The sequence below is a fragment of the Microcaecilia unicolor genome, chromosome 1, assembly GCF_901765095.1.
Source record: "Microcaecilia unicolor chromosome 1, aMicUni1.1, whole genome shotgun sequence".
NCBI lineage: Eukaryota > Metazoa > Chordata > Amphibia > Gymnophiona > Siphonopidae > Microcaecilia > Microcaecilia unicolor.
Window position 1 is genome coordinate 99,281,416 of NC_044031.1, and position 1,151,583 is coordinate 100,432,998.

Consider the following 1,151,583-nt stretch of genomic DNA (forward strand, 5'->3'; position numbering starts at 1 on the left):
GAATCATGAAGGGTCCTTAGTTAAGGAAATAAATGTAAATCTACAGATTAAGTTAATTCTGATGTTGCTGCAGGAAAGGATAATGGGCAGATTTGATGGTGGTGGTGTTTTTTGTCTTCCATACTACACCTTGACATGCTGAGATAGGAAGGAGAGTTGAAGATGTGATGGTGTCTTGGCAGTATGAAACACTGGAAAAAACTGTGACAAACCTGTCAACATCATTATAGAATGCAAAACATTTCTTTGTGTGCAGGAACACATTACTTGTGTAGAAGATTAAAGGAACATGTTGTGAAAATTGTCAGCTAATTTTTTTTTAAAGACTGATTGCTATGAGGTACCGCACAGGAAACAATCCTGTCTTTCAAAGTTGTTTTTGCCTAAGAAGCTGCACACAATGGTTGACAAAGAGCTGAAGCCTTTGTTGCCTTTTCCTCCTGGCATGGCTTTGGAAGACAAGAGAGTTTGAATTTAGCTCATGCGTTTTTTGGATTTAACTCAAAGTGAATTACATTTAAGTAAAGGAAGTATTTTCTATCCCCCAAGGACTTACAATCTAAGGGGCCCTTTTACTAAGCTATGTTAAGCCTCATTACCTGCCTAATGCAAGAGTGGGCTGGGTCTGGGCATGATATAGGCAGGTGGAAGTGGGGAAGGCTGTGATAGTAAGCGCATGGGTTGATATCGTGCACCAGCTGTACTGACTGCTGATAGGGCAACCAAACTTATCACCACCTCAAGAAAAGGCAGTAAATTAAACTGTGCTGCTGGCAGTCTGGAAGGCCAGCAAACTGGAGGTGTTGGGTACTGGTTCGTGATCCTTCCCAGATTCCATTCTCCTCTCCCTCACACAAACTTGGCATCCTCTGATTCCCCCTCCCCCAGCAGCTTCCACTCCCTCCTACAGCCTCCAATCCCGGCCTGATGTCATTTTGAAAACAGGGATCATCCCGTTTTACAGCATCTTGCAGTAACACCTGTCAATAATAGTAATATATATATTTTTTGTAATAGTACATTTGTTTTGGGATTGTTTGAGAAAATTGTTGGGGGTCCTGTTTTTTCCTGTCACCGAGCATAATACATGAAGGTACTTTCTCTGTCCCTAGTGGGCTCAAAATTTGTGTACCTCAGGAATTTCTTTCTTGACATGTAATCCAAGCATCTTCTTTCAATTCAAAATGAATAAGAATTGACATCACTTTGAAGGTACTAATATGCTAAAACAAAGAAAGATGAATATGTATAACAAGAAATAATGAATAGCTTTGTCTATCCTGCAGCGTTTGCAATTAGTTGATCTATTATTTTAAACAAATATACAATGGATTACAGACTCACTTAATAAGATTTCATATTAGCTGCTTAATGGAGTGACACCTAATTAGACCTCAGGAGCAGAGCAGAAGGGCTGTCTTGTCCCAGCATAATTGCTGATTACGTATAGATCTTTGTTTATATAGGATTTGGGTGTGTATTGGGGCAATCACTCAGTTTTTTTTTCTTTTTTAGGCCAGAAAGAAACATCAGTATACAGTTCTCTTTGATATTGAGGTTTATTTACAAACTGAAACATAGGAGCCACAGATAATAAAACCATGCCCCAGAAACATTTTTAAAAAACACCTACCTCTGAACTCTAAATAAACAGTCTAGGATTAGTTTTACACGTCACTGATCAAATTAGCGACGTACATTAATTTTGAAATTAATCCAAAATGCAATAAAGCAAGCTCATTTCATTTTATTTGAAAATGAACTGGAAAAAAAACAATGAACTTGACTGCTTTTGTGCTCTGACTTTGCATGTGATTTTTGCAAATAATAGGCATTAGTTACAAATAACAGGGGTTATACATGAAACAATATTAAAATTAACAACAATGAAAAAATGGAATGGAATGAAATGAAACAAAACTACTGAATCCTCCCCCTCACTCCACTGAAATGAAAAATAGCTGTAGTACACATCCCTAGTTTGGCTATCTCATCTTGGTCTACCTGCCTCTATTAAGTCTTCACAGCAGAATATTTTTCAGATCCTGCTTCTGACTGTGCATTCCAGAAATGTTTTCAACCATCTCACTTTCATTTTTTACTTGATTCCTCCTGAGTGGAGAGAGATTTGAGACAGTACACTCAACAACCTTAGGGGTCATTTTACTAAGGTGTGCTGAAAAATGGCCTGCAGTAATGTAGACGCATGTTTTGGGCATGCGCAGAATTATTTTTCAGTGCACCTACAAAAAATGCCTTTATAAAATTTTTGCCGAAAATGGACGTGCGGCAAAATGAAAATTGCCGTGTGTCCATTTTGGGTCTGAGACCTTACCACAAGCCATTGACCTAGCGGTAAAGACTCACGCGGTAAATGGGTGGTAAAATGACATATGTGCATCAAATACCACTTGACTGTGCATAGCTGCCACACATCAGAAAATAAAAAATATTTAGCAGATGCGCATAGCGGACACATACCAAAATTGAAATTACCACAAGGGCTACACGGTAACCAGTTGGTAACTCCAATTTGGTGTGCATTGGGCACATGTAGGCGCCTACGCAGCTTAGTAAAAGGACCCCTTATCCTTTCTAACGGCAAAATGGTGAAACAATAAACCAGTGACAATAAGATCAATATCAGAGTATGCAATTTTCCATAAACAGTTGAAGACTCATCTATTCAGAAAATATGTGCTAGGGAATGAGGGATAATACCCCAATACCGTTATGACAAAATATAATAATGTATTTGATCTCTTAATAAGTTATGCTGAACTTAGTCTGGGAATGCTTGCGACTAATAAGAAATAAAGTAAAGTAAGTCCACAGGTTGTAGCAGTTTACCAGGCTTTCTGAGTACAGAGCTTCTAGCCTGAAATGCATAGTAGCTTAACCCAATTCTAACTTTTCTTGGAATGGATTGCTAACTTGACTCTTTTATGACTTTACAGACTCATCCCTGCTGTCACTCTCTGCAGGGAAACCACTTTACCTCTGCAACTTCTCTGCCAACCCCTCTCCTGGGCAGGGCTCCAAATTCATCCTCCCCCCAGGACCTCTGGAAAAATCTATCACTGTAGGCTGTAATAATGCCCATATCATGGAGTATTACACACATTTCACATTTTTTTATCCCCACTCTTTCTAGCAAGGATCATTGTGAAGAAACTGTGTGTTTTAAGCCTGTAAAATGTATTGGATATTTTCCTGTCGTAAATATGTTTGAAGTGTATTTCTCCTGTTTGGCCAGCAGATGGTACATGTTTATGCTTAAAGCTGTTACAGAGGATTGACCCCTCTTTCTTAGCACACAGATAATAGGAAGTACCTTGCAGTGATGTAACCAATTTTTATTTTAAACTTGACTGTTCTGGGGCACTGATTGGCCTGAAGTTTTGAAATTACCCAGCACTGGCCGGGCTCAAAGATGCCAGATGGGCGGTTTTCCCGCCCAATTGGTCGGCTTTCCGCGACCCGCTGCGGGTTGCGGTTTTTTGGGTGGCTTTCTTTTCCGTTGGGCGGGGTTTTTTCCTCGCCGGCAGCGGTTTTTCGCCCCGCGGGGGGTGTGGTTAATGACATGGGGTGGAGCTGTTGACATCAGGGGCGGAGCTGTTGACGTCAGGGGCGGAGCTGTTGACATCGGGGGTGGAGATGTTGACGTCCAGGGTGGAGCTGTTGACGTCAGGGGTGGAGCTGATGATAGCGGGGCGGGGTTGGTGATGGTGGGGGCGGGGTGTGCGGTTTTTGGGCGGGTTTAGAGGCTGGTTTGGGTCGGAAAAATTATTTAAATCTGGCAACCCGGGCCGGGCTGGATGTTGCTTCAGTTTCAGCCTGGGAAAGGGAGAGGGAGAGAGCGAGAGAGATCTTTGCTGAAGCTCTGTGAACAGATATATGCCCAGATCTCCCCAGGCACTTTCTAGGAAATAAGCATTTAGTTACTTTTATAATTGAACCATATTTCAGTTACCTGTTATTGTTTTGCTGATTGCACATTTTTTGTTCATTGTTCAATTTTTACATCAATAAATAATTGTTTATTGCCTCTGCCCATTGGAGCCGACTCTGTGGGTGCTGTGGGTGCTTGAGCACCCCCAATATTGAGAAAATACCTTGTATGTGTCCAGGGATGGGTTATTTCCATTGGGCTTAGCACCCCCAATAATTTTGAAAAGTTGGCTCCTATGCCTCTGCCTGTTTGGACTGATGAATCCTGGTGATTTGTGTGTTGGGTCTGTGAGTGCTTTCTGGGAACTGTGGAACCACTGGGAATGTGGATCCAGGAACCTAGAAATCACTGGGGATAATTTGAGAGTGGGAGACTCGCTCTGAGGTGGTTATGACCCAGTTGGTGGGAGGAGGGTGCTAGTGTAGAGCAGAAGCGGCAGGTGCAGGCAGACCTGAGCTGTGCTGTGGATAGACTCTCTAAGTGGCCGCAAGGTAAACCCAGGCGGGTGACTAGGCATTTTATGACAATCATATTCCTACTCCCCCTTCTCAGAGCCCCAAACACCATTCATATCAAGAACTCACTGACTGAAAAACAATAGCAGTTCCACATCCAGAAAGCCCTATGAGCTTCTCTACCACCTGCATGCACAAACCTTGGAAGCTCGGCAATCAGTTGCTCCACAGCTACCAGGGCCACATTCATGTTCTGCTTCCTGTCCTCAGACTGAAAATCCCAAAGATTATATGCTGAGCAGGAAATCAGTGAACCCAAAAACATGCATTTATATCAACCCACTGTGTGTCAGCCCATCTGCTAAAGCTCTAGTGGTCACAGAGTAAGTGGTTGGCTTGGGGAGTTGAGTTAGCACTGACTCTATTGCCTTCTACAAAAATGAAAACTGGCACCTTATTTGGTGGTAACAGCTTTGGCACAATGCCCCCTCCTTTATTAGTGGTGACTCCAAGATAACATCCTTCTTAATCTCTCTTTTTACCAAACATCCCCTTCTTTCTTTTCCATTCTCTACTCAGCACCATTATCCCTCACTCCCCATTTTCACTGGTCCACAGGATATGAAAGTATATGGGGGTGGCACACCACTATAGCAGTACCCCATCATTTATGGTGCCCTTCACAGCCACATAGGTCACATACCCCAAAGCTAACCATTAATCCATACTTTTGAATATGGTCTGTAGTCTTTACCATTTCGCCCGGCACCGACATGAGGCTCACAGGTCTATACTTTCCCAGATCACCTCTGGAACCTTTTCAAAAAATCAGCATTATATTGGCCACCCTCCAATCTTCCAGTACCATGCTTGATTTTAAAGATAAATTAGATATTTCTAACAATAGTTTTGCAAGTTCATTTTTCAATTATATCAGTACTCTGGGATGAATACCATCTGGTCCAGGTGATTTGCTACTCTTCAATTTGTCAAATTGTGCCACTTTATTCTCCAGGTTTACAAAGATTTAATTCCGTTTCTCTTACTCATCAGCTTTGAATACCATTTCTGGCACCAGTATCTCTCCCAAATCTTCCTTGGTGAAAACTGAAGCAAAGAATTCATTTAATCTCTCCACTATGGCTTTGTCTTCCCTGAGTACCCCTTTTACCCCTCGTTCATCTAGCGGTCCAACTGATTCTTTTGCCAACTTTCTCAATATTGCAGCTATCCAAAATCAGGCAATACAAATTACTAGTTGCTCCCACAATTTTATCAAAGCTGATAGCTTAATGCATTATCAAAACAGCAACTTAGCTGCACTGGAGCTTGCTTGCTCAAAAGGGCCACTCCGTTTCACTAATACTTCTTCCTCAGGAGCTGCCAATCCGTTGCTGTTAGCTGCTGAAAATAGCATATTGGGCAGCTAATAGAAATGGATTGGCAGCTCCTGGGGAAGCAGTATTAGTGACTCGGAGTGGTCCCGTTGAGCAAGCAAGCGCCAGTTCAGCTAAGTTGCTGTTTTGATAATGTATTAAGCTATCAACATTGATAAAATTGAGGGAGCAACTAGTAATTTGTATTGCCTGATTTTGGATAGCTGCAATATTGAGAAAGTAAAGGATCTATATAACAACATAATAAAAAAAATTAGACAATGCGAGAAGGGGAGGTGTTTACAGTAGCATTCCTAGGCTGCCTGACACCCGGGGCGCATCGCCAATGCGCTCCCCCCCGGGTGCATTTTTACCTGCTGGGGGGGTGCCGCGCGCCTGTTGGTTGAGTCCGCTCGTTCCCTCCCTGCTGCTCCCTCTGCCCCGGAACAGGAAGTAACCTGTTCCACGCAGAGGGAGCAGCAGGGAAGGAACAAGCAGACTCGGCCAACAGGCGCGCGGCACCCCCCCCAGCAGCGTGTACCCGGGGCTGACCGCCCCCAACGCCCCCCCCCCCTTTGTACGCCACTGGGTGTTTATGACTGGAGATGGTTGGACTCAGATCTGCAATTGATTTACAGAAGTCTCTGAGCTTCTGAAGTCTTTTCCTCCTTCTCAAAGATATTTTCTACTGAAAGAGATTAATACAAACTTACACAGGGCATTGTGTTACATATTCCTGCCCAGGACACAGTATTTATGATTAGCCAATGAAGACTTCAGTCCCTACTTAAGCCCTTCAAATGGCATCAGTTGTAGCTGTTACTGACTTGTGCTGAAGGGTTCTCTCAAATAAGAAAGGAACCATCTCAATTTAATTTTCCTACTCCCCCTAGCTCAGGCCCAGCCTTGCCACTACATGGACTAAACACCTACTTAGGGTGGCAAAATTTGGGGAGTGGCAAGAGAGCAGCATATCTGCTCTCCTCCCCTTCCTTGTCCTTTGTTCATCATTTCCCCCCTCTTCCCTGCTCCCACCACTACTGCCCTACTTCTTCCTTTACCTGGGCCGAGGTTGTACTTAGACTGAGTACTGGTGTAGAGCAATTAAATTGAGGCCTTGATCAAGCACTGCTATGTCCTGCTCTCCTAGCAACAGGAACTTCTGTGTCGAAGAGGACAGGATGTGGCAGTGTGGGCCAGTGTTTAATTGCCCTGTGCTGGCACTGGTCTGCTTGCAACTTTGGCTCAGGTATAGGAAGAGGTGGGGCAGAGGCAATGGAAACAGGGAAGAGGGATTCTGGACACAGGATGGGAGTTGGGCAGAGGAAAAATGATGCTGAATGGGGGGGTAGGTAATGGAAAGGTGAATGCTGGCCACCTGGGGGGAGGAGTGTAGAGAAAAGAAGGGGAGATGCTATACTACAGGGGGTGGGGGACACAGCTGAAGGATCACTTAGGGGCATCAGATACCCCTATTCCAGCTTTGGTATTCCTACAGACCTCACCATATCAGCTCCAGTAGGGGTAGAATCCAAATTCAGCAGAGACAGCGAGCGGATCCTCACTGGCAGCTCTCTGCCCATTGCTATTCTTCATGTCCTGTGTTGCATCTACACAACGCACCGCCAGAAAGGCGAGGAGTGGCCTAGTGGTTAGGGTGGTGGACTTTGGTCCTGAGGAACTGAGTTCAATTCCCAGCACAGGCAGCTCCTTGTGACTCTGGGCAAATCACTTAACCCTCCATTGCCCCATGTAAGCCGCATTGAGCCTGCCATGAGTGGGAAAGTGCAGGGTACAAATGTAACAAAAATAAAATATATAAGGAATAAATCCAGCAAAACATATATTGACAGAACAACAATCAGCAGAGCAATAAAATTGGAATTGCCCATTACAGCCATCTGAATTACACTCACAACTCTCAATCCTTGGTCCAACTTTTTATTTTAAACATAGCTTATATTTCAATTTTACTTATCTGAGTGAAGAATCTTATGAAAAAAATCTGTTCTCTGCTGGGTCTTCAAAGATCATTCAGCAGTCAAAAACACGACTCCAACATGATCGTGTTTCAGGATTATCCTTGCATCAGGGAAATTTCAGTATTATGAATCAAAAATACATTTCACTGATACTTTACTGTACAAAAATGGTGAACCAGCAAGTGGAATTAAGTGTATTCTATATGATTTAGGCATGGCATATAGAATATGCTTAGTCGATACTGTAGCGCCTAAATCTATGTGTGTCCATTTATGCCAATAAAATCCTGGTGTAAATCTGTGCGCGTAGATTTAGGCGCCCTGACCCAAATTCTGTAATTACACATGGAAATTTTGGAACACCTATAAACACTCCCCTTTTAAGCTACATGCATTTATTTTGAACTGCGTGCCTTGCAATTTAGGTGCAGTTCTTTATAGAATACGCTTAGCGATTTCCACGTATAAATTGTAATTATTGCCAATTAGTGCTCGTTATTGCTTGTTAAGTGCTGCTATAAACACTGATTACCTTTTTATGCCAATTAAGTTACATGCGTATCTTTGCGTGGAATCTAGGTGCCATATATAGAATCCGGGGGTCAGTAGTAGGAGCTATCCATGTCAAGTCCTCCAATGTGAATTGACATCAGCCTTTGCCACAGGCTCTTCAACACCTTGTTTCAGAATCCTGAGAAACATTTCTCTAACGGGTCTCTTGCATTTTTCCCACATTGAAAGGAAACGAATAGAGGATCCTGAAAAAAAATAAAAAATTCAAAGAACATATCAAAACCGCTGCACAGTTGTCACTACTTGCCCTAGACCTAAAAGAGTAGGGCAATACACAAATTTGCCTAGAAATCTCTTCCTGCTGATATTGAAGCAAATATTCATGAATATTTAGCTCTTCTATGTGCCTTTCTTACTACTAATTTCAGATATCACATTGTAAAAATTGAGATCTGCAGCCTGTATTTCAAAATTCTACCAAAGAGGAACAAATCCTTCTTATTCTTAAAAATTGACTAATGTGGATGAAACTATGAAAGCACAAGTAATTATTTTTATCCAGCTTCTTCCTTTGTTAGAAATCCACAAGACATTGCATAACAAAGGTCATTGCATTTCTAACAAAGAAAGAAGCTGAATTCTTAGTTGAATGACATCAGCGGGTCACTATTATTTACTTTTTGCCTAAAGTATGCAAAGACTTGATCTGGCCACCGGGGGCGGCCAATAAAGCAGTCTGTACTCACAGAACCACTTTTGAAATGTTTCAATTTTTTCGTCATCCAGTTGCAATGCAAGTCAGATCTTTTGTAAAGGATACATCTCATATGCTTCAGGAAGTATCTGTTTATCCAGATATTCCAGATGATGCAATTCTGGTCACTGCATCTCAGAAACGATATAGTGGAATTACAAAAAGTGATCACCCTAACCTTTTCTAATTTAGGAGAGGAATCAGGGTTTGGTATAACTTGTTGATTACGGGAGATTATTTTATTTTATTTCTTTGTTTATTTTAGTTTATTTCATTTTCTATAACTTTTATTTACTTGATTATTTTTTTTTAATTTTCTGATTTAGGAAATATTGTAAACTCAGGTTTGGAAAAGGTATTTTAATGCCTACTAAAATGCCTCTGGTACAATTCAACTCATCGTATTTTTATGACTAAATTACTGATATGGTGTTGTATCCGGAAGCTACATGTCCAGCTGTTTCTTTGTCTTCTGTTATTTCCTCTGTCATGAGTTAATAAGGATTTTTTTTTAAAGGTACAGAGAAGGGGATGAAAATGATAAAGGGGATGGGACAACTTCCCTATGAGGAAAGGCTAAAGCAGCTAGGGCTCTTCAGCTTGGAGAAAAGATGGCTGAGGGGAGATATGATATAGGTATATAAAATACTGAGTGAAGTGGGACAGGTAGACATGAATCGCTTGTTTAATCCTTCCAAAAACACTAGGACTAGGGGGCATATGATGAAACTACAAAGTAATAAATTTAAAACAAATTGGAGAAAACATTTCTTCACTCAGCAGGTAATTAAACTTTGGAATTCATTGCCAGAGAATGTGGTAAGAGCAGTTAGCTTAACAGGGTTTTAAAAAGGTTTGGATAACTTCCTAAAAGAAAAGTCCATAAGCCATTATTAAGATGGACTTGGGGAAAATCCACTGCTTATTTCTGTTTTGGGTTCTTGCCAAGTACTTCTAACATAGTAACATAGTAGATGACGGCAGAAAAAGACCTGCACGGTCCATCCAGTCTGCCCAACAAGATAACTCATATTTGCTACTTTTTGTGTATACCCTACTTTGATTTGTACCTGTGCTCTTCAGGGCACAGACCGTATAAGTCTGCCCAGCACTATCCCCGCTTCCCAACCACCAGCCCCTCCTCCCAACCACCGGCTCTGGCACAGACCGTGTAAGTCTGCCCAGCACTATCCTCGCCTCCCAACCACCAGCCCTGCCTCCCAACCACCAGCTCTGGCACAGACCGTACAAGTCTGTCCAGCACTATCCCCGCCTCCCAACCACCAGTCCCGCTTCCCACCACCGGCTCTGGCACAGACCGTATAAGTCTGCCCAGCACTATCCCCGCCTCCCAACCACCAGCCCCGCCTCCCGATCTTGACTAAGCTCCTGAGAATCCATTCCTTCGGCAAAGGATTCCTTTATGCTTATCCCACGCATGTTTGAATTCCGTTACCGTTTTCATTTCCACCACCTCCCGCGGGAGGGCATTCCAAGCATCCACTACTCTCTCTGTGAAAAAATACTTCCTGACATTTTTCTTGAGTCTGCCCCCCTTCAATCTCATTTCATGTCCTCTCGTTCTACCATCTTCCCATCTCCGGAAAAGGCTAGAAATGTACGGAGGGGAGACAAAAACTTCTTCAGGTATATTAGTGAAAGGAGAAAGACTAAAAAGGGGATTGTGAGACTAAAAGATACAGCAAAACGCTATGTAGAAAATGATGAGGAAAAAGCCAATTTGCTAAATAGATACTTTTGTTCTGTTTTCACTGAAGAAAATCCTGGGGAAGGACCGAGAGGGACTGGCAAAAGTACACCTGAGAATGAAGTGGATAGAGCACCGTTCACGGAAGAGAGTGAGTATGAACAACTTGGAAAGCTAAAGGTGGACAAAGCCATGGGGCCGGACGGGATCCACCCCAGAATACTGAGGGAGCTAAGAGAGGTTCTGGCGGGTCCTCTCAAAGATTTGTTTAATAAATCCTTGGAGACGGGAGAGGTTCCGAGGGATTGGAGAACGGCGGAGGTGGTCCCTCTTCACAAAAGTGGTGATAGGGAAGAAGCTGGAAACTACAGGCCGGTAAGTCTCACTTCGGTTATTGGAAAAGTAATGGAAGCCATGCTGAAGGAAAGGATAGTGAATTTCCTGGAAGCCAATAAGTTGCAAGATCCGAGACAACATGGTTTCACCAAAGGGAAATCGTGCCAAACGAATCTCATTGAATTCTTTGACTGGGTGACAGGAGAATTAAATCAAGGACGTGCTATGGACGTCATTTCAGCAAGGCTTTTGACACGGTTCCCCACAGGAGGCTCTTGAATAAACTAGAAGGGCTGAAGATAGGACCCGAAGTGGTGAACTGGATTAGGAACTGGTTGACGGGCAGACGCCAGAGGGTGGTGGTAAATGGAGTTCGCTCGGAGGAGGGAAAGGTGAGTAGTGGAGTGCCTCAGGGATTGGTGCTGGGGTCCATTCTGTTCAATATATTTGTGAGTGACACTGCCGAAGGGTTACAAGATAAAGTTTGCCTTTTTGTGGATGACACCAAGATTTGCAACAGAGTGGACACCCCGGAGGGAGTGGAAAACATGAAAAAAGATCTGAAGAAGCTGGAAGAATGGTCTAACGTTTGGCAATTAAAATTCAATGCGAAGAAATGCAAAGTGATGCACTTAGGGAGTAGAAATTCAAGGGAGGCGTATGTGTTAGGTGGGGAGAGCCTGATAGACACGGACGGGGAGAGGGATCTTGGGGTGATAGTATCTGAGGACCTGAAGGCGATGAAACAGTGCGACAAGGCGGTGGCCGTAGCGAGAAGGTTGTTAGGTTGTATAGAGAGAGGTGTGACCAGCAGAAGAAAGGAGGTTTTAATGCCCCTGTATAAGACGTTGGTGAGGCCCCACCTGGAGTATTGTGTTCAGTTTTGGAGGCCATACCTTGCAAAGGATGTTAAAAAAATGGAAGCGGTGCAAAGAAAAGCTGCAAAGATGGTATGGGAGTTGCGTTCCAAGACGTATGAAGAGAGACTTGCTGACCTGAACATGTATACTCTGGAGGAAAGGAGGAACAGGGGTGATATGATACAGACGTTCAAATATTTGAAAGGTATTAATCCGCAAACGAATCTTTTCCGGAGATGGGAAGGCGGTAGAACGAGAGGACATGAAATGAGATTGAAGGGGGGCAGACTCAGGAAAGATGTCAGGAAGTATTTCTTCACGGAGAGGGTGGTGAATGCTTGGAATGCCCTCCCACAGGAGGTGGTGGACATAAAAACGGTAATGGAATTCAAACATGCGTGGGATAGGCATAAAGGAATCCTGTGCAGAAGGAATGGATCCAAAGAAGCTTAGCTGAAATTGGGTGGCGGGGGGAAGAGGGGTTGGTGGTTGAGAGGCTAGGATAGGGGAGGGCATACTTATACGGGGACTGTGCCAGAGCCGGTGATGGGAGGCGGGACTGGTGGTTGGGAGGCGGGAAATACTGCTGGACAGACTTATACGGTCTGTGCCCTGAAAAAGACAGGTACAAATCAAGGTAAGGTATACACATAGGAGTTTATCGTGGGCAGACTAGATGGACCGTGCAGGTCTTTTTCTGCCGTCATCTACTATGTTACTATGTTAGGTTCGTTTGCGGATTAATACCTTTCAAATATTTGAACGTCTGTATCATATCACCCCTGTTTCTCCTTTCCTCCAGAGTATACATGTTTAGTTCAGCAAGTCTCTCCTCATACGTCTTGTAACGTAAATCCCATACCATTCTCGTAGCTTTTCTTTGCACCGCTTCAATTCTTTTTACATCCTTAACAAGATACGGCCTCCAAAACTGAACACAATACTCCAGGTGGGGCCTCATCAACGACTTATACAGGGGCATCAACACCCCCTTTGCTGGTCACACCTCTCTCTATACAGCCTAACAACCTTCAAGCTACGGCCACCGCCTTGTCACACTGTTTCGTCACCTTCAAATCCTCAGATACTATCACCCCAAGATCCCTCTCTCCGCCCGTACCTATCAGACTCTCCCCGCCTAACACATACGTCTCCCGTGGATTGGCCACCTGTTGGAAACAGAATGCTGGGCTTGATGGACCTTCGGTCTGTCCCAGTATGGCAACGCTTATGTTCTTATGCTCTCTACCTGTACCTTCCCCAGAGGATAGCACAGAACAAATCTGTTTCAGAAGATTCTTCACTCAGTTAAGTTCAATTGTAATATAAGCTATCTTTAAAATATAAAATCGGATCAAGGATTGAGAGTTGAGATTGTAATTCAGATGGCCGTAATGGGCAATTCCAGTTTTTTTGCTCTGCTGATTGTCCTTATGTAAATATAGTCTTTGTAAAATAGGCATAAAACAAGCACCTTTTAAAAATGTATATACAATTACACTCAAACGCCTCCTAGATTCTATATATGGTGACTAAAGTTGTGTGTGCAACTTATTTGTTTTACAAGCCAATGAGCGTTAATTGGCCACTAACAAGCAATTATCGGCACTAATTAGAATTTACTCGTAACTTTCTAAGTGTATTCTGTAAAGTGGTGTGTGAATTCTAATATGTGGATCTCAAAAGGAGGTGTGGGCATGGGCAGGTCATCAGCATTCCTAAAAATTACACGCACTGTTATATATGCCCAATCTATGTATAAGGTAGGCATAGGTATTTACACCAGATTTTAGTTGGTGGAAATGGTCACACCCAAATTTTAGTTGCGGGGATGGGCACTACATATATTCTACAGAATAGCACTAAGCACGTTTCTTTTTTGTCACCAATTTTTGAATTTGGTCCAAAATGTACATCATAAAACATAAAACGCTAAGGGTTTTTTTTGCTAAGGTACGCTAATGGATTTAGCGCATGCTATTAGTGCACGCTAACCCCCCGGATTCTATATAGTACAACTTAAGTTGCGTGCACAAATACAGACGTGTTTTGTATTTGGGCACACAACTTAATTAGTTAACAAGCTAAACAGCACTGAATATTGCCAATTAACAAGCAATTATTGACACTGGCATTAATTAGAATTTATATGCAGAACTAAGCATATTCTATAACATGATACGCATAAATTCTAAGTCACATATTTGAAAAGGGGGCATGGCTATGAGCGTAGAATGAGTGGGACGTAGATGTTTCTAAAATCTAAGCGCATTGTTATAGAATACACCCAGTCTGCGCCTAATTTAGGCATCGGAATTTACATTGTTTTACTTGGCGTAACTGCCCACAACTAAATTTAGTCATGTGGACCTGCGCTCAGCATATTCTATAAACCATGCAAAAAGTTTGGCTTATTCTATAAAGTATGCCAAAATTTAAGGCACACTTTATAGAATACGCTTATATATCTCATTTCAGCGCTGATTTTTTTAGGCGTGATGTATAGAATATAGTTTTAAATGCCATGCAGCCCATTGTATACCTATGGACTTCTTAGAATTTAACACACACTAACACCCAAATTGCGCACACAACTTAACAAGCCAATCAGTGCTGATAATTGGTACTTAAGCAATTAGCAGCACTAATTGGCTTTAATTAGAATTTATATGCACAACTTTCTAGGCGTATTCTACAACATGGTGCACGTAAATTCTAATGTGTGCAGCCAAAAAGGGTGTGTGGCCATAGGCATGGAATGGGCAGGTCGTGGGTGATTCAAAAAACTAGGCGCACTATTAAGAAATACACCTGATCTGCACCTAACTTAGGCGCAGGCATTTAGGCCTGATTTTAGGTGGCCTGCACCTAAATTTTAATCACAAGAATGGCACAAGAGAGTATTCTGTAAACTACGCTTAACTTTAGGTATAATTTATAAAATTGTGCTAAACGCGTGGTTTTTCAGCGACAATTTTTAAGGTGCCATTTATAGAACTGGGCCATAATCCATTAGCATGTGCTAAATCCATTAGCACACCTTAGTAAAAGGACTCTTAAGGGGTATCTCTCTTGTCTGTCCCCTTCTTCAGTACTGCTAATTCCAGACTCCGTTCCTTTTTATCTGGCTGCACCTCACGCCTGGAATAGACTTCCCGAACATGTACGTCTAGCCCCGTCTTTGCCCATTTTCAAATCTAGGCTAAAAGCCTAACGCTGCTTTTGACTCCTAATCATTGCTCACTTGCCTGTACCTGTCATCCCCACGTCTTTAATCCCCCTTACCTCTTAATTGTTCTGTCTGTTTGTCTGTCCTATTTAGATTGTGAGCTCTTTGAGCAGGGACTGTCTTTTACGTGTATGGTGTACAGCGCTGTGTATGCTTTGTAGTGCTATAGAAGTGTTAAGTAGTAGTAGTAGGGTATTATTATCAGCATGGGCTGGTGTTAAGATGTGTTATTTTATCACTAACATACTATTCTATTTAGTACAGTTCCTCTTAAACCCTTATGCCCATGTGATCCAAAGTAAATACGGGCACTAGAAGCCAATAGCACCATACTAATGCCCACATTTGCTCCCGCCTGATGATCAGAGCTGGTGAGTGTGTGTGAAAATGCACTCGCCGGCTCTGACCATTAATTGCATGCAAATGCATGCAAACGAGGGTCTTCCGCATTCCTCCCTCATGATCAACGGAAAGCACACCAAACAAGGACACTGTTCCCACTGTAAACCCCACGCAGGCTCGGAGCTGGCATTAGAGTTTGGAGGAATGGGGGAGACCAGAGTTTGACAGGCCCGGGATTTTCTCCTGGAACTGTCAAATCTAAACCCGCTCACAAGGTCTAGAGGTCTTAAAGTTAGCAAATGTCAATTCAGCCCTAATATCATGTGGAAGTGGGTCCCAGAGCTCTTACGGCCAAAAAAGTATAAAGCTGAATATCAAGTGCTCTCTAGGCTGGCACATGAAGGGCTTGGCAGAGATAAACAAACCAGTAGAGGAGCATAAATGATGGGATGATTTATAAGGACACAACTGCGAAAGATAGGTGGGGTACCTGAATAAAGTAATTTATGATTAGTGGTGAGAAACTTGAACTGGTAGCAAAACTGCAGTGGAAGTCAACGACGACAAATGAATAGGATAGTTAAATCCCACATTAAGCTGCGGTAACTGCAAATGTTAGCGTATTTTAGTAAAAGGGCCCCCTAGTTACGTCTGAATGGCAGCTCACATTGATAACTTCCCGCCTAAGATGTTGATTTTAGAAAACAGTTTCTGCCTCTAAAGCCTGCTTTACACACAGAAAAGAGGTCTATGAAAATTGTGTGGGTAACAAGCACATATGCCAAAACATTCTTCTATGTGGGTTGTGAGTAACTGCTTCCAGGGGTGCAGTTTGGGTGGGGTTGCCATGAACATGCATATTTTATAAACTACATAATGCCCCGTTACAAAGGCGTGTAGGCACCTACATGCGTCCAACATGCATCAACTTGGCACTACCACCCGGCTACCACACACCCTGGGCAGTAATTCCATTTTTGGGGTACCCAAAACATGCAGTAGAAAACATTTTCTATTTTCTACCGCATGGTGCTTACCTGGCGGTAATTGGCAGTTGAAATGCGCTGGATGCTTACTGCCCAGTTAGCGTGTGAGACCTTACCACTAAGTCAACGGGTGGCAGTAAGGTCTCAGGCTGAAAATGGACGCACACTGGTTTTCATTTTGTCGCACGTCCATTTTCCGGCGCATTAAAAAAATCCCTTTTTTCCAGGTGTGCTCAGGAAATGGACCAGCTCATGTCCAAAACATGCGCCTACACCAGCGCAGGCCACTTTTGGGCACGCCCTAGTAAAAGGGCCCCATAGGTACATGCTTAGAATACACAACTAGATTTACCCTGTCTTTGGGGCAGGGGTACGTTTGTGCATGTGAATTTGTGTGCTATTGCAGCTGGTTCTGAGTGCCAAGTTTATAAAGAGATTTCAGACGCTTATGTTGCATGTCTAAAGTAGATGCCTTTTCGTTTTCACATAGGCGCTTTCTTATAATATTACCCCCGTGACCCCATGAAAGACTCCAAACTGCCCCTATGCACACTATAACCCTAAGATGGCACAGCTGAGCTGAGCTCCAACAGAGTCCAACTTTCAGTCCATACTGCTGTGCTGAAGTCCTGCTGCTCTTTGGGGCCCAGGTTGTAGCATTTTGCATTAAAGAATTTAAGGGTTTTTTGCCAGTGATGAGAAGGAACCCATTTACTTTTCCCAACCTTTGTTATTGAAAACAATTATTCGGGTTGGAGGTTGGGTCAGTTTCAGAGGCTTTTTCCCTTTTTTTACTTTCAAACTCAATGCACTTCACAGAACTTTAGTTACTTTAAAGTACTATTTTGCCTTCATTTCAGAGAGAGTATTGTGTCATACTATATGTAGTACTCTCTTTTCCTTGTTGGGATATATTAGAAATGGGCTTAAGGCCAGATTCAGTAAATGGTGTCTAAAGTTAGGCACCATTAAGACCTGCGTTAAGGGCAGATTCTGTATAAGGCGCCTAAAAACTCCGCTCCGTAAACATTTCCACCTAAGCATATTCTAAAAGTGGCACCTAGATTTTGGCACGGTATATAGAATATGCTTAGTTGATATCACAGCGCCTAAAGTAGACACATCCATTTATACCAACGAAAATATGGCGTAAATCCCTGTGCGTAGATTTACACGCAATGGGCCATATTCTACAACAGTGCATGTACATTTTAGAACGCCCATGAAATGCCCATTTTCCCGCCCATCCCTTTTTGCCTGTGTGCATTAAAATTTAGGCATAGTGCATTGTAGAATACAGAGGGATTTGTGCACGCAAATTCTAATTCTTGCCAATTAGTGCTCATTATTGCTTGTTAAGTACTGTTAACAATGCTGATTGGCTTGTTAAGCCAATTAAGTTACATGCGTTATAACAGAATGTGTTTGGATTTTGTTGTGGAATGCTAGGCGTGCTATATAGAATCCTGCGGTAAGCGCCAATTCTATAAAGGTCACTTAGTGCTAATCAACCTTTATAGAATAATGCTTACTGTAGATTCCAGTGCCCATAGACTTATGCCTGATGAAGCCTGGTATAAATCCTTGCACGCAATTGGTGGCAGTTGGGTGCATAAATCCAAGTATTCTATAACATCTTGCCTAATTTCTGGGAATGCCCCAACCCGCCCATACCCTTCCCAAGGCCATGCCTACTTTTCAGTAGCACCCTATGAAATTTAGGCACACATGTTATAGACTACAGTGTAGGTCAGATGCACACAAAATTCCTAATTACTGCCAATTAAGTGCCCAATTAACTCCAATAATTGACTGTTAGTGTCTAATTCGCTAATTAGTTTTTGCGTGCATCTGGGATCCATGCTCAGATTTGAATGACTTTTATAGAATCCTCCCTGCCCATCTTCAAGTCCTTACTCAAAGCCCATCTCTTCTCCCTTGCTTTTGGCGCTTAACCGACCTTCCCCATTCATGATACCTACACTGACTACATAGCTTGTTACCTTTAGATTGTAAGCTCTCTTGAGCAGGGACCGTCCTTTCCCATGTTTTAACTTGTACAGCGCTGCGTAACCCTTGTAGCGCTATAGAAATGCTAAGTAGTAGTAGTAGGGTTAGTCCATTTTAACACGGACTTTCCCACATCTTAAGTCCATTTCTAACATACCCCTAAAATAGGACTTTTTTTTTCTAATTTTATTTTGCAGGTCTCTTACTAATTTTTTCCATTAGCATGCAAGACCTGCAAAAATATTAACATGCATGGGATAAACATAAAGGAATCCTGCTGAGAAGGAAGGGATCCCCAGAAGTTTAGCCGGTGGTGGGAGGCAGGGCTGGTGGTTGGGAGGTGGGGATAGTGCTGGGCAGACTTATACGGTCTGTGCCCTGAAAAAGACAGGTACAAATCAATGTAAGGTATACACAAAAAATGGCACATGTGAGTTTATCTTGTTGGGCAGACTGGGTGGACCGTGCAGGTCTTTTTCTGCCGTCATCTACTATGTTACTATGAGAGCAATTGCCACCTCCTATTAAGGAGACACTAAATGGTCCTGCATTAAGTCTGCTTTATCTGGTTAGCTTGTGCTAATGTTAACATGCCAATTAGATAACACTTCCACACCCATTCCCCTCTCATGACATGCCCCCTCTTTAAAAAAAATTAGAACACGCCGACAGGCAAATTACTACAAAATGCTTTAGTGCAAATGCTTTAGTGCAATTTGTGGTAAGCCTTTTTTCACACACTATGGGGCTCATTTTTGAAAGAAAAAAACATCTAAAACTGGCATAAAGTAGCGTTTAGACATTTTTCTCACAAAAAAACATCCAAATCAGTATTTTCAAAACCTATTTTTCAGATATTTTTCTGTGCTGTTCGTCTGCAGTGTGTCCAAATCTCAAAGGGGCGTGTCAGGGGCGTGCTAAGGGCAGGATTTCGGTGTTCCAAGACTTGGACATTTTTCAGTCATGATGGAACAAAACAAAACCATCTAGGACTAAAACTAAGATGTTTTGCGCTAGACCTGTTTTTTGTAACAAATAAGGCACAAAAAGGTGTTCTAAATGGCCAGATGACCATTGGAGGGAATCAGAGCTGCCCTCCCCTTACTCCCCCAGTAATCCCTGACCCCCTCTCACCCCCTCTCACCCCCCCCCCCCCAAAAAAAAAAAAGTGATTACTCATTAGCCTGTATGCCAACCTCAGATGTTATAGCCAGGTCCACTAAAGCAGCATGCAGGTCCCTGGAGTAATCTAGTGGGGTGGGTGCATTGCACTGCAGACAGGTGGACCCAGGCCCATACCTCTTCCTACCTATTACACTTGTGGTGGAATTCACCAGACACCCCACTGTACCCACATATAAGTGCCTCCATCACCTATAAGGGCTACTGTAGTGGTGGGGGTAGAGGGTTTTGGGTGGGCTTTGGGGGATCTAGCAGACAAGATAATGGAGCAATGGTGAAATGCGTACCTGGGAGCATTTATTTGAAATCCACTGCAGTGCCCACTAGAGTGCCTCATTGCTCTCCTGGGATGTCTGGGGGACCAGTCTAGTAAAAATGCTGGCCCCCTCCTACATCCCAATGTCTCGAGTTTCTATATTTTTCATTTAGACTTTTTTATTTCTGAAAATGGTTTTTAAAAAAACCCCATACTCAGCACAAAACCTTGTTAGAAATGGTATTTTCAGAGAAAAAAAAAAGAGATTTTTCATTTTTTTTGAAAATGAGCTTCTTTCCTATTTGGATTTTGGACGTTTTGGGCCAGATTCTATTCTATAGGAAGTCCACACGGAAAACATTTTCACCTAAGCGTATTCTATAAAGGGTGCCTATATTTATGCGCCGTATATAAAATATGCTTAATTGATATCCTAGTGACTAAAACTACATGCTTCCATTTACACCAATAAAAGCGTGACATAAATCCCGGTGCATAGATTTAGATATACCAGCCCATATTCTATAACTACATTCATAAATTTTGGAATGCCCATGAAATACCCATTTCCCCCCTCCCACCATAACCACGCCCCCTTTTTGCATGTGCGCATTAGAATTCAGGCACGCTTAGTAAGTTATTCACGTAAGTTCTAATTATTGCCAGTTAGTGCTCATTATTGCTTAAGTGCTGTTAACAATGCTGATTGGCTTGTTAAGCCAATTAAGGTATGTGTGTCTTTACAGAATATGCTTGGAGTTTGCCACAGAACGCTAGGCGCGATATATAGAATCCAGGGGTTTGGGCAAAACGTCCAAAGTTCGACTTAATGTCATATTGAAAATACCCCTCCATGTCCGTATTAGGCCGCAGCACACTGTAATTAAAGGGCCCTTTTGTTAGCAGTGCTGTCTTCCCGCTCTAGGATTGCACTCCATGAATTCTTGCTGTCAGAAGTACATAAGTGTTGCCACACTGGGACAGACCAAAGGTCCATCAAGCCCAGCATCCTGTTTCCAACAGTGGCCAATCCAGGTCACAAATACCTGGCAAGATCCCCAAAATGTTCAATACATTTTATGACGCTTATCCCAGAAATAAGCAGTGGATTTTCCCCTAAGTCAATTTAATAATGTTCTATGGACTTTTCCTCTAGGAAGCCTTCCAAACCTTTTTAAACCCCACTAAGCTTATCACCTTAACACACTATCTGGCAACAAATTCCAGAGTTTAATTACACGTTGAGTGAAGAAACTTTTTTCTCCGATTCGTTTTCAATTTACTACTTTGTAGCTTCATCGTATACTCCCTAGTTTTAGTATTTTTGGAAAGAGTAAACAAACGATTCACGTCTACCCGTTCCACTCCACTCATTATTTTATAGACATCTAGCATATCTCCCCTCAGCCGTTTTTTCTCCAAGCTGAAGAGCCCTAGATGCTTCTGCCTTTCATCACAGGGAAGTCGCCCATCCCCTTTATCATTTTTGTTGCCCTTCTCTGTACCTTTTCTAATTCCACTGGTTCTGCAGCGCTGCTCATCTGCTCAACATCCTGAACTAGATTTTAAGCATATTGTCATTTTAATATGCATGTATTCCAGCCTCATTAAAATAAACTGCTGCTAATGTGCCAGACTGTGGTATATAATGATGTTGTTTAGCAGTAACAGTGTCATTTGGTGCTGTTGACATTTTATTAAATTAACATAATAAACATAATTGGTTCAAACAGCTAAGTAAAAACAGATGGTAAAAATATTTTGGCAGGACCTGTTTATCCAGGTTTACATATATGTTTAGACAATCATGCTGAGACATGTGTTACAAATTTATATTTCTTTCTGTCCTGCTTTCCAAAGTATGATGCGCTTCTATTTGGAAGCGAAGAGAAAGAGGTAAATAGGTGAAGATTTGTTAATTGTACTGTGAACAGAAATTGTTGCTTTGTTGCGCTCCAGGAAAATTTCTAGCAAAGGTCCAGGGTACATAACACATGAGAAGAATGGTCAGGATGACACCGAAATAGCATCTCTGAATACTGAAATACTTTTGTTGTTGTTGTTGTTTACTTGTACCTGTTTATTTGGCTAAACAATCTGTCGTTAAGGTTAGCTGCTATCCAGATTATATTTTTCCACTCCTGCTTGCACATCTTCAATGTGAAAAGATTCCAGCTGAGCTGTAAAGACTTCAAGTCTCTAAGTTCAGGTAGAATTAAAATGCAAATCTTCTCTTACATATAACTCAGAGGTATTTTTTTTTCAAAATTTTATTCAATACAATATTCAATAGATCTTGAATAAAATACATTATATATGCAAAATCTTGATCACAAATACAATTTACAAAAAATAATTCTTCATATCGACCACAATTTTAGGAAACTGATCCAACAGCTAAAGAAAGGATATTTAAATTTTTAAGCTGAGAAAACAAAGCTTATTCTCAAATTATTAAACCAAAGACTACATCATGCTCCGTTGACTTACTCCAAGCTACTATACAGTGTTACATTTGGGACTAGATTTTCACAATTACACTCTCTTTGCTAACTAAAAAGTCCTCCAACTGTTTGGGTTTCAGAGGTATTTTTAATATGAGGAAAAAACCCCAACACAGTGGCGTAGCCAAAGGTGGGCCTGGGTGGCTCAGTTCCACCTAGTAGCAGCACACCCAAGCCCCACCAGCTGAAAACTCCCAGCAGCTGTCCCTCCTGCATACCTTGTAAATAGCAAATCTTCGCTTGCAGTAAGTAGCGACTGATACATAATGCTCACATCAGCTCCACAGCCTTCCTTCTGATGTATTCCTGCCTATGCAGAAACAGGAAGTTGCATCAGAGGGAAGGCTGTGGAGCCAACATGAGCAGTGTGTATTAGTTGCTGCTCCCTGCTGGTGAAAATCTGCTATTTAAAAGGTATGCGGGGAGGGGGGGATGTTTGAGAGACCATATGGCATGCAGGCAAGAGAGGGAGAGACCAAATCACTTGTGGGCGAGGGCAGAGCTGCCCACCCATCTGGGTATCTGGCTACGCCCCTGCCAACAACTTCTTATTGTGGAGCAAAATAAAAACAATTAACATTACAGTTACATGTTTAGTATTTGAATTCTTATATTGTGAACCTTTGTAGTATCTGAATACCTCAGGGGTCCTTTTACAAAGGTGCGCTGAAAATAAGCGTGCGCTAAATGATGCCCTTATATTCCTATGGGTGTCTCTAGTGTTTAGCGCATGCTGATCATTAGCAAGTGCTAAAAACGTTAAGTGTGCCTTTGTAAAAGGCCCCCTCGCTAAAAAAGAATGACTGATGCAGTATGACGCATGTACACAGGAGCTCCCGTTACTGTGCTTTGTTCATACAGTGAAATGTTTGTTGCTTTACTAATATTCACAGGACATTTGATGCAGCTACAGTGACAGGGACCCAGGCAGAAACTGTCCCTGTCAGCTGTAAAGAGACCTGATTCAGGAATGGTTTGTCCAAGAGATCTTTGCTTGACAGTAATAAGAGGGTCAAATTTTCAGGGCAATGGACAAAAAAAGGAAACAGTATACAGGGGACAAGCGCTTTGGTAGGTGAGACAGTAGCATGGTCTGGTGTCACCAACAAAGCAGTCATTAGACTTGAGCTGCTTCTGGCATCTACACAAATAATCACCAGAGTTCCTTATGGATTAAAAGAAGGACATCCGGACCAATATTAGGAGTAGTCCCACTGCAGCTCCATGTGACTCTGGGCAAGTCACTTAACTCTTCATTGCCCCAGGTACAAATAAGTACCTGTATATACTATGTAAACCACTTTGAATGTACTTGCAAAAAACACAGGCAGTATATCAAATCCTGTTCCCTTTCCTGGGGGAATTTTGTGCAAAAAAAAAACCCCGGAAAATGCTGTGCATGTTTTGTGAAAATTCTGTATTGTTTTATTTATGTTTTTTTTAAATAATTTCCTCATTATAAAGGGCTGGTCCTTCCTGCCCTGAGTCTGACACTCTTCAACTAGATGCCCGTTCCCCAGCAGTTTCGCTCCCAGCTTGCCCTGAAACCAACCTTAGGCTCGATCTCTCTCCCCTTTCAGGTTCAACCCCCAGTTTTCTTAATGATAGGACCCCTTCCCCAGGGCCATCAACAGGGTGGGTTTCCAGGATATCCCTAATGAGGGGTATCCTGAAAAGCTGACCTGTTGCTGACCCTGGAGGAGTGGGATAAAAGACTAAGTGGCCCTTTTACAAAGGCACGAGTGGCACACACCAAAACAAGACTACTGCCAGGCTAGCGCACAACTCCTGGCGGTAATTTTGGATTTGGCGCATGCCCACACTGCCGGGACAAATTATTTTTTTATTTCCTACCACGCATGGCATTGGCGCATGCCAACCGGTGACCGTGTGTGTAGCACATGAGCCCTTACTGCTAGACCAATAGGTGGTATTAAGGGCTCAGGCTGTAAATAGGCGCTCGCTGGTTTCAATTTTACCGCAGACCCTTTTCCCAGACCATTGAAAAAAAAGCCCTTTTTCCCAGATGCGGTAAAAACTGGCCCGGCGCGTGACAAAAACATGCGCCCACACTACCGCAGGCCACTTTTTGCCACGGCCTAGTAAAAGGACCCCTAAGGCAGTAGTGCGTTTTCAAAAGATTTTACAGCTACTAATTGTAAAAAAACAAAGCGATAGAAATCACTAAATTGCAATGCCGTGAGTATGGTCCACCAAGCTGAACCTTGAACACATACAGGTCACCATTTCACTTGGCAGTCACTGGCGTTTTTTAAGAACTGACGGCTGTCGGCTAAATTAGACATGGTTATTAGGTATAGGTTTAGGTATATTGATAAGTGATATACCGCTAATTTATTTTATTTATTTGTGACATGTATATCCCACATTATCCCAAACAAGTTTGAGTTCAACGTTTAGAAAATCTATTATGAATGAGAAATTGTACATGAAGCAAAGAGAAAGTTAATGGTAAATACAGTAATAACCAATTCAGGTAATGATTAATTGTTTGAGATATGGTCGTTCTTTGTGAGGGTTTGAATAGGAATGATTTGAGGATTTCACGGAATATAGTATATTCCTGTATATTTCTTATTTTGGGTGGTAAGGAGTTCCATCTTTTGGTTCCTACGTAAGCGAAGTCTGCAGAGTGGACAGTTTTGTAGATCACTTTTTTGCAATTTGGGAAGTGTAGTCTAAGATAATTTCTTGTCTCATATTTAGTGTTTCTTTCAGGTAAGTTTATTAATGGTACCATATAGTCTGGAGCTACTACTACTACTACTACTACTATTTAGCATTTCTATAGCGCTACAAGGCATACGCAGCGCTGCACAAACATAGAAGAAAGACAGTCCCTGCTCAAAGAGCTTACAATCTAATAGACAAAAAAATAAATAAAGTAAGCAAATCAAATCAATTAATGTGAACGGGAAGGAAGAGAGGAGGGTAGGTGGAGGCGAGTGGTTACAAGTGGTTACGAGTCAAAAGCAATGTTAAAGAGGTGGGCTTTCAGTCTAGATTTAAAGGTGGCCAAGGATGGGGCAAGACGTAGGGGCTCAGGAAGTTTATTCCAGGCGTAGGGTGCAGCGAGACAGAAGGCGCGAAGTCTGGAGTTGGCAGTAGTAGAGAAGGGAACAGATAAGAAGGATTTATCCATGGAGCGGAGTGCACGGGAAGGGGTGTAGGGAAGGACGAGTGTGGAGAGATACTGGGGAGCAGCAGAGTGAATACATTTATAGGTTAGTAGAAGAAGTTTGAACAGGATGCGAAAACAGATAGGGAGCCAGTGAAGGGTCTTGAGGAGAGGGGTAGTATGAGTAAAGCGACCCTGGCGGAAGATGAGACGGGCAGCAGAGTTTTGAACCGACTGGAGAGGGGAGAGGTGACTAAGTGGGAGGCCAGCAAGAAGCAGATTGCAGTAGTCTAAACGAGAGGTGACAAGGGTGTGGATGAGGGTTTTGGTAGAGTGCTCGGAAAGAAAGGGGCGGATTTTACGAATGTTGTAAAGAAAGAAACGACAGGTCTTGGCGGTCTGCTGGATATGAGCAGAGAAGGAGAGAGAAGAGTCAAAGATGACCCCAAGGTTTCGAGCTGAGGAGACAGGGAGAATGAGAGAGCCATCAACAGAAATAGAAAACGGGGGGAGCGGGGAGGTGGGTTTGGGGGAGAAAATGAGAAGCTCGGTTTTGGTCATATTTAATTTCAGGTGGCGTTGAGACATCCAGGCAGCAATGTCAGACAAGCACGCTGAAACTTTGGTTTGGATGCAAGGTGAGATATCAGGGGTAGAAAGGTAGATTTGGGAGTCATCAGCATAGAGATGGTAGGAAAAGCCATGGGATGAGATTAATGAACCAAGGGAAGAAGTGTAGATAGAAAAGAGGAGGGGACCAAGAACAGAACCCTGGGGTACGCCCACAGGCAGAGGGATAGAAGTAGAAGAGGATCCACCAGAGTGAACACTAAAGGTGCGGAGGGAGAGGTAGGAAGAGAACCAGGAAAGGACAGAGCCCTGGAATCCAAGTGAGGACAGGGTATCGAGAAGTATGCTGTGATCGACAGTGTCAAAAGCAGCGGAAAGATCAAGAAGAATGAGGATGGAATATTGACCTCTGGATTTAGCCAGTAATAGGTCATTGGAGACTTTAGTAAGCGCAGTTTCGGTTGAGTGGAGAGGGCGAAAACCAGATTGTAATGGGTCAAGAATAGCATGTGAGGAGAGAAAATCAAGGCAGCGGCGGTGAACAGCACGCTCAAGTAATTTGGAGAGAAAAGGAAGGAGGGAGATGGGTCGGTAATTAGAGGGACAAGTAGGGTCAAGTGAAGGCTTCTTAAGGAGAGGTGTGACCACAGCATGTTTAAAGGCAGCAGGGACAGTCGCAGTGGAAAGTGAGAGGTTGAGAATGTGACAGATAAAAGGAATAAGAGTAGGAGAGATGGCATTAAGAAGGTGGGTGGGAATGGGATCAGAGGAACAGGTGGTACATTTTGAGGAAGAAAGGAGAAGTGTAGTTTCCTCAATAGTAACTTCAGGAAAGGAGGAAAGGGAATGAGGGGAAGGAGAGAGAGGGGAACGGACTAGTGGAGGGAGAGCTGGTGAGGTAGAGAAAGCAAGGTTTATCTTTTGAACCTTGTTGTGAAAGAATTCAGCAAGGGTCTGAGGAGATAATGAAGGGGGAGTTGGGGGAGGGGGCACCTTGAGGAGAGAGTTCAATGTGGTGAAGAGAAGTCGAGGATTAGAGCCAAGAGAGTTGGTCAGTTGGATATAATAATCCTGTTTGGCACATAAAAGAGCAGATTGGAAGGAGGTCAGCATGAACTTAAAGTGTAAGAAATCAGCAAGGGCCCGAGATTTCCGCCAGAGGCGTTCGGCGGAGCGGGTACAGGAACGTAGGTAGCGGATATTAGAAGTCAGCCAAGGCTGTGCCATTTAGTACTTGAAAGATAAAGGTACGCAATTTGAAGGTGATTCTTGCTTCGATGGGAAGCCAGTGTGATTTGATTAATAAAGGGGAGGCACTTTCAAAACGAGAGATTTTGCTTATGAACCTGGCTGCAGCAATGGCGTAGCTACATGGGGCCATGGGGGCCTGGGCCCCCATAGATTTGGCCCTGGACCCCCTGCCGACGACCCTTTTGACCCCCCTCCCGCCGCCAATCTGCCGTTGCCTACATTTGCTGGCGGGGGACCCCAACCCCCGCCAGCCGAGGTCCTCTTCTTCCGGCGCAAGGCTTCGTTCTGTTTCTGAGTCTGACGTCCTGCACATATGTGCAGGATGTCAGACTCAGAAACAGAGCGAAGCCTTGCGCTGGAAGAAGAGGACTTCGACTGGCGGGGGTTGGGGTCCCCCGCCAGCAAGGGTAGTGGTGGCGGGAGGGGGGTCAAGAGGGTTGGCAGCGGGAGGGGGGTCGGCAATGGCGGGGGTGGTGTCGGAAATGGCGGGGGGGTCGGCAGCGCCGGGGGGGGGGTAACATGTGCCCCCTCTCCTCGGGCTCTGGACCCCTCTCCTGTGAAGTCTGGCTACGCCCCTGGGCTGCAGTGTTTAATCATAAACAAGTCAGGCACTGGCATTAAATATCCAGGCAACCCAGAAGTTATGCTGGTGCCAGCTGATACTGCCAGTACTCATATACCTAACTGGGCAAAGATAAGATTGCATAAAGGGATAGATTCTCTATATGGCGTCCAAAATGGCGTGTTGGAATAACACGCCTAGTGCTATTCTATAAACTGCATCTACAGTAAGACGTGGTTTATAGAATAGTGCATAGGCCAGGGGAACGTGCGTACATTTAGACGTGGCCACTGATGCTACTGAAAACCTGGTGTAAATGCTTAAACGTACGCATGTTCCCCTGAATTCTATAACAATGCGCATAAATGTGATTAACACCCACAACATACCTACACTCCTCCCCTGGCAGTGTCCCCTTTTCATTGCCACTGAATATCAGCAGCCAGTCACTCAGAGAGTTTTAAGCAGAGAGGAACCTCCCTTGCCCATGCTAGAGAGTACTTAGTGCACTGTAAAATCGCTGACTGCTGAATTAGCCTCTGCACCTTTAAGCAGGTCTAGCAATCTTGTAGCCACTGTAGAGGAGATTCTATATATATATGGCACCTAAAAAATTGGTGCTGAAATCAGTTCTAAGTATAGAATATGCTTAGTTATCCTAGAGCCTGAAACTACGCACATCCGTTTACACCAATGAAAACGTGGTGGAAATCCTGGTGCATAGATTTATGCACACTGGGCCATATTCTATAACTGCACGCATACATTTCGGAATGCCCACGAAACACCCATTTCCCTGCCTATAACCACGCCTTTTTTATACCTGCACATGTTAGGAGTTCGACGCACTTCATTACAGAATACGCTTTGCGAGTTGTGCATGTAAATTCTAATCAGTGCTAATTAGTGCTTATTATTGCTTGTTAAGAGCTGTTATCAACGCTGATTAATAACTTGTTAAGCCAATTATGTTACACGTGTTGTTATAGAATCCATGCCGATTTTGGCGCGGATCTCTAGGCGCACTATATAGATTCCGGGGGTGTATGACTTAAGTCCTTCTTATTTGTCCTCTGTGCTTCAATTGATTTGAAAATCTTGCCAAACTCATTCTACTCAATTATTTAAATTACAGTTGCTTCCAGTTAATATGACAAGTTTGGCATCTACTTGCAAGAAATTAAGTACAACTGCACCTAGCCTGTGCAATGCCTAACCGCTTTTTTTTTTGAAAATATTTTTATTGTTTGGAGAAACACAACATCCAAAAAGTAATACACTGTGTAGCATCGTTTACATACACAAAAGCCATGAAAACTACATGTCACCCAGAGGCACAGTGCAATTACAACATTCTCTACAGTACCATATCACACACAACACTTCCCAATTGCCCTTCAGAATGACCAGAAGATCAAACACTGTGCACAAAGATTTGTCTTTCTCCTTTTTCTTTTAACCCCGAGGAGTAAAAGTGTCCCCTCCTACCAGTGGCGTACCAAGGGGGGGCGGTGGGGGTGGTCCGCCCCAGGTGCACGCCGCTGGGGGGATGCCGCGCGCTTGTCTGCTCCACTCGTTCCATGCTCCCTCTGCCTTACTTCCTGTTCCGGGGCAGAGGGAGCATGGAACAAGCGAAGCTGACAGACGCGCGGCCCCCCCCCCCCCCCCAGCAGGTAAAAATGCACCCAGGGAGTGTCCTTTCGCCGGGGGGAGGTGTGTCCTTTCGCTGGGGGTGGGAGGGTCGTGCTGCACTCGGGGGGGGGGGGGGGCGTATCGGCGATCCGCCCCGGCTGTCAGCCACCCTAGGAACGCCACTGCCTCCTACTACCATCCCCCCTCTACCCACCCCCATTCCCCCCTCCCTCCCTCTCCCGCCCCCTCCCCCTAATAAACAAGCTCTCATTTCACTATATGAAGTACGCTTTGCGTGAGAGACGCTTATGTGGCCATTGCCGCCACAGGCTGTTGTACAAATTATCACGCCTGTAGGATGAGTTCCTATCCCCCCCCCTCCCACTTCGCCATCTGTAACATACTGGCCTGCCATTTAGCTAAGGGAGGCGGAGATTTGTCTATCCACTGCTGTAAAATGACTTTTTTTTAGCAAGCACTAGGGTCAAGAGGATGAATTTGCATTGCTAAGCAGAGAGCCCCTGAGCTACAAGCTCGGCATCAGAAGCCAATAGTAAAATACCATACGACCAATCTATCTGGACTTGGAGGACCCCCTCTAAGTGGTCAAGGACTCCCTTCCAGAACTCCCACAGAACCCCACATTCTAAAAAATGATGTACTATGGTGCCTCTGCCCTGCCAACATTTATCGCAGTCTTCCGTCTCCCATTATCCCATCGCCTTACCCTTGCATCTGGTTACATATGCAAAGTGTAATATTTTAAATTGAATTTCATGAAATTATTTTACTTTTCTGTAAACAGCTGAAAACATGGCTGTTTAAAAAGAATATGGGATAATTATTTTAATATTACATTGTATATTGTAATTTGTTTTATTGTGATTTTCAATTTTTTTGTAATCTATTCTGAACTGTTTAGGTTGTGAATGGTATATAAAACCTGTTTTTAACTTTATTTTTACCTGTTACATCACTGGACATATTTTTGTACAGGGATTCCTTCCTCCACCCCCTCTTCCTTCCTGTCAGAATTTTGGAGGGGCAACTCATTCCCAGTTGGCCTCCAACTTCATTTCTCTGCCCTTCCTTTATGATTGTAAGGTAAGGGAGGAGATGACTCATGACCACTATTCTCCAAAACTGACCCAGATCCAAAGAGGAAATCAGAACCAGACTTGGTTTTCTGCAAGAGACAGAAAAAGGGGCCATGGCACGTGTATCAGTGAAATCAGGCCAATAAAATGTGTCTGATAATACTTAACAGCACATTCTGTTGACAGAAAATTATTACTCAGCACTCTTCTCGGTGGATTCATAAAACAAAGAAAAAATTTATGTGACAGAAATCCTTAAAGCATCTGCACAGACTGGTCAAACCCAGTGAAAAAAATCATACATTTAATGTTCCTTCCAAGTGAAAGCTGCGTGGAGACTCTTCTGTGCATTAGGAACGCCACTCTGTGGCAATGCAGGATGATGGGAACTAAACCACCACCCCTCTTATCCTCTCAGCTCAGAAGGTGCATGAATGTTTTTTAAATTGGTTCATGTTATTTATGCAATCAAAGCTAAAATTTAAGATTTTTTAAGCTATAGTTTTTATGGGCTTCTTTTACTAAGTTGCAGTAAAAAGTAGCCTTAGTCTGCCTTTAGGCCGGTCTTTCCTGTTCACTAAGGCCACTTTCGCCACAGCCCTAAGAATGGCTTTTTCCTTTTTTTTTTTTAATGAATAGCCATGCACTTAGGGGTCCTTTTACTAAGCTGCGTCAAAATGTGGCCTGCGGTAGTGTGGGTGCGTGTTTTTGGTGTGCACCAGACCAGTTTTTACCACATCTGGGAAAAAGGGCTTTTATTCAATGGGCCGGGAAAAGGGCCTACAGTAAAACTGAAACCAGAGAGCGCCTATTTACGACCTGAGCCCTTAATGCCACCCATTGATCTAGTGGTAAGGGCTCACGAGCTACACATGCAGTGACTGCTCGGCATGCGCCAACTGCCAATTAACACCAGAAACACCGTACGCGGTAGGAAATTAAAAAAATAATCTGTCCCAGCAGTATAGGTGCGCGCCACATCTGAAATTACCACTAGGGGGCGTTCTAGCCTGGCGGTAGTCTCACTTTGAGCATGCGTGTAGAGCCTACCACGCCTTTGTAAAAGGCCCCTTAAGTTGCCATTAGTGCAAGGCCATTTTTAAAAATGACCACCACCCATTTTGTGGGATCAGACACTTAGGGGTCCTTTCACTAAGCTGCGGTGCATGGGGGGCCTGCTCTACTGTCAGCACGTGTTTTTGACATTTTAGAGGCCCTTTTTTACCGCAGCGGGTAGAAGGCTGTCTCCTTTTTTTTTTATTTTTTAAGAAATGGCTGAGCGGTAGGTGAACCACTTACCGCACAGCCATTTCAGGGGGAGCACTTACCGCCACCCATTGAAATGGTGGTAAGGATTCCTGCGCTAATCCAGTAGTAACCGGACAATGCGTGGCACTGTCCAATTACCACCAGGTAAACACCAGCATTACAAAAATCTAAACTTATTTTCGTAGCACCAGAAATGGTGCCCACTGGAAGTGGGAACTACCATCGGGCTGCTGTGGTAGTTCAGGATGGACGCGCAGCAAGCCAGATGCCGCGTGTCAACCTTTTAGTAGAAGGGCCCCTTAGTACACAGTAATTTAGCTGCGCTCTCTAGTTTGCACAGGAATACCCACTTTCTGCCCCCTGACACGTCCCCTTTTATTTTTAGTGTACAGTTAGCATGCGCACATTTGGCAGCTATTGCAGGACGTCTGAACATATCCCCCGGTATGCCATTGTAACCACTAACTCCAGACTTCGTTCCTTTTACCTTGCAGCACCTTATGCCTGGAACCGTCTTCCTGAACCCATACGTCTAGCTCCATCTCTACCTGTTTTTAAATTTATGTTGAAAGTTCACCTTTTCACTACTGCCTTTGGCCCCTAACCGTTACTCATTTGCCCTCCTCCTTCCCTGTTCCTCTTTACCCTGTAATTCCCTTGCCCGTAATGTCTTGTCTGTCTGTTTTACTTAGATTGTAAGCTCTTTGAGCAGGGACTGTCTCTCTATGTCAAGTGTTCAGCGCTGCGTGCGACTGGTAGCGCTATACAAATGTTGTTAGAAGTAGTAGTAGTAGTAGTAAGCTGCATTAGGCTCAAATTAGCTCCCAATGCAGCTTAATAAGAGGGTCCCTGTGTTTGTTGTTCTTTTGCTTTTGCATTAGTGTTAAATTGTACTTATTAGTAGCTCACCTTGAGATACTACTGAAGAAGGAAATCACCTTGAAACTAGCAAAGAGAAATCTTTCTGCAGTTCATCATATATCAGGCAGTGGAAGCTGGATTAATTGCTATACCTGACTTCTTTTCAGAACAAGATTTAATGCAGGCTTCCATATTTTAAAAGTGAGCTTTTAATTTCCTAATAGCTCCTCAACTGACACAAGCAAAAATATTCTGATGTGGCTGATTTCAGAGGATATGTAGGAGCTGGGCTGGCTTTTATAACACAATGGAGTTGATACTCAAAGCGATATAACCAGCCAGAACCAGCTCCTGTTGCAGGCTAACTGCTAATTTTCAATGGCACTAAATCTGTTAGTGCCACTGAAAATGACCAGTCAGCGCTTAAAGCAAAACTTGCTATTTGGGGAGTATGTGTGTTTGTGGAGGGGGGGGGGGGGGGTCTGGGGGCAGAGTCAGCATTTGGCCGGTTAAGTGCTAAAATTCAGCACTAAAGTGGTCAAAGTTAGTTATATCTTTATGTGTGTAATAAAAGTGAATTTTAAAGATTGTTTTTCAACTCTGCCTTGACCGACCAGTGCACTCGGGGTCTATATTTTTGATTAGAAGTCGTTCTGTTTGGAAATGATTGTTTAACTTTGTGTGAAAATAAGTTGGAATGTAGAAGATAAGACACAGCTCTAATTAATTTGTTATGTGAAGGGAAAGATGGGACCTGTTTTCGAGTTCAGACTGGCCACCTGGACTAGGAAACATGTGACCACCTTTCCACAGTATGGCTTGTTTACCTAAACAGAGAAGCATTCTGTAATTTTCCTTAGCTCTGAACATGAGTTCTAAACCTAATAAAAAAGGGAGGCCTCTGGCAGTGAAGTGGGAGCTCATCTGTGAGTAACGTACGAACTGCGCAGAGACCCATGTTTCCTGGTCAAAGAAACTCCTGGCTTTTGCTGTGAACAGGCCCCCCCCCCCAGCTGATGATAAGAGTCTGGATGATGTAAGGACCAGTGATGATTGTTTTATTGCTTCTTTTCCTGGTCTAGGATCTCTTAGCATTGCTTAGATGTATAGACCAGTGATGTAATGATTGTTTATAGATAGGTATTGTTTCTTTTTAGTTATATAGCTAATCACTGTGTGTATATAGCTAATCATTGTATATATTTTAATCATTGTAGATTTTAGAACCTCTAATAAAGGACTCATTTACCTAATACGAATCCAAAAGAATCCACAGTAATTATTGAGTAGTCTGTGCTAGTGAAGCAGGCTGTAAATCCATAGCAGTACAATGTGGTACCCCAGAGCCCGTTAAGTGCTGAATAACACACTTATCCGGTTATACTGTAGTTAGATCTGGAAACATGGAAATTCAATGCCGAAGCCCGGACATGGTCTGGCATTCAATTTCTGGACATAATGTCTGTGGAGGTCAGTAACTGGCTAAGCATCACTGGCTGAATATTGACCACAATATACATAGGGCCCATTCCTGAAGAGCAGTGAGTTTTTGCACTTACTGCAATTTAACAGCAAATATTAACATGCGGTATATGCAAAACTTGTGCGGTAAGTGATGGGGATTTGCTGAGTATCTCCTCTGCAATGATGACACTGAAAAGGTCTTTGCTGTGCATTAAGACTCTATAAACTGCTTGGAATGACTTATGCCTTCTCTTCATATGGTAAGAGCACTCACACTAACTGTACAAGTGACAGTGCACAGTACGTATGCAGTGCTAACTGCACAAGGGACAGAGCACAGTAAGTATCCAGAGCTAACTGTATAAGTGACTGTAATGGAAGATGTAAAGGATTGCTTTTCAACCCTGCTTTGATCGATAATGAACTCTGAAATCTTCTGTCTTTGACTAAAAGTAACCTTCCTTGTAAATACAAAAACAAGTTGGAATGCAGAAGATAAGACACAACTCTAATTAATTTGGTATGCAAAGGGGAGGATGGTTCTTGTTTTCGGAAGCTCAGCTTGGCCACCTGGACTTGGAAAGCATGTGACCACGTTCCCACAGTATGGTTTGTTTACCTAAACAGAGAAGCAATCTGTAATTAGCTCTGAACATCAGTTCTGAGCCTAATAAAAAGGGGAGTTTCTTTCAGTAAAATTGGGAGCTCATCTGTGAGTAACGTACGTACTGCGCAGAGGACTTGTTCCTGGTCTAAAAAGCTCCTGGCTTTCACTGTAACGGGCCACCCCAGCTGGTGTTAAGAGCCTGGATGAGGTAAGGACCAGTGATGTTGTATGTATATAATGTATTATTGCTTCTTTTCCTGGGCTAAGAACTCTTAGCATTGCTTAGATGTAGAGACCAGTGATGTAATGATTGTTTATATAGCTAACCATTGTATATACCTTAATCACTGTAGAATTTAGCACCTCTAATCAAGGTTTCATTTATCTAATACGAATCCAAAAGAATCCACAGTAATTACTGAGTAGTCTGTATCAGTGAGAAAGGCTGTAAATCCATAGCAGTACAGTGACAGTTAACAGTAAGTAGCCAGCATTACCTGCACAAGTGTCATTTTACAGTACAAATCCAGCACTAACTGCACAAGTGTGAGTGCACTTAAGTATGTAGCGTTAATTGCACAACTGACAGTGCACAGTAAGTATGCAGTGCTAACTGTACAAGTGACAGAGTAGAGTCAGTATCCTGTGCCAACTATAGAAGTGATAGTGTACAGTAAGTATCCAGTTTTAACTGTACAAGTAGAAGTATACAGCATTTATCCAGCACTAGAGTATCAAGCTGTAACTGTACAAGTGATAGTGTACAATACTACTACTACTTATATCACCCCTCTCCTCAGGTCACTTCACTGGCTTCCAATCAGATACCGCATACAGTTCAAGCTTCTCCTTCTTACCTACAAATGCACTCAGTCTGCAGCCCCTCATTACTTCTCTACCCTCATTTCCCCTTACGTTCCCGCCCGTAACCTCCGCTCACAGGACAAATCCCTCCTCTCAGTACCCTTCTCCACCACCGCCAATTCCAGGCTCCGCTCATTCTGCCTCGCCTCACCCTATGCTTGGAATAAACTTCCTGAGCCCTTACGCCAAGCCCCCTCCCTACCCATCTTCAAATCTTTGCTCAAAGCCCACCTCTTCAATGTTGCTTTCGGCACCTAACCTTTATACCTTTCAGGAAATCTAGACTGCCCCAATTTGACTGCCCCTATTTGACTAACTGTACATTTGTCCTTTAGATTGTAAGCTCCTTTGAGCAGGGACTGTCCTTCTATGTTAAATTGTACAGCGCTGCATAACCCTAGTAGCACTTTAGAAATGTCAAGTAGTAGTAGTAGTAGTACTTATCATTTCTATAGCACTACCAGATGTACGCAGTGCTGTACACTTGAACATCAAGAGACAGTCCCTGCTCTACAGAGCTTACAATCTAAGCAGGACAGGAAAACAGGACAATATACTAAGGTGGAAATAATAAAACAGACATGGGTCCTGAACACGTGAGTAAGGGTTAGGAGTTAAAAGCAGTATGAAAAGGTGGGCGTTTAGCCTAGATTTGAAGACAGACAGAGATGGAGCTTGACATACTCAGTTCCAGAGATTTACCCAATGAATGGAGTTCCCAGAGAGGAGTATAGGGACAGATAAGAGTGGAGGGGTACTGAGGAGCTGCAGAGTGAATACACTTGTAAGTCAATAAGAGGAGTTTGAACTGTATGTGGAAACGGATAGGGAACCAATGAAGTCACTTGAGGAGAAAGCTAATATGAGCATAGCGACACTGGCGGAATAGAAATCGTGCAACAGAATTTTGAACAGATTGAAGGGGAGAGAGGTGGCTTAATGGGAAACCTGTGAGAAGCAAGTTGCAATAGTCTAAGCGAGAGGTGATGAGTGTGGATAAGGGTTTTGGTAGTGTGTTCAGAAAGGAAAAGACGAATTTTGGAGATATTAAAGAGAAAGAAATGACAGGTTTTAGCAGTCTGTTGAATATGTGCAGAGAAAGAGGAGTCAAAGATGACCCCAAGGTTACGAACTGATGAGACAGGGAGGATGAGAGTGTTATCCACAAAATAGAGAATAGGGGAAGAGGAGAGGTTGGTTTAGGAGGAAAGATAAGAAGCTCAGTCTTGGTCATGTTTAGTTTCAGATGGCAGCAATGTCATACAAGCAGGCTGATACTTGGGCCTGGATTCCTGCTGAAATTTCTGGTGTGGAGCAGTAGATCTGGGAGTCATCATCATAAAGGTGATACTGAAAACTATGGGAGGAGATCAGAGCACCAAGGGAAGAAGTATAGATGGAGAAAAGAAGATATCCCAAGACAGAGCCCTGAGGTACACCAATGACAGTGGGATAGAAGTGGATGAGAGAGATAAGCAGAAAACCAGGAAAGAACAGAGCCCTGAAATCCAAGTGAGGACAGCTTACCAAGGAGCAGGCAGTGATCAACAGTGTCAAAAGCAGCAGATAGATCGAGAAGGATGAGGACATAATAGAGACCTTTGGATCTGGCCAGGAACAGGTCATTGGAGACTTTAGCAAGCGTTGTTTCAGTTGAATGAAGAGGGCACAAGCCAGATTGAAGTGGATCAAGAATAGCTTGAGATGAAAGAAAGTCAAGACAATGGCAGTGAACAGCACATTCAAGTATATTGGATAGGAAAGGGAGGAGGGAGATGTGGTGATAGTTTGGACAGGTAGGGTCCAATTAAGGTTTTTTGAGGATTGGTGTAACTGTGACATGTTTGAAGGCATCAGGAACAGTTGCAGTGGAAATGAAAGATTAAGGATATGACAGATAGAAGGGATGACAGTAGGAGAGATAGTGCTAAGTAGATGGGTGGGAATTGGATCAGAGGAACAGGTAGCTAGTTTTCATGAGGATGAAAGAAAGTGTGCAGTTTCCTCTTCAGTGATTTCAGAAAAGAAAGAAAAGGAGGCACAGGTTAAAGTAGAGTTGAGAGAATTGACTGAGAGAAGGAAAGGTAAAGGTGACTTGGTTGAGAATTCAAGGTTAATCTTGTGAACCTTATCATGAAAGTACTCAGCCAGAGTCTGGGGAGAAAGTGAAGGGGGAGTTGAAGGCACTTTGAGGAGAGAGTTCAGTATGGCAAAGAGACTTCAAAGGTTTGAGCCAATAGAGTTTGTCAACTGGATGTAGTAGTCCTGTTTGGCAAGTGAAAGAGCAGACTGGAAAGATGTCAGCAAGAATTTGAAATGTATGAAGTCAGCATGGGCATGGGATTTCAGCTAAAGGCATTCAGCAGATCAGGCACAGGAACGTAGGCAGTGGCGTATCAAGGGGGGGGGGGTGGTGGGGGCGGTCCGCCCTGGGTGCATGCCGCTGCGGGGTGGTGCCGCGGCGCGCACCTGTTGCCCTGTTTCAGTCGGATTTCGCAATTCGCGTGTGTTCACTGCTCCCTCTGAGTCTGCACCCGGGGGGGGGGGGTCATTTCGCCAGAGGGGGAAGAGGTGTCATTTCGCCGGGAGGGGGGTCGTGCTGCACCTGTGGGGGGGTTCACATCGGCGATCCGCCCCGGGTGTCAGCTAGGGTCAGAATGCCACTGAACGTAGGTAGCAGATTCTAGAGGTCAGCCAAGGCTGGGGTGTGGTATACCTTACAGAAAGGGGAATGGGAGGAGTGAGAGTATCCAGAGCAGAGGATAGTATTATAGGAAGAGACAGCCTCATTGACAGACTTGGATAACATAGTGGTTGAGAAGAGATTTGAAAAACTGGAGGACAGGGTAGAAGAGTCAATAGCCCGAAGATTCCTAAATGTTGGACAGGACTGGGGGGGGGGTGGAGGGTGTTTAAGTGTGAAAGTTATCAGATGATGATGATCAGAAAGGGGAAGAGCTGAAAAGCAGAAACTGGAGAGTGAGCATTTGGAGAAGAAGATAAGATCAAGACAGTGGCCATTCTGGTGAGTAGGGGTAGGGGAGCATGGTTGAAGAATGAAAGAGGATGTTAAAGCAAGAAACTGAGACGCATAAGAGTCAGAGGATCATTAGCCTGAAGGATAAAATCCCCAAGAATGAGGGAAGGAGATGAAGTATCCAGCAATAACTGTACAAGTGACCAAGCAAAGTATTCAGTTCTAACCGCACAAGTGACAGAGTATCCAGTGCTAGCTGTCAAGCCATTGCAGTAATAGTTACCAAGCTATTGCACTAACAGTGCATACTAATTTGCCCATTAACTATTTAACGCGCTTTAGTAAAAGAACCTCATAATCTGAATTCAGATCACTCGGTGGTTCAGGACAGCTCAACACTACAGAGTTGGAGAACACAGGAGTGGAGATAGTGGCCACTCCTGTGTTCTGCTTTCTTGAAAACTAACAGCACTGATCCAATGCACTGTTCCAGAACTGCCCAGACATGCCACCTTTGGAGAGGGGAGCAGGCGGGCGAAGATGAAGACATGAAAGGGAAAAGGCAGAAAGAAAATAGAAATGATCACCTGATGCAGCAGAACAGAGAGATTTACTACAAGATGAAGTACAAAGGATTCAGCTTCACTCTTAAATACATAAGTATTGCCATACTGGGACAGACTGAAGGTCCATCAAGCCCAGCATCCTGTTTCCAACAGTGGCCAATACAGGTCACAAGTACCTGGCAAGATCCCAAAAGAGTACAATACATTTTATGCTGCTTATTCTAGAAATAAGCAGTGAATTTTCCCCAGGTCCAATTTAATAATAGTCTATGGACTTTTCCTTTAGGAAGCCATCCAAACCTTTTTTAAACCCCGCCAAGCTAACCACATTTACTACGTTCTCTGGCAACAAATTTCAGAGTTTAATTACACGTTGAGTGAAGAAATATTTTCTCTAATTCATTTTAAATGTTCTACTTTCTAGCTTCATTGCTAGCCCCGTAGTCCTAGTATTTTTGGAAAGAGTAAACAAACGATTCACGTCTACCCGTTCCACTCCATTCATTATTTTATAGACCTCTATCATATCTCTTCTCAGCCATCTTTCCTCCAAGCTGAAGAGCCCTAGCCGCTTCCCTCATAGGGAAGTCGTCCCATTCCCTTTATCATTTTCGTTGCCCTTCTCTGTACCTTTTCTAATTCCACTATATCTTGTTTGAGATGCGGTGATCAGAATTGAACACAATATTCGAGGTGCGGTAGCACCATGGAGTGATACAAAGGCATTATAACATCCTCATTTTTGTTTTCCATTCCTTTTCTAATAATACCTAACATTCTATTTGCTTTCTTAGCGGCCGCCACACACTGAACAGAGGGTTTCAAAGTATCATCAACGATGATGCCTAGATCCCTTTCCTGGTCAGTGACTCCTAATGTGGAACCTTGCATGATTACATAACTATATTTCGGGTTCCTCTTTCCCACATGCATCACTTTGCACTTGCTCACATTAAACGTCTGTTTGTCATGCATAAACATCTAAGGTAAATTAAGTGTTAGGTCCCGAAATGCAGAGGATTCTGCATCCAGAAATCTGATTGAATCAGTGGAGTGGCCTTAGGACTTTCTATAGTACTTGACTGCCATCTATTGCATTTCATAAATCCTTTGCAAAGAATGTGATTAGCTGCAACATGGATGACCTGTGAGATCATCCACACATGCGTGACCACTGCGAAAAGGATTGCAAAACACAAAGCAGAAATATTCCCACAGGATATTCCTGTTGAGGAAGTGTTTTTTTTTTTTTCTTTCAAGTATGGGGTTGAATTACCACTGACCTGACAGCAGGACCATCTGAAATGACTCAGTATTTTAAGACTGCTTTAAAACATCAATCTGTGAAAGAATTAGACGTTTTTTTGTTTGTTTGTTTTTTACTGTAGCTGTCTTTGTATTTTGAAATAGATGAGAATTCTTAGCCTCAGAATTTTCAGCCTTGCAGGTACATTCCTTTTTAGTACTGAGAGCTTCTTAACAAAGCCAATCTAGCGATTCCCATGAGGCAAATGAGAGAAAGCCCATAGGAACTGAATGGGCTTTTTCTCTCATTTGCCGCACCGGGAATCAGTAGCACAGCTTGGTAAAAGAGGTCCTTAAATACTTACAGCATTTGTATTTCATTTTAAATGCAAGGGGCATGACTACAATATCTGATCAGGGGAAATAGAAGTAACAATGCATCCCTAATTCATAAAACTAAGAAATTTCTCTCTATCCCATTACTTTTTGGCACCCATTCCTCAGGCAATACCCATATTCTATGCATAAGAATAGATTGTACAAATCAATCCTATTTGGTTAGCTTAGCCATATGCTGGTCGATATTCTGCCGTGGGCGGAATTAGCCCTAGATTTCAGTTCCAGGCCATATCCGGGCATCAGTACTGGATGTCCAGGGCTAATTTAAAGTACTGGCCACCAGAACTTATGCGAGTCTCAGCCAATATTGAACCAGGACCCACATAAGACACTTCGGCTGAATATCGGCTGGGACCCACATAAACAAAAAAACAAAGCAAAACCTGGTCAGGCAACCCCCCATTCCAAATCCCTCTCCCACCCACCCCAAGACAATAGCAGGCTACCCCAGTTCCCCACTCACTTCCATAGGCCCCCTCAGGCCTACTTGAAGAAGTCCCTGGTGGTCTAGGGGGAAATCAGGGAGGAGCAATGCCCACTTGTTCCTGCTCGGCCCAGCCTGCAGTCTAAAATGGCTGCCACGACCTCTAGTAGCAGCCACATAGTATTTCAAATACCATGAGAACTTCAGGTACCGCAGTACTTGAAGTACCATGAGGCTACCGCTAGAGGTCACGGCAGCCATTTGAGCAGTAGGTCAGTGTGGGCATTGCTCCTGCCCGATTTCCTCCCACCAGGGACTTCTCCAGGTGGAATCACTGGGCCTATGGAAGTGATTGGGGGCAGCAGCAGCCCTCTATTACCTTGGGGTGGGAGGGGGATCAGGACATGGGACCCTCCAGAACGCAATTTTAGTTTAACTGGGCACTGACTGATATTCAGACTGGTGTCCAGTTGAAACCCGGCACATAAAGTTAGCACAGCATTAAATCTCTTCTAACTTTCTCTGCTTGCCTAACCAATTAGCAGTCTGAATTTTGGCGCTAACCAGCTAGTGCCATGCTATGGCTATTCTCGCCCTCCCCCTCCTCAGCCTGCCCCTAACCCCTTGTTTATAAAATACCATTGATTGCTAGTTCGATTTTATGTTCTAATTTTGGCGTATAAAGCCTATTATGAACATTCTCTGTCTTATGTGAGCAGTTTAGCCATTTCATATCCTCCTGCAAGGACATTAAGATCATTCTTTTCTTCCTCTGTGCCTTTTTTTTTTGGCTTGCTCCTCTTTTGGGAAATAGTCTTCCTAAATTGATTCATCGGGAAATTAATTTTAAGAAATCCAAGATTTTATTGAAAACTAATTTTTTTTAATATTAGTGTTTGATATTCCTCCTATGGAGGAGAAAAAAACATTCTGATGGATCTGTAGGATATAATATGAGCATTTTTCAATGTTTTTCTTAGAAGAATGAATGATGAATTAGGTCTTTTTCTTTATGACATATGGCGTTCCTCGCTATTAATGCTTTATTTTGTATTTTTGTTTCATTGGGCCCAAATTTTGCACACAATTTAATTGCTTAATAAGCCAATCAGCACTAATAATTGTGCTCTAACAAACAATTATCAATGCTAATTGGCAACAGTTTGGAATTATGTGTGCATCTTGCTATACGCTATTTTATAAAGTTGCACGCATAAATGCTTTAGCATGCAACAGAAAAGGGGGCATGGCTATGGGAGGAACATGGGTCTGTCAGGGGCATTCACAAAATATAGTACAGTATTATACAATTCAGAGGAGCTGGTGTAAATCCTCATGCCTAAACGTTCAGCACAGATGTACATGCTAACCTATAAATGACACTGAACTCGGAGCACCATTTACAGAGAAGCATTCAGCGCCAATTTTTGCAGCCGCTATAAATAGCACTTGTTTGCTTACATATGTCATTTGGGTCTTAGAGTGTGTGTTGCGATGCTATACTATACATCAGGGCCGTGAGAGGGGGGGCAGAGGGAACAAAATTCCCCTGGCCTGGGCCTCCAAGGGGGGCCCGGCGCCGGCGTCTCTCTCCTTCTCCTGCTCCCAGGCTGCCGGTGCTGCAGTCTCCAGTCTCACCTGCCTGCCCTCGGCTCCGTCGATAACCCCCCCTCCATCCGCCACCATGTAAACCTACAGCTGATGACTATGCCCCAGAACAAGAAGTGATGTGTCGGGGGGGGGGGGGGGGGAGCAAGACCATCAGCCACAGGTTTTACATAGTATGGCCCTAGGATAACTGTATTTTGTTTTGCCTCTGCTGCTGCTAGTCTGAAAAAACAACAGCAGTGGGGGGAGGTAGGTGGAACAGGCCCGAATTGCAGTGTGGCTCTTGAAGAAAAGGTGTGCGGCCATGCAGCTTAGAGGGGAGGAGGGGGAGGCAGCTGGTACAGTTAACAGATCCTTGTCAGCTATGTTCAAAAGTGCCCCTCTCCAAGGATAAGGTCCTCCATAACCCATCTCACTCTATCCTAGCCCCCCTTCCCCACCTCACTCCACCTTAGCCTCCCCAAATATCTGAGTCACTCACTAGCTCTGGGAAAGACTGAAAATAGAAGAATGTCCTCATGGCCATAGGCGCCCAGTATAAGAGGCTTGGACAGGCTAAGCCTCCCCTGCTGTGCTCTGAGAGGTTTAAATTGTTGATTTACCTCCATCCTCACAGCAGGAGCTGCAGTGAAAGCCCTCTAGCCTTGTGTAACCAATTGTAGAAATTGGTTTATGGTTTGTTTACCTTATTGCTGGGAGAGCGGGGGAGGGGGGTGGCTGGGTTGCCAGGGAGATATTTAACGAGGATGACTTCCTGACCTGCACTGAGAACAGATAGCAGCGAATCGGACAACAAAGGTAGAAAAGATCATTTTATTTTCATTATAGTGTTTGGAATATGTCCACTTTGAGAATCAGATGCTCAACATTAAAGTTTATATTTATTTACTTATTTATGGCAATTTTATCCCACATTAACATGAATTAGGGTGTTTGTGGCTTTACATGAGAATTATGATATTATGATCCCTTGTTTCATATTGTTGATAGTCTGCATTTTCCGTATGGGTGGTATATGGTGTATTAGGTTCTGCCCAGTGTAATATTTATGGTACAGTAAGGTTCTGAGTGTGTTTTGCACAAAGTTGTGCATAGTGTTTTGCAGTTGAGCGATTGTGCTTAGAATATGCTTTGAGCAACCACTTTATTCTTTGACATATGATACATATCTAATATCTAAATTTAATAAAAGGTATTAATTGTGACTTTTATTTATTTATTTTTTTTCTGTGTGTTATCAGACAATTATGGATTAAGCCCACCCCTGACCCACCCCTAACCCCACCCCCTTTAGCCTCCCCAAACAGTTGGGCCACCGACCGCCTATGCTCATGGCTGTGTTCCCACAGAACTGGGGTTTTTTTTCTCCAAGGCTGCAGGAGACCTGAGCCATAACCAACCAACTTAATGATTCTTCTAGAGGAATCAGAATTGAGAGAGGAACTAAGATTTATCTTGCAACAGCCATAGAGTTTTAAATAAACACTGAGCATGCAGTGTCACATGGGAACCTATTCAGCCAGACACACTATTACCCATTGCTGAAGAGGTAATGTTTCAAAAGAAAAAAAATGGGCATTGGTGAGCAGAGCCATGCAGAACTGAGCCATTCAGAGAGAAACAGAGTGTTTGGACTTTAAATGAAGCAGCAGATTGTGTGAGTTTGGTTGAAAGACCAAGTTATAAGACTGGTTGAGAAAATTGTCTTGTGAGTAAAAGGCAAAATTGAGTGTGTGAGAAAGCGTGCAAGCAGAAGGTCTGTAAAGTAAATCAGAGTTTTTGGAAATGTGAAACGATAGTGAGGCTCCCAAGACTAGAAATGTGTGAAAGATTTGGTTGCTTGGGAGAGAACTGCATCACAGTTTTAAACCAGGCCAGGTGATCTCCCGTCCCACAAGGTGCACTAATCCCAGCCCTGGTTGACCCCTTGCATCTGTTACCTTCGCTCCTGCGCCTGATCTGCTGAACGCCTCTGGAGGAAATCTCGCACCTATTCAGATTTCCTTCATTACAAATTCATGCTATCCTCCTTCCAGTCCTCCCTATTCTTGCCAAACAGGACTACTACACCCAATTGACCAATTCTCTCAGCTCCAACCCTCGCCGTCTCTTTGCCACCCTTAACTCCCTCCTCAAAGTACCCTCCGCTCCCACCCACCCTCCCTCTCTCCTCAATCACTGGCCGACTACTTCCACGACAAGGTGCAAAAGATCAACCTTGAATTCACTACCAAGCCCCCTCCTCCTCTTCTCTCCTGAATCCTCCCCATCAACCAACCAACCAACTCTTCTCCTCCTTTCCTGATATCTCCGAGGAGGAAACTGCCCGCCTTCTTTCCTCCTCGAAATGCACAACTTGTTCTCTGATCCCATCCCACCAACTTACTTAACACCCATCTCTCATACGTCACCCCCTCCATCTGTCATATCCTCAACCTCTCTCTTTCCACTGCAACTGTCCCTGACACCTTCAAGCACGCCGTAGTCACACCTCTCCTCAAAAAACCATCACTTGACCCTACCTGTCCCTCCAACTACCGCCCTATATCCCTCCTACCCTTCCTCTCCAAACTTCTTGAGCGTGTCATTCACAGCCGCTGCCTTGATTTCCTCTCCTCTCAGGCCATCCTCGATCCACTTCAATCCGGTTTTCGCCCTCTACACTCGACAGAAACAGCACTCTCTAAAGTCTGTAATGACCTGTTCCTTGCCAAAACGAGAGGCCACTACTCCATCCTTATCCTCCTTGATCTATCCGCCGCGTTTGACACTGTCAATCATGATTTACTACTCGCCACACTGTCCTCATTTGGGTTCCAGGGCTCTGTCCTCTCCTGGTTCTCCTCCTATCTCTCTCACCGCACCTTCAGAGTATACTCTCATGGTTCTTCCTCCACCCCATCCCGCTCTCTGTAGGAGTTCCCCAGGGATCTGTCCTTGGACCCCTTCTTTTTTGAGCAAGGAGTGGCCTAGTGGTTAGGGTGGTGAACTTTGGTCCTGGGGAACTGAGAACTGACTTCGATTCCCGGCACAGGCAGCTCCTTGTGACTCTGGGCAAGTCACTTAACCTCCATTGCCTGCCGCATTGAGCCTGCCATGAGTGGAAAAGCGCAGGGTACAAATGTAACAAAAAAAAAAATCTACACCTCTTCTCTGGGCTCACGATCTCATCTCATGGTTTCCACTATCATCTTTATGCTGATGACCACCCAGTTGTATCTCTCCACACCAGACATCACCGTGGAGACCAGACCAAGGTATCGGCCTGCTTGTCCGACATTGCTGCATGGATGTCCAACCGCCACCTGAAACTGAACATGTCCAAGACCGAGCTTATCGTCTTTCCACCAAAGCCCACCTCTCCCCTTCCTCCTCTCTCAATCTCAGTTGATAACACCCTCATCCTCCCCGTCTCATCTGCCCGCAACCTCGGAGTCATCTTCGACTCCTCCCTCTCATTCTCAGCGCAAATCCAGCAGACAGCCAAGACCTGTCGCTTCTTCCTCTTTAACATCAGCAAAATTCGCCCTTTCCTCCCTTTACGTCAGACGGGGGCGGGCCCAAGAGCGAAGGAGAGACGCGAAGACTGGAAGAGGCATCAGCTGTGCTGTTCTTCTTGCCCATGCAGCGCCTTCACAGAGAGGTGAGAGGCGCTGCGCGGGCCTGGTAGGAAGGAGGGGGGAGCGGAGGCGACGATCTCAGGGGGGCGGTGCACGGGGCGGAGAATGGTGGGAGGCGGAGCTGGGAAACAGAGGAAGGGAGGGGTGCCGGGGCAGATTACATGTTTCTAAAATCTGGGATTAAAAGTTTTTTATTTTTATTTGAATTTGGTTTTGATGCAGGGGGGAAGCAGGAGCAGTGGCAAACTCAGGTGAGGCAGGGCGGGGGCAAGGACGTCCGTGAAGGACGCTCTTGACGAGCGCCTTTGCCCCCTCCCTTTTTTGATTTTATTTTTTTTCCATTTGTTTTTTATGCAGAGGGAAGCGGGGGAGCCACGTTTTGTGTTTTTTTATTTTGTTTTTCAACATGCCAGCATGGAATTTAAGGTGCAGGGGGAAGCGGGGAGATGACAGCTCAGACCTGTCATTAAGGCCTGAGCTGTCATCTCTCCACTTCCCCCTGCACCTTAAATTTCAGATGGTAAGTGATTCGTTATAATCGTCGGTATGGTTAGTGCATTACAAATTCTTCACGTTTGAATTGGAAGTAACTCGTTTGCATTCCGTTTTCATTAGCTGCTAGGTCGTCGGAAAATGCCCTTAGTGCATGCGACGGTTCAAAATTTCATCGTTACAGGGTCGTTAGAGGGTCGTTAAAGTTTAGTGCATCTGGGCCTAAGATCCTATAGGTTGCTGAATCTGGCGGTACATGAAGGTGTGCTAAAAATCAAACTTTTACCACACCTTGATGAATTCCCCCTAAGGGGCCCTTTTACTAAAATGTGTTAAGATCTGGGCTTAGTGTGTTTTAACACAGGACCTTCCCACATGCTAACCCTAGATCTAATGCTGCAGTAATTAGGACTTTTTAAATGTATTTTTTTACAGCCCTGCACTTATTTTTCCATTAGCGCTCATGACTTGCAAAAAAAATTAATGTGGAAATACTTACCGCTTTCTATTTAGGAGGATCTAAGTATGCCTACATTAACTCTGTATTATCCAGTTAACACATGCTAATCACAAACACACTCTCTGGATAGCGCTCCCATGCCCATTCCTTGCCCATGGCACGACACGTCCCAAAAAATAATTTAAAAACCCAAATATATGATTAGCACACAGAAACCATCAAATTACTGCAAAACACTTTAATGTGTTTCGAGGTAGCCTGCTTTTCACACGCTAAGCACGTATCATGGACGTAATACCTTTTAGTAAAAGGGGCCCTAAATAAATAGATCTTTTTTTTATTTATTTTATTATTTATAAGTTTACATCTTTAAACCAAGAGCTTACTCTTGTACAGAAAAGGGTTAATTTATATCAATAAAAGAAAAATGTATACAGTATTAATAATATGAAACATAAGATAAATAGATCTTTAAACATCTGACACTTGCAGTAAGTTCTGTATAGTGCACAACTCCCAAGGAGGAAGGGCATTCCACAACACAGGAACTTCAACAGAAAAGGAACTCAAATGGACCATAGCCAATCCAGCAACTCCCAGCCCAGGGACCACCAACAAATTACCACCCTGCAAGGGCAGCAACCACTCAGGTTCGTACCGCTGCAATTTGCACAATGAAAAACCTGAACCCAGGCCCACCTTAATTTTAAAAGCCAGCATCAAAGCTTTAAACTGCAGGGAGCTTTTCAACTCTCTGCAGTCATCATGCTGATACAAGCAAATCAGAAAAACAACAGGAACAACTGGAGAGGGGTCTGAGAAAAAAAAGGATACGTGGCCTACTTAATGATCAGCACTTTTAATTCAAATATATATTAGGGCAAAAAAAGAAGGAGATCACAGAGTAAGATCAAAGTAAGCAATAGCAACAAGAAGAGGCAAGCTGGTAATTTTATATATATATATATATATATATATGATGGTGTTGCTTTAATGTCAGCCACATGCAAAGGAACTGCTCTTGTATGCCCTGTGATAACTTCAAAGTATTTGGTTTCCCTCTTTACTTTCTTCCACTGCATTGGTTGTGCTCTGTTTGATGTGTTAAACAATGAAAACAGTGGAAATGCTAAGCTAACAAATCTAAAGCAAAGCCAAGCCCTACAGCTGGAGACCTTTCTGGCAAAGAAAATACTCTTGCCTCTTGGAACAAGAAAAAAAAATAAGGCTGTATTTTTATGTTGTGTGTCACAAAGATAATTCCCAACTTATTCTATCAAGACTGAGGGCAAAGAGAGGTTAGGTAGGGCCTCATTTTCTTCCAAAGTGTCAACATATAACAACATTGCACTATTAGTAACACATGACTCACTTGTGACCACTTAAGCAGGAAACAACCTCCCCCAAAGTAATATTCAATGTTTTTCCATAAAACATCAAAAGTCTATTTGAAGCTTTTAAACAAAAGGGCAAAATAAAACTTTTAAAATGTTTTTTTTTTTTTTTTTTTTAGAACAAAACAAACAAATAGATACAAGCAATACCCTGGATATTACAGTGAGAGTGCTAATAGCTTAACATATATTAGCTCTGGAATACTTGGTTTGTGACAGCTGAGGTCTTCCTCCATTTTTAATCAAAGTGATTTTTTCATTACTCATTTTGTTAAACCATGTTGGTTGATCTTCTAAGTGTCAAAACAGTGTCCAAAAAATATAGAGGAAAAGACCTCATAAAGATTGTTACGGATAATACTGAGGCATAAATGTAAAGTGTAGCCACTTGATACTGTAAACGACCAAAAAGTAATCGTTGGTCTGAAAACCTCCAGATTTTAATAATATCAAAATGCTTTGCAAAAATCTAACACAGTGTATCAAAGTGAAAAACACACTTAACTTAGGCACGTAGCAGTGTTGTTTTATCTGCCTGGAAACTTGAAAGCACTTGTCACTGCATAGAAACTTCACAGCACAACAGGCATCTCAGCTTATGGTCCAATATGGGGAGGATTTTATCCTCGAGCAGTAAGAATCCTTACTATCATTGCACAGCGTATCAATTCTCCCCTTGAATTGGCTAAGGTCCCGATGGGGACCCGTTTTACAAACGGCTGCTTCTTGAGACCCAGCCGTGAAATTGCCTATGGAAAAACCCGATTATTAAAAAAGTCATACTGGGAAAAGTAACTTACTACATAATTATAACACATAAGTAAAAACATACTTATGCTGTTCACCGGTTCTGTTCTCAATGTCAAACAGAAAAATAACATGGCGCCCATTATTTCAACAAATGCTGTCAGACACGGAACCAATCAAATAATAGTGTCATCGCTTTGGTAACGTCAGGAAATCAAAACAAAATGTGGTTTATTAAAACACAGCCCATTGAAGAGCAGTGTTTAAACCAATTAGCACGTGGTTAGTGCGGGAGCTCTTACTACCTACAAAATAGGTGGTGGTAAGGACTATGCACTAATGGCTATTTGCTAATGGGGAAATTAGCGTGTGGCCATTAATAGTAAAAATGGAAAATGAGGCCCGTTTTATCACTGTGCTAGAAGTGGCCTCAGCACGCAGGAAAGACCCCTGCTGGGGATAGTGCAGGCCACTTTTTAGCGTGGCTTAGTAACAGGGCCCCATAATTTGCTTATCAACGCCTCACCCCATGCTTGGAATAAACTCCCTGAGCCCATTCGCCAGGCCCCCTCCCTGCCCATCTTCAAATCCTTGCTCAAAGCCCACCTCTTCAATGTCGCCTTCGGCACCTAACCACCATACCTCTATTCAGGAAATCTATACTGCCCCAACTTGACATTTCGTCCTTTAGATTCTAAGCTCCTTTGAGCAGGGACTGTCTCTCTTTGTTAAACTGTACAGCGCTGCGTAACCCTAGTAACGCTCTAGAAATGTTAAGTAGTAGTAGTAGTAGTATCTGGTTCAAGGGTGCGAAGACGGTAAATCCAGCTTTGTTCTTGCTGGAGTAATAATCTGTTCCATTATTCATATTAGATATTCTCTGTTTTGCTTATGGTGAAATAGATCTAATTTTTTTTGTTGATCTTCTATATCACCCACCAGATTTATCCCTCTCTCTTTCTTCTCCCTCCAGACTCAATCACTCGTCCATTCCCCCCCACCTCTAAGACTGACATCCTCCCCTCACCCCTTTCAGTATTTCCAATCAAAGCCAAAAAGAGGAGGAATAAAACAGGGGTGCCTTGAGGGAGAGAATAGGGAAGAGGGATTAGAGAGAAAAGGCCTAGGCTTGCAATAGGCTGCAGGAGAGATCTGGGACGACAGTGACAACTGGCTTCAGGGAAGACCCAAGATAGCTGCAGTGACTGACTGCAGGGAAGGTCCAGTGGGAGCTTCCTGGTCATATTAGAGGTAATTCTGTAATAGAGACCTGCATGGAAATGGGATTTGCAGAATCCTGCAGAACCCATGGGGTTCCTGTGGAGAAGGAAGCAATTCCTGCAGGATTCCTGTGGAAGTATAAGTTGCATCTGCGCCAGCCTCTCACCTACTGAGTACCAAGTTCTTTGAGTGCTGTCTTCTCCTCCTCCTTGCTTTAACAGCACAGATGTGGAAAGTCTTCCATTAAGGAGGTGATAGAGACTCAAATGGTGAAGGAATTCAAAAAGTCATGGGATGAACACAGAAAATGGAAGTTATAAAAAAACCTAAACTTAAATGGCTGATGTGCATTGAGTGACAGATGGCGACTCGGGCTGTGATGAACTAGGGCCGATACTGGGCAGAGTTGTATGATCTGTGTCTCATATATGGTAATCTGGTTTAGGATGGGCTGGAAAGGGCTTAGACAGCAACTTCAGAGGCTGGAACATGAGGACAGTGCTGGACAGACTTTTACGATTTGTGTCCCACAAATGAGAAGACGAATAAGCTGGAATGGGCTTCGATGGCAACTCCAGCAGTTGGAATATAAGGCCGGGCGGACTTCTATGGTCTATGTCCCAGAAACACCAAAGAAAGACCATAATCAAGTGTATAATATCACGTTCATTGTTGATTTAATCATGAATTGATAATGAGTGTGATTAGTGGGCAGACTGGATGGACCGTTCAGGTCTTTATCTGCCATCACTTATGCTCTCAGGCTGATGCCCAAACCTAAGCTCTGACACAGGCATGAGCATCAGATGTCACTTGACCTACTGGTGCATGCATGTGGCAACCTCTCAGCACACAGTGCCAATGAATCAAAGACAAGTCTTACATGTGTGCACCAGAGTGTTCCAAGTTCCAAGTTCCAACTTCCGTTCCTTCCTTGCCTGCAGTGCTGTGGCTGGAACCCAGAGAGAGACCAAGAAAGCTGACCAGAATTTTTTGTACCATTAAATTCTTGCGGGACTGGGTGGGGACAGGTGGGAATGGGTTAAATTCTTGTGGAGATGGGTTGGGGATGGGTAAGATTCCAGTGAGGACAAGTAAGATTCCAGCAGGGATGGACAGAATCTTACCTGTCCCCATACAACTCTCTATTCTGTCCCCGTACAACTCTCTATTCAGTAACACTGTGCCAATCGATAAGCATCAGAGGAAAGAATGAACCTACTTTCCTTTGTACAATTGTAGTATCACTGGGTATGTACATCCATATGTGCTTATGCATGAGCACTTACACCAGCCTTACAGCTGGCTTTAAGGATGAGCGCCTATATTCTGGAGATATGCATATAATTTATAGTATCCTGTAAGTTACATATGTAACTTTGCACCCTGCCTGTGTTCCACCAGATGCCACCCATATGTACGCCCACCTATGAACTACACACTATCAGAGATATGCATATAGTTACAGCATAGCACCTCGACAGCATATTGGCATATATGTGGTGCCTAAATGCAGGTCCTCATGTTATGGAATTACCCCTTGTGCCAATTCTACATGCCCTTTTTCATATATAGATGCGAAAATAAGGATTTGTGACACGGTTCAGAGTCATGACCCATAGGTTGGGAATCACTGACAGGAACCTGATATAATAGTTCATATTTTAAGTTGCATTTTAACAATTAGGGCACATTTCACCTTCTTCAAGTGCCAATAAATAACAATGGAATCAAGAGGGTGGCTAATACTAGTTATGCTTCTAGATTACTCCTATGGTGAAGTGAAAGAGCAGGCAGAAAGCTTTCCCTTCAGTCACACCTCACCATTATCTTGTTCAATGTATGCATTTGTGGTGCAGATTGGTCCAGAATCTGTCAGTGGCTTAATCCCAGCTACTTTAAAGGCCGGGGCTGGGTAGCTTGGCATTATCATTTGGGAGCAATTTCTTTTGCCAGCCCAGGGCAATGAGCCCCTCACTTGCCGCCACGTCCAGGGACACCGCCAGCCGGATCAGGCTGAGGTGCCTTGGGTTTATGATGCAGTTCTGCTGTTTGTCAGAGGGCATATCAAAGTGCCCCTCCCCCCACTGGAGGAGTAATGGCTTCTGAATGATTGGAGAGGAAGAGGAGACCGTGAGAATTTAGTCAGTTGTAAGTGGATATCTTTGATGCAAATTTGGCTTCAGGGCTGGCCCAGCCACTAAGTAGATTAGGTGTTCACCTAGGACAACAGAATAAATTTTGGACATCAGTGCAACAATGGCGCACATGAAACCTTTCTCAGTTTCCCTTCTTGCTGCTAGTCCTGCCACCACTGCCCCACCCTCCTCCTCCAGGACCAGCTGGAAAATTAATGGAAGCCTTATAAGCACAGGCCCTTGCTGAAGTGTGGCTATTTCCTGCCTCCTCCAAGGCAAGAAACCCTTCCCTCCTGGGCAGAAGCTCCTGGAGACACATCCTTGGTACGAGAGGATATTGTATCCTCTAGTGGGCTGGTCCTAACTACAGGATTATTTCCAACTTCACCAGGGTGATGGTTTTCATTTAGGAGGCCTCCTTCCTCCAAGGCAGCACAGGGGCTGCCAGACTGCAGGTGGGACTTCTCTACAACATCCCTGTAGGCCTCCTCTATGTACCTCTCTGTCTTCCTCAGTTCCTTCAAGTCTGCTACTTTAGCTTTAAGAGAACGGACTCCTATCCAAGATAGCAGCAGTAGTGTGAAACAGGAAGTGATGTATGGTGTCCACTGAAAAAGGGGTAGAGTTAAATTACTTCCTGTGATGTCACCAAAAGAGGTGGGGTTTAGGTCAGGGTTATGTGACCTCACCTTCAAGAATGATTGTTTACCTTACAATACCCGAATGAATACCTCAGGTAAACTCTCATCAAAAACGGAGGTGAAAAGTAGCCCCGCCATTCTATTTCTAAAATAGAAGGGGAAATAAAATCTAAAAAAAATAAATAAATAAGTAACTCAGGAACACAAGTGAGTCATGATAAAGAAATCTAATAAATTTATTTTTTTTAACTTCAATTATAACATTTACTTCTAAATAAATTAATCAAGATTTTGTATTCTTGTTTAACAGTTCCCTACCCAATCAAATCTAGAAATTTCAGCTACAGTCTCTATCAGGTAAGTACTTTCTTTATATGGCAATTAAAGTTTGATATGATTGTACTGTATTTAAGTTAACTCAGATTTATGTAATTTATCCTTTGTGTGTGTTTTTCTTTCTATTTCAGGTTCTTCAGTACTACAGAGGTAAGTATTTGTTTAACTTTCTGCACTCTATTTCTTTTAATCTCTCAGTTCTTTTCCTTTTTCTTGGTTGAACTTAGCTGATTTTCAAGCTTTCTTGACTTTCTTCAGCTCTTCTCCTTTCTTTCATGTTGGGTACCATAGACGTGATGAAGACAGGAACCAGAAACCAGGTCCGGGGTACCTACTACACTAACAAACAACTTAAATGAAAAAAAAACCCTGTTCCCTATTTATAAATGTATAATTTATTTAATAAAATGTATTTTTAAACTAGCTATCCCAGATAAATAAACAGATAAATAGGACTCCCTACGCTTTAATCCATCCACATAAAAAAAATTCAAAGGAAAGTTTCCAATTCAGAGTGTTTATTTTCAAATGAAATATTAGGGCTTTATTCAGTGACTATCAATTCAAAGAAGCTAAGATCCTCTAAGGATAGCCAGCTTACAGCTGTTCTATACCCCAATATTAATTAAATTACTTCTCTCAAGTAATTTTTATTTTGTAAGGGTAAATTATTATTTAGAAACTCCCTCACAGCTGTTATCTGTGAGAAAGTATATTGGCAGTATATTAGAGGGTTTTTTTTCTCTGACAGCTCCTATAACAATCAATGCTAAGCTGTCAAATGTAATCAGCTGTTTACATATGCATATTTTCTCAAGCAATGAAGTACTTTGCTTGATTTCATTTAAAATAATTTTAATACCATTTCATTCAACAATCTCACAAAAATTCTCAAACTCTCCACTCGAAGCCAAAATTAACATGTGAGGCTTCTTTAATTTTTTTTAATCTAAGCCCAAACACTAGTTCACTCTTACTTAAAATTAACACTTAAATCTGTTTTAAACAGATTTTTAAAACTTTCCTGAACAGAAACCATTAACATAGATCTATCTCTTCAATAACTCACTCATCTCCAAACTGACTAAAATGAACATTTAGAACCCTAACCATGTCACAGCTGCCTCGAGCTCACCCACGAGCCCCTGCACTACCACAAAGTCCATCAAACAGCTCCAAAACACAAATTTTACAATAAATCTAACATTCTAGCATTACCCAGCATTTAAATAATATTTAAACATATTTTCCATACCTTTTAATCCTCTGAAGTGTTTCATTTTCAGTTTTCTGTCCAGCACATGCCCACTGCACGGCTCTGCCACTAGGCAGCATCTGGCTCATGCTGCCAGCTGTCTCTCCCTCCTCAAGGCACTTCTGTAGCGCGTGCCAGCCAAATGCATGCCCACCGTACTACATAAAATAAAAAATGTTTAGGGAGTGCACCAGAGCACTTCTCCCCCTTAACTCTGTCCCATGCCGAGCTCTCTCATCTTCAGGAACCGGCTCTGCCCATTAAAATGAGCCAGCTCCTTTAAAATTAGAGAATCCCTGCGCCCTGCGTCTAGACGTACGTCTGACATCATCACGCTGACGTCAGACGCAGATGCTGGGCCAATCAGCTTCTCCACACTCTCCCCTTCTGCTCCGCTCTGACCCTGCGTTCCCAAAACTTCCCGAACCCGCTGCTCCACAGCCGCTGCTGTCCTGGCCGCTACCGCAGTGGAAACAGCTGACTCCTCCATCCCGAAGGCTGCCCCGGCCCCGACAGAAATGATGGCTGCTGCAGGCATCGGGCCCTCTCACAGCCTGCTCCCGGATCGCCGCTCCAACCCCTGCACCGCTAAAAAAACGTGCTGCTGCAACAGATGCAGCTGAAACTCGCTGTCCCCCACCGAAATCACTGCCCAGCCCCGCACCTACAAGGTACTTTAAAATTTTTTTTTTTTATTTTTAACCCCGTTGGAGTTACAGTTATATAAAAAAAAGGGGTGGGGTTTGAGGTGGGGTTATTCACATAAGGCAGGCTAGGGATGGGATAATGCAAAAGGGGCAGGGCATGGGTATGGCTATGACTTTATATCAGGTGATATCTTCAAGGGGGGGATGAGGCATTGGTGGGCATGGCATGGATTGGGCATGGCCTAGGCAGAGCCTTGATTCTGATTGGCCGATGTGACCAGAAGTGGACATGGCCACCTGTCAAAATCAATTAAAGATAATTAACAGCTGACAAATGCTAGTGAGGTATACTACTATCATCAATATCTCTCAATTATCTCCATACACAAAGCTGTAGGACAGTGGCGTACCAAGGGGGGGGCTGTGGGGGGCACTCCAACCCGGGTGCACGCCGCTGGGGAGGAGTGCCGCGCACCTGTCGGCTCTTCATTTTCATGCTCCCTCTGCCCTGGAACAGGTTACTTCCTGTTCCGGGGCAGAAGAAGCATGGAAACAAAGAGCCGACAGGCGCGCAGCACCCCCCCCCCCCAGTGGCGTGCACCCAGGGGGGGTTCTTTTGCCGGGGGGGTCACGCTGCACCCAGGGGGTTATTTCGTCGGGGGGGGGGTTGCGCTGTTCCGGGGGGGCGCTGCACCCGGGGGGCGGGGCGCATCGGCGATCCGCCCCGGGTGTCAGCACCCCTAGGAACGCCACTGCTGTAGGACCTCTCACTGGGATACCTAACCTCAAACACAGGATATAACAAGGGGCAAGGGCAATCATCTCACATCCCACATCACTTGGGCCATGTTAGGCAGGAGTAACATTCATTCTAGGGCCTCACTCTATAGCACCAGCACCATCATTTACAGATGCAATCACAGGCACTCCAAGAATGCAAGTTTCCAATTAGGTTTTGCTGTTAAAATAAAAGAGGACTTTACTGATGACTCAATATCTCAGATCAAACAACAACCACGTATATGCAAATCAAAAGGTGACTTCCAATGCCCAAGAATACAGCACTGCATACGTCTAGTAGCACTATAGAAATGCTAAGTAGGCGAAGTCTGGCTATGCCCCTGAGTAGTAGTAGTACTTCCAACCACAGTCTAGACCAAAGATGAATAAAAGCAGATCCAGTTGATGCCTCAATACTTCTTCCTTCTCTGTGGAAAGCATCCACTCAGCAGAGACCAGTGGCAGTCAATCTCAATGCTTCAATGACTTGGTGGGTTCCAACCAAATCGCTCTATAGCAGAATTAATCAACACAGTAGATTGTTTTTCCAAATTTTCTGGACATAAGATAAATTGGGACAAATCTGAAGTAATGCCCCTAAATGAGATTACCACTCTTACTGATATAGGTACAGCAAATTTTCACTGGTCTCCCTTACAACTAAAATATTTAAGAATATGGTTAAGCAAAGATCCCATACAAACTATTGAACTTAACACAACTAAAATCATTAATTTAATTTAGGAGGCAACACAGAAATGGTCTCCACTACATCTTTCATGGCGGGGCAGACTGGACACCATAAAGATGATGCTTACTCTTCAAATTAACTACATATTAATTATGTTACCTGGATTATATTCAAAGTCATTCTATAAAAGCATTGAATGTAAATTAACAAAATTTCTATAGAACAACAGAGCCCCAAGAATCTCTGTGAAAACTCTCAAAGCCTCTGGAATGAATAGTGGTGTAGGTTTCCCAGATTTTTACAACTATCACATTGCATCATTAGCTAAATTTGGTATATATATTGGTTATTAACTTCTCCTACAGATCATGACATCCCTCTATGGCTACTTGTTGAAAAGGATCTAATGTCACCAGTACCTACCTCTTTTCTTATTACAATATCTTTATCACATAGTTTATTCAATAATAAATTAATCAAAAATACACATTTTACTCTTATGCAAATTGATAAAGCTATGAAAAAAAATGTCTGGAGCTCTTCTCAAATTTCTATTTGGTATAACCCTAAATTCAGAATAGAAAAGAAATCTATATCATGGAAGTTATGGCAACAACTAAATATGTGGTAATTATTGGGACAAGATTTTAAAAGCTCCCAGGCTTCAATCTAATTCATGTTTAATGTGGGATAAAATGCCATAAATAAGTAATACTGCCTTAATTCTTTCAAAAAGGTGGCAAATAAATCCTAATAAATAAAAACTAATAATAAATAGAAATAAATAGATGGATAGAAACTCTGTTGAGCACCTAATGCTCATAACTTGATGTCTGTTTAGTGGCCCTTTAAGAGGAGAAAATAAATGTCTGCACGAATATAATACTAGGGTGTCCCTTTAACCAGCTCCTCCAAATGACACAGGTATTACCTTGATTTGTTTTTTTACAGTACCCTATTCTCCTCCTACCCATCTATCCCAGACCTCCTTCCCACTCCCCTGAGCTGCAGGGTGCCCTCCTGGCACATACCTGAAGCTGCCCTGGTGGTCTAGCGGAGTCTTCAGGGCAGGAAAGATCCCCTGTCTTTCCTGCCCGCTGCCAGCGCTGACTCTCTCACTGCCGCATCTTCTTTAAAATGGCTGCCAAGACATCCAACTGCGGCCTCACAATACTTCAGCCGAAGTCTCACGAGACCGCCACTGGAAGTCTCTGCAGCCATTCTTAGAGAGCGATGCAGCAACAAGGGGATCAGCACCGGCAGCAGGCAGGAAAGACTTGGGATCTTTCCTGCCCTGAAGACTCCGCTAGACCACCAGGGCGGCTTTGGGTATGTGGCAGGGGAGGGGAAGCAAGATCGCTGCAATGGTGAGGAGCGAGAGGGAGCGCTGCAGGGCCCCTGGAGGCACGGAGCCCTGTGCGACCGCACCTGTCACCCCTGCTTAAGACCAGCCATGAGTGGCCTCTGGCAGTACGAGCACGTCTTTTGGGCGCACACTGGGCCATTTTTTACTGCATCTAGGAAAAAGGACCTTTTTCTTAAGGGGCCGGAAAATGGTCGTGTGCTAAAGTTGAAACTAGCGTGCATCCATTTTTGTCCTGAAACCTTACCGCCACCCATTGACTGATTGGTTAAGGTCTCACAGGCTACCCACTCGTTAAGCATGCAGCACGCGCTAACTGCTGTTTACTGCTGGGTAAGTGTCTTGCGGTAAAATTATTTTCTACCATGGGATTCAATTCACTCCAAATTCAGAATTACCGCCTGGCTTGCGGCAGGTAGTAGTGCCGATTTGGAGAGCGCTATATGTGCGTAGGCCCTTACACAGCTTAGTAAAAGGACCCCTAAATGTTTCAATGGTTACGGTTAACACACACTATCAAAAAAGTAATATTGATCTACTGTAAATTCTTTATCAAAAATCATCTGATTTAAATGATTTTTGTGTTTCTATATTTCCCAAAGGTAAATTTATGTTGGCATTTTATAAAGTTCTGAACTTATTCCATTTTCCACATTCTATTGGCATTCAAGATGTTTGGCTTAAGGACCTGGATATTGTAAAGAGTATGTAGGCAGCTCTGGGGAACAGAAAGAAAAGGGGAGAGCAAGAAACTACAACTCCCCGCATGCCTCAGGGGAACCCTGGGCTAAGCAAGAATGCCCCCGTTATAGGCAGGCATTCCCCAAGAAAGAACTAGAAATAAGGAACTACAACTCCCAACATGCCCCAAGGGAACCTGAGGATAGGAGAAACTATGTGCATTCCCAGGGGTCGCCAGAGGGGGGCCACAGGGGAAGGAGTAAGGCTGATTCTCCAACCTGGTGGAAGAGGTGGTGGAACAGGTGGGTGGAGAAAGAAGAGACGCCAGAGAGCTTTAATGAAAGAAAGGGTGAGCAGCTGGGAGAAGGGCGGGGTGAAGAGAATATGGATTGGGCTCCTGAGGAGAGAGAGGGGGAGAGTGAGCCTTGCCCTATGGAGTTGACTAAACCGGAGAACACCCTGGAAGAGCCGATGGACTTTTCAGCTCTGGCTCAGCGAAAGCCAAGGAAGTAGCAGGGCCAAGCCGGGTCAAGCGGGAGGAGGTCAGGTAGGAGTATGACTGACCAAGAGGGAGGGACCCTAGGCTTTGAGCCCGCGCAAAGCCATTATTGTGTGTTTTGAAAGCCTAGCTGCACTGAGCTGTATTTTGAAGCTTGGCTAAAATTGAACTGTGTTTGGAAAGCCTGGCTGGACTGAGCTGTGTTTAAGGCCTGGCTCAAAGTGAACTGTGTTTTTTTGAAAGCATGGCTGGACTGAGCTGTGTTTAAAGCTGGGCTAAAATTGAACTGTGTTTGGGAAAGCCTAGCTGGACTGAGCTGTATTTTGAAGCTTGGCTAAAATTGAACTGGGTTTGGAAAGCCTAGCTGAACTGAGCTGTATTTTTAAGCTTGGATCAAATTGAACTGTGTTTGGAAACCAGGGCTGATTTGTGCTGTGTGTTTTTTTTTTCTTTTTTACTGCTACTCTCCCGGGGACTGGGAGAGAAAGCAGCAGTTGAAGCCTGCACGGTGTAGCATTGTGTGTTGGTTTGGAGCTGCAACCCAGGAGAAAGGAGGGTCCGCTTTACAATATACAACTTGATAATATTGATTGGCCTCAAAGTAAATAGGCAAATTCATTCCACCAGTATAGCGAATCCCTTTACTTTATAGTACATAAGGCAATTTGGACTCCTATGAAAAAATGGAAAGCCGGTCTCTCCCCTAACAACTCTTGTTGGTATTGTACCAAATCTGAGGGTACATTAACCCATATGATATATTTATGTCCAATGATTAAGTTGTTCTGGATGCAAATTTGGAACTACATTCAAGCCATATTTCACTGTCAAACCAAGCTCTCAATTGACATAATCATTTTATGTTTGGCACATCCTCTTAGATGTGCAGGAATCAGATCTCAAACTTTTTGAAATTTTATTCTCCATTGCCCTGTAGAAGATTCTAGGCAACTGGAAAAATGCAAACATTTTAGATGTTACATTCTGGTGGAACACAGTATGCATGATGTCAAAATTTGAATTAAAATCTGCTGAAAAAAACAAATAATCTACAGGCCATTCTTTGGACATGGAAACCTTTGGATACAAGTTTAAAACAAGATTTGTAATCACATTGATATTGTATGTAGGAATATATAAAGACTCAAGGCAACCAGTGTCTTATATCTACTCATACCCTTTGATATTCACAGAAAATTACCAGTTTATTATGTCTCTATATAGCATCTCTCTCTCTTTTTTAAATTATTTTAGTATTTTTTCCATAATTCTATAGTTCTATTCATTTGAGCAGGTAACGTCATTTTGTATACATGTTTTTGTTACTTAAAAGAAAATTAATAAAAAAGGTTTGAACTCTGACTTGGTGGGTTCTGTCCTGGTCTATAGCCAGCCAATCTTCTAACCTTGCTTCCCTCCTCCTTGTGGTTTCTTAAAGTATTGTTCTAGGACAATGTGTAAAGCATTTCTTACTTCTAATAACTAACCTCTATCACAGGGGTGGGCATCCATGGCCCTCGAGGGCCACAACCCAGTCGGGGTTTCAAAATTTCCACAATGAATATGCATGAGCTTGATTTGCATACAGTGGAAGCAGAACATGCAAATCGATCTCATGCATATTCATTGTGGACATCTTGAAAACCCAACTGGGCTGTGGCTCTCAGGGACCGTGGTTGCCCACCCCTGCCCTATCCTGTGAATCACAGGGCTTCATGACCTCTTGAATCCACTCCCTAGACTCCAGGCACTCTAGCTGTCTGAAGGAAAGGTAGAGAGGAAAAGACCCAGCCTACTCTCAGTGTAGTTTCATCCGTTATCCTCCTGTAGTCACACATCTCATTATAAATATATTCCTGCCAGAGACTATAATGTAGAACCTTTGAATCCAATATAGGAAGTAGGATTTGTTGACTCCCTTACATCAGCTATATTTAACTTTTTTTTTTTCAAAGGTTATCTTTTTTAATGCTTTGATTAATTTTGAAAATGGTTCCATGCTGTTCTCTTGCCACTGCTTTTCTATTACAGTGAGAAATATAATTAAGTATAAAATGAAAATAAAAGCTTGTTCTCCTGGTGTATGCTGCTTCTAGAACTTTCTTTTTTAATTATATTTTTATTACAATTTGAATTACAATTATGTGTCCAAACAGTGATTCACAGCAGAACTAAGATATAAAAAGAAAATGTTGTCAAAAACAGGAAAAATAATTTTTAAAATATGTCTGCAATAAATGGGAAACCAATTACACAACAAACACAGAAAATATATTAACAATAGAAAGAAAGGATCTACAGCTATGACAAGTAAGGCCATTAACAGTGTAGTATTAATCTCAAGAAGTCAAAAACAGTAGAGGGAGCAATTTCCCTAAAGCTCTGATTTGGGTCAAAAAACAAAAAAGAATTACTCAAAAAATAAACATACAAAAAGAACTTTAACAAAAAGCTAACACCAAGGGCCAAGACCAGTGGCTTAAAAAAAAAAAAAAATCCCATCTCCTCTTCTGTGTAGCCCTCGATAAGCTAGGACAAATATGAATCTTAGGCCTCTTAAACAGATCATTCAAATGTATGAAGTATAGACGCAAAACACAGTGTCTGTAAGGCTCAAATGCAAAATTTACCAAAAGCATAGCTCTTTGGGTGAGGACTCCAAGAAGCCTAAGTCCAAGGATTTAAAGTTCTTCCTAAGGAGCAGCTGACTTCTCAATAATAGCTTTCCTCAGCAACCTAAGTGGAGGTGACCTCCAATGTTATATCCAACACTTTCACTAAGGGGTCCTTTTGCTAAGGTGCGCTGAAAAATGGCCTGCGGTAGTGTAGATGCATGTTTTGGGCACATGTAGAATCATTTTCAGCGCACCCTCAAAAAAATGCCTTTTTAAAATTTTTTGCCAAAAATGGACAAGCAGCAAAATGAAAATTACCATGCGTCAATTTTGGGTGTGAGTCCATACCACCAGCCATTGACCAGGTGGTAATGGTGCGTAAAATGCCACTTGCTACGCGCCCATTTCGCGTGTCTGAAATAATTTTTTCGGACGCGCGTATTGGACGCATGTCAAAAATAAAATTACCACAAAAGCCATGTGGTAGCCGGGCGGTAATTTCATTTTGGTGCATGTAGACGCTTACGCAGCTTAGTAAAAGGGCCCCTAAATATTTATGTATCATGTCCATAGCAGCAATCAAAGATGACCTTGGAAAGTTTAAAAAATCTCAAATTTATTACACCTCAGTTGGTTCTTTAAATGTTCCATTTATCAATGTAAAGATTAAGAATCCCTATCTTTCATCAAGGCCACATTCCTCTCTTGTAATGCCTGAACCCTAGCCTCTACAGCTTCATTCTTCCTGGTTTGTTCATCCATCTTCTGAGTCTGTTCCTATGAATCTATAGAAATTGCAGCAACATAGCTTAGTAACCACCAAAGAAGACAGAGATGAATTCTCTCTTTCTGTGCTGCCAGTCCTTTCCATATCCCTTGCAGCAGATCTCCTTGCTTTAATCTTCTACCACTACTGATGCCATTAACTAGGCATCCTTCACACCCTCCAATCCTCCCACAATTGAGAATGCCATGGCAGGTGGCCTCTCCAAGAGCATAGTCGCTGTCCAAATTCTTTCAGCATCAGCTAGCTGCTCTCCTTCTTCACAGGTTGTACTTTCAGATTGCAAGGGGGAGTGTTCTATGCTCGGGGCTGAAAGACAGCTCTTCTCCACAGTTGCTTCCTGAAGCAAGCATGACTCAGGCCGAATCTACCAATGCACCGGAAGCCACCCAATATGCATCCAAGATGATCTGTTTCATTGCTGAGTTATGACCACAGTCAGTAGGGTACACACTTGCCTTCTCACTCCTTTTCCCTCTAACAATGGAGTAGGAACCAGCAAACCAAATTAACTCACTGCAGAGCACACACAGAGCTCCATGCCCAGACATCTTTGCCATCTTGGTTTCCCCCACTTCTGGAATTCTTATGCACTTTTGATTATATTGCTGCTGGAAAGTCAGGAGACTTTAGTCCACAGAAGAGAGTTGCCCAGTTCTACAGCCATTTTCTGGATTCAAACAGGCTTTTTTATGCTTGGCACTGTTGCGTGAAAGAAAATGGTTGTACAACAGGGTGAAGCAGCTATTCATTGGGGGGGGGGGGGGGGAATTATTAAGCTGCAGTATGATATAGCATTTACTGCAGCTTACATTAAAGTGAGAATCACTAACCAGCAGTAACACAGTACCACAAGTTAGTGACTCCCATAGTAAAGAAAGACAATATGTAATCAACCTCACAAGCTGCATTATTTTGCTCCTCTGGTGCATTGGGACAATTAACATGCAGCCTAATGTTCTCAGGGAGCCTCTCTTAAAGAGTACTCCAGGGGGTCCCTTCCCAAAAGGAGTTTCCAATAGGGGGTGTGCATTTCTGAGTGCACATTCAATTCATTAGTGTACTTTAAATTGATTTAGTGTCCACCAAACATTTAACATGTATTTACTTAAGAAATAATGTTCATGAAGTCAATTGGAATGTGCCAAAACCTTTTAACATGTTAGAGTTGTTTTTTATTAAAACAAATGTATAACATTGAAATAACATCTGAAAACTGGGGGGGGGGGGGCGGGGGGGGCACAAATTATTTTAAAAATGATGGAAAGAAGGCGGAGTGCGGACACCCAAAACTCAAAGTACTGGATTTCAGACGTACTGATTTTGATAAAATGGGGAAATACATGAAGAAGGAGCTGTTGGCATGGGAAGGCATAGGAGATGTGGAAAAACAGTGGTCCAAGCCAAAGGCTGCTTTAAATATGGTGACTGATCTTTATGCGAGGAAAGTAAACAAAAGCAAGAGAAGCAGGAAGCCTATATGGTTCTCCAAACAAGTAGCTGAAAAAATAAGAGCAAAAGAGGCTTTGTCAAGAAATCCAAAAGAACACAACGAGAGGATCACGGAAAAGATTATCGGATTAAACTCAAAGAAGCGAAGAGGGAAATATGGCTAGCAAAAGCGCGAGCGGAAGAAAAAATGGGTAAAGATGTAAAGAGAAATGACAAGACCTTTTTCAGATATATTGGAGAAAGAAGAAAAGATAGGAATGGAATTGCAAGACTTAAAAGATAATGAGAATGGCTATATGGACAGTGATGAAAATAAAGTGAACGTGCTAAACAATTATTTCTCTTCGGTGTTCACGGAGGAAAATCCTGGAGAAAGACCGAGGTTGGCTGCTGAGGGAACATCTGGGAATGGAGTGGATACTGTGCCGTTTATGGAAGAAAGAGTTTATAAACAGCTTGAGAATCTAAAGGTGGACAAAGTTATGGGGCCGGATGGGATACATCCCAGGATACTGAGGGAGCTCAGAGAGGTCCTGGCGGGACCTCTTAAAGATTTAATAGATCTTTAGAGATGGGAGAGGTACTGCGATATTGGAGACAAGCGGATGTGGTCCCTCTTCTCAAAAGTGGAGACAGGGAAGAAGTGGGAAACTACAGACTGGTAAGTCTCACGTTGGTGGTAGGAAAAATAATGGAGTCACTGCTGAAAGAAAGGATAGTTAATTTTCTAGAAGCCGACGGGTTTACAGGACCCAAAGCAACATGGCTTTACCAAAGGAAAATCCGGCCAAACTAATCTTATTGACTTCTTTGACTGGGTGACCAAAGAACTGGATGAAGGACGTGCGCTAGATCTACTTGGATTTCAGCAAAGCCTTTGATACGGTCCCCCACAGAAGACTCATGAATAAGTTGAAAGGGTTGAACTTAGGACCGAAAGTGGTAAACTGGATAGGAAACCGGTTGACCGACAGGTGGCAGAGAGTGGTGGTAAATGGAATCCGCTCGGAGGAATCCGCTTGGAGGAAAGGAAGGTGAGCAGTGGAGTTCCTCAGGGGTTGGTGTTGGGGTCTGTTTAATATATTTGTGGGTGATATTGCTGAAGGGTTGGAAGGAAAGGTTTGCCTTTTTTGCGGATGACAAAAAAATAGCCAATAGAGTGGATACCCTGGAGGGAGTAGGAACAATGAGAAGGGATCTCCAAACCTTAGAAGAATGGTCAAGGGTCTGGAAGTTAAAATTTAATGCCAAGAAGTGTAGAGCAATGCACTTGGGGTGCAGAAACCCAAAAGAGAGATACTGGATAGGAGGGGAGAGATTAGTAAGCTCGACTAAGGAGAGAGACCTTGGGGTGCTGGTATCTGAGGATATAAAGGTGAAGAAACAATGTGACAAGGTGACAGCCATGGCCAGAAGGATGCTAGGCTGCGTAGAGAGGGGTATAACCAGTAGAAGAAAGGAGGTGTTGATGCCCCTCTACAAATCGTTGATGAGGCCCCACTTGGAGTATTGTGTTCAGTTTTGGAGCCCGTATCTGGCTAAAGATGTAAAAAGACTGGAAGCAGTGCAAAGAAAAGCTACAAAAATGGTATTGGATTTGCGTTGCAAACCAGAGGAGAGACTTGCTGACCTGAACATGCATACCTTGGAGGAAAGGAGAAACAGGGGTGACATGATACAGATGTTCAAATATTTGAAAAATGTTAATCCGCAAACGAACCTTTTTCGGAGACGGGAAGGTGGTAGAACTAGAGGACATGAATTGAGGTTGAAGGTGGGCAGACTCAGGAGTAATGTCAGGAAGTATTTTTTCACAGAGAGGGTGGTGGATATGTGGAATGCCCTCCCGCGAGAGGTGGTGGAGATGAAAACAGTAGTGGAATTCAAACGTGTGGGATAAACACAAAGGAATCCTGTTTAGAAGGAATGGATCCACTGAATCTTAGCGGACACTAGGTGGCGACGCCGGTAATTGGGAAGCGAAATCAGTGCTGGGCAGACTTCTACGGTCTATGCCCTGATCGTGGCTGAATAGATATGGTGTGCTGGAGTTTCGACGTTAGCTTCTGAACTTAGCACAAGAACAGTGCTGGGCAGACGTTTACAGTCTGTGCCTTGAGAAAGGCAAGGACAAATCAGTTTATCCTGTTGGGCAGACTGGATGGACTGTACAGGTCTTTATCTGCCATCATTTCATTTACTATGCACACACTTATTTTCCATAACCATGGAGGAGTTTTACATCAACCATATCACCATCAGAGAAAACAAAGCTTTTATTTAAAGGGTGGCTATTTTTCATATAAGAGGCTTGGGGAGGCTAAGCTTCCCCAGTCCCACCATGACCTTCTGGTCTCTCCCTCTTACTGCGAAATCCACTGGGCCCGATGCCTTTCTGGGTCTGCAGTGACCGCAGTAAAATCAACAGGAAAAATTCACAGGACCATTTTCCTATATGCACCAATGCTAGCTCTGCTGGTCCTGCTCCTTCGGATGTAAACGTCTTGTGGGGCAGAGCAGGGAAATGGTCCTGTGTATCTTTCCTGTTATTTTTACCACTGTTCCTACCATCACAGACTGGGGGAGACAGTAAGAGGGAGAGCAGGAGGGGAAAGAGAGAGAAAATGGGAGATAGGGCATGGGGGGAAGAGATACAAAGAGAGATAGGGCCATATTGGATGGGGGAGGTATAGAGACAGACTCATGTTGGAGAGGGAAGGGAGGGGAAAGAGAGAGAGGGATGGGTCCATCCTGGATGGTGGGGAACAGAGAGAGACTGAACCATGCTGGATGGGGAGGGAAGGGAAAGAGAGAGGGCAATGCTGGTTAAGGGGTAAGAGATTAAGAGAGGAGCTTCTGCAAGGGGTGGGGGGAGAAAAAAGATGCTGCATGGCTGGAGGAGGAGACAGACAAAGAGGAGATGTTGGATGGCAGTTGGAAGGGGAAGAGAGAGAAGAAGCTAGATTTCAGGGGGAGAGAGAGAAGAAGCTAGATATCAGGGGGAGAGGGGAAAGAGATAATGAAAGACTGGGAAATAAAAGGAAGGGGAATGCGAGTGCCAGGGTCAGGGAAATAGATGGAAAACTGTAGGTAGACACGGTAGACAGATCAGATAGTAAGAGTGAATGAAGTCTGAATAGACAGAAGCAGAAAACAGAAAAAAAAAGCTGAAAGGAAGTGATCAATGTCCAAGATGGATGTAGTGAAGGAAATGAAGACGGGAGGAGAGATAAAAATGACAAATGGACAGGAGACAAAATTCTGAGTGGTGTAGACTGAGTAAATATGAATCAATTGTTTATTCTTTTAAAAAAAAAGTGCTAAGACTAGGGGACACTCAGTGAAGTTACGTGGTAAATACTTTTAAAATGAATAGGAGGAAATATATTTTCACTGAATGAATAGTTAAGCTTTGTAACTCATTACAAAGGATGTAACAAGTCTTCCCTCACAGGCACTGTCTAGGGCAGCCCACATTTCCCTTCTGCTCAAGGATCCCTGGTTACACAGCTGCAAGCAGGCATGGGCCCTGATCCCAAGAACTGGCACTGTTTCAGCACCAGAACTATGAGAGCAATCATTTTGGCCTGAATCCAAAATTCCAGCATGGCCAAAAATATCGCGGTCAAAGGTTCTGCACTGCGACAGCAGTACAAAAAGGCCAATGTTGAAACAGCAATGCTGCTAATAGCTCATATAGCCACACCACAGCCATACAGTACAGCAGGGATTCCCAAACTGTTTTCTATGGTGGAACCCCTAATCTTCCCACCCCCGATGCAAGGAGCTCCCCACAAGGCCTATGGTATTGTTGGTGGTCTAAAGGGGTCAGAGGCCTTAGTCACTTCTACCCATGCTGGCTCCACTGACAAAACAGCTACCGGGACTTCCCACGGCAGTCTTGCGAGACTACCAAAGGAGGTCTCGGCAGTCATTTTATCAGCAGAGCCAGCCTGAGCAGGAGTGACTAGGGATCGTTCTGCCTTGACCGACATGAACCCAGTTTGGGAAGCACTGCAGTAACGGGACGGGATCCTTCCCTACTGTGTTCAAAAGTGCCCCATCCGGTCTGTGTACTAATGACATAGGTGTCACCCCATCCCCCCCGTAAGGATATTAACTTGCCCACCAAGCCCTATCCCACGTTAACATCCCCAATCACCTATGCTTGCTGTGCAACCAGGTGTTAGACTTTAGAAATAGGATGTAAATTCTGGAGGTCCTAATACTAACCTACATCATGTTATCACCCTGTGCCCCAAATGTCTGTGGCACACATCACTAATGGATAAATGGGTGATCCTCTATATAAATAGAATACTCATATTTGTAAGCAGACTAGCTCAAGGCAACAGCACATTTATTAATATATTCCTTCATCATTTGTTGATTGAGATATTATCTACTTTTATGAAGAGATTCACCCAAGATGGTGTGCTCTCTCCAGTCTTGTTAAATTATCCTGACACCACACCAATGCATCTCACAATATGCTTAATGTAGCTTTTTTTTAAATGAAATTAGTACATTTGTGACTTTGGTACCCTGTAAGAGTGCTGAAATTGATATCTGTAATGTCTGCAGTGGACTGTGAAACCAATGGAAAAGGCAGACAGGTCAGGGACAGGAGCAACAGACAAAAACAGGCTGGATTAGGGAGCAGAGAAACTCTTTTGTTGCACTCCAGGCTTGTACCCTCCCTTCCTTTTCTCTGAAGGCTGCCTGGAAAGGAGGGTGTATAGCAGAGCACCCCTGGTGCTCTGCAGTCTGAAAAGAAGTAGCAGAGCTGAGTTCCAGGCCATTTCCCAGAATTAAGCCCTGCTGTGGTGACTGGGAAATCCTTCTACGATTTAACTTTATCTCATGCCTCCAGTTTATAACACGATAATATACTCAGCCAACACATAATTTAGAGCCAGCAGCCACTCTGAGGCTGGCCTAATAACTCTTGGAAGATCAACCAGCTGTATGGTCCAGCCATTCCCTTCTCCATTTCTATTCTCTCCAACCACTTAACATTTCTATTATATAAATTAATCAGCGGGGACCTCATTTAACAAAATGTCTGTCAGAAATGTATACTATACAATCCCTTTTTAGATTAACTTGCACATTTAAAAAAAAATGTGTTGAGCTGTGCCTGGTAAACCAAATATGAAATGTTCTATTGTTGCTTTGAGCATGAGCTTTTGTCAAGCTGCTCAGGCACTTGGCATTATGGTGTGGTTTCAAGTATTCAATAAAGTCTTTTTAAAATAAAAATGAAAAAAAAAACAGACATCCCTCTTGATAAGTCTGAGGCACCATCTGCTGGCTGGTTCTGGTAATACAGCTGGGCATCTGCCTTCAAACTGTAATCAAACTTTGCGTTTGATGTGCATTATTTCAAGAGAAGGTGTCATCTTTTATAAATGTGATATGTTGGTGTGTAGAATGCAGTTGGATGCTTCAGTACATAAGAAAATAGCTGCAGACTCTAAGGGTATCTCCATTAATTTCAAGCACAACCACTTCTGTTCAATAGGAGCAGATCATGGTGGTTGAGATATGGATCTATATACCAAACTGTGTTAAAATGGGGTATTAAGAGGGTCAGTTGCTACAATATCACTAATCTATGGTAACTCAGTACCGCAGTCTAGTAACTTCTGCAGTAAATAAATGCATTCAAGCAATCTCACAAGCTGCATTATTTTCCTCCCTGGGAACTTTGTCCCACATATTCCATAATTTAGAGCAGGAACGAGCAACCTTGGTTCTCGAGAGCTAAAGTGCAGTTGGGTTTTCAGAATTTCTACAATAAATATAATGAGATCTATTTGCATATATTTGGAGGCGGTGCATGCAAATAGATCTCATGCATATTCATTGGGGGAAATCCTGAAAGGGTTGCAGCCCTCAAGGACTGAGGTTGCCCACCCCTGATTTAGAGTCTGTGACATCCCTCCCAAGAGCAGCCTCCACTCCCATAGAAAAAGAAAAGACCATGGATTTCCCCCTCTGGCAGCAAAACACAATTTATTCCCCAAAAGATTCCCTTGAACCTACTGCCACATTCCCTGGTGTTTAACAGAGGGGTACAGGAGCGATCCCCAGAGTTTCTACTGCCCTCTAAACTGCTGGGTTCATCATCCCCTAGTAGTAGCTTCTTGGTGCTACTACCAGAGGTCAAACTACTCAATAAGGACCATGCACCAGGGTAAGAGATCTGAGGGTCTGTTTGGGGGAGGGGGAATTCGAGGGCTGGGGGGTGGAGGAAATTTGTTGAGGTTCTGGAGGATCTGTTTTGCAGGGGAGACTCTGATCAGGGGATGTTTGTTGGAGAGAAACAGGGGACTAAAATACCTCTGGTACCATTAAGATGGCACCTGGGCCCATGAATAACACAACTTGCATAATAAGGTGCTTAGCATCTCATTATTATGTAGCATGCACTGCAGTAAGCTATTATGTGTTACAGTAAAATAATATATTATTTTGGCATTTAATATGTGTTAGGTGGTATAGAATGAGGCCTTGTGTTGCAATTGGTAGGTCACTTGCCTACTGCACCCACAATCTGAGTTCAAATTCTGCACTGGGATTTTGGTCAGGTAGCTAAGCATCCAAGCCCCCTCTTTACATCTTGCAGGTGGTATATATTATGCATTATTCTTTAAATACACGTTAATAACTGCCCTCTTAAGATGAATGCTAACATCAGCATTTATGTCTAATATAGGGAAAGGGGGAAAGGGAATGGGACTTATATACCGCCTTTCTGTGGTTTTTCCAACTACATTCAAAGCGGTTTACATATTACATAGAGGTACTTATTTGTACCTGGAACAATGGAGGGTTAAGTGACTTGCCCAGAGTCACAAGGAGCTGCAGTGGGAATCGAACCGAGTTCCCCAGGATCAGAGTCTGCTGCACTAACCACTAGGCTACATATTAACACCTTTGTCAATGGAAAATCCTAACCACATCTCTGACCAATTTTACATACAGTAGAAACAGAGAAAACCAACAGATTAAGCCAACATGGCCTACAGTCTTCCCGCCCATATGAGCTGTTAAGCTCTATAGTCCCTTCCTTCCCTTTAGAGCAGAGGTTCTCAACCCAGTCCTCAGGACACACCTAGCCAGTCAGGTTTTCAGGAGACCCACAATGAATATGCATGAGATAAATTTGCATGCACTGCCTCTATTGTATGCAAATCAATATCTCATGCTGGTTAGGTGTGTCCCGAGGACTGGGTTGAGATTGAGAACCTCTGCCTTAGTGGGAACTCTAAGATTGTCCCATGCTTGACTCATCTGCACCACCTCTATTAGGTCATTCCACACATCCACCATCCCTAAGTAATGCCTTAGATTTTTCCTTAGTCTATCCCCTTTTACTTTCATCTGATGGCTCCACATACTAGAGCTTGCTTAATTGAAAGAGGCCCACCTGATGTGCATTCATGCTGTGGCGATATTTAAATCTCTCTATCATATCTACCCTCTCTTGCTTTGCTTCCAAAGTATACAGAAATCTTAAGACCATCTCCAAATGCTTTATGATGAAGACCACAGACCATTTTAATAGCCACTCTCTGGACTGACTCCATCCTGTTTATATTATTTTGGAGGTAGTCTCCAGAACTGTGCACAGTACTCAAAATGAGGCCTCAAAGACTTACATCAAGCAGGGACAGCTTAACCTATGGACCAGGTGAGGCTCTGGCCCAGGGTGCCAGCGATAAAGGCCGTCAAATGCCAGAGTCTGTGTCATCACCACCTCATAGGTTAAGTTGGCCCAGATTCCCCAGAGGCAGAGAAGCTTACCTAGCGGTTGCACAGATTAAGAGAGTCTGGTTTTAAATCCCAGCTCCTTCTCCGTTGCAGCGATGCCGATGCCCCTTCTCACTCCCCGGCGATCCGTCATCTTCCTTGTCCTCTCAAGCTCCCCACTGCCCCAGGTTTACATTTTTAAAAAGCTTTTTAAAAAAAAAATGGTTGGAGCTGCGGCCGGCAGTGCAGCAGCGATGCATATGCATTGCTGGTGCCCTCCCTACAGCCTTCACTCTGATAACTTCCTGTTTCTGCATAGGTGGGAACTGTCAGAGGGAAGACTGCGAGGAGGACGCTAGCGAGCATGCATTGTTGTTCACTGCCAGCTGCTGCTGCTCTATACAAAAACCTTTTAAGTAGTTACATGGGGGGGGGGGGGCAGGGCTTGAGAGGTCAAGGGAGATGCCAGGACGATTGGAGGGGGGGGGAGGAGAACACATGCTGAACCATTGAGGAGGAGGGAAGGAGGAAGGAGACATGTTGGACCATTGGGAAGGGAAGGAGGAAGGAGACATGCTGAACCATTAGGGAGGGGAGGGATGGGAGATGGGGATATGCTGGACTATTGGGGTGGGATAGTTGTTGAAAGGAAAGAATATTCCAGGGCATCAAGGCAGGGAAAAAATAGAGGAGAAAATATTTGGGAGGCTGGTAGGATTAAAGCTGGGAAAAGATGAATAAAATATTCAGGGGGGAAAAGCTTGGGAAAGGGAAAAACTTCAAGGAGGCTGAAGTGACAAAAGAGAAGGAAATATTTAGGGCGGGGGCACAAAAGCTGGTCTGGGTGCCATAACCTCTTCAGCTGGCCCTGATATCTTGTTTATGCTGGCCATGCATTCCTCTCCTTATGCACCCAAACATCCTCTGTATTTTAACATCATCTTTTCTACCTGTTTGGCCACCTTAAGATCATCAGATAATATTTATTTATTTATTTAGAGTTTGCTCACACCTTTTTCAGTAGTAGCACAAGGTGAGTTACATTCAGGTACACTGGGTATTTCACTGTCCTTGGAGGGCTCACAATCTATGCTCGTACCAGAGGCAGTGGAGGGTTAAGTGACTTGCCCAAGATCACAAGGAGCAGCAGTGGGATTTGAACCAGCCACCTCTAGACTTCAAGACCAGTGCTCTAACCACTAGGCCACTCCTCCTATCACCCCCAAGTCCTGCATATACTTCATTGCCTCCATACTGTAACCCTCTTATGGAGCTTTACCTTGCATTTTTGTTTTTTAGCATTAAATCTTAGCTGCCAGATTCAGGACCATTCTTCAAACTTTTCTTGATCTATCTTCATGACACCTTCAGAGTGTCTACCGTATTACAGGTATTGGTATTACAAGAAAAGCTTTCTCAACAGTCCTTCCCCAATATTGTTTACAAAGTTTAAAAAAAAAAAAAGACATGGACCAAGGACCCCTTTTGGGCCTGGATCTGGAGGAGGGCTGGAGCCTTTGGGGGTGGGGGGTGGGATTTGCGTCAAAGGAGGGGGCCTGCTCTGTCAGCCTGATATTTCTGGGCCCCTAGAATAAACACTGTTTGTGAGGTGTTATTCTTTTACTACAGGATTCAGCAACCTGCAGGACTGAGATATCGCAGATTGCTGAATCCCATAATATATGAAGGTGTGGTGGTAAAAGACTGCCTTTTACCAATCCTTGATAACTTCCCCCCTTAGTCTAGAGAAGGGTAAACAGAGCTCTCTCTCCTCTTGCCCCCATCTCAGCTGGTGGCTATCTAGCACCTCAGTTGGTACAGTGATGTCATAGATCACTCTGAAAGCTGTCTTGCCATTGGTTAGTATCTTATCACCAGTGACTCCATTTCTTGCCTAGTGAATGTAGAGAAATATTCTCCAATGATGTACTTATTACTCAGAAATTTACATAACAATTATCACAACCACATGCAAATTCTTAGATCAAAAACAGGAAACTATGCATCATAATATTCACCATCTTGGTTTTTTTTTTTTTAATGTGCACGTATGTTGCATTCCTATAGACTGCAAAATCTGCCTCCTCAGCTGAAAACTCTGCTCCAGTGCTGTGAAACAAGCCAGGCCTGCCTTTAAAATACTTCCAGGATGCCCAAGTACAATAAATCTTAACCCAATGTTTATTAATGTTAAGTTCTTCCTTGTATGGCCTTGCCACAGACTTGCATCTATGTGTGTGTGTGATTTATCTTGGTCAGTCGTGGGGTCTGGTATCCAGAGTCAGATATTTTCTTGTGTTTTGTAAGAAAGATCATTTCATAATTATTCTCCTTGCCCTCTGGTTGGGATTCAAGTCCATATACATATAGTGATCACTGCCTCTCTTCTTCTCACCTTCAACAATGCTTTACAAAAGTGGCAAAGTGACGCCATAGTACAAGTATTTGAATTGATGGTCTTTCACAGAATTTACCCCCCCCCCCCCCACCACACACACACCAAAAAAAATGCTGCAAATCTTATTTTGAAGACACAAAAATTCTATAAACGGTGCTTACAACTTTGTTTATTTTGAGTACTACAATAAAGAAGATTTGCTTAAGAATTGTGAGTCTATTGTTAAAGCTTCTGCTTGGGGATGGTTTAAGATGACTGTTGAAGCTACTCTATACTTTGCCTAGAACAGTAAAGGATTTTCTGATAGTCATCAATGTGAAGTAAAAAAAAATCCAGTATGGTGCACAGTATTGCACTAGGGAAGGAAAATGGGCAAACTAGATGAGCTTTTGTAACCTTTTCTCTATCATTCTCATGCCAAACAGTCAGAATATACTCTGCTAATAATTCTGGTAGATAAATACAAAATACTGTTGAATTTCATTAGTAAAGGTCCCTATCCGCCTTATTTTCAAAAGTGATGGGCACCCATATTTCGACCCAAAGGCGCCCAAATCGGTATAATGGAAAGCTGATTTTGGGCGTCTTCAACTGCACTCCGTCGCAGGAACAAAGTTGACAGGGGCGTGTCGGAGGCGTGGTGAAGGCTGGACTGGGGCGTGTTTATCAGCCGAGGAGAGATGGGCGCCTTCGGTCGATAATCGAAAAAAAAAGGGTGGGAGAAGCGAGAATTTGGGTCGCTTTTGCTGGACCCTTTTATTTCACCACCGAAGTCCCAAAAAAGTGCCTCAACTGGCCAGATGACCACTGGAGGGAATTGGGTATGACCTCCCTTGACTCCCCCAGTGGTCACTAACCCCCTCCCACCACAAAAAAGAACTTTACAACTATTTTTGACAGCCTGTACGCAACCCTCAAATGTCATACCCAGCTCCCTGATAGCAGTATGCAGGTCCCTTGGAGCAGTTTATAGTGGGTGCAGTGGTCAGGCAGGCGGACCCAGGCCCATCCCCCCCTACCTGTTCCACTTGTGCTGGTTAATGTTGAGCCCTCCAAAACCCCCACAACCCACTGTACCCACATGTAGGTGCCCCCTGCACCCCTTAGGGCTATGGTAATGGTGTAGACTTTTGGGTAGTGGGTTTGGGGGGGATTTGGGGGGCTCAGCACACAAGGGAAGGGTGCTATGCACCTGGAAGCTATTTTAATTTTTTTTTTATATTTGTAAAATTTCCCCCTAGGGTGTCCAGTTAGTGTCCTGGCATGTGAGGGGGACCAGTGCACTATGAATCCTGGCCCCTCCCATGACCCAATGCTGAAAACCGATAGCGCCCAGCTCAAAAACGCCCAAATCCTAGGCATTTGCCCCGCACAATCCGTATTATCGAAAAAAGATGGGCGCCCATCTTTTTTCGAAAATACGGTTTGTCCCACCCCTTCGCATGGCCGCCCACAGAGATGGGCACCCACTTTCGATTATGCCCCTCTGTGTCTTTTACTAAGTCCATATATGCCAATATGCACTCTGCGTTCCTCCCAGCAATCCCTCCTTCTGTTCTGTGACTGGACAACACGCGATTCAGCATCGTGATATTAGTCCCAAACTCTGGAACTCACTGCCCCACCCTTTCAGACAGGAATCACCCTACATGAATTTAAAGAAACTACTCAAAACCTGGCTCTTTCAACAGACCTTTTCAACAGCCACACTAACCTTCCTATTCCTCTCATTTACTTCTCCCCCACTCTATGCTATTGCTTACTCTTCCTCCCTGTCCTCTTGTCCTTTCTCTACCTTTTAATTTGTAAACCACCTAGATGCATGACTTTGCTTGTGCAATTGCTGATATATCAACAATCTGTAAATAAATAAATAAAATAAAGTGCAGAAACAGGCTACTGTGTGACCATGTTAAGGGGTTTTGTGGTAGTTTGCCTGTTTTCGCTCAATTTTCTTAATTTTTCTGTCAGGGGTGTGGCACGGGTGGGCTATAGGCGTGGAAGTGTTACCCACGTTGTACACAGTAAGTTCAGTGCGCTTTTTACCCCAATTCTATAAATGGTGCTTACAACGGCATGCACAAATTTGGGCATGTGCACAATTTAATTAACGAGCCTATTTGTGCCAATAATTGGGCACCATTATTGGTGTTAATTGGCAACCATTTGAATTTACGTGCACATCTTGTTATGCGAATATATTTTTTTTAGCAAGCAACAGAAAAAAGAGGTGTGGCCATGGGAGGGATATGGGCAGTTCAAGGACCTTCACTGAAGATGCATGCTGTATTACTGAATTCGGGGGATCCATGCCTAACTTACGTGTGGGAATTTACACCAGGTTTCAGTTGGTGTAAATCCTCACACCTAAAAGTTGGGTGCAGATCCCAGCGCCAAGCACTAGTCTATAAACGCACCATTTCAAGAATAGAATTTTTTTCAATGCCCCAAATTTGGGCGGCATTTACTGAATTTAGCAGGTCCATGTTAACTCTCTGTTGGTACCATGCACTAATGGGAACATGAAAACACGACATGCAATAAAAAAAATGATGAAATGCCCCCCAAAATGCAGCATTACATTTGCAGTGCAGTAAAATCCCGCATTATTCCGTGGTAACTGGAAATTTTAGCACATTTTAATAAAAGGTCTTTAAGAATCTAAATGAATGAATACTTTCATAGGAACACCCAGCAATTATTATGGTCATTTCTACAAACCCTGAAAAAAAATGACACACTACTCAATCTCATCAGAATCTCCAACAGCAGGTTACTAAAAAATCATGGACCAGTGACTGCTCTGTCTCCTGCTTCAGTCTGGTTCAAGCTCTTCACACCTGGAGTGCTGCCATAATTCCCAGAGAAAGAGAAGAGTAAAGCAGTTCACAGCAAAGGGATCTCAAACTAATTATGAAGGGTTTATTCAGAAGCTTTTATTTGAGCTTTATCACAAAAGAGTCGCGTTTAATGTTTACACCAAATATTAGAAACCGAGATATTTTTATTCTAGTGTTATAAAGTACAATAATTTTCTTAATCCATCCTCAGAATGCAGACTAATATTTTTCTGTATAGAAACTGTACACAAACACAAGGCACTATACATATTTTTTGGATATTAAAGTATAAAGGTCAATTTGCATAGTTTTGCTAGAAACCCATGCCATAAATACAATGCTCTGTTCAACTTAGCACCTGCCATAGCACTGAAAACAACTTATTGCAAAGGGAAATGCTGCAAGATGCATATATAGATTGGTGGCATACTCAACTTACAACCTACTGCCAATCATCCTCTGCTCTTACTCCGTCACAAAAATCTTTAAAAAGTGAATACACGTTGCAACGTTAATACTTATTCCATACTGTGTTTTATATAAATATAAATTCTTCTGTAATCCACAAACAAATATAACACTTATAAGATAACCGATTGAAGACGGCCAAGTTTGTAGAAGAGGACAACTTGCAGCGGCTTGAAGGACTACTGTTTAAGTGCACAAGGGCGAAGACATATCCCCGTTATCCTCTGAGTCAATATAACAGTAATATGTGCATAGGGCTCTCCACATTCACAATGCTACATAGCTGAAGAGCAGGCAGTATCGACATTAACCACAGATTAGGTCAGCTTTGGTTCTGAGTCGCCTCCCAAAATATTGTATTTTTATGGTACAAAAGACATTAACGGTAGCAAGTAATGCCAGTCTTTAAATAACGACCAATTAGTTAGAACAGTCCTTTTGCTTTCTTGATGTTCACTTGTTTCCAGGAAGGTAGAGCATTATATTCCTCTCTCGTCATTTCCAGAGCTTTCTGAAGTTAAAAAGAAACATTACATTACACAATTCTTATATTCTGCAAATACTGTAAAGTTCCATACAGATTTCAAAAATCAAGAGAGCCAAGCAATCTCTGGGATGGGCATCATAACAATAAGTAATAACACACAACACCTTACCTCCAAGTATTTCTTAAAATAGAAAAATATTAAAGCTTTCTGAAATATAAATTAGAATGCTAACAAAGAGGTAAAGGACTTCCAAATCATGGGCACTTCATAAGAATAAAAATTAGATGAAAACACTGTTTTCGAACACAATCATTTTGGATGCAATAGTAGTGTTATTTGTTAATGCATCAATCCTTTCCCTATTTGGAATACAAAGCAGGTTTAGCATATATAATGGAGCCCTCCCGTATATTATACTAAAGATCACAGTACATAATTTGAACTAATAGGCACTTCAACAGGCAAACAATGAAGGTCGATAAAGATGTTGTAGGTGTAATTCTGTCTTATCTATGGGCAAAGTAAATCAACCAGGCTGCCATGTTTTGAATTGTTTAAAATTTTTGAGAAGGTATTTATGACAACCTATATACGCTATATTACAGTAATCCAATTGAGACAGCAATAAACTTTGCACTACTAACTGAAAATCTGATGAATCAAGGAAACGTCTTGTTTTCCATAGTTTTCTTAATAAAGTGAACATTCTTTTAATAACTGCATCCACTTGTAACTCCGGTGTCAAAGACTCCCAATATTTTTAAGCCAGTTTCAAATTTTAAATTTCCTAAGTTCAGTATGTTTTTATTCCAGATATTAACAGAATGTCCTATTTGTAGGAACTTATGGGTCCTTTTATGAAGCTGTGTAAAAAAAAGTGGCCTGTGCTGAGGCCACTTCTAGCATGGCAACAATTGCTTTTTTTCTACTGATGGCCACACACTAATTTCACAATTAGCGCGTGGCCAGTAGCGTGGGAGCCCTTAACGCCACCTATTTTGTAGGCAGTAAGGGCTCCTGTGCTAATCGGTCAGCGCAATTTAATATCCTCAACCCCATGACGCCTGATACACTTCTACCTGTGACCATAACACAACCTTGTATTTGTTATCAACCGTAATGGCAATCGCCTTTACGATACTTTGTAAGCCACATTGACCCTGCAAATAGGTGGGAAAATGTGGGGTATAAATGTAACAAATAAATAAATAAAAACCAGTGACTAGCTATACTACAGGACTGAGGAGTTTACGCTGTTTATATGAGTCACTCTTAACAGACGTGAGAGCGTTTTGCTCTGTGGTAAGAGAGAGTACAGTTCCACAGTGGATTTGCATATTTTATCATTTAAATCAACTGCAGTTTGTTGCGACCCCTGATGCAGGCACTTGGTCGCTGAAACACGGCCCGTGTCGGGTCTTCTCAATCTTCTCAATAAAGATCTGCCATTGTCCTGTTCCCAGAGGTCCACTTCTGCTTTTTTTATTTTTATTTTTTTATTAAAACATATCCATGTAGGGGGTCATTTTAAAGAGGGCACCTATATTGGAAGTCTCTTTAAATTATGTGGCTGAATATGTATGTATAAATATGCACACCCTGATGACATGTATTTAAATGTGTGCCATGCATATGCATCTCTGAGGATGTAGTTTGGGTGCAATTGCACTGTACACACATTTTATACAATTCATGCATCTTCACAGAGTACATATCTACAGCTTCTTCAGAGCAGGTATAAATCTGTGTATTATTGGGCATGTTTTATACAGGCACATAGGTGTCTATGTCAGCTTTATAAAATAGATATTTTAGGGCCTTATTCTATAAAGTTTAGGCTCCTAAATTTACGCTCCTAAAATTTATGCTCCTAAATTACAAGCCTAATCAATGCTCCAAAATAGATTACGCTCGTAATTTAGGAGAATAAATTTAGGAGCCTAACCTTTATAGAATAAGGCCCTTAACTTTTGATACATTATAAAAATTACCGCTGAACAAAGTGCTTTTGAATACTACACAATATTTCAATGGATCAACTACCAGTTGTATGGAAAAGGTGTTTATTTGCAAGGGACACTCTACAATTACAGGATGCATTTGGTAACGGTGTGCAAAATGATTTCGTGTTCTTAGTTTGGGGCACAGTAAATTACATGGTGTTTCACAGTCCTAATGTCTCCAGTTTAGGAACAGAACCTGCTATAGCTGTATTAAATTCTAAAAGAACAACGAGCCATTCTTTCCCCTTTCCTCTAATTTACCTCAAAGTCTTCATTGGACAGGTAGATTTCAAGCCTCAGTGGATCAACCCCCTCTGGCAGAGGCCTGGCCAAAAGATCTGCCAGGGGATACAGAGTTTTACAGAGTCTGGCTAACACATCTTCTACAAGGATTATCCGATTACACACTTCCGCATCCTAGGAAAAAAAAAACAATCACAAGATGTGTTATTCACACCATGGTATTAAATAAGCTAAAATACTAGCAACTCTATAACTTGGCACCTCCAATTAAGGGTGCAGATGCCATTATAGAATTGGTTTACAGCGCATGGAATCTGTGCGCCAAGATGCCATTATATAATACTAGCATAAACCCAAATTGACATGCCTAAATTTAGGCTGCCAGCCTCTCTCAATTGCTGCCTGCACCGTTCGCGCTGCCAAGTCCAACATAGTAGCATTGTATTTCAACTGTGTCTGGAGGCATGAGCTGTGCCATACTAGTCTTCAGTATGGCGTCAGAGTCTTTCTACACTACTTGAGTTTTTGGCGGGAATCTCCACCATTTTGTTTGTAGCTATGTAGGATCAGCTCAGGCCTTTCTAATAGCGGTCTACTATTGTTCCGGCAGCCTCTTCGGTATTGCTATGAGGTCTTCTCTGGAGGGGAGAAGATTTCCTCTGCCTTTCACGCTGTTAATTTGAAGGACGAACAGTCATTGCGGAGACAGATGCTGCTTTAGATTGTAAGCTCCATTGAGCAGGGACTGTCCTTCTTTGTTAAACTGTACAGCGCTGCGTAACCCTAGTAGCGCTCTAGAAATGTTAAGTAGTAGTAGTTAGGCTGCCAGCCTCTCTCAATTGCTGCCTGCACCGTTCGCGCTGCCGAATCCAACGTAGTAGCATTGTATCTCAACTATGTCTGGTTATACATTTCTTGGAAAGTCAAAAATCAAGATTTTCTGACCCCTGAAGCAGGCGCTTGTGCGCCGAAACACGGCCCGTGTCGGGTCAAGTTCGCAATAAAGGAGAACATTGATTATCCCAATCTTGAAGGCCCAGTGTTGCTTTTTTGTTGTTGTTAAATTTAGGCACGACCATTTATGCCAGGTCAATAGGGAGCGTAAATGGGTGCACCTAAGTTAAGGCTGTCAACTGGATCCAGATTCGCAGTTCAGTGTTGATCCAGTCCTGGTTTACCCCAGTGCATGCTAGGACTTGTAGTCTTACTTTCTTAGGGAATGCAATGGGAGAATCAGAACTACAAGTCCCTGCATGCAACAGGGTAAACCCAGAACTGGATCAACCCTGTCCTGCAAATCTGGATCCAGCTGGCATCCTTAGCCTAAGTGCACCACGCAGCATGCATTATTTATAGCATTCTGTAAGTTGTGCGCATATGTTGGAGACATGCCCAAGCCCCTCCCATGCTCCATCCACATGTATGCCTCCTTGCAGCTACACGCCATCTTACAGCAGAGCACACAGACACGTTAAATGGTGCTTTCCTGCACACCTACCTGCATGCACCCAGTTATAGAATTGCCTTTTAAGGGTTTCATTTGTGGACAAAATCCTACAATATGGGTTTGTGTGGTTTTAAAAGCGCATGTCTTCATAAACTTTTGCACTACTTCAGTGTTGCTGCAGTAGCCATATGTGACCATCTCTGGGAAAATGTGACTAAAAGGATGGGGTGTGATCTGTATGCTCTAACAGAGTTCATTAAAACCTCACTTTGTGTTTCTGGTGACTTTATTCATCTTTTCCCCAGAGATGGTCATATATTGGCTGTGGAAAAGAACTGGAAATCACAGTATATCATAGTAACATAGTAGATGACAGCATATAAAGACCTAAATGGACCATCCAGTCTGCCGAACAAGATATATCATATCTTACCATATGCATACCTGATCTCCACCTGTCCTTGCTATAATGGCACAGACCATAGAAGTCTGCCTGGCACTGGCCTTATTCCTCAACTACTAAAGTTGCCATCAAAGACTCACTCCAGCCCATCCAGATCTGTGTAGACCAGTGGTTCTCAACCATTGTGCTAGGGGGCTGGCACACAAAGCGTTTTTTTTTCCATTTGTTTTTCTCTTTCCTGTTTTCTCTCCTCTTATGCCACAGATCCAGAACCTCTTCCTTCCCTCTCCGTGTCAGGTACCTCTCTCCCCCTCCTCCCCCCAGTCCTCAAAAACATGATTTATGCACTGGTGCTGGCCGCAGCAGCAACAGACTGTCTAGGCCGACCTAGTCCTTCGTTCTGCAATGTTCCACCCCTCTAATGCAACTTCCTGTTTATGCATAGGCAGGCCGCTGGAGAGGGAAGGACCGGGTCAGCCCAGACAACCTGTTGCCACTGCCGCTACCAGCACCAGCAAAGTAACCAGGTTTTTGTAGATCAGGGGTCTGATGAGTGAGGACAAGAAAGTGCTAGACTCGGGGGGGTGGGGGGGAGGGAGACAGAGAGAGATACAGGACAAGGGTAGGGAAGGGAGAGGCGCTGGATTTTCATCAGGAGAGGAGGGGAAAAACAGGGGAAATAGAGCTGCTGGGTTATAAGGAAGAAAGGAAGAGAGGTGACAAGAAGTGCTGGTCCACAGGGAAGGAGGGGAAAGGAGAGGGGACAAGTAAATGCTAGATCATAAGGGAGAAGGGTGGAGAGAGGGGACAGGGAGTTGCTGGACCATAGGTGAGGAGGGGAGGGGGAGAGGTACTAGACTCAAGGGGAGGGAACAGAGAGATGCTGGATCTATAGTGGGAGAGGGGAGGAAACAGAGAGCTGCTGGGCTATATGGGGGAAGAGGAGAGAGGGGCAAGGAATGCTGGACTATAGGGATGTAGGGGAAGGGTGGAGCGAGGGGACAAGAAATTGCTGGAGCATAGGGGTGAAGAAAAGAGAAGGGTAGGACAGAGAGATGGGCTACAAGTGTGGGTGGAGAAAGAGAGAAAATGTTGGGCTACAAGAATGTAGGAAGGAAGAGAGAGGGGAGATGCTTGGCATGATGGAACCATGTGAGAGAGATCAAGGTTCTCAGGACAGATGAGTGAGAAGAGGATGGTGAGTACTAGTGCTTTTTTTTTTTGTAGAAAAAAAAAAAGCACTGGTACTCACCATCCTCTTCTCACTCATCTGCCCTGAGAACTTTGATCTCTCTCACATGGTTCCATCAAGGTACCGGTACTCATACAGGGCCAATCTTAAGAGTGGGGTCACTATGGCTCCACTCCTACTATAGCTACACCCCCACAGTAACCACACCCATTTTACTAGCCATGGAGCATATAAAAAGTAATGAAAATAGTACACCACTCCCTAGGTCCAACAAAAGAACCCCAAAGAGTGACCATAAAGTAATGAAATAGGTAGACAAAAAAAAATCAGCTGAAACCCCCAAAAACCAGATTCTGGCATGCAGGATAAAACCAGAAAAACAAATTATTTTCCCCTTATACTGGTATAAAGATAGCAGATATAAATTTCAAAAACTACATTACTACATTATAAATTAACTACAAATAAAATAATTAAAAAAAAAATAATGTGTTAGCTGTGTTGATCTTAAACTAAAAATAAAATTCTTTTTTCTACGTTATTGTCTGGCCACATACTTTTTTTTTCAAATGTTTTGGTCCCAGTCTCTGATTTCTACTTTCCTCATCTTCTCTTAACTCTATTGCCAGGATTTCCTTTTCTTTTGTCATTTTCACTCCTCCTTTCCCTTTCAGCTTTTTTCAATTTATTTTCTGACTCTGTCCACATTTCTTTCTTACTATCCCATCTTCAATTTTTCTCTTTTGACTATAGCTACCTAGAGTTTGCCTCTCTCTCTCTTCTCCTCACTTTCATTCAGCATTTCCCCTCTCTTCTCCCCACTTCCATCCAGCATTTGCCCCATCTCTCTTCCCAACTTCCATCCAGCATCTCCCCCTTTCTGTTTGCATCCTTCCAGCATCTCCCTTGTCTTTCCCCATCCCTCCATCCAGGATCTTCCCCCTTCCAGCCAGCATCTCCCTTCTTTCTCTCCCCCTTCCATCCAATGTCTCCCCTCTCTCCCCCATCTTTCTATCCACAATGATCTATCTACTCCTCTTCTGTCCATCATTTCTCCCCCCCCACTTCTAATTTCTCCCATGTCCACCGCTGCTTCTCCCAACGAGCAGCAGCGGAGGGCAAAGCAAGGAGAAGCAGGTCAAGGTTGCAATGCTCAGGCACACGCTGTCAGCTCTGCCAATCCCCTGCCCCTGATGTCAACCGCAGGGGACCGGCACAGCCGACAGCGTGCACCGAAGAACTGCAGCCCCGCATCTGCTGCTCCTTGCTTTGCCCACCGCTGCTGCTTGTCAGGAGAAGCAGCATTGGCTGCAGGAGATTGGGGGGGGGGGGGGGGGGGGGGGATGAGCAGGCAAGGAAAAATGGTGCCGGTACACTGTACCAGCACAAAAAAGCCCTGGTGAGTACAGAGGGTAGAAGTGAGTAACAGGAAGTGAGTGAAAGAAGACAGAATAGGAGGCTGGGGAATGAATGAAACAGGAGAGAAACAGAATGAGGAGGAGGAGGAGATGGAAAAGTTGATAGGTAAGTGAAATATAGGTAGAGGACTGAAGAGTGAGAGGGTGAAATTTGAGTGGGCAGACAGAAAAGAGAGAAAGAGGAAATATGTCAGACAGATGTATTAAGGGAATGGAAGAAGATAGGAAGAAAAGTGGTGAGAGGACAGAAGACAGACAAGAAAGCAGAAAAGATAAACTGGGCCCAACAGACTTGGAAAAATAAAATGCCCAGAAAGCAAAGATAGAAAAAAACTTGTTTTATTTTCAATGTATTAGGGGGAATATGTGAGCTTTGGGAAATGTGCATTGTGGATGACTTTGTATTTTATTGGAAATGCATTTCTATTTTTAATTTCTCCTATGTTGTGGTACATGCCTACATTGACTTCTTGGGTTCTCCTGTTCTATATTTGGTGAGAGTCTATCTGTGTTTTTGTGTGTCATGGAGGTGTGGTATTCTGTTTCCATATAGTTGTGTAGAAATTGGTCAGTTTTACTAGTAATACGTGTATTGGTGTTCTAGGACCCACATGTAATATTGCGCGCTGGATGAATTTGAATGGGCTGCCTCACATTTGCCGTGCGGGAATTGCTAGCGCAGTTTAGTAAAACAGGCCCTTAAGTAAACAGACTGCAGCTTGAATTGATAAAACTGCACAACTGAACAATAGCATTTGTTCTTAATCTAATAGTTTTAAAAGGTTGGCAGTTTTACGAATTTTGCAAGTCATTATTTTAAACAAACACTTACAGTGTGATGTGTTAAGGAAGCAGAATCCACCAGAGACATGTGTGCAATGCATTTCTATTTTTTTCTTGTGTTTTCCTGATTTGGGGGGGGGGGGGGGAGGATTGTTTTTGTTTTTTTGGCTTGTTTTGCAGATTTCATAGAAGTTTGTCATGCACACTATATCATTTTAATGTGCACTAATTGACAGCATGCTTAATGTATGTTAGTGTGGATTAAATCAATTAAGCGTGCACTAAAATTTTTCAGGCACACAAACAGTGTGGAATCTACAGTAAGTACTGAAAGTCAGGTTTCAGTAAATTTACAAGGAAGTACAATGATCGTTAATTGATAAGATACCCAGTGACAGAAGAAATCATCTGTGCAATACGTCACAGCAACAAAACATCTCATTGGCTGCCCAAGGAACAAAACTTCCTCAGTCTCTCAGGTTGGAGTGAATTCAGGAGTTGTCAATTATGGGAAATACTCAACCATAACATATTAGATGGCAGTTCTCAGCAATTACCTAAACTTATTATAGCCAACAACCTGATTTCCAGCAGGGTTTCAAAAACAGGGCTTGTTATGCCAGGAGTTGAGACCTTAGTTTATTCCTGTATCAAATACTCTACATTAATTACTGTGAAGAATACAACTTCAATTTGTTATACTCCAGGACAAAAATAATTTTTTTTAATTAACAAAAATGTAGCTAAATTATACCAGTACTCTGTAAAAGTTTTAGTACCCTCTGTCCAAAGTTCATATTCTTAGCTGTAATGTTTTTCTACATCTACTAGACATAATTAAGCACTAATTGCCACTGAGCTAGGCATCTATTAGCAGCTAATGTCCTTTTAATGTCCACAGGGTACTGTTGCAGTTCCCTGATAAATTTTGGTGCTCATTTTCAAAGCACGTACAAACTTTATAAGTCTATGTGCTTTGAAAATGAGCCTCAAAAACATATAATTTTTGTATTTCTGGGGTGTTGGTGTCTTTAAAACATCAACAGTCCAAACTGCTGTTAATTAGGTAAACTGTATATTAATGCCCTATGTTTCCATTGATTACACAGTCCATACTTTTGCTCCACAAACTCCATGGATTTTGCTGGGAATAAGTTTAACACTGGGGCTTCCCTGATGCTTGGTATTCATGGATAACCAAAGCATCCATGCCTCTACCCCTTAGAGAGCAAAATATTTTCCAAAGCAGGTTAGATACACAGCTGTATGGCAATGCTTTGTAGAGATTGGTCTACTCAATTGGCCCATTTGCTCCCCCTGGCCACCACATTTAGACTGTGTCCTAGGCTTGCTTGCATTTTGTCACCACTTCGCTTACTTATGTCTGCAGACAGACTCTCTCAGGCATCCACTATCCATACCTGTTCTGTGATCTGAGCAATATCTTCCCTGTGCTCCCAGCTCGGGAACATGTTTGTAAACGTCAGCGGTTCCAGACCAGCGTATATCAGATACGATTTTGGAGGTTTCTTTACATTTTTTCCTGAAAAATGCAGACGTATAAAGAAAACATTCAGTAAACCTTGCCAGATTTTGTTTTGTAAGTTTGTTTCTGATTAGTGATTTAAAATATCACCATTTAGGATTTTAGCTGTTAATTTTGGAACCAAATACTTAAGTGGATATGGTTAGTATGTATCTACAAAGTGGCAATTTTAGAAAGGGAAAAATACACACAGAGGGAGCATTTTTAAAAGAAGTCCAAGTCAGAATTGGGACCTGATCATTATTCCCTTTCCTCCTTTCCTGAAGTTACTATTGAGGAAACTACACTTCTCCTTTCTTCCTCAAAATGTACCACCTGTTCCTCTGATCCCATTCCCACCCACCTTCTTAATGCCATCTCTCCTGCTCTTATTCCTTTTATCTGTCACATTTTCAACCTCTCACTTTCCACTGCGACTGTCCCTGCTGCCTTTAAACATGCTGTGGTCACACCTCCCCTTAAGAAGCCTTCACTCGACCCTACTTGTCCCTCTAATTACCGACCCATCTCCCTCCTTCCTTTTCTCTCCAAATTACTTGAGCGTGCTGTTCACTGCCGCTGCCTTGATTTATCTCCTCACATGCTATTCTTGACCCACTACAATCTGGTTTTCGCCCTCTCCACTCAACCGAAACTGCGCTTACTAAAGTCTCCAATGACCTATTACTGGCTAAATCCAGAGGTCAATATTCCATCCTCATTCTTCTTGATCTTTCCGCTTCTTTTGACACTGTCGATCACAGCATACTTCTCGATACCCTGTCCTCACTTGGATTCCAGGGCTCTGTCCTTTCCTGGTTCTCTTCCTACCTCTCCCTCCGCACCTTTAGTGTTCACTCTGGTGGATCCTCTTCTACTTCTATCCCTCTGCCTGTCGGCGTACCTCAGGGTTCTGTTCTTGGTCCCTTCCTCTTTTCTATCTACACTTCTTCCCTTGGTTCATTAATCTCATCCCATGGCTTTTCCTACCATCTCTATGCTGATGACTCCCAAATCTACCTTTCTACCCCTGATATCTTACCTTGCATCCAAACCAAAGTTTCAGCGTGCTTGTCTGACATTGCTGCCTGGATGTCTCAACGCCACCTGAAATTAAATATGACCAAAACCGAGCTTCTCATTTTCTCCCCCCAACCCACCTCCCCGCTCCCCCCGTTTTCTATTTCTGTTGATGGCTCTCTCATTCTCCCTGTCTCCTCAGCTCGAAACCTTGGGGTCATCTTTGACTCTTCTCTCTCCTTCTCTGCTCATATCCAGCAGATTGCCAAGACCTGTCGTTTCTTTCTTTACAACATCCGTAAAATCCGCCCCTTTCTTTCCGAGCACTCTACCAAAACCCTCATCCACACCCTTGTCACCTCTCATTTAGACTACTGCAATCTGCTTCTTGCTGGCCTCCCACTTAGTCACCTCTCCCCTCTTCAGTCGGTTCAAAACTCTGCTGCCCGTCTCGTCTTCCGCCAGGGTCGCTTTACTCATACTACCCCTCTCCTCAAGACCATTCACTGGCTTCCTATCCGTTTTCGCATCCTGTTCAAACCTCTTCTACTAACCTATAAATGTACTCACTCTGCTGCTCCCCAGTATCTCTCCACACTTGTCCTTCCCTACACCCCTTCCCGTGTACTCCGCTCCATGGATAAATCCTTCTTATCTGTTCCCTTCTCCACTACTGCCAACTCCAGACTTTGCGCCTTCTGTCTCGCTGCACCTTATGCTTGGAATAAACTTCCTGAGCCCCTACGTCTTGCCCCATCCTTGGCCACCTTTAAATCTAGACTGAAAGCCCACCTCTTTAACATTGCTTTTGACTCGTAACCACTTGTAACCACTCGCCTCCACCTACCCTCCTCTCTTCCTTCCCGTTCACATTAATTGATTTGATTTGCTTACTTTATTTATTTTTTGTCTATTAGATTGTAAGCTCTTTGAGCAGGGACTGTCTTTCTTCTATGTTTGTGCAGCGCTGCGTACGCCTTGTAGCGCTATAGAAATGCTAAATAGTAGTAGTAGTAGTAATATCTTAAAAAAAAAAAAAGCCCATCTCACAGCTATTTTCGAACAGGAAAATGTTGGGATTTCCTGTTTGAAAATACGTGAGGATATTCTTGCCGTGAAACTGTCCAAAATTACCAGCCATTTCCCAAAATGAAACATCCAAAATATGAATGCCAAAAAAGTCTGCCATCACTTGTATAAAAATGGCCACACAGACATCCCTGCAGAGCAGAGGGACAGCCTAGCAGTCAGTGCAGTGGACTTTAAACAATGGAACCCAAGTAGAAATCTCACCTTAATTTTGTTATGTTATGCGAGCCCTCTAGGAACAAACAAAACCTTAGGGCCCTGTTTACTAAGGTGCGCTAACGTTTTTAGCATGCGCAACAAATTAGCGCATGCTAACGCTAGAGACACCTACTACTATTAAACATTTCTATAGCGCTACTAGACTTACGCAGCGCTGTACAAATTAACATGAAAAGACAGTCCCTGCTCAACTGAGCTTACAATCTAAATTGGACAGATGAACAGACAGCTAGGGGTGGGGAAATTGCAGTGATAAGTGATAAGTGGTAGGGGTGATAAGTGAGGGTGTTGAGTAAGAGAGTCATGGTTAGGAGTCGAAAGCAGTAGCAAAGATATTCCTATGGGTGTCTCAGCTAAAAATGATTACAAGAGGGAAAATTTAAACAAAGTCAACCAGAGAAACACACAGAAAACAGTAAACCTAAAAAATTACAACAAATAAAAATATAAAATAAAATGGAAATCACAACAATGAACATGAGTATAAAATAATTAACAGAAGGATAAACTCCTTAGTCCTGAGGAAGGTTGCAGCAGACAGCAGAGGTGTAGTCATAAATGGGCCCGGACCCACCAACTCTCAGCTTAGGCCCATCCAGAAACAGCACACCCTTAAGGTACCTGGCAGAAATCCCCACGCTCTGCCAGCTGAATACCTTTCCCGATGGCTTTCAGAACACTGCCGCCCAATTTGGTAGTTGGCGGCAGCTCCTTGAGCTACCAACACAAGCACCCACAAGATGCTCAGTTTTTGATGCATCTGGAAAAACTACGCATGTGTAGGTGCTGGCATTGGAAAAAGAGGTCTGTGTGCAATTGGTCGGAGGTCTTCAGCTGGCTCAGGTATTTATATATATTTTTTTTAAGTTGGGAGGGGAGGGCAGAGAATGGGGGCATGAGAAGCAGGGAGAGAACAATTGGTGACCACCCACAATCTGCCATCTGGCTACTATAACGCTCCTAGTAGTGGATAGATGTTATCACAGTTTTATTTAACTTTTTTCTGTCATAGTGTTTGGTTCCCCTATTAAATAACCACTCAAAGGGTGCCACAAAGAAATAGGGAAACATTTGAACAATATACAGTAACTGAGCAATAAACACTGAATCAACTCTCTGAATTGTTGAAAATTTTATTGCACAACCATATTAATAGACTTACTTTAAAATAAACATTAAAATCAGATTAAAAGCATAAATGTTTTAAAATATTACTCTAAAATCTGAATTAAAAATACGCAGCTGCTTTAAAACTATTGAAGTGCATAAATTATTTAAATGTGCTCACCAGGTGTAAAGCGCAGAGCTCTTTACAGTGCAAAATAAAGAACTGCTCAACATTGCTAACAAATTTTTTTTTTAAGTTTTAAATAATCCTCTCTTTTGTAATGTGGATACCAGAATTCACTTCAGACTCAACAAGTTCAGGATCAGAAATACTAATCAGATAAGTGTTTTCTTATCTGATTAGTATTTCCGATCCTGAACTTGTTGAGTCTGAGGTTTTCTTCTTTTTAAATGAACCCTTTCATTTCTTTACTTATTACACTTTTATTATTCCAATTTTCCTTTAAAAGGACTGATTCTTTGTATTTTTATTTTTGTCTTTCAGATTCTCCAAGCAGAATGCGTCAAACCGTCTTAGGTAAGTGTGGAAAACTGCACTCTTCCCCAGCACTAACCAAATCCCAAAAAATGTAATGCAGTTCCTTTTAGAGATTCAGAGGTAATTGCCACTTATCTGGAACTCTGTCTTGAGAACGCTTTGGTCTTACTTGCGTGGGGGCCCGTGACTCTGTCTCCGAAGGCATGCTGCTCCCCAATGGCCTGTTACCTGTCTTTACAGTGAACTTAGGAGAAAAAACCCTCTCTCCCTCACTCTTATACATAAAATATTTCCCCAAATATGGAATGGGGAATTACTGTGGCCTCTTAACTACTTTTTAAAATAAAATTAATTTTATTTCAATGAGAAAACTTCCTATTCTTTACTGATGTCCTATTCTATAGGAGCCAGGTAGCTGACAGTGTCTCAGCCCACATACCACTGGGGTTCACTCACTCACACACCTCTGGTTCACTCTTTTATTGAGCCCTTGTAGGCCTTTTAGTTCATCCAGCCGCAATACATTCAGGCTTTATTTAGTCAATCAAAACCAGAGATGGTTACTAGTTTCACTTTTAAAGCTGACACTCCAACCAGGCACAGACTTAACAAATATTTTCAGCCTTTCAGTACTGGGGACAGGCCTCGCCTTCATCCATTCAGGACGTAAAACACCCCTGTTCACAAACAGAGAACCGAACTAGCCTCTGGCACACAACTCAGGTTTTGCACTAATATGCCTCTGTCAGTCTTAGGGCTGAAGAATTACCATAGGAAGCTGCCTAACCAGGCTGAACTCATTCAAAATACCATTAATCTTTCAGAAGCTGTTTCTCTTTCATTCTCAGACTATTCAAATAACCAAGCAATCAATTCTGTAAGTAATTTGTGTCACTTTCTCTAAGATCACAGACACTCTCACAGGCTTCCAGTCATGCTGACATCCAGGGATCTTCTAACAACAGCTAAAACTGTCATTGCCCAGGTGCATGTACGTAGAATGTTTAGTTCTTTTACCCTTTTGGATCCTGGTGGAAATCTCCATTTTGAAACTCACTGTTCCCATTGAACTCAATGGGAAAAATAAATTTCTTAACAAAACATAGTCCAATTACAACACATTTTAATAAAAACCATACCATTGTCCAAGTCTCATCAAACCAAATTCAATCCATGTTTTAAGTTTTAAAACACACTCTCAGTCACCTTATTACACAATTTTACCAAATATTGCTTACAATTTAACGAAATTTTATCAAACTTTCAACATAGGTTAGAATAAATTTACACTTGTGGACGCCGTCTGATTCCAAAAAACCGCATCCCAGGTGGCATTAGGCGCTCTGCACCAAAGCTGAATAAAACAGCCATTAAAAATACATTTTGAAAAATTTGAACACCTCAGCCCGCCTAAAGGGAAACTCAAGACCCCCCGACCATAAAAAGAAATTTTTAAAACTGATTCTGGAAGGCCCAAAAAGTAACCCAACAAACACAACCCAAAAAACAATAAGTAAAAGAAAATCAAGGCCCAGAGACCTCCTATCTTGTTGTGGAGATGCTCCTTTGGTGGCCCCTGACCTCCGATTCAGTCCGGATGGACCTCAGACACTACCAATGGAAATCCATGATTCCTGTGGGAGTCCATCGGGCATAGTCATAAATTTAGGCCCCGGCTTCTATTTGGGCGTACCGGAGCTCCTGGTGTACATCTGCTGGGTTCAGCAGATCCACTGCACATGCGCTGGAGCTCCAGTGGACCCTGCCAAAAGCCAGCCATTTTCCTGCCTGTCCTCCCTCCTCCTGAGCTCATTCACCCCAGCGAGCTACTCACGCCTGCTATGTTTTTTTTTTTCTTTCTACAGCCTCTGGACCCTCTCCGGACCCGAAATGGATCCCAACAATGATGGTTCCACTCCAGGCCCAGATCCCAATGGGCAAACCTTTCTTTTTAAATTTAAAACCATTACACTAAGCTACCGGCAGATAAGTAAAATGTGCTCGATGAAGGTGCAAAACACCTGGGAGAACAGCCAGGTATTCATAGCAGAGATGAACTGGGGTAGCTGGCTTTTTCTCTAAGAGCTGATGATAACTTATTTGAGAGAAGAGGAGCAAAGTAAAGAATGATAGACTGTTATCAGCAGAAGATGGGAGCCACAACTAAATCAGCTTTAAGACCTCAGGAGAAGAAATGGAGTCGGTTTAAAAGACAACAGCGGTAGAACAAATCAGATCAGAATCAGAAATATTTTCTTCAAACCTTTATTCTCTGTGAAGTCTATAATGCAAACCAAACAAGCTCCACACTGGCCATGTTTTGCCCATGCAAGGGCTACGTCAGGGGCTAGACTACAAATAAAACAAATCTATGTTAGTAAAAGACAATATATAAAAGAAATGATTAAAATATATAAATAGGCAAATAACAAAATATGTACATAAAAACTCATTATGGTTAATATCAAGAATCATCTAACTATTAACACATATACAGCAAAAAAAAAAAAAAAAACTTACATAGACAAAGATTAGTATAATAAAATAAAAGGGCAAAAAGAGGACACCTATCCAAATTGTGATCAGAAAGCACCTCGCCACCTTGGCCAAAGTTAAAAAATAGATACATATCAGCTTAATATAATCAAATCAAAATTCTAGTATATACATCCATACGACATTATGAAACACAGAGGCTCATTTTCAAAGTACTTAGACTTACAAAGTTCCATAGGTTACTATGGGGTCCTTTTACCAAGCTATGGGAAAAAGGGCCCTGCGCTAGTGGCAGAGACCATTTTTCCCATACACCAGGGCCCTTTTTAGTGCAGTGGGTAAAAAAGCCCCCCCACACACATGGCCATGTGGTAAGAGAACTCTTGCCACATGGCCATGCGGCAGGGAGCCCTTACCACCACATATTGAGGTGGTGATAAGGTCTCCTGTGCTAACCCGGGTGGTTAGCCATTTCCAGGGGGTTTTCTTTTTTCCCCTGGAAATGGTGCGCACTTGGGGCGAGAGTATCACTGGTGGCTACATTGGGCCAGCGGTAGTCCCGGAAGAACGAGCGTTAAGCCCGCGTTGGGCTCACCGCCGCTCTGAAAAGGGCCCTTAAGTAACTTTGTAAGTCTAAGAGCCTCTTACTAAACTGTGCTAGCACTTCTCACAAAGCAAATGCAATGCATCCCATTCAAAAAGAATAGGCTGTGGCGCATTTGCCGAGCCGGGAATCGCTAGCGCAGTTAGTAAAAGAGGCCTTAAGTGCTTTGAAAATACGCCTCACAGTCTTCTTACCAACTCAGGCCAGAAAATGGCAGCCTCACAAAGCATTCCAGCAATCCTGATTGTGACAGAGATATTGTGGGGCTCATTTTCAAAGTACTTAAACTTACAAAGTTCCATAGGTTACTATGTAACTTTGTAAGTCTAAGTGCTTTGAAAATACACCTCTGTGTGTGCTTACAAGAGTGCTTCTATATACTTCCTGCTTGGGAACAGGGGTCATTTAGTCAAAAATAGTGTTGGCAATATCATTGGACTTAGCCTCCGCTTTTGATGTTATCGACCATTCTTTGCTCTTGCTCGGTTGAAGGCCATTGGGTTGGCCGGAACAGTTTTGGCCTGGGTTGAGTTTTTTTACATGACTGGTCCTTTTCAGTGGTACAGGATTTGGAAAGTTCTCTTCCCCATGCTTTTCACTGTGGGGTACCTCAGGGGTCATCGTTATCCCCCATTGCATTTAATATTTTCCTTAGGCCTTTGTTAGATTTGGTAGATCAATTTGGAATTAGTCCATATGTGTATGCTGACAATATTTTACTAATGGTGCGGGTTTCTCCTAAAACTGTTGACTTGGCTGCTATTTATTGCTGCCTACAAGAAATTGCTAGGTGGCTAGAGTATTATCGTATGGCCTTGAATGCAAAAAAGACAGTAGCTAACTGGATAATGGGCAGGTGGGAGAGACCTAGTACCTCTCTTCAATTCTGTGGAGACACTAGTCCAGTTGTGGATAATTTCAAGTACTTAGGGGTTTGGCTGAATTCCTATCTGGATTTTAGTGGTCATATAAACAGACTAGTGAGTCGGGGATTTATGACCCTGTGTAGATTGCGTGCAATACGCAAGTATGTGGATGAGAAGGCATTTCAATGTCTGATGTATGCAAATGTGACTTTTGACTGGGCTACCACAATATCGTTTGCAGAAACTTCAAACATTGCAAGTGTCGCAATCCGCAATCTAGGCAGACACTATAGAAGTGATTTATAGTAGTAGTAGTAGTTGGTAATGAGGCTCACATCACTCCTCTTTACGTGCAATATCATTGGTTGCCTGTGAATTTTTGATTACAATTTAAAATGTTGGTATTGACAAATAAGGAATATTGGGGGTCTTTTACAAAGCGGCGGTAAGCCCAACATGGGCTTACTGCTCACAAGAACCCTTACCGCCACATCAATGGGTGGTGTAAGTGCTCCCCACCACATGGCCACAGACTTATAAAATCTCATACCAATGTGAAAATGGACAGTGGTTCCAGCAGCGATTCAATGACAGAAATAATTGGTCTGCCGGGAGGTAAGTTTAGTGACTTATGAATTTTCGGAAGAATATAAATAGTGGGGAGAATTGGTCTTCAACACTTAGAAAATCAATTTCTTTCTAAGTATTGGCCTTTTTTGTCTACTGTGATCAGTGTTTTAATTTCTTATTGCAGAGTGAACGTTGGATCACTCTTATGTTTTCTATAAAATGACAAGTTCTTTAATTGTCTTTGAGTCACTGAGATATATGCTTCCTTGTCCATCAATTTTGCACTACTCATTGTTCTGGCATGGTTCCCGATTTTGGAACTTATGACGTCAGAGGAATGCACTGATGTCATCAGTATGACGAAGTAATTGCAATGATATAAGCTTCTGTTTTTTTTGTTATCTTTGAATGATTTTGCAGTGATTTCTCAGCGTTTTTAATTGCATTTAGCCTGCTATGCTTTTTACTTGAAGAATTTTATGTTTTCTACAATTTTTGGCACCAGTTTTCATTGGGCCATTTAATTTTTTTTTAGTTCAATTTTAATGATTTAATTTCTTACATATATTTATTAGGTTTTGGCTTTTTCACATTTTTGACTAAATGAACCCCACCCGACCCCAAATAGGAAGTATATACAAGCACTCTTGCAAGTACACAATAACGCTGTCACAATCAGGATTGCTGAAATGCTTTGTGAGGCTGCCATCTTCTGGAGTGAGTTGGTAAGAAGATGGTGTTATGATGTCATATGGATGTATATACTGAAATTTTGATTTGGTATATTAAGCCAGAGGCGTAGCCAGACAACAGATTTTGGGTGGGCCTAGGGAAGAATTGGGTGGGCACCAAGTGTTCTGCCCCCCCCCCCCCCCCCCCCCATAAAAAAATATACCTCAGCTGGTGGGAAAACGCTTCTTTCTACCTTAGCAGCAGGCATGCATTGAAAACTGAGCATGTGCAGGTGCCGGTGTCATGGAGAGTAGCGTTTTCGTTACCATCAGGGGAAAATCTTCAGCTGGCAGAGTTTGAGATTCCCACCAGTTACCACTAAACATGTGCTACTGTTGGGTGGGCCTGAGCCATAAATGGGTGGGCCCTGGCCCACCCAAGCCCACCTGTGGCTACGCCACTGTATTAAGCTGATGTGCATCTACTTTTTTAGCTTTGGCCAAGGTGGTATGGTGTTTTCTTAGCACCACTTGAGTAGGTGTCCTCTTTTTGACCTTTATTTTATTATTCTAATCATTGTCTGTTTAAGCTTTTTGCTGTATATGTGCTATGAGTTAGATGATTTTTGATATTAACCATAATGAGTATTTATTCACATGGTTTGGTATTTATATATTTAGGTCTATTTATATATTTTAATCATTTCTTTTATATACTGAGGTGTATTTTCAAAGCACTTAGACTTACAAAGTTCCATAATAGCCTATGGAACTTTGCAAGTCTAAGTGCTTTGAAAATGAGCCCCATTGTCCTTTGCTAACATGGATTTGTTTTATTTGTTATTAGTATTATCTAGCCCCTGACGCAGCCCTTGCGTGGGTGAAACACGGCCAGTGTCGAGCTTGTTTGGTTTGCGTTTTACACTTCACAGAGAACAAAGGGTTGAAGAAAATATTCCCAATCCTGATCTGCTTCTTTTTCTACCGCAATCGTAGAGTTTGCAGATCATCTGCCCTGTTGTTTCCTTGCGTTTAAAAGATAAGTCAAACAAGGCAGATCGGAATAAAAGGCTCAATGTGTCGAAAGAATTTTAAAATGTAGTCTAAAGGCAATAGGTAGCCAGTCCTCCTCAAAGAGCAAGGAGGTAACACAATCATATTTGCCAGCTTTAAAATAAATTTAACAGCTATACTTTAATTCAGAAAAACTAACATGAGATGTACGCCTGTGCATGATTTCTTTTTTGCATATTTGTCATATTGTATCATGCACTTGTCGTATTGTATCATGTTATTGCATTGGGCAGGGAAAGTCCAGTAGTGGATAATGACATTATTGCGCTGAGTTGCCCCAGATATTCTGTACTGTCTCAGCGTACAGCTTATTACATCAGCCTCCTATTTGGCCCAGTAAGGTGGTAAGGGCTGTAACTACTGTTTTACACAGATTAGCTCTTATGTCTTCTAAGTGCAAAATGTCATTGCACTGCTGATATGAGCAAAGAAGTGAGGGGGTAATTTTATAAAGTGAGCTCTAACACTAACACACTGAATAAGCATATAAATGATTAGAATAATGGGCATATATGGGTGTATCTGTGCACATATGTAGATATATACCAACACTCCACCCAGCGCTATTCTGTAAAGACACACATATTCACCTTGTGTTACCTCTGGGGAAATACCTGGTGTATCTAAAAGTAACTTGCCTTGAGCTAGCACTGAATAGGCCTCAGCTAACTAAGACCAATAAATAAGCCACAAACTATACTGCAGTTTGCATTGTATACAAAACTTCAATAACCAACAAGATGGTAGAAGAAGGACGGTATGACACCAGTATGGCACATGAAATTTTATGGCGTGAACACAGTCCTGACATGGCCACGTTTCGGCAGATGCCTGCATCAGGGGTGTAGTTTCTAAAAACCAAACGAAATAATTTACACTTATGATCCAAGTATCTACTACAATAAAACTCACCCTCAACGTTCTGAAGACAACATTCTGAAGTCACTCAGTCACTCCCTGAAGGGTTCATGGATTCATGGTGGTGAAGCCACAACACTGACCATGTCTCTCTGCCCCGCCCTCGCATGACGGACCAATCAGAAAAAACACCCTCAACATTCTGAAACATAAAGGACCATCACAACACCGTTCCCAGGCAAAACTAGGCAACGTAAGACGGACCAATCAGAGGAAACTACGTGACAATAAGGGAGGAGCATTCCCCAGCAGAATGGCTCATTATCTGAGCAGCACGGAGAGCACAGAACCACTGCTGGAACGAGAGAAGAATATTCCTGCTGTGGGTATGTGCAAAAATAGACTGGGGGGGGGGGGGGGGGAGAAATTTTAAAATGCCTAATGCCAGTACTGAAGATTGCCAGAGGGCCTATAGCACAGACTATATTTGGGATCGCTTTACATGGAGACAGAGGAGCCGGAAAACAACGTGCCCATCACCATCTGGGACGTGGGCGAACAGGACAAGCTGTGGCCCAACTGGAAGGATTACCCGCGACCCAGCCAGCAGCAAACAGCGACCAAAGACAGCATAGCACATCCCCCAACCCCCAAGCAAAAAACAAAACAAAACAAAAAAAAGACACACATCAACAACCTGCACACACACCGCACCCTCACACACTCACTCACACACACACACACACACACACAAAATAACTCTGTGACACATACACACACACAAAAAAAGCCACATGCTAGCGCCCGTTTCATTGGTTTCGGAAACGAGCCTTTTTTACTAGTAAATTGATAAAATGAAAAGACAAACTGGTAAAAAAAACATATAAAGACATATCATTTTGAGAATAACAACTCTCAAATGTAAAAGATGTTGCCATATACCAGTGGTCCTTATTCTATAAAAGACTAGACTATGAATAATTATTTAAAGGTACTGTGAGAGGACAGAACTTCATTGGTAAGTTATTTCCTAGGAAATTGCTTTTAAACTTGGGGAAAGGTAGACAGAGTTAAATCGGTAATCTCAGTGTCTTCATTTTTTAAGTTACTCTGCTTATTTAGCAAAGGCAGTTTAAGGAAGAGAGATTTTTTTCTTTCTGGTTTGTTTGTTTAGCATTTAAAGTCTCTATTACAGTTCTATAGGCTAGCACTTGAGGGACTATTCTAGAGTTTACACAGCATCAATGTAGAGCGAAGCTGACAGTCACAAGAAACCATAGCAGAAAGGCTGAATAAATTCTTTGTCTCGGTCTTCACTGAAGAAGATTAAGAGATCTACATGTACCAGAGATGGTTTTCAAGGGTGATGATGCAGAGGTATTGAAAGAAATCTCAGTGAACCCAGAAGATGTACTGAGCCAAACTGACAAATTAAAGAGAAGTAAATCACCTGGACTGGATGGTATACAACCCAGGGTACTGAAAGAACTCAAAATATGAAATTGCAGATCTGCTGTTAATGATCTGTAACCTGTTGTTAAAATAATCTGTAGCACCTGAAAATTGGAAGGTGTCCAACGTAACACCTATGTTTAAAAAGGGATCTAGGTGTGAGCCGGGAAATAACAGACCAGTAAGATTGGCATTAGTGCCAGGCAAAACAGTGAAAATTATTATAAAGAATAAAATTACAAAACACATAGACAAACATGATTTAATGGGACAGAGTCAACATGGAGGACACAGTCAACATGGATTCAGCCAAGGGAAGTCTTGCCTCAACAATTTCCTTAATTTCTTTGAATGCATGAATAAACATGTGGAGAAAGGTGAGCCAGCTGATGTCGTGTATCTACATTTTCAGAAAGCGTTTGACAACACACAGTAACACAGAAAATGACGGCAGATAAAGACCTGAACGGTCCAGCCAGTCTGCCCAACAAGATAAACTTATTTTACATGGTACAGTGGTGGAAATAAGTATTTGATCCCTTGCTGATTTTGTAAGTTTGCCCACTGACAAAGACATGAGCAGCCCATAATTGAAGGGTAGGTTATTGGTAACAGTGAGAGATAGCACATCACAAATTAAATCCGGAAAATCACATTGTGGAAAGTATATGAATTTATTTGCATTCTGCAGAGGGAAATAAGTATTTGATCCCCCACCAACCAGTAAGAGATCTGGCCCCTACAGACCAGGTAGATGCTCCAAATCAACTCGTTACCTGCATGACAGACAGCTGTCGGCAATGGTCACCTGTATGAAAGACACCTGTCCACAGACTCAGTGAATCAGTCAGACTCTAACCTCTACAAAATGGCCAAGAGCAAGGAGCTGTCTAAGGATGTCAGGGACAAGATCATACACCTGCACAAGGCTGGAATGGGCTACAAAACCATCAGTAAGACGCTGGGCGAGAAGGAGACAACTGTTGGTGCCATAGTAAGAAAATGGAAGAAGTACAAAATGACTGTCAATCGACAAAGATCTGGGGCTCCACGCAAAATCTCACCTCGTGGGGTATCCTTGATCATGAGGAAGGTTAGAAATCAGCCTTCAACTACAAGGGGGGAACTTGTCAATGATCTCAAGGCAGCTGGGACCACTGTCACCACGAAAACCATTGGTAACACATTACGACATAACGGATTGCAATCCTGCAGTGCCCGCAAGGTCCCCCTGCTCCGGAAGGCACATGTGACGGCCCGTCTGAAGTTTGCCAGTGAACACCTGGATGATGCCGAGAGTGATTGGGAGAAGGTGCTGTGGTCAGATGAGACAAAAATTGAGCTCTTTGGCATGAACTCAACTCGCCGTGTTTGGAGGAAGAGAAATGCTGCCTATGACCCAAAGAACACCGTCCCCACTGTCAAGCATGGAGGTGGAAATGTTATGTTTTGGGGGTGTTTCTCTGCTAAGGGCACAGGACTACTTCACCGCATCAATGGGAGAATGGATGGGGCCATGTACCGTACAATTCTGAGTGACAACCTCCTTCCCTCCGCCAGGGCCTTAAAAATGGGTCGTGGCTGGGTCTTCCAGCACGACAATGACCCAAAACATACAGCCAAGGCAACAAAGGAGTGGCTCAGGAAGAAGCACATTAGGGTCATGGAGTGGCCTAGCCAGTCACCAGACCTTAATCCCATTGAAAACTTATGGAGGGAGCTGAAGCTGCGAGTTGCCAAGCGACAGCCCAGAACTTTTAATGATTTAGAGATGATCTGCAAAGAGGAGTGGACCAAAATTCCTCCTGACATGTGTGCAAACCTCATCATCAACTACAGAAGACGTCTGACCGCTGTGCTTGCCAACAAGGGTTTTGCCACCAAGTATTAGGTCTTGTTTGCCAGAGGGATTAAATACTTATTTCCCTCTGCAGAATGCAAATAAATTCATATACTTTCCACAATGTGATTTTCCGGATTTAATTTGTGATGTGCTATCTCTCACTGTTACCAATAACCTACCCTTCAATTATGGGCTGCTCATGTCTTTGTCAGTGGGCAAACTTACAAAATCAGCAAGGGATCAAATACTTATTTCCACCACTGTATGTGAAAGATCCTCATGAGAGACTCCTGAGAAAATTAAAGAGTCATGGGATAGGAGGCAATGTTCTGTTGTGGATTAGGAATTGGATATTGGACAGAGTACAATATCCAACAGAGTACGGTTAAATGATCAATTCTCTCAATGGAGGAGGGTGAATAGTGGAGTACAAATTAAAGAGTCATGGGATAGGAGGCAATGTTCTGTTGTGGATTAGGAATTGGATATTGGACAGAGTACAATATCCAACAGAGTACGGTTAAATGATCAATTCTCTCAATGGAGGAGGGTGAATAGTGGAGTGTCATAGGGATCTCTAGTGGGACCGGAGCTATTTAACATATTTATAAATGATCTGGAAATTGGAACGACAAGTGAAGTGATTAAATTTCCAGATGTAACAAAACTATTCAAGGTTGTTAAAACACATGTGGACTGTGAAAAATTGCAGGAAGGCCTTCAGAAATTGGAAGACTGGGCATCCAAATGGCAGATGAAATTTAATGTGGACAAATGCAAAGTGATGCACATAGGGAAGAATAGCCTAAAATCATAGCTAACTGATGCTAGGGTCCACCTTGGGGATCAGCACCCAAGAAAAAGATCTAGGTGTTGTAGTAATATGCTGAAACCTTTTGCCCAGTGTGTGGCAAACAGAATTATTAGGAAAGGGATAGAAAATAAGACAAAGGAATTTATATTGCCTCTGTATCGTTCCATGGTGCGACCACAACTTGAGTAATGTGTGCAATTCTGGTTACCGTAGTAGAATCAGAAAAGGTTCAAAGAAGAGCAACCAAAATGATTAAAGGATGGAACTACTCTCATATGAGGAAAGGCTTATAAGGTGAAGACTCTTCAGCTTGGAGAAAAATTGGATGAGGGGGGATATGATAGAGGTCTACAAAATACTGAGTGGTGTAGAACGGATAAACAGAAATCAATTCTTTATTCTTTCAGAAAGTATAAAGACCAGGGGACATTCAAGGAAGTTACATGGTACTACTTTTAAAACAAACAGGAGGAAATATTTTTTCACTCAATGATAGTTAAGCTCTGGAACTTGTTGCCAGAAGATGTGATATCAGCGGTTAGTGTATCTGGGTTTAATATATCACAATCAATAATTATTTTAAAAAAGGTTTTATACAAACATGCTGTTTGTGGCATGGATTATATGTATGGCAAGAATGTATTTTGAATTGTGATAACCAGTACAAACATTTAAAAGTGTTGCTGTCTTAAAATATAGAGCTGCACTGTACTTTAATTTATCACAATTCAATAGACATTCTTACTATTTTTTTTTAATAAATGAAGATTATTTGTACATCCACTGAGATTTTTGGAGATTTTAATTTATTAAGAAAAAAAATAGGCCATTTGAAGCAGTAGAGTCAAATATTTTAATCAAAATCAGCATACATATAATTAGTGTGTTTTTAACAAAAAAAAAGTGTTGGTACAGTAGAAGTCCAAAAATCTGGCTGCCAGAAATCTGGACCACCTCAGAATCCAGACCCTTAAAAATTGCAATACCCGGACTGCCCAAGAATCCGGACTACAAGTGTTACAATCTTCTCCCTTCCAGTGGCTCTCGCTTACTTCTCCCATGTACAATACCTTTTCAGAAGTCTTCTGTGCTGCAGCACCAGCGGCAGCTTTACTTACATCGGGCCTTTCCCTCTGACCTGTCCCATCTGTTCTGTTGCAACTTCCTGCTTTTGGAAGGGCAGGATGGGTCGGAGGGAAAGGCCCGGTGCAGACCGGAGGCAGCCTGTGTGTAAAGCTGTCGCTGGTGCAGTAGCACAGACAAATTCTGAAAAGGTATTGTACACCGGGGGATTGAGAGATAGCCACAGGAAGGGTGGGAGAGACGCTGGACCATGCAGGGAGGGGGATGTTGTAGCCATGGGGGGCCCTGGGAGCCGGGGCCCCTTGCTTTGGGCTCAGGCCCCTGGGCCCCCTCCTTTGGAGAAAGAGAGACCCTTAAATTTGAGTTTTAAAAGTACTGCCTGAGAATCCGTAAAATCCGGACTGACCCAATCCATACGCAGTCCAGGTTTTTGGACTTGTACTGTACTCAAATTCCAGGCCATACCTATCCCGCAATAGCTGTAACCCTACAATTAGTCAAAGAATCTATGGAAAAGCAGAATGGGTGCACAGAGCCTGGGATCTTTCATTAATTCTTGGGGACCACATGTCAATTTTTGGAAGCAATTGAAAAGGTGTTGATACTTGATACCAATGAGCACCCCCTCAAAATAAGCCATGCATATAATCCATGCAACAAACATGGTAACATAGTATATGATGGCAGAAAACAAGCAGAGAGTAATCCACCTAAGTGGATGAACACTAACTCCCACGTAAAAATAACAGCACAGAAAGAGAGTGGGAAATGGACCAATGACTCCAGGAGAACGGGAGATAAGATTTCAAAGAACCACTTGAGTCATTGAATAAAGTGGTTCTTCGAAATCTTATCTCCCGTTCTCCTGGAGTCATTGGTCCATTTCCCACTCTCTTTCTGTGGCAGAAAACAAGCAGCATATTTGTACAAACATCTTAATAACTGTGACAGATATACATAATTTGTCATGGTTTTTCCTTTTTTTTCTGGAAGAATCACCGTTTTACTATCTCTTTGGAGAACTATGGGGTCCATTTACTAAGCTGCGGCAAAAAGTGGCCTGCGGTTGTGTGGGCGCATGTTTTTGGCGTGCGCCGGGCCAGTTTTTACCGCGTCTGGGGAAAAGAGGCTTTTTTTTTTCAATGGGCCGGGAAAAGGGCCTGCAGTAAAATTGAAACCAGCGCTCGTCTATTTATGGCCTGAGCCCTTAATGCCACTCACTGATCTAGCGGTAAGGGCTCACACGCTACACATGTAGTAACTGGTCGGTGCACACCAACTGCCAATTAACACTGGAAACACCGCGCACGGTATGAAATAAAAAATAATTTGACTCAGTGGTATGGTCGCGCACCAATCCGAAATCACCTCTAGGTGGCATGCTAGCCTGGCGGTAGTTTGTTTTGGCGTGTGCTGCACATGCGTACAGCCTACCGCACCTTTGTAAAAGGGCCCCTATGTGAATAGGTATGTCAGATTTATGTATTATATTAGCTTTTGAAGGCAATAACTTCTTCAGATCAGAAATGAGCAAATGATAACCTAGGGACTGCCAGATCCAAGGTCCATCAAGCTCAGTATCCTGTTTTCAACAGTGGCCAATCCATCTTAATGATGGCTTATGGACTTTCCTTGTAGGAACTTGCCCAAACCTTTTCTTAAACCCTGCTAAGCTAATTGCTTTTACCACATTCTCTGGAAACAAATTCTAGAGTTTAATTTAAAAATATTTTCTCCTGTTTTAAATTTACTACTTAGTAGCTTCATTGCATGCACCCTAGTCCCATCCCCTTTATCATTTTCGTTGCTCTTCTTTGTACCTTTTCTAAATCCACTTCATCTTTTTTGACCAAAATTGCACACAATATTTGAGGTGTGGTTTCACCATGGAGCTATACCAAGGCACTATAATATTCTCAGTTTTGTTCTCCATTCTTTTCTTAATAATTCCTAACATTCTATTTGCTTTCTTAGCCACTGCGGGACACGGAGCAGAGTTTCAATATCATATCAACAATGACATCTAAATCCTTTTCCTGGGTGGTGACTTCTAATGCGTAACTGAATCACGTAACTATAGTTTGGGTTCCAACGTGCATCACTTTGCACTTGCTTACATTAGATGTCGTCTGTCATTTGAATGTACAGTCTTGTAAGGTCCTCAAATATCAGAATACATAAGTGAAACATAAAAGCATTCCATTGATAGTCTCACAGGAAAAGGTAAAGGTGTGTGTTTGGGGGGGGGGGGTGAGAAAGGGACAGATGGGTGATCAGAAGATGAGGCATACAATTTTATCACATAGTTTGCATGTTAATGCAACATCTTTTACACTTGAGAGTTGTTCTCAAAACAATATACAGTGGGGGAAATAAGTATTTGATCCCTTGCTGATTTTGTAAGTTTGCCCACTGACAAAGACATGAGCAGCCCATAATTGAAGGGTAGGTTATTGGTAACAGTGAGAGATAGCACATCACAAATTAAATCCGGAAAATCACATTGTGGAAAGTATATGAATTTATTTGCATTCTGCAGAGGGAAATAAGTATTTGATCCCTCTGGCAAACAAGACCTAATACTTGGTGGCAAAACCCTTGTTGGCAAGCACAGCGGTCAGACGTCTTCTGTAGTTGATGATGAGGTTTGCACACATGTCAGGAGGAATTTTGGTCCACTCCTCTTTGCAGATCATCTCTAAATCATTAAGAGTTCTGGGCTGTCGCTTGGCAACTCGCAGCTTCAGCTCCCTCCATAAGTTTTCAATGGGATTAAGGTCTGGTGACTGGCTAGGCCACTCCATGACCCTAATGTGCTTCTTCCTGAGCCACTCCTTTGTTGCCTTGGCTGTATGTTTTGGGTCATTGTCGTGCTGGAAGACCCAGCCACGACCCATTTTTAAGGCCCTGGCGGAGGGAAGGAGGTTGTCACTCAGAATTGTACGGTACATGGCCCCATCCATTCTCCCATTGATGCGGTGAAGTAGTCCTGTGCCCTTAGCAGAGAAACACCCCCAAAACATAACATTTCCACCTCCATGCTTGACAGTGGGGACGGTGTTCTTTGGGTCATAGGCAGCATTTCTCTTCCTCCAAACACGGCGAGTTGAGTTCATGCCAAAGAGCTCAATTTTTGTCTCATCTGACCACAGCACCTTCTCCCAATCACTCTCGGCATCATCCAGGTGTTCACTGGCAAACTTCAGACGGGCCGTCACATGTGCCTTCCGGAGCAGGGGGACCTTGCGGGCACTGCAGGATTGCAATCCGTTATGTCGTAATGTGTTACCAATGGTTTTCGTGGTGACAGTGGTCCCAGCTGCCTTGAGATCATTGACAAGTTCCCCCCTTGTAGTTGTAGGCTGATTTCTAACCTTCCTCATGATCAAGGATACCCCACGAGGTGAGATTTTGCGTGGAGCCCCAGATCTTTGTCGATTGACAGTCATTTTGTACTTCTTCCATTTTCTTACTATGGCACCAACAGTTGTCTCCTTCTCGCCCAGCGTCTTACTGATGGTTTTGTAGCCCATTCCAGCCTTGTGCAGGTGTATGATCTTGTCCCTGACATCCTTAGACAGCTCCTTGCTCTTGGCCATTTTGTAGAGGTTAGAGTCTGACTGATTCACTGAGTCTGTGGACAGGTGTCTTTCATACAGGTGACCACTGCCGACAGCTGTCTGTCATGCAGGTAACGAGTTGATTTGGAGCATCTACCTGGTCTGTAGGGGCCAGATCTCTTACTGGTTGGTGGGGGATCAAATACTTATTTCCCTCTGCAGAATGCAAATAAATTCATATACTTTCCACAATGTGATTTTCCGGATTTAATTTGTGATGTGCTATCTCTCACTGTTACCAATAACCTACCCTTCAATTATGGGCTGCTCATGTCTTTGTCAGTGGGCAAACTTACAAAATCAGCAAGGGATCAAATACTTATTTCCCCCACTGTATGTCTTTACATGTTTGTTTTTCACAAGCATGGCTTTCCAATTTATACTTAGATTATAAGTATAAGTTATTCTGTTTGGGTTTTTAGAAACTACAATTCTGTTGAAGCATTTGCTGAAACACGGCCACGTCAGGACTGTGTTCTGTCAATAAAATTTTATGCTCCAAACTGGTGTCTTATCATTCTTCTACCATCTTGCTGACCACCAATTGTTTACTTTCACCTCTCTTTTTGACCATAAACTTCAATAGACAGCAATAAACTTTAAGAAAATGATTAAACCCTGGCTAGTAAGGATACAAAAATCAGTACAAATGGTTATCACCTTTGCAATATTGAAGTACTGTCTCCATGGCACATTTCCTGTCTGTATCCCATCGAATGCGTGCAGATCCAGTAATAATATTTTCTACAGGCCACCAGCCTTGCCAAAGGTACACTTCATGATGATTGTCAACGAGGAAAAGTGCTACAAGTAAAAAAAAAAAAAAAAATTATTTACCTAACCATAGCTGTGTCTGTTCAGAGGATAAACAGTTAACTTAGTCATAATCATCCTCATTCAAGAATAGGTCACCTAAATTTAAGCGCCTGTTGCATGATGTGCTTTGCTCGTAATTCTAAAGGAGGGGGGGGTGCTTCCAGGGGAGGGATATGACCAGGGTCGAGGCAGAACCAACATTTATGCACTTAATTTACAGAATACTACCAATAACGCGCAGAAGTGTTGCATTTACGCCTGGTGTAAATGTTAGTATCTAATGTAGGAGCGCGTTTATGTTAGTATTCAATTGTAGCAATTATGCTCGTAAGTTCCATTGCAGACTAGGCTTGTAGTCTGCTTAAAGTAGGTGCATAAATTGTGGTGCCCAGTTAGGGAACTGCCCCCATATAAATCCCAACCCAAGCTAATAACGAACCAAAATAATGGACTAGAACTGTCAACTCTCCAGCTGTCCCCTGATAGAGCGTGCTTTCCGCAGACTGGCCAAGTCTCTGCAACCTTTCAGGAAGCTCTCAGTCCTTCTACTACTACTTATCATTTCTATAGTGCTACTTAGACATACACAGCACTGTACACTGGACATGAAGAAACAGCCCCTGCTCGACAGAGCTTACAATCTAATTAGGACAAACAGGACAAATAACGGGTAAGGGAATTACTAAGGTGGGAATGATGAAACATGGGTACTGAACAAGTGAGTATGCGGTAAACAGTGAACTAAGGCCCCAGTGCTCAGAAGCAAATGTGAGCATTAGAGACCATTAGTGCCGGCATTTGCTAGTGCTGAATGCTCAGGACTGACCAGTGCGTGAAACAACGAGCTCACCGGTGAGTGTAATGAACATGCAAATGCATGCTAAAGAGGTCATCCTGTACTCCTCCCCAATGCTTAGCGGGCAGCGTGCCAAACAAAGGCTCTCCTCCTGCGGCAAACCCTAAGCCAGCTTGGAGCTACTACTACTACTACTACTATTTAGCATTTCTATAGCGCTACAAGGCATACGCAGCGCTGTACAAACATAGAGCATTAGGGTTGTGACAAGCAGTGGGGAGAAATAGGGAGACCAGTGTTGCTGGTGACAGTGATTTATTTATTTTTCTCCATCAGGCATCTTTTCCTGAGTTGGGAAGGGAAAGAAACTCGATCTCCCTCCCCCCAACCCCAGCATACCCTGGCTCAGACACTGGAGCTTTGCAAAACTGGGCTCACAGGAACCAGTGAGTGGCGGAGATGGAAGGGAATCAGTCTGTCTTCTAAGGAGAAAACAGGTAAGAGAGAAAAGCTTACCACTTGCACTTCGGTTTAAAGGAAACCAAAACCTCTTCCTCCTCCGGCATTCTGGGCAAGTGCTCAAGAGCTGTGCTTAACGCACAACTCTTCAGCGCATGCGCCAGACACAATCCTCCAGCAGAAGTCTCTAATGCTCAACACTATGAGCACGCCTAAATTTGCATGTCATTAGCGTTGAACATTAGGGAGTTCCTTTGACGCACTATTCAGGCGTTGTTTTTCTGGTGCTATTCCGTACAGTGCCAGAGTTTTGATCATCAGGGCCTAAATGACCATGAAACAAGATGGGACTAGCAGCAGGGACAATAAAAGCATTGTGTTATCACACCATGAGACTGATCCTCCTGTCCAGCCTGTTCTGTCCTTTGTTGAACAAATTTGCATGAGCAGGAGAGGAAATAGTCTTACCACAGGAGGAAGACTGAGCAGCGGTTGTTTTGTCATGGGCTGATTGATGTGAAAGCCAGAAAAGGGGATATAGGAGGGGGCATGACCCATAGAGAAGAATGTGGTTAAACAAAAAAAAGGCTGGAAAATGGGGAGTTAATAGGGAAACGGCCAAGGTGGGAAGAAAACAGAAAGGATCGTGTGTGTGCACGCAGAAAAAGAATGTTTTATATAGAGGGATCGAAGCAAAACAGTGACTAGGAAATAAAATAAAGACAAAGAAAAGCAATTTATTTTTACTCTGATAATTGGAATGCACAGTGCAGAGTTCTAGTAGCTGTAGAGTTCCTGGATTCTCTGTAGGCTGTGGTATTGTGTTTTTTGGAGGAAATAACACAACCCTGCAACCCCAGATACTAAACAAACAAAAGCACAAATTGAGATCTACAATCCATACAAAAATATGCCACGTCCAAATGGTCTGCATGTCAAAAATCTCATACAAGTATCTATTTGGTACATTTGCATCCCACATTTTCCCACCTATTTGCAGGCTCAATGTGGCTTACATAGTACCGTAAACAGTGTTAGCCGATTCCGGTATGAACTAATACAATTACAAGGTGATATTGTGGTAGAGAGAGGTACATGCAGTGGTGTGCTGGAGCCGGCTCGCACCGGCTCGCAAGAGCCGGTTGTTAAATTTTCTTCCGGCTTGCGAGCCGGTTGTTGAAAATAGCGAGCCGGCTCTGGCTCTCCATCCTCCCTCCCTCCGGATCCGCCTCACTGCCCGCTTGTTTTTTAAATTCTTCGCTTCCAGCGCCGAGTCGCCGACTGTCCTGAGTCCTCCCTTGCCGATTTGCGCTTTAAAAATGGCCGCTGAGACTTCCAGAGGCGGCCTCGCGAGACTTCGGCTGAAGTCTCGGCGGCCATTTTGAAGTGCGAATCGGCAAGGGAGGACTCAGGACAGTCGGCGACTCGGCACTGGAAGCGAAGAATTTAAAAAACAAGCAGGCGGTGAGGGACCGGATCGGGAGGGAGGGAGGAGAAGAAGAATTCACAAAACAACTCGGGAGGGGGTGGCAGGGGGGAAAACAGAGTCGCTGCTGGGCATGGGTGGATGGAGAGGGTCGCTGGACATGGGTGCATGCAGGGCAGGGGAGAGGAGGGTACACTGCTGGACATGGGTGCATGCAGGGCAGGGCAGAGGAGGGTCGCTGGGTATGGTTGCATGCAGGGCAGGGGAGAGGAGGGTCACTGCTGGACATGGGTGCATGCAGGGCAGGGGAGAGGAGGGTACACTGCTGGACATGGGTGCATGCAGGGCAGGGGAAAGGAGGTTCACTGCTGGACATGGGTGCATGCAGGGCAGGGGAAAGGAGGGTCACTGCTAGACATCTGGGTGCATGCAGGGCAGGGGAGAGGAGGTTCACTGCTGGACATAGGTGCATGCAGGGCAGGGGAGAGGAGGGGAGAGAAAAGAAATGCTGGACATGGATGGAGGCAGTGGTGTGCTGGAGCCGGCTCGCACCGGCTCGCAAGAGCCACTTGTTAAATTTACTGGCATCTTGCGAGCCGGTTGTTGGGCAGTGCGAGTCGGCTCACCTCTGTTCCCCCGTTGCCCCGGTTCATCATCCATCTGCCCTCTGCTCCCACCCCGACAGACCTGGTTTCCTTCCTGCGCCGCTGCTTGCCTTTAAAAAATTTATTTTCCTTCGAGGCGCGCCGGCGTTGAAGCAAAGGCTTAGCTCGGTTTCAGCCTTCCGTTCCCTTCCCTCGCATCATGGCTCCGCCCTCTTCGGACGTATTTCCTGTTTGCGCGAGGGCGGAGCCATGATGCGAGGGAAGGGAACGGAAGGCTGAAACCGAGCTAAGCCTTTGCTTCAATGCCGGCGCGCCTCGAAGGAAAATAAATTTTTTAAAGGCAAGCAGCGGCGCAGGAAGGAAACCAGGTCTGTCGGGGTGGGAGCAGAGGGCAGATGGATGACCGGGGCAGCGGGGGGGGGGGGGGCTCGAAGAACGCAGATGAAGGGGAGGAGGGCAGGGGGAGACTAGGGTTGCTGGACATGGGTGGATGGAGAGCAAGGGGAGGGGAGGGTTGCTGGACATGGGTGGATGCAGTTCAGGGGGGAGAGGAGGGTCACTGGATATGGGTGGATGGAGCATGGAGGGCAGGGGGGAGAGGAGGGTTGCTGGACATGGGTGGATGGAGGGCAGGGGAGAGAGGAGGGTTGCTGGACATGGGTGGATGGAGGGGAGGGGAGGGTTGCTGGACATGGGTGGATGCAGTGCAGGGGGAGAGGAGGGTTGCTGGACATGGGTGGATGGAGCATGGAGGGCAGGGGGAGAGGAGGGTTGCTGGACATGGTGGATGGAGGGCAGGGGGGAAGAGGAGGGTTGCTGGACGGTGGATGGAGGGCAGGGGAGAGGAGGGTTGCTGGGCATAGGTGGATGGAGGGCAGGGGAGAGGAGGGTTGCTGGACATGGGTGGGTGCAGGGCAGGGGGGAGAGGAGGTTTGCTGGACATGGGTGGATGCAGTGCAGGGGGGAGAGGAGGGTCGCTGAACATGGGTGGATGGAGGGCAGGGAGGAGGAGGGTTGCTGCTGGACATGGGTGCATGGAGGGCAGGGCAGGGGGCAGAGGAAGGTTGCTGGACATGGATGGAGGGGAGGGAAGAGTGAGGAATGAGATGAGAAAAGGGAAAAGGAAGAGAGGAGAATAACTGCACATGGATGGAGAAAATAGGCTGAAGCTGGATCCACTGGACAGTCAAGTCTGCGGAGGACCCAGCTTTTACTTACAGATGTAGGGCAAGAAATGAAGAAGAAAGACGGAAAGTAAAGAAATAAATGGAAAGGAAGTCCTGGAAATGGAGTTAAGAGGACAGATAGCAGAATCGGATACTGGGCCGGCATGATCAGAAAAACAAAGTCACCAGACAACAAAGGTAGAAAAAATCATTTTATTTTCATTGTAGTGTTTGGAATATGTCCACTTTGAGAATCAGGTGCTCAACATTAAAAGTTTATTTTTATTTACTTATTTATGGCATTTTATCCCACATTGAACATGAATTAGATTGCCCCCCCCCCCCCGGCTCTCTCCCCGGCTGTAACCAGCTCTGCAATTTGGGGGGGGCGCAGAGGTGGACCGGGGAGAGAGCCTGTTGTTAAACATTTACCAGCACACCACTGGATGGAGGGAAGAGAAGAGTGAGGAAGGAGATGAGATGAGGGAAAAGGAAGAGAGGAGAAAAACTGCACATGGATGAAGAAAATAGGCAGAAGCTGAGGTCCAGAAATGAAGAAGAAAGGAGGAAAGAAATAAAGGGAAAGGAAGCCCTGGAAACAGAGTTAAGAGGACAGATAGCAGCAGAATCGGATACTGGTCCAGCGTGATCAGAAAAACAGTCACCAGACAACAAAGGTAGAAAAAAAAAATCATTTTATTTTCATTATAGTGTTTGGAATATGTTCACTTTGAGAATCAGGTGCTCAACATTAAAAGTTTATATTTATTTACTTATTTATGGCATTTTAACCCACATTAAACATGAATTAGATTGGAACCTGGGATCATTTAATTTTTTTTCCTGGAGCGAGTAATGCATTGCCCCCCTCCCCCGCTATAGCCAGCTCTGCAATTTTTTTTTTGGGGGGGGGGCGCAGAGGTGGACGGGTGGGGGGGGGGGCAGTGGTGGACTGGGGGGGGGCACTAAGGTGGACCGGGGAGAGAGCCTGTTAAAAATTTACCAGCACACCACTGGGTACATGTGTGGTAAATACAATTGGGGGAACATTAGAGAGGGAGAGGAAGAGTTAGGATATGTCCATTACGGTCTTTGGTTTCATTGTGTCGCAGGTATCCAGGTTTTTTTTATGTTGGGTCGGTGGGATATGCTTTTCTGAACAGGTCTGTTTTTAGTGCTTTCTGGAAGTTTAGGTGGTTGACTGTAGTTTTTATTACTTTTGGTAGTGCGTTCCATAGTTGTGCGCTTAAGTGGGAAAAGCTGGACGCATAAGTGGATTTGTAGTTGAGTCCTTTGCTGCTTGGGTAGTTGAGTGGAGTATCACTCAAGTTTTTAAAGAATATTTTTAGTACTTATAATATTCATATATTACATACCTTTTTTTTCAAAAACAACTTTAAAAAAACCCCAACAACTTATCAAACCAATATGAAATTGAAAATATACTGAAAGTTCATTAGTCCACAAGACTTCCTATGGGGTATCTAGTTGCTTTAACTGAACTTGATGCTGTGCTATCCAGCATGATCATAGTCTCCAATGAAGCACTTTATTCAATAATCCAAAATCTCCAACTTAGCTTTCCATAAGTGCTGCATGAGGGAGAGGCATGAATGCAGTACATTATAATCACCAAAGCTAACATTAAAACTCAATCACCTCTTATGCAAATAGTGCAGAAAGAACTTCCCACACTAATAAGCACATTTTTGTCTTCCAAGTATGTGTTTAATATTTGGACTTGGCATATTTTTATATAGATTTTAGAACTCAGTTTGTGGGGTTTTTTGTACTCTCTATTGCATCAGAACTAAGATTATCCAGTAATGATGCATAAAACTGTATTGTGCAATTACACAGAATCCTCTTGCTACTAAGCTGACAGTACATCATCGAGCGTGAATGTGCAAGAATCAACCCAAGGTGGTACTCTAGTCTTTCTAGTTCGATCTTCTTCACTTAGGGGCCCTTTTACTAAACTGTGGTGAAAAGTGACCTGCGCTAGTGTGGGTGCGTGAAATTGGCACACGTGGGGCCGTTTTTTACCGTGGCAGGTAAAAGGGCCTTTTTTTAATGGGGCAGTAAATGACCGCGCACTAACATTAAAAGTAGCAGGCAGCTATTTACTGCCTTGAGCCCTTAACATCACCTATTTATTTGGTTGTAAGGGTTCATGCGACACTCGAGCGGTAATCAGGCAGCGTGCGTCAATGTGTCCATGCTGACGATTACTGCCTGGAACGCCCCCTGTAGTAGAAAATTATTTTCTATCGCGAGAAACAGTGCGCGCCAACTTCAGAATTACTGCCAGGCACCCATGCTACCTGGCGGTAGTGTCCATTTGGCGCATGTTACCTGCGCAGTAGCCCTACTGCAGCTTAGTAAAAGGGCTCCTTAGCCTACTTTGATAAAGTCTTTAGCGGGGGAGGTAGGGAACTTCAGCTTCTCGCCTCTCCTCACAGCCTCCTCAAAGCCACCTTTCACAAGTGTGATCCATTTGATTTTGAGAGGTTTGCCTCTCCCATATTAGAGGAATCCAAACTAATTTCTGATAGTTTGTGAGTGATAACTTAAGTGGCCTTCGCCGACCTTTCACTAGAGGGAGATGAAAAGAAAAAAAACTGAAGAGAAAACTTCTTCATGCTCAGAGATTCTGAATACATTTGCTCCCCAGCCATTGAAGATCTTATTGTATATAACAGAGTGTCTCGGTTTACTCTTGCTTTAAGCAGCAGTATTCTGATCATATTGCATTTCTCAAAATCTTGTGCTAGAAATGTACCTGTTCACTGAATTTATAGTGATGACCTTTGTTCAAACCAAGGACATCAAGAATGAAAACACATACCTGGTTGGGGTGTAGTGTAAAGATCTTCCTGCAGGAACGGCATAGAGTTGACCACAGTGGGATCTCTTGAAGGGTACATGTACTCTGTAGCTATGAAGTCCCCAGATGAGCTACTGAGGATGAAGAGGCGAGGAGTGAAGTTGAATTTTCCAGGATCTACAGCAATATATAAACAAACTAGATTAACAAGCAAGGTTTTTACTCTTGCATTTTCTAGTTAACATTTACATTAAGAAATAGCTACAACAGCTGCAGAAAGATGACAAAGCTTTTCTCTGTGTTACTATTAGAAAGCTGGTAATTAAGGTTTATTTCATAAATTAAAAAATAAAAAGTCTGATAATTGTCACAACGATCTCCTTTTAACAAAAGGAAATCATGGACAATCCTACTCCCCTATTTTACTGTCCCCTTGCCTTCCTTTCTTTAGAATAATATGTAATCACAAGTCTGCCTCAGTACATAATGGAGTGATTTTCTACAGGAGTCTCTCATATGCTTTTTCCCCTTTTCACCAATTTGTGCCAAGATCCGCAGCATAATTCATAGACTGGTAAGGATCCGACAGGAGTTATGAGGTCACTGTTTCTCCCCTGATAGAAGAAGGTTATATTAGTACATAAGGGGCCCTTTTTCAGAGCGGTGGTAAGCCTAATGCGGGCTAGCGCTCGCTCTTTCGAGGCTGCTGATGGTAGTCCTGCTCCAAGCGTGTGCCATTTCTGGGAGAAAAAAAAAACCCCGGAAATGGCTTGCGCGGTACTAACCCAGCGGTAATCGGGCATTGCCGAATGCTGCCCAGTTACCGCTGGGTTAGCACGGGAGCCCTTACTGCCACCTCAATGGGTGGTGGTAAGGGCTCCCTGTCACATGGCCATGCGGTAAGAGTTCTCTTGCCGCATGACCATGTGTGCTGGGGGCTTTTTTACCCACTGCAGTAAAAAGGGCCCTGGTGTGTGGGAAAAAGGGCCCTGGTGTGTGGGAAAAATGGCCCCCGTCGCCAGCGCAGGGCCCTTTTTCCCGCAGCTTGGTAAAAGGGCCGTTAAGTTAAGCCAATAAAAAGGTATCATCATATTTCACAAAGGCCACATTATTAAGTCTTTAAGCTTGATTTGGACTAATGATCCAGAGGTGAAAGGCCCTGCAATGCTGTAAGAATTCTCTGGCGTCATCCAGATCCCACATAAGCTCAGTCTTCTGGTTTAGGTAGAATGGAAACAAACCCAACTAGAAGAAGTATGAAGGAGACAAATAAAGTAAAATGTTTTGTTGGGTTGAGTGTTTATACCCACTAATTCTATAGAGCTGTACTCCAAAATTCTTGACTAGAACTAAAAGTTGTGCAAGCGATTTACAGACTAGGGTCAGTTACGTGCATATAATTGGCATTAAATACCAATTAGCTATAATTGGCATTAATTGGACTTAATTAGCAGTTGATTCTCAAAGATACTCATCCATATGTTTAGCTGAAGTACTTTCCTAAGCTTCAAAACAACTTGTCGTGTACAAAAAATCATGAAAGGGAAAAAACCTGAGTGCCCTCACCTCCACCCATTGCAAAAGGCATACAGGGTGAAAAGGATTTTAACGAGGGTAAACACTTCTCATAGCCACAAAAAACCCTTTCAGTAGGATTATTTAAAACTCCACGTGTATGCAATTTCTGGATCAACAAACAAATGTGACAAAAGGAAAATTGTCTAATGACTTAGCTTTCAAGGAACAGAGTGCTCTTCAACTTTAATTAATCACATCGACTGTGGCCAAAGCTTTGCTGTAAAGCTGTCTCAAGGCATGACTAAACTTCAGCGTTTTTCAGGCACAAATGTTTTCCATGTCACTGCCCCTAGCTGATATTCTATAAATTGGGTGTTCAAATTCCAGAGCACACAACTACACAACTGCAAAGGGGGGAGATGGACTTGGAGAAGCATGTCTGATAGTTGCATGCATGGATTATAGAATGCCTGTGTTTACATGCTTAACTGCCTACAGTTAGGCGTGAGCATTTACCCCAGCCATTTAAGTGCTTGCACCTAAAGTTAGGGGAGTAAATGCACACTTAAGCGAGTATTCTATAATAGCAGTCGTGTGCATTGGAGCCGACTCTGTGGGTGCTTGAGCACCCTCATTATTGAGAAAATTCCTTGTATGTGTCCAGGGAGGGGTTATTTCCATTGGGCTTAGCACCCCCAATAATTTTGAAAAGTTGGCTCCTATGGTCGTGTGCACAATGGCCGTTATAGGATATGTAGTCAGAATGCAACATCCCAGCACCCAGCTTTACATGTTCTATAGAGAATTACCCCATCATTTTTTCTTCTATGAAAAAGAGTGACAAAAGGTGTTGGACAGCATACATGAGCAGCTGCAGTGAGAGGTGCTGAATGGCTGAGAACCTTTATGAGAAGTGGTTGACTTTCTAGTGGTCACGCTGCTTAAAACCCTCCATCAGTCGTGTTGCAGAAGTCTAAATTAGTTGAGTTGTTGCAAGCTCTTTGTAGTCTGACCAATATAAAGGGAATTATAGTAGTCTAGCCATATTATTACAGCATGGACCATGGTGATCAGACTTGCCTTCTCAATGAATGGAGAGATTTCATAGTTCAATCAAAAAGGAGTAGAGGATGGGTAATGGACACTCCAACACAAGAAATGGTGCTTAAAAGATGCTTTATTCAATGCTTGTACAGCAGGACCCAACACGGTCCGTGTTTCGGTGTAATAAAACGCCTAACTTAGGGGTCACAATGACAACGCCTTCAGGCTGCGCTTTATGCCTGTACATTTTTTGAACAAAGTTCTTTGGATAGTTTTAGCTATTGATGTCTGTTTGAACATCATTGTGACCCCTGAGGCAAGCGTTTTATCACGCCGAAACACGGACCGTACCGGGTCCTGCTGTACAAGTATTGAATAAAACATCTTTTAAGCACTAGTTCCTGTGTTGGAGTGTCCATTACCCATCCTCTACTCCTTTTTGATTGGATTCTCTACATGGAGGTTTTTCCTGTTTGCTCGTGGCTCCTGAGATTCCATAGTTGCCAGAGGTGAAGAAGGCAGTTTTTAAAAGTTGCCTGAATTTGCAGCAAAGTAAGTGATGAGTTCAGCAATAACCCAAGATTCTTGATTCATGACTTTAGGGGGAAGTTCATGGTTTCCAACAGGTACCTGTTCACTCTTATCAAGAAACCACAGGATCTTTGTTTTACGGGTTCAGGCAGAGTATGCAGGTAAATCTAGTTTAATGGGTATGAGTAGTTCTCCTCCTACCTCTCGCTTCGCACCTTTAGTGTACACTCTGGTGGATCCTCTTCCACTTCTATCCCACTGCCAATCGGTGTACCTCAAGGCTCTGTTCTCGGTCCTCTCTTGTTCTCCATCTACCCTTCTTCCCTTGGCTCTCTGATATCATCCCATGGCTTTCAATACCATCTCTACACTGACGACTCCCAGATCTACCTCTATCCCCAAAATCACAACCAGCATCCAGACCAAATTATCAGTCTGCCTATCTGATATCGCTGCCTGGATGTCAACGTCATCTGAAACTGAACATGGCCAAAACTGAACTTCTCATCTTTCCCCCTAAACCCACCTCCCCTCTTCCCCCTTTCTCTATTTCTGTAGATGGCACATTCATTCTTCCTGTCTCATCAGCTCATAATCTTGGGGTCATCTTCGACTCCTCTCTCTCCTTCTCTGCTCACATTCAGCAGATTGCCAAACCTGTTGTTTCTTTCTCTACAACATCAGCAAAATCCGTCCCTTCCTCTCTGAGCACGCCACCAGAATCCTTATCCACACTCTTTATCACCTCTCGCCTAGATTACTGCAACCTGCTTCTCACCGGCCTCCCACTTAGCCACCTCTCTCCTCTTCAATCGGTTCAAAACTCTGCTGCCCGACTCATTGTTTGCCAAGAGTTGCTTTGCTCACACTAGCCCTCTCCTCAAGTCATTTCACTGGCTCCCTATCCATTTCTGCATTCAATTCAATCTTCTCTTACTGACCTATAAATGCATTCACTCTTCCACTCCCCAGTACCTCTCCACTCTTGTCTCTCCCTACGCCCCCCCTCACTCCGTTCTGTAGATAAATCTTTCGTCTGTCCCCTTCTCCACTACTGCTAATTCCAGACTCCATTCCTTTTACCTTGCTGCACCTCACGCCTGGAATAGACTTCCCAAACATGTACGTCTAGCCCCATCCTTGCCCATTTTCAAATCCAGGCTAAAAACCCACCTCTTTAACGCTGCTTTTGACTCCTAATCACTGCTCACTTGCCTGTACCTTTTATCCCCACCTCTTTAATTCCCTTACCTCTTAATTGTTCTGTCTGTCCTTTTTAGATTGTAAGCTTTTGAGCAGGGACTGTCTTTACATGTATGGTGTACAGCGCTGCGTATGCCTTGTAGCGCTATAGAAGTGTTAAGTAGTAGTAGCACTTTACTTCATTGGCACAGATATAGAATTGTGTGTCCATCAACCAATGTAGCTCAGCTAGAGCCTTGAGACAGATATTGACTAAAATAGTTAGCATGGATTCTTTGAGGTTCACTACACTATCTGCTCAACCACTTTAACAAACCCTGAGAAAAGGAATTGACCCCAGGCAAACTTATGTAGCCAGCACTCAAAACATCTGCAATTTATTTCTGTAATGAGCACATAGTAATATAGCAAATGAGTGCAAATAATGACCAGCACAGTCCATCTAGTCTGCTCAGGAAAGTGGTTGGCCTGTAACTGCTACTCTGCACAAGCTATCAGTACCCACTCCCCCCCCCCCCAATCTAATATTTTTGAACAGCATAATAAGAACAAAGGACCTGATATTCAGACCATGGGATAGAGCCGGGCTGCCTCCTGCAGTCATCTGGATATTGTTGTGAATAATATACAATATTCAATGCTGGGCCGTTTCCGGTGACCGGCACTGAATATTTGGGTGTTTTTTGGCCGGTTTAAATTTAACCAACCAAGGCAATATTCAGCACTGAAGTTTAAACCGGTCAAAGATATTCCAGTTATTTTGGCAGCCTAATTTGGCCGCCAAACTTAGCTGGCGATGCGCAGAATATCAGCAGATAGCAGGTTATATCACATGATATAACCAGGCAATATTCAGTGGGAGTTAACTGGCCATATCCCACTGAATATTGCCAGATAGCCGGTTAAGTGCCATTTAACCAGCCAGGAGCCCCTTTGAATTTCTGTACTGAAACAACACTTGCAAAAGTCTCCAGTGACCTGATTCTGGTCAGATCCAAGGGCTTTTACGCAATCCTCATCCTTCTTGACCTGTCTGCTGCTTTTGGCACTATTGACCACCACCTCCTCCTTGATATGCTATCTTCACTTAGATTTCAGGGCTCTGTTCTGTCTTGGTTTTCTTCTTATCTCTCCTTCATACTTTTAAAGGGCAATTCTATAACAGGGCACCCACATTTACACATCACTTGAGCACATAAATGCACAGAATACTGTCATTTACTCACGCAAGTGTACACTTACCCATGATAATGAAAGCAGGAAGACTCAGTGCTATTCTGTCAGTAGCATAGTGTGTAAACACAAGGGAGCATATTCATAGATGGAGCATGGGTGGGGGCTACCCTTTACATGCATAATTTACAGAATAGCATGAGTTACTTCACGACTGAAGTTCTCTGGCTGGTGTAGCTGCGGGTGCATAAATTTAAGACAGCTGACACTATGTTATATTAGTAATCTATAATGGAATCCAGATGCCATTACAGAATAGGCTTTCACCACGCAGCATCAGAGCACCTAGAAGGAAACATGCACTTACAGAATTGCTTCCCTAATGCTAACACTAGTGGATCCTCTTCCACAGCTATCCCACTATCAGTCTGTGTATCTCAGGGCTCTGTCTTGGGATCCCTTCTTTTCTCTCTTGCTCTGATCTCCTCCTATGGTTGTCACCTTTTCACTGATGACTCCCCACTGATCTACTCCTTCACAACTGCTTGTCTGACATTGCTGCCTGAATGTCCCACTGTTAACTGAAACTGTACATGGCCAAGACTGAGCTTCCTGTTTTTCCCCCTTAACCCATTTTTCCTCCTCCCCAGTTCTCTCTTTCTGTGGAAAACACTATCATCCATCCTGTCTCTAGAGGCCAACTGAATTTCGGTTTCAGCACTGAAACTGAACCGTGAGGCGCTGTTTTCAGTTCTGGTCAAAATGAAGCGCTGAATTTCAGCCATGAATTCTGTTTTGGTTGTCTTCTGTCTCCTCAGCTCGTAACCTTAGGGCCATCTTTCACTCCTCTCTCTCTCTTTTTCTCCATTTTGGGGGGGGGGGGCACTTACCACTGTCCACTGAGGTGGCAGTAAGGGCTACAGTGGTAAACGGGCATGTAGCACCGGAAATGGGGCGTGCTGGGGATGGTTCGTGGCAAGCCCATCACTGAGCACCAACCCTTTAGTAAGAGGGCACCTCAGTATATCATGCTCCATCTCTGGCCCTGTTCAAATCCAGGCTGCGCACCCATCTTTTTCAGGCTGCTTTTACATCTTAATTTCTTACTTGCCTGTATAATACCCATGTTGTTTAAATTTTTATTTTTGTTACATTTGTACCTTGCGCTTTCCCACTCATGGCAGGCTCAATGCAGCTTACATGGGGCAATGGAGGGTTAAGTGACTTGCCCAGAGTCACAAGGAGCTGCCTGTGCCTAAAGTGGGAATTGAACTCAGTTCCTCAGTTCCCCAGGACAAAAGTCCACCACCCTAACCACTAGGCCACTCCTCCACTCCCATAATAAGTAGAACTCCCAGATCTTTGATCTGTCAGGCAGGGATTGTCTCTTACATGTTTGACTACAGAGCTCCATAAATCTAGTAGAGCTATAAAAATAAGTAGTAAACCTTTTTCCACTGGAAAGGAGCATGTAAAGGAGTAGAATTCCATCTCACTGATAATTACCCAGAAAGTTCTAATCACAACAGACAATCCTGCATGGCATTTTCATAACTATCCTCCCCCCAACCCAATCAGAGAGCATCATGTATCTACATTTTCTATCTATAATCAGGAGCATTACTACAGACAGGCAATTCAACTACTATTTCAGTCACTTTATCGTCTTTACTTCATCAGTAAGTATAGAAAAGGTAATAATTATCCACTAAGGAAGTAAATATGATTTGTTTTCAGGCCTAAGAATCAAAACTGTCCTTTGGTCAATAAAATCACACGTATACAGTGAGATGTAACATACAGTAAGTTATTGCTGATAAAGAGAAGTCGATCTGCTGATCTTTAGGATTCCTGGAGTTTACAGCACATTACCTTGCAACATGCAGTCATACGCCTTTCGATCTCTTCTTCCAAGTGCATCCCAAAATCCTAAAGGCTCTGACCCTTCGTCACATTCATGTATTGTCACTTTGCTGCTGCTGTGCAGTCCAGCTTCCAGAGGACACCTGCCATAAAGCAAAGACACCATACGATTACCAATTACCATAGCCAGGAATGCATTTACACGCTTATCTATAGAAACAAGATTGACAGTACAAGAATACTAGACACCCACACATCCTTTCAATGGTAATGACAGCCCAAGAAATTACTTCAACGATCCATCACTGTGCTACAAATTATTCATCAATGAATTCAGTTCACAGAAGACTTCCTTTCTTATTATTTTTATCACAGAGTAACACCAGCAATCTTTCAGGCAGTCCACTAAATTACTATTAAACAAAGACCATTTACTTTCAATTTTACAATTCTTTTCCCTCTACAGGGATTTTGTACTCAACCAAACCAATATGCCGTTTCTACTACCATAGAGAACTATCTTTCCCATCTGTTAATGCACACATCACGGCCCCAATTTTAATAGGACGTCTAAGTGAAAAGTCCGAAAATGCAGCTATTTAAAGCCTGCCTCGTAAAGGCAGCAGGTGCTTAAATGTCTTTATAAAAGAAGTTCCCAGAACCAGCTCTAACAGTTCAAAATTCAAATGCACACATTTACACCTGCTGCAATATGCTGGTAAATGTATGTGTATGTCAGTGGTTCCCAAACCTGGTCCTGGAGGCACCTCAGCAAGGTCAGGTTTTCAGGATACCCACAATGAATATTCATGAGAGAGATTTGCATGCACTGCCTCTGCTGCATGCAAATCTCTCTCCTGAACATTCATTGTGGATATCCTGGACACCTGACTGGCTGGGGTGCCTCCAGGACCAGGTTTGGAAACCACTGGTGTAAGTTATAGGGACAGTTCTAGAACTGGGTGCCACAAGCTAAGGCACCTGAGAGGAGCGTGCTTTATAGAATACTGCTTTGAGCGCCGGAATTTACACCTGCTGAAACCCGATGTAAATGCTGGTGCCCAACTCATGACATTTCAGTGCACAAATGGCGCTATTCTGTAACAGTGCATGCAGGTTTCTGGAATGCCCATGCCCCCTTTTGAGTTACACGCTAGAGGAATTAGGCATGAGATGTTATAGATGTATGTGCAAATTCCAATTAGTGCCAATTAAATGCAATTATTGACTGTTAAGGCTCAAAATCCTGAGTGGTGTAGAATGGGTAAAACTGAATCGATTTTTTACTCTTTCAAAAAGTACAAAGACTAGGGGACACTCAATGAAATTACACGGAAATACTTTTAAAACAAATAGGAGGAAATATTTTTTTCACTCAACGAACAGTTAAGCTCTGGAACTCTTTGCCAGAAGATGTAGTAACAGCGGTTAGTGTATCTGGGTTAAAAAAAAAAGATTTGGACAAGTTCCTGGAGGAAAAGTCCATAGTCTGCTACTGAGACAGACATGGGGATGCTACTGCCTGCCCTGAGATTGGTAGAATGGAATGTTGCTACTATTTGGGTTTCTGCCAGATACTTGTGACCTGGATTGGCCACTGTTGGAAACAGGACACTGGGCTAGACAGACCATTGGTTCTACGTTCTTGACAGCTTATTTACCAATTTAGTTGCATGCTCATCTCAACACCTTTCCTAAATTTCAGTGCCTATCGGCACCATATATGGAATCCAGAGGTAACTGTATAATGGCATCTGGGTGCCAAGATTCCATTACAGAATACTGGCCTAAAACAGCATCTTCAGGCCTACATTTAAGCACCCTACTTATGCCATTATCAATAGCAGGCCTTGCATTTATGTGCTAAGCAAGATGTGCACATCATTTACAGAATAGTGTTGAGCAAGAACCTAGCACTTATGCACATTAAGTGCTAGTACCATAAGTACATAAGTATTGCCATACTGGGAAAGAACAAAAGTCCATCGAGCCCAGCATCCTGTTTCCAACAGTGGCCAATCCAGGTCACAGATACCCGGCAAGATCCCAAAAATGTACAAAACATTTTATACTGCTTATCCCAGAAATAGTGGATTTTCCCCAAGTCCATTTAATAAAAGTGTATAAATGGCAGTTGTAGAAAGATAAGGTATGTGTGTTTTATACTATGTGCATACCTCACTACCCTGCCTATTTACACCCCCAGGAATGCCTATGCACTGATCATATCAAAAGTAAGTGCACGTTTTACACATGTATACAGTCATATAATTGTATATAAGCCTTCTCCTACACATAAAATAGGCTTTTAAATGCAAACAAATGCTTGACCAGAGAATCTTTAAAGTTTGCTTCATATGCAGAAAAGGACTTTTATAATATTTCAGTAGTGCAGACATGCATACAAAGTTATGTGCCCGTAAAATCTGCTTACTTTTAAATGATCTGTGCCTAGGTGTTCCCAGGGGCGTAGTTTAGATAGAGCAGAGGCAGGATTTAACTACAGAACAGGAGGGCATTTCTATAAAAGCCTATTTCTGCACATAAGAGTCCTGCTTTACTCATAGAAATGACTTTTAAAATCATCCTACGTGGAGCTAATCTGTGGAAAGGGTCTACATTGTTCGCAGTGTATGAACATACTCTCCCTAGGAAAATTGTACCCTCTACATGCAGATCTAAAAATGCCAACAATCTTCTCCCTGGCCAAATTCACCCCTGTAAAATGCTTCATCTAAATGCAGATTTATGTACTTGTGCGGTTCAATAATGCAAATACCTTAAGCTATATTGAGGGACATAATTTTCTGTTAGCTAACATACACACAGACCCTTTGAAAATGGCTTTCTAAAAACCATAATGAACTCAGGTGCCCCCAAATTTCCAGATTAAAGGCCCAGATACTTACTGTTCTTTGATCTTGTTGGCTGCATTTCTTCCTACCTCCTTTGTATGTCTTTGAGCCTTGCAGCCATGCCACAGATAGATGAGAGCTTTGGTCACATTGAGAAGAATCATGGATGTCCTGGACCTCAAGCTACTGCAATGACAAGCTACCTCAAGAAGATTGCCTTCTATGGAAACTTCCCCTCGTACACAGTATAGCCTCCAGTCACCTGTAGGATGCAGGGTCACATCTTTATCTAAACCTCTAGAACAGGATGTATCCAAATAATCTTTCTTGAACTCAAGCCTGCAAAACATCACAGCTTGTGCTGCCCATCCAGCACTCTTTATTTATTTATTACATTTGTATCCCCCATTTTCCCACCTATTTGCAGGCTCAATGTGGCTTACATAGTACCATAAAGGCGTCCACCAATTCCGGTATGAACAAATACAGTAATGTTGTGGTAGAATAAGGTTCATGTGTACAGACACATTAGGGAATCGTAGAGAGGAAGAGTTATTATATGTCCATTACAAGCTTTGGTTTCATTGTGTTGCAGGGTACAGGCATTTAAGTTGGGTCGGTAGGGTATGCCTTTTTGAACAGGTTAATTTTTAATGATTTCCGGAAGTTTAGGTGATAAGTTTAGGCAGACATCATTACATCATTTACTAGTATGTAAGCCTGTTCTTTTTTCCATCTCAGAAAAGCCTAAACTCCATATCCCTACCCTCATAACCAAAACTGAAGCTTTCTGACTAGTCACCTGCAGACCTGGTGGAGAGTCACCAGTTACATCCAACCTTTCTAGGGAGCAGGAGCCCATCATTAAGCATGCAAAGCGTTCGTAATAGTGTAGCCCTCTCTCAGAGTAATTCTTCATGAAGAAAGTAACAATTACTTTGGGTATTTTCTTCTTCTTCTTCCCTTCGTCCTGAATGCACGATCATTCCTCCCTGGAAACACTGAAGGAAACATGGCGGTTCTTTCCCTTGAAGCACCTGTACCTGAAAATTCAAATCATCATCCAGTCACAGTTTTCATTATTTATTCTCCCTCCCTCAAAATTTCACACTCAAAAAGGGAAAAGCAGCTTGTGCTCCATGAACTCATCAATTATAAGATAATACAATTAACATTTTCCCTCCAGTTCTACAAACTTGCATGCATAATTTTACACTTTGTGCACCAAGTTGCGTGTTCAAGTTATAGAATAATGGCAGTTACGCCCATAACAGCATAATTAGTTGCTGGCATTAAGGGCCAATTATCTATAATAGGTCTGAACTGGTACTAATTAGCAGCAACTACAGTTACAAGCTAACTGCCATTAGACGGTATTCTACAAACAGCTTTCGAAATCCAGTGCATCAGGGTGTGGACTTGGGAGGGGCACGTCTAGCTTTTACGCTACAGTTAGACGTGAGCATTTACACTGCCCATTGAGCTAGCACAAGTGATTGTTTCTGAAATTATGCACATAAATGCAGACTTGCGTTAGTATTCTATAATGGTGATCGTGCGCACAACTGACATTATAGAATCCATGCTTAGTGAGTGTCACCCCGGTAATTATCTTTATTTGATCTACAGAGAAATTACCCCTTACCCCCAGATTCTATATATGGCACCTGAAATTCCAAAGCGTATTCTATAACAATGCGCAGAACTTAATTTGTTAACTAGCTAATCAGCACTGTTAATTGGATGTTAAAAAGCAAACAGCACTGGCATTGAGATTTACACACACAACTCACTAAGGGTATTCTATAATGTGGTGCACCTAAATTCTAAGTCGCATAATTGAAAGGGGTGTGGCCATAGGCGGGGTGTTTCTAAAATCTATGCGCATTATTATAGAATCCACTTGATCTGCATCTAATTTAGGCATCAGGTTTTACAGCAAGTAAACAAATGGACGTGACAAAATTTAGCTGCATAGTGAGCTGCTAGGTGTATTCTATATACTGCGCAGAAATGTTAAGTATTTTATAAAATTTAGGAATACTTTAGAGAATACGCCTAGGTATAATTTTTTTACACAAAGATTTTTCAGGCGCTATATACAGAATCTAGCCCTTTATGTTTCAGTATGTACAAAAATGGCTGCATGGTAAATTAAACTGTATTTATTCTTTTACAAGTAAGCTGGTAACTGTGGAAGAGGGCAATAGGTGAGGAATTCAAGTGAGAGAGACTGTGAGCTAGGAAAAATGTTTTAAAAGAAGTTCTAGAGTATGTTTCAAGTTAACGTCTAGGGCAGAGCCTTATGTACAGTTTGTTCTGCTAGAAAAAGTCCCAAGTCTCTTCAATTTCACACTGCAGTCTCTCAAAACTCATCTTCTCCAGTTCCAACTCCATGACTCACTCTGCTGCTTTTTTGGCTGCAGCCAGGCACAGAAAGATCAGAACGCCACTGTTTTTGACCTGATAGTTTCCCTTCCTGTATTCTACACAAGTCAGAACCAGAACTGTGAAATAACATCCTGAGCCCTCGTTTACAGCTCCCTAGAGCATGCTGATGTTTTCTTTAAAACAGCCTACTCTCTTTATGGGCCAGCCCACCTCAGTAAGAATCCTCACCCAGGAGTAATGAAACACACACAGATGTAGTATCCAAATGTGGCCACTTGGCTATGCCAACCTTCTCCTTATTAGCTGTGAACACTAACATCCCTAGTCCCTACTAGCCTGGGGGAGGCGAGTCCTACTCAGAACTGAACACTGTGGAGTCAATGGACCAGCCCCGAGCAAGACAGCATGGCAGAAGACAGATACCAGCAGAAGGGTAAAGGAGAGAGATGTGTATGGCAGAAATTGGGTAGATATGGGGGGTAGTGGAAGAACTGGAGCAGTAGGAGCCACTCCAACCAGCTCATGTTCTTTTTATGTATTCACTCTCCCCAACCCCCCTGTCTCTTCCCCTCTCTCTCTCTGTCTCTGGAGTGGAGGAGTGACCAATGGTTAGGGTGGTGGACTTTGGTCCTGGGGAACTGAGGAACTGAGGAACTGAGTTCGATTCCCGGCACAGGCAGCTCCTTGTGACTCTGGGCAAGTCACTTAACCCTCCATTGCCCCATGTAAGTCGCATTGAGCCTGCCATGAGTGGGAAAGCGCGGGGTACAAATGTAACAAAAAAAAATTTCTACTTATTTAAATAAAATGGGGTAAACAAACTAGACACAACACTAGGGGTAGCTCAGAAAGTCCCATACTGGGAGAAACACACTGCAATCCACTTAGGGAAAGGGAAATGGAACTTGATATGCCACCTTTCTGAGTTTTTTTGCAACTACATTCAAAGCGGTTTACATACATTCAGCTACTTATTTTGTACCAGGGGCAATGGAGGGTTAAGTGACTTGCCCAGAGTCACAAGGAGCTGCAGTGGGAATTGAATTCAGTTCCTCAGGGAGGAATTCTATACATGTTAGCTAAAAAATTGGTGCGGAAAAAAACGTGCTTAGTGCTATTCTATAAACCTTGTCTAAAGTTAGATGCAGTTTATAGAATACACGTAGCGCCATCCCCGTGACTAAAATTTAGGCAAGGCCATTTATGCCAACTAAAACTTGGGGTAAATTACCTGCTCCTAACTTAGGCACGGATCGGGCATAATCTATAACAGTGCGCTTAAGTTTTAGGAATGCCCATGACTCGTCCATGCCTCTCCCATGACCAGGCCCCCCTTGAGATCCCCACATTTGTATTTACGCACACCCCTTTTACAGAATACATTTAGAAAGTTGTGCGTGTAAATTCTAATGAGTGCTGATGTTTGCTGGTTATTAGCCAATTATCAGCGCCAAATGGCTTGTTAATCAATTAAGTTGCTACAAACAGCTTTCAAAATCAGCTTTGCCGGATACAGAATTCCCCCTTTACCGCACAGTATAGAAGTTGTGTGTGTAAGAGCTCCTTAGAGTTGTAGTGTGCTCTCTTTCTCCCATATAAATAAGACCAGTAGAAAAATATTGAGTGAAGTTTTGTTGCACTAAGGCCATTATTTATTTATTAAGGTATTTATAACCCCACATTATCCCCACAGACATGCAGGCTCAATGTGGCTTACATAAACCGGAGAGAGAGAGATCTCCGGGTGATATTAGATACAAATGAGAATAGTAGAGTAGAAGGGCAAGAAAGAAACAATCACGTTTGCATGCATATCACATATATGTGTAAATACCAATTTCAGAAAGCCACTATTTACACATGAAGATACACACTATGGAGAGATTTCAAGAGGGCATGGTGTGGGCAAGGAGTGGGAGAGACTAAAATGTACACATTTATTCCCATTTTACAAAGGGGAATGCACAAGCAAACAGTCTCATATCAGGTTTTACAACAGCTCAAAGGCATGCCTAGGTCTTTCAGTAAGGGCTTTAAAAAAGGTATTCAGGGAGTCATTCTCCTTAACCCTCCACCTCCAAAATGAATCCAATTTAAATCGAGACCTATTTAACTGGCACCACTTACATGTATTGGTTTGTAAAACTGGTCAGTCTCATGCGGAAGCTGCTTGGTTTGTGCCGTTCATGTTTTCAATCTGTACCTTTGTAAAATGGTTGCTGCCACTGCATGCGATGACAACTATACGAGCATTCTTGCAGCTATTTAGAAAAGATTCAACACTGACTGATCCTATTTTAAAACAGCACCGGAATTGAGCATGTCCTGATCTGGGCATCTGAATTCCGACCTCTCTGTTCTGTGTAAAATGGGGTCCACATTTAATAAAAAACTTATTCAGGTGTAGATTTTTATTTTTATTTTGCAAAACACAGCCTGGGAAGCAAATTTTATGCATAGTTTTGCTATGTGCTAATGTTTATGAGCTGCTTGAAATGATTCTGTATCACATTCCATTAAACTAATAACTAGAACAACATTCTCAACTGTGTCTGTGAAATTTGAGTCTTTGTAAACATAAAACATTTTCATACACTAAAATGCCAAATAGTGATCTGGGTGATTATTTAATACTAGTATTATTTTAATCTTTGCCATAATGATGACACTCCCTAATTCCTTCTTTGTCCTGTTTGTCTGCCTTGAATAGATTATAAGCTCTGCTGAGCATGGACCGTCTCATAAGTGTTTTGTATACACAACTGCATATATCTAATAGCACTATAGAAATGACAAGTACTAGAGTAGCAGCAGCAGCCTGTGTTGCCTTTTAAAACAGGTGTCTTGGGTTTTCTCTCATAAGTGTCCCTGTTATAAAAATCAGGCCCACTACATACATAAATACAACAAAACTCTACCTAAAGGGCTCCCACTCTAAATGGATACCTACAGCACAGGGAAATGAAGTGATCTGCCCCACGACAGAGTGTCTATGACAGAGGCAGGGCAAACTCAGATTTTCAGGTCTCAAGTGCGTTATTCTAAATACTGAGCCGCTCCACTGGCCCCATCAGTGGCACAGCGGTACAGAACTACCAGCTCTTACCTGGGCTCCTCTCTCTTCATCCAACTCCACTGTCATCAGGGCCGACGTCCCTTTCTCACTCACAGTTGAGTGTCGTCCTTGCCAGAAGAAATATGCACATTTGTCTTTTCCAGCAACTCTTACTTGCTCTGCCTTCTGCCTGTGTCCAACTGGAAAAACAATATATGCACAGCAGTGAGAAAGACAACACATAAGGAAATTGCTGCATGAAGTGGAATAAAACCTAATTTGGTGCATAACCTAAGCATCATATTACTTTTCTACAGTTATACTGTATTTTTAAGGTATCATAACGAGTTTAATGGAACTAGCATTCACTAGAACACATATGATATGCCTCCTTCCTCCTTTTAAAAATAAACTCTACCTAAACATGCCCACTGCAGTTAACTTGGTCAGGAGACACACTAAATGGGGCTGGGGGCAGGGTGGGTGCCCACAAGAAGAGCAAATAAGCTGGAAGCAGCAGCAGAAATAAAAATGATAAAGTTTGACACTTATGGGCCGATGATCAAAGGCAAACGCGGGCGCTAGAGGCCAGTAGCACCAGACAATCGCCCGTGTTTGCCTGCACCCTAGGATCAAATCTGATGAGCATGTATAATGAGCTCGTCAGCTGTGAGCGCAAATAGTATGCAAATGGCCTGGAGGTCTGGTGGACCTCCAGACACCCCTACCCCTCCCCCTAAAAAAATCTGGTGATCCAGTGGGACTCCTACAAGCCCAAGGCACAATCCTCCCACAGACGTTGTTGGAGAGGTCCGGGCTATCAAAAAAAAAAAAAACCTGGACCTGTCAAACATAGCTCAACAAAAGGGATGGAGATCTGGTGGACCTCCAGAACTCCCCCCCCCCCCCCCCACATACACAAAATTCCCCCCACCAACAGTAAAACAAAAATCCTGGTGGTTCAGTGGGACCCCTACAAGCCCCCACCCACCCACCTACCTGAGGCTGGTCTGGTGGTGAAGCCCCGCCCAGTGCATCCCAGGATGTACCAGGCAGGCCAGGGTGCTACCATTTTGAGGCGGCACTCGCAGGAGAAGGAAGGGAGGGCTGCTGCTTCCTCCTCCTCCTCCTATTGCAAGGTACTGAGGGTTGGGGGACACTAGACCACCAGACCAGCCTCAGGTGGGTGAGCAGGGGCTTGTAGGGGGTCCCACTAGACCACGAGGATTTTTTTTTTGCTGTTAGGGGGGGGGAAAATTGTGTGTGGGGGGGTAGGGGGGTCTGGAGGTCCATCGAACCTCCATCCCTTCTGTTGGGCTATGTTTGACAGGTCTGGGCTTTTTTTTTTTTTTTTTGACAGCCTGAACTTGTCAAACAACTTCTGCAGGAGGACTGTGCCTCAGGCGCATGCCCAGGCACGATCCTCTCACAAAAGTGCCCCGATGATCAATGTTTATAGCGTGAATAAATTTGTGTTGATCATAAGGACATTATTTCGTTGTGCTGTTACAGCATTGTTTGGAATAGATCGGGGAAATTGATCATTGGCCCCTTAATCAAAGTAACCGCAAAAGATTGCAGAGTTTTGCTACCATTTTCCACATTACATTATTCTTTGGCAAGATAACCAGCAAGTTGGTCAGTTGTTAATGTGCGAAAAGAACAGCATTTAGGTCACCTATAGGCAAAATCCATCAGGTCAAGCTACTAAAATTTACAATTTTAACAAAAGTCATTGTAGTAAAGCAAGAAAACACAAGGCTGAAGCCCATTTAGCATCACCTTAATTCAGCTGGGTGGATGGTTTTATTTAATGGTGTATAAAAACTGTTAAAATCTAATACTAACAGCACAAGAACTTCAAAATGATTCAAGACTCTGTTCAAGTAAGCAGTTAGAAAAAAAATATTTAAAAAGCACAAATATTTTATTGTATGAAAACCAAGTATAAATGCCTAGTTTGCTTTATAGCTGGACATACGTAGAATAGACTTATAAAATTAACCCACAAATCACCAAAATAAACAATATAGAGGGGCATAATTGAACGGGGCCGGCCATCTATATGGACCGGCCCCGTAAGATCGCCGCCATTGATTTCCGGCGATAATGGAAACTAATGGCAGCCATCTCAAACCCAGCCAAATCCAAGGCATTTGGTCATGGGAGGAGCCAGCACTTGTAGTGCACTGGTCCCCCTCACATGCCAGGACACCAACCGGGCACTGCAGTGGACTTCATAAATTGTTCCCAGGTACATAGCTCCCTTACCTTGTGTGATGAGCCCCTCAACCCCCCCCCCCCCCCAAACCCACTCCCCACAACTGTGCACCACTACCATAGCCCTTACAGGTGAAGGGGGCACCTAGATGTGGGTACGGTGGGTTTGTGGTGGGTTTTGGAGGGCTCCCATTTACCACCACAAGTGTAACAGGTAGGGTGGGGTGGGCCTGGGTCCGCCTGCCTGAAGTGCACTGCAGTACCCACTAAAAACTGCTCCAGGGACCTGCATAGTGCTGTGGTGGAGCTGGGTATTACATTTGAGGCTGGCATAGAGGCTGGCACAAAAATGTAAAAAAAAAAAATTGGGGGTGGGGGGTGGGAGGGGATTCGTGACCACTGGGGGAGTAAGGGGAGGTGATCCCCGATTCCCTCCGGTGGTCATCTGGTCAGTTGGGGCACTTTTTTGAGGCTTGGTCCTAAAAATAAATGGACCAAGTAAAGCTGGCCAAGTTCTCGTCAGAGCCGGCCTTCTTTTTTCCATTATCGGCCGAAGCTGGCCATCTGTTAACCACACCCCTGTCCCGCCTTCGGTACCCTGCTGACACGCCCCCTTTAACTTGGGCCAGCCCTGCGATGGAAAGCAGTTGAAGCCGGCCAAAATCGGCTTTCGATTATACCGTTTTGGCCGGGTTTAGGAGATGGCTGGTCATCTCCCAATTTATGTCGGAAGATGGCATGCCATCTCCTATGAAAATAAGCAGGATAATGGACATCAAAAATAACAAGGCATCCATATAACATTATCAGAGAAATACAAGCATAGGAGGAAATTAGTCACTCTATCGAACATAAGGCAATGACATAAAATCAATGAACAAAGGCTTTCTTAAATAAATAAGTTTTAAGATGTTTTCTAAAATGTTCTGGCGGCTGGGTAGAATGCAAAGCTAATGGTAAAGAATGCCATAAAATCGACCCTGCGAACCCAAAATATAGAGGAACAATATTCATCCAATCGAACCTGATGAATTGAAGAAATGTCTACAAGACATTTATCCAGAGTCTGCAGGGCTCTGGACAGATGGAAGACTCACCACAGAAGCTACACACAGAGGGGCATAATCGAACAGAAACGCCTATCTCCATGGGCGTTTATCTCCGAGAACGGGTCCGTGAAGGGGCGGACCCAAGCGTATTTTCGAAAAAATTAGACGTCCATGTTTTATTCGCCAAGTTGTGAGCTGGGTGTTTTTGCTTTTCAGCGATAATGGACAATGAAATCGCCCAGCTCAAAAACGAATAAATCCAAGGCATTTGTTCGTGAGAGGGGCCAGGAGTCGTAGTGCACTGGTCCCCCTAACATGCCAGGACACCAACCAGGCACCCTAGGGGGCACTTTTACAAAAACAGAACAAAAGGTAAAAGAGCTCCCAGGTGCATAGCACCCTTCCCTTGTGTGTAGAGCCCCCCAAATCCCCCTCAAAACCCACTGCCCACAAGTCTACACCATTACTATAGCCCTAAGGAGTGAAGGGGGGCACCTACATGTGGGTACAGTGGGTTCGGGGGGGGTTGGACGACTAAGCATTAAGCAGCACAATTGTAACAGGTAGGGGGGGGGGATGGGCCTGGGTCCACCTGCCTGAAGTCCACTGCACCCCCTAACAACTGCTCCAGGGACCTGCATACTGCTGCCAGGGAGGTGGGTATGACATTTGAGGGTCAAAATAAAAAGTTGTGAAACATCATTTTTTGTGGTGGGAGGGGGTTTATGACCACTGGGGGAGTCAGGGGAGGTCATCCCCGATTCCCTCCAGTGGTCATCTGGTCATTTAGGGCACTTTTTGGGGCCTTATTCGTGAAAAAACAGGGTCCAGGAAAAGTGCCCTAAATTCTAGCTAAAAACGCATACTTTTGTCCCATTATCTGTGAAATGCGCCCATCTCTGTTCGGCAGATAACCACGCCCCAGTTCCGCCTTCGCCACACCTCTGACACGCCCCCATCAACTTTGTCCGCATCCGCAACGGAGTGCAGTTGAAAACGTCCAAAATCGGCTTTCGATTATACCGCTTTATTCGTTTTTGTGAGATAAACGCCCATCTCCCGATTTAGGTCGGAACTTGGGCGTTTTTCTCGTTCGATTATAAGCTGGACAGTGTCCTAACACTGAATGGTGTCCGCCAATAAACTGGAAGCCAATGTAAGGACTCAAGAGTAAGATGTGATCAAAACACGGGATGTTCGTAAACATGTAGTGGCATTTTGTGGTACTTGAAGAGCATGAAAGCAGTAGTTTGGCAAATCCAAATAAATGGTATTACAATAGTTAAAGCATAGCATAAATATACTCTGAACAACTTGAACAAAAATTGTCCTCAGTTAAGAAGTCACAAATGGCAAATTACTTTGAGCCCCATTACAAAGGCACACTAGCACGTGCTAATTTTTAGCGCATGATAAAAAGTCTAGTGTATCTTTGTAAAACAACAGGGCCTTTTAAGTTTGAAAAATACTTCTTAAAATAACACATTTAAGTGGAGAATGCATTGATAATGATGAACAAGAATTATACCCAAATACTTCACGTCTTAATATTAGAAATTTGTAAAACATTCACATCTTATGATCAAGAAAGGAAAAGCCTAAAGAACAACATAATGCTAAAATAATTATTTTAGATACATTAAGAGAAAATCTATTGGCTGTCAGCCATATTTGAGTAGTAGTGATATATAATTTCAAATAGTCAAAATTTCTGAGATAGTCTTATCTAATGGAACTAAAAACTGCAAAACAAACAAAACAGGATATCAAAAACTTCCACAAAAAGTCCAAGAGCCAAAACTGAAATTTATTTATTTGTTGCATTTGTATCCCACATTTTTCCACCTATTTGCAGATTCAATGTGGCTTACATAGTACCGTGATGGCGATTGCCAATTCCGGTAAGAGATATACAGAGTGGTCTAGTGTTGATGTTCATAGATGACAAAGCATTTTAAAGTGATCAAGGAGAGAGGGAGTTAGATTTTGTCCAGTTCTGGTAGGAGTTTTGATTGTTTTTTTTTTTGTTGTTACATTTGTACCCCGCGCTATCCCACTCATGGCAGCCTCAATGCGGCTTACATAGGGCAATGGAGGGTTAAGTGACTTGCCCAGAGTCACAAGGAGCTGCCTGTGCCTGAAGTGGGAATTGAACTCAGTTCCTCAGTTCACCAGGACCAAAGTCCACCACCCTAACCACTAGGCCACTCCTCCACTCCAGAGTTTTTTTGCAGAGTTCAGGAGTTTAGGTTGGTTCTTTCTGGTATGCCTTTGTGAACAGGCAGGTTTTTAACGATTTCTGAAAGTTTGTTAGGTCGTGCATTCTTTTCGTGACGTTTGGAAGTGCATTCCATAGTTGCGTGCTTATGTAAGAGAAGCTGGATGCATAAGTTGTTTTATATTTTAGACCTTTGCAGCTTGGGAAGTGGAGATTTAGGTAAGAGTGTGCTGATCTTTTAATTGCCAATTAATATCAATAATTGCTTGTTAAGTGGCAATTATCACCATTGACTGGCTTGTTAAGATAAAGTTGCACTATACAGAATACAGGTTTTCAACCCAATCCTTAGGGCACACCTAGCCAGTTGGGGTTTTCATGGTATCCCCCATTAAATTAAATGGGGATATCCTAAAAGCACTGACTGGCTGGGTGTGTCCTGAGGACTGGGTTGAAAATCTCTGATATAGAATCTGGGGGATAGCGGGTAATTCTATAAGTGGGTGGCTCCCAACATTGTGCAGTGAGAACCCTATTCTATCACAGTATCTGGGCGCTCTGATTCTGTTATAGAATGCTAGCATAATCCAGTATCAGTGGGCCTAACGTTTAGAACGCCCACAATTACACCAGCTACGGACCCAGTGTAACCGCAGGCACTTAAATGTGGCAAGGTGCGAATAAGGATTAAGGCTCATGGATTTGGTATACCGCCTTTCTGTGGTACAAGTAAAGTGGTTTACATATATTTTATGTAGGTACTTCCTCTGTCCCTAGTGGACTCACAATCTATTTTTTTGTACCTGGGGCAATGGAGGGTTAAGTGGTTTGGCCAGGATCACAAGGAGCCATAGTGTGAATTGAACCAGATTCCCCAGGTTCTTGGCCTACTGCGTTAACCATTAGGCTATTCCTCCACTCACTAGCTTACTATATTCTGTGAGTTGTGTGCATAAATGGAAGACGTGAACACTCTCTTTGTGTTTTTGCATTATGCCACTTATGCATGTCCTTACAGAATAGCGCTCAGTCACTCTGTTGCCACATATGTGCATAAGTGCCAGTTTTCGGTACATTTACACACAAGTGACGTACACCTGTAAGTGTCCTGTTACAGAATTGCCCTTATAGTGGGATATTGTCAATTACGTCTGGACTATGCAACTAACAGGGAACACAAATAAAGAAAGACAATCTGCACAAGAAAATAATCACTCATTTACTAACCTGTAGTGCTCACCATGTATTTCCATTTCACCACATACGTGTCACCCTCATGAAACTGTCCAATACTCTGTTTAGGAAGTCTACTATAATCAAATTCAAGTATGTGCCAAACGTCCACCGAAGTGGTGACAATTTCAAACTGTCTCGAATCATCTCCTTCAATGAGTCCATAGCCACGGCTAACATTCAACCCATCCAGGACAGTGCCAACAGCAGTTTTGGGAACTGGTACCATCAGCATGACATCGTATGGCTTAACATCACTTCTCTGTTCTTCCTGTAGCAAAAACATAGGACATGCTTATTTCTACATCTATTTTACATAATTAATGCAACTGTTTTCTAATTATAGTAATGTTAAAAATGTAAATGTTTGTTGTAGACTGTTGATATTTATATTCTCAGTATGGAAGGTTATCTTGCATACTGCACCCCCCAATCATTGCATTAGCAGATAAAATTAACACTTCAACACTTCAATGAAAAAAAGCAAGCAGCTGTGGTAGGCTTCTGTTCCAGCTAGTAGCTATTTTCAATCCATTAACTGCATAAAATATATCTGGATAAAACTGGGATGGCAGAAAGGCTTTGCTAAGTTTATCTGGGTAGCTATCGGGATAGGATCTGAATACTGCCACTCTATGGAGAGTGTCAGCAGTCAACGATGAATCCAGATATTCATCGCTGGCCACTATCCACATATCGGCACAGAATATCTAGATTTAAATTCAGCTGCAGCAGTTGAATTTAGAAAGAAAAAACAAAAACACCATGAAATATAGTCAATTGTTGATATGATGAGAATTTTAATTGAGTGACTGGTGAGATGTAGAGTTTGTGATACAAGGGCAGATCAAGATGGGATTAATGTATATCTTTTAAATTTTGTTTTAGGTTTTTTTTTTTGAAGGGGTATGTTGATCACCCCTGGTTTTTAGGTATGTATTGATACATTATTGGATTTGATTAAATCCAGTCAACGTTTTATACACTTTTATATGTTTGGAAAGTGGCTTGTCTTATCTCCTCCTCCATTTTACTTTTGAATGTGTAATGCATTTATTGTACTTTATCATTTGCTGTTATGACTTTTTATATATTTGAGAAGATATATATATATATATATATATATATATATATATATATATGTACATAACTTGAGATGATGTTATCACTATTTTTATGTTTTTATTTGTAGTTTTACCCCTGACGCAGCCGGAGGGCGAAACGTGGCCACGTCGGGAACTGCTTTTATCTTGGTTTGAATAAATTATTTCTTTGTTTTTATATATGTGTATCGGTCTACTTTTTATAATAAACAACAATACACCCCCTCCCCGTCTCCCTCCTAAATCTTTCTTCTTCTAATGTATTTCAACAGAAGACCACAGCAACTTAGAGGTTTCCAATACTGGAATCAATGTCCTATCAACTCAAGTCAGCACTGAGGGACCCTTTTCCAAGGGGTAAAGAGGAAGAGAAGTCCCAATTTCTAGCTACTGCCAAGTAATGTGTTTTGGGCAGGATTTCACAGAGGAAGATGTGGGAGAGATACCAGTGCTAGAAATGGTATTCAATGCTGATGAGTCAGAGAAACTAACAAATCTCTATAAACCTGGAAGATATAATGGAGAAATTTGACAAATGGAAGAGTAGCAAATCACCTGGACCAGATAGCATACATCCCAGAGTACTGATACAATTGAAAAATGAACTTGTAGAGTTATTGTTAGTAATATGTAATTTATCTTTATGTTGAAATATATGTATTGTATATGATAGCAAATAACAAGCAAACAGATATCAAGATAATAATAGAATCTTAGCCCTTATCTCTTTCCCTCCCTGACTCCCCCTTCCCAAGCCATAAGCCCAAGAGAAACATCCTAGGACAAAACAGTACTGTCAGTGCATTATAACCATGTGAAGCAATGGCACTGGAACCATCATTATACAGAAACTGCTATGACAAAGTCAATGTGTTCAAAAAGACCGAGTGTACATGCGCCGTCATGGTATGCAAATATGACAGCCAGATACGAAGGACCTGCTTCCTGGCTTTTGCACCTTTAATGTCCACAGACATGTGCTCCATAGTTAATAGTTCATGCATTTGATTATGCCACTGCATAAGCATGGGCTGCTCCGGACAAATCCACTAACTGTAGCAATATACAGCGCTTAGCAACGAGTGAGGCTTTGCGCAGGAAAATACTAGATATACGAGTGCCTTCCACCATCAGACATGTCAACCAGAAGACACATCCATGGGGGGGGGGGGGGGGCATCCCAGCGCTGTTGATAAATAGAGCTTAAGTGTGCCCACACCTCTTGCCAAAACCTCAATCTCTGGATACTCGAAAATGTAGTCTTCATATGAGGCGTTATCCAAATAGCACTTCAGACAGGTCCCATCAGATGAGAGACCCATACTCCTCACTCTTGACAGATGAATGTACATAAGGAATTTATAATGCGACTCCTGTAATTGTATATGTGCCGCCAAGCGAGGGCTGTCCATAAGGATTACGAGACACTCCTCCACAGTATAAAGTACATAAATTTACCTTTAAAATCAAGCAAGGTACCAAAAGAGTCGAGGGTAGCCAATGTAATGGCAATTTTTAAAAAGGGTTCCAGGAGTGATACGGGAAATTACAGACCGGTGAGCCCAACGTCGGTGCCAGGCAAAATGGTACAGACCATTATAAAGAACAAAATTACACAGCATATACATAAGCATTGATTAATGAGACAAAACCGACATGGATTAAGTCAAGACAAATCTACTACACCAATCTACTACATTTCTTTGAAGGAGTGAATAAACATGTGGATAAAGGTGAGCTGGATGATATTGTGTATCTGGATTTTCAAAAGGCATTTGACAAAATATCTCATGAAAGACTCCTGAGGAAATCAGAAAGTCATGGGATAGGAGGTAATGTCATATTGTGGATTAAAAACTGGTTAAAAGATAGAAAACAGAGAGTTGGGTTAAATAGTCAGTATTCTCAATGGAGAAGGGGTCTGTGCTGGGACTGCTGCTTTTTAACATATCTATAAATGATATGTAGATGGGAATAACTAGTGAGGTAGTTAAATTTTCTGATGACACAGTTATTCAAAGTGCATCACTTTGCATTTCTTCGCATTGAATTTTAATTGCCAAGCCTTAGAGGCGTGGATAGTGCTGGGCAGACTTGTACGGTCTGTGCCCTGAAAATGACAGTTACAAATCAAGGTAAGATATACACAAAAAGTAGCACATATGAGTTTGTCTTGTTGGGCAGACTGGATGGACCGTGCAGGTTTTTTTCTGCCGTCATCTACTTTGTTACTATAAATGATATGTAGATGGGAATAACTAGTGAGGTAGTTAAATTTTCTGATGACACAGTTATTCAAAGTTGTTAAATCACAGGAGGATTGTGAAAAACTGAAAGAGGACCTTAGGAGACTGGGAAACTGGGCATCCAAATGGCAGATGATGTTTAATGTGAGCAACTGCAAAGTGATGCATATGGGAAAGAGGAACCCAAACTTTAGCTATGTGGTGCATGGGGAACCAGACTCGAGATGAACCAATTTTATGCAACATATTACGGAGAAGCTCTGCAATGTTAACTAGTCAATAAAGCTTGGGAGCAAATTGAACAAGGGAAGGTGAAATCCTATGCCCATTCTATCGGCTTTCATTCTGCCTAGTATATTCTCTCCAATTCCTGATCAGCATGATCCAATCCACTCCAACAACGAAAAGCCACCAGAAATTTAGTGCAAGTACCATCTGAGGAGGATCATCTTCATGCAACGTTTTTTCAGCTGGCTTCTTCATTTCAGTCCAGTCGAGGAACTTCTCTTTGAACAAAATCGTCTCATTGTGTTCCGTTAGTCTGCCAAAGATGGCCCAGTCAGGACGGCCCTGCCCTTTCCTGTGCCGTTTCAATAGAAACAAAAGAGATTAATACAATATGAAACTGAATCAGACAATTAAGCAACAAAGTGATCCTGGAAATAAAGATTTGCTCTGAACAGATTCCTGAGCATTCACTACCCCAGGGCAATACATGCACGAGTGTATATTTAGGCACATCGGAAACTGGAAAAAGGCCACTGCAATTTACATGAAGATTCAAAAGAGAAAGTTGTTGATTTCTCATTTTTTTAAGCTCATATGTGTGCTGCACTCCTAATCTACGTGTAAATTAGAAAACACAGAGCATACTGTAGGCTAAAGATCACTCAATAAATATTGACACTGTTTCCAGCTGACGTGGACAGCAGCCAGCACCTTACAATAATCTTATCTTGAAATGGAAGAGAAACTCCCCTTTATTCCCCCCCCCCCCCCAATCATGCTCCTGCACCACTTCCAGTTTAACCCCAGAGGGACTGCAAACAGCTTATTTACATTGTGTTTTCTCATCCTTAACAGGAAGAAGCAGATTTCCTTTCTTTTTCAGGGAACAAAGTTTCTCCTAGCTCCTGTAACATGACAAACATGAGTAATAATAAATTGTACACACCCAAGCTGTCTGTGGGAAAAAAAAAATCTAGCTACCAACTACAGTCCTCAGGAGTTCTTGAGAGCAACATTTCCTACCTTGGTATAAGAGGATTGCACTCTCCGGGGTCTAAAGGATTGATGTCACAATTGGCATAGTCAAATGTTCCGTTCCAGAGGTGCTTTGCTAGCTGAAAGGCCACTTTCCTTTGTGCCAGTGTGACTTCTTTTCCATGCCACACGTACACTTCACTGCCAAAGTCAAACACCAGAACCTACATAAACATGGACAAGGTTGAGTGTAAACTCTCAACTGTGAAGTTTCAACCAAAACATTTTGACCCAGACATCCCCTTCCCCACCTCTCAGAGTTATGTCAAATTTCAAGGTCGTTTGTCAGAAAGCACCTTCATGGTCTAACATATGGACAACCATGACCTAAAAACATTTCTCTCCCTTACCTGCAAGTGTCATTTGCCTCACTTTCTCTTAACAAAACCATGGCCTATTCCTTTTTTTTAATGACATTAATGGAAGGCCATAGTTTCATTTAACATGAATAACTACATATTGCCATTAATATGAATCCAAATTTTTTTTAACACAACCGGACATTGAAAACGCAACCTCAGACTCAGCAGAAGGGTATGTATATGCCTTATAAACACAAATCTAAAGTGGTGGTGTCACAGATATAAGATGTATTAGTATAAAAGTTGTAATGGGCTGCTGTTAACTAACTGCTGTACTGTGAAGTCACTTCACCTCCTTGCCATGGCCCTTACCAGGCCATGCCTAGTGCATCGCAGGCCTGGATTACAAATTCCATCCCGGACCCCTCCCCCTTCCCTTAAGGGTCTGGGCCTGCTCTAATGCAATAACTAGTACCCGAGTACTGCCTTATTTAAATAACACCCTTTTAGATTGCTTGTGAAAGGGGCTGGCAAACCTCGCTTTGGCCCATCTTTCCACTCTGCTGTCCCAGCACTTGTTCAGAAGCTGCCTGCAATGCCATAGTTAAGACAACAGGATCTATATCAGCTGGGTGTCACCAATCTGGAGGAGGATTAAAGTGTAAGTGTGTGTGGGGGCGGGGGGGGGGGGGTGGAATGGAGTCATTTACTAACCAAGCATGCTAATGCTGTTCTGTTCACATGAGTTAACTGTAAGTGAAAGATCCATCTGGTCTATTAAGGCATCAATTTTCAGAACTATGCATTTCAATGTCATTTCTATGGGTAGTTTTACCTGCAAATTTTGTACTACTTCTGAAAAGGAAAGTAGGTAAAGCATACACACTTTTTGCCTTTCAAAACTGTCTTAGAAAATGGATCATTTCCTGTGGGTACTTTTTCCATGAAAAACAATGCAAATAGCTTTAAAAATGCAACACAAGTTGTTGTTTCCCCTGAGAGAAGCAGATCTCAGGACTGCCTCCACAAAAAGGCTGCTAAAAATATATGCGCTAAGAATAATACATGCACTTTATCCACATATTAAAGTGGGCAATATTCGGATTGACCTTTTACCCACCTAAGCAGCTATTTACATGGATAAATGGCTTTTGAAAGTTGTCCTCATAGATTTGAAGTCAGTACCTAAATCCTCATGCCTCACAACCTGCTCCCTGTTTCTTTGCTGAAGTCACAAGTTTCTTTGAGATTTCTTCTCTCCACGCATCGAACAACCCGTTATACTAATCCAGGAATAATAGGGGATGAGATTTAAACCATTTGAAACACCAATGCTCTGAGAAAAGCCAGATCCTTTTTTTCTCAATAATCAAATCAGTATTCTTAATGGATACCAGATTGTTGCCTCGCAGATGTAAGAACAGAGGATCTGGAATCGGTTCTTCCATCACCTTTAACAGCATGAATACATTTACAACCTGATCCTAAACGCATTCCTCATTCTAAGCCAATGAACCTTTGCCTTCTCATATGATACTCCCAGTCTCTCTCCACACTGTCTTGACCTTTCTCTGTTCTGAGCCAAAGTATGAATAAAGGGCCTGGAATCCACAATATAATCCCCAAGATGGCTATCTTTTCATATGTTGGGTATGGTAGGTAAAGCTATTGAAATCCTGAAATGAAAGATTATACTGGATGCTACAAAGCTATCTGGCATCTTTAACTAGACTGGCTGAACATTTCTACCTCCCTTCGGAAAAGTAAGGCTGTCTCTTTCAGCTGAATAATTCAACAGCAGAGATTCGCATTAAGTGAAATTGTGCGAGATATTCTTTAGTTTTAATTTTGGCATCTCATAGATGTTTGGTACTAGTCCAGTATTCCTCTTGGGAGTTCTAACTGAACTTTAGTTGAATCACGGATTCACAATGCAGGATTAGGATCAAGTTACAGAGCATCAAAAGCATGAGGTAATTTATAATTCAATTATAGGTAATCTCAAAGAACAGTATCTCTTTTTACAAGCATCCACTTATTCTCAGAGAAATCTACTTGTTTTAAGTGCATTTTGCCCAGGCAATCGTGTCCATTGGGAAGGCTCCATCCATCTGTCTGTCTGATAGAATGCAAAGGTACAAAGGGACACACACACTTCATACAGCCCCTGTCACCCTAACAAGACACGCTGTACCATGTCTTTTCACATCCAGTCCCACAGTCCCTGAACAGAGGTACACAAGTTTGCAAATGGAGAAGCAGGAAACACCCCATTTTGTCACACCATAAATGTGCACTTTTCAATTTTTTCAAAAAAAATATTTTATCAAAACTAACATACAAAAACAGCATGCATCACGCTTTGTGTGTGCTGTCTTTAAATATTCAAAAATCACCATCAACAAATGCCCTACAGAGAAAAGGGTTAAGAAGTAAACCTATTGCTTTATAATTAAGAACATAAGAATAGACATACTAGGTCAGACCAATGGTCCATCTAGTCCAGTATTCTGCTTCCAACAGTGGCCAACCCATGTCACCAGTACCTGGAACAAACCCAATTAGTAGCAACATTCAATGCTACCAGAGCAAGCAGTTGCTTCCCTCAAGTCCATTTCAATAACAGACTATGGACTTTTCCTCCAGGAACTTGTCCCAACCCTTTTAAAACCCAGACAAGCTAACTGATATTACCACATCCCCCGGCAACAAGTTCCAAAGCTTTTGAGTGAAAAAAATATTTCCTTCTATTTTAAAGTATTTCTATGTAATTTCATTGCGTCTCCTCTGGTCTTTGCACTTTCGAAAGAGTGATAAATCGATTCACTTTTACCTGTTCTACACCACTCAGGGTTTTGCAGACATCAATCATATCTCCCTCTCAGCCATCTCTCTTTTTCAAGCTTAAGAATCCTAACTTCTTTAACCTTTCCTCATATGGGAGGCGTTCCATTCCCTTTATCATTTTTGCCACTCTTCTTTGAACCTTTTCTAATTCCGCTATATCTTTTTTGAGATATGGCGACCAGAACCGAACACAATTCTCAAGGTGAGGTCGCACCATTGAGCTATACAGAGGCATTATAATATTCTTGGTCTTATTTTTCACTTCTTTGCTAATAATTCCTGGCATCCTGTTTGCTTTTTTTGTCCACCGCTGCACACTGGGCAGAAGATTTCAGCGTGCTGTCTACAATGACTCCTAGATTTTTTTTCTTGAGAGCTTGAGTGATCAGGTAGCTATTTTTCGGATTATTCTTTCCAATGTGTATCACTTCACTGGTAAGGAAACAAAATTCTCATAGTACAGTACAATACACAAAACAAAAAATGACCATACATATCCTATATAATAAAACGCACCTCCAACATTCTGAAGCTGACTGCGTGACTGAGGCATTCCTGCTCTCTGTATCCATCTCCTGAATTGACATCACGTACTTCCGGGTTCGTTACAAGCAGAAGTGACCAACCACACGAGGTTTCTCGGCTTCAGAATGTTGGAGGTGCATTCTATTAAATAGGATTGGTCAGTTCCTTGAAGCACAGCCAGAGCTCAGCGTCCTGCACAGTAATGCTCAGACACCAGAGAGAGGGAGGGGGGGCCTGACACCAGAGGGGGGGGGAGGTATCTCTGTCACACACACACTCTCTCTCACACACTCTCTCTCTCAGTCAAAGTCTTTCTCACTCTCACACACTCTATGTCTCACACTGTATCACATTCACTCTCTATGTGTCACACAGTCACTCACACACTCTCTTGGTCTCATACACTCAGTCTCACAGAGAGTCTGTGTCTCACACACACTCTCTCTCTCGCACACACTGTATCTGTGTGAAACACACTCTCTTCTCTCACACTGTGTCTCACATACGCACTTGCACACACATTCTCACACACACACTCTCTCACAGACACACTCAAATCCAGAATCACTCTCTCTCTCTCTCACACACACACTCGCACATTCACTCTCTCTCTCACATACACTCTCTCAAACATACACACTCCGAGGAAAACCTTGCTAGCGCCCATTTCATTTGTGTTAGAAATGGGCCTTTTTTTACTAAACAATAAATATCATACTCACATAAAAATACTAAAACAGACTATTAAACAGTGAAAAGTTGGAACCTGCAGCCCTTTTTATATTAGACTGCCTGACCCCTGTCAGCAACCCAGACAAAGAAAGAATAACTGTTCTATAACATGTATAAACCAATATGGAAAGTCACACAGCTTATTAAAAAGCTAAAACCAGCAATCAAGTGCAATTATCAATACAAACCACACTTTAACTGGCTACGCGTTATCCAGCTCCAGAAACCCGGAAATTCAATGCTGGTGGCCCAGACATGGTCCAACATCAAATTTTTGGGTTTAACGCTAATCACCGCCAGCTGAATATCGGGCCCAGAATGGTTCTTCTAGAATAGACTCACTGCCCCTAGACATATGTCACCTAGTTATAGACTTGCTCCCTATGAGCATAAAACATTGTATAGATCAGCTTTCCTCAACCCACCAAGGAAGCAGTGCATGTAAATCTCTCTCAGGCATATTCGTTGTGGATATCCTGAAAACTTCTAAGTTGGTCCATTTAAAAGTCCAAACTGCAGTTAGCTAGATTACTGGTTTTAGCTTTGTAATAGGGCTGTGCTAACCTTCCATATTGGCTTATGCATGTTGTAGAAGAGTTGTGCTTTCTTTGCCTGTTGTATTGTTGTTGGTGGGGGCCATGTCTGTTTTCCTCAGAAATCATGGAGTGGTACTGGTATCATACCTTCACAGAAGAGTGCCAAGTGTTTCATACTGTCCATTCAGATTTCTTTAGACTGAAAATGCTACATAGGTTAAGGCCATTTTTGCCAGTGAATTTGTTTCAACAGTATGTAAGAACCTTCCAAAAATGCAAAAAAAAAAAAAAAAAAACCACTTAAAAAATTAAGTGTGGATAACAGAAAACATACACCTTTAAAAAAAAAAAAAAACCCAAAACAATAATTAATGTAATTATTTGAGTCCTCAGTGTGAAATTACTAAAGTTGGGAATAGAGACAACTCTCTTCCCTAACTCACATCCAAATAGAATAAGTTTCACAACCTGGCTGGAACCTCACATCATCACCGGGCACAACTGTATGTGAATGTAGTGCACCAAAATAACAGTGAACAGTGCTTCAATGAAAAAAAAATGAGTCTAGATATATTCTCTGGCATCAACATTTAACTGAAAGTGTCAAAATCTAATTGTAGTATGCAGCTATTTCGCCTGACCCCCTTTTTCTTTCTGCTTTTTTCCCCTCTTACTATCCCTGTTGATATGGAGTTCCTCTCTTTCTAATGATTTTAATAAATGTAATTTGCTTTGATAGCTTTGCTTTAGGTGGATAATCAAATAAAACCAACCCCGACCCTCCATTGCCCTAGGTACAAAATCTTAGATTGTGAGCCCACTAAGGACAGTAAAAGAACCTGCATAAAAAAATGTAAACTGATTTATTGTATCACAGAAAGGCAGTACATATCAAATCCCATTACCCTTGGCTCCAAAAAAGTGCACAAGGCTTGATGCTCCAATCGTCAGCATCCAGTGTCACCCACCACTTGTTTAAATTGTGTCTGCATTGTGAGAAAGAAGGAACAGATCTTATCCTTTGGATACTGTGGGAACTTCATCATGCAAGGCTTAGGAAGAGTCGTTTTCAAAGCCATTTCTATAAATAAAAGTGCTTTACCCACAGAAATGAGCTTTTGGAGTGGAGGAGTGGCCTAGTGGTTAGGGTGGTGGACTTTGGTCCTGGGGAACTGAGTTTGATTCCCGGCACAGGCAGCTCCTTGTGACTCTGGGCAAGTCACCTAACCCTCCATTGCCTGCCGCATTGAGCCTGCCATGAGTGGGAAAGCGCGGGGTACAAATGTAACAAAACAAAAAAAAAATGTCAAACCGATATACTGATGAAAGTATGGGTAGATATCCTACTCCATTCATTGATTAGGGCTACGGATACTTTTCCATAGGCAACTTTCAAAGTGCATGCATTTTCATTTGAAAATTAGTGCAAAGTCCACAAATATAAGGCACCTGTGGATTCTGTACCTACCCAGGTACTCTTAAAACTAATCTGTAAAATCCACGGAACCTGCAATGGAACTTGAACTCAGCTGAAAAGCAGCAAAGGGAATGTAGAACAGACAAAGTAGGATCCCATGGGTATAATCCCAACTATGGGTGGGGCAGCAGCATTTTGTGACCTTTGTAATTTAGATGGAAATATCTTGAGAAAGTCCACTAATAGCTCTTAAAACAATCTAGTCTGTCTGTAACAAATTAGAGAAGAGCAGCCAGATCTTTATCTGCACAGTACATCTGCCGTAACCGATATGGATGGGAAAAATAAATAAAAACAGGATTTCAGCACAGCTCTTATACGAGGGAACAGTCTGCTCCGAGTTCACGAGTACCGTCAGAAGACTGGCTTGCTCACTCATTTGGACTGCTACCCATCTCAGGCAGTATTGGTGGACTAGACAGTTACAGGGATGTCTTTTTAATCCAAAAACCCCCTCAGCTTTCTGGTGACTGTATGGCAATCACATCCAAACTGCAATTCGATAGAAAACTGTTCACAGCCTCTCCTGAAGCCCAACTCCACATAGCGCTTTTGGTTGACCTAATCAGGATACCCCAAGGCTTAACCTACAAAATTCTCAATTAGGTCTGAGAGTTACATTATAATGCACAGGTAGTCGGTTACATTTTTAGGTGTTTTACTAAAACCTTGCAGAAAGGAAGCCATGCTACTCACCTCTTTTGAATGGAGTAGAGAACATCGTGGCATTTTCCCCCAATACTCATCAACGGGAACAAGTTTGTCATCCACTAAACGGTACATGCAGTTTGTTTCTATTATTGCACTTTCATAGCTTTCATCTTCTTCAGGGTTTCCAGCATCTTAAAAAAAAAAAAAAGGAAGACAGAAACTTGAAACTCACACTAACCCTCCTCTTCCTAACGGTTACAATGTCACGAATGCTGCCAGTCAACAGATACTCTGTTTAGTTTCTAAAGCTTCACATTCCACTTTCAAGCACGGCTAGAACACATTCATCAGAGGAGACTCTTAGGGAATAATTTTATAACTCTGCATGTAAAACATACATGCATTCTTTCCTTGCATGGGCTTTGCTGAATTTCAAGATAAAGAGAATGCGCATGCTTCCTCTTGGAAAATTACGTCTGGGAATTCAGGAGCTTACTGTACCACTACAACTCTTTAGGGGGTTGATCTTTAAAAGCACTAATATGAATAGAAGCACCTGCTAACCTGATAAGTGCAGCCAACCAGGAAATTAAGAGGCACTATCCAGATACTCGCTAGATTCTATATATAAGCCCCTAAAAAAAAAGCACTTATTCTATAACCTGCACTTAAACGTTGGGTGCGGTTTATAAAATAATGCTTACACCCAGGACTTGGGCCTAACTTTAGGCATGGCCATCTGCACCAACTGAAACACAGTGCAAATGTACATGCCTACTTTAGGCGCTTTATCCCAGAGGCGTAGTTAGGTGGGATACAAAGGGAGCAGCTCTAATTTGGATTTGCGCATGGACCTGGTTATGCACGATTGTATTCTATATGCTTCCACATTCAAATCCTCTTGCGCGCAACCCAAAAAGGAGATGTGGCTATGGGAAGGACATGAGCGGATCTGGAGTGTTGCAAAGAATAAGCAGACAAGAGAAGCAATGATCTGCACATCAATGTAGCAGCAAGCAATGAGCAGACCAGAAATATGGAAGTGCTGGGCAGTTTGCTAATACAATTACCCGACTTGGCCATGTTCCACCCTACGGCTGTGTCAGGGGTAAAAGCTAATGAAACGAATCAATCATAATGATAAAATAAGCAAATAATAATTAAAACAATCAAATTAAAAGGATAAAATCATATAAAATGACAACTAATTAAAATAAACAGTGATAATAACAAATGTAAATACACAAAACAATAAAAAGTAAAACATACATATGCATAGTCTATATATAAGAAAAAACAAAACAAAACAAACTAATAATACATGAGTTCAAAGAAAAAGCCAACTGAGAAGTGAGAAGGTGAATCTGCTTTACCAGTGAGGAAGTGCTGCAATGTAAGTAATTCTTTTTAAAACACATTTTTTTCTCCAGAGAAGCTCAGTATTACTGCTGCTTTTGGTTTTTAATATTTCTGTTTGGCTCCTTTTTTACAGATATTTGGAGACATTACAAGTATTAGGGGAAAGTGGGGTTTTTTTATCCTCTATAGATATGACCTCATACATCTTTGACTTTTTCTTTGAACTCATGTATTATTAGTCTGTTTTGTTCAGGTTTTTTTTTTATATATAGCTACTATGCATATGTATGTTTTACTTTTTATTGTTTTGTGTATTTGCATTTGTTATTATTACTGTTATTTTAATTAGTTGTCATTTTATATGATTTTATCCTTTTGATTGTTTTAATTATTATTTGCTTATTTTATCATTATGATTAATTATATTAATTTCATTTGTTTTATTAGTTTTTACCCCTGACGCAGACATAAGGCAAAACGTGTTCCAAAGAATTACACACCATCATAAGTTTGGGGGCAGTGCACCCAGGTTGTGTGCTAGGATTTATACCAGGTAAGTCCTCATGCCTAAAAGGTGCATTAATGCATGCTAAGCACTATTCTATAGAAAGCGCTCATCCTGGAGTGCCCTTTATGTTTAAACATTTTTTATTGAGAATAAAGCATAACTGAAGCAACATACAACAATAAGCTAAGTCATCATTTGTATTAATAGCAATAATATACCCCCCTTTTCCATCCCCTCTCCCCAGACCCAGACCCTTCCCCTTCAGTTACAACCTCCCCTAATGCCCTCCCACCTCAGCAGTCACAGATCAGAGAACATTGAGCAAAAGGCTGTGACCCTTTGGATGCAAGGTGTGCAAATAAGGCTCCCAAATCAGGAGAAATTTGTTTCCTCCACTTAGGGGATCCTCGAGCATCTCGGGCCTCCCACTGTGCCACGGAGGTGAGAGGCGCTGTGAGGGCACGGTGGCAGGAGGGGGCGGGTGGAGGGGGGAGCGGCGACGACCTCAGGGGGGGTGGCGAGGGTGAGGCCACGGGGGGGGGGGCGGAGGATGGCGGGGAAGCTGTCATTTCAAGGAAGGAAGGACGGGAGGGGGGGCCGGGGCTGCGTAAAGTTCTGATTTCAATGCAGGGGGGAGGAGGGAGCAGCAGCGGCAACCTCGGGTGGGGGCAAGGGGGGGGCAAGGCCGTCCATAAAGGACGTTTTTTTTTTTACGTCCGTGGCATCTGCAGACCAGCCAGCATAACTGCTCTGCGCATGCTCTACCGGCCGATTATCTGACGGTTTTACGAAGGATTAGAGAATGCAAGTGAGCTGCAACGAGTAGCTCATTTGCATTCCATTTCCTTCATGCATAGCCGTTCCCTACCGATTCGCTATGGAATTCGGTACGGAACAGCTCTAACGACGACTTTAGTGCATCCCCCCCTGAATCCCTTCCTGCTTCGTGTGACCAGTATCTATAAATGTAGAAAGTTGCTCTACACAGACAAGTTTCTTACAAAACTACCCCCTTACCCCTAATTCTAAAAGGTTGCCAAAAATTGTCCACGTGCCCAATTTGCGTGTGCACTTTAATTGAACAAGCTAATTAGTGACAATTGGATTAAGCAATTATTGACGCTAATTGGAATCAATTAAGATGTATATGCAGGTGAGTTTAGGCACGTGATCCACACCTAAATGTTACACATATCAAGAAAAATGGGGCGTGGAAATAGAAGGGTCATGGGCAGTTCGGTGCAGATCACAGGCGTGGTTTTGGGTTGCGCATGCAATTACAGGTTAAGGGGGTTCTGCATGTAAATTCAGACCAGGGCATTTGCACCACATTTTCAACGGTGCAAGTATATGTGCCTAAATTTACGTGTGACCCCTCGGACTTAAGCGCTATTCTATAAACTGCCCCTATAGAAAGGGGAAAGGGAAATGGGACTTGATATACCTCCTTTCTGAGGTTTCTGCAACTACATTCAAAGCGGTTTACATATATTCAGGTACTTATTTTGTACCAGGGGCAATGAATACTACTACTACTTGAAATTTCTAAAGCGCTACTAGGGTTACGCAGCGCTGTATAATTGAACATAGAAGGACAGTCCCTGCTCAAAGGAGCTTACAATCTAAAGGACAAATGTACAGTCAGTCAAATAGGGGCAGTCTAGATTTCCTGAAAGGTATAAAGGTTAGAATAGTGCTTAAGCAGGTTTATTCAGCACTGATCTTTTAGGCACAATTTACAGAATTCACCCCTTAATTTGCAATCCAAATCAAATGATCAGATTTCAGTGTGTTCCAAAAGAACTTACCTTGGTAAGCTGTCTGGCCACTCAAGAGTTTCCAAAAATCTTTGGCTGCATGGGTATGAGTGTTTATTCCTTCTTCTATGGTCTGCACATATGGAGCTCTGCAGCCCAGTTCTCTCTTTGTCTGAATTAAAGATGCAAGTTCTGATGCCTATGAAAGTTAAATAATTATCTCAGTGATGCCAATTATTTTTTATGACCTATTCACAAATTTATTTTTAAATTTGTTTTGCCTTCTTGCAAATGGTGGTGAGGTACAGCACAAAATAAAAATGATTTGTAAACTTACAAAAAAAAACATAACACATATGCCAAACAAGCAAATAGTAGATTTTTTTTGGGGGGTGGGGGGGTTATATTCTAAATTAATTAGAAATAAGCAAGGATTTAAAATAGTTCTTTCACAATTTTCCTCTAAATATGCTCAAAGCAAGGAACAAGAAAGATTAAAAATAACATCTCAACAATAAAAATGCAATCATAATAACAATAATAAAATATTGATTTTTTTTTGTTAGATATAATTTGTGTAGGTTGATATGCCCTTTATAATATATTTTATGCTGTTCTGTGATGCATGGTTTTAACGCTTTATGACTGCATAGTATGTTATGATTTTACTGTCAAACCTTTTTGGGTTAAGCAGGCAACAAAATCCACAATAGAAACTGAGGGGGCCCTTTTACTAAGGCACGCCCAAAAGTGGCCTGCGCAGATGTAGGCGTGTGTTTTGGATGCACGCTGGTCCATTTCCTGAGTGCGCCTGGAAAAAAGGGAATTTTTTTAATGTGCCAGAAAATGGACGTGTGGCAAAATGAAAACCAGCACGTGTCCATTTTCAGCCTGAGACCTTAATACCACCCATTGGCTTAGCAGTAAGGTCTCACACGCTAAACATGGTGGCAAGCGTGCGCCAATTGCTGATTACAGCCGGGTAAGGGCTCTACAGTAGAAAAAAAGAAAATATTTTCTAATGCGTGTTTTGGGCGCATGCCAAAAATGGAATTGCCACACGGGGCATGTGGTAGCCCAGCGGTAGTGCCAATTTGACGCACTTTAGATACACGTAGGCGCCTATGTGCCTTTTTAAAAGGGTCCCTGAGAAATTTAATATTTCCTTCTCTCCTTCCTTCTCTCTCCAAATTGTGGTCTGAATTGTGAATTCCCAGATTTAAAGCTAATTTGCTTCTTTTGATGTAGTTCTTGAAATGCTTGGGTTCTTTTACTAATAATCACATGCTTTTCTGATCAAAGGATTTCGTCCCTATGTATATTACTTATAAAATTTATAAATGTAATTATGCATATCTAATCAACACGAAATAAAATTCAAATCACACCAACAATTAAAAAGCCTACAAATTTATGCTTTTGATCTCTAAACCCTGCAACATCCTTTATAAAATTATTTTTCTTGGAAGAGAATTTTATAATTGCAAATGCACAAGAAAGCACCTGTATGTGCAATTTAAAATGTTTGCTAATGATTACTGCTGTGAAAATATACTGATGTGGTAGATAATAAAAGGGGTTAAAAACAGGCAGGAGAAACTCCTGCTCCCTTACAATCCACTCAGCGGGCCATCCCTAGATATTCAGTGGTATTTAACACAGTGCCACTAATGAGTACCCCTCTTCTGACTGCTGCAATACTGCCACAGCCCATAGTGGTCCATGGATAGAATCAGAGAGCAGCAAGCACTTTGGGGTCCTTTTATTTTTTATTTGTTACATTTGTATTCCACATTTTCCCACACATTTGCAGGCTCAATGTGGCTTATATAATACCGTGAAGGCATTCGCCAAGTCCAGTATGGGAATAGTACAAAATGTTATAGTGGGATAGGGAAGATAAGATTCAATCAAGTTGGGTTTGAGGTACTAAGGTGCGCTAATGGATTTAGTGTGCACTGATTAGTGTATGCCAAATAAGACACCCTTTATATTCCTATGGGCGTCTTATCATTTAGCACATCTTAGTAAATGGACAGTGCTGGTGCCTCCATTGCTAACCAGGAAGTCCCATCTTTAACCTGGTTAGCAATGCAAATGCTGGCACTGACTATTGGCCTGTACCCGCATATCTTTTGAGTCTGCAGATGACCCAGACATTTAAGGCTGGTGCCTGGACATGGCCCGTCACTGAATATCTGGGTTAGATTCAGCCATGACTGCCATGGGCTGAATATCAGGGGGAATGCTACTACTACTACAAAAACAACTACTACTTACCATTTCTATAGCGCTACTAGACATACACAGCGCTATACACTTGAACAAGAGACGACAGTCCGTGCTTGACAGAGCTTACAATTTAATTAGGACAAACGGGACAAATAAGAGAAAAGGGAATTACTAAAGTGGGAATGATAAAATATGGGTACTGAATGCTCCTTGAGATGATTTTAAGGGCTAAAACAGTATGTAAGGAACTCAGCTGTCACAAACATAGTGGGCAATCTGACATTTAATTACGGTTTTTAATTAAAACCTTTAGCTAAATATAGCACGAAATGGGAAGCCAAAAAGGAACTTCAAAACAGACGAAATCCTGTCGTCTAGACTGGTGGTTCTCAACCCTACCCTTGGAACACCTTCAGCCAGTCAAGTTTTCAGGATATTCACAATGAACATGAATGAGATCAATTCTGCATAAAAAAGAAGGCAGTCCATTTCATGAATATTCATTGTGAATATCCTGGAAACTAAAATGGCTAGGTGTGTTCGGAGGATTGGGCTGAAAAACCCTGGCCTAGATTTGTGGCTAAAAGCATGGCAGCCGCTACAATTTGAACCTGTTGCAGAAAGTGCATTGGTCTGAAGAAGCCCAAAATAAAGACTAGTACGATAGCTGAGCCAGGAGAAGAAAGCAAGGATGTAAGGAAGGCTCACCAAAAGAGATCTTGAAAAATAATTAAACATAACTGACCCCTTTTTTTCAATATTAGAAATGTGCTACTCTGTCAGATGGTTAGATTCCAGAACCATCCTGAAACTGCAAACCCTCCTTTACTGGCAGCTTAATGGCTTCCAACATAAATTTGGTCCTTGCCAACAAATGAAACCTCAGTCTTAGCAGGGTTCAAATTTTACCAATTTCCAGTCTGTAAAGCTTTTCCTAAAACTAACACAGCTCCAGTTCTATCAGGATTCAGGGTCATATAAATTGATCATCTATGTAGGGGTGTATTATTGTGGTAGTGTAAATGTGACCCCCCCCCCCCCCCCCAAAAAAAAAAGGGTTCTGGAATAAGGCTGGAGGTCACTAACTAGACAGAGCTGACATTGACAGCCTGGTGGGAGAATCACAACAAAGTCCAGGAGGGCCAGGGGTTAATAAAGAGGTTGCTTGGAGAAAATTCTGGTCTTAGATAGCCCACACCCACCAAGACCTGGAGCGCCGATGGGGAAGTCCTGGATACCAAGAAAGGAGAAGTTTGCAGCATGTGGCAATTGCAAGCCCCTACCACAGGGCCTTCTGATTCAGTCAAAAGTATTTTGATTCAAATTGCTCCTGTAAATTGGTTTTTCGATTCAATTTGATTCAGTTTAACTGAAATAGAGGGGCCAATAGCCTCAGGCCTATGCTAATATTATAACAGAGTAACATAAACAGGCAGCAGCAATTGAACGAGAGGCCGCTAAAATTGTTGACTTCTCTCTTGTGAGAGGGCAGCTGGCAACAATACTAAAAAAGAGCTGTGCGCTCCCCACTGAAAAACAGCTCCCTTGACCAGGACAAGCTCGAAAACTAATCAACCAGTCTCTAACATTCCTTTCTTGGCAGTAACTCTCTCCCTTCCCCTAGTCTTTATCCAGCCTAGCAACAGTGTCAGCACATAACTTTTTCAAGTGGGTAGAAGAGGGAGGAGATTCCCTCAGCTTGCGATGTTGTACACTTCTTACCCCATGAAGAGCTTCTACCTTTCTGCTTCACCACTGCCACCATCTTAACCTTTCTCACTTACCCCACTCACTCCCATCTTCTGCTCTTCTATTCCTTTTCCATTGACCAGCTTCTTATTGTCTTTTGCACCAACCCTCAATTTCTCTCTCCTCCTGCCTCTATCCCTTCCCCCTAATAATCTAAGAAAGCAATGGAAGCCCCTTCTGCTGCTCTCCACCCCATTTTTTTCTGTACTAGCATTGAAAGCATCAGGGGCATAGCCAGACCTCATGGTGGGAGGGGGCCAGAGCCAAAGTGGGAGGGTACCTTTTGGTCTGCCGCCCTGCCCACCCCACCCACCCCCACCGCCCTGCCGCTCCCCACCCACTACGGCCATGTACCTATCTTGGATGGCGGGGTCCCCAACCCCTGCCAGCTGAAGCACCGCCGCCGCAAATATCTTGGCTAGCGGGGGTCCCTAACCCCCGCCAGCTGAAGCCTTCATCCAGCACTGGTCTCCGGCGCTACTGCATTGCCTGCCCTGCTCTCTCTTCCCCTCATGTCCGGCACTTGAATCGATTCAAATCGTAAATTGGATAGCACTAGTGTAGACTATGTTTAGCACTGTACTATCTGAGAAAAACACCCTGAACTGTACAGACCAAGCTGACAAGTGTATGAACTGTTTTTCAAGTTACTGTTAGTAAAGCAAGCTGAAGTTCAACACTGCTCACTTAAGTGAGTGCCCAGAGAAAGAGTAGCCTTGGCCTACTGGATTAATTCTGGCCCTGGCCTGCACCTAGCGCAAGTGAGCCAGCCGGTGGGAGCTGTGTGCAGAATTATCATTTGTGTGACCCCAGTCCCGGGTGAGGCGAGACCCCAGGGGGAGCTGAGCTGGAGTTAACACCCAAGGTTACATAAACTGGTGCCCTAGCGTGGGGCTGAAGGTGAAAATATTTCTTTGACGAAGATACTGCATTCAAGATACATTCAGAGTTACGCATTGACAGATTTGCATTGCTACAGAAACTGTTGAATAAAAGCCCAAATTCTAGTGGAGCATAGCTACTTCAAGGAAGAGCCCTGTAGAAAGACCATGGTGTAGTCCAGCCTGAGGAACTGTAACATCTGGGGCAGAGTTGGGCAGGAGAAAGTGCCCTTAAACATGGTGGCTGTTCCTGCCGGTAGGAAAAAGCGTTGGAAGAGGAGTTTGCTGCCATGTTTTCACCAATTATGTCGAACCTGTGATTGTGTCATCCTGCTGGGGGAGGGAACTTCCAGCGAGGAGGAGAGTAGCATAGAGTGGGACAATGCCTGGAACATCAAGACGCATGTGGAGAGAGTAGCAAAGGAACATGGAAGCATGGAGCAAGGCGAACATTTTATGGAGGATGTAATGGGGCAATATGACAAACTGAAGAGTAGCAAATCTCCTGGACCGGATGGGTATTCATCCCAGAGTACTGATAGAATTGAAAAATGAACTTGCGCTATTGTTAGTAATATGTAATTTATCTTTAAAATCAAGCATGGTACCTGAAGATTGGAGGGTGGCCAATGTAACACTAATATTTAAAAAAGGTTCCAGAGGGGATCCAGGAAATTATAGACCAGTGAGCCTGATGTTGGTGCTAGGCAAAATGTAGAGACTATTATAAAGAACAAAATTACAGAGCATATTCAAAAGAATTAATTAATGAGACAAAGCCAACATGGATTTAGTGAAGGGAAATCATGTCTCACCAATCTATCACATTTCTTTGAAGGGGTGAACAAACATGGATAAAGGGGAGCCGGTTTATCTGGATTTTCAAAAGGCATTTGACAAAGTACCTCATGAAAGACTCCAGAAGAAACTGGAGAGTCATGGGATAGGAGGGAGTGTCCTATTGTGGATTAAAAACTGTTTAAAGGATAGAAAACAGAGAGTAGGGTTAAATGGTCAGTATTCTCAATGGAGAAGGGTAGATAATTGGGTTCCCCAGGGGTGTATGCTGGACCATTTCTTTTAACATATTTATAAATGATCTAGAGATGGAAGTAACTAGTGAGGTAATTAAATTTGCTGGCGACACAAAGTTACTCAAAGTTGTTAAATCACAAGAGAATTGTGAAAAATTGCAAGAGGGCCTTACAAGACTGGGCATCTAAATGGCAGATGACGTTTAATATGAGTAAGTGCAAAGGGATGCATGTGGGAAAGAGGAACCCAAAATATAGCTACGTAATGCAAGTTTCCACATTAGGAATCACCGACCAAGAAAGGGATCTCGGCAGTGTCATTGATGATACGTTGAAACCCTCTGCTCAGTGTGCTGCAGCAGTTAAGAAACCTAATAGAATATTAGGTATTATTAGGAAAGGAATGGAAAACAAAAATGACGACATTATCATGCCTTTCTATCACTCCATGGTGCGACCGCACCTTGAATACTGTGTTCAATTCTGGTCACCGCATCTGAAAAAAGATATAGTGGAATTAGAAAAGGTACAGAGAAGGGCGACGAAAATGATAAAGGGGATGGGACGACTTCACTATTAGGAAAGGCTAAAGCGGCTAGGGCTCTTCAGCTTGGAGAAAAGATGGCTGAGGGGAGACATGATGGAGGTCTATAAAATAATGAGTGGAGTGGAACGGGTAGATGTGAATCGTTTGTTTAATTGTTCCAAAAATACTAGGACTAGGGGGCATGCAATGAAGCTACAAAGTAGTAAATTTAAAACAAATCAGAGAAAATATTTCTTCACTCAACGTGTAATTAACTCTGGAATTCGTTGCCAGAGAATGTGGTAAAGGCGGTTAGCTTAGCGAGGTTTAAAGAAGGTCTGGACGGCTTCCTAAAGGAAAAGTCCATAGACCATTATTAAATTGGGGAAATTCCACTGATTATTTCTGAGATAAGCAGCATAAAATGCACTGAACGTTTTCGGGATCTTGCCAAATATTTGTGACCTAGATTGGCCACTGTTGGAAACAGTATGCTGGGCTTGACAGACCTTTGGTCTGTCCCAGTATGGCACTACTTATGTTCTTATTGCTGGGGGAGTACCTGGGAGACCCCTGGATTGAACTGGGAAGAGCTGGAGAAGAGAAGCTGCCCAATCTCAGCAGGACGGACGCTACCTCAGGCACTTCATGTGGGACCTATGGTGGCTTTAGTATCCATATGTTCCCCACCAGGTCATGAGTGTGGTGGAGGCCCAGAGAGAAGCCTGGATCTAGGAGGAGATTTTCAACTGGATGAGGTCGGACCCCAGATGCAGAGCCTATACTCCTGAGAATCCCAATTACATAGTAACATACATAGTAGATGACGGCAGAAAAAGACCTGCACGGTCCATCCAGTCTGCCCAACAAGATAACTCATATTTGCTGCTTTTTGTGTATACCCTACTTTGATTTGTACCTGTGCTCTTCAGGGCACAGACCATATAAAGTCTGCCTAGCACTATCCCCGCCTCCCAACCACCGGCTCTGGCACAGACCGTATAAGTCTGCCCAGCACTATCCTCACCTCCCAACCATCAGCCCTGCCTCCCAACCACCGGCTCTGGCACAGACCGTACAAGTCTGTCCAGCACTATCCCCGCCTCCCAACCACCAGTCCCGCTGCCCACCACCGGCTCTGGCACAGACCGTACAATTCTGTCCAGCACTATCCCCAATTATCGGGGATAGTACATCACCAGTGGCTGGACTGGCAAATTGGGAGATCTATCAGAAAGAACTATGTACAAGTGGTAGACAATACCATGGTCATAAATATTACAGCATGACCCGCACCCTACTTGGTGGCGCTACACTAAAGAATCCAGACCCCAAATGGTATGGCTGAAGAGACTTAAATGATGGACAGGAGGGATATTTGTTTTAACCACGTTTAAGGGGAAATGATGCTGTGAAGTTCACTGCTATGCTGATTTAGTTATACAAAATCATGTATTAGCCTAAGGATATTAGAGTTGATTGTTAAATAAAACGGATAGAGTATGTAGTGTGATGTTTGAAAATGATGGCAAGAATGATCCTCTGAGAACAGAAGAAAATGATTTCTTGATGCAAAATGAGAGAAAAGAAATCATTTTTTTTCTTTAAAAGGGTGAGTGTGACCCCCCCCCCCCCCCCCCCCCACACACACACACACAAAATAGGATCTGGCATAAGCCTGAAGAAGGGAGAATTGTCTGGGGGTCACTAAGGAGACAGAGCTGACATTGGTGAGAGAATCAGAACAAAGCCCAGCCCTAATGGGCAGGGCTAAGAGTTAATAAAGAGGCTGCTTGGAGAAAATTCTGGTCTTTGGTAGCCCACCCTCGCCGAGACCCATTGCACCAAGGGGGAAGTCCTGGGTACCAAGGTAAGAGAAGCTTGCAGCGTGTGGTGATTGCAAGCCCTTGCCACAGGGCAGAGGGTGCCTGTGGAGTGCTCTGGACTTGGGAACGACAAGGAGGGCTTGGGGGACAATACATCCCAGGTAGGAGTGGGCATGCCTCACTTCTGGCAGGACTTTCATTGCAGATGTGAATGACCCCTGTTCTGGGATGGGACAGAGAGTAACTGAAGAGATTATGTGGAGATGATCGTGAACTGAGAGTTTAATCAAGAGGAGATTAACAAGTACTTTGTTCTGGTTTGCAAACAGAGGAGATTTAAGAAAGAATTGAGCAGCGAATTTGAATGCCTGATATCATGTGGAGACTATGTTTAACGCTGCCCTGACTCGCTTAGAAAAACACCCTGAATTGTAGAGACCAATTTGACAAGTTTATGAACTGTTTTTCAAGTTACTGTTAGTAAAGCAAGTTGAAGTCCAACAATGAGACTGCTAACTCTTGAGTGCGAGTGCCCAGAGAAAGAGCACCTCGGCCTACCAGATTTTTTGCAGCTCCAGACTGTGCCCAGCTCAAGTGATCCAGCCATTTGGAACTGTGTGTGTGTGCTGGTGTTGTTTGTGTGACCCTGGTCCTGACTGAAGTGTGAAACCGCGGGGCGAGCTGAGCAGAGCCGGACCTGGGGTTACATAAACATATAGAAATATATGTATATTGAGGAAGAGGAGGGCTAGCCTAGTGGTTAGTGCAGTGGACTTTGATCCTGGGGAACTGAGTTCAATTCCCACTACAGCTCCTTGTGACTCTGGGCAAGTCACTTAACCCTCCATTGCCCCTGGTACAAAATAAGTACCTGAATATATGTAAACCGCTTTGAATGTAGTTGCAAAAACCTCAGAAAGGCGGTATATCAAGTCCCATTTCCCTTTCCCTATGAAAAAACTAAAGATAATTAAGAGATCTAGAACAAGGCTGAAAATAATAGACAAGAGAGCCAAGAAAGAAAAGAGTTTCTTCATAGAACAAGTAGTAGAAGTAGGAAACAGCCTGTTAATTTAGGTATCAGAACTGTAGAGTGCAAATGGAATCACAGCAGATACTTGTGGTGTAGAACAGGTGAAGTTGCATCAGGTGAGACAAGTTGAGTTTTTACCTGCTATCAAAATCTGCATTTTTCTTTTTATTTGAACCCCAAGCCTAAAATGTATCAAGCTGTAGACTACTCTCTGCTAATGGAATAGGTAACAATTTTCATGATAATGCTAAAGGAAAGAGTGTGTGTGAGTGTGTGAGTGAGTGTGTGTGTGTGAAGAGTTTTTAAAAATGCACCAATTGAGAAATTCCCCAATTTTGAGGAAGATTGCTTTAGAATCCTAAAAAGCTAGTTACACATAATAGTTTATATACCGCGCCACCCAACAGCTCAACTAAACTTATTAGAATCCAAGTTAATGCTGAAAGAATTGAACTGATTTTGCTGAAAGGGAATTGTTCACATTTGAGTTCTTAAGCAAATCTTGCTTTTTTTTTTTTTAATTCCAGCTTTCCAACTTTAACATTTCTTCTACGTTTTGAAAGCTCAACAGGGTAGCCAATATTCAGAGAAACACAAATAAATCAGCCTATTGGTGCCCTTATATGGTAGTGGGCTGTTTGAATAACTTGCGGACTATAAGGTTTACTTAAAAGACTGCAGCCTTGTGAGATATCTCCACATTCCAGGACACCAACCTTTGCTTTTTCAATGACGTTTGCAAACTCTCCAGTCCACAGGAAGCAGTATTGGGGAGTTAACAACAGGAAACAGTCTCCACTGTTTAACGAAGAAGCCCTTGGCTCAACTAATCTGGTTTGAACATGTCTTCTTCCTAAGGAAAAAGTGGGAAACCCTAAATGGTAAGAAATTAAATATAGCAGAAGCACAACAACCATTTCCTACTTGTTTTAAATAAGTGATTGATTGGTCACACAATTGCAGTAACAAATGCTACTAAATTTGCTTCATTTCCACACCCCACTGAGCAATAATAATTTAAAATAAGCAGCAATACTTTGACACAATATATTGTGCAAAATATTTTAACAAAAGGTAGTCACGGACAAATGGAGAGCAATTCTATCACTAGGCATCTCTATTTAGGTGCCCCAATGCCACATGGAGAGCACCTATCTGGGTGCCCAGATGCTGTTATAGCATACTATGTCAGCATCAGCATGCATATATCTAGACAAGCCAATTCATGCCACATCTATGACAGGAGCAAATGGATGCACCTAAAAGAGGAGTTACATGCTTAACAGTATTCTATAAGTGCCCTGTGCAGCTATTAGACACACCTATGGCCTGCCCATGCACCTCCGCCGTGAACTCCTCCCCCTGCATGTATGCACTAAAAGCCAGTGCTTCTCAACCCAGTCCTTGAGGCACACCTGGACCCATCAGGTTTTCTACTATATTTGTGGAATATCTAGACACCAAACAAAACCGACTGTCACGCCAGGTATTTATATATATTTATATATATATATATATATATATATATAGAGAGAGAGAGAGAGAGAAAGTTTTGAGAGAAAAGGACATTTCTCTGGCTAAGCAAACATTATTTTGCTCTGTGCTTTGGTGATTTAAAGAGTGGGGATAAAAGATACAGTTTGAATTTTAAAAAGCTAACTTTATTAATTAGTTTCCGTAGCGTAAAACCCTTTCTCTCATAGTTTTAAACTTGAACTTTCTACCAGAGGTAGAAACTTAACTGTCACAGCTTACGACATTAATGGATAGCCTCTCAAAGGCACAGCAGGGCCTAGTTCAGTCTTCATATCCACCCACTCACCCTCCCTAACTCCCGCCCACCATTAGCACCTCTCTTCATTTTTAGTCTTAATTTATAGTCAATTATTCTAATTAGGATAAGAGAGGAGTTTTCATTACAGAGTTTTAATTACATTTCATTACTTTCTGAGAAGCAAACACTAAATAAATCACACAATATACCATATAATCTTGTGCTGCACATTAGTCTAATATCCCTAGTACCTTAACAAGTTTTAATTAAACAACTCAATAATACTAAGATGCAGACAGCAGTGAGGGAGGTGCTATCCAGTCTTTTGATTTGAGTGTAACATGTATGATTATCTCCCAGTTGGCAAGAGGTTATATGTGTGTACTCGATACAAAGAGCTCCTAGCTCTCAGAGAACGAGTCCATTCTCTTGAGGCTAGAGTAGCAGACTTGTAAAAGCTGAGGGAGACACAGGTTCATAGAGGAGACCTACAGGGCTGTTGTAGAGAAGTGCTATCTCCAGTCTGACAGCCCCTGTGCTGCCTTGGAGGAGGGAGACCTCCTAAAAAAAAAAAAGCATCATCCTGGTAAAGTAGTAAATGATCCTGTAGCCAGGACCTGCTCACCACAGGATGCAATATCCTTTCGCACCAAGAATGTGTCTCCAACAGCTTCTGCCCAGTAGCGAAGGGACAGATGTTGTAGTTGGTGATTCAATCATTAGGCATGTAGATAGCTGAGTGGCTGATGGACATGAGGATTGCCTGGTTATCTGTCTGCCTGGTGTGAAGGTGGCAGACCCCACACTTCACTTAGATAGGATTTTAGATAGTGCTGGTGAGATGTCTTGTTACAATGTGGGTACTAATGACACAGGAAAAATGTGGGAGGGAAGTTCAGGAGGCCAAATTTAGGCTCCTAAGTAGAAAGCTAAAATCCAGATCATCTAGGGTAGCATTTTTGGAAATGCTCCCCATTCCACACTCAGGACCCAAGAGGCAGGCAGAACTCCTAAGTCTCAATGCGTGATGATGGTGCAGGGATGAGGGATTTAGATTTGTTAGCAACTGGGCAACATTCTGGGAAAAAAGGGAACCTATTCTGAAAGGATGGACTCCATCTTAACCGCGATGGAACCAGGCTGCTGGCACTAACATTCAAAAAGGAGACAGAGCAGATTTTAAACTAAAATGGGGGGGGGGGGGGGGGTTGAGGGCTAACAGTTGCCCAGGAGTGCATGGTTCAGTCTGGAGTATCCATTACCTCATCCTTCACATGAACCCCCAACCTCCTCTCTCTTAATCCTCCTACCTTCCACCCCCCCCCCCCACAACCCCCCCTCCCCCCCCCCCCCCCCCACTTTTTCTTTTTTGTAAAATTCCATGTTCAGTAGTGGGCTCGGCCATGCTATCAGAGACCTCAATCAAAATACTGAAGGCAGTCTTTAAGGCTCTGGAGGGGATTACCAGTTAACAGCAGCGTCCTCTAAAGATGCCAATGCAGTAAAACCACTCAGTGCAAATTTTGGGATAGTTCTTTTCTATCGTTACCTTTTAGTCACAGTCATACCTTTAATTTGCAGGAGCATTAGTTTCTTGTATGGCACAGCACTGTTGTTGGAACTCTGTTCAGTGAGGTTTACACTCCGTAAACTAACACTGCTAAAATTCTCTTTGCTTGCTAGTCCAGCAAGTGCAACCTCCGAGAAATTAGAGTTTTTGGAAACTGCAAAACAAGAACAAAAATAAATAAATAAGTAAATAAATAAATAAAAATAATCATAAAACAGCAGCTTATAAAAACCTTTCATCTTGTGAGTGTGTAGACATTTTCTGCACATTTCTTAGGGCACGTTTTCAATTTTCATGTGTGTGTGCGCTTTTCATACCGAAAAACAAAAAAAAAATACAAGTAGGTGGAAGCTGGACTGAACTACAGAACTTGCTGAAAGTTAAATGTACAAAATGCACCCACTGTTCATGTTAGAACATCCAGAGTAAGAAAACATAACATTAGTGATTAGAACAACAACAAATGAAGATTTTTTTTAAAATTTAAATTGAAGTTTACAATGTTCTTAAAATGCCAGACAACAGACAGCCGAACTAATGGACTTTGGATGCTCAGGGGTCCTTTTACTAAGCCATTGTAAAAAGTGGCCTGTGGTAGTGTAGGTGCGTGTATTGGGCATGTGCTGGGCCAGTTTTTACCGCATCTACAAAAAATGTTTTTTTTTTTGGGACAGGAAAAGGGCCTGTGGTAAAAATGAAACCAGCGCGCACCCAAAACCGGCCTGAGCCCTTAATGCCACCCCACTGATCTAGCGGTAAAGGCTCGCACGCAGTGACCGCTTGGTGCGCGTACCAAGTGCTGATTACCACCGGAACCAGCATGCGTAGGAGGAAATAAATAAATAATTCATCCAGGCATTATGGGCGCATGCCAAATCTGAAATTACCCCCTCTTATGTCACATTGGCCAGCTGGCCTAGAATAAGGATGGGAACATCCATGTTCACCAGTTATGGTGATTGGGTGGGGGGAGGAGGTAGAGATTTCTACTTTGGGGTAGCTACCCCTAGGCTATTGCCTGCAATGTCAGTTGGGAAGTTTGCCCCAACCTGTCAGCCAAGGACCGGCAATACTATGACTGTGGAGAATGGGAGATTGTAAAGGAGGTGAACACATTCAAGATACTTGCAAAAAAAAAAATGCCAATTATGACTGAGTCGGAAGCTTAAAGGAGTAGAAGAAAGCTCCTAGGCCAACTTGATAATAAAATGGACTGGATCATGTTATCCTTCTGTGATTTTGTGTGTGTGTGTGTTGGATGGGATGTGGATAGAGTAGATCAGGACAAAGAGGAGTTGTCTAAATATAAATGAAACGGACAGATGAAAAAGATAGACTTTTAGATTTAGTGAACAAGAAATTGAATGAAGAGAACAGAACGATCATTTCTGTGGAAGAAAATCTCCAGAAAACTACACGACCCACTAGAGATATGGAAATGTTTTTCTGAAAATTATTCTCCTCTTAGGTACAGTATCATAGATAGCCTGTAAAATCAGGGATCTAGAAAGCACAAAAGCTACCAGGAATAGTCGTCCCTGCAAAATCCTACTCACACTTTTCAGCTTTCAAGCGCTTGGATTCCATAAATGCAATGTTTAGTCGCTGTTCTGTGTATTCCTGAAGAATGTCATCCCTTGCCGCCAGCATTTTAAGGGGGTTCTTGGAAGACTGCACGTTGCGGGTGGGTCGCACGGCACGCTTGTGCTCAGCCACAGCAGAGGTTAACCTAATGAGCAAAACACGGGTTTTAGAGATTTTGCGGAGCTCACAATACATCACAGGCTTTGTTCACTGGGACAATGAGCTTTCAAATGCAAAAATCAAAAGCAGGGAGGCATTTGCCAGGACAAGGGAATTAGCTGCCCTAGGCAAACCTTCCTCTTTGAGCCACCTTAAATTAACTCTCAGACTTTCGCCCCCTCCAGTTGAAAATTTGATAATTAAACTGAACAATGATCATCCCATTATTTCTACCGACAAATGAAGATGCCAAAATGCATAATTAAACATCAACTATTAAGCTATGTTTCATATGTACACACAATGAGAGTTATTTTAAACTAGCCGTTAAGTCCGTTAAAACGGGCGAGATTTCCAGCATCCCTCCTCGCCGCCGCTCCCTCCCCCCTCCGTGCTGGCCCCCTGCACTGACCTGACAGCGCCTCTCACCTCCGTGTGAAAGCGCTGCAGGCAGCAGCAGATCGCTCTGCTGCTGCCTGCAGCGCTTCCACACGGAGGTGAGAGGCGCTGTCAGGTCAGTGCAGGGGGCCCGATACTGAGGGGGGTGGGAGTGGCGGCGGTTGTGCGCGATGTTCGTTTCCAGGCTCCAGCGGCAGCGTCCGACTCCGTTTCCCTCTCTGTTCCGCCCTCTAACGTCATCACGTCTTGACGTGAGGGCGGGACAGAGAGGGAAGTCTCTACTGCGCATTTGCAGGTGAGTCGGTCACTTGCCATTTATATGTTTGATAAGAGGTAGGCAAAGATATATAAACTATTATGCCAATGATAAGTTTTGCACCAATATAAAGTATCTTCAATATGACATCTCACTACCTTCTCACTACGCTCTAAATCTCTGAAGATGTCTGAAGATAAAGTAGGATATCTGTTTTAACATCCCTTGATCATTTGATAGTGTAGGCAGTCTGAAAATCAACATTGCAACCTAACCCAGAATGGTTTTGCAGGAGAACAGACAGGAAGGTAGCTCACAATTTTCTACACAAACAAGGCTTCAGTTGCTGATGTTTGTATGTTCTAACAGTTCCTTGTGTACAAATTGTTTAGGGAGAAATGAAGGTAGAAATAGTTAAATGTCTATCCTTTTGTGTAGTATTATTACCAGGTGAAATCACATAGGTATTTTGCTGGCAGCAGCCTCTCTCAGCTGCCTCACCCCATCCTTGCAGGGTGGGCATGTGCAGAAGTGCAGTTAAGCCATGGATAATTGCCCACTTTGGAAAAGGAAGGAAAAACAAACAGATCTGCTTCAGAAAAAAAAAAGATACTCATGGGAGACGCTGCTGCTCACCTCGGCGTGCCAGAGTCAAAAATGGCATCAAAGTCATCATCCATTTCAAAGGACAACAAGGTGGTGGGGTAACCTGCGGGTGGGTAAAACCTGGTGAAGGTTTCCTCATCGTCTGGCTTCATCACCTCTTTCACAGATCTACCCGTGACTGTCAGAAGGGTGTCTTGAATTCCAGCTGCAGATTACAAGCAGAACACTGCCACTTTTTAACATTTCAGCAACATCTGGCTGTACACTGCTTTAAAAATGTGGAAAACAAAGACAGTCCCTGCTCCAAACAGTCTGCATACAAGACAAGTAATTCTCTACTACCTAAGACTTTTTCAACACACACACAGGGGACAATTCTCAAACTGTCTGCACTGGGATGAAAGACCACATGTACTATTTATGTGCAGGCACTGAACCAGCTCTTAGAAGTGTATGCACGTGTTTATTTGAAACTTGCCACAGGCACAGCAACCATTCAACCTGCTTCATCTACCACCAGTAAAATATGAGCAAAGATTGGGAAATATTGCCATACATGCCTCTGGAAGGGCCCCTGCTCAATGTGGTTAAACACATACACGGTGTGGACCATGCAGGCATGTAGCCACTTCAAGGGAGGACAGTTTGCAGAGAAGTGATTAACGTAGGTAAAAGCACTGAAGGTCGTCCTCCTCAGAGCTTGTGTTTTTACTAGACAGTTCTGCAGTCACTCTATCAGACTTTCTCCCAACAATGCAGGAATGCAACTGATGTTTTATATGGCTATTTGGGCAAGTTAACTTCACTCTCTGCGATTAACTAGCTCACTCCACTATGACCCGGATTCAAGAAGTGCTGCTTCGAAAGCCTGTCACCAATGGATTAAGTTGGCCTAATAAAAAAATAAAATGATACGGCCCACAAATTTGCTGACTTTTGTTTCTCATTTTTCACTGAAGCTGAACACTATGGACTGTGGAGCAACTCTGACAATGCAGCTACATTACACACGTATAATGGTACAAAGCAGCTGTACGTAATTCAATTGGAAAAATAACCCAATTTTAAGTCATCAAATGTGGACATGAATACAATTCCTCTTCTAGACTTTGGCTACTGTTTAAACTATAAATCCACAAATCTGAAGACTACAAGTATAACAGCTGACTCCCAGTTGTGTGGCTTTCCTCACTTTCCCTAAAGCCAAGATTGAAAAAGAAGAAATTTCCATTTTTTCACACCTACTTGGCTCTCCTGTTTAGTATTTGTTATTTCTGAGGAGAGAGATGCTCAAGTCTTCCTTGTTAACAGTGTAAAAACTTCAGTGCTTCAGGTAACCTAAGCATTTTGCTCAATAACAGGTCATAGCTTTAAAGTACTCTACTCATATTTGCCATCCCACATGAATGATGAAGCGACAGTTGCAGATGAATCGAAATTAAATTATTTTTTAAAAGTCAAACTTCTAAATCAGGGATGGGCAATTTCCATCCTCAAGTGTCACAAGGTCTGTCATGTTTTCATGATATCCAAAATGAATATACATGAGATAAATCTGCATGCGCTACCTTCATTGTATGCAAATCTCTTATGCATATTCATTGTGGATATTCTGAACAAGGACCTACCTGTGGCACTCGATGACCGGAGTTGCCTATCCCTGTTCTAAACTCTGCTAATGCAACAGCAGAAGAGAGGGTCAAAGTCCACACAACAATAAGAATACAAAAAAGCACCAAGGGCCGTTCAAACATGGGATAGTCAAGAGTCCTTTAGTAGACCCAACACAGGTCGTGTTTCGGCATCAAGCGCCTGCGTCAGGGTCAATAAAATCAGTCTATTTAAAATAATCAGCTAAAAGCCCATACAGTCAGCAAACCGAAGCTGATTAAATGTATGTCAACAGAGAGCAAAAGTGCATCAAGGCACACTGGTATCCTCAAATTGGCGCCAATTTTGCTCTCCGTTGGTGTACAGATGGGACATGGGCATGTCTCTCATGTATATATCTTACAGCAGGGGTTTTCAACCCAGTCCGGTTTTCAGGATAACCACAATCAATATGCATGAGTTAGATTTACCCACAATGGAGGTAGTATGCTTGATAATCTCTCTCATGCATATTTATTAGGGGGATCCTGAAAATCTGACTGCCTAGGTGTGCCCCGAGGACCGGGTTGAGAACCCCTGTCTTATAGAATACTGTAAGTTACAGGTGTTGCATGTTGCACTTAGATTTCTGGGTGCCCAGTTGCCATTATAGAATCGGCGCTCCGTAGGGGGGATGGGGAGGGGGAGACTGTCCTGAAGAAACCACGGGCATTCTCATGACTTAGTGGAGCATGGAGTGGATGGGGGGTGGGGGAGGGGGATAATAAATAACAACATAAAAGTTTGGTTGTACATGAATATGTTTTGAGGAACAATGATAGCAAGATTAAGGCTGGGGCGAATGTACAGGTGGTATGTACTTCATGGTTTTGTAACTCAGATAACATTTGCCCCTGTGACTGTAACAGTGGGAAACTTGTGTTTATTTTGTGTATGCTGGAAGTTAAAAGTAAAAGAAAAATTTAAAGAGAAAAAAAAAAAAAAAGAATAGGCACTCCCTACACAGCATTGGTGTGGTTAACAGGGAACGTCAAGTTATAGAATTGCCCTCCAAGTGTTTACAACCGCCAACCTCCTGCACTCAGAATGTGCTGTGTGACATTCAGGGCTCTGCATGGTAAAGGAGACAGAAAGGGAGGGGGGAACTTTTTAAAACAAACAAACAAACAAACCTCTACTATGCAGCCTTCCCAAGAATGATTCCAGACTATCCAGTTTTTTATCAGATTCCAAATGCATATCTGGCCTGGCTTCAATATCTTTAAAAAAAAGAAAAAGAAAAACGATTACAAATTACAATGAAAAAAAAAATCTAACTTCATAAAGCTTTTCACCTTGCTGGTTACCTACCTTCTAGAGGTTTTGAAATTGGTGTGCTGCTCTTGATTTTATAAGAAAGAGGTGATGCTACAGGTGTTATGGCTCCAGGCAATGCCAGCCCTGAAAGATAAAGGTAGTGGTCTTAGTCAAGGTGAAACTATGAAAATGTGACTTTCAACGTTGAACATTCAAACTTTAAAAGTTCAAGAATGGCAAGTGATGAAATATTAAACTGGATCTTTTATCAATGTAATTTAATATACACAAAGATATATATTAAAAAAAGGTCACCACTATAATCCTTGTTCATACATTTTTTTTTTGGGGGGGGGGGAGCCAAAACAGTGTAATAGCTGAGTTGACAAAGGGGGGAGGAAAGTGAAAGGGAGATGCTGAATGAAGGGTGAAGACGACATACTGGAAAGGGAAAGAGGGAGGGAGGAGATGCTAGATTGGGGGGGGGGGGAGAATTAGTAAACTAGGGAATACGAGGATAGAGAAATGGAGAGGGAAAATAGAAAACTTAAGTATATGCAGTAAAAATAAGGAGACTGAAGACCAGGTAATAACAAGGCATGAAATCTGAGTGGATAGTGAAGTAGAAAAAAAACGGAAGGGTAGGAAGTGAAGACAGAAGGCAAGAAAGGAAATGGCAAATGGACAAAAGATTATAGAGAGATTTAAGAGAAGACAGAGGAAAGCAGAAATCAGAGAGACTCATTCTAACACAATTAGGGGCCAACACAATTAGCCCCCAATGCAGGCTTACCCACTACCGCTGGCCCAACACGGCCGCCAGCGGTAGTCCTGGGTCGAGCGCATGCCATTTCCCTGGGAAAAAAACCCTGGAAATGGTTAGCGAGGCAGTAATCGTGCATTGCCGTGCACTGCCCAGTTACCACTGGGTTACCGCCAGAAGCCCTTACTGCCATCCTCAATGGGTAGCGGTAAGGGTTCCCTGCCACATAGCCATTTTGTTTTGGGGACTTTTTACCCGCTGAGGTAAGAAGGGCTCTGGCATGCAGCCCCCCTTTTCCTGCAGCTTGATAAAAGGACCCCTAAGAGCAAGGTAGAAAAAATTCTCTTTAATTTAGTGAATGGAATATATAAGGTTTTGAAATTTCCATCTACTATCTTTACATTTTGCGAGAGATTAAAAATTCATCAATGTTTCTATTTTGCTGGTGTTGTACCAAATACAGAATCTGGCTTCTTGGGGTTGCTTAAATTTTTTATATTTTGTATGTGATTTGTCCCCCGCTTAGACTTTTAAAGATATAGCGGGTTATTTGTTCGGTGAAGGTTTTTCCATGCTGAGCATGTGTGACTGAGGCTAGGTGTTCTGTTGGCATTAAATGTCTGGGTAGGGATTGGTAATCTTGCTTGTTTAGTTTTCCAAATAGGTATTGATGTTCTTGAGCCCACTACACCAATTATTGTTCTGCCTTTTCCTAGGTAGGGACTTTATTGTGCGATTCCTGGTTGATTTGCTCTACAGCTTCTAAGTGACTTTTGTAGGGTTTTATATTACCTCACAATATGCCCTGGTACTGGAGAAGCTTTCTACTGCTTTTACTGAGATAACACCAACATCAGATTTTTTTTAGGGTATGGCGAGTTCTCTGAGGAAATGTCCTAGTTATGATCTGCATTCTTTATTGGTGGAATGGCCACGGGGATTTCTGAGGATGTAAAATATATACATTAACAGCATGACAGCCCAGTGAATAATGTCAGGGGTTAGTATTTTTTTTTGTTACAGACTATATAATTTTATTTTTTCTTATAGTTTTTATATTTTGCAAGATGGTTTCAGTTTATTATTGTTTTATTGTGGGGGGAAAAGATGGAATATTTAAAAAAAAATTATTATTACTACTGCTCATTGAGTAGATATCTGAGGTGTTTGGTGGGGATTGTTTAATATAGATTAGGAGGGAGATCGATTTTATCCTATCCCAGTTTGCTGGGATAGAAGATATAGCTCTGGTTTTATTATCTTGTGGCTTTGATGACCTTATGAAATCCTGGGTATCAGGAAAGTTATTTTGATCAGTAAATGGCATGGAAATCAGTTTAATTTGATTGACTGTCAGTTAGTGAATGTTTATATTCACTGTTATTACTGGGAAGGATAAATTGAGGGTGTCCTTTCCTCTCAGAACTGAATATGCAACCAGATTTAGCTATCTCATTTGTTAAATCAACTCAGGTCTACATAGGTTATTTTAATGCTAGATCTGTAAGAAATAAATATGATTTAATTAAGGATCTTATTCAGTTTAAAGGTTTTGATTTGGTATTTGTAATGGAAGCCTGGGTTTGGTAATTTAGCATGTCCAACAAATTATGAAATTTATTACTAGAAGTGATAAGAACGATGGAGGTATTTCAGTCATATAGGGCTGGATTCTATATATGGTGACTGAAAATTCTATGTGGGAAAAAATACATCTAGGCGTATTCTGTGAGTATACCTAAATGTATAGAATAGGCTTAAATTTCCAACATGTTAGACAGAATAATGCAGCGCGCCTCTCCACGGGACTTAATATAGTCACGGCCACTTATGCCACGCTTTACTTGGCATAGATCCCGATACCTAAATTAGGAGCAGAGTGGGTGTATTCTATAACAACGAGCATAGATTTTAGAAATGCCCGTGCCTCGCCCCCTTTTCAACTGTACGACATAGAATTTAGGCGCAGCATGTTACAGAATACTTTTAGCGAGTTGTGCAGGTAAATCAATGCCAATTAGTGCTAATTGCTTGTTAACAACCAATTAACAGCACTTAGTGAACCAATTAAGTTACGCGCATTGTTACAGAATACACTTCAATTTCCGCTGAAAATTAAGGCACCATATATAGAATCCCAGGGATATCGCTCAACTTTATTCATTGAAATCACTGACTCCTTTACGAATAAATATCTAGAGGGGATTTTCCTAAAAGTTAAGACGTCATCATCTACCCCTGGCTCTGATTTTGTAATCATTTATCGACCTCCTGGATTGTGAGTTGATGTTACCTATGTGTGTTCATTTATACTTCAGGCGAGCACATCGGCTAGCTCCACATGTATAGTAGGTGATATTAATGTACATTTAGAGGATGATTGTCTTTTTTATGCTTTTTTCTTACAGTATATGAACTTGATTTGAAGATATTGAATAATGGTACTTTGCATGTTGCAGGACATGTTAGATGCAATTACTGAAATCAAAACCTTGGTTGAAACAGCTGAAAAAAAATCTTGGAGGGCTTTTCCAGTCATTTGGTCAAACCATTTGTTGCACAAATTTATTATCCCTTTTACTATCTCTGAAATGAGAACTACGTTTAGAGGTAAGATATTAACCAGGAGAAAATAGATCCCAGATGTTTCTGGGATAAGGTCATTTTATAACTAGAAATTTTCACCTGTTCCTTCTCCTGATTTAGCAGTGACTAACTGGAATGATTCAGTTCAAGTTGGTCTTGATGAGAGAGCTGCAGTTCAGGAATGGAATATTCCTAGATCTGGGATTGACCTGTGACATACGCAAGAACTGGTGTCTTTGAAAAAATCTTGCAAGTAATTGCAGAGAATTTGGTCAAATATACATCAGGAGCAAGTTAGGGAGAATTAGAGCAGGCAGATTAAGGTTCTTAAGGATTTGGTAAGAACTGAAATACTAAGGGGTCCTTTTACTAAGGCGCATTTTGGCCCAGGTGGTAATTTCATTTTTTATGCATGCCCACTACTTGCCCCGGAAAATTTGTGGCATGTGGCGCTAACCGGGTGGTAAGCAGCATTGTACGCGTGCTGATTACCGCCTGGCTAATGCGTGAGACTTTGCCACTAGGTCAATGAGTGGCGGTAAGGTCTCAGGCCCAAAATGGATGCATGCCAATTTTTATTTTGCCGCATGTCCATTTTCGGCTTAAAACAAAAGAGGCTTTTTTTCCAGGTGTGCTGAAAAATGGACTTGCGTGTGTCCAATACACGCGTCTTCAACAGCTCAGGCCATTTTTCAGCACACCTGGAAAAAAAGCCTCTTTTGTTTTAAGCCGAAAATGGACATGCGGCAAAATAAAAATTGGCATGCATCCATTTTGGGCCTGAGACCTTACCGCCACTCATTGACCTAGTGGCAAAGTCTCACGCATTAACCAGGCGGTAATCAGCACGCGTACAATGCTGCTTACCACCCGGTTAGCGCCACATGCCACAAATTTTCCGGGGCAAGTAGTGGGCATGCATAAAAAATGAAATTACCACCTGGGCCAAAATGCGCCTTAGTAAAAGGACCCCTAAAGGATTATTCTCAAAAAAAGGAGAGCTCCAGTTCATCACACGACCCTTTTAAATTGGTAAAGTTGTTAACTCGTTTTCCACAGCCTGTACAGGAGCTGAATTTAACATCTCAAGCTATTGCACACTTTTTGTTTTTACAATCTGAAGTGACTAAACTCTTGGCAGCTACTCCAAATTCTTCTTATAAAAAGGTGGCCACTCCAAGGTTTAAGGTTCAAGAGTTATGTGAGATTTGTCCCGCAAATTATTTCTGGCTCTCTTTTGTACAAATTGATTTTCCTACTACCTGTCATCTGGTGTCTAAATTTCTTAAACGTTCTTGTATACTGGACCGATGCCAAGCAGATTTGTTTAATGCTATGCCAGAGCTTCAGCAGCTTTATGCAATGGCTTTAATTTGCTACTGCATGAAGGATACTTTCAAAAAACCCTGGGGGGGGGGGGGGGGTAGTGTAAGTTCCCCTGCTGAAAGGAGATAATTTGGATGATTATTGATCATTAGCAAATATCCTCATGGCAGTTGCTACTCAATTTCAAAATTATTTAGAGCGTCAACAACTCTTGGATCCCATGCAGTCAGGATTTTGTCCTACTTTTAGCGCAGAGAATGTTGAAAATAGCTGATTTTTCATGTCATGGGCCCATAAGCAGTCTGCAAAAGTTACATGTTTGAACTCCTGTAACTTTTTTATTTTTTTCACATAAAAAGATGGGGGGGTTGTCTGTTGTATTACACATTGAGGCTCATTTTCAAAGCACAAAAGACTAAACAAAGTTACATGTTACTATGGAACTTTGTAAGTCTATGTGCTTTGAAAATGAACACCATTGTTTACTCTTACAAAGTTCATTGAAACCTCATTTTTTTGTTTCTGGTCACTTTAGTCACATTACCTGAAAATATTTGTTATCATAATGCCTTCTGGGTTTTTAATTTTTATTTATTTATTTATTTATTTGTTGCATTTGTATCCCACATTTTCCCACCTATTTGCGGGCTCAGTGTGGCTTACAATAAGACTTGAATAATAGAAATACATTTGTTACGACTAGGTTATAGAATACATTGAACAGAGTTGTGCGAGACATTCGAATATCCTTAGTAGTATAGCAGTGGGACAACAACATAGGGACATTAGAAGGAGACAATGAGAGAAAAAAGGGCATTAATAGGCACCTAGACATATAGTGTACATAGTTCCATGGTTGAATGTGTGATTGACTGGATAAAGGGATGATGGATCAGATGTGGATGTGTATTGCATTGTGAACAGTCAGTAGTTTCTATGTGTTTTGGCTCTTTCCGTAGGTTTGTTCAAACAGGTGTGTCTTCAGTAGTTTACGGAAGGAGGTTTGTTCGTTAATCATTCTTAGGTTGCGTGGTAATGTATTCCAGGACTTCGTGCTCTTGTAGGAAAAGGTTGACGTGTGTATCGTCTTGTACTTCAAGCCCTTGCAGGTTGGGTAGTGGAGGTTGAGGTGAGTTCGGGATGATCTTTTGGCGTTTCTAGGTGGTAGGTCTATTAAATCAGACATGTACGCTGGGGCTTCACCGTAAATGATCTTATGGACTAGTGTGCAAGTTTTAAAAGTAACGCGGTCCTTGAGTGGAAGCCAATGTAGTTTCTCTCGTAGTGGTTTTGCCCTTTCATATTTAGGTTTTCCGAAGATGAGCCTGGCTGCTGTGTTCTGGGCTGTTTGAAGTTTCCTCAGTATTTGCTCTTTGCAGCCTGCGTATAATGAGTTGCAGTAGTCCAAATGGCTAAGGACGAGGGATTGCACTAGGCTACGGAAGACGGATCTTGGGAAGAATGGTCTAATCCTTTTCAATTTCCACATGCTGAAGAACATCTTCTTGGTTATGTTATTTGCGTGAGTTTCGAGTGTTAGGTGGCGGTCGATAGTCACTCCAAGGATTTTTAGCGTTTCTGAGATTGGAAGTATTAGGTTTGGTGTGTTTATCACGTTGAACTCAGTTGTGTTGTATTGGGAGGTGAGTATCAGGCATTGGGTTTTTTCTGCGTTTAGTTTCAGGCGGAATGCATCTGCCCATGTGTTCATGATGTGTAGACTTTGATTGATTTCGCTGGAGATTTCTTTGATGTCTTGTTTGAATGGGATGTATATGGTTACATCATCGGCATATATATACGGGTTGAGGTTGTGGTTTGATAGGAGTTTTGCTAAAGGGATCATCATTAGGTTGAATATAGTTGGAGAGAGAGGTGATCCTTGTGGGACTAGTAGTTAGTGTATTTAATATTTTTTTTTTAAGTTCATTATGGGCCCGATATTCAGCTGGCAGCAATTAGTTGTTTTGCTGACCTGCTGCCAGCGTTAAACGGAAATTCAATGGAAGGCCATGTCCGGGCACTAGCACTGCATTGGTTAAGTGTGATATTCAGCACTTAACCAGCTATGGATTAATGCATAAAGATAGGACTGACTTTTATGCGATCGTATTTATGTGGTTACCTGACCAGTTAAGGAGTCCTTTTAGTAAGCCGCGTAAGTATCTACGCGCGCTCAACGCGTGCCAAAATGGAGTTACTGCCCGACTAAAATGTGGCTCTTGCAGTAATTTCATTTTTTTGCATGCGTCCAATACGTGCGTCTGAAAAATATTTTTTATTTTCGGATGCACGGAACGGACGTGCGGCAAGTGGCATTTGATGCGCATAGGTCATTACCGCGTGGATTCTTTACTGGTCAATGGCTGGTGGTAAGGTCTGAGACCCAAAATGGACGCGTGGCAATTTTGATTTTGCCGCACATCCATTTTCGGCCCCAAAAAAAAAAAAAGCCTTTTTCACAGGCGCACTGAAAAATGGATTGGCGCGGGCCCAAACCCGCGCCTACACTACCGCAAACCATTTTTCAGCGCGCCTTTGTGAAAGGACCTCTAAGTGCTGAATACTGACACTGCTCCTGAACGCCTTGAACTGGTTAATGCTGCTAAGTGCTGCTGAAAATGCCCCTGAATAGGTGATTTAACCAGCCAGGAGCCGTTTCTAGCCTGTTAAATCACTTGAAAACTGATCCCTATATATTTACGTTTGTATTTGGAGATTGTTACAATATTAACATTTGTATATAATTTTCTCTCTTATTGCTGTCTGCTAAAGTGGAATATAAATATTAAAATAAAATTAAATAATTAAACTGCTATTTTGCTGAGTATAATCAGCAATTGCAAGGTTTTTGGGTTTTTTTCTTAAATTGTAAACCTAGTTGCTTACTTTTTTTTCTTGGGGACAGCACATGGCCGATGTTCTAATTGAGGGATCCCCTTTGCTCCCACCTTTTTTGGGTGCCTTGCAGTGAGGAACCATCTCTTTCTTCACCTCAGGCCGAACATTGCTTTGAGCTGCTCTGATCATAGAGTCTGATTTCCTCACCATTTAACTTTGTGCAATGCATTCAGGGTTCCTTTTACAAAGGCGCGCTAGCATTTGTAGCACGAGCTGAAATAAGCATGCGCTAAACATTAGAGATGCCCAAATATTTCTACTGGTGTCTCTAGCGTTTAAAATGCTAGGGCACCTTTGTAAAAGGACCCTCAGTTAACTAGAACTCATACCCTATGTCAACACATAAACGCTGTGTGTTCCACCACAGGAAGTGGTAGAAAACAGACTGACGTTTCTAAAAGAAACCAAACCAATCTCTCACCTCAGTGATTATTACTACTACAACACATTTTCACACAGCTGCCATACTACTGAACATATTTGGGCCAATATTTAAAGACAAATTACGTGCTCATTGGTGGCTAGCAAATACAAATCCATATATGGATTTATATGGAAAGTGCTGAGCCATTTAAATTACTAAACAGCCCAATACTATCCTTGTGCAAGATCAGAGACAGGGCAAGGGTGGTCCTAAAAATCATGGGGTCAATATTCATAACAAGTTCCCACGGCAGGGGAGGCTTCTGTCCAGTTACTGAATGGGTCGGGAGCGGATATTCAGTGGCACTTAACCAGACACTGGCACTGAACATCTGTGACCACTGCAACACGCTCTAGTTAGTGCCAGGGTTGTACATGGGTGGGCGGAGTTATGTGGGCACTGGTGATATTCACTGCTTATGCTTGATAAATCAGGCACTGCCACATACTCAAAGACTGAGTGCCAGTGTCCAGCAGGGGCATGGCACTGAATATTAAGGTCTAATTTGGCCAGTGGCAGCCAGCATTTAGAAAAGTGCTGACCACTACTGGTTGGGCAGGATGATATTCGGCCCGTCTCCATATTTTCTTCAAAGTGCCCTAACCTATTCAGTTCAGCTACCTATACAGATATTGGCGCTGATTGTATAGATTAAGAGCCGCCAACTGAAAATCGACCACATTGGCACTGCCCGTGTTCCACTGATTAATCTGGGTGGATACAGTACATGTAGAGCAATGCAGATCTGTCCCATGAAAATGGTTCCCTGTGGATTTTTGTACAGACCTTTCTTTACCATTCGACCAGCGACGGTGAACTGCGTAGAATCATTGGCTGCTCCTCTGCCTTTTGCTTTCCAGGCCTCCTCCCTAACTGTAATCAGCTGCTTTCTCTCTTCAATAGTCATGTGATTCTCATGGACATCTGGTGTCCTCTGGTTAGAAAAAGGAAAGGTGGTGGATAAACCCTCGGTCCTGTTTAACAAAAGCACTAAGACAACAAATTACATGATATTTAAAGGGTAACAGATAAGTAGTAGTTAACAGGCTGGAATAAAATCCCAAAGACAGCAGTCTTTCTGCCCCAGTATTCAACATCCCTATAGAACAGTATTTCGGATTTGAAACTCAACACTCCTCCTGTTCCTGCGTTTTACTTTTCTTGAACTGAATCCTGCCTGCCAGTGATGATTTTCAGGAGGTTATGCCAGCTTGCCGACCTGAAATCTTGTCATTCACCCAGAACCTTTCTGAAGTTGCTTCCTTTTCCCTACTGCAGCTGGTAACTTTTTCTTAAGAAAATGACCACCATTATCTGCCCAGCGCAAATCAACTGAATGTCCTCCAGAAAGAGGGAGAGAGATATTCCTGTTTTTCTATTCAGCAAACCTTTAGGAGGTAGATATCCCTTTCTGAGTGAGTTAGGGTGCTGACAAAGGCCCACAAAGAACAGGAGCTAATAAAAATCTTCATACCAGTAAGGGGAAACTGGAGGAAGTAGTAATGTTGTGCCCACACCTAGCGCTTCCAACTGGCTGATTTTCTGAGGGACAGAAAGACCAAGTGCCAGTTTTCTACTAACCCTCAAATTCGGGGCCAGCTTTACCAGTGAAAACTAAGATCTTCCATCAACCTTCACCCCTGCTACCACATAACCCTGGGACCAGCAATAAAATTGAAAAGAAGTACAAGGCCTTGAATTCATGCATATGATGCTGAAGGCTCTGCTATGTCCTATCCACTCCGATGCAGAGTTCCTGTTCCTGTGGGGGTCAAACATTGCCTTCAGCACACACATGGGTTCAAGACCCTGTGCTTCCTTTTCTGTTTGACTGATGCCGTAGGTCCCAGATGGAATGGAGGAGTGGCCTAGTGGTTAGGGTGGTGGACTTTGGTCCTGGGGAACTGAGGAACTGAGTTCGATTCCCGGCACAGGCAGCTCCTTGTGACTCTGGGCAAGTCACTTAACCCTCCATTGCCCCATGTAAGCCACATTGAGCCTGCCATGAGTGGGAAAGCACGGGGTACAAATGTAATAAAAAAAAAAAATGCAGCAGCAAGCAGGCCAGACTGGGTGAAGAAGAGCAATGCTGAAGTACTTGGAGGAGACGTGGAATAGGAAGACCAGAGAAGAGATTCTGGATATGGAAGGAAAGAGAAGAGTTAATGACAGATTGGGGAATAATAGGCTAGAAGGACAGAGATAAGAAATTGGAGCTCTGGGATGAGGAAAACAATGTAAAGCTGTAGGTAGATCCAGTAAAGTAAGAGGGATTGAGAACTGGATGATAAGAAGGACTGAAACCTGAGTGAATAAAATCTTGGTACATTGCTTTGATGGGTTGGGCCAGTTTCTATTTTTATTGTCTTTTTTGGGGGGGGGGGGGTTATTGTAAAATGTCAAGGGTGGGGGTGGGTGGGTCTCTCCCTCAGATTGGTGGGATATCAGCTTAAATAGACAAGCAACAAGGGGTTACTACAAGTAGCAGCCAACTGCCTTCCTTCCTTTCAGTGCTATTCCCACAGTACACGCAAGACCCACTGGCTCTGAATAGGAGACAGTCTTTTGAGATCTAGTGCTGTGGTCAAGCCACAGGGCCAGCCCAGAATGATTTTTCTTGAATGTGAGTAGAAATCTTTTGCAAAAATTTGGAAACAGGCAGCTTAAAGGAAAGCCATCATTTGTCATGCCAATCTAATCCAATATTAATGACAATTCACACAACAGCGACCTTGAACACAACATAAGGTAACCCATGTTGTCAGACCAAGGCCCATCGAGCCCAGCAGCTAGCCTCCACTCCAACAGTCACCAAGTAACAAACACTACACAGATCCCTAAAAACAGATCTACTTCCAATAGTTCATTTCCAGGGATGAGCAAAGGCTCCCTCAAGTCTACCTGGTGAATAACGTTTTATGATCTTTCCCTCCAGGAATTTGTCAGGCTTCCTTTGAACTCCATTATGGTAGTTGCCTTGACTACACCCTCGGCAACAGAGTCCACAGTTTAATTATGTGTTGCATGAAAAAGAACAACAAAAAATGTTATACAATTTGTTTTAATTTGCTGGTCATTAGTTTTATGGAGTAACCCCCTTGATTTTATATTTTTGCAAGGTTTAGTAATTCATCTCTATTTAACTATTCTACCTCACTTAGGGGTCCTTTTACTAAGCTGCGGTAAAAAGTGGCCTTAATGCGTTCTTAGTTGGGTTCTTCCCATGCACTACGGCCATTTTTACCACAGCCGGAAAATGGCTGATTTTCTATTTTCTGAGTTAATGGACATGTGCTAATGTTGCCATTAGCACATGAGCCATTACTGCTAATCCCACGCTCATCAGTTAGAACGCGATAATGTGGTTGCGCTGATTCATAATTTATTTATTTATTTTATTTATAACATTTATATCCCACAATATTTCCGCCCATGGGCAGGCTCAATATGGCGTACAATAGTTAATAAACAAACCATAATACAATAACATAAAGTACAGTAGACAAGGGCCACAGGAGGGAGAAAGAGATGACTGACGAGGGAAGGAAGAGAGGGTGTGTGATAGGGTATAATGTCACTACCACTCTCCACTCCCAGACACGCCTCCTCAGAGAAAAATAAAGAAAACATTTTTTAGTGTGTGGTTTGCATGCACATTGGGCTTTTTTATTGCAGGACACCTCAGCGCATCCCGTGGTAAGCCCTTTTAAGTTGCAGTAAGCATGTGCTAGCTCTTACCACAGCTTAGTAAAAAGAGCCCTTAGTAATTTATAAAATCTATCATAACCCCTCTCAGTCATACAGTCTCTGAGCTGAATAGCTCTAAGGTATTTAGCCTCTCTTCCTAAGGGAGCTATTCTATCCCCTTTATCACCCATTTCTAAACTTCTTTGAGAGGGTTTGACCAGAACTGCACAAAGTAAAGTGAGGTCATAGCAGGGAACTATATAGAGGCATAATGATAATCTCAGCTTTGTTGTTCAGCCCTTTTCAGATAATCTGTAACATTTTATTTGCTATTTGAGCAGACTCAGTAAACACGGCTGAAAATGACTTCAAAGATATATTTCTTGGGTAAGTACTCAACTCAGAATCCCACATTCTATTTGTTTTATATGTAAATTCATGGAGTGTCCCCTCATCTTTGTACTTTTTGAAAGAGTAAATGAACGATTCAAATCTACCTGCTCTACTGCACTCAGAATTTTGTAGATCTCTATTTTATCCTCCCCTTCAACCACTCCCCTCCAAGCTGGAGTCCTAACCTCTTATGCCTTTTCTCATATAACTAGAGACCCATCCCCTTAATTATTTTGGTCAACCTTCTTTGAACCTTTGCTCCACCATATGCTTTAACCAGATTATTTGACATTTAAGATTACTTTAAAAATATAACTATCAGTAGGTATTTAATTGAAAATATTATCTGTTTTTTAGTCTGCTTAATATAATTCTGTGAACATCTGAGTTTCATTTTTTAAAATTTAATATTTTATAGGTTTTAAGCACAATTTACAGAGAAATAAAACACAGTGTTCATAATGAATAATCGTGTCTAGGCTGGCAAAGGAGGAGGACTTGGTCCATTGCACAGCTGTTCACCACCTCTTGCCACGATCTGTCTGTGGGTAGAGGGAAAGTGATTAAGGAGACCCGCTGATGCCAGTGCCTGCTGGGTTATGTATACTTGTATCTAGGAGGAGGGGAACCTATGTGCAAGTCCTTTTCTTTTTCCTTCCCATACTGGTTCCAACATCTAAGTTTCCACTCCCTATACCTCCTCCCTCTCCGGGGTCCAGCGTTTTATCTCCTGGGCTCTCCCAAGTAGATTCTCACCCTTTCCTTACCCATGCAGCTGTTTGCCTTCATACCTCTTCCTAGAGCTTCCAAAGCTCTTTCTGCACTGGTATGGGGTCTTCCTGCATGGGTCTATACTGAAGCATGCTGCTGTGTCCTGCCCAACAGAAAATACATCACTGACCTATGATGCATTTCCTGTCTGGCAGAGGACAGAGGCAGCAGCAAACCTGAGTGTGGACCTGTACAGGAAGGTCCAGGACAGGTATGAAGGCAAATGGCTGCATAGAGAGGGGAGGAGGGAGATCCTGCTGGCTGCTGCTGCCTAGGTGAAAGCCTGGGAGATAAAACGCTGGACCCTGCAAGGATAGGGTGGGGAATGGGAAGATGGCTAAGTGACATATATGTGAGTCACAAGATGGGGCTGAAAGTTACTGGTAAAAGACAGGGTGCAGCTTATATGTACATATCACATTTTCACAAGTATATACCGTATTTTTATGTTCCGCGCGAGTCTTACCAGCTCTGACCGTATTGTCAATTAATGTGTTTAAATTAGTCAGCTTTTAGGAGAAATGATTTATAAATGCAAATCAACATTGCAGCATTAAGAGAGAATGCAGGAGAAGCGAGAACTGATAAAGGCATTCTGGAGCACAGATGCTAGGAAGGAGAGTTTGAATTTATGAAACAGGGAGTGAATGGAGACAATGGAGGGCCCAAGTGTAGAAATTTAAGAAGATTCTGGCTGCAGTATTATGGCCTGAATTAAGATCTTTTTTCAACTACTTCTGTAAAGGAACCCAACTATTTCTCTCTTTCATATCAAATACCCCCAGCTTATATCTAGCTCTTACTTTTAAAGTTTATTATTGAAATTATGCTATTTCTTTGAGTGCTTTGGATTTGCATATATAAAGGTATTAAAACAGCCAGGTTCTCATCCTTTAGCTAATTGACCAGACACAGCAAGGTGCATAATGCAGAAACATATAGTACTATATTACAAGAAAAGGCTATAAGGCCAATGCCATTCCTTGGGTACTGCTACAGACCCTAGCAGACCACTGGCTTTCCTTTCTATGCTCACATTATACTTTCTTGAATTGAGTTGTCTCCACGACATCTGCTGCAACCATCATTCCTTCCATGGAATTGTTCTTGAATTTACTCCTCTGCAGTTCTTATTTTATAGCAATCGTTCCTTTGAGAAAGTCTCATTGTTAAATGTCTCTATCATATCTCTTCTTTCTTCTACTGAAGATACTTGAGCACCTCATAGGACTTTAAGAGGGCGTGGACAATGCAATACACACCCACTTTGAGGTGTTTTAGTCATTTACAGACAAATGTGGCCACATATCCATGTAAATGACCTCTCATAAACTACTAATCGTCAAAAAAGTATTTGCTTTTGAGATGATGGCACGTACTTTGCTATGGGCGTGTAGAAGGATGGACTTTGGGCAGAGGGTGGGTACAGTCTGCAAGTATACATGCAGAATATTTAAAAAGTATAATTTATACATATACTTGACAAATATTGATATTGACATTTACACCAGCTCTAAGGCGTGTAAACGTCCACACCTGCCAATTAGGCATGGTATCTACTTGTAAGTAGTTTTCACATATGCACCTTAGATGGTCATTTAACCAGGCGCCCCCTGCATTTGCTTGAGTGGGATTTTATTAGAGAACATCTGTACAGGGGAGTATGAAGACTGGGACTAGTTCTCAGTTGTTATTGTCTTTTACTGTATGTAATATTTATTAGTATATTTTGCTATGTTATAATTATAAGGAATTTTATTATGTAGGTGACTTTGTAATCAGCTAGAAACTGTGGACTATGCAGAATATAAATATTTTAAAATAATATACCATTCATGCATGATTCTGTACTGTTCTAAATGCAGGGCATTTTTTCTAGCGAAAAAGGTGCCTGGTACTCAAATGCCAGGCCACTCTTCAGAGGTGGGGCGATCACTGAAGGACCCACCCCACAATAGTCAGGCCTCTTGCAACCAGTCACAGAATCCATGACAAGGCAGAATTGGTGTGTAGAGCCTGAGCTCTTTCATTAAAACTTGGGGACCATGGGCCAATTTTAGCAGACAATGGAAAAGGTGCCGGTACACAGTACCCCCAAATACCCCCTCAAAAAAAGCCCTGTCTAAATGTAATCTTAGCTGCATAACTCTCAACTACTTCTTAAGCTGTTTCAGATCACTTCTCATTTCACCATTTCTATCAGGAGCGTCTACTCTATTAAAGATCTTAGTGTCATCTGCAATATCACAGACTCGTTCTAACCCGTCTGTGGTATCACTCGCAAGCACACGGAACGCCACTAGACCCAAGACAAATCTCTAAAACATGTCATTAATCACTCCTCTTCTCATAGTGAATTCTTTTTGTGACTATTCACTGTTCTCCATCACTCAACCAGTGATTAGTCTACCATCCTGGCACTCACCCCTAGGGGACTCACTATATCAATTAGCCTCCTATGCAGGACAGTATCAAAGGCTTTGCTGAAATCAGAGTTCATCACATCTAGCTCGCAAATCTGATCTACTGCTTAGTCACCAAATCAAAATAATTGATCAGTCTTGTTTGACTTTGGTGTCATCATGGACAGTACGTTGAAATCTACTCAGTGTGCAGCAGTGGCCAAAAAAAGCAAACAGAACGTTAGGAATTATTAGGAAAGGAACAGAAAATAAAACAAAGATTATCATAATGCCTCTGTATTATTCCATGGTGAAACAGCAACTTGAGTAATGTGTTCAATTCTGGGCGCTACATCTCAAAAAAGATATATTGTGTTATTAGGAAAGGTACAAAGAAGGGCGACCAAAATTATTAGGGTGATAAGCCTTTCCCTCATATGTGATAAGTTCAAGAAGTTAGGGCTCTTCAGCATGGAGAAGAGATGGCTGAGGGGAGAGATGACAGAAGTCTACAAAGTCCTGAGTGGAGCAGCACAGGTAAATGCAAATTGATTGCTTACTCTTTCAGAAAGTACGAAGACTAGGGGGACATTCCATGAAGTTATAAATAGGATAAAATATTTCTTCACTCAATGAATAATTAAGCTCTGAAACTTGCTGCTGGAGGATACAATATATGGAATTAGAGTCGACGGGTTTAAAAAAAAAGATTTGTACAGATTCCTGAAGGTAAAATCCATAAACTCTTACTAAGGCAGACCGGGGGGAAATTACTGCTTATCTATGGGGGTAAGCTGCAAGGAATCTTGCTACTTTATGGGTTTCTGCCAGATACTTGTGACCTGGATTGGCCACATTTGGCAGCAGGATACTGGGCTTGATGGACCGTTGGACTGACCCAGTAGGGCAAATTGGAGAATACATTTCTTCACGCAACACGTAATTAAACTCTGGAATTTGTTGCCAGAGAATGTGGTAAAAGCAGTTAGTTTAGCAGGGTTTTAAAAGTTTGGACACGGTCCTAAAGGAAAGTTCATAAACTATTAAAAATCCACTGTTTTTTCCTGGGATAAGCAGCATAAAATCAGTTTTACTTGAGATCTTGCCAGGTACTTGTGACCTGGATTTGCCACTGTTGGAAACAGTATACTGGGCTCAATAAGTACATAAGTAGTGCCACACTGGGCCAAACCAAGCCCATCAAGCCCAGCATCCTGTTTCCAACAGTGGCCAATCCAGGTCACAAACATCTGTTAAGATCCCAAAAAAGCTCAATACATTTTATGCTGCTTATCCCAAAAATAAACAGTGGATTTTCCCCAAGTCAATTTAATAATGGTCTATGGAATCTTCCTTTGTCTGTTCCAGTATGACAATATTATGTTCTACTGTTCTTATCTCCCTCCAGTAAAAACATGTTTCAGATAATCAAGATACTTTACTGGTGTCATCAGAAACTGGAGGTTGTGTACCTCTATCCATCGTTTTCCAAGCTACAAATTCAAGTTTGTATACCAAGCATTACTGGTTTCTTTGTTGTTTATTTTTAAAACCTAACCTGTCAAACCAAAGGTTAGCAGACAGCCAATGTTATCCCATTCTTGGTAGCACCAAATAAAACTGAAGATGGTCCAAAATACAACTGCTTGTTGAAAAACGTTTCTGTAAATATTTTACAGTGTGCAAGTTTTCTCCCCCTCTTCTGCCCCCACAAAAACATTAATCAAGCCTTTTTATAGTTTAATAAAGTGTTGATCCCAAGAATTAAAGTACACTTGCTAATCCTTTCCAATAACACAAAAACAAGAGGACACTCCATGAAACTAATGATCAACAGATTGTAAAATGTTTTTCACACAACACATAATTCAGCTGTGGAATCTTTAGTTTGAGGACGTGATCCAGTAAGCTAACATAGTAGGTTCAAAAGAGGTTTAGACAAGTTTCTGGAAGAAACATCCATAAAATTATTAGCCAGGTAGACTTGGCAGAGCCAATGTTTATCCCAGGAAATGATCAATAAGAAGCAGGTGGACCAGACTGTCCATTGCTGGAGACAGGATTCTGGGCTCGACAGACCTCAGTATGACTCTGCATAACTGTTTTATGTTCTTACGTAACTTATTCCATTTCTTCCCACAATACTGCAATATTTTAATGAGAATTTAAACTTTACTATTAGGATGTGCACAAGCAACATATTTTCACTTTGTATTTTGGAATTTTTCCATGATTTCTGGGCATCTTTTCTTGGTTCATTTTACACATTCTTAAAAAAATTTTTAAGTGTGTGTTAGGACTATTTACTGTGCACAAATTGACTTTATGAATGTTAATTTGTAGGTTAATGCATGTTAGATCGATTTTGTGCACACTAATATTTTTAAGGTGTGCTAATGAACCGAATGTGTGCTAATAAATGCACATCCCTACTTACTATAATTAAGATTCAAATTATCTTTTAAATGCATGGTGAAGTGCAAGATTTTTCATGGTGTGCTCCCCTGTGGCTGAACAAATGCAAGGTCTGGATGACATTTCACCTTCAGTCTCCAGGGGTGTCGCTCATCACAGATCAAGGGGCTTGCTTCTCTCACACTAGGATCACTGACCTTAGAAGGCAAAGAAACAGAAAATAGTAGCAGGTGAGGCAGAGAAAGAAAAAGAAAGGACAGACAGACATCAGAGCAAATCAAACTCAAAGCAAGCAAAATAAATATATTAAAGAGGCAAAAGAAACATGGGAAAATGCCTCAGGACAGCAGCAGCTCAGCAGATGAAGAAAGCCTTGGTGTTATAGATTTCTCAGCATCCCCATCCTCTCTAAGGCAGGGACATTCACCAATGTCCTCTAAAGCAGGCCCAGATTTTGCAATGAGTAGCACACGCATCTGCTTAGACCAAGAAAATCTGCTTGGTCCAAAGAGAAATCTGCCGTCACTTGCTTTAAAATTACATGTCAGTGCCTAATAACTAGGGGGGCACACAGATGTGTGTGTGTGGGGGGGGGGGGAAGGGGGAGAATGCTGCAACCCCCCCCCCCCTTAAATGTTCTAGGCACTGGTCTGACTTGGCATCCCTCCTCTCCCTGCCAATATGACTTCCCCCAAACTAAGTAGGCAAACTATGCGTATAGCAGAGAGGTCTTTTGTCCGGCTTTGCTATCCTTCCTAAGGGTGCCAAAAGCAAAAACCCAGCACTGCTCCAAAAATCACCAAGCAGATCCTGTTGACAGGGTACCCTTAATAAGCAAACATCGCTGCTTCATAAAACAAACAAACATCTGTGGATATCTTGATCATTTGAGATTCAACTGCATTTGAGTATCTTTAATCTAGGTATTTAAAGATTTATTTTTGAAATTTCAGATTTTAAAACAAGTCTGCCCAGATGACAGAAACCCAGTGGCCAAGGGTGAGAAAAAAAAAGCCAAGGATAACCCTCCAGTCTGTAGTGGCATGTAGTGCTATAGGTCACCTGGTGTATATTATACAGTTGATTAGCTTGTATTAATATTTAATGTAAAACCCTTCACACACATTAACTAAGAGATTCAAATGTCTATATATGGTTGTTTTAACACCTGAAAGGAAATACTTTCAATCTTCTAGCAACAGCAGCTATTACCAAGTTTGCGGCTCAGTGTTTCTGTAGTTCAAGAATCCCAGAAAATCCAGCTGAAGGTTAATCACTATGGCGGAAAAGCGTTATAAATAGGTCAGAGCTCCAGTGAGGCCTGGTAAAAGTTAACATGCTTTTCCTCACCTGATTAATGGGTACAAAATACTGGCATTTATGAGCAGCAGGTAGAGCAGGAGAATAAGTGGAAGCATAGACAGGTTCCTAGAGACAGGGGCAAAGGCAATGCAAGATAATTAAAGGGAACAGTACGTTCTGATCCTGCAAAGAACTGTGTAAATCTAACATGCATGCTCCAAAGTTGAGGAGATTTACACCCATTGAAACAAAGCCCATGCTGAAAACATGCCACCGCAGGTGCCCGAGTGCTGTTTCATGCAGCTATTAAACAAATTAATGACACCATTTGCAGAATTAAAGGTGAAAAATTAATTAACCATTTTTGGCTATCCTTTATTTAAAAAATAAAGAAAACATTTAGATTTTGTACTTCCCAATCATACCATGTTACTAAGATATGAATCCAATGTCATAACATGGCTGCTTGTCAACTTCTCTCTATTCAGTTATTTTGCACCAATATCACTACAAAGCCAGAGAGGATTCCCTGAGCCACTTTGGCAGAAGAAGCACATAGAAAGCATCTGTTCTAGGAAGACCAAATTTGAGTGCTGTATTTAATTTTTACCAGGCAGCAACAGACAGAAAAATCACCCCAATTATTTCCCTTTATCCCAATTGCTCTTGTGGTCAGCCATCCCTGCTCCTCTCTAAATGATCACACCCACAAGTCAAGGACCCCTTTTTCAGCCCTGGCGCTGGCATGGCACATCTGCCAAGATATATTCCCCGATGACATGGTTATAGCATCAGCTGCTTTCCCTCCCATCCTCCCCAAACCTGTGGCAGGGCCGCTGAGAGACTGAGCCGGGCCTGGGGCAAGGCTGCCGCCACCCCCGGGCCCCCCCCCCCCCCCAGGATTGTTGCTGCTGCCGGACCTCGACCCCCCTAGGATCGTCACCATCGCCGGTGGCCCCTCCCCCAGGATCGTTGCCGCTGCCGGACCTCCCCCCCCCCAGGATCATCGTCACCGCCGGCAGGCCACCCCCCCCCCCCTGATTGCTGCTGCCACCCGCCCTGGGTACCTTGACTGGCAGGAATCCCAAGGCCACACCAGCAGAAGAGTTCTCCAGCGCTGCTCTTCTTCCTTCTGTCGCGTGGCCTTTTTCTCTCAGGTTGCGCATGCACGGACTGAGGGGAAAAGCAGCCGCAGGGGAAGGCAATGCAGCAGACACTGTGTCCGTTCCTCCAGGTCCTCCCCAGCCTCTAAGGGGGGCCTGGCGCTGGAGCTCTCTCTCTCTCCTGCATCTGTCGGGACCCGTCAGGAGCAGGGGAGAGAGAGACACCCTGGCACCAGGCCCCCCCCTTGGAGGACCGGGGAATTTTGCCCCCCTACCCCCCCTTTCGGCAGCCCTGACCTATCATCACCACTGCAAGAACAAACTAAGGGACCCTTTTACCAAAAGTAAAAAGTGGCCTTAGTGCATGCTTACCCAGGTCATTCCCGTATCCTAAGGCCAATTTTCCTCACAAGGGTAAAATAGACGAATTTCCAAGTTTTTCTATTAATAGCTAATTTTCCCATTAACGCGTGAGCCCTTACCGCAACCTATTTTATAGGCGGTAAGGGCTCACATGCTAATTGGTTAGCACGCGGCAGTGTAACTGGACTGATTAACAGAACATGTATACTCTCCACACTCGGTGCTAAAAATAAAATCTACTTTTTTTTATCGCGTCAGTAGTGTGCACCAATGGCAAAATTACCACAGGATGCCCGAGTACACCCTGCGGTAAGGCATTTTAAGCTGTGGTAAGCACACGTTAAGATTACCGCAGGCTTGGAAAAAGGACCCCAAAAAAATCATAAAAGAGAAATAAGCAATGAGGGTCATTCTCTCCTTTCTGCCACCACTCCACCAAATCAACCTTTCACTGAAATTTCTCAGTGTAGCTTTTACACAAAGAAACCCTTTGGAGGGGGGTGACACAGCAGCTGAGAAAATAAAGAAGAGAGATTTATAAAAAGAACCAGAAAAAGCCCGCAGGAGTGCTCCACCACTGTAACTAAAGCCTGTGTTGCATGGTATGGCTTACCCAAAGCTGATTACACATGGCACTATCATCTTTAAATTCTCCTTCTTCCTACAGGTTAAAACAAATAGGAAACATTGCCAAATGCTGGAAAGGTGTACAGTGAGGTAAAACAGCTCATTCACATTCCAGGAGTTAGTATTTCAAGTCTTATTAGAATTGCAAGCTTGCAAAATCACACACACGCTCAATGGAACACAAGCAGATAACTTCCCTAGATAATAAAGCTGGAGCACTACCACTGCAGAAGCTAATCTTCTATCAGGGGTCACCTAAAGGGATTCCCGCTCCCTCCCCCCCCAAGCAGCAGGAAACTTATCTTGAAGCAAATCATTTCATGGACATTGTCAACGTGGGCACGTGTGCAAAATCAAAGGTGACGCTTATTACAAGCATGAGAGAACAGTGGACAGGACTGCTGGGCTCAAGGTTTTTTTTGTTTTTTTACAGAGTAACCCAGCTATAGTGGCTATCTACAGAAACTATTTTATTCTGTCAAAAAGAAATACAGGCTTGTTCCCTTTTAAGGAGATCGTGATCTTTGGCAAACAGTAAGCCACTAAACACAGTTGGACATTGGTGACTCTTAGCTGCTTCTAATTAGTTTTAAGGCCAAGCGTCTGAGGATTAAAGCACAGGCAAACTAGACACGTGCCTAGGGCCCAGATATTTAGGAGGGGCCCTCTGAGGTATGATGACTGAATGGCTTCCAAAGGCAGATTTCTGCCAAAGTAGGTCAGCTGCTGACAGAAAGAGATGTGAAGACAGTAGAGTGACTACTGCCTTTGTGCACTGTCCACCAGTCAAGCAGGACTAGTTGGCAACCAGCACTGCTTATCTCAGGGGTGTAGCCAGGGACCTTTCATTTTGGATGGGCCCAGAATTCGGATGGGTGGGTCTTCCAAAATCCCCCTCCATTGTCTTGCATCTTTCTCCCTCTCCTCCACTCCATACCCAGCCTCCCCCCCCCCTCTCTGAAACTACCTTCATATCTCAGTACTTTCGACAACAGCAATGTGCATCCACTGCCTGGCCAGCCCCGCAGGCTTCCATCTGCCATGTCCTGCCAGGTAGGAAGTGAGGGCAGGGCAAAGGGAAGCATCTAAACCTGACAGAGGCAGTGGATGTACATCACTGCTGCTGAGGAAGGTGCTGAGGTAGAACAGAGAAGGCAGGTGCTGTGGAGCTACAGGTGGGAAGCAAATGCCAGATCCAGGGCTGGAGGAGAGGGAGAGAGGGGAGTGAGGTAGCCACTGCTGAACTATTTTGGAAGCCAGACAGGGTGGGCCTGTGCCCACCCAGGCCCAACCATAGCTACGCCACTGGCTTATCTACTGTTTTCCATCTGCAGTCAGGATCACATGGGAGTCATTTGTGGAACTTTTAGAAACTATTCATATTACAATGAAGGCCCAACTCACTTGTTTTCCTAGAGCCCAAAGTGTTTATCTAACCCTTATGTCTGAACCTGATTTCACACACACATGGGTTGTCTTTCAAAGGAAACCTAGTGACACCAGAAATTCCCAGTCCTGCTACCATGATTACTGTTCTGTGAAAAAAGTAGGACTGGACCCAGGACAATGTGAAAGTTACAGACCAGTAGCCAAACTCCCTTTTTAAGCTAAGGTTTAGGAATGGATTTTTTTTGTTTTAAGAACTGCAGGACTATGTGGAGGGGGTAAAAGGATTAGTGGATAACCAGTTTGGTTTTTGTAGACAAAATAGTACAGAAAAAGTTCTGGTTGCTATGCAGGTTGAGATGTGCAAATATTTGGAAAGAGGGGGAAAATGGCGTATTAATTTTACTGGATTTAGCATCTGTGTTTGATTTGACAGATCCAAATTGCTTACTGCAGTGATATAATGAGATAGATGTTGGGGGGTTGGGCTTTCAGCTGGATTCATTCGTTTGTTTGTGATTGACAAGTTCAGGTTGCTAATAACTATCAAAGCGTGAATTCGACTGTTTCTTGTGGTGTCCCACAGGGGTCTTACCAATCCTTGTTTGTGTTTAATACTGTGATGTGAACGTTTTTACTCCCTGATTTCCCCTATTATTGCATATGTCACACCAAATGGTTTCTGATCTTTAAACAAAATGTAATATTAGACAAAGGGAACCTCAGCAACACACACATCACAGTTTTTAAATTACATCATTTAAGGAACAAAGTTATCCAAAACCCCTATCACCTACAAGAAAAAAGTAACTGTCCCCTAAACTTAACTGGTTGCAACACCTTTAGCAGTAATAATTGCAACCAAACGCTATCTATAATTTGATATCAGTCTTTCATATTGCTGTTGAGGAATCTTAGCCCACTCTTCTTTGCAGAATTGCTTTAAATTCGGACACATTGTGCATGAGCTGCTCATTTCAGGTTCTGCCACAACATCTCTTGGATACAATTCAGGACTTTGACTAGGCCAATCCAAACCTTTAATTTCATTTCTTTTCAGCTCTACAGGCGTAGACTTGCTTTTGTGTCTGATTCATATCTTTTGTAAATCTGCGCTGAAATAAAATATTTGATAGCTGCAGTATAGAAATGTTTATATTGTATTGCATGGTATTTATAGTGCTCACCAAGAATAAAGTAATTCTATTCCCTTTAATGGAACGTATATTCTAATTAGTGTCTTAAAAGGCGTCCCTTTAAGACACATCCAGCAGAGATAGGTTTAGACCATCACTTGCACAAGCAGAGAGAAGCATCAGACCAAATGCTTTCCCTCACAGGGCCAGTCTCACCTTCTTCCTAAGTGACTGCTCAATTTCCTGCAGCTGCGTCTGAGAGGTCCGTTCAATGACCGACAATTTGCTGACATCCTGCTTTCTGTTAAGTCGGTTCTTCCAGTCTTCCTCGCCACTTTTCTTCAGCAAAGCCAACCTAAGAAGGTAGAAAAATGACAGTCATGCCTGCTGCTGTCTGAAGTGATTTGCTGTTTGCTTGTACCACATAGAAACAGAAAAAGATAAACACATGCAGATGGATAGTATAAATACATTGCACAACAATTTGTAAACTCAATAAGTATAAATCCTAGCAGAGGAGTGAGCTCATTTGCTGCAAGGGCTACCCTGAGAATGAGATATTTTATTGTCCAGACTGCACTGGGTGTTAGTGTACAGGAACCTTGCCACAGTTCTTTGAAGGCAAGAAACAGGCATTTTTTCAAGCTATCAGCAGGAAAACCGTGTTGCACATTTCTAAAACCTCATGCAACTGAGAAGTTTATCAGTAAACAGAGGTCTCTTGTGGGTTTAGAAAACACATTTCTCTACTGGATAATTGGGTAGGAGAATGTCCACTGAGCAACATTAGATGAAATTAGGGGTAAACCGTTCACATTAGTTTATATACGCATTTCTAAATTCAGTAGCTTCACCGGAAGCAGTTTGCATCAGAACAGTTGCTCTAGGGGTCCTTTTACAAACGTGCGCTGAAAAATGGCTTGCGGTAGTGTTGGCGCGGGTTTTGGTTGCGCACCAATCCATTTTTTTTAGCATGCCTGTAAAAAAAAAAAAAAGGCCTTTTTAAAATTTTTGCCAAAAACGGACGGGGGACAAAATGAAAATTGTTGCGCGTCCATTTTGGGTCCGAGACCTTACCGCCAGCCATGGATCTAGTGGTAAAGACTCACTTGGTAACCGGGCGATAATGACCTATCAGCGTCAAATGCCACTTGGCGCGCGTACGTTATGCGTGCCTGAAAATAAAAAATATTTTTCAGATGTGCGCCAAAAATGAAATTACCTCAAGAGCCACGCAGTAGTCAGGCGGTAAACTCCATTTTGGTGCGCGTAGACACTTATGCGGCTTAGTAAAAGGGCCCCCTAGTGAGCTCCATTAAATGCCGTCTCTGTGGCTTAGGACACCCAGTTCAGTTCACTGGTAAACTGGGGACAGATCGTAACTATTCATATACTCCAAGGCATTAAAGCACTGCTTCCGTATACAGTTCAAACTTCTCTTACTGATCTTTAAATGCATCCATTCTGCAGCCCCCCATTACCTCTCCACTCTCATCTCTCCCTACATTCCTCCCCGTGACCTCCGCTCACTGGACAAATCTCTCTTGTCATCCCCCTTCTCCTCCACTGCTAACTCCAGGCTTCGTTCCTTTTCTCTCGCGGCACCTTATGCCTGGAATAAACTTCCTGAGCCTGTACGTCTAGCTCCATCTCTACCTGTTTTCAAACCTATGCTGAAAACCCCCCTTTTCACTGCTGCTTTTGGCTCCTAGCCACTACTCATTTGCCTCCCCCCCTTGTTCCTTCTCACCCAGTACTTCCCTCGCCCTTAATTGTCTTGTCTGTCTGTATTATTTTAGATTGTAAGTTCTATTGAGCAGGGACTGTCTCTCTGTGTCAGGTATTCAGCGCTGCGTGCGTCTGGTAGCGCTATACAAATGCTAATAATAATAATATACTTTTAAAGTGTGCATAAGCTTGCTTTTTTTTCGCTGCACTAACTTATGCGCATATAAGTTATCTGAAGTGGGGCTGAATTTTGCCACTGTCTGCATAACTTCTGTGCCAATCCCCCCCCCCCCTCTAAACCCAACCCCTTTGTCTATGGATAAATGCCAGCACAAGTGGATTTATAAAGCAACATTTATCCATATACCTGCCACAGGAGTTTTTTTTTTTTTTTTCAAAAGTCACTTGCGACCGGTGCTGCCATTTGCTGCATAAATGGCTTGTAATATCTGGCTCTATATTTTTTAAGATCATTTGCTACATCACCTTTCTGGCATGCCACCATGCTATTCTGCTAGGAACGGTATGGACACTGCCAGTACTATGCTGGCATGCTACATCTGAACACTCAAATGCCTTCCTTCCTACTTGCCTCCCAAAATAAAGTCCGTAATCATGCTGGGAAAGTCCCAAGCAGCCTGTCTTTTTTTTTTTCTCTCCTTTTTAAAGCAAACCTGAAATTTAGCTCCATCCAGACGCTCAGAGCTCAATTCTTGTATTCCTGCATTAACTTTCCCAAAAACACATATCAGAAAGAAAACAGGAGCCCTTAATTACATCAAAAAGTATATTGCATGAGGAAGTATGGAAATAAATGTTGCATACAGTGCACATAAGAATGCTGGCTGCCAAATTAGTCTGTTAAATACAGCCAGATGTTTAGGCCAACTCTACTACGGATTAGTTAAGCCCCATAAAGAATAACATACTGTTCCACTCCTTTCCAGTATCAGATATTCTTCGCCATGGGAGCAGTTCATATTAAATTTCCCTTTGTATATGTGGCTTATAATTGGACAGAAAAATTCCAGTAAACCCAAGGCCAAATGTATTAGCAGTACTTCGTGCTGTATTCTCATTCTTGTTAATGATGAATTTCTTTTCCATACTGGGAGACAAAGGAAACAGTTCAAGCCAGATCCTTAGGATGTCTGTTTCTTTGCACACTCCAAATCAGGAAATCCCTTAAGCCACCGTAAATAACAAAATGAAAAATCCTGCAGATCTACTCCCAAGGCTTCCCTTTCCGCCAGTTGTTTCGTTACCTTTCTCTGATTGACATGGCTTTGCTGGGTGAATCAGGAGCATCTCTAGTTCCTGGAATTTCAGGCTTGCTCTTAGCAGCGGAGACGGGCTCTGAAGTGCTCAGGTCGCTTCTCCTCCTTGTCTGCTCAACACAAGACGCCACAGCTACAGTCTGAGGCATGCTCTTTGCTGCCGGACTGCCATACAGTTCAGCTGTAGGCTCCACCAGCTCTGCTCATTGAGAAGCAAAGTGCAAGATTAGCAGAGTGTGCTCTAAACCACCACATGATAAACATTCAATAAGTCGGGCTGCTGTTAACCCTGCACTGGCAAACTAGCTGAGCTATCAAAAGAGAGTACACTACTCTTGCACACAAACCCTTTGCAATCTGTTCTGTGGATGTTCAAATACAATATTTGCTCCCAGGAATTCGGATTTTGGAGCATTTTATATATATATATTTATTTTTATTTACTTTATTTAATTTTATTATTATTATTTTATTTTTTTGCAGTGTTGCAACATACAAAACATATCGTTATGACCTTGGACGGGTAATACAAACCTTATACTATCATTTTTAGCTGCTTCACTGCTTCTCCGCCACAGTATTGAGCATGTACAAATAATCACTAACAGAACAGCAGGAAGTTTATGTGAGCTCCTAAGTATTAAAGAGCCCAAAATCGAGAAAGTGACCACCACTTAATTTCCGATTTAAATTGCTTTCATGCAATAGAAAATACAGGTGATCTTAGAAACTGTAAAGAAATCCGTTTATGGAAACTCAGCATTTTAAACTGTATACCAAGTAAAAGATTAAATAGCCCAGGCTCATCTGACTCATCTACACTTGGAAAGCATCATCTTCAAAGTACTGTACTTTACTGAAGACAGCCGCTTGACATGAAAAGGAGCTATTCGTTTCAATGGCGACTCTGGGAAGCAGTGGGATTTACAGTGCAGAGCTCTAAAGCTTGCAGAAGCAAGTTTAAATCCAATTCACCTGGTTCCTTGAGCCGGCTTTAGCAAGCCACTGTGCTTTTCCTAAATCCTTCCTAACCTTTTGCCTCTCCTCCACTTCAGATATACATAGTACCTCAGCTTCTACATCACAGAAAAGCTTAGAAGTCCTTCAGTGAATGTATTTATATGCAAAAAAAATTTTAAAGCCCTACATTTTCTTCCTTTCCTTCGGGAAATTCATAAGAGAGAAAAAATGCCTTACCTGGCACCAGGATCTGTTGGTTTACAATATCCTCTGAGACAATCGGTTCTTCCAGCAGTCGCATTTCTTTAACTTGCTGTCTTCCCTGCAGGATACCTTCAGACACTTGCCGTTCCCTCAGCTCAGCATGCTGAAACAATGTTTGCGCTTCGACAGCATCCTTACTCACAAAAACATGCCTGGACAACTCCTGGTCCTCTTCTTCCTCCTCGGTAATTCCAAGAACAGGATATGTGGTTTCTTCCTCAAAGGAGCCATACTTTTTGCTGCTGTCTTCGTGTGTTGGGACTGTCTTTGCCTCTCCCACAACACAAGCTTGTGGTTCTCTTTTGCTTTCAAAGTCTTCCAGTGGTGGCTGCCGCAGGTCTGGTTTCAGAATGCCTTTCCCTGAGAAGTCAGACTTTTCTGCGAAGGGGTGAGACACCACAGAGGGCTTCTTAGGAACACTCGAGGTTTTGACCCCAGTTGCCAGTGGCATAGCAGAGTGCAGATCCCCGGCATATGAAGGTGAGGCTGTGGATGCCAGAGTTGTTATGGATGTTACAACACTGGGCGACAACGGCATGACCTTTCCACCTCCGTTCTGAAACTGTTCATGAGACAAAAACACAGGAAAGAACAAAAAAATTAGACCATGTCCAAGATCTGACAATAACAATATTAAGAATGTTCATTTTAAAAAGATCAAGCCTGTAAAGTTAAATGATTTCTAATCAAAATATAATTAAGCGACTGATTAACAGCTACTTTCGTAGAGCAAAATATTGCTAATATAAACTGACATCGGTAAATTTTGCTAATTATCTGAATGGTGAAAGCATAAATGAGACCAGCAGATTCCCGCACTCTCCCTAAAAAGGCCCGTCTTGATACTAAACTTTGTTTTGAAAGGCCTGTCTTGACTTTAGGGACAAAAAGCACTGCAGGCAACAGATTCAAAGCCAGAGTTGAGTACTGTCGTGTACAATGGATGACTAAGCCCTAGGAGAGGGCACGATTTTATGCTGAGCTAGTAAACCTTTACTGGCAACAGGCAGGAAAAAAGTGAAGCTACATCAGGTGAAGAACTTGTCTGTACTGTATAGCTGGACAACAACTTTATGTAATACGGATGAAAGAAGCAAAATAGATTGAGAAGGATCTATAGTTTCTTAACTGATTGATGCCTAATCAAACCTACAAATGAGGGCGAGAATAAAAAGGGGTAGGAAGGGGTGTTAAAAAATAAAAAGTTACTGCACATATTTAAGAATGATTTAACAATAGCAGGAAGTATCAAGAGGCAGGAAAGAACAGATTCTACAAAGACACAGATCTGCTAAAGGCCATAAAGGTCATAGCAAGAAACTTTAGAGGAGCCGTGTTTTCTGACAAACCTACTTTTTAATTATAGTTTTTATGCATCATCTTACTGAATTCTCATTCAAATGGGGAACTTGGAAGCTCTAGTGTTGTGTGGGGGACACAGAGGAGAGAGCAAGAGATTTTATCTATCAGGGTAGATCAAAGATTAGTGGGACAAGAGCAATTCATATATATATTACCACATTTCTGGGAATCACATTATTACATTATTAATTGGCATTAATTAGAATTTATGCGAAGAACTGTATTCTATAATGTGCTGTGCATAAATTCTAAGTCACATAACTGAAAAGGGGCATGGCCATTGGCAGGTCGTGGGTGTTTCTAAAATCTATACTTGTAGAATACACCCGGGTCTGCGCCTAATTTAGGCGTCAGCATTTACACCAGGTTTTATTTGGCGTAACTGCCCATGACGAAATTTAGTCACTGGTATAGGCGCTCGGTGTATTCTATAAACCGCATGGAAATTTAGGCTTACTCTATAAAGTATGCCTAAATTGAGGCATACTTTATAGAATGCGCTTAGGCGAATTTCATTTCAGTGCCAAATGTTTGGCCATGATATATAGAATCTTAATGACTCAGAAGCCCCCCCCAATCTGAAACATTTCTAGAGTTGTGGCTGCTCGATGTCCCACCCCCATAATCCTAGAAGTTAGCTATGTGTAAACCCACTAGAAATGATAAACACTAGAACTTTCCCTGTCAAAAGTGTATGGCCAGTGCGACCTGCTGGTCTACCTAATTATCTACTGGCTTTCTATCACAGTCACAAAATCTTCTGCTCCTCGCTCACTGAATACATAAACGAGGCTCATACCTGCTCCACTTCAACAAATGTGACTGGTTGCGTTTGGTAACGGGCATTCAACCTTCTCTGTCTTGTATCACCTCTGTTTCTTGAACAAACTGTTCTCGATACAGGCTGTGACAGTTTGTTAAACAAGGCCATTTTCTCTGCCAAGCTCAGGGTTGAAGAGTCTGGCTCGTCCGGCACATTCTCCTGCTCACTGGCTTCTTTACCTTGCTTTGGCTGTTCCTTTCCTAAGGATTTTTGGTATGCAGATGCCTGAAGACTTAAAAATATCAAATTGAAAATTAGAGCCCTAAGGAGAGCTGCTGTTGTTAACAGTGAAGTATATTATAAAAAACACGGGGGCCCTTTTACAAAACTACGCTGAAAAATGGCCTGCAATAGTGTAGATGCGTGTTTTGGGCGCACGCCAAATCATTTTTCGGCACCATCTGTAAAAAAATGCCTTTTTAAGTTTTTGCAGAAAATGAACGTGCGGCAAAATGAAGAAAATTGCTGCGTGTCTATTTTGGGTCTGAGACCTTACCGCCAGCCACTGACCTAGCGGTAAGATCTCAAACGGTAACCGGGCGGTAATGGTCTACGTGCGTAAAATGCTGATCACCGCCCGCATGCCAGAAAATAAAAATACTTTCTGGCACGCACAGTGGATGCGGGTCAAAAATGAAATTACCACAAGGGCCACGCCGTAGCCAGGCGGTAACTCAAAACTGACTCACATTGGGTGTGCATAGGCGCCTATGCGGCTTAGTAAAAGGGCCCCATAGGGAATAAAAACTATTGACTGACAAAACAAAGCACAAATACCAATGCCAAATCAAAATGTGAGCAGATCACTGGTGACAACAAGCTGTATTAACGAGATTAGATGCACGTTTTCTGAACACATTTACTGTTATTTCCAAACACAAAACTAGTGAAAAAAGACTCATAAAAAGCAAGAGCACAAACAGTGTAGAAAACATGCTTTTTCAGTCTCTCACAGCTCATAAAAATCACTTTATATAAGTAGGCGACACCATGCTGAATATTCAACTTAACTCATTTTAGAGGCATTTCATTGTCCCGGGGTAAAGGGTAACATTTTCTGTACTGTTAGAAGCTGAACACACATTTGGTTTTAGGTAGCAAATTATATAGGACTTTGCCACTCGAAGATGTTTACACATATTCTAGAATCTATGTGGCTACTTGCGCAGTTCAGGTGTGGACATGCATTCCTACTCGAGAGCTCAAGTAAATGTCCATATCTGCAAAGTAGGAACAATTTCAGCCACTTGCCCTCTTAAACTAAGCACCCTGTTATAAATCTACACTTAAAGGGCTAGATTCTAAATATGGCACCTGAAAAATCCACGAGGAATAAATTTCCGCCTAAGCATATTCTATAAGCAACGCCTAGATTTAGGTGTGGTATATAGAATACGCTTAGTTGATATTCCCGGGCCTAGAATTATGTACATCCATTTACACCAAGGGAAATGTGGCGTAAATACTAGCACTGAAATTTAGGCACAGAGGGGTGTATTCTATAACAATGCATGTAAATTTTGGAACACCCATGAAATACCCATAACCACACCCCTTTTGGCTCTGCGCACTAGAATTTAGGCACTGTGCATTACAGAATACACTTAGCAAGTTATGCAAGTAAATTCTAATTACTGCCATTATCAGAGCTGCAAAGGGAACTTTTGAGAGGGAGATTTTAGTACACGCCCCCAGCCCTGCCCCACTTTGCATTGGCTCCACACACTCTACTTGACTCCGCCCCCTGGCACACCTCAAACCCGCGGCCATTTCAGAAAATATTTTATTTAATAGCCTAATACCCTTTTCAGTTAGCTTTCAGAGGTCAAAACCTCCTGCCTGAGGTCAGTAGAATGCTGCTATGGTATCCTCTCCTGACCTAATGAAGAAAGTGTTGGTCTCTAAAAGCTAATCAAAAATGTTTTAAAATCAGTGAAAGTATTACCTTATTTTCTATTTTATGTTTTATTTGCATTTATTAAACTTTATTAACACAACACTTTACTTTATCCTAAATTAAAAATAAAATTATTTTCTTCACCTTTGTTGTCTGGCCATTTACTTTTTCTAATTGTGTTGCTCATAGAGGCATATTTTCAAAGCACTTAGCCTCCCAAAGTTCCATAGAAACCTGTGGAACTTAGCCTCCCAAAGTGCTTTGAAAATATGCCTCATAGTCTCTTGATTCTGCTTTCTTTTGTCTTTCTCTAGGGTTTCCTGTCCATTCATCATTTTTCTCTTCTTTTTCTTTGTTTTCTGCTTCTCTCTCTGTCCAGATTTAATTCATTCTTACTATCCATTCTTTAATTTTCTTCTTTTTCCTTCATCTACCTAGGGCTTTTCATCTTTTCCTCACCCTTGTTCTCCACATGCCCCTTCCTCTTATTCAACATTCACTACTCTGTCCTCTCCCCCTTTCCATCCAGCAGTTCCTCTCTTTCTCTCCCCATCCTTCCAGTGTCTCCTCTCTTTCTTTCTGCATCCTTCCATCCAGCATCTCCTTTTTCTCCTTACCCTTCCAGCCAGTGTCTTCCCTCTTTCTCCCCATCTACCCTCTCTCCTGATCCTTCCATCTAGTGTCTCTCTCTCTTTCTCTCCCCCTCCTCCCTCTTTCTCCCCCATCCTTCCACCCATCTACCCTCTCCTGATCCTTCCATCTAGTCTCTCTCGCTCTTTCTCTCCCCCTCCTTCTATCCAGTGTCTATCTCTCTACCCTTTTCTGTTCATTGTCTCCCCTCTCTCTCTCCACATCCTTCCAGTCTCTCCCCTTTCTCTCTGCATCCTTTCCATCCATCGTCTTTCTCTCCCCATCCTTCCATCCATTTTCCCACTTTCTCTCCCTGTCCTTCCATCTTCCCTCTTTCTCTCCTTATCCTTCCGTCTACCCCCTCTCCTGATCCTTCCATCCAGAGTCTCTCTCTATCCCCTTCTTTCCATCCAGTGTCTCTCTATCCCCTTCTTTCCATCCAGTGTCTCTCTCTACCCTTTTCCATTCATCATGTATCCTCCTCTCTCTCCCCATCCTTCAATGTCTCTCCTGTTTCTCTCCCTACCCTTCCTTCCAGCGTCTTCCCTCTTTCTGCTCTCAGCCAAGATCCCCCTTTCTCTCCATCTTCAGCAGATTCTCTCTTTCTCCAGCCCTTCTCCATATCCCCTCCTTCTCTCCCCATCTTCCCACTCTCTCCATTCTACATGCCTCCCGCACCCCCTTCCACCCGATAATCATTTCCTGGCCACTGCTGCTTCTCCTGTTGAGCAGCAGTGGCCGCAACAACAACAACAAACAAAAAAATACAAAAAGCAAGCGCGGGGCCGCAGCTGCCTTCAAGCATGGGCTGTCGGCGCTACACCCGCTCCTCTCTCCTCTCTCTGTCCCCGGAGCGGAGCACAGAGAGAAGAAAGGAGCGGCTGCAGAGCTGACAGCCCATGTTTGAAGGCTGCTGCAGCCCTGTGCTTGCTTTTTTATTTTTTGGTCGCGGCCGCTGATGCTGAAGAGGAGAAGCAGCAGTGGCCAGGAAATTAATACCGGATGGAAGGGGGATCTGCCGACGCCATGTCTAAGCGGGAGATGACCCGCCAAAATGGGAGTCTCCTGCTGAATGCGGGAGACTTGGCAGGTCTGCATTATTGCTTGTTAAGTGCTGTTAAAAACACTGGTTCATTTGTTAAGCCAATTAAGTTACACATGTTGTTATAGAATATGTTTGGATTTCAGCACGAAATGCTCGATGCAATATACAGAATCCGGTGGATAATGTCCAGTTTGAGGCCGTGCCTGCTGGGTACTTAAAGGGAAAAGATCTTTATGGTGGCAGCTCCCAAATTGTGGAATACGTTACCACGATATCTGTGCCAATTCAATTAGTACTTCCTTTTAGGAAACAACTACAGGCCTTTTTTTTTCCAGCAGGCTTTTGATGGTTGTTGATTTTTCATTTATAATGATTTTATTCTTTGTAAATTATTGATATGTTTTAGTTATTATGTCAACATAATTGTGAATGTTATTTTGTAAGCCACACAGAATGGTAGATTGAGCGGGATATACATTTTTTAAATAAAACGGAACATTCCATTTCACATGTTAACATTAAACGCTAAACAACTCATCTAACATCATTTTGACTAGTTCCATTCAAAATGCCCCCTCCAATCACCTTTCCTTTTATTTGTAAAAAAGTAAAGCTCAGACACTGCTTGTTTTTTTTTTTTTCCATTCCCATTTGGAGTTTTAAGACTAATAAAATATTATCCATTTAAATAACTGGCAAAACTTTGCTGCTTAATTGCCAGCAGGAGCTGGGGGACATGCTAAGTTGGCCCACCAGTTGACTTCTGAGTTCCTCCTTTCCAGGATGCTGCAAGGTTCTCCAAAGTTTGGGCAGGCTAAGTCACTATTGGGCAGGGATGCCAGAAAATCGACAGGAATACACTGACAAATCTCTACCCTTCAGCTGGTTTACATCCACAATTTTGTTTCTACAAAATAGTGGAAGGCAAGTGCCATGTGAACCAGAGAGAAATCATATGGCAATTAGTGGCCAATTTGTCTATAAGCTCCTATCAGAGAAACTGTTTCATAAATACCCTGAGCCTGAATTCAGACCCCACATCATTACCTCTTCTCTTTTGAAAACAGATGGAGACTAATGAAGGGAAAAGGCCTGAATGAATCACTTTTAATATCCTTGAATTAATACTTGATGTCAGACATCCCAGTGGTTTATGTGCAATTTAGGATTATGTATGCCAAGAAACTCAAGAATCTAAACTCTCAAATATAAACTTCAAGTAGACCCCACCCCCTCAACAAACTGTTATTTATGGTTGCATACTCTTGATATTTCTAGCATTAAACATCTCCTTGGGTCAGGATGCGCAAGTCATAGGCTTTTATTAAACCACTACTCAAATAAAATAGACAATTCATCATCATCTCCTTCACCAAAAAGAAAATAAGCCAAGATAAACAGCTCACATGTTTTCTTTGGTTCACTACTAGCCAGCAACCATCAGGGCATTATCTGCTCCCAGGAAAGATGGCATAATTTTTCTCTCTACATGGAGATATATGCCAGGCATGCTTGAGCAGCAGCAGCAGCTCAGTGGTGTTACGATTTAAGACTTCTATGCACTCAGATCTGGAGCTATTCATATCATGATTTCTGAATTGTAAAACAAGACCAATGAGCGTTACAGAAAACATGATTTTTGAAAATCAAATATGGTTATCAGATTTTAGGAAGCTTTTTCCACAAATTAAAAAGAAAAATTTTTAATGGAGGTTAATAGGTTGTTTAAGTCTAACTCAAACTCTTTAGCATTTCTTTTGTAACTTGGTTGAAGATGGCAGACCTTGGTTTATTCAATTTGCTCAGGTATTTGAGACTCATTTTTTTCCCACATATATCTGATACCTCCTTTGAACAGAAGTGGCACTGATATGGAAAATATGGAAAAATCTAAATGGGGAGATTCGATGGAAATAAGTTGCTTATCGTTAATGTGGTTCAGTTCACTCATATTTCTTATTTTGGATCACCAATGAAAATGCAAAGTAGAAGTTATCATTGCAAGTCTAGGGCATATGCTGATCTCTCAACCTTCTGTAAACATTCTGCCTAGTTTCTACCATCACTTCATATATTAACTCTCACTGGAGCACATAGGGTCTGACAATTCTATGCATGGAAGTATCGTGGGGGACATGGAAGAGGCAGACAGAGAAGTTAAGATGAAAGGCCAAGAGAGAAAATTAAATTAAGACTAAAAATGTAATACAGGAAAGAAGAATCACCAGAGAAAGGGCCGTTGGATGAGGGTTGAGACTATAGAAAAAAAAATAACCTATTTTATTTTACATCAACATTAGAGAAAATTGGACACAGATTGCACAAGGTTAGCTGACTGTGAGGCTCATTTTCAAAGCACTTAGCCTCCCAAAGTTCCATAGAAACCTATGGAACTTAGCCTCCCAAAGTGCTTTGAAAATATGCCTCTGTGTGTACTGTACGTAGCAGAAAGACACCTTCTATTGATACCACCATTAGTATTGCTGTTGATTCTGAAATGATATTCAGATTCACACCTCTTGTCACTCTAATAGCATCTTTATCATCCCAATTGCAAAAGTCTTCCATTTTTTTTATCTGTGGGACTTGTATATGAGGGAGTCGCGTGGACCATAGGTTGTTGGTTGGTTAATGGTAAACTGCTTCTACCACTTCCAATTTCTACTATCTGTCACCATTCTAGGGTTTTGAAGGGCTGTGATCTTCATAGTGCTTCTTCCATCTGGGGAAGCCCAAGGCAGCAAAATCCCACAAGCTGGTGTTTATGATATACTTTGATCTTGAGAATGTCCTTGAAGTACCTTTCCTGTCTTCCCCTCAAACATGCACCTTGATTGAGCTGGGAACTGAATACCCATATGGGCATGGCCTATCTAGAAAAGCTGTGGCTAGATGACCACCCTACCCTGTCAATGCTCATGGTATGAAAGAAGACAAACGTATGTGAGCATCTAACTGGGAGAACCATATTCAGGCAACATTAATGGTACTGCTCCAGTATCTTGAGGTACCTTCTATGTGTGGCCCATATCATAGTTCCATACAGTGGGGTATGGATCATGACTGCTCCGAGCTGGCATAGGGTTTGCGGCGGACAGCGTGCCAATGGTTGGCATGCTGCTTGCTGTTCATTGGGGAGAAATAATTTTAGCATGCATTTGCATGCTACTTGTGCTAAAAGCTCTGCTTTGCATGCATTTGCATGCTAGTTGTGTTCAGAACCCACAAGCACGTTGTTTCACCCGCTCGGGGGCTCTGATCATGGGGCTGTAGCAAACGCAGGTGCTAGTATGGCGCTAATAGCCTCTAGCACCTGAGTTTGCTTCTGATCATCATGTATTAATTTGCTTCTTGAGGTTATTGTAATTTATGTTATATTCTGTAAATTATTAAGTTTTATTTACTTTATTGATTGTTTGTAAGCCACATTGAACTTGAGTTTATTTTGGGGCTAATGTGGGGTATAAATGTCATTCATTCATAAATAAAGAAATAAATCAATACTCAATTATAAAACAAAGAAAACCACATGATGGCAGCATCTCTGCTTGTCTAAACGAACGTTGCCCACAATGGCTTTAATAAACTCTCTTGTAGTGGGGGCAACATTCGTTTAGACAAGCGGAGATGCTATTAGACACTGCCATCGTGTGGTTTTCTTGAGTTATCACTGAGTGTACATTATTTATACATCATATGTGGATGTGTCCAGGTTTCAACATTTGATTGCCCGTGACGCAGCCCATGAGTGGTGAAACACAGCCTGCGTCAAGCACTGAGATTGTTTATCCATTAATAAACATACTCTGGACTTTGTTCTGCTTTTTGTTTTTCATCATCTTGGATTGTGCAGAGAGACTGCTCTGTTGTTTCCTTGGTCCTTCATGGGGGTGGAACAGAAGTGGTTGTGATGTACATGCATATTTGATAAAATATATGGGGATTTGTATAGCATACATGCATACATTGAAGAGTGTCTAGTGCTTAGTGCAGTGGACTTTGATCCTGAGGAACTGAGTTCGATTTCCACTGCAGCTCCTTGTGACTCTGGGCAAGTCACTTAACCCTCCATTGCCCCTGGTACAAAATAAGTACCTGAATATACTATGTAAACCGCTTTGAATTCAGTTGCAAAAACCACAGAGAGGTGGTATATCAAGTCCCAATTCCCCCTTTCCCCCTTATCTGCATTGTCTTTGCAGTAGGTGTAAATCTGTGTGTCTTTTCAGCACTATTAGGGATGGAATTATCCCCTCGATACCAAACTTTGCTTCTTCAGAGAGTAGATGGAAGGTCAGTTTTTATTTTATTTAACTTTCTTGCCATATCTTCTACATTATGATGACATGTGAAGGGAGGCGGGTCAGCCCGTTCCATCTGAGTCCAGTTATTCCTGTCTACGCTTCTGAGAATGTATCCAAGCTGCTAACCATAGACTGTGGCCATGTGTAGGACACCATTCCTTGAAGACTGTGGGCTTCTTTTACAAAGCTGCACTAGTGATTCCCACACAGCAAATGAGAGGAAGCCCATAGGAATTGAATGGGCTTTCTCTCATTTGGTGCACCGAGAATCAGTAGCGCGGCTTTGTAAAAAAGGCCCTGTGTTTGGTATCTTGCTATTCTGTCTAAACCACATAAGTATGAAAGATCCCACACAAATCAAACTTCCTGCTCCCCCTCCCCTACTCTCATCATTTACAACATGACTTTATAACACATCTATTTCAGAATAAAAGTTGTCTTAATTTAAAACCACTTTAACTCAACTGTCAGCCCCAAAACCCCTCTTTCATACCCTTTTAGGCATCCCAAAACAACAACTCAGAGTGGAATTGTTAAAACTAATCTCGGATAAGGAATTTATTTATTTATTTGTTGCATTTGTATCCCACATTTTCCCACCTATTTGCAGGCTCAATGTGGCTTATATTGTTCCGTCATGGCGATCGCCATTTCCGGTATGAGGAAATACACGTTGGCAATGCATGCATGTTCATAAGAGAAAGCAGATTATGGAAGATTCATTATCAAGATCAGGGCTCTGGTGTTGTAACATTAACGTTCATTCGTAATCATTGTTAATGCAAGCAGGTATGAAGATTTGGTTATGTCCAGTTCTAGTATATATGTCGTTGATTGGGATTTAGGATGGGTCATTGTGGTATGCCTTGTAGAATAAATTGGTTTTTAGGTTGAAAATCCTAAAAACTGTGTTTCTTCATTTCTACAATTATTTTATTCTTAGTTTGCCTAAAAGCAAAGACTACCAAGATTGGAAGACGTTTATTTGACAGAGAAGGGGAAAAAACCTGTTTGAGAATGTAATAAAAAAGCAGCAAGCACCATAAAAGATGATAAAAGAAGTTAAAGAAGAGTTTAGCATTTCTGTAATGCTCAAAGGACCAGATATGTAAGACATGGTGAAAGAACATGAAACAGAAATTATACTATTATAATTCAACACTATAGTTATCAAAAGAGAGGGGGGGCATGCACACAGCAATCCAGCAATCTTAAACTGCACAGCTGTTTCCTGCATGACCATGCAGTCATTTGTACACAAAAACAACATACGCACAGCAAGGTTAAGAATTTCCTGCATCAAGTACACCATCAGAACAAGATAGGTGAACACAATGAAAGCTAACATGCATTTGCAGAAACAGCTGATGCCCTGTGCCTTAAAGAAAACAAAACACACAAACAGTAGTTTTGTCATCTTAATTGAAGATACCGCAAACAGTATTGTTGGTTCTAAGAGGCGCTTGCCATCAGAGCTCATTTCTGCAGCACAGCATGCAAGCCTGCCTTCTTCCACCCCTTCCCAGGAGTACCTGATACGCTGCACCGGGCTTTGAACTACACTGGGGATAGGTATTCCTGCCACTACAGTGTGGGTGGTCACAACATGAGGAGGAGGGGTGGGTTCACTTTAGAAACAAACAAAAAGAAAATTCAAAAGGATACAAAGAGAAGGGAGAAAAAGAAAGGAAATTAAAAAAAAAACAAAACAAAACAGAATTATGAGTTTGAGTTAGATGTCAAATCATAGACTTGTAATGACCAAAATATTCACCGGCATTATTTAAATCATGTTGGAAACAACAAACTGAAAATAATAGTGCATGGCTTAAATACGTTGCTCTTCAATGCTTGCTTTTACATTGGGTGAGGGGGGGGGCATGCAAATACATTGTATGTGTAAATCTCCCCCTCCCCCGACACACCCCAGAGTACAACATAATAAAGTGAATCATATAAGAAAGGGAAATACAAAAGTAGTTTGTATTTGAAGTAGAATACAAAAGTAGGGAATACAAAAGTAGTTCCTTATTCATCATCTAAGGAACACATTTGCTAAAGGTGAGAAGGAATGCCCTGGAGTAGAAAGCTGTGGGAATGTAGCAAAATAAATAAATAAATAAATCAAAATAAATTGGTGTGTTGGAGCAGCTGAAGCATTGGCAGTAGCAACTCTCTGTGTAGCAGGAAAAAAAAAAAGCACAGAATTAGCAGGCCAGGAGGGCCCCAATTCCTACTGGCTAAAGAGCAGAAAGCTCTCAAAGTAGCTAAAATGCGTTGGAAAGGCTCTACATATTTTCCCTCTTCTGTTTCTCTCAACCTTATCTCTACTGCTCAAAATGCAAAACAAAGCCCTTAAAAACAACTTTTACCTCTAACAACAAAACTAGAGCAACCACATGTGCAAATCAAACTGAACTTTCAAAGAGCCTCAAAGGTTGCCGGGGCTCACACATTAGCAGGACTTACGTAGCTGCGATGACAACTTCCTCGGTCGTGATTGGCTGTGTGCGTGACCTGTCCTGCATGCGACGCATTCGCCTTTCAATTGCCATATTTCTTGAGTGTGGCTTGGGCAGAAGTTTTGTCTCCAGTGATTTCTCCATTTCCTGCAATCAAACACATCTCATAAGTGTAAACAAAAAAAGGAGAAAGCTGTTGCACTACAGGACTCTGAGAACTGACTGATGCAGGATTAACGACTTCTTAGCATTCGCCATACCTCTAGCATCGAGAAAGCGTCATGTTTGATTACAATATTTAAAGGACTCGCAGAATATTCAGTCCTCTCTGACTGTTAAACATTAATAAACTTATTTTGGACTGTTGTCATCTGTTCTGCTCCATTCTTTTGCCATCTTAGTCCATCACATATGCAATAATTCAAGGTCTGATCACAGTGTTTCATATTTGGCTGTGGAAGATGTATCATTGTTTTGCAAATACCAACTTCAGTTGGTATATGAGAACACACCAGACTCATGCACCTTAGAATAAATGTATTCAAGCAAGTAGTACATCATGTGCTCCATCACCAACATGCAACAACATCCCATGAATGAATTCACACTGAGCCCTGTGCACACTGCTATATTTGGAGTGCATAAGAACATGAGTAGCCATACTGGGTCAAACCAATGGTCCATCTAGCCCAGTATCCTGTTTTCCAAACAGTGGCCAAGCCAGGTCACAAGCAACTTGGCAGAAACCCAAATCGTGGCAATACTCCATACTACAAATCCCAGGGCAAGCAGTTGCTTCCCATGTTCAGCCCCTGCTTTGTAAACCACTCACAGCCACAGGCTAAACTAACCCCAAATATCCAATGCCAGGGCATGAGCAGCTCCCTACACTGAATATCCAGGTACTCTGGTTAGGACAGCCTTTTCCTATCCTAACTTTATACACTAAGGCAGTGGTTCCCAAACCTGGTCCTGGAGGCGCCCCAGACAGTCAGGTTTTCTCTCTCATGAATATTCATTGCGGGTATCCTGAAAACCTGACTGGCCGCTGGGGTGCCTCCAGGACCAGGTTTGGTTACCACTGCACTAAGGGGTCATTTTACTAAGTCATGCTAAAAGGTGTCCCGTGCTGCCTTTAGCATATGGGTTTCCTACACACTGTGGCCTTTAGTGCACCAGAAAAATGGCCGCATTCTAATTTTATTTTTGTAAAGGATACGCACTAATTTCCCTAATTAGCGTGTGGCAATTACTGTGTGAGCCCTTACCATCACCTATTTACGAGGAGGTAAAGGCTCCCATACTAATCGGGTTGCCACATGGTAATGTGCCCACACTACCCGATTAGCGCAGGCACACCTACTCTCCGCCCATGAGCATGCCTCCTGCGCTAGTAGATAAAAAAAATAATTTTCCAGTGCGGGATTAGTGTGTGGGAAGTGGAAAACTACCACAGAATGCCTCGGCATGTCCCACAGTAGGCCTTTCACGCCTTGGCCAGTTAGTGGACCAAATATCGCTGCTAACCAGCTAAGTTGTGGCCCTGCCCAAACTCCACCCTAGGTCACCTCTAGCCTAGCTGGTTAGGGAATAGCTGGTTAATGGAGATATTCAGCAGCACTGAATATCAGCAACTGACCAGTCAGAGAGGTATAATTGGGCAGGAGACTCTCCTATCCAGTTAAAACCCTTTAAATATTAGACTCTTTGTTTTTCTCTGTAGGAGCAGGGTTATGGCCTGTGTAAGATGCACTGAGGAAACTTTAATGTTTTTATGGAATCTGTTCTTTACTGGTTCCAGCTTGAGCCTCCTAGTCTGTCTTGCCGTCTACAAACTGACTCCACATCATCTGTTTTATATTTGACACAAGAACATTTTAATGCTTTCTAATTGCACAGAATATGCACACTGTTCACCTCGGAGTTCATTTGCTGTACGGTCCAAACCTGTATGTCATAGCCCACGTGCCTTATCGGGCCTTGTAGGACCTCTTTTCCACTGCCACTTATTTGCCTTTCCCTAAAAGCTACCTCCTCTTAAGTTTTGCTTCCAGTCAACCAGCTGCACAAAAACAAATTTTTGTTACTTTGAGTTCCACTTTGTGTCGCTACCTCACCTCTTTCCTCTATATCAAAGTTCATCCAAATGAGTTGGATTTCTTTAATGCATCTGACGCACAAAGAATGTCAATTAATCATAATTGTTCTGTATAGCAGTTGCCGTTCTATGAACAAGTCCTCTATCTATGAACTTTCAGCAGCACTATACAGATACTGCTGCTGAAAAATCTTACAATTGTTGGGGCTGAGCGAGGACAATTGTGTCTAGCTCTAGGGATATTGGAGATATTCAGCCGCTATCTGTACAGCTGTGGATCTAATTCTTTTCATCTTCTATACTTCATTTTCTTACTTGGTCCAAAATTTCCCTGAAGTAGCACTGTGAAACACTGGCCAATATCAGAAGGAACCCAGATTTTTGATGTCTGAAGCATTAAAAATATACGAAAAGAAGTGTGGGAAAAGGTTTTTCTAAGATATATAGGAGATTTTAATGCCTATGATAGGAACCATTAAGTACTGTGAAAAAAAGGTGCTAAATATGTTTTTTTTTCTGAGGCTTTTCCTTCCTATTATTGACATGCACAGAGTAATTATATTTTTGAAGAATGCTTAGTGTATTTTGTGAAGAACTGTGGCAATCTGAGGTATTATCTTAGAAATATTTTTTACCACTAGGAAAGAAAATAAGCATGAAAAATAAATTCCTGTTACCCTGAAAAGCAGCCGTTTTGCAGCAACACTTAGTTTAGCTCGATCATCCATCTTTTCCTCATCTGAAAGCAGAAACATTCAACAAATTAACATGGGAAAACAGAGCACTTGAAAAAAAACATAGCCTGAAATCTTTTGAACAGTAATCTATGTGCAATTAAAAACAGAAGTCCAATTAAAAAAGAAAGACAAAACCGCATCTCACCAGAGAGCTGGAAGGAAGCGAAATACAGCAAAATAAGGAGAAGTAGGAATCTGTTCACTTTTGGATCAATATTCAGCCACCGCGGTTAGCGCTTCTTTTCAAAATGCCAAATGCAGTAGACAAACATATATCCAGATATTCCGTACCATATCCAGATGAAGATGTCAGAATGGAACTTATTCAGACAGTGGCAATATTCAGTTTGCTATCTGGATTACTTAGGACAGCTTCTGTCTTATGCTATCTGGATAAGTTATCCAAATAGCAAACTGAATACTGTCCCTAGCCAGATAAATTCCAGAACCACACTGCCTCTATCCGCTCTCCACCCCAACACTATCTACACCAATGAAGTTTTATGATACAAGTCATCATTTTTTTTTAATAATTTGAATTTTGCTCACACCTTTCTCAGTAGTAGATCAAGGTGAGTTACATTCAGGTACACTGTGTATTTCCCTGTCCCTGGAGGGCTCACAATCTAAGTTTGTACCTGAGGCAATGGAGGGTTAAGTGACTTGCCCAAGATCACAAGGAGCAGCAGTAGGATTTGAACTGGCCACCTCTGGATGTCAAGACAGGTGGCTCTAACCACTAGGCCATTCCTCCACTCATGACATTAAAAGGTTGAAGCCATCTCCCCCAGGCAGCCACCATATTGTGTGACCCCAAACCCCAAACATTTGCAGACGCTATTGAAAACAATAGCAAACTTCTGAGGTTTATGACTGCCTGAGTTTTTTTTTTTTAATTTGACCGTTCTTTTAAATTTGCAAGTTTCCCATATGTAATCTGAGTGTCCCCCCCCCCCCCTCTGAAAGGGTCCCCCACAACTAGGCCCCCGATAACTCAGGAAGAGCAGGGGCCTTTCTTAAAGCTGCTCCCTACAAAAAACGAGTCTCCCGTGGCTCCAAAAAAGTCTGCTGCTCCAGAGCGCCCATACCGGCAGGCCATGACTCATGCCCCAGGACCCCCCCCCCCCTCGAGGTTAAAAAAATACACACACACAGGTAGTCATGAACCTCACAACTTGTTATTGTTTTCAATAGTGTCTGCGAATGTTTGGGGTCACACAATATGGTGGGGTAAGCTCCACCCACTGGCTACATCCATAGAATGGGCTAAATAGGCTCATGCCATCTATGTAAGTACATAAGTGTTGCCATATTGGGACAGACCAAAGGTCCATCAAGCCCAGCATCCTGTTTCCAACAGTGGCCAATCCAGGTCACAAATACCTGGCAAGATCCCAAAAAAGTACAAAACATTTTATACTGCTTATCCCAAAAATCGTGGATTTTTCCCAAGTCCATTTAATAATGGTCTATGAACTTTTCCTTTAGGAAGCCATCTAAACCTTTTTTAAACTCCGCTAAGCTAACCGCCTTTACCACATTCTCTGGTAACGAATTCCAGAGAACTCCTGTCATAAAACCTCCTTGATCTACACAGTGCAGATACTGTAAGGATATTTACAGTGACTGCTGCTCTTAATATCTTGGTTAAGAGCACTTATCCAGAGAGCAGGCGCGGTTATCCAGAAAAATGCTTTGAACTCTGTCCTGTTTATTTTAACATGAAACATGTTACTGAAATACAGCGGGCTCTTTTGCCTTATTAATGTATGACTGAGTTACTATTAATCATTTTATACAGTTTAAAGACACACAACAACAAACAGACACAATGTATGGGGAAGGTGCAATTTCCATGAGAGAGGAAATTCAAGGACTGGGATATGGAGGAGGAAAGTTCAGAGGAAACATGATAAATTACTTCCTTTTGTGAGAATATGGTAGATGTCTGAAACAGCGTCTGCAGTGATAACAGCAGGAAGCGGGTGAAAGATGGAAGAAATAAGAGGCTGAGTGTTTGAATTATATGAAAATTTAAAGGGGGAAAGCAGGGAGCATACATGTCCGTGTGCAGAAAACAGTGGTATAGCTATATCAGGCTTCCAAGAAAGGGTTATTGTTATAAACCTAATATTGAACAGATGAATGGATGTTGAGACAATTTCAGGGGGTCTCTTACTAAAGGTTAGCTTGAGTTATATGCAGCAGGTCCCATTTTATTCTTACGGGTCCTGAAACAGATAACTCGAGCTAATCTTTAGTAAAAGACCCCCTCAAAGTTTGAGTGTTACTACCAAGTTTGGGTGCAAGACTTGGATGGAGACCGAGAGCTGGACTGTAAGAACCAAGAGAGATTGACTTGGATCAAATAAATGATGCTCTCTGAAGATGCTCAAACATTTACAGCTGTCAGAAGGGATTCCATGGCAGGGTTAGAAGGGACAGTTTGCTGTTTTTGCAGATGACATTGAGACCTGTAACATAGTGGAGTGAACAAAAAAGTACGTATGAACCACGACATGACCTACGGTCTATGTGAATAAAACAGTTAGCTGTTTCAACCTGTCGTTTTGCGGAAACACGGAATCATACCTTTTCAATAGCTTGAAAAAATTTATGGAACTTTTTCCCAGGTTTAAGGCTTTGTGCTGATTATAAACAATTTAAGAAAATGCTGAAAGCTTTTTATTTTGTGAAAGCTTTTATTGATGGATAGGATTGAGTCTGTTTTTTAGCAGTTTCCCAGGTTTTGCTCTTGTTTATATTTATATTGACAGATTTATGATTTTATGTGATGTTTTATTTGTTGAGTTCTTTGATAGTGTGAATGTTTTATATTGTAACCTTTGATTTTAAAGTGTGACATAGAATTTATGAAAATGAAAATAAATAAATGATCTGAGGAGTAATTAAATGATTGGCAGTTAAGAGCAAATGCAACCCCCCCCCCAAAAAAAAAAAAAAACAAAACCTAAAAATACAAGCTCATGTTTTGGGCAGAAATCTAAGGACTCATTACACAGTGGGATCTAGGGGTGGGGGCAGAAGAGATACTAATGGGTTTATATTATTTACTTGCTATACCACCTTAAAACACCACAGCGGTTTACAAAAAGTACAAGTACAGAGAAAAAAAACAAACCAGAGGAACTTTGTCAAGTAGAGACAAGCAGAGTCATAGATTGGGCCTTAGCAACTATGGGGCCCTGTGCAGACCAGAGTGAGAGGGAGGAGCTGTAAGGGCTGAGTATAGAGAGTCACTGCTGAGGCGCACAACCACCAAAGGGGAGAGGGAGGGAGAGAGGAAGAGATGGAGAGAGAAATGGAAAGCAATGAGATTCTAACTTTTGGTCAGCCACCAGTTGTAAAGCTGACTTAGTTAAGCACAGGGTCCCAGGGAGCATTGGGCTCTGTGCAGCCAATGATGTTGCTCCTGCTTAAGACTGGCCCTGGTAGAATAGCAATTGCCAGTTCATAGTACAGAGGTAAGAGACTATGCTGAATGCACACATTTGTATAGGGTATTGTTTTAATACGCACTGAGACAGGAACCTTGGGAGTGATTGGGTCTAATGACCTTAAAAGGTAATAAAGCAGTGTGATCAGGCAGCGGCCAGAGTCATAGGGAGAATAACCGGTGAAAGATGACAATGCCTCTGTGTCAGGCATTGGTGAGACACCTAAAACATGGTGTTCAATTCTGAAACCCATATCTGTAAAAAGCTAAAGAAAGGCTGAAGGTAGTCCAAAAAAGGGGCTGCCAAAATGGTGCAGGGTCTCTACCAATAATAGATGGAACTTAAAAGACCCAGAGGAAAGGAAAGATAGCATATGATATGATATCTGATAAATTGGCGTTCTTTTCATGCATTTTTTAATTAAAATTGCAAACCACCACCTTGACCCACATGTTGGAATAAGGCGGTATACCAAGTTCAGAATAAAAAAACATTCAACTATAAAACATAAACTATCACAGCAGATAAAGACCATATGGCCTATCCTGTCTGCCCATCCATACCATTTACTATTCTCTACTATCCCATCCTCTTCCTTAGAGATCATCTGTGCTTGGCCCTTGCTTTCTTGAATTAAGTTACAATCTTCAAAGGTCAAAACACCACAGAAGAAACTAACCCTTATCCAGAGGAAAGAATCCTCCAAACTATGCAGGTACTAACATTAGAAATAGTAGTGGGTGCATGGAATGGTCTCTCAAGAAGATGATGGGAGACAGAATGGGATAACCACAGGAGGCAAGAGAAGGGAAGGAAGGGAGGGATTTTGGACTTGGTTTTAGCCCTTTCCAGTAGTAACTCAAGGTGAGTTACATTCAGGTACAAAAGTTATTTCCTTGCTCCCAAAGGACTTGCAATTCAAGATTGTACTTGAGGCACTGGAGGGTTACGTGACTTGTCAAAGATCCGAGCAGGTTAAGTACAACAGTTGTTATCACATTTAAGTGACCAGTTGTGTCCGAAAGCTACAAATTTAATGATTATTTTTTTTCAGTTTATGAATAATTTTTCACCAGTTTTGAACTTTGAAAAATATGGACGTGTGCTATGATTAAAATATGCCAAGACGTTTGATTGTGACACCATAGAATACCAATAACATCTCTTTTTATGAGCACAACATTAAAAACAATGTGAATACATATAAATAAGATGCTTCAAGAGGGCTTTCAGCATTTAATTTTTGATGTATGGGGACTAACAACTGCTAAATAAAGATCACAAGGAGTATCAGAGAGATTTCAAACCTGGTTTGCAGTAGCTCACTGCTCTATCAGGCTACTCCTCCATCCCTAGGATCCCTCTGATACAAAGTAGCAAAGGGAGAACCAGGGATCAAATGGGCTCTATAGTTTTGCACCAGGAATTAAACAGGGCAAACTAGAGGGGTTGTTGTAGTCCTTATCTTCCATTATTTTTATATTATTGGTAAAGTGTTAGTGATAAATCAATAAAATAAATAAAATACTAATGTATGGATAGAAATGTGTATTAAGTATGACACAAATTGCCTGGCAGACTGGGTGGGCCAATTTCCTCACATACACATGAGGGATGGGGTAGGGAATGCTTGGGGTGGCAAACTGGCAGAAATGATTGAGGTCGGTGCTCTGGTAGAAAATGAGATTGCTTAGAACATTTTTCCGAAGTCGGTCCTGAAGTACCCCCTTGCCGTTCATATTTTCAGGATATCCACAGCCACATTGAGCCTGCAAATAGGTGGGAAAATGTGGGATACAAATGTAATAAATACAAAAATAAAATATAAATAAAATATAAATGAAAATGATTTGCATACACTGTCTCCATTATATGCAAATTTCTTTCATGCATATTCATCATGGATATCCTGAAAACCTAACTGGCAAGGGGGTACTCCAGGGCCAACTTGGGAACCATGGCTTAGAACAGATACAGAGGATGTGACGGGTTGCTAAAGGACAAGTCCATCTTTAAGCTTAGGAATCCACAGTCTACACTCATCTACCTAAAGTGGTAGACATGCACAGAAATAAAAGACAATTGAGCAGTCCATGCAAGACTATTGTTCCATAACTGCTATCATCTGCTTTAGACAGCATAAGTAGGTTCCTAATAGGGGTGTGTGTCACAACGACGAGGTCCGGGGACCGGGCAATCACGCGGGGATCGATTTACCAATCCTGTGACCCACCCCCGGTAAACCCGAATCAGACCCGATGATCGACGGATAGGAGCCCTGGAAAAGAGCTCCCACGCCAAAACGCTCCCGGACTGCTCTGGACATCCAAGTTGTGCACCGTAGAGCGTGATCCAAACGTCCGGATATAAGGAGATACAGGGCCTCTGGCTGCTTGCTTTTGATTTGATTTTGCTTTATAGCCTTGCCTGATTTTGCAAAATTGCCTTTGATTTTGCCTGCTTGCTTTTGATTTTGCTTTATAGCCTGCTTGACTTTGCAAATTACCTTTTGATTTGGCAAAAGACCCGATAAGCACTGCTACCACTGTTGCTAGGACGCATATGACTTTGCCTGCTTTGCCTGCTTGCTTTCGACTTTGCTTTATCACCTTGATTTTGATCTAGCAAAATTGCCTTTACCTGCTAGCTTTTGCTCTGCTTCTGCAATTCCGCCTTCAAACACACACCAAAAGCCTCTAATATTGTTCTGTTTCTAAGCTTTGACTCTATCTGCCTACCCTATATATTGTAAGCACCTGCACTACAATTGAATGCCACCCTTACTACTTAAATGCTAGCTCAAACGTTTAATTGCACTAACGCCTTCAAACACATGGTAAGATTCAACTCGATAGTAATAAGCACTGCTATACCATGTTGAATTAATTACTGCTATGGACTACCTGTATTAAGCACCGCAATACCTGCAGATATAATCACTGTCCTGGACCAATTGTTAAGACAGTTGACCAACACCGCCCAACACACCCACGAACACTGCCCACAAAACAACTGACATCACCAACAATACCCAACACTCCTACGAATAGCATCTACAAAATCCAACATGAATACCAACAAGCTACTGATAATAATCTACCTCACTCCCATAATCTACCACGCATGGACCACCCCTAACATCAATAACAACCCAACCACAATCCACCAATTCTATGTACAAACAATCAACAACACACCAGACCAAAAATACAACCACCAACCTAAAGGAAAAAAACTCCACATACGAACCTCACCAACAGAAAGAAAAAAAAGAAAAACAACAACGACAAATTCAACCACTGAGAAAACAGACAACTAATAAAAATAAATACATCTAACTTCCCCACAGAACCATACCGCTTCATCCGAATAGGATACATCAATGCAAGATCAGCAGTAAGCAATTCAATAGACATACTAGACTGGATTACCACAGAGAATTTAGACCTTCTGTTTATCACGGAAACATGGTTCCATGGCACTACAGACCCCGCCATCATAGAGACATGCCCTCCAGAATACAAAATCACCTACTGGGCAAGAAATGGAAAAAGAAGTGGCGGAATAGCCATAATTTACAAATCTGAGTTTACCATAACAACCACTGGTGAATCCACCTCACCACAACTCGAGATTGCCTCAACAAAAATCACTCATACAAACCTACAAGGACACCTCAACACAATACTATTCTACAGGCCACCAGGAAAATGGAAAGACTCCCAAACGCAACTCATGGACTTCATCTCCAATACATGTGTCTCTGCCTCTAACATCCTCATAATAGGAGATATCAACCTACACCTTGAAGACGACACCTCAACAGGCACACAAGAATGCAAAGACTTCTTAAAACTCTGGGATCTACACGCACCTAATAATCAACCAACACACAAAAAAGGACACACACTGGACATCATTACACACAAATTCGACCCAGACTCAACCCTCCTACTTACAGATACAAGATGGACACCCACACCATGGACAGACCACCACAAAGCGATGGTCTCCCTCCACTGGCGAAAAATACACAGAAACGCAATTAACAAACATGAACGAACAACATACACCACGAGAGGAAAAATAGACCCCACAACATTCTGGCAACAGGGCTACCAAAACGAATGGTCAACAAATACAGACACCATTCAATTCCTCCAAGAATGGGACGACATATGTAGGACAACATTAGACACAATCGCCCCAATCCAAACTAGAACATCACACAGGAAAAAACTAATTCATGGTTCACCGAAGAGCTGAAAAAACTCAAAACACAAGTCAGAAAACTAGAACACACATGGAATAAAAAGAAAGACAACACACACTGAATGCCTGGAAATCACTCCGGAGGAAATACAAATACACCATCAAACAGGCTAAAAGATACACTATAAAACAATGATTGGACCAAACTACAAAGACACACACAAACTCTTCTACCTTGTAAACAAATTGCTAGACACCACACCAGTAACAAACAACAGCAAAGATACACCAGGGGTCGACGACATCGCGAAATACTTCAAGGAAAAAAATCATACAACTACGGCTCAAAATACCCACCAGCCCTACTGAATACTCAACACTCCTAAATTGTCTAGACCCAGAAGACGGAATATACCCAGCAGACAGAATCTGGACCGAATTCGAACTACTATCAGAGGACCTCATCTCTAAAACGCTCAAAAGATTCGCCAAATCCCAATGCAAACTAGATATCTGCCCAAACAACCTCATGAAATCAGCCCCTCAACAATTCATAATAGACCTAACTAATCACATGAATTTCATGCTACAAAACGGACTTTTCCCAAAAGAAAAAGGAAACATTTTACTCACCCCAATACCCAAAGAAAAACACAAGCGAAATAACAAACTACAGACCAGTAGCATCTATACCATTAACAACCAAAATAACCGAAGGGATGGTTACCAAACAACTCACAAACTACCTCAACAAGTTCTCCATACTACATGATTCCCAATCAGGATTCCGGTCAAATCACAGCACAGAAACAGTGTCAATTACCCTAATGACCAAATTCAAACAAATGATTGCAACCGGCACCAATATACTCCTGCTACAATTTGACATGTCAAGTGCCTTTGATATGGTAGACCACGAAATCCTATTACACATTCTCGAATACTTTGGCATCGGAGGCAATGTTCTAAACTGGTTAAAGGGGTTCTTAACCTCACGCTCATATCAAGTCACATCAAACTCAACTACGTCTGATGCATGAACACCTGATTGTGGAGTACCGCAAGGATCCCCCCTATCACCAACTATTTTCAATCTAATGATGACCCCCCTGGCAAAACTTCTATCAAACCATAACCTTAATCCACATATAGATGCCGATGATGTAACGATAATGATATATATTCCATTTCAAAAAAGACATCAATGAAATCTCTAACGAAATCAGCCAAAGTCTACACATCATGAACACCTGGGCAGATGCATTCCGACTGAAACTGAACGCAGAAAAAAACTCAATGCCTCATACTTACCTCGCAATACAACACGAATAAATTTACCACCATTAACACACCTAAACTAAATCTGCCAATCTCAGAAACTTTAAAAATCCTTGGAGTCACTATTGACCGCCACCTAACTCTCGAGACTCATGCGAACAACACAACAAAAAAAAAACGTTCTACTCCATGTGGAAACTGAAAAGAATTAGACCATTCTTTCCAAGATCTGTCTTCCGCAGTCTAGTGCAATCACTCGTACTCAGTCACCTGGACTATTGCAACTCATTATACGCAGGATGCAAAGAACAAATACTGAGGAAACTTCAAACAGCCCAGAATACAGCAGCCAGACTCATCTTCGGAAAACCAAAATACGAAAGCGCAAAACCCTTACGGGAGAAACTACACTGGCTACCACTCAAGGAACGCATCACTTTTAAAGTATGCACCTTAGTCCACAAAATCATTCACGGTGAAGCCCCTGCATACATGTCTGACTTAATAGACCTGCCACCCAGAAACGCTAAAAGATCGTCCCGAACCTTCCTCAATCTCCATTTCCCTAAGTGCAAAGGCATAAAATACAAAGTACTGCACGGATCGACTTTCGCATACATGAGCACACAATTCTGGAATACACTACCACGCAACCTGAAAACGATCCACGAACTGACCGACTTCCGCAAACTACTGAAGACTTATCTCTTTGAGAAAATCTACGGCAAGGATCAAAACACATGAAGCCCATACAAACTAATAGATACGCACCAATACACTCTCTGAAATCTCCTCTCCCGCACTCTCACCACTCTTAAAACCCCACCCACAGATAAAATTGTTAGACCTCCATGTTCCCTCGATACTATTTTGTCCCCCTCTCAACTCACCACTGTTATATTCCGCTGTTCTTTTCCCAGATGATATCCTGAATTTACTCTGTCTTATATAACTCTTCATAATGTAACCCATAATCGTATTGCAACCAATTGTATTTCCATCATTTACAATGTATTGTAAGCCACACTGAGCACGCAAATAGGTGGGAAAATGTGGGATACAAATGCAAATAAATAAATAAAATAATAAATAGTGGCAGGTGTGCCTAAGAACACTCCCTCACTTTACAGCAGGTGGTGCTAACCTCCCATATCAGAGGCTGAGTCAGAAGGGTGGGGATCAGGTCAGGAGGTAGTTAATTGCTCTGGGTCAGAGTAGATCAGAGGGGCCCCAAGAGAACTGGATTCTAGGAGGAGCCTGAACAAGGATCCTCCTAAGGAGTTCTGGCTTGGCTGCAGTACCTGAAGGAAGTTTTTTTTTTTTTTTTGTTACATTTGTACCCCGCGCTTTCCCACTCATGGCAGGTTCAATGCGGCTTACATGGGGCAATGGAGGGTTAAGTGACTTGCCCAGAGTCACAAGGAGCTGCCTGTGCCTGAAGTGGGAATTGAACTCAGTTCCTCAGTTCCCCAGGACCAAAGTCCACCACCCTAACCACTAGGCCACTCCTCCAGGGAAGACGAGTGCCCTTGCATTCCTGTATGATAAGAAGTCTGAAATCTTTGCCTCCAGGGTTGTGTGCAGTAACTGAAAACTGCCAAGGTAGGCTAATTATTCCTTGGCTACTGGAACTATGGTTATGATAAGGGATGTTACTGCATATTGAAGAGTATAGCCAAGCGAGGGGCAGGTACCAATCCCTGTGAGGGAAAAAGGGTTGATTATTCTTCTTGTATGTACATAAATAAAAATATTTTGACTTTTACCTACAATCTATGTGTGAGAATCTGCCACATTTGTATGAGGTCCTGCAACCAGCTGTGAACCACACGGTGGAAGAATATTACATAACCACTGATGACATTTAGCTGGAACATAAAAGGTATCATGAAACCCTCAGCAAAGTATACCAAGAAATACCATGAGGAGGCAGGCAAAGGCTATGGCTTGGGTCAATTAATTATTGACAAAGAGTCTCAACGTAAGATGCCAGGAGGTCAGTGTTTACTTGATATTCCATCTTTTTGCCTAACTCAACTGGACAAGACTCATTCACAGGCATTTTCAGCAGCAGTATTCACACTTTGAAATGTATAAATGATAATGTTGTATTAGGAGGAAGCTGAAGGTCTGCTCATCCTTTTTCGGTTTGTTGATTGTTATTTAATTTATAGGAATATCAGCTTTAGAGGGTATTGGGGGGTGGTGTTGTGATGGGGCAATGGAGAGGAGGGGGATAGGGTTTGATATACCGCCTTTCTCTGGTTGCGATCAAAATGGTTTATGTAAAGGTATTTATTTGTACCAAAGATGTGTATTTTATATATTAAGATTTTGCTTTTAGCATTTTATTATTTGCTTTTAGTGAGCTTCTGTGATTTTATGTTGTATTAATGTGAAATATGTATGTACATTGTAAGATAATGCAAGCTAGAAACAAGAGAGACTTTCTTTTGCTGCGAGTAGCTGTGGGAACACAGGAATATGGAAATGCTGTATGTTGCCGATAACAATTCCTGAAAAAAGTCAACCCCAGTTTAATTTAGTTTCAGTTTGCGTCACACCTTCCTGTAGGTAAGATGACATTCAGTGCATGTTACAATGTATAAACGCAAATTGAAAAATACATTGAGGGGTCAATATTCAAAAAATTGTAACCAAAACAGGAGAGCTTCTTGCCTGGTTAAATTGCACTGAGCAAGTAGGAGTGGATATTCAGCTGCCCGTAACTGGATGACTCTACCAAATATCCCTTCTGCCTGCTGTGGCACTGTCTGCTTCCAGCCAGGATAGTTCAAGGGTGGAGTCATGGGGCCATTGGCGATATTTGCGCTGGTGCCTGTATAGCTAATTGGGCATGTTGCACTGCATAAACAGAAGTTATAACTTTGGCTGGTTAGCTATGCGGGTACAATACCCTCAGGGCACCAACAACGACCTGGATATTCAGTTCTGACATGACCCAGCACTGAATATCTAGGTTTATTTTAGCCATTGGCAGTTTGTGTTTAATGAAATGCCAACTACAGTCAGCTGAATATTGACCCCCATTAATTTATAAATATATAAAATCAATTATCAATGATTCTAGTAAGTGATCAACAGCTCTTCCCTCAGCAGGCCAAGTTTCTTTGGAATCCCAGTCCCAAGATCTAGCAAGTTGCATCTGTCTCTGGGAGATCAGAGTCCCAGCTGTGGTTCCTGATTATGGTTAGTTAAAATTTTGACCTCATGCCACTGGGTAAAGGTGGACCTCTATTAAATTTTGCTGATTAAAGATGAGCTCTGGGGCAACCTCCCCCCCCCCCCCAAACAATATATAAAACTCAAGAACTGATATCAGCCAATGGGATGATACTGTATATTAGCACTCATGCAATCTCAAAGAGCTGCACAGCATCTACGACACCCAGTGGACCAACTGCAGAAAGCCACACTGTTCTTGAAAACTGGCCAACCCACCTTTCCCCTTTCCACCAATTGCTCATGTGATTTTTACCTGGTTCACTGGCATGTACAGAGCCAGCCACGCTGCATCCTCTTTTGCAAACTAGGTCACAGATGGATTGACGTGACCTGCCCACAAGGCAATCTTTGGTTAATTGACTAAGCAAAACAATAAAAGTATCTACAACAAAAAAGAAGGTGCAAGTCTTTGCACATAACACTTTGCCTTGGGCAATTTTCAAAGTGATACTATGCACAAATTTTCCCTTTGAAAACTGGAGCAAAGCCCACAGATGTTCCTGCAGTACGAGCGGCTTGAAAAAGTTTTTTTCTGCATGTAAAGCCTGCTTTCCACACAGAAAAGGGCTTTTACAAAACAGCATGGCTGCATATTTGCATATGCATTCTGCAGGTAGGCATTCCTGTAGCTATACCTTACAGCTCCACCTCCACTCTGACCAATGTCCATGTGCAGATTCACACCACCTTCAGACCAGGTTTAAATTTGGGTGTGGGGTCTGCTGCCTATTATTATTACTATTTGTTTTTAAATAGCACATACCTGCATATGTTATCCTTATAAAATAGGTGCCCTTTTGCACTTCTAAACTATTTTTGGCTTCATGCTATAAAACAGGGGCCCTAAAATCCAGGCCTTGAGGTCAACAATCCAGCCTAGATTTCAGGATTTCTACAATGAATGAAATCTATTTGCATGCAATGGAAGCAGTGCATGCAAGTAGAGCTCAATCGTATTCATTGTGGAAATCCTGAAACCAGGCTGGGTTGTGGACCTCAAAAACTGGATTTTAGGGCCCCTGTTTTATAGCATGAAGCCAAAGATAGTTTAGAAGTGCAAAAGGATTTGAAGACCCCTGCTACAAAATTACCCCCAATGGCCTCGTTTGTTCCCCACTGGCAGTGGCGTAGCCACAGGTGGGCTTGGGTGGGCCAGGGCCCACCCATTTATGGCTCAGGCCCACCCAACAGTAGCACATGTTTAGTGATAACTGGAGGGAATCCCAAGCTCCGCCAGCTGAAGATTTTCCCCAGATGGTAACGAAAACGCTACTCTCCATGACACCGGCAGCTGCGCATGCTCAGTTTTCAGTGCATGCCTGCTGCCAAGGTGGAAAGAAGCATTTTCCCACCAGCTGAGATATTTTTTTTTGGGGGGGGGGGGGGGGGTAGAACACTTGGTGCCCACCCAATTCTTGCCTAGGCCCACCTAAAATCTGTTGTCTGGCTACGCCCCTGCCCACTGGCAATAAAAATATCAAGAACCATGAACTGTAGTTGGTGTTTAATCACCGATTACTACAAAGCACCCATCTTTTGTAATGAAGAGACATATGCACAGGGAGGAGAGGGAAGAGCATACGAACAGACTCGCCTTCAACAGCTGGCACCTCAGGGCTCAAAGGAGACCTAGTGAAGATGGAAAAATGAAAACATGTATCAGATGAAATCAAGCTACAAAGAATTAGCCAAAAATACATTTTTCATACAGTGGTGTCACGTGACAAATTAAGCAAACCATCAGATATTTCGAACATCGTTCCAAATATCTTCTTTACTAAATGCAGTGTCACAGCAGAAAAAAGAAAAGCACGAGACATGCCAATCGCACACAAACAACTAGACAAGTGACTGAATGGAACTATGAAAGACAGGGAACCAGCAGCTCTAGGGAGTACTTACCCTCAACCTACACTAACACTTTAGCCACAATCCAAGAACTGCAGAATCAACCAAGCTGGGTATGCAAAAATCATACAGACACTTGGTCTCTTTTTGGTACAAGGATACTGGAATTTATTGATCGCATACAAGTAAGCCAATACATCCTTAATACACAGTGTGAACAGGAAGCAAAAGAAGAATGTTTGCCTCCTAATGATTGGTGTCTTTTTCAGCTAATGGGTTGCAGCACTTAATGATATAATGTGAGTATCTAACTATTTTGATATGGCAGCAGTAGTTTCTACTTAAGGTGTAAGGATATGTTAAAACACTGTACAGATTAGACGTCTTGTTTGGGTCTTTACAGCTCATACATTAGTACACTTTTACAGGACATTGCCAATTTTGTATCGTGTTACAGCATCATTAACCCAGGGTGAAAAGCGGTATCCTACGTCTACACACGTAAAAGCACTTACGTGAAGCGACGGAACAAGTTGCACAAACACGAGGGCCTACCTATCTGATTCTTTTCGTTCTGTTGAAGTTACAGGTTGAGTTCTAAATCTCTCAGAGGTCTTTCTATTTTCACCAGGAGCAAAATAGCGCCTTGGCCTTCGAGGCCCTCTTTCCCGGTCAGTACTGGCAGACATATCAAAACCTGATGTGGGCTTTTCAACCCGAGATTCACTTTCAAACCATAGCATAGTCACAGAAATGCAGAAAGAGAAAAACAGAGAAAAGAAGTGAAGTATACAATACAGATACAAGCATGTCATACCAATTCACTACAACCACTGAAATCATCACTCAGCATGCCCATTCCATGCAAAGTCAGGAAAGAGGAAGAACATTCTCATTACAATAGATCCTGCATTAGCAAAGCACAAGAATTTCAGGATTTTGCTCACTGTATTAACAGCCTCCCAAGTGTACCAGCTGCTAGCCAAGCTTTGTGAATTAATAGAGGAACAAACAAACACGGACATTTTTTGTCATTTGACAAGGCCATGCAAGTGTCACACTAAAATATTTTGGAAACGTCACCTACGGGTCAGTTTTCCTGCCAACATTTGCTGTGTCCAGAAAGGTGCTACGGAGTTGAGCAACAGAGACTTTTGTGTTGAGCATGCCAACCTCGCCGTTGGGCAGGTGTGCTTCAGAACTCTTAAATTCAATTTCTTTCTTCACCTCTGGTTCCTTACTTTTAAAAACCTCAAGCTTTGGAGAACCCGTGAAATCAGAGAGTGAGCGAGTAAGAACTTTATGCTTCATTGTGGACACTTCACGGGTAAGACCTCTTGCCTCTCTTGCCATGGCTGGTTGAGATACAGATGTACTTTGTAGGTGTGTTGTAGGCTCATTTTTCTCTGTGCTATCAGAGACCCTGTGGACCGGGAACTCGTGTGCTGAAGTACTACTTCTTGGCTTGATAACAATAGACGAATTACTTGTAAATTTTTCTTCTTGATTTGTACAGGAATCATTGCTGGACTTTTCCTGTCTACTAACATCAGGTGGCAGAACTGCTTCTCTGCTTTTTAAAAGACTGTATTCGCCCAAGGTTGGATTATCCAGTTTAGATCTGGGATTCTGGTGCAAATGAACACCTATGTCCATCTTGGCCTCCCTGGCTGCTGGGAATTTTTTGACAGCACAGATGCTGGCTGGTTCTACAGGTTTGCTCAATAAGCCATTCTCTGGCTTGTCCAATGTCACTGTCGTAGCAGTATATGGAAGGTCTGAAGGCTGAATGTAGCCATAAATTGGTTGACGAATGGAACTCGTTGGTTTAGAAACTCTATCAAAAGCTGAACTTTCAGACTGGAGAGGTGTGTGGTGAACTGGCACTGGATGATATTTTCTTTCCGTAACTGGTTCTGAGCCAAATTCGAGATTTCCACAAACGCCTTCCTCCTTCACCAATCTCTCTCTAATTTTTACTCTTTTGAAAAAGGGAAAAGGATTAAACAGCAATCATCAAGAGCTGTTTAGGAGAAAAATTTACTGCTCTTATTCTACTTAAAGCAGTGGTACCTCATAGTGCTAAGTTATCATACAGTCTTCTTTCATACACAGTAGTAGTAGTATATTGTATTCCTTCTCTCTGAATTTCAAATTTAAAATGTTTTCCCTTTTCCTGGTCAGTCCCACTAGAGTTTCTTTTTCCGTAGAGCTACAATTGTGATAGCTTTTGGGCCATACCCTTACTGCTCAGCCAATAAGAATTCACATTTCAATATGATATAGGGAACTATAGAGCTACAAATTGGAAATATTGGTTGAACTATTTGGTCTGCAGGATAAATTACTGTTATTATTTACTCATTCTGGATCAGAGTAGGAGGCACCATTGCTTTAAAAAAAAAAAAAAAAACATGCCCCAAAGTGAATGCACAGTTTAGAAAACAGGTGTAGAGTGTCATTTGCAACATGGTTCTGTTTTTTGCATACTGCCAGTCTCTTGTGGTTATATCAAAACACAGGAAGCATAATTTCAATACTTAAGATATACAAACAAGCCTAGAGTGGGGTCAGCAAGCACTGAAAAAAATCCCCTTTGCCTGCTTCGTTAGGAAAAATGTATGTGAAACTGAAGAAACTGCCTTTCCTTTCACAAGAAAATGGCCACAGATCTTCGTATACATGAATGACCTTACTGATGATTTACACACATAAATCAAATTTTGAAAACCAAGTTTTAGAAAACCAGGATTCACATGTATAAATCTGCAATACATGCATATGGCAAGGGGGCATGGTTTGGGCAGGACCAAAATACACATGTATTCCCCATTTCAGAAGGGAAATGCATGTCTATAATCTCCGTGATCAACATTGAGATTTACAGCTGCTCCAAGGTACTTATAGGTTTTGTAAAAGTGCTTGTTTTGATCAGAACTCTACAGGGAGGAGTGGGGGATTAGAGAAAGTTGCCCCCTTAATCTCCATGTCCTACTCTCCTCCTCCACCCCCCTCCCCGAAAAAAAAGAAACAAAGCGTACTGAATGATTGCAGGCTCAATACTTAATTGGGAGCATTTAGGCATGTATATTTCCAAAATGGCAGACACACATCTAAGTGTCAGCACTTACATCTAGGTTCTAAGATGCCAACCTGTGCCGACACTTGCACACGTATGTTCTCTAATTGCCTCTGATGATGTTTTAAACGTTGACAATTATAAAATGGTTGCTCCTGCTGCACGTAACCAGCGCGTGCACATGCATTCCCTGCATGGATTTTAGAAAATGCAGGTTATGCTGGTATTCCACAATGCCATCTTGGCGTCCAGATGTCATTATAGAATTGATGATTAGTGCGTTCCATTGGGTGCCCCCTTATAGTGCAGAACACAAACAGTAGCAGATAGTACCCACTTAAAACTTGTGAAGTGTGATGGTTAACCTAGAACATTTTAACAATATTTAGACCAGAGGTTTCAAACTCTAGTTCTTGGGGGGCCCACAAACCAGATGGGTTTTCAGGATTTTCTATCACTAGTACTATTATTTCTAAACCACTACCGAGTATACACAGCACTGTTCAGTACTCAACCGAGCTTAGAATCAAGACAAATAAATGACACAGATTTTGGAGAATGACGGAACAGGTCAAGAAGTAAAAGAAACCTCAAAAGGGGAGCGTTTTTATTCTGGACTTCATCATCAGAGAAGGACCATGACACACCAACTGAGGCACTTCAAAGCATACAGTGTAGAATGGTCAAGAGAGCAGATACAGGAATTAGCAATGGAAGAAAAGATCACAAAAAAGAGTAACTTGCCAGATGAACGGAATTTATGAGAAAGAACGTAGGAAGAGAGAAGATAAGCAGTGAGGAGTCAGTGAATGAATGCATTTGTAGGTAAGGAAGAGAAGTTTAAAATGCATGCAGAAGTGGCTATGAAGCTAACGTAATGACATGAAAAGAGGGGTTACAATCATAGTGACCTACGGATGGTAAATCGTGCAGCTGCATTTTGAACAGATCACAGTGGAGCAAGATGACAGCAGAAGCTGCAAGGAAAATTATTTGTGCATCTATCGATCTCAGTATAGATCTTACATTCACACCATTGGCTAGCACATCATGACAGGTGTTTTGTATGGTTACTGCAGATGAAATCTCTTGGGCTTTGGGTGTAATTAAGGGAAAAGCTTTGTGTTGAACCGTTGCCTGGTTTCTTTTACTGCAAGTATAAAAGACTTAACTACACCAAGTGTTACAGAACAGCTACTCCTCCAATTTTTATGGGCAAATAAACTGAAAATTGCTTTCAAAATATTAAAGGCCCAAACACCAGACAGGAGCTTGGTTACTAGACTTTTGTTACATCATAAAGCTTTTATTACACATCAAGAAATATACTGGTTGCTGAATAATATAGAATACCAACCCAATTGATCCTAGTGGAGCAAGAATTGTGGCGGTCAACACTACCCTTGCCAGAGACAATGAAACAAATTTGATAGTTGTTAACGCTCATAAATTCTTAAAGGATCTTGACAAAATAAAAGATTGCCCCTGGCACTGAGCAGAGCTCACAACCATTTGGTATTATCCCAGATAAAGATCAACAAAAAGAAAATTTGTTCACTGGTATGGTGTAAAAAGGATATATAGGTGGAGTGTAATCCAGTAGAAGGTTCTAACATTAATATTTTTGTTTCCTTGGTACAAGAATATCACCTCTCACACTAATACTATTTAAGTGGTTGCAATTAATTGATTGGAGACCAAATCTACACCTTTCAAGCACTCCAACACTTCTCCTTTGCTACTAGAGTGGGCCTTAACCTTATGCTTCACTGGCCATATAGCCTCTTCCATTTATAACTGGTTATTAACAAAATAGGACCCAAGGTAACACGGGAGAAGAAAGTTGGTTCTGCACTTTCTTCTGAATGGATACACTTATGGTCGAAAACTGCGAGAGATTCAGTTAGTTACACCCAATCAATGAACTCTGCCGATTATTGAGCACTATGGATGCTGCAAAAGATGCTTATTGCTAAACTTTCTTCCTCTAACATGCGTTGGTCTTGTAATAAAGATGCTGGTACACGTTATACTACTGCTACAACATTAAGGCCACGTGCCCTCCCTGCCCATCTTCAAATCCTTACTCAAAGCCCACCGCTTCACTGTAGCTTTCGGCACTTAACCACTTACCTCTATTCAGAAAACCTACACTCCCCCATTTGACTGACTGCTTACCTGTCCTTTAGATTGTAAGCTCTTTTGAGCAGGGACTGTCCTTCCTCGTTTAAATTGTACAGCGCTGCATAACCCTAGTAGCGCTTTAGAAATGTTAAGTAGTAGTAGTAGTAAGGCATTTTGGACCAAAGTCTGGCAGACTGTAATACAAATTTTGAACTTCAGCCAATATTCAAATTAACCAGTTAAATGCTTAGCAGTTAAAGACAGGCCTGCTTTTTATATGGCCTATTTTAACCTCTAAACTTAGCCAATTAATGCTGAATATTTGCGTTAATCATCTAAGTCATGCGGCTAGCCACTAAGTGCTACTATTCAGCAGAGATAACCGTCTCTCTCGCACTGAATATTAACGGTTAGCCGGCTAAGCAGTATTTAACCAGCCAGGAGCCATTCCTGGTTGGCTAAATAGTGCTGAATATTGGGCCCAAATGCGTTTTGTTACTCCTCCAATTTTCAAAGTATACACTTCAGGCTACAGTATTGAGGAGACTTGATTATTGCAATGGGCACATATTTAGGCGTTCCCTCCATCATTTTCATTCATTGCAATTAGCACAACATGCAACTGCCGAACTGTTCAGTTGTAGAGCTTGAGAGCACATAACTCTGGTTTTGGCTTCCTTGCATTGGCTTGTTACAATAATATATAAAAATCAAAAATTGCCAGTTAGTATTTAAAGTACTAAGAGAGGAATCAAACTTGCTGAAATGGTATCTTCCAACTTGCAATCTGTGGTCAGAGTATTCAGCTCTGTTAGAACTCCTGTCACTTAAGGTGGCAGGATTAATTTGCCAGAGCATGAACAGCAGCTTTTTGCGTTGCAGCTTCCAAGCTATGCAACAAACTTTCTTTGAGGGCCAGCCTAAAGTGGATGTTCAGCATTTAGGAAACTGCATTTAGGAAACAGAGCTGAAGCTTATCATTTATGTTTACAATAAGGACATGTTTTATGGAGAATTATCTTTGTCAGTATGTTATTTTGATGTACAATTGTTAACCACATAGGATGGTTGTAAACCAGTATTGTGGTAAATTAGTGGGTTTTAAATCAAATAAATAAAATAAGATGGTCCCACAGAAGATCCTCAAAGAGGTAGTTGTAGTCAGGACCGCTGGGGGGGCATGGGGGGGGGGAAAATTCCACGGGCCCATCTCTCTCTCTTGCTACTGACGGGACCCGGGTGATCGCATCCCAACAGAAGCAGGAGAGAAAAATCTCCGGCACCAGGCCCTCCCTGCATTGCCTGCCAAGCAGCTGCTGGGCCCTCAGGCCGTGCATACTCGGTAAACCGAGCATGCGTGACGTGAGAGAAAAGGAGCCGCAGGGGCAGACAAAGCAGCAGTGGAAAGACCAGCGCTGGAGAAAGACCTCTTCTGCTGGCGAGGCCTCGGGATCCCCGCCAGCCAAGGTACGGCACAGCGGTGGCAATCCTTGGGGGGGCCCACAGCCCTGCCCCAGCTCAGTCTCTCGGTGGCCCTGGTTGTAGTAGCTAAAGCTGGAGTTAATGGGCACGCATTTTGGTGGCATGTTCAGAAAGGACGGATTTTAGCAAGCAAGAAATGACATGCCTTTGTTGTGTTTTGGACACGCAGAGAAGAGTGAGGCACCAGATTACCTTGAGAGTACAAGCTCAGGAGAGAGACCTTGGTATGAAAGTGTCTGAGGATCCCAAAGCGGTGAAAATGTGACAAGGCAGTGGCTGTAGCCAGAAGGATGCTAGGCTGCACAGAAGAGAGGTATGCTCCTTTACAAGTTGGTGAGGTCTACTTGGAGTATTATATTCAGTTTTGGAGGCTGTGTTTTGCTAAGTACATAAAAGATTTGAAGTGGTTCAGAGAAAAATGACAAATGATATGGTGTTTACGCTAAAGCATAGACTTGAGGATCTGAATATGTATATCCTAGAGAAAAGGAAGGATGGGATGATTATGATACAGACATTTAAATGTTTGAAAGGTATTAATATGCAAACAAACCTTTTCCAGAGAAAAGTAAGCAGTACAACTAGAGGAAATTAATTGAGGTTACAGGGGGGTTCGACTTAAGAGTAATGTCAGGAAGTACTTGTTCATGGAGGATGCCTGCAACGCCCTTCCGTGTTTGGGGATGGAGACGAAAATGGTAATGGAATTCAAGAATGCATGGGATAAATAAAAAGGATTCCTGTATGGGAAAAAAAAACAATTGAAGGAAAACATAAGGCCAGACAGACTTCTATGGTCTGTGTCCTGATTATGGCTAGATAGATGTGGTTGGACTGGAGTGGACTTTGATGGCAACTCAACTAGTTGAAAATTAAACCAGTGCTAGGCAAACATCTACAGTCTGTGCCCTGAAAATGGCAAGGACAGCTCAAGATGAAATAAGAATACATTACATCATATACTACAAATTAATCTTGTTGGCAGACTGGATGGATCATGGAGGACTTTATCTGCAATCATCTATTATCTTACTACGTAACTGGAAGGATGAGAGTACCATCCACAGAGGCATTAGAAAAGAAGGAAGAAGGGAAAGAGTTCTCTCTTGGCTATGTTAAGTTTCGAATGAGATATTTTGCTTAGCCACTTCCACCACTGCATGCAAATCTTGTGTGTATATTCATTAGGCATATCCTGGAAACCTAACTGGTGTATAGGGTTGTACAGGTCAACATTTTTGTATTTTATTTCATTTCCTGTATCCTTTACATGCAATGGAGGCAGGGTATGCAAATCAATGTCATGCATATTCATTGCAGATATCCTGAAAACCTGACTGGCACTCCAGGATGACCAACTTGGAAAACACTGGTTTATAGGATTTTCTTTATTTAATTTGGTTTTATTTTGGGGTTGTTTTTTTTTTTCAGGGAGGGGCAATGCTGTCAATAGGGCACCTTATTGACAACAAAGGAAAACCTGTTTTGGCTTTAAAACAATGTGAAAAATGGGAAATGGCACCAAGAACTCCCAGGCAATTTCAAAAGAATGTCCATCCCTATTGATTGCAGCCCTCGAGGACCAAAGTTAGAGATCCCTGGGTTTAGGCTATAGGGCAATTAATAGTCCAACGTTAAGCAGTAACTTAGAAAATACTCCATAACCAAAGTCTGTGAGATAAACAAATGCTTATTCATTACAGCTCAAGCAAATACATCACCTAAGGAATGGATTCTTATTCTCAATGAGCTAAATAAATGGTTGGCAAAACTAGTCCTGCAAACAATGCCATCTTTTATGGATTTCCTCATGTTCTCCAGAATTCAGAAGCAGGATATTATGCCAGTGCCAAGTCCAAGGAAAATCAAATGTCTAGCATTCTGTTTCCCATAGTAATTTGTACACAGAGCAGGCTTCATTTAACTTTGCCCCAAATGAGTAAAAAAAAAAAAACCCCGAAAACTTCCAGCTATGTTTCAAACCCATTTAGTCAAATTAGTCTGAAGTTCAACCTAATCTGTAGGGAAAAGGCTATATTACTAAACAGTGACAGATGTTCTATGTTTGAGTAAATCACTTACAAATGAATTTGACTCCACAGAACAACAACAAAAAAAACAGATTGTGATTGTATGCAAATAAAATACACAAAAAAACTGCACCTAAGTGTTCTGAAAATGGGTAAAAGGGCAAAATTATAACAAAACATGACACAACCACATGCACCAAGATACACAAGATCGCACGTTCTGGGAAAAAAATCACATTCTCACATATTAAGAAAACAAATTTTTCAGGTTGGATAAGGAGTATAAATTTGATTTGTGTTGGGTACACAGGACATTTTACCAAAACAAAAGGATTTGTTACAGCTGGAAGGACACAAGGACATTTTTTCACATTTTATGAACTTGGATGAAAGATCATTTGGAGTTTTCCGTCAAAAGTCCAGGGAATTGTTTGAAGAAAAGATAGTAAGTAAGCAAGCAGTGAATAAGACTACAGCTACCTCAAAGCATCAACTCCAGCCAACATAAACCTTTATGTGGACGTATCTTATCAGAAAAGGTGCAAAAACTCTAGAACATAACAAAAGCAATACCTTACAGAAAAAAATTTAGTTTTCTTTAAAATTAATTTTACTTCCATTCCAAAAAGCATGAGAATATCTCTAAAATTATAGATATGGAGGGCTCTATAAAGATGGATTAGGAGCCAGATCGGCAATGGAATTTTCAAGGCTTTGTCTGCTGAAATCTGCAACTTTGAAATAATTAGTACTCTGTTCTCATTCCCACTTGAACTTAAATCACTTGAGATTTTCAAAATGATACAATAAAGCATTCTAGCCAAAATTGTATTTTCTGAAATATAGACGTCATAGTGAAATGTCTTGCACATTCATAATAACCATTTAAAGAATATTTATGTAGCAATCTGATGGTGTTGAGTGAATGCTCACAGAATTGGACCAAAGACATTAATTCCTGATACAACTGGATTTTCTCTGAATAAAAATATTAGATTTAGAACTGGCTCAGAGGCAATACTGTGCAGTACATTGAGGAAGGTCACCAGTTTGATCCCTAAAGTAAGGTCTTTACTCTCAGAACTGGCTAAGGGATACTATTCCTACAGGAATTTTATGCAAAAACTTTGAAAATCCTGAATAGTTTATTTGTAGTTTCTTTTCTGTGGTCTGTGTAAAATTCTACTATCATAAGAATCGAAGCCTCTCCCAGGCCTGAAATCCCTCCCATGACTGCCTCTCTCAACCTTACTGCAGTTTTCTCTCCAACTCCCTAAAATACCCCTAATTTTGTTGTCTCCCCTGCATGCTATACTATCACATCTCATTCTTTCTCCTCTACCCATTCACATGGCACACCTTCAAGTTTTATCCCCACACAGAATGGCTTGACCTCCCTCTCATCACCATGGTGCACCCACAGCTTTCTCTGCCTCTCCCACACCCCATGACATTCTCTCAACCTTGCTCTCTCCCTCCCCTTGTGGCACTCTGCTCCAGCAACCTGCATTCCTCCCAGGGTACTTACTCCACTTGAGCTTTTCTGCCCTCTTTCCCTGACCTGATCACGTGACAAGAAGGTGGTGGTGTACAGTTGCACATCAAGCCATGTCCTTCTTTTCTGTCGGCCTAGGCCCGACTGTTCATTTGAACAACTAATGGCATGGTTCAAATGAAGTCAGCCTAGGCCGGCAAAGGAGGGGAAGGCAGCTCACGTGCAGAAGTTAACCTCCTTTTCCTCTTGCTGCACAATCTCTGCACGGGAAGGGGATCAAGGAGATCTGCTGATGACGGTGCAGATTTCTGCACAAATTTTGCATTGCAGAGTTACGCAGAATTCCTCTCCCCTCCCCCCACATGGAGTAATTGGATACTGCTGAGGTGATCCATGGTCATGGCTCAAGGGATGCATCTAGTGGCTGGAGTCAAGATGAACTATTGCAGGGTTTTGGAGGGAGACAAGGCATTCAGACAACAATGATAGGCGATCAATGCAATGCTGGAAGCTGGTGGGGGGGGGGGGGGGGGGGAGGGGGGAGGAAAAATCCCTTTTGAAGTTCCTAATGAACACTTATAGCACCTTTATCCCAGCTCTTGTTCTAAGCTGAGTTGCAAAGGAGGTAGAAGAAACAAACATACAAAAATACTGCTAGGATTTAAAAATAGAAACATTGACCTCTATGCTTTTCACATGATTAACGTTCTATGCGAATTACGCTATCAGAATGTACTTTTTTTAACATATGGGACTAATCTTTATGGACAATTTGGAAAGATAAACATGCTTAGAACCATTTCAAGACAAATTAACCATGCAAACTGTTGTACCGGGATGAGTACTTTATGATCAGCACTACTCAGACCTTTCATCCCACTGTACACAAAGCTTTAAGTGCCCAACAAGTCTGAATCTTCCCTTTTTCTATTTTAGGAAAGTAATTATGCAACCAAAATGGCATGTCTACGTTTCGGCATTTAAGAAGCACAATTTCCATGTGTAAAGGCCAACACTTAAGTGTGTATGCTATTGCGTTGCCCACACTGATAATTTAGATGGTGGCAATTGTAAAATAGCTCCCGCTGCAAATAACCAGGGCATATACATGCATTCCTGCACGTATTTTATAAAATACTAACACAATTTGACACGGGATGTCTCAATTCCGGTCTCTATGTTCCATCTAAAACAGGATTGTGCATGTATACGTATTACCATGTGAGCTGTGAATCGCCTGGAGAACAAGTTTCGTGTATATAAAGGTCCTCTGGTAGATGGGATGCAGACATATCAGCGTTGCTAGACCGACTAGTTTATGCTTCCAGGAAATGGTCATAGCCACAGAAAACTGAAGTATGTATAACTGCAGAGATGGGCAGATAGATGCCCATGGAAATGTTATAATGACTATTAAATAAAATCTCTGGTTTGGGGAGATTTTGACAGCCTTTATTTAAATTTGCAAGGGGTCAGAAGTCTCTTCTTCCCGTCCCAGCTTTACACTGCTCTATCATGCTGGAAATATATAAACAGAATACCAGATAAAAGAAGAAAAAAGGACAACATAACCACATTTTTGGGGGGCACAATTTTCAGATGCACAGTATAAATGCAAAGAGAGCTCCGTTGTGTAATACAAACTTCTAAAATGTGAATCACTTTAGTACATCAGTCATGTATTTGCAACACCCAATTAGTGTGTGCATCTGATGGATACTAATAAGACCAGGATTAAAAAAATAAGCCATAATTACCAGTTGCTTTTTAAAATACTTTACATTCCAAAGTCCAAAATGTACTGCATGCCTCAAGGAAAAGGGAATCAAGTGTTCTTGACAGATTAAAGGACAAGATTAAAAGCCTTCTGGGAATCAAAGTGCTACAGAGTTATGAAGAATAGTTAGCCATGTTTTTAGTTTTTTTCACAGAAACACGAACGGTTCGGTTAGTTGCAAGAACAAATTAAAAGCATATGCTGAGGTGGTGCTTTCAGAAGCTGTTTGTTGGAAGGGCCTAGTTTTGGGCTGCACTAGGGTTAGAAGTGGAAAAGGCGGCACAGTGTTACAAGTGGACAACAGGAAGGATGTGATTATCAGTCGCAATCCAGGATACCTTGAGGGCCAGTTGATCAGAGAAGGCGTGTCCCCATCTGAATCTTTCTGTAGAGACCACTCAGATTTTTGCCTCCCTGTGCTGTTACACAGAAGATAAAACTTCAAGTAATCGTCTTTCAAAATGTCAACGAGCATCAGTTCCATTCAAAGTATAATATATGTACTGAAGCGTTATTAGAAGGCATTTCATAAAACAAACAACTCACAGTAACCAACATAAGATTAAGGCTTTCAGGAAATCCTTCCTTTGCACTGAGCAAGTCATCTCACTAAAACAGTACAGAAAATTCAAGATGAAATATACTGCACAAGGTCACAAGGAGGACACGCACAACTGTATTGGAAGAGCACACCTGGGACTAACAAACCAACCCATCTCTGTGTTCAAAATTCTATCTGCTGCTTTTTTTTTTGGGGGGGGGGCAACCATTAAATGTATTTTAATGGATAAAGCAGTGTTGCCAAACTTCTACCTGAGGAGTGCATTATCACCCAATTGATAACTTGCATATGTGTTGCCGGGGAGCAGTATCCCAAATGCTGTGCATATTTTTCTATAATGCAAACTAGGTGGGTTGTTTTGGGCAGAAAGATTATATGCAGAGAAAACGGGCACATTCTCCGTTGGCAAGTTTTCTGGAGGGCAATAAAGCAAAGCAAAGCCCTGCATGAACTTTTGATATATGACTGCAAATCCTGTGGGTAAAATTATCCACAAAGTTTACACTTAAACCCCTCATTCTTTATGTACCCTAAATGTTTTATGAATATTTACATATAATTTCAACCTCAAAAGGAGGCCTAGTCTCTCCGGAAATACAATTTTTCCAGCATGGAACGTTTTCAAATGACCTTTAACAAAGGCTGAACACGTAACATTTGCAAAAAGCAATTACACAGCAGTGCTTACCAACGTGTGGCTGGGACCTCATTTTAGCAGGGAAAGATAAATCACATAACCCCATTCCTACTTTGCTGGCCTTGCTGCTCCTTCCAGCCATCGTGTAACATTGCCCATAGCACTATTATAACCACCCGCTGAGCCCACGCAGGCCTAGTTATATGCAAGCTCACTGGAAGTCACAGGCTGACAGTATGATGCTCTCCCCCTCCCAAAAAACTGCTGGAATCATAAATGCATATTTTGTGACCCTATGTGGGGGTTTATAGCCCACAGTTTGGAAAGCAACTATATATATCCTTTTTTTTAAGCCTCACAACGTTCCAGATGATGCAGGCTCTTCATTGCTGACTGAGGGATGAAACCAAATGTTTATGGGCTAATAGTGGTCCCTCATGCTACAGCAGTCATCCTTCAAGGGCCAGATTACATCATCTTTGACATACCACGGCTGAGGAACCTGAACTTGTATGCTATGTGCTTTTTTTTTTTTTTTTTTACATGAATAGTGTGGAAATAAAAACTTCAGACCTTGAAGATCAAATTAATAAAAGCTGCTGTGTCTCAAGCAAATATAAAAATAAAGGGATAGACAGTATGAGGGTAAATCTATAACTGTGTGCCTCCATTTAGTTGCCCTCAGGGCGGGCAGTAGGTGCATATTCTATATACCTAGCTTCCATTATAGAAAACTAGTGTCACCTGGAATTGGTACATTTAATATTAGATGCTCACATGTACACCAGCCATAGAGCTGATATCAGACATGCCAGGTCACACACATTTGGCGTGTGACACCCAACCTGGCCCCTTCTCCAGCTCACGTACTTAAGGGCCCGATCTCACACATTGATGTTCTGTCCTCCCGTCCCCTCTCTTCCTGTGGGTCGGGCATCTCTCCCCACCGCCCCTTTGAGTGCAGCACCTCTCTTCCTCTTTGTCCCCTGTCCCCCCACCACCACAATCCAGTACCTCTCTTCTCTGTTGCCATGATTAATCTTTTTGTGCAGTGCTGGCACTGTCAGCAATAGCAGGCTGCTTCAGCCAATCCCAGGGGTCTTTCTTCAGCTGCATGACGTGCCTTCTGAAGCAAAAAAAAAAAATGATGTCTTACCTGATAATTTTCTTTCCTTTAGTCACAGCAGATGGATTGGGACCATCTAAAAACAGGTGGAGATAGAGAGCACTGAATTGCACTGCCTTATAGGATAGAATGCTCCTTGGTGATTCAGTATTTCTCATAACAAAGCAGAAGGAAACAGAATCATAACATTTCTCCTTCCCCACAGAGAAACATGATAATCGAAGTACTGCAAAGAGGTAAAACTGATCACAACAGTCTCTTTAAAAGTGAAAAATGGCAAAACAAGGACCAAAAGAGAAACCAAACTGATAGCCATTGCTGGAAAAAAAAAAAACACGGCAGGATGCTGGATTCATCTGCTGCAACTAAAGGAAAGAAAATTATCAGGTAAAACATCATTTTTCATTCCTTAGCATAAGCAGCAGATGAATCCAGAGGACTTGTGGGATGAAGCAAAGCAGTCCTGAAGTAGGGTGGGCACCAAAACTTCCACGGCCAGCACCGATACTCTAGAAGAGGAATCTGACCGAGCAAAGAATCGGAATGGAAGTACCTGAAGCACGCATGCAAGAAAGACTAGATTGCCACCCTACATGCTACTGCCATGGAAAATGGCCAGGTCCACCCTGAAAGCGGCTACAACTCAAGCCAGAAGATGCCAGGTAGCTCCAAACCCACTAGTAAGTATGTGAATGTGACAGCCCCCTTGCCCCAGCAAGCAAGCATGGATGTGGAAGCTCCATGACGTTGTGAGGCCCTGAGCCAAGCACCCATTAATGAACTGACTAATGGCACAGGTTGGCTGCCCATCCAGCTTGTAGGAAAAATCCAAGGTCAACTGAGATGAAGATCAGAAGCCCTCCTAGGAAGAGAAAAGTGGAAAGGAGCGTGTCGTTATCTGATCAGTAAAAACCCTGAGGATCTCGATAGTATGAAGTTCAGAGATCCAAAGACTGCTTGGACTGCCTCCCAGAAACAAGACCAAAAACTATACTGCCCTTCATGATAGCAGCTGCTATAGAAACATGAGGTTGAGGAGAAACCCAATAGTAAGAGTGTCCAAACATGACCCTGGAAGACACCGAGCCTGTAGCATAGTCATCAATCGCTCCTGATGAGTAAAGCATTGCACCCAGGTCTAGAACAGAGTCCCCAACTCCAGCACCCAGCAGGTAAATCCAACTCTGATTCAGGTAAACATGTGCTGCTTTAGAACCACGGGAAGAAGAGACATCCCCAAGCCCATATAGAAGAGCATTGGGCACAGGAAAACAGCCGACTCTCGGAGAACAAGTCTAACCCACAGAAGATGAAAAATAGCCATCCAGGAAGAAACTCACAGACCCACATGACAGGAAGAGTCACACCATCAACCCAAGGTGAGGTAAAGTCAAGCCTTTAACATATCCTTGCCAAGGAAGAGTGCCACTACCACTAGGATGTGCAAGAAAAGACTTAGAAATATACAAAGGCTGCATGACAAGAACAGAAAGGGAGAATGGTCTCCCAGGCGACCCACAGAAAATTTTCTGAGATAAGGTAACCAGGGAATACGAAAGCATGGGACCTGAGAATCCTGAGAGGTAGAAATTCCCCTGCGGAACAGAAACTATAAAAGACCTCAAGAGGCTGAATATGAATGGGCAGGGCTTTTTTTGAAGGGGGTACTTGGGGGCACTGAGTACCGGCACCTTTTCCATTGTCTGCTAAAAGTGGCCCATGGACCCCAAGTTTTAATGAAAGAGCTCAGGCTCTACACCCCAATTCTGCCTTGTTAGAGATTCTGTGACTGGTTGCAGGGGGCCTGGCTATTGTGGGGTGGGTCCCTCAGTGATCACCCCACCGCTGAAGGGTGGCTTAGCATTTGAGTATCAGCACCTTTTGGGCTAGAAAAAATGCACTGTGAATGGTTGATCCCAGACTCTCCATGGACCCACCAGAAATGCCTGGTGAGGTAGGAGAAAAAGTCTCATCTTCAGATCCACAAAGGAAAGAATAGACTCCCTGTGCTCCAAGGGAAACTGGGGATAGCTTCAAATGTACAGAGACAAAGAAGCATGCATGACAAAGAAGCATGCACAAAGTGGCTAGAACTAGCCAATTATGGGGCTGGAGCTTGCATAGATAGGCCCAGATAAATCTGCAGTGGAAATTAAGAACTCCAGTTGGGAACCCTGCTATAGCAGAGCCCAGACACATCGGCCAGAGGCATCTGCTCCCCCCCTGGACCTGAAGAGTAGACCTGCTAGTCTGAAAACCAAGAAAAGATCTGTGACCCCATCCTTCGGAGGCGACGAAGGCCTTGGTAGACCAGGAGGTTGAAGACTGAATTCAAATCAAAAGTACCTTTCTTTTTTGCAAGGGCGCCCTTCCTTACTAACCTCTCTTCAGAAACTGAATACCTTGGAAAAAATTGCAACAGAATTCAAGAAGACAAAATGTAAGTACAGAGGATCCTTAGCTGTGAAGTGAAGGAAAGTCATAGGCAAATGACATTTGGTAAAAATAGCTGTGAAGGAAAGCCAGAGGCCAAATGGCATTTGGTAAAAATAGCTGTGAAGTGAAGGAAAGCCAGAGGCCAAATGACATTTGGTAAAAGAAGATGGAACAAGCTAAAGGGGCTCCTAAGACCTTTTGTCACTGTATTACATTTCAGTCACTCACTGTGTCCCAGTAAACACAATATTATCTGGACAGTCTTTCTTGTGATAGGGAGTGGCCTAGAAATTAAAAGACAGAATTAATTAAGCCTCTGCACTCATCTGAAGAAGAGCAAGATGAATCTGAGTAAGCCTATGGTGATTTAGATTTAGTCAACTCCTGCAAGAATTTGTCAATAATCTGAGGTAGCACGATTGACCACTTTTTGAACACATTTCTTCTGAAGCCCCAGATATCAGGGAATGGTTTACAATATCACTTGACGTTCTTCAATTATACAGTCCAGCTGCACAAAAGCACTGCTGCTCATTTCTAATGTGGAGATCAGCCTTTGAAACACTACTACCAAATGAACTGTAGCCCTCAAAACTGTGGCATCACTGAAGCCCACTGGCATGGAGAAATGAGCAGATGTTAAATCATGTGCTTCCTATAAAGGGGAATTGGAAAAATCAGGTCCCTTTGCTCAGCTCTCCACGAGGAGGGCATCCCTCTAATCCAGACTTGCTGGAGAATGTTTCAGAATGGATTTATTCAAAATTTCTTAATTGCCGCCCACTACTGCGAAAAAGCAATGTATAAAAATAACCATATCCATCAACAAATTAAAAACACAGAACATATAGGTCATACAAATTACCAGACAACGTAACCGTATGAAATAAAAATAATCTGAAGGGAAACACACAGTTTAGGGCTTGAAGTCGACACCCTTACACTATGATCAAAAGTTAACGCTAATGGGTTGTTTGTTTTACCAACTAGCATATATTTGGTAATCTAAGTGCTGCAATTTAGTTGAATAAAAATTATTTTGACTTCTTGGATAATGCAAACACAAAAGTGCAGTAAAAAAAATGTGAAGTTACCATACATTCATTGTGAAAATAAATGCACGGTAACTGCAAAGACCGTGCATTCACAGTTTGGGGCATACCCAACATCTTCCTATAGAGTTAATTCAGAGACAATGTTTTACCTTGACTTAAGTTCATTGCAGATAAAGTGGTGCACTCAATGCCACCAAGTAAGCAATCTGCGTTATCTACTGTGGTAACTTACCTTGTGCTGTGATGTGTAATATCCACCCACTTCCTTCCCCATTCCATGCAATTTACTTAGCAAATGACTTACTGGCAGCACATAGTACATATGAAGTTTCAAGTTTGCACAGTAAATGTTAGCATGGCCACGTACTAAGTTAATGTGTGCTAATTCATGAACCAAATATCTAGGGGTCCTTTTACTAAGCGGCAGGAAAAGGAGGGCTTGCGCTAACGTCAGCGTGTGTTTTTGATGCTCGCTGAGGTCCCCTTTTACCGCAGCGAGTAAAAGAAATGGCCGTGCTATAAGTGAACCACTTGCCATGTGGTCATTTGGGGGGGGGGGGGTAGTACTTTCCACCACCCATTGAGGTGGTGGTAAGAGCTCCCACACTAACCCAGTGGTAACTGGGCAGCGCCACATGCTACCCAATTACCGCTGGGTAAGCGCTGGAGATGGAAAAATAAAAAATATTTTTGTAGTACCAGAAATGGTGTGTGCAAGAGGTGGGAATTACAGCTGGGCTCCCGGGGTAGTCTGGCAGTAGTCCTGGATTGGCTTGCAGCAAGCCCATTGCCGTGCACCAAGCCTTTAGTAAAACTGCCCCCTAATGCACTATAGTAAGAGACCCCCATTGAATAGCACACAGTGCACTGAATAACTGGAATGCTGTATACATGATTATTTATTTTATTTATTTATTTAGATTTTGCTCACAACTTTTTAGTAGTAGCTCAAGGTGTTACATTCAGGTACTCTGGATATTTCTCTGTCCCAGGAGGGCTCACAATCTAATTTTGTACTTGTGGCAATGGAGGGTTAAGTGACTTGCCCAAGATCACAAGGAGCAGCAGTGGGATTTGAACCGGCCACCTGTGGATTGCAAGACCGGTGCTCTAACCATTAGGCCACTCCTCCTTTAGAGCTACTTCTGTGGAACTAATCCTAACATCTCTTTCATAATGGTGATAGTTGATTGAAACGCACTATCCCCCAGATTCTATAAACAGCAACTGAAGTTGAGAACGCAAAACTGAATGCATAGCCGATTTGTGCACTCAACTTAATTGCTTAACAAGCTAATCAGTGCCAATAATTGGCCAATAACAAGTAATTATCGGCACTAATTAGAATTTACGTGCACAACTTTCTAAGCATCTTCTGTAAAGTGGTGCATGTAAATTCTAATGTGTGGATCACAAAAGGGGGTGTGGCCATGGGAGGGGCATGGGCGGATCATAGACATTGCTGAAAATCACATGCACTGTTACAGAACATGCCTGATCCACGCCTAAGCTACACATGGGCATTTATACCAGGTGTTAGTTGACATAAATGGCTGTGTCTAAATTTTAGTTACAGGACAGCCAATATGCATATTCTATAAACCGTGCTTAACTGCACTGATTTTTTTGGTACCATATATAGAATCTGGTCCTATCTGCAGATTTGAAACAAATGAATAGATGCTTTGAAAGGTGTGAGCTAAATAAAAAAAAAATATATATATATATTCCTGAGAAAGTGCTGCGAATATTTTAGACTCCATAAACTAAAACATGAGAAATGCATAAACATTAAGGCCCCCTTTCACAAAGATGCGCTTTCATTTTGAAACGGCCGTGTCAGCATTGCTGTGCGGCAGCTGCTACCGCGGCTCTGTAAGGGGGGGGGGGTAAACTTGGACTTAACAAGTCCCAAGCACTAGGTCACCATGATGATTAGAAATTTCTCTCTGGAGCCTGAGAATTTCAAGCCACCACTGCCAAACAGAAGCCACTTATTCCTTGCACCAAGGAGCTGTGTGTGGGTTTCAGCCAAGAGTGCATAAATCCTGCATCACTCTTGCAAGACTTGACACAATGAGACCAATGCAAGACTTCTCGAACCGTATGACTCCAAACTCACATAGAGCCACATAGTGCAGAGAAGAGGCAGCTCCTAATTTTGCAGTGGCCATGGGCCACAATCAGCTAGTATAATGGGAAGTCGAGGAAGGGAGGGGGCAGCAGTGAATCTAAGCAGTGGCTGACTCGTTCTCTGAATGGTGGGATAGGGGAGTAACGGTATAAAAGAGCAAGACTGGATGGGGAAAGGGAGAAGGAAACTGGGTGAGGAAAGGGTAGGGGGAGAGAAAGAGAGAGACTGAGTGGGGAGAGGAGCTGCTGGCTGTGACCTGTAGCAGTGCATATCATTAGCTTTGATCATGACCGCACTGCTGTTCTGCGCTAGTATAGCGGTGGTACTGCGGTATTCTTATGGCGCTATTCAGAATAGTGCCAGAGGTTTGATCATCTGGGCCAAGGGCCTGTTTTAATAAGCTTTTTTCCTTAGATATGGAATGGGAAAACCTTGTTAATTCAAGCCTTACAGGATCTCTCTCCCATCACCCTGGCTAACTTTTCAACTTCAATGGAGGCAACGGGGAGGACTCGGCCCCTAGCTCATAACTTTTTGGGCCGGCTCCTAAAGCCTGCACTTTGAGATCTGTAGTATCATGCACAGATATTCATGGTCTAACCACGTAATTTTTTATTTTTTTTTTTTTTTTATTATAATGCTGGAAACAACTGCAGTATCACAAAAAGCAATAGAAATGTGTTAAAACAAAATCAATGTTCTACCTCTTTCACAGCAAATGAAAGCTTGTGTCATTTAACGCTTGTATTTTAATTGATCTCGAGTGGTAATTGAAAGCTTGAACAATAACTTCAATGCTAGAAATGATTTTTTTGTACAACAATTTTGTATTAATACGGAAATATCTTTATTGAACAGTGCTGTTTATAATGCTAACCAAACTTTTATGTGGTCCCACCCGATTTTAGGTGCTCCCAGCCCTCACATAGCAACACCTGTGACACTAACAATCACCACCCTCCCATCAAACCCATGCGGGCCTAGTTAAATACAGCACAGGCTTGATGGGAGGTACATGCATATGATATAGCTTCCCCCCCTCCCGGTAACGGCTGCAACTCCAAAAGTAGATTTTGCGACGCCATTTGGGGGTCGTGAACTACAGTTTGGGTAGTGGTGGTTTAGAACATTTTTCTATTGAATATGTAATCTCTTTTGTAAATTCCACAGCCCTTTCCCTCACCAATTATAACCTGACTTTGGTTCCACAGAGATCAAAACCAGAGGTCCAAGAAGAAGCATGCTGTGACAGGGGGATGTGGGGTGGGTGGGAGATAACGCTGGCCAGACTGCATGTACTTTGCATACAAAATGAACTGCAGACTTCTCAGAAATTTGGCAGCAGGCCATCTTTTATTTCACTATAAATAAAAATTGTAGGAAAAAAATGCCTTTCAAGAAATTCCTCAACAGCAGGAACCACCTTCCCCACCAGCTCTTTAGAAAACAAAACAGCCATCTCCACTACATTAATCACCTTCCACAATTCCAACAGGTTTTTGATAGTCTATGAATACTACAGTGTAAAAAAAAAACATTTTCCTGTCTTTATCAAATGTGGAAATAAGGGTCAGGAAATAAGATGCAAGTGATTCCTTTTTCTTGGATAATAATGTTTCTTTGACAAGCTTTTCAGAGTTATCCTCTCATCGGGTCAGTGAAGAAACAATGCAATATGTATTATTTTTTTACTGGGCTTTATTAACCACCTTTGTGGAAAAATTCACCTAAGGAAGTGAGTTTACAGTGAGTTACCCTGGGTGAAACAGTACATATAAACCAGTCTTATTTTCAAATTTGATGGGTATTTGGTGATGTAGGTGCTGTATAGGCTTATGACAACTTCAATTTTGGGGTCCTTTTGGCGTGCTCTGGATAAAAAAAAAAGTTACAGCTAGTCCTCCCAAGGCTGGGATCAAGGGCATTAAGAGCTGTAGGTGAACCTCCAAGCCTTACCTCCTCCCCTCAATTTTCAGGCCCCTAGTGTGCTCCCAATCTGAGTTTTGGATAGTTAAAACTCAAATGTGATAGAAACAACACTATCAGGCTTATTTTCAAAAGAGAAGGGCGCCCATCTTTCGACACAAATCGCAAGATGGGGGTCCTTCTCACAGGGTCACCCAAATCGCCATAATCAAGCCGATTTTGGGCGTCCTCAACTGCTTTCTGTCACGAGGACGACCAAAGTTCCCGGGGGTTGTCAGAAGCATAGGGAAGGCGAGACTGGGGCGTGCTTAACTTATAGGCGTCCTCGGCTGATAATGGAAAAAAAAAAGGGCGACTTTACTTGGTCTTTTTTTTTTTTTTAATGACTAAGCCACAACAATTTGCCCTAAATGACCACTGCAGGGAATCGGGGATGACCTCCCCTCACTCCCCCAGTGGTCACTAACCCCCTCCCACCCTAAAAAAAATATATATATATATTTTTTTTTTTTTCCAGCGTCTATGCCAGCCTCAAATATCATACCCAGCTCCATGACAGCAGTATGCAGGTCCCTGCAGCAGTTTTAGTGGGTACTGCAGTGCACTTCAGGCAGGCGGACCCAGACCCATCACCCCCTACCTGTTACACTTGTGGTGGAAACAGCGAGCCCTCCAAAACCCACCAGAAACCCACTGTACCCACATCTAGGTGCCCCCCTTCATCCCTAAGGGCTATAGTAGTGGTGCACAGTTGTGGGGGGCTCACCATACAAGGTAAGGGAGCTATGCACCTGGGAGCTTTTTCTGAAGTCCACTGCAGTGCCCCCTAGGGTGTCCGGTTGGTGTCCTGGCATGTCAAGGGGACCAGTGCACTACAAATGCTGGCTCCTCCCATGACCAAATGGCTTGGATTTGGTCGTTTCTGAGATGGGCGTCCTCGGTTTCCATTATCGCCGAAAACCGGGGACGACCATCTCTAAGGACGACCTAAATGTTGAGATCTGGGCGTCCCCGACCGTATTGTCGAAATGAAAGATGGACGCCCATCTTGATTCGATAATATGGGTTTCCCCGCCCCCTTCATGGGGACATCCTGTGAGGACATCCTCAGGAAAACTTGGGTGCCCCGTTCAATTATGCCCCTCCACCACTCCCAGAAGAATATGTAAAAATGCCTAATTGAGCATCATTCTTTTGCACATATGGATTTAGGAAGGAAGGCAATTAGTAAAAGCCATTTACCCAGGTAGGTAGAACATTACCCACTCTTCCTATGAGTAAAAGTATGTGCTGATGGTGCTTTTGAGTTTGTGTGGCCATCAGGACTTACGGTTACAGAAGTGCATTTGTTATGGCATTTGGTTCGTCAGCAAGCCTTAAATTTACTGTGTGCAAAATCAATGTAATGCACATTACCTAAGCATTCACACACACAAGTTGATTTATGCATGCTAAACCAGAACTCTTGCCTGCATACATCCTGTACCTATTGGTCAGCTTTAATTAAAACTGCTCTTTGTAATTAAAAAAAAACCTTCTTGGTTCAGGTATTATATCCAAAAGATCTAAATATAAATATATAAAAATACCATATACTCTCTAATAATCAACCGGACTATATAAATACATTTAAGAAAACATTTTTTAAACCCACTGAGTTTTCTGGTTAGGGTGGACTATTAATGACGGCACCATTTCTCTACTCCAGCCCTCCTCCCTGTGATGACCATTTCTCTCCTCTACCCTACCCCATGTGGTAACTAGCACTGCTCTCCTCCACCCTCCACCCCCCCCCCCCCCGATAACGACCAGATCGCTCTTCTTACCTCATTTCGAGGTTATGGTGCTGGACTGGTGCGGAGCCTAGAGCATCACTGCATGCTTAAGTTCTTGTGCATATGCTAAAGGTTCTGCACCAGCCCAGCACCATTGGGGGAATTCTGATTTGGGCCAAAACCCAAATTTTCCAGCGTTTTTGAGTTCTTAAGTGAGGGGAGGGAGGAGGTGGAAACAGGATACTGGGATCGATAGACCTTCAGTCTATCCCAGTATGTTGTAAATGTGCTCAGAAATCCCAAGGGCTCAATTTTGTGACACACTGCACAAGGTTCAACTAAATCTCATAAAATTCTTTAGACTGTTACAAAAAGGTTTTAAAAAATTGTTAACACTTATCTCAGATGTTGAATTGCTGTGTGTGTCCATGCAGTATTCTTTATTCCATAGATAAAGAACCACATGTAAAAAAAGAGGCTCTTCCCTTATGAATTAAAATATTTAGTATTTCATTCCTCAACATAGATCTGTGTTTCACTGGAAGGCTTCCTCAGGGGACTGAAAAATCCTAAACAATGCCGATATCCACATGTATACGGGATTTCATCAGGCACCCAACATGGCAGTTGGTCAGATAACCAAAAATTTCAGATTATTTGGAAACAGGCCACTGCCACGGTGCAGTGTTACCAGGGCACCACCACCACATTCAGTACATTCCTCTCCTCTCTGAACAGAAGCAGCACCCCCCCCCCACGCCCTCACTGCCTCCTCCACCCAAGGCCCCCGGGGCCTACCTTACAGTCCCTGGTAGCCTAGTGGTAAAGTTGGGTCAGAAGCGAACCCTAGTCACTCCTGCCCATGCCAGCTCTACTTTCAAAATGGCTGCCGTGACCACTTGCAAGACTGCCACGGGTTAGAGCAACTGGGGATCACCCCAACCTAACTTCATCACTAGACCACCAGGGACTGTAAGGTAGACGCGGTGGGGGGGGGGGGGAGGCCTAATCCTATGTGGGAGGGAGGACTGCATAATCCAAAATATCATATAATCAAAGGCTGGATCATCGAGACTGAACTGTATGTGTTAAGTGTAGTGCTTAATGCTCCAAAAGGATCACCACAACAACACACTCATTTACTTAGATTCATCATAAAGACAGACAGTAGCGTAGCCTGGGGAGGGGGTGGGGTGGGTGCTTGGGCCCCTCCCAATTTGGGCTCGGACCCCCTCCAGAACTCCAGCACCCCTTTGCCTTTGTTGGCAGGGATGTTAAAGCTCTGCCAGCCAAATAAATAGAGCGCCACCACTCCCCTTCTCCTCGCAATGCTTCCCTTCCTGCAGAAGGCAGCAGTGTGCCTTCAGTCGCCAATGCTGGAACTTCAGCAGGAAAGAAGCAGCATGAGGCAGAGGGGAGCAGCGATGCTGTATTTAGTTGGCTGGCAGGGCCTTTACATCCCCACCAACAAAAGTATGTTTAGCAGCTGGGGGGAGGGAGGAATGAGGTGTCTCCCCAGTCCACCCTCAAAAGTGGAGGGCTGGCTAAGCCCCTGGAGACAGATGTCTTCTGAGGTTTTTCTTTTGAAAATAGGGAAAAAGGTAGTAATTATTTGTATTTCATATGGCCTCTTTCTAGTGAAGTAATCTGCTAAATCCTTCTTCATTTCTAGACCTATGAGGAAATAAATTCTTTATTCTTGAAGCCTCTTTCACAAAGAGGGTTAATATCTTTCAACTGTGGAATCTAAGTATAATCAGCTGCTGCTTTCAATTTTGCAAGCGTAAACCAAAAAAAAAATGAATTCACTGCCTAGCAAATGTATGGTCACAAACCACAGGATCCTTTTTGTCCCTTGCCAACTAGAGCAGTGCTGAAAACATACTGAGGGCCCTGTTTACTAAGCCGCATTATAGCGTCTTTAACGCTCATTAACCATGTATGCGCGTTAACCATGTACACGCCTACAATATTCCTACAGGCACCTACACAGTGCGCGCTAATTGTAGACACGTTAAAAACGCCAACGCGCCTTAGTAAACAGGGCCCTAAAAATCATATGCAGCTCTGTTCCATAAATTAAAAAGATTTGGTGATCCTATTCACTAATGTTTGGGATGGCAGCAATTACTATTTTTAATTGGTTATTTTATTCATGTATTCATTGTATAAACCATGGCTTATACTGTTCTGTGTTTTTCACTGGTATAATTTGAAAAGTGCTTTGAGGTTTTTTTTTTTTAAACTAAGTAATTAAAGATTGTGAATATAAATAAATTCCATGATAATCCTCAGCATAGGTTATTTTTTAACATGGGAAAGTATTCACTAGAACAAAAATACCACTAATTAATTATAACCAGCAAAATGTATTCTACTGAAAGCAGGACAACAGAAAATTTGTATACAATCGCCTTTGTGCAGGTAGCTGGACAGTGACAGGAGGAAACTTAAGAACATTGGAATAGCTATACTAGGTCAGACCAATGATCCTTCTAGCCCAGTATCCTGCTTCCAACAGCGACCAATCCCCTCTCTCCCTTGAAAATTAAAAGAAAAGATTATATTCTTGATCATTCTTAATTACTACTACTATTTAGCATTTCTATAGCGCTACAAACTGATGGTTGGCAGTGGGTTGAAATCTTAGGGAACCAGGTTCAATTCCCTCTGCAGTTCTGTGTGACCCTAGGCAAGTCACTTAACCCTCTGTTGTCCCAGGTACAACAGTATTACCAATGTACTACTTAGACTGTGAGCCCACTAGGGACAGACCCAGTACTTGTAAAATGAAACTGTAAACTTAGGTCTAAGCGGTATATAAATACTGAAATGAATGAATGAATTTGTATGCAGCCTCTTTCCCCTTTTCCCAATCCCACTTCTGTCTCCATTATCTACTCCAGTGTTTCCCAAGTCCAGTCTTTGAGTACCCCTTGCCGGTCAGGTTTTCAGGATATCCACAATGAATATACATGAGAGAGATTTGCATATAAGAGAGGCAGCGTATGCAAATCACATTCATGCATATTCATTGCGGATATCCTGAAAACCTGACTGGCTAGGGGTACTCCAGGACCGGACTTGGGAACCACTGATCTACTCCACTGGCCTGTTATATTTAGTTACCTTTCTATCTCCCACCTCCTCATCTTGCTTATTCATGCATCTTACGAGCTGCTAGCTCCTACACTCTCCACGTAAAGAGGGTGGATAAAAATCAGTGATTTAAAAACTATATATATATTTTTTTATCACTGTAGACTTTAAATTTTTCTTAAAATATTTTGATTAAAAATCTAACTCAAAGATATCACTGATAATGATAATTTCTGAGAGAACCTGGCTGTTCACATCAGTATATGGAGATAAGAGATCTGCGCACACACACACAGAGTCAAGTCATTACCCCTCTCTAACAGCAAGAAAAAGGGAGTGTTAAGAAAAAAAAAAAAAAAAGAACGTTTTGGAAAGTAAGAAATATAAATAAAAGGGATAAAGGAAAAGAAGAAAGAGTAAAACAATGACTAGCAGAACATGCTCCCAAACTGCAAAGGACTTCAATACAAAGCAACTTATGCATCCAGCTTCTCTTACATAAGCACACAACTATGGAACGCATTGCCTAAAGCTGTGAAAACAACCTATGACTACCTAAACTTCGGGAAATCATTAAAAACCAACCTGTTCAAAAAGGCATACCCCACCGACCCAACATAAATACCTACACTCTGCAACACAGCAAAACTAAAGCTCATAATGGACACTATATAACCTTTCCTCTCCTTGATCCCCATTGCACCTGAAACACATGTACCTTTATGCGACTACAATATCACCTTGTATTTGTTTCTCTACCGGACTTGGCGAATGCCTTTACGGTACAATGTAAGCCACATTGAGCCTGCAAATAGGTGGGAAAATGTGGGGTAAAAATGTAACAAATAAATAAATAAATCATATTCCTGCTATATGATTGTTCTACTGTGCTGTTTTAATATGTAAACTTCTGACATTGTATCCTTTTATTCATATTATTAGGATTGAATTTGTCCATGTCCAAGTTTACCTCACTGATTGCATTTATGCTTATATTTGGTCATTTTACTATTTAACAAAATTGCAAGTTTTGTGTCAAGCTATACCTGCTGTACACCTCCTTGGGTGAATCTCTTCACAAACAAATTGCTGTGGTTCTGGGGAATAAGTTTCATTCTGAAAGTATGATTTTTGGGATCTACTGAAGGAATTCTACAAGGGAAAAACTATTATGGCAGCAGACCATAAAAAGACACACCAATCTGAGAATACCTTTGAGCAAGACAGGCGTGCATATAAGATGCAAACAGATCTGGTTGCTTGCATGAAACACCATCATGAGAACTGCTCCTGCTTTGAACATATTGAAGAGGGCATGTCTGACCATACACAACCTTCAGTTTAGTGTGTTGTACCACTTCAGAAGGACTGACAGACTTTACTGAACACAGTGTTTTGAGTGCGCTTCTGAAGTTACAACTTGAATTGTCATCCACATACGCAACCAGCTTCTCCTACATTTGCACGCAACTATGGAACGTACTACCGAAGGACATAAAAACAACGCAAGACATAACTACCTTCCGAAAGCTACTGAAAACTGACCTGTTCAAGAAGGCATACCATAAACATCCATCCTAAATACTAAATAATAAGACTGAACATGAACTAGACAAAACCGAACTCTTATTACTGACTGACCAACCACATTGCTATTACTGAATAAGCACTACCACTTTAATTCTCATGTCGAAAATGATTTCTCTATAGTTGATGACCTAACGTATGTTACAATCCAATCTATCACTCAGGAACCTATTTGCAATACCATAATGTATTCTTCTTTACCATGTATGTATGCACCCTAATGTAATACCATTTGTAATTCTGTTAACCAAAAATAGAAATCGCCATTACGGCAAACGTAAGCCACTTTGAGCCTGCAAACTGGTGGGAAAATGTGGGATACAAATGCTATAAATAAATAAATACTACTATAATTGAAGGGCTTATTTCCAAAATCTGCTAAGTCATTGGACTTAGATGGTTTTGGAAATAAGCTCTTCAATTTTTAATGCAATTAAAACAAAACTGTGAGATATTCGTTTTTTTCATTTTTATTAGTCCAGAATTTTCATGATTAGAGATTTAAATCAAATTTGATCTGCCTAAAAATAAAGTATTTACAAGTAAAAATATCAGATTCTAATTAAAGTAATTAAACCTATTCATATTAAAACAATACTACTTGTCAGTAGCTACACATTTTTAATGATTTTCAAGGTTCATAAATCAGTTTGTTAAATTTTACTGGGAAAGTGGTATATAAAAGATTTAAAACAAGCTCAACAGGGGCTATGAGTTGCAAGCAATGGCAACTTCCATCTCTTAATCATAGCTGCAGCAGTTTTCGGAATTGGATTAGCATTGAAAATTATGAGCGCCATTTTGCTGTTACATCTACACGCACTGTTTTAAGTGGATTAGCTTTTACCTCCATCATTTGGGACTTGATCATCTTAACTTGTAAATACTTGATATTTTTGTGTAGAGCAGATCTGATTTAAATCACTAATCATGAAGATTCTACATCAATAAAAGTGAACTGTAAACTGTCTGACTTCATACACACACATGCATCTGCCATTTCTCCATCTAGATCTGACATCTGGGATCTCCTTCATGTTACTTCCCTTCCATTACTTTCAACTTTTTTTCTGACTCTTACCATTTTTCTTGTCTTCCACCCATCAATATCCCCCTATATCTTTAGGCGAATACTTCTACCTCCCTATAAATCTCCTTTTCTTTACCAAAATCTCAATCCCTCACCCACTTTGCCTTTCATTTCTTTCATCATTTTTCCAACACCATTACCTTTTCGCACCCCCTCTTTCAGCTCTCTCCATCTCCACACCTATCCTTCTAACTTTAACTTCCTTGAAAAACTGGTGTTGAATGGTGGATGATCAGGGTGATTGGTTGGTTGGTTGGTTGGTTGAGTAACGTATGGTTGGTTTTAAGAAAAAGTAGGGGGGTTTCTTGAATGGTGGGGGTCATACAAGTCATAGGCATCTTTTCTCTCCACGATAGGAAGGAGAGCTCGGTGGTTGGATACTGGTTAGAGGGTAATTTTTTTTTACAGGGTGCCTAAGAAGAAAAAGAGTAAGGTGGTGCCTACTTGGGTGCTATTTTTTTTAGGGTAAGTAGCATAAAGGTGAATTTTAGAAAGAAGGTACATCTAGGGCAGGACGTGTCTATTCACACACTAGTATTTCAGAAAAGGATCTACCAGCATAGAGGCTTTTGTAAAAACCCCTGCAGGAACAGAAGTTTATGCACTGGCTATGTGCAGGGTTCTAGGTCAGTTCCCACTCAACAATTCCCATCTGGACAATTCCCACCACATCAGGAAGGACAATTCCCACACATAACCCCAAAAAATACAAAACACACTAGGCAAGTAATCTCCCTCCCTTTTCCTGTTCCAGATTGGGTTTTTTTTGTGGGGGGGGGGCAGTACCCCCTCACCCCCCCAACATTATCTTTTACACATCTCTTTCCCCTTCCAGACATGCAGTTAGTGTTGGGGAGGGCAATGCCCCCCACCCCCCCAAACTAGGTTTCAACCTAATTCATGTTTAATCTGTGATCTGTCATAAATAAGTAAACAAATAGATAAAATACAAACTTTAGTTCATGTGGGGGGGGGGGGGGGATTCCCACACCCACAAACTTTCAACCTAATTTAGTCCCTCTAAATGGCACACTGATTACGATTTATAACAAATTACCAGGACTTATGGGACCCAATACAATACAGAAGCTACAGTCAGGGAAAAAAAAGGGCTAGGGAGGGAGGGAAATGACCAGGGGACAGAAGTCCTTGGTGGGAATTGTTGGGGATTAAGGGGCACAACCTACTCTAAAATGTCCCCTAGAGAACTGTACAAAATGAGCGCCTTCATAGAACACAGATATCCCCCAGGAGCATGCATAAATCCAGATGCTGATCTCAGGGGACATAAACGTGCCTTCCCCTTCTAAAATGGAGAATACACGAGTGTTTTAATTTCTCTTACAATGAGTATGAATTCATGATTTAGATGGGTATATTCCCATTTTCTTAAATAACTATTTAGAAGTGTATGCAATGCTAGTTTATGCACATCCAAAAGCAAATAGGACTTAAAAAAAAAAAATCTGCCATAACGCACACCTAAACTGCAGGCTCAAATACTTACAACAGCCTCATAGTAGATGATGGCAGATAAAGACCTGTATGGTCAGTGGTGTGCTGGAGCAGGCTCTCACAGGCTCGCAAGAGCCGGTTGTTTAGTTTTTAAGAATTTTGGGAGCCGGTTGTTAAAGTAGGGCTCTCCATGGCTACTTTAACAATTGGCTCCCAAAATGTGGGCTTGGGCCCCCTGCTGAATTCTCTTTTACTTTGCTGGTGGGAATGCTGAGCCCTGCCAGCCAAGTAAATAGACTGCTGCTGTTCCCCGCTCCTTGTTTCCAGCTCTGGGCAGCAGGCTGGGACTTCTCGAGCATGTGAGATAAGTTCCAGCATGCTGCTCAGACGTTGGGAGTGGTGGCAGTCCATTTATTGGCTGCCAGCAAAGGTATGCCTAGTGTGTCCACACAAAGGGAGGGAGGAGAGAGAGGCAAGTGTTGCTCCCCCCATCCCCCCCCCCCCGGCCCTTCCAACTGCAGAGCTGGCTACGTCCGGAGAAAGAGCCTGTTAAAAATTTACCAGCACACCCCTGTGTACGGTCCATCTAGTCTGCCCAATAAGATAAATAGCATAAGGTATGATGTGATACTATATACCAAAGTCTACCCAGCACTGGCCTTGCTCTCCAACTACTGAAGATGGAATTGAAGCCCCACTCCAGCCCATCCACACTAGTCTAGCCATGATCAGGAAACAGACCACAGAAGTCTGCCCAGCACTGGCTTTGCTTCCCAATTACTGGTGTTGCCGTCTAATCACTACTAAGCTTGTTTGGTTCCAAGCCTTCTATACAGGATTTCTTTCTCCTACACATTTTTGAATTCTGTTACCGTTTTCATCCCCACCACCTCCAGCAGGAGGGTATTCCAGGCATCTTACCATTCATTCCATGAAATTATTCCCGAGTCCCCCCCCCCCCTCCCTGCAACCTCAATTCATGTCCTCCAGTTCTATCACCTTCCCATCTCTGGAAAATGTTTGTTTACAGATTAATATCTTTCAAATATTTGAATGTCTGTATCATAATCACCCGGTCTCTCCTTTACTCCAGGGTATACATGTTCAGGTCCTCAAGTCTCTCCCTCATACATCTTGTGACCCAAACTCCATACCATTTTCGTCACTTTTCTCTGAACCGCTTCAGGTCTTTTTACGTCCTTAGCAAAATACAGCCTCCAAACTGATCACAATAGTCCCAAGTAGGGCCTCACCAAAGACTTGCATACGGACATCAACACCTCCTTCCTTCTGCTGATTATACCTTTCATCCTTCTGGCCACGGCCACCGTCTTGTCGCATTGTTTCATCACCTTGAGATCATAGGTACATAAGTACATAAGTATTGCCATGCTGGGAAAGACCAAAGATCCATCAAGCCCAGCATCCTGTTTCCAACAGTGGCCAATCCAGGTCACAAATACTTGGCAAGATCCCAAAAAAGTACAAAACATTCTATACTGCTTATCCCAGAAATAGTGAACTTTCCCCAAGTTCATTTAATAATGGTCTAGGGATTTTTTATTTAGGAAGCCGTCCAATCCTTTTTTAAACTCAGCTAAGCTATCCGCCTTTACCACATTCTCTGGCAACGAATTCCAGAGTTTAATTACACGTTCAGTGAAGAAAAATTTTCTCCGATTCGTTTTAAATTTACTACATTGCAGCTTCATTGCATGCCCCTAGTCCTAGTATTTTTGGAAAGCATAAACAGATGCTTCACATCTACCCGTTCAACTCCACTCATTATTTTATAGACCTCTATCATATCTCCCCTCAGCCACCTTCTCTCCAAGCTGAAGAGCCCTAGCTGCTTTAGCCTTTCCTCATAGGGAAGTCATCCCATCCCCTTTATTATTTTCATTGCCCTTCTCTGCACCTTTTCTAATTCCACTACATCTTTTTTGAGATGCGGTGACCTGAACTGAACACAATATTCGAGGTGCGGTCGCACCATGGAGCGATACAAAGGCATTATAACATCCTCATTTTTGTTTTCCATTCCTTTCCTAATAATACCTAACATTCTATTTCCTTTCTTAGCCACAGCAGCACACTGAGCAGAAGGTTTCAATGTATCATCAAGGACGACACCTAGATCCCTTTCTTGGTCCGTGACTCCTAACGTGGAACCTTGCATGACGTAGCTATAATTCAGGTTCCTCTATCCCATATGCATCACTTTGCACTTGCTCACATTAAATGTCATCTGCCATTTAGACGGCCAGTCTCCCAGTCTTGTAAGGTCCTCTTGTAAATTTTCACAATTCCCCTACTATTTAATGACTTTGAATAACTTTGTGTCATCAGCAAATTTAATTACCTCACTACCCTGTTTCCCCCGAAAGTAAGACATCCCCCGAAAATAAGACCTAGTAGAGGTTTTCCTGAATTGGTAGATATAAGGCCTGCCCCGAAAGTAAGACCTAGCAAATTTTTGTTTGAAAGCAGGGCTGCCGAGAGCCGGACAAGGCCACCCCCGGGCCGCCCCCCACCCCCCACCCTCCGTCGCTCCCGGAACTAACCTTAAACGCCTCCCAGTCCTTTCACCTTTGCAGCAAGCAGCAGCAGGGCAGACCTCTCCTTCCTTCCGTGCCCCGCCCTCGTGGACGTTACGTCAGGCGAGGGCGGGACATAGAAGGAAGGAGTGGCCTGCCCTGCTGCTGCTTGCTGCGAAGGTGAAAGGAGGCATTTAAGGTTAGTTCCGGGAGCGACGGAGGGCGGGCGGGCCAACCCCGATCCAACCCCGATGTTTCCCCGAAAAATAAGACAGCCCCTGAAAATAAGACCTAGCTCATTTTGGGGGGCAAAAATTAATATAAGACAGTGTCTTATTTTCGGGGAAACACGGTAGTTACTCCCATCTCTAGGTCATTTATAAATATGTTAAAAAGCAGCGGTCCCAGCACAGACCACTGGGTAACCCCATTAACTACCCTTCTCCATTGAGAACACTGACCATTTAACCCTACTCTCTTGTTTTCTATCTTTTAACCAGTTTTTAATCCACAATAGAACACTACCTCCTATCCCATTACTCTCCAATTTCCTCTGGAGAGTTTCATGAGGTACTTTGTCAAACGCCTTCTGAAAATCCAGATATACAATATCAACCGGCTCACCTTTATCTACATGTTTGTTCACCCCTTCAAAGAAATGTAGTAGATTGGTGAGGCAAGATTTCCCTTCACTACATCCATGTTGACTTTGTCTCATTAATCCATGCTTTTGAATATGCTCTGTAATTATGTTCTTAATAATAGTCTCTACCATTTTGCCCGTCACCAATGTCAGACTGACCGGTCTATGATTTCCCGGATCTCCTCTGGAACCTTTTTTTTTTTTTTTTAAATCGGTGTTACATTGGCCACCCTCCAATCTTCCGGTACCATGCTTGATTTTAAGGATAAATTACATATTACTAACAATAGCTTTGCAAGTTCATTTTTCAGTTCTATCAGTACTGAAAAATGAACTTGCAGAGCTTGCGGAACTTGTAACTACTCAGACATCATCACCCCAAAGTCCCTATCCTTACTCTGCCCATGCCCTGCCAGGATTGTGTCCCTAGTACCATTTTACTGACAAAGTACACATCATATGAACATGTGTACTTTTCCACAAGCAGGTATTTTATGAGGCTATTTATATTCATATGCGGTCACACATACATGTAGATGACAAATACCTGCAAAATAAACACGTACATTACTGCTTTATGTACACACCTCCTTGTACAATTACCCTCAATGTTAAATTTTTATGATTTTTGTCATTTTTTATCTTATACTGCATAGCGTGGTCCTTTTCTATTTGGAGGGTGCTATAAAACAAGTTACATGATATCTTCCTCTTTCAGATTCCCCTCCTGCTTTCATCAACCCCCAACCTCCTCTAAGGCAGAATTAAGTCTTTCATAGCCTTGAATGGCTTCTACTCTCGCATATGAGGCCATGAGCGGCTTTCCCTTCCATATACAAGCCTGAACGTGGTCAGCTCTGTCAACCGAGGCACTGGTCAGGAAATTCTGGTTGCAATGGCTAGCTAGCACCTGAGACTTTGATTCTAAACTGTTATGTTTGAGCTAAGCCTGCCAAAGCTGGATAGTTTACTTTTCTTAAACTAACTTATTAAAATGTTATTTTATTGCCAGAAATACATTTTTTCCAACAGTAATGTTTTTTTTCTGCCAAGTAGGATATCTGCTACCTAGACAGATTCCTGGGCCATAAGCCAAGGAAGACAAGATGAACTCTTGAAGAATATACTGGAGTTTCCAGGACAGGGATTATTTTCAGCCATACCACTATTAAATTCTCATGAGCAGAATATAGATATATAGTCTGTTATTCCTGTTTGTTGTGTGCTTAGATCTAGGCAGCAAAATATTGCTGAAAATGTAAAATCTTTATGGAGAGAAAATCCTCAGCCTGTGGTTTTCCTAACGGACATATGGAGAAGAGTTTAAATTTAGTTTCCAAAGATGAAATACTAACCTGAGGTTTCCATCAATCTCTCGCCTCTTTCAAGTGGCACACAACTTAATAATAAAATGGAAAGTCTCCAGTAATAATTCTCTTTTAGTAGCATTCCTTCCAAATCATATTGGGTAAGAAGTACAGTGCATGGATACAGCATGGCTCCTGAAAGCCTGATACCTTTGTACTTTGTACTATCACTTACAACCTATTTGTTGGCCTTTATGTCTATACACCCAAGTGGACTATATAGCAACCATACAACTTTATCCATATGCAGATCCAGCTACAACTCCCACAGCTTTTTAATGGTTACAAAGTTTATACTGACATTCGATGAGCACTGGAGAATATTATGAAGCGTCATTCAAATATCATCAATAACCAAATATAATATGAAAAGCTTACCCCTGTCTGATGTCACTGTGATCGCTGTGTACATAACTTGGCGAAGGCTGTTGCTTTGGTGGTGTAAGTGAAGCCCTGCGAGGTTGCTTTGGTGATCTTGGCACTTCATCAGAGGAAGACTCTTGCCCTTCTATGGACATGGATGAAATATCTTGAGACTGTCCTCCAGAACTGAGCTCATGCACCCTCTTGTTGTTTTCCAGATTCTGCAATATCTCCATCTCTTGTAAGTGATCATTTAAGTGAAAGCCATATTGCTTGGAGTCGTAGGACAGTGTGCTCTTTGGTTCCTTCCTCTCAGTCCTCAAAGACAGGAGGGAGCTGAAATCTTTGCTTTCATCCTCTTTGATGTCATGTTTTACTCCTAGCTTTTCAGATGCATCACTATCCTTCCTTGGCCGTGTATATTTGGATAAATATTCAGAATCCACATCAGAGTCCAAAGCAATTCCGTACTTTTCTGCAAGTTGACGTCGCCTTTCTGCTTTGTATCTAGCTATTCTTTCTGCTTTTGACTCGAATTCCTGAGTATCCATAGCACCAGTAGCATAAGACAGCTCTGTGTGACCTGTAGGTTCTGCTCGACTCTGTGATCTCTGCCGGGCTTCTACTGATGAATCTGATGTCTCCTCCTCTTCATTTGATCGTCCTACAACAAGAAATTCATGCTGAGAAGAATAATTCTATATAAAACACTTTTAAGTCTACTGGCTAGGGTCAATATTCGATAACAGAAGACACATTTCGCATAGAAAGAATGCAGAAACTTGCCAGCTCTTTCTGAAGCAGACTTGATAGGCTGGGTATGACATCATATAGAATAGCTTGGTTATATTTTACAAGAAAACCTGGGGCATGACAACATTTCACACAGATCAAGAAGGAAAAGGAAAACAGATGAGCGGAAACTAAGCTTGTATTGGTAAGCTTGGATCAGACTGTAAAGCTTATAGGAAACCAAAAATGCCTCCCATGTGCAACTCTCCCAAGAAAATAAGGCCGGCAAATAGGCAGCGATATCGGTCCTAGACAGGACTTTGAACATCATATACAAGGGGGTCTCCTGGGAGCTTTAAGGAAAGATACAAGGCCACTGTACATAGTTTAGAAGTACCAGGAGACCAATGCTGAACTGCATGATGAAATAGTATCAAAATAAATGGTTATTAATAACAAAGGAAAATATTCTTTCTTCAAGAGTTTAAAGCATTAGGATGCTCCCTATATTTAAGGAACATTAGCTAAAGCTGTCCGTGGGATGGGGGGAGGGGTAAGTATTCGAACATACAAAATAAGTATTGAGCCATGTGGTTCCCAAACCAGCTAGTCAGATTTTCCTCAGCCAGTTAGGTTTTCAGGATATCTGCAATAAATATTCATGAGATTGATTTGCATGCACTGCTTCCACTGCATGTATTTCTCTCGTGCATATTCAGTGTGGATATCCAGAAAACCTGAGCGGCTGATTAGGACAGGTTTGGGAACCACTAGACTATGACATAAGATGCATTGAAATGTTCAACCTTCTTATTAATTTTTCATTCTTCTAAGAGCAGCTTTAGTGTGTACCCTTACCTTTCAGTTACAAAAAATAAAAAAAGCAAGCTGGAATGTATTTAAAACATTTGTGCTCAAGGTTTGACACTTCCCGATATGATTTATTTTTTGGTGAAAATAAGTATAATTCCTTATCTGACATGTGTTTTCTATGACTGGATTCCACCATCACAGACTACTCTGCTATATTCTCCAATCAGAAAACTCAATAGGCAGAAAAAAATAACTTCAGTCATGAACTAGCCTCAACTGGTTCAGACCCACACATTTCTGCCTCATGTTCAACACACACACACAGGTTACATTAGAGAAAAAGGGCAAGTCATGCCTAAGTGTTATTAATTAAAAGCTAAAGAGGATCCACGTACGTGGAGAACTCAATAGATCCCACGGGGCAGCAAACTGAGATAGAAGAAGTGGGAAAAGTAAACCAGGCTTATCCAAAGAACTGGGACCAAACAAATAATTAATAATAAAATCAACACATTAATAAACTGTGTTGATTTTATTATTAATTATTTGTTTGGTCCCAGTTCTTTGGATAAGCCTGGATTACTTTTCCCACTTCTTTTATCTCTAAGTGTTATTGATTGCATGACCAGAGAACAGCGTTCCATGTACAGCCCTACAAAAAATAAGTCAAAGCTTGTCTTTGCGTTACAGTATTAGGCTGGCTTTACATCCAAAGTGATGCAACAACCCTCCTCCTTGCCAGAGTCCTTTTTGCCATGTGTTCTACTAAGTATGGATGCCGGTGGAAAGCGCCACTAAGCTGCAGAACTCATCTGGGGGCTGCAAGGAGGGAATGTTGCGTGTGGAAGGCCCCCACCAGGAAGCAGGAGGCCAATGCTATGCAACGATAACAGATACAAGCAGGGAGTGGTGTTGGCGACTAGTGGAGAACGATGCCATTTTGGCAGTGCTTCCCAAACAGCGCGCCGCAGCGACCACTCCGGGGTGCCACGGCAAATCCAGACCTCCCTCCCACCCGCAGCAGCGCGGCAGCGGCAGAAAAACAACAACAAAAAAAGCACGCACAGGACATTCAAGCATGTGCTGTCAGTTCTGCCGGTCCTCTGTCCCTGGAAGTTGACGTCAGCGGGGGCAGAGGACCAGCAGAGCCGACAGCGCATGCCTGAAGGCTGCTGCACCCCGCACTTGTGTTTTGGGGGTTTTTTTTTGTCGCAGTCAATGGGGACAGGGCGTAGGCGGCGTTTGGGACTCAGAGGCGACTGCTAAGGAGGCTGGATGAAAACAGGAGACAGGATGAAGTAAAGAAATTGAAGCCAATAGTTCAGTGGTCTCTGTTTCCATTCCCATGCAAAAAATAAACAAGCAAACCTATGAGCTGCTGCATCCGAGTTGTCATTCTTTATTGTTGGTAGCATTTCTTATTTAATCTCACTTATATTTTTTACACACGCTGGCTTGTGCAGCAAACGGATGTGCACAGAGAAAGTATAATAAAGGAATAACTTTTCATAGGTAGAGTAGTAATTTGTTATAAATCATAATCAGTGTTATTTGGAGGGGCTGGTTATAGGGACACCCTGGCACTGATATATTTGTGCAGATGAAAAAATGGAAAACTGTGTGGCTGGGGGGGCAGAGACCTATATGGTCGGTGGGGGGGGGGGGGGGGGACCAAGGTTGGGGGGTGCCGTGAACTGAAAAAGTTTGGGAACCACTGTATTATGGGATAAAATTGGATGGTTGCATTGGCAGTGCTCTGGTGCAGTGGATAAAGGAAAGGAAACGGACTGAACTGAAAAGGAGGGAAAAATGAGAAAGATAATGAGGAGGGATGGAGTAGAGGGAGAAGGCAAAGAAGAGATAAAAGATATGAGAGAGGAATCAAATCCAAGCAAAAATTGCTAGAATACTTTTTTTGATTTTAGCCTGCCTTTCTAAACTCCACTTAAAAGTTTTACAGCATTATTGGTTACATTTGTATCCCACATTTTTCCGCATATTAGTAGGCTCAGCATGGCTTACAAAGTTCCGGAGAGGTGAGTACAGACTCCTGTGGACAAATAAAGAGTAGAAGTACAATGAATTAGAATTGGTGTGGATTGTCCCATGCAGTTTGCAAGAATGGGGTCATATGGAAAGGCATTGAGCGTTGTCCGTTTCTTAGTTTAATTGTTGCGTTTCATTATTCGATGTTTATGTCGGTTCTGCGGGGTACGCCTTTCTTACTCAGGTACCATATGACTTTACAATCCAAGTGCATGCCTGGAGGAAGTAACTGACTTGCCCAGGAGCACATGGAGTCAGTGGGAGAAGTGGGATTTGAACCTTCGTTCTCAGCCCATTGCTCTAAAAACTAGACCACTTCTTCTCTACTAACAAAGATTCAAACAAATAAGTGATGAGGAAAAAAAAGAAGGGAATGTAATAAATGCCATACTTAGCCAGATCACAGATCCATCAGGCCCAGTATTGTGTCCCCAACAGCTGCCAAACAGGTCCAAGTACCCAATTAATACATCCATTTTATTTGTAGTTACTCACACCCAGGGATAAGCAATGGCTTTCCCACGCCTACATGACTAATAGTTTATGGACCAAGCTATGCTAATTACATTAACCACAGCTCCCTCCAATAAATACTTTCTCTATTTTATTTTACATGTGCTACCTATAAGTTTCATTGTGTCATCACCCTCCCCCCATTTTAAGTACTATTTGCAAGGGTAAACAACCACTCCTATTTATCAATTCCACCCATTCATGATTTTATAAACCTGGTCCCTCTTATATCTCTTCACAGTCATCTTTTCTCCAAGCTGAAAAGCCCCAAATTTGTTTAGCTTCTCTTCGTAAGGAAGGTGTTTCCTTATTTTTGCCACACTTTACCAATTTCATGATCGCCTTTTTAAGGTGGAGCAAACAGAACTGCACACAATACTCAAGGTGCCGCCGAACCATGGACTGAAAACAGGGAGGTTTTATAATATTCTCCGTTTTATTCTCCATCCTTTTCTGAGTAATCCCTAGTATTAAGATTACTTTATTGACCACCGTTACACATTAAACTGAGAATTTCAACATACAGGGAAAGAGTCTATATATGCCGCCTGAAAAAGCCACACGGAATAAAATTATGCCTAGGCGTATTCTCTAAAGTATGCCTAAATTTTATAGAATAGGCTTACATTTCTGCGCGGTATTTAGAATACACTGAGTGCCGCTCCGTGCGACCAAATTTAGTTGTGGCCATTTACACCAAGTAAACCCCGATGTAAATGGTGGTGCCTAAATTACACGCGAAGCAGGTATATTCCACAACCATGCGTGGCGTTTTTCTGAACACACATGGCGCGACTATTTCCTTGCCCAAAGCCACGCCCCCTTCTGTATGTGCATGTTAGAACTTTGGCGCACAGTGAGTTACAGAATACGCTTAGCGAGTTATGCATGTAAATTCTAATTATTGTCAATTAGTGCTCTTGTTAAGCACTGTTATCAACGCTGATTGGCTTGTTAAACCAATTAAGTAACACGCATTCTTATAGAATAAGCTTGAATTTTGGCGGGGAACAACAAGTACGATATATAGAATCCGGGAGACTGTGCATGACTCCAAGAACTTTTTCTTAGGTGGTGATTCCTAATATGGAGCTCAGCACCATACTTATAAATTAGGATTACTTTTCACTATATGCATCACTTTTGCACTTTATATATTTGAAAAATATACCAGAACACACACATTGGTGGAACCATATAATTATATATTAGGGAGTTATGACAGTAGCGCAAATTCTGTCCAGTATTTCCTAATCATTAGAAAACCAGAACTTTTTTAAAATGTTAAATAACTCTGTGGTAGCTAGCAAACGAGAATCTGGAAGGCTTTCATTTTTTTTTTTCTTACTGCCTAGATTACTTCTCCAAAACTGTTGGCTGTGTGTTTTATATCACTTTGCTCTTCGCCACATTAGAATTCATCTGTCATTTAGATGCCCAGTACTCCCAGTCTCACCAAGTTCTCCTGCAACTCCTCACAGACTGCTCGGGATTTAACAACTTTGAAAGATTTTGTATCATCTGCAAATTTAATCACTGTCCTTACTCACTGCTCCCTTCTTCAGATCATTTATAAATATGCTATAAAAAGTACTGGCTACAGTATAGATCCCCTGGATCACCCTCTATTTACCTTTCTCCATTGAGAAAAGGGACCATTTAGAACAGTGTTTCCCAAGTCCGGTCCTGGAGTACCCCCTTGCCAGTCAGGTTTTCAGGATCTCCACAATGAATATGTATGAAAAAGATTTGCATACAATGGAGGTAGTGTATGCAAATCAACTTCATGCATATTCATTGTAGATATCCTGAAAACCTGACTGGCAAGGGGGTACTCCAGGACCGGACTTGGGAAACACTGATTTAAAACATAGGAGGGCTTGTGAGGGATGACTGAAGGAGTAAATCAAAGGAAAAATAATAAAAAAAATTTAAAAAGCACTCTAAAAGGGTAGGGAAACACAAGAGAGGCAGTGTAATCACCAGCATGATCAATGACCAACCCTGTCAGGAGAAACCAGGCAAATAAAAAGATAAACCAGCAGTATGGAACAAAACCAGTGAGCCAGAACAGTTAGGCTTCAGTGGATGCTTGCATCAGGGGTATAGAAATGTCATGTCTAGAAACAATTATGCCAGAATGAGGACTTGCTAGTGTCTGCGGAGAAGTAGATAAGCTAATTTTATTCATTCTGATAACTTCAGAGATTGTCCTGTATATGAGCAGAACTTATTCTTTATTCTGGCATAATTGTTTCTAGACATTTCCACAGCCCTAATGCAGGCATTCACAAAAACATGGCTGCATCGGGTCACTGGTTTTGTTATAACAAAGGACTATGGTTGCCATACTGGCTTTTTATTTGCTTGGGTTCTCCTGACCAGGTTGGACTTTTGATCACTGAAAGGGCAGAGCAGCCATGTGACCGTTTGCAGCACTGTGGTAATGCATGAAACCCCAGTTTGAGTATCTTGCTCGAAAGGGCAAACAGGGATCAAGAAAATTGGTGGTAAAGTGCTCAAGTCCCAGAAGGAAAAGAGGAGAGTCACTGCTGGAGCTGATGTTAAGAGGATAGCGAGTAATGCAGTCTCTGAGAACACTTCACCCCTAGGCCAACAAAGGAACCAGTAGATGCCATGGCTAGTTCACTAGGCACGAACAGGGAGAAATACAGTGTCATAAGGATATATGGATTAAGTAGACACAGATGTGCAAGAAAACAAAAGCAGAGGACAGAGTTATTTATAGTTATGAAATACTGTTACACCATTTATCACGCACAGCTGCATTAAAAAAAACAGCAACTTTGGAATAAAATATACTCTGTGCATGACCAAATGAGTGGTAGGTTCATTTGTAATGGTGGAGTCAAATCTCAGAAAAGTCTTAAATAAGATTAAACGACCCTGTGACTTCTCAAGACTCATAGAGGATCAATTCCTCAAAAGTAGAGTGCCTCAACAACAGAGAATGAGACAGACAAAATGTACTAAAAATGACCTTTCTGCCAGAAGTTGTCTAAGAAGGCTGCTATCGTAAACAAGGCTTTTTTTGAGGGGGTACTCGGGGGTACTGAGTACCGGCACCTTTTCCATTGTCTGCTAAATTTGACCCATGGAACCCAAGTTTTAATGAAAAAGCTCAGGCTCTAGACACCAATTCAGCCTTTCCATAGATTCTGTGACTGGTTGCAGGGGGGGCTATTGTGGGGTGGGTCCCTCAGTGATCACACCACCCCTGAAGGGTGGCCTGGCATTTGAGTACCGGCACCTTTTTTGCTAGAAAAAATGCACTGATCGTAAACAATAATAGCGTTTAATTCTATAGATTGAGTTACTGATTGTTATTTTGCACAGTATATCCCTAGAGGCCTCGACTTTCAATAGAAGTTCTTAATCTTTTTGGCAATTGCAAAATATCTTGAACTCATGGTTTAAAATTGTTTTGATGTTCAGAACAGGAATGCCAATTTTTGAATGAAACTGAGCAGGGTCTTCTAAAACCGTCAGAACAGCATTAGAACAAGATTTAGAAGAGAAACTTTACTATTTATGTTTCAACAGTTTTGAATTGTACAGTGAACACTGGGATATCTGGTGATGTGGGCCATCGTTTAAATGCTATGAGTACAAAATCCAAAGAAAAAGCAGTGCAAACATGCTTTCAAAGTCTGAAAGAAAAGCCTAGGCCTTTTACTCATGTGACAGTTCCCCCCCCCCCCCCCCCCCCCCGAACTATGAAGACAAGAGACCGAGCCCCAGCTATTCACAGAGATGCCATGGACTGACCATCATAGAGTGCAAGTTTTCAGGCAATGTATCCAGGATACAAACCTAGAAAGGATTTCCGTGTTGCAGTGTATCAACAAGTAACTGAAAGATATTTAGCTTTCTCTGGTGCCTCTGAAAGGATATAGACAGAGTAGAGGTAACACGGAGACAGTTTTCAAAGGGATTTGTCTAGGTAATTAAGACGTCACCTGGGTATATGTAACCCACAAATCCCTCCACTACAAAGAACTACACAGACAAATCTGTACATTTGAACTTCACATGCCCAAATTTTCTGAGAGAAACTCTATTTAAAAACTTTATATTCTGCCAATCCAACAATGAACCATTTTTAGGAGATTACGATAAGACATCTTCAACAAAGAAAGACCTACAGACATATAGATACAGAAGGGAGAAGCAGATAGAGAAAGACAAATGGAGGGACACACAATGCAAAATACTATGGCGAGTAAATTTGAGAGACTTGAAATCATACTCCACATACCCTGGCTTAGGAGTGAGGTTCATTCCTGTCATACTATGTGCAAAACTAACCCACTTGGAGAAAATTGTCCCCAGGAGGGAAAAGGAACCAAATTCCAACAGCAAAATAATACTTCACTCAAAATCTTGTCACTTATTTTATATGTTCCAAAAACAAATTCAATTATAAACTGGCGATGAACTAGAAGCTACAAAGGAAGGAAAAAGTCTCTGAGAGCAGAAAACAGTTTATAACAAAGCTTATTATTTGCTCTATTTTCATAATCACAAGCACACACACAAAACAACTTTCCTTAAGCTTTTTCAAAAGTGTTACACAAAAAAATATTCATAGTGCAGAGCTTGTGGTAAATAAGTATACTATTATGAATGTAAAGTTAACTTATAAAAAAATGTATAAATTGTCCATCTTCGACAGTGGCCAGTATTTTGTGCTTTGCTGCTGGAATTTAGTTACACCTACCTTTTTTTTTTTTTGAGCCCATAGGTATAAAATAGGATGCACAGCATTTAGTGCATGCTATTGTCTATTAGCACACACTAAGCTTTAGTGAAAGGGCCCCTATGTGTGCACAGCATCAACTCTAGGACCTCTAGTTGATTAGACAGACAGACCAACCCAGCTGCTAGTTTGATTTTGTTTTCCCAATATGATCCTTCCCAGGTCCTCTGTGTATGTCCAACCAGATAAGTCCAGCTTTGTGAGCATCTGTGCGTTCACTAGAATTTCCAATCACTACAGAACTTGAAGCTTGCCAAGGAGACCCTGCTGCTAATTGATTCTGCCATCACAGATTGTCAAGATAAACTGGTCATGTGGATGTGTCACTGCTAGGACTAACATTTAATCCTAACATTGTCATATTCCAAAATGCACTTCACGCATCCAACAAAAAGGACTACTGTCCTTGCAAGCCCATGGCTGAATAAAATGATTAGCCCATAAAATCTCACCGGCCTTGTCATTTTTGCTACTCCAACATGGCCAACCTCTCTGGAACCTTTCAATGCTGAGTGTTGCACTGGATCATAACTACATAAGTATTGCCATACTGGGACAGACCGAAGGTCCATGAAGTCTAGCATCCTGTTTCCAACAATGGCCAATCCAGGTCACAAATACTTGGCAAGATCCCAAAAAAGTACAAAACATTTTATACTGCGTATCCCAGAAATAGTGGATTTTCCCCAAGTCCATTTTAATAATGGTCTATGGACTTTTCATTTAGGAAGCCATCCAAACCTTTTTTAAACTCTAAGCTAACCGCCCTTACCACATTCTCTGGCAATGAATTCCCGAGTTTAATTACACATTGAGTGAAGAAATATTTTCTCCGATTTGTCTTAAATTTACTACTTTGTAGCTTAATCGCATGCCCCCTAGTCCTAGTATTTTTGGAAAGCGTAAACAGACGCTTCATGTCTACCCGTTCAACTCCACTCATTATTTTATAGACCTCTATCATATCTCCCCTCAGACGTCTTTTCTCCAAGCTGAAGAGCCCTAGCCGCTTTAGCTTTTCCTCATATGGAAGCCGTCCCATCCCCTTTATCATTTTCATCGCCCTTCTCTGCACCTTTTCTAATTCCACTATATCTTTTTTGAGATGCAGCAATCAGAATTGAACACAACAGTCGATGCGCGGTCAAACCATGGAGCAATACAAAGGCATTATAACGTCTTAATTTTTGTTTTCCATTCCTTTCCTAATAATACCTACATTCTATTTGCTTTCTTAGCCGCAGCAGCACACTGAGCAGAAGGTTTCAACGTATCATCAATGACGACACCTAGATCCCTTTCTTGGTCGGTGACTCCTAACGTGGAGTCTTGCATGATCCCTCTGCACATTCACACACAACTTAAAGTTCAATCCTTAGCACTTAAAGCTTTGAACAGTGTTGGCCCAAGGTGCCTGAGAAACTGCCTGGCCTTTTACTTTCTTTACTAAGATTTAAAGATCATCCCAGAAATCATTTATTTCTATGCTCCTACTCTCTAGGATAGAATAAAAAAAAACCTTGATTCTTTCAGCAAGTTTTTAATGGATGATCCAGTCACTTCCTTAGCTATTTGAGATTTAGCTATTAAGTTTTTATTGTTTGGAAAATGTTCTATTTTATTACTATTTTAATATTTTTTTATTTTGGTTAATGTTTTCAATCTTCATTATGATAAATATCTCCTGTTCTTGATCATTGCAACCTACTTTGATTCTAAATGAGACATGGAATAAATCTGAAAAAGTTAACTGCAGCTCACCAAGCTTAGCACCTTTTAAAACATTCCCATTTCATTTTTCACTCTAACAAATGATTTTCTGTATGTATCTTTATGGCAGTTTCCCCACATTATTCCTGTAAAGCTAGGTTGCATGTGTGAAAGGCTATTTATATGAGGCAATGAGCTCACTGAAGTTTACACAAGCATTTTTGGCTGTTTGCCCTTAGCTCATACTGACATGCTGTGAACATACCCTTCTTCTACTGAATTCCAGATGTAACTGACACCATCAGATTTATTTTTCTTGTCTGAAAAATGATAAAAGAGTCTCATGCGTATTTTGATGAAACTGATAATGTAGCAGAAGACTGTGGTGGGCTAAAACCCTGCTTAAAAGAGGTTATGCAAAGCAGGCAGAGGCTAAAGTGTTTGTGGGTGCCATTTCTCAAATTCAGGCCCTATGCGGTGATGGACTGAACCCTACAATTTTATTCAAGATTGTACTGTCAGTAATTGCTGGGGACAGGACAGCCATTTTGGAGAGACTTGGTCTTTCAGAGAGGTCTGCATGCCCAACCTGAAGTTTCAGTTGACCACACAGGATAAAATAACCCTGCATATGGAGGTGCTGGTGAGCACCAGTTAAGATGGCAGTGTAAGAGAACAGCTCTTCCTGAACCCCAACAAATAAAGGTTCAAAACATCTGTAAGAGAATTTCAATTTCAGCAAAAACACCCGACAAGTTACCTTACGGATGGCCAGCTCAAAGCCTACTAAACTAGAGATTGGCAACCCAATGTCACAAGGAGTTGAGCGCATTATATAGGAGCTCCCAATTTCCTAGCAAGCCTGCAATCGGTAAAGAGACATCATGCTGCAATCACTAATGCGCTCCTGTAAGTTAAAGACTTTATCAAAGATAACAGCAGGAGTCTCAAAGAGGAATCTATTATAATGAAACAACAACTTGCAGATATGTTACCCACACCTACAATTAGAGGCACAGTGGACTTTCTGTCTAACATATGGTGGACAGAGTGCAATTACAAAGATGTAAATAACTGGAGAAACAGGAACAAGAGCATTTCTTTTCCAAGCTGAAGATCCCTAACTTCTTTAGCCCTTCCTCATATGAGAGGAGTTCCATCCCCTTTATCATTCTGATCGCTGTTCTTTGAACCTTTTCTAATGCCGCTATATCTTTTTTGAGATATGGTGACCAGAATTGAGTGCAATACTCAAAGTGAGGTCACACTATGGAGCGATACAGAGGCAATATATTCTTGGTCTTATTTAGCAACTCTTTCCTAATAATTCCAAGCATCCTGTTTGCCTTTTCGGTCGCCACCGCACACTAGGCAGAATATTTCAGTGTATAGTCTGCAGACTCCTCAGGTGGACCCTAGCATCAGTTAAATAGGATTTGGATTATTCTTCCCAATGTGCATCAATTAGCATTTCTCCAAATTAAATTTCATCTGTCATTTGGATGTCGACTGTTCCAAATTCCTAAGGTCTTCCTGCAACTTTTCACAGTTCCACAAGTGATTTAACAACTTTGAATAGTTTTGTGTCATCTGAAAACATACTCACCTCACTTGATGTTCCAACTTCCAGATCATTTATAAATATGTTATATAGCACCACATCCCTGCAGCACTCCACTAATCAACCTCCTCCACTGAGAAAAAGGTCATTTAACCTTACCCTCTGCTTTCTGTACAATAACCAATTCCTAATCCGCAACAGAACATTGCCTCCTATCCCATTACTTTTTAATTTTCTTAGGAGTCTCTCATAAGGAACTTTGTCAAAAGCTTTCTAAAAATCTAGATACACTACAACAATAGGTTGCCCCATCCTTGGCCACCTTTAAATCTAGACTGAAAGCCCACCTCTTTAACATTGCTTTTGACTCGTAACCACTTGCCTCCACCTACCCTCCTCTCCTCCTTCCTGTACACATTAATTGATTTGATTACTTTAATTTTTGTCTATTAGATTGTAAGCTCTTTGAGAAGGGACTGTCTTTCTTCTATGTTTGTGCAGCGCTGCGTATGCCTTGTAGTACTATAGAAATGCTAAATAGTAGTAGTAGTAATAGGTTCATCTTTATCCACGTGTTTATTCACGCCTTCAAAAAAAATGAAACAAATTGCTGAGACCAGACTTCCCTCAGCTAAATCCAAGCTGATTCTGTCCCATTAAACTATGTTTGTCCGTGTGTTCTGAGTTTCTACTATTTTGTCCGGTACTGAAGTCAAGCTTACTGGTCTGTAACTGCCCAGATCACCAGGAGCCCTTTATGAAAAATGGGATTGCAACGGCCACCCTCCAATCTTCAGGTACTACAGACGATTTTAATGATTGGTTACAGCAGATGTATACCATTCGGTCAAGGTGATTTATCACTAACTTGTCAATTTGGCTCAGTACATCTTCTAGGTTCACAAAGAATTACTTCAGTTACTCTACATCATCACCCCTGAAAACCACTTCTAGTACAGCTAGATCTCTTACATCTGTTAAGGCTTTGTCCTCCTTGAGTGCCCCCTTTGCTCCCTGGTGATCTAACAGTCCCACAGATTCCCTCATAGGCTTTCTGCTTTTGATATAGCTGAAACAGTTGTTACTATGACTTTTTGCCTCTGTGGCAAGTTTTTCTTCATATTCTCTTTTAGCCTTCTTTATCAATGCTTTGTATCTAACTTGCTACTGTTTAAGTTGATTCTTATTTTCTTCATTCAGATCCTTTTCAATTTTTTGAAAGATGTTATTTTGGCTCTAATAGCCTCTTCCACTTCACCTTATAGCCATGCTGGCTGTTTGCTCTTCTTACCATCTTTGTGGAACACAACTGGTCTGGGCTTCCAAGATGGCATTTTTTAAACAACACACATGCCTGATTTAAAGTCGTAACCTTTACAGCCAATCCTTTCAGCTTCTTTTTAACTATTTTCCTCATTTTATCATAGTTGCCCTTTCAAAAATTAAATGCTGTTACAGTAGATTTTGTTAACGACTTCATTCCAGATTCTAGCTCAACTTTGATCATGTTATGATCACTGTTTCCCAGTGGACCCAACACCGTTACTTCTCGTGTAATACCTTGCATTCCATTAGGGACTAGATCTAAAAAAAAATTCCCTCTCTTGTCGGGTCCTGGACTAGTTTCTCTAAGAAGCAGTCATTAAGTATGTCTATGAATTTTACTTCCCTAGAGCTCCCTGATGTAATATTCCTAATTTCTATACACATTTCTTCATCTGTCTGTTGGTTCTGTCCTGGTGGATGGTAGTATAGCCCTACAACAATACTCCTTTCCTTTGTACATGGAATTTCTATCCATAAGGATTCCACGCTGCTATTTGTTTCATGTTTGACTCAATTCCCTCTTTAACATATAGCACAATCGCCCCTCCAATTTGATCCACTCTACCATTGTGATATAATCTATACCATGGTAACAGTGTTCCATTGATTGTCGTCCTTTCACCAGGTCTCTGAGATGCCTATTATATCTACCTCTTCATTTAGTGCTATGTACTCTAACTCTCCCATCTTATTTTTTAGGTTTATAGCATTTGTATATAGATACTTTAAAGTATGTTTTTTCCTTGCATCTACAAGCTGCTTAGAAGTTGACGAGGATAATTTGCATCATTTACTCTGCTCTCCCCTTAAACACTCCTGCCTTTCTTCCACCATCGTTGGGACCACTCTATTGGGATTCTCTAAATGTCCTGTTTCAGTAGTATCCATCAAGAATACGCCACACTGAACCATGCATTCCTGGGCAACTCTCAACACCCCTCTCACCTATTTTTGTTTAAAAGCTCCTCTATCTCTTTTTGAAATGTTAGTGCCAGCAGCCTGGTTCTAGCCTGTTTAAGGTGGAGTCTATCCTTTCAGAATAGGCTCGCTCTTTACCCAACAAATCTAAATCCCTCATCCCTGCACCATCATATCAGCCATGCATTAAGACTTTGTAGCTTTGCTGTACAAGAAGGATTTCTTGGATATACATTTTCAATTGTTCATGAATAAAAAAAAATACATAAACACATACCTCTGTGGCATAAAGGCACATGAGGCAAGTCTCTTTAAATTGAACAGAAGCTCTGGAATGAGTGGGCATAGGATGAAGATAAAAAATGACAGACTCAGGAGCAACCTATGGAAATATTTCTTCAGGAAAGGCCTCCCAGTGGAGGTGATGGCGACGAAGACTATCTGAGTTTAAGAATACTAGGAACAAATACATAAGATTTCTAAGGAAGGGATAGTAGATGGTATGGATGGGCAAACTGAATAAACCATATGGTCTTTATCTACCATTTCTAATCTCATCATACCAGAAAATTACAGTTCTGTTTATTAAAAGAAGCACTACAACTATACGTTGGAACTTGTGAAGCATTTCTATAAGCTCTGGGGACATCTTATATGTAATACCTGGCAAGATTTTATAGTGTACACTTTAAACAGGTTTATGAAGTCTTCTGGGTGATGTCATCAAATATTGATTACACATTTATGTTCTTAAACCTTAAGCGACCCTTTTACTAAGTAGTGGTACACCCAACGTGGACTTATTACTCGGAAATCCAGAAATATCGCAGGCCCAACGTGGGCACCAGTAATAGTTCCACCCCCAGCGTGCGGCATTTCTGGCGCTAGCATATTCAACAGATATTTCCACAGGGGGTTGCCTGGTGGTAATTGGGCAGTGCTGCGAACTACATAGTTACCGCTGGAGCCCTGATCGCCACCTCAATGGGTGGCGGTAAGTGCTCTCCCCCAACATTGTCATGCAGTAAGAGCAATCTTACCGCATGGCTATGCCTTTTTTCGGACTTTTTACCCACTGCGGTAAAAAGGGCCTCAGTGCACAGCAAAAATGGCCCCCACTGCTAGCGCAGGGCCCTATTTACTGCAGCTTAGTAAAAGGGCCCCTAAGGCCATTAATAGCCCAATCAAAAAGAGAAGCTATGGCTAAACGTCTATTACTACAACCACAGGAGATTCAACTTAAATACGAGGAGTCCCTCATATTGTATAACAAGCATTACAAGCGGGTGGCCATCTCCTTGCTTTAAGGGGGAAAAAATGATGTAGCCATTATGGTACAGTGAACCAATGCAGAGAGTAAGTGCAATCCACTTTAAGGCAGGTCAATGATTTTTTACTGAACCTATATGCTCCTAATGTAGACACATCCCCTCAAATATACCCCCAAATTCTATATATTTATTTATTTACTGCATTTATATCCCACAATTTCCCACCCATGAGCAGGTCCAATGTGGCTTACAACAATCTACATAAAAACACAGCATGTCAGGGGTCAAACAATTAATGTCCTAGAAGTATAATGGGGAAAAGGCAAAAGCGAGGTAAAGTAAAAGAGAAAGAGCAGCGGTGAATAATGTGACACCGGGGTAAGACAGATCAGAAGGTAGAGATGCCTGGCGGGAGGATGCGTACGCTTTGCCAAATAGGTCTTGAAAGTAGGGTGATCAGTAGTAAGTTTCACCAGTTTAGGCAGATCATTCCAGAGATGAGCGCTAGAGTAGGAGAAACTTGATGCGTAGGTGCTTTGGTATTTAAGTCCATTATATACTGGGTAATGGAGGTTTGAGTACGTTCGTGAGGATCTGTGGGAATTCCTTGGTGGCAAGTTGATTAGGGTGTCCATGGCTTCTATGTCTATGGCTTCACCATAGATGATTTTATGCACCAGAGCGCAAATTTTAAAAGTGATACAGTCTTTGACAAGAAGCCAGTGCAGTTTCTCTTGCAGAGGCCTTGTACTTTCAAATCTAGATGCACCATAAATGAGCCTGGCAGCTAAAGTTGTGCACGCTAATTTGGCCACACCAAATTGTGCGCACAACTTAATTAAACAAGCCAATCAGTGCTGATAATTGGCAATTAACCAATTATCAGCACTAATTGGCAATAAATTAGGATTTACACACATATCTGATTCTATAATGGAATGTGCCTAAATACTATCTATTGCGCGTAACAATTTGGGGGCAAGTTTAGGGGCACACCCGGCGTTCCCAGATTTTATGTGCATTGATACAGAATCACACCTAAGTGCACCTAACTTAGGCACCAATATTTAAGCCTGCTTAGAGCAGACCTAATTACAGCTACTTACAGTTAGGCGCAGCTTAATGCTAAGCAGGATTCTATAAAGGATGCATATTCTTTATAGAATTGTGCTAAGCACGGTTCATTTTCAGCACAGATTTTTAGGTGCAACTTACAGAATTTACCACACAGCTAACATTGAGAGCTAGGGGATGAATCTGTAATAGTGGGGGGCAACTACAACCTCCCATTAGACATATCAGATAGGCATTCTGACAAAATGTATGCCCTCCAAGACTAGGGGCATCTTATGTGATATAATGAAGAAATTAGGCTTAATGGTTATATGGAGAATGCAATATCCCTTGGATTTGGACAATAGTTACTTCTCTCCTCTGCACCATATGCAGTCCAGAATAGCCTTTTAGATATAAGAAAATAATCTAATTCCAACACTAACCTCCTGCAAAATTATCTGATCATGCCAGTGTTATACTGCAAATAAACAGTCAAAGAAGATTAGGCAAACTTGCTGGAGAATCAACACATGGTTATTGCAGGAGGAAGATTTCAAAGATATAATCAGGAATGAGCTGGCCTCCTACTGTTTATATAATTCTATTACTGAAACATCCATAAAGCAGCCCTTAGACGTAGAATCATAAGCTACTCTAGCTCCATTCATAGGAAACAATGTTAAAAACTCTATGAACTGAATATAGAAAAATTAGAAGGTAGAAAAGAAACATCACCAACAGCAACAGGTGAGTGTGAGTACAGGGAAGACTTCAGTAGCTGATTATTTACAGCGTCTAGCAAACCGAGGGACTTTAGCTGCCTTTGCCATGCAGGGACGTGTCTGACCTATCCCCTGATAACCACCAGCTGTCTGGTAGCGCTCACTGTGAAAACAGCTGGAGCCTTGGAAGAAGGAACCGATGCATCATCAAGAGGTTGCCATCGCCAAGGACGCCTGAGAGCATTTAAAAGGGTGAGAGAATGGGATCTCTTTTATGGTTTTGGTGCTTAGTTAGCTTTCTGTCCTTAGCCTGCATAAGGGCATGTTAGACTGTCAGGTACATGGTCCATAAGTTTAACATATATTTGCTACTTTTGTAATCTTCTTAGGAAATAATTATTAGTTGTTCTGTAACAGAATACATACAGATTTCTATTTTGTGTAACCTTAGTATCTATTTTATAAGCTTGCTTGCCATATTTGCTAATTATTATTACCCTATAACAAATAATATATATTTCCACCTTGGCATTTGCCTTCTTATGTGCATATAGCATCTAAACTGCTAGGGCAGGGGTAGGCAACTCCGGTCCTCGAGAGCCGCAGGCAGGTCAGGTTTTCAGGATATCCACAATGAATATGCAGGAGATAGATTTGCATACCATGGAGGCAGTGTATGCAAATCAAGTTCATGCATATTCATTGTGGATATCCTGAAAACCTGACCTGCCTGTGGCTCTCGAGGTCCGGAGTTGCCTACCCCTATGCTAGGGTCAAATACAGGTGCCTATCATACCCCTAGCAACTGAGACCAGAATAATTACTAACCTGAGTGATTTTCTGACTTCTATATGCACCTATAAGTGCCTTAGGGATCTTTTTATTAAGGTGCACGGATGGATTTAGCACGCACTAATGATTTGCGTGCGCTAAATAATAAGACACCCATTATATTCCTATGGGTGTCCCATCATTAACATGTGCTAATTGTTAGCGTGCGCTAAATCTGTTAGTGCACCTTAAGAAAATGACACCATAATGCCTAACTGCAAGGGGGCGTACACATGGGTGCAGCATGGACAGATCATGGGTGTGTCTCCCAGTTATACACATGGGGCCAGATTCTGTAAAACGCACCTAAAATCTAGACAAGTTCAATTTAAAGAGCTAGCGCTATTCTACATAGCGCACCTAAAGCTAGACACAGTGTATAGAATAACATATAGAACCAGGGAATGCACCTATAGTCACAGTCATTTATACCACTGAAAACCTGGCATGTTCCTCCCAATTTTATGACAACGCACACAAATTTGAGCAGTACCCCAGACATGCACACAATCCTCCCATGGCCGTGCCCCCTTTTCAGCTACAAGTGTTAGAATTCACCTAAAAAGAAGCACACATAAATTCAGATTATTGCCTATTAGTGACAATTGGTTCTTATGAGCCAATCAGCCAATATTTGGCTCGATACTCAATTGAGTAGCAAATGTAAATTGGCCATGTGCACAACGCAAACTACTCGCTATGCCTTATATAGAATTCATGGGATAGTTTCTAAAATACGCCTGTCACTTGATGTGGTTAGGCACGCCAGTTTATGACTGCCGTTGACATGGCCTAAGAGTGTGTCTAAACATGGGCGTACTTATAAATAAATCCAAATAAAAAAATAAAACATGCTAGTTTTCTACAATTGAATTTTGGTGCCAAAAGATGTCGTTATAGAATTGATGCTAAGCACACGGCACTGGAAAACCTTTTGTTGGTGTTCTTCCATCCACAGTGCCACACTGAAAATTGCTAATTTCTTGGCCAGTTTGAAGTGGTCACTAAACAAGGGGAAGAAGAATTATATATATAAAAAAAGTTGAGGTTATCCTTACGTGCCATCATCAGTGCATTACTAATAGATCAATAAAATAGAAAGATGGAGGTAGAATATCAGTTGGGAAGTTTGAAATGACAGTTAAAAGAAAAGAAGATCATTTTACTTGATGCACATTTCTTAATATAAAATTCTTTCAGATTAAGACAAACAGAACCAAATTACAAGAGGCGAATAACTATCTGGAAGAACAGTCTGGCAATTTAATATATTATATTTCATTCCTCATCCCCTTGCAGTGTTGTCTCCATTTTCCTCTTTACTCTTTCTCCCCACCCCCCCTACATTGTAAGCCACTCAGACATTTTTTAATGGGTGGGGGTATAAGCCTTTAATAAACTTGAAACTTGAATATGAATACAGCTGGCCTCCTACTATTCAGATAAGGCAAAGCAGTTTTATTAATAATGCAGGAAGATATTTGAAAGTAGTATTACACCATTACAAAAAAAAAGCCAAAAATAAAACAAAAAAAACGACAGACCTGAAGAAGTGTTTGACATGACCAAACATATAGTTTTAATTTAAAAAAACAAAAGCAAAACAAAACATGCAATACTTGCAGGTCTATTCATATCTTACCTAAGCGTGGGTTAAAGGAGTCTGCAGCACGCATATACCTTGGTGTATCTTCTTCCATTAAACGATGTGTAACCAATCCTGGACAGGTCTGCAACAGGAGGGGCTGACTGTCATTTTCAATGCCTTCCAAACGTCTGGCTATCCTCTCTTTTCTGCATTGTATGCAATGTTATACGGGAATAAAAATTAATCCAGAGGGACATCAGGCAGCATTTATCATTAACAGTGATAAAAGACCAAGGTCACACAGTATTTTCAGTAGCACCAAAATAATCTTTTCCTACCTTTTCATTTTCAAAACAAAGTTCTCGTTTGGTTCAAAAAGTTTTCTTAACTCTGAAACTAAAAGAGAAACAAGTATTACAATATAAAATGCTGATTCAGCATAAATTATAGGTTTTATCATAGTAACATTGTAAATGATGGCAGATAGAGACCTGTATGGTCCATCCAGTCTGCCCAACAAGATAAATTCATTTTACATGGTATGTGATACTTCATATGTATACCAGAGTTTGATTTGTCCTTGCCTTTCTCAGGGCACAGACCATAGAAGTCTGCCCAGTACTGTTCTTGTACTAAGTTCTGAAGCTAACACCGAAGCCCCTTAAAATTTACACTCCAGCCCATTCATATCTATTCAGTCACGATCAGGGCGTAGACTGTAGAAGTCTGCCTAGCTCCCGTTTTGTTTTCAATTACCGGAGTCGCCACCCAATCTCCGCTAACATTTTACATATTTTCATTTAATCAGAGTTTCCACAGTCCTTGCTTTCATCTTAGCTCCTATCACTAAGTGGTAAGCAGAAAAAACCAACAAAGTCGAGTCAGTATAATTTCACTGCAGAAAATCAGACTTGTAAGGACTTCCCTCTATGTATACTATTCACACTCTGAATGAATTTTAAATCCAGTTAAAGAGAGAGGTGCATGCATTGCCAGAGCTTCTATTCTGAGGTGTCTATACCAGGGGCGTATCTGGAATCCGGCGGTAGGGGGGGCCAGAGCCAGAGAGGGGGGGCACATTTTTGCCTCCCCCCCCCCCCGCCGCCGCCGCCTCTCTCCACCCCCTCCCCGCCGTCAACCCTCCCCCGCTGCTTACTTTTGCTGGCGGGGTCCGACCCGCAATCTCCATATTTCGGCTTCCTCCGTGGCCATGTGCTTCCAGGAAGTAACGCTGCAGCGCTGATTCGTTGAATCTAGTTCGGCGTCTGACGTGCTGGGACGTCAGACGCCGAACTAGATTCAACGAATCAGCGCTGCAGCGTTACTTCCTGGAAGCACATGGCCACGGAGGAAGCCGAAATATGGAGATTGCGGGTCGGACCCCGCCAGCAAAAGTAAGCAGCGGGGGAGGGTTGACGGCGGGGAGGGGGGCCAGGGCGAAATCTGCGGGGGCCCAGGCCCCTGTGGCCCCACGCAGATACGCCCCTGGTCTATACATTTTTAATTTATGTGATTGTCTGTAGCTAATTAGGGGTATTTGAGGGTATAAAATTAACCAGTGTATTGGTGTTTTTGCACCACAAGGACTACTACTGAGTATCTTTTATGTGTGTGTCACTTAGGAGTTGTTGGTGCAGAAGGGACACAAAACAATGGAGGATAAAAGACAAACTGTTTCGGGGGAGGTGAAGAGTTCGAGAGAAAGTGGGTTTTTTTCAGGGGCCCTTCTACAGAGCAGCAGTAAGCCCAACACGGGCTTACCGCTTGCTGTTCCAGGACTACAGCATGCCCAACATGGCCATCGGTGGTAGTTCTGCCCCGAACAAACGCCATTTTCGGGGAAAAAGAAACCCCCCCCCAGAAAATGGCTTAAGCAGCAATAACCTGGCAGTAATCTGGCATCGCTGCACGCTGCCCGGTTACCGTCGGGTTAGCACTGGAGCCCTTATCGCCACCTCAATGGGTGGCGGAAAGGGCTCCCTGACGCATGGCCATGCGGTAAGAGTTCTCTCACCACAGGCTCATGTGTGCTGGGGGCATTTTTACCCGCTGTGGTAAAAAGGGCCCTGACGAGTGGGAAAAACAGCCCCGTCGCTGCTAGCGTAGGGCCCTTTTTCCCACAGCTTGGTAAAAGGACCCCCTCAGTGTTTATCTAACAAACATTTACGTTAATTTTCTTTTTGCATGCAGGTGTGTATTAAATGTTTAATCAGTTAAAACTGAAAATCTCTCTGTAATATATAAGGTAAGTACATAATTCCCATACTGCATGTTTATCCACTCCTACCCTAGCTGAGATAATATTTAACCATCTCTGTGACCACATGTGCAACTTTCTTTAAATCAGTCACCTTACTTTCTAACTCTTCTTACTCTCTTCTTACTTCCTATCTATACGTTCCATCTTTGCTTATACCCTACACCAGTGATGGGCAACCTTTTGAGCTTGGTGTGTCAAAATTCACCAAAAAACCAAGCATAACTCGGGTGGTGTATCACTTCAAGAAAAATCACTGCTACTAGGACCGCCCCCGGGCCCCCCCTACCCGAGATCGCTGCCCACCCGAGGTCGCCGGGCCCCCCTCCACCCGCTACCGGGCCCGGAACTAACCTTAAAGCCTCCTTTCACGTTGCAGCAAGCAGCAGCAGGGCAGACCTCTCCTTCTTCCTTCTGTGCTCCGCCCTCGCGGACGTTACGTCAGGCGAGGTCAGGACACAGAAGGAAGGAGTGGCCTGCCCTGCTGCTGCTTGCTGCGACGTGAAAGGAGGCTTTAAGGTTAGTTTCCGGGAGCGAGGAGGGAGGGCGGACCACACTGCGACGGCGCCGCGTGTCATCGAAAATGGCTACGCGTGTCAGTGCTGACACGTGTGTCATAGGTTCGCCATCAGGGCCCTACACTGTCAATTAAAATGTTCTATTACATATTGTGTTGACATTGTAAGTAGTATACTATCCAGCTTATAATCGAAAGAGAAAAACGCCTATATTGCGACCCAAATCAGGAGATGGGCGTCTTTCTCCCGTGAGCACCCAAATCGGTATAATCGAAAGCCGATTTTGGGCGTTTCCAACTGCAATCCATCGCGGAAACGGGTAAAGTTGATGGGGGCGTGTTGGAGGCATGGTGAAGGCGGAACTGGGGCGTGGTTATCGGCCGAGAGATGGGCGTCTTTAGCTGATAATCGAAAAAAAGGGCGTTTTTACCGCGATTTTGGGTCACTTTTTGTGGACCCTTTTTTTTCACGAACAAGTCCCAAAATGTGGCCCAACTGACCAGATGACCACTGGAGGGAATCGGGGATGACCTCCCCAGACTCCCCCAGTGGTTACTAACCCCCTCCCACCAAAAATCCCCCACTTTAAATACTTTTATTCCAGCCTCTATGCCAGCCTCAAATGCCATACCCACCTCCATGACAGCAGAATGTGTTCTATCCTGTGACAGCCTTTCCCTGGTTCTGATGTGGCTCTCGGGTGAGTGTGACACCTTTTCTGTTATGCGCACTGCAGAGTCACATCAGCAATGCATTGTGGTGAGTGTAGGGTATTGGGCTCCGTGATTCCACTAGCTTGTGGCAAATGCTCACGATGTTGATAGTTGGTAGGCTCTACTCCCATGGTGCTTTCCCCATGCTTACTGGGTCAGAGTGTGCCCTGTTTTGTTTCCGGTAGTCCATGAGGTAGTAGCCATTTTTGTAAGCCAGTTTTAGATCCTGTTCATGTGTTAGCCACGTTAGAGAACTTAGTTCTTCCCTTGAATGTGGCTGAAAGAGGGCATTGTACAGCATTCTGCCAGCTCTGACCTACTGCTCATCTCAGTACCAGGGAGACTCGTTGCCAGTGGGGCACAACCTCTGATCTGCAGTTAACTGTGAGTAAGCGTGCTTATTCCAATAAAGGACATTTTCGGAGAGATTAGTCTTCAGGTGTCAACTGCTGTGCCAATGTTATATAGCAGCAACCAGTCCTAGAGGCCTGCGTGTATGCAGGTCCCTGGAGCACTTTTAGTGGGTACCACAGTGTACTTCAGCCAGGCGGACCCAGGCCCATCCCCCCCCTACCTGTAACACTTGTGCTGGTAAATGGGAGGCCTGCAAAACCCACTGTACCCACATGTAGGTGCCCCCTTCACCCCTAAGAGCTATGGTAGTGTTGTACATTTGTGGGTAGTGGGTTTTGGGGGAGGGGGTTGGGGGCTCAGCACCTGTGGTAAGGGAGCTATGCATGTGGGAGCTTTTTCTGAAGTCCACCGCACTGACCTAGGGTGCCCAGTTGGTGTCCTGGCATATCAGGGGGGCCAGTGTACTACGAATCCTGGCCCCTCCCATGACCAAATGGCTCGGATTAGGACGTTTTTGAGCTGGGCGTTTTTAGTTCCCATTACCACTAAAAAAAACAAACGCCCAGCTGAAAAACGCCCATTTTTTCGAAAATACGGTCTGTCCCGCCTCTTCACATACCCATTTTCGGACATAGACGCCCATGGAGATAGGTGTTCGCGTTCGATTATGCCCCTCCACGCCATACTTTGTATTGTGATTTGAATATTTTTACTGCCGTAATTGCCTATTGCTCATGTTTGATCTATTCTTACTGTACACCGCCTTGAGCGAATCCCTTCAAAAAGATGGTAAATAAATCCTAATAAGTAAATAAATATGCTCCAAACGATTTTCAAACTATTTTTTAACTGCAAAATAAAATATTCTCCCACCATGGAAAGATATTAATTAAGTATATATTACAGGCAAAGAAGGTGTTTGTGTACAGGAGGGGTATTACAGGAAGAGGGAGCACTGGATTCCTTTGCTTTTCAAATTTCAGAGAGCTACGTTTTTGATAGATCAATATTCTTTCTGGCAGGTTCTTTTTCCCAAACTAGATTGTTGGACTGAATGTGAAATTGAACTTTCTTGTTTGAGGTGGTCATGCCAACACCATTATAAGATATTTTGCAGGAAAGTTATGTGAGAACAATATTACACATTAACGTTCTCTTCTTTAGAGATATTCATTAATTAGGTCCCCAAATCAGTCACTGGAGTTTTGCTACCAAAGCATTCATCTTCTACTCAAGTGTGCGGTGGCGGCCAAAAAAGCAAACAGGATGCTAGGAATTATTAGGAAAGGGATGGTGAATAAGACCAAAACTACTATAATGCCTCTGTATCGCTCCATGGTGCAACCTCACCCTTGAGTATTTCGCTCAGTTCTGTTTGCCGTATCTCAAAAAAGACATAGCGGAATCAGGAAAGGTTCAAAGAGGAGCGACCAATATGATAAAGGGGATTGAACTCCTCTCATATGAGGAAAGGCTAGAGATTAGGGCTCTTCAGCTCGGAAAAGAAATGGGTGAGGGGAGATATGATTGAGGTCTACAAAATCCTGAGTAGTGTAGAACGAGTAGAAGTGAATCAATTCTTTTACTCATTCCAGAAGTAGAAAGGGGACATTCAAGGAAGTTACATGGGAATACTTTTAAAACAAATAGGAGGAAATATTTCTTCACTCAATGAATAATTAAGCTCTGGAACTCCGGTTAGCGTATCTGGGTTTAAAAAAAGGTTTGGACAAGTTCCTGGAGGAAAAGTCCATAGTCTACCATTGAGACAGACATGGGGAAGTGCTGCTTGCCCTGGGATAGGTGGTATGAATGTTGCTACTATTTGGGATCCTGCCAGGTACTTGTGACCTGGCTTGGCCACTGTTGGAAATAGGATACTAGGCTAGATGGACCATTGGTCTGACCCAATATGACTACTCTTATGTTCTTGTGGCTGATAGTCAAAGAACTTTCTGCATTTGCCAACAGGAAGTGAATACAATTTGTAAATAAGATCATGCCATTTAACTTGTCAGACCAGCCAGATTTTATGAAATACAAAAAGGAACCAGCATTAGGGCAGGGCAAAAGAGAAGCTGCACTTCTACATTTAGTAGTGATATTTGTCTTCAAAATGGATGTTATGTGTTAGAATTTGTGTTTAAAGCATAGCACCCATGTGAAAAAGTAATTTCTCCCTTAGTTACTCAATTAACCAGTTGATCAAATTTAATTGATAATTAGATTCAGCTGATTGAACACAGCTAGGCTTGATTTCAGTGTCACAACTGTGGTCATGATCCCTCTCTGACTCACCTTATGTCCCGATAGTCAGCTGCTGAGCTGGCTACTGTCTGCATTGTTTCTTTCCTGTGTGTTTCAAACCTCACTTTGGTATTGTGTGTTTTCTGCCTCTGTCCTGTATGGGTCTCCACTTCCTGCATGTTTCAAGCCTCACTTTGGGTTCAGTGTATTTCCTGCCTCTGACCTGTTTATAAGGAAGTGGTGCACTTTCATTCAGTGCCTTTACAATGTCAAAGGTCTCCAGGTTAGTCCGTGTGCAGTGTAGCACTTCTGCCTTGTTCTAGTCTGTGTGCACTTCTGTCTTGATTTCTTGTTGCCTTGTTCATAGCCTGTGTGCCTGTGGGCACTTCTGCCTTGATTTCTTGTTGCTTTGTTCATAGCCTGTGTGCCTGTGGTCACTTCTGTCTTGATTCCTTGTTTAGGGTGCCTGTGTGCACTTCTGCTTCTGTTCTTCTCGGTCTGTTTGTGTGCTAGGTTCAGCCTTCAGCCATAGTTCTGCTGTTCGTCTGTGTGGGTCAGCTTTGTGTCCTGCCTAGTCTGCCTTGCTTGTTCTAGTCCCCTCTACCTTAGCTTCAGCCATAGTTTTGTTGTTTGTCTGTGTGGGTCAGCTTTGTATCCTGCTTGTGTCTGCCCTGCTTGTCTTCAGCTCCAGTTCCCTTTCTGCTTGTGTCTGCCCTGTTTGTCTTCAGCTCCAGTTCCCTTTCTGCTTGTGTCTGCCCTGTCTGTCTTCAGCTCCAGTTCCCTTTCTGATTGTGTCTGCCCTGTTTGCTTTCAGCTTCTGTTCCTGCCAAGCTTGTTTGAAAATCCTGAATCCTGCTTGAGTATCCTGAATCCTGCTCCTGCCAAGCTTGTTTGAAAATACTGAATCCTGCTCCTACCAAGCTTGTTTGAAAATCCTGAATCCTGCTCCTGCCAAGCTTGTTTGAAAATCCTGAATCCTGCTTGCGTATCCTGAATCCTGTTCCCCTGCCAAGCTTATTTGCAAATCCTGAATCCTGCTTGAGTATCCTGAATCCTGTTCCTGCCAAGCTCGTTCCAGTATCCTGAATCCTGTTCCAGTCAACAGGGCCATCTTAGCAAGTGCGGGGCCCTGTGCAGACCAATTTGGTGGGGCCCCATCCTAGCCCCGCCCCACCCTAGCTCCACCCCATTGATAAGATTATTCCATTTTTAGAATTTTTTTTTATTTATGAAATTTCAAATAAAGACAAATGAAGCTAAACTTGTACAAAAAAACTGATTTAAATAATAAGCACAATGCTATCATCATGAAACCTCCCCTCCCCAGAAATTATTCAGTTCAAGTCCACTATAATTAGTAGTTCCAATTCTCATAACAAAGGAGAAAATAAGGAAAAATATTAAGAAAGATCCAGCACAGTGCTACAGTGTACAAGGTATGCCAGGAATGCTTTATCTGCCTATGGCTGGAGAGAGGTTGAGTGACTCGATGCGGTCCCGGTCCGAGGCACGAGGCAGAGTTGAGGCACGCTGAGCAGGGCCCCCTTAGGCGCGGGGCCCTATGCGGCCGCCTTGGTCGCCTCTGCCTAAGACCGGCCCTGCCAGTCAAGCCAAGTCCGTCCCAGCACCGGTTCCAGCCAAGCTTGTTAGTCCAGTCCTGCTTGGGGGGTTTTGCCTCCTGCTGCTGCTTGACGACAGTAGGCCAAGGGCTCACGTTGTTCCAGTGTTCACAACTGTTTGTTTAAAGCCTGGGACCATGACATTCAGTCAGCCTTGAACCTTACCATGAGAGAGATCAAGTCACCACTAAATTAATGCTATGGTATGATCAAAGGAAATTCCAGAAGAGATGAGAAAACAAATTGTTAAAATATATCAGTCTGGAAAAGGTTACAAAGCCATTTCTAAAGCTCTGGAATTCCATCAAACCACAGTAAGACCCATTATCTCCAAATGAAGAAGACTTGGGACAGTGGTGAAACCTTCCAAGAGTGGCCAGCTGCCAAAATTGCTCCAAGGGCTCAGTGACAACTTATCAGGGAAGTCACAAAGCATCCTACATGAACATCCAAAGAACTGCAGGCCTCTCTAGCCTCAGCTGTCAGTGTTTATGAGTCCACCGTAAGAAAAGAGACTGGGAAAAATAGGATTCATGGGAGAGTAGAAAGGACTCTACTGCTATCCAAGAGTAACATCAACGCTCATCTCACATTTGAAGAAACAAACTTGGATGATTCCCAAGCCTTTTGGGATAATGTCCTATAAACAGACAAATCAAAGTGGAACACTTTGAACTACACAGATCCCATTACAGCTGGCGTACAGCAAATACAGCATTCCACAGTAAGATGATAACACCAACATTCAAACACGAGGATAGCAGTGTGATGCTGTGAGGATGCTTTACTGCCTCAGGACCTAGAAAATTTGCCATTATTGAAAGAAGCATGAAATTTGCACTGTACCAGAAAATTCTTAAGGAGAATGTCTGGTTATCTATTCATGAGTTGAAGCTGACACATAAATTTGATTATGCAGCAAGACAATGATCCAAAACAACAACATCAGCAAGTCTACAACTGAATGGCTGAAGGGAAACAAAATTAAAGTTTTGGACTGACCTGACTTAGACTTACTACTACTACTTATCATTTCTATAGCACTACTAGACGTATGCAGTGCTGTACACTTGAACTTGAAGAGACAGTCCCTGCTCGACAAAGCTTACAATCTAATTAGGACAGACAAACAGGACAAACAAAAGATACGGGAATATTAAGGTGAGGATGATAAAATAAGGGTTCTGAACAAGTGAATAAGGGTTAGGAGTTAAAAGCAGCATCAAAAAGGTGGGCTTTTAGCTTAGATTTGAAGACTGCCAGAGATGGAGCTTGACGCACCGGCTCAGGAAGTCTATTCCAGGCATAAGGTGCAGCAAGATAAAAGGAACGGAGTCTGGAGTTAGCGGTGGAGGAGAAGGGTGCAGATAAGAGAGATTTACCCAGTGAACAGTGAAGTAGCAGCACTATTATATCCTGGTTTTTGAGAGTACTATTTTGAGAGATACCAGTGATTTGGGGATTTTTGTTTCATTTACTTTTGGAAAGAAACAGTTGTCATTGGTGAGCCTACTGGTTTGAAAATACATGCAAATTAAAGTGGAATGGTTTAGAAGTGCTTATGTGCTGATGTGTCTGTCAGACTCTCTCTCTCTTTCTCCCCCTTCCTTCAGTTTTTCAGCTTTTTGACATCTTTCACATTACCTGTTCTAACAGCCCAAGCTCCTCTATCAGTTAAACCAAATACGTCCTATTAGCCAAGTCCTTGACACAGCAAGTATGCAAAAACGTTAAACACCTATTGTGACGGTGCTAAATACAGCGCACTGTAGAAGTCTTGCATAAAAGGTTAACACACACAGAAAAAAATATATAAAAGATGACACCTTTATAATGGTCTAACAATGTTTTTGACTTGCCTGCAGGAACTAAAACATCCTTCCTTGGAACGGGACATTAAGTCTTTGCACCCTTACACATTGTTCATATTCTACTGTCTAAAACATACATTTCAAAATGCATTTAAAAAGTTGGTTTTACACTGATCTATACAATATTCTACACTGTCAATGAGAATGAACAATTATAACAAATTTCCAAAAATAAAATAATTAGAACCCTAAAAGTTTTGATTGCATTAAGTCATATTGCTTAGCATTAGGACCAAAAGAATGCCACTTTGGTGTCATTAGACCATAAAACCACCTTCTCCCTAAATGTTTCTTTGTAAACACTATACGGCTCACAATATGGATTTCTTCAGCAGTGGCTTCCTTCTTGCCACCCTCCCATGCAGGAATGGAGTAGTCTAACATTTATAGAACCAGGCTGAGAACAAGGGAAGCCCAGGTTCAAACATCATTATGGCTCCTTCTGATCTTGGGCAAGTTACTTAACCCTCTATTGCCTTAGGTACAAACCTTAGATTGTAAGTCTTCCATGGACAGAAAAATAACTACTGTAGCTGAATATAGCTCTGGAGGTACAACTGAAAAAGGCCACATTAAACTATCCTAAAATTACTAGTCAACGTTTTTCCCAGTCTCAGTCAGAGACCTCTGTAGTTCAGTGGCCTCACAGTGACCTTTCTCAGCAACTTTCTTAACCCATGGCTACTGATTTTTAAGAGGCGGGTTTTGATTATACTGATTTGGACGTCAAAGTGCCGATTTATGTCACTTTTTGGATGTCCATCTCTTTCGAAAATGAGCTTGATAGTACCCTATGTAACTTTGTAAGTCTATGTACTTTGAAAATGAATCTCTATTTCAAAATGAGTCTCTCTCTCTCTCTCTCCTAAAAATCTCCATAGCCACCAATTTAATGGAACACAGGTATAAGATTCCATAGCAGTGGTATTACACTCCTTACTGATTTCACAGGATTTATAACACAGGCTCTGCTGCTTGTTGGCGGGGTTGTAATCATAAAAGCACATTCTTACACAACTGGTGGGACTGTCCCAAAGTTCAAGTTTGTTGGCAGTACATGTGAATTCGCTGGAAAATATACTGCATATTTTGTTGCCACTGGAGATATATACCTGGAGAAAGAGGCCCTGAAGTTGGCGTCCCTGATGGCCACAGTTGCCAGGATTTGCTTCACCTCATATTCGAAACAGGCCGTGTTGCCCTCTATGAAAAATCTTCTACCAAAATCAACACAATCTATTTGATGACCAAGCTTAGGGGACCTTTTACTAAGCTACGCAGGCGCCTACATGCACCCAACATGCGCCAATTCAGAACTACTGCCTGGTTACCATGTGGCCCAGGCGGTAATTTCATTTTTTACGTGCGTCCACCACGCGCACTGGAAAATTTCTGATGTGCGGCGGTAATCGGCATTGTACGTGCACTGATGATTACCACCCGGTCAATGCGCGAGACCTTACCGCTAAGTGAATGGGTGGCGGTAAGGTCTCAGGCCCAAAATGGACGCGTGCCAATTTTCATTTTGCCACACATCCATTTTCAGCCCAAACCCCCCCCACCACCACCACCTTTTTAATCAGGTGTGCTGAAAAATGGACATGCACGCGCCCAATACATGCATCTAAACCAGCGCAGGCCACTTTTCAGCACACTTTAATAAAAGGACCCCTTACAGCATTGAGGGATGCTATAGAGTCTCTTTTACAGGTCTGGCAACCTTACCAGGCTTGGAGAGGCATACAGCTTTAAATTGTATGTGGCATTCAACTAGACTTAAATGGGTAGATCACCACCATCCAGTGATTATGTTTGCACTGCTAATGTCCCTTCGGGTATGGGGAAAGGGAGGGAGGGTTGGGGAGTAGGAGTTAGGGTAAGTTAGTTCTAATGTTTTAGTTTGTTTTTTAACAGTTTATTTCAGCTGTTAACACAGAGGTAATTCTAGTTGATGCAGTAATTCCATCTTATTTGATGATGCTTGTTTCTCTGTGTTTATAGAGTATACAAATTGTTCTAATAAAGTTCTTTTTAAATATATATATATATATATATATATCTTCTACTAAAATCTATTTTAAAATATTGATGTAAACAACAGCAACTTTCGTTACAAGAAATGCATTCTTCAAGAATGAATAAGGCTGATTCTTTAGGCTGTCCACTCCATTACAAAGCGCAAGGATAATTAAGCATACACGAGTATTTACCCAAAGACAGAATTTACTGAACACAAAGAAGGGAAAACAGAAAATGTAATCTCCTTCCCAAAATAGTCAAGAAACACGTCTCCTTCTCATGTGCAAGAAGTTTATGGTGACCCCTCATGCATATCAGTTCTACTTTGGATAAGAGAAACTGTACACATGACCTTGCAGTTCTTATAAGACATCCCATAAGTCATGTGTATATTTAGATACTCATTATATAGAAGTTAGATTCTACATTAAAAACAAAAAAAATGTAAAAAAACAAAACAGATTCAATTTTCTTTCAAGCCACCTGTGATGAACTTTTTCTGGCCTGAGTATTCAGCATACCTCCCCAAGTCCCCATATCTTACTTCCAGGCACAGCCTTGAGAACATGACATCTCATGCACAGATTGAGTTTTTATGGGTAACAAAGTGAAGACCCATGGGAGTATGCTTATTTCCTTCCTTAATCACACTCTTGTGCTTAGAGATTCTGGTTTTACGTTTCCTATTAGTTTTAGAAATGTAGCACAAATCCCTAGGGACAAATCTCTAGGGAAGCTTGAAGACGTGTTCCATGAACTTTCAAACTCTCATAATCCTCTAGCTGACCCCGTTCTGGGATCAGATTATGCAATGTAACAAGAAGAGGATGGTCCGACATTCAGAACTGAATTTGCTACTTTAATTTGGATAAATGAAAATGAAAACTGCTTACTGAACTTGAACAAAATCATATTCTGAGGTGCAACTCCAAATAGAATAATGCTCAATATCTCTTATTCAATTTGCAGTTTAAAAAAACCAAACCAATATTATATTTTAACAAAAAAGGTAATATTTCAATTTCTACCTTTTGGAAGGACAGCTAGTAGGTTGGCATCAATATCGTTTGCACAATTTAAGCGTTCTTCTTTGACTCCAGGTGAAAACTCGTTCTGAAAACTGAAATTAAACCAAGCATTTTCCAATTAATAATTTTTTTCTAAATGTTAAGGCAGCAAATCTTTAGAACACTGAGCCACTCTGGAAATATTTGAATTTTGTGGAACAGCCCTTTGAGCGATATGCAGCACAGCTCAAAGAAAAGTATTTTGGGGCTGGGAGGAAGTTTTGAAGATGACCCTGGCTTGGCTCACAAAGTCATTCACCTTCACTTACATCCTGAACCCTGTAATCCCCAAATATATTTGATCTGGCTCAGGATATGAGTATCTCCAGAAGGTCCTTTGCCTCAGTTATGCAGCTCCTATTATAGTCCATGGCAGGCCCAGCAACATTTTCTTTGGATTTAGAAAAAAGCCTAAAAACTTTAGCAACCAGCAGCTAAGACATTCCATCCTCTCCCCAGCAATGAAAAGCAAGCAGGCCGGGGGGGGGGGGGGGGGGGGGGGTCTGCTGCAACATCTTTAAAGAAACTACTGCAAAGCACACCTCCTGACAGCTGCAACTAAGGTGATTGCTCTTTGCCTCACTTGTCACCACTAGTTTTGCTCTCTTGTCCACTACCCTGTCCCTATCAGTCTCTCTCTCTCTCACCACAAACGCTCCCTGGAATCCTGTCTCTCTATCAAAACATTCCTCCCTTGAAGCATACTCTCTCAGCCAGTCCCCCAATTTCTAATTGTGATCCCCATTGCACTATGCTAAACAACTCCCATGAGGCCAGCAGACAGTACCTTCTCTTCATCCCACAAAACCAGTAGCCTATAACTTTTAAAATTAATCTTACAGTTTCTATTTTATAGTGATTCGAGAGTACCCCAAGGGACATTCAACGCAATGAAATTTTCTTACAGATCTGTACCTTTAAATAATTTTGGGGCTCATTTTCAATGACCTTTCTTTAGGTTTCTGAGGGGTCCTTTTACCAAGCTGCGGGAAAAAGAGCCCTGCACTAGTGGCAGAGGCTGTTTTTCCTATGCACCAGGGCCCTTTTGAGCGCAACGGGTAAAAAAAGCCCCCAGACACACATGGCCATTATTGACTCTGTGTGGTTTCACTGTCATTTTAGCTGCATTATTGACTCTGTGTGGTTTCATTATCATCTTCACTGTGTTGGTTCACCCGCTAAAAAGCCCCCAGACACACATGGCCATTATTGACTCTGTGTGGTTTCACTGTCATTTTAGCTGCATTATTGACTCTGTGTGGTTTCATTATCATCTTCACTGTGTTGGTTCATCCGCTAAAAAGCCCCCAGACACACATGGCCATTATTGACTCTGTGTGGTTTCACTGTCATTTTAGCTGCATTATTGACTCTGTGTGGTTTCGTTATCATCTTCACTGTGTTGGTTCACCCGCTAAAAAGCCCCCAGACACACATGGCCATTATTGACTCTGTGTGGTTTCACTGTCATTTTAGCTGCATTATTGACTCTGTGTGGTTTCATTATCATATTCACTGTGTTGGTTCACCCGCTAAAAAGCCCCCAGACACACATGGCCATTATTGACTCTGTGTGGTTTCACTGTCATTTTAGCTGCATTATTGACTCTGTGTGGTTTCGTTATCATCTTCACTGTGTTGGTTCACCCGCTAAAAAGCCCCCAGACACACATGGCCATTATTGACTCTGTGTGGTTTCACTGTCATTTTAGCTGCATTATTGACTCTGTGTGGTTTCGTTATCATCTTCACTGTGTTGGTTCACCCGCTAACTCTACTGTGCCACCACAGCCTTGGCATTAAAACTACAGCATTGTGGTCAGCCTTAAACTCTTCTGTACACTTCTCTGCATCAGGACAGAATACCTAAGAGCCTCACTAGCATTCATTTGAATATGTTATATGCTGGTGTCTAATGCACGGCTCTACACAGAGGGTTGGCTTCTGTGCAAAACCCTTTTCTGCATTGTGCACCCACAAAATTCTTCATCAAAGTCTGCGGAAGCTTTCTTCAGCAGTCCCTTAATGTGGGTACCTGGGCCAGCCCTTCTTGACTTGACAATATTTAGATACAAATGAGAATAAAATAAAGGTTGCTTAAAACTTTCCATGGGAAATGGGCAGAATGAAAAATGCACAAGCATCTTTTATATCACAATTCCTCCCTTATAAATTAGCCATACATATATTTTTGACTTACCCAGCCATGTAGGTATAATTACACCAGAGGCAACTAATTGTTCTTTCCTCTTCCAAATCAAAGTCCATTTGTTGGTATCCAATTGTGATTTTAATTCCCTCACTTGTTTGGTACAAAATTAGGATACTCATTAGCTAGTGAACCTAGTAATTGGATATTAAATGACACCATGTTCCTATCTTCCATTTTAATCACCAGGTTTTTCTTTATTAATCTGAGTTTCTAAATAAGAAGAGTTACTCTAGGATCAATTTCTGCAAGTAAAGCAGTATTTTATGTACCTAACTAGGAACTTGTAAAATTGCATATACAATGGTAAAGCTATGCATACACAACCAAGTGCACACAACTTTATCTTGAGGACTGGAAAGGTAGAGATAGAGAAGAATCTGAATTTATCTGCATACCTTTGAAACCACACAGAGGCATGTAGCATAACCCAGAATCAGCGGAATATAAGATTACAATTCATAGTGTTAAAATCACCCCCAAAATGTATAGATATGCACAGAAATCATATACAATATGGCAATTTTTATTAATGATCCAAAATATGAACCTGAAACTACAGTAAGTTATAATGTACAGGGAAGGATAGCAGAAGCAAGAAACGGACTTACAAAGGACAAGACACAACACTCTGCATCAGAAATTAAAGTGTAGAACACAGAGGGCATTCTGTTGAAGTTCTGAGAACAGTTGACAGTCATGTAGGGTCTCTGCAGGACTCTTAACAGGAAGGAAAAATGGGTCTTGCAATCATCTGTTGTCATATTAGATCATTAAAATAGCCTGGGGTGAGTAGTAACAAAGAATTGAGAACACCAGTAAAGAGAGAATGAGGCAAACTGATAAATGAAAGGAAACCTCTCAGACTGGAACAGAAACACGTCCACCAAAAGACTTTGTAAATAGTATGAAGACATAACATGAATCAGGAAGCCAAGCCGTGCTGACTGCAATATGCACAAAAAAAAAAAAAAAGTATTTACTTCACCATAACTTTCAGCATTGCAGATCTGTACAAAACCCCATCCCCATCATGTGTTTTACTATATAATAGTTCAGACATGCTCATCACTAAGTGACCGTGTTACAGTTAACAAACTCAGGGTTAATGCAAGAATATTCAACCAATCTACCCGGACCTTCAAGTGTTACCCTCCCCCCTCAAAAAAAAACCCAAAAACAAATCCACCAGCCAAATTAATTTCAAGGTCTATGGGGGCCACTTCTGCTCCTCCCACCCTAAAAGTTTGATATTTAATCTCAATCATCATGACCATCTATCCTGGACAATCCTGTAAACACACAATTGGACACAGGCAGGACAATATTCAAAACTCAGCATCTCACAACCCCTTCCCTATCCAAGCTGCCAGCATTTTATTTCTGCCCCTATTTCCAGCCAGTCAACATCTCACATCTCTATTCCCCCCCCCCCATCCTACAAGCCAGCATTTTATGTACCCCTCATGTCCAGCCTGTCAGCATCTCGCATCCGCCCATCCCCCCATCCAACCTGCCAGCATGATTTAAAAAAACAGTGGCCTTCTGGATTTTTTTTTATATAACCCTGTTATAAAATTGGACCCCCCCACACACACACACACACAAACTCCCAGAGCATATTGCTGTCTTTACTAAAACCCATATATACACAAGTGCATACACACACACTGAAACACACACCTGGAGAGGGGACACAAGCCCTGGGAAGCATCCTCATTCTACAGCCATTCCCAACCCAGTCCTTGTTTTTTTTCAGGATATCCACAATGAATAGTCATGAGTTAGATTTGCATGCAATTGAGGCAGTGCATGCGAATCTCTCATATGCATATTCATTGTTGATATCCTGAAAACCTGATGGGACTAGGTTTGCCCCGAGGACTGGGCTGGGAATGGATGGAGAAAAATATGCTTCATAAATACATCTAATCGTTCTCACACAGTAGAAGTCAAATATTTAAGTACTGTAATATGTTTATCAAAATATGTATACTCATAATATTCTCTTTTTTAAAATTCTACCATGTATACAATCAAAAGATATAAATTATTTTTAATTTTAAAAGACTGAATCCCAGCATTTTTATGGCTGAGATGCTGCAATATAATCAGCAAGTAGCAGCAAAGCAAGAATCAGCCAGTGCAGCTAACAGGTGCTTTACCAAGAAGAACCAGAGGAAATGATGACTGATCAGGCCTCCAGGCCCCAGCTATTCTGCCCACTCCCGAAGCATCATTTCAGGTTTACTAGTCTCAGATTCTGCTCTCATATCTGGGAACACTTTGTGCTCATCCCATGCCTTCCTGAAATTTGTTGTTGCTCTGGTTTCAATATATAATCATTTCATATATCCACCATTCTTTCTAAGAAGAAATTTGTCATTATGACAATCAAAATATGATGTCCACCTCCCCTTACTTTCACAGCTCAAGAGCTTGTCAACTCTTTACAAAACCAAGATTCCTTCCCAACAGCACTTCTTGCTATTTCTCTAGGCTACAGTACAGAAAACCCAGTTATAAAGTACCTCCTTAAAGATCACAATTTACCTCTTTTTTTTCAGTATTAAGAAAGATATTAGCCTGAATATTTGCTGAAACTTTGAATCCATTTGACATGAGTGCTCAACATCTTCTGTGTTCTGCTGGTCCTTCTGCTTACTAATGTTGCATTTCATAATGACCTTTGATTTCTACACCCTTTTAAGCTTGATTTGGACTTTTATAACCACCAGATCGTGGTTGCTGTGTGTGTATATATCAGCTCCTCTATAGGATCTGATGTCATGCAGTGATCTGATCTGTTTTTCTGCCGATTGCCTCATGACCTATCTGGCTGTTGAACTGTCTGGCAGATCAGCACCATGAGACTTTACAAATGTCTTCATGCTGAAACTTTGTGCCACCAATGACCAAGCTATTGGGTTGACGACTGAACAATTGTTTGCCATTATTTTGCATTCCCATTGTCTTTTCCCAGCCACGGTTTTCTTTTTCAATTTTGGCATTTAGATCACCCGTTAATATCAATACATCATGCTTTGGGACTTGGCTGATGGTGTCTTATACCATGCAGTAGAAACTGTGCAGAACTGTATAATTATGACTTCCATGCTGAGTCATATCTTGCTGTAATTAGTCTCTCAGTAATTGGTTTCCAATCTATCATCATCTTAGCTGCAGCTGATGGCATGAAGATTGCAACACGCTGTGTGCATGCCCCACCTTTCCTTCTGGACTGTTATTCCGTCGCTAGTCCTCTTGTTGTCACCTGTTCATCGTGTTTCACTTACGCCGAGGATGTCAAAGTGATACAGTTTAATTTCCATAATGAAAATGTGTGGAAATTGAACAAGGAAACTACATGATATCTACCCAAATAAAGAAAGAAAATGCATAAGGAGGCAAAAAGAAAAGCGATGATTAACTGTTATTATAAGAAACCCAAAAGAAAATTATATTTCAGCAATTAGTGAGCAAGATGAAGTTAGGCTAAAGAAAATGCTCAAAATAGCAGAAGAGTGTATTGCATAATCAGTTAATAGGAACAGAAGCTGGACTCCTTCCTTACCTTTCCTTACTCCCCTTCCTGGACTTTGCATTCCTTAAACGATCACTTTATGGTTCCAGTGGAGGAGTAGCCTAGTGGTTAGTGCAGCAGACTTTGATCCTGGGGAACTGGGTTCCATTCCCACTACAGCTCCTTGTGACTGTGGGCAAGTCACTTAATCCTCCATTGCCCCTGGTACAAAATAAGTACCTGAATATATGTAAACCGCTTTGAATGTAGTTGCAAAAACCTCAGAAAGGTGATATCAAGTCCCATTTCCCTTTCCATTTCTACCTGGCTCGGTACGAAAGTACTAGACAAAGTGCCTTTTATTTTTTTTCCTCCTGCCACTTTGAACAGTCTCCCCTTAGAAATTAGAGCAGAACTGTCTTTACTCAAATTTAAAACTGACATCAAGACCTGGCTATTTAGGCAAGCCTTCAGCAAATAGCAGGAAACTGATGTGAACACAGTTCCTTTTGTCCTGTTTTCTTTTCTTCCTTTTTCTCTTCTTTAAGCTAAGTTGTGTTGATTGTTTTGCTTTTTTGATTGTTTTGCTTTCTTGATTGTTTTGCTTTTCTGTCTACATTATGGAGTTCTTTTCTTGCTGTTATTTGTCTGTAAACCACATGGTACTGTACCCAGCAGTAGTGGTCTAGTAAATTTGAGTAAAGGAAGGAAAGAAAGAACTACCAGTTAAAGACAAAGGTGGCAAAGTCATTACGATTTTAACAAAATACTAAACTTCCCAAAGCCTGAAACAGTATTAGACCAGCTGATTGCTGAAACATCAACAGAGCTACATACAGTAGGCACCACGACACTCACAATGAACGAGATAATCAAAGTTACTAAGGGACAATGGAATGGAAAATTGCCAGGATCAGACACCTGTACAGAGGTCTTGAAGAAAGAATCAAATCCAATGACAGAATGGCTACGACGATTGTGTAATGCAGGAAACACATCAGACGATGAGAAGGAGGATATAATTGTAAAGCTGAAGAAGAAAGGGGATTTATTGGACTACAGTCATAGGAGAGGGATTGCTCTGTTATCTGTACCCGAAAAAGTTTACAGTCAAATGATTCTTAGCCAGCTTAAGGCTCAACTGAACAAGTTACTATGAGAACAAGCAGCAGGGTTCAGGCCTAAGTAAATCAATTTTTTACACCGTGTGGAGTATTAGAAAAGGTTCTTGAATATAAAATCCCACTAGCATCAACAAACAGCTTATGGAGTATAATCATATGGACTATCTGCCAAGTTTATCAGACTAATCAAATACCTGTATGAAAACAGTCTATTATAGCTATGATAGACCAAACTACTCAAAAAAATTCACGATGTTCACAGTGTTGGTACTGATTTATCAGCAATTCAGTTTACAATGGAAAAAGTTTGAAAATACACAGAGAAATGTGAACTTCAGGGTGTTAAACTTTCTGAGGTAACAGAAATGATCAGTGAAAGAAGCTTTTCCAAAGTATTTGGCAGAAGTATTACAAATTAATCAGAAAGATCTACCCAGTATTGTAAGAGCTTATTTTCTTACTGGAATGAATATTGCCTCCTTATAAGATGAAGGTGGAATTACTTCAGACTATAAATTAATCCTGCAGTTAATTAACAAGTCTACACAGCTAGTTTTCTTTGCAAATGTAACTGATGGAGATAAATTACTTTTTGTTTCTTTTGTTATTTCAAGTATAGGGAGAAACACTTTGTGAATGAAAATATTTGGATCTATCCAAACGTTTCCCCAGGAGACACAAAAAAGCTGGATTTTTTCCTACTCTGGCTGGGTGTTCTCCAGTTGGAAGTGTGTTTCTTCTTGAATTTCCTCAATTGTTGAAAGGTTTTTGGTTTTTATCCTACTCATCTGACTGTATTCTTAGCCCCCAGAACATTTAAGGTTCAGACATCTTCTGGTAAGGTTTGATGGGGTTTAGAATAACATCTCACACTTCAGTGTTGCTGTGTCAGTTTTCATTTTTGGTTTTAGGTTAAAATTTTCTTTTGTATATACCCTCTTCCACCAATTTACCTTTTCTTTTCTTGTGTTTCAAAAGGTGGAGGCAGCAGCGATTCCCATAGGCTGTCCTGTCACTGGTCCTGGCCCCTTCTCTCAACTGCGGCCCACCTCAGAGGAAACAGGAAGTTATGTCAGAGAGGTGGACCACAGTAGAGAGAAGGGGCCAGGGCAGCCTATGTGAATCGATGCTGCTGCTGTCACCACTGCCATTTTAAAAGAACAAGAAAAGAAAAGGTAAGTTGAGGAAGAGAGTTGAGGAAGGAAAGGCGGGGGGGGGGGGGGGGGGGGGGGGGGTTGATGCCACCTCAGAAGAGTGCCACCTAAGGCCCCTGCCTTGGGTGGCCTAATGGTAGGGCTGCCACTGTGTACAAATGTGTACTTACTTGGTTATTTTCATTAAGCCTATAAATAAAAATAAACCTGCATTAGATGTGAACAGATAGGGTAGGATCTGGAACAATAAGCAGCTAGCAATTCAAACAAAATGCATTTGTATAATAGTACTGCAATACCCACTCTTATATAGTGCAGAAACCTGACCAGTAATGAAAATTCTCCAAAAATAGACTAGATGGTTTTGAGTTAAACAGCTTAAGAAGAATCCTGCATGTCAAGTAACAAGATAAAAGGTTAAAACTGAAGTGAAAGATAGCCAGCAGTTAGTAAAACACCACTAGCAATGGCAACAGATGGTTGAGGCACCTACACTACTACTACTACTTCTTAACATTTCTAAAGCGCTACTAGGGTTACGCAGCGCTGTACAATTTAACATAGAAGGACAGTCCCTGCTCAAAGGAGCTTACAATCTAAAGGACAAATGTACAGTCAGTCAAATAGGGGCAATCATCCTACAAAGAATGGATATACAGCACATACCAAGACAAGCCATGAACTGACAATAAGAAGGGAAAAGAGGCCCAGGAAGGCCAAGGCAGACATGGTGTCAAACTGGTGGAAAGGACCTCACTGAGCTGGATATCAGTTGGTCAGAAGCAGTTGACAAAACACAAGAAGTGTGGAAGATGCATCTTTCTGCCTTATGCGCCAACGGGCTCAAGACACCATAATAATAATTTTTAAAAAACCATTAAGACCCTAAAACTTTATAATTTAGCTATAAAAGTGACTGAAAAAAAGGACACATGAGACCCGACAACCACTGTGAGGGCCTGTTCAGCTTTGGTGTGTAATAGGTCAAATTTCCCCCCTTCCTTCTAGGGCTGACAGAACGAGCACTGGTATATCAGGAAATGGATGACCAACAAAAGTCCGGCACAACTGCTGCTTTTAAAATGCAACTAACTCATCTTTTATAGTGTTCTCTATTATCCAAACCAGCACATCCCATAACAATCCTGCCACTCTTGGACCTGCCTTCACTTTTTAAAGGAAAGTTTGGGTAGTAGGGTCAAGGGCAGTAATGAACTGTAAACACCAGTGAATGTCACCTATTGTGCCCCCGGAGATCCACAGCACAGGAGTAACCTGACACCGGTCTGCACAACGCACCACCAGTACTGGCCAGAACTTCAGCATGAAATGAATTTTAAGCTGTATTTTTTTCTTTCCATAACACATGAAACACAGCTAGTATAGCTGTTAGCAACATACTAACAGCATCCAGGATGAAGAATAGCAGGAATGATGGATTTTGCTTCCCTCCAGTGATTTATGGTAGCAGAGGGGAACTTTAATGAAATCTGCACGTTTTTTCAGAGAGGAATACATCTGAAGGTCAATGAGGAAGATCTGCATTATGGAAAAAGACGAGATGATGATGCAACTCCACCCTCTCCTTTCTCCTGGAAGAGATCTCCTCATTAAAATCACTGAAGCCTACTCAATGACACAGGGTGTCAGGAGGTAACACATATGATCAAGGCCAGAAGGCACTAGTTTAGCAAGCCTTATATGCACTTGTTAAGAAAGTAGGCAGCATCTCCCTTACACAATGAACGAGATTCTATAAATGGTGCCTAAAAAATCTGCACCGAAAAAAACAGTGCCGAGCGCTATCCTATAAACCACGTTTACCGTTAGGCATGGCTTATAGAATAGCACATAGTGTCGGGAACCACGTCTATATCTAGGTGCGAACATTTACACCAATGAAAACCGGGTGTAAATTCCCAAGAATTAAATCAGGCACGGGATCCTGCTAATTCTATAACAACGCCCATACATTTTAGGAATGCCCCTGACCTGCCCATGCCCCTCTCATAGGAACCCCCCTTTTCGGATCCATACACTCTATAGAATACACCTAAAAAGATGTGCACGTAAATTCTAATTATTGCCAATTAGTGCCGATAATTGCTGGTTATTGCCAAATTATCAGTGCTGAATGGCTCATTAATTAAAATGCACGTGAAAATTGGATGCGCATCCAAATTTGCAAGTGCAACTCAAAGCGCCATATATAGAATCTGGGGGAGAATACCTAACAGGTACTTCCTAATAGTACTCCTATTTGGACCCTTTCAACGTCATCAGCTCCTGCTCTGTGGAATCAGGAGAAGCTTCTGCTTGCAGCTAGCTCCACCACAGCCTAGAAACCCAAAGTCAAAACCAAAGCAAAACCCGTTCACAGCTTTCCACAATAAGTCAAGTAATCTTTCCAGAGATACCATAAGTTTAGAGTTCACGAGCATATCAAAAGAGTATAACTGATCAAAAGGACACACATTGGTTTAATAATAACTACTGTAAGCGAATTAGATATCTCCAGTTTTGAAATCATCAAACTGGTTAGAATAATGAAAAATAAGTGTCTTACCTGAATGCCTTTCTTTGTAATAGTCCTGAGGTTTTTATTCTTAATGAATGTTCTCTGCTAAAACCTAAAAGAAAAAGAAGCATGTTGAGCATTTGGTGCAATTTTTGCTTTAAAGATGAACAAAAAAAAAAAGAAAAAAGAGAAACATAAAACCATTTTGCCTTGAAGAGGATCCCCAGTGACAGAAACATAGAAACATGAAAGCAGATGAGGGCCAAATGGCCCATCCAGTCTGCTCATTCTCACTATCATCTCCTTTCCCTGATGGTGATAATGATACAAACTTCAACAGTCCTGCAGATGCTACTACAGTGACTCCCAAACCTGTCCTGGGGGAACTCCAGCCAGTCAGGTTTTCAGGATATCCATAATGAATATGCATGAGACAGATCTGCATATCAAAGAGGCAGTGTATGTAAGTTCAGAGACCCCAGTGGCAAAGTTTTAGGGAACAAGGATTACTACTAGTGGTATACTAGAACATCGAAGCTCACCTGTAGAGGGTTTTAAATGCAAAAGCCATTCATGACAGACCATAATATTTACAAATTCAAGGAAGAGAGTGTATCATACAAACAGCAGATCAGTTCTGGAAAGTCAGACAAGGGAAGGCAAAAAAAAAGACCTCCAGAAACATTCACTTCTTGTGCTAGCATTTTTCTGATTGGATTGTAATTCTGAAAAAGTAATCTTTATCAGAACACTACACTTGTATTCTGCCTCAGTAAACTATTTGGATCTATTTTCACACATACAGTGCATTTCTTGGGTAATCATAAAACTAAGCAGCCCGATGCACAAAGCTTACCTTGCTGTCAAAGTTTGCTTGCCAGTCTAAAGAAAACGGTTATCTACCAAGTAATGAACAAAGGGTTTTTCCTTGGCTCTAACGCGTGCCGTTAGCAGCCACCGAAAACCCTATGCAAATGTATTACAAGCAGCTCTTTAGTAACATAGTAAATGACGGCAGATAAAGACCTGAACAGTCCATCCAGTCTGCCCAACAAGATAAACTCATTTTACATGGTATATAATACTTTATATGTATATCCGAGTTTGATTTGTCCCTGCCTTTCTCAGGACACAGACCGTAGAAGTCCACCCTGCACCGGTTTTATTCTCCAAATACCGGCATCACCACCCAATGTCTGCTAAGATTCCACAGATCCATTCCTTCTGAACAGGATTCCTTTGTGTTTATCCCACACATATTTGAATTCCATTACTGTTTTCATCTCCACCACCTCCCGCGGGATCCACCACCCTCTCCGTGAAAAAATACTTCCTGACATTACTCCTGAGTCTGCCCCCCTGAAACCTCAATTCATGTCCTCTAGTTCTACCACCTTCCCGTCTCCAGAAAAGGTTCGTATGCAGATTAATATCTTTCAAATATTTGAACGTCTGTATCATGTCACCCCTGTTTCTCCTTTCCTCCAAGGTATACATGTTCAGGTCGGCAAGTCTCTCCTCATACGGTTTCCAATGCAAATCCCATACCATTTTCGTAGCTTTTCTTTGCACTACTTCCAGTATTCTAATGAGCAGTCAAGAATGCCTAGCTTTAAGGAGCTAACAACTGCTCTGGAGCTGCCAGAGAGGAGGGAAAACAGGCAGCTGCAAAGGCTGCCTGTTTGTTCTCCCTACCTCTCTCCTCCCAACCCCCTTGAACCAAAAATCCCTGGCGTTTATCCTTATATGGTGTTTAACCCCTCCCAGGACATCCCAAGATGAACCAGGCAAGGGCAGGGTGCCACCATTTTGAAAGGGCCGGGCCCAGAGCAGAAGTTAGGAGTAGTTGTTTCTGTGGATCAAAGGTTTGTGGGGCTTTGGGGAGGTCACTAGACCACCAGGAAGTGATAGTCATGGGGGGGGGGGGGGTCGGCAGGCAGTCCACTGGACCACCAAGGTTCTTTTGGTTGGGGGGGAGGGGGAGAGAGAGAGAGGGTGTTGGTGTCCACTGGACCACCAGGGAATTTTTGATACCTTTGGGGGGAGGGGAAGGGAGGCAATCCACTGGACTGCCAGGGATTTTGTGCAAGCTGTTAAATGCAATTGACAGCTTCCAGTCACAAACAGCGATTGATGCACAAAAGGGGACCCATGCATCTCATTTGCATGCGATCCCCTTTGTGCATTAGTTGCTGTTTACGACCCAGTAATTTCTCCACCAGCACCCATATTTACCAGGTGCCACTATGCATTGGCCCCCAATTTTGTTAGGCCTAGAAGCAGGCTACTTCCCCCTCCCCCCATGTCAAGAACCATAGAGACTGAAGTGAGTCAGCTTAGCCTCAGAATTGTCCAAAGGGTGTTTTTATTTATTAGATACCCAAACAAAGAGGATGCATATTGATCACCTACAGCAAATGACTCACAGTTCTGTACAAAGTAAAGTTGCTTACTCTTCTGTCTCCGTACCCCAGGTCCAGGGGCATAGCCATGGGTGGGCCTGGGCCCACCCACTTTGGGCTCAGGCCCATCCAGCAGCGGTGCACCCTTGCCAACACTGGCATTAGGGAGCAAGTTAGGCTCCCGCTGCATCTGTTCAAAGGGTCACCAGCAGCATGTAAGAAATTACTGCCACTGCTGCCAGCTGGCCCGGAAGCCTTCCTCCAAGGAAACTGCATCAGAGTTTGGGGGGGGGGGGATGCGGCACAGAGAAGGCTTCTGAGTCAGCATGTAGCAGTGGCAGCTATTCTTACATGCTCCTGGAGACCCTTTGAAAGATGCTGCATGGGGGGTGGGGGGCTAGGAGAGAGGGAAACTTGTTGGGCATGGGGGTGGAGGGGAAGGTAGGATAGAAGGAGAGATGGTGCATTGGGGTAGAAGAAAGAGATAACTGTTGGACATCAGGGCGGGGAAGATGTTGCAAGAGGGGGGGTGAGAGGGATAACTGTTGGATGTAGGGTAGGATGGGGTGGGATGGGGAGGGAAGGAGAGATACTGTACAGAAGGGGTGAAAGACAAGAAAGGAAGAAATATTGGACCTGGGAGGGAGGGAGAGAGGGAGGGAGAGGTGATGCACAGGGGAAAGAGGGATGAGGGAGAAATGTTGGACACGGTAATGGAGTGGAGGGAGAGATGGAGAAATATGTTGGGATAAGAGGGAACAATGTTAGACATGAAGGTGGGCGAGAGGGATGTAGAGATGCAGCACAGGAGGGGGAAGGAGGAGGGAGCTGTTGGATCCAGGGGCAGAAGGGAGTGAGGGAGAGATGCTGGACTAAGGGTGGGAGAGAAGAGAGGGAGAAAAGCTGTACCAGGGGGAGGGGGAAAGAGGAGAGAGATGATGCTGGGAGGGGGTGGGGAAAGGAGAAAGAGGGAGCAGATGCTGAACTAGAAGGGTGGAGGAAGGGAGGGAGACACTGGGAATGGTGGAATCATGTAGGAGAGGCCAAGGGGGTAGCAAGGAAATAAACAAGGATAGTAATTACAGGGGGTAGAAATATGGTAAATGGGGAGTTGATTGAAGATGGGAATGGGATAGAAGGCTGAGGAAGGAGTGAGATGCGGAATAGGAGAGCTGTGGGTGGAAGGAGATGGAAATCTGATAGGTATCTGAAAAGTGAAAAAGAAGGAAAGGGGTTAGAAAGAGGGTGAAATCTGAGTGGACAGAGAGCAGAAAAGAAAAAAAAATGAGAGGAAAGAGCTAAAATGGAAAGATCCATTTTAGCTCTTTCCTCCCATTTTTTTTTCTTTTATGTAAGAGGAAAGTATAGTGAGGGAATGGAATAAGAGAGGAGAAAAGGCAAATGGACAACAGCTGCTTAAAGGAGAATTAGTAGAAAGACAGGAAACTGGAAAAGAGAAACTAGAACGAACATGATGGAAAAATAAAATGACCAGGTAGAAAAGGCATTTTATTTTAAATTTATTAACTGAAATATGTTTGCTTAAGAAATGTGAATAGTGGATGTCATTTTATTGTTTTCGGTAGAAAAGTAAATACATTTCTGTTTTATTTCTCCACTGTTGCAGTACATGCCGAAGTTCCAAGTTCAATTTTTGTCTACATATTTTTATTTCTAATGTGTGATCTCTTGTTCTGCATTTGGTGATGGTCTGTCTGTGTGATTGTAATGGCAGGTGGGGAGATTGGAGGGGCTTCTTTATTTTCTGCCCTGGGCCCTAGCATGTCTTAACACCAGTCCTGACCCTTGCTGTAGCAGGTGGGGATCCTGAAGCCCCATCAGCTGAGGACCTCCTCTGAAGGCAGACAAAACTCCCTTCTACTAAGCTCAGCAGATGGTGGCAACATCCTTGAAGTCCAAAGAAGAACAAGAAGATACCCTCTACAGAGATCCAAAGGAAGCAAAGAAGTAGAGGATAAACACAATGACCCGACACTTTTAAACTACTACAGTGGTGATTTTGGTGCCATAGCTTCTGTTTTAACTGAGCTGTGGCTTTGCTTATCTTTAAGTCTGCTCAGTCATACAGCAATTTTATCCAGGCACTGTTTACAACACTCTTGAGTCTCAAGTTGTATTTGAACCCTCAGGCAGGTGGGTGTTCCTGCCAAACAACGGCCCCGTGTCGGGTCGTCTCTAGTTCCTAAAGAAGAATACTTTTGACCATACTCCTACTACTATTGATCATTTCTAAAGCGCTACTAGACGTACGCAGCGCTTTACACTTGAACATGAAGAGACAGTCCCTGCTCGACAGAGCTTACAATCTAATTAGGACAGACAAACAGGACAAATAAGAGATAAGGGAATATTAAAGTGAGGATGATAAAATAAGGGTTCTGAACAAGTGAATAAGGGTTAGGAGTTAAAAGCAGCATCAAAAAGATGGGCTTTTAGCTTAGATTTGAAGACGGACAGAGATGGAGCTTGACGTACCAGCTCAGGAAGTCTATTCCAGGCATATGGTGCAGCAAGATAAAATGAATGGAGTCTGGAGTTAGCAGTGGAGGAGAAGGGTGCAGATAAGAGAGATTTACCCAGTGAATGGCGTTCCCAGGGAGGAATGTAGGGAGAGATGACAGTGGAGAGGTACCAAGGAGCTGCAGAGTGAATGCACTTATAGGTCAATAAGAGGAGTTTGAACTGTTTGCAGAAATGGATAGGAAGCCACTGAAATGACTTGAGGAGAGGGCTAATATGAGCATAACGACACTGGCGGAATATTAGTCGTGCAGCAGAATTTTGAACAGATTGAAGAACAGAGAGATGGCTAAGTGGGAGCCCTATGAGAAGCAAGTTGCAATAGTCTAAGCGAGAGGTGATAAGAGCGTGGATGAGGGTTCTGGTAGTGTGCTCAGAAAGGGAAAGGGCAAATTTTGGTGATATTATAGAGAAAGAAACGACAGGTTTTAGCAGTCTGTTGAATATGTGCAGAAAAGGGACTCCTTGTTGGAAGTCACTGTGTTTATTCACTGGTTCCTGGCAACATCCTTGAGCCACCGATAAATAAGCATGCATGGTGTGCCGGCATCGGTGGCTCAAGGAATTGCTGCTGCTGCTGCCTGCCAAGCCTGGTAAAAGGGAGTTTGTTCTGACCGCCTTTGTTGAAAGTCTTCGGCTCTCATAGCTTGGGGATCCTCATGAATTGAAGTATTTACATATTGAGTTGAGAGGTCCTGGAGGAGGGATAAAGGAGTGTGGGGAGGGGGGGAAGGGGACGGGGCAGAAAGAAAATTTTGTACCCACCCACTTTGGGCTCAGGCCCACCCAAAACTGGCTGTCTGGCTACGCCAATGCCCAGGTTCTCATAGCCCTAATCACTAATCAGATCACACACCCGGTGGCCAGAGAATTAAGTGATCTGCATTTTAATCAATTAACCATTCATGATTGTTTTTAAGGACACACAACATTTCCTATCTAAATAAATCAACATGTAAGCAGTAAAGCTCACCATGCTGCAGTCTATTTATAAAAGCTCTCTCACATCAATTTTATTGTGTTAAACGAAACTGAAATGGCGATCAAAGCATCCTAAAATAACAGAAGGGCCATCTGGATGAGAACCAGATTTACATTATGCAAGAACAGCAAGGAAAACTATTCCTGTGGAATCACTCTCACCCGCACCAAACCCAACCCAACCGTATTGAGGTTAAATCAGGTGTGTGAAATTTCTGACATTTACAATGGTATATGACATCTCATGGGTTTGGCACGCAACGTGCTGGTCTACTTGAAAAACCACAAATAGACTACTTGGCTAAAACTTGTACCAAAAAACAAGTGCAACTTTCACCGCTTTGGAGATGAAAGGCAAAAAGTGCACGTTGTGATGCATGGTTAGTCCTGAAAGGGTTCACTCAAAAATAGAAAAAAGCAAAAGTAGACCAAGCAATGAGGTCAGACAGGATACACATTACTGTATATACTTGAATATAAACAGATTTTTTTTGTCACAAAATAAAGTCTAAAAGTTGGGATCTGGGTTTATAATCTCTTCCTCCATCCCCGGGTGACTAGTGTTTCACGCCTCATCCTTCTTCTCCCACCCCCACGTTGACTGGCATTTGCTCCTACCTCTTTTGCTGACACCAATGCTATAAACTGTGCTGGTACTCATGCATCTGCTCATGCTCAAGGCCTGCTGACTTCTGCCCTTTCTGAGACTATCGGAGAGGGCGGGAGTTGGCAGGCATTCAGCATGCACAGATGCTCAAGGCCCCCTAGCAGCACAGCACATAACCTCACCTCCCATTCCTGTGCATATGTGCGAATCGAACATGTGCGGCTGCCTCAAAATCTGCATCACCGGTTAATGCTGCAGCATTGCTCCTCCTGCCTCAACTGCCCAGACTACCTGTGGATCCCGAGGACAGCTGGCACTCGTGGCTCCCTTGCACTTCCAGGTCCGCGGGTGCTGCTCTTCCTCCCGACACGCCTCTCAGCCCTCTTTCCCCTCTAGAGAGCCAATAGGAGCCCTGGCCATGTGACCTTAGCCTCAGTATTTTCTCAGTCTCCCAGCAGGTAGGAAGCGAGCCCATTAGTCTCTCTCTTTCTCTTTTAGAGGTTTACAATAAGAACAGCATTGCTACCTCTTCTTCTGTGCCTAGGAATTCTCTGTTAGACGCTGGTCAGGTAGGGACTTCTTTTCCTTTCTTTTACAGCCTCTGGGGGTGTCAAACTCGGATGTCTCCGGGTCCCTCCCCCCTTCCTCCCCATCTCCCATACATAGCTGGGAAGGACTACCCTTTGTTTAGAAAGGTGTATGTCTTTGGGAGAGGCAGCCACTATAGAAAATTAAATCTGATAAGCTACATCCCCCGGCTTCTAACGAGCAGACAGCTATGTGTTGTTCTATTACTCTTCAGCGGAGTTTTCCCCATTACTTTAACGAGCAGGCAGCTCTGGTGGCTGTTTTAGGTGTCTATATTATCTAGCTGGTTAAAAAAAAAAAAAAAAAGAGGCAGCAGTAATTTGGAGGAGTTTAGGTGTAAAAAAAAAAAAAATGAAAGACAACTTGTCCCCACTGACTGACTGAGCAGACAGCTCTGTTTGCATGGGAATGCTGTGAGTCAGCTGTGTAAAAAAAAAAAAAGAGTAAGCAGCAGCATTTTGTTTTCAGCCCTCTTTGAGTTGAGCTGTATTTTATTTAGCACTGCCGTTTGTGTTCTTCCCTTAGCGGTTTGTTCGGCGGAGCAGGGCTTAAAAAAAAAAAAAAAGAGATTTTGGCGCGAATCGGGTAGGCGTGTGCACGCGCGTTACCGTCATGTCCGAGAAGCTGAGACGCGCTGTATGCCAGCGTCGGGGATCTCCTCTTCCGGCTCCTGTAAATATTGTGCGCCGCTGGGGGGGTGCGTCGGGACTTTCTTTTTCGCCGTCTTCGGGCCGTTTGGGGCTGATCTTTCTCAGGAGTCGCCTATGTTCTTTAGGGGGGTCATTTCTTTGCTTTTTATGTTTTTAATGTTGAGTAGCTGGTTGCTGTAGCAGCCAGCCAGAGACAACAGGGCTGAAACATCTGGAGCCCAGCAACTCTCATCTCTCCTGCACTCCATCCACAGCCTTGTCACCAACTACTAAACTCCTCTTTACACCTGAATATACCCCCCCCCATTTATACTCAAGTTAACAGTCGTCGCCCCCCCCCCCCGCCCCCAAAAGGGAAGAAACTGCTATCTCAATTTATACTCAGATAGGTTTATATTCAAGTATATATGGTAATTTGGATTTTTCTTTTCTATTTTTCAGCTTATCTTTCCAGTCATGCTCAAGTCAGCTTAGAGCACTACAGTATTCACTTACCAGTCTGGTTTTCAATATACCCACAATGAATATGCATGAGATAGATTTGCATAATATGCATAAAATAGAGGTAGTACATACAAATTTATCTCATGCATATTCACTATGGCTATCCTTAAAACCTGACTGGCTTGGTGTGGCCTGAGGACTAGGTTGAGAGTCCCTGATCTGAGGTATTGTGTCCAGTTCTGAAAGCTTCTTCACAAAAATGTATTCAGAAGTAGTCTAGGGAATGGCTACCAAAATGGTGCCGAGTCTACACCACAGAACCAAAGATGTGAAACATAAGGGCCTAAATATAACAGACATGGGGAATAAAACAGAAACATTCAAATACCGCAATGGAATAAATGCACAGGGAAGAAGCTTTTTTCAGTAGGGGGTGAGTGAGGTCTAAACAAGGGCTCATGACAAGAAGCTTAACAGGGGGTCAATAAACAGAGAGTTGTAGCTACATGAAATAACTAGTGGGGAAGAAACTGAAGAGAATTATATACGTCTAAGTCTATCAATTTTTGATATATCACCTTCTATAGAAGCACAAATCAAGGTGGTTTATATATATAACTATTCAAGTACTTGCACTGTCCCAGATGGGCTCACAATCTAAGTTATATATTGTACCGGGGGCAATGGAGGGCTAAGTGACTTGCCAAGGGTTACACAGAGCTGCAGAGAGAATTGAACCTGGTTCCCCAGGATCTTAACCCACTGCCGACCATTAGGCAGCAGTGGGAATCGAACCTGGTTCCCCAGGCCCGCATCCCACAGCACTAACCATTAGGCCACTCCTCCACTAAAAATAGTCTCTAGCACAAAGGACATAAGGCAATTTCAGAAAAGGCATTACTTCTACATATATGCCCTGGTATGTAGAGATTTCAAGAAGGCGTGCTGTGGGCGGTCCTTTAAAATACACCATGTCTTAGAATGGTAACAGACGTATGTCTAGTACATTTCCACCATGGGCATCTAACACCTGCTTCAAGTCGGGCAGAACTGTTCTCATTTGGACCTGGACTCTGGAGGAGAGCTTGAGGAAGAGGAATTGTGCTTACCACTCAGATGTTCTAAACCATCTCGAAATGCCAAAAGTTGGAGTTTGGGAGCTTAGCTCCTTAATCCGTTCCGAGAGAACATGTAGTTTTACAAAATTCACTGCCTGCACGCATAAATAGTAAAACTGCCACTTATGTGCATAAGTAAGCAGTACTTATATGTGTGATCCCCGAATGATGCCCGATGTGAATCCCACCAAATTCATTGATAGTGCTATGCCTTTGCATTTTCTTTTGAATGCACAGACCTAAAAGTCCATTTTCTTTCTCTTCTTTTAAAAACCATCTTCAATTATTAAAATACTAGTGAAAATACAGAGATTAGCTCTGCATGAGAAACACATAATTGCAATCATCATAAAACATAAGCAAGTAATTCATGGAAGGATAAAAGGCCACACTGTTCAATGTCCTGAGGAACTATTATATGGCCAGAATGTCCCCCATATACCCTCATACTCATCACTCAAGTCCCAGAGGAAATAGGTCACTTTCTCAATCACAGCCACCATAAAGGTTTGGGCCTCTCATATCTTGTATTCAGGTTTACATTTCCATTGAAGAATAATTACATAATGTGTAGCATGAATCAAACAAGAAGCAAGCAGCTTCTGGTACCCTGCTACTCCCACCTCTCCCCAGTAATCCAACAAGCAGAGCTCAGGTGCCATAACTGAGTCCCCACTATGCTGATGACTTCATCACCCACCTGAACACAGCAAGTACATGTGCAAAAACGTGCCAACCTCCTTGCAACCCCTCCAGAAAAGCAGACTAGCACTGGGGTCATATAGAGAAAAAAAGCAGGGTACTAATAAACCCTGTTCAGAAGTCTGAGCAAGAACTCAGTTCTCCTATAACAAAAGGACACCTGATGTGCTTGTGTGCAGAGGTCCACCACTCCAAGGTTGGTATTTCAAGCCTCCACAATCTCCTCTCTTTTCTAGCAGGGCCTTGTAGAACTGCCAAATCTGTTTATCTTATCTCTGCCAGGCTAACTGGGATCTCTCAAGATGGGGTAGGGGATGGGGGGGGGGGGGGGGGGAGAAATCTAAGTATAGGGAACTGCTCCACAGTGCCCTCAAACAAAAATACAAATGTGTGGTAAAAGAGGGGGAGCTCAAACTCCATGACAAGGTCGGTGATTGACGGGAACCCATCCACCCAGCCAAGCAGACGTTAAAAAGTACAACCCCAGAGTTTACCACAATTCTATATCAAGCAATATTAAACACACTGCTAAGTATAGGGTTTTATGAAGGACTGTGATTGGTGACATCCTTTTACCACCTCCTCCCTCCCATTCTTTAGCAAACCACCCACCACACGTTCACTGTATAAAGTATAATGAGGTTCCTTCTATGGATTTCCCACTCTGAGCATTTCTGGCCTCTAAGTGTGTACCTTCTGATCTACACAAAGTGTAAGAAAAGGAAACAACTCAGGTCGGTAGTACTATAAAAGAGAGGGAAAGTGGCAGCCCAGACGGACCTTACGACACAAAGAATATGATGGCAAAGACTATTTTTATGTGCAGGCTGGAATACTCTATTTCTAGCACATTTCTGGTCTGAATAGTAATATAAACAAAAAAAGCAACACTGGGCCTTCAAGACTGAGACAACAGGAGTGTTTTAGTAGTGAATAACCCGACACGGGCCGTGTTTCGGCGTGAAACAACGCCTGCCTCAGAGGTCTAGCAACAAAACATATAAAAATATAAAAATATACAAAAAACATAAAGAGCATTTTTTTAATTAAAAAGATAAGAATCATAAATTTAATCAAACAGTACATTGACAATAAATAATAATAATAATTTTGTACTAGATTAAAAAGGTAATAAACATTGTAATGGGAAGACATCACTGTGAAATTATCATATATATATATAGTGTCATTGCAGCTTTGTCTGAACAATCAACAATAGAGAGAATACTTCTATTTATGAAACTGAAAAATAATTATAAATAATAAGAGTGTATAGAAAATGTATACAGCAATTAATTACATATATTTAAGATGTGTGCACTATATATATATATGACCTGTATGTTTTTTATATATTTTTATATGTTTTGTTGCTAGACCTCTGAGGCAGGCGTTGTTTCACGCCGAAACACGGCCCGTGTCGGGTCATTCACTAATAAAACACTCCTGTTGTCTCAGTCTTGAAGGCCCAGTGTTGCTTTTTTTTGTTTGTGTACTTTTTACGTATGCTGGTTACCCTCTCTGTTTGGCCTGAATAGTAATATAAAATCCTTAGTTCTAGTACTATACACATGCCTTCTGCAAATATGGTTGACCTCCCCTTTGCCCACCACAAGATTAGCATCAGAAAGTGTCAGCCCTACAACCACGCATTTTTAACATGCTTGTGGTGCTGGCCCTGAAGGAGAAGGAAGAGAGGTGGCGAGCAGCAAGTAAGTGAAGGATGGCATGGTGATAAGGGGATGACAGGGCGAAAGACAATTTGCACAGAGTGCCCAATACTTTTATACCAGCCCTTATATTTCTTATACAGAAATAACAGTAAACATTTAAACAAAAACAAAACAAAACATACAAATAAAACATTTAAACCCCACATTAACAAAGAAAAATGCAACTGAGAAGTCGACTCAAATAATGCTTTCAAAATAATTTAACATTCTAACCAAAATTAAGTGCATGTCTTAACTCATTCCAGACAAAGCAGCTACAGTACACCATCCTTGGCCACCTTTAAATGTAGACTGAAAGCCCACCTCTTTAACATTGCTTTTGACTCCTAACCACTTGTAACCACTTGCCTCCACCTACCCTCCTCTCCTCCTTCCTGTACACATTAATTGATTTGATTACTTTCTTTTTTGTCTATTAGATTGTAAGCTCTTTGAGCAGGGACTGTCTTTCTTCTATGTTTGTGCAGCGCTGCGTACGCCTTGTAGCACTATAGAAATGCTAAATAGTAGTAATAGTAGTACACCAGAGGTTTATTTTTATGTATTTTCTTTATTATGGTCAAGGTGACCATCCAAACTCACATGTGCTTCTCAAGTGCAGAGAACTTTTTCACCAAAAATAATTTTTTTCATCTTTATTTTTGTTAATTTTTTAAAGCATTCAATAGTACATTACCACGTGGTCTTTCACGAAGAGAATTAATAGATACAATATCAATTTCTGGAAACCATATATTTAGTTGTCTATTTTCCCTTTTGAAATTGCACAACGTATGAAACCATATAAATTCTTCTCAGCAGCACTCTTGGAGGAAGACAAACTATTTCTCAATATACTAATAAATAAGCAAACGCAATTTAATCCAAACCCAAGAATCTGTTCCAAGAAGTTGTCACACATTAGTAGACAATGAAGTGTCTACATACTAAGCTAATTAGAAGCTTTGTTTAACCACCAATGGAGAAGGAATGCTCTTAGAAAATTATAAAGCACAGCCTGCACTCAAGCTTGTTACTCATGACCGCAATTAGAAGCAGCCACTGGATTTTAGACATCTAGCACGCAAGGTTGTATTACAAACGCACACAGCACAGTAACTGTTTTAACATCTAACCTCTGCATTCTTACCTGGCTCCTCAGGGTACTTCATAGTTCCTACACAGCGGGAAACCCATGAATTTCTGAACATGGTTGTAATAATACTTCAGCAAATTTAACCCAAAAAATAAAAAATCCACAGAAAACAGAAAAGTTACAGCAGCAGGAAGTTCTTATGTGGCCACAGTGCTAGGCCCGTCTTGGCAGCATTGTGCAAATGTTTTTCACAAGAAGCCGGGAACAGTCAGGCTCTGGCTTCTCAGGGAGTACAGTAAATGCATAGCAATAGGCTGCAAACTGGGGCAGATCACACAGTAATCAGATTACAAGCAGAAATTAGGCACACAAAACGTTAAAACAGACTGGATAACAGCGACTGAGAGAGTCACAATACTGTGGCTTCAAACCTGGTCAAATCACAATCTGTATTCTAATACAGAGTGCAATAAAGAAAAAAAAATCAGGAAGGGAAAGAAGGAACAGTTTTCAACAAGAATGAAAAGCTTCTCTTTATCTCAACTTCAGCTAATCAGAAAAGTGCAAAGATTGCCTGAACAGAAAGTAAAACTAGATAATAAACTGCTAACTGGACTCCAAGCAGTCAAAGAATTCCACTGTCATTCTGCTTATCTAATAAGGAGTAAAATGGGACTCAACAGCCAAGATTTATGGACAACATCTGAGAAGAATTATAGAAAAAGTAGAGAACAGATACATGACTGTACCAAATATTTTAAGACAGAAGGTGTTAGGTGAGCTGCATCTTACACTTTTACAAGTACAAGATTTCCAGCTGTTTCAAACTATAAAGGACAAGTTTCCAAGCTTTCTTTTGCATATTTTGCTTTACACTCTATTGTTACTTTGTCCAAAATATTGAACAGGTTGAATAGTTGCAGGACAGATTTAAGCGTGGTGGGAAATCAGAGAAAAGAAAGCAATAAAAGGTGCGATTATGCTAAGCTGATAATTCAATCCTTGAGCCTTGCCAGACCAGTGTAGACAAGAGCTTTATTGTCTTCCCACTCCTCCCCCCACCACAAGATGGAGACAGAGCAAAACTGTACGGCCTCTGTATATAGGCTGATGCAGCCAACAAATACAGTTAGGATTCTTGTGTCATAGCTAAGAACATTTCCTCTTGCTTTTACAGGTGATGTCTTCCATCAATTCCAGATCCTCCTTTCTTCACTTTGAATGCCAGATTCTAGATTAAAACAAGGTGCATTCCCTTTTTTTGTTCCTTTCAGTAATTTAGGCTGAGCAACCTTAGATTCATGCCACAGTTTCCTGAGTGTGTTCTAGTCTGGTAGGACTCAAAACAGATAATTATCAAGTCAAGTGATCATAAATTTTTATTTTATTTTTTTTACAGCATTTATATATCATCATGCCTGACAGTTCTGAAATATCTCATTCCAACCTAAAAACTGATAAGAGCTTAATACTAGGGGAAAAAAACACGGTTTCATAACCTTGCAAAATGAATTTCTATGCCACTAAAGAATTATTACATTGAAAGACATAGGCAATGCAGGCAAAATCTACTCCTAAACTGGGGGGAAAAAAGGGGGAGTTTGGAATGCCAAAAGATCACTCATTTCTCAGTGCCAATTCCACATCACTGGCACACTCCCCGAAGAAGCCCATCCATGTCTGCCCAACAACCACACTCATTATCAAGTCAAGATCACTGTCCCTCTTTGGCATTTCTGGGACGTACACCGTTGAAGTCTGCCTGGCCTTGTCCTTCGTTTCCAACTACTGAAGTTGTCTTCGAAGCCCACTCAGCCTATCCAAATCTGTCTTGTCAACCGTGGGACACAGATCATAAAAGTCTGCCCGGAACTGTTCTCACGGTCCAAATTACTAGAGTTTCCGTCAAAGCCCTCTACAGCCCATCCTAAACCAGATTGCCATATATGAGACTTAGACTGTACAAGCCTGCCCAGTACCGGGCCTTAGTTCATCACTGCCAGAGTCGCCATCTAAAGCACCACTCGACATGCAAACAAACATGCAACCATTTAAGTTTTGTTTTTGTTTTTGTTTTTTTTAATACCATTAATTTTCTAATTAGTTATCTTCTGTGTTCATCTCACACCTTTTTGAATTCCATCATGGTTTTTTTTTTCTCCACTACCTCCCTCGGGTGGGTATTCCAGGCATCAACTACCTTCTCCATGAAAAAGAATTTCCTGACATTACTCCTAAGTATCACCCTGCAACCTCAATTCATGTCCTCTAGTTCTCTAGAAAATATTTGTTTCAATATTAACAACTTTCAAGCATTTAAATGTCTGTATCTATCTCCCCTGTCACTCCTCTTCTCTAGGGTATACTTATTCAGGTTTTCCAGTCTCTTCTCATACGTCTTTTGGCACAAGCCCCATACCATTTTTGTCGCCTTCCTCTTCAAGTCTTTTTAACATACTTAACAAGATACAGCCTCCAAAACTGAACACAATACTCCAAGTGGGGCCTCACCAACAACTTGTACAGGGGCATCAACACCTCCTTTCTTCTACTGGTTATGCCTCTCTCCCAATACAGCCTACCATCCTTCTGGCTATGGCCACCACCCTGTCCCACTGTTTTGTCACCTTCAGACCTCAGATGTGATAAGGTCCCTCTCCCTATCTGTGCATATCAGTCTCTCACCTCCTTGCACATTAGGCCAAAAAAGAACATTCACCATGAAGGCTATATCCTACTCCATTGGTGACAATGCTACATCCACCCGAAATGTCAGGGGTATAACCCTGGTGGAAAAACAAGTTTATCTTAAAGAGGGGACTCCACTGCTGCTGTAATCATATGTTTCCCTGCTACAGGAAATGGGAGAGCTTGCAGATATCATTTGCTGCTCCCTTACAGTAGCACACTGCAGTGATCCTCTCTCAACAGAACCCAATTCTTTGCTTCGGTCTTCACCGAGGAAAATTTGGGTGGGATACCGGTGTCGGTACTGACTTCACGGTAAACCTAGAGGACATAATGGGGCAGTTCAGCACACTGAAGAGTAGCAAATCTCCTGGACCGGATGGTATTCATCCTAGAGTACTGATAGAACTGAAAAATGAGCTTGCGGAGCTACTGTTCGTAATATGCAATTTATCCTTAAAATCGAGCGTGGTACCGGAAGATTGGAGGGTGGCCAACGTAACGCCAATTTTCAAAAAGGTTCCAGGGGAGATCCTGGAAATTATAGACCGATAAGTCTGACGTCGGTGCCGGGGAAAATGGTAGAGGCTATTATTAAAAACAAAATTACAGAGCACATCCAAGGACATGGATTACTGCGACCAGCACGGCTTTTGTGTGGGGAAATCTTGCCTTACCAATTTACTTCAATTCTTTGAAGGAGTAAACAAACATGTGGACAAAGGGGAGCCGGTTGATATTGTGTATCTGGATTTTCAAAAGGCGTTCGACAAGGTACCTCATGAAAGGCTACAGAGGAAATTGGAGGGTCATGGGATAGGAGGAAATGTCCTATTGTGGATTAAAAACTGGTTGACGGATAGGAAACAGAGAGTGGGGTTAAATGGGCAGTATTCACAATGGAGAAGGGTAGTTAGTGGGGTTCCTCAGGGGTCTGTGCTAGGACCGCTGCTTTTTAATATATTTATAAATGATTTAGAGATGGGAGTAACTAGCGAGGTAATTAAATTTGCTGATGACACAAAGTTATTCAAAGTCGTTAACTTGCAACAGGATTGTGAACAATTACAAGAGGACCTTACGAGACTGGGAGACTGGGCGGCTAAATGGCAGATGACGTTTAATGTGAGCAAGTGCAAGGTGATGCATGTGGGGAAAAAGAACCCGAATTATAGCTACGTCATGCAAGGTTCCACGTTACGAGTTACGGACCAAGAAAGGGATCTGGGTGTTGTCGTCGATAATACACTGAAACCTTCTGCTCAGTGTGCTGCTGCGGCTTGGAAAGCGAATAGAATGTTGGGTATTATTAGGAAAGGTATGGAAAACAGGTGTGAGGATGTTATAATGCCGTTGTATCGCTCCATGGTGCGACCGCACCTTGAGTACTGTGTTCAGTTCTGGTCGCCGCATCTCAAGAAAGATATAGTAGAATTGGAAAAGGTGCAGCAAAGTGCGACTAAAATGATAGCGGGGATGGGATGACTTCCCTATGAAGAAAGACTAAGGAGGCTAGGGCTTTTCAGTTTGGAGAAGAGACGGCTGAGGGGAGACATGATAGAGGTATATAAAATAATAAGTGGAATGGAACAGGTGGATGTGAAGCATCTGTTCACGCTTTCCAAAAATACTAGGACTAGGGGGCATGCGATGAAACTACAGGGTAGTAAATTTAAAACAAATCGGAGAAAATATTTCTTCACCCAACGCATAATTAAACTCTGGAATTCGTTGCCAAAGAATGTGGTGAAGGCGGTTAGCTTAGCAGAGTTTAAAAGGGGGTTAGACGGTTTCCTAAAGGACAAGTCCATAAACCACTACTAAATGGACTTGGGGAAAAATCCACAATTCCAGGAATAACATGTATAGAATGTTTGTACTTTTGGGAAGCTTGCCAGGTGCCCTTGGCCTGGATTGGCCGCTGTCGTGGACAGGATGCTGGGCTCGATGGACCCTTGGTCTTTTCCCAGTGTGGCATTACTTATGTACTTATCTAAACTTAAGTCATCTAATCATGCTTTTTGCCTCATCTGTCAATAAATTTTGTTGATTTTGAGAGTAAAGTCTCCATTTAATCTGCTCTTCCACTGCCAGGTAATTTTATCACATATAAGAAGTCAACTCTACAGTAAGAGAAGTGGACCTTGTAAAGATTAATAAAACAATTACATTTCAGCGGTGAGGGCCATGAAATGAAAGACACAGCAATACTCAATTGGCCATAACAGGAACAACAAAAGGAAATGGACGAGTAAAGGGGAGACAACTCACTAGCCTTTTCCTCCACTTCCAATGTTTGAATACTCTCATAAGGGCTGCCCTTTAAAAAGCAGGAAGCACCAATGCTCTATAGATCTCTGAATTTTCCCCTTCACTCTCTTGTGAAGGGCGAGTTCAATACTTTGATAGCTGTACATCTAGGTTTAATAATTAATAAGATTAATGATATCTTCAGTGGTTATGATCATAAAGTTTTTACCTTTCATTGTTGGGCATTCATTCAAAGATATATACATAAAAGAAAGTTAAAGATTCCAGCTTAGTTGTCCTGCTTCTTTTCTCTCAACAGCAGCAGCAACAGAGAGAAAAGAAGCAGGGCAATGCAGACACGTTTGACAGCGGGAAGCAGGCGTTGCTCCTGAGGAAGCGAGCTGAAACAGAAGCACTCTGTCGAGCAAACCTGAGAGAACCCAAATCACAAAAAAAAGTGTCCTCGCTTCCTTTAGTTGCCAACTGAGAATGTAAAAGAATATACAATGAAAATGAATTGCAAACAAAAGGAGTAAGGAATATTGAGAATACTACTGATATAAAAAATTACCTTTTAAGAAAAAAAAAAAAAACGCATAAAGTTGATTAAAAAATAAATGAAAGGAGGTTATTTAGACTGATGAGGAATCTTGCCCAGCCAATAAAGTGTTTATAAAGGACACAAAGGCTGAGCATCTGAAGACCTTTCCTCCAGATTTTATAAAAGTCTGGTAATCAAATGTGACTTGTATTAGTTGAAATTGAGATACATTATATTTAGCAAATTACCCCACATTACTCAAATCATAATGGGAGGAGCTGGACAGGTGGCAACATCTGCATGTTTCCAGTGTAGGCCTGATACCGTAGGCGATTAAAATGGTGATACTCCCTAAATTATTATACCTCTTTACAGAACTTACAATACTGCTCCCAAACGTTTTCTTCAGACAATTACATAAGAGGGTATTCTGATATATATGGCGGAATAAACCACCAGGGTACAATGGAAGATGCTTTATCAATTTTGCACATAGTGAGGCATGGCAGTGCCTAATTATAAATTATATTACCACACAGCACAACTTAAATATATTACCAATTGAGTACAGGATCCCCATAAAAGCTTGGATCGGATGGAACAAAATGTACTTTTCCACTACCTCTATCTCCTTTGCAGAGGGCTTCATCCCAGGTCCACAGGATAGAACTTACACTGGTTGGGCGAGGAGGGGCTAACTTACCCTGGGCCAGTTAGTGGAGGATTGCACATTGATCCCTTTTGATGAGCTGAGGGAGGAATATGGCCTCCTTCCATGAGATTTTTTTGCTACAGGCAAGTGTTGGACTTTGTTCACGCAGAACCTGGGTAGAGTTACTTAAGGAAGTGTCTCCCTTGAAACGGGCTATCCAGGGGGGCAGTGGTAGAGGGTGCATTACTAGATTCTATCAAGCTCTAATGCTACAAATCTCTGTACCAACTCAATACAAAACGGCTTGGGAAGTCACACTGGGAAGCCAATTTGAGATGGAGGTATGGGAGAAACACTTAATTTCCCTGCAACGAGTTTCCATAGCATCTAATATGGTGGAGAATGGTTACAAAATGTTGTACCAATGGTATTATACACCTACACAACTTAAATTCCTGTATGGGCAAGGCAACGATACTTCCTGGCGAGGCTGTGGGGCACAGGGGATCTTCTTACATATCTAGTGGACATGTCTCCTTGCACAGTCCTTTTGGGATCAGGTCATGGAGCTAGAATCGGAAGTTTTGGGCATGCCTCTTTCCAAAACAGCTGCTGGATGTTTGTTGAATATTGGCCCCTTTACTCTGCCTCATGATATGAGGAAATTGGTTCATATGATTGTCACCACTGGGCACTTACTCATGGCATCTGCTTGGATAATCAAGTTGAACCATACTACTACTACTTAACATTTTTAGAGTGCTACTAGGGTTACGCAGCGCTGTACAATTTAACAAAGAGAGACAGTCCCTGCTCAAAGAGCTTACAATCTAATAGACAAGTGAACGGTCGGTCCGATAGGGGCAGTCAAATTGGGGCAGTCTGGATTCACTGAACGGTAAGGGTTAGGTGCCGAACGCAGCATTGAAGAGGTGGGCTTTAAGCAAAGACTTGAAGACGGGCAGGGAGGGGGCTTGGCGTAAGGGTTCAGGAAGATTGTTCCAAGTATAGGGTGAGGCGAGGCAGAATGAGCGGAGCCTGGAGTTGGCGGTGGTGGAGAAGGGTACTGAGAGGAGGGATTTATCCTGTGAACGGAGGTTACGGGCGGGAACGTAAGGGGAGATGTCTAAACTAACAGCACTGAAAAGGAATAAGCTGCTATCTTACCACCGAATCTGCAATGTTTCCCTCAACAGTGGGGGTGGAGGGAGGGTGTTTTTGAGTGAGATGGGAGGAGCATACTACAGCTTTAATAGTCACTATTATGGGCTTGTCTATGGTTGCACACCAAAGATGTACTTTGCTTAATGACATTTGGTGATCATGATTTTGTTTGCTGTATTTGTTATTGCTCCAGTGATGTTTGTATCTTCTGTAAAACTTTTATAACAACGACAAAAAAAAGTCATCTGTCATTTGGATGCCCCGTCTTGTAAGGTCCTCTTGTAATTTTTCACAATCCTCTTGCAATTTAACAACTTTGAATAACTTTGTGTCATCAGTAAATTTAATTACCTCAATAGTTATTCCCATCTCTAGATCATTTATAAATATGTGAAAAATCATCAGTCCCAGCACAGACCCCTTGGAACCCCACTGTCTCCCATTCTCCACTGAGAATACTGATCATTTAAACCTACTCTCTTCTATCTTTTAACCAGTTTTTAATCCACAACAGAACACTACCTCCTATCCCATGACTCTCCAATTTCCTCTGGAGTCTTTCATGAGGTACTTTGTCAAATGCCTTTTAAAAATCCAGATACACAATATTGAACGGCTCATCTTTATCCAAATGCTTATTCACCCCTTCAAAGAAATATAATGGATTGGGGAGGCAAGATTTCAGGGGTTGGTGGTTGGGAGGTGAGGATAGTGCTGGGCAGACTTATACGGTCTATGCCCTGAAAAAGACAGGTACAAATCAAGGTAAGGTATACACATATGAGTTTATCTTGTTGGGCAGACTGGATGGACCGTGCAGGTCTTTTTCTGCCGTCATCTACTACGTTACTATACATTACTATGTAAATCCATGTTGGCTTTGGGGCTCATTTTCAAAGCACTTACAAAGTTCCATAGATTACTATGGGCCCTGTTTACTAAGGTGTGCTAAGCGTTTTTAGCTCATGCTAAAATTAGTGTGCACTAAACGGTAGACACCCATATATTCCTATGGGTATCTTTAGAGTTTGCACACCTATATTGCAGCTTAGTAAACAGAGCCCTATGTGACTTTATAAGTCTAAGTGCTTTGAAAATATGCCTCTGTCTCATTAATCTATGCTTTTGAATATGCTCTGTAATTTTGTTCTTTTTAATAGTCTCTACAGTTTTGCCTGGCACCGACGTCAGGCTCACCGGTTTATAATTTCCCAGATCACTTCTGGAAATTCAGGATTCTGTCTCCTTCCTTTCCCTCTGTGGACTTAATACATTTCTTGATTAGCTTTCGAAGGTCGCCTTTCTTCCTCAGATCGGAAATAAGCAAATGTGCTAGCTGATAGTGTATATAAGTGAATAGTAATGCTTGAATGTTTTCACTTATATACACTGTCAGCTAGCACATTTGCTTATTTCCAATCTGACGAAGAAGGGCAACCTTCGAAAGCTAATCAAGAAATGTATTAAGTTATGTCCAATAAAAAAGGTATCATCTTATTTTCTTTTCCATGTTTTATTTTGTTTGATTTCTATTGATAACCTTAAGAGTGGACTAACACGGCTACCACACTCCTCTGTGGACTGTATGCCGTCTATGCCATGGTTTATTTCCTGGGGGATGTGCAGTTTGTGATGTTGACTTGAACATTCTGTGCTATTTCTTGCACAAGATTAGAAAAATACATTCCAAAAAATAAACTTGAATAAATATAGATTAAAAAAAATTTCCTGAACTGAAAAAGTGGGCACGGATCAAGGGGAAGACACTGTTTTCAATTCAAGGCTACCCTTGAGCACAAACTTAATCTAGAAAACAGCCATCAACAGCAGGGTCAGATGGAAACAACTGTCATTTGGTTTCCAATCTTCAGGCAGACAAACTAACACACGCAAAAAAAGGGAAAGAATGAAAGGTCAAAGGGCAGCTCTGCAACTCCAATGCATGTTTCCCCATGGTCTCCTTTGCAGGTAAAGGACTGATACATAAATACATCTAGCTGAAGGAGCTGCTAAAAACTTGTAGGTCGTTGCTGATGGGAGATTCCATGATCAGTTCCAGATGAACTGTTAATGACATCTGAAAATGATATATGGTCCTGAAAGTTGAAAACAGATCACTACTTAAAAGTCCACTTAAAAAATGACCACAACCTGCAAAGAACAGTTTCCAGAACTAGTACAGCTGCCAGGTACTGGATAACCTAGATTATGAAAAACTTTACATTTTGGAAAGTAAAAAGTTGGAAACAGAAAAAAAAAAAAAAGGAAAAAGACGGGAAGCAATGGAAACCAGTCAAGGAAACAGAGCCAAATCTGACAAAATCTTTATTCCAGGCACAAAAAAAACCTGTAAAATCCTATGACCTCCAGATATGATAATGAACAACACAGTATTTAATGCATATGCAGAGTATTATCACAAGGTAAGCGTACATTATGTAGAGTCTACCTTCATTACATTTTCAAACAAACTTGCAAGAAGATAAAGAAAAACTGATTAAGCAAACAATGTGGTCGTCAGTGCACCGAGCAAGGCATCCTCTATGTTCACCTGTTATCCCTGCCTTCTTTCAGCATGTGCGTTGCAAGAATGTGGTATTCCCAATTTGCCCTCTAGATGACATATAGCCTTTAATCTAAGATAAGTTATCTGGTATAAGTATGAGATCATCTTTGTAATGCGGGATACCTTTGATCCTATTTATGTCCCTTTCATCGCTTGTGTGTCAATGGGTAAAAGTCACGTTGGAGCTCTCCACACTAATCAGCCACAAGCAAGGTTTATTCATGTACAGGCTAAACATAAATAGAACCTGGCTTGCAGTTACTGCAAGTACAAAGGAATAGGTAATTGCAGCTACAAATACTGATAACTGGGACAAAGCATAAATCCAGAGGTCAGGTTTATCAGTAAATTTTCCATTTGACAATGGGACTTCCAAACATTTTTCACAGACGCAGGGGTGGCATCAGCCCTCCGATTATGAGGAGGCCCAGAGGTGGACTGGGGTGCAATGCATTCTCTCTCTCACCCCCACCCCGTGCATTAAAAATATCTTTGCTGTTGGGCATGCTGAGGCCTTGTCAGCCAAAGACATTCACTGCAGAGCTGCTCCACTCCTCCTCTGGCTGCTGCAGGAAACAGAAAGTCAGCGGAGTGCCTCCAGCCACCAATGCCAGGACTCCTTGTGTATGCTCAGTTTGCACAAGAACTGAGCAAGCCCAAGAGTTCTGGCATCAGCGGCTAGAGGCAAATCACCCAACTTCTTGTTTCCAGCAGCAGCAAAAGGGGAAGGGGAGCAGCTCGGCAGGTAATTTCTTTGGTTGATGGGGCTTCCGCATCCCTGCCAGCCATTTAAGAGGTGCTTCAGGATTGGAGGGAGCCTGAGCCTAAAGGGGGGGGGGGGGGGGGGGGAAGCCAGGCCCCAAGACTATCCATGGTTATGCCACTGCATAAACCTCACCTTGAAAGATCGCACAGGTGTACACCAGAATCCAAACATAAGTTGACCGCCTCATCATCAAAATGATGGGAATGTTTTCCTGGCATCCTGACATCACTTGAGGACCAATACAGATCCTCACAGCAAGGCCACAGGAAGAGGTTAAGAACTTTTCTCTTCCCCAGTGGCGTTCCTGGGGGGGCTGACACCCGGGGCGGATCGCCGATGTGCCCCGCCCCCCGGGTGCAACGCCCCCCCCCCCCCCCGCAACAGCGCAACGCCCCTCCCCGGCGAAAGAACCCCCCCCCAGGGTGCAGTGCGATCCCCAAAAGAACACCCCCCCCCAGGTGCACGCCGCTGGGGGGGGATGCCGCGTGCCTGCCGGCTCTTCGTTTTCATGCTCCCTCTGCCCCAAGGGGGGGGGCGGTGGGGGCGTGCACCCGGGGTGGACCGCCCCCACCGCCCCCCCTTGGTACGCCACTGCTCTTCCCAAAGACTGCTTCATAACAATCCATCAAAACTTCTCCTTTCCTTAATGTTTTTAGTCTCATCCATAAATCCAACGGTCTCTAATGTTTCTCATATCACACACTAACACTATTTGCTTTTGTCTCACCTAGAATGTTAAACCGCACTGAACCCTGGAAAGGGGATATTAGCTGTATACAATTGATCTGAATTTGAATTGAACTGTATACAAATGCTAGAAGACTAAAAATTAAGATGGGACAGTTAAATAGCACTAAATGATGAGTAGATATAAATAGGAATCTCAGAAACTTGGTAGAAAGAGGACAATCAATGAGACAGTGTGTTAACAGGGTACAAATTGTATCACAATGATAGAGAGGATCAAATTGGAGGAGGGGGTTGAACTACATGTTAAAGAGGGAATTGAGTCAAATAAAAAACATTCCACATGACACAGATAGCAGCGTGGAAACATTATGGATAGAATTTCCACGTGTGAAGGGAAGGAGCATTCTTGTAGGGCTTTACTACCGTCCACCAGGACAGAACAAAGACAGAAGGAGAAATCTTTATAGAGATTAGGAAAGCTGGCAAATTGGGCAACACTATAATAGTGGGTGAACTGGTCCAGGAACCGAAAAGAGGGGGGCCATTTTGGATCTGGTTCTTGGTGGCATGCAGGGCATAGTGTAAACGGTGATGGTGTTGGGTCCCCTGGGAAACAGTGATCATAACATGATCAAGTTTGAACTACTATCTGGGATGAACCCGCAAAGGAAATCTACTGTAGATGAATTTAATTTTTGAAAGGGTGACTATAATAAAATAAGGAAAATGGTTAAAAATAAGCTAAAAGGATCAGCTGCCAGGTTAGGACAGTAAATCAGGCATGCACATTATTCATCTTGGAAGCCCAGAACAGATGCATTCCATGTATTTTAAAAGGTGGAAAGAAGAAAAAACAACAGCCAGCATGGTTAAAAGGTGAAGTAAAAGAGGCATTACAGCCAAAAGATTGTCATTCAAAGAATGGAAAGAGGACACAAATGAAGAAAAGAAGCAGCAACATAAGCACTGCAAGTCAGATGCAAAGAATTAATAAAGAAGGCTAAAAGAGAATATGAAGAGAAACGTGCTGCAGAGGCTAAAACTCCCAATAACCACCTTTTCAGGTACATCAGAAGCAGAAAGCCTGCGAGAGAATCCATGGGACTGTTAGATCACAAAGGAGAAAAAGGGGCACTCAGGTAGGACAAGGCCATAGCGGAGAAACTGATTGAATTCTTTGCTATTGGTAACCTTGAGGAAGCACAACAGAGTGACCTCGACATCCAACAAATGCAAAGCCACATATTCCAAACCATAATCTTCCCTCCAGAAGGAAGGAAGAAAAAAATGGTTTGATTAAGGTGAAAGGCTGAAACCACCTTGGGCAGAAGGAAGAACCAGGATGGACTCAGAAAACCACAGAAAAGGATCTTGGCGAGATCTGCCTTGCCGAGAAGAAGGCCACAAGGAGCACTATCTTCAAGGCAAGATCTTTAAGCATCGCCTGAATGATAGGATCAAACGGGTCCCACTGGAGTGCACAAAGTACGAGCCTGACATCCCACAAGGGACAAATGGGCTACAGAGCAGGACAAAGATGCAAGACCCCCCCTCCAAAAAAAATAAAAGCATACCACATCTGGATGGGCCGTGATAGTGCTGAACTCAACCCCGGCAGAAGGCCTGAACCTTCAGGGTGTTGAGAACCAAGCCTTGTTGCAGCCCATCCTGCAGAAAGGCCATAATGTATCCCAAAGAAGTGGGGCCACACTCTTGCATAGGGCGTAGAAGTGGAATGCTCTCGGGCCTGAAGCAAAGTCACAATGATCCCCATAAGAATAGCCTTTCCTCCTCAGCCGTGACCTTTCAAAAGCCAGACCAAAGTGAGAGGGACCCTCCATGAGGATCGGGCCTTGATGAAGAAGGCCCCTCCAAAACGACAAGGGCATCACAGCATCCACCTGAAGCCATATCAGATCCACATACCAAAGACACCTAGGCCAATTCGGTGTCACCAAGACGACCCGGCCCGGATGTACCGCAATCCGCCGACATCACCCTGCCCACCATAGGATAAGGAGGAAAGACGTACATGAGGTCCTCCACTGGCCATGGCTGGATTAGGGCATCGATCTCTAGGGAATCTATCTCCTTCCTGCAACTAAAGTAAGCTCCAAATTGAGCATTAGATCAAAAAGCCATCAGATCAAGTATGGGGTCTCTCCACTGGCCCATAATTAGGTCAAAGACCTCCCGAGCCAGCTCCCATTCTCCCAGATTGAGGGAGATCCTGCTGAAGTAATCAGCCTCTGTACTGAACAACCCCACAATTTGAGTGGCCAACAGAAGGGAAACGTGAGCCTCTGTCCACAGGAACACGAGGTGGGCCTTTCCGGGTTCCCCCTTGCCGATTGACAGAAGCCACTGCTGTCACGCTGTCCGAGAAGATCCAAACAGGCTGCCCCCAGATGAGTAGGGCAAAGCGGAGAACAGCATACCTGATGGCCCTAAGCTCCAGCCAGTTTATTGACCAAGAAAGAGGAATTGCGACTTGATATACCGCCTTTCTGAGGTTTTTGCAACTACATTCAAAGCGGTTTACATATATTCAGGTACTTATTTTGTACCAGGGGCAATGGAGGGTTAAGTGACTTGCCCAGAGTCACAAGGAGCTGCAGTGGGAATCAAATTCAGTTCCCCAGGATCAAAGTCCACTGCACTAACCACTAGGCTACTCCTCCAAGCCTCCTCTGGAGAACACCAATCCTGTGCCATGTAATAGTCATAATAGGCTCCCCCATCCAGGACAGGTCTGCATCCAATGTTATCACACACCAGGCCTGCGTAGCGAGCTGAAGACCTGCTTGGAGATTCCAAGGTGAGAGCCAACTTGCCATGCTTGACAGGGCCTGGATAGACAAGGGAACTTGAGCCTCGTAATTCTCCAACACCGGAGACCAACAGCTCAAGAGTGACGCCTGAAGCGGCACATATGAAAATGAGCCCACAGCACCACCTGCAGTATGGCCGCCGTGGACCCCAAAATTTGAACATAATCCCAGGCCCTGGGGCTCCGTATGGACAACAGTTTATCTGCTGATGAATATTCAACTGGCGAGGAGGGGGCAGAAAAACCTGAGCCGCTCGAGCGTTGAAACACACTCCCAAATACTCCAAAAATTGGGTCTGGGTCAAGTGACTTGTCAAAATTGACCACCCACCCCAGCGCAGACAGAAGGGAAACCCACCCTGTTTTACCTTCCCTCTTCTGTCTGTCCTATCTGCAAGCTCCTAGTTAAGTAAAGTAGAATAGAAACTCGTCTGTATCTCAAAATTTGATTTATAAAGTTTATTACCTGTTTTCTCCTATTTAGGAATCTTGGACTCCTGTTGTGGACTTTAAATGAAGCTACAATACTTAATTTGTGTTATGAATAATATCTTTAGATTTAATTGTAATAGTGGATTTTTCTTTCCAAGTTTATACTTGTTTACTATGTATAAAAACGATAAATAAAATTAAAAAAAAAAAAAAACTATCTGCAAGTTGTAGTTCTTTTTCCCTTTTCATGACGATTGTTTAACCTATTTGTAAACCACTGTGATTCATGCTTTGAAAGGTGGTATATTAAGCACTAACAAAAACATCTGGACGCCAACATCTCCACACAGGGAGCTGCTGCATTTGTGCCATTCATGTTTTCAATGAGTATATTTGTAAAATGGCCACTCTTACTGCATGCACACACACTCCTACATGTATTTTAAGAAAGACACTCTGCATCGGCAGATCCTTTTCTACAATACTACCAGAACTGAACACATCCTGACCCGGACATCTTAATTCCAGTCTCTATATTCTGTGTAAAAGGGAACTCTTCATCTGTTCTGCAAAATAAATTATGACACAATTTCTTCTTGCGTGTTGGCAAGTGAATCAAAATTCTGCTATAATATTCTTTGCAAGCTACAGTCGAAACAGATTTCTGAGAAACTAAAACATTCCCATAATTATTCAAAATCAATGTTTATGTAAAGGAAGAACTAAAAATCTGAGTGAAAAATAAAACTGTCCATGCTCCTCCAGCTGCTCTGCTTATCCTACAAATTCCCTTCCCCAGCAATTCCTTGGCCCTCTATTAGCAAGCTGCTGCCCATATATAGCAAGACAGTTTAGGATGGCCTGGAGTAGGCTTTGACGGCAACTCCAATGATTAGAACGTATGGACAGTGCCAGGCAGCCTTCTATGGCCTATGACCCAGAAATACCAAAGAAAGATCAGGATCAAGTATTTTATATCACATTCATTGTTGGTTTAATCTTGAACTGATTATGAATGTGACTGTTGGGCAGACTGGGTGGACTGTTCAGGGCAGACTGGGTGGACTGTTTAGGTCTTTATCTGCCGTCATTTACTATGTTTCTATGTATAGTGACATCCTTTCCAGTCTCCCTTACTCTTACTTGTAATCTGTTGGATTGGTCATGAGCCCTTGAGCCCAGGCCGAGGCCCACTGATAGCAGAGGCCAAGACCTAGGGGAGACCGACCCGCCACTACACACCCCAGCTATCCAACACCCCTAGCCTACCCACACGCAGCACCTCAGGAAGAAAGGGAAATAGGCATTCAAGCGGGCCTCACGGCCAAACTGGAACCGATACACTCAGACCCACTCGTACGGGCCTCACAGCTGAACTGGAACCGATACACACCCAAGGAGGGGAGAAAGAAACACAGGAGTCCCCACGGGACCGAAGGTGCCAGCCGCGCACTGAATACCAGGGCCGTGCCGACACGGTAAGCATGGCAGGAGGGCGCCATCCTCTGGGGGGCGCCCCGCCATACCATGCTTACCTCGCCCTCTTCTCCCCAGATCCTTGTCCTTTTTTTTTTGTTTGTTTAAATTTACCTCTCCGGCACATGGCAGCGTAGCGTTAGTGAGGAGGCGGCGCTCCCCCGCCCCGACGTGTCAGTCTCTTCCCTTCGCTCGGTTCCACCTTCTTCTGACGTCAGAAATGACGTCAGAAGAAGGCGGGACACTGAGCGAAGGGAAGAAGACACGTCGGGGTGGGGGAGCGCCGCCTCCTTCTCACTAACGCTACGCTGCCGTGCGCCGGAGAGGTAAATTTAAACAAAAAGGAAAAGGATCTGGGGAGAAGAGGGCGGGTAGTGTAGCGATCGTTTTCGGGGGGGGGGGCGCCGGAGACCCTAGGCACGGCCCTGCTGAATACACACATATACACACGCGCACGCTGCCATGAAATATCCTACACAAAAGGGAGAGAAACAGAAAGCCCTGAACAGGGAACAGATTCAAAACTAGAGCACAGAACAACGTTCTGACAGAGAACTGCAAAGGCTTTAGCCACAAAGAAACATAACGCCAAAGCAGGGGAAGCAGGAACATGTAGGCTTAAGTACTACCCACTGACGTCAGCTCAAACCCTGACAGCCAATCAGGAATGAAGTCCACACCCCTCCCCTGCCAGACCGGCAGAATCATAACATTACTTGGTGGTCAAGTGCATCTTATTTCTAGTTTAATCTCTCGTGGGCGATCTACAACCCAGATATGCCTTTCTTCTTGCCTCCAGAAACCTTGCAAGCATTTTGGCTTATGGCATGCCTCATACCAGACTGTATCCCAGGGCGTACGCAGTGCACACATTCCTGACACTACGGTTATTAAAGGATACAGAAATATGTTAGAAAGCAGGATTTACCCACGCTGACTACAGTATAATTTTCTGTACACATAAATAACTCACACCAATTCTTCACACTACATACATCATCTCTATTTACAAATCACCTCGCATACATTCTCTCTCGATCCAAGATAAAACAGGTCTTGCAGGAATTCACACAACAAACAGATGGAGAACAAGAGAGCCATAAACAGAGGCAGTGTCCAAAAGGAACACAGGCCCAGATGCACAAAACTTTAACAACCCTTTAACGACCATTTTTCGAAGAAATCGCCAACCGTTTCATGTACTAAAGCCCATTTTTCGAGGACCATAGCAGCTAACAAAAATGGAATGCAGATGAGCAATCAGTGTAGAAACCCTTTTCAAATGACATGCACTAACCTTTTCCGATTGGTTTAACGAAGGAAAACACCGAGAAATCTAACGACAGGTCTGTACCTGTCGTTAGGGCTCTCCGGCTAAAAACTGTAATGTGAAACTCAAAAAAGAACCAATTGCAGCGAAGAAGATACGCGAGACGCGCTGTGATTGGACAAAAACACGTTGTACCTGTATCGTAGCCTGTTTTGCTTTTAATAAAGCTTATAGAAAACGTGTCATAACCACGTTAATACAGCGTGTGCACTGCAGACATACGCAGTATATTAACATTGGTACGAGTTGGAGAAGACGTTAAAAACTGTTAAATGGGATGAACAGCAGAATTTTTGCTAACAACATTTCACACTTACAGATTGAAAATCTCAATCTCAGGAAAAGCTGCGTGAAATCAGCTCCGCTAGTACTCGGCAGGAACCTGTGATTAAAAAATAATAGTGCAGCGACTTGATTCTTTTACACTGTCGACGCACGCCTATGACAACACAGGCGTGCGACAGCCACACCTACAACACATGCTTTCCGAATGGACCAGTGCGCATTCGTTCCGTACGCTGCTACGGCACATTAGCGAAACTTTCGGGAATCAGGGTTTGCAATACCGCACCAAACATTTTGGGGCTGTGTTTTTGGAGCATGCTTCGTTATTTGAGATTTGGTAAAGGTTTTTACGTTTCTGATTTTTTTACGTTTGCTTGATGCATCTACCCCACAGTGCTTTACCCCAGAAATGGTGAATTTGAAAATCCCTCCCCCCCCCTCCCCAATATACTGGATTGCAAGTAAAAGAGTTCCTGCTGTAGGTAGGAAAAATACTTCTGCTGTGACAGTGTCAAGGAGTAGGGTTATGACTGGAGGAGAAACATCATAGAACTGCATTTTCAAACCCCTGTGCTATCGCCAGGGATACACCTGTACCCATTTCCAAATGGGCGCAGAGGAACATGCCGACAGCGCCACCCCATTACCTGATAAGTCACATTTTCAGAGCAACTCGCCAAGAAATTTACTTTTAAAAATGTGCTTGCAGCCCCACCAGTTGTTTAATTACAAGAAGAAAGAAAATCTTTATGCCCAATATCCAAATCTAATAAGATGCTGACTGCAGTGATTTGCGGCTATCCTAGCAAGATTCATAAAGAAAACAAAAGTAAATATAGAGAGTATCCTTTCTATCATAAATGCAGAGGAGAAAAGGGACAAAGATAAAAGGGGTTGGTTCTAGCCCTCTTGAAGTACACATGTGCTCTAATATCCACACAGTTTAAATCCTCCATTTCAACATCCAGAAAGGCGGCTGGGTTTTTTTCAGACTTTTCAACTATTTCCAAAATAAATTATGAGCAATTTACTTACAGTGCGTAGCCAAAATTAGAAATTTTTATGCCTCAAGGCAAGAACCTTGAGCTAGACAATCACTGCTGCAGGAAGTAACACAGTAATATAGCAAATTATGGCAGATGAAGACCTGTATGGTCCATCCAGTCCGCTTGATGAGATAAACTCATAGCATATGATGCAACACAACGTTTTCTTGATCTTGATCTGTCCTTGCCATTTTCAAAACACAGACTGTAGAAGCAACCGCAGCATTGAAACATACTTCCCTAACTACTGGAGTTACCATCAAAGGCCACTTCAACCCATCCAGATCTGACTGGTCATAATCAGATTTCTGCCCAGCATGGACTTCTTTCCTAATTATTGGAGTTACCATCTGTGAAGAAACAGTGTGGTTTTACGCCTGTAAAATGTATTCGATATTTTCTTGCATTGATTATGTTCTGAAGTGTATTTCTCCTATTTGGCCAGCAGGTGGTACGTCTTTGTTGTAACGCTGTTACAGAGACCTGAGTGTTTTTTCTTTAGTTTGATACAAACAGGAAGCATTCAGGTGTCAGTAAGGGCTCCCGCGCCAACCCAGCAGTAACCGGGCAGTGTCACACTGGGTAAACACTCTGAAATGGCGCATGCTGGGGATGGGAACTACCTCTGGGCTGGTGCAGTAGCCTGACAGTAGTTCCGGATTAGCGAGAAGTAAGCAGGCGTTGGGCTTACCACCGCTTCATAAAAGACCCCTTATGTGAATAACCATATCTCACCATGTGGTGAGTGTCCATTGTGCAAATATAAGACCAAGAACTTATAGATAACCACACTGGAGCTTTAAAAGACCAAAATATCTAATTACCTGTCAAGATTCCACAAAACAGAAGTTAAATCAACTGAAAATATCAAACTGTGTACAGGAGATAAAAATAAGGAACCTTAAGCATAAAATAAGAATACACAGATAGAGAATCCAGCTAAAGATTTAAAAAGCAGCACACGATCAACATAAAATGTCTAATCCGCAATGGAATAAACCCTGCAGAAGATAACAGTTTAAGAGTCCACTATTTACAACATAAAATCACAATCACTGTAGACATAGCTGGCTTTAAAATATCATATTTAATTATATTGCTTTTCTGCAACATTTGGACATCTTGTCATTTGTCATATTCCACTCTCACCACTATTTCCACATAGGTGGGACCACATTAGAGAGAAGGCTCTGAGGCCAGCCCCCAAGAAGTGAGTTTAAAAGAGTCTGAGTGACCGAGAGAGAAACCGATCACCTGTGGGGGAGAAGAGGGAGAAATGCTGGACAGGGGGGGTGAGGTTCTCGTACCCACCCACTTTGGGCTCAGACCCTCCCAAAAATTGGTGTCTGGCTACGCCGCTGGTGAGGAGATAAAAGACTCGGACTGTTCTGTACTGCAAGTGTCTCTCTCATCTTCAGGTTTCAATTCTCCACTCCTTAACCATTCATGTCTCTGGGCTTGATCCACATATGGCTCCTGGAGTAACACTATTCCCCACTATTTCTCTGTGTGTGCCTCTTGTTTTTCCTTGTTTGCTAATACACCTCTTTAAAGAGCTTTTCTACTGCTTTGCATATTCTGTTGGTTCCATCCCTGTACTTCTTTCGTCTGAGCGCCTGTCCAAGCTTAATGATGATTCTGGAGGAGAAGATGACCTCCTATAGGGCAACTGGAGTGGAGACAATCATGCATTTAAGTCATGGCCATTCTTCCTTGATGTGTAGTGATGCAGTTACAATTTCTACAGATTACTGCTGCCAGGCTTATCTTTTGCAAAGGTAAATTTAAAAGAGATGCTCTTCTCCTAAGTTCATTACATTTGCTGCCAAATAGCTTGCATATTGTATTTAAAATTTCCTGTTTGATTTTTAAATCTCTCAATGGGTTAAACGCAGAGGATATTACTAGGATTCTAAATATTCCTTCTAATTTACTTACTGTCCATGAGATAGATTAAAACTTGTTTTTTTTTCCTCTTTAAAAGTGTTTGACAAAGGAGACGGTTTGAGCTGTCTTTTGCCTTTCAGGGGGCTAAGGTCTGGACTCTGGAACATTCTTCCCAGACAGATAATAGATCATCTATCTATTATTCCAGAAAGCACTTAAAACATACTTGCTTTCCAACTAAATATTTTGATTATGATTGTTTTTAGATAATATCTTTGGTATTGTAATTCCTCCAGTTGTTGGGGCTTCTTTACCTGTAATTCACTATACTCTTTATTCTGAAGAATTAGCAGAATATAAGATCAAGAATGTAATGTAATGTAATGCTGGTAAGATAAAGAGAAGGAAAAGTGTTCAACCCCCCCCCCCCCCCCCCCCTCTTTTTCTTTTGGGATCTCCACATACGAGTCTTTCCTAGCCAGCTGTATAGCATTATTGCTAACCTCTTCCTAACCTCTTCACACGCTGCTTCCCTCCCATCCCCTCCGCGATTTCAAAGGAAATTAATACATTTTAGCACTTTTTAAAAATGGGATATTATATTATACAGCACTTTGGTCTGCTTGAATACAGGGAGGCTGATATACAAACTAATGATAATGAAAAATGAAATAATACATTAAACTAGGGCTGTACTAAATATTCGTATTTGATTTGGCCCTGAACAGTGCCTCAAAAACATTATTACTATTCAGCCAAATAGTGATTTAAATTTGAATACGAATAATCTGGAGCTCTACTGTGCCAAATCCTACTGAAATAGACACTTATTCTCTGATTTGACCTTGCTTTTTTTTATTATTTATGTTAAAGCTCAATGCCCATTATTCGTCTTCGGTATTCATATTCAGCCGAATAGTACAATATGCTATTTAGGTCAGCTCTTCATTAAACCATGTTACTTTACGACAAATGAAAAGTACAACAGCCGCCAAAAATGGAAAGAAAAGGGGTATGTGCATAAATGGGCTAATGTTGGAAACCATAGGCTCAAAGTTTTAAACACGCATCTCAAACATTATAACCTTAACCACCAGAAAATGACTCAAACCACTGGTATGTTGTTTTTTTTTTTAATGCAAGTGAAATGTCAGTATAAGTCGCTGGTAGGATCTATAATCACTCACATAAGCAGTTCATAAGTATTTACATTACAGAATATGAGGAAATGAAACCCTTCTGCACACAATCCAAAAGAAAAATGATCCTCTTATATAGGAAATCCAAAATTCTCCAGCCTCTTATGAATGTTATTCTAACAGACGTGCTCCCCACAGAATATGGAATAAAATGCTCAAATACAGCAATACACAAACCCAGGAAGTGTTCGCAAAACTAGTGAACCAAATTTTGCTCTGACCATTTCCTTTAAATGTGGTCAGAGTATGTCTAATAACACCGATACCTTTAACAGTCTGGCAAACTCTAAAATCTCTCAAATTATTTACATCAAAGAATTTACAATGTTAGTGGATATCAGAGACAGATCTAAGAGTGACCTGTCCAAATTCATAGAACCTACTAGCACAGCAGCAGGGTTTGAAACCCAACTAGCTCGGGGGCCCTTGTACTAAGCTGCGTAGACGTCTACGCGCGCCCAATGAGCGCCAAATTGGAGTTATCGCCCAGTTACTGCGTGGCCCTTGCGATAATTTCAATTTTGGAACACATCCGCTACGCGCATCTGAAAAATATTTTTTTCTTTTCTGACGCACGTAGACAGTTACCGCCCAGTTACCGTGTGAGAACTTATCACTAGGTCAATGTCTTGCGGTAAGGTCTCAGACCCCAAATGGATGCTCGGCAATATCCATTTTCGGCAAAAATTTTAAAAAGGTATTTTTTGTAGGTGCGCTAAAAAATAATTCTGCAAGCACCCAAAACACGTCTACACTACTGTAGGCCATTTTCAGCGCACCTTAGTAAAAGGATCCCTCAGTATCTTAAGCAATGGCCACTCCTATGCAATCAGGTTTGAGCACAATAAAGTGGGTGTGATATACTGAAGTGTACTTAAGCAGGGGTGGATTCTTATTCTCATTCTGAGCGGACAACTCAACAGGAGCATACTTTCAAGGGCTGATATCAGGACATTTTAAAATAATGGTGTATAAATATTTTAAATACAGGATAGTAATAATTGCAGTGGCGATCCTAGGTCAGCTACCACCCCGGCCGGATTGCCACTGCGCACCCTCCCCCCCAGGGTGCAGCGGCGTCCATCCCCCCATGGTGCAACACGACACCCCCCCCCCCCCCCCGGCGCATTCTTGGCTGCTGGAGGGTGCAGAGAGCAGCCGCATGCCTGTTGGCTCCACTGGCTCCCTGCTCCCTCTGCCCCGGACCGCCCCCACCACCCCGCCCTTCTTACGCCACTGAATAATTGTTTACACTGAAACAAAGGTGATAAATCTAAACAGGAGCTGCAAACAAAGAGCATAGTGTTTGTTTCATCCCCAAGTTACAAAGAGCCTCCAAGACACTTTTTAAGAATGTAATAATCATAACGAGTCAGACCAATGGGTCCACCTAGCACCATTATAGGGAACAGCTCGACTCTAATGGTATGCAAATGGTATGTGTGCTGTGAGACCAAAAGTAAGGGAGAAGAACGTGCCTGGCACATGCACAGAAGTTTTGCTGTACCACAGCTCTTGTGCACATGCCCAGACAAACCAGAAAGTGATGGACACATCAGTGCCATTCTTCTGCGCCTTTAAATATAAACGTTTCAATGATATTTAGAGTGCAGAACACAGGCGCCAATGTGGCCACAGGAGTAGAGGAGTGGCCTAGTGGTTAGAGCACCAGTCTTGCAATCTAGAGGTGGCCGGTTCAAATCCCACTGCTGCTCCTTGTGATCTTGGGCAAGTCACGTAACCCTCCATTGCCTCAGGTACAAACTTAGATTGTGAGTCCTCCTGGGACAGAGAAATATTCAGAGTACCTGAATGTAACTCACCTTGAGCTACTACTGAAAAAGGTGTGAGCAAAATCTAAATAAATAAATAGAGTGCTTTCCCTTTCAGGTTTGCTCAGACCTGCACAGATTAGTTTTTCCCTCCCAGCACTTAGAGGCTTGCATGAGCTTCCTTCTGCTTCTGAAATAAATCAAAATTGGCAAAGCAGAAAACAAATTTGAAATCCTCATTTAAAAACACCTCATCATCAGCTCTGAGCTGGAGTTAGGTTTTCGGCAGTAAGGGTAGGGTTTGTTTGTGCGCTTTTCTGTGGGCATTGGGAAAAGGGAATAGCAAATGACCTCATTTACATCCGTTTGACTACATTTAAATACAATTTGTGCTAATGTTTGGCATGCATGTTGTTTCCTGCACTGCAGCCCTCTGAACATTCTGCGCAGATTAACGCCGGTGCTAGTTCAGTGTTAATCAGCTCTAGCGCCAGCATTAGGTTCTAAACGTTGCCCATCAGAGATCAGAGTGTACGTGTACGTCTGTTTATGTAGCCCACTCTTGATTACCCTATGAAGTCTGAATTTATAGCAGAATTTTAGCAGTAACTGAACGAATTAGGACAATGCTTCCATTTTGCTCTGGGATAAGATCACAGGAGTATCCACCATTATTAGTCCATAGTATCCAATTGATTCAGTGGCGCAGCCAGAAAGCAGTTTTTGGGTGAGCCAACAGGTTGGGTGGATGGGGACTAGAGAAACACCTGCCACCTGATATGCATTGCCCACGCCCCTACTCCTACCGCACATCTACCCCACTCCCAATAACTTCAATGGGAGTAGCAGTGCTGGCCTCTGTGGCTGCAGGCCACATTGAGAGCTAGGGGAAATATAAGAGGGTGCACTCTTCAACCTCCACTGAGCCACGGTCCACCAACACACACACATAGTAACATAGTAGATGACAGCAGAAAAAGACCTGCACGGTCCATCCAGTCTGCCCAAGAAATGTGCCACTTTTTTGTGTATACCTTACCTTGATTTGTACCTGTCTTTTTCAGGGCACAGACCATACAAGTCTGCCCAGCACTATACCTGCCTCCCACCATCGGCTCTGGCACAGACCGTATAAGTCTGCCCAGCACTATCCCCGCCTCCCAAACACCAGCCCCGCCTCCCACTACCGGCTCTGTTATCCAATCTCGGCTAAGCTCCTGAGGATCCATTTCTGCTGAACAGGATTCCTTTACATTTATCCCATGCATGTTTGAATTCCGTTACCGTTTTCATCTCCACCACCTCCCGCGGGAGGGCATTCCAAGGATCCACCACTCTCTCCGTGAAAAAATACTTTCTGACATTTTTCTTGAGTCTGCCCCCCTTCAATCTCATTTCATGTCCTCTCGTTCTACCGCCTTCGTATCTCCGGAAAAGGTTTGTTTGCGGATTAATACCTTTCAAATATTTGAAAGTCTATATCATATCACCCCTGTTTCTCCTTTCCTCCAGGGTATACAGTGGGGGAAATAAGTATTTGATCCCTTGCTGATTTTGTAAGTGTGCCCACTGACAAAGACATGAGCAGCCCATAATTGAAGGGTAGGTTATTGGTAACAGTGAGAGATAGCACATCACAAATTAAATCCGGAAAATCACATTGTGGAAAGTATATGAATTTATTTGCATTCTGCAGAGGGAAATAAGTATTTGATCCCCCAACAACCAGTAAGAGATCTGGCCCCTACAGACCAGGTAGATGCTCCAAATCAACTCGTTACCTGCATGACAGACAGCTGTCGGCAATGGTCACCTGTATGAAAGACACCTGTCCACAGACTCAGTGAATCAGTCAGACTCTAACCTCTACAAAATGGCCAAGAGCAAGGAGCTGTCTAAGGATGTCAGGGACAAGATCATACACCTGCACAAGGCTGGAATGGGCTACAAAACCATCAGTAAGACGCTGGGCGAGAAGGAGACAACTGTTGGTGCCATAGTAAGAAAATGGAAGAAGTACAAAATAACTGTCAATCGACAAAGATCTGGGGCTCCATGCAAAATCTCACCTCGTGGGGTATCCTTGATCATGAGGAAGGTTAGAAATCAGCCTACAACTACAAGGGGGGAACTTGTCAATGATCTCAAGACAGCTGGGACCACTGTCACCACGAAAACCATTGGTAACACATTACGACATAACGGATTGCAATCCTGCAGTGCCCGCAAGGTCCCCCTGCTCCGGAAGGCACATGTGACGGCCCGTCTGAAGTTTGCCAGTGAACACCTGGATGATGCCGAGAGTGATTGGGAGAAGGTGCTGTGGTCAGATGAGACAAAAATTGAGCTCTTTGGCATGAACTCAACTCGCCGTGTTTGGAGGAAGAGAAATGCTGCCTATGACCCAAAGAACACCGTCCCCACTGTCAAGCATGGAGGTGGAAATGTTATGTTTTGGGGGTGTTTCTCTGCTAAGGGCACAGGACTACTTCACCGCATCAATGGGAGAATGGATGGGGCCATGTACCGTACAATTCTGAGTGACAACCTCCTTCCCTCCGCCAGGGCCTTAAAAATGGGTCGTGGCTGGGTCTTCCAGCACGACAATGACCCAAAACATACAGCCAAGGCAACAAAGGAGTGGCTCAGGAAGAAGCACATTAGGGTCATGGAGTGGCCTAGCCAGTCACCAGACCTTAATCCCATTGAAAACTTATGGAGGGAGCTGAAGCTGCGAGTTGCCAAGCGACAGCCCAGAACTCTTAATGATTTAGAGATGATCTGCAAAGAGGAGTGGACCAAAATTCCTCCTGACATGTGTGCAAACCTCATCATCAACTACAGAAGACGTCTGACCGCTGTGCTTGCCAACAAGGGTTTTGCCACCAAGTATTAGGTCTTGTTTGCCAGAGGGATCAAATACTTATTTCCCTCTGCAGAATGCAAATAAATTCATATACTTTCCACAATGTGATTTTCCGGATTTAATTTGTGATGTGCTATCTCTCACTGTTACCAATAACCTACCCTTCAATTATGGGCTGCTCATGTCTTTGTCAGTGGGCACACTTACAAAATCAGCAAGGGATCAAATACTTATTTCCCCCACTGTACATGTTCAGGTCAGCAAGTCTCTCCTCGTACGTCTTGTAACGCAAATCCCATACCATTCTCGTAGCTTTTCTTTGCACCGCTTCGATTCTTTTTACATCCTTAGCAAGATACGGCCTCCAAAACTGAACACAATACTCCAGATGGGGCCTCACCAACGACTTATACAGGGGCATCAACACTCCCTTTCTTCTGCTGGTCACACCTCTCTCTATACAGCCCAACACCCTTCTAGATACAGCCACTACCTTGTCACACTGTTTCGTCGCCTTCAAATCCTCAGATACTATCACCCCAAGATCTCTCTCCCCGTCCGTACCTATCAGCCACCGCCTTGTCACACAGGTTCGTCGCCTTCAAATCCTCAGATATTATCACCCCAAGATCTCTCTCCCCGTCCGTACCTATCAGACCCTCGCCGCCTAACACATACATCTCCCGTGGATTTCTATTCCCTAAGTTCATCACTTTGCATTTCTTGGCATTGAATTTTAATTCACTATAGTAAACTTGGGTTCAGAATAATTTATCTTTTTATATATAAAAGATAAAAAGATAAATTATTCTGAACCCAAGTTTACTATAGTGAGTTTAAGGTTTAACTTGGTTGGTTGGATTTGATCTTCCTGATTTTTTGTAATTTATTGAATTTTAATTGCCAAACCTTAGACCATTCTTCTAGCTTCTTCAGATCCTTTTTCATGTTTTCCACTCCCTCCGGGGTGTCCACTCTGTTACAGATCTTAGTATCATCCGCAAATAGGCAAACTTTACCTTCTAACCCTTCGGCAAGGTCACTCACAAATATATTGAACAGAATCGGCCCCAGCACCGATCCTTGAGGCACTCCACTATTCACCTTTCCCTCCTCCGAGCGAACTCCATTCACCACCACCCTCTGGCTTCTGTCCGTCAACCAGTTCCTAATCCAGTTCACCACTTCGGATCCTATCTTCAGCCCATCCAGTTTATTTAAGAGCCTCCTGTGGGGAACCGTGTCAAAAGCTTTGCTGAAATCTAAGTAGATTACGTCTATAGCTCATCCCTGATTCAATTCTCCTGTCACCCAATCAAAGAACTCAATGAGATTCATTTGGCACGATTTCCCTTTGGTAAAACCATGTTGTCTCGGATCTTGCAACTTATTGGCTGCCAAGAAATTCACTATCCTTTCCTTCAGCATGGCTTCCATTACTTTTCCAATAACCGAAGTGAGGCTTCCCTTAAGTATGCCCTAAATATTACAGTGGGGCCCTAAAATATCGATCAAGAAAAATGAAGAAGCCAAGTACTATAGAATACTACATAGAAAATTGATGCTCACAGAATACTTTGGTCACACACACACAGAACACAAATACAAAATAAGTGACCACAAACCATAAACAAATTAAATCAAAATCCCAAGAGGCCAGACCTTGCATTTAGCACAGCACAGAGAAATACAAAGAGATGCATTTTCTCCTATACTGTGCAAAAATCACATGCAAGAGACAGTGTTAGGAGAGGTACAACTAGGGCAATTGCGTTTGACTCCCTAGCCAGAGAGAACTCCAGGCCAGCTGGAAGCTGGTGCAGCTTGTTAGTAAGCTTTTGTGTCCCCTCCCAAATTTCTGCCTTGGGCCCCAGCCATATCTAGCAGGATGTACATTTTTTAAATCTGACATATTCTAGTCACAAAATAGAAAAAACATTTTTTTCTACCTTTTGTTGTCTGCTCATTTTATTTTTCAAGTCATGTTGGTCCCAGGCTCTGGTTTCTACATCCTTCTCTTAACTCACTCACCAAGGTCTCTTGCCAACCACTATCCATCTTCTTCCATCTCTGTACCTCTATCTTCTTCCATGTTTAGTATCTCCCTTACTCTTTGTCCCTATATTTCTCTGTCCAGTTCTCCCCTCTCTTCATCCCCAGTGCCAATATATCTCTACGCTCTCTGACCCTACCCCATCCAACTTCTCTCCCTCACTCCCCTCCCCTTTCCAGCATCAAATATTTGAAAGGTATTAATCCGCAAATGAACCTTTTCCGTAGATGGGAAGGCGATAGAACTAGAGGACATGAAATGAAATTGAAGGGGGGCAGACTCAAGAAAAATGTCAGGAAGTATGTTTTCACGGAGAGAGTGGTGGATACTTGGAATGCCCTCCCGTGGAAGGTGGTAGAGATGAAAACGGTAACAGAATTTAAAAATACGTGGGATAAACATAAAGGAATCCTGTTCAGAAGGAATGGATCCTCAGAAGCTTAGCAGAGATTGGGTGGCAGAGCCGGTGGTGGGAGGCGGGGCTAGTGCTGGGCAGACTTCTACAGTCTGTGCCCTGAAAATGGCAGATACAAATCAAGGTCAGGTATACATATGAAGTAGCCCATATGAGTTTATCTTGTGGGCAGACTGGATGGACCGTACAGGTCTTTCTCTGCCGTCATCTACTATGTTACTATGGTTTGGTTGCTTGATTCCATGCCTGCCCACCCACCCCAACCTACCTTCCTTCCTCACACTGTAGGTTTAGTATTTGTTGCCTTTTCTTTCATCTCCTTAGTCTAGTATCTCTATTTCCCTTCCCTCCCTCCTTGTGCTGTAACAGCAGTTCTCTCCCTTCCCTCCAGTTCTCCTTCCCCTCTTCCTCCCACATCCAGCAGCTCTCTCCCTTCCCTCCAGCCCCCTCCTGCTCCCACATCCAACAGCTCTCTCCCTTCTCTCCAGCCCCTTCCTCCTCTCCCTCCCCTGTCCAGCAGCTCTCTCCCTTCTTTCCAGCCCCTTCCTCCTCTCTCTCCCCTGGCCAGAAGATTCCATCCAGATCCCCTCCTCCTCCTTTTCCTCCCACCTCCAGCAACTCCCTCCCTTCCATTCAGTCCCCTCCTCCTCTTCCTTCCACATCCAGCAGCTCTCTCCCTTTCCCCTCCAATCCCCTTCCTCCCACAAGTCCGGCAGCACTATCCCCCCCCCCCCCCCCCAAGTCCAGCTGCCTTCCTCCAATTCATCCTGCCCCAATCCAACACCCTCGCTGCCTTTTCTCCCGTGGCTCCGGGTCCGGCTGTCCAGGAGCATTGCCTGCCTCAAATTCTGCTCCTCCCCACCGCTGCCTTGGTCCCTGCAGCATTCTTTTTTTGGCCCATCGCTGGCAGTGCTGCAATTCACACAGGCAGCTCCGCTCTCCTTTGCCGCATCCATCCGGCCCTCTCTGATGCACTTCCTGTTTACGGAGGGCCAGATGGACGTGAAAGAGGGGAGCGGAGCTGCCAGCGACGGGTCAAAAAAAGAATGCTGCAGGGACCGAGGCAGCGGCGAGGAGGCGCAGAATTTGAGGCAGGCAATGCTCCCGGATGGCCGGACCCGAAGCCGCAGGAGAAAAGACAACGAGGGATGTTGGGTTGGGGCTAGTTAGGGCGGGCCTCGAGCAAAAGTGGCTGGGCCTGGGCCCGTCCAGGCCCACCCGTGGCTACGCCCCTGAATTGATTACATATGCATCACAGTCCTCTCCTGTACGCCCCCCCCCTGTACATGCACTATTCAGGCTCTTCTCTCCATAGGCGTAGTTTGACTGTTTCATTTGGGGGGGCAAAGAATGGGCGGAGCATATTAGCATATCATTTGCATATATACATATGCAAATGAATATGCTAATATGGAGGAAGGAAATGAAATTTACAGGCAAAATATCACAGATGCACATTTCAAAAAGCTGACACATTTCAATTAATAAATTATGAATAAAATACTTTTATTTACCTTTGTTGTCTGATCATTTAGTTTTTCTATTCGCTTTGATCCCAGTGTCTTCTGTTTTATGCAGTGTCTTCTTTCTAGTAGGCTTCCCTCTGCTCCCCACCCTCCCAGTCCCATCCATCTCTTGCTCCTTCCCTCTGCTCCCCACCCCTCCCAGTCCCATCCATCTTCTGTTCATTCCCTCTGCTCACCATCCCTCCGTCCCATCCATCTTCTGCTCCTTCCCTCTGCTGTGCTTGACCTCTCCCAATCCCATCCATCTCCTGGTCCATCCCTCTGCTCCCCACCCCTCGCAGTCCCATCCATCTCTTGCTCCTTCCTCTGCTCCCCACCCCTCCCAGTCCCATCCATCTTCTGTTCCTTCCCTCTGCTCACCATCCCTCCGTCCCATCCATCTTCTGCTCCTTCCCTCTGCTGTGCCTGACCTCTCCCAATCCCATCCATCTCCTGGTCCATCCCTCTGCTCCCCACCCCTCGCAGTCCCATCCATCTCTTGCTCCTTCCCTCTGCTCACCTCCTCTCCCAGTCCCATCCATCTCCTGCTCCTTCCCTCTGCTTCCCACCCCACCCAGACCCATCCATCTCCTGCTCCTTCCCTCTGCTTCCCACCCCTCCCAGTCCCATCCATCTTCCCTCTGCTCCCCCCCCCCCCGCGAGGTCCAAGATGGTGACTCCGTTTACCCCCTCTCTTCCTCCCTCCCTCCCTCCAGTGCAGGCAACAATCTTCAGCTTTTTCAGCGTTCCTGGCAGCGGTAGCGATGTACACGCTGCCTTCGGTCTGCCCCGGAAGCCTTCTCTTCAAGTTCCTGTTCCCACCTATGCGGGAACAGGAACTTGAAGAGAAGGCTTCGGGGCAGAGCCAAAGGCAGCGTGTACAACGCTACCGCTGCCAGGAACGCTGGAAAAGACTGCTGCCTGCGCCGGAGGGAGGGAGGAAGAGAGAGGGGCATAGGCGGTCGGTGGCCCAACTGTTTGGGGAGGCTAAAGGGGGCGGGGTTAGGGGTGGAGCCAGGGGCGGAGCTTATAGCCACAATTAACACAGAAAAAAAATAAGTAAAAATAAAATAGTCACAATACCTTTTGTTAAATTTAGATATTAGATATGTATCATATGTCAAAGAATAAAGTGGTTGCTCAAAGCATATACTAACCACAATCGCTCAACTGCAAAACACTATGCACATATTGTGCAAAAACATACTCAAACCTTACTGTACCATAACACTAGGCAGACCCTAATACACCAATATACTACCCATATAGAAAATGCAGACCGTCAACAATATGAAACAAGGGATCATAATATCACAATTCTCATGTAACGCCACAAAACACCCTTTTAGGGTGGATAGTGTTCACAATGAGCTCCTTTTATTAACAACTATATATAGATCCTTCAAGAGGTAGTGTGTCATGATTTAGGCTCTAAAACCCTTTCTGATGTTTTGGTGCCACCTCAGTAATGCCAATACACAATCTCTCCACTGCAAAACACTATACACAAACTTGTGCAAAAACACACTCATAACCTTAGCAAACCATAACAGCACTAATTCCAAGGACAGGATGAGCTACAACCTTATGCGTGGAAAAGCAGCACTGTAATTACACCGGGCTCTAAAACACCAGTACACAACCTATTGAAACAAAAAAAAAAAAGGGCTGTAAATACTACACACTAGTAGAATACTGCACCTTGATTACACATGAAAAACACATGACACAACAGATATGAAGGCAAAACTGGAAAGTTACCTCAAGAAGTCAGACTCAGCATGCAGCAATACTAGAAAAATTGAAACTTACATGCAAAATATCACAGATGCACATTTCCAAAAGCTGACATATTCCAGTTAATAAATTCTGAATAAAATACTTTTTTCTACCTTTGTTGTCTGATCATTTAGTTTTTCTATTCTTTGGTCCCAGTGTCTTCTTTCCATTTGATATTTTTTCTCTCAACATGTCCACCATCCTCCTGTGTCCTTATGCGTCCTGTCTACCATCTGTAGCCCTGTCCTTATCCTTTCTCCAGTTTCAGCATCTGCCCTCAAAGTGTTCCAATCCAGCCCTTAAATTCAGCAATTTCCCCTCCATCCAAATCCAGCATGTCTCCCCTCCATCCATGTGCATGAACTTCCTCTGTCTTTCCTCCCCTCCATCCATGTCCGGCATTTCTCCTCTCTCCCTTCTACTCCATCCGTGTGCATCTCCTTCTTCCCTCCCCTCCATCCATCCATGTCTTTCTCTTCTACCCTTCCATCCAGTGTCATCCCTCTTTCTCTCTCCATCCTTCTACCCATTACCCTCTCCCAATCCTTCCGTCTATTGTCTCCCTCTCCTTCCATCCATTGTCTCCCTCTATCTCCCTTCCTTCTAAACAGTTCTCTCTCTCGACCCTTTTCCATTCAGCATGTCCTCTCTATCCCCATCCTTCCAGTGTCTTTCCTCTTTCCCTCCCTACCCTTACGTCCAGTGTCTTCCCTCTTTCTGCCCCCTCCTTCCAGCATTTTCCCTCTTTCTCCCTCCTTTCATTCAGCATTTCTCCGTCTGACAGCTAGGGTCTGCCCCAGTTTCTCCCCAGCAGCTTCTCTCTCTCTCTCCCCATCTTTCCACTAATCTCTCTCTCTCTCCTCTTCCATCCAGCATCTTCTCTCTGGCTCTCCCGTGCTCTCTTCCATGTCCCCTCTTTCGCTCCCCATCTCTCTCTGGCTCTCCCCTGCTCTCTTCCATGTCCCCTCTTTCGCGCCCCATCTCTCTCTGGCTGTCCCCTGCTCTCTTCCATGTCCCCTCTTTCTCTCCCCATCTCTCTCTGGCTGTCCCCTTCTCTCTTCCATGTCCCCTCTTTCTCTCCCCATCTCTCTCTGGCTCTCCCCTGCTCTCTTCCATGTCCCCTCTTTCTCTCCTCATCTCTCTCTGGCTCTCCCCTGCTCTCTTCCATGTCCCCTCTTTCTCTCCCCATCTCTCTCTGGCTCTCCCCTGCTCTCTTCCATGTCCCCTCTTTCGCTCCCCATCTCTCTCTGCCTGTCCCCTGCTCTCTTCCATGTCCCCTCTTTCTCTCCCCATCTCTCTCTGACTCTCCCCTGCTCTTTTGCATGTCCCTGGCTCTCCCCTGCACTTTTCCACTTTCTCTCTCTCTCCTCCAGCGTCCTCATGCATCCCACCTTTCTCTTCCCTCCCCTTCTTGCTCCCATCACTCTCACTCCTTTCTCCACCCCCCTTTTCCTATTCCCTGCCATTGCTTTCCTTCCTCCCTCTTCCCCTTAGATGTGGCACCTCACATCCTCCTCTCTCCACCCCCTTTCCCTTTGGTCTAGCAGCTGGCTGGCATGATGCATCGCTCACCCCCCCCCCCCCCCCCCGGACTAGTTCGGTATCGCTTTCCCCCTCCGCTCCTGTCATGTCTTTGAACGTCGAGGATTCCTTCCGGTAGCAGCAGAATTGGCAATGATGTAAGCGCTGCTTTCAGCCTGCCCCAGAAGCCTTCTCTGGACAGCGTCCTTCCTACGTGGGAAACTGTACAGAGAGTGCTTCCGGGGCAGGCTGAAAGCAGCACTTACATCATTGCCAATTTTGATGCTACCGGAAGGAATCCTTGACATTCAAAGACGACGTGACAGGACAGGAGCGGAGGGGGAGAGCGATACTGCAGTAGTCGGGGGGGGGGGGGGGGGGGGGGTAATGATCGCGCGGTCCACGGGGGGGGGGGGGGGGGATGTTCAAGGCAGCGGGAGCTGCACCCGGGGTGGTCCAGTCTGCCCTGCCCTTGCTGCACTTCTGGCTGGGGAGGCTTAGCCTCCCCAAGCCTCTTATACCGGGCGCCTATGGAGAGGGGTAGACGTACACGCTCCTCTCCATCCGCTTGGCTTCCCTGCCCTCTCTGTCTGCGTCCCGCCCGAAAGGAAATGACGTCAGAGGAAGGCGGGACGCAGATAGAGAGAGCAGGGAAGCCAAGCAGATGGAGAGGAGCGCGTGCTTGCATGTGGTTTTTTTGTTTTTCTTTAACTAATGGCGCGGCGGCGCCTCGCGTCATTTGGGGGGGCATTGCCCCCCCTCGCCCCCCCCAGTCTACGCCTATGCTTCTCTCCCAGTCTTCATCTCTCCCATCATTTTACCCCAGAGTGGCAACAAGTGAGAAAACACACGAAACGCAGCACACACTCCATGCATACAGTAAGATCTCCAAAATCATCTTGTGCAAATGTATGTTGGAAAGCATTCCAGGTGCCATGCCTCTGCATGCTTTCTCCACTTGTTATGCTTTGTGTTATATGGCTCCATGAATAGGAGCCAACTTTTCAAAATTATTGGGGGCGCTAAAACCAATGAAAATTACCTCTCCCTAGGCACAGTCAAGGAGTCTGTTCAATATTAGGGGTGCTTAAGCACCCGCACTGCGCTCAGTAGGCCAAGTTTAGAATTTTTCAGATGAGTCCAAAACCAGAAGCAACATGTTATTTTTTTTTTTATAAATCCCTATAATCCCCATTGCTTTAGTAGGTCAGGCAGTCAGAAGCTGCAAAATGTTGACAGACCAGGATTGGTGGGAGGGGACTGTAGTAGCCAGCAAAAGATGGCACCTTTCAAGCCACCTCCTGCCCATATATCCAATAAATACTCAATACTCCTCTTCAATTGGTATCCCACAAATACTTCCCTCTGAGACAAATCACACCCATGCACTCTTGAGGGGAGAGGGGTGAAGGAGACCGAGGTGGCACCCTGACAAAATAACCATGTAACAAAATAGCCCTGGACAAATCAGCCCCTCCCACAAAATAACCCTTGACAAAATAGTCTCCTAGAAAAAAAAAATAATCACACAAAAAAAATGATAAACTACAAATGAAATCTTCACTGATAAAGGCTCCTACCAGCATTGCATTGTATAAAGCATATATAAATAAACACAATTCTATAGGTACCAACTGGAATTCATGATCTGTTCTGCTGTTTAAGGAAACTATTCTTCCATCAACATGCTAATTAAAAAAAATATATATCATAATTTTCATAGTCTTACCAACCTTATCCTGTTTGGCAAGGTAAGATTATTAAGAAAAAAATGCAGTGCCATATTCTGGGCAGCCTGATCGGGCCCGTTTGTCAGGGGGCTAATTTGTCAAGGGCTATATTGTGGGCAGGCCGTTTTGACAGTGACTGTTATGTCAGAGGCTATTATGTCAGGAGCTTTTTTGTCTGGGCTATTTTGACCGGGTACCGACCAGGGATATTACTATAATAGGATACAGGGGAGAAGGGTAAGAATACAGTTTGTGAAAGAAGAGGGCAGGGGTATTCCTTGTCCCTCCAGCACTACATGCATAAGGTAACCCTCATATCTTCAAAAAAGCGCGCGCGCACACACACACACACACACACACACATGCAGTGTGCTTCTGTTGTGAAACACATACCCCTCCGTACCCCTAATGATTTATACATAGGCCCCCTTTTACTAAGGAGCGCTCACATTTTAGCGCACGCTAAACGCTAGAGACACCAATGTATTCCTATGGGCATCTTTAACGTTTAGGACACCTACAACTTTAGCGCGCTGTAAAAACGTGAACGTGCCTTAGTAAAAGGGGGCCATAGTTTGAAAAGTAATTTTCATATTTTTTTCATAATTTTCAATATTTTGGCAGACAATTCCGTGGTGTATATGTAATAAGAACCCCAAGCCCCCTTCTATAAATGTTTGTTGAAGACAACCCCCCATGCCATTTCTCCACATGCCTTCCCTACTTTTTCTGTTTAACAGAGTTTGCCAGAAATGTTTTAAGTGCTTGAATCAAGTCCACAATTAATTTTGGCAGTAATGTACTGCTCTAATTGTGCCATATTATTCAGCTGTTCTTTCTGCAAAGAAGAAATTCTACAATTCTTCTCAAATGAGGAGCTCTTTTACTAAAGTTCAGTGCGCTAACGGACATTAGCATGCGCTAAATGCCAGGTGGTCCACAGGCATAAAAATAAGACGTGTAGCATTTAGTGAACAATAATTCCATTAGTGTGTGCTAATCTTTAGTAAAAGGGCCCCTGAAAGAAATAAAAGGGGAACAAAAGTTGTAGGCCATACCTTTTCGTGAATATTTAGCTAGGTTTCCTTCACCATTTCAATGCAAAATGAGCTAGGAATGCAGCAAATGGCAGCTGTTGTGGGATAGTGGGGGAGGTGTGAAAGGGTCTGCCTACAGGTGAGAAAGCAGAGAGCACAGACAACAAGGACAGTGTGAAAAGTCTGTTAATTAGTCAGAACACCAGTGTCCTTAAATAAATCACTTTGTTTTAGTGTGTTTGATGAAACATCATCACTAGACATCCTGACAACAATACAGGAATGCAAAGAAAGGCCAGAAAAGCTTGTGGCCCTGATAGAATACTGCAGGAAATGCTCAAATACAGCAATACACAAATCCAGGAGCAGCAGCCAGACTATTCAATCTGAGCCTACTCTCTGGCAATGAGGGTGTCTTAACACTACCAACCTCAAACCTGATACCACTAATCCAAACAGAGGATCTGTGTCAACAGTAACACAGTAGAGCACACTACAGAATAATTTAAATATTAAACCGGTTTGGAATTTTTATTTTTAAATAAAATGCACAGATTTAGCATATGCTAATAAATTAGTGTGCATTAAGGGGGAAGCACACAGCAGTATTATATAAACTGCATCTAAAGTTAGGTGCGATTTATAAAACCGGCCAGGGATCACGCCTACATTTAGAGGTGGTCATTTGTGCCAACGAAAAGGTGGTGCAAATGTTTATGCCTATATTTAGGTGTAGAGTCTCCTTATTCTGTAATTACGCATGTAACAAAGTCATGCCGCGAATGATCCGCCCATGGCCCTCCCATTTCTTTGCCTCTTTTCCAACTCGTGTCTAAATTTACGCACATATATGTTAAATAAATTTAACTAATGCCAATAATTGCTTGTTAAAAAGCCAATTATTGGTGCTAATTAGCTCATTATTCAATTAAAATGTGCACAGAAATTGGAGGGGGGTGCCCAAATTTGCATGCTCATTTTTTAAGTGCTTCATATAGAATTAGGGGGTAAGTATCATGCAGCTCACAGGTACACAATGGGCTGCACAGCATTTAGTACATGCTAATTGTTAGTGAACGCTAAATCCATCAGCGTACCTTAGTAAAAGGACCCCTAAACTTCCTAATAAGCAACAAAAAGTCTGCACAGAATGAAAAGGACAGGTACAAATCAAGGTAGGGTATACACAAAAAGTAGCACATATGAGTTGATCTTGTTGGGCAGACTAGATGGACCGTGCAGGTCTTTTTCTGCCGTCATCTACTATGTTACTATATGTTACTATGATTCCTTCCAAAGCAGCAAATCCCTAACCATATCTGATTAACAAATGTGTTTTTAAAAAAAGTAAATAACTCACCCATTCAGGGAGAGTATTTGTATTTTTTTTTTAATTAACTTCAGAAAGCATTTGATTCTGAGGGAAATGCTCAAACGTTTTCATTAACATCCACATACGTAAATAGCAACCGCTGAATTTAAAGAATAAAGAATAGCAATCAATGCTGAAAGGAAATCGCATGCAAATGAGATGAATGGATAGTCTACTTCCAGCCCACCCAATATACAGCACGCAGCACATGCGCAGAATGGTCTAGCAGTAAACGTAGATGTTGTGTGTGTCAGTGGCGTAGCCAGACTGCCAATTTTGGGTGGGCCTGAACCCAAAGTGGGTGGGCACAAAATTTTCTCTCTACCCCCCCCCCCCCCCCCCCCAGCAAAATGTAGTCACACTCAGATGCATTTGTCACACAGGGTAAAGTGCTGTTCAGTGCATCAGATTTCAGACAATATATTTAATAGCCTAATCCTTTTCAGTGAGCTTTCAGAGGCCAAAACCTCCTGCCTCAGGTCAGTATAATGCTGTTACGGTATCCTCTCCTGACCTAAGGAAGGAAGTATTGGTCTCTGAAACTTTATTAACACCATATTACTTTATCCTAAATTAAAAATAAAATTATTTTCTTTACCTTTGTTGTATGGCCATTTACTTTTTCTCATTGTGTTGCTCCCAGTCTCTAGATTCTGCTTTCCTTCGTTTTCGCTTAACTCTTCTACCAGGGTTTCCTGGCCATTTGTCATTTTTCTCTCCTTTTTCTTTGCTTTCTTCAATATTTTTCTGCCTCTCTCTGTGTCCAGATTTAATTCATTCTTACTATCCATTCTTTAATTTCCTTCATCTACTTATGGCTTTTCATCTTTTTCTCACCCTTGTTCTCCCCATGCCCCTTCCTCTTATTCTCCAATCTTTCACTACACCCCCTTTCCATGCAGCCTCTCCTCTTTCTCTCCCCATCCTTCCAGTGTCTCCCCTCTCTCTCCCCATCCTTCCAATAGTCTCCCCTCTTTCTTTCTGCATCCTTCCATCCAGTGTCACCTCTTTCTCCCTACCCTTCCATCCAGCGTCTTCCCTCTTTCTCTCCACATCCTTCCGTTTTCCCTCTTTCTCTGCCATCCTCCCATCTGTTTTCCCTCTTTCTCTCGCCATCCTTCCATTTTCCCTCTTTCTCCCCATCCTGCCATCTGTTTTCCCTCTCTCTCCCCATCCATCCGTTTCCCCTCTTTCTCTGCCATCCTCCCATCTGTTTTCCCTCTTTCTCTCCCCATCCTTCCGTTTCCCCTCTTTCTCTGCCATCCTGCCATCTGTTTTCCCTCTTTCTCTCGCCATCCTTCCATTTTCCCCTCTTTCTCCCCATCCTGCCATCTGTTTTCCCTCTTTCTCGCCATCCTTCCATTTTCCCTCTTTCTCCCCATCCTGCCATCTGTTTTCCCCCTTTCTCTCCCCATCCTTCCGTTTCCCCTCTTTCTCTGCCATCCTCCCATCTGTTTTCCCTCTTTCTCTCCCCATCCTTCCGTTTCCCCTCTTTCTCTGCCATCCTCCCATGTTTTCCCTCTTTCTCTCCCCATCCTTCCGTTTTCCCTCTTTCTCTGCCATCCTCCCATCTGTTTTCCCTCTTTCTCTCCCCATCCTTCCGTTTTCCCTCTTTCTCTGCCATCCTCCCATCTGTTTTCCCTCTTTCTCTGCCATCCTCCCATCTGCTTTCCCTCTTTCTCTCCCATCCTTCCGTTTCCCCTCTTTCTCTGCCATCCTCCCATGTTTTCCCTCTTTCTCTCCCCATCCTTCCGTTTTCCCTCTTTCTCTGCCATCCTCCCATCTGTTTTCCCTCCCCATCCTTCCGTTTTCCCTCTTTCTCTGCCATCCTCCATCTGTTTTCCCTCTTTCTCTGCCATCCTTCCGTTTTCCCTCTTTCTCTGCCATCCTCCCATCTGTTTTCCCTCTTTCTCTCTGCCATCCTCCCATCTGTTTTCCCTCTTTCTCTCCCCATCCTTCCGTTTCCCCTCTTTCTCTGCCATCCTCCCATCTGTTTTCCCTCTTTCTCTCGCCATCCTTCCATTTTCCCTCTTTCTCCCCATCCTGCCATCTGTTTTCCCTCTTTCTCTCCCCATCCTTCCGTTTCCCCTCTTTCTCTGCCATCCTCCCATCTGTTTTCCCTCTTTCTCTCCCCATCCTTCCGTTTCCCCTCTTTCTCTGCCATCCTCCCATCTGTTTTCCCTCTTTCTCTCCCCATCCTTCCGTTTCCCCTCTTTCTCTGCCATCCTCCCATCTGTTTTCCCTCTTTCTCTCCCCATCCTTCCATTTTCCCTCTTTCTCCCCCCATCCTGCCATCCATTTTCCCTCTCCCATTCAGGCCCACCAGCCCCAGCTCCCATTGCCGGCCACTGCTGCTTTTCCTGATGAGCAGCAGTGGCCGGCGCTACAAAAAGAAGAAGCGCTCAGCTGACTGAGCTGAGCGCCAACGGGTCGCTAAGGAAGAGAAAAAAATGTTTTTAAAAAAATGCGGCACCGCAGGCAGCCTCGAAGCATTGGCTGCTGGCTCTGCAGGCTCCTTCCCTCTTACGTCACTGCCCCTGCTTCGCTACAGGGGCAGTGATGTAAGAGACGGGAGGAGCCTGCACAGAGCCAGCAGCCAATGGTTCGAGGCTGCCTGCGGTGCCGCATTTTTTTTTAAACATTTTTTTCTCTTCCTTAGCGATGCGTTGGCGCTCAGCTCAGTCAGCTGAGCGCTTCTTCGTTTTGTAGCGCCGGCCACTGCTGCTCATCAGGAAAAGCAGCAGTGGCCGGCAATGGGAGCTGGCGCTGGCGCTGGGCGGGCCTGGACTGAAATTGGGTGGGCCTGGGCCACCCAGGCCCACCCGTAGCTACGCCCCTGGTGTGTGTGCTCAAGAAAAAAAAGAAGAAGAATGGTAACAACTGTGTCACACTTTGGAAAGAACATGCCTCTATTGTGACAAAGTTTTATAGCGATAGAAAACGATCCCGACAGCCTTTGTGGTAGTCTCCTGCTGTAAAGCAAACCTTTTTGAATGCACCATAAAAGGGCATCGTATGTGTGAATAACCTGATGTCATAAGCATTCATGAGGGTTGGTTGTTTATTTATTGTTCAACAACACTGCTACATGCGGAACACAGACGCATATAATACAAGCACATGGCACATTTCCCCCACACATGCAGATACTATTACAAAAATGCAAGAACACTGCTTTCCGACGGGCGGAACACAAACACACACAGATGGCATATTTCCCCACTCATGGCACATCTCCCACTCATTTGCATGCAGATACTATTAAAACATGCTAGCAGTGACAGAAGCATTCAAATACCTAGGGGTGCAGATGCCGCTTAATCCGATGAAATTGTATAGTGATAGTCGGGTCTTTATAGACCTGGAGAGGAAGGGCGTGTCCCTGCTGGAACACTTTGTTCAACCGGATGGGAAGGTAATACCATATGCGGAGTTCTCTGGGAGATATGCGGGAGGGCCTATGACAGAACTGGCATATATGCAGTTGGCGCATTATATCCGGGGACTGCCCCAGTCCACTCTGATGGAATTTGGGGGGAAGGTTAGGGAATTTCTAGCCGGAGACGCAGCAGGACAGGTGTCAGTATCATGGTTCCATAAGGCTTTGAGAGAATTTCAGCCTCAGAGGGATGTTAGCGAGGTGGTCGAACGCTGGAGAAAGGAAGCAGGGGGGAACATAACAGAAGGAAAGGTTTTAACAGCACTCAAAGGAATTCCAGGGGTGGTGCACAGTGCAGAGTTGCAGGAATGCCATTTCAGATCAATACACAGGGCATATTTTTCAGGCAAACAGGCATGGCGAGCAGGGGTAAAAGACTCGGATAAATGCAGGAAATGTGGGGCGAGCATGCCATCTTTAACACATGGGATGTGGCAATGTAGGGCCATTCGGAAGTTCTGGGCAGCTCTTGCCCGATTTTTATCGGGGATTCTAGGGCGGCGAGTACCCATCTCATTCGATCAAGCACTGTTCAGTTTGGGAGCAGTGTGGACAACGGGGAATCGAGAGGACAAATTGTTTCTTAGTAAGTCCTGCATCCTGGGGAAAAAATGTATACTCAACCATTGGATTTCTAGCACCCCTCCATCCTATTGGTATTGGAGGAATAAATTGCATGCACTGATGCTACGGGAAGCACAAGGGGCCCGTCACTCTGGGAACAGGAGGAAGTTGTTCATTAGAGTATGGGGAGCTTACTTAAACATTATTGCACCCAGATCCAGAAGCCAGGTGATGAATGTATTGGGATGAATGTGGAGTGAATGAGATGGAGGGGGGATCAGCGCTCTGGGGGGAAGCGAGACCTTATCCTATTATACAAGTTAACTACATGGAGATATATGCTCATTTGAGGGGCACGTTAGGGATCACTCTGTGATCAATGGCATCTTCATGATGGTTGGCCGAATAGAGGATTGGGGGGTACTAAGGGAAAAAGGGCCCCTCATCTGGAATTTGCTGTTGTCCACACTTGAAAGTTGCCCCATAGTGGAATGACATATATACTAGGGCAAAACGATCTCATAATTGGTTGGACGAACATCTACCCTGGAGGCTGGGGGATGGGTAGGGCAGGGAGGGGAAGGTTAAATATTGGCACTGGGGACGAAATACTGCTATAGTACTAGCTTGTTTGAATATATTAGGGGGGGGAGATAACAGATAAAGCTTGATGACTGACATTAATGTTCTGATGTGGGGGAACAAATTTTGATGTTTGACTTTATGTACATTACACTTGCTGGAGATGATTGTCTGTTTTGTCATTAATAAAAAATTGTTGAAACATAAAACATGCTAGCAGATTACTCCACTGAGAAGTCGCCCTCATGCAACAACAGCTCAGACCTGACGGAAAATTTGGAACATTAAAAGGTTGGTTCTTCTTTCTGTGCATTACTCAGAAACGTCAGTGCATCACACTGAGTGCTCATTTTAATATGCAACCTCGTTTTCATAGATTTGCATAGCATTTTCATTCACTGCTTCTGAGAACAGTAAAGTAGTGCCAAGACCATTTGTGCATCAAGCACACAATAACGTGCATGCTAAACTGCCTAAAACCAGTCTAAATGAAATATTGCAAGTCCAGTTTGCTTTGAGCATCTCCCCCTCTATCTGGCAGCTTGGCCTCAATAGAATAGGTGGCAGTGGGGAAAGTCCTATGATGGAATGCACTCATCCATCACCCATAAGGTAAAAATATACAGAAAGCTTCCGATGAACAGTCGTGCAAGGCCCACCCTCTTCAATATCTACATCGATGATCTCTCCACAATACTACAGAGACTTTCAGCCCCAAACTAAATCTAAATAACTCAATTAAATGCCTGCTATATGCAGATGATCAGGTCATTTTGTCTTCCCTCTCTCTCCTGAAAGGGGACAAGAGAACCTAAACCTCTTCCTCTGAAGCCCGAGCTCTCATTCCCTCGTTTTCAAAGTCTTCTTAAAGCCCATTTGTTCTCTCAGGCGTTTTCTTAACCCTACGGTTCTCACTTTTAAGTGACAGGTATCAGTAGGTAGTTGGTTGACTCCCATCTTCCTCTATTGTCTTTCTTTTCTGGTCTAGTCTTTATTTCTCCTATCCTTTTTGATACTGGCGTTCCTTTCCTTTGTTTGATTTTTGTACGCCGCTTTGACTTGTTGTGAAAGGCGGTATATCAAGTCTCCAATCAAATATAAGCCTACTACACATACTGCAAATCATGTGCCCTACAAGATTATGACTTTCACAGGAGCCAACTTTTCAAAACAATCGAGGGTGCCAAGCCAAGATGGAAATTCCTTCTCTGTCGCTCAAGCACCCACAGAGCACCTATGATGGTCTTTCCTTAAAAGACCAAAAAAGCCTTCAATGCAATTTCAAATTCTTCTTGAATGAAGAGGTGTGTGTGTGAGTTCTTAAAACACATTCAGTATATTTTAGAAAGCACATAATTTGGTTTGAGATTACATGTCATCTGGGAGTATTAAACTGGCTATAAAGACACAACAAGATCAAGTTCTAAGGGGCCGATATTCCTATGGGCGTCTACACGGTTAGCACACACTAATTTTTAGCACATGCTAAAAATGCTAGTACACCTTAGTAAACAGGGCCCTAAGCTTTGAATCACTATCTGAAAATCATACTTCAGCAACTGCGGTTTCAACTTACTCAGAACTTTTAACTGGAAAATAAAAAAACATGACTGTACCAATTTAGAAACTTGTGTCTGCATTGTCAACCTCGAGTCAATAACACCAACCAAACTCGTAATCTAATTCTTAATTGGGATCTGCATCTCCTCAAACACAACAGGGTTATGGTCTGTATCATTAGTTGACCTTGTTACAAGCATCACTTGGATCTCTCAAACATTGCTTGCATCCACAGCTTGATCTTTCTTAAGTACTCTGCCAATTTCTCCCTTCCTACAGAAAAGCTCTCATCTACAAGGGACAAAAAAACAAACAAACCTGTATATCATCCAAATACAGTTTAAACACAACCTGCATTTTAAGTAATAACACACAGAGCGGTGTCAAATACAAGTTAAATAACAACGCCAGTAGGCAGATCCTTGCGGAACTCCAACACCCACTGCATCCTCCCAACTCACTTGCGTGGTCCATCCAGAAAGGTAAGATACAAACCCAATCATAAACTGTCCCCCTCAACCCTGGAAGCATCTCTGAAGTGCACATTGCTTCCTGCGCTAGTGCGAACATTCTGTGCACATTAACGCCGGAAATAGTCTGGCTGTAGTTGCCTCTAATGCCGGCATTAGATTCTGAGCGTTAGGGTTTAAGAAACAACAAAGAAACCCTTCGAAAAATACAAGCCCCAATACAATCACTAGTAGAACTGTTGGATAGCATTATTCAATTAATCTTCCTACATGAGACTAAGGTCAGAGGTGTGTCTTTAAGCTAAACCTATGCTAAAAATTGGTTAGAACCCCAAAGAAACCCTATACCTTCAGCTCTTCAAACACATACCCCAGAACTACAGACCCCCCCCCCCCAAAAAAAAAAAAAAACAGCAGCCCAGCAGAATTAAGATGTTTTTCTTTACTATTAATTCTACTAAATTAATATTTTGAAGTTACCTCAACAACAGTGACACAAACTCCCTCCAATACCCCACACACTAAAGTCACAAAACCAGACTACCCTATTAAACCAATAGTAACACCCAGAGCTTTGAATAGCTAAAAAGCTGGGCCTATAAAAAGATTTGCTCTGCAGACAGCCCTAGACCACCAGCACACTTCCTATGGGGAAAGGCAGATTGAAAAACAGAACAAGCTGTGCTGCTACAAACCCGAAGCATAAAACTGCATGCTAGCAGAATACCTGACCTCAGTCACACATTGCCAAGCGCAAAAATGACCTCACAAAATACAAACTAGAAAGAGAAATATGCAGACTAAAATGATACCCAAACCACTAAGTCACACTCTGCATGTGATGCAACAAGGAAACAAATAAACAGAAATATATTCCCTCATACACTCTACAAAATACAGACATCAGAGGTACACATTTCCAAAAACTAAGAGAAAATCAAAGACTTACCCAGAAAAGGAGCAGGAAAAACTCTGTTTAATCCTGGGGGAGAGAAAAGAAACAGCAGCTGTAGCAACAAAATGTTTTGCTCCCTGCCATCAGGCTAGAAATGCGGCCTGACCAGGAACAATATGGATCAGAACCAGAACCTGGGAGTTCCTTTGTTATTGTCCTGTCTGTATTCTAATATATTTTAGTGTTACTATCATTCTGTATATTATTTTGTCCCACCTTAACTAGTGTAATGTATTAACTTTGGCAACACATGTAAACCTGTCATGTCAATAAAGTTACCTGAATCGTCTAAATTAAAAAAATATCTTCTCCAATAGTTTGTATTTATTTAAGTATCCTGATCTCAAAAGCTAGCCATAGATGTATTTATTCCAACAAACAGGTACTGCCCACAACACAGCTATTTGATCTTTACTTCTACATATCCAGATGAACATACACAACAAACGTTTTTTCTCATTTAAAATTAAAGGAATGCTGTCAACTTCATTTGGGAAGCCTATGCTCTTGCTAACAGCATCAATATCTGAAAGAGTAGCATCTTTCTTCAAACAACTTTTAGAAAAAATGTTTGTTGTGGTGTGCGGCACACTAAAGGATTTGTCCATTTGATAATATTCATTTCTAGTTTCTTACCTTTTACTGCCTCTCTCATCTCACACTAGGCTACACCAAATAGTATAACAGTGGGGTTAAGACTAACAACTAACAGCTCCTCTTGCCGCCCTCCTGTCCCTGATGACATCATTTCCTGTCTAACACCTATTGGTGGGGGATAAAGAGGTGCATGGAATCAGGCCTGTAATTTCACCTCAGTGGCCAGTTGTTTTGAGGTTGGAAAAGCAGGGGATGGGCCTTTAGGATTTTTATCAGTACTCCAATTGTGCTAATCCATCTCTTTTGTTTCCTGATAAAACAGCCCCTGTTGCTACAGTGTTTCCTGAATAAGAAACTTTCTGGAGGCTGTGATGTTGACTGTAAGAGAGTCTAGTGAGCCTTGTCTACTACTGATTGTGATCTTGTGCCCTCATGGCTGATGTGTAGCAAGGATAATGGCCTTAAAACAGCTTTATACATTTTTTCCTTAGATGTCTCCTCCAGGGATTCATTTCTTTAGTTCTACTCCACCTTCTCCAGATAAAATGATAGTTTATATTCAGTTGCATTGAACTACTTATGTTGAATACATTAAACGACTTAGCAATTTTTTTGTTAGGCAGTAAAAGGATCAACAAAATTATTGATTGCTGGTAATTCATTTTCCTGTTTCTGTATTGTTTGTTCAACAAAAAGGTATCTTATTTTGTTTTCTTTCTTTTTTCTTTCTATTACCTTTAACAGCAGACTAACACAGCTACACCACCACTTGTTTCTGTATTGAAAGTTCTCAAAGCATGGCTAGAAATTTGAAAATCAATAATTTAACCCCCCCCCCCCCCCCCCCCCCCCCCCAATGGACCAGCAATGGTAGTTTAAGCATTTAAACATGAGGGAAATGAAAGTGTGTCTCTTTTGTGTCGAATGTTAGTGCATATTGTTGTTATTTTATGTATGAGGGGGTTTACATTGATGTCAATAAGCTCATGGTGGTCTCAACATTTTCATATTTGATTCTCATGATTATACTTATGTGCTAAGCTTTGGTAAAAGGGCCTCTTCATATTAAAAGTGGACTATTAGCAAGGAGGCATAATCCCATGTTTACATGCAATTCCCACTGCTCAGAAAATCGGCTACCCTTGGAATTTTGTACCTGTATATTTACTATAATTCAGTCTGAGATGATATGCAAGGGCATGATTTATCACAATTTAGTAAATAAGTAAAAAAGAAATTTTCAGAAAATAGACATTAGACAAGTCTGCTGATGGACACATACAGAGGGACAGACACACACACACACACACACTTCTGCTGCTCATGAGCTCACTCAGCAAGTGCCTTCCCCGCAAAAATATCTCACTTCCATGCCATTTTGATATTGTCACCTCTGGCTTATATCTGACCCGAAGAAGGGTCTGTCTTTGAAAGCTTGTCAAAAAATGCACTGTTAGTCAAAAAGAAAATTCACCTTTTCCTTTCTTTTGTTTTCAACCTGTTTTATTTCTATTTATTATCTCTAAAGTGGAAAAGCACACAACACACTTACTTAAGGTAAGGTAAAACTGAACTTATATCCCACTAATACCTTAATAGATCAAAGCGGGTAACAAAATCATAAAATGCTAGAGACAACCCTCTGAGAATAATTATAGAAAGACATATCGGTTAGGAGTTGGAAACCAAAACATACTTTTGAAATAATAAACTTTTAACTTGCTTTCTAAAATCAAGATAACATGAAGCAGAATTAAATAAACCCTTTAACGACTTCCAGTTCTTTGCTGCCTGAAATGCCAAAGACAATTCTGATACAATCTTCTTTTACCCCACAAATGATGGAGAAGCAAAAAAAAAAAAAAAAAAGTGTCTCCATTCCGTCTTCTCTATGCACCACTGGAAACAAAGCGATCATATAAATATTTAGGTGCCAGACCGTACATAATCTTAAATAAAAAGCAGGCCAACATGAACTTAATTCTGGCCTCAACTGGAAGCCAATGTAGTTTTACAAAACTTGATGAAATATGATCAAACTTAGTGAGGCCAAAAACCAGGCACACTGCAGTGTTTTGAATGGTCTGTATCTTTCCAAGAAGATTTTTGTTACAACCCAAATATATGAGATTACAATAGTCCAACTGGGAAATCAGGAGTACTTTGTACTTGGAGTTGGAATTGTTCAACTCTGAAATAACTCTGGACACATCTTAGCTTTCTTATTAGGAAAAAAAGCTTTTTTTTCACCAAGGAAGAGACTTGTCTTTCCAATGATAACAAACTATCAGCTAGGATTCCCAAAATCTTAATTGTTGGTGAAAACTCATAATAAACTGGCCAATATTAATGGTCCGTGGGATATTCTCTAGTTTAGAGTTAAAACATAGGAATTGTTTTTTCAGTATTCAGTTTTAATTTACGACAAGACATCCATGTTTCTAATAATGTTATATACAATGCTGAATTATAGAATGGTCTATTTCAGAGATAGAATTGAAGGGTATAAGCACCAAAATACCATCTGCAGAAAGCTGTTAACTTGTAAAAGATACCCCAGTGATCGCATGTAATTCCTCCAGGAGGGAGAAAGTCCATCCTTCATCTTTACCATATATAAGTGATTTAAAACATTTTTAACCAATTTAGTACATTTCCAGAAATTCCAATATCTTCAAGTATATGTAGTACTTGCAGTCTGCCTTTCCCAGCCTGCAGCAGCCCTCTCGCACTACCCCCCCCCCCCCCCATCCTTCTTTTCTTTTACCATTCCTTTTTTTTCTTCTCTCAGAACCCCTCTCCAGGATACTCACTGGCTCTATCTGCCATGTCCACAAGTAGAGGGTGAAACAATCTGTGGCCAAAATGTGCCAAAAACCAAAGCTGAAGCTGTTGACCCCCCAGTAGAAAGTGGATCCCACCAAGCTCCCCTCCTGGCAGAGAGCTGCCTATCATCCCCGACCACAAGTGCAGCTCTACCATCACCCATTGGCCCTCCCAAGGCCTACCCTACAAGCTCTAGTGGTCTAGTGGCTTCATTGAGTTAGGAGCAATACCCAGTCATTCCTGCCCATGCCAGCTGCACAGACAAAATGGCTGCCACGACCTCCTGCAGAAGTCTCATGAGAGGGCCCGATACTTCCAGGTATGAAAAATAATGCCACCTTTGAGCTAGTATTCATTTTTTTTTAGGAATAAATGTAGCTTTAGGCATCCACCACCTTATGCTATATTATTTGATTTACATAACAAGGCTTTGAATCTCATTATTATGTATCCTGTGGTAACTTATATTAATGTGTGTTACAATGATATAAGACACCTTATCGCTTTTTCAATGCATGTTAAGAGGCAAATACCATGTGTGTGTTGCTGTAATGCACCTTAATAACTTCACCCTCAATGTGGCACAACCAACCTGTTTGGGTGAACTAGGATATGCTGGTAACTGGGAGGCGCATAATTGTGAAAGGTGTTTCTGTACACCTCATTGCATACTGATCTGAGGAAAAGTCAAGTTTATGGGGCTCTCTGGATGTGGGGTTTAATTGGAGAGAAAGTGTAGGAAGCCAGAATCACCAATGATGCTGCACTGAAGGGGAGGAAGGCCAGAGGCCTCCCACTTAGTCACCTCTCCCCTCTCCAGTCGGTTCAAAACTCTGCTGCCCGTCTCGTCTTCCGCCAGGGTCGCTTTACTCATACTACCCCTCTCCTCAGGTCGCTTCACTGGCTCCCTATCCGTTTTCGCATCCTGTTTAAACTTCTTCTACTAACCTATAAATGAATTCACTCTGATGCTCCCCAGTATCTCTCCACACTCGTCCTTCCCTACTCCCCTTCCCGTGCGCTCCAATCCATGGATAAATCCTTCTTATCTGTTCCCTTCTCCACTACTGCCAACTCCAGACTTCGCTCCTTCTGTCTCGCTGCACCCTACGCCTGGAATAAACTTCCTGAGCCCCTACGTCTTGCCCCATCCTTGACCATCTTTAAATCTAGATTGAAAGCCCACCTCTTCAACATTGCTTTTGACTTGTAAGCACTTATACCTCTCGCTTCTACCTACCCTCCTCTCCTCTTTCCTCTACAGATTAATTGATTTGCTTGCATTATTATTATTGTCTATTAGATTATAAGCTCTTTGAGCAGGGACTGTCTTTCTTCTATGTTTGTGCAGCGCTGCATATGCTTTGTAGCGCTATATAAATGCTAAATAGTAGTAGTAGGTCCAGGGGAATCATGTCGTGTTGGGAGGAGGGAAGAATGAAAGAGGAAACACCAGAAGGAACAAAAAAAAAGAAAATGCTAAGGGGGAAAGTGAAGAAGAGGGAAGAGGCTGGGGGGAGGAAGGAGAAAGGAGCACAGCTAAGAAAGGGGACTGAAGAAAGGATTGAGAGAACAGGTTGAGGGAGTTTTGAGATAGTGAAAGCTAATCGATGGACCTAGTGTATACATAAACACATGCTACGGGGATCTGTGGACCTTGCTACCATTTCCAGGATCCCTACCCATAGTTCCTAAACTCCTCTCTCTCCCCACCATGTCCGCTAAAGAATGGATAAGTCTACAATCCATGGGGCTCTCAAAAGGTTGGGAGGAGAAGCTGAGATGCCAGTAAGTTGGAGGATACGTACAGGAATAAGTAAGCTGTTGCACAAGATAAAAAAAGGGGGGGGATTTGCAAAAAAATGTTTAATTAGCTCTCAAGGCAAATGAATGATATGGGAAAAAACAGGCAATAGATTTTTGTTAAGTAAACAGGTATGTCAATGTCAATTCAAATTATTACACATGAGACTAGAAATCTGTACTACTCTCTCTCTTGAATAGGTTCACCTTATTTAACAAAGCACAAATAAAGTCTTTGGCATCAGGACAAAAAGATCTGTTTAAAGTTATACATTTTTCATAACTCAAAAAAAAAAAAAAAAAAAAAAAAAAATATATATATATATATATATATATATATATATATATATATATGTGTGTGTGTGTGTGTGTGTGTGTGTGTGTGCTGCCACTGACAATTCATGTATAATTTTAAAACAGATTTACTTATTTATTTATACTTGACATTTACCTGTCAGCACTTAAAGATACAAGCTATGTGCTTAACTGCTAAATTTCACTCTGGAATATATATAGTTTTTGACCACCTTTGTACCTCCCCAAACCGTTCCCTTTCCTGCCTAAAACCTGAGTCCTATTTACCTTAAATATAAGCTTACAAAATGCAAACTTGGCAGATTCTTACATTCAGCTTGGGGGCAAAATCTTGTTTTGTCCTCAGTGAATTCCTTTTGTTTGTTGTTCTCATGACTATGGCATTTTTAGTAGACAGGCCATCAACATTTGGTTACTATGGATTTTTTTTTCCTTGGAGGGGTGGGGTCCATACACCTTTCTGTATTTTGTTCCTCATAGATTAGTATTGTTTTTTATTTCCCGCACTTTCCCACTCATGGCAGGCTCAATGCAGCAGGCAATGGAGGGTTAAGTGACTTGCCCAGAGTCACAGATGGTTATCTAGCTTTTGGTATTATTGTGTTTCATTTCTTGAATTAATTTTAGTTGGTTTACATATATTATTCATGTTTTAAACTTCATTTGTATTTGTTCTAATTGCCATTACTCTGAGCATTATTTTTTTGTAACTCGTTTTACTTTGTTGTCCATATGGATGAAAGGAGCAGACAGCACGCCTTACAAAGATAGGGCTCAATATTAAGCCTGTGGTGCTCAGTGGTTTGCTGACTGCCATCAGCGTTAATCCTAGGTTTTCAAAGCTGAGCCTTATCCAGGCTTCGACATTTAATGTTCGGTTTTACGGAGCCAGCTAATGTATAGCCGGTTAAGTTCGATATCCAGCACTCAACCAGCGATGTGTAACCACATAAAGACAGGACTGACTTTTATGCGGTACCATTTATGTGGTTAACCTGTGGTTAAGTGTTATATATCGGCACTTAATTGGACAAGTGTCAACTTTGCCCCGGAACGGTTATTTTCAGCAGCACTAACCAGTTAAGTTGCCACTGAAAATTAGTGGTTAGCCTGCCCATATGTCCGGATTTACCCAGACATGTCCAGGCAACCGGGCGGGTTTTGCCAATCTGCCCGTTTGTCCGGATTTCTGAACGGATAGGCTGGTGGGCACCTGCCAGCCTGCCCATTTGTCCAGAAATCCGGACAAATGGGCAGATTGCTAGCCTCCCCTCCCCTTACTTACTACTGCCCTGGTGGTCTAGTGACCTCTTCTGCCTTCGGGGCAGGAAAGAGCCCCCTCTTTCCTGCCCGGAGCGCTGCCCTGCATGCATCCTTCCTGTTGCTGATCTTGGCGCTGATTCAAAATGGCTGCCAAGAGTTGAAATCTCACGAGGTCACTTCAACTCTCGGCAGCCATTTTGAATCGGCGCCGAGATCAGCAACAGGAAGGATGCATGCAGGGCAGCGCTCCGGGCAGGAAAGAGGGGGCTCTTTCCTGCCCTGAAGGCGGAAGAGGTCACTAGACCACCAGGGCAGTAGTAAGGTAAGGGGAAGGGGGGTGATGGGGAGTGTGACAGGGGGCGGGGTGTGTGGTGGGGGCGGGGTATGTTTCCTCCTTTTTGGGGGACAAAATATGGTAACCCTAGGTTAGCCCCAAAAAGGAAATTTAACTGGCCAAGAGCCATTTCTAGCCAGTTAAATCACTTTGAATATCAACCCAATGTTTTCTAAGTGTGTTTATCAGGGGTGGCCTGACCATTAGGCCACGTGAGGCGGGGGCCTCAGGCGGCACTCTTCAGGAGCGGCATCTGTTCTTTCTTTTGTAGCATTACCCGGCAGCGATTCCCATACACTGGCACCTGCCTCTTCCCTTTACTGTGGCCACCTCTCTGATGTAATGTACTGTTTCGTCAGAGGCTCAGTCAGCTGCAGTAGAGGGAAGGGGCAGGTGCCGGTAGCAGGGCAACACCGCGAACAGGCTGGAGGTAGGAAGGGGGGAGTGGCATCTCAGCCAAGGTGGGCGGCATCCTAGCTCCGCCTCAGGCAGCATCTTGCTTTGGCCAGGCCCTGATGTTTATGCATATAGTTCCTGATAAATGTCTACTGTTTTTGGAGTCTGTGTGGGAGATTCTGGGTAGAAATGCATCTCTGGAGCAATGTTTACTCTAACGAGTAGCCTTGTGTGTGCAAATTTTTTCGTGTGAGCAACAAGTTTTAAAAACCAACAATTTTTGAGAGCCACTATTAGCAATTAGCACACAAAAAAAACAACATATTTTTGTGAGCAACCGAGTAAAATCTGTGAGCGATGCTCCTAAAATATATGAGCAATCGCTTATGTGCTCCATTTAGAGGGAACTTTGCTCTGGGAGCAGTTTGGGGGGGGGGAGAGGGTGATAAGTGTGGAGACAGTGTGTCTGTGTGAGTCAGGGATGTGAGGGTGCGGGAGACAGAGCATTTGGCATGCAAGGCACTATTGCTCCCAATTGCTACATTTCCCTTCCCCTCACCCCATCTCCCCATTCATAGCCCCTAATGTTTTCTAAAGGTGGTATATTAAATTTTAAATAAACCATAAACAATAATTACTTGCCCTAGTACAGCTATGGTGCACAGCCACAAGAAGTTATAACAGAAAATTGCCTGTTTTATGGCCGTATTAGAAACCGGCTTAACACTCGGGAAAAGAGCCACATGAGGGTATGCGAAGCCCTTTTGCTGACACAACTTAGCAAAAGAGCCCTAAAAATGATTTAACAGGTTCCTGGAGGAAAAATCCATAAACCATTACTCACATAGACTTACTAGTACTTATCATTTCTATAGAGCTACTAGTCGTACGCAGCGTTGTACACTAAACATATAAGAGACAGTCCCTACTCAACAGAGCTTACAATCTAAACAAGACAAACAGGACAAATAAGAGATAAGGGAATTACAAAAGGTGGGAATGATAAAACAGACATGGGTACTGAACAAGTGAATATTTATTTTATTTTATTTATTGCATTTATTTATTGCATTTGTATCCCACATTTTCCCACCTCTTTGCAGGCTCAATGTGGCTTACAATATATCATTGATAGTGGAACTAAGAAGAGAATAGACATTTGGTGTTACATAAGTTGCAGTAGTCTAGATGACTGAGTACCAATGATTGTACCAGATTATGGAAGACGGTCCTTGGGAAGAATGGTTACTCTTTTTAATTTCCACATTGAGTGGAACATCTTTTTGGTTGTGTTTTTCGCGTGATTCTCAAGTGTTAGGTGCCGATCAATGGTAACTCCAAGAATTTTTAGGGTTTCCGAAATTGGTACATTTAGTTTTGTTTGTGTTGTGTTGAGAGGTGAGTATTAGGCATTGGGTTTTTTCTGCATTAAGTTTCAACTGAAATGCATCTGCCCAGGAGTGCATATGTAGACTTTGGTTGATGTCGTCGGAAATTTCTTTTAGGTCTTGTTTGAATGGGATGTAGATCGTTACATCATCAGCGTATTTGTATGGGTTGAGGTTTTGGTTTGATAGTAGTTTGGCCAAGGGTATCATCATTAGGTTGAATATGGTCGGTGAGAGAGGGGATCCCTGTGGAACTCCACATTCAGGTGTCTATGTGGCTGATGTAAGCGAATTTGATGTAACTTGATATGAGCGTGTGGTTAGGAATCCCTTAAAACAATTAAGAACGTTGCCTCTGATACCGAATAGGAGTTAGGAGTTAAAAGCAGCCTCAAAAAGGTGGCCTTTTAGCCTAGATTTGAAGATGGCCAGAAATGGAGTTTGACGTACTGACTCGGGAAGACTTGGGGGAAATCCATTCCTTATCCCTAAGAGGTAAGGAGTATAGAATCTCTATTTGTGGGAATCCTGCCGGGTACTTATTGGAAACAGGATACCGGGCTTGATTGACCCTTTGTTCTGACCCTGTATGGAAATTCTTATACTCATACGCTCTTATCATTCAAGTGCTGAATTTTATGCTATTACATACACAATGATGATTCAGAAAGCTTCCAGTTTTTAGCTTAGCAAACCTACAATAAATCCACAAGAAAATATTTTCTGTACTTTTTTTCAAATATTTCCTCTCACTTTAGTCTTTGAGATACATCCCCCGTTAACTCCAAGAGCTGTACTAATCAAAGTTCAATGCCAGCAGAGTACAGGATCACCAAGAGTCAAAAGCAAAAGTAGAGAGAGACCATAATCAGCAAACTTTGCATTTCACAAGGCGTGCCACAAACTGGAGGGAGTCCAAGCTCTTGGACAGCGTGCTGTGCTTTCAGCTGTTCCAGAACTCCTGAGTCGCTGCCTGACCGAGGTCAAGAGAACCAGCTGTGAAACTCTGCTTTCATTTTATGGCTACACAATGTCTGGGAGTCACCCACATGGGTATATTACAGAGCAGCTTTTACCAGGCTGCAACCCACAGACTCAAGAGATTTTGGTCCTTCAGATTTTCCTTTTCTATAGAAGATTACATGGTTTCTTGTTTTCTTGGGTCAGAAAAGAGTAATTTTCAGATCCTTACAGTGTCCACAGGATGCACAATAAAAGAATTCCTTTACAGATGAGTCGTCATGCTGTTAAGTTTATGGTATGAGAAAATACCTCGCTTACAATTTTCAGTTCAGTGAGCTGGATGCTACCCCAGGATCAGCAGCATCTGTGTAATGCACCTTCTATATTGTGTGACACAGTGAAGGACTATGCAGGGAGCAATCATTGGGGGGAAAAAAACAGCTGACATATAGAACCACAACACTTCTGTGCTGAATTTTCAGTGCAGAAAAGGGTTCTAATGGATGCAAGGTGCTGAAATGAGACAGAAATGGCAGATCATTGTGAAAACACATACTACTACTACTTAACATTTCTAGAGCGCTACTAGGGTTACGCAGCGCTGTACAGATTAAGAAAACACATGCACCCATTAACGGATCTGCAAAGGAGGTGTTCCCTTAAGAATAAAATATTGCATGCAAAATAAACTTACAGGCATAAAGACCCCCTCTCCCAAAAGTGAAAAGAACAGCACCATTTTTTTGCTCAAAATGAACAGCCATTCATGCTCTCAGCTGCATTTAATGATCACCAAGTATCCTCTATTGCTACTTAGCACCACTTGCTCTCTGTTTATTCAAGGATCCTGCCTTCCCATAGTTAATTATTATTTGGAAACGGCAGCTTTGCAGTTCATTTTCCCACAGCCTGACATGGACCTGGCAACTGCATGCCACCACATCATCTGCTTCTACCTACTGTACGAAGTACAATCTGTCCCTTCCCTCCGTGTCATACAGCACTAGCACCTATAAAACCTGTCAATCAACCCCAATGACTTCTTCAAATACGTGTGTTAACGTCATATTTATTCTAGTGAATGTAGGGGACAGCTGGTCTCAAAAGCTACCTTCCCAAGGTTAAAATGCTTTCCTTTCCCAGCAATCATCAGCAGTTTTATAGAACATCTGCAGTACAAGAATTAAGTTACATCTCATTCTGCAAGGTCTGGAGCTTAGTACACACCAGGAGATCCCTCATTTCCTCTTTGGTAGTGCTACCTGGACTTAACAACTCCTGCATTAACTCCAACAGGCCCAAAAGATGAGGACAACAGCAGGAGCCAGGATGGGATGACTGAGCTTTGCATCTTTTTATTTTCTACTGCTGAGAACATTTAGCCTGTTCACTAACAAAGCGAATTTCTCCCTTGCCAGCTTTTTGTGAGCCTTCCTCTGCTTTCCTTGCTTCAACATCTTGTGCAGTTAGATTCAACTGTTTGATGTATGTCCATAAAGTGCTGGGTATGCTTTACATTGCTAAAATAAATAAACACTTCCTCTGTCCAGGGCTGGTGCTATTCAGCATTAACAGGTTTCACATTTGGAAAACCTTTTACCTTAGCCGCTGTCCCTGTCTTCTGGTGTGTAGACTCTGTACAGTTTTCGGGAGCTTAGGAAACAGAGGGGTCCTTTTATTAAGGCGTGCCGAAAAGTGGCCTGCGCTGGTGTAGACGCGTGTATTGGACACGCACAGGTCCACTTTTCAGCGCACCTGCAAAAAAAGGCCTTTTTATTTTTGGCCAAAAATGGATGTGCGGCAAAATGAAAATTGGCGCATGTCTATTTTGGGCCTGAGACCTTACCGCCACCCATTCACTTAGCTGTAAGGTCTCGCACACTAAACAGGCGGTAATCATCAGCGAGCGAACAATGCCGATTACCGCCTGGTTAGTGCTGCGTGCCGGAAAAGAAAATATATTTTCCGGCGCAAATAGTGGACATGCATAAAAAATGAAATTACCATCCAGGTCACACAGTAGCAAGGCAGTAGTTACGTATTGGCATGTGTTGGGCACGTGTAAAGGGCCCCATAGTTAACTTTCCCTTAGGATGGAGAGTATAGAAAAGCAATTGTTTCTAGTTCACCAGCTCTCCTGTCCTTTCTTTTGCCAACCACAACCATTAAGTCTTTTTTTTCTTCTGATGTAACACCCACTTTACCTTTTGCTATGTTCCCTACTTTCAAGAACCTGGATTTCAAGCATGCTGACTTTAGTAAATGGGGGAATACCTGAGGAAAGAGCTGATGGGCTGGGAGGACATACGAGAAGTGGAAGGGCAGTGGTCCAGGCTGAAAGAAACTATAAATAGGGCCACAAACCTTTATATAAGGGAATGGAAAACATGAAAAAGGATCTGCGGAAGCTAGAAGAATGGTCTAAGGTTTGGCAATTAAAATTCAATGCGAAGAAATGCAAAGTGATGCACTTAGGGAGTAGAAATCCTCGGGAGACGTATGTGTTAGTCGGTGAGAGTCTGATATGTACGGACAGGGGAGAGGGATCTTGGGATGATAGTATCTGAGTATCTGAAGGTGACGAAACAATGTGACAAGGCGGTGGCCGTAGCTAGAAGGTTGCTAGGCTGTATAGAGAGAGGTGTGACCAGCAGAAGAAAGGAGGTGTTGATGCCCCTGTATAAGTCTTTGGTGAGGCCCCACCTGGAGTATTGTGTTCAGTTTTGGAGGCCGTATCTTGCTAAGGATATAAAAAGAATTGAAACGGTGCAAAGAAAAGCTACGAGAATGGTATGGAATTTGCATTACAAGACGAATGAGGAGAGACTTGCTGACCTGAACATGTATACCTTGGAGGAAAGGAGAAACAGGGGTGATATGATACAGACGTTCAAATATTTGAAAAGTATTAATACGCAAACGAACCTTTTCCGTAGATGGGAAGGCGGTAGAACTAGAGGACATGAAATGAGATTGAAGGTGGGCAGACTCAAGAAAAATGTCAGGAAATATTTTTTCAAGGAGAGAGTGGTGGATACTTGGAATGCCCTCCCGCGGAAGGTGGTGGAGATAAAAACGGTAACAGATTTCAAAAATGCGTGGGATAAAGGAATCCTGTTCAGAAGGAATGGATCCTCAAAAGCTTAGCAGAGATTGGGTGGCAGAGCCGGTGGGGGTGGGGGCTAGTGGTTTGGAGGAGGGGGTAGTGCTGGGCAGACTTCTACGGTCTGTGCCCTGAAAATCGCAGATACAAATCAAGGTCAGGTACACACAAAAAGTAGCACATATGAGTTTATCTTGTTGGGCAGACTGGATGGACCGTGCAGGTCTTTCTCTGCCGTCATCTACTATGTTACTATCTGGAAGAACTTAAAAAGCAGTGGGCAAAACAAAGGAGTTATTGTAAGGGCAACAAACCATTTTGTAAGGAAAGTAAATAAAAGTAAGAGGAAATGGAGGCCGCTTTGGTCCTCAAAAGTAGTAGCTGAAAAGGTAAGGAAAAAGAGGTTAGCCTTTATAGACTATAAGAGATCGCAGAAAGAGGAAGACATGGAGGGGCATAATCGAACAGGGCACCCAAGTTTTCCTGAGGACATCCTCGCAGGACATCTGGCAAAGGGGCGGGGAAACCCATATTATTGAAACAAGATGGGCGTCCATCTTTCGTTTCGATAATACGGTCGGGGACGCCCAAATCTCAACATTTAGGTCGACCTTAGAGATGGTCGGCCCCGGTTTTCAGCGATAATGGAAACCGAGGACGCCCATCTCAGAAACGACCAAATGCAAGCCCTTTGGATGTCGGAGGAGCCAGCATTCGTAGTGCAATGGTCCCCCTGACATGCCAGGACACCAACCGGGCACCCTAGGGGGCACTGCAGTGGACTTCAGAAATTGTTCCCATGTGCATAGCTCCCTTACTTTGGGTGCTAAGCCCCCCAAAACCCACTCCCCACAACTGTACACCACTACCCTAGCCCTAAGGGGTGAATGGGGGCACCTACATGTGGGTACAGTGGGTTTGTGGTGGGTTTTGAAGGGCTCACATTTACCATCACAAGTGTAACAGGTACGGTGGGGGAATGGGGCTGGGTCCGCCTGCCTGAAGTGCACTGAACCCACTAAAACTGCTCCAGGAACCTGCATACTGCTGTAAGGGAGCTGGGTATGACATTTGAGGCTGGCAAAAAATATTTTTAAAGTTCTTTTTTTTTAGGGTGGGAGGGGTCTAGTGACCACCAAGGGAGTAAGGGGAGGTCATCCCCGATTCCCTTCGGTGGTCATCTGGTCAGTTCGGGCACCTTTTTGAGGCTTGGTCGCAAGAAAAAATGGACCAAGTAAAGTCGGCCAAGTGTTTGTCAGAGACGCCCTTCTTTTTTCCATTATCGGTCGAGGACATCCATGTGTTAAACATGTCCCAGTCCCGCCTTCATTATGCTTCCGACATGCACCCAGGAACTTTGGTCATCCCCGTGACGGAAAGCAGTTGGGGACGCTCAAAATCGGCTTGATTATGCCGATTTGGGCGACCCTGGGAAAAGGACACCCATCTCCCGATTTGTGTTGAAAGATAGGCGCCCTTCTCTGTCGAAAATAAGCCTGATAGTAACATAGTAGATGACAGCAGATAAATACCTGGACGGTCCATCCAGTCTGCCCAACAAGATAAACTCATTGTATGTGCTACTTTATATGTATACCTGACCTTGAATTATCTTTGCCATTTTCAGGACACAGACTGTAGAAGTCTGCCCAGCACTAGCTTTGCTTCCCAATTACCTGTGACTCCACCCAATTTCTGCTAAGCTTCTGTGGACCCATTCCTTCTGAACAGGATTCCTTTGTGTTTATCGCATGGATTATCTGAAAAATACTAAGAGAAGCTGGTAGTCAGGAAAGCAAAGTTGCAAATGGAAAAAAATAGCCAATACGACTCAAAGGTGAAGGGGAAGAATATGTAGAAGCTGATAAAGAAAGCAGAACCGCTTAATAAATATTTATGTTTTGTGTTCACAGCTGCAAGAGCTGTAAGCAGGACTGCAGAAGACATACACAAATAGGAATGGAGGGGTGTTAGTAGCTAGACAATTTTCAGAAGACTGCATTATGAGGAGCTGGCTAAACTAAAGGTGGATAAAGTGATGGGGCTGGATGGCACATATCTGAGGGCACTCAAGGGAAGTTCTAGTGGCTCCACTGGCTGACTTAGTCAATGCTTCTCTAGAGCTGGGAGTGGTCCCGGAGGACTGGAGAAGAGCAGATGTGGTTCCTCTCCACAAAAGTGGAAGTAAGGAAGAGGTTCAGAACTACAGGCCTTTGTAAGTCCAACTTCTATGATAAGTAAATTAACGGAAACACTTTTAAAACAGAGTTGGATCAAGGGACAACGCGAGAATTTAGGAAAACCTTTCACATGGTTTTGCATAGATGACTAATAAACAGTGCCCTCGGTATGGGCCCTAAAGTGACTGACTGGGTTGGGAAGGCGACAGAGGGTAGTGGTAAATGGAGCTCATTCTGAGGAAAAGGATGTTACCAGTGGTGTGCCACAAGGTTCAGTTCTTGGGCCAGTAATTTTTAACATTTTTGTAAGCAATATTGCTGAAGGGCTCTATGATAAGGTTTGTCTCTTTGCGGATAAGACCAAAATCTGCAATAGGGTAGATACCTGTGATGGTATGGATAACATGAGGAAGAACTTAGCAAAGCTAGAGGAATGGTCTGGAATATGGCAGCTTAGGTTTAATGCTAAAGCGAAATGGGACTTGGGTGTGATTGTACATGATGATCTAGAAGTGGGCAGAGAGGTAGAAAAGGTATCAGCAAAAGCTAGAAAGCATGGGTGCATAAGGATAGGGACAGGCATGGCCAATACGAAAAAGTAGGTGAAATGCCCCTGTATAAGATTCTAGCGAGGCCTCATTCAGAATATTGTATACAATTCAGGAGACCACACCTTAAAAAAGATCCGTGGCGTTCCTAGGGGGGGCTGACACCCGGGGCGGATCGCCGATGCGCCCTGCCCCCCGGGTGCAGCACAACCCCCCCCCCGGATGCACGCCACTGGGGGGGGGGGTGCCGTGCGCCTGTCCGCTTCATTCGTTTCCATGCTCCCTCTGCCCCGGAACAGGAAGTAACCTGTTCCGGGGCAGAGGGAGCACAGAACGAATGTAGTGGACAGGCACGCGGCACCCCCCCCCCCCCCAGTGGCATGCACCTGGGGCGGACCGCACCCCCCCTTGGTACGCCACTGAAAAAGATATAAACAGAATGGCGTCAGTCCAGAGGGCAGCTACTAAAATGGTCAGTAGCCTTCATCTTAAAGCATATTTGTTACATTTGTATCCCACATTTTCCCACCTATTTGCAGGCTCAATGTGGCTTACATAGTACCGTAAAGGCGTTTGCCAATTCCGGTATGAACAAATACAGTAATGTTGTGGTAGAATAAGGTACATGTGTACAGACACATTAAGGAATCGTAGAGAGGAAGAGTTATTATATGTCCATTACGAGCTTTGGTTTTGTTGTGTTGCAGGGTACAGGCATTTAAGTTAGGTCGGTAGGGTATGCCTTTTTGAACAGGTTAGTTTTTAATGATTTCCGGAAGTTTAGGTGGTGATCATAAGTTGTTTTCACTGCTTTTGGTAATGCGTTCCATAGTTGTGTGCTTATGTAGGAAAAGCTGGATGCATAGGTTGATTTGTATTTGAGTCCTTTGCAGCTTGGGTAGTGGAGATTTAGGTATGATCGTGTTAATCCTGTTTGTGTCTCTGGTTGGTAGGTCTGTAAAGTCTGTCATGTAGGGCTTCACCGTAGATAATTTTAAAAACCAGGGTGCAGATTTTGAAAGCAATACATTCTTTGATATGGGGACAGATTTAAAGATCTCAATATGTTTTCTTTGGAAGAAAGGCAGGAGAGGGGACATATAAGTGAGATATTTAAAATGCACAGGAGACGACTCTCTTTCAACTGAAAGGAAGCTCTGGAACGAGGGGGCATAGGATATAGGTGAAAGAGGATAGACAGATAGCCCCCTCCCTACCCATCTTCAAATCTCTGCTTAAAACTCACCTCTTCAATGCTGCCTTCGGCGCCTAACCGCTCGAGAAATATAGAATGCCCCAATCTATCCACCCTATCAGATTAACTGTTCACTCGTCCTCTAGATTGTACACTTGTCTTTAGATTGTTCTCTTGTCTTTTAGATTGTAAGCTCTTTGAGCAGGGACTGTCCTTCTATGTTTAAATTGTACAGCGCTGTGTAACCCTAGTAGCGCTTTAGAAATGTTAGTTAGTAGTAGTAGTAACTTGAGGAAATATGTCTTCATGAAAAGGGTGGTGAATTTGTGGAAAGGCCTCCCAGTGGAGGTGGTGTAGACGAAAACAATATCTGAATTCATGAAAGCTTGAGACAAGTACATAGGATCTCTAAGAGAGGGAGAGTAGAAAGCATGGATAAGGCCATATGGTCTTTATCTGCCTACATTTTTCTCTAAGACAAGCCATTCAGCAGTTGCAGATAAACAATTTTGTATTACCGTCAGATCTATATTTAAAGGATCTGTTTTAGCTATTATTAGCATATCATCCACATAGCAATAGACTGGAATTAAATTACTGGAGGGTGGTAGTGGGTGCATGAACTCTGACTAAGCACCACACATACACACTCCCTTCTCTCCAGCATCCCCAGATCTCAGCAAGTTCCTCCCCCAGTCACTGTCCTCCCTCTGCTCCTCTGTAAGATATCTTACTAATACTTACCTCTCAACATAACACGAACAAATTTACCTCCATTAACACAACAAAACTGAATCTTCCAATTTCGGACACCCTAAAAATTCTTGAAGTTACCATTGATCGACACCTAACACTTGAGAGCCACGCGAAAAACACAACCAAGAAGATGTTCCACTCAATGTGGAAATTAAAAGGAGTAAGACCTTTCTTCCCAAGGACCATCTTCCGTAACCTGGTGCAATCAATGGTACTCAGTCACCTAGACTATTGCAACGCACTCTACACTGGCTGCAAAGAGCAAATAATCAAGAAACTCCAGACAACCTAGAACACTGCAGCAAGACTCATATTCGGTAAAACAAAATATGAAAGTGCTAAACCTTTACGAGAAAAGCTACACTGGCTCCCACTTAAAGAACGCATCACGTTCAAAATATGCTCCCTAGTTCACAAAATCATTCACGGAGATGCCCCAGCCTACATGTCAGACCTGATAGACTTACCACCCAGGAATGCTAAAAAATCATGCCGCACATTCCCAACTGCAAAGGTTTAAAATATAAACTAACGCATGCGTCAACCTTTTCCTACTTGAGCACTCAATTCTGGAACGCGTTGCCGCGCAACTTAAAAACGATCTACGAACTAACTAACTTCCGCAAACTACTGAAGACCCATCTCTTTAACAAGGCATACCACAAAGAGCAACAAATGTGAAATCCTCCACATATATCCAGAATTGTCTTTCAATATCTGCTTGTTATGCTACTATCATGTTCTATCATTGTAATGCTACCCAAGATCCTTCTGTAATACTAAATGTCTATTTTCTTGTTAAACTACTATCATGTTTTATCACTATCATGTTACCCAAGATCCTTCTGTAATACCAAATGTTTATTTTCTTATATATTTCCACCATTCACGATGTATTGTAAGCCACAATGAGCCTGCAAAGAGGTGGGAAAATGTGGGATACAAATGCAATAAATAAATAAAATAAATCTTTCCCCACTGCCACATAGAGACCTCTGTTAAAATAAAAATCTCTCCCCTAACAACAACTCTACCACCTCTGCCCCCAGCTGACACCCTAACACTCTCCTCCCCTCCTCTCCCTCAGCCATTTCCCTTCCAGGTCTCACCACAGCCTTCTTATCTTCCTGCCACAGGATCCAACTACATATTTTCCAAAGTCACTGCCCTGACTTGTTTTGGCCCAAGGTTACTGTGAAGGAAGTAAGCAAGATCAGGTGGCTGGTGAAGCAAACAAAAATCTGCACCTCACAACTCAGTTTTTCAATATGCTTCCTTTACCACTACCTCCTTCAGAAAGTGATATCTACCTCAAGCCAGCAGAGAGGGATTTTCTTGGAATTCCAGTTGGTTTAATCCTGGATGTTGCAGCCATTGTCCCAAGCACAAGCAAACTATGGTATCAGGACTGTGAGCGGCCAGGTCTTCAAAACACAACTGCAAGTTACAAGTTGTTACAAGTTGTTTTCCCTGTATGAAGCCTGTTCTACACGTGGAAAGGGCTTTTATAAAAATGCAGAGCAGAAGAGGAGCTACAAAGTACCCACAGATTGTATACAATGTGTGCGCACAGACATTAGAAGCGAGTCATATATCGAGCATCAGATTTTCGTCACATTCTAAATTCATAAGGGTCTTTTTAAAGACGCAATTGTCCGTGATTCATTTTTATTATACAGATGACGCATTTCTATTATTGCAATCCTAGACCCCTGATGCAGGCCTTAGAGCTGAAACACAGTCTGTGCCAGGTCATTTGCATTAAATACAGTCCTTCTGCCAACCATCATTCGCTTCACTATGTTTTCTGGTGGTTTTGCTTCTGCCAAGTGAGTTCTTCCTTGGTTTGTTACTTGTGTTGTAAAAAATAAATACAAAGCACTTTAGCGCATCCTGCATTAGAGATCACTATTGCTGCATTAGGCATATGTTATAGCAACTAATGCAATTTAGCAAAAGGGCCCCTACGTTATCTTTACAAAATATTTGAATTCTATAAAATTGCCACTAGTACATAAGTATTGCCATACTGGGACAGATAAAAGGTCCATCAAGCCCAGCATCCTGTTTCCAACAGTGGCCAATCCAGGTCACAAATACCTGGCAAGATCCCAAAAAAGTACAAAACATTTTATACTGCTTATCCCAGAAATAGTGGATTTTCCCCAAGTCCATTTAATAATGGTCTATGGACTTCCCTTTAGGAAGCCGTCCAAACCTTTTTTAAACTCCGCTAAGCTAACCACCTTTACCACATTCTCTGGCAACCATTATTTCATTTTATAGTTAGCCCCCTGTAAATCAGATGGTCCTATTGTATGAATCTACTATCTGTATCTCTTTAGTCAACACCAGTTTCTCTAATCTTTCAAAATTTGCATTCAATTCTTTATACCTTTTATAATTCAGTTAAGGAAAGGTTAACCGCTTGTGTTGAAAAGCAAACCCCATTTGAACAATATCCCAATGCTGGAAATGTTTCAAACTGTTTTCTATGTTGTCAACCGAAGTATTACAGTTCATTCAATCGGTTTCTCTTTAAAAGGGTCTGCAATTCACAATGCTGCTTTGTTCTTTCTGAAGGAGCGAAACATGGGAAACTTCAGGCAAAGATGATGTGTCCTATGGCTGTGTAGTCTAAAGCAATATTTCCCAAGTTCGGTCCTGGAGTACCCCTTCCCAGTCAGGTTTTCAGGATATCCACAATGAATATGTATGAGAGAGATCTGCATATAATGGAGGCAGAGTATGCAAATCAAGTTTATGCATATTCATTGTGGATATCCTGAAAACCTGACTTGCAAGGAACAGTCTAGGACTAGACTTAGGAAACACAAGTCGAAGGAGCTGGTAGGTTATGCACCAATAGGATGCCATCACAAAAAAACAAACAAAAAAAAAAGGATGAGGCACTATAAGCGCCTCTCATTGAGTTTATGCTGCTGGGAAATTTGGAACCCAGGAGCTATGAGCACTTCTGTTTAAGGAGCTCCTTGTTCTTCAACTGGTTTTTATATCGCTTCCTCATCTTTTAAATAACGTAATGCATGATTTACTGTATGGCAACTGTCAAAACCCTTACTGCAGTTGTGCGCTAGCAGCTACCCCATGGTAAACCGCTCTTTAAGGCCAGATTCTATATATGGCGCTTAAAACATCTGTGTGGAAAACATTTCTTTATACCATGCCTATAAGGTTTAGGCATGGTATATAGAACGTGCTTAGTCGATATCCCAGTGCTTAAAACTACACACCTCCATTTACACCGACAAAAACGTGGCATATATCCCTGTGCGTAGATTTAAATGGACTGGGCCAAATTCTATAACAACATGCATAAATTTGTGAACACCCACAAAATGCCTATTTCCCTGCCCATGGTCACGCCCCTTTTGAACTGCGCGCTTTTGAATTTAAGCGCAGATCATTTACAGAATATGCTTAACGAGTTCCGTGCATAAATTCTAATTATTGCCAATTAGAGCTCATTATTGCTTGTTAAGTGCTGTTAAAAATGCTGATTAAGTTACATGCATTGTTAAAGAATACGCTTAGATTTCAGCACAGAACGCTAGGCACGAGACATAGAATCTGGCAGTAAGTGCTTAACATGCTTTAAGAGGCCCTTTTACTACTACTTTTCATTTCTATAGCACTACTAGATGTACGCAGCGCTGCACACTTGAACATGAAGAGACAGTCCCTGCTTGACAGAGCTTACAATCTAATTAGCACAGACAAACAGGACAAACAAGAGATAAGGGAATATTAAAGTGAGGATGATAAAATAAGGGTTCTGAACAAGTGAACAAGAGTTAGGAGTTAAAAGCAGCATCAAACAGGTGGGCTTTTAGCTTAGATTTGAAGACGGCCAGAGATGGAGCTTGACGTACCGGCTCAGGAAGTCTATTCCAGGCATATGGTGCAGCAAGATAAAAGGAACAGAGTCTGGAGTTAGCGGTGGAAGAGAAGGGTGCAGATAAGAGAGATCTACCCAGTGAACGGAGTTCCCGGGGAGGAATGTAGGGAGAAGATGAGAGTGGACAGGTACCGAGGAGCTGCAGAGTGAATGCACTTATAGGTCAATAACAGGAGTTTGAACTGTATGCGGAAACTACTAACCTATAAATGTACTCACTCTGCTGCTCCCCAGTATCTCTCCACACTCGTCCTTCCCTACACCCCTTCCCGTGCACTCCACTCCATGGATAAATCCTTCTTATCTGTTCCCTTCTCCACTACTGCCAACTCCAGACTTCGCGCCTTCTGTCTCGCTGCACCCTACGCCTGGAATAAACTTCCTGAGCCCCTACGTCTTGCCCCATCCTTGGCCACCTTTAAATCTAGACTGAAAGCCCACCTCTTTAACATTGCTTTTGACTCGTAACCACTTGTAACCACTCGCCTCCACCTACCCTCCTCTCTTCCTTCCCGTTCACATTAATTGATTTGATTTGCTTACTTTATTTATTTTTTTTGTCTATTAGATTGTAAGCTCTTTGAGCAGGGACTGTCTTTCTTCTATGTTTGTGCAGCACTGCGTACACCTTGTAGCGCTATAGAAATGCTAAATAGTAGTAGTAGTAGTAGTAGAAGCCATTGAAGTGACTTGAGGAGAGGGCTAATATGAGCATAACGACACTGGCGGAATATTAATCATGCAGCAGAATTTTGAACAGATTAAAGAGGAGAGAGATGGCTAAGTGGGAGATCTGTGAGAAGCAAGTTGAAATAGTCTAAGCGAGAGGTGATAAGAGTGTGGATGAGGGTTCTGGTAGTGTGTTCAGAAAGGAAAGAGCGAATTTTGGTGATATTATAGAGAAAGAAACGACAGGTTTTAGCAGTCTGATGAATATGTGCAGAGGAGAGGGAGGAGTCGAAGATGATCCCAAGGTTACGAGCTGATGAGACAGGATGGATGAGAGTGTTATCCACAGAAATAGGGAATGGGGGAGGAGGAGAGGTTGGTTTAGGGGGAAAGATAAGAAGCTCAGTCTTGGTCATGTTTAGTTTCAGATGGCGCTGAGACATCCAGGCAGCAATGTCAGACAGGCAGGCTGATACTTTGGCCTGGATTTCAGCTGAGATTTCTGGTGTGGAGAGGTAGATCTGGGAGTCATCAGTGTAAAGATGATACTGAAAACCATGGGATGAGATCAGAGTAACAAGGGAAGAAGTATAGATGGAGAAAAGAAGAGGTCCCAGGACAGATCCCTGAGGTACACCAACTGACAGTGGGATAGAAGTAGAGGAGGATCCACTAGAGTATACACTAAAGGTACACTGGGAGAGATAAGAAGAAAACCAGGAAAGAACAGAGCCCTGAAATCCAAGTGAGGACAGCGTATCGAGGAGTAGGCTGTGATCAATAGTGTCAAAAGCAGCAGATAGATCGAGAAGGATGAGGATAGAATAGAGACCTTTGGATCTGGCCAGGAACAGATCATTGGAGACTTTAGCAAGCGCTGTTTCAGTTGAATGAAGGGGGCGAAAGAAAGTCAAGGCAACGACGGTGAACAGCATGTTCAAGTTTCATTGGATAGGAAAGGGAGGAGGAAGATGGGGCGATAGCTGGAAGGACAGGTAGGGTCCAATGAAGGTTTTTTAAGGAGTGGTGTGACTACGGCATGTTTGAAGACATTAGGAACAGTCGCAGTGGAAAGTGAAAGATTGAAGATATGACAGATAAAAGGGATGACAGTAGGAGAGATAGTGTTAAGTAAATGGGTGGGAATAGGATCAGAGGAACAGGTAGTTAATTTTGAGGAGGAAATAAGATGTGTAGTTTCCTCTTCAGTGATTTCAGAAAAGGAAGAAAGGGAGGCAGGGGTTGGAGGGTTGAGAGCAGGGCTGGTCTTAGCAAGTGCGGGGCCCTGTGCAGACCAATTTGGTGGGGCCCCATCCTAGCCCCGCCCCTAGCTCCACCCCATTGATAAGATTATTCCATTTTTAGAAATTTTTTTTATTTATGAAATTTCAAATAAAGACAAATGAAGCTAAACTTGTACAAAAAAAACTGATTGAAATAATAAGCACAATGCTATCATCATGAAACCTCCCCTCCCCAGAAATTATTCAGTTCAAGTCCACTACAATTAGTAGTTCCAATTCTCATAACAAAGGAGAAAATAAGGAAAAATATTAAGAAAAGATCCAGCACAGTGCTACAGTGTACAAGGTATGCCAGGAATGCTTTATCTGCCTATGGCTGGAGAGAGGTTGAGTGACTCGATGCGGTCCTGGTCCGGGTCGGAGCGGAGGCATGAGGCAGAGTTGAGGCACACTGAGCGGGGCCCCTTAGGCCGCCTTGGTCGCCTCTGCCTAAGACCGGCCCTGGTTGAGAGAATGGACTAAGGGAAAGAGAGGTGGAGGTGACCTGGTTGAGAATTCAAGTTTAATCTTGTGAACCTTATCATGAAAGAACTCAGCCACAGTCTGGGGGAAAAGTGAAGGGGGAGTTGGAGGTGAAGGCACTTTGAGGAGAGAGTTCAGTGTGGCAAAGAGACATCGAGGGTTTGAGCCAACAGAATTTGTCAACTGGATATAATAGTCCTGTTTGGCAAGTAAAACAGCAGACTGGAAGAAGGTCAGCAAAAATTTACTAAATATTTTGCTTACTACTGGCACATATATATGTGAAACCTTATTTAAGGAACACAATCAGTGTTTTAAGGACCGAAAGAGTGCTCTAGTAATCACTTTGGTCTAGAGGAAAGTGGAGTCTAAGTACCTTGTGATGCTTTTTAAAGGATCAACAAAAGAAAGACTGTCATATATGAGCTTTTGCAACCACACAGAAGACACTTCTATGTATTACTTTGACAGCACAGTAAAATCATGATGGCAATAAAGTTATCTGTAAAACCTGTGAAGACTGAGTGAATCAGAACGGTAAACAATGGGTTTCAGAGGCAGTGAGACTATTCAGGTTCAAGCATTTAACATCTATTATACATTCGGATTTTGGAGGCCATAAACACTATAGTAAGTCTACAAGAATGTGAAAATGCAGTAAAGGGTTTGCACTTAGAATAACAAAACTTAAAGGGAAAGGGGAAGGGATTGGATATGGCCTTTCTGCGGTTTCCATCAAAACGGTTTACATATTATACTACATGCACTTATTTTGTACCTGGGACAATGGAGAGTTAAGGGGATCTTTTACTAAGCCGCGGTAGCGTTTTTAGCTCACCGTAGAAATCAGCTGGCAGTAAACACCGAGACGCCCAATACATTCCTACGGGCATCATGGCGTTTAGCACAAGCTGATTTCTACTGCAAGCTAAAAACACTATCATGGCTTAAAGACCCCCCCCCCCCCCCCCCAGAGTCACAAGGAGCTGCAGTGGGAAAGGTGTATTAAGTGCAAAGTCTGTGCAGTAAATGCTGGGGGTGTGGTCAGTACCTGAACATTTAAAGCACAGAGCAGAGAGTGCAGGAGATCTGCTTCAAATGCTTCAGCAGCTAGCAACGCCCCTCATTTGGTAGACTGAACCCAAGCGGTAGTACCAGTAGACTACCACTAAGGATAAGACCACCATTTTGAACTTGGGCATTGATGGGGCAGAAACAAGAGGGGAACCACGCTCCAGATGACATTACAGGCACCCACACTATCGGCAGCAGCAACAGCATGCAATAACGCACCACATGCTCTCTGGGCAGGCCAAGCTTGATCTCCACCCATAACTCACCTAGATCCGGCCCCAACTTTCACCATGCTGGCTGGCTGGTTTGAGCCTGCTCTGCCATTTAGCACATGTCCATGCTAACTCTTAATGCACATTGCTTAGCACCGTTTATTAAATATCCCCTTAAAATTACCATACTGGAATCACAGATGCAAAGTACAGCCACAGTAACCTTCCTTGGCTAGCAGGATGCTAAAGTGTTGTAAAACCTGCCATGGGGCTCGTGAAAATTTCTGTGGGAAAATAACCTTCCCTCCCCGCTAACTTGGATGCCAGTGGAAATCACTAGCACACAAACTGCCTAAGATTTCTCACAGCACCAGTAATGTTCCTGTCGCCCCAGCGCTAGATTTTCTGGGCTAGGTAGCAGAGTTTAGTGCATAGGGATGAATGGCTGATGAGCCGCTTGTTCCCCAATTTGTGTCAACGTTTTAATAACCGAATACAGCACAGCTGTGTATGCATTCAATTCTCCACATGAGAAGCTTAGTACGTGGTGCAGGTTTTATCGCATGTGGAGAGAGTATGGACCAGCTTCAAAGGGGCAGTGACAAAAGGTGGATTTTCACAACGCTGCAAGCAGGTCCAGTGTACTTCATGACAATGCATCCCTTCTTAGCTTTCTTCTTCTAACCAAAAAAAAAAACTACATACCCAAGCACTCTACAACCACACAACCCCCCCCCCCCCCAACAAAAAAAGAAATCTGAATAGTGAACCACTAGTAACTCATTCCAAGAAATAAAACAGACCTACCTTTCTGAAGTTCCATTTTGTAGTTCACTGTGTGAGGCCCAGCCACATTATATCAGTCTCCTGAGTTTCCACAGGGTTACTTAAAATCACAGTGTAGCAGCCACCCCCTTAGTGTTTTTGCATCATTTGAAACTGCACGTCCCTGCTCACTTAGCAAACTGTTCACAATGCTGTCTCTGGCCGGAACAAATGAGGTCTTTGTTTCCCCAAGATCTGGGAAAAGTGTTTTTTTATCCAAAATATAAAGTATAAGACACAAAACAATATAGAAATCTTAAATCTGCATTAAAGTTTCTAAGTACTAGAATGGTTTCAGGCAATAAAAAGAAAGTTGCCCACGTAGTTAATTCCCTTCACGTGGCTCAGGGTAAAGGACCTTGCAGTGCAGGTCTCAGTGGTGGGCTTAAGAGCTCAGTCTCTTGTCTTCCCAGACATGCCTTTATTTGGAGACAAAGAGTCAGCAGAGCTGCTTTCATAAATGGTATTCAGAGGAGAGAGGCCAGCTAAACGAGCTACTGCTTGGTCAAATGATTGGCACCTTGGCACAATTAACAGGGCTCCGAATTACACCCGTGGTTAATCATTCAGCAAACCAGGAATGATGGATCATCCAGGCACCACATCCCTTCAAGAACACTCTCACAGCCAGATGCACTAACTCCACGGAAAGAGCCCTTCCCTTACCGATCCCTTAGCGAATCTGTAAAAAAACGGGCATGTATGAAGGAAATCGCATGCAAATGAGCTGCTCGCTGTTAGCTCATTTGCATGCGATTTCCTTCCTAAGGAGGGGAAGCCAGTCGGCCAGCTGAGCATGTGCAGAGTAGCCAATCGTTATGCTGGCTGCTCTGCGCATGCCAAAGATGGCTTCATACACATCACTCTCAAAAAAAAAAAAAAAGGGCGTCCCTGATGAGCACTTGGACGTTTTTTTTCCTTCAGATTTTGTGATGGGTGTGCTTTTTGGACGTGTTTTTCTTACGTGCCCGAAATGACCACCGCCGGAGAGAATTGGGGATCGGGACATGCGAGGACGCCCAAATCAAAACTATTTGGACGGCCCTTTTGATTATGCCCCTCCAGGTCTTTCTCAGCCAATCACAGTGCGTTGTGATTGGCTGAGAGAGACCTGGAGGGGCATAATCGAAAGGGACGTCCTCGCACGTCCCGATCCCCTCCGGCGGTTGTCATTTCAGGCACGTAAGAAAAAACATGTCCAAGAACACCAGTTTACTACTTGCACGCTAAACTGGCTAGAACCAGTTTAAAAACCACGTTGCTGGCTCGTTAAGTTTAGTGCATCTGGCACTCAGTCAGGCATGTGCCTTTGCAAAAGAGAAGGAAGGACTATGGCACTGACACCGTTTCTTTGAACGAGTACCACCAGCTAGATTCCTTAAACCAATGTTTCCCTAGTCCGGTCCTGGAGTACCCCTTGCCAGTTAGGTTTTCAGGACATCCACAATGAATACGCATGAAACAGATCTGCATACACTATGAGGAAAGGCTGAAGCGGCTAGAACTCTTCAGCATGAAGAAGAGATGGCTGAGGGGAGATATGATAGAGGTCTATAAAATACTGAGTGGAATGGGTAGATGGGAATCGCTTGTTTACTCTTTCCAAAAATACTAGGACTAGGGGGCACGCAATGAAGCTACTAAGTCAGGGGTTCCCAAACCTGGTCCTGGCGGCACCCCAGCCAGTCATGTTTTCTGGATACCCACAATGAATATGCATGAGAGACATTTGCTTGCACTGCCTCTGATGAATGCAAATCTATCTCATGAATATTCATTGTGGGTATCCTGAAAACCTGACTAACTGGGGTGCCCCCAGGACCAGGTTTGGGAACCACTGCACTAAGTAGTAAATTTAAAACAAACCGGAGAAAATATTCCTTCACGCAACCTGTAATCAGATTCTAGAATTCACTGCCAGAGAATGTGGTAAAAGCAGTTAGCTTAGCAGGGTTTAAAAAAAGGTTTGGCTAACTTCCTAAAAGAAAAGTCCATAAGCCATTGTTTAAGATGGACTTGGGGAAAATCCACTGATTATTTCTAGGATAAGCAGAACAAAATCTGTTACTGCTCTGGGATATTTGGCCACTGTTGGAAACAGGATACTGGGCTTGATGGACCTTCTGTCTTAGGAGGATACAGCTAAACTTAAAATACAGAAAATAACTTAAGGATTTTATTTATGGTTTATGCTTCATTAGGCTTGATATACTGCCTTTCAATAAAATATGACAATGCAGTTTACAAAGGATTTTATTTATGGTGTATGCTTCATTAGGCTTGATATACTGCCTTTTAATAAAATATGACAATGCAGTTTACAAAGTATTATAGGAAATGGAATAGCAGTAATCAGACAGGACAAGTTACTACAAAAGTAAAAATGACAGCATATAGCAATACAGTTGCAAAGATAGGCACAAAGAAGGGTGAGATGGGGTAAGGATAGGACTTCTAGATAGTACACCACAGTGTGCAGTTATCCTCTGCGCAGACCTGGCTAAAGCCAGTATGTTTTCAAAGCTGCCCTAAATTTAGAAAACTAGGCTCCATAAGCAGATCCCTACAAAAAGAATTCCAACGGGAAAATGCAACAAAAAAAAAAATGGCTGAGAGTTGAGTAGAATCTAATTGGGCATGAGATATAAGAGGAATAAATAAGCAACTGTCGGGTAGTGATTGCAAAGCCCTTGTTGGTGTATGAAGAATTATCAAAGGAGGACAAAGAAAAGGTAAAAGGTTTGTGGCCTTACCGCCTTTCTGTGGTACCAGCAAAGTGGTTTACATATTCTATGCTGGTACTTTCTCTGTCCCTACTGGACTCACAATCTGTTTTTGTATCTGGGCAATGGAGGATTAAATGACTTGACCAATAGCGAATACCACTATGAAGAACCTTAGGAGTGAGTGAGAATATTTTGTAACGAATCCCTATATTGTTTTGGCAGCCAGTGCTGTTGGATCAGGAGAGGAGCAATGTGGACAAACTTTCTTGGTAGAACAAAGGATCCTAACTGTAGTATTCTCTACTATCACTAACCTCTTCAGGGATAAGCAGTATAAAATGTTTTGTACATTTTTGGGATCTTGCCGGGTATTTGTGACCTGGATTGGCCACTGTTGGAAACAGGATGCTGGGCTCCATGGACCTTTGGTCTTTCCCAGTATGGCAATACTTTTGTACTTATGTAGGAGATAATTGGAAAGACCCACTTAGACAATGTTAAGTAGTCCAATCTTGAAGCTACTATAGCGCTTATAAAACCTGTGCAACTTTCTTTAAATTAGTGACCTTATTTGTTAACTCCTCTTACTCTCTTACCTATCTATATGTTCCATCTTTGCATATACCCTTCACTATCAATTAAGGTGTTCTGCTGTAATTGTCTATTGCTCATGTTTGATCTACTCTTACTGTACACCGCCTTGAGAGAATTCCTTCAAAAAGGCGGTAAATAAATCTTAAGAAATAAAAGCATAAAGAATCTGTGTCAGCTGTTTTGCAAGTGAATTAATGTGCACTATCAGTGCAGTGCCACAGAAACTGTTATGGTGATAAATACCATGTTAAATAACTATGGTAAAAAATGCTATTTTGGGGTGTGGAATGAGTAGAGTCTGCGCCTTGCAGTTAATGTGCAGTAACAACCTCATAAGTACATAAGTATTGCCATACTGGGAAAGACCAAAGGTCCATCAAGCCCAGTATCCTGTTTCCAACAGTGGCCAATCCAGGTCACAAGTACCTGGCAAGATCCCAAAACAGTACAATATATTTTATGCTGCTTATTCTAGAAATAAGCACTGGATTTTTCCTTTAGGAAGCCATCCAAAACTTTTTAAAACTCCGCTATACTAACCGTTTTTACTACATTCTCTGGCAACCAATTCCAAAGTTTAATTATAGATTGAGTGAAGAAATATTTTCTCCAATACTACTACTAACATGGCAGATAAGGTGATTCAGTTAGCTACACTTCAAGAGGTTTGATACCACCTGGCAAACAACACGGAATGCAGCTAACATGCAACAGTCAACTTTTCTCGTGAAATAGTCAGCTTTGCTCTATGTGGAACTGCACAGCGGTGCTCCCAAAAATGCAGGGAATGCCCAACAGGTACTGTAGAGGTTTTGCAGTGATTGCAGGTTTAGCACATAGGTGGTTTCTGTACTGTGCCGACCTGCTGTTCTTTCTCCAGCACCTCTTTATTGGACATAGCCAGCAAGGTCTTGCTTTGTCTTTAGACACAGCGGGAATTTGCAAACAGTAGGACAGGAAGCATGCAGATGAAAACACATTTTAATTTTACCAATCCATAATTCAAATGTATTGAGCTACTGTCACTCAAAAACAAAAAAACAAAATAGCTCTTATAAAACAAGTCAGTAAGGTCTAAAATCAGCTAAATAAATACTTCTTAAAACCTGCAGGACTCATAACTGGGGTGGGCAAACATTTTGGCACAAGGGCCACATTTGTAGCCATGACCAAGGTGAATGGGGAGTAGAGAGCTGCACGGCTTCCGTCCCTGCGGGAATCCCGCGGAACCCGCGGGATTCCCGCAGGGACGGAGGCAGTTCCTGCGGGGTTCCTGCGGGGATGGAAGCCGTTCTGCGGGGTTCCCGCGGGGACGGAGTCAGTTCCTGCGGGACTCCCGCGGGGATGGAACCAGTTCTGTGGGCTTCCCGTGGAATTGTAAGCTCCACCTGCACCAGCCACTCATCTACCGAATACCAATTTCTTTGAGTGCTGTCTCCTCCTCCTCCTCCTCTTCCTCCTTGCTTTAACAGCATAAATGTGGAAAGTCTTCCATTAAGGAGGTGGTAGAGACACAAATGATGACGGAATTCAAAAAGGCATGGGATGAACACAGAGGATCTCTAATTAGAAAATGGAAGTTATAAAAAACCTAACCTTAAATGGCTGCATGTGTGTGGATATGTCAAGTGACGCTTAGATGGCGACTCTGGCTGTGATGAACTAGGGCTGATACCTGGCAGACTTGTATGGTCTGTGTCTCATACATGGCAATCTGGTGTAGGATGGGCTGGAAAGGGCTTAGACAGCAACTTCAGTGGCTGGAACATGAGGACAGTGCTGGACAGACTTTTATGGTCTGTGTCCCACAAATGAGAACATGTATAGGCTGGAGTGGGCTTCGATGGCAACTCCAGCAGTTAGAACATAAGGATGGGGCCAGATAGACTTCTGTGGTCTTTGTTCCAGAAACACGAAAGAAAGACCATAATCAAGTATATAATATCACACTCGTTGATTTAATGATGAATTGATCATGAGTGTGACTATTGGCAGAGTGGATGGACCGTTCAGGTCTATTTGCTGTCACTTACTATGTTACTATTAATCCTCTTTGCTCCCAGGCTGGTGCACAGACCTCAGCTCTGACACAGGCACGAGAATCAGATGTCACCTGACCTACTGGCGCGTGCATGTGGCGACCTCTCAGCACAGAGTGCAAGTGAATTGGAGAAAAGTCTTACATGTGTGCACCAGAGTGTTCCAACTTCCGTTCCTTCCTTGCCTACAGTGCTGTGGCTCAAATCCAGAGAGAGACTGAGAAAGCTGACTGGAACTTTCTTTTATGTACTATTAAATTCTTACGGGGATGGGTTAAATTCTTACGGGGATGGGTGGGGACGGGTTAAATTCTTGCGGGGACGGGTGGGGACGGGTTGGGATAGTTTAAATTTTTGCGGGGATGGGTGGGGATGGGTAAGATTCCAGTGGGGATGGGTGGGGACGGGTAAGATTCCAGCGGGGACGGGCGGGGATGGGTAAGATTTCTGTCCCCGTGCAACTCTCTAATGGGGAGGTTCACCTTGACCCCCCCCCCCCCCCCAAGTACTCCCTTCCATCCTGTTCCCGTTAGAACCAGCATCCTCCACCCAGCTGCCAGCTTCCGCCCTCCTACCTGCCCAGTAAAACAGAACTTCTGGTGACAGGTTGCTTCTCCATCTTCCCTGAACAATACCTGAGAGCCTTTCAACTGGGTGAGGTCACCTTTTTACGTCAGATGTTCTAGCAATGACATCACTGAACACCACAACCATCTATCTTAGATAATGCGCATCTCAACATTTAAAAAAATTATTTATTTGGATTTTGCTCACACCTTTTTCAGTAGTAGCTCAAGGTGAGTTATATTCAGGTACACTGGGTATTTCTCTGTCCCTGGAGGGCTCTTTTACTAAAGCTTAGCTTGAGTTATCTGCAACAGGGCCCATAGGAATAACTCGAGCTAAGCTTTAGTAAAAGACCCCTTAAGTTTGTACCTGAGGAAATAGAGGGTTAAGTGACTTGCCCAAGATTACAAACAAGAAGCAGCAGTGGGATTTGAACTGGGCACCTCTGGATGTCAAGACCAGAGCTCTAACCACTAGGCCATTCCATAACTCCAAGTCAAAAGACAGACATTTTGGACTTTCAGCGATATGGCATTGTTAGGGCAGCCAGGAAACCTACATCAGAGGCCAGATCGTATAAGTTTAGGAAGACAAGGCAGGGATAAAAACAACCATGTGGGCTGAATATGACCCATGGGATGTTTGTTCAACCCTGTTCTGTAGGCATCACAACTCAGTGCTATTACATGGACCTGCATCACAGTACATATAAACTAAACGAACACATAGTCAGCACTATATATAAAAATATTCTCATCCAAAAAAATCATTAAATGCAAATGATGCTAAAGGCCAGAGAGAATGCCTCATTAGCAGTAACAAATCTAAAAGGATGCCCTGTGCTTGTGAAACTTTAAAGGCATCTTTCACAGTCATGTGTGTGTTTTTCTTCTAACCCCCTGTTCAACTCAGAGGTCAACATCGGTGCAACGTTCTTCCTAACAGTAAAACATAAATTTTAAATCAACTGCCATGCTCTCCATGTTAGAGTCATAGTAACATAGTAGATGACAACATATAAAGACATGTATGGTCCTTCCAGTCTGCCCGAAGAGGTAAACTCATTACATAAGGTATTAAGTGATACAACATATGTATACCTGAACTTGATTTGTCCATGCTATTTTCTGGGCAAAGACCATAGAAGTCTGCCTGGCACTGTCCTTGTTCAAAAAATTTTGAAGCTGTTATCAAAGCCCTTGATAAGCTCCATTCCAGCCCATCCAAATCTAGCCAGCCACAATCAAGACACAGACCGTAGAAGTCCGCCCTGTACTGGCTTTGCTTCCCAATTACCAGTGTTACCACCTAGTCTCTGCTAAGCTTCTTTGGATGATCCCTTCTAAACAGGATTCCTACGTGTTTATCCCACACATTTTTTAAATTCTGTTAAGGTTTTAATCATATATCTAAACACCTCTTAAGTGTAAAAGAAAAAAAATCAAAGCAATAAAACTGAAGTTTAAAAAAGTCCCTAGCCCTGTTTCGAAGAGTTTCGAGCTCCCAGGCTGTTGCTATATTAACAGGAGTAGAAAGATACTCAGCAAACTGGGCACCAAGCAAATGTATACTTTGGAAGAAAGGCAGGAGAGGAGAGACATGATAGCGATATTTAAATACCTACACGGCATAAATGCACAGGTGAGCCTCTTTCAATTGAAAGGAAGCTTTGGAACGAGGGGGCATAGGATGAAAGTGAAAGGGGATAGACTTAGAAGTAACCCGAGGAAATACTTCTTCATAGAAAGGGTGGTGAATTCATGGAACGGCCTCCCGGTGGAAGTGATGGAGACAAAAACAGTATCTGATTTCAAGAGAGTTTGGATTTCTAAGGGAGACAGGGAAAGTAGATGGTATCGATGTGCAGATTAGACAGGCCATATGGCCTTTATCTGACTATATATTCTTTTTTGCTTAATCTATTGATCCTTTCTACCCTCCCCATTCTTCCTTCCTAGAGCTGCAGCCTCCAATTTCCTAATTGTCACAGGCAGACTTTGGCCTCAGTGGGAAAGGAGAAGGGGATGGGATTTGATATACTGCCTTTCTGTGGTTACTATCAAAGTGGTTTACGTATTATATACAGGTACTTATTTTGCACCTGGGGCAATGGAGGGTTAGATGCCCAGAGTCACAAGCAGCTGCAGTGGGAATCGAACCAGGTTCTTTGGGTTCTCAGACCGCTGCACTAACCATCTTCACAGATGCCCAATATTCTTCTTTCAACAAACTCTGCAACTATCCGGTCAACAGACATCCCCCTTCCCACTAAAGTTTAACTTTCACCTCTGCAACAGTTTAGAATCCATCTCTCCAGTCACCCAACCTCCACTTCTTCAGCCTGACAGTCTGTCATCCAATTAATCAGCATCCAGCTTCAAGGACTGGCCAGATGCACAAAGCTTACCATACTATTAACATTTGTTTTAGACTGGTTCTAGCCAGTAATACACAAAGGGGTTTTCCATAGCTCTAAGGAGTGCTGTAAAAAGCCACTGACAACCCCATGCAAATGTATTACAATGAGCTCATTAGTATTCTAATGTCTATTCCAGGGGATGCAGAGCTCCAGAGCAGCATAATTTAACCAGCAAATTTTACAGCTGCTCTGGAGCTGTCAGAGAGGACAGAAGCACAAGCAGGCAACTGCAAAGGCTAACTGCTTGTGTTTCCTACCTCTCACCTCCTGGCATCTCCAGCCACATCGTGAGATCCCACCCCACCTATTTTTATTATGCTTATTTTTAATTTTCCTGGTGATTCAATGGACCCTGATTACCCTCTCCTCTGTAAATTTTTTTATTTTTTTTAATTTTCCTGGTGGACCAGTGGACCCTGACCCCCCCCCCCCCCCCCGCCAGTGGTCCTCCCCAAATCATTTAAAAAAAATATTTTCCCTGGTGGTCTAAGTAAACCAGACCTCCCCCCCCCCCCCCACAAACATCCCCTGCCAATCTCGTCCCCCCGCACCCCTCCCTGTATCTTTAGAAGGTGGAGGCAGGAGGGCAGGAGCAACCAGCTCCTCCCTCCTGCCTCAGGCCCACCCAGAACAAAATGGCAGTGCACAGGTCCTGCCCAGTGCATTATGGTTAAGCATCATATAAAGAATGGGCCTGGGTGCTGCCATTTTGTTCCGGGCAGCCTGAGGCAGGAGGGGAGGGGATCGGGAAGGGTGTGTGTGCACATGTGGGAGGGAAGAGATCGGGAAGGGAGGTGTGCACACATGTGGGGGGCGAGGGGTCCAGTTCACTAGACCATCATGGAAAATAAAAAAAATAAAAAGATTCGGGGAGAGCTGCTGGGGGGGGGGGGGGGGGAGGTCAGGGTCCACTGGACCACCAGGGAAAATGTTAACAAAAAAAAAAAAAAAGTGTTGGCTCGGTGCATCAGAGCTGTCAAGTGTATTCAACAGCTTGGACTCACAGTGAGCGATGTACTATGGGGGCTGCCTTTGTGTATCGGGCTTTCATTCTGCCTGGGCAGAACGCTTGTTTTTCTAAGTATCTGCATGCAGTAAATTATCAGTTTCATTTACGTGCAATACACCGCTGGAATTAAGGCGTGTCTTCCCTTGGATGCTGGTTTAGCAGGCTGTTTAACAATGCATGGATACTTCAATTATTTTGAAGCAGCAAGTGAAACTGTGATGTAGAAAATAGGCAACTATAGCTGCTTGCTGAGAAATAGAAACATTTGCAAAGCCAAGAAACATTATCTTGTTGGAACATTCCGCTACACTGCTGCTGGTGACAGGAATGACCGTCTCTGCCTGCTCTGAAATACAAATGTCCAGTACACAAACAAGAAATATATAATTACCTTTGTTTCTAAGGAAAATAGGGTGAATATGTGAAAGGGACCAGCATGATTTTGAAGACAAAGAGTACAGTGAAAAATAAAAATAAAAAAAACCTATGCAAAATAGAAACAAAATGTTGGAACATCTTTAAAAAGAAATTATTTAATTTCAAAAAGTAAAAAGTATCCTCTCAGTTTTTAGGTGACACAATAGGTCAGATATTTATAGTTGAAGAGTTTTCTATCGTTCTAAGAGTACAGCTACACTGAGTTCAGACCACCAAGCACAGATCACAACTGCAAATCTAACAAATCTAAGTTAGCATCTACCTTCTATTTCTGCTGTGCTGAGGGCAAAAGGCTATTGGGAGTAAAGTTGGTAACTCTGCAAGCCAGCCCTGCTGCCAAGATACACATTAGTTAGGCTAAGCCTCAACAATCTGATATGCATCAATTTTGAAAAGAGCAAAAAAAAAAAAAAAGAAAGCAGTTTTTGTTTCAAAAAGATGGGAAAGTGAGTAAACTTAACAAGGCATACTTCCATACATGAGTGGCACTAATTTAGCACCTTATTTCCTTCTGCTGCATGTTAACTTTTAGCATAAAAGGAAGGAAACTGGTACAGAACCCTTTCAGTCTGGTATCCATCCCCATTAGGGGAGAGATTAGAGTTTGCTTCCCCTGAATCCTTCATGCTGAGGAGTGTGCATGGGAACATTTAGTGGCCCTGCTCATGGTGAAAACTATTTTTAAGTTTTGGGTAACATAACATAGTAACATAGTAAACGACGGCAGATAAAGACCTGAACGGTCCATCCAATCTGCCCAACAAGATAAACCCATTTTACATGGTATGTGATCCTTTAAATGTATACCCGAGTTTGGTTTGTCCCTGCCTTTCTCAGGGCACTGACCGTAAAAGTCAGCCAAGCACTGTTCCTGTACTAAAAGTTCTGAAGCCAATGTTGAAGCCCTTTAAAGTTTACACTACTGCCCATCCATATCTATTCAGCCACTGCAGACCGTACAAGAAGAAGTGCCCTCGAGTGTGATTTGGGAAAGAGCTATGCATGAAACAGCCAGTAGGGAGTTACAGACAGGATATAAACGTTAACTAACCAGCCAGAGAACTGTACCATGGCCTCTGGCAGCAAGCAGCTCAAAGATGATTTTCCCATGGATCCTGTTTAGTATAATGTAGAAAGGAAGGAGATTGGGGAAGGTGGAGCAGAGGATGGGGGTGAATGCATGAGTTGGGTAGAGCGGGTGGGGCAGGAAAATGAAAAAGATTCAGGAATTGGGAATGGTTATTTGAATATCAAAATTGCATTCTATTAACTGTTAATGTGGATCGGAAGTGCGTGTTATATTTGGGTAAATAATGTATTCCTTTGTTAAATATTTTTTAAAAACTTTTTCTTCATGAATCAAGTTATTGCACTATTGCATACTAATTCATAGGTCAATGCATGTTAAATTGATGTAGCATGCACTAGTTTGTTTTGTTTTTTTTAAGCATAAACAGATGCACATTTCCTATTGTTTATATTTTGTTTTCACTTTAGGGCATGCTATAATTCTACAATGTGCATACATTTGCTAAATTTTAAGAAAAGCATTTATTGACATGACAATGTTTTTGTTAGCTTTGTGTATCATTTCAGATGGAAAGCGACACAAATTGATGCAACTAGTATCACTGATGGGGTGTTTTTTCTACTGTCTCTGCAGGTCAGTGGTAAAACTAGAGGTCATGAGTTGAGGTCACAAGATGGAAGACTTAGGAGCAATATCAAGAAGTACTTTTTCACTGAAAGGGTGGGGGATGCCCTGAAGACAAAAAAAGATGACAGAATTCAAGAATGAATGGGATAAACATAGAGGATCACTATATAGAAAAAGGACGGAATCCATAAGTACGTAAGTGTTGCCATACTGGGACAGAACGAAGGTCCATCAAGTCCAGTATCCTGTTTCCAACAGTGGCCAATCCAGGTCACAAGTGCCTGGCAAGATCCCAAAACAGTACATTTTATGATGCTTATCCCAGAAATAAACAGTGGATTTTCCCAAGCCTGTTTTAATAATGGCTTATGGACTTTTCTTTTAGGAAGCTATCCAAACCTTTTTTAAACCCTGCTAAGCTAACTGCTTAACAAATTCCAGAGTTTAATTACACATTGAGTGAAGAAATATTCTCTCTGATTTGTTTTAAATGACCTCATAATTGGAGTGAGCTTTGATGGCAGCTTCAGAGGTTGGGAAGTAAGACTAATGCCAAGCAGACTTCTACAGTCTGGGTCCTGTAAACGGCAAAAATAGTTAAGGATCAAGGCTGAAATGGGCTTCAATGGCAACTTCAGTAATTGGGAAGTAGGACCAGTGCTGGGCAGAGTTATACAGTCTGTGGCCCAAATTTGGAAGGGAGACAGAGAGATTAACAGGCTTATTTTTGAAAAAGAAGGACGCCCATCTTTCGACACAAATCGCAAGATGGGCGTCCTTCTCACAGGGTCACCCAAATCGGTATAATGGAAAGCCAATTTTGGGCATCCCCAACTGCTTTCCGTCGCGGGGACGACCAAAGTTCCCAGGGGCGTGTTGGAGGCGTAGCGAAGGCAGGACTTGGCTATGCCTAACACATGGGCGTCTTCGACCATAATGGAAAAAAAAAGGGTGTCCCTGACGAACACGGACGACTTTACCTGGTCCTTTTTTTCTTACGACCATGCCACAAAAAGGTGCCCGAACTGACCAGATGACCACCGGAGGGAATCGGGGATGGCCTCCCCTTACTCACCCAGTGGTCATTAACCCCCTCCCACCCTAAAAAAAAAAAAATTAATATTTTTTGCCAGCCTCAAATATCACACCCAGCTCCATGACAGCAGTATGCAGGTCCCTGGAGCAGTTTTTAGTGGGTACTGCAGTGCATTTCAGGCAGGCGGACCCAGGCCCATCCTCCCCCATACCTGTTACACTTGTGGCGGTAAATGTGAGCCCTTCAAAACCCACCAGAAACCCACTGTACCCGCATGTAGGTGCCCTCCTTCACCCATAAGGGCTATGTTAGTGGTGTACAGTTGTGGGGAGTGGGTTTTGAGGGCTCAGCACACAAGGTAAGGGAGCTATATGTACCTGGGAGTTTTTTCTGAAGTCCACTGCAGTGCTCCCTAGGGTGCCCGGTTGGTGTCCTGGCATGTCAGGGGAACCAGTGCACTACGAATGCTGGCTCCTCCCACGACCAAAGGGCTTGCATTTGGTCGTTTCTGAGATGGGCGTCCTTAGTTTCCAATATCGCCGAAAATCAGAAACGAACAAGTCTAAGGACGACCATCTCTAGGGACGACCTACATTTCAAGATTTGGGCGTCCCCGACCGTATTATTGAAATGAAAGATGGACGCCCATCTTGTTTTGATAATACGGGTTTCCCCGCCCCTTCGCCAGTAACTCCTGCAAGGACATCCTCAGGAAAACTTGGGTGCCCCTTTCGATTATGCCCCTCTAAGTATACCTGTGTTTAATCATAATGAAGTGGAATCTGTGCAGACTAGATGGACCATGCAGGTCTTTATCTGCCGACAACTACCATATAGTTATACAAGCTGAGATCTAGAAGATCTTTAACACTTCCTCACTTTGAGGTAGCTCTTATAGTGCGCACTTGCTTAACATTCACAGATACTAATTGGACACCATGAAACATTCAGATTTACTATACTCAATAAAGAAACAACATTAATATCATACCAACAGAAATGCTATATACAGGGAAAAAAAAAAAAGATAGCAATTCGCCACTCACTGCAAATACACAATTATTTTGATGTGCACATGGTACTCCATCTGGTCACATAATCTCTGTGCTAGATACTGATATTTCTGCAGCACCTGATACAGTAAACTGCATAAATTACTGTGGCAATTCAATGCGCTCTCTCACTTTTGCGCATGTCGCCCACCATTAGCTTACTAGATCAGAAGTAAAACCTCTCTATTAGTGCATACATTAGGAAACATGACTTATTACAACTGCCCCTTGGATGTCAATAAAAAGCATTTCAAACTGCGTTCATCTGGAGTAAATTTTAAGAGCTCTTCAAATATACTGTGAGGAACCCATGAGGATAAAGGGAGAAGGGCCCAGAGAAAGGGGCAGGACAGGAACATGTTCTCGCCCCGAGTCCAACCACAAATCCCAAGTTCACAGGGGCCGGGAGGCCACTCCTCCGGGGAAGTATAAGTATCTTAAAGTCTTAAAGGGGAAGGAGGGCTACAAGTCCCAGGGACCTATGCAAGTTACCAAGCAAGAAAAGGGGGAGCAGAAAGAGAACTACTAGTCCCAGGAGACCGAGGGGGAAGGGAGAGATTGGGTAATGAGAGATAATCAGTGTGGGGAGGAGCAGCTGAGGAGCATAAAGGGAGAGGAACTAATGGACTGGGAGGAGGGAGGAGATGGAGAGGAGATTCAAGCAGGAGAGACTTGGGGTAATGAGCCCATGGATGTGACTAATTTCTTCCCTTGTACCAGGGCCAGAGTAAAGGGCATCTTAAGCAAACCTGGCTGGGAGGCTGTTGGCACATGGAAAAAGAATCAAGCAGCTGTTACCATCAAGGAGAAGGTGAGGGACTGAAGAAGTGCTTGGGGTTTTTAACTATGACATGGACTTGTGCCTTGCTGAGAAGTGTTTGGGGGTTTGGAACTGTGATATGAACCTGTGCACTGCAAGGAAGTGCTTGGGGATTTAAACTAGGGCATGGACTATGTTTGGCTGGGGAAGCGATGGAGGAAGGGTGGTTTCCTAGCCAGCAAGGGGGGGGGGGGGAGGGACAGTCTATGCTCAGTAACTCACTGTGACTTATTATATGAATGAATAAACAGCATTTGTGCACTATATTTTGGCCTGGAGCTTTGAGAGGGCTTCCTGGGGATCTGGGGAGAGCGCTGGGGGATATTTCCCAGGATTGAGGCTGCCATTGGAGAGGCCCCTGAGGCACAAGAAGGAGACCAGCAGACAATACCTATCCCCGAACTACCCTAATTTACTGTTTGTAAGAACTGAAGTGTAGTTTTTAAGGTGTTAAATTAGAATCAGATTTTAAAACTTAGACATGCACTACAATTTCTTTTCCCAACCATATGGAATCCTCATGGAGGGGGGAGGGGGAGAAACAGTTCCATCCTCTGACCTTTGCTTGGAATATTACTAGAGAAAACGCAGACTTCAAGGCTAGGAAAACAGCCAGCTCCCCTTAAAACCCGACACTGCCCTGAAAGTACAAGAGCCGATACATTACATAACCAGTATCAAAGTACCAGAACACCATGTAAGAAATTTCAGTAGGAAAACTGAACACCCAACCATTGCTTCCAGATGAAGCAGACGGAAAGATTTCATCTTATTGAAGGGGTTCTATTGTTTCTACACTTCACCGTTGTAAAACCAGCATTACTCAATGACACAGATTTAGCTGTGAAAACTACTAATAATATAGTTTATAATCAAGTTGGGAGCTAATGCGCAATGAAAAAAAGACAGCACTGTTTTGATATCAAGCTAATTGTCAGTTTCCTACTAATTCTTACACCACTTGGTGCCAAAAGGATGCTGCCTCCCAGGGTGTTACTTATTTATGTACTTTATTCCTTTGAGTATTCGGTAGACCTCACAATCACACCAGTATCTTGGCAGTGTACAAATCAGTAAAGCAGAAGAAAAGATGCAGTATTCAAAGTCACGAGACTTACTGGTGTGCGGGTATTTCCCTCTTCTTCTCTCCAGCTACATCAAAGCTGCTTTCCACAGAGAACAGAATGAAGGGCCATAAGTGAAGCAGAAATTCATCCATACATCACTAGGGAAAGGTGATCTCGAGTGTTGCAGGAGGTGACAAACAGGAAACTGATATATTTAAAATGTCTATTCTAGTCCACTCTAACAGTCAGGGTCACTGCGATGTAGTACGCCGATAACCTCACTTGTTGGTATCAGTAGTAGCCACTGATGATAAAGATCTTGCTTGATTCTCTAAGAGATGCTGTCTTGATGGTGACACACACACCAAACAGCAGCTGCGATCCAAGGAAGGACAAACACAGCAAGAGTTTATCCAAATGTCAACTTTAATGGAAACAGGACACAACCTGGCCAAGTTTCGGAAAAACATTCATCAGGGGTCACAGAGGTTTCCACAATACAATCACAGATTCAATGCATGTATTACAATACCCTGCACAGAAAAAGCTCTGGTTCAATTCCAAAAGTCAGTAACCACCAAGTTGGCTGGGTCCCGTTTCCATTAAAGTTGGACATTTGGATAAACTCTTGCAGTGTTTGTCCTTCCTTGGAGCGCTGCTGCTGTTTGGTTGTCTGTTCTGCAGTAGACTGTATCCTGTTTGTTTCTTTTTGATGGTGAAACAAAATAAAAAGCTGGTGTCATGGGAACATTTTGCACCACATTTGGGCTCCAATGGTTTAGAACAGGGGTGTCCAACCTCAGGCCTCGCCAGGTCGGGTTTTCACCAATGAACATGCATGAGATCTATCTGCATACAATGGAGGCAATGCATGCAAACGGACCTCATGCATATTCGTTGGGGAAATCCTGTAAACCCAACTGGATTGTGGCTCCCCTCGGCCATCTTTCTTTCTTTCAAGCTGAAGAATGGAGTGGAAGAGACTGGAGGAGTAGCCTAGTGGTTAGTGCAGTGGACTTTGACCCTGGGGAACTGGGTTCAATTCCCATTGCAGCTCCTTGTGACTCTGGGCAAGTCACTTAACCCTCCATTGCCCAGGTACAAATAACTACCTGTATATACTATGTAAACCGCTTTGAATGTAGTTGCAAAAAAAAACAACACAGAAGGTGGTATATCAAGTCCCATTTCCCTTTCGCCTTTCCTCATATGAGAGGTGTTGCATCCCCTTTATCATTTTTGTCGCTCTTCTTTGAACCTTTTCTAATTCCGCTATATCTTTTTTGAGATACAGCAACCAGAATTGAACGCAATACTCATCATAGAGCGATACAGAGGCATTATAATATTCTTGGTCTTATTTAGCATCCTTTTCCTAATAATTCCTAGCATCCTGTTTGCTTTTTTGGCTGCAGTCACATACTGGGCAGAAATTTCAGTGTATTCTACTCAATGATACCCAGACCTTTTTCTTGGGTGCTGTCTCCCAAGGTGGACCCCAGCATCAAATAACTATGGGCCCTTTTTACTAAGGTGCGCTAGCATTTTTAGCATGTGCTAAATGCTGGACTCGCCCACATATTCCTACAGGCAACTTTAGCATTTAACGAAAGCTAAAAACGCTAGCACACCCTTAGCATAGCTCAGTAAACAGGGCCCTATGATTGGGCTTATTCTTCCCAACATGCATCAATTTGCATTTGTTCACATTAAATTTCATCTGCCATTTGGATGCCCAGTCTTCCTGCAATTTTTCATAGTCTGCATATGTTTTCATAACTGAATAGGTTTGTGTGTGATCTGCAAATTTAATCACCTCACTTGTTGTTCTGATTTCCAGATCATTTATAAATATGTCAAATAGCACCTGTCCCAGTACAGATCTCTGGCCACTTAATTCTATCTTCTGTTTTCTATCCAATAATCCGTTCCTAATCCAGAGAAGGACACTGCCTGCTACGCCATGATTTTTAAACATTTTCTTAGGAGTCTCTCATGAGGAACTTTGTCAAAAGCTTTCTGAAAATCTAGATACACTACATCAACAGCTCACATTTATAATTTTGCTCAGCAATGAAGTCAGACTTACCTGTCTGTAATTTCCCAATCACCCCTGTCACTGAAATGCTTTGATGTTTCAATTATATATACTGTCATCTACCAACATTTGCTTATTTCTGATCTAACGAAGAAGGGCAACCTTCGAAAGCTAATCAAGAAATGTATTAAGTTATGTCCAATAAAACAAAAGGTATCATCGTATTTTCTTTTCCATGTTTTATTTTGTTTTATTTCTATTGATTACCTTTAAAAATGGACTAACACGGCTACCACACCTCTCTACCCAATCACCCCGAAACCCTTTTTTAAAAAACAGCGTTACATTGGCCACCCTCCAATCTTCAGGTGCTATGTTACAGATCACTAACAGCAGATGAGCAATTTCACATTTGAGTTCTCTCAGCACCCTGGGGTGTATACCATCTGGTCCATGTGATTTATCACTCTTTAATTTGTTGATTTGGCTCAGTAGATCTCTTACATCATCATTTTCTATAAAGACCAAAGCAAAGAATTCATTGGTTCTGTTCTCCCCGTATACTAGTTAAGTGGATAGAACTTGGAAATTGAGAGGTGCTAGAAGAGTATTTTTTTCTATGTTATGGAGCACTAAATCCATTTAATACTTGCTAAAAGAAAACAAACCTTGCTCTTCCTGCTGTTTATTAGCTGTGCCTAATCTACTTCACATTTTTAACCTGAACAGTACCCTGAAAACCTTCATTGTTAATTTTTTCATACTGCCCTCCCAGTAAACAAGATTGCTTGATGCAGTCCCCCATGTCATAACACTGATCTTCTGCAACCTCTGGAATCTCATCAATTCCACTGAACTGCAGTAACCCACAGAATTGTGGTGACTTCAAAGAACATTAGTGGAGGATAATTTTAAAAAGATTTTCCTGCCCATCATGCAGAAAATGACTTCCATAAAATTGTGCAGCACATACAAGTGTATAAACATATGTGCCAACAAGACAGCATGTATAGACATTCCTGGAGATGGTTACACTATACATACTTATTTTATAAGAGAACTAGTAAAAAAGGCTTCAAGGAACTGACCAATCCTATTTAATAGAATGCACCTCCAACATTCTGAAGCCGAGAAACCTCGTGTGGTTGGTCACTTCTGCTTGTGACGAAGCCGGAAGTACGTGATGTCAATTCAGGAGATGGATACAGAGAGCAGGAATGCCTCATCCATGCAGTCAGCTTCAGAATGTTGGAGGTATGCTTTATTATATAGGATGTGTGCACTGCTGGGGATAGTTCTGGGTGGCTATTTTATAAAGGCACTGATTGCGAGTCTATAGGAAATTACCACTCCCCCTTAACAGCGCTCCCACAGTTACAGAGTCACCTTAAAAGGCAAGCCATAGAGCAGGAAAGAGATGACTCACCAGGAGCAGAGCAGAGAGGATGTGGTCAGGCAGAAAAAGAAAACCCTCTGCACAGATCAGGCAGAGAGGCCCAGGGGAGACAAAAAAACGCTCTCCACATTAGAATTGTACCCTGTACTCAGGTAAGCCAAGTTTATCTTGGAACCCTGCTGAAACTGTATTTTTGAAACTAGACTGGTCCCACTGTGCTGAATACTAGAAGACAGAATTTTAAATCTGGGACTCTGGGCCACAGATAAGCTGTTTGTGCTGCCTTTAGAGAGACAGACTAGTGCACACAGTGGCCCTGCCACAACAGGCCAAGCAACAGAACTTTTTAAAGACAAAGACTCATTTTTGTGTTTATTTATTTGTTTGTTTGTTGCATTTGTATCCCACATTTTCCCACCTCTTTGCAGGCTCAATGTGGCTTACAATACATCATGAGTAACAGAAGTACATGAAAAAGTATACATTTAGTGATAACTGAAGGATTTTGGGTAGCATGATAATGATAAAACATGATAGTGTATTAACAAGCAAACATATTAAGATGTATTTAAGAAATATATAAGAGTTATATAAGAAAATATACATTTAGTAGTAGCTAAAGGATCTTGGGTACCATGACAGTGAGAAAACATGGTAGTGTTTTGGCAGGTAGGTAATCCATTTCTCCGCACATAAATAAAGTGATTTTATTTCACATTTAAACCTCTGTGAGGCTGTGTTTTTCAGGGCTCCAGGCCTACCCTTGTTCACACTGCTACAGGCACATAGGCACCTAAGTTTCCTTTCTAAAACAGGTGCCCTGTTATAAAATGACTCCTATAAAGAAGAGTTAGCATTAAACAAATCCTCACTGGTACTGTTTCACTACACTGGATAGTCCCAATTTCCAGGAAGTCACATTCAATGAATGCAAATAGTATACTGCTGCATTAAATAAACTTTATTGCTCATTTATTTTTGGCTTCACTAAATATAGCTATCGAGTCACTAAACTCACCTGTTTATATTACTTAACTGTTGCAATGAACTGACCTATTTCCAAAGCATTTGTGAAAAACTTGGTGTCTACATCTAGGTTATTTATACAGTTTACTAACGATGGCAGAAATACAGACATGACCTTCAGGGATAAGACTTTAAAATCCGCATATAGCACATTACCCATAACAAGTGAACCTATTCAAGGGGATACTTGAGCTAGTTTTGCACACACTCATAACCTATTCTTTCAGAATATGATGTACATTCCAAACAAGGGAATACAATTTAATTTTACACAATTCAAATATGCAATTCACCCCTTAAAGCAATTAGACTTTGAGAACATTAAAAACAATGAGTTTGTGAGGGAGGCTACACGCAGGTACCACTCCTCCTTAGTGACACTCCCTCACAGTGGCAGAACCACCTTAAACCTCACATTCCCACCTGGGAGCCAGGAGGGTGTGTTCCAGGGAGTACAAAAGCTCAGGGCACAGCTAGGCTGAGGAGGCCTAGAGGGAAGCAGTGAAGCCTCATGCATATGCTCCCACCACATATGTATGAATGGCAACTGCGACAGTCAGGTAGGTCAAGTTCAACTTTGAACCTCGAAGAACTGTGTATCTGACTTGGCCAGTCATTGGCTGCATATGCTATTTGAAAAAGACCGTACTGGTAACTCTGGGGACCCAGGCCAGAGTTAAGAGGAGTGTGCTGCCTTGCAGAGAGACAATGGTTCACACTATGGCCCAGGTCAGGCCAGAAGTTTCTTCTAAATCAAAAAGTTTCTTCCAAATCAAAAAGAGTAAACTTGCATTCTTAAAGCCAAATGATGGGACAACCTTTCCATTTATCTCTCCATAAACCCCTCCTTGGGAACTCTGGTCATCTGGATGTTACTCTTATCTGTCCCCTTCACCTCTGCCATCAACTCCAGACTTTGTTCTTTCCATCTTGCTACACCATAAGGCTAGAATCAACTTCCTGAATCAGCACATCATGCTTCCTCTCTGATCCAATTCAAATCCAACTTAAAAGTCCACATGTTTTAGGCTGTTTTTAGATCTTAATACTTAGTCTCCCATTTATACTCATGTTTTTAATAATTTCCCATAACGAATCTAACTTCCTAGTCTCTTATATGTCTTAGACTTAAGTTCAATGGGGCAGGGATTCTCTTACATTTATGTATGCAAATACTGCATGCATGTAGTAGCACCATAGAAATAAGTAATAGCAGATCTTAAAGGTCTGTGTGTAATTGGGAAGGAGGAAGGGAAGTAGTAAATGCCTCAACTGGAGAGGAAACCATGGCCTCAACTTGCAACCCCCTGATAGAGAACCCAGTTCTCTGAGGTTAAAAGACTCAACTCCACTCTTCACAGTACTTCTGGGGCTCTCAAAGAGAGAAAGCGTAGCCAGTTGATGGACTGGGGACTCAGAAACCTGGGTTCAAATTCTGCTTCTCCCATTCAATGTAATCTTATGCAAGTAATTTTTTTCCTATTACCTCATGCATCTTTTCATACTGTATGCTTTTCAGGGCAGGAACTTATTGTATGTATATGTAATTTGTTGCAAAGTAACCTAATAAAGATCTTTATACAAATGCCAGGGGGAAAAAGCTAGAGATATTTGTTCATGGGTTTGGTTTATTGGATCATGATCACAGACTATGATAAGATCTCAGGGAATGAAGGAGTAAATGACAAATGCCCCTTATACAATGGGCGACTACTCCCAGATTTTAATTACTGTGATTTGACTACAGTTAAACAAACTCTTGCCTGCAGCAAATACCTGAAATACAGGTAGAGTTTCAGATAAAATTTTCAGCCTCTCTGTGCTTTTTTTTTTTTTACTGAATATGAAACCTGCAGAAAACAAAATATGGATTTTATTTTCATTTTACATCCTGGTGAAGAAACAGCTTCAAACCTGAGTGGCATAATAAATACTTGGAATTAGAACGTACATCAGGGGGCACACAAATGTCCAACAGGTAACAAGATCATAACAAATATTTTAAGTACAAGGCCGCTACGGTGTCAAACACATTTCTGCAACATACCAAGCCAAAGAAAATAAGAAATGACCAATGAAGATGGACATCTAAAAAACGTTATTTTATTTTGAAGTGATTATGACTTAGGCTTATCCACAATTAATTTTTGAACAAAAGTTTTTATGGTTTGGATATGTGGGTTTGAGGTTTACTTATTTACTCCAAACCATGAAACTTTCGTGTCCTTTTAAGTGATTTAATCGGAAAAATATTTCTGCAGCAGGTTTTCAAGCTAAGTCAGCTGCTTGCGACAAAAGCAAGAAGCTGACTTAGCTATTCACTAATTATTTTCCTCTGTATCGCCAACACTCCATGTTTTTACATCAAACTTCCTGCTGTGACTTGGAATCTGTTTCATAGCACAGAGACCAATATTGAAGGGCCATCAACAAGGATATGAATATGAGCAACAAAATTTATAGTCTTGTTACTCCAAATTTCCTGGAAATTTCTTTATGGAAGAAAAAATAATTTACTGTTTATAGAGCCATAAAGAATGAGCACAGTTGAAAAAAAAAATAGTTAAGCAAACATGGATACAGAAGATGAGAATTTGAAAGCATGATGGGATGTCACATAATCTGGATAAAGAGGAAGTTGTTGACAAAGGGACGGTTTATCCAACATTCAGTATAATGAGCATCCCTGTACAAAGTCTTGAGCTTGTATTTGTTACAACTGGAACTCCTAGCTGAATTCTCCGAGGTACAAAAAATTGGTGGGGAGGGGAACCCTTATATATCTTAAGTAAAATTTATTTAAGATATTGTAAACCAATGCATGGAGAGGAGGAGTAGCCCTAATGGTTAGTGCACTGGCCTAAGAACCAGGGGAATGGGGTTCAATTCTCACTGCAGCTCCTTGTGACTCTGGGCAAATCACTTAACCCCTCCCATTGCCCCAGGTACAAAATAAGTACCTGTAATAATACATAAACCTGCTTTGATTGTAACCACAGAAAGGTGGTATATCAAATCCCATCACCTTTCCCAAGTTACTGAAATAGAAAGACAAGGAATAAAAAGCATTTTTTTAAAAATCCCTTCTAGAATCTTCTTACTGCAATATACCTGCCCGACAATATTGAACTTTTTTTCTGCTTCCAGAACATGAGTATTCTTCGTTCAACCAATTAGCTCAGTATTTTCCCAATCCAGTCCTGGAGCCATATTATTATTTAAAAACAGGCTTATTATCCAAAATGAATATGCATGATAATTTACATAAAATATGCACTACATAAGAAAAGTAATGCTGAGTCAGTACTGTTTTGGGGAGAGGTATTAAGAGAAGAATTAATCTGCGAGCGCACATATACAGATATCCCCACCCCTCAGATTTTAATTACACCTTGTTTTTTTAAGTGTGTGTGTGTGTGTGTGTGTGTGTGTGTGTGTGTGTGTGTGTGTGTGTGTGTGTGTGTGTGTGTGTGTGTGTGTGTGTGTGTGTGTGTGTGTGTGTGTGTGTGTGTGTGTGTGTGTGTGTGTGTGTGTGTGTGTGTGTGTGTGTGTGTGTGTGTGTGTGTGTGTGGTGTGTGTGTGTGTGTGTGTGTGTGTGTGTGTGTGTGTGTGTGTGTGTGTGTGTGTGTGTGTGTGTGTGTGTGTGTGTGTGTGTTTCTACAACAGTCATTACTCTATGAGGTGAAAGTGTGAACTTTAAGGAATAACGATGTCCTCAATCATGAGGCACTATGTATTAACCAAACTTTCACATCCCAAAACAATTATTTAGTCACCATCCCCCAGATTCTATATAGATCGTCTAGTGTTCTCGTGGAAATCTAAGCCTATTCCATAACACACGTAACTTAATTGGCTTAACAAGCTAATCAGTGTTGATAACAGTAGCTTGTTGGTTATGTTAACATAACCTAGCAAGCAACGAGCACTAATTGGCAATCATTAGAATTTACATTCACAACTCGCTAAGCATTTTCTGTAATAAACTGCGCCTAAATTATAATGCGCGCAGTTCCTTACAGAATATGCTTAGTGAATTGTTATAGAATATAGCCCAGTGTGCGTAAATCTACACGCAGGGATTTACATCACGTTTTCATTGGTGCAAATTGAGGCAAACAGTTTTAGGCACTGAGATATCAACAAAGCGTATTCTATATACTGTGCCTAAATCTTATAAGAATACACTTAGGGGGAAATGTTTTCCGTGTTGGATTTTTAAGCACCATATATGGCCCCATATCCTCAACCTGCCAGGTCAGACTTATACATCATTAGACAGCTTAGAGAAAATACAGTACAGTCAGTCAGTAGCTTGTACCTCCTCCTGTTATAAATAGGGAGAGAAGTTAATTTTTTTGTTTCTATTTTGTTTTAATTCCTATGGCTGTATTTTGTTTAGGAGTGAGCTGACCAGGAAAACAGTTAGGACCTGATTCAGTAAATGACACTCAAAAAATGGCGAAAAATCCATCTGGAACACTATTCTGTAAATGGCGCTCCAAGCTGAGCACCAGTTTATAGAATAGTGCTCACAGCAGATTTCCACACCAAATTTGGGGAGTAAGGATTTAACACCAACTGAAACCTAGTGTAAATCCTAGCGCTTAAGTTAGGTGCGGATCCCCAGTATTCGGTAATACTGCATGCATCTTTGGTAAACGCCCCTGACCCGCCCGTGTCCCTCCCATGGCCACTTTTGAGCGCAATAAGATTTGCGAGCAGATCTTTATAGAATAGCACTTAGCAAGATGTGTGCATAAATCCAAAATGTTGCCAATTAACTCTAATTGTTACCACTTAATTGTTAGTGCTAATTGGCTCTAGCCAATCTAGTTGTGCATGCCTCTCAAGATAGGATGCAATTTGCATGCAGAAATTTACCGAATCTGGCCATTAATGCTTCAAAATACTAAAGCGTTTGTTTCTCAGCTCAGAATGGATAAAGCAGTGTGATCCCCTAGTTAGACCACTCGCATACGTAGAAATAAAAAGATCCAACAAAAAAAATGGCAACACATTATTGAATTAACTTCATATGTTTCTGATGTGGCTTACAGGAGCAAGCCTCTCGTCCTTAGGTGAAAAAAAAACGTGTGGCTGAGCATTTCATCATGCAATGGGTGAAGACTAGGACATAGCCTTCATTCAGGCTTAGATACAAAGTGATAGGATACTCTTACTCTAGTTAACAAGATGGGGAGGAAAGGAGGGGTTATCACAGATGTCTGTTATACAAGTCTTGACAGACTGTGGGGGTCTGGAGAACAGAAAAACATCAAACGCAGAATATGCAAACCCCCCAGGGTTCAACGCCTGAAGACAGGAAGGGGAGATAGCAGTTAGAGAAACAGATTTGTGACATGTTGTGCAAGAATGTTCTGGGAAAAAGGGATCTTTTACAAACCAACTACCCTCAGGAGAAGACCTCAAAAATGTTAATTTTACCAAAAATCTAGAGTTTCCATGTTACACCCCTGAGAGAAGCATTATTAACTAATGCCAGAATATTCACCACGGGCAGTATATGTTCTGAGCCGCTGGCATTTTTTTCCTCTTGCATAGTTAATAAGCCCTGAAGCTCTCAAGAAACACCAAATTTCAAGTTGAGTGCAACTTTTGGGTTTTTTTTTTTTGTTTTATTACATTTGTACCCCGCGCTTTCCCACTCATGGCAGGCTCAATGCGGCTTACATGGCAATGGAGGGTTAAGTGACTTGCCCAGAGTCACAAGGAGCTGCCTGTGCCTGAAGTGGGAATTGAACTCAGTTCCTCAGGACCAAAGTCCACCACCCTAACCACTAGGCCACTCCTCCACATTAAACATTTGAGACTATTTTAATGGCATTTGATAAAAATCATGTATTAAAAAAAAGTTCGACCCCAATAATAGGCACTTCTGTCAGCAATGTAGATTTCAGATAGTATCCCCTGTTTCTGAGATCTCAGAACTTGGTGCTTTGTTGAGCTTGGATTATGAGCATCAATTTTGCAATCTGATTTTCTTGAAAAGTATTTCTTGTCCTGGGTCCAGTAGACTAGACAGTTTATCAGCTTAATTTACCTGGCCAACATTTTTCTGTTTATACTCCAGCTTTCCTTTTTATTCACCTGCTCCATCAACTATACTCAATTTTCTAAGTGTAGTTCCTTTAAAAAAAAAAGTAATTAAATCAGCCTGATCCCTTTCATACAACAAGCTACTTTAATTACTTATTCAATAGACCTATGCAAAGAAATGTGCTTCTTAAAAAGTAGGTGTATCAGAAATCAATTGCAGATGAAGACGATTTCATTCTTCCAGCCCTGAAAACATTTGACCCTCCTAAGAATCAAAACGATACCTCCAGATTATGTTCTTTATGGGTAATGTGTACTTCTTTACTGAAACCGTTAGGGAAAAAGCAGGCTGTTCGGCTACTTGGAACAAGAGAGGTAAAAGGCAAGTCATGCTATCTCTTCTTTACAATGGAGTGGTGGGATAGGGCAGGCTTTTTTTTTTTTTTTTTAAGTAGTCTTTACCTAGCTACAAGGGATGAATTCACTTCAGAAACAATTTGATAACTTAGTGCAATTCAGCCCCTGGATTTAGAGGAGTCTATGCAGGAAAGGAATTGCAGATTTGATTCAAATACATTCCAAACAGATATTCAATACGTTTGGAATCAAATTTGACACGTGTGTAGCAGAAAACAGGGCCCACTTTTGGAATTGCAAATTGTGTAACCGTAGTGATGCTCTGAACTCTTATCAGAGAATAGTTAGGGCAGGATTGGTGAAAGACTCCACGTAAGAACTTCTTACAGGTACTGCGAGTACGCATTGTCCAGGGAGAGGTGCGCATTGTATAGTACATGCAAGTAGAACACCTTTTTGGTTGGAAAGGCCAAACTAATACATCTCCCAAGCTTTTTTTTTTTTTTTTTTAACTGTTATGCTGCATTGGGCAAAATGGATGGGCTTGTGGCCAAGTGGGCTAACCCATCTGTCACACCTTTTGAGGTATCTGAGGTAGTTGGTCCAGTTGTCCATATGGTCAGTGGGAGTAGCCCCAAAATCTGCAGAAATCAATGGCTTTAACTTAGTCCACAGGTAAATAATGATGTCTTGATGAATTAGATCCAAAAAGCCACAAACTGGCAAAATTTAGAGTTAACCTACTTATTCATAAGACCATCCAAATATTGGTTGGACCATGACCCTAGTGATCTATCCCATTCTACTGCCTATGGATACAAGATAAAGAAACACCAGCTTGCACTGTTCATAAAGTAGCAGCTACCTTTTAAATACTGGTACTGACAAAAATCTAAATTCTGGACAACAAACACACAACCCCAAAGAATTTGCTGTCATATCACAGTGGAGGGTTCTGCTGTTCAATGATAGCACAAAGTCTTCATCTTCTAATTTTGCAAACTCTCTTGAAAGTCACGGTCACAAATAGATTTTATTAGGGTTATAAGACTGTCAAAACTAGCATATGCCACCAAAGTGTCTGCTAAAATCAATAAAGACTACATCTAACTTGTTATGGCACTGCACAGAACTCCAACTATAAAAAGAACTTTGTCACATTCAAAAGCAATATACCAGTTTTAAATATGGATATTAAATATGACCCAACTGGAAGTGGATTAAGACATTTGATATGCCGCCTTTCTGTGGTTACAATCAAAGCGGTTTACATATTACATACAGATACTTATTTTGTACCTGGAGCAACTGAGGGTTACGTGACTTGCCCAGAGTCACAAGTGGCTGCAGTGGGAAGCGAACCCGGTTCCCCTGGATCTCAGGCCACTGTACTAACCATTAGGCTACTCTGCCACACATACCAAGTAATCCCTGTTATATTGCTCTCTTTCTAAATGGAGTTGATTTATAGTATATGGGAAGTTACCTACCCAATAGCACAGACCGCTTATGAACACTTCCTCATTTATTTCAAATTACAAGAAACCCCAAAAGATGTGAATTCCCAAATCAAAATATCACACAGTGGAATGAAGGAAAGCAGGGGCTTGTGAAACAACGCACAACAAAAAAAAGGCCTTCCTGAAAACTTAAATCAACCGACTGCAAAAGGTGGTTCCAGCACTATAGACTAACAAAGGTATTCCAGTCACTGTACTCTAATGTATACAATTAAACTGATATGTGAAATCTTATTTAATAATATGCAAATAAAAAAAAAGTCCATGACAGGAAAAGATTTCTTATATGGTAGAATGTCTGTGCATTTACAGGGGTATTCTATATATGGTGCCTAACCTAAGGTGCTACTTCCTTGCCGAAAACCGTTCTAATGCATATAAGGCACCCAAGCAGGGCAGAGATGGCAGATCTATGCGAACATGAGTACAAACACAGCAAAGGTGCCAAAAATAGACACTGTAAAGTCTAATTCTATTCCATCCAATGACTGACTCAACATGGGCCTGTGTTTAGGCCAAAGGCCTGCCTTGGGAGTCTCTATTGGATGTGTATATGCAAATCTCTTTCATGCATATTCATTTTGGATATCCTGAAAACCTGACTGGCAAGGGGTACTCCAGGACTGGACTTGGGAAACACTGGTGTAGAACAAATATTCAGCGTATATAAACTATACAAAATAAGTGATTACTGAAAAGAAGTAACATGCTAAAATCGCCACTGCATCAAATGTGAAACCTCAACTGCCACACAGATCAATGCGTAAATCTCTCCTGTTCTCAAAGTAAAAAAAAAAAAACACAGGCACTATTTTATAAATGAGCGCGTGTTTCCATGTGGATCTGCAAAGGGGGATGTGGCCACAGGAGGAGCATATGTGGGGGTCAGGGGTGTTTCCATAAAACACACGCAGTGTTATAGAATAGTGCAGCTCTGCACCCAACTTCCTCCCCATGATTTATACCTGGTTTCAGTTGGTGAAATTCCTCGTGCCCAAAGTTGAGTGTGGATCCTGGAACAGGCCTTACAAAATACTGTTTAGAGCTGAATTATGAGTACCATTTACTGAAACCGCCCTTACCGTCTAATGGCTTTTGAAACTTTAAAGAACTAATATTCCAAAAACCACACTGGGGTAACTTAACTGGTAACTTTTACCAATAGCTGACCATATGTAAAGTGTAATTAATTCAATACCTGCTTACAAGAACTGTTTTAGCCAGTAGAGGCAGTACACAATCTTCTGCAGTGTCTGGATGTAAATGGTTTGTGATGAATCCTCATTGTTCGACACAATGGATCATAATATTTTATTGGTAAAGATAAGGGATTTATGGCATGGTTCTGAAATGGTTTTAACCATTTAAAATGAAAGAAACTAACAAGTTGTGATGGGAGAATTTTCATCTATTCCAAAATGGATGGCCTCTGGTGTCCCCCTGAGGCTGATTTTGTCATGTCTTAACATTTGCTTAAGATCAACTAGGAGACATCAGACAGTCGGGGCTTAGGTTTCAGCATTTTGTTAATGATAATTATGTGCTTCACTGGAGCGGAATGAACTCAGGAATGGAGGTTACTAATGAGTGTCTGGTAGAAGGGTGAAGTGGCCACAATTAAGGAGCTGCAACTGCAAGTAAACAGAGGTCTTGACAGTAGTTAGGCTGACTCTAATGGAACAAAATCTAGCCATAAGTGGTATACTAACTCCAACATCTGATGTTTGTAACTAAGACCCCTTTTTGACTCTGTCCTTGACTGACACCCAGATAAAGCCTTTTTTTTTTCTCAGCACAAGGAAAAAAAAATCAAGTAATGTTTTGGATCAGAAACACCCAGTCACTGGTTCATGCATTTGCAACACCCCAAATTGATTGTTCCAATTCCTTTCATGTGTGGGCTGCCAAAAAAAAAAAAAGTTAAAATGAATACAATGTGTTTCTATAGATGGCTATGCAGCTCCTGTGGCTGTACAACCAGACAGCATCTCTCCAAGCCCTAATGCAATTGCACTGCCAAACTATGACTTGTAGGGTTCACTGGATCAATTTGTTGTTTTTGGCATTCGAAGCCCTGCAGGCACTGGGTCCAAAGTACCTCTAGAAGAGTTTGCATCCTTACATGCCAGTTCAGCATTTGAGATCTAGCCAAAAGGTCTGTCCGAGTTAAATAAGACTGCTTCCAGACAAGATTCCCATTTTTATATCTTTTGCTTTTTTGCTCGCTGGCTGGTTCCTATCTACATAGCTACCAGCCAGACTGCATGGTTTAACATATACTTTTCTTTTTCTTGTGCAATTTATTATATTGTGGCTAAATACTTCTCCTACTAGAATTTAAGCACTATTTTTGGAATTCCCATCCAAAGTACCCCAGCTCCTACCCATCCCACTTCCTGTTCCTCTCCATACATTCCCTAAATATTGTGATAGGCAAACTTTCCTATCTTCCTACAGTGGGAAAATAACAGTCATACTTGAGCATCATTCCTTTCTCTGTCAAGTCATAAATATACTCTAAATTTTTATCAGAATATTATTCGATTAGAAAATGTCAATCCTTTCCCGAGCTAGAAAGAAGTCCAGACATCAGCAGCCCCCCTTACTGCTGAGATCTAACTTTAGGCATGAGGATTTGCACTAAGTAAACCCTGGAGTAAATCCTCACTTCTAAAATAAGCACGGATCTCCCTTATTCTATAACTGTGCACATAACTTCTAGGAATGCCCCTGATCTGCACCAAGACCCTCCCCATGGTCATGACCTCTTTTTGGAGCCACACAAAAATGAACACGTAAATTTCAATTAATGCCAATTGATTAGCACTCAATTATCTGCACTAATTGGCTCATTAAATTACACATGCAAATTGGGTGCTAATAATTGCACTGTCATTATTTGAAATTTACTCACACAACAAGCAAAATAAGCCCCCAAATTAGAGGATACAAAAAAAAATGCAGTGTCTAAAAGTGACCTAATCCAGTACTCACTAACCTAGGTCTGCTAGTCACCTACGTTTCAACACAAACTCTCCAACACAGGTAAGAAGAACCAAATTAAAGTCAGATAAATGTCAAGGAGAAGAATCAGGATCATACCATGATACAAAGCATTTCTATTGTTTCTCAAAAGTGGCTAGTCGCCCCCGACATTCAGCAGTTTGCTAAGAAAATATGCTTGCCACAACTTTGGTTTAATCTGAGCACAATGGATATTACCTTAGTTGGCCATACTTGTGCTACTTCCTTGCATATAGTTACTAAACATATTATCATAACCTTGAACTGGGAATCAGGAAAGTCGGATGGTTGCCACTATAATAAAAGCACTCTTGGATCATTAGGTAATTAACCTGTAACATCCCAGACTTTGCCTGGGTACACATCGTTCAAAATTGTTATAGTAGAGGGCATCCCCACCATACATTTATTTGTTACATTTGTATCCCACACATTTGCAGGCTCAATGTGGCTTACATAGTACCGTAAAGGTGATCGCCAATTCCGGTATAACAATTACAAAGTGATACAGTGGTAGAATAAGGTTCATGTGTACAAGACACAATAGGGAATCGTAGAGAGTGGGAATTGTGTTATATATACTAATTAATAAAATTTGGTTTTAGCTTTACTGTGATCCAGTCTCTGGGACTCCTGGTTTTGTGCCCACTTTTTTGTTTGTTTTTTTGGTAATGCGTTCCATAGTTGTGTGCTCATATAGGAAAAGCTGGATGCTTAAGTTGATTTGTATTTGAGTCCTTTGCAGTTTGGGTAGTGCCTCTATTCTTACACCCCCTCCAACACAGAGCAGATTTGGTGGAAGAGAATAAAGAGATGTGTAGGATACATGCAGGCATTTTTAATTCTTGCAGCTGCATGGTATATGGAAAAACTGTTTAAGAATATCATCTTGGAAGCCCAGATAAATATATTCCACAAAAGAAAAACATGTGTCTTTCAAAGATGCTACTAAAACCAAATAAAAGCCCTTTAAAAATGGAAAGATGGGCCTAAATGAGGCAAATAGAAAGGCACATTAACACTGGCAAGTTAGCTTTAAAACATTAAAGCAGGCCAAGACAGGGTGGAGGATATGCTAAAAATCAGTTAGCATAGCTGGCTTTAAAAAAGTTTGACCACACTAAATCAGTAACGTATAACAAACTATATAAATAATAAATATGTGAAAATAAAGAAACATGCTCAGTTCAAACCATTACAACCATAGCTGGTGGAATCATCATTGCACATTTAATGTTCTTTTAAACAAATGCCATGTACATGCAGCCAATGCCTTCCTAGGCGTACAATTCAACTGTGCAAGATTAACGTAGACAGTAATGTACATAAATGATGTTAAATGTGCAGACTATACAAAAAAAATGAAGCTCAGTGCTTATCTCATGAGATAAATAGAATAGAATATTAGCTTCATTAACTCCAGTTCACATCTGAACAGCAAGTTCCAAGTGCAATAATGCTAAAACAAAGCACACTGGGCCCTAACGTCAAACCACCCTCAGTATTCTCTCAACTCTGGCTGAGTTTTGCTAACAAGTTTCTTCAAAAGGGAACCCCCATGCATTCATTGCTGGATGCTCTCCATGGAGAAAGCAAAGTTATGCCCATGTGAGCTTCAATTTTTTGTATAATCTGCACATTTAACATCATCATTTATGTATGTTCATTATTGTCTACATTACGATTTTGAATAGTTGAATTATACGCCTGGGGAGGCGTTAGCTGTATGTACATGCAATTATCTAAAGGAACATTAAACGTGCAATTATGGTTCCTCCGAGTCAACCAATGATCAGTTATGGTTGTAATGGTTTGAACTGAGCACATTTCTTTATTTTCACATATTATTTATATAGTAATTGTTATACAGTACTGATTTAGTGTGGTTTACCAACAGGAGTAGAGGGATTTTTTAAATTATATTTCTCAGATATTGTAGTTTGGGGTTTAAAAAGGTTTGGACAAGTTCCTGGAAGAAAGTCCATAAATTGTTAAGGTAGACTTGGGGAAAGCCCCTGCTTATACCTGGGGTAAACACGGGATCCTGCCAAGTACTTATTGCAGCTAAGTCAATGGTGCCCCAAAATTGAAGGCAGAAAGTCAATATGATAAAAACAAATTAAAAATAAAGGTGGGAGGGGGGGGTTCTAGTACCCTTATATATGCCAAGCTTTATTATGAAAACAGCCAACTGCAACTATCAACATCTGGAAAGTTCTCAATGAAAGAATGGTAGACCTTAAAACCAAAATGTCCACTCATTGATTTTCCTATATTGTTGCTAGAAAAGAACAAAATACAAACACAGTAAATTTCTGAAAGATTTTCACAGGTGTCTATCTATGGCTGGATTCAAACAATGGGAAGTTAAAAAAAAAAAGTTGCCTAAACACCAGTAACTTGGGTGACCCCCCCACCCCCCCAGTCACTTGTATAATTTGAATTAATCCATCTTACACTTTTAAAGCTGAGTTAGCAACCTTTTAGACTACAGATACAACAGCGGGTCAATGATTGAGAATCTGAATTAGTCATTTTCCACTTGTGTTTTCCAGCTAGCTCTTGCATAATGATCCACTACAATTAGAAGAAAAATTGAATACACATGAATAATGAGCATTAAGGGGAATAACAGATGCTAACTCATGTTTGCTAAGATAGAATACCTTGCTTCAGGCTATGTAAATCATGGGAAAAGTCTAATCTTCTTTGCAGCTGCTGCCAACTACCCTCACTACTGACATTTTCATACAAAAATAAATACACACACTAAAAAATGTTGAATCTTCTGCTCTATTGGTTCTTCTTTCCCTCTGGAGCTGTTTTTTTTTTCCTGATCTTTGGTGTCATCATCGTTTTTTATTCTTGGACTTGGATATTAATTACTCAAATTAGAACTCAAGGCTTCAAACTAAGGGTTATGTTTACTAAAAGAGGTTATTGCCTCAGCGTGTACTAACACTCATTAACGTATGCTCTTCACCACAGGTCTCGTTTTATGTAACAATACTAATAGTGCATATTAATGCTATTAACTAGTGGAAGCACCTTGAGTAAATCCAGCCCTAAATTTGTACTTAAGGAAGGGAGCATGATGAAGTGACTTCTCCAAAGTTGCATAAACATTCAAAGGGTGGATGGGCTTTGAACTCTACCTTCCATGGTGTCATTATCTTGTTCTCATCAGGCTACTTTTCCTACTCTCTCTTCTCTACCACTTCCAAGGCCACAATTTTCTGTCTATACAGTTTTTTTTTTAATTTTATCAACTCCTACCCTAGCTGAGATAACATTTAATCATCTCTCTGACTTCATGTACAACTTTCTTTAAATTAGTCACCTTATTTTCTAACTCCTCTTACTCTCTTACCTATCTATATGTTCCATCTTTGCTTATACCCTATGCTGTCTATTAAAATGTTCTATTACCTATTGTGTTAACATTGTAATATACTATGACATACTTTGTATTGTTATTTGAATATTTTTACTGCTATAATTGTCTATTGTTTATGTTTGATTTAGTCTTACTGTACATCGCCTTGAGTGAATTCTTTCAAAAAGGCGGTAAATAAATTCTAATAAATAAATATTTCAACTGCACTGGTTGCCGGAAGCATGTAGAGTTCGATATAAGGTCTTGACACTTATTTATCAGGTAAAATATGCATCTGTTCCCTGATACTTGTCTCATGTACTACAGTTGTATCAGCCAGGGTTTCATTTCAAATCAGAAACTTCAAAGCAATTGTCTGTTTCAGTGTTTGTTAGCGTTGCATTATGCAGAGACTAAGGTGGCCACTTTTTCAGGTGTTTCTGTAGTAAGTGTCTGCTGCAACCTCCAATGGCAGTCTCAGGAACTTGCTGATGGAGGATGTGGCAGCCATTTAGGGACTGAAGCCAGCATGAGCAGGATCGAGTTTTTGTTATATGTGATGTTTTTAATGTAATCCATCTAGATATAGGTGGGATCTAAATAAACAAAAATCTGTTCCTTCTCTGTCTCCCTCTAAAATCTCCACCATTCTTCTGTACCCCCTTCACTCCTCCTGAACACATCAATCATCCCTATCCCTCCTCTCTTCCTGTTGCTATTCCATATGAAATTAATTTGCCTTCTTCCTCTCCTCTCCATGTACCCCCTTTTCTCTTCATCTGTCTTGCTTCCATTATCTCCCCACTAAGGCCCAATTATAGCACCAGGAGGTGCTGACTTTATATCCTAGCCACCAGTGCACAAACTATCTGCTACAAAACTGGAACAAACTTCTTCCCACCCCTTCTCTGACTGATCAGACAGCCACCATATGTCTTCAAATCCATGCAGTTAACACACTGTGGTGGTGGTAGTGATGGTGGTGGGGTGTCCATCTACTAACACTGCATGCTAAATAGGCCCTGCGGTGCATAATACACGGCAATGTGTTAGCACACACTGCTAGTAAATGACTGCCCCATAAACATCTCTGTGGTAGTCTAAGGCTTTCAACACCCCCAAGAGTGATTGTCATTTTACACACAGCTCTTTAGCAATTTCCACTTAGAGTAACTTTACATATAAAAGTTATGACTCGTAGCATAAAAACAAAAATCGCGTACATCGGAAGAGGAGATCAGTGTGGTCTGGAGAGCTCATGCATACAGCCCGTCTATAACACTTCTTGTCCATACAATAAATGGTATTGCAACCAGCAAAAAATCCTCGTAGCCTCCTGGATTAATGCAGTTACCAGAATCCTGAACTTGCAAAGGGAGAGTACCACAGGTGGGCACAAACTAACTGCACCAGAAAAAGACACAAGGGGTGCTATAAGCAAGGTTGGTTGAAGGCACGAGCCAGGTGTAGCAATGGCTCAGGACACCAAAGCTCAAAGGCACCAAAAGCCTGCCTCACCAGTTCAACCTTCAGGGCAGTGAGAGTGTGTTTTGCTGTCACTGCTGTGCTCTCTTCCCTGCATGGCATCCAGCACTACCACACAGGAGAACAGATACTTCCTGTTTTTGCATTTAAACCTGGGGTGGTGCTGCCGGCTGAGCAAAGATTATTATTATTATTAGCATTTGTATAGCGCTACCAGACAAGACAATTAAGGGTAAGGGAAGTACTGGGTGAGAAGGAACAAGGGGGGGAGGCAAATGAGTAGTGGCTAGGAGCCAAAAGCAGCAGTGAAAAGATGGGCTTTCTGCATAGATTTGAAAACAGGTAGAGATGGAGCTAGACGTACAGGCTCAGGAAGTCTATTCCAGGCATAAGGTGCCACGAGAGAAAAGGAACGAAGCCTGGAGTTAGCAGTGGAGGAGAAGGGGGACGACAAGAGAGATTTGTCCAGCGAGCGGAGGTCACGGGGAGGAATGTAGGGAGAGATGAGAGTGGAGAGGTAATGGGGGGCTGCAGAATGGATGCATTTAAAGGTCAGAAAGAGAAGTTTGAACTGTATGCAGAAGCGGACAGGGAGCCAGTGAAGTGACTTGGAGTGGGCTAGTGTGGGTGTAATGATTTTGGCGGAAAATAAGTCGTGCTGAAGAATTTTGGACAGACTGGAGAGGAGAGAGATGGCTGAGTGGAAGACCAGTGAGAAGCAAATTGCAATAATCCAAGCGACAGGTGACAAGGGTTTGGATAAGGGTTCTGGTAGCGTATTCAGAAAGGAAGATAAGAGTACGGTACTGCTGCCACCATAAAAGGTATATCCAAGGCCGGGGGGGGGGGGGGGGGGAATGGCCAAAGCAACAGCAAGTTCAGGTCACCATAACCCCTTGAGTCCATACTGATAGACAACCTTAGATCAACCTTAGAAGAAACAATCCCAGTGTTTTCTGGATAAATAATTACAAATCTGGAGACAAAAGTCCTAAAACCATGTTTTTCTTATATTTCAAGAGTAAAATGCAAGGCAGCCAGATGAGGAAGGAGAGACTAACCCACTCCAGTATACCCACAGGGATTCATAACAGTTTAGCAGTCTGCCATTTACATTTCAACTTCAATTTATGGTGGGAATTTGCTAAACATATGTGTGTGGCACATAATTTGGAACCTTTTTCCTGAACTTGATAGGGTACTTGATCTGTTTTTATTTGCCCATTGTCTCTAATTTTGGCAGGACAGGCAAACCAGCGTAGGTCTTATGGAACAGCACCTAGGCATGACTACCTCATTTCCTCCATAAAATCTGGACTACAAACTTCTGAATGCAACAAAGCAAAACCCAGGGTTAAATCTGCCAGCATGGAGCCATCTGGTCCCCCATAGTTTCATCATCTCCTAAAATTATCCTTGGTTGCAGTTCAGATACAGCACCTGTTGTCCCTCCCTCCCCCACACCAGAGCACTGCTAATAACCAGCCAACTTTGATAAGGTCATAGCAGTTGAATTTATCACACAGTCAACTTGGCTCTGTTAAGATTCAGTTCTGGTTTTCTAACTCACCATAGCACAGACTACATGGTGGTAAAAAGCAGACAATCATGGAGTTTAATTGGTAACATACAGACTAACTACAATGTGTTTTTGCTATTCTCAACAGTATGGTTCATAAAAACACCATTGCGAATCTCAAATTCGCAAACACCGAAACAATGTCCATATGGGAAAACAGAGGTTAGGTTCCAGCTATACCTATGTTTCCAGAAAACTGCGGATAGTTATTATTTCTATGGGAACAGGGTTCAGTTCCTACATGGGACAGCAAAAACCTGTATCGTAACTTTTTTTTTTTTTTTTTTTTACTGTTCTTGCAGAGAAACCAGTTAGAACATACTATTCTTTTTCTATTTGCTGTACCACTTACAGTAGTAACATTAAAGAAATTGCACAGAATGGTGCTGGAAAATACTGTACAGTATTGCATAACAGTAAGCAGTTAAGTGTACTCGAATGCTGAATACTGTACCATGGTTTTTGTCACCATGTTTATAACAGATTATTTACTTGCAGTTGGTACTATTATGAAAACATTGCTTAAAAAAAAAACAGTGATCAATCAATTACAGATTAATAAATGCTGTACCGTATACTACATCATGGTTTTGTCACCAACATTATGAAATCAGTGTTTGAAAATAACACCAAAAGACTAACACACTTCTTTTGTCACTAAGGGCCTCTTTTACTACACCTCGCTAGCAATTCCTGGTGTGGCAAACGCACCGCAGGAATTACTAGCACGGTGTAGTAAGAGAGGCCTAAAACATGTTACATGTTTCTTTCTCTTAGGATTGGCAGCTTGCAGTTCACTCTCTGGACGCTTGGTGGTCATTTCCAGAAGCAAGCGCCAAAAACGTGAAAGTGAAATACACATGTCCGCAAATATGTGTACAAAGAAGCGTAAATGGCTAATTGTGACCTCTGTTTGCACCTCTGCAGATGCACAAAATAGCAAATACTGATTACGTAATAGTGAGAACACACTGTATTTACTCTCTCAGTAGACAGCTACAGTCTACACTATTGTACCAAATTTATTAGTGACACCACAGCTTTGTCTTTCATTGCATGCTTCATCCAGTTCTGGGCAGCATGCCATTATTTGCAATGTCCAATAAACAGGACCAAATACAGATGCGGGGATATTTAATACATAACGAGATCAATTTTCCCAGCAAACATTCTTAAAGTATCAATTTTTAAACCCCATCAAACCTGCAAGTGCATTCACATTTAAACTAAAGTATTTTTTTTTTTTAGTAAGGTGATCCTCAGGTATCACAATGAAAGTGCTATCAACGATCACTTTCTTGATGTAGCATTGCTGGAGCCTCTGCCAATATTGGCCAGGTTTCGCAATCTTCTTCAGGGTAGAGCTCCAAAATAGAATCTGCAGTTTTCTCACATCCCCTTACTAAAAAAAAAAAAAAAAAAATGCTTTAATGTGGACGTGAATACACTTGCAAGTTTGATGGAGTTTAAAAATTGATACTTCAAGAATGTTTGCTGGGAAAATTGATCTTCTTATCACTTGCTATGTACCTGTTAAAAAAGATTCTATTCTATTTACATCATTTGTATTCCGCCTTTAATCACAACTGCAAAGCGGATTACACTAAGAATCACTACTAATAGAATGGAATTACATTTACAATATAAAATTCAATCAGCACTTTATGAATGTGAAAAAGAAATAACGCTCAGAACTCAATACAAAGAAAACAAATGGGTTTTTAAAGCTTTGCGAAACTGTAAATATGAAGTCACCTGTCTAACATGAACTGTAATGGTGGCTGATTGTGAAGAGAAGTGCTGAAGAGATACTTCAAAATTTGAGAGTCCCTGATGCAGCCAGAGTGGTGAAACGTGGCACTATGTGGGAAAAGTTTTGGAAATAACAGCTGCCTGATTTAGAACAGAAAGTCATGAGAAGGACATGCACTGTGTTTGAAGATAAATACTTGTAATATTGTTGGATATATTGAAGATACAATTTTGATTGTTGGACATTGAAGGACGAGGAGTGGCCTAGTGGTTAGAGCACCGGTCTTGCAATCCAGAGGTGGCTGGTTCAAATCTCACTGCTGCTCCTTGTGATCGTGGGCAAGTCACGTAACCCTCCATTGCCTCAGGTACAAACTTAGATTGTGAGCTCTCCAGGGACAGAGAAATATCCAGTGTACCTGAATGTAACTCACCTTGAGCTACTACTGAAAAACGTGTGAGCAAATCTAATTAAAAAAATTGAAGTTTAATTTGAAAAATGTTTTTAAAAGTAATTCATTTGGAGAAAAGACGGACCAATGAGGAAAATTGGTGTGGTGGCTCACGTATGTTGGTATACATACAATAAAATGGAAAATCAAAGCCAACCTTCTGATGGTCCTATACATAAAATATATACAATTATACGTTTGGATTTTGAGATCCTTTTAAGCAATAGTGACCACATTCGAGAATTCAATTATTAATATGAACTGGAACACTATTCCAAATTTTTTAGCACTTGGTACCCAAAACAGCATTCCCAAATAGAACAGAATAGAATGCAGACATATAAATGGATTAGCCAGTCATGCTTCTCTTTGTCAGATGTGACATCATGAATGCCACAGGCAGAACAGCACCACTTTAATTAGCCCGACACAGGCAACGTGTGTACTATCCCAGGAGATTCACTGCTTGGCTCTGTTTCTGACTGGGAGTATCTTTCAGGATATGAACTCCAATGCTATGTGAATACATGAACTGCATATAATTTATCCAGCACTAAGGTCCTTTGGTCCCAAGATACACTATTTATTGCCTTTTAAAGCCCTAGAAGCTATTACTATAGAATTTATAAACACGGGCCTGCATTCTCTGGCACAGGAATCTGTGAAGTATCAAGAACTTAAATTTGTTTTAAACGCTCTGCATCGGACCTCTCAGTTTGAAATGTTCCATTGCTATACAAGCTACAGGCGTCTCTGGTTTCACATTAGTATTTGCAGTTCTGAAAATAATTCTTTGCCTGTTAGCTTAAACAGGACTAGCAATTATATAGAAACATTTTAAAAAATGTAGGAAGATAAAGACCATATGCAGGCTTATTTTTGAAAGAGAAGGACGCCCATCTTTCGACAACAAATCGGGAGATGGGCGTCCTTCTCCCAGGGTCGCCCAAATCGGCATAATCGAAAGACGATTTTGGGCGTCCCCAACTGCTTTCTGTCGTGGGGACGACCAAATTTCCCGGGGGCATGTCGGAGGCGGGTCTTGGGCGTGCCTAACACATGGGCGTCCTCGATGAGCACTTGGACAACTTTACTTGGTCTTTTTTTTGTTACGACCAAGCCATGAAAAGGTGCCCGAACTGACCAGATGACCACCGGAGGGAAAGGGAATGGGACTTATATACCACCTTTCTGTAGTTTTTTCAACTACATTCAAAGCAGTTTACATATTATATACAGGTACTTATTTGTACCTAGGACAATGGAGGGTTAAGTGACTTGCCCAGAGTCACAAGCAGCTGCAGTGGGACTCGGACCCAGTTCCCCAGGATCAGAGGAATCGGGGATGACCTCCCCTTACTCATCGAGTGGTCACTAACCCCCTCCCACCCTAAAAAAAAAAAAAAAAAAAAACTTAAAAACTTTTTTGCCAGCTTCAAATGTCATACCCAGCTCCATGACAGCAGTATGAAGGTCCCTGGAGCAGTTTTAGTTGGTGCAGTGCACTTCAGGCAGGCAGACCCATGCCCATCCCCCCCTAACTGTTACACTTGTGGTGGTAAATGTGAGCCCTTCAAAACCCACTGAACCCACATATAGGTGCCCCCTGTCACCCATAAGGGCTATGGTAGTGGTGTATAGTTGTGGGGAGTGGGGGGGGGGAGTGGGGGGGGGGTTTGGGGGGGGGGGGGTTGGGGGACCCAACACACAAAGTAAGGGAGCTATGTACCTGGGAGCAATTTATGAGGTCCACTGCAGTGCCCCCTAGGGTGCCCGGTTGGTGTCCTGGCATGTCAGGGGGACCACTGCACTACGAATGCTGGCTCCTCCCATGACCAAATGGCTTGGATTTGGTCGTTTCTGAAATGGGCATCCTCGGTTTCCATTATTGCCGAAAATCAGAAACGGCCAAGTCTAGGGACGACCATCTCTAAAGGACAACCTAAATTTCAAGATTTGGTCGTCCTCCACCGTATTATCGAAACGAAAGATGGACACCCGTCTTGTTAAGATAACATCTTGTTAAGATAATACGGGTTTCCCTGCCCCTTCGCCATGACGTCCTGCGAGGATGTCCTCAGGAAAACTTGGGTGCCCCTTTCGATTACGCCCCTCATAGTCTATCCAGTCTGCCCATCTATGCCATCTGGTCTCCTCATCACTCCCTTAAAAAATTCTATGTATTTGTTACTCATCTCACAGCATTCTGAAGTCAGAATATTTGCATACAGAAAGGTAGAATAATGTGACACAGTCACTGGAAACTTGGTAAACAATACTACATTGCAGTATTGGAGAAGCACTGGGATCATGAACTTAAGAGAACTGAGGCATATTAAGAGGTTATGATCATCTGGGACATCCAATTCCAACAGATAAAAAACTGGATGGAAGGAAACGACATGGTGGTTAAAAAGAAAAAAAAAACACCAGAATGGCATCGATTATAGGAGGTGTCAGTCCCAAGCGATTATTCTGAATTTTGTGGAGAGAGAGAGAGAAGATCCTCAAATACCGTGGCAGAAAAGAAATATTTCCCATCCTTTTGGGTGTGTCAGGCTCGATTAAAAGAAAATTTTCAGCACCCCTGGATAGGTTGCCTATACATGTTACATCTTATAAACTCCAGAAAAAAAAAAAGCTCTTTGGCACAATTCAAGTACTACAGCAATCATTAGCAGTACCTTCCAGAGACTGAGATCATACTCCACATACCCTGGGGCTTAGGAGTGAGGTTCATTACTGTTATGGTATGTGGAAACCTAGTCCATTTAGAGACATTTGTCTCTCAGCATTTCTCAGGGCTAAAGTGGAATAATCCGGCAATGATCGTTTTTTTAAAAAATGATGTATTTGCCATGCAGTTATTTTACCTTTAGGCTCCTTCATTTTCAGTTTGAATAAAAATTAACAAAAAAGTAAAACCTTCTCATTTTACAAAACTTACAAATTAGAATGAAAAAAAACAGCATACACGATTGACACTTAACATGCAGAACATTAGGTTAGAAACAGGAGCTCCTCCCCAGTCCAAATACCAAACCATCCAACACACACCCTTGCATGATTCCTGCCTCTCTCCACCTTCATGCTTATGTCAACCAAAATAAAACCCAATATTTAGTCAGAAAACTGGGATTCTTTTGCCCTTATTTTTACCAATTTATATGTTACAGGAATGAAAAGAAAAATGATGTGGGAAAAAAATAAACTGAAAATAAATAGTTTTCTTTTACATGCACTTTCTACTGAGTAAACACTAATAAATGTTTCTCTGAAAGATGTCCCCTAATCCAGAACTTCACTGCCAAGTAACGAGTTCCAAACGTTAATGATTCTGTGCTTCCACTCATTCTGCATATAACAATTAGCATCCTTGCCATGAAACAGCCATATAACCATGGTATGAATTAAGTCAGAGATTGCATATACAGGGTTTAGGGACCTCTGGTGGTAATGCTCTGAAAATAATTTTCTTAAGATTGGAAGCAGATCACAGACACAGAAATGCTAAAATTACCACTATGGATGTACAGGGGGAGATGCACTAAACTTACCAGGCCAGCAACATGCTTTCTTGACCGGTTCCAGCAGGTTTAGCGAGAACGTTATTCAACGGCGAAATGCACAAGGGGTTCTGCAGGCTTTTTACCGTTTGTGACAACAGCCATCAGTAATCACATGGTAATTTAAGTAAATGAGCTGATCAGTAGTCAAACATGCATTCCAAGGGATGCACAGCCGTTTGCAAGAAATGCAAAGAAAGGCCCGCCTACCTTTTCAGGAGGAAATTTAATGTGCCTCTGTTGAAAGGGAAGACAGCCCCACCTCCCCCTGACCCACTGTAGCCCACTGACAATGCTCGCAACGTGCCCTCTCCATTTCCAGGCAGCAATCGCTAAAAATAAGACGGGCTGACCTGAGTGGCTTATCCCTAGCACCTGTCACTAGAGGAAGGATTGCTCAAAAAAGTTTTTTTTTTTTTTTTTGTGGGGGGGGGGGGGGGGGGGGGGAAGGCTACCAAGCTTGTATGCTGTATGAAACCCATGGGTAGCACACTAAGCATGCTCAGAGCAACCACGCTTAACGATTGACTGTTCTGCACATGTGCAGCAGTTTAGTGACTGGCTTTTCCCCTAGGGAGCTGCTTGCTGTTTTTGCAAGCAGCTCATTTGCTTGAGTTTTTTTTTCTCTTTTAGCATCTCTCACTATTTCCACCTCATCAATTTTTACCAAGGTGGAAATAGCGGGCCACCTCCCCCCCCCCTGCCTCAAAAACAAAGTCTTCATATTTTCTACAACACTCTAATCTGAAAAATACAATTCAAAATAATGTAAAAGTAAGAGCTTGCTTCACTACCTACACAACAATCTGCCTGTAAAAGAGTAATTTTGTGTCATGTAGTGACTGTTTCCTTGTCTGGGCTCACCTCGCCCTCTGGTGGCTGCTACGAACTGTCACCTGTTCCTGATTTCAGCCTAGTCCGGTCCGGATCTTCCAGACTGCCAGACTTGTTCTTCTTGTTTGACCCTGAACAGCACCCATAGCTGCCTTCTGATTCCTGCAGCTGAACTTCAGTTGTTGATGGGCTTTATTAGATACCGGGAAAACTTCTGGGTTTGCCTTGGCATCACCAAAGGTCCAGGTTGGCGTTTGTGCAGTTAGCACTTCTGCCTTGTCTTGCCTTGTTTCTTAGTTAGTATTCCTAGTCTGTATTTCCTTGCCTGTTTGAGTCTCCTGTATCCTGTCTTGAATCCAGTCCTGATTGCTCCTTTCCTGCCTGCTTGAGACCCTGTACCTTGAACCCTGTTCTAGCCAAGCTTGTGTTTGTTTCCTGCCTGTTTGAGTCCCTGTATCCTGTACCATCGAGTCAAGTTTGTCTTGAGCCACTCCGTCAAGTAAGTCCTGCCAGCTGCCTGCACCTGGGGGCTCATCCCCTGGGGAACGGCAGCCAAGTGTAGGTGAAGCCTAGTTCCAGTTCAGTGTGTTCCAGTCCGTGTGTTCCGGCTTGCCCAGTCCTGTCTTGTCCCTGATGTGGGGTGGTTTTGCCTGCCACTGCCGCTCCTCGGGCTCACAACCCAGTGTTTCTGTGAAAAACCTGACATTTTGTAAGAGGTTGCCTAGGTTGAAAAGCAAGAAAGCACCTAATTGTAGCTTATTTTATAAAGATGTAGGCACCTATGTGTCTTTATATAATTGCCCCAGAAAATTGCTAAAAGGAAGCCACAGAAGTTTTCCACCTGCTCAGGAGCATGTGTGGATGTTTGCATGTTAAGGAGGAAATTCTATACATGGCACCCAAATGTTACCTGCTAACCAAATGTTCTGTGCCAAATTCTCGGCAAGAAAAAGCATTCTGACAGATGCAAGACACTGAAATGGGGCAGAAATGGCAGACCCACGCAAAAACATACTTACGTGCCCATTCATAGAATAGCAATTAAGTGTTTCCACGTGGATCGGCACTGAGGGTGTGGCCATGGGAGGGACATGGGTGGGCCAGGGGTGTTCCCTTAAAATACAATAGTGCGGATCAACTTGTGTACTGGGATTTACACCCGTTTCAATTGGTGTAACTCCTCGTGCACCAAGTTGAGCGTGAATCACAGCACTACATGTTATTCTATAAAGGGTGTCAATCTCAGAACACCAATTTTTTTCGGTGCCGAATTTCAAGTGCCATTTACAGAATTTCCCCCCTAAGTGTGCACACAAATGAGGACTCTGCCCACTTTCTGCCCAAAACCCATCCCACAATGCACCTACACCCTGATCACATAAAAGTATATATATATTCTGATCACTGCACCTTTGTGTGTATATTGTCATATACGCAAGAAAATCTAATATAATAAAACGCACCCTCAACGTTCTGAGGACAACGTTCTGTGAAGCCTTGAAGCCTGAAGCCTTGAAGCCTGAAGCCTGAAGCCTTGAAGCCATCTGACGTCACTCCCAGGCTGAGGCTGAAGGGTTCGTGGATTCGTGGTGTGAAGCCTTCAAGCCAGCCAGCCGTCTCTGCCCCGCCCTCGCGACAAAACAAACAAATCCGGAAGCGAAACGTCAGGGAAGGAGGCGGCGCTCCCGACGTCTAGCCTTCCCTTCGCTGTGTTCCGCCTTCAAAACAAGGCGGAACACAGCGAAGGGAAAGCTAGACGTCGGGAGCGCCGCCTCCTTCCCTGACGCTTCGCTGCACGAACCGCCACGGAGGTAAAGTTAAAAAGAATTAAAAAAAAAAAAAAGGGATGCATGGATGCGAAGGGGGGGGCATGGATGCGAGGGGGGGGGCATGGATGCGAGGCATGGATGCGAAGGGGGGGCATGGATGCGAAGGGGGGGGAGAAGAGGGCGGGCCAGGCTGGGACATGGGAGAGAGCGTAGCATGGATGCAAGGGGGGGGGGGGTCATGGAAGGGCGAGAGGGGACTTGCTGGAAAAGGATGAATGGAGGCGGCAGGGGACAGAGGAGCATGGATGGGTATGGATTAGGAGGGCAGGGCACAGGGAGAGAGGGGAATTACTGGAAATGGATGAATGGAGGGGGCAGGGGACAGAGGAGCATGGATGGGCATGGATTGGGAGGGCAGGACTCAGGGAGAGAGGGAAATTGCTGGATAGGGAAAAATGGAGGGGCCAGGTGACAGATGAGCATGGATGGGCATGGATTGGAAGGGCAGGACTCAGGGAGAGGGGAATTGCTGGATAGGGATGAATGGAGGGGACAGATGGCCATGGATGGATATGGATTGCAGAGCAGGCCTCAGGCAGAGAGGGGAAATGCTGGATAGGGAAAAATGGAGGGGCCAGGTGACAGAGGAGCATGGATGGGCATGGATTGGAAGGGCAGGACTCAGGGAGAGGGGAATTGCTGGATAGGGATGAATGGAGGGGACAGATGGGCATGGATGGATATGGATTGCAGAGCAGGCCTCAGGCAGAGAGGGGAAATGCTGGATAGGGAAAAATGGAGGGGCCAGGTGACAGATGAGCATGGATGGGCATGGATTGGAAGGGCAGGACTCAGGGAGAGGGGAATTGCTGGATAGGGATGAATGGAGGGGACAGATGGGCATGGATGGATATGGATTGCAGGGCAGGCCTCAGGCAGAGAGGGGAAATGCCGGATAGGGATGAATGGAGGGGGCAGGTGACAGACAAACATGGATGGCCATGGATTGGGAGGGCAGGGCTCAGGGACAGAGGGGAATTGCTGGAAAAGGATGAATGGAGGGGGCAGGGGACAGATGGCCATGGATTGGGAGGGCACGGCTCACACTCTCTCTCTCATATACAATGTCTTTCTGACTCTCACTCTCACACACTCTGTCTCACACTGTATCACATTCACTCTCTATGTGCCACACAGTCACTCACACACTCGCTTGGTCTCATACACTCACTCAAACAGAGAATCTGTGTCTCACACACACTCTCTCTCTCGCCCACACACACACACTCTCACTCACACTGTGTCTCACATACACACTTGCACACACTCTCATTCTCACACACACACTCTCTCACAAACACACTCACACCCAGACTCACGCTCTCTCTCACACAATCACACTTTCACTCTGACTCTCAAACAGTCACTCTCACATACACTCTCCCAAACATACACACTCCGAGCAAAACCTTGCTAGCGCCCGTTTCATTTGTGTCAGAAACGGGCCTTTTTTACTAGTATCTTTATAAAATGATTCCCTTACTGTAAAAGAGCAACTAAAGGAACCAAAAAGCTTTGCCTTCACACCCTTTATCACAGCAAATCCAATCACCATCAGTTCCAAAAAATGTCCTTAAAGATGGCCAAAAGTTACTTTGAGGTTACTTCTGTCCAACAACAGTGACTGAGCTGATTCAAATATTCCTGGATTCAGAATCAAGCTGTTTCTGTTGTATTAAGTGGATCTGAAGCAAATGTCTAAACATGCTGAAAATGGAGCTGCTGAAAGAGCACCAGGATAAAGTTATTCAAAAGGCACAGATTGGGGAGGGGGGGCTGTAAGAAATTTTAGTGTGTTTGTGTATATCCCTTGGGCCACTGCCAGGTCCATCATTGTTCAGTGGAAACAGTTGGCCACCACAAACACACTGCCTTGATGTCTCTAAAGTCAGCAGACATGATTTAAAGAAAGTGCTGAGGAAGGTCACAGTGAAGCCCAAGATTACTTTAAAAGAACTCCAGAAGTCTCTGGCTGAGACTAGAGAAAATTTCAACCTTACTCCACAAATATGGCCTTTATAGGAGGGTGGAAAGAATGAAGCCAGAGCTGAAGCAAAGCCATATAATGTGCTACTTAACATTTTCAAAGAAAAATTTATGGGACACTACATGCGTGTGGGAGAAGATTCTGTGGTCTGATGAGACCCAAGTGGAACCTTTTGGCATCAAAGAACAACAGTGGATATCTTGTTTTTAAAACAGCACATCACCACTCTGCCACCATCCCTAGAATAAAGGCCAGTGGCAGCAGCATTATGTTGTGAGGATACTTTACAGAAGGAGAGACATACCCAGGGCTTTTTTTGTGGGGGTACTGAGTTCCGGCACCTTTTCCGTTGTCTGCTAAAATTGACCCATGGACCCCAAGTTTTAATGAAAGAGCTGAAGCTCTACACATCAATTCTGCCTTGTCATACATTCTGTGACCGGTTGCAGGGGGCTTGGCTATTGTGGGATGGGTCCCTCAGTGATTACCCCACCCCTGAAGAGTGGCCTAGCATTTGAGTACCGACACCCTTTTTTACTAGGAAATACGCACTGGACATACCTGAGGGTAAGAACAACCGATAGTGCAAGGTACAGACAGATCCAGGAGGATAATACAGAGGTAGAGGGAATCCAAAAGCAAAGCAGCAAAAGCTGAAATCCAAAGAATGCACAAGGAGCCTTCAAAAATGGGAGCGACTCAGCTGTACTTTATTAATCATACCCGACATGGTCTACGTTTCGGCAACAAATGCCTGCGTCAGGTGTCTATGGTCTCCAAAACAAACTTGTCCAGAAAAAGACAGGTCCACTCAAAACTTCACAGACACCGAGAAAGTGCATAAACAAGTAATGCATCTAGTAATACATCTAGTCGAATGTTCAGCAGTATGAAAACAGTCAGACATGTCTCTTCAAGAAGTTTTGAGCAGACCTGTGTTTTTCAAGACGGTCGTTTCTGACCATTGGATTATCTGTTTCTTTGGAGACAATAGACCCCTGAAGAAGGCATTTGTTGCCAAAATACAGACCCTGTGGGGTCTGATTAATAAAGTTCAGTTGAGACGCTCTCATTTTTGAAGGCTTCTTGTGCTTTCTTTGGATTTTAGATCCAGTAGGAAAGCCAGTCTACCATAAACCTCAGACTAAGGAAGAAAACTGATCCTTCAGCAGCACAACGGCCCTAAGCACAAAGCTAAACCAACAATAACAATGGTATGTTTCAACAGGAAGAAAAGTGAATCTCCTTGAATGACTCAGTGAAAGGCCAGTCTTGAACCTAATGGAAACCTGTGGCAAGACTTGATGACACCAGTCCACAGCAGATCTAGTCCTGGGGCAAATGTACACAACTGTATAATGCAGAATATGTACAGGAGCCTGCAAAAGATGCAGACCTGATGATTTTGTTTGATCTCCTCCTCCCCCACCCAAGCTTATCAAAAAGAAGGTGAGTGGCTGCAGACTGGGCTGTTCCAAATCCTGAGGGGAAACTGTCTGGCAGGCAGGGAAAAAATTGAGAGGTATGTGTCTGGGGGGGGGGGGGAGAGACCTTGGGACAAAGAGAACGGGGGGGGGGGGGCGCAGTAAAGTAGAGGGCACTGGAGACAGGAGAAGAAAGCTCTATATGGTAGAGGGAACGCTGGGCTGTGTCCACCCTGGAGAAGGGGCAGAGCAAGTTGGGAGTTATACCTGCCACAAGGAAGGGGGGGGGGGGGGGAAATCAAGCCTAGGGTGGGTTCAAGGTAAGCAGAGAAAATAGAAGGGAAGGGGGGATGTGATTTGACATACCACCTTTCTGTGGTTACAATCAAAGTGGTTTACATATTATATATATAGGTACTTGTTCTGTACCTGGGGCAATGGAGGGTTAAGTGACTTGCCCAGAGTCAAAAGGAGCTGCAGTGAGAATTGAACCCAGTTCCCCAGATTCTCAGGCCACTGCACTAACCACTAGGCTGCTCTAAAGCAGCTGGGAACTACATTTCTGTAATGAGATGGCACTCATCTGCTACCCCTACCAGAATGCACAATTTACTGACATAAACCATATCTCCCACTGAAACCCTTAAGCTACAGGTCCACAGCTAATCTTTCACCAGCTTGAATAATGATCCCCGTGCCAATATGAGAGCAATTCTGCAAAGAAAAATGGGCAATAATGGCACCATCCTGAAGTAGAGAATTGACACTTATTTTAAATGACTCATGGCTGTCATTGCTACTACAAAAAGGGTTTCCAACAAGTACCGAGTAAAGAGAAACAAAGACTTATCAAAGCTTTTGGGTTTCTTATTCTTAAATTATTTTTTCAACATTTCTTTAAGTGTTCTTTCATATTGAAAGCATACAATATGTTGTATCACCTTGAGTACTGCGTTCAATTGTGGTTGCCATAACTCAAAAAAGATATAGTGGAATTAGAAAAGGTTCAAAGAAGAGCGACCAAAATGATAAAAGGAATGGAACTCCTCTCGTATTAGGAAAGGCTAAAGAGGTTAAAGCTCTTCAGCTAGGAAAAGAGATGGATGAGGTCTACAAAATCCTGAGTGGTGTAGAGCGAGTAGAAGTAAATTGATTTTTTACTCTAAAGTACAAAGACTAGGGGACACTCAATGAAGTTACATGGAAATACTCTTAAATAGGAGAAAATATTTTTTCATTCAAAGAATAGTTAAGCTCTGGATCTCGCTGCTGGAGGATGTGATATCTGGGTTTAAAAGAAGTTTGGACACTTTCCTGGAAGAAGTCATAGTCTGTTATTGAGATGGACTTAATGAAGCCACTGTTTGCCCTGGAATTGGTAGCATGAAATGTTGCTACCAATTCAGTTTCTTCAAAGTACTTGTGACCTGGAAGCAGGATACTGGGCTAGATGGACCATTGGTCTGACCCAGTATGGCTATTCTTATGTTCTTATTAATCAGTGAAATAAATGCCTGGACTTAATGCATTTTGAATAGTATTTTTTTTAAACAGCAGAACGTGAAAAATTCATGCTTGTGCAAACTCACACAAATATACACATGGCAGGTTCATCGAACATACACGTACAAACATATATACATACATTTGAGGATAAACTCAACATTCAAAACCATTAAAAACAGGTTGTCATATAAAATTTCATACCTACGTTAATGGCTTAAGTTGGTTACGAACTTTGATAACTTCTGCTTCTTTTTAAAGAGAAGGACCTTGAAAATTTTTAACGTTGATTACTATAGTTATACTGTAGTCTGCTGAACACCACATCTGCAGTCTGACCAGGCACGTCAAATGTTTTCACAATATGCTTTAAAATAACACATTTAAAATTCCTCAATAAAATAATACAGGTTCTACAAATGTCTAGTGACTATTTTATCAAAATATGAAGCCATTAAGTAAAAGGCCAGGTGCAGGATTGTTATCTGTGCTAAAAAAATTCCATTAATGCTAAAGCTTTTTAATCACCAGTTACCCAAATGCATTCTTAACTGCTTAAGCCAGACCGAAATGGAACACGTGGAAATGGTTAAGATTTTTAAGTAATATATGTTTTTGTTCCTATTTTTATTCTCACTCTTACTAGGACTGCACATAAATTAAAATTTTTAAATTGCGTGAGTAATCACATAAAGTGTTCCCCTCACATTAATGTCTGTACAGTGCAAAATATAGAGAGGAGATGTAAATTCTTAAAACTGACATATTTCCTGAAAAATTTGTGTTTTATGATCCCTCCCAACTGGAAACATTTATAACATCTAGAAGGACAGTTGGAACAGTTTCACCAACTATAAACAGGTTTGAAAACAAAAGAATGTCCTAATCACGCCTATCTACCATTTGTGTTGTATTTTCTTTATTTCCTTCAGTTCTTCAACTATTACTTATATTTTGAACTCCTAAATGTGGACTTATATTGGTTTTGAGGAAGTAGATGGGTAATAGATTTTGTTTGATATTGTAACCTCATTTACTGATTTTTCTTATCAATTTTGTATATTTGCGAAATTGAAATATAATAAATAAAATATTTATATTAAAAAAAAAAAAAAAAACTGACATATTTCAATTACTAAGCTAAAAATAAAATCATTTTTCTTACTTTTGTTGCCTGGTGATTTTATTTTTTTAAATCATCTTGTTCCCTGTTTCTGGTTTTACTTCCCCTTTTCTTGCTCTGAACTGTGTTTTCAGGGCCTCCTGTCCATCCTTTCTTCTTCACTTCCTGCTGTACATCATGGATATACAACTTTCTTTCATTTTTCTGTCTCCTTCTCAAACCTATCTAGTTCCCATCTCCTTCTTCCTCTCTTCCCTTTCCTTCCATCCACGGGTGGCATTTCTATCCTGTGTTTTCTTAATCTTCCCCTCCGTTCATATCGAGTATTTCCTATTTCCAGTATCTGTCCCTCTCAAATCCTCCCTCCCCCCAAATCTCTTTTCCTCCTTCTCCTGTGGATCCCTGCATCCCTACCGACCTCCCTGCCCTTCTCTACTTCTCCCCAGCACTCTGGCAATCTCTTTCCCCACCCTCTCGCAAGAACCTCCAAACTTACCTTTAAGTCCAGCAGTGCTAAAGACATGTTGCTTCTGGTCAGCCAAGAGCCCTTCTTCTGCAGCATCCCTCCTGCTTGAAACAGGAAGTTCCATCAGAGAAGGCGGTACACTACAGAAGGACAACTCTGGACTGGCCAGAAGCAGTGTGTTTTTACCTAAAAGCAAGTTTGGAGGGCCACCAGGTGAAGAAGAGGAAGCATGAGACATGCCAAAGCATGTATGGTTGGGGTGGGGGGGGGGGGGGGGGGGAAGAGATGATGGAAAAAGGAACAGCGAGACCATGGAAGGGAGAGAAACAGAAGAAAAAGAAATGCCAGATCATGGGGCAAGGAGCAGACAGCCTAATGCATTAATCACATTAAATGAATGCAAATTAAAATTTTAAATGCGTTAAGGACAGGATTCAGTAGAACGACGCTATTCTATAACTTCACCTATAATTTTTCTACCCCGCTGTAGGAACAAATCAGATATACACTGCCTCCTATCGAACAGTGCATATAGGAAGGGCATGTCCCTTGATTGACCAAATTTAAGTCCTCAGCTCTTGGAAACACTGACAAACAAATGATACAAACCCGAATAATAAACCAAAAGCAGATTTATTCACAAGTAAATAAAACAACCAAAAATAAAATGCAGATTATTAGAATGGAAGAATTAAGTACAAATGCTAGGTAGCTCAGAGAGAAGCAATAAACAAACATTCGCTAAATGGTTTTCATGTGAACACTTATCATAAATAGGTCAGAGCACACACAAACTCCCCTAGGCCCATAAATCAGACCGCCTGCTTATCACCCAATAGCACTACAAAGCTTGTCTTCATACAACCTGAAGAAGCAGGCTTCTTCTCCCTCAGGTGGAGATGCAGGTCAGCAGAGATAGAGGAATTGAGGAGCACACAAGACAACAGCTTGGGATCTGATCGTAGCACCAGACCACTTTTGATCCCTGGGGATTTGCCAGGGGCAATGTTCCTGATAAGGTAAACAATTCATTCTGTTCTGGACATTCTGATTTGAAAAACCACAAGAATGTCCATACTAAATCTAAGATGCAGTTCTTGGAACTCAGGGCTCCAATCAGTCTTGTGACATTATTTTGAGGCCTTTCCCCAGAACCCAGGTTCCAAAGCAGCTAGGTTGACTTGATCAGATGTTCTCGCCTCCGAACAAGAAGTCCGTGATACAATGATTACCCACTGCTTACATCAGCCAAAGTGGGTCACAGGTACCATCCTGCTGAAATGCAGCCCTTGGCAAATATTGAAACAAAAGGTCATGCTGTTTGAAGCATTGTCTGAATTATGAATGTCAGAAGGCTGTTAGCCAAGCTCTGTTTGTAGCTATATAGGCAGAGGCCTAGCCCCTGCACAACCTCCTTTTTCAGTTTCATGCTAAGGGATTTACAGTGGTGGAAATAAGTATTTGATCCCTTGCTGATTTTGTAAGTTTGCCCACTGACAAAGACATGAGCAGCCCATAATTGAAGGGTAGGTTATTGGTAACAGTGAGAGATAGCACATCACAAATTAAATCCGGAAAATCACATTGTGGAAAGTATATGAATTTATTTGCATTCTGCAGAGGGAAATAAGTATTTGATCCCCCACCAACCAGTAAGAGATCTGGCCCCTACAGACCAGGTAGATGCTCCAAATCAACTCGTTACCTGCATGACAGACAGCTGTCGGCAATGGTCACCTGTATGAAAGACACCTGTCCACAGACTCAGTGAATCAGTCAGACTCTAACCTCTACAAAATGGCCAAGAGCAAGGAGCTGTCTAAGGATGTCAGGGACAAGATCATACACCTGCACAAGGCTGGAATGGGCTACAAAACCATCAGTAAGACGCTGGGCGAGAAGGAGACAACTGTTGGTGCCATAGTAAGAAAATGGAAGAAGTACAAAATGACTGTCAATCGACAAAGATCTGGGGCTCCACGCAAAATCTCACCTCGTGGGGTATCCTTGATCATGAGGAAGGTTAGAAATCAGCCTACAACTACAAGAGGGGAACTTGTCAATGATCTCAAGGCAGCTGGGACCACTGTCACCACGAAAACCATTGGTAACACATTACGACATAACGGATTGCAATCCTGCAGTGCCCGCAAGGTCCCCCTGCTCCGGAAGGCACATGTGACGGCCCGTCTGAAGTTTGCCAGTGAACACCTGGATGATGCCGAGAGTGATTGGGAGAAGGTGCTGGGGTCAGATGAGACAAAAATTGAGCTCTTTGGCATGAACTCAACTCGCCGTGTTTGGAGGAAGAGAAATGCTGCCTATGACCCAAAGAACACCGTCCCCACTGTCAAGCATGGAGGTGGAAATGTTATGTTTTGGGGGTGTTTCTCTGCTAAGGGCACAGGACTACTTCACCGCATCAATGGGAGAATGGATGGGGCCATGTACCGTACAATTCTGAGTGACAACCTCCTTCCCTCCGCCAGGGCCTTAAAATGGGTCGTGGCTGGGTCTTCCAGCACGACAATGACCCAAAACATACAGCCAAGGCAACAAAGGAGTGGCTCAGGAAGAAGCACATTAGGGTCATGGAGTGGCCTAGCCAGTCACCAGACCTTAATCCCATTGAAAACTTATGGAGGGAGCTGAAGCTGCGAGTTGCCAAGCGACAGCCCAGAACTCTTAATGATTTAGAGATGATCTGCAAAGAGGAGTGGACCAAAATTCCTCCTGACATGTGTGCAAACCTCATCATCAACTACAGAAGATGTCTGACCGCTGTGCTTGCCAACAAGGGTTTTGCCACCAAGTATTAGGTCTTGTTTGCCAGAGGGATTAAATACTTATTTCCCTCTGCAGAATGCAAATAAATTCATATACTTTCCACAATGTGATTTTCCGGATTTAATTTGTGATGTGCTATCTCTCACTGTTACTAATAACCTACCCTTCAATTATGGGCTGCTCATGTCTTTGTCAGTGGGCAAACTTACAAAATCAGCAAGGGATCAAATACTTATTTCCACCACTGTAGGTGTGTGGGGTTATAGAATAGCACCCAGGAAGATTCAACACAGACAGCTGTTCTGTGTTGATACGAAACTGCTCTACAACATAAGTTCATATGGAATCATCAAAAGTTTTGAAAGAATTAAGATACTTATTGAAATTGCTGAATAATGTAAAAAAACAGACCTATGAAGAATTAAGGTGTTGGTTTGGATATTATTTGTCCTACAGTACCTACCATTCTAACTGAGTGAGATTATTTGTATTCAAGTTTAATTGCCTTTCACAGGAGTTCAAAGTATATCACATATAGGGTTGATCTTATTTTATAAAATGCATGTGCACATGTATAGAGTACACACACACATATACATTCACACCTCCTCTGGAGCAAGGTGTAAATTTCTGACAGAAAATATGAGTGTTATTGTCACTGGAGGTCACTGTATCAGCCTATTTCAGAAAAGGCATACAAAATATTATTTGTATAATGTCTTGCAAAGCGTTCCAGACATCATCTGTGTTCATTCGTTCTTCTAGAAGGACAAAATAATGCCTGTGACAAGATATACATAAATGAACTATCTCCTATACCATTAATAAAACAGTTTTAGGCCATCAACCTTGCAGGAAAGGTGTTACAGCCTCACACATTAAAAAAAGTAAATTATGTATGCCATACGGTCTTCTAAAAATTGTCTATGCTCTTGTAATCTATGAAGACTTAGTGAAAATCTTTTCCTTTGGTATCCCATTTTAAGGCTAAATTTCATGTTTGAATAGAAGTGATGGCTGATATCAGCTAGAAAAAAAGGCAACAGACTCGGTCGTTATCTCTGAGCATATTATTTGATTTTTGAACTAAATTCTGTTGAACCTGCTGGTTTGAAAGATGAGATTGAATGGTATTCCATTAGTTGAATACAGCACTGACCATGATGCAGACTTAAATTTATTATAATTCTTTTGCTTACTATACATTTTTATTTATATTTATCATTTTGTTTTACAGACATGTGTGCTACTGAATTGAATTTGAAGCATTAGTACATTTTTTCCAGGGTGATACGTTCCTTTTAGGTTACAATAAAGTTTGTTGTTGATTATGTCATTTTTACATAATTGAGGAAAGCACCTATACCATCAAAGGCGATAAAGAACTTAAGTACAACAACTAACAATGTTTATTATATGTGGAGATGGTGTTAGTCCTTGTGCGTGTGACTAGTTAGTTCAAGGATTCTTAACCAGTGGTACCCACATTGAAGCAGTCAAGTATGGAATGGAATGCACTGCCTGAAAGGTTTCGCTTTACACTAGACTATCTGTGCTTCAGGAAGAAGATGAAAGCTTGGCTCTTCAACCAGGCCTTTAACGGAAGAAGTAAATGACACCGGCTGCGCATTTTATAGGACATGTTTATCCACTCCTACAATAGCCAAGAATTTTCAAGCAACTTTCTGACCTCATTTGCTGCTCTTTAACTAGTCCATTAGGGGGTCTTTTACTAAAGCTTAGCTTGAGTTATCTGCAGCTGGGCCCATAGGAATAAAATGGGCCCTGCTGCAGATAACTCAAGCTAAGCTTTAGTAAAAGACCTCATTTTCTTACTCCTATTACTCTCTCTTATCTTATATGTTAAATCTTTGCTTACACCCTATGCTATTAAAAGGTTTTATTGTGTTGACATTATAATGTAGCATACTATGCCAAACTTTGTACTGTTTGAATATTTTTACTGCTGTAATTGTCTATTGCTTATGTTTGACTTTTCTTACTGTGCACTGCCTTGAGTGAATTCCTTCAAAAAGGCAGTAAATAAATCCTAATAAATAAATATGGTATGGAAAAGGGTCTTGAAATCTAAAGCAATTTAGTGAAACTTTATAGACAGAGTGAAGGCAATTATTGGTGGTATAACTGTGTACTACTGTAATTTTAATGACATGTTAGCAGTCTGCACTGTTAGCGGCTAACAGCGACATATGTTATTGTCAGTAGTCACTAGTAGACACCGTGGTTCTGGAAGGGGGTGTGAGGGTTTTATTGATCAGTTAAAAGAGGTGTGGGAACAAAAAAAGGTTAAGACCACCCTGAGTGAGTGAGTTAGTTGCTTCTTCCATTAAAGGCTTGGGAGAAGAGCCCGGCTTTCACCCGTTTCCTGACATAGAGATAATCCTGCATTAGGTGAAGCCTTTCTGGGAGTGTCTTCCAAGTCTGGGGGCTACTCTGGAGAAGGCTTACTAGAGGGTTTTACACCACGCGAAGTCCTTTGGAGAGTGTGTGGTTATGGATACTCCTTGGAAAAACCTAGGTGACCTTGGAGGTAACACAGAGCAAGATCTTTTTCTTTAAGCACTCCATTTCCTTTAAGATCCTTGAAGATCAGACAGACTTTTAAATGTAGCCCTGTACTGGACTGGTAGCCAGTGAAATTGTTGTAGAAATGGTATTATCATGTCACTTAGAATAGTCTATCGGTCTTGCTGCAGCATTTTGAATAAATTAGAGCTGGTACAAACTACCAATCTTTTATAGTCAGACCAATATAAAGTTCATTGCAGGTCCAATGCTGTGGAATTCTTTGCCTGTGCAGATTAGGACTATAAATGATACAGTTCAATTTAAGAAATTGTTCAAAACGTATCTATTTTGTGAAGCATTTCAGAAGTGAATGATGGAAATTGCTGTGTTTTTTTTTTCAGCTGGTTGAAGAGACAAGTTAAGGAGCAGAAGATTTTATGGACAATTGCTTTTAGTATATATTTTGTATAGATAAGTGATTTTTGTTTTTATGTACTCATTGGTTTACTGTGTGCGTAATTTTTGTTATCTGCATAGTTAATTATGCAGAATATAAAATCTATAAACTAAACTAGTAGTCCAGCCTTGATGGTATCATGGCCTGAACAAGCGTGATGAAACTTGCCTTCTTGATGTATGGAGAGGGACAGCATAGTTGTTGCAAATGATAGAGGCATCTCTTCAAGACTGCTTGGATTTGGGGGAGCTGCACCCCAAGGTTCCTGACCTGTGATTTAAGGGGACATTTATATTCCCAAAAGGGATTTTGATACCAGGTATGTGACTGCTTTTGTTAGGGATCCACAAGAGCTCAATTTACTTTGTTGCAGGCAAAGATTATTGTTTTTAGCCTACTCTTGAAATGTTACCCCCAGCCCATGAAAATGGTATCAGGCTCTATGACAGTATGAGTAAGTTTCTAAAATGCTGACATGCACATATATGTGCTGGAACATGCACACATTCCCCCCGATTCTGTAAAGGTCTCCAAAAATTGCATGCACAATTTAACTGAAACCAATTAGTGTCAATAATTGGCTTTAACAAGCAATTATTGGCACTAATTAGATTTAACTGGGGCCAACGCCAGTCAGGTTAGGTGTGGGATCTGTGCCTACAATTTGCTCAAGTTTCAAACACAGGGGGCATGGAAATGGGAAGGTTATGAGCATTTGAGGCAGAACAGGGGTGTGGCTTCAAGCTACACATGTAATTACAGAGTAATAGTGCTCTGCGCATAAATTTAGGTATGGATATTTGCACCACATTTTCACTGGCGCAAATGGCTGCGCCTAAATTTACGCACAACTCTCTGCTTAAGTGTATAATCTATAAACCATGCTGAACTTTAGGTGTGGCTTATAGAATACTGCTTAAGCGGGGGGAGGGGGGGTTAGCACCAATCTTTTGGGCACCATTTATAGAATCGAGCACATTATGTTGTCATGCTGATCCCCATCAGTGCTTTAGATGTTTTCAATTGCAAAATGGGAGCTACCACGACCATTCCTACTTATATTTTGGAAAAGACTATGTCAACTGAACCTTTATTAAAATACTGACAAACATTGACACATCCCACCCTGGATGTCTCAGTTCCCATTGTATTGTTTTTCTATTTGGCTATTTAAGCAAGCTTACTTTGGTTGATTGAGATCGTTTATCGAGAATATCAGTACCTAGGAGAGGGAAGACTTATGTCTGTCTCTAGTGGAGTGTTTGTTTCTGTTTGTGTGTTTGATTACCTTTCCTGTCAAAACATTGTAGTTCCTTTTCCTTCCTTTCATTTTGTTAACCGCCTTGCTCTGTTTGACAGTTAAAGGCGGTATATAAATAATATTTTATATGCATTTGAAAAACATTTCAAAAAATTATGTGATGGTCCCTTTTTACAATGATTTTATAATAGCATTGGGATTTTGGTCCATGTGCTGGTCTTTATAATATAAGTATTAAATAGTCATCTGTGGAAACATAAGCATTCCAGTATTGTTGCGTATGTCTAGTAGCATTATAGAAATAATTAGTAATAGAAACTAACCCCTTAGGAACAGTATGAAAAATCCCTCAAACACTCTCAAATAAGTCATGTCAGAACATTGGTTCTCCATGGTTATAGCAAAAGTTTTTAAAACTAAGGCCCAAGAATAAAAATGGAAGAACGAAATACTGGGTAGTTAATTTCCATTATTATGGTATACTCCAACTGAAATCTAACCATTAATCCTTAACAAGAAGAAGATTTATGGCAAAGATATCCTACCGTAACAAAAGCATCTCTTTGGCATTCCTAATCAACTTGGTTTCCAGTTGTGTTGAATCTTGAAGACTTTTGTTCCACACAAAGAATGAAACTGCCTTTCTTGTATAACAGTAGGTACCAAAATTAACCAGTACCTTCACACCTATGGATACAGGAACACACTTGGAACATTTGTCCCTGAAACCTCAATACTATATAGGGAACTTTGCTCTAGTTCTCCCTACTTTACCTTCTAAATTTGTGTTATTACAATTCCAGTCCAAACCTGTGACTTGAAGGCCATCCATGGCACAGCTGTAGTATTAAATGCTGTGGTGCAGGAGGTCGGCATTTCAGTTTCCTGTATCTCAAACTTGAGGGTTTGGACATATCATGAAGGGAAGGTAGACTACTCTTGATGCAAACATAATTGTGTTGAAACACGGAGTGAGACAGCTAGTCTCTCTCTCGTCCCTCATTTTATACACTCGTCTCTCACTTTGACTTTTACTGCTCTTCCTCCTTTCCCATTTGGGACCTTCTTACTTGAATCCTCTCAATCAAATGCTTCCTTTCCTCCCCTTCCCCCTCCCCCCAGAGCACCACTATTCCAGAACAAGCTTAAGGATTAGGGAGCTAGGCCAAAGGGGGGTTTCAGTGCCAAAACTGGTATGGCCTCTCCAGATCAATTAAGCATGTGCAATGATCAAGCATAGAGGGCAAAGACCCCTCCTGCCCCAGTACCTCTGTACTATCAGTCGCCTCTACAAGTGGCTTTAACTAGCAAGAATGTGGCACATCCCAGACGTGCCATTTTCAGGAAAGATTTTTCCAGGCCAGCAGACAGCAGAGAAGGTTAAAGCATACACGGATGGAATGTAGAAGAAACCAGATACTGCTGCATGGCAAAACAGTACCCTGCCTCTTTTTCCCTCAACACCAGACAATATAGGGTAAATTCATTTTCATGTTGGTAGATGAATCAAGAAATCCATCAATTTTCATTTTTGCATAAGAATGAGAAGAAAAAAAAAAACATACATGAGCAAAGGAAAAACAATGAAACTGGATTATCCTACAGAAACGCACATTTTAAGGCAAAGGCTAGATGACTAAAGAAATAGAGACAGAAAAAGCAAGAGAGAAACTAACCCAGGAAGCAGAAGAAAGAACGGCAGGCAGGTAGAAGGAATCAGTCAGCAAAATTTAGGAGAGGTTTAATCTGGGGAAAAAAGTAGAATTGATGATAGAGGTGGGCAACAACTGTGGATTAGCTGTGGCTGCACACAGCCAAAAAAAATTTAAATTGATTTGTGCTAATTTTCAAACAAAATTTTCCAGGTTTTCAGGCTTTTGTTTATATTTGTTTCACATTTTTTTCTTTAAGCATATATTGTACGGGTGCACACACTTATATTTTAAGAACAAAAGTATCAAACTTGTTCTTACAAATGCACATCTCTACTGTTTAAATGCTATAATCAACCAAGTCACTTATTTGAAAGCAACAAACCCAAACAAAGCATTATCCCTCTTCTGAAATAAACATGGAGGTAGTCTAAGTATAAATGAAAGAAAATGTGGAAAAAACAAACAAACAGGAAAGATAGAAATGAAGCTTCAAATAGCTACTTTTGAGGCCTGCACTGAGGGCCCCTTTTACAAAGGTGCACTAGCGTTTTTAGTGCACACTAAAAATAAGCATGTGCTAAACGCTAGAGATGTCCATATATTCCTATGGACGTCTCTAGTGTTTGGCGCGCACACCAAAAATGTTAGCGTGCCTAGAACTAAAGAACACGAAACAAGGTTGAAGGGGACCAGACTCAAGAAAAATGTCAGGAGTGGTGGATACTTGGAATACCCTCCTGCGGGAGGTGGTGGAGATGAAAACGGTAACGGAATTAAAAAATGCGTGGGATAAACATAAAGGAATCCTGTTCAGAAGGAATGGATCCTCAGAAGCGTTGCTGAGATTGGGTGGCAGCACAGGTGGTTGGGAGGCGGGGCTAGTACTGGGCAGACTTCTACAGTCTGTGCCCTGAAAATGGTAGATACAAATCAAGGTCAGGTATACATACAAAGTAGCGCATATGAGTTTATCTTGTTGGGCAGACTGGATGGTCCGTACAGGTCTTTTTCTGCCGTCACCTACTATGTATATAAAACTCCCCCTAAGATAGCATTGATATTACATAGTCCCACCCATGGAATTTATGATTCTAGAGCATATTCAAAAGCATGGATTAATGAGACAAAGTCAACATGGATTTAGTGAAGGGAAATCTTGCCTCACCAATCTACTACATTTCTTTGAAGGGGTGAACAAACATGTGGATAAAGGGGAGCCGGTTGATATTGTGTATCTGGATTTTCAGAAGGCGTTTGCCAAAGTACCTCATGAAAGACTCCAGAAGAAATTGGAGAGTCATGGGATAGGAGGTAGTGTTCTGTTGTGGATTAAAAACTGGTTAAAAGATAGAAAACAGAGAGTAGGGATAAATGGTCAGTATTCTCAATGGAGAAGGGTAGTTAGTGGGGTTCTCCAGAGGTCTGTACTGGGACCACTGCTTTTTAATATATTTATAAATGACCTAGAGATGGGAGTAACTAGTGAGGTAATTAAATTTGCTGATGACACAAAGTTATTCAAAATCGTTAAATCGCCGGAGGGTTGTGAAAAATTACAAGAGGACCTTACGAGACTGGGAGATTGGGCTTCTAAATGGTAGATGATGTTTAATGTGAGCAAGTGCAAAGTGATGCATGTGGGAAAGAGGAACCCGAATTATAGCTACGTCATGCAAGGTTTCACGTTAGGAGTCACAGACCAAGAGAGGGATCTAGGTGTCGTCGTTGATGATACGTTGAAACCTTCTGCTCAGTGTGCTGCTGCGGCTAAGAAAGCAAATAGAATGTTAGGTATTATTAGGAAAGGAATGGAAAACTAAAATGAGGATATTATAATGCCTTTGTATTACTCCATGGTGCGACCACACCTCGAATAATGTGTTCAATTCTGGTCGCCACATCTCAAAAAAGATAATAGTAGAATAAGAAAAGGTGCAGAGAAGGCCGACAAAAATCATGAAGGGGATGGGACGACTTCCCTATGAGGAAAGGCTAAAGCGGCTAGGGCTCTTCAGTTTGGAGAAAAGGCAGCCGAAGGGAGATATGATAGAGGTTTATAAAATAATGAGTGGAGTTGAACGAGTAGATGTGAAGCGTCTGTTTACGCTTTCCAAAAATAGTAGGACTAGGGGGCATGCGATAAAACTACAATGTAGTAAATTTAAAACGAATTGGAGAAAAAAAACTTTTCTTCACTCAGCGTGTAATTGAACTCTGGAATTTGTTGCCAGAGAATGTGGTAACGGTGGTTAACTTAGCGGAGTTTAAAAAAGGTTTGGACGGCTTCCTAAAGGAAAAGTTCATAGACCATTATTAAATGGACTTGGGGAAAATCTACTATTTCTGGGATAAGCAGTATTGTACTTTTTTGGGATCTTGCCAGGTATTTGTGACTTGGATTGGCCACTGTTGGAAACAGGATGTTGGGCTTGATGGACCTTTGGTCTTTCCCAGTATGGCAATACTTATGTACTTATGTAGATACAGAAAAACCCAAACCTATATACAAAGAAATATGCCATACTTCAGTCCCAAATAACTTGAGAAGCTGTTCACATTTGAGTGTAATTTTACAGTTCAGAATTAGTGAATAATGGGTATATGGTGGTTAGTCAGTCTTTCCCCAGAAATATTAATTCATGCAACCAAGCAAACTGGTTCAACAGAGAATAACGCACCACAAACTGTGCATAATCAAAACATATATACTAATCAAAAAATAAAATAAACTCTGATTACCAAAAACAAAGGAATTAACTTTATTAAAATTACGTGAATCTGAAGGATCTGTTAAAACCTAGAAGGGTAAACATGGAAGTTAGTGCCACTGGCATGCACAAACTAGAAAGATGAAATGTCAAGCTGATGAAGGTTCAGGAACTGATCCCAACACCAGACTTTGAGTGACTACACAAATATACACTTACTTCAAAATTCCTGTAAAATCTCGCTCTCTTGCTGTCCCAAGGAAAGGTGGTCGTCACAGTTCTAGTTGGATTCCGTACGTCTTCTTTCCCAAACAAATTTTCAAACTTCAGTAGTAACTTTGGAAGATCTATATATAAGCTAACTTATAATACCATCTAAAAAATTGAGCTCTCTTTACTTGTAGAGCATGACTTCCAGGTGCTAAAAAGAACAAACATGACACATACTACCCAAGATCAACATGCAAGCATGGCAGCTACATCGGCTGTCAGGATGATTCAAAGCTGGCTAATTTTAGAACAGTGCTTTCTTGTAGAATGTGCACAGCTTTCTTGTAGAATGTGCACACCTAACAAACAAAAAAAAAAAAAGAAAAGAAAGAAAGAAAGAAAGAAAAAATAAGCTAGAGCTATATTCCAAGTGCCACTTTAGAAAGCCTCAAACAAAAAGGCAGAGGAAGCCTCCTTTCAAAAGTTCCCAGTCGGATGATGTCCCGAGTGCTGTAGTTCCCTGTTCTGTCTTTGGCATTTCCATCCATCACTGGATTCAGCCACATGAAAGTATAGATTCGCTTCAGTCTCGAAGGACTCCAAGCCAAATGCAGTGTGGCAACCTCGCATAACACCAACCTTTTATGGTTGGAAGAGTAGAGCTTTGATACAGCTAATCTACCATAAATAGCTCTTGACACTGAGATGGGTCGGATCAGCTGTTCCAACAACAGCTCTAGCCTGTTAGTCTTGAACTGCAATTACTGTGCCCATTTGTTCCGCATAGACATTTGCTAAAAAGCTACAGACAGTATATATTTCCAGCAAGCTGTTCATCACAAAATCCCAGAAAAGGTACTAACAATGTGGCTTCCAAGCATTTTTTTTAATTGAAGTAATAGAATGAATATAAGTATTACATGAAAGAAAAAATTACTGCAAAAGCTGAAAGCTTAGTAGTAAGAAAAATGTCTGCTTTAGGCTCTAAAGAGATTCAAAGACAATCTTGACAGTGTTTATAATGTGTACATTACTTTAGAGATCCATGCTGCTCAAGGCTGGTGCAAGAATATCAAGTGTCCTATGTAGCTCCCATACCCTTCCTTAATCTCACTTCCCTGCAGCAGCTCCAGCACTCTTTCCTACTAGCTGTCGATCAGGTATAGTGCTTTCTTTTTCAGTAGTAGTGATTATGGCACAGCATCTCCCTTATTTCTTTGCAGCATCTGCCATCCTTCCTCTCTTTCTCCAGAATCTAGATTTGTTTCATTCCCCCGTTATCTGCCCTACCTTCTTCCCTATTTACTCTTTTCCCTAGCATCTATCTCCCCCTATCTTCTGCCCTCTGCATTCACCGCTCCCCCCATAGGCGGTCGGTGGTCCAACTGTTTGGGGAGGCTAAATGGGGCGGGGCCAGGGGCGGGGCTTACATCCATAATTGTCTGACAACACAGAAAAAAAATAAGTAAAAATAAAATAGTCACAATACCTTTTATTAAATTTAAGTATTTGATAGGTATCATATGTCAAAGAATAAAGTGGTTGCTCAAAGCATATACTAACCACAATCGCTTAACTGCAAAACACTATGCACAACTTTGTGCAAAAACACACTCAGAACCTTACTGTACCATAAATATTACACTGGGCAGACCCTAATACACCAATATACCACCCAAATGGACAACATCACAGATTGTCAACAATAGGAAACAAGAGATCATGTCACAATTCTCATGTACAGCCACAAAACATCCTTTTAGGGTGGATAGTATTCACAATGAGCTCCTTTTATTAACAACCAGATAGAGATAAGAGTTTTCAAATTTCAATTTTGGCACAGTATACTGTAAGTCATCACAAACAAAATATAAGAAAACCAATGGTCTGCATTAGGGGCGTATAGTTATAGCTCATTTAGTTAAGTAAGAGACTCAAATGGGCTGAGATCTGCATGAAACAAAATATTTATTTTTTTATTTTGACTTAAAACCTGCCTCAGAGTCAGCACCTACCTCTCCTGAAATCCAACCTGCGCTGCATGCCACAATTTCCTTTTGAATTATATGGTCTACTCTGGGAAGGAAGTGAAACACCTCAGACAGCCACTCTTAGCCAGCCTTGAGCCTTCCCTACTCAGTGACAGCCACACCCGCGCATTCCCGCCTTTGTGGAACAGGAAGTTGCATCATGACGGGAGCCCTCGTAAGGAAGGCTGACTGGCTGAGCCTGAGGCAAAGCAGATGAAGAGAATGCAGCGCTATCAAATTGACGATCGCTATTCACTACAGTACCGCTACTGTAGCGATTAAGGCAGGAGCACTCAGCAGGACTCGACAATGCAGCAGCCCAGCCGCCCTGAAGGCTGAAGTGACTGTGAGAGTCACGCGGCGCAGGGGAGGGAAAGAGGAGAAACCGCGGGGCACAGGCAGCACTGCAAAGAAGAGAGAGGAGTCAGGACTGGTCTGGAGGAGGAGAACAGAATAGAGAAGAATAAAGACGGAGAATGAGAAACTGCTGATCCATCCTGCTGCTGATTGTTGAGAACTTGTGGCTGTGGAGGCTTAGCGTCCCCAAGCCTCTTATACCGGGTGCCTATGGCTCCCCCCCCCCCCCCACCAAAGTACCTTTCTTCTCTACCTCATTACCTGACATTTGTCTCTCTTATCCATCCTTTCTCTTAGCATTTGCACCCCCAGTGCTTCTCCTCTCTCCCTTCATTACTTAGGTCAACTGAGCCTATGCCACTGCGCCCCACAAAGCAGGGGCGTAGCCAGACACCCAATTTTGGGTGGGCCTGGGCCCAAGATGGGTTGGCAGAAGAACCTTGCCCCGTCCCACAGGTGATTTGGTCTCTCCTTCTCTCGCCTACATGCCATATGGTCTCTCAAACATCCCCCCTCTCCCGTATACCTTTTAAATAGCAGATTTTCACCAGCAGCGAGCAGCAACTAATACACACTGCTCATGTTGGCCCCACACCCTTCCCTCTGATGCAGCTTCCTGTTTCCACCTAGGCAGAAATACATCAGAGGGAAGGCTGTGGGGCCGGTGCGAGCAGTATGTATGTCACTGCTCACTGTAGGCGAAGATCTGCTACTTACAAAACTCTGCTGCCCGTCTCATCTTCCGCCAGGGTCGCTTTACTCATACTACCCCTCTCCTCAAGACCCTTCACTGGCTCCCTATCCATTTTCGCATCCTGTTCAAACTTCTTCTACTAACCTATAAATGTACTCACTCTGCTGCTCCCCAGTATCTCTCCACACTTGTCCATCCCTACACCCCTTCCCGTGCACTCCGCTCCATGGATAAATCCTTTTTATCTGTTCCCTTCTCCACTACTGCCAACTCCAGACTTCGCGCCTTTTGTCTCGCTGCACCCTACGCCTGGAATAAACTTCCTGAGCCCCTACGTCTTGCCCTATCCTTGGCCACCTTTAAATCTAGACTGAAAGCCCACCTCTTTAACATTGCTTTTGACTCGTAACCACTCGCCTCCACCTACCCTCCTCTCTTCCTTCCCGTTCACATTAATTGATTTGATTTGCTTACTTTATATATTTTTTGTCTATTAGATTGTAAGCTCTTTGAGCAGGGACTGTCCTTCTTCTATGTTTGTGCAGCGCTGCGTATGCTTTGTAGCGCTATAGAAATGCTAAATAGTAGTAGTAGTAGTAGTAGTATGCAGGAGGGACAGTTGTTGGGAATTTTCAGCTGGTGGGGCTTGGGGATCCCTGCCAGCCACATCATAGGTATGCTGCTACTGGGTGGGCCTGAACCCAAAGTGGGTGGGCCTGGGCCCACCCAAGCCCACCCTTGGCTACGCCACTGCCACAAAGTAGGTGCAAACCAGGGGTGGACTGACAGTGGTCTGGGCCCCTGGACAATAAGGGTCATGGACCCCTAACCACCTATCAAAAGTGATTAAATGAGATGGAGGCTAGGGGACAGTGGGCCCCCTACTGCCATGCGCCCTCAGACAGTGCCCTATGGTCTCAATGGTCAGCCTGCCCCTGGGGGAAAACTCTCTCCATGCCTACACTGTATGTGCATAACACCCCCTGCCGCCACCCCCCCCCCCCCCCCCCCATGATCATTTTATAAAACCCCTTTTCCAAGGGTAAAAACATAATTCACCCATGAAAAAGGTTTTATAAAATGACTCCCTATACAAGTAACTGCAACACCCCGAATCCAGCTCCCTTTTCAGGTATATAATTCTGGACCTAACAGGATGCTTTCAACCAGAATTATACATTGTTACTTCAAATTTAGAAATAATAAAAAAAAATTTTAAGCAGCACTTACATATTTTGTACCTGTGCCAATACAAATAATTGCTTTTGAATATTGACCCATACATTTGAAACTAATATTATTCTGCTTTTTGTTAAGGTATAGGAAACCTAGACATCAACTAGAGATTCATTGTTCAATTCCTGTTCTAAGGATAGCGATTCAATTACCTGCAATTAACCAGGCTGTTTACAATGATAGTTTGAGCTATGAATCCAAGAATCATTTTCCTTAGGCTCACCTTCCAATACACGATTACAGCACTTCTGTTTATCATCAGGAAAAAAAAAACAAAAAGCCACAGGATTTGTCATACTGGGTGTAATAAACATGGGTAAGACTGAAGCTCCAGCAAGCCCAGTATAATGGTTGCAACAGTGGCCAATCCAGGTCACGAATACTTGGCAGGATCCCAAAAAGTAATAAGATTCTATGCTGTTCACCCTCAGGGTGAATCAGTGGTTTTCCCCAGCTCTAACTCAATAACAGTTTATGGACTTCTCTTACCGGAACTAGTCCAAGCCTTTTTTAAAGCCGCCTATGCCAACTGCTTTTACTACATCCTCCAAAACAAATTCCAGAGCTTAAACCTGTGGCAAGTGAAAAAAAAAAAAAACATTTTCTCCAATTAGTTCGGAATGTACTACTTTGTAACCTCATGGCATGTCCATTAGCCTTTGTACTTTCTGAAAAAGAGTAAACAGAATCAAAACTATATAGGAACGAAAAGTCTAGGAAACTTTCTTTCTGAGAAGTTTTGAGAGAAGAGGTCATTTCTCTGGGTAAGCGAACATTTTTTGTACTCTGTGCTTTGGCGATTTAAAGGTTGGGGTTTAAAAGAGGTAAGGTAGGTTTACTAATAAAGACAGAATTTCAAAAAAGTAAACTTTGGGCCAGATGCACAAAGCTTACCATACTATTAACGTTTGCTTTAGACTATTTCTGGGATATGCAGTATAAAATGTTTTGTACATTTTTGGGATCTTGCCGGGTAATTGTGACCTGGATTGGCCACTGTTGGAAACAGGATGCTAGGCTCGATGGACCTTTGGTCTTTCCCAGTATGGCAATACTTATGTACTTATGGTTCTAGCCAGCCTAAAGCAGGCGATCAAATAGCTAATAATTCACCACGAAGAAAATGTTTAATATGATGTGGATATTGAAACGAGTAAAGCCATACCTCCCATTCAACACTTTCTGGAACCTGATACAGTCCACTGTTATTACCCACGCTGACTACTGCAACAGTGTGTTCTTAGGATGCAAAACCCAAATACTGAAGAGACTCCAAACTGCCCAAAACACGGCAGCCAGACTTGTTTTTGGCAAATCGAAATTCGAAAGTGCATCACCTCTTCGAGCGAAGCTCCACTGGCTCCCCATTAAAGAAAGAATAAATTTCAAGATCAACACAATGACCCATAAGATCATACACAGAGAATCCCCCGGCTACATGAGTGATTTGATCGACCTCCCTTCCAGAAATAGATCTATTTCTTCACGAACTTATCTCAACCTACACCTTCTCAATTGTAGAGGAATTAAATACAAGACCTACTACGCATCCAGTTTCTCCTTTTTCGGAAGCCAGTTATGGAATGCTTTACCCAGGCCAATCCGATTAATTAACAACTATTTGCTCTTTAGAAAAATGCTCAAAGCTCATCTCTTTAAGCAAGCCTATGTTAATGTCCCAGCATAATCTCACCAACCTCCACTCCCAATTCTGTTCTGATCTAGATTAACGACCACATCATTGGTTCTACTTACCTCTCCTCCCCCATTCCCCCTCTACTCATCCCATCCTTCTCTTCTCCATCTCCCCTTTTTATCCCTCCTTACCCCATTTCTCCCAAATTTATACTATCCTATCCGTCTACCTTCTCTTATTCTAAGCATACATTATCAAGATCAACTTATCATACACTGTCAAGCTCAACTTATAATGTTTTGAAATTTCTATTATATAACTTTGTATTTCAAATTACTATGTAAACCGCATTGAGCCTGCATTGTGTGGGAAAGCGCGGGGTACAAATGTAATAAATAAATAAATAATGCACAAAGGGGTTTTCTGTGGCTCTAACGAGTGCCGTTAGCAGCCACTGAGAACCCCAAGCAAATGTATTCTAATGAGCTCATTCACAGTCAAATATGCATACCGGCGGGATGCACAGCGTAATATAACAAGAACATTTTAAGGCTGCTCTGCAGAGGAGGGAAGCACAAGCAGGTAGCTGCAAAAGGCTGCCTGCTTGTGCCTCCTAATTCTCACTTCCCGGCGCCCCCCCCCCCCTCAGCTGAGCCCCACTGCAACCCCCCCTCCCTGAATTTTTTTAAAATTTCCCTGGTGATCCAATGGACCCCCAACACCCGCCCAATTGTTTTTTTATTTTCCTGGTGGTCCAGTGGACTGTGACCCCCCAAACCTTTTTTTTTACAATTTTCCCTGATGGTCCAGTGGACCGCGACCCCCACCTCAGTGAGTACACACCCCCACACCCATCCTATACCCCTCCATGTACCCAGGGCCGGTCTTAGGCAGAGGCGACCGAGGCGGCCGCATAGGGCCCTGCGCGGCGCGCATCAGCTCTGCCTCGCTGCCGGACTGCCGCTGCTCGCCCGCCCTCCACCCATGTCAAACGACAGGACTCTCCGCGTTCCCCTGCTTCCCCTCCCTCCAGGCACCTGAGCCCCCCTCTCATCCGAGCCCCCCCCCCCGACCCGCCAAACGACCCTCTTCTGCCACCCGACCCGGCCGGCACCTCACCTGACCCAACATTAAAAAAAAAATCTTCAAGCGGCGATGCCTGCGTCTGACTAGAAGAAGAAAAACCACTTCGCGGTTCGTCCATTGGCCGGCCTTCCCTCATGTCCCACCCTTGCGGAAGTTACATCAGAGGGCGGGACATGAGGGAAGGCCGGCCAGTGGACGAACCGCGAAGTGGTTTTTCTTCTTCTAGTCAGACGCAGGCATCGCCGCTTGAACATATTTTTTTACAATGTTGGGTCAGGTGAGGTGCCTGCCGGGTCGGGTGGCAGAAGAGGGTCGTTTGGCGGGTCGGGGAGGGGGGAGCTCAGGTGCCTGGAGGGGGAGCAGGGAAACGAGGAGATTCGCGTGCTGGACAAGGGTGGAGAGCATGGGGGACGGGGGGGGGGTTACTGGACATGGGTAGATGGCAGGGGGGGGTTACTGGACATGGGTAGATGGCAGTGGAGGGGGGGTTGGACATAGGTGGATGGCAGTTGGCAGGAGAGGGCAGGGAGGACGGGAGGGTCACTGGACATGGGTGGATGGCAGGGGGGGGGGGGTTTGGACATAGGTGGATGGCAGTTGGCGGGGGGACAGGAGGGTCGCTGGACATGGGTGGATGGCCGGGGAGGGGGGTTTGGACATAGGTGGATGGCAGTTGGCAGGGGAGGGCAGGAGGGTCGCTGGACATGGGTGCATGGAGGGGAGGGGGGTTTCAGGACATAGGTGGATGGCAGGGGCGGGCAGGGAGGACAGGAGGGTCACTGGACATGGGTGGATGGCAGGGGAGGGGGGGGTTGGACATAGGTGGATGGCAGTTGGCAGGGGAGGGCAGGGGAGGGGGGTTTCTGGACATAGGTGGATGGCAGTTGGCGGGGGGACAGGAGGGTCGCTGGACATGGGTGGATGGCCAGGGAGGGGGGGTTTGGACATAGGTGGATGGCAGTTGGCAGGGGAGGGCAGGGGGGCAGGAGGGTCGCTGGACATGGGTGCATGGAGGGGAGGGGGGTTTCTGGACATAGGTGGATGGCAGGGGCGGGCAGGGAGGACAGGAGGGTCACTGGACATGGGTGGATGGCAGGGGAGGGGGGTTTGGACATAGGTGGATGGCAGTTGGCAGGGGAGGGCAGGGGAGGGGGGTTTCTGGACATAGGTGGATGGCAGTTGGCAGGGGAGGGCAGGGGAGGGGGGTTTCTGGACATAGGTGGATGGCAGTTGGCAGGGGAGGGCAGGGGAGGGGGGTTTCTGGACATAGGTGGATGGCAGAGGGGACAGAGGGGGTTGCTGGACATAGATGGATGGCAGGGGGGATAGCAGGGTCGCTGGACATGGGTGGATGGAGGGGAGGAGGGTTTCTGGACATAGGTGGATGGCAGGGGCAGGCAGGGAGGACGGGGGGTCACTGGACATGGGTGGAGGGCAGGGAAGGGGGATTTCTGGACATAGGTGGATGGCAGGTGCGGGCAGGGAGGACAGGGGGGTCACTGGACATGGGTGGAGGGCAGGGAAGGGGGATTTCTGGACATAGGTGGATGGCAGGTGCGGGCAGGGAGGACAGGAGGGTCACTGGACATGGGTGGATGGCAGGGGAGGGGGGGGTTGCTGGACATAGATGGATGGCAGGGGGGACAGGAGGGTTGCTGGACATGGGTGCATGGAGGAGAGAGAAGAAATGCTGGACATGGATGGAGGCGAGGGAAGAATGAGGAAGGCGATGAGGTGAGGGAAAAGGAAGAGAGGAGAAAAAGTGCACATGGGTATAGAAAATAGGCAGAAGCTGGATCCACTGGACAGTCAAGTCTGCAGAGGACCCAGCTTTTACTTACGGATGTAGGGCAAGAAATGGAGAAGAAAGGCGGGAAGTAAAGAAATAAATGGAAAGGAAGCCCTGGAAACGGAGTTAAGAGGACAGATAGCAGCACAATCGGATACTGAGCCAGCATGATCAGAAAAACGAAGTTACCAGACAAAGGTAGAAAAAAACTATTTTATTCAGGATTTATTAATTGGAATATGTCAGTTTTTGGAAATGGTGGGGGTTCCCTAGCGTTTACAAGCTGCCGTCATTTAAAGATAAGTTTATGCACTGAGATATGTTGGGCATATTTTATTATTAAAAACAGTTTTGCTGGATTACATAAATTATACGACTTGGAAATTAAACAGTGTGATATGAATGATAAGAAGGGGATTCAATGAGGATTTGCACCATACCATTGCGCTTGTGACGCAAAGAACATAACTGTTCAGATGGATGTGAGAGGCAGTTAGATCTGATGAACCCCGAAAATAATTTGGAGTAAATCGTGGATGACTATAAAAATGTGTAAACCCTGCAGTGAATATACAGTGGGGGAAATAAGTATTTGATCCCTTGCTGATTTTGTAAGTTTGCCCACTGACAAAGACATGAGCAGCCCATAATTGAAGGGTAGGTTATTGGTAACAGTGAGAGATAGCACATCACAAATTAAATCCGGAAAATCACATTGTGGAAAGTATATGAATTTATTTGCATTCTGCAGAGGGAAATAAGTATTTAATCCCTCTGGCAAACAAGACCTAATACTTGGTGGCAAAACCCTTGTTGGCAAGCACAGCGGTCAGACGTCTTCTGTAGTTGATGATGAGGTTTGCACACATGTCAGGAGGAATTTTGGTCCACTCCTCTTTGCAGATCATCTCTAAATCATTAAGAGTTCTGGGCTGTCGCTTGGCAACTCGCAGCTTCAGCTCCCTCCATAAGTTTTCAATGGGATTAAGGTCTGGTGACTGGCTAGGCCACTCCATGACCCTAATGTGCTTCTTCCTGAGCCACTCCTTTGTTGCCTTGGCTGTATGTTTTGGGTCATTGTCGTGCTGGAAGACCCAGCCACGACCCATTTTTAAGGCCCTGGCGGAGGGAAGGAGGTTGTCACTCAGAATTGTACGGTACATGGCCCCATCCATTCTCCCATTGATGCGGTGAAGTAGTCCTGTGCCCTTAGCAGAGAAACACCCCCAAAACATAACATTTCCACCTCCATGCTTGACAGTGGGGACGGTGTTCTTTGGGTCATAGGCAGCATTTCTCTTCCTCCAAACACGGCGAGTTGAGTTCATGCCAAAGAGCTCAATTTTTGTCTCATCTGACCACAGCACCTTCTCCCAATCACTCTCGGCATCATCCAGGTGTTCACTGGCAAACTTCAGACGGGCCGTCACATGTGCCTTCCGGAGCAGGGGGACCTTGCGGGCACTGCAGAATTGCAATCCGTTATGTCGTAATGTGTTACCAATGGTTTTCGTGGTGACAGTGGTCCCAGCTGCCTTGAGATCATTGACAAGTTCCCCCCTTGTAGTTGTAGGCTGATTTCTAACCTTCCTCATGATCAAGGATACCCCACGAGGTGAGATTTTGCGTGGAGCCCCAGATCTTTGTCGATTGACAGTCATTTTGTACTTCTTCCATTTTCTTACTATGGCACCAACAGTTGTCTCCTTCTCGCCCAGCGTCTTACTGATGGTTTTGTAGCCCATTCCAGCCTTGTGCAGGTGTATGATCTTGTCCCTGACATCCTTAGACAGCTCCTTGCTCTTGGCCATTTTGTAGAGGTTAGAGTCTGACTGATTCACTGAGTCTGTGGACAGGTGTCTTTCATACAGGTGACCATTGCCGACAGCTGTCTGTCATGCAGGTAACGAGTTGATTTGGAGCATCTACCTGGTCTGTAGGGGCCAGATCTCTTACTGGTTGGTGGGGGATCAAATACTTATTTCCCTCTGCAGAATGCAAATAAATTCATATACTTTCCACAATGTGATTTTCCGGATTTAATTTGTGATGTGCTATCTCTCACTGTTACCAATAACCTACCCTTCAATTATGGGCTGCTCATGTCTTTGTCAGTGGGCAAACTTACAAAATCAGCAAGGGATCAAATACTTATTTCCCCCACTGTATATGTTTGGGACACTAATAGGATATTGGATGGAAGTTTAGTCCCCACATTTGTTCTATCTGGTGGGCTGTAATTTGAATAGTTTTTGGAAATGTGCATCTGTGATATTTTTCAAGTAAGTTTCAATTTTTGTAGTATTGCTGCATGCTGAGTTTGACTTCTTGAGGTAACTTTCCAGTTCAGTATTTTGCCTTCATGTGTTTTTCAGGTGTGATCAAGGAAGGTACAGTATTCTGCTAGCGTATAGTTTGCAGCCCTTGTTTGTTTTTTTTCACTAGGTTGTGCACTGGTGTTTTAGAGCCCGGTGTAATTACAGTTGCCTTTCCACGCCACGCATAAGGTTGTAGCTCGTCCTGTCCTTGGAATTAGTGTTGTTTATGGTTTGTTAAGGTTATGAGTGTGTTTTTGCACAAGTTTGTGTACAGTGTTTTGCAGTGGAGAGATAGTGTGTTGGCCTTACTAAGGTGGCACCAAACATCAGAAAGGGTGTAGAGCCTAAATCATGACACACTACCTCTAAAAGGGTGATTTGTGGCTCTACATGAGAATTGTGGTATTATGATCCCTTGCTAGCTTCATATTGTTGACGGTCTGCATTTTCCGTACGGCTGGTATATTGGTGTATAAGGTATTAATTGTGTCTATTTTATTTTTACTTATTTTTTTTCTGTGTGTTGTCAGACAATTATGGATGACAGACAGAGTCGGAGTCTTCTTGAGTCAGAGAGTTGTGGTATATATTTTAAAACAATTTTAATACCTTGGTGGTCTATATGTTTTTATATTGTACATTATATTTTACACATCGCTTAATTTTATTGTATATCTTTTCATTTCATTTTTATTTTATTGCATATATGGGTTACAGAGTAATAGGGGAATTTGAAAGTACTGAATCTTTTCTTAATATTTTTCCTTTATTCTCCTTTGTTATGAGAATTGGAACTACTAATTGTAGTGGACTTGAACTGAATAATTTCTGGGGAGGGGAGGTTTCATGATAGCATTGTGCTTATTATTTCAATCAGTTTTTTTGTACAAGTTTAGCTTCATTTGTCGTTATTTGAAATTTCATTTTAAAATTTTCTAAAAATGGAATAATCGTATCAATGGGGCCCCACCAAATTGGTCTGCATAGGGCCCCGCACTTGCTAAGACCGGCCCTGCATGTACCTTTAGAACGTGGAGGCAAGAGGGCAAGAGCAACAGCTCCTCTCTCCTGCCACTGGCCTGCCACAGGCCTGTCCGGAATAAAGTGGCAGTGTCAGGGCCAGTCTTAGGCAGAGGCGACCGAGGCGGCCGCATAGGGCCCCGCACTTAAGGGGGGCGCAGTGCGCCTCAACTCTGCCTCTCCGACCCCCGCTCGCTGCTCAGACCGCAACCATCAATGATCCGATCCCGCTGCTCGCTCGTCGCTCCGGACCGCGATCATCGCTCGCTCCCGCCACCCCCCCCCCAGCTGAGCCCGCCGACAGCTCCCGCTAAACTCCCGCCTCCCAGTCCCACTCCCAGGAGGCCAGGACGACGATGACAGATTGCTTGCAGCGTAGCGACGGCCCGCCCCGACAGACAGTTGCAGCAGCCACAGGCATAACAGCTTCGCTCACCCCAGATTTTCCCTTCCGCCTTCCTGCCCGCCTTCTGATGATGAGTACTTCCTGTTCCCGCGAGGGCGGGAGGGAGTCGTTGAGCAGGAAGGGAAAGGAGCTGGAGAGCGTGGTCGGAGGTGAGCAGCCATCGGGAAGGAGCTGGAGCGTCATCGTGGTCGGAGCGAGGTGAGCAGCCAAAGCCAGCCATCCAAGGGAAAAGGAGCTGAGCTCAGACTGTAGTAGTTCTTTAAATTAGAAAAACTGTCTGTCGAAGTGTAAGCGGGCAAAATCGACCTGTCTGGAGGGAGGGTTTGCTGGAGGAATGAAAAGAAATTCTGGACTGTTGTCATAGCCTGCAAAGAATTTAGTTTTCTAGAACCAGGACAACTCTGGAAACTCTGCACTGCTTAAAAAAAGCAAGCAAAAAAAATGGAGCAGCCTAATGGTTAGTGCTGCCAGTAGCAGCCTGAGAATCAGGGGAACCTACTCCTGCCTTAATTCTGTGCCAAATAATTTGAAATTATGTTCAAAACATTTGCAAATTCTACAAAATTCTGCACATTTTTTTAAACAATATTTTTGCCATCCACCTTTGTTCCCAGTCCCCCTCTCCCTGTACTCATTCATCTTATAGCCCCCCTCCCTGTACAGATACCATCCATATTTATTTTTTCAAGTCCTCCCTCCCTTCCTGCCTGCACCCACCCTTCATCCACCTTACAGTCCTCCTCCTTCCTCCATGTACACAGATACCATTCATCTTTTTCCAGTCCCCCCAACCCCTGCACTCACTGGTCCAGCACTGGAGGAGTGCACATTGGGAGTACCTCTTAGGACAGAAAAGAACCCCACTCTTCCCTGCCCACTGCTACTGCTCTGGCCGCCGGTGTCTGCTTCTTCAGAATGTCCACCAAATCTTCCTGCAGCAGCCTCACAAGATTGTCGCTTGAAGTCTCAGTGGGCATTTTGAAGACGTGGTGGTACCAGCAAGCAGCAGCAGTGGGCAGGAAAGAGTACTACTACTACTACTTATCATTTCTATAGTGCTACTAGACCTACGCAGCGCTGTACACTTGAACATGAAGAGACAGTCCCTGCTCGACAGAGCTTACAATCTAATTAGGACAAACAGGACAAACGATAAAGAGTAGGCCCGAAGAGGCCACTAGACCACCAGGGTGTGTTAGGCCCAGGGAGGGCCCACTGAGGCTCGGGGGGGGGGGGGGGGGGAACAGGGGTGCCGTCTGGCCTTTACCACAGTCCCCATTCTTGCAGTACTCTACTGCACTGCGGAAATGGGGACTACAGTAAAAAGATTCTGTGCAAAAAAAGTAAATTCTATGTGACTTGGAAATTCTGCGTTGTGTAGTCATGCAGAATTCTGGCATGAGTAGGAACCAGGTTTGATTCCCACTACAGTTCCCTGGACTCTAGGCAAGCCACTCTAACCCTCCATTGCCCCAGGTCCCAATTAAGTTACCTGCATATAATGGGACCTATTTACAAAGGCACGCTAGCATTTTTAACATGTGCTAACCACGTAGACATCCATAGGAATATTATGGACATTTACAGTGTTAGCACATTCTAAAAACCCTAGTGTGCCTTTGTATACAGCCCAATATATAAACTGTTTTGATTGTAACCACAGAAAGACAGTATATCAAATTCCATCCCCTAGGAGCTAGGGTGGGGCGGAGCTAGGGTGGGGGAAGTTATGGTGGGGCGGGGCTACGGTGGGGCCCCACCAAATTGGTCTGCATAAGGCCCCGCACTTGCTAAGACTGGCCCTGGGCAGAGCCAAGGCCCTGCCCAGTGCATTCTGGGATGCACTGGGTGGTGCTAAGCACCATATAAGATCTACAGTGGGAATAATCCTGACCCCTAAATATTTCAAATGATGGGAAACCAATTTTAAAGGGAAATTAGCCTTCAAAGACACCACCATGTCTCCAGAGGTAAGGCTTAAAGCTTTCATTTTATCGATGCTCACTTTAAAACCAGAAACTTTACCATAAGTCTGCATCTCATGAATCACATTAGTAGAGGAGTATAAGTACATAAGTAGTGCCATACTGGGAAAGACCAAAGGTCCATCTAGCCCAGCATCCTGTCACCGACAGTGGCCAATCCAGGTCAAGGGCACCTGGCACGCTCCCCAAACGTAAAAACATTCCAGACAAGTTATACCTAAAAATGCGGAATTTTTCCAAGTCCATTTAATAGCGGTCTATGGACTTGTCCTTTAGGAATCTATCTAACCCCTTTTTAAACTCCGTCAAGCTAACCGCCCGTACCACGTTCTCCGGCAACGAATTCCAGAGTCTAATTACACGTTGGGTGAAGAAAAATTTTCTCCGATTCGTTTTAAATTTACCACACTGTAGCTTCAACTCATGCCCTCTAGTCCTAATATTTTTGGATAGCGTGAACAGTCGCTTCACATCCACCCGATCCATTCCACTCATTATTGAGTGGATGAGTAAGAGAAAAGATCACACCGTCCACAAAAAAAAAAAAAAAAAAAAAAAGATTGTGTGAGTATGAGAACCCACTGACATCCCCTTAATATTAGCCCTAATACGCTGTGCAAAGGACTGCATAACAAACGCAAACAGTAAAGGCGATAATGGACTCCCCTGGCAGGTACCCCTACCTAAAGGGAAGGCAGATGTATACTCATTGATCTAACACAGGCACATGGGTTAGCATACAAAGCGCCCAACCAGGTACAGAAGCCCTCTCCTACACCAAACTTCCATAAAGTCACGAATATAAAGGGCCAATGCACCCGGTCAAATGTTCTTCTCAGCATCCACAGCCAGCGGCAGAGCAGGAATGCTCCTCGAGCATACCTCTCAAACGAGGTGTAAAACCTGCTTAATATTATCCATCTGCCAGCCGGAGACAAACCCTGCCTGAGCACAGCGAACCACCAAAGGTATCCATGGAGCCAGGCAATTTCAACATTAATAAGATTGGTCTGTAATACCTGCAAATTGTATTGACCCTCCCAGGTTTGCATAAAAGAGTGATAGGAGTTCTGTTGCTTAGACTACTAATACTGTCCCCCTGCTGCTGGGTTGAAAAAGTTTTGTAAAAAAAAATATTTGAAAAACCATCAAGACCTGGGGACTTACACCCCCCCCCCATTGGCGTAGTTTAGGGGGGCAAGGGGGGCATTGCCCCCAAATGCAGGGCTGTGCAATGCTGCAGGCAGCTCTTGGACGGTCCTTCCTTCCCACGCTCTCAGCTCCCCAACCAACAGCCCTCCTCTCCGTTCCTTCCACACACACCCCAGCCAAGTTTAACCCTTTTATTTTCAGTCACAGCAACGGCAGTGAAGAAGACAGCATAGGGGACTCGCCTCCAGCTTCTCCCTTCCCTCACACAGTGTCCCACCCTTGCGGAAACAGGAAACACATCATTGCAGAAGGCGGGACACTGAGTGATGGAAGGGAGAAGCTGGAGACGAGCCCACTGTGCTGCCTTCTTCACTGCCGTCACTGCGACAAAATAAAAGGTTAAACACAAAGGGGGGGGGCAGGAAAGAACGGAGAGGAGGGCTGTCGGGGAGCTGAGGGAGGGCAGGGAGAATCGCTGGACATAGATGGGAGGGGAGGGGAGGGCAGGGGAGAGAGGAAATTTGTTGAACATGGATGGATGAATGGAGGGGGCAGAGGAGAGAGGAGAACTGCTGGACATGGATGGATAAATGGAGGGGGCAGGGGAGAGAGGAGAACTGCTGGACATGGATGGATAAATGGAGGGGGCAGGGGAGAGAGGAGAACTGCTGGACATGGATGGATGAATGGTGGGGGCAGGGGAGAGAGGAGATTTGCTGGACATGGATGGATGGATGAATGGAGCGGCAGGGGAGAGAGGAGAACTGCTGGACATGGATGGATGAATGGAGGGGGCAGGGGAGAGAGGAAATTTGCTGGATATGGGTGGATGGAGGAGAGGGCAGGGGAGAATTGAGAGTTGCTGGACATGGATGGATGGAGGGGAGGGAAGTCAGGAAGGAGATGCACATGGATGGAGGGAAGAGAGGAGAAATGCTGGACATGGATGGAGTGGAGGGCAGGGAAGAGAGGAGAAATGTTCGAGAAGGATGGAGGGAAGGAAAGACAAAAGAAGGAGATGCACACGGATGGAGGGGAAGGGAGAGGAGAATTGCTGGGTATGGATGGAGGGGAGGAAAGATAGAGGAAGTAGATGCACATGGATAGAGGGGAGGGGAGCGAGGAGAAATGCTGGATATGGATGGAGGGAAAACTGCTGAACTTAAGGGCTGGATTGGAACACTGAGGGCAGATACTGAAACTGGAGGAAGAATAGGCGCAGGGCTACAGATGGTAGACAGGACGCATAAGGACACAGGAGGATGGTGGACATGGTGAGAGAAAAAATATCAAATATCAAATGGAAAGACTACACTGCATAAAACAGAAGACACTGGGACCAAAGCAAACAGAAAAACTAAATGATCAGACAACAAAGGTAGAAAAAAGTATTTTATTCAGAATGTATTAATTGGCATATGTCAGCTTTTGGAAATGTGCATGAGTGATATTTTGCATGTAAGTTTCACTTTTTCTAGTATTGCGGCATGCTGAGTCTGACTTCTTGAGTTAACTTTCCAGTTCAGTATTTTGCCTTCATACTTTTTTATTTCTAGTTCCTTGTGTCATATGTTTTTCATGTGTGATCAAGGTGCAGTATTCTGCTAGTGTGTAGTATTTGCAGCCCTTTTTGTTTTTGTTTTTTTTTCACTAGGTAGTGTACTGGTGTTTTAGAGCCCGCTGTAATTACAGTGCTGCCTTTCCACACATAATGTTGTAGCTCGTCCTGTCCTTGGAATTAATGCTGTTATGGTTTGGTAAGGTTCTGAGTGTGTTTTTTAACAAGTTTGTGCATAATGTTTTGCAGTGAAGAGATTGTGTGTTGGCCTTACTGAGGTGGCACCAAAACATCAGAAAGGGTGTAGAGCCTAAATCATGACACACTACCTCTTGAAGGATCTACATATAGAACTTATGCCACTGCCAAAGTTGAAAATCAATTTCTGACAGTCTGACCTCCTGCAATTCAAGCCAGACAGTTTGTCTAATTGTTGCTTATCAGCTCTTGACTGTGATAACCAATACCTCCTCTCCACAATAGTAATCTGAGTCAGAAGACAGGCATTTTACATATTGATCTAATTCCTGGGCCACATCAACTTTAATGTCAGCATCCCCGAGTAGGATCTCATTAAGTCTCCACACTGTGTACCGCCGAGTATGGCAACCAAGCCTAAAGGCACCCCAGACAGGTGTATGGTTCGACCAGATGTGAGACTCAATGGAGGAAGCGTATCCATCTGTAAAGTTCTCAATCTGATCCAATTTTCAATGAATTATCAAATTATCTTTTACTAAAGTTGTCACCGTATCTTTAATAGAGTTTACCTCTTCTTGAATGCCTTGTATCTGTTTGGACGAATCCTGTTTTAGTATATCAACAACCTGAGAAAGTTGCTCAACATTAGTAGCAAGATTGGTTGTTTCCTGGGTCTACTTTTACCACTGAGAAATGCAACCTCTCTACCACCTGCCAAAGGATATCCAGCGTCATCACCACCAGAGAGGTAGAAATCCTTTTCTCCATTGATGTCACTCTTCCTGACATTTCATCCCCAATGGAAGCTCTGCTGCCACTAAGCCCCAACTCAGTGAGTACCGCCGAAACAGAGTCCAGCTTCTCCTCCTGGTTAGTAGCAGGGCAAGGTACGGTGGAGCATCGGTTGCCGGTGGTGACAATGTCGTGTCATGCTCCAAGAGAGCAGAAGCTCCTTCCTCCTGACTCTCAACAGAGTGCTACTCTCCAGCAGATGGGCAGGTCGAGTAGCAATTCAGAGTTTGCTGAACTGGGGAAGAGGTTCTAGCTGGCAGCGGTAAGGCCCTGACAGTTCCCTTTCTTTTCATGTGAGGCATAATGGTAGGAAGGCCAGATACAAACAACTTCAACTGATCCAGCTACTCATGCCCGTCAAGCAGGCACCATCTTGGCCACTCCCCTAGATGTGAAGTTACTTTGCACTGAAGACATTCCTTAGTAAAATTCATGTTGTGTTCAAATACCACAAACTGAAAGCTCAAAGAATCTATCATTGCCTAGGGATTCTTTCACCTATCAATCGGACAACCTCTCCTGAAATAAAAAGTGCAAGTCAGACACACCATTTATCTTCCATGTTCTTTGTGTCTGACTGTACGTATCCTACGCTGCCCCTTCTGCGATCTATCCGAAAGACAGCAGCATGTAATTTGCTCTTCAGTATCCTTTTCTCTGCATCTCTTCCCTTTGTTTCCCCATTCCATTTTTTTGTTAACTGATGATATGAAGGTAGAAAACCAAATAATTCCAACATAGCTAACCTTTATGGAAAAAACATACATATAACATAATCCAAACTTGTACAGCAGTTTCCTTTGCCCACATCAGTTGTATTTCCCTCTCCCAAATCTATTCTGCACTATTTCCTCTCATTCATATCTTACAGGTTCTTGTGCTTTTTAGCCGTCACCTAGTCTTACATAATCTTTGCAGTGTTTAGATAACCTTAGCTCAGAAACTATTGAAGAGCACTATCTGCTTGTTCTTTGGGGGGGGGGGGGGTTTCCCCCCTGAACCACAACCAATTATACGCCTGCCAGTCATTTTGGTTTAGCTTTTTCCTTACACTATTAACATGACAGACAAAATGCCAGAAAAGGAGCAGAGAATGGTGAGGCAAGTCTGATTGTGTAAGAAGGAAGGTGCAGCACTTAAAACAGAGATAATCTATGCACTTCTGTCTAAGTAATCCAGGATCGGATGTACCCGGTGCAGCACATGCTGAACTTTCAATGCTCTCATGCTTTTGCGCAGAGCCAGATACAACCAAAAATTCAAGATGAAACATATCCTTCAGATCCTTGTTCAGCTTCAACAAGATTTTAGTTCTGTACAGAAGCCAGACAGGAAATTAATTAGCAAAGCTCTGAGACAGTTTTTGTCCTATTGAGTAAACTGGGGAATCTTCATTAACAACATTGAAGCAATTCTTGCACCCCTTCTCCAAAGACCCTGTGCTCATTTAGAAATTCTAATCATTACATAGCCAGACTTAAGCATCCTTTTCTGCCATTAAAAAAGTATATATATTTCGCAACGTGTTTTGTTGGCTTTTATCCCTCTATGGTCTTCTTCTTTACGCCTCAGTTTAGCCTCTTTTCCTCCCCACTCTGCAACCACTTCTGGATGTGGTCTGGCAGCAGAGCTAGGACAGTGAGTATCAGGTGCCAGATGTTACTCTTACACACTCAAAATCTCTCTACTGTTTGTTTATTTCTCCATAGAAGACATGAAGAACTGAAATTCAAGGAGGACATCGAACCATATGAAGACGAACAGCTATGGATTACTGGAATTTAAAAAAAAAAAGTAAAGCTTAATTTGAGCTGGCATTTCTATGCTGTTTACTCTGCAGAGTTCAAGGCAATATACAACTTCCCCCAGTTTCTGAGCAATAATAAGCCCACTTTTCCAACGGATGTAAGCAACATGTGCACACACGTTTTATGAAATAAACCAGATCCTGTCTTCATATTTTTGAGTCCGGGGGATCATTCTTTATGATGAAAGACCCAATTTTATATCGTACCATCTGCGTGTGAAGCCTAAAGACAGGTACCAATTGTGCGCCTAAGTTATAGAAAAAAATCACACTTATGCGTGTGATTGATGCCACTAATTGGTATCAAACTGCTGGGTGCTATTTTGTAACATATGTGCTACGCGATGCTGACATGTAAGCGCGAGGGGGGTGTAAACTGCCATTGACTTGACGTAACTGTTGGCGTACCAATGCCGACTTAAGCTAGTATTTTAAAATAGATTCGCAGTGCTACAGAATTGGCTTTGGGGCACCTAAATCTTGGTGTGAATTTATATCCTCCACACACCACCAAGGATACTAAGGTCCTCCCAAGGACTTTCACTAACTACACCCTCTCACGTGTGGACTGTGAAATATTGCAGGAATACCTTAGGAAACTGGAAGACTGGACATCCAAAAGGCAGATGAAATTTAATGTCGACAAATGCAAGGTGATGCAATTGTAAAGAATAATCTGAATCATAGTTACCTGATGCTAGGGTCCACCTTGGGGAGCAGCGTTCAAGAAAAAGATCTAGACGTCATTGTAGATAATACGCTGAAATCTTCTACTCAGTGTGCAGCAGTGACCAAAAAAAGCAAACAAGATGCTAGGAATTATTAGGTAAGGGATGGTGAATAAAAATGAAAATACTATAATGCCTTTCTTTCGCTCCATGGTGCGACTGCACCTTGAGTATTGTGTTCAGTTCTGGTCGCCGTATCTCAAAAAACATATCGCGGAATTAGAAAAGGTTCAAAGAAGAGCAACCAAAATGAAGGGGATGAACTCCTCTCATATGAGGAAAGACTAAAGAGGTTAGGGCTCTTCCATTTGGAAAAGAGACGGATGAGGAGAGATATGACTGAGGTCTACAAAATCCTGAGTGGTGTAGAACAAGTAGAAGTAAATCAAATTTTTTTACTTGTTCCAAAAGTACAAAGACTAGTGGACACATGAGGAAGTTACATCGAAATACTTGTAAAACAAATAGAAAGATATATTTTTTCACTCAATGAATAGTTTAACTCTGGAACTCTTCGCTGGAGGATATGGTAACAGCAGTTGGTGTATCAGAGTTTAAAAAAACATTTAGACAAATTCCTGGAAGAAAGGTCCATAGCCTGCTATTGAGACAACTGCTTCGACTACACAAAGACTCCAGTATTTTTTCTTTATCACAAAAACATTTTATTGTATTGCAATGCCCACTAACCTCACTAGCACTGCTGCCTACTATTAAAACCTCACACATTCACTCCTCCGCTCACCTTGCACACCTGTATTTAATTTAAATACAAAACAGTTGATTTTACATTTTAAACTGCATACTTATACTGTTTCGTATTGTGCATATGTTTTGCCATGCTTATACATTATATCATACTCAAATAATCAAAACTCAGTCCTGCCAGCAAAATGGTCCTTTTCCTACAAATGCCACGCCTTCCACATGGACGCAGTGAAAATGTTTCCACATAAACGCTGGATGACTGTTCTTCATGGACAAACTCTGTATGTCCGTTAAACCTCCGTTGGCTGTTCAAATACGCCACCTCCAGTCATTAATATGCACCACAATACAGGTGCTGTGTGCTCGGTGACTAACTCAACAGCCCACCATATCTGTTTCATGTTATGCCGGCTCCTCAATGCAGGACCGCATTTCACAAATCTTCCTCAGGAGGAACCACCATCAAATTTGTTCTACACCTCCAGTGGCTGCATGCCGGATTGAAACTCCCTTAGGGCTGAGCCACAGACGCCGCCCAGGATTGGTGGTATGGAATGTTGCTGCTAATTGGGTTTCTGTCAGGTACTTGTGACTTGGCTTGGCCACTGTTTGGAAAACAGGATACTGGGCTAGATGGACCATTGGTCTGACCCAGAATGGCTATTCTTATGTTTCTAACTCCTCTTACTTATGTTCCATCTTTGCTTATACCCTATTCTGTCTATAAAATGTTCTTTTACATATTGTGTTGACATTGTAAGTAGTATACTATGGGGCTCATTTTCAAAGCACTTAGACTTAGAATGTTCCATAGATTATTTTGTTTGATTATTCTTACTGTATACTTTACCTACTTGAGCACACAGTTATGGAACGCATTGCTGCGCAACTTAAAAAAGATCTACGAACTAACGAACTTCCGCAAACTACTGAAGACCCATCTCTTCAACAAGGCATACCACAAAGATCTACCAATGTGAATATACGCAACTCCTCCACATATATTCAGAACTGTCTTACAATATCTGCTCGTTATACTACTATCATGTTTTATCATTATCATGTTGCCTAAGATTCTTCTGTAACACTAAATGTCTATTTTCTAATATATTTCCACCATTCATGATGTATTGTAAGCCACATTGAGCCTGAAAAGAGGTGGGAAAATGTGGGATACAAATGCAATAAATAAATACCGCCTTGAGTGAATTCTTTCAAAAAGGTAGTAAATAAATCCTAATTAATTAACAGACATCCTCCCCTACACCCCCCCCCCTCTGTTGTGTCCACAATAGCCTTTTAGTCCTACCTTCCCATAGCGACTCCCGTTTTGAACTGCGTGCATTAAATTTAGGCGCAGTCCATTTCACAACACGTTTAGGGATTTTTGTGCATAAATTTTAATTATTCCCAATTAGTGCTCATTAGTGCTTAAGTGCTTTAATCAGCGCCAATTAACTTATTAAACCAATTAAGTTACGTACACTGTTATGGAATACGCTTAGATTTCGGCACAAAACACTAGGTGCAATGTATAGAAAAATGCCATGCAGTGCATAAGTATACAATGGTCTATGTAGCATTTAGCAATCTTTAGCGTACCTTAATAAAAAGGCCCCTAATTAACTTACCTTGAATAGTCTTCTCAATGAATTTAAGTCCAAAGACACTTCTTTAACGAGAATGTGGAAAGTAATGCATGATATCCTCCACTGACATGATGTTACACTCCACCCACGCTCTGTCCTCAGGGATACCTGTGCACAGATTGCAAAACAATGAGGCAAACTTTCCATATGTGTGAGCTTTTTATGTGCACATGCAGCTGTACAATTTCATGAAAGCTCTTTTCTGTATGAAAAACAGACTTTAGCCCCGGAAAGTCCAAAGTAAGCATGAACTGCTCGTCACTGCCTTAAATGTTTTGGTTGGAGCATGTGCAGTCCATTTGCTACAGCCACAAACTTCACAACTATTTGCACCTGCTAAAATGTTAAAGTGATCAGAATTTGGTCACTGTGGTCCAATCACTTAATTATCTGGAAAAGTCAGTGGAAGCAGAAACGTAAGAGAAGACTGATCAGTGCTTAAGGATCATGACACAATTTCAGCATTAAACACCCAGGGCACCAAGGGGCCGATACCAAAAACTACGACACGCAGTTAACGAGCTTGTTAATGGCCACTGTATGTGAGCAGGTTTAGTCCCACAGTAGACAGAGCACAGCATATTAAAATGTAAGATAAAGCACCTATTAGCTACCCCACAGCAACGAAGGGCTCTGCTCTGATGTCTACGCTGGGGGTACACCACCAGAAGCCTACCGCCAGGTTTGAGGTGGAATAAAACCCCCATGATCTGCATCTTTCCCCATCTCCCTCCCTTCTGACCCCCTACCCCACTGAAATTTAAAATAAAAGTCCCTCCAGCACCCTGCCAAACCCCAACATGACCAGCGCCAGCACTTCCTCCCCCTCACAAACTTAAAATAAATAATTAAAGTTACCCTGCTGGTTAGTGACAACTCTCATCTCAGATTAAAGAAAAAATTGCTCTGGTGTCTAGTGGTACCCCTCCCACCCAACTTACAAAAAAGTCCCTGGTGTCTAGTGGTGATCTCCCAACCCTTCACCCAAACCCCCCTAAAACCTGTACCTTACAATGAGGTAGGAGTGATGTCCACTTGCTCTTACCTCCAGGAACATTATCTTCAAAATGGCAGTGACCAGCCCTGCACAGTGCATCCTGAGGAAGAAGGGTGCCAACATTTTGTAGAAGACAGCACCAGAGGCAAGAGTAAGTGGGCACTGCTTCTGCCTCATTCAAGGTACAGATCTGTGGAGTTGCCACTAGACACTAGGGCAATATTTTAATTGGGGGGGGGGGACAAGGGAGGTGGGCTAATGCAGGTCTGTGCCACTATTTTATTTTTGTTACATTTGTACCCCACACTTTCCCACTCATGGCAGGCTCAATGCGGTGGGCAATGGAGGGTTAAGTGACTTGCCCAGAGTCACAAGGAGCTGCCTGTGCCAGGAATCGAACTCAGTTCCTCAGGACCAAAGTCCACCACCCTAACCACTAGGCCACTCCTCCACTCCAACACTAGACACCAGGGCAATTTTTTTTTAAGTCTATAGGAAGAGAGGGAGGAAGCAGGGTCAGGTCAGGCCAGGAAGAAGGGAAGGCAGATTGGGGCCAATGTAGACCACTGGCACTTCCTTTTTTTTTTTTTTTTTTTTTTTTTTGTCATCACCCTTCCTGTCAGTGTCTGAGCTAAATTGCTGCTCAGGCACCGACAGGAAGGAGTAACATTTCGCAATGTGTAGATTACTGCCACAATTTTAATGCAGCAGTAATTTGCATGCTCATAGCATGCGGTGGTAATTTAGGATCACTAAATCTGCAGTACAGCTGCACACCGAGCCAGCTGTACCACAAAGCTTTCTGAATTGGACGCAAAGTGTGCATGTGGTAGTATCTGCATACTCCAGCACCCAATCAGGGATACATCGACAAGTACAACAGTATGACACTAGTATTTAAATGGAGTAAGTCACATTAGGATAGACAAAAACCAAACAAAAGCTATCAGGAGAACCAGCACAAAAAATGTATCAGATTTGTTCCCTCTTATAGAACAGCTGCAATACATTCCTATAAATACTGAGGGATCCGATTAAATATTTAAGTTTTGGGAAATCAAAGCATTCTAACGTATCCATATTTTAGAGTATTTTGCATAATTATGGAAATCATTAAAAAAAATTAAACTTTGTTCCATACATATATAAAATCCTCCACATATAAAAAGTACTTTATTAAACAGTTTGTTGCATACCTCTTTACACTGTGCTTAAGTGAGATGCATGTTAATGTACCACATAAAATACATTAATCATAAAACAATACATTTACAATGCCCTAAAGCAGCGATTTTCAACCCAGACCTCGGGCACACTCAGCCTGTCTAGTTTTCAGGATACCCATAATGAACATGCATGAGATAGGACTGCATACAACGGAGGTAATGCATGCACATTTCCCTCATGAATATTCATTGTGGATATCCTGATAACCCAACTGGCTGGGTTGCCAACTCACACTACTAAAGGCACGCTGTATAAAACCTAAAGTACATAAGTATTGCCATACTGGGACAGATCGAAGGTCCATCAAGCCCAGAACCGTGTTTCTATTAATGGCCAAACCAGGTCGCATGTACCATACAAGATTCCAAAAAAGTACAATACATTTTATGCTGCTTTTCCTAGAAATAAGCAGTGGATTTTCCCCAAGTCTGTTTTAATAATGATCTATGGACTTTTCCTTTAGGAAGCCATCCAAACCTTTTTAAAACCCACTAAGCTAACTGCTTTTATTACATTCTCTGGCAATGAATTCCAGAGTTTAATTACACGTTGAGTGAAGAAACATTTTCTCGAATTCATTTTAAATTTACTACTTTGCACCAACAATGAATATACATGAGAAATTTAATTTAACCACACAAGTACACACATGAATCGTATTAATTAACACTCAACAGACAGGAACTGCCTTCCATTTGCCAAAGCCTCTATCCTAAAAAAAAGTAAAAATAATGCCCAAGAAAATTAAGTAAAAATACGTGGACATAAGCCACCTGTGTAATAAAAATGGAACTGAAATTGCTCCATCCACACATGCCACATTCCACTTTCTATTATTCTAGAAGGCATACCAAAACGATCCAACTTAAACACCAGAAACATGCAACACAACAAAACCTATAATGGAACTGGACAAAACTCAACTCCTCTACTTAATTTACTATACCACTCTTGAACTCTAACGCAATACCACATCACAGTACTATGTAAGCCACACTGAGCCTGCAAATAGGTGGGAAAATGTGGGATACAAATGCAACAAATAAATAAATAAATAAAATTTATGAGCAGTGTCTCGCAAGAAGAAACATCTGCCCCACATCCGTTACAAAAGAAATAGTTTTCGGACTGCCTGCTCCAATATAAAGTATCATTCACACAGTGCTACAATGCAGAACCACCTGGCAAGCTCTATTGACTTTTCCCCAAGAACTAGTCTGCCACAAACGTCTTGTTTCGTGAACAGAAAAAGACACAGAGAGGCTGGGCTTCTATGAAGAACAGAATGAAGATGCTCAGTGTTACGCTGAAAATGTTGAGTGAGATCTTTGTGTCGTGAAGGACAATATTTTGGAACCCCTGGCTTGGTGAGAGATGAGTGGAAGTAGTCAAAAAGCTGAAATAAGATTGTCCACAAAGGAAGATAAAGAAAGGATTTTCCACAAAGAAAGCACTTCAAGTCGCTGAACAATCAGCAAACTGGCTCCATCTCAACAAGATAGAGACAGGTGTTCCTGAAGTAGTGAACACAGAGAAGAGCTCAATTATCCAGAGCAGGGACAACTAAACCAGGGCTTCCTGAAATGCCTCCTGAAGCATAGGAGCCAGCTCTGCGAGTATCACTTGGGCCCCGTGGGCAGTAGAGGCTATTAGCTCTGCACTAGCGCCCGCATGCTCAAAGCCGACGAGCATGTGAATCAACAAGCTCCCCAGTTCACAGTGCAATGAGCATACAAATGCATGCTGACGAGGCGATTCCCTATTCCTCCCCAATGCTCAGAGGACAGCATGCCAAACAAGGGTGCTTTTTGTGCAGTCAACACTACGTCAGCTCGGAGCTGGTGTTAGGGCACCTGAGGAGGCAGGGGAAGCATTTTTGCCTGAAAGGAGGAAGCCAAACTTGCCCGAAATCCACTCAAGGCTAGCTTGAAAACCACCAAAAGGTGTCTTACCCCACCACGTCTGCCACCGGTTTTGATGCTTGGGTTCTGTGCTTTTGGTTTGGGCTGAAGCCGGTTCCTCTCAGGGTGGGGGGAGGGGAGTTGTTTCTCACATCTGAATTTCCTACCTTGCCAGTGTGGATTTTCCTGAGCCTGGAAGCCCTCAGAGAACATAGAGCTGGTTTTGGTAGTGGGGGTCAGTGGGAAGAGGGAGCTCGGGGTTGTTGCTTTGGACCCCACAGGCTGAGCCCCCACCACAAAGAAGCGCAAGAGGCTTTTGTCCATTCTGCTTAGGCGGGAAGAGCGCATACACCAGACACAATCCTCCCTATGAACTTCCTATGCTCAATGCTAACACCACACTCATCAGCGTGGAGTATTAGGGATGAGTTCTGCCGCACTGTTCAGTACAGCGCTAGAGTTTTGAGCGTCGGGCACCCTGAATATTGAACAAGTTCCTTTCCTGTGTGTCTGGGGGGGAGGGTGTCATTTGTATCACGGCACCCCCACTCATTTTGAAATGAAAGCACCTATGTCCTAGAGAACCCACACCCAAACTGGGTATACAGGATACCTGCAATAAATATACATGCGATCAATTTGCATAAGCTAGGTCTCCAATTAATGCAGATTGATCTTATGTATATTCAATATGGATATCCTGAGAACCCATGGACTGTGGCTCCCTGCAGGGCAGGTTTTGAAAACCAGGAATTGGCTTGCTGCTGTGGAAGAAGCAGTGCAAATCAGGTAAAAGATGGGGAGCGAGAAAGGCTTAAGAGGTTCCTAGTACCACCTAGTCTAGAGTTAAAAACAGCTGAACAAATCAACCAAGTTACCATTAAGTGTGGGACTCTGATTTATCTAGCAAGACTATAAAGATCAAAGACACTTTGATAACTTTGTTTAAAAGAGCTAATGATTTACACTAAGTGTTTACATAAAATAATCCACACCAAAGCTACTACCAAGCTGTCTGAGAACCAGATCTGTTTTATAAGCTACAGAATTTGCAAGCAAGGGAAAGTCTTTGATGAGTCTTACGAAAAACAGAAACATGGAACCAACTAAATTGCATAAGTAAATAGTTAAGTGCCTTTATGAAGAGATTCATCCAAGGCAGTATAAAATAAAAACGAACATGCATTTGCCTTAATGGCATAACAATAGTAAAATAACCAACTATCAATGATTAAACCTGGAGACAGGCAAATTAAATCCTAGTAGTAGCAATAACATGGTACAGTATCAGACATATACGTATTTAAAACAAAACAAAAACAACTCAGGTAACGGTGGCCTGGTGGTTAGAGCACCCATCTTGACATGAAAAGGTGGCTGGTTCAAATCTCACTGCTGCTCCTTGTGACCTTGGGCAAGTCACTTAACCCTCCAAAGCCTCAGGTACAAACTTAGATTGTGAGCCTTTCAGGAACAGAGAAATAACCAGTGCACCTGAATTAACTCATCTTGAGCTACTACTGAAAAAGGTGTGAGCAAAATCTAAATAAGTAAATAAATACAACACATATAATAAATGTCAGCAGACTACAAATGATACACCATAATAGGCAGCAGCACAGAAGAACATTCTCACACTATAAATGTCATACGCCCAATGTTAGTACAACACAAATGAAACACCTTAATAGATCTGTATTAGAACATTCAAACCAAATCAATAATGTTAGTACAATACAATGAAACATCTTAATGATCTCAACATGAAAGACTTGGTTGGAATGGACTAAAGGTACATAGGTCTACAAGTCAAAGTACACCAGTCGTTCTTTGCAAATAAAGAGGAAGAGCCAGCCCTATCACTAGGAGGACTAGACGTCTGCCTAGGATGGCTAAATTTGGGATGCAGTGGCACCGGACCTGACAGAATGCCTATGCACTTTAAAACAGAGTCCGAGGCTCTCAAGCACATGCTGTTGCTCAAAGGTATACTACTTTCTGACAGAAAGTTTGCCAGGACACAAAAGTCTTCAGAGGCAATATTTGCTCAAGGCTTTTTGCCACACCCTCATAGTTTTTAAGAGATGCAGGACAGGGCAGGCAGCAGCAGCAACAGGGGAGAGGAGGAAACATGTCCAGCCAGTACAAGTGAAGAGATGCTGGGCACATTAGAAAAAAAAAGAGAGAACGGGAAACACTAGAAACCTGGGGTGGTAGTGAGAAAGGGGAGAAAAGATACAGGACACCTTGATGAGAGAGAAGGAAAGGAGAGATGCTGGATACAGGCTTTGGGGGAGGGGATCACACGATTTAAGGTTTGCCTTGGGCAGATACCCTTGGCCTGGCCCTGAATGCTGATCTACAGAAGGTCTCTGCAGTTTAGCAGAGTTCAGCACAGCTATTTATCTCCTGCTTTTACAATCCAAGACAAAGCACTTAAATTCCCTCGAAACGTTTGCTTTCATATTGTACTAAAACTATATGTTACCCTACCCAAACTATAACTGCTTATAGTCTTGTATCTCCAGGGCTTTTTTTGAGGGGGTACTGAGTACGGGCACCTTTTCCACTGTCTGCTAAATTTGACCCATGGACACCAAGTTTTAATGAAAGACCTCAGGCTCTACACACCAATTCTGCCTTGTCATAGATTATGTGACTGGTTGCAGGGGGCCTGGCTATTGTAGGGTGGGTCCCTCAGTGATCACCTCACTCCTGAAGGGTGGCTTAGCATTTCAAAACCGGCACCTTTTTTGCTAGAAAAAATGCACTGTGTATCTCATATCACACTTTCTTGTTTCTGGAGACGGAGGTACTATACCTCCTGCACATTTCCAACCCTGTCCCATTCTAATGTAACTAGCCGTTGAGCCCGTTAAAACGGGCTATTGGGTCGCCGCTGCCCCCTCCCCCCCCCCGAGGTCGCCGCTGGCCCCTCCCCCCCGAGTTCGCCGCTGCCGGTACCCCCCCCCCCGAGTCACCGCCGCAGGCCCATCTCCTCGCTATTCTATTTACATCTCCGGAGCACGCAGATCAGCTAAGCTTCCGTAGGCCTTCCTTCTCTGCCTGTGTCCCGCCCTCGTGTGACGTAATGTCGGCGAGGGCGGGACACAGGCAGGGAAGGAAAGTCAACGGCAGCTCAGCTGATCTGTCTGCTCCGGAGATGTAAGTAGAATAGCGAAGAGACGGGCCGGGTGGAGGGGTGGCGGCGGTGACTCCGGGGGGGGGGGTGTACCAGTGGCGCCGACCTCGGGGGGGGAGCGGGAGCGGTGGTGACCTCGGCGGTTCCCTCCCCTTCGCACAGTTTCCCTCTCAGTCCCACCCCCCCCCCCCGTCATCACGTATTAACACGGGGGCGGGACAGATAGGGAAGTCTACTGCGCATTTGCGAGTGAGTACAGTCACTCGCCGTTTATATGTTTGATAATTCGCATCTCCAACGTTGTGAAGCTGACTCCATGGCAGCATAGCAGTAAAGCCGTTTAGTGTTCGTTGGGTTCGTAATCGCCCCGACCTCGAGGGAACTCTGTATAGTTGCCAGGGAAAGAAACGCGACGTCATAAGGAGAAGGGACCAACCACAGGCCTCGCACTCGCTCTCAGTGCCCTGCCCTCGGAGGGAAGGGAAGGCTGCATATAATATTCAACCACCGGAAGTTAGTTTGTTCCCTCCCTCCGAGTTCCAGGGTCGTCGTCCGTCCCCCCCTACCTCCCAGTTCCAGCGTCCCCCCATCCCTCCCAATTCCAGGGTCGTTGTCCCTCCCCCTCCCTCCCTTCCAGTTCCAGGCCCCCTCCCTCCGAATTTTAAAAGTCACCCTGACTTACCTCACGCGGTAAAAAGCGTGCAGGCTCGGCACTTACTTCAGTTTTTCCTTCTCTGTCTCTCAGCTCTGGTCCCGCCCTCATTTCCTGTTTCCGCAAGAGTAGGACCAGAGCTGAGAGACAGAGAAGGGAAAACTGAAGTGCTGAGCCTGCACGCTTTTTACCGCTGCTGCCAGCCACCGTAACCCAGACGAGGTAAGTCAGGATGACTTTTAAAATTCGGAGGGAGGGAAGGAGGGACCCTGGAATTGGGAGGGTGGGAGGGGGGATGCTGGAACTTCCCTTAAAAACATTAATGGCATAAGGTGATTACCTTGCTAGCGCCCGTTTCATTTCAATGAGAAACGGGCTTTTTTTAAACTAGTATTATGATATTTGTAGAACTGTCAAACAGTATGCAATGTCTTTTTAAATTGGACTAATTTTACTTGACTGTCTTTTGACAGGTATGCTCCCTTCCATCATGAAAGGCCATTCCTCTTTTAGGCTAGTCACAAATGTACTATGTTATCCTATAAAGCCTCATGTACATCTTGTTTGCCTTTATTTCTGTGCCTCAGTGGACTAACTTGATATGGAAAGAACAATACTTAACCTTACAATGCAAGTGGACTGGCACAAACATTAAGGCCCTAATTCAATCTTTTTCAAAAGCTTTATCCCTTCGAAATGCTGTGTGTTTTACAAGCACACTGTTCAAATCCCTTGTGAATACTGCTGTTTTGAAAGACCATTGTAAATCAGGACAGTCTTGGTTACCCAGAAATAACATTTTTAAAAAATGGCTTATTAAAAAAAATAATCATAAATAAATCTTAATTATGACAAGGTACAATACCCAAGCCCCAATTTTAATGAAAGAGCAGAAAGGACTGCCTTCAGCTTGTGTCTGAGAACCTACCTTTAATCTTAGTCAAAAAGAGAAACTGAAGCAGTTTTCAAATAGGGCACTCCAACATGGAGTGTTCCCCTTGATGTTATAAAGAGCTTTTGAGTTGGTTCAATGACATGCAAAGGAGCTGTTCCTTGGACAGTCTAAATATGGAGAGAGCACATCCACTGTTGAACACAGGTGTTGCTATGGGGGTGGCACAAAATAATGACTTGCCACCCCAGTTTCAGCACCTGGTGCCCATGTCTGGCCTACCCCCCACCCACACCACAAGATCCAGTATGTCTCTCTCTCCCTTCCTGCCACAGCACTGCAGTCCTCCATTCTTCAGGTGGAATGCCGGCAGTGTCAGCAGAACCCACCTACATGGAAACAATGTTTTAACAAAGGGAAAGCTTCTAGGGCCGGCTATCATGCTGCTGCTGGGGCCACACCCGAAGATTGAGGACTGCAGCACTGAGACGGGAAGAGAGAGAGAGACTGGGGAGAGCGGGAGATGCCATACCCACCTATGGGGGCAGAAGGGAAGGGAGAAAGATGCCACATCATTGGGTGGGGGGGGGGGTTGAGGGACAGATGTCAGACTGCAGGTAGGAAGGAAGGAAGGAAGGAAGGAAGGAAAAAGCTCTGATGAGGGGATGGGAAAGAGGGGGAGAAATACTGGACCCACGGGGGGGGGGGGAGATGCTGAGATGAGAACAGTGAACAGAGGGAAGAGCGTGATTTGATTTGCTTACTTTATTTATTTTTTGTCTATTAGATTGTAAGCTCTTTGAGCAGGGACTGTCTTTCTTCTATGTTTGTGCAGCACTGCGTACGCTTTGTAGCGCTATAGAAATGCTAAATAGTAGTAGTAGTAGTAGTAGTAGTAGGAGAGATGCTGGACCAAGGAAGGGAGTGAGAGAAGGAAGGGTCATGGATTTCTTACACAAACTCTCCGTGGTAAAGCTAAAGTGGGGGGGAGGGGGAGAGGGAGAGCGAGAGAGAGAGAGAGAGAGAGAGAGAGAGAGAGAGAGAGATATGCTATACCATAGGGAAAGGGCAGGGGACAGAGAGAGATGGTCTCCCAGTTGGAGTCAGGACACTTAAAAGAGAGGGGGAGAAGTGGATTAAGGAGGAACAAGGACACAGGAGAGGTGCTAGATAGGACAGATAGGAACACAGAAGCAATGACTGTGGACACGGAGAGAGAAGAAATGTCAAATGGACAGAAGACTCTGGAAAGAGCAGAAGATGGATAGGATGAGGAAGGTGAGGGAGAAGGGGAATAGAGCAAAAGGTGACTGGGACTTGATGACTGAATGGGAGAGTGCTGGGGAGCAGAATAGGGAATTATGGATGAGAGAGAAGGGAGTGGGAATTTCAAGGGAATAGTGAATACTTGGCAATTGGTGGATATGAGTGGGGGTATGTTCACGGGTTGGGGGAATGAGTGTGTGAAATGAGGGTTAAGAGAAAGGGGATGAAGTGTAGGGAAAGGTTGAGATATAGTGTGAATGACCTGGAAGACTGGAGAGATGAGATGCATTGAAAAGGGATGGATCTCTCAAAGAGTTGAGTGAGGTTGGAAATGAGGTGAAAAAGAGGTTATTGGGCATGGTATATGGGGCAAGAGATAGAAGAATGACCTTGAGGTGAGGCAAGGAAGGAGTGACAGGGATGGAGCCGAGATTGATAGGGGGATGAGAGCTAAGACTATGAGTACAGAGGATGGAAACGAGGGACTAGGAAGTAGTGAAAAACTGTGCGTGTGTGTGTGTGTGTGGGGGGGTAGAATAGGAGAATGGGGAAGGAAAGAGGCTGAGGGGGCAGTGGGAGTGCTGGAGAGAAAATAAGAGGAAAATAGGAAAAGCCAGTAGGTAGATGAGATGTGAAAAGGAGACTAGAGGGTGATAAAAAGGAGAATTTGTCTGCATATTTTTTGCGATTCCCTATTGGGTATGTCCATGTTCTGCATGGGCAACCGAGGTGTAGGATTCTTCTAGAATGTAGTGTCTGTGTAGAAATCTGTAGCAGTCCATCTTGCTCCAGTTTCCCAGTTGCAGGTATATTGGTGTTCTAGGACCCAGTGTAATATTCACAACACTGCCTTCTTATAGGTAGGTTAGGGATGCTATGATGTAATAAGTTTTTCCTGTATAAGTTTCAAATATCTTTCTGCAGGGTTTTGTGATTTTCACTAAGTGTCTGTTGCCATCTGAAAGCAGGCTGTGGGGCAAGGGCTGCCAAAGGCATTGCAACACCCCAACACCGGTCGGTGAGTCCCACAGCAGGAACACTGCTTAACTGTCTTCATGGCTGTCACTATTCACCCTGATAGGCACAAGCACAGAACAATGCAATCCCAAGGAGTTAGTCAGGATCCCTCCCCTCAGTTTTCAGTTCTCTATCTCCACCTGTTGGTTGATGGACAATTATCTGACAGGTTCTGGAATAGTGGAAAGCTACAAAATGGAAAGTACAGTTTCTTCTGGTAATATCAATAGACCAAATTTAAACTGTCCCCTAAATAATTCAAAGATGCTTGTACTCCCTTTCAAGTACTCTACAGAGCTGTCCTTGCTTCCACTTAACTTTCCTTTTACCTAGTTTCTCTTTGATTTCTCTTAATTTGCCAAGAATAGAGCAAGGAAGATGTGCTAAAAACAAGGTATATACGCCTTTATCCTCTTTCTTTATTAGAAACTCCACTGATGCTGCTCCTGTTGCTCGCCTCCCTTGGTATTATTAAGTCACTGGATACTCCTTAGTCCCTCCTATCTTTATCTCCAAAAATTTCTGAAAATAATTAAGGGGGGGGGGATAATGCCCCTTACAGTAAATAGCTTACTTTATTTCTCCTCTCCTGGAAGCCCCTCTGGATTCCTCCCTAAATTCCTCACAGGCTGCTGCAGACACCCCATCCTTGAGAACCAAGGGGCTCTCTCTCAAGTCACAGATCAATCACTAACAGAGCCCCAGAACACTGGCCCCCTGTTTTTATTCCTCCTCCAAAACTTCCAGCACTATCCATTTACCTGCATCCAATACTACATTCCTCCTTTCATTTTAGTGACACATGCCCTCTGGTATAGATATATGTTAACTTGCAGAAAGTTAAAACACATTTTCTACGTCTAACGGAAAAAAAAACATAAAAGACTTCCCACAAAAGAATGAGTAGGGGGAAAAAAAAACCTGTAAAATCATAGGGGAAAATTAAAAATAGCAGCTATAGCAATGAAACATATCCTGCCACCAGGCAAAAAATGTATTTAACCAGAGGCAAAATAGATCTCCACTAAATTGTTAATATCTTTCACTATTTTGTAAATTTATTTTTATTTTTTTTATTCTTCCATCTTTATGTATTATATTATATACATCTTATGTTCCGCAGTTTCCTAACGTGGTTCTCTATGGATCACCATCTAGAACAGTGTTTCCCAAGTCTAATCCTGGAGTACTCCCCTTGCCAGTCAGGTTTTCAGGATATACACAAGGAATATGCATGAACTTGATTTGCATACACTGCCTCCATTATCTCTTTCACGTACAAACTTGAAAACTTATTTAAAGAAAGTCCGTACCAATGCCACAAGGTATGATCAATATTAAAAGACAAATGTTCATACAATGAATTTCAGTGAATTCCAGTGCTGTTAAATTTGCACATTTTTCATACTGTTTCACGGTAGTTGTATTAATAGATTTCAATTTACTCTTTTCAAGTTTATCTCATTTATTATATTTATGTTTATTCTTGGTTATTTTACTATTGTTATGCTAACAAAACTATGTTTATGTTAAACTGTACCTATTGTACACTACCTTGGCTTGAACTCTTCATAAAAGCGGTTAATAAATCCCAATAAATAAATGCAAAAGGCATTTGCAGTATTAAACTGTTTTTATCAAGACCCAGGGCTCCTTTTATTACTAAGCAGTGGTAAGCCCAATGCAGGCTTACTGTTCGCTATAACGGAAGTACCACCAGGTTACCACAGCAGCCCGACAGTACTTGCCACCCCTACCACGCTGTCATTTCTGGTGCTACAAAAAAAGTGTTTTATTTTTGCAGTGCCGGACTGTACACGGTGGTAATCAGTGCCCGGTTGTTAGCACAGGAACCCTTACTGTCACCTCAATGGGTGGCAGTAGCCCCCCCCCCCCCAAAAAAAAAATGGCCACGTGGCAAGTGCTTTACGTGCCACCTGGCCATTTCCTGCAGGAAAACGAGACCTTCCCTTTTACCAGTTGTGGTAAAAGGGGGCCTCGGCACAAGTGTAAAACACACACCAACGCCAATGCCGGCCCCCTTTTGACACAGCTTAATAAAAGGGGCCCTTAGTTGTTCTAATGAAAAATGGCAGAGTTCCAAATACATACAGCCTGATAAGATGATGGCAACAATTTATTAGGATTTACTTACAGCCTTTTAGAAGGAATTCACTCAAGGCGGTGTACTGTAAGAATAAATCAAAACATAAGCAATACACAAGTTAGAGCATTAAAAATATTCAAACAACAATATAAAGTATGGCATAGTATGCTTCTTAGAACGTCTTGTAATGAAGTTTCTTAAATCTAAGAGGCAGAGTTGTTAGTGTTGAGGAGGAGGGGGAATTGAAAGAATGCTTAAAGGACTATGACAGAGCTACTGCACTGATTGTATGAAAGGTACTTTAAGGTTGAGCTGTGAACCAAGCATTTCTTTGTAAAGGCTGGTGCTGCCAGCTGCTGCAGCGAAAGCAGTACTGTCCCTTGAAGCAGCTTCTGCCACAAGGAATGCAAGCCTGGTTTAGAGAGCAGAGATTTGCGTCACATTTCTCTCTGTAAGGGGAGATAAGAGAAGATCACAAGGCTCATTTCAGCTATCATTTTCTGATTTTTGCCATGAGACAAAGAAAATAAAGTGATTAACACACACACAACAAGAGGTGTGCAACTACAGCAAGGGGCTTTTTGAAGGATAGAGTAAATACATTCAGATTTGTATGTTCAGGACAGCAAAGAAAAATAGTGCAGACAAAAGGCTTCTCAAGGGCACAGCAGTGAGAGAGTTAACAGAATAGATCTTTGATGGCTGCATCTCCTCTATGCCCATCTTTGATCTTTGTGGATCATCCTGAATGTGTCTATGCTATTCAAACCCCAAGTATCTCCAGATATTCACTTTCTACAAGCAAAAACCTATGGGTCACAGAGAAGATTAGAATAGAGGAGTCGGTGCTGACTAGTTTTTGAGATATATGTTTCAGTATTTCAGGATTCAAGTATGTCCTTGCCTACAACAGTTACTTTCACAGGATAAATCTTCCTTACAGACGTGTACAGGACACCACAATGTCCAAACAATAGGGTACAAGGTCAAAGGTGGTCAGGATTGGAAGCGTGTGCAGCGACCATACTTTTTCCATTCATTCAGCCGCAAACAACTTCATAGGAAATAAGCAGATGGAATTTCTGAGGGACAAAAGACAAACAGCTGCCATGGAAGCAGGAACTGTTTTAAATAATGGGTCAAATAGGAAGGAACTATTTCACAAGACAGCCATTTTCTTCAGTGAGAACTGATTTAAGTCTCCTTTTGCCACTTAACCAAAGTTCTTGAATGGTCAGTTGCCATCAAAATACAAAAGTTAAAGTAATTATGAACTAGCTCATGCAAGACACCAGTTGAATTCATAATAAGGTTAACCAGATGGCACAATGCTCAGTGACCATCTTCAATTTTGAACTCGTGTCCCAGTTCCACGAACTACAATCATCTCCTGTCCCCAATTTCAGCGGGGACAAACACATTGGGCTTTCTTTTCTCCCGCATGCCCCTCTGATGCAGTACAAGTAACCTATCCAGTACTTGTGGGCCGATCATCAGAAGCAAACATAGGCGCTACAGGCTCTTAACGCCCTACTAACGCCTGCGTTTGCTACCGCCGCATGATCAGAGCCCCCCCCGAGCACGTGAAACAACACGCTCGCGGGTCTGAGCGCATCTAGCATGCAAATGCATGTAAACAGGGCTCTTAGTGCAAGTATCATAAAAATGCATGCTAAACCTATTCATCTCCTATGATCAGTGACCAGCGCCCAAAGATTGGCTCACTGGCTGCGGCAAACCCTACACCAGCTTGGAGCTGGTGTTAGGGCTTGCAGACCATTGGGGAGGAATGGTGAGCCCTGTCCAGCATGCATTTGCATGCTAGCAGGCCCCCATTACCCCCCAATGCAGCAGCCCCCAGCAGGTACCTCGACCCAACAACCTCTCCCCCACAGCGACAGGGGGCTGGAGGTCCAGCGGACCTCCGGTCTCCCCCAACACAGGTTCGTGGGAGCTCAGGCCCACCCAGCAACTGTGCACCTCATAGACGCCAATAATAAAAGAATTGGGAAGATTGTCTCCCCAGCCCAAACTGTGACTTTTCCCTGCTAGCTGCTCTCTTCAGCTTTCCCTCCTCCCAGCCACCCGCTGGCATGCTGCAGGTTCCCTCCCTGCTCCCTCCCTTGTCATCTTTATCTGGCAGCGGTGTTAGTTCTGCTGCTTCTGTAGCGGATCCGCGTGGTGCCAGGGCTGTCTGTATGCTGCTGCGACTGCTTCCTCTGCACTGGCCCCGCCTCTTCAAAAAGAGTATTGGAAAAGGTGAGGCTGGCCGGAAGGAAGCAGTCACGTAGCGGCTGCATGCTGACAGACCCGGTGCAGTGTGGCTTTGCCGTAGAGTTAGACTGTGTCGTTGCCTGATGGAGATGGAAGGGGAGGGAGGGAAAAGAAGGCCTGCAGCTTGCAGGTAGGTGGCTGGGAGGTGGGAGAGAACAAATACTGCAGCGGGTGGCTGGGGGGAGGGAGGGCGGGAGGGAGAGAAAAAAACCTGCAGCATGCGGCTGGTGGGGGTGAGGGAAGATGGACAATGGATGGTAGGAAAGAAAAAGGGAAAATGCTGGACAATGGGGGAGGGGAGAGAGATAGGCAGGAAGATGCTGGTGGTGGGAGGTAAAAGGGATAGGGAGATTTCAAGCTACGAAGGTGAGGAGGGGAGAAAGAGGGAACAGATGCTGGGCTGGGAGAGAGACAATGGGAGGGAAGGGAATGGTGGAAAGCATGGGGGAGAGGCCCAGGGAGTGGTGATGGCAAGGAAATAAATAAAAGAATAGTAATTACAGGGGGTAGAAATATGGTAATGGCGCGTAGATCGAAGATGGAAGGGAATGGAAGGCTGGGAAGGAGAGATATGGGGAATGGGAGAGCTAGTGGGTGAAAGGAGATGGAAATGTGATAGATACCTGAAAAGTAAAAAGAAGGAAAAGATTTAGAAAGAGGATGAAATTTGAGTGTACAGAGGCAGAAAAGAAAAAAAAGAAATGAGCAAAAATGGAAAGATCAATATTTCAGAGGCAGGTGTAGTGCGGAAATTAAACAACAGGAGAAAAAAGACAAATGGACAACCGCTTGAAGAATTAGCAGAAGACAGACAGGAAAGCGGGAAAGAGATATTGGAACCAACATGATGGAAAAACAAAATGTCCAGGCAATAAAGGTAGGCAAATCATTTTATTTTGAATGTTTTAAATGGAATATGTTAGCTTTGGGAAATGTGCATAGCAGATGTCTTTTTATTGTGTTAAGTAGAAAAGGAAATGCGCTTTTGTTTTGGGGTTTTTTCTCCAGTGTTGCAGTACATGCTGAGGTTCCCAGTTCAATTTTGTCTATATATTTTTATTTCTAATTTGTGATCCCTTATTCTGTAATTTGTGAGGGTCTGTCAGTGTGACTGTAACGGCAGATGAGGAGATTAGAGAGGAGAGGGAATTGGGGGAGGGGCTTTATTTTCTGCCCTGGTCACCAGCATGGCTAACGGCAGCCCTGACCCTTGCTGTAGCTAGTGGGGATCCCCAAGCCCTACTAGCTGGGGATCTCTTCTGAAGCTGGCCAGAGCTGCCTTCCTACTGAGCTTGGCAGATGGGGGCAGCATCCTGGAGCCACTGACAACTAAGCATGTATGGGGTGCTGGCATCAGTGGCTCGAGGAGTTGCTGCTGCCTACTGGGCTTGGTGGAGAGGAGTTCTGGCCATCTTTAGTGGAGGCCTTCAGCTGACAAGAGATTGGGGATCCTCATCTGCTAAAGTATTTATATTTTGAGTTGGGAAGTGCTGGGGGAGAGGGGGGATAGAGAAAATTTTGTGCCCACCCACTTTGTGCTCAGGCCCACCCAAAATTGGCTGTCTGGCTACGTCACTGCTGCCCCACCTCCCCCTTCCATTACTAACCGTTTACTCGTACTCCCTTCCCCCCTCAAACATTGCCCAGCACTATTCTGTTTTCCTTCCTGCTGCTGTAACGTCCCCCCCCTTTATTTCGCCTATTACTGCATGTGTGTCACACTGAATGGTTTCTGATCATTAAACCAGAAACTAATATTAGTGGAAAGGAAAGGGAGAGGGACCTGTATGGCCTATAAGAGGTACTTTGGATTCAGCTTTTGTTTGTGGGATTGGAGTCATTCTGCAAACTGGTTTAGTTTATTGTTGAAGATGTTTATCCCCAGGGAGCTGTCACAGTTTACGCTGTCCAGTATCTGAATATCAGAACTTCTGGCTGGATCCTCGGAGGTCTGGTCCCCCCCCCCCCCCTTTTAGGCTCAAGACCCCTCCAAAATTGCAGCAGTGGTTTAATAGCTGGCTGGGATGCTCAAGCCCTGCCAGCTGAAGAGGTCTGCTTTGAATCCTCATCCATGCTGCTTGAGCAGTGCTTAAGAAGGCAGCATGCTTCAGCCACCAGTAACAACTGAGCATGTGAGGGAGTGTTGGCATTCAGAGGCTGAAGCATGCTGCCATCTTAAGTGCTGCTCAGGCAACATGGATGGGGACTCTGAGAGTGGACCTCTTCATCTGGTAGGGCTTATGTCCTTCCAAGAACATATATCTAACGTAGTCAAAAACTGATTTTTCAAGCTGAAAATGATATATTCTGTTTGTAATCTTTTCTCCAAATTTGTCCTTTGAATTATCTGCAATGCTCTCATCCAAGAAACTAGGACTAGTGATATTAGTCATATTCAAACTGTCCAAACACTCAGCTATAAGGTTAGAACTAGATCCAAGAAATCTGATCACATCACTTTACTTTTACGGGACGAACACTGGCTTCCAATATCTCACAGAACTTCTTACAAAATTCTTCTATTGACCACTCAGAATATACTTTATATTTATTACAACTGTTAATACCATACTCCCTTTCTAGAAATATCTGCTTCTCACATCATAACTTGTCTAATGATACCATTGTTCCAACATGTCTGCTTTGATTCCATTCAATCCAACATTTTCAGCATCATCAGTCCTTCCTTGTGGACTCTTCTCTCTTCCCTTCCACCTCCAACTTGAACAATCACTAGATACATGTCTTTAGTTCAAAGACCTTTATATTTGTAGACACAGAGTTGATGACCACCTTGCCCTGTTACAACACCGGTTCTGCTGTGCTGCAGTCGGATCAGAAGTGGACCTCCTAGGTTTTCTTTCTAATTTTATTCTATGTTACTCATCATTGTAGTGATTTTCTATTTCTGATTTTGTTTTTATTTCATTGTAAACCACTCAGAAAGGTCTCTCTCGAGCAGTATATCAAATCTGAATAAAACTTGTGATATTAGAGAGGGGCATTTTCAATATGACCTCTAAGTAGGACTTTGGACATTTTCTACTGAATGCCATATAGCACGCCTAGCATTCTGTCCTGAAATCAAAGCGTATTCCATAACAACACACGTAACTTAATTGGCTTAACAAGCTAATCAGTGTTGATAATACCTAACAAGCAATAACTAAAATTTACATACACAACTTCTGTATTCTGTAATGAACTGCGCCTACATTCTAATACGTGCAAATTCAAATAAGCATTTCGTGGGTGTTCCAAAATGTACACGTGTAGTTATAGATTATGGCCCAGTGCGTGTAAATCTGCATGCAGGGATTTACGCCATGTTTTCATTGGTGTAAATGGAGGCACGTAGTTTTAGGAACTGGGATATCAACTAAGTATATTCTATATACTGTGCCTAAATCTAGGTGCTGCTTATAGGTGAGATGCAGTGCATGGTGCTGACTGATTACCACTGTGCACGCTGCCAGCGCTAGAAAATACAACATTTTCTAGCGCCAGAAATGGCGTGCAGTGGGGGCTGGACTACCACTGGGCTCCCCAGTGAGCTGAATCACCATGCAGCAAACAGGCAGTAGGCCCACTGCACTTTCATAAAGGCTCCTTAGTGCAATTATTTATTTGTGACATTTATATCCCATATTATCCCAAAAAGTCAAGTTCAATGTAGCTTACAATATAGACAATGAATATAGAAGGAAAAATTGCATTGGTCATAATATGCTGGATTGAGTAACAAGGAATAACAGATTGATAGAAGGGCTATAACAATGTACAATTTGATATGAATTATGTGTGTTAACTGCAAATTAGTGCCAATTAACTCCTGTTATCAGTGATTGTTGTGTCAATTAGCACATAATTTGTTAATTAAGTTATGCACATGACATGAATTATCCTATAACCTGTGCAAGCAATTTTGGTGCTAAGTGTAAAAATGTCAATGCAATAGAATGAGGAGGTTCACATCCAGTATGGCTCGAGTTTTTACTATTATTTTAAAAAGTAATCTCCTTTTCACAGAGAAATATGGGATACATCAAACTGAAGCAACACACAAACTCTGGTTTTGCTGGCTCATCTCAATTCTTAGAGGAAAATGTCATTTTCCTATATGAAATAAACTGGATAAAGGGGATTAGTTCTTAATCCGGTTTTATCTTCAAGTAAGTGTCAAGTCTGGGGCACAGAAGCAATGACACATATAATTCAATGTTTTTTCCAGTGTTACTTGACAAGGTTTTACTGGAGTGCTTATCAATGCAGAACAGGTCATTTGTCACCAGCATCCCCAGAGGGTTTTGTGTTTTTTTTTGAAGTATGTACCATAGATCTAGTAGAGCTGCAAGCACATCCTACTGAAGGACATTTTTCCCTACCTCTCTTCTATCTGATCATTCTCACTGATGCAGACAAACCCCCAACCATGGTTGAAAAAAAAAAAAAAAGGCCCCATGCAACACACAAATATAAGCACCTCAGAGTCCAAACATATTCACACGCAAACACCCCAAGCCATAAGTAACTCCCCCAAAATAACCAACCTAAGGGCATGGATCTTCTACCATATAATAACAATGTGGATAATGGAGATACCAGAAACAACTCCAACCAAATGGAACAAAATACCAGTACGCATCACAGGAAGAAGACTCCCACTCCAACAACTGGAAGAGCCCAATCACCACCTAAACAACAACAACGCAGTGGCCAAACAACCAGCAACAAACATGACCAAACATGACCACCACCCAACAAAACCACAACAGCAAAACAGGAAGACCACACAGACAACTACAAACTGCTAAAAGCACCAACATTAAACACAACACCTATGTCCCAATACAAATAGGTTACATAAATGCGAGATTGGAAGACAACACTACTAAGAGACTGGATAGAAATGGAACTCGGTCTACTGCTCATAACTGAAACATGGCTGCACTTTGAAGATGACCCTGAACTACTAGACATATGCCCACCAGGATACAAAATAATACATATTAACAGAGACAAAAGAAGGGGAGGAGGCGTTGCAATAATATACAAATGCTCCTTCGCAGAAGAACCTGTCGCTAAACACACATCCTCAACAATCATAGTAACATAGTAGATGACGGCAGAAAAAGACCTGCACGGTCCATCCAGTCTGCCCAACAAGACAAATTCATATGTGCTACTTTTTGTGTATATCTTACCTTGATTTGTAACTGTCATTTTCAGGGCACAGACCGTACAAGTCTGCCCAGCACTATCTCCGCCTCCCACCACCGGCTCTGGCATGCAAAATCACCGACAAAGTACTAACTGACCAACTATACATCACATTATTCTACCACCCTCCAGGAAGCTGGACCAATGGTCAAGATGTTTTTCACGGACTTCGTATCAAACGCCTGAACCAATCACCCAAATGTCCTTCTAATAGGTGACAAACTTGCACCTAGAAAAACAAAATGACACAAACACCAGAACACTAATAACTTTATAACCAATGGAACTTCACAACAGCATAAAACTCAATGACATACCATCCGAGGATAAACACTTTATGAGAAACTGGAACAAAACAAGTGAAAACATACTAAACAAAATAGCACCACTCAAAAACAAAAATCACAAACTCAAAAGAGCATGAGCCAAAAACAAAACAGACGCAACAAAACCATATGGAGAAAAGCCATAATAACATACACAAACAGCATAAAGAAAGCAAAAGCAGACCACCACAGTACATATACAAATCCCGGCTAGAGTAATATGAAAAAAATATTTGAACTCGTGAGCAAACTACTGAAAACCCAGAACATACAGGCGACAACTGAAATGCCACCAACTGCAGATGAGATTGCACAATACTTCAAACACAAAATAAACACAAGATCAAACCTTAAGCACAAATAAATGTCACAGACTACATACAGGAATACGAAACACACAACCACACCAGCAGACAAAATATGGACCATGTTCAAACCACCCCAACTAGACTCAGTAAAAACACTATTGACAAAAAGCATGCGCATGCATACTGTCTACTTGACAAATGTTCCAACTACACGATGAAAAACCCAGCAGACTGGTTCATCGAGTACCTCACCAAATGTATCACATACATGTTTGAAAGAGGTTGATTTCCAACAGACAAAAGACAACATAGTACTCCCACCTATTCCCAAAAACACTACCAGCAAGATCAGTGATAGCACAAATTACAGACCAGTAGCCTCAATACCACTACTGACCAAAACAATGGAAGGTCTAGTAACAAGCAACTAATGGAATACTTGACAAAATTCTTCATAAATCCCAATCAGGTTTCAGACCACAACACAGCAAGCAAAACCGATACTGGGCAGGGGCGTAGCTACGGGCGGGCTCCGGCGGGCCCAGGCCCATCCAATCTCGGCTCAGGCCCGCCCACCCAAGTGCGGTTGCAGACATCATTTTTGTACAGCATCGTTGCGCCGGCAGTGGCCGCCCGCTCAGCTGATCTCCAGTCCCACCCACTCATAGGCGCCGACTCTGTGGGTGCTCGAGCACCCCCAATATTTTCCCAGACGGCAGTCACCTGAAGTTCCGGTTCCAACGTCCCCAGCCCAACCTACCCGCCCTCTCTCAACAGCCCTCCTTGCTTTCCTGCTGCCCAGCCAGCGCTTAAAACTCATTTTACCTGACTGAAGTTGTGACTGCAAAAGAAGCAGAGTAGAGCAGGCTCACCTTTAGCCTTCCCCTTCTCTCTCAGCGTCCCACCCTCATTTCCTGTTTCCACAAGGGCGGGACGTTGAGAAAGAAGGGGAAGGCTGAAGTCGAACCTGCTCTACTCTTTTTCTTTTGCAGTCACGACTTCAGTCAGGTAAAATGAGTTTTAAGCGCTGGCTGGGCGGCAGGAAAGAAAGGAGGGCTTGTTGAGAGAGAAGAGGGCAGGCAGGTCGGGCAGGGGGCATCACTGGACATGGAGGGGAGGAGAGAGGAGAAATCACTGGACATGGATGGAGGGAGAGAACACAGTTACTGGACATGAATGGATGGAGGGAGGGGATGGCAGGGGAAAGAGGAGAGCTGCTGGACATGAATGGATGGAGGGGATGGCAGGGGAGAGAGGAGAGTTGCTGGACATGGCTGGAGGGGAGGGCAGGGGGGAGAGAGGAGAGTTGCTGGACATGGATGAGGGGAGGGGCAGGGGAAAGGGAAAGGGAAATGGGACTTGATATACTGCCTGAGTTTTTTGCAACTACATTCAAAGTGGTTTACGTATATTCAGGTACTTATTTTGTACCAGGGGCAATGGAGAGGTTAAGTGACTTGCCCAGAGTCACAAGGAACTGCAGTGGGAATCAAACTCAGTTCCCCAAGATCAAAGTCCACTGCACTAACCACTAGGCTACTCCTCATGGATGCAGGGGAGGGCAGGGCGAGAAGAGAGTTGCTGGACATGGATGCAGGGAAGGGCAGGGGAGAGAGGAGAGCTGCTGGACATGGATGCAGGGGAGGGCAGGAGAAATGCTGGTCATGGATGGAGGAGAGGGAAGACAGGAAGGAGTTGCACATGGATGGAGGGGAGACAGGAAAAATGCTGGACATGGATGGAGGAGAAGGAAGAGAGGAAGAAAGATGAACATGGATGGCAGGGCGGAGAGAGAGAGGAAAAATGGTGGACATGGATGGAGGAGAGGGAAGAGAGAGAGAGGAAGGAGATGCATATTGACAGAGATGAGGGAAAGGGAAAAGAGGAGAAAAACTACACATGGCAGGGCTTTTTTTGAGGGGGTACTGAGTACTGGCACCTTTTCAACTGTCTGCTAAAATTGACCCATGGACCCAAAGTTTTAATGAAAAAGCTCAGGCTCTACACAGCAATTCTGCCTTTCCATAGATTCTGTGGCTGGTTGCAGGGGGCCTGGCTATTGTGGGGTAGGTCCCTCAGTGATAACCCCACCCCTGAAGGGTGGCCTAGCATTTGAGTACCGGCACCTTTTTTGCTAGAAAAAAAAAACTCACTGCCAAAAGGTAGGTGTCAAAATACCAGACGCCACCCACAAATACTATAGTGGGATCTGGGTGCCCTAATTTTATTATAAAATACTATGCACCAACCTTTAGGTGGGCCACTTATGCACAAATGTGCACACCTGAATGTGGCACTTTAGCACGTTAATGACCTGGTATACGTAATTGTGGGAGACACCCATGCTCTGCCCATGTGAACACCCCCTTGCATTTGTGCGCTTTGAAAACTGCACACCACGATAATTTATTTGGATATATTAACCACCTTTATGAAGGGATTCACCCAAGGCGGTGTACAGTAGGTACAGTTTATCAAACTTACAATTAACAGAATAACAATAGTAAAATGAACAGGTATAAACAAATGCAATGAAAGAGGAAAACTTGAAACCAACAAATTGATATCTAATAATAGGACTACCATGAAACAGAATCAGAAATATACATATTTAATAGCACTAAAATTCAAACAACAGTGATATATAATACGAAGTCAGCACAACAGTGATGGAATATCTAATAAGCACACAATTAGAACATTCAAATAATATTGATATGAATATAGAAATTATAGAATATGGCTTAGCATTGGCGAGTGAATCTAACATCCATGTGCTTAAGTGCTAGTATTCTGTAATCTGAGCGCACAAATAGTTCTAGAACAAAGGGGTATCCCCCAGATTCTATATAGCTCGAATTAAGATGTGCACGCGGATCTGGTCTTATTCTGAATTTGTGTACACAACTTAGCAAGCCAATCAGCGCCGATAATTGCCAATTAACAAGCAATTGACACTAACTGGAATTAGAATTTACATGCACAACTGTCTAAGCGCATTCTGTAATGTGATGTGTGTAAATTCCAAGTCACATAGATGAAAAGACGCATGGCCATTGGTGTGGAATGGGCACATCGTGGGCATTTCCAAAATCTATGCTCACTGTTATAGCATACACCCGGTCTACGTCTAATTTAGGCGTCAGCATTTACACCAAGTTTTATTTGGTGTAACTGCCCGCTACTAAATTTAGTCAAGTGGATGGGTGCTCAGTGTATTTTGTAAACAGTGCAGAAATTTAGGCTTACTCTATAAAGTACACCTAAATTTAGGCGTACTTTATAGAATACGCCTAGGTTTATTTCATTTTGGCACTGATTTTAGGTGTGATATATGGAATTTAGTCCAATGTGTCTAAAAGAAAACAGGACAGATGCTCACATGGTGCTTTATTTTTCATGTTGAAAGCCTGCTGGTCTTAAAACCTGGGAGAAGAGGAAAAACCCCACAAAGGTGGAAGTGCACTTGATCCCTATGGAAGTCAAATCAGAGCAAAGCAGAGAAGGAGCAGGGGGAGTTGGCTCTTTCCAAACAGCGAAGGAGACGGAGACATATAGTTGGTTAAGAGTCTTTCTTAGAAAACATCAAAACAACTCCTTCTCTGCTTTGGTCATAAAACATGAACAGTTTAGTGTCTGTTGATCTGTGGTCAGTGTTCTCTCCTCGGACAGCCTTTCCCTGATTGTAATGTGGCTCTGGGGTGAGTGTGACACTTTTTCTGTCATTCTCACTACAGAGCCACATGAACGATGCATTGTGGGGGGTGTAGTTATCAGGCAATGTGACTTCACTAGCCTGTCTATATAGACCTGTTATATGATTAGTTATGCTGTTGCTAGTTGGCAGGCTCTGTTCCCATTGGTGGTTTTCCCCCTGCTCACTGGGTCAGAGTGTGCCCTTTTCTATTCCCATTGGTGGTTTTCCCCTGCTCACTGGGTCAGAGTGTGCCCTTTTCTGTTCCCATTGGTGGTTTCCCCCTGCTCTCTGGGTCAGAGTGTGCCCTTTTCTGTTCCCATTGGTGGTTTCCCCCTGCTCTCTGGGTCAGAGTGTGCCCTTTTCTGTTCCCATTGGTGGTTTCCCCCTGCTCTCTGGGTCAGAGTGTGCCCTCTGGGTCAGAGTGTGCCCTTTTCTGTTCCCATTGGTGGTTTCCCCCTGCTCTCTGGGTCAGAGTGTGCCCTTTTCTGTTCCCATTGGTGTTTTCTCCTGCTCTCTGGGTTAGAGTGTGCCCTTTTCTGTTCCCATTGGTGGTTTCCCCCTGCTCTCTGGGTTACAGTGTGCCCTTTTTCTGTTCCCTTTAGTCTGAGGTAGGCTCCATTTGTTAGACAGTACAGGACCCTTTCCTATGTTACCCTCTGTTAGAGTACTTAGTTTTAACTTGAATATATCTTGCTGAAAAAGATATTGTGCACCATTCAACCAGCTCTAAGCTAATGTTGTTCTCAGTACCAAGGAAACTCTTTGCCATTGGGGCAGAACCTCTGATCTACAGTTGACTGTGAGTAAACATTGTGTTATTCAAATAAAGGACTTTCAGAGACATAGAGTCTTCAGGTGTGAACTGGTGTACCAAGGTTATACGTCAGGATATAAGACTTAGAAGCTACAAGTCTTAGAGGCCTGAACAGTCAGTCAGTTAGTGCTGTTTCACACAGGGTCAACTACGCTAACAGATGAGCATCCCTCTGCGACACCAAATAACCCTAGTTATTCAAATGTCTCTTCTAATGTGGTTCACAACTAACCCTTCTATATTTACAAGGAAGTTTATATGTAAGAAGGCGTTCTAAGAGAACAATGGAGTTTCTCAGTAAACTAAACTAGTAGTTTTTCCAATTCAGTAGAACAATCCTTGGCATAGGGATATACCAGCCTCTCATTTCTTCTGCAGGAACATTAGGGAGTTTTTAGCACTTAGCTGGTCTATCTTCCCCAAGACCATAAACTCCCTTTTGTAAAACATACAACAATCTTTAAATCTAGCTACCAGCTAGGGATAAAATTAGTTATTTACTCACACTTCTGGAAGTTAATTCCGGAAAAGTCCTTTTGAAGGGGAATTCTAGGTGTGTAGCAGGAATCTCTTTAGGGCACAGCTGCCCAGCTAGGTACATTTCATCAACTCCATACTCAAATCTGACTCTGGATTTTCCTCCTCACTTAGGAGCCTTCTGAGCAGCTCTTTACTCTTGTCTTCTTTAAACTGTGTTGCTGAACTCCTGGAGCATGCCCAGATCTACTCACATGCCAAACAAAGGGGTCTCAATCAACAGGAATGATGCAAGGCTGCAAACTGGCATCAACCTCCTCACTGCCAGGTTTCCCATAAGACAGCCACTGTATCAGATGCTGTCAGACCGGTTTGGCAATACTGTATAAAACATATTGAGCCTGAAACTACAACGTACATACAGATAGACTAAAAGCACACGCATTTGAATAACAGTTCAGGAACACCCCCCCCCCCCCCCACACACACACACACTCCAGTTAACAAATCCATATGTCTCTTGTTTTGTAAGTAGATCCCACCCACTTTCCAATATTAAATAAAATGTCACTGGAGTGCATTATGGAACAACCAAATCAACTAGCATACAAGATATTTTTGTAAGCACATAAGTATTAGTTCAGTAGAATATTTTCCTCCAATGGAAATTATTCAACAAATTAAGCATTGATTTGTGCTTGGGACTCTAGCCCATCTCCATTACAGCGATCCAGATTCAGATGTGCCTTACCAGCCTGTTAGATTTTTTTTTAAGGTATTAAAACATACAGATAAGAGTGAGCCAGTTAATACAGTGTATTTAGATTTTCAGAAGGCATTGGACAATGCCCCTCATGACAGACCCTCACAGGATTAAGACAAATGTCCTACTGTGCATTGCAAAGTGGTTAAAGGTGGGAAACTGAATCAGTTTTCCCACTGGAGAAAGGAAAGTAAGGTGCTCCAGGGATCTGTACTGGGACTGGTGTTTTTTGTTTTAATATAAGGTGTTTTGCAGAAGTCTTCACACCCTTGTACATGGTTCACATTCAACTTTCTAAAATCACTTCATTTAAGTAGGGTCTTTTTTCATTGTTCTGCACAACCTATGCAATAAAATCTTATTGGTTTATTACCCTTAATTACAACTTTGAATACTTCTGTAATTATTCTGTCATATTTACCCCCAGATTCACAGATCCAAGATCGGTGCGCAAATTAATGAGAACTTAAGTACATAAGTAATGCCACACTGGGAAAAGACCAAGGGTCCATCGAGCCCAGCATCCTGTCCACGACAGCGGCCAATCCAGGCCAAGGGCACCCGGCGAGCTTCCCAAATGTGCAAACATTCTATACATGTTATTCCCGGAATTGTGGATTTTTCCCAAGACCATTTAGTAATGGTTTATGGACTTGTCCTTTAGGAAACAGTCTAACCCCTGTTATAGCAGGAGCGGTACTGTTAAGTGTGCAGTTGCCGACCTTTCTCATCAGCAGCAGCGGGCAGGTTTCACAGCTCTTGCAGGGCCCGGGTTTCACTGCAGTGAGCACACGTCCTTATCCCATCTTCCTCTGCAGCACCCCAGCGAGTTCGCCGCAGCACACAGTTTGGGAAACACTGCACTATTCTATAAATGCTGCGCACCCAAAGTGTCTTGTGCACGGGGCAAGGCCATGGAAGGGGCGTTCCAAAAACTTCAGCAGAGTTGTGCACCGAGATTTACACCAAGTCCTTACGCCCAAGCTTAGGCACAGGATATCCGCACTAAGCGCTAGTCTATAAAGATGGCTCAGCCCGGAGTGCCCTATAGTGCTTAGTGCAGATTTTCCCCAGTGCCTAATTTTCAGCATAATTTACTGAATTTGGCCCTTAAAGCATAGCATACATCTTCACACCCCTCGACCCAGTTCTTTGTGGAAACCCCTTCTGTAGCAGTTATAGCCATGAACACTTTACAATGAGTGTCTACCAATTTACACAGAAGGACGGTGCAGTTTTTGCCCATTCTTCCTGGCAGAACAGCTCACGCACTTTCAGGGTAGCTAGGGATCTTCTGTGAGCTGCCGGTCTTCAAGTCTTCCCACACGTTTCAATTATATTCAGGACTGGGCTTTGACCGCACCACTGGAGAACAGACAATTTATTTCTTGCTGTGCCACTCGGTTGTTCTGTTGCTTTGTGCTTAGGCCACTGTTCTACAGAAAGGTGACTGTTCTCCCAACTCACACGTCTCTGGCAGACTGAAACAGGTTTTTCTCCAGAATTTACCTGTACTTTGTACCACTGATATTCCCTTCAAACGGCACAAGCCTCCCTGAACCCGCTGTTTCAAAGCAACCCCACCATATGGATGGTGTTAACAGGCAACGTTATATGTTTCTTTTACACATCTCTTAATACTGAAACCAAGAAGTTCCATTTAAGGGCTTCTTTCATGCAAGAGAAGATTTTGCGATCTAATAAGACCAAAGTGTTTCTTTGCAAATGCCATTCAGCTCATCAAATTAGTTTTCTTCAGCATTGGCTTTCTTCTTGACACCCTCCATTCTTTATATGTTGAAAAGTTTAACATTTTCCCCAGACTCAGATCTCTGTAGTTCTTTTAAAAGTAATCTTATGGTTCAGAGAGTGACCTTCCTCAGCAGTTCCCTTAAATTAAAATCACAGCTCCTAACTTTGGAGGAATGGCCTGATCAAGGCAGCGTCTTGCTGGTGCCAAACCACCCCCATTTTACAGTAATGCACTTGACAACACCTAAAGGATTTTTAAACACAGTGAAACCTTCTTATAACTTTCCCCCAATCTGTACTTTTAAATAAGACATTAGGCAATATTTTTTGGCAACTCTGTGCAGAGCACATGAGCTTTGAATGAACTTTGTACAACAGCTTGATTCTTCAACCAGATGTATTTTACTCCTGGAGGCATTCTGCTCAAAAATATTTACAAATAAAATTCAGCATACTTTTAACAATCTTCCCTTTTATTATGTAACTTGGTACCTATAGAATGATAGCACCGACCCACATCAGAGGCACTAATAATGCACACAGTACTAGGCGCTGTTCTATGAAGTATGTGTCAAGGTTTGGTAGAGCAAATAGGAAAAGCCCTCTATGTGTACAGTGCAGGAACGAAGGAGTAGAGGCTGGCCAAAGGACAAACCAACACAGGAGGCGGTGCCTTAAAAGATGCTTTATGCGGTACTTGGACAAGCAGTGCATAAAGAATCTTTTAAAGCACCACCTCTTTTTTTTTTTTTTGTTACATTTGTACCCCGCGCTTTCCCACTCATGGCAGGCTCAATGCGGCTTACTTATTGTATACAGGTACTTATTTTGTACCTGGGGCAATGGAGGGTTAAGTGACTTGCCTAGAGTCACAAGGAGCTGCCTGTGCCTGAAGTGGGAATTGAACTCAGTTCCCCAGGACCAAAGTCCACCACCCTAATCACTAGGCCACTCACTCCTCCTCTTGTGTTGGATTGTCTCTTGGCCAGCCTCTACGACTTCAAAGTTTGGTAGCGCATAACTGTAAGGGGGCATACATGTGGACACAGCATAGGCATGTCGCCAAGTGACACATGCAACTTAGTGATTATCATCAGTTGCACGTGCCAATTTATGCCACCCATTAATCTACTGTAAGTGGGTGTGCCTAAATTTTGGCATGCCAGCGTGGCCTTGTGCTAGTATTCATAACTACTAAGGTGCGCTTAAGTAACGTTATAGAATCGGCACTAAGAACACTCCATTGTGGCGCCTACATCTTGCCACCAAGTTCAGTTTCAACTTTATTGTACAATTTTCTATCCGGCCCATCAAAAGAATGTCCGAGTGGCTTACATTATAAAACATAATCATAATGTAGAGTAGGAAAATAGTACAGCATTTAAAAGCGTGGGGGGGGGGGGGGGGGGGCAGAACTTCAATTTTCATACAGGCTAGAAGAGAGGGCGATAGGACAGGAGGACTGAAACTGGTCTTATGAGTCCACTCCCCAATGCACACAGAATTGCCCCATCAAAAGCCCCAGCTCCTCCCTGGATGAACCTAATATGTTCTCTCTCTCTCCCTCCTCAGGCTCAAGCCTTCCCAATTCTCTCTCCCACCAACTTAGCTCTCCCTAGGCTTGATCCCCATACCATCCTCCACTTAGCAGTTCACCTCAGCTTTCTCTGCCCCTTCTCCTACTGCTACTATTTAGCATTTATATAGTGCTACTCCAGGGAATATTACTCCCAGCTTTCTCTTCCACTTAAGTTCTTTTTTGTTCCTGCACCCAACCTCTTCCAGTTCTCCCATCATAGCTTAGTTCTCTCTCTCTGCTCTCCAGGCTCCAGCCCTTTCTGTTTTCCATTCCAGTTCTATGTAAACATCCCAGCAAGATTCCCAGCTCTATCTTCAGTTCAGCATACTACAGTGGTCAGAAAAGCAGAACCAAACGCTCTGAATTATTTGGAAAGAAATTTTTTTTTTGTTACATTTGTACCCCACGCTTTCCCACTCATGGCAGGCTCAATGCGGCGGGCAATGGAGGGTTAAGTGACTTGCCCAGAGTCACAAGGAAGCTGCCTGTGCCGGGAATCGAACTCAGTTCCTCAGTTCCCCAGGACCAAAGTCCACCACCCTAACCACTAGGCCACTCCTCCAGAGAATATCATGATGCCTCTGTACCAATCCATGGTACAAGTGAACCTTGAATATTAGGTGCAGTTCAAGTTACCCGTTTCCAAAAGGAACACCAGTAAAAATGGTACAGAAAACAGTAACCAAAATAAGAGGATGGAACAGCTCTTTAGTTTGGAGAAGAGATGATTAAATAAGGATATAAGGCCTATAAAATCAGGAGTGGGTTGGAACAGTTTAATGGTGAATGATTATTTACACTTTCAAGCATGGAAACAGAGAAAACTGAAGGCAGATGAAGACCATATGGCCTATCCATGCCACTTTAGAGACCCAAAGACTAGAGGACAGTCCGTGAAACTAACGGGTTGCACATGTAAATAAATCAGAGCATTTTTTCCAATCAATGTACAATTAGGATACAGAATTTGTTGCCAGAGAACAACAATGTCTACCGGTGTTCCTTTTGGAAGTGGGTGACTTGAACTGCACCTAATATTCAAGGTTCAGTCATACCATGGATTGATACAGAGGCATCAATCCTTGTATGCCCCCTTAGCCTAGATGCTTGGAAAAAGTTTTGATAAGTTTCAGGACTAAAGAAGATGCCATAAGCCATCATTAGCAATGTAAGCTTCAGAAAGCCATCATTAATCCATGGGGGTGAGCAACAAGAAGTATACTTCTACTCTTGGGCACTTGTAGGTTGGACTGGCCATTGACAGAGACACAATGCTGGACCCAGTAGATCTTTGGTCTAGCCCAAAGACTCATTTTCTCTTCTCACAAGTAGAAAAATACATCTTGGGGGGGGGGGGGGGGGGGGGGGGGGGGGAACAACTATTTAAAAAAAAACCTAAAAAAACATGAAAAAAAAGGTTGGGTGTAGTGAACCAAAGCAAAGGAGTTGTCTATCCCCTGGCTCCTAAAGACGTTTTTGGTTGACACAGAGGTTTTTGAAAAAATAAAAAAAATTCCAGCCTCAATTGTACTCATGTTTCCTTATAGCCAACATTTCAGTTCCCTTTCTGATGAAAGTTCACTAACAGAACCAAAACAGTTATTGGGAAATGTAAGCTATAACTGAATATATTTTCTTTCCATAGTGCCTTGCCAGAAAGTTCCTATGCCCAAAATTTGACAGCTATTTTTTTAATGATTTAATTTTGAATGTAGTTTGCTACACAGAGAACCAGAGCTGCTTTTCTCAGAACCAAATTATGAAAATGGCTCATTTAAAATTGCAGAATTTTACACCATATTTTCCAGTCTAAGTCATTCTGAAGTGGTTAGACATTTCTACTTCACCGAAATCAGTAAGGAAAAAAATACAAGCATCTAATAACGTCTAAAATTAGAGCATATTTTTTTTGTTTACTGTACATTGCACAAGATACTTGTAAGTCAGAGCTTTTCTAGTTGGTTGTAGAGGCCACACATATGAAACATAGATAAGAGTGTCAGATTCTGGAGACCCATACATATTCATTGTGGTCATCATGATAATTCGACTGGTTATAGAGTTATCAGAACTTGTTTTTATTTTTATTAGATTTACCACCTTTTTGAAAAAAATCACTCAATGTGGTATACAGTAAGAATTAATCAAACATGAGCAATAGACAATTACAGCAGTACAGATATTCAAACAATACAAAGTATGGCATAGTATACACAATACATAATATTTATTTATTGCATTTGTATCTCACATTTTCCCACCTCTTTGCAGGCTCAATGTGGCTTACAATGTGTCGTTATTGGTAGACAGTAGATTAGGAGATAACAGTTAGTGTTACATAAAGAATAGCATAATCAAAATGTAAACAAGTAAATATAAGTAGTAAACAGTACTGATAATAGGTAAGCAGATCTAAGCAAAAACATTGTTGATAATAGGTAGGTTGCGGTGTATTTTAATAGACAGCGTAGGGTATAAGCTAAGATGGAACATATAGATAGGTAAGAGGAGTTATTAAATAAAGTGACTAATTTAACGAAAGTTGCACATGAGAGAGATGATTAAATGCTATCTCAGCTAGGGTAGGAGTGGATAAACATGTCCCACTGTAGTATGTGCAGCCCTTGTCATCCCTTGTGTGTGTGAGTGAGACTAACAAGTTAGTTACTTCTTCCATTAAAGACCTGGTTGAAGAGCCAAGCTTTCACCTGCTTCCTGAAGTAGAAATAGTCTTGTGTTAAGTGGTGCCTTTCAGGGAGTGCATTTCAGAGTGTGGGGGCCTTCCCTCACGCTGTCTGTCCCGCCCTCCACTGATGCAACTTCCTATTTCTGCAAAGGCAGGACAGACAGCGTGAGGGAAGGCCCGATGACGATCCTCGCTTCTTTTACTTGTAGGCGCTGCGCCTCGCCTCTCCACGGCTTCTGAAATTTCTTTAAAGGTAGGGTGCTCAGCTGGTTGGAGGGAGCTGAGGAGGGTAGGTACTGGGTCGGGGGGGGGGGGGGTGTCATCGTGCTGCACCCGGGGAGGGGGGTGCAACAGCAAACCGCCCCGGGTGGCAGCCCTCCTTGCTAAGCCACTGCTCAACGGTCAGCCTTTTTTTTTAAATCTCTGATATCCTTCTAAACTCTGGGAGGCGCCATTTGTTTCAGGTAGTCACTTAGGGAAACTTTAATTAGAAAATGGTCTGTCCATGATAGAGGTGTTATTTCAATATTGCTATCCCAGAATTCTGGGATGTCAACCCCTTTATAGAATACCAATCTAGTATGTGACCCTTTTTGTGGGTTGGACAATTGATCACCTGTTTGAATCCTAGTGCTGTCATCATGTCCAGAAAGGTAGCCATGGTGGTATCTGGGGATTTGATGTATAGATTGATATCTCCCATGATCACCATCCTAGGGTAATTCAGGGTCACTTGAGTAATCAGGTCTAGGAGTTCTTGTACAGATAATGTGTTATTACGAGGTGCTCAGTATACCACAAGTAGCCAGATTGGTTTATCCTCTTCAAGCTGGATTAAAAGAGATTCTGATTCATATAGCTGGGGGATAGAGATTCTGTGCAGTTTGATTGTATCCCAAATCAAGACTGCTATCCCTCCACTCCATCTTCCTGGTCTTGGTTGATGTTGGATATTGAAACCTGTTGGGCATAGTTCAGCCAGTGGTAAACCCACCCCCACATTATATAGCCAGGTTTCACTTATTCCTAGGATGTTGTTTCAGATACCCTATTGCAAACAAATCTCTTTTCAAGCATGCTCCTAAATTGGCTTCCCCCACTTCCCAATCCTCATATTTCATTGCTGCTATTGCTCCATGACAGCAGCTCCCAGTGGAGTCTAAGATGCCTGAAAGTTCAGTTTTATATAAATTTCAAATGTGACCTCAGCAGTAGATAATCAACCAGTCCAAATCCCAGCCAAATCCATTACAGGGCCTGTTTCATCTGTCAGCAAGCTTTTGGATCTAGTCAGGTGCTCTGAGGGCAAGGTCGTTGCTGTTAAGCGATACTTAGGAAAGCATTGCTTGCTCCATCTGGGACTAAAAGTAATTGCCATTCAGATGACTGCCTGAGCTCAAACAGCCCAACCTACTACATACTACAGCACCCAGATTTCCTCTAGTGTAGTCAAGTCACCTGAGCCCAACCAAGTAAAAATGTAATTCTTACCACAGAAGTACCATAAACCCAGATGAAGTTGTAATTACAAAAATATTTTTTTGGGGGGGTGGGGGAAGACTCCTTTTCAGCTACTCACACTTGCTTTCTCCTCCTTCCCCTTCAAGTTCCAGGTTAGCCACCACAGCACGAGTACGGTGGATTGAGCTTTCTTCAGAGGCTGAGGATGAAATTTGCCCTGTGGCATCATAAGTGTTTATAAAATCTGTAGGTTGGGCTCAGGCACTTGTAATGGCTACTTTCATGAAATCAACATAGTAACATAGTAAGTGATGGCAGATAAAGACCTGTACGGTCCATCCAGTCTGCCCAACTAGATAAACTCATTTTACTTGATATGCGATACTTTATATATATATATACCCGAGTTTGATTTGTCCTTGCCATTCTCAGGGCACAAACTGTATAAGTCTGCCCAGCACTCTTCTTGTACTAAAAGCTCTGAAGCTAACGTCAAAGCCCCTTAAAATTTACACTCAAGCCCATCCCTATTTATTCAGTAACGATCAGGGCGTAGACCGTAAAAGTCTGCCCAGCACCGGTTTCACTTCACAATTACCAGCGTGAGCATCCAATTTCCGCTAAGATTCCATGGATCCATTCCTTCTAAACAGGATTCCTTTGTGTTTATCCCACGCATGTTTGAATTTCATTACCATTTTCATCTCCACCACCTCCCGCGGGAGGGTATTCAGCTGAGAAGCACTATTACACGACATGAGTGTAATTTCCTGCTTATTTTTTATTTTTATTTTTTGGGGGGAGGGGGGGTGCTTCCTCCACAACTATGCTTACACTCTGCAAAATTTGAAAATCCTTCTGGTGCTATGTATGGTATCTTCCCTGTCCAAGTCAGAAAAGCGAATTTCTCATAATTCAAGCAAGGATCTAGATCAGTGACCCAGCAGAACATTCTTATCTGGCATTGATTGTTTTATGTTTTCAGTTATATTTTTAGTTGCGTTTCACATTAGGCTATACTGCCTATTGAAAAAGGTCAATCCATCTGTCTTTTTCTGTACTCCAAATGTGCAAACAGCCTCCAGGTCCTGCTGGTGCAGAGAAATGGAGAGAAGTGGCAGAACAAAAAGGAAAGCAGGCCGGAGCCCCTGGGGTCCACCAGAGGAAATTGTCACAGATCAAAAGAGAAGGGATGGGGCAAAGAAGGGAGTAACCTCTTGAGAGGGCTTGAAAGAGAAGGGTAGAGGAGAATTTTACTGCCATCACTCCTGCTCCTTACTCATTTCCTTCTACCCTCTGAGGCACATTTAACACACTCCAAAGGGTTTAACTTGGATCATTCAAATTTTCTTTTTGTGGGTTTGAAAAAGGAGAGGGGCTCAAAGGGACACCCCAAGATTCACAGAATGTATGGGAGACAAGAAAGGGAAAATGGAGTACAACAGTGGTCCCATTTCCTCACCTCTGGTGGAAATACCTATAAGGGAGACAGAAGGTGAAGTATCACCCCAATTTGATATTTAAAAAAAAAATCTTTAATTATATTTCATTTTCTTACAGCCATGTGTGCCATATACAACAAAATCAATTTACTACAGTCACTTTGGTTATAGCCGCAATTCACACCTCATTTTCCATTTTGTCTACACCTGCAGGGAGATCCTTTAACAATTTCATCCCCCAGTAACTCTGTTTGGTGAGATACCTACTCCTCCACCGCTAACTCTAGACTCCGTTTCTTTTATTTTGCTACACCATATGCCTGGAATAGACTTCCCAAGCTGGTACATCAAGCTCCATCTCTGGTTGTCTTCAAATCTAGGCTGCTTTTAACTCCTAACCCTTGATCACTTGTTCAGCATCCATATTTTATCATTCCCACCTTAGTAATTCCCTTATCTCTTATTTGTCCTGTTTGTCTGTCCTAATTAGATTGTAAGCTCTGTCGAGCAGGGACTGTATCTTTATGTCCAGTGTAGAGCGCTGCGTACATCTAGTAGCACTAAAGAAATGATAAGTAGTAATAGTAGTGGTAGTATTTATAGGATATGCAGGGGGACAGAAAGATAGGAGCTGCATCTGGGTCACGGGCTACTCCATCCACTGGACCCACCGAAAAGCTCAGTTGCCTGTACCTTGGACAGGCACAGCAGCATGTGGCAATCAGATGGTGGGGCATTCCTGGAATGCTCTAGGACTATCAGAGTACATTTAGGACCATTTATGAAAATAGGAGTTGGTTACAGTGAATAAACAAGATGAGCAAGTAAATGCAGGCTCAAAAAGAGCTTTAGAGAGCGTGTTGCAAAGGGTTAAAAGAAGCACATGCATTGGTCAAATGGTGCACATTTATCAGACAGCCAGAATTACCTGATCTGTAAAGCTCTCCAGGAGGCCTTACAGATCATGCTTGGTTTGGTTTAAGGCCAGTGTTTTGTGTATATGGGGAGAGACGGGTGCGGGGGGGGGGGGGGGGGGAATCATAGAATTGTCCGCCCAAGCCTACTTGATCATTGTTACAAGGTTCATGTTAAAGAACTGGCAATGGTGGTAAAGCATAATCTTTTGGGGGTAAAGCCAAGTCTGTTCCTTAGAGGGAGGGTTGTCAGAAGTAGGGACCAACTTGGGAATGGGCCCTTATGTTGGGTCACGGTGGCAGTGGCCTATTACTACCACACAGCATCTGAAACCAAGGTGTCTGAATGTGCTTAACCACTGGGATGTAGCATGTGGGGGGGGGGGGGGGGAAGAAGAGCTGGAATCTGGGGTGGACGAGCCTTCTGGGCACGATGTTTAGTGTGCAGGAGTAACTTAGCGATCACAGCAATGGACAGGGAAACAGGGAAACAAGGGTTCAAATCTCACTACTGTGTCTTGTGATTTTGAGCAAGTCACTTAACCTTCTGTTTCCGTGGGGTACAAATTTAGGGGGTCTTTTACTATGCCGCGGAAGCGTTTTTAGCTCACAGTAGAAAGCAGCTGGCGATAAACGCCGAGATGACCGTCTACTGTGAGCTCAAAACGCTACTGCGGCTTAGTAAGGGACCCTCTTAGCTTGTAAGCCCTCCAAGGATAGGGGAAACAACTCACTTTGTACTACTGAGAAAAAAAAAAAAAAAGACTAGCTAAATCCAAAGAAATGTTTGTTATTATGAATGCTAGGATTAAGGTGGTAATATAAACTACAGCCCACTTTAACTCCAAATTCTGTGTGTAGTATACGTTTTCCTCATTGGGGGGGGGGGGGGGGGGTAAGGAGTGATGATGGCCTTCACTAATATTTTGCTGCAAGCTAAAATTTTGAAGTCCTAAATTGTTTTTGAACCCCTTGAACACAAACATGTTATACACTCATCTCAATTTGTTCTAAAACTTGCACACAAAAGTGTTTTTCTTTCAATAAGATACTGGATAAAGCATCTTTTTACTTTTAGGGGCCCTTTTACCTAGCTGCGGTAAAAAAAAAAAAAAAAGTGGCCTGCACTAGTTTTCGTGCATGAAATTGGCGTGCGCTTGGCCATTTTTTTTTACTGTGGCAGGAAAAAGGCCTTTTAAAAATGGGACGGTGAATGGCTGTGCGCCAGTATTAAAATTAGTGCATGGCTATTTATTGCCTGAGCCCGTAACCCCACCTAATCAGAAGTCGGTAAGGGCTCACGCGCTACTTGTGCGGTAATCAGGCAGCATGCAGTGATGCGTCTGTGCTGATGATTACCGTCGGAACGCTCTCCATGGCAGAAAATAGAAAATTATTTTCTACCACGGGAAAGTGCGCATGCCATCTTCAAAACTACTGCTGGTGCCCACGCTACCCCAGTGGTAGGGTCAATTTGATGCGCCCTACTGTGGCTTAGTAAAAGCCTCTTACCTAGCAACTGACATATTAGCAAACTTTATTGAATCTAGCTCAAATGCTCTCACTGTTCCAGTGATGCTGGCTGAAGGTTGCTTAATGTACTGCATACACAGCTGCAAAGACCACATCAAATGCTAAAAATCCATTATTTATGTTGAACTATGCATAGTTTGCAGTTTATTCTTCCATTAACTATACTTTTGCTTTCCACTAGGTCCGTTCCTACAAGGTGATTGCTGCACATCATGAAAGCTACTCAGGAAGAAAACCCAGCCTCTTCCTACAGAGAAAGAAGAAGAAGAAAAAGAAAAAAAAGCAAATGATTTTGAATGTATTATTTAAAGAAGACAGTGGGGATTGATATTCAAAGCAATTTAAATGGCCAAAAGAGGCTCCTGGACATTTAAGTCATTTGTCTGGGACTAACTGTGGATATCTGGCACTACTAAACTGGTGTCGCTGAATATATGCTGTTAACACTTATTTCAAAACTGGCTACCTCATGAGGTTCCACGTTAGGAGTCATGGACCAAGAAAGAGATCTAGGTGTCGTCGTCGATGATACATTGAAACCTTCTGCTCAGTGTGCTGCTGCAGTTAAGAAAGAAAATAGAATGTTAGGTATTATTAGGAAAGGAATGGAAAACAAAAATGAGAATGTTATAATGCCTTTGTATCACTCCATACTGCGACCGCACCTCGAATACTGTGTTCAATTCTGGTCGCCACATCTCAAAAAAGATATAGTGGAATTAGAAAAGGTGCAGAGAAGGGCAACAAAAATGATAAAGGGGATGGGACGACTTCCCTATGAGTAAAGGCTAAAGCGGCTAGGGCTCTTCAGCTTGGAAAAAAGGTGGCTGAGGTCTATAAAATAAGTGGAGTGGAACGGGTAGATGTGAAGCATCTGTTTACGCTTTCCAAAAATACTAGGACTAGGGGGCCTGCGATGAAGCTACAATGTAGTAAATTTAAAACGAATCAGAGAAAATTGTTCACTCAACGTGTAAACTCTGGAATTCGTTGCCAGAGAATGTGGTAAAGGTGGTTAGCTTAGCAGAGCTTAAAAAAGGTTTGGACGGCTTCCAAAAGGAAAAAAACCCCATAGACCAATATTAAATGGACGTGGGGAAAATCCACTATTTCTGGGATAAGCAGTATAAAATGTTTTGTACGTTTTTGGGATCTTGCCAGGTATTTGTGACCTGGATTGGCCACTGTTGGAAACAGTGACCTTTGGTCTTTCCCAGTATGGCAATACTTATGTAGTTATGTACTTATGTGAGACGTCTTGGGGGCAGAGTCGGCTCTTATGCAGTTAAGCACCGATATTTGATGCCTAACCACAAAGTAACTGCATAAAACACAATCCTATCTTTATAAGATTCACCTTATGCAGTTAAGTACTGAATATTGCACTTAACCGTACAAGTATTAGCTGGTTGCATGTGTCTGAATATTTAATGCCGGTGCCTAGACATAGCCTGGCACTGAATATCTAGTGTGGGGGTGGGGGGGGAGGGGACGTGGGAGAGGTGGCTGAAGTAATGCTGACCCAAAAAATACAAAACACACTAGGACAAGTAATCCCCTCCCTTTTTCTTCCAGATCAACCTAATTCATGTTTAATCTGAAATCTAAATGTCATAAGTAAATAAATAAATAAAAACATACAAACTGCACTCCCCATACACCCCCAAACTAGGTTTCAAACTGCAGTTCATGTGGGGGGTGGGGAGCAATGTCCCCCACACCCCCAAACTAGGTTTCAACCTAATTCAGCTCCTCAAAATGAGACACAGATTAAGATTTATAACAAACTAGTAAAAAAGGCCCGTTTCTGACACAAATGAAACGGGTGCTAGCAGGGTTTTCCTCGGATTGTGTATGTTTGAGAGAGTGTATGTGAGAGAGAGTGAATATGCGAGTGTGTCTGTGAGAGAGACAGTGTGTGTGTGAGAATGAGAGTGTGTGCAAGTGCGTATGTGAGACACAGTGTGAGAAAGAGTGTGTTTCACACAGATACAGTGTGTGCGAGAGAGTGTGTGTGAGACACAGACTCTGTGAGACTGAGTGTATGAGACCAAGAGAGTGTGTGAGTGACTGTGTGACACATGGAGAGTGAATGTGATACAGTGTGAGACATAGAGTGTGTGAGAGTGAGAGAAAGACATTGACTGTGAGAGAGAGAGTGTGTGTGTGACAGAGATAACTCTCCCCCCCCCCCTCTCTCTGGTGTCAGGCCCCCCCTCCCTCCCTCCCTCTCTCGTTTCAGACCCCCCTTCTCTCTCTCTGGTGTCTGAGTGTTACTGTGCAGGACACTGAGCTCTGGCTGTGCTTCAATGAACTGACCAATCCTATGTAATAGAATGCACCTCCAACATTCTGAAGCCGAGAAACCTCGTGTGGTTGGTCACTTCTGCTTGTGACGAACCCGGAAGTACGTGATGTCAATTCAGGAGATGTGGGTTTCACCACCATGCATTTAGAACGTTGGGAGTTGTGGAGGCTTCATAGAATGTTGGAGGTGCGTTTTATATAGAGAGATTACTAATCTATGTATGAAAAGTTATTCCGTTATTATACGTCCTCTGTGTGAATCCGTATGCTGTTCTAACTTCCTTGTTCCACACGCCAATAAAAAAAAAAGCACCGCCAGGACTTATGGAACCAGATATAAGAAAAAAATAAAATAAAAATAAAAGGAAGCTAGGAAGGGTGGGAAATGATTGGGAGGGGGAGTCCTTGGTGTGAATTGTCACCCTTAAGTGGGAATAGTCTGATATATGAAGAAATGGGAAAACGCAAGGTAGCTGGAAGTGTTTATATATAAACAGTGCAATGATACACGCAGAAGCAGAGAAGTCAAAGCCCTGTCTTCTAATAACTTGTATGGCTGCACTGTTCTCCCATTTCTTCATTGGGAACTTCTCCTCAGTGCACTACACAGTTAAATTAGCTTTCACTAACACAATACCAAACAAGGAAGGTATCTGTTTCTTTCCACTTGAAATTATCAACCTTGCTCAGATTCATGTCACATTCCAATGCCACAGTGATGTACACTCACTCAACCATAAACAACGCTGAGTAGATCAGTTTTGTTGGAGTAAGAAGAAGGTATTGATTGGAACTTGGTTTTTGAACAATTTTTGGTGTTACCATAAGTGTGTATAATATATTTATATACACCATTGATAGTTTTACCCCTGACGCAGCCTGAGGGCGAAACGTGGCCACGTCGGGTATTGTTCCAATAAACCTTTTTGACCTTATTCTGCTTTTCTGTTTGTTTATGCTTTTGTGCAAGCAGTTTTGTGCCTTTTATCTTTGCTTCACTCACTCAACCGGCCGACCTGGGTCATTGTAAGCATGAATACAGCAAATTAAAAAATATTTAAAAAGGTACATCTGCACATAGGAATAAGGTGGCTGCTTAAATGTGCTGCAGATCACAGAAGTGCATTAGTTTTCTCATGGTCACATAGCTGAAAATGAACAAGATGGGGGGAGGGGGGAAAAGCTAACATGCAGACTTCAGTACACTCAGGCCCAGATGCACTAAACTTTAACAACCCTTTAACAAAGAAATTTTCAACCGTAGCATGCATTAAAGGCCATTTTCCGACGAAGCTAGCAGCTAACGACAACAGAATGCAAACGAGTAACTACCATTGCAATGTGGACAATTCGGGATGCACTAACCATACCAACGATTGCACCAAACCATTTACCGCGATATATTTAACGTCAGGTCAGAGCTGTCGTTAAGGCCTGAGCTGCCATACAGACACGTCGCTGCTCCCGCTTCCCCCTGCAGCATAAAAATCCAAGCTGGCATGTTTGAAAATATAACTGAGATTAAATAACCAACACAAACAGGTGGCTCCCCGCTTCCCCCTGCATAAAATAGAAAATCAAAACAAAAATCAAAAAAGGATCTGGAGGGGGCAAAGACGCTCGTCAGGAGCGTCCTGTATGGACGGCCTTGCCCCCCCCCCCCCCCCCCGAGGTCCCCGCTGCTCCCCACTTCCCCCTGCATCAAAAAAATCAAACTTTTAGCAGCCCCGACCCCCTCCCTTCCTTTCTCTCTACTTTCTCACACAGCTCCGCCTCCCGCCATCCTCCGCCCCCGTGCCCTGCCCCCCTGAGGTCGTCGCCGCCGCTCCCCCCCTCCACCGGGCCTCCCCTCCGCCTTACCGGGCCCACGCAGCACCTCTCACCTCTGTGTGAAGGCTCTGCACGGGCAAGAACATCTGATCGCCGCTGAGTCTTCAGGACATCTCTCCTTCCCTGACCTGGGCCCGCCCCCGTCTTGGTAAAAGAACCCCTCAGGGCCTCATTCACTAATGTGATTTAATGAATGTCATTTAAACACAAGCCCCCTTGTTCTGCATGAAGCCTATTTACCCCTTGTTCTGCATGAAGCCTATTTACCAAGCACTGAACTTGCACTGATGCATGATAAGAAGCATTACCTCACATTAACATGTTATTAAATGAGGCCCTGAAGTTTGAACCTGGGGAACGGAGGATGAAATGACTTGCCTAGTTCTCTGCCTGCTACACTAACTGCTAAGCTATTTGAAAAGTTCCAGTGCATAAATCCCCTTCCTCTAGTAAAAAAAAAATGGCAAAAACATTTGTAAAATAGGTCAGAAGATGGTGCAAATTTAAGTACTATGACAAGTTGGACACCAATTACACTAGAAACATTAAAAAATATGGGGGTCAATATTCAGTCAGCGATGGTCAGTGTTTTTTTGCCACCACCAGAAGTATCCTCAGATATTCAATGCCAGGCCATGTCTTATACATAGCAGGATAAAACGTATTCAATTAAGTGCGATATTCAGAACTTAACCGGATAAAGAAAGGACTGTTTTACGTGGTCCTATTTATACGGTTAACGTGCTGAATATCAGCAGTACTGACTCCACTCCAGACTGCCCACAAACTAGCCAGGTTTGGCTATTCAGAAGTACTATTAACATTTGTATAGAGCTACCAGACGAACGCAGCGCTGAACACCTGACACAGAGAGACAGTCCCTGCTCGATAGAGCTTACAATCTAAAATCTATGATTAGGTACCACTGAATATTCCCAGTTACCCCAGAAAAGTGATTTAAACACTTTGAATATCAACCCCTTTGTATTTAAAAAAACTGGCCTAAAACATTTCAAAGTCAAAATAAAAGTCTACCGCTCATCTGCTTGCAACTCAGCACCTCTTAGCCCGCAAAGCCGTCCGTGATCTATAGCTCTCTCTTCCCCCCCCCCCCCCCCATGCTCTACTTTGTAGTTGTCTCTCAATCAGGATTCCTATCCCCAAGGCTTTAGCAGGAAAAAAACAAGTGAAGAAAGCATGCAAAACATGGCTTATGTAATTCTTTTCATTCCTCTCTGTGTGTCTGTGTTTTATTTAATTAAACCAATGAATCTCTCACTCATCAGCATTCCTACAGTGTATAAGTGGCCCCTTTTACTAAGTGGAGCTAAAAAGCGGCCGGCGCTGTTGTTAGCGCATGGGCTTCCTGTGCACTGTGACTGCTTTTAGCATGGCGGTAAAATTGCCACACTAAAAGTTAGGGTACTTCCTGCTTCAAGTTAGAGAGGGGCAGCCACAGCTACTCTCTCTCCATGGGAAACAGCTGCAGCACCCCTGAATTGGCTAAAAACCCAATTGCTTTCCCATGAATACCTTTGAGTGATAAAATATATCACATAAGAGTAAAACCCAGATAGCACTTGTTTGTAACTGGGGGATTATATTCCTACAACCAATTGATTGTACATGCCACTTGTATATTCTTTGGTATCATTGGTAAGTAAATAAATTTATAACCTTTGGAACTGTACTCTCTCTCCTTCTCTTTATTAATATCTGTTAATAATGTCTATCCTGATTTAGATTGTAAGCTCTTTTGAGCAGGGACTGTCTTTTCTTCATGTTCAATTGTGAAGCGCTGCGTATGACTGGTAGCGCTATAGAAATGATTTATAGTAGTAGTAGTAGTTTTTCTTTAATGGCCATGTGCTAATTTCCCCAAGTAGAACGTGGAGTATAGCAGAGAGAGGAAGCAAAGTACAAACAAAAATCCAAATAGCAAAACAAAGTACCAAAAGCATTCAAAAAAGGAACAAAAACCTTTAATCATATGCGCTGGTTAACAATCTTTGGGTGGACCCGACACGGTCTGTGTTTCGGCGCGAAGCGCCTGCGTCAGGGGTCACAAAGTGTAGCAGAAAATATACGGCAATATTGTAAAGCTCAATGCTGTTGTTAGAAGCAATATTTTATTTTATTTATTTATTTTGTTGCATTTGTATCCCACATTTTCCCACCTATTTGCGGGCTCAGTGTGGCTTACAATACATTGTAAATGATGGAAATACGATTTGTTACAACTCAGTTATGGATTACATTATGAGAAGTTATGCGGAGACAAAGTCAAAGTATCATTAAGGGAATAGGACCGAGGAAAAGAACAATGGAACAACACCGTGTTGTCCCTTTGCATGAAATCAAGTAGAGATATATTTTAGTGAAAAAAACGCTCTCCTTCAATCGTGGCTTTTGTTACTTTTTGTTTTGCCAAGTAGAACGTGGCCATTACCGCAGGAGCCCCAACACCTATTTTGTAGGCACTAAGGACACCCGCACCAACCGGGCAGTGCACAGCAATGTGTCAGCGCTACCCGATTAGTACAGGGCAGGCCTACTTTCCGCCCATATTTTTCAGCGCGGGATTAGCAAACTACCGCGAGATGCCTCAGCATATCTCACAGCAGTGCTTTTTGCTCTGCAGTAGGTACAAGCTAATACCTACTGCGGCTTAGTAAAAGGGCCTCTAAAGAGACTACAAATATGGAGGGGGCAGTTAGAAAGCAGCAGTTCCCTAAATTCTATGTTTCAATTTTATGCCATAGAATCAGGAACTGCATTAGGCCATTGTGGGGGGGGGGGGGGGGAGCTTTATTTCTTTAGAACCCCCAGTTCTGATCAGGCCCATTTGCAAACTGATGGGCCGATGATCAGAAGCAAACGCGGGTGCTAGAGACCAATAGCGCCATACTAACGCCTGTGTTTGCATCCACCCGGTGATCAGAGCCAGTGAGCGCATGTAATAATGCGCTTGCCGGCTCTGAACGCTCACTGCATGCAAATGCATGCAAACAAGGGACTCACGCATTCATCCCTCATGATCAGCAGGCAGTTTGCCAAACAAGGGCGCTGCTACCGCTGCAAACTTTACGCCAGCTAGGAGCTGGTGTTAGGGTTTGCTAGCAAGGGAGGAATGAGGGAGACCCACTGAAGAGGTTTGACAGGTCCAGGATTTTCTCCCAGAGCTGTCAAACCTATGCCTGCCCTCCTCCCAAACACAAGATCTGGGGGTTCGGTGGACCTCCAGGACCCCACCCCCAAAGCACAAAACCCTGGTGATCCAGTGGGATCGCTAGCTTCTCCCCCTCCCCCCAGCAGCCTACCTCGTGGTTGTGGTAGTGGGAGGGACTAGCACTCCCTCCCTCCTCTTCGGGCGCCTTCCCAAAATGGTGGCATCCCACCCTGCCCAGTGCACCCTGTGATGTGCTGGGCGGGGCTTATTTTCCATATTTGCCTCCGTCTGTGTGTCAGGAGGCAAAATAACTCCTCTCTCCTTCTCTGCACATTTTCAACAGACTACTAAAACCTGTAGTTTCTCTCTCTATCACCAAAATGCGTCCTTTCCTTTCTGAGCACAATACCAGAACCCTTAGCCACACTCTTATCACCTCTCGCTTAGACTATTGCAACTTGCTTCTCACAGGTCTCCAACTTAGCCATCTCTCTCCTCTTCAATTTGTTCAAAATTCTGCTGCACGACTAATATTCCGCCAGTGTCGTTATGTTCATATTAGCCCTCTCCTCAAGTCACTTCACTGGCTTCCTATCCGTTTCCGCATACAGTTCAAACTCCTCTTATTGACTTAGAAGTGCATTCACTCTGAAGCTCCTCAGTACCTCTCCACTCTAATCTCTCCCTATACTCCTCCCTGGGAACTCCGTTCACTGGGTAAATCTCTCTTATCTGCACCCTTCTCCTCCACTGCTAACTCCAGACTCTGTTCCTTTTATCTTGCTGCACCATGTGCCTGGAATAGACTTCCTGAGCCGATACGTCAAGCTCTATCTCTGGCCATCTTCAAATCTAAGCTAAAAGCCCACCTTTTTTATGCTGCTTTTAACTCCTAACCCTTACTCACTTGTTCACTACCCATGTTTTATCATTCCCACCTTAGTAATTCCCTCTTATTTGTCCTGTTTGTCTGTCCTAATTAGATTGTAAGTTCTGTTGAGCAGAGACTGTCTCTTTATGTCTAGTGTACAGCGCTGCATACACCTAGTAGCGCAATAGAAATAAGTAGTAGTAGTCCTGTATGTTTGCCTCGTCTAGAGATGTAAGCTCTACGTACAAGGAATCATCTCTCATTTGTACAGTGCTGTGCACATGTAATAGCACTACAGAAAAGTAAAAACGGTGCCAGAGAAAGACTGCTAGTGGAGCCGGGAAGGGCCTCTGCATAAGTTTCTGATGAGACCTCATTTGCAGTAGCATGTCCAGTTCTGGAGACAGCACCTTCAAAAGAATATAAACGAGATGGCACATATCCAGAGGAGAGCTATAAAAATAGTCTGTAAAATATCTATACAGGTTTACCCTACAGGAAAGAGTAAGGGGGAAATGAGAGACATTTAAAATACCTTCATATCCAAAATCAAATCAAAATAATTCTTATAGACTGCTATCTCCCCTTTTCAGGGTTCAATGCAGTGTACCATAGTTCAAATCAAAGTAAAATACCTACATCAAGCAAAAATCAGTATAAAATCAAATAAAAGTTATCATTCATATCAATCTAAGTGCTAATAGTTTTAGGAAACAGTAATGTTTTAATCTTTTTTTCTAAAAAGTAAATAATAATTTCTCTCTAATTTACTAAGTTTGGGAAAAGAGCGCCAGAGCTTAACTACCATAAATGCAAAAGTAGAAGTAGCAACTCTTAGGAATCGAATGTTTTTAAAACAAGGTGGTCATAAAGTTAATTTATCTCGTAATTGGGATGAAAAACCAAATAAGGAAGTTGATAACGTTTTCATAAATACTTCTAAAGTAAATCCATGTACAGATATGCCGCTTTAATATTAATTCTATCCTGAATAGGAAGCCAGTGTAACTTTATTAAACATGATGAAACACTACTATATTTACTAAATTTGAAAAATCAATGTTGCTGCTGTTATTTGGTTAAGTTGTAATTTTTTAGAAGGTTGAAACTAATGTCCCCCCAAAAGGGACACTGCAATAATCCAAATGGGGTAATATTAATATTTAGACCAATAGGGCAAAAACATTTTCATTGAATAAAGCTCTAATTAAGCGCAGTTGGATCAATTTATACAGAGTCTTCCTCTATAGATAGTTAATGTGAGAATTGTATGAAAGAGTAATTACACCTAGAACTCTGGCCTCCGACTCCACGGAGAGAACCTTACCATTAGATAGAATAAGAGAAGGTGGTACCATAACATTCCGGTTCTTAAACCATAGGATCCTGGTCTTATCTGGGTTTAATTTCAATCTATTAGCCTGCACCCAATTTTGAATTTTATCTATTCCTAAAGTAACGCACATTACTAAATCCTGATAGTCGGAACCGGTAGAAAAAAAATGTCATCTATGTAAGATAGCAACAGTTCCATTGGGCCTAAATCAATTTTTCCTAACGTAGCCATATAGAAGCTGAAATGATTCGGAGATAGTGGAGAGTGTTGAGGCACTCCACAACCCAGAGACCAAAATGTCGAGAATTGATTATTTTGAGTCACAGAATAACTACAATTGGACAGGAATTCCCGGAACCAATCTTACACAGTTCCAGAGATTCCTATTCCAGTTAGACGTTCTAAAAGTAAGACATGATTCACCGAATCAAATGCGGCAGTTATGTCAATCTGCAACAAGATTACAGTGAAACCTCAGTTTTCGTCGACTTCCGATTTCGTTGTTTTCGGTTATCGTCGATTTGTTTCGTGAAATTTTTGTCTCGGTTTTCGGCAGTCGCCTCGGATTTTTGTCGGTGTTACCTCGATAATTTCTATATACTGTATATAGCAAGGGCTGGGATGAGTATACAACATCCAGGGAACTTCCAACGCTCCTTCACTTTGCATACAAGCGAACAAAACCCCGCCTTCGCGTTGAGAGGAACTCCTTGCGTACAGGCAGTGTTGACTGAGAGATAGGGGCCAGGATTACGTGAAGACTGCTCGCGCTGCCATGGTGCCTCGGTTTTCGTCGGTTTCGGTTTTTGTCGATAATTTTAGAACAAATTATCGACGAAAACCGAGGTTCCACTGTATTTCCTCTTGTACGAGTATTCTTTAACACGAGATGTTATTATTAACAACAGCAGAGTCTCCATGCTTATAAATGCACAGGAGGTGGACCTCTTCCAACTGAAAGGAAACTCTGGGACAAGGGGGCAAAGGAAAAAATATAAGAGTAGACTCAGGAGCAATCTAAGGATATACTTCTTTATAGAAAAAGAGTGATGAATTTGTGGAACAGCCTTCCAGTGGAGGTAGTGGAACCAGGACTGATCTGAATTCAAGAACAAAATGGGATAAGCACACAGACAGACTCTCAGGTATGTAGCCAGACATTGATTTAGGTGTGCCTGGACCCAAAGTGGGTGACAGCACAAGAACCCTAACCCCCTCCCCAGAATCTCTTCATCCGCTTCCCCCTCTCCCATGCGCCTCAACCCCTCTGTACCTTTTAAAGCCTTCATTTCTTTGCTGGCAGTGAGCAGTAACTCATACCTTGTGCTCACACATTACAGGTAGTGCCAGCGTGGGTGTTTGCCATGTGTAGTAAACACAGGGAGTGTGTCTAGCATTTACTGCACTGACTTTGCACCTACCATAAGTACATAAGTATTGCCATACTGGGAAAGACCAAAGGTCCATCGAGCCCAGCATCCTGTTTCCAACAGTGGCCAATCCAAGTCACAAATATCCGGCAAGATCCCCAAAATGTACAAAACATTTTATACTACTTACCCAGAAATAGTGGAAAGGGGAAAAGGACGGTGATAGGAATGTACTACCGTCCGCCTGGCCAGGATGAGCGGACAGATGCAGCAATGTCAAAGGAAATTAGGGAAGTGAATACATTGGGCAATGTAATATTAATGGAAGATTTCAATTATCCACATATAGACTGGGTAAATGTAACATCGGTACATGCTAGGGAGGTGAAATTTCTTGATGAAATCAAGGACAGCTTCATGGAACAGCTGGTTCAGGAGCCTACTACTACTACTACTACTATTTAGCATTTCTATAGCGCTACAAGGCATACGCAGCGCTGTACAAACATAAAGCCCACAAGAGAAGGAAAAATACTAGACTTAGTCATTACTGGAGCTCATGATCTGGTGCGGAGGGGTAACGGTGCGAGGGCCGCTTGATAACAGTGATCATAATATGATCAGTTTTGATACTCCTAGTGGAGGAGTGGCCTAGTGGTTAGGGTGGTGGACTTTGGTCCTGGGGAACTGAGTTCGATTCCCGGCACAGGCAGCTCCTTGTGACTCTGGGCAAGTCACTTAACCCTCTATTGCCCACCACATTGAGCCTGCCATGAGTGGGAAAGCGTGGGGTACAAATGTAACAAAAATAAAAAATAAAAATTGAAGTAAGTGAACTTAGGAAATCAAATACACTAGCGTTTAACTTTAGAAAAGGTGATTACAACAAAATGAGAAAAACGGTGAAAAAAAGACAAAGGTGCAGTTCACAGGGTAAAAAACTTGCATCAGGCGTGGATGCTGTTTAAAAACACCATCCTGGAGGTACAGGACAAATATATTTCGCGTATTAGAAAAAGGGGAAATAAGACCAAACGTCAACCGGTGTGGCTAAACAGTAAGGTAAAGGAAGTCATTAGAACCAAAAAACTAGGTTTCCTTGCACTGGCAAACACAGGAGGACACCAGGCTTTGAAATCAAAATTAAACATTTAAATTTAAGTTCTGATGACAATGGGAAGCTAAGAACATCTTCAAAAGGGTGTAACTTGATCATGCGTGCAAGCATTATAAAGACATTTGGTAGCAGTTTCACAACAGAAGATGCTTCACGACTATTCCTGAACTGCCAGAGAGAGAAAAAAAAAAGTATCTTGCCAATTTCCATTGGGGTTGCAGGTTGAGACTGATTATTTGAAATCTAGGAGACAGCTAAAAGCCTTTCTTTTACACTTTGCCTTTGGCAGTCTGAGTGAGAAATGAAATCTGTGCCAGATGTGGCATATGGCCTGCAGGGGTGCTGAGATGGTATTTGATGGATTGGGTGTGATGGTGTTGGGGATGATTATTGTATTGGAATTATTTTTGTTAAGACTTGACTTTGACAGTATGTACATTGCATGAAGCATTTGATGGAAACTCAATTTATAAGTGGAATTAATAAAATTAATAGTTAAGCCTATTAAGGAACAAGGTGAGTATTAACATCTGAAAGTCTCTTCTTTTTTACAAATAGACAGTGAAGACTGCTGATTAGGAAAATTATATTAAAAAAAATATGGAAGAAAAGCAAAATTTTCTCCTCCTTAACCCTTTGACCTCAGATTCAGTTTTAATTATGTTCCTGGAATCAGAGAGCGAGGCATCCAAACAAGCATTTGAAAGAGTGAGATTTGGGATATTAAATTTACCTGTCATTACTAACCACTTATGTCAAAAAGCTATCAACAGCCTGAAAAAAACAAAAAAGAAAGCCACTGCAGCCTTCCCACTGGCCCAGCACCAGTATCTCTGGAGGAGTACCTAAACTGAACTCCTGCTCCTAGATATAGCAGGAAAGAAATACACTACAAAAACTGTACAGTATATCTATCAAAAGGCTTGAGAACATACTTACACCAGGTACTGAAGGGAGCTGTGGCCAGGGCCAGATGCACTAAACTTAACGAGCCAGCAACATGGTTTTTAAACCAGTTCTAGCCAATCTAGCGAGCAAGTAGTAAAATAAGACATGCACAAAAGGGTTCTCCAGGCCATTTTCCTGTCAAGGTAGCAGCTAACGAAAGTGGAATACAAATGATCTAAAAGTTATTATAATGAGCTAATTAGTATTGCAAAGCACATGCACAGCCGTTTTCTGACCCCATGCACCGTGAAAAACCTAACAGGAGGCCTGCACCTCTCGTTGGGGCTGCTGTGAGCGGGACCCATGCAGAGGAGGATGCCCTCGCAAAAATCAGAAGAAAGAAAAACGTCCAAGTGCTCATCAGGGACGTCCTTTCAAGTGCCTAACACTTGGACGTCCTTCACTCAAAAAATAAAGGTCTGAAGAAAAAAAAAAAAGGATGTCCCTGATGAGCACTTGGGCGTTTTTTTTCTTCAGATTTTGTGATGGGTGTCCTTCTCTTGGACGTGTTTTTCTTATGACTAAGGTGCCCGAAATGACCACCGCCAGAGAGAATCGGGGATCAGGACGTGTGAGGACATCCAAATCAAAACTATTTGGATGTCCCTTTTGATTATGCCCCTCCAGGTCTTTCTCAGCCAATCACAGCGCATTTAGCTGTCACTGGTGTCAGCTAAATGCACTATGATTGACTGAGAGAGACCTGGAGGGGCATAATCGAAAGGGACGTCCAAATAGTTTTGATCTGTGCGTCCTTGCACGTCCCGATCCTCTCTTTCTGGACCAAAACTTGGAACAGGCTTTTATAGCAGTGTAGTTTCTTAGGAGCACTGAAGGAGACGGGCTTAGACGACAGGAAGACGCTGGTAGAGATCGGAGCTCGCGCTCTCCCGCCCCTCAGCGCCGGCAGTAGCATGAGCACGTCCCCTCCGCCGCGCCGGAGGAAAGGGCCCGGGGTGGAGGGGGGACGCGGTAGCCGAGCAGCAGCCTGATGAGCAGGGGTCCCGCCACCCCTCGTCGGACTCTGACAATATTCCAGAGTTGGCCTCCTCATTGGGGAAAGCTGCGGGCGGGCATGGAAAGCTGTTCCACTGGTTGCGGGAGCGCTGCATACGGCACAGGCTCTACGTGGACCCGGCCCACAACAACTACCAGAGCATGACAAGCCTGTACAGCTCCATCAGCCCCACGGACTCAGTGAGTCTCAGCACCAGGACCACGGAGCCGTCTTCAACCTGGAGTACTCCCCAGACGGGTAACAGCCAGGCGGCTGGTGAGGGGAACTGTACCCCGCTGGTCCCATTCCTCGGGAAAAGGGTGGGAAGGACCAAAACAGCCACGGCTCAGGTGTCGTGGGCTGCACAGCTTTGTGGCCCATGAAGTAAAAGTTCCTAAATCATAGCGGTGACGCTTAATCTGCAGCTGGTGCAGCAACAAGTCACTTTCAGTGAGTGTCAGGGTCCCCGCTCTCTCCCTCTGCTGCACAAAATGCCCGGCAATTTGACAGCTATTATACACGCTTGTCTGCGTGTATGAAGCAGTCTTTGGCATGCACCGAGAAGCCAGCATAACGCTTAGCTGCTCTGCGCATGCTCAGCTGGCCAACTGGCTTCCCTTCCTTAGGAAGGAAATTGCGTGCAAATGAGCTAACAGCGAGCAGCTCATTTGCATGCGATTTCCTTCATGCATGGCCGTCTTTTACCGATTTGCTAAGGGATCGGTAAGGGAAGGGCTCTTTCCGTGGAGTTAGTGCATCTGGCTGTAAAACCTCTAGCAACTGAAAGCCTAAAGCCCTTCTGTTTCACACTCAACCGCACCCCACTGAGGTAGCACAGAAAGTGGAAGATGGCAGGATGCCATTAAAAAGTAAATAACTATACAAAGAAGGAGCCACATGGGCTAAAGACTTATCAAGTCTTCTTGCTCAATACAGAAAATAAGATGCAATTTTAGAACAGAGAAAATTGTTTATACACAAGTGGGGAAAAGAAGGAAAAATGTAAAAATAGAACTGGACTGCATAATAAGAATGCGAGGTTTCCTGTACAGGGAAAAAAAAAAAAAAGTTTCATCTCCTCAAGATGGAACTAATTTGTCCATGGAAATTTGTTTCTTCTTTTCATTTTAGGCAGCAGCTGCAATTCCCAGAGACTTGGTTTCCAGAAACATCTGGCACACAATTGCATTTCTAAATGACTGGCAATAAGGTGAGATTTCTTAGGCAGTGAGCTCTTTAAAATGAAACAAAAATAAAGGATTCACATGGAAAGTCCAGCACACTCTTTAACGAAGACCACCTAGCAGGCAGGAGAGGTGTGTTTCAAACTGCAGTTCTGCACATTAGAATTTGTGCTCTTGGATCCATACGTCAATATGGGTTGCAGCAAAGGCTCTTCGGGATGGGCTCATCTTTATCCTATGTCTCATATGTGTGTGGTATAAACAATTATAAAAAGAGTAACTTCTCCCATGATCTTCATAAACATCAGGAGCAGGACAAGAACTGGCTTCCCAGAATTCCTCCAGGACAGCAATATTCACTAATTTGTAACGTGAAAGCCACTTTGGTCCCAAAACAATTGAAGGAGAACCAACAAACTTTTCCCACATGGGTGCAGAACACTACCAATAGGTGCATGCCAATGTATGATGCCCCCCCCCCCCACACACCTCAAATCACTCCTCACACCCAATTCCCCCCACCCCCACCTTGCACTGTAAGAGTATTTGGTGAGCACTGGGGTGATGGAATGTGTTCCTCAATCCTGGCCCTGGTAGTGCGAAGGAAAGGGGCCCCATCCTATAGTCGAGTGCCGAGGTCAAAGGAGGTCAGCAGGTGGTAGAATCAATCTGACAATTCCCCCTGTGGCATGTTTATTGTTTTCACATACTGCCTGCTTTGCATGCAAATCGAGTCGGTTAACAATCATTAAAATCTTTATAAAAATAGGAAAGGAACGCCGGAATAAAACAGAAAAGAGCAATCATACAGAACAATCATATCTGCTATAGGTATTCTTACAACATTTCTATTAAATCGTATATACAAAGACAAAGAAATCACTCAAACCAAAGGCAATTCACCACCACAGGAACAAACAAGTCTGGAAAGCAATTTGGTAAAAATAAGTCTTTAAGGCTCTGCGAAAAGATGAGTAGGTGATGTCCAACCAAAGATATTGTAGAAGTGAGTTCCAGAGGGCAGGCACTCACCCATGTAGACTCCCACCAAGCTTTAGAAGGACTAGGAATAAAATCTGTAATCTCTCAAAGATCACAGTGTGTGAAGGGGAATATAGTATGATCAAGGATGCCAGATATGCAAGGGTATTGGTGTATAAAACCTGTCTTTTCTGGATTGAAAACAAGGCGGTGTTTCTCCAACCATTGTGCAATGGAGTGTAAGCTGTGCTGGAGAGGATGCAAATCAATGTTTAAAGCACTAGTACGAAATACTAGTTCTCTTACCACACAGCCATGTATGCTGGGGGGCTTTTTTACCCGCTGCAGTATAAAGGACCCTGACGCACAGGAAAACGGCCTCTGCCACTAGCGCAGGGCCCTTTTCCCCGCAGCTTGGTAAAAGGACCCCTAAGTAACTTGCCCAGAGTCACAAGGAGCTGCAGTGGGAAGATCTAATGGTGTACTCATCTATCCAAGATGAAAGATTATGAAGGAAGATGTATTTTTTTTTTCATCTTGGATACAGGGCGATTCTTACAAGCAGTCACACTTTCTGCTGCACTGGGGTTATGAAAGGACTGTAGAAAAATTCTTGTGTACTTGGATGTTATGTAAATTGCCAAGGGTTTGCCTTGGTTTTTTTTTTTTTATTACTGTAAACCACTCAGAACCATTTGGTATAGAGCAGTATATAAATTTCAGTCTAATGTAACTGGATAGACTGGATGGGTCAATTAGTCTTTTTCAGATGCCATGTACTGTGTTACTATCCACAATTACAGAAAATAAATTATCTACAATTTATCAGATATAAACGTTCCAAAGTAAAGTAGAATGAATGATAAAACAGAAATGTTCATTAGCAACAGTTTCCCCAAAATAAATGCATAATTCTCTGCATACACTCACATGAGCCTCTGCCACGTTTAAAGCCAAGTTATCAGGATGTACTAAAACACATAAAGAAAAAAAAAACACTAGGATGAATGCGGTGTGATCTACGAGCCCCGTTTACTAAGGTGTGCTAGCGTTTTTAGCAAGCGCTTAATGCTAGAGACACCCATAGGAATATATGGGTGTTTCTAGCACACACTAAAAACGCTAGCATGCCTATAGCGCAGCTTAGTAAACAGGGCCCCAAGTCAAGTGCACATCTGAATGGGAGACAGAGTGGTAATTGGTGACACACCTATTTCATCAATCTTCCAACCTCTATACCTTACTTACACAATTTCACCAGATTTAATATAAATTAAAAATTCATAAATTATTGGACAAGAAGCTTGATCTCCTCTGGTAACACTAAAACAACCATCTACTTTGCAACAGTTCCTGGAAGAAAAGTCCATAAACCATTAAGGTAGACCTGGGGAAGCCACTGCTTATCCGTGAGGTAAGTAGCATGGAACCTTGCTAGTTTCTGAGACTCTTTATCAGGTACATCTGAGCTAGATGGACCTTTGGTCTGACATAATATAGCAGCACTTATGTTCGGTTTCCAGAAGGACAGACTGAGGCTATGCAAAATTAGCTTGGTTCTTAGATCAAAGTGTACGTAAATCTCTCGCAATTATCTGTAAGTCTCTTGCAAATCAAATTTGAGAGCAGCAGACAAACAGAGTGGATGTTATAAAAATCACTGAATCAATTTCCAACAATGCATTTATTAAAAACAAACTTGACTTAGCAAACACTAACATCTGAAAGGCTTCTATTCCAGCTTTAAAAGGTACAGATCCTAAGTACTGGCTTTTCACAGTAGCCTCAGGATTACTCTTCTCCTTATCCACTGCCCCTCCTGTGCCTCTTGACAGCTGCCCTAAACTATGCAACCCCTCTGCTAAACGCAATAGAAACAAGATTTTAAGGGAACTGCAGGTCACCATCATCAACTTCATTTGATATACCACAAAGTCAATTTTAAAATTATCTAAGTGGTTTACCATATAAAAATATTAACAAGGACCAAGACAAACAAGGAAACAAAAAGGTAAAAGTTCCAATATAAATTCATTAATACACTGTATAAGCAGAGTTATTTAAGAAAAAGGGAGGGGGGAAGACAGGAAAAAAAAGTGCAACACACAATGACTCTACAGCTCTGGGGAAAAAATGTACACTTTTGATTACAGTTAAAAAAAATCTAACCCATTTTTGAAAGAGAAAAAAAAAAAAGTACGCCCATGCCAACTTGGAGGATGTCTTTTCCATCTTCAGGTGCCTCACCCTTAAATGTATTCTTTTCAAATGTGTAACAGGTTTTAATGCCACACATGGCTCATTACTGCTTAGGTGGAGAAAATTTACATTCATTATGATCTTGATTAACAGAAGAAATGTCTAAAGCGAACTGGTGCTGGGGAGGAATGAGAAATGCAGAATACATGCCATGTCAGTCTACTGCACAGGACAGAGAGTTCCATTTAGCAGTAGAAGTGACAAAGGCTGCGGCCATCATATAAATCAAACAACTTCAGAAGCTTTGCATATTCTGCATGCATATGGAAAAAATTACCAAGATTTTCTCACAGCAAAATTTTCACTTTATGGGGTCTTTTATTTATGTATTTTATTTTTCAGCACTCAATATACCACAAGTGATCCCTGAGGCAACTTCGCAGTTTACAGTTTCTATTACAGGGACTAGTACTGTCCCCTAATGGGCTCACAATCTAAGTTACATATATCGTACCTGGGGCAATGGAGGGTAAAGTGACTTTCCCAGGGTCACACGGAGCTGCAGAGGGAATTGAACCAGGTTCCCCAGGATCTCAACCCATTGCCATCAGGCAGCAGCAGGAATAGCACCCGGTTCCCCAGGTCCGCTACCCACTGCACAAACCATTAGGCCACCAGTGTATGTTACCTGCAGCAGGGCCCAGAATAATAAAATGGTCCCTGTGGCAGGTACTGTGCTAATCTTTAACTAAAAAAAAAGACTCCCCATATCTTTTCAAACAGTGGGAATAGTCATTCTAATATAAATGCTAGAATGCTAGAAACAGTATGCTGGAGACTGAGCTAGATAGATTTAAAGTACAACCTGGTCGTCGTCGTCCCCACCCACAACATTACAACCAACGTACTGTAGGTTATTATGGGGCTCATTTTCAAAGAGTTCCATAGTAACTTATGGAACTTTGTAAGTCTAAGTGCTTTGAAAATACACCTCTATATGAACTAATTCAGAGCTTCCCAAAACTGTATGAAAGGATCCCAATTGGGGGTCACAAAACCGCTGTTTGGGGTCATGACTTAGGTGGGTTCTACATCATTATTCTGTACTTCCAATCACCTAGTTTTATTTGACCGCAATCATGAGGTCACATCCACAAAAAGAATGCGAAGCATTGAACTAGTGCCTGTATATAATAAACGTAAACCGCTTTGGCTGTACCACAGAAAGGAAGTACAGTGGGGGAAATAAGTATTTGATCCCTTGCTGATTTTGTAAGTTTGCCCACTGACAAAGACATGAGCAGCCCATAATTGAAGGGTAGGTTATTGGTAACAGTGAGAGATAGCACATCACAAATTAAATCCGGAAAATCACATTGTGGAAAGTATATGAATTTATTTGCATTCTGCAGAGGGAAATAAGTATTTAATCCCTCTGGCAAACAAGACCTAATACTTGGTGGCAAAACCCTTGTTGGCAAGCACAGCGGTCAGACGTCTTCTGTAGTTGATGATGAGGTTTGCACACATGTCAGGAGGAATTTTGGTCCACTCCTCTTTGCAGATCATCTCTAAATCATTAAGAGTTCTGGGCTGTCGCTTGGCAACTCGCAGCTTCAGCTCCCTCCATAAGTTTTCAATGGGATTAAGGTCTGGTGACTGGCTAGGCCACTCCATGACCCTAATGTGCTTCTTCCTGAGCCACTCCTTTGTTGCCTTGGCTGTATGTTTTGGGTCATTGTCGTGCTGGAAGACCCAGCCACGACCCATTTTTAAGGCCCTGGCGGAGGGAAGGAGGTTGTCACTCAGAATTGTACGGTACATGGCCCCATCCATTCTCCCATTGATGCGGTGAAGTAGTCCTGTGCCCTTAGCAGAGAAACACCCCCAAAACATAACATTTCCACCTCCATGCTTGACAGTGGGGACGGTGTTCTTTGGTCATAGGCAGCATTTCTCTTCCTCCAAACACGGCGAGTTGAGTTCATGCCAAAGAGCTCAATTTTTGTCTCATCTGACCACAGCACCTTCTCCCAATCACTCTCGGCATCATCCAGGTGTTCACTGGCAAACTTCAGACGGGCCGTCACATGTGCCTTCCGGAGCAGGGGGACCTTGCGGGCACTGCAGGATTGCAATCCGTTATGTCGTAATGTGTTACCAATGGTTTTCGTGGTGACAGTGGTCCCAGCTGCCTTGAGATCATTGACAAGTTCCCCCCTTGTAGTTGTAGGCTGATTTCTAACCTTCCTCATGATCAAGGATACCCCACGAGGTGAGATTTTGCGTGGAGCCCCAGATCTTTGTCGATTGACAGTCATTTTGTACTTCTTCCATTTTCTTACTATGGCACCAACAGTTGTCTCCTTCTCGCCCAGCGTCTTACTGATGGTTTTGTAGCCCATTCCAGCCTTGTGCAGGTGTATGATCTTGTCCCTGACATCCTTAGACAGCTCCTTGCTCTTGGCCATTTTGTAGAGGTTAGAGTCTGACTGATTCACTGAGTCTGTGGACAGGTGTCTTTCATACAGGTGACCATTGCCGACAGCTGTCTGTCATGCAGGTAACGAGTTGATTTGGAGCATCTACCTGGTCTGTAGGGGCCAGATCTCTTACTGGTTGGTGGGGGATCAAATACTTATTTCCCTCTGCAGAATGCAAATAAATTCATATACTTTCCACAATGTGATTTTCCGGATTTAATTTGTGATGTGCTCTCTCTCACTGTTACCAATAACCTACCCTTCAATTATGGGCTGCTCATGTCTTTGTCAGTGGGCAAACTTACAAAATCAGCAAGGGATCAAATACTTATTTCCCCCACTGTATATCAAAACCCATGACTCTTTAGGGAGGTCTTGCCTGATGTAATGCAGGCGAAGAGCTCCCTTCAAAATAGAAAATGTAACAAAACAGATATTGTAGTGTCCTGTAAGCAGCTGGCAAACTCCTGGAGCAAGAGCACAGAGCAGCTGGGGGACCGGGGAATACATGTGCGCAGCTTATTATTCAATCCAAAATTATGCTAAAACGTTTATACCCAGCACGACGGCAAACGCAGGTCAGTCACATGCCGAGCAGCTGCTGCATTCCTCAGATGGAAACCAAAAAGGAAGACGCTGAGCTCAGATTCATTACATCGTGTATGTTTCAGTCTCAACTGGCTAAGCATTAAACAGCCCAAGTGGGAAATAAAGCAACCCAGCTTCGCAGGAGAGATTTTACAACATAGATGTTGGAGTTGCATTTCACTTAAAATTTTTAACTGTGATTATTCACACAAATAAAAGGTATTTTAATTTCCCACTGCAGCTTCTTGCGACTCTGGGCAAGTCACTTAACCCTCCATGCCCTAGGTACAAAGTACCTGTATATAATATGTAAACTGCTTGGGTTGTAACCACAGAAAGACAGTATATCAAATCATATCCTCTTTCTTGGGCAGACTAGATGGACCGTGCAGGTCTTTTTCTGCCGTCATCTACTATGTATGTTCCCTTCCCTAAAAGGCCAATAGCTTCCTCCCTCCAACCCCCAGATCCAACATCTCTCCTATTCTTTTCCCTTCCTCCCTCCCCTCTTCCCCCAGCTCTATTATATTTCTTTCCTGGGAGTCCATTCTCAGTCTCTCTTTCTTTCTTTCTTTCTTTCTTTCTTTCCTTCCTTCCTTCCTCCCTCCCATTGTCCAGCACCTCTCTCTCCCTCCCTCCTCTCCACCCTCATGAGCGGTGACACAAACGATGGTGAGCATCTCCAAGCTCATCTTGTGGCTGCTGGAGCTCACTGCCTCAGCCATAGCTTCCACCGGTGGCCCCTCCAGCTCTGCAACTCACCTCCCCCACCTCTCAATCCCACCACCACCAGTTTACCTTAACAGGTATTCTTCTGTTGATCTCCTGCAGTGGCAGTATTGCAGATATGCTGTCTGCAGCCTTCTCTGCTCTCCCTATAGTACATCCTGCTTCTAACATCACTTCCCATCTCATACATGCAGAAACAGGTCAAAGGGAAATCTTCGGACCATGACACAGGCAGCGTATGTGAAACACTGTCAAGGACCAACAGAAGACCACCTTTAAAGTAGACTGGTTTGGGGGAGGAGGGAGATGACTGATCACGCTGAGGACAGGGGGTAGGAGTGGAAGACAAGTTTATTTCCACATAGTTTGCCTATACTGAAAACACCCATTATTGCATTCAAGGATCCGCAATCATGCAGTAAAAGTTCATGGTATGAAAAGAAGACTCTTGGATGTGAAGCGGAGTATACACTTCCAGGTTGGTTTTCCATTTTCTGGGTAATGGTGTTGCTTTATGAAAGAAGTCTGTTGTTGGTAGTGTGGATGAAAAGTGTCAGGTCATCAATTTAAGATAGGCTAGGGTTAAGTAGGTCTAGAGTACTGGGTTGTCCCAGTGATGTTCAATTGAGGACATACGAGATCAGTGTTGCATAGCAGCCATCTTCAACTCACCACTGTCTATAAAGTTGAAGATAAAGAGTGATATGGTCTGCGTTTTTCAAACGTGTGCCTCTTGACAAGCTAAAGGATTTTTTCAAATATATTGATGATTTTAGGTCCATTCTTTAGGTGCTAGCAATTTTGAGGCTAGACTACTGTAATTCATTGTATCAAGGGTTACAAAAGATGACAGTTCATAACATGGCCACATGTTTACTGCTGGAGACATCCCAATATAAACACATTTCCTCTCATCTGTCAGTACTACAGTACTATGGTGGGAAAAACAAAAAAAACTGTAATCTTGCCCCTTCAGCATATAAAGATATTTTTGGATATTTGCAGACTGGCATGTCCATTACAATCTGAGAGCTCGTGTCAGCTGCAAAGCCATCTAAGACACAGGACTGTGCCTTTTCAGTGTCAGGACTGGCCAAATGGAACTCACTGCTACAGAAAATGAGAATGGCATAGATTTTGGGAAAAAGCTAAATGCATGGTTGTTTCAACAGGCATTTGTGTTATGACGAGCACAAATAGCAGATTGATCTTATCTGCTCACGAATTACACATTATGGGCCAAGAAGTGTTATAGCGGATGGCATTGTATTCTTTTTGTGTTGTATGTTTTTATAGTATGTATGTGAACGTTGTTTCTCACCCACCATTGTGGATGAAGAGGGCTATAGCATTTTTATAGGAATAAATACAATTTTTCCTTTCAGTCATACCATGACACTTTAGTTCTCTGGTAGGAAAACCAATTAAGGCAGAGCTGGCGTAGAGGCAGCTCCTCACACCTGAGAGATAAGAAGGAGCTAGTGACTCCCAACACAGAACAGCTACTCTGGAAGGTTAGACAATTTTGCCACAAGATGAAAATTAAATGAGCAGCAGAATAACTCCTAGTTTATAACTGGAGGTGCACAGCAGCTGACTGCCCAAAAGTCCTCAGGTCCCAAGCAGGAGTAAACAAATTCAACCAACAGTCAACGGATGTGTAACAGCCATATAGGCAGAAGGGATGACAAACCAGTGTGGAAAAGCAGCCGATTCATCTGCCATAGTCCAGAACTCAAGGGTGAAGAAAGCCCCAGAATAAATAGCAAGTTACCTTTATATCATTGTAATCTAACAGGTTAGGATTCATCAAAACAAACTTGTATCTAACAAGATGCACGTTAGGGACCAAGCAGGACCTGGAAGCCTTTTCTACTCAATTTAAGTACACTTAATGTATGTATGAATGACACTCATATTTCCATGTTTGCCATGTATTACAAAACACACACACAAGCTGCAGAGGAAGTTTTATAATAAAAATAGCCATGGGCGAGGTATCAGTAGGCGTATAATTCTGTGTACATTACTGCGGAATATTTACAGCTTACGCATCACGTGAAGCAGACTAGAACAAGCTCCTCAGAAATCAGCATGTGAAATCCAACATCTGCTTCTGCTTTATGCAACTCTACTGCTGTACGGCTGGAATGCACTAAGAAAAGAAATCATTGCTTCAGGAAGCAGTGGCGATCCTAGCCGGCATGACACCCGGGGCGGATCGCCGATGCGCCCCCCCTCCCGGGTTCAGCGCGCCCCCCCCCCCCGGCAAAATGACACCCCCCCCCCGGGTGCACACCGCTGGGGGTGGGGGGTGCCGCAGCGCGCGCCTGTCAGCTGAGTTCGCTGACTTCGCTAACTTTGCTGCAGCTCCCTCTGCCCCGGCCGGAACAGGAAGTAACCTGTTCCGGGGCAGAGAGGGAGCTGCAGCGAAGTTAGCGAAGTCAGCGAATTCAGCTGACAGGCGCGCGCCGCGGCACCCCCCCAGCGGCGTGCACCCGGGACGGACCGCCCCCACCGCCTTGGTACGCCACTGTCAGGAAGTAAATACAGGTTTGAAAGTTAAGAACATAAGACCAGCCATACTGGGTCAAACCAACGGTCCATCTAGCTCAGTATTCCATTTCCAACAGCGGCCAATCTAGGACACAAGTACCTAGCAGAAACCCAATTAGTAGCCAACATTGCATGCTACCAGTCCCAGAGCAAGGGACAATTAGGTTCTTACCTTAGTAATTTTCTTTCCTTTAGTCATAGCAGATGAATCCATTACGAGTGGGTTATGTCCATCAACCAGCAGGGGGAGATAGAGAGCACTGAAAAACCATAGTGCCTCATGGCCAGCTAGCTCCATTTGCCTCTTCAGTATTTGAAGCTTCCAAAGCAGTGTTACACCGCAAAGCATAGGGAACATGAACTTTCCTCACAGCGGATGAACGCCCCAAAACTGGAGCTATAATTCAAAGGAGGGAATGAACTCATCCTCCTGTAACTGAACAGAAATCTTGAAGACTGTTTTCCAACTTCTCCCAATGAGGGAACATATCTACACGAAAAACTGAACATAAAAGTAACAGAAATCACATAATGAACCACTGAGGGAGGGATCATGGATTCATCTGCTATGACTAAAGGAAAGAAAATTACCAAGGTAAGAACCTAATTTTCCCTTCCTTGTCATCAAGCAGATGAATCCATTACGAGTGGGATGTATCAAAGCAATCCCTAGATAGGGTGGGAACAAGCCCCTTTCACGTCCCCTGCCCCGCCCCTGATGCATATTCCCCTCCCCCGGTCACCCCCTCCTCCCCCCCATCACCTTCCCTCCCCCATCTCCACTCCCCCTCCATCACCTCCCCTCCCCTTACCCTAATATCCCTGGTGGTCTAGAGGTACCTCTTCGGGGCAGGAAAGAGCCCCCTCTTTCCTGCCCGGAGCGCTGCTGCCAGTTCAGCTGCCCTGCATCCTGTGAGTCCAGCTCTCAGCGTTTCAAAATGGCCGCCGAGAGTTGAAGCAGCCTCGCGAGACTTCAACTCTCGGCGGCCATTTTGAAACGCCGAGAGCCGGACTCACAATATGCAGGGCAGCTAGCAGCAGCGCTCCGGGCAGGAAAGAGGGGGCTCTTTCCAGCCCCGAAGACGAAGAGGTACCTCTAGACCACCAGGGATAGTAGAGTAAGGGGAGAGGATTTCCGCCCCCGCCAGCAAGCCCGCCCGTTTGTCCAGAAATCCGGACAAACGGGCAGGCTGGCCAAATCCGTCCGGACATGTCCTCAAAAAGGACATGTCTGGGTAAATCCGGACGTATGGTAACCCTATACGTACCATTACTCCGGACTCTGAGAATTGCAGAAATGGGTCTCGACAGGACAGCGCCTGGAGCTCAGATACCAGTCTCGCCGATGTCACAGCCACCAAAAAGACCGTCTGTAAGGTCACTTCCTTCTCCGAAGCTCACCTAAGCGGCTCGAAGGAAGAACACTGAAGGGCCTTTAAAACTAACCCCAGGTTCCAGGCCGGACACGGAGCCCACACGGGAGGACGGAGCCGAAGCACCCCTCTAAGAAACCGTGTCCCATCCGGGCAAGCAGCCAGAGAGAGGCCAGCGACCTTCCCTCGAAAACATGCTAAGGCTGCCACTTGAACACGCAGGGAATTATAGGCCAAGACTTTTTGTAAACCATCCTGCAAAAAGTCAAGTATCGGCAAGACAGAAGCCCGCATGGGTGTGATCACTTTAGAAGCACACCAAGCCTCAAATTGGTGCCAAATCCTGGCATAAGCCACGGAAGTGGAACGCTTGCGGGCCTGTAGGAGAGTGGAAATGACTTTACTGGAATATCCCTTGTCTCTCAATTGCACCCTCTCAATAGCCATACCGTAAGACCAAAGCGGCAAGCATCCTCCATGGTCACTGGGCCCTGTGACAACAGGTTCGGTACCAGAGGTAACGGCAGGGGATCCTCTACCAGCATCCGCCAGAGGTCCACATACCACGGCCTCCTGGGCCAATCCGGGGCAATGAGAACCACCTCTCCTTGGTAGAGCCGAATCCGCAGGAGTACTCGCCCTATCAAGGGCTACGGAGGGAACACATACAGGAGGCCCTGAGGCCAGGGTTGAGCCAAGGCATCCAACCCTGCCGAGCGAGGATCTCTCCGTCTACTGTAGAAGCACGGGACTTTGGCATTTGTGCTTGAAGCCATAAGATCCATTATGGGCTTTCCCCATTTGGCACATATCTGCAGGAATACAGTCTGCAAGTTCCCATTCCGCTGGGTAGATTTGATTCCTGCTCAGATAATCGGCTTGCACGTTGCTCTGACCTGCCATATGAGCTGCTGATGATGCTCGGCCCAGTGGCAAATCTGCGCAGCCTGCGCCGCTAGTGCTATGCACTGAGTGCCTCCTTGGTGATTTATGTAGGCCACTGCTGTCGTATTGTCCAACAGAACTCTGACAGCCAATCCTTCCAGGGTCAATTGACAGGCCAGAAGCGCCTGGAAAAATCGCTTTCAACTCCAAGCGATTGATGGAACACTCCGACTCCTCTGGTGTCCAAAGACCCTGGGCATGCCTTCCCCGGCAATGTGTACCCCAGCCCTTCAGGCTGGCATCTGTTACCACCAGGCACCAATCGGGGAGCGCTAGCGGCATTCCTTGCCGCAGCATGCTATCTGAGAGCCACCACTCCATACTGAGCTGGGCCGCAGGGAGCCACGTGAGTCTGCATTGATAATCCTGAGATACTGGAGACCACCGTTGAAGCAAGGAGCACTGCAGAGGTCTCAGGTGCGCTCTTGCCCAAGGCACCACATCGACCCCAACAGCTGGACTATGTCCCAAGCTCGTGGGCGAGGCATCCTCAGGAGCAGACGGACCTGGTTCTGAAGCTTGCACCGCATGTGCTCGGGTAGGAAGACCATCCCCGAGGCTGTGTCGAACCGGACCCCCAAATATTCTAGAGATTGAGAGGGGGTCAGGTGACTTTTGACTATATTGACGACCCAGCCCAGAGATTGCAGTATTGAGACCACTCTGGCTGTAACCTGATGACTCTCTTCTGCAGAGTCTGCTCTGATGAGCCAGTCGTCTAGGTACGGGTGAACCCGGATACCCTCTCGCCTGAGAAAAGCAGCTACTACCACCATTACCTTGGAAAAGGTTCGGGGAGCTGTGGCAAGGCCAAAAGGCAAGGCCCGAAACTGGAAATGTTTTCCCATCATCCTCCCTCTTCTCTCTCTTCCCTTCCTTGATCGTTACACATTACTAATTGTATCTGATATCATGAAATGACAATGTTAACAAATCTATGTAAGCCACATTGAGCCTGCAAATAGGTGGGGGAATGTGGGATACAAATGCAATAAAATAAATAAATCACCGCAAAACGCAGAAACCTCTGGTGCGGGGGCCAAATTGGTATGTGCAAGTAAGCTTCTTTCAGGTCCAGAGACGTGAGAAACTCTCCTGGCTGTACCGCCGCTATGACGGAGTGCAGGGTTTCCATGTGAAAATGCCGCACGTTCAGAGACTTGTTGGCCGAAAAGACCCTCCTTTTCGCGGCACCACGAAGTAAATGGAGTAACAGCCAGAGCCGCATTTGGCGGGAGGCACGGGGGAAACCACCCCAATGTGAATCAAGCCTTGCAAGGTCTCCTCTACCACCGCCTGTTTGGCGGCAGAACCACATCGGGACTCCACAAACACGTCTCTTATCGGGGCATTGAATTCTATTCTGTAGCCTTCTCCGATCAGGTCCAAGACCCACTGATCTGAGGTAATCTTGGCCCACTCCTCGAGAAAGAGGGAAATTCGTCCTCCTATCAAAGGAATCGAGAAGGGGCCGGCGCACCATCATTGAGAGGGTCGCCCTTGAACTCCAGGACTTCAGCCTGCTGCTGCGGAACGTTTGTCTGAGCGAAAGGAGTTCCTCTGCTGAAAACGGGCATGCAAAGTGAACCCAGCAGAACGCCCCGGGCGGTACCTTCTAGCTTCACGGAAGCGAGGTCTGTAAGAGGAGGGAACCGCCTGACCCTTGGAAGAAGGCTGCGGCCTATCCTCGGGTAAGCGCTAGGGTTTGGCATCCCCCAGGCCTTTCACAATTTTCTCCAACTCCTCACCAAACAGGAGAAGTCCTTGAAAGGGCAACTTCACCAACCTTTGCTTAGAGGCCATGTCAGCTGCCCAATGCCGTAGCCACAGAAGACGGCGAGCCGCCACCGCTACAGCCATCTATTTAGCCGAAGCTCTGACCAGATCATAAAGGGCGTCAGCCAAAAATGACAAGGCCGACTCCATCCATGGTTCCACCTCCGTAAGGGGCTCCGCTCCATCTCTGGGCTGTTCCACTGCCTGTTGTAACCAAGCGAGGCAGGCTCGGGCAGCGTAGCAGCTACATGTAGACGCCCGTAAGGATAGGCCTGAAATTTCAAAGGACCGTTTCATAGCTGCCTCCAGGCGACGGTCCTGCACGTCCTTCAGGGCAACTCCTGCTTCCACTCGGAGGGTAGTTTTCTTTGTCACAGCCGTGACTAGGGCAACCAATTTAGGCACTGCTAGGCGCGCCAAATGCTCCTCACTTAGAGGGTATAATTGCCCCATAGCCCTGGCGACTTTCAAAGGCCCCTCGGGGTCAGCCCATTGAGCCGTGATAAGCTCTTGGATGGACTCATGCAAAGGAAAGGCTCGAGCAGGCTTCTTAGTACTTGCCATCCTCGGATCACCGGAGGAGGTCTCAGTACTCCTAGGGTCTTCTATAGAGAGGACCTGCAAGGCATCAGTAATAAGCGCTGGCAGCTCATCGTGGTCGAAAATCCTCACGCGGAAGGATCATCTGGATCCGGTGGCAATCCTGCACCTTCTTCTGGCTCTCCAGACTACGAAGGCCTGCCAGAGCCCTCAGAGTCCTCACATCCCGACCACGGGGGAGGGGGGGGCACTCTCTGAAGGGGAATCCACCCTTCTGCACTTGTCTTGCGGCCATCTGTCAGGGGAAAACGCGCCTGACGGTAATCCAAGGCCAGACTCCACTGGAGGCCAGAAAGTAGGGCCGCAGAGGACACCTGCGGAAGAGCTCTTTTTAACATGTATACATTATGCAGCAATAAAACAAATTCAGGGTAAAATGGCTCACCCTGGCCTCCCGGTTCCAGTCCGGGGGAAACAGCTCTTTTATTAGCCTCTACACAAGACGCCCCTCCAGGCTAAAACCCTTCCGCCTCAGCAGGGGTCGCACCATGCTGTTCCAAAATGGCGCCCGCTGCCAGCTCCACGGAGCGGGAAGGAACATCGCTCGCCATGCTCGGGCCGGCTCTACCGTCTGAAAAGCACGCCTTACAGAGCCCCACTGCAGATTTGCGCTTGCCACAAACGGAACAGCGCTTTACTTTCTCAGCAGCCATTGCCGAAAAACGGCAGAAATTCATAATGGCGGATTCACGCCAAAATCGTCCCAAACGTGGGCCCTCCCCGGAGGAGCTACAAAATGCTCACACCTCACAAGACCGAGTCTCCGAGCTCCAGTCACGCTGCACAATCAAAAGAAAATCTCTTTTCTGGGATCGCAGCACCAAAGCGCGAAGCGACTTTTTTTTTTTTTTTTTTTTTAATGCTGTGAGGAACGTTTGAGGCAACAACGAAAGAGGCAAATTTCCAACTCCGGAGGATCAGTAGCGTGGGAAAGGCAGGGAAAGGGCGAACCTATGTGCCTTTAAAGTGGGCACCATCAGCCACAACACCCCTGCTACAACTGGCAAAAGCACAGGAGCCACCCCAGGCAGATTTTCTGAAGGAGCTTGAACAAGCTGCAACCCCCCTGCTGGGGAGATAGAGAATACTGAAGAGGCAGATGGAGCTAGCTGGCCATGAAGCACTATGGTTTTTCAGTGCTATCTCCCCCTGCTGGTTGATGGACACAACCCACTCGTAATGGATTCATCTGCTTGAGGACAAGGAAAAACACTCTTTTTGTAGTTGTTGTAAGCTTAACATCAAGACCTGCGACCTGAAAGAGACTCTTGTGAGGAGCGTCATTCCCACTGACAGATATATTTTGACAACTTGCCAGAAAGAAACTGGGGAGTCCTTTTACAAAGCCGTGGTAAAAAAAAAAAAACGGCCTGCGGTAGTGTGGGCATATCTTTTGGGCACGCACTGGGCCACTTTTTACTGAAGCTGGGGAAAAGAACATTTTTAATGGGCCGGGAAATGGGCATGCGCAAAAATTAAAACTAGAGCGCCTATTTATGGCCTGAGCCCATAGGCGTAGTTTGTTTCATTTGGGGGGGGGGGGGGGGGGGGGGGCAAAGGATGGGGCGGAGCATATTAGCATATTCATTTGCATATATACATATGCAAATACATATACATATGCAAATGAATATGCTAATATGGAGGAAGGCATTGAAATTTACAGGCAAAATATCACAGATGCACATTTCAAAAAGCTGACATATTTCAATTAATAAATTCTGAATAAAATACTTTTTTCTACCTTTGTCTGATCATTTCGTTTTTCTATTCGCTTTGGTCCCAGTGTCTTCTGTTGTATGCAGTGTCTTCTTTCCAGTAGGCTTCCCTCTGCTCCCCACCCTCCCAGTCCCATCCATCTCCTGCTCCTTCCCTCTGCTCCCCACCTCTCCCAGTCCCATCCATCTCCTGCTCCTTCCCTCTGCTCACCTCCTCTCCCAGTCCAATCCATCTCCTGGTCCTTCCCTCTGCTCCCCACCCCTCCCAGTCCCATCCATCTTCCCTCTGCTCCCCACCCCTCCTAGTCCCATCCATCTCTTGCTCCTTCCCTCTGCTCCCCACCCCTCCCAGTCCCATCCATCTTCCCTCTGTTCCCCACCCCTCCCAGTTCCATCCATCTTCCCTCTGCTGCCCCCCCCGCGAGGTCCAGGATCGTGACTCCGTTTACCCCCTCTCTTCCTCCCTCCCTCCGGCGCAGGCAGCAGTCTTCTTCAACCTTTCTGTGCTCCTGGCAGCGGTAGCGACGTACACACGCTGCCTTCGGTCTGCCCCGGAAGCCTTCTCTTCAAGTTCCTGTTCCCACCTATGCAGGAACAGGAACTTGAAGAGAAGGCTTTGGGGCAGAGCCGAAGGCAGCGTGTATACGTCGCTACCGCTGCCAGGAACACAGAAAAGCTGAAGACTGCTGCCTGCACCGGAGGGAGGGAGGAAGAGAGGGGGTAGACAGACACGCTCATCTCCGTCCGCTTCACTTCCCTGCCCTCTCTGTCTGCGTCCCGCCCAAAAGGAAATGACATCAGAGGAAGGCAGGACGCAGACAGAGAGGGCTGGGAAGCGAAGCGGACGGAGACGAGCACGTGCCTGCTTGTTTTTTTTTTGTTTTTTTTTACTACTAGCGCCAGTCGTCACGTTGTCGTCGTTTGGGGGGGGCATTGCCCCCCCTCGCCCCCCCCAGTCTACGCCCATGCCTGAGCCCTTACCACCAGAAATAGCCTTAGCAGTATGGGCTCACGTGCTACCTGAGCGGTAATCATACAGTGCGTGCTAACGTGGCAGTGCTGCCAATTACTGCTGGGAACTCCCCCTGCGGTAGAAAATATTTTTCTATTTTCTAACACTGGATTCATCGCATGCCAAACTTAGAATTACTGCTGGGCACACACGTTACCTTGGCGGTAGTGCTGATTTGGCACGTGCTACCCGCAGCTTTGTAAAAGAGCCCCTGGATATCCAAAATTATATTTATATCCTGGACACAGCATCCTGAAGGACACAGTAAAATCTACCCAGATCTACCTAAATTTCAGAAAATTACTGAAATCCATACTATTTAAGAAAGCTTAATTCTCCAGGTTCAACACAATTTTGATTAACTACTAGATTTAAGGACATTAATTATCTTTATTATTTTTTTGCATATTGTTGTTTTAAATGATATTTACTACCTTACTTATTGTATAATTGTACTTCATGCACTGTAGCCTTACTACAGTTTTCTGTAAGCCACATTGAGCCTGCAATTAGCGGGAAAATGTGGGATATAAATGTATTAAATAAATACATGCTGCCATAGGCAACCAGTGGAAATGGTACAGTACTGGTGTAATATGGTCAGATCTCTTGAACTATGTTATCTAACGAGCAGCTAAATTTTACACCAGTTGCAAGTACTGAAGGCTAGTTTTACTCAATCCACTCAAAAATTTAAAATAATCTGCCCTGCTAGTGACTAAAGCACACACCAATTTTGTTAGATTACCTTCAGTGAATACAGGTTTCAAATTACATCATCCAAAGATGGGGGAAAAAAACAAAAGATTCTACATTATGATCAAACTTCAGTGCAGCGTCATATCAAAAACCAAAGGTCATTAGCCTTGCAGGAGCGGAAGAGGTCTACCACATACTTCTGGAAGAACATATAAAACATTATGTTTCCGTAAAGCCACACTGCTGACGATTTATAATTAGATCATGTTTACACATCCAGTCTGTTAGAATCTGAATTTTTTTTTGTTAAACTTAGATGACATCTTCTTGATTATTTTTAAAAATAAAGAGCTGAATATTATTAAAATTCCCAACTACCCATTAATTTCACTAAAGATACCAAACATAAACTAAAAAAGATAGTGATCCTGACTCGTTCTAAAACCTTCTTAGTAGGAAGCTCTCGATTCCAAAGGACTGACCGTGTGCGATGAGAAAAACAAGATCCAAACCACCTCAATACCACCGATTTGAATCCAAAACTTGTTTCATTGTTTTCATTCTCTTAACCACTAAGGGGTGGTATGGATCGCTGTGTCTGCCGGCCCTGCAAGGGAAGTAAAGTTTTATGTGCCTGTTGTGAGCTAGTCCAAAAGCTTCAGAATAAAACAAAACACAGACTATAGTTTTTTTTTCATTTCACATTTTAAAAATCAGGTGTAATGCTACAGTACAGCAATGCACATCCTGCAAGTCAACCATGAAGGACGTCTTTATAAAAAAAACATCTCAACAGGAACGTTTGTTTAAACAGAAGCTTTAATTCTACTGGCTTGGTTACCACAGCTATGGAACAGACTGCCCTGGTAACCTACAGCCGTTTTACTAAATTTTACATTACCACACATTAGTGGCCAAAATTAACATACATTAACTGTATGAACACATGCTGGGCATGTTTCCAGAAGTTGACAGACTCAATATGGATGGCCTTAATGTCATCTATAACTGCTCTGTGTTATCTGCTGCATTAATATTTAATGTCCATACAGTCCATTAAGTATAAGGCGTAGTCCCTGCTCAGTCAGTTAACATGGGAATTAACACACATTAAAGTGTCAGGCTGCTGCATTAACTGTTCGCATAGGCATGTGAACAATCTGAATGACTACAGATTTGTCATATCAAATTGCAATCCATATTTTAAAATATACCCCTGGATTCTATATAGCGCGCCTACAGTTCTGCACTGAAATCCAAGCGTATTCTATAACAATGTGCGTAACTTAATTGGCTTTTAACAAGCTAATTAACGTTGATAACAGAAGCAATAATTGACAATAATTAGAATTTACACGCACAACTCGCCAAGCGTATTCTGTAGAACTATGCGCCTAACTTCTAACATGCACAGGCAAAAGGGGGCATGGTTATGAGCATTTCGTGGGCGTTCCAAAATTTGCGTGCAGTGTTATAGAATATGGCCCTCTGCGCCTAAATCTACACACCGGGATTTAGGCCATGTTTTTGTTGGTGTAAAAGGGGGCGCATAGATTTAAGCACTATGATTTCCGCTTAAGCATATTCTATATACCATGCCTAAAGGCATGGTTATAGAAAGCACTTATGCAGAAATGTTTTCCATGTGGGGGGTTTTTTAAGACGCCATATATGGAATCCCCCCCCCATAATGCAATAAAAAGCAGAACATTTAAAAAGGTAGACATTCGAAATGATTTACTGAGCAAGATGGACTGCTGGTCCTATTATTTCACCTTGGCTAACTGTGCTGCTGAATATCAGCTCTGACCACCATGGCTAGTCATTAAGGGCTAGATTCTACATATCACACACACAAAAAAAATTGGCACTAAATAAAAATATGCCTAGGTGTACTCTAAAGTACACCTAAATGTATGCGTATTTATAGAATACGCCTACATTTCCACATGGTTTATAGAATACACCGAGCACACACACCAACTAAATTTAGTCGTGGGCAGTTACGTCAAGTAAAATTTGGTGTACATACTGATGCCTAATTAGGCGCAAACCAGGTCATACATAAATTTTAGAAACATCTATGACCCGCCCATTCCACACCCATGGCCATGCCCCCTTTTCAACTATGTGACTTCGAATTTATGCCCATCAAATTACAGAATACACTTAGGGCCCAGTTTACAAAGCAGCGTTATAGGCGCGGTAATGTTTTTAATGCGTGTTAACGATGTACATACCTACAATATCCCTATAGACACCTACATGGTTAGCGTGCGCACTAAGTGTAGGTGAACTAAAACAGTGTAGGTGAGCTAAACCTTAGTAAACAGGGTCCTTAGACAGTTGTACATGTAAATTCTAATGCCAATTAGTGTCAATTCCTTGTTAATAAAAAGATTTAAAATATAAAATCATAAGTGTTTGAGTCTTGGGTAGATGAGGACAGACTTTGTCCCCATGCCATTCTCTACCTGCAGTCCAAAGAGACTCTACAAGCTATTTTTTGTCAAACCCATTTAAATTATGTTAACTTTGGGTGCCCCCAGCTGTTTCAGTAGCAGTACCATAAGCTGCAATCTTGGAGATCCGGGTTTAGTTCCAGAGTCTGGCTGAGGATGGCAGTCCATGGGTGAAGTCTGGAACATCTACTGATCCAAACACCCTGGGAGCCTGCCCAACAGGTTCTAGAGGGAGCCACGTCTCTCTGATTAAGGATGATAACCTAGTTACAAGGAAAAAAAGTGACTACAAATATGGAATCTCCAGAAGTTGTGAATGAAGGTTCAAGGTAGCCTGACTTCAGTAGCGCCAGAAGCCTTAAAAAGGAGCAGAAACTGAGCCCAGAGTAGATGAGGAGGAGGGATTATTTTAAACAAAGAAAACTAGTTGTTTTTTCCTCTATTTTTCATTTTTAGGCGCAATTCACTATTGCAATTCAATTGGAAAGGGTTGGTCCATCTGTCCATCCATACAGATGGATTTATTTAAGCACATGCAAATCTATCTGCAAAGTGGAGCGTGAGCCAGCAGGAAGTTGTACGATGGAGTTGGAGGGGGGGGGGGGGTGAGATCAGACTCCACCATATGAAAACAAGTGGGTCAGCGGAAGAAAACTGAAGACTGGCTGAACGCAAGACTGGAAGTGTTCCATGCGAAGCTCAAGCCCTGCAGTGAAAACTTAAGGCACAGTACTCTACAGGGACCTGACAAAGCTGCCGATGAGCATGGAGGGGGGGAGGGGGAGGTAAAGATGAAGTTTATGGAAAGACAGAAAACCCCAAAACTCCACACCCTGACATTTCAACATCTCGCCACACTACCCCTTCAAAAGCCTGCACCACCTTAAAACCCTCTTATTTCATTTATTTATGCAGGCATTTACCTCATGCCTTATTCTAAGGTGATTTATATTCAAGTAGACACACATATACCCCACCCAAAAATCCCCCATAAGACACACATCACACCATTCACAGCAAAGAGATTCCCCTGAATAGCTTTGTAATCACTTTGTAGGGTATAAATGGAGATATTTTTCCTCCTCTCCTCCCGGCCCTCTGTTGAGAAGTCCTTCTCCTTGCCTCTCCCCAGAGTCCTCAGGCAGATGCGCCTAAATCTGTAACTGAATGAAGGGAAAACATGCCATGTCACGCTCTTTTCAACCTGTTCTTATTTTACTTGTTCCATTTTGCTTACTTCACTCTTAGGGCCCTGTTTACTAAGGTGCACTAAGGGTGTGCTAGCGTTTTTAGCGCATGCTAAACGCTAAAGACACCCATATATTAGTATGGGTGTCTCTAGCATTTAGCGCACACTAAACACTAGAGCACCTTAGTAAACAGGGCCATAACTCTTATTTTCCTCCAATTTCTACCCTCCTCTTGTCACCACTTTGTTGCATTTCCCTGGACCAGCAACAGCTCTTCCAGGCTGAGGTGCAAGGGAAGTGGCTCTTCTCAGACCCGGCCCTACCCGCCCCCCCCCCCCTCCCTCCACAACAAAAGCATGTCCTCTTCTGGCCCAGGCTTCATTACGGCATGTGCATGTCCTCCTGAACCAGCAGCAAATTTTTGGTCCCTGGTCAACCTGATGCCCAGAAATGTTCCACCCTAAGAGGTGAGGCTACCTCCTCAGACAACATTTATGTTGTCAGTTCAAGATATGTTCAGAAATAGAGAATGACACAGGGACCCGCAGTAACGGGGACGAGGACAGGGATGGGGACAAACATTGTCCCTGTGTCACTTTCTACTTTGAAGACTGTTAATAAGCTGGACTGTTATTTATGTTTGATGCAAACATCAATATTTTTATTTTTTGGAAAAAACAAGCAAACATGCTGGCCACAGCTAGCAAAATTTGAATGGGGGATCCTGTACATCCTGCTACCAGCACATCTTCTAGGAAGACATCTTCTATTGCAGGAGGGACTGTGAAAGAAAGAAGAGCTAAACTGAATCCTGAGATTGTTGATGGCTTATGCCCTATAAAGCACTGTTATGATTTTTAAATCTGTAGGTGAATATTTCTCCCTGCTAGGGTATACAGAACAGCTACGTTTGTTTACGCTTTCCAAAAATACTAGGACTAGGGGGCATGCAATGAAGCTACAAAGTAGTAAATTTAAAACAAATCGGAGAAAGGTTTTCTTCACTCAACATGTAATTAAACTCTGGAATTCGTTGCCAGAGATTGTGGTAAAGGCGGTTAGCTTAGCGGAGTTTAAAAAAGGTTTGTACGGCTTCCTAAGGAAAGGTCCATAGACCATTATTAAATGGACTTGGGGAAAATCCACTATTTCTGGGATATGCAGTATAAAATGTTTTGTACTTTTGGGGGATCTTGACAGGTATTTGTGACCTGGATTGGCCACTGTTGGAAACAGGATGCTGGGCTTGATGGACCTTTGGTCTTTCCCAGTATGGCAATACATATATGTATGCCACAATCTGGGTTTCTGCCAGGTACTTGTGACCTGCATTGGCCACTGTTGGAAACAGGATACTGGGCTGGATGGACCATTGGTCTGACCCAGTTTGGCTATTCTTGTGTTATGTACCCCTGGACATTTTAACAGGGTGAATTAGAATTCCTTGGGGTAGTAGAAGTCAGCTACTGTTTGGGTTGGAAGGGTAGAGGGTGGTGGTGATGTGGAGGGGTTTATTATAGTTGCCCATTGTTATTATTGTTTTCAATTTTTAATTTACACACAATAGTTGCATAGCATATTGATCCTTTTTATACTTTAATAGAAAGATTTAAATATAAAATCATAAGCGTTCAAGGCTTCTGCAGATGAGAACAGAGCCCGCAGGGGCAAAGACAGAATCTGCGAGGGTGGGGACAAATTTTATCCCCGTCTCAATCTCTACTCAGAAACATAGCCACTAAGTGGATGAAGTATGCACACACTGGCAAGCTGAAACTTATTTCATACAATGCGATGGAAAGGGGCAGCAAACAGTTGTCTTGTGAAAACTCTGCAATTGCTCGGTTTAAGCAACAGCAACATACTGCTCCAGCTTCACATGACCCCGACAGCTGCAGCACAGTCAGATAACAAGCAAACGGAATTGCTAAACATTCCTTCCTACCCTGCCGCCACTACCACTAAGATGTGAAGCCCATGTAATCACTAGTTTGTTGCTACAAGATCTGTTGCAATATCCCCTAAAAACTCTCCTGAGGCTCTATCTACAATTACGCTGCACAAATTAGCAGGCTTTCTAGGCTCCACCCTGCCAACAATGTTCCATGAACAATAAGTGGTAAGAAAACTGGCAATATACTGTGTACATTAAGTCCAGCAAACCTCTTGCTGTACAAACACAGAGAGCACTATGAAGTAGTATTGTTTAGGTTCCGCTCTTCTAACCATAGCCTTTGAATAACCCACAGATCCCATTACTGTATACCAGAGCAGAGGCAGCCGGGCCTACTGCCAGCTTTCCCTCTGCTGTGGCCTAAGGAGTCAACATTACAGGTAGGGCTTCAGGCTCTAATCCCATTCTGTTTTGGAATACCTGAACACATGCTTTCTGATTTTTCAACATATTCATAATCCATGGACCCTGATTTTCACCCTTACCCCCCCTCTAGTCAGAGAGCATAACTCTAGAACAAGGGTTCTCCACTAGAGGTGTGAACAGGGCCATAAGCTGGTCCCCATCCCCACTTATCCCCAGTCAGTTTGGATCCATCCCTAGTCAATTATTTTCTATCCCCAATCCCCATCATATTACTACCACCCCCTCACCATCCCTAAAGCTTTCTTTCCCATCCCCCTACTCAACTGCATTTGAACGATCTTGTAAATTTAAGAAAAACATATTCTTATTAACACTTTAAGCAAAAAAGTAAACAAACAAAAAAAAAAAAACTTAAGCAAACAAGTACCAGCAAGTAAGCTGTTTTCTGAAATATCAAGGTTCAAAACATTCTCACTATTCCACCGAGTTGACACTACAGATGCACAGGGGGACATAATCTGGTCTCCATCCCCACCCATCCCCAGTCAATTTGGATCCATTCCTACCCCATTCCCAGCATAAATGGATCTTTTATCAGAAATGCCACAGATGCTTACGGATTTCCCATGATCCCCATCCCCGTGCACACCTCTATTCTCCACACAGTCAGTCAGCCACATTTTTAGGATACCCAGGACAGATACGCATAAGAGATTTTCACAGAATGGAGGTAGTATATGCAAATTTCTCTCATGCATATTCGGTATACACATCCTGAAAATCTGACTGGCTAGGTGAGTTCCAAAAAGAAGGAGCTGATCTGCTCCCGCTGCCTCTCAGCAGCAAAGTTTCCTTTCTGGTACCAGCATACTTGACTCTTATTTTCAAAGGGCTGGGATTCCTACAACTCCAGAGGGCAGTCTGCTGGAGCGCTCTGGGGTGGATGGAGACCCTGGGACGCTCCCTGGGCTAGAGCTTTCGCTCAGCCCAGACGTGAGAGCTCCTCCCCCACAACCATGAGGTAGTAGCTCCCCGTTGTCGGCGTCTCAAACCCTGCTAACCAAGGTGGTGGGGCAGGAGAAGAGAGGTGAGAGGCATGTCATCAACCCGAGGGAGCTCAGAGGAGCCTGGAGTTATTAGCTTCACCAGGAGAGGATGAAGCTGTCCCATCTGATACAGTGGGGGAGGTAGCAGCTGTAAAAATGGGAAAAAAAGAAAGACTCTTCTACTAACAAGGAACCTGAGGTACTGATGTCTATTTCCTTTATCCATATCTAAACCTACTGAAGTTACTCTAGACAGTTTATGGAGTTTAATTGTGGACTTGGGTAAAGCATTGTGCCCTCAGGTTCAAAAAATTGATCCAGAATTTGACTAATTTGGAAAGGAAATTTAAAGAAACTGACTGGATTAGAAATTTTAACTCAACAAAATAAGATACAAGAAAAAGAATTGCAACAAATACAAACTCTTCAAAGTACTATTGTTAACGAATTGACATATTTGAAAGGCTGAATCTCTTGAGAAATTTTTCCAGGAGTAATAATCTCAGATTCCTTAATTTTCCTAAACAATTCACAGTCTCTCCCCGAGATATGTTGAAAAAGTATATTAAAGAAATATTAGGAGTGGCTGAAGAAAGCATTCCGCCTTTCTCACAAGTATATTATTTACCTACTAAACCAATAGTTAATCAGCAAGATCAAGATAATCAAGAGTTGGATGTTACTGCTTTATTGGAGTCTTCAGATACTGATTTAGTTGTTGCGTCAACTTTGATTGCCACTGTAGTGTTGACACCTGATAAGAATTGGTTCTTCAAAATGTTTTTCAAAAATAAGACTTTCCTGGGATTGAAAATTCTAATTTTTCCAGACGTCTCCAAGGACACCCAGAAGAGGCGTCAACAATCCAGTTACGAGCTACATTTTCTTTTTTGCGATATCTATGCAAAATGTGTCCTCAGATACCAATCGGTAACATACATCTTCTATGAGCCTTCCCATCTTACAGCCTTTTTGTCAACTAAACAGATTGCTGGGGAATCTCAATAATGGCTCTCTCTAATTTAATTTAACAGGAATCTAGTGATTCGTTAGATGAAGAAAATGCCTTTATTGTTTTCCTTAAACTAGAATTTCCATCGTTTAATATCGTGGATCTAAAATGTGGACTTGAGTTATGATTGACAGATAATGTTTTTCCTTTGTTTTTTTCTTTTAGTGGATATAATTGCATATTATTGCTGTTGTATCATGCTTTTCTGTACAAGTATTCTTTTTTGCTTGATTAAAGTTTTGAAATTTTGATAAATAAATAAAAACAAGCAAGCACCACACTATACCTTCACTCATGCTCCTTTTAGTAGGAGGCCAATGTATTAACCCACATGATTTTCCTCAGGCTAGTGGTCCATTACACAGAAAGGCTTGCTTCAGATGCCAGTTGACAGCAAAACTCTGTGCAACAATATTTATCTTTGTTGCAAAAAAAAAGTGTGTAAATACATTTTCATCAAATTAAAAAAAATCAGTGAGCTGCTCTTCATACTTTTGCATCACAGAAGCTACTTCACTCTGAATTTAAGCTTTCATGCATAGCCTGCTACACACAGATGTTCCATTACTGTGAAAAGCAAAACATTTCTCAAAATTTGCCAACAGGGCCTTTACTCACTAAAGGGGCGCAAATACTTATCAGACAGCCCTGTTTATGAAATAAATATCACAAGCAAGTGCTTAAAAAAAATCAGCCTCTAAAGGGTTTTATCCCGCTGACACAGAATGTAAGCAAAATGCTTTGGCCAGTCAGGCGCTTAATAACGATCCAGGGTCTTATCTTTTCTATAAGCACAGAAAGGGGAAAAGGGCTTTGTTCAAAGAGTCTCTATTCATGAAAAGAATGAGCACCCTCTGGTGAATTACTACCACAGGACTTCAAATACACAATTCAAATTCTTAACCAGCTATCTTTATGTTCCGCCACAAAAGCAAACTAGAGTGCATGACAAACAAGGGCAGTCACCATTTTATTTCCTGGACACAATATAACGCTATCCATCACTGCCAGGGACCCAAAGTTAGCTTCTAAAACTTGTGCAACACAGCCTGGAATAAGTTACTGCTTGCAATGAGAAATAAGGCAAATATTTTCCTGCCTGTGCCAAGGATGGCCAGCTCTCAACTATGACTTAAACTAAGGCAGTCTGTGCTCTATGATGGAAAGGAGAGATACCACTAGGCTCCTTATAAAATGCACTGGGTTGCATTTTGTTTTCCAGGACACACCAGAAACGACCATTTTTCTAAGTTAATTGAGGGCCTGTCCCTTCAGAAGACGCACAGGCAGAGACCGTAATTGTCACTAACAAAATCCAGCTTCCTCCTTGAAAATCTCATTACATACATATTATTCTTTCTTCATCATATGCTGTTTTTTTCACAAGTGAAGAATGCAATAGTCATAGACCACCACAAAAAAGTGTGTTTTAATATCCTTGCATTGGCCCAAGTCAGTGATTCCCAAACCTGTCCTGGGGACTCCCCAGCCAGTCAGTTTTTCAGGATATCCTCTCTCATGAATATTCATTGTGATTTGCATGCACTGCCTTCAATGTGTACAAGTCTCTTGTGTTAATATTCATTGTGGATATCCTGAAAACCTGACTGGCTGGGTAGTCCCCAGGGTAGGGTTGGGAACCACTGACCTAGGTGAACCTTTTGCAACCCGCCTCCACTACCATTGCACACTTACCTCGGGCAGCAGTTCTGGTACACAATTATAGTAACATAGTAGATGATGGCAGAAAAAGACCTGCACGGTCCATCCAGTCTGCCCAACAAGATAACTCATATTTGCTGCTTTTTGTGTATACCCTACTTTGATTTGTACCTGTGCTCTTCAGGGCACAGACCGTATAAGTCTGCCCAGCACTATCCCCGCCTCCCAACCACAATTATATTTACAGGTAAAGTTTAATGTCACCTCAGTAACAGCAACACAAATGCTTCACCAGGCACTTTTGGAGATAACCCAGCAAAAGTACCTTTCAAACCTATACCGCAGGCCTCGCACCAAAAACAGCACTAAACAAACAAAAAAAAAAATTGTGATACACCAGACCCTAGAATATCACACCTTCTACTGGGGGGGGGGGGGGGGGGGGAAACATGTTGGAAAGACTAAAGATTCCAACACAAAAACGTTCTAGTAAAATATCTCACTTATGTCACATGTAAACAGCAGCCCTTTACCAAAATAGGTCTACAACTGGCTCCAGATTTTTAGAACACCTTGATCCACTCCTAGTTTTACCTCATTGCAGCTCTGATTGTCTTTTGCAGTCCCTAACAAGGGCAAGACTACAAGATCCTGCATGAATTGGGGTAAACCCAGGGATGTATTCATTTATCCTGAACATCTGGAGCCAGCTGCCAATGCAATAAATAAGGATCTACAGTACAAATTAGAAATAGAAACCCCAATAAGCTCTGCATATACTGAAAAGGTTCTGAAAGAAGTGCTGAGGGGATCAAAACGTCATTGGTGTATCTTACCTTTTGGAAATTGCATTCAAACTTGGGAAAAAACAGGGGTTGAATAAGGTAATTTCATTGTCTTTATATATTTATTACATTTGTATCCTACATTTTCCCGCATACCAGTAGGCTCAATGTAGCTTACAGGTTCCGGAGAGGAGAGTACCAACTCCGGGAACATATAGAGAGTGGAAAATAGAGTAACGGTAGGTGCAAGGAAGCTGATAAGGTTCCGAAAAAAAGAGAACACAACCAGGGGCGTAGCCAGACCTTGCCAGGAGGGGGGGCCAGAGCCCGAGGTGGGGAGGGCACTGTTAAGCCGCCTCCCCCCTCTGGCGACCCCCCTGCTCGATCGCGCCAACACTCTTAAACCCCCCCTCCCGCTACCAACCCTCCCCCGCCATCGCCCCATGAAGTACCTTGTTTGCTGGTGGGGATCCCCAAACCCCGCCAGCCAAGAGTGTTCTTCAGCGTCGGAGTTAGTAGACTCCGGCGCCTTCATTCAAGGAAGTTCGTCTGAAGGATCAGCTGGTTTTGACGCCTTTACGTCCTGCACGGGGCTACATGCATGGTGCAGGACGTAAGGCATCAAAACCAGCTGATCCTTCAGACGAACTTCCTTGAATGAAGGCACCAGAGTCTACTAACTCCGGTGCTGAAGAACACTCTTGGCTGGCGGGGTTTGGGGATCCCCGCCAGCAAACAAGGTAAATCATGTGGTGGCGGGGCGGGCGGCGATGGTGGGGGAGGGTTGGTGGCTGGAGGGGGGGGTCATCGGCAGGGGGCCAGGTGCGAATCTGCGGGGGCCCAGGCCCCCTCAGGCTCCACATAGCTATGCCACTGAACACAACTCTGGGACAAATATATAGTAGCATATAGAGAGAAGTAATCCCAATGAGGCTGATAAGTCTCCAGGGATGTTGTTAAATTAGCAAAGTCAGTTTAGACAATAATGTAGACAAGTCTCTGTTAGGTTTTTATATAGACACGCTGGGGTTTACTAAGCCGCTAGTGTGGCTGGCTGTGCACTAGTGCTGACACAGCTCATTCACTTTGAATGGGCTGCATCAGCAATGACGTGTGGAAGTCGCTAGCATGACTTAGTCAACAGACCCCATAGTGTTTTAGAGTGTAGTTTAGGGGCTCATTTTAAGGCACTTAGACTTACAAAGTTCCATAGGTTACGATGAAACTTTGTAAGACTAAGTGCTTTGAAAATACACCTCTTAGTAGAGCACAGATACCAGTTGAGGGAAGCCTCTGTTTTGTGTAATTCCCTCCCCCGCACCCACCCACCAACCATCCATTCTCTCTGTTCAGAAAAGACAGGGTAAGAAAAAAGGGAGGGGGAAGGGAATTATATGTTAAAGATAATATTAAACCTACACAATTGCAGGGCCTACAGAGTAAGGAAGAGGCACTGTGGGTCAGTCTGGAAAGAAGGAATGGCAAATGTATTTCCATTGATGTGAGATACAGGCCTCCTTCACAGAAAAAAGAAATGGACAGAGATTTAATTGAAGGCATTCAAAATATAGCAGTGACATGGAAAGTACTACTAATAGGTGATTTTAGTATACCAGATGTTGATTGGGGTATCCCTATTATGGATACTCCAATTCCAGAAGTTGGTAATGGAACCCCTATTCCAACAGTTGGTAATGGAACTCATGCAGGATGAGGGCCATACTGGACTTAGGCCCCAGATGCACAAAACTTAACGAGCCAACAACGTGCTTCTTATACTGATTCTAGCCGGCTTAAAAAGCATGTAGTTCAGCGAGACATGCATAAAGGGGTTCTACAGGCTCTTTTCCTGTCATGGTAGCAGCCAGTGAGAACTGTATGTAAAGTTATTTTAATGAGCTAATTACTATTCAAATGTGCATTCCGAGTGATGAACAGAAAGAACTGCCTACCTTTTGGATAAATTTTTATGGGTGGTCAGGAGCTGTCGCATGACGGCTGCTTCTTGGCAGGTGCGGTCCATAGGAGGATCTGAGGGCGAGTTACCACTACCACAGTTCAGAGGCCCCTGCTCAAATGTGGAAAACAGTTTCTGCTCAGGAAGGGTCCTGGTGCCGGGCACAGGCGATACTCCGGTGGTCAGACTGCAGCTCCATGCTGCTGCCAGGCAGGGGGAGAGCACATCTCTCCAGAAATCACAGGCTCACAATTGTGCTGCTGCTAAGTTTAAAAATAAAAGCTACACACGGCATTCATACATACAGCTTGTATGTGTGTAGAAAGGTTGTAGTATGCGTTGCTCTGAGCATGCACAGAGCAGAAACTCTTAGCAAATGGCTGTTCTGAGCATGCTCAGCTGACCAACTGGGTTCCCTCCTACCGAGCTGCACGCTGTTTTTGTGCGCAGCTCATTTGCATCCCGTTTCTTTTGAGCATAGCTCGCTATTTCCAACTCGGTAAGTTTTACCGAGGCGGAAATAATGATTGGTGCTTTACCAGGACTTTCGTGCATCTGCCTCTTAGTGCTTACTAATGGGGAGACACTGTTTTTGATTTATAGTAGGTAATCAACTGGCACCCTGTGATCACCAGATGGTGTGGTTTAATACTAAGATAGGTGTGGAGAGGGCTCATTCAAAAATGAAGGTTCTAGACTTTAAAAACAAACAAACCAAAAACACTTATGTTATAGGGTGATTACCTCAAAAATTGTTGCCTGGATGGGAACATCTGGAAGAAGTGAGCAAAAAAAAAAAATAAACTTTTTGTAAAGGAAAGTAAAATAAAAGTAAGAGGAAAAAGAGGCCACTTTGGTTCTCAAAGTAGTAGCTGAAAAGGTAACTAGAGAAGTGAGTGTGAGGCCTCTAGCCATGCTTTAGTCAAGTATACACTGTAGTAGGTGCTTGGTTGTATTTTGAGATACAGCTAAGACAAATAATTTGATCACTTTGGAACTGTTTGCATTTTGCCAGTACTCATTTGTGCTCCTCCCCCACAACCCCATAACCTGGTTCTCCTCCATTTTGGCCCATCTTCCCTTCACAAATTCCAATACCATTTCTCCAAATTGTTTTATTTCACCTGCTTGTTCATCCATTCTTTTCTGGGAAATCCTGCTTTTCAACTAACCCTTTCTTTCAGTACCTGTCCCTCACCCCTACCTCTAAGGAAACCTCCTATGATTGTAAAACAGTAGCATCACAGAGGGTTGGTACATTTGCTGTGCCTTGCCCTGCAGGAGAGGTTGGGATCCTGAAAAGAAGACACCACTGGCAATCTGAGAAGATGAAGGGAGGCCCAGCCTGCCTGCCCTGACTGGCATGAGGGTTACACTAACAACATACACTTACAGTGCTCATTTGATGCATTTCCTAGAAAAATCACTTGACTACTTCAGAAATAAAAGCTAATGCTGAAATTGCTAAATATTTCTGCAATAAGTACTTTGTAGCAGCTGTTCTGAAGAAAGCAGGAGGAACTAAATTATATGTCCCACAAAATGTCTGATGGAACTCATTAGTGGACTGTTTTCATGCTATAGCAAGAACTGGCCTAGAGTAGTGGCAATTTGTGAACAAAATTATGAAAACCGAGTCCAAAAACCACTACTAAATGGACTTGGGAAAAATCCACAATTCCAGGAATAACATGTATAGAATGTTTGTACGTTTGGGAAGCTTGCCAGGTGCCCTTGGCCTGGATTGGCCGCTGCCGTGTCGTGGACAGGATGCTGGGCTCGATGGACCCTTGGTCTTTTCCTAGTGTGGCATTACTTATGTACTTATGAGAGGTTAACCTTTATAAACTACAAGAGATCGAGGAACAGGAAGACAGGCAACAATATTCGGAAAAGCTAAAAGAAGTTGGTAGAGTAGTCAGGAAAGCAAAGATGCAAACGGAAAAAACAAATAGCCAATACGGTAAAATGGGGTGGGGGGTGGAGACATTTTTAGATATATTAATGAAAGGGGAAAGTGCAAAACTGGCATTGATGGTATCAAATGGACCCAGGCAGAGACACATCGGTAATCAGAACTGGTGAAATTTGTTGTTTCACATAAGCTGGTTTTAGCTGCCCCTGATGCAGCCTGTATTGCTGGAGAAACATAGCCATGTCGGGCACTGGATTGTAAACCCCAGGAGCTTTGAAAACCATTAAAGGAACGGTATTTCTTCATACGGACTGCTTCTTTCTTCTAAGACTCTGGTGAGACCTCATTTAGAATACTGGTGTACAGTTCTGGAGACCACACCTTCCAAAAGATATAAACAGGATGGAGTCGGTCCAGAGGGCGCTACTAAAACGGTCAGTCTTCATCGTAAAGCATACGGCGACAGACAAAGATCTCAATATGTATGCTTTGGAAGAAAGGTGGGAGTGGGGAGATATGATAGAGACATTTAAATGCCTATGTGGCATAAAGTATAGGAGGTGAGTCTCTTTCAATTGAAAGGAAGCTCTGGAACTAGGGAGCACAGGATGAAGGTGAAAGTGGGATAGACTCGGAAGTAACCGGAGGAAATATTTCTTTATGGAAAGGGTGGTAAATTCGTGGAATGGCCTTCTGGTGAAAGTGGTGGAGACAAAAACAGTATCTGAATTCAAGAGAGCTTGGGTCAAGTACATAGAATCTCTAAGGGAGTGATAAGGAAAGTAGATGGCAGCCTTGATAGGCCATATAGTCTTTAATCTGCCTACATTTTTTCAATGTTTCTATGTAACAGTGGAGAAAGAGAAACAAATCTATTTCTTCAAGTATTACATAAGATTCATAATATCAGATGCTGCATGTTACCAAAGCTGGCATAATTCCAATCAATGCATTTAAAATAAAATGTATTGTTATCTTTGTTGCAGGGCCGGCTCAAGGGATTGTGGTGCCCTGAGCCAACTTTTGCATTGGAACACAATTGAATATTTCTCCCTCCATTACCTCCCTGCTTGTGATCTGGTTATCTCCCCTTCTCTTTCAAGTCTCCCCACCTCCTTCCTCCTGCTGGACCAGGTGAGGAAGTGGCTCAGGGCACTGATAAGAGTTGCCAAAATCCCAGTCCGGTATCTATCCCTTTAAGAGATGTAGGGGAAGAAATTGAAAAGGAGTTTCTAAAAGGAGGAAGGTATTGAAAGCATATAAAAAGAACAGAGCTAGTTTTTGATTACAAATATAAAATGCTCAAGCAACAAAGCAGGGCTGGTTCAACCTAGGACAGGTGAGGCACTGGCCCAGGGCGCCGGTGACGAAGGGCACTAAAATCCCAGTCTGGTCTACTTTCTTCTCCACTCCTCCCTAGTCCTTCCAGGGGCGTAGCCACACAACAGATTTTGGGTGGGCCTAGGCAAGAAATGGGTGGGCACCAAGTGTTCTCCCCCCCTAAAAAAAAATCTCAGCTGGTGGGAAAACGCTTCTTTCCACCTTGGCAGCAGGAATGCACTGAAAACTGAGCATGCGCAGGTGCCGGTGTTGTGGAGAGTAGCATTTTCGTTACCATCAGGGGGAAATCTTCAGCTGGTGGAACTTGGGATTCCCACCAGTTACCACTAAACATGTGCTACTGTTGGGTGGGCCTGAGCCATAAATGGGTGGGCCCTGGCCCACCCAAGCCCACCTGTGGCTACGCCACTGAGTCCTTCTACCTTCCAAGCCCTCCTCTACTGTCTTCTGCAGGGCTGCAGCAAGGACACTGGGTGACCTAAACAAACAGCCAGCCTTATGCCCTCCTTCACTCAAATTTCAGGTCCCTAGTCTGTGCCCCACCCCACCCATATCATGCGTTTTATAGTTTCCTCATGTCATTTACCCAGGTAAAGGGGCTGTTTGAAAATCACCCACCCTTCATGCAGGTAAATGTATGTATTAATAGTTTTTGGTGTTCGGCTGTCAGGGTCTGTTTTGCTTTGACTGCAGACGCTGCCCTAGGCAACCACCTAAGCATGCCTAATGGTTAGGCTGGCCCTGGTTTTATCCAGTGCAAGCTCCTTTCCTGTTGCTCATCATCATCTACCCTAGCTCTGGGTCCTGTCTTCTGCCATTCTGGGTCCTCTTTCCTGCTTCATGCCCTTATCCTCCCAGTTCATCATATCCACTTTTTCTCATGCACTGTCTCATTCTCCTAGTTCCTCTGCAATCTCCATATAGTCTCTTTCTCCTTGCACCCCACCCTATAAAATGTTTCCCTCTCCCTAATCCCTCCAAACCATCTGATGTAGCCCTCGCTCTTGCTGTACCTCCCAACCCTCTCTCATAAAGGTCTCCTCTCCATGCTCTGTGTAGATGCTCACTTGCTCCTCCAACCCCACCATGTAGATTTCCCTTTTTCTGTCAGCCCCTTACCCATTTTGTAGTACTTTAATGTTTTCTTCTTTCCTTTCCATCCATGGCAGCCCTACCGCAGCACTTCTCAGGCTTGTCACCCCCATGGTTGGCAGGATGTCAGTTCCCTCTGCCACATGGGGTTGGTCTCACAGCAAAAGCCATGAAACTGGCCCCATGTAGCTGAGGAAACTTATATGCTATTCTGCCTGCTGAACAAGGTTAGCAACCCACCTCAGAAGAGAACTGGTTTGGTAGGGTTACCATGGCATAGAGGAGTAAGGGGGGGGGGGATACATTAAAGTACCTGCCTGTCTGGCCCTTTTGCTAACCCCAGAATCTTGGAACTCTAGAGAATCATGTAGAGAGAGGAAAGATCTTCAAGTAACAAGAAATGCAGTCTGAGACTGAGAAGATGTGGCAGAATTATACAGAAATATTTTCCATCATTTTGGATACAAACCAAAAACAACCACAAAAGTGGAGAAACTGGATCCACTACGATGGGAAGCATAGAAACAGAGGACTAGCGTGATCAACAGGCCTCTTCCAAAGAAACCAAGGAGACGAAAAATCAGGAATAAAAATGTTCTTTAATAGTAGAAGGTAAGACTCGACAGCACCATGTTTCAGAGAGAAACACCTGCCTCAGGAGTCTGTATACCGTAAACGCCAGTAGGTGGAGCTGAACCGAATCAAGCAATATTTTGTGGACATGATTCTCCTTTCAGTTTTGCTTGTGCTTTCTACCAACATATCCTGCATATCCACCAATCATTACTCTTTTTAAAGGCTTGATTCGGTTCAGCTCCACCTACTGGCGTTTACCGTATACAGATTCCTGAGGCAGGCATTTCTCGACAAAACACGGTGCCGTGTCGAGTCTTTTCTTTTATTAAAAAAACACTTTTATTCCTTATTTTTCATCTCCTTGTTTTCTTTGGAAGTGTCCTGTTGATCACGCTACTCTTCTGCTTCCATCATTTTGGATGCCACATGCTTGATCAAAACAAACAGTTCAAGAATTGTACTTGAAATATATTGTAAATGTAATAAAAATAAAATAAAAACTGCCAAGAGCACCTGGATAAGTTGCCTATACATATAACATCATAAAGGAAACTCTTTGGCACAATGCAAGTACTACAGGGAGCGTTAACAGTAAATTTGAGAAACTGAGATCATGCTATGCATACCCTGGCCTAAGAGTGAGGCTGCCCCCAAAAGAACCCTTGATGCTACAAGGATCAATCCAATTCCCCACTGAGTTTTGCATCTGGCTCACTGCAAACTCCTGCCCTGTTCAGCCCATATTCTCCCAAGCCCCACAGTGGCTCAAACACAGCACACCATCTTTTTGTCCTAAAAGAGACCCAGGTTCAAGGTTAGTACAATAACATGGTTTAAAGTCTTAAAGATTGGCGTTACTGTTTATAAGCTTCATCCCTATGATAATTTCATTTATTGTATTTATGTTTATACTTGTTTTACTACTGTTATGCTGCTAAACAATTTGTAAGCTTTATGTTAAACTGTACCTGCTGTACACCACCTTGGGTGAATCTCGTCATAGAGGCGGTTAATAAATCCCCCAATAAACAAATAAATAAAAATAAAAGCACCTGGTTTGCTTAACAGAGGCACCAGATCTGATTGCTATAAATACAACGATACAGAAATCTGACAGAAGTATGTAGTTTTTTCTTACAAGTTTTTTCTTATTAAGCACCAATGCCCTGAAACCTCTTCAGTCCCAAAAAGTTCACCTTTTTTAATACTATTTAGAGTCAGAAGAATAGATAATGAGAACAAATTTAATTTCAACTTCTTTTTTCACTACAATAGTATAACAAAACCACAAGTTCTAAGCTCACACAATCATGCTATAGAAAAAAACAACTTTCAAATAGTAGGCAAACATTTTTCTATGGTAGAAAAGGGCAGACAACACCTATAATTTCTTTTTTTTTTTTTTTTTTTAAACCCTCACACATGGTCCCATACATTTATCATTTTCATGGTGTTTGTACACCATGAAAAGGTGATCGATACACAACAGCAATGAAAACTCAGCACTGCCCATAGGATCCCTCCACCAAATTCTGTACACAGATTTCCATTCACTGATGCTCGTCACACTTAAGACTGCATTTCTGTGGCACTGGCAACAGGTAGCATATAGGAAAATAAGAACTGCTGGGCCAGATCTAGTGCTATGTCTCAACTACCAGTACCTACAGGCAGAGACTGATCCCCTTGGTGTCATTCTATGGTTTGTAGCAAAAACAAATTTTGATGAATGATCCGAGCACAAACGTCGTCGTCCTCCCCCCACCCACCCCAAAAAAAACTCTAATATTTTTTATAGATTTAGAATAACTAACACTTTGGGGGGGGGGGGGGCGTTCCCCCAATACAACCAAAACAGCACTGCCCACTTTCCAGCACAAAAAGAAGGCAGGAAGCGGCTATGATACCAATTTCAGGATGTTTAATGGTGAGGAGGGGAGTGTTAGTAGGGAGTGGTGGCTGTCTGAGGTGCTCCAGTAACTAACGCTAAACCCTTCCAGTCCTCCCCCCATGTGTGCTTGTGGTACCAATCCAATCCACAATCTGTAGTGCTCCCAATCGTGAGATCTGTCCCCTTCTCTCCCTAGTCAGATCTTAGCAAAAGCACTTTTATGAACTGATTGTTTATCATTTTCTCCCCACATGCGGCCAACACAGCTTTGCAGGCTTCCTGATATGTACTGTATGCAAAGTATACTGGCAGGAAATGACTTTAATGAAATGTCCCAGATACTCAGAGACGCCTCAGACTGTAACCCCCCCCCCCCCCCCCCGGAGTTATTACTTGCCTTCCCCCCATATATGCTCAGTGTCGATATCCCCCTTTCCACCAATAATATCTGTGCATCTCTTACACCCCCTCCCCCCCCCAATAAGAAACACTGTTTACCTACCTTTGAAAAGCTGCTTGTTGCTCAGTAGTTCTTTCCCCACAACAATCAATGAAAGCTCAATACACTTTCCCAAACCGTCTGTTAAGCGTGTGAAGAAGCAGGAAATGGCTGGGATCCAAGCCCTGGATATTTGCTGGGTTGAGCGTGGTCATGAGGATCTAAGCTTGTATAGCAAGCGCTATTCAGAAGAACCACTCCAAAAATCATAGAAAGTTAAAAGCGCTGCCTCCTGTAATACTTTAAAAAAAAAAAACAAAAAAAAAACCTGGACCTGCCGAGTTGAAGGAGAGACAACCCCTCCCAAGTACTACCCTACGTCCCTCCCTTACCAGCCCGGCAGAAGTTAAGGCTTTTACCGTATATTACCTAGAAGCTGTGCTGACAGGTTGCACATCTGACCTCGCCGGTGTCTAGTCTGGTTTGGGGATTTTCCTTAGCCTGCTTGGGGACTGTGCTGATCTCACAACTGAGGTGGATATTAGGAAATATACGGTAGCAGGCTTTCCTCCGGGGGTGAGGAGGAGGCGTGAGCTCGCCAATCCTATTTGAGGGGAGGGACGGTTTAGGCCTAAGTAAAGCACTGGTTCCTCCCTTCCCCCCCTCTACTAGAGCAAGCAATACACTTCAGTCCTTTACAAGTTAGAGATGCTGAGTGAGAAGCACATTGTTGCCGGAAGTCTGAGCTGCACATGGGAGCTGGATTTAAGATTACAGGGTCTGTTATCATAGGACTGGGAACTCCCCGCTCCCGAAGAACGGGACAGCTCCGCTTTTTGGATATCCTGACGAGTTGGCATTCTTTAAAGAGACAGCTGTCTTGATAGGGTGCCTCCCTTTTGCCCCCTGTTCTAGGGGTGTTGTAATGGAGTGGAGGAGTGGCCTAGTGATTAGAGCACCGGCCTTGCAATCCATAGGTGGCCGGTTCCAATCCCGCTGCTGCGCCTTGTGATCTTGGGCAATTCACTTTATCCTCCATTGCCTCAGGTATAAACTTAGATTGTGAGCTCTCCTGGGACAGAGAGATATCCAGTGCACTTGAATGTAACTCACCTTAAGCTCCTAAAATCTAAATAAATTTGTAATTGTCTGTACAGCAGAAACGCAAAGCTCCTGTCCTACATTGGAGGGGCAAATACAAGGCAAGGGAGAAGGTTACATGGTGAGGGTAGAGGTTTTACTCACAGAAATGAACCGGTCCCTGGGTGCAGGTAATGTAGTAGAGACAACAACACAGCATAGGCGGCACTCCAGGATGTGCATTCGTTAGTGTGCCATAAAACAATAGTGTGTGCTAAATTGATTTTATTTTGATAGTTTTTAACTCTTTATTTTTGTAATTATGAGCCCTCCTAGAACAGAACAATATTTGCTATACCCAGGGTCAGTCTTAGCAGTTGCTGGGCCCTGTGCAGGCTAGTTCATTGGGGCCTCCACCTCACCCTTAAGATTTCAAACAAGGTGTCAAGAGATTTATTTATGGCCAACTGCTATTGTAATCTTAGTAAGGCGGCAATGAGGAATAGAGGATGGCATTCATGAGGAGCTAAGGGGTGCCACAAAAGTCACACAGGAAAGAGAAAGGTACAAAGTGTGCATGGGGGGGGGGGGGGGGATTCTGAGACTGGGGATATGCTGGGCAATGGCATCTCTAGACAGAAATGTGCTGGCAACAGGTATTTTTTTAGGGGGGGCAATTCAAAGCCACATTTCTACACATCATAACCTCCTTTCCCCCCACTTTTAAATTAGCAATAAAACATCACAGTCTTCTGTGCATAAAAGAAACCCTCCCCCTTCCAACCTGTTTCAACTACCCAGTAAAACTGTCATTCAACAAATCCTTCTATGTGGGCATGGCGTTTGGATTCTCTACAGCAGTGTTTCCCAAGTTGGTCCTGGAGTACCCTTTGCCAGTCAGGTTTTCAGGATGTCCACAATGAATATACATGAAATTGATTTGCATGCACTGCCTCCATTGTATGCAAATCTCTTTAATGCATATTCATTGTGGATATCCTGAAAACCTGACTGACAAGGGGGTGCTCCAGGATCGACTTCGGGGAAACAGTGCTCTACAGAACTGGTCAGAATCTCAATATAAACTCTGAAGCTCCAGTTAGGTATTACAAATTCAGTATTCCCCAGCAGTGAAGCTATTCTCCCCTTACAACTTGCCACACAAATATTCAAATTGTGAATGTCACTTCAGGAACACCAAACTCTCCTTCCACCTCTAAACACTGTTTAAAGCAGATGGGTTTTTGTTTGTATGGGGGGGGCATAATCGAAAGGGACGCCCAAGTTTTGCTGACATCCTCGCAAAATGTCCCAATGGAGGGGCGGGGAAACCCGTATTATCGAAACAAGATGGACATCTTTCGTTTCGATCTTGAAATTTAGGTCATCCTTAGAGATGGCCGTCCCTAAACTTGGTCATTTCTGATTTTCGGTGATAATGGAAACCAAGGACGCCCATCTCAGAAACAACCAAATGCAAACCCTTTGGTTGTGGGAGGAGCCAGCATTCGTAGTGCACTGGTCCCCCTGACATGCCAGAACACCAACTGGGCACCCTAGGGGGCACTGCAGTGAATTTCATAAATTGCTCCCAGGTACCTAGCTCCCTTACCTTGTGTGCTGAGCCCACCAAACCCCCCTACCCCAAACTGTACACCACTACCATAGCCCTTACGGGTGAAGGGTGGCACCTACATGTGGGTACAGTGGGTTTTCGAGGACTCACATTTACCACCACAAGTGTAATGGGTAGGGGGGAATGGGCCTGTGTTCGCCTTCCTGAAGTGCACTACACCCACTAAAACTGCTCCAGGGACCTGCATACTGCTGTGATAGAACCGAGTATGACATTTGAGGCTGGCATAGAGGCTGGCACAAAATATTTTTAAAGATTTTTTTGAGGGTGGGAGGGGGTTAGTGACCCCTGGGGGAGTAAGGGAAGGTGATCCCCGATTCTCTCCGGTGGTCATCTGGTCAGTTCGGGCACCTTTTTGTGGCTTGGTCGTAAGAAAAACAGGACCAGGTAGAGTCGTCCAAGTGCTCGTCAGGGCCGCCCTTTTTTTTCCATTATGGGTCGAACACGTCCATGTGTTAGGCACGCCCAAGTCCCGCCTTTGCTATGCCTCCAACACGCCCCCTGCAACGGAAAGCAGTTGGGGACGTCCAAAATTGCCTTTCGATTATACTGATTTGGACGACCTTGTGAGAAGGGCGCCCATCTTCTGATTTGTGTCAAAAGATGGGCATCCTTCTCTTTCAAAAATAAGCCTGATGGTGACTCTATTGGATGTGGAGAACAATCATCCTGAGCATTTCTAATTTTCAAAACAGGCCTGATATTTTGCTTACTAACACAAAACCGTGCAAAAAAAACCTATGTAGGAGACTTACCAAACCATAATAGCTCACCAATGAACCTGGTCTCTCATACATGCAGAACACAGACAGACACTCATTAAGTATAGAATAAATAATCACAAACTAAAGATAGAAATATGCACACCAAAATCCCCAAGAAGCCATATAATGCAACAACCAGGGAAAGTGATGCAGTGATGCATACCCCCCCCCCCCTCAGCTGTGCAAAATATCAATATAGAAGATGTAAATTTCAAAAGCTGACATATTCCAATCACTACATTACAAATAAATCAAAAATGGAAAATAAGATGATATGTTTTTTTTATTGGACTAACCTAAAAAAAAAAATTCTAGCTTTTGAAGGCTAAAATCCCTGATGGGCCAATGATCAAAAACAAATGCAGGCACTAGAGACTGTTAGCACCATACTAACGCCTGTATTTACTACCACCCCATGATCAGAGCTCCCGAGCGCGTGAAACAACATGCTCAGGCACAATCCTCCCGCACTTTACCCTATGATGAGAGATAATAGTGTGCTTAAATTTTAAAGCTATTATCTCTGATCATAGGGATGGTAAAGCCCTGTGCTGGTCCAGTGCTATTTTTAGAACGCTGTTTAGAACAGAGTGGAGCTTTCGATCATCTGCCCATGAGGAAGGAGGCTTTGGCCTCCAAAGCTAGAAAACTAGTCAAAAATATATTTAGGCCAATAAAAAGGTATCATCTTATTTTCCTTTTTTTTTTATTTTTATTTATTAACCATAAAAGTGGGCTAACACAGCTATCACTACTACTACTACTTATCATTTCTAAAGCGCTACTAGACATACGCAGCGCTGTACACTTGAACATGAAAAGACAGTCCCTGCTCGACCGAGCTTACAATCTAATTAGGACAGACAGACAGAACAAACAAGAGATAAGGAAATATGAAAGTGAGGATGATAAAATAAGGGTTCTGAAAAAAGTGAAAAAGGGTTAGGAGTTAAAAGCAGCATCAAAAGGGTGGGCTTTTAGCTTAGATTTGAAGACGGCCAGAGATGGAGCTTGATGTATCGGCTCAGGAAGTCTATTCCAGGCATATGGTGCAGCAAGATAAAAGGAACGGAGCCTGGAGTTAGCGGTGGAGGAGAAGGGTGCAGATAAGAGAGATTTACCCAGTGAACGGAGTTCCCGGGGAGGAATGTAGGGAGAGATGAGAGTGGAGCGGTACTGAGGAAGCCAGTGTAGTTTCTCATGAAGGGGTCTAGAACTGTCGAATTTTGATTTTCCATAAATTAATCTGGCTGCTGCAGTGGCGTACCAAGTGGGGGGCGGTGGGGGCGGTCCGCCCCAGGTGCACGCCGCTGGGGGGTGCCGCGGTGCGCGCCTGCTCTGAGTTCGCTAAACTTCGTCGCTCATTCGCTGCGGCACCCTCTGCCCCGGAACAGGTTACTTCCTGTTCCAGGGCAGAGGGAGCTGCAGAGAAGCAAAGTTTATTGAACTCGGAGCAGGCGTGCGCCGCGGCACCCCCCCCCCCCCCCAGTGGCTTGCACCCGGGGAGGTGTCATTTCGCTGGAGGGGGGGAAGGTGTAATTTAGCGGGGGGGGGGGGCGCTGTACCCGGGGGGGGCGCTTCGGCGCTCCGCCCCGGGTGCCATCCAGGCCAGGAACGCCACTGGGCTGCTGTACCACATTACTTCATCCAAAATTTAAAATAAAATTATTTTTCTACCTTTGCTCTGGCCACTGAATTTTTCTAATCATGTTGACCCCAGTCTCTTGTTACTGCTTTCTGTCTGCTTTATCTTTCCAAAAGTCTCCTGGCCATTTATCATTTTTCTCTCCATCTGTCTTCACCACCTGAGTGCTAGGAGCTTTTGGACCAAATGCACACAAATGACCTCTCACCAACTGGGGAATAATCATATATGTGACTATCCATCTCGCTGCTGAACTGCTATCTACATTGTCATAGTGATAGGCTGTTAATTTAGGGACCCTTTTACAAAGGCACAGTGGGCTCTGTTCACATGCAGCATGCGCCAACATGAGACTAGCACCAGGCTAGCGTGCCCCCTGGTGGTATTTTTGGATTTGACACACACCTATAACACTGGGACAAATTCTTTTTTAATTTCCTACCATACGCTGTGTTTCCAATGTTAATCGGCAGTTGGTGCACGTCAACCAGTCACCGTGCATGTAGCTACTATGGATAAGGGTGGTATTATCTTTCCTGATTTCTATTCGTATCTACTGCTTTTCTGCTTCAATATGCTATGATTTTGTATTTCTATAGGTCTCCTCGTGTGTACAGGGATTCTGAGTGCAACCCATGTGCAGTCAATGATGCCTATCACCGAGGGGAACAGTCTATGGCTGTGATGGCGAACCTATGGCATGCGTGCCAGAGAGGGCACGCAGAGCCCTCTCCCTTGGCACGCGCACCATCGCTGGTCCGCCCACTCTCCCTCCCTCTCAGCACCAGGCCTGCCTCCCGCTCGCCCTCCCGCCAACCAAACAAGCAACCATCAACCTGCCCGCCTGTCCTCCCTCCCTCCCTCCCTCCCTCCCAGCACCAGGAACCCCCCCTTCTCCTCTTAAATTTTAAAAGTGTACCTCCTCGGAGTTCATTCAGGCGGCGTGTGTCGTCAGCGGCAGTGAAGCGCGTGTTCTTCGCTCGGCGCGCCTTCCCTTCTGTCCCTCAAGCCCTGGTCCCGCCCTCCAGGTTTTGTGTTTTGGGGGGGCAGGCTTAGGTTTGACATGGCCAAGGGGAAAATCCCATACCTGTCAAACCTCTTCAGTGGGTCTCCCTCATTCCTCCCTTGCTTGCACACCCTAACACCAGCTCCTAGCTGTTGTAAAGTTTGCAGCGGTAGCAGCGCCCTTGTTTGGTGTGCTGCCCGCTGATCATGAGGGATGAATGCAGGAGACCCTTGTTTGCATGCATTTGCATGCAATTAGTATTCAGAGACGGCAAGCGCGTTATTACAGTCACTCACTCACCGGCTCTGATCATCGGTAGGTAGCAAACACAGGCACTGGAGTGGCGCTATTGGCCTCTAGCACCCATGTTTATTTCTGATCATCGGCCCATAAGTATTTGGTGGGAGATGGGGGGCAAGATACAGAGGGTGCAATGGATGTGGCTGGGTGTGTGTGGGCAAGAACCTGAGGAGGCGAGACACAGAGGAGGCAAGTCAGGAAATGTAAAGGTGAAAAGGTTCAGACTAGGGCAAACAGACAAAGGTAACACAGCACTCAGCAAATCTCCACTCTTTCTCACAAATGACCACTTCCAGCTCTCCACTGTCCAACTCAGCAAAATTGCAGATGGGTCTAAAGACAGGACTGGCCATTGTCCACACCCTAGGTGCTTTTAAAGCAAGTCTAACACTAGACATTTTTCTTCCCGCTGCTATGAAGTCGTTTTATTATCTGTTATGGGCTGGAGATGTTCATCACGTAAGACCGCCCATCTCATGCCTATGAATTGCTCCCTCTGGGGTTGTTTTCTTGTAAATGACTAGTGGTCTTGCTGTTTTTCCCCCTTTGTTCAATTATACACTTTGAATGTTTTTCTGCTAGAAAAACAGCCATCTGCCTGTTATGTCATTTTTTTTTACATTTTTCTCTTTTGAAAATGAGCCCCCTAATATATTGTTTTTCTGTTAATTATAAACTGATTATGATTGTAGTATTTCTTCCTTTCTGACAATGATATAGTTACGTCTTATTTATATTGTATGTTGTATATAGTACTCTGTAGTTGTATATTGTTTGTTATAAAAATTCAATAAAATGTTTGAACTTAAAAAAAAACAAAACAAAACAAAAAAAAACAGAAATATAAAATGCCCAAGCAGCAAAAATAACAAATGTTTCAAATGTAATGATTGGAATATGTCAGCTGCAGCATCTCAGACATGGTTGTATCTTATAAAGTACAGGAGAAAATATATTTATGTTTCTTTCTCCAGTATTGCCCTACATATAGAGCCTGGTTTCTTGGGGTTCCTTATTTCAGTGTTTCCCAAGTGGGGAGGCAGTTCCAGTTTTTGTTTCAATGAAAGTACCTTTTTTTTTCCTGTTTTATCACTTAATTCTTTGCAAGCAAACACACTAAAAACAAAAACAGTTGTTGCAAATTTTTTTAGTTCAGTTTGAAATGAAAAGAAAAGCAAACCTCTTTTCAATACAAATGTATATTCCTAATACTTAGGAAGGGTGGGGGAATGGATGGAGAGATCATGAGCCTTTCATCTCTATATTCACATGTTGGCTCCCAGAAGGATTGGAGACATGTTTAGTCTTTCATCACCAAAATTAACTTCTGGCTATTTCACTGGTTGGGAGATTAGTCTTAAAGAATAAATTGTGGCTGTCCTGAAATATCACTAATCAAATTCTGTTGTTAGAATACGGCCATTGGTCACTGGCATTTTGCAAGATTATCTTTCAGTGCTACCATAACCTTTCACAAACTCATACTGACATCTTTATCAAACAGAATTGTAGAGTTCGCGTTCTTTAGGCTGTGCTTACATGCTAGCAATGCCACCAAATACTGGTATTTTGAGCACATTACTTAATTAAATGTTAGGATTTAATTAGACAAGAATTTTTTGCTACAGGCACAGAATGGGAGTAATCCTTTACTGAATAGAATTCACAGTCTAGACAGGATCTTAAACCATTTTGTTTCCAGAATTTCTGAAACAAAATATTGTTCTCAATTAGATGCCCCTGGGGAGCAGCTCCTACTGTTACAATTTTGTGAGCATATTTCATGAATCCTCCTTGCATATGATACTTCAAGTATATGTGTTTTTCTGTGTCTTGGAGTGTAGTGTGCTGGGGTGGGGGTGGGAGATATTCAATTTGGCTGTTCTCTTCCATCAGGCTTTTTCATAAAAAAAACTAGCAAAAAGAATGTTAGTCATTAAAAATGCAGCTAGAAAACAGGTTACTAATGAAATAGACGTAAGTAATGTTTTTGTGGCCTACTGTAAACAGTTATATGCTACACCCTGAGATAAAGGTTTGCCAGCAAATTTATATCTTGAGGGGTTGCCTGCCTTCTCTGCACACATTGGACCGAATGCTCCAGTTCACACAGATGAAGTGCTGAAGGCCATTCGGCGGAGCCCACGGATGAAGGCTCCGGGAACTGATGGATTCCAGGCAGAGCTCTATAAATTTATGGGTGAAGAAATGGTGCAGAAGTCCACAGTTGCATGCCTAACTTTAGGCTCGAGTACCTAGGCTAGCTCAAAGGCTGGTGTAAATTTTCCCATTTAACTGCTAGAATTTTATAACCCAGGTGCCTAAGTTCTAGGCATGCACCTGACCCACCCATGCCCATGTCCTCTAGAAGTTGCGCATAAAGGATTTTGCATGTGCAGTATACAGAATCCTGACTATGAGCATTTACATGTGCAACTAATTATAGCCAATTAGCAGCAATTAACACCAATTATAGCCAATAATTGGTAGTAATGCCAATTATCTGCTAATTATTATATTAAGTTATGCACAAAGCTGACACTATTCTATAACTTGCATGGGCAGTTTGCATGCTAAGTGTAAAATTGTGCATACAAGTTTATAGAATTAGGGGGAAATGCGTGGTCCATTCACACAATTAATACCTGTCATATGTGTAACTCGGGCACCTTCCTCTCCCTATGTCTATAATATTGCTCTGTGTTCATTTTATACATGCTTGATTTCTGCCATTGTCTTGGTTCCTATACCTCCAAAATCTGTTCCAGGTATCCACCAGCCTCTCAGTTATAATGTTTTTTTATTTATGTTACATTTGTACCCCGCACTTTTCCACTCATGGCAGGCTCAATGTGGCTTACATGGGGCAATGGAGGGTTAAGTGACTTGCCCAGAGTCACAAATAGCTGCCTGAGCCTGAAGTGGGAATTGAACTCAGTTCCTCAGGACCAAAGTCCACCACCCTAACCAATAGGCCACTCCTCCACTCCCTATTTCCTTTACATTTCTCTCCCTTCAGCTTCATTTGTGACCTCTTGTCCTTGAGCTTATCAAATTTTCTGTTGCCTTATTGAAGCCTGCTACTTATTTGAATGTTTGCATCTTCTCACCTCTTCTTTCTTCTAAAGAATATATCTTTAACTCTCTTAGTATCCCTACTTTGAATGGCTTAATGCCTCTTTGTAAATGTGGTCTACACATTGTGATATCCCCCTTCTCACTCAGGGTGACCTGGTTCTCAATATGCAGATTAGTGTGCTACCCCTTCTAGCTCAGGGTGACCTGGTTCCCACTAAGCAAATTAAACAGGTCTCGCCAACTGCATATTTCTCAGGCAACTCTTTATTCCAGCCCCTGGGCACACTTCTTCTAGCTTAATACTTTATGCTTTCATAGATCTTCACACTGAGCCTCCCCACACAGATACATGGGCTCAGAACTACACCAATACTTTGGGGACTCTCAACTCCAGGCTTTGCAGCCTGCTTCTCTCAGTACTTTGGACACACAGTCCTTTCTTCTTTGGACACACAGTCCCCTCTTTGAACACACAGTTCTGGACACACAGTCCCCCCTCTTTGAACACACAGTTCTGGACACACAGTCCTTTCTTCTTTGGACACACAGTCCTTTCACTGAACACACAGTTCCTATAAGTACTGAGAACACACAGTCAAACACTAATGCTTTAGGGACTTCTTATCCCAGGATTTTCAGCCTGCTGATCTCCTTTGGACACACAGTCCACCCCAAGTCCATAGGGATAGCCAGTCTCTTCCAGGGGAATCTCTCTTCTTCTGCTGCCAGCTCCCTTCTCTTCCTTTCACCTCTCAGGTGGGGTATAACGTGGTTAATTAGCTACACAGGACCCAGCCCATAACCTCCTACACCTGTGGACCTCCCAGGGCTCTCCCCGGTCCTAGCGACCTCCACCTATTCTCCTAGCGCCCTCTAGTGGCCTACCCCGGATAGGACAGCCTCATACTTATCACAACATAGAAAATAATGACATATAAAAGCCATATGGCCCATCAAATTATCCTATCCATACCATGTACTATCCATTCTTCCCTCTTAGAAATTCTATGTGCTAGTCTCATTTTTTTTTAAATTCAGATACAGCCATCATCCCCACTGCCTTCACTGGGAGACCATTCCACACATTTATCACCTTTTCTGTAAACAACTATTTCCTTAGATTGCTCCTATCCACTTTCACCCTCATCTTATGCCCCCTCATTCCAGAGCTTCCTTACCTGAAAGACTTCTGTCTTGTGCATTTATGCCTCTAAAGTACTAAAATGTTTTTATTGTATTTCCCCTCTCCCATCTTTCCCCAAAGTATACATAGTATACATGTATACAAAGTATACATCGTCTGTCCAAATATGCTTTATGATGAAGACTGGTAATCATTTTAGTAGCCACCCTCTGAACTGACTCCAGTGACGATCCTAGGTCAGCTGCCACCCGGGGCGGATCGCCGCTGCGCACCCCCCCCCCCCCGGGTGCAGCAGTGTCCGTCCCCTCAGGATGCAGCATGACACTCCCCCCCGGCTCAATGACACCCCCCCTGGCGCATCAAGCCCCTCCCCCCAGGTGCATTCTTAGCTGCTGGGAGCAGCCTTGCGGCTGTCGGCTCCACTGGCTCCCTCTGCCCCGGAACAGGAAGTAACCTGTTCCAGGGCAGAGGGAGCAGGGAACCAGCTGAGCCGACAGGCAGCGTGCACCCGGGGCGAACCGCCCCCACCGCCTTGCCCTTGGTACGCCACTGACTGACTCCATTCTTGTTTATATCTTTTTGAAGGTGTGGTCTCCAGAATTGTACACATTATTCTAAACAAGGTATCATAAGACACTTATACAGAGGCACTATCATGTTTCCAGAATGGAAAACAGTTCTCAAGGTGGTGTCTCACCAGAGATCTGTAGAAAAGTAGTAGTACTTCCTTCTGTCTACTCATATCATCTCTTATCCACCCAAGCATACTAGAAGTCATCCCAGCTGCTTCTCATAGACTAGCTATTTTAAGGTTATCAGAGATTAAGATCCATTGAACTCTTTCTTGTTATACCATTGCTATCTTTTCACCTCCAACAAGACATATGGTCCTTTCATTTTTGCATTTTTTAGGGGGGACATTAAATAAAGATAGTAAGCATACTTTTGACCATTTAAAGTTATCTTTCATCTTATTTAACCCATCTAGCAAGCCTTTTTTATTGCAAATGTTCACCAATCTGTAAACAGCCACATTTCCCATTTCTTGTCCTTCCTATGGGCCCTGCTGCGGGTAACTCAAGCTAATCTTTAGTAAAAGACCCCCCTCAATATCATTTACAAAGATGTTGAAGGGGCCATACTTAGCACCCATTCCTCTAGTTCCATGCTGGTCATTTCCTTTTCATTAGAGCAGACCTATTCAATACCACTGTCTGAGACCAGTTGCTTGACCAATTTCACCTAACTTTATAATTGTTCTTCCAACTTGCAGACTAGCTAGCTTGCTCACCAGTCGTCTATGCAGAACAGTTTCAAAGGTTTTAATACAGCTGTATCCAAAGGCTTTGGTGGAGACCAGAGAAGTAGGCTACATCTATTGTGGTCACTCTGTTAAAAAAAATCAATTAAATTTTGCCTTTGATCCTGAACCCACTAATTTTAAGGTATTGCATTATTCTTTTCTTCTGCAGTGCTTCCATTAGGGATGTGCTTGTAAGCACATAAGTACATAAGTACATAAGTAGTGCCATACTGGGAAAGACCAAAGGTCCATCTAGCCCAGCATCCTGTCACCGACAGTGGCCAATCCAGGTCAAGGGCACCTGGCACGCTCCCCAAACGTAAAAACATTCCAGACAAGTTATACCACATATTCAGCTCCTACAGCAACAACACAGTGGAGACAATAGAAGTAACTGGAGATAATAAAATCATCTCCAGCCACTTCTGTTGTCTCCACTGTGTCTTTGCTCTTGGTGTTTTACTATGGAGTGTGTTCCTTCTGTGTTCTGCTTAATTCATATGGGATTCTATACACATAAGAGGTCATTTTATGTGGGCACGTCCTTTTAAGTACCCTGATGCCACGCAGTGAAAACCTATTCTGTATCAGCATATAGCTGCCCAGATGTCATTATAGAATACTAGTGTAACTCAATATCGGGACACCTAAAATCTAGGCGCCCACACTTACAATCCAGTATATGTGCGAGTGCCTATATGCGGCAAGGGCATGCTAAATGGAACACATAACTGGAAGTACTGCTCATGCCTTTCAATGCTCCACCCATATATAAGCACCTTTGTTTCTACTACTACTACTTATCATTTCTATAGCACTATTAGACGTTCGCAGCGCAGTACACTTGAACATGAAGAGACAGTCCCTGCTCAACAGAGCTTACAATCTAATAAGGACAGACAAAAAGGACAAATAAGGGATAAGGGGAATACTTAAGGTGGAATGATAAAATAGACATGGTTACTGAACAAGTGAATAGGGATTAGGAATTAAAAGAAGCCTCAAAAACGTGGGCTTTTAGCCTAGATTTGAAGACGGGCAGAGATGGAGCTTGACATACTGGCTCAGGAAGTCTATTCCAGGCATATGGTGCTGCAAGATAAAAGGAACGGAGTCTGGAGTTAGCAGTGGAGGAAAAGGGTGCAGATAAGAGAGATTTACCTAATGAACAGAGTTCCCGAGGAGGAGTGTAGGCAGAGATAAGAGTGGAGAGGTACTGAGGAGCTGCAAAGTGAATGCACTTGTAAGTCAATAAGAAGAGTTTGAACTGTATGTGGAAATGGAATGGGAGCCAATGAAGTGACTTGAGGAGAGGGCTAATATGAGCATAGCAACACTGGCATAATATAAGTCAAGCAGTATAATTTTGAACAGAAGAGGAGAGAGAGATAGCTTAGTGGGAGACCTGTGAGAAGCAAGTTGCAGTAGTCTAAGTGAGAGGTGATAAGAGTCTGGATAAGGGTTTCGGTAGTGTGCTCAGAAAAGAAGGGACAAATTTTGGTGATAATATAGAGAAAGAAATAGGTTTTAGTAGTCTGTTGTATATGTGCGAAGAAAGAGAGAGAGAGAGAGGAGTCAAAGATGACCTCAAGGTTACCAACTGATGACTCAGGGAAGATGAGAGTGTTAACCACAGAGATAGAGAATGGGGGAAGAGGAGAGGTGGGTTTAGGGGGAAAGATAAGAAGCTCAGTCTTGGTCATGTTTAGTTTCAGATGGCGATGAGCAGTGGCGTAGGAAGGGGGGGGGCGGGAGGGGCAGTCCGCCCCGGGTGCACGCGCTCGGGGGGTGCCGGCCCCGCTGGTTCCCTGCTCTCTCTGCCCCGGAACATGTTACTTCCTGTTCCAAGGCAGAGAGAGCAGGGAACCAGCGGGGCCAACACAGCTCCGAGTGACTTGCACTCGGGGCGGATCGGCCCTCCCACAGGTAAGAATGCGGTCCGGGGGGTGCGCCGCAGAGTGGGGGTCGCGCCGTGCTGCACCCGGGGGGGGGGGGGGGTGCAGCGGCGACCCGCCCAGGGTGCCATTAGCCCTCGCTACGGCACTGGCAATGAGACATCCAGGCAGCAATGTCAGACAGGCAGGCTGATACTTGGGCCTGGATTCCTGCTGTGGAGAGGTAGATCTGGGAGTCATCAGCATAAAAATGATACTGAAAACCATGGGAGGACATCAGAGCAGCAAGGGAAGAAGTATAGATGGAGAAAAATAGAGGTCCCAAGACAGAGCCGTGAGATACACCAACTGATAGTGAGATAGAAGTGGAGGAGGATCCAAGTGCAATGGGAGCGATAAGAAGAAACCCCCACGCAATCCCCCGGATTCTATATATGGAAACTAAAGTTGCATGCATAAATCAGCACACAGTGCTGATTTGCATGCACAACTAAATTGATTAAGCCAATCAGAGCCAAAAATAGGCTGCTAACAACCAATTATTGGCATTAATTGGCCTTAATTAGGATTTATGTATGGATCGTATTCTATAACAATCCACACGTAAATCCTAGCATGTGTGTGTTTTTGGGGGGCAGGGGGCATTTCAGAGGCAATCCAATGAATTGCACCCATTCTTATAGAATACACCTGATCTGTTCCTAATTTAGGTGCCAGCATTTATGCCTGCTTTCAGCTTTGACAGGCTAAAGTATTAAGGTGTGCTAAGCTTGGGTTGGTAGGTGATTGGGAATTGTGTCTATAATTGGTATGGTGACATTTCTGTCTTTGTTGTTTAATTTCTTTTTTCCTGTTTTCATAATATGGGCAAGCTCTGGATGCTTTCTTTGTGACCTCCTTGTGGACTTTTATAAGTACTAGAAAAACTTTTCCTTTTTCTGGTCTGGAGATTTTTTTCTTTTTCAATGTTTTGATCTTTGCCTCTTCTGCCATGGATAATGGGGGTTAGGATTGGGGGGAGGCTGGAGGGCCTATGGAGGTACACAAGGCCCCATGGGCCCTTGGAATAAAGGTCAGTCAGCCACGGGTTTTTAAAAATGATGGGCAACCCAAAAGACAATGAAATGAAAAAATGAATGACATTTCACTCATTTTTCTTTCATTTTATAAAACAAATTAAGGGTCTCATTTTCAAAACAGAAAAACATCTAAAAAATGGCATAAAGGGCCAGATTCTAAAACTGTGCATGTCCATTCACACCAATGAAAATGTGGCATAAATCCCAGTGCATAGATTTACACGCAGTGGGCCATATTCTGTAACTATGTGTGTAAATTTCAGAACACCCTTGAAACACCCATTTCATAAGTGCATAAGTATTGCCATACTGGGACAGACCAAAAGTCCATCAAGCCCAGCATCCTGTTTCCAACAGTGGCCAATCCAGGTCAGAAATACCTGGCAAGATCCCAAAAAAGTACAAAACATTTTATCCCAGAAATAGTGGATTTTCCCCCCAAGTCCAATTTAATAACGGTCTATGGACTTTTCCTTTAGGAAGCCATCCAAACCTTTTTTAAACTCTGCTAAACTAACTGCCTTTACCACATACTCTGGCAACGAATTCCAGAGTTTAATTACACGTTGAGTGAAGAAACATTTTCTCCGATTCATTTTAAATTTAGTACTTTGTAGCTTCATCGCATGCCCTCTAGTCCTAGTATTTTTGAAAAGCATAAACAGACGCTTCACATTTACCCGTTCAACTCCACTCATTATTTTATAGACCTCTATCATATCTCTCCTCAGCCGCCTTTTCTCCAAGCTGAAGAGCCCTAGCCACTTTAGCCTTTGCTCATAGGGAAGTCGTCCCATCCCCTTTATCATTTTCGTCGCCCTTCTCTGCACCTTTTCGAATTCCACAATATCTTTTTTGAGATGCGGCGACCAGAATTGAACACACTATTCGAGGTGTGGTCGCACCATGGAGCGATACAAAGGAATTGTAACGTCCTCATTTTTTTCCATTCCTTTCCTATTAATGCTTAACATTCTATTTGCTTTCTTAGCTACAGCAGCACACTGAGCAGAAGGTTTCAACGTATCAACGATGACACCTAGATCCCTTTCTTGGTCAGTGACTCCTAACGTGGAACCTTGCATGACGTAGCTATAATTCGGGTTCCTCTTTCCTACATGCATCACTTTGCACTTGCTCACATTAAATGTCATATGCCATTTAGACGCCCAGTCTCCCAGTCTTTTTAGGTCCTCTTGTAATGTTTCATAATCCTCCCGTGATTTAACAACTTTGAATAACTTTGTGTCGTCAGCAAATTTATTTACCTCACTAGTTACTCCCATCTCTAGGCCATTTATACATATGTTAAAAAGCAGTGGTCCCAGCACAGACCCTTCTCTATTGAGAATACTGACCATTTAACCCTACTCTCTGTTTTCTAACTTTTAACCAGTTTTTAACCCACAATAGGACAGTACCGCCTATCCCATGACTCTCCAATTTCCTCTGGAGTCTTTCATGAGGTACTTTGTCAAACGCCTTCTGAAAATCCAGATACACTATATCAACCGGCTCACCTTTATCCACATGCTCATTCACCCCTTCAAAGAAATGTAATACAGATTGGTGAGGCAAGATTTCCCTTCACTAAATCCATGTTGGCTTTGTCTCATTAATCCATGCTTTTGAATATGCTCTGTAATTTTGTTCTTTATAATAGTGTCCACCATTTTGCCTGGCACCGACGTCAGGCTCACCGGTCTATAATTTCCCGGATCTCCTCTGGAACCTTTTTTAAAAATTGGCGTTACATTGGCCACTCTCCAATCTTCTGGTGCCACACTCTATTTTAAGGATAAATTACATATTACTAACAATAGCTCCACAAGTTCATTTTTCAATTCTATCAGAACTCTGGGATGAATACCATCTGGTCCAGGAGATTTGCTACTCTTCAGTTTGTAGAACTGCCCCATTACATCCTCCAGGTTTATAGAGAATTCATTCAGTTTCTCTGACTCATCAGCTTCTCTGCCCACAAACATACCCCTTTTGAACTGCACACTTTAGAATTTAGGCGCAGTTCATTACAGAATACGCTTAGCAAGTTATGCATGTAAATTCTAATTATTGACAATTATTGCTTGTTAAATATGCTGAATGGCTTCTTAAGCTAATTAAGTCATGCATGTTGTTATAGAATACGCTTGGATTTCCTTGCGGATCTCTAGGAGTGCTTATAGTGAAAGGGTCTGGTGGTAGACTGAAGCATATAGAATCTGGCAGAAAGTGGCAAATGGACGTGGTTTTTACCAAAACGTCCAAATTGCTATTTTCAAAACCCATTTTTAAGGTGTTTTCTATGCAGTTTGTCTGCGGTGCATCCAAATCACAAGAGGGCATGTCGGGGCGGGAATTTGACGTTCAGGGCTAAAAGATGTTTTGGTCTAGACCTGTTTCAATCACAACTAAGTCACAAAAAGGTGCCCTAAATGACCACTAGAGGGATTAAAGCATGACCCCCCCCCCCTTACTCCTCCAGCCTCTATAACAGCTTCAGATGTTATGGCCAGTCCTATTAGAGCAGCAAGCAGGTTCCTAGCAGGGCCGGTCTTAGGCAGAGGCGACCGAGGCGGCTGCATAGGGCCCTGCGCCTAAGGGGGCCCCACGCGGCGCGCCTCAACTCCGCCTCGCCTCTCCGACCACCGCCACTGCTCGCCTGCCCTCCATGTCCAGCGACGCGACTCTCCAGTCCTCGTTCCCCTGCTCTCCCTCCCTACGGCCACCTGAGCCCCCCCATCTGAGCCCCCCTTGCCCGACCCATCAAACGACCCTCTTCTGCCACCCGACCCGCCGGCACCTCACCTGACCCAACATTTTTTTAAAAATCTACAAGCGGCGGTGCCTCGCGTCTGAGTAAAAGAAGAAAAATCGTTTCGTCCATTGGCCGGCCTTCCCTCATGTCCCGCCCTCTGATGTAAATTCTGCAAGGGTGGGACATGAGGGAAGGCCGGCCAATGGACGAAGCGATTTTTCTTCTTTTAGTCAGACACGAGGCACCGCCGCTTGTTGATTTAAAAAAAATGCTGAGTCAGGTGAGGTGCCAGCGGGTCGGGTGGCAGAAGAGGGTCGTTTGGCAGGTCGGGGGGGGGGGGGCTCAGATGGGAGGGGGGCTCAGGTGGCTGGAGGGAGGGGGAGCAGGAGAACGAGGAGAGTCGCGTCACTGGACATGGGTGGAGGGCAGGGGGAGGGGGGTTACTGGACATAGGTGGATGGCAGTTGGCAGGGGAGGGCAGGGGGCACAGGAGGGTCGCTGGACATGGGTGGATGGCAGGGAGGGGGGTTTCTGGACATAGGTGGATGGCAGGGGGCACAGGAGGGTCGCTGGACATGGGTGGATGGCAGGGGAGGGGGGTTTCTGGACATAGGTGGATGGCAGGGGAGGGCAGGGGGCACAGGAGGGTCGCGACATGGGTGGATGGCAGGGAAGGGGGGTTTCTGGACATAGGTGGATGGCAGGGGAGGGCAGGGTGCACAGGAGGGGCGCTGGACATGGGTGGATGGCAGGGGAGGGGGTTTCTGGACATAGGTGGATGGCAGGGGAGGGCATGGGGCATAGGAGGGTCGCTGGACATGGGTGGATGGCAGGGGAGGGGGGTTTCTGGACATAGATGGATGACAGGGGGGACAGGAGGGTCGCTGGACATGGGTGCATGGAGGAGAGAGAAGAAATGCTGGACATGGATGGAGGCGAGGTAAGAGTGAGGAAGGAGATGAGGCGAGGGAAAAGGAAGAGAGGAGAAAAAGTGCACATGGATATAGAAAATAGGCAGAAGCTGGATCCACTGGACAGTCAAGTCTGCAGAGGACCCAACTTTTACTTACGGATGTAGGGCAAGAAATGAAGAAGAAAGGTGGAAAGTAAAGAAATAAATGGAAAGGAAGCCCTGGTAACGGAGTTAAGAGGACAGATAGCAGCACAATCGGATACTGAGCCAGAATGATCAGAAAAGCAAAGTCACCAGACAACAAAGGTAGAAAAAACTATTTTATTCAGGATTTATTAATTGGAATATGTCAGTTTTTGGAAATGTGCATCTGTGATATTTTTCATGTAAGTTTCAATTTTTGTAGTATTGCTGCATGTTGAGTCTGACTTCTTGAGGTAACTTTCCAGTTCAGTATTTTGCCTTCATGTGTTTTTCAGGTGTGATCAAGGAAGGTGCAGTATTCTGCTAGCGTATAGTTTGCAGCCCTTTTTGTTTGTTTTTTTCACTAGGTTGTGCACTGGTGTTTTAGAGCCCGGTGTAATTACAGTTGCCTTTCCACGGCACGCATAAGGTTGTAGCTCGTCCTGTCCTTGGAATTAGTGCTGTTTATGGTTTGTTAAAGTTATGAGTGTGTTTTTGCACAAGTTTGTATATAGTGTTTTGCAGTGGAGAGATTGTGTGTTGGCCTTACTAAGGTGGCACCAAACATCAGAAAGGGTGTAGAGCCTAAATCATGACACACTACCTCTAAAAGGGTGTTTTGTGGCTGTACATGAGAATTGTGATATTATGATCCCTTGCTAGCTTCATATTGTTGACGGTCTGCATTTTCCGTATGGCTGGTATGGCTGGTATATTGGTGTATAAGGTATTAATTGTGACTATTTTATGTTTACTTATTTTTTTTCTGTGTGTTGTCAGACAATTATGGATGACAGACAGAGTCGGAGTCTTCTTGAGTCAGAGAGTTGTGGTATATATTTTAAAACAATTTTAATGCCTTGGTGGTCTATATGTTTTTATATTGTACATTATATTTCACACATCACTTTATTTTATTGTATATCTATTCATTTCATTTTTATTTTATTGCATATATGGGTTACAGAGTAATAGGGGAATTTGAAAGTACTGAATCTTTTCTTAATATTTTTCCTTTATTCTCCTTTGTTATGAGAATTGAAACTACTAATTGTAGTGGACTTGAACGGAATAATTTCTGGGGAGGGGAGGTTTCATGATAGCATTATGCTTATTATTTCAATCAGTTTTTTTGTACAAGTTTAGCTTCATTTGTCTTTATTTGAAATTTCATAAATAAAAAAATGTTCTAAAAATGGAATAATCTTATCAATGGGATGGAGCTAGGGTAGGGGGCGGAGCTAGGTTGGGGCGGGGCTATGGTGGGGTGGGGCTAGGATGGGGCCCCATCAAATTGGTCTGCATAGGGCCCCACACTTGCTAAGACTGGCCCTGGTTCCTAGAGTAGCCTAGTGGTCTATGCAGTGCACTGTAGAGAAGGGAACCCAGGCCCATATCCCACTCCAACTGTTACACTTGTGGTGGAAAGTGTGAGCCGTCCAAAACCCACCAAAAATCTACTGTACCCACATATAGGTGACATCTGCAGCCATAAAGTCCAGGGTGAGGGTTGGGCACCCTGGGGCTCCTGTGAACAGGCAATGATTGTTTCCTATTATTTGGTTCATTCTCTCTCTTGATGTCCCCTAAATGTAGGATTGCCACCTGGAAGGTAGGGCGTATTACATTCCCTATTAAACGGACCAAAATTTTAAATACCCTAAATTGTCCTTAAGTGGAAATAACATGTCTTCAAGAGACATATTTCTCAGCTATAGAACATCAATAAAGTGGCAGTGGGTGGGCGATGTTCTCTACACGACAGGTTGGGGGGGGTGGCATTACCATTTCGCACATCTCTCCATTATACCACTGAATTAATTTTACAGATGAGCAAGGGCATTACCTATTAACAAAGGTCTGGATACACAGTAGGAAATTCTATCTTCTGGTTATTTAAGGCCCAACCCCCTACTCTCCATCCTTCTATCCTACCACTGTCAAGACTGCTTCCTTACACTTCTTCACATTCCATTGTGACAGGTGATATGAATCTTGTAAGGTCTCCCTCTGAAGATTGTTCCCAAGGCACTTGAGGAGGTCGGAGTCATGGATCTTGGGAGGTGGGGGGGGGGGGGTGCTAGATTTGGTGGATTGCTGGCGACTCCTCCACCCAGAAGAAAAAGATTATACTCATCTTTCTTGCTCTCATGGTACTTGGTCGCAATTGGACATCTTTGTTAGGTGTGCCCTGTTTCCCTCAATTTCATCTGAGGTAGTGGGATCGGGGGAGTTTCAGATCATGCTTTGGTGTGGGTCAATCTGGAAGCCTCAGCAGGTTGTGTGCCGCTGGAGGCTGGCAATGTCCGGCATATTTGCAGCATAGCCCAGACTTTCAAAACTTTCTATAAATGTAAGATGGCTGACTAAGAGGTCAAGGGATCAGCGGGCTCCATGGACTCGACTGGAATACAAGCGAAATTGGGTCAAAGAAACTCAACTCAGCCCCAGTCCCAAACCCAGTTCAGAACTAGGAAGTGACTGGCTGCCCGTCGGGACCACAAGACGAGATCGAGAGGCAAAGGAGAGAAGGTGCATTGAAAAAAAGAGTCCAGGCCTACCTGGGAGCAGAGCCATGCCAAAGGCACTTCGAAACACCAAGGCGCCCTATACCTGGCAGCTACTGAAGCCTGAGCTGCTTCTGAGTATTGAATCATCCAGCCGCTGAGACACAGAACCCCAGGGGGAGCACCCACGCAGGCGCCATGCTTAGAGTCAGCTGGATCCAAGGGAGCAAACAGGACAGCGATCACTGGACATGCAGGAATCAGGCGGGCACACTGTGCGGCGCCTGAGGGAGGTATGAGGCATCCACAGGAGGGGAAATGAGCAAAAACACTCAGCACCCAGAACACGAGATCCCCTACCTGACCACCAACCTCCCCCCCCCCTCAAGTCTCCCTGGAAGTCCAGAGCTATGAAAGCCAGAGAAGCCCACGTGGAAACACGTGAAGGACTTCTTTTAGAGTGGGTTGGTGCGTGGCTGGGGGTGCCACGCATCGTTGATACTCTGCTGCTTCCAGCAGAGAGCCCCGAGAACCCCTGACACTGGGAAAGAACGCCCAACACCAGAAGCACAGAAATTGGTGACACACCATCCCGAACACCAGCGCAGGGCAGAGGAGCAAGCCAAAACTGAGGGAACCGAGAGGAAGGCGAACTCCAGACCCGCTGGGCAACGCATGGTGCCCTTGGACGTGCACTGGCTCACCTAGAAAGAAGTTTCCATGGGACTCCAACACCACGAGATACCAAGAACGCCTGGCGCTGAGGAGACACGTGGAGGAAGAACACCGACCTGAAGCAGGAAACAAGGAAACAGGAGGCGCAACACAACCAAGGAAGATGCCCTGATGACTGTAGACGTTGATCAACAATTCCACACTCCACGAGTACAATTAGGAAGATGGGGAAAACGTGAACACACGGATGAAAACCAAACCAAACATCGTTTAGAACACTGGAATCCCAGTGACGGGCTGCGAGAGACACATACAAAACCAACGGAGAAAAGAGAAGAACCCATGGATTTCAGGACTACAGGAAGCAATGCCACGACAGACATGAAAAGCAACTTCTAACACTCACACACACACACACACACACACACTACATACAAAAGTCTCTCTGGAGAACAGACCTAGGAGAATAACACATAAAACTGAGATCAATTTCAAAATGGCCAACATAAAGACATGGGTCCTCTACTACACAATAACAATATGGATAGCAGGATTAAAGGCCACTGCCCCCAATGAATGGACCAAAATCCCTGTATGCATCTCAGCCAGATGAAGCTCCCATCACCAATTGAAACAACCTAATTACAACCATCACAACAAACCAGAAACCAAAACAACAAACTACCACAACAGACCAAAACCCAAAACAACCAACAACAAAAAGACAAGCCTGAACAACAATAAAAATTACCACAACCCGAAAAAAGATAAACCACATAGACAAATTTAACCAACTTTCGGAAATTACTGAAGACTTACCTATTCAACAAGGCTTACCGCATCGACCCATTTTTTGAACTTTAACGTATTATATGAACTGTAACGCATTACCACTGTATCTATTATTCCAAATTTGATCTCTTTATACCTGCTTGCTTAATTCTACTATATCACTTATGTTCTTTATGCAATACCGCTTGTATCTTTTACTCTGGAATGGCGATCGCCATGACGGATGAATGTAAGCCACATTGAGCCTGCAAATAGGTGGGAAAATGTGGGATACAAATGCAAAAAATAAATAAATAAATAAATAAAGAGAGTAGGATTGCGTGGCCAGTATTCTCAGTGGAGGAGGGTAGTTAGTGGGGTCCCGCAGGGGTCTGTGCTGGGTCCGTTGCTTTTTAATGTATTTATAAATGACCTAGAGATGGGAATAACTAGTGAGGTAATTAAATTCGCCGATGACACAAAATTATTCAGGGTCGTCAAGTCGCAGGAGGAATGTGAACGATTACAGGAGGACCTTGCGAGACTGGGAGAATGGGCGTGCAAGTGGCAGATGAAGTTCAATGTTGACAAGTGCAAAGTGATGCATGTGGGTAAGAGGAACCCGAATTATAGCTACGTCTTGCAAGGTTCCGCGTTAGGAGTTACGGATCAAGAAAGGGATCTGGGTGTCGTCGTCGATGATACGCTGAAACCTTCTGCTCAGTGTGCTGCTGCGGCTAGGAAAGCAAATAGAATGTTGGGTGTTATTAGGAAGGGTATGGAGTCCAGGTGTGCGGATGTTATAATGCCGTTGTATCGCTCCATGGTGCGACCGCACCTGGAGTATTGTGTTCAGTACTGGTCTCCGTATCTCAAAAAAGATATAGTAGAATTGGAAAAGGTACAGCGAAGGGCGACGAAAATGATAGTGGGGATGGGACGACTTTCCTATGAAGAGAGGCTGAGAAGGCTAGGGCTTTTCAGCTTGGAGAAGAGACGGCTGAGGGGAGATATGATAGAAGTGTATAAAATAATGAGTGGAATGGATCGGGTGGATGTGAAGCGACTGTTCACGCTATCCAAAAATACTAGGACTAGAGGGCATGAGTTGAAGCTACAGTGTGGTAAATTTAAAACGAATCGGAGAAAATGTTTCTTCACCCAACGTGTAATTAGACTCTGGAATTCGTTGCCGGAGAACGTGGTACGGGCGGTTAGCTTGACGGAGTTTAAAAAGGGGTTAGATAGATTCCTAATGGACAAGTCCATAGACCGCTATTAAATGGACTTGGAAAAATTCCGCATTTTTAGGTATAACTTGTCTGGAATGCTTTTACGTTTGGGGAGCGTGCCAGGTGCCCTTGACCTGGATTGGCCACTGTCGGTGACAGGATGCTGGGCTAGATGGACCTTTGGTCTTTCCCAGTATGGCACTACTTATGTACTTATGTACTTATGGCTACTGTAAATTTTTGGTGGGTTCACTATACAAGATAAGGGGGTAAAGGTGAGATGTGTACCTGGGACCTTTTACGTGAAGTCCAGTGCAGTATTTGCCCCACTGCTTAGCTGGGATGTCTATGTAGCCAGTCTACTAAGGATGTTGGCTCCCCATACATTCCAATGGCTTGTTTTGTGCATTTTTATTTTTGATAATTGTCAGAAAAGAAAAACACACTAAGCATGAAATGTCTTTGAAACAAAAAAAGATAGATGTTTTTTCTGGTTCGAAAATTTCTATGCTCACCACTTGATTTTTGGACTTTTCAGCAAAACGTCCAAAATCGGATTTAGATGTCATATCGAAAATGCCCCTCTACATGAAATAGGAATTGTTGTTGATATTTTCTATTTCATGCTAAATGGAAACACATCCATCCTATAAATTACTCTCATACAGAAAGACATACAAAATTATTGAATCAGCACAAATTTTAAGAAATAATTCAGTCCCCTTTGAATATCTGTTACCATTTTTACAATGTGGGACAATTTTGAAGTCTTGCAGGCAGCTTGCGAGTCATGTACCCATGGAGTTTTTCTTTGAACGTGTGGGTCTGATGGGAACTGTAGGTTCTTTTCTACTCATCATGGACTTTATTGTAGGCATGAAAATACATGTTACAAAGTATGTGTGGGGATTTGAGCAGGAAACCTCTGCAGTACTTTACTTGTCCCTGTTTCACCCCTTTCTGCCATGATGAAAAGTAGTAAACATAATTTTAACTGCTTAAGAAGGTAAGGTTTCAGCCTACCCCCCCCCCCCCTTTACAAAGCCGAGCGGCAATGCCAACACAGCTCATTCACTTGAATGGGCTGTGTTGGCATTACCGCTCTACAGCCACTAGCGCGACTTTGTATAAGGGAAAGGGGGTAAGTAACTTCTTAGTTATCTGAAAATTTACTTTAAAAACTGCCCATCTCTCTGTACACTTCTTTTTTTCTTCATGCATATTGTAAAGGGGTCCTCCTCTTCTATTTTGGGGAGATAACCAGAAGCCCCGTTCAGGGAGCAGGGTTCTGGTGCAGCACCACACCTTAAGCCGGACTCAGTTCAAACAAAAAAAAAATTAATGCAAACCCAGTTCCCCAAAACATAATCCACCACCAATCCTCTCTTCAGTTCAAAAGGTCCATTAAAGTTCAGTTCACTAACTTAAGTCAGTCCAACAACTTAAGCAAAGTTCAGTTCAAAAGCAAAAAAAAAAAACAACAACATGAGCACATCACCTTTCTTCTTGTAGCACTCCAGCAGCCCTGCAGCACGCAGGGCTGGCAGTTCACCTCCCACTCCACAGTAACCAAAAATCTGTGGCCTCCCACAACTACCTTTATGTGCTGGCAAGGTTGGCTTTTGTATTTTCCCAGTCCATGCTGGCTTGCTCCTCTACGCAGGGAAGTCCTGGAAGCAGGTCCTTTTCTTGCTCCACATACTCCATAGGTTCCGTTAGCTTTCCACAGACTTTCTCCTCTCCCACACTCCTGAGAGCTTTCAGGAGATCCGCCCTCCTCTCCTCACAGCTGGGAGGCATTATCTATTGATTCCGCAACCACGGAAATTGAGCTTCTTGAATGCAGCTCCCTCTGCTGGTAGCTGGAGTAACTGGCCCCCCTTCCTGGAGTGGCTTCCATTCCTGCTAGGGTTAGAGGTCCCTTTCATGTTTTTGTGTCCACCCCTCTCTTTCAGTCTCCCAAGGGATTCTGGGTATGGTAGTTCTAGGGTTGGCTACATCTGTCTAGGGTCATGTTTATCTGCCTCATCACAATATGGACATTTTCTTAGGTTTATATAGGGTAACCTATAGGATTTTAGCTTCTCCCTGCTCTCCCTGTATTTCAGTGGTTACTCTTCTGTTCCTGTTTCTCCCCAATGTTTCTATATTCTGCGTTTTCTATGGAGATATAGCCTCAGATGATTACATCTTTGTCCTATCTTCTATTACATCAGTATTTGGTGAGTACAAGAACATCCAAGCTTTCCTCTTTCATGATGGCCTCCAGGTCAGTGATTTTAACAAGAGTGGCATAGCTAGGTGGGCCCCCCCCCCCAATTTGCTGTGGACCCTTCAACCTCCACCAGCTGATGACTTCGTTCAGTGCTGATCTGCGGCAACACCGCCGCATTACCTGCCCTTCAATCTATTCCTCTCACGTCAGGCATGCTCCTTTTAGTGAAAGTGAGCATGCTCATTTTCACTAAAAGGAGCATGCCAGACATGACGGGAAGAGAGAGAGCAGGGCAAGCAATGCGGTGGTGCCAGAGACCAGTGCTGGATGAAGTCTTCAGCTGGCGGGGGTTGGGGACCCCCACCAGCTAAGGTATTTGTGGCAGTGGCACCAGCTGGTGGGGGTTGGGGACCCCCACCAACCAAGATGTACAGCCGTGGCAGTGGGCAGCAGAGGGGGGGCGGCAAGGTGGTGGAGGGGTGGGGCTGTTACCAAAATGTGCCCCCCCACCTTGGACTCTGGCCCCCCTCCCTCCTCGAGGTCTGGCTATGCCCCTGCTGAGCACTTACACATATGACTATCCAAGATGACTCTCTGGAACTCCCTCCTTCGATATCCTCTTTTTTTCGTACCTGTTTCCCCCCCATTAACCATTTCATTATCTCTTCTCAGTTTCTGAGTTGTGCTTCCCATTTATTATTGCATAGTTAGTTTGTTCTTTTATACCTTCGGAGCTCACTCCACTTGTACTGGTTTTTTTCTCACTGTACTCAATTGAAATATTCTTTGAAACGTACTGTAATTTGAAGCAATGGTCAGGTGTAGAGATCCCTACCCTCTCACATGTGCCCTTTGCACCATTATACCCCCAGGCACCCTTTTGCTACCAATATTTAACCATGAGTAAGAGTTCTCTGTGAGGAGAGCTCTGTTTATTCTCTGTATTCAGGCAGCACATCTGAGATCATGAGTTTATCTTTGCCAAGTCCCATTCCTAAATTCAACTGTGCTTGAATCTTTACTAAGGCATCATTAGTTAGGTCATGGTTTCCAAGAATATAATGATACTTATTTCAACTATAATGATACTTATTTCAACATCTTTACCACGCTCTGGCTCACCCCCTCATACTTCTCTCTCTAAGCTCTGAATCCTCTTCCCATCCCTGCAGTTTGTGGTATTTGGAAAGCACCACACTAACTTCTCCATGGTTATTTCTCAGTTCTATTCCCTTCTCTATACTACTAGAATTTACTCATTTTTTCCCTGGGTTTCTTTGGCATCTATTTGAGGGTCTTAGGGGTCCTTTTACAAAGCAGCGCTGAAAAATGGCTTGCGGTGGTGTAGGTGCGGGCTTTGGGTGCGCGCCGATCCATTTTTTAGCACGCCTGTAAAAAATGGCCTTTTTTTGCCAAAAATGGAGATGCGGCAAAATGAAAATTGCTGCACGTCCATTTTGTGTCTGAGACCTTACCACCAGCCATTGACCTGGAGGTAAAGACTCACGCGGTAACTGGGCGGTAATGACCTACGTGCACCAAATGCCACTCGGTGCACATCCGTTATGCGAGCCTGAAAATAAAAAATATTTTTCAGATGCACACCAAAAATGAGATTACCACAAGAGCCATGCAGATTGGGCGGGCGTAGACACTTACGCAGCTTAGTAAAAGGGCCCCTTAAACCCTTAATCTGGGTGTCCACAAATAGATTGGCTGATGATATTCAAATTGTTTTAATTTTAGGAAGGATGCATGGGGGAGACTGAGGGGCTCATTTTCAAAAGAGAAAAACATTTAAAAAGTGGCATAAAGCAGCATTTGGACATTTTACTTGCCAAAACGTTCAAATCACTATTTTTGAAACCCATTTTCTAAATGTTTTTCTATGCTGTTCGTTCGTAGTGTTCAAATCACAAGCGGGCTTGTCAGGACAGGATTTGGGCATTCCTAAGACTGAGGACTTGGACATTTTTCTGGCATAATGGAACAAAACAAAAACGTCCAGGGCTACAATTTAAACATTTGGGTCTAGACCTGTTTTTTATCACGACTACGTCAGAAAAAGATGGTCTAAATGACCAGCTGACCACTGCAGGGATTAATGCATGATGCCTCCTTATTCCCCCAGTGGTCACTGACCCCCTCCCACCCCCTAAAGATGTGAAAGAAACAGTACATACTGTTTCCTGTATGACAGCTTCAGATGTTATAGTCAATCCTATTAGAGCATCAAGCTGGTCCACGGAGTAGCCTAGTGGTCAGTGCAGTGTATTGTAAAGAGGAGGATCCAGGCCCATATCCTACTCTAACTGTTACACTTGTGGTAGAAAGAGAGCCGTCCACAATTCACTAAAAATCCACTGTACCCACATATAGATGGCAACTGCAGGCATATAGTCTATTGTAGTGGTGTACAGTTGGGTACACTGGGCTTTTGGTGGGTTCAGAGGTCTAACCATACAAGATAAGGGGTTAACAGTGAGATGTGTACCTGGGACCTTTTATGTGAAGTGCACTGCAGTGCCCCCTAGAGTGCAACCCTCTGCTCTGCTGGGATGTCTATGTGGCCAGTGTACTAAGAATCCTGGCTCCTCCTACATCCCAATGGCTTGATTTTGTGCATTTTTCACTTGAACGTTTTTTTTTTAATGGTCCAAAAGATAGATGTACTGAGCACAAAAACATCTAGCAAATGGCCATTTTTGGAACATAAAGATAAACCATTTTCTATTTTGAAAATTGCTTTATTTGTCACTTGAATTTGGGATGTTTTGAGCAAAACATCTAAAGTCAAATTTAAATGTCATATCGAAAATGCCCCTCCACCTGACATAACTCTTGTTTGAAAGCTGAATCATGTGGTTTAGGAGTCAATAGAATCTGTTCCTCAGTATGACTGAGATCTAAGCATTTTAAATGCAGAAAATCTATTGGTGCCTTTCATTCTACACACTGAGCGAGTTTTACAGTGCATTGTTCCGTTATTTTCATCAATCCTACACTTAGCATTGGCATCAGCATTCTTTTAATTGGTCAAACTGTAGCACACGACATAAGCTTAGCAATGACATAGCTTGTGATGATGTCTCGAGTTGAAGGAAAAAGAAGGAAGGGGAGATTTTCTCAAATATTTTTTTCATGGTTTTCCCCATTCTTCCAGAAATGGAATATAACTATTTTCTCTCTTGCAAAACTGTATGAGTGTTGCAAGTGGGTGAGGGGAAGGTGATTTTCAAGCATATGGTATGCACACTGCACCATATTTACTAGCTCTTTGAGTAAAGTATTTATTTATTTGCTGCATTTGTATCCCACATTTTCCCACCTATTTGCAGGCTCAATGTGGCTTATATTATATAGCAATGTCATCACCATTAACAGAGTAAGAGGTTTAGCATATTGTTACAATTAATGTACAAGAATAACAGGTAGGTAGGGTAAATAAAATGATAATACATAACATACAAGTCAGAGTAGGAAAAATGTAAGGTTCAATAATGATAATATGATAAAATAATCAAATCAGAAGGGATCAATATTGGTTGGTTCTGGTATAGATTAGGAACAAGTCATTAAAGAGGATTCTTTTTGTAAGTCTCTTTGAGCAGGTACGTCTTCAGTAACTTCCGGAAGGTTGTCAAGTTGTGCGTAGTTTTTATAGTATTCGGTAGTTTATTCCATAATTGTGTGCAGAGGTCGGCGAAGCTAGATGCATGATTTGATTTGTATTTAAGACCTCTGCAATTGGGGTAGTATGGAGGGGTAATTTGAGTATAGCTTAGCGCCCTCAGGGGGCCCTTTTACAATGTGGCTGTAGTGCTACTGTGCATGTGGTGCGCACCAAATCGACACAACTGCCCAGTTAGCGTGTCTACCCAGCAGTAATTTCAAAGCTGGCTTGCACTGTTTCCCATAGTAGAAAATATTTTTCTATTGTCTACGGTTGGGGGAATTCCCGGTGGCAATCGGCAGTATGACCGCATTGGCATACGCTGCATGAGTACTGCGCATGTAACGCGTGAGCCCTTACTGCTCGGTCAATGGGTGGTGGTAAGGGCTCAGGCAGTAAATAGCTGCAAGCCACTTTTCATTTTAGCGCATGGCCATTTACTGCCCCCATTAAAAAAGCCTTTTTCCCCAGCTGTGGTAAAAAAATGTCCCAGTATGGGCCAAAAACACGCACCCACATTACCGCAGGCCACGTTTTACTGTGGCTTAGTAAAAAGGACCCCTCCGTGATTTGGAAAAGTCGGCTCCCATGCATTGTACACAAATTACATAGATGTTTCTCTATAGAAAGAAACAAAGAAAAACCTAGGTGGTCCTTTGACTAAGCTGTGGTAAAAGGAGGCCCGCGTTAGCGTCAGCGAGTGCTTTTGATGTGCGCTGAGGCCTCCTTTTACCGCAGCAGGTAAAAGCTTCTTTTTTTTCTCAAAAAGAAATGGCCACGTGGTACGTGAACCACTTGCTGAGCAGCCATTTTGGGGGCAGCACTTACCACCACTTGTTGAGGTGGCGGTAAGGGCTCCCACGCTAACCTGGCGATAACCAGGCAGCGCGTGGTGCTGCCCAATTATTGCCATGTAAGCACCGGCATTACAAAAATAGAAAATATTTGTAGTGCTGGAAATGGCGCATGCTGGGGGGAAGTAAAAGGGCCTCCTAGTTACGTAGGGTATAAGAAAGCAATACTTTACCAGATTCCTAATGAACTGCACTTTGGTCTTTCATCACATGAAAACCAATTTGGAACACCATTAAGAAGTATGATCTAATATTAAGAGCTTACATCCTTTTTAGTAACAGTACATAATATTTTCCATTACTTATACTTTATATTAAAGCAAATTTAACTGTACTGCTTCTTCAACGTGCTCATTTATTTTTCATACATCAAGTTAGAATTTGATGCCAATTTAGTTCCCGTAATTATAATAGTCAGTAAACAGTTTGTTTCTTGGCTATAATTCTAAATATCCCAGAGGCATAGCTACGGATTCTCGGTTCAGGTCCACCCACTCTTTCACGACCCTCCAATCGGTGCTGGTCTGGCTGCCAGCTCCCATTTCTGGCCACTGCTACTTCTCTTGTTGAGCAGCAGCGGCTGCTACAAAAACAAAGGAGGTAATTTAAACAAGCAAAAATGTTTTAAAAAGCAAGCGCGGCACCGCAGGCAGCCATCAGGCATTGGCTGTCGACTCTGCAGCCGCTCCTCTCGCCTCTCAAGTTGCTGTGCTCCTTCGGGGTCTTACTCCGGGGCAGTGACGTGAGAGGCGAGAGGAGCAGCTGCAGAACCAACAGCCAATGCCTGATGGCTGCCTGCGGTGCCACGCTTGCTTTTTAAAAACATTTTTGCTTGTTTAAATTACCTCTTTTGTTTTTGTAGAGGCTTCTGCTGCTCAACAGGAGTAGCAGCAGTGGCCGGAAATGGGAGCTGGCGCTGTGTGTTCATGGGAGACTTGGCAGGTCTGTGTTGGGTGGGCGAGCCTGAATGGAAAGAAGGGGATAGAGAGAGAGACACTGGATGGAAGAATCGGGAGAGGGGGGTAGATGGATGGAAGGATGGGGAGAGAAAGAGGGAAAACAGATGGAAGGATGAGGAGAGAAAGACACGATGGAAGGATGGTGAGAGAAAGGGGGAGATGGATGAATGGATGCAGAGAGAAAGGGGAAAGATTGGATTTTGGAGAGAGAAGGGACACTGAACAGAAAAGGGTAGAGAGAGAGAGAGACACTTGATAGAAGGAGGGGGAGAGAGACATTAGATGGAAGGATCAGGAGAGAGGGTAGATGGGTGGAAGGATGGGGAGAGAAAGAGAAAGAGGGAAGACGCTGGATGGAAGGGTAGGGAGAAAGAGGAGACACTGGATGGAAGGATGCAGAAAGAAAGAGGGGAGACATTGGAAGGATGGGGAGAGAAAGAGAGGAGACACTAGAAGGATGGGGAGAGAAAGAGGAGAGCTGCTGGATGGAAAAGGGGAGGAGAGAAAGACGAGAATAAGAGGAAGGGGCATGGGGAGAACAAGAGTGAGAAAAAGATGAAAAGCCATAGGTAGATGAAGGAAAAAGAAGGAAATTAAAGAATGGATAGTATGAATGAATTAAATCTAAACAGAGAGAGAGGCAGAGGCAGAAAAATATTGAAGAAAGCAAAGAAAAAGGAGAGAAAAATGACAAATGGCACAGAAGAGTTAAGCAAAAATGAAGGAAAGCAGAATCTAGAGACTGGGAGCAACACAATGAGAAAAAGTAAATGGCCATACAACAAAGGTAAAGAAAATAATTTTATTTTTAATTTAGGATCAAGTAATATGGTACCTGTGTTAATAACGTTTCAGAGACCAATACTTCCTTAGGTCAGGAGAGGATACCATAACAGCATTATACTGACCTGAGGCAGGAGGTTTTGGCCTCTGAAAGCTCATTGAAAAGGGTGTTAGGCTATTAAATAAATTATTTTCTGAAACCTGATGCACTGAAAAGCAGCACTTTACCCCTGCCTGACAAATGCATCTGATTAGTGTGACTAAATTTTGCTGGGGGAGGGGGGTAGAGAGAAAATTTTGTGCCCACCCAAAATTGGCAGTCTGGCTACGCCACTGAAATATCCCAGTGGAATCTGAGTAGATGAATTGCCATACTGAGACTAAAGGTTCATCTAGCCCAATATCGTGTTTCCAACAGTGACTAATCCAGGTCAGAGTCCCAAAAATGGGAAGATTCCATGCTACTTAATCCCAGGTATAAGCAGTGTTTTCCCCTAGATCTACCTTAATAGTGGTACCTTCGGGAATTTGTCCAAACCTTTTTTAAACCCAGCTATGCTAATTGCTTTTACCATATCATCTGGCAACGAGTTCCACAGCCTAACTATGCACTGTCCTGTGGTTAGTCTTTTTCGGTACGTTTGGGTCATGGACGTAGACTGGGGGGGCGAGGGGGGGGCAACGCCCCCCCCCCAATGACAACGACTTAATCTTCTTGCCCGCAGCGGCGAACGGGCGGGCGTAAAGGCAGCAGCAAGCAGCCAGGCTCGACTCCGTCTCCGTCCTTCGCTTCCTGCCCTCTCTCAGCATCCCGCCTGCCCGAAACGAAATGACATCAGAGGAAGGCGGGATGCAGAGAGGGCAGGAAGTGAAGGACGGAGACGGAGTCGAGCCTGGCTGCTTGCTGCTGCCTTTATGCCCGCCCGTTCGCCGCTGCAACTTCGGGAGTGGAGTGAGCCAGCCTATCTAGTCCACTGTAAGTAAGCCATTTGGTTAATCTCGATTTCCACTCCCCCGCGCACCCATGTAGCATACATTCGCTTAGCTGTTGCCTCCGACTATGGGCAACATTTTTCATTAGCTGCATTTCCGGTAATATTCTGATTTCTCAGCACTGGTGTGCAAGCTGTTTTCAAACAAAGAATGGAACAAGCCAGGTATCAGTTTTCAGAACTGCACATAGCTGTATTGCCTATAGAACTGAAAATAGGTTGGAAGAAAGATGATTTTGGTGTTCATGCTATTATGAAGCTATTTTGCTTATTAATTTCATGCTAGGTACAATATGAGTAAAACCCTTTAGTACGGTACTTCTGGCCCTAATTTTATATATATGGCAGCAAAACTCCTTTTGCTATAGACTGAATAAAAGTCGAAACATGATCACTTTAGATTTCCAGTCTAATGTACCACATGAGCACAGATACCTCTGCTGAGCTTCGGAAAGTCCCATTATTTTTCACAGAAAAAGATTTCTAATAGCTTTTTTCACAAATATGCCTAAGACTATCAAGCAAAGGATGTCCCAGATAATTAAAGAACTGTATGCAACCACAGCCTTCCCACAGTCACTGGGCTCAGTGGAAGGGAACCATTCTGACGATCAGACAAGCAGCTCTGATGCTAGACTAAGTACATTTTTGCAGAAATAAATATGCGAGTAAAAAAAGGGGATACAGAAAGGACTGATGGGCAAGTTTGAGATGAAAGGTATTGGAGGGTAGGGAGTCAGATGATTGAGTTAGAGGATCAACATGATAAAGGGGATGGGATAAGACTGAATCAAATTAATTGAATAGGTAAATGTTATTAAGGGGGGGGGGCAGACAGTGATATCAGAAGACCAGTGTTCCTACTGAAGGTAAAAATATTGAAGTCAGACTTCCACCAAACAACAAAAGACTTTCAGACAAAGAATAGTAACTCATGTTAGGTTAATGCAAATAGCACTACATTTAACCCAGGTTTATTGCATGAAGTAATTGCCTTGAGCCTGTTATTTATAAAAGGGCTGATTCACTAACCTGTACACATTAACCTGCATTAAAGTTAGCACAATCCATTTTCATGGTGTGGATTGCCACGCTGTAGTGAACAGACCTGTTAATATGGTTTTGATTCTACGATGGGCTGGAGTATTGAACCATGAAATAGAGCCAATACAGTGATCTTTAAATAAAATTGCTTAATAATTTATTGAATGTTATTAGTTCTGGTTTTCAGTCTGAGAGGAAATGATGGCTGGAGACTCAGATGAATATATTTATTTATTTGTCCAATTTGATTACATGCCTCAGATGATAAATTCACAAAGCATGGTACAATAACACATATACCCCCTAACTCTGTAAAGGTCGCCAAAAATTGTGTGCATAAATGTGGGCACATGCTCAATTTGCACCCACAATTTAACAAGCTAGCACCAATAATTGACTTTTTAACAAGCAATTATTGGCATTAATTAAATTTAATTAAACTTTTAAGGGTCCTGTTTACTAAGCAGCGTTATAGGCACATTAACATTTTAATGCACGTTAACCATATATGCGCATTAACCATGTTAGCAACCAATTATCTGCACTAATTGGCATTAATTAGAATTTACACACACTACTTGCTAAGCGTATTCTGTAACGTGTTGGGCATAAATATAAATTGCATACTTGAAAGTGGGTGTGGTTATAGGTGTGGAATAGGCGGGTCGAGGGCATTTCTAAAATCTATGCACATTGTTATAAAATACACCCTCTCAGGATTATACCAGGTTTTACTTGATGTAATTGAATGTGACTAAATTTAGTCGCGTGGACTGGCGCTCGGCATATTCTATAAACCACATGGAAATTTAGACTTGGTCTATAAAGTACGCCTAAATTAAAGTGTACTTTATAAAATATGCCTAAGCAAATTTCATTTTGGCACAAAATTTTTACATGTGATATATAGAATCTAGTTCTATAGGAGTTAGCACCAGCTTTATAGAATAGGTGCATTCCTCTCTAACATGTGTACCTGCTAACTACTGCCAATTAGTGCTACCTAGCGCTAATTATTATTGACAATTAGTGGCAGTTAAGTGCCAACTAAGGTTCAATCAAACAATTGCGTTACACATGTAAGTGAGGTATTCTATAAAGTGCATTCACATTTTCATGTGCAACTGTGCACACCATTTATAGAATTAAGAGAATAAAACATTCCACAGAATGTATTAAGTACATAAGTACATAAGTAGTGCCATACTGGGAAAGACCAAAGGTCCATCTAGCCCAGCATCCTGTCACCGACAGTGGCCAATCCAGGTCAAGGGCACCTGGCACGCTCCCCAAACGTAAAAACATTCCAGACAAGTTATACCTAAAAATGCGGAATTTTTCCAAGTCCATTTAATAGCGGTCTATGGACTTGTCCTTTAGGAATCTATCTAACCCCTTTTTAAACTCCGTCAAGCTAACCGCCCGTACCACGTTCTCCGGCAACGAATTCCAGAGTCTAATTACACGTTGGGTGAAGAAAAATTTTCTCCGATTCGTTTTAAATTTACCACACTGTAGCTTCAACTCATGCCCTCTAGTCCTAGTATTTTTGGATAGCGTGAACAGTCGCTTCACATCCACCCGATCCATTCCACTCATTATTTTATACACTTCTATCATATCTCCCCTCAGCCGTCTCTTCTCCAAGCTGAAAAGCCCTAGCCTTCTCAGCCTCTCTTCATAGGAAAGTCGTCCCATCCCCACTATCATTTTCGTCGCCCTTCGCTGTACCTTTTCCAATTCTACTACAATATAAAGAATCAAAACTCATTTAAAAACACATAAAACAGATGTAAGGTTTGCTGGGATTTGAACCCATAAACTGTGTACCAAACACTGCAACCCCCCCTCCCCTGGATATTCAAAACTATTTAACCAGCCACAAACAGATCCTGGCCCGGTTAAATAGAGTTTAAGTGCCTACTACTACTACTTATCATTTCTATAGCGCTACTAGACGTACGCAGCGCTGTATACTGGATATCAGTGGGAGATAACCGGTTCTCCCACTGAATATCCTGGTTAGTGGCTAGCAGTTAACCAGCTTTATCACATGACATAGCCAGTTAGGCACAGATAGTGCCTAACCGGTTATGTTGAGCAGTCAAAATAAGCGGCTTAAATAGCAGGCCTATTTTTGACTGCTAAAAAGTTAACTGGTTAGCACTGAATATTGGCAAAGCTGGTTAACTATTTAGCAGCCACAATAAACCCAGATAGTCAATGGGAAGCTTGCCAGGTGCCCTTCGCCTGGATTGGCCGCTGTGACAGGATGCTGGGCTCAATGGACCCTTGGTCTTTTCCCAGTGTGGCATTACTTATGTACTTATGTACTAATGCCGTTCGCCAGATACGGCCCAGCATTAAATATCCAGTTTTAACGTCCCAAGTGGACAGCAACATACTGCCTGCCGCTGGCTAACTATCAGGCCCCAAATGTTTAGCTAAGCTGTAAAGGTCACTTATTATGCATGTTGAAAGACACCTGAGCTGCATCAATAGAAAGAAATTCCCACCCCCTGGACCAGCAAGAGGTGTGTCTAAACAATGATCATATATAGTAGTGCTAGGAGTTATTCATATATAAGGAGAGCCAGACTGACACCCCCTTACTGATAACAGTCTTGATGGGCCTGCCTTGTGTGTACTGCTATTCAGTAATGCAGTGCCTAGTAGTAACTTCTGCCTCACTGTGCTTTGGTTTTAATTCCTGCTTCTCACCTACTTCCTGTGCCATGCCTGCATTGCTCCATCTACATTCCTGCCCAGGAGTGGTCCTTACAATAGACAAGTAAAGCAACACTTAAAAAAAACAACAGTAGAATCTATAAAGCAGTGACCCTTTTATTCCATTGCAAATAAAGAAAAATACCCATCTATGATTGATATAAAAGACAAGTCCATAAATAAAGTTGGCTGGTGAAATTCTCCCTAGCCACGTAGCTAAGAGCAGAGATTGCAATATCTCCCAAATGTGCAAAAGTTCTCTGTCAAGCGTACTGTAAATAAGCCTGAAAGGGGACAGTGAGCAACACCTGCTATGAGAAGTGAAGAAATCTGTAGGGGGCATAAGGAACTATTACATCTGCTACGTAACATGGTTTTATTTGCTCTTAATGCCCAAAAGATCAGACACACCGGAAGCCTTGTTTTTGGCAACTGTCAGGTTTGGATGGATTTTTTTTCTTGTTTGATTATATGCTTTAGAAGTTTTTCTGCGAGAAATATGTATAGTTGCCTGTTATGTCATTTTGGACCTTTTTTGCTTTGATTATGAGCCTTTAAATATGTCTTTTTGTAGAAATAGAACTTTGAACTTCATTTAATTTTGGCAACAAAAATTAAGCCTGACCAAACTGATCATAACAGATTTCATCATACTTGGGGAGAGGTGGGGTGGGGGAGAGGGAATGTTGGATGGGTGTTTAATATTAAAAATGATTTTTGTTGGAACCATTTCAGTTTGTGGAGTAATAAGCAAGATATTATGAAGGAAGAAAGACAGACGGGGCTGAGGATAGGAAACAGTCCAGGAGAGAGAATTTGCATGCGAGCAAGAAAGAAAGGAAGACTTTTTTCAGAAAGATGATTAATTAGATAGAGGAAGATGAAGGCTGAGAAATGGATAGAAGGTTTAAACAGTAGAGATTGAGGAAAGGAAAAGAATTTATAGAGGGAAGAGGGAAAGATAAAGAAAAAGAGAAATGAGGTTTGAAGAGACTGGATAAGGGAAAGAGAGAAGGGGAAGGCAAGAGGGAAAATAATTTTTGGATTTAGCTTTTTCAGTTGTAGCTCATAGCACGTTACATTCAGACATACTGACAAAAGTAGGTGTTTACCTGTCCCTGGAGGAGGCAGTGGAGGGTTGAGCGACTTGCCCATGATCACAAGGAGAAGCAGTGGGATTTGAACCAGGCCTCTGTAACCATTAGGCTACTCCATGAGCAGTTTTAGTTAAACTTTTGAAAAATTGTGTGAAGAGTCAGTAAAGTCCAAACGCCCGTGAAGGGGGAACAGAAGCCAAAACATAGGTTTGAGATTGTGTTTATGTTTATTTGTACTGTCTATACCACCCTTCAAAGAATCTGGTTTACAATATTAAATCTAAAACAAAACCCCACAGCAACAAGAGAGAGAAAACACAGAGGAGAAAATCAAAACATCAGTGTAGTAAATTTTAGATGCCTAGTTACATGCCATCACAGCCCCAAATAGGCAAGACATAGGCCAGAAAAAAATACACTTTTTTAGGCCTTTTTACAATTTGCTATAAGACCCCTCTAACCTAAGGTATTTAGGGAGAGAATTCCATAACACCCTGTGTCCTCAAGGTGAGCATGAACTGGTAGGGACTAAAAGCAATCAGTCTTCCTGTGATCTCAGTACCCTTGTGAGCATATATGGAATGAGACAATTACATAACGCCCTTAAAGGCCAGGGTGATTATTTTGAATTTATTCTGTAAGTGATTGGAAACCAGTAATTAGCATCAACAATGGGGTAACATGATCTGATTTCTTTGCAAAATGAATGAGTTGAACCTCAGTATTTTGTATAAGCTGCAATTTCCTAAGGGAGGATAAAGGCGATCCATTATACAGTGAATTGGAATCATCAAGCTTATCTCACTATATAAAACGCACCTCCAACGTTCTAATGAAGCCTCAGAAATTTCTTCCCAACGTTCTAAAGTTGAAGCTGTAAGATCACAGTCTGTCTGCCTCGCCCTCATGTCAGAACGTGATGACGTCGAGGGCGGAGCAGACACTGAACGAATCGGAACACATGCATCACGGACCTATCAAAAATACCTGCTCCACCCTCCACCCCCCCCCCAAAGCCGCACCAGCAAACTAGACGGTCCGCATAGCCAACACGAGTTTAAGAAGAGAAACAGAACTACAGAAGCAGACCCCTCCGATACACAACCCTGCCCCCCCTCCATACGCCACGGGGGTTAACCCTTCCTGTGCCTTGCAGTCTCTGCTTTTCCTCCCTTCCTAAGGCGGGGAGCTGCCTAGCAGGCTCAGTTGTTCCTCCCTCCTCCCCTCTGTGCTAATCAGGCTCTCTCTCCTGCACTGGGCTGGCCTGTATCCCATCTGAGACCAGACCTGCTGGCAGCAATGCACCTCAGTTTCCCACCTTAGTGAAAGAAAAAACAAACAAACAAACAAACAAACAAACAAACACAACCACTGAATTAACAAGTTAAATGTCAGGTGCAAGGAAATGGAAGAGGAGACTAAAATGAAAGGAAATGGAGGAAGGCTGTCACAAAAACAAAAATAAAAAAACACACTGTTGCTGCCTGCCACGCTCTCTCAATCTTTCAAAAACACACAATTACACTCAATCTCAGAGGTCCACAGACAAGAGGGGGGAAAGGTGGGGGAAGGGGGCCCCTAAGACCAGAGAGGGGGGAGGGGGTCCCTAAGACCAGAGCCGGGGGGAAAGGGGGTCCCTAAGACCAGAGAGGGGAGAAGGGGGTCCCTAAGAACACAGAGAGGGAGGGAAGGGGGTCCTCAGACCACAGGGGAGGGGGTCCTGAGACCTCAGAGGGGGGGAGAGGGGAGGACAATCACTGTCTCACATAAGCACTCACACACACTCATTCTCACATACACACACTCTCTCACAGACACACTCGCACCCACTTCCACTCTGTCAAACACACACACTTGCACGTTCACACTCTCTCTCTCTCACACAGTCAAAGACACTCTCTCAAACATACACACTCCGCAGAAAACCTTGCTAGCGCCCGTTTCATTTGTTACAGAAACGGGCTTTTTTTACTAGTTTATAATAAGAACATGAATAGGAGTGAGCAAGGCATCTTTGTCCAGATACAGTCAAATAGATCTAATATTATGAGATGTAAAAAATATGACTTCATAACTGTGGTAATCTATCCTTTGAATATGAGTTCAGGGTCCAACATAACACCTGGAATTTTAAGGAATTTTGACAGTGAAAGCTGTAAGCTAGGATAGGTGATAGTGTTAAAGGCTGTTTCTATCCTGTTATCCACATAGCAGATGATTGGGTTGCATTCAAAGGAAGACTATTATTAAAAGCCATTTGGGAACATCAGTGAGGCAATGATTTAGTGGGACTAAATCTAGTGCAATAGAATGTACATAATGAACCAATTATGTGGCATCTTGGAATAAAAATCCACTAGGGGACTGAAAAAGAAATTGAAAAGCAAGAGAAAGAATTGAGCCTTGATGGACCCTGTAACTAAGAGGCTTTATTCCTGCAGACTTCGTGTTGTGAAGAATGCTGTGATGGAGAGAAGACATAAACCATGGGTGATAGAAAGAAGAGTTAGGTTTAGGACAGAGAAAAATGATTGTAGGAAGAATGGAGAGAGGAAAGTGACTGAAAGATAGGATAGGGAGCTAGAAAGGAAATTTGGGGGGAAGAAAATAAAAGAGTTGAGCATAGTGAAAAGATTGGAGAGATGGAGTGTTGTGATACTTAACAACATGAAAAGTGCCATGCAGGGTCACATCAATGAACTATCACCTAGCATACTGTCTCTAGCAGCACATCTTATTAGGTCGATTCAGTCTCTGTTGCTACCATCTTTCATTAAGAGGTGGGATCTTAAGTCTACCTGGCTAATTGCCAATCATCTGTCCTCCAGAAACATCTTAACCTTTTTTTAAAATTCAGTTATACTGCTAGCCTTGACCACATTCTCTGGCAATAAGTTCCACTATGCTGGCTAACCCCCCAAGGTTAGCCAGTTAAATCTTTTGAAAACTAATCTCTTAAGGATAGATATTCAGTCAGGGTGGCCTGGGCCATATCTGGGCATCAGCATTGAATATCCGGGCGTATGTGTTCAGATATAACTTATCCAGTTAAGTGCGATAGTCAGAACTTAACCAGTTAAGGTGAACCCCATAAAGACAGGACTGTTTTATGTGGTCCTATTTATCCAGTTAAAGTGCTGAATATTGGCACTTTTCTAAGTGCTGACTCCATCCTCAGACCGCAAACAAAGTAGAGAGTTACAGCTTAGGTGGTAGCTGTGTATGTTCAGCAGTACTATCCAGTTATTGTATTTTCACATATGTAACCAACAGATTATACACAATTTTACATTTAGAACAGGATAGGTGCAGGGTATACAAAGGTGCAGGTAATACAAGTACTTGTACTTACATTCCCAGACAATAAACTGTGAGATGCAAATTCAATAATAAACTATATACCTTTTTTATTTAACCAATGGCAAAAAGACAGCATTTACAAATCAATTTCACCAACTATTTTCAGAAGTGAAAAAGTAAATTGACTGATTAATTTTTTGGGCATCATCTTCCTCTTCAACACCAAAAGTAAAGCCTTCAAAGTCAGTGTCGACATCAGTGTTGGCAAAATGTTCTGCAGCAAATGCTTCAGCTTCATCTCCCATTTCATATTTTTCATCATCACTGGAGTGTGAATATGGTAAAATGACGTTCTCGAGCAAGCCTCCTTTTGAAAGCCATGGATAATGGTAGTTAGCTTCACAGCATTCCAAGCAGTCTCTACCTAACAGCAAACTTCCGCATATGTTGTGTACCATTGTCTACCGGAAGGAATGAATGAATGAATGAGTTTCTTCTCGCATCCACTTATCACACTCTTTTCTTACAAGCATTTTAAATGTGTGATTGATGACAATATCCAATGGTTGAAGTTTGGAAGTAAGGCCGTCAGGGATCACAGCAATATGAGCACCAGCGTTGTTTAACATCTTCTTAACAGATTCAAGTTTGTTGGCTGCCTTTGAGTCGAATATAAGTAGAGACTTTTGAGCAAAAAATCCACTGGATCGAGCATGGAAGTACTTGTCAATCCACTCTTTCATAATGATTTCACTCATCCAGTCGTTTTTGTTGACCGTCATGACCACACCTTGACGACATTTTTTGCGAGACATAGTTAAGCGTTTGAAAATGGCCAATGGTTTCAGTCTCCTCCCATCAGCATCACAGACTAACACAACAGTGAAGCTGGTCTGTTCATGGCCGGTTGTTGTAATCCAGACCATTTTGCTGCCTCATTCAGCCACTATTCTAGTTGCTGGTGTGTCGAATGCCATAGGAACTTCGTCCATGTTAAGAATGCTTCCTGGTAAAAGATTACCTTTAAGCTTCTCGTCTCTGAAGAAATCATGTAACCATTTTCTTTTCCCAATCTTCCGGTAGCCTCTGACTAACCGTGATTCTGGCCCTAACTGAGAAATCATTTCTATGCATAAATTTGTGAGTCCAATTAACTCCTCCAATAAAAACTGGTATTGTCATCTTGATGGCAGGTGCAGTGGCCTTTTGCTTGATGTTGATAATTGAGATCACCTTGCCACTTTCTTTTTGCGATAGTCACTATTATTTCAAATTCACCTCAAGTTGAGGCCACTTGGCAGGCCTTCCACGATGAGCATGTTTCCTTGGGTTAAATTTATTCAAGGTTTCTTCTTGGTGGTGCCATTCGCAGACAGACTTCTCATCCACAGAGAATAAGCATCCAGCTTCTCTGTTTCCATGTTCTTTTGTATACTCTATCACCAATAACTTAAAAGTTGGACGAATATGACTTCCTTTTCGGCATAGTTATGTAGAATTGAATTGTTACCTTATAAAGCCAATCTCACTTCAACTGAAGCCACACAGCCTTGATTTCTGCAAGGCATGCGTATCTACATTCTGCGTATATAACCCGCGGGCTATATAAGGCTGCAGGGCATACACAAACTTACATACAAACTGGCCAATTTAAGGCAGGCTATACATGGGTATGGGTTATACTTGAGTGTGGGTTATATGCGTGAAAATATGGTAAGTGCCACTGAATATCTGCGTTTAGCCCTGGACAAGCAATTTAAATGACCAGGAGTCGTTTCTACCCATTTAAATCACTGAATGACAACCTCTTAGTTTTTAAGAACTACTTTCACCTCTAAGAAGCCCCTACGTTGCTCATTTTTGTTCTCCCCAAACTCCTTTTTCTGAGGAAGGCTGGTTTGTGGTTTTTGAAAGCTGATTGCGCTGCTCCCATTTAGATTTAAATGTAAGCATACTATTTGGTCATGCTGTAAACTACAAGACTGCTGCAATCTCCTGTAAGTTGTTGTTGTTGTGATGTTTTGGCCCTTTTTGAGCACATGTTCCCTACTCCCAACTGTCTCATGGGCTTTTCTTATATGCCCTGCTCTGGCTTCAAGCCTGCTAGGAAAGCAACCCCCCTCCTACCGTGTACCTAATCTAATCAGAAGGTTCCAGACAGTTTACAATAAAGAGCTCATAAAAATTGAGAACAGAAATACATAATATAAAATAAAAACATACAACTATCCATAAAATGTATCAAATAAAAAACTTTTCAGCTTCTTATGTAAATGCATGCAATCTAATTCTAGGCAAATTAAACCAGGTAAGTTATTCCACACAGTGATAGCTTGAAAAGAAAACAGAGAACCAAGCTGACTCTTGAATCATACATTCTTACAAACTGGAAATTTCAATAGTAAACTATTGTGAACCTGAACCAAATTGTAAGAGCAGTGTGCCTGAATGAAAAGGATGTTTGTATGCCTAAATGTTTTTTGTAATCCTTCTGCTCTGAGTCCTTCACTACTTGAAGGAGGATTATGTTTTTACCACTTATATAAGTATTTTCATAACTTCACCATCATGCCTGTGTGACTGATATCCCCAGCCTCTCCTATCTGAGAGTGCTGGAAGTAAAATTCACCTCTATCTCCAGAGATGCAGTGACTCTGTACATTCTAATAACATCTGAACTGTACGTTTTACTTTCTTGTTTTCTGTTGGATTACTGGCAATGGAATTAGTTTGAGTCTGCACATGATGATGTTAAAATACTAGTTTAGCTCTGTGTCGAACACTGTGCTGGGCACCTTGTGAGGACAGAAGACTCAGAGATGGGAGTAACTAGTGAGGTAATTAAATTTGCTGATGACACGTGTTATTCAAAGTTGTTAAATCACAAGAGGATTGTGACTGAGAAATTGGGCATCCAAATAGCAAATTATGTTTAATGTGAGCAAGTGCAAAGTGATGCATGTGAGAAAGAGGAAACCAAACTATAGCTGTATGTTGCAAAGTTCCACATTAGGAGCCACCACCCAGGAACAGAATCTAGATGTCTTTGTTGATGGTACGTTGAACTCCTCTGCTCAGTGTGCAGTGATGGCTAAGAAAGCAAATAGAATTATTAGAAAAGGAATAGAAAACAAAAATGAGAATGTTATAATGCCTTTGCATCACTCCATGGTGCGACTGCACCTCAAATACTGTGTGCAATTCTGGTAACCGCATCCCCAAAAAAGATGTAGAGGAATTAGAAAAGGTACAGAGAAGGGCAATGAAAATGATAAAGGGAAAGGGACCACTTCCATCTGAGGAAAGGCTAAAGTCTGTAATTCGTTGCCAGAGTACGTGATAAAAGCAGTTAGCTTAGCGGGGTTTATAAAAGGTTTGGCTACTTTCTTAAAAAAATAAAATTCTAAAAGCCATTGTTAAGATGGACTTGGACAAATCCACTGCTTATTTGTAGGTTACCTCCCATCGCTTAGTAGAATATAATAAGCGTATGCAATCAGCATAATATTATTGAAAGCAGGGGAGTCTCATAAGTCGCTAGGGTTTACATTTTGATTCTTATAACCCTATTTTGCGACAGTTATAATCACCCTACCAACCTCCTTCGTTACTGTTTTTTAATCAATATTTTTATCTTTTTTGTTACTCTGATAATGCCCAATGTGCGGCTCAATGTACGGCTGTGCTTAATGTTGCATACACATTAGGAGCTTCTACTACTACTACTACTACTACTTGACATTTATAGAGCGCTACTAGTGTTACGCAGCGCTGTACATAATAACGAAGAAGGACGGTCCCTGCTCAAAGGAGCTTACAATCTAAAGAACAAAAGTCAAGTTGAGGCAGTCTAGATTTCCTGGGTAGAGGTGTAGAGGTTAGGTGCCAGTAAAACAGTCTAATACTATGACAAGGCTGTAAATATACTCAAGAAACAGCTTAACTTAGCTTTTGTTTTGAAGTGCGGAACTCTCCCCGACAGGTGCCTGTTTCTCACGCCTCTGCTTTTTCAAGGGGTTGTTATCGCACCAATCAACGAGACAGCCTGTCTTTACTCTGGCTTATTTGTAGGATAAGCAGCATAAAATCTGTTTTACTGTTCTGGTGAAGCATTTTTATCATATTGATAAAACCCTACAGCCAACGCTTCACAATTGAGAGCACAGGAACTTGGTTCACATATCCTGCCATCATTAATTAACCATTTCACCATCATGAACAACTCTTAAGTTCTTGTTGAAGATGTGTCTATCATCCTAGTAAAATAATTATTTTTAACATTCAAAACTGATGAATTATATTGTTGCAACTTTATATTGTTCTAATGCAGGTCTCGAGGGATACTTCCTTCATTCTCTCTGCAACTGATACAGATCTCTTTTCAAGTTCCTTAAATCTTCTGAGTAGCATGACTGACCTTTCCTTTGAATTGTGTGACTGTATTTCTTTGTATGGTTATTAGTTTCTGTATTTTCTCTGTCTGTTAGAAATGTTCTTTTCTGACTTTTTGAATTGAGTTTTTTATTGTACACTGCTCTGTTATACCATGGTAAGTAAAAGCAATTTATCAAGTCTAAAAAACCATAACCATAACTGGTATTCTGATCATTTACATGTATTCTTGCACCTAAATGTTGGTATCCTCTTTAGAGAAGTGCCTCCAATGAAGGTCATTATAGATTGGATTGATTTTATGCAGTGGCTGTTTAAAATAACTTTTGATATGCAACAGATTTTATGGTAACATTGAATGTATGTTCTCTTTATACAGTTATTCTGCAACAGGAAGCCCTGCAAATTTTGGTACATTTTTTGGATCATAGGCAAAACTCATTGAGAGTTTCAACTAGATTTTTTGGTACAGTTAGCAGAGATAGCAATGGAGCAAAATTTCTATCTTTATGAACAATTGTATATATAGATCTCAGGGGTAGCTATCCAGCTTATTTTTGAAAGAGAGCGCAGGCCATCTTCCGACACAAATCGGGAGATGGCTGGCCATCTCCTGAACCTGGTCAAATCGGTATAATCGAAAGCCGATTTTGGCTGGCGTCAACTGCTTTCTGTCGCGGAGCTGGCCAAACTTCAAGGGGGCGTGTCGGTAGGGTAGCAAAGGTGGGACGGGGGCGTGCTCACGAGATGGCTGGCTTCGCCCAATAATGGAAAAAAGAAAGATGGCCCTGACGAGCATTTCGCCGGCTTCACTTGGTCCCTTTTTTTTCAGGACCAAGCTTCAAAAAGGTGCCCCAAGTGGCCAAATGACCACCGGAGGGAATAGGAGATGACCTCCCCTTACTCCCCCAGTGGTCACTAACCCCCTCCCACCCAAAAAAAAATATATATATATTTTGCCAGCCTCAAATGTCTTACCCAGCTCCCTGACAGCAGTATGCAGGTCCCTGGAGCAGTATTTAGTGGGTGCAGTGCACTTCAGGCAGGTGGACTCAGACCCATCCCCCCCTACCTGTTACACTTGTGATGGTAAATGTTAAGCCTTCCAAAACCCCCCAAAACCCACTGTACCCACATGTAGGTGGCTCCATTCATCCCTAAGGGCTATGGTAGTGGTGTACAATTGTGGGTAGTGGGTTTTGGGGGGGGATTTGGGGGGCTCAGCACCCAAGGGAAGGGAGCTATGTTCCTGGGAACAATTTATGAAGTCCACTGCAGTGCCCCCTAGGGTGCCTGGTTGGTGTCCTGGCATGTCAGGGGGACCAGTGCACTACAAATGCTGGCTCCTCCAATGACCAAATGCCTTGGATTTGGCCAGGTTTGAGATTGCCGGCATTAGTTTCCATTTTCGGCGAAAACCGATGCCGGCCATCTCAAACCCGGCCATCTCTGACATTTGGCTGGCCCCAACTGTATTATCAAAATGAAAGATGGCTGGCCATCTTTTTCGATAATACGGTTTGGGACCGCTCTTTGCGGCGGTGGCCAAATAGATGGCCGGCCATCTATTTGGCCGGCGCCATTCAATTATGCTCCTCCACTGGGAGAGTATTTAGTGGAGGAGTGGCCTAGTGGTTAGGGTGGTGGACTTTGGTCCTGAGGAACTGAGTTCAATTCCCACTTCAGGCACAGGCAGCTCCTTGTGACTTTAGGCAAGTCACTTAACCCTCCCTTGCCCCAGGTACAAATAAGTACCTGTATACAATATGTAAGCCGCATTGAGCCTGCCATGAGTGGGAAAGCGCAGAGTACAAATGTAACAAACAAACAAAAAAAACACCTGACAATACATGGTCAAAACCTTTAGCCTAGCAGGATAATATTTGATCTCTAGAATTATACCAGGCCTTCTTCTGAGCTCTAATAACCTCTGCCAGAGGATACCCACACTCTGTAAAACTTGTCATTTAATTCAGCTGCTTTCTTCAGAAAATCTTCTTCTGAGGAAAATAACTTACGATACCTCAAAGCTTTGCAGTTTGTTTCTATTGCTCCCATTTGGACAGTGTGAGCTACTATGACCCCCATCAATGGCCAATCTACATGTAGATTTTTTTGAAAATGTTATCAATAGAAATCAAACAAAATAAAACATGGAAAAGAAAATAAGATGATACCTTTTTTATTGGACATAACTTAATACATTTCTTGATTAGCTTTCGAAGGTTGCCCTTCTTCGTCAGATCGGAAATAAGCAAATGTGCTAGCTGACAGTGTATATAAGTGAAAACATTCAAGCATTACTATGACAGTCTGACAGGGTGGGAAGATGGGGGTGGGTAGGAGGTATGCATGGGGACATCAAAGCATATCATTGATATTCTAACAGGATGGGTGTGGATAGGTGAGGGGTAGGGTGATCAACAGAGACATACAGCTTTATGGTTTATAATGGGCTAGGAACCCCAGGTCCTTGTTAATTCCTTTCTGTTGGGTGTTAAAATATTCAATCATTCTGACTTCAAAGGTCTTACGTTTTTGTATGGTTTTAAAGTTACCTTTCAGGATTCTCACTGTGAAGTCACTGGTACAGTGTCCTGGTCCTGTAAAATGCTGACCAACAAGGGTGGGAGCCCTACTTGCACCAGTATTGCTCAATTTCCATGCTCAATTTCATTAAAACGAGCATGCCAGACATGATGCGAGGGGAAGAGAGAGCAGGGCAGGAAATGTGGCAGTGCCAGAGATCAATACTAGAAAATATGCTTCAGCTGGTGAGGGTTGGGAACCCCCGCCAGCCAAGGCATGTGCGGCAGTGGCAGTGGTGCTTCAGCTGGCGGGGGTTGGGGACTCCCGCCAGTCAAGGTATGTGCAGCAGCAGCAGCAGTGGGTGGGGGCAGGGAGGCAGACCAAAATTGTGCACCCTCCCTTTGGGTTCAGGCCCCATCCCACCTTGAGGTCTGGCTATGCCCCTGAAATTTAAAATATTGTTTTTAACACTAATTAGCAATGAAAAAAATGAAAAATATTGTACACAACAGGCAATTTGAGCACAAATACAGTACAGAGCAGTATACAGTACAGCAATTATACAGCAGGCAGTGTGAACAGAATAGAACCATATTTATCTACTGAAAGGTGCAGCGTATCAAGTCCAAAAACTTCTCCTAAAGCACGGTCTCAGATCAAAAATGGTTCAATGACAGGAAAAGGAAGTTCTCGGCTCAAAACATCTTCAATGTTAACTTTCTTTAGCATTTCCTTTCTGCAAAAATTTTTGCTCTATAGACAGAATAACTTTTTTCCACTTTTGACTGGCCAAAAATTGCTGCCATGCAGTAAAGGTAAGGTCTCAGCTTGAAACTTCTTTAACGGAACGGAAGCCACATGCTTTTTAACAGCAATGAGAGGTGCATGAAGGAGTATCATCTGCAAAACATAGTTCCCTTGCAGAGAAGCATGGTCTCACATCAAACATGGCTCCTTTGTAGTGTGTGAAGCTGGGAAACAGGAAGAGAAGTAACACGCTTCCTAATGGCAAAGCAAATCACTCTCAAGAATATTCATTGTGGATATCCTGAAAACCTGACTGGTTGGGGTGCCTCCAGGACCTGGTTTGGGAATCACTGGGTTAGGTCTTTTCAACTTGGAAAAAAGATGACTGAGACAGGATATAATAAGTTTATAAAATTATGAGTGAAATAGAACAGTTAAATAGGGAACAGTTGTTTAATACAATACAAAAACAAGAGGATCCTTTGTGAAACTAATTACTAGCATGATTTGGCCATATGCCTTGGAATAACTTGACAGACTCTTGACTATTCTCTTATAATGCTACTACCACCACTACTCATTTCTATAGAGCTACTAGACGTGGTCGGTGCTGTAAACAGTTTTTCTGTCCCAAGTGAGCTCATAATCTAACTTTTTTGTACTTGGGGCAATGGAGGGTTAAGTGACTTACCCAGGGTCACAAGGAGCTGCAATGGATCATACAAAATCATAGGGGTCCTTTTACTAAGGCGCGCTGAAAAATGGCTTGCGGTAGTGTAGGCATGGGTTTTGAGTGCGTGCCAATCCATTTTTTAGCGCGCCTGTAAAAAAAAAGGGCCTTTTTGTTTTGCTGAAAATGGACGTGTGGCAAAATGAAAATTGCCGTGCATCCATTTTGGATCCGAGACCTTACCGCCAGCCATTGACCTAGCGGTAAAGATTCGCGCGGTAACCGGGCGGTAATGACCTATGCATACCCAAAAATAAAAAATATTTTTCAGATGAGCATATTGGACACGCGCCAAAAATGAAATTACAGCAAGAGCCATGTGATAGTCATACGGTAACTCCATTTTGGCACACGTAGACACTTACGTGGCTTACTAAAAGGGCCCCATAGTTTGGAAATTTGTGTCAGTTCCTGGCTTGAGAAATCAGCAGCTGCCCTGCTAGACTTTGTGTTGGCTATTGCTTTAAAGTTAATTATTAATAACTGGAAGGAGACGAAATGCACATGTTGTCTGCTGAACTCATCCCTGGTTATTTGTTGTCGTTCTCCACAACCCCTATTCCTTTCATTTCATGTCCTTGTCCCTCCCCCCCTTTTTTCTTTTGTTAATGGTCTAATATGGCCAACTGGCATTTGTTGATGTTGGTTAGTGTGCTGCATGTCTGCTTATTTCATTTGACAAATAAATAATGAAACAAATCATAGAAAGTTTATTTTAGGCAGCTCATAATTAAGCTATGGAATCTGTTGCTGGAGAATGTGATGAAGGTGACTGACATAGCGCGGTTCAAAATATCTTTGGACAAGCTCCTGAAAGAAAAGTTTATAAAAAATTATTAATCATGTATTTGGCAGGAGCCATTGCTTATCACTGGAAGTGAACTATGAGAAATAGATTTACTTTTTGGGATATAAAGTATGCTTTTGACCTGGCCTGGACAGGAGACAGGATACTGGACATGATGGACCTTCTGACTCAGCTTGGCTTTTCTTATTTTTTTTAGGTTAGTCTGGTTAGGGACAATGAAACCAAAGAGCTGGACTCATCTGCTACTGTAACCATAATTGGAGTGGAGGTTAGTGTCTTATTAATGTACTTAGGAGGCATTGAAAGCACAGACACTCTCTCAAACATACACACTCCGAGGAAAACCTTGCTAGCGCCCGTTTCCTTTAAAACAGAAACGGGCCTTTTTAACTAGTATATATATATATATATATATATATATATATATATATATATATACACGCACACACACATATACATATATCTTCTATATAATAATTTGTACCTCCAACATTCCATGGCTGGATGGCTGGCTTTGTAGCATCTCCTGACGTCAGCCAGCCTCCAGCATTCCATTCACTTTCACTGTCCCGCCCTCGCGTCAAAACGGAATGACGTCAGAGGAGGGCGGAACAGTGAGAGGGAACGGAACGCTGGAGGCTGGCTGACGTCAGGAGATGTTACGAACAGAACATTACGGAAGCCAGCCAGCCAGAGCTTTCAGGTACAAATTGCTGGACATGGAGGGGAGAAGAAGCACTTAGCTACTGTATCAGGGTTGAAACCTTTGCTGGGAAGTAAAATTGGGGAACACGCACACACACACACACACACTCACTCTCTCTCTCTCTCTCTCTCACACACACACACATACTCTCTCTCTCTCACACACACACACACACACACACACACTCTACTACTACTACTACTACTATTTAACATTTCTAAAGCGCTACTAGGGTTACGCAGCGCTGTACAGTTTAACATAGAAGGACAGTCCCTGCTCAAGGAGCTTACAATCTAAAGGACAAATGTACAGTCAGTCAAATAGGGGCAGTCAAATTGGGGCAGTCTAGATTACCTGAATAGGTATAAAGGTTAGGTGCCGAAAGCAACATTGAAGAGGTGGGCTTTGAGCAAGGATTTGAAGATGGGTAGGGAGGGGGCTTGGCGTAAGGGCTCAGGAAGTTTATTCCAAGCATAGGGTGAGGCGAGGCAGAAAGGGCGGAGCCTGGAGTTGGCGGTGGTGGAGAAGGGTACTGAGAGGAGGGATTTGTCCTGTGAGCGGAGGTTTCGGGTGGGAACGTAAGGGGAGATGAGGGTAGAGAGGTAATGAGGGGCTGCAGACTGAGTGCATTTGTACGTAAGAAGGAGAAGCTTGAACTGTATGCGGTATCTGATCGGGAGCCAGTGAAGTGACCTGAGGAGAGGGGTGATATGAGCATATTGGTCCAGGCGGAATATAAGACGTGCAGCAGAGTTCTGAACGGATTGAAGGGGGGATAGATGGTTAAGTGGGAGGCCAGTGAGGAGTAGGTTGCAGTAGTCAAGGCGCGAGGTAATGAGAGAGTGGATGAGAGTTCGGGTGGTGTGCTCAGAGAGGAAAGGGTGAATTTTGCTGATGTTAAAGAGAAAGAAGCGATGTCTTGGCTATCTGCTGGATATGCGCAGAGAAGGAGAGGGAGGAGTCGAAGATGACTCCGAGGTTGCAGGCAGATGAGACGGGGAGGATGAGGGTGTTATCGACTGAGATAGAGAGTGAGGGAAGAGGAGAAGTGGGTTTTGGTGGAAAGACGATAAGCTCGGTCTTGGCTATGTTTAGTTTCAGGTGGCGGTTGGACATCCAGGCAGCAATGTCGGATAAGCAGGCCGATACTTTCTCCGCAGTGATGTCTGGTGTGGAGAGATACAGCTGGGTGTCGTCAGCATAAAGATGATACTGGAAACCATGAGATGAGATCAATGAGCCCAGGGAAGAGGTGTAGATTGAAAAAAGAAGGGGTCCAAAGACAGATCCCTGGGGATCTCCAATAGAGAGCGGGATGGGGGTGGAGGAAGATCCATGAGAATGTACTCTGAAGGTGCGGTGGGAGAGATAGGAGGAGAACCAGGAGAGGACAGAGCCCTGGAACCCAAATGAGGACAGTGTGGCAAGAAGTAAATCATGATTGACAGTGTCAAAAGCGGCGGATAGATCGAGGAGGATGAGGATGGAGTAGTGACCTCTGGATTTGGCAAGGAACAGGTCATTACAGACTTTAGAGAGTGCCGTTTCTGTCGAGTGTAGAGGGCAAAAACCGGATTGAAGCGGATCGAGGATGGCATGAGAGGAGAGAAAATCAAGGCAGCGGCTGTGAACGGCGCGCTCAAGTATCTTGGAGAGGAAGGGTAGGAGGGAGATGGGGCAGTAGTTGGAGGGACAGGTAGGGTCTAGTGATGGTTTTTTGAGGAGTGGTGTGACTACGGCGTGCTTGAAGGTGTCAGGGACAGTTGCAGTGGAGAGAGAGAGGTTGAGGATATGACAGATGGGAGGGGTGACAGTAGGAGAGATGGTGTTAAGTAAGTTGGTGGGGATTGGATCAGAGGAACAAGTGGTGCATTTCGAGGAGGAAAGAAGGTGGGCAGTTTCCTCCTCGGTGATATCAGGAAAGGAGGAGAAGGAGGCCTGGGTTGGTTGGTTGAGGGAGAGGGATGAAGGGTGAAGAGGGGGAGGTGGCTTGGTAGTGAACTCAAGGTTGATCTTTTGCACCTTGTCACGGAAATAGTCAGCCAGTGATTGAGGAGAGATTGGGGGGGTGGGAGCGGAGGGCACTTTGAGGAGGGAGTTAAGGGTGGCGAAGGGATGATGAGGGTTGGAGCTGAGAGAGTTAGTCAATTGGGTGTAATAGTCCTGTTTGGCAAGGAATAGGGAGGACTGGAAAGAGGATAGCATGAATTTGAAATGAAGGAAATCTGAATGGGTGCGAGATTTCCTCCAGAGGCATTCAGCAGATCGGGCGCAGGAGCGAAGGTAACGGATGCAAGGGGTCAACCAGGGCTGGGGATTAGTACGCCTTGTGGGACAGGAGATGGATGGTGCGAGGGTGTCCAGAGCAGAGGAGAGAGTGGCATTGTAAGCGGAGACAGCCTTGTCGACAGAGTCGGAGGATATGATGGAGGATTAGGAGATTAGAAATACTAGAGGATAAGGTGGGAGGGTCAATAGCCTGGAGATTCCTGGAAGTAGTGGATAATGTTGGGCGGGGCTGAGGGGGGGTGATGAAGTGTGAAGGTGATCAGGTGATGATCAGAGAGAGGAAGAGCTGAGGCATAGAAATTGGAGGGTGAGCAGGAAGAGGAGAGGATGAGGTCAAGACAATGGCCATTTTGGTGAGTAGGGGTGGAGGAGCACAACTGGAGGTTGAAGGAGGATGTCAGAGTGAGGAACTGAGAAGCGTGAGAGTCGGATGGGTCATCAGCGTGTATGTTAAAGTCTCCGAGAATGAGGGATGGAGATGAGGGTTCAAGAAAAACGGAAAGCCAGGCATTGAAGTCGGTGAGGAAGGAAGAGAGGGATTTATCAGGGGGGCGGTAAATGACTGCCACTCTGAGTGGCAACGGGTAGAATAGACGGATGGAGTGGACTTCAAAGGAGGAGAAGCAGTGAGACTGCGGTAGGAGGAGGGGTTGGAAACGGGCGAGAGTAGTAACCCGACGCCTCCACCGCGGCAAACTGTGCGGGGAGTGTGGGAGAAGAGATAACCTTTATGGCATAGGGCTGCGATTGAGGCAGAGTCATCAGGGGAGAGCCAGGTTTCAGTTAGGGCGAGCAGTTGAAGGGAACGAGAGATGAAGAGATCGTGGGTGAAGGGAAGTTTGTTGCAGACCGAGCGGGCATTCCACAGGGCACATGAGAATGGGAGCGAAGAGGGGGGGGGAGGAGGGGAATAGAGATGAATTGGAGACATTCCGGAATCGTTTGCATGGATAGGACATGGACAGGTGTGGGGGACCTGGAATGGGATTGATGTCTCCTGCGGATAGCAGGAGGAGGAGCAAGAGAGTGTGGAGGAGGGTGGGGGAGGTAGGGCGATGAAGGCGACGAAGACGGGATGCACTTAAGAGGAATGGGGTTGGGTTAATGGCAGGAAGGAAGTGTTGAATGTTGAGAGCTAGGAAGGAGGAGGGGGACAGGAGAGATAGTGAGGTGGTGAGGGATGGGGGTGAGTAGGGTATTGCAGTAGTGATCAGGACGGGAGAGGACATGGGTGGACAGTGAGTTCCAGCGGTAGACAGCGGTAAGGGGAGGGGAAAAGATTAGGAAGGGACAGGGCAAGGAAGAGAATGTGTAAAGGGGCCACAAGTAGTGACTGAGGTGTTACGGTGTATATGTGGTGACTGAGGTGTTAAGCAAATAGATAGAGAGGAAAGCTGGACTGGAGGCTTAAACTGGAATAGCAGGCAGGTAGGCAGGCAGATAGGCTTGGGAGGAAGGTAGGTAGATGTGCTGCTTGAAGGCAGGCAGGTAGTTGATGGGCAGGTAAGCAGGCACACTTACCTCTCACACACACTCTCTCTCTCTCTCTCTCTCTCTCACACACACACACACACACACTCTCTCTCTCTCACGCACACACACACTCTCTCTCACACACTCACACACACACACATACACTCTCTCTCTCTCACACACACACACTCACTCTCTCTCTCAACACTCTCTCTCACACACACTCACACACACACTCACACACTCTCTCTCTCTCTCTCTCTCTCACACACACACACACACACACACACACTCTCTCACACACTCTCTCTCTCTCTCTCTCACACACACACTCTCTCTCACACACACACTCACACACATATACTCTCACACACACACACTCTCTCTCACACACACACTCACACACATATACTCTCACACACACACACTCTCTCACACACACACACACACACATTCTCTCTCTCTCTCTCTCTCTCTCTCACACACACACACACACACACACACACACATTCTCTCTCTCTCTCTCTCTCTCTCACACACACACACACACACACACACACACACACACACTCACTCTCTCTAATACAGCCTTTCTAATACCATGCCTCTCTCCCCATAAACTGCCTCTCACACATAAACAGAACATACCGATGGACATGGATGGAGAGGAGAGGAGAGAATCACAGGGTGGGCAGGGGAGAGAGAAAAAAACACTTACACGAGAGCCTTGGTAGGGCCCGTTTCATTGTTGACAAAACGGGCTTGGTATTGGTAAGATGACTGAGAAGGGATATGATAGAAGTTGCTAAAATTATGAGTGAGGTGAAACGGTTAAATAGGGAATGAGTGTTTAACCTGTCAAACAACATAAAAACAAGACAACACTTTATAAACTGGTAACCAGCAAATTATAAACAAATCAGAGAAAGATTTATTTAATGCAGCACATACTTTTTTGAGTTAAAAATTTCTTTACTAAAACAAAATAAACAACAAAGCATTAACATTCAAAACAAGGGGCTGCAGAGTACAATGGATCAGTTCAGCAATCTAGACTGTGTCTCTACATATTGGTCCAAGTTCTGCCACATTGATACACAAAGACTCAGTTGCTGAAATTTTGTGTGTCCTAAAGAAACACAGTAATCCACCACATGTACATTTCTTGTTGTAATAAGTCCTTCCAGTTATTAATAATTAACTTTAAAGCAATAGCCAACACAAAGTCTAGCAGTGCAGCTGCTTATTTCTCAAGCCAGAAATTGACACTTACAAATTTCCAAATTATGTTTTGTATGACATCTGTTCGTCTAATATGTTTATTCTAGTCCCAACCACAGCATAATATTTTCCAAGTTGGAGGCATTAGTACAGCACGTGTGACAGTGATCTTATAGGGGTGATTCTATGCCTCCATTAAGGTACCCTAATGCTGTGCATAGAATATCTATTGTATAACAGCGTTTGAGTACTTTGATTCCATTATAGAATTCTAGCAGAAACCTACACTGGCATGCCTAATTTTAGGCATGATCATTTATGTCATGTATGGCAGGCATAAATGGGAGCACCTAAGTGTGCCATGCAACGTGAGTAACCTATAATATTCAATAATTTGCATGCATGAGTTGGAGACATACCAATGCTTCTCCCATGCTCTGCCCAAATGTACACCCCTTGCAGTTACAGGCTATAGCACTTATGAACTATATTATAGAATAGCACAAAGTGCATTTATACACATAAACACTGCTTTTCTGTACACTTACGGGGACAAGGCCCATGTAACTGCACACACCAAGTTATAGAATTGCCTTTCACATGTATACCGCATGACCAGAAGCCATTACTTCCTTCCCCAGAGAATGTAGATATTTTAAAGAGTCTGTAGTGGTAAAAGCCCCTGCCAATACTACTGGTGTATTACAGAGCTTAACTAAATGCAGATCTATTCTATCAAATACAAATGTGCAGTGCTAATGCTCCAATAAAGCATGAACTTTGCTGTGATTTTGCCAACGCTTGCACTTCAGAAGGAAAATACCTGTGACCTTATTTGGCTGATGAAAGGACAAAGGAATGTGGGCAATTGTGACAAGGACCTAGGTCAGGTCAACCCTCAGACTGACTAGAACCTAAATTCAGGAGAAAGCCTCCAGAATAATGTCATGAGATATTTTTATGGTCACTTTAGTCACAACAAAGGGCACCAGCCAATCATCTGCCATGATGTTATCAAACCATCCGAGACATTTCTTATATCATAGTAACATAGTAAATGATGGCAGATAAAGACCTGTATGGTCCATCCAGTCTGATAGAGACACCAGATTCGGCAAAGGTAACAACTACTCTCATCTCATCAGCTGATAGACTCATCGATTATCCTCTCTACACTTGTCATCTCATCGTCTCATTGACTGATCAACATTGAAACACCCCCTTGTACTGCCTACTGTTCCTGAGGGAAGCAACCAGCTCCTCAACCCAAGTCATGACAAGCTCTGTAATCACTTTTGGAGTAACAACTGGTGACACTTATTTTGTTTGTGGTTTTATGATTTGTCTATTTATTTATGTATATACATTTTTTAATTGATATGTTTAGGATTTTTACTAATACATTTTAATGTATTATCAGTTTTATGAAACCTCTGATGCAGCTCTTGAGAGGGTGAAACATGGCCCTGTCGGGCATTTGAGTTTTTTATGTGTCAGCTTTTATGTTGTGAATAAAATTGAATCCTCATTACTATCGATCTGCAGCCTTGTTGCCTTCATTCATTTGCTTACATTTTACTACTGTAAATTCATGCAAATATATTTGTTATTTCTATCAGTTACATGTTTTTAGTCTAGTGGTATAAACATGTATTAGGAGTTTGAGCTCAGAACAGCTAAGTAAGGAGGAGTGTTTTTTATTATTATTATTATTCCAGAGTGCATAACAAGCATTTTTACACGTCTTTGCCCTACCATTAGGTGCTGAATTACTGGCCTACTTCTACAAATCAAGAATCCCCAATGAGTCAGAAAGAATATGGATTGAGTGACAGAGGCTGCAAGAGAAATGTGGGTTGCCTGCCTCCCAAATTTCTCCCTATGGTTTTGTACCAAGGCTTCTTCCAGGTTTTGTTCCTAGACCTTTTGGACACCAGCATTCCTATTCCTCACATGTGCCTGCAAAATGTTATAGAATTGTGACCCCAAATGAGGAAGGATGGCTAGGGATCTAGCTATATCCTACAACCCCCAATCTTTGTAGACGTTGCCTAGGTCAAGACCACAATGCATAAGGAATGCTGCAGCTGCAAATAGCAGAAAACTGACTAGAGGGAAGGCCACATTTCATCTGTAACTCTTCAAATGACTTTACTCTCCTGGCCATGACAAGCTGAACTATACTCCACAGTACATGGTTAAGCTATGGAACTACAGCTAGAGGATGTTTTCAAGACAACCAAGAGAGTGGGACTCAACAAAGGACTGGGCAAGTTCCTGGAGGAAAAGTGCATAAAAATTGTTTTCCCCACTTGGGAGAGCCACTGTTCATCCCTGGAAATGAACTATGGGAAACTTGTTATCCAGACTGGCCATTGCCAGAGACATGATGCTGGGCTTAATGGACCTTGGTCTGATTCAGCATGGTTTTTTTTTAATGTTATTATTGTAACCCCTATGTTTCTTGGTGAGCATCAGATGGGTGAATTTAAAGTTTTGCAGGGAAGTCAAGGCAAGGGCAGCTAGTGCTAAGAGGCTAATGACACAATAATCCACTTAGAACTCTCCTTTTAAGTCAGTCCAGGCCAGAATTTAAGTTCTGAACCAAAGGGTTTACTCAAAATTGAATCCTTCAGGCAGAGAGAGAGAGAGAGAGAGAGAGAGAGAGAGAGAGAGAGAGAGAGAGAGAGAGAGAGAAATGCTTAGTATCAACTATATGCAGGCAGAACTAGAAAGCAAAGGTTTCAACACAGTCTCTGTCAGGTTTCCTTTTGGATGCTCTCTTTTCAGAGGTACTTGGCAAAAGCCTTTTCATAACTTTACTCTTCTGGACTGCCCCTCCAGAGGGAAGGGGAGCTCCTCTGTAAATCTTTTTCAATTAGGTAGGGCTCTCTGAGCCTTTTAATGTAGAGTCCGTTGTAGTGGTCCCTTCCCCAATATCACGACAAATAAACTTATTCAAAATCCAAAACAAAAATAGTATAGAAAAAAAAAGACCTCAGTGAAAAACTGGTCACTATCCTACTACTACTACTACTTAACATTTCTAGAGCGCTACTAGGGTTACGCAGCACTGTACAAAATAAACAAAGAAGGACGGTCCCTGCTCAAAGGAGCTTACAATCTAAAGAACGAAATGTCAAGTTGGGCAGTCTAGATTTCCTGGGTAGAGGTGTAGAGGTTAGGTGCCGAAGACGACGTTGAAGAGGTGGGCTTTAAGCAGAGATTTGAAGATGGGCAGGGAGGGGGCCTGGCGTATGGGCTCGGGGAGTTTGTTCCACGCGTGGGGTGAGGCGAGGCAGAAAGGGCGGAGCCTGGAGTTGGCGGTGGTGGAGAAGGGTACTGAGAGATTTGTCTTGAGAGCGGAGGTTACGGGTAGGAACGTAAGGGGAGATGAGGGTTGAGAGGTAAGGAGGGGCTGCAGATCGAGTACATTTGTAGGTCAGTAGCAGAAGCGTGAATTGAATGTGGTATCTGATCGGAAGCCAATGAAGTGACTTGAGGAGAGGGGTGATATGAGTGTAGCGGTTCAGGCGGAAGATAAGACGTGCAGCAGAGTTCTGAACGGACTGAAGGGGGGATAGGTGGCTAAGTGGGAGACCAGTGAGGAGTAGGTTGCAGTAGTCAAGGCGAGAGGTAATGAGAGAGTGGATGAGAGTTCGGGTGGTGTGCTCAGAGAGGAAAGGGCGGATTTTGCTAATGTTATAGTAGTGCAAATAGCATCAGGATTGGAACCTTCTCTCTATCCTCAGTCTAGAAAAAAAAAACATGTCACTTTCAAAAAGAAAAAGAAAATCCAAAAGAAAAAAAATAAAATACTTAGCTGAAGCATCAACACCCTAATTCAAAACTGTGCATGCAAATATGGGCACACACCCAATTGTGGGTGCAATTTAATTGATAAATGAGCCAATTAGTGCTGATAATTGGGAGCTAATGATCAATTATAGGTACAAATTGGCATTAATTAAAATTTGTGGGAACATCTTTAGGCGTTGGGATCCGCGCTTACAATTTACACATGGATCCAAAAAAAGGTGCTGCTGTGGGAGGGGCATGGGCAGATCAGGGATGTTCCTGGAATTTGCACGCAGTTTTACTAAATAAGGGAGATCTGCGCCTAATTTAGGCACGAGGATTTACACCAGGTTTTAGTTAGTGTAAATCCTTGCACCCAAAATTGGACATGGATCCAACTCTGAACACCGTTTATAGAATAGTGCTTAGCGCTAATTTTTATCAGCACCCAAATTTGGGTGCTATTTATAGAATTGAGTCTGAAATGTCTTTCTTGCAATAAGGAATATCAATTATGTCCCAACAGAGGCCTCTGTTTTGCTGATCTGCTGATTCAGGGGAGCTGTCATACTGCTTTCCAAAATTGCTGCAAAACAAGAAGAATTGCAATGTTTATCATCTATATCACCATTGGCTCCTCCAATCACAAAGCACAATAACAAAAAATAGAAAAAACACATTCCTTTCTATAACGGCATTTAAACCAGTAGATTCTATCATGTTGAGAATAAAGATCTATTTTTGCTCAGGCTGTCTCAAGAATCACCGAATTCTGTCTGGTCTGGCAGTCACCTGAAGCTGGTCCAAAACAATACAATGGAAAGAGGCATAAGAACATAAGAATAGCCATACTGGGTCAGACCAATGGTCCATCTAGCCCAGTATCCTGCTTCCAACAGTGGCCAATTCAGGTCACAAGTACCTGGCAGAAACCCAATTAGTAGCACCATTCCATGCTACAAATCCCAGGGCAAGCAGTGACTTCCCTCATGTCCATCTCAATAAACAGACTATGTATGCACTTCCTCCAGGAACTTGTCCAAACCTTTTTTAAACCCAGATATGCTTACCACTGCTACCACATCCTCAGGCAGCGAGTTCCAGAGCTTAACAATTCTTTGAGTGAAAAAAAGATTTCCTCCTATTTTTGGTAACTAAGCAAGTGTCATGAGACTGAGTGCTCTTTATTGGTTTAGTGCTGTGCCCAAACATCTTCAGTATGTTGTTGCTTAAATTGTTTTTATTTTCCTTTCTTTAAGTCTTGGATACTAATGTGATAGACTTGAGTGATGGTTAATTCCTTATCAGGATTAGGTAGATTATTCTATGTTATTATTGCCTTTAATATCACTTTTCTGTACAAGTGTAATTGCTTGGATATATGTTAAAATTCAATAAATAACATTTAAAAAAATAAAAAAAAAAGTATTTCCATGTAATTTCATTGAGTGTCCCCTGGTCTTTGTGGGACCCTCTTACTAAGCTGTGTTGGTGCGTATGCACGTCCTTCTACATGCGTCAGTTTGGAGTTACTGCCTGGCTCCCGTGTGGCCCGGGTGGTAATTTCATTTTTTATGCATGTCCACTATGTGCGCCAGAAAATAATTTTTATTTTCCTGTGTGCAGCAGAAACTGGATGGTAATCATCATTCTACATGTGTAGACAATTACCTTATGGTTACCACGTGAGACCTTACCGCTAAGTCAATGAGTGGCGGTAAGGTCTCAGACCCAAAATGGATACGCACCAATTTTTATTTTGCTGCATATCCATTTTTGGCAAAAAAGAGGCCTTTTTTACAGGCACGCTGAAAAATGGATCTGCGTGCACCCAAAACACGTGCCTACACTAGCGCAGCCCATTTTTCAGCACACCTTAGTAAATGGACCCCTGTATTTTTTGAAAGAGTGAAAAATTGATTCACTTTTACCCATTCTACACCACTCAGAATTTTGTAGACCTCTATCATATCTCCCTTCTGCTGTCTCTCTTTCTCAACCTGAAGAGCCCTAACCTCTTTAGCCTTTCCTCATATGGGAGGAGTTCCATCTCCTTTATCATTTTGGTCACTCTTCTTTGAACCTTTTCTAATTCCACTATATCTTTTTTGAGATATGGTGACTAGAACTGAATGTAATACTTAAGGCGAGGTTGCACTATGGAGCGATATAGAGGCAAAGTCATAACCAAACTGTATACAATGCATTATTAATGTTTCCATCACTTTTTGAACAGTGATACAATGGGGGTGCTCCATCAATCGAATTCTAAGTCATTGTGAAGTTTCCTCAAAGTAGTATAATCTACAAGGGCATTGAAGTAAATAGATGACAATTGCAGAAAGGTGCATAGAGCCCACTTTCAAAGGAAACTCTCTTACAGATCTCCAGTCTATAAAAACAGTGGACTCAAGCACTGGAGAACACACAGAATACTGTCCACACTTCCGATGATCCACTTGTATGTCTGCAGAAAGTTGCCATTTAGTCCATACATCCACATTACCTATTATTAAAGGTTACAGTGAATACAAATATGCAGTGCCAGTTCCAGAAACATAGGAGGAGATTTAACAAGGGTAAATGTCTTTTGACAATGTGAGTGATCCTTTCTGAGCTGGTACTGTACTTCAGTACAAATATAGACATGCCATCTTCCCGAGGTTTTTGTCTAAGATCTAGTAAAGCTTCTCTAGGAGTAAATTAAGGATTTAGGATAGTCCTGGGAACAAAATCTATCACACAATTCAGCCAAAGATCTAACATATTCCTACTACTACTACTATTTAGCATTTCTATAGCGCTACAAGGCATACGCAGCTCTGCACAAACATAGAAGAAAGACAGTCCCTGCTCAAAGAGCTTACAATCTAATAGACAAAAAATAAAGTAAGCAAATCAAATCAATTAATGCGAATGGGAAGGAAGAGAGGAGGGTAGGTGGAGGCGAGTGGTTACAAGCGGTTACGAGTCAAAAGCAATGTTAAAGAGGTGGGCTTTCAGTCTAGATTTAAAGGTGGCCAAGAATGGGGCAAGACGTAGGGGCTCAGGAAATTTATTCCAGGCGTAGGGTGCAGCGAGACAGAAGGCGCGAAGTCTGGAGTTGGCAGTAGTGGAGAAGGGAACAGATAAGAAGGATTTATCCATGGAGCGGAGTGCACGGGAAGGGGTGTAGGGAAGGACGAGTGTGGAGAGATACTGGGGAGCAGCAGAGTGAGTACATTTATAGGTTAGTAGAAGAAGTTTGAACAGGATGCGAAAACGGATAGGGAGCCAGTGAAGGGAAAAACACCAGTAGCATAAGAATTGGAAGGGAGGAGTGGCCTAGTGGTTAGGGTGGTGGACTTTGGGTTTTGAGGAACTGAGTTCAATTCCCAGCACAGGCAGCTCCTTGTGACTCTGGGCAAGTCACTTAACCCTCCATTGCCTGCCGCATTGAGCCTGCCATGAGTGGGAAAGCGCGGGGTACAAATGTAACAAAAAAAAAAAAGTAAACTAGACTTAGAGTACTTTTAATAATAGAAAAAAATTCTGTTATGATTTTATAAACTGTGGTAGAGAAACCCCCTCCCCCGCCCCCCATCATGATAAGAAAGCTGAAAATGTCAACGGAGTGGCATCAAATATGAAATCAAATTGTAAAAAAAAGTAATCACAGAAAAATGTCATAAATGTATCACATCTGTCTCTCTCCTGGAATGAGACTCCTGAGGCAGACTTTTTTTTTTTTAGCTGAAACGCAGGCTGTGTTGAGTCGGATTGTTTTGAAGACATTTATTAAAGGACATGTGTGCACCAGTTCTTGTCATCTCCACTGTCTCTTGTATTGATAAATGTATCACCCACAACATTTGATGTAACATAAATACCCAACATTCCTCAAACACAGCCATAAAAAGATTCACTATTAAGGGGGCAAATTCTGCCCCTACGGCCACTCCCAAAATCTGCTGGTAAAATTTCTGATTAAACATAAAATAATTACAAGTCGGGGGAGTTGATTTGGGTGGGAGGGTGGGTGGGTGGGGAGAAAATGATCAAAAATGAATGTGATTTACAGTTGAGGTTGGACTTGCTTTGTTTGGAATATTAGAGCAGTCTGTTGGCTGCACTGGCAAGCATTGTATTTTTCCATTATGTTGTGTTCAATAAACATTTTCAAATTTAAAAATAAATAAATAAATAATTACAAGTCATTGCCACTTCAGTTCATTTCACTAGAAATTCAGTTGGCACCAAATGGGGGCGAGGAGTAGAATCTAAAGCTGCTGATATTATTGATAATGCTTAGAATATCCCCATAAAGAGATTGTTATAAGGGCTAAATTAGCTAAGGTGCATTGTAATAAAGAGCAAAGCCATTTCCTGACATTGATTTCCTGACTTGCACATAGAGAGGTATTTTCAAAGCACTTAGACATACAAAGTTACGTGCAGGCATATTTTCAAAGCACTTAGACTTACATGGAGGGGCATAACTGAACGAAAACGCCTATCTCCATGGGCGTTTATCTCCAAGAACGGGTCCGTGAAGGGGCGGACCGAACCGTATTTTGGGAAAAAATAGACGTCCATGTTTTATTCAACAATGTGTGAGCTGGGCGTTTTTGTTTTTCAGCGATAATGGAAAATGAAAGCGCCCAGCTCAAAAACGAATAAATCCAAGGCATTTGTTCGTGGGAGGGGACAGGATTCGTAGTGCACTGGTCCCCCTCACATGCCAGGACATCAACCGGGCACCCTAGGGGGCACTTTTACAAAACCAAACAAAAAGGTAAAAGAGCTCCCAGGTGCATAGCACCCTTCCCTTGTGTGTTGAGCCCCCCAAATCCCCCTCAAAACCCACTGCCCACAAGTCTACACCATTACTATAGCCCTAAGGGGTGAAGGGTGGCACCTACATGTGGGTACAGTGGGTTTGGGGGGGTTGGACGACTAATAAGCATTAAGCAGCACAATTGTAACAGGTAGGGGGGATGGGCCTGGGTCTACCTGCCTGAAGTCCACTGCACCCCCTAACAACTCTTCCAGTGACCTGCATACTGCTGTCAGGGAGCTGGGTATGACATTTGAGGGTGAAAATAAAAAGTTGAGAAACTTCATTTTTTGTGGTGGGAGGGGGTTAGTGACCACTGGGGGAGTCAGGGGAGGTCATCCCCGATTCCCTCCAGTGGTCATCTGGTCATTTAGGGCACTTTTTGGGGCCTTATTCGTGAAAAAACAGGGTCCAGGAAAAGTGTCCTAAATTCTAGCTAAAAACGCATACTTTTTTCCCATTATCGGTGAAATGCGCCCATCTCTGTTCGGCAGATAACCACGCCCCAGTTCCGCCTTCGCCACACCTCTGACACGCCCCCATCAACTTTGTCCGCATCCGCGACGGATTGCAGTTGGAAACGTCCAAAAATCGGCTTTCGATTATACCGCTTTATTCGTTTTTGTGAGATAAACGTCCATCTCCCGATTTAGGTCGGAACTTGGGCGTTTTTCTCATTCGATTATAAGCAGGATAGTTTCATATTAACCTATGGAACTTTGTAAGTCTGTGCTTTGAAAATGAGCTTCTATATATAGGCTACAACATCACAATGTTAAATGGATGGTAGATGCAGATTCTATTTTATTCTATTCTAGTGTTTATATCCCACTTGTATCTGCTCAGGAATCAGCGGGTAACATAAAGCAGATACAAAAGCAACTAATTCGCCTTAAGAAAAAAAACATAGATCAAAATTAAAGTTCACTAATTGAAATCATAAAATTTACTAAAAAGAAAGGTCTTTAAATCCTTAAGAAACTAAAAATAATTACACAAAGATCTAATTTGCAAAGGGACCATATTTCAAATCTCGCTGGACAGATAACAAAAAGAGCTTACATGAAATCACTTCAGTTTAATATTCTTAACCGATGGACATCCCAGTTTAAATAAGGAATTAAGTAAGGAATTAAAACGAGAACTAAGTCTCGTAGAGGGGGAAATTTAATAATTCAGAAAGAGAGAGTGAACAGTTTCCCATAATAATGTTGTACACCCACCTTAAACTCCACCCTAGCTTCAACAGGCAACCAATGTAGTTTACACAGTAAAGGAGATGCCAGATCAAATGTTTTACACTTATAGATTAATTTTGCCACTGTATTCTGAAGAAGTTGGAGTTTATATAGAAATTTATGCTGTAATCCAGTGTATAGAGCACTAGAATAATCGAGTTGAGTCAAAATCGGTGCTTGTACTAAGACCCGAAAATCTTCCTGAAAAAATGAAGACCTCACAGTTCTTAATTGATGTAATTTATAAAAAAACCTTTCTGCTCAAATTATTAACCTGATTTTCAACAGTCAGCTCAGAATCCAAAATAAACCCTAAAACCCATGAAGAAGCATCAAAAGGAAGTTCCTCACCTGATTTTAATTTTATAGGCTTAGGAATATCTGAAACCGAGGTACCAAAATACAACTATTTAGTTTTGATGCTATTTAATTTTAAGAAATTTAAAGAAGCCCATCTTTGAGTTCCCTTTATTTCCCAAAATTAAACAATGATCTTGATTATTACCAAACCCCAATGTAATCAAAATAAAAATATCATCTGCATATGATAAAACCAAGCATTGTGATGATTCCAGAAAATCAGCCAAAGAACTCATGAACACATTAAAAAGAATTAAGGATAAGGGTAAACCCTGAGGAACTCCATAATTCGGGGTCCACGATTTGGAAAATTCAGCATTCATCTTCACAGTATAATTCCGTTTGGTAAGAAAACATTTAATCCACTCCAAAACCTGCCCTGCAAAACCAAAATCACTCAACCTCTCTATAAGCAAAGCATGATCCACTGTATCATACTTTGGAGTGGAGGAGTAGCCTAGTAGTTAGTGCAGTGGACTTTGATCCTGGGGAACTGAGTTCAATTCGCACTGCAGCTCCTTGTGACTCTGGGCAAGTCACTTAAGCCTCCATTGCCCTTGGTACAAATAAGTAGCTGAATATATGTAAACCACTTTGAATGTAGTTGCAAAAACCTCAGAAAGGCAGTATATCAAGTCCCATTTCCCCTTTCCCTATCAAATGCCTCAGAAATATCAAATTACAATAGAACAGAAGAAATTTTCTGACTTTGTAAAAATTTAAGTTTAGAAACCAAAGTAAGGAGTAACAATTCAGTACTGTGCATAGGTCTGAACCCATGCAAGCTTTGAAAAGAATCAAAAAATTACATTATTTGAGAAGCAATTAAGGATTCCAACAACTTGGCTAACCAAGGAATACATGTCACTGGATGAAAATTCAAAGGCAGTAGTGCTAAGTCTAATCCTTCTGATTTGGGAATAGACATCAAAATAATTTTTCCCAAAGCAGGAGTTAAATTCCCTTCTTGTAATGAAAGATTAACTAAAATAGTTAGCCAAAGTACTACCTCCATAAGTATACTGTTTAACAAGAATGAAGGGCAACTATCTAATAGGCAAAATTTACCACTTCATTAACCTGAACTAAAGTGAAAGAAGTCCTTAATTGATCAACAAAAATGCAATTTGACAGACTATTCCCCTCTCTTAAATTTCCTAGAGAGTTATTAAGCTATCAACATATAAGAGTACACCCCATAGCTATTTACAGTTAACACCACAGGTAAGCAATATAAGGTTCACCCCTTTCAACATGAAGTGACATTTTAAGTTTCTCCAGCCAACACTTCCCTTCATCTAGGGAAATGTGATGGCAACTCCAATTGACTTCTCCTCCCTTTTAATAGGAGATAATCATGTAGCATTTTCTCCTTTTCAATAGAATATACTAGAGAGCCTACACTCTTCCCCAATAAACAAGTCCATAGGAAAGTTCTCTTTGATGTGCTCTATTTCCCTTTCAACGTCAATCTGCAAGGCTCCCCTTTTACTCAGGGTGAATAATCATCAGACGTCTGTTATTTCATCCAACATCCTTCCTCTGAGGTTTTCCCTGGTAGCATGTCATAGCTCTGTTACCTTTCTTGCACTGTCTAGGGAATATCACTTGATAAACAGACTTCATAAGATATGCAAATTAACTACTCAGAAGGCAAATCTTCTCTCATAGGCTATAGTCTAATTACTCTGAAGGGGTATTGTTTTTACACCACTTTAGCAAGCACTCTTGAACTGAACCCTCCACTAGGGAATGTGTGGGTCAGTTATACAATACTCAGGAGTCCTTTTATTAAGCTGTGCTGAAAAATGGATCTGTGCGCATCCAAAACACGCACCAACACTAGTGCAGCCCATTTTTCAGCACGTCTGTAAAAAAGGCCTTTTTAAAATTTTTGCCGAAAATGGACGTGCGGCATAATAAAAATCGGTGCGCGTCCATTTTGGGTCTGAGAACTTACCACCAGCCATTGAATTAGCGGTTTAATAAAAAGGTCGCTTAGCTGGCTTCCCAGGATATGCAAATTAACCATTCTAAATGCAAATCCACTCCTATTAGCATCTGCTATCCACTCTGTAGGGGTTACTCTTCTTTCAACAAACAATTCATTACACTGTCTTCAACTGAGCCCTCCACTGGGAGATGAGGGTCTCAGATAAAAACAGCCAAACAGCCACCATCCCTTGGATAGGATCTCACTTCACCTCAACTTTATAATCCTGTCCTCCACCCCTGGCTGTTAACATCAGAGTCTTATTTCAAGGCTCACAGTGTTCCTTCCACACTGTGGTCAAATCAAAGTTCCTTATCCTTCCCATTATTCTGTACTTCAAGTAAGTACCTTGTCTTTTTTTTGTGTTACATTTGTACCCCGCGCTTTCCCACTCATGGCAGGCTCAATGCGGCTTACATGGGGCAATGGAGGGTTAAGTGACTTGCCCAGAGTCACAAGGAATCCTTTCCTTTAGTGTCCAGTCATCAGTTGCTTGGCATCCTTTATTCTTCTTGGAGTGCTATTTCAGCTTTCTCCTGATCTCAGCATTTTTAAAGGGCTGCTTCCTACTAACCCCACCCTTCCTGGGCTCCTCCTATATTCTGGAAAAGGTGCAGAACCTTATCCAATGGGCTTGCTTTCTAAAGGGAACTATTCCTACCTTCTGCCATGGGCCATCCCCTTTTAACTTAGCAAAAGGGTAACCTCTGCCCCTTCTGCTCCCCACCTATCTGTGTCTGGGCTATCATTGAGGCAGGGTTCCCCTTAGTGGCCTCTACAAAATAACACAAGGGCCCCCACCATTAGAATGCCCTCTAGCGGCTGCTACCCATCTAAGCAGGCTTCTTCTACTCCTGAGCACCCTCTAGTGTCTCCCTTTGAGTCATTACAGCAATCTTCCACCATAAGAGCTCCCTCTAGTGGCTAGTTCCTGTCGAGGCATGTCATATATTTATCACAGTAAAGATCAAGATGTCAGAAGGAGTAGTGTAGCCAGCAGGGCTCTTCCCAAAACAACAGGAGGATGATTGAAGTATAAAATTCCTTATTCTTGAAAGGACCCGATACAGCACTGTGTTTTGGCTAAGTGCCCGTCTCATGAGTCTCAATAGTTTATGCCCTATGTGGGTAAAAAAGGCGTAATGCACAAAGTGGAGGAACAAATCCAAAAAGGGTATGTTCGTGCTACAAAAAAATGTGTTAAAATATAAAATGAAGATGTATTTTTATTGGGTTTCATAGTGATTATGTTTTGGAGTCTATGGGACAGGGAGTTGAAAGTCCTTTTAAAATGTTATAAATTGAAATGAATGTCCTGCCTGAATTGTCATGATTGTTTATGGAAAAGGTCTTTGTTAGTTTTGTAGTTTGTAGATCTCAGACAGCAGGAAAACAAGCTGAACCAGCTTATGGCACAAAGACTTGGTATCCATAGGCCTTAGGTGCACATTAAAGAAAAATCCACCTGGCATAATCAAAACCTCTCAGAAAAGGGCATTATCCAGCAGATTTTGAAAAAGCAAGCCCAGACAGCACACACAGCAGAAGAAAAGCAACCAAGCCTGGCAGCACTTGTGGAAGTCTTTCCAGATGAATAAGGGAAAGCCAAGTTGAATGGATACACACCAATGGGCCAAGACATTCTGAGGTCAGGAATTCCATGGCAAGCTGAAATGTTTGGGGCTGATATATTTGTTCAGGCAGGTCCTACAATAACTTCAGAAAGGCTGGACTGTCTAAAGGTAGTCAATGTCCCAGCACAGCCTGGAAACTAGTACTGATTGACAGGACAGTTTTTTGTTATCTTTGGGTGATATTCTTCTCATAGCCATCATGCTCTGAAGCAAAGCAAAGCAGATCTCCCAGGACTGGGAAGTGGGAGGCATCCTCTCAGATGTTAACTCTCTAGGATGGGACTTAAAGGATCCTTGCTAGAGGGGTACTTCTTGCCCCTCTTTCAAGGCTTGCCATACCTTTGAGGGATGCTTTTGGGGTCTGGCGGTGGATATGGATGTGAATAAGGCAGTGCTGGTGGGCTGCTGCTGCATCACCTCATTGCCCAAAAGTAATATTTTTCAAACTAGTCCAGTAAAATAACTTCTACAAAACAGATGACGTGAAGATGTGATTCCATGTGCCCCAATGAAAGGAGAGTTTAATTTTACTTCCATTTAATTTCAACTTATTTCATCTTTATAACACCAGGCTTCCCAAGGCAGATTAAGATGAACCCATCAGGAAACATGATATCCTCTCTGAAATTTGGCCATTTGTATTGTATAGAACAGTGTAGAAAAACGAGCACAAAATACAGAGTTTATAACTGCTGTTTCTCTACCAGCTACAAACATTTTTAAAGTTGTTTTAGTGATATTCAATTTTTATTTAATGATATTTATATCCATATATGGGAAATTTTCAAGTAAATTAAAAAGCTGTCAAATGAGTAAAAAAAACCCAAAACCTTTTGTCCTCCACCTTTTAAGGCACTGCCTATCCAACTGGAACAGCATTTGACTTTTTACAGATGGACCACACATAGGCAGTCCATTATTTCTAATAATCTTTTGCTATTGTTTTCAATAGCGTTTGCTATTGTTTTGAGTGAGCGAAAATGGTAGCAATCTCTGCTTATTGCCAGCAAGCTCTGCCTACTGGCTTCAGCCCATATAATGAACTAGATAGGCTCAAACCGTCTCCTGTTCTCAATCTAACCTCCGTGCCTGGCACCGCCTCTCATTTCCTGTTTCCTTCTCCTTCTCTTTATCCTCTCTCCTTCATCTCCAACATTTTCTCTTTTTGCCTCCCACATCTCTCTCCAATCACCTTCATAGACCGCCAGTACATTGTTAACAATGAGGGATTGGCACAGAACATTTGCCTTTATACACTTGAATTTTCTTTGGATTCCCTGAGGCAGTATCATGTGTAACATAGTTCATGTCAGGACACTGGAAGAAATTTGAAAAGATAAGCTGACTTTTGTTGATATGTATTTGATAATTGATATTTATTACATCAAAACAAATATATAAATGAATACATACTTTGGTTTCCATTTGTACAATGATTATAAATTTACAACGGTGACACAGTTGTTCTATTTGATTTTTGGTGGTCCCACTTAAGGTACCATTGGAGTACTTTTAGATATCTCTAATAAATACTTTTGGTAAATATTCTATTTTGGATTTTAGTGTTGCTTAATAATTGGTTTGGCTATTCTGGCATTTTTCCTCCAGCATTTTGAATGTATTTCCCCACTTAATATTGGTTTTAGAGGTCTGCCAGCAGCTGGCCTGGTCATTGAAAAATTGGCCAAGCAGGCTAAAAAACAGTCACTGGGCAACCCTACCAGTGAAAACCTTGGGGTAAGTTGCTACTCCTGCCCATTTGAACCCATCTTTTCTCAAAAGTAATCCCTGCAGAGTGAATAAACCCCCACTCATAGGATCAATGTTACCCTTGACTCAGGGGAAGGATTATTTAATTGAATTCCACTTTCTTTTACTTCGGTTCTGCTGATTATTGTATTTTACCAGTTACCCATTTTTGACTAGGCGTTATGTCCCCTACCTCAATGCAAGTGGCGTCCTCGGGCTGTGCGGGGTCCCGTCGACACACACACTTTACTGGCACTGCCTGAGCCATGTGTGTGTAGTCCTCTCTGGGTTTGTTCAGAGAGCGGTGGTTGCAGGCTCCTTAATTGCTTTGCTTCCATGCACCTGTTTCTGCTCGCTCTCTCTCTCTCTCTGCCTGGCTTCCAGGCTCCTTGATTGCTTTGCTTCCACCCACCTGGGTCTGCTCTTCCTCTGCCTGGCTTCCCTTGCTTCTCTCCTATTGGTTTTCCGGTTCCTCCTTCCCCTGCTCTTGTCCTATGGCTGTGCCCCTTCTCCCTGCTAATGTCAGATGTCAGTACTTTATCAGCTGAGCTCTCCCTGTACTCCATGCTTCGGCTTCTACTTTGGTAGGTGTTTCTAACTCTGTAGTCTGCTTCTTATCTACTGGTCCCTCATTGCTGACATTACCTGTACCTGGTTTACCCTTCTGCCTGCCGCCTGCCTACTGACTTTCGCCTGTACCTGGATTACCCTTCTGCCTGTCGCCTGCCTGTCCAATGTTTACTGCAAATTGGAGATCAAATAAATGAGGCAAGGCCTCAAACTAATTATTTAAAGGAAATATATATATGCAAATAGGTGTAAGAAAGTGAAATAGTAACAGATTACAATCGCTTAGATTCTTCTCTCGAAACCTCTGTTCTTAGTTACAGACTGGTCAATATGCATCCCATGGCAGTGAGGGTTTATTTTGGCTTGAATTTTTCTTTGGAGGAGGGGGGGAAATGGGAGAGGTATTAGGAAGGAGGGATGTTTTTGCAGTTCTTGAGGGTGGTGGTGAGAGGAAGGATCAGAAGGGGCGGGGGCAGCCACAACTCCTCTGCCACTACCCGGAGGTTAACCAGGCACCAGCCAATATTCAGAAGCAGCCCAGTTACCTCCATGGATAATGTACCTGTGACCTCACCCTGGGCACGATACTTCACCCTACAATACCCTTAGAATACCTCAGGCAAAATATCGGACAGGGTTAAGATACAGACATTAACACTAGCCACGTCTCCCTGTTTCTAAAACGGGGAAAGGAATGAAACTAAATTGGGTATATATTTTAATGTAATAATTCAGGAACACAAAGAACATTCACCTTAATAATTCAAGAACTTATTATTTTTATTTATATTATGGATATGAGTAAAGTTCATACCCATTTAACAAATTCAATATTTTTTTTTTTTATTTAGTACATCAACAATCTGACAGACCCACTTCTCCTACGTCTTATCAGATAAGTATAAATTAAATCTTAGCAAAACTTATTAACTAAATATGTATTTCATCTCAAAATTTTGACTAAACATTCCTTTTTTCTATAAGAATTGATTCTTTGTTATTATATTTTTTTCCAGCTCTCTCATCCGTCAAGCAGGTAAGTATAGTTTGTGTTTTTTCTCTCTCTCTTCCTTTTGTTAGCCTTTTATAAATCAGTTTTTGTGCTGTTCTGTATGCTAACGTCAATGCACTTAGCTTTTGTTTTCCTGCTTTCTTGTATATCTTCTGCTCTTCTTCTTTCTTTAACGTTGGGTACCGTACTTTTACTGGAGACTGAAGCTGGAAGCTGGCGAAGGAATACCTACTACTCTAATCTTTACAAACTCAAAGGAAAAAAACCTATTCCCTATGCAAATGCTCCAATAGTTTAAAATTGTTATTATTTTTCTAGCTACCCAATTAAATAAAAATATAATCATGAATCCCTATACTAGATCCCACCCTCAATTAATTCTCCCAGAATAAATTATGGAAACCTCACAGTTGGTATTATAATAATTAAATATGTACCAGAAACCAACTCTTTAATCCAGTATTGGTTATCTTTATGTGTATATATATTTATTTTATGCCAGTACCAAACTTAAAAATAACCTGGCACTAAACATACACATTATCCATACATGCGCTGCATTGGAATTACTTTTAAATTAAGTAACCAGAGAGCAGTTCAGCAGACTGTCACGTTAATAAACAGGGCCAGCTGCCCATTCAGAACATCTCTGTACTCTAGTCATTCTCAGAATGGGTGCTATAACCTTTAAAGTCACACCAAATTTGAATAAATATTTTCCTTATTTGAGCTTCTCAATACTGTGTTTAATACTACAGGGTCAGCAGTTTACTCGAAGCTCAGACTTTCACTCACACATCTCAGAGCCAAACGACCGCGGGGCTCTTTTAAATTAACTAAACCACTCTTTACACAAATGTATCAAGTCAATTCACTGTTTACAATCTTTTGTAACTTTTAAGTAAATTTTACACAGTTCTGGACGGACCCTCTCACACACATCCGTCCAGTCATCTAATACCCACCCAACTGACAACTGAAGGCAGTTTAGAACCCTTCTTACCTTCCCCAAGGAGCTCGAGCCTCACGCACGAGCCCAACCTTCTAAAAGTCCCCACAGCAACAAAACAGCATTTTTAAACACTATTAAACACCTTCTAGACATATATATTTAATTTCTATTAAAACTGACATGTCTAATTGTTACCTGAAAGCTCTTGTAACCTGCAAATTCCTCATTTTGTCCTGGCACGAGCGTCCTTCCTCACTCCGTCGCGAGCCAGCATCGTCCGCGTGCCTCCCTCTGCACCCGACTCTTCTCCACCTCCTCCCAGTGCGCGCAGCCACCACGCGACCGGCCACTTCATTAAAATAAAAATAAATGCTGGGAGAGTGCACCGGAGCACTCCCTCACTCTTCCTCCGGTCCCACGCCGACCTTATCTTCTCTTCGGAACCGGCTCTGCACTTTTAAAAGAGCCGGTTCCCTTTAAGCTTAAAGAATCCCGGGCCCTGCGTCAAAAACGTGCGTCTGACGTCATTACGTCGACGTCAGACGCCGACGCAGGGCCAATCAGAGCCCAGAACACTTCCCAAGCTTTCCCCGGGCTTCCCCTTCTTCGCCTTCGCCCCGCCCATCGCCGAACAGCTGACTCACGCTGCCGGAGCGCCTCACTCTCTCTCTGGCGCGACTTCGCCACAATTGTTATAGCGCCGACGCGCCAAAAACAACCCGAGCTCCACAACCCTCCAACGCGATGGCGAACACCCTTGGAGAGCCTCAGGTACTAAAATAATTTAACCCCTCATGGGTTACATTCGTGCGGACCAAAAATAAAAATTGTTAACTATAACAAATTTTTTTTCTGTAAAATTTACTATTAAATTTTCCATTTACTATTTTAACATCACATCCTTCCCCCCTTTTTTTTCACACGTTAACATTTTACTTTCATCTGTACTGAAATCATGTCATTAAATACAGTAATGTTCCGTAAGGAACGGAGGTCTCTTTCCCTTAGTTACTCTAGTGGAAGTTCTGACTCCCTCTGAGCAACTAAGGGGAACAGTTACATCATCACCTGAATCATTTATCAAATCATTTAATAAATCAATATCTGATTGTACATTCGTAACAGTTTGGATAATGTACCACTCATTGTTTTTGACTGGTACATCATTTAGTGGACTTTCCAAATGATCATTTGTTTCCTGAATTATCTCCGGTTCTTGAAACTCATCAATATTTTTAACTTGCGACTCTGAAATTTTCCGAAGTTGATCTCTATGTAGAACTCTCTCGATACCCCCCCTATTTTGTATTTTATACACATTAGGCCCCAAGACAGTGACTACTTGAAATGGTGTGGAGTTCCAAATGTTCTCCAATTTATGCCTTCTTTTGAATCCCTGATTTCTTACCACCACCCAGTCTCCTGTTTCCAGTGTTTCTCCTCTACATTTATGATCGTATTGTTCCTTATTTTTAAGGCCAGATTTCTCCGAGACAAAATTTGCTATTCTTCGAGCCTCTTCCAGTTTTTCTTGCCTTTCAAGTATCCATTCATCCACACTCAATTGATTTTCTTCATTTACTTCTGTCGAAGAGCTATGTAAAGGCATTAAAGAATCTCTTCCTAAAAATAAATATGCTGGACTGTAGCCGGTAGAACTGTGTATTCTACTATTGTAGATCTGATTTACCTCACACAAATAATCAGACCAAGTCTTCCTCTTCTCTTCTGCCAAAGTTTTGATTAGATGACACAACGTCCTATTGAAACGTTCGCACCTAGCATTTCCTCTAGGGTGATACGGCGTAGTCCTAGATTTCTTTATGTTGTACCAGGAACAAAGTTCTTTTATGACCAATGCCTCGAAATTTCTTCCCTGGTCTGAATGAATTCGTTTGGGTATTCCGTAAACTGTGATCCAGTATTTGATCAGCATCTTCGCTGTGGTTTTAGCGGATTGATTCCTGGTTGGGACTGCTATAGTGAAACGTGAAAACATATCACACATAACCAGGACGTTTTCAAACCCTTTTGAATCACGATCTAGGAGAGTGTAATCCACAGCTACCACTTCCAAAGGTTGTGTGATGGTGAAACAAGTCATGGGCGCATTCTCTCTTGGACACACTTCTCTGGCAAGGATGCACTTGGTACAATTCTTGACCCAGTTTTCCACATCTGATGCCATTTTTACCCAAAAATACTTTTTCCTTAAAGCTCTCAGCATACTGTCCGTACTGAAATGTCCGGAGCGATCATGATGGAATTGCAATAATTCTTGTTGGTGTTCAACCGGGACCACTAATTGAAAAATCTGCTCCCTAGTCCTAGGGTCTTCTATCTGTCTATACAAAATTTTCTCTCTCAAAATTAAGCGTTTCCTTTGAGCCCACAACTTCTTAAACTCTGGCGATCTTTTAGACAAATTAGGTGTAGTTCTCTGTTCTAGAACATCAATTATATCTTTCAGGACTTTTTCTCTCCGTTGTGTTTCAATAATCTCCAATTCAGTGTACATAATGCGCCCTGCTGCCGATTTCGTGACCCGTTTATTTTTTTGTTGTTTTGCTATAGTCAGCAAACTCTTTACTGGGAAAACCCAAAAATCCTTTCCATGGTCTTCTTCCAAATTTTCCTTTTCCTCACCTTGAGGTAAGCGTGACAAGGCATCCACGTTTTGATTAATTTTACCCGGTTTATACTCCACCTCGAAATCTAGCTCGGCCAGTTGAGCTAGCCACCTTTGTTCCACTGCTTGCACTTTTGCTGTACTTAGGTATTTTAACGGGTTATGATCTGATCTGACAATGAACTTCTTATACAGCAGGTATTCCCTAAACTTATCTGTGGCAGCCCACTTCAATGCCAACAACTCAAGTTTGAAAGCGGAGTAGTTTTTGTCATTTCTCTCCGACTTTCTAAGTCCCCTACTGGCGTATGCGATTACTCTCTCCACTCCATTCTGTACTTGGCTCAGGACAGCGCCTAGTCCCTTAAAACTGGCATCGGTGGTCAATATAAAAGGAAGATCGAACACTGGGAATGTCAATATTGGAGCGGAGACAAGCTTCTCTTTCAGGTTTTCGAACGCTACCTGACACCCCTCATCCCAGACAAACGGTACTTCTTTCTGGTGTTTCTTTGTTTTTCCCGTTAATCGATGTAATGGAGCCGCCACTTGTGCAAAATTCTCAACAAATCTTCTATAGAAGCTGGCGAACCCCAAGAAGCTTCTTAATTCGGTTTTAGTTCTTGGTGGAACCCAGTTCTTCAATGCACTGGTCTTCTCGGAGTCTGTAGCTACTCCTCTCTCTGAAACAATATATCCTAAGAACTTTACTTTACGGCACAATAGCTTGCATTTTGCTGGCTTTAGTTTTAGACCACATTGATGTAATCGGGTGAACACCAAATCTAGCCTTTGCAGGTGCTCCTGGAAACTGGATGCATACACCAGGATGTCATCCAAATACAGTAACAGTATCTGAAAAACATAATCTTGTAACACCAGCTCCATTAGTCGTTGAAAGCTCGCCGGAGCATTGCACAACCCAAAAGGCATTCTAGTCCATTCAAATAGACCAAATGGGGTAGTTACTGCTGTTTTCTGTATAGATTTAGGTTCCATTCCCATTTGAAAATACCCCGATGTAAGATCCAAGGACGAAAACCAAACCGCATTACCCAGTGCATCCAGTGACTCGTCTATTCTGGGTAATGGATACACGTCCTTAATGGTCACTGTGTTTAATCTCCGGTAGTCGCAGCAAAATCTTAACGAGCCATCTTTTTTTCTGATAACTACGGCCGGAGATGACCAAGGGCTATTGCTCCTTTTCAAAATCCCTTGGTTGACAAGCTCGAACACATGCTGCTTAAAATCATTGTATAAGTGGGGGGACACTCGTCTATAAGGCTGCTTTATAGGACTTGTATCTCCAGTTTCCACTGCATGAGTTACCAGGGAAGTAAAACCGATATCCTGGTTATTCACTGAAAATACTTTCTTGTGTTTAAGCAGAAGCTGTTTTAATTTCAGGGCCTGCTCTTCCGTAAGTGATTCCCAATCAACTTTTATCTTCGGAATCTCCTCCATACTATTATCCAGATCTCCCTCAACAGTTTGATTAAAATTTGCAACCTCTTCCGGACACAAGATGGCATCTGGTTTCACCACCTCCGCAACTCGGGCTCTTGGAGGAATCATCAGTTCTTTATCGCCCACGTTCATAACTCTCACAAAAATATTACCTTGCTCAGGTGTTACTAAGGTATTTGCTACTAGGAGATTACCCGGAGAGTGTCCATTCTTGGTGGCAGTCACCATCATTGAACATGCCCTCATCCCTTGAACTTTTTGACACTTTCCCTGCAGAATCTTCTCCGATCTGGGTGGAATCACGAACGGGTCTCTCCCCACCGTTTTCACAAAACCCAGGTGTTCCACATCCGTTCTGTCAAACGTTTTCTTCCTTTCTATGGCTGCCGAAATCATTCTCAATTCTTTGTTATTCAGATCTTTAGTCAAAATAGTCAGATCCTTAAATAAGCCATCCAGGTATTTTAGGACGTTCATTCCCACTATGCCTGGAATTTTCTCTTCATCCTCTGACATCGCTTTGGTGTCCCGAACCACAAAAATGCACCGTTCCGGGATCTTTTGACCCAAGCATTGCACCTCCGCCGCAATACAGCCAATAACCGGGAGAGCCGTCCCATTAGCCACGGACACATTTATCCAGCTTGCATCCTGGAGATCCTCACAATGATTAAAATGTTTGTAAAAATAACTAGCGAGGATGGTGGATACATTGGATCCTGTGTCCACTGTGCACTTGGTCTCCACATCTCCAATCCGCAAAACAAGGACCGGGCTCGTTCCCATAGCCTTTTCTTGAAGAACACCCCAATCTTGCTGAAGTATTTCAGACTCTAGACTTTGTAATTTTGCTCTGGGTACAGTAACATCACCTTGACCTTTTTCTGCTACTTTTCCTTGCATGCTAGTACTCGGTTGTTCTTCCTCACATCTCTGCGGTCTCTTGACTATTTTCTCACTGTGACAATACCTAGCCAGATGTCCTGGTTCTCCACAATTGTAGCAAGTAATGTTGGAGAAATCTCTTGGGCGGGGTGCTGACTCCCCTCGCGCGGCTAGAGATAATTCTTTCCTTCTTTGTTGGTACATGAACTCTTCTTGCCTCTTCTCCATTCTCTCAAGCCTCCTGATGACATCCGACATAGGATCCCTTTCCAGGCCAGACCCTAACACTGCTGCTCCTGATCCACCCCTAGGCAATTCCACTGGTTCTCGCTGCAGTATTTTAACCGGTATGTCAGGATACCGAATGGGTCTACGTTCTTCTTCTGCCCAATTTATGGCTGCCTGCATCAAATCCTCAAAAGTCAGCTCCGGATTCAATTCCAGTCTTCGGCTCATCTCTCTCCTGAGCACATCATCACGCAATCCCAGAATCAGCTGTTCCTTAAGGACGACTTCCGGGTTACCCACTCGATAGGCATCTCTTATTCGGATTGCCTCCAACTTCTCCTGCAGTTTATAAGAAAACTCCCTTATGGTCTCTCCCACCTTCTGTCTTTGGTCGTAGAATTCTTTTACACGGATACCTAATGGAACTTTATCTCCGTAGACATGCAGAAGTAGTTCAAAAATCATATCTACTGTGCAGTGTCTTCTTGGAGCGGAATATTTAACCGTCTCCCTTGCTTGACCCTTGATGTGATCCTTAATGGTCTCCAATTGATCCTCTGGAGGAATTCTCAAAATCTTCACCGCCGACTTGGTACTTTCTACCCATTCCTCCACAGACAGGTCCCCAGCATTCCTAGGAAATCCAAAGAAATCCGGGATCTCTTTGTCCTTCCTCAGAACAATGGTGTTCGTCACTACAGGCGCCTGGCGTGCATCTCTCAGAGCTTTTACCGTCTGTTTCAGTTCCTCCAACTCAGTTCTCAAATCCTCCATATTCACCGGAGACTGGGTCGTGGCTAAAAAACAAGGCTTCAAATTTTTGCAAATAAAATTTCAAAACAGTAGTCACCTCAAAAATTGTATTCAAATTCTTATCCCTCACTTAAACAATTCTATTCCCCGCACCAAAGTTCTTTAATAAACAATAAATCCTGTCCGTGACGCCATAAATGTACCTGTGACCTCACCCTGGGCACGATACTTCACCCTACAATACCCTTAGAATACCTCAGGCAAAATATCGGACAGGGTTAAGATACAGACATTAACACTAGCCACGTCTCCCTGTTTCTAAAACGGGGAAAGGAATGAAACTAAATTGGGTATATATTTTAATGTAATAATTCAGGAACACAAAGAACATTCACCTTAATAATTCAAGAACTTATTATTTTTATTTATATTATGGATATGAGTAAAGTTCATACCCATTTAACAAATTCAATATTTTTTTTTTTATTTAGTACATCAACAATCTGACAGACCCACTTCTCCTACGTCTTATCAGATAAGTATAAATTAAATCTTAGCAAAACTTATTAACTAAATATGTATTTCATCTCAAAATTTTGACTAAACATTCCTTTTTTCTATAAGAATTGATTCTTTGTTATTATATTTTTTTCCAGCTCTCTCATCCGTCAAGCAGGTAAGTATAGTTTGTGTTTTTTCTCTCTCTCTTCCTTTTGTTAGCCTTTTATAAATCAGTTTTTGTGCTGTTCTGTATGCTAACGTCAATGCACTTAGCTTTTGTTTTCCTGCTTTCTTGTATATCTTCTGCTCTTCTTCTTTCTTTAACGTTGGGTACCGTACTTTTACTGGAGACTGAAGCTGGAAGCTGGCGAAGGAATACCTACTACTCTAATCTTTACAAACTCAAAGGAAAAAAACCTATTCCCTATGCAAATGCTCCAATAGTTTAAAATTGTTATTATTTTTCTAGCTACCCAATTAAATAAAAATATAATCATGAATCCCTATACTAGATCCCACCCTCAATTAATTCTCCCAGAATAAATTATGGAAACCTCACAGTTGGTATTATAATAATTAAATATGTACCAGAAACCAACTCTTTAATCCAGTATTGGTTATCTTTATGTGTATATATTTATTTTATGCCAGTACCAAACTTAAAAATAACCTGGCACTAAACATACACATTATCCATACATGCGCTGCATTGGAATTACTTTTAAATTAAGTAACCAGAGAGCAGTTCAGCAGACTGTCACGTTAATAAACAGGGCCAGCTGCCCATTCAGAACATCTCTGTACTCTAGTCATTCTCAGAATGGGTGCTATAACCTTTAAAGTCACACCAAATTTGAATAAATATTTTCCTTATTTGAGCTTCTCAATACTGTGTTTAATACTACAGGGTCAGCAGTTTACTCGAAGCTCAGACTTTCACTCACACATCTCAGAGCCAAACGACCGCGGGGCTCTTTTAAATTAACTAAACCAGTCTTTACACAAATGTATCAAGTCAATTCACTGTTTACAATCTTTTGTAACTTTTAAGTAAATTTTACACAGTTCTGGACGGACCCTCTCACACACATCCGTCCAGTCATCTAATACCCACCCAACTGACAACTGAAGGCAGTTTAGAACCCTTCTTACCTTCCCCAAGGAGCTCGAGCCTCACGCACGAGCCCAACCTTCTAAAAGTCCCCACAGCAACAAAACAGCATTTTTAAACACTATTAAACACCTTCTAGACATATATATTTAATTTCTATTAAAACTGACATGTCTAATTGTTACCTGAAAGCTCTTGTAACCTGCAAATTCCTCATTTTGTCCTGGCACGAGCGTCCTTCCTCACTCCGTCGCGAGCCAGCATCGTCCGCGTGCCTCCCTCTGCACCCGACTCTTCTCCACCTCCTCCCAGTGCGCGCAGCCACCACGCGACCGGCCACTTCATTAAAATAAAAATAAATGCTGGGAGAGTGCACCGGAGCACTCCCTCACTCTTCCTCCGGTCCCACGCCGACCTTATCTTCTCTTCGGAACCGGCTCTGCACTTTTAAAAGAGCCGGTTCCCTTTAAGCTTAAAGAATCCCGGGCCCTGCGTCAAAAACGTGCGTCTGACGTCATTACGTCGACGTCAGACGCCGACGCAGGGCCAATCAGAGCCCAGAACACTTCCCAAGCTTTCCCCGGGCTTCCCCTTCTTCGCCTTCGCCCCGCCCATCGCCGAACAGCTGACTCACGCTGCCGGAGCGCCTCACTCTCTCTCTGGCGCGACTTCGCCACAATTGTTATAGCGCCGACGCGCCAAAAACAACCCGAGCTCCACAACCCTCCAACGCGATGGCGAACACCCTTGGAGAGCCTCAGGTACTAAAATAATTTAACCCCTCATGGGTTACAATAAGGTAAGGACAGACTTTTTGTTGTCCTAACTTCAGCCACTTAACTAGTTATCAGCCTGAATATGGCCACTAATCAATTAAGTCCTGGCTCCTCCCACGCTCTGGCCAAGGGCTGCCCTGGTACTAACTGGACAGTGCAGGGGTGATCTGTGGTGATACTGAGTGGCGCTTTCTGGTTGAGTGCCTCTGAATATCAGTGCTTAGGTGGACATGGGCGATTTAACTAGGCTGGAGCCTTTCCTGCCTGGTTAAATTGCCGGTTAAATTGGGTGGAGAAATCTTAGGGGTCAATATTCAGCCAGCAACGGTCAGTGTTTTGGTGACCGCCGCCAGCTTTATTTCCAGATATTCAATGCCAGGTCATATCCAGGCACAGACATTGAATATCTGGGCATAAACAGCCGGCTAAAACGAGCGATATCCAGCACTTAAGCAGCTATGATGAACCACATAAAGACAGGACTGTGTTTTATGCGGTCCTATTTATGGGGTTATCTAAGCCAATGAAAGGCTGAATATTGGTACTTAACTGGCTAATTCCAACTCTGCCCCTCGAATGCCCACAAAGTAGCCGGCTTAAGGGCCACTGAAAATGCCCAGTTAGCCCTAGGCGACCTATTTAAATAGCCAGGAGCTGTTTCTGGCCATTTAAATCATTTTGAATATCAACTTCTTAGGGTAAAGCTGGTTCTCCCCAAAGGGATATCTGGTGTTGGAGGCTTTATCTTGGTAGATCTTCTTCTCCAGCTGGATTGCGTAGCACCTTTTTTCTCTTTCCTCTTTCTGCTCCACAGAAGGCAGTAGAGATAGAGACAGGTTCCCTATACCTGTGCTCCCTTGAAACAGTCTAGTTGCTTCTTTGCTCTGAGGTTGGTTTCCGTTCCTGACCCATCAGAATCAAATAGAGGCCATCCAAAATTTTTTTTTCCCAGTTTCAGCCATAACTGAAACTGCCACTGAAACTATGTATTAACTTTCGTCCATAACCGAAAATGTGCCCTAAACTAGGCACGTAGTTTCGGCCAGAACCGAAACTAAAACAAAAGAAAAAGTCTCCAATCTGGTTTTGTGGATATAAACAATTTTTTAAAATGCTCATTTTTGAAATATTTACATATGTCCAGAACATAAGAGAATAAAGGCATGAAAAATGTACACAAAGAGAATAGAACTTTTAATACAGCCCACATTATGGGGTGTGAAGAAATGGTAAGCACTCCACACAGCTGGTCTCCATGCCTGTACCCCCTGTGAACAAATGTATTAAGCAATACTAAATTGTTTTCAGTTTCCATACAACTTAAGTGGGATCAATAATTAAAAGTTGAACAAGTGAATTTTGTAAAGTCATAAATCATAACTTTTCAATGTTCTCCCCAAGCAAGCCACTGCTCTGATCTGCATACAGCTGTCCTGCTGAACTAAACAGCTGCTCGTTTGCTACAGTAGTTGATGGAGCAGACTAGTACTTGATGGCAGCTAGTTCCAGACTTGGAAACCGACTATAATACCAATACCCCAAAATACTGGTGCAATGGGGTATGCGGACTCTTTTAAATATGCTTCTAGCTCATGTTCATTCAGTGGCTCCTGTTCAATTCCAGTAATGTCAGACTCTGTTGGCATGCTGTCATGTGCGTCCCACACTCCTGCTGATGTTGACGCAGTCTCAGATTGCTGGGTAGTCAATGCCTCGTGTCCATAGGATGCAACTTTTCAAAATGATTGAGGGTGCTAAACCCAATCGCAATTACCCCTTCTTGGACACAGTCAAAAGGTCTGCTCAATATTGGGGGTGCTCAAGCACCTACAGCACCGATAGAGCTGGCTCCTATGCTCATGTCCCATTATGGTTGCATCATCCCTAGACAGTTTGGCTGTTGCTGATTGCAAAAATTCTGTGATTTCCACTTTGGCAGCTGCTGCTTGGAAGGATTTGCATCTTTGAAATGAGGATCCAGAAGTGTGGCAGCAATAGTGTTAGGAGATGTTTTAAGACAGGTGAAGTGTCATCACGCAGTGCAGCCTTCATTTGCAGTAGATCTCAATTATGAGAAAAATTCTGCATCTTGCCCTGCAACATTGCAACGAGTGAAACAACAATAGAGATGCATCATCAAGTGTTGCAGAATAAAACAGCTGTAACACTTTTACCACATCTTCTACGAGTTCCCATTCTGCAGAAGGAAATGTGTTTATGCTTCCATGGTCCATGCTGAATAAATTGACAGCCCTGCACTGCTTGACCAGATGTTTTAGCATTAGGTAGGTGCTGTTCCACCGTGTCTCCACATCCTGCAGACGTTTGCGTGCTGGTACATCACAAGACTTTTGACGGTCTGCAAACTTTCTGCATGCCTGCTCGCTGAGCTTGAAACGTGAAACAATCTTGCAGGCTTTCTTGATCAGAGACTCAGCCGATGTTTGAGTGAACAGTGCATCGTGAATAACTAACTGTAGTGTGTGGGCCACACAGCCAATGTCATGATCTCGGCTATGTGCAGTGTATGGATCATATATGTGCCATTATCAGGAACTCCAATGTGCACCTTTCCTTGCTGTCCCCATTGTGTTACAGCTCTTTGCATTTTTGAAGCAAGGTACACAACATCATGATCCTTCTCAAGCACCGCTGCTCTTAAGATCACTTTAGGCCTGGATGGTCCGAGGAGGAAGTGTCCCGTGAACCTGAGGTCTTTGTTGGATTTGTCCACATGTCAGTTACGAAGGACACCCATTTTGCCTCCCCTAGCAGTTTCTTTACATGCTCAAAAATGGTATTGTAACTTTAAGTCATGAGTGAAGTACAGTAATACTTCTCTGACTTTAGTTTGTAGTGCCGAGGACCTGCAGGATCAGCAAAATTCAGCCGCATAAATGCTGCACCTTCAAGAATGGCATATGGCAACATGTCGACAATGATGGCATCCATAATTGCTTTGTCAATACGCCTTACTTTTCCACTGTCATCAGTGAATGGTACTCAACAACCCAGCATAGTTGAAAGAGTTGGCTGAATTAAAGCATCAGGTACCGTGGGTTCATCTGCAACATCGACTCTGACTTTCTTGCATGCCATTTCAACGTGGTTTTCAGCAAAAAACAGGAAAAATACACATTTCCCAAAGCAGACACATCCTGACCCTTTAAAAGAGGGATCTAAATGCAGGCCTGAGTTGAATGCTGCTGGAGCTGGTTTTGTCTTGGCCTGCAGGTAAACCTGCATAATAGGGAGCTTATCACCCTGCCATGCCATCCCATTTTGGACATGATGATTTGGACAATTCTCAAACCCACAGAATTAAACCTCCTAAAAAAAAAAAATGCTTTTGCTGAGGGCAGGAAAGGGAGGTATGCACTGTATGTGTTTGAGTAGAGAGGGTTTCAGGCTGCTTAAGACTATGTCAAACTGACAACCACAGAAGCATGGTGGTTTAACGTTTCTCATTCTCTCCAGTCCAGATGTGTATTCATTTTGGAAGTCAAAAAAGTGCTCGCTCTCCAGGACATAGCCCCCTTTAAACTGTGATTTGCAATTAAGCCTGAGTAATTATTACCATAGCTTAGCATACACCACCAACCTCTGTATTTATTTATTTATTAGAATTTATTTACTGCCTTTTTGAAGGAATTCACTCAAGGCGGTGTACAGTAAAAATAGATCAAACATGAGCAGGAGGCAATTAGAGCAGTAAAAATATTCGAGCAACAATACAAAGTATGGCACGGTATACTAGCAATGACTACACAATACGTAATAGAACATTATAATTGGTAGTGAAGGGTAAGGCAAAGTTGTAACATAGATAAGTAAGAAAGTAGGAAGAATTAGAAAGTAAGGTCACTGATTTGAAGAAAGTTGCACATGAGGTCAGAGAGATGGTTAAATATCATCTCAGCTACAGTAGGAGTGGATAAACATGTCCCACTGTGGTATGTGCAGCCCGAGTCAATCCTTGTGTGTGTGTGAGTGAGACTAGCAAGTTAGTTACTTCTTCCATTAAAGGCCTGGTTGAAGAGCCAAACTTTCACTTGCTTCCTGAAGTACAGATAGTCTTGTGTTAAGCGGAGCCTTTCAGACAGTGCATTCCAGAGTGTGGGGGCTACTCCAGAGAAGGCTCGCTTGCGGGTATCACATCGTGTAATGTCTTTTGAGGAGGGTGTAGTTAGTGAAAGTCCTTGGGAGGACCTTAGTGTCCTTGGCGATGTGTGGAGGATCATCCTATTCTTCAGATACTAAGGGCCATTTCCTTTCAGGGCCTTGAATTACAGTACAGGTGCTAAATGACTATCTAAGCAAATAAAGAACTATCACAGCACCAGTGATTCTCTAAATACATAACATAATAACCCTTTTTAATTAATTAAAGTATCTGGTATATTGGGAGAACTCAGTGTGTCTTGTGCCTCTTTTCTAGATTCACACAACTTGTAAAGGTACAGTAAGTTTGTCACACCATTTAAGCACTGCATCATAGATCTCTCAAAATATATAAGTGCTGTAGTGTCCAAGTGAAACGTGCCTACAATTAAATATGTCATCAAAATTGAAAGTATTCCATAAAAAATGTTTGGAATACTTTCAACTTTGATTATATGTTTAATTATAGAAAAGTTTTATGACATTATTATGTATGTGTGTAGACTGCAGGGGCGTATCTGACCTTCAGTGGAAGGGGGGCCAGAACCGAGGTGAGGGGGCACATTTTAGCCCCCCCAGCGCCGCCGCCGGGGGGGTTTCTGAGTCTGATGTCCTGCACGTACAACGTGCAGGACGTCAGACTCAGAAACCTGAAAGGAAGGAAGAAGACTTCGGCTGGTGGGGGATGGGGTCCCCGCCAACAAAATAGGTGACGGCGAACGAGCGGGCAGGCGAGAGGGTGGGGGGGTCGATGGTAGGGGGGTCCAGGGCCAAATCTACGGGGGCCCTGGCCTCCGTGGCCCCATAACAGCGACGCCCCTGGTGTAGAGAATCACAGATGCTATTCTTTATTTACTTAAAAGAGTTTTTTCTTAGTATGATTTTATTTCCATTTTCACACTTGCTCAGATTTTCCATCCAAGGGATGTGACCTCCCACCAAGTCAGTCAAGGAGAAAGACACAACTCTAGTTCTAGAAACTGTGGCATTAGAAAAAGGTCAAAACTCCTTTATTCTGGTAAAGATTCCAGAACTGTTCAACAAGCAGAACTTCAGCTGTCTCTACTTACCTATTTATTTATTTATTTAGATTTATTAGCCACCCTTATGAAGATATTCACCCAAGGCAGTCCACAACAGGCACAGTTTGACATAAAACTTACCATTTTGGTAACAGTATAACAATAGTAAAATCACCAAATATAAACATAAATACAATCAATGAGGTAAACTTGGAGACAGCCTCTCCTGCCTGGTTAAAGCATTTTTAATATCTAGCCCAAAATTCTTTTATCTACCTTTCTTGTCTTGTCATTTCACTTTTCTAATTATGTTGGTCCCAGTCTTTGGTCTCTGCTTTCCTCTGTCTTCTGTTAATGCTCTTTCCAAGGTCTGTCCATTTGTCATTTTTCTCTCCCCTTCTTCACCTTTCAACTATATCCATCTCTGACAGTTTTTCTCCCTCTCTGTTCAGTTTTAATTAATTCTTACTATCCAGTCTTCAATCTCCCTCTTTTTACTGTGTCTACCTACAGTTTTCCACCTCTTTCCCCCATCCCAGTCTTCCCATTTCCCTTCCTCTTATTCCATAGTCTTTCACTAACTCTTTCCTCTCTCCCCTACCTTCTGTCCAGCATCTCCTCTCTTCATCCATTCAGCATATCATCTCTCTCTCTCTCTCTCTCTCTCTCTCTCTCTCTTCCATTCATAACCTTCCTTTTGATTACCTATTCCCCTTTTATCAGCATCACTCCTCTGTCTTCTTACTTCCTCATATCAAGCACCCCCTATGTCACCCAATCCACCCCTCCATGTCCAGTATCTCCCATTACCCTATTCATAACCTACCTCCTGTTAATCTGATTATGAGCCCTTGTGCCTAGGCCGAGGCTTAGGAAGAACCTTGGCCAAGGCCTAGGGTAGACCAAACTGGTGCTAAGCAATACCACGGACACACTCAAGACAATCAATAAGCACCACCAGAAAAGGGAGTTAGACTACTCAGGCAGACCGCAAGGCCGATCCAGAACCCACTCGTACAGAGTCCAAGCGTATGGGCCTCACGGCCGAACGGGAACCAAATCATACACTAGGGAAGGGAATAGCACAATGAGGGGTTCCCGAAGAGACTGGAGCTCAAGCAACGCACACAGTGCCAGCCAATGACACAAAGGGAAGGGCGAGAATACAAAGGCTACACAGAAACTCAGGTAGCAGAGGGCAAAAGCCCACAGGGAAAAAGGGAAAGCTGGGGACAGAATAGAACACTATAGACAAGGAATCTACAAGAGCGAAGCTCCACAGGAATGGCTAAACAAAGAAAAACAGACTGAAGGAAAAGGCTGCTTCCAAATAAGGACAGGAAAGAAGCAGGCACTCAAGAGTACAGAAAGGGATCAGGCATATAACAGAGAAAGGCTGCCTAACAGAGGCAGTGCTCACAGAAGGCAAATACCAAGCACTGCACATAAAGGGTTAACACTGAGTAAAGGGAAACTTAAACAAACAAAGCAGGAATGAGCTTACCACAGACAGAAAGGCTGCCTCACAGAAGCAGGGAGAAACAACGCAGAAGACAGACGCAGCTGCACTGCAGAGAAGCAATCAAGGACACGCTGGTTACAACCAGCAGACACACACACACACACACACACACACACACACACACGGAGTCCACAAACAAAAGGAGAGCAAGCAAAACTCCTGAAAATACACAGGGTGCCACGAGCACAGACAGAGTAAGAGAATCAGAGCTCAGCTGACAGGAATTAACGCTAGAGTGTTGGCTGTAGGGAGAGGTAAGTTTAAATAGGTCTGACTTCTGACGTCTGTTGCCTCAGACGTCAGCTCAATCCCTGACGGGCCAATCAGAAGCGAGTCCCAGTCATTCCCTTGCCTGTCTCAGTAGAATCATAACACCTCCAGACTGTTTTCTATGTCTCTCTACTCCTCTCCTGTATCCACCCCCACCTCTAACTCAAGACACTATATATATACCCTTTCTTTCCCCTATCCTTGATCCAATATCTCCTGTTTCATCCTCCCCCTCCTCCCCTTCTGCTCCCCGTGGTCCAGCATCTTCTCTTTCCCCCTGCCCTTCCCCTTTGCAGTCACATTCACTGCTGCTTCACTGGTACCTGCAGCAGTACAAGAATCAGAAACCATTGCCTCTGTGCACCACTGCTGGCTTTTCAGTTCCTCCCTCCAAAACAGGAAGTCTACATCAGATGGCATGAAACTGGCAGAACCAGCAGTGACATGTAGAGAGACAATGGCCCTGCCCCTCTTTTATGATTTTTTTTCTGTTGTCACAGGTCCCTGTAAAGTTGCATTGGGAGGGAGGCGGGGAGAAACATAGTGGTTGGGGCTGGGGAGGTTTAGTGTCTTATACAGGTTCCTATGATATCTGGCTAATGGTGGAGAAGGGTCTTGGAGAATAATCTTCTCCCTCCCCCACCCATGACCTCAGGACCCATAAATACAAACTTGTTCTGTAAGTCCAAAATCTACCTCAGATAACAGGGGGTTCACTGAAACCTGTTTTACACTTTGTAGCAGAACTTACATAGCAGCAGACACAATGGGTATGTCCTGGTTCTTTATGTATATTATCCAAATATTTCACAAAACATTGGAAAGAAAATTCCAGCAGAGCAAGGAGTACATTAGATTCTTTGCTGAATCCAGTCATGGCTGCTGTAGGCAATCCCTCCCTGAGAGCCAGAGGCTCTGACCTTGAGCCATAGACCCAATGCAATAAACAGATCCCTCCAAAACTTCAGGCACCCTATACACTACACTCCTTTTAACCTGATGGAAACATATATTTCCCTAGCAAAGGATCTGTGGCAGGGGCATAGCCAGATAGCAGATTTTAGGTGGGCCTAGTCAAGAAGTGGGTGGGCATCAAGTGTTCTCCTCCCCCCCCCCCCCCCCCCCAATGCAATGAGGCCAGTATCAGCAGCTTAGGAAGCTTAGACTGCTGAAGTGGAAAGCAGTGTTTTCAGCACCATCAGGGGGAGGTCTTCAGCTGCTGAAGCTTGGGATCCCCAGTAGCTAGCACTAAATATGTGCTGCTGTTGGGTGGGCCTGAGCCCTAAGTGGATGGGCCCCGGCCCACCCAGGCCCACCTGTGGCTACGCCACTGATCTGTGGATACCCTTACAAAAGGATACAGCTAGAAATTAGTTAGAGAGAATTAACTGGTTGAAAAGGTGGAAGTAGTTGGTGGCAGAGAGATGGTTAAAAAAATGTGTGCATGTATGTGTGTTTTGTCATGAGCTGTTTGTCACACTGAACTGGAAGAATAAAAAATAACTAAGTTGGGCAGATTTATATTGTAGCAACCCATTCATTTGCTTGAAAGGTATTCAATAGGAGGTCGCACAGCACATGCTCTGAGGTACAGGCAGTTCTAACGTAGCTATAAAGTGACATTGTTAAACTAGGTCGTCTCTTGAGTAAACTGTGCAAGGGGATCTGTGCTCTTTCTCTGAGCCACTGCCATTAGAAAATAATGTTGTCTAGCATTTTTATGCAAGCCAGTCATCACCCTATGTTTGGTTAGTGAGTTTTACTTGTTCAAGACCATACATGGTTAGGATTTATGTGTACTTATTTTTCTGGTTTCATTAGCTGAGCACTGCATGATTTCTACCAACAAATTAAGAAACGACAAAATAGAGATTCTTAGCATCATTTTGTCTAGACTGATATTTAATTTGGCATTTATATTCCACTTTCACAAGGAGGTATTCCTCATTAAGGCAGAGCATAGGTGTGGTGCCCAGTTTTGTATAAGTAGCCTAGCTCCTTTTGCCTAGTTCCATAAAAGGATACCCGAGTTGGGATGTTCATAATTTGCAGCGTATTCTACAAAAGGAAAGTTGAACATGGATCCTCTTGAAATATAAGGTTGTGGGATCAATACATGTATTTACATAGTAACATAGTAGATGACGGCAGATATAGACCTGCATGGTCCATTCAGTCTGCTCAACAAGATAACCTCATAGCATATGGCAGTGATGCCCAAACCTGATCCGGGAGGCACCCCAGCCAGTCAGGTTTTCAGGATATCCATAATGAATATTCATGAGAGAGATCTGCATGCAGTGGAGGCAATGCATGCAAATCTCTGTCATGAATATTGTGAAGAGTACGAGGACATGGAGTGGGAAATGGCCAGGGAAGGGGAGAGAAGGGCTCCTTCGGGGTGGCCTGAGTCCGCCCGTAGGGGTGGTCGCCATAGATTCTGGTCCCCAAGGATCCAGCATGTTAGGGAAAGCAGTTGATCACCATCCTCATAGGAAATAGTGAGAGCCCATGTTTGCTTTAGTGATCTATGTTCTAACCTACATTAAAATAGAAGGTCAATATGCATTAGTTGCTGGTTGCAATATGGTCAGTACATAAGAACATAAGAATAGCCATACTGGGTCTGACCAATGGTCCATCTAGCGCAGTATCCTGTTTCTAACAGTGGTCAAGCCAGGCCACAAGTACCTGGTAGAAATCCAAATGATGGCAACATTCCATGCTACAAATCCAAGGGCAAGCAGTTGGCTCCCATGTCTGTCTCAGTAGCAGACTATGGACTTTTTCTCCAGGAACTTGTCCAAACCTTTTTCAAACCCAAATACGCTAACTGCTGTTAGAATGTCCTCCGGTAAGAGTTCCAGAACTTAACTATTTGTTGAGCAAAAAAATATTTCCTCCTATTTGTTTTAAAAGTATTTCCATGTAACTTCCTTGAGTGTCCCCTAGTCTTTATATTTTTGGAATGAGTACATCATGTCCCCCAGTTAGCGGCTAGCTGGTTATATCAGGCAAAATAACCTGCTATCCGCTGATTTTTGGCACATCACCACTTAACTTTAGCGGCCATATTTGGCTAAGTGCAAGGCAATCCTCAGGGCCGGTCAAATCCAGTAAGCGGGGTAAGCACTGCAGGGGGGCGCCTGCCTTCAAGGGCGCCACTGCAGCGCTGCGCCGCCATACCGCGCCACCCTTGGGGGTTTAAATTTTTAATTTACCTCCATCCCAGCGGCCGCATCATTTCAAAGCCCTGCCCGTCTCTAGCCTTCCCTCCCTTCGTGAGTTTGTTCCGCAGAGTCCCGCCTTCTGACATCATTTCCTCGAGGGCGGAACTCTGAGGGACCGAACCCACGGAGGGAAAGCTAGAGATGGGCAGGGCTTTGAAATGATGCGGCTGCTGGGATGGAGGTAAATTAAAAAAGACAAACCACGCAGGGTGGCAAGAAGAAAAAGGGGGATGTTGGGGGGAGAAGAGGGCGGGCAGATGGCCATAAATGGGAGGGGGATGGGGGCGAAGGACAGTCGCTGGACAGGGGCAGGGTGGGAGAAGAGAGAAAGGAGATGCTGGGGGGGGGGGGGGGCGCCAACTCATACTCTGCAGGGGGGCACCAGAGACCCTAGGACCGGCCCTGGCAATCCTATCTTTGGCCGGTTTGACTTTGACCAATCAGCACTGAATATCGGCTTGTCCGGTCAAAATCAAACCAGCCTAAAGCTAACTGGATATTCAATGCCTGTCACCGGAAATGGCCCGGCATTAAATATCTAGTTTTATCATCAATTGCTGGAATTAGCCCGGCTAACTCCCGCAGTCTGAATATGAATATATAGGGCGCCTTTTACTAAGGTATGCTAATGGATTTAGCACACGCTAAGCCATTTTATTGCTCTAGGTGTCTTAGCATTTAGTGCATGCTAAATCCATTAGTGTACCTTAGTAAAAGGAGCCCATAGTGTTTTGACTGGAATCTGTGATAATGATTTTCTGATACCATTAGGGCACTTTGGAAGCTGTCCTTATTTAGCTACTGGGTTTGTGCTACATTTTACAAATGATTGAACAACAGGCTTTTTACATTCTTCTATTCTTAATCCAGAAGAGTACTTAAGAGTTTTAACAAGAAATAAACAATTTGAAAAACTGCATAATACCCTCTGGAAGTTTATTTATTCCTGAAATCATAAATCTTAGGAATTCTTTTTCAAAGTAATAAACACTGCTTTATGGGTATGCCATGTGTAGCTGTCTGACTGTGATCTAGTACCCCCAAATTGAAAGCATTACAGTCCTCTGGCTTAAGTGGCATTTTGGAGCAGTAGCTTTGGACTCACAAGTCCTCAGTTTGTAGAATTGTGGATGATATATATGCAGTACAGAAAGCTTTCGAAAGTTGGTACCACGACAGATAATGGCACTGAGACCCCATAGGAGCTGAAAACCAATGCTGCTGATATTGCAGTTGCAAGGATGCTCCAGTGTTGGATGCTGGAGGGGACATCACTGTATGGAAAGAAATGTGCTGCAGAGACAAGAATACACTAGAGAGACTAGCACAGCCACTAAGAAGATACAGGAGAGTGCATACAACTGGAGCGCTGGAGGTGATAAAGGAAACAGACAAGGGTAGGGATTGAAGAATTGCCACTTTCAGACATATACCCTCAGTAGGAGCATGCTTTTTGTTCTTGTTATATGTTGGCTGTCAAATCCACATAAACATTTTTATTATTAGCAGATTTTGGTATCTTAAGCCAAGGTGCCTGACAGAATTAAACAAAGCAGCTATACAACTACAAACAGCCTGAGCCAAGCCATGTCAACCTCAGGATATCATGAGGTAGTTTGGCATTGGTTTAACTATGCCCCAGACATATTAGATTGTAAAACAAAACTGCACCCAGAGAACTCCCAATAAAACGGGTTTAGAAAAAGCAATTTCAAAATGCGATCTCATTGTCACCTTCTGGGTTCCCTTTTCCCTTTCTTTCTAAGATGCACCTCAAATATGGTTCAAATATTTGGTTCAAATATTTCCTGTAGGTGTGTATTTCCCACATAAAGGGGAGCTATGTGCCAGGACTTTTCCAGTTCACTGGTCTGATTGAATGATTCAGTCCCACCCAGCTCATATTTTTCTGTTTTGGAAGGCATAGACACTCACAATAAAGATCTGAACTGTGACCCCTAAAGTATATCCAGTTAAAAATGAGTGGGAGAGATGTTGAGTTCTTTATCACAATAGGAGCTGTTCATTCAAAAGGTGCATTCATTCTTTCATTGTGGGACCTGGGGCCACTTAGCTCAGAGGTTCTTGGTTCTAGTCTTTGAAGGGCACAAACAAGTCTGATTTTTATGGTAATCAAGATATACGTAGACTTTGTACATGCAAGTACATGATGGCCATTCTTTGTCGATACCCTGGAAATCTGACCATTTTTGGCTCTTGCTGAGAACTCTTGACCTAACATGACTTTTGCATTTTGTAAAATGAACACCAGTGAAAATACATACAACGATATAGAGCAAAATCAAGCCTAACAAAATATGGATACAGCATTCAAAGAGCCTTTGTAACTGTGAAGTCCATAGGGGCTTTCAGAGAGTGTGCCCTCCAAATCAACTTTCACCTCACCTGTGCAGGTCAAACCACATCCTCTCCAATCTTATTTCTATTCCTCTCCCTTTCTCACATGCCCTGTGGAATGTATGCTCTGATTCCTACAAGCTTGCCTACATTCATGACTTCTTTGTCTCTCATACTCTGCAACTTCTTGCTCTGAGACTTGCCGTTTCCCTGAACACTGCTTCAGTTTCTGCTCCCTGTCTTGGAGGTTTCCTTTTCTCCCGTATACTTCACAAGCTACTACAGTGGTGTTGGGTTGGTATTCTCCCCTTCTTGTAGGTTTTAACCCCTTATTTCACCTCTTTCTCACTCCTTTTTCTTTTTCTTTTTTTTTTTTTAAGTTCACTCATACGATTATTCACTCCATTACCTCTCCTGGTAGCTATTATTTATCCATCAACTTCCCCTTTTTTCCTTTTCACTAACTTTCATTACTGCCTTCCCTTATTTGTTGAACCATCTACCCTGGGAACATTAACATTCATGCTAATGACTTTTAAGTACATAAGCATCACCATACTAGGACAGATCAAAGGTACGTCAAGCTAAGTATCCCGTTTCCAACAGTGGCCAGTCCAAGTCACAAGTACCTGGCAGGATCCTCTGATTCTTACGCTTCTTTCATTTCTTGGCTTCTCAGTTTCTTGCTTTAACCTTCTCATTTAATTTTCTAGCTTTAACCTCCTCATTTAATCTTCAGCTATGCTCCACTATCCCAGCTCAACAGCATGTCTTCTCCAACTGCTCACGATCAAATTTCTCCACCTCAGCTCTTCCCTCCATTTGATAACTTTCATACATATCCCCCCCACCTCCAGTCACCCTCCCTGTCTCCTTAGTTTGTAAATTTGGAGTTATCTTTGACTCCTTTCTGTTTCTCCCCATAATTCATCCTTTCCTTTCTGAAAACACTACCAAAACCTTTATCCACACTCTTATCACCTCCTTCTTAGATTACTGCAACTTGATCCTCACAGGTCTTGCACTAAACCATCTCTCTTTTCTTCAATCTGTTCAAAATTCTGCTGTACCTCTTATCTTCCATCAGTGTCACTACACTCTCAAAATCTCTCTTCTCAAGTTACTTTATTGGCTCTCTATCCATTTCCTTACACAATTCAACTGACTTACAAGTGCATTCATTCTACTACTCCCCAGTATTTCTCCTCTTTTGTCTCTCCCCAAACCCCATCTCAGGAACTTTGATCGTCAGGTATATAATCTATCTGTACCCTTCTCCTCCACCACCATCAACTCCAGACTCGGTTCTTTCCATCTTTCTGCAGTGTATGCACGGAATAGACTTCCTGAGTCAGTGTGTTGTGCTCTGTGTCTGACCCTATTCAAATCCAGGCTAAAAGCCCATCTTTTTGAGGCTGCTTTTAAATCTTAACCCCTTATTGACCTATTTAATACTCATGCTATTTTAATCATTCCCATAATAAATGAAACTCCCTAATCTCTTAGTTGTCCTTTTTGTCTGTTTTGGAAAAATTGTAAGCTCTATCGAGCAGGCACTGTCTCTTAGTTTTGTGTACAGCGCTGTGTATATCTATGAGTGCTATAGAAATGATAAGTAGTCATACTAGTAGTAGTATTTTATTCATATATACTTTCCTCCAGTGGCCTAAACACACCTCCAGGGATGTATCCTCACAGTCCATTTAAAAGTCCAAGTGCCATGGAAAACCACAACTACTTTCAGGCTCATAGATTTGCTGATTTTCAGACAAGGCAATCTAGGCCCATTAATCCATTTTGGCATGATTTATTGCAAATGAGCAGAACAAGTTGTTTTGACATCACTAACCCCTGTTTACTAAGCTACACTAGCGGCTGGTGGTGCGCTAATGCTGACACAGCCCATTCACTTTTAATTGGGTGTGTTGGCGTTGCCGTGTGGCTCGGTAAACAGGGGGTAAATGTCCAAGCGAATTGTAGAGTAACTTTTCTAAAACCACTTTTCAGACTTAATGGAACTGTGCTAAGTTGTTTTCTTCATCCTCCATAAAATGTGTGGGGACTGGATGTGTATGTAACCCAGACACATGTGTAATCTTGTAGAAAGCTATCACTGGCATTGGGACAGAGTAACTGAACTTTAGTGGCAAGTCTAAAAATAACCAGCTTTTTACATATGGATCCAGCAAGTCATCCATACAGACATGATCTACTTCTTCAGCCAAAAGGCATTGCTTTGATTGCACGGGGAAAACGTAAAGACCAAAACAAACTAGGAAACTATGACTTGCAAAAGGAAAGGTTCCTTTTGTTTTTGTTCTCGTTATATATCTCAAAAGACCGGACTAGGAGACTTAATTGCTTGTTTGTTCTATTACTGGTTGTTCTGTAAGGAAAATCCTGACTGGGGATTTCTGGAGGCCACGGTCTACTCTGTTCTCTTTTGAACTCCTGAGCTGAATTTAGGAGGTGGTGAGCCAGTTTTTCAGGTGGTTCAGAGCCAGAGTGAGAAGCTGGTGATGTCTAGTAGCTCCCAACAATCACAGTCCACTGGGTATGATCAGTGGATAGCAAATTAAGTTAATATGGGGGTTCATTTTCAAAGCACTTAGACTTACAAAGTTCCATAGGTTACTACTATAAGATGTATTTTCAAAGCATGTAGACTTACAAAGTTACGTGGAGGGGCATTTTCGGTAGTGTGTCTAAGCTGGACTTTGGAAGTTTTGTGCTAAACGTACCAAACCTGAATAGGAAATATACTCATTTTCGAAAAAAGAAAAATGTCAATCTTTTTTTTTTCTTTCGAAAATACCATTTCAAATAAGGTTTTGTGCTTTGTGTGTTTATCTTTTAAAGCTATTTTTGAAAAAAAAAAAAACAAAACACAGCACACATTAAAAAAGAACAAAATCAAGCCATTAGTATGTAGGAAGGGCCAGCATTTTTAGCAGACTGGTCCCCTGGACATCCCAGGAGATCAATGGGGCACCCTAGGGGTCACTGCTGTGGATTCACCCAAAACCCACTACCCCCAACTATACATCATTACAATAGACCTTATGGGTGAAGGGGGCACCTTTATGTACAGTGGTGGAAATAAGTATTTGATCCCTTGCTGATTTTGTAAGTTTGCCCACTGACAAAGACATGAGCAGCCCATAATTGAAGGGTAGGTTATTGGTAACAGTGAGAGATAGCACATCACAAATTAAATCCGGAAAATCACATTGTGGAAAGTATATGAATTTATTTGCATTCTGCAGAGGGAAATAAGTATTTAATCCCTCTGGCAAACAAGACCTAATACTTGGTGGCAAAACCCTTGTTGGCAAGCACAGCGGTCAGACGTCTTCTGTAGTTGATGATGAGATTTGCACACATGTCAGGAGGAATTTTGGTCCACTCCTCTTTGCAGATCATCTCTAAATCATTAAGAGTTCTGGGCTGTCGCTTGGCAACTCGCAGCTTCAGCTCCCTCCATAAGTTTTCAATGGGATTAAGGTCTGGTGACTGGCTAGGCCACTCCATGACCCTAATGTGCTTCTTCCTGAGCCACTCCTTTGTTGCCTTGGCTGTATGTTTTGGGTCATTGTCGTGCTGGAAGACCCAGCCACGACCCATTTTTAAGGCCCTGGCGGAGGGAAGGAGGTTGTCACTCAGAATTGTACGGTACATGGCCCCATCCATTCTCCCATTGATGCGGTGAAGTAGTCCTGTGCCCTTAGCAGAGAAACACCCCCAAAACATAACATTTCCACCTCCATGCTTGACAGTGGGGACGGTGTTCTTTGGGTCATAGGCAGCATTTCTCTTCCTCCAAACACGGCGAGTTGAGTTCATGCCAAAGAGCTCAATTTTTGTCTCATCTGACCACAGCACCTTCTCCCAATCACTCTCGGCATCATCCAGGTGTTCACTGGCAAACTTCAGACGGGCCGTCACATGTGCCTTCCGGAGCAGGGGGACCTTGCGGGCACTGCAGGATTGCAATCCGTTATGTCGTAATGTGTTACCAATGGTTTTCGTGGTGACAGTGGTCCCAGCTGCCTTGAGATCATTGACAAGTTCCCCCCTTGTAGTTGTAGGCTGATTTCTAACCTTCCTCATGATCAAGGATACCCCACGAGGTGAGATTTTGCGTGGAGCCCCAGATCTTTGTCGATTGACAGTCATTTTGTACTTCTTCCATTTTCTTACTATGGCACCAACAGTTGTCTCCTTCTCGCCCAGCGTCTTACTGATGGTTTTGTAGCCCATTCCAGCCTTGTGCAGGTGTATGATCTTGTCCCTGACATCCTTAGACAGCTCCTTGCTCTTGGCCATTTTGTAGAGGTTAGAGTCTGACTGATTCACTGAGTCTGTGGACAGGTGTCTTTCATACAGGTGACCATTGCCGACAGCTGTCTGTCATGCAGGTAACGAGTTGATTTGGAGCATCTACCTGGTCTGTAGGGGCCAGATCTCTTACTGGTTGGTGGGGGATCAAATACTTATTTCCCTCTGCAGAATGCAAATAAATTCATATACTTTCCACAATGTGATTTTCCGGATTTAATTTGTGATGTGCTATCTCTCACTGTTACCAATAACCTACCCTTCAATTATGGGCTGCTCATGTCTTTGTCAGTGGGCAAACTTACAAAATCAGCAAGGGATCAAATACTTATTTCCACCACTGTAGGTATAGTGGGCTTCTGGTGAGTTTTGGAGGGCTCACAGTTTCTACCACAAGTGTAACAGGTAGTGGGAGGTAGTGGCGTAGGAAGGGGGGGCGGTGGGGCAGTCCGCCCCGGGTGCACGCCGCTGGGGGGTGTCGGCGCCTCGCTGGTTCCTTGCTCTCTCTGCCCCAGAACAGGTTACTTCCTGTTCCGGGCGAGAGCAAGGAACCAGCGAGGCGCCGACACCCCCCAGCGGCGTGCTCTCGACGGATTGGCCCTCTCACCCGCCCCTCACTGCCTTCCAGGTATGTTCTCGCGGGCGGGGCGGGGGGGGTGTTGCGCTACGGAGGGGGGAGGGTGCGTTGCGCTGCACCCGGGGGGGGGGGGTGCGCAGCGGCGACCCGCCCCGGGTGTCAGCTGCCCTCGCGACGCCACTGGGAGGAGGTATGGGCCTTAGTCCAGCCATTTACAGTGCACTGCACCCACCACTACACTACTTTAGGTATCTGCGTGCTGCTCTAATGGACCTGGGTATAACATCTGTGGCTGTCATACAGGCTGGTGAGTACTATTTTTATTCACATTTTTGGGGGGGTGGGAGGGGTTGGGGAAGTAAGGGGAGGTCAACCCTGAATCTCTCCAGAGGTCATTTAGGGCACCTTTTTGTGTCTTGTTAGAAAAACAGGTCTAGACCAAAATGTGAAGTTTTCACCGTAGACGTTTTGGTTTTGTTCCATTATGGCTGTAAAAAGTCCAAGTGCTTAAGGCATGCCTAAGTGTTAGGCATGCCCTAAGCACGCCCTAATCCCACCTTCGAAATGCCCCAACATGCCCTTATGTGATTTGGACGCATTGTAGACGAAATGCATAGATAGACGACTGCAAAACAAGTTTCAAAAATGATGATTTGGACATTTTGAAAAGATCTCTGTCCAAATGGTGCTTTATGACACTTTCTGGATGTTTTTCTCTTTCGAAAATGAGTCCAATAGTAACCTATGTAATTTTGTAAGTCTAAGTACTTTGAAAATACGCCTCCACATTTCCAGGCCTTACACTGAGGTAATAAGTGAAATAGTTAGTGTTCCGCAAAACGATTTCAGTTTGCTCTCAAAAATTATATATGTAATATATACATATGGATATGTTTACATAGCATCATTGAATAATGAGTATAATTAGAACATTATGTTGGCCGTGCTTACAGAAGCTGTATTAGAGTGGGAAGGTTGCAAACTTGACTAGTTTAATTTTTGGAAGAATGCAATAGCTCCATTGCTTGCCAGTGTTCAGTTTAATATTGATGGACATCAATGATGAGTGGTGATGGGACCCAGCAGGATGCACTTGCCTAAGCATGTGTCTGCAGCACCACCAGAACCTGGAGTGTGTGTGTGTGTGTGTGTGTGTGTGTGTGTTGGGGAGGGGAGGCTTTGATTATTGCCCTTAAAGCAGTTTACAAGATAATTATAGCTTACAATTAAATACAGCAATTCAATAAAATAAATAATTGAATAAATAACACAATTCAAAGTACAAGAATACCACTAATATGATCCTTATGGGAATCCTCTCTCTTACTGAAGGGCAGGAACTAAAACCATCCCACCACAGCCACAAAATAACAAAAACTAACCAGCTGATGTTTAGCCCATGGTGGTGAGCGCTTTTTAAAAATGCTAACTGCAGCAGGCAGATTTTGCCAAAGATATTCAATGCTGAGCTAGGTCTGGGCACTGGCATTGCATATCCATGGCTAAACAAATTTAAGGAAGCAATTGGGGCTTATGCAGGTCACAGCTGATATTCAGCCGACAACCACGTATGACACTTATGTGGGCCTGAGCTGGGACCTGCTTCTGCAACTCCGTCCTCCCACATTCACAACCCCAAGCCCTCTACCCTGCTACCTCACATGTATTTAAGGGCTGACCAAGGCCCCCTGGGTCAACTTGTAAATACCTGGCAATCCAGTGGAGTTATATGTGTAGGAATAATGCCCACTTGCTCCTATCCATCATGGCAGCTATTATAACATGGCTGCCACAACCTCTAGCAGTTGCCTCATGGTACTTGCTGCTTCAACAGGCAGGAGTAAATGGGTATTGCTCCTGCCCATATGACCCCACTGGACCACCAGGTATTTACAAGTTGGCCTGGGGTGTCTAAAGAGGTGTGGGCCTCAGGGCTTGGGAGTGGGTAGGAGGAGGGATCAGGGTCACAGGGGAAGAAAGAGGCAGCAGAACAACTAGTGCCACAACCTGGAAGCTAACCTGGCGCCGGCCAATATTTGGACTGGTGCCCAGTTAGCTTTGCGGCTAAAGTTATGACACCCTTTTTGCAGTCCTAACTTTGGCACTGTGAATATGGCCACTAACCAGTTAGGTCCTGCCTCTTCCCATGCTCTGCACATGGATTGCCCCCCACACTGATTGGACAGTACAGGGGCAGTCTGTGGTGATATTCAGTGGTACTTTCTAGTTAAATGCCAATGAATATTGCCACTTAGACAGTCAGAAGTGGATTAAGTGGGCAGGAGCCAGGGCTTTTTTTGAGGGGGTACTTGAGGGTACTGAGTACAGGCACCTTTTCCATTGTCTGCTAAAATTGACCCATGGACCCCAAGTTTTAAATGAAAGAGCTCAGGCTCTACCCACCAATCCTGCCTTGTCATAGATTCTGTGACTGGTTGCAGGGGACTTGGCTATTGTGGTGTGGATCCCTCAGTGATCACCCCACCCCTGAAGGGTGTGGCCTTGTATTTGAGTACCAGCACCTTTTTGCTAGGAACAATTGCACTGGCAGGAGCCCAACATCTGGAAAGAAGACCCTCTTAATCATTGTGATCTGGTTGCAACCTAGGCATCCAATGAGTGTGACCAGCACCTCCCATCTTTCAACTTTGTAGTGTTACATTGTATGATTTGTGTTTGTTTCTGTATTCTGTCTTTTCGGGCTATGACATGCTCTTCTCAGTGCAGGTACATCAGTTGAAATATTCTCTACCCCTGCTTTTGCATGTACTTAAGTCTAAGCACATGCAAATCCTATATTATCTGTCCTCAGAGATTTCTGCTCTCTGTAGTGCTTTCAGAATACTGGGAATAATTATGCTGAATTTAATTTTCTAGGAACCTGGACTGAACATGAAGAAAGAAAACACAGGGTAATTTGGATTGACTTCATGACTTTCACCACCTGCCTTTCTTGGAAAGTGATTAATAGATCTGGTTTCCATTTAAAATGGTTTAGTCTGATCAACCACAAAGCCAGCTTTGCAAAATAATGTGTTCATCTTAAGACAGAATTGCAGCAGCCAGAGACCAGGGCTGGAATTGACGCTGCAGCTCTGTGCCTGACTTCCTCAAGCACTGGAGTTTCTGGGAGTATTTGGGTTCTGTATGAAGGAGGAAGTGAAAAACAGGGAAAGAAGTATAAAGGAATCACCTGTCAACCAAATAACGAAGCAGTTTTTTTTTTTTTCACTTAGCAGTATTACATTGAAACATTCAGAGGTAAACTTTCAAAGGCTTTGGGACCTACATACATACAAACAATTCATAACTGGGAATGTGCAGTTATACATGTGATGTATGTACAAGGGCTGAGGTAATTGGTACTTACATGAGCATTTACATTACATGCCATTCCATAAACAATGTTATACACTCTAAATCCAAAACTCCAGACTGCTTGGGGATTAGGTTGGTCCGGATTTTCAGATTTTCCAGATTCTTAGACAGTACTTTTAAAATTCAAATTAAAAGGGTATATTTACATGAAAAACATACAAAGAAACTTAAACATTTCCCTTTGTGCATCACTGCTAGGTTTGCTGATCCCACCACCTATGACATAAACTTCCTGCATCAGAGAGAGTGGGACCAGCAGATCTAGGAGTGATGCACATAGAAAAATGGTCCCGTGCCTGCTTCTGTATTGGAACAGGCTTGGGTTTCAAAGAGTCCAGATTCTCAGGTGGTCTAGATTTCTCAGTTTCCAAGAGTCTGGATTTCTGGTATCCAAATTTTTGGATTTGTACTGTAGTGTGTAACTAGAAGGGGGTGGGGGGTGGATACACATGGGCAGAGCATGAGTGTTGCATGGAACATCTTGGTATCCCCATTTACACCTGCCATTGACCTAGTCAAGTGGTTGCACCTAAATTTAGGCACACCAATTTGGACTTATGCTACCATTTTATAACACAATCGGCACACTCAAATGTCATTATAGAACAGGCACTCCCCACACCCCATTGGAGCATCTAAAATAGAGTGACCCATCATAGAATTTCCCCCTAAAGGTTTTCTCCTATTTTGAATCTACAGGAGAAGGCTTAGCATGAAGGAAAGGTGGTTGGGATCTACATGTATAGTGAAAGGTGATGCATTGGGTAGACTGTCTGAATTTATGAGTGGGATTTCAGTTATCTAAAGCATGAAGGTCATTTTGGAGTAGATTCTACCAAAGTCACCAGAAATTAGGTGCCGGAAGTATGGGCACTAAGCAACAATTCTGTAATGGCAATTGCATATGAAATTGCCATGATAGAATAGGGCGTAAGTTTATTTTATTTATTTATTTGTTACATTTGTATCCCACATTTCCCACCTATTTGCAGGCTCAATGTGGCTTACATAGTACCTTGAAGGTGTTCGCCAAGTCCAGTGGAGGAACAAATACAAGGTGATGTTGTGGTCACAAGGTAGATATGTTTCAGGTACAATTAGGGTCGAAGATAGGGAAGGTTATAAAGAGTACAGTACGATCTTTGGTGTTGCTCTGTTGCAGAGTTTGGGCCTTTATGTTGGGTTGGTGAGGTATGCCTTATTGAACAGGTTGGTTTTTAATGTTTAGATGGTCGTAGATTGTTTTCACAGCTTTTGGCAGTGCGTTCCATAGTCGTGTGCTTATATAAGAGAAGCTGGATGCATAGGTTGCTTTGTATTTGAGTCCTTTGCAGTTTGGGTAGTGGAGGTTTAGGTATGTTCGTGATGATCTGGTTGTTTCTGATTGGCATGAGTGCGCCAAACTTTAGGCGCGAGTACTTACATCATGTCAAAGGGTGGTGGAAATGCTGACACCTAAAGTTGACAGTTGCATGCTAATATTCTGTAACTTACACATGCAACTGCAAGACATTCCCTGACCCATCCATGTGCATGTCCTCTTTGTAGTTGCTCACTACAGAATTTAGACACTATCCCCCCTATATTCAAAGCTATTAACTGGCCACACCTGGCTGCTGACCGGTTAATAGCATATCGGTGCCTAACCACAGATATTCTGCGTGAGATGACCGGTTATCTCCTGCTAAATATCAACATAGCCAGTTAGGCACAGAGATTCATTGCTTAACTGGCTATGTTCAGTGGTTAAAATAGGCCATGTAAGTAGCATACCTATCTTTAACCAGTTAACAAGTTGAAGAGCCCTAACCTCTTTAGCCTTTCCTCATATGAGAGAAGTTCCATCCCCTTTATCATTTTGATCGCTCTTCTTTGAACCTTTTCATATTCCGCTATATCTTTTTTGAGATACGGAAACCAGAATTGAACGCACTACTCAAGGTGAGGTCGCACCATGGAGCGATACAGAGGCATTATAATATTCTTGATCTTATTTTGCATCCCTTTCCTAATAATTCCTAATATCTTATTTGCTTTTTTGGCCACCACTGAACACTGGCCAGAAGATTTCAGCGTATTGTCTATAATGACACGTACATCTTTGTCTTAGGTGCTGATTTCTAAAGTGGATCCTAGTATTAGGTAACTGATTTGGGTTATGCTTTCCAATGTGCTTGACTTTGCATTTGTCCACATTAAATTTCATCTCCCATTTGGATGCCCCAGTCTTCCAATTCCCTAAGGTCTCCCTGTAATTTTTCACAGTCCGCATGTGTTTTAACAACTTTGAACAATTTTGTGTCAGCTGCAAATTTACTCACTTCACTTGTCGTTCCAGTTTCCAGATCATTTATAAATATGTTAAATAGCACCGGTTCCAGAACAGAGCCCTGTGACACTCCAGTATTCACCCTCCTCCATTGAGAAAAATGGCCATTTAACCCTACCTTCTGTTTTCTGTCCAAAAACCAATTCCTAATCAACAAAAGAACATTGCATCCTTTCCTATGATTCTTTAATCCCCGGTGCCTGTACCTCCAAGGGATACAGGAAAAGGACAAATGGGTCAGAGAAGGGTCTTGAAATCTGAAGAAATTTATTGAAACTTTCTAGACAGAGTGAAGGCAATTATTAGGACAGTTATTGATAGCGTAATTATGTACTACTGAAATTTTAGCAATGTATTAGCGCAGTGATTTTCAACCGATGTGCTGCAAATGGTCCACAGGTGTGCCATAGGAGACTGGGAAAGGGTCATTTTTTAGTAGGGCCACTGGGAGAATTTGAAGGAGGCCAGAATCCAGGACCAGTCTTAGGAGGAAGCAACTAGGATGGCTACACAAGGCCTGAAGATCCCAGCATGTCCAGGGCTTAATTTGTTCCGGAATCTTTCTGGCTCTGAAAGTGACGTTACCACCCCAGTGTTCTCCTCCACCTTCTTGCCTCACCTCCTCCTCCTCCCCCCCCCATCCAGCATCTCCTCTTGCCTCCCCCTCCCCAAGTACCTTTTAAAAGTATTTTTTTCTTCCAGAGGTTTACTGCAGTGAGCAGTGATTCACGTGCTGTTTACCTGGAGCTCACAGCCTTCTGTCTGACACCATTTCCTGTTTCCGGATAGATGGTAAACGTCAGACAGAAGGTTGTGATCACGGGGTGAGCATGAATCGCTGCTTGCTGACAGAAACCTTTGGAAGAAAAAGCAATGTTCAAAAGATACCTGGGGAGTGGGTTTAGAGGTAAGAGAGGAAGGAGTTGAGAGGCAAGAGAGCAGATGCTGGACTGCCATCTGGGGAGAGATCAGGAGGGAGAAATGCTGGACCACTGATTTGGTAGGGGGAGGGAGAAAGGGGAGTGCTGCACAATTGATGGGGGGACGGGAAGAAGGAAGAATGCTGGATCATTGGGAGATGGGAAAAAGGAGAAATGCTGGACTATTTTGTGGGGAGCAGGAGAAATGCTGGGGTAGTGGTGGGGGGAGGAGGAATTGTGGACCAGTGTGGGGGGGGGGGGGGGGAGAACAAATGCTGTACCATGGGTGTTGGGGCGGGGGTGAGGGGAGAAAATGAACAAATGCTGGACTGATGGTGTGCCTTGACAATTTTAGTGCCTTGTCAGTGTGCCGTGAGATGAAAAAGTTTGAAAATCACTGTGTTGGCAGTAGTCACTAGAGGACATGTAGTTTAGGAAGGGGGTACAGGGGATTCAAAATCAGTTAAAGGGGTGCAGAAACCAAAAAAGATTAAGAAACCCTGTTCTAAGGTAAAACCCACTAACAATTCTATGATGTTTCACACTACAATTAGTTTGCCAGAGGCACCTTTTTAATTTTGTTGTCTTTGGTCACTACTAATTAACAATATTACAGTTTTTTACTTCCTCACAGGAGACCTTTGAAAAATGTTCTTTTTAAAGGTTAAGTTCCCCTCTTCCTTTTTTCAGATAGACACTCTTCCCCCTCCTGACCCCCTTCTCATCTCTTCCCTCCCTCCAGTCTGATCCCTTATCACTACTACTACTACTACTATTTAGCATTTCTATAGCGCTACAAGGCGTACGCAGCGCTGCACAAACATAGAAGAAAGACAGTCCCTGCTCAAAGAGCTTACAATCTAATAGACAAAAAATAAATAAAGTAAGCAAATCAAATCAATTAATGTGAACGGGAAGGAAGAGAGGAGGGTAGGTGGAGGCGAGTGGTTACAAGTGGTTACGAGTCAAAAGCAATGTTAAAGAGGTGGGCTTTCAGTCTAGATTTAAAGGTGGCCAAGGATGGGGCAAGACGTAGGGGCTCAGGAAGTTTATTCCAGGCGTAGGGTGCAGCGAGACAGAAGGCGCGAAGTCTGGAGTTGGCAGTAGTGGAGAAGGGAACAGATAAGAAGGATTTATCCATGGAGCGGAGTGCACGGGAAGGGGTGTAGGGAAGGATGAGTGTGGAGAGATACTGGGGAGCAGCAGAGTGAGTACATTTATAGGTTAGTAGAAGAAGTTTGAACAGGATGTGAAAACGGATAGGGAGCCAGTGAAGGGTCTTGAGGAGAGGGGTAGTATGAGTAAAGCGACCCTGGTGGAAGATGAGACGGGCAGCAGAGTTTTGAACCGACTGGAGAGGGGAGAGGTGACTAAGTGGGAGGCCAGCAAGAAGCAGATTGCAGTAGTCTAAATGAGAGGTGACAAGGGTGTGGATGAGGGTTTTGGTAGAGTGCTCGGAAAGAAAGGGGCGGATTTTACGGATGTTGTAAAGAAAGAAACGACAGGTCTTGGCAATCTGCTGGATATGAGCAGAGAAGGAGAGAGAAGAGTCAAAGATGACCCCAAGGTTTCAAGCTGAGGAGACAGGGAGAATGAGAGAGCCATCAACAGAAATAGAAAACGGAGGGAGCGGGGAGGTGGGTTTGGGGGGGGAAATGAGAAGCTCGGTTTTGGTCATATTTAATTTCAGGTGGCGTTGAGACATCCAGACAGCAATGTCAGACAAGCACGCTGACTCTTTGGTTTGGATGCAAGGTGAGATATCAGGGGTAGAAAGGTAGATTTGGGAGTCATCAGCATAGAGATGGTAGGAAAAGCCATGGGATGAGATCAACCTTTCCCTCCCTCCTTCCCATATAGAAAAAGCATGGAATTAAAGCAAAATTAAATTATCTTCTTATTGTAAACAAGGCATAGAGAGATGTAAGCTGTACAGAGCAGCAGGTACAATCTGGTCACCTTCTTTGGCAGACTAGATGGGCCATAGATGTCTTCATCTGCTGTCATTTATTATTTTACTGTGTTACAAACTCCCATCCAGCAAACAGAAGAGCACACACATAATTGTACTATAGGGCTCTTCTTGCGGGATGAGCAATGAAATTTCATGGATCATCATTAGACTGGCTGTGCAACAGGGAATGACATGCAATTCAGACCATCTCCTGGTACCAACTCAAGGGGAGGACAATGCGGTAAATTGCACTGTATTTCACCAGAGCAGATCAGGCAGGGGTTTTCTATCTATGGAGTTGCAGGCTGTTTATTTATTTTTGTTTGGTGTAGGGGCAATTACCACCTCACAGGTGCTTTTACTTATAAGCTCCCCGGGGTTGAGGACAACTGCTCCTTTTGCCCATAGGTAAAAGCAGCCCTGTACAGCCTAAGCACGAAAACTACTCCATGAATTATAAAACCACAAAAAATATTTATTTATTTATTTTTATTTTATTGCATTTGTATCCCACATTTTCCCACCTATTTGCAGGCTCAATGTGGCTTACATAGTTTGTTAACATTGTCATTACATTTAAGATCCATAGGGGCCTATGGGTAGTGAGAGCAGGTACGTGTATCTTTGGTGGGGGGGACGGAGGTTTGGATATCTTTCGGAGGTTTGGATATCTTTGAACCCTGGACCACGATTATATTAAATAAATTGAATACATAGCATCAAAGAAAGAGACCTCATGAGTTTTCAAAGAAAGTTTATCAAACATTATGCAGTGCTCTTTGTATTTTGCTCATGACATATGTTTTTAGTTTCAGCATTTAATATGTTTAAAGGCCATCATATATAATGAACACATCATGTTTTCTTATGCCCATATGTTTGACATTATAGAGCTGTGATCTGTTCTGGTTTTGAACCCAATTCAATTCTTTAACACTTAGATAATGACCACTGTATAGTCCTGGAATTCTTTTATTCTGTTTAATCTGGGAAGCTGAGGCATAAATATCAGACACAGTCCGGGGGGAGGAGGGGGAGGGAAAGACTAGTGGCCATGTAAGGTAAATTCTAAGACCCAAGTGGCCCTTCCATAAAAACTTAAGAATACCAATACTAAGTCAGACCAGTGGTTTATCTAGCCCAGTATCCTGCTTCCAACAGTGGCCAATTCAGGTCATATGTACCTGACAGAAACCCAAATAGTAGTAAGATTCATGCTACTGATCCCACAGACAAGCAGTGGCTTTTCCCATGTCTATCTCAATAGCAGACTATGGACTTTTTCTCCAGGAACTTGTCCAAATCGTTTTTAAACCCAGATATGCTAACTGCTGTTACCACATCCTCTGGCAACGAGTTCCAGAAATTAACTATTCCTTGAGTGAAAAAAATATTTCCTCCTATTTGTTTTAAAAGTATTTCCATGTAATTTTATTAGTATCCCCTGGGGTCTTTGTACTTTTTGAAAGAGTAAAAAATCAATTAACTTCTACTCATTCTACACCACTCAGGAGTTTGTAGACCTCAATCATATCCCCCCCCCCCCTTCAGCCATCTCCCAAGCTGAAGAACCGTGACCTCTTTAGACTTTCCTCATATAAGAGGAGTTTGATCCTTTCTATCATTTTGGTCACTCCTCTTTGAATCTTTTCTAATTCCACTATATCTTTTTTGAGATACTTGCAGGCATAAATGACTAAACTACTAGCACTTGCGCCTATAAGTGTACACTTACTCATGAAAATGCCAGCAGGGAACCTAACTGCTGTTCTGCAAATACCTGTTTAACTATAATATAGCTCGTAATTGTAAGGAGGACATTGGAAGAATTTGAAGGAGGGCAGAATCTAGGGCCAGTCTTAGGCAGAAGTGACTGGGGTGGCCGAACAGGGCCTCAAGCTCCCAGGGGCCCCGTGGCCCAGCATGTCCAATGCTTAATTTGTGCCAGAATCTTTTTTGGCTGCCGCTGCACACTGGACTAAAGATTTCAGCAAATTGTCTACAATGACACCTAGATCTTTTTCTTGGGTGCTGACAGATGGAACTTGGATAAGGCTTCCAGTATTGCATGTAACCTAGAGAATTCTGTAAGTTATTCCCGTCCCTGACATACTTTGGCACCCATATTTATGCCAGGTGTAAGGTTGGTGTAACGGCAGGTGTGTAAATGTTATGAACACTGATACTGGATAATGTTACTGGAACCTGGGTGCCCAGGTTCTGTTATAAAAGAGGCTCCTCTTGCATGTCCTCAGGGCGCCTAAATGGAAGAACCTAGTTGTCCCATAGTGGCCAGTTCAGGACCCACATCTGTGTGTGGTGCAAGACCCCGGCTGAGGATTGTCTCTGCAATGATTAGGCTAAATGTGTTGGGGAGTATCTGATGCCACAGGCAAACCTCAGCTGTATGCTCCCTCAGGGGTGGTTCAAGGCCCTGCTTCTCCCTGTAGTCCTGCATTTATTTATTTACATCATTTACTACCCCACACAATCCAAAAAGTTCTTGGTGGCTTACAATAGTAATATATAGCACCATTTTGGATCATGCAAAGCATATCAATAAGTGAGCTTCATTAAGTAAGCACTAACCCCTGAGGAAGCCTACATTGAGTGAAATGGAGGCCCCGTTGGGTATGAAACATAAGTGCTTTACTGATTATTGTTGGCTACATTTGGAACTGTGTAAGTTCAATTTAAACCAAAGTTAAGTTAATGAGAAAGATAAAAATAGATGTTTGCACATAAACTTTTATATGCATAAACATTTCTGGGAGTTTTTTAATTGACCAATAATTGAGATTGACCTGTTTTCAGGAGGTATTTAGCACTTCATATTTCCTGCAGGTCTCTGAGGTCATTTTCTCTCCTGAATGTAAATGCAAGTATGTAATAAGAGATGTATTTATTCAATCCTTGAAGAGTGGGTATGTTCTTTGCATGTGTTGATCCACTCCATTGCACCTGTGTGCTACTGCAAATCTTGGTTGGCTCTCTGTACTCCCCTCAGGTCTCCCAGCATTCTCTGAGGCAGTATTAAGCAAACGTGCGCTGAATTGCATATGCATGAATGTGACATTGTGTTGTTCGCAACATTCTCACGACTCCTTTAATGCCACCATCCTTTGGGCCTCTTCTGACCCTCTGGTGACTTAAATAATTAAACTTATAACCTCCAGAAGCCCCCAGATCCTCTCTGGGCCTTTCCAGTACTCCGGGATGCTTCCCTCCACTTCCGCACATGCGCAGGCCATTACGTCATTGCTGAATATATACAATGATGTCACACACATGCATGGAAACCATCTTCCAGCAGGCAGCCCGCAACACCAGCAATTGAACTAAACACATGACTACTGCGGCCGACTGCACAGCTGCTACCCGGAGTTTCTCTCAGTCCTGGGACACACCCCTTCAATTAAATATTTAAATATTTAACCTCTGGTTACACAAAGGAAAAATGATGTCTTACCTGATAATTTTCTTTCCTTTAGTCGCAGCAGATGAATACAGAGAATGGTGGGTTGTGAACATCTACCAGCAGGTGGAGATAGAAAGCACTGAACTGAACTCTGTCTTATAGGATGGAATACTTCTTGACCAGGCAGTATATCTTGTAAGAAAGCCAAAAGGAAATAACTGTCATGGCTGTGGCCATACCCCCATGTCCGGTGGTCAGGCTCTGCAGCTTCTCTGGACTGTCTCCTCCCTGCACTGGTGCCTCTGCTGCTAGTTCCCCTGTGTTCCAGCCTCACTCTGATGCTTTAGCATTCTTACCTCATTCCAGAGACTAGTGAAGCCTCACTCTAGTGTTTCAGTAGTCTAACCGCTTCCTGGTGCCCTGCTACCTCCTTCAGTGTGGTCAAGCCTCAATCCCAGGCACCAGAGACCGTGACATCATCAGTGAGGGCCCTTATAAGGAACCTTGGGACACTTATGCAAACAACGTTTGCTCTTCTGCTGTGAGTTGCTTGGCCCCGGTGCTGGGGCCAAGTAACTCTATAAGAACAAAAAGGAAAAAGAAAAATGCAGCAAAAACTTTGACAGGATTGAGCCAGTGACTCCAACCATGCAGAAAACATACAGTGTGGGACTCTGGATTCATCTGCTGTGACTGAAAGAAAATGATCAGGTAAGACATAATTTTTCCTTCCTTAGCATATAGCAGATGAATCCAGAGACTTGTGGGATGTAGCAAAGCAGCTTGTAAGTATGGTGGGAAGATGAAACCCCCACAGAAAGCACTGAAGCTCCAAAATAAGCCTCCGCCCGAGCTGCAATATCTACTTGATAGTGTCTTGAAAAATTGTGCAAGGAAGACCAGGTCACTGCTCTACAGATTTCTTCAAGAGAAACAACCCTAGTCTGCGCCCACGATGTTGCCATGGTTTGAATAGAATGCCCATGGAGCTGAACCGGTGGTTGCTGGCCAAAGAGCACATAAACAGAAGCTTTTGCGCCTTTAACCCAGCACGCAATGGTCACCTTGGAAGCCACCTCACACTTACGTGATCCTGAAAAAAGACCAAAGAGATGCTGTTCCTCCCAAAAGGAAGGGAGAAACAAAGGTTGGTCGAGGTGGAAAGTCCATACCATCTTAGGGAGAAAAGAAGGAACAGTGCATAACATGATTCCCACCTCAGAAAAATGCAGAAAAGGATTCCTGCCTGGTGCTTGGAAACTCTACACGCCGACAAAATTATGACTAGAAAAACAGACTTCAGCGTAAGGTCTTTTAGAGTAGCCTTCCATAAAGGCTCGAATGATGACTTTTGGAGAGACTGAAGAAACCAGATTAAGATTCCACTCAGGATACGGGTGTTTCATAGCAGGCTTAAGACAAGTCACCCCTTTAAGGAAGCAAACAACATCTGGATGAGAAGCCAGAGAAGAATTAGTTACCCTCCCTGATAACAGGCAAGAGTTTTCACCTGCACTTGGAGAGAATTGAAAGCCAACCCTTTCCTCAGACCAAAATCTATGGCAGGGGAAGAGTGAAAGGGAGTGATAGCCCTCTTGGAGCACCAGGCCTCAAAAGTGCGTCAAACCTCAGCATAAGCCACTGAAGTAGAACGCTTCTTCACCTGAAGCAGAGTGGTAATAACTTCCTCAGAATAAACCTTCTTCCTTAACTTCGACCGGAAGGATCCTCCATTAGAAGAGGGAAGGATCGTCCATCAGAAGAGGCCCTTGACAGAGGAGGCTTGGAGAACTGAGAAGCTGTAATGGCTTGTCTACCAACAGCTGCACCAGGTCCTCATACCATGGCCTTCTGGGCCAACCAGAGCTATCAGAATGATAAGACCCTTGTGTTGAAGAATCCTGTGTAGTACCGTGCCTATCATCGGCCACGGGGGAAACACAAAGAAGAGCTGATTCCGGCCTTGGCTGAAGAAGAGCATCTAGGCCCTCAGAACAGTACTCTCTTTTTCTGCTGAAAGACCAGGGAACCTTGGCATTGCTCCGCATCACCATGAGAGCCAGATTCACCATACCCCATGAGTCACCAACCAGAAGGCTGATGATGATAGTTCCCATTCCCTTGGATCCAAAGTGTTCTTGCTCAAATAGTCCGCTTGCATATTCATCGCTCCCGTGATGTGAGCCCCAAAATCTGATGCAAGTGTGACTCCATCCACTGCAGAAGCAGTTTTGCCTCTTTTGTCAGTGTTGATGTTGTTGGAGAGAACACGCACCAGGGACCAAAAAGCCAGAAGAGATTTACGGATGGCTCTGAGTTCCATCCAAATAATTGGCCACTGTGTCTTAACCATGGACCAAAGCCCTTAAGTGCACTGATTCAATGTGCTTCCCAAACCATCAAACTTGCACCTATTATCACTACCATGCAAACGGGAGAAGCTAGTGGTACACCGAGGAGGAGATTGCTGGTACGAAGCTACTAATCAATTCCGTTCCTTGCTATTGGCTGCCAGTGCAGCCAAAGATCATAATCCTGAGAGACCGGAGACCAACAGCAGAAGAGAGACTGTTGAAGGGGCCAGATATGCACCTGTACCCAAGGCACCACCTCCAGAGCCTCAGGCATGGACTCCATCACTTGGACATATTCCAGACCCAAGGAAGGGGAGACTGGAGCACTCCAGAGTATGCATGGGAATGAGATTACTTTTGGAAAAGTTGATGATCCTTCCTAAGAATTGTAAAAGAGACAAGTCTCTGAGGAAGCTCTGATGAGCCAATTGTCCAGATAGGGATGGACTGTGATGCCTTAAGTACCACCACCATAACCTTGTAGAGGGTCCGTAGTGCTTTGGCAAGCACAAACGGCAGCACCTGGAATTGAAAATACCATCCCAGAATCGCAAACCACAGGAACCACTAGTGGCCAAATTGGAATATGCAAATATGCTTCCTTGAGGTCCAGAGTTGTGAGAAATTCTCCTGCCTGCACCACCGCTATGACCAAACTCAAGGTTTCCATCCGGAAATGCCTGATCTTGAGAAATTGGTTGACCTTTTTCAGGTTGAGAACTGGCTGAAATGACCTTCCCTTTTTGGGAACCACAAAATAAATGGAACAACGACCATGTCCTTGCTCCTGAGGGGACACTGGGACCACCGCTCCCAACTGTTGTAAGGTCTGTAGCATAGATCACACTAGTTCTCACTTGCACCATGCGGTACATGGGGATGCCAAGAAAAAATCTGCAATGGGAGAGAAGAACTCTAATCTGTAGCCATCTTGAATAATATCCAAGACCTATTAGTCTGCAGTAATCTTGGCCCACTCCTTGTAGAACTGGGACAGCTGTCTCCCTATCTACAGTGATGAATGGCCAAGACCCCTTCATTTGGAGAGACTAAACACAGGAGAGTATTTGACTGGAGTTGTGTTTGTCAGCACAAAAGAATTGTTTCTACTGATACTGTGACTTCTGAGTGGAGGAGTAGCCTAGTGGTTAGTGCAGTGGACTTTGAGCCTGGGGAACTGGGTTCGATTCCCACTGCAGCTCCTTGTGACTCTGGGCAAGTCACTTAACCCTCCATTGCCCCTGGTACAAAATAAGTACCTGAATATATGTAAGCCGCTTTGAATATAGTTGCAAAAACCTCAGAAAGGTGGTATATCAAGTCCCATTTCCTTTCCCTTTCTGTGAAAAAGTAGGCCAACCTGGGCGATAGTGCTTACTATCCTTAAAAAGGAGCTGAGACTGACCTGACTTAAATGAGGCTTTTGCCTTGTCCTCAGGAAGATGCTGAGACTTTGAATCACCAACGTTGTTAACCAATTTTTCCAAGTCCTCTCCGAACAATAGCTTGCCCTTGAAAGGAAGCTTAATAAGCCACTGCTTGGAGGCAGCATCCGCAGCCCATTGGCGTAACCATAACAAGCGACATGCCACCACTGTCAGCAACATCTGTTTGGTTAATGCCTGAATCAGGTCATACAAGGCATCCGCCAAATAGGCCTGACCCGTTTCCATATCCTGAAACTCAGGAGAGGGCTGTGACCCTGATTCCATCAAGGAATCTGCTGCTTGCTGTAACCAGGAAAGACAAACTCGGGCAGCATATGAGCTGTAGATGGCCGCCTGCAGAGAAAGTGCAAAAATTTCAAAGGAAAGTTTCAAGGAGGACTCCAACTTGTGGTCCTGCACATCTTTCAGCTCTATGCCCCCTTCCATGGGTAAGTGGTCATTTTAGTCATCGCAGCTACTAATGAATTCACCTTAGGCCGCATGTCTCCTTCATGGAAAACCAGCACATCGAGATTGAGAGGGCCATTCACGGTATCAGGACCTGAATACCCCTCCCCCCCAGACATTGACCAGATGCAGCTCTTTGCTTCCTACCGAAGGAGCAGCGTTTGACTGCTTCTGCTGCCATGAGTCCGAAAACAAAAGAAAAACCATGAGGGAACCCAAAGGAAAAAGAAATTTAAAGATATACTCACCCCCACAGGAGAAACTACAGTCTGGAGCCTTTTATCTACAGAAGGTAATGCTGCAAGAAGCAGAAGCAGCCCCCCTCTCCCAGAAATAGCCAAAAGCACTGGCCACTGGTGAAGTACTAGTTTCCACCTCTGAGTTTATTTTTTAAACCTCTGTGAGGAAGGAGATTGTAGGAAATGGCTGGAGAGGGATCAGGGGTGGGGGAGGGGCCGGGCATCACCAGGTGTACTTCCTAAAGCTGGCACTGCTCACCCAGGCCAGGACATTCCCAATCTACACTGAACTAGAATAACTAGAACAGGAGCTGCACTGAGATGAAACCAGTTGGTTGTAGAAGACTGTCCATCTGCCTGCTGGAGATAGAGAATACTGACTGACCAAGGAGCATTCTGTCCTGTAAGAAGCAGTTCAGTTCAGTGCTATCTCCACATGCTGGTAGATGGTCACAACCCAAAGTCTTATGGATTCATCTGCTAGTAAGAAAGTATTTCTATCTCATGCACATCCATTAAGATATCCTGAAAACCTGTTTGTGATCCTCGAGAACTGAACTTGTGCACCTCCGAGGGACTGGGGTGTCTGAGTTTAATACATCCCTCAGGATAATGATTATGGGATATGGGAGGAGAGCTATATCTGACAGCACAAGTAACCAAGGCAATGGAGGTAGGCTTTAGAGTCCAAGTTGCAATGCACAGCATATCATTCAGGTTGATATCTAAGATATTGGCCCACCTGTTACTTAATATTTGCATAAATGAATGACATCAATGCTGACCAAAAGCTCCTCAAAAAGCAGCCTAATGGCTGTGAAAGGTCCTTGGAAAATAAGAATTGGCTCCTTTGTGTTTATTTTTTAAATTACTTTTACTGGCTTACATAATTTCCCGAGCTGACTGCATGCAGTAAATGGCTCAATGGTACTCACTTTTCTGATTTTATGAACACAAAGCGATTGTTTTTTCAAGCCAAGGACCCACCTTTTGAATAATTTACAGCATTCCCCCTCTCAGATTTCCTTAATGGCCTGCATGAACAGCTGGTTGTTGACTCAGCAGGAGATAATATATTCAGGGTCAGGTAGCAAATTCCCAGCAGTGCTTGCAGGAGGCCAGGTTCTCTAATGTTTCCAGTTACTCATGGCTTTCAGAATTGTTTGATGAATTTGTGACCTGCTGTTAATGATGCTTCATGAAGAGGGGGTTGTAATGTAAAATATGGGAATTTTTTTTATTACTTAAAATATATTAAATCTACCATCTGTCTAACACCTCAAGGTTACAAGGTTAAACAGCTTGTGTACTCTAAGAACTTACTTCTTTTACTTGTTCATTTCCCCAGCTGTAATATTAGGAAACAAAATGCCCCTCATTATTCATGTTCCCTGCAAACTTGGTGCCTTTGACCTCTTAACACACAGCAGAGCGAGGATTTGGGTAATGTTCTGGAGTGGTTACTGGAGACAAATGCAATCTGTTGTTTTAAAATATCATTACAATTAAAAAAATAAGTTCTATAAATATGCATCAGATCTTGGGGTGTTTTATTTTAGTGAAATCCTGGTGCAATTTAAAAATAAAAGCTAATGCCAAAATAGTCTGCTGAAGGTTACTCCACTAGCAGTCCAAACTCTAAATCAGCTGATAATGGGAGAAGTAAGGCTATGCAAGGGAAAAAATGGTTTTATTTTCAGACCTTTTCACTATTTTTAGCTTGTTTCACACATATGTGTTGAAAAACTTTAAACGTATGTTAGAACTTTCTAACATGTGTTAATGAACTTAGCATTTGTTAATTCATAGATTATGATATATGATACAATTTGTATATGATATCATATGATTTTTATAGCCTGCCAACTGGTTCAAAGTGGGCTACAATATTAAGACAGAAAACAAAATAATCATGATACCAACATTAACTATAGAATTTTTGAAAATCTTCAAACTGTTACTAAAAGACCAATATGTAGGTGTTGTTCTGAGAGAAATGGGTAAAGAACACCACAAGTTAACTGTCTGATAAAGAAAGGATAATTCCAAAGACTTCTTAATGGCCAGTAGCTGCTGGTCTCCAATCTTATAATTCCTCTCAGCAGGCGAGAACTTCATGGAGAAGAAGGCACAGGGTATCAATTTGCCAATGGCTGACTGGGACAGGATGGCACTGGCACCAATGGAAGATGCATCGACTTGCATGAAAAATGGCCTCTCCAGATCAGAGTGTCGGAAGATCGGAGTTTCCAGGACAGGGCAGTCAGAGGCATGGCAATGGAGAAATAGTTCTGGATAAATTGATGGTAGTAGTTTGCGAACCCCAAGAACCATTGCACCGCTCGCTGCCCCTGAGGGTGAGGCCAGTCTAGGATGGCAGAGAACTTTGCTGGGTCCATCTTCAGGCCTTGGACTGAAATGATATATCCTAAGAATGGTAATTCGCTACACTTGAAGATACACTTTTCAAGCTTGGCATAAAGTTGGCAGGACCTGTTTGACTTGCTCCTGGTGCTGAGCCAGTGTCTTAGAGAAAATGAGGATGTCATCTAGGTACACCAGGATGCACTTTTGAAACAGGTCTCAGAAGATGTCATTCACAAAGGTTTGGAAGACCACTGGAGCATTCAAGAGGCCAAATGGCATCACTAGATATTCATAATGGATTAAAAACTGGTTGAAGGATAGGAAACAGAGAGTGGGGTTAAATGGGCAGTATTCACAATGGAGAAGGGTAGTTAGTGGGGTTCCTCAAGGGTCTGTGCTAGGACCACTGCTTTTTAATATATTTATAAATGATTTAGAGATTGGAGTAATTAGCGAGGTAATTCAATTTGCTGATGACACAAAGTTATTCAAAGTCGTTAACTCGCGACAGGATTGTGAAAAATTACAGAAGGACCTTATGAGACTGGGGGACTGGGTGGCTAAATGGCAGATGATGTTTAATGTGGGCAAGTGCAAGGTGATGTATGTGGGAAAAAAGAACCCGAATTATAGCTACGTCATGCAAGGTTCCACGTTAGGAGTTACAGACCAAGAAAGGGATCTGGGTGTCGTCGTCAATAATACACTGAAACCTTCTGCTCAGTGTGCTGCTGCGGCTAGGAAAGCGAATAGAATGGTGGGTATTATTAGGAAAGGTATGGAAAACAGGTGTGAGGATGTTATAATGCCATTGTATCGCTCCCTGGTGCGACCGCACCTTGAGTATTGTGTTCAATTCTGGTCGCCGCATCTCAAGAAAGATATAGTAGAATTGGAAAAGGTGCAGCGAAGGGTGACTAAAATGATAGCGGGGATGAGACGACTTCCCTATGAAGAAAGACTAAGGAGGCTAGGGCTTTTCAGCTTGGAGAAGAGACGGCTGAGGGGAGACATGATAGAGGTATATAAAATAAGAGTGGAGTGGAACAGGTGGATGTGAAGCGTCTGTTCAAGCTTTCCAAAAATACTAGGACTAGGGGGCATGCGATGAAACTACAGTGTAGTAAATTTAAAACAAATCGTAGAAAATATTTTCTTCACCCAACGCATAATTAAACTCTGGAATTCGTTGCCGGAGAACGTGGTGAAGGCGGTTAGCTTAGCAGAGTTTTAAAAGGGGTTAGACGGTTTCCTAAAGAACAAGTCCATAAACCACTACTAAATGGACTTGGGAAAAATCCACAATTCCAGGAATAACATGTTTAGAATGTTTGTACGTTTGGGAAGCTTGCCAGGTGCCCTTGGCCTGGATTGGCCGCTGTCGTGGACAGGATGCTGGGCTTGATGGACCCTTGGTCTTTTCCCAGTGTGGCATTAGTTATGTACTTATCCCAGGTGTTAAACACGGTTTTCCACTCATCACCCTTGTGGATATGAATCAGGTTATGTAAGCACCTTGACAGTCCAGTTTGGTATAGATACGTGCCCCTTGCAGGCAGTCAAACAGTTCAGTTATCAAGGGCAGCGGTTACTTTTTCTTGATCATAATGGTGTTCAGGCCGTGTTAGTCAATAGTGGGGTGAAGGGAGCCATCCTTTTTTCCCCACAAAGAAAAAAAATCTGCCCCAGCAGGGGAATAGGAGGGATGGAGAAACCCTTCTGCAAATTGTCGTCAATGTATGCAGAGATAGCTTGAGTCTCAGGAATGGACAATGGGTAAACCCTCCCCCTGGAGGGCATCTTCCCAGGCAGGAGCTCCATCAAAACCAGCTTGAAAAGAGTTGAAGACAGAAATTAATAAAGTTTCAATTAAATGTTTAGGTTTAAAGCCAAACGTGTTCAAAATCTTACAATCATCCAAAAAGTCGTATAATTGATGTAAAACTAACTTTTCAAATATTTTGCAAGAATCATTAGGGAGGATGTAGGATGATAGTTTTCTAATATTTTTGAATCCAACTTCTCATTCTTCAACAGAGGATGAACAGCAACATGCTTGAAATATCGTGAACAAGACTTTTAGCAAAGGACTTATTAAGCAACTTTGCAACCACCTCAGCAAGATTTTGTCTCAAAAATGTAAATATCATTGGCGAATGGTTATCTAGGGCCAGATTCTCTATATAGTGCCTAAACAAATCTGCATGGAAAACTTTTCTGCCTAATCGTATTCTATAAGCGGTGCCTATATTTAGGCACAGAAAATAGAATACACTTAGTTGATATTCTAGCACCTAAAACTATGCACCTCAATTTACATCAATAAAAATGTGGCATAAATCCCAGCATATAGATGTAGGCACAGAAGGCCATATTCTATAACGACATATGTAAATTTTGGAATGCCCACAAAATGCCTATTTTTCTGCCAATAACCACACCCCTTTTTGCCTCTGTAGATTTAAATTTAGGCACAGTGAGGCTTATTTTCAAAGCACTTAGCCTCCCAAAGTGCTTTGAAAATATGCCTCATTGTGTTACAGAGTACGCTTAGGGAGTTCTGCATGTAAATTCAAATTTTCGATAATTAGTGGTCATTATTGCTTGTAAAGTGCTGTTAACAATGCTGATTGGCTTGTCAAGCCAATTAACTTACAGGCGTTGTTACAGAATATGCTTGGATTTTGACGCAGAATGCTAGGTGTGCTATATAGTACCCTACTACTACTACTACTACTTATCACTTCTAAAGCGCTACTAGACATACGCAGCACTGTACACTTGAACATGAAGAGACAGTCCCTGCTCTACAGAGCTTACAATCTAATTAGGACAGACAAACAAGACAAACAAGAGATAAGGCAGGGGTTAATGGAACAAATTAGAACTCAGACTAATAATTATATTTTCACTTGCTTGGCAGACACAGGAACAAATCCTCTACCAAATGGAGATTGACATTATCAAAACATTCTACAATATCCTGAACCTTATTACAAAAAGCATCTGCAAACGTTTGACAAGAGATACCTAAATGAACCTTTTTGCATTGTCAAAATAGATGTTAATTTCCTCACAAATAAAGAATAATTCTTTGGGGACGCATGGAATAGTCAAGATTACTCTGTTGAAATGATCTCGATTTGTTGAAAAAGTTGCTTTTGGATAGTCAGATAAGCAAGGATGATATTCGGTTAGACATACATTGTTAGACTGTTTACGCCACGCACATTGCTTTAAGTTTTTTTTATATGGTATTTGCTTGCTTGAAATTCTTTCAGTTAACTCTTGATATTCCCATGCTAATTTTACATCTGATGCAGTAAGAAATATAGGGGTCCTTTTACCAAACTTTGGTAAAAGGGGCCCTGCGATGGCCCGCAGGTTTGCTTTGTGCTGAGGCCCTCTTTTACTGCTACCAGTAAAAGGCTTTTTTTCTTTTAAGGAAGAAAATGGCATGCAGTAAGTTAAACACTTGCCATGTGGCCATTTACTGGGGGAGCTCTTACCACCTATTTAGGAGGTGGTAGGGCCTTCGGTGGTAGCCTGCTGGTAACTGGGCAGCATGCGGCACTGCCAGATTACTGCCAGACACACTCCTGGGGCTAGCACCGGAATTGGCATGCGGTGGGAATCGGAGCTACTGTTGGGCTCCCCAAGAGCACGGCAGTAGGGCCAGATTGCCATTCACAAAGCTGACGCTACCCCTACCACCCTTTTGTAAAAGGGCCCCATCGATATCAGAAAATCAGCTAAAAGCACTGCACTACAAAATAGTGAAATGGGCAATGCAAAATGCTTGCGAATTGCTGATTAAGAATTTGCTCCCAATGTAAAAACTATGCTAAAATCTAAGGCAGGTTTTAAACTCTTTTTCTGGTACTGAATTTTTATGTCTGCTCACACTAGGCATAGAAATGCAGTCAGGAGGAAAAGAGTAATCTGAGATGGTGTGACAATTCACCTCAGATCACCCAAGATCTCTTGTGACCCAAGTGCATCCCAGACTCCCAACCACAAAAAAAACATATTCGTTAGTGGACCCAGAGGGCTACTCCAGCTCCCCTGACTCCTTCCCTACAAAAATAAAAATAGTCTCTTGTGTTTACATTATAGTAACATAGTAGATGATGGCAGAGAAAGACCTGTACTGTCCATCCAGTCTGCCCAACAAGATAAACTCATATGTGCTACTTTATGTGTATACCTGACCTTGATTTGTATCTGCCATTTTCAGGGCACAGACCGTAGAAGTCTGCCCAGCACTAGCCCTGCCTCCCAACTAATGGCCCCGCTTCCCACCACCGGTGCTGCCACCCAATCTCCGCTAAGCTTCTGAGGATCCATTCCTTCTGAACAGGATTCCCTTACATTTATCCCACGCATTTTTGAATTCTGTTACCATTTTCATCTCCACCACCTCCCACGGGAGGGCATTCCAAGTATCCACCACTCTCTCCATGAAAAAATACTTCCTGACATTTTTCTTGAGTCTGCCCCCCTTCAATCTCATTTCATGTCCTCCAGTTCTACCACCTTCCCATCTCCGGAAAAGGTTTGTTTGCGGATTAATACCTTTCAAATATTTGAACGTCTGTATCATATCACCCCTGTTTCTCCTTTCCTCCGGGGTATACATGTTCAGGGTATATATTACTTTACTTTTCTTGTATTTGCTATACCGCTTTAACTATTTAGCAGAACAAAGCTGTGTACAGACTAAGGGTGGAAGTGAAGAAAAGAACTACAATTTGGGACAGAAAAGTTCACTTACATACCAAGAGCATCATGCACAATGGTTTAGCAGTAGGAGAAGACACAAAAGAGGGAAGCGGGAGAAACAAGTTAGTGGCTTGGTAGGGGAAGGGAAAGAAGTACAAACATGGACAACCTCTAACCCCCTTCACATCAAAAGTCTGCTGGAAGAGCCATGCCTTGATGGTTGTCTCTCTGGATTTTGCAAGGCAAGCCGTTCCAAAGGCAGGGGACAGTGAAGAAAAAAGCGCAGTGTCTGGTGCATTCATGTTATGCCATTTTGAATCCATGGAAGACCATTTGGTTATCATTAATAAAGTGTAGTGTGTGGGCAGGGGTATAGAGGATAGTGAGACTGGATAAATATGGTGGAGCTCTAAGCTGAAAAGTTTTAAATGCTAATAGATGATCCCCCCCCCCGCCTAGAGTCTTTGGACCCCTCCCACCCACCTCTAAAGGCTGAAAGACAGGAGTGATGCCCACTTGCTTCTGTCTCCGGCATCACCACCTTCCAAATAATGGTGTCTGACCCCTAGCAGTGTATTCCAATGCACTGCTAGGGGTCAGTCTACACTGTAAGGTAAATTTTCCCTTGTATTATTACAGAGGGAACTTTTTGATGTCTTGCTACACTTTCTAAAAATTGCCTCCCCAAAAGTTGTCACACAAAGTTATACCTGCTCCAAAGAAGGAGTAAATTTGTAAGTATACTGATTTAAATTTATTTATTTATTTATTGCATTTGTATCCCACATTTTTCCACCTTTTTGCAGGCTCAATGTGGCTTACAATACATCATGAGTAGTGGAAATATAATTAAAAAGACATTTAGTGGTACAGAAGGATCTTGTACAGCATGATAATGATAAAACATGATAATAGGATAACAAGCAAATATTAAAATACAGTTCTAAATATATGTGGGGGAGTTATGTATATTCATATTGGTTGATCTTTGTGGTATGCTTTGTTAAAGAGATGGGTCTTCAGTAGTTTGTGGAAGTTCGTTATTTCGTAGATCGTTTTTAAGTTGCGCGGTAGTGCGTTCCATAACTGTGTGCTCAGGTAGGTAAAGTTTGTCACGTGCATTAGTTTGTATTTTAGACCTTTACAGTTCGGGAAATGCAAATCAAGGAATGTTCGGGATGATCTTTTGGCATTCCTGGGTGGTAGGTCTATCTGGTCTGACATGTAGGCTGGTGCATCACCATGGATGATTTTGTGAACTAGTGAGCATATTTTGAACGTGACGCGTTCTTTCAGTGGGAGCCAGTGTAGTTTCTCTCATAGGGGCTTAGCACTTTCATATTTTGTTTTGCCAAATATGAGTCTAGCTGCAGTGTTCTGGGCACATATGCCTATATGCATAGCTCATATTCCCATCCCACTCCATCAAAGCCCCTGAGAAAGTCTGTGGGGGCAATTCTACAACTCCGGTTTTCATATTGCCACTACAGATCTTGGAATGGTCCAGTGTGAACTATGGTAGCAGTAGAGGAGGGAGGGGGTCAGCAGAAAGCCAGCACTTACAGTGGCTAGTTTCAGTCCTCCTGGTTGCATCTCATTGGATCCCTCAATTTGATGACACCCTGGGACATCTTTTTCCTGTTATCCCTCCATTTGGTGAAAGGAGAAACCTCCCATTTGACTGCATTACTGCCATGAACCTTCACAAACCTAAAGACTCCTTATTGCAACATACAGCTCACTTAATAGCAATATAGGTGCTTCTATTTGTGATAGACCTGTATGTGTCCTGCCTTATTCTCAGAATGCTCACAAAGTGAGAAACATGATAAGGAAATGATGGCATGTATTGAACTAAAGGTTCTTAATTGCAGTTCATCTGCAAGACCGTTCCACAAACATGCACCTTCTATATAAAAAGTGTTTGATCTGATATCATCCAAAGTAATCTGTTTCTAAGAAGAAACAATTAGAAAATGTTGTGTGAGAACTTGTTCTACAGAAAGGTGTGTTATGGCATGAACTGCAATTAAAAGGCAAACAAAAAGTACCACAAGAATGTAGTAGACACATTTTGCAGTTTCAACCTTTACACTCAATCATCACATGACAATAAAATCTGTGAGTGCAGAAAACAGACTGAGCCTAGCATGAGAAAAACAATACCAAATATGCAATGTGTTATCAGTTTCTAACAAAATCTGGCATACGCTGATTATGCCTTAAAAATTTCATTTTACTTCCTATTGCACAATGTATTTTGTGTATTTACCAAGGAGATTCTCTCTACAAATCAAAGGTTATGGATTTCTTTAGGTCACTTTGCTATGATTCATATGAAATTAATTTATTTTTCATTTTTCCAATTTCCATTTCAGTATTCACATCAAATACAACCTGAGAATGAAAACATAAAACAGAGTGGAGGAGTGGCCTAATGGTTAGTGCAGTGGGTTTCGGACCTGGGGAACTGGGTTCGATTGCCACTGTTACCTAATGGTTGAGGCAGTGGGTTGGGATCCTGGGGAACTGGGTTCAATTCCCACTGCAGCTTCTTGTGACCATGGACAAGTCACTTAACCCTCCATTGCCCCAGGTACAAATAACCTTAGATTGTGAGCTCATTAGGGACAGAAAAGTACCTGCAAAAAATAGTATATGTAAACTGCTATAACTGTATCTATAGAAAGGCAGTATATCAAGTGTGGAATTAACATAATAATAATACATGTGGTGGTGGGATTAATATTGAAGCAGGATGTCTAAAAATGTTCAGTAACAGACCAGGTTAATGCCTATATTGTAAAACCAAACTGAGACTCAATACTTGTATGGTGGACATTCAAGCTTGGGAGAGTGCTCAAGAAGATAGATAGCTTATGGTCTTATCATTTCCTTGAACTGGAACAGGAAGCTTATTATCCTTGAACCAACATTTTGGTATTTATGCTTGTTTCAATATATATATGAAAGTATGTTGCTATTATTTTTATATATGTCACATTGGGCATGCAGCTTTAATTTTTATGTATTTTATGTGTATAGACCCCTGATGCAGGCATCAGCCGAAATACAGACCGTGTCAGGTCCAAATAAATCTGCTTCCTTTGATTTTCGGCTCCATCTTGTTTGTTCCATCTACGGCCTATTACACTGTCTTCTGTTCTCTTATCATTTCCTTAGTCAATATCATCATGTTCAGATATGTCCAATTTATTATAACATAGTGGCCTAGTGGTTAGGGTGGTGGACTTTGGTCCTGGGGAACTGAGGAACTGAGTTTGATTCCCGGCACAGGCAGCTCCTTGTGACTCTGGGCAAGTCACTTAACCTTCCATTGCCTACCGCATTGAGCCTACCATGAGTGGGAAAGCGCGGGGTACAAATGTAACAACAACGACAAAAAAAAAATCAGACCAGATAGAAGAGAATTCATAGAGTGTACTTAACTTGCACAGCTCTAATATAATAACATGTTTTGATGAAACCATCTGCAGCAGGGATCTCACCTCTTAAAATATAATAGTCAAATAGTAACATAGTAGATGAAAGCAGATGAAGACCTGCATGGTACATCCAGTCTGCCCAACAAGATAAACTCATAGCCTCCGATATTCAGCCAGCGATGGTCAGTTGCCAGCTAAATTAGCCCCCAATATTTAATGCTGGACCATGTCTGGTCACCAGCGCTAAATATTGGAAGCTAAGTGTGGGTGGACTGGCTTCTGGAGCTTATGCAGGCCTAGCCGAATTTCAGCTGGGCCCGCATAAGACAGCTATGCAGGCCCCTGATGAATATTGGCCGGGACCCGCATAACTATTTTTAAACACATAAAACTCTCCCGAGCCCTCTCCCGGCCTCCCTCTCTCTTACCCCCCTACCATGATTTCCTAAGTCCCTCCCCATCTATGGGGATATTCAGTGGCACTCTCCAGTTAACTGCCGCAGAATATCCCCACATAGGCAGCAGGAAGTGATTTAAGTGGGCAGGAGATGTCTGTTGTTGTAGACCTCCTCTGCCATAGTTTGGGGGTGCACTAATAGGGTCATGAGCCAGGTCCACTGTGGGTATCCTCTGTCACCTGTGGGGGAAAGCAGAATGAGAGACATGGATGTGTATTGGCTGGTCTAAGTACCTTGTGGATGTGGGGTGGAGATTGTGGGTTGTGAAGACACCTGAAGGGAAGGAGTGCTGAAGGTTTGTGGGAGGAGGGGTATGGGGTTTGGGGATTCCTGTTGTACTTATCTAGGAGCCTGCCACTGATGATCTCAACTTGGTCGAACCTGTGGCAGATTCTAGAATGCTGTAGTATGTAACCGTCAATAGTGGAACCTAGGTATTGGGCACACACATCCACAGTTTCCCCCTGGGTGTCACATACAACCTGTATATTCATAGAGTGGAAGGTTTTTCTATTCCGATAGGTGGCCACTGGTGCCTGGGGTGGGGAGGGGAGGGTCTAAGTGCGATGTATACAAACGATGACACCTATGACCGAGGGGAAGCGAGCTATGACATAGAACTGAGCCATGTTGTTCTGCAGGGCCTGGGGGTAGTGTTGAAGGTGATGTAGTCTGAGGTGTGGTTAAAGAAGGCATCAAGGAACTGGGTGGGGCACTTGGAAATGTATTTATTATTTTTATTTATTAAGCTTTATTTACTGCCTTTTTGAAGGAATTCACTCAAGGCAGTGTACAGTAAGAATAGATAAAACATGAGCAACAGGCAATTACAGCAGTAAAAATATTCAAATAACAATACAAAGTATGGAATAGTATATGGGCTATGGTGGGCTGGGCCAGGCCTGTGTTCACAGCTAGGACACACTGGAAGCCACCAGTAGCCATAAAAGCAAGGGAGGTGGTGACCTTCAGGTGGACAGGGATGGGATTGTTCCTACGGGTCCTGGACTGCAGGAGGGGCTGGAGCAGGACACATAAGTGCTGGATGGTAGCCCTGTCAAAGTGGTACCTATTGAGACATTTTTGGTCAGTAAGGTCCAGGAACGGGTATAGGGCAGGAAAACTCTGGGATGTGGATATCTCCTGCAGTCCTCCCCTCTAAATTCTCTTCATTCTCCACAATGGCATAAGCCACCACTGCATATAGTGCATCCGTATGCCACCACCACCACCACAGGTGCAACTCACTAACCCCAGACACACCACTGTGCACACCTCTACCTAGCTACCTAGTGAGACCCACAAGCAACAAATACCATCCTGCACTCACTCTCCCACCATCAACACACACTCCTTACACATACAGCAGCAGCAATCACTCAGTCTCCCACCACCAACTAACAATGCAGTCACACACAGCAGCAGCAGCACACAGCAATCACTCTCTCAGCAACAGCAAGCACTCGTGCCACACCCACTAAGCAGTCACTCTCCCAGCAGCAACCTATAGTCCTCACAAACAAGCAACCAACAGTCCTAACAAACGCAGCAGCAGCACACAAGACAAACAGAGCAACAAGGAGAGATAGAAGCCAAACAGGTAAGGGGGAATAATGGGAGGTATGTGGGCTTAGGGACAGGGGGGAGGGGACGAGATACAGAGGAAGGGATGGTTGTGGCTAGGGGAGCTAGCAGGGGTGGGCAAGGAGCTGAGGAGGTGAGACACAAAAGGAGTCAGGGAATGTAAGAGTAACAAAGTTCAGACTAGAGCAAACAGACACATGGTAAAATAGCACTCAACAACTCTCCACTTTCTGTCAATCACGTTCTCCACTCTCCAACTCCACAAATTCACAAATGGTTCTAAAAACAGCTTTGATCTTACCCTAGATGCTTTTATATCAGGTCTAATTCTGTATGTTTTTATTCCCAACACTGGGAGATCGTTTGTGTTCAGGCTCTTCACCTCCTTTCCTCCCACATTTTTCAAACATAGTGGGTGTGACTTGTTCTTACTGGGCAGTGCCTACCTGCCTGCTGCCTACCATTCCAGTTTTAAGCCTCTAATCCAGCTCTGCCGTTCTATCTATCACTTAACACCTCAGTCACTACATATATACCCATAACACCTCAGTTACTACTTATGGCCCCTTTACACATTCTCTTCCTTGCCCTGTCCCTTCCTAATCTTTTTCCCCTCCCCCTACCGCTGTCTACCACTGGAACTCACTGCCCACCCATGTCCTCTCCCATCTTGCTCACTACTGCAATACCCTACTCACCCCCGTCCCTCACCACCTCACCATCTCTCCTGTCCCCCTCCTCCTTCCTAGCTCTCAACCTTCAACACTTCCTTCCTGCCATTAACCCATCCCCATTCCTCCTAAGCGCATCCCGTCTTCGTCGCCTTCGTCGCCCTACCTCCCCCACCCTCCTCCGCACTCTCTTGCTCCTCCTCCTGCTATCCGCAGGAGACATCAATCCCAATCCAGGTCCCCCACACCTGTCTTCGTCCTATCCATGCAAACGTTTCCGGGATGTCTCCAATCTCATATCTATTCCCCTCCTCCCCCCCTCTTCCCTCCCCTTCTCATGTGCACTGTGGAATGCCCACTCGGTCTGCAACAAACTTCCCTTCACCCACGATCTCTTCATCTCTCATTCCCTTCACCTGCTTGCCCTAACTGAAACCTGGCTCTCCCCTGACGACTCTGCCTCAGTTGCGGCTCTATGCCATGGAGGCTATCTCTTCTCCCATACTCCCCGCCTAGTTGGCCGTGGAGGAGGCGTCGGGTTACTACTCTCGCCCTCCTGTAGCTTCCAACCCCTCCTCCTACCACAGTCTCACTGCTTCTCATCCTTTGAAGTCCACTCCATCCGTCTATTCTACCCGTTGCCACTCAGAGTGGCAGTCATTTACCGCCCCCCTGATAAATCCCTCCCTTCCTTCCTCACCGACTTCGATGCCTGGCTTTCTGTTTTTCTTGAACCCTCATCTCCATCCCTCATTCTCGGAGACTTCAACATACACGTTGATGACCTGTCCAACTCTCACGCTTCTCAGTTCCTCACTCTAACATCCTCCTTCAACCTCCAGCTTTGTTCCACCACCCCTACTCACCGTGATGGCCATTGCCTTGACCTCGTCCTCTCCTCTTCCGGCTCACCCTCCAATTTCCACACCTCAGCTCTTCCTGTCTCTGATCATCACCTGATCACCTTCACACTTCTTCACCCTCCCCCTCAGCCCCGCCCAACATTAACCACTACTTCCAGGAATCTCCAGATTATTGACCCTCCCACCTTATCATCTAGTATTTCTAATCTCCTCCCCTCCATCATGTCCTCCGAGTCTGTTGACGAGGCTGTCTCCGCTTACAATGCCACTCTCTCCTCTGCTCTGGACACCCTTGCACCATCCACCTCCCGTCCCACAAGGCGTACTAATCCCCAGCCCTGGCTGACCCCTTGCATCCGTTACCTTCGCTCCTGCGCCCGATCTGCTGAACGCCTCTGGAGGAAATCTCGCACCCATTCAGATTTCCTTCACTACAAATTCATGCTATCCTCCTTCCAGTCCTCACTATTCCTTGCCAAACAGGACTATTACACCCAATTGACTAATTCTCTCAGCTCTAACCCTCGTCGTCTCTTCGCCACCCTTAACTCCCTCCTCAAAGTGCCCTCCGCTCCCACCCCCCCCGTCACTCTCTCCTCAATCACTGGCTGACTACTTCCGCGACAAGGTGCAAAAGATCAACCTTGAGTTCACTACCAAGCCACCTCCTCCTCTTCACCCTTCAACCCTCTCCCTCAACCAACCAACCCAGACCTCCTTCTCCTCCTTTCCTGATATCTCCGAGGAGGAAACCGCCCGCCTTCTTTCCTCCTCAAAATGCACCACTTGTTCCTCTGATCCCATCCCCACCAACTTACTTAACACCATCTCTCCTACTATCACCCCCTCCATCTGTCATATCCTCAACCTCTCTCTCTCCACTGCAACTGTCCCCGACACCTTCAAGCATGCTGTAGTCACGCCACTCCTCAAAAAACCATCACTAGACCTTACCTGTCCCTCCAACTACCGCCCCATCTCCCTCCTACCCTTCCTCTCCAAGACACTTGAGCGCGCAGTCCACAGCCGCTGCCTTGATTTTCTCTCCTCTCATGCCATCCTTGATCCGCTTCAATCCGGTTTTCGCCCTCTTCACTCGACAGAAACAGCACTTTCTAAAGTCTGTAATGACCTGTTCCTTGCCAAATCCAGAGGCCACTACTCCATCCTCATCCTCCTGGATCTATCCGCCGCTTTTGACACTGTCAATCATGACTTACTTCTTGCCACACTGTCCTCATTTGGGTTCCAGGGCTCTGTCCTCTCCTGGTTCTCCTCCTATCTCTCCCACCGCACCTTCAAAGTTCACTCTCATGGATCTTCCTCCACCCCCATCCCCTTATCTGTTGGTGTTCCCCAGGGATCGGTCCTTGGACCCCTTCTCTTCTCAATCTACACCTCTTCCCTGGGCTCCCTGATCTCATCTCATGGTTTCCAGTATCATCTCTATGCTGATGACACCCAACTGTATCTCTCCACACCAGACATCACCGCGGAGACCCAGGCAAAGGTATCGGCCTGCTTATCCGACATTGCTGCCTGGATGTCCAACCGCCACCTGAAACTGAACATGTCCAAGACCGAGCTTATCGTCTTTCCACCAAAACCCACTTCTCCTCTTCCTCCACTTTCTATCTCAGTTGATAACACCCTCATCCTCCCCGTCTCATCTGCCCGCAACCTCGGAGTCATCTTTGACTCCTCTCTTTCCTTCTCTGCGCATATCCAGCAGATAGCCAAGACCTGTCGCTTCTTCCTCTTTAACATCAGCAAAATTCGCCCTTTCCTCTCTGAACACACCACCCGAACTCTCGTCCACGCTCTCATTACCTCTCGCCTGGACTACTGCAACTTACTCCTCACCGGCCTCCCACTTAGCCATCTATCCCCCCTTCAGTCTGTTCAGAACTCTGCTGCACGTCTCATATTCCGCCAGAACCGATATACTCATATCACCCCTCTCCTCAGGTCACTTCACTGGCTTCCGATCAGATACCGCATTCAATTCAAGCTTCTCCTTCTTACCTACAAATGCACTCAGTCTGCTGCCCCTCACTACCTCTCTACCCTCATCTCCCCTTACGTTCCCGCCCGTAACCTCCGTTCACAGGATAAATCCCTCCTCTCAGTACCCTTCTCCACCACCGCCAACTCCAGGCTCCGCTCATTCTGCCTCGCCTCACCCTATGCTTGGAACAACCTTCCTGAACCCTTACGCCAAGCCCCCTCCCTGCCCATCTTCAAGTCTTTGCTTAAAGCCCACCTCTTCAATGCTGCGTTCGGCACCTAACCCTTACCGTTCAGTGAATCCAGACTGCCCCAATTTGACTGCCCCTATCGGACCGACCGTTCACTTGTCTATTAGATTGTAAGCTCTTTGAGCAGGGACTGTCTCTCTTTGTTAAATTGTACAGCGCTGCGTAACCCTAGTAGCGCTCTAGAAATGTTAAGTAGTAGTAGTAGTAGTAGTTTTGCCATCTATTATGGGCTGGAGACGTTCATTCCATAATATCGCCCATGTCATGCCTCCGAAACACCCCCTCTGGAGACATCCTGATCTAAATGTACTAGCAATTTGGACCATTTTTTCTTTTGTTTGATTATATGCTTTAGATGAGGGGGGGGGGGGGGGGTTGGTGAGAAATACGTTCATCTGCCTTTTGTGCCATTTTTTGGATGTTTTTCTGTTTCGAAATTGAGCCCCTATATTACATTGCATGCATTCTTGAATTCTGTTAGTTTTTGTATCCACTGGGGACTGTTTCATGCATCTACAACTCTTACTGTAAAGAGCTATTTTCTGAGTTTACTCCAGAGTTCACTGCTTTGGCTTTCCTCCCATGACATCTAGTTTTCAGAACCTCCTTTCCACCAAAAAATGTGTTGCTTGTGCTTGTTTCCCAATAACCAGAAAATCTCTACCTTCTGAGGATACTATAAATGTATACAGAAGGGAATAGGCTTGCACAGTAGCTGGTATACCCCTACTCTCCAAAAAGACTGGCATTTATTCAAAGGGATCATAGACACAGATAAAGGATGTGTGTGGAATAATACAGTGTTTAATTAATATTGTACAACTTCAGGACAGAAAGGCTATGTCCAAGCAGTGTTTGGTTTGCACTTGTCTTTAATAAAATGAGTTGGAGCATCCCATATCTGTCTCTGAGTGGTTATTTATGTCAGGGAAAATTCCTTCTCCCCAGAGAGAATCTGCTGTCTTGGTTAAGAGTGTGCATGCACTGAGCAAGAAGAGGACAAATGAATGTTCTGTGGGGGCCCTGGGGTATGACTCCATTGAAAGACCACCCCACAATCAAGACATTTATTTATTTGTTACATTTGTACCCCATGCTTTCCCACTCATGGCATGCTCAATGTGGCTTACATATTGTATACAGGTACTTATTTGTACCTGGGGTAATGGAGGGTTAAGTGACTTGCCCAGAGTCACAAGGAGCTGCCTGTGCTTGAATTGGGAATTGAACTCAGTTCCTCAGGACCCAAGTCCACCACCCTAACCACTAGGCCACTCCTAGCTTTCAGACCCTCCTTTCCACCAAAAAATGTGTTTATTTAAAATACTTATAGCCTGCACTATCTTTCAATTTGTCCGAGATGGGCTTACCATTGCTTAGTAAAATACCCCCTAAGAGACATAGGTGCTCATTTTCAAAACTTACAAAGTTACATGGAGGGGCATTTTTGATATGACATCTAAGTCCAACTTTGGACATTTTGCTCAAAATATCCAGAATCCGAATAGCAAATATAGCCATTTTTGAAAAAAACAAAACATCTATTTTTTTTCTGAAAATGGCCGCTTGCTAGATGTTTTTGTGTGTTTATCTTTTTGGTCTATTTTTGGGAAAAAATGGTCAAATGAAAAACGCACAAAATCAAGTCATTGGGACGTAGGAGAAGCCAGCATTCTTAGTAGACTGACTATATAGACATCGCAGCAGAGCAGTGGGGTACCCTAGGCGGGCACTGCAGTGGACTTCACCTAAAAGCTCCCAGGTACACATCTCATCATTGCTCCCTTATATTGTATAGTGAGCCCTCCAAAACCCACCAAAAACCTACTGTACCCAACTGTACACCACTACAATAGCCCTTATGCCTACAAACGTCACCTATATGCGGGTACAGTAGGTTTTATTGGGTTTTGGAGGTCTGACACTTTCCACCACAAATGTAACAATTAGAGTGGATTATAGGCCTGTGTCCCCTTCTCCATAGTGCACTGCACCTACCATTAGGCTACTCTAGAGACCTGCTTGCTGCTCTAATAGGACTGACTATAACATCTGAGGCTGTCATAGAGGCTGGTATGTACTGTTTCTTTTACATCTTTGGGGAATGGGAGGGGGGTCAGTGACAACAGTAAAGGGACCATTCCTTTATTCCTCCAGTGGCCATTTGTTTATTTTGGGCACTTTTTTTGTAGCTTAGTTGTTATTACTACTACTACTTAACACTTATATAGCGCTACCAGGCAAAACAAGCCTAGCTCAAAACATCTTAGTTTTTGTCCTGGACGTTTTTGTTTTGTTCTATTATGGCTGAAAAACATCCAGGTCTTAGGAACACCCAAATCCCGCCCTTAGCACTCCCCCTTGAGATTTGGATGCACTGCAGATGAAATGCATACAAAAATGGCTGGAAAACTGGTTTTGAGAATAACGATTTGGACGTTTTGGTGAGAAAAATGTCCGAATACTGCTTTATGTCACTTTTTAGACGTTTTTCTCTTTCAAAAATGAGCCCCATAGTAACTTATGTATCATTGTAAGTCTTTGTGCTTTGAAAATGAGCCTCTAGATCTGTTACTGTTTCAAATACTTATGCCAACTGGCATATACTATTCCTATAAATAGTTACTTTGAAGCCTTGTCCCAGTTATTTGATTCCTATGTTGCAGTAAATCTTTCTAGGCTTGAAATTTATAGCTATGTGTGGACTATTTTATTGACTGAAAGAGGTGTATTGAATGAGCAGATCAAGTGCCAGCCGGCCTACTAGCTTTCCTAGTGCTGGCATTGACCATCAAAACCTAGTCCAAATATACTTATAGTAACCTGCCTTTGATAATCATCAGGCTATCTATCTATCTCAGGGGGCATAGCCAGACCTTGTGGTGGGAGGGGGCCAGAGCCTGAGGTGGGAGGAACATTTTGGTGTGCCACCCCGCCGTTGCCCCCCCACCGCCTCACCGCCCTGCTGCTCCCCGCTGCCTCGCTACTGCAAATACCTTGGCTGGCAGGGGTCCCCAACCCCCACCAGCTGAAGCCTTCATCCAGCGCTGGTCTCCGGCGCCACCGCATTGCCTGCCCTGCTCTCTGTTCCCCTCACGTCCTGCATGCTTCTTTTAGTGAAATTGAGCATGCTCAGTTTCACTAAAAGGAGCGTGCCAGATGTGAGGGGAAGCGAGAACAGGGAAGGCAATGCGGGGGCGCCGGAGACCGCCGCTGGATGAAGGCTTCAGCTGGCGGGGGTTGGGGGACCCCTGTCAGCAAAACCAGGGGCCCAGAAGAAATTTGGGAGGGGCCCAGGCCCCCATGGCCCTACCTAGCTATGCCACTGATCTATCTATCTATCTATCTATCTACACACACACACACACCTGGGTAAATGGATTATTTGAAAACTGTCCATAATCCCTGTGGGTAAAAGTATAGGATGATGGGGGTTTTTTTTCTGAGTTTGTGTGACTCTCTGGACTATTGCTTTTGCTTGACTGCAGCTTCTTTTTGCCACTTCCTTGATGCTGCCGTTCTACATGACTGTCTAGTTTTACCTAATGGTTGTCGGCTCTGTTTCAGGAAGCTTTGACTTAATTTGGAAAGGTCTGATGTTGTGGCTCTGCTTCTGTGATTGGACTGACCGTTCACTTGTCTTTTAGATTGTAAGCTCTTTGAGCAGGGTCTGTCCCTCTATGTTAAATTGTACAGCGCTGTGTAACCCTAGTAGCGCTTTAGAAATGTTAAGTAGTAGTAGTAGTAGTAGTATTTTTGGTTTGAGTATTTTATTTGTTTTTATGTTTATCTGATCATGTTTAATTTTTGGTTTGCTTTGTTGTTTTACTGAAGAATGTATGCTATTTTGTAGTGACCTTGAGCATAAGTAGCGAAATGTTATAAAGTATTTGCTGTGTGAGTAAACAACTATCTCTCTATTTAGAATCATTCAAAATACCACATCAATTTCATTTTGGGTTTAGGAACTTGCATAATACTGAAACTTTGTTGCTGGCAACAGTGTCAAGAATGAAAGAATCTTCAACCAAAGGCCAGCAAACCATTTTGCTACAATTTCACATCTCAGCTGCTTTTTATATTGTAAATCATGAAATTTTGCAACATAAGCTAAGTGTCATCAGCCTAACTGGTTTAGTATTGGACTAGTTTAGAAAATTTTTGGAGGCCTCCCAGTGCCGTACCACAGGGTCCTCCTTTGTGTCCTTTACTTTATAATGTTTTTATATGTTTTCTGGGATCTCTCTCTCTTTAGGACGGGATACAACCTTATTCTCTTATGCTGCTGATATTTTCTTGCTTATTACTACCACTCTTAAAGACAGTTGTTTGATTTCCTCTAAAATCTCTAATCATATTACAGATTTAAAAGATTCGGCCAAGTCTCATAGGCTTAAAGTTGAATGCATCAAAATCAAATGTTGTTTGGTTTAAAAAGAAAAGACAATTGATACCAGATTGTATTACATTAAGGGCCGTGCTGTAGGCACGCACACTTTTTAGCGCATGCTAAAAATTAGCACGTGCTAACGATAGAGACACCTGTAGGAAAATGGTCCCATGCTGATGTGAGGAAATGTATATTGAATTGCCAGGGTAAATCGCTTCTCTCAGAACCGCGTGAAAAATCTTGTTTTTTGGTCGCCTCTGAGAAAAGCGATAAACGCTGACAATTCAAAGCTGTTTTTTTTGGCGCCTCTCTGAGAGAAGCGATTGATGCTGGCAATTTAATCCTGTTTTTTGACACATCTTTGAGAGAAGTGATTGACCCTGGCATTTCAATGTAGATTTCCTCATATCGGCATTGGACCATTTTGACAGCACTGTTTTAGAACGGCAATACACATCCTTTTGGAGTTTTTGTTTTATATTTCAAGTGAACTAATGTTGTATATCCTCATTGGACAGATGTCACAAGACTCTTGAAGAAGGCCTTTTGAGCCAAAACATGGCCTGTGTGCAGTTGAGTTGCTGTTATTTTGTGATGATATTCATTAAAGGGCTTTAGCACATCATTGACTCACTTGTTACCTCCACTGTGTTCTGTTTGTTCTGGAGTGTGGAGTTTTTTCCTTCTGCTTCAGTTTTTGATTAAACTCTGGAATTCATTGTCAGAGAATATGGTAAAAGTGGTTAGCTTAGCGGGGTTTAAAAAAATTTGTTCCTAAAAGACGCGTCCATAAACCATTATTAAGTTGGATTTGGAAAATCCACTGCTTATTTCTGGGATAAGTATCATAAAATCTGTTTTACTCTTTTGGGACCTTGCCAGGTACATATGACCTGGACTGTTGGAAACAAGATACTTGGCTTGAAGGGCTGTTTTTATGGCAATGCTTATGTTCTCAAGTTCTGCTGAATACACATCTATAGGTAGATGCATCAACAAACTGTCATGCATTTACAGTTTGGGTGAAGCAAGAGCAAATTTGCAATGTATGTTGTTATATTCAGGAGGATGCCCATGCCCCAGCCCATGAATCTGACCTCAAAATCGCTTTCCCATAAAGATCAGGGGTTCCTGACACACAGAGTACATCAGTAGACAAGATATTCCCAGGCTGGTTGGGATAGGAGGAGAGGTCACAGATCCCCAGTAGACTTTGCAGGTGTTGGGTTAGTGAAAGGAGGAACCCTGAGCAAGATGAGCCTCCCTGGATCCACAGACAGTATGTAATGGCTCCCAGCAGGTCCAGTGGGATGGAGTTCTTAACGGGACCCGAAAGGCTGGAGGAACCTACTCCTATGGAAGTGGAGAGACCTGAGATACAAGGTTGGATCAAATGTCTGAAACAGACTTTATGAACTGCTCTGATGCAGCCAATTGGGTAGAATCCCCTTTTCTCACACACATTTCAAGTACTGAAATGCGTGTGAGAAAAGGGGATTCTCAGATACCTGCTACAACTTAAAGCATTCTGGTTGGCTGCTGTGGGGTGGGGGATAGTGCCTGTTATATAACAAAACTATCCCAAGGGGAGGAGCTGTCAGGGGTCCCCAGAACTCATAAAGCTGGGAGAGCCCAAACCAGGGAAGAGGCTAAAGGAGGTACTGGATTATAAATTGCTAGTGGAAGAATTCAGGGGTGGAGCTTATCTTGTGGACTTTCCAAACTAATCTTAAAGTATACAGTCCCTTGCAGATGGTTGGATGCTGAACTTGTTTGTTCACCCTGAGTGGGACAGCAGCCCAGAATAAGGACCCTGAGGGCAGTCAGTAAGATACCATACATGCAAGCTAATTTATAAAGTGGCTGTGTACACACACACACATAGGAGTTCATGCATGTATTTATGCCTTCTTAAGAGCAGGTATAAATTCATGTGTGAGTATGTATGTGCTACCAGGGGTCATTGTAAGAGTCTATTTCATAAAGGCACAGAGATACCTATGCAGCCTTTACAAAACAGGCATAGAACAGGCCTTTTATAAATGTTGTTATAGATTTAGCTCCAATATGAGCAAGTATCTCATGAATAGTAATCAGTCCATCAATAAATAAATAAGGTGTCTGTAATAAATTAATAATGTGTTTTGTATTTGAAATTGCACTCAGATGGTTAAATTGGAAAAATTCTTAACAGTTTTCTAAATCACTTTTCAGAATTCTCACAGCTTTTCCTAGTAAACCTGCTTTACTAACTAATAATCACACACGTATGGACAGAGGTTTACCATCAGATGCCCTTGGATGACTTAATGTATTTGATTAAACTCTGATTTTGTTGGCTAAACTTCAAAGTTCTGAAAGATGACATCCTTTCTGATGGTACTATGTAGTTAAAATGTAAATTCCCACTTCTCCTTAATCCAGATGTTCCTCTGGTGCTCAGATAAAAGAATTGTGGTTGGAAGATCCATGAATCTCCTCTGTCCTGCTCATTGTTTTTATTTGTTTTGGCCATTGATAAAAGGAAGTGCAATAAATCCAGCTTCTTATAATATACCAGAGTTATTTTTATAGAGTTTTTGAATTTTCTTTTGCTGTGGCTATTTCTAATACCCTCTTAACATTTTAATATGTTTGTCAATGACTTTAAGCCACATATACTTGTTATGAACCCAACTATCCAAAGCTTTCCAGTCTGTCAAAGGTTAAAGGAGCTGAACTGCTAAGCTCTAAGGATGTGTACTTATTTTTAATGAAATGTCAATGAAACAAGTTTGTTTATTCTCTTTTTATACATGTTTAGCACGTGTTATTTGCATATAGTACACGCTAAACTGAAAATGCTAAAATTTGAAACCCCTCCCCATTTTTCCAGGAGCAAAATGAAACAAAATCTGGTGTGCACACTAAGCTCCGATACCTGCATGATGCACTGTGATGTCTCTATGAAGAAAAGTAATGTAAATTAACTCTTCAGCATGACATTTTGTAGAAAGGCTTGGCATTCAGAAAGAACACATTTGTTAAGCTCAATTGAAAGCAATATTTCTTTATATGTTAATAGGCCTACGTGACATTTTGCTGTGCTCAAAACATTCAGCTTTGCTTTATGATTGTCACACTGAAAAGGCACCAGTGAGAGAATATGGGTCTGATTCATTAGGACTTTTCTCCCATTCTGTCTGTGGAAAAAAAAAAAAGCTCAGGGGCCCTTTTACCAAAATGTGGTAAAGTTTTGCTTCTACCGAATATTCAAGAGAGCTTGGGACAAGTACATAGGATCTCTAAGGGAGTGATAGGGAAAATAGTTGGCTTGGATGGGCAGATTGGATAGGCCATATGGTCTTTACCTGCCTACATTTTTCTATATTTTTATGTTTCTAGATACAAAATTTACCCTGGAGTAAGTGTAAAATGCCGTTCTTGCCTAACAATTAGCACATGCTAAATGCTAAGATACCCATTATATTTCTATTGGCATCTTATCATTTAGTCCATGCTAATTGTTAATGTGCGCTAAATCTGTTAGCATGCCTTAGTAAAAGGACCCTTAAAATACTTACATATACATACTGAGCAGCTCCTATAAAATTACCCCTTCCCCCGCAAATACACACTTATTTAATAACTAGTAAAGAAGGCCCGTTTCTGACACAAATTAAACGGGCGCTAGCAAGGTTTTCCTGGGAGTGTGTATGTTTGTGAGAGTGTGTGTGAGAGTGACTATGTGAGAGAGAGAGAGTGAATGTGTGAGTGTGTGTGTGTGACAGAGAGAGTGAGTGTGGGTGCGAGTGTGTTTGTGAGAGATAGAGTGTGTATGTGTGAGAATGAGAGTGTGTGCAAGTGCGGATGTGAGACAGTGAGTGTGAGAGAGAGAGTGTGTTTTACACAGATACAGTGTGTGTGAGAGAGTGTGTGAGAGTATGTGTGCGATACACAGACTCTCTGTGAGACCGAGAGAGTGTATGAGAGCGAGAGAGTGACGTACAGTGTTTCAAGAGCTTGCAGGCAGTACATAAGAAATTTAAATGAAGTAAATATTATGCCTGAAATGCTGGCCAAATTCTGTGACTGTGCATGCTGTGATGAAGGAATTCTGCTTTACCTGGCAGAACCATCTGTGTTTAGTTTCTCTCTTCCTTTGACATAACGTGCTGTTCATGGGTCGGATGTTAGAGAGAGAATGTGTTTGGGTGAGTGAGAAAAGCAGGATGCCTTCAGCGCAGCAGTGTTAAAGTGAAGTTTGGAGTGCCGAGAAAGGCAGGTAGAGGGTGCTGAGAGTGAGAGGACAGCGACTGAGGGAGGGGGGAGGAGTAGTGAAGCATCTGTCTTTAGTTTCTCTTCTCCTTTGAGATAACGTGCTGTTCATGGGTCGGATGTTAGAGAGAGAGTGTGTTTGGATGAGTGAGAAAAGCAGGATGCCTTCAGCGTAGCAGTGTTAAAGTGAAGTTTGGAGTGCCGAGAAAGGCAGGTAGACGGTGCTGAGAGTGAGAGGACAGTGACTGAGGGAGGGGGGAGGAGTGTCATTGCTCCGCCCCCGTCATCATCACGTTTGACGCATGGGCGGGGCAGACACTCAAGGAGCAAAAACGTGGTCTCTGCCACCTCACTTTTAGAACGTTGGGAAAGTGAGGCTTCATTAGAATGTTGGAGGTGCGTTTTATATAGAGAGATATACACATGTATATTGTAACTAATGTTTCCGTTAAGCAGCTGAAGGTCAGGACCTACCTGCCTGTCTCATGTGATTGAATGTGCAACCCTTTTACACAACCCCACACTGGCTGAAACACTAGGAGAGGACTCCCAAGCAGCTTCCAGCAGCTTAGTGGGAACACTGATCATGATTTTGCCCCAGCTCCACCTAAACTGCACCCCCAGAAATGCCTGTGCATCATATAAAAGTAAATGCCTTCTTTTCATGTCACTATATTTTATCTATGTATATCTCTGGGCACTATTGCACTACCCATTTTCACATGTAAAATATGCTTTACACACAGAAAATATCTTATGTTGAGGAGTATCCTAATGGTTAGTGCAGTGGGCTTTGCTCCTGGCAACCTAGGTTTGATTCCCACTGCAGCTCTTTGTGACCTCAGGCAAGTCCCTTAACCCTCCATTGCCCCAGGTACAAAAACAGATTGTGAGCCCTCTAGGGACAGAGAAAGTACCAGCATAAAACATACATAGTGCTGCATACGTCTAGTAGCGCTATAGAAATGATTAGTAGTATGTCTGCCCTTTGCATGACATGGTAATCAGCAAAACCTTTTTTGTCTCACAGATATCTATATGAGGAAAGGCAAAAGAGGTTAGGGCTCTTCAGCTTTCAGAAGAGACTTCTGAGAGGAGATATTAGATTGTAAACTCTATCGAGCAGGGACTGTCTCTTACATGTTCAGTGTACAGCACTCCGTATGTCTAGTAGTGCTATAGAAATGATAAGAGGTAGTAGTAGTAGTAGAAGTAGAAGTAATTTATTAGAAGATTATCATTTTGATCAGTTTTATTGAATGGAACGTTGTCCATTCCTTCTTGAGTCATTTTCGCTGTTTTGCCTCATACTGAGGTTCCCCCACGATAGGTTTGGGAATCACTGAGTTACCTAGTAGCACATTTAAAACAAATAGGAGAAAATATTTTCTCACTCAGTGTATCATTAAGATCTGGAACTCATTGCTGGAGCAAGTGGTAAAAGGAATTACAATTACCCCCTAAATGTAGGAAGTTGTGCTCCTGAATTTGTGACTAGCTTGTAAATTTGCACATGCGAGTTATAGAATAAGGTTAGTTGCATGCGTAACTTAATTTGGTTACTTGTATACGCTTTTTGAATTTTCTTTTGCTATGGCTATTTTTAATACCCTCTAAACGAGCAATAATTGACTATAATTGGCACCAATTAGCATTGCTCATGTTTGATTTATTCTTACTGTACACCGCCTTGAGTGAATTCCTTCAAAAAGGTGGTAAATAAGTCCTAATAAATAAATAATTTACACTGTAAAAGCCTTTAGTCTGTATTCTATAAGTTGTGTGCTCAAATTCCAGAATGCACAACTTCAAGGAGGGGGGGGGGGGTCAAGGGTGTGTCAAGTACTTACGCACGTGGGTTATAGAATACAGCATTTACGCACCTGTCTATATTTAGGTGCAGGCATTATACCAGTGTAAGTGAGTGTATCTAAAGTTAGACGCATAAATGCTGACTTATCCTATAATGACAGTTGCACATACAACTGCTGTTATAGAGTCTGAACTTACTGCACATCATTCTGGTGCCTAACTTGAGGTGATCTACTGAGAATTATCCAATTAATGTAGCCGATTTAAAAAAAAAAAAAAAAGGTTTGGACAAATTCCTGGAGGAAAAGTCTTCAAACCATTATTAAGTAGACCTGGAGAAAGCCACTGCATATCCCTGGAGGAGGTAGCATGGAATCTCACCACTTTTTGGGACTCTACCAGGCACTTGTGACCTGGACTGGCCTATGTTGGAAACAGGATACTGGAATACATGGACCCTTGGTCTGACCCAGTATAGCAACTCTCATGTTCTTAAGTTGTTCAAAAGAGTAGAATCTACCACTGTCAAAGCTGGTAACTGCTGCCACCATTAACATTACATCATTCACAGGTAACTTTTCACATGCATATTTGGCTGCAGTAATATAGAATGTTCTGGTCAATATTCAAAGTGGTTTAATTGGGCAGAAGAGCCTCCTGCCCAGTTAAATCACTTGTGCCTGCCTATCTGCTGAGATTCAGCAGCACTTAACCGGACAGTTCTGCTGAACATCAGCACAAACTGCCCCTGTACTGTCCGGTTACTGATGGGGTGGTCTGTGAGCAGTGCTTGGGTGGAGCCGGTGCCTAACTGGGCCACCCCCAAAGTCCAGTTGAGTCACCTGAACAAGCCCAGCCATTACCCCTCATAGGCCCCTCCAGGTCTATCTGTGATAACTCTGGTAGTCTAGGGGTTCTATAGACAGGAGCAATGCAGACATGCTCCTGCCCATCATAGCTCTGTCTCAAAGTGGCCACCGCAAACCTCTAGCAGTAGTATCACAGTACGTGCTAATACCACGAACCTGCTGCTAGAGATTCCAGTGGCCATAATGAGGCCAGAGCCATGATAGGCAGGAGCAAGTCTGCATTGCTCCTGACTACAGAACCTCTTCCATTTTTGTTCCCTTCTTCTTTCTTCCACCTTCCCCCACTAGAGACTTTTTTCCTCCCACCAGAGCCTACCCATTCGATGCTTTTTCCTACCATTCTCACCCCCCACCCAACTCAATGCTCTCCCTCCTTCCCTCCAACCAACCAACCAACCAACCAACCAACCAACCAACCAACCAACCAACCAACCAACCAACCAACCAACCAACCAACCAACCAGTACTACACACCCTCAGACTTCTCACTTCTTTGCCAGTTCTTCAGAGCAGCAACATGCTGCTTCCCCTTCCCTTAGCAGCTGGAGACACGTTAATAAAATATTATCTCCTACTGCTGTGGGACCAGTCTCACGATAACAGCTACAAAGCCTCACAGCTTATATTGCAAGATTGGTCTTGCAGCAGCAGGAGATGACATCTTAAAAAATGCCCTGCTATTTGATGGAAAAGAATCTCTTGCACTACGCTACACACACTGAGAGAGTTTGTGGTCCTTTAGTGGGAAAGGGAAAGGAGGAGTCTCCTGCTGAATGCAAGAGACTTGGCAGATATGATGTGATCAGGAATATGTAATAGTCCCAGTTGCAGCAATACAAAAGAAAATTTGGTACTGTACAGCATCTTAGTGAAACCTATGTCAATTTTTTGCATGATTAAGTAGCATGAGAATGTGCTATTTTACTGCAGGTTAGTAAGTAGGGGTTCTATATTTGCAAAGCTTACATCTCCAAGGGGTGGCAACAGTTGAGAACATTCTCTATCTCTGTGGATAACACTCTCATCCTCCCTGTCGCATCAGCTTGTAACCTTAGGGTCATCTTCGAATCCTCTCTCTCCTTCTCTGCACATATTCAACAGATTGTAAAACCTGTCATTTCTTTCTCAATAATATCACCAAAATTGGTCCTTTCCTTTCTGAGTACACTACCAGAACCCTTATCCACACTCTTTTCACCTCTCGCTTAGACTATTGCAACTTGCTTCTCACAGGTCTCCCTCTTAGCCATCTCTCTCCTCAATCTGTTCAAAATTCTGCTGCATGACTTATATTCTGCCAGTGTCGCTATGCTCATATTAACCCTCTCCTCAAGTCACTTCACTGGCTTCCTATCCGTTTTCGCATATAGTTCAAACTCCTCTTATTGACATACTGTACAAGTGCATTCACTCTGTAGCTCCTTAGTACCTCTCCACTCTTATCTCTCTCTACACACCTCCCCAGGAACTCCATTCACTGGGTAAATCTCTCTTATCTGCATCCTTCTCCTCCACCGCTAACTCCAGACTCTGTTCCTTTTATCTTGCTGCACAGTATGCCTGGAATAGACTTCTGGGCTCATTTTCAAAAGAGAAGGACGTCCATCTTTTGACATAAAACAGAAGATGGACGTCCTTCTCCCAGAGACATCCAAATCGGTATAATCGAAACCCGATTTTGTACGTCTCCAACTGCAGTCTGTCGCAAGGACATCCAAATTTCAAGGGGGCATGTCGGAGGCGTAGTGATGGTGGGACTTGGGCATGGCTAACACTTGGACGTCTTTGACCCATAATAAAAAAAAAACAAGGACGTATCTGACGAACACTTGTACATTTTCACCCGGACATGTTTTTAATACAAATAAGACACAAAAGGTGCCCAAAATGACTAGATGTCAACCGGAGAAAATCGGGGATGACCTCCTGTTACTACCCAAGTAGTCACTAACCCCCTCCCACCCTCAAAAAACATCATTTAAAATATGTTGTGCCAGCCTCTATGCCAGCCTCAGATGTCATACTCAGGTCCATGACAGCGCATGCAGGTTCCTGGAGCAGTTTTAGTGGGTACTGTAGTGCAGTTCAGACAGGCGGACCCAGGCCCATACCCCCCCTACCTGTTACATTTGTGGAGGAAACAGAGAGCTCTCCAAAACCCACCACTGTACCCACATATAGGTGCCCTCCTTCACCCGTAAGGGCTATGGTAGTGGTGTACCGTTGTGGGTAGTGATTTTTTTTTTTTCGAGGGGGGGGGTTGGAGGGCTCAGCACACAAGGTAAGGGAGCTATGCTCCTGGGAGCAATTTATGAAGTCCACTGCAGTGCCCCCTAGGGTGCCCGGTTGGTGTCCTGGCATGTCAGGGGGACCAGTGCACTAGAAATGCTGGCTCCTTCCACGCCCAAATGGCTTGCATTTGGACATTTTTGACATGGACGTCTTTAGTTTCAAAAATCGCTGAAAGTCAGAAACGTCCATGTCTAGGGACGTCCAAATTTAAGGATTTGGACGTCTCTGATGGTATTTTCAAAATGAAAGATGGACTTATATCTTTTTTCGAAAATATGGGTTTCCCCACCCCTACATTTGGGCGTTATGCAAGGACATCCAAATCGCAACTTGGATGTCCCTTTCGAAAATGCCCCTCCACAGGGCTCATTTTCAAAGCACTTAGACTTACAAAGTTCCATAGGTTACTATTGGGCTCATTTTCGAAAGAGAAGGACACCCATCTTTTGACATAAATCGGAAGATGGACGTCCTTCTCCCAGGGTTGTCCAAATCGGTATAATCGAAAGCCGATTTTGGACATTCCCAACTGCTTTCCGTCGCAGGGATGGCCAAAGTTCAAGGGGGGGTGTTGGAGGCATAGTGAAGGCGGGACTTGGGCATGCCTAACACTTGGACGTCCTTGACCCATAATCGAAAGAAACAAGGACGTCTCTGACGAACGCTTGGACGACGTTACCTGGTTGTGTTTTTCTTACGACCTCTGGAGAAAATCGGGATGACCTCCCCTTACTCCCCAAGTGGTCACTAATCCTCTCCCACTCTCAAAAAATATCTTTCAAATATTGATTGCCAGCCTCAGATGTCATACTCAGGTCCATGACAGCAGTATGCAGGTCCCTGGAGCAGTTTTAGTGGGTGCAGTGCACTTCAGGCAGGTGGACCCAGGCCCATCCCCCCACCTGTTACGTTTGTAGAGGAAACAGCGAGCCCTCCAAAACCCACCACAAACCCACTGTACCCACATCTAGGTGGCCCCCTTCACCCTTAAGGGCTATGGTAGTGGTGTACAGTTGTGGGGAGTGGTATTTGGGGGGCTCAGCACACAAGGTAAGGGAGTTATGTACCTGGGAGCAATTTATGAAGTTCACTGCAGTGCCCCCTAGGGTGCCCGGTTGGTGTCCTAGCATGTCAGGGGGACCAGTGCACTACAAATGCTGGCTCCTCCCATGACCAAATGGCTTGCATTTGGTTGTTTCTGAGATGGATGTCCTTGGTTTCCATTATCGCTGAAAATCAGAAACGACCACGTCTAGGGACGATCAAATCTATGGATGACCAAATTTAAGGATTTGGACGTCCCTGGCGGTATTTTCGAAATGAAAGATGGACGTCCATCTTGTTTCGAAAATACAAGCTTCCCCGTCCCTGGATCGGGACGTTTTGCGAGGTCATCCATATCAAAACATGGACACCCCTTTCGAAAATGCCTCTCCACGGGCTCATTTTCAAAGCACTTAGACTTACAAAGTCTAAGTGCTTTGAAAATATGCCTCAATATCTTTTTTGAGATGCAGTGATCAGAATTGCACACAATGTAATTTTGGCCCTGCCCCATTACAATGCAGATAAAAGGACAAGTAATTATTGCATGAATGCTTCCTCCTCCCCTTCCCATGTTACCTATGCAAAATCTTCTGAAAACTATCATTCAAAGAAGGTATAGGTCAAATCAGGAGAATTCAATGCTTTGTGAGCTCATATTGTTTTCCTATTCGACCTTTAATTGTCTGAAAGGGGGCTCCTGTGCATACAGGTGCTAGCATTTATGGAGGAAGGGGCTGAAAATGGCCTCTTCTACATATAAACACCTGCATCTATAAATGGAAGATGTTGAGTGATACAGTTCATTTTGGGAAATTGCTGCTCCTACTGTATATGCCAGCAAATACATGTGTGCTTATTGATGTCCTTATTCCCTATTTTACAAAAGGCTCATCATTCAGCAGATCCTTTTGTACAATAATGGGGGGAATTGTGAACATCCCAACTTGGACATCCTTTTTTTTTGTTTGTTTAATTTTTTTATTATTTTACTCAAATACATATCAGATAAAATAGCAAAATGTAACAAAACAAACTCAACCTTACTTTAAAAACATTCCAGCTAGAAACGGCTCTAAATCCTCGCGAACTTATCTCAACTTACATCTTCCCAATTGCAAAGGACTTAAGTACAAAACATATTACGCATCCAACTTCTTACCAAGATCCATTCGAATAGTCACTGACCATCTACCCTTCCAGAAGCTACTAAAAACTTACCTTTTCAAGCAAGCCTACACAAATGACCCGAGTTAATTATGAGTCCATCTGTGCTACCCAGATCAGACTATGAAGCACGGTTGCCAGGTCTGTGGGTTTCCCGTCCAATGGGCGGCTTTCCGCGACCCGCTGCGGGCAATTTTTGCCGGCTGTGGGCTGCGGGAAATTGGGCGGCTTTTAAAAAGCTGCGTTGCGGTGATTGGGCAGTTTTCTGGGGCTTCTATTGGCCCAATTTGGTCCAATAGAAGCCCCGCAGAGGCTGGGTTAATGATGTCAGGGGTGGGATTAGTGACGTTGGGGGCGGGGTTAGTGTCATCGGGGGTGGGGTTAGTGATGTCTGCGGCTACATCGGGGGTGGGGTTAGTGACATCGGCGGCTATGTTGGGGGCGGGGTTGATGACGTTGGGGGTATGGCGGGGCGGGGTTGATGATGTCAGGGGCGGGGTTTAACTTTATGTGGGTTTTGGGCGGGTTTTGGGCTCGTTTGGGTGGGGAAAAGTTTTTCAACCCGGCAACCCTGCTATGAAGACAGAACCTGGAATATGCTCCCCTATTTAATCCTTTCTAAGTACATCCCTATTCCTACCCCTCCCTATATACTTTCTCCAACACTAAACAACACGCTAATCCCAATACACACCCTCCTCCCACTCCCCTACCTCTACCATCCTCCTCCCTTACCCACCTTACCTATCCTCATCTAAACGATCACCTCTTTATCTACTATATTACAGCCATATCCTTTCTATGTAACTTTGTAAACCTGATATTCTATGTAAACCGCATTGAACCTGCTTATAAGTGGGAAAACGCGGGGAATAAATGTTACAATAAAAAAAATAAATAAAATTTACAAAAATCCTCTCATGATTTAACCTATAACAGTCCAATAATTCTCACTTATTAATTCTTTTCTGGGTATAAAGGCTCCTTTGTTCTATCATTTTTTCATACTTTCTAACTAAACAAACCCAGTTCCACCATAAATTAACATGAAAGTCACAATTATTTTTCTGATGACTTATAATAAGCTTTAAAAATATTGAAAAGATATTCTGGAAGGAACGATGACTTCCAAATTACTAGCTAAAGCAGTGCATTTTTTCTAGCAAAAAAGGTGCCAGTACTCAAATGCTGGTGTGATCACTGAGGGACCAACCCCACAATAGCCAGGCCCTCTGCAACCAGTCACAGAATCTACGACAAGGAAGAATTTGTGTGTACAGCCTGAGCTCTTTCATTAAAACTTGGGGACCATGGGTCAATTTTAGCAGACAATAGAAAAGGTGCAGGTACTCAGTGCCCCCTCAAAATAAGCCCTGAGCTTAAGTGACAAATCAGCATCAATTTGTACAATATCTGAAATGTTTTGTTAAACTTCCTTCCAGAATACTTGCAGATTAGGGCATTCATAATTTAAATGAGTTAGGGGCCCTTTTACTAAGCTACGTAAGGGTCTACGTGCGCCCGTCGTGCGCCAAAATGGAGTTACCGCCTGGTTAATGCGTGGCTGTTATGATAATTTCATTTTTGGTGCACATCCAATACGCGCGGCTAAAAAAATAATTTTTATTTTCAGATGCGCGTATTGGACTGCGCCAAGTGGCATTTGGCACATGCAGGTCATTACTGCCCGGTTACCGTGTGAGACTTTACTACTAGGTCAATGGCTGGTGGTAAGTTCGCAGACACAAAATGGACGCACTGCAATTTTGATTTTGCCGCACGTCCATTTTCGGCGAAATTTTTAAAAAGGCCTTTTTTTTACAGGCATGCTGAAAAATGGATCAGCACAGGCCCAAAACCTGTGCCTACACTACTGCAAGCCATTCTTCAGCACACCTTAGTAAAAGGACCCCTTAGAGTCCCTACTGAATCTCTGCTAGACCAACAGTAATCATCTGAATCTTTCCTACATTTTTTTTTTTAGCTTAACTGGTGTCCATAGAACATGATGAAAAAGGAAAAACAGTGATTGTTATTGATGCAGACATGGTAGATCATGAACTATGCAACCAAAAAGGCTGCCATTGCGAATCCATTAGCATGGCTTGTAAATCATGCTTCCAAACACACGGAGGGGAATTTTTGAAAGAATGTCTAAAGGCAGAATTGGAACATCCTGCTCATAATGTCCAAAAGAAAACCATCCATCTCAGCAATTTTCACACGGGAAAGACATCCAGATTTCGTGTTTGAAAATACATGAGAAGGACGTCCTTACACTGGACATGTCCATCTTGAACAACCATTTAATAAACTAAAATGTTTCAATTAAAAACGGGGGAAAACAAAGCACAGGGACATCAGTCTGGCAGCATTTTTATGAAAATGGCAACACAGATATCCTGGCAGAACAGTGCAGTAGCCTAGTGGTTAGTGCAATGGACTGTAAATCAAAGGACATAGTAAAATAGTAAATGACGGCAGAAAAAAGACCTGTATGGTCCATCCAGTCTGCCCAACAAGATACATGGTATGCGATACTTTATATGTATACCCGAGTTTGATTTGTCCTTGCCATTTTCAGGGCACAGACTGTAGAAGTCTGCCCAGCACTGTTCTTGTACTAAAAATTCTGAAGTTAACGTCGAAACCCCTTAAAATTTACACTCCAGCCCTTCCATATCTATTCAATCACGATCAGGGCACAAAGCATTGAAGTCTGCCCAGCACTGGTTTTGCTTCCCAATTATCGGTGTTGTCACCCAATGTCCGCTAAGATTCTGTGGATCCATTCCTTTTAAACAGGTTCAAATCTTACTGTAACTCTTCTTTTTGTAAATGTCATCCATCCAGCTACAGCAAACCAGAGCTGCCAAGGGGTCCCAATTTTTGAGAGGGAGATTTTAGTACACGCCCCCAGCCTTGCCCCACTCTGACTTGACTCCACCCACTCTACATGGCTCGGCCCCCTGACACACCTCAATCCCACAATCATTTCAGAAAATATTTTATCTAATAGCCTAATACCCTTTTCAATTAGCTTTCAGAGGCCAAAACCTCCTACCTCAGGTCAGGTCAGGACAGTAGAATGATGTTATGGTATCCTCTCCTGACCTGAGGAAGGAAGTGCTGGTCTCTGAAGGCTAATCAAAACTGTTTTAAAATCAATGTATCATCTTATTTTACTTTATCCTAAATTAAAAGTAAAATAATTTTCTGTACCTTTGTTGTCTGGCCATTTACTTTTTCTAATTGTGTTGGTCCCAGTCTCTTGATTCTGCTTTCCTTGTCTTCTCTTAACTGTCTTGCCAGGGTTTCCTGTCCATGTGTCATTTTTCTCTCCTTTTTCTTTGTTTTCTTCAATTTATTTTTCTGCCTCTCTGTCCAGATTTAATTCATTTGTATTATCCAGTCTTTAAATTCCCTCTTTTTACTTTATCTATCTATGGCTTTTCATCTTTTCTTCACTTTTGTTCTCCCCATGCCCCTTCCAAATAATTCTCAAGTCTTTCACTAACTCTATCCTCTCCCCCTTTCCATCCAGCATCTCCCCTCTTTCTCTTCCCATCCTTCCAGTGTCTCCCCACCTCTTTCTCTCTGCATCCTTCCATCCACCGCCTCCTCTTTCTCTCCCTATCCTTCCATCCAGCACCTTCCCTCATTCTCTCCTACTCTTCCATCCAGCGTCTTCCCTATTTCTGTCCCCTACTTCTAGCATTTCTCCTCTCTGTCCTTCCTTTCATCCAGCATTTCTCCTCTTTCTCTCTCCATCTAACCAGCTAGGGTCCCCCCTGCACCCCTTCCTTCTCCCCAACAGCTTGTCTCTCCCCTGCCTTTTTCCATGTCCCCTTTTTCTCCCACCATCTTTCCATTCATCTCTCTCTTTTTGTACCCCTCTTCTAGCCAGCATCCCCTCGCTCTCCACCTTCTGTCTAGTGTCTCCCTTCTTTCATCCATCTCCTCCCTCTTCCTCCTTTCATCCAGTCTCCCCTTTTTCTGTCCCCATCCAACATCTTTGATCTCTCTCCCCCCTCCATGCAACATACACATTGACACACTCTTTCTTCCTCCTCCCCTTCCAAACAAAATCATTTTTTCTTTTCTCCTCCACACCAGCATTTTTTGTTTCCCTGTACCTTAGTTCCCCAAGCACCCAAGCAACTGCTATCTTCTGGGATCAGCCAGGGAGCTCAGCTGTATCCTTCTATATGCTGCCACTGTGAGCAGCCTCAGCAAAAGAGGAAAATGAAGCATAGGGCCGCAGCAGCCTTCAGGCATGCACTGTCGGTCTGCCGGTCCTCTGCCCCCGGAACAGGAAATTGATGTCAGTGGGGGCAGAGGATGGCAGAGCTGACAGCGCATGCCTGAAGGCTGCTGTGACCCCGCGCTTCATTTTCTTCTTTTGCTGAGGCTGCTCACAGAGATGCAGCGGCGGCGGCGGATCATCTCAGTGGGAGACTTTCCCGCTTTGGCGGGAGTGTGGAAGATGATCCGCCAAAGCGGGAGTCTCCCGCTGAATGCAGGAGACTTGGCAGGTCTGGCAAACTTCCTACTGTACCTGAATGTACACCACTTCAATAGCCTTCAGCCGTGCAGATGTCTTATATCTTTAGTTACAGTAATTTTCCTGTGCCCTGGAGGGAGCACCAGGATAAAAAAATTAATACAGTTACAGTGGGATTTGAAGCTATGTCCCTTGGCATAAGTAGTAAGTACTAGGTTCTGCCTCTGACCTGCTTAATACTTGCAGCTGACTTAGATCCTGGTTTTCCTTTTTGGTTTCACTTTCATGGGAGAGGGAGGGAGACAGCAACTACTGGGGATTAAGGAGGAGTCATGTCTTAATCGCTCCAGTGGGTAACTGCTCAATCAGGGCACCTTTTTGTACCTTGGACATGACTGAAACAGGTCTAAATAAAAACATCCTCTTTAACATAGACGGTTTTTCGTGTTTGGAAATCATCATTGGACATCCTAGTTTTGGGCCTGCTCAAAAGATGCCCACAACATGCTCCTTTGCTATTTGAATGAACTGCAGTGTGACACCTCCAAATTCTGACTTGAATTTGGATGTGGATGCTTTTAGCAGATGGACGTTTTTTAGGCATGTTGAAGTGTCCATCTACTTTGAAAATGAGCACCTTTGCATTCAAATCCATTCTGTTTTCGTCATTAACTAGATGTGCTTATAAATGGCAGAGGCAACCATACTGGATGCCATAAACATCTGAAATAACAGAGATAGCCACCAAGTATCCTGTAAAGCATCCACTCTATATTTACAACTTCGAATGGCTTGTTGTAGCTGAATCCATGTGCAAAACTGAGTGGCTAGCAGGTCAAATTCTTCCTTTAACTCCTGAAAAGTGTTAAAACTCCCATTACACGCAACTACTTCAAAAAACAAATCTGCCAATTTTTCATGGACGTAGTTTGACTGTTTCATTCGGGGGGGGGGGGGGCAAAGGATGGGACGGGGCATATTAGCATATTCATTTGCATATATATATATATATATGTGCTAATCAGGGGCGTAGCCAGACAACAGATTTTGGGTGGGCTTAAGCAAGAAGTGGGTGGGCACCAAGTGTTCTCCCGCTCCTCCCCCACTACGACCAGAAAAATATCTCAGCTGGCGGGAAAACGTTTCTTTCCACCTTGGCAGTTTGCAGCAGGCATGCACTGAAAACTGAGCATGTGCAGGTGATGGTATCATTGAGAGTAGCGTTTTCATTACCATCAGGAAGGAGTCTTCTGCTGGCAGAGCTTGGGATCCCTACCAGCTACCACTAAATATGTGCTACTGTTGGGTGGGCCTGAGCCCTAAGTGGGTGGGCCCTGGTCCACCCAGGCCCACCTGTGGCTACGCCACTGATGCTAATGGATATGCTAATATGGAGGAAGGAAGGAAGGAAGGAAGGAAGGAAGGGAGAAAGAGCTGGCTTTTTTTGGGAATAGCCATAATGAATATGTATACATTATGGTTATTCCCCAAAAAGCCAGCACTTTCTCCTTTCCTTCCTCCTTACTCAGCATTCCCTCTTCCTCTCCAGTAGTATTTCCCCACCCCCTTTCCCATACCATGCCAGTGTAGGCCTTAGAAATGCATAAGCTCTATATGTATATCCTTTAAGAGGTAGTGTATCATGATTTAGGTTCTAAAACCCTTTCTGATATTTTGGTGCCACCTCAGTGAGGCCAACACACAATCTCTCTACTGCAAGACACTATACACAAACTTGTGCAAAAACACACTCATAACCTTACCAAACCATAACAGCACTAATTCCAAGGACAGGACGAGCTACAATCTTATGCGTGGAAAGGCAGCACTGTAATTACACTGGGCTCTAAAACACCAGTACACTCCCTAGTGAAAAAAAACAAAAAGGTCTGCAAATATTAAACACTAGCAGAATACTGCACCTTGATCACACATGAAAAACACATTACACAACAGATATGACACAAGGAACTAGAAAAAAAAAAATATGAAGGCAAAATACTGAACTGGAAAGTTACCTCAAGAAGTCAGACTCAGCATGCAGCAATACTAGAAAAATTGAAACTTACATGCAAAATATCACAGATGCACATTTCCAAAAGCTGACATATTCCAATTAATAAATTCTGAATAAAATACTTTTTTCTACCTTTGTTATCTGATCATTTAGTTTTTCTGTTCGCTTTGGTCCCAGTGTCTTCTGTTTATTTTTAACGGTTTTTATTGATGACAAGTCAAGAAGGACAAATCCACTTCAATACAGTATCCTCAATACAACAGTGCAACAAGCGTGGTAAGTACATAACAAATAAACCTCTCTACTTGCTGTCATCAAACGTTTTACATTTTTATTTCCCCCACCCACCCATGCATTAATGTTATTTATTTCCCCCCCCCCCCCACCAATTTTATTAATAACAATATTCTTAGTCTAACTACACCAAGATTCATCTAGAATTCTCTAAAGCATGTGAGTGTCTGCAATGGAATTCCTCAGGTATATTCCATCCCTAAGGTTTAAACAAGTTATTTCCCCCCCCCTCCCCCCCCCCTCCCTAACCCTTTAATTTATCCTATCTTATCTATCATGGAAGACAGCTGTGTAGTTTTATGTGAGTGTGGTTGTGGTTCAAAGAATATTCCCTCTCTTCATATGCCAGAACCTAACGTGTTCACATCGAATTAAGTATATGGCTTCTACCTTTCTGAGTTAGAGTCTCCAAAAGGGGGCCCCAAATGCTAAGGAAGCGCTTTTTACGTTTGCAGGATCCTCTTGCTTCCCGCGCTTCCCAAGCCATCAACTGATGTGCTTGATTACGCCAGTGCCAATATTCTGGTGGGCTTTCTGACACCCAGACCTGTAATATACATTTCCTAGCAACTAAACTCAATTTACGGCACAATAATATCTTAGCCGCGGTCAAATTCCCATATGATCCTAAACAGTCTAATATTAACTGACATGGGGTACCTGTTATCTGCGTTGATAAGATATCAGATAAAAATTTCACTACTCCCCTCCAAAATCTCTGTGTTTTAACACATTCCCAAAATGCATGATATAATGTGTTTTCCTGTTGGCCACATTTCAAACACACTGGTGAGTGAATCCCTCCTGATCGGAACAGTTGTGTTTGTGTGAAGTACGCCCTATGGAGTGTCCTAAAAGCGCATTCCCTATACCGGGCCCCTGTAACTAATTTAGGTATCCTCTTAATGTGTTTGTCAATATCCCAATTGGTTAAATCTAGATTTAAATCTGCTTCCCATCGTTGCCGGAGTTGCTCCAGCCCTTTTCTCGGAATCAAGACCCACAGTTTTTTATGTATTCCCGAAATAGATGGAGTCTCAGGCGAGATTTCTTCGTAGAAGGATTGTACTTTTTCTCCCAGTTTGGCTGCAAGATTCTCTTTACCCAAGGAGTGAACATAATGTCGGATCTGATTATATGCAAAAATATCCCCCCATCTTTGTTCATCACTTGGAAGTAATTGGCCTAAAGGTTTGATTTCTCCAGAGGCATCCAGAATATTTTTTAAATTGCAATATCCTCTGGTTGCCCATTGCTGAAAAACCGAATTATCCAGTCCTGGTAAGAATTCTGGGTTTCCCTGGATCGTGATTAATTCCGACCCCTTCGGGTCTCCCCCCAAGCTTCTCCCCAAAAACTGCCATGCTTCCCATAGGGGCACTAATAAAATGCTGTGTCTATAAGCTTTTGGTATCATCTGTTTTCTGGTATGCAATAAAGCAATTAAGTCAAAGGGCTGAAAGAAGGCCCTTTCCAATTCACTCGGTACATGTATACTAGTCCCAAACAGCCAATCTCTCAATGATCTTAGCAGGCAGGCCATGTTATAATACCTGAGATGGGGTAGGCCAAATCCTCCCTGACTCCAATTTCCCATCAAAAACTGTAACTTAAGTTTTGCCTTCTTTTTTGCCCAGCAAAATCTCAACACTATTTTATAAAATTGCCTGATGTCCTTTTTAAGGAGTCGTAATGGCAATATTTGCAGCACATATAGCCACCTAGGCAGTATCACCATCCGGATGAGACTAACGCGACCTCCCAAAGGCATCATCACTACATTCCAAGCTTTTAATTGTTTCTCTGTCTGTTCTAAGAGTCTATTAATATTTAATTTATATATTTCTGCAGTATTTGCTGCCAGGAGAATCCCCAGATATCGGAATGCTTTTTCCGCCCATGTCAAAGGGAATCTCTCAGCCCACAGGCTACGAGCATCTGATGTTACAGCTACAGCCTCTGACTTATCCAGATTCAGCTTAAAGCCTGAATAATCCCCAAATTCATGGATAAGCTCCAGTAAATTTTCCAAGGATGACTTCGGTTTTGTTATTATGACCAACAGGTCATCAGCAAATGCCGCAAGTTTGAATTCCTGTCGGCCTATCTGCACTCCTTTTATAGCCTGACAGTCTTGGATGTCTCTGATCATGGGGTCTAAATAAAGGGCAAACAGCAGCGGAGACAATGGGCATCCCTGCCTTGTCCCTCTGTTAATCTCAAAGTCCTCAGATTTCCCTCCATTCACCATTATTCTGGCTCTAGGTGAAGAGTATAGCGCCTTAAGCGCTTGTATAAACCAGCCCTGAAATCCATAACTATCCAAGACATCGAACATAAATGCCCACTCCACCCGGTCAAAAGCCTTTTCGGCATCAAAACTAATCAAAATAGCTGGTTCCGGGTCATGTTTAAGCTTCTCCAAGGCCGTTAGTATGCTCCGTAAGTTCTTGGTAACTGACCGGTCTTGGACAAAACCTACTTGTGCTTCATTGACTAACCTTGGCAATACTTTGTTTAAACGATTAGCTAATATCTTTGCGAATAGCTTCACTTCATTATTTAACAACGAAATAGGCCTATAGGAAGATGCTAACAATGGGTCTCGATTAGGTTTGGGTAATATTATAATTTGAGCCAGATTTAAACGGTCAGGCAAGCGCCCTTCCTCCACCCATTCATTAAAAGCCCCAGTTAGAGCGGAGGTTATATGCTCACCCAGTATTTTATAAAATTCGGCCTTAAAGCCATCAGGTCCAGGGGCTTTCCCCAACTTGCTTTGGCCAATGGCCCAATGCACTTCATCATTACTAATAGGCGAGTTCAGTTTTATACGTTCTCTCTGTGTTAATTTAGGAGTCACCATATTTTGCAGATATACCTCTCCCTGTAGGCCCTGCGAATCTCCTGCTTTGTAAAGATTTTGAAAAAAGTCACGAAAGACCTCTTGAATTTTTTTATCAGTGCGCACCACTCTACCTTCTCTATCTTTGATACCTAGGATATGCTTTGATGTATACTGCGGTGCCACTAATCTTGCCAATAGTTTGCCCCCCTTATCCCCATGTTTATATAACTGATATTTATAGTATATTTGGGATTTTACTGCTCGCTCATGGAGTAATGAGTTCAATGCTATCTGTTCAGCTTCCAAATCTTTCCGAATTCCAACACTTGGGGCCCTCCCAAATTGTTGTCTTAATTTAGCCAAACGTTTCTCTAATCGTAATATCTCTCTATCTCGAGACTTTTTATAATGACTAGCAAAACTAATTATATGCCCTCTCAATACCACTTTTGCTGCTTCCCAATAGATCGGAGCACTTTGTACTGTTCCTTCATTAAATAGCTTGTATTCCTCCCACTTTTTACCTAAGAATTCACTGAATTTTTCATTGCCATAAAGATAACTGGGAAACGACCACCCCCTTATATCATTATCTGAGTTTTCTATCTGCCAGGTCATCCAAACTGCTGCATGGTCAGAGATTACACAAGGACCTATGACAGCTTCTCTAATATGGGTGAAAAATGTTCTCGAGACTAACAGATAGTCAATCCTAGAGTGTGTATGGTGTGCCCTTGATTGATGAGTATATTCCTTATCCCCAGGGTGTAATGTGCGCCATACATCTATAAGATCTAAGGTGTTGCACATGTCTGGTAATCCCCTTGTTCTGTTACGGTCTCCTGCCGCCGTTGGGTGTGATCTATCCATCTGCGGATCCCAGGCCACATTAAAGTCGCCACCTATCATCATAGGCAGCGCGCTATTCGCACTAAGGATCATAGTCAGTTTCTTATAGAATTTCATATCTAATGTGTTTGGCGCATAGATGTTTCCTAACCTAAGTTTTCTTCTTGCAATGGTTACGTTACAAAAAACAAACCGCCCCTCCGGGTCTTTCTGCAGCTGGTGAATCTGTGAGGCTATCCCTTTTCTAAATAAGATGGCTACTCCCCCTTTCCGCCCCGCTGCTGCGGAAGCTATGCAATCTCCCACCCACCATCTGGCCAATTTTTCATGTTCTAGGTCTGTTAGGTGCGTTTCTTGTAAGAGAGCCACGTCTGCCTTTATTCTTTGAAGGTATTGTAGGATTTTTGACCTTTTAATAGGCGAATGAATTCCCCCTACATTCCAAGTCACTACTTTAATCCCCCCCATTTCCTAATTCGTTGCTTAATGTCTTATGATCAATTGTAGTGATCAAGTGGAGCCATCCCAGCCTATAGCTCCACTCCGTCATATAATGCGTTTGTTGTTCTGGCTCTAAGTCTTTAATCCATTCATCCAACCACATCATATCCCAAATATGATCTGTCCTTCCAACCATTCTTGTATTTCTTCCTGTAAAATGAATGTTATTTTTCTGTTCTTTTATCTCTTTAAAATGTCCCCCTACATCCCCTTCCCCCCCTTCCATCCCACTCCCAATTTGCCCCTCCTTCTGTGCTTCCCTAGAGGAAGCCGTCACGTTTAACGTTTACCCCACTGCTCTATGACATTCCTAGTCCCTAACACCCTATTCCCCTTAAACCCTTTTGAACCCTTTGCTAAGCGTTACTTCTACTCTCCTTCTTCATATCAGTAACCGATTCACATCTACAACAACCATGGACCCCCCACCCCCAACAATACCCGAATAAGGTCTCTTTATTCTGTACCAATTCTGCTTATAGTTAAACAGTGATTAACCCATTTTGAACCTATTGCAACCTTCAATTTAACATTCTTGGTTATCTTTAGCTAAGGACCATTAAGACATTGTTTCAACAAAAGCCTCTTTCCTCCTATATCCTAGAGTTATTGCATTTTAACTTAAAGAAAGAGCCTTACAGCGAGTCCCTGTCCTGGCTCCAGTATTAAGTTCAATATTTGCTGCTGTTTCCCCTTTTTTCTCGTGAGGGATCAGGTCTTCGAGCATACGTACCGTCTGTATTGTCCAGTTGTAGGGGTTCAACCCGTTCGCATAGTTTTAAGCCCTCCCAACTGTGGGCCATCTCAATCAGAAAGGTTCACAATTTGTCCTTGTATCCGTAGGTTCCTTCTGAGCCTGTATCCAACAGGGAGGCAAGCGCTGCTGTTCAAAGAACATAAAACGACAACCTTTAACACTTAAGTTTCAACTTTATTGCAGACGTGAATCAGCCGCTGCACTGTTATTCAGAAAATTCTCCAGCTTTAAATTCGGCACCAAATCCTTGTTGCTTATGCCAATTTACTGTATAATCCTTTAGGAGTGCTCTTCTCAGGTTTGCCCGTCAGCTGCCAGTGCTCGTCCCTCAGTTTTCGCCAGTTGTTCCACGTATTTTCTCGCTTCTCTATCCGATACGAATGATCTAGTAGTGCCTTTGTATATAATTTTCAGAGTGGCCGGATATTGAAGTGAGAATCGTATCTTCATGTTAAACAGCTGGGAGCACACTGCCGAAAAAGCGCGCCTCTTTGTCGCTATGGCGGCTGAGTAATCCTGGAAGCACAGGATCTTTACATCCTCAAAGTACAGAGCTTTATCAGATCGCGCTGCCTGTAGAATCAATTGCTTATGCGCAAAATTTAAAATTCTGCATATCACCACTCTTGGTTTGTTTTTCTCCTCCTGTCTCACTCCCAATCTATGGGCTCTCTCTATACGTAAAGGGCCCAGTTCAGCGGGAAACTCAATTGTTTTTATAAGCCATTGCTCAAGTACTCGCTCCAACGAGCGGCCCCCAAGAGCTTCCGGTAGTCCCACCAGACGAATATTGTTCCGCCTGGAACGATTTTCCAGGTCTTCTAATTTAGCTTCCATTATCTTACATTGGTTTGTTAAATCTGTTTGGCGGTTCTCTACTTCAGTTATTTTTTCCTCCACTTCGCTGGTTCTAGTTTGATATGCTCCGCATTCTTTTGTCAGCTCTTCCAGCTTCAAACTCAGTTGTTCAAGTTTATTGTCCAATTTTTTATCAAGCGGGGCAAGGCGTCGTTCCAATAATTCCTCCATTACCACCGTCATCTCCGTTGTTATTTCGCTTATCCACGCGGATGACACCGACGATCCTGCCTCTGGAGGTGAGGCCGCCATTTTGTATTCAGTTACCTTTCCTCGGAGCTTCTCTTTTTGTGCGGATTTCGCTGCCATTCTGTTCTTTTAAACTTACAAACTTGTAATAACTCATTCACTGCCGAATTTTAACTCGGGGAACATTCCGTTCCGGACTCCGACACTATTACTGAGTCTGATAAGAGCAGTCAGGCCACGGAGAAAAGCTCACACACGTCTTCTCTCCACCATAACGTCACGTGACCCCCCAGTGTCTTCTGTTTTATGCAGTGTCTTCTTTCCATTTGATATTTTTTCTCTCACCATGTCCACCATCCTTCCTGTGTTCTTATGCGTCCTGTCTACAATCTGTAGCCCTGTCCCCCCATTTTCTATTTCTGTTGATGGCTCTCTCATTCTCCCTGTCTCCTCAGCTCGAAACCTTGGGGTCATCTTTGACTCTTCTCTCTCCTTCTCTGCTCATATCCAGCAGATCGCCAAGACCTGTCGTTTCTTTCTTTACAACATCCGTAAAATCTGCCCCTTTCTTTCCGAGCACTCTACCAAAACCCTCATCCACACCCTTGTCACCTCTCGTTTAGACTACTGCAATCTGCTTCTTGCTGGCCTCCCACTTAGTCACCTCTCCCCTCTCCAATCGGTTCAAAACTCTGCTGCCCGTCTTGTCTTCTGCCAGGGTCGCTTTACTCATACTACCCCTCTCCTCAAGTCGTTTCACTGGCTCCCTATCCGTTTTCGCATCCTGTTCAAACTTCTTCTACTAACCTATAAATGTACTCACTCTGCTGCTCCCCAGTATCTCTCCACACTCGTCCTTCCCTACACCCCTTCCCATGCACTCCGCTCCATGGATAAATCCTTCTTATCTGTTCCCTTCTCCACTACTGCCAACTCCAGACTTCGCGCCTTCTGTCTCGTTGCACCCTACACCTGGAATAAACTTCCTGAGCCCCTATGTCTTGCCCCATCCTTGGCCACCTTTAAATCTAGACTGAAAGCCCATCTCTTTAACATTGCTTTTGACTCGCAACCACTTGTAACCACTCGCCTCCACCTACCCTCCTCCTTCCTGTACACATTAATTGATTTGATTTGCTTACTTTATTTTTTGTCTATTAGATTGTAAGCTCTTTGAGCAGGGACTGTCTTTCTTCTATGTTTGTGCAGCGCTGCATACGCCTTGTAGCGCTATAGAAATGCTAAATAGTAGTAGTAGTAGTAGTCCCTATATTTCCTCCAGGTTCAGCATCTGCCCTCAAAGTGTTCCGATCCAGCCCTTAAATTCAGCAATGTACCCTCCATCCATATCCAGCATTTCTCCTCACTCCCCTCCCCTCCATCCATGTGCATCTACTTCCTCTGTCTTTCCACCCCTCCATCCATGTCCAGCATTTCTCCTCTCTCCCTTCCCCTCCATCCGTGTGCATCTCCTTCTTTTGTCTTTCCTTCCCTCCATCCTTGTCCAACGTTTCTCCTCTCTTCTCTGCCCTCCACTCCATCCATGTCCAGCATTTCTCCTCTCTTCCCTCCCCTCCATCCAAGTGCATCTCCTTCCTGACTTCCCTCCCCTCCATCTATCCATGTCCAGCAACTCTCCATTCTCCCTGCCCTCTCCTCCATCCACCCATATCCAGCAAATTTCCTCTCTCCCTTGTCCCCTCCATTCATCCATGTTTAGCAATTCTCCTCTCTCCCCTGTCCTCCCCTCCATGTCCAGCGATCTCTTCTCTCCCCCTGCCCTCCCCTCCCATCCATGTCCAACGATTCTCCCTGCCCTCCCTCAGCTCCCCGACAGCCCTCCTCTCTGTTCTTTCCTGCCCCCCCACACACATTTAAACCTTTTATTTTCAGTCGCAGTGACAGCAGTGAAGAAGACAGCACAGCGGGCTCGCCTCCAGCCTTTCCCTTCCCTCACACAGTATCCCACCCTCACGGTAACAGGAAATACATCATCACAGGAAGGCAGGACACTGAGTGAGGGTAGCAAGAAGCTGGAGGCAAGCCCGCAGTGCTGTCTTCTTCACTGCTGTCGCTGTGACTGAAAATAAAAGGTATAAACACGGGGGGGGGGGGGGGGGAGGAACGGAGAGGAGGGCTGTCGGTCAGGGAGCTGAGGGCGGGAAGGACGGACTGTCCGAGAGCTACCTGCAGTGTTGCGCTGGCCCTGCATTTGAGGGGCAATGCCCTCCTTGCCCCCAAACTATGCCCATGCAATTTTGCCATATCTGCCAATGAATTTGCTTGTTTGTGTAATACCCCATGGGATGGGTATTACTAAAGTGATAGATTTTTCCAAAGCCCTGGAGGGAGGGAGGGAGGGAGGTCCCTGCTAGAGGGCTGGAGTGATAGGATGTACCTGGGAGGGAGGAGGCCCAGCCCATGAGGAGTGTTTTAGAAATAGAATGCAGGGGGAAAGAGTTGCCCATGTAGAGAATGACAAGGGGGGAGGAGCTGCAAAGGGGATAAAGTTTGGAATTATGCCCATAGAGGGGTCCTTGGTTGTCTAACAGTCCTCTGCCAAGAGACCAGGAAGAGAAGAGGAATCCTATGTGAGGAATGTGATCACTGGCTGTAAAGGAGTGTTTTGGCTCTTGAAAGCATCAACCGGAAGACTGTGTGTGCTACAGGTGGGTAGAGGAGAGACCCAGTCTGGGAGCAGGGGATTGGAGGCAGGGAGAGCTTGGTCCTGAGACCTGGGTGGATTCAGAGAGGGGTCACCGCTGGCAGAATGTCAGACCAAAGGAGGGTCTGAACCCGCAGAGGTTTGAGTCTGTATAGAAAAGGAGGAGAAGCAGCCAAGGGGAAGAATACTACCCAAAGGATAGGCATGAACAGGAGAACTGTATATATGTATATTCCCTTTTTGGAACTTGCCCTTCCAAAAAAAACCTGAGAAGATAAGTGGTAAAGGAGTTCCCCTGAAGAACAACAGAAGAATTAGAACAGAGTTTGTGTTTACCTGGAGTTGGATCCCAAAAGACTGTTTGAAGTTGCTGCCTCTGCAAAGTTAAAATATAAAAGTTTGAGTTCTTGCACAGACTGTGGATTACAGTGTGTCTTTGAGGACCAAGATGTGTGATGACCCCGAGAACATGAGTGTCTCCTAAATCCAGTGGCGTTCCTAGGGGGGGCGGTGGGTGCGGTCCGCCCCGGGTGCACGCCGCTGGGAGGGTGCCGCGCGCGCCTGTACTCCGTTGTTCCATGCTTCTTCTTTGCCCCGGAACAGGTTACTTCCTGTTCCGGGGCAGAGAAGAAGCATGAAAGAATGGAGGACAGGCGCGCGCGGCACCCCCCAGTGGCGTGCACCCGGCGGGGGGGTTCCTTCGTGGGGGTGTCCTTTCACCGGGGAGGGTGTCCGCGCTGCACCCGGGGGGGCGGGGCGCATCGGCAATCCACCCCGGGTGCCAGCCCCCCCAGGAACGCCACTGCCCAAATCCACTGTTTATTTCTAGGATAAGCAGTATAAAATCTGTTTTACTGTTCTAGGATCTTGCCAGGTACTTGTGACCTGGCTTGGCCAGTGTTAGAAACAAAATACTGGGCTTGCTGGACTTTCGGTTTGTCACAATATGGCAACGCTTATGTTATGTTCTAAGACAGAGCTGACCAGCAATGCACAAAAACTTCTTTTTATAATCCCAACATTTTGTTTAAACTGCACAGTTTGTCCTACTGTAAAGCATGTGCAAAGTCTATGGGTGTTTATATTCTTGCAAAGCAGACAGCTTCTGTTTTGAAAGAGAAACCATGCTGAACTTCCACTGAGATGCCACTACCTCCCTTTCTTCACAATTCTCTTTCCTTGCTTTTCTTGTCTCCTCTTGTCCCATTATTTCCCAAGAAGAAGAAAAAGGAACTTAGATTTATTCTTGCCATATTGAAGTGGTGTAAGATATGTTTATACATTTGAAGGCACTCATCAATGACCTTTACTTCTCAACATATTTGATCAATTTTTTTTCTTCTGAAGCCAGTCTGAGCAACATATTACTCTTTGTTGACATTTAATTGAAGATTAGTTTAATTCACTGTGGTCATTTCTACATAGCAGTCAAACAAGGGAACAAAGCTTTTTAGTGAAAGTGAAAGAAGGTCTTGTTGACCTTTTGCGTTGCCTGTGGTACCATGAAGAGCAGGATCCATTACACACTGTATACAATATGAACAGAAGCTCTGCAGCCAGTGAGCCACCTCACAAATTTATTCCGCTGACCTTTTCTTTCATATTTGGAGGCTATGTACATTCTGGTCATATTCTGAAGAAAACAAGCTACAAAATTAACTGTCCTTGATGGAGCATTAAGTTTCAGTAGTGTGTCTGGTGAAAAATTCCTGTTCGCTCCAGCAAATTCTATTTGAAATGTCATCTGTGTCTTCTAATGTGTCTGTGGCATTAACAATTCATTAACTTTATTGGAAATGCTTAACAGATATTGGAACAGAGAAAAGATGAGCCATTCATACATACAAAACCTTTCTTCATCCAACTGTCGGAATACAATTTCATAATTTTATTTCTCTGATTTGTCATTGTAAAAGAAAACTAAATTCCCAGACTGGGGAACTGGGTGGCTCTAGGAAATTGGCACAGTGTTATAGAGCCTTTTGCCTCCAGGTCACTAATTTAATTTAATGTGAATACCTACAGAAAACTGTTAGCTGGTCCAGATGAATTCCTAGTTTCACTCCTCTTTTCATTGGATGGGTCTCCACAGCACACAAGAAAATATCATCACAGTTTGTCCTTTATTGGCACCCGTTTTGCAACCTCAAGTGAATGTTTATAGGCTTAGACATAAAGGAGCCCTTTTACTAAGCTGCGTAAATGTCTCCGTATGCCCAATGCGTGCCAAAATGGAGTTACCGCCCGGCTACCGCATGGTTCGCTGTAATTTCATTTTTGCCAAGTATCCGATACGCACAGCTGAAAAATTATTTTTATTTTTGGATGTGAGTATCGGACATTTTTGACACGTGTCCGATACGCACAGCTGAGAAATTATTTTATTTTTGGATGTGCGTATCGGACGCACATCAAGTGGCATTTGACATGTGTAGGTCATTATCGCCCGGTTACCGCTTGAGACTTTACCGCTAGGTCAATGGCTGGCGGTAAGGTCGAAGACCCAAAATGGGCACGTGGCAATTTTGATTTTGCCATACGTTTGTTTTTGGCAAAAAAAAAAAGGCCTTTTTTACAGGTGCGCTGAAAAATGGATTGGCGCGCACCCAAAACCTGCGCCTACACTATTGCAAGCTATTTCTCAGCACACCTTAGTAAAAGGACCCCCAAATTATTCTACGAGACCTGCTGGAGATCCCTGCAGAAAAGAGTTGGGACATTTTGGTAAGATAATAGGGGAAGCTTGTACTGCCACTGCCAGTGCTGCACCTGTTCCGTACATAAAAAAGCAAATGTGGAAACTTTCTCAAGTACTAAATTCACTAAAAGCATTTAATAGGACATAAAGTACAAGAAGGAACCTCATTCTATCTTATTCATCTTCTTGAATTCTTTTACACTTTTTGTCCTATCACCTCCACCAGGAAACGGTTCCATATATCTGTAATAAATGTTATGATTTTGGATGATTATAGGTCCTGGGTTCATTTCCCAGTGGCAGTGGCTGTAGCGAAATAATACTCAAAAACATGGCGAGTGCAGTGTGTTAACTTCCAAACACCTTCTATACTCACTCTCCACCCTCTGACACAAAAAGCATCTAATGCCTGGTTTACCATGCATTAAAGGATCCTTTTACTAAGTGGCGGTAAGCCCACCACAGGCTTACCTTGCACCAATCTGGAGCTACCATCGGACCAATGTGGGTGCTGGTGGTAGTTCCATGCCCAGCATGCGGCATTTCTGGCGCTAACGGAGATATTCTAAAAATATTTACACAGAGGGTTACCCAGCGGTAATTGGGCAGTGCCGCATGCTACCCGGTTACCACGGGAGCCCTTACTGCCACGTCAGTGAGTGGCAGTAATTGCTCCCCCACGCAAGGCCACGTGGTAAGAGCAATCTTACTGCATGGCCATGTCTTTTTTTCTGCCTTTTCCCCTCAGGCCCTTTTTACAGCAGCTTAGTAAAAGGGCCCCTAACTGTGGAAAATACTAGGAAGTCCTTTAATGCAGCTCTGCCTAACGTGGTTTAATAGAAGGACCCCCAACTTACTATCATATGTATACCATGGCATTATTTTATGTTTACTGTGCCGCCTTTCAATCATCCAGAACATAGCTGTTAGACTTTTAGCGGGGGGTAGGACTGAGGTAACATTTTTCCTTCATAGGGGAAAAGCTCCTGAATTTTGTTTTCCAGAGTATTAGACAGATTGGTCCAAAATATCTGGTTATCCTGTTGTCACCTTCTGTTCCTTCTCATTTATTGCATTCCTCAGAACAGGTTTTACTTTCAATTCCCTCCTCCTTTGGTTATTCAATGTAAGATATCCCAGTGCTCTGCGTTTTCATATTTGCAACCAAAACCGGAATACGTATGGAGGATTTCTACTTGGATTTTGGAAAGTTGATGTATTTGTGGTTTGAGCAGGATATTCAAGTCAAGATTTAGGTTTATGAATTAACTAGTACGGTGGTGGGAGGCGGGGCTGGTGGTTGGGAGGCGGGGATAGTGTGGGGATAGTGCTGGGCAGACCTACATGGTCTGTGCCCTGAAAAGGACAGGTACAAATCAAGGTAAGGTATACACAAAAAGTAGCACATATGAGTTTATCTTGTAGGGCAGACTGGATGGACCATGCAGGTCTTTTTCTGCCGTCATTTACTATGTTACTATGTAACTAGTATTTATTTCTTTTTCAACCTGCCCCTTTGTTGCATTTCCTTTTATTTACTGTGTGATTTGTTTTTTTTTTTTTAAAGTTAAATAAGCTTGTGGATATTTTGTTTATGCTTGTCATTTGTATGTGCTCAATTTGATTACTCTATCATTTTGTATATTTCACTTTGAGATATTCTTATCTAAAGTGAATTGTTAAATTAACAATGAACTGAACTAAAAGTTGTTTAAAAAAATAGATACAGTCCAAATGGAAGATTTATTCAACTGAACATGTATAAAACACAAAAGGAGCAACTGCAAGGGGGGGGGGGGGGGGGGGGGAGTTATACATGTGGGTGGAGAATGGGCATGATCTAAGAGGATGCGCCTACAGATGGGTGTGCCAATGCTAAATTTGAGTTAATATTTCAGAACAGAATCTTGGCACCAAATTTATAAACTGTATGCAGATAACATTCAATTTTTGGAGGAGGTTGGCAGCTCCTTTGATACTTTTAAGTTACTTATTATTTGAATGTTGTTAATCAATGATTGCAGGGTAATCATCTTCAATTGAATATGGCAAAAACTCGATTCTGTCTGGGTCTTCAATCGATAGTATTCCTTCTGATTTTTTCATTTGTAGTATGTCTATAGCCTAGTGGTTAGTGTTGTGGATGTTGATCCTGAGGAACTGGGTTTAATTCCCACTGCTCCTTGTGACTCTGGGCAAGTCACTTACCCCTCCATTTCCCCAGGTACAAATAAGTACCTGTATATATATATAAACCACTTTGAATGTAGTTGCAAAAACCATAGAAAGGTGGTATATCAAGTCACATTTCCCTTTCCCTATCCCAGTGGTTAATTCTATGAGAAATCTAGGTGTCATTTTAGATTCTAACCTAACAATGAAATTGCATGTTCAGAAAGTGATTAAGCAAGTATTTTATAGGCTAAGGTTGGCTAGGCGGCTGCATGATCTTCTTACCTTCTCAAACTTCCATGTAATTGTTCAGAGTATAGTTATTCCATGCTTCAATTACTGTAATGGTCTACTTCTGGGCTTGCATGAGAATATTCTAAGAGCCTTGCAGGTTGCTCAAAATGCTGCAGCCAGAATCCTTTTTTGGTTATTCCTGATATATGCATGTAACTCCTATTTTAAAAACTTTTCATTGGCACCCTAGTAAACAAAAGATCATTTTTAGAACTTTATTATTAGTTTTCAAAGTGAGAAATAATTTGGTTTCTCCATTTATTTCCTCTACTTTGCGTACGTACCAACCTGCAAGAGCTTTGCGATCTTCTAGTGCAGACCTTTTAGAGGTGCCATCTTTTCAGGTTATCAAGCTTGATGAATATTGTAAGTCTTCTTTTAGTCTGGGGATCTAAATTAAGGAATGAATTGCCTACGTATATAAGGTCTTTGAAGGTCTTGGATCAATTTAGGCAGGAGATAAAAACATTGTTATTCTTGGAGGCATTTGGTGACCAGCATGCCTCTGAATAGATAAGTCCTTTTAGCTCAGGTAAATATGTGTGTAATATGCAGTTAAGGGTCCTGTGAGAAAAAGGGTCCTGTGCTAGTGGTGAGGGCTCTTTTTCCCACCTGCCAGGGATCTTTTTGCCACAGCGGGTAAAAAGCCCCCAGACACACATGGCCATGTGGTAAGAGAACTCTTACTATGTGGCCTTGCAGTAGGAGCCATTACTGCCACCCATTGAGATGGCGATAAGGGCTCCCATGCTAACCCGGCGGTAATCGGGCAATGCGTGATGATGCCCGATTACCGCCAGGTACTGGCGAGCAAGCCATTTCCAGGGGTTTTCTTTTTCTCCACGGAAATGGTGCGCGCTCGGGGCAGGACTACCAGTGGCCACATTGGGCCTGCAGTACTACAGGAAAAGAGAGTGGTGAGTCCACATTGGGCCTACCAAATGGAGACACGGAGGCCTGTGTGGCAGCAGATGAACATTCTTTATATATGTCAGCCACAGATGTTTCTGTCTGGACCTATGGCCTAATGGTAGAAATGCCTTTTACCAAACCAACCTCTAACATAAAGACTGTGGGTTCAAATCCAACTTTTTCCCATTGGTGGTGTACAAATTCTTTTTTTTTTGGCCAAGTGTGGTGAGCCCTGCATCAAAACTAATGCTACCTCCTGTCCCCAGTGTTTCACAATTCAGCAGAGGTCAAGCTATTGAAAGTGCTGTTCAGTGAATGATGACGAGGGATTATACTCAACTGTGAGGGCTCAATATCCAACCACACCAACGTGGCACTAGCACTTTCAAGCAGCACGGAAAACTAGAAGATGCCAGGTCTAGTGTGCCACTGTAGTTTCGTTTTTTTGGTTTAGTTGAGCCCCATATTCTTAGGTATACTGAGCCCTTGCAGTAAACATAAATGCCTATCATCCCTCAATGAACAGCATTTCAATAACCTTCATTTTTGCTGCTTTCTTACATATTTGTAGACATGCAGGTCTCACCCCATAAGAAAGAAAAAAATTACCTAGGGCAAAAGTGAGATTTGACCTCACTGACAGAGGTATTTAGCTTGGGTGCTTGGTGCTTAGACCATGGTTCTATGGGATTAGCTACAAGGGTGTTTTAGGCTATGTATGTTTCTTTGCTACTACACAGCCCTCAATGTACTCCAGGGAGAAAGGAAAAGTCTGTTCCAAAAACATTGAAAAGTCTGTGCAAACCAATTGATAAGTCTGCACTTGTGTTAAATTCTCTGCACCTTATAATTATCTTGTGCAGAATTCCACCATTATAAGGGCTGGCATCTACCCCCAGGCAGGAAATGCCCTCTCCCAATTTCCCTTGTACCTTCCTACAGACCACACCCCATTCCCATGGCACACACGTTCCTCATCCACCTTTGTCTTCTCTCGTTTCCCTCCAGCCACTCCTCCTGACCTCCCCTCCCATGGGTCCAACCAGAATCTCTCCTTTCCCTCCAGCCACAGCCCTAACCCCTCCTCACATGGGTGAAGTCCATCCCCTTCCTCCTCCCATGGGTCTAGTCCAGCACTCCCCATACACAACTCATCCATTTTCTCCCTCCCTCTCTCCCTCCAAACTCACCTCTGTAGCATAGAAGGAAGAGGAGCAGTCTAGCCACAGGCCAGCCTGTATCTTGCTCCACTGCAGTTCCGGAACTGACTATTCCTTTGAGCCATGCAGGCCTCCACACAGCTGTATTGCTTAAAAGAACCACTGAGGCCTGAAAGGAAAGAAGAGGCTGACCTGTGGTTGTGCTAGAGAGGTGAGTGCAGAGGGAGGCAGACACCCAGAATGCTCTGTGCTGCACAGACAAGAATTCTATGCTGTCTGAGGAGAAGGAAATTCTGCTTGTATTCTGCATTGCGCAGTAGTAGTGCAGAACTCCCCAGGATTACTTCCATGTCCATCCTGAGGTCTCTAAAAGCATGAGTTGATCCCTGCGAGGGGCAAGCAGAAAAGTGTCTGGGGGGAATACTGTCCTAAGGAGGGGATCAGAGCTGCACATTCTGTGCATATGAAGCACTTGGAGGAGAGCATGGGAACGAAAGAAACATGGCATAAGAATGAAATGTAAAAAAACCACTGTGGCATTGTTTTTATGGTCTTATAAGGTAAGCCTCAGCTATGATAAGAAAGTACCTAACCGTGGGAAATAATAGTACAGCAGAATCTCACAATAAGAAGAGCTTAGTCAAAAGGGGCTGATACTGAAAGAACATTTAACATTGGGATCATCTAGGACCCCGCCCTTAGGATATAGAAATTGAGACCGGTTGTATAAAGGTATATGGTACTGTGCGGCTTCACCCAACAGTCTAACTGAACCTGCAACTAGTGACTGTCAGAGACATTGTAGCCAGCTCTGTAGGTATTTTATCAGTATAATATATCAACCACTCCTAATATATGCTAAAATATATATAAATAAATAACATTTTGTACTCGGGAAACAATCGTGACCTCCACTATATTAGTGGTCATTGTTATCTATCATCGCACAAGTCCCAAAATATAGGCTGTGTAAACTCCAAAAGTATGAACATGCATGGTCCATCTGAGGGCCACAACTACCTCATCATTGGCATATGCCACACCCAATAGATGGCTGTAATCAGCATAGATAGTGTACCTGGAGTGCTAAGATGTGTCAGGATAGGCAGCATTACAAGACACCTGTAAGGGAGCAGAACAGATACATTAGGTCCCATTACAGTACATAATTGTTTGACTTAGAATTTACATTGGCAGCTATTGGTCTTAGGGAAAGCTGGGTGATACAATAGGTTACCTGTGAGAACCTAGCACCCATGCCCTGCATACCCCTACATACATTCACACCATATGATTTCCTCTGGCAGGCACAGTACACCATTGTGCATTGTCAGAGATAGTTGGGGAATGTGTGCAGAAGTCAAGCAAATTTGTGCACAGTGTCAGGAATGCATATGGTTGACTAATGCTGCTGTTACAGCAGCACAGACTGATGAATGAGGCTAGAGTTGGACAACTCTTGATATTTTAAATGTGCAGGGCCACAAGAGATGGTAGCCATGTCAAGATGTCTCATACTTGTTCCATCTGCTCTGCACACAGGTGAACCACAGACAGACCCATCACATTGCCAGCCAAGACCACCATCTGCGGGGGCTCAGGCTGCTGAGGAGGAGGAGGGGCAACAGGAGCTGACCCAAGCCCCTGAGCCACAGACTACAGTGCCCCCACCACCACCACCATCACAGGCATAGGCCACATTGCAACCACCACCGGAGGCCTCAGAACCTTCACCACCATCAGGAGGCCAGACACAGGGTAAGGAACCCCAAGAACCTGCTGCAAGACCACAACTAGAAGTTAGCCTGTCTGTGCCAACACCCCTGGACATGCCAGTACCAGAAGATGTAAAGGAGGATGAGTTGGATCCTGGGCAGTTGTGGCTGAACTACAGAGAGATGCTCCAAATAGCCAGGCAGCTGGTCAGAGATGCCTCTGCATTGAAGGACTCCATGATAATGTATCAAGAGTGGCAGGCATATGGCTTGGAGAGCCTGAACAACACAGCAGACTGACAGGCCAATTCACTGGCCTCTATTACAGCCTCCTTATATGGTAGGGAAGCCCTGCCCAGCACACCCCAGGATGTACTGGACAGGGCAGGGCAGGGCACTGACATTTTGGAGATGGCACTGGAAGGAGGAGGGAGTACTTCTCCCTCTTCCATCGCTTGAGGTACATGGGAATTGGGAGGGCACTAGACCACTGGAGGAGGGGGTCTCCAGCACCTCTTTGTCCGGGGGGATCAGGTTTGCCTCTGTTGGGGGGCGGGTTGCTCTGTTGGGGGGTTTGGGGAGCACTAGACCATCAGGGTGGTGTCGGGTGCTGTTCTAGGGGGCTGAGGGTGTTGGGTGCTATGTCGGGAGGGGGTATTGGGTCATCTATCCTGGGTGGGATGGGGAGGTCTTCTAGCTGGACAGGGCTCTCCATTTTCCTCAGTGCTCTGCAAAACCTAACGCCAGCTCTGAGCTGGCATAGGGTTTGCCACACAAGCAGCGCCCTTGTTTGGCATACTGGCTGCTGAACATTGATAATGTCCTGTTTAGCATGCATTTGCATGCTCATTGCATTCACAGCTGGCCAGCGCATTGTTACACGGGCTCACCAGCTCTGATCAGTGGGCAGGAGCAAACGCAGGTACTAGTAGAGCACTATTGACCTCTAGTGCCCGCTTTTGCTTTTGATCATCTGGGCATACATGAATAGCACTATAAAACGTTATTGAGAAAGAGGTATAATGCTAGAAAGTATCAAATATAAAGTAATTGAGAATAATCAAATATGAATTATAGCAACTTTAAATACTCTATTGTTGGGCTTAGCCACTACAAGTTAGACTGGATATTCAAAACTGGAAAAGGAATATTCGGCAGAAAACCAGTCCTAAATATAGTTGGTCATATGACAGATGTTGACTGGAAACACCGTGCTGAATATTAGCTTTTTCTACCAGACTTGTAATCCCCCCCCCCCTCCCCCCTGGCATGTCTTCAATCTTGGCCGGCTTGTGGAAGCCAGTCTCCACGAATACCCGGTTGTCCATCACCCACTGAATATCAACTTTGGCCATTATAACCACTTAAGTACCATTTTTTGCCATTGACCTGCCGGCTGGCTTTTTGAATATCAGATGGACTGCATATAATTTGACTTGAAATTTATATTAAAGTGCATAAAGTACAAACAAATGGAACACCATAATCACAAATACAACAAAAATATCAATAAAACTGCCGTACACCAAAACTCAGATGCCTACCCACCCACTCACCCTCCCCCACCCAAAAACCCAATATCCAAGAACCAAGAACTCAGCATCACTCAAGGGCCCTTTTACTAAGGCGCGTAGGTGCCTACGCGCATCATGTTGGCACTACCGCCCAGCTACTGCGTGCCCCAGACAGTAATTCCATTTTTGGGGCGCACCCAAAACACGCAGTGGGGCCTTTGCCCAGCAGTAATCAGCAGTTGGCGTGTACTGCATGCATACTGCTCAGTTAGCACGTGAGACCTTACCGCTAAGTCAGTGGGTGGCTTTTATTTTGAGGCACGTCTATTTTCTGGCACATTAAAAAATCCTGTTTTCTCCAGGCTCGCTCATTAAATGGACCAGTGCATGTCCAAAACACGCGCCTACACCAGCACAGGACACTTTTAGGTGCATCTTAGTAAAAGGGCCCCTCGGTTCATTTCAACGGAACACTGTTTGCAGGTTAAACCCTGACCAAGTAATTATACAAAACACCCGAACATGTTTCGTAAGAATACAACCTATCTGCCTTAATGGCAGTGAGTCTTTCCATGAGTAGAACATATCAAAGTTTTTTTACACCAAGCTTCTAATGAAAGTGGTTGAGCAGACTTCTGCATGGAGGCTACAATACTGAATGCAGTGGAACGGGTAGACGTGAATTACTTGTTTATTCTTTCCAAAAATGCTAATAATAGGGGGCACGCAATGAAGCTACTATGTAGTTCATTTAAAAGAAACCGGAGAAAATATTTCTTCACTTGACGTGTAATTAAACTCTGGAATTCCCTGCCAGAGAATGTGGGAAAAGTCGTTAGTTTAGCAGGGTTTAAAAAAGGTTTGGATAATTTCCTAAAAGTTCATAAGCCATTATTAAGATGAACTTGGGAAAATCCACTGCTTATTTCTAAGATACTGCCAAACAACGCAGCTAAACTCTACTTTATATCTCTGATAACAACGCAAAAAAAGTAGAGTACTATGGGAGAATCACTATGGTGGAGTTTACGGGCAAAGTCTCATATTCAAGTCGCAGTTGATTTTAAACTTGTTCGCTGCTGTTTTACTGTTCTGCGATCTTGCCAAGTACTTGTGACCTGGATTGGTCACTGTTGGAAACAGGATACTGAGTTTGATGGACCTTAGGTCTGTTCCAGTATGCAGCGCTTATGTTCTTATGTTCTAACACATCTTGCAGCTATAAAACAGCTAGTGAAAACTTTCTGACAAGGGATCATTAGGAATATGAGCAATGATAAGTGGACATTGTTCTGAAGGCAGCTGAAGGGGCAAACTCAGAATGGACTGTAATGCTCCTTCCACTTGCCTCCCAAATCAGTGAAATTTAAAAGACAGGAGTCACTGAAAATAGATATAAAGTAAAGCGCCACTGCTGATGTATTACTTTAAGCCGTGTATGGCCACTTTCAAGAAAATGTGGGATCCAGGACGTGACTGTGGAAGCAGGGCACATTTTTAAGGAAGGGATTTTTCTTTGTAAGTGTCTGTGCCAGTCTTATCCTCTAACACTGGATCATAATTTGATTTGCGATCAGTTAATAGCTGGGAATGTCAATGAGCTATAGCTAACTGCTCCACTTATCATGATATTTTTCTGGGAACTTGCTGGGAGATCTGTCATTCCAAAACCAGATGAAGAGGGTGCCCTTTGGAAACAAGCCACATTAAAGAGAGGCTGTGGAATGCTGGATGCATGCTGTGAATTCTGGCTGGTAGCTGAAACTAGCATTTCCTTCCAGCGCATTCCTGCTTTATCAGCAGAGGAAAGCCATGTTATTCTCTCTACTTGTTAAAGAGGTTAATCTAGGGTTACCATATTTGTGGAGACAGAAAAGAGGACACAAAAAATAAAATGGCGCTCTGCCCTCGGCCTGCCCCCATCCTCACCACACCATGTTGCACCCCACCCCCACCCCACCCCACCCCATCCCATCCCACCACACAGACACTTTGACCTCCCCCCCTCCACCAAGAAAGCCAGATTCTATAAGTAGTGAAAATACTGGTAAAAGTAACATAAATGCATTTTCTTCCATACTCAGCTAAATACAAAATTTAAAAAGATGTACATTTCAAAAAAAGCAAACATCCATGAGCAGCATGTCTCCCTTTCCTTTCCCTCCCATCAATGAGCAGCATGCTCCCCCTCTCCTCTCCTCTCCATCCCCTTCTCTCCATGTGCTGCATTTCCCCCTTTTTCCTTCCCCATCCATGTACATCCATCTTATCAATATTTTTTGCAGTCCCCCTCACTGCACTCACACTCCATCCATCCACCCACCCACATGACTCCATCCATCCACTTACCTCTCCTCCCCTCCCCTCCAGCCCTGAATCAGGGTGCCCTTCCCAAACCTACCTTGACAGACCCTGGTGGTCTAGTGGTCTCTTCGGGGCAGGAAAGAACCCCACTTTTTCCTGGCCCCTGCCGCTGATCTGCTTGCTGCATCTTCTTCGTCAAAATGGCTGCCAAGACTTCAAGCGGTGGCCTCACAAGACTTCTGCGGAAGTCTCGTGAGGCCACCGTTTGAAGCAGTGTTGCCAGGTGGGCGGTTTTCCCGCCCAATTGGGCGGTTTTCCGCGACCCACCACGTGAAATTTTTGCCCGCGGCGGGTTGCGTTTTTTTGGGCTTGTTTTGGGGGTTTTCCGCGTTTTTTTTAGCGTTTTTTCGGGCCGTGGGGGTGGGGCTAGTGACGTTTTGGGCGGGATTAGTGACGTTCTGGGCGGGGCCGATGACGGGGAGGCGGGGCCGGTGACGGAAGAGGCGGGGCCGATGACAGCGGGGGCGGGGGTTGATGACGGCGGGGGCGGGGTTGATGACGGCGGGGGTGGGGTGTCAGGGGCGGGGTTTGACTTTGGGCGGGTTTTGGGCTGGTTTTGGGCTCGATTGGGTGGGGAAAAAATTTTCCACCTGGCAACCCTGGTTTGAAGTCTTGGCAGCCATTTTGAAGAAGTGGTGGCAGCGAGTAGATCAGCGGCAGCAAGCAGGAAAGAGTGGGGTTCTTTCCTGCCCTGAAGAAGCCACTAGACTACCAGGGTGCATTGAGGTAGCCTCGAGAAGCCAGCCAGCCAGCTAGCCAATCCAGAAACCAAGACAAATGGACAGCTTTGAAAAAACTGCCCAGACCCCCGACTGTCTCCTGAAAAGGATGACATGTCTAGGGAAACCCAGATGTCTCGTAACCCTAGGTTAATCATCTCATAATCTCTATCGTGGGCATTTCTAGTGCAGTTGCTGTTCATACTGGCAGGGGTAAGGATCTGATTTCAAATTCTTCCTGGCAGAATTGATTTTACGAGAGTGTCAGCTTGTTGTCATCAAAGTACATGTTTTTGTTGAATGTACAGTAATCAATGCAGCTATGGGCATTTCTTTTATTTTCTTTTGAGTGCTGTTTTGGTTTGAGCCTCACTGTTGAATGCTACTCTAACATTTCTTAAAGGACTTTTTTGAACATCCCTCCTGAGAGACCAAGAGATGAAACTAGTGGGTGGGTGGCTGCACATTATCATCTGGTATCCCCCTGTCAGCAATGAGTCCATTCTTTCTTTCTCTCCAGGTTGGTAAATAATGGATTGTGTGAGTGGGAGTAAATCCTATCCATTCTATTCACAGCAGTGGCATGTCACATTAGTTTTATAAAGAACGAACATCTGCCAACATATATACTTCCTGTAGCCCATTAATTCCTTTTATACAAGGTAACTTTAGCTTGTACAGTAGAATAAAATACAGCAGATGGATGAGATATTTGTTGCTCAATTACCAACCACCTGTAGGCAGATCAGTTGATGTTTAAAAAAAAAAATCTTTTGGCACCTGTGTTGAACTACTCCATATGTAAAGATGATTGGATTCCTTGCTAAATAATGTGCCTTTTGTACAAAGGACATGTTTGTGTACTGTAGATAAGTGGACAAAAAGCACCCCCAGGGGAAGCTCCCGGAATGTGTAATTCTTAGTGCAGAGAGCCCTAGAGTTTTCTGAGAGAAATAAGCAATGACTAAGACTAGAATAACAGTCCAGCTGGAGAAGTTGCAGTCCTCTTCCTTTCTGCCCTTGCATGAGAATTAAAAGAGAAACATAGCCTGTATTGAATTTGTGTTGCGTCCTGAGAGTGGCTACAAGCCAGCTGAATAGGTTTGTGAGTTATGTCACCTTTCGTCAATTTTTGGAGACCATCAAACATATAAAGGGTGAGTGACCGTACTCACTCGCAAATGCGCAGTAGAGACTTCCCTCTCTGCCCCGCCCCCGCTTCAATACGTGATGATGGGGGCGAGACAGAGAGGGAAGTCTCTACTGGCATGCTGCAGACGTCGGAACCGCTCCCCCTCCCCCCTCCCCCGGAGTCGCCGCCACCCCTCCATCTGGCCCGAGCACTGTGAACTTACATCAGCACGCAGCAGCAGGCACATCAGCAAAACTGCCATTGGGCTTCCTTCTCTGCCTTTGTCCCGCCCTCGCCGACATTACGTCACACGAGGGTGGGACACAGGCAGAGAAGGAAGCCCGCCCCGACGGCAGCTTTGCTGATGTGCCTGCTGCTGCATGCTGATGTAAGTTTACAGTGCTGCTCGGGCCGGGTGGAGGGGCTCAACGGCTAGTATTCTGAAGAAAGCAGTTTGTGAAATTCTGCCCTTGGTAAGGTCTAGGACCAGTGAAGATGTGAGATCAAACCACAATTGGATGATTGCTCTCATCCTTGGTTCCAGCTAGGTTATAGTACCATTTTTGTGTTCAGGAGAGTATTATATTTCTTTTCTATTACTTTTGTTACAATAATCTGGCAGTAAACTCGTCTATAGAAGCCTTCCAATTTCAAATCAAACAAGTTTATTCTATCTCTCTTAAACACTACTTATCATTTACTTTTCATTATTATGAGGAGGAAAAAGGCTTCAGATGCTTGGCTATTCCTGCTTTGTCTTTAACTTTATTTTTATCTTTATTTATCTTAATTATTTTTTGTTGCTTTATGCAATTTTTGTTGCTTTATGCAATTCTTCTAAAACTTTCTTATATAGTTCTTAATTCATGTCAAAAGGACACTTATCTTTATTGAAGTGCTCTTAACGTCGGTTTGCTTAACAGAGGCGATGCAAGGATACACTCGATCACACTTACTAGGTACATAAAGGAAGCTGTGCTGTACAGTTTGTCTCCTGAAGAAGCAGCAGTGAAATGGAGGTGCTCTGTTGAGCAAACCAATGTTAAGTGAAACATATTTCCTCCTGTATGTTTTAAAAGTAGTACCATGTAACTTTCTTGAGCATCCTCTAGTCTTTGTACTTTTTGAAAGAGTAAAAAATCGGCTTACGTTTACCCGTTCTACACCACTCAGTATTTTGTAGACCTCTATCATATCCCCCCCCCCCCTCAGCTATCTCTTTTCCAAGTTCAAGAGTGTTACATTTGTATCCCACATTTTCCCACCTATTAGCAGGCTCAATGTGTCACCAAGTCGGTAAGAACAAATACAAAATGGTGTTATGGTAGAATAAGGTACATGTGTTACAGACACATTTGGGAATCATAGGGAGAAAGAGTTGTGTTATGTCCTTTACTAGCGTGAGTTCCTTGTGTAGAAGGGTTCAGGCATTTAAGTTGGATCATTAGGGTATGCCTTTTTGAATAGGTTAGTTTTTAGTGATTTCCTGAAGTTTAGGTGGCCATATGTTGTTTTCACGGCTTTTGGTAGTGCGTTCCACAGTTGTGTGCTTATGTAGGAAAAGCTGGTTTCATAAGTTGTTTGTATTTGAGTCCTTTGCAGCTTGGGTAGTGACGATTTAGGTATGTTCTTGTTGATCGGATTGTGTTTCTGATTGGTAGGTCTATGAGATCTGTCATGTATCCTGGGGCTTTGCCATACATAATTTTGTGGACCATGGTGCACATTTTGAAGGCAATGCGTTCTTTGATTGGGAGCCAGTGCAGTTTTTCTCGGAGGGGTTTGGCGCTTTCAGAACGCATTTTTCCAAATATAAGCCTGGCTGCCGTGTTTTGTGTGGTCTGTAGTTTCTTTATGAGTTGTGATTTGCATCCTGCATAGATACCATTACAGTAGCCTACATGGCTTAATACCATTGATTGTATCAGGTTGCGATATGTTTCTCGCGGGAAGAATGGTTTCACGCATTTGAGTTTCCACATTGAGTAGAACATTTTCTTTGTTGTGGAATTCACTTGGCACTCTAGGGTCAGGTTTTGGTTGATTGTAACGCCAAGGATTTTCAGGCTGTCTGAGATAGGGAGGGTATAGTCTTTGGTGTTTATATTTGTGGGTTTGTTTGGATTGTTTTGGGATGAGAGGATGAGACAGTGTGTTTTTTCCGTATTGAGTTTTAATTGAAATGCATTTGCCCATGAGTTCATGATAGTCAAGCTTAGATCAATTTCGTTGGTGATTTCTGTCAGTTTGTGTTTGTAAGGGATATATATTGTGACATCGTCGGCATAAATGAAAGGGTTGAGGCCTTGGTTGGCTAAGGACTTGGCTAATGGGGTCATCATTAAGTTGAAGAGGATCGGTGATAGTGGTGATCTTTGAGGTACGCTGCAATCTGCTTTCCATGGTGAAGATATGTTTGTATTTGATTTCACTTGATATGTTCTAGTGGTTAGGAAACCCTGGATCCAGCTAATTATTTTTCCACCAATCCCGAAATAATCCAAAAGTCTTAGTAATATATTGTGGTTTACCATGTCGAATGCACTACACATGTCGAATTGGAGAAGTATGTTTTTTCCTGTTGCAATTTCCTGCTTGAATTTGGCTAGGAGAGTTATTAATACAGTTTCAGTGGAGGGGGCGCAATCCTGATTGTGACTCATGTAATATTGAGAATTTGTTTATGTAATCAGTGAGTTGTTTGGTTACCATACTGTCCATCAGTTTGACTAACAGTGGAATAGATACTACTGGGCGGTAATTTGAGATTTCATTTGTTTTCTTCTTGTTGTCTTTTGGTATTGGGGTGCATAAGATATTACTGTTTTACTTAGGGAAGAGACCTTGTTGAAGCATGTGGTTTAGGTGGGATGTGAGGTCGGCTATGAAGCGGTCAGGGGCGGATTTTAATAGGTAGGTGGGGCAGGTGTCTAGTTTGCAGTGAATGTCGGAGAACCTATTAATCGCCTGGGCTACTGTTTTGGTGGTGAGGAGGGCGAAGTTTGTCCAGGTTCGGTCTGCTGGGTATTCATCAGGGGTTGGGTCCAGACCATTGATGAAGTGTTCGATATTAGTGGTGTCCTGAGGTAGCGTGTTGCGTAGGTTTGTAATTTTTTCATTGAATATTTGGCAAGTTTGTCTGCTGATGGGGTGTCTGTATTGGTTGTGGTGACCGAGGTGGTGCCTAGTAATTTGTTCATGAGTTGGTATAGTTTCTTCGTGTCTTTGTAATCTGGCCCTATTTTAGTTTTGTAGTATGACCTTTTGGTATGTCTTATTGCGTATTTATATTTTCTTTGTATTTGTTTCCAGTCATTGAGTAAGTGTTCATCTTTTGATTTTTTCCAAGCTCATTCGAGTTTTCTGGATTGTGTTTTTAGTTTTTTCAGTGTGTCGTTGTACCATGGCATCGAGTTATGTCTTCATGAGGTTCTTGTTCGTAAAGGTGCTATTTCGTCAAGTATGCTACTGCATCTTTTATCCCATTCTAGGAGGTAGTATATGGAGTCCGTTTGTGCTGTCCATTCATTATTATATATCTGTTGCCAAAATGTTTTCAGGTTAATTTGGCCTCTTGTGCTGTAGGTTGTGTGCTCTTGTGTATGGTGGGAACCCTTCTTCTGCCATTTTAGAGATAGGTTTAATTTGTAGTGGTCGGTCCAGGGTGTTTCTGTCCATGTGATATCTTTTATTATTAGGTTCTGGTCTGTGGATAATTTGTGTGAGATGAGGCCGAGTGTTTGTCCTTTGACGTGGGTTGCTTGAATATGTGGCCATTTGAGATCACATAGGTGGAGGAATTCCCTACATTCACGTACATTGGTAGAGTTTTGGTCTTCTAGGTGAAGGTTAATATCTCCTAGTACTAGTATGTTGGAGTTGGCTACGGAAGTGTTAGAAATGAAATCCATGAAGTTTGACTGGCTTTCCTTCCAGTTGCATGGTGGTCTATAAAATAAAACACAGTTCAGGTGGTCAGCCAGGGTTTTGTTGTGGATTCTAATTGAGGTAATTTCAAGTTCGGTTTTTATTGACTCGGCTGTGGTTTCGGTGGTAAAGTGGGATCGGTGGATTAGTGCTATGCCTCCGCCTCTTTTTTCAATTCTGGTCCCGTGAGTGATTTTATATCCTGGGGGGCATAGGTCTAGGATTATGGGGTCCTTTTGGTCATGGATCCAGGTTTCAGTAATGAAAAGTAGATCAAGGTTGTCTGATGTGATCTAGTCTGTTACTGTTGTTGTTTTATTTACTACTGACCTGGCGTTGATGTAGCCCACTCAAATTTTTAGGTATTGGTCTTCTCTGTTTGGTGTTGTGTGGATTTGTGTTAGTGGTTTCTTAGTTGGGGTGGGTTTGTTATGGCCTTTCTTTCCCTTCTGCTGATATTGTCCGCATGTATGTGTTTTTCCTTTGTTTTGGTTGTTTTCGTTTTGATGAGGTGTGATGTATCTGATCGGTCTTTGATGATTGTGTAGTATGGGTATGAAGTTATTCTCTACGAAGGGGTGGTTAATATTAGGTGGATCAGAGATAAGGAATAGATTGCTAGGAGTAGTTTAGCAGTATTCATTTTTAGTATCGGTTCCCTTTGGGCTGCTAAGGCCATGTTCAGTATGGTGTGTGATGTTCAGAAGTGTTGCCCCAGGGCATTGAGACTTCTTAGTACTGGGAGCTGTATCACAGGTCGGAGGGAAGGATCTTTATTGAATACTTTCGGGTGATTGTTTCACAGTCAGTATTTAGAAGTGTTATCCCAGGGCACTGAGCCTCCTTAATTCTGAGATCTGTATCACTGGTCGGATGTAGGGGTCTCCGGTTGATTATTACCACTGAGAGGGCTCAGTGTCATTGGTGTATACCTTGGCTCACCAGGACACACCTGGGTCAATTTTTCTGAGTTGCTTTTTAAGTAAATTCCAAAAGGTTTATTTGCAGTCAGTGTTCAGGAGTGTTACCCCAGGGCACTGGGTGTTAACCCAGGACAGTCCAGGTCGGAGGTAGGGATTTTATTGATTATATACAGATGATTTACTCATAGTCAATGTTCAGAGGTGAAAGCCCCAGGGCACTGAGATTTCTTTGTTCTGAGAGCTGTATCGCTGGTCGGAGGTAGGGATCTCGGTGAGACGGCCAGAGCGTGGGTGAAGGTCGTTCCAGGTAGGCAGGTGGAGGGGCACTGGCTTTGTGGTTTTGTAGTGGTCGGCCATGGGGTTGGACTGGTCACGGGGTCCTGTCGGGGTACTACCTCGATTCGTCCTCCTGGCGCACAGTGCTCCTTTTTTCCACTGCTCCGCATAGTCGCTGCGGGTGGTCGGTTGCTCGGCGCTTCCTTGCCTCACAGCGTACGCAGAGCGCCACCACCAGTCTGTGATGTTGAGGCAGAGAAGGGCGCCAGTGTCCAAGCCGCAGCCGTGATCCCGGCTGGGAGGAAGCCGTCTCCAGTGTCGGCCCGCCTGGGGAAGGCTGTCAGAGGAGGTCTGCGGCCATTCGTCCTTCGATCTGCGGTGAGGCTTTCTGTCTAGGGAGCAGGTGGGAATCAGGTCTGACTAGGCAGTGCTGCGGCCACGAGGCAGGGCTGGTGCCGTGGATGGGCCCCAGCACCAAACCGCTCGCACCGGTAGCCTGCGAGTTGCCCTGGAGGTGTTCCACGCTCTGCGGTATCCTCCGTGTATGGGCCAGGCAACCATGCAGTCCCATTTATGGCTGCATCCCGGCTGGGGTCACTGGAGCAGCTCCGTGACCCTCTTATCGGCGGCCATCTTAGTTCCATTATAATATTCTTTGTCTTATTTTGTATCCCTTTCTTAATAATTCCTAGCATTCTTTTTTTTTAATTTATGAAATTTTAAACATGCAACCACAAGAATACACTTGCTTAAGAAAATCAGGTACAAGGTTGAAAATTAGAATTCAGAAGAAAAATTACAACAAACAATTTCCAAGAGCCCATCCACAAAGTCCACCAATTGAGGGGGCAGAGCAACCATAAATTAAGGAGAAAAATAACATTAGAAAATAATTTACAGAGGAAAGTGTGAACTAGAGCATAGCCTATACTTCTCTATGAGTGATTCTTATTAACGTAAAATCTATGCTAAGGTCATAAGAGGAGGAACACCTAACTTGGAGTAGAATTAATTACTTTACCAGCCAAAAACATGGAGAGCTGAGAGGGTTCAAAGAATACATTTTCACAATTTTCATTTCAGGCTACACAGAATTGAATGTTTTCTGACAACTTTGGGGTACTTTTACTAAGTCGCGCAAGCATCTATGTGCACCCAACGTGCGCCAAAATGGAGTTACCGCCCGATTACCGCGTGGCTTTTGTGATAATTTCATTTTTGGCATGCGTCCAAAAAATATTTTTTATTTTCTGGTGCGCATAATAGATGCGTGCCAAGTGGCATTTGGCTTGCATAGGTCATTACTGCCCGTTACCACATGATACTTTACTGCTAGGTCAATGACTGGCGGTAAGGTCTCAGAACCAAAATGGATACGTGGCAATTTTCATTTTGCCACACGTCCATTTTGGGTAAAAAAAGGATCGGCGAGTGCCCAAAACCCACACCTACACTACTGCAAGCCATTTTTCAGCGCCCCTTAGTAAAAGGATCCCTTTGTGACTTATCAACAACAATTGGAGGTGGTGAAGACAGGTATCCAAAAAACAAGTTTCCAACTGGATCCTGTTTTTCAACAGAATTCTGCCTTCATTAAAGATAATTTGCTTTTGAAAAATATAATTGAAAATATGGAAAATGTCCTGAGAAGGAAGAACTTGCGATTAATTAATTTTCCTGAAGTCCCTAGGATTTATCTAAAGAAATGTTAAAGAAAATACTTTGTTGAGGTCTTAAAGCTTTCAGAAGTTGTCCATCTGGTTGTTTTAAAAGTGTTTTATATTCCAGAAGAGCCAAAGCCCTCCACAAGTGTATCTCCAGATTCCTCTAATCCAGTTTTGGAAAAAAGCAGTGGGACTAGCTACTTTCTTGGAGACTTCTATAGAACAGTAAGTATCCCCTTCCATTTTAATTATTATTTTAAGTCTTGAGATGGACAGAGGGAGAATTTTGAGACTTTTTTTTCCCAGCAGAAATCTGCCTGGTCGGAGAACTCTGTAGTTCCACTTTTATCTGACATTCTTACAATCAGAATCGAAGACTTGCATGTTTTTCTTGAAAGGTCTGTTTTAAGACCAGCCCAGTGAATTACAGATCGGAAAGGTTTATTTATGGAGATCTTGAGATCCATTTGTCAGACTCTTGAGGCAGGCCTTTTAACTGAAACACAGTTCTGTGTTGAGTCTTTGATTAATAAACCTTCTCAAGCTTCAAGATTGTCCACTTTGTCTTTGGACTGCGTGGTCATTCTCCCATTATCCCCCTTTTATCTGAGACTTTTTTTCAGCATAAGGACTTTCTATTTTGTGGCCTGAAAGTTCGTGTATTTCCTGATGTGGCACATGCCAATCAAAAAAGTGGTAAGTTTCTTCTGTTGCGCCCTAGAATTCAGCAAATAGGGGGTACCTTTTTGTTGAAATATCCCTGTAAATGCCTTGTTAAGTGTATATTATTCAATTCCTAGCATTTTGTTTGCTTTTTTGGCTGGTGCCACACACTGGGCAGAAGATTTCAGCATATTGTCCATGATGACACCTAGATCTTTTTCTTTGGTGCCGACTCCTAGGGTGGAAACCAGCATCAAATAACTATGATTTGGATTTTTCTTCCCAATGTGCATCAATTTGGACTTGTCCAAATTAAATCTCATCTGCCATTTGGACGCCTAGTCTTCCAACTTCCAGAGGTCTTCCTGCAAAGTTTTATAATCCTCATGCATTTTAACAACTTTTAATTGTTTTGTGTCATCTGCAAATTACTCACCTCATTTGTCGTTCCCATTTCCAGATCATTAATACCTGTCTATTTGTCCTGATTTAGATTGTAAGCTCTTTTGAGCAGGGACTGTCTTTCTTCTTCATGTTCAATTATAAAGCGCTGCGTATGACTGGTAGTGCTATAAAAGTGATTTATAGTAGTTATAGTAGTATTAATAAATATGTTTAATATCATTGGTTCCAGTACAGATCTCTGATGCACTCCACTAATTGGCTGTTTAACCCTAACCTCTGTTTTCTACTCATCAACCAATTCCTAATCCACAACTGAACATTGCCTCCCATTGGATTTTAATTTTCTAAGGAGTCTCTCATGAGGGACTTTGTCAAATGCTTTCTGAAAATCTAGATGCACTACATCAACCAGCTCATCTTTATCCACATGTTTATTCACGCATTCAAAGAAATGAAGCAAATTGGTGAGGCAAGACTTCCCTTGGCTAAATCCATGTTGACCTTGTCCCATTAAACCATATTGTCTATGTGTTCAGTGATTTATTCTTTATAATAGTTTCCACTATTTTGCCTGGCACTGATCACCCTGGATCCCTTTTTTAAAATAGGCATTACATTGACCACCTTCCAATCTTCAGGTACTATGGATGATTTTAACAGTTTACAGATCACTAACAGCAGATCTGCAATTTCATATTTGAGTTCTTTCAGTACCCTGGGGTATATACCATGTGGTCCAAGTGATTTACTACTAATTTGTCGATTTGGCTCAGTACATCTTCTAGGTTCACTGAGATTTCTTTCATTTTCTCTGCATCCTCACTCTTGAAAACAAGCTCTGATACAGATAGACCTCTTACATCTTTTTCAGTAAAGACTGAGAAAAAGAATTCATTCAGCCTTTCTGCTATGGCCCTGTTTTCCCTGAGTGCCTCTTTTACTCCTTGATGATCTAATGGTCCACAGATTCCCTCAAAGGCTTTCTGCTTCTGATACACCTGAAAAAGTTATTACTAAGAGTTTTTGCCTCTGAGGCAAGTTTTTTTAATTATCTTTGGCCTTCTTTATCAATGCTTTGCATCTAACCTTCCAGTGCTTATGTTGGTTCTTGTTTTTTTCATTCAGATCTTTTTTACATATTCTGAAAGATGTTCTTCTGATTCTAATTGCCTCTTTCACTTCTCTCGTTAACCATGCTGGCTGTTGTTTGCTCTTCCTTCCTCCTTTTATTAATACATGGAATACATCTGGTCTGGGCTTCAAAAATGGTATTTTCAAATAATGTCAACACCTGATTTAGTCCTAAACTTTGCACTCGAGTCTTTCAACTTTTTAAAAACCATTTTCCTCATTTTATTATAGTTACCCTGTCAAAAATTAAATGCTGATCAAGTAGATTTCTTTAATGACTGCACTCCAGTTATTAAGTCAAATTTGATCATGTTATGATCACTGTTTCCCAGGAACCCAACACAGTTACCTCTTGTACTAAGTCCTGCGTTCCGCTAAGGATTATATCTAATATTGCTTTCCTTGTCCGTTTCTGGACCAGTTGCTCCAAGAAGCAGTCATTTATTACATCTAGGAATTTTACGTCCCTAGCACTCCCTGATGTGGCATTTATCCAGTTAATATTGGGGTAATTGAAATCACTCAGTATTATACTTTAGCCAAATTTGCTAGCTTTTCTAACTTCTGTTAATATATCTTCATCTGTCTGATCTTTCTGGCCTGGTAGTATAGCCCTATGCGTATATTCTTTCCATTCACACGTGGAATTTCTATCCATAAAGATTCCATGTTGCTGTCTGTTTCATACAGAATTTTTATTTGTTTGACTCAATTTCCTCTTTAACATACAGCACAACCCCCCTCCCTCTATCCTGGCAACACACTATCCCATTGATGATCCTCCTTCTAACAGGTCTCTGAGATACCTATTATTTCTATCTCTTCATTTAGTGCTGTATACACTGACTCTCCTATGTTATTTTCTATTTATATAGAGACACCTGTGTTTTTTCTAAGGGATAATTTCCAACCTTTGCTCTGTTCTACCCTTAAACACTCCTGGCTTGTTTTAACCTTTGTTAAAACCTCTCTATTGGGATTCTCTAGATGTCCTGTTATAATAGTACATTATTCCGAACCATGCGCTCCTGAGTGACTCTTGCTCCCCCCCATTCTAATTTAAAAACTGCTGTATCTCCTTTTTAAATGTTAGTGCCAGCAGCCTGGATCTATCCCAGTTAAGGTGGTCTCCATCCTTTTGGAATAGGCTCCCCCCTTCCCCAGAATGCTGCCCAGTTCCTAACGAATCTAAATCCCTCCTCCCTGTAACATCGTCTCATCTGTGCATTGAGACTTCAGAGCTCTGGCTGCCTCTTGGGTCCTCTGCATGGAAAGGGAGTATTTCTGATAATGCTACCCTGGAGGTTCTTGATTTTAGTTTTCTACCTAAGATCCCATATTCTCCTATATCATTCATCTAAAATCTGATCTAGGTGATGCGTGAGGTCCGCCACCTTTGCATCAGGGCAGCAATGAATCAAGCGATCATTAGGTCCATCAGCCACCCAGCTATCTACATGCCTAATGATTGAATTTCCAGCTAATATGGTTGTCCTAACCCTTCCTTCCTGGGCAGAAGCCCCTGGAGACACACCCTAAGTGTGAGAGGATATTGCACGGGGGACAGGTCTGTCTCTCCAAAGTGATGCTCTCCCTTCAGGTGAACTTTCTGCTCCATGGGAGCACAGTGGTTTCCAGACTCATTCCCCTCAATATTCAAAGCTATTTAACCAGGCAAACATGGCCGAAAATTCAGGGCTTAATTGGCTATGTTCAACGGTTAAAATAGGCCACATAAATAGCAAGCCTATCTTTAACTGCTACAAAGTTAACTGGTTAGCTCTGAATATCAGCTTAACCGGTTAACTTCTTAGTGGTTCAAAAACCCCAGGATATTCAATGCTGGTCGCCAGAAACAGCCTGGCATTGAATATATGGGTTTAATACATACCGCCGGCTAAATATAGGTCCGTTAGGATTGGTGACTGTAAATAGTTGATGCTAAGATGTTGGGCTCATGATTCAAGTTGAGTAAACCTTTGCTTGGAATTGGATGAGAGGAGTGTTCTAATTGAGTGGAGTTTTGGGGCCTTCAGCCTCCCAGCTTACTGGTGCTGGTCCTAGCCCTGACTTCACAAACAGTCCCAAAAAATACTCATAGTAACCTACCCTGATGATCACCAGGCGAAACAGGGTTTACACATGCTACCTGATAAAGTATGAAATTGGATTATATGAAAGTTTACTGTATCATAGCAGAATCTAGATTTTCCTTATCTTTTATATCTATTATAATTATTTTTAATTCTTGGCCCAAAATAAATCATCTGGCCAATTATTTCAGCTGAGAAGTCAGATTTGCTCTTTTGCACTGTGAAATTCACACATGGTCAATATACAATATTCTTTCAGGTTCTCTGAAGAATCCTGACCTTTCCGCTCAAGGCAGCAGGTTGTTAAGTGCACTGCTCTGATTCGATATTTTAAAAGATATTAATAACAAAGCACAGTAGTTCTGATTCCAGAATGTCCATAGGGAAAATGCACTAGATTAGTTACATAAGTACCTAAGTATTGCCATACTGGGAAAGACCAAAGGTCCATCAAACCCAGTATCCTGTTTTCAACAGTGGCCAATCCAGGTCACAAATACCCGACAAGATCCCAAAAATGTACAAAACATTTTATACTGCTTATCCCAGAAATAGTGGATTTTCCCCAAGTCCATTTACTACCGGTCTATGGACTTTTCCTTTAGGAAGCCATCCAAACCTTTTTTAAACTCCACTAAGCTAACCACCTTTACCACATTCTCTGGCAACGAATTCTAGAGTTTAATTACACGTTGAGTGAAGAAACATTTTCTCTGATTCGTTTAAAATTTACTACATTGTAGCTTCATCGCATGCCCCCTAGTCCTAGTAGTTTTGGAAAGCATGAACAGATGCTTCACATCTACCCGTTGTCATATTTATTTATTTATTATTTATTGGGATTTATTAACCACCTTTATGAAGAGATTCACACAAGGTGGTGCATAGTATTGGAAACCTGGGGTTGACCTGTTCACTTCAGTAGTTAACTGGATAAATGTTCATTTGTAAATTTCATGGGCCTTCAAACATAACCTTTTGTTGAATATTTTGATAAGTTATCTATTTAAAATGAGGAAGAATTGGAGGAGTTGCAAGGACAGGTTAAAAGCTTGCAGATACATTGGCCTCAGATATAACAAAACTGAAATATCTAATTACCTTCAACCAGTTAAATTCTGCAGTAGTCACTTATCTAGAGATCTTGTTAAGATTATAGGCCTACCGAATTTTGGGTTCAGTTTCGGTGCCAAAACTGGCATGAAATCCAAATTTGGTCTTGTATCGATTTTGGCCAAAATTTCCAGTGTAGCTGCCTTGCTCTTTCGAACAGCAGCAGCCCCCACTCTCTCCCTTGAACATAAGTAGCCCCCCTTCCAGACCCGTACCCACCTGTAGGCCCCCCCCCCCCCCGGGACCATTTTACAATCACTGGTGGTGTACTCAGGGCAGGAATGTCCCCAGTCGCTCTTGGTAGGTGAGCACATTAGATTGTAAGCTCTTTGAGCAGGGACTGTCTTTCTTCTATGTTTGTGCAGCGCTGCGTACGCCTTGTAGCGCTATAGAAATGCTAAATAATAGTAGTAGCACATGGAATGTTGGACTATGGGAGAATTGCTTGACTGCCAGGGGAGGGGGAAAAAGAGGAGGTGGGGGAAAGGTTGATCCATAGAGGTAGTGGAACATGAAGCTGCTGGGTTATGGGGGAAAGAAAGGAAGTAGTGAGATGTTGGATTGCGGAGTAAGGGGGCTTTAGGGTGGAAAATTAAAGGTTCACCTAAGCCACCTAATATCTTTATACCAATCCTACTGTAACTCACTGAGTGAAAGGCTCAAGGAGGCCAGACAAAACTCCTTTTCCCTACATCCCTATAGACAGAGAGAGGAAGTTACTAGAGGGAATTCTGGGATAGGAGGGGACCTATGTAAGGAAGTCCTGAGAGTAGAGTAGGTGGTGCTCCTAACCAAGAGGCAATTACAGATCCACAGGTAGGGCAATTAGAGGAGCTTTCACACATGGAGGTGGATGGAGAGCAGGAGGAGGAATAGATTTTTAGTTGCAAGTCCATGGAAGTGGAGAGGCCTGGAACAATTGACCTGGTGGAAGCTAGAGGTGGAGCAATGGATATTCAGTACTTAAGGAGCCCATTTTCAAGGAAAAGCAGGTAGAAAGCAAGATTTCTGATTGCTGATTATGAAAGTGAATTCAGTTAGACTACCTGCTTGAAAGGAAAAGTTATTTAAAAGCTGCCAAAAGTGGATATTGCAGCCATAGTAATGATGCACTGCACTTCTGATTAGAGGTAACTGATATAAGCAAAAGGCCAAAGAGCCAGTGAGTACATAAAGTGGCTTATCTGGACAGCTGACAGAAGATTTACATTTAATGGCTACTATTTCATTTGTTCTGTTCAATGACTTCTTATATGGCCTGTTAAATAGTAGTAGTAGTAGATGATAGCAGAGGTTTTTCGATTAATGCTACCATGGGTAGTGGCCCGGTATAGACAGAAAACGTTTGTTAACATGAAGGAAGTTTAAATACTGGAAGTTTGCTTGTTTGTTCAACATGTTTGGATGGTAAAAATCATAATATTGAACAAGAAGTAGTAAGAAAGACTGATATTAACCAGGTTGGAATCCAGCAGAGTAAATACGGATTGTGTTTGACTTTTAGTGCTACCTTTTTGAGAGGCCCTTTTATTAAAGATTAGTGTGCGCTAAGTACCATCTAGCTCATAAGCATAAAATAGAATATGCAGCATTTAGCGTGTACTAATGTCCGCTAGCATGTACGAAGCTTTAATGAGGGCTCCTGAGTGACTTATAAACTATATCCAAGGAGTGAAGTTTGAAGACCTCAAGGACTTGGGCCTTCACAATATGAATGGCACAAAAAGACTAAGAAAAAAACATTGAGGGTTGATCTAACCCCAGAATATTTAATGCCAGGGCATGCACAGCTCCCAGCATTGAATATATGAGTATGTGTGCTGACCCAGAAGTTAACTGGGCACCAGCCGCTATTCAGACCAGTGCCCAGTTAACTTGATGCATAATGTTAGGAAAGCCTTTATCTAATGTAACTTTATGAACTTACTTTGGGGTCTTTTATTAAAGATTAGCACAAGTTATCTGCATCATGGCCCATAGGAATAAAATGGGCTCTGTGGCAGATAACATGTGTTAATCTTTAGTTTTTTTTTTTTTTTAAACCTCCCTCAGCTGGTTAGCGGACTGAATATTGCTGCTAACCAGTTAATTGCTAGTTCTGCCCAAGCTCTGTCCCTGGACCACCTCTAACCCAGCTTGTTAGGTAATGGCACTGCCCAGTTAAATGCCGCTAAATATTGGCAGATGGCCAGCTTAGTTGGTTTTAACTGGGCAGGAACCTCTGCTGCCAGGTTAAACCCTTTTGAATATCAAACCCATTTATTTTATAATATAGGTAAAAATAGAAAAACTCCAGCAATGACTCAACCTTTGTGGGTAAGATGGTGGCAAGGAGATGCCGAAACCTCCATCAAAGAAACTTCCTCATCAGTCCAGTAAATTACTCCCGTGATACTGACAATGATGTTTTCATCCAACGCAACATAGAACTTATCTGAGACATGCTCTGGAATAAAAGGCTGGCTCTGGAGTTCAATGACCTTGTTTGCCATTGGAGGATTTCCTTGGAACAGCAATAGGGAAATGAAAGGTGGCACTTGTGTGAAGCTTTCCAGAACACTGAAAGGTCCTCCACTTCGGCAGCCTTCTACTCTAGAGCTTGGTTCAGACATGTCCCATGTAGCTTACTGGAATGAGGTAGAGATTCTTTGAGTACGGCTGTGTGCCAAAGCTCTCTCCAGTGGGCACAGTTAGAAAGAGGAGAAATCACTAGTATTAGTAGTATTAGTAGTAGTAAGAGTAGATCTGCTTTAGTTAAACCTGCTAGTATTAGGTTCGCATTTGGAACTGCATGACTTCAATGGAACAATTTCTTCATTAGCTATTTTGACATTAGACATATATTCCAAACTACAATATCAAGAAGTTAATAACGTGCTCCAGGGAAAAGGGAATGGGAAATGGAGCAGGTTACCATGAAGCTCTAGGTTGTACATCTGAGTCTCAGCCAAGATAAATCTGTTATACATCAGAAGTTGGAAACTATCGAGAACTCCTTGAAACCTCTAAACTTAAGGGGTTTGAATTTTCATAAAACAACTTTGGGCTCCCCCTTGCAATTATGTAGGAAGAATATGAGAGAAATTTTTCCCTCCTCCCCCAACATCAGCAGGATTTTCTTTCTTCCACCTGTTAAGGAGAAAGGTGGTAATGTGGAAGAGAGTGGTAGGGTGGATGGAGAATTGTCTGCTGATAGTGTAACCCGAGGGGTTAATAAAATAAATAAAATTACCTGAGTCCCAGAGTTCCGTTGTGGCCAGAAGCATAGGTCCTTGGAATTTGCTGAGACCTGAGTTTCTGTTGGCTTGGTAACAGCAGCTGGCAGTTGGCAGAGAGAGTCTGACAGCTGAAGAGAGTGGAAGTGCTGTGCAGAGTGAGAGAGGGGAAAGAGGATTTAAGGGAAGAAAAGGAATAGATTGGAAGGGATTTGCATGTCTGTGGAGTGAAGTGGTGAGTGGGGAAAGCGAAGGAGTCTAGGAATAGGGTTATCTTGTAATTTCTTCTGAAGTTGGGAATGTGAGTGCATGTTGAGGGACTGTCAGAGAAGACAGAGTTGAGAGATCCAAACATAGCCAAATGAGAGAATAGTAGTTGTGTTAGAAAAATATTTTAGGAAATAAATTAGCAGGAGAAAGAGAAAAAAACCTGTGGTGTTGGGGTGAATATAGGGTAATACATGGGATGGAATGTTGGTAAAAATACTGAGTATGGAATGTTGAAAGAGGTGTATTGAGTGCATGGTTGTCAGACACTTTTTCTCAGCTAAGGGGGTAAAACCCATAGAATAAATAGCAGAGTCCTGAAAAGAAAAGGGACTTTATTTAATTTTATTTGATTAGAGTTATTTGGCCAAAGTCTAATTAATAATTTCACCAGATTGGAAATCGCCTACAAAAATTCAGGGAGATAGGGTTTTGCCTACGGTTCTTTTATTTAAGTGAAAGGTGTAACATAGTAACATAGTAGATGACGATAGAAAAAGACCTGCACGGTCCATCCAGTCTGCCCAACAAGACAAACTCATATGTGCTACTTTTTGTGTATATCTTACCTTGATTTGTAACTGTCATTTTCAGGGCACAGACCATACAAGTCTGCCCAGCACTATCCCCACCTCCCGTGTAGGAAGAAGACCTGCTCAAAGACGGTTGGACGGACCGGATAATGACACGGGCCCCCACGCAAGAAAGCCACCCAACATACACGTCACATCAGTGGAAAAGAAGTCAACCTCAGCTAAGTGACTGTGTTGGGAAAGGGGATGTGTTTGGGAAAGAGAGTAAGAAATAAAAGGGACTCAAATTGAAGGGAGTAAAATTAAGAAAGTTTAGCAAGATAGTATATATTTTAAATGAGTTGAAACAGTACATTGAACATAAAATATAAGAATTGTTTTACTTACTCGTTGTTGGGTTAAAATATTTAGAGTGATTAAATTAAATTAATGGTTATAACAAACTGTAAATTGTGAAATTGTGTTTTTTTATTCTCGGAAACAGTAAAATCCTGAAATTAGTTTATTTTCCTCTCCCGCTCCTGGAGTGGGAGACAAGGTTAGTGATTGTTGTCCACTCCTCATTCCTGGGTGCTACTACCAACAGGCTTGCCGGAATCCAGTTTCATCTTACATCACACCCAGGCGTGGGGTGGGACTTACAATACTTTGGACATCTCGGCTATTTTAGGTGCATTTGAATTCATCTGGAGGGGAAGAAGTGGAGAGCACAACCCCTCTGGTCTTCTTCTTTTTTTTTTCCCACAAGGTAACAATGTGGTTATGAGACTTCTTTAGAAATCAACATATATTATTGATGGAGTACAAGATTCAAATGTTCCCTGATCTCCATCATAAGGTAGAGAACAGGAGAAAATAAAATTTTTTTGGATATGCACTTGGAGATTTTAGCCTTGGGTGCAACTTTCATGGCTCATTTTCCTTGTAAATGTACGTGTTTTTGAGCCCTTGCAATTAAGGTTTTCCTTGTCAATAAATGTGTGTGGTGTTTTGCTTGTGTATCAGACTAGGCCATTAATTCTGCTATTGTAGTTTTTGGTAAGATTATGTGACAGGTTCTCCTGTTTTCTAATTTTTCTCATGGGTTTCTATTTTGGTCTCCCATTACCTGTTTATTTTTGGATATTTTCTTATGTGGATACTGATTGATCTCTTACATAATGTAGTTCCTTTTCATTGTAGAATTTTTGTATTTGACATCACTTAAAATGCAAATTTGTTTTAAAAAAGAAGCTTCAGGAGTCAAACTCCTACGTTCTCATGGTTACTGATCCTTAAAAGGGAAGGAATATTTGATTTTGTCCTAAGTTTAGATCCTTGTTTATGCAGTTTTCTTCCCCTTTCCGAAACACCTTCCCCCTCCCTCCTCTCTTTATTGTCATATAACTGGAAAGATCCTAGAGATAAATAGTTGTTTTTGGCACAGCAGCATCCAAGGTTTTCTAGACATGTGGTATTAATGACTTTCTCAGTATGTGTTATGTTTCCTGTGCTACAAGCAACTCTGTTTCTCCAAAAATGGATTATTCTAGGCTAGTGACTACAAATACTATTTATTTGTTTATTTGGATTTATTAACCACCTTTAAGAAGAGATTCACCCGAGGTGATTTACCACACAGGTATATTTTAAACATCTTCATCTGGCCACCACGTTGACCTCTACTCAAGTCCGAGGCCAGGAGACATCACAGAAGACTTCCCTGATGGTTGGGAGGTGGGGATAGTGCTGGGCAGACTTATACGGTCTGTGCCAGAGCCGGTGGTGGGAGGCGGGGCTGGTGGTTGGGAGGCGGGGATAGTGGTGGGTAGACTTATACGGTCTGTGCCAGAGCCGGTGGTGGGAGGCGGGGCTGGTGGTTGGGAGGCGGGGATAGTACTGGGCAGACTTATACGGTCTGTGCCAGAGCCGGTGGTGGGAGACGGGGCTGGTGGTTGGGAGGAGGGGATAGTGCTGGGCAGACTTATATGGTCTGTGCTAGAGCCAGTGGTGGGAGGCGGGGCTGGTGGTTTGGAGGCGAGGATAGTGCTGGGCAGATTTATACGGTCTGTGCCAAAGCCAGTGGTGGGAGGCGGGACTGGTGGTTGGAAGGCGGGGATAGTGCTGGGCAGACTTATAAGGTCTGTGCCAGAGCCGGTGGTGGTGGGAGGCGGGGCTGGTGATTGGGAGGCGGGGATAGTGCTGGGCAGACTTATACGGTCTGTGCCAGAGCCAGTGGTGGGAGGTGGGGCTGGTGGTTGGGAGGCGGGGATAGTGCTGGGCAGACTTATACGGTATGTGCCAGAGCCAGTGGTGGGAGGCGGGGCTGGTGGTTTGGAGGCGAGGATAGTGCTGGGCAGACTTATACGGTCTGTGCCCTGAAGAGGACAGGTACAAATCAAAGTAGGATATACACAAAAAGTAGCACATATGAGTTTATCTTGTTGGGCAGACTGGATGGACAGTGCAGGTCTTTTTCTGTCGTCATCTACTACGTTACTATGAAGGGGTGAGAGGAATTGTTGACATTTTCTTGCCTTGTATGTGCATATCCCTTCTTAAGCCAATATAATTAAGCAGCATCCACAAAAACTAGAGACAGAAGGCCCAATATTAAGAAAATTCTGATCTCCAAAATTTATGCTCCTAAGTTAGGCTCATATATTTATGCCTTATTTTCAGCCAAACTTAGGAGTATAACTTTTCAGCTAAGAATTAATCTTTAATTTAGGAGCTTAAAAGTTATGATCATAAATTTAGGTCTGCCATTTATTTGCCTAGATTTATGAGCTTACCCTCCCCCCCCCCCCCCGCGTTCTATATAGCGCGCCTAGTGTTCTGCACTGAAATCCAAGTGTATCCTATAATAATGTGCATAACTTAATTGACTTAACAAGCCAATCTGCGTTAACAGCACTTAACACACAATAATGAGCACTAATTGGCAATAATTTGAATTTACATGCACAAATTGCTAAGTTCATTCTATAAAGCACTGTGCCTAACTTTTAATGCACGCAGGCAAAAAGGTGCGGGGAAATGGGCATTTCATGGGTGTTCCAAAATTTACACACAATATAATAGTCTATGGCCTTCTGCGCCTAAATCTATGTGCAGGATTTATGCTACATTTTTGGAGGTGTGTAGTTTTAGGCACTAGGATATCAACTAAATATATTATATATACCACGCCTATAACTAGACGACGCTTACAGAATACGCTTAATCGGAGATGTTTTTTGCAAGGATTTTGTAGGCGCCATATATAGAATCTGGTCCTTAGTATTGAAAATCAGTGGTAAGATCCAAACTATTCCCTGCCCTAAATCCACCCCTGACTACCTACTTTCTATGCTCCTAAATTTAAGAGTGTAGTAAAATTTTGAGTAAAAATGTATGTACTCAGCCCTAGTAAATTTTGAAAGAGACCAATTTATGAGCATAACTCTGGTAAAAAGTGGCCTTAGCTGTTATGCCCCCTACCTCAATGCACGCTGGGCTGCGCAGGGTCCCATTGACACGCACACTTGACTGGCACCGCCTAAGCCATGTGTGTGTAGTCCTCCTCTGGGTTTGTTCAGAGAGTGGTGGTTGCAGGCTCCTTAAATGCTTTGCTTCCATGCACCTGTTTCTGCTCTCTCTCTCTCTCTGCCTGTCTTCCAGGCTCCTTGATTCCTTTGCTTCCACCCACCTGGGTCTGCTCTTCCTCTGCCTGGCTTCCCTTGCTTCTCTCCTATTGGTCTTCCAGTTCCTCCTTCCCCTGCTCTTGTCCTATGGCTGTGCCCCGTCTCCCTGCTGGTCCCTGCTGATGTCAGACACCAGCACTTTATCAGCTGAGCTCTCCCTGGACTCGATGCTTCGGCTTCTACTTTGGTATGTGTTACTTGCTCAGTAGTGTGCTTCTCCTCTACTTTGTTCTTTGTTGCTGACTTTGCCTGTACCTGGGTTACTCTTGTGTCTGATGCCTGCCTACTGACTCTGCCTGTACCTGAATTACTCTTTTGACCTGCTGCCTACACACTGACTTTGCCTGTACCTGGATTACTCTCTTGACCTGCTGCCTGCCTTCTCACTTTGCCCGTACCTGGATTACTCTCTTGACCTGCTGCCTACACACTGACTTTGCCTGTACCTGGATTACTCTCTTGACCTGCTGCCTGCCTACTGACTTTGCCCGTACCTGGATTACTCTCTTGACCTGCTGCCTGCCTACTGACTCTGCCTGTACCTGGATCACTCTCTTGTCTGCTGCCTGCCTACTGACTCTGCCTGTACCTGGATCACACTCTTGCCTGCTGCCTGTCTGGCTGTTATGTTCATCACCCCGCTTCCTGCTCCATCTCTTAAGCCCTGCAGGCCGCCCGCACCTAGGGTTCAACCTCTGGGGAACGGCGGCCAGCGCAGGTGAAACCCAGGGTTGTCTGGCTGCCAAGCAGAACCTGGTCTGAGTACCGGGCTTGGGAACGCTCTACTTGGTACAAGAACTCACAAGTCTAACATTAGCATGCCCTTACATGAGTCATTCCTGTGTGCTATGGCCATTTTATAATGGCCGCTTGATCTATTTCCCTTATTAATGGCCACACGCTAATTTTCCCATTAGCTCGTGGCCATTAGTGCATGAACCCCTACTGCCACCCATTGGGTGGTAAGGGCTCACACAATAAGCACATGCTAATTAGTGCACAGCAGCGGAACTGCGCTAACCGATTAGAACAGAGCATGCCCGCTCTCTGCGCCCAGTGCTATATAATACATTTTAGTTTTTAACACATAGGTAGTGCACACTGATCCCAAAATTACTGTGGGATGCCTGAGTCGCCCTATGGTAAGTCCTATCTTGCTGTAGTAAAAAGGCATCAAAGTTAGGAGCACAAATCCATTGAATATGAGGCTTAGAATCTTTATATCTCTCTTTATTTGACTTACAGCATCAATCACATTAAAAAGCGAAAAATCCTGAAAAGGAGATAATAGCAAAATCAAGAAAGAGGCTGGTAGCATCTTGTACACTGATTTATTGAGGCATGAATTTTCAGGGTGAGAACTTTCAGTGGTTTATGCTAGCAATGAGTACAATACAAACAAGCTTTGTAAAATGCAGCAAAATCTGTTAGTACAGATGGCAAACATTGCTGATGGTACTTCTTTGGGGACTGCTAAAATGTATGGAAATATAAATAAAATTTCCCTCTCTGTAAAGGTTATATGTCATGTACTTAAGATTCCCACAGCAAGAGGTAGTGGCTGGCAACAGCAAAGAGTCCCCAAGAAATGCAAGCCCAGAAACTACTTACTTCTACATTTACCCAACTGTAAAAACATAACTTACAAAACTAGATACACAGCTGGATTTAGCTATCTGGGATCCAAATGGTGGAACTCAATACCCAAGGCTACAAGAAACATTACTAATTATCTCCTTTTCAGAAAAGAACTGAAGACTTACCCTTTCAAAAAATTCTATAGTTAACTAAAAAAGAATGGAACCGATGTCCCATACCGCAGGGACATCCGCTCGGCGACCATCTTTCCCCAATATCAGTTTGTAACTGTAATACGCTACTGCAACTTCGCCTAACTGTAAATTGTAAGCCACTTTGAACCGAAACTTGTTTTTGGATAAAAGTGGGATACAAGAATGCATAGATAAATAAATAAAGAGGCTAAAACCTGATTTTAGAAAAGTAACAGCAAAACCATAGGTGCCCCGTATAAGAGGCTTGGGGAACACAACCGTGACCTTCCCCTAGCTGCTGCCCCCCCAAACGCAGGGCTGGCACAGCACTGCAGGCAGCTCTCGGACTGTCGGATGGTCCCTCCTTCCCGCCCTCAACTCCCCGACTGACAACCCTCTTCTCCGTTCCTTCATGCCCTTCCCTGCGCGTTTAACCGTTTTACTTTCAGGCGCAGCGATGGCAGTGAAGAGGACAACACAGTGGGCTCGCCTCCAGCTTCTCCCTTCCCTCACACGGTGTCCTGCCCTCATGGAAACAGGAAATACATCATCGCAGAAGGTGGGACACTGTGTGAGGGAAGGGAGATTGTCAACGGCATGATGCAGATAATGCTGTTCAAAATCCAGACAGACTGCCTCAGAACTAACCAGGTAGTGCTGAGATAGTCCGGGGGCTGAGTTTCCACTCATCAATCCGTTAACCAGGTAACAGCTTGAACAAAACTAGAACAGCAAAAAGGCTGAATAATTTTATCTGGTTAGTTAGGTGGGTACCAGTCTGAATGTTGACAGTACCTGGATACATACCAGCGGCCAAGGTGTATCCCAATTATTCAACGCTGGCAGTGATATCCAAATATCACTGCCGAATATCCTTACATAAAATAACTGTGGTAGATCACATTTAAATCAAATGCTGACCACAGTTGATTGAATATTGAGGGGTTATGTTGGTCTCAGGCTCTGGTTCCTGCTTTCCTCTGTCTTCACTTAACTCTCTGTAGTGGTCCTCTCAGATTGGTAAGGCTAAGGCCAGTGCATAACACCGTTTGTATATTTTTAGCCAGAGACTCTACAAGTCTCCTCAAACTTCTTCCCTATGACAGACGGGTAAGGGTCCTCTGATAGTGGCTGAAGATATTAGCTATTAACAATAATTAGGCACAGTAATTCAAAAGTCAAAAAACGACTGGGAGACCATTCTTACTTTCTAATAAAGTTCCCTTTTAATGAGCTCTTAGTATACGCAATATAAGGGATAAGAAAACAACAAGACAAATAGCCCACGAAAACAAAGCATTGTAGTTACAAATAGAATCAAATAGCCTCACTGAGGGGGCCTTTTACTAAGTCGCGCTCACGTTTTTAGTGTGTGCTAAAATTGTGGGCGCGCTAAATGTTAGAGATGCCAATGCATTCCTATGGGCGTCTCTAATGTTTATCATGTCCACAATTTTAGCATGTGCTAAAAATGTGAGCGTGCCTTAGTAAGCAAACATAAACAATACATCTATTTACCGATTCAACTAATCATTAATAATGACTCAGAAAACATCTACTACCAACCTTCTTACCCTCCATGCTCGTCCCAACTTTTCCTTTATCGCCCCCCCCCTCCTTACATATCCCTATCCTTTCTCTCACACCTCTTCTATCCCATCTACTCCTTGTTTATTTGTCCTATCACATACCTCCTTTGTTTTCTGATACTACAGATTGTATTCTCTTGTTACTATGTAAGCCGCATTGAGCCTGCGATGAGCGGGAAAGCGCGTGGTATAAATGTAATAAATAAAATAAATAAAGACACCCTGAATTGGTAATTCTTAGTCTCCTTTGAGCTTTATTTTCTACTTTAAACTCAAGCATCCTTCATATTTATTCATAGGCCAGATATTGATAGAAATCCTCACACCCCCTTATGGCACCTCTCTTGCGTTGGTCGGAAATCTCTGTCTCCTTTACCAGGTACATAAGTACATAAGTACATAAGTAGTGCCATACTGGGAAAGACCAAAGGTCCATCTAGCCCAGCATCCTGTCACCGACAGTGGCCAATCCAGGTCAAGGGCACCTGGCACGCTCCCCAAACGTAAAAACATTCCAGACAAGTTATACCTAAAAATGCGGAATTTTTCCAAGTCCATTTAATAGCGGTCTATGGACTTGTCCTTTAGGAATCTATCTAACCCCTTTTTAAACTCCGTCAAGCTAACCGCCCGTACCATGTTCTCCGGCAACGAATTCCAGAGTCTAATTACACGTTGGGTGAAGAAAAATTTTCTCCGATTCGTTTTAAATTTACCACACTGTAGCTTCAACTCATGCCCTCTAGTCCTAGTATTTTTGGATAGCGTGAACAGTCGCTTCACATCCACCCGATCCATTCCACTCATTATTTTATACACTTCTATCATATCTCCCCTCAGCCGTCTCTTCTCCAAGCTGAAAAGCCCTAGCCTTCTCAGCCTCTCTTCATAGGAAAGTCGTCCCATCCCCACTATCATTTTCGTCGCCCTTCGCTGTACCTTTTCCAATTCTACTATATCTTTTTTGAGATACGGAGTAACCCAGTGTAGCCCAGTATTTTTTAATCTCTCTTATGGGTAACAGTTTGTGTTCCACTCACGCTTGCATCTCCTTTCTCATTACTTTACAGCTTTATGCTCCCCAGTGCATGTGTTTTCCCTTTAGGATAGGAAAGTTAGTGGGTTCTAGCTCTTGTTACTTAAAATGTCAGCACTCATGAGCTCCACTACTTCCAGCTTTCAGGTCCTTTCTCTGATAATGATTGTCTTATGGCAGTAGCTTCACTCTTTCTCTCTCTCTCTTTGGGAGGATAAGGATCAGATCTCCCTGATGACAAATCCCTCTTCGGTTAGGGCACTCTTTGCCTCATGGGGCAGCTGTGGATCACATTGGTAACTTTTTGGGCACAGGCCTCTCTCCTCTTGGTTTGCACCAGGGATCAGATTGGGAATCCCTGTGCTTGTTTCTCCTTCTTCTTTGCCCCTCAGCAGGGCCGCCGAGAGGGGAGGACAGGGGGGACAAAGCTTGTTATGTTTCCCTCCAAAAGCTCAAGCTTGAGTATTATTAAGCTACTTTCTCAGAATAGACCTCTCCCATGTTCAGATTTGATTGGCACCTGTCTGGAGCAGGGACCCAGAATGTTTCTCCTGCAACTTCAAAGGAAAGCATATTGGGGAAGCCTACTATATCTCATACCCAGCTGAAAATGATTTCTTACTGAATAGCAGCAAAATTGACCCCTAAACAGTAAAAAGTACATTATCTAGCCTTGTGATATGTCAAAAATTTATCTCATTCATACTACCACATGCTTATTTAAGGAGGTATACATTTTAATTCATAACCCTAATGTATAAAAAAGGCACTAACAAAATATAATACCTTGCTGAATTATTTGTTAAATAAACTTCAGGCATTAATAGCATTCCAAAAACCCAATGCACAGCAGCATATCATTGGTGTGTAAATAAACCTCATTTTTCATGAGTATGCATCAACATGTTACTTCACAGCTGATATTAAAATAAAATAGTACTGCAAAAAAAATAGTTAAATTAGTAAACATTAGCTATGAGGTAGTTAAATATTTTTTCTGATAGAAAATTTAAGTTGCAGCATAGACTGACTCAACATTCCCATCTAGTGGCAGTTTTTTTGTATTGTTTGCAATGTCCAAAGTCCCATGTTAATTCATTAGTCACTGTTGATTTCCTCCTGCAATACTGCTGGGCTGCAGTCCTGCACATCTGGATATAGCGCTTTTTTCTCATATATGTGAATAGGTGGGGAGAGAAAAGTCTGCATCATTTCACTTTTAGGGATTCTGGGCGGTGCTGTTTCTGATGAGTACTAAATTATCACATTTTCTTTATATTGTGGAAGATTCATAAAACACGTGATGTAAATATGGACAAGTTTTGTTTTCTATTTTAAAAAATGCAGTGCACACATAAAACTTTGGCAGCGAGGCTCGAGAACAAATATGAGTCGTCATTGGTTTCCACTGATACACTCCACCCTTTCTCACATACTGGAACTTGGTGCTGCAGAGAAAAGGTCAGATCCATGAAGCAGATGAATTCTCCGGAGTCAATCATGGCAAAAGCAGGGAATTCCTTGTCCTTCTGTAGAAGGTGGATTGATGTGACCACATGAACAGTTCAGGTACCCATCACAAAATTCAATCAGGCGGTTGGGTAAGCCTTGCTCCTGACCTTCTGCTTCCTGGAACTGCTCACAGGGTTTTTGCATATGCCTAGGCAGGCCACAATAGAATTAGAGCCCTCAGCATCATCTTTTTCCTCTGTGGACCAATGTTGCCTATCATGGTACCCATTACCATGGGTTCATCTGGCAAGGGTTGTAATTTGGGAGGAGCACTTCCATCTTCTTATTTCACCTTTCAAGGATATGTTCTGATAAACACATTTCTATGCCAAAACATATGATGAGTAGATCCCAGATGAGTCAGTGGATCCAGCTAGACAACATCAAAAATGGGCATGGAGGGATGGCTCATTCCAGTCAAAGTCATTGGTTCTTGCCAGATCTCTGTTGTTACAATCCAATGGCCCTGATGAAGGATTCTCATGCTATTTTCCTTCAAATGGGCTTTGTCCAGTTTCCTATATGCATGGGAGAAGGCATGGGAGAAAGCTGATTGCCTTCAGAAAAGGTTTCATGTTGTCCAGCACTGTATTGTTTTATTCCAACAAAGGAGTCACTCATGCCAGAAATTTCTTGTGAATGACTTTGAGGGAATCAGTTGGGTACATATACAGATGCAGCCAGAACCATGGCTAACACTAGTGTATAGAACCCCACAGTTCTACCCAAGTGCCATCAAACTTTGGACATTGAGAAGACTAATCCAAATCATAGTTACTTGATGATACGGTCCAACTTAGGAGTCAGCACCCAGGAAAATGTTCTAAGTGTCATCGTAGACCATACACTGAAATTCTCTTCTCAGTGTGTGGCAGTGGCCAAAAAAAGCAAACAGGTTGCTAGGAATTATTAGGAAAGGAATAGAGAATGCTTCTGTATTGCTCTATGGTGCGATCTCACCTTGAGTATTGTGTGCAATTCTAGTCACCATATCTCAAAAAAGGTATAGCAGAATTAGAAAAGGTTCAAAGAAAGGCAACCAAAATGATAAAAGGAAAGGCTAAAGAGGTTGGGGGTCTTCAGCTTGGAAAAGAGATGGCTGGGGGGGGGGGGGGCTATGATAGAGGTCTACAACATCTTGAGTACTGTAGAACAGGTAAAAGTTAATTGATTTTTTATTCTTTCAAAAAGTGCAAAGATTAGGGTGAAGTTACATGGAAACATTTTTAAAACGAACAGGAGGAAAATATTTTTTCACTCAATGAATAGTTAAGTTCTGGAACTCGTTGCCAGAGAATGTGGTTACAGCAGTTAGCATATCTAGGTCCATAGTCTGCTATTGAAATAGACATGGAGGAAGCCACTGCTTGCCCTGGGATTGGTAGCATGGAATCTTGTTACTGTTTGGGTTTCTGCCAGGTACTTGTGACCTGGATTGGCTACTATTGGAATCAGGATACTGGGTTAGATGGACATTGGTCTGACCCAGTATGGCTGTTCTTATGGTCTTATGTAAGGGAGTATACATCCCCAGTGACAGGGTCAGGGCTGGTACAAGGGTCTGTAATACCCTAGGCAAACATTTGGCCATGCAAGCCTTCCTGGGTAGCTTATGGCCCTATCTACCCCATAATCCAACATCTTCCCTTCTGTACCTTCCTAAACCCAGCATCTTATTCCCCACTCCTCAGATGTAGTGTCTCATCTTTCCTTCCCTCCCCACTCCCCCCTCCCACTGAGTGCAGCATCTCCTCCCTCTTCCCCTTGCCACCATTGCCTGAAACTGGAGTAAAATAAAAGTCCAGCTCTAGCATGGCACTTTATAGCTACTGTGAGCTAACACAAGGCTTTGTAACACTGTCCTGAGTTCAAGTGCTGCTGAGTTCTCCCCATCTGACATAAACTTACCATCAGAAGGGTGTCAGAGGGGGCGAGATGAGGCAGGACTTGAGCATGGGCCTGTGCTGCAAGGCCCCATGCCAGCTCACAGAAGGTATACAATGCTGCAATGAAACTGGGCTGCCACCCCACAAAGGTTGCTGCCCTGAGTTGACACCTTGTCTGCCTAGTGGCAGGGCTGGTCCTGGGTGAAGTAGCCCCTTGTACTTGGTCTGGGAGACTGAAGAGCATCCATGCTGTTCTGATGATCCTGAAGTTAGGCCTGCGTAGCTTGTAAAGCCTTGGCAAGGTTCCTCAGAGTCTGTGTCTGACTCTGTTCTGATCTAACTCACGAATGTGGGCTGCTCTAAACAGTCAAGGCATGAGCTAGGTCATGGTGGAAAGGCTAGACCCAGGACAGGGTGGTCCAGACAAGCAGGAGCAGAATGAAGAGACAATTGCAGGGTGGGTTGGATTGGCAGGCAGCCTGGGAGCAGGTGCCAGGACAGAAAAGAAGTGACAAGCAGCTAGAACAGCAATCACCAAAATAGCAAGTAAGTAAGCAGATATTAAGCAGGAAGCAATAGTGAAAAAGCTGAGCTGGATGCGACCCAGGCACAGGACAGACCCCTCATATGACCTCTTAGACCAGCAAAGGTGTACTAGGCTGACCTTAGATATGGTGGACACACCCCTTGCCGAGCCAGTGGGTTTATTCTGGGGACAGGACCTCCTTCCAGTGCCTCAACTCAGTGGCTCTAGTGGCTGAGTTAAAGCTGTGCAGTAGTTGTGACTTACCTGCGGACTCCAGACCACAGAGACCTGAGTTTGAACCCTGGCACACTGACAGCTCTGCTCTGTTGAAAAAAGTGGCTGAGTGAGGCATTTAGGATGTAGCACCATGGCTGTGCAGTTATGGTGTTCATAGCCTCTCCTGCTGCTCCCTGGTTTTCTTTGATGGCAGGCAGACAAAGGCAATTGCTTACAAGGCCCTTCTATAATTCTCTCCAGTTCGGAGAGGGGGGTGGGGGGAGTTCTTCTCTGTGGGTGACAGGAAATTGAGCTTCCATTACATCATGTAAGCTGGGTTTAATTTAGGAGAAAAGACTCCAGAATGTTCCTCTTTAAGGACATAAAGCGCAGACTTCTGAAGTTCTAGCTACTAGACAGACAAATTGTCTCCCCCTGTTCGCATACAGTAGCCAGCAAAAAAATGAGAGGTTTTCATTTCTGAGACAGGCAGCTGGATACATACTAGTCATTTGAAAGTGTAACCCTGGAAAAACAGAATTATTATTATGGGTGGAGAAATACTGACCAGTCAGCAGAGCTGTCTTTCTCTGGAAAGTATGCACATTAGCCTTAACAGCAAGATCAAGAGTCTGCTAGTTTTTCTTTGCTCTTAAAATGAAAGAGCAGGAGGGCTTTTTCCTATTTTTTTGACTAGTTCAATAGTCTATCCCACAGCCATCTAGTCTTTGTGCAGTATTACAGGCTCTGGTGATCTCACATATGGATTATTATAATTCAGTTTGTCCTGGGCTGACCTCCTTATCTATTTCATGCTTCCAGCTAATCCTATACCCTGTTGCTAAAACAGTGCTGAAATAGATGGGATAGAATTATGCCACCGTTATTGGAGCTGCACGCTGATTGCCTATCAGACTGAGGGCACAGTTAAAAATCCTTTGCTTTATTTTTATTTATTTATTTAGCATTAAGGGAGGTGGGCATGTAGAAATCCCCATGTATTCCATGCAGTTTTATAAGGTGTGTGTACTGTATATGGGTAATGTCATGGTAGTTAAGTACATAAGTATTGCCATACTGGGACAGACCAGAGGTCCATCAAGCCCAGCTTCCTGTTTCCAACAGTGGCCAATCCAGGTCACAAATACCTGGCAAGATCCCAAAAAAGTACAAAACATTTTATGCTGCTTATCCCAGAAATAAGCAGTGGAGTTTCCCCAAGTGCTATACCCTAAGGCTTTCTTGCTATTGTTCTATCGCCCTATCATTTCCCCATCGATACACTGCATTGTTCTATCCACAAATGATATTTTGTCCATTGATACATTCCACTGTTCTACTTCCAAAATTACATTATATCGCTCTATCATTTCCCCATTGATACATTCCACTGTTCTATTTTCCCAAATGATATTTTGATTTTCACTTTGCCTTCACAAAACTCCTCACTATGTAACCATAACAGTACTGTAACAAATTGTATTTCCATCCTTCACAATATATTGTAAGCCACACTGAGCCCGCAAAGAGGTGGGAAAATGTGGGATACAAATGCAATAAAATAAATAAATAAATAAATAAGTCCATTTTTAATAATGGTCTACGGACTTTTCCAATTCGTTTTAAATTTACTACTTTATAGCTTCATCGAATGCCCCCTAGTCCTAGTATTTTTGGAAAGAGTAAACAATTGATTCACATCTTCCCATTCCACTCCACTCATTATTTTATAGACCTCTATCATATCTCCCCTCAACTATCTTTTCTTCAAGCTGAAGAGTCCTAGCCGCTTTAGCCTTTCCTCATAGGGAAGTCGTCCCATCCCCTTTATCATTTTCGTCGCCCTTCTCTGAACCTTTTCTAATTCCACTATATCTTTTTTGAGATGCGGTGGAATTAGAAAAGGTGCAGAGAAGGTGGTGGTGAATGCATTATAAAAAGAGTGTATTCTGGGCAGGTAATGGGTGTATATTGGGTGGAGTGCCGAAGTAGGCATGTACTATGTTTTTTTATAACATAGCTATGCATTTGCATCATGCACTTATACACCTATTACAAATAATGTACAAACAGGTTGCAACTTGTCTTTTGGGACCTGGCGAGTGAAGGAGTGTGCTCGGGATTTATTTGATAGTTTATGGCCAGTCAGTACTCTTAGTCACACTTTGTTGTCCTTTGCCTTTTGCTACCTCTCTTCCAACTTCCACATTACTTTTCACCCTCTTGTCCTTTTTTTCTTCCATTTTTCCCTTTCTTTCCTCTTATCCTCTCCCACATTCTCTCTCCTCCTGCTATTTCTTTAGCCCTACGTTTCTGCCTTTCGTCTCTTTTACTTGGGCTCTCTGTCACTGTTTGACTTTGGCTAGCTGTCGGTTTCTGTGTGTGCAGGGCTGTGCCAACACGGTAAGCGGGGTAAGCATGGCAGGGGGGTGCCACCCTCTGGAGGGCGCCGCCGCACCATGCTCACCTCGCTCGCCCTCCCACTCCCATTGTTCAACTGCCCGCCCTCTTCTCTCCCCCCAACATCCCTTTTCTTTTTTTTCTTTTTAAATTTACCTCCGTGGCGGTCCAGCAGCACAGCGTCAGTGAAGGAGGCAGCGCTCCTGACATCTCTAGCCTTCCCTTCGCTGTGTTCTGCCTTCTTCTGATGTCTGAGTAAGGGGAGGTCATCACCAATTCCTTCCAGTGATCATCTGGTCATTTAGGCCACATTTTTGAGGCTTGGTTGTAAAAAAAAAAAAAAGGACCAAGTAAAATTGTCCAAGTGTTCATTAGGGACGCCCTTCTTTTTTTCATTATCGGCCGAGGATGCCCATGTGTTAAGCACGCCCCAGCCCCGCCTTCGCTATGCTTCCAACATGCCCCCATGAACTTTGTCATCCCCACGACGGAAAGCAGTTAAGGACACCCAAAATCGGCTTTCGATTATGCAGATTTGGGCTACCCTGTGAGGACGCCCATCTTTCAAAAATAAGCCTGATTGGGATCTAAAGAGAGACATTTTATCTTTCAAGTCTCCACCCAAGAGAAACCATATACACACAGATGTGTCTTGGCCACTGTTAATAGTTTCTACAGTCCACTGGGATTTGTGGCTTCAGTCACTATTGAAGGAAGATCCGTACTGAGGAAGCTTTCCCAAAGTACTGATGAATGGGATGCTCCATTACCACCAGAAATATGACAATAATGGGAAAAATGGAAAGATTCTCTAAAGACTGTTGAACAACTGCACATCCCACACACTTACATCCCTGCAGCACTCAGTACTGCCAGTCATAAAAAGATCTTTATACCTCAGTGGTAACTTTTTACATAGGAGCACAAAGAGATCGGCATCTTCTCAAATGCTTCTGAAAAAGCTATAGCTGCAGTTGCCTTCTTGAAAGCTACAGATGCAGATAGGTTTTCTCATGTGGGTTTCATCTTTGGTAAAACCAAGTTAGCACCATAGAATTGTGTGGAGCAGTGCTGGCTGTAGAGATAGCAGAAATGATACTTTGAGGCATATTTTCAAAGCACTTTGGGAGGCTAAGTTCCATAGGTTTCTATGGAACTTTGGGAGGCTAAGTGCTTTGAAAATGAGCCCCTAAGTGAAATGGACATTCAAATAGACAGTCAATATTTACACTGACAGCAAAGTCATCCTGGGCTACATCTACAACTAAACCAGTGTAATAAAAAGGATTTTAGAGATTGCTTTTCAACTCTGTCTGAGTGACCGGCAGTGCACTCGCTCATTAAAATGATTGTTTAAAATTATTTGGAATGTAGAAGAAGATAAGACATAGCTCTAATTAATTTGGTATGTGAAGGGAGAGGTGGAGCCTGTTTCGAGTTCAGACTGGCCACCTGGACTGAGAAACATGTGACCACATTCCCACAGTATGGCTTGTTTCCCAAAACAGAGAAATTCTCAAGCATTCTGTAATGTTCCTTAGCTCTGAACATGAGTTCTAAGCCTAATAAAAAAAAAGGGGGGGGGGGGGCTCTTACAGAAGCTCATCTATAGATGAACGCATTGCATAGAACTAGACTCTTGGTCATGAGACTCCGGCTTTGCTGAAAAAGGGGCTTCTCTCAGCTGATGTAAAAAGCCTGGATGATGTAAGGACCAGTAATGCATGTATAGTGAATGTATATTACTTTTCCTGGTCTAGAAACTCCTAGCATTGCTTAGATGTAGGGACCAGTGATGTAATGATTGTTTATAGGTATTGGTTTTTTTCAGTTATATGGCTTAATCATTGTATATATCTTAATCATTGTGTATCTTAGAACCTCTAATAAAAGTCTCATTTACCTAATAAGAATCTAAAAGAATCTACGGTAATTGCTGAGTAGTCTGTGTTAGTGCTATGTCAGTGAGGCAGGCTGTAAAACCAGGTCAGTACATTTTGGCGATGAGGGTGGGATTCGTAGAAGGAATGGCACTTTTTAAGAGGAATGCAGAGGAGAGTGTTGAATTCCAAGGCTGGAATGAAGTACTATATGCTATTATAACCACTGAGTGGTCAAAATGTGCAGGGTTATTCCTGTTTAAAGGAATCAGAGCCTTTGGCTGTGGTTTGTTGCAGGCAAAAAATTTAAAACAGAAATGGAGAAGGAACTGTATTGCTTATTGGAAAACCCATTAGAGCCGGGATAAACAACATAGGAAAAGTACAGAATTGGAATGATAGGTATGACTTACACAGTTAAAATGAAATGCTTACGTTACTAACTGATAAGCTGGATAGTGTGCTGCTGTGAGAGTGGCACAATATAAATATAGGAAGCGAAGCGGGAAAATTAACAAAAAGAAAGTACATTTATAACATGATTTAGGATTTTAGACTCATATGGAGTCATTAATTGCACATTTAAAGGACAAGGGATGGGAGATAAATCTTAATAAGAAACAAGGACCGACCCAGGTAGCAAAATCTTTAGGCATTGGAATTTGTTCCTCCCTGTAAATTACTCAGTTTTTGCAAGCAGCGCATACCTTGTTTAAGTAATCAGGAAAAAATATGACCTTGAGTGGAAGGGAAAAGAGCAACAAGTTTTTTTTAAACAGGTTTTTGAGCAGACAACACAGATTGCTTTAGATCTGTGGCTAGTGCAATTAGGAGAACTAGAATTAAGTGTCGTAGTGAATGAAAATTATGCTAATTAGAACTTTTGGCAAAAACAATGGAATCAAGTAACACTAGGGTTTTAGAACTATAAGTGTCAGAAGTAGAAAAGAAAAAATACTTCTTTTGAGAAACAGCTGTTACCATGTTATCGGGTTTTAGCAGATAAGGATAGGACAAGGGATTATGTCATGTATATACTAACTCATGGTCTGTGGCAAGTAGATTAGCCACTTGGCTACCTACTTGGTGCAAAAATAATTGGACAATTATATTAAGGATTTGTGGGGCAGAGAATTGTGGCAAGATATTTGTAATTATGTAAAATGCTAATGTTGTTTTTTATATAGTTGTTCATTGCAAGGCTGATGAATAAAGTAAAATCACACCACTCGAGGTGGAAACTGTGGAAGAACCAGATAATTGCTCAGGTTTGGCAAAATGGGCGCACCAAAAATGTGAACATCTGGGAAGAAAGGCCATTTACAGGTGGGCAACAGATCGTGGTATTAGTTTAACTATGGATGTTATTAGAACTGTTATTGTTGAATGTCTGGTCTGTTAATACCAGATTAGGCGCTGTTCCCCGCATGTCTAAGAGGCAATTATAAAGGGGAAAATTACCTGAACAAATTTGGTAGGTGGATTATATAGGACCTTTACCTAATTTGCAAGGATGTCAATATGTGTGCACAGCAGTAGATACTTATTTTAGATATGTAATCGCACATCCTTGCAGGCAACACTATTAAAACTTTAGAATTGATAATTGATAATGGTTCACGTTTTGAAGGCTAATTAGTATAACAATATTCCTTAAGTCATAATATAATGTAATACTGTCTTGATCCTCCGATCTGGGCAAGAAGAATGGACTTATGTCCCAGCAAATACTACTACTACTACAACTACTACTTAACGTTTCTAAAGCGCTACTAGGGTTACGCAGCGCTGTACAGTTTAACAAAGAAGGACAGTCCCTGCTCAAAGGAGCTTACAATCTAAAGGACGAAATGTCAAGTTAGAGCAATCTAGATTTACTGAATGGAGGTATAATGGTTATGTGCCGAAGGAGGTGGTTATGTGCCGAAGGCGACATTGAAGAGGTGGGCTTTGAGTAAAGATTTGAAGATGGGCAGGGAGGGGGCTTGGCGTATGGGCTCAGGAAGTTTATTCCAAGCATAGGGTGAGGTGAGGCAGAAAGGTCGGAGCCTGGAGTTGGCGGTGGTGGAGAAGGATACTGAGAGGAGGGATTTGGCCTGAGAGTGGAGGTTTCGGGTAGGAAAGTAAGGGGAGATGAGGGTAGAGAGGTAAAGAGGGGCTGCAGATCGAGTGCATTTGTAGGTAAGTAGGAGAAGCTTGATCTGTATGCGGTACCTGATCGGAAGTCAGTGAAGTGACTTGAGGAGATGGGTGATATGGGCATATTGATCCTGACGGAAGATAAGACGTGCAGCAGAGTTCTGAACGGATTGAAGGGGGGATAGATGGCTAAGTGGGAGGCCAGTGAGTAGTAGGTCGCAGTAGTCAAGGCAAGAGGTAATGAGAGAGTGGACGAGTGTTCGAGTGGTGTGCTCAGAGAGGAAGGGGTGAATTTTGCTGATGTTATAGAGAAAGAAGCGACAGGACTTGGCTATCTGCTGGATATGTGCAGAGAAGGAGAGGGAGGAATCGAAGATAACTCCGAGGTTGCAGGCAGATGAGACGGGGAGGATGAGGGTGTTATCAACTGAGAAAGAGAGTGGAGGGAGAGGAGAAGTGGGTTTGGGTGGAAAGACAAGAAGCTTGGTTTTGGCCATGTTCAGTTTCAGGTGGCGGTTGGACATCCAGGCAGCAATGTCAGATAAGCAGGCCGATACTTTGGCCTGGGTTTCCGCAGTGATGTCTGGTGTGGAGAGATAAAGCTGGGTGTCGTCAGCATAAAGATGATATTGGAAACCATGAGATGAGATCAGCGAGCCCAGATAATAAGTGTTATCTTAGAGAATAACTGATCTGTTTATATGCTTTATTCATAGATCCTTGTAAGAATCAGTGTAATCCTTCTTCTTATGGTGTCTTTGGGTATGGCTATTACCCCCAGTGGACATTTATGACTCACCGCCAAGAATCAGGACAAGCTGATTGGGAGATGGAAAAATCATAATGAAGTCTGACAACAAGATAATTACACATGTTCAGCTTACTAGATGTGTCCTGTGGCAGTTATTAACAGAAACTCGAATATGGAAAGGAGTCCTGCCATACGAATGAGTTTAATATGACTTGCACAAGTGAGACAAAGACAATACAGCAATGTTGACCCAAAAATGCGGACATTGTTGACATTTACACCACCAATGTGTTATTAGCACATGTTTATATTCTTCTTGTGTGTCCATTTTGGGTCTGAGACCTTACCACCAGCCATTGACCTAGCGGTAAAGACTCATGCGGTAACTGGGTGGTAATGACCTTCGTGACCCAAATGCCACTTGGCGTGCATCTGTTATGAAAGTCCAAAAATAAAAAATATTTTTCAGATGTCTGTATCGGATGCGCGCCAAAAATGAAATTACTGCAAGAGCCATGCGTTAGTCGGGCGGTAACTCCATTTTGGCGCAAGTTGGGTGCGCATAGGCGCTTACGCGGCTTAGTAAAAGGATCCCCATATGGCCTATCCAGTCTTCCCATCCATGCCAACTACTCTCCCTATCACTCCCTTAGAGATCCCATATACTTGTCCCAAAGTCTCTTGAATTCAGATATTGTTTTCATCTCCACCACTTCTATTGTGAGGCCGTTCCAGGAATTCACCACCATTTCCATGAAAAAGTATTTCCTCAGCTTACTTCTGAGTCTATCCCTTTTCACCTTCATCCTATGCCCTCTCATCCAGAGGTTCCTTTCAATTGAAAGAGACTTGCTTTAGATTGCATATGTTTATTACAGCTCTGTGATGGTGTGTGTGTGTGTGTGTTGGGGGGGGGGGGCATGTAGACAGAGGTTATGTATCCTGATCATAAAGTTATTGTTGCAGTGGGCTGGTTCCAAAAACCTTTCCCCCACTAAGGTGTTTCCTTGCCTTTCTTTGTGATGTTTAGTTTTGTGCCTGTGTAAGTGAAAACACTCTTTCTCAAATTAAGATCAGCTGGGTTTTCCAAGTGACTCAGACTGCTCAGTTTCTGGAAACAGGATGCTGGGCTCCATAGACCATTGACCAGTCTCAGCAAGGCACCTCATATTCTCTTACCCTCTTAACTTAAAGATTTAACTGTTTACCTTCCTTAAATGACATTTATTTTTTAGCATGGCTTTTTTTGAGGGGGGTATTTGGGGGTACTGAGTACCGGCACCTTTTTTATTGTCTGCTAAATTGAATCATGGTCCCCAAGTTTTAATGAAAGAGCTCAGGTTCTACACACCAATTCTGCCTTGTCATAGATTCAGTGACTGGTTGCAGGGGGCCTGGCTATTGTGGGGTGGGTCCCTCAGTGATCACCCCACCCCTGAGGGGGGTCCAGTATTTGAGTACCGGCGCCTTTTTCACTAGAAAAAATGCACTGTTTTTTAGCCTTTTCATTTAAGGAAGTTATCCTCTCCTATAAGTTATTCAGGGTCCATGCTCTAACTTTGATATTATACCATTTTTGTTTTCTCTCTCATTTGTACAGCTGTTCTGTTTCTGAGGACAATGACTTGTATAATGGAAATTCAGTAAAACTAGTTAAATAGGTGAGTGTAAAGGAATCTGATATTCTTATTTAAGAATAGTGCTACCCATTTACAAGACATTTCAGGTACTTTAATGACTCTAGAACTGATTTGTTTGTTGAAAAGTGATGATTATTTTCAATGATTCCCAGGAAAACCTGGGCATTAGTAAATGGTTTCCTGTTTTATTGCAGTTGCACTTTGTATAGAGAAACTTTTTTATATTGTCCTACAGGATTTCCTGTGAGGCATTTTTCCTATTACATGCCAGAATCTCTTGTATTCTCTGTCTTGTATATTTCCAGGATTTGAGTATTTCAAACTGCAGAATGGGAGAGCTCCTGGCTTGAGGCCAGAATTTCAATGTTCGTTACTGAATAGTGGTCAAAATAAATTCTAACTCCCCAGCCTTTTATACTTAAGTGTAGCTCTGCCTTATAAAAAGGGTTCACAAGGCATTTTTATAGTTAACCGGTCCACACATGAAAATAGAAAGTTTCTAGATTTTAGCAGGTTTCCATATGCCATTCTGCACAAAATGAAATAGGGTGAAACGTGTGTAATTAAAACAAGCAAACAAACACCCCCCCCCCCAAAAAAAAAACAAAAAACTAAACATCATTTGAGGTAATACAAACTGAACTGTGGATGCTCTAGACCTGGGGTTTGCAACCCAGTCCTCAGGACACACCTAGCCAGTCAGGTTTTCAGGATACCCACAATGAATATACATTGGATAGATTTCCATGCCCTTTCTCCACTCTATGCAAATTTATCTCATGCATATTCATTGTGGGTTTGCTGAAAACCTGAGTGGCTAGATATGTCCCAAGGACTAGGTTGAGAACCCCTGCTTTAGACCAAACTTTGACCCAAAAGAACAAAGGTCCAGAATTCAGTAATATAGCAGGACACCACATTGTGCATTCTGTGCTCACACAGGGTAGGGTTACCATATGGCTCCAGAAAAAGGAGGACGGATTGAGCCAGCCGGGTTTTACTTCCATTGCTTTCAATGGAAGTAATTGAGCCAGCCGGGTTTTACTTCCATTGCTTTCAATGGAAAGCAATGGAAGTAAAACCCGGCTGGCTCAATCCGTCCTCCTTTTTCTGGAGCCATATGGTAACCCTAACACAGGGGAATATTCCAGAGTCAGTGCTCCTATTTTGATCCTGTCTGCTGTGGGAGGGAATGAAGGATGGGCCTGCCTGCCAGGCCCTGGTTAAGAGGTGTCTCCTGTATTCCTGGAAGTATATAAGGCCCTTTCTCTAGAAGCTGGGGTTATCTTGTATCCGCCACAGGAGTTCAAGGGAGAAGGAGAGGCTACAAGAACTCAAGGGGGGGCACAAGCATAGCCTGGGAGGCAGCTTCCATGGTGACCTTAGGAGGGATGTAGAGCTCTGGAGGGAAGGAAGACTGGAGCAGAATCCCAAGGATTGACAGGGGTCTTAGTGTTCCCTAGGAGCAGGGAAGTCACCTAGAGGAAGAAACTTCCAGTTTCCCTAAACTCCTATCTGCCAACCAGGGGATGGAGGAGTACCAAAGGGAGGCATTTGAGAACTACTGAGTAGAAAGGAGGGAGCTAAAGGGGCACAGCGTTGAGAACCCTGGGAGAAGAAAAAGAACTGGAGGAGAGAGCTTCCTTACAGCAACTGGCCAGCAGGAGTAAATGAGCTACCCAAACCAGGGAAAAGAAGACCCTAAAGTGAAGGCTGGACTAAGAAGCTATGAACACAGATAGCCAGCAGGAGTGAATGGGCTACCCAACTCAGGGCAAAGAGGACCCTAAAGGCTGGACTAAGGAGTTGTGGGTGCTGGTAGCCAGCAGGAGTAAGCAGGTTTCCTAACCCAAGTCACGGAAGACCCCAAAGAGGATGGTAGACCAGGAAGCTGAGGAAGGCCTAAGCCCTTGGAAGGATCATAAACTTGAGACTCACAATTTTAGAATTCAAAAAAGTGGTTAAATGTTGTGGTTCATAGAAAATGTAGCAAACTCTCTGATATATTTCATATATGTCATATTTGTGTAACCAGAGGTTAAAATTTTCTACCTTGGGTTGGCCAAGGCTCCTGGGGATCCTGGGAGTGTGGTAGATGGCTCCTGAGCAGTGCTATTTGCTTGCATAGTGGCAGGAATACTGCTAGAGCTTGCAGTTAATTAGAATAGTTCAGAGTCATCTACATAATTCTAAAGAGCTTCAACTGGGAGAATGTTTTGCATAAAAGTAAAGTTTATTGTTTGCTAATATGTGTGACTGAAGTTAAATGTCAAAACGAAGTTTTAAAGTATTATTTTAAACTTGGTTTAAAATTGGAAAGTGTAGCTGTGCCTGAGGCTATGAGAGCTGAATGCTGATCTGAAAATCATAAGAACTGGATGCTGATTGGCTGCACTAGTCTCCTATTTCTAGCAACTGTCTCAGGGTGATGTGCAAAGTTGCCATGTCCACGGTTTTCCCTGGAATTGGACGGGTTTCTGTCGCTGCCCACAGGAATTTTTCCAAAAGTTGTGGCTTTTTGGGAGGGTTTCCTGCTGTGGTCCTGCGGGTTAGTTAAAGTTTGCTGTTCACCCTCTTATTGGTAAAATTCGGTGTTGAATAAAAAAAATGGCACTAGTGTGCAGGCCTAGCTTCTTTTCTGTCTTCATCTCCCTCGAGGCACATTGTATCTGCCACTGGGAGGGAGGCACTGCCCCTTTAAATGAATCACGCTTGCCTCCTCCTCAGCTGATTGAATCTCCATTTTTCCTGAGCAGACGCCTTTATTCCCCACCTGGAGAGAAAGAATGTGAGAGGCAGGGGACCCTGCAAGACACAGGGAGAGGGAGGAAGGCACTGGGGTAGTGCCACAAGGATCACTTAGACATGGCTGCGAACATGTAGGGTCGGAGGTAAGAGGTGTCATATTCCTGTCGCATCCACACGCTTACTTCCCAGACACCGGGAATTAACAAGAAAAAAAAAATCTGCAGCTCTAGGTAGGTGCTCTGAGTAGCCACGGTAAGTGCTGGCTGGCTGGTCCCCCCCCCCCAATCTCATTGGGCCCTCCCCAGCCTGCGATGAAGGTTGGCTGACCCCATGCCCACCTGCTTCTCCCTGCCACTGCCACCTGCGGTGAAGATTGGCTGACCCCCCACCAGTTCGCCCGCCGTGAAGGATGGCTGACCCGCCACCTGGCCTACTTGAGCCTGCCCTGGTGGTCTAGTAGCCTCTTTGGGGGCAGGAAAGAACACACTCTTTTCTACCCCGCTGCTGCTACTCTTTCAAAATGACCGCCAGCCCACCAAGAAGACTTCAAGTAGTAATCTCGTGAGACTGCCGCTTGAAGTCTTGGTGGCCATTTTGAAGAGAACAACGCATGCACTCACTTCCCGGACACCAATAATTAACAAGAAAAAAATCTGCAGCTCTGTGTAGGTGCTCTGAGGGACCATGGTATGTGCTGACTGGCTGGCTGGCCACCCCCCCCCCCCTTGAGCCTCAGTGGGCCCTCCCCAGCTTGCAATGAAGGTTGGCTGACCCCTGCCCGGCCTATCTGAGTCCATCCTTGTGGTCTAATGGCCTCTTTGGTGGCTGGAAAGAACCCCACTCTTTTCTGCCCCACTGCCGCCGCTCCTTCAAAATGGCCACTTGCCCATCAAGAAGACTTCAAGCGGTAATCTCGTGAGACTGCTGCTTGAAGTCTCTGCAGCTATTTGGAAGAGGTGGTGGTGGGTGGCATGGTATTGGTCTGGAACAGGATGAATGTGGGGTGGCTGGAGGGAGGGAGGGGCTGTAAAAAAAAGGAAAATGCTATGTCAGTGTCGCCAACCTCACTTACTTCCCACAAGTTTGGGCTTTTTTTTTATTCGTGGGTAGTTTGTTTTGGGCTTTTTTTCTTTTAGCTCACTTTTATTTTTAGCTTTTCCTGCTAGCGGGAAATAAGCAAGGCTGGCAACTCACTTCACTCTCCTTGGTACTGTGATGTGACCTGGCCCAATGCGGAAACAGGAAAGTAAATATGTCAGGCAGGCAGTGAGTGAGAGACAGTGGAGCTTTAGACTGAGAAGACCTATCCTTGAGAGACAATCTTTTCTTGTCTTCATCTCTTTTACTGCTGATTGGTCAGAATGATCCTGGGGGGGCAGGAAGAGGAGGAGTTTGAGCTTTGTGCTGTCCAGGTCCAGGAGTTTTCTCTCTCCTGCTCCTATCGGGATGCGATCACCTGGGTCCCGTCAGGAGCAGCAGACAGAGAGACCCCGGTGCAGGGCCTCCACTGGAGGCCTAGGCCTGGGGAATTGGCCCCCCTGTCCCCCCTCTTGGCAGCCCTGGGTTACATCTCTGGTACCTCTGGCCACCTTTACCTGAATAAGATCTAAATATGTCACCGGTGCCCTAATAGATCACGTTTTGAGAGTGAAACTCCTCTCCGTGCAAGACTGCACTGGCTCCCAATCAAAGAACGTATCAATTTCAAAGTCCAGACTTTAATCCACAAGATAATACACGGAGAATCTCCGAACTATATGAAAAATCTGGTCGACCTTCCAGCAAGAAACATGTCTGTATCCTCACGAAAGTACCTCAACCTGCACTACCCCAGCTGTAAAGGTCTCAAGTACAGAACTTATTATGGATCCAATTTCTCCTTCCTGGGCAGCCGTCTGTGGAACGCTCTCCCTAGACCTATCCGAGCAATCCATGACCACCTACCATTCAGAAAAGCACTAAAAACCCATCTATTCAAACAAGCCTACCCAAAAGACCCAGATTAATCTCATGAACCCATCTACCTTACATATACTGAAGAGAAAACGACATTGACCCAGAATCTACCTCCCACCTTACCCTCCTCTCTCTATCACCTGTCTCTACCTACCTACCCATCCATTTACTACCCATCCATCCTTCTATTATGTTATACTTAATTTCCTACTTTACATAACAAAATTCTGTGTTACCTATTACTATGTAAGCCGCATTGAGCCTGCTTTTAGTGGGAAAGTGCGGGATACAAATATAATAAATAAATAATAAATAAAGTTACCTCAGACAGGGAGATGCTTCATTAAAACACTAACCATGTCTCAAGTTCCATTTAAAAAAAACTTGAGAGGAAAAATAAGTAAATTATTCTCTCATAGAGAAAAAGATATTACAATCAATATAAATATTTGTACAGATTTTGGACGTAGAATAATGCAAGATGACTAATGAGTGTTTTAAATGACCATTTTTTATTCTAATCAAAGAAGTTTAATTATTAGAAACTAGTTGAAATATTAAGTAACTATAGATTCTTGGTTAAAATATGTGCACAGAAGAACAAACCTAGTTGAAATATTTAAATAACATGTTAAAGCTGAATCTAAAGGTAAACCAGACAAAAATGAAAACCTCAGCAATCAAATGATATATAAATTCTGCTGAATTTTTACAGAAACTGCATTGAAACTCTCTTACAGCACCTTTTCACTTTAAATTCTCATAGAACAGCTTTTATCCTCAATGTAGTAGTTAAGAAGATTTCTTCAACAAGGAATACACGTAAACATCAACTAAGTACAACCAATTTTGTTAAAACAAAGATTTATTTCTTCCCTCTAGAAAATGTTACCTCAAAAAAAATCAAATCTTTTTCTCATGTCTCCTGCTTCCTTGACAGGAGAATGGCAAACTTCCCTTCAAACAAACAACCCTATGCAGGTAAGTATTCAGGGCAAACCTTTTTTTTTCTCTGTCTAATTTCTCTTTACTCAGTCTCTCAATTACTTGTGTGAAAACACTCTTAAAAGTGTACTTTGATTCTGTGTTTACATGTAATGTGGATGCACTGATGAAGAAGAATTATCTGACTTCCAATTTCTCTTTCTTTTCTTCCACGTTGGGGCCGGCCCTTGATACCTACATACTATCTATGTGTTCCTGCCTGATGCACCATGATACCTGTACTGTGTGAAGACTCCAAGGGGCCTTTTTACCAATCTGTGTAGGCACCTACATGTGCCCAATGCACGCCGAATTGGAGTTACCACCTGGTTACCACATGACCTTTGTGGTAATTTCAATTTTGGCGCGCATCCGCTACACGCGTCTGAAAAATATTTTTTTTATTTTTTGATGCGCGGCTGCTAAGCATGTCAAGTAGCATTTGACATGCGTAGACCATTACTGCCCGGTTACCACGTGAGACCTTACCGCTAGGTCAATGGCTTGCAGTAAGGTCTCAGACCCAAAATGGACACACGGCAGTTTTCATTTTCCCCCATGTCCATTTTCAGCAAAAATTTTAAAAAGGCATTTTTTTTGTAGGTGCGCTAACAAATAATTCTGTCTGCGCCCAAAACACGCTTCTACGCTACCACAGGCCATTTTTCAGCTCACCTTAGTAAAAGGACCCCTAACTTCTTTAAAATAAAAAGATAATTATTTAAATCCCTTTCTAGATTTCCTAGTTTGATCTAAAGTCTGTTCTATGTGTCTTTTGGTTGGGTTTGATGTCTTCAGAGAAATGCTTCTCCACAATCAGCTCTCACTCTTACCACATTCAACTCTCACTAATTTACAACTAGCAAGTTAAAAAAAAAAAGCTGGCTAATATTATTTTCCTTCCATTGAAATAGTAGGAAAATAAATAAAATACTATCTCACAGTGGAATATCCTGTTCAATTAACTATGTAGAAGTCAATGAAAAGCTGGATCCCAATGAGGTCAAAATTTCCTCAGATCAAAATCTCCTAATCGTATAGATGATTTTAAATGCCACTTTATTCAACTCAAGATGATCAGAAAAATTTGAAATTTTTATGCTACTTTAACTTGCAGTTCTTTCAAGTGGCTGAAATACTCTAAGAATTACATTTACCTCAGAGAGGGTTCTAAAACCTTCAACATTCAATAACAGGACTTGTTATTTTTCAGATCAGAGTCACACAATGTTCAAAGGGGCCCTTTTACAAAGGTGCATAGGTGCCTATGTGCATCCAATGCATGTCAAATTGGCACTACCGCCTGGCTACCGCGTGCCCTGGGTGGTACACGCAGTAGAAAAAAATTTCTATTTTCTACTGCGGGGCCCTTACCTAATTGGCAGTTGGTGCATGCTGCCCGCTTACTACCCGTTTAGTACGTGAGACCTTACCTCTAAGTCAATGGGTGGCATTAAGATCTCAGGCCAAAAATGAGCACGCGCTGGTTTTCATTTTGCCGCACGTCCATTTTCTGGCACATTAAAAAATCCCCTTTTTTCCAGGCACTCTTAGGAAATGGACTAGCACATGTCCAAAACACTTGCTATCACCAGCGCAGGCCACTTTTGGGCGCGCCTTGGTAAAGGGGCCAATAAATGTTTATATATAAACCAAAGACTTTTTCATAGGACTGCTTAGACTTCCCATACACTGACACTTTAGATTTTCTAAGAATCATCAGAAAATCACAGTATTTAACTCACTATTTTTAAACACTGATGATTCTATAAGTACATTTTATCAAAGTCTCAGGACTTTCTTCACTTAGGGGTAATTTTGCTAAGGTGCACTAGCATTTTTATAGCACTAAAAATTAGCAGATGCTAAATGCTAGAGACACCCATAGGAATATAGGGGTGTCTCTAGCATTTAGCGCACACTAAAAACACTAATGCACCTTTGTAAAAGACCCCTTTAACTTGGCCTTCAATCTTGGAGAAAAATCTTTTAAATTCAGGAAAGAACCTAAATTTCTAAACCAAAATACTTTCATTAAAGCTAACTTTCCTTTATCCCTTTCACCTTATAAATTTCAAATTTATTTTTTCTCAAATTCTCTGTCACACAAATCATACACACCACAGTTACTCAGCCTCCTTCTTCTTCACAACCCAACAGACGTCTCCCCCGATACTCTAGAAAAATCCCCAGAAATAGGTCCCTTCTGTGAGTTGTGTAGCCAATCAGATTCCAGCTATAGAACTCTTTGGAGCTTGCCAAACTGAGCCCTGTATGACCCAAACATTTTTTAAACTTTAAAATTACACCATAAAAAACCTTTGTTTTTGGTTTTTATTCATCTGCAACATCTTACAATCATGCTTTAAGTAGATTTACGTGAAAACCTGCAATTTTAAACGCCCAGTGGGAAACTCACAATTTGTAACGTTTTACATATAAAGTTCCACAAAAGAAGGTTAGAACAGCCGCCAAGATACTGAACTGGGCCCAGGGCAGGGCCGCCGTCCCCCGATCATCACCACTGCCGCCCCTGATTGTTGCCGCTGCTGCCCCCTCCCCATCAATGCCGCTGCTGTAACTGCAATACCTTGGCTGGTGGGGATCCCGAGACCCCACCAGCAGAAGAGGTCTTCTTCCAGCACTGCTCTTTCACGCTGCCGATTTCCTGCCCCTGCGGCTGCTTTTTCTCTCAGCTCATGCTTGGTTTATGGTTAGTTATGAAGACATCGCAGCTGAGATATTGAACAAGTACCGTGGAGCGACTGGATAACCAAGGAGAACGTGGAATATCCACGAGGATTGGACCCAATGTGAATTTTCCTGTCTACAATACACGCTAAGTGCCTTTTTTGATTTTTGAATGAACTGTTTAGTGGATAGTACTTAATTAGTGCAAGATTAGTATATGGACATGATATACTGACTGCATTATATCAAGGTTTTGCGCATATGAGAGATATGGGATGCGCATGAGGTTTTTATAGGAGTAAGTGCTAGGATTGACTTACTCGGTTCTGAGATTTGTGAAAATTTACTAAATGATTGAAGCTTAGAGCTCACAAGGGTGTTTTTCTTTAGAATATTGTCACAAAATTATTATAGAGAAGTCCTATGATAGAGAAATTCGTCCACCCTTAGAGGGCTCCCTGATAGGGGGCGCCTCGCTTGGGTGAGTTTACATTTCTGAGGACACCTCTATTAATTTAAAACATTATATAGTTATATATTGGTAACCCAGAACCGCACTAGGTCAATCTTTTCACTAGTAGGGCTCCTGGAGTATGTTTATAGATAAGCATATGTGAGTTTGCATGCTTCAAAAATTTTTTGAGGGGGCTTTTTTTCAACTGGTTTCAAAACCGGGCATGCCTGGCCTGAGAGGAAAAGCAGCCGCTTGGCAAACAATGGGCAGAGAGTGAAGAGCAGTGCTGGAGGAAGACCTGCAGCGTCTGCTCCTCCGAGTCCTCCCCAGTCTCCAAGGGGGGGGGGGGGGGGGGCCAGCGCCAGAGTTTTCTGTCTCCTGCTCCTGTTGGGATGTGATCACCCAGGTCCCGTCAGGAGCAGGAGAGAGACTCTGGCACCAGGCCCCCACCGGAGGCCCAAAACCAGGGAATTTTGCCCCCCCCCCCCCCTCTAGGCAGCCCTGGGTTACAACACATCTCTGGCACCTCTGGACACCTAAGTTCTTTAATTTCTAACAGTGCTGGAGCATTTTAAATACTTTAAATATTTATATAAATCAGGTGTCAGTGCAAGTCTTTTTTGGCACCTGTACGCATGTGCAAATGTTTGCACTGTTTTTGGGTCTGTGAAGTGCTTTCTCTGGCCCCCTCACTTCCCAGTGCTCTCTGGAGCTTTTTCTAAAAAAAAGCATCACTGTGAATGTGTGATTGTGCAATTACCGCTCATCATGCCAGAATCAGGACACCATCAAACCCTCTTATGTTTAGACCATTCCCGCTCCTGTGGCCACGCTATTAAATTTAAAATAGGCTCTGGGACCCTAATATTCTGTTATATTTATTCCTCCCAGCTCCCAGGTGAGATCGGGTCCCCTGCGCATGCATGATCCCATGACATCACTTCCACACATGCACCATGACATCATACATATGCGCAGAGATGGCCAGACTCAGCTCCAAGTTCCTCCCGAACTGAGGCCTTTCCTGCCTGGTCTTCCCAGCCTGAAACAAGCTTCCAAAGGCTCAGAAACAGGTCCTACTGCCCCGAAATGGCAGCGCCCAGAACAGGACTGCACATTAAGCAGGACCCACTTGTGGGCACGCCAGATGGCTGTATCATCCTCTAGCCCCCCCCCCCCCCTCCCCAGGTAAAACTAATATTTTAACCAAGTGTTACAAGAAGTAGGCTGCTTTGGGCCTTCCCTCAGCCAGGCTCCACCCTTGCAGAAATAGGAAATTGCATCAGAGGAGGACGGGGCCGCATAAGGGATGGTCCAAGGCAGCTTGCTTCTAAACTGCTGGAAAGTCAGGGCAAGCTTTTGTTTTATAGGATCATAAGAACATATGAACATAAGAGTAGTCATACTGGGTCAGTCCAATGGTCCATCTAACCCAGAATCCTGTTTTCCAAACAGTGGCCAAGCTAGAGGGAGCGGAGGGAAGGGAAGGGAAGGGAAGGGAAGGGAGAAAGGTGCTGGATTATGTGGGTTGTAGGAAGTGGTAGAGAATCCATGCCAGACCCAAGGGGAAGGGAAGAGAGACAGTGGCCCAGCAGCCCAGGAAATGGTAGCAGGGAGGAAAAGGTTGTGAAGCATAGGTGCTGTTTTCTTATAAAATCCATATGGGGGAGTCCCCTTGCACTCCCCCCCCCCCCCCAGCTATGTCTCTGCTGAAACCTTCCTCTTTGGTCACCCTTAGTTTATTGAACCCATTCAGGACACCCCCTCCCCTTCTCAGGGGTCAAGTCAGGGGAAGAGACAACCAAAGACCTTGTGCAAACCCTCAACAATCACATTTATTAACTCCTAACTCCTCCCTTACTGTCATTCAACCAGCAGAAACATTTCCCTCTGCAACTTACCCAGGAACCCACCCCCTTGGGATGGATCCTTTAATACCCACAACCTCAGAACCCTCCCCTCAGTAACTCTGGAGAGTTCTCTCATGATCTTTAGTAATCCCTACTGTAATGGAGGATTACATAGGTTTCTCTTCCATTATAGAAATTTCCTAAAAAGCACACAAAGAAAAAAATTAGAATTGTCATTATTGATAAGAGAATGTCTTACTTTCTAGGTTATTACAGTGAAATCTGAGCTGGGGTTTGAATCAGGCAGGAGCTGTACTGTGCATGCATACTCCCAACCTACCCAGGATGAGGAGCAGGCAGTTAAATGAGGTCTGCTGCCAGATACTTTAAATAGCTAAACAGGCTGCAAATCCCTTCCTTCCACCTTTTAAAGCAATGTTCCATAGCACTGCTCCCAATTCATGCATCCTGTTTTACAAAATGTTTCTGCATAGACACAGAATGGGAAAGAAGCCTTGTTACAATGGCCTCTTCTGTACCCTTTTCCCTATCATTCATCATGTTGGTTAGTAGAAGAATGATTTATGTTTTCAACTGTAGTACTCTGTTCTTAAGCAGTGTGACAGAGAAAAGATTTAGGGGCCCTTTTACTAAGCCACAGTAAAAAGTGGCCTGTGCTAGTTTTGCCATGTGAAATCGGGGAGCGTTGTGCCATTTTTTACCACAGCGGGAAAAAGACCTTTTTTTAAATGGGGCAGTAAATGGCCGTGGGCTAATATTAAAATTAGCATGCGACTATTTACTGTCTGAGCCCATACCACCACCTGTTTAGAAGGCGGTAAGGGCCCATGCGCTACTTGTGCGGTAATCGGGCAGTGCGTAGCAATGTGGCAATGCTGCTGATTACTGCTGGAAAAGTCCCCTGCGGTAGAAAATAGGAAATTATTTTATTCTGCAGGAGACTGCATGTGTTAACTTCAGAACTACCGCTGGGCTCCCACGCTACCCCAGTGGTAGGGTCGATTTGGCGTGTGCTACCTGCGCGGCAGCCCTTCTGCATATTAGAAAAAGGGCCCTTTAGTAACATAAAGATCAGCAAATACATATAGGGGTCCTTTTACTAAAGTGCACTGAAAAGTTGCCTGCACTGGTATAGACATGTGTATTGGACGCACGCAGGTTCATTTTTCAGCCCACCTGCAAAAAAGGCCTTTTGTGGGAGGGGGACTGAAAATGGACAAGCAGCAAAATAAAAATTGGCACATGTACACCTTACCACCACCCATTGACTTAGCAGTAAGGTCTCACACGTTAACTAGTTGGTAATCATCAGCATGGCACTAACTGCCACGCACCGTAACATTTCCAGCGCGCCTAGTGGATGCACGTACAAAATGAAATTACCACCCGGACCATGCGGTAGTTCCAAATTGGCATGTGTAGGCGCCTACACCAGGGGCGTATCTGGACTCCGGCGGTAGGGGGGGCCAGAGCCAGAGGGAGGGGGCACATTTTAGCCCCCCCCCCCCCGCCGCCGCCACCGCCAAGCCCCCACCGCCACCAATGACTCTCTCTACCCCCCTCCCGCCGCCAACCCTCCCCCGCTGCCGTTCTTACTTTTGCTGGCGGGGGACCCCAACCCCCCGCCAGCCGAGGTCTGCTTCCACCTGCCGCTGCCGTAAAAACTTCTTCTTCAGCCGGCGGGAGGACCCCAAACCCCCGCCAGCCGCCTCGCGGTGTTTAAAATTCATCTTCGGCCTCCGTGGCCGTGCTGCTGTGATAGGCGCTGTTGAAATCCACTTCGGAGTCTGACGTCGTTGTACGTTGTACGTGCTGCGACGTCAGTCTCCGAAGTGGATTTCAACAGCGCCTATCACAGCAGCACGGCCACGGAGGCCGAAGATGAATTTTAAACACCGCGAGGCGGCTGGCGGGGGTTTGGGGTCCTCCCGCCGGCTGAAGAAGAAGTTTTTACGGCAGCGGCAGGTGGAAGCAGACCTCGGCTGGCGGGGGTTGGGGTCCCCCGCCAGCAAAAGTAAGAACGGCAGCGGGGGAGGGTTGATGGCGGTAGGGGGGTCCAGGGCAAAATCTGCGGGGGCCCAGGCCCCTGAGGCCCCACGCAGATACGCCCCTGGCCTACACGACTTCGTTAAAGGGCCCCATAGATTATGTTTTGATTCTGCATAGAATAGAATGTAAATGTTTTTTTAGTCACTAGGTGGCAGCCAAGTTTCTGCAAATTGACAGCAAGCCGTTATGTCTGTGCCTGTGCTGTATCTGCTCTCTGATTCTGCTCTGTGTCTATCTGCATAAGTGACATTTGCAACCTTTACTTCCTGCTAAATGTATACAGTTATTCCAAGTGATAATGCTTTGTTGGTGTAACCTATGACTGGCTTTCTACAGTTAAACTTTCTTCATGATTGTGCTGTGATCGGATTGTATGTGAAGCAGCTTCTGGTTCCATTCTTTCTTCTGTTCTTCCTAATGCGCATTTTGGATTTCCTGACTCTGGAGTCTACAGGCTATGGGCTGCAGAGTGGCAGTATGTAAACCATAACAAAGCACAGCAGTTGGCTGTGCATGCTGCCCTTTCTCCACTTTCTCCTTTTCTCCCTGTGGTACTATGTAATGTTTTGCTAAGCTATGAATGTTTTATATTCCGCAATATCTTCTGAACAGGATTCCACGCAGATCACAATAAGAGGAAAATTACCCACAAACTGGGAAGTTGCAGTCAGGCTTCTAAAATGCCCTTCAGATTAATCCAAACCTTCCACACCAAATAGATAAGTTTTCAAATATTTTTGAAACATAAGATATGAGCGACAACTTCAAATTTGAACTGGGAAATTATTCCAGATTTTAGCACCTAAACAACTCAAGGACTGATCTAGATACTTTTTTACTTTAACCCCCTTAAAACTTAGAAAGGCTAAAATTAAGTGTTGGGCCAATCATGAATTATTAAAATGATTTAAAAGTACAATAATTTGCCAAGTCAATATAACTAAAGGGGTCCTTTACTAAGCTGCAGTAGTATTTTTAACTCATGGTAGAAATCTGTTGGCAGTAAACGCTGACATGCCCATACAAATATAATGGACATCGCAGCGTTTACGGCCAGCTGATTTCTACTACAAGCTAAAAACGCGAATGTGGCTTATTAAAAGGCCCCCAAAATCTCATTAAAAATGTAAGAATCATACAAGCTACCTTAAAAACAATTATAGCTTGTATCAGAAGCTAGTGAAGTTTCTGTAACAAAGGGGAAGTCCTCTCAAACTTACTCACTCTAGAGATCAGACTTGCCGCAGTATTCTGAAGTACTTGCAATTTTCTAGAAATTCCACCATACAAAGGATTACAGTAATCTAGGTATGGTATAAGTATTGCTTGTGCAACACATCTAAAGCTGTGGAGATCAGTAAACAGCCCTCAACTGTCACAATCGGAAAAATGATTTTTTTTTTTTTACCAGGGTATTAATTTGATCTTCCTTCAATATCAATTTAGAATCGAGTATTATGCCCATAACTTTTGATTAATTTTCAGTCTGAAGAGCCCCACCAGTATTAAGGTGAAAACCTTTCCGAGGAAGAGCATCAAAATCACCAAACCAAACTACTTTTATTTTTTGTCTATTAAGCTTTAGAAAAGGGAAAGGGAACGTGAATGGGGATGGGGGTTTAAAAAAGGGTTGGATTGCTTCCTAAAAGAAAAGCCCATAAGCCATTATTAAAATGGGGAAAATTCACTGCTTATTTCTAGGATAAGCAGCATAAAATGTATTGTACTGTTTTGGGATCTTGCCAGGTACTTGTGACCTGGATTGGCCACTGTTGGAAACAGGATGCTGGGCTTGATGGACCTTCAGTTTGTCCCAGTATGGCAATACTTAGGTACTTATGTACCACCTTTCTGTGGTTACAATCAAAGCGGATTACATATTTTATACAGGTATTTATTTTGTACCTGAGGCAATGGAGGGTTAAGTGACATGCCCAGAGTCACAAGGAGCTACAATGGGAATTGAACCCAGTTCCCCAGGATCAAAGCCAGCTGCACTAGCCACTAGGCTACTCCTCCAAAAATTATTTTGTGCCCAGTAATCAACCAAAAAGATATTACTCTTTAATAATTCTAAAGTTTTATCAAACGTTTCAACTGCAGGACATAAAAGAAAAATATCATCTGTGTAAAATAACACTAGAATTCCAAAATTTGTTAATAAGACCCCTAAAGATTTCAGATAATATAAATGAGTGATCCATTGCATCAAATGCAGCCGAGGTGTCAAACTGCAAAAGAATAGTCTACTACTAATCATTTCTATAGCACTATTAAATAGTGTTGTATACATTATATGCAGGTCCCTTCTCTGTCCCTAGAGGGCTCACAATCTAAGTTTTTGTACGTAGTACTAAGTTTTTGCTCAAGGCCACAAGGAGCTGCAGTGGGAATTGAACCAAGGTAGCCAGGATAAAAGCCCACTGCACTAACCATTAAGTCACTCCTCCACTCTGCCCTACTCAAAACTCTCCTTATTTCTGTGGATCACAGCCTACTCCTTGATACGCTGTCCTCACTTGGATTTCAGGACTCTGTTCTTTCCTGGCTTTCTTCTTATCTCTCCCAGCGTACCTTTTGTGTATACTCTAGTGGATCCTCCTCTACTTCTATCCCACTGTCAGTTGGTGTACCTCAGGGATCTGTCCTGGGACCTCTTCTTTTCTCCATCTATACTTCTTCCCTTGGTACTCTGATCTCATCCCATGGTTTTCAGTATCATTTTTACCATAGGCAGTCGGTGGCCCAACTGTTTGGGGAGGCTAAAGGGGGCGGGGTTAGGGGTGGAGCCAGGGGCGGAGCTTATAGCCACAATTAACACAGAAAAAAATAAGTAAACATAAAATAGTCACAATTAATACCTTTTATTAAATTTAGATATTAGATATGTATCATATGTCAAAGAATAAAGTGGTTGCTCAAAGCATATACTAACCACAATCGCTCAACTGTAAAACACCATGCACAAATTTGTGCAAAAACACACTCAGAATCTTACTGTACTATAACACTAGGCAGACCCTAATACACCAATATACCACCCCTTTGGAAAATGCAGACCGTCAACAATATAAAACAAGGGATCATAATATCACAATTCTCATGTAGAGCCACAAAACACCCTTTTAGGGTGAATAGTGTTCACAATGAGCTCCTTTTAATAATGACTATATGTAGATCCTTCAAGAGGTAGTGTGTCATGATTTAGGCTCTAAAACCCTTTCTGATGATTTGGTGCCACCTCAGTAAGGCCCATACACAATCTCTCCACTGCAAAACACTATACACAAACTTATGCAAAAACACACTCATAACCTTAGCAAACCATAACAGCACTAATTCCAAGGACAGAACGAGCTACAACCTTATGCGTGGAAAAGCAGCACTGTAATTACACCGGGCTCTAAAATACCAGTACGCAACCTAGTGAAAGAAACAACAAAAAAAAGGGCTGCAAATACTACACACTAGCAGAGTACTGCACCTTGATCACACATGAAAAACACATGACAACAGATATGACACAAGGAACTAGAAATAAAAATAATATGAAGGCAAAATACTGAAATGGAAAGTTACCTGAAGAAGTCAGACTCAGCATGCAGCAATACTAGAAAAATTGAAACTTACATGCAAAATATCACAGATGCACATTTCCAAAAGCTGACATATTCCAGTTAATAAATTCTGAATAAAATACTTTTTTCTACCTTTGTTGTCTGATCATTTAGTTTTTCTATTTGCTTTGGTCCCAGTGTCTTCTTTCCATTTGATATTTTTTCTCTCAACATGTCCACCATCCTCCTGTGTCCTTATGCGTCCTGTCTACCATCTTTAGCCCTGTCCCTATCCTTTCTCCAGTTTCAGCATCTGCCCTCAAAGTGTTCCAATCCAGCCCTTAAATTCAGCATTTTCCCTCCATCCATATCCAGCATTTCTCCTCTCTCCCTTCCACTCCATCCGTGTGCATCTCCTTCCTTTGTCTTTCCTTCCCTCCATCCTTGTCCTACATTTCTCCTCTCTTCCCTGCCCTCCACTCCATCCATGTCCAGATTTCTCCTCTCTTCCCTCCCCTCCATCCATGTCCAGCACCTTCCCTCTTTCTCTTTCCCTTCCATCCAGTGTCATCCCTCTTTCTCTCTCCATCCTTCTACCCATTACCCTCTCCCAATCCTTCCATCTATTGTCTCCCTCCATCCATTGTCTCCCTCTATCTCCCCTTCCTTCTAAACAGTTCTTTCTCTTGACCCTTTTCCATTCAGCATGTCCTCTCTATCCCCATCCTTCCAGTGTCTTTCCTCTTTCCCTCCCTACCCTTACGTCCAGTGTCTTCCCTGTTTCTGCCCCCTCCTTCCAGCATTTTCCCTCTTTCTCCCTCCTTTCATTCAGCATTTCTCCGTCTGACAGCTAGGATCTCCCCCAGTTTCTCTCCAGCAGCTTCTCTTTCTCTCTCCTGCCCATGTCCCCTCTTTCTTTCCCCATCTTTCCACTAATCTCTCTCTCTCTGTACCCCTCTTCCATCCAGCATCTTCTCTCTGGCTCTTCCCTGCTCTCTTCCATGTCCCCTCTTTCTCTCCCCATCTCTCTCTGACTCTCCCCTGCTCTTTTGCATGTCCCTGGCTCTCCCCTGCACTTTTCCACTTTCTCTCTCTCTCCTCCAGTGTCCTTATGCATCTCTCCTCTCCCTCATGCATCCCACCTTTCTCTTCCCTCCCCTTCTTGCTTCCATCACTCTCACTCCTTTCTCCACCCCTTCTTTCCCATTCCCTGCCATTGCTTTCCTTCCTCCCTCTTCCCCATAGTTGTGGTACCTCACATCCTCTCCACCCCCTTTCCCTTTGGTCTGGCAGCTGGCTGGCATGATGCATCGCTCCCCCCTCACCCCCCCCCCGGACTAGTTCGGTATCGCTCTCCCCCTCCGCTCCTGTCATGTCTTTGAACTTCGAGGCTTCCTTCCGGTAGCAGCAGCAGCATCGGCAATGATGTAAACGCTGCTTTCAGCCTGCCCCGGAAGCACTCTCTGTACAGTTTCCCACGTAGGAGGGACGCTGTCTAGAGAAGGCTTCCGGGGCAGGCTGAAAGCAGCGCTTACATCATTGCTGATGCTGCTGCTGCTACCGGAAGGAATCCTCGAAGTTCAAAGACGACGTGACAGGACAGGAGCGGAGGGGGAGAGCAATATCGAGGTAGTCGGGGGGGAGGGTAAAGATCGCATGCACCAGTCGGGGGGAGATGTTCAAGGCAGTGGGAACTGCACCCGGGGCGCTCCGCCCCGCCCTTGCTGCACTTCTGGCTGGGGAGGCTTAGCCTCCCCAAGCCTCTTATACCGGGCGCCTATGATCTTTACACTGATGACTCCCAGATCTACCTCTCCACAACAGAAATCTCAGCCGAAATCCAGGCCAAAGTATCAGCCTGCCTGTCTGACATTGCTGCTTGGATGTCTCAGCACCATCTGAAACTAAACTTGACCAAGACTGAGCTTCTTACTTTTCCCCCTAAGCCAACCTCTCCTCCGTCCCCATTCTCTATTTCTGTGGATAACACTCTCATCCTTCCTGTCTCATCAGCTCGTAACCTTGGGGTCATCTTCGACTCCTCCCTCTCCTTCTCTGCACATATTCAGCAGACTACTAAAACCTGTCGTTTCTTTCTCTATAATATCACCAAAATTCGCCCTTTCCTTTCTGAGCACACTACCAGAACCCTCATCCACACTTTTATCACCTCTCACTTAGACTATTGCAACTTGCTTCTCACAGGTCTCCCACTTAGCCATCTCTCTCCTCTTCAATCTGTTCAAAATTCTGCTGCACGACTAATATTCCACCAGTGTCATTATGCTCATATTAGCCCTCTCCTCAAGTCACTTCACTGGCTTCCTATCCGTTTTCACATAACTCCTCTTATTGACTTATAAGTGCATTCACTCTGCAGCTCCTCAGTACCTCTCCACTCTTGATCTTAGGTGTAGTTCTTCTGCTCCAGCTGGATTTTATAGTATAGCTTCTCCTTAAATTGTGCTTCTACCGGTAGTGGTGGAGGTCAGGCCCCCCCATATCTGATGCTCCATTGAACCGTCCAGTTTCTGTGAGGTTCTGCAGCAGGTTCCCATCCCTAGCTCTTCTGCGTCTTACTGTGATAGTCACAAGACTTCTTCCTGGTGGATCAGATGATACTGCAGCTTGGAAACTGTTATTTCAGTCCCCTTGCATAGATGTTGGGGTCTGGCTAGGACATCTGCCAAACCCTGGTCTCCTTGTGTTCAGGTGCTATGGCCAGGGATCAGTAACCAAAGCCATGGCCAGAGCACCAGGTTTTTATTCAAGCCCTGGTTTCCCTTTAAGGTCTGGTTCCTCCACCTTGTCAGTCACACAGGAAAAGAACAGCCCCTGTTTTGGAAGTCATAGGGGTTAGTGTAAACCCCCTAGTGGTGGAGCGGGTAATTACAATAAGTACAGAAATAAATATATAGGAATGTCACGGTTTCAAATAGGGTTCCCAAATAAACTCCACGCAACCAAGGGATTTGACAAGAAAAATATTAAATATTTTATTAAATGGTAAAGTAAATAGAAACACTTGGTTATGTTCCTTAATGTTGGTACCAATTGTTAAAGTTTGCTAGCATTAAATAAAAATAGTGCTAGGTGTTAAATACTTTGCGATAAGTTACAAAGGCAATAAGATGTTCAAAACTACAATTACAGTTACCAAGACCCCGACCCCACTTCTGCAATAACATAAAACATCCCAAACATGTACACAACCCCAATTATTGTACTCAGATCTTAGTTTATATATATATATATATATATATATATATATATATATATATATATATATATATATATATATATATATATATATATATATTTCTTTTTTTTTTTTCAATTTGTGTGCACACAATAATGTTACTGGTGTATCAAATCTTCGCTAGCATCGCAGCTCTCTTGTGTTGGGTACTTTGGTTGCCTCCACATCCATATCTCCTCGGTTGGTGAGGTCAGCTCACTGGCTCAGGAACTCCAGGATACCTACTTCTCTGACTCAAAGAACTTAAAAAATGAAAACCCTGACTCCCTGTGCTCATTGTGTGTGTGTCCTAACCTCAATCAGTATTTTCTTTGGCAAGGGACCTTGTGGGCTAACTACATTTCAAATAAAAAGATAAGCAAGGGAAATTCCCTTCTAGCCCTCCCAAAACATGACCCCTTTTTCTTTAATTGTGTTCCATACCCACTACTCAAACTGATGGATGGCTAAACTAAACCCCCTAAAGACAGGCCCCTAACCAGGCATTCACAGGGCTCGAGGCTTAGGCTGAGCAGCTCCTTCCCTAGGGCAGGCTCACTTAGGTGTGAACGCTCGAACCAGCAGGCTTCTGTGCTGGATCCTCCTGAGGCAGACACTCACGCTGGCAGACACTCTAAAAGCAGTTCCTTTGGAGTCTGGGCACTCAGTGCAGGGGGGGGGTCTCTCTCTCTCTCTTTGTGAGGCTTCTTCCCTTTCCAATTAGGCCTCTTTACAGGACAGGCAACTACATGGCTGGCTTTCTCCTCTCTGGACAGGCAAGCACACACACACAGAGGGGTGTGCTGGGTGGACTTTTTGGAGATTCAGGGTCCTTACTACGCTGCTCTCTCGTCAGCTCTGCGCTGCTCCCAATGCGTCCCAGCTCCCCAGTGCGGTCCCTCTTCCTCCCCTGTTTCTCTCCTTGCCTGAGGAATGGCCTCTGTGGCTACTGCTAAAGCTCCTTTCACACCATCTTACTGCTTCAGAGTGTGAAACCTCCCGCCTTCTTTCCTCCTCGAAATGTACCACCTGCTCCTCCGAGCCCATCCCCACCAACCTACTTAATTCCATCTCCCATACTGTCACCCCCTCCATCTGTCGCATCCTTAACCTTTCTCTCTCCACTGCAACTGTCCCTGACACCTTCAAGCACGCCGTAGTCACACCTCTCCTAAAAAAACCATCACTTGACCCTACCTGCCCCTCCAACTACCGCCCCATCTCTCTCCTCCCCTTCCTCTCCAAAATACTTGAACGCACCATTCACAGTCGCTGCATTGATTTTCTCTCCTCTCATGCCATCTTAGATCCACTTCAATCTGGCTTTCGCCCTCTACACTCGACAGAAACAGCTCTCTCTAAAGTCTGCAACGACCTGCTCCTCGCCAAATCCAGAGGCCACTATTCCATCCTCATCCTCCTCGATCTATCCACTGTGTTTGACACTGTCAATCATGACTTACTTCTTGCCACATTGTCCTCTTTTGGGTTCCAAGGCTCTGTCCTCTCCTGGTTCTCCTCTTATCTCTCCCACCGCACCTTCAGAGTACACTCTCATGGATCCTCCTCCACTCCCATCCCACTATCTGTTGGAGTTCCCCAGGGATCTGTCCTTGGACCCCTTCTCTTCTCAATCTACACCTCCTCCCTAGGCTCACTGATCTCATCTCATGGTTTTCAGTATCATCTTTATGCTGACGACACCCAGCTATATCTCTCCACACCAGACATCACCGCGGAGACCCAGGCCAAGGTATTGGCCTGCTTATCCGACATTGCTGCCTGGATGTCCAACCGCCACCTGAAGCTGAACATGTCCAAAACCGAGCTCCTTGTCTTTCCACCCAAACCCACCTCTCCTCTTCCTCCACTCTCTATCTCAGTTGATAACACCCTCAACCTCCCCGTCCCATCTGCCCGCAACCTCAGAGTCATCTTCAACTCCTCCCTCTCCTTCTCTGCGCATATCCAACAGACTGCTAAGACCTGTCGCTTCTTCCTCTTCAACATCAGCAAAATTCACCCTTTCCTATCTGAGCACACCACACGAACTCTTGTCCACATTCTCATTACCTCTCGCCTTGACTACTGCAACTTGCTCCTCACCGGCCTCCCACTTAGCCATCTATCCCCTCTTCAATCCGTCCAGAACTCTGCCGCACGTCTTATATTCCACCAGAACCGATATACTCACATCACCCCTCTCCTCAAGTCACTTCACTGGCTTCCGATCAGATACCGCATTCAATTCAAGATTCTCCTCCTTACCTACAAATGCACCTGGTCTGCGGCTCCTCACTACCTCTCTACCCTCATCTCCCCCTATGTTCCCGCCCGTAACCTCCGCTCCCAGGACAAATCCCTCCTTTCAGTTCCCTTCTCCACCACTGCCAACTCGAGGCTCCGCTCATTCTGCCTTGCCTCGCCCTATGCCTGGAACAATCTTCCTCAACCCCTACGCCAAGCCCCCTCCCTACCCATCTTCAAATCTCTGCTTAAAACTCACTTCTTCAATGCTGCTTTTGGCACCTAACCTTTCGTGAAATATAGTATGCCCTATCAGACGGACTCTACACTTGTCTTTGACTGTACACTTGTCTCTAGATTGTACACCTGTCTTTTAGATTGTAAGCTCCTTGAGCAGGGACTGTCCTTCTATGTTTAAATTGTACAGCGCTGCGTAACCCTGGTAGCGTTTTAGAAATGTTAAGTAGTAGTAGTAGTGTCTGTGAAAAAAAATCACTTTTAAACCCTAACCAGGAAACTCACAATTTGTAACATTTTATAGTTAAAACTTCAACAAAGGAAGTCAGAGTACAACTCTGGCATCTATGGGCACCTGAGTACTTAGTTTTATAACAGTGCTGGAGCATTTTAAACACTTTAAACTTTTGAACTAAAAGGTGTCAGTGCTGTTTCTGGGCTGCCCTGAGCCCTCTGTACCTCCCTGTCCTCTGCAAGATGCCCCCTCTCTGGGAAAGGGGGGCAAGCTAAAGGCTTCTTTTTTCTATATTTACATTAGTGAAAGGTCGGAACTTCTTTTATTCTGGACAGGGCCGTGCCTAGGGTCTCTGGTGTCCCCCTGCAGACTATCAGTTGGTGCCCCCCCCCTTACACACACGGAGCTCACAGCTGCATGTCTCTCTTGGCCAAACCGTCAGTTGCTCTCACTCTGTTCCCGGGCAGATTACTAACAGGAGCTGATCATCTAATCAGAGAGCTCTATTTGAATGCAGATTAACATACAGACACTCTAATGGGAATTTTTAGTCAAAAACACTAGATAAACCCTCCGTTTTTGGATCAAACTTCACAGTTTTGATCAAAGCCATGCTCTAACATTAAGGCTGTAAACATTTCCATCAATTTTTACCCATAAATATGCAAATGAAAACCTCCCAAAAACGGACTCATTTGCATATGATTTAAACAAATCTGAGCATATGACAACCAAGTACAGACTCCCAGCACCTGAATTCTGCAATTAGATTTAATGCAAATACTTTCAAAACTTAAAAAAAAGCAATCAGATTTTCACTTACCAGCTCTTCCTCTTTGAAACTACTGTTGAAACCATCAGCCAATGAAATGGCTTTTAGCTGTATCCCAGAATACCTGATAATTATGCACACATCATGCCCTCCTGTCGGTGTACATGATGCTCAGAAAAAAACCCCAAAAACTTTGAACCACTTACAGATTTTAACAATTACACTATTTATTTTTTTATTTCTCCCTAGTCTCACTTGCACACCTCCCTCCAAATCTGTTCTCTTTAATTTGAATGTTGGTCACTTCAAGCTCACCCCTGATTGAGAAGTTGTTCCCACACCAAAGACATATATAGCACTCGTTGTATTCTTTTAAGCAACTTCAGCAGAGGTGTCTGCCTCAGCACTGCTGGGCTGCTTTCACTTTCTGATGCGGAGGGGGAAGGGCAGGGGAGAGAGGAGAATCACAACTACAGGTAAAAGATTTTGCAAGTGAACGGACCTGGGTGGGGCCCTCCAGAGGCCGGCACCCCCCTGCAGTGCTTACCCTGCTTACTGTATTGGCATGGCCCTGATTCTGGAAGAGTGCTGGAAGTTCTGGTACTGCTGCACAGGCTGAATCTTACCCACCTCTACAACAGTAATCTCCATATGTGGACCTGAAAGATCAATAACCATCTGAAAATCTTTTCTAGGATGGTTACCTGTTCATGCTAACACATCGGGCAAGTGTTTCTGTTTGCAGGCTTTTCCGCATTTCTATAACCAGTGGCAGTTATCTTAAAAGGGGCCCTAACTGTTTCAGATCTCAACATTTACCGCCTCTTGACATTCGAGTGTCATCCTGCTTGATATTTGAGTGTCTTATACGGGTGCTTGTGGACAGCATTTTTGGTATGTATGACTGAGGACATCTGGATATAGACAGTGTTTTGTATGTATGATTGAGGTCAACTATATGTGATGGCTCCATCTTTTCACGAGTGTTCTGTATGATTGTTCTTGGTTGACTGGTGTTATTCTATCCTATTTTATTATTATGGTGTTCCTTTCATTCTGTGATTTTATTTAGTATCATAAGCTGCATAGATCCACTAGTTTGGTATATGCGGTATTTATTTATTTATTGCATTTGTATCCCACATTTCCCCACCTCTTTGCAGGCTCAATGTGGCTTACAATACATCATGAATAGTGGAAATATATAAGAAAACAGACATTTAGTATTGCAAAAAGATCTTGGGTGACATGATAATGATAAAGCATGATAGTAATATAACAAGCAAAAATCGTAAGGCAGTTCTGGATATATGTGTAGGAGTTCACATTTGTTGATCTTTGTGGTATGCCTTGTCAAAGAGATGGGTCTTCAGTAGTTTGCGGAAGTTAGTTAGTTCATAGATCATTTTTAAGTTGCGTGGCAGCAGGTTCCAGAATTGTGTGCTCAAGTAGGAAAAGGTTGATGCATGCGTTAGTTTGTATTTTAGAACTTTGCAGTTGGGGAAGTGAAGATTAAGGAATGTGCGGGTTGTTTTTTTAGCACTCATGGGTGGCAAACTTTTAATAAACATAAACATTCTTTTTAGTTAATGGACCTGGCGTTTCAGTAACCGTAAGCCATCAAGAAAACAAGGAGAATCTTTCTGGGGCTGTAGCAATGTTGTCTTTGTGAGGCCATTGCATTATGATATTCCAATTCCACAGAGGCAGTATCAGATAGTACTTGAGAATCCATATCTAAGTGCTCACAAAGGTTCTCGGTTGTGCGCTTTCTCTTATTTCTATAAAACACCAGAGGTCTTCTATCCTGATAATGACAAACCTACATGTATCCCAGACGTGACCATAGAATGTGAACAATGGAAATATTCTCTTCTACTCTACACTCAACCGATTTAAAAATTAGATCATGTATTATGTATTAGATCATGTATCTGTATAGTAGATATGATTAATTGGGAAGTACTAAATCACATAAATAAGACAAAAGGTTTGGGGCTCCCCACTGCCTGGGGCTTCAGCATGGATCATCACATATTATCAATGGATTCTGCTTTACAATGGCATAACATATGATAAAATCATTTAATTCCTGGAAACACAAAACAGAGTTAGATAGCAGAGGATATATTACTGATAAGGTCAAGAACTCTGAACTCTTAAATTAACTGTAAGGAATTCTGTTTTATTCTTCTTAAAAGTGGTAATTAAAATTATTTCCTGAAAGCTACACTGATTGTTTTTTTTTTTTTCTTGCAGATACTGTACAAAACTATTCTAGAGCTTTTCCATGTGGATGCCAGAAGGTGGCAGTATGACAAAACATTTATGTTTGGACAGCATGGCCTGAATATTTGTATTTTCACTATAGGATGATCGCAGTGCTAAATAAGTCATTTTGATAAGACACAACACAACTCTGAAAAAATAGCCTGGTTTCTGCACTACAGTATGATAATAAAACCTGGAGATGTATTATAGAATTTTATAGCAATCTGAGCAGACCACCTGTACATCATAGCATCAGACTTCCCTTCACTACAGCCTAACTAGACCATCCCCCATTCCTCTAATGTACAGATCCCATGTCCCAGTTCTTTTCAAACCTCCTGCTGTGCTGACTCTCCCTCCCTCATCAGTCATAGTTTCAGCTTGACTGTTTGACCTGTGCAGTGCTGGTAGATAAGGCGGAAATTATAGAAATTCTGGACAGATCTAAATCTGCCTCTTTGAACTGGGTCAATTGGCAACTACGGTGGCCTGGGCATACTCATGATGTTTTCATGTTCCATAAGGACTCCCCCCTCCCCCCCCCATGTGACCAACAATTCACTTCTTTCATTGCCATGTGACCTCCAATGGGCCTCTTGCATTCTTCCCAGTATCACCACTATGTTTGTGCTACATGTATGCCTTTGATAAAAACAGTTAGTCTAAACTAGTGGTCCTACACATATGGGTTGATAAAAGCAAAACTAACTGGATATTTCAGTTGAATTTGAAGTCTTATGAACTTCAACAGGAATCAAGGTCTGATTACACCATAGAGGCAATTCGAAAAGTGGCAACTTAATTGCAATCATACTACCAATGGAACACTGTAAGGACTCAGCAGGCTTGATCCCCTGATAAAGTTCAAAAAAAAGAAACTTAGTTGGGAGGCTGAATTGATGGAGTGCAATAGAGCAATTTGCTGTCTTCAGATTTGAATGCTTTATTCAAATTTTAACTGGAACATGGCAAGCATAGCATATTTCTTCCATTTTATGCTTGTTACATTGGCTTCCAATCTGTTGAAAAATTTAGGGGTTCATTTTTGAAACAGAAAAATGTCCAAAAAATGGCATAACAGGCAGATATACATATTTCTCGCAGAACTACTACTACTACTACTACTATTTAGCATTTCTATAGCGCTACAAGGCGTACACAGCACTGCACAAACATAGAAGAAAGACAGTCCCTGCTCAAAGAGCTTACAATCTAATAGACAAAAAATAAAGTAAGCACACGCTGAGTAAAGAAAAACTTTCTCCAATTTGTTTTAAACCTACCATATTCTAATTTCATCTTGTGTCCCCTAGTTCTATTATTGTTAGAAAGCGTAAACAAACGCTTCACATCTGTCCGCTCTACCCCACTCATTATTTTGTAGACCTCTATCATATCATCCCTCAGCCGCCTTTTCTCCAGGCTAAAGAGTCCTAGCCGTCTTAACCTCTCCTCATAAGGTAGTTGTCCCATCCCTTTTATCATTTTCGTCGCCCTTCTCTGCACCTTCTCCAATTCCTTTATATCTTTTTTGAGATGAGGCGACCAGAACTGAACACAATACTCCAGGTGCGGTCGCAGCATAGAGCGATATAACGGCATTATAACATCCTCATGCTTGTTTTCCATCCCTTTTCTAATAATACTCAACATTCTGTTCGCCTTCTTAGCTGCCGCAGCACATTGAGCGGAAGATTTCAATGTTCTATCCACGATGACTCCCAGATCCCTTTCTCGGTCCGTAATTCCTAAAGCGGAACCTTGCATGACATAGCCGTAATTCGGGTTCCTCCTTCCCACATGCATCACTTTGCACTTGTCAACGTTGAACTTCACCTGCCATTTGGACGCCCAATCATCCAGTCTCAAGAGGTCCTCTTGTAATCTTTCACACTCCTCCCGCGACGAGACGACCCTGGATAACTTTGTGTCATCTGCAAATTTAATTACCTCACTAGTTACTCCCATCTCAAGGTCATTTATAAATATGTTAAAAAGCAGCGGTCCCAGCACAGACCCCTGAGGGACCCCACTAACTACCCATCTCCATCGAGAATACTGACCATTCAACCCTACTCTCTGCTTCCTGTCTTTTAACCAGCTCTTAATCCATAATAATACACTGCCTCCGATCCCATGACTCTTCAGTTTCCTTTGGAGTCTTTCATGAGGCACTTTGACAAATGCCTTCTGAAAATCTAGATATACAATATCCACCGGCTCCCCTTTGTCCACATGCTTGTTCACCCCCTCGAAAAAATGCAGTAGATTTGTGAGGCAAGACTTCCCTTCACTAAATCCGTGCTGACTTTGTCTCAGCAACCCATGCTTTTGTATGTGCTCCATAATTTTATTCTTAATAATAGCCTCCACCATTTTTCCTGGCACCGACGTCAGACTCACCGGTCTATAATTTCCAGGATTTCCTCTGGAACCCTTTTTAAAATTCGGCGTTACATTGGCCACCCTCCAATCTTCCGGTACCACACCTGATTTTAGGGATAAATTGCATATTACTAACAGCAGCTCCACAAGTTCATTTTTCAGCTCTATTAGTACTCTGGGATGAATACCATCCGGACCCGGCAATTTACTACTTTTTAGTTTGCAGAACTGCCCCATTACATCCTCCAAGTTTACAGAGAAATCATTTAGTCTTTCCGACTCGTCCGCTTCAAATACCTTTTCCGCCACCGGTATCCATCCCAAATCCTCCTCGGTGAAGACCGAAGCAAAGAATTCATTTAATTTCTCCGCTACAGCTTTGTCTTCCCTGATCGCCCCTTTAACACCACCGTCGTCCAGCGGCCCTACCGATTCTTTAGCCGGCTTTCTGCTTTTAATATACCTAAAGTAGAGAAGTGTGGTAGCCGTGTTAGTCCACTCTTAAGGTTATCAATAGAAATCAAACAAAATAAAACATGGAAAAGAAAATAAGATGATACCTTTTTTATTGGACATAACTTAATACATTTCTTGATTAGCTTTCGAAGGTTGCCCTTCTTCGTCAGATCGGAAATAAGCAAATGTGCTCGCTGACAGTGTATATAAGTGAAAACATTCAAGCATTACTATGACAGTCTGACAGGGTGGGAGGATGGGGGTGGGTAGGAGGTATGCATGGGGACATCAAAGCATATCATTGATATTCTAACAGGATGGGTGTGGATAGGTGAGGGGTGGGGTGATCAACAGAGACATACAGCTTTATGGTTTATAATGGGCTAGGAACCTCAGATCCTTGTTAAGTCCTTTCTGTTGGGTGTTAAAATATTCAATCATTCTGACTTCAAAGGTCTTACGTTCTTGTATGGTTTTAAAGTTACCTTTCAGGATTCTCACTGTGAAGTCACTGGTACAGTGTCCTGGTCCTGTAAAATGTTGACCAACAGGTGTGGGAACCCTACTGGCACCAGTATTGTTCATGCGATGTCTATGTAAATTGACTCTTGTCTTAAGCATCTGGCCTGTTTCTCCAATATAGCATCCTTCGTTACATTTTTTACACTGAATGATATACCACATTGGAAGATGAGCAAGTGAAAGATCCCTTTATGTTGAATATCTTTCCTTTGTGGATGACTTTGGGGTCCTGTGAAATATTTTGGCATAGTTTGCAACTGGATAAATTACATGGAAGTGTGCTCTTCTGTTCCTTTTCAGTCTGTGATGGAAGTTTACTTCTGATTAGCTTGTGTTTTAAGTTGGGTGGCTGTCGGAAGGCCAGTACTGATGGGGATGGGAATATCTCTTTCAGTAATTCATCCTCCTGGAGTATAGGTTGTAGATCTCTTATGATTTTCCTCAGTTTTTCCAGCTCTGGATTGTATGTCACTACAAGGGGGATTCTGTCTGTGGATTTTTTTCTCTTTGTACTGTAGCAGATTCTCCCTGGGTGTTTGAGGGAGGAGGCAATATTCTTGGAGATTATTTTGGGGTTGTAGCCTTTCTGTTTGAAGGATGCAGTCAGGCTTTTAAGGTGTCTATCTCTGTCCCCTGGGTCAGAGCAGATACGGTGGTATCTTGTGGCTTGGCTGTAAATGTTGGATCTTTTTGTATGTGAAGGATGGAAGCTGGAGTTGTGGAGGTAGCTGCATTTGTCAGTGGGTTTCTTGTATATAGATATTTGTATACAGCCATCACTGATTGAGACCGTGGTGTCCAAAAAATTGACTTTTTCTGGGGAGTAGTCAATTTTGAATCTGATTGTAGGATGGTATGTATTGAAGGCAGAATAAAATTGTTTCAGAGTTTCTTCACCCTCCGTCCAAATCATTAAAACGTCATTGATGTACCGGTAGTATTTTAGAGGTTTGGTCTGGTGTGTATTCAGAAATGTCTCTTCCAGCTCAGCCATAAAAAGGTTGGCATATTGGGGTGCTGTCCTGGTGCCCATCGCAGTGCCCATTATTTGTAGATAGATATCATTGTTAAAGCGGAAGTAGTTGTGAGTTAAAATGAATTTGATTAATTTTGTAATAGTTTCTGGTGAGTATTGATGGTCCAGTGTGGATTTTTTTAGGAGTCTTCCACATGCAGCTATGCCATCCGCATGTGGAATGTTGCTGTATAGTGATTCTACATCCATCATGACCAGAAGGGTGTTAGGTGGTAGTTGCTTGATATTTTTCAATTTATTCATAAAGTCTGTGGTGTCTTGTATGAAGCTGTTCGTTTTGTGTACAAGAGGTTTCAGAATTCCCTCTATGAATCCAGATATTTCTTCTGTGATTGTGCCAATACCTGATATGATTGGTCTGCCAGGGTTTCCCGGTTTGTGGATCTTGGGTAGCATGTAGAATGAGCCCACAGCAGGCTGGTTTGGTATGAGTTTCTTCAGGTGAGGTTGCGCTTGTGTAGGAAATGTTTTGATAAGGTCTTTCAGCTGTTTTGTGTAATCCTGTGTGGGGTCCTCAGTTAGTTTCCTGTAGTATTTATTGTCTGAGAGCTGTCTGTGCCCCTCTTTAATGTATTTTTGTATGTCCATAATTACCACTGCGCCTCCTTTGTCTGCGGGTTCTGACTATGCAGAGAAACTCTGCAAACGCACTAGTCAGAAACTAAGAAATGAACTTATACATCAACTCTACAAGAAAAAAAGAATAATACAAACCCAAAGGGATGTAATCATGAGGAACATGGAGGAATTACATCCACTTGATCCACACCTTTTTGAATTTGCTGAGTTGGAGAGTAGAGAGATGGAAATGGTCATTTGTGAGAAAAAGTGGAGAGGTGTTACCTTTGTGTGTTTGTCCCAGTCTGAACCTTTTGACCCTCACATTTCCTGTCTTGCCTCCTTTGTATCTCACCTCTTCAACTCCTTGTACCCTAGCACCCCCAGCTACACCCATTCCTTCCTTTGTATCTCGCCCCCTTACCTCATCAAACCCTCAGTGTCCCCAACCCCCCACACCTCCCATTATAGCTCCCTATCAGGTGCTTGTCCTCTGTCCTCCAGGAGTCTCCGGGCTGTTGACCCCCCCACCTTATCCTCTAGTATCTCTGATCTCCTCCTGTCCATCAGGTCCTCCGAGTCTGTCGACGAGGCTGTCTCCACTTACAATGCCACTCTCTCCTCTGCCCTAGACACCCTTGCACCGTCCGTTTCCCGTCCCACAAGGCGCACTAATCCCCAGCCCTGGCTAAACCTTTGCACCCGATACCTTCGCTCCTGCACCCGATCAGCCGAACGCCTATGGAGGAAATCTCGCACCCACACTGACTTCATTCACTACAAATTCATGCTATCCTCCTTCCAGTCTTCCCTATTCCTCACCAAGCAGGACTATTACACCCAATTGACTAATTCCCTCAGCTCTAACCCTCGTCATCTCTTCAGCAACCAAGAAAAAGATCGAATTATCATTGTAGACATTATACTGAAATCTTCTGCCCAGTGTGAGGTGGTGGTCAAAAAAACAAACAGGATGCTAGGAATTATTAGGAAAGGGATGCAAAATAAGACCAAGAATACTGTAATGCCTCTGTATCGCTCCATGGTGCAACCTTACCTTGAGTATTGCATTCAGTTCTAGTTACCGTATCTCAAAAAAGATATAGCGGAATTAGAAAAGATTCAAAGAAGAGCGACAAAAATGATAAAGGGGATGGAACTTTTCTCATATGAGGAAAGGCTAAATAGGTTAGGGCTCTTCAGTTTCGAAAACAGACAGCTGAGGGGAGATAAGATTGAGATCTACAAAATCCTGAGTGGTGTAGAACAAGTAGAAGTAAATTGATTTTTTATTCTTTCTAAAAGTACAAAGACTAGGGGACAGTCAATGAAGTTACATGGAAATACTTTTAAAACAAATGGAGGAAATATTTTTTCACTCAAAGAATAGTTAAGCTTTGGAACTCTTTGCCAGAGGCTGTAGTAACAATGGTTAGCGTATAGTCTGCTATTAAGACAGACATGGAGAAGCCCTGCTTGCCCTGGGATTGGTAGCATGGAATGTTGCTACTATTTGGGATTCTGCCAGGCATAGGTACCGACTCTATGAGTGCTGTGGGTGCTCAAGGACCCCCAATATTTTCACTCACCGGAAGTCGGAAGTTGCCAGCAGCATTCCGTGCCATGAAGAATCTGTTTCCTTCCTGGAAACAGCACTTCCTTTATAGTCCTGCAAGAGGATGCTGGCTGATGTCATCACTTCCTGCCTGGTAGTATATAAGGAAGTTCCTGACTCCCAGCCAATGCCTTTGCAATAGGTGTCCTAGAGTTGTTCATGCAATTCTTTTCTGTAAAACATCAATCATACACATAAGTTGTACTTATCCCAGCACTACATTTCCAACTAAAAGGGATTAGTAATATCACTCCCATATCCTATCACTAGATGTCCTTTTTACTTCTCCTCTACCATATTCAAAGTTTCACCCTTAGTCTCTAGTACAACTGGATCAGTGGCTGCTGGAGGACCCTGGAGGGTGTGTGGTTCCTCCTGGCCTGTCTGTCTTTTGCTGCTCAACTGGCTGACCCTAGGGATCCACCTTTCTTGGTCTGTTGATCCACCTGGAGTGGTACTGCTCCATCACCTCAACACTGCTGGACCTCCCTCCTGCCTGAAGGAGACCGCTTCACCACCATGTCTGCTGCTAGACCCACAGCGCTGCCCACTCTGCCAAAGGCCATCTGCCATATCTGCTGCTGGGTCCTGCAGTGCTACCCGTGCTGCCTGCAGCAATCCACTGCCTGGGCACTGCTGCAGAACCCCATATTTCACCTGTGCTAGCTAAGGGTATCCACCACCTCTGAGCTGTCTCTTAGCCATTTACCACCTCTGGGCTGCCACTTGACCTGGGACCACCCACCATCTCTGCTGCTGCATTTTCTGGTGGCTCTCCATCTCCAAATGGAGATATCCTAGGCCCCTCCTGCCTGGTCACCTCCTTGCTAGGTCCATAGCTCTTTATGGAATGAGCTGTTTTGTGAGTCTAGCTCTTTATGAGTCCAGCTGCTAGAGCTTGTGGCCTGCAATTCATCCTATCCAGCCTAGAGCAATATCTCCCCTCTCACTCAAAATGCCAAAAATCCTCCAGACTATAGTACAAGGTCTCACCTCCCAATTTCCTCTATCTATTTTGGTTGTGGTGAAGAGTTCACCTCTCCCATTGAATGCATTTCTATTTCCCTTGTACAACAAGTATACTTCAATACATATATTCCTTCTCTTCAACTTTGGAAGTTCCTGCTATTTATGTGTGCAAATAATCATGGTTTGTGATTCTTTATTCCAACCATGAAACTAGCAATTTGCATGTTCCCCCCCGCTGTCTCCTCTGACTTGGATACAACAGTTATTTAGTTACCCACTGATTACAGCTTGTATCAGCTACTCTACAGTTCTGGCCAGTTCACACCTGCTGTAAATAATAACCCTTTCTTTTTCTCCCCAGTTTACCCTAGCAAAATAATTAGTTTATTCCCCAAAACCCCCTTTTCAGGGAGTTTAATTAACATGGGTGGGCTCAATACTGAGCCAATGCAGTGACTGCATAAATTTAAGTTCCTGTACAAATGCTTAAATTATTATATATATATATTCAGTACCATTATCCAGATAAGCAGTGGCACTGAATAAAGAGATAGTGCAGTCACCATGCTGGCATTATGGAGGCAATTTTATAACTGGACACCTCCAATTAGGTGCTGGAGGATGCACAATAAGAGCCTATTCTATATAGGAACCTAGATTCCATTATAGAATACTAGCATAACCAGCTATCAATGTGCCTGCCCTAGAGCTGGTAGAAATGTGTGCCCTAAATGTGGCAGGGATGCATGCAACTTACAGTATTCTTAAAGTTAGGTGCATAAGTGGGAGCCCCAGCTTTATCTTGTCTATGATCCACCCCTGTGTACACTCCTACAACCTATGTAAGTTAAGTGGGTAGTTGCAGAATAGTGGTTAGACATCAAACTAGCATTTTATGCACGTATGTGTGCACACACGCACACACACACACACACACACACACACACACACACACAAATGGTAGTATTCTAAACATTTACGCAAAACACACATAGATGTACAGGATGTCTGCAGCTGAATCCCTAATTAAAGAAGTGGAAGATCTGAGAAAGGAAGTGGCAAAGTTGAAGAGCATCCACGAGAATGAGAAATACATCCATGAAATGCTTCATGAAGCATCAAAGATCTCCAGCAGTGGGGAAGAAGTTGTGCTGGAAGAGGACAGTTGGACACAAATCATGAGACCCTGCAGGATCGATACCATGACTCCACCTGCTCTCGAACTGGAAGTGGAGGAGGTGAGAGCATCCCAGGAACAGGAGAACTGGAGCTCAAAATCCACTAAGTTTATGGATCAGTGACCTCTAAGAGATGAAAGGTAGTGGTGGTTGATGATTCCCTTCTGAGGGACACAGGGGTGTCCATCTGCAGATCAGACATGATGCCCCGGGAGGTGTGCTGTCTGCCAGGTGCCAAAATTCAAGATGCTACAGAGACCTTGCTGAGACTCAACAAGTCTATTGACTTATTATCCAATGTTGCTTAATCATGATTGCACAAATGATACTGCTAGGTACCCCTCCAAACATACCAAAAGTGACTTCATGGCTCTGGAAGAGAAGGTGAAGCAGACAAATGCACAGGTGATGTTCTCATCAATCCTCCCTGTTGAGGGTAAAGCCCAAGGCAAAGAAGCTCACATCCTGGAGATGTACATGTGGCTGCATGGATGGCATCATCAAGAGTGTTTTGGCTTCTTGGACCATGGGATCATTTTCCAAGGGCTGCTGACCAGAGATGGTGTTCATCTATCAAAGAAGGAAAGAAGTGTCTTCAGCTGCAGACTGGCTAACTTACTGAAGAGGGCTTCAAACTAGAATCGTTGGGGCTGTGTGATCAAAGCTCCCAAGTAAGTATAAGCCTTTGGGTAAGTGAAGCATTAAATACTTCTACACAAATGGGAAAAACGGAAAACATTTGGAAAGCAGTGTATACTAATGCCCATAGTATGGGAAATAAGGTTCTGGTTCCAGAGGCTGTGATGGAAGAGGCTGATTTGGATTTAGTAGCAGTCACAGAGACGTGATTCATGGAGAACCATGACTAGGGTATAGTTATACTGGGCTATATTCTGTTCAGGACAGACAGGGTAGGAAGAAAGGGATTGGGAGCGACTTTATATGTTAAAGATAATATTAAAGGCACACAACTGCAGGACCTACAGGTTAAGGAAGAGGCACTGTAGGTCAGTCTGAAAAGAGGGAGTAGAATCTGCATTTACATTGGTGTGCAATACAGGCCTCCTTCACAGACAGAAGAAATGGACAGAGATTTAATTGAAGACATTCAAAATATACCTGTGAAAGGGCAAGTACTACTAATAGGTGATTTTAATATGCCAGGCATTGATTTGGGTATCACTATTTTGGGGTCTTTTAGAACTAGGGAGATCCTGGATTTTTCTAAAGGGTGAACTGTTCCAGCTATTGGAAATAGATCCCTTATGGGATGGGGCCATACTGGACTTAATGCTTAAGAATGGGGAGAATGTTTCTGATGTTATACTGGGTGATCATCTGGCATCCAGTGATCACCAGATGGTGTAGTTTAATATTAAAACATATGTGGAGAGGGTTCATTCAAAAGTGAAGGTTCTAGTATTAAAAAGAAAAAAAAACCTAATTTTGTTCAGATGGGGAATTACCTCAAGGAATTGTTAGCTGGAAGGAAACATCTGGAAGCAGTAGGAAAGCAATGGGCAAAACCAGAAAGGAGCTATTTTAAGGGCAACAAACCTTTACGTAAGGAAAGCAAATAAAAGTAAGAGGAAAAAAGTCTGTTTTGGTTCACAAAGGTAGTAGCTGAAAAGGTAAGGAAAAAGAGGTTAGCCTTCATAAACTACAAGAGATTGCAGAAAGAGGAAGGCAGGTGACAGCTAAGAGAAGTCAGGAAATGAAAGCTGCAAATGGAAGAAAAAATAGCCAACAAAGTAAAATGGGGAGACGAGACATTTTTTTTAGATATGCTAGTGATAGGAGGAAGTGCAAAAGTGGCATCGTGAGACTTAAAGGTGAAGGGGAGGAATATGTAGAAACTGATAAAGATAATGGGAATCGCTTAATAAATATTTCCATTCTATGTTCACAGCTGAAGGGCTGGGAGAAGGACTGCACTGCAGAAGCCATACACAAATAAGAATAGAGGTGTGGGAGACCCTGAATGATTTTCAGAGGACTGTGCTGGTGAGGAGCTACCAAAACTAAAGGTGGACAAAGCAATGAGGCCACAGGGCATACATCTGAGGGAACTGAAGGAACTTAGTTAAGTTCTGGCAGCTCCACTGGCTGGCCTTTTCAATGCTTCTTTGGAGTTGGACGTGGTGCTGGAGGACTGGAGAAAGGCAGATGTGGTCACTCTCCACAAAAGCGGAAATAAGGAAGAGGTTGGAAACTGCAGGCCATTAAGTCTGACTATATTGGAGCCATCATCACCAAGAGATTTCTTTTTGGGGAGTGCTCTCATAGCAGTGAGGATTTCTTTTTCAGTGAGGTTATCGTCTAAGATAGAGGCAATTACAGACCGTGCATGAGCCTTAGTAAATTCTTGGAAGGAAGAGATGGAGAAATTTATTTCAGAGCTGTAGAACTTTTTATAACAATTTTGAAATTGTTGTACTATGGCTGAGTGTGTGATATGTAAGGTGTCTGATGCATTTATTATTCAGGGAATTCTGGATCTGTTTTGTTTAGATTTAAGATATTGAGCAAGTAAGTGATTGGATTTATTATTTTCTGCATAATATTTGGATTTTTGAGAGTGTATGTATGATAAAGCGTACATCTAGTAGTGCTATAGAAATTATTATTATTATTAGTAGTAGTAGTGTAAGCAAGTTGTTATACTCATATTTGGTGTTTTGCAATTCTGAGTAAGTTGTATGAAGATACATAGTTGAAAGATAAGTGTATTCGTGCATAAGAACTTTGATTTGACTTCCTGAAAGACTGTGACAATCATATGAGATGATGCATGAATAAATTTAATACGAATAAATAGAATTAAAGTATTTAAAAATGTACACGGGGGTTTTTTAGTCGATGATGACTTTTTTGTGCGTGTAACTAATAGCCCAGAGTTGTTGCCGCAATAGTTGAGACTTTTCCCCTCGTAGACACTGCGAAACTGCTTGTTTGGGTTTTAGAGGTCTGTAGACAACACACATGTGAACAGAGGTTACGTCTTCTTTTTTCAAGCCGCTAGCCCAGAACCAGTGGCGTAGGAAGGGGGGGGGGGGGGGCGGTGGGGCGGTCAGCCCAGGGTGCACGCCGCTGGGGGGGGGAGAGGTGTCATCTCCGCTTGTTCACTGCTCTCTCTGCCTCGGAACAGGTTACTTCCTGGTTTCAGACTTACAGCCCAATTCAATGTACTTATTTGTAGTCCCTGATTCCACCCACTGAAACCAATGCTGCAGGTCCCATAATGCACAAATACAGGGCTGTCAGAAGTTTATTATTTGTATTATTTATTATTTTAAAAAACTTGATATATTGCTAAGGGCCTTCGCATTGGCATTAAAGCGGTTTACAAAATAGAAGTCTATTTAAGGAAAGGGAAGCAACAGGACATGTAGATTGATAAAGGGGATTGTAAAACTAACAGAGAGCATGCAAGAGGAAGAAGGAGCTATGATGGAGGGAAGGAGTTAATAAAGACGTGTGTCCTAAGCGCTTGCTTGAAGGTGGAAATTGTGGGTTGATCTCAAATATGGTATAGTCTGGGTTCAAGGTAGCTAAAGACTGAGTCATGGGTACTGTTGAGGCAGAGGAGTGAGGGTGGTGTAAGAGTGAGGAGACTGTTATCAGCAGAGTGGAGGCAGCAAAGGGGGGAGTAAGGGATTTGAAGTTTATTAAGTTAAGGGGGAGGGCAGTAGGAAACCTGGATTTATAGATCAACAAGAGTATTTTAAATGTAATTTGGGCTGAAATGGGAAGCCAGCATTCTTTCTGCAGGAAAGGGATGACACGATCGAACTGGTGGGCAATGTGTAAGAATTTGACTGCAGTGGACTGAATTAACTGTAAGTGTTTGATGATATGAACAGGGAGACAAGAAATAGAGAATTATAATAGTTGAGGCTTAAAATCTCCCTCCTGGGACTTCCTGTTTCTGCCTGGGCGGATCGCGGCAGAGAGGGAAAGCTTCGGGGCAGCCGGAGGCAACTTGTGAGGATGGTTGCTATGCCGGGGCCCCTCTGAGATGGGAAATACATTTTTAAAGAAGATTGGAAAGGTGAGGGGAAGGGAGGAGGAGACAGACCGTGGTGGAGAGAAGGGGAAGAGTTGTCAGACCACGGGGCTCCTTGGAGCTGTGGGTCCCAGAGCAGCTGCCCTGTTCCCCCCCCCCCCCCACACACACAACACTGGCCCTGGGGGAGAGGTTTGTAGAGGCAGGCAGGTCAGAGGCGTGAGAGATCGGCTCCAGAGGGATTGTGGCAAGGGTGGGACCAACAGACAGACCTGGGTGGATAGAGGCAGCTATTGGACTCATAGATTTTCATATCAGCTCTCCTCCCGTTAGCACCAATGCAAGCAGTCACAAGGACATGCTGTTCTGGCACTTATTCACCCTTTATAGTAGGTGTAAGTCCCTCCTTTTTTTTTTTTTTGCTTTCCCTGCCCATTAGTGTACTACTCACATTGGGAATGGTGCACCACCCATGACACGCCCCTGAAATGCCCCATGTCTCTGGACATTTTTGATGTTTTTGCCGCATCCATATTTTTATCTGGCCTGTTCTAAAATTGCCCTTTATATATTTTGGGGGTTTAGATGTGGATGTGCCAGAATATCCAGATTTAGTGTATAAATAGTGCTTCTAAAATGACCACTTTGGTAAAAACATGAAACACATTCCAATGACAGCCTCAAGGGAAAGGGTGGTGACAAGGGAGAAGGAAGGGAGAAGGTACTCGTCATTCCTTATTGCAATCCCTCAATGTCCCTTTTGCCTTCCTCCTTTCTCTTCCCACCTTCTCCACTCATGGCAAAATCTATTTTTGCTAATTTTTTCCATTTCCTTTTTGTTTCTCCTCTTTAAACTATTTGCCAGGAAATGCTTGAATTTCTATCTCTCCTCAGAGTGGCAGCGTGGGATCTTCCGCACACATTGAAGTGTAACAGTTTCCTGTGTAGCTCCTCCATTGCAGACAGGAAGGCTGCATCCCACCCTTCTCCTTTCACACAGTGAAACCTATTTGATTCCCCAAGTCCTTTCCCATTACTACACATAGGCTGGTGGGGAGGGGGGCAAGGAAGAAGGGTGCATATAGCCCAAACTAAATGGACAAAATAACTATGCAGGATGTTCCAATTTTTCTCACTTCTCTTTTCCACCCTGGCCCATGAAGTACTTTATCTCAGTGAAATGTGTCTGTTCTGCTCAGAGGTGTCTCAGAGCCATGTACTGTAAGTGACTCATCCGTATTAGAGTGAATCACTCCACAGAGGGGGGCTGGGGATGGAGTTACATAGAAATGTGAGATAGGGCAGGAAAGGATGATAAGGTCCATCTAGTCCACATAATTGTCTTCCTGTTGCAATTTCATATATTCCAGTTAATGTCTGATGTTCCCTGTACTTCCTGCAACCGAGGATCCTCTGTGTCTGTTCCAAGCTATCCTAAATTGGCCTCTGTCACCTCTAAGGGGTGATTGTTCCATATATCCACCAGCCTTTTGGGAAGAAATATTTTCTAGTGCTGTTTCTGAATTTGCATTCTTTAAACCTCATGTCATGAACTTTCTTTCCACTGAAAAATGCCTGATTCCTGTGTCTTATTTGTGCCTCTAAGGTATTTAAATGCCTTTTTCAGATTCTCTGATCTCCTTTCTTTTAGTCCAATGTTCTTCAATGCAAGGCCAGGGGGTCAATGGAGGCCGCTGGAGACCTCTGGGGTAGCCCTCGTCAACCATCTAGGTATTTTTCTGGTAGTCTCTGCCTCGTTACTCAATCTCATAACAGAAAGGGGGAAGTGAGTGAGAGGCAGAGCCGCATTCTTGAAGGATAAGGTATTTCTGAATAGATAAAAAGAATGTATTTGGAGATGCTCACTCCCTAGAGGATACATACAATAAAAAGTCTGAAGGCAAGCTAGTGGGGTGGATGTCATTGGCACACACTGATCAGCAGTGACGTAGCTCTCCTTAAACTCATTTGAATCCAAAGTGTCCCCACTATAAAAAATTAGTGGAGAGACCACTGTTTTAGCTTATATATATTTAGGTCCTTGAGTCCTATTTTACAGGACTTCTGGAGCATTTTTGATATTTATTTATTTATTTAAAATATTTATAATCCTCACAATCCTATAGTAGTTGGCGGTGCACAAATAAACATACGTGGAGGGGCATAATCGAACGCGAACGCCTATTTCCATGGGCGTCTATGTCCGAAAACGGGTACGTGAAGAGGCGGGACAGACCGTATTTTTGAAAAAATGGACGTTTTTCAGCTGGGCGTTTGTTTTTTTTTGCGATAATGGAAACTAAAAACGCCCAGCTCAAAAACGTCCTAATCCGAGCCATTTGGTCATGGGAGGGGCCACGATTCGTAGTACACTTGCCCCCCTGACATGCCAGGACACCAACTGGGCACCCTAGAGGTCAGTGCGGTGGACTTCAGACAATGCTCCCACATGCATAGCTCCCTTACCACGGGTGCTGAGCCCCCAACCCCCCTCCCCCAAAACCTACTACCCACAAATGTACAACACTACCATACCTCTTAGGGGTGAAGGGGGCACCTACATGTGGGTACAGTGGGTTTTGCAGGCCTCCCATTTACCAGCACAAGTGTTACAGGTAGGGGGGATGGGCCTGGGTCCGCCTGGCTGAAGTGCACTGCAGTACCCACTAAAAGTGCTCCAGGGACCTGCATATATGCAGGCCTCTAGGACTGGTTGCTGCTATATAACATTGGCACAGCAGTTGACACCTGAAGACTAATCTCTCCGAAAACGTCCTTTATTGGAATAAGCATGCTTACTCACAGTTAACTGCAGATCACAGGTTGTGCCCCACTGGCAATGAGTCTCCCTGGTACTGAGATGAGCAGTAGGTCAGAGCTGGCAGAATGCTGTACAATGCCCTCTTTCAGCCACATTCAAGGTAAGAACTAAGTTCTGTAACGTGGCTAACACGTGAAAGGGATCTAAAACTGGCTTACAAAAATGGCCACTACCTCATGGACTACCGGAAACAAAACAGGGCACACTCTGACCCAGTAAGCAGGGGGAAAAGCACCATGGGAGTAGAGCCTACCAACTACCAACATCGTGAGCATTTGCCACAAGCTAGTGGAATCACGGAGCCCAATACCCTACACCCACCACAATGCATTGCTGTTGTGACTCTGCAGTGCGCATAACAGAAAAGTTGTCACAGTCACCCAAGAGCCACATCAGAACCAGGGAAAGGCTGTCACAGGATAGAACACATTCTGCTGTCATAGAGGTGGGTACGGCATTTGAGGCTGGCATAGAGGCTGGAAACAAAGTTTGTAAAGTGGGGTTTTTTTGGTGGGTGGGGGTTAGTGACCACTGGGGGAGTCCAGGGAGGTAATCCCCGATTCCCTCCAGTGGTCATCTGGTCAGTTGGGGCACTTTTTTGGGACCTGTTCGTGAAAAAAAAGGGTAAAAAAAAAAGTGACCCAAAATCGCGGTAAAAACGCCTTTTTTTTTGATTATAAGCTAAAGACGCCCATCTCTCCTTGGCCGATAACCACGCCCCAGTTCTGCCTTCACCACGCCTCCAACACGCCCCCATCAACTTTACCCGTTTCTGCAGCGGATTGCAGTTGGAAACGCCCCAAATCGGCTTCCGATTATACCGATTTGGGCGCCCACGGGAGAAAGACGCCCATCTCCCGATTTGGGTCGCAATATAGGTGTTTTTCTCTTTCGATTATAAGCTGGAAAGTAAATCAGACAAATAAAATATCAATAATTTACATATGTATAATACAACTAATTAAAAAAAAACCCTCAAAATAACTTCCAACCAGTTCAGCCAAGTTACTAGCTTGCTTTCATCAAAGGCATTTGCAATTATAGTAAGTTACTAGCATATATTACTTTTTAAATCAACAAATGCTTGCTGAAAACAGTCCGGTTTTCAGATCACGCTTAAACTGTGCACAGGGCTGTATACACAGAGTAACTGGGAGACTATTCCAGAGCTTTGAACCAATAACTTCAAACATGGAGGAGCTATACTCTTCAAGTAGCCTTTCTGTGAGCCAGGGGCATAGCCAGACCTCAACATTTAGCGGTCCAGAGCCCAAAATGGGGGGGGGGGGCACAGTTTGGTGGTCCTCCCTTCCGCAACCCTCACCCCACCTCAATCTCACCTATCTTGCCTGGCAGGTGCCCCCAACCCCCGCCAGCTGAAGCCTTTCTCTACACATTGCCTGCCCTGCTTCTTCTCACATTGTGTGCTTGCTCAGTTTCACTAAAACCGAGCATGCGCGCAATGCAAGAGGAAGCAAGGCAGGCAATGCGCAAAGAACAGTGCTGGAGAAATGCTTCAGCTGGCAGGGGTTGGGGACCCCATCAGCCAAACCAAGGGCCCCAGCTCAAATTTGGGGGGGGGGAGCCCAGGCCCCCAAGGCTACCTGTAGCTACACCACTGCTCTGGGCTGCATCTACTTTGTCTATAGTTTCTGGGGGCATGCAAGGTTATTCTACCGGTGTCTAAATTTTGGTGCCAATAGCGCACATATGTTACAGATGTCTAGCGTTTATGTGCATCGTTGGCACCCCTGACAAAGTTATGCACATAAGTGCTAGATACTAGTCTGTAACTAGCACGCATAAGTCACTTAGGGGGAAATTCTAGCAATGGTGCCGAAAATGTGCCGATAAACATCAGTGCTCAATGCTATTCTATAAAGGGTGCTCCGGGATGAGCGCTTTGTAGAGAATAGCGTTGATCACTGAATTCCACGTTCAACTTTGGGTGTGAGGACTTACGCCAGCTGAAACCTGGTGTAACTTCTGGCATGCAAGTTGGGTGCAGATCTCCTCTCTTCTGTAATACTGTGTGCATCTTTTGTGAATGCCCCTGACCTATCTATGCTCCCCACAAGGCCACAACCACTATTGAGTTGTGCACAATCCAATTTAGGCAGCCATTGCTACAGAATAGCGTGCAGGCAGATCTGCACACAAATCATAATTAGTGCCAATTTAGTGCTTGTTAACTCCAATAATTAAATCATTGGAGCCCAATAACTAATTATTTGGAGTGGGGATCTAGGATCTGTGCCCAATTTTCGTTGCCCAAATTTGGGCAACCTTTATAGAATCTGGGAGTTAATGCACAACTGTGGGGGGGATACCTATGGGCGGAGCATGGGCATGTCACCAAACCACACACCACTTATATAATAGTATCAGTTGCACACATTATCCCCCGGATTCTATACAGTGCACTTATATTTAGGTGCAAAAATCAGCACGGATTCTATAACACCAGGTGTAACTTAATTGGCTTAACAAGCTAATGAACACTGATATCAGCACTTAACAAGCAATAATGAGCACTAATTGGCACTGATTAGAACTTAGGCGCACAACTCGCTAAGGTAATTCTGTAATGATGTGCGCTGAACTTCTAACACGTGCAGGCAAAAAGGGGTGTGGTTGTGGGCGTGGAAATGGGCGTTCTAAAATTTAGGCACCTAGTTATAGAATAGGGCCCAGTGTGCCTAAATCTACGTGCCAGGATTTATGCCATGTTTTAGTTGGTGTAAATGGATGCATGTAGATTTAGGTACAGTGAAATATCAACTAAGCATATTCTATAATCAGTACCTAAGAATATGCTTAGTCAGTTCTGATTTCAGCGCTGATTTTTTAGGTGCCATATATAGAATCTTTTCCTACATGCTGTACATAGGCACACCAACTTACACCAGCCATTGATATGACATAAATTGTCACACCCATGTTATAGTATTCTATAAAAGCTTAGGCTTGCTCAGAAGCCATTATTGAATTAATGTTAAGCATGCCCCATGGTGCCACCTATATACCCTACAATAAGAGAACAATGGAAACATTTTCCAAGAAATACAAAAAAAAAAAACCCTGTTCCACTGCTTGGTAGCATGGAATGTTGCTACTATTTGGGATTCTGTCAGGTACTTGTGACCTGGATTGACTACTGTTTGAAGCAAGATACTGGGTTAGATGGTGCACTGGTCTGATCCAATATGGCTGTTTTTATGTAGGGCCCATTTTACAAAGAACATAAGAATAGCCATATTGGGTCAGACCAGTGGTCCATCTAACCCAGTATCCTGCTTCCAACAATGGTCAATCCAGGTCACAAGTATCTGACAGAATCCCAAATAGTAGCAACATTCCATGCTACCAAGCCTAGGGCAAGAAGAGGCTTCCTCATGTCTATCTCAATAACAGATTATGGACCTTGCCTCCAGGAACTTGTCCAAACCTTTTTTTAAACCCAGATACACTAACCGTTGTCACTACATCCTCCGGCAATAAGTTCCAGAGCTTAACTATTCTTTGAGTGAAAAATATTTCTTCCTTTTTGTTTTAAAAGTATTTCCATGTAATTTCATTGTGTCCCCTAGTCTTTGTACTGTTTGAAAGAGTGAAAAATTGAATCACTTTTACCCATTCTACACCACTCAGGATTTTGTAGACCTAGAGCTTAGCACGCACTAAAGGCTGGGTGTCCTATTTTATACCTATGGACCACATGGCACTTAGTACACACTATTCTGTGTTAGCACTCGCTAAGCTTTAATAAAAGGGCCCCTAGATCATAAATAAATGATTAAGTAAGCAAACAGTAGTACGACAAAAAACAGACACAAAATCTTTTATGGTAGATTTAAAAAAATATTGTGTAGTTTAGTTCAATATTAAACACAAGATAAACATAGTTCATGTATATGTTTTGAGATTCATTTTTCTTTTTAAACGAGGCATTTATGTGATGCCTACAAACAGTGTGCAGGTTGCATGAGAACTAATACAAACAATTAAACATTATAAAGACCTTTCAATATACAGTAGCTTATAATTACTGCTCACAGTTACACCGAAACAGAAAGTCCAAAATACACTGGGGGTCGATATTCAACATGATTGAAGTGGGCAGAGAGGCTCCTGCCTTTTTAAACACTGAATATCAGCCACATAACCTCCAAGCCAGCGCCTGACCCTGGCTTATCAGTGCCCAGACACAGCCCAGCGGGCTTGAATCTGCCTGTGGCTATCAGTGGCTTAAATACCTCTGACTGCCATGGGTTGAATATCGGCCACATTATTTTTCTTGTTTTGGATGTGAAAAATATCTAAGACGCTGCCTGACCACTGCTTGAGTAACCAGAGAAGATAACTTGCCTAAGGCTGCCCATACCAACCCTAGAAACTGACTGCACAGCACAGAGGTGCCAATAGACAAATAGCAACAAGGTGATCTGAAACCGCTAAGCAACATCATCACCCCTCCCCCTCGCACCCCATCTCTGTATTTCCCCTTTTTCTCTCTTTTGGTCTCCTTGTGCATAACCTGCTGATTTAAACATAAAACTGTTGTTAAATTGCCTTTGGACAAGCGTGCAGTCCATTACTTTCCCACCTGACCACAAGGATTCTCATCCTCTGATTAGCACTCTACTAAGCATAATATTGCGACAGCCACAGGAAACGTGTATATTAAATAAGAGCAGACAGCCTATCCACAGTTGAGCATAATACCGAATAAAATAAGCCCTCTGTAACATTTCCAGTGACTGTTCTTGCCAGAAGGACATCTCAGTGAAAAGTATGCTAGACTATGCTCTTCGCAATCAGAGTATAATTGTAGATCCTTGGAGAGCTTCACTGGAGGCAATAAATACTGCATGTCTTATCTCTGTGTCTAATAATAATAGCACATCTTTAATTTGCTGCCAAAAAAACTGCATATATCATAGAAAAATAAACAGCATTTTGCAAAAAGCAATAATTATCTTGTTAAAATGGGGTATGTTTTTCTTTAAACCAGCAGTAATTATTTTGGCATACAAAGGTTTTCCAAACAGCAATATGGAAAATAAATTTGGCAATATCGAGTGCCATTGTTCACATCTGACTTAAATATTTGGTTGCCAAGTATCTGAAATGCAATTTGATATAGGCTTATTATACCATCATGTAATAACCGCCTGTTGGAAGCGTTAGTTTTTAGGTATTGCTTTCATGCTTTATAAATACAAAAAAAAGAACTGCAACTAAAGTAAAATTTCATGTGAAAGTTGGAAATGGATTTCAGAAGCGATTTGACCAGAGGCACATTCTTAGCAGCAGTAATTATTACTGCTCTTTTCTTAGGATTCCATCTGAATATATAGAAAGTGTCAGAAATTCTCATAAAAATCACATTTCTCTTTACGAATCATTTCAATAATCTCCTGCATAAAGATTTTACATAACGGACTCAGATCTTTGTCCACAACCTTTGAATGATCCAGTTCACTGTCCCAGCTGAGAAGTCATAGTATTGTTTACATAAATTGGATTATTGCCAAGTGTCAGCACACTCTCTTTAACAGTGCTACAAAAACGGGCCCAGAGTAAAATGTCCGATCTTTCTGTTCTCTCTAGAACAGAATTATGTACAGTAGGAATGACTTATTTCCTGACAAAGGTTGTACCAGAACACCATAAACAAGCAAAGAAACATTTAAAAACTCTCAAGTGACGGAAAGTCATCTTTGTAGACCCGAGTCCGAGTGTGACCTTCTGTGACTGGAAAAGCTGATCCTCTTCCGGCAGTCATCCTTCTGCTTTCACATTAGACCCTCTCCACCCGAGCAGGATCATATGCTTCTAAGAAAGTGAAAAGAGGAAAATGATTGATTAAACTCCCCTGAGCAAAGTCTGCACCCTTTCACCAAATAATTCTGCTTAATGTGGAAGTAGAGTTCATTTGAAAAGAAATAAATTGATGTTAACATTTTCCAAATAAAACTGTTGACCCTGTTTTTATTAACAGGTTTTGAATATGAGTAGATAAAATAATACAAAACCATGAAATGCAATGTTTCCCTCAAAATACATGTATTTTGTAGGTGGCTTCCAGTTAATTTATCATGTAGGATATCAAAATAAAGTCTCCTGTAATGTTTCATTTAAAGTCTGTTGGGTTTCTAGCAACTGTCTGCGGATGCCTAGATCATGTTTTTGCCCATATTTGCATACAAAAGCACACAGATATGGAATGCATTACCCATGACCCTGAAAACCATGGACAATCTAACCAACTTTTGCAAATCGTTGAAGACACATCTCTTCAACAAAGCCTACAAAAGACATCCTTAATGAAATAAATCATCCCTTAAACCATTCAGGTTCATCAAACAACCTCTCACACGACCTTACCTAGCACCTTCCCATCTAAATCCTCATCTACCTTCAGCCTACTATTGACTGTATTTAAGATCATGTAATGACTACATTATAATAACACTCTATAAGCCACATTGAGCCTGCAAAAAGGTGGGAAAATGTGGGGTACAAATGCGATAAATAATAATAAATAATAATAATAATTCAGTATTCAATTAAAATGGGCTTTATTAGTACTCAGTGCTGCCATGGGAAAGCAAACATTTGGTATTACAGCTGAGTTTTGCTATGAGATTTAAAATGTGCTTTCGGCTTTGACCAGGAGCCCAGCTTGCTTCTTTGTGATATCAGGGTAGCAGGGTCCATTGAGAAATTGCCTTTAAGTTGAGTACATTTACATTGTTGCTTGATAAATCCCCCAAACTTAATAGCACATGTCAAGTAGGTGTGATGGTCTACGACAGTGCTTCCAAACTTCCATCCCATATGACCCCATTTTAACATTTAAAAATTCGCATGACCCTAAATGATGAAAACACAATAGCAAACCTAAAATCCCCTTCCCATCAACCTCCTTTTCCCTCCTCTTATCCAAAGCATGAAGGCAGCAGCAGCAGCAGTGGTAAAAGTAGCAGCAGTCAACGGAAGACCCTGTGTGTCAGTGTGTACTAAGAACCCAGTACTCAACATGGGTTTCCAGTCTGACAGGAAGCCACACAGGAGGAGAATCACAAACCCATGCTGACTGCCCCTTCTGGCACAAATTACAGTAGAGTTCCAGAGGGAGGTGGAGCAGTCCTATTTCTATGACCCCCATTTACTGATGAAGTGACTCCATTTGAGGTCCAGACTGGTCTATTAACTGTTCTTTGGTGATTATAAGGAGCCACTATGAGCGGAAGAGTGGTTAAGTCTGTATTGCTTTGTAATTTATAGACACCAAGAACTGAAAGTGTTCTCTGCCTTATGCAAAATGAGTTCTCTTACTTATGTACAAGGCTAATGTGAGGATGACGGGGGTGCATTTTGCATACATGTGTGTCGTACTGAAACACTGAGTCAAGCAGTGCTGTTTCCTACTATGACTGCAAATGTTACTTCATTAAAGGCAGGTATGGTGATGGTTAGAGTGGGAAGGGATGGATTCTTTTGGTTTAAGTTTTAAGTTTAACCAACTGCAGAAATGTGTCTATGAAAATGAGCATCCTTTCATATTATATACACATTCTCACCTCTACAGCACACCATAGGACCGGTACCAGGCAGACTTCTATGGTCTGTGCTTCAAAATTTACAGGGAGAGACAGGGATTAATTATACCAGTGTTAAACCATGAAGTACTGGAACCTGTGCAGAGTGCCAGATTCAGATCTGGGCAAACTGGATGAACTGTGAAGATCCTTCGCTGCTGCCATTTGCTCTTACTATGTTATTAAAGCAAAGCACAACAAAAGCAGTCCCCAGAAATAGTGTAGCTAGGCCTGAAGGGCCCTGGGTGGAAAAATTAAGATGGACCTCTATAATACCATCTCTCTCCCAAAGTAGTAGGGATTGGGGGAGGAAAAGGTGGGGGGGGGGGGGGGGGGGGGGGGGAGGAATCCCTTCATATCCCCAGTAAACAAACCTTGAAAAGTTATATTCCAGACCTATATACTGTAGAAAACCCATCATAGAAATAGAAACTGAAAGGCAAGATATTAGAAATGCACATTTTCCAGAGATAACATATTGAGGCCGAAATCCAGCCTGAGGGAGGCAACCAACCTAAGTGCCAGGGTTGGTGCTGACCCCAGATATTCAATGCCTGGCCATTTCTGGTGACCGGCATTGAATATCCATTTTTTTAAATGGCTGGCTCAAACTTAACTAGTGAAGTCAATATTCAACACTGGCCGATTACGTTTATAGTGGCCAAAGATAAGCTTGCTATTTAGGTGGACTGATTTGGCCGCTACAGTTAGTTGGCCAGCATCTGAATATTCATGGACAATCAGTTATATCAAGTGATATAACCGGTTAGCTGCTATGTGCTAATGGGGAGAGTCTATATATGGCATCTAAAAACTCTACATGCAAAACATTTCCACCTAAGCATGGTGGAGTGGCCTAGTGGTTAGGGTGGTGGACTTTGGTCCTGAGGAACTGAGTTCAATTCCTACTTCAGGCACAGGCAGCTCCTTGTGACTCTGTGCAAGTCACTTAACCCTCCATTGCCCCATGTAAGCCGCATTGAGCCTGCCATGAGTGGGAAAGCATGGGGTACAAATGTAGCAAAAAAAAATATTCTATAAGCGGCGCCTAGATTTAAGCGCAGTATATAGAATATGCTTAGTTGATATCCCAGCGCCTTAAACTATATGCATCCATGTACACCAATGAAAACATGGAGTAGATTTAGGCGTACTGAGCCATAATCTATAACTACGCACATACATTTTAGAACACCCATTTCCCTGCCCATAACCACATCCCTTTTTACCTGCATGCATTAAAATTTAGGCACTCTGCATTACAGAATACGCTTAGCCATTTGTGTGCGTAAATTCAAATTATTGTCAATTAGTGCTGTTAACAACGCTGATTGGCTTGTTAAGCCAATTAAGTTACCTGCACTGTTATAGATTCCATTTGGATTTCAGCATGGAATGCTAAGTGCAATATATAGAATCCGGGGGAAAGCACTAATATTCAGCAGATAACCAGTTATCTTGTGCTGAATATTAGCACTTAGCCAGCTAAGCGCTATTTAATCGGCCAGGAGCCATTCCTGGCCACTTAAATAGCACTGAATATTGTCTGGATTATAATTCATAAAGTCAGACAAAAACGTTTTTTCTACCTTTGTCTGAGTATTGTTTTGGTCCCAGTATCTATTTTCTGCTTTTCTCTGTTTTTTTCTTAACTCTCATCCCAGAGTTTCCTATTCTTTTGACATTTCTTCTCTATTTTTATCCAATATCTCTGTTCCATATCTGTCCTGTCCAGTGTTTCCTCTGTATCTCTATCCCTATCCTCCCCCCAAGTTCAGCACCTTCCCTATCAATGTCCCTCTATGTCAGGTGTTCAGCGCTGCGTGCGTCTGGTAGCGCTATACAAATGTTAATAATAATAATAATTCAGCATCTCTCCTCTGTATCCCTATCTTACTCTGCCCAGCATCCCCTCTCTGTGTCCCTAAACCACCCCTTCTGTCCAGCAAAACATGTCTGTCCTGTCCATATTTTCCCTCCATGCCCTGCATTTCTTCTCTCTCTCTCTCTCTATCTGTCCCTTCCCATGTCCATCTTCTCTCCCTCCCTTCCCATCCTCCTGCCCTTCACCCCTGACCACCCCCCTGTATTGGTCCAGCATCTCTTCCCTTCTCTTTCCCTAGTCCAGTCTATCTCTTCCCTCTGCTTTCTCCCAGGTCCTGTATCTCTCCCTTTCTATTCCCCCCCCCCCCCCAAAAAAAAAAACAGGTACAGTATCTGCCTCTCTTTCCCCTCCTCTTTGCTGCAGGTTTCTCTCTTTCCTCTGGTTCCCACCCCAGGTCCAGCATTTCTTCCCTTCTCTCCCTTCCCCAGCTAGTCCAGTATCTCTCTGTAGTGCCCACCCTCACCCCAGGCTGGATCTCCAAATGCATAGTGGATCACTTACAGAGGCAGCTATGAAAACAGGCTGTCTCTGCCCTTCCAGGACCTTTTTCTATGTGGTGTTCCAGCCACAGGAAGTTGCATTAGAGAGGTGAAATGCCACATAGGAAAGGCTCAGAGAGCGAAATAGCCTGTTTTCGTTGCTGCCTCTGCTGGGCAACCTGCCACGTGTTTGAGGGACCAGGGGGGAGGGGGGGGATGGTACCCAAGAGAGATGATGGATCTCATTGGGTGTGGGTGGTAGAGGAACAGAGGGATGCCAAAATTGCAGGGGCGGGGCAACTACAGTGGAGGAGTGGCCTAGTGGTTAGAGCACCGGTCCTGAAATCCAGAGGTGGCTGGTTCAAATCCCACTGCTGCTCCTTGTGATCTTGGGCAAGTCACGTAACTCTCTATTGCCTCAGGTACAAACTTAGTTTGTGAGCCCTTCTGGGACAGAGAAATATCCAGTGTACCTGAATGTAACTCACCTTGAGCTACTACTGAAAAAGGTGTGAGCAAAATCCAAATACAGGCAAGCTCCTACCTTTGGGCAGCCCTGGGCATTTTGGCAGGCTTGCTCAATGGTAGTTATGTCCCCAGTCCTTCGTACAGGCCTGATTCACTAAGGCTTTCTCCCATTCTGGGGGTAATTGTAGATCTGCACGGACATGTAAACAGTATGCCCATACTTTTTCCTATGTGGATACCGGTAAATTAAAAAAAAATTTTTTTTTGCATGCTTCTCCCTTGAAAATTACCCCAGAGCATTTATGTACATATGTTTACACCTGCTTTCTGGTACACATAACTTACCCAGGTTAATTTATGCACATATGTCCATAAACACTAACTCCTACCTAACCCCTCCCCTCTCAGTCTAGATAAATTTATGAACATAAGTTCAGCCACAGACCGGAAGAGCAATTTTAGAAAAAGCCTGTTTCCATACAAAAAACCCACTGTTTTACCCCTGGAAATGCTGTTTTAAAATGTCCCTCCTGAAGCATTTGTGGGCCACTGTGGGTAAAAAATATCCAGATACTCAGTGACAGTATCCGGATAGTGGTTGCTACTGAATATACAGAGTTTGTAGTCAATGCTGCTGCTCTCTGGTTAGCAGCAATATTCAGCCACTACCAAAGTAGCTAATCCACATACATTTAAGGCAGACGTTTTTCTGTCCTACTTATATGGATACTTTTCCAGATAGAAGCACTGAAAATTATCACTGTCTGGAAAACTGTTGTCACCTCCCAAGCTCTGCCCATGGACCATGCCGGTACTATCTAAACATGCTGCAGTGGTCAGAGGAATTATTTAGCAGTACTCTCTGGATAGTAATATGGTGGTCAGAGTTAGGCATGGCCTAAGACAAGCTGCCACCTGAGGCCAGGAATGAGCCACTGCCACTGCTCCCCCCCCCCCCCTCACCGAGGTGAGGAATGAGGAGTTGCTGCCCCGCCACCTCCCCTTGCCACGGTCTGCCATCTCCCCCGCTTCCTTCCCTAGTCCCCTTCCACTAATTTACCTTTTCTTTCTCATTTTTCAAAAGGTGACAGCAGCAATTCCCAAATCGTTCCAAGCTAATCTGATTGAATTCTTTGAATGGGTGACCAGAAAATTGGATTGAGGACGTGAGCTAAATGTAATGTAATCTTAGATTTCAGCAACGCCTTTGACACGGTTCTTCATAGGAGGCTCTTGAATAAACTTGACAGGCTGAAATTAGGACCCAAAATGGTGAACTGGATTAGGAACTGGTTGATGAACAGATGCCAGAGGGTGGTGGTTAATGGAATTCACTCGGAGGAAGGAAAGGTGAGTAGTGAAGTGCCTCAGGGATCGGTGCTGGGGCAGATTCTGTTCAATATATTTGTCAGCGACATTGCCAAAGGTTTAGAAAGTAAGGTCTGCCTTTATGTAGATGATACCAAGATTTGTAATAGAGTGGACACCCTGAAGGGAGTGAAAAATATGAAAAAGGATCTGCAGAAGTTAGAAGAATGGTCTAATGTTTAGCAATTAAAATTCAATGCTAAGAAGTGCAAAGTGATGCACTTAGGGAGTAGAAATCCAAGGGAGACATATGTACTATGCGGTGAGAGACTGATATGCACAGACAGGGAGAGGGATCTTGGTGATAGGATCTGAAGGCGACGATACAGTGTAACAAGGTGGTGGCTGTAGCCAGAAGGATGCTAGGCTGTATAGAGAGAGGAGTAACAGCCGAAGAAAGGTGGTGTTGATGCCCTTGTACTAGTCATTGGTGAGGCTCCACCTGGAGTATTGTATTCAATTTTGGAGGCCATATCTTGCTAAAGATGTAAGAAGACTTGAAGCAGTCCAGAGGAAAACGACAAGAATAAAAAGTGCCGGTACTCAAATGCTAGGCCACCCTTCAGGGGTGGGGTGATCACTGAGACCCCTTGGAACCAATCACAGAATCTATGACAAGGCAGAATTGATGTGTAGACCCTGAGCTCTTTCATTAAAATTTGGGGTCCATGGGTGAATTTTAGCAGACAATGGAAAAGGTGCCGGTACTCAGTACCCCCAAGTACCCCCTCAAAAAATGCCCTGCTTGTGCCAAAGGACATATAAGAAGAGACAGAAGACCTGAATATATATACCTTAGAGGACAGGAGGGACAGGGAAGATATGATACAGATGTTTAAATACTTGAAATATATTAAAATAGAAACAAACATTTTCCAGAGAAGGGAACATGGTAAAACTAGAGGACACGAATTGAGGTTGCAGGGTGGTAGCCTTAGGAATAATGTCAGAAAATTCTTTTTCACAGAGAGGGTTGGTGGATGCCTGGAATGACCTCCCGAGGGAGATGGTGAAAAAAAAAACAGGACGGATTTGGATAGGTTGGAGTGGGCTTTGATGGCAACTCCAGTAATTGGCACATAAGGACAAAGCTGGGCGGACTTCTATGGTCTATGTCCCAGAAACACCAAAGAAAGACTATGAAAAAGTATCATTGCTGATTTAAATCTTGAATTGATAACGAATGTGACTGTTGGGCAGACCGGATGGACCATTCAGGTCTTTATCTGCCGTCACTTACTATGTTACTAGTATAGTCCATTTTAGGGGCCTTTTTATTAAACCATGTTTTTAGCTTGTGGTAGAAATCAGCTGACAGTAAACACTGAGATGCTCATTAGATTCCTATGGGTGTCTCGGCGTTTAGTTTCAGCCGATATCTACCGCGAGCTAAAAATTCTACCGCAGCTTAGTAAAAGACCCCCTTAGTGTGTGTTTCAATGTGCTTTAACTATTCATGTGAAGCTCAAAGACTGCATTAACTGCTAAACACCTAACCTGGAAAATCATATCAGGGAGTAGAGGGTAGAGGGTAGGGAATGTGTCTGGCAGTTAGCATGGGTATTGTTAACATGCATTAACTTCTAACATGGCAGATCTCATGGAACTAATAGCTACATCTTCCACTGCCTCACATTAGTGGCACAGCTGCCTTCCCCAATGGATGAGAACAAACCCATCATTTATTAAACAGGTTTTGTAGCTACTGTGGGATAACTTCTGCAGTTAGCGCATTAACTGCAAAACCTTATTGTGGTTTAGCAAATAATCTCCTCATTGAATGTTGCCAGATTGACAACACTTCAAACTGACATCCTCCATTCATCCCTAGAGTAGATAGTGTAGAAACAGCCAGTGTACACCCATCCCCACACCACCCTGCTGCTCATCCAGAGGAACTACCTCTAGGAACAGAAGGTAATTGAGTCTCTGTGCCTGTGTGATCTTTCTGCTGAACCTGTCACTGTGCCATCCATAGTGCCAATGAGTGCCAAATTATGTCTGTGGTTTTAGTGATGTGGAAATTTGCCCTCTGGAACCTGAAATGAGGCCAGATCATGAGTCTTTGTCAAATTGCTTTCTATGGTAATGATTTTCAGTTACTGCTGTTCTGAGCTGGTGACCAAGAGGTAAAAAGTTGTGTAATGCTGTTCTAATCCCTATGAGTCATCCCGCCGAACTGAAGAGAGGAGAGAAAGGGGAATTGTGACTGCAACCATGTCTTTTGTATGTTGGAACTTCTTGCCAGTCTTCCTATCATTAATGAAGTTGTCCCGGCCCTGGAAAAAACCTGAATTTTTAACAAGTTGTGACAACTTTTATTGCATGCATCTAGAAATAACCACAAGATGTTTCTCTGCATGCGCTTTCAATACCACATAGGTTCCACCTTCATGAAAATCTTAAAAGCTAGTATTTTAATATTCTGGTGTGCACCACTGTAATTGCAACTTTGATTACATCTGCTTAGTATGATAGTTAGCCAGTACATCAATGAACTCTGACTCCCCCAATCAGAGCTCCTATTCAGATAATTGTTGATTCCACCCCAGCTCCGCACATAGACCTCCCTGGATAATGCCACTCAATATCATGGTCAGTGGGTGCTGCTAACTGGATATGTGTAGCTGAATATTGAGCCGAGCATTAATAATCAAGTATGCGCATTACTTCCTTGCGGACAATGATTCCAGCTTGAAAATAAATATAGTCATTGTGAAATTAAAGTTTTTATCAATCTTTTGAGGGAAGACTGTGGTGAGAATTACACAACATTGCCAATCAACAAGTCAAGTTACGACCAAGCCCATTTTAGGTACAGTTCGCCCAACACAAGTGACAGGTATCTGACTTCAAAATACCATTGGAAAGTATGAACTTCCCATATAATCACAGGTCAAGAATTTTGGGATATTGCCACACTCATCACTTACTTTGATCCCACAAATTCAAACAACTTGTAAAAATTGTTTCTATCACCTGCAGCAACTATGAAATCTCTCCACATATATTGAAAAGATGAGTCTGATCACAGTGGTCCATGCAGTGAAAACATCAGGACTACTGTAATGTCCTGTACATTGGTCAACCCAAGAAGAGTTTGTAGTAATTCCAACTAATTCAGAATGCTTCTGCAGAACAACTCATAAAGGGTTGCAAACAGTGTGACCACTTCACACCCTTCCTGCAAAAACTACACTGCTACTAGTACCCTCCAGAACCAAATTTAAAGATTTATCTTTACTTTTCAAGGTCCACAGACAAAATGGGCCAGGGTACCTAAAGAATAAGTTAGCCCTCTATTCCTTTGAAGCCTCTAAGTTCCTCTCAGGGAGCATCACTATCTGAATCCTCTTCAAGAGAAATTGTACGATGTGATATCTGCCAGCGAGTCTTCTCAGGAGAAGCCCCCACACTCTGGAACTTAGTCCTAGAGAGATGATGTCTAACTCAGAATATCTCAACTTCTTCTCTTCTACCAAGCCTTTAATATATATATGAGACTAAATTGTATAATTTGCACTCAAATTTGGGTGCCATAAAAATGAGCGCCAAGAGCTATTCTATAAATGGCACTCAAAGTTAGGCACTGTTTATAGAATAACGCTTAGCGCTGGGATCTGCACCCAATTTTAGGTGCAAGGATTTACACCAACTGAAACCTGGTTTAAATTCTTGTGCCTAAATTATGCGTGGTTCTGCCTTATTCTATAACACTGCGTGCAGACTCTAGTAACGCCCCTGACCCGTCAATGCCTCTCTCATGGGCATGCTCCATTTTGGATCTGCGTGTATAATTTACACATGCATCATGTAATGATCAAGCACGTTCTCCGACAACTGTTGTAACTTTAATTGTCAATTTTTATCAAATACTTTACTCATTAATTAATAACATTACCATTCACATATTCTTAAAACCTTTCACACATACCAACATACACAACTCACTCTTCCTCACACTCAAACCTACTAGCAAAATCACTTCTTACACTTGTGGCCTGAGATTTGCACTGGGAGGGTACCCAGGGCTGGAGGGGAGGTCTGGAGTCATATGTGGGAAGGAGGGAGGGAGGGAACTGTAAAAAAGCAAGGTCAATATCTGTTTCCCTTCCTTGTGCGGCTGTCATTGCTGTACACTCAAAACAAAGCAAGCAAACCTATGAGCTGCTGCATCCACATTGTCATTCTTTATTGTTGGTGGCATTTTTATTTAATCTCACTTATATTTTCAAACATGCTGGCTTGTGTATACAGATGTACACAGAGGAAGTATAATAATGGAATAACTTTTCATAGGTGGAGTAATAATTTGGAGGGGCTGGTTAAAGAGACACCCTAGCACTGTTATATTCATGCAGAGATTTTTTTTCCCTCCCGGTAAAGGGCCACTAAAACAGACATTATGTTATAAAAATCAGGTGCTCAACATTCAGAGTTTCTATCTATCTATCTATCTATCTATCTATCTATCTATCTATCTATCTATCTATCTATCTATGACATTTATATCCCACATTAAACATGAATTAGGTTGAAACCTAGGAGCATTTAAAATCTTTTTCTTTTCCTGTGCCTACATCACTTGCCTTTTTTCTAAATGCCCAATTGGGTGTATATGCTAATCTCAACATTTGTTTCAGATATATCCATCTACTTGCTCCCATAATATAACTGAATTCTATTATTTGGTTTCACTGTATTTTCAAGCATAAACTACATTGAACCCGAGTTTGCTTGGGATAATGTGTGATATAAATGTTTTAAAAAGTCCCTTATTTCTAATAATCATTTTGCTATTGTTTTAGGTGAACCGGTGTGGTGGCAATCTCTGCTTACTGACTTCAGCCCATATAATGGGCTAGATAGGCTCACCCCGTCTCCTATTTTATCTAACCTCCTTGGTAAAAAGGGTGGAGGGAGGGTGAATGCAGGGCAAAGGGAAAAAGATTGGTAAGGGGGACATACATGAGGAGTGGGGAAGGGAAAAGGGAAAATAGAGCACATGGGATAGAAGAGGATGGAGATGAGAAGGGGACATGATGCTCATGGATATGTGTATCTGACTTAATTTTGTATTTAGCAGAGTACGGAAGAAAATGATTAATGTTACTTTTACTAGTATTTTTACTGCTTATAGAATCTGGCTTTCTTGGGAAGGGGCCAAGGTAACTGCGGCATGGCACAGCAAGGGCAGAGCGGGCCGGGGCTGGGATGGAGAAGATTACTTGAGGCAGGGACAGGTGGCGATGGGTTAGATTCCCACGGGGACGGGCTAGATTCCCCATGGGGATGGGTTAGATTCCGGTGGGGACAAGTTAGATTTCTGTCCCCGTGCAATTCTCTAGAGAGAGAGAGTGTGTGTGTGTGGCGGGGGGGGGGGGGGGGGGGGGGGGGGGGGGGGGGGGTGGGGGGGAGGAGTTGGCTTCTAAGTGGAAGCTGCTGAGCTTAACCTGGTTTGGTAGGAGAGGGGAAGTGAAGAAGGCCCACAAACATGTTCCTGATGGCACTACAAAGACTTTGTACAGATAAATAGTATAACTGAATTTGACCGTGGCTCTTTAGGAGTGGCGGTATTTATGTTTTTGCACTTTCGATACTTTTGAGTGCTTTAGCTGGAGAACTGAGAATACCAGACCAGATTAGGATATGGATTTTGGTTTTTTTTTCTGTTTTCCCATATTGGAGTTGGTGAATGGCTAGACCAGGTGACCCGGATTGCACCACGTCCCTGCGCAACACCACAATCTTTATAGAATACTAACTACAAAGAGGCATGCGTAAATTCAAATGTATTTATTTATTAAGATTTATTAACTGCCTTTTTGAAAGAATTTACTCAATTAGTACCGATAGTTGATTGTTAGCACCCGCACCCAATTATTGCCAATTACCTGCTCATCTGTCAATTAAGTTGTGCGCACAATTATGGAATACGCCCGATGTGTGCCAAATTTTGGCAGGCACTTTTGGGTGACACATGGAGGGGCATAATCGAAAGGGGCGCCCATGTTTTCCTGAGGATGTCCTCGCAGGACATCCCGGTGAAGAGGCGGGGAAACCTGTATTATCAAAACAAGATGGGCATCCATCTTTTGTTTCAATAATACGGTCGGGGACGCCCAAATCACGAAATTTAGGTCGACCTTAGGGATGGTCGTCCTTAGAGATGGTCGTCCCCGATTCTCGGTGATAATGGAAACCGAGGACACCCATCTCAGAAACAACCAAATCCAAGCCATTTGGTTGTGGGAGGAGCCAGCAGTCGAAGTGCACTGGTCCCCCTCACATGCCAAGACACCAACCGGGCACCTTAGGGGGCACTGAAGTGGATTTCATAAATTGCTCCCAGGTGCATAGCTCCCTTACCTTGTGTGCTGAGCCCCCCAAACCCACTCCCCACAACTGTACACCACTACCATAGCCCTAAGGGGTGAAGGGGGGCACCTACATGTGGGTACAGTGGGTTTGTGGTGGGTTTTGAAGGGCTCACATTTACCACCATGAGTTTAACAGGTAGGGGGGGTGGGCCTGGGTCCACCTGCCTGAAGTCCACTGCACCCACTAACAACTGCTCCAGGGACCTGCATACTGCTGTGATGGAGCTGGGTATGACATTTGAGGTTGGCATACAGGCTGGCAAAAAAAAGTTTTTAAAGTTCTTTTTTTTTTGGTGGGAGGGGGTTAGTGACCACTGGGGGAGTCAGGGGAAGTCATCCCCGATTCCCTCTGGTGGTCATCTGGGCAGTTGGGGCACTTTTTGGGGACTTGTTCGTGAAAAAAAAGGGTCCAGAAAAAGTGACCCAAATTCTCACTTCTGGCGCCCTTCTTTTTTCCATTATCGGCCGAGCGCGCCCATCTCTCCTCGACCGATAAACACGCCCAAGTCCTGCCTTCACCACGCCTCCGACACGCCCCCATCAACTTTGTTCATTCCCGCGACAGACTGCAGTTGGAGGCGCCCAAAATCAGCTTTTGATTATACCGATTTGGGCGCCCATGAGAGAAAGGCGCCCATCTCCCGATTTTGGTCAAAATATGGGCGTCTTTCTCTTTCGAAAATAAGCTGGATAGTATCTTTATTATATGAATGATCCAATGTGTGCCTATTAAGGTGTTTCATTTGTATGCTGCCTTTTATGTCATATTCTTCTGATATATTTCTGGTTTTAATGCTGGTGGTGGACAAAAAAAATGCCGTTGGCTGAATATCGCAGGGCTACTTTCTTTGGATAGTGATCCTAATCTATAAAGAACAGTTACAAGCATAAGGGTTCTTACACTAGCGTAAACCCACATCAACATGCCTACATTAAGGTTTGTGCATTTTGACTCGTAACCACTTGTAACCACTCGCCTCCACCTACCCTCCTCTCTTCCTTCCTGTACACATTAATTGATTTGATTTGCTTACTTTATTTTTTGTCTATTAGATTGTAAGCTCCTTGAGCAGGGACTGTCTTTCTTCTATGTTTGTGCAGCGCTGCGCATGCCTTGTAGCGCTATAGAAATGCTAAATAGTAGTAGTAGTAGTAGTTATGACAGGTTTACGGCTAGTGTACAAGCGAGCATCTAAATGTGGCATTTACTTGCATAAATGACATTATTCTATATACTACACTTGTAGAAGTTGGCCCCACCCATGCCCCTCCCCTGTGAACACCTCCTTGCAATTACGCGCTGAGGGCCCCTTTTACCAAGCGGCGATAAAAGGTGTCCCTGCGGTGCCGTCGGCGCTCGGGTGTGCTGTGCACCGATGCCCCCTTTTAATACCACCCGGAAAAAGGAAATTCCGGGCAGGGGAGGGAAATGGCTGTGTAGTAAGTGAAGCAAAACACTTGCCGTGTGGCAATTTCCTGGTGGAGCTCTTACTGCACCCTATTTGCTGTGCACCGGAAGCTGGAACTACTACTGGGCTCCCGAGTAAGCACGGTGGTAGGTCCAATTTGGCATACGGCAACATGGCGGTACAGGTACCACCACTTTGTAAAAGGTCCCCTAAGCCATTTGGCTGCATATATTATAGCAAACAAATTTATGCAGATGTTTAAGCACTGAATACTGCTGTTATGTGCTTGTTCTGTCTGGATTTTGACATTAAATATCTGTGTCTAACTTAACCACAGCAGTCAGAATTAAAAAAAAAAAAAAAAAACACCCTACCTGCCATGATCAAATATTGGGCCAATAGTATTTGATAAGGATGGACAGCTGGGAAATTTTTGTTTTGTCTTGTTTTCTGTATTCTTTACAGGAATTTTCAGTTTATTCAGGTTTTCTAGTCATTTTGTTGATACAGGAACAATGTCATTAAGAGTATGTCTTCTTTGTAAAAATATAAAAGTAAAAAGTGTAAAAAGTATGAATTATTATTAGCAAAGAAAAAAAAAACACAAAATGCCATGGTTTTTTTTCTGCTCCTTTGCACTGAACAACATACAATGACATTTCCTATGTTGCTACAAATGACAACCCATCCCTAGTATTTGATGGCACAAAAAGGCTAATTAGCCCACCTGCCAGCTTATTTTCGAAGGAGATCGCCGGCCCGACACAAATCGGGAGATGGCTGGCGATCTCCTAAAGCCGGCCAAATCAGTATAATCGAAAGTTGATTTTGGCTGGCGCCAACTGCTTTCCATTGCGGAGCTGGCCAAACTTCAAGGGGGTGTTTTGGTAGGGTAGCGAAGGCAGGATGGGGGTGGGACGGGGGCGTGCTTTCAGATGGCCAGCTTCGCCCAATAATGGAAAAAAGAAGGACGTCCCTGGCGAGAATTTGGTCCACTTTATTTGGTTCCTTTTTTTTCAGGTCCAAGTCCCAAAAAAGGGCCCGAACTGACTAGATGACCAACAGAGGGAATTGGGGGTCACCTCCCCTGACTCCCCCAGTGGTCACTAACCCCCTCCCACCCTCAAAAAAACAACTTTAAAAACTTTTTTTGCCAGCCTCAAATGTCATACTCAGGTCCATCACAGCAGTACACAGGTCCCTGGAGCAGTTTTAATGGGTGCAGTGGACATCAGGCAGGTGGACCCAGGCCCATCCCCCCCCCCCACCTGTTACACTTGTGGTGGAAAATGGGAGTCCTTCAAAACCCACCCAAAACCCACTGTACTCACACATAGATGCCCCCCTTTACCCATAAGGGCTATGGTAGTGGTGTATAGTTGTGGGTAGTGGGTTTGGGGGTTTTTTTTGGGGGGGGGGGGGGCTCAGCACCCAAGGTAAGGGAGCTATGCACCTGGGACCAATTTGCGAAGTCCACTGTAGTGCCCCCCTAGGGTGCCCGGTTGGGGTGAGGGGGACCAGTGCACTATGAATCCTGGCCCCTCCCATGACCAAATGCCTTGGATTTGTTCATTTTTGAGATGGGTGCCTTCGGTTTCCGTTATTGGCAAAAACCGAGGGCGCCCATCTCTAAATCCGGCGATCTCAGCATTTAGGTTGACCATCTTTAATGTTGACCTAAATGTTGAGATTTGGCCGCCCCCAACCGTATTATCGAAACGAAAGATGGACGCCCATCTCATTTGAAAATACGGTCGGCCCCGCCCCTTCGCGGCACCGTCCTCGGAGATGGGCACCCTTAGAGATGGCCATCCCGGTCAAAAATGCCCCGCCTGGTCTGCCCATTATTCCCTGTACTGCAGGGATATATCCCAGATGTAGAAGCTTAACCCCTTACAGGGCAACACTCCAGAACTGGACATCAATGACCTCTAGAGAGGTACTATTAACTCCTCTGCTTGTGTTGGTTATACCTCTGTGCAGCTCAACATTTCTCTAGCTCTGGACACTTCCTTATTACACTATTCTACTACTTGGGGCTTAACACGTGCGGATTAATTTTGCACACCCCATTGTGTACTGCTCGCTTGGATTTTGGAACCCCAAATGCAAAACTGCACATTTTTTTGAACTGAATCAAAGCTGCCAAGCAACTCTACTTCAGTCAGTCTCAATCATATAACCTCTTATTTTTCATGTGTTGATCCTGACTAAGCTTTTGAAAATTTCCTCCATAAGGCCTACAATGTATACAGTGTGCACAGTATTAAACAAACAATTTGGGCATTCAGGAAGTGACTGCTGATTCATTCTGAGAGACTGAGGACTCAAAAGAATAGTTGTGGCTTCTTAATTATACAGTTTTCTTAAAACATCAGTACTATAGTTGAAAGGAAGTGCTCCCTTTGATCATCCTATATAATGGATTTCCTCCCTTGCATCTTTTAAGACTCAAAATGATTACAATTTAGTGCAATTTTAGGTTACTGCTTGAGACGCTATTAACTAAGGTACAGCCTAGAGCATATCTGTAAACAGACAGACAGGAAGGCATCATTAACTGAGAATGCTGATTGCATCAGCCATTTCCTGCTACAATATGGCACACATTCTGAAGGCACCTTGTGGGATCCCTGCTTTTCTTCATCAATGTGTGCAAACACTGCAAAATTCTGCCGTTTGCTTTCTGTGTCGTGCTAAGTGTTCCGATCATGCCATTCCTCTTTTCATCCAATTGCATTGGCTCCCAGTTCAGTGCAAGTATTCATTTAAAGTTCTTTGGCTCACAGAGCATTTCACCAGGGTTGTCCGTTGTATCTGTCAACAGTTATAATCCCTGATCACTTCGTTCCTTAGATTCCCAGAAGTTGGTCCTTCCATCTCCTAAGAACGCTATGAGCCTACCCGGCACTCTGCTTATTTTTTCTTGGCACCTTCTCTCTGGAACAGTTTGCCTCCTTATTTACCCTCTGAACTTTCCTTTATTAGATTTAAATCCCTTCTTAAAGCATGTTTTTTTTTCATTGGCATTTGGAACAAAATTACCCCTAATGGAGCCTAGATAACCTGCACTCCGCCTGGCAGCTAGGGTTAAGAATTTTTACTTATTGTTTTTATCCTTTTTTAAAAACAAATAAATTTGGGTATGTCTGTGTTGTGATTGAGTATCCTGTCCTATCTTCAAATGGCGTTCCTTTCTATTTTCTTCTTATTTTTATTGATTGTAAACCGCCATGACTCCGTTTTGAATTTGTCAGGTTATCAAGAGCCTACATAAACATAAGCTATGCAAACATATGCTGCATCTATTTTATAAAGGGATTATAATGCACCTATGTAGTGGAGGAGTAGCCTAGTGGTTAGTGCAGTGGACTTTGATCCTGGGGAACTGAGTTCAATTTCCACTGCAGCTCATTGTGACTCTTGGCAAGTCACTTAACCCTCCATTGCCCCTGGTACAAAATAAGTACCTGAATAAATATAAACCGCTTTGAATGTAGTAGCAAAAACCTCAGAAAGGTGATATATCAAGTTCCATTTCCCTTTATAAAATCACCTACCAGGAAGCTTACACACAGATTTACATGTACTCCGAGGCAGGTGTCACTTTGTGGGGGGGGGTGTGCAGGTGAGAATTGGCACATATGAGGGTACTTTATAACATACACATATAAATGGTGATCCTGCCCCCAGAAATGCCTACTGACATAACACACAAAATACGTGCCACATGATTCTACTTTTATGCAAGAATACCGTGAGCAATTTAATAAGAGCAGAACTGACAATGTAGGTAGAAAGCTGCTGTACACAAAAAAATTGCTTAGAAGAATTAACCCTCAATGCACAAGTTACATTTAGAAAAAAAGACTTACCCTCAGGTCTCCTTCTGCCTTTTGGGCTTAAATGTACACTTTCACTGAGGGATATGATTTGTTTGGAAATGACTCCAGTGTGTGTTACTTTACAGGATACATCACTGCCATCCATAGTTAATGCATGTCCTTTCTCTTCCTGTGCCTGATGTTGCTTCTCATCTTCCGCTTCATCTCCAGAGTCGGTGCTTTTGCAGCTCAGGCGCCTCATGCGGGACACTGAATCCACTTCTTTCATTCGAATCAGGCGATCCATGGCAGTACGACTTGGGATGGAAGCAAGCTTGCCTTGTAAAGTTTCAATTTTCTTGGAGGTCCCCCTAGCTCTCTTTTCAGAACTGGGCACAGCTCTTGGTTCATCCAGACTGCATGCAACTGATTGGCAAAACTGATGTAGGTCCTGTTCTTCTTTTTTAAAATGTCTGATGTGTTCCAAACCTAGTTCTCTCTCAGTTGCCAGGTTATCCCTAACATTTTGGTCAGTGTTTTGGCATTTGATGTGAGCAGTTTTCTTTGATAAAATGTTGACATTCTCTTTAAGGAAGCTTTCTTTCAAGTTTTGTTTTTTACTGCTGAAAGATGAATTCTCCTGTTTTAGTACAACTTTTTCCACACTAGTAATTATTCTTTCTATTGCGGGTAATTCAAGGTCAAAGGCAGGCTTACAATAGTGATTTTCTTCGTTACTTGTATTATTAGAGATTAAAAAATCCATTCCTACTTCAATGCCTAGAATTCTTGTAGCCCTTGCCTGGACTGATTCATTTTCAGGTATTTCAGGGGCATTTTGCTTTTCATAGAATGCATCGCTTGCATTTGTACTGAGTTGTTGGCCAATGCCAAATCCCAAATGGCTCAAATCGTTATCAGGAAGACCTTGATTATTGACAGGCAAATATGGTATGGGATCCATCTGTTCAGATTGATCAGTTTGAGAGACAGTGGCTTTACTTAGCCTAGTCAAATCCAATAATAAATCATCAATCTTAATTTTGTCCTCGTTAATTTCCCTCCAGTTGAAATTAGAGGGCATCTCATTTAAGTGTGCTCCACTGGAACTACTTGACAATCTTCTCTGGGATGGACTTGAAATAGCAACAGTTTGTTTATTTGTTGAGTTTCTAGGATCTATAGCTCTTGTTTCTGTAGACATTTGCCTATCTACTGGCCAAACCCATTTACTGCAGGGATCTTTCTCCTGCAAAGAATTCTGTTGATCATCACACAACCCAAGGACATCAGATTCATGTTGTATTCTCCAGCTTTCAGACTCACTGTTAACTATTTCTGTTTTAACTATAGGGACCTCTGGAATGACTATTTTTTGCTTATTACAGTTTACCTTTACTTGAGTAGATCTGTGTTTAGTTGGCATGGATGGCATCCCTATGGAAACACAGCCCTCCTGCTCATTTTCCTCATTTTCCACACCATCTCCATTGGTTTCACTTTCTTCTTGGCCTTGAAACTCTTTGTTCAAACTTTCTAATTCACTTATTGCATCCCAGGGGCGACGGCTAACAGGCTTCAAGAGAAACTGACCAAACAGTTCTTTATTGTCAGAAGTTGCTGATATTCCCCCCTTCACCACTTCACCCTTGCTAACCGGGCTCTGTTGCTTTTCTCGTATATTTCCGTAAGAGGGCTCGAAGTTTTGGCTTTGTTGTGTCCTGGGTAACTGACTTACTGAACAGGGTGTCCTCATAAATGCATTTTTGCTAGGTGAGCTGAAGTACATTTGTCCTTTAATATCATAAATACTTTTTTCCCAATTGTCTGGGGGCAAGCCTTGCTCCTTTAAGCCTGAAAGTGTAAATCCAAGATCGTTTGAATTCATACATGTATTATTTGGAATATTCAGTTTTGAATCATGGATAAATTCTGATCCCTTGAGCCGTTCTCTGAAATTGGTCTGTGTTTGCTGGTCTCTATATTGGTCTCCTGGCCAAGAACCTGAGTATGTAAGTTCCTTGTGTTTAGCAGGTTGAAGTAATCTAAGGCCAGTAGTTTCCTTGTAATTCACTTGCCTACACAACTCTAAATTTTGCAGCCCATTTTTATTTGGCATACTTCCTGTGAGGCCTTGTAGTTCTAAGTCAGTGGAAGATGTATTCAAAAGATTTTGTCCATGCAAATCACTCTTGCTATCATTCAACCAACTTGCCTTGTCCACATCTCCTGATAAATTATTGTTGTTTTTATCTGTAATTGATGCATCTGACTCTGATTTAACTGGTATGGAAACTAAGCAAAAGATTGTTTCATTCCCTTTTCTCTTTGAATTACGACTACTTTGGCCCACAGTTGCAGGTTCAAGTTTTTTAACTTTTGTTATAATTTCATAGGCACTATCTGATTGTGTTTTTTTCAAAGGAAGTTTGCCATTTGTCTCCTTTTGATTGGTTTCATAATCAACTAGGTGAACATTTGTGGAAGAGCTGTCCATTTGGTTAGTCAGGGCACACCAATCATGATCTGCATTGGATATGTCCAACCAACTGTTGTCAGTGGCAGGCTCAGAAACAATTTTCCTACACTGTGTAGCACTTAATGGATTTGACAAATCCAAAAAGGAACAGTTATTTTGTATTCCTTTGAGATTCCTGTCCTGCCAAGCAGTAGGGCTTGTTGTACTTGCATTTTCTCTTTGCTTCATACCGTAGCGGTGACCTTCATTCTGCTCTAATTTAAAATGCTTTATACGTGGATCATCAAATGGAATGTATTGAACAGAATGGATATAGTCATCTATGTACTGATGACGACCTTGCTTTTTGCAAGGAAAATTGTCATCTGTACAGAATTCATCCTCTGGCCTAAAGATGTTAGAGGGTGTATTTTGGCTCATGTTGGGTTTTTCCTCCAAGCATGACTGAACATTACTGAAACACACATTATAATGAGGCACTTCATTCAGGGAATCAGGATTAAGATTTTTCTGAGGTGGAGATTTGTAAGATGGAGGTGGTACATAAACAGGAGGCTCCAAACTAGAGTCCTGGATGTGAAAATTCTGTCTGGGTTCATTATTTTTGGTGAAAAGTGAGATGTATTTGTCTTTCGGGGGGCTATCTTGACCTCCTCCACTTCCTTCCAATGTTCTCCAAGCTTGTTGGTGCAGTTCATAGGATGGAGGCTTGAGAGGCCTACCATACTTAGGTTTTAGCAAATTGTGGAAGTCACATCCAGCTTTAAGGTTTTTATGGGAATTAAAATGCACCATATTTTTGGGATATGACTGTACCTTGTCACCACTAAGTAGATGATTATTGTTTGTTAATACAGACCTCTGAGGTAAAAGAACTCTTGGCAATGATTGTGATTTTCCTGTCTTTTGAGAATTAAGTGCATTATCTGTTAGGGAAAATGAATAAATCTCCTGAAGTAATTTGTCCCCATCAGCATCTGACATTTGCCCTGCTAATTTATTATCCTTTTCTGTGTCTTTTCTGTTTAAGCTTGACCACTGGTAATCCACTGATTGTTTCCAATTCTCATCCAAAACATTTCTTCTCATCAGATTTTCTCTATCTTGTCTTGTATCTGTCTGACCTTCTTTAACGGTTTGGAATGCATCATTTGCCATATCTTCCAGTTTAGCAGTATTACTTCCCTTGGTTTCTGAGTGTCTCTTGTCAGTATAATTCAGTAATATGCTAAAATCTTGTCCTTTTCTTCTCCAGTAGGCAATATCTTTTTCTGTCTTATGGCAAGAAGACCTCTCCATTGGTGCTGTACTGGGAAACCTGAAATATAAAAGATTTGATAGCACTATTACATTTACAAATATAATCACAGTAACTTTGTTTTGTGCTAGATGAGCTTCTATACACAGATTAATGCCAATGTGTGAGTGTGGTTGAGGTGAACATCAAAATTCAATTGACTGAAAACTAAGCTGAGTCCATTCCTCTTAAACAATTATTCTATTAGCCTCATTCAAAAAGTGGAATCCCACATATCAAACAAAAAAAAAAATCATAATTATAGAGTTGAACACAACAGTTAGCACAAACTTGACAAAACTGAGATTAGCATTGATCTCTCCTGACAAGTTTATGTGTATAATATAACCGTGAAATGCATGGCATGACTCATGTAATGCTTCATACAACTGAAAGGTTACATAATATTAATATAGTACAGTCTCGATTATCCAACCTTCACTAATCTGACCATCTGGCATATCCGACAGTCCCTCCGGTGATGTCATCCCATATATTTCTATTAAAAATCTTTGTTTCAGAACAATTTTTGAAAATCGGGAGCTCTATGCTTTTGTTTATGCATTGTTTGAGGGGTTTATGCAGCATTTTTGGTATTATCTGGCATTTCACTTATCCGACAACGGGTCAGCCCTGTTAACATCAGATAATCAAGACTGTACTAAGCCATATTACAGAAAATCTTTAGCATCATATCTATGTTAGTTCAATGTTCTAATGCATGATTACTAGGTGTATCATTAGTATTATGCTAATATTGTATTTTATCTCTGGTATTTGAATTCCAGTACTGTTAAATGTGTATATTTTTTATACTGTTTCACGGTAGTCCTATTATTAGGTTTCAATTTACTGTTTTCAAGTTTACCTCATTTATTGTATTTATATTTATTCTTGGGTATTTTACTATTATTATGCTGTTAACAAAATTATAAGTTTTATGTTAAGCTGTACCTACTGTACACCGCCTTGGGTGAATCTCTTCATAAAGGTGGTTAATAAATCCCAATAAATAAATAAATAGGTTACTCATTTTTGGAAGGGGAAGTTATGCCATTTGAGTTACATAGGTTCTTTCTGCAGAAATTAAAGCCTAAAATTAAACTACATATATCAGTTTTGCATACTTCTTTTTACAAAGTTCCATAACTGTAAAAAGCAATTCATAATGTAGGCGCTATCATATATTACATCCAATATTATTTTCAAGCACATTTTCACTGCTCTTCTTTTGATTAGAATACTTTTGATGTTACATGTTTATATGTATATAACAAAAGAGAGGGAACGAAGTACAAACTAAAGTCCAAACAAAAAAAACAGCACCACGGGCCTTTAAAAATGTAACACAGTTCTTTAATGAATGAGCCTTGACAAAAAGACCCGACACGGGCCGTGTTTCGGTGACTAGCACCTGCGTCAGGCGTCCCCACGTCTCATGTAGTAAAAGCTACAAAGCACCAAGGCACTTTCACTTTCTGTATCCACATGTGAATAGTGAACTCTGATGAACAACATACAAGCAGTTCCATACTACGCTACAGCATGGGATTAATGTTCAATGGTGGCTTAAATATTAAACTGGTTAAGTCAATGCCACTGAGCATAGTTGGATACAGATAACTAAATATTGGTGCTAGCCAGTTGAAAGTAAACCATGTCTCTGGCACAACTGTGTTCTCTCCTATTTTTATTTATAGAGCGTATAAAGATTACATCAAGAAACATTCTTGTGAAAGAATACCAATACACCACACAGAAATCAAATCCAATATCCTATATAATAAAACGCACCTCCAACGTTCTGAAGCTGAGAAAGTGAAGCCTTGAAGCATTCGTGCTCTCTCTAAAGCTGTATCCATCTCCTGACGTGACGTCAGTGTACTTCCCGGTATGTCACACGCAGCACTGACCAACCACAGGTGGGAGGGCGGGCGCACGGCAGAGATTGGCTCTACCGTTCAGTGGGCGTGCACGCTGAGATGTGCATGGCAGCGGAGGTTGGGCGGTTGGCGGAGGGGCAGAGATTTGGGTGGTGTGGTGCTGTGAGGGGAAGGAGACTCGCTGGGTGGCTGGAGGGGGCAGGGAGAGAGCAGAATCACTGGGTGCCTGGAGGGGGGCAGGGGAGATAGGACAATCGCTGGCTGGCTGGAGGGGGAGCAGGGGAGACAGGAGAATCGCTGGATGGCTGGAGGGGGGGCAGGGGAGAGAGGAGATTCGCTGGGTGGCTGGAGGGGGGAAAGGGAAAAAGGAGAATTGCTGGGTGGCTGGAGGGGGGCAGGGGACACAGGAGAATCGTTGGGTGGCTGGAGGGGGGTCAAGGGAGAGTGGAGAATCGCTGGGTGGCTGGAGGGGGGCAGGAGACAGAGGAGAATCACTGGGTGGCTGGAGGGGGGGCAGGGGACAGAGGAGACTCAGTGGGTGGCTAGAGGGGGGGCAGGGGAGAGAAGAGCATTGGTAGGTGGCTGGAGGGGGGCAAGGGAAAAAGTAGAATCGCTGGGTGGCTGGAAGGGGAGCAGGGGAGACACACTCACACCCAGCAGTCTCACTCTCTCTCTGTCACACACACACACTCGCACATTCATTCTCTCTCTCACACACACAGTCAATATCACACATACTCTCTCAAACATACACACTCAGAGGAAAATCCTTGCTAGCGCCTGTTTCATTTGTGTCAGAAATGGGCCTGCTTTACTAGTAAAGATTATAAAACACCGTTCCCAAAAAATATGATGTTACATATTGTTATTAAGACCACAAAATGAGGGAGAAAGAGAATTATATCATAAGAAAAAATAAGCTATAAAGCAAAAAAAGGAACGGAATACTGGTGTTTCCGCATTTATGGAGTGATCATTATTCCATCAAACTAATCTGTGGTGATTCACCAATAAACAACAACAACAAAACAACAACCCAGCATTAATTCACATTTCTGTTTTCTAAGAAATTGGCAAGATGATGAAGATCATACAGCATACAAACAAGAAAAGCAATGGATCAAAAGTTGTCCAAATAGAAATAACTCTGCTTACAACCAAAAAAAAAGATTTCCATCTCTCCTGAGAGGCCCTCGAGATAGCAGAAAAAACAGATACAACATCCTAGAAAAGCCACCATATGAAACTTAGAACTTCAATGACCAGGTTTTATCTGGTTTAAGGGCATAAGTCACCAAAAGACTATCCTGCTTGTTAACATCAATGAGAGTCCTTCAACAAGAAAGCAGATCACATTTCCGAGGCTTCAGGGAGATTCCTTCACTCCCTTTCATGGGCAGCACAAGTTGATAAATAAAAAGCTTGTGTTATTGGAGAAATAGCTTCCAATGGTACTTTGAGAATCTCCTTATATCTTCTAAGTATATCCAAAATTTGGACTTGATCTAATTTACGAAAATTTAATAAACGTAGATTCAATTTCTTGGTATAATTTTGAAAACCTTCCAATCCAGACAGAGTCCAAGTCAGGTCCTTCACAACCGCTGCTTCACATTTTCTTCCATTTTTTAGCCAGTTAAATTGTGGCCAGATATTGAGTTAGTCCACCAAAAGTTAATTGGTGTGAGAGCCTGAACTTTCATATTTAAAAGTTTATCTGGGTGATTTCCAAAGTTAACCTGGACAAATCTTCCTATTATCAGCCTTTCTGTATATAGCCACAGAGGGTCTTGCACAAGGACCCTGAAAAAAAATGCCATCTAGTGAAGGGCAGGTGTAAAAAGGAACAGGTAGGCTTTGCAAATGTGAACATTTAAAGGGCAATTCTATTATGGTGCTTACAAATAGGTACTTGGAGGGCAATTGGTAGGCACCCATTCTACCAAAACCAAAATAAAAAATTCAAACAAAAAACTGGGGAAAAAGCCAAAATGATGTACTCTCAATTCCAACTCATATATCAAAACAAAAAAATATATATATCATAGGCACCTATTTTCCTTTATAGAATACTAGCCTTTAAGCCCATAAAACGGGCACGTATTAGTGCAGACCAATTTGATGGGGCCCCATCTTAGCCCCGCCCCACCCTAGCTCCACCCACCAAGCTTCTTCTGAGCTCCAGGGCCGGCCACCCCTCCCTCCGAGCTCCAGGACCATCCCCCCTCCCTCCAAGGCCCCCTTCCCTCCCAGCTCCAAGGCCCCCCTCCCTCCCCCCTCCAAGCCCCCCTCCTTCCCCCCTCCAAGGCCCCCCTCCCTCCGAGCTCCAGTCCCCCTCCTTCCGTATTGTAAATGTCATCTTACCTCGTCAGGTTACAGCAGCAGGCAGCAGCAGTGAAACGAATGCGAGCTGTGCGCTTCAGGAGCCTTCCTTTCTCTCTCTCTCTGCTCTGGTCCCACCCTCATTTCCTGTTTCCGGGAGGGCGGGACCACAGCTGAGAGAGGGAAGGGAAGGCTCCTGAAACAACGAGCAGCTCGCACGCTTTTCATTGCCGCCGCCTGCCGCCATAACCCCGACGATGTAATTTTGATGACGTTACAATTCTGAGGGAGAGGGAGTGGAACTCGATGGGCGGTCGGGGCGGAGTCGCCCTGCCTCTGGACAACGTAACGATGTGTAAACTTCAGAGGGAGGGGGAGTGGAACTCGATGGGTGTTCGGGGCGGAGTGTTCGCTCTGCCCCGCTCTTTCAACGTTCAGACTCTACTGCGCATTTGCAGGTGAGTCGGTCACGTCTCATTTATATGTTTGATTAGTGTAACAGGGTAGATACTTCTGTGGTATTTAGGTGCACCCAGTTACACCAGCCAGAGAGCTGAAACCTTTACATGCTAAGCGCTGTTCTATAAAGGGTACATGTCCTTTATAGAATAGCATTTAGGGCATAAAACATTCCTAACTTTGGGTCCTTTTACTAAGCTGCGGTAAAAGGGGGTCTGCACTAGTGCGTGTTTTTGATGCATGCTGAAGCCCCCTTGTAGAACAGCTGGTAAAAGGTAGTCTTTTTTTTTTTCTAAAGAACTAGCCATGTGATAAGTGATCCACTTACTGCATGGTCACTTTGGGGGGGGGGAGCACTTACCGCCACCCATTGAGGTGGCAGTAAGAGCGCCTGTGCTAACCACCGGGTAAGCACCGGTGCTACAAAAATAGAAAATATTTTTGTAAATCCAGAAATGGCACATGCTGGAGGTGGGAACTACTGCTGGGCTCCTGCAGTAGCCCAACGATAGTTCTGGATTGGTAAGCGGCAGGCCCATTGACCTGCGCCAACCCTTTTGTAAAAGGGCCCCTTTAGGCGCTGGCAGTTACACCTGCTAATAGCAGGGGTAAATGCTGGCACCTAAATTAGGCGTGGTTATTTGTGATTAGCTTATTAAGCAATTAAGTTGTGCACGTAAATTGGCTATGTGCGCTGATTTGTGCTTGCAACTTTAATCGCCATTTATAGAATCAAGGTACAGCCAGCGGTATATCATGAAATTTTAATAAATGATAAACAGTAACGATATTTTATAAGGCAGGCACATAAGTGTGAGTCCTGCCTACACCCCTCCCAGGCTTTGTCCATGCGTACACCACGCTATGCAAGACATGTGTCTATTTACAGAATAGCGCTTAGGTGGAAACTTGCCATATATGCATGAATGTGACTGATGTCCCTTACCTTGCTTCCTCCACTGAGAGCAAAACTGGAAAGAAATACTGGGTTCTGTGACAGCTTTGAGAAAAACAAATGCTTATGTTTCTAAAATGGCTGACATACATTTATGTATATACAGAGAGGTGTGGTAGCCGTGTTAGTCCACTCTTTAAGGTTATCAATAGAAATCAAACAAAATAAAACATGGAAAAGAAAATAAGATGATACCTTTTTTATTGGACATAACTTAATACATTTCTTGATTAGCTTTCGAAGGTTGCCCTTCTTCGTCATGTTTTATTTTGTTTGATTTCTATGTATATACAGAAAATGTTTCTTGCTGTGAAAACAGAAACCACATCCACCATAATAATAATAACAATAGCATAATAAGTATGTACTCCCTAACCACAAAGCTCAAAACAGTTTACATAAAAAGGTGGAAGAAAAACCACAGAATAATTTACTCAATTCAGCAATTACAGTAACTAAAAAATGAAGTCCTAATGTAAATATTTCACAAATAGCCAAGTTTTCAAAGCTTTCCTAAATCTCAAATAATCTAGTTTACATCTCAATTCACTTGGCATGGAATTCCATCAATTTGGTATCACTGCACCTCTAAACCTCTTATGCATAAATTGACTACTGAAATTAGCAGGTGACAGGTAACATAATAGATGACGGCAGAAAAAGACCCACACAGTCCATCCAGTCCGCCCAACAAGACAAACCCACATGTGCCACCCCACCCTGATCTGCACCCGTCCCCCCCAGGGCACAGACCGCACAAGTCTGCCCAGCACTATCCCCGCCCCCCCAACCACCAGTCCCGCCTCCCACTTAGATCTTAAACCAAATTTTGTAACATGGTATTTTTTCAAATAAAATGGACAATCACCATAGAACACAGCAAAGTGCAATACTTATTTCAACTATCAAATAATTATTATTATGGATCTTCAATATAAAGGACAATCAACAACATTAATGAGACAAGCTCACAGTGTGTCACGTCTGTGGTCATGAACCCTCACAGCCTCTACCTGATGTCTGGGGGTCCGCTTCTGAGCTGGCTTCTGCTTATCCTTTCTGGAGTAGTTCTGTCTTTGGGAAGATCTGTTTCGGTTTCCTATCTCTGGCAGCCGCCAGCTGGGTTGGCTCAAGGGCGGCAGCCATCTTGGATGGCTCAAGAGTGGTAGCCATCTTGGATAGCTCAAGAGGTACAGCCACCTTGGATAGATCATATCATAGGAAGCCATCTTGGAGTAACGAGGACAGGAAGGAAGCCCATATTTGGTCCTTAGAGATCTCCTGTGGGAACAGCCTCCATAGTTACTTAGATTTGCTGCGTCTCAGGTGTGGATGGGCTTTATTAATCACCTAGAGACTGCAGTCCTTTGCCTTGCGTCTTAGGCCCTGGTACGTGGGTGCTGGTGCACTTCTGCCTGTGAGACTTTGTCTGATCCTGATTCTGTGTTTGCTGGTTTCTTGCCTTTTGAACCCTGCCTGCTACTGGACTATTCTTCTGCTTGCCGCCTGCCTAGACCCGGAGTGTCACTGGAATATTCTTCTGCTTGCCGCCTGCCTAGACCCGGAGTGTTACTGGACTATTCTTTTGCTTGCTGCTTGCCTTTTGAACCTTTGCCTGGACCTGGACTTTGTTTTGCTTGCCGCCTGCCTTTTGAACCTTTGCCTGGACCTGTCTTCTGCTTGCTGGCTGACTGCCAGAGACCTAGCCTGGATTTACCGGTACATCTGTTCTGCCTTGCTTCTGGTGTGGGGTGGTTTTGCCTGCCACTGCTGCTCCTCGGCAGTGGCCCAAGGGCTCACAAACCCAGTTCCTGTTTAGTGAACGTGACACAGTGTTGTAGATACCACCAGGTATGCTCAAAATTTCAACCATCGGTCCAAGTTATGTGATCTCATTTTCTCTAGTGTCCAAACTTAGGGGTCTGTTTACTAAGCTGCACTAGCGGCTTCCACGTGGCACTGCCGACACAGCCCATTCAAAGTGAATGAATGGGCTGTGTCAGCACTGGCGCTCAGCCAGCCATGCTACTGGCGTAGGGGCCCTTTTACTAAGCCGTGTAGGTGCCTATGTGTGCCCAATGTGCATCAATTTGGAATTATCAGCTGGCTACTGCATGGCCCGGGTGTTAATTTCACTTTTTACGTACATCCCTTATGTGCGCCAGAAAATACTTTTTATTTCCTGGCACGTGGCGCTACTGGGTGGTAAAAGGCATTCTACTCGCATAGCCCATTACCACCTAGTTAACATGTGAGATCTTACCGCGAAGTCACTGGATGGCGGTAAGGTCTCAAACGCAAAATGGACGCGCGCCAATTTTCATTTTGCCACACATCCATTTTTAGTGAAAATAAAAAAAGGCATTTTTACAGGTGCGCTGAAAAATCGATCTGCGCGCCCCCGAAACATGCACCTACACTAGCGCAGGCCATTTTTCAGTGTACCTTAGTAAAAGGACCCCTTAGTAAACCCAGCATTAGTGTCCATAAATAATGTCCATTAGTAAAAAGAATGTTCCATATAAAAACAAGCCATTAAGCCCATTAAAACGGGCAAGATTTTTTATTTCTGAAATGTAATTTAAAAGTTGATGAACGTAATGTTCTAATATTTTGTGTGTGTGTGTGTGTGTGAGAGAGAGAGAGAGAGAGAGAGAGCGTGCTAATGAAACAGGCGCTAGCACATTTGTTTGTCTCTGTGCGCGATTGTCTTCTCTCCCCTGTCCCCCCCTCTCCAGCCACCCATACCCAGCAATTGTTTTCTCTCCCCTGCCCCCCCTCTCCAGCCACCCATCCATCCATACCCAGTGATTGAGTTCTCTCCCCTGCCCCACTCCAGCCACCCATACCCAGCGATTGTCTTTTCTCCCCTGCCCCGCCTCTCCAGCCACCCATCCATCCATACCCAGCGATTGAGTTCTCTCCCCTGCATCCCCTCCTCCAGGCACCCATACCCAGTGATTCTCCTCGCTCCCCTGCCCCCCCTCCAGCTACCCAGGTTGTTCAGTGGATTCTTCGGGGCAGGCAGGAAAGATCCCCAGTCGTTCCTGCCCGCTGCCGGTGCTGACTCTCCCGCGGCGCTACTGCATCACTCTTCAAAATGGCCACCGAGACTTCAGCAGAAGTCTTGCGAGGCCGCCGCTGGAAGTCTCGGCGGCCATTTTTAAAGAGCGATCCGGCAGCGGGGGAGGGTCAGCGCCGGCAGCAGGCAGGCAAGACTGGGGATCTTTCCTGCCTGCCCCAAAGAATCCCGTACACTGTGCAGCACTGTTGGGAAGAGGAAGCGAGAGAGAAGTACCAAAACCACGGGTAGGGGGGTTAAGGAAGCGTTGTCACACCTGCAGATTGGGGGGGAAGGAACAGAGCCATCACATGCTTTCGTTGTTCACTCGAGGCACGTCGGTCAGAGCTTGCGGCGTCAACCTCATGGGGTTGGAGGAGTGGTATCGGTGGCATACTGGGTGTAGTGAGGCATGCGCAGAACAGCGCACTAAAGATGGCATATAATTTAGGGATACTCACCTAAATTATGCGCCAGGTTTCAGCTGCCCAAAGTATGATGCGGAAATCAGCTCTAAGCATTTATATAATAGTGCTACACGTGGATTTTTTCAGCGCAGTTTTTTGAGTGCTATTTTCAGAATCTAATCCATTGTGACTAATTATTGCTGCAGTAAGTATAGCTCAGCAGATCACAAGTATATGAATATACTTGCACTGCAGGCAAGTTTTTGTGTTCTGCCTTGATCTGGTTGTTTCTATGTATATTACTTTGTAAAGGTGCATCAAATGGTATTTCCAGTGTTGCAGGATATACAGTGGGGGAAATAAGTATTTGATCCCTTGCTGATTTTGTAAGTTTGCCCACTGACAAAGACATGAGCAGCCCATAATTGAAGGGTAGGTTATTGGTAACAGTGAGAGATAGCACATCACAAATTAAATCCGGAAAATCACATTGTGGAAAGTATATGAATTTATTTGCATTCTGCAGAGGGAAATAAGTATTTAATCCCTCTGGCAAACAAGACCTAATACTTGGTGGCAAAACCCTTGTTGGCAAGCACAGCGGTCAGACGTCTTCTGTAGTTGATGATGAGGTTTGCACACATGTCAGGAGGAATTTTGGTCCACTGCTCTTTGCAGATCATCTCTAAATCATTAAGAGTTCTGGGCTGTCGCTTGGCAACTCGCATCTTCAGCTCCCTCCATAAGTTTTCAATGGGATTAAGGTCTGGTGACTGGCTAGGCCACTCCATGACCCTAATGTGCTTCTTCCTGAGCCACTCCTTTGTTGCCTTGGCTGTATGTTTTGGGTCATTGTCGTGCTGGAAGACCCAGCCACGACCCATTTTTAAGGCCCTGGCGGAGGGAAGGAGGTTGTCACTCAGAATTGTACGGTACATGGCCCCATCCATTCTCCCATTGATGCGGTGAAGTAGTCCTGTGCCCTTAGCAGAGAAACACCCCCAAAACATAACATTTCCACCTCCATGCTTGACAGTGGGGACGGTGTTCTTTGGGTCATAGGCAGCATTTCTCTTCCTCCAAACACGGCGAGTTGAGTTCATGCCAAAGAGCTCAATTTTTGTCTCATCTGACCACAGCACCTTCTCCCAATCACTCTCGGCATCATCCAGGTGTTCACTGGCAAACTTCAGACGGGCCGTCACATGTGCCTTCCGGAGCAGGGGGACCTTGCGGGCACTGCAGGATTGCAATCCGTTATGTCGTAATGTGTTACCAATGGTTTTCGTGGTGACAGTGGTCCCAGCTGCCTTGAGATCATTGACAAGTTCCCCCCTTGTAGTTGTAGGCTGATTTCTAACCTTCCTCATGATCAAGGATACCCCACGAGGTGAGATTTTGCGTGGAGCCCCAGATCTTTGTCGATTGACAGTCATTTTGTACTTCTTCCATTTTCTTACTATGGCACCAACAGTTGTCTCCTTCTCGCCCAGCGTCTTACTGATGGTTTTGTAGCCCATTCCAGCCTTGTGCAGGTGTATGATCTTGTCCCTGACATCCTTAGACAGCTCCTTGCTCTTGGCCATTTTGTAGAGGTTAGAGTCTGACTGATTCACTGAGTCTGTGGACAGGTGTCTTTCATACAGGTGACCATTGCCGACAGCTGTCTGTCATGCAGGTAACGAGTTGATTTGGAGCATCTACCTGGTCTGTAGGGGCCAGATCTCTTACTGGTTGGTGGGGGGTCAAATACTTATTTCCCTCTGCAGAATGCAAATAAATTCATATACTTTCCACAATGTGATTTTCCGGATTTAATTTGTGATGTGCTATCTCTCACTGTTACCAATAACCTACCCTTCAATTATGGGCTGCTCATGTCTTTGTCAGTGGGCAAACTTACAAAATCAGCAAGGGATCAAATACTTATTTCCCCCACTGTAAATGGAAGTACATAAATTATATTGAGTGCAATTTAAAATAAAAACACTGACCTTAGGGTTTAAATATTGACTCACAAAATTTTAAGCCCCATTTTATAACTTCACAAAATCCTTCTTGCACTGCAGTTCCGTTTGACAGACTATTCCTCTCTGTTTATGTTTCTTACACGGAGTGCAAAGAGCACCTTTAAGCTAAGTAGTCGCTGGCTTTCTTTCTTTTTCACTTTTTGAAGAAATGTTTGTAACGATTAATAAAATTTACTCAGTGATTTTCAAGGTCCTCAGACAAAACAAGACAGAGTACTTAATAAGTTAGCCCTTTACACACCTTTAAGATCTCTAAGGTCCTCTCATGGATCATTACTATCTGTACCTTCATCAAAAGAAATTGCAGGATGTGATACCCGCCAGTGAGGCTTCTCAGGAGTAGCCCCCATGCTCTGGAATTTACTCCCAGAGGTGCTATGTATAACCCAAGACTACCTCTACTTCAGAAAGCAGGTGAAAGCCTGGCTTTTCTCCCAAGCATTTAATACATATGGTGACAGAATTCAAACATGCGTGGGATAAACATAAAGGAATCCTGTTCAGAAGGAATGTATCCTTGGGAGCTTAGCCGAGTTTAGGTGGCAGAGCCGGTGGTGGGAGGCGGGGCTAGTGGATGGGAGGCAGGGATAGTGCTGGGCAGACTTATACAGTCTGTGCCAGAGCCGGTGGTGGGAGGCGGGGCTGGTGGTTGGGAGGCGGAGATAGTGCTGGGCAGACTTATACGGTCTGTGCCCTGAAGAGGACAGGTACAAATAAAAAGTAGCACATATGAGTTTATCTTGTTGGGCAGACTGGATGGACCATGCAGGTATTTTTATGCCGTCATCTACTATGTTACTATGACTAAAGACCCATTCTGCACCTGGACTAGTTAACTACACACTGTAACTTAGACCAGTTCCTTATATCTTGATTAACAGTACAAAGAACTTGCCTTTAGTTTAGCCACCCATTTATTTATCCCAACTGATTCTGTACCACCCATCTTGTCCCCATCTATATATCTGCACTTGGCCCCTCAGCTACATGGTAATCGCTATTGTAGAACAGCATTAATATCATAGCAATGTTATTTGAATATTCTAATCATGTGCTTACTAGATATTCCATCACTATTATGCTTACATCGTATTACCTCTCTGTAATTTGAATTTCAGTGCTGTTAAATGTGTATATTTTTGATCCTGTTCCATGGTAGTCCTATTATTAGGTCTCAATTTGCTGCATTCAAATTTTCCTCTTTAATTCTGTGTCTTCACTTGTTCATTTTACTATTGTTATGCTGTTAACAAAATTGTAAGTTTGATGTTAAACTGTACCTACTGCACACCGCCTTGGGTGAATCTCTTCATAAAGGCGGTTAATAAATCCCAATAAATAAATACAAATATTGAGTCTTTTACTTAGATACAAAATAAGTACCCATATATAATATGTAAACTGCTTTGATTGTGTCCACAGAAAGACGGTATATCAAGTCCCATCCTCTTTCCAACTTTTACTTTACAGGCAGCTAATTTAGTTGCATTAACATAAGAGTAATATGGTCCATCTTGTTCAACACTCCCACTTTCCAAGTTGCTATATTTTGTACTAATTGTAAGCAATGCAACACAATCTGCATTGACCGGCACACCCGGCTTTATAAGTATCCAGTGGGCTCCTCCTCCTGCACCTCATATATGTTTGGAAGCTGTGCTAAATTATGACAGATGATCTGCAGCTGAATTACGCCAGTCGCAGTCCTCAGAACATAAAATTATAGAGTGAATTTAGGGGCCCTTTTACTAAAATGCATTAAAAAGAGGAGTTAGTATGTTTTAATGTGGGACTTTCTCATGTGCTAAGCTCATTTTTAACGCGACAGTAAAAATGTTTGCAGATTCCACGCTAATTTGTCCATTAGTGCATCTACAAAGATGGAGGAGTGGCCTAGTGGTTAGGGTGGTGAACTCTGGTCCTGGGGAACTGAGTTTGATTCCCACTTCAGGCACAGGCAGCTCCTTGGGACTCTGGGCAAGTCACTTAACCCTCCATTGCCCCAGGTACAAATAAGTACCTGTATATGTAAGCCGCATTGAGCCTGCCATGAGTGGGAAAGCGCGGGGTACAAATGTAACAAAAAAAAACCACTCCCACGCCCATTCTCCACCCATAATGTGTCCCCTGTTAAAAATACTTTTTAAAATCATGTAACACACACAAGCAGGCAAATTACAGTCTTTTTTTTTTTTTTGCATGCTAAACCATGTTGGGCTTAGCAGCACTTTAATAAAATGATCCCTTAGTCCTTTGTTTTTGAAAGGTGTACTAGGCATCATTTTGAACATGAAGCTTTCCTTATGCTCCACAAGCCAGAGCTGTTTCCATTCAAGAAGGAGAGATTAAACTCCTTTGCTAATCCTTTGTCTTGGGCTGGAAAGTCAAAAGTACAATATCAAGTCTTGGTGTATCATCAAAGGTTGCAAAACTCTCTAAGCTTCTCAAAAGCTTTGACGGTACTTCCAGGAATAAAATCTGACCACATGCTTGAGGACTGAATCATGGTAAGGTCAAATGTATTGTGGTCCAGATGTTCCAGTGAACTCTGATAAAACTTGTGCAGCTGAGTCACCACTGGACAAAAGATCAGAAGTGATGTCATAGACAAATGAGAGCCAATTCACACACTTGCAGTATCAATTTTAGTACATAGGTGCCCTAAGCTGTGGTAAAAGGGGCCTTGCACAAGCAGAGGTGGTCGTTTTTGCTGTGCACCAGGGCCCCTTTTACCGCAGTGAGTGAAAATAGCCAAAAATGAAATGGCCATGTGGTAAGTTTGCACTTTCCGTGTGGCCATTTCAGAGGGGAGCACTTACCACCACCCACTAAGTTGGTGGTAAGGGCTCCTGCGCTAACCTGGCGGTAACTTCCTGTGGAAATATTTTTTCAATATTTCTGGTGGTGCCGGAAATGGCAGGCGCTGGGAGCGGAACTACTGCCGGCACCCGTATTGGGCCAGCAGTAGCTCCGAGTTGCTACACAGCAACCATTTAGTAAAAGGGCCCCATAATAACACACCATCCACTTCCAATCAAATGATTTTTCTTTTATTAAATATAAAAATATTACTTTGCTATTTATGTATTCCTTTTATCTGCCTACAAATTCCTGTTGCTTTATCTTATTGTGTATGTTTACTTTGTAACCCACCTAGAATCGTCAGATAATGTGGGCTACAAATATTTTAAATAAGTGAATAACCCACCAAACACTATTTAACAAATACCGCCTTGGATGAACCTTTTCATAAAGGCGGTTAATAAGTCTCAATAAATAAATAAATAAAATACATAGTCACAAACTAAATCAATAGGTGCCTTTGATAAAAAAATGAAAAATAATTACCTGCAACCAGCCCCAATACCATGCAAATTCAAACACAATAACACCTGCTCTGAGGATGGTGTAAACCTATGCATGTACTTTACATGTGTACCCAGGTATTTTATAAAATATGTGCACTGCAGCTCCCCCTCCACTTTACCCAAACTACGTCCCTGGGAACACTTATTTCACAGTTTTGATTTTGTTGCTTCTTGGTTACAGGCTAGTCAAATTGTTCTAAACCCTCCAAAATGGTAGCCTCATGGATTATTGGAAGACCATTTCATCTATCACTTGCACTCTATACTCTTGGTTCACGTGATGTCCTTGGTGGTGAAAGCTTCTTTCACAGCCTTCGAGTATTCCATTCCTTGTGAAGCTACTTTGACGAGACTGCTCAGAACACCCTGATCCATGCTCTTATTAATTCACATCTTGACTATAATTTATTTTATGTATTTTACACAAGTCTTAACTCTATTGAGACCAAATATCTTCTTTATACCAGGCAAGGTTTTCCTTCACTAAATCCGTGTTGCCTTTGTCTCATTAATCCATGCTTTTGAATATGCTCTGTAATTTTGTTCTTTATAATAGTCTCTACCATTTTGCCTGGCACCGACGCCAGACTCATCGGTCTATAATTTCCCGGATCTCTTCTGGAACCGTTTTTAAATATCGGCGTTACATTGGCCATCCTCCAATCTTCTGGTACCACGCTTGATTTTAAAGATAAATTACATATTTCTAACAATAGTTCCGCAAGTTCATTTTTCATTTCTATCGTTACTCTGGGATGAATACCATCAAGACCAAGAGATTTGCTACTCTTCAATTTGTCAAACTGCACATCTTCCAGGTTTATAGAGATTTCATTCAGTTTCTCCGACTCGTCAGCTTTGAATACCATTTCTGGCACCGGTATCTCTCCCAAATCTTCTGTGATGAAGACCGAAGCAAAGAATTCATGTAATCTCTCCGTTAAGGCTTTGTCTTCCCTGATTGCCCCTTTTACCCCTCGGTGATCTAGCAGTCCAACCGATTCTTTTGCTGGCTTCTAGCTTTTAATATACCTAAAAAAAGTTTTACTATATGTTTTTGCCTCCATCGCAACCTTTTTTTCAAAGTGTTGCATTGTATTGTATGCAGAATCTGGCATCTTGGAGGTTCAGTTTAATTTTTGTCTAAATAGAAAGTTTATGGTTTCTTATTCTATAGTGGATTTGGGTGAATCTGAGTCTGTGAAAAAGACAAGGCTTTCAGTTGGCACTGACTGTGTAGGATCAACGATCTGTACTATTCTGGCTGCTTTCGTTTTACAATAGGTGAATTGATGGTCTAGTGCTCACTGCAGTGTTTAAGATGCTTTCCTTTTCCTTGTGTGACTTGTAGAAATGACTACTTACGGTATGGTAGAATTGCTCTATAGGTCCCGAGTGCTTTGCATTCTCGGTATGCCTAGTACTGGATTTTGGAGGGGGGTGTTAAAAAAATGACTGGCCCCGGGTGTCAAATACCCTAGGTACGCCACTGATTTTATCTTCCATCTCTTGTCTCAAAGTCCGTAAAGCTCATAGCAGGGTTTTCTTTAAATCATATATAGCAAGCCATCAGTGTTTCCAATGAAATATTAGGAGGTAGAATCATACCTTCTTCAAATCAAACAACTTCCTTAGATACCACATATACTCCTGCAGATGAGCAGCCTAAACGAGGATTCTTGGACTCTGAAGCCTCTCCACTACCATCCAGATCAGGTGTCCAAGTCCAAGGTACTTTCACAGAAAGGCTAGAAGCCAACCAATGGAGACACAGCAACAATAGCTTCCGCTTTAGCCTCTGAAAGTAAAACCGCTCCTGATCTAGCCCCAAAGCTACAACAGTAGGAGAGAGAACACTCAAAACCAGCTTCTTCACATGAGAAAACTCGTCCAACTTTTGTTGCATGGAATCCATAGGAGAAAGACCTTCAAAACCTCTTCTGCTACAGAAAATCTTTTTAAAAAATGTGAAAAACAGAGAGCAAAACAGAAAGAATGCCAATGCAAACTCCCACGGCAAGAACCGTGTCAGACCCCAGTGGTCAATAAGATTTTTCTGTCATAAAATTTGAAAAGCATTAATAAATGTAAGCTCAGTAAAAGAAATAAATAAGTACCTGGAGGTTCAGAACAGGAGCTGGCATAAGCTGTGAACAGGCTGGCTGTGTGTGAGGGAGAATATATTTTGGGTTTTTTTTAGCAATTGGGGAATGAAGGGGATAAATGCAGGTGAACTTTGGGGGTGTGGCTGAAAGGGGAGTTGGTTTGAGGCTGGATTATAGAAAGGTGCAGTTTCAAGGGGGCTGCGCAACTTTCAGCACCTGTTTTAATATTCTAAGGGTTATACTTGATAGAGGGAATTTATGGGAACTTATTAAGTGATTAATGGGGAATTTTAGTAATTGTTTGGTTGTTGTTAGTGGGGAAAATGTGGCATTTTCAGGGTGTGACGGATTTTTAAAATCTAAACTTGTGAAGGTGTCTTAAGAGGCGTGCTACAGGAGTGCAGCGAGTGGGGAAGGGGTATCATATTCGGGTGTTAAAATATTGGAGAAAATGTTTTATCTCATTAAAGTCTATGGGAATTCAGTTTTAAAAATGGAGCTGATATTTAAAGATTCAGAGTTCCATCTTCATCAGTACTACTACTACTACTACTATTTAGCATTTCTATAGCGCTATAAGGCATACGCAGCGCTGCACAAACATAGAAGAAAGACAGTCCCTGCTCAAAGAGCTTACAATCTAATAGACAAAAAATAAATAAAGTAAGCAAATCAAATCAATTAATGTGAACGGGAAGGAAGAGAGGAGGGTAGGTGGAGGCGAGTGGTTACAAGTGGTTACGAGTCAAAAGCAATGTTAAAGAAGTGGGCTTTCAGTCTAGATTTAAAGGTGGCCAAGGATGGGGCAAGACGTAGGGGCTCAGGAAGTTTATTCCAGGCGTAGGGTGCAGCGAGACAGAAGGCGCGAAGTCTGGAGTTGGCAGTAGTGGAGAAGGGAACAGATAAGAAGGATTTATCCATGGAGCGGAGTGCACGGGAAGGGGTGTAGGGAAGGACGAGTGTGGAGAGATACTGGGGAGAAGCAGAGTGAATACATTTATAGGTTAGTAGAAGAAGTTTGAACAGGATTCGAAAACGGATAGGGAGCCAGTGAAGGGTCTTGAGGAGAGGGGTAGTATGAGTAAAGCGACCCTGGCGGAAGATGAGACGGGCAGCAGAGTTTTGAACTGACTGGAGAGGGGAGAGGTGACTAAGTGGGAGGCCAGCAAGAAGCAGATTGCAGTAGTCTAAACGAGAGGTGACAAGGGTGTGGATGAGGGTTTTGGTAGAGTGCTCGGAAAGAAAGGGGCGGATTTTACGGATGTTGTAAAGAAAGAAACGACAGGTCTTGGCGGTCTGCTGGATATGAGCAGAGAAGGACAGAGAAGAGTCAAAGATGACCCCAAGGTTTCGAGCTGAGGAGACAGGGAGAATGAGAGAGCCATCAACAGAAATAGAAAACGGGGGGAGCGGGGAGGTGGGTTTGGGGGGGAAAATGAGAAGCTCGGTTTTGGTCATATTTGGAGGACAGGACCCCAGACAGGCGACAACACAATCCCGATCCTATACAATAAGATTACATACAACGCCACCATATTCTAATCATAGGTCCCTACCAACCTCCAAACTATGACTTCCCTGTAAGGCTTTTTGATTGGATAATAAGGGAATGATGATGTCAGAGAGTTCTGGTTGTTATGGTTAAGGCTGGAAGAAGAGTAGGAAGTTTTTTTTATAATAAGAAAAAGGTTGTTGCTGTTATGCGCTTTACAGAGAGACTAAGTATCAATGTCTGAAAAGTTTAGGGAAAAGGGCAAATAGTAATGCCAAAGAAAGCTGCAGGACCAGAGCTGCTGAATCAGAGCTTCAACAGAGAGACAGAGCCGCAGGTTCAAAACTACAGCAGAGCAGGGGCGTAGCCACGGATGGGCCTGGGTGGGCCTAGGCCCACCCAGTTTGGGTTCAGGCCCGCCCAGCAGTGGAGGCAGCGGAGCGGAGGGAGCAGGCTGTGCTCCGTTCCTGTATCTGCCTCCCTCTCTCTCACGGCAGCGCTTCCCAGACGCTGCCTACCGCTGCCACAATCGTGCAAGATCTACCTCTCTCCATCACGGTCTCAGGCTCAGCACTCAGCAGCAGCGGTAGCGAATCATACACGCTACCTCCTTCTAACCCAGAAGCGTCTCCTCTGCCGCGTCCTGCCCCAGCACTGCAGAAACAGAAAGTTCTGATAATGGGGGCGGGACTCGCAGAGGAGACGCTTCCGGGTTAGAAGGAGGCAGCATGTATGATTTGCTACCGCTGCTGCTGAGTCCTGAGACCGTGATGGAGGGAGGTAGATCCTGCAATTGTGGCGGCGGTAGGCAACGTCTGGGAAGCGCTGCTGTGAGAGAGAGGGAGGCAGATTCAGGAAGGGAGCTCAGCCTGCTTCCACTGTACATTTTTGGGGGGAGAAGAGGGCGGGCAGGTGGAATGGAATGGGAGCGAAGGATGGGGGCGAAGGAGAATCTCAGGACATGGATGGGAGTGGGAGGGGAGGGCAGGGGAGAGAGGAGAATCGCTGATGGCTGTAGGGAGGGGACAGGGGAGAAAAGAGAATTGCTGGGACTGGGTATGGATGGATAGAGGGGGGCAGGGGCAAGAACAGAATTGCTGGGTATGGATGGATAGGGGCAGGGCAGAGAGGAGAATTGCTGGGTATGAATGGATAGAGGGGGGGCAGGGGAGAGAAAAGAATTGCTATGGATGGATGGAGGGGAGAGGAGAGTTGCTGGACATGGGTGGATGGAGGGAAGGGCAGGGGAGAGGAGGGTTGCTGGACATGGATGGAGGAGAGGGAAGGGAAAGAGAAGAAATGCTGGACATGGATGGAAGGTATGGAAGAGTGAGGAAGGAGATGAGATGAGGGGAAAGGAAGATAGGAGAAAAACTTTACATGGATGAAGAAAATAGGCAGAAGCTGGATCCACTGGACAGTCAAGTCTGCGGAGGACCCAGCTTTTACTTACGGATATAGAGCAAGAAATGAAGAAAGGCAGAAAATAAAGAAATAAATGGAAAGGAAGCCCTCCCCTCAAAAAGCCAGCTCTGCAATTTTGAGGGGAGGTGCACAGGTGGACAGGGGGGGGGGGATGCATAGGTGGACTGGGGAGAGAGCCTGTTGTTAAACATTTACCAGCATACCACTGTCTAGTGCCCACCCATCCAACCTGTTGGCCCACCCAAAATTTGACTTCTGGCTACGCCACTGCAGCAGAGAGAGAAAGCTGCAGGACAAGAGCTGCTAAATTAGAGCTTCAACAGAGAGGCAGAGCGAACAGCCTTTGAGAGGAAAAGGTCTTGCAAGTATAATTTTTTTTGTGTGCACATACATATATATATATTTTTTTTTTTTGGGGGGGGTTAACCCATTTTTTTTCTTCTCTTCTCCTTTGAAAGACATTGCCTTTGAGATACTTAAATAGTTAACTAAGATTTTTTTTTTGTAAGGAGAGACTGTGAAACTTAAACTTCTTAAGAATTTTTTTTATTAGGTTCCTTACTTAGGAGGAGGATCCTGTAAGTAAAAAAAAAAAAAAAAAACTGAGAGAGAGAGAGAGAGAGAAACAAACTGCAACACAAAGTGATACAGTCTTTAACAAATGAGTGATATAAAAATTGTTATGTATTTTAAGGTTAATGTCACCCCTGTTGAAAAATACTGCATTTAGAGAATATTTGTCTTGAAAGAAGGGTATTCTGATTGTTATGAGACACTTGACAGTCATACCTCCTAAATGATTTCATGATAGAATGTTAGAGTATTCTGAGAGCTTGACTCTGTTCTTAAAGAACTACTACTACTACTTGACATTTCTAAAGCGCTACTAGGGTTACGCAGCGCTGTACAATTTAACATAGGACAGTCCCTGCTCAAGGAGCTTACAATCTAAAGCAACATCACAAGTTTTTTTATGCCATGGTGCAATAAAGAATTTTTTTTAATAATGTGTGTTTCTTTTTCTTAAGGGATATCACATGTTTTCAGTGCTAATGCTGTTTTTTTTTAACTTCTGAAGCGGTTACGGGTGAATGTGTGTCTTAATCCAGGGGAGGTTTTCTTACCACCTTCCACTGTAACACTAGTAGCTTTGTACAACTGTAGAAGTTGGATTGAGACACTACAAAAGCCCAGAGGGCGTTACAGTAGAAACAAATATTTCCCAGAGAAGGGTAAATAGTAAAACTAGAGGACATGAATTGAGGTCACAGGATTTAGGAGTAATGTCAGGAAATTCTTTTTCACAGAAAGTGTGGTTGATGCCTGGAATGCTCTCCTGAGAGAGGTGGTGGAATTCAAAAAGGCATGGGATGAACTCAGAGGATCTCTAATTAGATAATGAATGGTATAAGAAACAAAACTTTAAAATGGTTCTGTGTGTGTTTGCATGTCGAGTGGCGCTTAGATGGTGACTCTGGCTGTGAAGAACTAAGGCTGGTGCTTTGCAAGCTTGTACGGTCTGAGTCCCGTATAGGGCAACCGATTTAGGATGGGCTGAAAGGGGCTTTGATGGAAACTTCAGTAATTTGGAAAATGGGGACAGGGCTGGCCAGACTTTTATGATCTGTGTCTTGCAAATGGCAAGATGGATTTGGATAGGCTGGAGTGGGCTTCAACAGCAACTTCAGTAGTTGGAACCTAAGAACAAGGCTGGACGGACTTCTATGGTCTATGTCCCAGAAATGCCAAAGAGAGACAATGATCAAGTATTTTATATCACATTCATTGTTGGTATAATCATGACTTGATGAGTCTGAATGTTGGGCAGACTGCATGCACCGTTCAGATCTTTATCTGTCATCATCCTATATAATAATTCTCACCTCCAACGTTCTATGCATCTGGCTGCCTGTGTCTGTGACTTTCTTCAGAGTTGGTCTGCTAGGCTCCGAAGCCCTGGCTGACGTCACTGTTGCCATTGTGGCCACACCCCTGGGGGCGGGGCTGACCTGGGAGGGGGCGGGGTGCGTGATGTGGACGCGGATCACGGCGCCGCCAGGTAAGGCGATGGGAAAGAGCAGGGCGGCCGGCAGCAGCCAGGACGCGGCGATCAGGAGCAGGAGCCCCCCTCGGCTCATCAACCCCTCCCCTGGTGCATCAACCCCCCCCCTCGGCCCCCACCCCTCCCTGCAGAGCTATCCCAGTGCTGCCCACTATCCTGATTATGGAGACTTAACACAGAGGGACGGAGGGAGGGAGGGAACGACCCTGAAACACAGAGCGGGGGAGGGAAGAAGGGGACGACCCTGAAACACGGAGGGTCAACTGAGCATGAGACACTAATGACTGGACATCAAAAACCTCCAACACCACAGTCACTTTTACGTCACTTTATCGACTGGGACCCCAGCAAAATGAACTTCACTCATGACCGCAGCAATCCCTCCATAAGATAAGTAGAGAGTTCATTCTAAGTTTAAATCAACAATGTTTCCTTCTCCGTATAAAGGATAAATCGGGAGGGGATGACCCTGAAACACGGAGGGAGGGAGGGGACGACCATGGAACTCAGAGGGAGGGAGGGGACGACCCTGGAACTCGGAGGGAAGGAGGGAGGGAACGACTCTGGCACTTGAAGGGAGGAAAGGAGGGGACGACCCTGGCACTTGAAGAGAGGGAGGGAGGGGACGGACGACCCTGGAACTGGGAAGGAGGGAGAGAGGGGGGGACTGGCACACACTCTCATTCTCACACACACACTCTCTCTCACACAGACACACTCGCTCCCAGTCTCACTCTCTCTCTGTCACACACACACACTCGCACATTCACTCTCTCTCTCTCACACAGTCACTCTCACACACACTCTCTTAAACATACACACTCCGAGGAAAACCTTGCTAGCGCCCGTTTCATTTGTGTTAGAAACGGGCCTTTTTTTACTAGTTTACTATGTTACTATGAAACACACGTTACTAACATGCTATCCTCTTTTTAATGCCTAAACAATTTTCCCTTTTTTGGTGTGATTGTTTTTTAACCTTTGTTTGAAATTAGATCTCCTTTTACATAAAATGTATAATCAGGATTTCTTTTTTATTGTTTTTAAATTTCTTTCTGGTCAATATTCAGCCAGTGGCAATCAGCTGTTTATAAGTGCTGACTGTCACCAGCTAAATTAGACCTGGATATTCAATGGCAGACCATGTCCAGGCACTGGCATTGAATATATATGGGTATGACTGGACGTGTGCTGGCCGCCAGCACTCATATGTGTCTATGCTGATATTCAGCTGGGGCCAAGACATTCACCAGGACCCACATAAGGGGATCTGTCACTGATTCTGTTTTCCTCCATTCTGATCCATCATGTCAACTTCCTTCCCCCCACCTAGAAAACCTTCCTCCCATGAGCACTGTCCCCCACCCGAAACTCCTCTTCACAAGAGCTTCCCCCATGAGCATTTCTCCACCAGAAGACCTCCTCCCTGCTCCTGCAGGACCTCCTAGACTTTTAAGAGTCCTTGGTAGTGTAGTGTAGGACGAACTGCAGCAATCCCCATTTGCTCCTGCCCATGGCTGCTTCAGGTTCAAAATGAATGCAGTGACCTCTAGCTGCAGTCTCACGATACTGCAAGATTGCCACTAGAGGTTGTGGCAGCAATTTTTAGCCCAGAACTGTCATAGGCAACAGTAGAAATCACTCTTGCCCATTCTACACTAAACCACATAGACTTTTAATGAATGTCTGGGATGGTCTAGAGGGGTTGAGGGGTTGGGGGCCTTCTGGAAAGGGACAATGCTCATGGAGGGAAAGATCTTGTGAAAAGGGGAGGGGGGTCAGGAAGAGAATTCTTGTTGGAGCGTCAGGAAGGGAGTACACTCTTGTCATGGGGGTGGGAAAGGGCCAATGCTCTTGGGGGAGGGTCAAGAGGGGGAATGCTTATGTTCAGGGGAGAGAAGGAGGGGAGAACAGAGGAATAATCAAGAGTGCTCATTGCCGGCACCACATAATTAAGCGAGCAAAGTTAGAACAGCCTTTATGTGGTCCTATCTGGCCACTAAGCTATGCAGGCACAGGCACTGAATTGCATAACTCCAAGTCTTCCCTGACTCTGTCCCTGGATCACCCCTCCACTACCCAGATTTCACCTGGGCAATCACAGGCAATATTCAATGGAGCCACCCAGTTAAGTGTCACTGAATATTGGTAGGTGGCCAGCTCAGTGGGGTTTAACTGGGCATGAACCTCTCTTGCCCTGTTAAACTCTTTTGAATATTGTACTTTTTTTCTGTTATTGTTACCAAACCTCAAACACCACTACTCAAATGAAGTCACAAATTATTGGCTGACATTCTGCTGTGCAGAAAGCAACTTTCAAAAAAACGTGAATCGCACCACAAAAGTTCCAGAATGAACACATGCGAAGGGGATACGTTTATAACAGGGTACCTATAAAAACATGTAAGCTCCTTTTAGCAGGGACTGTCCTTCTTTGTTAATTGTACAGCGCTGCGCAACCCTGGTAGCGCATTAGAAATGTTAAATAGTAGTAGTAGTAAAAAGGTGCGCTTGTAATGAAGGCAATATTCACATAGACATGTCTTTATAAAAGAGGGTCCTGGATTAATCCCCACTTGTGCACACTTGATCCTGCTCTGACACAGGTGTGACTTCCTTTAAGTACATAATACTGGGACAGACCGAAGGTCCATCAAGCCCAGCATCCTGTTTCCAACAGTGACCAATCCAGGTCACAAGTACCTGGCAAGATCCCAAAAAAGTACAATATAATTTATGCTGCTTATCCTAGAAATAAGCAGTGGATTTTCCCCTAGTCCATTTTAATAATGGGCTATGGACGTTTCCTTTAGGAAGCCATCCAAACCTTTTTTAAACACCGCTAAGCTAACCGCTTGTACTACATTCTCTGGCAATGAATTCCAGAGTTTCATTGCACATTGAGTGAAGAAATATTTTCGCTGATTCATTTTAAATGTACTACTTTGTAGCTTCATCGTGTGCCCCCTAGTCCTAGTATTTTTGGAAAGAGTAAACAAGCGATTCACGTCTACCCATTCCAGTTCACTCATTATTTTACAGACCTCTATCATATCTCCCCTCAGCAGTCTTTTCTCCAAGCCAAAGAGCCCTAGCCGCTTCAGCCTTTCCGCATTGCTTCTGCACAATTACCTTACAGTGCTGCCCCAGCTCTGTCCATAATACATCCCCAGGATCACTTTACAAGCAGAGAATACTTTATATAACTACCCCTTTAACCTACATTTGTGAGAAGAAACATTAACTTTATTTTTGGATGAACAAAACAAAATCCTATTTATTTGCTGTAGTAAAATGACTATAACTAGAAACTGAAAACAGATACTTTTGGGAGAAAATGTTTATTATAATTACTGTTGTATTTCTCTTCATATAATTCATGTTCACTTTTCAATTTAAATTGCAAAGGATGCTTAACCACAATAGTAGGTATCCATTCAGCCTGGTCTCTAGCAATGCTAGCATCAGAAGAAATAGATAAAAAGGAACAGCTACAAAAACTCACCTGCCATTTGAAGTTTCAAAACTCCCTAGATCTTTCTGATCTCTGCGGCAACTGCCTACTGTAGTCTGCCTCTGCCGGCTCCTGAGACCCGTTTCATTGTCACTGAAGTAACCTTTCACCAGTGGCCTCTTGCCAGAGTCTGTCTCACACCCATTCAACGTTTCAAGACCAGATCCAGCCTCTCTGCTTTCTTGCTGAAATGCATTGCATTTGTTCTCGGAGGATGAAGTGGCATTTTCTGACAATTTGTATCCGTGAGAAATGAGGAGGTCTTCCACACTGAACATAGTGCCCCTTTTCACTCACAGCCATGCCAGATCAAACATCTGTGTAGCTGTATCTTTCCACTCTGAAAGAGAAAACACTGGGTTAGACCCAGAAATAAAATACTTTTGTCTGGCACTGGCAACATGTAGGTGATGTTACACATTTCTTTTTAATTAATAAGCTACTTTTCATTAAATATTTAGGGGTTTTTTTTGCCTGATTAAAAAAATATCTTGTGCTAATCTGATACATATTGATGTATAAAATAATAATTCTCTAAAGTTAGCAATGCCTAGTTAGACTATATTATATTCAGGCAGAGGACTGATGCTGACCTACTGCTGACTCTTCCTGGTTGATGTGAGAAGCTAATGGTCACTTCAACTTTAAATGTTCTGAGATGCGGTCATGGAAATTGTAGTCGGGTCTGGCTTACTGTTAAAGCTAATTTAAGAGGCAGCAAGCAGTCCCACATTAGAAAGTGGTGCCCTGTTCAAACAAACCTGGGGTATTGTTTTCATATATAAGGCACTGCTTATATGATCTTTTCACAATTTAGAACTGAAATTGCTATAAGATATCAAACCTGTTGAAATCATATGGCAAGGGATTTTTTCATTGCATTAATATAGGTTTGTACTGTATGGTTCTGAGTCCATTAAATCTAAGGGGCCCTTTTACAAAGGCTTGTAAGGGCCTACGCGCGTCCAGCGTGTGTCAAATCGGCATTACCGCCTGGGTACCGTGTGCCCCAGATGGTAATTCTGAATTTGGCGCCACTGAAAACACACGGTAGAAAATATTTTCTATTTTATACTGCATGGAGCTTACCCAGTGGTAAATGGCAGTGGGCATGCGCTGCATGCCTAACGCCTGGGTAGCGCGTGAGACCTTACCGCTAAATCAAAGGGTGGCGGTAAGGTCTCAGGCTGAAAATGGACGTATGCTGGTTTTTATTTTGCCACACATCCATTTTGCGGCCTCTTAAAAAAGGCTCTTTCTCCAGGACGTGATAAAAACTGTCTCGGCACACGCCCAAAAGACACGCTCGCACTGCTGCAGGCCACTTTTTGCCGTGGCTTAGTGAAAGGGCCCCTTACTTAGGTGCACCATGAAGTACATACTCACAAATATGACCACACTGCAATACAGATGTCCCACCATAGCTATACAAATGCTAAAGTTAAACAGGTACATATTTGAGTGATTAAAACATCCTGATTTCTGATTACGTCGAAAGGCACTTCAGTTGTTATCTAGACCTTTAAAACACCTTCTGTACCTCGAATCATGCACCTGAAGAGAGGAATACATTTGCTAGATTACAAACATGGAGAAGCATGATGACCTAATTGTAGGAGTTCCACCACATTGCATGAGTCAAGAATATGTGGGAATATGAGAACACAAGAGCACGATATGAGGTTGGCAGTGGTAAAGTCAGGAGTAACTTAAAGTATTTCTCAGCAGAAAGATTTATCTGCAAGGAATACTCTCCCTGTGCAGGTGACTGAATTAAAAAATGTTCTCATAATTGAAAAAGGAGGATCCTAAGCAGTGGGCATTAATGGGCAAAGTCTGCGCTCTGTACGTCTAGTAGCACTATAGAAATGATAAGTAGTAGTAGTAGTGGAGACTGAGCAGGAAAGAAAAATGGTCAGTCAGAGGCATAGAGAGAGCTCCTCAGCTTCTGAATTGGATATTCAAAGAGAGTTACTGGCTAGATTCTATAAATGGCGCCAAAAGCACTATTCTGTAAACCATGCTTAAAGTTAGGCGTAGTTTATAGAACAGCGCTTATGCCTGGGAATCGCACCTAACTTTAGGCATGGCCATTTGCACCAACTGAAATATGGTGCAAATGTACATGCCTACATTAGGTGCATATCCCCATTATTCTATAACAATGCGCATAAATGCTAGAAACGCCTCAGTTCCGCTCATGACCCTCCTATTTCCATGCCCCTTTTTAAAAATCACGAGTAAAATTTAGGCGTGGATCCTGCACCTAAACTTACTTGCGTATATCCCAATTAAATCTAATTAATGCCAATAATTGCTTGTTAAAAAGCTAATTATTGGCACTAATAAGCTTGTTATTTAATTAAATTTGCATGCACAATTTTTGGCGACTTGTACAGAATTAGGGGGGATATGCTTAACAGCAGGTGATATGTGAATAAACCCTCCACATTTTATAAAAATACACATGTATATGCATAGACTACACATAGACATTTACATCTTCTTCACAGCAGGTGTAAATATGTTGGCTGGCTTTTGTGAACTACTGGGGAGGTATGTGGGAGCCTATTTTCTAAAACCATATAGGCATCTTTTACAAACTGTGCTTAAAATTGCTGCTTTTTCGGACTTCTTGCTTAGGTGTCTTGTTAGAAAATCAAGCCCATAGATATTCATATGGCCCACAGTTAGTCATTCCCTGAACTGGGATTTTTTTTTTAAGTCCTTGTTTACCCACTATTTGCTAATGTTTGCATAAGGCTTTTTAAATTTAGGTTCTATATTAATAGGCGTTCCCAGATTCCGCTTGGTGTACGGAGACTGCAGAGGCTGGAACATGGGTTGTTATAGTATATTAGTTAGCCCATACTCCTTAGGGTTGGCAGTTGGCTCCAGGCTTGACTGACAGGGATGATCCAGTCTTAGGTTTCTCCCATTGAATGCTAGAACTCGTAGCTCTGATGTCCCAAATTGCATTCACTAAGAACAGCAAGACGAGATGTCCCTGCATGCAGTGGGGGTAAACCCAGTGGCGTAGGTAGGTGGGGCACCAGGGGAGTGGGCGCTCCCCCAAACGGAGTTCTGCCGGCGCCTATTTTTTTTCTCGTCGTGTTGCATTGAAAATGTGCGCCGGCAGTATTCCGCTCTCGCGCCGCTTTCGCTCCCCCTGCGCCGTCAACTTGGCTCCGCTTCTGGGTAAACCCAGGACTGGATCAAAGCAAATCTGGAGCTAACTGGCAATGTTCACGACTTCCTGCACTACCAAAGTTAGGGCCACAACTATTCTCCTTAATAAAAGCAACAGTTGTGAGAAAAGAGAGGAGAGGAGAAAGAGAAGTTCTATCTGTGGAGGAATGGCAGGGGGTGCCTAGCGGGCATGTAGAAAAGTTCCACAGAGCTCGGGGAAAAGGGTAGGAAGATGGGAGAAAAGACACAGAAGGAGGGATAGGAGAGAGAAGGTATGGGTAGTGTGGAGGGGGAATAAGATATGCAAGGAATGAAAGGAGAGAAAGGAGTGAGGTCCACTAAGTCTACTTTTTTAATACATAAATGGCCTTTGTGACTAGATAACTTTGAAATCCCTTCCATAGAGGCAGCAAGTCAGTTTTAAGGTGAAAGTAAATAAATGCAAGAGCAAAGGATCGACATATGATCATATTTGTTCAGTGTCCCTGCACCTCTGGTTGTATTTTCTGTTTCTGGGGACAGACCCTTCAGATCATGGCAATTACTCCTGCATGTGTAATGTTTCTAATCTGTGCTAAGATCAACAATGTCTCACACAGTTTGTTTTTCCAGGCCGCACTGGCTTTGTTTGCCAGTGACATCATCCTGGTAGTACATGTTACTTCCTGAGGATATGGACTATCACACCAATTTCCGCCTTACACACATTTAACCATTCAACTGCCAGACTGATGTGAAGAATGCTACAGAGGGGCCCTTTACAACAAATAGTTGAAATCATTAAACAACATCAAAATGTTTTTCCATTTTTTAAAAACTCTTTTTACTATCCTAAATAACACTACTTGATATACACATACCAGTCAGAGAAAGAAAAGCATCTGAACAGAATTTATAACATGCAATTTATTGTCTTGCCTGTACCAGAAGGATGAGTGATTTATATTAATTGAAATATCTTAAACTACTTAAATGACTTGATAACTATTGAAATATACCACTTAAAGACAACAAAGTGGAGATGCTTTATCATGCTGGGGTAAGGTTTCAAAGACTTAAATGCCTTTTATATTGGCAAAAGTAGACTTAATTCATGTAAAAACAGCTCTATCCAGCTAGGCTGACTTTAGCCACCAGAAATTGCATTTTTACTTTAGGCCACTTTCGGTGACATTTGCAAGGAGTGGTCAGAAAGTATGTGTGTACATTTCAATTTCAGAAATATCTGAAGGAAATATATATGTTGCTAATGCACATGTTTTGCATCATTATATAACACCACATGTATGCATAGGTGCTTTCAACTATGCTTCAACTATAATGTATGTGAATCCCTTGTATTTGAAAATAGATTGGATTTTTCTGGGCAAAATGCTACATGCATCATTTCTAGTTAAGTACCTTCTTATAAATTTACCCTAATATGGGGCCTGTTTATCAGGGTGTGCTAAGTTTTGCACCTAAATCCTGGGATTCTATATATCATGCTGAAATTTCTGCACAGAAATCAAAGCGTATTCCATAACAATGTGCATAACTTAACAAGCACTGATAATTGGATGTTAACAAGCAATTAACAGCATTTATTTATTTAGATTTTGCTCACACCTTTTTCAGTAGTAGCTCAAGGTGAGTTACATTCAGGCACATTGGATATTTCTCTGTCCCAGGAGGACTCACAATCTAAGTTTGTACTTCAGGTAATGGAGGGTTAACTGACTTGCTCAAGATCACAAGGAGCAGCAGTGGGATTTGAACTGGCCACCTCTAGATTGCAAGGCCGGTGCTCTAACCACTAGGCCACTCCTCCACTCATGGCATCAATTTATGTGCACAACCCACTACACGTATTCTGCAAAGCAGTGTGTGTAAATTCTAATGCACGTTGCCGAAAAGGGGACATGACTATGGGCGTGGAATGGGTGGGTTGTGGGCATTCTGGAAAACTACATGCAGCGTTATAAAATACACCTGCTCTGCGCCTAACTTAGGCACCAGTATTTCCACCAACTTTTACTTGGCATATATGGCCATGTCTAGAGTTAGGCGCTGTCATGGGCGCTCAGCATATTCTATATACCACATGGAAATTTAGGCTTATTCCATAAAGTACGCCTAAATTAAGATGTACTGTAAAGAATACACTTAGGCAAATTTCATTTTGGTGTCAAATTTATAGGTGTGATATCAGGGCCGCTTTTACCAATGGGCCCTGCATATATGAGGCCCAGCTGCCCCGTTGCACGTTGGTAAATTTGTCCTTGAGTCCGAGCATGTCTCTCTCTCTCTCTTCTCTGCTCCTAGTCCTGCATCTCTCTCTCTCTTTCTTCCACCCGTTCTCTCCTGTCCTGCAGTTGTCATACTTCTCTGGCACCGGCGATTAAGAAAGTCAACCTTCTACCGGTGTCAGGGCCTCTTCTCAGACACATCCCGCCTACTCTGCTGCAACTTCCTGTTTTCCGAATAGGCAGGAAGCGTCGGAGAAGAGGCCCCGACGCCAGTAGAAGGTTGACTTTCTTAATCGCTGGTACTGAATTATGACGATTGCAGGACGGGAGAGAGCGGGTAGAAGAAAGAGAGAGAGATGCAGGACTCATGCAGGAAGGGGGAGAAGAAACTGAACATGGGGTAAATAAGGCCATAAAAAATAAATGCTAGACAAGGAGGGACAGGGACGCAGAGGGTCAATGGTGGATAGGGAGAGCAAGGAGGTTTGATTAATCAAATCTCATTGCGGGAGAGGGTAGGGACAATGGAATATAGAGGGAGTGCTGGAAAGGAGGGAGTAGGGACACTATTGAAAAGGAGGGGGAGATGGGGATATAGGGACACTACTGGAAAGGAGGGAGGAGATGGGGAGATAGGGACTCTACCGGAAAGGGGAGAGATGGGGACACTACTGGAAAGGGGGGGGGGGGGAAATAGGGACACTACTGGAAAGTGGAGGAGTGGCCTAGTGGCCTAGTGGTTAGGGTGGTGGACTTTGGTCCTGGGGAACTGAGGAACTGAGTTTGATTCCCACTTCAGGCACAGGCAGCTCCTTGTGACTCTGGGCAAGTCACTTAACCCTCCATTGCCCCATGTAAGCCGCATTGAGCCTGCCATGAGTGGGAAAGCGCGGGGTACAAATGTAACAAAAAAAGGGGGGAGGAGTTGGGGAGATAAGGACACTACTGGAAAGGAGGTGGGAGATGGGGAGACAGGAACACTACTGGAAAGGAGGGGGAGATAGGGACACTACTGGAAAGGGGGGGATGGGAGAGGGGGGATGGGAGACAATGCTTGAAGAGCGGTGAGATAGGGACATAGAGGGACAATGCCAAAAAGGTGGGGAGATGGTGGACAATGGACAGAATGCTGGAAAAAACGGAGAAATTGGGATACTGGGAGGGCAGATGCCAGAAAATGGGGGGAGATGGAGAGACTGGCAGAGCAGTTGCTGGAAAAGTGGGGAGATGGAGACACTGGGAGGGCAGATGATAGAAAAGGGGGAGATGCTGAAAAAGGGAGAGATGGGGACACTGGGAGGGCAGATGCTAAACTCAAGGGTAGGATAGGGACAGGGACACAGAAGGGAGATGCTACACAGGACAAATAAGACTGCAGACAGAAAAATGGTGGACATGGAGACAGAAGAAATGTCAGATGGACAGGAGACCATACAAAGACAGATGAAACAGAGAAAAACAGGAAAGACACAGCTGCCAAAGGACATGGAATAATAAATTGTTCAGACAACAAAGGTAAAAAAATATATATTTGTTATTTTGAATTTCATAGTAATTGGAATATGACAGTTTTCGAAATGCATATCTCTGATACCTTGCAATTCAGTTTGTATTTCTTTTGTTGAATGTACGTGCAGAGTCTGATTTGAGGTTTCAATTTTTTTTTTTTGCGTTCATATCGAGTACTGATGTGTGGTCCCTTGTTACACATTGGATGAGAGTCTGTCTGTAATTTGAGCTTGTGATCAAGGTGCAGTATTCTGCTAGCATGCTTTTTATGTGTAGAGATCTGTAGCAGTCCTGTTTTGTTTTGGGGTTTTTTCCCCCCACTAGGTGGTCTACTGAAATTCTAGGGACTGATGTAATATTGATAGTGCTGCCATTTCATGGATGTTTGTTCTTTGAGTCCTGGGAGTTAGTGCTCTTATGGTATCTGAGTGTGTTTATGCACAAGTTTGTACATAGTGTTTGCCCAGGGCCCATCCATAAAAGTTTGCCCAGGGCCCCTTAGGTGGTTAAAAGCGGCCCTGTGTGATATATAGAATCTAGTCCAAAATGTGTTAACAAAGTTAAGGTGTATTAGCTACAAACAGGGGCGTAGCTACGTGGGGCCATGGGGGCATGGGCCCCCATAGATTTGGTCCTGGCCCCCCTGCCGCAAACCCCTTCGAACCCCTTCCTGCCGCCAACCCTCCCCCGCCGCCGTCGCCATTGGGTACCTTTGCTGGCGGGGGTCCCCAACCCCTGTCAGCCGAAGTCCTCTTCTTCCAAACTTGTGCTAAAATGTGTTGGGTGCCTACACAGCTTAGTGATCATGGGCAAGTCACTTAACCCTCCATTGCCTCAGGTAAAAACAGATTGTGAGCCCTCCTGGGACAGAGAAATATCCAGTGTACCTGAATGTAACTCACCTTGAGCTACTACTGAAAAAGGTGTGAGCAAGTCTAAATAAATAAAATAAACTGAAACCAGGTGTAAATCCCAGTACTATAACACTGTGCATTTTAAGGGAATGCCCCTGAATCGCCCATACCCCTCCCATGGCCAGGCCCCCTTTGCAAATTCACATGGAAACACTCAAGCGCTATTATCTAAATGGGCCCATAAGTGTGTTTTTGTTTGGAGTTGCAGTTTCTGCCCCGTTTTGGCACCTTGCATCCATTAGAAAGTTTTTCCATGCTGGAGATTCAGCAAGGAAGCAGTGCCTAACATTTGGCGTCATATAAAAATTCCTCCGTTAATGTGGTAATTAGTGCGTGCTAACACTCAAAGAACTGCATTAATCAGGGGTCCTTTTACTAAGGTGCGCCGAAAAATGGGCTGCATTACTGTAGGTGCGTGTTTTGGACACACGCAGATCCATTTTTCAGCACACCTGTAACAAAAGGCCTTTTAAAAATGTTTGCCGAAAATGAATGTGTGGCAAAATAAAAATTGCCGCACGCCCATTTTGGGTCTGAGACCGTACCGCCAGCCATTGACTTAGTGGTATGGTCTCACACATTAACTAGGCAGTAATCGTTTACAACTGTACAATGACGATTGCTGCCCAGATTCTGCCGCGTGCGTCAAAAAGGAAATTACCGCAAGGACCACACGGTAGCTGTGTGGTAAGTCCAAATTGACACAAGTTGGGCGCACATAGGTGCTTACGTGGCTTAGTGAAAGGGCCCCTCATTAAAATGGCACTACGCTGTTAACACATGTTGAAAGCCTCATTATACACCTAGGGGCCTATTCACCAAATGACATTAGCTAACAGTTAACGCAAGCTTCATGCTAACAGTTAACATGCTGCACTAACAATTGGTGTATGTTCATTTCTGCATTCAAGTGGAAGAGGAATGACAGGAATAAGGACAGCACTTTTCAGTTAACGCAGGGGTGATTACCGCCCATTAACATGACAAATACAACAGCGTAACTAACACCACATTAAAGGTGCAGCAACTTGCGAAGAAATGCAAAGTGATGCACTTAAGGAATAGAAATCCACGGGAGACGTATGTGTTAGGCGTGGAGAGTCTGATAGGTACGGGTGGAGAGAGGGATCTTGGGGTGATAGTATCTGAGGATTTGAAGGCGACGAAACAGTGTGACAAGGTGGTGGCCGTAGCTAGAAGGTTGTTAGGCTGTATAGAGAGAGGTGTGACCAGCAGAAGAAAGGGGGTGTTGATGCCCCTGTAAAAGTCATTGGTGAGGCCCCACCTGGAGTATTGTGTTCAGTTTTGGAAGCCGTATCTTGTTAAGGATGTAAAAAGAATTGAAGCGGTACAAGGAAAAGCTACGAGAATGGTATGGGATTTCCTCTGGAGGAAAGGAGAAACAGGGGTGATATGATACAGACGTTCAAATATTTGAAAGGTATTAATCCGCAAACGAACCTTTTCCGGAGATGGGAAGATGGTAGAATGAGAGGACATGAAATGAGATTAAAGGGGGGCAGACTCAAGAAAAATGTCAGGAAGTATTTTTTCACGGAGAGAGGTGGTGGAAGTGAAAACGGTAACGGAATGCAAACATGCGTGGGATAAGCATAAAGGAATCCTGTGCTGAAGGAATGGATCCTCAGGAGCTTAGTCAAGATCGGGAGGCGGGGCTGGTGGTTGGGAGGCAGGGATAGTGCTGGGCAAACTTATACGGTCTGTGCCATAGCCGGTGGTGGGAAGCGGGACTGGTGGTTGGGAGGCAGAGATAGTGCTGGACAGACTTGTACGGTCTGTGCCAGAGCCAGTGGTTGGGAGGAGGGGCTGATGGTTGGGAGGCGGGGATAGTGCTGGGCAGACTTATACGGTCTGTGCCCTGAAGAGCACAGGTACAAATCAAAGTAGGGTATACACAAAAAGCAGCAAATATGAGTTATTTTGTTGGGCAGACTGGATGGACCGTACAGGTCTTTTTCTGCCGTCATCTACTATGTTACTATGTTATCTCTTAAGCAATTACCCCCGGATTCTATATAGCGCTCCTAGAGATCCGCGCTGAAATTGGCATGGATTCTATAACAATGCGTGTAACTTAACAAGCTAATGAGCGCTGATAACAGCACTTAAGAAGCTGTAACAAGCACTAATTGGCACTGGTTAGAATTTAGGTGCACGATGTGCGCCAAACTTCTAATGTGTGCAGGCAAAAAGGGTGTGGTTTTGGGCAGGGAAATGGGCGTTTCATGGCCATTTTGAAATTTACATGCCTAGTTATAGAATATGGCCCAGTGCGCCGAAATCTATGTGCTGGGATTTACGCCACATTTTCATTGGTATAAATGGATGCACGTTGATTTAGGCGCTCCAATATCAACTAAGCACATACTATAATCGGTGCCTAAATCTAGGCATCAATTTTAGAATACGCTAAACGGGTAATTCTATATTAGGTGCCTATGTTAGGTGCGCAATTGGGAGACAGCTGTAGTTGAGCACCAAAACGGAGGTAAAACAGTAAGGGGTCCTTTTACCAAACCATGCTAAAAAGTAGCTGGTGCTGATGTCAGCATATGGGGTCTCCGTCCGCCATGGCCACTTTTAGCATGGCGGTAAAATAGCTGCCTTGGCATATTTTTCTGTAATGGCCACATGCTAATTTCCCTGTTAGCATGTGGCCATTACCATGGGAGCCCTTACCGTCACCTATTTAGGAGGTGGTAAGGGCTATTGTGCTACTCCCAAACTAATTGGGTAGTGCACGGTAATGTACCAGGCCTACTCTCTACCCATGGGTATGTTTCCTGCGCTGGAAAATAAAAAAAGATTAGCGCACGCTGAGTGTGACACTATGGGACACCTCAGTGCATCCCGCGGTAGTGCCCTTTTATCATGTGGTAAGCCCGCGTTAGGCCTACCGTGCCTGAGTAAAAGGGGCCCTTTCTGCACACAGGTGTTATTCAATAACTGGGTACCCAAGTATTCTTGCGTGTAATTGGAAAGTCAGCATTCCCATAGCAGGGGCATGGCCATTCCCACTTAGCGTGTACACAACTGCAGCATTTAGGCATGCCCATTTACATCAGCCATAGACACGGCATAAGTAGTCAGGCCTAAAGTTGGTCACCTAAATGTCAAATTACACTAGTATTGTATCACAGATTAGGCATACTAATGTGCTATTATAGAATACTTTATTGAAGTGACCCCTCAATGCACAACATAATACTGTGTATTTACTGAATCAGAAACAGCAGGAGCACCTCCAGCCTTTAACACATAGTAACATAGTAACATAGTAGATGACGGCAGAAAAAGACCTGCACGGTCCATCCAGTCTGCCCAACAAGATAAACTCATATGTGCTACTTTTTGTGTATACCTTACCTTGATTTGTATCTGTCATTTTCAGGGCACAGACCGTATAAGTCTGCCCAGTACTATCCCCGCCTCCCAACCACCAGCCCTGCCTCTGCTGTTTTCAGCATCCCTTTGCTCTTCTATTTGGAGGGAAAGCTACAGAGGTACACACGTTAGAAGAAGCTCGAGCGCTCTTGCTAGAGTTTGACCCTCCATCATCTATATCATGAAGACAGGCTCTTAATATCAAGACTGAAGCAGAGTGCTTGTTGCAACAGCGATGGACAAGGACCACACGTGGTAAAGGCCGCCTCACTAGGCAACAACCTGGAGTACAATTACCACCATGAATGGACACCTGACTTTCTTCTCTGGCGACAAAGGGAGAACTATATATTTGTAGAGATTTTTTTTAACACAGATGTTTTGTACTTGGTGCAGGTTACCTCTGCTAATTACTAGGGCTTCTAACATGGTTTATTAAATAAACCCCTGTACCCGCACATAAGTTACGCTTTATGATGTATTTACAGTCGTGCATCTGCTATTTTACCTGAACAACTAGTACGGGAAAGCGGAAACAAAAAGCGCAGGTTAAACTTGCTATTATGGTCCAGAAGAGTGAACTATACGTTGGAATTCAATGAACCAAATATACTAAAGCATTGTCTTAAGGAAATGCTTCTTACATGTGGCTCAATGTGCTCACCACAGGCGTGCCCTTTAATTCCTCTCACCGAATTATCCAGAGCATCATTAGAGCACGCAGACTGATGAATCTTGACATCAGCATCAAGGTCTAGACTTTGTGCAGTGCTCTGTTTTGCCAAGATCTTAAGCAGTGCGCTCTACCATTTGTTTTAAAGGAGACAGAAACGCTAGCCTGTTCATTAGACTCTACCTCTCCCTGGGACTGTGAATTTGTAAGAGCCTGAACACGCTTGTCTGTCTCTTATCCGTTCAAATGTGAAGAAAGCAAAATTTCTGTGGAAAAAAAAGGGTAACTGAATCATTGAGCCACTGTAATGAACAACATGGGTAAAACTGCCCAAAGAAAACCGCACGTGTGAAAAAAAAAGAAAAAGTTTGGCAAAGCTCATGCATAAAAGATACTTTCATATGGAGAAATGTGCACTAGAATATATATTATCGATACATAACCCTATTTATTCAATTTCAAAAAAGCTAAGACTTCTCTGCAAGAATAAGCTGGAGAAACAGCAGAAATGTGAGCTTTTAAAATATTAGTAGTGATTTCCAGACTCTATGACAGACGGGTTAACCAAGGAATGCAAATGTCGCCACTGAAGAGGGCTGGCATTCCACTCTGAAGAGGTAATTAGTTCCTAGATCTGCTGGCAGGACATTGTACATATTTCCTCAACAGACAACTTTGGGGTCTGGTACAATGATTTCATCCTTATTTAAAGTATTTTCTATTAAATCAGACGCAGACAGCTCAAAGAGACAAGCACAAGCCTCTAAATGCCATGTGCATTGCATGTTCCTTGCTTTCTAGGGTAGCTCAGATCTGCCAGGCCTTGCATGAGCTCAGGTTTCTTCTCCTTATCTACACATTCCACTTAAAAGATCTATGGGCAAAACTCTGAGATACCACACCAGATAAGCTCAGAGCTGGACCCTGTGCTATATGGCAGTAAGAAAGGATCTCAGGTTTGTAAAATTAGGAGCATTGCAATTTGCAATCCATCACACTGTCAAACTTTTTCAGGGAGATGGCACTTTGGGTTAGGGTCCATGATCAAAACAATTTTACACGTTAGTGTTTTGCTAATCACTGCAGACCGCGCAGCTCTTCAGACTAGGATTCAAGACAAAATGTAAACAATCACTTTTTGTCTCTGCTTTGTCCTTTCCTTGTGCACAATTGAGTGTGTCCTTTCTTTAACAATTATTCTCCTTGTGTGACATTAGGATATTCACCTCTGTACTTTCATGACTGTTTTTTGTTTCTTTCGTGCATATAGTGAAGAGAAGGGAAGGGATTTTGGATTTAGTTTGCCTTTTCCAGTAGTAGCTCAAGACCAGATACGTTCAGGTATAGTAAGGCTCACTAGGTGGCCTAGTTGTTAGAGAGTATCCCTAGCCAGTTCAAATCCCACTGCTACTCCTTGTGACCTTGGGCAAGTCACTTAACCCTCCACTGCCTCAGGTACAACCTTAGATAGTGATCCCTCCAGAGATAGGGAAATATCCAGTGTATCTGAATGTAACTCATCTTGAGCTATTATAGAAAAGGTATATGAGCAAAATCCAAATCAATCAATAAATACAAATTTTGAATCTGAGGCAATGAAGAGTTAAGTGACTTGCTCAAGATCTCGAGGAGTCACAGTAGAATTCGAACCTGGTCTCCCTCCCTGGTCGTCAGCCCACTGCTTTATCTATTTGGTTACTCCTTATAAAGTCTGCCTTTACACAGTCAGAATTAGTAAAGTTGAATTACAGAGGGAGGTTTCATCTTCCTGACCTATGAGCTGATGATCAGAAGCAAATGCAGGCGCTAGAGGCTATTAGCGCCATACTAACACCTGCGTTTGTTACCGCCCCATGATCAGAGCCCCCGAGCGTGTAAAACAATGCACTCGCAGGCTGTGACCGCAACTAGTATGCAAATGAATGCTAAACAGGGTTCTTAGCACAAGTGGCATGCAAATGCATGCTATATATATTCCTCCCCAATGATCAGTGGGCAGAGCGCCAAACATTAGCGTGCTGTCCGCGACAAACCCTATGCCAGCTTGGAGCTGGCGTGAGGGTTTGCAGACCATTGTGGAGAAATGGTGAGGACTATCCAGCATCCATTTGCATGCTAGCAGACCCCCCATTCCCCCTAGTACAGCCCCCGTAAGAGCATGAACCCCGACCCCCCCCCACCCCAAGCCAGTGACACACCTCTAGTCCCCCCAACCCCCCCCCCCGACACAAGTTCACAGGGGGCTGGAGATCTGATGGATCTCCAGCTCCCTAACCCCCTTGCATCCCCCCCAAAAGCCCTGGTGGCCAAGTGGACTGCAATTCTAGCCCCCCCCCCCCCAACCTGGTGATCTAGTGGCTGTCTTCCCCGCTGTCTTGTACCTTTGTTGGAGGAAGGAGGTAGTACACTCTCTCCTCTTCCAACGTAGCCTTGAAAATGGCAGCGCCCAGCCCTTATATGGTGTGAAGCCCAGCCCTGCGCAACCCAGAATAAACTGGTCAGGGCTGGGTGCCGTGAACTTGTGTCGGGGGGGGGGGGGGGGGGTCAGAGGGACTGGAGGTCTGCCAGACCCTCAGCCCCTGTGTCGCTGGCTTGATGTGGGGGTTTGGTGGAGGCACTAGGCCTTGCTGTTTGGGGTCTGAACAACTAAGCATCATCCTCAGTAGTGGATTACCAACAACCTGGATCTTTTTTTCGTTGTTAAGGAGCTGTCAAGGAGTCCCGAGTTTACAGCAATCAGATAAGTGACTTTTGGACTGTTGGAATTAACAAAAGAACGGGCTCGTAGTTAAGTGATTGGAATACCCGTTGTATAAATATAAAAATTCTTCTATTTGAAATATATGTACAATTAGGGGTTATAGGTCCAGGTAGTTATGAAGGAGTACCAGTGGGGAGCATGCATTTGAAATAGGGGAGTTGCACTTTTTGGACTCTTTGGTTAGTTAGTGTAGGGGGTTGGGAGTTTTTAGACCATCCGGTTTTCTCAAATCAGCTTGAGTTTTTTCGGTTGGCTGTTTTTCTCCATTTCCCCTCACTTGAACCAATGATAGAAATTTATTCCTCAAATGGTGAACCAAGCTTCATTAGCAATGGGTTTCCATGAGGTGGTTTGAGGTTCTTTTGTGATTAACATATCAAAATCCCGATTGTGGATTTAAGAGTCTAAAAGAGTGACACACCTATTCATGTATTAAGATTTCTAAACCCTCCTTTAGTTATTAGTACTTATAAATATACTGTCATCTACCACATTTGCTTATTTCCGATCTGACGAAGAAGGGCAACCTTCAAAAGCTAATCAAGAAATGTATTAAGTTATGTCCAATAAAAAAGGTATCATCTTATTTTCTTTTCCATGTTTTATTTTGTTTGATTTCTATTGATAACCTTTAAGAGTGGACTAACACGGCTACCACACCTCTCTACTTAAGACTGTCCTAGAAATCCTAGTTGCTTTTCATAGGTGGTGTAGTTCTCCATATTATATTTTCCAATGGCAGTCTGAGTGTAGGTCCACATACCCCATATGTTAAGTGTACTGGACTACTGGATGCTCCAAAGAAGTAACTTTAATACTGAACTGACCCACCTTTCCCCTCATAGCTGGAACTAATGACTAAGCTTCCCGGGCACACCAAAATCACACAGCCTCTTGAAACAAAGCACAATAGTGAAGTTTTAGCAAATGAGATAACCCTTTCCACTTAAGAGGTGGAAAACATCTGTTAAAACCAAATAAACCAGTATAATGGGTTCAGGGAGAGACCCAGAGGATTTCAAAGGCAGGTTGGGTCAACAGTTTCTTTAACGAAAATTACAAGAGAGGAATTGTTTCATACTGAGTTCGCCAACCTCAAAATCCCTTGAGATTAATTAGGATGGACAGCGGCCAGATTCACTGATACAGAAAACTGGGGGGTGGAAAGTTTACTGCACTTACCACTGGTCTAAATCTTTAAAAAGACATTTGCAAAAATACAACAACAGAAATAAAAACAAGCTTGGTTGTCATTTGCCATGCAGGTCCTCTACCCATTCAGGAAGCTTCCTTTCCAAGTAGTGGTTGTTTAATTAAGCAGTGTGACAGAAAATATTTTCTCTTCCTTTCAAATAATAGACCTCTTGTTTTGCTTACATATCCTACTAGGTCATGATGACATACCAGCCAAATTATGTATCTGAACAGGGAACAATACACATCAGTGTAGTCTCTGCATAATAAAAGGTAGGCATGCAGCGAAAAATGAGCTGTATTCCAGCCAAAAGGTTCTTTCATCACAAAGAACATACTGTGCATTACTAGCACTTTCTCCTAATTCAAAATAGACAATTACAAATCACTTACTTAACAAGTGAAATTGAATATAAAAAAAATTCCTACAAAGGATAAATTTCCCAAAAGTTTCTGATCCTTTCTAATCTGTCAGCTCTGACATTCCCCTAAGACAACAGGCAGTGAGAACACCCAGACACCCAGAGGGGGTAGTTTAGTCCTATGTGATGACATGCCATTAAACTGACATTTTCCTGGTAAAGCAGCAACACTGGAGTCCTGAAAATATCAAAGCACTGGCCTGTTTGCGCTCTTGTTTCCCCTCATTGCTTTCACTCTGCACCTTTTCTCCCCCCCCCCCCCCCCCCCCCCCCACATACATTTTGTAAAACTGCCTTACTTTGAGTTGCTTGTCTTGTGTTTATACATTGTACTGATATTGTGTTACTTGCTTGGGCATTTGACACCCCAGTTTATTCAGCTATGTGAAGCCTGGAGTAGCTACACTGGAGGAAGTTTCTCAGATTTCAAATGCGCTGATCTGCCCAGGGCTGAAACATAAATCAGAGGAGAAAGACGTTTAAGAGGCATTTCAGCCTTACAGGTTCAAAAATTCAGTCCGGTACTTTTATAACATTAACACACAGATCCAAACACCTTCAAAAGGAGACTAGTACTTTGAATTTCCAAGCAAACAGGATACTAAAAACAGCAACTTACAGTCAAATGGGGTCCCGATGACTTTCACTGCAGTGCACAAGTCCATGTTTTCTACCTCTTTTGATTATTGGATGTTGTGATTAACACAGGCCGGGAGGGTGTGCCCAGCCTGTGGTGTTTGTTCTGGGCCAGTCCTCTTTTCTGGAAGCACCCAGTAGTATAAGCTTGAACATCGTGTGTGGCCCTGACCCGTTCTCAGAGAAAATAACATTTCCTTCACGAGTTATTCAAACGTTAGTGTATATAGTGTAATATTTCAGCTGTCTCGGCCATGATGTGGAATTATTTTAATTGCTAGGTAGGTTGAAATGCCACTTAGTAATCTAATGGGTTTGAACTGCTGAATGAACTGTAAAAGGCTAAAATTCCTGCCTTAAAGACTGTAGTCATTTCATTAGATTTTCCTCAGACTAGGGTTACCCTGGTCCTGCGTTCATTTCTCTTTGCAAAGGTATGGGGAGAGGGCAGTTCTGAAAGCTGAGCTTTATGTGTAAGATGCTTTATACTCATGGAAACAAATTTTTTTTTTCTTCATTTTCAGGGCAGGTCAACTGCACATGCTGTTTTATGATATGTGTAATCTTACTTTTGTGTTTAAACTCTCAGGTTAATATTTATTTTAAAAATAAGTACATAAGTAATGCCACACTGGGAAAAGACCAAGGGTCCATCGAGCCCAGCATCCTGTCCACGACAGCGGCCAATCCAGGCCAAGGGCACCTGGCAAGCTTCCCAAACGTACAAACATTCTATACATGTTATTCCCGGAATTGTGGATTTTTCCCAAGTCCATTTAGTAGTGGTTTATGGACTTGTCCTTTAGGAAGCCGTCTAACCCCTTTTTAAACTCTGCCAAGCTAACGGCCTTCACCACATTCTCCAGCAACGAATTCCAGAGTTTAATTATGTGTTGGGTGAAGAAATATTTTCTCCGATTTGTTTTAAATTTACTACACTGTATTTTCATTGCATGCCCCCTAGTCCTAGTATTTTTGGAAAGTGTGAACAGACACTTCACATCCACCTGTTCCACTCCACTCATTATTTTATATACCTCTATCATGTCTCCCCTCAGCTGTCTCTTCTCCAAGCTGAAAAGCCCTAGCCTCCTTAGTCATTCTTCATAGGGAAGTCGTCCCATCCCCGCTATCATTTTAGTCGCCCTTCGCTGCACCTTTTTCAATTCTACTATATCTTTCTTGCGATGCGGCGACCAGAATTGAACACAATACTCAAGGTGCGGTCGCACCATGGAGCGATACAATGGCATTACAACATCCTCACACCTGTTTTCCATACCTTTCGTAATAATATCCAACATTCTATTCGCTTTCCTAGCCGCAGCAGCACACTGAGCAGAAGGTTTCAGTGTATTATCGACGATGACACCTAGATCCCTTTCTTGGTCCGTAACTCCTAACGTGGAACCTTGCATGACGTAGCTATAATTCGGGTTCTTTTTTCCCACATGCATCACCTTGCACTTGCTCACATTAAACTGCCTACAACCACCTACAACCTAGGCAGTTTCCATAAAAACATACATAATAAAAGAGGAACAAATAAAACAAAAAGCACGATAGTACGCAATACACATTCCCTCAAATTCTATATATGGTGCCTTAAGTTGTATGCGCTAATTTGGACGCATGGCCAAATTGTGTGTACAACTTAATTGATTAAAAAGCCAATCAGCACCAGTAATTGCTACTTAACCAACAAGCAGCACTAATTGGCTTTAATTAGAATTAATGCACATAACTTTCTAGGTGCATTCTATAACGTGGTGCGTGTAAATTCCAATGCGCACAGTCAAAAAGGGGGCATGGCCTTGGGTGTGGAATGGGTTGGGTTTCGGCATTTCAAAAAACTATGCGCACTATTATAGAATATACTTGATCTGCACGTAGGCATATTCTATAAACTACACCTAACTTTAGGCATAATTTATAGGCTCATGCTAACCGTGTGGTTTTTCAGTGCCATATATAGAATTCCCCCTTTATACAATTCTTCATTCCCAAAGTCCACCACAAGGATATAGCTGCCCAGCAAGTACAGTAAAAACAAAGGGGCCCTTTTACTAAGCCACATAGGCGCCTACATGAGCCCAATGCGTGCCAATTTGTAACTACCACCCAGCTACCACATGGCTCGGGTGGTAATTTCATTTTTTACACACGTTAGAAAATTTATGGCGCACAGCGCTAACCGGGCGGTAATCAGCAGTGGTTAACGCGTCAGACTTTACCGCTAAGTCAATGGGTGGCGGTAAGGTCTCAGGCCCAATTTTTATTTTACCGCATGTCCATTTTTGGCCCCCACAAAAAAGGCCTTTTTTTGCAGGTGCACTGAAAATGGACCTGCCTGCATCTACACCAGCGCAGGTCATTTTTAGGCGCACCTTAGTAAAAGGACCCCAAATCAACTTAAATTTTAGAAAAATGTTGCCAGAAAGAGCTGTGTTTTTAAAAGTTTCTTTTAATTGTAAAATACTGCCACACAAACGCAGCTGCCCAGAGAGTGCATTTCATAAAGATACCCCTGCTACAGAAAAAGCAGACACTCTTTTCTCAACGTAATGTGCTTTTACCACCAAATCTAGAGCTAATCGCATAGCATTTTCAGATCTTAATGTCCTTCCTGATTGGTACATGTTCAAAACTTGTTTAAAGTAAAAAGGTGCATTGGAGTAAAGAGTCTAATGCACAAGCATTAATACCTTAGGGGCCCTTTTACTACAACGCGTAGGTGCCTACATATGTCCAATGTGTGTCAGTTTGCAACTGCCATTTGGCTACCGCGAGCCTCAGGCGATAATTCCATTTTTTTACATGCGTCTGATACGTGTGGCAGAAAATATTTTTTATTTTCTACCGCATGGTGCTAACTGGGCAGTAATCAACAGTGTACGCGTGCTGACAATTACCGCCCGGTTAACGCGGGAGACCTTACCGCTAAGTCAATGAGTGGCGGTAAGGTCTCAGGCCCAAAATGGATGCGTGCCAACTATTATTTTGTCACACGTCCATTTTTGGCCAAAAAAAGAACCTTTTTTGCAGGTACGCTGAAAAATGGACCTGTGTGCGTTCAATATACGCGTCTACACCAGCGTAGGCCACTTTTTTGCACACCTTAGTAAAAGGACCCCTTAGTCAGTACAGTCTCTGGTTTAAGTTAAAAGATAGTGCTGGCATTTAAATTGATCCATATATTCCACACCGCTATCCATTTATTTAGGCCTGCTATTCAGCAAGCCTAAACTACATATGTACTGGTCAATATTGAAAGATCACAGTTGGCATTTATTTTAAAAGGGTGGCTACAGTGTTTAAAAATATTCTGGGTGTTCAGTGCTGCTATCTGTAAAGCGATTCAGATAAGTTTAGGACAGCTATATAGCTGGATAGGGGGTTGATTCTTGTTGCTCTCTGGATAACTTCTTGCTCTGCTCACACTCCACTCTAGCACTATCCACATTCTGCCAGGGTGGTCTGGAAACTTATTCAGTGGCCCTATCTGCATATGGGGTAATTCTCTACAGATTGCCTAAAGTTAGATGTGGGATGAAGAGCGCTAAGGGGTGAATTCTATATATGGCATCAAAAAATGCACCATTCTGTTAAACTGCGCTTATAGTTAGGCATGGTTTATAGAATGGCACTTATTCCTGGGAATCGTGTCTAACTTTAGGCATGGCCATTTGCACCAACTGAAATGTGGTGCAAATGCACAAACCTAAATTAGGTACGTATCCACCTTCATTCTATAACAATGTGCGTAATGTAAGGAATGCCCCCGTTCTGTTCATGACCCTCCCATTTCTACACCCCCTTTTCAAACTCATGTGTAAAATTTAGGCACAGATCCCATGCCTAAATATACGTGTGTATATTTCCATTAAATCTGAACTAATGTGCGAAACACTGACCTTGAAAAGAATGATCTTAATCTTTTAAATTTCCTAAATGAGTTAAAGATGTTCGAGACTATTTTGGATATTTGGCAATCAAAAAAAAAGAAACTGATCAGTTAAGATCCCCAAGATTTTCATTGTTGAGTCCAAAGAATATTGGCATTAATTAGCTTATTATTCAATTGGGTGAATGCTGAAATTTGTGCTCATATGTTTTAGCAACTTTTACAGAATTTGGGAGTTTGAATTCTATATGGGCAATTACATGTGTCCACACTTATGCAACTATTTATTTATTTAGATTTTACTCACACCTTTTTCAGTAGTAGTTCAAGGTGAGTTACATTCAGTTACACTGGATATTTCTCAGTCCCAGGAGGGCTCACAATCTAAGTTTGTACCTGAGACAATGAAGGGTTAAGTGAATTGCCCAAGATCACAAGGAACAGCAGTGGGATTTGAACTAGCCACCTCTGGATTGGAAGACCGGTGCTCTAACCACTAGGCCACTCCTGCACTAGTTTCAGGTGTGAGCATTACGCTGGCTGGTGTAAATGCTTGCGTCTAACAACTGGAAGTTAGGCACGTAACTGAAAGTATTGTATATCCCATATGCCCTTGACACATCTATGCCCCTTCCAGGTTCACACCCACTACATATGACTTGAGACTACTTCTACTTCAGTAAACAGGTGAAAGCCTGGCTCTTCTCCCAAGCCTTTAATACATAGGGTGATTGACTGCACAGTCATTCTGCACTTGGACTAGCTTGCTACACACACTGTAACTTAGATCAGTTCCTTATATCTTGTTTAACTTTACAATGAACTTAGTTTAGCCCAGGGGCGTATCTGCGTGGGGCCACAGGGGCCTGGGCCCCCGCAGATTTTGCCCCGGACCCCCCTACCGCCGTTAACCCTCCCTCCCTCGCCTACCGCCGTCACCTACCCCGAGGTCCGCTTCCTCCGGCTTTTTAAAATATTGCTTCAGCTGGCGGGGGACCCCAACCCCCCCCGCCAGCCCAGCCGCGATCTTTAACTTTTTCATCCTCGTCGTGACGCGCGCTGTGAAAGCTGCATGCATCTTTAGATACAGTTGGATGGAGTCTGACGTCGCAGCACGTTGACGGCGGGGGGGGGGGGGTTGACGGCGGTAGGGGGGGCTATAATGTGCCCCCTCACTCTAGCCCCTGCCCCCCCTACCACCGAACCTCAGATACGCCCCTGGTTTAGCCACTCATCAATCTAACCCAACTGACTCTGTACCACCCGTCTTGTCCACGTCTTTATATCTGCGCTTGGCCCCTCAGCTGTATAGCAATCTGTATTGTAGAAAAGCATTAGTATCATAGCAATGTTATTTGAATGTTGTAATTGTGTGCTTATTAGATATTCCATCAGTATTATGCTGATATCGTATTAAATCTCTGTTATTTGAATTTCAGTGCTGTTAAATGTGTATATTTTAGATCCTGTTTCATGGCAGTTTTATTATTAGGTTTCAATTTGCTGTTTTCAAGTTTTCCTCTTTCATTGTATTTATGTTTATACTTGTTCAATTTACTGTTGTTATGCTGTTAACATAATTGTAAGTTTGAAGTTAAACTGTACCTACCGTATGCCGCCTTGGGTGAATCTCTTTATAAAGGCGGTTAATAAACCCAATGAATAAAATAAATAAACTAGCAGTTGCACGCTTTCAATTTTGAGAACACAACAACTAAGGACAGTTACAAAAGTAACTGCGACTTAATGCAAATTACTGCAAGTTAACACCAATAATAGTCAATTATTAGTTGTTAATGTCAATTAGCAGCTAATTAAGTAATAAAGAGGCCTTTTTACTAAGTGGCAGTAAGCACTAATGTGTGTTGACATGTTAAAAGGTACTATCATGGGATGTGTTCAGGCATTCCACCGTAGTTCTGGGATTGGCGTGCGCCAATTCCATGCTAAAAAATATATAAAATTTTTTGTGTGTGTGTGGGGGGGGATGTGTGTTTGGGGGCAGACAGTAGGCATGTCTTGCGCTAATCGGCTAATTCAGGCAAATCATTATGTACTGCCCATTAGCATGGGTTTAGCGTGTGAGCCCTTACCACCTACAAAATAGGTGGCAGCAAGGGCTCATGCAGTAATGGCCACACGCTAAGTGGATAATGCAAAAAAATAAATTGTGGCCATTTTACAGCAGCACTAAAAATGGCCTTAGAACACGGAAACTGATGCAATAAAAATAGCACAGGCCACTTTTTAGCACAGCTTTGTAAAAGTGCCTTTAAGTTATATGCATAACTAACACTTAAACTATGCGCCCTTGTTTATCAAATGTCGTTTGGTCTTCTACCTGATTATATGCAACCTTTGCTGCAATTACCACCACGCATTGCCCATCCTGCGTCAAGAAACTATCTACTGCTCCATTCTCTGAATTGTAAGAATCTCTGTTGTAAATCAATTCATGATGCCAGTTTCTCATACCAAGCTACTAAGCAATAGAATTTGCTCCCAAAGTCAATTAGGCATGTTTCTGATGAGCTAAAATTTTGTAAATTGTCAAAAGCATTTTTATTTAATGAATTCCTTGCCAATGTTGACCATTGTAATTCTCTTAGCTAGTTTGTTATTTTTAAATGAGTCATTCTGCTGTTATGAATTTATACCAATTATTGTCTTTTATTTATTAATTGATTGATTTATTAATTATGATATTTCTACCCCACATTTTCCCAAGAAAGTGCAGGTTCAATGCAGCTTACATAAAAAATTAAGAAGAAGCATTACAAGACAATTAATATTAATACAAGAATACAACTATTTAAAAAAATATTTTCATATTAGATGAACAGAGATCTAAATAAGTGGGATTTAAGTAAACTTCTGAATGACATATAATTGACTGAGTGTCTGATATACTTGGGTAATGAGTTCCAGAGTTTGGTACTTTGGTAAGAAAAATTAGCATTATGGATAATATTGTAGGTTAAGTTTTTACAACTTGGGAAATGTCATATGAGATATTCTCAGAGAGGGTCTTTTACTAAGGCGTGCTCACGTTTTTGGTGCGCGCTAAAATTGTGGGTACGCTAAACGTTAGAGATGCCAATGCATTCCTATGGGCATCTCTAACGTTTAGTGCGCCCATAATTTTAGTGCGTGTGAAAAATGTGAGCGCGCCTTAGTAAAAGACGCCCTAAATGAGAGGTGGCATTTTGTGGTGATAAGTTAATGAGATCTATCATATAAGATGGTAATATACCATAAAGAAACTGATGAACAAGAACACAAATTCTTTCATTGATAGGTAACCACCGTAGATCCTTAAGAAGAGGAAATGCTTTAACGTAACGCGGTGATCTATATAAAAGGCAGGCAGCCGTGTTTTGTGCAGTTTGTAGTTTTCTTAGGAATCAAACAAAATAAAACATGGAAAAGAAAATAAGATGATACCTTTTTATTGGACATAACTTAATACATTTCTTGATTAGCTTTCGAAGGTTGCCCTTCTTTGTCAGATCAGAAATAAGCAAATGTGGTAGCAGGTAGTATAAATAAGAGAAACATCAAAGCATTACTTTGACAGTCTGACAGAGTGGAAGGGTGGGGGTATGCATGGGGACATCAAAGCATTTCATTGATATTCTAACAGAATGGGTGTTGGTAGGTGAGAGGAGGGTAATAAACAGAGAAATAAACAGAGAAATACAGCTTATGGTTTATAATGGGTTAGAAAACCCAGATCCTTATTAAGTCCTGTTTGTTGTGTGTCAAAATATTCAATCATTCTTATTTCAAAGGTCTTACGATCCTGTATTGTTTTAAAATTACCTTTCAGTATTCTTACTGTGAAATCACTGGTGCAGTGTTCTGGTCTTGTGAAGTGTTGGCTCACAGGGGTGGGGGCTTGACTGGCACCGGCTATTTTCATGTGATGTCTGTGCAGATTGAATCTTGTCTTAAGCACCTGGCCTGTTTCTCCAATATAGCATCCTTCGTTACATTTTTTACACTGAATGATATATACCACATTGGAAGATGAGCATGTAAAATAGTCCTTTATGTTGAATATTTTTCCTTTGTGAATGACTGTGGGGTCTTGTGAAATGTTTTGGCATAGTTTGCAGCTGGCTGTGTTACACGAAAACGTGCCCTTTTCTTTTTCCGTCTGTGTTGGAAGTTTACTTCTGATCAGCTTGTGTTTTAAATTTGGTGGCTGTCGGAAGGCCAGCACTGGTGGGGATGGGAATATCTCTTTCAGTAATTCATCTTCCTGGAGTAGCGGCTGTAGGTCTCTTATGATTTTCCTCAATTTCTCCAGCTCTGGGTTGTATGTCACTACAAGGGGAATTCTGTCTGTGGCTTTTTTTTCTTTGTACTGTAGCAGATTTTCCCTGGGTGTTTTGAGGGAGGAGGCAATATTCTTGGAGATTATTTTGAGGTTGTAGCCTTTCTGTTTGAAGGATGCAGTCGGGGTTTCAAGGTGTCTGTCTCTATCCTCTGGGTCTGAGCAGATAAGGTGGTATCTTGTGGCTTGGCTGTAAATAATGGATCTTTTTGTATGTGAAGGGTGGAAGCTGGAGTTGTGGAGGTAGCTGCATCTGTCTGTGGGTTTCTTGTATATAGATGTTTGTATACAGCCATCACTGATTGAGACTGTGGTGTCCAAAAAATTGACTTTTGCTGGGGAGTAGTCAATTTTGAATCTGATTGTAGGATGGTATGTATTGAAGGAATAGTAAAATTGTTTCAGAGTTTCTTCCCCCTCCGTCCAAATCATAAAAATGTAATCGATGTACCGGTAGTGTTTTAGAGGTTTGGTCTGGTATGTATTCAGAAATGTCTCTTCCAGATCAGCCATAAAAAGGTTGGCATATTGGGGGTGCTGTCCTGTTTGATTTCTATTGATAACCTTTAAGGGTGGACTAACACGGCTACCACACCTCTCTACTTAGTTTTCTTAGGAGACTCTGCTTAATACTTGCATAAACTGAATTGCAGTAGTCAAATTTGGTTACGACTAACGACTGAACTAAAGTGCGAAACACTGAGTTTGAAAAGAATGATCTTAATCTTTTAAGTTTCCACAATGAATAAAATACATTTGAGACTACTTTGGAAATTTAGCAATCAAAAACTGAGCAAAACAGTGACCAGGGCAAGGATTGCTTTAGCATTTCTCCTCTACTACTACTTAACATTTCTAGAGCGCTACTAGGGTTACGCAGCGCTGTACAAATTAACAAAGAAGGACGGTCCCTGCTCAAAGGAGCTTGCAATCTAAAGGACGAAATGTCAAGTTGGGGTAGTCTAGTTTTCCTGAGTAGAGGTGTAGTGGTTAGGTGCCAAAGGCGACATTGAAGAGGTGGGCTTTGAGCAATGATTTGAAGATGAGCAGGGAGGGGGCCTGGCGTATGGGCTCAGGGAGTTTGTTCCAAGCATGGGGTGAGGCGAGGCAGAAAGGACGGAGCCTGGAGTTGGCGGTGGTGGAGAAGGGTACTGAAAGGAGGGATCTGTCTTGAGAGCGGAGGTTACGGGTAGGGACGTAAGGGGAGATGAGGGTAGAGAGGTAAGGAGGAGCTGCAGATCGAGTGCATTTGTAGGTTAGTAGGAGAAGCTTGAACTGTATGTGGTAGCATTTCTCCTCCCTTTAGGGCTTGTGTATTTTATTATCCTCAGTCAGTCTAGAAACACCTGCTCACTCCACCTTGGTGCACACTTCTTTCAGTAGCTTTCCCAATATAACTCTGTTTTGACACTTGTAAATTTACATGATTTCCAAAATAATTTCAGTTTATCTGAAGCAGGCAGGTAGTTTTGCTGTTAACAAAATTGTAAATTTTATGTTAAACTTTACCTGCTATATACCGCCTCGGGTGAATCCCTTTATAAAGGTGGTTAATTAATTCCAATAAATAAAAGAAACTGATCAATTAAGATCCCCAAGGTTTTCATTGTTGAATCCAATATCAATCTTAAACTTTGAGATGGTAATGGGTGATAAGGGCTAGTTACTATCATAAATTTTATTTTATCAGTATTAAGTTTCAATTTAAAATTAAGAGCACAGGATTCCATTGTCGCTATCTACGTTTAAAAAAATTGTTTAATCTCTATTGTACTTTGCTTTAAAGTTTAAGATAAGCCAGATTGAACTGAACTTGTTTGGAATAATGTGGGGTATAAATGCTATAAATAAACACACAAACAAACACTATTCTATAACTTGTGCATGCAACTTTGTGGATGAAGTGCAACATTGGGCACACAAGATTATAAAATTAGGGGATAATGCCACTGAATATCAATGGATTACGACAGCTAGTGCCATTATCCATGCAGCAGGAGCCACCATTCAGATATTGGCCTTTGAATATCAAACTGATAATTTATTAGGGATGTGCAGGCAAAAATATTTCATTTTCTATAGCTTCCTCTGTCATTTTTCAAACATTTTGTTTGGGAAAATTTTGTTACAAGCGTGCACTATCACACACTTACCAGCACTGTCTAGCAGGAGGTGTACAATTGTTCAATACTGCTATTGGCGAACGCAAATTGCCTTTGAATATCAGTCTACAGTCTGTTTTTGCATGAACATAAGAACTTAAGAGTAGCCATATTAGGTCAGACCAATGGTCCATCTAGCCAAGTATTCTGCTTCCAACAATGGTCAGCCAGGACACAAGTACCTGGCAGAAACCCAAATAGAAGCAATCTTCCATACTACAAATCCCAGGGCAAGCAGTTGCTTCTCCTTTTCTGTCTTAATAGTAGACTATGAACTTTTTCTCTAGTAACTTCTCTAAACCTTTTTTTAAACCCAGATACGCTAACCGCTGCTACCATATCCTCTGGCAAAGAGTTCCAGAGTTTAACTATTTGTTGAATGAAAAAATATTTACTTCTATATTTGTTTTAAAAGTATTTCCATGTAACTTCGAGTGTCCCTAGTCTTTGAAGTGGGTAAAAAATCAATTTAATTCTACTCATTCTACACCACTCAGGATTTTGTAGATATCTCCCTTCATCTGTCTCTTTTCCAAGCTGAAGAACCCTAACCTCTTTAGCCTTTCCTCATACAAGAGGAGTTCCATCCTCTTTATCATTTTGGTTGCTCATATTTGATCCTAATGGGATGTGTTTCCAAGGATGTCATTAGTTTTGGCAGGGCTGGTGGAGGGAGGAATGATGTCTCTAAATTGAATCTTCAAAACTACGCAATTTTTCTCCTTAAGATTTTTGTCGATACAAAACATAGGCATAAATGCTTTAGGTACATTGTGCCCATGACAATAATCAAAGCAAAATTGTACACATACCTGTGGTTTGATTATTCATACAAATCATGTAAGTCAAAAGCAATCATAATATTTGTCCCAATGAAGGCAATCTGATTATTGCCTTTTTAATGTTTCTGGCTTGCAAATGTATCATAATTAACTAAGGGCCCTGTTTACTAAGGTGCGCTAGCATTTTTAGCGTGCACTAAAATTAGTATATGCTAGATTCTAGAGACACCTATACATTCCTATGGGTGTCTCTAGCAACTAGCATGTCTATAGCATGGCTTAGTAAACAGGGTCCTTCCTACCTGTCTTCTTCTCGTGATACTGAGGCCTTTAATCCAAAAGAACCCTATTAAGAGAAAATTCTGAAGTAATTTTTCATAAAATTAGGAAAATAATGGATCCTTTTTAATCAAAGGGTAAGACAGACTATCTCATGGGGAGAATGAGTGTGGCCATCTAGATCAGAAAACACACACTTAGATCTATTTTTTTTTAAAATAAGGGCTCCTTTTACTAAGTGGCGGTAAGCCCAATGCGGGCTTATCGCTCGCTATACAGGCAGTAATGCAGTAGCCCGGCAGTACTTCCAACCCCTAGTGTTCTGTCATTTCCAGCGCTATGAAACTTAATTTATTTTTGCAGCACCGGAGTGTACCCGACTGTAATCGGGCAGTGCCGCGCGCTGCCCGGTTACCACCGGGTTAATGCGGAAGCCCTTACTGCCACCTCAGTGGTTGGCAGTAAGGGATCCCCTCCCGAAATGGCCGTGTGGCAAGTGCTTTACTCACCACCTGGCCATTTCCTATAGGAAAGCGAGACTACCATTTTACCAGCTTTGGTAAAAGGGGGCCTTGATGCGCATGGAAAACACGTGCCGATAGCAGCGCCAGCTCTAAAATACTAGTATTTTATTAAACCTCAGTGAGCACTGGACCTTTCATAAGATATGTAAAATTCCACTGAAGAGGCACACATACAACGGAAAAGCCGTTTTAGAAATGTGACCATGCAACACAAAGAACAGCATCATAAGGGAAATATGAATATGTGAGTACCAGCATATGGACATCTATGTGGAAGTCTTTTTACATAGTCATGTGCAGGCTACAACTTACTTGTGTATGTGATTATTTTTGTAAGCCTTCACTCTGAAAAGATACTTTCTTTGAAAGTCATTCTGAGCATGATTTTTGAAGATGTATGTGCCATGTCCATGAGTAATAACAGACTGTGCCTCGAGGGCAGTTCTATAAGGGATGCCTACTGTCCTTCATAGAATATTAGCATAGCCGCAGAAACGCACACGTATAATTTAGGGACAGCCACTTATAGCAGCCATACAGCTGGTGTAAATGCTTGCTCCTAGATTGCTAAAATATGCGCATACATTATAGTCTTCTATAATTCATGCACATAACTGTGCATCTTGCCCAGACTCCGCTCATGTGCAGGCCCACCTTCAAATTATGCACTGTTGCATGTAGGCACCATTTTATGGAACAGTGTATAAATGCCAGTAATCTAGTCATTCACACGCATTCTTGGCACCTGAATTTTGGCACTTTCTTTATAGAATTAACCCTATATGTACAAAAAGGCATAAAAATAGCTGTTAAAAAAATAAATAAAAGGTTTTACTTATACATATAAAAGGTAATTCTATAAGCTGACATCTAAAGATAGGTGCCAGTAGTGTGTAACATAGTAACATATGTTACACACTACTGGCACCTATCTTTAGATGTCAGCTTATAGAATTACCTTTTATATGTATAAGTAAAACCTTTTATTTATTTTTTTTAAAACAGCTATTTTTATGTAGTGTAGTTTCTAAAACAGTAGTGCTTACGTGTGTGATTGGTACCAATAATTGGAAGTTACACATAAGTACTTGGTTCTATTCTATATACAGTGTGTCTAAATCATTTACCACTAATTCTGTAAAAGTCATCAAAAATTGCATGCAGAATTTAATTAAATAACAAGCTAATTAGCACCAATGATTGGCTTTTTAACAAGCAAATATTGGCACAAATTAAATTTAATTGAACTTTGAGTGCCAATTTAGGTGCAGGATCCACACTTAAAATTTATGTGTGATTTGAAAAAGGGGGTATGGAAATGGGAGGGCCATGGGCGTTCCTAAAATTAACGTGCATTGTTATAGAATAATGGGGATATGCGCCTAATGTAGGCAAGTACATTTGCACCGTGTTTCAGTTGATGCAAATGGCCACGCCTAAGGTTAGGTGCAATTCTTGGGTGAAAGCGCTATTCTATAAACTGCGCCTAACTTCATAAGTGGCTTATAGAATAGCACTTTTTTTAGCACCAATTTTTTTGGTGCCATATATAGAATCTACCCCTTAATGTGCAACTGTTAGGGGACACATATGGGTGAGGCATGGGTGTGATGCCAAACGACACATGCAACTTATAGTACAGTAGGCGCACCCACTTATGCCAGCCATTGACCCGTTGTAAGTACACACACCTAACTGTTGTCAGCTCAGTGTGGCTTTGCACTAGAGTTTACAATTTATTTAAACTTCATATACTGCTAGTTGGTGTACCGTCGGTTTACAATACATATCTTAAACAGGAAAATCAGAAATGAGAAACAGAACTGCATCATGTATTATAGAAAAAAAGCATAGGGGTCCTTTTACTAAGCCGCGTAAGGCTCTATGCATGCCCAATGTGCACCAAAATGAAGTTACTGCCCGGCTACTGTGTGGCTCTTACGATAATTTCATTTTTGGCATGCATCCAATATACCTGGCCGAAAAATAATTTTTATTTTCGGACGCGCGTATCAGACGTGCGCCAAGTGGCATTTGGCGTGCTTAGGTCATTACCACCCAGTTACCATGTGAGACTTTACTGCTAGGTCAATGGCTGGTGGTAAGGTCGCAGACCCAAAATGGACGCGAGGCAATTTTGAATTTGCCGCATGTCCAGTTTTGGCAAAAATTTTAAAAAGGCCTTTTTTACAGGCGTGCTGAAAAATGGATCGATGAGCACCCAAAACCCACACCTATGCTACCGCAAGCCATTTTTCAGCGCATCTTAGTAAAAGGACCCCATAGAGAATAATTCTATAATGGCTTTGGCAGATCCTTACGCTTTTATCAAACTGGTGCTAATCACACCTCTTTGTGGTGCCTAAAATAAGGCTTCGATTTATAGATAACAGAGGGCAGGTATTTACATGGGGAAAACTGAGGTGCATTTTGTACATGGTTTGGGCAATTCTTCAAGGCATATATGCACATACTGCAGCAAGACATGTTTATCCATTCCTACCTTGGCTGAGATAATATTTAAGCACCACTCTGACCTCATGTGCAACTCTCTTTCAATTAGTCTCCTTATGTTCTATAATCTTGTTTCGATAATACAGGTTTCCCCGCCCCTTCGCTGGGACGTCCTGCGAGGACGTCCTCAGGAAAACTTGGGCACCCCTTTCGATTATGCCCCTCCACCCCATACTTTGTATTGCTATTTGAATATTTTTACTGCTGTAATTGTTTATTTATTATGTTTGATTTATTCTTACTGTACACTGCCTTGAGTGAATTCCTTCAAAAAGGTGGTGAATAAATAAATAAATAAATGTATTCTGTATTATAGAAGGCAGTACATATAGAAACATAGAAACACAGAAACATGATGGCAGATAAGGTCCAAAAAAGCCTATACAGTCTGCCCATCCTCAGTAACTACTAACTTTTCCTTTCCTAAGGGATTCCCACACTTTCTTAAATTCTGACACAGTCTTCATCGCATGCCCCCTAGTCCTAGTATTTTTGAAAAGCGTAAACAGACGCTTCACATCTACCCGTTCCACTCCACTCATTATTTTATAGACCTCTATCATATCTCCCCTCTGCCGCCTTTTCTCCAAGCTAAAGAGTCCTAGCCGCTTTAGCCTTTCCTCATAGGGAAGTCGTCCCATCCCCTTTATCATTTTCGTTGCCCTTCTCTGCCCCTTTTCTAATTCCACTATATCTTTTTTGAGATACGGCGACCAGAATTGGACACAATATTCGAGGTACGGTCGCACCATGGTGTGATACAAAGGCGTTATAACATCCTCATTTTTGTTTTCCATTCCTTTCCTAATAATACCTAACATTCTATTTGCTTTCTTAGCCGCAGCAGCACACTGAGCAGAAGGTTTCAACGTATCATCAACGACGACACCTAGATCCCTTTCTTGGTCCGTGACTCCTAACGTGGAACCTTGCATGACGTAGCTGTAATTCGGGTTCCTCTTTCCCACATGCATCACTTTGCACTTGCTCACATTAAACATCATCTGCCATTTAGACACCCAGTCTCCCAGTCTCGTAAGGTCCTCTTGTAATTTTTCACAATCCTCCTGCGATTTAACAACTTTGAATAACTTTGTGTCATCAGCAAATTTAATTACCTCACTAGTTACTCCCATCTCTAGGTCATTTATAAATATGTTAGAAAGCAGCGGTCCCAGCACAGACCACTGGGGAACCCCACTAACTACCCTTCTCCATTCAGAATACTGACCGTTTAATCCTACTCTCTGTTTTCTATCTTTTAACCAGTTTTTAATCCACAATAGAACACTACCTCCTATCCCATGACTCTCCAATTTCCTCTGGAATCTTTCATGAGGTACTTTGTCAAACACATTCTGAAAATCCAGATACTCAATATCAACCGGCTCACCTTTATCCACATGTTTGTTCACCCCTTCAAAGAAATGTAGTAGATTGGTGAGGCAAGATTTCCCTTCACTAAATCCATGTTGACTTTGTCTCATTAATCCATGCTTTTGAATATGCTCTGTAATTTTATTCTCTGCCATTTTGCCCGGCACCGACGTCAGACTCACTGGTCTATAATTTCCCGGATCTCCTCTGGAACCTTTTTTAAAAATCGGCATTACATGTTTCTTCAGTGATGTATTTTATAAAAGGCTCAGCACATGATGAGTCAAAAGAAATACCACCTGGAGTATGGCAACCAGGATAAAATGTATTAGCTAATATTCTCACCTAATAAATTTTATCCTGGTTGCCATATTGGTGCTTGTTGGTGTCTTTACTGCTGGCCTTCCTGGAGCTGCCACTCCAGGTGTTTTTTCTTTTAACTGTTTCTTTTACTATCTCTTTGACATTTCTTCTCTCAGCATATGATGAGCCTTTTATAAAGTACTAACATTTTTAAAATGCACAGATTGAAACATTGTGCTCTAACCTAAAAGCTTGTACAAATGATCCTCTTTTTTTCCCTGGTGGAGGTAGATTTCCGTATAAGGGTAGTGTACACATCATCACAGTCAAGCAGTGATCCAAGTCTGAGGTCTGAAAAAAAACAGTCTTAAATCAGGTGTAAATGCCAATGGTGAAATTTTCCAAAGTGTTCGTATATTACCAGCTATAGCAGTGTTTCCCAAGTCATTCCTGGAGTACCCCCTTGCGAGTCAGGTTTTCAGGATATCCACAATGAATATGCATGAAATTGATTTGCATACACTGCCTCCATTATATACAAATCTCTTCATGCATATTCATTGTGGATATCCTGAAAACCTGACTGGCAATGGAGTACTTCTGGACTGACTTGTGAAACACTGATCAATAGAATACAAAATCCATGCATATCTCAAAGGACCACCACAAACCATGCCCTCCTTTTTCCATGTGTAAATCCCTGCATTCCACCATCTGTACATATAAGAAGCGCTTTTTCAAAATTCGCTATTTATACGTTTTTCTCTTTATTTTTGTTACATTTGTACCCCGCGCTTTCCCACTCATGGCAGGCTCTATGCAGCAGGCAATGGAGGGTTAAGTGACTTGCCCAGAGTCACAAGGAGCTGCCTGTGCCGGGAATCGAACTCAGTTCCTCAGGACCAAAGTCCACCACCCTAACCACTAGGCCACTCCTCATGCAGAAGTCTGCTACTTATACTTACAAATCATATGCAAATCTTTTAATATTGCCTCTTTTATATCTAATTATAGGGATTTAAGGCTATTTTCCAAGAGGTAAATTTACAAAGAAAAAAAAAGTAGTGCCCCATTCTTTTCCTATGGAAATAAAGCAACTAGTGATCTGGTAGGGAGAGGAGAGGAGAAGAGTAAAAATAGTGTTAATTCACCTATGTCAGCAATATGTGGAAACGTCTTTGTTCTGCCACCTGAAAATATGCACATACTTTCATAACTTGAAAAAACATGGAAAGCAAAAGAAGAAATATTATGAGGGCAGGTGTTAGAAGTATGCATGTAACTTACATTTTGCACTAAAAAAAAAAGCAGCCAACCAATTTCACCTCCTCTAGATGTAGGAACATACATTAAGCCACATCACAACCCACTGTACCTGGATACCAGGTATAGAACAGGGGTTCTCAATTCAGTCCTGGGGACACACAGCCAGTCGGGTTTTCAGGATATCCACAATGAATATGCATGAGATAACTTTGCACGATAAATCAACTTCAAAAGGACACACTTAAAGATCAGATTCAACTGAAAGATGGGGGCAAAATATACCACAGATAGTCCAAACAGCTCTGAATGCAGATGAGTTAAGTTGTACTTAAAAATGTAATCTACAAATCTATAAATCCAATTGAGTCAAGTGGAATTTGGAGTTGAATTTATGCCAAGTTGAATTTATAAATGAATAATTTTGTTATACCTTTTCAAGAAATAGAAGATAATAAAGAACTTGACAAAATTATAAGATGCTGGGCTGTTTATTTGGACTATCTGTGACATAACTTTGCATGCATGCCCTCCATTTTATACATATTTACTGTGGGTATCCTGAAAACCTGACAGGCTGGATATGTCCTAAGGACTGGGTTGAGAACTCCTGCATTAGAACATTGCCCTGTAGTGTGCAGGTTTACAAGTCCTCATGTACCATTTAACTCAGGTGCCATACCTGAAATTTACACCAAATGACTACTTAGCATCTATAAACAGCATTTGTTTACAAAAAATAAGGCAAAGCTCTTTAATTCTTGCCACAAAGGAAAATGTTTAGAAGATTCAATAACTATGTTTCAGGTTTTTAATCAAATTCATAAGTACAAGCTTCAGTTCACAGAGACCACCTCAAAGGAAACAGGCTTTTTTCCTTCTCTGTTATTTATCCTTTGTAATTGAGTGCAATTATAGTCTTAAGGATTATAAACTTTAATATATGATTTTGCTGCAGGATGGAAATGGTGAGTCGGCTGAATTTGGTCTAATGTAACTTTTCCTTCTCTGCTGTTTAAAAACCTACAATACTTGAAAGGGATAGGGGATAGGGTTTGATATACTGTCTTTCTGTGGTTACAATCAAAGTGGTTTACGTATTATAGACAGGTACTTATTTTGTATGTGGGGCAATGGAGGGTTAAGTGACTTGCCCACAGTCACAAGGAGCTGCAGTGGGAATAGAACCCGGTTTGAAAATAATAAATTAATAGTAATAATAATGAAAGATATGCAAAGAAAGTATGTGATTACAGGGAGCAGGTGAGAATGAACAAGAGCTAAGTGGGGAAACCAGGCAGTGAGGTAACCAGGTAGAACAAAACCAAGTCATATCGTTGAGACAGCTGAGGAGAGCAGAGGGTAAAAAGGAATAAACCTGAAAACCAGCTCAGCCCAGGAGAACAAAGCACTTCATTCCAGACAGAACTAAAGTATATTCTTGGGAAATAGCAGGTCGGAATTAGGAGCCTAGCTGCTGCTCTTTTCCCTGTGGTATGTTTGACCAACAGTTTCTTAAGTTACCACCCACTTCTGCCCAATGTAAACTGGGGCTTTTTTTTTTATAGCAGCTGGCAGTACTGTATACTGTGTGTTTCAAATCCACAATAAAACCTTCATAGCTGTACGTTTAAAGTGGTAACAGTGAATTTTCTGTACTTGTCTTTAATTTCCGTTATCTCTCTGGGCATGCTGCAACAAAGCCCCCTCAGTTTGGTAGGATCCCGCTGCCATCTGCCTGTACCCCTTCTGTATTACAGGCACAGATCACAGAGTTAACAGTTCTCTACGCTGGTGAATTATTTCAGTAAGCAGGGACAGTGGAAACATCTGGGCTCACTGTATGTAGCACTATGCAATATTGTACACTTTGGTATAAGCAAGTGCTGGCAACTGATTTCACTGTCACCAATTCATGTTGTAGAGGCTTCATGGAATTTTAAAAAAGTGTTTGAGCACCAAAGAGTTGAAAAATGAAAGTCCAAGGATAGCAAATCCATAAACTGCCAGCCCTAATCAGTTCAAAGTCATGAAATGCAACAATATATGCTTCCTTCTGGCACAACTAAATGCAGTTTGCTTAAAATACATATGATTTGCAAGAAGCATGACCTTCAGGTGTTCAAAGTTTGTTTTAGATATAAATGTCTTCCTTTTGAACTGATTGATGCCTGGCAGGACACCAAACGTCGTCTTCCCTCCACTACCCCTGAGACAAATAAACACTAAGCAGCCACCAGTCTTTCTTGATTTCGTATGTTCCATTTCATTAATCAGGTAATAAAAGTGATGCCAGAAAGAGACCCACAGCTTGAGACTATGGAAGTATCTTACGTTGTACATTAAGCTACTTCCAGCTCAGGAAGTGTCTTAATGTACAACAACTAACCAGCTACTCGCCGACGAGGGACTGATCTACTTCACCAGCATTTGTAATTAAACAGGCATTGCCAAAGTATAGAAATGTTTGAGCAACATATAGAAATACTCCTTTTGTGTATCTCTGGCAGGAAGGAACAGAGTACGCTTGAAATTAGGAGAGAAACTTAGAGTTAATCGCCTGCAGCTGGCAGTCTCTGCACTTTTGTTTTCCCTGTAACCTGGCTCCTTGGAATTGAGCAGCGTTTACTAGTGAGAAAAATAGCTTAGATCCTTATTTCATGCCGTCTAAACTAGCATAGTTTTGTGATGTAAAAGAATGGAGTTAAATACTTACCGGGCAGAGCCCTCCTCATGCCTCCCATCTCTCCAGTGCACTGGCTGAGTCGCTACAGTACTGTGCTGAAGCCCTGCATGAAGCCACTGCCGAGCACGCCTAGACCAGACTCCAGACAGCCACTTGGAAAGGAACTGCAACAGGCAAAGCTTTCCTCACTGGCTTAATGACCTTGAAGTGAGCCTGAAACGTTAGTGAAGACTTAAACCTCCTTTCTCTGCAAACATCTTCTGGGCATTTTTTTTTTAAATAGAGGGATTGTAAAAAATGTCAGTACAGATGTGTTTTCACTTAATAATCCTGTATGATCTGGATCCAATAGCAACCCCCACCCACTTCAGGAACATTGTGGTCATGTGAAGTAGCTTATCCAAAGGATTAAAAACGTCTTGTTATTATGTGCCACTTGAAGTGACCTTCAAAAGTTAATCTTTTTGCAAACAAGGTCACTGCAGCTGCTGGAAGATCTCCCTTTTGGGAGATTGCAGCTTCTTGCCCCAGCAGGCAGGACCTTCAGGCAGGCCCTTCACCCTCCATATCTCACTCTCTCTCTCTCTCCCCCCTCTGAGGCATCCACCGGCCACTGGAGATTGCACCTTCTCCTGCGGGTAGGACATTCACATGGGCCCTTCACTCTCAGTCTCTCCCCAGCCCCGGGTGCATCCGCTGCCTGATAGACTGCACCTCCCCCCCCCAATACCCCTTCACCCTCTGTCCCTTTCTCCAGGAAGGCACCCCGTCCTGCCCATCTTACGCTTCCATGAGAAGGGCTGAGTGAGTGAACTCCGCAGCCCCGACTATTAAGCTCTAGCCCACGGGCCCACACCGGTCCGACTACTAAGGCCCCCCTCTCCCCATCTCCCCCTTGGCGACTATTAAGCCCTCCCCCCCCCTCTGACTTCAGCCAGCTCAGTCCTGTGGGGTCTCCTGCCATCTGGTTTCCCAAGCCTTGGAAGGGCCATCTGGTGCTCCTTCGGCCACCTGGGCTCTTTGCCCCGTTTCCATGCTCACCGTCCGGACCATCTGGTGCCTCCTCGAGTGGCTGGGCTCTTGGCCCCGAATTTCCGCCCTTGCCACACAGGCCATCTGGTTCTCCAGGCCGCGTGTGGGGAAGAGAGAAGGATTCTAGCGATGTGAGCCACTCTCTCGGTGGAGTGCTCGCCCTTCTGCCGGGCCCGCCACCCACCTGCTCCCTCCCTCAAGGGAGAGAGGGAGGCGCAGGTAGGAGAGAGAAAGAGACAAAAGCTTGGCTCAAGGGATGACTTTCAATAGATCACAGTGAGGTAGCTGCTCTGCTATGTACGAAACCCTGACCCAGAATCAGGTCGTCTAAGAATGATTTAGCACCAGGTTCCCCACAAACGTGCAGTGCGCTATGGGAGAGAGGCGGCCCCCTTCTGTCCACGCTCCAGTCCCGAGGTGTGCAGCTCTCCTCTCCAGCCAAGCAACCGGCTATCCCTGGCCAACCGAGGCTCCTCAGCACTGCGGTATCATTCTGTTTAGGGGGGCTTCTGACTTAGAGGTGTTCAGTCATAATTCTACAGATGGTAGCTTCGCCCCATTGGCTCCTCAGCCAAGCACATACACCAAATGTCTGAACCTGCGGTTCCTCTCGTACCGAGCAGGATTACTATTGCAATGACCCATCATCAGTAGGGTAAAACTAACCTGTCTCACGACGGTCTAAACCCAGCTCACGTTCCATATTAGTGGGTGAACAATCCAACGCTTGGTGAATTCTGCTTCACAATGCTAGGAAGAGTCAATATCGAAGGATCAAAAAATGACGTTGTTATGAACGCTTGGCCGCCACAAGCCCGGCAAGGGTGAGGTGGGGGGGAGAGGTGCCCACCACAGCTGGGGCGATCCATGGGAAGGGCCCGGCTTGCATCCAGAGTCGTCGCTGCTGCACCGTGGGGTACGCAGGGCAGCGACTCGTCTAGCCGCAGTGCGCCCAGCCCTGCTTCATGCCCCAGCCCGACCGACCCAGCCCATAGAGCCAATCCTTATCCTGAAGTTACGGATCTGACTTGCCGACTTCCCTTACCTACATTGTTCTAACCTGCCAGAGGCTGTTCACCTTGGAGACCTGCTGCGGATATGGGTACGGCCCGGCATAAAATTTACACCCTCTCCCCCGGATTTTCAAGGGCCGACATGAGCTCACCGGGAGCTGCAGGAACCGCAACGCTTTCCAAGGCTCAGGCCCCTCTCTTGGGGTGAACCCATTCCAGGGTGCCATGCCCTTCAGAAAGAAAAGAGAGCTCTCCTCGGAGCTCCCACGGCTTCTCCGGGATCGGTCGAGTTACTGCACTGGACGCCTTGCGGCGCCCGTCTCCGCCACTACGGGTTCAGGGATCTGAACCCAACTCCCTTTTGATCGGCCGAGGGTGACGGAGGCCATCGCCCGTCCCTCGCCTATCTCATAGGACCAACTGACCTATGCTCAACTGCTGTTCATATGGAACCCTTCTCCACTTCGGCCTTCAAAGTTCTCATTTGAATATTTGCTACTACCACCAAGATCTGCACTTGCGGTGTCTCCACCTGGGCCCTCGCCCCGGGCTTCCGTGCCCACAGCGGCAGCCCTCCTACTCGTTGCAGCTTAGCCCCCCTGGACGGATCAAACAAACACCTGCGTGGGCAGCTGAGGGCTGGTGACAGCTGGGTATGGGCCTGACGTACCCCCCGGTCGGGGGGGGGGGGCGGCGTGGATCCACCATCCACAGGCGGCCGGCCGCTGCCCGTCAGGCAGCCCGCCAGGTTGAATCCTCCAAGCGGACCGCACGGATCCCACCCATTTACCTCTTAATGGTTTCACGCCCTCTTTTTGTCATGTCCCCTAACTCAACGCAAGCGGCGTCCTCGGGCTGTGCGGGGTCCCGTTAATATGCACACTTGACTGGCACTGCCCTGAGCCATGTGCGTGTAGTTCTTCTCTGGCAGAAAGGAAAATGAGTCCGTAGGCTCAGAGTCCAGACGCTCAGCCCAGGAGCCTCCTTCCAAAAGGGGAACCATGAACTTTGAATGTCAACTCTTCTAAATGGCGCTTCAAGGCAACTCTTCTAAATGGCACTCCACAGTTAGGAAGTAAGACCAGTTACAGGCAGAATTCTATGATCTGTGTCCCGAAAATTGCAAAAAGACAGATCAGGATCAAAATATGCTATGAGAACATAAGAATAGCCATACTGGATCAGACCAAGGGTCCATCTAACCCAGTATCCTGTTTCCAACAGAGGCCAATCCAAGTCACAGGTACCTGGCAGAAACCCAAATAGAAGCAACATTCCATGTTATCAATCCCAGGGTAAGCAGTGGCTTCCCCATGTCTATCTCAATAGCAGACAATGGACTTTTCCTCCAGGAACTTGTCCAAACCTTTTTTAAACCCAGATACAATAACTGCTGTTCCTGCATCCTCCAGCAAAGAGTTCCAGAACTTACCTATTTGTTGAGTGAAAAAAATATTTCCTCCTATGTGTTTTAAAAGTATTTCCATGCAACTTTATGTATTTTCTGAAACAGTAAAAAATCGATTCACTTTACACCAACACTCAGGATGTTGGAGACCTCAATCATATCTTCCTTCATCCATCTCTTTTCCAAGCTGAAGAGCCCTAACCTCTTCGGCCTTTCCTCATATGAGAGGAGTTCCATCCCCTTTATCACTTTGGTCGCTCTTCTTTGAACCTTTTCTAATTCTGCTATATCTTTTTTGAGATACAATGACCAAAACTAAACGCAATCCTCAAGTTCAGGTCGCACCATGGAGCAAGCAATATAGAGGCATTATAGTACATTCAGTCTTATTTATCATCCCTTTCCTACTAATTCCTAGCATCCTGTTTGCTTTTTTGGCCACCGCCACACACCTGGCAGAAGATTTCAGTGTATTCTCTACAACAACACCTAGATCTTTTTCTTGAGTGCTGGCTCCTAAGGTGGACCCTATCATCAGGTAACTATGATTCAGATTATTTTTCCCAATGTTCATCATTTTGCAGTTGTCCACATTAAATTTCATCTGCCATTTGGATGCCCATTCTTCTAATTTCCTGCAATTTTTCACAGTCCGCATGTGTTCAACAACCTTGAATAATTTTGTGTCATCTGCAAATTTAATCACCTCACTCATCATTCCAATTTCCAGATCATTTATAAATATGTTACATAGCACTGGTCCCAGTACAGATCTGCAGCACTCCACTATTCACTCTCCTCCATTGAGAGAAATGGCTATTTAACCCTACCCTCTATTTTCTGTCCAATAACCAATTCCTAATCCACAACAGAACATTGCCTTCTGTCTCATGACTCTTTAATTTTCTCAGCAGTCTCTTATGAGGAACTTTATCAAAGCTTTCTGAAAATCTAGATACACTACATCAACCGGCTCACCTTTATCCACACGTTTATTCATGCCTTCAAAGAAATGAGGCAAATTGGTGTGGCAAGACTTCCCTTGGCTGAAACCAAGCGGATTCTGTCTGATTAAAACATATTTATTTATGTGTTCTGTAATTTTATTCTTTATAAGTTTCTACTATTTAGTGTAATTTCCCAAATCACCCCTGGAACCCCTTTTAAAAATTGACGTCACATTGGCCACCCTCCAATCTTCAGGTACTACGAATGACTTTAACAACAGGTTACAGATTGCTAACAGCGCTTCCGACTGAACATTCTACAGCCCAGATAAGTGCACAGCTATTGTAACTCTATAAAATAAAAAAGACAAAAAACTATGTACAAAGAAATATAACTGAGAACAGCGGAGGTTTTTTTAGACTGATGACGATTCTGCACCTTATCCCAATTAGAACAGATAATCATCTGCAGAGGAGAGGTAGCAGCCTGCAATCTGAATGATACGTGCTAGGGCGCATGCAGAGAATCTGAAGTCTTTTCCTCCGACAAATGAAGAGGAAATTACTTGAAGAGAGAATTACTTGCATTCATATGTACTATTTTGAAGGAATTTCTAACAGTAGATCAGCAATTTCATGTTTGCATACCATCCAGTCCAGGTGATTAACTACTCTTTAATTTATCGATTTGGCTCAGTACGTCTTCCAGGTTCACTGATATTTCTTTCAGTTCCTCCGCATCATCACCCTTGAACGCCATTTCTGGTAAATCTCTTACATCATCTTCCATAAAGACCAGATGCAGTGGGGGAGGGGAAGAGATCTTAAGGTTAAAATTAGCAAGAAAAATGTTAGCAGTATTGTTGGATTAATCATGTAATGCTGACCATCTTGTTGTTGATACTAATGTTTACTCATGAAGGAGTGTAACCTGCATGGTTTGGCAGGTACAACTCTAGTTGCCTTGTTGGGCAAACTGGAAGGACCATATAGGTCTTTTAACTGATGTCATTTACTATGTTACATTTCAAGTCACAGATATGCTTTAATCAAGCATTATGATGATGGAGTATAATCTTTACTTACATTCCTCTCCTAAAAGACCACAACACAAAAACATGTTTAGGGGGATAAGGGCAGAATGGACAAAAGCCCATGAATGAGAAAGTATAGCAGTGGGGATATATTACCATCCACATGACCAGGATGGTGAAACAGACTGAAATGTTAACAAACCTTAAATATTCATGGAAGGTTTCAAATACTCCAGTATAGACTGAGTAAATGTTGCCTCAGGGCATGTGAGGGAGGTGAAGTTTCCACATATCATAAATGACTCCCTTGGAGTTGTTCCTGGAACCAATGAAAATAGGAGCTACTATAAAGCTTGTTCTCAGTAGAACACAGGACCTGGTGCAAACCATGAACATGGTGGAACTGCTTGGCAATAATAATCATAACACAATGAGATTTGATATAATTACTCATAAGAGAATACTACAAAATGACTTCAGTAGTTTTTAACTTTAAAAAGAGAGATTATGATTAAATGAAGAATTTAAAAGGAAACTGACGTACTTGCAAGGTTAGAGGTCTGCAGGAGGTGTGGAGATCATTTAAAAATGTCATCTTGGAAACAGAGATAAAATATAATTCATAATGTTCGAAAAAAGACACAGTGACTGCCAGTATTGCTATATGGTGCTTGGAAAAAGACTATTTAAGCCAAAAAAAAAGCATCCTTCAAAAATTAAAAGCCCCAACTAATGAGGAAAATGTGTAGAAACGAGCTCAAGAACTAGCAAATTAAATTATAGTGTATTAATAAAGGAGGCCAAAAGAGAATCTTAGGAAAATTTGTGAATGAGGGAAAAAACTACTAATAAAGCATGTTTCAAGTCTATAAAAATTAAAGTCTGCAAGGAATTCAGTTGGAGCATTAAGGACCAGATTCTGTAAATGCCATCCAAAGATAGGCAGGCACAGAAATGACGCAAGCTAAGCATAAATTATATATGGGCAGCTCTGCATGGAACTATCTTTATATAATACTTGCTTAAGTCATTTTCACATGTAACTTTAGGTGCAAACTAACTACTCTAGGGGTAAAAATGGAAATATTCTATATCTCTGCAGCTACATTCCTGGGTATACCAGTGACCTGCCCATGCCCCCTTTGGAGATGCACATGAGATTAATTGGGCATGCAGGTTATAGAATAGACGCAGATCACAAATCCATACCTAACCAGCAATTGTTGTCAATTAGGGTTTATTAAGGCCTACTATTGATTATCAATTTAGTCAATTACTTTAGGTGCAGATCTGAGATCCGTGCCCAAAACTGCATGCCAAACTTTGGATAATCTATACGGAATTTCAGGATAAATGACCAAGTCTAAAAACTAACCTCCCTTTTTACTAAGCCGTGCTAGTGGCTGCCAGTGCACTAATGCCAACACAACCCGTTCACTTTGAATGGGCTGTGTCGGTATTGCCACACAGCAGGGATATGAGTATTAGGGATCCTGGTGGACAGACATCTTAATCTGGAAAATCACTGTCAAAAGGTCATCAAAAAAGCATTTAATGTCTTTAGAAAGCTCAGGCGAGTACGTCACTGTTTTAATGTTGATAATTTCAGTTTGATGGTACAGTCCGTCATTCTAGCACAGATTGACTATTGCAATGTGCTATATGTTGGTTGCTCCACATCAGTTAGAAAAAGACTGCAATCAGTGCAAAATGTAGCATCATGACTAACCTTCACCAAGTCTAAATTCGAAAGAGTTACCCCAGTATATATAGCATTGCACTGGCTCCTGGTGGAGGCAAGAGGGATCTTCAAGCTCTGCACAATGATTTATCTGACACTGTATGGAAATTCACCAGAATACTTAATCAATAGATGTTATTACCTAAACCTAGGAATAGGAGACTGGCCGGCAATCTCTTGGATCTGTCATTTCCTTCTCCCAAAGGCATCAGATTCAGATCATTACATACATTGACCTTACCTTACCTATCCGCAAAATACTGGAATGAGTTATCAATCCAGATAAGGACCATAACTCATTTTGGAACATTCTGTAAACAGTTGAAAGCCTATCTATTCAAAAGACATGTTTTACAAAATGTACAAGAATCAATGACCACCAGAACTTAGTTTATTATATGATATTTGAGCCCCCTTTCGCTATGTTGTAAATTTCACCATGTAACTCTGAAGAATGTACTTCTTTTCTGGATGTAAGTCGCATTAAATTCTATATGGGAATATTGGCAACTAATAAGAAATAAAGTAAAGAAAAGAAAAGTAAAGTAGGGTAAATATGGAGCAGCAAAGCAAAATTAGCTCTTTGTTTCAAAACCCTGCAGAGAATGGTGGGAAGATAACTAATCCTGCACCACTTTTTGTAGGCGATAGTTCAGAGACTTGAAGCCAACCTCATGGATTGTCAGCCTTGTCTCGCAAAAGTTAGCTTCCTATGAAAATTTGCTACTGCACTGGCTAAAAAAAGATAACTATCCCGCATTGAGGGGCAGATATCGTTCTTCCAAAACACAGTCAATAAATATATTTCCATACCCCAGATTTCAAAATCTGTATATAATGAGCTACTTTGCATGTTTTTCATTGTGGCAGCTCATTAGTTATGAATTTAAATGACCTATCAAGTGTTGTAGACTACTCATGAAAATTTACTACAGAGAATGTCTTTGGTTTGTGAATGCCTTTGCAGAAGGGTGCAAAGAGTGAAAAACCATGCAGAATTCCAGAATGTCAGCATTTTTATACATTCCTGGATATGTTGCACATTTTTTCATGCATTGCATCCTTTTTGCAAAAACAACTCCCGCTTTCGTGCCATGATCTGTAAATTGTAGCAGCTCATGAAGACTGATGCAATTGTATCTCCCACCTTTAAGGCTGCATTTCCCATATGACATTACTTTTTCCCCTTCCACCCCCTGTCCTTTCCATCTCCCTTTCCCACCCTATCTCCAACACGTATCCTTCAATCAAGCTGATCAGTATCAGTGATTGGCAAGGAACACTGCTAACCTAATCTAAAGATAGATATTCTTGCACATTATCCCCCAAATTCTATAAAAAGTCACTAAAATTGTGCATGCAAATTTAATTGAATAATGAGCTAATTAGCATTGATAATTGGCCTAACACCAATTATTGGCACTAATTAGATTTAATTGAAATATATGCACGTAAATTTATGTGTGGAATCCGCACCTGAATTTTATGCACAATTTCAAAAAGGGGGCATGGAAATGGGAGAGTCATGGGCGGAAGTGTCATGTCCCCTACCTCAACGCATGCCCTGAGCCATGTATGTGTAGTTCTTCTCTGGGTTTGTTCAGAGAGCGGTGGTTGCAGGCTCCTTAATTGCTTTGCATGGATGCACCTGTGTCTGCTCTCTCTCTCTCTCTCTGCCTGGCTTCTAGGCTCCTTAATTGCTTTGCTTCCATGCACCTGTGTCTGCTCTCTCTCTGCCTGGCTTCCCTTGCTTCTCTCCTATTGGTCTTCTGGTTCCTTCTTCCCCTGCTCTTGTCCTATGGCAGTGCTCCTTCTCCCTGCTGGTTCATGCTGATGTCAGATGCCAGCACTTTATCAGCTGAGCTCTTCCTGGACTCCATGCTTCGGCTTTTACTTTGGTAGGTGTTACTTGCTCAGTAGTTTGCTTCTTATCTACTTGTCCCTCGTTGCTGACTTTGCCTGTACCTGGATCACTCTCTTGCCTGCTGCCTTACTATTGACTTTGCCTGTACCTGGATTACTCTCTTGCCTGCTGCCTGCCTACTGACTTTACCTGTACCTGGATTACCCTCTTGACCTGCTGCCTGCCTACTGACTTTACCTGTGCCTGGATTACTCTCTTGCCTGTTGTTTGCCTATTGACATTGCCTGTTCCTGGATTACTCCCATGCCTGCTGCCTGCCTATTGACTTTTCCTGTACCTGTATCACTCTCTTGCCTGCTACCTGCCTGGCCGATACATTCACCACCCCGCTTCCAGCTCCGTCTCGTAAGTCCTGCAGGCCGCCCGCACCTAGGGGCTCAACCTCTGGGGAACGGCAGTCAGCACAGGTGAAATCCGGGGTTGTCCGGCTGCCAAGCAGAACCTGGTCTGAGTACCAGGCTCAGCAGCGCTCTACTTGGTACAAAAACTCACAAGTCTGACATGAATGGAGGGTGTTCCTAATATTTACACGCGTTGTTATAGAATGAGGGGGGATATGTACCTAATGTACATATGTACATTTGCACCATGTTTCAGTTGGTGCAAATGGCTGAGCCTAAAGTTAGAAAGAAGGAAAATATACAAAGCAGATCGTTGATGAATAAAAATGATTTTAATAATAAATTAGAATATGCATACAATAGCCCGACACAGGCCGTGTTTCGCCCTACTGGGCTGCTTCAGGGGCTCTTCAATGTTTCTCCACTACCAAAGGAGGAGTAAAATGATAAAAGCATACAATCAATCAGACAGTCACTTATCTCCCAGAATGCCGGCATTCTGGGAGATAAGTGACTGTCTGATTGATTGTATGCTATTGATCATTGGTTTCAACATCTCTGAGAGAGCCGTTTTTTCAAGATATCAACTGTATATTATATCACAGTTGCTTTTATCATTTTACTCCTCCTTTGGTAGTGGAGAAACATTGAAGAGCCCCTGAAGCAGCCCAGTAGGGCGAAACACGGCCTGTGTCGGGCTAGTGTATGCATATTCTAATTTATTATTAAAATCATTTTTATTCATCAACGATCTGCTTTGTATATTTTCCATCTTGGAGCTTGCAGATCGTCTGCCCCTTTTTTTCCTTGAGCCTAAAGTTAGTCACGATTCCCGGGCATAAACGCTATTCTACAAACCGCGACTAAGCATGGTGTATAGAATAGCACTTTTTGGTGCCGATTGTTTTGGCGCCATATATAGAATTCACCCCATATGCTAATCATGTTTGCAAGGTTAAGTCAAGGCTGTACAAAGTTGTTATTTATAGCTGCTGTCTTACAAAACAGTAAATAACGATAATTGTTTACAAAAAAAAAAAAGACTGATGGTATTTATCCAGTGGCGTAGCCAGGCAATTTAGGCAGGCCTGAAAGTAAACTGGGTAGGCCCAAAATTTCTTCACTGCTACCTCCTCCCTGGTGCCCCACCCCAGCTTAAGCAAATACCGGAGCTGGCGGGGATCTGCAAGCCCCACCACCCAAAGGCTTCCTTCTTACTGAACGGTAGCTTGGGCAGTCTCTGTGCTGCCACTACCGCCGCCGCTGCTGGTCTCCACACGTGCACAGATTTGGAGCACAGGTTTAGGGTGGGTGGGCCTGAACCCAAATTGGGTGGGTCCCGGCCTACTATGGCTGTGCCACTATATTTATTCCAGAATTCTGAACAAATTCAAATATGAAATGGCAGACATGATACTGGTAATCTGTAACCTATCATTAAAATATTCTACTATACCTCAGGAATGGAGGGAAACCAATATAATGCTAATTTCAAAAAAGCACTCCAGGGCTTATTGAGTATAGACCCATGACCCTGATATTGTTTCTGGGTAAAATGGAGGAAAGCATTCTTAAGAACAAATTTACTGGGCTACAAGGAGTTCCCTTTGAAAATTAGCTTGCAGGCACCATGAGTAGGTCTAAAATTGTCCCCTTAAATCTTTGAGAACTTGCTAAGTTAAACTTCAGCCTTATCGTCTGGAAAGCTATAAGTTCTCTTTATGTTAATACCTGATCCAGCATCCATATGCCCAGACTAATTAAATGTTAAAACAGTTCATTTTAAATATTAGGGTGTACCACTGAAATATTTTTATGGTGTTTCTGCAGTTAAATTTTCAGTGAAAGATCTGGTTTCTGAAAATTGATATTAATACTACAATTTGCTTAACATGTTTGTAGGAGCTCAGTCTGGAAAATGGCACAAGAGTAGACGAAATACTGGTTTCCACCTCCGGCCACTGAAGATTGCTTTCATTCCTCCAGTTTCATATCCACAATCTGTCTTAATCAAAATGTGCATACACTGTGATATTGAAATGAAATGTAAGATTAAGCCTGCTTTCTCTTTGTTCATTTTTCATTTCTATCCTCTATGTGGAGGTTACTTTTTCCAGAGTAACTCAGAAAACATGCTGGTGCAAGTCTTCCCTACCACAATAGAGTACAGTAACTTCTTAAAATAAAGTACAATGGAGTACAGTAAACTAACTTTTAAAATTAACCTTCACATTTTCCATAGTAGTAAAGATCATCGTATGTTATCCAGCCCTTTGTACTGAAATGAATAAGGATCTAAAGTAGCCTTTGTAAATTAATAGAAGGAGAGGGGCATCTGGTTTGGGACATATTGACATAATCTGAAAGATCCAAATGCAAGTATTTAATCATTTGGAAATAGAGACGTCTCAACTGAGACAGATTAACATATTACCTGCAGAGATTTATTAACAGGTTTTATGAAGAGAATCACCCAAGGTGGTGTAGAGCAGGTACAGCTTGACATAAAGTTTAAAATTGCGTTAACAGCAAAAACAATAGTAAAATTACCAAATATAAGCATAAATACAATCAGGGGTTCTGAAGCTGTGGCAAAAGTGGGCCTGTGCTGGCGTTGGCGCGTGTTTTTGATGTGCGTCAAGGCCCCCTTTTTAACACAGCAGGTAAAAGGCAGGGTTTTTTTTTTTAAAGAAATGGGCATGCAGCAAGTGAAGCAATTGCCGTGTGCCCATTTTGGATGGGAGCCCTTACCGCCACCCATTGAGGTGGTGGTAAGGGCTCCCACACTACCCCAGCAGTAACCGGGCAGGGCACAGCACCGCCTGATTACTGCCGGGTACACACCAGCACTGGAAATGGTGCGTGCTGGGGGTGGGAATTACCGCAGGGCTGCTGCGGTAGCCCGGCAGTACTTCTCTTTTAGTGAGTGGTAAGCCCACATTAGGCTTACCGCCGCTGTGTAAAAGGGCCCCTCAATGTGGCAAATTGAAAGCTAGTAATAGGACTAACATGATACAGAAATATACTAATTTAGCAGCACTGTAAAACAATCATAACAGGAACATGATAAATGTCAGCAGAATGCAAATGATACCATAATAGGAAGCAAGGAAGAACATTTATATACTGTAACATAGATATGATACAATGTCAGCACAATACAAATGATATACCTTAATAGGTATGTTGCTTGGCTAAAAGGGCCAGAAACAGACATAACTACCTTTCATAATATGCAAATTAGATTTCACAAAACCTATATAAGTTATACTAACTTCCCAGGTCCCTTCATAACTTCATATCTAAACAATGTCATTTAACAATAAGCAAATATGTTTCCTTAGTTTGTCTAACAGCAATTGCTAATCAAGTGAAAGTGGATATAAGGGGCATCCTTGTCTAATACTTTGAGCAAAGGAATCTAAAAAATTATTCACCAGTTCTGCTGTCGAGGAAACCAGTTGCCCTCTGAACTGTAGTGAGATATTGCTCTCTAGCTCCCTCCCTGGCAATAGAACAGATTAGCACATTGCTGAGCAGGGATTCCGCTGTTGTCAAGGCAATGACAGAACAGCAATGGGAGGCCGAAGAAACTAAGGGGTCCTTTTACTAAGCTGCGGCAAAAGGAGGCCTGTGCTGGTGCCAGCACATATTTTTGACGCTCACTGAGGCCCCCTTTTACTGCTGCGCATAAAAGGCTGTCTTTTTTTATTAAGAAATGACTGTGCAGCAAGGGCTCCCGCACTAACCCCGGCGGTAACCAGGCAGCATGCGTCACTGCCCAATTACCACTGGGTAAACACTGTAGCACCGGAAGTGACACACGCTGAGGGTGGGTGGGAACTACCACCAGGCTGCTGCGGTAGCCCAGCAGTAGTTCGGGATTAGCGAATGGTAAACCCATGTTGGGCATACCACCACTTCATAAAAGACCCCTTAAGATCTTCAAGAAAATTATTTGAAGGCAAGTGGATTGTGGGTGGATGAGTAGTGCAAAGCACCTGAACATCACCCATACGACTGTGAACCGATGTAACTTTCACAATATCACAAAAATAAGATTTGTTGTCTCTTAAAGTGTCCTGTCTTCTCTTTTCTGTGTGCCTTATGGAATTGACCTCAGTCCTGGTAACAAGGGGCTTGATTGTGAAGTGTCTTTCCTTTTTGTGACTTACTAATTCTTTCTTGCTGATTTGTAGAACCAGGACTAGGATCTGGTGTAATGAACCTTATTTTCTATTGTCACCCAAATTTACTTCTCTAAACATTTTTTTTCCACTTCAATACATTTTTTATTGAAAATTTGACATGTATATGTAAAACAAGCAGTTACGAACAATGAAAAATCAATACAATAAAGGTATAAGCAACACCTGGGACAATTAAGGCTCTTATCACGAGCACATGGATAGTATGTTAACATTTGATAATTATAATTCGTATCCAAAGTAGGTATGCAATGGTGTGTTAGTGCCATCTCTAATATAAACTTGAGAACATCTAGATCAGTGATTTTCAACCTTTTTCACCTTGTGGCACACTTACAAGGTGCAAGAATTGTCAAGGCACACACCATCTTTTTAAGGATGTAGCAACATGACAGCAGATAAAGGTCAAATGGCCCATCCAGTCTGCCCATCTTCTGTAACCCCTAATTCTTCCTTTTCCTAAGCGATCCCACATGCTTATCCTATGCCTTTTTAAATTCTGACACAGTCCTCCACAACCTCCACCGGGAGGCCATTCTATGCCTACACCACCTTTTCCGTGAAATAATACTTTCTTAGATTACTCCTAAGCCTATTCCCTCTTAACTTCATCGTATGCCTCCTCGTTCCAGGATTTTCCTTCAGTTGAAAAAGGCTCACTTCCTGTACATTAATGCTCTTGAGATATTTAAACGTCTCTATCATATTTCCTAACTCCCTCCTCTCTTCCAGCGTATACATGTTGAGGTTCATAAGCCTGTCCTTATATTTTTTGTATTCCAGACCGCTTACTAATTTTGTAGCCACTCTCTGGACCGACTCCATCCTGTTTATATCTTTTCGTAGGTGCGGTCTCCAGAACTGCACACAGTACTCCAAATGGGGCCTCACCAGAGACTTATACAATGGCACTATCACCTCCTCTTTCCTGCTGGTCATCCCTCTTTTTATGCACCCAAGCATCCGTCTGGCTTTGAGTGTTGCTTTTTCTACCTGTTTGGAAACTTTAAGGTCATCAGACACAATCACTCCCAAGTCCCGCTCTTCCTTCGTACACTGAAGCACTTCACCCCCATACTGTACCGTTCCCTCAGATTCTTGCGACCCAAGTGCATGACCCTGCATTTTTTAGCATTAAATCTTAGTTGCCAAATATTGGTCCATTCCTCCAGCTTCGCTAGGCCTTCCTCATGTCATCCACACCCTCCAAGGTGTCCACCCTGTTGCAGAGTTTGGTATCATGTATCAAACAAGTATTAAGATTGTGTTTACTGTTAAATAATTACAATTTTAAACATTATGTTATCTTTATAGCCACAAATAAGATGCATTCAAAAACAACAAGGTCCAATTCTATGCATACACATTGTTGAGCCCCACCAACACAATACCTGATTTTATTTATTTATTGCATTTGTATCCCACATTATCCCACCTCTTTGCAGGCTCAATGTGGCTTACAATTCATCATGGATACTGGAAATAGAAGAGAATATACATTTGGTTTTACAGAGGGTTTGGGGTTACATGGTAGTGAAATACATGATAGTGTTAAAGCAAAAGACGATATAAGACATTTCTGGATGTATTAAAGATTGTACAATTACACGTGCTGATCTTTGTGATATATCTTATCGAAGAGATAGGTTTTCAGTAGTTTTTGGAAATTGGTCAGTTCATAGACCGTTTTCAGGTTGCGTGGTAACGTGTTCCAGAACTGCGTGCTCACATAGGAAAAGGTAGATGCGTGCATTAATTTGTATTTCAGACCTTTGCACTTGGGAGGATGAAGATTAAGGAATGTGCGAGAAGATTTTTTTGCGTATTCCACCTCCACAACATCAGTGCGAAAAAAGAGCATCACCCCCGCGAGCTCTGTCCATATCCACATGATCCTCAAACAGTTAAGATTTTATATTTATATAAAAGGTATAAAAAGGAGCATTATGTAACAACTGTCATTTATAAATCACAACTAGAAAATAATACAGATTAAGGATCAAAAAATCCCCCCCATCACTCCTCCCTCCTTCCCCTTCACAAACATCACCTCCCCTATATTCCCTCCCTGCCCCACTTACAATGGTGCCAGAATAAGATCCTCAGGAGGAGGAAGATCACAGTTGGGGGCAGGGCTGGGAGGGAGGTGCCTATGACAGAGCCATTTTAAATACAGATTATAGAAGAATAGATCAGTCACTGTAAGGAAGCCTTACTGTCAGGTCTCCAAGATAACAAAGCCCAATACTTAAACCACACAATCCTCAGGAGGAGAAAGATCATGCTGGGGGGGGGGGGGGGGGGGGGGGGGGAGGGGAGAGGGGGGAGGTGCATATGATACAGACATTTTAGAGAGAGTACAGAAAAATGGGATACTGTGTAGGATTTGAACAGGCTTATTGTCAGTCTCCAACCATGATCCTCCCAACTCTGTCCTCCTTCAATTATACTCCTCTCTGCTCACACACAGCTCGCCTCACACTCACTGAAAATCGCTGCACTAACTATATCGCCATTTGCCCATCACTCTCCACCACACACTACTAAACCCAACAAAATGACTGTCACCTACCCATGCCACACACTATTTAACTGTGTGGCAGCAGTGGCGGGAAATGTAGCCAACACAAGGACCAATCAGAGCCCCCGCTTCTTGTGACATCCAGGAGAATTACTGGGGCGAGAACAAGTTAGGCTGTGTGGGGGAGCCGGCAGCTGGAAGTGGAACTCCATGCTTGCGGTAAATGCAGGTTGTTGTTTTTTTAACCACAGGAATGGTAAAAAGCTTTGTTCCCACCATAATTACCGGGAGCATCAAGTTTCATTTCCAGCTGCCAGCATCAGTGGTGAAGCAAGTTGTGGCAACTGGGTCTTGTTCCCACCTGGGGTTCTGCAGCTTCCTTTTCTCCTTGAAGCAGCTTGAGTGTGAGATCTTCTGGCTGCTCTCCTCCATGAACGCTCCACTGCTGCAATCAAAAAGAAAATCAAGCTAGAGCTCTGAATCTGCCTTAAAGGCACAGATAGGAAATAATGAAAGCGAGGGCGGGATCCGGCCGATGGAAGCCTGCAGGGCCAGCGCAGGCGCAATAATTGAATCATTTCAGGTGCCAGGGATGCCTGTAAGGTACACCAGGGAAAGACGGGGTTCAGCGATGGGCGGGCAGATGCCGGGATGCTACGGAGGAGGAGAGATGTTGATGTGGGGTGCCACCACTGGGTGGGACTGAGCCAAGAATGGGTGGGCCTGTGCCCACCCAGGCCCACCCATAGCTACGGCACTGGGTGTGGGTGTCTTTTGGCACCATTATTTGCCAGCTGCTTCAATTCTTTTTCTCTTTTTTTTTTCTCTCTCTGCCTATGTTGCCAGGGGTATTTTTGGAACAGAGTGTTGATCAACATTGGCTAGAAAGATACTGGGAAACTATTCAGGGACCAAGGAGTGGGCCATAGCTCATATTAAGTCTAGATTCATAGAGATGAAATATATCAATATTCTTTGTCTTTCTGATTGTGAGTGTATATATCCTTTGGGAATTGAGGATGGAGTTGCCTTTCTGCTATAAATCCATGGAGCAGGAAAGGACGCTTTGCTCTTATCACATACTGTAGAATATAAGATAAAAGAAGATATAGCAGATTTAGAGAAGATAGGTGTAGTTTATAGAATTGTGCTAAGCACTTGGTTTTACAGTGCAGATTTTTAAAGTGCCATTTATAGAATTTGGACCTTTGTGCTTAGTTCCAAATCTATCTTTTTGGACCATTTCCAAAAAGAATTCCAAGTGAAAAATGCACAAAATGAAGTGATTGAGATGTAAGAGGAGCCAGCATTCTTAGGAGACTGGCCACATAGACATCCTAGCAGAGCAGTGGGGGTAGCCTAGGGGGCACTGCACTAGACTTCACATAAAAGTTACCCTTACCCCTTTATATTGTATGCTGAGCCCTCCAAATCCCACTAACAACTTACTGTACCCAACTGTACACCACTACAATAGCCCTTATGGCTGCAGGTATCACCTATATTGTGGGTACAGTAGGTTTGGGGGGGGGGGGGCTGACACTTTCCACTACAAGTGTAATAGTTAGAGTGGATTATGGGCCTGGGTCCCCTTCTCCACAGTGCTCTGTACTGCACTGCACTGACCACTAGGTTACTCCCGGGACCTGCTTGCTGCTCTAATAGGATTGGCCATAATGTCTGAAGCTGTCATAGAGTCTGGTATGTACTATTTCATTCACATCTTTTTTTTAGGGGGAAGGGGAGTTGGTTAATGACAACAGGAGGAGTAGGGGGGTGTCATTCATTTATTCTTCCAAAGGTCATCTGGTTATTTAAGGCACTTTTTTTAGGCTTAGTTGTTATTAAAACGGGTCTAGACCACAATGTCCAACTTTTAGCCCTGGATGTTTTGATTTGTTCCTTTAAGGTACAAAAATGCCTTAATGGAATGCCTAAATTCTACCCTTAACACCCCCCCCCCCCCCGACATGCCCCCTTGTGATTTGGATGCACTGCAGATGAACAGCATAGAAAAACTTATTTAAAAAATGGGGTTTGAAAATAACAATTTGAATGTTTCTGCGAGAAAAACGCTCATTTGCCAGTTTATGCCACTTTTTGGACATTTTTCTCATTAGAAAATGAGGGGTGCTTTTACTAAGCCACGGTAAAAAGTGGCCTGCGATAGTGTAGGCATGGGTTATGGGCGCACGCTGAATTATTTTTCAGCGCGCCTGTAAAAAAGGCCTCTTTTTTCCCCCCCAAAATAGACGTGCAGCAAAATCAAAATTGCCACACGTCCATTTTGAGTCTCAGACCTTACCGCCAGCCATAGACCTAGCTGTAAAGAATTTGTGTGGTAATGACCTACGCACGTCAGATGCCACTTGGCGCGCATCCACTACGCGTTCCAGAAAATAAAAAATATTTTTCAGACGCGCTTAGCAGACGCGTGCCAAAAATGAAATTACCACAATATCCGCACAGTAGTCGGGCGGTAAGTCCATTTTGGCGCATGTTGGGCACGCATAGACACGCGGCTTAGTAAAAGGACCCCTGAGCCCCTTAATATACTGTGCAAAGAAGAAAAGCAAAATATTGGATTTTTTTTCACATGAACTAATTATTTCTGAATGTTTCTGGCAGACTGGCAAGCTGTTCTCAATTACTGGTCTACTATAAAAACACAGCTACATGAAACATAAATTATATTTTTCTATATCTATGTATGTAAACAAAGATCAGAGAGGCCTGGAGAGCAAAGTCACATGATGAAATCCTCTGGTAACCTGGACCCAGTTAGGATGATGATTTGCAATTGACACGGATTCAGTTTTTGCGAGCTAGGCCCACTCTTCTCTGTGGTCACCCGTTAGGGATGTGCATTCATCGTTTGTGCAGCTAAAACTTGTTGTGCATTCAAATTTGCTTGTGCGCTTGCATACCTATGAATTAATGCACACTCCAACAATCTGCAGACACAAAAAAATTGTAGAGTGCATAAAAGGTGTATCAAATGTCCACAAAACCCCATAAATGTCAGGAGAATTTCAGAAAATATGAACATTACCAAATCTTTTTTTGGCCATGAACATCCCAATCACCCATCCTTTGTTTCTGCAGAACTGCAATGAAGAAAAATGTAGCTGTTTGATGCACAACTTTATGTAGCCTTGTCATGGTGAAACCTTTTCCTGAACTCAAGATAGAAAGGAGACGGCTGAGGATGAAGTGAGGGAGACAAACTGAGAGTAGGTCATGCTTTTACTCTTTACAGCAGCTGTGAGCCCTCTGCCTGTATCTTGAAAATGAGACCCTAAGAACTTTAATACATGCTTTATTCATTAGCTGTTTAGATTACGGTGATATTCTCTACTGAGGACTGAAACAGTCTAATTTCTAATAATTACAAAACATCCAGAACACCACTCTCAAGAGGCTTTTTTTTTTTTCTAGCTAGCTCATGTGTGGAGGAATGGTTAGTTCAGTGGGCTGAGAATCTGGGGAACTGGGTTCAATCCCCACTGTAGATCTTTGGGACACTAGGCAAGTTACTTAACCCTCTGTTGTCCCAGGTACAAAAACTTGTGAGTCCACTGGGGATAGAGAAAATACCTGTGTATAATAAATATAAACTGCTTTGATTGTACCACGGAAAGGCAGTATATCAAACCCATGACCCCTTTAACTCACTCCTCCAGTTGATCATTTTACTGCAGAACACTGGCTCTCAATAATAAGTCCTACTTCTTGCATTCAGAGCTTTCTTCTCAGGAATTCCCTCTTGTCTTATGAAGCAACTTCTTCCCATAACCAGGAATAGGCAGGATAGCAATGTTTTAAATAAATAAAATACAATGACCTCTTCTCATCCCAGAAGTTAACTTGAGAACCTTTGTCATTTGCCCACATCTCATGCTCTATGATACCACACATTGCAATGCTTACTTTTTCTTTGCACCCTCCCTATGGAATCCCTTGCCAGGTTATTTATGGACTAAATGTTATTGCTCTAAATTTAAGAAGGGGCCAAAGATTTACCTTTTTTTAACCAAAGCCTAATTAATCCTCCTTCCCACTTTCCTTGCTCTTAACATTTGTTATAGCAGCTATAGATATGTGTATCCCATCTAGCATCTGTCCTTTTCTGTGGAGGAGTGACCTAATGGTTAGTGCAGAAGGTTGTGGACCTGGGGAACTGAGCTCAATTTCTGCAGCTACCTCATACTCAGCAGTGGGTTGAGATCCTGGGGAATCAGGTTCAATTCCCTCTGCAGCTCCATGTGACCCTGGGCAAGTTACTTAGCCCCATATACGATGATACATAATTTAGATTGTGAGTCAATTAGGGGCAGTGCAAATTACTTATAATAGAAATTGTAAACCACATAGCTGCTTCAGGGATCACCTGTGGTAAGTAGATAAGGTCCATCAAGCCCAGCATCCTGTTTCTGACAGTGGTCAATCCAGGTCACAAGTACCTGGTAAGATCCCAAAAAAGTACAATACATTTTATGCTGTTTATGCTAGAAATAAGGAGTGGATTTTCTCCAAGTCCATTTTAATAATGGTCTATGGACTTTTCCTTTAGGAAGCCATCCAAACCTTTTTTAAACCCCACTAAGCTAACTGCTTTTACTACTTTCTCTGACGAGTTCCAGAGTTTAATTACATGTTGAGTAAAGAAAAGGTTTCTCCAATTCATTTTAAATTTACTACTTTGTAGCTTCATTGCATGCCCCCTAGTCCTAGAATTTTTGGAAACAGTAAACAATGTATTCATGTCTACCCATTCCATTCCACTCATTATTTTATAGACCTCTATCATATCTCCCCTCAGTCGTCTTTTCTCCAAGCTGAACAGCTCTAGCTGCTTTAGCCTTTCCTCATAGGGAAGTCTTCCCATCCTCTTTATCATTTTCATCACCCTTCTCTGTACCTTTTCTAATTCCATTATCCAGCTTATTTTCGAAAGAGATCGCCGGCCATCTTCCGACACAAATCGGGAGATGGCCGGCGATCTCCTGAACTCGGCCAAATCGGTATAATCGAAAGCCGATTTTGACCGGCGCCAACCAGGGGCATATCTGCGTGGGGCCACAGGGGCCTGGGCCCCCGCAGATTTCGCCCTGGCTCCCCTACCGCCATCAACCCTCCCCTCTGTCGCTTACTTTTGCTGGCGGGGGACCCCAACCCCCGCCAGCCGAGATCCGCTTCCTCCTCCGAGTCCTACCTTTAAAAATATTACTTCAGCTGGCGGGGGACTCCAACCCCCGCCAGCCGACCCGAGATCTTCTTTAACTTTCTTCTATCTTCGTCCTCCGCGTGGCCGATGTGTTGCTGCTGTTGTGCAGAGCTGAAATCCAGTTTCGGAGTCTGACTGACGTCGTAACGTGCTGCGACGTCAGACTCCGAAACTGGATTTCAGCTTTGCACAACAGTAGCAACACGTCGGCCACACGGAGGACGAAGATAGAAGAAAGTTAAAGAAGATCTCGGGTCGGCTGGCGGGGTTGGAGTCCCCCGCCAGGTGAAGAAATATTTTTAAAGGTAGGACTCGGAGGAGGAAGCGGATCTCGGCTGGCGGGGGTTGGGGTCCCCTGCCAGCAAAAGTAAGCGATGGCGGGAAGGGAGGGTTGGCAGCGGGAAGGGAGGGGGTGTCCGGCAATGGCAGGGAGGGGGGCAGCGGGGAAAGGGGCTAAAATGTGCCCCCTCCCTCTGGCCCCCCCTACTCCCGGAGTCCAGATACGCCCCTGGCACCAACTGCTTTCCGTTGCGGAGCCGGGCAAACTTCAAGGCAGGGTACAGAGGGCGGGATGGGGGCAGGATGGGGCGTGGTTATGAGATGGCTGGCGTCACCCGATAATGGAAAAAAGATGGCTGGCTCTGACGAGCATTTCACCGGCTGCACTTGGTCCATTTATTTTTAAGACCAAGTCTCAAAAAAGTGCCCCAATTGACCAGATGACCACCAGAGGGAATCAGGGATGACCTCCCCTTACTTCCCCAGTGGTCACCAACCCCCTCCCACCCTAAAATAATAAAAACAAAAACTTTTTTTGCCAGCCTGTATGCCAGCCTCAAATGTCATACCCAGCTCCCTGACAGCAGTATGCAAGTCCCTGGAGCAGTTTTTAGTGGGTTCAGTGCACTTCAGGTAGGTGGAGCCAGGCCCCCCCCTACCTGTTACACTTGTGATGGTAAATGTTGAGCCCTCCCAAACCCCCCCAAAACCCTTTGTACCCACATGTAGGTGCTCCCCTTGATCCCTAAGGGCTATGGTAGTGGTGTAGAGTTGTGGGGAGTGGGTTTTGGTGGGGATTTGGGGGGCTCAGCCCCCAAGGTAGGGGAGGTATGCACCTGGGAGCAATTTGTGAAGTCCACTGCAGTGCCCCCTAGGGTGCCCGGTTGGTGTCCTGGCATGTAAGGGGGGGTCAGTGCACTACAAATGCTGGCTCCTCCCACGACCAAAGGGCTTGCATTTCGCCGGGTTTGAGATGGCCGGGCCTCGTTTCCATTATGGCCAAAAACCGAAGCCGGCCATCTCTAAACCCGGTGATCTCAACATTTGACCTTAATGTTGAGATTTAGTCAGCCCCAACCGTATTATCGAAAGAAAAGATGGCCGGACATCTTTTTCGAAAATACGGTTGGCTCCCAAAGATGGCTGGCCATATATATGGCCAGCGCTGTTCGATTATGCCCCTCCACATCTTTTTTGAGATGCAGAGACCAGAATTGAATACAATATTCAAGATGCGGTTGCACCATGGAGTGATATCAAGGCATTATTATTATTAGCATTTGTATAGTGTTACCAGACGCACGCAGCGCTGAACAACTGATACAAAGAGACAATCCCTGCCCAAAAGAGCTTACAATCTAAATAATACAGACAGACAAGACAGTTACAGGTGAGGGAAGTAACGGGTGATAATAGTAATGCTAATAATACCTAACATTCTATTTGCTTTCTTAGCTGCCACCACACACACTGAGCAGAGGGTTTCAACGTATCATCAACGATGACGCCTAGATCCCTTTCCTGGTTGGTGACTCCTAATGTGCTGAAAATAAATATTAATGTAATATTCTTTGTTTCTCTCTATTTTATTTTGATTGTAAACCACTTTGTAACCTTTATGAAAAGTGGCATAGCACAGTTCCAAATACAGATGAAAATGAGAGTGAGTGAGAGGGTGGAAAGAATGAGAAAGGAGAGAGAGTGTATGAGTGGGGAGAGTGAGTGCTGGGGAGAATGATGGGAATTTGAAAGTGTGTGACTTCTGGCAGTGAAGAGGAATAATGTCATAGAAAGTATGGAATGAATCTAATGTTCCTACAATGTAGAAACATAGAAACATGATGTCAGATAAAGGCCAAATGACCCATCCAGGCTACCCATCCTCAGCAACCACTATCTCCTCCTTTCCCTAAGAGATCTTATGTGCCTGTCTCATGCTTTCTTAAATTTAGACACAGCCCTTGTCTCCACCACCTTCACCGGGGGGGGGGGGGGGGGGGGGGGGGGGATTCCTTGCGTCCACTACCCTTTCTGTGAAAAAATATTTCCTTAGATTACTGCTGAACCTATAACCTCTTAACTTCATCCTATACTCTCTCATTCCAGAGTTTTCCTTCATTTGAAAAAGGCTCACCTCTCGTATAAAAAGACCAATATACACAGAATTATAGTGCCCTCCCCAAATCCCTAATTGTCTTCAAAATAAACACCTAGATTTATAATTTGTAAAAATATCCATAAAATAACCAAGAAAAATCCGCATTGTGATTTGTTAAACAGTGTCATGTGTTTATATGCTAATTTATTTCAATCATGATGCACTTGGCAGTAGCAGCATAGGATTAGCAATACCTGACTGCACTGAAATATAGATTTGCTAAACTTTCAGATCCTGGCTCAGTTCTGATTCCATTTGGGACAACTCATTTTGCCTTCCTTCTCTCTTCTAGGCCTGTTTATGCAGTAGAGAAATGACAGCCTGTTGTTTGGATCTGCTCCATGTCTCTGTGGTGACACTGTGGGAACTGTCATTATTTCATGGAGGCTGCCTGTCTGTCAGTGCTTGCATTCTGCCTCCTGTGCTTGAAATACACCAGTAATTAAACAGCAAGCGTAATGAAAAGAAACAGAGATAAACATGGCAAAAGAGTAAACAAGAATCATGTTGATGGAAGAAATATATTCAGGCCAGTATTCAGCCACTACTATTCAGATTTTAATATACAGGGGCATTTTCGAAAGAAACGTCCATGTTTGGATTTGGACGTCTTTGTAAAACATCCAAATCCGGGGGTGGGGAAAACCGTATTTTCAAAAAAAGATGGACGTCCATCTTTCGTTTTGAATATACCAAGGACGTCCTTGAATTTGGACATCCTTAGACTTGGATGTCCTTAGACATGGACATCTTTGACTTTCGGTGATTTTTTGAGGAGCCAGCATTTCTAGTGCAGTGGTCCCCCTGACATGCCAGGACACCAACCGGGCACCCTAGGGGGCACTGCAGTGGACTTCATAAAATGCTCCCAGGTACATAGCTCTCTTACCTTGTGTGCTGAGTCCCCAAAACCCGCTACCCACAACTGTACACCACTACCATAGCCCTTACGGGTAAAGGGGAGCACCTATATGTGGGTACAGTGGGTTTCTGGTGGGTTTTGGAGGGCTCGCTGTTTCCTCCACAAATGTAACAGGTGGGGGGGGGGGAGGGGTATGGGTCTGGGTCCGCCTGTCTGAAGTGCACTGCAGTACCCACTAAAACTACTCCAGGGACCTGCATGCACTGTCATGGACCTGAGTATGACATCTGAGGCTGGCACGAAATATTTTTAAAGATGCTTTTCGAGGGTGGGAGGGGGTTAGTGACCACTGGGGGAGTAACAGGAGGTCATCCCCGATTCCCACCAGTTGCCATCTGGTCATTTCAGGCAACGTTTTGTGTCTTATTCGTAAAAAAAACACGTCCGGGTGAAAACATCCAAGTTTTACTTTAGGACGTCCTTGCTTTTTTCGATTATGGCTCAAAGACATCCAAGTCTTAGGCACGCCCAAGTCCCGCCTTCACCATGCCTCCAACACGCCCCCTTGAAATTTGGATGTCCTTGCAACGGACTGCAGTTAGAGACGTCCAAAATCAGGTTTCGAGTATACCGATTTGGACGTCCCTGGGAGATGGACGTCCATGTTCCAATTTATGTGGAAAGATGAACGCCCATCTCTTTCGAAAATGAGCCTGATAGTAACATAGTTGATGACAGCAGATAAAGACCTGTACGTTCCATCCAGTCTGCCCAAGAAGATAAACTCATTTCATTAGGTATGAAGTGATACAACATATGTATACCTGATGTTGATTTCTCCATGCTATTTTCAGAGCATAGACCTTATGTCTGCTCAGCATTGTCCTTGTTCTAAAACTTCTGAAGTTGTTATTGAAGCCCTTGAAAAGTTCCATTCCAGCCCATCCAACTCTATCCAACCACGATCAGGGTGTTCTGTCCTCTGACAGCCTCGCACTACTTTATAAAGTGATCCTAAAATGTGTTTAATGCTTTTACTGTTATTCTCACTTCTAAGGATTTTCATTGCTGCAGTTCTCACTGCAAAGATATGTGAGCAATGCATTGTGTGTAATGTAGTTCACAGGCAATGCAGCCACACTTGCTTGTCTGTACATGAACTGTTATCATTGGTTTTGCTGCCCAGACATCCTCTCTTTCTCAGCCAAGCCTGGCTCCTTTGTCTACCTGCTATCATTTTCTGGTCATTCTTACTATCTATATCCTGAGAGGTCAGCCAGGCCTTTCTCTCCAATCGAAGGCTGTCCTCTCGGACCACCCCTTGCTACCCAATGGCAAGCTCTGTCCCCAATGGTCTATTTACCCCCTCCTCCCTGGGCCTGTGTGAGCCCTTCTTAGCCTCTCCCTCCCCCTCGCCATGAGGCATTCTCCATCTTGCTTCGGACAGCACGTGTCCTGCTAAAACTCCCTGGAACGAATTTGTTTTTTTACCTTGAATATATCTTCTTAATGAGATATTGCACTCTGCAGTCACCCAGCTCTGAGATACTTCTATCTGTTCAACTATTTCTCACCTCTGCAATAAAGCTGCCTCTCTTCAGATTTCTACCTCCAACCACTGATACAGCTCTCAGAATTATGGAGTCTCTGTGCCCTGGGGTCACACTTCTGAACATCTGACTGTGAGTAAATTATCTGTATTTATTCAATAAAAAGAAACTTCAGAAAATAATAGAGACTTCAGGTGTGCTCTGGTGTGCCAAGGTTATACTTCAAGATTGAGGCTTTAAAGTTAAACAAGTCTTAAGAGGCTTGATACAGGGCACAGACCATAGAATTCTGCCCAGTAATGGCTTTGCTTCCCAATTACCAGTGTTGCCACCTAGTCCCTGCTAAGCTTCTTTGGATCGATTCCTTCTAAACAGGATTCCTATGTGTTTATCCCACACATTTTTTAATTCCGTTATGGTTTTCATCTCTACCACCTCCACTGAAAGGCTATTCTACATGTCCACCACCCTTTCTGTGAAAAAGTACCTGGATAACAGGATCAGTGTCAGAACTTATCTAAGATAGTGGGTATATGTGGAGGGGCATTTTTGATATGATCTTTAAATCCAATTTTGGACATTTTGCTCAAAATGTTCAAAATTCAAGTGTTGAATATAGCAATTTTTGAAAAAGCAAAACATTTATCTTTTTGTTTCAAAAATGGCCATTTGCTAGATGTTGCTGTACTCAGTGCATCTATCTTTTTGGACCATTTTCAAAAAAACAAACACCCAAGGAAAAATGCATAAATCAAGGCTTTGGGATGTAGGAGGAGCCAACATTCTTAGTAGACTGGCCACACAAACATCCCAGCAATGCAGTAGGGCACCCTAGGGGGCACTGCAGTAGACTTGACTTCACTTCACATAAAAGGTCCCAGGTACACAGGTACCCTTACATTGTATGGTAAGCCCTTCAAGCCTCACCAGAAACTTACTATGCTGAACTGAACACCACTACAATAGCCATTATGACTGCAGGTGTCACCTATATGTGGGTACATTAGGTTTTTGGTAAGTTTTTTTTTTGGGGGGGGGGGCTAACACTTTTCACCACAAGTGTAACAGAATGGGATATGGGCTTGGGTCCCCTTCTCTACAGTGCATTGCACTAACCACTAGGCTACTCCAGGGACCTGCTTGCTGCTCTAATAGGATTGGCCATAACACCTGAAGCTGTCATAGAGGCTGGTATGTACTGTTTCATTCACATCTTTAGGGGTTGGGAGGGAGTCATTGGCTACTGGGATAGTAACTTGTTCAGTCAAAAGATGGTTTTTTTGGGGCCAACGCAGGCATTTAAAGGAAGCCTGGAGCCCGCCTGCACAGGGCTTCTATCAGTCCAATTGGACCAATAGAAGTCACTGCCAGAAAAGCACCCAACCCACGGCCATGGCGGTAAAAACCGCCCAATAAGCTGTGACCTGTGACATTCAAAAAAATGCCGTGGGGGGCATCGGGAACCCGCCCAACTCCACGGGAAAACCGCAAAATTGGCGACTTTGGTAAGGGGATCATTCCTTTATTCTTCCAGGGTCATCTGGTCATTTAGGGCACTTATCATGGCTTAGTTGTTATTAAAACAGGTCTAGCTCTATACATCTTAGTTTTAGTCCTAAACATTTTTATTTTTTCCATTATGGCAGAAAAATGTCCATGGGGGAAAGGGAAATGATATACTGCCTTTCTGTAACTATATTCAGTGGTTTACATAGCATATAGAGGCACTTATTTGTACCTGGGGTAATGGAGACACAAGCAACTGTAGTGGGAATTGAACCCACTTCCCCAGCATCAAAGTCCACTGTACTAACCACTAGGCTACTCCTCCACTTAGGAGTGCCCAACTCCCTCCCTAATCATGCACTGTGGATGAACAGCATAGAAAAACATTTAGACAATGGGTTTTAAAAATAACGATTTGAACATTTTGGCAAGCAAAACATTCAAATGCCACTTTATGCCACTTTTTAATCATTTTTCTGTTTCAAAAATGAGCCCCTTGGTCTGCTTTCCCAGCTTAGCACAGCCTTTTTTGTTATCCTAAATTATCCAGATAACAGACTGAATATTTCCACTATCTTGGGTAAGGTCTGGGAAAGCCCTGGCTTTGTGCCAGCGTTATAGGTCTGTAAGGATATTCAGAAGCACTATCCAGGTGCTGCTATCTCAGTAAGAGCTTTTGAATACTAACCTGACCATTTCTATTTTATAGTAGGGGAGAGAAAGGCATACAAATCACCCCCTAAATTGTATCCCCTTTGTTTTTGTGGTCTTCAAAACATATGTGAAATACAAATAGGTAAAAATATGTTAGAAAATCTAGAGAAATTTGTAAGATTCTTTGGGAGGGGCCCCTGAGCCCTGTCTCTCTGTTGGGTATAAGTAGGGATTCTATTACATTAATTGTAAATTCAAGAGTTTATTTTCTAGCTAATTAGAGGTTCTCTAAAGGCAGTGGTGTAGCCAAAACTCAATTCTTGGGGGATACTAGACCTATCCTTCCACCTGCCCTCTCTTACCCAGTCTATCACTCACCATGATGGCAGCCTTGAGTGGCAAGAGTCTGCCACACCACTCCTCAAACACTCTGTCTTCCTCCTCTGCTGTGCAGATGGCACACCAAAACTTCACAGGACACATGCTCCATCTATGATCTTGTGAAATTATGAATAGCACATGCCACCCATGAGGTCCTGATGCCCCTTGCCTTTCCCAGTTGCACGTCAGAAAAAAAAAAACAGAGAAGCTTTGGAGCAATCTAGCTGGTAGAGCTGGGGATCCCTTCCAACTGGGGTAACTGATTCCCAGTACAATAAGAAATGGAGGGGCCTGTTGTGCAGGACCAGGTGCCATAGGTTGGTACCTTTTCCAGTTAAATCAAAAACACAACTTCATGTAGCTAAGGAGGTGGTGGAGATGAAAACGGTAACGGAATTCAAACATGCGTGGGATATGCATAAAGGAATCCTGTGCAGAAGGAATGGATCCTCAGAAGCTTAGCTGAAATTGGGTGGCGGAGCAGGTGGGGGTAAGAGGGGTTGGTGGTTGGGAGGCGAGGATAGTGGAGGGCAGACTTATACGGTCTGTGCCAGAGCCGGTGATGGGAGGCGGGACTGGTGGTTTGGAGGCGGGAAGTACTGCTGCGCAGACTTGTACGGTCTGTGCCCTGAATAAGGCAGGTACAAATCAAGGTAAGGTTTACACATATGTTTGTCTTGTTGGGCAGACTGGATGGACCGTGCAGGTCTTTTTCTGCCGTCATCTACTATGTTATTATGTTGGAGGTAATTTCAGAATTTCTTGAAAATATTTTTGAAGAAAATCGTAAGGCAATAATCCTGGTGCTAAAGGAAAATTAAGAAGTCTAAGTGTAACACGTCGGTTAAAATTCTCTATTTGCTCTATTCTGCGGGCAGTTATCATGTAGCGATCGAGCGTTTGTTGGATCGGGGAGGACGTTAGGGATATCGGCGGTAATCCCTTAGTCGTCCCCTTTCTTTTTGTTTGTGGCATTCCAAATTAGAGGAAAAAACAAAGGTAGGAGAAACTACCAGCAAGCGCCAGAGTTGTTCATAGAGCAGGCTAGGACGCCATCTTGCTACTCCCCCCCCCCCCCCCCTACATCCTCCAGGTTTATAGATATTTCATTCAGTTTCTCTGACTCATCAGCTTTGAATACCATTTCTGGCACCGGTATCTCTCCCAAATCTTCGGTGAAGACTGAAGCAAAGAATTCATTTACTCTCTCCGCTATGGCTTTGTCTTCCCTGATTGTCCCTTTTACCTCTCGGTCATCTAGCGGTCCAACCGTTTCTTTTACCGGCTTCTTGCTTTTAATATACCTAAAAAAAATTTTACTATATGTTTTTGCCTCCAGCACAATCTTTTTTTCAAATTCTCTCATTGCTTTCCTTATAAAAAAGCTTTATTAAAATTCAAGTATAGTACATTTAGCCCATACTCATGATCAAATGCTCTTGTAGCAGATGGGCCCTCTATATAATGAGCAACATTCCGGCATCTCTGCTCCTAAATTAATCCCTAATCAAGGGACAGAAGGGTCCGCCTTCATGATTTGGAGAGAGACCTAACCTTCCAGTCAGAGACTACTGAATATGAACTGTGTTTTTGGTACACTTGCACTCAGGGGGAGGAGAGAGAAGGTAAATCCCCAGAAACCTATCTCCAAACTGAGATTAGAAGTTAGAGGGCATTATGAAGCAGGGGTAAGCAACCCAAAATTTTTGATTTATTTAGTTTCATGTGCCATTTACAAGAAGTTTTGTTTTGTTTAAATTTAAAATCTTTCATTTTGGGCATTCTGAGGAATGTGTTCTTTTTACAATAGATGCCACATTAACAAGGAAAAACATTCCACAATTTAAGGCCCAGAAAAAAACACAAAATTTAGATTTTTTCCCTGTCTTTTCAGGGTAAAAATGACATGAAATGACTAAGACATTGACCTTTCCCACATTATTCCTAACGCACATCCCTATCATAGAGTGATTTGGTACTTGTGTGGCCAGAGCAGTATATACAAAGTTGGCACGTTATTCAAGCACCAGTAACAGTCTGGAGGGAATTCTGGACCTGGTATTGGGCTGACTGATCTCTTCATATTGATTCTTCTCAAATCCTTGTGCCTGTCATCTGCCTCCTTGAGGTCTGCATCAAGACCCCCAGGCATCTCTTTGTAAAAAAAGGGGGGGGGGGGGCTGAGACCTATTGTGAGCTTGTAATGAATTCCAGGCTTTGAAACAAGTCACAGAGGATATTCGTCTTTTAATAAAGCCTGTTGATAAGGGTTCTTTCACAGACGGCCTTCATAAGAATCAGTATTTAACAGAAGTTTACATACATTTAGGTAACAAGGATTTTTATTCCCCCTTGGAGGTTGATCCTACTCCAGCTTTGACGGTTACTATAACTGGCATGGTAGATCAAGCTTTGGAACGAGGGTATATCACTAAGGGAGAGAGCATTTCTTTATTTAAAAAAATTATATACCACCTAAAACCTAGGTGGTTTCCAGAAAACACACATAATAAGCTTATACAATACATAAGACAAACATAGAGGGGCATTTTCGATATGACGTTTAGTTCCAACTTTGGATGTTTTATCAATTGGCAACATCACCTGCCCCCCCCCCCCCCCAGGAATGTGTCTATAAGGACCTGGACCCTAATAAGAGACACCCTGGCAAGGTAATTGTCCAGCAATGCCTGCCACCTCCCTCCCCCCGCCCCCCATGACAGTCCCAAGAATGTACCAGCATCGGAAATTGGCAGGGTACTGAAGTCACCCTCCTATAGTAGCACATTCAAGAGTTCCCTCACCAATCCAAACTCCTACTGAATTCCCTCATTCAAGAGTAATCAGGGAAATATATATGTGCACATCAATAAATAGTATTAATGTCCACATCCAATGACCAGAAACCACCCATGCAGAGCTGCCATGAGGGACTGCACATACCTGTACTCCTCCCTCCCCCTGCCCTGTCCCGCTCACTCAGTGATGGAAACATAGACCACACAACAGCAGCTGTCACTGACTGCAATACTGGACATGCTGCACAGAAAGGGCACTCTCTGTCCCCATGAGATGACATGAAAATGAACAGGGGAGGGAGGAACCCCTTGCTCACCCTTCACCAGCCACCAACACTCACACTGCTACCTGTGAAGCAGGAAACATAAAAAAAATTACTATCTAACCTGAGCACTTTTGTCATTACCCCTTCTCAGATTCACGTCCCCTATTGTAGGGTATCAGGGTGGCTAACAACTCTATCCCCCTTTCATATTTCCTGATATGCCTTCCTGAGATTCTGGTATTTGCATGTAGTGGATGTGATAAATATTTAAGTCAACAAAATAAATAGTCACAAAAAAAAAGAAGTCTACACCACAATGAGGAATAACTGGGTCCTAAAAAATACATCCTGTGTGTCCCTTCCCATATCATCCCATGGATTTCACACCCCAAACATATCCCCCAGGGATCACCACTGACTACACCTCTCCCTATCCCTGGATCATACCAGCCAGCTTAACATAGTAACATAGACATAGTAGATGACGGCAGAAAAAGACCTGCACAGTCCACCCAGTCTGCCCAACAAGATAAACTCACATGTGCCATTTTTTGTGTATACCTTACCTTGATTTGTACCTGTCTTTTTCAGGGCACAGACTGTATAAGTCTGCCCAGCACTATCCCCACCTCCCAACCACCAGCTCCGCCTCCCACCACCGGCTCTGGCACAGACCGTATAAGTCTGCCCAGCACTATCCCCACCTCCCAACCACCAGCCCTGCCTCCCACCACCGGCTAAGCTTCTGGGGATTCCTTCCTTCTGAGCAGGTTTCCTTTATGTTTATCCCACACATGTTTGAATTCCGTTACCGTTTTCCTCTCCACCACCTCCCGCGGGACGGCATTCCAAGCATCCACTACTCTCTCCGTGAAAAAATACTTCCTGACATTTTTCTTGAGTCTGCCCCCCTTCAATCTCATTTCATGTCCTCTAGTTCTACTGCCTTCCCCTCTCCGGAAAAGGTTCGTTTGCAGATTAATACCTTTCAAATATTTGAACGTCTGTATCATATCACCCCTGTTTCTCCTTTCCTCCAGGGTATACATGTTAAGGTCAACAAGTCTCTCCTCATACGTCTTGTAACGCAAATCCCATACCATTCTCGTAGCTTTTCTTTGCAATCTTTGAAATTATAGTGCAGCACTATGCAAGCCATGTAGGATGTGTCTCAAGGGCAAACCTTTTACACACACAGAGCAGTAGCAGCAGCAGCGGGAGCAGCAGCAGGTGCAGGATGCCCCAGAGAAGCAGGAGGCCGCAGAGGAGCAGGAGGCCCCAGAGGAGCAGCAGGTCCAAGAGGAGCAACAGGCCCCAGAGAAGCAGCTGGCTGCAGAGGAGCAGCAGACCCCACAGCAGCTGCAGACCCTTGTGGACCCGGGGGAATGTGAGGTGCCTGAACCCCATGAAGATCCCTGGGAGGGCATGCCCCCTCTTGAGGGGGAAGAAGAGGAGGGGGAGAGAGAACACCAGCACCCCACCTCCACACCACCACCATCACCACCGAACAACACTGCAGTCCTACTGCACCTCCTGCAGCAAGTGGTTTCAATGCAAAACCACTTCCTGCAGGAGGTGGATGAGGTGGCTGCACTCAGGGCTGCCGAGAGGTGGGGGCAGGGAGGACAAAATTCCCCGGGCCCAGGCCTCCAAGGGGGGGCCTGGCACCGCAGTCCCACCCACCCTCCATCCATCGTCGACCGTCTGCCACCGGGCCGGGCCCCCTGCATTGAAATCACAGTGCTTCTCACCTCCGTGTGAAAGCGCTGCAGGCAGCAGGGCAGCAGATCGCCTCCCTTCGGGCCTCCTTCCCTCCCTGTGTCCCACCCTCGTCTGACGTAACTTCCGCGAGGGCAGGACACAAGGAGGGAAGGGTTGCTGAAGGGAGGCGATCTGCTGCCCTGCTGCCTGCAGCGCTTTCACACGGAGGTGAGAGGCACTGTGATTTCAATGCAGGGGGCCCGGCCCGGTGGCGGATGGAGGGGGGCGGGTGGAGGGGGAGTGGCGGCGGCGACCTCAGGGGAGCGGCAGCGGCGGGGCCCCAGGGGCGGCCTTGCCCCGGGCCCGGCCCAGTCTCTCTGCAGCCCTGGCTGCACTGAGGCAGGTTCTGGAGCAGCAGATGGGGGCACAGAGGCAGGTCCTGCTGCTGGTAGTAGAGCTGCTGTAGAGGGGCATCCAGAAGAGGAACAACCACCAATGAGAGGAATGAACATTGGCCCCACTTCCTGTTTGCCCCCAGGGGCCAGAACCTGGCTGCTTCCACTAAGGGGAGAGAATGAGAGGCAGTGAGGGACCGCCTCAATGCAGTCTTCCACTGCAACCGTGATGTTGAAGATTGCAAGTGGCGGCAGCTCAAATGTGATGTGAGACATAAGGTTGGTAACAACCCGCCAGAGGATGACACTGCCAACCTCACCCCCCCCCCCCCCCCCCCAGAGCAGATTGTTCATGGTCTCCTGCCCCAGGAGGGGATCCATGGTATTGAGTCCTAGAACACATCAGCACAGCCTCAGGGGTCAGGTAGGTTTTGGTCTAGGAAGCTGTGGTGTCTGTTGTGCTGCACTCTTTTCCACACATGGGGACAGTGTGGTGTTCCTAAATTGTGTAGGTAGGGAAGGGGGTGAGAAGGCACACCACACATAATACAAATAACTATTCATCAGAGACCATGACCCATACTCTCAACAGGTAGGGGGAGGGTTTCTAGCTATGTGTGTGTAGGTTACCACTATTTGACAGCTTTGGGTGCCTTCCCCACCCCCTTCATCTTTTACCATCACCAAGCAATACATATCTGTTTTCCACACCTCAGTACTGTAGCCACTGTCTCCTCCACTCCTTCCACATTCCTATGTCTACCCACCTGGCTGTGTGGCTCTCTTGCACATCGGTCTCTGAAGTACACAGTGCTCCTTGTCTCCAGCAGTGTTGCATGTAGAACAACATCTGTGGGTTGCCTGCCAATGCCATTCCTCACCATCTGTTTGCTGGATGTTCATATATAGGGGTAAGTATATGAATGCTGCAAAACAGTGGCAGGTTGGTTATTGATACAAGTACACTTCCTCCCCTTTTGCAATGCAGATGATGACACAGACTCAGTGGCCAAAGCTGGCTCTAGTGGCCATCACCCCCAGCACACTGAAGGGCAGGTTGAGGAGCCTGCATCAATACATGAAACCAGTGGGCCTAGAGATCAGGCTGCACAGGACACCATCCAGGGCCAGTCAAATGTGGAGGAAACACATGCTGTGGCAGGAGAGGACCTCCCTCCACCCCCCAGACTTTGCTGAGGAAAAGGTAGAAGGGGAGGCACACCATCAACATAGGCCATCCAGCCAGAGGAGGCAGCTGCTGTGCCTTGCTACACAACTACTTGGCCACAATGTGCAGCTGGAAGAATATCAGCGGCAGAAATTGGAGCTGCTATGGGAAGGGATACAGGCCCAAAGAGAAGTTGTCCAGCAGCTCACATGGCTGGAGCATAGTATCGAGGGGCTACGTGAAGACATCCAAGCTCACACTAGAGCCCTAATGCGCAAAGAGATGATGCAGCAACCCCCAGCAGCCACAGCTACTACTACTGTGTCCACCAGGCACCCTTCTCCTTCCACTAGTGATGGTAGTGCACAGCAACCAGCTGCGAAGCACAGGAGGATGGGATCCTCAGTCACTTCAGCCACTGGTCCACCAGCTCGCAGGCCTCCATCAGCCACCACACCAGCTCCCATTCTGGGTCATGTGCCCTCCAACAGGTTGCAGGGCAATACCCAGCCAAAAAAGTGGCCAGGCTTCCAGAGGGCAGCCAAGACAGCAGGCTGTCTTGTCAAGACTGACAAGAGTGGGAGCTCATCAGGGGAGGACTCTGAACAGAATTCCCCATAATCTTGGTCTGGGGCCTGCTGCTCTGGTTGCTCTGGCTGTTCTGGGAGGGCCTGTCCTCTGTGCAGGGCCAGATTATGTAGCATGCAACAGGCCATAAAGATCTTGGCAACTTTTGGGGGGTTGTACAGGAGTTCCCCTCCAGAATGATCTAGACATCAGAACCTGTTTTTGAGCTGTACAAAGGTGTGCTTTATGATGGTCCGATGTCTGCTGTTGTAGTCCTCCTCTGCCCTTGTTTGTGGGTGCATTATAGGGGTCATGAGCCAGGTCCGCTGTGGGTAGCCTCTGTCACCTTTGGGGGGGGGGGGGGGGGTGAAGCAGAATGAGAGACATACCTCACTGTCGTCCTTCCTCCTCATAGGCCCTAAATGAGTTTATCTTGTTGGACAGACTGGATGGACCGTACAGGTCTTTATCTGCCGTTATTTACTATGTTACTATGACATGGGTGTGTATTGTCTGGTCTGGGTACCTTGTGGAGGTGGGGTGGGAATTGTGGTTGGTGGACTCACCTGGAGGAAGACAGTGCTGAGGGTTGGCGGGAGGAGGGGGTATGAGTTTGACTGATCCATGCTGCACTTACCTAGGAACCATCCGCCGGTGATCTCCCCTCGGTCAAACCCCCAGGAGATTCTAGAGTGCTGTACTATGTAGGCATCTTGGGTTGGATCTGGGCATCGGGCACACACATCTACAATCTCCCACTGGGCATCACACACAACTTGCATATTCACGGAGTGGAATGCTTTCCTATTCCTATAGGTGGCCTCTCATGCCCAGAGGGGGTCTGAGGGCGATAAGTGTGCAGTCAATGATGTCTATGACTGAGGGGAAGTGAGCTATGGTGTAGAAGTGAGCCATGTTGTTCTGCAGGGCCTGGAGGGTGGTGGGGAAGGTGAAGTACTCCAAGGTGTGGGTAAGAAAGGCATCAAGGAACTGGGTGAGGTAGTTTGAAATGGCAGGCTGGGTGAGCCCCTCATTGACAGCTAGCACAGACTGGAAGCTACCAGTGGCCAAAAAGGAGAGGGAGGCGGTGACCTTGAGGTGGACAGGGATTGTTCCTATGGGTCCTAGCCTGCAGAAGGGATTGGAGCTGATCACAAAAGTGCTGAATGGCAGCCCTGTCAAAGTGGTACCTATTGAGACACTGCAGTAAGGTCTAGGAAATGGGTATGGGGCCTGAAAATTCTCCTCCTCCTCCAACATGTGAGCCACCTGTGTGTTTGGTGCATCCATTTCTCAACACCGCAGGTGCAACCCATTGATCCCAGTGCTCACCTCTCCCTAACAACCTGGTGAAACCCACCACCAACAAACCCAACCTGACACTCAATCTCCTACCACCGACAAACAATGCAGTCACACACAGCACAGCCAAAGGCGTAGCCAGGTTTTGATCTCAGGGAGAGCAGACTTTTATAAAATAGGCGCCGGTTCGTGTCAGCGAGACAGCAGTGTCTGTGTTGTTGCTCAGGGGCTGTTGCGGGCACTGATTAATACAGGCTGTCTCTGTTGCGTCCTGCCTACAAGGAAACAGTAAGTTACATCAGGAGGCAGGATGCAGAAGAGGTCCCTGGACTGTCCAGAGAAGGCAACCCGTCTTCTTAACTACGAAGTAAAAAATATTCAAATTGTGACCATCACCTCAGGAATAGCACACACGTTCCTTCCACTGCTAGACACCTTGTTTAAATCAAATGGGCTTTTGTTTGTGTGGTGACTCTACAGGATGTGAGGAACACTAGTCTTGAGCATTTTTATTTTGGGTGACATTCCTGCTTATTTTCGAACGAGGCCGGCCATCTTCCGACACAAATCAGGAGATGGCCGGCCATCTCCTAAACCTGGCCAAATCGGTATAATCGAAAGCCGATTTTGGCCAGCTTCAACTGCTTTCCGTCACAGGGCCGGCCAAAGTTAAAGGGGTCGTGTCAGCAGGGTACCGAAGGCGGGACGGGGGCATGGTTACAAGATAGCCGGCTTCGGCCGATAATGGAAAAAAGAAGGCCGGCTCTGACGAGCACTTGGCCGGCTTTACTTAGTCCATTTATTTCTAGGACCAAGCCTCAAAAAAGTGCCCCAACTGACCAGATGACCACCGGAGGGAATCGGGGATCACCACCCCTTACTCCCCCAGTGGTCACCAACTCCCTCCCACCCCCCAAAAAAAATTATAATCATTTTTGTGCCAGCCTCTATGCCAGCCTCAAATGTCATACCCAGCTCCATGACAGCACTATGCAGGTCCCTGGAGCAGTTTTTAGTGGGTATTGCAGTGGACTTCAGGCAGGCAGACCCAGGCCCATCTCCCCCCTACCTGTTACACTTGTGGTGGTAAATGTGAGCCCTCCCAAATCCCCTGAAACCCACTGTACCCACATCTAAGTGCCCCTTCACCCCTTAGGGCTATGGTAGTGTTGTACAGTTGTGGGTAGTGGGTTTGGGGGGGCTCAGCACCGAAGGTAAGGGAGCTATGCACCTGGGAGCAATTTGTGAAGTCCACTGCAGTGTCCCCTAGGGTGCCCGGTTGGTGTCCTGGCATGTGAGGGGGACCAGTGCACTATAAATGCTGGATCCTCCCACAACCAAATGGCTTGGATTTGGTCGGGTTTGAGATGGCTGGCATTAGTTTCCATTATCGGCAGAAACCAATTGCGGCGAACTCTAACGCCGGCCAAATGTTGACATTTGGCCGGCCCCGACCGTATTATCAAAATGAAAGTTGGCCAGCCATCTTGTTTCAATAATACGGTTGGGTATGCCGCTTTATGGGGCCGGCCTTAGAGATGGCCACCCATATAGATGGCCAGCCCCGTTCGATTATGCCCCTCAAAGGCCACCAAAGGTGGCCCTTGCCCCACAGCCTGTACTCAAATAGGGTTAAATAACACAAACCCCTACAAAGAGACACCCAAAACCTATATTGAAAACTAACCACACCATAACAGCCCTAACCCACTTATGAAAAGACAGTACTACACTACATGCTAGCAGAATCCTTCACCTCAATCACACATGCAGAACATGGACAGACCCTCATCTATATAACATAAGAGTAGCCATACTGGGTCAGACCAATGGTCCATCTAGCCCATTATCCTGTTTCCAACAGTGGCCAACCCAGGTCACAAGCACCTGGCAGAAACCCAAATTGTGACAACATTCCATGATAACAATCTAATACAAAATAGGGAGCCACAAAAAAAATTTGAAATAGAGACCCCCTCCTCTCTGCCCAAGGAAGCCAAACTCTATAAACAGTGCAATACTGGTAAAAAAAGAAACAGAAATGCATTTTCTCCTGTACTTTGCAAAATAAAAATAGAAAAAAAACGTACCTTTTACAAAGCAGGTATTTGTATTTTCAAATGTAAGCCACATTTAATCCGAGTTTGCTTGGGATAATGTGTGATATAAATGTAAAAAAAAAAAAAAAAATCTTTTCTCCTCCACTTTTTAAGACACTGCCTATCCTGCTGGATAGTGATGGCACAAGGAAAGCAAGTTTGGTCCAAAGAAGACTAACTTAAAATAACCTGCTCCTTAGATGGGCCCTAGTATTACCATATTAAAAACACGACCATACCATGCCTCTGTGGCTATGTTCCATTAATGTTAAATGATTAACTGGATTTCTTGAAAGGATTATATAAATGTAGGATGCATGACTAGGGACACAAATATACATTTATTTATTCAATATCACAATTCCTCATTCACAGCCACAAAACAACTTTTTAGGGTAGATAGTGTTCCTTTTATTATCGACCAGATAGAGATAAGAGTTTTCAGTTTTGGCACAGTCATCACAAGCAAAAAATATAAGAAAACCAACGGACTGCATTAGGGGCTTATAGCCCATTTATGTTTAAACAAATGAGATCCGATGAAACAAAATATTTATTTTTATTTTGACTTATAAAACCATTTGCCCCTGAAATATGTTCAAAACAGAATAATCCATTTGTGTATCTAAAAGAAAGTTCTACAAAATAGATGATGTGATTCCATGTGCCCCAATGAAAGGAGAGTTTAATTCTACTGCCATTTAATTTCAATATATTCTATCACCTTTATAACACCAGGCTTCCCAAGGCAGATTACAACAACAACAACAACAACAACAACAACAACAACAGTTAAGATGAACCCATCAGGAAACAGGATATCCTCCCTGAAATCTGGATATCTGTATTGTATAGAACAAGAAAAGTGAAGAAAAATGAGCTCAACCTATAGAGTTTATAATAGCGGTTTCTACCGGCTGCAATAATTTTTGAAGCTGTTTTAGTGATATTCAATTGTTATTTCTTTTCTCCTCCCACTTTTAAGGCACTGCCTATCCAAATGAAACAGCTTTAGACTTGTTACAGATGAACCAACAATAAAAAATGACAAGGTGGAGGCAGCAGCTCGTAAGTTTGCTTGCTTCATTTTGAGTGAACGGCAATGATGGCTGCATGGGGAAGTGGAAACAGATTAACCAAACCGGCTTCCTTGCTTACAATGGACTAGATGGGTTCACTTCCACTGCTGTCTATTAAAACCTCCTTGGGCAGCTCTTTCTCCCTTCTCCACCCCCCCCCCCACCCCCACCCCGAGTCTTACATCTTTTGCGTTTTGCCCACAGCCTCTCTACAGTCTGTGTGGTCATTTTCAGTGCCCTGAAGCGTTCTCCCTCCGGCACCGGCAATTCAGATAGTCAGCCTTCTGCCAGCGTCGGGGCCTTTCCTCAGGCGCGTCCCACCTACTGTAGTGCAACGCCCTGTTTTCTGCAGAGGTGAGATGAGCCTGAGGAGAGGCCCTGATGCTGGCAGAAGGCTGACTATCTGAATCGCCAGTGCCGGAAGGAGAATGCTTCAGGGCTGTAAAAACGGCCACACGGATGGGAAAGAGCGGCCAGAAGAGACAAGAGAAGCTCGCGTGGGAGAGGAGATGACAGAGGCAGAGAAAGATATTGGCATGTGGCAGCAGCCCATAGATGCCATTTTTTTCTAAAAGTCTGTTTGGGGGAGCGACTGCTCCCCCTGCGCCCCCCCTAGCTATGCCACTGAGCACAGCTATCCAGCAATCACTCTCTCAGCCACTGCAAACTCTCGTGTCACATCCTCTACCCACTCACTATCCAAGCAGCAACCAACAGTCCTCACAAACACACACACAGCAGCAGCACACAGGACAAAGACAGCAACACAGACTGACAACAAACAGGTGTAATGAAAGGGGTATGGGCTTGGGGACACTGAGTGTAGGGGGATGGGATGGAGGGAGATACAGAGGAATGAGTAGTTGTGGTGGGGGGAGGGGGATAGCAGGGGTGGACAACCTGAGAAGGTGAGACACAGAAGAGGCAAGTCATGGAATGTAAAGGTGAAAAGTTTCAGACTAGGGCAGACAGACAAACGGTAACACAGCAGTGAACAACTCACAACTCTCTCTCAAACCAACTAGTCCTCCACTCTCCAGCTCCACAAAACTGCTATTGGGTCTATAGACAACTTTGATCTTACCCAGGATGCTTTTATATCAGGTCTATGTCTGTATGTTTGAATTCCCACCAATGTAAAATCATTTTGCTATCTGTTAAGGGCTGGAGATGTTCATTCCGTAAGGCCGCCCAAGACACGCCTCAGAAACTGAATGGACTAATGACTTAGACTGTTTTAAAATTTTTGTTTGATCATATGGGTTGGACGTTTCCTGCTATGATAAACGTCCATCTCGCTTTTAGATCATGGATGTTTTCCTCTTTCGAAAATGAGCCCAATAGCCATACATAAATCATACTGTAAACCCTTAGGGGTTAAAATATATATATTTTTAAAATATAAATAATAAATGTACCTGTGGCTTGTTCAGAATTTGTTTGGCTTTCTCTGGCCATTTCTAGTGATCCGGTGTAGCTGAGGTGCTTCAGCCTCCGGGGGTTGCTGCTCTGGTCAGCCTGGAGGTGTTTCGGCCATTTGGGGCCGTCTTGTTGTTGCCTCGATGGTCTGGGAATCAATGGGCCCATTTTGGGCCACTTCATAGTTGAATTGGTGGTCAGGGCGGCTCCGAAGCCGGAGCGCCGTTAAAACGCGTCCAGCCGCGAAGACGTGCTGGACGCGAATAATGGTTCTCAGGCTGAGTCCCAGCAGGAAAATGGTCGGCTTGCGGCCTAGCCTATTGGAAGGGAGGGGGGAGTGAGCGAGTGCACACATGCTCAGTCCATCCCTGGAGCTCCGATTGGGCCTCACTGAAGCCTGGGGCCCGATTTTAGAGCTGCCCAGCCGGAGTTCCAGGGATCCTAGTGCTTTGGGGGGGTCTTTTTATTTTTGGATCCGATTTTTGTTGGGGACCTTCGGGACCGGAACCATCGGTGGTTGCCAGGTCAGGGGACTCTGTGGAGTCAGGTAAGGGGTCTGTTGGCCCAAAAATTTTGTTTGGTTTATTTTTAAATTGTGGATTTTGAGATTTAAATTTGTAGAAATTAAAGGGTTAATGGAATTTTCATTTTTTTTTTTTTGTAATTTTGGGTTTAAGAGAATTTCCTGGGAATTACAGGGGGGTTAAAATTTGATAAAAGATTTTTAGTGGTAGTTTTCCGGGGGGGGGGGGTTCTTAAAGGGGGTCTTTGGCAGGGTTTAAAAATAAACCATCGACGGAGTGGGTGTCTAAAGGGTTAATTAGATTTTTTATGGGTACTCTGATTTATTTTGGAATTTTTAAGGGGGCTAAATTATAGAAAAATGTGGGGGAGGTTCGCTTAAAGGGGTTAATTTTGGAAAGTAAAACCATGGTAATGTGGGCATTGTAAAGTATGATTGAACTAGTGAGTTTGGTGTGGTTTGGTGTAAGAATTCATCTAAATATCTAGTGAATAGCATTTTTCCATTATTTTCTATGGCAAAATTACAAGTAAAAATGGAGAATCAGTTAAGTTCAGACAGGGTTCTAAACATCCATTAAAACAAAGGTTCTAAAGGAACATTTCTATTGGTCAAGAGATGCCAAGTATTCAAGCTGAGTTGTAAGTACATAAATACATAAGTATTGCCATACTGGGAAAGACCAAAGGTCCATTGAGCCCAGCATCCTGTTTCCAACAGTGGCCAATCCAGGTCACAAATACCCGGCAAGATCCCAAAACTGTACAAAACATTTTATACTGCTTATCTCAGAGTCACCGTTGCCTAGGAAACAGCGGGCTTGTGAAAAAACGAAGGGGAGAAGCAGCTGAAGAGAGAGAGAGTGTGTTGGGAGAGTGCCTAGAGGAGAAAAACAGGAGAAAGCAATTCAAAAATATTTTAAGAGGGACTTCCAAGGTTTGCTAGGGAACCTGAAATATAGTGATGAATGTGAATATTTTCATTAATAAATGTCAGAAGTTCTCTGAAGAGAATAATTGATTTTGGCTGATGTAAGTAGCAGAGTGAGTGAAGCTTAGTAGAGGAAATCCAAAGGAATATTCTTCCTTGAGAGGTGTGGATGGATGCAGTGTATAGTAAGCCTCTGTGTTGTTTTTCTCTGAATGGAAGTAAAAAAAAAAATGAGGTATGAAACATAGTGTATGGAATTGAGTGGAACAGTGTTTCAGCTGTATTTGCTTCTGTTTCCGCCCATTTTAGTGAAGGGAAAGTAAAAAAAAAAAAAGGTGGGGCCTGGATGAGAGGGATTTTCCAATTACTTTTATTTTCATTAGTTTAATTGGCCACAGTATTTGCATATCTCTTTAAAAGTCACTTAGTACAGTTTTTTTTTAGTGACAGGAAGATAAGGTTTTCTCTCCAAATTTAATTTGGTTAAGCTAGGTGTAGGGAGAAGTTCCACCAGGAAAGGAAACCAGGGACTACACATCACTTTTTGGAAGGAAATCTTCAGGCCCCCACGCAAGAAAGAGTCTCACGCTTCCAACATCTTAAGAAAGGAGACTACAGCTAAGTAACTGATTAAACAGGAGCATAAACTAACATACTTACCAGAATATCACCTGGGTTCTTCCATGGTGAAACCTGTGAACATATAGATTATTCACAAAGAATCAAATTCCAATTAAAGTCTAAGGAGTCAAAGGGTTAAAAAAGAAGAGAGTTTATGCATTCTAAGATTAAAGAATTTTTACTTATCTGATGCTTGTGCTGGTTCTGTAGTGCTTTGGATAATTCTGTTAGAGAGAAAAAGTTAGTATAAAAAGTTCTTTTGGGAAAATGTGTGTTCAAATGTTAAAAGCAAACGAATTATATTGAATTTCTAATATATAATTTAAAAAAACTTACCAAAGTTGGTTGAGAATATAAAATAAGGATATAAAATAAAAAAAACTGAATTTGTTTTTTTCTTGTATCTTGAATGTGGGGGATTAAGTAAGTTTAATGTACACCCGCCCTTTACTCTCAGCGGTGGGATCCTTGGCCCTCAGTACGATTACAAATGTCAATATCCCTTACACTGGAACTCATTGTTTGCGGAGAGCCTGAGGGGCGGGGGTGGTTACAATACAAATTCATTTCTCCATTCCTAAACTCAACTAACAAAAAAACTAACAGTTTGCAAGATAGAAAACAGTCAACATCTTTTAAAAATGCTGCGAAAAATAACTGTTTTCAGAAATTTCTTTTTAAACTGAACCACATTACTGCATACGGTGGCATTTGCATGTTTTACAATTTCACAAAGCTTTTCAGCAGGCACTTTGTATGGTCTTCATGCACCCTAGAAATGTATCTGACTTAACAATTCATTCTCGCTTCAGCTCCACTGATACTATGAGAGCTCCTTTTGGGAAACACAGCCTATGTGATCAATGCAAGAATGTGAAAATACCATTTCATTTTCAATATAGACTAATCCTAGAGCTAGTAAAACATACAGATTATGGGCTAATACCACATGTACTTCTAAACTGGAAGTTTATGTGATTATTTATGTCAGTACATTTACATGGGTTGCACCACATGAAACATTAGGACATGTTTCATTGAACATTGCAGTCATTTAAACACTGTCTGGCCAATATTCAGAGCTATTTAACTGGCCAGAAACAGCCACTGACTGGTCAAATAGCATATTGGCACCTAACTGCTAATATTTAGATAATTGGTTGTTTCTGCTGAATATTTGTGGTCAGTGCTGAAAAGATAATTGGCTATATCACATGATAAGTCACTGACCAGCTAAGTTTAGAGACCAAATCAGACTGCCTAAATAACAGTCCTCTCTTCGGCCGCTATAAACTTAACTGGCCAGCCCTGAATATTCCCTTAGGTGTCCTTTTACTAAGCTGCGCTGAAAAGTGACCTGCGCTGGTGTAGACGCGTGTACTGAATGCGCGCAGGTTCATTTTTCAGCGCACCTGCAAAAAAAGGCCTTTTTTTGGCTGAAAATGGACATGCAGGAAAATGAAAATTGACACGCATCCATTTTGAGCCTGAGACTTTACCGCCACCCATTGACTTAGCGGTAAGGTCTCATGCGTTAACTGGGCAGTAATTGTCAGTGCGCGTACAATGCCAATTACCACCTGGTTAGTGCTGCATGTCGGAAAATGGCCGGCGCACCTACTGGATGCACGTACAAAATGAAATTAATGCCTGGGCCACGCGGTAGTTCCAAATTGGTGCACGTTGGGTGTGCGTAGGCGCTTAAGCGGTTTAGTAAAAAGGCCCCTTAGCTGGTTAACTAGTTAAGTTTGAACCAGCCAGAAAAACCCCTGATATTCCGTGCCAGTCATTGGCAAACTGACCTCCTTTAAGTGAACTTTCTGCCTTCTGATTCTATCCAGAGAGAGAGAGAAGATGCAGGAAACCTGTCAAATAATAGGAGTGTATAGTATAATCAGTGGGGAGGCTCTGTTGACTGCAGAAACCTTCCTCTGACTATAAAACTTGGACCCCTGCTTGCAACAGTGTCTTAGATTTGAATCTCCTGCCTCTGAGCATTCCAAGGCTAGGGAGAACCTTCCAGCATAGTATCTGGGCTACAAAGCCTGTTAGCTGTATCCCACAGACTAGCAGACTACTAAGCACAAGGAGATAGATTGAATGTTCAGGTATAAGAACCACTGCCCTGTTTGGATATTAGAGGGTTTGAGGACTAATCAATTCCATTGTCAAATGCGCACACAACTGTAATCTGTGACAGTCACAAGAAACACCACCAACTATCTCTATTTCAGTTCTCAAGAACTTTTATGACTACTCAACACAATAACCAAATGTTATCAAATGACTGTATGTACATAAAAATACTTGTAATCTTTGAATGTCAAAAGAAGCTTCAATAACTATCTCCATTCCAAAAGAAAACTACAAACACATCAAGAACTCTTATTGGGTAACCAACATCAGTACCATATCAGTACCATATAGTTTTTAGTCTGATTGTAAGTGTTTAATAACAATGTAATCCACTCTGACTGTTGAATGTAAGCCACATTGAACCAAAACTTGTTTTTGGATAATTGTGGGATATAAGAACGAATGAATGAATGCAGGGCCGCCGAGAGACTGAGCCAGGCCCAGGGCAGGGCCACCGCCAGGCCTGGGGCAGAATCATCATTGCCACCACTCCCTCCCGCTCACCCGAAGTGCCTTGGCTGGCTCCATGAGCTGCAGGCAGCGCGGCTCCTTCCTCTGCCCAGCATTGCCTGCCCCTGCGGCTGCTTTCCTCAGGTTGCACATGCTCAGTCTCAAAACTGAGCATGTGCGCCTGAGGGCCCAGCAGCTGTTAGGCAGGCAATGCAAGGATGCCTGGCGTGCCACCGGAGTTTTCTCTCTCCTGCTCCTCCTGCCCCCACTCTCGGCAGCTATGAATGAATGAATGACTATCCAACAAGGCACCCCAACCATATTCTTGTGGTTCAGAGTCAAAACATTTTAAGTCTAAAGGACTAAAGTGCTTATAATCGCTGCAGGAGTATCTGTAGGTTCCAGCACATCTAAAGGAATCATAACCAGAGAATTATTGCTTGGAGCTCAGTCTTCCTGAGTAACCATCAAGAGTACCAGCAATTGTAAGTGATAACTGCCTGATAACAACACTGATAATTTTGTTAAGGGACTAGGCTAGCAGATCCTGTCTATATCCTGCATTGGGACAGAAAGATGTGAGACAACTGTGTTTGACTCCTGCTGCCCCAAGTGGTAGGAGAACCACACTACTAAAACATAGAAAGGAAGTAGAGGAGAGACTTTCTATGTACGTTTGTACTGTTTGAAGTTCTCTTGCCACTGTTATAGTAAAACTAGTAAAAAAGGCCCATTTCTGGCACAAATGAAATGGGCGCTAACAAGGTTTTCCTTGGAGTGTGTATGTTTGAGAGAGTGTATGTGAGAGTGACTATGTGTGTGAGAGAGAGTGAATGTGCGAGTGTGTGTGTGTGTGAGAGAGAGAATGAGTCTGGGTGCGAGTGTGTCTGTGTGAGAGAGAGTGTGTGTGTGAGAATGAGAGTGTGTGCAAGTGCGTATGTGAGACACAGTGTGAGAGAGAGAGTGTGTGTTTCACACAGATACAATGTGTGCAAGAGAGAGAGTGTGTGTGAGACACAGACTCTCTGTGAGACTGAGTGTATGAGACCAAGAGAGTGTGTGAGTGACTGTGTGACACATAGAGAGTGAATGTGATACAGTGTGAGACATAGAGTGTGTGAGAGACAGTGTGTGAGAATGAGAGAGAGAAAGACATTGGCTGTGAGAGTTTGTGAGAGAGAGTGTGAGAAAGAGAGTGTGTGTGTGACAGAGACGCCCCCCCTCCCTCTCTCTGGTGTCAGGCCCCCCCCCCCCTCTCTCTCTGGTGTCTGAGCGTTACTGTACAGGACGCTGAGCTCTGGCTGTGCTTCAAGGAACTGACCAATCCTATTTAATAGAATGCACCTCCAACATTCTGAAGCCGAGAAACCTCGTGTGGTTGGTCACTTCAGCTTGTGACGAACCCCGAAGTACGTGATGTCAATTCAGGAGATGGATACAGAGAGCAGGAATGCCTCAGCCATGCAGTCAGCTTCAGAATGTTGGAGGTGTGTTTTATTATATAGGATAGTAATGTGAGTAACATAGTAGATGATGGCAGAAAAAGACCTGCATGATCCATTCAGTCTGCCCAACAAGATAAACTCATATGCGCTACTTTTTGTGTATACCTGATCTTGATTTGTTTCTGCCAATTTCAGGGCACAGACCGTAGAAGTCTGCCTAGCACTAGCCCCGCCTCCCAACCACTAGCCCCGCCTCCCACCACCGGCTCTGCCACCCAATCTCCGCTAAGCTTCTGAGGATCCATTCCTTCTGAACAGGATTCCTTTATGTTTATCCGACGCATTTTTGAATTCCGTTACTGTTTTCATCTGCACCACCTCCCGCGGGAGGGCATTCCAAGTATCCACCACTCTCTCTGTGAAAAAATACTTCCTGACAATAACAGATGTACTGTCTGGGCCATGGCCTGATGACTTTCCTCCTCAGAATTGACTCTGACTAGCCCATCATCCAAGTAGGGGTGGACACGAATCCCTTCCTTGCAGAGAGCTATTGTCACCGCCACCATCTTGACCCTGGAAAAGGTGCAGGGAGCCATTGCTAGGCCAAAGAGCAGGGCCTGAAACTGAAAATGCCGACTCAGAATCATGAATCTCAAGATGGCTCAGATGGGAATATGCGGATAAGCCTCCTTGAGATCTATAATTTTGAGGAACTCCCCCTGCTGAACTGCTGCTGTGACTGACCGCACGGTTTACACTTTGAGTGCTTTTATTGACCCCTTTCAGGTCCAGAATAAGTCAAAAGAAGTCCTCTTTCTTCAAGACCATGAAGTAGATAGAATACTGAGCTCTGGACTGCTCCTCTGGTGTAACAAGTATGACCACTCCTAAGGCCAACAGCCTTTCCTGCATGGACTGGATAGCTGCCTACTCGACTGTGGTGTGGCAAGGAGATCCCATAATGATTATAAATTACGTTTTAAAAGCATTTATTACAGCTAAAAAAGCAAGTAAAAGAAAGTAAATTTTATAATAAGGGGTTGCCAACTCTGGATAATTTCTTGAGCTATCTTAGCTTACTTCTCATCTTTTTCTATTTAATTAAGAGTGTCCACCTTATTGCACATCTCTCTACCATCTGGGGCACACGATGAAGCTACGAAGTAGTACATTTAAAACAAATTATAGAAAAACTTTCTTTGCTCAACGTGAAATTAAACTCTGGAATTTGTTGCCAGAGAATGTAGTAAAAGCAGTTAGCTTAGCGGGGTTTAAAAAAGGTTTGGCTGGCTTCCTAAAGGAAAAGTCCATAGACCATTATTAAAATGGACTTGGGGAAAATCCACTGTTTATTTCTAGGATAAGCAGCATAAAATGTATTGTACTTTTTTGGGGACCTTGCCAGGTACTTGTGACCTGGATTGGCCACTGTTAGAAATAGGATGCTGGGCTTGATGGACCTTCGGTCTGTCCCAGTATGGCAATATTTATGTACTTAAATGCAAAAAGATGAAACTTTTCTAAAGACCCCTCTGTAATTTCATGAATGAAAATATAGTACAGAACTGGGCTCAAGACTGATCTTTACAGTATTCTGCTGTTTTGTTTTGCTTTTTTAAATCAGTTGTGTTTTGTTAGTCCTGTATGACCTGCCCAGTCTTCAGGCTGCTATCTGGAAGTTATGCGTGTACTGGCAGGTATTCAGTGCTGGCCTCTCCTGCCGGCTTAGATCACGTTGAATATTTGGCCCATTATTTTCTAGATTGTAGTTAATGTCTGTCATGATATGCATGTATATTTCTGGATGATAATTACATCCATTTCTATTGAGATTTCCATTTCACAAAAAGGAGATGAAACCATTTAAATCACATTTACAATGCAGATGTACAGGTTTATGTTTCACATCTTCCTTTCTTCAGGAAATATTTGCATTTTGATTAAACTGGATAAAAAAAAAATAGGTCAATATTTAGCCACCACAGTTATTAATTTTTTTAAAATGCTGGATGCAGCAGTCAAAAAATATCTAGATATTCAGTTAAGGAAGCTATCTGGATAGTGGCAATATTCAGTCTGCTCTCTGGATAATTTAGGACAGCCTTTCCTGTCATTAAGTTGTCTGGATAAGTTATCCGGATAGTGGATAGTAAATTTAAAACGAATCAGAGAAAAGTTTTCTTTACTCAACTTGTAATTAAACTCTGGAATTCATTGCCAGAGAATGTAGTAAAAGCAGTTAGCGTAGCGGGGTTTAAAAAAAAGGTTTGGATGGCTTCCTACAGGAAAAGTCCATAGACCATTATTAAAATGGACTTGGGGAAAATCCACTGCTTATTTCTAGGATAAGCAGCATAAAATGTATTGTACTGTTTTGGGATCTTGCCAGGTACTGTAACCTGGAGTGGCCGCTATTCGAAACAGGATGCTGGGCTTGATGGACCTTCGGTCTGTCCCAATATGGCAATATTTACTGCTGAGTATCTCAGTCAACAGCATCTATCCGGACATCGAGTGCTGTTATTTGGATAAGGGCTTTTGAATATTGACTCGAAAATGCTTTGCACCTTAATCTGTTTAAGAGATAAGGTAAAACTCTTTGGCATGTGAATATTAATTGGACAGACTTCTGCTCTCCTACAGTAAAGCAATTAGTAGCGCTGTAACAGATATGTCAAGCAGCAGACCTTTTTGGAAAGATGCTTTTGGGAAACCCGTATCTGTATAATCTGCTCTTCTCATTAAACTCCTCAGTCTGATGACCTTCTCTACAGTGTACAGCCCTTTTACAGTCTAAACTGTAAAAGGGTTGAACTGTTCAACAGGCCTATGTCACCCCTAGTGCAACTGAGGAAACCTTTAACTTCACACAGGCTGGTACATGGCCTGGTGGAGAAGTAGTTATATTAGAATTACATTGGCACTGCCCTGTATCCCTTACATCCTATTTGGTAGGTTGCCTATAAGTCTGCAATTGCAGTGTGTGCTTATTTTCAAAATTACTTTTGCAGACTTAGGAGCCCTTTTGCAAAGCTGCTGTAGGCACTAAAGAATGCTTATTGCAGCAAAAGATGGTGTACCATGGGGCACACTGAGGAAATTTTGGGATGTGTATGTTCTACCCACGTGCTAAAAAATAAAATTAATTTTTTCATAGTGGGGCCATGTCTGGGGGGGGTGGAGAGTGGGCATGCTCTGCGTTAATTGGTTAGCGCAGCTATACTGATGCATGCTAACCGATTAGCATGCGATTAGGGCATGAGCCCTTACCACCTACAAAATGGGTGGTGGTAAAGGCTCATGTGCTAATCTATTATTATTAAAGGGTTGCATATGTGTTTCCTGTATGCAGGACTCAGACCATATAAGCCAGCCCAGCACAGGCCTTAGCTGATACAGCCAGAGTTGCCATCTAAGCACTGCTTGACATGGCCTGGTTGTAGGATGGGCTGAAGAGAGCTTCAATGGAAACTCCAGTAATTTGGAATGTAAGGACAGTGCCGGGCAGACTTTTACGGTCTGTGTCCCGCAAATGAGACAGATTCAGATAGGCTGGAGTGGGTTTTGACGGCAACTCCAGTAGTTGGAACATAAGGACAGAGCTAGGAGGACTTCTAAGGTCTATGTCCCAGAAACACCAAAGAAAGATCACAATGAAGTAACTAATATTACGTTCATTGTTGGTTTAATCTTGAATTGATAATGAATATGACAGTTGGGCAGACTGGCTGGACCATTCAGGTCTTTATCTGCTGACACTTACTATGTTACTGTGTATTTTAATGACCACATGCTAATGGCAAAATTAGCATGTGACCATTAATACAAAAAATAGGAAATGCTGTCATTTTACCCCAGTGGTAAAAATGGCCTTAGTACACAGGAAAAATCAGGGTAAGGGCATGCTAAGGTCTCTTTTTACGGCTGTTTGGTAAATGGACCCCGTAATGATGTAGCAACTTACCAGCTGGCAATATCTTAAGCAATTAGAAAAGTGCATTTCTCAGTACAGACGCAGGCTGGTTCATTTGCTTTAGAGGAGGACAAATTTTTATTAAGACAGTGTTAGAATGCATTTCATGCCAGAATAAGCATTCACCACCTCAGTGCAATGTCAAGGCATTTGGAGCACAGCAGTCAGAATTTTTCTGCACGATAGAAGCGTCATACATTTTGTTTTCCTGGTGTCTTTGTTTTTGAAGCCAAATACTCAGGTATTATTTAACATCTTTCTTTTTTCCCCCGAAGGAAATAGATATTGTACAGAAACTATGCTTCAAATACATGTAATCTTCTGGGTTTTCTAGGTTTTTATGTCCAGCTAAATAAGGCCCATACACCGACTTTTTGCTCTGCTATCCTTCATCTGTATATCACACACCATTTTTGCACACTTGCTTTTCACATAAGTAAAGACAACTGTGCATTTTGCCTGTGAGGTACTTTTTATTTAGTTCAAAGTCTTTGCCTGTGGTGCTATCCTGCAGGCTTGCTTTCAGTACAATCCAGTAGGCAAGGGTCACCTAGGGTGCTTCTATTTCTAATTTCAGCTACACTCTATTTCTCAGTTGGCCTTATGGCAAAGCCATCAGCTCCACTTTTGTGTGAGCAGTGGCTTATTTAGATGAGATAGATTTTGTGAGAGGAAACAAAGGACTTGTTGTTAAGTTAGTGAAAACCAGATGTGAAAACTGAACTCCTCCTGTTTCTGCCTATTCCTTCAACACAATCTTTCCATTAGAGATGTGCATTTATTAGCACTCATTCGGTTCATTAGTGCTTCTTAAAATTTACCTTGTGCTATATCAATTTAACACACGTAACCCTATGACTCAACGTGTACTGAAAGAAGGTTTTTTTTTGAGGGGATACTTGGGGGTACTGAGTACCAGCACCTTTTCCATTGTCTGCTAAAATTGACCCACGGTCCCCAAGTTTTAACAATTCTGCCTAGTCATAGATTCTGTGACTGACTACAGGGGGCTTGGCTATTGTGGGGTGGGTTCCTCAGTGATCACCCCACCCCTGAAGGGTGGCCTGGCATTTCAGTACTGGCACCTTTTTCACTAGAAAAAATGCACTGATTAAAAGTCAGTTAGCACTCGTTGAAAAGTTCTAGTCTGTGCTAATTTTTTTTATTTAAATAAACAGTAGAATGAATTTTTTTTAAAGTCTAAAATTTGGGGGGAAAATCCCCAAATTAACCAAAGATTTTTGCACTGTGCTCATCTCTACTTTCTCTGAGCCAATGTGGCACATAATGTGATTATACCTTACTTTGCGACAGAAGATTAGAACATGTCATTTACTTAACAGGTACTCATTCTGAATTTGATCTAGACACAAGAATCCATTCTGCAGCCCCCATTACCTCTCCACTCTCATCTCTCCCTGCATTCCTCCCCGTAATCTCCGCTCGCTGGACAAATCTCTCTTGTCGTCCCCCTTCTCCTCCACTGCTAATTCCAGGCTTCGTTCCTTTTCCCTCGCAGCACCTTATGCCTGGAATGGACTTCCTGAGCCTGTACGCCTAGCTCCATCTCTACCTGTTTTCAAATCTATGCTGAAAACCCACCTTTTCACTACTGCTTTTGGCTCCTAACCACTACTCAATTCCCCTATCCTTGTTCCTTCTCACCCAGTACTTTTCTCGCCCTTAATTGTTTTGTCTGTCTGTATTTTTAGATTGTAAGCTCTATCGAGCAGGGACTGTCTCTCTGTGTCAGGTATTCAGCGCTGCATGCGTCTGGTAGCGCTATACAAATGTTAATAATAATAATAATAAGAAGAACGGCACCGGTAAAATAATAATCCCGATAAAGTTCACGGTGCTTTTTAACTTTACCTTCAAGTCTGGAACTAGTGAAAGTTCTTGGTTCCGCCCTATAAATGTATCATCTATTGGACTAGATTCTATATATTGCACCTAAAATTGAGTACCAAAAAAACCTGCCTGGGCATATTCAATAAAATATGCCTAAATTTAGGTGTACTTCATAGAATATGCCTAAATTTCCACGCAGTTTATAGAATACACCGAGCACCCAGCGGCGTGAGTAAATTTAGTTGTGGGCAGTTACACCAAATAAATCTTGCTATAAATGCCGACAACTAAAGTAGGCACAGACTGGGTGTATTCTCTAACCATGCGCATAGATTTTAGAAATGCCCATGACCTGTCTTTTCCATGCTCACGGCCACACCCTGTTTTCAACTAAGGGACCTTTTAACTAAAGGTGCGCTAGCATTTTTAGAGCATGCACAAAATTAGTGCACGCTAATTGTGTAGGCGCCCATAGGAACATTGTGGGTGCCTACACAGCGTGCGCTAAAAGCACTAATGCGCCTGTAGCGCGGCTCAGTAAATGATTTCACATATTGGATATCTTGTACATTGTGATAAACACAGTGGTTGCCCTACCCTGAGGAGGCCGCTAGGGGACGCTCTCCTACAAGAAATAGGGAAAATACCATGATCTGGTCCCTAGGGGGAGCTCCAATTGGGACATCAGGGTAATGACCTGAAGGGGCCAGCAGAGGGAGCTCCAGCTAAGGCCTGAACATGGGGACAAGGGAGTATTTGTAGCAGAGGTTCCCCGTTAAGAGAAGGGCACCCAGAAGGCTTTGGACTCTTCCAGAACTGGGAGGAGGGGCCCAGAAGGGGTGTGGTGGGCTATTAGCACCCCCATATAAACAGTACCTCCTGAGGAGCTAGAGGAGAAGAGATAGGAACCTGGAGAGCCTGAAGCCTGCTGGAGGAGGTTGAGGGACCCAGACTGACTGAAGCCTGAAGCCAGCAGGGGAAAATATGGAGGTACTTACCAGGCTATGTTATTGATGGACTTGTGACTTATTTGAAATGGACTAACAGCCGTGGGGTGGAGGATAGGACTGTAAGGTCAACGAGAGTGAAGAAAGTCCTATGCAGGGGTGGTGGCTGTTTTACACTGAGACCTCTGTCTCCCAAAGTAAAGGGGCTCAGTGAGTGTATTTACAAATGAATAACTGGAAAGAAGTTGTTTCCCACAAGACTGAATCCAGGTATTAATAAATTGAATTTGCATTTGAGGACTGGAGAATCCGAGTTATAGTTCCAGGGCAATGCGGTGGGTCACTGTCCGTGAACCAGAGGAGTGACCGGGGCACGGTGGACATAACAGGGAAGGATATCCAGCAGGAGGAAGGCATGTCAGAGCAGTCACCCCGAGTAAGGAAGGAGCCCAGGATATAGAGGTGGGTGCTTGCCAGTGACTGGGAGAAGACCAGGTGGAGTCCTGCTCAGGAGGCCAGGTGGAGAGCAGGAAGTGCACATATCTTTACAAGCAGCGCTGAAGCCAAGGGCTAGAGAGCCTCGAGAGGGCTGAGCCCAAGAATACCCCAAGGGGGTTATAAAGGAAACCACTTTGTTTTGAACTGTTTGCTTCTGTGCTGTTTTGCTGGAGTTACCAGGGATTTACCACTGGTTGTTTTGAACTGCTTTGGTTGGAACTGCCTGTGGCTGAGCTGTTTGCCTGGCCGATTACAATAGGTAGCTTGGCTTGGGAGCCAAGGGAACTCCGAGGAGACTGGCAAGTGAGACTCCGGCCAGCAGAGGGCTGCATTTCTGAATCACCCAGTGGCCGGGAGCTTTACAACATGCTCACCAATCTCATAATAGTTTAACAGATAGAGGTGCAATCCAAGTAAAAGAGCTGTGATTGTGACGTTCTAAAAGCAAAACACTGACAAATCCTTCCTCTGGAGTCAACAAATTGTAGCTTGTCACACAATTACCCCAGATTCTCTATAGGTCATCCAGATTTGGGTACAATCCTGAATTTGACAAAGCGGTGGTAAGTCCAATGTAAGCTTACTGTGCTCCAATCTGAAGCTTCTGCCAGCCCAACGCGGGCACTGGTGGGTATTCCAGCCCCAGTGTGCGCCATCTCTCGTACTAGGGAAAATAGGTCCCTATTTTTTAGTGCAGCAGTTACCCAGCGGTAATTGGGCATGCTACCTGGTTACTGCCAGGTTAGCCTGGGAGCCTTTACTGCCACCTCAATGGATGGCATTAAGCTCCCCCCCCCCTCATTGCCACATGATAAGTGGTAAAAAGGGCCTCAGCACATGGTAGAAATGCTAGCACAGGACCCTTTTTACTGCAGCTTAGTAAAAGGGCCCCTTAATGAGCCATTAACACTCAATAATTGACAGCTAACGATCAATTATCGGTGTTAATTGGCAGTAATTTGGAGTTGTGCATGCAATTGCCTATGCCCAGTTCTATACAGAACTGCACTTAATCCTGTCCCGTGCAACCCAAAAAGTATGTGGCCATGGGAGAGGCAGGGGCAGGTCAGGGGTGTTACAAAACGTTACATGCAGTGTTACAAAAATTGAATGATGCACACTCATTGCATGCTGGGATTTATACCCAGGTTCAGCAGGCATAAGTCTTGGCATTCAAATTTAGTTGCAGGAATCGACGCTAGTGCCCTTATAGAATAGCGCAGAGCGCTGATTTTTCCCAGCACCCCAAGTAGGGCACCATTTACTGAATCTGGCCCAATATGCACAGCATGGAGGTAGAAAGTGATCAGCTGCCTCTATGTCAAATTTGGCTCCTTTTCTCTGGAATTCTTTACCCTATATTCTGAAAGCTGAACTTTCGTTCCCTCGCTTCCACTGTCTCCTCAAAGCCCATGTATTCTCTCAGGAGTTTCTATAAATTTCTTTCTTGAAGATCATTTTTAGGCGACAGGTAGTAGCAGTCCGTTGTCTTTCTGTTCCCCTGCCCATCCTTAATCTTTCTCCATTTTTTCTCCACCCTATTTTCTTTATTTCCTCTGTCTTATTGATATCAGTGTTCCTTTCCTTTCGCTTTTATTTTTTTATATTGTACATCGCTTTGATTTGTTGTGAAAGGCGGGATATCAAGTTCAGAATAAACATAAACAGGGCTTCTCATCCCAGTCCTTGGGACACACCCAGCCAGTCAGGATTTCAGGATACCCACAATGAATATTACATGAGATGGGTTTGCATGCCCTACATCTATGGTGTGCATATTTATTTCATTCATATCCATCATGGGTATCCTGAAAGCCTGATTGGCTAGGTGTGTCCCGAGGACTGGGTTGAGAACCTCTGCTGTAGAGAGAGGCCGTGAGCTTGGTTTTCTTAATTTACAATTTGCAGCATTCTGTTATTGATAGTCAACAGGTTCCTCTTATTTAGAGGTCCTTTTACTAAGATGCACTGAAAAATGTCCTGCGCTGGTGTAGACACGTGTATTGGACTCTCAGGTCCGTTTTTCAGCACACCTGCAAAAAAGGCCTTTTTTGAGGGGGCTGAAAATGGACGTGTGGCAAAATGAAAATTGGCACACGTCCATTTTGGGCCCGAGACCTTACCACCACTTAGCGGTAAGGTCTCATGCGTTAACCGGGTGGTAATCGTCAGCACGCATACAATGCCGATTGCCACCCGGTTAGCACTGTGCGCCGGAAAATATAAAATATTTTCTGGCGCATGTAGCAGATGTGCATTAAAAATGACATTACCGCCCGGGCCATGCGATAGCCAGATGGTAGTTCAAAATTGATGCGTGTAGGACCCACGTACGTGGCTTAGTAAAAGGGACCCTTACCAACAAAATACGGGGTTCTTTTACTAAGGTGCACTAGCGTTTTTAGCATGCGCTAATTGCTAGAGACACCTATAGGAATATATGGGTGTCTCTAGCATTTAACGCGTGCTAAAACTTAGCGTGTGCTAAAACACTAGCGCACCTTTGTAAAAGAACCCCTATAATAACAGTCCTAGAGATGGCTTCATGGCTACTGACACCAAAATATCCAGAGCTGAGTGGATATTTGTTATTCTTTCTAGTTAAGGTGCAATGTACAAACAAGTCATCATTTTCCACACATGGATATTATTATTATTAATACATTTGTACCCCGCGCTTTCCCACTCAAAGCAGGTTCAATGCAGCTTACATAGTAAAAGGAATACAGAATATTATTAGAGGGTAAAAGTAATAGGTTACCTTTTGTAGGCATTAAAATTAAAAAAAATCAAGGATACAGTATTTAAAAAGATTTATCTGAGTAGCTGCACCAGCTACTCAGATAAGTAATGTTGACCAGGGCCAAGCACATTTTTTCAGCGGCATTATCTGAACATCACTACAGATTGCCGTGGTGCTACGTGGATAGGCCAGGGTAGTCTAGCAATGGAGCCAGGATTTATCCAGAGACAAGTGATAAAAGGGAGAACTGTATTATCCAGGAGTCCAAGAGAGTTCAGAGTAGGGCAGCTGAAAAGAAGAACTTCAAGCCTTTGGAGGGTTCTCGGGGAATCCTGAAGCCCAGCACATGTCCAAAGGGAACCTAAAGTGCAAAGGAAGGGATGGAAGGTTTCCAGGAAAGTACAAAAGAAAAAAACAGAAACCTATTCTGCTTTAAACTGTAAGTTGAACTCTTACTATTTGCACTGTTTTGCTTTGAAGAAACTTTTCCCAATAAAGATTTTTGAAATGGTTAATTAGCAATAACAACCCCCTCCCCACCAGACACACATGTAACACTGTAAATGCATATGTGAGAGTTCCACTTATACGCAAGTGTTGACCTTAACTGTCACAGATCATTCTGTATTAGAGATGTTAATCTCCCCTATTCAATAAAGTTTATATGGAGTTAAGCACAAACCTGACTTCCCAAATTTAGAGACTATGCTGTGGGAAGCACTAACGCATGTTTACCACAGGTTAAAAACTAGTACAGTGGGGCGTGCTCAACAGTGGCGTAGCTAGGGGGAGCACCAGGGGAGCAGCCGCTCCCCCAAATGGAGTTCCGCCAGCACCTATTTTTTACTCAATGTGTTGCATTTAAAACGCGTGCCACTGCTTTCGCTCCCCTCATGCCTTCAACCTGGCTCCGCTTCTGGTGCTCAGGCTTCCTGTGGTAGATTTGGTATCTGCACACACTTCCCACACACTAAGAAATACATTTTATCTTTTAACACTAGGGGCGGAGAGTAGGTGTGCCCAGTGTTAATCGGTTAACGCAGCTACATTGCTGCTTGCTAACTGTCTTCAAAAGGATGTGTACAAGGAGAAACGTGCTGCAGCTCATTGTTCACCTTGAAACCTTTCAGCAAAAGCCGTGTCTCACCGATAAGTTTGGTAATCAACAACAGACACAACTGGTAGCTCAAAGCTCCTCAAAGCCTCCATGTGGCTAAATGTTGGATCCTTTTGAAGACTTCTGAAGCAGGCCTATTAGGCCGAAACATGGCCCGTGTTGAGTCTTGGATGTCAATAAACAACCAAATTTCTTGCTGCTTATTTGCAGTTTTAAATTGAACGTCTGCTCACCACAAGTGTTAAAATATTTTAAATGTGAAATTGTTTCCTTATTCTCCTCTTCCCGCCCTCTCTCCTACTCACAGTCCACAACATTAACACTATATCCCTTGTCTCTCAGCTTCACATGAAGACATTCTTAATAACCTTTTTATCATAAAATTGTTCTCTTTTCTTCCTCACTATAAATATCACATTTCAGCTGTGCACTACTGCAAATATGTGGTAAGGTATGTCCTTCAGACACTGTTAATACTCTGTTGTGTTCTCTCAGCAAGGTGTGCGGGGGGGGGGGGGGTAATCTGAATGACTACCCTGAGTGCTGAGATGTTGGAGGGGGGAGAAGGCACCACACTACTCTTTTAAATCACTCATAAGTACATAACTACTGCCACACTAGGACAGACCAAAGGTCCATCAAGACCAGCATCCTGTTTCCAACAGTGGCCAATCCAGGTCACAAATACCTGGCAAGATCCCAAAAAAGTACAAAACATTTTATGCTGCTTATCCCAGAAATAAGCAGTGAATTTTCCCCAAGTCCATTTTAATAATGGTCTATAGACTTTTCCTTTAGAAAGTCGTCCAAACCTTTTTAAAACCCTGTTAATCTAACTGCTTTTACTACATTCTCTGGCAACGAATTCCAGAGTTTAATTACACGTTGAGTGAAGAAAGCTTTTCTCTGAGTATGAGTCTGTTGTGAGCAAACAAGCCAAAATGCAAAAGGGAAGGCAATGTTGAAAGCACCCCTTGCCCTGGGTGCCATTTTGTCCAGTGACTGCACCAATGCCAACTCTGCAACTGCACATCTTTCTGATACAGCAGCCCACAAATTACTCAGGTCCTATTGCACATCTGCTTTCCTGTTTTCCTTATTTTACTCAGTCTGATCTTTTCCTTTCATTGTGTTGTGTTTTCCCCACATCTGCACTTGTAATCATCAAGTTTGTCCCTTCTGGCCATCTGTGATCAATTGCTCAATTAACACTGCACTGGTCAAGCCTTATCTTTTTTCAGAACCTTTTCCTATCTAACACCAAAGCACTGGGATCACTTTTCCCTCACAATCAATCACACTTCAGTTCACATTTTGGTTCCTTACTAAAAACTCACTTGTTGAAAGGAGCTTTCTCTAATGGGTACCACTCTATGTTCCAACACTGTCTATCCTCTCTCCACTGTCATCCCTCTCCCCCCCCCCCCCCCCCCAAAAAAAAAAAAAACCTGCCAACGTTACATGTTCCACATTGTCTATCCTCAATCTGCTAACAAACCTTGTTCCTCTCTATCCCCTAAGCTGTCAGCATTCCTTGTTCACCTTGCTCCATATGCATTAGCATTTCCTGTTAATATTCTTTCCAGCATCACTGCCAGTGTGCTTTAAAACTTAAACCACAGCGCTTACCATGATGTTCAGATCCAAATAATCATGTTCATACAAAATCATTATTATTCATTATTCATTATGAGATGTACTGTTTGGATTTGAATCTCATTATTTTCCTGGGTTTTGAGCAGAGGCATTTCTAGACATAAATATTTCGGGTGGCAACAGGGGAACAAGTTAGGTATGTGAGGAGGGAAAGTCAAAGCAACATTTCCATAGTATATTCCTCCCCCCCCCCCCCCCTCCACTTTTAAATTAGCAATTTTCTATACATAAAAGAAACCCTCTCCCCTCCAGCCTGTTTAAACTACCTGGTAAAGCTATCATTATATAATTAATAGCATCATTCAAAAAAATTCTTTTTATGTGGACGTGAAGTTTGTATTCTCTACAATATTGGTCAGAATCTCAATACAATACAAACCTTGAAGCTCCAGGGAAATCGTGCCAAACGAATCTCATTGAATTCTTTGACTGAGTGACCAGAGAATTGAAGGAGGAGTGGCCTAGTGGTTAGGGTGGTGGACTTTGGTCCTGGGGAACTGAGTTTGATTCCCACTTCAGGCACAGGCAGCTCCTTGTGATTCTGGGCAAGTCACTTAACCCTCCATTGCCCCATGTAAGCCGCATTGAGCCTGCCATGAGTGGGAAAGCGCGGGGTACAAATGTAACAAAAATAAAAATTGAATCAGGGACATGCTATAGATGTAATCTACTTAGATTTCAGCAAAGCTTTTGACACGGTTCCCCACAGGAGGCTCTTAAATAAACTGGACAGGCTGAAGATAGGACCTGACGTGTTGAACTGGATTAGGAACTGGTTGACGGACAGACGCCAGAGGGTGGTGGTTAATGGAATTCGCTCGGATGAGGGAAAGGTGAGTAGTGGAGTGCCTCAGGGATCGGTGCTGGGGCCGATTCTGTTCAATATATTTGTGAGTGACATTGCCGAAGGGTTAGAAGGTAAAATTTGCCTTTTTGCGGACGATACTAAGATTTGTAACAGAGTGGACACCTGGGAGGGAGTGGAAAACATGAAAAAGGATCTGCGGAAGCTAGAAGAATGGTCTAAGGTTTGACAATTAAAATTCAATGCGAAGAAATGCAAAGTGATGCACTTAGGGAGTAGAAATCCACGGGAGACGTATTTGTTAGGCAGTGAGAGTCTGATATGTACGGACGGAGAGAGGGATCTTGGGGTGATAGTATCTGAGGATCTGTAGATGACGAAACACTGCGACAAGGCAGTGGCCGTAGCTAGAAGGTTGTTAGGCTGTATAGAGAGAGGTGTGACCAGCAGAAGAAAGGGTCAATGCCCCTGTATAATTCGTTGGTGAGGCCCCACCTGGAGTATTGTATTCAGTTTTGGAGGCCGTATCTTGCTAAGGATGTAAAAAGAATTGAAGTGGTACAAAGAAAAGCTACGAAAATGGTATGGGATTTGCGTTACAAGACGTATGAGGAGAGACTTGCTGACCTGAACATGTATACCCTGGAGGAAAGGAGAAACAGGGGTGATATGATACAGACGTTCAAATATTTGAAAGGTATAAATCCGCAAATGAACCTTTTCCGGAGATGGGAAGGCGATAGAACTAGAGGACATGAAATGAGATTGAAGGGGGGCAGACTCAAGAAAAATGTCAGGAAGTACTTTTTCACGGAGAGTGTGGTGGATGCTTGGAATGCCCTCCCGCGGGAGGTGGTGGAGATGAAAACGGTAACGGAATTCAAAAATGCGTGGGATAAACATAAAGGAATCCTGTTCAGAAGGAATGGATCCTCAGAAGTTTAGCGGAGATTGGGTGGCAGAGCCAGTGGTGGGGGGCGGGGCTAGTGCTGGGCAGACTTCTATGGCCTGTGCCATGAAAATGGCAGATACTAATCAAGGTCAGGTATACACAAAAGGTAGCACATATGAGTTTATCTTGTTGGGCAGACTGGATGGACCGTGCAGGTCTTTCTTTGCCGTCATCTACTATGTATCATAAACTCATATTCCCCCAACAATGAAGCTACCCCCTTACAACTGGTCACACAAAAAATATTCAGATTATAACAATCAACTCAGGAACAGCACACGCTCCTTCCACTGCTGGATACTTTGTTTAAAGTATGTTGGTTTTTGTTTGTATTACCACACTGCTTCTCAACCCAGTCCTTGGGACACTCCCAGCCAGTTGGGTTTTTGGGATATCTACAATGAAGGAGCATGGGATAGGTCTGTATACCAAGGAGGCATTGTATGAAAATCTCTCTAATGCCTCATTGCTGTACCAGAAGTGGAGACCTCACTAGTCCTGAGCATTTTTGTTTTTCAAGCAGGCCAGACAGACACTTTGAAAAATAACACAAAACCTGCAAAAAAGAACTCAGAACCTATATAGAAAACTTACCAAACCATAATAGCCTTAATCCACCTATGAAGACAGGCCCTAGAGCACCAAAATAACCTGCTACAGGGAAACTGGAAAAAGAAGACTGTTACGTAATCCTACACAGACACCATATGCCAGCAGAATCCTTCACCTCAGTTGCAGATGCAGAACATGACTCTCACCTGATACAAAATAGGGAACCGCAAAAACCATGCAGACAAAAACTGAAAGCAGAGATACCAGACTGTACATGTCATGCAACACCAGAGAAATAGAAAGAAATGCATATCCTCCTGTACAGTGCAAAATAAAGCTGACAGATGTAAAATCTCAACACTGACATAATTCAATCACTAAACTGAAAATAAAATCATTTTTCCTACCTTTGTTGTCTGATGATTTTATTATTCTAATCATCTTGTTCCCAATCTCTGTTTCTGCTGTCCTCTGTCTGTGCAATTAACTCTGCTTCCAGGGCCTCCTTTCCATTTCATTTGTTATTTCTTTTCTCACCTCCTTTCTTCTTCACTTCCTCCTGCCTTATGTCTGTTTGGCACTGATCTTTCACATTCAGTTTTCTTCAATTTTCTGCCTCCTTCTCATATCTATTTAGCTTTCCCTCTTCCCTTCCCTTCATGTGCAGCCTTGCCTCCCCTCTTCCCTTCATATGCAGCGTTTCATCCTTTCCCTTCCCTTCCATCCATGTGTATTTCTCCCTCTCCCTTGCCTACTATCCAACTGTATCATTTCCCCTTCTCCCTTCCCTTCATGTGCAGCATTTTCCCCTCTCTCTTCCTTCCTATCCAAGTGAAGCATTTTTGCCTCTCCATTTCATACCATCCATGTGCACTTCCCCCTCTCCTTTCCATTCCATTTGTATGCAGCCTTTCCCCCATACTTCCCTTCCCTTCCATCCCATCCATGTGCATTTCCCTCCTTTCCCTTCCATTCAAATGTAGCCTTTCCCCCTATACCTTCCCTGCCCTCCTATCCAAGGGCAGCATTTCCCCTTCTCCCTTTCATTCCATTCCATTCATGTGTAACCTTTTCCCCTCTCCCTTCCATTCATGTGCATTTCCCCCTCTCCTGCCCTCCTATCTGTGTAGTCTTTCCCTCCCTTCCTTTCCATCCATGTACATTTTGCCCCTCTCTCTTCCATTCATACGCAGCCTCCCCCTTCCCTGCCCTCCTATCCAAGGGCAGCAATTCCCCCTCCCTTCCCTTCATATGCAACCTTTCCCCCTCTCCCTTCCCATCATGTAGCACCTCTCCCTCCTTGCCCCCGATGCAGCACCTCTCTCCCTCTGGCAGCAGCGATCCCCAGTCGCTGCTGCCTGAGCCAGCTCTAAGAATCAAATTAGCAGCTGGGACCTCTCACAGTAGTCTGCAGAGAGCTGGCATGGGAAGCAGCAATTGGGAGATCGCTGCTGCCCAACCACACACCAAAGCCCCCTCCATGAACTGAGGAAAGTCCTGAGTCCCCAGACCTATTTGAACCATTCGGGCAGGTCCAGGGACTCAGGGCCTTCGCGTGCGGCTTTCACTGAGGGTGCAACAAAGTTTTGCACCCCCTTAGCAACGCCTATTGTTTTCAGCTCTTTCTTCTAGTTCAGATGCAAATATTCACAGATTAATGCTAATGCTCAAGGTAGTTAAAGCTATCTGGTAGATGTTCAAAGCAAGGTAACCGCTCAGAACGGCTGCCGACTGGTTAACTCACTTGTATGTGGCTATACGGTTATTTTCAGCAGCATTTAACTGGTTAGTGGTGCTGAAAATGACTAGTTAGCACTGAAGTGGAATCTGGCTACACTGGGGGCGGAATCCAATTAGCTCCCAATATTCAGAACTAACCGGCCATGTTTAGTGCACAAATTGGACTGCATAAATAGCTGTCTTATCTTTATGTGCTGGCACATGGCTGGTGAAGTCTGAATAATGACTTAAACAGGCACACATTAGCCAGCTTTCTAAAAATTAGAAAATTAATGCCAAGGCCCACATAGGGCCCAGAATTGAATTTCCGGTTATAGTACCGATGGTGGACAAAAAAAACCCCAAAAACGCTGTCCTCTCTCTGCCATATGAATACTAACTGGTATATTTTTCAGATTGACATGTTATTTTCAGAAAATCCTAAGTACCATGACCTGGACTGTGGACTGTGATCTGTCAATGATTTAGAGGAGACAGTTTACAGGAAATTCAATCTGCATATCACAGTCCACAGTTGATTATTTCCAGTTTCAGTCTGCACTTAGGTCCAGCTGATGACCTATGCTGATCATTTCCATGTCCCAGAAGAGGAACCTGTCTATATGAGCAGTCTCCTCTTCTGGAACTGCTTAGACAATACTTCTATCCCTCAGTTATTCTAGAGAAGCTCTCAGTGAGGAAGGCCAGATCTGTATACCCTGAGAGGGAAATAGGAAATTGAAAAAGAGCTAGACATAAGCAAAACTCAAGAAAGACAATAAGAAAAGGCAGAATAGACACATTTTTAACCTCTTTGGGATCAGCTTAGAAGCTGCAGCAAAAAACATGCATTGCAGTATCTGGGAATAGGTTCATGGGATGCGACCACCCTTAGGCCTAGGTTATCACACATTCCTTTTCACTCCACTCCAAAAATAGTCAGTAGTCCAAGTATGTGTTCCAAATCAAAAGTTTACATGATAAGAATATAAATAACTCAGCATCCAGTAGACAAAAAAGATAAAAGTGATACAGATACAACCCAAGTCATTCACTTCCACCATTTGAATTTTTCAGAATAATCCACTGAAGAAGAAAAAAAACACAGAATCCAAAAAGAATCCAATTTCAAATTTCTTGAGTCCTCACGGAAACGAGACTTAGACTTCCTTCTGTTCTTTCTGATGTTTCTTTCTCCTCTGTCCCAGGGCAACTGAAGAAACTCCATGTAGCCCTCTTCATATACTAAAATCTCCTCGTTATCCTTTAAATGGACAATATTCCAGGACCAAGCTCCTATTCCTCTGGCATAGGTATTCTCAACCTCTTAGATATTTCCTTCACATCTTCTTTTGAAGTTCTCCAAAAGGCAATCTAGAGAGATACCCTCTCTCTAACTGGAATGGAAAAGGCTCCTCTTTTCCCATCCCATGGAGCATCTGAGACACAGCCCCTTGGTTGCCTGCTGCTACTACATAGGTGAATGATACCCTAGTCCTTCTTCTATTGTCTTATCCTACCTTTTGGGATGGGCTGCTCCTACTTCAAAACTATATTACTAGTATTAGAACCCTCTCATGGAAAGTTTCCAGTTTCAGCACAAAGAACATTAAAATATATTTGAAATGTCCAAGGGTTCTCTCCATATTTCTAAAGAAAGTCAACAAACATTCTGCACACATTTACCAAACTAACCAATTCAAAGTTTAATGGCAAAGCCTTGTGGCAGAATTTAAGATGGGAGAACCATGTCTATGAGGTCTTTCAACCTTTTGTCCATGACATTTCACCCTCCCTAATTCATCCAACCATCCAAACCCCAGACTCTCCCCCTAGTCTGGTGGGACTACCTTGTCCTAGTGGTCCACTCTTTAGAAACAAACTGACTGCCTTAGACTTTTACATTATGATCTGCCAAAGCCACCATTTCATTCCCAGATGGAGAAGACAAGACGATACTTTGAAACCCTCTGCTCAGTGTGCTGTGGCAGCAAAGAAAGCAAATAGAACGTTAGGTATTATTAGGAAAGGAATGGAAAATAAAAACGAGGATGTTATAATGCCTTTGTATCGTTCCATGGTGCAACTGCACCTTGACTACCGTGTTCAATTCTGGTCGCTGCATCTCAAAAAAGATATAGTGGAATTAGAAAAGGTACAGAGAAGAGCGACAAAAATGATAAAGGGGATGGGACGACTTCCCTATGAGGAAAGGCTGAAGCATCTAGGGCTCTTCAGCTTGGAGAAAAGACAGCTGAGGGGAAATATGATAGAGGTAAATAAAATACTGAATCGCTTGTTTACTCTTTCCAAAAATACTAGGACTAGGGAGCACACAATGAAGCTACAAAGTAGTAAATTTAAAACAAATCAGAGAAAATATTTCTTCACTCAACATGTAATTAAACTCTGGAATTTGTTGCCAGGGAATATGGTAAAAGCAGTTAGCTTAGCAGGGGTTTAAAAAGGTTTGGATAACTTCCTAAAAGAAAAGTCCATAAGACATTATTAAAATGGACTTGGGAAAATCCACTGCTTATTTCTGGGATAAGCAGTATAAAATGTATTGTACTGTTTTGGGATCTTGAAAGGTACTTGTGACCTGGATTTGCTACTGTTGGAAACAGGATACTGGGCTTGAAGGACCTTTGGTCTGTCCCAGTATGGAGACACTTAAATACTTATATACTTAGGTAGGTTTCTCTCCTTGTTTGTGTGACATATGGGGAAGCTTCATGGTCAGGAAGTTACAATAATGGGGCCTGTCATGTGACTTCTTAATGAGGGATTCCTGGACAGATGACTGGCTTGGTGCACAGTTAATTACACTTCTAGGGGCAGAAATTATTTTTTCCAGACAACATGCCTTTAGTAAACTTACAAATTTACCTCCTCCACTATTGCAAAATCTAATGAACGTATTCTGCCCTTGCTGCACATATTGATATGCAGTTATAGCAAATAACTAAACAAAGTATTTTAATTCAAAACAATCCAGTAATTTGCTGTTTAACTTCCAAATATTTATTTACAGAGTAATTGAACAAATAAGAACCTATTATAAGATGAGAAATTGGAGGGTCATGGGATAGGAGGAAATGTCCTATTGTGGATTAAAAACTGGTTGAAGGATAGGAAACAGAGAGTGGGGTTAAATGGGCAGTATTCACAATGGAGAAGGGTAGTTAGTGGGGTTCCTCAGGGGTCCGTGCTAGGACCGCTGCTTTTTAATATATTTATAAATGATTTAGAGATGGGAGTAACTAGCGAGGTAATTAAATTTGCTGATGACACAAAGTTATTCAAAGTCGTTAAATCACGACAGGATTGTGAAAAATTACAAGAGGACCTTACGAGACTGGGAGACTGGGCGGCTAAATGGCAGATGATGTTTAATGTGAGCAAGTGCAAGGTGATGCATGTGGGAAAAAAGAACCCGAATTATAGCTACGTCATGCAAGGTTCCATGTTAGGAGTTACGGACCAAGAAAGGGATCTGGGTGTCGTCGTCGTCGATAACACACTGAAACCTTCTGCTCAGTGTGCTGCTGCGGCTAAGAAAGCGAATAGAATGTTGGGTATTATTAGGAAAGGTATGGAAAACAGGTGTGAGGATGTTATAATGCCGTTGTATCGCTCCATGGTGCGACCGCACCTTGAGTATTGTGTTCAATTCTGGTCGCCGCATCTCAAAAAAGATATAGTAGAATTGGAAAAGGTGCAGCGAAGGGCAACTAAAATGATAGCGGGGATGGGACGACTTCCCTATGAAGAAAGACTAAGGAGGCTAGGGCTATACAGCTTGGAGAAGAGACGGCTGAGGGGAGACATGATAGAGGTATATAAAATAATGAGTGGAGTGGAACAGGTGGATGTGAAGCTTCTGTTCACGCTTTCCAAAAATACTAGGACTAGGGGGCATGCGATGAAACTACAGTGTAGTAAGTTTAAAACAAATCGGAGAAAATGTTTCTTCACCCAACGTGTAATTAAACTCTGGAATTCGTTGCCGGAGAAAGTGGTGAAGGCGGTTAGCTTAGCAGAGTTTAAAAAGGGGTTGGACGGTTTCCTAAAGGACAAGTCCATAAACCGCTACTAAACGGACTTGGAAAAATCCAAAATTCCAGGAATAACATGTATAGAATGTTTGTACGTTTGGGAAGCTTGCCAGGTGCCCTTGGCCTGGATTGGCCGCTGTCGTGGACAGGATGCTGGGCTCGATAGACCCTTGGTCTTTTCCCAGTATGGCATTACTTATGTACTTATGTACTTATGAGAAGGAATTAAGGTCAGCTATATGGAGCTTGAGTCTAAACAACTATGATGAGTCTTTCTCTGGAAATGTAATTGATTGAAATTCACTGTGAGAAGGAGATGTATTTCAGTGAGATAGTTGCTGCACAGGTGACTCAAGCCCTGGTCTGCAGAGCAGACTTAGAGCGAGAAGCATTGGCTTTCACTAACATGCACTGCTTTCAGGAGGCACCAACTAGAAAACAGATTGCATCATGTCTTAGTAAATGGATACAAGGCACTCCAATGGGAGAAAGGGGAGTTAACCATGTGTGTGTTCATATGCAGTTGCAGAAGGAGCATTCTGGGTCTCCGCTCCAGAGAAAGGTATCAAACAAACTGAATAGTAGGAAGGAGTCTAGCCCTTTCTCCCTCATAAAATGTCCAAAAAGGAGCATGTAGAGGAGCAGTAGGTGATAAATCCCACTTAAGGGCCTACTAGAGCCTTAGCATCTGCTCTAGGGACCAAGGGAAGAGAAGGAGAATTAAGAACTTTATTCTGGAGCAACCAAGAAGAAGAGAACTTCCCATATTAAGTGAACTGATCAGGGGAGGTCAGCTTGACTCATAGCTGCCCCCTCTGAAGCACAGAATGCCTTAAGAAAAAAGGTCTGGTCATGGAGAGACTGGATCCTGAACGTTTCAGAAAGAGAACACATAGATGAAGCTGAGAGTCCCAAACAGGGTGGGAACTTGAAGCTGGAGACAATGGAACAAGTAAGTGTTTACTATCTTAAATGATAGGGGATAATACACCCATCCAGGGACTTATCCTTAACCCATTCTAATAGGATAAAAACCTATAGCACTCAGGGAACATGGAGAAACACCAAAGAGAGTTATCTATTACCACAAAAGGATAAGACCGCAAAAACCCTGTTGCTTACCCCTAGGAGATATGGATACCTAAAGGACTATATCTTTGTCCCACATATATACCAAGTTCAGGAAGAGAAGAGGACTAGAGAGTATCAGAAAATGAGACATAGAGAAACAACAAAGTCACCGTCATGAGGTGCACTTTTTACAGTTTCATTCTGTGAGTGAGAAACTCTAATGTTGGAGATAGAAGTGCATAAAACTATCCAGAAGAGACCTAACACTTAAGAACATAAGAATAGCCATACTGGGTCAGACCAATGGTCCATCTAGCTCAGTATCCTGCTTCCAACAGTGGCCAATCCAGGTCACAAGTACCTGGCAAAAACCCAATTAGTAGCAACATTCCATGTTACCAATCCTGGGGCAAGCAGTGGCTTCCCTCATGTCCATCTAAATAAGACTATGGACTTTTCCTCCAGGAACTTGTCCAAACTTTTTAAATACTCAGATATATTAACCACTGTTACCACATCCTTCGGCAACAAGTTCCAGAGCTTAACTATTTTTTTGAGTGAAAAAATATTTCCTCCTATTTGTTTTTAAAGTATTTTCATATAATTTCATTGAGTGGACCCTGGAGTGCCCTTTAAAGGGACTTTTTATCTTAAACACACCTTTTACCTCCAGTATCATTTTCACCCATTTCCTTCTTGAGCTTATTGTTAATATTCTAACCATAAAGGTATAAGCTCACTAGAGGGGAACCCATGAGTTAAAATTAAGAGGAGAGAAGAATAAATTTGGCCATAGAGATTATGTACTCTCCTCTAGTGTACTCAGCTCCAAATAATGAGGGGGTCGCTATATTCCTGACCTTTTGAATGAAAAATTACAGACCCCAAGGCTATCTGGATCACAAGACAAGACAAATGTACAGATTGTGGAGCTGTGCACACAAAATAGAATGTGTTATCATGATATTTATTTATTGAGATGGAACATATGTCCCTTGAACACTTGGGGAAAAGGAAAAACAGTTCAACCCCAGAGCAAAGTCTAAGCTGAGGAAACTGGATTCCCAGAAGTCCCAGGAAGGAAAGGTCTGGAAATATGATGGATCTTTGGGAGGAATCAGTGAATGAAGGGTGGGCAGATTGCAAACCTCAAGTGGAATAAGTATTTAGAGGAGAGGAGCACTGACTATACAGGCAGACGGGAACTGGGAGCAGATCTAATGGATCAACCTATGAAGAGAAACAACACTGACTGGAAAGACAGTCGGTTTAACTGATGAATTTATAAGGCAAAATGGCCTTTATACAGATACTAGTAAAAAAGGCCCGTTTCTGTATGAAAGAAAATGGGCGCTAGCAAGGTTTTCCTCCCCCCCCCCTCGCTCTCTCCCTGTGTCCTCTCCAAGTCCCACGGCCCCCTTCCCTCCCCTCCGATTTCCATGGCTTCCTCCCTCCCTCTGTCACTGTCCTTCACTCTGTGCTACCTCCGAGTTCCAGTCCTCCCTCTGAGTACCAGTCCCCCCTCCCTCCCCCATCCCCCAACGTCCACATCGCCCCTCCCTCCAAAATCGCCAACCCCCCTCTCTTACCGGGGTCCCGGCAGCAGCGTTGAAGAGCAAGCAGGCTCAGCGAGTCTGCTGCCTTCCCTTCTGTTCGCTCAGAGCTGTGACTCTTGTCCCGCCCTCATTTCCTGTTTCTGCAAGGGCGAGACCAGAGTCACAGCTCGAAGCGAACAGAAGGGAAGGCAGCAGACTCGCTGAGCCTGCTCGCTCTTCAATGCTTCCAGGTCAGTGACGTCAGTGTTATCTACTGCATGAAGCAGACCACCTCCGGCGGAAGCCACGGTCCCAGGCAGCTTCAGAACATTGGAGGTGAGAATTATTATATAGGATAGTGCAGGCACAAAGGCAATAAGGAGAGGTCACTTTCCTGGAAATCAGTTCAAGTTGTATTTGTTTGGGCTTTGGCCTATCCAAAGAGAAACTTCCAGAAGCTGTTTTGAGAAGAACGGTGGAAAAATAAACTTAGAGGGGCGACTTCGAGGGTCAAAAATTTACAGTGGGGGAAATAAGTATTTGATCCCTTGCTGATTTTGTAAGTTTGCCCACTGACAAAGACATGAGCAGCCCATAATTGAAGGGTAGGTTATTGGTAACAGTGAGAGATAGCACATCACAAATTAAATCCGGAAAATCACATTGTGGAAAGTATATGAATTTATTTGCATTCTGCAGAGGGAAATAAGTATTTAATCCCTCTGGCAAACAAGACCTAATACTTGGTGGCAAAACCCTTGTTGGCAAGCACAGCGGTCAGACGTCTTCTGTAGTTGATGATGAGGTTTGCACACATGTCAGGAGGAATTTTGGTCCACTCCTCTTTGCAGATCATCTCTAAATCATTAAGAGTTCTGGGCTGTCGCTTGGCAACTCGCATCTTCAGCTCCCTCCATAAGTTTTCAATGGGATTAAGGTCTGGTGACTGGCTAGGCCACTCCATGACCCTAATGTGCTTCTTCCTGAGCCACTCCTTTGTTGCCTTGGCTGTATGTTTTGGGTCATTGTCATGCTGGAAGACCCAGCCACGACCCATTTTTAAGGCCCTGGCAGAGGGAAGGAGGTTGTCACTCAGAATTGTACGGTACATGGCCCCATCCATTCTCCCATTGATGCGGTGAAGTAGTCCTGTGCCCTTAGCAGAGAAACACCCCCAAAACATAACATTTCCACCTCCATGCTTGACAGTGGGGACGGTGTTCTTTGGGTCATAGGCAGCATTTCTCTTCCTCCAAACACGGCGAGTTGAGTTCATGCCAAAGAGCTCAATTTTTGTCTCATCTGACCACAGCACCTTCTCCCAATCACTCTCGGCATCATCCAGGTGTTCACTGGCAAACTTCAGACGGGCCGTCACATGTGCCTTCCGGAGCAGGGGGACCTTGCGGGCACTGCAGGATTGCAATCCGTTATGTCGTAATGTGTTACCAATGGTTTTCGTGGTGACAGTGGTCCCAGCTGCCTTGAGATCATTGACAAGTTCCCCCCTTGTAGTTGTAGGCTGATTTCTAACCTTCCTCATGATCAAGGATACCCCACGAGGTGAGATTTTGCGTGGAGCCCCAGATCTTTGTCGATTGACAGTCATTTTGTACTTCTTCCATTTTCTTACTATGGCACCAACAGTTGTCTCCTTCTCGCCCAGCGTCTTACTGATGGTTTTGTAGCCCATTCCAGCCTTGTGCAGGTGTATGATCTTGTCCCTGACATCCTTAGACAGCTCCTTGCTCTTGGCCATTTTGTAGAGGTTAGAGTCTGACTGATTCACTGAGTCTGTGGACAGGTGTCTTTCATACAGGTGACCATTGCCGACAGCTGTCTGTCATGCAGGTAACGAGTTGATTTGGAGCATCTACCTGGTCTGTAGGGGCCAGATCTCTTACTGGTTGGTGGGGGATCAAATACTTATTTCCCTCTGCAGAATGCAAATAAATTCATATACTTTCCACAATGTGATTTTCCGGATTTAATTTGTGATGTGCTGCTCATGTCTTTGTCAGTGGGCAAACTTACAAAATCAGCAAGGGATCAAATACTTATTTCCCCCACTGTACATTAGGCATGGATGCTGTTCAAAACACCATCCTGGAAGCCCAGGTCAAATATATTCTGCGTATTAAAAAAGGAGGACGGAAGACCAAACGACAGCCGGTGTGGTTAAAAAGTGAGGTGAAGGAAGCTATTAGAGCTAAAAGAAAATCCTTCAGAAAATGGAAGAAAGAACCGACTGAAAATAATAAGAAACAGCATAAGGAATGTCAAGTCAAATGCAAAGCGCTGATAAGGAAGGCTAAGAGGGACTTAAAAAAAAAGATTGCATTGGAGGCAAAAACATATAGCAAAATTTTTTTTAGGTATATTAAAAGCAGGATGCCGGCAAAAGAACTGGTTGGACCGCTAGATGACCGAGGAGTAAAACGGGCAATCAGGGAAGACAAAGCCGTAGCGGAGAGATTACATGAATTCTTTGCTTCTGTCTTCACTGAGGAAGATTTGGGTGGGATATCGGTGCCGGAAATGGTATTCAAAGCTGACGAGTCGGAGAAACTTAATGAATTCTTTGTAAACCTGGAGGATGTAATGGGGCAGTTCTACAAACTGAAGAGTAGCAAATCTCCTGGACTGGATGGTATTCATCCCAGAGTACTGATAGAACTGAAAAATGAGCTTGCAGAGCTATTGTAAGTAATATGTAATTTATCCTTAAAATCGAGTATGGTACCGAAAGATTGGAGGGTGGTCAATGTAACACCGATTTTTAAAAAAGGTTCCAGAGGAGATCTGGGAAATTATAGACCGGTGAGTCTGACATCGGTGCCGGGCAAAATGGTAGAGACTATTATTAAGAACAAAATTACAGAACATATTCAAAAGCATGGATTAATGAGACAAAGCCAACATGGATTTAGTGAAGGGAAATCTTGCCTCACCAATCTACTACATTTCTTTGAAGGGGTGAACAAACGTGGATAAAGGGGAGCCAGTTGATATTGTGTATCTGGATCTTCAGAAGGCGTTTGACAAAGTACCTCATGAAAGACTCCAGAGCGAATTGGAGAGTCATGGGATAGGAGGTAGTGTTCTATTGTGGATTAAAAACTGGTTAAAAGATAGAAAACAGAGAGTAGGGTTAAATGGTCAGTATTCTCAATGGAGATGGGTAGATAGTGGGGTTCCTCAGGGGTCTGTGTTGGGACCGCTGCTTTTTAACATATTTATAAATGACCTAGAGATGGTAGTAACTAGTGAGGTAATTAAATTTGCTGATGACACAAAGTTATTCAAAGTCGTTAAATCACGGGAGGATTGTGAAAAATTACAAGAGGACCTTACAAGACTGGGAGACTGGGTGTCTAAATGGTAGATGACGTTTAATGTGAGCAAGTGCAAAGTGATGCATGTCGGAAAGAGGAACCCGAATTATAGCTACATCATGCAAGGTTCCACGTTAGGAGTCACGGACCAAGAAAGGGATCTAGGTGTCGTGATACGTTGAAACCTTCTGCTCAGTGTGCTGCTGCGGCTAAGAAAGCAAATAGAATGTTAGGTATTATTAGGAAAGGAATGGAAAACAAAAATGAGGATGTTATAATGCCTTTGAATTGCTCCATGGTGCGACCGCACTTCAAATATTGTGTTCAATTCTGGTCGCCGCATCTCAAAAAAGATGTAGTGGAATTAGAAAAGGTGCAGAGAAGAGTGACGAAAATGATAAAGGGAATGGGACGACTTAAGTACATAAGTACATAAGTAGTGCCATACTGGGAAAGACCAAAGGTCCATCTAGCCCAGCATCCTGTCACCGACAGTGGCCAATCCAGGTCAAGGGCACCTGGCACGCTCTCCAAACGTAAAAACATTCCAGACAAGGCTAAAGCGGCTAGGGCTCTTTAGCTTGGAGAAAAGGCGGCTGAGGGGAGATATGATAGAGGTCTATAAAATAATGAGTGGAGTTGAATGGGTAGATGTGAAGCGTCTGTTTATGCTTTCCAAAAATACTAGGACTAGGGGGCATGCGATGAAGCTACAATGTAGTAAATTGAAAACGAATCGGAGAAAACTTTTCTTCACTCAACGTGTAATTAAACTCTGGAATTTGTTGCCAGAGAATGTGGTAAAGGCGGTTAGGTTAGTGGAATTTAAAAAAGGTTTGGACGGCTTCCTAAAGGAAAAGTCCATAGACCATTATTAAATGGACTTGGGAAAATCCACTATTTCTGGGATAAGCAGTATAAAATGTTTTGTACTTTTTTGGGATCTTGCCAAGTATTTGTGACCTGCATTGGCCACTGTTGGAAACAGGATGCTGGGTTTGACGGACCTTTGGTCTTTCCCAGTATGGCAATAGTTATGTACTTATATATTACTGGTGCCAGGCTTCTCCTTTTGTTGGAATGTGACATACAAGCAGGCTTATTTTCGAAAGAGAAGGGCGCCCATCTTCTGACACAAATCGGGAGATGGGCGTCCTTCTCTCAGGGTCGCTGAAATCGAAAGCCAATTTTGGGCGTCCTCAACTGCTTCCCGTTGCAGGGACGATCAAAGTTCACAGGGGGGGGGGGGGGAGTCGGCACCATAGCATGAGTAAGAGATGGAAAAAAGAAGGGTGTCCCTGACGAGCACTTGGCTGACTTTAGTTGGTCCATTTTTTCTTGCAACCAAGCCATGAAAAGGTGCCCGAACTGACCAGATGACCACCGGAGGGAATTGGGGATGACCTCCCCTTACTCCCCCAGTGGTCACCAACCCCTCCCAGCCTCTATGCCAGCCTCAAATGTCATAGCCAACTCCCTGACAGCAGTATGCAGGTCCCTGGAGCAGTTTTAGTGGGTGCAGTGCACTTCAGCCAGGTGGACCCAGGCCCATCCCCCCCACCTGTTAAACTTGTGGTGGTAAATGTGAGCCCTCCAAAACCCACCCAAAACCCACTGTACCCACATGTAGGTGCCCCCCTTCACCCCTTAGGGCTATGGTTTGGGTTTTTTTTTTTGGGGGGGGGGGCTCAGCACCCAAGGTAAGGGAGCTATGCACCTGGGAGCAATTTGTGAAGTCCACTGCAGTGCCGCCTAGGGTGCCCGGTTGGTGTCCTGGCATGTCAGGGGGACCAGTGCACTACGAATTCTGGCTCCTCCCATCACCAAAGGACTTGGATTTGGTCGTTTTTGAGATGGGCGTCCTCGGTTTCCATTATGGCCGAAAACTGGGGACGACCATCTCTAAAGTTGACCATCTCAACATTGAAGTCAACCATCTCTAAGGTCGACCTAAATGTTGAGATTTGGGCATCCCTGACCGTATTATCGAAACGAAAGATGGATGCCCATCTTGTTTTGATAATACAGGTTTTCCCGCCCCTTTGCGGGGCCATCCTGTGAGGACGCTGTCATGAAAACTTGGGCGCCCCGTTCGATTATGCCCCCAAGATGTGCTTGCCTGTGTATAGGGAGGGGCAGAGGAGAAGTTTCTGAACTTGTTTAGGCTATTTTTGGAGATTTTAACTTTTATGGAAGTGTTTTGTTTGTTTGTTTGTTTGTTTGCTGTTCTTGCTTACATTTAGAGGGAGAATAGTCAGGGCCTGCTAAAAGGGTGAACCAGTGAGTTACTGCATCAGGCTGCCCAAGCTTAAAGGTGCTGAAAGCCAGAATCACCCTCACCCCTTACAATGGTGGGAACACTCCGCTGTTTTACCCCTCTAAAGCCTCTGCTAGCTGCCTGCAGTGCACTGGTGCTGTTTTGAAACAGTAGATGAAGCACTTGCTGCCTCTTGCCAGACGTGCCTGTCTAATGTTTCAAAACAGCCCCAGTGTATGCAGCAAGTAGCGATTGTAGAGGAGCAGAGTGGAGTAATGAAGCAACAAGCTCCTTCTGCTATGTTCACCATTTTCATGGGGCTGGGACTGATGGCTGAGGTTGGATTTGGGGATGGGGCTAGAAGGGGGCTAATGATGATGCTGGGATGCCATGGGAGATAATACTAATGTTAGGACTGGGGCTATAAAGGGAGTTGATGCTGATGTTAGGACTGCAGCTAGGAGGGGGGTTGGTACGGGCAGAAACTGGGAGGCTGTGGTAAAAGTGAATGGCAGACAGAGTAGGAGGATGAGAAGCATGAACAGGTACAGGGGTTAGATAGAGAGGGGAGGCATAGTGACGATGCTAGTAGGGGTTAAGAAATTGAGCAGAGATTAGGAGGACAAAGGGGGCTAGCTAATTGGGTGAGGCGTATAAGTAGGGTTGAGACTGAGTACAGAAAGATGAGGATGGGAGATGATTTGAAGGTCCTAGATTGGTTGCGAGGCAGTTGATGATATATGGCAATGGCAAGGGTGAGAGGCAAAGGAAGGGGACAGGTCTTTGAAGAAGGCTAGAGAGTGTGTAAATGAGGGAGGTATAAGAGGACTTGGGTGTCTGGATAGGGGCTAAGACATAAGAACAGGATGGGAGATGAGATGAGTGGCAGGGAAAAGGCCAGGGTTTGTGAGATGATAAGATAAGAAGCAGATGAAAGTAGATGAGGCTGAGGAAGTGATAAGTTTGGTGGATGGAAATGAGGGACTAGAAATGGATCAGTGATAGGGGGATTGTAGGCTGGTAAAGGAATGGGAAATAAGTGGACAGGAGAGGGAAGAGTAGGAAATGGAAATCTGGTAAGTAGCTAAAATGTGTAAAACGGCAAAGACTGAAGGGGAAAAGCAGGAATTAAATCTATCTATAGTTAGATTTAAAAAAAAACCCAGATGAGAAAAATAAAGAAAAAAAGATGAAACTGAAGGATCAATGCCAGAGACATAAGTTGGATGGGGAGGGGGAGATATAGAATACAGAGAGAGTGAAGAAACAGAGATCCTGGAGAAGGATGCAGGAAAAACTAACAAGAGGAAGAGACCGGGATCAACCCAACTGGAAAAATAAAATGATCAAAGATACAAAAATAAAATGTTTTCAGTTTTTTTGAGCTTTAACCCCCCATAAAGGGTTAAACAATGGTATTTAAGCTACAATACTAACTTCTTTATGGTGGGGTCATTCTCACAGTATACGCCTCCATATCTGTGTAGTTTATACCCCAAGACTGGCCCTAAGACAAGAGCGCAAAAATAAAAGTTGGCTCAGGGCACCTCAACCCTTTGAGCCAGCTCCAGAAATACTGAGATGAAAAATCTGAACTTGTGTGAACTGCTTTAAATGCCCTATCCAGAGTTTCTCCTGGATAAAGTGCTACCGGTATATGCAGACTACTTTTGCCTGTATTGAAGATTAGTAGATGAAACCTCTGAAGGTAAACTGAATTATTAATGTAGATGTTGTGAAATGTCATTAGCGAGACTTAAAATTTTACACCGTTTATGTGAATGCCAGATCCATCAGTTGGACTTCCTTTGGGTGTTAATCAGGACTGAGAAGCTCATTCTGATTTAGACAGGCTACAGGACTTGCAGTACTCAGCTATGTGCTGGGATACAACAGGATTTCCAACATTGTCTACCTTCCCTTCCTCTCCAAAATGAGCAAAATGTTGTGAGAAGCATTGTTGTATTGTTGGTTTAATCAAGTTTTGATAATGAATGTGACTAGACTGCAGTCAAAATTGTAAAACCACTTTTCCAAGATTACAACAAATATAACTGCTTTTATATGTTTTGCCAGCTGCCCTGATTGTGATACCCATATTTGATCATGAAGGAGCGTAACCTGCACAGAGTGGCAGGTGCAGCTCTGGCCGCCTTGTTGGGCAGCTTGGATGGACCATACAGGTCTTTATCTGCCATCATCTACTATGTTACATGTATTTAACATTAAGGCTTGCACTAAGTTTAACATTTCAATGTTACATGTGAGTGTGACCTCATTAGCTGTGATTATTACTGTGACCAGTGACCTCTATATTCCATGGGTTCGATATTGAAAAGGGTTTAAATGGGCAGGAGATGCTTGTGCCCAGTTAAATCCCACTGAGCTAGCTGGTTGCCAGTATGGTACTTAACCAGTTAGTACAGATGAATATCACTGCTAACTGACCATCCTCTAACTGGCTACGTTAGGAGTGGGCTGGCAGCAGAGTTAGGGCTGTTAACCAGCTAAGTAAGTGCATAAAATTAGGACAACAAAACTTTATGCACTGAATTGACCAGGCTCTGATCTGAATATCAGCCATTATCCAGTTAACTTCCAGGTCAGCGGATATACCTGGATGTTTAGTGCTAGGAGCTGCGCATACCCCAGCATTGAACATCCGGGGTTAGGTCAGCATGCAGGTAGATGTAGCTTAAAAATCGCTTGCCAGCTGACTATCACCCCCCATAATTCTATTCAATAAAAGAAATCCAGCCTCAACCTGAAAAAGTGTCACTTTAGGTCTGGACACTGTCCCTCTACGAAGTGCACAGAATCAGGCCTGCTTCTGTGCACTTCGTAGAGGGGCTTTTAGATTGTAAGCTCCTTGAGCAGGGACTGTCCTTCCATGTTAAATTGTACAGCGCTGCGTAACCCTAGTAGCGCTTTAGAAATGTTAAGTAGTAGTAGTAGTGTCCAGATCTAAAGTGACAATTTTTCATTTTGAGGCTGGATTTCTTTTATTGACTCGTCAACCTGAGGTCCTCCTTCCTAATGCTGTGAGGGTAGATCAGATAATTAGAGCAGTAGTTTAGTTATAAAGTAAGCCTTTACAAACCATTCAGTTATAACATGATTAACTGAACACATATGTTATCGAGTGAAAGAGGCAACACTATCATATGTCAGTAAAACAGAAATACAAAATATGATTCGTCTAGTCAACCTGCCTATCGTGCCATTACAGATCTAATGTGACCTGTGGTCTTCTTTCTCACTCTTTCCCTAACTTCCTTTTCAGTGCCTCTCATGTGTACATGTTTTGAAAGTCTGTTCCAGGTGACCACCACCCTTTCAATGAAAAATATTTTCTTACATTCCTCTCTCTCCAATTTCATGACATGACCCCTTGACCATGAACTGTTTATTCCACGGAAAAGACATCCTTCTGGCACTTTGTTGAAGCCTGCTAATGCTAAGTTTTTAATGTTTGTATCGTATCTCCCCTTTCCTGTCTCTCTCTTCTAGAGAGTTCATGGTTTGCTCTTCATTCTCTCAATGTTAATCTGCCAACAGTCATGTTCTTTTACTGCACCATAACTTCAGTGATGCCTTTGGAGATTTTGGAGGCCTCATCTAGTGCCAAACCACAGAGCTGGAAAGAAAGCAGTCACATCCCTACAGCCAGAAAAGAGAGGACCCTCCAGAATCATAAGGCTAGTAGAGGAAGAGATCCATGGGGGGTGGGGGGAGATTGAGGATTGGTAGGCATATCGGGTTTGAGGATTATGGTGGGGTCTTTTTTCAGATTTAGATTTTGTAGGATTTTTAACAGTGTTGCATAGCAGATTGGATTTAGGGACTTTTAAAATAGATTTTGGCTCTCATTTTTGAAGCATATGGATGTTCGTGTGCTTGAAGCATCCAAGTACTGATTTTGTAAAGGCAGAAAAGGGATATTAAACACTGCAGAATGCCCTAGCAAGTGGCCATGTTATGGGCGTGCTTTGGGTGGGGTTAGGGAGGGCCTGAGATCTGGATGTCCAAGAGCGATTACCAAAGGGGAAGAAACATCCATGTCTAAAAAGAAGGATGTCATTATTTAGACCTGTTTCAGGCATGTCCAGGGTACAAAAAGGTGCACTGATTGAGCATCTGCTCACTGGCAGAATTAATCATGATTTGAATGTCCTAGTAATTCAAAATTGAGGGGGTAACAAATCACACAATTAATAAAACCCAACGCAAATATGGTTAAAATATTTTTATTGGAAGGATTAAAACATGACATCTCCTTAATCCCCCAGTGGCTGTCCCTCTCCCGCTCCCCTGAAAGTGAAACCAAAAGGGGATACCAGGCCCTGTAACAGATTCACGTATTATGGGCATTCTTAACTAAGTAGGAAGAAAGTCTGAGGAGTAGCCTGATGGTTAGTGTAGTGGACTGTAAACCTTGCGAGAGACCCAGGTTCCAATCCCACTCCAATTGTATTTTTGTTCTTGTTGTTTTTTAATTGCGAGTCCTCCAAGAACAGCAACATACCTACTGTACAAAATATACTGTACAAAATAGAAGACACTTGCAAGCCTAAAGGCTATAGAGGTGGTGTTGTTGTTCCTGGAGGACTTACAATTAAAAACAAGAGTAAAAGTGGGATTTGAACCTGTGTCCCACTAACCATTAGGCTGCCCCTCTGCTCTGCATAGATGTCTGTGGCCATTTTCAAAGAATGCTGCCTTACAGATATCCATGTCCTTTGTTTCCCCCCATTTATAGTTTGAACATTCCAGTTTGTAAAATGGATGCTCATGCAGGATTTCCAGCGCATGTACTTCCATCTCATGTATTTTCAAACAGGCTGTATCCTGTTTGAAAATACATGTGAGATGGACATCTATTTGGGATGTTCTGACTTGGACATCACTATTCTGACTTGGATGTCCTTTTGAAATTGCCCTTCTTTGAGTGTCAGGAATGACAGAAAAGGGGGTTGAGGCTGTGATAAATATAGGACATGCCTCGACAGGACCTAGCCACCAGAGGGAGCTCTTATGGTGGAAGACTGCTGTAATGACCTGAAGGGAGCCACTAGAGGGTGCTCAGGAGTAGCAGAGGCCTGCTTAGATGGGTAGCGACCACTAGAGGGCATACTAATAGTGGAGGTCATTGTTTTATTTTCTAGAGGCCACTAAGGGGAGCCCTGCCACAATGATAGCCCAGACACAGATAGCTGGGGAGGGGGAGGGGCAGAGGTTACCCTTCTGTTAAGTGGAAAGGAATGAGGGCCTATGGCCAAAAGAAGGAAGAGTTTCTTTCAGAAGGCAAACCCATTGAATAAGGTTCTGTACCTTTTCTAGAATATAGGAGGAGCCCAAGAAGGGTGGGGTTGGTAGGAAGCAGCCCTTTTAAAAATGCATTTTCCCAAGAAGCGAGCAGAAGGAGAGGGAGCCCTCCAAGAAGAATGAAGTATGCCAAGCAATTGATGACTGGACACCAAAGGAAAGGAAAGGATCTACAACAGAACATTACCTCCTATCTCATGACTCTTCTCAGGTCTGTCTCATGAGGAACTTTGTCAAAAGCTTTCTGAAAATCTAGATACAACACACCAACCAGCTCACCTTTATCGACATGTTTATTCACACCTTCAAAGAAATGAAGCAAACTGGTGAGACTCCATCCCCCTACCCCATCCCAGAGGCACAAAAAAAAAATTCAGATTGGCCCAAGGTTTATTTTCATGGCTGCTGGCCAGGCTAGTAAAATTAATAGAACAAAGGTCCTTTGCTGCTCAGACTGCAGTGGAAAGGGTCTATTTGACAGGTTTGGAGTGCAGGCCTAGAATCCTAGCCCAGTGGAGTGGTCCAGTGTGTGTGTGGGGGGGGGGGGGGAGCGGTTCCTTCCCATATCAGCAGTACAGAGATGCTGGGTGGGAACAGGTGCAGGGCTTGAATGGGGCAGTTCAGTAGTGACATCAGTTCCTCACTGCCCCATATGAGATATGCCATATGTGTTCAAGTGAGTCTGTAGATCTCCAGGAGGGGATTGTGGCAGTGCTGTGATTCCCCCAGCCTGAAGGCACTGGCTGTGAATCTCCCAGAATGCAGATGTAATGTAGAGAAGTGCAAAAAAATGTACGTAGAAAAGAAAATCTGAATGATGGGTACAAAAGGCTAGGTCCCAGTTAGAGGTCACGACCCAAGTACAAAAACATTGGAGTCTTTCAGCTCTGTGTGCTGTACCTGCCAAAATGGTAAATAGAATGTTAGAATTTTTTCCAAAAGGGATAGAGAACAAAACTGAGAATATCATTAGGCCTCTGTATAGATCCCTGGTGCAACTATAGCTTGGGTACTGTGGGCAGTTCTGGTCATCTCTTGCAACTAGTAAAAGGTTCAGGGAAGGAGGACAAAAAGGAAAAGGGGGTGGACCACATTCCTTATTAAGAAAGGCTAAACAGGTTAAAGCTGTTCAGCTTGGAAAGGAGGTGGCAGAGGGGATATGAGAGAAGTTTATAAAATTGTGAGTGGGTGGAATGGTTAAATAGGGAACAGTTCTTTAACCTTTCAAACAATACAAAAAAACAAGAGAATTCTCAATGAAACTAACAATTAGCAGATTGAAAATAAAGCAAAGAAAATAATGTTTCATACAACATATAACTAAGCTGTGGAATCTTTTGGCCGGATGATGCTGTCAAGGCAACTAACACAGCAGGCTTTGATAGAAGTTTGGACAAATTTCCGGAGGAAAAGCCCATTAAATTACTTAGGGGCCCTTTTATTACAAAGCGATAAGAAATGGGCTTAGTGTGTTTTAATGCAGGACTTTTTCCACACACAAAGCCCATTTCTAACATGAACTAAAGATCAGGCTTTTTTTCTTTTTGCAGGTCCTGCACTAATTTTTCCGCTTAGCACTTGCAAACTGCAAAATTATAAATGTGAGAGTGCTTACTGCCTCTTATTTAGGATGTGCTAAGTGCTTTGGTGTTGTCTGTGTTATCCAGTTTGTGTGCGCTAATATGAATGTGCTAGCTGGATAGTGCTTCCCTGCCCATATCATGCCCCGTCCAAAAAATAACAAAAACTATAAATAACGTGATTAGCACACACTGACAGACACATTACCTCTAATCGCTTTAATTTGTAAACTCTTTTCCTGCGTTATGCATACATTAGCACTGAACATGGTTTAGTAAAAGGGTCCCTAAGCTAGGTAGGCTTAGGAAAGTCATTGCTTATCTGTTGAAATGTATGTATTTATTTACAAGCTTTTATAGCCTAATGTAGGAGAAAACTCCAACTATGAGAAGTAAATCTACTTTTTGGGATGTGCCAGGCATTTGTGACCTGGACTGGCTACTGTTGGAAACAGGATGCTAGGCTAGATGGACCTGTGGTAACCAAAAGGGTCTGGTAGGCGGGAAAGAGAGGCTTGAGGGGCAAAGGAAGGTCCAGAGGCCTTCTTAAAACAACTGACATGGCTGCTTTAGGCATTTTGGACTAAACTGTGTAAATGGTGCCCAAAATTGGGCACAAAGAAAAACGCAGGCTAACCCAGGATTCTATATAAGAAACATGACGAGAACAGCAAGAACCTACCTAACCCTTCACTACCCCAATTGCAAAGGTATAAAATACAAATCTTCACATGCCACCAGCTTCTCGTTTATAGGCACACAACTTTGGAACTCACTACCCAAAGACATGAAACTCACAAAAAACTACCTACAATTTAAAAAAAAAAACCTGAAAACACATCTTTTCAAGAAGTCTTTCCCCCCTGGATCTGCCTGATCCCACATCACCATACATCATGAAAAGTTCAGAAATGGAAAACAATATTAACCTCTCTCACAATATGCTAATATATCAACCTAAGCGTTTATTGTAATTCTGTATTATGTACTAGACTTCTAGAAATCTAAATTTTGTAACCGCCTTTTTAGCAATATGTAAGCCACATTGAGCCTGCCATACAGTGGGAAAATGTGGGATACAAATGCAATGAATCAATGAATCAATAAGTAAATATATATTGCACCTCGATTTCCTCAAGGAAATCGAAGCGTATTCCATAACAATGTGCATAACTTAATTAGTTAGTAAGCTAATCAGCGCTGATAATTGGATGTTAGCAAGCAATTATCAACACTAATTGGTATTAGAATTTACGCGTATTCTGTAATGTGGCGCGCATAAATTCTAAGTTGCATATTTAAAAAGTGGACATTGGTATGGGAATGGATTGGATGGGTCATGAGTGTTTCTACAATCTATGCGCATTGTTATAGAAGACATCCGCTCCGCGCCTAATTTAGGCATCAGGATTTACACCAGGTTTAAGTTGGTGTAATTGACCATGACTACATTTAATTGCATAGAGCAGTGCTCAGTGTATTCTCTAATGAACGCCTAAATTAAAGCGTACTTTTTATAATACGCTTTGATTTCCGCACGCAAGTCGAGGCGCGATATATAGAATTTAGCCCTAAGATCTATTCTATAAATGGCATTCCAAGTTGGGCACCTTTTATAGAATATCATTTAGTGCCAGGATCGACGCCCAATTGTGGGAGAGAGGATTTACACCACTTGAACCCTGGTGTAAAACCCCGTACCTAAATTAATTGTGGACTTGCCAAAATCTATAACAATGCACTCAGATCCAAGAATTGCCCTAACCTACCCATGCCCCTCCCATGGCCACACACTCTTTTCGTTTCTGTGCAGAAAAATTTACTTGCACACTTTTATATAATAGTGACTATAAAGATGTGCATTTAAATTCCATTTATTACCAATTAGTGTCAATAATTGATTGTTAATGCCCAATTATCAGTGTTAATTGGCTTAAGCAATTAAATTGTGTGCACAATTTGGGTGTGCATCCACATTTGTGTGTGAAATTTTGAGCGCTATATATGGAATTAGGGGGTTTTGTTTATTTTTATTATTTTTATATATTTACAACTCATAAAGAGAAGATACAGAAATTCGTAATAAATTCAAATCCTAAATAATAATACTGGCTATCTCTATTGAGATTAATTCCATACTATGGAGGGGGGGGGGGGGAGGTTGTTATGTTTCAAAGAAATGAAACAAAGAAAATGAATATAAATGGAGAAAGAAAAGACCCAAGAAGAAATATAGTTCAGTGCTCTCCCCATAAAGAATGATGGATCTGGGAGCAAAAGTGTGAAAACGTGTGTACAGGAAAGATCCCAGTAGTGTACCTTTCTTAGAGAGATTGTGGGGATGAGGTGTGAGTAAAGGAAGATGTGCAGCATGCGTCCTGCCCACCATGATGCTTATCCAGTTGGTATGGACAGAAAAAAGCATTTTTCAACATGGAAATCTGAAAGATGAAAAACAAAAAGAAGGAGAAAGGTGAGTACGAGGGTGAAATTTGAGTGGAGAGAGAGGCAGAAAAGAAAAGAAGAGAGGAAAGAGCCAAAAAGGAAAGATCAATAGTCAGAGGCAGGTGTACTAAGGGAATGGAACAAGACAGGAGAGCGGAGAAAAGACAAATGGACAGTAGCCGCTTGAAGGAGAACTAGCAGAAGACAGGCCAGAAAGAAGAAAAGAGAAACTAGAACGAATAAGATGAAAAAATAAAATGTCCAGACAACAAAGGTAGAAAAATAGACATACAGTTTCCTTTTTATTTCTCCCGTGTTGCAGTACACACTGAGTTTAACTTCTTGGGGTTTCCAGTTCAAATTTTGTCTATGTATTTTTTTTTCTAATTTGTGATCCTTTGTTCTATATTTGGTAAGGGTCTGCCAGTTGGATAGTACTGGCAGGTGGGCAGATCAGAGAGGAGGCAGAGAGGAGAGAAGATTAGGGGGCGGCCCTCCTTTTCTGCCCTGGGCTCTAGCATGTCTAACACTGGCCATGACCCTTGCTGTAGCTAGTGGGGATCCTCAAGCAATGCCAGCTGAAGACCTCCTACAAAGGCAGCCAGAACTCTCTTCTACCAAGCTCTACAGTGTGCAGCACCATCCTTGAGTCACCGACAACTAAGTATGATTTGGGTTCCGGCATCAGTGGCTCAGGGATGTTGCTGCTGCCTGCCAAGGTTGGTAAATGGGAGTTCTGGTCACCTTTGGAGGAAGTCTTCAGCTGACAGAGCTTGGGGATCCTCATTAGCTAAAGTATTTGTATTTTGAGTTGGGAGGTGCTGGGGGAGAGGTGGAGAGTGGTGGGAGGGGTAAGGGTGGAGGCAGAGAGAAAACTTTGTGCCCACCCAAAATTGGCTGTCTGGCTATGCTACTGCTGGGAATGCACGTTTATGTTTTTTTTAGCCCTGCTCTAATTCAGCTTCAAACATGCTCAGACTAAGACCCTTTGCCATATTCACATTTTTCAGTTTTAGACAGGTGTATCCCAAGGCAATCTGCCGCCTGAGGGCTGAGATGGTGCGCTCCCCCCCCCCCCCCCCCCCACCCCCGGTTGTTATCTGGCATCTCCCCTTTTCCCAAGCCTACCTTTGTCTTCCAAAAGATGGCGGCGGCAGCGATTCCCATACGCTGCCTTGCCGCTGGCACAAGCTTTTTCTCTCTACTGTGGACTGCCTCTGAGGAAACAGAAAGTTATGTCAGAGGCGGGCCACACTAGAAAGAAGAGGCTGGTGCTGGCGGCATGGCAGCCAATGGGAATTGCTGCCACTTTTTAATAAACAAAGGTAGGCCCAGGGAAGGGGGTTGAAGAAGGAAATGGGGAGATACCAGGCCACGACTGGTGTGGAGGGGATATGCTGCTCCTGAAAGACTGCCGCCTGAGCCCCCGCCTCATGTGAGGGCCACCACTGACTAGTCTACACATGTTTAAAATGCAAGTAACACTTCTAAGATAAGCACCTTAACCTATAAGAACAAAGATTACATGAACATAGCATGTAACGTAGCTCCTTGCTTTAATGTACAGGCTGTCAATACAATACAAACTGAATGTAAACGGAGTGGCCTAGTGGTTAGGGTGGTGGACTCTGGTCCTGGGGAACTAAGGAACTGAGTTCGATTCCCACTGCAGCTCCTTGTGACTCTGGACAAGTCACTTAACCCTCCATTGCCCCATGTAAGCCACATTGAGCCTGCCATGAGTGGGAAAGCGCGAGGTACAAATGTAACAAACAAACAAATACACAGTGGGGCAGAACAGGAAAAGTAAGGCAGCATAATCAGTTTCCACCATTTTCTACAGGAGGGAAAGGGAATAAAAATTAAGTTTCCTCTTTCCTCCCATAGGGACACATGGAAGCTTATGGACACAGAGTAAATAAATTAGGATGGAGGCCTCCAGGAGGCGATTAGGTGGCCCTTTTGCAAAAGTTATTAGAGCTCTTAATGAGTGAATTGGCATGCGTTAGCTGACCCTGCACAAACACGGTAACAATTAGAATGCTCTAATGCACGCATTAAGGGTGTTTTGTGTTAGGAAGTGGTAAGTAGGCGAGATACATGCAGCTAGCGCAAGTTCACTTAGCCCCTCCTAAATAGGAGAAGCTAAGGGCATCTGCTCTGATCACAGCCAGAGTACCACACGCTAAAGAACATGTCAATAGATGATGTAACTAGTTATGTGTAAGCCCGGTAGTCAGGGAGAAACTTTTCCACTATTTAGGCCAAAGAAGGGGCTGGGACTGCTTCATCATTGGCAAAAAACCTCCTGATATAAGTTGCTAGTCTCTTAATTGTAACAAATACAGCCGGGGAACATTCACTGCAAACACAGTATCTCTGTTCTTAGTACTTAGCTTAAGAAACAGGTCTTCCTTCAATGTTCAGTGTTCCTCTGTGTCTCGACCATGGTCAACGGTGGCCTCCATTTCGCCACTGCTCCATCAGAACCACTGGTCGCTCTAATCCATTCAGTTGGTCACTCTATTCCGTTCAGTACGGACTAGCAACTTATATCAGGAGGTTTTTTTTGCCAATGATGAAGCAGTCCCAGCCCTTTCTTCCGCCTAAATAGTGGAAAAGGTGCTTCTTGAGGCTTTTTCCTCCCAGAAAAGTTTCTCCCCGACTACCGGGCTTACACGTAACTAGTTTCATATATTTATACTAAGAGAGATCATCAGGATTTGAGACTTGTTCCCTTATATTTTATTATTGTGAATAGATGATGCAAACCAGACATGCTGGGCAGGCCACCTAATAGGTGCTGAATTACCATTGCACTTACCGCACTGTGTTGAGAGGCACAGTAACTGCAACATCTGATGCACTTAGGGGCCCTTTTACTAAACGGCAGTAAGCCCACCGCAGGCCGACCTCACACAATGTGGGAACTACCGCCAGGCTACCGCAGCAGCCCGGTGGTAGTTTCCACCCCCAGTGCATGGCATTTCCAGTGCTAAAAAAATATTTTCTATTTTTATAGCACCAGTGTTTACCCAGCGGTAATTGTGCAGTGCCACACGCTGCCCGGTTACTGCCAGGCTAGCACTGGAGCCCTTACCACCACCTCAATGGGTGGTGGTAAGTGTTCCCCCCGCCCCTGAAATGGCCACGCGGTAAGTGGTTCACTTACCGCATGGTTATTTCTTTTAATAAAGAAGAGACAGCCTTTTACCCGCTGTGGTAAAAAGGGGCCTCAGCGCGCATTGAAAACATGCGTTGACGCTAGCGAAGGCTCCCTTTTACTGCAGCTTAATTAAAAGGCCCCTAAATTCATGCAAGTGAATGGGTGAACAATCTACTGTGGTGGCATGAAAGGTATTCATGACTTGCAATTCTGCTTTTCAATGCCCAAAATTTAGTTTTTAAGAACCCTTCTAGCTATAGTTTTTTCAGCAGCAAATTTCTTCTTAATAAACCTTTTTATGACAGAAATCTTCTGCAAAACCACAAATCCATCTGAAACGTGTTAAATACAGGCCCGAAAGACACAGATAAATCAATTCATCTGTCTATAATTCTACATTTCAGCCTGTTATTCTGAGATTACTCTTCTTTTTTTTCATATGACAGACTAGTTTAGCATCTGCAGATGGAAATGCATAAAAGAGACCTTGTTTTATAATGTTCAGAACTGCATGCTTCAATTGGCAGATTCAATCCACTCAGAAAGTTCAGTGCTTGTATTTTTACCTCACTGTGCAGTTATTATTATTATTATTATTATTAACAGGTATAAAATTTTCAAATATTGTTTTTTCTTATGATTCTTAAACCATTTAGGCCCATATTCAGCTACCATGGTCAGCATTTTTTTTAAATGTTGGCCATAGTGATTTAAAAACCTGGATATTCAGTACCAATATCTGGATTGTGGATGGCGCTGAATGTCCATTGAGATCAGTAAATGGCTACACAATCTGGATGATGTCCAAACTGTCTGGATAGTGATCTGTTTAATAGTCTGGATAATGCCACTAACCACATGACTGTCAGCTCTGTCCATGCTCCTCCTATGTGCCACTCCTGGCACTATCGCCAAAGAGGTTGGTAATGATTTCCAGCAGCTTTATGTCACTGAAAATAGCTGGATAGCCCTGCCAACACCATTATTCAGACAGAAGTTGCTGTTGTCTTGATAAGTGCTTCTGAATATTACCTGCCTAATTTTTGTATTATCAAAAATGTCTGAATGCATCAAGCTGATTGAGGATTATAGTACTATTCATGGCTTCAAACTCAATAAAGATAAAACTAAACTACTTTGGTTAAATCATAAAGTTGATTCTGCTCCTGACGTTTTGTCTCTATCTTTTTTACTCTGTTTTTGAAAGTAGAACGATTTTCAAAGGTTCTAGGCATCTATTTAGATACGACTTTCTCCTTGGAACCAAGTTAATGCATTATTTATTTAGAACAATTTTTTTAAAATTGCAACAGCTTCGGAACATAAGCCCTTTATTTTCAGAAAAAACATTTCTCTATTTGGTTCAGGCATGAATTTTGTCACATTTAGGTCATTGTAATGGTTTGTATTGTTCTCTCTCTGCTGAGTTACTCTCTAATCTTCAAACTCTTTAAAATGTTATGAGCAAAATCAGTTTCCATCTTTAAAAAATTGGTAGGGCAACAATTTCATTGATTAACTTGCACTGGCTGCCCCTTCAGGCTCACATTACTTTCAAGTTAGGCATAAGAACATAAGAATAGCCATAATGGGTCAGGCCAATGGCCCATCTAGCTCAGTATCTTGCTTCCAACAATGGCCAATTCAGATCACAAGGACCTGACAGAATCCCAAATACTTGCAAGATTCATGCTCCTGATCCCAGGGACAAACAATTGCTTTCCCCATGTCTATCACAATAGCAGACTATGGACTTTTCCTTCAGGAACCTTTTTTAAACCCAGATATGCTAACTGCTGATACCATATCGTCTGGCAAGGAGTTCCAGAGCTTAACTGTTTGTTGAATTAAAAAATATTTCCTCCTGTTCATTTTAAAAGAAGTACCATGTAACTTCATTGAATGTCCCCTAGTCTTTGTACTTTTTGAAAGAATAAAAAAAAAAATGATTTACGTTTTCAACTCCACTCAGGATTTTGTAGACCTTTTATCATATCCCCTCTCAGCTGTCTCTTTTCTAAGTTGAAGAGACCTAACCTCTTAAGCCTTTCCTCAATGAGAGGAGTTTCATCTCCTTTATCATTTTGGTCACCCTTCTTTGAACCTTTCCTAATTCTGCTATATCGTTTTTTAAGATATGGTTACCAAGATGAGGTCACACCATGGATCGATAACAGAGGTACTATAATATTCTTTGTCTTATTTTCTATCCTTTTCCTAATAATTCCTAGCATTCTGTTTACTTTTTTGGTGGCCGTGGGCAGAAGATTTCAGCGTATTGTCCATGATGACACCTAGGTCTTTTTCATGGGTACTGACTCCTAGGATGGAACCTAGCATCAAAAGTTAGCCTGCCTGATATTATACTTTTTGATGGAACCAGTCCAAAGTATTTGATAGTTTTTTTTCCTTTTCTGTGTTATCCTAATATTTCTCATTCAGTGATATCCCAGTTATTTTTTTCCCTTCCATTTCAGGAGTTAAATATAAGAGATTATTAGCTAAATCTTTACTCTGTCAGGCAGTTCAGGTTTGACGTGCTTTGCCAAATGAATTACAAACCATATCTTCTTTTTCTGCTTTTATAAAAAATAAATTAAAAACATATTTATTTCAGAAATATTTACTAAATAGATTTTTTTTCTTGACATTATTTTAGTTTTTTGTAATCTGCTTTGAACCTTTTCCTGGGAGTTGGCAAAATATAAATGATACATTACATTGCATCTTCTGCCACCTTTTATCTTCTTGCTGCTGCATCTGATAAAGTAAAACACACTTAGTTCCGCTTTTCATCTGTTCATTGGTCTGTAACACAGATGTCACAGATGGGTAGGCGGACAAAATGGAAGAACAAGCAGTGGAGAAGCAGGTCTGGGCAGAAGTGGAGCTAGCAATTGGAGCAGTACAACTGCTAAGGATCCTCAGGCCCTGCCAGCCAAAGACCAGGAGGAACTGCGGACATATGTATGGTCCAGCCCTTCGCTGCTGCCACGTCCCCTCGCACCTGCCTTCTAGCAGCTGACTGCACTTTCTGCTGTGCTGGCAGAAAACAGGGGAGAAAAGACTAATTTATATTGATTGATTAACTGTATTTGATTCACCACTTCTCACATTAGGTGTACCAGAGGTGTACAATACAATTTTGTTTTGTTACATTTGTACCCTGCGCTTTCCTGCTCATGGCAGGCTCAATGCGGCTTACATATTGTATACAGGTACTTATTTGTACCTGGGGCAATGCAGAGTTAAGTGACTTGCCCAGAGTCACAAGGGGCTGCCTGTGCCTGAAGTGGGAATTGAACTCAGTTCCTCAGGACCAAAGTCCACCACCCTAACCACTAGGCCACTCCTCCACTCCACAATTGACAAGAAAACATCAAACAGTAAATATAAAAAGCATGAACCTGCCCTCCTCTAATCTAACAAGTAAGAAAACATGCATAGCATGGTAAATGGATTTTTTTCCAATCCCGTTTGGATATTAGGGGAGTGTGTGTGTGTGTGTGTGTGTGTGGGGGGGGGGGTATATCTTTGTGTGTGTGTGTGCGCGCGTGCTCAGCAGAGGAGATGAGATGGGAAGGCAGTTTGAAAGGTGGAATTCCTTAATCACAATGTTGGACTGAATCAGTGTATGCCTACTGTACATGCTGGAGTTGTTTCTGCTATAGAAATTTATTGGGGCCAATATTGAGACTATGGGGCCCTTTTACTAAGCCGCGTAAGTGTATACGCACATCCAACGTGTGCCAAAATGGAGTTACCACCCGGCTACCATGTGGCTCTTGCTGTAATTCATTTTTGGCGCGCATCCGAAAAATAATTTTTAATTTCAGACGCGCATATCAGACACGCAGCAAGTGGCATTTGACATGCATAGGTCATTACCGCTCGGTTACCATGTGAGACTTTACCGTGAGGCTGGCAGTAAGGTCTCAGACCCAAAATGGACGCGTGACAATTTTCATTTTGCCGCATGTCCATTTTCAGCAAAAATTTTTAAAAGGCATTTTTTGCAGGTGCGCTGAAAAATGATTCTGCGTGCGCCCAAAACACATGCCTACACTACCGCAGGCCATTTTTCAGTGCATCTTAGTAAAAGAGCCTCTATGGGAGGCAGTCCAGCTAACTCCCAAGGTCGGCAGTGAATACGGAAATTCAAAGCCAGGCCATATCTGGTGACCGGCATTGAATTTCTGGGGTTTTTGGTCACTACAAACATGTCATACTTTGGAGTGGAGGAGTGGCCTAGTGGTTAGAGCACCAGTCTTGCAATCCAGAGGTGGCTGGTTCAAATCCCACTACTACTCCTTGTGATCTTGGGCAAGTCACTTAAGAGGAGTGGCCTAGTGGTTAGGGTGGTGGACTTTGGTCCTGAGGAACTGAGTTCAATTCCCACTTCAGGCACAGGCAACTCCTTGTGACTCTGGGCAAGTCACTTAACCCTCCATTGCCCCATGTAAGCTGCATTGAGCCTGCCATGAGTGGGAAAGCGCAGGGTACAAATGTAACAAAAAAAAAACCCTGCATTGCCTCAGGTACAGACATAGATTGTGAGCCCTCCTGGGACAGAGAAATATCCAGTGTACCTGAATGTAACTCACCTTGAACTACTAGTGAAAAAAGTGTGAGCAAAATCTAAATAAATATCCCCCTGTTTACTAAGCTGTGCTAGTGGCTTGCTAATGCAGACACAGTCCATTCACTTTGAAGTAAACAGGGGGAATAGTCAGTTAAAAGCCAATATTCATCAACTGACCTGCTATATATTATAGCTGCCAAAGTTAGATCTGCTATCTATGTGGGTCTATCTGACTGCTAAACTTAGCTGGTCATCTGATGAATATTGGCTCTCTAATCAGCTGTGTCACACAGCAGTGACCGGGACCCCAAATTCTATATAGCGCAACAAGTGATCCGTGCTGAAATTGGCACAGATTCTATAACAATGCATGCAACTTAATTGGCTTAATGAGTGCTGATAACAGCACTTAACAAGCAATAATGAACACTAATTGATTAGAATTTAGGTGAACAACTCAGTAAGTGTATGCCAAACTTCTAATGCATGCAGGCAAAAAGGGGCATGGTTAAGGGTGTGTGGAAATGGATATTTTGTGGGCATTCTGAAATTTACACACCTACTTATAGAATATGTCCCAGTGTGCCTAAATCTATGCACCGGGATTTACGTCACATTTTCGTTGGTGTAAATGGATGTATATAGATTTAGGTACAGTGAAATATCAACTAAGCATATTCTATAATCGGTGCCTAAATCTATAGAATTCGCTTAGTCAGCACTGAATTCAGTGCAGATTTTTTAGGAGCCATATCTAGAATCTCTCCCTAAATGCTAATATTCAGCTGACAAATTAAGAACATAAGAGTAGCTATACTGGATCAGACTAATGATCCATCTAGCCCAGTATCCTGTTTTCCAAACAGTGGCCAAGCCAGGTCACAAGTACCTGGCAGAAACCCAGATTGTGGCAACACTCCACACCACAAATCCCAGGGAAAGCAGTTGCCTCCCATGTCTGTCTCAATAGCAAACTATGGACTTTTCCTCCAGGAACTTGTCCAAACCTTTTTTAAACCCAGATACGTTAACCGCTGTTGCCACATCCGGCAAAGAGTTCCAGAGATTAACTATTAATTGAGTGAAAAAATATTTCCTCCTAATTGTTTTAAAAGTATTCCCACTCTAAGTTACCCCCAATTACCTACCATACATGTACCTCATTCTACCACAATATCACTGTATTCATTCATACCATGTATTTGTTCAGACCAGAATCGGGTAACGCCGTTAACGGTAAAATGTAAGCCACATTGAGCCTGCAAAAAGGTGGGAAAATGTGGGATACAAATGTAACAAATAATAATAATGCAACTGCCTCGAGTGTCCCCTAGTCTTTGTACTTTTGGAACGAGTAAAAGATTGATTTACTTCTACTCATTCTACACCACTCAGGATTTTGTAGACCTCAATCATAGTGGAGGAGTAGCCTAGTGGTTAGGATGGTGGACTCTGGTCCTGAGGAACTGAGTTTGATACCCACTTCAGGCACAGGCAGCTCCTTGTGACTCTCTGTGCCCTGAAGAGCATAGGTACAAATCAAAGTAGGGTATACACAAAAAGTAGCACACATGAGTTGTCTTGTTGGGCAGACTGGATGGACCGTGCAGGTCTTTTTCTGCCGTCATCTACTATGTTACTATGTTGTGACTCTGGGCAAGTCACTTAACCCTCTATTGCCCCAGGTACAATAAGTACCTGTATATGTAAGCTGCATTGAGCCTGCCATGAGTGGGAAAGCACCGGGTACAAATGTAACAAACAAACAAAAATTCTCCCCTCAGCCATCTCTTTTCCAAGCTGAAGAGCCCTAACCTCTTTAGCCTTTCCTCATACGAGAGGAGTTCCATTCCCTTTATCATTTTAGTCGCTTTTCTTGCTATACTTGCCAATATACATAGCAACCAAAAAGAAAGCTGTACGATTATTGAAGTAGTTTTCAGAATAGAATTAACAACAAAGAGAGTGAAATAAAAGAGATAGAGAAATATACACATTCCCCGTGTGTACACCTGTGGAGTCTGCATGTGAGTGCATTTGTGTGTGTGTGTGTGTGTGTGTGTGTTTCTCTGTTCTGTGTTGTGTTGGGAAAGGAGGTAGCTAGGGTAGGGGGTACTTTGGGGTGGCAAGCTTGATGGGAAGGGGGTAATTTGTATCATGAAGAGGTAGTTGTGGAAGACTAGTTTTGGGATTGGGGCAATTTGTGGGGTGTTGAGATGGTTGCAGGGGGTATTTTTTGGTTGGACCAGTTTGTGGGGTATTATAACAGGGTAGTTTTTGGGTGGGGGTTGTAGAAAATTAATCTTTGGCTGTGGGAGCAGTTTGCAGGGTAGTTTTAGGGGGTGGGGCAGTTTGCAGACGGTAGTTTAAGGGAGTGGGACAGTTGCAAGGGACACTTTTGGTGTGGAAGTAGTATGTAGAGTGGGGGCAGTTGCAAGGGAATAGGTTTTGGAGATTAGGCAGTTTTCAGGATGGTGTGGCAGTAGTGGGAGGGGATAGTTTTTGGGGTGGGACATTTGTGAAGCAGGTAAGTTTTCAGAGGTGAGGCAGTTTGAGAGTTTAGAAGTGTAGGAAATTCCACCTTTTAAACCTCCTCATCCCGTTCTTTAACTACTACATTTCACTCTATGTAGGATTTTATATGCTACAAAAGCAGGAACTACTTTTCCCATAGAAATGCATTGGACCATATTTTGGAGGGAAGGGGCTCATCTTCTGGAACCCTTTGTACGATTTGGCCCATTTTTGAACTCAGTGTATCTTTTTGCCCTCAGACAAGAAGACATTCTTGACTCCTTTTGTAAATTTTTTCCAACTTCCCTTGGGTTGGAAAGAATAAAAATATGTCAGACCCATAACCCTGCTGAAAAACACAGGCTTTCAACCTCTTGTGAAACCTAAGATACTTCAGTTTTTCCCACACCTCTTGTGGGAGCTGATTCTGTAAACAAGGCCCCTGGAAGGACATGTGAAGAGAAGACTGTGTAAGAAAAGAAAGCGTGAGAGTAACATGGAATATGCTATTTTTTGTAACACCCCGCCTCATACTCAGCAACTGTAACACCACACTCCTCACCCTCCCACACCCTCACCCCTCCACCACCCAGGAACATAAGCAGCTGATGGCGTTATAAAATGGGCTCTTTTAAGTTGCCATGCAATTCTAATCTTGTTTATGGATGAGTCTGAGGATAGGAAATAGAAAACCTCCTTCTCTCTAATTTCCAAACTATGTTTCCCCTTGATTTTCAATGGGCTTATCATGTGGTAAAAGCATGTTTAAATGTTAGCCACATCCATAATCTCTTGGCTTGTACAGACCAAGCTTGATTTTCAAACAGCCGAGAGCCAGACAGTCTGTCACATGAGGCAGATCGCCACTTCTAACCCTCCACTATTTCCCCGGAGAGAATGAGCGTGTACATGTGGAATCAGTCCTGAGCCACAGAAAAATGAACACTGTCTTTGCATAGCTGTAAAACAGGAGCAGAAAAGGGATTTAATGTGTTCCGATAGGTGTGAGAGAAATAGACAGAGAAAGTAAAAGCAACTTTCCAGCTCAGCTCGGCTGTTGGACATCTCTTCTTTTATTTACTTTAAAAAAAACGTATATTCCACGTAATCCAAAAGTTCTAGGCAGCTCACAAATCATACTTTCATAATATATGTCACATAATACACACAAAAATAAGACCTTTCCAACAAAGCAGATTCAATACAGTACACAAACTCGCATGTACCCTTTTACTTCCCTCCTCAAGTGGAAAAGCATGAGATAAATAAATGATGATGATAACAATGATTCCAAGTCTGTTTTACACTATCTGTTTCCAGCTGCAGTGTTAAGAGTTGTCTGTCCCTTGTCCATGGTATTGTGCAGTTATCTAGGAGAGTGAATTCAGTGTGGACTTCAGCCTCTGATCTTGTTCTCAGCCCTGAGGCTGGAAATGCTTGGACAGGTTCTCATTTATATCAGCAGAAGCTGGTGGTACCAGGCATGCCTCCACAGTGGGGAAGGCAGATACCAGCACTCTGAAGCATATGTATGTGATGAGATAATTCACATCTGGCTCTGACCAGCCACTGAAAGGAGCACAACAAAAGAGCATTTTGTAGATCTATCTAAAATAGACCGTCCTAAAACATAATGTGTTGACATCGCAAGTAGTATACCATCCATGCCATACCTAGTAGCGCTTTAGAAATGTTAAATAGTAGTAGTAGTATTGTTAGTTGAATATTTTTACTGCTGCAATTGCCTATTGCTCATGTTTGATCTATTCTTACTGTACACCGCCTTGAGTGAATTCCTTCAAAAAGGCGGAAAATAAATCCTAATAAATAAATTCTTGATCTGCCATGCTACTTTAGATTTCTGATTGTACTTCTAAAATTTCTTCTAATTAGCATTAAACTTTAGCAGGACTAAATTGGAGAACACCAGACAGAACATAGCAACATATTACTAGTGAACACATTACGTGTGTAACCCATCCCCTCATACCTTAAGGAGAGTAGCACTTCCTCCCTCCTCTGCGGGCACCACCTCAAAATGGCGGCACCCTGCCCAGCCTGGTGCATCATAGAATGCACTGGACAGGGCTTAACTACTATATAAGGAGTTTTCCCCACCACTGGATCAGCAGGGCTAGCCTTTGGGGGGGTCACATCGGGCCTGTCGAGGGTCCCACCAGACCATCAGGGTATTTTGGGGGGGGGTCTACATGGGTGGGTGATGGGTCTGGGGGGGTCCACCAGAGCTTCAGGCCCCCTAGTATTTGGAGGGATGGGGGAGATCTGGGACATCTGCCTGTTAGGTTTGACAGGTCTGAGAGGACCTGTCAAACCTCTTCTGTGGGTGGATTGTGCCTTCAGCGTATGCCCAGGCACAATTCTCCCAAAGAACTGGAAACAGCTCCCTAATGTTCAGTGCTGGCATTGCGTCTAAATTTGCATGTCAGCGCTGAACATTAGGGAGCTGTTTTGCAGGACTGATTGAGTGCTAAACTCCGGTACTGTTCCGAACAGCGCTGGAGTTTTGAGCATTCGCATATGAGTACTCGATGCACAAAGCTTACCATGTTGTGAACATTTGCTGTAGACTGGTTGAAGGAGAATCGTTGGACATGGATAGGGGGAGGGCAGAGGAGAATCACTGGACATGGATGGGAGGGGAGGGCAGGGGAGAGAAATTGCAGGATATGGAGGGGAGGGCAGAGGAGTGAGGAGAATTGATGGACATGGATGGATGGAGGGGGCAAGGGAGAGAGGACATTTGCTGGATATGGATGGAGGAGAGGGCAGGGGAGAATGGAGAGTTGCTGGACGGATAAGAGGAGGGAACTAGAACTCAGGGACTGAAAAGGGGGAGCTGGGGAAGTCACTGGACATGGATGGGAGGGGAGGGTAGGGGGTCAAAGGAGAATTGTTGGACATGGATGAGAGGGGAGGGCAGGGGAGAGAAGAGAAATCGCTGGACATGAAGAGGGGAGGGCAGGGGAGAGAGGAAATTGCTGGATATGGATGGATGGAGGGGAGGGCAGGAGAGAGAGGAGAGTTGCTGGACATGGATGGAGGGGAAGGAAGACAGGAAGGAGATGCACACGGATGGAGGGGAAGGGAGAGAGGAGCAGGGCCCTATGCAGACCAATTTGATGGGGCCCCATCCTAGCCCCGCCCCACCCTAGCTCCAGGGCTGGCCACCCCTCCCTCCCAGCTCCAAGGCCCCCCCCCCCTCTGAATTTTAAAAGTTACCTCGTCGTCGACGTTGGGTTACAGCGGCCGGCAGATAGCAGCAGCAGTGAAAAGCGTGCGAGCTGCTGGGCGGCGCTTCGGGAGCCTTCCTTTCCCTCGCTCAGCACTGGTCCCGACCAGAGCTGAGCGAGGGAAAGGAAGGCTCCCAAAGCGCCGTCCAGCAGCTTGCACGCTTTTCACTGCTGCTGCTACCTGCCAGCCGCTGTAACCCGACGTCGACGACGAGGTAACTTTTAAAATTCAGAGGGCGGGGGGACTGGAGTTTGGATGGTCAGGGTGTGGCGACTTCAGGCGCGCCGCACGGGGCCCCCTTGAGCGCGAGGCCCTATGCGGTCGCCTCGCCCTAAGACCGGCCCTGGAGAGGAGAAATGCTGGACATGGATGGAGGGGAGGGAAGACAGAGGAAGTAGATGCACATGGATGGAGAGCAGGGGAGTGAGGAGAAATGCTGGATATGGATGGAGGGCAAACTGCTGAATTTAAGGGCTGGATCGGAACACTTTTAGGGCAGATAATGAAACTCAAGGAAGGATAGGGACAGGGCTACAGATGGTAGACAGTACGCATAAGGACACAGGAGGATGGTGGACATGGTGAGTGAAAAAATATCAAATGGAAAGAAGACAATGCATAAAACAGAAGACACTGGGACCAAAGTGAATAGAAAAACTAAATGATCAGACAACAAAGGTAGAAAAAAGTATTTTATTCAGAATTTATTAATTGGAATATGTCAGCTTTTGGAAATGTGCATCTGTGATATTTTGCATGTAAGTTTCAATTTTTCTAGTATTGCTGCATGCTGAGTCTGACTTCTTGAGGTAACTTTCCAGTTCAGTATTATGCCTTCATATTTTTTTATTTCTAGTTCCTTGTGTCATATCTGTTGTGTCATGTGTTTTTCATGTGTGATCAAGGTGCAGTATTCTGCTAGTGTGTAGTATTTGCAGCCCTTTTTGTTTTGTTTTTCACTAGGTAGTGTACTGGTGTTTTAGAGCCCGGTGTAATTACAGTGCTGCCTTTCCACCCATAAGGTTGTAGCTCGTCCTGTCCTTGGAATTAGTGCTGTTATGGTTCGGTAAGGTTATGAGTGTGTATTTTCACAAGTTTGTATATAGTGTTTTGCAGTGAAGAGATTGTGTGTTGGCCTTACTGAGGTGGCACCAAAACATCAGAAAGGGTTTTACAGCTTAAATCATGACACACCACTGGGCTTAGGAAACATTGGTAGGAGGTGTAAATACATGTGGCTCTTTTGTATGACATAGGCATATACATACATTACAAAATACATACTCCCCAATATTTAACCACTGCAGACAGCAGTTTTTCTTTAAATTCTGCCAGATGCAGTTAAAGGTAATGTGGAATTCACACTGGTACCTGCATACCAACCAATGCTGAATATTCAGCCCTTTTGCCAAATCAATCACCTTACTTTCTAATTCTTCCTACTTTCTTACTCATCTATATGTTACAACTTTGCCTTACCCTTCACTACCAATTATAATGTTCTAGTACATATTGTCATTGCAAGTAGTATACCATATTCTATAACAACCTATTCCCAAGGACTATCGTATCTGGTGAATCAGACCTCCAATGCTGAAATATATTTATATATCAATATGACCTCAATACCTCCACCCCTGGTCTAACACCAATTGGTGAAACAGAACCTTTATATAAAGGATACCAGGGATTCTGTGGGGTTATTTCTTATCATAGGTCTTAATTTTAATTAAAGTTAAAATACTTAATTTATTACTTAATCGAAAAACTTGTTTGTTTGCATTGGCTGTCCTGAATCAGCACATACTCTTACATCTTACTTAAAAGTATCTTAATCACAATGTGTACACGGAGTCTCGTTATCTCTATATCTTCAATTTATGTTATTCCTATCTATCTATAGGAATAACATAAATTGAAGATATAGAGATAACGAGACTCCGTGTACACATTGTGATTAAGATACTTTTAAGTAAGATGTAAGAGTATGTGCTGATTCAGGACAGCCAATGCAAACAAACAAGTTTTTCGATTAAGTAATAAATTAAGTATTTTAACTTTAATTAAAATTAAGACCTATGATAAGAAATAACCCCACAGAATCCCTGGTATCCTTTATATAAAGGTTCTGTTTCACCAATTGGTGTTAGACCAGGGGTGGAGGTATTGAGGTCATATTGATATATAAATATATTTCAGCATTGGAGGTCTGATTCACCAGATACGATAGTCCTTGGGAATAGGTTGTTATAGAATATAATAAACCAAGGTACCCAATTATAGGAAAAATAGAGAAGTAGTATACCATGCCATACTTTGTATTGTTGTTCGAATATGTTTACTGCTCTAATTGCCTCCTGCTCATGTTTGATCTATTCTTACTGTACATCGCCTTGAGTGAATTCCTTCAAAAAGGCGGTAAATAAATCCTAATAAATAAATAAATATCCTAACTTTATCTAGATAGTTATCTGGTTAGCAGACTGAGGTCCAGATGCACAAAACCTAATGAGCCAGCAATGTGGCTTTTATACTAGTTCTAGCTGGTTTAGCGAGCAAGGAGTAAAATGAGGCATGCACAAAGAGGTTCTCTGAGCTCTTTTCCTATCATGGTAGCAAAGCTGTGCAAAGCTATTATAATGTGCATGCAAAGCGATCTGATGCACAGAAGCAACCCTTACCTTTACCACTGAAAATTTACGGGAGGTCTGGAGCTGTCGGTCCTGACAGTTCTTGCAAGTACTGTCACAGATCCATACTGGTGTCCCTGGAAAATGCCAACACACAAGAGAAAGGAGACAAATGGTTCAGAAAAAATGCTGCCGCTTTGCTTCTCTCTCCCCTCTTCTCTATTTTCTCTCCCTGTGGATTGCATTCCTCTGGGCTCTTAAGAGAGACAGATCAATTGGAACAGTGTGGGAAGAGCTCCCACCCTATGAGGAGAGAGCCACGAGCTTCCTCTCTTTTGCAAGTATGCCTGCTCCCTTCTAGCAGGGCGCTGGGGTGGGTCCGTGATCGCCCACTGCCATAACAATGGCCGGTAGTATTTGGAAAAATAATATTCCACGTGCCCTCCTTTCTGTTGGTGTATAAGGATAGGCAGTAGCTCCTTTACTGATCACCGTTTGCTGCAGGAGGGCCTAGGCTGCTAATGGGCATTAGAGGGTAGAGAAGCAGTCAACAGGAAGCGAGTGAGTGCAGAGACTGTGGTTACCGAGGTCATAGTGACTTCATCAGCCATTTGTATATCAGCATCCCAAGCTACCATGTCGCAGGTGGGGGGGGGGGGGGGCTTGAGCACCTGCCTGAGCAGATCACATTGCCCTGAAGAGGAGAGACAGGACCCTTCACCCTCCCTCAGACACCCATCAGCTCGGAGCCCACTTGCTACTCTGGTGCCGGGAGCTGCTGAAGCTGTGCCGGGCTAAGCTGTCGATCTCTCCCTCCCCTCTCCCTCCAAAAAAGGCTCTCTCTGCTTTCATATATGCAGCTTGTCTGCGTGTATGACAGCCGTCTGTGGCATGCGCAGAGCATGCTGAGCTAGCCAACTGGCTTCTCCCATATCGCTGGCAAATGAGCCTGTTCGCAAAATCAACAAGCAGCTCATTTGCATGGATTCTCTTTGGGGGATTTTTAACAGGGACCTTTGCGCATCTGGGCCTGAATATCCCTGCTAACCGGATAACTTCCAGCTCTGCCTATGCCCTGCCCCCGGACCACCCTAGCACTATCTAGGTACCGCCACTGACTATTTTCTCTGACTTTCTCTTGATTAGTGTTGCTGAGTATTCCACTGGCTGCCATGTATTCAGTTGGCAGCACCTGCTAATCGGATAAGTGCCTTGGAATGCTGACCCTGTAGTATATGCCTACATATGCATCCCATCCAGTACATGCCCTTTCTCAACTAGAACATGTCCCGTTTGTAGGTAAGACCTTCTCCAGATCATGGCCCAAGTATGTGCATATTACTCACTTGTATAAAATAGCACTAATGATGTTGTTGAGCATTGATCAATAAAGAGAATTTAATAAAATAGTGCTGAATGCATAACACTCGATAATGTGTGTTATTTGTGCCATTTTGTGATACATAAGTGCTGCATCAATGTTTTAAATTTACGTTCTATGGGGACCATTTCAAAGATACTACCATTGGTAACCTCTGATTTACCCAAAAGAAAAGAGCCTGTAAAAAGTGCCCATCTTTTATGTGGGAAAAAGGGTGGAAACAGGGGCAGGGCTTAAACAGATGAGATGAGATAAAATGAAATACGGACAGAGATATCATTCTGCAATCTGTAAAGTATGCACAGTTTTAAAAAATCCCTTCAGCATCAACCACCATGGGGTATTGAAAGGGAAACTGTGCAGTTGGGCTTCCTTTTTGAAAATTGGTTTTCAAGTCCTATGGGTGGCTAAAAATCCCCCCCCCCCCCCCTTCCCGAGAGCATCCATTACCAATGCTGAGGACCGTATGCATAAAATTAACCAGCTTTGCTGAAAATTAAATATGACACCTAAAACCTGTAGTTGTAAGGCTAAAAAAGGGTCATGTTTATTCTAGTTGCCTTAGAATTTTCTAGTAAAGTGAGACAGAATATGATGTATTCTGTGTTTAGTCTATAATAGCATTTGTGGTGAGGTTCAAGGTCAAAGTTAAGTGACTTAAATCATATAAGCAGAACAAATGTTAGAGTAACAGCACACACCCACTATAATTAGGAGCAGAAGATTTTGTAGACCAGTTCTTGACAAACTTTCTACCCATCTAGGATCCAGCCGCTGAGACCTCTCCCTCTCCCAATCCCCCATTTCCCAGTGAAGTTCGAGAGATGAGCATCCCCCAGAGGTCCACCACCATTCTTTTATGACCTGTTTTACTAAGATGCTTTCCCACTCTGTTTCCAGGAGAAAAGAAAGCTTAATAAATCCTCATCTAAATGTGCCACTGCACAGCCCTAGCAGCTGGCAGTAGCATGCCCTCACCTTCCTAATAGCTGCATCATAGGACCCCACTCTGTCATCTCTCTTTGTACTTTTTTTATATCCCTTTCTCTCATTCCCAGGAGCTGGACGTCAGATAACAAATAAGAATGAAGGTGAGATAAACATCGAATGATTTTCAGAAAACTGTGTTCATGAGGAACTAGCTAAACCAAATGTAAGCCAATCAATGGGCTAGATTGATCCATCCAAGGGTACTGAAGGAACTTAAATTGGCAGCTCTACTGACTGACCTTTTCAATGCATCTTGAGATTCAGGAGTGATCCTGGAGGACTGGAAATGGGCAAAGGTGTGTACTCTCCATAAAACTGGAAGGAGGAAGCTGAGAACTAAGTCAGTCAGTCTGACCTTGGTGGTGAGCAAATGATGGAAATGATGCTAAAACAGAGGATAGTGCAGTTTCTGGAAGTCAATGGATAACAGGATCTGAGACAGCATATTTTTTACTAGAGATAGTTTTTGTCAAATGAATCTGTCAGTACAGGAGCACTTCCTGACAGGAAGGTGGAGATTAAAAAAAAGAAACTGCCAGCTTTCTGCACTAGCCCCTAATCTCTGGTAATCTAGTGGACCCCCTCTCCCCCTCAGCAGACCTGACCACCCCCTCGCCCCAAACATTACAATTAAAATCCCTTGTATTCCAGTGCTGTGCTTCTCAACCCTATCCTAGAGGCACCCTAGAAAGTTGAGTTTTCAGGATTGCCCCCAATAATGATGCATGAGATAGATTTGCATATTGTGGAGATTATGCATGCAAATGTATCTCATGCATATTCATTGTGGTAATCCTGAAAACCCAGCTAGCTAGGTGTGGCTCCAGCAGATGGCTGAGAAGTACAGGTCTAGTGGTTCACCTCCTTCCCTCCCTGATCCTGACTCCCCTCATCTTAAAAAAATAGATCCCTAGCTCCTGCCTCTGGTGCCACCATCTTGGGAAATGGGAGTTGGGGGGGCAGGAGGAAGAGAGAGGGGGAGCCACTAACTACCGGGGATTTTTATTGTAATGTTTGGGGAAGGGTACAGTTGGAAGAGGTCATGTTGGGAAGCTGGAGCGATGGAGGGCAGAGTGAGTGGGGATTGTTCCTTCCCTTTGCACCCTAGACTACCAGGAATTTTAAAGGTAGGCTTGGTGGGGGCCTACAGGGAGTGGGGGAGGGTCCATGTTGGAAGGGACCTTGTTCATGAGGAGGGAAGAAGGAGGGATGGGGAATCTGAATGGAGAGGGATATTGCTTTTGGGGAGGGGGAGGGAGTGGGTAAAAGGAATCTTCAGGCCGCCACCTGGAAGTTATCTGGGCTTTGTCCAATATTTGATGCTGGTGATTGAATAGATAACAAGGCAAAGATAGCACTGCTTTTCGTGCGGTCCTATCTGTCTAGTTAGCTATCCATGCACTGGCACTGAATGTCCAGATTCTGCCCCTGGACTGCTCCAGCACTACTTGGATAGTGTGGCATAGTTGCAATGTATGTACGTATTTAATAAAGTATGCATGTACACACACATTTATACCATTTTCGGATGGTAAGTTTGTGCCTGAGGATGTGTGTGCTACTGGGGCTGGTTCTGAGCCCTAATTTAATTAATTCATTAATGTTATTTATTAGGATTTATTTACCACCTTTTTGAAGGAATTCACTCAAGGCGGTGTACTGTAAGAATAGATCAAACATGAGCAATAGGCAACCACAGCAAAAATATTCAAATAATACAAAGTATGGCATAGTATACTACTTACAATGTCAACACAATACATAAGAAAGTGAAGGGTATAAGCAAAGATGGAACATATAGATAGGAAAGAGAGTAAGAAGAGTTAGAAAGTAAGGTGACTAATTTAAAGAAAGTTGCACATGAGGTCAGAGAGACGGTTAAATATTATCTCAGGGGAGGATCCAAGATGGCCGCGGTATGATTGGCGTCAGCGGACGCGTTACATTCCAGCTCTAGTTAACACTGGAAGGAGAGCCTTACCTGCCGTTCGCGATGGGTAAGAGACAGGGGAAGGTCAGGGAAACTCCCTCTCTCCCTGGAAGTAGACCCCCGCTCCAACAGTCGAACGCTCGAGCGGTTTGGAATCGCCTCCGGTTCAGAAGCGACATCTACTCCTGCTGCTGGAGCCAGTGTATCAGAGCTGGCCGACAGTGTCAACGGGGCTTCCCTGAGCCCTGTTCTGCGTACAGCGCCCCCTCAACCAGGAAGTGAGCGCTTCGTGATGAGTCCTGTTGCTCAAACCCCGAACGGAGAAGAGAGCATTCAGGGAGGGAACCTACACGAAGCCGGGACAAATGCTGCCAGCTTGAATATACCAGAGGGTAGTTCTGCTCCTGTAGTTTCTACTACAATTGTGAGTATCCTGGAACAAACTGCTAGAGCACCTCAACTGGTTTTCGAGGGAAAAGAAAAACCTGCTGTAGTGACGCTTGAGTCACTTTGGGAACTGAATTCTTCCACTCTCTCTGCCCTACAGACTTTGATAGCAAAGAATACTGAAAGTATCAAGGCTATAGCCGAAACTGCATTAAAACAATTACAAATTAATGATTACCAAGCCATGGAGGTAAAACTTTTTCTGAAAAATTTGCTAAAATGGAACTTGTGGAACAATCTTTGTTTAAGGACAGGTGTTTTGTTTCTAAGCGCTTGGAGTATTTGGAGAACCAATCAAAGAGACTTAACCTGCGTATTATAAACTTTCCAAAATCGCCACTTATTACTTCAGTACAAATGGTTAAGAAATATCTAGTGGAGGTTCTGGGAATGACTGATAGTTCACTACCACCTATTACAAGAGCATATTATTTACAGAGTACTGGTAAAGTACTAGATAATTTAAATCCCTCAGGTGGAATGAATCTAACTGAGTTCCTAGAATCCTCTCTGGAGGTGGTCACGCAAAGGTTAACTTTGTTGGTGACATTTGCTCTTGAGATAGATAGAGATGCAGTGCTCAGGCTGTCCTTGAGACATCTTAATTCTTTATTTTTGGGCTCAAAAGTAAGGGTTTTCCCGGACCTTTCCAGGGAAACCCAGAAGAGACGAAAGTTATTTTTATTACTGCGTTCAAGGGTAGTAGCACTTGGTGCAAATTTTCAATTAAAGTTTCCTTGTGTTTGCAGGATTCTATACCAAACAAAGCAATTTCAGTTTTTTGAACCCAGTCAATTGGAGGATTTTTTGAAAAGCAAAGAGGGTGTGATTGTGAAAATTTAGAACCAAATGTAACACTGTATAGCAGCTTGGAATAGGTCATTCTGAATATGACGCAATCTGTTGATAATTATAATTGATTGAGCTTTGTTATATTAGCTTATAATATATATATTTTTCCTCTTGGGTCAATTACATCTACTTGTGGACGATAGTCATTATTTGCTTTTTAGCACTACGATTTTGTAATTAAAGATGTTATTATTGCATGTATCGTTTATATTCAAGATTGATTGAATATTGTATAATGAAAAAATTTGAAAAATAAATAAATATTATCTCAGCTAGGGTAGGAGTGGATAAACATGTCCTGCTGCAGTATTTATATTTATACCAATTTCAAAATGGAAACAAAGCATTTTCAGAAAAAATAATACAGAAAAAAAAGGAATCAACATTCTTACTAAACAACATGTACATTATCGAAGCCCACATCATGGGAGCATTATCAGATTACATTGAAAGAAAATAAAACACCAAAAGTGTATTACTATAGCTTTATATGTCCCTAATTATACATATCTCTCAGCTAGCTGTCCCTTATCTGCAATAAATTGATATAATTGACATGGATCAAAAAACACATATTGAAATTTCTGTAGTGTAATTAAACATTTACACGGAAATTTCAAGAAAAAGGAAGCCCCCATGGCCAGTAAACATGGTTTCAGTTCATAATTTTTTCCCGTTTTACCTGCATGGACCTAACCACATCAGGGAAAATTTGCAGTTTCTGACCACAATAATTCTCAATTTTCTTTTTTAAAGTAAGTTGTACATATTAAAAACTTATCAGTTTCACAACTAATGTCACCAAGAGTATGGCTCGTTGTTTTAATTCATCTTGTGAAGATTCCAGAAATGTACTAAGATGTATTTCAGAGATGTCTTCAAACACATATCCATAGCCACACCCTCGGAGTTATCTTTAGAAAAACGCGATTTGAAAGTGCAAAACCCCTTCCTGAAAAACTACACTGGCTCCCAATCAAAGAACGCATTGCTTTCAAAATCTGCACTCTGGTTCACAAAATTATCTACTGTGAAGCTCCGGGATACATGGCAGACTTGATCGACCTACCAACTAGAAACACATTCAAATCAACACGAACGTACCTAAATCTCACTACCCAAGCTGCAAAGGACTCAATATACAAATCAACTTACACGTCCAGTTTTTCCTACATAAGCACACAACTGTGGAACGCATTACCAAAGCCTTGAAAAATACAAATGACCACCTAAACTTCCGGAAAACACTAAAAACTAACCTGTTTAAAAAGGCATACCCTACCGATCCAACATAAATGCCTGATCTCTGCAACACAACAAAACTAAAGAACTTAATGGACATAACACAACTCTTCCATTGTACGATTCCCTAGTATGGCTGTGCCACATGAACTTTATCTTACCACAACATCACTTTGTATTTGTTTACACCGGAGTCTGTAACGCCACTCCGGTACTATGTAAGCCACATTGAGCCTACAAATAGGTGGGAAAATGTGGGATATAAGTGTAACAAATAAATAAAAATAAATACTTCAGTTTGAAAAAGTTATGTTGGGGAGCCAGGGTTAACGAGGAGTTAAGGACATATTTCTTGAATAGAACGGATTTTAAGACTTTACGGTATAAGTGTAGCAGTTGATGTTGAGCATTGGTGTCGATAGGGCATTCCAGACTTTGGCAGCTTGGTAAGAGAATAGGCTTGAGAAAAGTCTCTAGAGTCAAAATTCCTTGAAGGATGGGAATGATAATTTTATAGAGTTTCTTGGCCCATAGTTTGCATGCAGCATTTTGATTAGAGAGAACATGTATTGGGGAACACAGTCCTGAAAGAATTTAAAGACAAAACAACAGAGTTTAAATATAATTCTGGCCTCTACCAGTAGCCAGTGTAGCTGAGCATATAAAAATGCTAAATAGTAGTAGTAGAAGTAGCATATAGGTGAGAGACCCTGTCAAATTTTTTCAGACCATAGATTAGTCTTATGGCTGTGTTTTGTGTTGTCTGTAGTTTGCGTATTACGTTTTTAGGGCAGTTTAAGTAGATTATATTGCCGTAGTCTTGCTTAGTTAGAATTAGAGCCTTTACCATGAGTCTGAAGTGTTCTTGTGTTCGTCTGAAGTAATTCTTTTGGAAGAAACAAGAGTTGACTGTCCTATTCACCTGTGTTTCCAGGCTAAGTTTTGGTCGATTGTATGCTTAGGATTTGAGGGAGATTCTAGTTTGTAGGGTAAAATATTCACTATGAAGAACTGTTTGTTCTATGGTTGGGTTATGGCCTGTCAATAGGAATTTTGTTTTATCCACTGTTTAGTTTTAATTGGTTCATTGCCATCTAGTTTGTGATTAGGGTAATGCAGTCCTCTATGTGTTCTTTTATTGAGTGAATGTTGTCATTTGTTGGAATTAGTATGGTGATGTCATCCACGTATATAAATGCTATGAAGCCCTCTGCTTCGAGGGCATATCCCAGGGAGGCCATATGGATGCTGAATAGAATGGGACAGAGAGGCGAGCCCTGGGGTATGCCGCTATCTACGGGCTGTCTTCTGAGTATGTTCTATTTATCCTAACTAGGCAAGATCTGCGAGTTAGGAAGCTGCTAAACCAGTTTAGTACGTGACTGCCAATGTTGTTTAGGATCGTTAGGAGTAATTTGTGATCTACCACATCGAAGGTGCTTGAGGTTGAACTGCATGATGAGTGCTTTTCTTCCCCTTGGCTCAAAGGGTGTTTATGTCATGTATCACAGCACATAGAATGGTCTCGGTGCTGAAATTTGCTTGGAATGCTGATTGTGAGCTGTGTAGTATATTGAATCTCTCCAGATATTCAATTAGTTGTATGGTGACTATTCCTTCCATTAGCTGTATCAGGATGGTAGGATCCTACAGGTCGGTAGTTGTTCACATTGGCCCTTGATTCTTGTTTGTTTTTCAGTATGGGGAGTGAGGATAATATTTCCAATTGATGGTGGAAAGGAACCTCTTGACATGAACTCGGTCAACCAGTTGTAGATAATGGATTTTAACTTTGGAGAGATGCAGCTCATGAGGTTTGTTGGGCATATGTCTAGTCGGGAGTGGGATTTGCAGAATGTCCCAATTAGTCGATCTAATTCGTACCATTTCATGGTGTGGAAGTTGTCCCATGTCTCATCCGTGGGTATTGGCATGTTAGAATGTTTGATTATTTCATATTCCTTGTTGGTATTGTTATTGAATTGTGCTCTGATTTTGGTGATTTTTCTCTCTGAAATGGAGGGTTAGTTGTTCTGCTGTTGGGGCAGATTCATGAGTCGGGATGGTGATTTCCTCAACATTTGTTAGATTGGCAACTATTGAGAAGAGATATTTAGTGTTGTTGATGTCATTGTCAATCAGTTTGGAGTAATGTTTTTTGGCATCAGTTAATTTGATTTTATATCTGGAAGCTTCTTTTCTCCAATTTTGTCTATTTATTTCAGTTCTGTCTTTCTTCCAGATTCTCTCTAGTGCTATGACTTTTATTTAAGTAAGAAATGAAGAAGACATGTTATAATGGTATAAATATTTGGATTAAAAATTATTATGAGTATTTGGATTAAATCAGCATTTTGAATGAGTGGGTTTTTCTGGTCAATGACAAATGAAAGAGGTCTGTAGGATGTTGTATGACATTGCGTAGAGCTATCCATAGGGTGCTGTGATAAAACCTTCTGAGGCCTTTTCCCCTAATTTTTTATTTAGCTTGATATCCATTATATATCCATTTTAGTTGGGTGTTTACAACTCTTTTGGTTGTGGATTTAGCTTTTTTGGTTGAAGTATATCTTTGTATGTATTTATGACATTTATATCCCACATTATCTACTACTACTACTATAAATCACTTCTATAGCGTTACCAGTCATACGCAGCGCTTTACAATTGAACATGAAGAAGACAGTCCATGCTCAAAAGAGCTTACAATCTAAATCAGGACAAACAGACAGGACCAAAAAGGAGAAGGGAAGGACAGACAGACAGAAGGACACAAGGATAAGATAAAAGTTACAAGTCAGGAGTCGAAAGCAGCATCAAACAGGTAGGTCTTTAGCCCGGATTTGAAGGCAGCCAGGGATGGAGCTAGACATAATGGCTCAGGAAACCTATTCCAGGCATAAGGTGCGGCGAGATAGAAGGAGCGGAATCTGGAGTTAGCGATGGAGGAGAAGGGTGCAATTAGGAGAGATTTGCCTAGTGAACGGAGTTCTAGGGAAGGGAGTGTAGGGAGAGGATGAGGGTGGAGAGGTAGTGAGGGGCTGCAGAGTGAATACACTTATAGGTCAACAAGAGGAGCTTGAATTGTATACGGAAACGGATAGGGAGCCAGTGAAGTGATTTCAGGAGAGGGCTGATATGGGCATAACGACTTTGGCGAAATATTAGTCATGTGGCAGAGTTTTGAACAGATTGAAGAGGAGAGAGATGGCTGAGTGGAAGACCTGAGAGAAGCAAGTTGCAGTAGTCTAAGCGAGAGGTGATGAGAGTGTGGATGAGAGTTCTGATAGCGTGTTCAGAAAGGAAAGGGCGAATTTTGCTGATGTTATAAAGGAAGAAACGACAGGTTTTAGCAATCTGTTGAATATGGGCAAAGAAGGAGAGGGAGGAGTAGATGATGATGACCCCAAGGTTGCGAGCAGACGAGACAGGAAGAATGAGCGTGTTGTTGACAGAAATAGAGAATGGGGGAAGGGAAGAGTTTGATTTAGGAGGGAAGATAAGGAGTTCAGTTTTGGACATATTGAGTTTCAGGTGGGGGTGAAACATCCAGGTAGCAATGTCAGAGAGGCAGGCAGATACCTTGGACTGGAGTTCTACCGAGATTACTGGTGTGGAGAGGTAGATCTGGGAGTCATTAGCGTGAAGGTGATACTGAAAGCCGTGTGATGAGATCAAAGCACCAAGGGAGGAAGTATAGATGGAGAAAAGGAGAGGTCCTAGAACAGATCCTTGAGGTACACCCACTGACAGCGGGATAGAGGAAGAGGAAGAACCACCAGAGTATATACTAAAAGTACGCTGTGAGAGATAAGAAGAGAACCAGGAGAGAGCAGAATTCCGAAATCCAAGTGAGGACAGCGTGTCAAGGAGTAGGCTGTGAGCAACAGTATCAAAGGCAGCAGAAATATCGAGAAGGAGGAGGATAGAATAGAGCCCTTTGGATTTAGCCAAGAATAGATCATTGGAGACTTTGTAAGTGCTGTTTCAGTTGAATGAAGGGGATAAAAGCCAGATTGGAGTGGATCAAGAATAGGTTGAGAAGAAGAAAGTTTGAGGCAGCGACGTGGACAGCACGTTCTAGTAACTTGGATAAGAAAGGAAGGAGGGCAGATGGGGCAATAGTTGGAAGGAGAGGTAGGATCCAGAGAGGTTTTTTGATAGGAGTGGGGTGACTATGGCATGCTTAAAGGCATCAGGGACAGTCGCAGTGGAAAGTGACAGATTGAGGATATGACAGATGAAAGGGGTGACAGCAGGAGAGATATGTTGAGTAGGTGAGTGGGAATAGGGTCAGAGGAGCAGGTGTTAGTTTTGAGGATTGAAGAAGAAGTAAAGTTTCTTCTTCAGTGATTCGAAAGGAAGAAAAGGAGGTAGGGGTAAGAGGGTTGGGAGAGGGACTAAGGGGAAGAAGGGTGGAGGAGAGCTAGTTGTGAATTCAAGTTTATCTTGTGAACCTTATCGTGAAAGTAATCAGCCAAAGTCTGGGGAGAAAGTGAAGGGGGAGTTGGAGGAGAAGGTGCTTTGAGGAGAGAGTTTAGCGTGGCAAGAGACGTTTAGGGTTTGAACCAATTATCCAAACAATTCTGGTTTAATGTGGCTAACTTGCAAAAAGTACAATAAATTAGTATAAGCATATGTAGTAATACAATATATAAGACTTCACTATTATGAATAACAAGAGCTCGGTTCCAAGCATGCCTGAAAGCAACAATTACAAATTTGAGTAAGGGATTACTAAATAAAATGCTTTCACTAGCTTACAAATAAGAGGGTAATCAGTAACGTATCTAAAATGGATTAGGCAGAGAATTCTATATCTTCGTACCTTGATGGGAAAGCCTGCATTATGAATACATTATAATGAAACTTCTTACAACTTGGTAAATGAAGAATGAGATAGTCCCTAGATTGAGGAAAAGCATTTCCATCAGGTTTTGCCTGTAACAAGGTAATAAACCGTAGAAAATGTGATAAACAAGTACACAAAGCAGGGGCGTAGCTATGTGGGGCCACAGGGGCCTGGGCCCCCGTAGATTTAGCCCTGGACCCCCCCTGCCGATGACCCTCTCGACCCCCCCTCCCGCCGCCAACCCACCGTCACTGTCTGCTACCTTTGCTGGCAGGGGACCCCAACCCCCGCCAGCCGAGGTCCTCTTCTTCCTTCGCTCTGTTTCTGTGTCTGACGTCTTGCACGTACAACATGCAGAACGTCAGACTCACAGAAAAAGAACGAAGCCCTGCAGATCGCAAGGCTTCGTTCTGTTTCTGTGAGTCTGATGTCCCGCACAGGATGTCAGAAACAGAATGAAGGAAGAAGAGGACCTCGGCTGGTGGGGGTTGGGGTCCTCCGCCAGCAAAGGTAGGCAACGGCGATGGCGGGGGAGGGTTGGCGGCGGGATGGGGGTCGAGAGGGTCGTCGGCAGGGGGGCGTCAAAGTTGTTGGTGGTGATGGCGGGGGGGGGGGGGGTCGGTGGCACCGGGAGGGGCTAAAATGTGCCCCCTCACCTCGGGCTCTGGACCCCCCTCCCGCCAAAGTCTGGCTATGCCCCTGACACAAAGTTTAAAGTAAATCCAAGAATTTATTGGAAGCCAATGTAATTTAGCCAGGAAAGGAGTTGCCTTGGTATAATGAGGAACTGTACAAAAATGACAGGCAGTGGTGTTCTGCACTGATTGAAGTTTCTTGACTAAAGAGTACTTTAAACCTGAATAATCAGCATTGCAATAGTCAAACTTAGAGAGTGCTAGTGTTTGGAGTGGACAGACGACTGAATTTGGAAAGAAAGGTCTCAATCACTTCAGCTTCCACAATGTATTAAACACACTTGATATCACCTTAGACACCAGAGGTTCAAATGTCAGATACTGGTCAATAGTTATACCTAAGATTTTCATTGAGGTAACTAACAGGTAAATCATATTATCTATAGTGACATTCCTAATAGCCAAAGAGTGATAAGGATTAGTTAGGATTAGGAACTTGGTTTTGTCTTTGTTTAGTTTTAATTTGAAATCAGCAGCCCAGGATTCCTTCAGATCCAAACTGAATTTGATAGTAGGCAAGGTTTCAACTATATTGTCTACATATAGGATGCAAATGGTAACACCATCAGCATATATAAAGGTATGAAAAACCTCTGGATTCCAGTAAATTACCCATAGAGCCATCATTCAATTGAACAGAATGGGGGAAAGAGGGAAGCTCTGGGGAACACCACAAACAGAGAACCAAGGTGGAGACTAAGATTTTTTGGCACATCACCAGATTTTAGATAGTGGACAGTTTAGGTTTCATTCTGAATAATAAGCTGAAACCCAGATGATCTCAGTTTGTGATAGTCTGAGGGTCAATCTTTTCTCTAAGTCACCTTAGATATTTCATCAGCATTTGGTAAGAGTTTGTCATGAGTTACTGATTTATAAACTGGTAGCTTTGGAAATTGAAGGAAATGTGTTCACATGGTTTATTTCTTTCTTAAGTGATAGATATTTTTGTGTGGAATTAGATCAGGATGTTTCTGACTGGAAGAAGGCTATTTCTAGGGTTCCTCAGGGATTAGCCCTCTCACCAGTGCTATTTAATGTCTATATGCTTTCTTTGTATAATTGTTGAGTGGTTTGGGAGTGTCCTTTATTTAAGTAGATGATATTCAGTCCATCCCCCCCATTTCTGATTCATTTAAGGCATCAATTGATTTTTTTAAAGATGTGTTTACAGACAATAGAGACAATAGATTAAATCTGAATGTTTCAAAGATACATGTATTAATACTCATCTATTCGTCATCTGCAGAATATCCTATGAGTTTTTTTTTTAATTTTTTTATTTATAGATTTTAAATTTACATTTATGCTAATACATAAATCATAGAACTTACATGAACAAAAAACATGAAAGTAATAATTATAATATTCAAGCAATGTTATATAATTTCAATTTAGTCCACATTGAAGAAGATCCAAGAAATAGGAACTAAGAATATCACAATTTAATAATAATAAAAGAAATATCTAAGGGATGGAAGGGATTAGAGTTAGCGCAGCCGATTTAGCGTTAGAGCCAGGGTTAAATGTCAAGTCACTCTTTACTCACAATAACTTCAAGCAACTTTCCCGGTTCAAGAAACATATAATTATTGGATTGCAACGAAATAAAACATTTACAAGGAAATTTAAGTATGAAGGTCCCTCCCAACTGGAGGACCCTTCCCTTCAACGCTAAGAAGTCTTTTCTGCATTGTTGTGTATCTCTTGAGAGATCTGGAAAAACTTGTATTTTAGAACCCAGGAAAGGAGTACCAATGTGGCGGAAAAAAAGTCTAAATATATTATTTCGGTCTAGCTCTAGAGCAAATGATACCAGCAATGTTGTCCTTTCAGTAATAACCTCCAATGAACTTTCAAGAAATTGAGTCAAATTTAAATCAGGTTGAGTTATTGGAACTGGTCTTCCCGTTCTTGTATTTGAAATGTATACAGCCTTAGTTAATGGAGGAAAATTATCTGGGGATATCCCCAGTATTTCAACAAGATATTTTCTTAACATTTCTTTAGCAGGAACTAAAGGAGATTTAGGAAAATTCAAAAAACACAAGTTACATCTTCTCAATTGGTTCTCCATATACTCAATTTTTCTTTTTTGGAGGTTATTATCCTTAATAAGAGCTGCCACTGTAGTTTTAACTGATAGTACCTCGTTTTCTATGGAGTCCATCCTGGTAGTCTGCTCCGTCACTTTTCCCGATAAAACGTTATGTTCTTGTGATAGTTCCGCCACTTTTCCGGCAAAAGAAGTTGCAATTTGTTGTAATGAGACATCCAAACCCTGAATCTTTTCCCATATGGAATTTGTAGTAGCGACAGAAGATCTTATCATCTCCTCAAGACTCGCAGAGGTTTCGCCCACAGGCAGAGGCAGTCGTACCGCCATGTCTGCCCGACTCGATGTTTCCAGCAGCGAGGACGTGGCTACGGGGTCTCCACGAACAGTTGCTGGGGCACCACTTCCGGGATCCACAACCAGCTGCTCCCGCCGCGCCATCGTCTCTCCTCCCGGCCTTGGGGGTGTTGTCGTAAGAGGGGGGCTCAATGTTATCCCCTCTACGCTGAGGTCCAATGTTTCCAGAGGGCCCCTCGAAGCGTCAACTCGAGTCCCCGGAGGCAGCATACCCGACTCTTCTAGAGTCAACTGTCGGGTGGAAGAGGGATTCACCTTGCCTGGAGGTAGGCAAATTGGATTTCCCTTTTCGCTTCCCCATAATATTATGGAGAAGTTTTCACTCACAGAAAACAATAGCTGGTCAGGAGCTGCTGCTCACACTTCCATCCCGACCGCCATCTTGGATCTTTTCCTCCTATGAGTTTTAAGTTCAAGAAGGATGTTATTCAAATTCATCAAGAGATTAAATATTTAGGTATTATGATTGATTCTTCTTTGTCATTTCAATCACATGTGAAAATGTTACAAAAAAAATTTAATTGAAAATGTTGCATAGGTTGAAAGATTTATGTGATTCAGATTTAGAGCTGTTTTACAGTCATTGATGTTTCCGTTATTTAATTACTGTAACTCGGTCTTTTTGGGGTTGCCATCATATGCTTTGAAACCACTTCAGATGGCACAAAATGTGGCAGCTCGGATTATTTCAGGGATTTCGAGGTATGAGCATGTTTGACCAGTATTACAAGAACTTCATTGGTTACCTCTGAAATGGAGGGTTCAATTTAAGTTTTTTTGTGTGCTAGATTTATAGGGCAATGCATGGGGATATTTCGATTCCTTTACCTACAGTTTTGTGGGTTTACTGTCTACCTTGTCCTTTAAGGTCTACAGATAAAATGTTGTTAAAAGCAGATCACATTAGTAGATATTAGATAAAAAATCTTCTATGTGGAGGCTGCATGTCTTTGGAATAATCTTCCAGTAGAATTATGCAAAATTGAGAGGTATCTTCAGTTCAGGAAACTACTCAAAGCGTACTTGTTTACCCAAGCTTATGATTAAAATTTTTATGGTTTGAAAGTTTGTATTGTTTTTATTGTACTTATTTTCGGTTGGTTTTTTTTTGTTTGTTTTTTTGAATTGTGAATGTATTTTTGTACACCACTTAGAATTGTTGATAATGCAGACTATAAATCTTGTTATAAAGACCAGTCTGCTTTACTTGATATTGTCTAGATTTCAGAAAACCATTGAACTATTGCAGGACTACGCCACAGATGCCAACAAGGTCCATCAAACTTAGTAAAATACAATGGTCAACTGTATCAAAAGCGCTAGATATATCAAACTGTAGAATTAAATTTTTCCTACCTAAGCTCAGTTCTTTCCTAAGATTGGCTATCAAGGTGGTTAAGACAGTCTCTGTATTATATCTAAGTCTGAACCCAGATTGAGAACTATGCAGAATAGAATGTGAATAAAGATATTCCATAAGTTGAGATGACACCAATCATTCCATACCTTTATTAAGGGCCCTGTTTACTAAGCCGCCCTGTAGGCTCACAAACTTATTAGTGCATGCTAACACTAGAGACACCCATAGGAATATAATGGGTGTCTCTATCATTAACACATGCTAATTTTTTGTGCATGCTAAAAGGTTAGTGCACCTACAGTGCAGCTTAGTAAACAGGGCCTTAACAAAGATATAGAGGTCACTGGCCTATAATTGGAGACTTCACTTCTACTAGACAAGGGGTTCTTTGGAATAGTAGTTAGAATTATTCTGCCTTTGTCTTTAGGAAATAAACCTTGAGATAGCATAAAAGAGAGATTTTAACATAAGATAACAAATGAATAAATCTGGTGCTGACTTCAAGGGTCCAATAAACAATGTGAAAACGATTACTTAGAAAGAAAGAATTTGACTGAATCTAATGATGGTTGTGAAAAGAAGGATCATATCCTATCTTCTGGTAGGCATGTTGTAGAATTGTTAAGTAGGCTAAGATAATCATCCAAGGCAAAACTAGGGCAATTTATTTCAGCTTGGATTTTATCAATTTTCTGTGCAATGGATGGGATAGGTTCATTAATAGCTGATACAGATTGAGTACCTAGCATTGAATTAACTGAGGAATAAAGCTTCCTAATATTTATAGAGGAACCACCTATGTGCTTAGCTTTCTTGATTTTATGTTTACATTCCTTGGATAATGTTTTCCAAGTAGACCAATTTTCAGCAGTTTTACTCTGCCCAGATGTGTTCTTGACATCTACAATTCCTCTTCGCTTCTAGGAGTTCCACTGTAAACCTCAATTTTGTTCTTTCAGGCGCTATTAACTCTAATATCCTCCTACTTGTGTTATCCCAAAATTGATAGAAATCTGAAGAAGAAAAAGCTGTCAAAAGTTGGTTAAACAGCATATGAGAGAGTAAGACTATGATAGAGAGAATCCAAAGCACAGCACACGAAACCAAACACAAAAAAGTACCAAGGATCTTCAGGGTTAGAGCATCAAATCAGTAGTATGTTGATCAGACCCGACACCGTATCTTTTTTTTTTTTTTTATTCAGAAGGTCTTTTTAAAGACCAGTACTTCAGTGCCCTTGGTGGCGAACTCTCTATACCCAGCTGTGCACTGGTACTAGCTGGTGACCTTTAATATGAATAGGGCCACCAGTAAAGAGGGAGAATTGCCAATGGGAAGAAGCTAAAGAAACTCTTACCCCCCCCCCCCCCCATTTACTAAGCCACGCTAGCAGCTGTCATGCACTAATGCCGACATGGTCCATTCATTTTAAAGGGGCTGTGTCGGCATTGCCGCACGGCTTCGTAAACAGGGGGCTTAGTATGGGAGTCATTAGGTTTGTCCAAATGAAGATTAACATCTCCTAGCAATAGAACATTATCAGAAAGGATGCAAACATTAGAGATAAATTCAGTGATATAATTTTCTACATTACTCCAGCTGCCTGGTGGACAGTAAAGTAGTACCAGACAAAGTTGTTTAGATAAGGAGTCATCACTGATGTCACATGCAACAATTTCAAGCTGCGGGGAGAGTGTTTCAGAGACAGGTTTTAGCTTGTAGAATGGTTTACATATTACTGCTATAGCGCCACCCCTCTTTGTATTTCTAGTAAGATGAAATATACTGTAACCAGGAGGACACAGATATTACTACTACTACTATTTAACATTTCTAAAGCGCTACTAGGGTTATGCAGCGCTGTACAATTTAACATAGGACAGTCCCTGCTCAAAGAGCTTACAATCTAATGGACAAATGTACAGTCAGTCAAGTGGGGGCAGTCAAATTGGGGCAGTCTAGATTTCCTGAAAGGTATAAAGGTTAGGTGCCAAAAGCAACATTGAAGAGGTGGGCTTTGAGCAAGGATTTGAAGATGGGTAGGGAGGGGGCTTGGCGTAAGGGCTCAGGAAGTTTATTCCAGGCATAGAGTGAGGCGAGGCAGAATAGGCGGAGCCTGGAGTTGGCGGTGGTGGAGAAGGGTACTGAGAGGAGGGATTTGTCCTGTGAGTGGAGGTTTCGGGCGGGAACGTAAGGGGAGATGAGGGTAGAGAGGTAATGAGGGGCTGCAGACTGAGTGCATTTGTAGGTGAGAAGATATTGACAATAAGATCATCCTTTGAATGCAACCAAGTTTAATTAATCAAGACAAAGCCAAATTGTTCTTTTTCAATCCAATCTCTTATTGTTCTTGCCTAGTTAACAACCAATCTCGCATTTATATAGCCTATTGGTACTGACAAATATGAATCTTCTCTATATTAAACAAGCATATTGTGCTCACAGTAGTGGGGGCAAACAGAGACAAAGTATTTCGGCTTCACAGCCTCCCTGCTATATGGGAAGCACCCCATTGGAGGGGCTCCAATGCAGCATGCCCCATGCCGCAGGGCTTGCAGTGCTCTTATGTTCTTCCCAAAGGCCCCTCAGTTGACAAAAAGGGGACCTTCATGCAGGAGTTCTCAACAATGCCCAGAGCATTCGCCATACCTCTATGCAGGGTCAGCAGCCATTGTCTGACAGCTCCTGTTCTGAATAGCTAATGGTACTTCTGTAAAATAGGCTTAAATTAGGTGCTTTTTTCTCAACTTGACCAAGGTGCCCTGTTATAAAATTATCTCTCACAAGAGCATATCATGCCTGCTTCTTCTAAAACAGCCTTTCCATTGAAAAATGCTTGCTCCTTGTACAGAATTTATACCCTGCAGCTGTTTGAATGACTTTTTTCTCTTCAAGGGAGTCAGTGTTCTTTCTGCCATGGATAAATGTGATTTTAATGCCAATAGTTGTAGAATCACCTGAGCAGTCACCCCAGGACATAGCTCTATTTTAAAACAAAATGCTTGAGTTAGTAGCAGCACAAAGAGATTGTCAGAGTGCAGAAATCCAGCAGCTGTTGTACCGTCTTATGATGCTGGCTTTCTACCAAGTCATTTGTGTAGCTTTGGTTAGCTTTATAAAAGACTTGATGTAAAGATTGTATGGGAACTTTTGGAGTTTGTGATACTATTAAAGAAGGCTATTCCTCCAAAGTTTAAGCCAGAGGTAGGCAATCATTTTGTCTGCATCACAAAAAAATCAGCAACATTGCTAACAGTGATGTTACTGTGTTAGCAAAGGGAATTTCCCATCTTGATGTCAATGGCATCATTCTTTTCAAAGTCTGGAGTTGGCTGTGTTGATCTCATGAAAAAGACTGGAAGCGGTGCAAAGAAAAGCTACAAAACTGACATGGGATTTGCGTTGCAAACCTTATGAGGAGATCCAACCTAAATGCCTGATCTCTCAACACAACAAAAGTAAAGTATGTAATGGTCATAACACAACTCTTCCACTGACTGTTCCACATGAACTTTCTATTAACACAACATCACTTTGTATTTGTTCACACCGGAGTCTGCAAACGCCTCTCTGGTACTATGTAAGCCACATTGAGCCTGCAAATAGGTGGGAAAATGCGGGATACAAATGTAACAAATAAATAAATACTTGCTGACCTAAACGTGTATTCCTTGGAGGAAAGGAGAAACAGGGGTGACATCATGACACAGACGTTCTAAAATTTAAAAGGTATTAATCCACAAACAAACCTTTTCCGGAGACGGGAAGGTGGTAGAACTAGAGGACATGAATTTAGGTTGAAGGGGGGCAGACTCAGGAGTAATGTCAAGAAGTATTTTTTCATGGAAAGGGTGGTAGATACATGGAATGCCCTCCTGCAGGAGGTGGTGGAGAGGAAAATGGTAATGGAATTCAAACATGCGTGGGATAAACATAAAGGAATCCTGTTTAGAAGGAATGAATCCATGGAATCTTAGCAGAGATTGGATGGCAACACTGGTAATTGGGAAGCAAAACCAGTGCTGGGCAGACTTCTACAGTCTGCTCCCGGGTCATGACTGAATAGATGTGGATGGGCTGGAGAGTAAATTTTAAGGGGCTTTGACGTTAGCTTCAGAACTTTTAGTACAACAGTGCTGGACAGACTTCTACGGTCTGTGCCCTGGGAATGGCAAGGACAAATCAAACTCGGGAATACATATAAAGTATCGCATACCATGTAAAATGAGTTAATCTTGTTAGGAAGACTGGATGGATCGTACAGGTCTTTATCTGCCATCATTTTCTATGTTATTATGTTATGTTACTCTGGAATCAGTGAAATTATCATGCACGTTATGAAAATGGTCATGGTGCCTGCTTTCTAGGTTAGTGAGTGGAGTTCTTGATGGGATGTGCTCATGTCTCATATCGCCATGCGGTATATGTACAAGGAAGTGACAGCTTCAGTTTAAATTGATCAGAAAACCCTGGTTCATGCTCCAGCACTGTATACCCTCAGCTCTGACCAGCCCAGGAGATACTTATGGAGTGTTCACATATCCTTAGGAGGGGGAGTCTCAAGTGGCAGGATTTGGGCAAGATGTAGATGGAGTCACAAAGTATGCATGTTCTTTAAAAAAAAAAAAAATGTACAGGATAGAAGAAAGAAAATCAAAAAGGATACGTGATGACTCAGAGGATCTTTTTATCTCTCTGCGCTCATCCCCACCGACTACTCCTATAGCTGGCCCTTCTAAGTTTTTTTGTAGACAAAATATGAGTGAAAGAACCTGAGAAAGAACACCTGTTTCAAAATGGATATCAGACAGTGTGACAGAACTTCAATGACATTGGCAGGGGCAAGGGCAGAGGGAGAGGCAGAATTTTGGCTCATAAAACACAATGGAAGAAGAAATCCCTATCTTCAACCTTTCAGATACTACCTTGTCTGAACCACAGATTAATGTCCCTCAAAAAAGGTTTGACTAATGCACCATTAGTGAAATATAATGCATTTCAAATTTGAATAAATTTATTTAAATTTCAATGCAAATTACAGATTTGCTAAAACTACAGTTAGACTGATTGATTCGGCTATAGTTAAGAACACTTCCAAATGGATCTCTCATGGGCCTGTGGATTCGGTAATTCACACTTTCAATCAATGTATTCTCAAGGAAATCTCCATTTCAGAACAAAAGCAAAAACAGCAGGCCCGATATTCAGCTAGCAGTAATAAGTGTTTCACTTACCATCACCGGCGTTAAACTCAGAAATTCAGTACTGGGCCATGTCTGGGCACCAGCATTGAATTTCTGGGTTTCTGGAGCTGGCTAACACATAGCCAGTTAAGTCTGATATTCAGCCAGTTAAGTGTGATATACAGTTCAGTGCTAACCAATTATTTTCAGTGGCACTAACTGGTTAGATGCCACTGAAAATTAACGGTTAGCCCCAAGTTGGGCTTTTAGCCTAGATTTGAAGACGGCCAGAGATGGAGCTTGACGTACCGGCTCAGGAAGACTATTCCAGGCATATGGTGCAGCAAGATAAATGGAATGGAGTCTGGAGTTAGCGGTGGAGGAGAAGGGTGCAGATAAGAGAGATTTACCCAGTGAATGGAGTTCCTGGGGAGGAGTGTAGGGAGAGATGAGAGTGGAGGGGTACTAAGGAGCTGCAGAGTGAATGCACTTATAAGTCAATAAGAGGAGTTTGAACTGTATGCGGAAATGGATAGGGAGCCAGTGAAGTGACTTGAGGAGAGGGCTAATATGAGCATAGCGACACTGGTTGAATATAAGTCTTGCAGCAGAATTTTGAACAGATTGAAGAGGAAAGAGATGGCTAAGTGGGAGACATGTGTGAAGCAAGTTGCAATAGTCTAAGCGAGAGGTGATAAGAGTGTGGATAAGGGTTCTGGTAGTGTGCTCAGATAGGAAAGGGCGAATTTTGGTGATATTATAGAGAAAGAAACGACAGGTTTTAGTAGTCTGCTGAATATGTGCAGAGAAGGAGAGAGAGGAGTCAAAGATGACCTCAAGGTTATGAGCCGATGAGACAGGGAGGACGAGACAGAGTGTTATTCACAGAACTAGAGAATGGGGTAAGAGGAGAGGCTGGTTTAGGGGAAAAGGTAAGAAGTTCAGTCTTGGTCATGTTTAGTTTCAGATGGCAGTGAGACATTCAGGCAGCAATGTCAGACAGGCAGGCTGATACTTTGGCCTGGATTCCTGCTGTCTATTTTCGTGGATACCTTCTTGAGACCTTTTGTACCAACAATAAAATCATTTGTGAGAAATACTATCCACTTGATTCATATTTTGAGTGATTTTGATGGTGATTTGTCAGATACCATATTGGTAACACTGGACACTGATTCATTATACACCAATATCCCTCAAAAAGAAGCACTCAGTGTCATAGAAGAGACTTTACAAGGAAGAACAACTCACTTTAGAGTTCCAAACTGGTTTTTATCTGATTTGACAAAACTTGCACTAACAAAAAATTACTTTTGTTTTTGTAAAAAAAAACTTTTCAACAAGTCAGAGGTATGGCTATGGGGGCATCCATGGCCCCTGATGATGTGTACATGTTGCTTTTTGTTTTTAAGACGCTTACCTTAAAGAACATCCTTTTGTGGAAAAGATAATACTTTAAATTTTTCTGATATGGAGAGGATATAAAAATAGACACATGGAGTGCCATCTAGGGCCTTTGCCAACTTTTTTGACTGTATATAGAATAAATTCTACATCTTATGGTCTCCTGAATAATGTATCATCTCCTTTATTGGTCACCTACTGCTGTTTTTCTCATACTTTACACACTAACATTTAAGCCTGATCTTCAGCAAGACTAAATATCTATAGCTTCAATGTAGCTGCGGTATCTGCCAGTTTATTCCTATTATTTTATAAACACACAGATTCCTAGGCGTTCTTACAAAATAGGCTTAAAATAGGAGCATAGCCATAGCATTGGGTAGGCTGGAGGAGCACAAGCCCCTTCAATATTGACTCAGGCCCCTAAAAACTCAGTGCATTGGAAAAACTTACTATAGCTGGTGAGGATTGCCAGGGCTCTATCTGAATAGCTCTGGAGCCTGTCTGTTTATTCCAACATGTTAGGACCTCTTGGGCAGCACATCCCTTTCATGTTCTCACAAGATCATGGATAGGGCATGTGTCCCTTGAGGTTTCAGTGTGCCAGCTGCACATTATGGGAGAAAAGCAGAGCAGTATGAAGCAGAGTCACAGGCTCCCACTGCTAAGGGATGCTATTATGTGTGAGTGATATGCAGAGGCAATGGACAGGCCTAGTTCCCCTCCTCCACAAATTGAGCTCTGGCTACACTACCGACTTAAACTAGTCACCTTCTTGGCCTCTAGACCTCGACAACCTTTCATAAAATTACACCAGCCTCAAGGTTCATATAAGCTGTCTTTTAGAGGGAGCAATGAGTTATTGTCCCTCGTGGAGGACAGTCACTGTGATGGCTGGGCTGAGCAGAAAGGAAATATAAAACATGGGAAAAAACCCCACATAGTTGTAAAAGAAGGCTCACAGCTCCTTAGGCCAACAGAAGTCAGTTCTGATTGAGCTGGAAACCCAAAAAGGAGCAGAAAAGAGACTGCCAGAGCATGAAGGCATAGCCCAGCGGTTGAATCAGTAGGCTGAAAACCAGGGGAATCTGGCTCAAATCCCTCTACCGTTCCCTGTGAGTTTGGGCAAGACACGTAACCTTCCATTGCCTCAAATACAAACCTAGATTGTGGGCCCTCTGGGAACAGAGGAATACCCACTGTACCTGAATAGAACTCACCTTGAGCTACTACTGAGAAATGTGTCAGTTAAATCTCAATAAATAAAACATTCTCCATCAAATTAGCAAGGGTGTGTTCTTGTACTACAGGAATGGAAATGTGTTAGACATAGATATACCCTCTTTGTCCAACTACTTTTCTGATTTGCTTTAAAATAAATATTTCTGAAGACTGTGACCATTTGAGAGCTATTGCTCTGTGTACACTAAACTTACACTAACTCCCTAGTGAATAGTACATACTATGCACGTCATTGTTCAGTATTCTTTAGCTCCTGTTGTCTAGCAATCAAAACTTTGGGCTGTTTTGGTCTGTCCTGATACAAATGTGTGTAGGAAAGGACATAATACTGGAAATTATCAGAGAAGTAAAAGGCTCTGGTAACCAACTATGAAAAGTCAATAGTGTGCTACTTTGAAGGAACTCCTTGTAAACTGGGTTTTGAAAACTGGTTTGAGTGGTATAGCGGTAGTGAGAGCCCTATGATATAAAAAAAAGGGTAAACATAATTGCAGGTTACAGTTCAAAGCTGTCTGCTGTCATAGCTGGGAATTCTCAAGTACTAACTTGGAGTTTCAGGGTTTTGCTATAGAAACCTCAGGGACTCAGGAGAGTTCATAACATCTGAGGCCTAAGTGAGGGCAGCCAAGCTCCAGCTGCATTAGGTAACAAATATATGTAACATAAGTAGATGATGGCAGACAAAGACCAATTTGTCCATTCCAGTTTTCCAGTTATTCAGCTCTGTACTGCGAAGGATGTATCCCAACTGCCTTGCATACACTGCTTGTAGAATATCACTCTTTGTTCAAGTCATAGTTGGTTCTGTTCCTCTTGGCTCTCTACCATTCTGGGAAGATGAACATACCAATTCAAATATTTAATGCAATACTCAGCCTCCTTCCCTTATCCCCCCCCCCCCCCCCCCCCCCCCAAGTTTTATCTGTGTAGCCTGTAAGAGGTTCTAGTTTTATCATGGCTTGGTCTTGTAGTTCTTGAAGTGAACCTCAGGAGCTCTCCTGTTTGCTAGGGCCATTCTGATCTCTAATGCAATTGAATAAACAGTATCCTTTACTTAAGATTTGCTTTGTTTAGCTCACATGTCATAATTCATACACTGAAAGCATGCTCATATCCCACAGAATGAACCAAAGAGTTGAAAACAGTAGCACATAGAGGCTACATAAGTAAAGCCAATGTATCCAAAGCAGGCATGAATGCTGCTCATCCCTCTCCTAGACTAGTCTGGACAGTACCATAACGTACCTCTGTGAAAGAATTCCTTCTATCATAGCTGCTTTGCAACAGTCAGCTTTATTTAGGGAGTGAGAGAAGGAGGAGCATTGAGGCACACACAACAGAAAGAAGCCAAGAAAATGAAATGAAGCAAAAAAAAAGTGGGTCTTCTGTTTTACCTATTCCTTCCTCAATGGAAAGAAATAGCCCAAGAACTGGATAAATGTTTCTGCTCACTTATGGGAAGGAATTTAGAACTGTAGGTTGCCCAGAGATCTTGAGAACCGTGCTGCTCACTCTTGTGTCCCTCAGCCTGAAGGACTCAGTGCCAACATGGCAGATACCTTTAGAATGAGTGCACTTGGAAGCAACTGGGAGAATAGAAAAGAGATATTCATCTAGTGCTCATTCAGAGGAAACTGTGTAGCTGGGGCCAACAAAGTATATTAAAATGAAAGCAGAGACAATTGCTCAGATTAAGCAGTGGATAATAGGTATGGAGGGAAATCCAAAGTAGAAGGAATTTTTCATCCTTCTCAGTGAAAGTCATAAAAGCCAGAATGGAACAGAGGGAATCCTAGAGAATATTCAAATGAAGAACTGACGTACCTTAGGGAGTCAAACATTTTTCCTTATTTGTTTTTGTCAAAGTTCCATGAGTTCTGAAATTGGTGATGTCAGTGTGGGAAAAGAACAGATAACACTGTCAATGAGGGAGGGGTCAGGAGTATGTGTGTTTGACAAAACTTAAGTGCCAGGTATGGTAAGGGTCCTTTCTTCTGTCCTCTTCCCATGATGTGCTGGAGCTCAGAAAAAGTGCCTAGGCACTGGAGAATGGGATCCTATCCAGGAAGGCCTAGCGCTTGAGAAAAGCGGTTCACAGGATTTTTTTATCTTGACGTGTACAAGGCGAATTGTTTACACAGTAATTTTGCCTAGGAAACTGAGAGGCAGGAGGAATCTATGAGAAGAGTGTCAGCTGGAAGCAGATCAGAAGTAAGCAACAATGGGGTGCAATATACCCTTGGATGTCAGAATCCTAGTAGAGGCCAACCGAAACAGCTGTTTTCAGTTTCAGCTGAAACCAAAACTGCCACTGAACTGTCTGAACTATGAGTGCTACTGCCACTGCCTGGGCATGGGAGGCCATGGCAGAGCTGGGTGTCTGCACCCCCTTTTAAAAATTTCTGCTATGCCACTGCCATTTACCACATGCTAATATTTGTTAGCACGTGCTAAGCTTTTAGTAAAAGGCCCTTAGATTGTAAGGCCTCTGGTGACAGGAAAATACCGTATCAGAATGTAACTGAAAAAATGTGAGCTTAACCCAAAATCTCTTTCCTTTTCATTATCAGACTTGTGACTTTTTCAGATATTCAGAAATAAAGGTCATTAAACAAAACAAATACATCTTAATAAATAAAGTAAAAGTTGATATCTTTTAATTGGACTATCTTAGGGACCCTTTTACCAAACAGTGGTAAAAAGTGGCCTTAGCATGCCCTTACTAAGGTCTTTCCCACACACTAAGGCCATTTTTACCACTGGGGTAAAATGGCTGAAGTTCCAATTTTTTGTATTGATGGCCATGTGCTAATTTTACAGAGAGAGTCCACCTGGGTGGAGGAACACTGAAATCCCATGAAGAACACAAAGAAACAAGAACAGTGGGAAGTGGACCGGGCTCTCCGGGGGCGAATCAGGGAAACACCAGGTTCTTGATGACGCAGGTTTTGTTGATGGAGGGCTCAGCGTGGCACTGTGTTTCGGTCAAAGGCCTGCCTCGGGAGTCTTTCTGTATTGTCTGGAGAGTGGGGCCGTCCAATGGTGGATGTGTCAGTCACCATTGAAAACAAGTGGAAAACAAGCTTCACTAGGCAATTTGAAAGACTCCAGAGGAAATTGGAGAGTCATGGGATAGGAGGTAGTGATCTATTGTGGATTGAAAACTGGTTAAAAGATAGAAAACAGAGAGTAGGGTTAAATGGTCAGTATTCTCAATGGAGAAGGGTAGTTAGTGGGGTTCCCCAGGGGTCTGTGCTGGGACCGCTGCTTTTTAACATATTTATAAATGACCTAGAGTTGGGAGTAACTAGTGAGGTAATTAAATTTGCTGATGACACTAAGAGGCATATTTTCAAAGTACTTAGCCTTCCAAAGTTCCATAGAAACCTATGGAACTTTGAAAGGCTAAGTGCTTTGAAAATATGCCTCAAAGTTATTCAAAGTCGTTAAATCACAGGAGGATTGTGAAAAATTACAAGAGGACCTTATGAGACTGGGAGATTGGGCGTCTAAATGACAGATGACGTTTAATGTGAGCAAGTGCAAAGTGATGCATGTGGGAAAGAGGAACCCGAATTATAGCTACATCATGCAAGGTTCCATGTTAGGAGTCACAGACCAAGAAAGGGATCTAGGTGTCGTCGTTGATGATAGTATGAAACCTTCTGCTCAGTGTGCTGCTGCGGCTAAGAAAGCAAATAGAATGTTAGGTATTATTACGAAAGGAATGGAAAACAAAAATGAAGATGTTATAATGCCTTTTATCGCTCCATGATGTGACCGCACCTCGAATATTGTGTCCAATTCCGGTCGCCACATCTCATAAAAGATATAGTGGAATTAGGAAAGGTACAGAGAAGGGTGACGAAAATGATAAAGGGGATGGGATGACTTCCCTATGAGGAAAGGCTAAAGTGGCTAGGGCTCTTCAGCTTGGAGAAAAGGCGGCTGAGGGAAGATATGATAGAGGTCTATAAAATAATGAGTGGAGTGGAATGGGTAGATGTGAAGGATCAGTTTACGCTTTCCAAAAATACTAGGATTAGGGGGCATGCAATGAAGCTACAAGGTAGTACATTTAAAATGAATCAGAGAAAACGTTTCTTCACTCAATGTGTAATTAAACTCCGGAATTCGTTGCCAGAGAATGTGGTAAAGGCGGTTAGCTTAGCGGAATTTAAAAAGGTTTGAACGGCTTCCTAAAGAAAAAGTCCATAGACCATTATTAAATGGACTTGGGGGAAAATCTACTATTTCTGGTATAAGCAGTAGAAAATGGTTTGTACTTTTTGGGGATCTTGCCAGGTATTTGTGACCTGGATTGGCCACTGTTGGAAACAGGATGCTGGGCTTGATGGACTTCTGGTCTGTCCCAGTATGGCAATACTTATGTACTTTTGGCCAAAACCAAAACTGCAGCAGAACTTTATCACCTGGTTTCGGCCAAAGCCATAACCGAAACCAAAAACTGAAGTTCAGTTGTGTGAATGTGAACCATTGAAGACCGCTGGACATTGCCAGAGCTTGCAGTCTGTATCCCTCTGCTAAATTCACAGTATCCAAGCAAGAATATAATTTAACTAATGAAAGATCGAATTTTACCTCCAAGTAAGACAACCTCCCCACACATGGCAGCTAGTGAAAACTGAAATTAAAAGCCATAGTGCTTTTACAGTGGCTGACTGTGCACCACACTCGGAGTGACAGTTGATGTCATAACTCCACAGAGAAGCTAATTTCTAAGGCGCTTATCATCCCAAATTTAAAGGCTTAAATACCTGCTAAAATTATTATCAAAATTATTTAATTGGAGCCCTTATTATACTATATAAAACATTGTGCAAGATCATAACTGCATTACTTGCACACGCAGTACAAAAAAAAAAGAATAGAGAGTAGCTCTCCCCCACCCCCATAGGACTACCTTACAATACCTGGTGGTCAAGCGCTATATTGAGAACAGGAGTGATGCCCCAGTCATGGCTGCCATATTGAGAGAAGAGCCAGAATGGACAGGAATAACTGGCAATTGATCCTGCCCGAATTACACTCCTAGACCACTAAGGATTATAATATAGGCCCAGGAGGGCCTCCAAGTGGGGGGAGGCACTTGGGGGGATCCAAGAGGAGGGGCAATTCCTGATCAGAGGGAAGGGGAGGGAGACAAATGGGACAAAACACATATCTTCAGTATCAACTGAAAACATGTGGTCATTTTTGGCCTAAACCAAAAACATAGCCAAAAATTAAAATAACTTTAACTGAAATGGGGCAGGGAAAGGATTTGGGGCACATTTTGGTGCCATAACTGAAAGTCAGTCAGCCTCTAAATCCTAGTTGGAGAAAGGATTTAGGATCTTGCTGGATGTCCAAAAATCTCAGATCCTCTCTGATCTGAACTTCTCTCAGCTCCCTTTTCACTTGGAGGCAGATGCACTAAAGCTTAATGAGCCTTTAATGACCCTCCAACGAGGAAAATTTGATCCGTTGCATGCATCAAAGGGCTTTTACCGAGGAAGCCAGCAGCTAACGAAAACGGAATGGAGATGAGCAATTAGTGTGAAAACCCCATTGAAACGAGATGCACTAACCTTTTCCGATTGCCTTTACGCAGGAAAAAGGCAGGAAATCTAACGAGAGGTCTGGACCTCTCGTTAGGACAGCTCTGTGCCAGGAAAAATAGTAAAGTGAAAAAACAAACAAACTGTGAGCCAATCCCAGCGCATTAGCAGAGCTAATAGCGCTGTGATTGGTCAAAAGGAAACTGAAAGGCACAATCTCCAGAACTTCATGCCACTCTTTGCCGTTCTAAATTAAAATAACGAAGAATGCACCAAAAAAAAAAATGTCACACACTTGCCCCCCCCCCCACCCGAGGTCGCCGTTCCCCCCTGCCCCACTTCCCCCTGCATTCTAAATTAAAAAGCAAACGTACCTTTAGCAGCCCCGGCCCCCCTCCCTTCCTCACTACTCTGTCTCCCCTCAGCTCCGCCTCCCGACATCCTCCGCCCTGTGCCCCGCCCCCTCTTGGGGTCGTCGCCGCCATTCCCCCCCTCCACCGGGCCCCCCTCCCTGTTACCGGGCCCGTGCAGCACCTCTCTCATCTGTCCGAAGGCGCTGCACGGGCAAGAAGAAAAGCTGATGCCTGTCTTCGCACAGCTTCTGTCGCGCGTCTCTCTCCTCCTGTGCCCGCCCCTGTCTGACGTCAGTAACCTACGTAGGTAACCGTCAGACAGGGGCAGGCCCAGGAGGAGAGAGACGTGCGACAGAAGCTGGGCGAAGGCAGGCATCAGCTTTCTTCTTGCCCGTGCAGCGCCTTCGGACAGAGGAGAGAGGCGCTGCACGGGCCCGGTAAGAGGGAGGGGGACCCGGTGGAGGAGGGGAATGGCGGCGACGACCCCAAGAGGGGGCGGGGCACAGGGCGGAGGATGTCGGGAGGCGGAGCTGAGGGGAGACAGAGTAGTGAGGAAGGGAGGGGGGCCGGGGCTGCTAAAGGTACGTTTGCTTTTTAATTTAGAATGCAGGGGGAAGTGGGGCAGGGGGGAACGGCGACCTCGGGTGGGGGGGGCAAGGACGGCCATACAGTACGCTCCTGACGAGCGCCTTTGCCCCCTCCCGACCCTTTTTTTATTTTTGTTTTGATTTTGGAGCCATGTGCTTGTGTTTTGACTGTGTTTTGACTGTTTGTGGCATGCGCAGAGCAGCTAACATAACGCTTGGCTGCTCTGCGCATGATTTGGGGGCCGATTAACGATGTGTATTGTGATTCTTTGATACATTGTACGTTTCAATACCGATCTCAGCATGTGTGACTTTTTTTTTTGGTGCATTCTTCGTTATTTTAAAATCGTTAGGGACTTTAACGATTTAGATTTTTTTACGTTTGGTTGCTGCATCTGCCTCTTAGTTAGGCCAAGGCAGCCTGGGAGATCTTCTCTCTCTAGTTTAAATCCTAGCTGGCCATGCATAAAGGTAGTCCTCTATACTGCATCTCAGTAGCCCTGAGCCTTCTGAGCTCTAGAAATCCTCAGACCTTTTTTTTTTTAGTTCCATTCAGAAACATTGTATGGGATCTCTCATTCATAATGACAGATACCTTGGTCAATCCTCTGTTGCATCATTTCACTATTTATACCCACAAGTAATGAGAAGGGACTCCAGATTTATCCTCATCCTATATAATAACTAGTAAAAAAGGCCCGTTTCTGACACAAGTGAAACGAGCGCTAGCAAGGTTTTCCTCGGAGTGTGTATGTTTGGGAGAGTGACTGTGTGAGAGACAGAGTGAAAGTGTGAGTGTGTGTGTGTGAGAGAGAGAGTGAGTCTGGGTGTGAGTGTGTTTGTGAGAGTGTGTGTGTGTGAGAATGAGAGTGTGTGCAAGTGTGTATGTGAGACACAGTGTGAGAGAGTGTGTGTGTGTGTGTGTGTGTGTGTGTGCGAGAGAGAGAGTGTGTGTGAGACACAGATTCTCTGTGAGAGTGAGTGTATGAGACTAAGCGAGTGTGTGAGTGACTGTGTGGCACATAGAGAGTGAATGTGATACATTGTGAGACAGAGTGTGTGAGAGTGAGAGTCAGAAAGACATTGTATATGAGAGAGAGAGTGTGAGCCTTGCCCTCCCAATCCATGCCCATCTGTCCCCTGCCCCTCCATTCATCCTTTTCCAGCAATTCCCCTCTCTCCCTGAGCCCTGCCCTCCCAATCCATGCCCATCCATGCTCCTCTGTCACCTGCCCCCTCCATTCATCCCTATACAGCAATTCCCCTCTCTCTCTGAGCCCTGCCCTGCAATCCATATCCATCCATGCTCCTGTCACCTGCCCCCTCCATTCATCCCTATCCAGCAATTCCCCTCTCTCCCTGAGGCCTGTCCTGCAATCCATATCCATCCATGCCCATCTGTCCCCTCCATTCATCCCTATCCAGCAATTCCCCTCTCTCCCTGAGCCCTGCCATCTCAATCCATGCCCATCCATGCTTCTCTGTCCCCTGCCCCCTCCATTCATCCTTTTCCAGCAATTCCCCTCTCTCCCTTCCATGATCCCCCCTCGCATCCATGCTCTTCTGTCTCCCATGTCCCAGCCTGTCCCGCCCTCTTCTTCCCCCTCCCTTCGCATCCTTGCTGTCGTTTCTCCTCTGCCCTCCCGCTCCCATTGTTCAACTGCCCACCCTCTTCTCTCCCCCCAACATCCTTTTTTTTTTAAATTTACCTCCATGGTGGCAGTTCCGGCAGTGCAGCGTTAGGGAAGGAGGCGGCGCTCCCGACGTCTAGCCTTCCCTTCGCTGTGTTCCGCCTTCTTCTGATGTCATCCTTGACGTCAGAAGAAGGCGGAACACAGCAAAGGGAAGGCTAGAGACGTCGGGAGCGCCGCCTCCTTCCCTGACGCTGTGCTTTGTTTGGTTTTTTTTCCGCCCTCGATGTCATGACGTTTGCCCTCGACATCATGACGTTTGACGCGAGGGCGGGGCAGAGACGGCTGGCAGCCTGGCTGGCTTCACACCACGAATCCACGAACCCTTCAAGTAATGTTTGAGTGACTTCAGAACGTTGTCTTCAGAACGTTCACGGTGCGTTTTATTATATTAGATTCTCACCTCCAACGTTCTGACTTGCTGCCTGGGACCGTGGCTCATTCCGAGTTGGTCTGCTAGGCTCCGTAGATCAGGCTGACATCACCGTAGCTATTATGATGTCAACTTCAGAACCCGGGGGGGGGGAACATGCCTCACAGCTGATCCATGTCCAGGGGAGGGTCAGAAACGGGCCTTTTTTACTAGTTCTAAAGAAAGAAGACCATTATGGGGCCTTGATACACATGTAAAAACATCATTCAGGAGCTTGAACCAAAGTGCATAGTTTACTGAATATTAACCTCCTGATATTCAAAGCATTTAACCAGCCAGGATCGGCACCTGGTTGGTATAATGCCTCATAACTGGCTATCTAGTGATATTCAGCGGGGGATAAATCTTCCGCAGAATATCAGTAGTTAGCGGCTAGCCAGTTATATTGGGTGATATAACCGGCTACCCACCGATTTTTAGCCCCATTTTTGTCGCTATATTTGGCCGCGTCAAACATAGGATATCTTTGGCTGGTTTGAACATAACTGGCTAAGTCTGAATATCGACTTAGCTGGTTTTGTTCAAACCGGCTAAAAATAAATAGGATATTCTATGTCGTCACCAGAAATGGTGCGGCATTGACTATCTGCCCCATTAAATTATGGCAGCTAAGTTTGTTTTCTTGGGTAACCGCAAAACAAGATAACAGGAATGGCTTGGATAAATCATTAAACAGCAAGATGCTAAACCCTACTGCAATTGTAACACCACCTCAAAAACATCCCTGGATTCGGGAGGGCTGGACTGACAGGATCCTCAGCAGAAAAAAGGTAAAATTTTGGTCCTGCTTGTTATTAATGACTCCAAAAAGGACTTCTAAATGAGTTTATTGATATTCAACAGTTGTTAAATGTAATCATTCTTTTTTTCTAACTTGCTTCGTTCTCCCCCATGGCTGTATCTCTAATATGGTAAATGAGGATCTATTCATTAAAACCATACCAAAAAAATCTAGGATCATTATGGACTTTATTTATTTATTTGTTCCACAAACTGATTCAACAGACATAATTTTTGCTAATATTTATCATGACTTTTCTAAGCAATGTCACAAATCAAGAGACATTCCTGTAAGTATCTGCCAGCAAAATAAACACTCTCAGGCTTATTTTCGAAAGAGAAAGTCGCCCATATTTCGACCCAAATCTGGAGATGGGCGCCCTTCTCTCATGGGCGCCCAAATCGGTATAATCGAAAGCCGATTTTGGGCGCCTCCAACTGCAGTCTGTCGCGGGAACGAACAAAGTTGATGGGGGCGTGTCGGAGGCATGGTGAAGGCGGGACTGGGGTGTGTTTATCGGCCGAAGAGAGATGGGCACCCTCGGCCGATAACGGAATAAAGAAGGGCGGCAGTAGCAAGAATTTGGGCCGCTTTTTTTGTACCCCTTTTTTCATGAACAAGTCCCCAAAAAGTGCCCCAACTGCCCAGATGACCACTGGAGGGAATCAGGGATGACCTCCCCTGACTCCCCCAGTGGTCATTAACCCCCTTCCACCAAAAAAAAAAAGAACTTTAAAAACTTTTTTTTTGCCAGCCTGTATGCCAGCCTCAAATATCATACCCAGCTCCATCACAGCAGTATGCAGGTCTCTGGAGCAGTTGTTAGTGGGTGCAGTGGACTTCAGACAGGTGGACCCAGGCCCATCCCCCCCTACCTGTTACACTTGTGCTGGTAAATGAGAGCCCTCCAAACTGCCCCCAAAACCCACTGTACCCACATCTAGGTGCCCCCCTTTACCCATAAGTGCTATGGTAATGGTGTAGAGTTGTGGGGAGTGGGTTTTAGGGGGGATTTGGGGGGCTCAGCATCCAAGGTAAGGGAGCTATGGACTTGGGAGGTATTTTAATTTTTTTTTTTTGGCTTTTTACAAGTGCCCCCTAGGGTGCCCGGTTGGTGTCCTGGCATGTGAGGGGGACCAGTGCACTATGAATCCTGGCTCCTCCTACAACCAAATGCCTTGGAGTTGTTCGTTTTTGAGATGGGCACCTTCGGTTTCCATTATTGCTGAAAACCAATACCGCCCATCTCAAATCCGCCCAAATCCGATGCATTTGCCCGGCACCAACCATATTATCGAAACTAAAGATGGACACCCATCTTTTTCGAAAATACGGTCTGTCCCGCCCCTTTGCAGACCCGTCCTCGGAGATAGGCGCCCATGGAGATGGGCGCCCCCGTTCGATTATGCCCCTCTCTGTGGAAATGTAGTGAGGCCAATGTTCAAAAGTGTGCTATTGCTTCTGCAAGCACAAACATTCATTTAAAGCACTACCATTTATTTATTAGGATTTATTTACCGCCTTTTTGAAAGAATTCACTCAAGGCGGTGTACAGTAACAATAAATCAAACATAAGCAATGGACAATTACAGCAGTAAAAATATTTAAATAACACTACAAAGTATGGAATTGTATAATACTTACAATGTTAGCATGCATAAACTAGATTGATTACATGTGCTAACAGTGGATTTCAGATATGTCTATTAGCTCACTAGAGTTGTCACACAAGCAGGACTATACCAAGCAGAATCAAGCCCTGTGCAACATGCTCCATGGACACCTCCACTCTGCCCACTGCTCCATGGCCATGAAGGGGAGCAATTTTGCCTCAGAACTTGTACCCAGTGCAGCCACACCCCTGGCACAGTCCTTGGTACAGCCCTGCACACAAATATTAAGGCGAGCCTTAGCAGTAGCTTCGAGATACTGAGAGACTGGCTTAGGAATGAGCTTCAGTGCTGTCATGGTATGCAATAGATTAACCCTTTTGGAGACATTGCCTCTGATAGAAACCTATGCAGATGAGGTAAGGACACAATAGTACACAAAATAGCTCATCACCTACTAGCACATAGCTAAATAACGTGGCTTTAACCTTGAAAAAGTGAACTCTGACCTATTAATGCAATGAACTCACCTATATCCCCAAGGAAATGTGGTTCATTTTTGTGTTAATTTCTGCATAATGCTAGCAAATCAATGCAAAACTCATTTGCATGTCATTAATATGGACTGTTAATAGCGGTTAATAAAATGCATTGACTCCTAGGTCCACTTCCTTAGTCTGTCCACACCCTATCCAGCTTCCTCCAGCACTAAGATGACAATGGCTAGACAGAGTCAAAACCCATGACATGTAAAAAAAAAAAAAAAAGAATAGTTAAGAAATTTTAAAAAGTGCAACAGTACCTTGTTCAAAATGTGCTTTCCCAGGAAAAAACATACAGTGCAACAACTAATCCCTTCATAACCTTCCCACAGCACTCAAAATCCTTTTTTGTAGCCTAGAGTCTTACTTAACGTGTACTTAATATGAGCTGCTTGATAAGAACGCTGAGCTGTAAGATTTCAGTGTAGCAGTGGATTTTGAGCTCTTGAAGCTTGTAGCACATGTCTACATTTTCATATTGAATGGTTTAAAATAAAATACACAAAAAGCATAAAACCTTTACCTTGCTTGCTAACAGGAATAATTGCAATGTTCTGTCGTGGTTCAGGAGACAGTGTTCTGCTAAGAGTTCTCTAAACCCCAAGTATGATGTAGCCAGCAGCTCCAATTTTGAGCTCTGAATGAAGGCAGTGTTATTTTAACCACAGGATTCTGAATCACGGGGGAGGAAAGATGGATAAGGTGCATTCGGAATCCAAGACTCACGTTTACCTCCGGCGAAAGGAGCTGAAGTAAATAATGGAACACTGCCCCCATCCCACCACCACCTTCTAAGATATCAGTTTCAAGAAATTTCTACCCTCATCATCCTTCCAAACCAAGTATGTTTAAGACTAACATGTTAAATAACTGGAAAATTCCAGAGGCGAAAGATAACATACCCTTGTGTTGAAAGGCATGTGTGGAATTCTGTGTCAGATACTGATACAAATAAGGCGCTGCCTGAAACCCAGCACATGAAAAACCTACAAAACAGCCCTCAGCACTTCATGCTGCACAGAGAATAACAGGCACCTGTGAAAAGGATTGGGGTCATTAAGGAAAAAATAAGCCTGGTTAATTGTGAACAGCACAGATTTCCTCTGCCAGATTCGGTGCCTACAGCTGTTCACTCCTCTGACTTAAAACCAAGTCCTATCCCTGCCTTTTCCAAGGTAAAAGCAGGATATCTTGGGCAAACATTCTGAAATGCATCCCCTGACACCTCCAGGGTCAGCTGAAGGCCTTACCCCATAGTTCAGAACAGGGCAGGCTCAAAGGATTGTGGCACACTAAACCAACTTACTTTGGTGCTCCCCCCCCCCCTCTCCACCCTTGGGTCCAGGATCTCTCCCTTCCCTTCCTCCCTTAGTCCAACATATTTCCACACCTGCTCCACTGCTCCCCCTCCCTGCAAGTCCAGCATCACTCCCTCACATCTCTTTCTCCCCTACCCCAAGGTCCTGTAAGCTTTACATGGGTTGCTGGCCACAGCAACATGAAGACAGGCTGTCTTTAACCAGCCTAAGGGTCTTCCTTCTGCTGTGCCTTGCATCATCTGATGTAATTTCCTGTGAGAGGGATGCAACAGAAGGAAGACCCAGGGGCTGGATAAGGTAGCCTGTTTTCATGCTGCTGCTGCCAGCAACCCATAAAGCTTACAGGACCACAGGGGGGATGGGGAGAGAAAGAGAGAGAGAGAGAGCAATACTGGATCTGTGGGGAGAGGGGGCAGTGGAAGGGAGAGAGAGAGAGAGAGACTGTACTGAGGGTGGGGTGGGTGAAAAAAAGGGGAGAGACTCTGGACCAAAGGAGAGAAAAAGGGAGAGATGCCAGACCTGCAGGGAGGGGGGGGGGGGGGGGAGAAGGCTGAACTATTAGACCAGGTAAGGCACTAGCAGTGATGGCACAGGCTGAGAATTTTGGCACCCTTTATCATGGTACCCTGAGCTAGTGCTTACCTGGTCCAATGGTTAAGCTGGCCCTGGTTCAACACCTCCCTTTCTTTTCCCCCTACTGTAGACCAGCATCCCCATCCCTGCCCTGGCTAGCATCTCCTTTTCCTCTTCTCCCTCTCCCCCCCCCCCCGATTGTCAGTATCTCCCCTTCCCCTCTATTCCCTCACCCCTAGGTGACCAACATTTCATATCCCCTTCCTTACCCCCACCCTCCCCACTTCCCTGCTGCTGCTGACACAAGCTCAGTGCTGCAGGAGCCTTGTAAGCATAGGCCCATGTTCAAGCACTGCTCTATCCCACCCCCTCCCTCCCTCTGAGGCAGATTTCCTGTCTGAGGGAGGCGCGACACAGCAGCACTTGAGCACAATGCTAGGATTTGTTCAGCTTGGGAGCAGGAAGGAGATATGGAGGGGCATTTTTAAAAGGACCGTCCAAGTTCCGATTAGGATGTCCTTGCAAAATGGTGAAATACAGGGGCGGGGAAACCTGTATATTTGAAACAAGATGGACGTCCATCTTTTGTTTCAAAAATGCCGTCAGGGACGTCCAAATCCTTAAATTTGGACTTCCCTATATTTGAATGTCCCTAGACATGGACGTTTCTGACTTTTGGCGATTTTCGAAACCAAAGACGTCCATGTCAAAAACGTCCAAATGCAAGCCATTTAGGCATGGGAGGAGCCAGCATTTCTAGTGCCCTGGTCCCCCTGACATGCCAGGACACCAACCGGGCACCCTAGGGGGCACTGCAGTGGACTTCATAAAATGCTCCCAGGAACATTGTTCCCTTACCTTGTGTGCTGAGCCCCCCAACCCCCCCCCCCAAACCCACTACCCACAACTGTACACCACTACCATAGCCCTTACGAGTGAAGGGGGCACCTATATATGGGAACAGTGGGTTTGTGGTAGGTTTTGGAGAGCTCGCTGTTTCCTCCACAAATGTAACAGGTAGGGGGGATGGGCCTGGGTCCACCTGTCTGAAGTGCACTGCAGTACCCACTAAAACTGCACCAGGGACCTGCATACTGTTGTAATGAACCTGAGTATGACATCTGAGGCTGGCACGTAATATTTTTAAAGATGTTTTTTGAGGGTGGGAGGGGGTTAGTGACCACTGAGGAAGTAATGGGAGGTCATCCCTGATTCTCTCTGGTGGTCATCTGGTCATTTTGGGCACCTTTTTGTGCCTTATTCGTAACAAAAACAGGTCCGAGTTAAAACGTCCAAGCGCTCTTCAGGGACGTCCTTGTTTTTTTTTATTATGGGTCAAAGACATCCAAGTGTAGGCACGCCCAAGTCCCGCCTTTGCTATGCCTCTGACATACCCCCTTGAAGTTTGGACGTCCTTGCGATGGACTTCCACTAGAAATGTTGAAAATCGGGTTTCAATTATACCGATTTGGACGTCCCTGGGAGAAGGACGTCCATCTTCCGTTTTATGTTGAAAGATGGACACCCTTTCTCTTTCGAAAGTGAGCCCAATGGTGGCAATGGGCCTTGGAATGTGAAGCAGGGAAGGCTTTCTGCACTAGAGCTGTGCTGCTGCCAGCCCCCTTCCCCCCCTCCCAACTGTGCTGCCCAAGGTGGATGCCTAGTCTGCCTAGTGGCAGTGCTTGACCTGGGTAAAAGACCATACTATGACCAGTGTGGGCCTTTTTATCTACAAGGGGAGAGGGGGCTGGGCAAATTTCAAAAATGATCCTCTCCTGAACATTTTCCCAGAGAAAATTCAATTTATGGTATGATACATCTTGAAGGGTTACTACTTCTACTACTACTAATCATTTCTATGGTATTGGTAGATGTACACATTATATGCAGGTACTTTCTCTGTCCCTAGTGGGCTCATAATCTAAGTTTTTGTACCTTGGACAGTGGAGGATTAGGTGACTTGCCCAGGGTCACAAGGAGCTGTATTGGGAATTGAACCCATTTCCCCAGGATCTCAGTCTGCTGCACTGACCATTAGGTTACTCCTCCTTAGTAATAGCAAGAATATGCTCCTAACATTCAGGCTGATTTTCAAAACATTTAGGTGTCTAACGTAAGAGTTAGGGGGTCAATATTCAGAGACAGAACGGTCACAGAGAGAAGTGGATGGATTATCTTCTTACCTTTATGCCTGATGATCAGCTCCCCTGTATATTTAAGTACAGCAGGGCCATTCAATAAGCTGCCCTAAACGTAAACAGATAACTTATCCTTTTATGTTAGGTCTGATATTTGAACAGTCCATCTAAACCAGTGCTATTCACATCCAGTCATTAAGAGCTACAAATGGTTCTTGTTTACAGGCTATCCATAACAAATATATGACAGAGATTTGCCTGTATACTACCTTCATGGTATGGAAATCCCATACATATTCTTTACGGATACCATGAAAACCCAACTTGTTTGCTGTCCTTGACGACTGTCAGTGAACACCACTTCCCTGAAAGGATAAATTTATTTGTATAGTGTCTGAATATTGCTGCTGTTTGGACAAATTTTGCCCCCCCCCCCCCCCCCCACCGGCCCCTCCTGCTCTTAAATGGTCAATTTTTGGCTGGACATCAAGTTATCTACTCAAAATTTAAGCATTAGCCAGCACAGAACCTTAAAACAAAGTACCAAATTCTAACAACATGCACTTTTAAACATCAGTGCTTTGGGTATCTACATCTGTAAAAATTACAAAGTTCCCGTACCGAGCACCTAATTTAGGATTCTAAATTGACATGACACCTAGAAAAGGAGCAGGGTCATGGGTAGGGAAATGCCTGGAGCATGAAGTTAGATGATCCGCATTGATTTCCAGCATTGGGCATCTAACTTAGGAGCATCAGCAGCAAGCTTAACTTTAAGTACTTGTACAGTGGGGAGATGCTTCTATAAAGGTCGCCCACAGTTAGGTGCCTAGAATTTGGATGCTAAGCATGAATTCTATAATGGCAATTAAACACATACTTGTCGTTGTGGAGTAGAACTTTAGAACAGACGTCCAAGTGAAGTCTGTACATCAGTTGTGGACGTTCATTTCTCACGAATTGTAGAACAGGATCTGCTGACATACAGCCTGTTCTAAAATACATGAGAAATGGACATCTAAGTGATGGCTACGTCCAGTGTGAACATCCATTTTATAAACTGAAACATCCAAACTATGAATGGGGCAAAACAAGGGTCATAGACGACTGTGTGGTAGCACAGGAATATCAATATTATGAAATGACTACATAAGTGCTTATATGGAAGAGCAGCCGAATAGTTAGAGCAGCAAGCTGAGAATCAGCAGCTGCAGGTTTGAACCCCACTGTAGCTCTTGATACATTTCTTATTTTTAAACTGTGAGCCCTCCGTGGACAGAAAATACCTACTATGACTTCTCTTATTCCTTCCAGTGGAGAACTGGTCAATCGGAACACCTTTCTGTAACCTGGATGTGCCAAGTACCAGGTCTAAATACGGACGTCGATGTTTTTGGACATGGATGTCCCTTCCCCTTCTGCAGTAGGAGTTGAATGTCCATCTTTTGGCCCCTCCCTAGTCCCACCCAAAACACACCCAGACCACACCCCTTGCCATACATACTGCAGTGTTAGACATCCACATCTTGGCTTTAAAAAATCAGGATTTGGATGTCCACGCAAGTTTTCAGACATCCAAAACAGGACTAGAGCTTCTAAAATAACCACCATAGAATTCTAGTGTTAGTCTGCAGTTATGCGCATAACATTAGGTGTAGTCACTTACACAATGTCAATGACTAGGGTAAATTCTCATGCCTTAAACGTGGCAGTTATGCACACGCCCATAACCCTCCCATGTCCATGCCCCCTTTCAGTTATGCGCTACAGCACTTAGGCACAAAGTTACAGTATAGTGTTTAAGTGTTGTTTATGTTTATTGAACATTTGATATACTGCCATTACTGATGTGTCAGATCATAGCAGTTTACATTAAAAAATATTAATTTATTTACAGCATTTCTATCCTACAAATCATTACATTTGCTCAATACATTGTGCAAATAGATAGCCAGGCATAGGGTTATTACTAGAAATTAGAAAGCAAAAGCCTCAACCATCCCTATGCCTGGCTATCTATTTACACAATGTATTGAGCACATTTAATGATGTATAGCATTTATATTATATATTTACTCACCCAAATTTGCTATATCTTTCACACAGCATTTCTATCCCACATTTTCCAGTTAGTGTTGTTTCAATGTGGCTTACGTGGAACTAAGAAATACAATAAGAATTACATAGAATTGAAGTGGCTTGAAGAGGGATAGGGGGAGAAGTGAGGCAGAAGAAAATATGAAGGTCAGGGAAAGGGGGCAGGGTGGGGAAGTGAATCCTATTAGCGGAAGCTAATGCGGGATCGTGACCAGGCAAGAGATGGAGGGGGTGTTGCTGAGCAAGAGTGATGACATTAAATTAGTGAAAAAGGACTCCGTAATCAAATTAAAAAAGTATTAATATCCATACCAGAGGTAGTCACTACAAAAATACTTCATAATATAGATACCAAAGGCAATCTACTACTACTACTACTTATCATTTCTATAGCGCTACTAGACATACGCAGTGCTATACACTTGAACATGAAGAGATAGTCCCTGCTCAACAGAGCTTACAATCTAATTGGACAGACAAATAGGACAAACAAGAGATATGGGAATATTAAAGTGAGGATGATAAAATAAGGCTTCTGAACAAGTGAATAAGGGTTAGGAGTTAAAAGCAGCATCAAAAAGGTGGGCTTTTAGCTTAGATTTGAAGACGGCCAGAGATGGAGCTTGATGTACTTGCTCAGGAAGTCTATTCCAGGCATATGGTGCAGCAAGATAAAAGGAACGGGCGTCTGGAGTTAGCAGTGGAGGAGAAGGGTGCAGATAAGAGAGATTTACCCAGTGAATGGAGTTCCCGGGGAGGAGTGTAGGGAGAGATGAGAGTGGAGAGGTACTGAGGAGCTGCAGAGTGAATGCACTTATAGGTCAATAAGAGGAGTTTGAACTGTATGCGGAAACGGATAGGAAGCCTGTGAAGTGACTCGAGGAGAGGGCTAATATGAGCATAATGACACTGGTGGAATATTAGTCATGCAGCAGAATTTTGAACAGATTGAAGAACAGAGAGATGGCTAAGTGGGAGACCTGTGAGAAGCAAGTTGCAATAGTCTAAGCGAGAGGTGATAAGAGTGTGGATACTTATTGGCATAATGGGCATATACCTGTGAACATCTATCTTATAGAAATGTTACAGAGAGCTAGAATAGAACAGACTAGAATTACCCCAACACAAATGGAGGGGCATTTTCAAAAGGACATCCAAGTAAGAATAGGGACATCTAAGTAAGAACATCCCAAATTTTGTATTTTCGAAGTGTGTCAGGATTTTCTGTTTGAAAATACATGAGATGGGCATCCGTGTGCTGGAGACATCCAGCATGAACAGTTGTTTTACAAACTGTATCATCCAAATTATGAACAGGGGGAGGGGCAGAAGGACAAGGGAAATGAACTTCTGTATTGTCAGTATTCTTAGATAATGGCCACACAGACCATCATGCAGAGCAGAAGGTCAGGCTAGTGATTAATGCAGTGGACTGTAAATCAAGGAACCCAGGTTCAAATCCCACTTTAACTCTTTTATTTTGTAATTATGAGCCCTCCAGGAACAGAAAAATACCTACTATACCTGAATATACACCACTTCAATACCCTTCAGACTTACAGGTGGTTTATATATTTAGGTGCACTAACTATTTTTCTGTTCCTGGAGGGCTCACAATAAAAAATATGAAAAGAGTTAAAATGGAATTGGAACCTGGACAGGTGTGGCATAAAGCAATCTACCGCCCGAGTCAGGGATGAGCTGCTGCCCCTGCCCCCGCACCCAGTCTAGCATCCCCCCTTTTCCCTTTGTTTACCTTATTTTTTTTTCCAAAAGGCAGCAGCGATTCCCATAGGCTGCACCAGCCTCTTTGCTACTGCGTCCTGCCTCTGAGGAAACAGGAAGTTACATCAAGAGGTGGGCCGCAGTGGGAGAAGAAGCTGGTTCCGGCGGTAGGGCAGCCTATGGAAATCGTTGTCACTGCTGCCTTTTGAAAAGAAACTAATAAGGTAAAGGGTTGAAGTAGGAGGGGAGAGTGCTGCTCCTGGAGCATGCCACCTGAAGCTCCTACCTCAGGTGGTCTAATGGTAGGGTCGCCAGTGAACCTGGGTCCCTTGGTTTATGGTCCACTACACTAAGCAGTAGGTTATTTCTCAGACTTGCTTTCTGCAAAGAATGTCATACAGCCTGGTATCCCCTTTTGGCAGGGCCGCCGAGAGACTGGGCCGGGCCCGGGGCAAGGCCGCCCGCGGGGCCCCGCCCCTGCTGCCCCCGAGGTCGCCGCCACTCCCCCTCCATCCTCCCCGAAGTCGCCGCCACTCCCCCACCCCCCTCCGCCACTGGGCCGGGCCCCCTGCATTGAAATCACAGCGCCTCTCACCTCCGTGTGAAAGCGCTGCAGGCAGCAGATCGCCTCCCTTCGGCCCTCCTTCCCTCCTTGTGTCCCCACCCTCGCAGAAGTTATGTCAGATGAGGGCGGGACACAGGGAGGGAAGGAGGCCCAAAGGGATGTGATCTGCTGCCCTGCTGCCTGCAGCGCTTTCACAAGGAGGTGAGAGGCGCTGTGATTTCAATGCAGGGGGCTCGGCCCGGTGGCAGATGGTCAACGACGGAGGGCGGGTGGGACTGCGGCGCCGGACCCCCCTTGGAGGCCTGGGGAATTTTGTCCCCCCTGCCCCCCCCCCTCTCGGTGGCTATGCCTTTTGGTTTCAGATTCAAGGGAGGGGAACAGCAGCCACTGGGGGAGTAAGGAAGGGGTCATGCCTTAATCTCTCCAGTGGACTGCTGCTCAAGTCAGGGCGCCTTTTTTATTACCCTGGATGTGCCTGAAACACATCTTTCTTTTTAGACATTGACATTTCTTCCCCTTTGGTAATAGCTCATGGATGTCCAGATTTCAGGCCCTCTCTAATCCCACCCTATCACGCCACAGCAGGTCCCCTTTCTATTTGGATGTACGACAATGTTGGCCATCCTTTTCTGCCTTTGCAAAATTGGTACTTGGATGTTTCAAGCACATGAATGCCCATATTCTTTGAAAATAAGTGTCATAGAGTCAGAGTGGTCAGAGCTCATTTTCATCAGCACTGTCCACATGGGGGAATTATATTTTCTATCTGATTGATCTGTGCTCGCTATTACATAGAAGGTTTTGTGTGATTCCTATTTGTAGCTTTCTGATATCTAAAAATAAATGAATAAAATATTGAAAACCTTTATCTGTAAAGCAATGCTGCAACAGACTGTGAAGAGCAAGAGTTAAACTGCATGTGTCACTCTAAACCCTTCCTGTCTTCTTTTATGCCCTGGAGTTTAGCATTTTGAACAGTCACCTGCAAGTACCTCAGGTCACCATGTGGATAGGCAAGTTTCATAATGAAGAGTGGGGTGGTACTGGACTTCCTGCTGACTGATTATAAGCTTCTACCCAATTTTAAAACTGAACATTGGCCATGAATTTCTCTCTCCTGCAAGAAATGCTATAGAAAAGCAGGCAAGCAAGTAAACACACATGCACACGCAGCGCTTAATAATTAATGTCAAAACTGAGCTGTCCAATTTTTTAAGCTGTTCAGGCTATTTTTTCCTTGGAGCTCTACCCAAGAGCTTGTTGTGTAAAAGAGAGCACAGAAGACTTCAGGGTGGAACGTTCAGCGGCTGTGTGGGCTGGAAAGAGAAGGCAAACCGAGCTAATTAGGAGAAAACCAGTTTGAAATAGTGGGACGCCGGCAGGGAGCAAAATGTGAAGAAGAATGAAAAGAATAAAATGAATTTCCTACCAATTTTTTTGTTCTGTGGATCGTTTCCAAGAAATAGTGCTGTACCAGTAAAAAGCACTTTGGCTGTAATTAAATACAAACTCCTGCTACTGTTCTGAATTTATCCAGCATACGCGGATGAGGAGGAAACCAAATAATACGTTGCCTCATCTTCACTCCCATAATGAACTGTTGGATATGATTGCTTGAACACATAACGTGGTTTTTTGTTGTTTTTGTTTATGCTTTGATACTCTTAGTGCTTCAGTTTCTTCATGCGCAAAACAGGGTCTTTTGTTTTTTTTATTTTACTTTTTTATTGTTAGCATTATGATTTGTGAAACATTTAAATTTGGTGTATGTGTTGATGAGCATTGGTAAATGTGTTCTACCATAGTAGGTATGCTTGCACTCTTAAGTCTCACTGGGCTCAGGCACTCAAGATTCCTAAGCTGGCAGTAGAAACTATCGCATTTTCAGAGATTTGGTGTTTTTCCATATTTTTCTCTGATGGAAAAAAATCACAGTTTTGAACATACAAAGTTAGGACCACACATGCTAATTACTACCAAGTTAAAAACATGTCAGTAATCCATACCTCATTGCTGCTAGACTATTAGGGATTATTTTTGGAAGACAGGGCAGAAGGATATTGGATCAGGGAGGGGATTGGTTTGGGGAGAGGGAAGGAGGGAGAGGGCCACTAGAATATGTTCCAATCAGCTTCTGGTTAATCCCCTGTGTCATCTCAGTGTGGTAGCCTCTTCCACCTTTTTCTCACCTTCCCTTTCCCATCATTTTGGTCCCTCCCTTTCCCAGTCCCATTCTACCCTTTTTAATACTTTTCAACAATTTGTTTCCTCCTCTTCCTCACTCTATTTCTTCACATTTGTAACTCTTTTTTTCCATCTTTCAATTTTTATTTTATTGTAAGTCACCTTGTGGCATTTTGTGTAATTTGGCAGTATAGCTCTGTGCTTGGAAACTTAAAGATTGTGTTTAAAAGAAAAATTGTAGGATATTGATAAACATAGTTAGAATTAAATTTATTTTTAAAAGAATCAAACTTTATTAGCTAGTTATAGTAACATATAGTAACATAGTAGATGACAGCAGAAAAAGACCTGCATGGTCCATCCAGTCTGCCCAACAAGATAAACTCATATGTGCTACTTTTTGAGTATACCTTACCTTGATTTGTATCTGCCATTTTCAGGGCACAGACCGTAGAAGTCTTGCCCAGCACTAGCCCCGCCTCACAACCACCAGCCCCGCCTCCCCCCACCGGCTCTACCACCCAATCTCCGCTAAGCTTCTAATTAAACTCTGGAATTCATTGCCAGAGAATGTGGTAAGGGTGGTTAGCTTAGCAGAGTTTTAAAAAGTTTGGATGGCTTCCGAAACTTTTTAAAACTCCGCTAAGCTAACCACCCGTACCACATTCTCTGGCAATGAATTCCAGAGTCTCCATACCCTTTTCCCCATAGTTTTAAAACTTGAACTTTCTGACACAGCATTAACAGATAGATTCTAGAAAGCACAGTAGGGCCTAGTTCAGTCTTAAAGATAGAGAAGCAAGCATTATTAACTAGTTTCCGTGGTACACAAACCTTTTCCCCATAGTTTTAAACTGAAACTTTCTCTACAGGTAGAAACTTAACAGCCAAGAGTATTAAAAAGGATAGTAGCAAGACTCAAACTGTCCTAAAAGAAAGTTATTTTCTGTTCTTTGCTTGCTGGAGAGGTAGCACTGCTACAGATTTGAATTAAGTGTTAATTAAGGTGAGAGGAAGTAGAATATTTGCAAAGGTATCTAAGGGCATTCTGATTACTGGGCTAGCTTCAAAGGGTTTGTTTGAATCAGAATCTTTAGAATCCAAACTATATAGAGAGAGGAAAAGTCCCACTTAAACTTCCTTTCTGAGAAGTTCTGAGAGAAGAGGACATTTCTCTGTTAAGTGACATTGTTTTTATCTGTACTTGCTAACTTAAAGATTGGGTTTAAAATAGGAATTGTAGGAAATCAATAAACACAGTTAGAATTTAAAAATAAAAAGCAAACTTTATTAGCTAGTCTCAATAGCCTTTTCCCCATTGTTTTAAAACTTGAATTTTCTGATACAGCATTAACAGATAGACTCTAGAGCTGTCAGATCTGTGAGTTCTTGTACCAAGTAGAGCGCTGCAGAGCCCGGGACTCGGACCAGGTTCTGCTTGGCGGCAGGACAACCCCGGGTTTCACCTGCGCTGACTGCTGTTCCCCAGAGGTTGAGCCCCTAGGTGCGGGCGGCCTGCAGGGCTTACGAAATGGAGCAGGAAGTGGGGTGATGAATGTGATGGCCAGACAGGCAGCAGGCAAGAGAGTGATCCAGGTACAGGCAGAGTCAGTAGGCAGGCAGCAGACACGAGAGTAATCCAGGTACAGGCAAAGTCAGGAGACAGGCAGCAGACACAAGAGTAATCCAGGTACAGGCAGAGTCAGTAGGCAGGCAGCAGGCACAAGAGTAATCCAGGTACAGGCAAGGTCAGTAGGCAGGCAGCAGACACAAGAGTAATCCAGGTACAGGCAGAGTCAGTAGGCAGACAGCAGACACAAGAGTAATCCAGGTACAGGCAGAGTCAGTAGGCAGGCAACAGACACGAGAGTAATCCAGGTACAGGCAAAGTCAGCAATGAAGAACAAAGTAGAGGAGAAGCACACTACTGAGCAAGTAACACCTACCAAAGTAGAAGCTAAAGCAAGGAGTCTAGGGAGAGCTCAGCTGATAAAGTGCTGGCATCTGCCATCAGCAGGGAGAAGGGGCACAGCCATAGGACAAGAGCAGGGGACGGAGGAACCAGAAGACCAATAGGAGAGAAGCAAGGGAAGCCAGGCAGAGGAAGAGCAGACCCAGGTGGGTGGAAGCAAAGCAATCAAGGAGCCTGGAAACCAGGCAGAGAGAGAACAGAGCCAGGTGCATGGAAGCAAAGCAGTCAAGGAGCCTGCAGCCAGAGAAGAACTACACACACATGGCTCAGGGCTGTGCCAGTCAAGTGTGCATGTTGACGTGACCCTGCGCAGCCCAAGGACGCCACTTGCGTTGAGGTAGGGGACATGACAAAAAGCACAGTAGGGCCTAGTTCAGTCCTCATTCCCACCCACCCCTAAACACTAAATAAATTACAAATTACACCATATAATCTTATGGTTCTTTATATTCATCTGCTATCCCTAGTACCTTAAGAAGTTTTAATTAAACAACGCTATAATACTAAGATGCACACAGCAATCCAGCAGCAAGAGGGATGCTATCCGGTTTTTTGCACTGAGTGTCACATGTATGATTATTTCCCAGTTGGTGACAGGTTATATGTGTGTGCTCGATGCAAAGAGCCCCTAGCTCTCAGAGAATGAGTCTGTTCTCTAGAGGCTAGAGTAGCAGACTTGGAGGAGCTGAGGGAGACAGAGAGGTACATAGAGGAAGCCTACAGGGACGTTGTAGAGAAATCCTACCTCCAGTCTGGCAGCCCGTGCTGCCTTGGAGGAAAGAGGTCTTCTAAAAGGAGAGCATCACCCTGGTACAGCTGGAAATAATCCTGTAGCCAAGACCAGCCCACCAGGAGATGCAATATCCTCTTGCACCAAGGATATGTTTCCAGGAGCTTCTGCCCAGGAGGGAAGTGTTAGAATGGCTGTAATAGTTGGTGATTCGAATATTAGGCATATAGATAGCTGGGTGGACATGAGGATCACCTTGTCACTTGCCTGCCTGGTGCAAAGATGGCAGACCTCATGCATCACCTAGATAGGATTTTAGATACTGCTGGGGAGGAACCAGCTGTTTTGGTACTGCAGGTACCAATGAGATAGGAAAATGTGGAAGAGAGGTTCTGGAAGCCAAATTTAGGCTCTTAGGTAGAAAGCTCAAAATCAGAGCATCTAAGGTGGCATTTTCCGAAATGCTCCCTGTTTCACGCGCAGGGCCCAAGAGACAGGCAGAGCTCTGGAGTTTCAATATGTGGATGAGGCGGTGGTGCAAGGAGGATGGCTTTAGATTTGTAAAGAACTGGGCAACATTCTGGGGGAGGGGGAGCCTATTCTGGAATGATGACCTCCACCTCAACCAGGGTGGGACCAGGTTGCTGGCATCAGCATTTAAAAAGGAGATAGAGCAGCTTTTAAACTAGAACCTGGGGAAAGCTGGCAGTCATTCACAAATGCATGATTCGGAACAAGGTATCTTTCAAAGATATTACCAAAACAGGGAAGATAGTGTATCCTGATAGTGAAGTTGCAATAGAGACCATAGTAGAGCAGGTGTCTTTAAATAAAAAGCAGACAAAAGATTGCAAATTAACACTGTCAACTGCTGAGCAAGATGTAAATAGGAGCAACAAACATAGTTTGAAATGTCTATATGCGAATGCTAAAAGAAATAAGATGGGAGAGTTAGAATATATTACACTAAATGAAAAAATAGATATAATAGATATCTCTGAGACCTGGTGGAAGGAGGATAACCAGTGGGACACTGTCATACCGGGGTACAAATTATATCGTAGTGATAGAGTGGATCAGATTGGTTGAGGGGTAGTACTGTATGTTAAGGAGGGCCTGGAATCAAATAGATTGAAAATTCTGCAGGAAACAAAACACATCTTGGAATCCCTATGGATTGAAATTCCATGTGTAAAGGGGAAAAGGATAGTGATAGGAGTGTACTACCATCCACCTAGCAAGGATGTACAGATAGATGTAGAAATGCTATCAGAAATTAGGGAGGCTAACAAACTGGGCAATACAATAATAATGAGTGATTTCAATTACCCTGGTATTGACTGGGTAAATGTAACACCAGGGTATGCTAGGGAGATAAAATTCCTTGACAACATCAAGAACTGCTTTATGGAGCAGCTGGTACAGGAGCCAACAAGAGGGGGAAAAATTCTAGACTTAGTCCTTAGTGGAGCGCATGATCTGGTGCAGGAGGTAATGGTGTTGGGGTTGCTTGATAACAGTAATCATAATATGATCAGATTTGATATCAGCTTTGAAGTAAGTACACACAAGAAGTCCAATATGTTAGCATTTAACTTTCAACAAGGAGACTATGATAAAATGATACGAACGGTGAAAAAAAAACCTTAGAGGAGCAGCTGTGAAGGTCAATATTTTACATCATAGTAACGTGATAGTAGATGACGGCAGAGATAGACCTGTAGGTCCATCCAGTCTGCCCAACAAGATAAACTCATATGTGCTACTTTATGAGCCGGTGGTGGGAGACAGGGATAGTGCTGGGCAGACTTATACGGTCAGTGCCAGGGCCGGTGGTGGGAGGCGGGGATAGTCCTGGGCAGACTTATACGGTCTGTGCCAGAGCCGGTGGTTGGGAGGCGGGGCTGGTGGTTGGGAGGCGGGGATAGTGCTAGGCAGACTTATACGGTCTGTGCCCTGAAGAGCATAGGTACAAATCAAAGTAGGGTATACACAAAAAGTAGCACACATGAGTTGCCTTGTTGGGCAGACTGGATGGATCGTACAGGTCTTTTTCTGCCGTCATCTACTATGTTACTATGTTACTATACCTGACTTTGATTTGTATCTGTCATTTTCAGGGCACAGACCGTAGAAGTCTGCCCAGTACTAGTCCTGCCTCCCACCACTGGCTCTGCCACCCATTCTCCGCTAAGCTTCTGAGGATCCATTCCTTCTGAACAGGATTCCTTTATGTTTATCCCACGCATTTTTGAATTCTGTTACCGTTTTCATCACCACCTCCCGCGGGAGGGCATTCCAAGTATCCACCACTCTCTCCGTGAAAAAATACTTCCTGACATTTTTCTTCAGTCTGCCCCCCTTCAATCTAATTTCATGTCCCCTAGTTCTACCACCTTCCCATCTACAGAAAAGGTTTGTTTACAGATTGATACCTTTCAAATATTTGAACGTCTGTATCATATCACCCCTGTTTCTCCTTTCCTGTAGGGCATACATGTTCAGGTCAGCAAGTCTCTCCTCATACGTCTTGTAATGCAAATCCCATACCATTCTCATAGCTTTTCTTTGCACCGCTTCAATTCTTTTTACATCCTTAGCAAGATATGGCCTCCAAAACTGAACACAATACTCCAGGTGGGCCTCACCAACGACTTATATAGGGGCATCAATACTTCCTTTCTTCTGCTGGATACACCTCTCTCTATACAGCCTAGCAACCTTCTAGCTATGGCCACTGCCTTGTCACACTGTTTCGTCGCCTTCAGATCCTTAGATACTATCACCCCAAGATCCCTCTCCCCGTCTGTACATATCAGACTCTCACTGCCTAACACATACGTCTCCCGTGGATTTCTACTCCCTAAGTGCATCTTCGCATTGAATTTTAATTGCCAAACCTTAGATCATTCTTCTAGCTTCCGCAGATTCTTTTTCATGTTCTCCACTTCCTCCCGGGTGTCCACTCTGTTACAAATCTTAGTATCGTCTGCAAAAAGGGCAAACTTTACCTTCTAACCCTTCGGCAATGTCACTCACAAATATATTGAACAGAATCGGCCCCAGCACCGATCCCTGAGGCACTCCACTGCTCACCTTTCCCTCATCCAAGCAAATTCCATTAACCACCTCCCTCTGGCGTCTGCCCGTCAACCAGTTCCTAATCCAGTTCACCACGTCGGGTTCTATCTTCAGCCTGTCAAGTTTATTCAAGAGCCTCCTGTGGGGAACCATGTCAAAAGGTTTGCTGAAATCTAAGCAGATTACGTCTATAGCACGTCCATGATTCAATTCTCCAGATGTTGTTCAAAAATAGTTTCCTGGAAGCCCAGGCCAAATATATTCTGTGTATTAAAAAAGGGGGAAGGAAAACCAAACGACGGATTAAAAACTGGTTAAAAGATAGAAAACAGAGAGTAGGGTTAAATGGTCAGTATTCTCAATGGAAATGGGTAGATAGTGGGATTCCCCAGGGTCTGTCTGGAACCGCTGATTTTTAACATATTTATAAATGATCTAGAGATGGGAATAACTAGTGAGGTAATTTAAATTTGCTGACGACACAAAGTTATTCAAAGTTCTTAAATCACAAAAGGATTGTGAAAAATTACAAGAGCATCTTACAAGAGTGGGAGACTGGGCATCCAAATGGCAGATAATGTTTAATGTGAGCAAGTGCAAAGTGATGCATATGGGAAAGAGGAATCCGAACTATAGCTACGTCATGCAAGGTTCCACGTTAGGAGTCACCGACTAGGAAATAGATCTAGGTGTCATCATTGATGATACGTTGAAACCCTCTGCTCAGTGTGCGGAGGCAGCTAACAAAGCAAATAGAATGTTAGGTATTATTAGGAAAGAAGTAGAAAACAAAAATGAAGATGTTATCATGTCTATGTATCGCTCCATGGTGCGACCGCACCTCAAATATTGTGTGCAATTCTGGTCACTGCATCTTAAAAAAGATGTAGTGGAATTAGAAGAGGTATAGAGAAAGGTGACGAAAATGATAAAGGGGATAGGATGACTTCCTATGAGGAAAGGCTAAAGCGGCTATGACTCTTCAGCTTGGAAAAAAGACGGCTGAGAAGAGATATGATAGAGGTCTATAAAATAATGAATGGAATGGGTAGACATGAATTACTTGCTTACTCTTTCCAAAAATACTAGGACTAGAGGGCATGCAATGAAGCTACAAATTAGTCAATTTAAACAAATCAGAGAAAATATTTCTTCACTCAATGTGTAATTAAACTCTGGAATTTGTTGCCAGAGAATGTAGTAAAAGCAGTTAGCTTAGCGGGGTTTAAAAAAGGTTTGGCTAGCTTCCTAAAAGAAAAGCCCATAAGCCATTATTAAAATGGACTTGGGGAAATCCACTGGTTATTTCCAGGATAAGCAGCATAAAATGTATTATACTGTTTTAGGATCTTGCTAGGTACTTGTAACCTGGATTGGCCACTGTTGGAAACAGGATGCTGAGCTTGATGTATCTTCGGTCTGCCCCAGTATGGCAATACTTAGGTACTTATAAATAAATAAACAACAATAAGGAAAGATGGATGACAAAAGCACAGTGTTTGGTCCTAGTTTGTAGGGTTGTTCCCTTCAAAATAAGACCTGCACTGAAAGCAGGTTCAACTCTGTGTTGGCATCTTTTCCGAAGGGAATTTTCAGTGGGAAAGTATGCACATGGTTTCCTTTTAGAAACTGGTTTAATACATGCATAGAGGAGCACATATAACTATGAAAACATATTTTTGATACACATCACCTGGGTAGTCTGTGGAAGTGATAAAATCCCATGCACTGTTGATAGTGTTATTAGTACAAACTACATATTCCACAACGTGCATTTCTGCTGCATGTTTGGTTGCATTTTGAAACAACGCATCAAAGCGTGTTCTTTGTGTGGCCTTCTTACTTTGGAATTGGATGCCCCTAGCCTTGTGTACAGAACACTCATTTCCTAAGGTCAGATCATCGCTGAAAACTCGCCTTTACCAGAAAGTTTATAGGGCTCAATATTCAGACCGCGGGAGTTAGCCCATCTAACTCCCAAGGTCGATGTCGAACCTGGATATTAAATTCCAGGCCATTTCTGGTGACCAGCATTGAATATCCGGTTTATTTTTGGCTGCTTCTAACTGAACCGGCCAAGCCGATATTCAGCACTGGCAAGTTAAGTTTGAACCAACCAAAGATAGGGCTGGTATTCATGCTGCCAAATATGGCCGGCAAACTTAGTTGACGATGGGCTGAAAATCAGTGGATAACCGGTTATATCACATGATATAACTGGCTATCCACTAATTGTGAATTTTCAGTGGGTCATGTCTGGGCATGTCCTGCTGAAAATTTGCAGATAGCTGGTTATGGGCCATTTAACTGGCAGGTGCCGATCCTGGATGGTTAAATGCTTTTGAATATCGGGGGGATACTATCCAGTGATCCTGGGGCAGGCAACCTGAGGCTGACAATTCCTGCTGTCTAGTTTTCCTTTTCTTCCTTTACTTAAGATAGTGGTTCCCAAACCTGGTCCTGGAGGCACTGTATCCAGTCGGGTTTTCAGGATACCCACAATGAATATTCATGAAAGAGATTTGCATGTACTGCATGCAAATCTCTCTCATGAATATTCATTGTTGATATCCTGAAAACCTGACTGGCTAGGGTGTCTCCAGAACCAGGTTTAGGAACCACTGACTTAAGGCATTCCTTTCCTTAATTTTTTTGACTTTCTCAATGTAAACTGCTCTGTTGTACGCTCATGAGAGGTGGTATATCAAGTTCAATAAATCATAAACCACAGTGTCTTCCCCTCCCCTAGTTAGGGACTCTTTTGTGCCAGGTAACAAATCTTCTGAAGAAGATCTATGTGATTTCATGTGCTGTGGATCCCTGTCCCTCCTAGTTCATTGTAGCCATGAAGAAGGTATTGCAGAAAAGCTTGTGACTGTTTTGAAAGCTTCATTTATTGAGGGCTATTTTCTGAACTGTCTCCACCAGGCAATAATTAAACCTATTACCAAGACACTGAACTTGGATATGACTTGTTTTGCAAATTACAGGCCAGTTCTGGTTCTTTGATTTCTAGGTAAACTAATCAATAGAAATCAAACAAAATAAAACATGGAAAAGAAAATAAGATTATACCTTTTTTATTGGACATAACTTAGTACATTTCTTGATTAGCTTTCGAAGGTTGCCCTTCTTCGTCAGATTGGAAATAAGCAAATGTGCTAGCTGACAGTGTATATAAGTGAAAACCTTCAAGCATTACGAATAAAACGAATAAAAGAAAATAGGATGATACCTTTTTTTTTTGTTTGAATAACAATATATTTTTGATTAGCTTTTGAAGGTAACACCTTCTTCAGATCAGAAATGAGCAGATGATGACATATATCAAATATATATGTGATCAGAGGGTGACAAAGCAGTATAATTTTATGCCTCCGATATTCAGCTGGCGATGGTCAGCGTTTTTTAAACGATGACTGTTGCCAGCTAAATTAGCCTCCAATATTCAGTGTTGGGCCATGTCCAGACACCAGCACTGAATATTGGGGGCTAAAATGTGGGTGGGCAGGATGCCGGAGCTTCTTCCGGGTCCTCGGGCTGGCACCTGCAAAACTAGTTTTAATTGCTAAACCCCTCCCGATCCCCCTTCTGGCCTCTCTAATAGCCCCCACCCTCCTGTTCCCCCAACTGCGATGTTTTAAGTACCTCCCCTCCTCCCCAACTAAACCCCTTGCTCCCTTCGATGTCTAGGTAGGTCCCCCTGAGCCTACCTGTCTCCCTGGTAGTACAGCAGGGGTCATTGAGGGCAGGAGCGCAGCCTTCTTGCTCCTGCCTCTTGCATCTCCATTTCAAAATGGCTGCCATGACCTCTCATGGCAGCTCATGGTAGTTTAGTTTAGTTCATTTATATTCAGTGGTGTGCTGGAGCCGGCTCGCACCGGCTCGCACGAGCCCCTTGTTAAATTTTACTGATTTTTACGAGCCAGTTGTTGGAGTCAGGCAGCAAGCACACAATTATCTGTTTTTTTTCTCCTCCTCTCTCCCTTCTCCCCAAGCCCCCACCCTCCCATAGGCTCCCAGCATACCTCGTCATGTCGTCCCTTAGGATCGTCATCTTCCCCCCCTCACCACTGCCTGACCAACCTGGAGCCTTTTCTCTGCTGGATCCCACCCACAGGCAGTTGCATCAGCGGGGCAGTGTTGCCAGGTGGGCGGTTTTACCACCTAATTGGGCGGTTTTCCGCAACCCGCCGTGGGAAATTTTTGCCCGCGGCGGGTTGCGTTTTTTTGGGCTTCTTTTGGGTCTTTTGGGCGGTGTTTAAAGCGGTTTTTTCGGCCGCGGGGGGCGGGGTTAGTGACATTTTGGGCGGGGTTAGTGACATTCTGGGTGGGGCCGATGACGGGGAGGCGGGGCCGATGATGGGGGAGGCGGGGCCGATGACGGGGGAGGCGGGACCAATGACAGGGAGGCCGGGTTGATGACGGCGGGGGCGGGGTTGATGACGACAGGGGCGGGGTGATGACGCGGGGGTGGGGGTGTCAGGGGGGGGGGGTTGACTTTGGGCGGGTTTTGGGCTGGATTTGGGCTCGTTTGGGTGGGAACAAATTTTTCCACCTGGCAACCCTGCAGCGGGGCTGTACACTCACTGGCAAAGACAGGCTCCGGGTGGATCAGGCAGCGTCTCATGTTACCACTACAGCTGCAGGAACAAGTAATGTTTAAACAATGGCCAGAGGGAATGGAAGCTGAGAGGTAGGATTCACAGAGGAGCAGCAGGAGGGAGATTATGCTGGGTTTGAATGAAGACAGCATGAAGTTAAAAAAAAAAAAGTTGAAGCTATTTAAGTTAGTCTGTTTCCCCTTCCCGTGCAGGCTGTCCTCGCCGTTAAACTGAAACCAAAATCAAGCAAACTTGAGCTGCTGCATGTAGGTTGTCGTTATTTATTGTTGGTAGCATTTTAATTCAATCTCTATTATATTTTCAAACATGCCAGCTTTGGCAGCATACAGATGTACACAGAGGTCAGAGGAAGTATAGTAATGGAATAACTTTTCATAGAGTAGTAATTTGTTATCAATCATATTCAGTGTGTCATTTAGAGGGGCTGGTTATAGGGACACCCTAGCATGTATTATATTTGTGCAGATATCTTTTTTCTCCTGGTAAAGGGCCATTCAAACAGATGTCATATTATAAGGATCAGGTTTCTATCTAACTATTTATTTATTTAGTTAGTTACTTATTTATGACCCCGCAGAGATTTTTTTTCTCCTGGTAATGGGCTTCTAAAACAGGCATCATGTTATGGGAATCAGGTTCTCAATGTTCAGAGTTTTTGTCAATTTATTTACTTATTTATGGCATTTTATCCCACGTTAAACTTGATTTAGATTGGAACTTGGAAGCATTTAAAAACAAAAAAAATTTCCCGGAGAGAGTAATGCGTGACCCCTCCCCCCCCCCCCGGCTCTCTCCCTGGGTATAGCCAGCTCTGCAATTTGGGGGGGGGGCACAGAGGTAGACGGGGGGGGGGGGGCGCAGAGGTGGACCAGGGAGAGAGCCTGTTGTTAAAAATTTACCAGCACACCACTGTTTATATTCCACATAAAACTATGCGGATAACAGGGAAGCATATACAAACCCAAACATATTAATACACAAACATACAATCACAATTAAAACAGTAAATACCTTCCATCTTCTGCAACATAAATTAATCTTATAGACTGCCAACAAACATACCCATAATTCTGAATTCTGAAATGCTGAACAGAATAAATATGTTTTAAGTAATTTTTGAATTGTTTAGTAACTGTCGCCAGACTAATCTGCCACGGCAAAGAGTTCAACAACCGTGGACCAGCAACAGAAAAGGGTTTTTGCATTGTTTCTTCAAAATAAATTTTCTGCAATGCTGGAATAGATAGTAGACCAGCATCCATCTGTGAGCTGCCCCCAACAACCCCAACTGGACCACCAGGGAGACAGTAGCCCAGGGAGGCCTACCTAGACATCAGGGGGTGGGAGGCTTTGTTCGAGGGAGAAGGGAGGTACTTAGAGCATTGTAGCCAGTGGAGGTGGGTCGGAGGGAGGGAAGCTATTAGAGATGCAGGGAGGTAGATCGGTAGGACTATAGTAATTAAAAATAGTTGTGCGGTTGCCGGCCCGATATTGCTGTCACCCACATAGCTAAGCAGCCTAATTTAAGACAACTTTTGAGCTGTCCTAAATTAGGCTCCTTAGATGTGCAAGTACCCACATTGAATATTGCAGGTACCTGCATAACCATGGGCTCCTTCCCAGTTCCACCCCTGATCTGCCCACTTTTTGATTGGATTAACTCTCCAGTTAAGTGCCAGTGTGCCACTGAATATCCCCACTACGTACTTTCCTGGCCTGGGCCATCTGTTATAAAGTTACCTTCCACGTTGGAGTTTAGAGATTTAAGGCCCCTTTTACTAAGGCGCCTACGTGCATCCAATGCGTGTCAATTTGGAACTACCACCCAGCTACCGCGAGCCCCAGGCAGTAATTCCATTTTTTGCATGCGTCTGATTCACATGGCAGAAAATATTTTTATTTTCTACCGCATGGTGCTAACCAGGCAGTAATCGGAAGTGTACGCATGCTGACAATTATCGTCCAGTTAACGTGTGACACCTTACCACTAAGTCAATGGGTGGAAGTAAGGTCTCAGGCCGAAAATGGACGTGCGTCAATTTTTATTTTGCCGCACATCTATTTTAGGCCAAAAAAAAGGCCTTTTTTGCAGGTGCACTGAAAAATGGACCTGTGCGCTTCCAATACACGCACAGGCCACTTTTCGGCACACGTTAGTAAAAGGACCCCTTAGCATGTGAAGTGCCAATAGGGAAAAATGTCAGATTTTACCTCAGCTTCCTTGACTTTGCTGTTGAAACTGTCGGTAACAATCTGATGGCATTTTCGTGTTTTTTCTTTTTAATAATTGGGAACAAAAGTCAGACCAGCAGTTCATTTCACTTAGCTCATATCAAACCTCTTTCAGAGGGAGTCAGATTTGAACTGATTTACTCAGAGGTGAAACAATGGGTAGAGGTTTGCATGAGAACATTGGGTCATACATTCCTGTACAAGTCATGTTATCTTCATTTTGCGAAATATAAATTGTGGCAGGATTCTTCCTTGTTGAATAAACTTTAGCACGGACTGGAAAACACCCCAGGCTATTTCAATATAGTCTGCAACCCGGTGTTGGCTATGCTCCATCCTGTCTTCCCTTTCTAAAAACAGTGCACAAACCAGGTTAAAGCTGATGGATTAATTGAAGATGTTGGAAACAGATTGCAATCTGCTGTATTCCAGTCAGGTCACAGGAGGTTAACTTGTTCTTGCTTTCTCATCAACTTTCAATACAGATTCTACAGTATATCTGTGAGCAATGAGAAGGTGTGTCTCCTACCTCTGAGCATTAATTTTCTCCTGAGGTCAGAGAGAAAAAATCTCACATTCTATCCTATGTATTACAAACATGTTATATGATCAAGATTTCATGTTATACTGTTATTAGTAATTTTGTTCTATGCAATCAGAATACCTTGTCAGTTCTACTCTCTGTTATATTGTGAGCCACATTGACTTTGAATCCTATTTGAGATAATGTGGGATATAAATGTTATAAATAAATAAACAAACAAATTTAAGTTCATTACAAATATCCTAATGGATTCCATTGTTTTTGGAAAAGGTTCATGTTTGGACATGCATTAAAATACTTTAACACTCCATGAGGAACTAAAACCCATCTGTTCAGGCATGCCTACCCAAACGATCCAGATTAATTCCCACATACCCATCTATTCATCACATATCCAGGAGACAATGACCTAGACTACATCTCCCGCCTCATTTTCCCCTGCTTATCCCCTGTTTCTATCCCCTTTCGCCTCATCGACCCCTCCCCCAATGCTCACCTACCCTTACTCACACCTCTCCTACTCCCTTCACTCTTGCCCATTCCCCTCCGCCTCATCTACCCTCCAATTGCTCACTTACCCTTGCTCATACTTCTCCTGCTCCCCTCATCCCTGCATTTCTACATTCCTATTTCTTTTATTACTCTGATAATACTCAACTTATTTCTCTCTACCAATACTTTGTAATCCCAATTACTATGTAAGCCGCATTGAACCTGCTTTGAGTGGGAAAGCGCGGGGTACAAATGTAATAAATAAATAAATAAATGCATTTCTTTTTAAAATTATTTTTTGGATTGATGTCCATTTCAGCTTCGTCCTGCTCCTTTGGACTTTCAGCTCATATGTCCCAACATGAGCTCTGCTACTCAAATCTTCATTCACAGTCACCAGGATATCCCCCCTTTTTGCTTCCTCTCATTTCTCCTTTCTACCCCAACCATTGTAGTCACAGTTCTCTGGCTCCAGGACATGACAGAAGTATAGCCTTGAGCCAACCAGCAGGTGTCATTTTTGTAAAACTCCTTCACCAAGGAGCTGCAAAGAAGGACAACCACCCAGCTCCTCCTCTCCCTTCCTCAATGAAAGGCTAGAGTTCATCTCTAGTAGACTCCCTGGAAACAGCTCCCTTAAAGTTCACATGGGCACATGTTTTCATTTCATTTTCACTTAATCAGTTACATCTAGGGTACAATTCAACATTAAAATCATGAAAACAATGAACAGAAAAATCATAGTTGGATTCTACCATATATGTTTATTTGGTCACTCCTGTAAGAAATGGTTTAGACCCTTCTATTCTCACTCTATTATAGCAGGTATGCATAAGTATTTACACTACGCCAACCTACCCCATCTTACCTAAATGGAAGCATAATGGAACAGATATGTTTTCAATCACTTCCAAAACCTTGCTAAAGCCACATTCCTATGAAGAAAGACTTCTCCTGATATCTAATCAACCTTACTTCCTTAACCCAAAGGAAGCAGGGAAAAGTTGTGACTTGCATGCATATAAAGTATGAGAACATATATAGAATACATGCAAACTCTTACACTTTCCTTAGAGCACATGTGATTTAAGCACAGAGATTCACACAAATTTGCCCTTTCCTTTCTGAGTACACTACCAGTACACTACCAGTACCCATCTCTCGCTTAGATTATTGCAACTTGCTTCTCACAGGTCTCTCACTTAGCCATCTCTCTCCTCGTCAATCTGTTGAAAATTCTGCTACATGACTTATATTCCGCCAGTGTCGCTATGCTCATATTAGCCCTCTCCTCAAGTTACTTCATTGGCTCCCTAACTGTTTCCGCATACAGTTCAAACTCCTCTTATTGACTTACAAGTGCATTCACTCTGCAGCTCCTCAGTACCTCTCCATTCTTCTGTCTCCCTACACTCCTCCCTGGGAACTCTGTTCACTGGGTAAATCTCTCTTATCTGTACCCTTCTCCTCCACTGCTAACTCCAGACTCCGTTCCTTTTATCTTCTTGCACCATATGCCTGGAATAGACTCCCTGAGCCAGTACATCAAGCTCCATCTCTGGACGTCTTCAAATCTAGGATAAAAGCACACCTTTTTGATGCTGCTTTTAACTCCTAACCCTTACTCACTTGTTCAGTATCCATATTTTCTCATTCCCACCTTAGTAACTCCCTTATCTCTTACAGTATTTCTCCTGTTTGTCTGTCCAAATTAGATTGTAAGCTCTGACAAGCAGGGACTGTCTCTTCATGTTCAAGTGTACAGCGCTGCGTACATCTTGTAGCGCTATAGAAATGATAAGTAGTACCAGTTGTAGAGAGCTATCCACAGAAGCGTACATTATTTAAGGGACATGGGTGGCTATCCAGCTTATTTTCAAAAGAGAAAGACGCCCATATTTCAACCCAAATCGAGAGATGGGCGTCCGTTTCCCGTGGGCGCCCAAATCGGTATAATCGAAACCCAATTTTTGGCGTCCTCAACTGCAGTCCGTCACAGAGACGAACAAAGATAACTGGGATGTGTCGGAGGCGTGGCAAAGGCGGGACTGGGGCGTGGTTATCGGCCGAGGAGAGATGGGCGTCTTTAGCTGATAATCGAAACAAGAAGGGCGTTTTTGACAAGAATTTGGTCCGCTTTATTTGGACCCTTTTTTTCAGGTCCAAGTCCCAAAAAAGTGCCCCAACTGACCAGATGACCACTGGAGGGAATTGGGGATGACCTCCCTGGACTCCCCCAGTGGTCACTAACCCTCTCCCACCAACAACAACCCACTTTACAAACTTTCTTTCCCAGCCTGTATGCCAGCCTCAAATGCCGTACCCACCTCCATGACAGCAGAATGTGTTCTATCCTCTGACAGCCTTTCCCTGGTTCTGATGTGGGTCTCGGGTGAGTGTGACACCTTTTCTGTTAAGGGCACTGCAGAGTCACATCAGCAATGCATTGTGGTGGGTGTAGGGTATTGGGCTCCGTGATTCCACTAGCTTGTGTTAAATGCTCACGATGTTGGTAGTTGGTAGACTCTACTCCCATGGTGCTTTTCCCTCTGCTTACTGGGTCAGAGTGTGCCCTGTTTTGTTTCCGGTAGTCCACGAGGTAGTGGCCATTTGTGTAAGACACTTTTAGATCCCTTTCATGTGTTAGCCACGTTACAGCACTTAGTTCTTAACTTGAATGTTGCTGAAAGAGGGCATTGCACACCATTCTGCCAGCTCGGACCTACTGCTAATCTCAGTACCAGCGAGACTCGTTGCCAGTGGGGCACAACCTCTGATCTGCAGTTAACTGTGAGTAAAGGTGCTTATTCAAATAAAGGACGTTTTCAGCGAGATTAGTCTTCAGGTGTCAACTGCTGTGCCAAGGTTATACAATAGCAACAAGTCCTGTCCCTGGAGCACTTTTAGTGGGTACTGCAGTGCACTTCAGGCAGGCAGCCCCAGGCCAATCCCCCCCACCCGTAACACTTGTGGTGGTAAATGGGAGGCCTCTAAAACCCACTGTACCCACATGTACGTAGTTGCCCCCTTCACTCCTAAGAGCCATGGTAGTGTTGTACATTTGTCCCTCCACTAGCGCAAAAAAAAACCGCCCATCTCAGAAGGGACCAAATCCATGGCATTTGGTCCGTCCAAACCGTATTTTCAAAAGATGGACGCCCATCTTTTTCGATAAAACGGTCTGTCCCGCCTCTTCACATACCCGTTTTCGGACATAGACACCCATGGAGATGGGCGTTTGCGTTTGATTATGCCCCTCCACAGGGCTTATTTTTGAAACAGAAGGATGTCCATCTTGCAACATAAAATCGGAAGATGGACGTCCTTCTCCCAGGGACGTCCAAATCGGTATAATTGAAACCCGATTTAGGACATCTCCAACTGCACTCCCTGACGGTATTTTCAAAATGAAAGATGGACGTCCATCTTGTTTCGAAAATACAGGTTTCCCCGCCCCTGGATTTTGCCATTTTGCAAGGACATCCAAATCGCAACTTGGACGTCCCTTTCAAAAATGCCCCTCCACGTTGCCTTACTTCAAAAAACAAAATTCTGTGCTATAAAACAATGAGTGACAAAGGGCCATCAAATCTATCCAAAGCTAGGGATGGGCTGTAGTTTGCAATGGCATGAGAAATGTCATTAACGAACAAAAACAAGCAGAAAAAACATGACATTTTGGACTAGATTCAGTAAATGGAGAGGAGTGTGGTAGCCGTGTTAGTCCACTCTTAAGGTTATCAATAGAAATCAAACAAAATAAAACATGGAAAAGAAAATAAGATGATACCTTTTTTATTGGACATAACTTAATACATTTCTTGATTAGCTTTCGAAGGTTGCCCTTCTTCGTCAGATCGGAAATAAGCAAATGTGCTAGCTGACAGTGTATATAAGTGAAAACATTCAAGCATTACTATGACAGTCTGACAGGGTGGGAGGTTGGGGGTGGGTAGGAGGTATGCATGGGGACATCAAAGCATATCATTGATATTCTAACTGGATGGATGTGGATAGGTGCGGAGTGGGGTGATCAACAGAGACATACAGCTTTATGGTTTATAATGGGCTAGGAACCCCAGATCCTTGTTAAGTCCTTTCTGTTGGGTGTTAAAATATTCAATCATTCTGACTTCAAAGGTCTTACGTTCTTGTATGGTTTTAAAGTTACCTTTCAGGATTCTCACTGTGAAGTCACTGGTACAGTGTCCTGGTCCTGTAAAATGTTGACCAACAGGTGTGGCGCCTTAAGTCATGATGATCATGCAGCATTTTCACACAGTTCGGTAATGCATTCCACATCTGCGTTCCTAAGTAGGAGAAATTAGACGCGTAGGTGGTTTTGTATTTAAGACCAATGCAACTGGAATACAATCATTAGTCCCCAATTCCACTGAAAAATGTCCATTTTTAAAATTTTAGTTAGTATTGCAAATAAAGGTACCCTTCTACATGTAGCAAGCCCAAAATTAACATTATGGGGTCCTTTTACTAAGCGTCAGTAAGCCCAATGCGGGCTTACAGCTCGCTATTCTGGAACTACCGCAGGAGCCCTTCAGTAGTTCCCACCCCCTGCGTACGCCATTTCTGGCGCTATAAAAACAATTTGTATTTTTGTAGCACCGGTGCTTATCTGGTGGTAATCGGGTAGCAGCGCACGCTGTCCGGTTATTGCCGGGTTAGCGTGGGAGCCTTTACCACCACCTCAATGAGTGACGTTAAGTGCTCCCCCCCCCCCCCCGAAATGGCCGCTTGGCAAGTGGTTCACTTATCGCACAGTCATTTCTTGTCCTCAGAAAAAGACATCCATTTACCACTGCGGTAAAAGGGGGCCTCGGCTCACATCAAAAACGTGCACTGATGCTAGTGCAGCCCTCTTTTACCACAGCTTAGGAAAAGTACTCCATATATTTATTTATTTTTGTTACATTTGTACCCCGCACTTTCCCACTCCTGGCAGGCTCAATGCGGCTTATATGGGGCAATGGAGGGTTAAGTGACTTGCCCAGAGTCACAAGGAGCTGCCTGTGCCTGAGGTGGGAATTGAACTAGGGTTCCTGAGTTCCCCAGGACCAAAACCACCACCCTAACCACTAGGCCACTCCTCCACTCCATATATAGAATGTGCCCTCTTTTTTTTTTTTAGGTTGTGCATTAACATTTGAATTAATGTGGGATCACTGCTCAGAGATAACATGGAATACTAATAAGGTCCTCTGTTGATAACCAACAGTATGAAAAACAAAAATAAAAACTATCAACAGTAAATACTATTATAACTACTGTAGGATCCCGCCTTCCTTGTACTGTGTTCACAAATGTGAAAATTATATATATATATATATATATATATATATATATATATATATTTTTTTTTTTTTTTTTTTTTTTACAAAATTGTCTTCTACAAAAACTATTAAGAAATATAAACCCAAACTTGTCTCACTGCAGAACTCGTCCAGTAGTGCTGGTGGCACTGGCCATCTCAAAGCACCTGGAAACAAAGACTTTAAATGGTACCGCAATTCAAACATTTCAATTGTCCGAAAAACGAAAATACCACGACGTGGTCCATGTTTTGAAGCCCTTCTGCATCAGGGGAAGATTATGTTTTCAGTTTTAGTGGGCTCCTACAGTAGTTGTTATAGTATTCACAGTTAACATGGAAACAATTACTCTATCCTATTTAGGAGCTGGTAAGGGGTCCTGCTTTAACTCTGTGTTAGGTAGTTAGGAAGGCATTCTTTAAATGGTGCCTAACAAATTGGTGCAAAAAAGCACATAGTGGTGTTCTATAAACTACGCCTAAAGTTAGGCATGATTTATAGACTAGCGCTTAAGCCCAGGGATCACGCCTATATTTAGGTGTGGCCATTTGCACCAACAAAAACATGGTGAAAATGCCCACGCGTATATTTGGGCATGGAGCCCCCTTACTCTATAATAACACACATAACTAAAAGTCACGACCCTGATCTGTCCCGATCTGTCCATGGCCGTCCCATTTCCACGGCCCCTTTTCTGAGTCATTCCTAAACTTACGTGTGTAAATGTTAATTGAATCTAATTAGTGCTGATAACTATGTTAATTACTTGTTTAAAAGCCGATTATTGGCGCTAATTAGCCTGTTATTCAATTGAAATGCGTGCACATTTTTTAGTGCTTTGTATAGAATTAGTGGGTTAGTTCACAATACGTGCAGCATGTTAATTGCCAAACATCTTCCACATTCACTCACTGCCTATGCCATGCTCACTGACAGGGAAAACTTTTTTAAAGGGGGCCCTTTTATAAATGCGCAGCAAGCCTACTGTCAGCATTCAAAGTAAATCCGGCCAAAGCTTAGCTGAGTAAACCACAGGTTTCCTTTCTAGGAGTCACTATTGGCCAGGAAGGTAAATTCATAGATTCTCAGAGAATAGATCTCATACAGAAATGACCTCTTCCTACAGATCAGAAATCCCTCCAATCATTTCTAGGGCTTACAGGATTCTGCTGTGATTTTATGCACAACCAGTGGCGTTCCTAGGAGTGCTGACACCCGGGGCGGATTGCCGATGCGCCCCGCCCCCCCGGGTGCAGCGCCCCCCCGTGCACCGCGACCCCCCGGCGAAAGAACACCCCCCCCACACACCAGCGAAAGAACCCCCACCACAACGAAAGAACCCCCCCCCCCGGGTGCACGCCGCTGGGGGGGGGTGCCGCACGCCGCTCAGCTTTGTTTGTTTCCATGCTCCCTCTGCCCCCGGAACAGGAAGTAACCTGTTCTGGGGCAGAGGGAGCATGGAAACAAACGAAGCTGACTGGCGCGCGGCACCCCCTCCCCTCCCAGTGGCGTGCACCCGGGGTGGACCGCCCCCATCGCCCCCCCCCCCCTTGGTATGCCACTGTGCACAACTATGCTGAAGTGGCTGCTCCACTATACTCCCTGCTTAAACGTAAAGAATATGTTTGGGAGGCAGAGCGCACAGAGGCAGTGACTAAACTCAAGCAGCCTTTGACTTCTGCTCCTGTCCTTGCTCCCCCAGATCACAAGCAGAATTTTTTTCTATACCCAGTGGTTGGAGAGAACAGTATAGGGGCTGCCCTAACACAGCGCTTAGGAGGGACAGACCGGCTAATTGCTTTCTTTTCCAGAGTTCTCACTTCTCCAGAACTTAAAATGGGAACCTGTGAAAAACATGTTCTGGCTGCATATGCTGCTGTGCAAAAATTTACGTATATCATTGGTGCTCAAACCACTTACATATGTAGCCACCACACCCCCCCTTAAATTCATTGTGGAGGGCAAGTTGGCTTGTAGTAGAATTAGGACGGAGAGAATAGTCCATTGGACCCTGATGTTGCAGGCACGGAATGTGAAGTTTGAACTACTAAAAGAGCCTAAAGTGCAGGTTGCAGGGATCTTACTGGAGCGACAACCTCATAACTGTCAGTCTTCACACAGTACCCCCAATCATTTGATATTTAAAGAGCTGGTACTGGACAGAATATCCCCTTTTCTTCCTACAGTATGCATTGATGGCAGTAGCCAATGTGAGGGAGGAAGGAGACTAGCAGGCTTTGCAAATGTACAACTGGGCCCAGATAACCAAGTAATTCTGCAGAGGCAGTACTCCTGTGGGTCTGCCTCAGCACAATACTGTGAACTGGCTGCCTTTGTGGCCTTTTTGCAGCAATATCAAGACTCCCACCCTGAAATACAGATAATCTTAGATTGAGATTTCGTATTCAGAAGTGCCATATTGCATTGCTGCCATGGTGGTTAAGCCACAACTTTAAACCCACAGATGGGTCCATTGTAAAAAATTCAGCACTATGGGCTATGGCACAAGAACTCAGTGAAAAATTTCAGAAGGTTCATTTAGTGAAAGGCCCTTTAGTGAAAGGAAATACTTTAGCAGATTCACTAGCCAAGGAAGCATGTCATGTAGGCCCTATATGGCCCTGGTATGAGCCGACCCGGATGGTAGCCATGGCCACACGTTCCACTGGTTACGATCAGGTGGTACCACCAGATTATTTCAGTACATTGCAGGAAAATGACTCGGAGCTTTCCCATCTGAAGCAACTAGTGCAACACACCCCAGATAACGCTTACAGGCATACACCCTTTCTCACACTCACTATATAGAAAGACATGCTGTGTGTGAAGAAGGAGGAAGGATTGGTTATAGCTATCCCCAGAGCTCAAGGGAAAGATTGGATGCAGTGGGTTCATGGAGCAGGTCCTATGGGGCACCCTAAAACTGAAGAGATGCTGGCAACCCTGAATATGTTAGTCTGGTGGCCAGAAATGAAACATGACGTACAGGATCATGTGGCCTCCTGTGTGATTTGTGCTTCATTGGGAGACAACCTACAAAGAAAAGGGGACAGCTGATGAGAGCGCCACCACGGGGCCCACTTGAGAGACTACAAATAGATCATGTGAGCCCTCTCCCTTTAACAGCTAGGAAAAACAGATTTTTACTCATGGTAGTCGATTCCTTTTCCCATTGGGTAGAAGCATTTCCTGTATCCGATCAAACTGCCAGAACCACAGCTGAGGTCTTAACTGTGCAATTTTTTACACGTTGGGGAATTCCTAAGACTATTGAATCTGATAATGGTCCTGCTTTTGTTTCTCAGCTAGTCAAGGAATTGTTTGATTTTCTAGGCATAGAAGAGCAATTGTACATTTCGTACCATCCCCAAGCAGCGGGGCAGGTAGAACGCATGAATCAAACAATCAAAGCACATCTCAGCCCTATGCTGAATCTGACAGGGAAAAATTGGGATCAGGCACTCTCTTTGGTCCTTATGCGTATCAGAGCCAATGTCTGTAAGTCCACAGGTTTTGCCCCCTATGAAGCCTTAATGGGAAGGCCAATGCCTCTATGGGAAAACCTGCTACACCCTTTTCTCCTGGAGGATCAGACTGTAGTTCTTGCAAATGAGTGGATGAAATCCCTGCAAGAACACCTAAAAGAAATCCAGACCACTGTGCTGGCAAACACAGAAAAGTCTAGGGATTATCTACAGGAGGTGCAGGCCAAAGATTTTGATTTACAACCACTCAAAATGGGAAGTAAGGTCATGCTCCTAAACCCTAGACCAAACCTCCCCTTTGGCACAGCAAAGTGGGATGGACCATACTTGGTTACAGATACCTTAGGCCAGTGGTGTGCTGGTAAATTTTTAACAACAGGCTCTCTCCCCGGTACACCTCGGCGCCCTCCCGTCCACCTCGGTGCCCCCCCATCCACTGCTGTGCCCCCACCCCCCACCCACCTCTGCGCCCCGCCCAAAATTGCAGAGCTGGCCATAGCCGGGGGGAGGGGGCAATGCATTACTCTCTCCAGGAAAAAAAATTAAATGATCCCAGGTTCCAATCTAATTCATGTTTAATATGGGATAAAATGCCATAAATAAGTAAATAAATATAAACTTTTAACGTTCAACACCTGATTCTCAAAGTGGACATATTCCAAACACTATAATGAAAATAAAATTATTTTTTTCTACCTTTGTTGTCTGGTGACTTTGTTTCTCTGATCATGCTGGTCCAGTATCTGATTCTGCTGCTCTCTATCTGTTCCCTTGACTCCGTTTCCAGGGCTTCCTTTCCATTTATTTCTTTTCTTTCCTCCTTCTTCATTTCTGGTCCTCCGCAGACTTGACTGTCCAGTGGATCTAGCTTCTTCCTATTTTCCCCATCCATGTGCAGTTTCTCTCCCCAATTCCTTTTCCCTCATCTAATCTCCTTCCTCTACCTTCCCTCCATGTCCAGCATTTCTTCTCTCTCCCTTCCCTCCCCTCCATCTATGTCCAGAATTTCTCTTGCTCTCCCCTCCATCCGTGTCCTGAAACTCTCCTCTCTCCCCTGCCCCCCTCTACCCATCCAATCCCAGCAAGTCTCTCCCCTGCCCCCCCTCTCCCCATCCATGCCCAGCAAGTCTATCCCCTGCCCCCCTCTCCCCATCCATGCCCAGCAAGTCTCTCCCCTGCCCCTTTCCCCATCCATGCCCAGCAAATCTCTCCCCTGCCCCCCTCTCCCCATCCATGCCCAGCAAGTCTCTCCCCTGCCCCCTCTCCCCATCCATGCCCAGCAAGTCTCTCCCCTGCCCCCTCTCCCCATCCATGCCCAGCAAGTCTCTCCCCTGCTCCCCCTCTCCCCATCCATGCCCAGCAAGTCTCTCCCCTGCCCCCCTCTACCCATCCATGCCCAGCAAGTCTCTCCCCTACCCCCTCTCCCCATCCATGCCCAGCAAGTCTCTCCCCATCCATACCAGGTGATTCTCCTCCCTCCCCTGCCCTCCCCTCCTGCTCCCAAACATGTCCAGTGAACAATGTCCTTCGCCCCCACCCTCCCCTCCCGCTCCCATCTGTCTTTTTAAATTATCTCCGTCGAAGCCCGCGCTATTTAAAGCCCTGCTGCGTGCAGGCCGTCTCTCCAGGCTTCCCCTGCTTGCTTCGGTGATGTTCATGCCCTTATTCCCGCCTTCGCAGAGAAAGGAAATGATGTCAGAATGACATCAGAAGGCGGGACTAAGGGCGCGAACGTCACCAAAGCAAGCAGGGAAAGCCAGGAGAGACGGCCTGCACGCAGCAGGGCTTTAAATAGCGGTTTTGACGGAGGTAATTTAAAAAGTCAGATGGGAACGGGAGCGGGAGGGTGGGGGCAAAGGACATCGTTTGACATGTTTTGGAGCGGCAGGGGAGGTAAGCATGGCCTGTGGTGGCGCCCTCCTGCCATGCTTACCTCCCCTAATGGAGCCGGCTCGCCCCCAACAACAACCGGCTCGCAAGAGCTGTCAAAATTTAACAAGCGGCTCTTGCGAGCCGGACAGAGCCGGCTCCAGCACACCACTGCCTTAGGCCCAAGCCTATATCAGATCCTAAGGCCAGACAACCAGCGATGTTGGAAACACATCACTCAGTTGAAACCATATGGATAATTGTCACATCCGTCGCTCTCTCCGGCTGCTCCTCCGCGGGAAGCAGGAGCCGGCGTCCGCCACGGCGAAGGCCGGCTTTCTTGAGGCCGCGGCGGGGAGCCGGGGCTCGCCGCGGTGATGGCCGCCCAGTTTCTGTTTTCAGATTCCACCCGAATATAGCACAGATGACTGATTCCTGAATACAGCACAGAAGGCTGCCCTCTGAACAAAAAGATGTTTGAACAGTGGTAACCATAGTAGTCACTTATGATGTCTAGCCTATCTGTATAGTTGAAGAGTCCTATACACGCATTCAATATGGATAATAATACTTAGTAAACATTATTTCTATTGAGGTGTTATATAAGTAAGTTTATAAGTAGGTTAGTTCTTTTACTGGGATAGTCAGTGCGCTTCTAGTATGGCACGTTTTCTGTTTAGTATGGTATATGTTCTCCTTTACCCAAGTCTCATTACTGGAACTATCGTCCGAATAGGACCAATTGGTTGGGCCAATTCCACAGATGGGGTATATCGCTATCAAGAAATACCCCCACCATTCCCTGAAGGAAAAGACCTGGTTATCCTGAGTTTCTGTTTGGTGCAAGACAGACCAGTATACTATTCCTTAAACATCACTCACGCAGAATGGGCTCCACCAATTTCCACTTCCCTAGAAAGAACGCAAGAATTGATTGTACCCCAGGGAAATACTTCCTAGGCCCTCCTGCCTTGATTCTGTACAATATTTCCTGTCAGGATAAAGGGACTTGGCAGATCACTTATACGTGGATTTAAAGTAATCAATGGCATATTACTGAGACTTCTTTCTTTCCCCTACCACTTCAGCTCCTCCTATTCTGTACCTCTTAGATATTAATTTGTTCCAGGAGGGGAAATCATTTCAGATTAAATACGATGTACCCCATGATGTTTTATATGATGTAAAATACCACTTTCTTACCTGGCATCTGTTTTCTAAAGTATTTCTAGTCACTACCAAATATTCAAACTGCTCTCAATTTGTTCCCAACCACATACATATGCTTAATACGTGGTTGGATATGCAGTCAGTCACACCCCTAGCCAATCCCTCTAGATACAAGTGGGAATTATTGGACACCATTTTAGGGGGCACAGGAACTGCACTGGGAGTAAGATGGGATCCAAAGCCCAACATGCTTCTGAAGGGTTTACCTCACAACATATTATTAATGAGGCTTCAGTTAAACTATCTAATGTAATTGTAGATACCTTTGCTCTTATATCACCCAACAGAAAATTGTGACTTTAGCACATGAAGAATACAGGTTTGGAAAGAATATTTCATGGGCTACGGCCTGTGATCAAATACAGATCGAGCTTATTACTATCTTAAAGGAAATTCTGATCACTTCTAAGTTAGGCCACTGGCCACCATCTCTTGTTCAGATGGCTAGCACCAAAGTACCAGAATTTGCTATAGCTCACCTTGATTGGTGGACGGTTAGTGTTCCAATCTGTTCACAACAAGGATGCTCTATCAATACTTTGATCCCATGGTCAGGACAACATACAGTTATTTACCCTGTTGTTAATATTGGTGTGCAGGTTAATAATGTGATAATGTATCCTTTGGTCCATCTCGCATGGGTGCAGCTCCTGGACAATGACTGTACATCATTCAAACCAATGGACCGTAGCCTGTGCCAGCGGACACCCTTTCATTTCCAGTGTGAACCTCATCAGTTTAAAGAGAGGGACAGCTCCTGCTGGAATAATTCATCCTCCTGCACTCTGACTGCCAAATATTTGCATTCACCCACTGTCTCACATAGGGTATACTACCTTGGAGCTGGACACTTTTATTTTAATCCGTTCTTTCCTCAAAATATCTCTTTTTTCATTGCTCCTCAAGTACATGACATCCGCCTCCCTAAGAACACTTTGCTGTACAGTTCGAACTATTTACAGAACAATACTTGGTGCAGTCATACACCGCTGGTGTCCATCACCATTAATGAGACAACATATTCTGCACCTCTGGTTACCAATGACTCTCTTGACATTCCAGATTTTATTCCATACTCTGTACATCCACTCCCTCTGGGCATGGGAGAAGGGACTTTACAAACTACTGAACTTTACTGAACTCCATGACTATATGGATCATTTGAAAACAACCTCCACAGAAGTGAATCATACCATCACCTATGAGAATGGACAAATTAGACAAACTGTTCAAAATTTGCTACAAGACTCTCATGTCTCAGCATGGGAATTATTCTTTGGATATTCACCTACAGCTGATCATGTCTTTAATGTTTTAATTCACCCTATCATTATGTTAACTGGTGTGCAAGTATTGCTATGCATTGTTATGATTTTCATGTGCTGTAAACTTAGACATATGTACAACTCTTTGCAAAGTTTAACCCTCACCCCTGTAAGGCAGCCATACACACAAATACACTCACTACTTTCCGCTCCAGCTGAAATTTTTACACTACTTTCTTCCCAGCATTTAAATTTTAATCTGGCATGTTAATTGTTTTTTTTTTTTAACAGTCCCATCATCTACCTTGGAACCACTCTAGTCTGGCAGGTTAATTTGGGCTTTTTATACTGGGCATCCTGGTACCTGTAGGCCTTAACCTCCAAAGTGCTGCATCCCTTATGCACTGTCCATTCTCCAAGATGGGTAAGGGGTGGCCAGTGGCGATCCTAGGTCGGCTGCCACCCGGGGTGGATCGCCGCTGTGCACCCCCCCCCCCCCCGGGTGCAGCAGCATCCATCCCCCCAGGGTGCAGCACGACACCTCCCTCGGTGCAATGACACCCCCTCTGGCGCATCAAGCCCCCCCCCCCCCACCTCGGGTGCATTCTTAGCTGCTGGGAGCAGCCACGTGCCTGTCAGCTCCACTGGCTCCCTGTTCCCTCTGCCCCGGAACAGGAAGTAACCTCTTCTGGGGCAGAAGGAGCAGAGAACCAGCGGAGCTGACAGGCGCGCGGCTGCTCTCTGCACCCTCCAGCAGCATGCACCCGGGGCGGACCGCCCCTACTGCCTTGCCCTTGCTATGCCACTGGGGGTGGCATATTGGGTTATCCCCACCCACTAATGACTGCCCCACCTAAGGCAAGAGGCTTAGACTCATAAGGGGACTTAAACATCTCACTATTGTGGAGATATGAATAAGCAGGACAAGGGACCTGCTAGAACTAGCAGGAGCAATATAACTGGAGGTATGGGAACATGAACAGTCATCACTATAGTGACAGACCAGGTATCCAGGTTTGCTTCCATCTTGCCTCCATGCACAAAAAAAAAGTGGTGGAGATGTCAGGATTGCTGGATGTCAGGATTGATGAAACAGCTTCTGATAACTCCCTCCTCCCTCAGGAAGCTCTGAGGATGGTAAATGGACCTCTGATAACTCCCCCTCCCTCAGGAAGTTCTGAGGATGGCAAATGGACCAAATGCTGCCCAGCTGCCTGCTAGCCCTTTTGTTTCTCAAATTACCCCTGATTAGCATACCTGTGTCCTCTTTGGGCATCTGGGAGCAGTTCTCTGTGAGAACAAAGAAAGCCAGACAGAGAGGCTCCAAAACTGGGGACTTCAAAGAGTAGAACCTGTGAAAATGGTCACCTTCTGCATCAGGAAATTAAACTGGAGTTTGTAAAGGAAAGAGCTGACAAACAAAGGCTGGGAAGAAAGGAAGTTGTTTGATCCCTCTCTGTTCCTGTTGGATATATATATGAAGCAGAAGCACATGGCTCTGCTCAGCTCTTCTTTCTTTCTCTACACACACACATCTTCAGCCACCAGAGCCCCTGGCACTGGCCCCCCTTTCTCCTTCAGCCCTACTCAGATCACATGGCTCTGCTTTCTTAGGCTCTTTCTCTGCACACACACCTTCAGCCCTACCTCAAGGCTTCTCTCTTTCTCTGCACCCCCCCATTCTTACCTTTCTCTCATTGATTCCCATCTAAACCCCCACACACAGATACAGCATTGTAATATTTACCTGTACTAAGTTCTGTGAGCCTATATATGTAAATAAAATATACTTTCTATATATATATATCCAAACCCGTGTGGATTGTGTATTCTTTGGGAACCCACTGCCTCTATGAACCCACTGCCTCTGTGAACTGGACCCGGGACATACCTAGACAACGAATGCTGATACCTACCACAGGTTTGCTGTACGCCAATTCGCCATTACCACCGCACTACCGCAGAAGCCCAGTGGTAGTTCCCACCCCCCACTGAACGTCATTTCCAGTGCTGAAAAAAATGCTCTTATTTTTTAGAAACCTGCGTTAATCGGGCAGCCCTGTGCACTGCCAGGTTACCGCCAGGTTTGCACAGGAGCCCTTACTGTCTCTAAATAGGTGGCAGCAAGGGCTCCTCTGGGAAAATGCAGCAAACAGTTCACATATTGCACGGCCATTTCCTTTTAAAAAATGCCTTTACCCGCTGCAGTAGAAAGGAGCCACGGCACACAGCAAACCCACGCACCCCCGATTGCTTCCCTCCAGCAAACAAGTGCCGATTGAATGGTATGCCATCAAGCACCCTAAATTGGAAACTGGAAGGGCAGGTTCTAAAGCTGTGGCTGACTTGGGAGAGTCTTCACAGAACTAACTCCTCTATGTCCTCATAAAATAAGCATCCAGAACTAGCCCCAGTAGCACACATATACTCACACAAATTAACACCTACACTGCAGGTATAAATATGTGCATGTATTCTATGTGTGTATGTACACATTTTATAAAATATCTGCGTACATTATGGATCTACCCATCTATATGCTTAGGAATACTGACACATGGTCCATGTAAAAATACGTAATCTCTTTCAGTACACCTACTTTTACAAGTCTATACTGCCCTGAAAAGTCAAAATACAGTAACTGTTGAGAATGTAAATATGAGAAAAGTCCAAACATACAGTACTATGTTCTGACTTAACATATCTCCCATTTATCAAGAGACATTTTCACTCAGATTCTATATAGCGCGCCTAGAGATCCACGCCGAAATCCAGGCGTATTCTATAACAATGCGCGTAACCTAATTGGCTTAACAAGCTAATCAGCATTGATAACAGCACTTGACAAGCCACAATGAGCACTAACTGGCAATAATTAGAATTTACATGCACAACTCGCTAAGCGTAGTCTGTAATGAACTGTGCCTAAATTTTAATAAGCACAGTTCAAAAGGGGTGTGGCTATGGAAGGGGAAATGAGTCTTTCATAGGCGTTCCAAAATTTACATGCGGTTATAGAATATGGCCCAGTGAGTCTAAGTTTGCGCAGGGATTTACACACATTTTCATTGGTGTAAATGGAGGCCATTAGTTTTAGGCGCTGGGATATCAACTAACTGTATTGTGTATACCATGCCTAAATCTAGGTGCCGCTTACAGAACACACTTAGGCAGAAATGTTTACCGCATGGATTTTTTAGGCACCTTATATAGAATCTGGCCCTTTGTTTTGAACTTTTGCTAAAGACTTGAAAATGCATCCAAATGTTAAATGGCTTCCATATTAAGAAATACACAATAACTACAGGACATCTGGTGAGCTTAGTTTTAACAAAAATTTGAGTTACTGTGTTCTGGCTTTTCAGGGCAGTATACCTAAGCGCAACTTTATAAGAGTTTTCATATCATTTTTCATGGGTTTTTATAAAATTACCTTCCCTGTGTGCTGGTAAAGTGGTACCCATGCACTCTGCAACACAACATAACCAAAGCTTGTACTGGACACTAAATAATCTTTCCTCTCCTGATTCCCATTGTAATTGAAACATATGTTCCTTACTCAACCATAATACCACCTGTATTTGTTTCATTACTGGACTGGCGAATGCCTCTACGGTACTATGTAAGCCACATTGAGCCTGCAAATAGGTGGGAAAATGTGGGATACAAATGTAACAAATAAATAAAAATAAATAAATATATGTGTATTACTCAAACTATAAGGTGAGCAGCGCAATTCCCAAGAGTGATTTAGAGTGGCAATAGGGTTAATGTTACAGCCCACCTTTTTGATGCTGCTTTTAACTCCTAACCCTTACTCACTTGTTCAGTACCCTTATTTTATCATCCCCACCTTAGTAATTCCCTTATCTCTTATTTGTCCTGTTTGTCTGTCCAGTTAGATTGTAAGCTCTGTCGAGCAGGGACTGTCTCTTCATCTTCAAGTGTACAGCGCTGCGTATGTCTTGTAGCGCTATAGAAATAAGTAGTAGTAGTATTTTCACTCGCATGCTTCCGAACTTTTGCTGCAGTTCTCTAATTCCCATTTCCCATCAAGCACAAGTAACCAACGAGTCAGCAAACGAAAGCTGAAAAACGCTGTGTTTATGAATCACCACGTCTGTTTTGTTGACTCATTAGTGGCTTGTGTCAGATGGTAGATGCGAATTAGAGGGCTTGAGTGAGTGACTTCATTGAATGTGTTAGACAATGTGGAGCCTTTTCTGAAAGCTGAATATACACTCCTGTTTATTCATGCTACATCATGAATTATGAAGCAATTCAGTTGCAAATAATTATTAGGACATAATCAGTTATATATGGACTTTGTTTTGATATTGTGGGGCTTGATGAATGAGTAAAAGAAGTGGATTTTATATGTGTGTTTTATCACTGAATTACAAGCAAAACTTTTTTTGAATTCTATGAATTGAGTTTTTGAATTATGGACCATGTCTGACTTTTTGTATGGGATATTGGAGTTTTTGACATATGAACTCATGGAATTATAGTTAGATTTGATCAGACTTATTTCTGCCACACACAGCAACATTCTTACAAGACTGGTCCTGTATATGGTATTTTCTGTTTCTCTGTTCTTCTGTTTTTTGTGCTGTATGACCTGTTTTTCTAGGCAACAAAGAGAGCAGAAGAGAACCAAAATAGACCAGACAACAACCACAAGGGGTAAGAGCACCAAAAAAGTTTTATTAGGACCCAACACGGTCCGTGTTTCGGCCAAACGGCCTTCTTCAGGGGTCTTCAAATTGACGTACACGGATGTTCCTCCAGAATTCGCATGGAGAAAAAGCATAAACGCTGGTGCTGTCCGAAATTGAGCAGATACCCTATGTTAACTTATGAATCTGCTTTTATTTTCTTTTAAGAAATATTTATATCAGTGTAAGTACTGCCATATTAATACTGACTGTTTAATTTTAATATGACCAGTTTAAAAGCAGCTTCTTTGAATGTTAATGGTCTCAATCATCCTCTAAAAAGATGTAAAGTAATGCACTATGTTTAAAAGAAAAAAGTTAGCATTTTTGCCTTGTCTTGTCTACCTTGTCCTGTATTGTTCTTGTCCTATCTAGTCTTGTCTGCCTTAAGTTCCTGCCTTGGTTCCAGCCTTGCCTAAAGTTCCTGCCTTGAATCACCTGCTTTGGTTCCAGCCCTGTGCCAGCCCCATGGCCAGAAAGAACAGACAGATATTGAAAAATTAACAGTTATGAGGTAAACTAACAAATTTGGCAATACAACAAAAATGAGTGATTTCAATTACTTCAATATTGACTGGATAAATGTCACATCTGGAAAAGCTAGGGAAGTAAAGTTCCTAGATGAAATTAATGACTGCTTCAAGGGGCAGCCGGTTCAGGAACTGACAAGAGAAAGAGAGCTATTTTACACCTTAGTTGGATAAAATAATTTGGTGTGGGAAGTAACCATGTTGGGGGCCACTTGGCAAATTTGGCAACATTATAATAATGGGTGATTTCAATTACCCCAGTATTGACTGTTTAAATGCTACATCAGGGAGTGCTAGGGAGGTAAAATTCTTAGATATAATAAATGACTGCTTCTTGGAGCAACTGGCCCAAGAACCTACAAGAAGGGGAGCAATTTTAGATCTAGTTCTTAGTGGAATGCAGGTCATGGTATGAGAAGTAACGGTGTTGGATCCACTGGGAAACAGTGAGGTGATTAAATTTGCAGATGACACAAAACTATTCAAAGTTGTCAAAACACATGTGGATTGTGAAAAATTGCAGGAAGGCCTTAGGAAATGGGAAGACTAGGCATTCAAATGGTAGATGAAATTTAATGTGGACAACTGCAAAGAGATGCATGTTGGGAACAATATTCCAAATCATAGTTATATGATGCTAGGTGCTTAGGAGTCAGCACTGAAGAAAAAGATCTAGGGGTCATTGAAGACAATATGCTGAAATCTTCTGCCTGGTGTGCGGTGGCAGCCCCCCCAAAAAAGCAAACAGGATGCTAGGAATTATTAGGAAAGGGATGCAAAATAAGACTAAGAATATTATAATGCCTCTGTATTGCTCCATGGTGTGACCTCACCTTTATTGTGTTCAATTCTGGTCGCTGTATCTCAAAAATGATATAGTGGAATTAGAAAAGGCTCAAAGAAGAGCCACCAAAATGATAAAAGAGATGGACCTCCTGTATATGATGAAAGGCTAAAGAAGTTAGGGCTCTTCAGCTTGGAAAAATTGATTCACTTCTACTTGTTCTACACCACTCAGGATTTTATAAACCTTTCTTTCTAAAACTACAAAGACCTGGGAACACACATTGAAATTACATGGAAATACTTTTAACAAATAGGAGAAAATATTTTTTCACTCCAAGAATAGTTAAGCTCTGGAACTCGCTGCCAGAAGATGTGGTAACAGCGGTTAGAACATCTAGGTTTAAAAAAGGTTCGGACAACTTCCTGGAGGAAAAGTCCATAGTCTGCTATTGAGACAGGCCAAAGTATCAGCCTGCCTGTCTGACATTGCTGCCTGGATGTCTCAGCACCATCTGAAACTAAACATGACCAAGATTGAGCTTCTTATCTTTCCCCCTAAACCAACCTCTCCTCCTCCCCCATTCTCTATTTCTGTGGATAACACTCTCATCCTTCCTGTCTCATCAGCTCCTAACCTTGGGGTCATCTTCAACTCCTCCCTCTTCTTCTCTGCACATATTCAACAGACTACTAAAACCTGTCGTTTCTTTCTCTATAATATCAGCAAAATTCGCCCTTTCCTTTCTGAGCACACTACCAGAACCCTCATCCACGCTCTTATCACCTCTCGCTTAGACAATTGCAACTTGCTTCTCACAGGTCTCCCACTTAGCCATCTCTCTCCTCTTCAATCTGTTCAAAATTCTGCTGCACGACTAATATTCCGCCAGTGTTGTTATGCTCATGTTAGCCCTCTCCTCAAGTCACTTCACTGGCTTCCTATCCGTTTCCGCATACAGTTCAAACTCCTCTTATTGACCTATAAGTGCATTCACTCTGCAGCTCCTCAGTACCTCTCCACTCTCATCTCTCCCTACATTCCTCTCCGGGAACTCCGTTCACTGGGTAAATCTCTCTTATCTGCACTCTTCTCCTCCACCGCTAACTCCAGACTCCGTTCCTTTTATCTTGCTGTACCATATGCCTGGAATAAACTTCCTGAGCCGGTACATCAAGCTCCATCTCTGGCCGTCTTCAAATCTAAGCTAAAAGTCCACCTTTTTGATGCTGCTTTTAACTCCTAACCCATATTCACTTGTTCAGAACCCTTATTTTATCATCCTCACCTTAGTATTCCCTTATCTCTTGTTTGTCCTGTTTGTCTGTCCTAATTAGTTTGTAAGCTCTGTCGAGCAGGGGCTGTCTCTTCATGTTCAAGTGTACAGCGCTGCGTACGTCTAGTAGCGCTATAGAAATGATAAGTAGTAGTAGTAGTAGTAAGTCACTGCTTGCCCTGGGATTGGTAGAATGGAATGTTGCTACTAATTGTGTTTCTGTCAGGTACTTGTAACCTGGATTGGGCACTGTTGGAAGCAGGATACTGGGCTAGATGGACCCTTGGTCTTACCCAGTATCGCTATTCTTTTGTTCACATTTTACTTAATAACTGAGAGAAAACACTAAGGAAATGTACTGTGCTAGAAGTATTTAACCTTCAAAAGGGGCACTATCAGGCTTATTTTCGAAAGAGAAGGGCTCCTATCTTTCCACACAAATCAGGAGATGGGCGTCCTTCTCCCAGGGTTGTCCAAATCGGCATAATCGAAAGCCGATTTTGGGCGTCCTCAACTGTTTTCCGTCGCAGGGACAACCAAAGTTCACGGGGGGGGGGGGGGAGGGGTCGGAAGCATAGCGAAGGCGGGACTGGGGCGTGCCTAACAGATGGGAGTCCTCGGCCGATAATGGAAAAAAGAAGGGAGTCCCTGACGAACACTTGGACGACTTTACTTGGTCCTTTTTTTTTACGACCAAGCCACAAAAATGTGCCTTAAATGACCAGATGACCACCGGAGGGAAGCGGGGATGACCTCCCCTTACTCCCCCAGTGGTCACTAACCCCCTCCCACCCTAAAAGAATATTTTTTCCAGCCTCAAATATCATACCCAGCTCCATGACAGCAGTATGCAGGTCCCTGGAGCAGTTTTAGTGGGTGCTGCAGTGTACTTCAGGTAGGCGGACCCAGGGCCATCCCCCCTACCTGTTACACTTGTGGTGGTAAATGTGAGCCCACCACAAACCCACTGTACCCACATCTAGGTGCCCCCTTTTATCCCTAAGGGCTATGGTAGTGGTCTACAGTTGTGGGGAGTGGGTTTTGGGGGGCTCAGCACACAAGGTAAGGGAGCTGTGCACCTGGGAGCTTTTTCTGAAATCCATTGCAGTGCCCCCTAGGGTGCCCGGTTGGTGTCCTGGCATGTCAGGGGGACCAGTGCACTATGAATGCTGGCTCCACCCACGACCAAATGGCTAGGATTTGGTCATTTCTGAGATGGGCATCCTTAGTTTCCATTATCGCCGAAAATTGGGAACGACCATCTCTAAAGTCGACCTAAATGTTGAGATTTGGGCGTCCCTGACCATATTATCGAAACAAAAGATGGACGCCCATCTTGTTTCAATAATATGGGTTTCCCCACCCCTTCGCCAGACGTCCTGCAAGGACGTCCTCATGAAAACTTGGGTGCCCCGTTCAATCATGCCCCTCCACGGTAAAAGGAGGGAAATGACAGAAAAAAAAAGAACTAAAAGAAGCAACTGCAGAGGTTGAGTTTAAATTAAGCATGGTTATTGTTCAAAAATACCATCTTGGAAGCACAGACCAGATGTATTCTACATATTTAAAAAAGGCAGAATGAAGGTCAAATGACAGCCAGCCTGATTAAAAGGTAAGGTGAAAAAGGCTGTTACAGCCAAAAGAACATTGTGAAAAAATGGAAAAAGAATCACATGAAGAAAACATGAAACAGCATAAGCAATGTCAAATTATATGCAAAGCATTACTGAGGACAACAAAAAGATAGAAACAAAAACTCTACAAAACTTTTAAGTACAATCGAATTAAGAAGCCTATAAGGGAGTCAGCTGGACTATTAGATGATCATGGAGTAAAAGGAAAACTCAGCGAGGACAAGAACATAGTGGAGTGGCTAAGAAAGTTATTTGAGAAGCCCTATTCACAATTTGCACAGGTACTTACTGGCATATACACATCTATGTCGAATAAACAATATGTATATATGGAAAAGGGGCAAGATTTGGGTATGTTTTAAGTGGGACTAGGGAGGGACTGCAAAATACACCTATATACCCCATTTTAGAAAGGGAATACACATCTATGATCTCCGAGACCACTATCAGGATTTACACCTGCTCCAGGAGATATCTAGGTTTTTACAAAGTGCTCATTTTGGTCAGCATTCTACAGAAGGGGTTAGGAAAGATCACCCCCCCCCACACACACACACACACACACACACACACACACCTTAATTCCCCAGTGTCAAATGATTTCAGGCTCTGTTACTAATTAAGAAAAATAGACATATACATTTTTAAAATAGCAGAGAATCACATCTAAGTGCTGGCATTTAAATGCGTATGTTCTGAAAAACAAATATACACATGTAAGTGCTGACACTTAGGGGGGAAGTTATCAAAGTTGCCTTAGGGCTCTACATCATGTTATTTGCCCCCTAACGTGTGTTAAAGGCCACTAACATGACTCAAATTACCATAATGCATAGTAATGAGATGTAAAACATGTAAATGCTTGTAAAGCAGCTCTTACTAGGCGAGGCATTCATTTTCTGGCAGGGAAGCTGAGCCCCGCAACCTAATAAATGGACCGCTGCCACTCCGCAGTCCACACTGCTTGTTTCTGGCTCTCAGCAGCATGCTGGGACTTCTCGCACATTCTCAGAGCATGCACAAGAAGTCCCGGCATGCTGCTCCAAACCAAAAACAAGCAGCAGGGAGTGGCAAAACTGAGCCTAAGCGTACTTATCAAGAAGAATGGATCCAGATTCGCCCAACAGGGTTGATCCAAGCCTGGGTTTACTCTATTGAATGAAAGGATTTGTACTTTTCTTTTTTTTTAGGGAATCAGAACTATAAGTCCCTGCATGCATTGAGGTAAACCCAGGATTGGATCAACCTTGTAGGGTGAAGCTGGATCCAGTTGGCAACCTCATGGCACCCTGAAGGCGGTCTTATGCAAACCAGGTCTGGACTGAACAGAGCCCGCGAGGACGGGGACAAACTTTGTCCCTATGTCATTTTCTACTTTGAAGCCCGTTAATGAATTGGACTGTTATTTACATTTGAGTGACGCCGACAACGATATTTTGATTTTTTGGAAAAACAAGCAAACATACTGGCCACAACTAGCAAAATTTGCATGGAGGATCCTGTACATCCTGTTACCAGCACATCTTCTAAGAAGATAACATCTATTCCAGGAAGGACTGTGGAAGACAGGAGAGCTAGAATGAATCCTGAGATTGTTTATGACTTCTTATTCATCCACAGATTAAAATATCATAACAGTGCTTCATAGAGCATATTTCTCTCCTCTAGGGCATACAGAATGGGTTGTATTTTGTACCCCTGGACATTTTAAAAGGGTGGATTAGGATTCCTTGAGGTAGTAGAAATCAGCTACTGTTGGGGTTGGAAGGATAGAGGGCTGCCACATGCATGCACCAATACATCAGGTGACCTCTGATGCCGCTGGCACATTCTTTGGGCCTGCCTCCAGCCTCCTGCTGCAAAAAAAATTGGCTTACTTTGAGGTGACTGCTCAGTGCAGGCGCAGCGCATCTCCCGAAACCTGGACAAACTGTTATAATCTACAAAATCGACTGGACACCCAACAGCACAACAACCTGCTCACAAAATTGTTCTAAAATTAACAACCGGCTCTCCAGTACACCACTGCCTCCTCCTCTCTTTTCCCTAGCATTATTTTACATACTCTTTTCAAACAATTGTATAACAGACCTCTGGTGGGGAGGAGGTTGAACAGCTCTGAGAGCTACAGACAGGTAGAGGAGATGCAGCTCTCAAGGCCATCTACTTCCATAAAACCAGTCATCCCTGTGATAGGATAAACAGTGGTGTACCGAGGGCAGGGCGGTGGGGTCTGTCCACCCAGGGTGCACGCTGCTGGAGGGTTGGAGGTAGCAGCCACGCGGCTGTCGGCTCTGCTGGTTCCCTGCTTCCTCTCTGCTGTTACTTCCTGTTCCATGGCAGAGGGAGCAGGGAACCAGCAGAGCCGATAGCCAAGTGGCTGCTCCCAGCAGGTAAGAATGACCCCTGGGAGGGGCTTGGGTGATACGCCAGGGGGGTGACGTGCTGCACCCGGGGGGGCACAGCCGCTATCCGCCCTGGTTGACAGCCGACCAAGGATCGCCACTGAGGATAAAAATACAGGGGTCCATATTCAAAAGGGTTTAACTGGCTAGCAACAGAATAGTGGGACTGTACAGGTAATGCTCCCTTCTGTGTCCATATGTCTCAACCTGAGGCCTTGTACAGGTCCCCTGAGGTAGATTTCCACGTGTGATACTGGCTCAGTTCTTGACTGGCCAAGTCAGAGGATGTTACTTGTAGTTTTCAGCCTGCACATTCCCTGCCAAAGCTTATAGAACTAGGGACACCTTTGTGGCTTCCTGAATGACCTGTCCCGGATCTCAAAGAGTCCAAAGACTACAGTTTAGGAAACACTGCCTCAGGTACCCTGTCTTTTGTAAATATTATTTCTATTGTGTAAGCTAGCCTAAGCAAATAACCAAACACCTGGTAGTTTGGCCGCTGGACAGCAGACCCGAGAGTCATGTGGAGGTTTGAAGGCTGTGTTGCTGTAGGACGCTTCCGTTAATAAAGGAACAAGAACAGACGGAGAATTTCCCAGCTGCACAAGAAAGGGGAGGAAGTTCAGTTCCAGGAGTCTCACAATGCCAGCCACACAATTAGAGGAAACGACAAAAATAACTGCATATGTTTGGATGGGGGCTTTTTGTTTTTGTTTTAAGAAAGTGGACTAAATATTGATCTTAGGTTGTGAAAGTAATTTTATAAAGTAGGGGACACAAATAATTTAAAAATATTTTCCTATGACACCAACAAGTGCAAATCAACCAACTTACACACATTATAGAAATAAAAGCAAATTTGGGATTTGCTATCACCAAGACAGAGGTCATTACTAGTGGTTTAGTTCATAATTAACTCTCAACATAGTTGTGAAATCTTATTGATATCTTAAACATCACACTAAAAAAAACTGTATACTGAAACAACAAACAATACAAAATTTCACAGATTTTTTCTGTATAATTTGAGCCATTTATGTCATTAGCTGTGTAATATTATGCTTCTGGTAGGAGGAATACAGATAGGGCAGTGCAAGTACCTTTGCAAATTCTTCTCTCACTTCTTCCCCCCTCAGATTCCCTTGGATGGTTGCCTCAATGAATTCTAGCAGCTTTCCTTGTGAGGATGAATCCTTCAGAGATACTCCTTCCTTAGCAGGAACTGACACGGAAACAACAATCATCTTCTCACCAGTGCCCTGAAAAAAAAATCACCTTCCAAGAAGCTCACACACATACCCTGAGTAATATTCTGTAGTTAAGTGACAAAGGGGTCCTTTTACTAAGGTGCGCTGAAAAATGTTTTTTGGTAGTGTAGGTGCGGGTTTTGGGCACACGTCGATCCATTTTTCAGCGCGCCTGTAATAAAGGCCTTTTTTATTTTTGCCGAAAATGGACGTGCTGCGCATCCATTTTGGGTCTGTGACCTTACTGCCAACCACTGATCTAGCAGTAAAATCTCATGTGTTAACCAGGCGATAATGACCTACGTGCGTCAAATGCCATTTGGTGCGTTCGATAAGGTGCGTCCAAAAAAAACATTATTTTTCGCCGCGCATATCAGATGTGCGCCAAAAATGAAAATACCGCAAGAGCCACGCAGTAGCCGGGCGGTAACTCCATTTTGGTGCATGTTGGACCCGCGTAGACACTTACACGGCTTAGTAAGTGAAACCACAAAAGTGGAAACAAGGAGGAGGTTGGGAACTACAAGCCAGTTAGTCTGACCTCTATGGTGAGTAAATCAATGGAAATGCTTCTAAAACAGAGGCTAGTGAGGTTTCTGGAATCCAGTGGGTTGCAGAATCCAAATCAGCATGTTTTTACTAGAAGTAGGTCTTGTCAGACAAATCTAATTAATTGTTTAACAAGGGGAACAGAAAATTGGATAGAGGAAGAGTGTTAGAATTGCTGTACATAGATTTTAGCAAAACCTTTGACACAGCTCTGTATAAGCAATTTATAAATAAACTGAGTGCCTTTGATAAGGGCCCTTAAATGACTAACTGGGTTAGAAACTACAGTAGTTGAATGGAAGGTGACACATGGGTATTGCTAAATGAAGTTCACTCTGAGGAAAGGGGCGCTACCAGTAGTGTGCTGCAGGGATTGGCTTTTATAAGCAAAATTGCAGAAAGAGCTATTTGGTAAGGTTTGCTTCTTTGTGGACAATACCAGCATTTGCAATAGGGTAGTCACCCAGAATGGTGTGGATCACGTGAGGAGTGATCTAGCGAAGCTTGAGGAATTTTCTAGAATTTAGCAGCTAGATTTAATATTTAAAAAATGCAAGGTCATGCATTTGGGCTGCAAAATACCAAGAGAGTGATACAGTCAAGGGTGTGAAGTACTTCTGTGCACAAATGGCCTTCCTCTGGCCAGCCCTAGGATCCTTCCTTCTGACATGACTTCCTTTTGCCACGTGGGAGGGGTGCAGCAGAGGGAAAGCCTTTGGACGGTTAGAGGAAAGCCTCTAATAGCTGCCAGCAACTGCAAAGTTTGTAGAATTGCAGCGGAGAGGAGAGAGAGGCCTGAGGGATGGGAGGAGGAAGCAGTGGCGTAGCTAGGGTAGTTGACACCCGGGGCCGGTCATTTTTTAATACCCCCCCCCCCCCCAAATCCAGTACTAGGCATACCGAGAATACACACACTCAGGACCTATAGAGCAATTCTACCATACCATAAGCAGTAATTTGTACGAGTCACACAAGGAAAAGGAAAGCATCTTAAACACTATAGTGAGCACTAGAACATCAATTCACCTATTGTAAAACGAAAACAGATTAGTACAGATCGTCGATCCTGCACAGTCAATGCCAACCGAAAGCCATGTCTTTTTCACAAACACAGATACACCCTAATCCACTATTGAATAAGTAATCATAAACTTTCTATTTAGACAAAAATTAAACTGAACCCCCGATGCCAGACTCTGCATACAATGCAACACCACAGAAACAGAAAATGTCCCCTAGTACTGTGCAAAATATAAAGACAGCAGATGTAAATTTGAAAAAAACTAACAAATACCAATCACCACTTTACAAATTAACAAATAGAAATAAAACAAATACAGAAAGTAAAATAATACCATTTTATTGGACTAATACATTTAGCTTCCAGAGGCCAAAATCTCCTTCCTCTGGTCAATACAGTATCGTGCTGTTACAGTATCCTATCCTGACCTGAGGAAGGGGGTTTTGTTCTCTGAAAGTTAAGTCAAAATGTATTAAAATTAGTCCAATAAAAAGATTACCTTATTTACATGTTCTATTTATAAACATTTATTAACACAGCTACAATACTATATCCTAAAGCAAAAAAATAAAAATATATATTTTATTTACAGTTTGTTGTCTCTGGTTTCTGTTTTCCTCATCTTCTTTTCACTGTCTTCCTTCCATCCAGCATCTGTCTACGCTCTCTCTCTGCCATCCAGTGTCTGCCCTCTCTAATGTCCCTTCCATCCACTGTCTGCCCTTTCGCTCCCTTCCATCCACATCTGCCCTCTATTTCTGCCCCTTCCATCCACCACCTGCCCCAGTCTGCCATCTCTCTATCCCCCTTCCATCCACATCTGCCCTCTATCTCTGCCCCTTCCATCCACCATTTGCCCCAGTCTACCCTCTTTTCTATCCCACTTCCACCCACCATCTGCCCTTTCTCTCTGCCCCTTCAATCCGTCTGCCCTCCCTCTCCCATCCATCCAGGGTCTGCCCTCCCTCACGCTCCCCCTTCCATCCAGGGTCTGTCCTCTCTCTCTCTCTGCCCCCTCTTTTCAGCCCCCAGTTCCAGCCCCCTTATTCCACCTGCCCCTAGTTCCAGCCCCAGCCCACATCTCCCACCTGCCCCCCTTTTCAGCCCCACTATCCCACCAGTCCCCAGCCCTTTTCTCCCATCAGTCCCGAGCTTCAGCCCCCAGCCAGTTCTTCCTATCCCCTTTAAAGCCCCCAGTCCCCACAGTTTCAGCCCCTGCCCCTTTTCAGCCCCCAGTTCCAGTACTAGCCCCCTTATCCCAACTACCCTCCTTTTCAGCCCCCAGTTCCAGCCCCCTTCATCCACCACATGCCTTGCATCCCCCCTTTTCAGCTCCAGTCCCATTCTCCCACCTGCCCCAGGCATAGACCTATTTTCCCTCCTGCCCCCTTGTCAGACCCCAGTTCCAGCTTCAGACCCCTTCTCCCATCTGAGCACTCCCCTTCCCAGTCCCCTTCTCCCCTCTGAGCACCCCTCTGAGCTCCCCCACCCTCCCCAATCCCCCTTCTCCCCTCTGAGCACCCCCACCCTCCCTAATCCCCTTCTCCCCTCTGAGCACCCCTCTGAGCTCCCCCACCCCTCCCCCACCCCAATCCCCTTCTCCCCTCTGAGCACCCCTCTCCCATCTGAGCCCCCCCCCGACCCGGTCCCATCCCCCCTCCGTTGAGAGCCAACAGAGCCCTCGTCTCCTGCCACCACCCTGCCTTTTTCTTTAAAATCCATGCAGTGACGCAGGCAGCGCCTCGCGTCTGCCCTGTGTGTGCTGTGAAAAGAGAAAATCGCCTCGCTAGTGTTGGGCCTTCCCTCGCTGTGTCCCGCCCTCGAGGAAATAGGAAGTTACCTCAGAAGAGGGCAGGACACAGCGAGGGAAGGCCCGACGCCAGCGAGGCGATTTTCTCCTTTCACAGCACACGCAGGGCAGACACAAGGCGCTGCTTACGTTGCTGCATGGATTTTTCAAAAAAAGGCAGGGTGGTGGCAGGAGACGAGAGCTCTCGGCTCTCGACGGAGCACCCCCCCATCCGCTAACACCCGGGGCGGACCGCCCCACCCTTGCTACGCCACTGGGAGGAAGGTAGGAAAAGATATTGGAACCACAGGAGGGAATGGGGTGAGGAGGAGGAGGAGAGGCCATACTACAAAGGAAAAGTTGCATTTATAGGGAAGTGAAGAGGAGAGAAATGCTATACATAAAGGGAAGGGAAGAGGGGAGACAACAGGTACAGCAAAATATGAGGCAGTTCTGTAACACTGACTACTTACCCTCTGTTGCGGGGCCTAGACTGCATTCGTGTTGCTTTGAAAATTTGCCAATACTGACACAGGGACAATTTACACATGTGCTCAGTGATGGAATTATGCTTGAATTATAATAAGTTAGTGCAATATAAAGATAAATCTTACAGCAGTTTTCTTGTTTTATTTCCTTTAACATTTTTTAAATGGTGCTCTCAGGCAACCGATGCACTACTTCCTACAACATCTAGAAGGAAAGAATTTCCAAAGGAAAAAGTCATCCCAACAACATTTTCTGCAAAATGACTACTATAGGACTTTTCCCAAGAGTGTTCAATTTTACAAAATCAGGCAAAAGTTCCATGGTTTTTTTTTTTTTTAAAGGAGTGAGGCAGAGGATATGAGCAGGGAGGTTTGCGCAGAAGTTTTTACTTCAGAAAATTCTTCTGTGGAATATTTTTCCTTCCAGAACTTGCAGGACATCAGATACTTGAGAAGGAAAGGTGATTAGTTCAAACTATGCAGGCAAACCCACTTGTAGAATTTTTGCACTTTGTTCCTCTTTCTGCCTGAAACTTGAATCTGGATGTGCAGCTAACAAAACAAGTCTGCACAAACATGCACGGTTTATATCACAGTCGTTGCTTCAAAGGACTTCGCAGTGTTTTGACAAGAATTCTGATAATTTGCAAGGAGCTGTTTCAAAGTTTGTGTTCTAACAGACCCCAAAAAGAAGGAAAACCTTGTTTCTATATTTCTGGAACAATCAAAACATGACACCTAGCCACTTCAGAGGAGATTTTTCTTGATCAGTTTATCTTTATATAAAAAGCACATACTGCTTTAGCTTTGATCTCTTCAAGGCTAATACTTGAATTGGGTTCAAAACATTATTGTATAATAGTTAAACACTACCATATGCTGCAAACCCACAGGTTCACAACTAGTTACAGTATGGATCAAAAGGAAAACTCAGGGTGCGGCCATCTGGGCTGTGCCTGTCCTTGAGAACAAAACTCAAACACTGTTCCCCTTTTATTCAGAGATTACATTTGGCATACCAGATTGATTAGAAAATAACCATCCACATATTAAAAAAAATATATTATGTAAGAATGTGAGATACTAGGAAAATAAGGGATCCTTTTACCAAGCTGTGCTAAAATGTGGCCGGCGCTGGTGTCAGTTTGTGGGTTTTCCACACGCTGTGGCCACTTTTAGCACAGTGATAAAATGGCCACCATGCTGTATTTTCTTTTGCAATAGCCATGCGCTAATTTCCTCATTAACTTGTGGCCATTACTGCCATAGGCCATTACCTATTTAGGAGGCGGTAAGGGCTCCTCCGCTATTTGGGTAGCGTGAGATTATGTGCCCACGCTACCTGATCAGTGCAGGCATGCCTACTCTCTACCCATGGGCATGCCTCCCGCACTGGAAAATAGAAGATATTTAATGCACAGCACGGTTACTGCTGGGTTAGCGCAGGATTTTGGCCTAACCACAGTACTGAAACAGTACTAGTTACACCCATGACTAAATTCAAACAAATGATTGCAACTGGAAAAAACATACTACTCCTACAATTTGACATGTCAAGCGCTTTCGACATGGTTGATCATGGAATACTACTACACATCCTTGAGTACTTCGGAATCGAAGGAAACATTCTCAATTGGTTCAGGGGATTCCTAACCACACGATCATACCAAGTGACATCTAACTCGACTACTTCAGCCATATGGATACCTGAATGCGGAGTCCCACAGGGATCCCCCCTCTCGCCGACACTATTCAACTTAATGATGATACCCTTGGCCAAATTATTATCAAACCAAAACCTCAACCCATACATATATGCAGACGACGTAACGATCTACATCCCATTTAAACAAGATTTAAAGGAAATTTCCAATGACATTAACCAAAGTCTCCATATCAAGCATTCATGGGCGGATGCATTTCAGCTGAAACTTAATGCAGAAAAAACCCAGTGCCTAATACTTACCTCTCAACATAACACGAACAAATTCACCATCATTAACACACCAAATCTGAACCTTCCAATTTCGGATACCCTAAAAATTCTTGGAGTCACCATCGATCGACACCTAACACTTGAGAGCCATGCGAAAAACACAACCAAAAAGATGTTCCACTCAATGTGGAAACTAAAAAGAGTAAGACCTTTCTTCCCAAGGACTGTCTTCTGTAACCTGGTACAATCAATGATGCTCAGTCATCTAGACTACTGCAACGTACTCTACGCTGGCTGTAAAGAGCAAATAATCAAGAAACTTCAGACAGTCCAGAACACTGCAGCTAGACTCATATTTGGGAAAACAAAATATGAAAGTGCTAAACCCCTACGAGAAAAGCTACACTGGCTCCCACTTAAAGAACGCATCACGTTCAAAATATGCTCCCTAGTCCACAAAATCATTCACGGAGATGCACCAGCCTACATGTCAGACCTGATAGACCTACCACCCAGAAATGCTAAAAGATCATCCTGCACTTTCCTTAATCTGCACTTCCCCAACTGTAAAGGTATAAAATACAAACTAATACATGCGTCAAACTTTACCTACTTGAGCACACAGTTATGGAACGCATTGCCGCGCAACTTAAAAACGATTTACAAACTAACCAACTTCTGCAAACTACTGAAGACCCATCTCTTTAATAAGGCATACCAAACAGATCAACAAATGTGAACATACACCACTCCTCCACATATATTCAGAATTATTTTATAATATCTGCTTGTTATACTACTATCATGCCTTTTCATTATCATGTTACCCAAGATTCTTCTGTTACACTAAATGTCTATTTTCTAATATATTTCCACTATTCATGATGTATTGTAAGCCACATTTAGCCTGCAAATAGGTGGGAAAATGTGGGATACAAATGCAACCAATAAATAAATAAATAAATAATGGGTGGCAGTAAGTGCTCCCCCCCAAAATGGCCGTGCGGCAAGTGCTTCACTTGCTGCATGGCCATTTCTTGAAAAAAAACAAAGACCTGCGTTGTACCCATTTCGGTAAAAGGGGGCCTTGGCGTGCATAAAAACACTTGCCAATGCCAGCACAGGCCCCCTTTAGCCACAGCTTCGTAAAAGGACCCCTAAGCCAGTGGTAACCGGACAGCGATTATTGCCGGTTAACCCCCCCGGTGGTAGAAAAAAAACATTTCAGGTCACACCGGAAATGGCACACGCTGGGGGCAGAACCCCCACCGCCGGCTCACATGGTAGTGCCAGCTTGGCGTGTAACAACACGGTGATAGTTCTACCGCTGCTTTATAAAATGCCCCTTAGAGGCGACCTGTTTACTAAGCCGCGCTGTAGGCATGCTAACTTTTTAGCATGCGCTAACAATAGTGACACCCATAGGAATATAATGGGTGTGTCTATCAGTGTGCGCAAATTTTAGCACATGCTAAAAAGTTAGCACACCTACAGTGTGGCTTAGTAAACAGGGCCCGTAGTGTTAATGTGGACTACCTTTAAGATGTGTTACTTTACCACTAACTCTGCAAGGGTCCCTTTTTATGCAATGAAACCTAGATATTAATAAATGGGGTTAACAGTAAAATAGCACATCTTAACAGTAGCCCATGTTGATAACTTCCCCCTCTGAGAATCATCACCAGTTTCATGAATAACCTATAAATAATTGTAACAGCAGCATGTGGAATTAGAATGAAATCTGATGCACTTTCTTTACATGATTTTGATATTCAAGGTTTTCAAATCTTGAGAAAAATCAGCTCACAGTACTTTTCACAGAGCAATTCATCACAGTGCCCAATTTCCAGAGGCAGCCTAGGGTAATTTTCGTGGTAAGAGCTGGGAGATTTTGTGAGAAAATTTCTAGACTTGTGTGGCAATACTTATTTATTGAATTTATACCCCACATTTTCCCACCTATTGGTAGTTTCAATGTGGCTTACAATGGCATTAATATAAACAGGTTACATATTGGAGGCAGTTTGGTGTGATTTATTTATTTTATTTTATTTTATTGCATTTGTATCCCACATTTTCCCACCTCTTTGCGGGCTCAGTGTGGCTTACAATATATTGTGAATGATGGAAATACAATTTGTTACAGTACTGTTATGGTTACAATACATTGTGAATGATGGAAATACAGTTTGTTACAGTACTGTTATGGTTACATAGTGAGGAGTTATGTGAAGACAAAGTCAAAATCAAAATATCATTTGGGAAAATAGAACAGTGGAGTGATCAGAAAGTTCGAGCAAAATAGTCCATTTATGAGTAGGTAGTGTGGTGTGATCGGAAAGTTTGGTCAGATTAGTTCATTAAGAGTAGTTCAGATCATGGTTATTTCAGATGGTGTCTGTTTGCTGTTGGACTAAGTGTTGTCTTCTCATAGGAGTGATTTGGAGAGGTTTGCTTTCAATTGCTTTCTGAATTGTAGGTAGTTATTTATGGATTTTATGTTTTTTGGTATGGAGTTCCAGATTTTGGTGTAGACGTAGGAGAAACATGTCGTGTAGGTAGTTTTGTATTTCATGCCTTGACATTTGGGGAAGTGAAGGGTTGGGTAGGATCTCACGCTCTTTGTTGCATTGCATAGTGGTAGGGTACATGTAGGCTGGGGTATGGCCAAAGATTATTTTATAGGCCAAAGTGCAGATCTTAAATGATATGCACAATTTAATGGGTAGCCAGTGTAGGTTTTGGAGCAGAGGTCTTGCACTTTCAAATCGATTTTTGCCATAGATAACTCTTGCTGCTGTGTTTTGCGCAGTTTGTAATTTCTTCAAGGTCTGATCCTTGCATCCTGTGTAGATTTCATTACAGTCATCTGCCTATGCAAGGACCATAGTTTGGACGAGGGAGAGAAACACTTCTCGTGGAAAGTAGTTTTTTATGCGTTTCAGTTTCCACATTGTCGGAAACATTTTTTAAAATTGTTTGTGACCTGTTGTTGAAGGATAGTTCACGATCTGTGATGATTCCTAGGATCTTCAGGTCATTTACTGTAGGAAGTTTGATAGCGTAAGGCTAGGAAGTAGGAGTGCTGGGATGATTGGTGTATGAATGAGTATTAGTGATAGGGATATATGTATGCATTGGAAGCTGTTTAAAATTAAAATAAAAGCATTAATGAAATATCATAATACCATTGTAAAGTGAGTACTTAATAGGGGTAGATATTAGTAATTGTACTGTAGCTTAGGGTATTTTCCCCTGTTGGTAGACTCTTGATTTATCCTTGTCATTTTCAGTGCATAGACCGTAGAAGTCTGCCCAGCACTATCCTTGTTCTAAAATTTCTCAAGTTAATATCAAAGCCCCTGAACAGTTCCACTCCATCCCATCCAAATCTATTCAGCCACCATCAGGGCACAGACCTTAGAAGTCTGCCCAGCGCTGGCCTTGTTCTCCAACTTTTTTTTTTTGTTTGTTACATTTGTACCCCGCGCTTTCCCACTCATGGCAGGCTCAATGCGGCTTACATGGGGCAATGGAGGGTTAAGTGACTTGCCCAGAGTCACAAGGAGCTGCCTGTGCATTAAGGGTATACATGTTCAGGTCAGTAAGTCTCTTCTCATACATCCTGCAACACAAATTCCATACCATTTTCTCTGAACCACTTCAAGTCTTTTTACATCCTTAGTAAGGTATAGCCTCCAAAACTGAACACAATACTCCAAATGAGGCTTCACCAATGACCTGAAGAGGGGCATCAACACCTCCTTTCTTTGACTGGTTATACCCCTCTCTTTGCAGCCTAGCATCCTTCTGGCTATGGCCACTGTCTTCTCATATTGTTTTGTGACCTTCAGATCCTCAGACAATATCGCCCCAAGGTCCGTCTCCTGAGCAGAGTTTACCAATCTCTTCCCTCCTATCTGGCATATCTCTTTTGGATTTCTGTATCCCAAGTGCATCACTCTGCACTTCTTGGCATTAAATTTTATTTTGGAAAAGATTTTGATTACCATCAATAAATGACTCTGGATTTATCTGGGAGGTGTCTCATATCCTTAGCATGCTTGCAGCATTGGATCATTGGAAAAATGAACATCATTGATACTATGTTTGAGGGATATGGACTACCTGGAGTTTGCTTAGCCTTTAGATAAGTATCAAGATGTACTTTGTTACAATGTTTACATAATAAAGTACAGTATATCAAACATTTCATGTAAGCTATTGAACAAGTCTTTGTTGTGAAAGGAGTGTGGTTATATTATAATTTGTGTTTAAGAAGTCATTTGAAACAAACCTAAGTGTGCTGAATTTAGATTTAAAAACATTTAAATTTTAACTGCCAGACCCTTGACCCTTCTTTTGACATTTGGAGATCCCTTCTCATGGTTTCTACTCCATCCAGGACAGTTAAACTCTGGAATTCTGTCGGACAAGGTGGTAACAGCAATTAGCATATCTGGGTTTTAAAAAGTTTAGACAAATTCCTGGAGGAAACGTCCATAGTCTGCTGTTGAGACAGGCATGGGAAGCAACTGCTTTCCCTGGGATTTGTCGCAGGGGTGTGCTGGTAAATTGTTAACAGTGGGCTCTCTCTCGCCAGCAAAGTAAAAGAGAATTCAGGAGGGACCGAAGCCCACATTTTGGGATCCATTTGTTAAAGTAGCCATGGAGAACTGGCTCCCAAAATTCTTAAAAACTTAACGGCTCTTGAGAGCCTGCTCCAGCACACCACTGGATTTGTGCCACAGTTTGGGTTTCTGCCAGGCACTTGTGACCTGGCTTGGCCACCGTTTGGAAAACAGGATACTGGGCTAGATGGACCATTGGTCTGACCCAGTATGGCTACTCTTATGTTATTTTCTTATCCACTCTATTGGTTATCTTCGTGTCATCTGCAAAAAGACAAACATTTCCATCTAACCCTTCAACAATGTCTCTCACACATATTTTAAATAGAATCAGCCCCAGCAATGACCCCTGAGGAACTCCACTACTCACCTTCTTTTTCTCTGAGTGGATTCCATTTATCACCACCCTCTGCCGCCTCTGTTACTGACAGTATTATACATACTGTATGCTTTCCAGGTATTATGTACCAAAAAAATAACAAAATTTATTTATTTATTTGTTGCATTTGTATCCCACCTTATCCCACCTCTTTGCAGGCTCAAAGTGGCTTACAAAACATCATGAGTAGTGGAAGAATGCTAGTAGTTAAACATTTAGTATTGCAGGATCTTGGTCAGCATGATGATAATAAACAAACAAAACAAACAGAGTAATAGTATACAAGCAGATATTATAAAACAGTTCTGAATATAGATGTGCGATTTGTGTATATTCACAATTGTTGATCTTTGTGGTACGCTTTATTAAAGAGATGGGTCTTCAGTAATATGCGGAAGTTTGTAGGCACAATACAGATAACACACTTTTGGAATGCCTGACAGTATAAATTCTGAAAGTAATGGGTCTCAGACAAGACTAACATTAGTGAGTGCAGCGTCAGAAGCAAATGTGCTCCCCTTATCCTTAGATCCAAGCTCCTATGCCCAAATTATAGAAACAACTCCACAACCAAGTATTGTAAAATAGAGTATTAATATTTATTTACAATAGCAGCAAATATAATAAAAGATAGGCAGGAATAAAGACAAAGTCAGGCTCATTATAGAAATAGCTCAGAGTAAACACACATTACCCTAAATAGAGTTCTAACCCCGTCAGGCTACTCTATTCCCACAAAGCACTAAACAAAAGAACATAGTACACATACAACCTGATGCAGACCTCTAGATGGCAGCGTGTGCCTCAGATGGTCAGTCAGGTCCAACACAGGTCTGCTACTCAGGTGGGATATAAACACAGCAGCCCTTGTATCAGATAAGAGCCCCTTTTTATACAGATATCATGGGCTACAGTTGTGCTGATGATGTTCTGGCTTTGGGGGTGGCACACACATAACTTTGTTTACCTCAAATATGGTGGCTTCAAGGGCCAACTGATTGTCTCACTGGCAAAAAACTGAAGGAGTCATTTTGCCAAGAAGCCGGGGTTTCATAAACAATGTGTGTTTTGCCAGCCACAGTGTCTCTCCAGCTGCAAGGGTAATTCCAAGAGGCCTTGGCTGTTCTGACCATGACATCGATGCTGATGACAACCTTGTTATTCTAATATTAATATTATTATAATAATATACAAAGGAAGTGGGAACTTAGGAAGGCTAGACAAACCTCAGGATTAATAAAATAAAATAAAATAAAATATTTATTGCTGTGGTATATATATATAAATAGAATAAACATAAATTCACTACATAAAATCCAATGTAAGTAAAACCAATGAATGGTAAAATAATATCAGTACTTAAAATTCAGCATTTCATAATACATGTAAAATCAATGCTGTAGACTCGACATGGCACCGTGTTTCAGCATATAACATGCCTGCCTCAGGAGTCTGGCAATGGGTAATTAGTGTCAAATGATAATGCCGGGTGGTTTTACTTACATTGAATTTTATGTAGTGAATTTATGTTTATTCTATTTATATATACACCAGAGTAATAAATATTTTATTTTATTAATCCTGAGGTTTGTCTAGCCTTCCTAAGTGCCAACTTCCTTTGTTATTGTTATTTTCCTCATGGGACTTTGCTGTTCGGTTACCTTGTTATTCTAGCACATCGGGGACCCTTGTCAGCAGTCTTTATCTGTATTCAAGGTCGCAGCTTCTGAAGTCAGGTTATTAATGCTGGACAGTATGAGGTAATATGATCGCATATACTTTTGATATAGGAACACAGAGTGCTGGTTTTGCTCCTACAAATCGAACAGAATAGTATTTACAGTATTCTGGAAATATAGGCATGTACTTTTAAACACTTGGCTCTCAGTCAGCACTAACTCTGCAGTCCAGCATCCTCTTGTTGGCCATGAGAACAGTAATGTTCAGTAGTATTGCAACATAAATTAATGTTACTGGTAACTATAAAATACCAGATTTCAGCTCTGCAACCCTTTACTTTGCTGATGAATTACCAAACATAGAGCAGCAGGCTGAGAACCAGGGAAGCCAGGGTTCAAATCCCACAAATCACTTAGCCCTCCATTGCCTCAGAGAGAAAACTTAAATTGTAAGCCCTCCAGAGTCATGAAAATATCTACTGTACTTGAATGTAACTTGTTTTGAGTTATTATTGAGAAAAGTGTGGTCTAAACCGAAATCCAAAACCCAATACCAGGCATAGTGTGAAGTAATACAAAACACTACAAATGTCACTCAGGACATACAGAGCAATTCCAACATACCATAATAACACTAACTTCCACAAGTCACACAACAAGCAGAAAGAGAGTACCACAAATACTACAGTGAGCTCTAGAACTAAACTAAACAAACCAGATTAGAACAGATCAAATTGTGCGGTCAATGCCAACAGAAAACCACATCTCTTTCACAACTGCAGAACACAGACCCTCACCCAGTATAGAAAAGGTAACCACAAAATAAAAATAGAAATTAAAAAAATAACTGAACCCACAAGAAGCCAGACTCTTCATATAGTGCAACACCAATGTGAAAGCAATGTGTGTCCCCCTGTACTGTGCAAAATATAAAGATAGCAGATACAAAATTTCTAAAACTGACATATTCCATCCACATTATAAATTAACATGCAAATATAAACAAAAAAATTGAAAATATGATACCATTTTATTGGACTAAATATATTTTTCAATTAGATTTCAGAGGTTGAAACCTCCTTCCTCAGATCAACACAGTATGCTGTTGTTATGATATTCTGTTCTGGCCTGATGAAGGAGGTTTTGGTCTCTGAAAGTAAGTCAAGAAGGTATTATAATTAATCCAATAAAAATATAACACCTTATTAACATTTTCTCTTTTTTATTTATTAACATTTATCAATACAGCTACCACACAAATTTATCTTAAACTAAAACTAACATTCTTTTCCTACCTTTGGTGTCTGGACATTTACTTTTTTAAAAAATTATGTTGATCCCAGTGTCTGGTTTCTGTTTTCCTTGTCTTGTCAGGTTTCCTGTGCATTTGTCAATTTTCTCTTCTCCTTTTCCTTTCAGCTTTCTTCAATTTATTTTCTGCCTGTGTCCAGATATAATTCTTCCTTACTATCCAATCCTCAATTTTCCTCTTTTTACTGTGTGTACAACCTCTTTCACTCACCCTGGATCTCCCATTTCACTTCCTCTTATTTCCTAGTCTCTCACTAGCTCTATCCTCTCCCATCCATCCAGTATCTTCCCTCTCTTTCCCCTCTTCCATCCAGCATCTTCCCTCTTTTTCTGCTCCCTTCAATGTAGCATCTGCCCCTTCTCTTCCCTCCTTCCATCCAGCATCTGCCCCCTTATCTTTCCTCCTTCAATCCAGCATATGCCCCCTCTCTTTCCACTTCCATCATCTGCCTCCCTCTCCTCCCCACTTCCTTCCAGTATTTGCCCCATCTCTCTCTCCTCCCCACTTCCATCAAGCATGTGTCCCTCTGTCATCTCCACTTCCACCCAGAATGTGCCCTCTCTTCTCCCCACTTTCATCCAGCAGGTGCCTCTCTGTACTCCCTCTCTTCCCCAATTCCATCCATGTGTCCCACTGTCGTAAGAACATAAGCTTTGCCATACCGGGATAGACTGAGGGTCGATGAAGCCCAGTATCCTGTTTCCAACAGTGGTCAATCCAGGTCACCAGTACCTGGCAAGATCCAAAACAGTAAAACAGATTATATGCTGGTTATCCTGGAAATAAGCAGTGGATTTTCCCAAGCCCATCTTAATAATGGCTTATGGACTTTTCTTTTAGGAAATTATCCAACTCTTTTTTAAACCCTTCTAAGCTAACTGCTTTTACCACATTCTCTGGCAACAAATTCCAGAGTATAATTACATGTTGAGTGAAGAAATATTTTCTTCAGCTTATTTAAAATTTACTACATAGAAGCTTCATTGCCTGCCCTCCCCCCCCCCCCCAGTCCTAGTATTTTTAGAAAGAGTAAACAATTTACCTAGTATATTTGGAAAGAGTAAACAAGCAATTTACCACTATCCATTCCACTCCACTCAGCATTTTATAGATCTGTATCATATCTCCCCTTAGCCATCTCTTCTTCAAGCTGTCCTCTCTATCCTCCCCACTTCCATCCATCGTCCGCACCTCTCTCCACCCCACTTAATTCCAGCATATACCCCTCCATCCTCCCCACTTCCTTCCAGCATTTGTCCTCGCCCTCCTCCCCACTTCCTTCCAGTATATGCCCCACTGTCCTCCCCACTTCCTTCCAGTATCTGCCTCCTTCCCAGACACCCCCGTTTCTGCTGCTGTATCCCCAAACCAAAAAATAAGCATCGCAGGGCTGCACGGTATATACCTGCTGCTGCTGGCCCTTCCCCAGAATAAGAAGTGACATCGGAGGGGAGTGGGACTGGCGGCTGAGGTTATGTATAGTGCAGCCTCAAGTATTTTTATTTTGTTTTGCCACTGCTGATGGTTTGGGAAAGCAGCAGCAGTGGCAGATGGAGCAGGTCTCAGTGCACTAGCTGCATGGTGGGCCAGGACGGCTGCTCAGCCTCTTAGCAAAAGGTGCGTGGCCACGCAGCCTAGAGGGAACAGTGGCTTTCAGGCATTTATCCCTGTCTGTTGGGTCAGAACACATATGATATCATGTGGCTTGGCTGTGTATAATGGGCTTTTAAATGGGAAAGGTGAAAGCTTTTGAGGGAATAGTGAAGGCAGCTGCATTTGCCAGTTGGTTTCCTGTATATGGATGGTTCTAGGTGGCTGTTGTTGAGAGACACTGTGCTGTCCAAAAAGTTATCTTTTACTGTGAAGTAGTCGATTTTGAATCTGATCGAAGGATTGGATATGTTAAAAGAACTGTGGAGTTGTTTGAGAATTTCTGTTCTCTCAGTCCAAATCATAAAAATGTCATCAATGCAGTAGTAGTAATGTAGTTGAAGGGTCTAATCTGATATTTATTCAAAAATGTCTCTTCTAGTTTTGCCTATAGCACTGCCTATAATTTGGAAGATCAATGTATATATTAAAGCTGAAGCGTCGATAATGATTTAGGATAACTTTCAACACACACAATATCCTCCCAGAAATTGTACTGGCATTCGAGAAGCATGGGATAGAAACTGAAGATCCTTAGTTGTAGAGGCAGTAAAGAAAAGTACGTTAGCACCTAGCTACTGCATTGGAAACGGTAAACAGGTAAACTAGAAGGGGCCTGACACTTAAACTTCCTACATAACGTTTGGTTATTGGATGTAGAATGAAATAATATCATAAGCTTAAAGAGAATAAGATACAGAACCTCAACAGAAAAACTATATTGTAAATAGTGTTACTTCCCCCCACCCCCCCCATGTCCTCTCCCCTGTCCAAAAACAAAATCCCCTAAAGCAATCTGCTGGTTTAATTGCTGTGAACATGAATATACAAAATTCCCAACCCCTTCACATGCTCTAAACATCCTCCAATTTGTTTTGAGTTTGCATCACTGGGATCTTGCCATATAAAATGAGACAAAAGGCCAAACAGAAAGCCACTCAAAAAAAACTGGATTCTTGGTTAGCTAAGAGAGTGAAAAGTTCATTGGCCTTTTGAAGCCCAGAACAAATAAATTGTTTTCCAACTTGTACCTTTTATCATTACAAAGTTATCCCAGCCACCTGCTGAGTGGAGACAATCTCTGAAAAACACACATGAACTCCTGAAAATGAAGCAATGCTCTGGTCTCTCATCTGCAGCGACTGCTGAGCAATATCCACTTCTGCAGTCTATGCGCTGTGCACACGGAAAAATAATTTCAATTTGTTAGGCATGTTTTATGGGTGATGCTGGCAACTTTACCCCATTTACGGTCTGCCATTGAAACCCAATGGCATAGACATGGGTGGGCTTGGGCCCACACTCACTTTGGGCTCAGGAATTGTGACACATTTGTTAAGGCTGGCAGGAATCTTCAAGCCCCTCCAGCTGAAAAAGTCCTGCCTCAGTGTCCCAGAACACTCCTGTACTCACTGCAGCTAGCAGCACTCTCTATGGGCTACTGCTACATCGGCTCACCCCCTTCCCACACATGCTCAGTTTTTACACATGTGCAGAAGGGGGGAGAGCTGACTTGGAGGTGGCCCATACAGACTGCCACCAGCTGCAGTGAGTACAGAAACATTCTGGGCTGTTGGAGCTCACTTCTTCAGCTGGTAGGGCTTGGGGATCCTTATCAACTTAGGTATTTATTCAATTTGGGATCAAGGTGGGGTGGGGGAATAGTGTGTGCACACTCACTTTGGGCTCAGGCCCGCCCAAATTAACATGACTACGTTCTGCATGTGTGGAACAGACCAGGTATTCTGCTAGCACTGAATGCCTATGCAGGATCAATCTGTTCTAATCTGGCTTGTTTAGTTTTCCAGTAGGTGTATTGATGTTCTAGTGCCCACCACAATGTTTATGGTGCAGCTTTTTCTTAGGTAGGCCTTTCTTGTGTGACTCCTGGAATTTAGTGACATTTGTAGGGTTTTGTATTACTTTAAAATATGTCTGATAGTGGATTTTGGATTCAAACTTAGATTATGCCTTTCTCAGTAGTAGCCCAAAGCAAGTTACATTCAGATACAGTAGATATTTCCTTTTGGAACAAAAGTGGGATTTGAACCCTGGCTGGCAGCCTGATGCTCTAACCATTAGGTACAGCTAATACAGATGATACTTATTCCAAACATGTTTGGTAATCCAACAGTAAACTAAAGGTTGGCAGATCTGAAGCCTGGTGGCTATTTGGTAATTTACTAGGCAAATCAGTTTAAGATTGCTGGCCAACAGGAAGATGCTGGACTGGGGAGCTAGAACTGATTGCTAGCCAAGTTGTAAAGTACCCGCATATATTACCAGGATATTGCAAATACTATTCTGTTTAGTATGTTGCTTCCCCCATTGTGTTGTTGTGATGTATTATTTTGCTGTACATTATTTAGATTTGTTTTGGAACATAATTCCCTGGAGTGGTGTTTAGTGTGCATATTATCAGTAAGAGAAATAATCAGGGGTGGCAGCTGTTGACTCTGCACCAGAGAGACCTTAAAGGGATCCTTCCTTGATGTGTTAAAAAAAATGCCCCTACTGTACCTTTACTGTTGATGTAGGAGTTGCCCCCCCCCCCCACCATAAGGATTTTAATTTACCCCTTCCCACCCCACCACCTTAGTCAAACCCCTCTGAGCCCCCCCCCCCCCCCAAACAGTTGAGTCGTTTACTGCCTATGATAGATTGGAGGATGAAAATGGAGGTCAGCATGAGGAGCAAGAAAATGGCGAAACTGTTATGCAAAATCTTCAGAGAGAAAAGAGGATTTGGAAGGGATATTTTAAGGGGACTTCTATAACAGGACACCTATACTTAGGTACCTTATAGAGTCTAACGCAGGTGCCTACCTTCCTTTATAGAATCGGTTCCTATAGAATTGTCTTTTATATATATGGGGAGGGAGGGGGAAGGGTAGAAGTGGTAGGATCCCCAACCCCTTTTATGCTGTTGTGGAGAGATGGAAGGTCAGGTAGTGGGGTTGCTGAGCCTTTTTTGTGTTGTTGTGGGGAGATAGAAGATTGGGTGGTTGGGTTGCTGAGCCCATTTTGTATTGAGGTGTTGTGTTTTGCTAGGGTATATTTTCCGCCTATGGATCTGTAACAGTCCAACATGTTCTGTTTTCCCAGTAGGAGGTGTGTTGATGTTCTAGGGAAGTGTGTGAAGGGAAGGGGAGAAGGATATTGTGCATTGCCCTTGATAATTCATGGGAATGTAAGTGGGGGGCACCATGAGACACGCTTCCCTTGGAGCTAGATCATTTCAGTGAAAAAAAAAATCTTCACTGTCCAATAAACTGGGTTCCTATCTGATCTATTTTTGAGATAACCATATTGAATATGTATGAGATGCATATATGCAAATGAATGTGTCACAGTCCACATTTTGCCCTCCCAAATGAGACAAACTGTGCCTATGGTGTCCCGCCTACCTGGGGACAGGAAGTTGTAGCAGAGGGAAAGCTTCCGGGGCTTTCGAAGGCAGTGTTTACAGCTCACTGATGCTGCCAGCGGCCCAGAAGATTGAAGGAGTGCTGTGCTGCAGGGAGTGGGAAGGGAGAGAAAGGTACTTGATCCTGTAGGGGAAGGGGCTGGACTGGAGGAAGTGAGAAATACCACACCTGCAGATGGGGGTGGGAGAGGGAGAAAGATCTGCCACATTGCAGGAGAGGGGCAGGTGAAGGAAAGGAGAGAGATACCAGACCATGGGGGGGGGGGGGGGGGGGAACAGAGCACAAGATGGATGGGACTGGGTGATCGGGAGAGTGTTGAGGAGCAAGGAATTACGGATGGGAGAGATGGAGTGGGAATTTCAACGGGATGGTGAGTACTTGGCAATTGGTGGGTATGAGTGGCGGTGTAAAACTGAGGGGTAAGAGAATGAGGATGAAATGTGTAGAAAGGTTGAGACATAGTATGAATGACCTGGAAGAATGGAGAGAGGATGAGAGGCATTGAAAAGGGATGGATATGATAGGAAGGGGATGGGTCTCCCAAGGGCAGTGGCGTTCCTAGGGGGGGGCGGTGGGTGTGGTCCGCCCAGGGTGCACGCTGCCGGGGGGGGGGGGTGCCGCGGGCGCCTGTCCTCCGTTGTTCCATGCTTCTTCTCTGCCCGGAACAGGTTACTTCCTGTTCCGGGGCAGAGAAGAAGCATGGAACAACGGAGGACAGGCGCCCGCGGCACCCCCCCACCCCCCCCCACCCCCCCACCCCCGCGCCATGCACCCAGCGGGGGGGGGGTCCTTCGCAGGGGTGTCCTTTTGCCAGGGGGGGGTCCGCGCTGCATTGGGGGGATGCTGCACCCGGGGGGGCGGGGCGCATTGGCGATCCGCCCCGGGTGCCAGCCCCTCCAGGAACGCCACTGCCCAAGGGATTGAGAGAGAGTGGGAATAGGGTTAAAAAGATGGTGAAAGAGAGGCAATAGGATAGGAGGTATAAAAGAATGGCCTGAAGACAAGGCAAGGGAAGGAAGGAGAGACAGGGGTGGAGCTGTGCTGATGAGCGGATGAGAGCGGTGGAGAGTAGATGAGTACAAAAGATGGAAATGGGGGACTGAAAAGGGGAAAACTTGAGAAAAAGAAAGACAGAAGGGGCAGTGGCATTGCTGGAGAGTGGGTGAGAGGGAGATGGGAAAAGCTGGTAGAGGGAGAAAGGGAGAATGAAGGGTAAAAATGATATATTGCTGGATATAGAGGCAGAGGAGAAAAGTGAGAAAAGAAACATAAAATAGAAAGATCAGTGTCAGACGGATATAGAGATGGAAGGGAAAAAGGACAAGAGAAAAGAGAAGAAACGGAAAGGCAGACCTAGAAAAGAATTTAAGAGAAGACCAACACAAAAAGTGGAACAGATTGGGACCAATCCAATGAAACCATGCCCATACAACAAAAGTAGAAAAAATATTTTTATTTAATTCTTGTTAATGATTGGAATGTGTCCATTTTGAGAAAATGTACATCTTCTCAATGTTTGTATTTTAGCCGCATTTCTGTTTCTTTTACCAGAATTGCACTGCTTATAGAGTCTGACTTTCTGAAGCAGGGGTCTGGAGTTCACAGACTAACCCATCCAAAGACATTACTCTGAAAGGTGTGAAACTACTTGCTATCACTGTTGGCCATTTTGCCTCCCCAATATTACATTTCTACATCTAGAGCCTGTGTTGTTCCAAGATCCACATTGGGAGGAAGAGGGAAGTGCTGGGTAAGGAGGGAGGAAGGAAGAAAGAGCTAGGCTTTGGAAAAGGAGAAAAGGCAAAGGTGGTAGTGTCAGGCCTAGGGAAGTGCACTCTCCCCCCACCACTTCATGTGAAAGAGGGCATAATAAAAGAAATGTCCCATTGTTGGCTTATTTTCAGTTTTAAAAAATTATATATATTATTAATAGCTATCTTCACAGTTTTGATATATTGGCTTCCTATTCAGTTTGTTTTTAGCTTTTTTGGAAATAACGATAATGGATAAGTATGAGATGTATGTATGCAAATGAATATGCTAATGTGCCACACCCCACCCTTTGCCCTCCAAATGAAACAGTCAAAATACACCCATGAAAGTATGTTAATTTACACAAATACAAACTCCTCTCAAAAATCTCATTCAGCAACATAAATTATAGGAGAAAATTTACCATGATACATAGAGGTACCCAATAAAATCCTCAATATCATTAGGGCCAGTTGATCCAATCAAAGGTCCAAGTCCAGTTCACAACATGGAGTAGAGGAGTGGTCTAGTGGTTAAAGCATTAGTCTTGACATCCAGAGGTGACTGGTTCAAATCCCACTGCTGCTCCTTGTGATCTTGGGCAAGTCACCTAAGGGTCCTTTTACAAAGGCTTGCTGAAAAATGGCTTGCGGTAGTGTAGGCGTGGGTTTTGGGTGCACGCCGATCCATTTTTAGCGTGCCTATAAAAAAAGGCCTTTTTGAAATGTTTGCCAAAAATGGACATGCAGCAAAATGAAAATTGCCACACATCCATTTTGGGTCTGAGACCTTACTGCCAGCCTTTGACCTAGTGGTAAAGACTCACGCGGTAACCAGGCGGTAATGACCTACACGTGCCAAATGCCACATGGCACACGTCCGTTACGCGCAGCCGAAAATAAAAATATTTTTCAGACGCGCATATCAGATGTGCACCAAAATGAAATTACCACAAAAGCCATGCAGTAGTCAGGCGGTAACTCCATTTTGGCGTACATTGGGCACACATAGATGCTTACGCGGCTTAGTAAAAGGGCCCCTTAAACTTCCATTGTGTCAGGTACAAAATCAAACATATAAATTGCGAGTGACCGTACTCACCGCAAATGCGCAGTAGAGACCAACATTCAAGGAGCAACACTCCAAACCCCGCCTCCACCAGCAGCTCCTGTACCGAACGTAATGCAGCCAATAGGGAGGGAAGGAGGGGGCGTGGAAATTGGAGGAGGACATAATGCAGCCAATAGGGAGGGGAGGGGCGTGGAAAACGGAAGAGGACGTAATGCAGCCAATAGGGAGGGAAGGAGGGGGCGTGGAAATCGGAGGAGGACGTAATGCAGCCAATAGGGAGGGGAGGGGGCGTGGAAAATGAAGGAGGATGTAATGCAGCCAATAGGGAGGGAAGGAGGGGGCGTGGAAATTGGAGGAGGACATAATGCAGCCAATAGGGAGGGGAGGGGGCGTGGAAAACGGAAGAGGACGTAATGCAGCCAATAGGGAGGGAGGGGGCGTGGAAAACGAAGGAGGACGTAATGCAGCCAATAGGGAGGGGGCGTGGAAAACGGAGGAAGATGTAATGCAGCCAATAGGGAGGGGGCGTGGAAATCGGAGGAGGACCTAATGCAGCCAATATGGAGGGGAGGGGCGTGGAAATTGAAGGAGGATGTAATGCAGCCAATAGGGAGGGAAGGAGGGGGCGTGGACATCAATGAGGGGGGGAGGGAGGGAGGGAGGGAGGATGGAGAAGAGAACCACCATGTACAAGGGCACAGCAGGAACGACGAAGTGGCCGAGGCAACTAAAAAAACCCACAGCAGAAACCAAGCAGGGATCAAAAAACGTTCTGGGGCCAACAGAAAAAGGTAAACAGGTGCATTCACTCACAGCACACACACACACAAGTCCTGCTTTGCAGCATGAAGCAAAGACATAGCTGTCCCGCCCCTTTGGCTCACTGAACAGCAGGAGTCAGCAGAAGGGGCGGAACAACAACATGTATGCGGGGAGGGGGAAGGGGGGAGGGAGACCGGCACACGACTGAAAAATGAGCCTGCGTTTCAAACTGCTCTAACAACTGCCTACAAGGAGACACTGAACCTCCACTGCCACACAGCTCCAACAACTGACTACAAGGAGACACTGAACCTCCACTGCCACACAGCTCCAACAACTGACTACAAGGAGACACTGAACCTCCACTGCCACACAGCTCCAACAACTGACTACAAGGAGACACTGAACCTCCACTGACACACAGCTCCAACAACTGACTACAAGGAGACACTGAACCTCCACTGACACACAGCTCCAACACCTGACTACAAGGAGACACTGAACCTCCACTGCCACACAGCTCCAACACCTGACTACAAGGAGACACTGAACCTCCACTGCCACACAGCTCCAACAACTGACTACAAGGAGACACTGAACCTCCACTGCCACACAGCTCCAACAACTGACTACAAGGAGACACTGAACCTCCACTGCCACACAGCTCCAACAACTGACTACAAGGAGACACAACCTCCACTGCCACACAGGAGACACTGAACCTCCACTGCCACACAGCTCCAACAACTGCCTACAAGGAGACACTGAACCTCCACTTTCACACAGCTGCAACAACTGACTACAAGGAGACACTGAACCTCCACTGACACACAGCTCCAACAACTGACTACAGGGAGACACTGAACCTCCACTGACACACAGCTCCAACAACTGACTACAAGGAGACACTGAACCTCCACTGCCACACAGCTCCAACAACTGACTACAAGGAGACACTGAACCTCCACTGACACACAGCTCCAACAGCTGACTACAAGGAGACACTGAACCTCCACTGAGACAGGGAGTACTAACAGCTCACAAGCACTCTCTCTCACTCACTCACACACTCTCTCTCATTCACTCACTCACACAGACACACAGAGACACCCAAGCACACACACACTAGCTGCTCACTCTCACACTCACTGTCTCTTTGGGAGGGCAGGGAACAGAGGACTGTGGCTTGACATGGGGTGAGGGAAGAGGACAGAGGAGGGTTGCTGGACATGGGGGGAGGACAGGGGACAGAGCAGACTTGCTACACATGGAGGTGAAATTTAAAAAACTCGCCCGTTTTAACGGGCTTAACGGCTAGTTAGATTATAAGCCCTCCAGGGACAGAGAAGTACTCAAATGTAACTCACCTTGAGCTACTACTGAAAAAGGTGTGAGCAAAATCCAAATAGATAAAACATCCAAGCATCAGTAATTTATATTAAAATCAATTAAAAATAATTTCTCCAGTCATTTTTCAAAAAATAATCTGTTCTGCTTGAAATACATAGCTTCTGTCAAGAATAGATTATAGCTTGACTAACATTACAGCCTTATATTAAACATTAAACAACATATGATTACAGCACAGTCTTTGAAGGTTCAGAACATGTTAATTAAGACATCTAGTACCCTCTACTGGCTGAGACACAGCATCACATATAGCTATTACTTAAAGACCATTTTAACATAAGAAAAAGGAAGAGTGAGCACGTTGACATTAAAAACAAGGTATAAATCCTCAGTGGAGAAATAATGATATTTTAATTAGTGGAATTTGTTAGCAATGCCACCATGTTCTCTCCCCCCCCCCCCCCCCCCCCCCCCCCCCCCCCACAGCAACATGGTAGTTTAATTGCACTCTACGCTGGTCTGACTACAAAGGGTCTGCACCAGCTCCATTGATTCAGAATGCTGCAGCAAGTCTAATAGGTTGTAAGTGATGTGACTGCATCACACCATTTTTGCAAAAACATCATTGGCTACCAATACAATACAGGGCTAAATTTAAAACTCTATGTCTGATCTTAAAGGAAATGGCCCAGAGTACTTGAAGAACAGGATAATCCTCTACACACCTCCAAGGACACTAAGGTCCTCCCAAGGAGTATCCCTAACCACACCCTCTCCAAAGGACACCACACGATGTGATACCGGCCAGCGAACCATCTCCAGAGTAGCCCCCACACTCTGGAATGCACTCCCTGAAAGGCACCGCTTAACACAAGATTATTTCTACTTCAGGAAGCAGGTGAAAGCGTGGCTCTTCAACCAAGCCTTTAATGGAAGAAGTAGTTAGTCTCATACACACACACATCCAAGGAGAGGTACTGGCTGCACATTCTGTAGCAGGACATGTTTATCCACTCCTACCCTAGCTGAGATAATATTTAAGCACATCTCTGACCTCATATGCAACTTTCTTTAACTTAATACCTTATTTTCTAACTCCCTATTACTCTTTTACTTATCTATGGGGTTTTTTTTTACTAAGTCGCAGTAGCGTTTTTAGCTTGCAGTAGAAATCAGCTTGCGGTAAATGCCGAGACGCCCATTATATTCCTATGGGCATCTTGGCGCTTACTGCCAGCTGATTTCTACCGTGAGCTAAAAATGCTACCATGGCTTAGTAAAAGACCCTCTATATGTTCCAGCTTTGCTTACACCCTATGCTATCTATTAAAAGGTTTTATTGTGTTTTGTGTTGACATTGTAATGTAGCATACTAAGCCTTACTTTGTATTGTTATTTGAATATTTTTACTGCTGTAGTTGTCTATTGCTTATGTTTGACTTATTCTTGCTGCACACAGCCTTGAGTGAATTTCTTTAAAAAGGTGGTAAATAAATCCTAATAAACAAATATGTGCCTGTACGTAAAATACAAACCACTTTGTCTATACCACAGAAAGGTGATATATTAAGGATCTAACAATGAAGACACAACATTCCCAACTCTTCACATGTTCTAAACATTCTCTAAAATGACCATATAAAAAAACATCATTAACAAGGTTAAAATGAGCTAACTCAAATGCTGGTTATTTTTGAAGTTCCCTTAATGTTTTTCAGAAGTTGAAAATTCCGAATAAGAAATCTATTTAAAGCTACACACATAGTGGGCCTTTTACAAAGACGCACAAGCGTTTTTAGCATAAAACAAGCAGGACCTAAATGTTAGACACACCCATATATTCCTATGGGCATCTCTAGTGTTTAGCACATGCTAAAAACACTACCACACCTTTGTAAAAGACCCCGATATTCAGCACTAATGTATACATGCTGCCCCTGAATATATGCGGATAACTGTAAACTGATAATTTATCCATCTGTGAATTTGCAGGTAAATGGATCTAATCTAATCAGAAAAATAAATTCCCTACTTTATCTGTTTACAACACTTGTAAACAGATAAAAGTAGGGAACTTATTTTTCTGTTTAAATTGACTTTCACCCATAAAATTCTGATTATCTGAAAGGTGAAAATCAGTTTAAACTGATATTTTCACCCTAATTTTATCACCTATAATAGCTTTCATTTGAAATTGCAGCCACACGTTGGGTAGACACTGTGGACTCCGAGTTCTCTATGGCTCTTACAGACATTGAGAGTCATTACAGTACCCATAAATCCATATTTTCAGGCTGTTATCTTGTTAATACCAGAGCCATGGGATTACGGATACAGCAAGGAGACTCAGCCGAGAGTGAGCAATAGAGGCTTTGGTGGCAGAGAGCGTTGAAGAGTGGGTGCTCAGAAAAGGAAGGAAGAGAGAATAAGCAATGTGGGGACCTCATGAGGGTGGTGGGGAGATTCCAGTATTTAACCAAAAATTTGAATCTAATCAACCTAATCTCCAATAATAACAAAGGTCGTAGCTAATACAAACATCTTAAAAGAAAAAAATGAAAAGTGAAGTTTATAAATCAAATATCTGTTTGAACAACCATGTTTTTAGTCCAGACATATTTCTTATAAGAATTATGTAGTTCTATTTTTTAAGTCCAATATACTGAAGAAAACTTCAAGAAAAAGCAAGAAAACAAATACAATATCGATATTCACACACATTACAAGTCCACACCAAGAAGAGGGAACCTAGACTAACCACAAGAATAAGAAAAACAAAGAAAAAAAACATTTGCAGCAGTAGGAAATTTTTTTTTTGTTAACCTAATGAAGCCCACTGCTACCACTAAAACCAATTTGGATGCTTTGTCAATACATTTTGGGTTGTTTACAACTGGCTGCTGGAAGTTCTTTACTCCACCCCTACTCCTTCTTCAAGGTGTCCTTTACTTAGGGGTTCTTTCCTTTTTCTCTGTTGTTTGGAGCTTTGGATCTGGTGTCTAAAGTAAGGCATGGGAATCGGCGCTAAGCACGATTCTTTTAAAGGGGTCATGCCCTTTATAGAATTGCCCTTAGTGCTGATTTTTTTACAGCACAAAATTTTGAATGCCATTTATAGAATTCTTCTTCTGTGTATAAACAGTAGCCTTTCTCAGCTCTGATGCTTTCTAAAGAGGAGTCCGTACATCTACGTCACATGACTGCAGCCTAGCCGTTGACTGAATTCTCAACAGCCTCACTGTTTCACCACTGTTTCATTCAGTGTTGGTTTTATACCACTGCATCACGCATAGCCTAAGCATGTAAAGAATACAACTATATGCACAGAATAGGACATGAGTCCGATTAATATTTGAGAACATCTGCAGGCAGTTGGCACACCAGCTCTGCTGGCAGATGTTCCCTAATTAAAAGCCTTATTTTGTGCCTCGAGTCCTACTCACAGGCCTTCTTACCTTCACACCAAATGAAAGGTTAACGACCACATCTAAAGGGCAGTGCAGGAAGCAATGCTTTGATGACCTCAGCATTAATGGCCATTAAGGAGTATAATCACCTGGCAGGAATTATTAAGGAGGTGAGTTTACACGTAACGTGATAAGGCAATGACCAAAGCAAGAAGGATGCTAGTCTGCAGAGACAGAGGCATAACCATCAGAAGAAAGGCGGTGTTAATGCTCTTGAACAACTACTACTACTACTACTACTTATCACTTCTATAGCGGTACAAGGCATAAGCAGCGCTGTACACCATACATGAAAAGATAGTCCCTGCTCAAAGAGCTCACAATCTAAATAGGACAGACAGACAGAACAACTAAGAGGTAAGAGAATTAAAGAGGTGGGAATAAAAGGGTACAGGGCAATTGAGTAGTGGTTAGGAGTCAAAAGCAGCGTTAAAAATGTGGGCTTTAAGCCTGGATTTGAAAACGGCCAAAGACGGGGCTAGACGTACAGGCTCGGGAAGTCTATTCCAGGCGTGAGGTGAACGGAGTCTGGAATTAGCAGTAGAGGAGAAGGAGACAGACAAGAGAGATTTATCCACAGAACGGAGTACCCGAGGGGGGGCGTAGGGAGAGACAAGAGTGGAGAGGTACTGGGGAGCGGTAGAGTGAATGCACTTATAGGTTAGTAAGAGAAGTTTGAATTGAATGCGGAAACGGATAGGGAGCCAATGAAGTGACTTGAGGAGAGGGCTAATGTGAGCATAGAGACTGGCAGAAAATGAGTTGCACAGCAGAGTTTTGGACTGATTGAAGAGGAGAGAGATGACTAAGTAAGAGGCCGGTGAGAAGCAAGTTGCAATAATCTAGGCGAGAGGTGATACAAGTGTGGATAAGGGTTGAGGCCTCACTTGAAATATTCACCTGAATTCAATATAGATCACACAAATTTAGGTGCCCAGGACAGATGTGCGTGCAACTTAGTTAGTTAATGAGCCATCAACAATCAATATTTTATTTATTTATTTATATCCCACATTTTCCCAATCATATCGAATGCAATGTGGCTAACAGATTATTATACTAACAATTCAAAGCGGGTTCAATATTTGGAGTTAATTGACATCAATTTCCATTTGTACATGCATCTGCCCTAGTATCTATTCTAAAACATCCATGCCTAAATTTCCTAGTATGCAATTCAAAAGGGGCGTAGCTGTGAGAGGAATATGGGTGGATCAAGGGGTTTTCCAAGAAGTTAAGTGCAATATTATAGAATATAATGCCAATTCTTCGCCAGGTTCCAGCAGGTGTAAATCCAGCGATAATATTAGTTGTGTGATCCACACTAAGCTAGTATTCTTCATAGAGCACGTGCCTTTTGCAGAATATTAGTTTAGCGCAGATCGTTCAGTGCCTACCTTTGGGTGTCATTTACTGGATCCAGCCCATTGTGTTCAGTTTTGGAGGTCAGACATAAAGAGACCTGAAGTGGTTCAGAGGAAGGTGATGAAAATGGTACAGGGTTTGTACCAAAAGACGTATGAGAAGAGACTTGATGAGCCAAATATGTATAGCTTAGAGGAAAGTAGTAATAGGAGCAGTGTGTTTTTTTCTAGCAAAAAAGGTGCTGGTACTCAAATGCTAGGCTAGCCTTCAGGGGTGGGGTGATTTCTGAGGGACCCACCCCACAATGGCCAGGTCCCCTGCAACCAGTCACAGAATCTATGACAAGGCAGAATTGGTGTGTAGAGCCTGAGCACCCATTAAAACTTGGGGTCCACAGGTCAATTTTAACAGACAATAGAAAAGGTGCTGGTACTCAGTACCCCAAAGTACCCTTTCAAAAAAGCCCTGAATAGGGGAGATATGATACAGACATTTAGGGGTCCTTTTACTAAGCTGCAGCAAAAGGGGGCCTGTTTTTGATGCATGCTGAGGCCCCCTTTTACCACAGTGGGTAAAAGGCTGTTTTTTTTTAAGAAATAGCCATTTGAGGGGGGGGGGGGAGAGCACTTACTGCCACCCTTTGAGGTGGTAAGGGCTCCTGCACTAACCTAGCGGTAACCGGGCAGCATGCAGCACTGCCCAATTACCGCCAGGTAAACACCATCGCTACAAAAATGAAAATATTTTTGTAGCACCAGAAATGGCACGCACTGGGGATTGGAACTACTGTTGGGCTGCTGTGGTAGCCCATTGATACTTCTGGTTTAGCGAGCAGTAAGCCCACGTTGGGCTCACCACTGCTTAGTAAAAGACCCCCCTTAAAACACTTGAAAGGTATTAATATACAAATATATTGAGAGATAAAGAAGTGGTAGAAGGCATAAATTAAGGTTGCAGGGTGGTAGACTTAGGAGTTACGGACCAAGAAAGGGATCTGGGTGTCGTCGTCGATAATACACTGAAACCTTCTGCTCAGTGTGCTGCTGCTGCGGCTCGGAAAACGAATAGAATGTTGGGTATTATTAGGAAAGGTATGGAAAACAGATGTGAGGATGTTATAATGCCGTTTTATCACTCCATGGTGCGACCGCACCTTGAGTATTGTGTTCAATTCTGGTCGCCGCATCTCAAGAAAGATATAGTGGAATTGGAAAAGGTGCAGCGAAGGGTGACTAAAATGATAGCGGGGATGGGACGGCTTCCCTATGAAGAAAGACTAAGGAGGCTAGGGCTTTTCAGCTTGGAGAAGAGACGGCTGAGGGGAGACATGATACAGGTATATAAAATAATGAGTGGAGTGAAACAGGTGGATGTGAAGCGTCTGCTTACACTTTCCAAAAATACTAGGACTAGGGGGCATGCGATGAAACTACAGTGTAGTAAATTTAAAACAAATCGGAGAAATTTTTTCTTCACCCAACGCGTAATTAAACTCTGGAATTCGTTGCCGGAGAACGTGGTGAAGGCGGTTAGCTTGGCAGAGTTTAAAAGGGGGTTAGACGGTTTCCTAAAGGACAAGTCCATAAACCGCTACTAAATGGACTTGGGAAAAATCCACAATTCCGGGAATAACATGTATAGAATGTTTGTACGTTTGGGAAGCTTGCCAGGTGCCCTTGGCCTGGATTGGCTGCTGTCATGGACAGGATGCTGGGCTCTATGGACCCTTGGTCTTTTCCCAGTGTGGCATTACTTATGTTCTTATCAGCAAATATTTTTTCACTGAGAGGTAGGTAGATGCTTGGAATACTCTTCTGATGAAGGTGGTGGGGACAAAAACTATGAGGAAATTCAAAAATGTGTGGGATAAACACAGAGAATCTCTATACAGAAAGAGGATGGAATCAAAGCAAAACTTAAAATGACCTTCACACTTTAAAAAAGGGCTTAGAGGGACAATCTGCATGGAGCAGCAGGTACAACTCAGACCACCTTATTGGGCAGATGGAGTGGACTATACCAGTCTTTATCTGTCATCATTTACTATGGTACTATAGGCTCTGAGCAAATAGAAGGAAAGGGAATCTTTGTTTGGTCGATTTATTGGCTGCACCATGGTCTTGTCATATTGTGGTCAGATTTCCGTTTAGTATAGGTTTCACAAAGACAGTACTATGGAAAGCGGTAGGGGAAGACAGGTTAAGAAAATAATTGATGTAGAATACTTCTATTATATTTTAAGGGTATATTTTAAGCCCCCTTCTAGCCAGTTGAAGGATATAATTTACCAAGATTCTAGATTTGATTTCAAAATTGATAAGGAAGGATAGACTGGTACTGTGGTTACCAGCAGATCTTTGAGATGGCAGATCTAAAAAACCTGGGAAAATGGTGGAAATCACAGAGTAAAAAGGATGACATAATGACCTGACACTCTCTATCTAAAATAAAGGCAGATAAGGGGAGATATGAGAAACATCTAAAAACTTCCATGGCATACAGTGGGGGAAATAAGTATTTGATCCCTTGCTGATTTTGTAAGTTTGCCCACTGACAAAGACATGAGCAGCCCATAATTGAAGGGTAGGTTATTGGTAACAGTGAGAGATAGCACATCACAAATTAAATCCGGAAAATCACATTGTGGAAAGTATATGAATTTATTTGCATTCTGCAGAGGGAAATAAGTATTTGATCCCCCACCAACCAGTAAGAGATCTGGCCCCTACAGACCAGGTAGATGCTCCAAATCAACTCGTTACCTGCATGACAGACAGCTGTCGGCAATGGTCACCTGTATGAAAGACACCTGTCCACAGACTCAGTGAATCAGTCAGACTCTAACCTCTACAAAATGGCCAAGAGCAAGGAGCTGTCTAAGGATGTCAGGGACAAGATCATACACCTGCACAAGGCTGGAATGGACTACAAAACCATCAGTAAGACGCTGGGCGAGAAGGAGACAACTGTTGGTGCCATAGTAAGAAAATGGAAGAAGTACAAAATGACTGTCAATCGACAAAGATCTGGGGCTCCACGCAAAATCTCACCTCGTGGGGTATCCTTGATCATGAGGAAGGTTAGAAATCAGCCTACAACTACAAGGGGGGAACTTGTCAATGATCTCAAGGCAGCTGGGACCACTGTCACCACGAAAACCATTGGTAACACATTACGACATAACGGATTGCAATCCTGCAGTGCCCGCAAGGTCCCCCTGCTCCGGAAGGCACATGTGACGGCCCGTCTGAAGTTTGCCAGTGAACACCTGGATGATGCCGAGAGTGATTGGGAGAAGGTGCTGTGGTCAGATGAGACAAAAATTGAGCTCTTTGGCATGAACTCAACTCGCCGTGTTTGGAGGAAGAGAAATGCTGCCTATGACCCAAAGAACACCGTCCCCACTGTCAAGCATGGAGGTGGAAATGTTATGTTTTGGGGGTGTTTCTCTGCTAAGGGCACAGGACTACTTCACCGCATCAATGGGAGAATGGATGGGGCCATGTACCGTACAATTCTGAGTGACAACCTCCTTCCCTCCGCCAGGGCCTTAAAAATGGGTCGTGGCTGGGTCTTCCAGCACGACAATGACCCAAAACATACAGCCAAGGCAACAAAGGAGTGGCTCAGGAAGAAGCACATTAGGGTCATGGAGTGGCCTAGCCAGTCACCAGACCTTAATCCCATTGAAAACTTATGGAGGGAGCTGAAGCTGCGAGTTGCCAAGCGACAGCCCAGAACTCTTAATGATTTAGAGATGATCTGCAAAGAGGAGTGGACCAAAATTCCTCCTGACATGTGTGCAAACCTCATCATCAACTACAGAAGACGTCTGACCGCTGTGCTTGCCAACAAGGGTTTTGCCACCAAGTATTAGGTCTTGTTTGCCAGAGGGATTAAATACTTATTTCCCTCTGCAGAATGCAAATAAATTCATATACTTTCCACAATGTGATTTTCCGGATTTAATTTGTGATGTGCTATCTCTCACTGTTACCAATAACCTACCCTTCAATTATGGGCTGCTCATGTCTTTGTCAGTGGGCAAACTTACAAAATCAGCAAGGGATCAAATACTTATTTCCCCCACTGTAGATGCACAGGAGGTGAGTCTCTTTCAAATGAAAGAAAACTTAGGAATGAGGGGACCTAGGATGAAGGTGAAAGGGGACAGATTCAGGAATAACCTAAGGAAATTATTGTTCAGGGAAAGTGCAGTGAATTTGTGTAATGGCCAACCTGAGACAAATATATAGGATCTCTAATGGAGAGAAAAGGAAAACAGATGGTATGGATGAGCACACTGAATAGGCCACATTATCTTTCTCTGCCCTCATTTTTCTATATCTTTATGTAAATTTACTTCACTTCATTTTTAAGTTAGCAAATTATTTTGCAAACTGATATTTTTGAGCTAGAGGGTTGAGATTTGACCTTTTGATTCACAAATTATTATCAAAGTATGTGAAGGTTTTCAAATGCTTTTTCTTATTTGAATAGCCTTGCTGCTGTAATTGTTATTGCCTGTGTCTGAATTCCTCTCACTGTACACTGCCTTGGGTGAATTTCTTCAAAAAGGTGATAAATAAATTCCAATACATAAAATAAAATAATTTAGTCAGCAGCCGTATTGATCTTGGAGATTAATTTAGTTGGTGCTTGATAGACTACCTTTCTAATGCCAAAGCCTTCACATTAGTATTCTTTTAAAGTTTTTAAACCCAGAAACTGCCAACTGTTACCCCACAGCCACTTTAAAGGGTCTATCCCCAGCACAGCTCAGGTCAGCCTGCACCTACTGCTTGTGCTCTCTACTAGCACCCTCCTCCCACCGACTGGGTCACAAGCACCTCTGGGCAAGTCTTTCGCCCTCAAATTATCCCCAGTAATTTCTAGGTTACTGGGGCCACACTCCCAGTGGTCCCACAGTTCCCAGAAAGCATTCACAGACCCAACACACAAACCATCAGGATTCTTTATCAGTCCAGATAGGCAAAATGAACAAATGTGTTTATTCTCACACAGGAGCAATGAATAAAAAGGTGCAATTAGCATACAATAACAGGTAACTGACATATGGATCAATTATAACTAAACATCTATATACTGTCTAAACAGTACCTTTGAAGGTCAGGACATATAACCGTTCACAGAGCCTCAGCAAAGAGATCTGTCTCTCTGTCCTTCCTGGCTAGGACTGAAGCAACAGTCAGCACTACTGGGTAATTTTCAAAACTCCAGGCCAATCAGAGCCCAGAACAGTCAAGTTTCAAATAAAAACTGGTTACACCACTACAGACACTTACTTTTATCTGTGTGCCAAATAAAAAAAAGACAAAACGGTCCTCTGTAACAGCTTTAAGCATAAACATACATTATCTGCTGGCCAAACAGGAGAAATACACTTCAGACAAAATCAATGCAGGAAAATATCCAATACACTTTACAGGCTTAAAACGCACTGTTTCTTCACACCAACCCATAGGCAACTTTGCCATTTGGTCCAGGGGTGTAGCATTAGTAACCAATGATCAGATAAAGGAACAGGGGAAAACACTGAAGTTTATAAGAGAGCTGGAGCTGGCCTCAAGAAAAATACAAAACAAAATCTCATGTATGAGCCGTCTCAGGTTTTAGGTTTGTGGTTCCAAACATAAGTCCTGCATTAGCTCCAAGAAAATCTTAGCTCTAGCCTTGGGCAGGGAGACAGCCTGAATACTAACATCCCCAAAAACCAACAACCCTTTATACCGAATAGCCATAGCAGAGAAGGTAGTGCAAATTTCCTCCCAGTATGCTGCTTTAAGATCAGGAGGGCAGTGGGGTCTCGCCCACACTCATTCTCACATAAACACACACACACACACTTGCACATTCACTCTCTCTCTCACACACAGTCAATCTGACACATACTCTGTAAAACAAACACTCAAACGAAAACCTTGCTAGCGCCCGTTTCATTTCTGTCAGAAACGGGCCTTCTTTACTAGTAGTAAATAAACTGCTCAGTTTGTGTCCAGTTGTAATAAGGCTTCTGAATTGGTAAAGTGCATTAACTTCCAACAGCCTGAGAAATTCTGCCAACAAAATATTGCTACCCCAGCACCAAATCAAGGTAATTTGTTTTTGAAAACAAAAATGTATTGTGCTGAACTGTACTGATGCAAATTAGCGTTCTCACCATACTTAAGTATGATTACCTGGAACAAATGAAATCATGAAGCAAAGGGGACCTTTTACTAAGGGGTGCTAACAGATTCAGTGCACTCTAAATAATGATGCTCATAGGAATATAATAGGCACCTTATCATTTAGCGCACGCTAAATCCATTAGCACACCTTAATAAAAGGACTTCAGTCTTTGGTGCAAAAACATTAGCTTCATTTATTTTTATTTTTATTTTATTTATTTATTAGGGTTTACCGCCTTTTTGAAGGAATTCACTCAAGGTGGTGTACGGTAAGAACAAACAATAGATAATTACAGCAGTAAAAATATTCAAATAACAATATAAAGTATGGCATAGTATACTACTTATAATATCAACACAATATGTAATAAAACATTTTAATAGACAGCGCAGGGTATAAGCAAAAATGGAACATATACCCCCGTTTACAAAGCCGTGCAGCAATGCCGACACAGCCCATTCAAAGTGAATGAGCTGTGTCGGCATTACAGAGTGGCTTTGTACACAGGGGGGATAGATAGGTAAAAGGAGTTAGAAAATAAGGGGACTAATTTAAAGAAATTTGCACATGACGTCAAAGAGGCAATCAAATATCATCTAAACTAGGGTAGGAGTGGATTAACATGTCCTGCTGCAGTATGTATGTGTGTGTGTGTATGTGTGAGACTAACAAGTTAGTTACTTCTTCCAATAAAGGCCTAGTTGAAAAGCCAAGCTTTCATCTGCATCCTGAAGTAGAGACAGTCTTGTGTTAAGCAAAGCCTTTCAGGGTGTGCATTCCAGAGTGTGGGGGCTACTCTGGAGAAGGCTCGCTTGCGGGTATCACATCGTGTAATGTCCTTTTGAGAGGGTGTGGTTAGGGATACTCCTTGAGAGGACCTTAGTGTCCTTGGAGGTGTGTACAAGGTGATCCTATTCTTCAAGTACTTGGGGCCATATCCATTAAGGGCCTTGAAGATCAGACAGTGTTTTAAATTTAGACCTGTATTGTACTGGAAGTTTTTGCAAAAATGGTATGATGTGGTCATATCGCTTGTAACTTTCTATTAGTCTTGTTGCAGTATTCTGAATCAGTTGGAGCTGGTGCGACCCTTTGTAATCAGACCATTGTAGAGTGCATTATAGTAATCCCGTCTTGATGTTATCATGGCATGCACACTTGGGATAAAATTTACCTTCTCAATGTAAGGAGAGAGGCAGCGTAGTTTTCACAAATAAAAGCAGCTCTTGAAGGTTGCTTGGATTTGGGGAATCAGAGTAAGTGTTGAATCTAACTGTATTCCAAGGTTCCTGACTTGTGATTTGAGGGGCAGTTTGTACTTCCCAAAAGAGATTTTGATATCAGGTATATGTCCACTTGTGTTAGGGACTACAAAAAGCTCAGTTTTACTTGGGTACAGACAATTGTTGTGTTTAGCCCATTCTTGAATTTATGTTAGACAGGTAGTCTGTTTATTCAGGGCTGTAGGTAAATCAGGTTCAATGGGTATGAGTAGCTGCACCTCATCCGTGTAGATATAGAAATGAGGGTCCATTGACCAAATCAGCTCAGCTAGAGGTTTGATGTACATATTGACCAGAAAAAGGTGACAGTATCGATCCTTGTGGTACACCACAGGTCAATGCCGCTGGTGGCAATCAGGGGCCACCAAACATTATGGGCTGTTGCCTGTTTCTGCCTGTCGTGCTAGCATAATATCATGATCCATAGTGTCAAAAGCTGCTGAGAATCTACTAACACAGAGGTAAATCCCATGTCTCAGTTTCTGTGAAGATCATCTAGTAAGGGAATTGCAGGGCTGATAAGCACACCTAAATAAGATGCCTCCCAATTCTCTTCCAGTAGCAGAAAATGGAATCTTTGCACATTTAGACCTTTTATTGATCCAAAGAGAGATTGTAGAGTGCAAGCTTTTGAGACCTCACAGGTCTTAGATGTTACAGTTTATAGTTTATTTAAAACTTGCTACACCACTAAAACTGACTAGTACAGGGTAAAAAGAAGAAACAGAAAGGAACTTCATAAAATTGATAGGGTGGCATTGCAAACTCATATACTTTTAATATCTGCTCACAGGTCCAATTAAAAAAAATGTAATAGGCTAAAACTCATTACATGCTAAAAATTTTCTAACCAAGGCATATGCATTTTTCATTTAACCTTTGTAAAGTTTGACTGTGTCCTGTGATCATAGTGGTCTGAACCAGTCAGTGGAAACAATTGAAACTCACCAACAAAGAAAATCAACTTATTTTAGTAGTGGTCCTGGTTACATGCTTGTTTGTCAAATAACAAGCTGAATCCTCCTAAATTTTGTGTAGACATATATCTATGTACAATGTGATATCTTATTTTTCTTAGTTTTTTTATATCAATTTTTAATTTTTTTAATTTTCAAAAAATGGAGAAAAAAGACCTCATCAGTCCCAGCATGACGATAATTTAATTCAATTTTTCAATCGATTTAATCGTCTGCTTGTTTAGGACTCCATTATAATCCTTGGTCTTAAAAAAACTCCACCTCTCTTTTAATGCTAATAAAATTGTTCAGTTTCAATGTTCAATTTCAATATTGTAATCGTGATTGTTTTCAACAACAAATTCAAACTGATGTTACTTAGCTTTTTACTCTGCCCTTGTTTGGACAGTTTTAGATCACCCTAATCATTACAAATGTTCCTCACAATTCAGCTTTCTTAAAGTCATAATTAAGTCTTTGCTTCATTTTTGATACGATGTTGCCCGCAGATCTTTTCCTTTTGGCGCTCTGTGTAGCTGTTCACCTGTTTGAAATCCAATTAGAAAAAGCTCCCTACAGCTATGGCCAAATTGTATTGCGTATCATACGGATTGCTTACCTGCTCAAATAGATGTTAAGTATGTATCCCATGATTTAACGTTATGCTTTTCTAAAGCAATTGTGAATTTTTTGCGACAGAATTTCAAACATGTTAACCCAGGGCAATGCTTTCTAAGTTTACTAGCCAAGTCATACGTAGACCAAACAAATCTTCTGCATCATGCACCCACCCTCTTATAGTTAATATAACTGAAATACTGGTAATGAAGTACTGGTATTGAAGTACTTGAATCAAGCTTAATGAAGAGTCATATGACAAAGATGAAAAATGCTGAAAAAGATCCCTCAGCTTAGGTACCAATGACTTCATATGTTCTTTGCTACATGAGCAAATCTCGAAACAAAATGAAGGTAGCATAATATGCAACTACTGCATATATCTCTTCTTCCATCAAACAGCATTTCAAACTACACTTTATTCTTAATTAGGTAAGAGGCATTTTTTTAAAGCACTTTAAAAAAAAAAGAAGTATTATCAAAGCACTTAGATTTACAAAGTTTCATAGGTTACTTTGTAAGTCTAAATGCTTTGAAAATATGCCTCGTAGTAAGCTATGGAACTTTGTAAGTCTAAGGGGCTCTTTTACCAAGCTGTGGTAAAAAGGGCTTTGGAATGGCATCGGCATGTGGATTTCCGGACCCCGAGGACCCTTTAACCGCAGCTTTTTAATTTTTTTTTATTTTTTAAGGAAATGGCTGTGCACCCATTTCCTGGGGGGGGGGGGGGGGGGGTACCACCAGGTAAGCCCCCGATGGTAAAAATAAAAAATATTTTATGGTGCGCGGTGGTGGGCTGGATTGGTACACACCGATGCTGCGGTACCTCTACCAGCATTGTTAAACGGCCCTGTTTACTAAGCCGCGTTATAGGCACGTTAGCATCTTTAATGCATGATAACCGTGTACACGCCTACAATATCCCTATAGGCGCCTACACGGTTAGCACACGTGCTACTTGTAGGCACATTAAAAATGCTAAAGTGCCTTAGTAAACAGAACCCTAAGTGTTTTGAAAATGAGCTGCTTAATCATGTGCCACAGTGCTTTTAGTTACAGAAAATCTTAACAGATTCTAGTGGGGTTGCTTAGAAGCGATAAAAATGACCATCATCATGCCAGCCATCCATTAGTATTTGAGTATGCTTCCAAAACTGTCTCCTAGTTCTTTATACAAGAATATTGAATCAAAAATTTCTAAATATCTCTATTGAGATAAGCACCCTTGTATTTCTCTGAAAGTACTTAAAGCTACTAAATCTGCCAGTGGTATCTGCTTTCCTAATTTTTTTTCTTAAATCATGTGGCCACAATACTAAGATAGCTCTTATTGGTTATCTTCTACCACACTAGACCTTGATAGTCCAAGCATGGCTCTGAATTGAGTCCAATACACTTCATCCTATACCTCTATTCTGTGTTCCTTTTGTTCCTAAATCATCTTTACCTGTTAAGTCTGATCTTATTAATGCTACTGTTCAGTCTATTAATATTCTAACCTCTAAGTGTTTTAAAACTGATAATTACTAATCGAATACTCCATTATGGTTCTATTCTAACATACTTATCAATAAATAACCTATCTTTTGGCCTTCTTGGTTTTCATAAGTTATCATTTACTTGAATCACCTCTTTAATGATAAAATTCTACTATTCTTTTCTCAATTATGTGAAAAATACTGAATTTTTTCATTGGTACCAACTCAGACACTCACTCATTTCTCTTCTTAAATCTTCTATATATTTGAATAGTTCAATTTCTCCAAACTTTGCATCCTTGCCGTGACAAAAGGCCACTCTATAAGATATTATGATCTAATTCTTCACCATTATCTTTTTCTATTAAAAACCTTTGGACATGTTTTTTCCTGGTCTGGCACTGATTGGGCAGAATTCTTCTGTCATTCTATACGCCCTACAGTGTCCTCAAGTTTATCTCAGTCCCTGTACTTTCTATATTATAAAGCTATCTGGGCCCCCAGTAGGCTTCATTGAGCAAAACTGATAGAATCTTGTCCATCTCTTCAACATTTTTGGTCCTCTGTATGGTCTACCATTAAAAACATCTTACCAATACTTTCTCCACTTAAATCCATCATAGCAGTATTTCGTTCCTTAGCTCTTCCTGATCCTCTGGATAAATGGCAAAAGAAACCTTTCGATATTTTGATGGCTGTTACTCTCCAAGTGATTCTTTACAACTGAAAGTCTGCAAATCTTCTTAACAAAACTTTCCTGTGGATGACCGTTTTAATGATATATAGCTAGAAATACTTCAATAGAATAATTCTATTGACAAAATTTGGTCTCCTATAAACCTATACTCCAGTGCTAGTTCACGTTCCTAACCCTTAGTTCTGGCTCTTCTATTTTTATTTTTTTTTAGTCATTATTTGCCACAGATTTACTATGCACCTTATTCTGAAATATCTTTCTTCAGCCTTTTACATTTGTGTCACCATTTTATTTTCTATTTCCCAGAATAGTCTGTACTTTTGATTAATAACATTTATATATTGTAGTATATACACTGTAATATTTATATTTTACGTTGGATGGTTTTGATCCAAAATTTCTTTTACTTATATTATTATTGCATCTCGATTTGATTGTTCTGTCATTCTACATATAATAATAAAAATGTCTTTAACTGAAAAATCTTTATTGCCCATCAAAGGCTCCTAGGGATTCAAACATCTGTGCCCGACATGGCCATGTTTCGCCTGAAAAATGGCTGTGTCGGGGGCATATTTACTGGAAGATCAAACACAAACATATACAAACATATGTAAAACAAAGGTTCATTGCTGAGTCACATTCAAATGTAATGAAAAAACTTATTTAATAAAAATTACTCCATGTCAATATCATTGAATAAACACAAATAATTGAGACTAAAATCTACATATAGCTAAAAGAGTCTGTTAATGAAAGCATACAGAGGCGGGGCTGGAGGTTGGGAGGCGGGGATAGTGCTGGGCAGACTTATACGGTCTGCGCCAGAGCCAGTGGTGGGAGGCGGGGATAGTGCTGGGCAGACTTATACGGTCTGCGCCAGAGCCAGTGGTGGGAGGCGGGGATAGTGCTGGGCAGACTTATACGGTCTGTGCCCTGAAGAGCATAGGTACAAATCAATGTAGGGTATACACAAAAAGTAGCACACATGAGTTGTCTTGTTGAGCAGACTGGATGGACCATGCAGGTCTTTTTCTGCCGTCATCTACTATGTTACTATGTTATATGTATACAACTGAAAGTGTCAGTCTAAAACAGCTTAAAAAAATGGCTTACCCAGCTGGTGTAAAATCACAGACTTCACCATGGCTGGTCCAACAGATAAAGGAATTGGATTGCAATAAAAATGCCCACCATAGTTTTTAAAACAATAAATAGTTAAAAAGCATATTCAAAATTTAAGCGCTAACAATAAAAGTCTGCTTACATACTCCTCCTGGTTGCATTTGTACGTTAGTAGAACAAACTTGCTATGGCAGCCTAACTTATACACACTGGACATGTCATGCATACATAATCCCAGCAGTATAAAATTAAAATATAATTTCCATTAAATACAACTCAAAAAATTGTGGCAAGAAGTAAAAAAAAATGTACAGGTCCAAAACCAATTTAAAAGAATGCTATCTATTGTAAAAAAAAAAAAAAAAAAAAAAAATGCTACGATTGGGTTAAAAAATTCTCAATATAGACACACAAACTGCTGGATTCTATGTATCATGCCTAGCATTCTGTGCCTAAATCTAAGCGTATTCTGTAACAATGTGTGTAACTTAATTGGCTTAACAAGCCAATCAGCGTTAACAGCACTTAACAAGCAATAATGAGAACTACTTGGCAATAATTAGAATTTACGCACATACCTTGCTAAGCATACATTGTAACTCACTGTGCCTAAATTCTAATGCACACAACCAAAAAGGGGAGGGGAAATCTACTCAAATTTACGCACGTTGTTATAGAATATGGCCCAGTCCGTGTAAATCTACACGCAGGGATTTACACATTTTCATTGGTGTAAATGGATGCACATAGTTTTAGGCGCTAGGATATCAACTACTTGTATTCCATAAACTGCCCCTAAATCTTAGAGAATATGCTTAGAAGAAAATAATTTCCGTGCGGGTTTTTCCCATATATAGAATCTCTCCCAAAGTGATTAAAAAAAGTCTCAAGATGTCTGCAATTCCACACTGCAATAAAACATTTTAATAGACAAAACAGGGTATAAGCAAAGATGGAACATATAGATAGATATAAGATAGTAATTTAAGGAAAATTGCAAATGAGATCAGAACGATGCTTGAATATATTAGGTGTGTGTGTGTGTGTGTTAGTTAACAGAGCTTTCACCTGTTTCCTGAAGTAGAATCTTGTATCAAGTGAAGCCTTTCAGGGAGTGCATTCCAGAGTGTGGGGGATACTACAGAGAACACTCGCTTGCAGGTATCACATTGCGTGATGTCCTTTGGAGGGTGTGGTTAGGAATATTCCTTGGGCAGACCTTAATGACCTTGGAGGTGTAGATGGAGATCTGAAGGCTATGGATGCTAACACTCCACAGGAAAGTAAGGACAAACATGTTTTTGTTTTGATGGTACATTTTACCAACAAGTAAAAGGAACTGCCATGGGTGCCACCATGGCACATTCTGTTGCAAATTTATATGTAGCAGCATTTGAGAAGAGATTTTTTCAGCAACAGCCATCATCACAAAATAATTTTATGGAGACAATACATTGATGACATCCTCATGATTTGGAAAGGTATGGTGGAAGAACTTCAGTTTTTGGCTTTTTTTTAACTTGAATGATTTTGTTGCAAATCTCAAGTTTCAGATGACTTTTGACAAAAAAATGCATTCCTTTTAAAGGCATTTGCATTATCTTCAAAGATGGTATCTTCCACAGTGACTTATATAGCATATAGGAAACCAACTGACATCAATAAATATTTAGATGTTGATGAAATTATACAGTCAATTTCTAAGAAGTAAAAAAACTATGCTCCAAAAATTCTATTTTCAAAATCCAGGCTACAGAGATGACTCACTGTTTTCAGTCCAAAGGATACCCCTTGGAGGCCATTGCTAAAGGATATACCAGGGCAGCTCAAGCTGACAGAGATGATCTACTTCAGCCAAAAGTCAGAGAATCGACTAACAAAATTCTATGTACACTACATCTTTCACACACTTATCAAGGGACATTATCAAGATATTGCGGAAGACACTGGCACATCATCCAGGGTATTCAGCACTTTCAGACAAAAGATGTCGTAATTGTTCACAAGAAATATGAAAGATATATTAGTCATAAGTATTGCCACACTGGGACAGACCAAAGGTCCATCAAACCCAGCATCCTGTTTCCAACAGTGGTCAATCCAGGTCACAAATACCTGGCAAGATCCCAAAAAAGTTCAATACATTTAATGCTGCCTAGCCCAGAAATAGCAGTGGATTTTCCCAAAGTGAACTTAATAATGGCTTATGGACTTTTCTTGTAGGAAGCTATCCAAACCTGTTTTAAACCCCACTAGGCTAACTGCTTTTACTAATTCTTTGGCAAAGAATTCCAGAGTTTAATTACATGTTGAGTGAAGAAAACTTTTCTCCGATTCGTATTAAATTTCCTACTTTGTAGCTTCATCACATGCCCCCTAGTCCTAGTATTTTTGGAAAGAATATACGATTCACGTCTATCTGTTCCACTCTACTCATTATTTTATAGACCTCTATCATAACTCCCCTCAGTCATCTTTTCTCCAAGCTGAAGACACCTAGATGCTTCAGCCTTTCCTCATAGGGAAGTCATTCCATCCCCTTTATCATTTTTGTCGCCCTTCTCTGTACCTTTTCTAATTCCACTATAACATTTTTTGAGATGCGACAACCACAATTGAACACAATATTCGAGATGCGGTCGCACCATGGACCAATACAAAGGCATTATAACGTCCTCACTTTTGTTTTCCATTCCTTTCCTAATAATACCTAATATTCTATTTGCTTTCTTAGCCGCCGCAGCACGCTGAGCAGAGGGTTTCAACGTATCATCAACAACGACGCCGAGATCCCTTTCTTGGTTGGTGACTGCTAACGTGGAACCTTGCATTACATAGCTATAGGTCGGGCTCCCCTTTCCCACATGCATCACTTTGCACTTGCTCACATTAAACGTCATCTGCCATTTAGATGCCCAGTCTCCCAGTCTCGTAAGGTCCTTCTGTAATTTTTCACAATCCTCTCGCGATTTAACAACTTTGAATATCTTTGTGTCATCAGCAAATTTAATTACCTCACTAGTAACTCCCATCTCTAGATCATTTATAAATATGTTAAAAAAGCAGCGGTCCCAGCACAGACACCTGGGGAACCCCACTATCTACCCTTCTCCATTAAGAATACTGGCCATTTAACCCTACTCTCTGTTTTCTACCCTTTAACCAGTTTTTAAACCCACAATAGGTCACTACCTCCTATCCATCCCATGACTCTCCAATTTCTTCTGGAGTCTTTCATGAGGTACTTTGTCAAATGCCTTTTGAAAATCCAGATAGTCCATTCTGCTCTCCATGGATTAAATGAATTGCTCATTCAGAGACCGGTAGGGCACCACAAGTGTGGCACATGCTCTGTGTGCAAAGTTAACATTAACATCAAAACATTTATTCATCCTACCACTGGAAAGAAATATGAACTTAGAAGCTTTACTAATTGCAAGAGCTCTGGTGTGATATACATTGCCATGTACCTATCAGGCTTATTTTTGAAAGAGAAGGGTGCCCATCTTTCGACATAAATCGGGAGCAGGGCGTTCTTCTCCCAGGGTCACCCAAATCGACATAATTGAAAGCCGATTTTGGGCATCAACTGCTTTCCATCGCAGGGATGACCAAAGTTCACGGGGGCGTGTCGGAAGCGTAGCGAAGGTGAGACTGGGGCGTGCCTAACACATGGGCGTCCTCAAATGATAATGGAAAAAAGAAGGGCATCCCTTACGAGCACTTGGCCGACTTTACTTGGTCCATTTTTTGTTATGACCAAACCTCAAAAAGGTGGCCGAACTGACCAGATGACCACCGGAGGGAATCGGGGATGACCTCCCATTACCCCCCCCCCCAGTGGTCACCAACCCCCTCCCACCCTAAAAAAAAAAAAAAAAAAAAACCTTTAAAAATATTTTTGCCAGCCTCAAATGTCATACCCAGCTCCATCACAGCAGTATGCAGGTCCCTGGTGCAGTTTTAGTGGGTGCAGTGCACTTCAGGCAGGCAGACCCAGGCCCACCCCCCTACCTGTTACACTTGTGGTAGTAAATGTGAGCCCTTCAAAACCCCCTTCACCCCTTAGGGCTATGGTAGTGGTGTACAGTTGTGGGGAGTGGGTTTTGGGGGGCTTGGGGGGGCTCAGCACATAAGGTAAGGGAGCTATGCACCTGGGAGCAATTTATGAAGTTCACTGCAGTGCCCCCTAGGGTGCCTGGTTGGTGTCCTGGCATGTGAGGGGTACCAGTGCACTACAAATGCTGGCTCCTCCCACGACCAAATGGCTTGCATTTGGTTGTTTCTGAGATGGGCGTCCTCGGTTTCCATTATCGCTGAAAATCAGGGACGACCATCTCTAAGGATGACCTAAATTTTGTGACTTGGACGTTCCCGACCTTATTATCGAAACAAAAATGGATGCCCATCTTGTTTCGATAATACGGGTTTCCCCGCCCCTTCACCGGACATCCTCAGGAGAACTTGGGTGCCCCATTCGATTATGCCCCTCTATGTGACCTTTTGTAAACAGGAAAGTCCATACAACCTTTTAACAGACAAATATTAGAACACAAAAGTGCACTTAAAAGATTGGTTGTGGAGAAGCCTCTTGTGCCACTGCAAATCATTCAGAATACAGTTCCTAGACTAATATACAGATTGAATAGATATACTAGTGCTGCAACTCATCTTAACAAACTGCACTGACTTCCCATAGCAGAAAGACTCCGGTTCAAAGCTGTTTGTTTAGTTTTTCAAATCTTACAGGGTTTTACCTCTGAACTACGAAGATCACTTTGCTACGTTTGAAAGAACAACTGATGCTAGCGTCACCGTTTCAAAAGACAATTCAAAATCAGAAGATTTTCAGCTTTGTATTCCCTGTGCTTGGAGTTAAAATATAGAACTTTCTACCTATTGCCATCAGAACAAAAAACAACTACCTTAGATTCAGGAAGAGGCTAAAAACCTTTCTCTTCCCAAAGACTGCTTCATAACAATCCATTGACTTCTATCTCCTAGCATCATCCATTATCCTTTTCCCGTAACATTTTTGGTCTCATGCATTACATCAATGGTCTCTAATTGTTCTCATACCTCACACTAACATTATCAGCTTCTGTCTCACCTAGAATGTAAACTGCACTGAACCCTGGAAAGAGGATAATAGAGGTATACAAGAATTGATTTGATTTGTGCAGCATTCAATAGAGAAGAATCATGTTTTTAAGGAGTACAATTTTTTTGCACTCGGTAGGCCACATCCATCGTGGAGATGGGGTGACCTGGATAGACTGCCTTTACAGACAGAGCAAAGGTTTATTTTATAGATTTAATATGATGACTGAACCAGGAAATAGATTTTTCTATTTCTGTTATTATTAATGCCAATTTTTTATGTATTTAATTTTTTTGTTGTTGTTGCCTGTTTTGTTTTTTTCATGCATTGCACAAATAGGATTATTTATGGTGGTATTTTTAGTTTATGTTTATGATTCCCTTGCTGTTCTTAGCTATTTTTTTATCAAGAGGCATGGATTTGGTTTGTACTGAGAGATATATGCTGACATGTCTTTTTAAGGGATGGTTTATATGATTTCTTCATCAGGATTTTTACAATTGCTTTTTACTTTATGACCACACAGATACCATATTTCATCATTTTAGAACTATTTCAGATATTCCAGTCCGTTTTGAGATGTTCTTCACATGTTTTATGGGTTATTTTACACTTTGAGAGTTCTTCCGTAGTTAGAAC

The 1,151,583-nt window shown here is 43.1% G+C and overlaps 2 protein-coding genes across 8 annotated transcripts; both read right to left on the minus strand.

The window, feature by feature from the left end:
* Nucleotides 1-77,863: 77,863 nt before the first annotated feature.
* On the minus strand, nt 77,864-570,572 carry SVIL (supervillin). Of its 3 annotated transcripts, XM_030199260.1 has the most exons (42): nt 570,352-570,572; nt 492,615-492,648; nt 479,348-479,473; nt 308,039-308,102; nt 285,136-285,193; nt 284,852-285,003; nt 264,946-265,594; nt 241,477-241,557; nt 230,239-231,132; nt 229,707-229,877; nt 228,898-228,932; nt 215,050-215,111; nt 212,282-212,421; nt 211,345-211,440; nt 201,913-202,168; nt 199,725-200,313; nt 198,516-198,726; nt 195,739-195,877; nt 192,987-193,034; nt 190,956-191,033; nt 189,734-189,802; nt 180,724-180,871; nt 171,992-172,081; nt 171,814-171,900; nt 169,061-169,235; nt 167,583-167,755; nt 166,025-166,180; nt 163,399-163,535; nt 153,453-153,600; nt 149,823-149,968; nt 142,696-142,871; nt 141,877-142,024; nt 138,090-138,366; nt 131,427-131,575; nt 126,867-126,972; nt 125,984-126,191; nt 123,084-123,217; nt 115,764-115,919; nt 108,308-108,451; nt 87,659-87,780; nt 81,013-81,168; nt 77,864-78,771 (listed from the first exon to the last, which is right to left on the minus strand). In XM_030199260.1, exons 5-42 carry the CDS (start codon nt 285,141-285,143, stop codon nt 78,685-78,687), a joined length of 6,801 nt encoding a protein of 2,266 aa, XP_030055120.1. In that variant the 5' UTR covers nt 285,144-285,193; nt 308,039-308,102; nt 479,348-479,473; nt 492,615-492,648; nt 570,352-570,572; the 3' UTR covers nt 77,864-78,684. The 3 variants fall into 3 exon arrangements, with proteins under 3 accessions (XP_030055120.1, XP_030055121.1, XP_030055122.1); XM_030199261.1 differs by lacking the exons at nt 229,707-229,877; nt 492,615-492,648; XM_030199262.1 differs by lacking the exons at nt 229,707-229,877; nt 230,239-231,132; nt 241,477-241,557; nt 492,615-492,648 and having other exon boundaries at nt 570,352-570,570.
* Nucleotides 570,573-819,462: 248,890 nt separating this feature from the next.
* JCAD (junctional cadherin 5 associated) lies at nt 819,463-1,055,374 on the minus strand. Of its 5 annotated transcripts, XR_003941750.1 has the most exons (6): nt 896,870-896,912; nt 896,550-896,700; nt 879,947-880,295; nt 851,148-854,893; nt 833,317-833,514; nt 819,463-819,474 (listed from the first exon to the last, which is right to left on the minus strand). XR_003941750.1 is itself a non-coding variant. In XM_030199263.1 (5 exons), the coding sequence occupies exons 3-5, from the start codon at nt 880,231-880,233 to the stop codon at nt 833,480-833,482; spliced, it is 4,068 nt and encodes a 1,355-aa protein (XP_030055123.1). In that variant the 5' UTR covers nt 880,234-880,295; nt 896,550-896,700; nt 896,870-896,912; the 3' UTR covers nt 831,530-833,479. The 5 variants fall into 5 exon arrangements, 4 of the variants coding, with proteins under 4 accessions (XP_030055123.1, XP_030055126.1, XP_030055124.1 ...); XM_030199263.1 differs by lacking the exon at nt 819,463-819,474 and having other exon boundaries at nt 831,530-833,514; XM_030199266.1 differs by lacking the exons at nt 819,463-819,474; nt 896,550-896,700; nt 896,870-896,912 and adding an exon at nt 1,055,343-1,055,374 and having other exon boundaries at nt 831,530-833,514.
* Nucleotides 1,055,375-1,151,583: the final 96,209 nt, after the last annotated feature.

Bases quoted from the DNA above. Each gene is read 5' to 3' on its own strand.
- SVIL (XM_030199260.1), bottom strand. The intron at 231,133-241,476 runs GTATCCTGGATT...CTTTTTCAAAAG, and splicing joins CTGATCAACTGGCCCTCAAG to AGTAAAAATTAGAGAGAGAT. The intron at 138,367-141,876 runs GTACTTGCACTA...TTTTTGCTACAG, and splicing joins AAGATGATCCTCCTCAGATG to GAAGAACAGAGAAGTGATGT.
- JCAD (XM_030199266.1), bottom strand. From the start codon at position 880,233: ATGTTCAGTGTGGAAGACCTCCTCATTTCTCACGGATACAAATTGTCA. The intron at 854,894-879,946 runs GTGAGTTTTTGT...TTTATATTTCAG, and splicing joins TTTGAAACTTCAAATGGCAG to GTTTCCCAGTACAGCACCAA. The intron at 833,515-851,147 runs GTAAGTCTTTTT...TCACTTTCTTAG, and splicing joins AGGCAGAAGGAGACCTGAGG to AAGCATATGATCCTGCTCGG.